At 44.7% G+C, this 1,102,242-nt stretch overlaps 14 protein-coding genes and 6 long non-coding RNA genes across 67 annotated transcripts; 9 read left to right on the plus strand and 11 right to left on the minus strand.

The window, feature by feature from the left end:
- Positions 1-691: 691 nt before the first annotated feature.
- On the plus strand, positions 692-14,307 carry ADCY3 (adenylate cyclase 3). Its single transcript, XM_052809166.1, has 20 exons — positions 692-2,056; positions 6,152-6,301; positions 8,234-8,364; positions 8,703-8,814; positions 9,215-9,342; positions 9,589-9,747; positions 9,831-9,993; positions 10,065-10,223; positions 10,361-10,503; positions 10,591-10,752; positions 10,844-10,931; positions 11,037-11,153; positions 11,412-11,671; positions 11,761-11,842; positions 12,269-12,427; positions 12,711-12,857; positions 12,988-13,101; positions 13,173-13,299; positions 13,529-13,653; positions 13,978-14,307. Exons 1-20 carry the CDS (start codon positions 1,382-1,384, stop codon positions 14,158-14,160), a joined length of 3,384 nt encoding a protein of 1,127 aa, XP_052665126.1. The 5' UTR covers positions 692-1,381; the 3' UTR covers positions 14,161-14,307.
- Positions 14,308-15,472: 1,165 nt separating this feature from the next.
- On the minus strand, positions 15,473-21,655 carry CENPO (centromere protein O). 2 transcript variants are annotated; one of them, XM_052809167.1, is made up of 7 exons: positions 21,561-21,655; positions 20,964-21,210; positions 20,301-20,467; positions 19,812-19,923; positions 18,727-18,986; positions 18,080-18,251; positions 15,473-16,443 (listed from the first exon to the last, which is right to left on the minus strand). In XM_052809167.1, exons 2-7 carry the CDS (start codon positions 20,992-20,994, stop codon positions 16,319-16,321), a joined length of 867 nt encoding a protein of 288 aa, XP_052665127.1. In that variant the 5' UTR covers positions 20,995-21,210; positions 21,561-21,655; the 3' UTR covers positions 15,473-16,318. The 2 variants fall into 2 exon arrangements, with proteins under 2 accessions (XP_052665127.1, XP_052665128.1); XM_052809168.1 differs by having other exon boundaries at positions 21,483-21,564.
- PTRHD1 (peptidyl-tRNA hydrolase domain containing 1) lies at positions 21,624-24,960 on the plus strand. Of its 4 annotated transcripts, none has more exons than XR_008238438.1 (3): positions 21,624-21,881; positions 22,399-22,684; positions 23,727-24,960. XR_008238438.1 is itself a non-coding variant. In XM_052809169.1 (2 exons), the coding sequence occupies exons 1-2, from the start codon at positions 21,669-21,671 to the stop codon at positions 22,567-22,569; spliced, it is 384 nt and encodes a 127-aa protein (XP_052665129.1). In that variant the 5' UTR covers positions 21,624-21,668; the 3' UTR covers positions 22,570-22,771. The 4 variants fall into 4 exon arrangements, 1 of the variants encoding a protein (XP_052665129.1); XR_008238439.1 differs by lacking the exon at positions 23,727-24,960 and adding an exon at positions 22,873-23,017; XM_052809169.1 differs by lacking the exon at positions 23,727-24,960 and having other exon boundaries at positions 22,399-22,771.
- A 69-nt stretch (positions 24,961-25,029) lies between these two features.
- NCOA1 (nuclear receptor coactivator 1) lies at positions 25,030-210,006 on the minus strand. Of its 5 annotated transcripts, none has more exons than XM_052809165.1 (23): positions 209,555-210,006; positions 156,127-156,295; positions 88,712-88,818; positions 84,594-84,760; positions 62,159-62,253; positions 57,286-57,463; positions 55,338-55,517; positions 54,010-54,105; positions 53,009-53,149; positions 52,000-52,147; positions 49,964-51,308; positions 44,597-44,780; positions 41,494-41,679; positions 39,037-39,163; positions 34,468-34,636; positions 31,178-31,492; positions 30,912-31,013; positions 29,419-29,818; positions 28,406-28,580; positions 27,554-27,737; positions 26,567-26,656; positions 25,532-25,588; positions 25,094-25,438 (listed from the first exon to the last, which is right to left on the minus strand). In XM_052809165.1, exons 3-22 carry the CDS (start codon positions 88,795-88,797, stop codon positions 25,544-25,546), a joined length of 4,413 nt encoding a protein of 1,470 aa, XP_052665125.1. In that variant the 5' UTR covers positions 88,798-88,818; positions 156,127-156,295; positions 209,555-210,006; the 3' UTR covers positions 25,094-25,438; positions 25,532-25,543. The 5 variants fall into 5 exon arrangements, with proteins under 5 accessions (XP_052665123.1, XP_052665121.1, XP_052665122.1 ...); XM_052809164.1 differs by having other exon boundaries at positions 25,094-25,441; XM_052809163.1 differs by lacking the exon at positions 25,532-25,588 and having other exon boundaries at positions 25,030-25,438.
- A 5,112-nt stretch (positions 210,007-215,118) lies between these two features.
- On the plus strand, positions 215,119-221,814 carry LOC128152155 (uncharacterized). Its single transcript, XR_008238546.1, has 3 exons — positions 215,119-215,280; positions 216,862-216,901; positions 220,489-221,814. It is a non-coding gene; the product is annotated as an uncharacterized LOC128152155 (long non-coding RNA).
- A 21,868-nt stretch (positions 221,815-243,682) lies between these two features.
- On the minus strand, positions 243,683-246,496 carry LOC128152237 (uncharacterized). Its single transcript, XR_008238562.1, has 3 exons — positions 246,328-246,496; positions 245,279-245,390; positions 243,683-244,711 (listed from the first exon to the last, which is right to left on the minus strand). It is a non-coding gene; the product is annotated as an uncharacterized LOC128152237 (long non-coding RNA).
- Positions 246,497-253,712: 7,216 nt separating this feature from the next.
- On the minus strand, positions 253,713-254,525 carry LOC128151991 (uncharacterized). Its single transcript, XR_008238510.1, has 2 exons — positions 254,361-254,525; positions 253,713-253,941 (listed from the first exon to the last, which is right to left on the minus strand). It is a non-coding gene; the product is annotated as an uncharacterized LOC128151991 (long non-coding RNA).
- A 3,519-nt stretch (positions 254,526-258,044) lies between these two features.
- On the plus strand, positions 258,045-273,711 carry ZNF395 (zinc finger protein 395). The gene is given in 11 exon segments (XM_052809739.1): positions 258,045-258,222; positions 262,875-263,133; positions 265,142-265,371; positions 265,755-265,867; positions 266,597-266,703; positions 266,705-266,833; positions 266,956-267,056; positions 268,136-268,403; positions 269,307-269,399; positions 269,619-269,722; positions 269,923-273,711. Coding segments are annotated over 10 exon segments (1,506 nt in total). The 5' UTR covers positions 258,045-258,222; positions 262,875-262,884; the 3' UTR covers positions 270,035-273,711.
- Positions 273,712-276,076: 2,365 nt separating this feature from the next.
- PNOC (prepronociceptin) lies at positions 276,077-285,244 on the minus strand. Of its 4 annotated transcripts, none has more exons than XM_052810340.1 (4): positions 281,551-281,643; positions 281,289-281,425; positions 277,292-277,721; positions 276,077-276,326 (listed from the first exon to the last, which is right to left on the minus strand). In XM_052810340.1, the coding sequence occupies exons 2-4, from the start codon at positions 281,406-281,408 to the stop codon at positions 276,277-276,279; spliced, it is 600 nt and encodes a 199-aa protein (XP_052666300.1). In that variant the 5' UTR covers positions 281,409-281,425; positions 281,551-281,643; the 3' UTR covers positions 276,077-276,276. The 4 variants fall into 4 exon arrangements, with proteins under 4 accessions (XP_052666300.1, XP_052666301.1, XP_052666303.1 ...); XM_052810341.1 differs by lacking the exon at positions 281,551-281,643 and adding an exon at positions 285,141-285,244 and having other exon boundaries at positions 276,078-276,326; XM_052810343.1 differs by having other exon boundaries at positions 276,234-276,326; positions 277,221-277,721.
- Positions 285,245-295,327: 10,083 nt separating this feature from the next.
- On the plus strand, positions 295,328-305,092 carry LOC128151725 (serine/threonine-protein kinase PDIK1L-like). The gene is made up of 4 exons (XM_052809367.1): positions 295,328-296,317; positions 297,385-297,601; positions 299,601-299,853; positions 302,749-305,092. The coding sequence occupies exons 1-3, from the start codon at positions 295,772-295,774 to the stop codon at positions 299,834-299,836; spliced, it is 999 nt and encodes a 332-aa protein (XP_052665327.1). The 5' UTR covers positions 295,328-295,771; the 3' UTR covers positions 299,837-299,853; positions 302,749-305,092.
- A 1,742-nt stretch (positions 305,093-306,834) lies between these two features.
- On the plus strand, positions 306,835-312,011 carry LOC128151726 (uncharacterized). Of its 2 annotated transcripts, XR_008238456.1 has the most exons (5): positions 306,835-306,990; positions 307,315-307,410; positions 309,128-309,274; positions 310,696-310,813; positions 311,899-312,007. It is a non-coding gene; the product is annotated as an uncharacterized LOC128151726 (long non-coding RNA). The 2 variants fall into 2 exon arrangements; XR_008238457.1 differs by lacking the exon at positions 310,696-310,813 and having other exon boundaries at positions 311,899-312,011.
- Positions 312,012-314,226: 2,215 nt separating this feature from the next.
- ELP3 (elongator acetyltransferase complex subunit 3) lies at positions 314,227-405,885 on the minus strand. Its single transcript, XM_052809366.1, has 15 exons — positions 405,778-405,885; positions 404,186-404,285; positions 403,159-403,297; positions 400,081-400,151; positions 397,638-397,701; positions 395,689-395,757; positions 393,658-393,812; positions 372,837-372,998; positions 369,399-369,525; positions 353,187-353,380; positions 347,646-347,736; positions 344,153-344,218; positions 338,740-338,967; positions 336,143-336,224; positions 314,227-316,333 (listed from the first exon to the last, which is right to left on the minus strand). Exons 1-15 carry the CDS (start codon positions 405,794-405,796, stop codon positions 316,257-316,259), a joined length of 1,644 nt encoding a protein of 547 aa, XP_052665326.1. The 5' UTR covers positions 405,797-405,885; the 3' UTR covers positions 314,227-316,256.
- A 3,636-nt stretch (positions 405,886-409,521) lies between these two features.
- FBXO16 (F-box protein 16) lies at positions 409,522-451,023 on the minus strand. The gene is given in 9 exon segments (XM_052809625.1): positions 409,522-411,981; positions 414,205-414,430; positions 418,902-419,097; positions 425,328-425,533; positions 426,437-426,601; positions 427,936-428,142; positions 436,333-436,368; positions 442,566-442,708; positions 450,940-451,023. Coding segments are annotated over 8 exon segments (1,200 nt in total). The 5' UTR covers positions 442,662-442,708; positions 450,940-451,023; the 3' UTR covers positions 409,522-411,913.
- Positions 451,024-451,220: 197 nt separating this feature from the next.
- Positions 451,221-516,690, plus strand: FZD3 (frizzled class receptor 3). The gene is made up of 7 exons (XM_052809624.1): positions 451,221-451,322; positions 456,412-456,932; positions 481,912-482,108; positions 483,682-484,699; positions 508,876-509,024; positions 510,941-511,174; positions 511,868-516,690. Exons 2-7 carry the CDS (start codon positions 456,744-456,746, stop codon positions 512,079-512,081), a joined length of 2,001 nt encoding a protein of 666 aa, XP_052665584.1. The 5' UTR covers positions 451,221-451,322; positions 456,412-456,743; the 3' UTR covers positions 512,082-516,690.
- A 1,428-nt stretch (positions 516,691-518,118) lies between these two features.
- LOC128151876 (uncharacterized) lies at positions 518,119-523,516 on the minus strand. The gene is made up of 4 exons (XR_008238485.1): positions 523,358-523,516; positions 519,822-519,900; positions 518,760-518,938; positions 518,119-518,217 (listed from the first exon to the last, which is right to left on the minus strand). It is a non-coding gene; the product is annotated as an uncharacterized LOC128151876 (long non-coding RNA).
- Positions 523,517-525,446: 1,930 nt separating this feature from the next.
- EXTL3 (exostosin like glycosyltransferase 3) lies at positions 525,447-685,520 on the plus strand. Of its 17 annotated transcripts, none has more exons than XM_052809913.1 (8): positions 525,447-525,515; positions 573,157-573,231; positions 621,812-621,906; positions 647,328-649,952; positions 674,556-674,683; positions 678,170-678,314; positions 679,321-679,449; positions 681,387-685,520. In XM_052809913.1, exons 4-8 carry the CDS (start codon positions 647,805-647,807, stop codon positions 681,594-681,596), a joined length of 2,760 nt encoding a protein of 919 aa, XP_052665873.1. In that variant the 5' UTR covers positions 525,447-525,515; positions 573,157-573,231; positions 621,812-621,906; positions 647,328-647,804; the 3' UTR covers positions 681,597-685,520. The 17 variants fall into 17 exon arrangements, 14 of the variants coding, with proteins under 14 accessions (XP_052665873.1, XP_052665870.1, XP_052665868.1 ...); XR_008238512.1 differs by lacking the exons at positions 525,447-525,515; positions 621,812-621,906 and adding an exon at positions 549,716-550,048 and having other exon boundaries at positions 681,387-683,536; positions 683,819-685,520; XM_052809908.1 differs by lacking the exons at positions 525,447-525,515; positions 621,812-621,906 and adding exons at positions 549,716-550,048; positions 553,652-553,748.
- Positions 685,521-694,637: 9,117 nt separating this feature from the next.
- On the minus strand, positions 694,638-765,748 carry INTS9 (integrator complex subunit 9). Of its 3 annotated transcripts, none has more exons than XM_052809921.1 (17): positions 765,679-765,748; positions 761,371-761,498; positions 756,549-756,609; positions 753,995-754,057; positions 750,448-750,587; positions 748,721-748,807; positions 744,098-744,218; positions 741,921-742,055; positions 736,858-736,969; positions 730,859-731,039; positions 728,341-728,401; positions 719,116-719,287; positions 713,670-713,794; positions 711,990-712,157; positions 699,358-699,456; positions 696,865-697,002; positions 694,638-695,912 (listed from the first exon to the last, which is right to left on the minus strand). In XM_052809921.1, the coding sequence occupies exons 1-17, from the start codon at positions 765,685-765,687 to the stop codon at positions 695,736-695,738; spliced, it is 1,977 nt and encodes a 658-aa protein (XP_052665881.1). In that variant the 5' UTR covers positions 765,688-765,748; the 3' UTR covers positions 694,638-695,735. The 3 variants fall into 3 exon arrangements, with proteins under 3 accessions (XP_052665881.1, XP_052665882.1, XP_052665883.1); XM_052809922.1 differs by lacking the exon at positions 765,679-765,748 and adding an exon at positions 765,197-765,350; XM_052809923.1 differs by lacking the exon at positions 765,679-765,748 and adding an exon at positions 756,798-756,907 and having other exon boundaries at positions 761,371-761,456.
- Positions 765,749-766,189: 441 nt separating this feature from the next.
- On the plus strand, positions 766,190-892,339 carry HMBOX1 (homeobox containing 1). 13 transcript variants are annotated; one of them, XM_052809298.1, is made up of 12 exons: positions 766,190-766,351; positions 814,375-814,458; positions 826,992-827,471; positions 829,439-829,524; positions 839,034-839,144; positions 846,285-846,438; positions 867,595-867,677; positions 869,907-870,002; positions 871,693-871,787; positions 871,996-872,127; positions 872,788-872,868; positions 875,288-875,381. In XM_052809298.1, exons 2-11 carry the CDS (start codon positions 814,436-814,438, stop codon positions 872,830-872,832), a joined length of 1,305 nt encoding a protein of 434 aa, XP_052665258.1. In that variant the 5' UTR covers positions 766,190-766,351; positions 814,375-814,435; the 3' UTR covers positions 872,833-872,868; positions 875,288-875,381. The 13 variants fall into 13 exon arrangements, with proteins under 13 accessions (XP_052665258.1, XP_052665248.1, XP_052665252.1 ...); XM_052809288.1 differs by lacking the exon at positions 872,788-872,868 and having other exon boundaries at positions 875,288-892,339; XM_052809292.1 differs by lacking the exon at positions 872,788-872,868 and having other exon boundaries at positions 871,996-872,097; positions 875,288-892,339.
- An 8,084-nt stretch (positions 892,340-900,423) lies between these two features.
- KIF13B (kinesin family member 13B) lies at positions 900,424-1,025,609 on the minus strand. Of its 5 annotated transcripts, none has more exons than XM_052809271.1 (41): positions 1,025,461-1,025,609; positions 1,014,551-1,014,644; positions 973,977-973,989; positions 972,106-972,166; positions 970,293-970,385; positions 969,459-969,639; positions 968,967-969,054; positions 967,470-967,604; positions 965,319-965,431; positions 964,767-964,878; positions 959,836-960,048; positions 956,789-956,899; positions 953,773-953,907; positions 951,632-951,762; positions 950,466-950,552; positions 949,278-949,468; positions 948,231-948,441; positions 946,932-947,094; positions 945,748-945,894; positions 945,095-945,244; positions 944,281-944,409; positions 942,522-942,692; positions 941,393-941,550; positions 940,002-940,134; positions 938,794-938,940; positions 936,231-936,260; positions 934,244-934,343; positions 933,781-933,907; positions 932,151-932,206; positions 930,712-930,836; positions 929,420-929,596; positions 927,741-927,833; positions 926,659-926,811; positions 925,579-925,656; positions 924,872-924,925; positions 923,884-923,904; positions 916,706-916,823; positions 915,602-915,735; positions 906,367-906,429; positions 903,790-904,813; positions 900,424-901,133 (listed from the first exon to the last, which is right to left on the minus strand). In XM_052809271.1, exons 1-41 carry the CDS (start codon positions 1,025,513-1,025,515, stop codon positions 900,841-900,843), a joined length of 5,868 nt encoding a protein of 1,955 aa, XP_052665231.1. In that variant the 5' UTR covers positions 1,025,516-1,025,609; the 3' UTR covers positions 900,424-900,840. The 5 variants fall into 5 exon arrangements, with proteins under 5 accessions (XP_052665231.1, XP_052665230.1, XP_052665233.1 ...); XM_052809270.1 differs by having other exon boundaries at positions 973,977-973,992; XM_052809273.1 differs by lacking the exon at positions 923,884-923,904.
- A 25,126-nt stretch (positions 1,025,610-1,050,735) lies between these two features.
- LOC128152215 (uncharacterized) lies at positions 1,050,736-1,053,791 on the minus strand. 2 transcript variants are annotated; one of them, XR_008238557.1, is made up of 2 exons: positions 1,053,628-1,053,791; positions 1,050,736-1,051,255 (listed from the first exon to the last, which is right to left on the minus strand). It is a non-coding gene; the product is annotated as an uncharacterized LOC128152215 (long non-coding RNA). The 2 variants fall into 2 exon arrangements; XR_008238556.1 differs by lacking the exon at positions 1,053,628-1,053,791 and adding an exon at positions 1,052,940-1,053,515.
- Between the last annotated feature and the right edge of the window lie 48,451 nt (positions 1,053,792-1,102,242).

The raw sequence follows: 1,102,242 nt of genomic DNA on the forward strand, positions 1-1,102,242 counted from the left end.
TGAAATGCAGCCGGTTTTCCAGATCCAGGGGTGCAGGTGGCGGCTGAAACACGGGGAAGAGGAGGGGGAACTTTTTTTAGAGGTTTCAGTGGGGTCTGGGTCAGGTTGGGGGGTGATTTGGGCAGCCTAGATGAAGGGGGACGTGCAGTGGGGACGCATCGGGTTTCTCTGCTCCCCTCTGGGGCTGTGGGAAGGTGGCTGCGACCCCAGAGAGGGCTGTGGGGCGAGCGGAGCCGGGCAAAGCACAGGCTGGCGGGTTATATGGGTGCATATATACTGGCCCCCTGCTCATCCCCTGGGGTTGGGGTCCCCAGCGAGGCTGTAGGTTCAAGATACGTGGGGTGCAGCCCCGGGGGGCTGCGGGGTCTGTGAGCTGCCGGGGGCGGGGGGGATAGGACGAGGAGGATGGACTGGGGAGCAGAAAAACAGCACTGGGGCCGAGGGAGGACCACGAGTGGAAGCAAACCCACCCGGGAACCTTACCGCTGGCCCTCGTTCCCCATCGTCCCCATCAGCAGCAGGGCCGTCCCGCAGCCGGCACCGAGAGGGTTACGGAAGGCGGAGACGCACCGGGACGCACCGGTACCGGCACAACCGGCGGTGGGTGCCCGCCCCCGGCCCCGGGGAAGCCCTGCCCGTTCCCCCTTCATCACTGCCCCCCTCCCCGCCATCCCTTACCCCGAGCCGCTACCATGCGGCCGGACCCGCCGCCGCCTCCGCCGCCTCCTCGCCCCCGGCCCCGCGGAGACGGAGGGGGCGGCGGGGCAGGGCGGCCCCGGGCGTAGGGAGCGGGGGCGGCGGGGGCCGCCGGAGGACGCTGGCGGAGAACGGGCGAAGCGAAGAGCATCGCTCCCGGCAGCGGCCGGGGGGGCCGCACCTGCGGTAGCCGGTGGGTTTCGGAGAGAATCCCACCCCCCCCCCACCACCCCGGCCCTTTTCCATCCATCCCGGTGGAACGAAGCATCTCTCGGCCAGGGGCAAAGACGAGAGGAGCGGAGGGGATCGCCCCCCAAAACCGGCTGCCCTCGAAGGAGGAGCAGGGAGGCATCGCGACATCTTTCCACTCCGCGTCGCTTCGGTTGCAACCTGGCAGTGCGCAAGGGCTGGGGAGAGAGCTTGGCAGGGAGCTGGGGAGGCTGGCTCGCTCCGCTCTCGGCCTCCCCACGCCACGCCGGCGGTTATTTATAATTATCCCCCTTTCCCTCCTCCGGCCGCTCCTCGGCACGTAGCGGGATTCGGGGTTACGGCCGCAGGAGAAGGGGAAAGGCCTCGCGGCTCGGCGGCCGGCGAGACGGGGATGCTGCGGGCGATGCCCCGGTGAGCATCGGGGCGCGGGGGACCGCGGCGATTCTGCGGGGCCGGAGCAGGGGAAGGTGCCGCGATGCCCAGGAACAGGGCTTTTTCCGAGCCGGAGTGCTCGGCCGAGTACTCCGCCGACTACTCGGTGAGCCTGCCGTCGGACCCCGAGCACGGCGTGGGTCGGACCCACGAGGTGACGGTGCGCAGCTCGGGACCCTGCCTCTGCCTACCCCGCTTCATGCGCCTCACCTTCGCTCCCGAGTCCCTGGAGAACCTCTACCAGACCTATTTTCGCCGCCAACGCCACGAGACCCTCCTGGTGCTGGTGGTCTTCGCCGCCCTCTTCGACTGCTACGTCCTCGTCATGTGCGCCGTGGTCTACGCCGCCGACAAGCTGGCCCCGGCGCTGGCGGCGGCGGCCGGACTGGTCGCCCACGTGCTGCTCTTCGTCCTCTGCAAGTACAGGCTGCTCCCCGAGCGGGTGGCCCGCAGGTTCCTGCCCTACGTCCTCTGGGTCCTCATCTTGGCCCAGATCTTCTGCTACCTGGGTCTCAACTTCGCCCGCTCACCCGAGGCCAGCGACACGGTGGGCTGGCAGGCGTTCTTCGTCTTCTCCTTCTTCATCACGCTGCCGTTGCGCTTGGCGCCCATCGTGCTCATCACCGCCGTCTCCTGTGGCATTCACACGCTGGTGCTCGGTGTCACCGTCGCCCAGCAGCGGCAGGACGCCCTGGACGAGAGCGCGCTGCTGCGACAGGTACGGGGCCGGTGGGGTGGACGTGGAATCCCCCGGGGTGGTGGGGGGGTGACGGGCAACTCGTCCCCATTTGGCGTTTCCGTGAGTTACCGTGGGGTCCATCCCCACCCCTATACCCTGACCCTAAAGCCGGGTTTGATCCGGACCCTGTGAGCCGATCATCGTGTTTTCTGGGAGCAGGGGGCTCCCCAAAACATATCTGGGGATCAGCCCGCATGGGGAGTGGGGTGCTGGCGTGTACAGGAACACCCGCCCGTGCTGGGACACGTGGCCACAGACCACGCAAGCACGGATCCGTCCCCAGGAGCCACCCGGGGTGCATGGATGCGTGGGCTGTGTTTGGGCTGCTGGGGAAACTGAGGCATGGTGAACTGCGGGCTTTCCTGTCCACCCTGCCTGGTGGCCTTGCTTGTGCTGATTTCCCTTTGAATTGCAAAAATGGCTAAGAATGGCCAAAAATGGCTATTTTTAGCAGAAACGTGGCAGGAGCCCAGCTTCCAGGCTCGCAAACAGCTACCGGAGCTTTCCCAGGAGGACGGAGCCAGGCGGCTGCTTGGCCCCAGCTTGGTCCCTGGGTGATGCCCATCACCCAGCCCGGCGCCTGGGGCAGAGCCTGGGGATGCTTTGGGGTGATTTTCTGCCGCAGCAAAGCTGGAGAAACAGCATCCCCGAGCCCAAACGTGGCCCTAAGGTCGGGCCACCCATTCACGCATGCAGCAAAGGAGAGGACATGGGGGTCGGTCAGGGGGAGACTGGTCCCTGGCCCATCAGGTTCTCAGTATTTCCTGGGAAATGCCTGCCCGGAGCAGCTAGAGACTGTTTTTATTCCCTAAATCAGTGGGTTTCACAGCTTGGCTGAGTCCCTCTCCTCCCACCGATGTCCCCACCGGCTGGCCATGCACCCATCGATCTGGGGAGTCTTTCCATGGCTGGGGTTGGGGGAAAAAAAAAGAGCCGGAGCTGAAAACTTGTGTGCTGGTGGCTGCTGACGGCAGCAGGGAAAATCCCACTGGAAGCATCCGCTTATGCCCCATAATGGTGTGGGCTCCGTGGGAGGATGCTACGGGAATTTGGGATGCTCTGGGTCAGGCCCCGGGAGACCTCCAGTGGCTCCCAGCCTAAATAGGAAGAGAGAGGGGAGTTATTTATTTGCTTTTTGGGAGTGCTGAGCCCATGATCACACTGGGAATTTGGAAAATGGAGCCTGTTCTCCAAAAACCCCAAAGATACTGATTTTTCCTTGCCCCGGGGAGTATGGTTTGGGGCTGACCCCCTGGCATGGGGTATTTCCTGGCATCACACAGGATTTTGCAAAGAAAAGCACTTTTTGGGCATGCTTTCTGGAGCATGCCGGGCTGGGTGCTGGGGTGGCAGCATGGATTCCCTCCCAGCGATGCCCGGCTGGAGGCACCATGCCGGCGGGAGAAATCCCAGTGCAGCAGCGGCTTTCCCAGGTTTTACTCCCTATTTGGGATGCAAACACTGCACGTGGCTGATCTGAAGCCAAGAAAACCTGTCGCTGCCACCAGCCCCGGGATGCGGGAGGCAAGGGGGCACGCGGGCATCCCCCCCGGCCGGCAGCAGGCATGCGCCACCGCGTTAATCATTGCCGTGGCATGGAGAGTCCGGAGCCGGTAAAACCTTGGCAACGCGGCATGCCTCTGCCTGCTGCAAAAGGAGGAACATTATGTCCAGAAATAAACATCATATGCTTTATTATTATAGCCGGTGGTGCGGCTCCCGGAGGGCATTGCTATTAATAGGATGAACCAGAGGATGTCGCTTGAGCGGGGCCGGCGCAGCCCGGGAGGGGTTCACGAGAGATGCTGGCAGCTTCTGCCCCGCTGCCGGCCGTCGAGGAGGAGCCCGAAGGCTGGATGGTGGCAGGGGGTCGGGATTCGGCGGCGTTTGGGACCGTATCTGCCGCGGTTGCGTGCAAACTAGCTGCGAAGCATCCTTGGACTCGGTCAATGACCCAGTCCTGGTTCAGATGGCCCCGGTGCATCCCACCGTGACCTTTCCTGCAGGATACGGATGGGAAAGGAGGGATAAGGCTCGGTCCACCAGCCACGCGTGCTCCTGCATGTGTCTTGCTCTCACTGCCCCCAAATTACTGAGTGCAAATAACCGGTGACGGTGCCGGGAGCAGGGTCTCCTCTGTGTCGGGGCTTTCTCTGCGGTGTTTGGGGTGCCGGGAGGTGTTTTGCAACTCCAGGCATGTGGGCATGTGCTGCAAAAGGTTGCTGGGGCTGAGCATCCATTGCATGGCTGCAGGATGCAGCTAGAAGATGCTCGGCACGGGATGCGGCTGTGCCATGCGATGCTGGGCGAGCGGGTCCCCGGGTTTTCCAGTGGCCCCGGTGTACAGAGCCGTGCGGAGCTGTGCCGAGCTGCCCCATGCCCATCCAGCCCCAGTAGAGTGGCCTGTTGTCATGACAACCCGAGAGGTTGGTTAAAAATAGCAAGTGGCTGCTTGTTTTGGGGGTTTCTTCTCCGTGCCCACCTCCAGACGGCTCCTCGCTCGCCGTCTGCTGTGCCGTGGGTGCAGGGGCTTCCCGGGGATCCCCAGCTGCGGCAGTGGGGCTGGGGCAGGATCCGGCCCTGAGGCACCAGCTGGGTATCCCATGTACTCTCCCCTGCTCCTCATGCTTTTTCTTCCCCCCCCAAAAAAAGTTTCCTTGCTGCAAATCATTTTATCAGCCCCAGCAGGGTGCCTCACCAGCACCCAAACCCCCGGTGCCAGGGCCCTGTATTCATTGCTGCACATGGCCTGTCTCATCCGTGCCTCAGTTTCCCCCTGCGTGGAGAGGGTTGGCAGCTCCTCCCTATCTCCATGTGATGAGACCGGGCTGCCTGGGGCTGGATGCTGTCAGGGAGTAAAACCTCCAAGGACAGGGACACTCAGGGACCGGCGTCACATTCGTGCTTTCCTCCGACCGAGCTGGGCTATGGGATATGGGAACCAGGGAGGGAACAAGGTCGGTACCGGGGAGTTGGGCATCAGGAGAAGGATGCTGAGCACGGCAGCACATCCCTGATGGAGACGAGCCCAAGGATGGCTCTGTGCTCTTCCTACTGCCTCCTCCACTCCGGCTGTGACACAGCCCGTGGCCTGCGGCGTGGGAGGACATCTCCATGTCCCTATCACCCCTTCAGCATAGCTGGAGCCTGTTATCACATCCTCCCTGTTGCTCTTCCCCTTTCTAGTCTAAACAAACCGAATTCTTTCAACTTTCCCTCATCAGTCATATTTTCCACGAAGGGATCTTTGCTCCCATCTGCAAACCTGCTCCGTCCCCTCTCGGGCTGCAGGAATGGGGACCAGCCTGTGCGATCGGATGGGTCCAGCCTGTGGGGACAAGATCCAGCCCAGAGAATGGGGTCCAGCCCATGGAACTGGGCTCTAGCCTGTGGGATGGGACAGGTCCAGCGAGCCTCTGTGCTATGCTGTCTTGAAACCTCAAAGAAAACAGGGTGGGTTGTCACAGCCAGCAACACCCAGGAGCACCCATCTCCAGTGCTGCAGGCTCACATCTGTATTTTTGGCTGTTGAGAAGGATGTAGAGGGGCAGGAGCATGAGTAAATACATGATTTTAGGGTTTGGCCACGTTTTTATTAACTTTTTCTGCACAAAAAGGGGTGCAATTCCCGTGGCGGTGGGTTGGGGGGCAGATGGCATGTGAGCCACCGAGAGCCATTCGCCTTCAGCAGCACTGTCCCCCGGGGCTGCACCCGACTTGCTGCCTTTTTCCAAAACATCTCTGCAAGTTTTAATGAAGTGGCGTCAGCCCACAGGGACCACGAGGTCTCCTGGGATGCTCAGGGCATGATCCCTGGCCAGACCCCTCCTGCAGAGCCACCATGACGGTCCCCCGTAAGTCCCCCCAGCAGTTAACGGTGGCCGTGGCTTGGTAATTTAACCCCAGGGCGTATTTTATGTCCTCCTCCAGCATTTGAATACTTTTTTCCACTCTCACCGATCGGGCTCTGCTGCACAAACAGGGACTTGCGGTGACACCGATGCCATCCCCGGGGCGCGCGCGGGCTTCCCCACGTCTCTGCTCACCCCCATCTCCTTTTCTCCGTCCCCAAAGATCCTGTCCAACGTTGCCATCTACCTTTGCGCCATCACGGTGGGCACCATGTCCTACTACATGGCTGACCGCAAGCACCGCAAAGCCTTCCTCGAAGCGCGCCAGTCCCTCGAGGTCAAGCTCAACCTGGAGGAGCAGAGCCAGCAGCAGGTAGGAGCCACGGCTTGGGGCCCGGCAAGAGGAGCGTTCGGAGGGGAACGGGCATCGTGGTGCCAGCCGGCTGTTTGAAAGCCCTGTTGTCTCCAGCCCTCTGTCCGGTGATGAGCTGGGCTAATTTTAGCACCTTATCTGGGGCCTCTCTCCCCATCTCCCATCTCTTATCTGGTTGAGCCGCTGCCAGCAATTTGCTCCCAATGGCAACAAAAGACACGTGGCGGGGCCGGGCCAGCGCCACCGCGTCCTCTTTGCTGCAAAACCTGGGTGGATGCTCTGATGTCTAATAAGGGGTTAGGTCCAGGGAGGGGTTTGGGTGATGGGGGCAAATCCTGAGGCTGGGGGATGCTCTGAGCGAGAGCGCCTTCGAGGCCCCAGCTCGTGGGTTCGGAGGGGTATAGGAAGGGACATGGGGATTATTATCACATGAGCTCTGTTTCCTTAGGGAATTGAGCTAAAAACAGCCTGCGAACTTGCAGGAAAGGCTGCTAGCATGAGGCTGAGCAGCTCGGGGCAGGGGGGCTGCGGGGCAGGGAGCGATGCTGGCAGGCAGATCCATCCCTCCTCCCTCCAGGCTGTCAGTGGTGGCTGAACCGTCAGCCCTGCGGGCAGAGTTAAGGTTAACGGGAGTCAAGAGGGGCCGGGGAGCTCCCACACGCCTCCCCACCAGCAGCTCCCGGGGACAGGGACAGGGACACGGTGCCGTTCCTCCAGCAACGGTCCCACTGCGGCTGCGCACAGAATTCCCCCCGTCCTGGGGGAAAACCTGCTTCATTAACCGAGTTACTTACACTTAGTGCAAATCCCCACGTGCATCCAGGCAGATCTATCCCTTCTCCAGCTGCAGGGCCAGCGGGGACAGCAACGGGTATGATGTCCCCAAGCAGGCTTGATCCTCCTGGTGGACCTCGGTTGAGTCCTACACATGGATGTGAGATACCCATCATGCTTTTAAATTGATAAATCCTCCCTGGCGTAATTAACCCAGGTCCCTACACCCAGCCCCAACCCACCCCCAGGGCAGGACACCCTGGGGCAGCTTGCAGGGACCTTGGGGGACATCAGTGTAGACCCCAAGGTTCCTCCCAGCACCGTGTCCCAGGTTTATTTGGGGTGATAAAAGCTTGGCCAACCCAAAGCATTTTAATTCTCAAGCTCCCAGCAAGGGGCTGGGCTCTGTATCGCACCGGGAGAAGGGATCTGGGGTGCACAGGCAGATTTTGCAGCTCATCAGCTGGTGCCCAAATAAGTGTGTGGGACCATCCCTCCTTCCCATGGCTCCAGGGACAGGGAGGCTGGTGGCTGCAGTGCCCCAAAACTGCCACCCTCCCATGCTCCCCTGGCTGGGATTTATTCCCACTTGCAAAAATCTCGAGGAGAACTTGTAAAATAGGGAGGAAAATGGCAAAAGCAGTGGTTGGCATCCCCGGCAGAGCATTGCTAAGGGGGACCTGCCACCCATGGGTGCATGCCCTCTACCCGTGGGTGCGGGTCTGAAGCTGGGGTGATGGCTCCCAGCTCCCTGGGGTGCCCTGGGACACCCCACACCGAGTTTATTCTCCCTGCCTGGAGGAAAAGCTCCTGTGGCTTGATCCACCCGCTCCTTCCCCACGTGTGCCTGAGAGTTGGGCTAAAGACCTGGCTGGGCCCTGGGATCCTTCGGGAACGGCCAGCTCCACCAGCGAAGGGCCCAGGAGCTTGGAAATGTCACTTTGCTGCTCTCTGTCCCCATGGAGAGGGGAGCGCTCGGACCATAGTGCATGCACCATGCATTTAGACTGTGCAATTGCATCGGGTATTTGCACCAGGCATTTAGACTGTGAATTTAGACTGTGCATTTTCACCGTGCATTTGCACTGTGCATTGCTGAGCTTGGCACGGGCCTGGCTTCGCGTGGTGGCAAACTCCCTTCCCTGCCCTGTCCCCCAGGAGCGGCTGATGCTCTCCATCCTGCCCAAGCACGTGGCCGATGAGATGCTGAAGGACATGAAGAAGGACCCGAGCCAGAAGGAGATGCAGCAGTTCAACACCATGTACATGTACCGCCACGAGAACGTCAGGTAGGACCGTCCCTTCGCTGTGCGACCCCGTGTCATCCTTGTGGGAAAAAAAACCCAAACCTCTTTTTTTTGGCAAAAATATGGATTTTTGCAGTCTGGCTAGAAAAGAGGGGAGAGATCGGGGTGGTTTGCAGCTCAAACGAAGGGTGACAGGGGATGCCACCGACCAGCCCATAGCTTGGGAGCCCCTTTTTGCAGAGCATCATTTTCAGCCGCGTCCCAAAATAGCCTTTGCTCTGGCGCAGATGCCCTGGCAAAAAAGGAGAGTGGGGAAGGGGGGGGGGGGTCCGGGCAGGGGGAAACACCGGGGCTGAGCCCCTCACCGTTGCTCCCCGCAGCATCCTCTTCGCAGACATCGTGGGCTTCACCCAGCTCTCCTCGTCCTGCAGCGCCCAGGAGCTGGTGAAGCTCCTCAACGAGCTCTTTGCCCGTTTCGACAAGCTGGCAGCCGTAAGTGCCCCCCTAACCCTGCCTGGCATGTAATGAGCGGGCCAGGTCTCAGCCACCACCCTGCCCCGGCTCCAGCCGAAAGCTGCATCCCAGAATGGGGATGAGGAGGTTAAAATATTATTGCTCCGGGATGTGGGAGACGCCCTGCCCTGCGTTGCAAAAATAGAGCTGGGAAGGGCCCCCCCCCCCCCCCCAACACCAGCCAGGCTGCAGCCAGGCTCCCGGCCGAGCCCTCGGGGGAGGCAGGGTGGGAATGGAAAATCCGATTATTTGTGTCCCTGCTGGGCGCGGGAGACCTCTGTGTGGGTCAAGGTCAGCCTGGGAGAGGGACGGAAGGAGCTGGGTGTGGGGGGGTCCCAGCTGATGGGTGGGGGGCTGATACCGTGCCCCCCATCCCCAGAAATACCACCAGCTGCGCATCAAGATCCTGGGCGACTGCTATTACTGCATCTGCGGGCTGCCCGAGTACCGGGAGGACCACGCCGTCTGCTCCATCATGATGGGGCTGGCCATGGTGGAGGCCATTTCGTAAGGGCTTTCTCCTGGGGGAGGGGGGGTATTCACCCCCAGGGAGGGGTGCCAGGGTGGGCAGGGGGTCCTGGTGGGCTGAGGTGCAGCCTGGGGGCTTCGGGGGGTCCAACCTCTGCAAAATGAGTTAAAATATGGAGGGGTGATAATTAATGATGGGGGGTCGGGATGGGAATGGGCGGTGGGGTGGAGTGGGGATGGATTGGGAGGGGGTCACCCCTATATCACCCCCATCTTTCCCCCCAGCTATGTGCGGGAGAAGACCAAGACGGCGGTGGACATGCGGGTGGGGGTGCACAGCGGGACGGTGCTGGGGGGCGTGCTGGGCCAGAAGCGCTGGCAGTACGACGTGTGGTCCACCGACGTCACCGTGGCCAACAAGATGGAGGCGGGCGGCATCCCCGGGTGAGCATCTCCAGGGGGGAACTGGGGGGACGGGGACGGAGTGCCCTGCACCCAAGGGTGACACCAGTGCCCGGTGCTGGCAGGCGGGTGCACATCTCGCAGAGCACCATGGATTGCCTGAAGGGTGAGTTCGAGGTGGAGCCGGGTGAAGGTGGCTCACGCTGCGAGTACCTGAAGGAGAAAGGCATCATCACCTACCTCGTCGTGGTCCCCAAGCAGCCTCTGCGCAACGGCATCAACGGGGTGGTGAGTGGCGGCGCCGGGGTTGGGGGGGGGACACACACACCCCACCGCGACCCACCACCTTCACCTTGCAGAAGCTGTCGCTGACTTCATCCCACGGTGGCTCCCCGCCGTTGGTCAACACCAAAGAGCGCAACGGCAGCCTCAGCCTGGCCTGTGCCAGCCCCGAGGAGCCTGAGGAGCCCGACGCCAGGGTGAGGGGCACCCTGGAGAGCGGGGAGGAGGATGGAGAGGTACAGTCTATGCAAAGCATCCCCCTTCCAGCAGCTCGCCTGCATTGGGGGGGGGCTGCTGATAGCCACACGGGGGTGGTTGAACATCCCACCGATGCTGGCGTGGTCTTGCTGATGCCTCGGCTGTGCCGGTGCAGGCGGTGAACCCCTCCTTCCCCAACCCTCGGCGGCGGCTGCGGCTGCGGGACCTGGCCGAGCGGGTGATCGACGCCTCGCAGAACGAGCAGGAGCTCAACAAGCTGCTCAACGAAGCCTTGCTGGAGCGCGAGTCCATCCAGGCGTGAGTCACCCCGGCCGGCAGCGTGTCCCGGCACAGCTCGGCAGGTCTCCGGTGCCGCTGGGTGCTAATGGGCGGTGTTGCCAGCAGGCTGAAGGGGAAGAGCACCTTCCGGCTCTCCATGCGCTTCATTGACCCCGAAATGGAGACGCGCTACTCGGTGGAGAAGGAGAAGCAGAGCGGGGCCGCCTTCAGCTGCTCCTGCGTTGTCCTCTTCTTCACCGCCTTGGTGGAGGTCTTCATTGACCCCTGGTAAGGCAGGGGGGTGGTGGGGAAGGGTGGCCTCAAGCCACGCTCGGCCCCGCCGGGCTTCAAACCCATTCCCTCTCGGCCTTTTTGGCAGGTTGGTGGCCAACTACGTGACTTTCGTGGTGGGGGAAATCCTGCTGCTCATCCTCACCCTCTGCTCATTGGCTGCCATCTTCCCCCGGGTGAGACGGGATGGGCTCGCCACTCACTCGTAGTGATGGGACACCATGATGTCCCATCACCGTGTCCTGCCTGGGCGAACCCCCCCCACTTTCCTCTCCCCATAGGTCTTCCCCAAAAAGCTCGTGGCCTTCTCCACCTGGATCGACAGGACCCGCTGGGCACGCAACACCTGGGCCATGGCCGCCATCATCATTGTAACCGTGGCCGACATCGTGGACATGGTGAGCTACTGGCCCGGTTGCCAGCAGGGCTGAGCCTGCTCCAGCCTCCAGCCAAGCAGCCCATAATTGTGCACGGCCCTGCGTATGGCCGATCGTTAAAGCAATTAGCAGGGCTGCACTGTGTGTGGGGGGAAATTTAGGTCGGGTTTCCTCCTCCTGCTCTGCAAAGCACCCTGTCCCTTTGGGTGGCCATCCAGCCCATGGAGAGGTGCACCCTGTCCCCGTGTCCCCCTCCTCACCCTGCCCTCGTGCCCCCAGCTCAGCTGCCGGCAGGACCACGGTGGGACGGGCAACGGGACAATGGGGCCACCGCGGCCGGGTGGCTGCGGGGAGCAGCCCAAGTACTACAGCTACATCGCCTTGCTGGCCTTGGTGGCCACCATCATGCTGGTGCAGGTCAGCCACATGGTCAAGCTGACCCTCATGGTGCTGATCACCGGGGCCACCGGCGCTGTCAACATCTACGCCTGGGAGCACATCTTCGACCAGTACGACCGCCGCCGTGGCCAGCAAAGCATGTAAGGGGTGATGGGGGGGGGTGTGGGCACAGGTTGAGGAGCACGGCCATGCCCACCACCCACCCATGCCTTGCCACCTCTGCTGGCAGGTCCTCGCTGGTCCCCTCCAAGTACTCCATGACGGCGATGATCTTCGTTGTGATGCTCAGCTTCTACTACTTCTCTCGCCACGTGAGTGACTCGCTCCCCTCCCCTCTGCGTCTTCACCCTTAGTGCCTGCCCTTATTTCTTGCAAGCTCCAAGGCAGCAGGATTTGTCCCCAGCTGTGAACAGCATCTCTGGTTCTTCTCCAAGGAAGCCCACCCAAGGGCTCTCCAGGACCACATCAGTGCAGAGAACACCTTCATCTCGCCCCTATGGTTAGGGGTGGGCAGCAACATGGTGGCCCTAAGACCCACACTTATCCCGCAAGGGTCCCATTTGTACCTTGGAGCAGGTCTCATGTCCCCAGTTAGGGCTTCACCTTGTCCCAGAACCTTCTTCCAGGCTATCCCCCAGCCCGGACCAGTGCCACAGTGGCCGGGATGCTCCCAGCGTTGGAGGGGAACCCATTGGTAGTTGGGAACTGGGGGTGCAGCCGTATCCCTCCACCCACAGGTGGAGAAGCTGGCCAGGACCCTCTTCCTCTGGAAGATCGATGTCCATGACCAGAAGGAGCGGGTCTATGAGATGCGGCGCTGGAATGAGGCCCTCGTCACCAACATGCTGCCTGAGCACGTTGCCCGGCACTTCCTGGGCTCCAAGAAGCGGGACGAGGTGAGGGGCACCCAGGAGGGGGTATTTGCCCCCATTTTGAAGGCAGGGGGGTTGGGGGGGGGGCATGCTCCAGATCCAGAGGCTTTTCCATAGGCTCTGGAGCATCTTTGGTTGGATGAAGATGATGTCTTGGCCATGCAAGGTGAGGTTGCAGAGCACCCTCATTTTTTTCACATGTGCTAAGGGAAGGTGGCTTCACGGGAGGGTTTGGGTTTGCTGGAGGTGCTGGTGTCACGCGTGGGCATGTCCCCGGCTCACGGCCACCGTCCCATCCCATCCCCAGGAGCTGTACAGCCAGTCCTACGATGAGATCGGTGTCATGTTTGCCTCCCTCCCCAACTTTGCCGACTTCTACACGGAGGAGAGCATCAATAACGGGGGCATTGAGTGCCTGCGGTTCCTCAATGAGATCATCTCTGACTTCGACGCGGTGAGTCAGGATGGAGCCGGCCATGGGGATGGTGCGGCGCTTGGCCAGCCCTTCCCTTCCTGCCCCATCTGGGGGCAGAAGGACCTGCCATGGCCCCAGGGTGCCTGAGGGTCTTGTCTCCATGGCTCAGCTCCTGGACGAACCCCAATTCCGGTGCATCACCAAAATCAAAACCATCGGCAGTACCTACATGGCCGCTTCTGGAGTGACCCCCGATGCCAACGCCAATGGCTACAGCGCCAAGGTGAGGGGTCACCGTGGTGGGGGGGACAGCGGGCGAGGGGTGGGCAGGCCTGACCCGCGCTGCCCTTGCAGAAGGAGACCCTCTCGGATAAGGAGCGCTGGCAGCACTTGGCCGACCTGGCCGACTTTGCCTTAGCCATGAAGGTGACGCTGATGAACATCAACTACCAGTCCTTCAACAACTTCATGCTCCGCATAGGCAAGTCCGGGAGCGTGGGGCAAGTTCTGCCTCGGCGTCCCCTGTCCCTCCTTCCCCACCAGCGGTGGGACACTGGGCAGCAGCTGTAGTTCAGCAGCTGAAGGCAGCAGGGCTGGTGGGGGACCTCATTGCCCCAAACCCGTCCTGTGGGACAGACTCTCCTGCAGACCAGGATGCCCTGTCCGTGTCACCAGGCGCGGAGGTGACGCCTGCTCCCTGTCTTGCACAGGCATGAACAAGGGGGCCGTGCTGGCGGGCGTCATCGGCGCCCGCAAACCGCACTACGACATCTGGGGCAACACGGTGAACGTGGCCAGCAGGATGGAGTCCACCGGCGTGATGGGGAACATACAGGTACAGCGACGAAGGGGCTACAAATCGGCAACCCACGGTGGGGCTGCAGCCTTCAAAACACCCCAGGCTTTGGGTGGGAGGGGGGAAAGTGCTGGCAGGAGCACACGGGAGGGTGGGGGCTGGCTGAGGGGCTCCTACGAGCTGGGAATGGGGTAAGGTGATGCTCAAAGAAGGGCACCCCAAGACAACGGGGTGGGAGCCAGGCTGGTGGGTAGACCTGTTGTCCGAGTGGCACGTGGGGGGTCCCTGCTCCCCACGTCACGTGTCAGGCAAGGACCCCCCCGCCCCCCCCCAGCCTCCCACTGTGTCCACTTGTCTCCACAGGTGGTGGAGGAGACCCACCTCATCCTGAAGGAGTACGGCTTCCGCTTCGTGCGCCGGGGAGCCATCTACGTCAAGGGCAAAGGGGAGCTGCTCACCTTCTTCCTCAAGGGCCGGGAGAAGCAGGGCTCCTTCGTCAACGGCTCCTCCGTCACCCTGCCCCATCAGGTGGTGGACAGCTCGTGAGGGTCCGGCGCCCGCCCGCCACCACAGCCACCGCCTCCCGGCGCTGAGCAGGGCGGCTCCGGGGTGGGGGATCCATCCCACCGCGGTCCGGATCCGAAACCAAACTCGAGAAACCAACCCCTTCGCACGACCCTTTCCGAGCCCCATCGCGCCTGCGGCAGAGCAGGAGGGAGACGCGGGGCTGCCCCGGCAGGCTCCTCCGGCCGTTCACGCTCGCGCGCAAGCGCACGCAAAGCTCGCAGCCCCCGGCGGGCACGGGGCCGGGGACACGCGCTGCCTTTTCCCGGGCGTCCCGGGCTTCACCGGGCAAGCGGCCGCACCATCAGCCGCGCCGGGCGCGCAGCGTGACGTTAGAAGTAGCATCGCGGGCCCCGGCCGCCGCGCGCTTGGCACGAGGAGATCCAAACTCAGGGCCGGATGGGAAGACATCACGTCTCTCCTGCGTGCCGGGAGCGGTAGTTACAAACCGGGAGCATCCGGGGTTTGCTGTTAGTTCGTACCAAGTTCATCCTCGTCACAAACCACCGTAGTTAGGAGATCGGGGAGACGGAGAGCGCAGTGCCGCCTTTGACTCGGGGAAGAAGAAAAAGGAACCAATATTGTGTATTTCAGATATATAAATATATATAAGAGTACAGATTGACATTAGTATTTTTAACTGTGGCCCGTTCCCTCCCCGCGGCGGGGCTCGCGCTCGCCCAGACGCTGCAGTCGGCTGCTGTCACTTTGCTGTCGCTCGATGGAAGAGAGGAGCGGGGACTGGCCGAGGAGGGGACTGGTGTGTTAAACCCGATGCTGCCAGGGCCGGGGGGAGAAGGCAGGCACCCGCAGAGTGTAATTACGCCGCTAGTTTCTTGAATAGAAGCAGTTGAATTTCAAAGCCCGATTCTGCGCCTGCTTTGTTCTGGGGGTTGTGGATACCTCAAGAAGGGTTTGACCACCCTTACGAGGGGATGTCGGTTTTGGAGGGATCGTCAAAGGGGAGGCTGGTGCCAGGGCTGAGCACCTCCTGTCCGTCGGTGGCATTCGTGCCTCTCCCTCGTTGGGGCTGTCGGCTCTTCTAAAGCAGCTCGAGCTGCAAGGGGTCAGCCTTGTGAGCCTTCCTCTGTGAGAAGCGCTGAATATTAGGGGCAGGAATCGCTACCTGGAGCTACGACACTCGAAAGCTGGAGGTCACATTTAAACAAGTTGTCCAGTTCAATCTGGACAAGGAGCTCTCATTATCACAGAAAAAATAAAAAAAAATATAAAGTGCTTTCCCTGGGCCTTATCACACATAGGACTGGCATAAAAATGAGATAGGAGAAAATACTGTCATTTAAACCACGTGTTACACAGCTAAAATCAACAGAAGATTTTTTAAACACCACAATTTCAGTAACACAGAACTTTTATTAAGAAGTTTAAAAAATATTGTGACAAAACAGTTTTTTTAAGGATCTCTTCGAGACTTGAAGCATAACAACAGGACAGAACACCAGCAAAGCTGCCCCATGCCTGAAGGGAAGGAAATAGCATGTGTAAAGCTACTGCTGGTGTGAAATTTTCTGGAAAGTTCAGTGTTTGTGCTTTGTGGGGGGGGTTAAAGCAGCCCACATGAGGGCATGGGCTGCTGCTGGCAATAACTGAACGTCACCTCTGTCCCTCAACCCCTTCCAGCTTCTAATATAAAGTCCTTTCCTGGCTGTAGTAAGCAGGCTACAGATTATTCTGCTTGTTCCCATCTTTTTGAGGTGCACTGGGTAAGTGCATGGTGCTGATGCATAGGGCATCACCCCCAAAGCACCAAGACCCTGAAGTTTTAACATAGTTTCTGATTCCAACTGCAAGACGTTTCCTGCAACTGTGAAGTTCTGCGTCACCAACCGCAGAAATCAGCACTCGAACAAGCAAGAAGCACAGCGCTAAGGAAAGATGACCTGCAACAAGAGGCACTCAAAGCAAGCAAGAAGCACAGTGCTAAGGAAAGATTACCTGCAACAACAGGCACCCAAAGCCTCAAGAAAATATGACTCTCAAGATTCAAACTGGGCCCATAGCTCCTCGGGGGGTTCCCAGCAGCAGTGCTGCAGTCGATGGAAAACACACGCATTTCGAGATCGCTCCCCACAGGCAGGGGAGCTTGGGAAGGTGCTTTACTGAGGAGAGCCAGGGTGGCTTACGGTGCTCCATCCACACCTTCTTCAGCGTTGCCGAAGGAGTGGAAGGCTTTGTGCAGGGCCACGCGGCTAAACAGGTCCGAGTGAGCTGCTGCCATCTCTGCTAGAGATGCAGGTGCGTCCGCTGGCAAACAGAAGCAGACAGATTAGTGGGGAAAGGAAAACTATATTGCCAGCATAAAACTATTTGCTTCTCATTCTTCCCTTGTCCCTATGGAGTCTTTCACTCTCCCTCGCCACACAGTTTTTCTTCTCATAACCCTTCTCTCTCCTTCCTAACCCTTCACGTCCTGCAGCTCCCCCATGGGATTTGATGGCTACAGAAAGTGCAAGTGCCTTAAGAAACACCCACTGGTGACGGGTAAGGACAGTAACGTGGGAGCCTCAGCCACCCAGTTGCTCTCTTAGCTCAAAAGACACAGAAATTTGTGAGCCAGGGCAGAACTTCACCTATAAGGGGATGGCTACTGCCAGGAAAGGAGAGGGGGAACTGTTGATACAGTACACGACGCCTCCTCCAGCCTAACTGCAAGCCAAGGAGCTCACGGAAACAGGCATGAGACTCCGACTGATGGCAGAGAGAAGAGATTATTAGTTCCAGCTGCTCTGTTCAGAGCTCCATCTAGCTGCACGTTGGTCCACACACTCTGCAGCCCAGCCAGCCAGCCGTGAGCAGGACACAGTGCAGCTGGAAACACGGGGAGACAAACGGGCAAATGATTCCTCGGCCCAGTTTGGCATTTGTAGTAACCAGTTAGAAAATAGCGCAGATCCAGGATTAAGCCGTGCCACGGTGTTAGGGTCGCAAAAGTCACTCAGCGTTGCGGTCAGTCTTTGCCGTACCAGGAGGAGGTAGTGTTACTGATACAGAGGAGGGGGAGCAGGTGGTGTTGGGGAAAGATTTTTCAGGCAGAGATCTTTTTTAGGAGTATTTCACAGTATCCCTGACCCTTTCTAAGGGGTCATAAACCTCCCTCCTGCCTCTCTTCTCTCTGCCATTGCACTGCAGTATGTGCCAGCACACCTAATAGTGCAGCAGGGGCAGTTAGGGCCTGGCTGCCCAACACGAGACATCCCAACACCAGGCCTCAATTAACCATTTATCTGACTACATTGAGAGAGAGAAATTCCTAATGCTAAAAAGATCCTGTCTTATTTGCTTACAAGTAACTCCCAACCTACAGAAAGGTCACAGAGCTGGGTGCCAGGTTTTCAAGGATTGAAAACGAGTCCAAGGCTATAAGTCGACTGGAACAAACTATCACTGCAACTGAGACTGGCGGCTTCCAAGTTTCTGGCTGCGCTTGCTTGCCAGGCTCTCCCACATGCACAGAGTGCACTAGCACAGGCTGGCCTCTATCTGGGAGACTTGTGAAAACAGCATCCTGATCCTGCTGGGACCACACCGGAGTCTGCACTCTGAGCAACTGCAAACTGGGAATGAGCAGCCTGTCCAACTGAAGTGATCCAAGCTTGCACTTTCCTTCCTCAGCCCCATTGTATTTCCCTCCCTCCAGCCATCCCATCTTGCCAGTATTGCAAGAGATCGGTGCTCTTGTGCTAGGGATGAGTTACAACTGTCTCAAGACTCAGCACCGATGGCACACAACCCCTTCTATAATCTTTTATCCCTCAGAAATATGGCAGCCTGCTCCCTTTTGTCTCCAAACTCAACTAGAAAGAAATCCTATCCATCTGCAGAACCACAGTATGGTCTGCCTACCCCACACCCCCAAACAGACCCCACACCATCCACTTACATGTGCAGGAAACGTTGACCTCAGTGGGGAGGCTGCAACAGAGATCTCCATAAAGCAGCCTCACATTGAATGGAAAGGTCTTGCTTTTACTTGACACCTTGTAATTAAAGACCAGCAAGTTACACAAGGAGTTCCTCTGCAAGGTTCCTTCTATCTGGTCTGAAAAGTGCTCCTGGAGGGACAAAGACAACTTCTGAAACATGAAGCTAGGAAGGCAGTCCATCAGCACAGGGCTGGGAGCTTGCCAAGTGCAGTGCCCCCACCCTCATACCAGCCTGGCATGCCCATACGTCAAGCAAAAACCCTTGTGTGGGAAAGACTTAGATAAATCAGCGCTCATGCATGCCCTTAAGCCACGTCCTCCAGCGGCTCTTTACAAGATGACAGCTATTTCAGCTTAGGGACCTCTGGAGTTCGGCAGTAAATTTTAAATGAGCCACCAGACAACATCCAAGTACTGACAATCGACAGAATAGGCAACTGAGTTTATAGTCACACGATAATTTGTGAAGTTCTGAAAAACCAGAGCCGTGAGTGCCCCACGTAAAGAAAACTGCCAAATTCCCCCCAGCACTTCAGAGGCTCATAACACTAGGTACATCAAAGGGAAAAGGACGGGTGAACAGCATTGCTGCGGCCACTGGTACCTGTAACTGGTCTGCTTGGTACTTCCTCCCAGCATAAGCGTTGAGGTGGTCAGACAGGACAGACAAGAAGCGCCCGATGTCCGTCTGCAAGTACTTCTTGGCTATCTGCTCCAGGGGGATGAAGGTGGGGACAGAGTGCTGGTGAATCTGCACTTCTGGCTTGACGAGAAGGTGCAGGTAGTAAGAATCCAAGTAGGTGCTCTCGTAAGCCGTGCTGATGCAGAAACACACTCCCTGCTTGGTCCGCTTCCCACTGATCCCTTGGGTCCGGAGAGAGAGGGTTTACTCAGCACTACTCTAACTCACCACCGCAAGGCAGCTTTGCTGGGGCAACCCAGACTGCAAGAGGGGCTGCGTCCTCTTACTAGGCTAGCTCAGGGAGCTGCCTCAGAGGATTAAAGACTTGCAACAGTTTAGGGACATAAAACACAGCAACTTTTTAATAAGGGACCTCTAGGGAATTCAAGCAGCTTAACGGTAGCTTCAATTCCCAATAACTGAGTTATGCTGCCAATTTCTAACGCAGTCCTGGCTCCAACGTGACAGGGAGAACAGGGTGCCCTGGGTGGAGGAAGGCAGCGCTTCACTGCGCCAAGGAGAGCGGCAGGAGTGCTCACAGAGGCAGGGGCTCAGCCCCTTTGCATCAAGCAGGGCTCATGTCCTCGCGCTGCCCAGACCACAGAGCAAAGGTGACTCTCGTTGGAAACCAAAATTTTTTTAAAAAGCTCAGGAGCAGATGAAAAGAGGGTGCTGACCTCACAAGCTTGCTTGGAAGACCCAGACCACTGGATATTTAACTGCCTAATTCCCAAAGATTTTATTTGTACATTTTCCAGAATCCAGACCTTAGTTTAAATGATACTGTTCAGCAAATAATAGTTCCTGGAACATCCCAGAGGCCTCCTGTGAAAGGCACGGAATTACAAGGTTACGGCTCTTCCAGCATTTTCAGACTCTAATGGCTTCAAGCACAACTGCAGCAAAGTTAACAGGGAAGTTACACTTCACATCAGGCTCATTTTCCAAAATTTAGCACCCCAGAAATGCAGCTGTTGGCAGAACACATGCAAATCTCGAGACATTACCTGTGAGGTAAGAGACCTGCAGCATGGCCTTAATATTTTTTATCTTCCACTCTAAAACAGCCCGAGCACTGGACTTTGCTGGATCCGACATAACTCTTTTTTCCTTAAGTCGCTACAAAAGCCAGAAGAGAAGAGAGGTCAAAAATCATTGACACAAATGTGTCACCTGCAGGGAACACAGTCAGGATACAGAGAAATAATAACCGCGCTCTGAGAAAAGCAAGATGGCATTTCTAGCAGAAGGGGGCGGGGGGGGGAAATCAAGAAAAGAGTTCAGAAATGGCTACACAACCTCCAAGCAAGTAGACCCAGCAGTTCTGACTACACAGTACTGAAAACAGGGGACCCCAGGACTGTATGTCACTTAAAAAGGGAAAATAAAAACCCAATAGTTGACTCTATATGAATAACACCAGTAAATCCACCCTCTGAAAGCGGGAGCACGCCAGAGCCCTCTGTAGATCTCTGCAGCAAGCCCTTTCTCACCACCTTTTTCTGCAGGCGCACTTTAGCCCGCAGCTTATCCCTCTGGAGTCTCAGCTCCCGCACTCTCGCTTTCAGCCTGGCCCGCTTCTCTTCTTCCTGCTTCATCTTCTCTTGCTTCACAGCTACCTCATGAGCCTGTGCCTCCAGCCTTTCCAGGTGAGCAAACACCCCTGCGAGGAAAAGCACGACACACTCAAAAATCCAGGCTGTGATTATTAGTGGTCTGCACTGCAGTACACAAAACAAAGTAGGTCCAGTGCAGCTACATAAAGAAACCACTTACAATAGCTTTTCAAAGGGACAGAGGACAGGCAAACATCTGGCAAAGAGGCTTTTGGCCATTTTAAACAGCAAGGCTGAGTGCTAGCAGACCCTAAACACTGGGGTACCCTGTACCAGCTAGCTAAGCTCCTGGAAAGCAGAGCAAGCTAGCAGATGCACCAGTCCCCATCCCAAGAGATCTGCGACTCCCAGTTTTACTTCTAACCTGGCACACAGAGCAGTGAAGTGACCTCTCTGAAGCCCCCATGCCCTCCACTGCCGGAGAGTGACTCAAGACCTGACTCAGCAAGCCAGGGGGTCACTTCTGGCCCCAAACATTTTCGGGTTCACTCCTGCAGGAGCACACGCTTTGCACTTGGCTGTCCCGCACCCCAGACAGCTCACCGTCTGCTGAATTCCTTTTCCCTTCCTCCATCTTTCCTCGCTGCTCTCCGGCGAGCAAGAAGGCAGATGTCAGCCCTCCCTGGCCAGGCTCCGTCCCTTGGGAAGCGGCGACGTGGGAGCAGCCAGAGCTCTCCCTCAGGGGACCTTCCTCTTCCTCCTGCTGCTGCAACGGGACTCTGAGAAGCGCCGAGGGCAGGCCTAGCACCCGGGCCGACCCTCAGGCAGGCACAATCCCAGGGGCCGACGGCTGAAAAGACACGTTATCACCAGAAAACACACGTTATCACCCAACATTTTCTATCAGCCACCGTTTCACACCAGCCCCACAAGGAAAAACCCCCTCGGGAGTGCAGGAAGGGACAGCATTCACCGGCCTCCGACAGCAGGACGAGCCCGGGGAGCCGCCACAGCCCCGGGGACGGGGACCTGGGCTCTCCACACACAAGGAGGGGGTGAGGTGGGACGGGGAGGGAGACCCTCCCGCCCCCGGCCCGGTTCCCCACCGTCTCCCGCACTCACCACAGCACCCGGCGCTCAAACCGCCCGCCTACCCCCGCCGCCAGAACGACACCGCCTCCCCCGACGCCATTTCTTAACCTTTTGCCGTACAACAAAATGGCGGCGGCGCTGCCTTTTCCGGCTCCCGGCACACCCCGCGCGCGCGGCCGCCCCTCCCAGTAGGCTGTGCGGCCGCCGTACGGCAACATGGCGGCGCCCGGACCGGCAGCGGCGGCGGCGCTGGTACAGTACGTGGTGCTGCGGGGGGACCTGGGCCGCCCGCCGCGGTCGTGGCCGTTGGGCGCGGTAGTGGCTCAGGGATGCCACGCCGCCCTGGCAGCCGCGCATGCGCACCGCCAGCACCCCGACACCCGCGCCTACCTGGAGTTGGGCGGCGCCATGCGCACCGTCGTGCTGGAGGTGCGCGGGGCACGACGGGAGCCGCGGGGCACGCCGGGAGCGCCGCGCTGGGGAAGGGGGTGGCCGCCATTTTGAGGCGGGTCCGGCAGAGCCCTGAGGGGGCGGTGGGGGGGGGGGGGGGGGGTGTTCATGGCGGGGATCGGTGCAGCCGCTGTGTGGATGTGGGCTTGGGCAGAGCTGTTTGCCTTAGGACGCTGAGCCAGGCAAGCTGTCCGGGGAAAAAAAAAAAAAAAAAACAACCCGCATTTTTGACGGTTTACAACCTGTGTTGGCTCACAAGCCCCAGCTGCCCCACCCCAGTGCTTGCAGAGGCTGGCGGTGGAACCCGGGGCCTGCAAGAACAAAATGCCTTTTGGGTAAGATACAAAGTACGGGGATTGCCCATCCTCATACCTGTGTGGAGGCAGGTGGCTGCCTCCCCGTCCTGGCCACTGCCCTCGGCGTGAGCTACCTTGCTTGGCCTGTTCCCCGCCGCTCTCGCACCCCAGCCCTCACAGCGGACGTTGTCTCTCCCCAGGCTCCGGATGAAGCCGCCCTGACGGCGCTGGCAGAGATCCTGAAGCAGCACGGCATCGACCACGAAGTGTGGACCGAGCAGCCCGAGAACGTGGCCACGTGCCTGGCGCTCAGGCCCTACCCAAAGGACCAAGTGCACCAGCACCTGAAGAAATTTAAATTGCTGAAGTGAGCAGGAACGGGCACGGGCAGCTCTCCTCCTGAGGCAGAGCCGAGCTCACCCCCGGACAGGCGCCGGGAGGAAAGCTGCTGTGTCTCGGGAGCGCTGTGCTAATGCTCAGCAGCAGGTAGTCTTCTCCTCGCGTGGTGATAGCAGTTACACAGTGTGAAACGGTTCTTTGGTGGGGAGGATTAAATGTTATTCTGTGCAGAAATGTGACTGTGTTGTATTAACCTGCTGTCTACAGGCAGCGGGCTTGCAGGCCGTCCCCCTGCCAGCACAGGCAAACTTGAAAATGTCTCTCCTGCTTTTTAGGGGCGAGTTTTCCCTTGGGCGGCCCTTTGAGCTTCCCCGTCCGTCTGTCCGTCCATCCCGACGGCTGCTTTCCCCATGCCCGAGCTCCACAAGCAGGGCCTGGCTGTAGGCACAGCCGTCCGGCGGCTCTGGTCCTCCCCGTGGATTTGGCGCTGGTTCCGCTGCTGGTGCGGCCGTGCTCCCGGCGTCTCTCCCACCTCCACCCCTCGCTCCGTGGCTGCGGAGCCATGCCAGATCGCTTTTTCCTCCCGCACCAGCGAGGCCGGTTTGTCCATGATTTTATTTGCACTGAACCGTGCGATGAAACCCTGCCGGGAGCCACGCAGACAGCAGACGGCAGCATTGGCCGTCGAGCCGGGACTCGCTGCAGACCTCCTCCTGCTGCGTTCGGCCTCGTTTACAGTAAAAATATTTGAAATGAGCTACTTAGTTTAAAAAAAAAAAAAGTGCGTTGTCAGCTAGAAGTGCATGTGCCCCACCTCTCCCCGTCCTGGTCGTGCTGTTAATGCCACTGTCACCCCCTGCCCCCTCCCAGGCCCCGCAGTTTCCCCTTTTCCAGAGCTGAAAGTGAGCACAGAGCAGCTCTTCGTGGCCTTGAATTCAGGGCTCGAGGCAGGAGCCGTGCGCCGTTTCTCTCGCTGTTGGCTGCCGAAGCCAACCCAAGCGGTGTTTCCACGTTGGTGTTAGGCACGTCGGCAAGCCCCTGCGCTGGCAGCCCCCCGCCGAACACCCCGCCGCGGTGCTGGGGAGCATTTGCCCGCAAAACCGAGCGCCAAAACCCCGGTGCCGTGCTCCAGCGGTGAATTCGGTGACTAATAACCGTGCACACACACTCTTATATATTTTCTCCGTAGCACTTTCAGATTTAAGATGCTGGTTTTTGCCACCAAACCCCACAGACCGGCTAATTTCCAGCTCTCCCCAGCGTGATGAACCGTGGTGAAAGAGGGGTTCCCGGTGCGAGGACCCCGTCTGCCCACACCTCCTGCCCCGGCAAACGGCCCCGGCACCGCTCCGGCATCCCCGTCGGCACAGAAACAACGAAACGTTAGCTGGCAACTCCGGTTCTTTTTTTGTTTGTTTGTTTGGGTTTTTTTTTTTTTGTCATCTTTAACTCTTGCAAATGTCAATCAACAAAGCTACACATTTTTCCACACACCAGCGCAATTTTTAGAGGGAAAAAAAAAAATCCCCCGTAGCCGCCCTCCCCCCATAAAAGTCAGCAGTGAATATTAAAAGCGACCCCCAACTAAAAGAGAAGAAAACAAATTTATACAGAGCTCAGAGCTATTTACAGTGACAGGCTTGAGGGGAAAAAAAATAAGCTATCTCCCAACAGAGAATTCAATTATTATTATTATTATTTTATTATTATTATTTTAAATAGTTTAAGCTACCTCAGCTGTTAAACACAATCAAAGCAGAAAGAACCGACTGCTTAATTTTATTTAATATTTAATCAGAAAATTTTATCTACAATAATTGACAGACCCCTCCCCCCATCCTTCCCCCTAAAAATTATTGCCGTTTTTTCCCCAAACTGTTCTTTTTTTGTCTTTTTTTGTCTTTTTTTTTTTTCTCCTCCTGTTGTAATATACACATTGTAGCCCCCCTCCCCGTTTCGCCTGGAGGCCTGAAACCAGCATAAAACATGGAAAAAATGGTGGGTCAAAATACTCTGTTTTGTTTTTTTTTTTTTTTTTCTTTAAAACCGACAAACTCACGATTGCTAGAAAAAGCTGATTGTACGCACAAGCGGGCTGGGGCGGAGGGGAGAGAAGGGGTTTTGTTTAAGCGTGAATAAAAAACCGGCTTTTCCCGCAGAAGTCCAGCGCCGATCCCCTTCCGTGCCCCGCGCCGAGACGTGATCAGTGACAGATCCAGCTGAAACTGAGATTGCTCTTCCTCCTCCTCCTCCTGCCGCCGCCGCAGTCCTCCAGCTGCCTTCTCCCCCTCCCCGCCTCCCCGAGAAACCTTCCTCCAGATTAAGAAGCCAGCAAAATGATTACAAAAATAAGAATCATCTGTAATTTTGGCTCGAGAAACCGACTGTCCCGCCTCGTCGCTTCGCCGACATCCAATGCTTTTTAAAAAAAAAAAAAAAAAAAGGAAAAGAAAAAAGGAAAAAAAAAAGGGGGGGGGGAAGTAAAGGGGGGGAAAGAGGGGAAAAAAAGTGGAACAAAAAGGGGAAAAAAGGGGGGGGGCAGGGAAAAAAAAAAGGGGGGAAACCCCCCCCCCCCCCCCCCCAATAAAACAAAAACCCCCCTTTTTGCTCCAAACACTACGAGCTGAAGAATGGCTGCGGGTTGAGATATCAAAAATCTCAGAAAAATATATAATATATATATTTATATATCTCTGTACGTCTTCTTATTTAAATTTCACATTCCTCGAAAAGCGATTATTCAGTCAGTAGCTGCTGAAGAAGGCTCTTCTGCTGGCCCGGCGGCGGCGGTGGCCCGGCGGCGTTTTTCGGGGTGCCCAAGGGAGCCGGCGGGTTGAGGTAGGGATCTCCTACCAAATTCACTGTACACTGTACGTCGGCAAAGACCTGAACCTGTTGTACCTGCTGGGACACAAAAGAGAAGAGGGGATTTAGCGGGGCCGGGGCAGGGGCCGGCGGCGGCGGATCTGGGTACTACGTGAAGTGGAAACTCACTAGAGACTTCCTCTAGTCTGGAGCCACCCCAGAGAAGAACTCTTCTGTCTTCTTGTCCTATAAAAAGAAAACCGCTGCAACTCATTCGGCTCTGCGAGGTTCATAACGTTGCTCATCCAAAAAAAAAAGGAATAAAAAAAAAAAAAAAAAGGATTTTTTGGGGGAAAAAAAACCAAAAAGAAGCCCAGCCTGGCATCCCCTGGGTGAAGAGGAGCCGGCGGCGTGGTGGCCGTGCCGGTGCTTGTGGGGTGGTGAGCGAGGTCCAGCGCGGCTGTTTGATCAAAATTAAGAGCTTTGGTGTGTCTCGGCGGCGCTGCCGGCGCGTCCCTACGGGCTCTGCGAAACCAAGGCTGCGCTACGGGGAAGGGGGAGGCGACGCCGTGACGCCGGCGGGTGTTGGATGAGACGGGGATGAACCGGATCATCCCCGGGAGCCGGAGGCATCGGTGCCGGCGGGCGGCTGGGCACGCTTTGGTGGTGCTCGGTGCTGCTCAGAGGGACAGGCAGCGTCCGGCAGCGCTGCCCGCAGGGACGGACGCCGCCCCCGCAGCCTCCCCCATCCAAATTTCCTCGCTCCGCCGCACTTTAACGTGGCGGCCTGGCTGCGCCGTGGCGGCACAGGGGCCGTCGGCCGCTCCGGTGACGGCCGAGCCTAGGAAAGAAACCCTCCCTGCTCGCTGTCAGCCCGGAGCCGGGGCGAGGGGTGTTTAGCACCAGCGCTCGTCTATTTTTCCAGCTCAGCTGCGGCGTCACCGCTCTTCCACGCCAGCAAGGAGGCCGAAAACGCTCACGGCAGCAGCGTGAGCTTTGATGCAAAGAGGGTTTGTGAGCGGTGCCGGCGTCCCCGAGGGCTGGCCGTCCCCCAGCGCTGGCGGGACCGCGGTGTGCTTCAACCCAACCCGGCCAACCGGGGCCGGCCCCGGTGGAAAGCGAGCGTGCCGAGCCGGTACGGCCGGGGACGTTCAGCCTTTATGGGGGGGGAACCCGTGAAACTCCTCGGGGTACCTGAGATGTGCTTAGCAGTTTCTTACTGACCTGCGCCCCATCTGCTTCTGTTTTCAAAAGGTCAGTGGAGGAAAGCTGGTTGCAGTAAAGGCCCGCGGGTCTCAGCGCTGGGTCATTTACCTGTCAAAAGCAAGATCCAGGCTCAGCTGGGGCTCCTGCATGCCAGAGGGGCACTTGCCACCCTCTCGAGCTGAGTTTTGGGGGCATTTGGGGAGGGGGTGCTCATGGATGGGGCAGTGGCGGGGGACTGTGCTGTCAGCATCCTCCCTGCACCGTGAGCTGCAGGGTTTTGGGGCGTCGGTGGGGGAATCCCAGTGGGCAGCTGGGACCTGTTTCACCTTTCTCCCCACCTCCTGCACCTCTGCTTGGGGCTGCTGCCGGCTCCGGGGGCATCTCATCCCCAGGGAGCATGAAATGGCACCCAACTGCTCGGCGAGATGGGAAAAAGCCACCGGCTCAGCCGGCGCACCGCGGCCAGCTCACGGGAGGGACCAGCCTCCTTCCTCGCCGAGCCCCGCATCTTCTCCCTGGGGAGGCTGCAAGCCCCAGCCCACAACGTCCCACGCAAAACCAACGAGCCAGGAGCTTAACAGCGCTAAGACAAACCCCAGCAGCTAAAAATGTTGGAGGCATCTCAGTCTGGCCCAGGGAGGATCTCACCAAAGGGCTGGGACTGTGGAAAGGTCCCGTATCCAACCGTTCCCATTCCCCGTTCCCCATCCCCAGTTTTCACAGCTTCCTGGGGATACACGGCTACAAACGGACCCGCCACCAGCCCACCACGAAGGCTGCAGGTGCTGGAGATGCTTGGCACGTCCCTGCACCCCCCAAGGACACACGGGACGCCCCAGGACGCCGGTGGCCTTGGGCTCCGGCACAGCGGCAATGCCAGCGGAGGCAGCCAGACCTTTGCCGCTTCCCCCTTTGGACACCGGTACCCCCAAGGCCAGAGAAACGAACGCTGAACCCCTGGGAGGTGGCTGACCATCCCGGGAGCGGGGACGGCACGGCACTGACCTGCTCTGAGCACATGGAGTTCATCCCGGGCATCTGCAGCGAGTTCATCTGCATTTGTCCGGCCATGGGGTTCATGTTCTGGACGTTGGTGTTTCCTCCCGCCATGGAGACGGTGATGCTCATGTTGTTGTACATGCCCTGCTGAGCAGGCGCCGGCTGGCTCTGCCCCGCTTGGCTGAATACGCTGAGAGAGAGAAAAAAGCATTACCGGGGTGTACGTGGTGGCGGGAGGCACCTCGAGGTGGGTCCTGAGCCCCCGGGGTGGCCCAAGCCGCGCGGCAGCCAGCCCACTTCTCGGTGAATGCCGAGACCGCCCGGCAGGTGAGCTTTTTGGGTTTTTTTTCTCCATTTCTGGAGATCTGAAGCTCAAATCTGACTCATGCAAAAAAGGCAACAAGTCTGGTGAATACTCTTCCCATTTGCTTCCCTACATCAGAGCTGCACACATCTTAAGAGAGTCATGCAATGACTTGGGACTGCTCGTCTTGACTCAATTTATTGTCATGTTTCCTAAGGCCACTTTCACGAGACATAAATAAGCCACTTGTTTAATTAAAAGCCAAAGACCTGCTTCACGTCTTACTCAACGCATGTGCTCATTCACTTAAATGCTGTGGGCTTCTGGCCGCCCCTGAGCTGAGGTGAAGATGAGGACACGGGTTGATGGTGACTTCTGGAGGACATCATGGTAGGAGAACACAGCCTAAGCTCAGCACGTGTCCTCAGCCAGGCGTCACCTACGGGCACTGCCAGCCCTGCCAAGACCCTACCAGGGGACCGTCACTTTGGTGTCACCTTCTCTGTGTGTATGTGTCACCCGTGTGCTCCAGCTTATGCCCACCATGATCTTACTTGCTATTCCCCATGGCTCCTTGCTGCCAAGTCTTCATGTCAGGCGACTGGTAGCCCGGTGTCGGCGGAGCCGGCTGCAGCATGGGGCTTTGCGAAGGCGGGAGCTGGGGTGACATCAAGGGGCTGCTGGGGCTGAGCGACGGAGCAAAGGCGGGTTCGCTTTGCTGACCCATGCCTGGGGAAGGACAGACAGCGTCAGTGGTGCCGAGATCCCCGCCAGCAGCCCCAATTCCCTCCTTCTCCTTTGCAACTGCTGGCATTGAACCAGAACTATCATCCTTGACTTTTGGTCTCAGGGTCTCTGGTTTTCATTTCGAGCAGCTGTATCGCTCAAATGCAAATATTTCAGGGATGAAGGAGCAGGGAACCCCCCTCTCAAGTGGTTTCCATCAGCAGGTTTTCCTCTTTAGCATCACACCTGGCTGGAAAATAGCCAGGGTAATGATGAGACGATGCCAAAGCAGGTTCCTGCGGGACTATGGCAGCCACAGAGCAGTTTACTCATCAGTAGTCCACCTTGCTGAGACCCTGCATTGATGCTTGAACGTGAAGACCTTCAAGATGGTGCCCATCTGTGCAAAACTGCACCGGCTCATCCATCTCATAGGAGCTTGGTGCCCACACAAAAGAGGCGTAAGCTGCCCGCAGCTCATTTCAGCCATCTCAGCAAGGCTTTGGCTTTTGCTGGAGCATATATATTTAAGGAAGCACAATTTAGAGGACTGCCTTGCAGTTTGATTTTCAAGGAAAGAGTTAAGGAAATTCTTTTCAGGGAAAGAGTTAAAATTGCCCCAACGATAGCTTTTTTTTTTTCTGAGATTCAACCAGAAAAGGTCCCTTGGGAGGAGGAGACCAGGGACCTGACCAGGTTGGGTGAGATGGCCAGGGCTGAAGCCCAGGGCGACGGGCGAGCAGGGCTGGGCTGCAGCACCCTTGGGGGTCTCCGGTCTGCCCTCCGCCTCTCCCTCCCCACCGCTGGACGGCTTTCCAATGCAACCAACTGCTCGACGTACCTGATCCCGAATACTGAAAGATGTTCTGCTGCATCTGCGGGGTCATCCCGGCGCCGAACTGCCCTCCGACGCCGCCCATCATCCCCCTGTTCACCATGCTGCTGCGGTTAGCCAGCGCGGCCTCGGGGTTGGATGCCAACGGCGAGAAGGGGCTGGTGGAGGTGGGAGGGTTTCCCGGGGTCGTACCGTAGTTTGGGGGGTAAGGGAACTGCTGGGGGGGTGCTTGGGGCAAGCGAGCGGCTCCAATCTGTACCGGGAGCCCGGCGGAGGGAGGGAGGTTGTTTCCGAAGCTTTGCTGTCTCATCAGGATGGCTCGCTGCTGCATGAGCTGCCGCTGCCGGTGCTGTTGGCTGTAGAGCTCGCGCTGGCGCTGGGCCAGCATCTGGGCGTTGAGGGGAGGCTGCGGGGAAGGAGGGGGATGCCCTAATTGTCACCGTTACCCTCCGGTTCTGGCAAACAGCTCAGAGCCCCCCCCTGCTGCAAGAGCCACGGGTGGTCCCCTTCCCCAGCTTGGGGTGCCCATCCTTGGTTTGCAAGGAAAGCTGGAAAAACCCCCAAATGCTGTAAATTGGCCCATTTGTGCCGCTGCAGGGCAGAGCAGGTTGGAGATACTAAAGATCAGCCTCTGCGTGTGCCGAATGGCAAAGCTCCAGGAGCCAGAGCATCCCCCAAGCCAGGAAAACAGGCTCTCGGTCACCTGCCTGCCACCAACCACCCCTCTCCTCTGCGGGACCCACTTCTTGTGGCCTCACCAGGATGTCCCCACGTGCCAGAGCCCGGGATCCCTGACTTCGACTCTTTTGGTTGTGAGATGTTAAAAAAAAAATCCCCATCCCCCGAGCTTTTCCATCACCATGGGCTTGTTCCCCATATGGCCGAGCCAGATGTGTTGGAATTAATCAGCTTAAAAAGCCTGACAAAGCCATCAGCGGTTGAAATTGGAGCTACAATGGGAACCGTTCGGTCCCCCTCCCTATCAGTAATGATCCCCATAGCACACTAGGGATGTCACACTGCTTCATGTAAAGGCAAAGGCTTCTCCGAGAAGTAGAATAAAGTCACCAGAACTCATCTACACTTTCCAACTTCTCCTCGTACCCAGCAGATGTTTTATCCACTTTATTAGAAGCCAAACAAGAACTTTAGGGCCTGGGGATTTGCAGGATCATTAAGAAGATTCACTAGAGATTCTGGTATTTAAAGGATGGCATCTATTTCCTAAAGATCCTTCTCAATTAAATGTGTTAGCACATCTTTCTCTAAGCAATAACAAAGTATTTATACCTTAAGCAGGTGGAGGAGCTGGAATAAGGGTGAAGCAAAAAAAAACCCGACCCACAGCAGCTCATCTTGCAGCCACCTCTCTGCACGCGGGAGAATTTTTCTCTCCCGTTATAATGACTGAGGAGTGAGCCAGGCTGTGCTAACAGGGAGGGCACGGGGATTAACCCTCAATTTTTCCCAGCTGGAGGACCGTACCGCATCCCCCTTACCTGCGGCGTGATCTGCTGCTGCATCCCCGCCCGCATGTTGATGCCCACCGGGGAATTGGCTGCAAACTGGTTGAGGATCGCCTGCCGGTTTTGATGGATCAGCTGGAGGGGAGAAAAAAAAAGCCAGGGAGACCTTCAAAACTCCGATGTAGGAGCTTCCCACCCGTCCGATCCCTTCCGACCGGGATACGTGGGGCTGCAGGCAGGACCGAGGGTCCCTCCGTCCCCCTGCCCGCGGCCCTGGGATGCGGAGGGGGAAGAATTACCTGCTGCTGCCCCTGCAGCCGCTGCTGCAGCTGAAGTCGCAGCTGGTTGGGGGCCGTCGGGGGTCTGTTGAGCGTCTGCCGGGGTTGCATGGCCATGTTGGTGGGGAAGGCGCCGCGGGGCGGCGGAACCTGCACCGGCATGGGTCCGAAGGACGGCTTCTGCCTGACCATGCCGGGGAAGGCGCCGGGGAGGTTGGTGGTGGGAGAGGCGGAGGAGTAAGGCTGGGGGTACATGCCGGGTTTCTGCTCCATCATGAGCGGTGGGGTGGCTTGTTGGGGCTGGAACCGCTCCGTCAGGGCTTCCAGCCCGCCGCCCTGGCGAAGGCAAAGGGGGAGGAAAATATCACTTTGGAGCCCCACCGGCACCCGACCTCTCCCAGGAGAGCTCAGAGGGGATGGAGGACGTGCCTGGCGCAGGGCAGCTCGCTCGTAAGGATGCTGCTGCCCGTAACCCTCATCTCCTGGGTCACGCTCCAGCCCGCGCGAGTGGAAGTGCAGCGTTGAGGAGGGCATTCAACGCCTGCTCCCCAGGGCTTAGCAAACCTTAGAGGGATGGAAATTACTTCTTTCGGCTCGTCTCGGGGCAAAGACCGAGGCCAGGCTTTTTAGAAGGGCTCTGGGCTCATCTCCGCAGGCTGGTGGGGGGAAGCGGCGGTGGGTAGCGGGAGGTGATGCTGCCTTCCTCTGCCTCCCTCTGCCTTTCTCCTCAGGGTCTGCTAGCACTAAGCTGCTCTTCTGGGCTCCAGACAGCAGCACGCCTGGTTGGACAGACCCTAAGGCTTGGAGGATTGACCTGAACGTGGGAAATAGTTTGTGCTCTCTCTCCTTTCCTATTTTTATGCAGCCTCAGAGGCTCGGCTGGAGGAAGAGGGTATGATGTTTCGGGTCCCCATCTGCCCCAAGAGCACCTCGGACACAGGCCATGGCCAAGGGTGGGAGCCACGGACCCCCGGGACTGGGAGAGCTCACAGGGAAGCATGGCTATACTTCCGCGCTTCTCACCGACACCCCACGCTAGGAACGCACGGGAGATGGGACCTTTTGGTCTATAGTATAGCCATTCCTGTACAAATGAGCCATATTACAGCCAGGGGATGATTTCCACACCAGCAAATCATGGTAAGATATTCTGTGCTGCTCTAGCTTGGCTCAGGCAGAGAAATCTGGTGTTTGAGCTATGAACCCACAGAGAAGTAACACCTCGGAGCCAGAATCCTTAATCCGAGTCCCACGGATTAAGAGAAAGCTGCATTAAGAGAAACCGGACACACAACCCCCCCCCAAATCCCACTGCCTTTGGGATTTGGTTAGATGGTGCCCATCAAAGGACTGAGGCTTGAAGGCAGGGATGAGGATCTGGGAATGGTGGTGGGGAAAAATATATTGCTTAGGATCAATTAAGATGGTGGTGGGGAAAATTGCTTAAGATAAATTAGGATGGAGTTTATATGGTTCAAGGACTGGATACCAGGACATAAACCAGCAGCCAGCAATGGCCAGAAACCACGGACCTGCTGAAATGAGGCTCTTTTACTCTTCTCTCCCCAAACTACCCAGTTTCCAGCTGCCTCCTGATTAAACTGGGTGCAGGTATCTCCAGCACTCCATCCCACCGTGTCTGTGGTAGCACAGAGAAGATGGTGGGTTTGGTGAAGTCAGGGGATGCAAACCCCTACCTGCCAAGAACACATCCTGGAGGGGAACTAGCAACATGTTTTCTTCCCAAAGATGCCTTTATGCTGACGCATTGTTTCTCTAAAGATGTATTTCAAGCAAATATTTCATGGAACTATTCAAAATATTTCTGAGGTTCAGTCGAAGCCATGGAAAAAGCCCAAGATTCCCATTAACGAAATGATCCCTGGATGGGAGCAAAGCTGGGTCAGGGTCCAAACATGAGACAATCCCCCTGAGCCAGGTGCTCCTTGGCAGGGGAAGTGCTGGATTGGCATGGGGATGCTTGGCAGCACCGGGTGCCATCCGAGGGCATCTCAATCCAGCGGTCTGATGCTGCTGGAGCCTGTCTGGTCCAGGAAAGGGTTGCTGGGGAGCTGTGCCAGCTGAGTCTGCAAAACCCTTGTGAAAACACTGAGCTGTTGCAGCTGTATCTTTGGCAAGAGCATCTCTGATCCTTTGTACCAGAGAGGCTGAACTCCCTACCACTAACTTGCAAAAAAACCAGGCAGGTGGTGATTTTGGAGGCATAGCCTTGCAAAAAGGGACGTGGCAAATACCTGATTCAGGCATCAATTCACTGACAGGTCCCCCAGATTGCTGATGAAAAGATAAACCCTCCCAGTAGTGCAATGCAAGGCATCCCGGTGGGGCTGCAGAAGGAGATGTGCCGCCTCTGGGCTTAAATCACACAGGATCAGGCCCAAAGCAGCCAGAGGGATTTGCTCTGAGAATCTTCTTTCTTAGGACATCGCGTTTATTAACAGGCTTTCGATTCTGTTCCTTGTTTTGGAAAAAGCATGTATGTGAGTGCTATGGGGCACGGAAAAAGAAACCACTCAAAGACAAATCCCAAGCGATCCATCTCATTTTCCACATCCCTTGCTAGCTGCCCTCCAGCCAGCTTTCTTCCCCTGCCATGCCCTGTTATTTATGAAACCTTGGACCCTTCAGAGGCATCTGCCCCCATGGATATCTGCAAAGAGGGAGTCTCCACCGGAGCTCAGCTGCAGCAACCAGGGCCCCAGCGCTATCCGAGTAAGACAGCACCACTAAAAGCAAACCTCTCTTTTTTTTTCCCTGCAGTTCAACCCGAGACAGAAGGGCAGCTGCACTGTAAGCCAATCTTGATAGTAAGGGCTGCACGGTTTCATACCAGCAAGGCCATTAGATATATTATTAGGCAGCACAACCCAGGCTCAGGAATCCCAGGCTGTGGGATTCCAGCTGGAAGGCTCCTCCGTGCCCTAATCCCCCTGGTAAGGTGGGGAAGCGGGACAGCCTGCCAGCTCTCCCCGTTACATGAGCTGCCCAGGGCCGAAACCGCTCGGCCGCCTCTTTGCCAGGCTGCCGGTTCTCATGGGGCACTGTGTTTGAAAAGCGGAGAAGCGAGATATTGTATTTCACGGGGCTGTTTTCCAGCCTTTTTGGCGGGGGGAGAGAACAGCATGGTGTTAAGTATCGTGTCTGAATCTGATGCGCTCGTGTGTTCCCACTCACATCTGGCCTCCCGTTACCACCAGATGTTGGAAATCCTCCTCCACGCTCACGTCAAGCCTCAGCATCTGGCCCTATATTTGACCTCCAGTAAGTCCCATGAGTGGTTCTCTCTTTACCTGGACAAGTTTGTCGATCCCAAGAGCTCGATCCAACTCGGCCAGCTCCGTCTCGTCTTTGCCGCTGAGGAAGGAGACGAGCTGCTCGAGCAGGGCTTTCTCATCGTTCCGACCCTCCGGTGTGGTGGGAGGACACAGGAGCTCGTCCAGCTGCGAGGTGATGCACTGGCTGCAGAGAGAAGAAGTCAAGAGGAGGCACGATAAGGTTTATGGAACAGGGAGGAGGCTGAGCTGGGAGATGCTCGAACGACGCAGCCCCTGCAACCGTGGGGACTCGCTCCCCCCCTGCTGCATCACGCAAACCCCACGGGATGCAGCCTCGTCCCGTGGCTCCCACAGCGGCTGAGCCCGCTCAAGCTCGAGCCCCATGACGAAACCTGCTCGTAAGGATGAACCTCTCCAGGAAACAAAGCCTGAACAGTGTTTTGGTGAGGTTTGGGAAGAAAACTTGGGTGCTTTTGCAGGCTTTGCTCCCGCAGGCGTTTTGGGCAGGACAGCGGGATGCAGAGCAAAACTTCTGCCGGCACGAAAGCGGGGAGGCTTGGATGGAGCTGGAGCAGCTGGAAGCAAAGCAGCTGAAGGCAAAGGGGAACCTTTGAGCCGCAAAAATAAGATTTCTGCAAAGCTCACTCAATATTCTTTGGGAATAAGATTAATATGTAATGAGAGACATTCCAATGACGTGACTAATTGGAGTCAATCGGATTTGCTGGGTCTGACACGATGAAGAGAGCCGTGGCACATCACGCTTGCAGAGAGGCACAAAGGCGAGGGTTCGAACATGCCAGCAGTTCCCAAGCAGCAGACATGTTTATCCTTTTAGCTCCAGATGAGGACCAGATGTACAGTAAGGAACTGAAGCCAATCTGACCGAGACCGCTGCAGCCAACACACGCAGCCTAATCCAGGGAAAAGAAATACTCGGCGTTGGGATTTCTTAAATTGCAGAGTGGGAGCAGAGAGGGAAGCAGGGAGACAGAGGTGAAAAGCAGGGCTAGTTTCACTCCATAGCCAAGGTCCCTGCTACTTGCTGCTTTTATCAAATCCAGTTTTTCAGTGCCAAGGCCAAAGGACAAAGTTTGCTGCACAGACATTGTTCTTGCAGAGGAAAGGGAGGACAGGCTTCTTCTCCACATTAACAGGCAGCTAGAAGAGAAATTTGGGTTGGCACTGTCTCTTCAACCCATGCCGGACCTCTGCATGGATGGCAAAAGTTGGTCTATAAAGAGATCGTGGGGACAACACAAACTTTCTGTAGTAAAGAAACCTCCAGCTGTGCAGCCCAATCCAGCTTGCAGAGCCTTCCCCACGCCTCCTCTCCTCCAGCACCATGCCATGGTGGGGTTCAGGTGAGTCTCCAGGCAGGTGACGGGGGGCAGAGAAGATCCTGGACCCCGTGCATCATGTCCCTAGTCATACTGGTTTTGTGTTGCAAAGTTTTTCTATCCACCACAACCCTTCAAGCTTTTTTTAAGGCGAAAACTCTGATTCTGCATACGGTAAGGAGGAGAAATTTAGCTACTTGCAGAGATAGTGTCAAATGCTGCTTGAGGTCCCATAAAACATCTCCCTGGCATGGCCTTCAAGCACTGCTCTGAAAGGCTGCAGGTCTCCAGCCCTGCACAGATGTCCTAGAAACCTCAGGCATCTCAGATGGCACTGGGTGCCAGTGCTGAGGCAACTGAATCAGGCCCCGGGTGGCATGTTTGACCTTGGGGGATTAGAGGAACGCATGGGAGAACAGCCACCTGGACTTGCTTCGAGGAGCCTTGGACCTGGCCCAAGGTGTCCCTCTTCTGCAGAAGACACGAGCTCTTATGCTTGGGACACAAGAGAGGGGATGTTGTAGTCGTCCCACTTTGTCAAGAGGCAAAGGCAGGGGAGGATTTGGGGAATGGGAGAATTTAAAAAGGAAGCTCGTCTTCCTCAGGACACATGGTGCTGGGAGATCTGGGCACCACTAGCTCCCTAAACAAGGTCAGGACCTCAGCCCACCTCCAGCTAACGTGAACCTCCCAGCTGGGAAACCTTTACAACTCCCAAAACAAAAGCTCTGCTGGTTTGATCTTAGCTAAAAATATATTTCTCGGTCCTGTATATCTGCAGTCCAAAGGCTCTGTCTCCTTGCTCCGACTGCGGTCTCTGTCGGGGGGACAGGCAGCTGCTGGGACCGTGGGCATCTCCCAGGACGAGCGTGTCCTCCCCAGCTGGAGCGCATCTGCAGGTCTTGAGGACCAAAGTCCAGAGGCTTTTCCCCAGCAGAATCTCTTTCTCTCAGCTGCAGTGGAAGCAGGGTTTTGTAGTTGGATCACCATGCCACTAGATGGAAGTGTTTAGACCCCACCAAGATGCTGCCAAGGCAGGTCTCACCCATGATGCTCCCATCAGACCTACGGTTACTGAAGATACGAGAGGGATCTGAGCTGGGAACTAGCTTCTTCCAGTGTTGCCTCTGCTCACCACCTCTGGCAGGAGCCACCCGTGCCCAGAGACCCTAATTCAGGAGGAACAGAGGCTCACCAGGACAAGCAGCTCTCTACCTCTCCTCTTGCTGTCATCTCGTGGCCCCCGTCCCTGTGTTGGCTCGACCAGTTGCTCCCAACACATCTCCACCGCGTGGGGAGCCCGACCTTGCTGCAGGGACCTGACAGCGCCATGGGAAGTCCCATCACACAGCATGGTTTTTCTTGCTTTCTCCCCGCTCAATGCCGAGAAAATCAAACACTACCTTGTAAAACCCTGACCAGGCTGCAATTTTCAAGTGTGGTTGAAACCATCACTCTCCAAAGGCCGGGACTGTGTGAGATTTGTTACCTCCACCAGGCTGTCAGATTTGTTATCTCACCAGGCTTCGGGCAGATGCCGCCGCTCCACCGGTCCGACCTTGTCTCCTGGCACAGGGCTCTGCCCTGAAAACCACCCAAGGTGTTTTTCCCACCCAAGGACTCACAGGATGTTGCTGCCAAACGCTTCCCTCCTTGATACCTGCACAGGTCCCAAGCCCTCCACGCCGATCTCGGTCCTCACTCGATAATCCTGCTGCAAAGGGTGAGCCAGAAGAAAATCCCACTCCCTTCCTCCCAGCTGCGCTGGTTGGGGAGACAAAGATGTCTACAGCCAGCCAGACTGACTCAGTGCTTGAAGCACAAGGCTGCTGAGTAAGGTAAGGTCATTTTTACCCCATAAGCAGCATTTTAAGGAACATTCATAGCTTAAAACCCAGACTGATTTTTCTAGCAGCTCTGCCCTTTGCCAGGTATGCCCTACCGATCTTATCCCAACAAGATAATGACGCCGGCAAGGCTTAAAAAGAAAGCTACTTCCTTGCAGCAAGGGCTCGGGCTGATGTAAATGCTCAGTTAAATGGGGATTTGTTTTATCTCCCAGCTCTTTCAAGCAACAAGAGGTTAAGTCTTTCCAGCAGAAGTCCAAGATCCAGTTGCAGCAGTGGAGACCACTCAGGGAACTCTCTTCGTGGGCTGAGCAAAGAGCTTTTAGAAATTAATCCAAATTTAGCCCCAAGAAAAGGATGTTTGGCAACTGTCTTGCTCAAATACAACTCTTACATGTGTCTTCTTCATGACTGGAAAAAAAAGATTGTGCTCATCTGCTAAAGGCTTTAATTAATAGAGGAAATTCTGCCTCTCCGCAAAGCAGGGCTGGGCTTTGGCAAGAGGATCCAAGCAGAGCTCACCAGTGCTGGCTCTTAAACCAGGTACCTGAAGCCATCACCGGGCCAGGGGGAGGATTCACCTCCCATCGCATCAAATCCATCTCCATGAGCACTGCTGCCAGCGCGGCTGCCTCAGTGAGCACTCTGGGGTGCCCCTTGCCCGGCAGGGCATCCACCGCCGAGCTCCATCAGCAGGGTCACCGCCCTTCTGACCTCCCGTCCCAAAATATCTGACCTATGGTCTCCTCCAACCCGTTTATAGCCAAGGACTGAGGTTGTACTTTGGGCAGGTGATGACTCCTTGGGCATGGACCCAAAAAAGGTGGTTAGAGGACCGGAGGGGGTTATTTGACCTTGAATTAGAGCTGTGATAATTTTAGCTGAAGCCAAGCACATGGGGACTGCAAAAAGCTGCAGTCACGTGAAAACACAAAACTGTCCCATGGTTCTCCGGATCCCACCATTGCTCCCAGCGAGAAGGGATGCTGGAGAACACCAACCCAAATATTCCACTGGCAAGGGACAGTGGGGACTTGCAGCATCCTTGACTCTGCCATGGATATACAGGATTATTCAGGTCTAGACACACCCTGGATGTCTCCCCCCAAGCCATTTTCCTTGTCTACTCACACGCTTGTCCCTAGAGAGATAACGGATCTCATCTCTCACATTGTAGCACCCTACACAACCCAGGTCCCAGTGCTTTTATGGTATCAGCAGCAACCACCACTGCCGTACGGCGATGGGCAGTCATGCTCATCCCAGCCAGCACTTGCCGGGTTTCCAGGCAGGCAGCAAAACAAGGCCACGTCTCTTTGACCCAGGCAGCTATTGCCAGGATAGCCCAATGTTCTCCTGGGAGAGGTCAGGAAGCCGCCAGCCCCACAGTTACTTACTCTTCAGGTTTATTCAGCGTGCCTCGATTCATGGCTGCCATGCTGTTATCCGTCCAGGGGATCTGCTCCCCCATTCCCGGCTGTCCAAACTGGTGATCTGGCACCCCCATCTCCAGCTCAGGCATTCCTGGGGGGGAAAGCAAGATGGGGGGAGGAAAAGTTAGTGTGTGGGCAGGATTTGGGTGCTGCTGGGGAGACTGGGCAAGCTCAGAGCAATGGGAAGCCAACTGTGTCCTAAACCATCCCTAAAATGGATGCCAAGATTCACCAGTTAGGGCTCTTTTCAACCCAAAGTTACAGATATCGGGTGTGGTTTCCTAACTATTAATTATAAGCATGAGCTTCTGGGTGAAAATCTATGCAGATGCAGATATATATGACCCTGCGTACCCAGTATGTGCAAATGTTTTTAAAATGTTGCCCTTTTCAGAACATTTCTAGCAAGATTTTCAAAATTTAGTGAAGTTAAAGGGTTTCTTCTTGAAGGCAAATTGTTACCACTGAAGATTTTAGCTTAAAAAGTAGCCCACACCCATTAGCATCTTCTGCCTCTCTTCTGGAGAAAAGTTAATTTGCACAGGGAAAGGAGCCAACGCAATTAAATTAAGTTGTAACAGAACCTGGAGCCCAAGCCCAGGACAGAGAGATTTATGAGGCTGGAGACTTTACGTCATCCCATTTGAAATAGGAATTGGGATTGAAGATCAAACGGCATCTCAGCTGAACCAGCCTGTGGAGATCCAGGGAGATGGAAACTGGAGGGGCAAGCGCATTCTGGCTGGGGTGGGATCTCCGCCACATCGGGATGTGCTATCGGTGGCTTCCCCTATGCCAAAACCCCCGAGTTTCTAAGAGAAGTGCCGATGAAGGCAGTTGCTAAAGATGAAAATCTCTCTTCTTTTAACCAAGCTCAGCTGTGCTGATTCTTATCCCAATAAAATACATTATTTCCTTGAAAATGTCTGTGGTTACCCAGTGCCCCGTGTCTTCGCTGTTGTCACAAGGAGCCACCAGCTTCATGTGCCACCCAGACTGTGGTGTTTGTTTCAAAAAAGAGAAAATAAGAGCCCTAAGAGGAGGGAAGGGAAGGAGGTCCAGCTCACGGACGCTTAGCATCCCAGCACACACACCAGCACGGCGGCTCCAGCCGAGCACTCCTCTATTTCTTGAAATTTCTTAAAAAACAGCCTTAAGGTTGCTTGGCAACAGGTAGATCCCGATGGTGCCAGCAGCAGCTCCAGCCAGGCCGGGGAGGCTCGTGGCACAGTCATGGTGCAGCCCATGCCCAATCCTTCCTCGACTCACCCAAAAATGGTTCCCAGGCTCATTGATGCTGAAGATTGTGGATTTTCCCAAGCAGAGCATCATTTACCGGGGTGTGGGTGACCCTCCTCGAGGCAGCCAGACCTGGCCGTGGCTTAACGGGTATCGGGGCAGGATGTAAAATAATATTATATAGCTGCAACTCCTACAATGACATAATGTGCAGGGCTGATTTCTGCCTCCCCTCCTGGAGGTGACTCAGAGGAGGATGAAAGCTCTTGTGTGATGCTCTCCTTCTCAAGACAAGCTGCCCAAACCAAGAGCTTCACAGGATTCAGAGGGACCGGTTCTGTGCAGGGCTATCCAGAGCTGTAATAAGCACCAGTCACTCGCATCCTGCATCCGTGGGCTGGTGGGAGTCCCACCCTATAAGTGGGGCCAGAGCTGTGCTCCGAGGCAAACGGTGTGCGGGATGTAGGGCTGATGCTCTCCTGGAGCCTGGCCACCATCAGAGAGGGGACAGCGGATGAATCCGGCATGATCTTCTAGTCCCACGCTATCATCGTGAGAAGATGAGATCTGGGTTATTTGCTTTCTGCACCTGCAGGCAAGATGTTGTACAGCCCCAGTGCACAGTGGTAAGCAAGGTTCCTCTTCCAGACCATGTTTAGCATTGCTTGATGCATCGAGGGAAGCATCAAGGGAAGCAGAGGAAGGCGGAGAAGAAGCATCCACAACCCAGGCTGGAGCCCAGGCTGCCAAAATGGCTCATGGCAAGGTCTGCAGTGTTTTGCCATTGGTGATTTCAGCACGGTGAGATGAGACTGTTGCTTCTGCAACTCTTCTCCTGACACACCAGCTGTGCTCCAGGTCTCGTGAAAATTAAACCTCGACCAGAGCCAGGGGAGCCTGAGGTGCTGTCACCGCTCGGGCGAGGGGATGCAGCCTCCTCTGACTGCCTCCCTGGGAGCTGGGATGGACAGAAAGGTCCTTCTTTTGTCTGAAACTATACCGATGCAAAAAGAGAGAAAAGAATAAGCACAGCTTGGAAGCTCGCTGCTTGTGAGAAGCTGGTGGTGAACAGCGATGCTCGAGCTCCACCCTGCAATGCCTTTTCTCCCATGGGACTCCCTGGAAAGCCTTAGCATGACCTGGAGAAGGTGGAGAGGAGCGGATACCTGTGGCTGTACATACCTGTGTCGGGTGGGAAGGGGTTTGGTGCGGTCACCGTGCCCCTGCCCTGCTGGGATGGCCCGCGGGTGTGCGGGCTGCTGCCGTTGCTCGCAGGACAAGGAACCGGCCTCAGCTGCGCTGGCTCCAGGGGGTCGCAGAACTCAAACGGGGTCCGACCAGCCTGCACGCCCTGCCCGCTGTTCATTGCTAGAGATTCGTTAAATTATTAAAAAAAAAAAAAAAAAAAAAAGCACAAGTCAGATCTATTCCCAAGGCTTGTTGCAAGATCACCGGCACTCGGCAGATTCCTTGCCCTGCCAGGAAGGGAGCCGGCATCGGTAAGTTTGGAAGGTGAGAAGGGGGTCGTGGTGGGATGTCACCTTGCTTAAAGCTGAAAGCTCAGTCCCATGTGTGGCTTGGTCACCCACAGCGACCCTGGGGGAGCCCCCCTGGGTGACAACGGCCCCTGGGCAGCACCACAGCATTGTACTGTGCTGTGTGAAGGTTAAGGGGATCCGGGAGACAGGCTGGCACCCAAAACCCAGTAACTGGAGCTTAAAATAATCAGCTGGGCATAAAAACTAAAAATAATCAACTGGATGTAAGAAAGGCAGGGGGGATGGGGGTTGCATCCATCTAACATACATAGACAGGGTTTGAACACTGCTAAAAGGAGGGTATCAGGACCACAGTCAATTCCAGAAGCTGAAGTGCAGCTCTCTCGCTTGATGTAGCCACGTCAGCCAGGCTCTGCTCCCTCCGGGGATGACCCTGGCACAGGAGCCGTGCCTCCCTTACGCCTGGCAGCTAGAGGGAAGCCTCAGCAGCGATGCTCCCTGTGCTGCCTTCCTGCCTGTGCAGCTCTCATCTATCACCTGCTGGCTTTAAATCAATTAAAACGATGTCGTTAAGCCTCACATTATTCTGATTTTTATTTAGATAGGGTTTTTGCAAGTTCAGCTGCAGTTTGCCATCAGGGAGCACGTCTTAAATACTCATGTTGAACTTGCAAGCCGGTGGCCACCAGCCACGGCAACCCCTCTCCCAGCCAGGAGCATCTCCAAATCCTCGGGGACCGGCTTAGGGGTGCACTGCTGCCGCCCCACACAAGTTAAAACCCAACGGCAGCGCCTTCAGCGAGGCTCGTGGTGGATCTCCTCGGCGGTAACTGCTATTTTAGACGCTGTAACCCAGGAGGGCAGCAGCTGGCATTTCAAGCACTCGCACTGCAGCCCCTGCCGTAAACGTGCTCAGCCTCCTCCTCGCTCTTAACTTGGATGCAGGATTCCCTTTCCTCCAAAGGCAATAATCCCTGCTCTTAATTATGTCAGAGCATTACAAGTGTCCCTGCTGCCGAAGGTACCAACTGTCTCAGCCCTGGGGACAAGAGGGTCCTTGGCAAGGAACTATTAGGCTTGAGCAATAAGCCTAATGATGAATTCAGCTCGGAGGTGATGGGCGAATCGGTCCACGCCTACAGCTATGGGGCGGACAGCTTCTTTTCACCAGACATTTCCCCGATGGAGGGAAGGCACAGCACGGCTCCCCGATGCCTCTGGGCTCAATGCAGCCATCACTCATCACCCTTCCCACATCCATCTCTTACGCCCTGCCCTGTACATCTTCTTTTAGCCGATACTCCAATTTATGAGACCCCAAACTCTTCCCCTATGATTTACTGCAGGAAGGGAGATGTTTCAGCCCATAGCACTTTGCTCCAGAGCCTGCTTGCAGCTCGCAGAGGGTTTTTTGTGGGGGTTAGAGACCTGCAAGCCATTGCTTGGCAGTGTGATGCTGCGCCGCCCTCGGGGGGTCCCCCCTGAGAGCCCACTGCAAACCCAGCCTCCCAGGTGAGCTTCACCCCACTTCACAGCACCATTTTGGCCATGCTTACACCACCGTGTTGCTTTTCCTTCTGCTACGATGCTCCTACCCTTTTAAAGGCTCCACTTCTGCAACCCGAGTCCTCCGAAAATATCCCAGCCCTGCCTGCCAGAGCCGCCTCGCAGGCTTCTTGCTGGGCTGGGACCCAAAACCTCCTCATCTGCATTTGCTGAATAAGTAACAGGAGGATTATCCCTCCCCGGGTAGGACGTGGACCAGCAGCTAACTGGTTTATACTGGGCCCTGTATTGCTGCTCGCTCTTCCTTCCCTCTGCTCTAGAAGCTGCACTTCAGCATTCAAGACTCAGCGTGATTTGCAGCGGCAGTGATACGGGGGATGCAACTGATAATTATATCCATGAAAAGTCAAGCACAGGACAGGAAAAGCACCACAGGGCTGGGACCGGCTCTGGCATACTGCCCCAGGGACGACGTAGTACCAAAGGGGACAGGCGAGCATCCCTCGCGCCGTGGGTCTTGGGGCTGGCACGGGGACATCCATCATGGCAAGTGCGTGATGTGGGCTCTGACCAAGCATGCTGTGATGGCAGGAACCACTGGGTGCAGTTATTTGGGCAAGTTTCTGCTGCAATTGGTAAAAGCTTGCTTTCCCTGTGGCGGATGCGGGTGGTTAGCTGGGAATAGCTGTGTCTCTGTTACCGCCCAGCCTGGGGAAGCCCATCCCGAGGAGCCCCAGCTTGAGCCTCCAGCCATGAGGTCCATGTATGCTTTTGCTACGTTAACATGTATTCTGAATTTATTATTTGCCTGCAGGCTCCTTCAGGAGAGAAATCTTAATTTTTTCTTTGGTAAAACTGCTCACTTTGGAAAAAAATCAGGTCTTTTTTTTTGTTGTTGTTGCCTAAAAAAGAGGTCCTGATGCTGCACCCAAGTCTATTAAGTCTCAAATCCCTGTCTGGAAGCAACAGTGCTGCTTTGAAACCTCAAACACCTCTGGGTGAGCCTGCCTGCTCCCTTGTGACCAAGCACGCATCTTGGGGGGACTGTATCCTGTCCTCTTACTCCCATCACGGCTGTTTGCAGGGGGACCACAGGGCTCGCTGCCACCAGCCTTGCACCAGCCTGCAAAGCCTAGGTCCCCCAGAGCATCACCGCGGCCAGATCCAGGATGGTGGTACCCCAGCAGAGCCGGTGATGGAGAAGAGTCTCCCCTCCCACTGCCCAGCAAGGACCCAATTTGGGGGGCGAGCGCTGGCATTTCCCGGGGGTGGACACGTACGGTTGAGTCCCGTGGGGGCTCTGGCAGCGGTGCTGGGCTGCAGGGGGGCTGCCAGCATCTCCGGTTTGACGGCGACGCTGGTCACGCCGCTCTCGCTTCTCTCTGGTCCGCACAAGCCGGGCAGCTGAGCCGCCTTCTCCAGCGAGGGCAGGAGCTGGTCCAGCTGCTCCAGTTCAGCAGCAAACTAAGGAAGGAAAAAAAAACCCCACAGGTGGGTGATTCAGCCCAAACACAGCATCAGCGAGACCAAGCGCTGTTTTCACATGTACGTAGCCCCCCAACGCTGCTCTCGCCAACCCTTCACTTGCCGAAACACCGAGCATCTCACATGGATAGAGAACCAGCCCTGCATCCTCTGCCCGGCTAGATGCAGACCCTGGGAGGACAAGGACTGTCCCCCACCGCACATGGGTCCCCACCCCGGAGCCCGGTCCTCGGCAGCAGCTTTGAGATGCTCACATGGTGCAATTAGCATAATTATTAACGGTATATATAACCTCCAGCTGTTTTAAAATGGGACATAATTTGCTTTATTAATATACACATGCTTACACTGAAATGATAATAATAAAAAAATGGTCTTTTCTAAGAAACAGAAGTGACTTTTTGGAACAAGTGCCCAAAGCTGACGCCGGCCTCGGGCATATAATTACCCTCAATGGGGTAGTAAAATGTCATTCAGCTTTTCCAGCCTTCATCATGGCTAAGAGCGGAAGAGTAGATGTTTAGCCCGGGGACTCAAATAAATGGGAAAGTTACTGGGAAAGGGATTTGCACCAGTGGCTGTAATAGCAGCGCTGTAAAGCAGCAGGTTGGGATTAAAGGGGCTGAGATAAATGAGCTTTGGCTAAAAAGAAAAATATCTCAAGGGAAGCTAAATGCTTTAAAATCTAAGGACACATACCACTTCCAGAAGAGCCCCCCCCCAGCGTTAGTGAAAGCCTGGCCATTAACACGGGGTAATTAATAGATAACTTGATAGCGCTATGGAAAATCTTTATATTTGATAGAGGGAACGATGCTCCAGTCTGGAGAAGATGGAGAAATCTGGGAGGAACTGGTACCCTGGCTTTGACGAGAGGCTCTGCCATCAGCTGAGACGTGAGGCTGCAGCCGACAGCCCCTGCCCGGGATAAATAGCCGGGAGGCTGCTTGCTTGGGCATCCCTGGGATGCCTCTGCACTTCCCCGGCTGACGGTGCAGCGTTAAAGACCTCTCACCAAGGTGACAGCTTTGTCCCTTGCCAGAAGAAATCGCGGGAAGTTTCTCTCTAAATCCTAGCTGGAAAGATTTCATATCTCAGCTAAAATCCTCCAAACCGGTGGCAATCCCAATCGCCACTGCAGCTGCTTCCAGTTTCACCTCCACAATGCACAGGTCGGCGCATCGCGAGGACAAAGCCCGGGGCGGCTGTGGGAAGCTCAACCTTGGGATGGACCCTCCAACAATGGTGGCTCCATTGAAACCACAAGCCCAGACCCCGCTCACGCTCCCTGCCATGGCACAGATTTCCTTCTTGACCTTCACCACTCTTTTTTCCCCTTTCCTACAGTCTCATGGTAGCACCTGGGTAGATGAATTGGTATTTTTAATATACATGACAGGTCACGTGCTTTTTTTCCTCTACAGCGGCATTTTGTGAATTACATGGTATTTAGACAACGCTGATGATGAAAAGTGCTCCGCGAGCAGCAGGCATCAATATTACAATTTATAACAGACTAACCAGTCTTTTTCTTTTCCCCCATATCCCTTCCATCAAATCCTAACCCCAGAGCCCTGAGAAGCAGAATATCCTCCTAAACCCAGGCTCACAGAGAGAATTAAATGCAGCAAATTCAAGTCCTGCAGCAGAAGTTTGCATGTCTCAACTCTTCCAAAAAATGTAATTTCTCAACCAAGCAGAATTTCTTTAAAGCTCAGGTTTGCAAAAGGAAGAGAACTGAGGCGAATGGGAGACATCCATGATACGGCAGAAATACATCTTCTCAACTTCATCTCCTCCTGCAGGGAGGTCATTTTGGAGGCAGAAGGAGAAGAAGGGCACAGAGGGAGCTGTGTGCACCCAAACCAGACATTAAGCGGAGATAAAACGGGAGCAGTGAAGTTCTTGCTTTGCTCGTTGGGTTTGTGAAGAGGTTGGAGGACAAAGAGGTGGGAATGAAGGACACGTGGTGGGAGCAGGGTGCTTATCAGTTGTTTTCTGGAGCACCCAAACTTGCACCTGGAATCTGTGCCCACTTTAATGGGTATTTTATTTCTCCTCCACGTCTAGAAAATGAACGGTAATGGAGGGCTGGACCAGCTCAGGCCATCCAGTCTTGCTCGGAGAAGGCTCAGATCTCCACAACCTATTTCTGTCCCCAAATGGGTGAGAAAACCCACGGCGCGAGGGATGGAGGCTCAGGGTGGCTGAATATTTCTGAACAGCTTCTTCTTCCCCAAACCTCCAGCTCCTGGCAGAAACAAGGTTCCAAAATCAGAGCCAACCAAAAGGCAAACCAAGGGACAGCGCCTCATCTCTGCCCTTCATCGCTCGCCCAGCTGGCTCATAGGATGCCCTACGCGTGAAATCAGCCTGGCGAAGACAGAGATGCTTCCAGGTGGTACCCACTCAGCCAACCTTCATCCCTGGCTAGACCTTCCCATGAAGCGGAGGCACTTCTCCCAAGCCACTTGGGCAATGAAATTCTTGCACCAATTAAATAATCCCACGATTTTATTGCAAACTTCAGATCATCTGAATTTTCTGTGGAGCCCTGGTTCCTGGAGGCAGCTATTTCCATAAGGATCTCTGGCTCTCTGTCATCACTCCTCTTTTTTTCTTCTTTTCGAGAAGGATTCTACCCTGCTTGCAAAAACAAGCTGAAATGTAGATTCAGAAACCAAAAAAGCAAACGAAAAAGAAGGTAAAACTTTATTTTTCATGGAATCACAGAATGGTTTGGGTTGGAAGGGACCTTCAAAGACCATCCAGTCCAACCCCCTGCTGTGGGCAGGGACACCTTCCAGTAGATCAGGTTGCTCAAAGCCCCATCCAACCTGAGCTTGAATGCTTTCAATGATGGGTCATCCATGACTTCTCTTTGGACTCCACGTCCATGTGTGTGGACGGTGGAGGGAGCTGAGCGCTCCCACGTGCAGGCAGCGCTGCCTCCTCCCCAGCATCCTGCTCAAGGGCAGATAGAAGACAATCTGAAGAAAAGTTTCCTCTTCACCTAGTTGAAGTCCAGCTCATACCTTGAAGCACAACGATGAAGAGCCCTTCCAAAACCTTGCTTATTATTTTCCTTCCATTTTTCTTTAACTCTTCTAATTCCTATTAGCTCTTTCCCAAGCCCTACCCAAATATTTTTTGTTCTCACCCCACAAACAGGTGGCTCTGAGCAAACCCAGAGCGTTTCTTTAGGATAAATCTGGAAAGCAACTAATTCCTTCAAGGCTGAAGGTGAGCTGCAGAGCCTGCCCCACAATTAATGTTGTTCCTAAGTGACATTTTGATTCTTAAAATAAACACACAAGAAAACAAAAATCTAGCAAGTGCTAGATTTTATTTGAAATGGCAGCTCCCTCTCCCCACACCACACCAAAGCAGCCTGTAACAGAAAACACGTGGAAATGAAACTCTGTCCTTAGCTGCGGAGCAGTGAAGCGTTGTTCACTCCTCAGAAAATGCATTTTAAGACTCCGCAAACCCGCTCCAGCCTCTTTTATTAACTCTTTGGAAGCACTCAGTATGGTCCAACATATAATCCTCACGCTCTCCAGCTGCCTGGGGAGGGATACTTGGAACTGAAAAGCCACGAAGGAGCCTAAAAAATGCTCGGCTGCTTCCAACAGTGCAGGAGAGGGGCTTATAAACACATCCAGGCTTGAGTCATCCAAGCTCTGAGTGCCTGTTTGCAAGCAGAGCACAATTAGCTAGCATAGCCTCGTTTAATTAATAGGGCTTTCTGCCCTCTCCAAAGGATGGAGTACCTGGAACCATCACGGATGATCAGCAAAGTGCCTGCCTGCACCCCCAGCCGGCGAGTGAATCCTGCACATGGATGTCTGGGAGACCAGGCAAGCAAAGCTCTTCCCGTGCCCCAGCATTTTGCCTAATTTTGGCTACAACCATGCTCCCCGACACGCTCCCAGCTTCGTGAAAGCAGATGGGGGCAGCTCCGTATGAGAGCCCGTGCATCTCCGGGCAGGAGGCTGTGCCTTCTGCAGGAGCACCGCGGTGGGGACCCAGCTCACTGGTGGGTACCAGGTTCACTGCCCACCTGAAAGCTCCCATGCGCCTCCCAAAATAAGCGCGTCTTGCCTTGGGTCTCCCTCATCCAGAGGCACGTTAATCTAGATGACGGATCTCAAATGGGAGATGATGGGGGAGGACGTACCATCCAGCAAGCAGACGACACCAGGAAAGTACGTTATAGAAAGAGATAAGGAGTTTGATTCCCACTCGCCTATAGGATAACCGACCGCGACTCCCAAGCCAACTGAGCCCTTAACCTTTTTAAGAGACTTATTGTGCATTTGTCATTCGAGGCTCTCCAAGCGCTCTGTTATTCATCCCATATCTCCAAACGCCGGCAGCCTTATTTGCCGCAGTCAGTAAGCAGGCGATCAGCCCTCCTCTTCATGTCAGCCGCTCTCTTCTCTTTGCTTAAAAAGGATTAAGCAGCCTTATCCATGTTACCATCTCCCCTGGCTTTCAAAAATAAGAAATCTCTTCTATTCATAGCTGCATGTAATGAATATTTATACACCCAAATCTCTATTGCAGAGATCTGTCACTGGATTATTCAATTTAATAATACTTTTAGGATAACTAAAAGGCCCGTATAATTGCTAATCTCAGCCAACAAGAGGGCAAGGGATTGAAAATTCCCTGGGACACAAACCCTGAATGTGCCCAAAGATGCAGAATTAAGAACCTTTTTGCATGACAACACGCACGTGGTCTCCTCACTCAAGCCCACTACCTGCAGTGATGTGCCAGGTTTCTTTCTGATTTTTATACACCTCAGTAAAGTTTCTCCCTTCCCCCCACCGCCTTGAAGATCTGAGCTGCCAAAACGTGAAGCATCTGGACAAAAGGGGATAGCACTGCTGCTGGAGAAGGTGGCACCAGTGCTGGAGCAGGTGGCACCAGTATTGGAGCAGGTGGCATCAGCGCTGGAGAGGGTGGCACCAGCACTGGAGAGGGTGGCACCAGCGCAGAAGGCTGTGGCAGCCACAGGACATCCCCCCCCCACTTCTCCCAGCCCCACCGCCTTGCTGCAGAGAGAGCACGCCAGCAGGTTTGGGGGAAACTGCCCCCAAAACACGACTTGTCAAGAGCATCCCACCAGCACGGATGCAGATGGGTCAACTCACCTGGCCCTGCGTCTCCAGCTTGACCTCCTCCGTGGCAGGAGGTTTGGCGAGCGGCACCGGTGCCGTGTTACAGGGCTCCATCTGCTCTGTCTTCTCCACCTTCACCTTCACATCATCCAGGGTCAGCGCTGGGGCTGCAGCAAGCTCCTTCTCATCCTTGTCCAGCAGATAGCGCAGGAGCTGGTGATCCTTGACGTCTTTTTTCTTCAGCGCATCCGGCTCCAGTTTGATGTCCGGGGTGCCCGGCAGCTGGCTCTGAGCCGTGGGGGTGGTGGTGGGGTTTGGGGTGTTCTCCTTCTTCTCGTGCTCCATGGCCAGGGTGGTAATATCGGAAGGGCTGCCCTCCTGAAGGAGTCTATGCAAAATTTTGTGCCGCTCGGTCAGTGAGCTATGGGAGGAAGGGCAGGTGCTGCTGGGAGGGTTGCTGGAGGCCAAGGTGCCGGCAGTGCCCGCGCAGGCTAACGAATCTTTGCAGCTTGTGTCCGCATCGGCGTGTCGAAGCTGCTGCTCCGCCGTGGTGGCCAGGAGCTGGACCAGCTTATGGCTGGTGGCTTGGGAGCACTTGCTGTCCCCCTCCGAAAGCCTGTCACCGGCGTGCAGCATGCCTGAGTCCAGCGGTTTGCCATCCCCCGAACCGCCGTCCGACTGGATCATCTCGCTCAGGATGGAGGCGATCTCTTTGCTGTCCTTCGACTCCGCTTTCATGGGTTGCATGGCGAGGCGGCCGGGCGAGCTCTGGGAGCTGAGCTGTCTCAGCACAGGGGGTGGCGTGGAGTAGCCCACTGGCGTGCTGGGACCTTCGGTCAGCCCCTGCATAGAGTTTATGGGGGCACTGGGAAAGGGTCTGGTGCCACCGGTGCCACAGCTGCCCCCACTGCCGCTGTTGGCCATGCCCACGGGGGAGTGCATGGTGGGCATGGTGGGTGAGAAGGGATTGCTGGGCACTCTGGGTCTGGGCACCAACCCTGGGCTGACCCGATGCCTCGGGGACATGAACTGCGGTGGGGTAATCCCTGGACTATTCATGGGGGAGCTATTGAGGTTCAAAGTGTGGTTACTGTTCTGGGGACCGGCTTGTCCCTGGCTTAAGGCAACGTTGGCTCCTATCTGGTTCCCAGGTGAACATCCAAAGCTGGTTTGGCTGGTGCTGGAGTTGCTGTTATGGAGGCCGGCGCCTGGCTGCTGGTTCACGTTGGTGGCCAACATGCTGCCGTTGGAGGGAGGGATGGAGGGCGGCAGGGCCATGCCTTGCCCCGGGGAGATGCTGGGGTTCAGCGAGGGACTGACCCGGGGAAGGGACATTGCAGAGTTAGTGTTCTCCTGCGGTGAGAGCATGCCGTGATCCCTGCGGGAGACGAAAAGGAGAGGAAAAGTCACAAGAGGCTTTGCCCAGACCTTTAGTGTCGCTCAGGCAGCTCCTGCCCCCCGTCCATGCTGCAGAGCTCTGAAGCCTGGAGAGCAGCAGCTCGCAAGCTCTGGGGGTCCCAGCCTTCCCATCTCCACCAGTGCTTCTGGATCCACTTCAGTCACACGGATGGAGTGCAGCAGCTTTAGCATCTCACCAGAAACGTGACTGCTCGGGATCATGGCTGCTCACCAGCTAAACCCCGAAGGCATCACCTTCTCTGGATCTTCTGTTCCCACATGGCTGGAGGACAACCATGCTCCAACAGCATTCCCCTCTGCCCCAGCCCCCTCGCGTTTCCCCAGCACGACTCAGCTTCAGAGCCTCACATCTCCCTGTCCTGCCAGTCTGTCAGAGCCTCTCCCTCCCCAAATATTTTAAGTTCTCCAGGGCAAGGCAGAAATGTGAAGCACGTCTATAAACCTCCAACTGAACTCCTGGGGCCACCTCTTTGCAAAACAAGAATAATCAAGAGCAACAGAGCTGCCAGATTCCCCACGAGGATCACATCTCCAAACCAGCACTGCAGACCACCAGTGGATACTCTTTCCACTGTAGGGAAGACACTTTAATTCCTGAATCGCCCACCCAGGTGCTGGCACAGCTCGGTAGCGGCGGGGTGGGGACGTACCTGTCGATGACGTGGATGCCCATGATGAAGGGCTGCATCTCTGGGCTGGAGGGGTAGCAGAGCTTGCACTTGGTGTGGGCACTAAGCACCGTCCCGTCGCTCAGGGTGAATCGGTACGAGGGGCTGAAGGCCGTGCCGCGTGTCATCACTGAAGGAGACAACCAGGAACACATCAACCCCCTTAGAAACTCAAGCCAGAACCTGCAACACCCTACAAGCACCAGGAGGAGGAGGGAGGGAGCACAGGAGAGGAAGAATCTGCCTGGGACAACCACCTTCCCAGCAAACAAAACCACACACTGCATGTTGGCTAACCCCGTAGACCCAGAAAATAAGAGGAGTACGAATAACCATGGTGGCACAGAAATCCTCCCAGCTGCTTCTCCAGCTCCAAAGCCGTGTCCTGCAGTGGGTAAATCTAAATCTAAGCACTGTTCTTGAGTGCTCAGAGCTTCTGAAGGTGCAATCACTCAATCACCAGCATACAACATACAAGCTGATGAAGCCCAGCCAGGCTGGGAAGGTGCAGCAGGATGCTGTTGCTGCAACCCTGGCAGAGTTACAGCTCTCTGGAGGCTCAGCGACCTCCTGCTCCCACGTCTAGCTTTCCCGTCCCTGTTGTGAGCATCCTTGCCAACACAGCAAAGATGCTCACAAAAGAGCCAACAGAACAAAGATGCTCACAAAAGAGCTCCTGTTTCTTCTGCTTAGACACTGGGGATGGCGTTTGTGGATGGCACAGGAAAAAAAATTTAAAATAATCATTTTTAGCTACTATTTGTCTCAATTCTGTATTTCCTGAAAGGTGAGAGGGAACCTCCCGGCTGGAGGAGCTCCTTCAGCGTTACTCAGCCCTTTCCCCTCTCTTTTTGTCACTTTGTGATTATTATTGCAGCATTTATTTTTCCAGACAGCATTTATCCAGCAAAGAGGACCATGCCCCGGCTTCTCCCTGTAGCTCCCGCTGCTTGGCAGGAGAGCATGCCAGCGAGGAAGAGGAGCCCGTTACCTTCTTGAAAGAGCTGTTTGGCGTAAGATGGCTCTCTGCCCTGCGGCTGGAAGAAAGCGTAGATGCATTTCCGCACTAAATCCTCCCAGCCTGTCCTGCCGGCGGCTCTCAGGGAACTGGTATCAATGGAGATGATTTTACCTGGGCAGAGAGAGAGAAGCCACCTTACTCAAGCAGAGCATGAGAAGTCCCTCAGCACAAATAGGTCCATAAATGTGGAAAATGAAGCCATGTCCTGTTTGCGTCAGACAGCAGCGGCAGGAGCATGCAAGGAGGTCCTCCAGAAGGAGGTGGAGGTTCGAGGAGTTTGCTCTGGAGCACGCACCAACCTCTACGCACACTTTGGCCAGCCGAAGTGGATGTGAAACCCAACAAGAAGCACCTTCGTGCGAAGGGACCCTTGCCACTCCAAGGCTGGGGTCCCCAGATTCACACCCTCATCCAGGTGGACACCCTACCAGCCACCTTGCCCACAACAGGAGGTCCTCCAAGCAGGACCTGCTGCCTGCTTTCTCCCTCGACATGAAACACCAGGCAGCTTTGCCAGCTGTTTTACAGCCATGGCGGGGAGCAGCGAGCAGAGAAAATGTTCATTAAGTATTTTCAGGCTGCAGGGAAGTCCAGGGTAATGATTACCAGAAAGAAGGTCATCAGAATGGCTAGAAAGTAATATTTGGCCAAGGGCAAACCTGAGTCTGAAAGGTGATGACTGTATCATCCCCATCAATCAGAAACCTCAACAGCCCCCAAAATCCAACGGAGCAGAGAGGGGCTGCGTGCAGGGTGCAAGTCTGGTGTATTGGATCAGTTGAGGTGTAAACTCAGTTGAGGTGCCTCCAGTTGAGGTGTCAACCACAACAGTCCTAGCAGGCAGCGCTGCCATTTGAAAAGGACTGGACCATGCTCATGCTATGGGGTCCTGCACTGCATTGCTGGCCTCTGAGCCCCAGGGACAACAATTCCTCCAGAGCCAGGACTCCCTGGCATCACTGGGACGTTACCTGTGGTGTCTTGCTTGGTCACGAAGGATTCAGAAGGGGTGACGGCTGCCGGTCGAGGTAATCGTCTCGCGATGCATATCAGACATGACTGGAAATCTGCCAAAGCGGGAGAAGGAGAAGGGACCGAGAACATGAAAATCAGATGTTACAACCACCACTTGCAATCGAAAATTTTAATTAAAATACCACTGCTGAGCTTGATTGCCACGTCCTGCCCTGGAAGTGTTTACCCCGAGCAATCCTCCGGCCTTTCAAAGCAAATAGGCTCTGTCTAAACTCTATAAAATTTGCTGGAAAAGAGGTTTCCAGTGCTTGGAGAAATTAATTGTAAAGGCTTCGCGGATCTGGCAGTATCGTACAATAAAAGTCAGCACTAAAAGCCAGCAACTGTCGGCTTCAGGCAAAGTATTTGGTCATAAAATACCATAATTTATTCCTTCCAGTCATGATCTCCTGTGTAAACCGCAATGGATTAATCCAGCTAATGCGCTGGAAAATAATAGCTGGGACACTGAAAGGAGAGTTAGGGCACTTGCAGGAAAGCAACGACTCCCATGGCGCCGGGGAAACCCCGCCCGTCCCAAATCCTTGGGCAGAGATCTGCCTGCAGGCAGCCAATTCAGCCCAAAAATGTGTGGGCGGCACCGTGGTCTGGCAGTGGTGAAGGCACAAGGTGGGGTGTCCAGCACCCACGTCACTCCCTGAGAAGGTGCTGCAGCCAACGGGCTTTGGTGGGTAATGAAATACTGCTCCTTCCTTAAGGAATACCGACTGTAAGCAGTCCTGGAGGCAGCTCGGAGGGCCAGGGAAGATGGAATGGCTGGAGGGCATCAGCTCGGAGGGGAAGGGGAGAGTGAGAAGCCACAGCGAACTTCAGGCATCTCCCCTGGGTTCTCCCCCATGCCGGGCCAGGAATAACCAGCCCCCCCAGGCAGCCCTGCAGCGTGGGGGCTGGTCATCCTCCTGCCTGCACCACCATTACCACCCCGGTCCTCCTCCTTCCTGCACTGCCATCCCTACCCTGCTCCTCCTCCTGCCTGCCCTGGTCCCTGCCTTGGTCCTCCTCCTGCCTGCACTGCTGTCCCTACCCTGGTCCTCCTGCCCGCACTGCCGTTACCACCCCAGTCCTCTTCCTGCCTGCACTGACATTCCCATCCTGCTCCTCCTCCTGCCTGCCCTGCCATCCCCATCCCGGTCCTCCTCCTGCCTGCACTGCAATTCCCATCCTGTTCCTCCTCCTCCTGCCTGCACTGCCATCCCCACCCCGCTCCTCCTCCTGCCTGCCCTGCCCGAACGCAGGGTCGGAAGCAGAAGATGCTCTCCCCTACCTTCTCCTTCCTCCTTGAAGGACTTGGGCTGGGAGACGGTGAAGCACTGCATCACCTCGTAGCGCTGACGAGCCTCCTGGTTCTCCGTGCCCGGCTCGTCAGGCGGCCGGATCAACATCCTGCAGCTGAAGGTATGGCTGTTGCGCCTGGTCGCTTCTTGAGGCCAAGGAACTCCATTTACTGGGGGATGGAGAACGCAGGAGAAGAGGAGTTGTTAGGAGCTGCGCCGTGCCCACATCCCCCCCCCGACTTCCCGAGAACCCCTTGGATAAGGGGACAGAAGGAAAAGTGCCGGCATGGGGGAAGAAAGCAGCCTGCTGCTCAGCTCAGGGGCGAGCTGCGAGCAGAGCTGGGGGCAGAGCCCTCCCTGCCAGCCCTCGGGGCTCCTTCAGACCTCCTAAAGACCCCGTGCCCAGACCGACGCTCCCAGCCGGGCCCTGAGAGCACCTACAACTCCAAATGAGATCAGCATGTCATCGTGCTGACATTTATGGATTGTTCCCTACATTGCTGGTAGGTGCTATCATCTCCATCTTATGGGCAGGGAAACTGAGGCACGGTGTCTCTCAGTCACTTCCAGAGCTTGGGAGGGCTCCTGCCTCTTGCTGTTGTACTTGAAATCCCCTCGAAGCAATGCTCACAGGACTCTTCCAGCAAGTCCAGCTGAGCATCTCCATAGAAATGAATTTTTTCTTTTCTTCCTCCTCATTTCTGGGCTAAGTCAGCAGCGAGATCTTCCGGTACCACAGCAGTGAAAACCTTCCTCTTTGTTTTTTTTTCTATAACCTGGCTTTTCCCAAAAACCTCTGGGTACCAGCTGGCTGATTTTGCTAGCCCTCTACAACATCTCCGTGGATATCCGTATTCAACCCAAATGATTTTGCCACCAGCAGATTTTGAAGCTTTCATGCAACCCGATGTACAGGAAGAGCTGAGGGGCTTGTAACATCCAAGGAAAGGCAAAATGCCCAGCCTTAAACTGGGTAACCACAGGGAAAAGACGATGCCTGAACCTCTGTGGGCTCAAACTGATGAGTGCCCATAGATTTAGATGGTTTAAGACATCACTGTATTTACCCAGAAGGAAGACAAGTGTGAATTTAAAAAAAAAACCCTATTTTTAAGTCAAGCTACTTGAAAAGGTGCATCTTCCTTTTGCGTTTCTTCAAAGGTGTGAGTGGATGAGGAATCAGTGATGTCTCACCCACGTTAGCCACCCAGAGGATGCTCACCTCCAGTCAACAAATAAAACCTTCTGCTTTGGTTGCTTCCAACACCCTGCAAGTGCCTTCACCACGTGATGCTTCCTCCCATCCTCACAACTGTTCATTTTCCCAGTGTGGGGGCCCATCGCGAGCTCACCACTTGCACCATGACCTCCTGTCACACCCAAGATGCAGCATATCCCTATGCTAGGTACCTGGCAAAATACTGATGGGCTCTGAAACCAGCTGGGGACAATCCTCCCTCCAGCTGGGAGGACATCCTAAATGAACTGGGATAAGCCAACAGACTCAGTCTCCCAAATCAACACCTTGAAATCCTCCTCCTCATTTCCCTAAAGCTCCTACATGTGCCCCTCACTTTGGTGAGATGAGTTGGTTCTTCCCACCCATGAGCCAAAGTCGAAGGCAAAAGTTTTCTTAGTAAAGAAAGACAAAGGGAAGATGACTTGAATATTGTCATCCGCCAGCTGTTTATTCAAAAATCTAATATTGATATCTCACTGGTAGGATGTATTTCACTAGGCAAAGGTTTATGGATTATTACCTGTCTTGGGTATATCTCTGAATTTCACAGTACACAATATAAAAAATAATAATATATATAAATAATATATATAAAAATATATATACAAGGGCCAGCTTCACTGAAGACACAACAGCATTTTCGACAGCACTCTCCGAGCACCAGCTGATAAAAACCCCCACCTCAAGGGTTTTCTTACCTAGAGACTTTGGCAACAAGTTCTTGACAAACTCGGCGTGATCTCCCACGTGCAGGATGCTGTAGACACTGGTGTTCATGAGCTCCTCCTGGTTATAACCCAGGTAGCTGGTCACGTTCTCAGAGACGAAGACGATCCTCCCTTCGCGGTTCACAACGAAGAAGAAGCCATCCAACGCCTGTAAGGGGAGTAAACCTGGGCAGCGTGTGGGCAATGGGTCCTGGAGCAGGTCAAGATGCTCCATGACCATGGGCAACCTTCCTCTGCCTCTTGCACCTCAGTTTCATCCCCACTCTATATTATAGTAGTGATCAAATAACTGCATTTTCTTAAACACATAGAATAGCAGAATGGTTTGGGTTGGAAGGCACCTTTAAAGGTTATCTAGTCCAACCCCCTGCCATGGGCAGGGACATATTCCACTAGATCAGGTTGCCCCGTCCAACCTGACCATGAATGGTTCCAGGGATGGGGCATCGACCACCTCTCTGGGCAACCTGGGCTAGTGTCTCACCACCCTCAGCGTAAAACATGTCTTCCTTATATGTAGTCTGAATCTCCCGTCTTTTAGTTTAAAACCATTACCTCTTGTCCTATCACTACATACCCTTGTAAAAAGTCTGTCCCCATCTTTCCTATAAGCCCCCTTTAGGTACTGGCAGGCTGCTGTAAGGTCTCCCTGGAGCCTTCTCTTCTCCAGGCTGAACAACCCCAACTCTCTCAGCCTGTCCTCATAGCAGAGGTGTTCCAGCCCTTGGATCACCTGTGTCCCTCCTCTGGACCCGCTCCAACAGGTCCATGTCTGTCCTGTGCTGAGGACCCCAGCGCTGGACGCAGGACTCCAGGTGGGGTCTCACCCGATCGGAGCAGAGGGGCAGAATCCCCTCCCTCGACCTGCTGGCCATGCTGCTTGGGATGCAGCCCAGGACACGGTTGGCTTTCTGGGCTGCCAGCGCACATTGCTGGGTCACATCCAGCTTTTCACCCACCAGTCCCCCCAAGTCCTTCTCTGCAGGGCTGCTCTTGATCCCTTCAGCCTCCAGCCCGTGTTGATAGCGGGGGTTGCCCTGACCCACGTGCAGGACCTTGCACTTGGCCTTGTTGAACCTCAGGAGGTTCACACAGACCCACGTCTTGAGCTTGTCCAGGTCCCTCTGGATGGCATCCCATCCCTCAGGTGTGTCAACCACCCCACTCAGCTTGGTGTCATCTGCAAATTTGCTGAGGGGGCACTCGATCCCACTGTCTACATCATTGATGAAGATATTAAACAGTACTGGTGCCAGTACAGACCCCTGAGGGACACCACTCGTTACTGATCTCCATCCGGCATTTGAGCCGTTGACCACTGCTCTCTGGATGCGACCACTCAGCCAATTCCTTATCCACCGAACAGTCCATACATCAAATCCCTATCTCTGGTCTGCAACCTCCTCTGCTAAGGACTTCCCTGCCACTAAGGATGGTGCCAGTGGAGGAGGAACAGTCCTCTTCCAAGGGCCAGAGCTGAAGTCAGAAAGGTTCTAATTTGGCAATCCGCTGAAATTAAGCATATGCCCAATTTGTTTAATTACAGCCCAAGAATGACAGAGCCTTTGCATCATGCAGAATAACAGGTTTTTTCATGCATTTAGGATGCAAGTGGCAAATTCAGCACTGCAATCAAATGGAGGAGGACAAGTGTGACCCAGACCCAATCATACAACATGGGGAGATCTGCTTATTTTAACAAGGACACCATCAAGGTTTTTAATTCACTGCCATGGTACCGGGGACGTAATGCTTTCTGGTGCTACAAAATAAGCTCAGAGCTGCAGAGCCCAGTGCTTGTGTGAGAAGCCCTTGAGAAGGCTGATGGCTGATTTACACTCTTCCAAACATGCATCACCTAAAATGTTTCATCCAGGCAGGATTTGGTTTTCCTGGAGTCTAATTCCTACTTATCCTGCTCATCAAGAGCAAGGTCCGGTGGACTGTGATCCTGCAACTAGATCAGGCCATATCTTGGAGTGGGAGGTGGTGCAGGGACAGGAGAAACTTCTGATGCCCGAAAATTGGTACCCGCAGCATCGCCCTCTCCTCCCCATCCTCCCACTTGCCCATGCCAGCGGAAGGTTCCTCTGATGGAGAGCGTCCAGGCTTTATTTAATGCAGTTTCTAAAAATCAGGTTTTGCTGTAAAGCAACATTAAGTGCAAGAAACAGGAAGCATTTAAAAAAGGAAAAAAAAAGAAGAAAGAAATCTTTTGTCAAAATGGTTCTGGCAGATCGGCTGCAATTTTCCTTATTCCCAGCTGTTGCCAAGACAACCAGCCTTTGCACTTCGGGCGCCCAAAAAAAAAGACCCAGGCTGGATGGTAAACCCCACCTGGACCCTTCTCTCCAGGTGATGCTGGTTTTGGGGGGCCAGGGGAGCAGGGAAGGGGCAGGGGAGCTCTGAGGTGGCAGTCAGTGGGGACCCAGCTTGCACACCTCCCCTGTAGCCCCCATTCCTCCAGCAGCAACAGTGGGCATTTATCCATGGTTTAAATATTAAATTACCTTATCAGCACAATTGCTTATGGAAGTCAAGCCCAAACAACAGGTCAAGAGGCAGAAAACCTTCCTAAAAATGAACGAGATGCTTTTTAATAGCCCTTTTTATCTCTGGCTTTCTGGGTTTGTAAACCCCGCCTGTGCACAGGACACGCAGAAGAAGCTGGAAGTCATTTGTGGAATGTTTTCAGGCATGGGAGGCTGTGGATTGCTTGGGGACCAGCGAAACCACTAATTGCTTCTTGGGGTCAATCTGCATGGAAAATAAACTAAGGGTGGTAAGGGCTTGGCATCCTCAAAGTGCAGCCACGGATGCCCTGTAGCATGGGCATGGGTCGGGGTCAGCCTCTCAAGTGTGTGGGCTTCACATGCCGCTGCAGGAGGAGGACAATTAGGAAATTATTTCCTAGCCTGTATAGATAATAACCATAATCTAAACATGGATTTTAAATCAAATAATACAGGGTAGGCTGTTTACAAAGCAGCATCGACTGAGCAGTAATGCACCTCTGAGTTCCTTCCCGCAGAAAGGATGCATCAATACCTGACCCAAGCACGGAGGATAATTTTTAGTCATAAGCTAGCTGATTTAATTAATTTCTTTTTCTTTATGATGACTTCAGATTTTCCAGGGCCATTTCTATTACTGATGTGCTGCCATCCCTGCTTTGCCCTGAGGCATTCTGCTCCCCATCACCCAAGGTGCTGGATACCTCCGGGGCTCCTGGCCACAGTGAGCCACATATTCCCATGTGTGGACACGGAAACGAGGGGATCGACCCCTGCTGAACGATGTTCTGGTGAGCCAGCTGGACCCACGCTCATCATTTAAGTGATGTAAAGGCAAGTGCCCAAGACCACACTGCGAAATATGTGGATTTACTGCGGATATACGGACGCTGCTCTCTCTCACCGTTTTGTTAGCTCTGCCACTGCTCTCGTAGGATGCCTTCTCCCAATATAAGCCAAATAGTTGGGTTTTGTTGAGTATCTGCTTCTTCTCCTGCATCACTTTGTATTCTCATGCTTGTTTCTAGCACCCAATGCACCCCTCAAAACCCACATGCCTTTCCCAGCCTAATTTCTAAGCCCCTTCTGCATTTTTGCAGGTCTGTTAGGCCGAGCACCTCTGTAGCCAAGCTGCTAACTCCCCATTAACTCCATCCATGTGCTTCCAGCACCCATTTTGCATCCTTTCTGCAAGTCAGACCGTTCCTTTGACGCCAACCCCCTTCCCATCCCTTTTGCATTAACTGCTCCATCTGCAGAGTCACCTCTTGCAGAGTTTTACTAATTTTGACACCTTCACTCCAGGGCTCAGGGGAGACCAGTGTGGTACGAGGAGGGATTAAACAGGTCCTGAAAAGCACGCATCACAGTGCAGGAGAGCTCCCCACAGCCTCCGAGCATCTTTTGGAGATGCAAAAGAGGCAAAAAATGGGATGGGGAGGGAGTCTCGCTCACCTGGAATCCTGAAACGCAGGCTGGCTTTCTGTCTCAAAAACGATGCCACATTTCACCTCCCAGCTACTGGGCTCCCACCAGATACCACAGAGTAATTCGTCGGACTGTGTCGTGTCAGCAATTATGCTCTTATAGTTAATTAAATGAATCAGATGACGATATTGCTTCCTTTTCGTCTTTGAATGTGTAATTTTATCAGGCAGTTTCAATGCAAGAAGGCGGCTGTGGGATAGTGCTGGCCATCCCCACGGAGGAACTCCCCCTGCCCAACCCCAACCACTCTCTGTGAAATCACCAGCTGAACGATTTAGGATTTGAAGTTTATCTCTGGGGCCTGTGATATAATATAATAACCCTCATATAATAACCTTCTCCATACAAGATGGTCCCGTCAGGTCCAACTCTGACCTTCCTCCTGAGATATGACTATTTCTGATTTATTGATATCAACCAAAATGCGGCGCACCCTCCTCATCCTCCCTATTTTCCAAAGGACAGAAGGATTCAAATCTGTTGAAAACCATCCATCCACATTACTTAACTCACCTCCAAATGAGGCCAGGGGCTCAGTTTAATACACACTTAGAAGCAATTCAATATTTTAATGCTGATATTAAGAAGCTATCCAGAATAGCTTCGACTTAACCAAGTCCAAGCTCCACCATGCTTGGTTAAGACTCACTTTCCAAACCGTTTGCTGAAGCGAAGGACCAAAATCAGTTTACCTGCAACTTAGGCCAGGGACATGGCTAGGCTTAGAGCATTCCAACTACGTCTCCGTTGCCTTCCTCCTCTGTATTTCACTTTCTTGATGCACTGCTTTGCTTTGGGCAGTAGCAGGAGCCTGGCAGCATCAGCAACATTTTAGCACCTACCTCCAGAAGAAGAGGTCCCAGAGATTCCTTCTCAATCACTCCTTGGCTGCTGGACGAGATGTCAGACTTCTGGACTTCATCATCAGCCGCTTTCTCTGTAGCAAAGGAAAAGGGACGTTTTAGCCAAGAAAACCCATCATTTTACTACTGAATTATTACCAATAATAAACTAAATATTGACCACTTGTCATACAGGCAATGCAGAATGTGCACCAAAAGACTCCAGCATTTTCATTTCATCCCTCAGTCCCATGAAGATATGATGTCATTTCTAATTATTTATTAATTTTTTATAAAATAAAAGCACTAATTAGATCGCAGTCTACTGCTAGCAGGAAGGAAAAAAACCATCTTAAAGCAAAAGCCTGCAGAAAGAGGCATCCAAGATCAACATTTTGAAAAGGAAATGGTATATCCAGTTTAGCGCAAGCTACACTATTTCATCTGGAACTTTTCGGACAACGCTTTAAGAAATAACTGCCGGGAGGAATTCATGGAGAATGGGCTGTGCCAGAGGAAACCTGCTGGAGAAGAAAAAGCAGCTTGAACCACTGATGTGCAGGGAGCATCCCAGATGCCGGCCAGCCAGGAGCCAGCAGGGCCAGGGACAGGAGGAGAGCACCCGACGTGGAGCAGGTGATGCTGCTGGAGAAGCCCAGTCCCAGCCCTTCCAGAAACTCTCACGCTGTATTGCTGAATAATCCCTCCGGGAAAAAAACGACCCAAAAAACCCGGAGAGAAGGCCCTGTTATTTGTCTCGCACTCCCCCGAAAGGTGCTAGCCACGTCGCACAGCTACTCTGAGGAATTCAGGATAAATCCAGCAGCGAAAGGCGGGGTGGCAAGTGGGATGTGATAAAGCCAGCGCTCACAGGCAAGTGAGCCACGATGCCGCTGGCTTTTCAGGGCTGTCTTGTTTTGCTCCTCCATATCCATGACTGTTTTCCACTGGAAAAGCTAGGAGAGTCCCTTGGCCTCTCCGGCTGTGATCTGGGAAGGATGGGGAGAGCAGCAGCCCTGTCTCCACAGGACGCAGTTGAGAATAAACCCTGATCGCTGGGAGTGACTCGGGAGGCTGGCAGTGCAAGCCCCAGCTAGGCACCTCTGGGGCTACTGATGTATTTCCAAAGAGGAGATTAATTACTGTTTGATCACATGGGTTGGGTGGACTAAGAGCAGAAAGAGGCAAGTGGGAGCTAAACCTTGATGGAGAGGATACCTGCTTCATTGATCAGGCATCACTCAGCAAGGGAAAAGCAGGGATGTCTCAGATTGCAGGTGCTTTTTGCTTCAGCTATGTTTTGCTCTGAAATGTGAAAACGCAAGCTCCTGGGGACAGCTGGAGGGGCCGGGTGTTACCCACTGCATGTCAGTGCCCGTTGGCACTAGCAAAGGAAATTATCAGCCGTGCAGGATGTGAAACAGCGTAGGAGTCCTGAAGCATCCTCAGTCCAGGCTCACATGGACGGCTTCGATGCAGGTTTTGATTAAAAATGAAAAACACTCTGTGTGGCTAGCCGAAAAATGACTTGAAACTTGGTCCTCTATTAATGTTACACCATTTACAAGGTTTTCCCAGGTACCAGAACCACAAATTCAGCCTAGTAGCTGAAAATTAAGCCGTGTTTTTTCTGTATAACTGCTAATTGTTAGTATAAAGAAAGATGCTAGGGCCGGGATGCAGCCGGTGATTCGTGGACAACGGGCACAGTCCAGAGGGATGCAGCCCCATCCTCGCAGGCTGGGCTTCCTCGCATGGCAGGAGTAACATCCCGGGGTTTGCCAGGAAACCAAAGGGATGCTCAGAAAAATCCCGAGGACCAAACACGTGTGAGGTGCTGGGAGCTGGAGGAAGAAAATTACCCGAACTGGTTTTAAGAGGTACGGCAGCAAGTTGTGAACTTTATTGCACAGCAGGACAAGGGAAAATGCTCCTCAACCCACAGTGCCTTGTGTAGGACCTGGAAACCCTCATGTGCATCAATAAATACATGTTTATCAATCAAATGTATACGTGTATCAGCACACCAGGCTGATGAAAGAGCTCTGCCCAGCTTATGTCAGTCCGCTCCCAGAGGGCAAGAGATGTTTTCTCGGGATAAATATCCGTTAAGCACAGCGGTATGCATGCTGAAAGTGCAAGCCAAGAGGTTTCTAGGACTGCTGGAGGTTTACTGCTCATCTCTCTTGACACTGGTCTTCGTTTCTGATCATCCCAGCACCAAGGAGCCAGTCCTCCGACTTGTCTGTAAGCAAAAGCTAAGTTGCATTTGCTGTTTTGCAGCACATCGGATGGAAGGTTTATTACTCAGCATCAAATCACGTTTACAAAATGTACAGATGTGTCACTTGAAACTCTTCATCCCTGTGTCCTCCCAGGACTTTATCTGTCTTAAGCTTACTTTGGGTGTTTCTCGTTCCTGACTTTGTCCTTCATCACTTGCATCGCCGCAACGAGCGAGCCTGGAAGAGCACTTGCTCAACACTTGCTCTTGCAGAGGTGGTCGCCAGCTTCCCCCACCAATTTATCGGGTAATCTCTGCCTCTGCTTTCCCTCTCACCCAGTGGCTCTTTTCTCTATAGAAAATAAATCAACTGAAAAAGGTCACGTCTTCATCTCTGCTGGCACAGCCCCGAAAACAACAGGCAACGTGCCCCCTGTTTCGAGCACACATGCACAGGTTTCGGATGCCCAAGCAACGGTCTGACTTCAACCCTAAAATACCTGACCCCTGCGTCCTGCTACGGACCCCCTTGGGCAGCTCATCTCAATCCCACAGGCCTCAGTTTCCCCTGTTTCAAGCAGAAACTGGAGTTCATTCCACCTGAACCGCCTCCAAGCAGCGATGCCTGCCTCCCCCCCAGCACCACTGCATGGCTAAATCGTGAAGGAGCAGAACCGTCCCAAGGAAGACACCCAAATCCCTTCCAGGGATGGAAGACCTTCCCATGCACCCAAACCCGCAGGAGCTGGCAGGTACCACAGCATGAGAAATGGGGGTTTTTTCCTACGCTTAATAAATTGATGCACTTAGAGGCAATGCACTGGCTTTCAGCTCTAATCCTTTAATTGGGCTGCGGGATCCTCCTCCTGCTTTAGTGAAATAGTTTCATCTGCCAGCTCTGAGCCCGTTATTCAGGAGGATTAGCTGGCAGAACGATGCGCTGTCGCTGTCTCCCTTGTGCACGAGTCCTTCTTCTTCCCACCTTTGCAGCACTGGATCTGGGAGCAGATGGATCCCTTGCTCACCTTCTCCGGGGTGGCACATCCCAGCGATGCAAAACTCCTTCAAAGCATCAGCGCATCCCGGCTAAGTACTTCAGTTAATGTGCTTAAATGCAGCTCTTTAGCTTTTCCATCCCGAGCGTGCGAGGAATACATTACAAGCAAACTGCTGGTTTGCACCTTAACCCATTAATTTCAATTTTCTTTTTTTCCAGCATTAATTGCAGTGGTGGCTCTGCTATGCTGGCGACAGGCTGATGCTCTCGGGGAGCATCGGTCACGGGCCAAGCATTCCCTGCGCTTGACACAGCCAAACACAGAGCAGATTCCCGGTTCCCCAAGCTCATAATCTCATTATAAAGCCGGACAGATTCACGTGTAAATAAACCAACGGGAGCAACATGAGCCCTGGCGCTGCTGCTGTTTGAAGCTGTTGGGATCCAGCTGTGGGGGCTTTGGCAGCCTTGGGCATCATAAATCCCCACGGCACAATAAAAGCCCGGCATGCTGACGGCCCCGATTGGAACCTAATTGCTGCAAACGTGATTAAAGCAGGGTTTTTTTCTTGCAGCAGAGACAGGAGCTATTTTAAATGCATTCCTCAAATTACGCCCCAATTTTCTGACAACCAGGGAGATGTCTGGGTGCCTCTGGAGTCTATAGGAGCCGTAGGGTCCTTGGCACTCCAAAAATATTAGGTCAGTGGACTTGAACTGTGAGGTAAATGTGTTATAAACAGGTCACCCAACACCATCGATACTGCAGCGGGACAGGACGCGATGCCCACTGAGATGCCTGGGAACACCGCGGTCACTTTGAAAACAATCTCGTCCCGTGCCAACCCCGTGCAGCCAAGCTTGGCACGGAGAGAAGTGACATTTCCAGCTCAGCCCCGCTATTTCGCAGCCACACGAGCCTCCTGGCTGGAAGCCGCTGATTCTTTACAGGACTAGAAGAAGGGATGGGGAAGGCACAAGGCTGGTGAGGGATGGAGGACACTGCTAAAGCACACTGGGACTGGAAGAGGAATGATACACTCGGGTGCCCTGATGCTGGAAGCGATGGCCAGCAGCACAAGGCAATGGGAACAGATTTTGCATCACCGAGAGCTGCTCTTCCCGTCCCCCAGCCCGATGGTACCCAGCCGTGTCCGGGGCTGCCAGCCAGGCTGCTCTCGGCGTGCAGCTCCTCCCGGGCTCAGCACGGTGGAAGGAAGGCACGGAGCAATGCTGGGGGGGGAAAAAGGGTGGGAGGTGAGCAGAGTAAAAAGCTATGCCCCTGGCAAGGCGAGGGCTGACGGCGGGGTGGCAAGCTGCTGAAACGGTGGGGTGCAGCCCAGGCTGGGGGGACGTCGGCAAGTCGAGGTGTGCGCATGGAGAGCCCACCGATTCGGAGTGTTTTCCCCCCGATTTTAGAAGACATCAACGTAAAAAGTTCCTTTTTTTGGTTAATAAAAGCCCAAAGCCAAGAGCACACACGGGAAAGGCAAACGGCTCATCTGGGGTGTTATTTCTGCTCCCCCAAAAGACAGTGCAGTATGTACCCCCCTTAAAAACTGGCTCAGACACTCTGTCTCTAAACCACATCGCATGGAGCAAAGCTGAAGGATGTGACTTTGGCAAGTGGGTGCCACCCACAGAGCTGTAGGGTACTGATGCTTTCCCCTTTCTTTGTTTTCCCTCTTTGCATTATTATTTTTTATTTCCCCAACCTCCCTAGTTTGCCTTAGCTGCCTCCATCCCTTTGGCAGGTCTTCTGCTCTTTCTCTACCACCATTTTTGGTGGCATGGGGCACAGCAAAATCATCCCCAGGATGCTGCACTCGCCTCTCTCTGCTTCCAGACCTCTGTACCCAAAACCCTGTACCCACAGAAAATCAGGCATCCAAGGTAGGGAGAAAATCAGGTACTCAAGGCAGGGAAAATACAAGGGTTGGAGAGGAGCTGTGACCTCCTCCAGCAGCCACAGCTGAAGACCTTCCCTGGAGCAATGCTGAGGCTGTGTAGGGTAAGAGCCATAGCCACACAATGGGAAAAGTCCCCCCAAAGGCCTTAACTTACCGCTTTTTACCCCACACATGACAAAGCCCCATGGCCAGGAGAGCACCTGCACTCCAAGGGGCCGGAGAAGTGAGGATGTGCCACCAGAGTGATGGCAGGACCATAGGGAAGGAGGGTCGGTGGCTTAGGGGACACCTCCCAGAGCCACTCCAAGGGATAAGGTGGGAGGGGAAGGAAAATGGGTGTCAAGGGGCTGGACGTGGAGAGGAAAAGATGTCCAGCATTGATGTCCATCTGCAGTGTCTTGGGAAATTATCTCCGGCCCCACAGGCTCCATCACATGGAGCTCCATCCATAGCATCCAGGGCAAGCACTCCTGTCTCTCCATCCCTTAAATCTGCACTTATAAATTAAAATAATACAAGCTGTCTGATTCTGCTCATCATTTAAAATTTTGCAGCTGAAATGCTTTTTTTTCCCCCAGAAAGGGGAAATGAATATCTGAAAAACAATATGTTGCACGTGGGTCTTCTAAATCAGGACATAAAGAATTCAAACCAGGATTTTGCTGAGAAACGTCATGAACACAGAAAATTAGAACAATTGTTTCCACTTGCCCAGCACAAAACTTTGTAATATATTGCATTTTGCCTTGACTTGCAAGAAGCTCACTGCTGCTGTCCAAGGAAGCCCCAGTGGAGAGGCCCCCAAAGTTGCGGACATAATGGCCAGGACCCAAACGCTGCCCCACACCCTCCAAGGGCTCTTTTTCAACATGAAATTTCTATAGGCAACATTCGTTTTTCATTTCTTATGATAGAAGCCCAAAAAGTCTTTGGGTTTGACTTTTCTATTAAAAATTCAACAGCTCAAAGGCAAAAAGCCCAACTAAGGAGGACTTGCAGCCTTTCTCAGAGCGTGTTGGGTACCCCAGTGGGCACCAAGGATGACAGAGCAGGGCAAGATGGAGAAGCTGATGAGATGCCTAGCAAACACGATGGAGCACCAGGCACGATGACTCCCCATCCCTCTCCCATACGGCACAGCTGCACAGCCTCCCCAAGGGCCGTGCCGGCTGAACCCCCCAGATCTCAGCCAGGATCTGCTCTATCTGCTTTTTAAAAGATGAGCGAGGCAAAAAAATCCACATCTGTAATTTCCCAAATGAGGAGCTTTGATTTTTAGTTAATTAAAATCAGATGGAACAGACTCGGTGCACCCACGGATCAAGAGCGTGACAGAAAGCTGTGCCATTAATTAGTGCCTGCTACAAGGTTCATCAGTCCAGTAAACCCAACAGAAAAAAAACCTGCAATAAAAATAAACTCCTTGGCAGAAGGTGTGCACCAAGTACATCTTGCAGTGGGGCACAAAAAAATTGGTTTAAAAAAGCCGCAAGAGGAGAAAAAGACAACAATATCGATACAGGAAAGCAGCAGGTAAGGGGATCTAGACCATAGAAATGGGAACACTTTTGTGTTTTTAAACAGTACTCAAGGAGGAAGGCGTGTCTAGGGCTATCTGTCAGGTTAGGGACATGTTGGGGGAAAGCCTCCAAGCATCACCGGCTGCTGCTAGTGGTAGTGGCCCGGCCATCCAGGGAGACCCGAGGTCCTGAGCTCACCTCTGGCCTCCTCTCGAGTCCCAGCAAGCCCGAGCGCTCTCCTCTTCATCCCTAGGGATCAACAGGTAGAGGAAGATCCAACCTCAACTGGGGGATGAAGCCAATTTCCAAGGAAGACCATCCTACGTAGCCTACAGGGCACGTGCTTGGACCACAGCAACGATGGCTTCTTTGGAGGTACTTTAAACCAAAATTCAAGCTGTGGAAGCTGAGATTTGCCCAACGCCCCCCTGTTCAACGTCAGCATATTCACGCGGAGGCAGATGCAGAGAACCCAGCCCAGAGTCCTCCCTTCTTCACTTCCACAAATACCAGATTCCTCTAAAACACTGTATGGAAATCAGCAGCTCTTAGGTTGTATAACTTTTTATTCTAGTAGGAGGAAGGAAATTATCTGATCTATGAATTTAAAAAACTGTGGAAAAATACAATCTGTGAGATTCAGAGCTTGAAAATACCAGTGCAAGAAATAGAAGAGCAGATCTTAGCTTTCAGAAATCAGCACGGCTCCTTCAGAGCCCTGCGCTCGCCTGCTTTATATCACCTATCGCGATGGTCTATCGGTGACAGGACCCAGGGTGCTCCCCAACCACGTGCCATAACACCAGGCAGGAGTTCCAGGACACCGGGGTAAGATCTATCTCTCAGAGCATAGGATGGAGATGTTTCCACCCAAGCTACTGGTCTCATGCTCCCTTTACGGCCAAAGTAGAGAAAAAGGCATTTTTAGAGGAGATTCGCCTGATCCATTTTACATTCTTATTCTAAGATAGAGTCTCATTTTTGTTTTTTCGGGGGGTGTTGTTATCCCCTAGGCCCTCCTCCACAACCAGCAGTCAAACAGCTTTTGCTCTCTCTCTTTTTCTTTCTTTTCCAGTGAGAGCTGAACTCCTGACTCCATCACCAAACTCCAGCGTTGGCCCTAAAAGAAATAACCCATGCACCTCCAGAGCTGACAACACAGCGCTCGCTTCAGCCCCAGGTATTTCTGTGCCGTCCCAGAGAACGTCCTCACCAACACAGCCCCAAAGGGGTTCTTCAGACACATCGTGAACCCTTATTCCTTCATCAACGTACATGCAAAGGCACATGTCAGGAGGATACATCTCATCAGGCACACAGCCAAGGGAGGAAACTAAGTCCTTGGGGTGTATAAAATGGGCTGAAGAGCCCACGTGGATGGTGAGGACTGAGGACTAAAGCTGCTGGCCACTCCAGTTGCACCAGTAGAGCCAACAGTGGAGACGGATGGGTGGAGGGCAGGACAGTGGGACATCCTGCCGCTCTCCCATGTCTCACCTGAGCTTCTTGCTTCATGGCCTGGCTGGAAAAGCAGTCAAAAAAAAGCAGTCATGCGTTGCTGCTGTACTGGGAACGATGACAGCTCCATCTAATGCTCTCACAGCTATTTGCCACGCTGCCTTCAGCCCAAGAGCCTGTCCTTACCACGGTGGCACTGGGAAGACTCACTAAAGCCCACGGGCTAGTCCCAGCAGTTAAGCACCTCTCCAACCCCTACATAAAACATCAAATCCTAAAAGGACTAAACCACGCAGACTTATTCATCCACCAGCATAGATTTGCAGGTGGGACACTGCATTTATACTGAGGTTAGTGATTTCAAGGTAGCTTTTAAACTGTATGAGCAAAAGACACAACAGGCCGGTGTCAGTATTAACGCAGCAGCTTGACTTATCCTTCCACTTGCCCAAAACCCCCTTCAACAGTGATATTTCAAAACCAGGACACCATTCCATGGTGCTTCAGTGCAATTTGCCAATTTGATGGCAGTTCCCATCAGCAGGAGGACTACAGCCACCTCCACCATGTCTACAACCAGCCCCGGGAAACGGACACTCCTGGTGGGCAACAACCCAACTCCGTACCAGGTCTTTAGACTGGTGATCCCAAGCTTAAGCAACATTAACCTTCCACGTGGCTATGGGCTGCTCCCCAGTTTTGGCTGCTCCTCCAAGTGGTATTTCCCCTCTTTTCCCACATAGAGGATAAGGATTTTGACGAAAGGAATTTTGTTGTGTTTTTTTTAAACTTTTTTCTTATTTTTTAAACACTTATCTACCAGCAACAGACACAACCAAATTCCTCAGGACTATACAATGCAAATAAATCAACAGTCTTGTTTTAACCCATTTGACCCTTACTATAAATTGCAAAGAACATATTCCAACATTGCCCTCGTCCTAACCAACTGCTACACACTCACCTGCGACATCCTTCCAAATGAGGACCTCGGGGAGGATGGACAAGACATCTGCTTCCCTTTAACGAGCCTAAGATACATCTCCCTATTAACACTCCCATTTTCCAGCTGAAGAAACCCAATGCATAACCACACACACTTCTGCAGCTCTTGGTGGAGTGTTTTAAGAAGTTCATTGACATCTTTTGAGCTGAGATGCTGTTACATGCCGCATGAATGCTCACAACCCAAAAGCCACCAGGGTTAGCTTCAACCGATGCTGCTTTCACACACCACGGTGGTTCACCAACTGGTGGTTCTCTCTTGAAGGACTCCAGATGGACCTCCAAGAGCACATTTGTCCATGCCCCAAAGCAAACGGCATCACGCAGCATCAGTGTACGATGGCACCAGGAGTACAGCTTAAGATCCAAGATACCGGTCCCTGCTCCGACCAGCAAACATCACTTTCTTTGGCAAAGCTTATATGGAAAACTCTATTTTTCTGCTTCTAATAAAATCCTTGTGTAATGGCGAAGAGTGCAGAGCAAAGCACGCTGCCACTAAGACAGAAGGAAAAGGGTATTTCTTTCTGTCTTCACACCTTTTAGAGTTAAACATTAATGGTGTCGAGATGTCTTAAGTAAAAAAGGCTGGTTGTCTGAACAATGTCAGGAAAAATTATACGGTGCTGAGTGAATGCAAAATTAATGAGCACTGAATGCTGACAGGAGAGAACAGGCATAAGGAGCTGAGACTTTTTTATAGTCAACGCTGAGATCAAGCAGCTAGAACATCTCCATCTTGCTGGGTGAAGGAATAAAGGCAGAAAAAAACTTTTATCTCAAATCTGAAGAATTTAATTCATTCAAAAACTGTGTCAACTCTGCATGGCCAAATCTACAGCGATGAGAAAGGGCTACATATATCTCCCCCGCACAACTTTAATTCAGCCCTGGCATAGCCTTCATTCTTCTCCTGCAGGCATAAAATACATTGCAACACCATTTTAACGATCCGACTTAATTAATTTTGCAAAGAATTAGACTATTTTTTCTCAAGATGTAGCATCTTGAAGCCCTGGTACGCTGCATGCTAAAGTCCATGAGAAGTTACTATTAAAAATTCACTCGTGTCAACCGTTAAACCAGCTTTATGCTCAAGTTGCACAGGCACGTCAAATATGTGAACTGCACCGGCAAGGAGACGCCTGCCAAAGCGTGCAGACAATGCAAAGCTCGAGCGCGGCGAGGGGGGAGCTGACGCTTCCCATGCACAGAGCAGCACTCCCCCTCCAGCCCCGCTCCTCCAAACCCGACTTTCTCGCGCCTCCCATCTGTCTCTCCTCGGCTGCAAAGGGAGAGCTGTCAATCTGCAGCTATGGAGGGGATCGACTTGCTTTTTCTGCTACGCCAAAGGGATCTGTCGGAGGTAAAGGCAGACTTCGTGGTGCAGTGCAAATGAACCGAGGGGTGGCTGTAACACATGCATGTGAGTGTGGTCGGTAGGTGCAAGTGCAGCTCCGGGCCATGAAATGCCCCTGGGAGGACAGGGATGGGCAGGGGCAAGCCATGTGGTATCGGAAGCTACCTAGAGAAGATGGAGCTGTGTGGTATGGGAAGCTACCCAGAGAAGATGGAGCCACTTGGTATGGGAAGCCACCCAGAGAACACGGAGCCACATGATATGTATGGGAAGCCACCAGAGAAGATGGAGCCTCCTGGTATGGGAATCCACCGGAGAAGACGGATCAAGCCACGCAGGTGAAGACTGCCTTCTTGCTGATCTGCACAGAGCCTGCTCAGGAGGACCTCACCTCCAAAATGAACTTTAACTCTTCCAGTGCAACTGTTACATGCAGAACAGTGGGTGCAGTGCCAGATGCTGCATGTTCAGCGTGGGTGCATGAAGGTACAACTCTCGGGTGCTCCCTGTCCCAAAGCAGGCGACTGCCTGGGAGAGTAAGGAACAAAGCTGAATATCCATCCTTTGTTTCCCCCGGGAAATACCACAGAGACTCATGCTCTGGGGTTCTGCACCTAGGGCCAAGGTGCAGCTACCTGCAACTACTTTTTTAAGGACTGTATTCATTATTTCAAAAATTTGAGATGGTCCAAACTATTCCCTGCTCCCATAAGAAACCGTCCATGCATGTAATTCACTGTCTCAGCACAGCAGCTCCACCAAACCCAGGGCAAACATCAGCCTGGGGAACCTGATCCACCGCTCCAGCGTTCATCAACCCCGCTCATCGTAATATGGACTTAATGATTTAAAGGGTAGTTAGCTGAGAGTGGTGGCTTAATTAATTAATGAAAACCTGTCTTGGAAGGCAGACTTCCTAAATAGCAAGGGCAGAAGGAACGGTGAGGTATATCATTTAAAACCATCCAAATGGTGTTATTGGCTCTTTACCCAAGGCACTGGTGAGGCTTTAAGTGCCACCAAACACCCCATGGTGAAATCGTGGGGCTCAGGGCAAGCAGAAGCAGCCAGATGAAGAGCTCAGCAGCTGGGCACCGGGGAATAACATGGCCCCAGAAGGAGTGAGACTGCTCCTGCACCTCTCACGCTCGTGTCCCAGCAAGTTTGTTTGCTTTGCCCAACCATACCGCTCAGCATAATAAAAGCTATTATCTCCTTGTACAAATCTCCCTTTATTTCCTCTGCTCACAGGAGCGTTAGGAGGATTAAGGTCTATAAAAGTTGGCTCAGGGGAAAATCTGAAGTGAAAATGGAAGGACTTGTGCAGCTGGCTCCAAGTTTGGAGTTTTTTTCCCCGTAAGAAAGACATTTATTGTGTTACTTCTTGCTTTTTAGGCACGACAATGCTTGCACTGCCAGGTGCTCTGATGGCTCAATAATCAAGATGGGCACTTGCAGAGATGTGCTGGGGTGAGCTTCTCTCTGAACACCCTCTCTTGCACAGGACACTTGATGACCAGCTCAGATGAGATGACTCCATCGTGGCTGCTAGAAGAGAGGTGGGACAGATCCCCGTTGTCCTGCTCCTGTACCCAAAGGGATGCCAGCTCACAGGATGGATGAACCTCTTTCTGATCATCAACCAAACAAACCAGGGTGCAGAGCAGAGGGAGGACAAACTCAGAGGAGGCAAAACCCTGCTGGGGTACCATCCCATCTTTAAGAAGAATCTTAAAATAGGTTTTGTCCATCTCTACAAAGGGTAAGGAGGGCCAGGAAAAGGGCTTTAAAGAAAGGGGATTTCTTTCCTCCTCCTTTCCTGCCTTTCCTGAGACTGAAGCAAGCAGGGAAAAAAAAAAAAGAGGAAAAAAAAAAGCTAATCCAGCACAGCAGAAGGCAAGAGGAGGAGTGATTTCTACAGGTGGTTTATTACTCTCCGCATGATCCACACGCCTGTTACATCCTATCAGATCCTCTTCTTACAGCGAGGTGCTAAAGGATTTATTAGTTCTTGACAGTGTGAGATGTTTAAAAGCTTGAGGATGTAATAACCAAATGTTCATTTGTTAAAATAAAGGCACTGTTTGGAGAGGTCTGTGCAATTCTTAGCAGCCTCCCCTTCCCCTTGGTCTATATTTAAGCTGCCAGCTAGATTAAAACTGTCGAAGCAGGGATGAGAATTTTATTGACATGCTTTGTAGGTGGTAGGGTTCCATAAAATAAACATATACAGAGGATGCTCCCTGGTGTTGCTGCACAGGCAGAGATTTTTATAGTACTGACCTGGGGGAGTTTGTATCTGAAATCAATCCCTGATATAAAACAGATTCCAGAGGATACGGAGAGACAGACTTCACAAATGTCTGCGGAGAGCGTGGGCAGGGATGCAATCCGTTTAACATTTCACGTTGAAACCAAACTGCGGAGAAGGGGAGGGCGTGAAATTCCCCGAACCCGCTCCAACAAACTCTTCACCCCTCGTGCGCGAGGTGCAATTAATTACTCTGATAACGGGGAGGTTTTAAGCCCGGGCAGGGCGCAGGATGGAATGTGGGGCAGGGGACACATGTGGATGCTCAGGAAGCAAAGCGAGGACTCTTGCCCCAGCTTTGCACTGGCAGAATTCGCTGCTGCAGATGGGGACCCAGCTCTCGAGGCGTTTTTCAAAATCAAAATATTCAGATTTATAGAGATGAAGGCCAGAGAGATGACTAGATTGGCCAGTCTGACCTCTTGAATATCACAGAGCCATCAAAGTTCACCCACTTCCACCACCACAATCCCTGAACTTCTGTTTGGCCAAAACCTGACACAACCCACCACTTCCCTTGGCAGCTGGTTCCCAAAGCAATCACCCTCCCAGTTGTAACTCTGGGCCTGAGTCCTAATTTGTTTTTGTCTGGCTTCAGCTTTGAGTCATTCTCTGTTATGCTGGATCTAAAAACCGCTTTAGTAGCCAGCATTTTCCGTTCTTGTTAGCGTTTATAGTGTCATCACCATGTCCCCACTCCTTTTTTTTGTTTCCCCCTGGATACATTCAACAGAGCTCTTCAACCTTCCAAGCTGCAAGACATTTTCTCCAGCCCCTGGCTCATTTCCATGGCTCTCCTCTCTGCCTTCTCTGGATTTTGCAATCTCTTTCCAGCATGGATACCATGCCTGAGCTCCAGTTTTGTCCCACCAACTCCATGCACATGTAACATTACCCAAGAGAAGGCTACCTTGCTTTTCATCACATCCCAAGTTCACATTAACTGCCTTCACTTCCAGGATCTCCAAATCTTCTTGAAAAGCACCATTTCCCAGGATACCATCCATCCAGCACTTCTGTATGCCCATCCAGTATTGGTCCAGCAATGATTTTATATGTCCTTTCACATCCTTGAAGACATTCAATAGCACTGAGATCTAGCAGAGACTCCCAAGAAGCTCCATAAAACTCAATTTTAAGAAGAAAGGTGTTTTGTCAGGATGAGGAGAGGTCACCAGTGGTGTTCCTCTGGCACTCGAGGTAAGGCAGTCACGCAGGGAGAAAATACACACCAACTCGAGGGTGGGTTAACCCATTCACATGAAAGAGGACCAAATGGTAGAAAAACTACCCAATTACTCTGCTAAACTGTGCTACTTTCTCCCACTTTCTACTACTTGAAGATCACGCGCTCATCAACCAAGAACATCAGCTTTGGCTAAAAGTTGGGGATGGCTTAATGGAGGTGACAAGAGGAGACAACAACCATTACCTCCAGCATATCAGGGATGGTACCAGCAACAACCTAACGCTACTGATTAAGATCTGGTAAGAAAAACCATGACAGTCTAGGCCAATTCACTCAAGAAAAATGAAGTTCAGTTGGAAGAAGTGCAGAAAAGAGCTGTTGGGTTGATTAAAGGAAAAGCATAACTATCTGACACCAAGATCCTAGGAGAGCTTGGTTTGTTGGACGAGTCAAGCAAAGGTAGAGAATAAGAGCAACAACTTCATACCACCTTTAGGGAAGGGCGGTAATTGCCAAACAGAAGGAAGAATAAACCAAATTAAAGGGCAATGCTGGCACAGAAATGATCCGAAACTCATTTCCACCGAAAATGAGCAAGTGGTTTCATCCTCTTCAGGATCTCAAAAGGATTCTTGGAAGGATGAAGTTAAACAGTTAAAAGGACTGTATCTGTTTGTACTCTGTTTACCTTGGATCAGCCTCACACTTGAGGGCTTTCAGTGGGCACCTACTGAAGCCAAGGAGGAATTCCCCCTCCCCACTGATGTTTAATCTGGCCTCCAGGGTTTGGTTGTTTTTCTTTCTCTGTAGCACTCTAACTTATGGTGAAAAATTGGCCGCCGAGACAAGATGAAAGCGGTGTGCACCCCTCCCTCTAGTAGCACGAGCAGCTCGATCAGGGTTAATCCAACCACCAGATTCGGAATGAAGAAAGACCTTTCCTCCCCAGCACCTGCAAACAGCCAACGACAGCGTCACTGGCTGAGAAGGTCCTTCCTGACCTCAGGGACGAAGGTGGAGGAACCCAGAGTCTGCAAAACACCGCTCTAAGGCAAAAGCAAAGTTCCCCTTTCCTGACCTCCCTTGAAGCAAACAAAATCAGGATAACTCCAATAAAGTCAATGCATTTAAAGAGGAGACTACAGCACCAGGCTGACAGTTGTAGCCTGAAGAGATTCCAATCTAATTTTAGATTTGACACAAACCTTAATGTGGTTTTAATTAATTAATTAAAAAATCCTTTAATTAATGTAAACCCCTTAAAGCGGTTTTCATTTACTCCATTTCCGGGAGACATTTCCACTTACATTGCTCCTCAGATGCCATTCTTCTGCTTGCTTTTGTTCTTCAGTCAAACCTCAAATGTTAGACCTAAACTTCTGTTTATAATATGTCACTGGGCTTGAAAGCTGGGATGCTTTGAGCTCAGGCTATTTCTTGAGCCTTCACTTTAATGATTTTTCAAGTAATGGGGTTTCCATCTCTTCTCTGACTATGCAAAAACTTGTTCTTCCATTGCATGGAAGTCTCCTCTTTTGGGTCCACTGAAGGACCTCCGTGTTGACTCAGCACATAAAAGCTACCAAAAATTACACTTGAATTCTCTGAATCTAATAGTTCAAGTTTATCTCCATTTCTGCAAGCAAGGCATAAAGGCAGCAGTGATGGGGTCCTGTCACCCTGCCCTCCTGGCAGCAACACCCACCTTGGGCAGCTCTCCAGGCCACCAAGGAAGGAGCTCAGATGTGATGTGGGAATGCGCAGGACATCCCCGGGGTCCGGAGTCCCTGGGACCTCTCTCCCCCTTGGCTCTCCTGATGGCAACCTGTACTTGGTAGAGTGGCCACTGGCTCCTGTCTTCAACCTGCTCCATCTGCATGGCCAGCAGCCTGGGCACCACATCTAGGTGACCACCACATACTGCGTCCAGTCTGGGGACCCCCGTGTAAGACAAACTGGAGTGAGTTCAGTGGAGGCCACCAAGATGGTCAGGGCTGGAGCACTGGTCCTGAGACCAGAGGCCAAGGGAAGGGGGTTGCTCAGCCTGGAGAAGAGATGGCTTTGGGGCACCTGACAGCAGCCTGCCCATGCCTACAAGAAGTTATGGAGGTGATGGAGCCAGGTTCTTCACAGCGATGCATGGTGAGAAGATGAGAAGCAATAGATGCAAGTGAAGCAAGAGATGTTCAGGTGGGACAGGAGGAAAATCTTGTTCACTACGAGGCCAGCCAAGTGCTGGAGCAGGTTGCCTAGAGCACTTGTGCTTCTCCATCCTTGGGGGCTTCCAAAGCCCAACTAGGTAAGGCCCTCAGCAACCTGGGCTGGTCCCAGAGCTGACCCTGCTTTGAGCCCATTTGTCAAACACCACCACTATCAGAAATGGAAATAAGCTTTAGGGAAATGGGATGGTTCCAGCAGGAGAGAGAGATTGCCAGCACCCAGGTAAAATGTTAGACTTCTCCAAGAGGATACTGGATTACAATATGGGGAGAGGGAAGAGCTGAAATGAAAAAGTATTCAAAAATATAAAATGCAAGAAATAATGCAAGCATAAACAAGGCAAAGCATGTTATGCAGAAGGTACTTTCCCTTGGTGGCATGGAGGCAGCAGCTCCAAGGACCTGAGAAGTTTAATCGGAAACTGGAAATAACTGCCTGTGATTCAATGCATGGCAAGAAAGACGCCTTCAAACTGGAGCTGGTGAAAGAAGGATATGCAGACAATTTAGGAGGATCCTAAACAGAAAAAAAAATAATGCCTAAAGACTCTAACTACACTATCCTGGCAAAACAAAGCCAAGCGAGGGAGAAGATCCCAAAGGCTCCATCCACTCCTGCACTGGAGATGTCCAGCTCCTCTGCAGACTCAGTAACATGGACTTGGGCTAGATATTTCCTCAAAGCTAATGGAAGTCCATGTACAGCTCCGTCCCCAGGGCCTGTGGACACAAAACCCTGTGGACTGAGGGTAACGTGGGAGCCTGGACCTGGGCAGAAGAAACCAGCTGACAGCCTTTAATTGCTCTGCACTGGGTTCCTCTGCTTTGGGGTAAAGCTCGCCAAGGGGCCTTGGCTCTGTGACTTGCTTCCACACATTGCACGCAATTACTCGCCTTGTGGTTTTATGGGAGTAATTTTATGATCTTTAATAGCGCACCACATCACTCGGCTGCTGGGACAAGAAGGGGCTCAGCGCCCGAGGACAAGGTCTCCTTCTGTCCTCTTCCCAAAACCTCACGCCGCCGTTGCAGGCTGTGGGAGAAGCCTCTTCCCAGGCCACCACTTCACCATTTTCTGACCACCGCTAAATACAAAGCCAAGGCTTTTTTGTTCTCTCTTTAGAGCTCACCACGTGTTGGCATTCCCAAACCCAAGAAGAAACTCAGCATTCGTTTTGAAGAGGCTTCCATATATCCCACTGAGGATCCAGGACCTCTCTGCACTAGAAGCCATACATGTATATCACAAAATAAATCCAGGGCCAAATCTAAGCATATGACAAGACAGCAGGGAAACTTAATTAAAGGAAAGCCACTGACAGCCCACTGATCGTATGCAACAGAGCAGCCAAAATCAATAATTATTTCATATACTTCACTTAATTAACCTACTGTATTTACCCAGAAGGAAAATTACTTCCCCAAGTAGGTTCACTTCCAAATGGGGGGTGGTCTTAAATTAAGGGTCCTCTTCTTTTTGGGTTGATGTGCCCTAGTGACAAAGGAGCACAAACTTGCCTGAAGGAGCCCATCTTACTATGGCCACACTTCAGGAAAAAAACAAATAAAAAGATGTCAGGAGGACACAACTGCTCCATGGTTTTGTGGGACCCAAAAGAGGACACCTCCATGCAGTAGAAGAACAAGTTGTGGAATGTTTGTGTAATCTGAGAAGAGACAGAAATGCTCTTATCCCTAAAACCTCTGAAAATTACTGAAGTAAAGGCTCAAGAAATAGCCTTCTCCCCCTCCCTGCCCAAAGTAACTCAATTTAAAAATTGAGGGTCATCTTTGCAGGTTAACACAGTAACGTTCAGGAAAGAAAGCTAATTCTTCTCCTAGTGCCCTTTTAAAACATCCCCAAATCGGGTCACTATGCTGTAGCATTATTACAGAATAAAACTGCATTAATAAAGATCTGATGGTTTTTTTTCCTTATACAACTATAAGAATAAATTCAGCAGCTCCACTACCAAAAAGCCAGGCTTCACTGGGGCTGAAGGTGTCATACATGGGATCATATGACCCTCCATTGCCATAAGAAGCGTTGCATTGCAAAGGCAAGCAATGACTCGGGGTCCTTCATGAGACAAGCTAAGTTGTACAAATCCAAGCAAACACAGAATAAATCCTTTGTTTTGGCAACTACAGAATAAATCTGCTGGGCTTTTGGACCTTGCGGGACCAGAAACTCATGAGCATCACCCCACGCGTCCTGGCGGGGCCGGGAGCCGTGCCGTGGCTGCTCCTGGACCAGGTAGCTGCCGGCTCTGCACACCGACTCCCACAGAAGCCGAACATACGGCAGCACAGCGGGAGTGACCGTCAGCGAGCAGTGATGAGCAAACGCAGGAAGGACAGGGGGAAGGAGGTCCCTTGGACGCCAGCAGCGGTAGAGTCGCTTGCGATGCCTTAGGAGGTGTTTCAAGGGCACTCCTCTGCGGCTGTTTGAGTTTGTAGGCAGTGTAATGAAAAGCTCAATACTATTTGATTTATTCTATTAAGGTGCTGCATTTATACTCCTGCTCTGGAAGGAAATTAAAGCAGCCTATCAATGGAGAGGGCTTTTAGGAAAAGACTTGGTGGCTTCATCTTAAAAAGGACACTGCCAAGGTTGGGAGCTCTACAAGCGAGATGAGATGACCCCTCCGCCAGCTCCCATCTCCATCAGATCTCTGCACGCTGCTCATCACCCATTCCATCAACCAAAGGTTATCACCCTCCCAAAACTGGGGCGTTTAATTAAAAACATCATCCGGGGGAAAAAAGGAAATACCTTTCTGGAGCCTGTCCGCCACTGCAGAGCCTGGCATCGCAGGGCCGTGGATGCCGAGGCTCTGCCTCTCCTTGGGCAGGGGTGACCCTAACCTCCATGGGGTACGCATCAAGTATTACATCATTTTACATAAAAGAAACAAAACAAGTGGTGGTCCACACATCAGTGCAGCTTTTCCAATATCTCTGCTCATTTTTGTACTCCTGTATGACCAAGATGCCTTATTTTTACATTTGCAGCCACACACCGGCTGCCTTCCCGGCGGCAACCAAGCCTCCTCCCCATCCTGCAGTCTCCTGACTCCATCACAGCTCCACCATGCTGCCCTGATGGCTTCTTCTAACAGCCTTTACACCACCTCTGCTAACCCTACAAGCCAAAGAGCGATGCATGTTGAGCAGCGAAGCTGTCCAGCTTGCCTCCATCCATCAGGTTTTGACTGCAGCAGCACTGCTCTGAATTAAAACAACCTTGGGCGAGCTCACCTCCACATGATGGATGGACATCAGCTCCGTCTCACAGCACGGCTCTGCAGCAGAGGACCTACCCCAGGAGAGGACCTCAGGCATCCACGTGCTGGGCCTGACGCCAGGCTGAAGGCAAAGGGGAGGGAGGTCCGCACGGATGGACCGCTGCCCCGTGGAGCCCAGGCAGGATGCTCAGAGAGATCTTCTCCTTGCTGACCTCCACACCGCCCAGGAGACATCGGTGGCCTTTTCTCCTCCTTCCCCAGCAAGCGACCATGCGCAGGCACGATTCAGGGCTCCAACACTCAAACCACCCGACTTGAAAAAATCGAAAAAACTTTTGCGGGACGGACAAAGGCTGAAAAATTAACTGTCTGGCCTCTTCCTCCGCTGCGTTTATTGCTGTCTTGGCAGATGAATTTCAGGTTGCTGCCACAGCCGCAAACCGCTTGTTCTGCCAACTGTACATTACTAACATTGGAAGGTGTCCAGACCTAGGAATCTTTTCTAAAAGCATTTGCTTCATACTTTAAATAGCAGCCCAGCAGGCAGGGGGATGGGAGGGAGGGCTCAGCCCCTGCGTGCGATCCATCTGCAAGCTTCTGCCGGCTCCTCCACCCCTTTGCGGGTTAAAACCGAGGACGACCCGCGGCGGAGGTGCAGGGGAGGGAGAGAGCTGGTGGGATGCAACCTCTAAACCCTCCAGGCTTGGCAGCGGGAAGGATGCCCCCCTCCCCGGGATGTCCCCACTCCCCCGGCGCTGCCACCTGCCCCTTCCCAAGCTCCCCAGCTCCACGCCTGGCACATTATTAATTAAATTAATAGCAGGACGTTGACTGTTTTTTCATTGAAATCTGCTCTGTTATGAGGTTTAGCATCATTTTCCCTGGTGCTTATGGGTTTTGCTTATTATTGGGCTGAACAGCATCATTTTCTGGGATTTAAATGATTCTGTGATTTGTTGCGATGTCCTGAGCCTGCTGTAACACACCACTGCGAAGTCCAAACTCCCCAGCTCCTCTCTGTTACATGAAATCACGTCTCCAGGTGGGTTTTCTAATGGAGCACTAGAAGGGGCACAGCCACGCACTGCAGGATATGTTGCCGTTCACAATACTTTAGCAACAAAACCACATCCTCGGTAGTTAGCAAATATTAATCAGCTTTATGGCTGAGAAACAGAGAGGAGGAGGATGAAGGACATGGGCAGGGAAACACAACATCTAACACTCGATATAACTATAAGGACAGAAAATTATCTCTGGCCACAAATACTCCGACTTTTTGCCGTATTTTTCCTACCTCCTCATGTGAAATGCTCTTGCAGTAAACAAGAACAAATACAGGTGAAGTTTCTTTTCTTCAGTAATTTGGCGCTGCACTAGATAAGCCGGCAATACAGAGCAAAGCTCAAGGCATAATATTTTTAAGCAGTGCTTGTCCCAGTTAATGTTCAGCCCTGCTGTGCAATGTCAAGAAAACTAATGAACAGCAAAGTGGCAGCGAGCAGGAACCTGGGCGTACTCACTCGCTACCAAACTCCTTTCAGAGCCCAGGCACAACGTGAATGAAATCTAAAAGCAGCTGTCCTGGTTCATCGGGAAGCCCGGGCAGCCCGGGCAACGTGAGCCGAATGCTTTGCCACTGTGCTTGCCCCAAAATTCAGTGCCTAAAATAATAGTGAGCTGGGATGACCTACAGCAATGCCTGGCTTGTGATAGGACAAGGGGTAATGGTTTTAAACTACAAGAGTGTTGATTCAGACTAGATATAAGGAAGAAATTGTTTACAATGAGGCTGGTGAGACATTGGCACATGTTGCCCAGAGGGGTGGTCGATGCCCCATCCCTGGAAACATTAAGGTCAGGCTGGATGGGGCTCTGAGCAACCTGATCTAGTTGAATATATCCCTGCTCATTGCAAAGGCTTGGACTAGAACACCTTGAAAGGTCCCTTCTAACCCAAACCATTCTATGGGGTGCCTGTACATGCATACCCACAACCCAGCCACTGGGTTTGGGAAAAATTTAACATCTGTTATCGGAACACGGCTCCTCTCGGAGCATGCGACGGGAGCTTTGGCAAAGGCAACGCTTGACGGATGATGTGCTCTCAGCACTAATGCTGAGCAGGATTCACCTTGTGCACGAAGGACAAAGTGTTCACACGAAGGACAAATATTTACACAAAGGACAAAGTATTTGAGCTCATGAGATGGGCAGCCCTTAGCAGGCATGATGCAGAGCAAGCTGGAGCCCACCTGCAGCAGCTCCAGGAGGGATGCTGAGGTTGCAAGGACCTGAACAAGTCCCACTCCCTCCTTAATATACCTCACCCCTTCACCTGCGCATCGCTTGAGCCCTGTGGACTTCCACATTTCAGTCTATGAGTTGATACTCTGGGTGAATTTTAACCTTTATATATATGGCTTCTCAAGCATCTCTTCTCTGTTCACCGGTTACGGCACCGTATTCACTGGCGGGAGGTGGATTAATGCCCCCTCTAATCTGTTCAGTTGGCAGGAGAACAGATCTGACAAGGGTACATGGTTCTTCACCAACTCTTGCACAGCGTGTGGCAGAGCCATCTCTCCTTCACTCTTACCCAGCCATAAAATGGGGTTTCTGCACACAGTTAATAGCAGTATTGCTGATAAGCTCTTAACAGGCCTAATCCTGAAAGCTTAACAAACACTTCTGATTATTTTAATCTAAGGATTAATTTCAGGATGAATCATAAACACAGAGTAAAGTGCCACCTTGCACCAGAAACAAAGGTGGCATCTCTGACAAGCCAAGCAACAGAGGTGAAGCATACCCTTTCATATTACTGCTTCCATAAAAGCACAAGGAAAACTATTGCAAATGGAATGATTATGTCATGATTTTTCTTGAATTAAGTCATGATTATTTGCTGCGATTTAGAGTCTGAAGGGTTCCAGGAGAATGCTTTTACACCGAAGGTTTCCAACAAGCCAAGGCAGGAGGCTGCCGCCTTACCTTGCTCCAACCTCTTCATCTGCTGGATCTGATCAACCGTCTTTTTTAGGATCTTGCATTTGTCGGGTTTGACACTCAGAGTGTCGATGTCCCCGATGTTTGCAGACAGCAGCTCCGCTAGCTCCTCTAAATATTTATTCTCCTGTTCCCGTCGCCGCTTTTCATTGCTGTTAAAGAAGGGAAAAAAATTAAAAGTCACGTTAATGACTTTTTCCCACTGCTCAGTCTAGTCACACCTGGGCACTGGACAAGAACCCAAAAATACAAGTATTCACTGGAGTGATGACCACGCTATAATCCAAATATCTCCAAAATACTGGGGAGTTCATCCAGGCCTTTGTCTATTTTTATGCATATAATCAAAATTTATGCCAAGGAAGATACACAGGGCTAGCCAGACACCCCCAACAAAAACAGACCTCTAACATTCAGGACTCTCTCTTCCTCTCAAAAATAGTTAGAAATTAGTTATATAAAAAATAATAAAAAATAGTTATATACAGCCTCTTATTTGTTTACAGCCACTATTCCAGTTGCCACCAAGTTTAATCCTAAATTCATACATAAAAGCTAACAACACCCACCAGAGTTCAGCAAAGTGAAAATTGGAATCAAGAGTGACATGAGAAAATTGAAAAATATTCATGAGATCAACCTTTTTGTCCCAGCGAAAGCAGCTTTTCTTTTAGTTCACGGGCACTGCAGAAGCCCAACGCTCTCCCATCAACTACTTGTAAATTCTGGGAATTGAGAATATATTATATACCTGGTATGACATGGCCATCATTGAAGCCACCCTGGACACTGTAACATATTCCTTTACCAAAGATGTTATAAGCATCAAACCCACCAAAACGAACTGTGCATATGGGAGAGACGCACAGAGACACACTTTCCCTAAATACCTTCCTCTACATCAACCACAGGATGAAATGAGGACACCTCAAAATGCCTAACAGCGCTACACCGCTTGTGATGCCTTTTATCAGGTTGGTTTTCGATAAGCCACCTAATTTTTTGTTGCAACCTTCACGGGACGCCCAGCACTCTATTTAAGAAGTACTGCCTAAAAATCCCTAACAATTACTAGACACCAAGAAGCTGCTGAGACGGCTGTGGGCACGGTGAGATGTTCCTGGCCTCAAAGAGGCCCCACCGCTCATGGAGGGGCTCAGAAAACACTGGTTACAAAAGCTGAATCTGTAAGTCTGGCTCAGTAGTAGATTTGTGTCCCACCGCAGATGCCGTTGTGTTTTTCTATGTGGTGATACAAGCTCTGCTAACAGCTGAAGACTTCAAGAAGAGGTTTGGTTTATTATATCTGCTGAGAGTGCAAGCCAACCTGAGCATGAATATACCTTGATAACTCTGCAGAGACCCTTTAGAAACCGTATCTGTCCAAAAGGGGATGAGACACCACCAGCTCTCCCCTCTAAGGAGCTCCTCACGTAGGCTGCACAGATGTTTCTTTATTTTTTCCCAATTCCACTTTATTAGCTCAATATCCAGGTCTGACAGGTAGGGGTTGTCTCTTGGGCATTTTACTGCTGCTTAAACTTGCTCTCACATGAAAATATCTGACCACCGCAGGGAAGAGACTCCATGTTGAACCTCCCCTTGCCTTCCAAGTTCACTCTCCATTACCTCGCTTCTCCTCCTGCCCGTGTCTCTCCAGATGCCGTGACTGCCCAGAGGAGCGCCAGGAATGACTCGCCCTCCTTTAATTCAGCAGACCAGCAGAATAAAAAAAGAAAGGAAAAAAATAAAGGCAAGGCCAGCTGCAGGTGTGGAAAACACAAGCTGTGTTTCTGCCTGGGCCACCAGTCCCGTGAAGTCCATGAGCGAGACCTTCCATGGCAGGCACATGGTGCGACCTGGAAACTCCTCTGCAATGGGTCTGGGTGGGCGCAAGACCCCTCGCTTCCCTGGCAGGCAGCTGCCAACTGGTACTAAGGGTTGCAGGCAGCAAAAACAGCTTCACAGAGGTAGGTTGGATGTCCACCTGCTGCAGAAGTTCTGGATCCAGCCATGGACCTCAGCCTCTTTTTGCACAGGTATCGGTGACACCAGTGCCAACGTGGTCCCTGGCAGTGGGCAGGCAAATGCTTCGCGAAGGAGCTGAGCGAGTATTTTAGTTAAGGTCAAATTAATTCCTAGCTCTTCCTGCGAACCAAAAAGCAATAGCAGAGGGGAGAGAAAAAAAAATTCCTCTGTTGTGGGTGAGCTCATTTCATGAAAACCCTTAATGTCGCTGTTGCTGTGGCAACTTTCAAATTGTAGGAGGGAGAATTGGCCAATTTTCCTTACATAAAAGCATCATGAGAATATTACAGCAGTGGGTTGTTCTTTATGACTCTCAAGTATCATCAAAAGCAATAGTTAAACCTTCCAGGTTTTAACAAAAGAGTTTTGAAGTTCACTCTGCTCTGGAGTACGTTACGGAGGACTCTGGCCAGCCTGGGGAGGAGGATGAGGTCCCTCCCCGCTGTGGCTGTGAGTCAGGAGATGGTCTGAAAGAAGGAAGACGCAGCACTGGTGAGGGCTTCTCTTCTGGATTCTGCTTCAGGTCCAGTGTTTGGGGATGGATGGCCAACCCAATGACAAGTGTTTGAGTCAACCATTCTAAAAATGCCTGTAGGTGCTTTGTGGATGTGAAAATTCATGCTTGGACAAGGAAGGAGAATCCTTCATCCAGAAGTTTCTGCTTCTCTATGATCAGTTCGTTCCTCGTCCTACATATTTTGAAAGACCGCTGGTGGCAGCAGCAGAAGGCTTTCATAAGTGCTGAGGGGTTAGGAAACAAATCACAAAAGATTTGCTTTCCAAAGGCAGACCAGATGAAGCAAAGCCAGGTGTGTGCTCATTCATCTGGAGAGCAGTTCCTCCAAGAAGAGGTGTCCAAGCCCACCTTGCTACCTATGGCTCTGTCATGGGGACTCAAGAACCAACAGCTTCACCCCACACTCACCTCCAGGGTGAGGACTGGCTCTGAGACCAGCCTGGAGACAGCAGCAGGGCTGCAGAGCTCTGACTCAGGTGACTCAACCAGAAAGGGGAAATATTTCACATGATTGGTAGGAGTAAGACAGCTATAAGTGCTATCAAAATGTCTTCTGCAATTTAATGGCACAGCTAAGTCATGAACCACAGAGCCTTTGTAAGAAGGTGCGTGAACTCTACAGAACAGAGATGTGGCAACCAAAACTGCAATAAACAGAAATCCTCAAACAACTACTTAATGTCTCTCTACTGGAACACCATAGCCTTTACATTTATTGTCTAGAATATCAGGTATGAGCTGCAAGTGATAGAAAATACACCTGGGCTTTGTTCAGTGCATCAATATTCTGTGACAACGACCAAAACAGCATCCCAGGCAGCAGAGACACGGAGTCAGCAGCAGCACTGTACGTTCATCCTTACTAACAGACTACATCGCCATGGAAAAAGACGCACAGGATTCACAGGGAGCCTGGAAAAGCCTGTGGAAGGAGATCACAACTGCCTCTATCCAGGACTTCTTAGCCTAAATCAGGTGGCAAGGTAACTGGGATGGGAAACCTCGGTCATAAGCAAAAGGTGCCTTTCTGCAGTGAGCTGAGCTTTAAAGCAGCCTGCATCAGCACACAGAAATGAAAATATTTCAGACAGAAGTATCTTCTGTTTCGTAATTGATTCATGGAGCAAGAGGGTCTCCATCGGAGTTTCTGAATATTACAAAAACATGGATTTCTTGGGAATCTGGCATGAAGAGGCAGAAGGCTTAGGATGATCTGCAGACCTCGCAGAAGAATCTGCCCCAAATTTACCCTGAGAAAGCTTTCCTGGTGCTCTGAGTGCTCTCGATTTATAAAATCAATACATTAACTTTGATAACGAGCCTCTAATCATCATTTGCCACCTAACAACAAGCATAGCAGATGGGGAGCTGCATTTCCATCATGCTCCATCTTCCACCGCAGCCACCGCTAAAAGCAAAGCGAAGTTCTGGTGGGAAGTGTGAACGTTTCCGAGTGGCTGAAACCTGGCTCCATCTGCTCGAGCAGACGGGACGGAGCGACGCAGCGGGAATGACAAAGTAGCCGCGGCAGGGGACGGATTGGGAGCAGTGCACGTACCTCTGGGCTGTATCGCAGGGTGAGCCTTTCCTCTTCCGAGAGTCGGGGTTGGCAGGGTCCGTTGAGCTGTCCCCAAGGCCACTCATGTTGGTTGACCTACTTTGCACCTGGAACCGAAGAGAGACAGGGTAAGGACAAGCTTTTTGCAGCTGCAGGTGGAGCGGTTCCTCAGCAGCAGAGCCAGAAAACATGGACCAAGTGACCTCTGAAGAGGTAACTAACCCAACGCAAATCCTTCTTACTGAATCAATGCCTTGTTTGTGAAGAAAACAGTGCGAAGGGAAGACAACACAACACGCGATCACGTTATCCTCCTTTTGGTGTCCCCTGGTCGCCATTTGGCCAAGTGAGCCCTCACCACCAGCACCATCATCCTTACATCACAGACTAAGCTCTTCCCTGTATCCCCACAGATTTTAGCTTCCTGGCCTTACAGCATTTTAACAACTATCTAAACACAGCCTGTTTTAATGCTTTGTTTATGGGTGTTTGATTGCTTTTGTTTTGTTTCCTTCTCCTGCAAGCCTTCTCCTTCAGCCCATCTTCGACTTCTCTGCCATCTCCCCCGGGTTCCTCTGACTCAGGGCTGGCAGAGGACACTCCACCCCTCGCATTGTGTCTGCACTCCTGCTCCCCCACCACCTCCTTTCCCCTCAGCACATGGCCTGGGCTTTAATTAGAGCTGCAAACTGACTCATCTCTTAACGGGATGCGACACCCTCCCACGAACCCCTTCCCTACCTCCCGCTGAGGCTACCTCCCACACATGGTCCTCCCAGCCCCAACCTTCTGGCAGAGAGCTTCCCATCATGGCCAGACTCAACACTGGGCACCTCCTGGGTTCCAGCTCTCTCCAACACATAGACATTTCACCCTTATTTTTAGGGTGTAATTTCAACAGATGTTGGGTGAACTAGTCCATGCTATGGCAAATGAGAGATCTGAGTAACCGAAGAAGGTCCAGAAGTCATGAGGATTGTAACATTGCAATATCCCACATGCTAATTGTCCTTAACTATAAATTGTATTTTTATATTTAACTGAATAAAATACCATGTAAGCCCAGTAAGGGCAAGAAAGCCAATTAAGGCTTCTTTCTGGACACTTCACCTTGAAGGGTGTTAAAGGGTTTGGCCAAAGACTGTGACACTCTCTGACCTGAGAACTCAGCCAGTTCCCTCCAACTGCCTAAAGGGGACTAAACACATCTATAGGACAGGGTCAAAACCTCATACAACATGTTAAATCAAGGGACAGAGCTTCTCTAGAAAAGAAATCAGCTATGCACATTGCTTCCCTTGCTTTGCTAAGCCATTCAGTGATTTTTCCAGTAACCACAATAATTCCATACTGGATATTTATTTATTTTAGAAGTGTTTATCATTGTGAGAAGATACAATCCCTGAGAAAAAAAATAACGGTACCCTGGACAAGAAGTTAGTAGTTTAGAGAGTAAAAGGACTAAGTTCTTAAACTTACTTCCCTTCATTTCTTCCATTACTTTCTGAAAGCTGGAATTTTAACGAGCATTACACTGCTGACAGATTGTGATAAAACGAACCGTAGAAGGCACATCCACAGTTCCCACAGCCCAGATTCCTGCCATGTTTTATTCAGCCTGCCTGCAAGCATGATGGGATGCCTTCGGTGGTCCAGCACCTCCCACCCGCTGCCCAGCCCGACGCAAGGCAGCCACTCATCAAAAACCATCAGTGCTTGTTCATCTTGTGCTCAGACAGGTGATAATTAAAGTCCCACCAGCTTTTGAAAGTCCTCTAAGTCCCAACCACATCTGCAGACCAGCTCCTCCTAACCTCAGAGCAGTGCAGAGGGATGGACACAGCTGTGAGAATCTCCTCCGCTCCCTGGTTACTTGAAGACCCCAGTGTTTGTATTAAAACCCAGAAAGCCAACCGTGCCCTGGGCTGCATCCCAAGCAGCGTGGCCAGCAGGTCGAGGGAGGGGATTCTGCCCCTCTGCTCCCATCGGGTGAGACCCCACCTGGAGTCCTGCGTCCAGCGCTGGGGTCCTCAGCACAGGACAGACATGGACCTGTTGGAGCGGGTCCAGAGGAGGGACACGAAAATGATCCGAGGGCTGGAACACCTCTGCTGTGAGGACAGGCTGAGAGAGTTGGGGTTGTTCAGCCTGGAGAAGAGAAGGCTCCGGGGAGACCTTACAGCAGCCTGCCAGTACCTAAAGGGGGCTTACAGGAAAGATGGAGAGGGACTTTTTACAAGAGTATGTAGTGATAGGACAAGGGGTGAGGGCTTTAGACTGAAAGAGGGTAGATTTAGGTTAATGTAAGGAAGAAGTTCTTCATTATGAAGGTGGTAAGATGCCGGCCCAGGTTGCCCAGAGAGGTGGTCGATGCCCCATCCCTGGAACCATTCAAGGTCAGGTTGGACGGGGCTCTGAGCAACCTGAGCAGGGGGGTAGGACTAGATGACCTTTAAAGGTCCCTTCCAACCAAAACCATTCTATGATTCTGTGATTCTATGAAAACCAGCGTTACCAGCTTCGTTATCTCCTACGACTGAGGTGTCCAGGGGGTCGTTACACATTTTCGCTCATCACCGCCCCAGTGACCCACCTCTACGTTTGGCGCTGAAAACCTCTACTCTAAAATAAGTGAAATATCTGCACTTAACACAGTGCTACAGGGAAAGAGCCCAACTTTCGGCAGCACACAGGCATTTCTGCTAATGCTTGCGTCAGCGGTGCTAAGGTGAACGCGGTTCCTGAAATCATTTTAGCAATATTAGCACAGGTGATCGATGCTGCAGGCACGAGAGCTTGTCCACCGAAATCAGAAACCCTGAGCACATGCCAGCAAGCTATCCATGACCAGGGATCCGAGTTCATCCCCAGTATCTCTGGCATGTTTGCAAGAAGGAACGATGCCAAAGCAAATATAAGGAAGGGGAAAAAAACAAACTCTTGGAAAATTTAGAGATTGGAAAACTAAAAATGCTGCATCATCTGCTCTGGGTGAGAAGGGCTCACTGAGGTTTCAGACAAGCTTCCTGGGGTTTAAACCTTCTTCTTAAAGGTTTAACTTGCTCTTACCAAAACATTAAGTCTCCACAAGTGGTGTTGCTCTTAAGGTCCTGATCTTTCCTCTTGGCAACTGAATTAGAAGAAAAAAATGAGCAGGGATATGGCAGGTAAAGTCAACCATCCCACCAGGATGCTCCACTGCAGGACCGCAGCTTGGCAAGAGTGAACATATGCCCTAGAGAGGTGAACTAAGGACAACATTGCAGCCTTAGCTGAAATCCTTGGCTTGAGTTAAGCCCTTGATGTAATACACTCAATGTTTCTTTTTATTGTAAAAGTAGTTTATTTTGCGGCAAAACTTGCCAGGGCTGACAAGCCAAAAAATGTCATTTGGTCTAAAAATAACAGGGATGACTCGGTTCGAAAGCCCTGTTGGGTCAGGGCAAGACCAGGAGTTGATGTCCCCCACGGAGGGCAGGGCTTGGGCTGCTGGTGAAAGGCAGCCCTGCCTGTCGCTGCCCGTGCTTGAGGCCATTTCACCGGAAATCTGATTTCTAAACACTGGCTTCTTGTAAAAACGTTAATATTCTGCTGGCTTAGGAAAGCAAACAGAGGCAGACGAAGGACAGTGGGATGGTAATCATAGAATCATAGAATCGTTTAGGTTGGAAAAGACCTTTAAGATCATTAAGTCCAAACGTTAACCTAGCACTGCCAAGTCCACCACTAAACCATGTCCCTAAGCACCACGTCTACACGTCTTTTAAATACCCCCAGGGATGGTGACTCCACCACTTCCCTGGGCAGCCTGTTCCAGTGCTTGACAACACTTTCCGTGAAGAAGTTTTTCCTAATATCCAATCTAAACCTCCCCTGGCACAACTTGAGGCCATTTCCTCTTGTCCTATCGCTTGTTACTTGGGAAAAAGAGACTGACCCCCACCTGGCTACAACCTCCTTTTAGGTAGTTGTAGAGAGCGATAAGGTCTCCCCTCAGCCTCCTTTTCTCCAGACTGAACAACCCCAGTTCCCTCAGCCGCTCCTCACAGGACTTGTTCTCTAGACCCTTCACCAGCTTTGTTGTTCTTCATTGGACACGCTCCAGCACCTCAACGTCTTTCCTGTAGTGAGGGGCCCAAAACTGAACACAGTATTTGAGGTGCGGCCTCACCAGTGCTGAGCACAGGGGGACGATCCCTTCCCTGGTCCTGCTGGCCACACTATTTCTGATACAAGCCAGGTTGCCGTTGGCCTTCTTGGCCACCTGGGCATACTGCTGGCTCATATTCAGCCGGCTGTCAACCAGCACCCCCAGGTCCTTTTCTGCCAGAGAGCTTTCCAGCCACTCTTCCCCAAGCCTGTAGCGTTGCGTGGGGTTGTTGGGACCCAAGTGCAGGACCTGGTACTCAGCCTTGTTGAACCTCATAGAACTGGCCTCGGCCCATCAATCCAGCCTGTCCAGATCCCTCTGTAGAGACTTCCCACCCTCAAGCAGATCAACACTCCTGCCCAACTTGGTGTCATCTGCAAACTTACTGAGGGTGCACTCGATCCCCTCGTCCAGATCGTTGATAAAGATATTAAACAGAACTGGCGCCAATACTGAGCCCTGGGGAACACCACTTGTGACCGGCCGCCAACTGGAGTTAACTCCATTCATCACAACTCTGGGCCTGGCCATCCAGCCAGGTTTTTTTAAAGAAAACCAGCTAATTAGTTCAGCTGAGGGGGAGAAGCAGTTTCCAGGCTTAATAGACAGGCTCTCTCATGCAGACCTCTGCTAAACTGATTGCTCCTCTGCTGTCACAAGCCACCAAAAAAATATATTAAGGCATAGTATAAAATGCTGCTGGTGTCCCTGCTGGTGCTGTTCACTCACCGGGGCTCCTTGGGAGACATTTGACCATGGCAGGAGCAAGACCTAAGCGTTGCATCAACGCAAAGAGCATTGGCCTCTTGCCTTCCTCCAGATGCACATGGATGAAGTCTTGTCCCAAAGATGCCCTGAACCCCCTGCTCTGAAGAAACTCCATGTCATGGTGAAAACCCAAATGGTAGAGTGGGTTTTTTTCAACAACTATGGATATTATCATCGCAACCAGCAGCTTCATGCTTGGTCTGGCATGCAGCTGGTGCACAAGTCCCTGGTCCTGCAGCAGCGGTGTTGATGAGCAAAGCTGCGACGTGCACTATGTTTAGCAGCAAAGCAAGCACTTGCAATACAGATTGCTGCTCCCCAGCTCCAGCTAAACCAGGGCTGAACTCAAGCCACCAGAAAGGCCAAAGGTTTGGCGCTTCTTAAAGGTGATCCTCCATAATGACGTTGTTGTCGCTCCCCTAGTTCTTAGTCCACAGATCTGGATACAGCAGTAGTCCCTGGCCCCTCCTGTTACCAGCACACCAGTACACCACTGCATCTGCTCACCAGAGACTAATTAGTCTCAAAGAGACTAATCAGAAGAACAAAAAAAAAAGAGAGGGGGAATGGATAAGAAGCACAAGAGCTGAAGTGACCTGTCCATGGCCAGGCAGATGAAACTACCTCTGATTTCCAACCCTATAGTCTCTCCTCTTCCATCGGTCCTGCAACATGCCATAGTGGAGCATCTACCTGAAGAGGATGCTGCTTTTTGGGAAGCTAACGAGTATCCTAGCAGAGACCAGAGCCTTGACATGGAGGCTGAAGCACCAGCCAACATTAATACTCCAACACAACCTTAGGGCTCGTGACACAAATGAAATTTCCACGTTAACAAAAAATAACAAAAAAGAAAAAGGATGTGAATTATTGAGGCTTAATGCTTCTGCTCTTCTAACAATGCCAATGGATTTCCAATAGCTTCCCAAAGATGGTCATTGCTACCTCTAGCAGACACAAATAGCCCAAGTGATTTGAACTGACAGCGTGGAAGATGGAGCTGGCCACTGAATACTTAATTCTAACAGAACTGCCTATTTCTAAAATGTATTTCCCACATTTTGGATTAATTTGACCCCCCAAAACACTTACAAAATAACATTAACATCTACCAGAGAGAACCACAACTAGTCGGCTGTTTATAAGAAAATGACAATGTTGGAAAAGTCCCTCATATTACAGCTATTTATCATCAAAATATAACCCATCTGTGCTAATGCAGCCTCAATTAGAGATAATTAAGAGCATACTTGGAGTGTCGCAAGGACATGTCTATATTGTCCCCCTCACAAGTTCATCATCAGCTGCTCCTCTCATTGCCGGGGTTAGAACAAACCTTAATTTTTACTTTTTTTAAAATTTCTGCAGATTAAAAAAGAAATGCTGAGGCTGTGATGTGGATAGAGAAGAGGCAACGGGTGAGAAAGAGTGAGTCACTTGCTAACCTACTGCATGTGGTGTTAGTTTTGGGGTGTGTTTTTTTAAAAAGAACTTCTTTTTCTGACCTCATCCCCAACAAAAAAAGGAGAGAGATGTAAAGTCCTGATTAAACATTGGGGTTTTAGTGGCTGAAGTTGTCAAAAACAAATGTCACATCTGTTATGTGCAACACTCCTTGGGAAGGGGAAAATCCCTGTATCCATATGCCATCGCTCCAGCCTGGAAAGACATCTGCCTTCCAACTAAATCCTCTTTTCTTGGTATCTTACCCCAATTTCCCTGCTTTGTTTCCTCCTGCTTCCTACCTAGCCTGCGAGCCCTCTGTCGCCTTCTGCCAGAGCCTTGTGGAGATGCTGCCAGATGGACCCTCTGGCTCTGGGACATCCAACCCAACACACATCGCACAGCCTGGGAAGCATGGACAACTGGGTTTCTCTTGGTTCCCATCACTTGTCCTGGCCTGAACATCCCCTCTCGACATCAAGCAACGCTTCCGTCGTTACAGTAATAACGATGATGCCTGAGTCAAGGCTGGATGGGACATGCTCAAGGTCACCAGGAGGCCTTACAGCAACCCTATGTTGAGCCCATGTGTCCACGGTCATTAGGGCCGTGAGAGGAGGGAGCTGACGAATAAAGATTTACTTTCACTGGCCTTGGGGGGAAAACTAGAGGTGAAGGCAGTGGGGAGATCCACCCTGCCTGATCTCACATTGCCTCTTTAAGCAGAGCCTGTGGTGTCGGGAGGACGATAAATTCAGGGAGAAACCAGCACGATCCAATGTCCCCGTGTCCATCCAGCCTAGAGGGCCGGTGTTTGCTTTCCTTCCTAGGAGATAAGCGCGACGTGCAGAAATCTTAATTATCGCCGGCTCTGCAGAGGCAGCAGGCTAATAAAAGCTGTCAGCTTGGGGACGCGGTGGAGCGAAAGCCTGCTGTCTCAATTCCTTACATCTGCACCCACCTGCCGGTCCTGAGGGGCAGGGGACAGGGAGGACACGTGAGATGCCTACACCCTTCAGGAGAGGCTTTCCACTGCCACCGGCTTGGAGGAGAAAGGACCACGGCAGGTCGGGTGGCCCCGGGCAGATCATTTCTATACCCCCACTCCCACTGTGCCACAAGGGAGATAAGTTTAAACATCGCTGATGCAATGCGGGTTAAAAGCCACCGATCAAAAGCTCGACTGATCTGCAAGATATTAACGTTATGAAAGATTTAACATTTTGACAGCTAAAAATGTTTCTGAAGATGAATTTCACTTCTCTGCCTCATTATTACCATCCCTCGGGGGGCTGCGGCAGGGGGATGGGGGCTCATCCCAGGTTGCAGAGGGAAGCAGAGACACAAACCAAGGTCTTGCAGGTCCAGACCCTCCCATGGCAGGGACAGCGGCTGCAGCCCAGGGAGCATGGCCACCGGCGCTCCCGGCAAGGGGGACGCGCACAGCATCTGAATTTTAAGGATGTGATGCAGGGAACAAGAAGTCAGAGTTTAATTTAATTTCTTCCAAGCTGTTTCCTGGGTCAGACTCCATCAACACAACAAAGTTTTTTCTTTTTTACACAAGGATGGAAAACTCCTGACTATCGAACAAGCAGCTCCCCAAATGCTGGGAAACCCCGGGAATTAATTGACAATATTTACAAGCCACTCTGAATCCTCTTGCAAAGGGCACCCTGGAAGTGCAAAGCCCCGGCACGCAGCAAGCGCCCCAGCCATGCGTCACCCAACAGCGGTCCACGACCTGGCACCAAACCTCCCAGGAGCTCTTTGCTCTTCAGGACCAAATGAGGAGATGGGGGCAGAGCTGAAGGTCTCTTCCCACCTTGTAGACCCCAGTGGGTTTGCTCCCTGCCCCTAACAGAGACACCCAACGCATTCCAGTGGAAGACCGAACTCCTGGCAGCAAACCCATCCTGCCTTCACCACTGCAGAAGGTTTTGCAGAAGATAAGGTAGGAAATGCCAACAGGCTGGTGTGCCCATGGGGAATAAGAGCGGCACTGGGCTTCACAACCACCCACGGTGGCCACGGTGGACCAGCCAGCACCAAGAATCAAGTCCTTCACCCACAGGTCCTACAAACCTGTGTCCTCTGCAGAGCAGCCATGGAAGCAGTGAACCTCATACTAACAGGGTAGAGAGACAGGACATTAATCCCACCTTCCAGGGCCCTATTTTTCTTGTAATTTTAATTCTGAGTGCTAGAAACTTCTCCATACTGCACAATGGAAAAGACGAGCTTTGCTCTCCAAATCCAGGCTTCTCCATCACCTTCTGCCCACAAGAAATCATTTGTTTTGGAAACGTAACACGGGCTGTACAACCCGTAAAATCGAACCTATTTGGCCAAAGGGAATTTTGTATACGGTAACAAAAATACACACATCCAAGTGAATTCCTTAAGGATGAAAGCACGGGCCAGCCGCACACCAGCTCTGAAAGTGCTTGCTCTCCACATGATCCCTAGAAAGCACAAAAAGAAGGGAAAGAGGTATATAAATCAATGTCCTGTGGACTGAGTATCATCCTCAGAGAGGCGACAGTCCAAAGAGAAGGTGTGAATTTTAATACACCCATCAACTCTATCGTATTTGCAACTCACAAACCCATAGCAGTCATTCTCCTTTAGCCTGGGGATAATTCCAGCAGCCAATTTGTTTTACAAATGAATGGGAAAATATGGGAAAGGGCTTTGCCTTAGCACAATGAAAATGAATAATCCAGCTGTGGGAAATCAATATTTGATGCCTAAGGAGAACTCTGAAAATCCACCACGCCACTCTGTTGTTTTCCCAAGCTCTCTTTAAAACTCACCTCAGCTAAAATACAATGGACAGGAGATAACTGATGTGCTGCTTATTACACTAATTGCAATCATCTCCTTGTTACCTGGTGCTCACCCACATCTGTTTGTCGTCGCCATCTGTTGTCTGTCTTAATTAGATCGCGCACTTGGAGGGGCAGGGACTGTGATTTTCTAACCCCCCGACATCCCACTTCTGTCTGAGCATCTCCATGCTACCACTGTGAATCCCCTCACATGGCCAAGTACAGGGATGACAGCTAGAAAATAGGAAGCCAAAAAAAATCCCACCCCCAAAATAAAGCAAATAAGCTTGGTAAGAAGCACGCTGCACCATGGAGGGTTTTAAGGAGTAAACGATCACCCACAGCCTCTGCTACCTGTCCTAACTTTCTACGATTCACCTTCCGAGCTCTGGGGCTGTTTGGACAAACGACTGGGCACCAAACCAAACTAAATCCTATCATAGGGGAAAGACAAAAACATGGAAACCAAACTTTTCCTTCTACTCCAGTACAAAAAATATAGGAAAACTAAAAAGGATGACTTGCCTCGTGCCACTGTCCTTGATGCTGCTGCCACCATCGTGAAGGGAATGGAGCCCACCAGCTCCAACAAAGCCTTCAGAAGGTGCCATCTTGCACCTCACCTCTCCACATTAATTTCTGGAGCACTGAAATGCTGCTGATTAATTATTAGCAACTTTGAGCATCAGCTCAAGATCTTCCTGCTAAAACACACTGTCCTATAGGCTTTTCTAAGCCTTCCCCAGAGGGTGGCCACTCAGAAGATAATTCCTTACTCAAGAGATCAGAAGTGGCCATAGGTACCCATAATGACACTGAAGCACCTAACTTTAAAAAAAAACAAAAACAAAAAAACAACAGAAACGAGCACAAGTGCCTCACCAGAAGCTGCCATCTGAAATGACAGCATGAAGAAAGTTTTCTAACAGCCATCGAAATTTCAGTACTATCAAGTTTCTGCTCACATCGCTTGCTCTGAACAGCACTGCTGGTGAAACTCATCTGTGCATTGCTTTGGTACTTCTTCATCCCCTTCTCCTGAGGTTGTTCCTGCCTGAGCCGTGGCTGCATTCCCCACCAGCTGGTAAGAGCTGGGGTAGGACCGTGCTGCTGCCATGGGACTATCCATGTCCCCAGGCAGGACACCTTTGGTGTGACTACCCAGTGTCCTCGCTATTTGGAATCAGCTCCATCTTCAAGTGCTCAGGATTGGGAAACCCTGAGGCTCACCACAGTCCCAGGGCTCAGCAGACTGAGCTACGAGCAAGCAGGGGATGAAATTTTGCTACTGAGGTTCCTCTTGATGAGGAGCTCCTTTCCAAGGCTGAGGTCAATACAGGTGCCCACCTACTCTCAGCCATGGCTTTTTCCCCTCTCCATTTTGACCCTCTTCCCAAGATTCTAGACAAAACCAAGCCTGAATTCATTTCAGCAGCACAACAAGGCAATGAAAGACATTTAAGAGACAGATGCACTGGTGCTAGATAAGATGGGAACCCACCAAATATTTTCAATTTGTATGGGTCATAACTCCGCATCAGCTGAGTTACCCCACCACCACCACCTGCCACGCCCATGGGAAAAGTCCATTTAAAAGGACGACAATGCATCATTTTCCCTTGAAAATTACTCCGATCAGGTATTTTAAGCCCATGTAAAGATCTCAGAGTATTAAAACAGCTTTGTTTTTTATCCTCATTAAAAGCCCAATAGAAATTCAAATTTCTTCTTACACCAGCTGTTTTCCCAAAGCACGCCAACTGCCTTATTACAGGGCTGCTCACAAATGTCAGCACGTACTCCGCAAGCATTTGCATCCATATATTTCTGCATATCCAAAAACAAGAAGAAAGGCATTCAACCACGGGAGCCGTCCACGGGAGGGGAAAACCAAACCAACATGGGTTGAACAAGAACCATCAGCCAGGTGATGGGCTGGTTGCAGTGGTCTCTACAGTGGTGGACGCAGTAAGGTTTAAGCCTCTCTTTAAGATCTGGGCTTAAGCGCCACTCTGCTTGGATTTCTTTCACTATTCTGCATTTCGGGACTGACAGCCCCACCAGATCCCCAAGGCTGCATCATGCATGGTTAATATTTTTGGAGGCAGCAAGACTGGTAGCAAGGCGAGATAAATGAATGTACAGCATCGGAGAGAAACAGCAGCGATGCAAGAAACCTGCTGAAAAGGCGAGTCAAGGTTCGGTGTGTATAATTTTAATAATAAATAGCAATTTTTCTCATTGTCCACCTCCTTTTAGGGCCACCAAGTACACTACCACCAGTGAGAGGGAGGGAAATTTAGCTGGTGGATGGTAAAAATGGCAATGCTTTGCTTAAAAATACATGGGAGCAAGGGCTCGTGGTGGGCTCCCACACGAGGGTCAACCATTGCATGCTACAACAGTTCTGTCCCATCTCTGGGAAAGGATGCTCTTCTCTACATTGCCAGCAGGAACCTTGCTCTTTCAATGCAAAAAGATATATTTATTATTTTTTTGCAATTGCTTTGCACAAATAATGGGAATATGTTGCAAACACAAACTGAGGTGAACCCAGAAATGGATACGCAATTTAGTTGCCATCCTTGAGCAGTCTTCCTCGCGGAGCCGCTCGTGTCTCAATGCCAGCAAGCATCACTTGGCAATGTTTACAACAGAGATAAGATACAAAACAGAACTGCAAGAAGCATAACCTTTTCTCCCAGTAACTGATAGGAAAAGTGGGTTAATTTATACAGCTTCTGAAAGGGAAAAATAAGGCTAATTCCCTCGCAGTCACAGAACATTACACACTTAGTTTCATATTACGCTTGTGAATTACATGTTGCAATTACACAATTTTCTCTATGGGGAGAAGAAAGTATTTGGCAGAATGTACAAATACATCAGGTTCTCATGTAGCACAAATTAAGCTGCAGCACAAGCACGTGTGGCTTCATAAAAATCACCGTAACTCACAAGCAGCAAAGGCACCAGCGCATCCTACATCGGACCACGGCACAGGAACCCCACCAGCTGAGACGGCACTTGGCCACCGGCAAGCCCACCGCTTTCCCCGGCAAAGCCACCCCCAACACCTTCGACCAGAAGGCAGGGAGCAGGATGGAGTGGGGAAAAAGCCCTTTTCAGAGTGGCGTCAGGGTCCATACTCCGTGTGAGCCTGCTGTAACCACGTTGTGTTTGGTTATGGACCTGCTGTAAGGGGGATGCTGGGCTACAGATCCCTTCTGGCCAAAATCTGGAGGATTTATCTATATATACACACACAACCCTAATTTTGCTATTACATGTTTCTGTACTTGCATAATATCTTGGATACCTCAAATGCATGGATTAAAGGACAAACCCGGAGCGCTGGCCTGTAGCTGCAGAGCAAATACTCCAGCAGCCCAGCAAGAGCCACTGTAATGCCAGTGATGGACGTACAGCAACCCCATCTTCCAGAAGTGCATCCAAACCACATGTTTCGAGGAAGGTACAGTGTGAAATGGCAACCCTGACAGCTCCCAAACAGCCACACAACTCCACATCTTTTGAGCACAAAGCATATTTAATTATCATTTACACTGCAGTTAGGCAAACTAAAATTCCTCCTTAAAATCCAGCAATTTATGCCCACCATGCCTTTGTTTTGGGTCAACTTCAGTCATAAGCTCAGCAAAAACCACTGATGTTTCCTGACAGTGGAGGAATCCCGGTGGGGGGAAGCTTTTGGATTAAGCCGTACCCTTCATGTCTGAGTGAGGAGCTTGAGTTCTGGTGGATCAGACAGAAAGGAAGACACCATACACTGACTCGATATAAAATACATCCGCTGACAAGACCAAAAATGCCAAGAAGCTGAATTGGAGGGAGGGCTGAGACCTCAGATCTAATGACTAACCTTCTAACCATGCTTTGAGGGTATCTAAAAGAGGGCTATTATATCAGCAGAAGTTCTGGCCAGTTTTAATTCTTCCCCTTTTTCTTTTGCTCTTTCTTGCTTTATTTTGTTTATTCACATCTGTCCTGCTTTTAGTCAAACACTTTGGACTACTTCTGCTTTCTCCTGCATGGTCCCACCACCAGCAATATCTGCAGGTGCTTCTGGCACTAGCCAACAAAAGTCACTGCAAGCAACAGGACAGATTGCCCTCTGCTTCTCCCACCATGGCCTGAGACCTCTGGTTTCCATTGTCCACCTCTGGTCTGCTTCTCCTAAGCCCTCTGTAGGACTTCTGATGCTCACATTGCTGTGTAGGTTTATTTTATTCCCTTGCGCTCTCCAGCTTCAATTCATCTGTGAGAGGAAAGCCAAAATGCTGAGGATCACAAATGGGAGCTGTGAAAATGTGAAAAGACTTAAGTGGGCGGAAAAGAAGAGATGACAGAAGAAACCCTCAATAACAGTCTTCACTGGGAAAGAAAAAGGCAAGGCAGCAAGGTCAAATGAGCCAGAGCAAGACATAATCCTGAGAAGAGCTGACATCCATTCATCTTAGTGGGATGTGAATTTGTCATACAATCATAGAAAGGTTTGGGTTGGAAGGGACCTCTGAAGATCATCTAGTCCAATCCCCCCGCCATGGGCAGGGACATCTTCACCTAGACCAGGTTGCTCAAGGCCCCATCTAACCTGGCCTTGAACGCTTCCAGGGATGGGGCATCACCATTTTCCACCAACAGCACATCTCAGAGGAGAATGATGGTCTGGTGAAGCTCTCACTGCTGTCACCTCCACACGGCCCTACTGAGCTCAACAGCCGTGGGCTCTTGCTAGGGTGAAGAAGAGCCAAATCAAGACATCTAATGTCAAGAATATGAGTCACACTGAGAAGCAGCAGAAACCTTCCTGAAGAGGAGTTGCAACACCCTCTCCAACTGGACAAGCCTCCTGAAGACAGTCTATTGTCTTCTGGTGCAGTCTACTGTCATCTCACTCAGCAACAAGGTCAAACCACAGAGGCAGGTCCAACGTGAGGCTGAAAAAGCCCAGGAGACCCTTCAGATTTGTGCGGGGGTATACTAACACCTTGGGCTGCAGGAACCCCAACATCTCTGAGCTCTCATGAAGAGCAAGAGTCAGACAAAAGCCTTTCTGGCATTGTCTCCAAAATGACATTTTATCTACTGGAGAGAATTTTTCACTTCCCAAAACAAAGCACTGCATTATAGAGCTCGTTTGAAAAGATTGACATGGTTTCCCTGTGAATAAATTAATCAATTTTATTAGACTTGATGCTAAATTCCTGACTGACGGCGCCACTTCTGAAGATGCAAGCTGCCGGCTGGCTGCCATGGAAGAAGTCTGGAAGGTGACAGCTCAAAGAGCTAACCAAGATTCAATAAGCACACCAAAAATAAAAATATAAAAGAGTGTATTTTTTAACCCCTTGATCACTCTCTCATTATAAAATTCTAGTTAGATTGCCTAACTATCTGAGGATTAACAGATGAGGCAGGGTTATCATCCTGGTTTGGATATCATCATAGTTTAACCACCATGGTAAAGTGTTGGCCATCACCAGGATTTTGTTAAAGGATGAAAAAATGCACATCTTTTTCTAACCATAGAATTAAAAATAAATAAATAAAAAGCCTGATTGCTTAAGACAAAGCTTTAGAAAATCTTAAGGTAAAATGTCTACACTGGACGGCGCCTTGCATGCCTCAATTGGGACTTACAGTAACCGTGTGCTTCCCGAAAGTCCTTACCTACTACCCACATTTGAGGTGTAACCCAAAGGGTTCTGGGCTCAATCCTCCACCCCAAACCCACCTTTCGATACCCTTCTGTTACCACACAGACACCCAGGAACACAACGGAGAGGACCAAAGAGGGTGTGGTGATGCACAACCCCCTGGACTGGGTGTAGACCAGGGACAGAGGTGTCAACCAGAGCTCCCTGTACCCTCCAACCCAGAGGATCTCTTTGGAGCACTGGGAGTGGGACTTCACTCCCACTGGGATGCCACAAGGGGACTGGTTTAACTTTACTTCCCTTCTCCAGTTATGGACTGAGCAAAACTTGGTGGTGAATCACACTCAGGTTAATTTTTTGGACCAATATCTAGATCTGGCGTTGGGTAAGGGCAGTCATTTACATTTGCCAGAGACACACACCACCACGCAAAGCGTTTGGGTGAGCCCGGGAGGCTCTGATGGGACTCCTTCCCAACGCTTCCATCCTGCAGCAACCATTAACCCCTGACAGCACGATGAGCAGGAGCCCAGGCACGGCAGTCACCACCGAACATGCCACCATTTACTCCCTTCACCGACAATCGGCAGGGATGATGGTGACCCCATCCGCACATCCATGTTTTTCCCCATGGAGACCACTCCATGATGCAATTACTGCAGAATTTAAAGATATTTACTGCAGCCTGCTAGCATTTTGGTAGCCAATAGAGCAGATTTCCTTCCACCGCATGCTCTTTGCTCCCCAACAGTACAACAACAGCAATACAACCCGCCACCGCGCTAGAGGGTAGATGTCAGCCCAGAGAGACAACAAGCAGGCGTGGAGGAAGCGTGCAGACCCAGGGCTGCGACCGCTGCCAGCAAAAGTCCCCCATGGGGGACAGTCACAACTGCCACCTCCCGAGCAGCTGCGGGAAGCCCACGCACCACAAGAAGCCCATGCATGCTCTTGGAAAAACCCAAAGCAAGATGCATTGCACCAAGGGTTAGGGCAGCCAGGCAGCAGCTCTGCCTCTTCCAGCCTGATCTCCAGCTGGGTCGTGGGACCCCTGCTTCGTAGCAAAAAGCCTGTTGAGATGCTGCACAGGGCTGCAGTCCGCTGTTTTGCAGGGGCAATTACTGCATTACACTCGGGGACCCCAGCCATTGTAGCGATAGGACAAGGAGTAATGGTTTTAAACTAAAAAAGGGTAGATACAGATTAGATATAAGGAAGAAATTGTTTTACGCTGAGGGTGGTGAAACACTGGCACAGGTCGCCCAGAGAGGTGGTCGATGCCCCATCCCTGGAACCATTCAGGGTCAGGTTGGACGGGGCTCTGAGCAACCTGATCTGGTTGAAGATGTCCCTGCTCATGGCAGGGGGTTGGACTAGATGACCTTGAAAGGTCCCTTCCCACCCAAACCATTCTGTGACTCTATGATTCTATGATTCATTAGGTGGATCTGATTATTTCCCCATATTATTAGGTATGCATGGCACTCCATGGATTTTACTTCCAAATTCCTCAGCAGCTCCAAGTGACCATGAAGGCACTTCCACACGCTGCAACCTGGAAACCCAAACAATGCTGTTTCTCTTATTAAAAACAGTTCCCTAATTTTACAGCCCCACCCCACCCCCCCTGCAGCATGAGACGCTGCATGAGCACACCGTCGGTGCAAAACATCCATCCCCACGGTGCTTCAGTGACCGCTGTGCTGCCTACGAGCCCAGAGCTTGGGTTTTCAACCCAGCTCCAGGACACAACCCGAATCTTCTCCGACCAGCATCTTCCAGTTATTTAAACAAGTTACTAATTGCTGTTCTGAAAGGCATTTTTTGCCCAGTGCATTTCAAGGACTTGAGAAAACTCAAACCTCTATTTTGCTATTTCAGAGGGTCCTACCAATGCTCACACGAATGGGGATGTGGTGCCACAGGCAGAAGGTTCTGCTCACCGGGACATTAGGACTGACCATTAATTTACGCCCGACCAAAGCAAACAATCCATCAAAGCCAGTGAGTGCTTCACCTTCACAATTAATGTCCTACCTTCACGTAACCAACCGTATCAGCAAGACGAGCTAAGTGCTGTGCTGCAGCTTTTTAAATGGAGAAGGAAAGCCATTAGTAAGATAGAATGAAAAAACCCCACTGAATTTGGTTTCTTTTCTGCTGAAAGTAAATCTTTTGAAAGGCCGTATAGGGAGTTATTAAAAAAATAAAACCACACAGAAAGAAAAATACAGCTTAAAAAATAAAGCATTAACAGCCTCTTCCAAATGAAGCCAAACCCTTATGAAACCCACTGAAGATCTACGCAGAGAAACTCCTTGATAATGGGATTACTGGTGTTAAAGAAACATCCTCAAGCTGCCACCAGCTCCGTCCTTATCCCCTACCCAAGTTTACGTGATGCACGACAGAAGCGGCATGTCTGCCTTTCATCTGTGCAGATTTTAGAGCTACACAAGACCGTTTGTGACCGGACGATCTCAACCAGCTTCTGAATCACAGCTGGTGCCTGAGCCAGGGCAGAGACCACCTTCTCACCTGCTTGTAGAAGGTAGGATGGGGTCACCGTGTTTCTCCTCACAAGGATGAAGGAAAGCCTCCAGCCTCTAGAGCATATCCCACAGGATTTTGCTGCCAAAGGGGGTGAAGACTGATGCCACCTGCTGATGACCTTACTCTACAGAAACGTGGCTGCATCCTTGATGTTTCCTGAGTGCCTGCAGTGGGGTGGGGTTTTCAAAACATACAGAAAATAAGCAATGTATCATGCCAAATCTCGCTCTCAAGCAGATGATAACTGAGATACAAAGAGAGCAGTCCCAGCACGAGCTCTTCTTCCACCAGCCAGAGAAGGTTTGCAGAGCATCACCGAGGACCTCCTAAATCACTCAGCAGCACAGGCAGGAGGTAGCTGATGGTGCTCTCAGGATATCTGCTAAGCCTTTCCCTATTTATTAACTTAATTAGGGATCAGACAGCTATTGAAATTTGTGTACAATACAAGATTTGGAAGAGATGTAACCATCGCTGAGAACAAAAATGGATTATGAAGCATCCCAGGGAGTTGAAAAATACAGGCAAGAAACAAAATGAAACTCAGTCAAGCACAACTTTAATCAATAGCCACAGGGGGAAATAACCTCAGCTACGGGGAGAAGTGGCTCCTACTGCCATTTACTGGGTTGGGGTGGTGTTATGTTATTTTTTTTTTAAATATTTAACAGTAGTCAGATGATACAGAGCAAGATATTGGATGGGAACTTAGGCAAAATGCATCAGTGACATAGCAGAGCTCATGGATATTTGGACACAGTCAGCAGAGCATGGAGAATGAAGGGTTCGGGGTTTTAGACGGCGTTGGTAGCTATCTATGCATAATTAGCTAAGCAAACAGAGGATTATGCACAGCTGAGATCACCTTCTCGGCAGACAGATAGCCACAATTGGTCCTAAAAGAGCAGCATGAATGACAAAGGGATTAAAGGGATTTATAAGAAAAAGATTAAAACAACAAGGTGGGTGTAGTTTGACCAAACCCCAGTGAAAAGGAGAAGCTGCTTGAACTCAACAGGTCTGGATTGCATATGACATCCCGCTGTCTGTGCGGTCCCTATGTGATCCGTACAGTGGATGCAAAGGGGGGGATTTTCAAACCGAGATGACCTCGGTTGAGGAGTCTTGACTTGGAAGAGCAAGATCATCAAGGAGCTTCCCAAGAAGGATGGCAGGAGAGGTACAGGAATTATTTAGACTAATTAGAGCAGGATCCCACTTTGGGAAGAGGAACGAAGTAGGTAGCAAAAGGTTTATTTTTACTTTCATGAGTGCGACTGCAGAGTAGTTTGCTTCAGAAATCAGCCCCTTCACCACCATTGGCAATGCCTGCTAGTGTTACAGCAGAAGCTCCAAAACACCTCCGCAACGTCCTGACCTGCACCCCCCTGCCGCATCCCAGCTGGGGGGCAGAACCAGCCCCCCAGCCGCCGCCTCCTCCTCCACCGGCATCACACCGCGGGTTACCGCAGCTGACACTGAATCCGAAGAACTACGGTTTCATTACCTTCAAACTCGAGCTGCGTTTACCTCCTGCCGCTCTGGAGCAAGGGGAGCCGGGAGCTGCCGCTGATGCCCAAGCAAGGCTCTGAAGAGCAGCCGCTTGCTCCTGCTTATTACAAATACTCGGGCATCCAGGAGCAGAGGGACTACAAAAAAAAAGGTGTTTTCTAGAAAGCAATGGAAAAGCAACAAATGACAGGTAATACTTTAGGAGATGGGTTGGTTTCCGTAATATTTATTTGCGTTATAGTAATATCTAGAGGTCCTGAGCAAGACTAGGGACCCGTTACACGAGGGTCTACAGGTAGGATGCAGCGGCCGCTGCCTGCAAGCGCTTCCAAAGGAAAACACATCATATGGCAAAAGCGCCCCGGGGCTGTGAGATGGTAAGACTGAGGCCATACAGCAAGCCAGGACCTGCCTCTGAGACACCAACCAATATTCAAGTCAGGCTCAGAAATTAAATGCTGCGGTCTAAACCTGAGCAAGATAGACCAGGACTTTTGCATCCTTGTGGGTACCACCTTGCTGGGCTGCCAGCCTGTGGTGGCACCATCCTCCGGCTGGTGGCAGAGGCTTACCTGGCTCTTTAGAGTCCTCCTTGAGATTTTTTCTTCTCTGCCTCCGAGTTGCAGAGGTCACAGCTATCCCAACACACGACGATGATGTGCCAAGGCAAAGCAGGAGGACAAGGCATGAGGGGCACGAGCAGAATGAGGAGGGGTGAAATGCAAGGTTGGAGAGACCCCTCTTAGAGAGGAATTGGGCAAACTGCAGGGAATGCCACTTCAAAAATACACATCATTTTTTTTTTCCCATCTTCAGTTATCTTCGTTTGTGTGGGGCTTAGATTTCAAGACACCTCCCTCTCTTCTCAGCTGATATTTTAGACTAACCATATGGAGGAAAAGGGAAAAAAAAAAAAAACCCCACCCAGCAACAGTAGCGCGCAATGGAGGCGAAGTTGTAGCTTGTTGCATCATTATTAATCCCTTATTACCATCACTCACAGCTGCAGCAGACGCCTCCAAAACACAAGAATCCCTGCCCTGAGGTATTTACAGAGCCACTTAGATGTGATATAATTAAGAGGTAAATAAGGCAGTAGGGAATGTAGTGGAGGGGAAGGAGGGGGAAGGAGGACACAATTAACTTCAGCTGCTTTGCAGAGGTTACCCCCATTTTACATTACAGTGTGCTGTGCTCACAAACTGTTGGGCTTTTTGGGGGGGGGGAAGCCATCTGGCGTTTTAACCACCAAACCCCGCTGGCACCAGTCTTCATCATCCACTGCTTTCTTATTTAACACTGCTGCCGAGCAGGATGGCACCTTGACTCTTCCAGCACTGCCCAAACACCCCGCAGACACCCCCTTTCTCTCGAGTTTCCAGCCTCCGTCCCCTCCATCGCAGTCAGCATCCCTCTTCTCCCGCCTAACTGCTCCACGGAAGATTTAACAGGGCAGCGGGCAGACAGCATGGCTCAGAACGGCTCGAAGAGCAGCAAAGCAGCACCCCTACACCCTACGCCTGCTTGATGTCCCTTGTCCTCCTTGGACATCCTTTCTGCCCATGTTCTGAAGTCATGATGTGACTTCAGATACCCTCCCTGTTTGCACATCACCCTCCAGGACCACAGCTTTTGCCAATGCAGCGCCAGGTTGTACTTTTAAATGATACATTCCAGGTCTTAAAAAGAAAATGAGTAATACAGGGGGAGGAAACCCGACCACAAATCCTATTGCCCCTCAGGAAACGTTCCACCAACACCAGCCCCTACAAAACTCAGCCCGCGGGGAACTGCTTCAGGAGCTGCCTGAGCAGACGGACAGGCACTTGCTTTGCAATGACGTGGGCAAAAGTGGATTCATTGGAGGATGACAGCCACGGGTGGAGAAGCTACGGGTGGAAAATGCTACTGGAAATCACACTGTGCAAGGACAAAAATCTACCAGTCATGAGCGCTGCTGCTACATCCACTCATCACTTTGGGCTGTGTGATGGCAGGAGATGTGGCTGACCTGCAGCAAACTGGTGCCCAGGTGCCCTTCCCAGTCCTCTGGGACCTCTGACCACAGACCCAAGCACGTGAACAGCAGATAATATCCCATAGCAGATAATTCCTTTTAATTTCAGACATGCGCACACACACCACGTCCCTCCTGTTTGTGTGCAAATCCTAGACAGGTCTGGAAAGCAGCATGGATAAAATCGGCACGGGGCGGGATCCTAAAAGCCGCTGACAGCTACCTGCGTAACTTGGGAGCCTCAGGCAAGGCACGTCATAAGAAGACACGGCACATCGCGCTGATCATGTTTGAAAAGAGGAAATTCTCGATGCAGATACAGCCCTGCTCCAGTCCGGAGCTGGATCTCACCCTGGCTGGAAACCACCGCAAGGAGAAACAGGAGCTGAGGATGAACGTGGTGAGCTCTCCCACCCGCCCTTCCACGTATCCTGGTGTCATCAAGCCTTTTCTAAGAAGACAAACTTTTTAAGCCTACCCTGGATACCTGATCCTTGTCTGGCAAAAAGCCTGGAGCAGAGCAGGTTCCTCCATGAAGACGGGAGGAGGACGGAAGCAGTCAGAGCCCTGCAAAGCGAAGGGCCATCGTGGGACCTCGCAGGGAGCCCAGCCCCATCTCACTCGGCAGAGACCTCGGCTGCAGCCAAGACTAACCCAGCACAGCGTCACACACCCCACTTCCAGCCATCGGATCCGGGAGATAACGCCGTATCCCACACCTTGCATCACAAATATTTTACTTTCATGGTTGAAGCTACCCACTTGATTAAAAGCAGTCTTGATAATTAAGGTTTCCAACCAATTGCTTCCTCTGCAGCCCTGCTGGCTACAGAGATCTTCATTTTCTGGGAACAGAAAGAGGGAGAAATGGGGTTGGGGCTTCCTGGTGCCTTGAGGAGTTGAATCGGTCTGTGCAAGGAGATGGGGGGGGAAATTCAATGCCACTCACTAACTAAGGCCCAGGGTGATGGAACAGTGCTTTGGGGAGGGGCTGAGCCTTGTACACAGCCAGGGATCATTGCAAGGAGCAGCTCTGTTGGAAATGACATTTTTTTTAAACTTCTGTAGCTGCACTCGTAGTACCACAGTAGCATTAAAAGAGGTGGTAACTATTAGCACGCTTAAAAAAATTCTAAGTTTGCCATGTTCAGCATCATAACCAACATTTCCATGACAAGTCAGGCTAAAACATGTTCAAAACAACCGTTAGCAAAAGCAAGGTACACAAGGACATTTCAGCATCACATTCCCCCGAGTCTGATGTCAGAGATACAAACCTGCTAGGAAACATAAAAAAGGAGCAAAAATAATTGCACCACTTCATGCCCTTTGAACAACCTTTGGATCCTGATGGCTTTTGCCAGGAAGAATAATGAAAGTCAAACTAATTAAGCAATGAACATGCCTACAGTACAAAGTGTGAAAATTTTAAAAGTCTGGCAAGTTGTTAGGAAGTGCTCAGCTCCTGGCCCCGCTTTCCTGCTGTCGTTCTGGGAGCAGCCATGATGCAAAAGCTAAGTTTTGGGTTTTTTCTTCATTTCAAGCATTAACTCAGAGATCCAAAATGGCATATGGTGGAAACGGTTGATTTTGAAAACATTTCTGATCCTGCAAACAGGCATCTACCGGCTTGTAATGTAATTAATTCAATGCTGCTTGTCACAGCGACCTGAACAGCCCCAGGAAGATGTCCCATGACAACCAGCAGACCCCAAGCCCATGGCATGGACACCCTACACATGCTGGGACCTACCAGAGAGTTGGCTCCGTGGTTTTGGTTCCTGACCTTCACTGCAAAAAAGCTGCCCAGCTGGAGCTTTGCCCAGCTGCAGGAAGGGGTTTTGTCCTCCACCACCTATTTTCTCTGCTGATCGAAGTATCTAAAGTGACCCACAATGTCTCACCACCACGAGCAAGCACAGAAAACCTGGAGCACCGGGAACCGGCACACGTGGATGCCCTGTACTTCTGTTGGGAGCGATGGGCTGATGGTGCTGGAGCAACATCGCTATTGCTGGTGTGGTTGGCAACATCATGGCAAGCCCAAGCCACAGTGGATGCTCCACCTCAGCTGGTATCAATGCAGATCCTGCATCCTCTTGGCCACCAAGCAAAGCACGTGTCGATGAACCAAACCATTTGCCTGCTTCACCCACCCAAGTCCAGGGTGACCTCTCCAAATATCAGAGCTGATCTGGTTTTGTCCACTCAAAAGGGACAAAACAACAGTTTCCTTCCTTTGGGTTTCCAGACGGGACCAACGACAACAGCAAAGAGAGTCAAGTCCCTCCATCTCGTCCCAGAGCTGGGTAAGGACCAGGGAACTAAAAATTGCGGAGAACCATGAATATTCAGACTAATCTGACTGGGAGAATGGGGATGGTGGGTGCAGAAGCACTAGAAGGAAGAAACAGCAGAAGGGGAGCTAAAAAATGGCAGATGTTGATGGTAGCCAGGTTAACAGGTCCTCAAGATCTCAGCACACATCTACCTGCAGCGTGTCAGGAGAGCCAGGTCAGGAGACAAAAAAGAGTAGGTAAATCCTGCGATGGGACAGGGTGGACGGACTGACTGCTGTCAGCTCCTCCAAGGCATGAAGAGGCACATGCAAACCCTCAGAAGAAGCCAGGAGGTGAGAGAAGCACACAAGCTGGCATCTCCATCCCACCTCCAGGAATCCTGCGCTGACCCCCTGGGCACGAGCAGCTTGTGTCCAACACGTCTTGGTCCCACGACTGTGTGGATATGACAACGTGAGTATGGATCTGTGAAATCCATTTTGGATCAGATTTATTTCAAACCAAAATCACCTTCCCCTGTTTTAAGGTCTTGCACGGAGACTTGCTTCATCACTGATGCAATGTTGAAGCATTATTTCCCACAACATGCTGTTAACTGAGATTTCACCCTGGTCACCACCATCATCAACACGTACATAAAACTGCTAGAGGATAGGTACGAGGAGCCCAGCAGAGAATACAAAAAAGCAAATATCACAGAGAAACAACGAACTCATGACAGATGTGAGTCTGAGATTTCAGGTCCCAGCTCTTCTCAATCCTCTTGGCAAATCATCATCTCCCTGTACCGTCTTTAGAATCAATTTGCCCCTCTACGAGACACACAATACTTTCTGCTACTCTGCCTTACCAGTCTGGATCCTAAGTTTTTAACGGAAAGAGGTTCTTTTAGTGCCACGGTGCCCCTTTTTGATGGAAGACCTACATCAATAACACAAAATATTTTAAAAGGGTGAACAAAAGAGCTCTGAAAGCGCAGATGGAGATGTAAGACTCAAGAGCAGCATCACAATACCCAATGCTTGGACCTTATTCTTGTGCTATTTAGTGATGCACTGATGTCATCAGCAACAAAAGAAAAAACAACTGGGAAAAAAAAAAAAGATAGATCCAGGTTTGGCAATGGGAATTTGCTCGTGCCACTCAAGAGAGGTGTAGCAGTGCCTTCGGCTATAATTTACTTCAAGGTTTTAAAGGTTTACATAAATCCTAAACAATCTTCTCCATCACTCCAGCCTGTTACAGTGATGTACATCAAAACCAAGGCACTGTCGATGTCAGATTTACGGTGGAAAGCCCTACAACACCTTCCCCCACGCAGCGGGCTCGAGGCGATGACTGTATTTTTATTCACTCTGCGTAATCCAGCTACTCTGGGGCAGCGGGTGCTGCTGCCACGCAGGCAGGGACGGTCCTGGACCCAAGGAGTGAGTTAAGGGCAGGAGAAATTCAAGCATCAAACCTCGTGCGAGAGCTCACTGACACAGCAACTCTACGCGAACTTCAAAGGGGAAGAGCTCCTTCAAATTGTGTAACGCTTTGCTAAAGGGAACCCACATACATGTGAAATCATTAACTTCATCTGCTGCTTTTACTTCTTCCATCAATGATTAACGAACATTAAGCAATCAGCATTTTTTTCTTTTAACGAGGAACGCTTTTCTTTTTAAAAAAAGAAACTAATGTCCTTACTTCTGCAAGTCGCTGTGAGGATGCATGCTAGCTCTACCCAGCTTAAACATTTACACATTGATTTTCAAGGTCACCGTTGAAATACGTCATTTTCTACTTAGCACATTCTGCTACAAGCGCACGGCTGTATTCAACGCTGGAAATGCTGCGCGCAAGGGTGCAGCACCGAAAACAGCCTCAGCAAAGTTCAATCCATAAAAGAAATCCGAAGTAAAATGCCCGAGGGAAGGCGGCCTCAGAAAATGCAAATATCATTCATTAGCCGGACGCTGGCTTTTCTTTGCGCTGTTGTATAAATGCTGAATAAAAGTGACAGCAAAGGTTTCCCCCCCCTCCCATCCCACGCAGCTCGCAGCAGGGGAGCGCGGGGAGCCTGGCCGTGCGAACACCCCACCGCTCGCTCCCAAACCCGCCGCCAAACCACCACCAACCCCAGGGGTACCTTAGGAGGAAGAAGCCATCGTCCCTTACCTGAGAGCTTCCCAGCTCCGCCGCTCTGAGCGCCGGCTGCGCAGCCCCCCGATGACGAACATGCTGCCGTGAAGCTCGCCGGCTCCCGCTCGCTCCCGCGCGCTCCCGCCATGTGCTCCCCGGGGGTTGGCGAGCCCTTCAGCGCCCGCCGGCACACGGTGCCTCTGCCATCGCAGGCGAAAGGACTCGCCGCCAGCTTCTCCCACTCGATTCCCGCACCGGCTGGCTGATAATGAAACCCAACGCACGCTGCCGGCGCCGAGCGAGCGCTGCCGATGCCACCTGCCAGGCGGCTCCGACGGCACGGGAGCGAGCGAGAGCAGCAATGCTTGCAGCTTGCTGTGATTGGAAACAGGAGTGGTCCCGTCCTAGGGACTCTCGTATTAAAAAAAAAAAGGATAATAAACCTCTTGAAATCAAAAGCAAGTTTGCTTTTTTTCTTTTTAAATTCAGACACAACGCAGGTTTTTAATCCCTGAGTCCTTATAACGCACCATGCTAGCTGAATGTACCACAAATGTTATTAAACTTCGCCTTATAGCCCTCTTCTATATCATAGAAAAATTACCATTTCACAGAAGAAGAAACTAAGGTGCAAGAAAAATTCCTTTACTTGAATTGTATCAGCACCTCCCACATCCCAGCCCGGTGACCGAGCCTGTGGCTGCTCCATCAAAAAGAGGCATTTTTGCACTTAAAAGCAGCAGCTTTTTTATTCTCCAGCTTGGGAAAAGGGCTCCTCTCAATGTCAGCCTGGACTTACATCCAGGTGACTGTAGGATAAAAGCAGGATCAGGCTGCACATCGTTCTGGCAGTGATCAGGACCCCCCCACTGGTCTTTTCCCCAGCAGTGATGTGCACCACAGACAGTATTTTCTGCTAGAATTTTGGATGAGCCTGGCTCATGTATGGAGCTGGGGGGAAACAAAAAAAAAACACAATTCAGGAGAAAAAAAACAAAACACAAACTATTGTCACCTTTCTGCTTTCCACCAAAGGGACCTGTGTCCAGGGGGGGCTTGGTCCCAACCACCCCCAACAAGCAGGAACATGGGGACTCGCTGTATCTTCATATTGAGTCACATCACAGGCACCATCAAGGTCTGGATGTTGGGGTTTTTTGAATAGCATAAACAAAAGTAAACAGGAACCTTAAGATGTTTGGGCTGTAAAATGGCTCTTTTGATCCAGATCCAAATATTTTCGGTTTTGCCATCAGTGTGGCACCTGAACGTCTGATTTCGGGGACCCTGAGGAAGGTCCCTGCTCCGCTGCCCTGCTTAAAGGAACATCAGTTCTCAAATTCTTTTCATCAAAACCATTTCCACCATGGGATTTGCACAGCACAGCTATAGACATCAAAGAACAGGAGGAGAAAGCACTCAAAAAGTCACAGAGGGAGGAAACTTCAACAAGAAACCTGAAATAAAGTGTGTTGATAGGATGAAGAGATACAGAAATGATGCTCAGGAAGAAATCAGCAAAGGACAAAATGCTTGGAGTCACTGCAGCTGTGTTATATCAAGGAATAAAAAAGCCTGAATACTTTAAAAAAATAAAAGAAATTTTTTTTAAAAAGAGGAAAAAGGGTAGAAAAAAAGAGCTGGAGGAAGACATGGAAGGAAGTCCTGGAGAACTAAAAGCCTATACAGATACATTTGCAGAATAACTTAATTAAAGAACAATGTCCAGGTAGCGTTTTCCCTGCTCATTGAAGGGGGACCAAGATGACCTTTAAAGATCCCTTCCAACCCAAACCATTCTATGATTGTATGATTTTTTTTGTCCAGGGAGGATGCTGTTACTTGCACGGTAGAGCCTGCAGGACCACAAATGTGGAATGGCCAAGCAGAGAATATGACAAAATGCAGGAAAGAATGTCAGGCAATGTGCAGCAGTAACACTGAGGTGTATAAAAAAAAAAAAAATTTAAAAAAATCAGGTACTACAGCCACAAACAACAGTATAATAAATACAGTCTTGATCATCGACTGCAGAGACCTTATGTGGTCCAGCTGTACCGAGATGGCACAAGGGTAAAGAAGGAAAAGGGTTGTGAGCTGTAATTAGAGTGTAATTCTACCAAAAACCCAGCACCCAAATGAAGACCCTATTTCATCTACAACCATGGAGAAAATTAGGCTAAAGACTAAACCCCATCCCCTGCTCAAAACCCAAGTTTCTGACTGCCGTATTTCAAGTAACAGCATTTTTTGGAGGGGATCCTTTCAGCCTTTCTGCCTTTTGCAGTCTTGGAGGAATTGGGAAGTGCATAATATAAATTAAAAATAAAATAATTGAGAAATATGGGAAATTTCAAGAGTTTACCAACAAATTCCACCCCTTCAGCTGTTCAATTTTTAACGATTTCAGCAGCAAAAAATTACCCTTGCTGGAATGGCCCGGCTCCAGGAATGAATTTGATTCCAGCTGTTGTGTTAAATGAATGATTAATAGATGTCTTTGTCCTGGCTGCATCTGCCTTTCACAAGAACATCGACGTTAACCTGGGCATAACACCCCAATTCTGCCTTTGGTGTATTTTTCACTCCACCTCTTCACCTTCAAGGAGATAAGGAAGAGTCAGATGGGCAGAAGCTAATGCAATGTCACCATAAAAAGGGAAATAAACTCGGTAAAACCCAGCTCTCCCAATGCAGAGTTAAATAAGACAAAGAATTTGGAATACAAAGAATTTGCAGAAGCTACAGAGCTCCTGCAAGGAGCCCAAGTTTCATTTTCTTGCCCATTCTCCTGGGCACAGTGATTAATTATGAAGGCTGCAGAAAACAAGCGAGCGGAGGGGAGCCGATTCCCTGCCGGCAGCACCGAGCCCCAGCCTCGCGCGCTGCTCATCCATCACCCGAACCGCTGGCAAACCTCAGCCGAGGGCAACGTCCGCTGCCCACAGCCCAAACCGCACATCCCCAGCTACAGCCTGCTGGCAAGCTGGGAACTCTGTCCGACCTTCAGCCATTCCCACCGAAAAGAACCACCAACTACAGGTTAATCTACTTCAGTATCTTTTTTTTGTCCGAGGTATTCGCCAATTAAACACCAGAAGCTGAGAACGTTTCTAGATAAAGTAAAATAGAATAAACTAGAATAAAATAAAATAAAATACCCTGTGGCAATTCAATCATACCACCAGGTCACACCGTGAGCATCTCACTCTCAACTCCGCATTGATGTGCTTATACAAATACTGGTTCTTTTTAAGTTTTCTCCTGAATCAAGCATAGGGTTTTGAGCTAAAAGGCTCCAAATGGTTCATGTAGGGCAAATTCAGCCCAGAGTAAGTTTTAACGTCAGTGATCCTTCTTCCCCAGATCTTCTACCCTCTAAACCTTTTGGCATCACTGCCACTCCATCACAAGGCCCCACGCCGCGACAGGTTATTAAATCTCCAGCTCAAGTACCAAGGTTTTCAGAAAAGGAATTTAAAAAAGAAGTTAAAGCTGTTTATCTGTGAAATAATCCTACACGGCAGTTAGCTAGGGCATTCTGAGCTGAGATTTTGCTTTCTTTTATGTTTACTTTTATGTTTGCCTTTGAGAGAAGAGGTGTTGGGTGCAGCTCCAAACAAATCAGAGCTCTTGGCTTCCCATCTTAGGTCAACAGCAACGGCACCCAGGGTATCTTCCAAAAGCTCCTCCAAAATTGAAGTTTAAACCAATGGTTGGCTACAAGAACCCAATGAAGAACCACAGACCATGAAGGGATGGGACATGGCGGTCTGGCTGCTCAGCGTTTCCAGACGTCACGACAGATCGGAGGTTTAATGATAACAGGCAAGACAGAGAAGTTGTGGATGTCCCATCACTGGAAGTGTTCAAGGTCAGGCTGGATGGGGCTTTGAGCAACCTGATCTATTGGAAGATGTCCCTGCGTATTGTAGGGGTGTTGGACTAGATGATCTTCAAAGGTCCCTTCCAACCCAAACCGTCCTGTGATTACATGATTTTAGAGTCCTTTCAAAAGACCTCGAGCCTGATCTCATGCAGCTGTGGGCAACAGCTGCAACAGATTTATAAAACACCAACTAATCTGAATTTACTCCCAGTGTTCAAAGTTTCCTGATCTAAATGAGTCCAAAGAGGTGGAGAAGCAGTATGCAGGAATTCAGAGTAAGAGGATCCCTAGCACAATACCAGAAGTGCCCATTTGTAACGTAGGTAAAATGAGCTCTTGACATTGACCTTTAAAAGCCAGCATCTCGATGGATGTCATTCCAGGTTAGGGAGGGAAAATGAGGTTTAGTTTATCCGAGACACAACTGCCTCGCAGTGAGCAGGTGACACTCCAGAAGGAGAACTTCAGGGATGAAAATTATTTTCATGATACATGAAGGAAAAGAAAATGTTCTTGAGATTTTACAACTGCTCGAATAAACTCCCAGCTTCACCTACGTCCCATGAGAACCCTCTAGCAGCCTTCTTGGAAAAGCTTGCAAAAGCATCTATTGACAGAGCAAGCTGATGTAGCAACAAGAGCAGATCAGATGAGACCACCAGATACCTCCACTACTCTGTGCCTTGTACTTTACATACAAAACCCACAAACCACCTTACACTGACCAGCTACAGTGATCTTACTGCATCGATACCGATCATCTACTAATTATTTATAGAGACAAACATTCCATCATGAGATTTATCTTGATGCTCCGACAGCCAAAAACTCTTCCAGGAACCTGCAGCTTCTCCCAAAGGAGGAATGTGCTCCTTTACGCCAACAGCAGCACCTCTTTGGCCCACCTGCACGTGCCCATGGGCCACTGCTGGAGCTGAGCAGAATAAATACAACACGAACACAGGAGGCTCAGCACTTCGCTGAAGTGATTAAATCCACAAGATCGTGTTAGCATCCTTTGACAGCCAAGCTCCAGAGAGGTTTCCTACCCTCTCCAGGTAGCAAACAGCAGACGAAGAGCATCCGAGGTAAATGTCTGAATGGGAAAGCAAGAACAAAATAGCTTTGTTTCGTTAAAAAAGCAACAAAACCAAGCAGCACGTTCAAGCTTCCGTGTTTGCCGAAGCCAGCAAATTCAGTACCTTCCAGCCCAGCTTCTTGCACCACTGAAAAAAAGGTATAAGAAACTGGAAAAGTCGCTAGGTTATGATTTCTGCATCTAGAAAATTAAGTTCATTGTAAATGTCTAGTTTAAGCAACTGTCAGCACTTAATGTTTCTATTTACTCCAGTCCAAAAGAGCAAACTTTAAACAAAAAAGTGAACTTCATTAAGCATGTCACATTCTTTTGGGCATGCCAGCTACAGTGGTGAGCAAGATGCTCTTCCCAGCCTCCATGCTACAAGCTCCAACACACCAATGTGGTGTTTAAAAGCCCGAAGTCCCTCCCAGCCCAAAGGCTGGATTTACTGAGGAAGAAATTGGTGACAAAACACAACTCAGCCCAACTTTTCTCATCTCAGAGATGCTTCAAGGTTGCTCAGTCCCTGCTCTGCATCAGCGGCTCCAAGGCTTACGGAGGTGTCTACGCACACGTGTGGCTGTTGCAAATTCACGGCAGCTGAAGCTTTGACAACGGAACACATCTAAACCATGGCACAAGGAGGACATGGACCTGTCGGAGCAGGTCCAGAGGAGGCCATGGAAATGGCCAGACAGCTGGAACACCTCTCCTATGAGGAAAGGCTGAGAGAATTGGGGTTGTTCAGCCTGGAGAAGAGAAGGCTCCGGGGAGACCTTATTGTGGCCTTTCAGTACTTAAAGGGGGCTTAGAAGAAAGATGGGGACAGACTTTTTAGCAGGGCCTGTAGTGACAAGACAAGGGGCAACGGTTTTAAATGGAAAGAGGGTAAGGTTGGATTGGACATAAGGAAGATATTTTTTACGATGAGGGTGGTGAGACACTGGAGCAGGTTGCCCAGAGAAGCTGTGGATGCCCTACACATCACTGGATGTGTTCAAGGTCAGGTTGGATGGGGCTTTGAGCAACCCGATCTAGTTGAAGATGTCCCTGCCCATGGCAGGGGGGTTGGAAATAGATGATCTTTAAAGATCCCTTCCAACCCAAACCATGCTGTGGTTCTATGATCTCCCCATTTTTGGTGGGGTGGCCACACTGACAACTGCCACCCCAGATGCTCCCACACCACTACCTCTGTCACCATCACAACTGGGAGCAAAAAGGTGACAACCGCCCCTATGAGGTACAGCAAAACCTACACCTTGTCCTTCTTCACCCGACTGCCATCCTGGTGACCAGCATGAACTGCTCGGGGAAGATGCAAGAGCACACAAAGGCATGGCCAAACCTTGGGCGTTGGGGGGGGGTTGGGGTGGGGTGGGCAAGTTGCAGAATACACAGTTCAGGACAGCTGTGGGGTTCATCATCAGTTCTCCACGTAGCAACCCCAAACTTCTGAGCCTTCTCCTGAGAAGTAGGTGGACGATATATCCTCACCCATGTATGTGTACCGAGTAGTGGTAATCCAACGTTACAGGACACTGCCAACAAATAAACTTGAAATCAAAGTTATTACGTAACAAGCAGGAGCTTATTTTCGGTACCAGCTGGGTCAGCAAAGGAATCACTCATTTCTGAATGTTAAGCGTGATTACCAGTGCTAAAATCACCATTTTCCTTCTACCCACCCAAAATTTGCAGCTACAAACTCCTCTGTGTACGTCCACCCCGAGGCTTTAAGGTCCTGCTCTGGAGTGATAAATAAAAAATCAATAGCCAACACTTGGAGACGCCAGGCAGCTGGTTTTGTAACGCAGCTTCTGCACACTAAGGGATACTCTGAAACGAAGCCTTATTCTCCTCCAGGTTTCAGGCTGGGCTTCAGCCAGGACGTCCAAGAGTAAGAGTTTGCATTTCTCTCTCACGAACCATCTCCAAGTCAGGTGTGGACACATCTGACCACCGTTGCCTCTCTTCCACCATGTACTGCAGGACAACCATACACACATTGCATATATACCTACAAGCTGCAAGACCTTCTTGGCTAGAAAACACATTTAATGATGCAAAACCTCCATGAGCTCTGGGTAAGGGAAGGGTGAATTTTGCTATTGAAATTGAAACTCAGCCTAGAATTGCTAAGCGACAAAAACAAAAGATGTTCTTCCCAATGGATGGCGTGTGTTATAAACTCTGCAGCGGTGCAAGCTTGATATTCAGCAGTAAGAAGTGCAAACTTAGGGAAAAAAAAAATGCAGAGCAGGCTTCTACCCCCCTAAATCCCTAAAATGCATGTGCCAAAGGGGTTAAGTACACAGTAGACCGCGTGAATTTGGAGCAGCAAGCAAGGAATCCAAGCACAAAGCCAAAATTATATAAATCAGGGTTCGACTGCAAAACCACAGCTGTCATAAAACTTCCTCCTCTTATTTTGCTAAAGTGGGGGTTAGTCCACTGGGAAGATGGTACAGGGAAAGATGTTTAGAACAACACCTGCACAGACTGACAAGACCCTGATGCTTCGATGAACTTGGTCTCTATGAAGAATTGCTTGACGCATGCCACAGAGGACAGAGGTGGGCACTCAGATAGGAATGGGGACACCTTTTTATCTCTTCTTCCTGAAAATATATGGAGATATTTACTGGGTCAGTAGCAAGACTTGCTACGTAATGCATATATGCATTTTTATATATATTTATATATCCAAAATTATTATTTTATATTTCTATAGGTATCAATGACAATTCCCTGCCTTGATGAGGATATATAATCAGGGTAGGAGACACAGTAAGAACACAGCTCCCATTGTTTGTCCCCAAACCCAAATGCCTGGCATCCCACCCAGAGCCAGGCAGAACTTGGAGCATCCTTATCCCCCCAGGGATCCACATCCGCACCGAGCTGGCTCCCCTTCTGTGTAACCGGGCAGGCTGCAGAGCATGGGGATTTTGGTAGCAGCCGTGGTCTTGATGCTGCGGGGGTATTCCAGAAGGTCTCCGTCCCTTCCACCACAGCGGGTGGAGGCTGCACATGAAGCAGAGATGTCCCCAAATGGCCCGTGTGTGGCCCATCTTCAGGAAAAGGCATGAGCTGCCTGCTTAACTCAGGGCTGCCTCGGAAGCGGATGCGGTATGTAGGTAACTGCGCCTTAGGACATACCCCCAAAGGGAAGGAGCCTATTAAGAAACCAGACGATTAACCTGTAGCCCAGTATGAGCAGAGACCACCCCTGAGGGGTACACTGGTGTACTAATGGCATCAGCACCGAGGTTGGTGGTCCTGCTGTCTGATCCCTTCTGAATCGATAAACCACTTCTTCAACCTTTGCTCTTCTAATGCCAGAAGGACGCTGTTCTTTTGTACTTTCGGGGTACTTTCCAGCCCCAAAATGCTTCACAAACACCACAGTTGGGAGTGAAGTGCTACAAGCAGACCCTCCCCTTGGCAGGGGAAGGATCCATACCTCCTCACTCCTCTTACTGTAGTTTTAATGCCTCGTAAGAGGTTCCACAACAGGAATAATTATAAACCGGTTATGAAAATAGCTGACCTCCCATGGAGCAGAGAGGTCCTAAGGGTTCAATTACATGACAAGAGAAAACAATCAAGAGACACCCTGGGTTCAGCCTTGCTTTTAAAAATGTCTTGCCTTTGTTATTCTTACCTAATTGTAATGGCTTAGGTAACCAACCTTAATTGCGAGCCAGCTGCGTCTGCGGTGCACACAGCGACCCTGGTACCTGCAGTGCCCGTCAACAAAATCGGGTCTGCTGAGCTGGGATCGTCCAGAGCATCCTACCTATTCCCAAATGGGAATGAACATCAAAAAGGCTCGTTATGTTTTTTAATTAAATCTCTGATGTTGATGACGTTGTTCTAATGCAATGCCACTTTCTTCTTGTTCAACAGAATTTGTACCAGGAAAACTTGGGGAAAAGGTGCATTTGGGGTTGGTTAAGGCTCAGCACCAGGAATCACCAACCATGGGTTATCAGGGATGGGCTTCCCATGTGGTCACCTCCAATCCTCCTCCCTCTCAAGCCTGAAAAGCAGGAGAAATGCTTCTCCAATGAACCACAGAGGGGAAAGAAAGTAACTTATTTATGCTGATCTTATTCTCCAGATCACACAATCATAGAATAGAACAGTTTGGGTTGGAGGGGACCTTAAAGATCATCTAGGTGCCTCCAGAACCACAAAGGCACATGAAAATTAGTATCACAACAGAAATAATCCCAGTCTGACCAATAACATGCTCAGAAACCCACTGCACATACAGTGTCTTCAACAGGGGGATACAGGACAGATCCCAGTTGGTCGCCACCAAGGAACACGGTGGTCTCGGTTCCCACTGCACAACTCATAGATAGTCCTGGAGTCAAGCACCGAGCAGAAAGTTCTCCTCCAGCAGTGCAACCTGGAGAGAGCACCCTTCTCCGAAGGTGCAGGGCAATCAGGGCCAGCCTACACCCATCCATCACCGTAAGGATGCGAAGAACCCGGCCTGGTCTATTATGAATTATTTTAAAAGGAAGATATGTGCACCTATCATCATCTCTGCACTGCCATCAGCAGCAGTTAGAGCAAAATTATATACTACTAGCAAAGCAATTTGGTAAAATAGCTGCATTACAGAAGAGCGTACCCTGAGATTGCTGAAGGCGGCACGTGCAAAAAGGGACAAAACTCGCAGGAAATTCTGAAATCCTTAACCCTTAGGGATCCCAATCTCATTATGTTCTAAAGATTCAAATGCACACAAGTTTAATCTTTTCATCTGTGCACAAAAAAAAACCCAAAAACCCTGACCATTTTCTGCACCGCTCTGAGGGTTGAGTCTCCATCAGGCAAAGCACAAAACGAGGGCAGACAAAAAAAAGCAGCAGGGACAAGCGGCTCTCACTGAAAGATGGACACAGCAGGAATCGGGAACCTCTTCTTTTTTACAGAAATCCTGCTGCTCAGCAAAGCCTTTGCTCTGAAAGAGGCTCCCACTGACTTCCAAACCGCAGCGGGATCTTGAGCCTCTGCCCTCTCGGAGGCAGGATCCGGATGGTGTGACAGGGGGTTGCTCAGGAGATGGGGCACTGGAATGACCTCCTAACACCCAGCACCAAAACAGCTCACTGCTGCCCTATTTATAATAACTGTTTCCAAGCAAACGAAAAAAAAATTAATTCTCAAATTGCTATGGTTTAAAAAGCTGCACATTAAGTGGGAAAACTACAGACTGCCTCCTCTTCCTGACATGCAGCAGTGAGAAGATGAAAGACCACTTGTTCCCTACAAGTAGCTGCTATCTGTGGTCCAGCAGCTACCTCTTTATGCCCAGGAGATGTTTTCGGTTCAGTATAATCCCCCAGAATCAACCTCTGCTTGGTTTTGTCACAGAGCCTTCCCAATGAAGTCAGCGATGAAGCCTCTTGGACCAGAAAAGCTAGCATCTTCATCCTTCCTCTTCAGAGCATCAATGCGTGCCTCTGCCACCAGAGATTAGGAGAAAGCCTTTCCCAGGGCAGGATAAGCTGTAGCTGCCCACTCCAGGGAATTTTTTTGCATCTTCTTTAAGCCGTCGCCATCAGAGAGGGGATATCAGATCAGCGAGACCTCTGCTCCAAATCCACTCAAGCTGTGTATTACAACAGGACCCAGAGGACCTGAGAGCGGAGCGTTATTATGATTGGCACTGCACAAATACACAGAATTAGATTGTCCCTGCCCCAGATGTCAAACCCGGAATAGAATAGACTAAGTGAAAGGAAAAAAAAATGACCATCTCCATTTTATAAGGAGGGCCTCCAGCCAGAAATTTCAGTGTCTTGCCAAAAACCCTAAGGAGGACTGAGACATGCCAGCCCAAACCTTACAGGAAAGCTGATCTCCGCAAGCAAGCTCTTTGGTTCTCCCTCGCCCACTTCACACTGGGTCTATGAACCCTTCTGGTGACCAGGCAGCTGAGAAGATGAAAGCCGCACACTCCTCTTGCCTGCTTACCATTTAGTTTTCATCTAAGCAGCTACGGCAACCTCCAGACTCAGACCAGGCAGCGTTTCAGCAGCACCTCCGCATCCTAAGGGTGGTGAGATGCTGGAGCAGGTTGCCCAGAGAAGTTGTGGATGCCCCATCACTGGAACTGTTCAAGATCAGGTTGGACCAAGCTTTGAGCAACCTGACCTAGTGGAAGATGTCCCTACCCAAGGCAGGGGGGTGGGACTAGATGATCTTCAAAGGTCCCTCTCAACCCAAACTATTCTGTGATTGTATGATCATGTTGATAAACCAAAATTGAAAAGTTAAAGCCCAATCCACAAAGACAACTATGATTTTACAGCTCACGCCATCGCTAAGAAGTAGGACATCTTGCTCATGCTGGAGAATAGCATAGCGCAGACCCTGCTCCCCAGAAGAAGACAGGCCAGCTCTTGTTTTTTGGCCCTGCCCTGGGTTCCCCACGTCACCGAGCGTGCAGCAAGTCTCGGTCTCAGGAAATGCGTGGGTGTAAACAGGTCACCAGTTCACAGACTACAAAACATGGCACTTCCCAGCTGATGTAACACAAAATAAAGGCAGGTGATGTGACCACATACGACTTCTGGGGAAACCACAGATCGTTCCAGACAGGGGACTCACCAAAAAAAGCCTGCGAGCACGTGGGAAGAAATGAGCATCTCTTCTGAATGAAAGAAAGCAAGAGAGAAAGGCAGCACACTAGTGAGAGTGGTACCCCTGGCGCTCAGGGCAAGGCAAGGAGTCTGGCATCACAGACACCATGGCTCAGCATCCCCAGGAAAAGTCCTGGGGAATTTAGGGAGAAAAAGCATCTTTTGTTCACAAAACTGCATGATTATACTGATTTTGGTACAGACAGATTAAACCCAAGGTAGAGAGGAGATGATGCTTTAACAGCTGCTGAAGCAGAGGGATGATAATCCCCAAGGAAGAGTTATCTCCCCCCTCTTCTTGCACATCAGTCCTGCCAGAACCGGGTGCTCGTGCCCTTCGCTCGCCCCACGCTACCCACAAACATGGGGAATCACGTTCAAACCACACATGTTGGAACAATACAACTGCGTGAGAGGCAGGAGAAAACCTTTGCCCTGAAATCTCCCACAGCATGCAACACCACAAAAGCCTTTCTGGTCATGATGGAGAGAAGCCCTTGGAAAAGCACCTCTCGGAGGGGTCCATGCAATGCTCTGGGCATTAAACTTAATCTCTCTTAAACTCTCCAGAATTTGATATTCCCTCTGCTTAACCGCATTCACTTGCAGAGCAGGTCCTGCAACATTTTCCCCAGGTTGAGCAAGACTGCTCACGGGCCAAGTCTGCTGGCAAAGCATCGGCATGTTGAACGAGGTGTGCAGGCAAGGTGGTCCCCGTGGCCAGCACGTGCGGCTGCAACACGTCCCCTGCTCCAGGGAGTCTCCAGAGCTTGGAGAAGAAAGGTTCAGGCTGTGTTTTCAGACCTACGTAGGAAAGGACTGGCTATCGGGATGGCTACATAGAAGCAGAGCTGTTCTCAGCCCCACAACCTTGACAGCATTCCTCAGCCAACATGCGCTTCCCAGATCATAAAGAACTCTCCCTAGAAATGCCCTTTGTAATCACACAGTCAAAACAATCATGAATTGAAAGTTACTTTCCCGAAACTGGGTTTCCTGTTGCAGAGGAGATTGTTACAATAGCAGTATCTGCAAGAGCAAAAATAAAGGTACACTCGGTGTCACGCAAGGCTCAGATTCCTCAGCAAAGATTGGGAGCGAGTAACCTCAAGTGAAAACTGCTTCGGGTGATGAGGACAAGGAAGATGTACTTACTGCAGTGACAAAGGACTGTGCCTTTCATTGGGTTCTTTTGTTCACCTGAAGGACCAAATGCCACCCCAAAATGCTACTGCAAAGTACGTGGAAATGCAGAGTGATGCAGCTGGCAGCTTTGAGATCCCCGGTCCCATCTGATGGGCCAAACCTGGAGCTAAAGAGCACATGGGACAAAGTTATCAATGGCTAAGTATCTCCTGAGAACCCCCGTCTTCCAGCACCACAGGCACAGAGCAAACCTACATCTACTTTATCCCAATGACTTGGAAGAAAAGCAAACCCTCCTGCTTCAAGGATGTATCAGCTACTAATTACTAGGGATTACAAAGATATTTTCTCGGAGAGAAGCTATTCCATCATCTCCACTGCTGTTTTCTCGCAGGTTCCTGGCAGCGCTGGACGGTGCTGGACATGGATGAACTCTGGCTCCCCGCTGACCGCTGCCATCTGCGTGCTCCCCCCAGTTGCACACCCGACCTCCTTCCTCAGTGTAGTTATACCAGCTACAAACAAACTGCATTTAGCACATCTTCAGAAACTTCATTAACCTGACAGGAGCGGGAATGCAGCGTGACCAACCCCATGAAGCAAACCGAAACCATTTTCTAACAAGTGCTCTAATGTTAAAGTCCAAAAATATCATGTTTCTCGGGAGGCTCTGAAACTCAAACCAAAAGTGAGCTGGGAAGCAAAGCCATGCTCAAATTCAAAAGTATTTTTAAGACCTTTTCTATTTCAAAGTGCTTACTGTCCTATAAAAAAAAAGGATGAAGTCTTTTTCCAAAATATTTTTAATGGCTCCTGAGGAGTCACTGTACTATAAAACTTTACATCTTAACCAAATGTTTTGAATGTATATGAATTTCTATGGCACTCACAAACTGCATAGCTTTGGCCTCCAGATGAACACAATTCCTCCCATGCCCAGGACAGTGAGAAATCCTACCAAAGGAACTAGATTAAGCTCCTCACTGCTTAAAATTAGCTCAACTAGGGTTTGTTTCCAGCCACATCATAGTACTTTATAAATATATATGTACACTTGTATTACAAGTTAGTAAGATTGGGGTTGTTTTTAGCTGAAGCTGGATCCTGCAAATAGGTCTATGTTGACAGATTTTGGCACTCACATACTGCCCCGATAAAGTTTCCAGCACAGACTAATTTTTAAGGAAGCAAGTGAAGACTTGGGGGACTCCAAGATTCATTCATGAGCTGGCATGAGATATATTTTAATTTAATATCCGGAAAAGCAGGTATTCTGTCTGACTGCCAACCCAGCACCCCTCCATCCTGCTTCCTGCAACAAGAGAAGCAGCTTCCGATTTTCATTACAGATTCAAGCCCATACCTATAAAAATTAATATCAAAAGTGATCATAGATGTTAAAAGGCTCCTCTCAGCGTGGCTGAACCAGCCCAGGCTGCGATCAAGATGCAACCCACGCCAGCAGAAGAGTTATTTTTCTGCAAACGCTGCCACTCCCTGAAAAAGATTTACAAACCCGGGAGACGATTTCCCCCCTGTGTCATTATTTCAACACTGCGGCTTGTGCCAGCATGGTGCTGGTGAAGAGACGTCATTTCTTTCCCCATATTTCGAGGAAATAAAGAGAAAGCTTCGGGGTACAGAGCAGGCCCATGAGCTAAGTTCCCCGACGCCAGTATATTGCCCCGGCAAGGTGCATCAGCCACCAGAAGTCACCGGTGAGCCGAAGTGTCCTCATCCATGTGCACATCGCTGCTGGGAGGCTTGCAGAGCTGGATGATGACATCGTGTTGACATGTCATGATGTCACCACGCACCTCAGCCGTGTCCTGGGAGCAGGCAGGAGGCATGTGAGGCTGCTCAGGCTCAGCAGCGCAGCGGCCACCAAGGTGCATCTCCAGCATCACCCTCCTGCAGCTCTTGGTGGGCAAGCCAACAGCAGGGCATGGCCACGCAAGCAGCCGGAGCAAAAGTTGGGTTGCTTTTCTCATTCACAGAAAGAAGGAAAAATAAATAAGTGTTTTACCACGACCTTGTATTTGGCAAACAGCACACAGACCTGTAGTCACTGGCCAGCACTACGCACCGCAGCTGATACTGCATGTGTCCATGCATGGAAAATAGTTACAAGCAAAACCCACTACTTCAAACAAACTATTTTTTCCCAAACAGCACCCCTTTAAGAAAAAAACCAACTCAATTCCCATCTAATTCTTCAAATCTTCTCAATATTCCCCAAGGACCATATTAGAGCTGTGCAAGGAGTGCTGGGGCAGGAGGCAAGGGGAGACCTTCCCATTTCAACTCCTTCCCTTCCCGACTTCCTTCCCAGCACAGGGATGAAGCACTAGACACAGCAGCAAGCTCTGCATGGCAAAAAGCGCGCTCTCCAAATTTTGGGCTGTAAGATCACCGTATAGCATGTGCAGTGCCTTTTTAGCATGCAGTTAGCAAGCAGTTAAATTTGTCTGTCAGGTGTCAGGATTTCGGGGGATGATAAAGCTCCCCTGGACCGTGCTTACCGAAGGCATAGGGATTCACAAGCTGGATGGATGAGCAGGGCAGAGCGGAGGCACAGCGAAACCCACAGCTGGTTATCGACGGATACTATCTTACTGCAATACTAAGAGGAAGAGACTGAGCTGAGAGAGGAAGGAAGACTTAAAAGCTAATGAATAATACCAAGAAATGGAGGTTTTACTGTCTCGACCCTTGACTTTTTGCCCTGTAATTAGGAGAATTATGCCATTATTTAGATGTGTCTTCTGCTCCAGCAGAAATCTGCCAGCAAAACTTTTTCTGGGATTTCCGTGGACTCCTTCTGTAGGTCTGTCTGTAACCAATTTTGTTGCATCAGATGCCCCAGCAAACCCCAGGGCTATGGACAGCCTGAGCAGGAGTTAGATCTGAGTTTACAGAGATTAAATTCGATCTCAGGGTCTCAACTCCGGGAGCAAGAGAACTGCACATGCAGCATCAAAAGCTGGTAAAGGGGTAACCCAAAATCACAGTGACTACAGCAAAATTGTCATCCAGCCTCTGCAATCAACGCTTTATGGAAAAAAGTGTCTTAGACCCTGCTTCTACCTCATTTTTTTGCAAAGCACTTTCAAAGAAATACTTCAGTTGAGAAGCAAAGTAATTTTTTTTTTGTCTGCAAGAAAAGTCATTCAGACCAAGAACCGAAGCTTCCTCCTTCCTTACCCGTGCACCTTTATGACAGCCTAGATATAAATTAGATGGATGAGAAAGGTGGATAAGCTGGTTTCCATACTTGGTAATCAAAGTGCAATTACACCAGGAGTAGAAATTTGGCATCCAAATTTCTTTTTCCAAAAAAAAGAGAAATCAGAGTCAGTCACTTACATTGTAACTCCACTACGAAGACTATCTAGCATTTGAAAGGTAACCAACCGTGCTTATCAGACAGTCTACTCACAGTTTCTGTTTGCAACCTACTGAGCACATCATATATCCCCTGCAGGAGAGGTTCAGCAGGCGTAGGGCTGCAGCGAGGTGGCAACCACCAGAAGAACCAAGCACTCCAGCTGGGGCTCACCTTCACTCAGTTGAGGCATCTCCACAGCAGCTCCTCAGCCCAGGTTCCCTGTACCAACCCTGGAGAGGAACAAGCCCCTCTGGGGAACGGCTTTCAGGTGTCCACTTGCTTGTATAGGTGGACATCTGAAACAGGCCACTGCTCTTGCAACCTTAAACCATCCACCTCTCCCCACCACCACCACCAGGCATCATGACCCCTAGCCCAACTGTAGATACGCACCTCCAGTGACATGATTCCCATCTTCCTGATTAATGCCCAGTTGGAAAGACAGTATATTCTGAATATTTTACTGCTGGATATTTCACACGGCTGCTAAGATGTGGACTCCTAACCTTACAGAACATATGGTATGACTCTGCTCCAAGCAGGCTCCCACAGGCAGACTCCTGAGCCCATGCCAGGTCCCAAAAAGAACAGCTGGTGCAGAGCCTCGCGTAGGGTCAGGATCTCTATTTGATGCATAAGGGTGCACAGGAGGGAGAGGCGGTGAAAAGAGAGGTCGCACTTGATTCAGAGGGGACACGTGGGCGAGGGAGGGAGAGAAGCTTAATTCTTCAGGAATGGCATTCGTTACCCGGGAATTAAACATGCAGCAATGCTCCTAAGAAGGAAGGTACAAGTTCAAGCAAACGTACCTGTGTACATTTATATCCTTTACTTATGTAAGAGTCTTTAAGCTTATACGCAAATTTTGTGGCGTTTGGATATTTTCTGAATAACCACCGTAGCTTTGGAGTTGTTATGCCTGAGCAAGCTGAGCCTCAGCCACGAGTCTGCCACTGAAAAACACACAGGAGCCTGTTCTTGGTTAGTGAATCTGTCATGACCGTGACCACAGAAGTGAGACTTTCCCTGTGCAGCACATCCTGCCACGATTTTAAAGAAGATACTGCTAAATAATTATGAAAACACCGTTTTGCAGTTGTAGTGCACTGACCAGCACGGCAGCCCAGGACAGTGCAGCTACTGGCATCACCAGCTCTCTGCCCATCAGGCTTCCCCCTGGGGTGGGACGTTTGACTGACAGGTTTCCAGCGCTGCTGATGTGCTGACACGGGCCACTTTTGGACCCTAAAAATGTAATATACGGGTAACATCAGCTCAGGAAGATCCAAGGGTTGGCGTTGGCCAAGCTGTAAGCCCTGTGGCTAACCCCAGGCCAGTTGCCTTTCTTGCTGCTGTTGTAGGAGGACATTGTAGGAGGCATTTCTCTCCACCTAGGAACACAGGGGGATGGAGGAAACTAATACAAAACACCCTACAGCTCATTTATTTCTGCAGCAATTAATCCAGGGACAGCACAAACTAACGTCGGCCAACTCTTAGCAGAGGTTCAATTTTATCTCCACCATCTCCAAGGCAAGGAATGCCCTCTAAGGTCATCACAACCTGAAGGAAGAGAAGGTGGGGAGCGTCTGTGTGACAGCAAAGTTTCTCCCATTTGCAATGCTGAATTTTCTCCAGCACAAGGAATTGGTCAGAAATGCACTTGATAAGCAAAAAAAACCCCAACAGCAAAATGTAAACTCAGCTTTCTGGAAACTTTCAAGCAAGCAAGAGTGCGTTGGTGCCACATGAGTAGAGGACACCTGCACGAGCACGGGACTTCACCGGACTCACCGGGACCGTGCAGGTGAGAAGATGAAGGGGTTGCAGGACTTGTTGCATGTCGGTTGGGTGCTCCAGACCCCCGTTATGCTGCTGGTGAACCTTTCAACTGCTGAAAGGCCCTTCCCCTAGTGCCACTGAGCCTCCTAAAAATAGTCTGGAGAACTTGCAGAACCCCGACCAAACATAACCCATTGCATCACTTGGATATATGGATTCCTTAAGCAACCCTCTTCTGTAATCAAGACCCCATCACGACCATGCGGGTCCGTTGCAGGCAAGCCTTGCCCGCATTGACATGCGCAGCAGAAAGTCCACCCCACTACAGGGCTATTTTCAGCAGCGCTCAGTAATTGTTAAATTGCTACTTACTTTGTGCCAAAAAACCTCGGCACCCGGCAGCTGGCTTTAGCCAATGTTTGATTAAATGCAGTTATGTGTCCTTACATAATAACTTCAGGACTGCTCCACTGGCAAGGCGTATAATCAATTACATCGCTGTTCAGTACATCCTGAAATATTAGAAGCTCATGTCCTAATTAAATAGTTTCTTCAGGCAAAAACGAAAATTACAGTGGATAATTATGTAACAAATTAAACATTTTTACACTGTAATCAATATCCCTAAATGCTAGGTAACTAGTGATGCTGTGGCACGATAGAGTAAACGCCTAATACATGACCACCCATTGGAGCTAAGGTTTTACAATTAATAGCGAAGTTAATTTTTCATAAGAGGTTCAAAACCACACCAGGCAACGAACCTGGGAAGGTGGCACTTTCCTTCCTTAATGTAATTTAACTTGCAAAGAACATCCCTCTGAGTAGCTTTTGATTGCTCCAGCTACGTTTAGTTTGGGAATTGCAGAGATCTCCTTAGGCTGAGTGTTAGTGGGGGGACCTCACATCCCAAACACTTTATTAACTCATTGTTATATACAATTTTTATCTCTTTGTCTCTCTCTATATATAAATTATATAAAAATTATATATATACATAGATATATAAAAATTGTGTATAACTCATTGTTACATACAATTATAAAGTGTTATATACAATATATATACAATGTGTGCACAGATGGGCCCCATAAACATACACCTCCTACTTAAAAATAAAAAAAAAAAAAGAGGGCAAAAAAGTAATCCAGGCCTTGAGGTCAGCCCAGTGGCAATTCAGCTGGCCACCCCTCTCATTTTGGGGCAGAAATACCAGAAAGAGCATTGCTGGGTGCCCAGCTGAGCCTTTTTATAGAGAGGATGGAGACAGCCATGAGCCGCTTCACAGTAGGGTTCCCACCCCCATCCATCCACATTTACAAGTCTCTACTTTTGGTGTACCCTACACACACCATTTTTTCACCTGTCCTCTTTTCCCCTCCAATCCCCTCAATTTTTTTTTTTTTGACCCATTTCTTTCACCTGCTTTCTCAAGTTAGAACTTACATTTCAATGCATTTCCTTTATTTTACTTCCAGTTTTACTTTTTTCTCCCTCCCTATTTTTCATCTTTTCCACTATAGTTTCCATTACCTTTTTAAAGCCTTCTGACATAGAGCTATTTTATTTTTGGGAGCGCAGAGGAGGTCTCACTTAACTTGACCCAGGTTCACTGAACATCCTCTGCATGGAGGGGCTGTTGCCAGTTTGGGGGGTTGTGGCGAGATGATCATTGTAGGTCCCTTCCAACTGAAAATATTCTATTCTATTCTAACCAGAAGTGCTTTATTTCTGGGGTCTGCTTAGGATTTGGGGGAATAAAGCGAAAAAATGGGTGTTTTTTCTAAAAGATGGTGGGTTTGATTTCCATTCTCACGTGTTTGTTGCTTTTAAAGATACGAATAATTTACAATGACTCTGGCTATATTCCTCTCTGCGAATGTAATATGCTGGAGTTTTGAATAGAGCACATTAGGTTCATTTAGGCTTAATATTAATGTTTGACCACAGAACAGTGGTCCCTCCTTTGGAAGGACCATGGTCTTGCCTGCTGTTGACCAACCATACACTTGGAGTTGGCCAACGGAAACATCTGGCACATCCAAAGGATGTGAATTCAACACACGGTGTTGGCGTGAAGGGCAAAAACCATGGCCTAGGCAGGCCAATGCCACCTTCTGGTTCTGAGTTTGGTGACAAATTTTTACATCCCACTAGGTACTTCTTGGGTTTATTATTATTGGGTTTTATTATTATTTAACAATATACATTCCTCCACTCTTCCAAACCAGTTGTTTGCAGCAGAAGGCCAGTACAGGGGAGTCTGATGGTGGGAGGAGGCTGACGCTGCAAACTTAAAATTTGCCTTATAAATTGTCATGTACATCTACTTTTTTTTTTTTTTTTTTTTAAAGACACCAGTGGATTTTAGCACCTAACCTGACACCACGACATAAGTCTTCTTTTTTGAAGCATACCTAAGATCTGAGATTCAGAGCTCACACACGAACATAGATGGATGGATGAAGATGGAAGAAAGCTGATGCTAAATTCCAGTATGTTCCTATGCCGTTTGTCTGGGAGAAATACAGCGGTAGAGACTACAGCTGATTTTAACTTACCTCGGTCTTGTCCCTATTAGTAACTGTTACTTCCGAGCTTTGGTAAGCATCTAAGCACATCTAAGAGGAACCAGAAAGGCATTCCTACCTCAGAGATACCAGGGGTCCTGCTACATAATAAATTAAAAATTATAGAAATAAAAGATAATTATTAACTTTCATGGTGATTTACCTTAGTATCTGTCAAAACACTTTAAATACATTTTAAACATTTGTCTTACACAGAAATTAAACCCCTCACTGATTCATCGTTAGCCAGTTCTCAGAGGGGCTTGAGGTTTCAAACAATAAACAGTCTTTTTCTAAAATTCTGGTTTTTCTCTAAATACAGACTTTGCAAGGTTCCCATGCTTATCTGTTCGGGGTTTGGTTTGTGGGTTTTTTTAATTATATATCATATATTAAAATCCCAACAATGCAAGTCAGGTTTTGTTTCTTTTTCCAAAGCCAGCCTATCTGAAGCAATAGCCTTAACTATTTATTGAGATCACCCGATAAAGTCCACCATCCACACAACAATTTTTACATTAACCACCAACAGATACATAAATTTAGATTAATTTAGATAAATTAGCAGCATAGCAAAAATTAAAACTATTGATATCGGCTAAGGAGGAACACGCGACACCAAACTTATTTGGAGGAAAGCATGCACAAGTCTGTGCAAAAATGTAGTTATTAGATAACGTTCTATTCCTCAATCATAGCTGAAGAGCTGTACAAACCCCTCATCTCCTTCCTCCTCTCCTTAATCCAAGTGTGTTGTCAACACGGCTAAAGCAAAAGAAATCTGCAAAGCGTAATTACACCTTGGGACCGCTAACATGACATTCTCTAATAAGTACTCCCCTGAGCATCTGCTGATCTAATAACTGGCACTAGAAAACACGGCGTGCTTATCTGCACGGCCATTAACTCATTGACTCAGCACAGCGGCAGGGAGAGGGAAAGGAAAAGTGCGGTGAGCAAAGGAGAAAGTCGATCAGACTTTTGGGGTATCTGTCACTGGGTAATGGTCTCTCAGCTATGTTCATCGTTTAGATGCTGGCAGATGAGTGGTAAAGCATTTAAAATCTGTAGTGGAGCAGATCAGAGTGCCTGTCATTGTAAGGTGTCCTGTAAAAAGGAGAAAAAAATGAAGGAAAAGGAAAGAAAAAAGGGGAAAAAAAGGAAAAAAGGCGGGGGGGGGGGGCAAAAAACAGGGGGAAAGGGAAAAAGGAGGAGGAAAAAGGGGGGAAGGGGGGGAAAGAAAAAAGAAGAAAAAAGGGAAAGTAAGGCAAAAAAAGGAAAAAGGGGAAAAAAAAAGAAATAAGGGTGGAAAAGGAGGGGGGGGGGAATCCCTACCTGATGGGAATTTCAGGAATGCCATTTTGCCATCGCTCACTCAAAATGACGTTTTCATTTAATCTGATGGTGGAAAACACTCTCTAACCCAACGGGCTGGGTAAGTTTTACAATACAAAGCCTCCTTTGGTCTTGCCCATCTATTTAAGGCAGAGACGGAGCTACAGTTTAGGATTATGATAATTTTTAATTCCCATTCTCTGGATTTCATCTTGGCACTGGGATTATACTACTGAATACTGTTTTAAGAACTCTCCATCATGACTTGGACACCGTGCTTAAGCACTCAGCTGCAGCTCTCTTGGACACTATGAGGAGGAGGAGGAGATCTTCCTGACGGGGCCAGGTCTGGACCCACGCAGAGACTCACTCTTGCTGGAGCATCGCTGAACGTGTTGTGTTCCTCACGGAGCAGAGCCTCATCCAACACGCACAGGCAGAAGGCACCACTCCCATGAATTAAACCAACCCAACGCCTTTAATGTCTGAATAATTAGCTAGTGGGTGTTAAGGCTAAAAGGCTGCCTTAATTGAGTTGAAGAGGGATGGGCTAAATCCTGAAGGAATTTCAGATTTGGCAGAGAGCAAAGCCTTACGAAATCCCAGGACAAGTTCACCATTCCTCAAAGCACAGCAAAGCTTAGATGTTGTAGAAGTACCTCGCCGCCTTCAAAACACAAATAGGAAGACTGCCCGTGCTACCTCTTAAAAAAGCACACCCAGTAAAATGATTAGAGTAAAAATAGCGTGCTCTGACACAACAAAAATACATCTGATTTCTCGCCACCTTCTTGTGCCAAAACAGGACAAGATTTTGCCCAGAGTGCATTTCACTAAAGCTCCGCATGCCGAGTGCCTACTCTGCTGCACGCCAGGAAGAAGACAGCTCGAAGACAACGGCCAGAGGAGAGCTGCACACACCCCATTTAAAATTCGCACTATAAAATAAACTGTACTTTATAGAAGCAGCTATTTAAAAAAATCTTTTTTGCCTCAGGCCTTGGAATATGCAAAAAATTCCCCTTCCATGTTGTCTAACTTCTTGCTGCAAAGAAAAATTAGACAACATCCCACCCCAGCTGCATCTCCAGCCCATCCCAGCTGCATCTCCAGCCCATCCCAGCTGCATGCCCCCCAGCCCAGCTGCATCCCCACCAGGTCCCTCTGCCTCTGGTGAGTGGTGGGAGGAGGTGACAACCACCATCAGGTGCAGCCATCAAAATCCAACACAGCAGTTTCCAGAGTTAAATGTCAAAGCCCCAACTGAAGCCCATGGGAGTTTCACAAGCTGCTTCTCCCAGCACTGACGCTCAGCTCTTTTGGAAATCCGCGCATGTCTTCCATGGAGGAAAACTTGCTCCTACTCAGCCACAGTAACTGATAAAAAGTCCATCTGATAAGGAGAGGTCACTCATTCAGAAAAAAAGCCCAAAGAGCATTTGTTAATGGAAATTGCCATAGATCACTGGATGGAAACAAAGTTGGGTTCAATTGACTATGGCAGTTTCCCTCTATTGCCATAAACCAAACTCTTCAGGACATTGCCAGGTTCCTTCTATACTCCAACAGACCACAGTTCTTCCCACGAAGTTCAGCAGCACTTTGGCAATAGAAAAAATAAAGCAGAACTGCACCCATTTTCTGTGCCAAATGCTCCTGCTCAGCAGGTAGGGAAAGATACAGTGAATTTAGTGAAGTTAATCTCTGAACACCAAAAATCCCCTGGCATTCCCCTGGCCATGGGAAATACACTGGATCACATTTTAAGCGACAAAAAAGACTCAGCATCACAGGTATGCCGGCCGTACGTCTGATGTTGCAAGGAGAGAAATCACCTGTGCTAGGCAAGAGCAGTAAGAGGATTTCACACGAGTTTTCATGGGAGTACCGCAGGCAAGAGATTTACCATTTGGTTTGGTTTTATCATTTCATTTTAATAAAGCAAGCTTGGTTTCTTTCTAAATTGAATACATACACTCTCCCAGTCCCAAAATCATGGTTTGTGAGGGGCTGAGTACAGGAATCTTGTTTAGCCCAACTTCAACATCTGCTTGGCTGCTCCCTTACGGCAGAGACCCAGGAAACCCACCCCCAAAGTGGGGCTTGCTGCAGAACCAGAGCAAAATAACACAAAACCCGGCACATTTCAAACTAACCGATTTTGAAGCCTGTTTTTGGAAGGCTGGGAAAGCAGCTGGCTTTCCTGGGAGGCTGCTCCAGGTTTGCAGCAGCCGGGTTGGGGGTTTTAATGATGGGCATTTGCCTGACAAGGACAAAGTACTTTTGTTTCAAGGGTTCATTCTGCTGCTTTGCAGAGCATAACCCTCTTAAGCAGATATCATGGAGTAATGCTTAAACAAAGAGAATCAACCAAGTCACTAACCTGCTAAATTCACCTTCTCATCTCCCTGGATGTAGCTCCAAAAATGAGTTTATTGCCACACTTTGAATCTTCATAGACTTGGTGACCATATCTAAGTATTTTAGGAGCATTCAACTTCACAGCACATCTATCTAGTAGATATTACTTTCAGAAAGAGTACCGAAAAATAGTTTTAAAAAGAGACTAGCTTGCCAACAGCTGCCAAGAAATACAGGGAAGAACCCGAATGATACTTTCCTAATCAACAACCTGCATTTTAAAAGCAGAATATAGTCTTCAGGTTAATGGCAGATAACACGGCAATCCTCAACTCATGCCTTTCCTTCTCCAACAGTAAAAGAGAACAAAGCAAATAAGAAATTAGTGCAGACTGGTGGGTTTTTTTGGTGTAAGGGGCTTTATTTCTTCCCCAGAAATTCCCTGAGCAGAGAAAACGACTCCTCCTTCCCAAGCTGTTCAATACAGAAATCTCAAACTCGAGAGTGCTGGTGACACCTCTCTGAACATAAATCTTCCTAACAACCCAACCTTTGCAGATTCCAGAAGGGAACTGGAAGATAAATCCTTCTTCTGAGAAACCTGGAGGTTGCTCTGCCTGTGCCGGGGCTGCAGGGAGGACTCAGCTTCCCAGAACCTGGAATAGGTGCTAAAACACAACCTCAAAGGGCACATCTCATAATAAGTTGATGGGGCTGTTTTAAAGCACTCTGCAGACTGGAAAAAGACCATGATAGCATGAAACTCCAAGCAAACTGTCTTCTGGCTCATGCCCATTCACCACAAAACAAGAGGACAACTTAAAATTGGGGTGGAGAGACGAGAGAGGGGATATGGGAGAGGAAATAAAAGTTGATCATGGTGGAAAGTGCCCTATCTCACATACAAACACATTGGCCTGGGAGAGTATGAATTAAGCAGAAATCCCATACTCCGATTCAAATAAATCTCTGCAATTCCAATAGAATATGGACTTTCAGAGCAGAAAACACAGGAAGAAAATTTAGGCTCCTTGCCCAAGATCAAGTATTGTCAGTGGTAAAGCAAATTTCTGGCCTTGCGTTACTGCAATCTAATCTCTAGATAACATCTGACTCCCCATATGATAGCACATAGCAATATCCTGCTTTTAAATGCCGGTCTGCTAGGAACAGGAATAGCCAACATACTCTCAAGCACCATATAAACACTCAAAGAATGAAAATGAATCACAGCAGGAAGGAAAAACTTATCAGTTTAATATAGTATTAATTACTGTTTCTTGTGACCAAGAAGGAACTTCAGCAAGAAGCAGAACTGCTCTCGTTTGGCAGGAACGCCACAGAAGCTGCATCAGAAATTGCCCTGGGGAGGAGCAGGCTGGGGTTACATGCCCAATTGAGTAATTTCCAAGTACCACCTGCATCTCCTGAGCCCAAGACACAAAGACACTCAGCTTCCCAACCTCCAAAGGGCTGCACAGGAAACTATTAATGCTTTGTACCTTCAGAAACAAATTAAAAGCATCCTTACTTAGTCATCCATATGAGAAGCCAAGACTCTAGCCTCAATTATACCATTAGAATCATAGAATGGTTTCGGTTGGAAGGGACCTTAAAGGTCATCTAGTCCAACACCCTGCCATGAGCAGGGACATCTTCAACCAGACCAGGTTGCTCAGAGCCCCGTCCAACCTGACCTTGAATGGTTCCAGGGATGGGGCAGCGACCACCTCTCTGGGCAACCTGGGCCAGTGTCTCACCACCCTCAGCATAAATATTTCTTCCTTATACCTAGTCTGAATCTCCCGTCTTTTAGCTTAAAACCATTACCCCTTGTCCTGTTGCTACAGGCCCTGCTAAAAAGTCTGTCCCCATCTTTCCTATAAGCCCCCTTTAAGTACTGGAAGGCTGCTATAAGGTCTGCCTGGAGCCTTCTCTTCTCCAGGCTGAACAACCCCAACTCTCTCAGCCTGTCCTCATAAGAGAGGTGCTCCAGCCCTCGGATGATTTTTGTGGCCCTAAAACATGGCTCCTTCTACCCCCACAAGGAGGAAAGTCTTTACCACCATTTGCAACGTGCTTTGGAGCTCCATGCTGATGTGCAAGCTCAAGGCATGAACATCTCAGGTTATTAATCCACTGTTTATATTAAGACCTACCACTATGGACACTATTTTACTACTCTACACAGAAACACATGTACACAGAGCAAATATTACATCAGCAAGTGCAAAACGTGCAAGGATGGACTCCTCCTTCCGCCAGGCTCCCCAGTGCCATCATTCCAGTGGCACCTGCCGGAGGTTACTTGGGGTAAATGCACGGTGCACTCACCAAGTTTTACTTCAGTTTTGTGCAGCATAACTTGCGAAGCTGATGAGACGGAATCCCAAAGATGGAAACCAACAGCCTCGCATAACTTGTTAATAAAGACACTTCCTCAGATATAAGCTTTGTAAAAACAAAACAACAACAACAACAACAAAGAGATTGCTCAGTGTAACATTTGCTTTAATTTTCAAGCTTTTTGAGTCACTGAACTTCCAAGCATGGCTAAGGGAAATGTGTTTTATAAGGTTATACGAAGAGATGCCATTCCTATCCCGGCACTGCTGGGAGATGCTGGGTGCGGAGCACTCCTGGTACCCGGCAGGATGCTCTGCTGGTCCAGGCTGCCCAGGCTAACATTGCCATTTGCTTCATATGGAAGTGCTACACCCCAACTGTGCTTACCGTAGAGCAGACAGGCTTGGAAGGGACACTGTCCATTTGAAATCTAACTAAAAACCTGAACTCTAAGTAGCTTCGGTGATAGAGGCAAACAGCCCCCCTACCTCATGACCAGGTTTTTCCAAATACTATTCTCTTCATGCAAATGCAGAAATGGCTCACATTTTCTTAACTGTTTATCCCCTTCTTGATTCATCCAGTGCACCGCATTTCCATCCGGATAGATTTGCCAAGCAACGCATTTGAGGAACATAAGGATTTTATAGGTCTTTGGGGTTTTGTTTGTTTTCTTACAGACCTGGCCCTAGAGTCAGCTCCAAACCCTGACCCAAAACTTGGTATGCATCTAAACACCACTTTCTGTTTTTGAAGGAAAAGCTTACACCATTTTGCAGCTGCATCCCACACCCTGGGGAAGGAAAGCAGCACAGCAAGGGTGCTGGGGCAGCCTTTAGCAATACATTTATCCGACACACAATTTCTCTCTTTTTTTTTTGCTTTACCGCAGCAAAACTGATCTGCTTCTCCGTTATATAATTTCTACTTACGTTCTCCTTTAGGCTTTCTCCTTGAAGCAGGCTGCAGAGAGCTCAGGAGCAGGAGCTCTGCAACAAAGGCATCTGCCATAGGAAGCTTGCAAAAGTTCAGGAGCACCCGCTGGGAAATACTCCCCCAAAATATACTAATTTGCAGAGAAAAAAAAGATAGGGCTTCATTTCATACCACCTTTCCTCCGCATCACCTCCAGGTTACATGGAAACACCATGAGCCGTTTTGTTTCACGTGCATGCGAATGACTGTGATAAAAACGCTGCAGGCTGAAGTGCAGACAGTCCCCGCTGCTAAGCTAAAGCTAAAGCTAAGCTTAGCTAAAGCTAAACCAACAGCGTTTTGCACCGGCTTTACCCGGTGCCAGGCAGCAGGCCCGGACCCGCATCCTGTGCGAGCACAAGTGCTACAGGCACGGACGCAACCTGCCTCCCCAGCTGCTAATCCTTAGGTTTGCAAAAAACCAATAAGCTTTAATAAAACAAACAGCAGAATAAGAGGTAAGGCATTAAAAAAAAAAAAAAGAAGATGGAGATATTTGTAATTAAGTCCTAAGAATGAAGAAATGGGATGGGGCAGCACCACAAACCATACCCTTGCTTCAAGGAACTGCAAGAAAATTATGCACTGGTTGCATCTCCTGCCCTAAATACAGTGGGTATGTTAAAAAAAAAAATCAATGGTGATCAAGTATATTTAAATGGGGAAAAAGGGCAAGCTCATACCATAGAAATGGGTGTAAATGTGCCTCCATGAAGGAAAAATGAACGTTTCTTGTAAAGAGCTGGAGCACGAGCGCATGTAGGCAAATGCACGGAGGAAAGGGGAAAACCAAGAGGGGGTCAGGGGAGTCCAGCTCCCTTGTGGAGGGAATGTGAGGCTAAACTAATTAAAATGCACAGCCCTTGGAGAGTTTCTGGAGGAAAAGTACTGCAGAAATAAGTCCAAACTGATGCTATTAAATCACAGATATTAATAGCGGAGGAGATCCACAAGTATCTGGTCTGTTAAAATGGAGGGCAAGAGATGCTCAAGCCATTTCACGAAGCATTGCAGAGAAGCAACCACATTAAAATCCTTTACCAATGCTACTCAGCACTCCTTAAAACTGTTTCTACAATACAAAAATAGGCAAGTGCCTGCGAAAATACAGCAAAATGGCTGGGCTGCTCCACATAACATTTACAAAAAGTAGGACATCCTTTGAAAGATGCAGGATCCCACTGAGGTGACAAAGGGCTGCAAGCTATAAGTAACCCAGTGTCACTTTTGTTGAATTCTCCCCCCAAATTCTTCACTGCAAAAATGCTCCAGAGAGATAACTTCTTGCTTTGTCCGATGAATCAGGTATCATCACTAATGAATTCAACAGTTCCCAGAAGTGCAAGAAATGCCAGCAGAAGACCCAATCTTTTAAAGAAAACATCAGCTAGGAAATAAAGTGGAGGGGGGGAACCTACCTGGCTATAAATCCCTGGAATTTGGTAGAAGATAAAGTACCTTCCAGCACAAACTGGAAAAACTGAAGGCTAGTTTACGTAACAAAACTTGTGCACATAACAAACACATCCTCCGTGCAACTGTAAAGACAGCATTGCAAAAACATTTCTGCAGCAACATGCTGAAGCTGCCAGCAACATTTTGTTTGAAAAGGGAAGATGAAACTCAATGTAAAAAAAAACCCAAGCACATAGCTGGTATTTATTAAACCATTAAGAAAGAGGAAAAAAATTGCCAGTTCACAATGATGTGTAAATGTGCATGGGGCTAAATTTCAGGACCACTAAACAGATGTGTGTGCAATTCCTGCAGCTGCACAAACAATACAGGCAAATAAGATGGCTCCAGCACTTCAGTGTGAAGTTCACACTGGTGCAAGGATACAGCTTATTTTATACCCATACCATCACACTATAAGTAACAGTTTTCTTTTCCCCTCCATAATTAAAGCCTGTGAAAACAAAGCGATGAAAAGACTCAGCTGCGGCACAACACTTGCTAGCTGCTGCAGCACAGGGGAGGCTGGGGCTGGAGATGCTGCCTTTAGAAGATGGCAGCTATATGACACCTGGGTAATCACACCTGAATCACATTAATTGTATTAATATTAAAAATGTTTGGCCTTGAGGGCTCTTTTCATAAGAAATAGAGGCTATTCCTCCCTTTGCTCTAGAGGATGGTGTTGAAGGCACCAGGGAAGGACATGACAGCTGTCCCAGCAAAGGGCAATGCCATCCTGGGCAGTCAAGCTGGAAGGTGACACTCATCCTCCAACAGAGAGTGCAGCAATACAGGCATGCACCTGCAAAAAGAACTCTTATGGGCATCTAATGTGTTTTATGAAGTCACGTACTTATTACGAACAGGAGGAGGGAAATACCGAACTATTTTTGAGAAACACTGCACCACCAAAACCAAATATCAAAGAGCAAACCAATAATTTAATTGACAAGTCTCACTCCTCTTATCCTTGTGTCAAGGCAATCAGCCCTTTCTTTCACTAAACTACTCTTAGAAACAACAAAGAATGAGGCTGTTATGTATACTTTTAATTTTTATTCTCCTCTTTAAAACCACAGCTTCCAAATGAGAACGTGTCAAGGCTGGACACCTCACCACACTCGAAAAGAAAGTTCACTGCAACCACCTGCAACACTGATGAGCAAGACAAACGGCTTTCACCAGGTCTCCTGTCGAGGAGGATGCCATTCTTACACAGTAGAGCAGACATTTAGTTAGCTGTCATGAAATATTTATTAATCTGCTGATGAGTTAATTAAAAATTTTAATAAGATTTCAGTACTTACTGAAATTATTTACCCCGTGTACAGTCACGGTGTTGACAATAGATGGGTAAGTGGTATACCGAGTGATTTTATTTTTTTAATGACTTATCTACTTGTCTGCAAATGCTCTAATCATTGTTAACAGCTGTAAAATTTATCCGTCCTTCATATTTGACATGCAAAATAGTTGCTAGATTGCTTCTACCCTGTCATTCATCCATTATTACTCCATCATTTTCAAAGACCGCTGCAGCATCCCAAACCCAGACCTAGTGTACAGTAGATGACTGATGGAATACTTCGCTATCAACACTCACATTAATAACGGCAGGGTGGAAAAGGTCTAGAGTTTAACTGCAGACCCTCTCAGGAAACAACAAGCAAACAACATCTAATTGTAATGAAGTATTTTCATCTGCTGGAGAAATAAGGATGTGATAGGATTACCATTGTGTTGTGCAGCAATGACATTCTTCATGGTATATTCATAAATAATATGCTTACACAAAGTGGAAAAGCTTCCTCCTCATTTTTACATCAGTGAGGAGACTGCTGTGCAGCTGTATTTTCCATCTAAAGATAGATGGAGTCCAGAGAAATACAGTGTAAAGGGAGCTCATTTGTGACATTATACTATTATATTTAAGAAAAAACCGCTGCAGCTGTATCTGTATATCATCACTCTGACATGTGCTTGGGTCTCTAATTACTTACTTTCATGAATTAAAGACATGGGAGAGAGGGATTAAAGATGAGACTGCAGAATGTGAGCAGACAACAAATGTAAGAAATTTGGAGGAGTCTCCCATTCAAGCGAGATGAGAGTCAGCAACATTCGGCAGCTTCGCCTCCCTCTCTTCTGCGGGGATCAAAGCAGGGAGAAATATTAATCCTCTGAAGTTACAAAGACGTATGAAAACCCTAACGAGCATTTTACACTGCAGATGCGCAAGCAGAGCTTCACTCGGTGCCGTGCAAGGCAGAAGCTGCGACACAACCAACTTCAAATGTCCTCAAATTTCTAAATAGCTTAAAATTGGCTGCCAGTGAGAAACACGCAGTATAGACGTATGCTCACTTACAGTGCAGTAAAGAGGAGGGGATTTCTACTAGAAATGAAAGTCATTAAACTCAACTGCTGATCACTTACATGACCACTAGTAATATCTTGCCCTGCTCCCTAAGGGGCTTCTCCATGCCTTGACAATAGTCATTCATGGGTCTGGACTGTATTTCCCACAAATTTTAGCAAATTCCTATTTTTGTTGTCCATCAATTGCCAAGAGTTGCATGTCTGCTTTACAAACACCATGTATTTAAATGCTAAATATTTTGTAGAATTGCAGGAAAATTGAGGTTGAGCCTTCGGATGTCTCTGGTCCAACCTGCTCTGGGATCTGTCCTCCTGGTAAAGAAGTTTTTCTGTCAGTAACACCACCAGGTTTTAATGTTTGTCAAGATCTGGGATGACCTTTCCTTGCACAAGAAGATCCATTTCCTTTGTTGTTCTTTCATTTGTGTAATTTGGGGGTTTGAATTGCCCATTCAGATTTTTACTGCGTTTCTTTAGGAATGTTTGTTGAAGTTTTTTTCATTAAACCTTCTACTTCAAGTATGCAGTTTCACTTACTTTCCATCTCTGGACTATTTACTATTATGGTTGCCATAAATTTAAGGTTGCTTAAATCAGAATTTTATTCCCATATCTTAATAAAAGATTTTTCCTTCATTTGCTACACATTCAGAGATACATGGAAACTGCTCAGCTGTATAAATCCAATGCTAGAAGACATACCATCCATCTGATATTCCGTTACTTTGTTATTAAAATTTGCTAATTAGTTTGCCTTTCCCTCTTCACACTTGGGCTTAAGACAGTAGAGAATTTCCCTACAGATAAAATCGGTCCCTCCTTAACAACCCATTCACGCTTCTAAAAGGAATATTTCTCCCAGGTGACATTTTGATATGAACTGTAACAAGCAACGGGGCAATTTTCCTTTGATTTTGAATTTCATTTTAACTTCACGAAATATATTTTAATATACATTCCGCAGTTCATCTGTAGCTGGGATTCGTGACAGCTCCATTAAACAAATGTATGCCTTTCATTGTATAAAGAAACTCCAGGACAGGAAGGTAGAGGAAGCAGAGATGGGGAGGGAAAGCATGTTAAAGGTAAGGCTTTATTAACCTCACGAGGCTTCTCCGAAATCTGCAAGGGGAGTCTAAGATCTTTACGAAAATAAAAGAAACTATAGAAACTACACTAAGGCACATGGAAAATAAGGAGGTGATTGGTGACAGCCAACATGCTTTCACTAAGGGCAAATTGTGCCTGTCAAATTTGGCAGCCTTCTACAATGGGGTTACAGCGTTGGTGGATAAGGGAAGAGCAATGGATGTCATCTACCTGGACTTGTGCAAAGCATTTGACACTGTCCCACACGACATCCTTGTCTCTAAATTGGAGAGACATGGATGTGATGGATGGGTAAGGAATTGGCTGGATGGTCGCACTCAAAGAGTTGCAGTCAATGGCTCGATGTCCGAGCGGCGAGCAGTGACGAGTGGCGTTCCTCAGGGGTCAACGTTATTGGGAACAGCGCTGTTCAACATCTTTGTCAGTGACACGGACAGTGGGATTGAGTGCACCCTCTGCAGTTGACACACTGGAGGGAAGGGATGCCATCCAGATGCCATCCTTGATGGTTTGAGATGCGCACCTCTGCTAACCTCGTGGAGTTCAACAAGGCCAAGTACAAGGCTGTCCTGGTTTCGGCTGGGACAGAGTTAATTTTCTTCCTAGTAGCTGGTACAGTGTGTTTTGGATTTAGTGTGAGCATAATGTTGATAACACACTGATGTTTCAGTTGTTGCTCAGTAGCTCTTATCCTAAGTTAAGGATTTTTCAGTTTCCCATGCTCTGCCAGGAAGCAGGTGTACAAGAAGCTGGGAGGATGCATGGCCAGGACAGCTGACCCGAACTAGCCAAAGGGATATTCCATACCATAGGATGCCATGCTCAGTATACAAACTGATGGGAGTTGGCCAGGAGGGGTGGATTGCTGCTCGGGCATCAGTCAGCGGGTGGTAAGCAATTGCATTGTGCATCACTTGTCTTTTCTCGGGTCTAATTTCTCTCTTTTTGTTATATTCCTTTTCATTACAATTATTGTTACTATTGGCATTATTATACTTTAGTTTAGTTATTAAATTGTTCTTATCTCAACCCATGAGTTTTACTTTTTTTCCCCGATTCTCCTCCCCATCCCACCGGGGAGGAGTGAGGAAGTGGCTGTGTGGTGCTTAGGTGCTGGCTGGGGTTAAACCACAACAAAGGTCCTGCAGATGGGTCGTGGCAATTGCAAGCACAACTACAGGCTGGGTGATGACTGGATTGAGTGCAGCCCTGAGGAGAAGGACTTGAGGGTATTAGTGGATGAAAAACTGAATACAACCTGGCAACGTGTACTCGCAGCCCAGAAAGCCAATTGTATCCTGGGCTGCATCAAAAGAAGCAGGACCAGCAGGTCGAGGGAGGGGATTCTGCCCCTCTGCTCCGCTCTCGTGAGACCCCACCTGGAGTCCTGTGTCCAGCTCTGGGGTCCCCAACATGAGAAGGACATGGACCTGTTGGAGCAGGTCCAGAGGAGGGCCACTAAGATGATCAGAGGGCTGGAGCACCTCTGCTATGAGGACAGGCTGAGAGAGTTGGGGTTGTTCAGCCTGGAGAAGAGAAGGCTCTGGGGAGACATTACAGCAGCCTGCCAGTACCTAAAGGGGGCTTATAGGAAAGCCAGAAAGGGACTTTTTACAAGGGCATGTAGTGATAGGACAAGGGGTAATGGCTTTAATCTGAAAGAGGGTAGATTTAGATTAGATGTAAGGAAGAAGCTCTTCACTGTGAGGGTGGTGAGGCACTGGAACAGGTTGCCCAGAGAAGTTGTGGATGCCCCATCCCTGGAAGTGTCCAAGGCCAGGTTGGATGGGGCTTTGAGCAACCTGGTCTAGTGGAAGGTGTCCCTGCCCATGGCAGGGGGGTTGGAACTAGATGATCTTTAAGGTCCCTTCCAACCCAAACCATCCTATGATTCTATGAAAAAAGCATCTATGAGGAGTTTGCTATATATTCCTGTGTATTTTTGCCATATTTTCCTACCACTTCATCCTCTTTGCAACAGCTAGTGCTCTCCTAATCACTAACTCACAACTCCAAAAGGTAAGTAAATTCAAGGAGAGCAAGTGTTGTAAATATATGGGGGGGGGGGGGAACCCCAGATTTTATGCAAAAACATCACTTACCTTTCCACTTTAGAGGCAAGAGCTCGCTGTGTATTAGCTACCCTAATGTCAGAGGCCCAGGCAGAACCTTTCTGCAGCCTCTCCTACTCCAGCAGGGCATCGGACCATGCAGACAATTTCTCTGCAGATGTTGAATTTCACCTGGTGTTGTTAATTCTTACCAGCGATGTACTGTGAAGTTTTAAGCATCATTTGAGGTGCTTTGAGATGCTGGCACGTCAGGGAAGATGAGGACAGGATGCCACAGAGGAATGCTGATCAAGGATAAGCAAAATTAAGATCTGCATTCCAAATAATCAGGATTTCACGGGTGTTGCACTCCTAAAACTTGCTTGTAATGAAAATTATTTACCAGTATTTCTGGTTCTTGGAAAGTACTGTTGTAGATGACGCCACTGTCTCCAGCTCACAAGACTGACTCAATAGTAAATTATCATTTAAACCAGCATTCGGGCAAAACTGCCAGGAAATACTTTTATATTTTGGTCCTTCCTGATGGCAGCAGGGATGTGCGTGTGTGTTTTAACGCGTGTACCTTCATCTTCAAACCACAGGAACTAAGTATTGATAGTTTTCTTTCTGAGAAGCAAACAGAGCCACATACTTAGCAAAACCTCCCCGGCGCCAGTGAAAGGTATTCACCAACAACTCAGCACGGAAGTAAAAAAAAAAACAGAAAAATTCTTCTCACTTTTTGTCAGCCAAGCAGTAGCTTTGGGGTTTTGTGTTTATCTCTTGAAAGTTTACCAGAAACAGATCTTACCACTCTCCTGAGTTATTGACAAGTGGTTACACTACTCCCATCAGCTCTAAAAAATGTTTTTCAGCGATAACTGGAAGGTAAAAAAAGAATTCTCTAGCTAAAAGCACAAATAGTCCTTACTAAGGGTTTAACCCATCTAAAATTTTTCTCTTTCAAAGACAAGATCAAAAGTAGGAAAACAAACAAAAAGGCAGTTCTAAAGAGGTTTATTTGTTATTTTTAGAAGATAAAAGGACCTCCTTTTCAGATAACGTGCTGTGCCATGCCTTCCCCAGAAGCTGCTGTGAAGAGCAGGTCTGCCCAAGGCGACGAGGGGAAACGATGACCGTGAGCATCCAGGAGCAGAACCTGTCTCTTGCAGGGTTGAACTCACTCACCGCCCCCAGCTCTAGTCCCAGCTGGCTTCACGACATCTAAGAGGCTTCAGACAGAAGATAAAACCTTGTGGCAGGAGGAAGAAACCCCTCCAGAATGGATAGCTATCACCCCACGAACACAGCCAGGGTGGCAATGCCCGTGAGGATGTGTCACTGCCCAGCGAGACAAATGCTCACCCACGCTTTTATTACTTTATGATAATTTTTTCCTTAAATGCTTCTACACTGACTAAACAGAACTGTGCTTCGTGCAAAGGGCTCAATGTCCAAACAGAGATCAGTCACAAGTGGTGTCCCTCAGGGGTCCATATCGGGACTGGTACTGCACAATATCTTCATCAGTGACCTAAATGGTGGGAATGAGTGCACTCTCAGCAAGTTTGCAGATGACACCAAGCTGAGTGGTGCAGTTGATTCACTAGAAGGAAGAGATGCCATCCAGAAGGACCCTGATGAGCTCAAGAAGTGGCCACACGTGAACCTCATGAAGTTCAACGAGGCCAAGTGCAAGGTCCTGCACCTGGGTCAGGGCAATCCCCACTATCAATATAGATGGGGGATGGATGACGAGCAGCCCTGCGGAGGACTCGGGGATACTGGTGGATGAAAAATTGGACATGACCTGGCAATGTGCACTTCCAGGCCTGAAAGCCAACTGTACCCTGGGCTGCAACAAAAGCAGTGTGGTCAGCATGTCGAGGGAGGGGATTCTGCCCCTCTACTCCACTCTCATGAGACCCCCCCCCCCACCTCCGCCAAGTACTGTGTCCAGCTCTGGGGTCCTCAGCACAAGAAAGACATGGACCTGTTGGAGCAGGTCCAGAGGAGGGACACAAAAATGATCAGAGGGCTGGAACAACTCTCTTGTGAAGAAAGGTTGAAAGAGTTGGGGTTGTTCTGCCTGGAGAAGTGAAGGCTCCGGGGATACCTTATTGCAGCCTTTCAATACTTAAAGGGGACTTATAAGACAGAGAGAGAGAGACTTTACCAGGGACTGTAGGGACAGGACAAGGGGCAATGGTTTGAAACGGAAAGAGGGTAGGTTTAGATTCGACATAACAAAGAAATTTTTTACCATGAGAGTGGTGAGACACTGGAGCAGGTTGCCCAGAGAAGTTGTGGATGCCCTACACATCACTGGATGTGTTCAAGGTCAGGTTGGATGGGGCTTTGAGCAACCTGGTCTAGTGGAAGATGTCCTTGTCCATGGCAGGGGGGTTGGACTAGATGATCTTAAGGTCCCTTTCAACCCAAACCATTCTTTGACTCTATGACTCTAATCCTGCCAGCCTCTGGATCATCTTCTATGAACAAAAAAAAGGCAGAATTTCTCATACTTCCCTGGCTTATGGAGTCAGTGAGCACAGCCATGTCTTGCAGGGAGAATGAGCAATCGCTGGTGTCTCACCTCCAGAGAGCTGACAGCCAACGGGAAGCCCGACACTGAAGAGGTGCCCTTGAGAAGGTCAGAGCAGTAGCTAACGCAAACTGACAAAGAGGTACCAAAATAGCAAAAACAATGGAAGAAAGTAAATAGGCACCGATTTATAACCTTATATCCACAGGAAGGGCTTGTACAGCAAATACTACATTAGGGAAAGAACACCAAATCATTAAGTCCCAAAAACTGACGGACTCACTTGAGTGTGGTTTTCAATTAAACGATACATCATCTTTGTGGCCCAGGAAGCAGAAATTCCTCGAGGGCAGCGAAGAACCCAGCAGACTAAAAAGCCATTAACATATCCAGCATCATTTACTGTCCTGTTGGATGCTGATTACAATCCTGCTCAGCCAAGACACAAACACGTTTCCACCTCGTCTCCTCAGCACAGCAAGAGCTACCTACATGGTGGGGCTGGAGACAACGATGAATTGGGCTTCCGTAGTTCAATGCAACCACAGATGTGGAGGAAAGGGTTACAACCTGCATTAATGCTGTACGCTAAAGGTGATGATAAACTGATCACTGCAGAAGTGGCTGCGGCAGATTAAGATGTTCCCATTCCTGGGTTGTCTGTGAAGAGGATCCCACGCTCACAGCCAAAAAGTTCACATGAGCATTTCTCACTTGCTTCAGCACAAGAAGCTTGGGTTGAAGAGCCGCTAGAGAGGGCTCAGCCCACCCTGGAGGACTTGGCAGCACTGCAAATGAGGAGTGCTCACAAGAACTGTGCTGTTGGACGAACTCATGGAAGCCACCAGCTTTGCCATGTAGGTAGTGACCAATGGTGGAGGGACAATGTCATCTCAGATCTTGGCAGGGTTTCTGCAGCTGGTGTCTGGTCATGGTCAAAGAATTAGGCTGGATTTGCATAGAAATGTGAAAGCCTAAGAAAAAGGTGCATTTGCTTAAAATTTCCAGGAGTAGTAAGGCAAACGGATGAAGTGGTTTGTTCCAAAAGATACGCAAAACTGCAACTTGGATATTAAATCAAAGTAGTCAAAATAGATCTAATCAAAGCTCCTGGGCAAGCAACACTTAATGGGAGATGACCAAATCCTTACTTAGACATTTTAATTTTTTGAAGGAGGTAAGCACCAAAAGTTCTACTTAATGGAAGAGCTGTGTGTCTCAAATACTTTCTGTATAAACAAAGCACCCAATCTGACTGTCCAACTATAGGATTTATGTGTGAAAACAACATCATCTAATGGTATTTTTAGAAAAAAGGAACAGAAAGAATCATCAGATGTGAAACTACAACCAGCTCCCTTACAGAAACAGTTCTTAATTTCGCACAGAAGAGCTAAAGTCCCTAGCAGACATCTGAAATCCCATCAACTGTTTCTTCTCAATATATGCTTGAAACTTTTGTCTTTAGCATCGTGCAGGTGCGTCTAACATATAAACATCTAACAGAAAGAGGTATTTCAACATTATCCAAACAAGGACTGCGGCAGAATCAAATGACCAAATGAAAACAAAGTGGGGAGACTCAGTTAAGACTCAAACACCTTCAACAGGGTGAATGCTTTTAACAAACTTTTTTGCTAGTGACAGCTGGCTAGAACATCTTCAAGACAAATATGAAAAGAAACATGTTGGGGGCCTCCACATGCTCATTCTAACTTTTCTTCTAAAAAACAAAAAAACCCAACAAAAAACCGCAAACCCTAAAAAACCAAGACAACTCAACACTTCAGCATTTGTATTTGGCAACCTAAAGAGAGAAACACATCTCCTGTTATTATAGCTGCAGGCTGGCCAGCAGAAGTACAAGAAGCCCGACTTGAAGATGCAGTATTGCTGGTGGGTGTCCTCTGCAAAGTGGCAGAAGCTTCAGACCTCTCCCTGCACGTGGTCCATAGCAGTTGTCCTGTCCGTTCTCTACCAGGCAACCTAGAGAGCCTTTTCCAGTGGGCATGGCGGGGGTTCCTGGTTTGTTTGTGCTCTTTGCTTTTTAAAAGCAAGGCTTCAGGGGTGCCCCAGTGGCTTTAATTCATATGTGGCGAGACAAGTCTGGATTTCTTCTTCCTAAGCCCCCAAAAGTGCTGTGTGCATCTTTGTCTTGATCAGCAGGACTCCATTTCAAACACATGGCTGAAACAACATCCCTCTCTAAAACTAACAAAAGAGGTAGAAGAACAGATGATTTAGAAGTACGGTGACTGCCAAGCCTGTCATCTGTGTCCTTCCTACCCCGCCAGCAGCCCCCGGGAAAAGGGAACGGCAAGGCAGAGGTTATGACTTCAAGGAAACGCACCTACGGTAAATACCTCTCACGAGATACCATTTATAAAGTGTTGCAACACTTGAAAACACTGTTAACAGCAGGAAATCTATTTAAAATGGAAGGAATATGATCATTAAGGAATAAAGAGGGAGTTTCAGCTCAGCAAAGACCTAGGGCTAGGGTGGGGGAGGGAGCGTCTCAGAGATTGCATTTACATTTTTTTATCTCAAAGCCCCATTGCAGTATAAAGGGGATGGGAACTCAATCACAGCAACCGGATTTCAGGCCAAGCCAAAAAGTCCATTTGCTAAAGGAAAGAATGAAATTTAATAAGACAGGTGGGAAGAAAAAAAAAAAAAAAAAAAAAAGGAAAGGCTGGGAGATGCCAGGTGGGATGAAGGTAGGGCTCCCCCCAGCTTCCCCCACACAACTGCAGGGGTTAGTCCATCAGTCCCCCAAATTAGGGGAAATCCAGAGCAGCAGAGGAGGCACCTCACACTTAAAATTAGTCTAGAACTCACTCTTCCTCCCCGCAACGATATCCAATTTCATAGTTAAGAATTTAACCCTTTTCTTGCCTGGGCTGTATCGGTCAAGCTGCCTGATGTTAAGAGATGTCTCAGGTAAAGCCTGGCCACTGCTGGGTGTGTGATTTGTACTGATTGCCTGGGGGTGGGGGGTGGGGGGGGGGGGGGGGCGGCGCAAAGAAGAAAATAAAGAATAAAAGCTGCGTACAGCCCAGCCTGCAGCACACTCCAGCCCAAGACCCTCGGTCTGCAAGCTCCCAGCCTGGGCAGGTATTAATCGGCGCCTGGAAAGCAGGAGGTCAGCAGCAGGGAGAACCCACCACCACCCCGCGAGGTCACCTCTTCAAAAGCTGAATCTGGTCAGATACTGGGGAGAAAAATAAAGACATCAAGAGTCACAGGAGCTAAGATTTTTTGTTTGTGTGCGATACAGTTTACACATTTCCAATGAAAAAGTAGCTGTTATGTCCAGTAGGAAAGGTGATCTTTTTGCAGTGAAAAATCCTGAATTCAACTGTGCCTTTATCGGGCAAAGCGCAGTTTAATAATCAACTCCAAGCAGCGCTTCCATCACTGGACTGGGGCTCTGCTGGTTTCTTACCACTCACGGGCAGCCTCCCAGCTCCTCTCTGCCTGGGCGACTCCAAGCTAACAGTCAGGACAGCACACAGCGATACAGAAGTGATATTATTTTCAAATTTTACAACCATGCCTAATTACTGCCATCGTTTGTGCTAGAAACGGAAAACAGCAAAGCAGAGAGCAAAGAGCCTTGCCCAAAAATGCAGGGCAAACACTGGACAGCCAGACAGATTAGGGCAAGGGGGGGATGGTTCCCCAGCTACCACCACCCATCCTGGGCGCCCGATTATCCACCCTCCGGCCACCAAACCTATCAGGGGAGGACATCTAGAACAGGGGCACCGACATCTCCAAGCTACCACAGTCCCTGCTGCAGCGATCATTCCACCACAGTTTAAGGAAGCAGCCAACTCAAGGACAGAAACTAAGTGGCCAAAGCAGCCTACGGAGGACATACACCACCAGTATCTTACTGGGACCAGTATTTACACTGCACTGAAGAGGAGCATAGGAGCAAGCCATGCTCAGTCCAGAAGGAAATATGCCATTTTCCGTTGCACTCCAGCCAAAACCAGCTCCGACGCAAAAGTTTCTTGCAACACCAGCTATCTCAGACAGGGAATTGTGATTCAAGCAGTATAACATACAGCTGCTTTTGTCTGATGAAATATGTTATTTTTTGCCTTACGGCATGTTAGCTAGAAGCTGGTTTTCCAGGGGAATTAGCAGGGGTACAGGTCCTCCCCTCTCTTGCGTACTCATGGTCCACAGCAGTAAACACTCCCAGTCTTGATGGAGAGAGGCTGCAAATCCCACAGCCATACAGTAGCTGCAGCCAACACATCATCCAACTTGGTTTACCATTTTATTCATTTCTAAATATATTCTACTGTTTTTCCGAGTTACCACTCCATTACAACGATTTTGCTTTAAGATATTGCCGGCTGTGGGCAAACCACAGAAGTGTTCAAGTTGTTACATGCATCATCTAGTAAGAGCTACAAGGATGCTGAGTACACGCTTCTTGCTCTGGAAGTTGTAGTAGCCCTTGCCATAAAACATTCTGATTTCCCAAGTTTGTGACTTTTAGAATTCTCCAGTTACGGACTCAATTCACCTGATCAACACCACAAGCCAGCCTACAGCATAACACTGACTTACCAAAACCACATATTATTCTTTAGCACAAATCCTTTGCATACCATTCTGCCACCGCAGCAATTAGCTATTCAATTTTGCAAAACATATTGAGAAAGCACAGTTGATTCACGCAATAATTTCATCTTCATGAGCTTTTAAAACAACTCTTGTAGCTATGAATGCAATGCAGACTGACTGAACATCTCGTGTACAGAAAACAACCCAAAGGATGCCAAGGACAGAGAAAAACAGTGACTTTTGCTTTCAGCAGTCTCAGTAATTAATTCCGCATGAAGAGGTGCTCCAGCAAAAACCACCTCCATGACAAGTTTAAACATTTTCCGCCAGAGGAAAGAAGAAACAGAGACCTGCAACCTTACCTCTATCTTCCCGAGGTGAAAGATGGTTCATGGGAAAAACTGGACTCTTCAGTTAATTAAACAGCAAAACGGCAGAATCCTAGAGCCTCAGCAAACGCAGGCATCGACCTTCCATGGGCAGTCTTCACATGAACTCTTCTGATAGGGGACCAGCATCAATTACTGAGTCCTGTAGAGGAAAAGACAGTTTGTTTGCATTACCTTTCATTTATCTTTCTGAATTATTATTCACATGATGCAATTTTCAGTGTTTTAAGTAGGAAAACAGCAAAGTTGAGGTCAACTATTAACTCACAGCAATATCATTAATAGCTTGCTGAACACCTCAATACTATCAATTGCAAGGTATCTTTTTTATTTCATTGGAAAAGAACTCATCAGGGTTCCTCAACCTTTAAGCTACTTGGGGAAATAAAGTAAATGAAAGCTTAATACTCCAACCAGTAAGTTGGTTTTTTTTTTTCAATTCTCCCCTCCCTCTTTGCCAATGCCACTCCTAAGAAATAAAGATTACCCTCCAGAAAAACACAGCACAGATCTAGTAGCAAATCTGCCATAGCAAGACAGCATCTACGCAATATGGGAGATAAAAACTAGCACCAGAATATTACAGTTGGTGTTTACAGCCGACAGGCTGCAGACCACCACCGAACTTATAAAACCCAAAGATAATGATATCCTTCCTTGCCTCACAAAGGCACAGATAGTAAATTGCTGTTGTTACTAAGCATTAAGCTAGAACCAGAACAAGGGGATTTCTCCAGTTCCTCCTCTTCTGCAGACTTTCTGTATCACCAGGTAAGCCAGGTAGTCTCTGAACCTGAGATGAGCATAATTATTTCTCTCCCAAAGCATGTATGCCACAAAAAGATACTAAGACTGCAGTATGTCTATTTTCTTCAGCCAGCCCCTCTCCTGTAAGTCACATCAGTCTGAACCTTGTTCCTCTCGAGCCAAATGCTAGTATGTCAACTAATTTGTGGCTTGCAAAGACTTTGCTTGGTTGAAAAATTTAAGTTCATAAAATTGGGCTCTTCATATTGTGATGCACTGCCTGAATTCTAATGAAAAAGTAAATAATTAAAAAAAAACAAAACAAAACAAAAAACCAACCATGGAAACCACTGATATGAGCTTCATAACCTTTCTTCCAAGCCACTCCACACATTGCAGTTTCTATAGCCACGCTTGCTACCCATCCCATCGAATGCTTCAAGACAGAAGTCCCAATAATTGCTTTTGAACTTTTACTTGTAGTAGCTGTAGGATACAATTCATCTTAATCAACCTTAGACACCTATGAGCTGGTTGGAAACTGGAGCTGGTAATTCCAGGGTCCCTCTGCAGTCAATAAACGGGTCCACGAATCTTCCCTTGGAGCTGCTGGATGGAGATGTCTGCAGGTCCTCAGCAGCCCAACCAGCCCCAAAGGCTGGCTGCTGCTTCAGCAGATCACGTTTGGTCCCCAAGAACCACCAGGTTAGGAGTCCACATTAAATTACTTCCAGGATGCGTCCGTTTTCTTTCTTTCTCTCTCTCTCGCAGGGTTACGAGGATTATTGGGTTAAATTTATACCTCTAAATCCAAACATCTAAAATTACATGAGGGGAGTACCATCATTAGTTCAAAACCTGCTTGTCCCCATTGCCACTCTTGTTATTAGAAAAGAAATTACTTAGATGGACACGGTCATTAGAATACCATCTTAATAATGCACCTGTCATTAGCAACACAAGACTCTTGTAAGTCACTCATTGCAATTTATTCATGAAAAATCAAACATGCAAAAGGAGGGAGGAAAACTCAGATGGCAGCATTGTCTCCAAGGCACTGGCAGAGAACAACTCTGGAAGCTTACGGATCCGCATCTGAACAGAGAAGTATGACTAGAGCACATCCTGATGGCAGACAGCATCCATTTTTATACACACATGCACATAAATGAACACAAAAGATGCACAAACTGCTGTATCACCCAGGCTTCCAGTCTGAAAGTTGCATTTTACCAGTAGGAGACAATCTTTGAATTTCTAAACAACATATACGTCCCAGCTGCTTTCACTACCCCTACAATAAATGAACAAAATGATGCTAAGGAAGCAATGTTAAAAACAGAAAAACATAAATAATAATGGAAACTTTAAGAATATGTTTCCAGATTCCCAGGGTGAAGTGTGTGTCTGGGGGGGATTAAGCTCCCAAGACTAAAAAGGGAAGATGTTCCTGTTCTAAAAAATAAAATAACTCTTCTCAACTTGGCTCTCATGAAAAGGAAAGCAACAATCAGAATAAAATATATATATATAACAAAGAGAAGAAAAACTAAACTGTTGGCATATTAGAATACAGCAGAAATGTAGTGATATGAAACAGTAAGAGAAGCAAAATGCAATGACAAGAACCACAATACTCACAGGTTTGAGTGTATTGGGTTATAAAAATTACCTAGGAACAGCACATTCCAGCAATGGCCAAGGACCGTTACTGCACAGAAAGAGAGCAACCACCAGCAATATTATAGGAACAGCAGAAGAATGCAACAAATATTTCTGTTCATTAATTAAGAAAGAAACCAGATGGTATAGTCATGCCACAGGAAACATTTTCTATTCCAAACAGCAATGCAGGCAGATGTGAAACAACAGCTAACAGAGCTGGTCGTTTTTAAGTCAGGAGATCTTCGACTGCATCTCAGGGGCTTTAAAAGAGCCAGACAAGAAAAACTCTGGACCTTTTATCGTAGCTTCCTGCAAGTGTTAACTTGGGAGGTTTGAGAGCGTTGGAGGACATACTGTTGTGTCAGTATTTTAAATGCGTGAGCAGGATGACCAGGCTAATAACAAGCTATCAGCCCAGCTTACATCCCAGGAAGAAAAGGAAAACGCTGGTATAAAATCTAATTAGGAGTTATGGGAAGTAAATAACCAATATCTACCGACACATAGGTCTTAAATCAACTGTATGCATTTTTATTAAGACTGCAAGATTGGCTGCAAACTGTAACAGCTCTGATGCAACAGACTTAAGAGTTCGGTGTATCTGTAAAGTCTGACTTCTCAAGTAACTGGAATTACATTACATAACATGGAATATATTAAACGATTAATAATTGGTCAAGCGACAAGTCATAAAATATAACTAGATCATCATTAATCACGTGCTCACACTGAAATACCAGAAGGAGCAGTTCTTGTGCCCTACTTTACTCATCCTCCTGCAAGCCAAGAGCAAAAGCCACTGCATCTCAGACTCACACCAACTCTAAAAGCTGCAGATAGCAAAGGACACGAGATCTGGATCCTTTACCAACATAACAACAAGCAAAGACCTTGCACATCTTTATCACCAAACACAAACTTGGAGCAGAGACCCTTCCCCATCCAGATGGGACATAACAGAGCAGGGACACACCAGCAGCCTATGAAGGCAGCAGCACCTTGCTTAGTGTAAGAACAAAGGGGCAAGAAATGAAAGTAGCAGGTGGCAAGTCCAAAACCAAACAAGAGACAGCAGTTTCTTCACCCACGACCCAGCTAAGCGGTTTAGCTCCTTGCCGCAGGATGTTGTGCATGCTAAACGTCTGCGCAAGCTCAAGGAAAGACTGGCTGTGTCACACAGCAGACACCCATGATGGTTACTAATAAGATGGACATCATCTCTGGCTGGGAAAGTCCTGGAGAAGTTGAAAGATCAGAGGCTGGAGAGTTGGGCAAGTATCGTACAGGGTCTGCCCAGTTCTCACATCCTTCTGGAGGCTCCGCTTTTAGAAACAGGGTAGAGATCCATCAATGCTATTCTTATATTCTCACCTTAGAGTATAGGAAACTGTACTTTGGAAACGATCTCAGTGATGGTGGACCACCAACCCCACATGGCTCCCCAGCGCAGCTTCTTTTGGCAACAGCAGTGCATTGGCTGCGTGCATGAAAAACTCCTGAACGTGGGAGCTCAACCCACTACTTCAAATACAACTGAACTCGGGGAGGTCCTACAGCCTCTCGTGCAGGTGACCATATCAGATACTATTAACAACCTCTCCTTTTCCAGAGATGGTGAAACCATGGCTTTTGAACCACAAACAGTCTACAGGCAGCCCCAGAGTCACTCCCAGACTGCAGCGCAGTTGCAGAAGAAGTAGTGGGGTGATGCTGTCCCAGGGTCATCTGTCGTGGTTTAAGCCCAGCCAGCAACTAAGCACCACGCAGCCGCTCACTCACTCCCCCCACCCACTGGGATGGGGGAGAGAATCAGGGGGAAAAAAAGTAAAACTTATGGGTTGAGATAAAGACAGTTGAATACGACAAAAAGGAATAAAATAATAATAACAATAAAAATGAAATAATAATAAAAAAATAATTAGAATATACAAAACAAGTGATGCACAATGCAATTGCTCACCACTCGCCCATCGATGCCCAGTTAGTTCCTGAGCCGCAATCTGCCCCCCAGGCCAACTCCCCCCAGTTTATATACTGGGCATAATGTCACATGGTATGGAATACCCCTTTGGCCAGTTTGGGTCAGCTGTCCTGACTGTGTCCCCTCCCAACTCCTTGTGCCCCTCCAGCCTTCTTGCTGGCTGGGCACAAGAAGCTGAAAAATCCTTGACTTGGTATAAACACTACTTAGCAACAACTGAAGACATCAGTGTGTTATCAACATTCTTCTCATGCTAAATGCAAAACATGGCACTATACCAGCTACTAGAAAGAAAATTAACTCTACCCCAGCTGAAACCAGGACATCATTGAACAATCTGAGCCCACATCAGCAGAAGAAAGCAAGTTTGAGAGGCAGACAGAAACACGCGCCTCATTTAGTGAGCACCGAAGATCTTCCAGACATAATTCCCTGGCAGAACCGCTCCATCCCCTCAAGATCTCCTATGTCCCACACATTTTCTCATCCTCAACCATATCAAGATTTTGCTAAGCTTTCCCAGGTCATTACTACGCAACCTATCTGCAGCCCACTACCTGTCCATAAATCACAGTAAGAAGCTAAAGGAGCTGGATGGATCTTGGCTTTTCTTTCCAAAACATAATACCTTGAGGCAATAATAAGAGACACTTTACAAGTGCTATTATGCACAAGCTTTCAGTTTAAGATATAAAGAGATCTGGAGGACAGATAAAACTGTCCATAGATTATATACATCGACAACCCAGGATATTTTTCCCTTTCATCAGAAAGCCACCTAATTAGTAGGAATATGCACTCGGAAATCTCCAACATTAAAAACCCCAAGCCCTTTCAATAAAGCTTGCACTGACTGGTGACCTTTGCTCTTTTGTTGTCTTACCAAATCCCGTATTCAGCATTTCTTGCTCAAACTATTGACAACTTTCACTGAATGGTTTGAAGTGATTTGCTTTAGGTGTATCCATGTTTCTCCCTCCAACAAAGCATCAAAGTTGGGTTGTTTCCTGCAACCCAACAAAGCACAAAGAATATCCCATACAAGTCGATGGGTTGGACCCTGGTTTTAAACAGTTGAAGCTGAGGGCAAGAAGTGGGTTATCCACGATCTTGTTAAGCTTATCCTCTGAAGCTGCTTTGACCAAGGTTCAGACCAGATGACCTCCTGATACCCCTTCCACCTAAACTATCCTGCATTAACTATAGCAGATTTAGCGTATCAAAAGTTCTCCTTATCCCATGAAAACGTATTCAAACACACACAGGAGAGCCTGGTGTGTTGCTGAACCCATCAGCTTTTCCATCCTTATGTCTGCTTTGAAATTCTACTAATCGATTGAAAAATTAGTGGAGAGTGTAAGGAAGCTACAATGGTGTTTAGGCTCAAGGTCAACTGCTAATACATTTTTTGAGTAAAATATATCTGCTAAACCATTTCAGACATTCCAGTGACCAGAAGAAACAACTTCCTGTCATCCTTCATCTGAGCTAGATCCCACCCAAAACCTTTCATCTTTAGCTTTCTACAGCATTTTCCAGTCCCCCAAAGTCATGTGCTTTCTACTGCATCTTCAGCCACAGACCTACAGGGCATAAATGCTTTGCAAGTAAGTTCTCACACAGCCCATGATGGACCAAGCCGCCACAGCACCTTTGAAGCGGTCATCATTTAGCATGTGAAACATGCATCTTTCAATACCTCCCTTGTTATATTTTACTGAAGGCTCTAAATATTTTATCAGTGACTGTTTAATATTAAAATGCATAAACAAGGATCAGTGGAGGCAGGATCAGAAACAGCATTGCTCTCTTCACTCAGTAAGTAGGCTCCAAACCTACAACATGAAGACAAACATGGGTTTGTCCAACTTTGTCCCACGCTGTGACCGTAGGATCCTCTCCCGTCTGTCGGCTGCAACAGTTTGTTCCATTTAGCCTAGGTAATCAAAGCTAATAAATTATACCCAACTATGAAAAGCAAGTGGAAAGGAGTTAGGAGGGATTTAATGTTCATTGTATGTTGACAAAATCCATAATTTATTTACCTGTTTTTCATTGCCGTGCTATATATAAAAAGGGCACACTACAAAGCAGTAACAAAAAAGAACAGCTTTGTTACAGGAGGTTGCAGGGAGCCTCCCACAAGGACCTTCCTTCTCTGCCTGCTTTCAAGTAACGTGCAGCACCAAATTTTTTTTGCAACTCCTCCAAACTCCAAGGTTGTTGGGCCAGTGTAAATGCTGCATTTTTAAAAGGTGTATTTAATCTCCCTGGAGTAAGGACATTCAGGCAACAGTTTCAAGGCAATGCTTATTCTCACTACGCTTTCCCCTCGTGAAGTACCTTTCCAGGTTCCCTTTAAATTTCATTTTGCTTAAGAACTTATACACATTTTTGGGCATCTGGAAAGCCTGTTTTTCTCCTTATCTACTTTTTCATGTACTACTGCTTGATTTATAACCAATACCAAATAAGCGTTGCAGGAAACACAGAGAGAAAAGCCGTTTTGCAAGAGGGCTAAATCTGTTTGCCAGTTAACTGTTGCAAATTAAAAGGTCAGAAAAACAATCACTGTATTTGGAAAGAATAATTTTATACAACTAAGACCTCAACGAAAAAAAAAAATATTAACTTTGTTCCAGTAAAGTGAGTTGTCTTATCTACCCATGAGGAAGTTTAATAAACAGCTTTCTGTACTTCTAAGGGTTTGAACACGTGCCAGGTTTTGCAGTGATCTCACTCATCCTAGATGAAACTGCTGGGCTTTAACTGAAAAGCAAGTGTAAAATATGTTTTAAAAAACATCTGAAGGAGAAATTGATTGGGTTTGTTTATTTAGCCAATCAATAACAACGGACAACACTAACACTAAAGTCACATCTGCAGATTGCTCCTACTGTTACAGATCAAGACCAGTGAATTAACCTGCCGGTTCCCAAAGCCCAAGGTGCTCACGTAAGACAGGAGAGGCACATCACAGAGCCCAAGTTAGGAACCCTGCCAGACTTCTGCTAACTCGAGCCTAGGGCAGCTCCACATGGAAGCACCCAGGCTTATTCGTTGAGGATCCCAGCCAGCACTGCTGGAGCCATCCAGGGAGAGGAGAGAGGCAGAAGTAACTCCAAGGTTGGGGCAAAGCAGCAGTAACTCCATTTTATGGACCACTGTGCAACTCTTGCGGTCTTGACAGACTGTCTGGCAGTCACCCTTGGGGGTATTTGAAGGACTGAAGAGGCCAGGCTGAGTTTCACTGCCACATAATTTGGGTTTTGACCCACTGAGAGACAAGCAAGGAGGACAAACCGAGATGGAGGGTTGTTGAGTCTCTAAACCCCAACTATCTCCAGGTGGCACCCAGGAAGAGAAGAGCTCAACAGAAAGGAAAAGCTGTATTCATGTATGCAACACCAAGTATAAAAGAACTTCTTTCAGCATGTCCTTGCAACAATCTCAAATGCCCATGAATGCTCAACCTGCCACATTGAGGTCTCACCATCATTGGCTTTTCTTGATTCACCTGCCTCATTGCAACACAAAGCTCAAAGTTCCCAATTTTTAGATTTATGCAAATTGCTGTAATTTTGAACCAGCTCAAGATTTCACAAGTGCTGTGAGGCCGTAATAGCATTTTGCTGGCAGAAGTCCCCAGCTGGACCACTTCGGGAGCTTCAGGCAGTAGAAATCACACAAGTCAAAATCTCTCCCTTGCCATGACTTGACCATCAACTCTGGGGAACGCTGAACCTGCTGCAGGATCCTGCAAAGAGAATAAAACTGAAAGCTCTTTAGCAGATGGCACTTTCCAAGGGTGCTTCAGCCATCCCTGCCACAGTATACACGAGCAGGACTCCTGTTTTGCATCCTGAAAGCAGAAGTGTCCTTTAAGGGGAGAAAAGAAAATCCCCAAACCAAAACCCAACGCGTTTTGCTATCCACACACAACCCAGTACCCCGGGTGCCCATTACTATATTTTGCCAAATTAATCCATAGCTTGCTCCTAGCCAAAGGAATCATTAGATTTATGTCCAAAAACTCTCAAGTCATTAAAGGGCTTAACTGCATGCTTTATATTAGTTTTTAATAAATTCCTGATATAGATTAGATCCAACTTTTTTCCTCCCTCACCGGCTGAACCGGTGATAGACTCTATGAACACCTTAATTTCTGGAATGGCATCCACATTCTCAGAATATTCAGTTTCCCTCATTAGGGCAAATCTGGTTTCAAGCCAAACGACATATAAATAATTATTTACACAGCTCAGTATTCCTGCGGTGCTCAGGTTCCTTTTCTTCCAAAAGCTATCTTAAAAATGTCTACCGTCGTTTGCAAAATATTTTGTCAGACTGATGCCAAAGGGTGATAACTGCTTTCTTGCTTGATGTCAGCTCCTTGGAAAGGCTGAAATTGTATGATGCTTCTAAAGGACTATACGTAAAGTTATCTCTGAGTAATCTAAGAGAGATATCTCGTACAGAAGAGAGTAACTGGTTTGAAGAGCTGTGCAAATGCTACTTCCTCAGGCTGGAAAGAAGATGCATCTTTGAAAGTGGAATTTAAGCTGCCACAGGTTCCCTGTTACAACAAAAGCAGCTCCTACCACACTTTTAAAATAAATCCCTAATCTGAGATCTCCTGCAAAGCACAATCTTGATCTTAGGAATGTGAGACTGACTTTTAATTCTTTCCTACCTTTTTTTCTCTCTACTCAAAGACAATGACGATGATTAAACAACGACAAATGGGTTTGTATGGGTACCATCATGAAACAGGCTACTGTCCAAGTAAACCTTAAGCGATACACAAAAATGCTGTTATACCAAGTGATGCACAGACTGTGATGGCCTCAAACCTTCACGATCACTTGAACAGCTGTGCACTGGATTACAAGTACATGGTACAGTACTTTAAACTGTTTACTTTCTTACTATCCATCATTTAAACGTGCTTAACAACAAGCACCAGCAGCCTGGGACAGATGTTCTTGCCTTTTTTTCTTCCACTACAAAATGTAATTTAAAAAAACTAATGGAGAAGGATATCATAAATAAAATATATAAAGGATATTGTATATAAGACTACAGAGTTCAAAAATCTTCATTAATATATTAACACAGAGAAGGTGTAGTAGAGTCCAACAGTGACAACTTTGCTATTAATTAGTATGTCTGGACTTCTAGCTCTTAATTACCCTTGTCTTACATTTTTAACTCTAAAGATGCTTTATTGTCCTGGCATCAAAACAATAACGGGGGGAGGCGTTAGACATTGTGAAATTCTAATTCTCTTTATTTCAATTAATTTGGAATTTCAATTACATTTATACCTCAAATATTTCTTTACAAGGGCCTGGGTCATGCTGAGTCAAGCTTGGGAGTAAGCATAAGCTGAAGATGCAAAGCACTCTGCAGCATCACGGGTACACATCTCTAATAAAAATGTCACTGTCCTCAGCCCTGTGATTTCAGATCTGTACCTCATCACCTTTATTGAATTCAAACTGTGGCAGAGCTCATTATATCCAGAAGCAATTTAGAAGTTTCTGAGAAGCTGACTCAATAGGTTTCTTTAAAAAGTAAAGCCAACAAAATAATTTTAGAATGTTCTCTGATGCTTCTTGAGTGTCATGGCTTAATGATTAAATATATTGGGACAATGAAGGGGAAAGAAGAAATGAAGACAACTTTCTGAAACAACTGCCACTTCAAGATTTGAAAACTGCTCTTCTCTCGCTGCCCCCAGAACTCACATCATTATCTTTGAGTTTTTTATACAATGCAGATAGCTCAGATAAACAGACTGGATATGAACACAGAAGTACTGTGTTTACTATAATCCCTGGCTGACAATTAAATAACACAAAGCATATTAATACTAAGAAAACCATTACACTGGAGTTATAACTCCATATATTATGGAATAGCATAAATCCATATATGGATAATATAAGAATATGTAGCTATAGCTACAGAAAGAAAATTCAGTAGTAAAAAGGTAATTTTGAGGACTAATGAGTGGAAAAAAATGTAAAGCGAAACCTTCATCACTGCTATGTTCCTGCACACTAAAATACAATGCTGTTGAAACAGTTTAAAGGCATGTTTATCTTTTTTAATTATTTCAGTACAGTACTCGAAAAAAATACTGAGACTCTATCAAAAAACAAATTGCTTAAAGTAGTAACAACATTTCTAGAAGGTTTCATCAAAGTCAGGATCAAGGACAGGAAATGGCTTATGCTGCTTCTTGCACTGCGAGAGAGGGGAAAGGTGGGTGTAGGGGGAAGGAAATTCCACATACAAGAGCATCCAACACGCAAGCTGCCACTGCAGCTGGCAAAGCACAGGTACCACCATGGATGAGGACCATTAAAGGCAGCTTGGAAGATATAGCCAAAGCTTTTAAGATTATATGCTTATCAGCCTGAATGCCTAACCAGTGCTTTAGAAGTAAAGGATTACTGGGAGTAGAGGGCCTGTGTTTATACAGAAAAGCCGTAGTGAACTTAAAAGCTTTACAGCTTCCTTCTCATGTATTTATGATTTCTTATTAAAAAAAATCCAAGATGCCGTAAGTTTATCTGTATGTATAATTTCAGCTATTTGAATGCTTTGTCTGAATTGATTCCCAATGGAAATTGAAAATTCCCTCCCCCTGCTTTCATGTACTATTTCAGCTTAAACATTTCACCAACAACACTGCAGAAGGTGAGCAAGGGGATGCGGAGAGCGGACATCTCACCCCTGCCACTCCTGCAAACAACCGCGATGGCCATGCGTGCAGTACAGGACCGAGACGGCACGGGCAACCGCTTTACCTTCTCAGCTACTAGCACACCCTGCCAGACCAGATTCAATAATCACAATTTCGCACATAAAGCCTATTCTGTGGTATAAACTGGACTTGACTGGGCACTGGGTGAAAGAGCAGCTCCAGAGCAGTGAAGGGGGGACTGCATTAAGGGAAACAAAGACAACTCAAACAGAAAAGTCAAGGGTTAACCACCGCTTTTCCCTTTCTCCACTGCAGCCTCAAATAGCTCATGAAATCTCTTACCACCCAGCTACGCTCCTCTAAGCCTGTTTTCCAGTAATTTTAGAGAAAAGGGATTCCAGCTGCAAATGCAGACTAGCAAAGTGTCAGTGCTAATATATGTCCTCCCGCTCCTCTGCTCTTGCATCCATCATGTCCTACCATCGGTCCAGAGCCACCCTGAAAATACAGCATCACGCTTGTTTTCTGTGTGGTCTGTCATCAAAAGGGGGCACAGGCAGGGAAGAAAAAAGACTTTTCAGAAGCAGATGACTATAGCCGTGCAAGTTGAATGTAACATTATAAAAGCGGGGGCGCGGGGAACTGTTTATAAACGGCTTGAAGTCAATCCATAGAGAAGTATTTTCTGCAAAACGTGTCTCTTGCAGAGCTTCAGATCCTGTGGGCAAACCAACCCCTTAACGTTCAAGTTTCTCCCATCCATCAATCCAGAGACCAAGCTCCCTGCTGCTCTGATCCTTCCAGGGAAACCAGCTCCAACAACAGAGGATTTGGCTGAGAATTTCCACCTGTGGCTAGTGGCAATGGGAACAAGCCATTTTCTGTGAAGCTCCTCAAACCAGTCCCAAACCACTGCCTTTCCTTTTCAGAATTCAAAGCAGATGGTAAACAAATCAAAGGACAGTTATCTAAACAGTTGCTGAGATTTAACATCTCTCTTCATTATCCAGCTGAAATATATTGTTTTCACATTCATACTCCCAACTCCGATCTGTTTATTGGTCTGCAACAGTGGGGAATTTCCTCCTCCTTTTCCAATAGCAACTTGGTAACCACAGTGCATTTGGCATTTTCTTAGACAATATTCCTTTGAAGCATTAACCGAAAGGGGCTGGAAATGAGAAACAGCTACACTGGAGGTGGTACAAAGATGCACTCCACAGTAGAAACTTCAGCAAAGATCAAATCTCCTGAAATAACTCATCGGTGTCTCCATTTGAGGGGAGAATTTGATATACCCTTTTCTGACAAACAAGCTAGCAGCAAAGCGAAGGATTCAGAAGTGTCACCTCCAATATCTGTTCTAAACCTGTACAACACGCAGCCTCCAAATCGCTTTGATCTACCAAAGAACAGCACGCTTTGCGGGTAAAGCCATCTTAAAGAAACCAGGGGCTGTAGACACTTCAGATGGGCATGTACAACGTGCCCAAAACACAAGTACAGCGAGGCGGAGCTCTCTGCATCCCAGATGGATGCTCCTCTGCCCCGTCCCATTGCACAGGATCCTCCTGGAAGATGCCATAGCTGCACCGCAGGACCACCAAGCCTTAGCTGCCGGGACATTTTTAATTGCAGACCCACGTCCCAAAGCACAGGGTATCACCATAGGGAGAACCAAGGCATATTTGGGCAGAATAGACCAGGGTGGAGAAGCAGCACCCTGAGGTCTCCAGTAGGCCACAGGTCCTGAACTTGGCACAGTAATTTCTCCATCAAGCCCAGAAATTCTGATCTTCTCCAATTATACCTGCAAGGAGCAGGGAGTTGGACTCAATGATCCTTATGGGTCCCTTCAAACTTGAGATATTCTATGATTCTAGAAAGAGAGCTATAGGAAAACATGGATCTCAACTAAAGCATCCATTTTACTTAATCCCCAGCTTGCTCCAGCGGTGTTTATATTCTAACACAAGAGCACTCCAGCTGCAATTTGCTGTATAGAAACACGACCAGAAGGGAGAGAACATTGCAAATCCAGCAAAAAACCACCCACCCCTCCATTATATGTATTAACCAAAACGATCTCCTAACCCATTAGCATGACATCTCAATTTCAACGCCATCCTGAGCTATACAAGGGGGTTTGCTGACCATGCGTTCCCCTTCCCGTCACGTGTGTGGCGCTGGAAGGAAACGCACCCTTGTCCTCGCCCGAGCAACAAGGTGGTTATCACTAATTGCAGCAGCAAAACAACTCAATGAGATGGCAAACGCATGCATAAAACAGAAGGGAGAAGGAAAATTTGGAAACCTGGGCAAGCTTTCTCCCGCTCTGGTTTCCGCAGGTGTAAAATGGGAATTACTGATGCAAACACCTTTTGTTAAGTGCTATGGGATTTGCTTACTACACCTTGTAAAGCATCAATGTCTCCTGCACAGGCGACTTTGAAAAACTGCCATAGATCTGGAAAAGGAAATTACATGAATCCAAACAGATGGTTAATCAAAAGGTTAGCTTCTGGTTCTGCAGCCAGAGGAAATAGGTTTTTCTTTAGCAAAAATAAATCATATAAACAATATAAACACCAGTGGCTTAAGTCAAAATAATAGTTTAGGTCAATCTGGACTTAACACCTGCAGCAACATACTACTAATCTCAGCATTTCTGACTTTCAGCAGTTGAGCCTTAAAATCATTTAAGTCATTATAGGTCTTCCAGGGTCTTCCGTTGCTTCTGCAGCCACCTCCCAGGGCGACGCAGGCAAGTGGCTCAGCAGCGCGGGCTTCTGGTCACATTCCCAAAATGCAAACAGGTACAAAGAACGGCATCTGTGTTTCATTTCGGTGGCAAGATTTTCATTTATCAGCCGCCAAAATTGCTGGACTATCACATAACCCCAACTGTGGGCTGGAGGAGCGTTTTGGAGTTTTTCTTCTTAGTGGTTTTTTTCCCAAACACACAAAATTGGAAGGGACAGCACCAAAGTTTTAGAATCATAGAATGGTTTGGGTGGGAAGGGACCTTTCAAGGTCATCTAGTCCAAGCCCCTGCCATGGGCAGGGACATCTTCAACCAGATCAGGTTGCTCGGAGCCTCCAAGTCAACCACGTGCCAGCAGAGCGTTGTTAAGCACTGGACTGCAGCAAGAGATAGTGTTAAAATAAGCTCTTTGGAGATGAGCCTTATATATAAAATTTCCATGGTTACCTCCATGCAAGTTACCATGGATTAGACGGGACTAAGTACTTATTTTTCCAAAGCCATTTATAAGCATTTAAGAGATTTTTTCCATTCTTGCCTCAAAGTATTTCATACCATTAGCCACTGTTTTTCTGATCATATACATTATGTATTAAGCCTTAACCAAAACTTAATTTTATACTTTTACAGTTTACAGGAACTGCATTAGAGATAGGTATGATAAGAAGATATATGTTTGTATAAAATGTCAAGCTAATCTTGACAGCTAGCAAAGTCCTAGTGCGAATTAAAGGCTAAAAGAAAGTATTTTATCATTCTACCAGATGAAACAGCTGTTGGATCAGATTTTTCCAGATGTTAGAAGTCAGGGGCCATACTTGCATCGATAACCATGACTAACACCTACACAACTGTGTTTAAACAATTACATTAATGATTCTTGTCGTGACTGAAGGAGCTCAAGCTAAAGTGGTGACGTTTTCAGTCCAAGAATTAAATCTGTAAGATTATCCAAAACTAGAGCTTTTTCTGCTCAGCATCACTTATGGAAAAACTGTTATCTGGAAAGAATTTATTTATTTGTATTTTTAATGAAATGTTCGAGGCTGTAGAAGACCAATTCTGGGAGGCCACCTACAACAACCAATGCGCAGCAAGTCTAGGAGCTGTAGATCTACGTCAACATCATACTCTACACCCAGCTCAGTCACCTGGCTGGTTGAGCGGCAAACGCACAACCAACCTACCCCAGCATTTTCTTCAACTGAAAATTACAAGAAATAGACTTTTATAAGCATCCTTGAGATTTATTTTAAATGCTATACCAAAAAAGATAAATACTATCTCACACGGGATGCCAACACATGACAGAAGATCCCAGCTGGAAAGCCAACTGGTCCATCACAAGGAGACACTCAGTTCAGCAAAATGGGTCCTGTCTTTCATGACCTGCACTGCCCGAATATGACAAAATGACAACCAGATTTACACAACGGATTTTATTTCCGTCCAACAGCCAGCCTTGCTTTGCATCACTCACCCAGAAGAGCCAAATCCTAACAGGCTCTGTTCTAGCACCCCTCAAATACCCACATCTTGTCCTGTCTTTCTTGGGCATTAAAATAATCCCCACAAACGTTAAGGCAGAGCAGACAAATAATTCATTTAAAAGGTCTCGGTCCCATCCGACTGGGACTATGGGTGTGTTATAATGCAATTAAGATACAGAAAATGAGTTACACACCCCTGTTATTTGCAGTCCTACTTATCTTCCTCAAACTGCCAGAGGCATCCTAATCCCCAGTTTCAAGAGAATCATTTCTTAAAAATTAAAGGAAAGCAATTTTCAAAGCCATCCCACCTGGCAGAAGCTTGGATGCCGGGTGCGCCGGCAGCGTGGGTTTGGCTCACTGGACTAATGCTGCCTCAAACGCAGGTCAAAGCCAGGCTGCCCCTTGCCTCCTGCAACAAAAATATGACGAGCTCCTGTTTCATATTTGATTTCCATCGCCTTCATGTGGCACCATAAGAAGCGCACGGCGCAGAGGCAGCCAGATGTGCCCCACAGCTGTCGTTGAGGAGCGATATCCAAACCCTGGGGGGAGATACTGTTGGGAACGCGTGACTTTCTGCTGGATCAGCCAGTCCATTCATCCCCATCCTCCCTTCGGACCTGCTATTTTAGCTCTGCCATCACCGGGCACATCGCCAAGAAACAGTAAAGACGATTTAATTTCTGGAGGAGCGGTAGGAAAATTGCAAATCTGGGATATTACAATAAAGACATCATCTTCTTTGTGACTTGCACCACAGAATCCACAGATATGATATGAAGATACCTGTCACTAAACGGTTTCTTTTCACAGTGTTATGACTCGCTCAAGCAAAACTTCAACAGATTGCCAGAACCTGATAGTTGGAGGTTTCAACCACGGAACCATTCCCTTAAGTTAAAAGAGCTTTCCATGAAGTTTTACAAACAAAATGTCCTTCTTTTAACTTGGATAGTGTAAAATGTAATTTCTCTACCTCAGTACACTTTGAGAAGGAGATACAGATAAATAAGTATTTTTAAAAATCACCTACTGAACAGTAGTATAAGCAGACTAAAGGGAACTATTTTACTCCCAAAGAAAAGACATTGCAAAGCAATAATGTATGTAAAATACGTTTCAAAAAGGAAATTTTTTTTTCAGATCAATCTTAAACAAGTGTGATCAAAACCATACAGGAATCTAAAAATATCTGCCCAGTGAAAACACTAAACAGAGAAGCAGCCCTCGTTTATTTGTTAAGGGATTTATTCCCCCTTTTTTCCTTTAGAGGTTCCCAAGTGCTGCTTAGGGTGGGTCAGGTAGCAGGACACAAACCACCAAGAAGATCCAGACCATTCACACCTCAAGGTGCAGGATGAGTGTCCTCGCACTATCTCCGGGTGGGTTTTTGTTTGGCTTCTCAAAGCCAGGCTCAGTATTATCAATGGGTAAAACAATCCAAATATTATCCATGCAAATCTACACCTGCACGGGGACATCGTGTTTTAAAAGAAATGGCTTTAAAGCATGTTAATAGTTGCTGAAATTCTTCATCTCGGGAGCAGCCCATCTACAAACATTTCGTGTTTTCAATCACGTTAGAGCAAATTAACTCCCCTGTGTTTGAAGTCTGAAGTGAACTCGCTCCATGGTAATTACCTCCTGTTCTTGTACAAGTAGCTGCTTGTGCCAGCCCAGCTCACTCTTGCTTCAAGAGGCGATGCTCCAAAGCACCGCCGTAGTGCCGCGGCTGTTTACATTTCTGAAGACAAGCCTAAAGAACTCTTTTTCCTCCCCTGCTTTAGAAAACTCACTCCAGAAGAGCTTGTTTAGCAAAGACCGTGGAAGCTTTTGCAAAAAACAAGAGAAACTTTGACAAACACCATTTTAAAACTGCTTCCTAGAGCAAGCTGTATAAAATTATCTTGGATACGTGCTTTTCCCACTCGGTTAAGCCAGGCTGAAAGGGAGAATTCCCCGGTGATTCAGCACATCGTTTGAAAACGTGATGCTTTTATTAAGCCCAAAGAAAGTGAGGCCTCTCAAGGAGGCACTTGATTTCCAAGCACCTGGAGACACTCAGCGCTTTGCCAGGCACTCGGGGTGGGTCCATGCACAACATCCACACGGAGAGCAAAGCTTTGCTGATGAAGGTACGAGCCCACAGGTAGCAGCATAATATTGACAGTACCTCCAGGGAAAGGATTTACTGGCATAATTTGGTCCTCCTAGAAGGGTTCAGCACAGTGTCAGAAAGTTAGTCCAGGCTTCAGACATATAAAAAGATGCAAGGCACTGGAAAAAATGCATTGCATGTTGCTCCCTTTCCATCCCTCAGTTATCTACCTCTCTCCCCCCAATACACACCCTCATCTCCTGAAATTTTCACTAGGTCTACCTGCTAAAAATTCACACTCCCTTAAACATAAAACACCCAGTCCCAGAGGCCACCACCTCTCTGTGTCAGGTGGTTTTATATTTTAGGGTGCTCTTCTCACTTTGCAACATAACCAACATCACCGTGTGGCTCAGCAGCAGCAGCTAGCCTTTCTGCTCCCTTCATCTCTCACCAGAAGATCCCTAAGTGCTTCGAAATTAGTCCAAAAGTCCTCCACAAACTTGAAGCTCTTGCCATCTAGAAGAGACCCTCATGGTCCTAATTCAGGTCTTGCTCTCCAAGCACTCATCAATCCCCTCTCAAGTTTTATTTCACAGACTTTAAGGATGCGCAATATAAAGGGTAAAAACGTGGAGAACAAAACCAGAGATCAGAGACTGCCCCTGGCAGACAGAAATTAAACTTAATATGCCTTGAGAATGCTCTCATATAAATAAGTATTTTGAAGCTGATCAAGTGTTAGTAAGCATTAATATGCTTATAAATATCTGCTCGCAGGAAGAAAAAAAAAGATCAGCTAGGAGGATTTGGCTATATACAAAATGTACTCATTTCCTCAAATGAACAAATTAAAGGAAAATATTTTTATTTGTTTCCATGTAGGAATGTGATCTTCAAGTTGATTGTGCCATCTCTGGAAAGCTATCCAAGTGGGCAGGCAAAACTGGGGAAGTAAGCAAAATTCATCTCAGAGAAACCCCGTAATAACGAACCAGACGCATTTTCTCCTCTAAGAGTGGGGCTATGTGGAGATCATTAATAAGAATCCAAATTAAAAAGCAACTAGAGGGTAGGCCAGGCAAACTACATCAAAATCCAGAAGCTAAGTTCAGTCAAATAAATACTATTTACTAAAAATGAGGATTGAGATCCTGTCCATCTGGCAAATGTCTGAGACATCCTCTTAAAGCTCTCTTGGCTCTGCAAGAGCAGGACATTATCCTCTAAGGAAAAGAGATGGGAAACAGCTCACAAAAGTCCTCCATGCAGATTTTAGTCCCTATGGATGTGATTTGAGAAGCAGTAGTTTCTTCTCTTCATTCCCAGCATAGGGAATAACAGATTGGGAGATAATGCTATCTTTTCCAGTTTGCCAAATAAGAAGGCTAAACATCTTTTAACATTTAAAAATCATTGTCTGGCTTCACCTTTATGGGCCTGGGATTTAGAAAGGATACACACAAATTTCATTCCCCAGAAAACATGCAACCGTATCAGGCAAACTGCAGTAAGGGACATAGGGGATAAGGAACGTACATAGGGGATAAGGGACATACGACTTCATCGTTAGACAAAACCTGCAGATGGTGGACCCGGTACAAATGCCTGTAACGTGTTAACTCTTCTGGCAGAAGTGACTGTGGCCAAGAACTTTAGTCAACTGATGAAATAAAGAACATTTGCCCCAGGCTCAAATGGACATTTCATTAATTATGTGAGAGTTAAGCTAAGATTAAGCAAAGATAGAGACCTCTCTTATGAGAGCATAGGTCAAGAACCAAGAATTTGTTTAATTTCACGGGTAACAAAAGACATCAATAAGAAAAAGTGTCTAACAAATGCGCTCTTAAACACAGGCCTGAGATTTTTAACACTATTCTTTGTGTATAGACTTTATCCACTGAAGCAACCCCATTAATGCTTCCCAGTTCATGAACCTTCTCCATGTGGGGAAAAAGACTCAATTGGGGTAATAACATTTACAGTTTACTGGAAAGTGCTGGCCCCCACCAGAGTAAAGTATGTTTTCAGCAGTATTTAGGAATTCTGCAGGCAGGGTGGGATGAAGAGTTAATTTTGGGTAAAAGACCTGACCACTTTGTTGGACCAGCAGATCTGAAGCTGAGCCAGCAGAGATGTTTCTGCGTCACCACTAAGGAGTGGGGTACGCGTGGGACCATCTACCACCTGTCCAAGATAATGCGGCGATGACCATCTCAACCTCGCCTTGCTTGACAGGCAAAGAACCTACCCAAGATGAAAGTTGTGCCTCACCACGCTCTTTGTAATGATAGGACAAGGAGTAACGGTTTTAAACTGAAAGATGGGAGATTCAGACTAGATACAAGGAAGACATTTTTTACGCTGAGGGTGGTGAGACACTGGCCCAGGTTGCCCAGAGAGGTGGTCGATGCCCCATCCCTGGAAACATTCAAGGTCAGGCTGGACAGGGCTCTGAGCAACCTGATCTGGTTGAAGATGTCCCTGCTCATGGCAGGGGGTTGGACTGGATGACCTTGAAAGGTCCCTTCCAATCCAAACCATTCTGTGGTTCTATGATTCTGTGATTCTTAGTTCCTCTTGGCATGCTGCGTTCTCCTTAGCTGTGGGGTGCTCAGGATTCAGACGATTGCAGCAAATTAACTTCCCATTTAATATGCAGTTTTCAGTGACCATTCATTGAGCTTCTTGCCCTTAATCATTTTGCTTAATTCATCTATAAACGTTGGCTCTTCTCTATGCTAAATGCAAGGCCACAGGGCTCTGAGCAAGCTTCAGGCCAAGACCTCTACAGCCCTGGTTAGCTCACAGCCCAGGCAAAAAACACCAGGAGATGACTTCCAAGCACAAGAAGTGCTGCTGGAGGCTGTTGCTCTGCTCAAGACACATTTTTCCCCAAAAGGTGCTACTATTCCACAAAGCTACTGAAACACACATCTCCCTCCCCATCCACATAAAGCATTATGGGTGCATCATCTTAACACTGTGCAAGAGATGATGCAAAACATGCTAAAAACTTAGAATTTATATATTAATAATATATAAATATATAAATTATATAAAAATATACCAAAAATATATTAATAATGTTCTTTCAAGGGGATTTTGCTGACCTCTGAGCTATTCTCACATCATATTTCCAGCTGCAGGATGGCCACACAGGTAAATGGAAGACTAAACGTCATGATCTTGCAAACAGCGGCCCCCAGCTTTCTAATCTTAAACCTTCCTGTAACACAAACAGCCTGTGAGACCATCTCAGCTGACCCCTAAAAACAGTTATTCCAAGCTGTTTGCAAAATGTTATTTTTCCAGGCAAGAGCATGCAATTTTTTTTTTTCTCTGTCCAAACAAGGTATGAATCCCTATCATTTTAGGTTCTGAGCACAAGAAACAGTTTATGAATCTTCTGAACATAAAAAAAAGGGCTGTAATGGAGGAGCTCAGTCTGAACCTGACCCCTCCCTACTTGGCAAGTGCTTCCATTTCAATTATCTGTCCCTAAACAGATCCATCTAAGAGCTGGGGAACAGCTCCATCCAAGGGCTGGGGAAGGGGGGAAGAAGAATTGGATGCAAATGCATAGATTACTATATGGAAATGACATTTTTCAAAAATATTATGTTTCTAATAGTTCTGGCATGAAGCAAGGAATTACATCATTTATCAGAACCTGGGAATTCTGCACTCCTGAATGCCTGGGACCTCCAGTCCTAACAGGTCCTCTCCCTAAAAATCCACAGCAGATGCTGAAAATTATCTGGCCCTTCATGATTTCTTAATGAAAGTGCCTTCTCCTCCTTTGAAGAAGTGGGTAAAGAAAATCCAACAAAGCTTCCTTGTTACCATTTCTTGGAAGGAAAGGGCCCAGAGCCTATTCAGTCTCTCTTCTTGCTCCTCCTCCAAATAGAACAGCAAGCCCCGTACCTTGAGCAAGCACCCGTTTCCATGACAAGCTTGGCACTCGTGTTGGAGTCTTTAAAAGTCAGAAGGACGAGAAGCCAAGCAGCACGCCGCTCCGAAGGCTAGCCGAGCTAGAACCAATTCTCTAGGACAAATACGCTATGTAAACACTAATAACATAATCTACTTAAAAGCACTATTACCGATGATACAGAACCACCGTGAATTTTCTAACACAAAGATAAATGCTAGCACAAATATTTGTTTAGCGCTAAACAGTAAGACCTGAGCAGAAGCGATCCTGGCCCAGAGCAGCTCCCCATGAACTGGAGCTGCCCGAGCACTGCAATTGCTCCACCAGGGCTTTAAACCCGCTGCAAAGAGAGGGTTTTTTTAATTTTATAAAGCAGTATTAATATTTTATGATTGCATTCTTCTACATTCCAAACATATAAATAACTCCAGATTGCTGAATGCTTCAACCGCCAAGAATACACTCTTTACCCTTTTCTGACTTTTTGTGTTGGAAGGGGAAAAAAAAAAGTATACTAAGTATAATGAAAATGCAACCTGACGTCATTAGTAATTCTAGGCTTGTTCAAAGACTTTATATCTCTAAAAGAATATGAAATCAACCTAGCAGGTTTGTTTAACAGGGACATGTAGTAATGCAGATATAATGCAACTGTAAAAACTGAAAAGACAAGACAACAGGCTATGCAGCAGGAAGACTGTACAAAGATCATGCACCAATTTCTCCTTCGATTTCATTCTGTGTAAATGTATTCTATGGTCAACTACTTACAGTCAAACAAGAGAAGCACTTTGAGGTTGCTGTTGCAAATTACAGCACGGGAGAAACCGGGCTCGCAGCTACCAGAAGCCTTCGTGCTGAGATCCCTGCTATCACAACCAGCAAGGGAGTTCAGGGGTGAAGTCAGAAACGATACGATTCCCAGCTATGAGAATACGCCCTGAAGTTTTCCACGCACATCCTAAATTTTTGAGGTCATCCTTTCCTCAGGACTTCCTCCAATCATTCTTATATATATATTAAATTCCCCAACATCAAACACTCAAACAATTACGTTTTTAGATGGGAAAAGAGAAACAACCCAGAAGTCTCATCTCAACCTCAACTCAGTATTTCCATCCTTCCCCCTTAAAAAACTTAAACCCCTGCAACTACTTGCTTAAAAATATCAGCAACAAACACATTTAACTTAAAATGAAGAAAATGCACACAAAAAAAAGTCCCGTAATTCCAAGGGCTAACAAACCCAGGTCTGCTCTCCCAATCGCACTGTTTCATTTGCTGCTTATAGTTTCTATTTTTGCAGGATGGCACCTTCACATTTATAGCCAGCCATCAAATATTTTGTCCCCGATGCATCACACACCATTAGCCCATCACAGCCCCATCCCTGCTGCTGCTTGTCTTATGCCATTGAAAACTCAACAAGTCCTTTTACACGCAGCTGAGGTTCTACCTCAAAATTACACATCAGGGAGATACTCCCAGACCTGGGACACTGCTAAGGTCCAAGATACTGACCTTGCCTCAAAGAAGTGGAGGGTTAAGGCTAAGGTTAAGACCGTATGGACCAGCCCCACTGCTGGTGCCACACACTGCAGGAGAGCCTCTTGGATGGTGGACCACAACACGTACTGGTCCTTCCAAAAAACAAGCCATTGAACAAAGAAAAGAAAAATGGAAGCCACAGCAAAGTAATTTCACAAAATAAAAGGACATAACTACTAAGGCTATTCAAGAACAAAAATGCTATGCCCATCTACTTCTCATATACCATGTTATTATTACAGCTAAAGCATGCAAATGAAAAAATCTCGGTCCAATTTAACTACAGCAGAAGCTACACTTGCCAGTTTATCAGCATACGGAAAAGGAATGACACTAGGAGGAGGAAAAAGCTTGTACAACGGCAGACCAGTTCTACAGAGCAATATTGTGTGTTTTTCTAATACATAATAGATCAAACAGCTTAATAAAAAATAAGCTCATTTCTGACGGAACAAATATTCAAGGGCATGAAATACTGTTCTAAATTATTTCACTTATAGAGGAGAAGAAAAAAAAATCTTGGCTGAGCAAGCCACATGCAAAATTGAAGTGCTGTTACAACAGCTGTGGGGCTTCGATGCAAACCACGCCAGCAGAAGGCTATCGCAACTATAAAGCCACACAACCTCTCTTGTTCTTCCCATTTAAGCTACACTTTCATATTGTACATCACAACACCACGATATCCTGTAGCCCAAATACATCTGCAGCTCCCATCATGCCAGCACACTTCCCCCCCGCCCTTGTCTGATTGATGGGAACCACTTCGGTCAAGAGATAATTTCTTGCTGTTCATTGTATATGTAGTAACAGATCCTTTCCTCTCCATGTCAGGAGCATTTTATGTGGTTAATACCGATGAACATTCATGGTGCCAAGTCCTCAGTGCAACAATAGGAAAAAAGATCCCCAAGTTTCCTTGAGAAAAATCCTTAAGAATGTTTTTCCAGTATATAAAGAAAAAGAAATTTAATATGCAACCTTATGTTCAAAATTACTTACGTCGAATCTACTCAGCTTGCAAGTCACTTTTATTTTTTCTTAACTGCCTGCCTTGTAAAGTCACCTGGGAGCTAAATGTCAATATAACTTGTGCTCTGGAACAAAGCCTCTGCAATTAGAATATTTCATTACAGTACCAAGTATATTAAACACACTTATGCCGTATTCTTTTTTGTTGTTTTACTTACTTTAACCAGCAATTTTGTTTCTTCTTACAGAATGCCAGTAAGGTTTGTGTTACTAGTAAATAAAATATTTAAAATCATGTTCCCCTAAAAAGAGATCTCATGCGTTAACGTAAAACAGAAGTGAGCTTATTACTTACACGCCCCTTAAAAGAACAAGGACTGCAGTAGGGTACAGGACATCACAATATGTATTTCTATCTTGAAAATCACTGAACAAATCCACTTAAAAAATACCAAGCGTAGCCCCAAGGCCATGAGGAGAAGAAAGTGGTTTAGCAGGTAAAACGAGACAGCCCATGTTTTGAGAACCCAGCTGAACACATGACGGTGGCTCTCGCACAGAAATACCGCACAGCAAGGACTGTATCTGGTCAGTAAGTGCTTTTTAGCTCGCTATCATCCAGCAAAACAAACTGGCTCTTTCTTCAAAATGCCAGGACCTCCAGCAATTACCCTCCGACATCCTAATTGGCTCAGCAACTGGAGATTTTAATTTCTGAAGCCTCGTCTCTGCAGTTAGCCTTGATTTAATTTCCCATAATCTTCAGCAATAAATTACTTTTACCCAGGCTTTGCCTCTATGAGATTACTCATACAGAGGTAAAACACGAGGAACAGTTGAAAAATAACTTATGGGAAAGTTAGCAGTCATATTTGAAAGGTTGTCATTTACAACAAATTATGGTGGGGGGAAAAAAGAAAACAAAAAAACCACACCAACCCTCGCACTATGAGTCAGAAGATAAAGGTAAAAACCTACCACGAGGTCTGGAGTCAATATTAGCAAAATGAGAGTTTTCTAGTAGTCCCTTTTCCTGTACAATTTGCTCACTAACTGCCGCACATTATTAGTCTCTATAAGGATACGCCGTAAAGTTTTCAGTGTTTTACAGTTTCTCTGGTTCTCATTTGGGGTTTCAAAAAATAAAGCATAAAAAACAAAATTGAGAAAGCAAACTCTTAAAATCAAATACTGTGGCAAAATGCAAACGGGCACACTGCAATGTCAAAAAAAACCCTTGAAGACTTTGGCATTAGCTTTTCTGAAAGCCAAAAAGACCATTAAAACCGTATTTATTTGGAAATGAAGCCCTTGCTCCAACACGAACCACGCTCCGGCAAAATGCTCCATGTTTTGTACATCGAGACAAACCCAGCACGCAGATAACCATCCTGATTAATAAAGCAAAAGCCCTTTACCCCAGATTTAGCAAGCCTAATAGGTTAAAGTACATGTCACACCCTTTCTCTACACCCACTACATAACTCTCGGCTTTGTTATGTAGACAAGCAGGCAACCAGCTTAGTAAGCATCTTAGTGTATTTACAAAAGGCCTCTACATTAGCACTCAGATATTATGTAAACTTAGCCTTTGCAAGAGAGAGATCCATTGCAGAACAGAGAAAAACAGACATTTCCCAAAGGGATCACTATTTTGAAACAATACTTTAAAGGCTCTACCACATGCTGCTGACCCATACAGACAATTAAAAACACAAGCTCACCAAACAATTAAGGGTTTGTCATTGGCATGAAGAAAAGTGGAATAAATTCTAAAAGTAAATGTCAGCTTCGTAGGGGCATATATGGTGATTTGGAGAGGATAGATGTGCGCAGCTCCAACGTTTCCAGCACCATCTATTTTTGGTATAAGCTGGTAGAGAAATAAGGCTAAAGGAATAAAGGAACGAGTGTGCTCAAAAGCAGAAGAGTTCACGGTGACATTAAGGTTCCTTGCAGCATCTCCAGCACAAGCCAGCCCTCTCCCACCACCCCCAAAATCCCTGGGCATGCCAGACTCCGCGTCTCCTAGTCTCCAGCAGAAGGAAACAAAGGGGCTGAAATGAGGCAGACAGCGAGGGAGGCCAGGCACGCAGCTAGCCAAAAAGAAAGTGTGCCTCTTCCCATCTTTACCTCAACCCTCTTCATTTCCTTCATTCATGGGATAAGCCTGTAAATTCTCAGGGCAAGAAGCACATACCTGTAAAGCACTGATTTTGGGTGGTTATACCCAATATCGTGCTCTTCCTAATGGATTCCCAGCCCGGTCCAGACGAGGAATGGAAAACGAAGACAGCCCCAGAGAGCCGTGGCAAGACCATACGCTTCTTAAACTAGGTCATTTATATTTTTTTTTAAACAAGGTGTGGAACGTAGCACCATCCCTACGGCAGGCGATGCTGAGGCTCCATGTGCCTGCAGAAGCATTCCTCCCTCCTCATGCTCCTCTGGGTTATAATTACTGGCAAGAACCACAAACACACACTCAACCTTCCTCCTCTGCTGGGTTCAGGCGACCAGGCTACAAACTGATTTACAAGGCTGGTATCCCTCAAGACAGCTCCAGAAGACAGTGTCACAGGCATTTCTAATTGATTCCTGCTTTGGAGCGGAGCAGCCAGACCCCTATGAATAGAAGCTGCAAAAGCCCAGGAAATAGTCTTTTTCCCCATTTTAAAGAAGGGGATTTTCTGGCTCCATTATTTTCATCATTCTGACTCAACCCAGGCATTTGCGTGCGTGCGTAGACATCAGACGGAGATGGAGCAGCTATTAACAGAGAGTCAGTCTCCTGGAAATGACAAAAGGTTCATTTCTACTCATCAAGGGGTCTTGTAAAACGCCAGTCAGCACTCAGGCTCATCCCTCAAGCACAACAGCAGGTTTTGCAGAGTAAAATTTTCAGGAGCTCAGAAAACCACGGCTGTTCAAGCCCCACGCAAATGCCAACTCCCTAGCAACACAAGCTTCCTATTCTGGAACAAAAGCTCTTCAAGAAAGAAAAAGCTCATCCTCCAACGAGGTCAGAGAAAGCTTGACATCACAGAAAGATGCCACAACTCAAGCTACAGGAATGTGCCGAAGCAGTGTCAAAAAGATGTACAGAAAAGCTTGTTTTCTTTTGAACTGGCACAGCGCAAGGCGGGGAGCTGGGTGGAAGCAGCAGCATCCCCAGGGGTGCAGCTCTGCTGCATCCATGCTCAGGCACTACACAACATCAAATGGTACCTGCTCTTTCAGTACCCATCCCCAGCCCAACGACCAGCGCTCAGCGTAATCCTGAACATTTTAAACACAAAGTGGGATCTGTCCTGTAAACCAAGCAAGATCATAGAAGTGGTGGAGCAAAAATTCTGCAACATTTAGAGAAAGAGAAGAAATGTCGGATGCTGAGCAGTTACTCATCATAGATCACCGGAGACAGACATTTATCTTTTTTTTTTTTTTTCTTCCCCTTTTTTATCCTCACCCTTGCGCTGGAACAGCATTATTTTACTCCCCACACAGCACTTGCGGTTCGCGTTAATCTGGGGGCTGAGAGCTAGGGCACTGGTATTTCTTGACACTGGTTACACGACCTTTGCCGCCGCACTGCTTCGCCTCCTTTCTACACGCTCCTGGGTTCAGCCTCATTTAAAGTCTTTTATTGTCAAGGGAGGTTTTGTGGCAACTTTCTTCTGGTTACAACTTCACATTTCAGGCTCTTAAAACATCTCTCTTCTTAATTCCTCCTTTTGTAGTGAGTGCTGCACTGGTAATGGTTTCCCCACTCGCTGCTTATTATCAGTCATCCAGATCCCTCAGAAAAGGGCTTTTTTTAAACCAGTGGAGCATATCACACCAATGTAAGAACGACTTAGGTTACAATCTGAAGCCTTCTGAAGATTAAAGCCAATTATTTCTAGACTTTTACTCTGGTTTTCTTACTTTCTCACAGAGGTTAAACAAGTTTGTTAAGGTTATGTGACCTTCTGCAAACCTATCCTGCCTCTTTTTAACTTTTTTCCCCCTTGTTCCAAGTGTTCATTTTTGTGGAAAAATGGCATAAGAATGGTACTTATTTCACAAAATTATCTCGCTACCTATTCACAGGGTACCTTTCTGTTGGAATATTAATTCCTTGTATGCAGTATTCTTATTCAAACTTACTTTCTTTTATTTTGAAAGGGACCGGCAACAGCTTGGGATTAACCCTCCTTTTCTTCCACTATACCAGAAGTAGTGCTGTATTAGGAGTTTTCATTATTTTATTAGCAACAAGCACGGCATTAAAAAAAAACTTTGGCAGCCTTTAGATAGCTGTGGGGGTGCACAGACAAGATTGTTATGGAACTTTTTAAGCAAAAAAAAAATGTCCAAGTAGCAGCCCTGAATACTGCACTCTATGCACAGAGCTGTATCTGAAGCAGGTGTTTGGGATTTGAGTAGGAAAGCTTGAAAATTTAACTGCTTTTGTAAAACCGCTCTGTAATCTCAATAGTGAGGTGCTCCTTTCACTGAAGCATCAAATATTTGCATGTTTAGTGCCCAGCACCGCACAGGACAACCAAGACAAGTCCAGGATCAGCTCTGGTATCTACTGATGTGAGCAGCCTTCATGCTCCTTGGGACTTGCAAGACGGTTGGGCTACACAACCCCCAGGTTGCTGGTCAAATCAGCAAAGCACCACACAGCTGTTTCACTTTCTGGAGATTTTTCCTAATCTAGAATCCTTCAGGTCTGAACATGAGCAGCAGACGGTTTTTAGCCTTTAGCTGGAAGCCAGATCGGTTTTTAGGGAGTGCTGAATCAGTCGAAGGAAATGTTACAGAGAGATTTCAATGAAGTAGTAATTAAAAGAATTCATAACATCTGAATTTATTCCCCTTACCAGCTTCAAAATCTTGGCTGGCTGCTAATTTTTCAGTGCATCTCATCTCTATTCTGCAAGCAAGAAGGCAACTGAGCCGCCTTTTGTCTGGTCAGCACAAACAAGCTGAAAAGATCTGGGTTACGCAGAGGGCTGGAGCTGCAGTAGATCAGACACATTGCAGGAAGTTGACTGTGCAGAATTAAATCCCAGTTTCCTCTTTGGGACGTATATATTGGCTGGAGATAAAATGGTTTTATTTTTTTGCAGCAAAAAAGAAGGGGTATTTTGCATGCTTCGAGTTGGAGGTGTTACACCAGCTGACAAAAGGGATCAGCAGGACTTTTCATCATGGTTGGTCAGTTATGGACACTAAAGCAGAAGCTTTTTTGAGCTATTGCTTTGATTTGGCATTTCCCCTTCCTCACAGCTTCTTTTTTTTATAGACTCTTTATACAGCAGAAAAATATAATTCACAGGAAGCAGATGCAAGAGGGGAAATTTCTATGAATTCATCTTGCACACCCCAAGAGCAGGATGGTCCTGTAGTCTATCCTTAAGTACTTTGCTGAATGAGGCAACAAAGCCCCAGTCACCATACTAGCGAAATCACCTGTTTGGAAACATTTACTTTATATACTGTAAATTTAAAATTAAAGATTTTTGAAGGCTACTGCATGCAAGCTGATTTGTTTTCTTCCAGATCCACAAAATCTTGCAGACAAATGGTCAAAACTGTCCAAAATTATTTTTAAATTCCTTACTACCCATAATCTGATAATTGCTTTTAACCTTCTTAGTTTTCCCTGTCCTGTTTTCTCACTGCATTAGTTTCTTTACAGTTCACACCTTCTATGGTTTAATGTCAGGCTTACTGTTTTAAAAACAGTACTTGAGACAACAGGATTTCTTTGGCTTTAGAGCCCAAGTTTTGACAAATGCATTTCTTAAGTTCCTTTGCACGGAAAATTCATGGCACCTCCTACCAAAACAACCAGGTCCAACCCTAAGATTCAATACAACCTGGAAAACTCTTGTGGCCTCATCTCCTGTTTTAGAAGTGGAAATCTCAAATTTCCAAAACGCACAGGCTAAGGGACAGGCTGTCTGTCCTCAAAGTGAATCTTATCCTCACCATGAAGGGTCTTCATCATCCTCAGTTTTTAAATAATCCGCTCTCCAAATAGAAATAAGATCTTCCACAGTGTCTAATAACTTCAGCTCCCTTCCTGATCTGTGAGCATTTCCCTGCACCTTTTATTTATTAAGTCTCTTCTACCTCTTCCAGCATTCCCCAATGAGCTACAAGTTTCCTCCATGCACATCCCCACCTGGAGTAGTTCCTCGGGATACACCCTCCATCAGTACAAACTGTCATAGCTTCACTAAATCCATTGGATAAATTTATGCCATCTGAGATCATCTCCTCTACTCCTACGTCTGCATAGCTCAAGTCTCATTTCTTTACTATGCTGATGCTCTCCTTCCCCATGAAGCTTGACCACTACGGTCCTTTTCATCCATCCTGATCCACCTCTTCACAGGTGATTTGCATTGTCTGCTCCACTTTGTAATTTACTACTTATGCACATTAGCTCTTACGGATTTGACAATTATGAAATACCTTCTGCGGCACTGGTCACAATGAAATACCTTATGCTGAAAAAATACTCCTGGCTATAATACCTTGTTAACTAAATCAAAAAAGATGCCATCAGTAGCAAGGGTATGTTTGGACTCCGAGCTGTTCTCATACACAGTGTAGCTCCCTTCGTATAAATCGTTTGGTTTCCAGTGTCTTTACACTTTTTTACACCGATTAAAAAATAAATAAATCAAAATAAATCCCATTCACTGCTGGCATCACATCTGCCTTCCCTTTTTGCGATCTCCATTCTAGAGCTTTTCTAAATAAATAGTTTTATAGGCTTATTATAGTTACAATGGTCCAAATCATCTTATTATGCAACCTGTTGAGACAACATTTTGAAAGCATGACAACTGGAAGCGGCGATGATGTATTAATTACTACAGCGTGAATAAGTAGTTTCATCCTTCTGATGTCCAAGGATGGGACTTTACATAACTTTTAAAGGGAACAGGAAGATTTGCATCCTTAGACTGCTCTTCAAGAGGCTTCTCCTGAAGTTCTCAAGTCTTGGCGCCTACTCTGCAGAATTCCACCAACAACTTACTACAATCTCCCAGGCAATTTATGATTCTGGCAAGACTTAGTGCAATCTATCACTCGGGTGACAGACAGAACATAAACTGTATCCTGGCTGACATCACTGCTGTAGTCTCTAGTGAAGTCAGAAGAAACTATTACAAAACGAAAAACAATGCTGTCAGAAGTGCATGCTTTCTACCACTCCTAGCTTTCCATATTTCTTCCTCAACACAGGTTGCTTTGTTTAAAACCGACCTGCTTTATCCAAGAGGACTTTTACCATCACTATTAACTGAAACACTCAAATAAAAGGCTAAATAAAATAGCACAAAACAAGACTGAAAGCAGGAAAAGGGCGGTTGTCAGAATTCTCAAAGCAGCTGCTGTGCTGAAACTACATAAAATTTAAGTATATTTTTAATAACTAGTAAGACCTTCAAAAAAATTAAGTATATGAACAAGGGTTGAAGCTACTAGAAAATGAGCAAATTATTTGATGATACCAAGATAAAGACAAACTGGAGAGCACTACAAATTGGTAAGGGCATTGTAAAATATGTTCTGACCCTTCTATAATGAAGTAAGGCTTTTACTTGGATCTAATTCACTATAACTTGCTACATATCAATTTAGTCTTGTTACATAGTCCTAACAAAACCTTACAGAAAGGTAATTAAAACAGGTGGACTCTTCACATTCCCTGCTTCTATAAGCAAGGCTACAGCAGTCTGCAGAAGAAACATATCCAACCCCCAAGGGAAACATGCTTGCTAAAATATTCAAAAAATGGAGAAAGCCTTGGGTAAATGTCATTTATACATCAACATCAGAGATAGGTTATCAGAAATTCCAGCCTTCGCTGGAGGATAATGCTTCCTACCCACAGAGAAGTCTCAATGAGGCTCGTCATTAACTACAGACACATCCAAACTATCACACAAGTGAGGAGGCTCTTCCCACCAACACACCAACAACGAGGACGACTGGCTTATCGGGTGAATCATCAAGGTCACAGACATCCTCCCATGTTCTCATTCCTCAAACAAACCAAAATGGAAGATAAATATTTGCATATAGCTGCTAAATCCAAAGACTCAATGCCCATTATGAAACATGAGTACGTAGTAGCTCATTACCACTGGTGAGAATCACCATTTTTCCAATAAAACAGTGGTTTGCTCAGGGATTAAAATTTCCGGAGGTAAAAATGTGCAAAGTTGTCAGCTGCTACAGCACATCATGTCAGTCCCTTCTCCCCGTTCCAGCACTGGAGAAGACTTGCATGACAGCAGGCTACATGAAGATTGACACTTTTACCTCCCACCAATGACTGCAGCAGCCTAGAAACTTTTCCCAAGTACCCTGCTATTCTGACAGACATTTGTATTATTACCATATTCTTTCTAAACTGAGCAATTAATGCAACGCTGACTTGGCAACTCAATCAAACACAAAAGAAACCTGTCCTATTTAGCTGCCTAACACATCCAAGCACAGGCAAAATTTGCACCATTCTACCAAAGCCTCCCTTCCCACCAGAAAAGGAACAAGACGACATTTTCTACAAAAATGAAATAACTTAATTAGCGTGCATAAGTACTTACATCTATCCTTCAGCCTCCTGCCTTCCATTCCAGCCTGCCCTCAACTTCCTTCTCTTCTTCTTCTCTAATACCTTTATCCAGTTTTCCTCCTCCCTCTTTTCTTTCATTGTCCCTCATTTCCACTCCACAAAGAGAAAGGTTCAAAATATCAAAGCAGCACCCTCTCCTCCATAGACATTGCTCCTTCTATTCCTATAATGGCTTTTATAGTTTTTCTTCTTGCTCACTCATTGTTTCTGCAACCAAGATTGTAAGGTGCTCCCTTCAGCAGGGGCTTTTAAAGGCGAGATGCTTTGTTGAAACATTGCCTGCCCAGGGGCACGTAAAAAGAACTCTGAGTGCCCACCACACACACACAAAAAAAAGGTTTATAATTTTTTTTAACATTAATAATACCAAAAGAATGCAACCAAAATCATGGAATAAATGAGGACCAACATTAAAATATTTGTGTACTTGTTTACTTCTCTTGCTAATGGTCCTAATTACAGAGGCTACTGTGGTTTAGTAATTCAACTCTCAGGGTACAAAAATTATTTCTGAAAATTCAGTAATGCCTATGAAACTTTATTTAGAAAAAGAATAGGCTTAGATCAAAAGAAACATACCCAACCGCATCCATGCCCAAGAAAGTAGACCACAGCAAAGGCAACCCATGAGGACATACAGAATTTCTTCACCGTGATGCTACACGTTGAAAAGTTGAAAGAGCAGAGCAAAGATCCTCAAATAGCATGTCAAACTGGAGAGAATATGCTGCAAATAGTATTAGCCACCAAGGCTATTCATTTAACAGGTTTCTGCTGCAGCTGAGGTGCGCCAAGGAGCTTAGTAAAGCATTCAGAGGCCTGCTGGATCACATTACAGACAGCACTTTCATACTTACGTGCAATAAAGATTGAGTTTAACCTAAATATACATCCACTTAAAGTGACAGCTATCCTTTTAAAAGTAAAAATACTTCTGCACTTTTCTAAAAGTTTTCTTAAACGGTTTAACCTTGCTTGCAAAAGTTTCCAAGCAGTCTGGTATCGGTACATCGTGCTCCTGGGCTGAAGATTTGCTCAAGAGCAAATCTCGCTACACGTCTGCAGGGAACTGGAACACCAAGCCTGTAGATGTACTGCAATGGTGTTTTTATCTAAATCAGTTTAAATAAATAGAATTTGCATCAGGTGGGAGACAGGGTATAGATAACAAGCATTCCTGACACACCAGTTGCAAAACCTGCATGCTGTGGTTTGAGACTTGTTCACTTCTACAGTTCAAGGCGCCTGAATTCTGGTCTCCTCTACAGCCACAAAATCACCTAACATCTTTTGCTATGATTTTTTACAGCAAGATGGCCTATGACAAGGGCAACAGCTCTTGCTAGCATGACTAACAAATTTATTTATGTTGAACATACTGGTTTTCAGCCAACATTTTAACAAACTTAAACTTCCGAAGTGGCTTAAACTAAGAGAACACCTCTGGAGCTGTGATGAAGGTACAGAAAAAAAAGCAGTGGCAGGAAAAGAACCTCGATCAGTTGTAATTTACCCCCAAAATCTGCTCAGGTGATCCTTTGATACCATTTTTCATTTCAGCCCTATATTATATCTAGCATGTGAAAAAATACAGGGTCTGGAGCATCCTCTGCTCTTGCTATACCAGAGCAACCAAAAGCATCACGGATTCGGAGACTTCTGCAGAAAATCCTAAAAAAGATTAATAATCATACAAGCAAAGAAAGTCAAAAGGAAAAATAAAAATTAACAGAAAGCAGGGAAGGAGAAAAGCAAGCTAAAACTTACAATACTGTGAATGACCACGGTTAGTCCAGAGTCACATGGGACACCTCTCGCAGGAATGAGCACCACTAACTGCCTAGACCTGCCCAGCAGTGACCGAGATGTAAAGCGCGTTTACATGACCAACACAGGAGCTCTGCTACAGGTATAACCCTTTTAGCCCAACATCCAGAACTCACAAGCTGGCGAGTGGACACTGACACTGAAGATTACCATAGCTTTTCCCCAGCTTTAAGTGAACAGGGTCATCACAAACGTAAGAGACATCATTATCTTGCACGAAAGCAGTTCCCACTTGCTTTTTCCTTGCCGGCACAAGCCAAAGCCTTCTCCTGACAAGGGCTTCTCTCCAACGATGCATACAATGCTTGTCCTTAAAGTAATTACACAGGCTATGAGCTATTCACCATGTCAACAACAATTTCTCTCCTACGGACCGAAACGGCTTAGAAAAACATGCCGCTGAAGTCTGCTTCCCTGCTGAAGAGCATCTCTTCACCTGAGCACACGAGAACAGGAACAAACAATGGCTACTCTCCTGAGGCAGGGGATGGATGCAGAACATGAAGCCACTCTGTCCAGCTCCAGCTAGTAAACACTACACAACAGCACCATTTGGGAAGAAGGATAGTAAGCACGTTATAAGCATCATTCAGTTTTCCACAGCTATGGCAAGGCTATTGCTGCAAGCTTTTCAAAATTATTTCAGTTTTACTGGTTTCTGGAAATAACTGGTTAAGCTACCAAGGCTCTTGCAACTCCCAGCTCCTCACAAATTCATGTTATGAGCTGTGGTTTCCTGTTTGTTATGTTTTCCAGTATACTTAAGACATTGACTTGAAATAAGTTACTTTGCCCCTGCCCCCTCCCTGGTTGAGATTAAACTCTGTAAACATCTGTTTGAGGTAACAAGTTTGTCTTGCTTTCAGAAGAAGAAAATTGCCTAAATTCAGGGTCTTTATCGCATCCCCTTGTAAATATATACCTCCTATACTATTTTTTTTTAATAAACCACTCCTGAATGAACATTTAAGTGTTCAAAAATAAGCTGAGAGAAAGCTTGAAATTCATTTTAATTACGCTTTGATAAAAGAGTCAGCCCATTTCTTCATGCACTGAAAAGCAGTCATTTAGACTGTCATCTTAGCAAGTGAATTAATTTTCTTAAAAGCAAGTGAGAAAACGAGAATGATTTAAGTTAACACCGAGCACCTAGTAAATGCTTGCAGCGTTTACCCAGGTTATGCATTATACCACCCTTCCTTTAGGGAAAAAGGTCAATCGCGTAAGTAAAAGCAAAATACTGTTGAGTCAGGACACCTGCAAGCCAGCCCCAGTTCTGAAACCAGGCAGCTGCAAGTCCTTGGCCATGCTGCTGAAAGCTTGTGACTCCGTTTAGTCATCTGCAAAATGAAATGTTCGGTGACACTGCAAGAGCACGTCTGCGCACGCGTGTGAAGCGCGATCTTCGGAACAAAGAGGCTGTATAGATACCGCAGCTCAGCCTGGGGTGTTTAACAAAGTCGGGCCAGGTATTGTACGTGGCTTATAGCAGTAAAAGGGTATTCCTGCAAGCAGAGTTTACTTTATTCAGGGTGGAGGATGTGTCAGTGTAAACCATACTAACACACAGAATGCTTTACCAAGAATAGGATACAGCTAAAGCAGCAAAGGTATGCACGTGGCCTCTGAATAAATGACTTTGTGCTCCTTTTGGAAAGATTACCAAAAAAAAAAAAACCCAAACCAAAAAACCCCAACACCCAGCACAGGCAAATTCTCTCTGCTGAGCTGCTCTTTATCGGATAGCGATGTTCTGCTGCACTACAACGCACATTGCATCTAATTACCCTAATAGAGTCACAGTAGGGATGTGCTAACTATATTGTCTCCAGTAGGTCACCAGCAGGAGCTCTCTCTCCCTCTGCCACACCAAATCTCTCCCGAAGCCACGGAGCAGCATGCTCTGACTAGCTGGCCAAGGAGCATCCCGAGCAAGCCAGAGGAAGAAGCCACTGTCGGTCAAGTTGGGGTAGTAACAAGGAAAACAGCCTTTCAACCTAGCAGGCAGAAAATCACTTGCTGGGTGCTGCCGAGCTCAGTTGAGATGTCATCTGTGATCCTCGGATGATGAGATAAGCTGTCTGACATAAAATGGAAGCAAGGGAGCTGGAAGGAACCTCTCCTTTGTGTAGTAAACCCTGTAGCGTGATCCCCTTTCCTCTGACAAAGCCAGTGTGCAAGGTGCTTTATTCTCCTGGGACTGCACGTGCATTTGGCAGATTGATAAATCTGTTCTACTTCCATTTAAGATTCCAGTGCATTAGTATTATTTTTTAACATATCTGCTTCTAGAGCCCCATTATACATAAATTTACAAAACCTTTATGAAGAAAGGGTGTGAAAAGTTGTATTTTGGAAAAACCTTTAGGTTTTCTGCCCTTTTTTCCAGCAAATCATCCTTTACCTTCTCATTCTCTAGTGAAGTCTGGAGAACACAGACTTTAGCCAACTGTAAACAAAAAGTATTCTACGTAACTACACGCAAAATTTTATACTTTCAGATGATGTTGGTAATTAATTTCTCTCTAAAAGTTACCATACGCGTCAGCCACCCCAGCCTCCTGTTGACAGATGAGGCATAGTAGAAGTCATGCCTCTGCAGTAGCTTATTAGAAGGCAAACTCTCGCAGGCTGATACATGTGGTGCCTTTAGAAACCCCAGGTGTAAAACACGCCAACTGCACAGAGCACACCACGGGGCCTCATGGCTCAGCCCCACCACCTGAGTTTCCAGTTGTGAAAGTGCATTGTATCCATAATCCTACCTAATGCACATTTTGGCTTCAGTGAATCTCACCAATAAGGTTTTTTTTCTGTTGATAAGGTTATCACAGCTATAGGGTTTTGTCTTTGAAATGTCCTTGAAATACAAGCAGTGAGAAGTTAATATTAACAAAATTAGTAAAAGATATTCTCCTGGAAACACACGAACCAGGTCACAGGGAAAGAGACAGAAACTCAAAGTAACTCAGGCCATCTGAAAACGCAATCTATAATATAAAGTTATAAAAAAATTGTTTCACGCTTCCCAAGAAATACACTTCTGTTCATTTTTTGATATTTTACTACTCCAATTTTTAAAGCAGGTTCTTCATCATTTCACAAGGAAGTTGCAAGCAGTAGTGTTGCCAGGTTGTACCAAAGAAAGGGCTTCTAAGAGACTTTCTCCCAAACATCAAGTTAAATGAGAAAAAAGAAACCTCATTTCTTACAGAAACCTGTACGTTAGACACAACAACAGCTGAAATTTTTATTTCAGAAACGCCTGAAAATTCAAGTTATGGTTTTAGCATCAAAATGGAAACAGGTAGAAGCCAGCACTGGCATCTTTTTTTAATTCCACTGGGAAGCTTTTCTATTACTCTGTGCTTTCAGACTGCGTGCAATTCACCATTTTGCTTGAAGCAAATAGGCAGTGCGAGGCAAGGCATGAAATGCTGAAGAGCTCCGTGCCAGAAATGGCCAGCTCGGCTCACCAGCATGACTCATCACCCAGCGGCAGGACCCAGCTCTCTCCAGCCCTGTGCTGGGAGTTCAAAGCAATTCCCCCCCACACCATAAAACATCAGGGTCGTTTTCTCAGCAGAATATCAAATACAAGAAAATCAATTATTGACATCATTCTTTTAGTTGCAATTTGCAAAAAACTAAATATTCACTGTATTTACACAGCACATGCATATCCACTATACTGGAGCAGAAATGTCATTTAAACCATTCCAAGCAGAAATTACAGTCAATTCCAGAGATCCTGATAGGGTATAATACCCTAAACAAATGTTGCCAAAACATAAAAAAACAGATGGATACCACGTGCATCTGTTGGAAGCAAAATACAACCTTACCCAGGATAAAAATCTTCATAAACAATAAAATAAAACCCTGCATATTTTTAGCTTGACTAAGAGGATTACACAAGGGGTTTATGAAGACATTTACACCAGTATTGACAAACTATACAGTAGCAATATACCCACTTGTGTAACTGCAATACGTATAGCAGCCATTCCTTTGGGAATTGCTTTCAAATACCAAGAGAAAAATGATGCTTCACTCATGACACAGGACTTACCTGGCAGGAGGGAAAAGGTGCCATAGCAGCGTTATGACAGCACGATCACATCCAGCAATGCTCACTTCCTCAATGCCACAGTCCCAAGGACAGTACTTAGAGTAAGTCCCAAAGATAAAGGGGACTATTAAGGTCTAGTGCCACAACTATTGCATTATAAAGCCTTGGGGTGGGGCTTCACTTACTAACTTACACATTAAGATTCTGTTATACAATTAAAGCAAGAAACAAACAAAAAAAACCCCACCATGCTACAAATCTGACACTTGGGTCTCACTGTACCCTAGTATCAGCATCGTCACCATTAGTGACCTGAAGACAAAATGCAGTTGCAAGTTACACGAAGACATAGGTTATAAAGCCCAATGAGAAACAATATTCTATAAATTTCACATATTTAAAAACAAGTTTGCAGTTTGAAGCAAGACAGAGCAATACAACACCGCCTTGTTCCCTCGACTCCAGCTACAGCTTGCAACCTGGGACAGTTACATCAGCCATAATCAATATTTCTAAGTCATAAAGAGTCTGCCACAAGTAAGGTGGAACTGTTAACTACTATCCCACGCACGAATTCATCAGTCCACACTCCTTGAAAAACTGCTCAGCTGATCAACTTTACTCAAGCTGCATTCCAGGAAAACTTCATCTCCACCCTGCCTATCAAAGTGCACCCAGCAGCCTCCTCTCTCAGTACGCTTGTTGATAAAGTGATATTTAAATGCAAACCCAGATTTGTAAAAGATGCTAATTCCTGGCAGCATCTTAATGGCTTCATTAGAAACTAGAACTCTCCATCAACGCCAGAGATCATGCCAGTATGTCAAGGAAAAAAAACACTGGTTTCTTTTATTAGAAAAGGTATCTCTTCTTTAGGTATTGCCACAGCAATAAAAGTAGAGAGCACAACTCAAGGATTACAGTATTTCTTTTTTCACAGTATCATTATTAAATATACACACCTCAATAAGCAGCAGAGATTTTTCAATATAGAAGTATCCATTTTCTGAGGGAAGCATTACAAAAAAGCAAGGACATTTTGCTACTCTCTCATGACTCACTCCACAGGTTTAACTTTGGATTAAAAGGTCCAGTACCTGTGCTGACTAGAAAGGATCATTTTGTGGTTAGAACTTGGGGTTACACATCAGAAAAATCCCAGATCTGTTTTCAGCTCTGCCATAAACATCCACTAAGGTCTTGAGCGAGTCCGGTTAAGCCAAATCAGAAAAAAACACTCTTCCTTGAGAATCTTAGAGTAATTCCGTGATAAAAGTGAACTGTACTACTTACATCATGGAAATACATCATAATTACTCCCAAACAAACTAATGTATGAAATAGTGTTCGCTTGTGTAGGCGCCCTGACTTTTCTCAATTTTTAGGGAACAATCAATCATATTTACATAGGTGAAGTATTTCCATTCTAACACCTTCTCATCACTCTTCTGTAATTCAGCTTTTTCAGAAAAATATTTTCAGATTTGATGGCTGAAACTTCTGCCTCTGAAGTTGGTTTGGACTTTTTTCCTTTTTGGTTGAAGGAGTGTTCTGGGGGAAAAAAAAAAAACCACCTAACAGCCCCGGAGAGCCTGTCAAGCTAACAACCAAAAAATGTCTACAGTCGAATTTCGGGAGTTGGCCTTCAACTCCGGGGGCCTTTAATCTATCGAACAGAAACAGTAGTACTTTCATATCTCACGAGAAATACTAAAGATAAATTCAAATTAATTTAGTGATTGTGAAGCTCAACTACCATAGCTGCAAGGACTATAGAAAAAACAATGGAGCAATTCACAGAATTTCAAATTCAGCGCAACAACTCGAGTATCAGACTGTACAATGAATGATGACGGTAGGAAAAAACAACCAAGCCACTGACCAATGCTCAAGCAAAATCCATCCTTCGCTCTAAGGTAAGTGTCCTGATGCAACAAAAACAGTATATAATTGTGCAACAGTATTTACAGGCATCAAAGCAGCACCAGAGTAGAGCAAAAAATTCTGGCTCTTCTGCAACAAAAAGGTAGTAATATTATTTAGGCAACAGTTTTTGTGTACATTCTTAAATATTTAGACCTCTATGCCATGAACATAAATTACTCATCTGGGACAGGCTGCAAATGAATGCTGTTTAATAGATATCACCAGCTTCAATAAATTATGCTTACATGAAAAATAGTTAATAATGCTCAAGTTGGCTATTAAATACTTCCCACTACTTATGCAGCACATATTAAAGAAGTGGCTAGGTAGTGACTGAACAAATTCCCATTAAAACACAAATACAAATGCCATATTTTACAATTATGTGGATACAGTAACAGCTATATTTGCCCAGCTCATGGTTGACTTCACTAAGGGTCTGTTGTGGAACACAGACAGCTCACGCAAAGCAATTTTCATAACAGAAGTCTAAATATTGAAATATTATTTCCTCAAAACTTTTGGTAAACTGTTGTAGCTGCATAAGACCCATAGTCCAAAATTTATTCATGTTAACAATAAAGTGAAGCTAGAACTGAAAAAGAAGAGAGCGTAAAAAATATTCTATGTTTGATTAAACAGGAGGGTTTTCAGCCATTTTTCCTAATTTTTTTTTACTGTAAATATACACTAAATTGTTACTCAAATTTTTATCTCAACACTTCATGCCTATGAAAACTGCTGATATACTTTTAGTCTGAAAATCCTTAATCACAAGCATGCCAGCAATAAACAGACTACAGTCCATCTATGTTCTTACATGACGTAAGTCTGCCTCTACTTGCAACAAGGATTATTTGAATTTAAAGGCAGTTGAAGACAGAACTTAAACACAGCTTGGGTGTATCAACCCAACAGGAATCAAGGTCAGCAAAATGCAGACCACGTATGTTATTAAATATTATGCTTACATGACTAAAAAGAGTGTACTAAATATCATGTTACACGACATTTCAGAAGTAAAACATGAAATGACAAATATACTTGAATCATGGCAGTCCCTCCCTGAGTAGCTTATTTGTTTGTTTAGTTTCAGGCACAATGGGAGCTTGGGCTAATTCAGGTTGCCTGTTACTACCTCATTATAAATACTAATTACTGCTATTACTTACTAAACGTTTATTTGGGTTAACCTATAATGCAAGCCAAGATGCCTTTTCAAGTCTATCTCAGAAGCCCAGCAGGAGCAGAAGCGTGGAGACAGTACTTTTTATAGACTTTCTTCTCCTCTCTAACAAGCACTAGATTTTTAGGGAGAATTCCAGTCCTTCAGTACACCAAAAATCCTTCAGAAGGATGTATTTGTTGTGAGAGGTAATTCACCCAAAGCTTCACCCACAGCAGCATGAGGATAACTCTTAGGAACTGCAGGTAGGGCAAAGCCTCTTGGGGAGTGGAGAAGGGGGAGGCAAGTTCAACTCTTCTCCCTTTAAAAAGTGAGGACTTTTGTTTAAATTACCTTAGTAATGTTTGCAGTTATGTTGAAAGTGCTTTGCAATCAGCTAATTAATTCCTGACACAGGGAGGTGACATACTTGTTAATTTTTGATAGGAGTAAAATCGAGAAGGAGGACAAGCAAATTACTTAAGCCAAAAAAATCAGGTTTCAAGTCATCTCAAACCAATGAAACATAAAATGTTCTTTAGCAAGCAGCAGCATATCCTCAGTCTGAAGACAAGCAATCACCAGTTCATTCAGACCCTTCTATACTGACTCAGATAACATTTTGATAATTCTTTTATCATTTCATAGCATAAATGACTGAAATAGGTACTAAAAATGAGGCCCGAGAGCTCTACCCACCAGTGAGCAAAAAAAAAAAAAAAAGACCTGACAAAACCCAGATAAATTATTCTATAGACAGCAATATCTAGTGATTTCAATCCAACTAGCTTCTGTGTTTCCAAGTCCCGTGTTTCTTTAGCAAACCTGTGCTTCAGCATCAGCCAGCCACGCCTCCGAGTACATGCATACTAATTTTCTCCCACATGAGAATTCTCATAGGTCATTTCAGAGAAAAAAGATAAGGACTTTTATTTCTTTTTTTAATGAGGATGAGGTTCAAAATGGCCAGGTACACAAAACCTGTGATGTATTCAAGAAGCTTACAGAGATAAGACTATTCATAACATTTTCAGGGACCTTGAACTGAGTTACGTGGTAGCCTTACACAGCAAAGTAGGAAATGAGCCTAGAATAAACAAACAAAGCTTGGTTCCAATACTCAAGGAAAAAAAAAAAAAATCTCTGGAAACACAACCGACTGCAAAAGAGAAAGACCATCTTCAATTTTGCCAACCTACTGTGAACAGGGGGATGGAAAGAGCTCAAGGCTCAGACAAGGAGTCTTGACAATATAAATTTACAGCCACTGATGCCTGACCTTTCTATGCAAGTGATCTAATCCCCTTGCAAAGCATCGCAGTGTCTTCCCCCAGGTGCAATACTGTTTTATTCCATCTCTACCACATGTTGCTCTCAAGACCCCATTATAAGAATTTCAAGAACCAGGTGAATGCAACTGCTGGATTAGGAGAGGAACCTCTGCCACCACCTGAAGAAAAATTCAAATCCTTTGAATACCTTTGAGTTGGAGTCAAAATGATCGATACTTCCACTCTAGCCTGCCAGTGAATGACCATCCTGCCACAGGTGGATCAATCTACAAGGACCCTGTTAGCATTTTTGTAAAGACCATCTCCTTTTCACTGCTCAACAGGAAATAAGCAGCTCCCCTTCTGCTCTCCATCTTTGTATTCTCTACCATGACCCTTCCTCACTTGTACTCTTTTATTATCTTCTACTGATGGAGAAACAGAACAGCCTTTCAGAAATCTCCAGCACTTGGAAGACATAACTTCCACTCATCACAACAGAGAACACTTAATCCTACAGTCTGTTCACATGTTTGAAGTTCCAGATAGCCCTTTTTCACTGCTAGGAACACAAGGCCTACATTCCTTGTGCAGAAACCTTTGTGGACATTGAGAAATGCCTTATATCTACTTAAGTCGTCCTGTGAAGGTGGAAACTACTTGCTGATTAAATCCAGTTTGCAGCATATCACAATTTCCTAAATTATTTCACCAGCAAGGGCTGATGAGAACAATAGCTCTGCACTGAGCCACATGCATCATTCTGTGGGTTAGGAGAGAACTCATTTGGTGCTCTAAATCTCATTATAACTTGCTGATCGGGATGTAAAATATGCACTTATCTCTGAACTGAAGGCTTTTAAACAGCTTGAAACAAACTCAGCTCTTCTGTCTTCAAGTAGCAGTTGTTTCTTATTCCTCGCACTTCAGGAGGCCTATCTGAAGAACTCTCTTAGTAAACAAATTAAAATTATATTGCTATACTGGATTTAGACAATTTCAACCAAAATCTAAACGCTGTAGACCAACTGTTCAAAGAGTAAATGCAGATACAAGGGTCAAATACCAGATCTCCAAATCTCCCCATGGCAAGCTGGACAAGCCTGTGCCCATCTGTGAAATGGGAATACTTTCCTACTCCCCAGAGATGGTGCTTACACTTATAAAAAGTCCCCAGTAGTCTCTGGACAGTGAGGGGCTTTGTTTCAACAAGCAGGAGTTCTCAAAGGTGCATAAATTTGCAGCAAGACGTGACTCCGGAGGCAGAGGGAGTGGTGCAATAGCCCTGACAGCGCTACGCTGCCAAAGACCCAACTGCAGCAACCTCCAGCAGATTTAGTATCAAAAGTTTCCCCCGTCAGCAGACTAATGGGCAGCACAGAGGGAGGAAACATTTCCAGGCTAGTATTCTTTGGGGGTTTTGTTGCTTTTTTTAAATTTTTAATGGCTGTTCTGTGTATTTTCCCCTCGCACTCTAAACCTCTGCCATGGAACTTAAATCTTGTTTAACTGGATTCATTTAAACTGTTTTTACAAACCCCGAAGAGTTTATTTCCAGCTTGCTAGTTGCACGCAAAATGTATGAATTACCGAATGTAGGTATTTTCCAGCATCCAGGAGGAAACCCGAGAGTAAAAGCATGCTTCTTGTTTTTAAAATACCTCCTTAAAAAACCTTTAGAAGTTATTTAATACTGTTTTCAAGAAGTCCGCGGTATCTCTGTAATCATACATTCTGTGGCAAGAGTAGGAATTCAGGAATCCAGCTCTCCCTGCACGTAGCACCATGCACGCACACCTATAAGCAAGTCAACAACCACAGTGACAAGCAGGGCTGTTCTAAGTTTGGGAACTAACGCTGCAGTTTTTTTGGAGACCATCAGCAGCGTGTTTCTGCTGTTTTAGCGACGTACGCACACGCTCGGCCTCCCAAACCAGATTCTCCCTTTCTGCTCTTCTACTGGATGACATTTCTCCCCGGCAGGACTTGGTCATCAACCTTTCTGCACCCTGAAATGAAAACCCCGGTGCTGTCCCCACCCCACCTAAAAAGCACACCACATTCTCCACAAACCAGGACATAAAAACAATGTTTATTCTCTTTCTGCACCCCCCAGCCCTGCTGACCTGGCCCGACCAACCTATGACACTGCACCACCTCCCTAACACCGAATGCCAAACCTTTGCTCCCCACCTTCCACGTTCACCTCAGCTTCCCAAAGCAGGACTCCCCGCACATCCTCATCCACCATCTCCATCCTCTCTCCTCTATGACCTCAATCAGAAGTGCAAGCACACCTGCAAACCCTACTTTTATGGCTCTTTGCAGGTGCTGACAACTCCTGAGTGCCACCACAAGGACCCACCTACACCAAGGGTCCCGCAATAGCTTGCTCACATTCAGCATTGGGAATTACTGCCTTTGCGTCGCAAAATACCCCGTTTTGAAGCAGTCTGCATACCACGAGTGTATGCATGCCACAGTTCAGGAACCTCTGCTCTAAAGAACGAAAGCCATCAGATGCCTGTCATCAGAGCTACTTGTCAATGACGCAGAGGCTGCTGGAGCCAAGCCTCTTGAGGTTTGCTGGCAAATTCAAGGAAAGTTGCACCCAATTTAATAAATCCACATACACAACCAGAGCGGTTGAGTGCACCAGGTACTTGAGAATAACCTGTCAAGTGCCTTTTACTTTTCACTAACACCCTACTACTTAGGCAAATTATCCAATTGCTGTGATTCTGCTTCATTCACCTGAAAAAATGAGTGCAAAAAAGGGAATAATATTTCTTTGTCTTGCAGGGGCATTACAAAAAGTAGCCAATACATGTGCGATGCTCCATTCATATCAAAAATGAATGTCATAAAGCAGCTTATCATCTAAAAACATTAGAAGAAAATTAAGTAGGTTGCAAAATCAAGCACTAAAAATTATAGAGTAACAGATTTATGATCATCTGTGCAACCTTAATCCGTTCCACTTTGTTAGTCCAACGCATACAGTGAGTAAGTCAGAGAATCTATGGAAAAATATCATGTGGCTACAAAATTGTAATTACAGTTGCATCTGTTTTTCCTAACTTTTGAATGTTCAGCTTTACAAACAAAATAGCTTTCTGACTTAATGGAACTTCCCAGGTTTTGGTTCTAGTCTGCAATATCAAATTGTACTTTTTTTTGATATGCTGTATTGAAACATATTTCATCCACAACAGTATCAGAAAACTACATTAAATTATCACATGATGTGACATGGAAACAGATTTAACTAATAGAATTTAGGTAGTTTATTTTTCCATTTTCACTGTATTTAAAAAATAAACTAGATTAAAGTATATTTACCAGATAGTTATTTTCCATACAGCGAGCTTTGTATATACAATATTGTTTCCATTTCCAACAACAACAAAAGCGTAAAATCAGGCCAAATGCTATTTTCAATGGCATTTTTAAATTCATTAAAGCTTTTTTTCATTTATTTTGGGCCTTCAAAGGGATTATCACCACTGCATCTTCAAACACACAGAACTTCATGCCAACTCTGTCAAGTCTGGGTAAACTGTTTTAAAGGTTAAGGACACAACAATTAATCTAGCTGTCAAAGGTGCTGGGATCCCACAACTTCCACTATGCCTTCAGTGAATATTCCACACTGAAGGTAATCTGATTACACTAAAATATAAACCTGGGAATGACATTTCAGACACCCAGGGAAAACTCGCATAGAAGTTTTTTCACAAAGAACACTTAAAAACGACCTCTATAGAAAAATATTTGCTGGGACAATAGGATACAGCTGAAAGAGTATGAAGAAAGCCTGCAAACAGTATAAATACAAAGCATATTCTAAAACGCTGGATTTTCATAACCATAATTTAAAAGAAAGCAAGAGTTACGTGCTGCCAAAGGCAGAGCTGGTTTCAGTCCTTATTCCTACCCTGTGAGTCAGAGAGGCCTGAATAACATGGTGTTTTACCTGATCCTTCACCCGCAGCTCTCACTTATTCCATAAGCCAACATTCTTAAAATGACATTTGGAGACACGAACAGAGGTATTTTACACATCAGTTCCATTCCAAGAAATTGTAACTACTCATACAATAGCAAATTAGGCTTCACACTAATTACATTTCAATACACATAGGGGCTTTGTGCTCAACTTTACAGTAAGTTGAGATATAAGCACATTGTAAACGCTCAAGTTTCACATCCTCAACAACACTGTGCATGCAGCATTTCATTATTAAATTTGAACTTAGAGGTCATATAAGAATGCAGCATGATCTGTTGGGTTCTGCTATAAAAGTTTCCAGAGTGTCCAGTTATCATTCCTTCAATCCTACAGCAGCATCTTCCATCACTAAAAAATACTATTCTGGTATTCACCTTTCAGCTGAGCGCCATTTGCAACTGGAGCATGGAAGAAAGTCTGGTGAACTCATCCTGCCAAGCTTCCCTGTTAAAACTCTGCTTGGAAATCTCTGCTCATAAAAAAGAAACAGGTAGCATAACTGCCAGCTGTTCACGGAATTAGTGGGAAGACCCAGAACTCATCTTGTCAGCAATCACATTTAAGAAATGCATGAAAGACAAAGGGATCAAGCTTACACACCCAGTCTACAACAGGTTTAACTCTAGCTAGTTGTTTATTTTCACGCACAATTTTTCCAGTATGATTTAAAATAACTGGTCACAAGCATGTGTCTAAATCCTTTTCAGGTTAGTCAGACTTTTGTTAAAAAAAAAAAAAAAAAAAAAAACTTCAAAGACAGAGCCTGACTAGCACTTCCACTAAAAAGTTTTTCTCTCAAATTATTCAAGATCTCTGAAGTACATTGATAAAACTGGATGCAAAGTCTCAGATTAAGACCAAAACACAGGCTCTGGGGGAGAGAAGAAGAGAGGGAGGATAGGTATTAAGTATGATATTCACAAGAAGTAAGAAGAAAGAGAAGTTAAGCAGTCCAAGCTGCAAGATTTCTTGTACAATTTACACATGAATCTGATTTAATGGTGTGAAAAGTTCAGGGCTTTTCTCTCCTATTTCTTCAATCCGGAAGTTATACAATGTTAACAGAAAAAGAAAAATAAGAGAGAAAAATATTTTTAGTTTTCATTGTTAAACTCTCAGTGCAGTTTTACTGAAAGATTATACTACCTACTTTTTTTTTATTATTATTGAAACAGCAAATACTATTCTGAAACCTTCTGGACAGGAGATCACCACACTGGGGGCTGGAATCTCTCTCCCCTCCCAAGGCCCTTATTTCCAAAGACAGCATATGCTGCATACAAGGGAAAACACTAACATTGGGTGAATAACTTTATCAACACCTAATCATTTTGATATGTGTGCTACATAGAATAATAATAATAATATCATTTGATAATATCATTTGATCCCAGGGTAGTGTTGTGTTCTAAACTTATCCCTCCACTCACAATTCAGGATCTGAATTCCACATATGTGGGAAAGCTACTCATTTGTTTGGGTTTTAAACAGTTCCTCATTCATAATTTCATCATAGAAATAGAAGAATCAAGCCTACTTCTTGCCTTGTCTGGCATATTGCCTTATTTTTGAAATCTTCACACTCTGAAAATCCAAAAAAATGAGACCCTTGAGATTTCAGATGTCACATTAAAAAAAAAAGGGGGGGGGGAATTAAGCCAAAGAACACTGTTTTGAGCTTGTTTTGCAGCATATTCCATGACAGATAATTAAAAATAAACACAAAATAAACATAAATAGCTCAAAACAGACACTTTAATGATTTGTGTTCCAAAATAGCTAGTTGCAGGATCAGCCTTTACTGGGACATTTCTGACGCTTGTTTAAAACAGGACCTAACAGTTAAGGATCTTTCCCCTCTGCAGAAAAACTCAAACACATCTAAGAGCCCCTCCACTGATCAGCTTTAAGCAGCTGACAATTTGTGGATCCTTAGAGCAAAATATGGATACTGTAGAGTTCATTAACCAAGGCAAGCCAGCAAACTGTTGACTTATATATTCACTGCACTGTTTTCCTTTCCTAGATCACCTTCCTGTAACTCACCAACTTACATAGGCTTCACTAAATCAAGGCAAATCTCTGAATGGACACACACTGGTTGAAACACGACTGCCAGGATAGCTTGCCTCAGCTTACAGAACATAATAAACCAGTAAGTGGGTTTAAACAGATTTAAGAACATCTATGCGCAGGTTTATCTAAGTTGGTTAACAAATCTACCTAGTTTAGGCCACGCAACCTTGTCCCTCAGACCCGAGCACTTGGGTGGGGATTCTCACTGCAAGGTCTGTGCACAAAATCCCATCCTCGCTTTTTCCCCACTCACCCAAGGACATCTAAGGGAAATATCCCACTGCTCCTTGTGCCGAGACCCATTGGAGTTGCTTCCCAGTCAATTGGGTCAACTGCACGAGAACCTACCTATCTTTTCAGGGGAAACAGTAGGAACAGTATTGCAGGATTATCAGCGCAGAAGCTATTTAGCCTGCGTTTTCCCTGCAGAGCGTACTGGCGCTAGCCCAAAGCCAAGCAAAGCCTAGTTTCTAACCTACATTCCCAGCCAGGTAAATTAGTTCAGGCTTAAAGAACCTCCAAACCAGTTCAGCAGTTTTTTTTTTCCTTTGTAAATGACAGGAGCCCAGGTAAAACGCATGGTGCTGACACATCCTTTATACCTAGACCAGGCCTCCAAGTGCTCTAGAATTTGTCCCACAGCAAAGCCACAGCATTTCAAATGGTCAGCTTTAAATGGAGATGCTGCCGTAGTGGTAAAAACCTGTTCTGCATCGCCCTGACTCACATGTGCAAGGCTAGGTATGCAAAGAGTTGAAGCTGTTTACAAGCAAGCCATAATTTTTAATATTGCTGCTACAGGCAAACATCCTATTCCAGATCCTGCTGCGCCAGGGGAAGAGGTTAAAGCTCCTGACTGTTCTCAGACCGATGAGCAGAGCTACTCCTGTGAATCCTCCCTCGCCTGCCACGGCTCTGAAGGGCTGGATCAGCCCCGGCAGCGGGGAGGCAGGCAGGCAGGCAGGCAGAGGGCTCAGCCCGGCATCGGCAGCACAACAGCAGGCAGTAACCCCCCAAAAGACCATGAAGCGCTGGTTCGCTTCAATGTTATTAAAAAAAAAAAAAAAAACAACCCCAAAACTCCATATTTAGGCTGCTAATATGTTGTGACTACCAACTTTCCTGCTGCCCACCACCACCCAGCTGCTTCCCTGTCACAACTCCGCTCCTCTACCTCTTTATGTTTAGGATGGAAGTTTTTGGAAGCAGAGTCCACTTTCACTCCATTTTTGCATCACTCCTACCCCACTGCAAACCTGGTCTGCGCCTGGGGTTCCTGGATACTGCAGCAATACAAATAACATAGAACCGCCAATAAAAATTGCTTGTTTGTATCTGCCAGCAATTAAAGCTCAGAGGTAGAAGCGGTGGCCACACGCTATGGGGTATTACACACCGCGTTGGCCTTTCAGGAATACCTGGTTAAAATATTTACCTGTTAGTCCAAGCCCTTCCTGCTTAAAATCCTGTCTTTAAAGGCAGAATCTAACTTTAAAAACAATTGGGTTTTATTCCTCCTCTTTGATCAAAGAGATAAGAACCACGCTTCAAAGAAACACAGTCAACCAAGCAAAACAAGAATAACTCGACATATAAATAGTTTCCTTATACAAAATATACTGTTTTTCAACTGGCAAACTATTTATGCAGGAGACAGGATATTTTTAGTAGCAGCACTCACACCTTCATTTCTGACAATCCCTGCAAAGTCTCATGCAAATTACCCCCCTCAGATTAGCAAGCAACAAGGTGCTGATCTCCAGCAGATCTGTTCCTTGAAAATATGCTTATATAATTAAGTAAGCCTAATAATCCTAAAGGCTTCCAATATTTGTTAACAGCCCACCCAACAACCATGCCAGGAGACCCAAGACAAGTCAACAGAGGGCACGTGTTCCCAAATGCAGACTTTTACAACGTGAGAATGACAGTGATATTGCTCCAATAAATCTACAGTGGAAGTGTATGACTAATTGTATGAATTAGTCATGCAGTTGTGAGCATGTGTCGTAGCATTATCAGAGGGCACGGCTCGGGGAAAACACGCATGCTAAAAATCAAAGTCGGCCCGTAGTGAATAAGAAGGCCTGCCTTCTGAAGAGCCAAAACCCCCCGCTCGCCTCTCAGGAAGCCTATTTGTTTTGGAAGCAAGGATTTGTGCTGCCATATTGTTTGGCAACACGTTTCAAACAACAGATACCCATCTTGAGCAAATAAGTTGAGATTTAACATTTCAGCATGCCCATCGGCTTTGAGCCAGGTGCAGTATTGCCAAAGTTACTACTGTTTATTATCTACCATCAAGAGCTGTTTGTCCCCTTAAGTGGCAACTTGAACTTTAATCATTTTCACAAAACAGCTCTGCAAAGCTGTGGATACTACACGCCTCACCAAGCTTCTCTGCAAATTTGTGGCTTTGCATCCATCTTTTCCTGGTTTACAACATTTTCTCTCCCCACTCCTCTGCAAGAGGCCTAGGTATACAGCTACAGATGCACCACATACTATGTATACCTCCATATGTAACATGTATTTTTTACTTTCTCTAGTATAAGCAAGCTGATGGCTGCAGCATAAAGAGTTCAGAACACATACACATTTGCTGAAATATTCTGCAAGCAGAAGATCACAACCTCTAAACCGCAACGGGACAGCACGTTTCCAGGAAAGTAAATGAAGCATCTTTTTTGTTCATATAAATTTACCATCTTGCTACTAGAACTCACCAGGTACATTACTCTTTACATATATATATACACACACACACATATGCAAAGTTTACACACACATATATATGTATATCCTGCTAGCCCACGCAAACCCAGGTTTTTTGGGTTTGGGTTTTTTTTCGGTCTAAACCAACACCACGAAGAATACAAGCCATGAGACAGGGTGAAGAACATACAAGCACCACCCACACAAGTCCAATTTCCAGTTTTAATATACTTTGCTGTGTCACTCTTTTTTGGCTATGCCGTACTTGGGTAGTGAAAATTTGATATCTCCTGTACGCTGATTAAGCTTCCAGTGGAAGCAAGCAGCAGCCCTGGACGGTACTCCACACCTTTCCACCTTTGCAAACGCACCCTTTCAGGTGAAAAAAAAAAAAAAAAAAAAAATAATCGGGAGATCGTCACCCAAGGCGCACGACCCAGTTCTCAGCCACTGAAAGGTCAAAACGCACCTAGGAAACTGGAGGACTTGAGCGTGTCTAGCAACCTACATCGGAAGGAAACAGCCTTTCCGCAACAGATTTTTCTACCGCTAAATGTCATATTCCAGCGGCTAAAGCCCCCCCGCTGCACAAACCGGGGCTACCGCTTGCATACGCACCGCCAGGTATTTGGGATTATTCGCAATCTGCTGCTGGTCCATGTCTCCGAGAGAGAAATGAAGCAAATTTAGGGCAAGCACTCTGCTAGGAGCGAGGAGGCAGACGCCAGCTTCGCCACCAGCCTCCTGCAGAGCCCCCCCAAAGCCGGCAGCCCAGGCACCCCCTCTGAGGAGCCTGCTTCCCCACACAACCCACCTGACAACCCACCCCTTCCCCGCTCTGGTGACCCCAAAACCCCCCAAAACCCAGCCGGTACCTGACGGCCACCTCCGGTTCTCCCTGACCGACCGCCTCAGCGCTGAACTTAACTCGCCTCCGCTGACACCCAGAACCGCCCCGCCGGGGTTGGGGGGTGGTTTTGGGGGACACAGACAGACACAGACACACAATGTCACAGGCAGACAAAGAGCTGTCACCTAAAACGCCACCAAAAGGAGCGTCCTCCTTGGCCGGGGGAGTGGGGGGGGAGGGTGTCCGCGGGCCCCCGCAGGCCCGTCTGCCTCCCCTCAGCCATCTTCCAGCCGGGAAGGGGCTGGGGTGGGGGTGAGGAGGAAAACTGCTTTTTCACTTTTTTAATCAACTTTAAATTAATAATAATAAAGGGAGGGAGGGAGGGGGAATACTGAGGAAAGGGAGGGCTGGGATTGAACCGCCCGAGGCAGGACGGGTTCCGCCGCGCAGGGTCCCCCCCCGGGGCGGCTCTCCTCAGCCCCCCGCGGGGGAAGGAGGGCGGGAGAGAGGCGGGAGGGCGGGAGAGAGGCGGGCGGGCGGGCGGGGAGGCCGCGGCGCCCCTCCGCGCTCCGCCCGCCGCCATAGCAGCCCGGGGCGGGCAGGCAGGCAGGGAGGGAGGGAGGGAAGGAAAGGGGGGGGGGGGGGGGCCGGTCCGGTCCGGTCCGTCCCCCGTCGTCGTCGTCCCCCCCCTGCCGTGACAGCTGCACCTCCCCGCAGACCGGGGGACTGCGGCGGGGGCCGGCGTGCCGGCCCCGCCAGACACACCCCCGCCCTGCGCGGCGGGGCAGCCCCGGCCTGCCTGCCTGCCTCCCCCCGTCCCCACACCGCGCCTGCCTGCCCGCCCGCCTGCCCTCCTTCCCTCCCTCCCTCCCGCCCCGCCGCCAGCTGCGGCGCGGCCGGGCGCCACTCACCTGCCGCCGCTGCCTGGGTGACAGCCGCCTCCCCCCGCCGGGGCTGAGGCCGCGGAGCTTCCACGGGCAAACGCGACAGCGACTCCCCCGGCCAGGCGGCGGGGGCGGCCCCGGGGGGGGGGGGGGGTAGTGGTGGTGGTGGTGGTGGTGGGGTGTCGGTGTGCTGCCGGCTCGCAGCAGCCCCCGCCGCGATCGCGGTGACCGGAGCGGTGGGTGGCGGTGGTGGCGGCGGCGGCGGGCGCTGCTGGGGGCCCCGGTTCCCGCTACGGGGCTCCCGGGCACCCGGGGCCCCTTGCCTGGGCGGCGCGGCGCGGCTGCGGGGCTCCGGCTTCGCTCGCCGCTCTCCCTCCCGGCGGGACGGGGCGGAGCTGGGTACAGAGAACGAGGGGGGCGGTGTCGGAGGAGGCCGCCGCGGCCCGGCCCGCATCCCTCCTCCTCCTCCTCCTCCTCCTCCTCCTCCTCCAGTCAGTCGCTGCTGGCCGCCATCTTCCTTCTCCCCCCGCGGCCCGAGCCGGGCGGAGGCGTTGGGGAAGCCGCGGTCCCTCCGCCGCCACCCCGCGCCGGGAAGGGGGCAGGGGGAGGCGGGCGCCATCTTGTTGGCACAGCGGGTGCCCGGGGGGGGCCTGTCCGTCGGCGGCCGGGCCGGGGCGGGGAGGGGACGGAACGACCCTGCCTCGCCGACCCGGCACCCCCCCCCCTCTGCTACCGGCATCACCCATGTCCCCACAGCGGCCTCAGCCTCGGGTCTGCCCTCCTCACCCCTCGCCCAGGCTGAGGCACGGCTGCCCCGCCAACCTCAAACCCGGGCCCCGGCTCCACCAGCCTGACCCGTCCCTCAGGGTGAAGAGGCCTTCGCCGGACTCGGGGGGGGGGGGGGGGGGGGGGGTTCTCCTCATCCCTCTCACCCACCAGGAGCTGCTGTCACCGAGCTGAGGCGTTCTGTGCTAGAAGTTAACCTGTCGGGTTTTGTTTCCCGGTCGCCTTCCCCAACGAGGCTTCGAGGAAGATTTAAAAGGCCTGCATGGTGCGTTAGCGTTGGTCTCCATCTGGGCATCACAAGGGCCGAGGCGTGCCTCGGATCAGCCGGGAACACCGGGATGAAGTTCAGTTAGCAGTATGGGGTGATAGATGGTCCCACGCAGACCTCGACCCACTGTTTGGTCTCCTCGCTGCCATTTTCAGCTATTGCCACGCAAAGCTGCCGCACACGGAACAGTCACCATTGCTCTGTCAACTATTTTATCACATTCTGGCTGTATCTGGTTACATTATTCATCCTCTCTGTGGAACTGCGAAATCCCCAAACACCTCATGTGTCATGAGGCAAAACAACTCCGTGGGTTGCATAGTTAAAATAAACCAGAGCTTCAGGTGGCTCGTTTTCCTCCATGGGGGCTCTTTATTCCTCAGGGGCTGGAGAGTGCCTGTGTTACAACAAAACAAATTGGCCTTAAAAGGCCCAGTCAAACACACAACATCGCAAATCCGCCCGGTGTGGTCACCCACATCGTTATCTGATCGGGATTTTTGCCTTCCACAGAAACCTGTGCCTTTCTTGGGGTCTACACAGTTATCTCTGAGGTTCCCTGCTTCCTAGAAAAAGCCCCTGCGAGCTGTATTTCCTAACTGCCTCCTTATCTCTGGAGCACCTGGGAACGGGATGGGCAGGATGAGCCTGAGTTAACCCTTCGGCAGGTAAAGGGCCAGGGGATATGGATCGCAGGCTTATTAGTTGTTTTCTGTCATTTGGGGACCAATAAGACACTTCCTGGGCTATTTTATATTCATCCCAACCTGCTTAACTGTAGGTGCATTTGTATAAAAAACACTCTATGTTTTGTCAATCTTCAAGTAGACAAATAGTTGGCGAACTTTTTTTTAGAAGAATTTCAGGCCTGTGCATGTGAATGAAAGCATCAAAATGACCAGGGAAGCTGTGGAGAAACAAGAGAGAGGAGAGCAGTGACCTGAGATCGGGCACCCACCACAAATCCTCTGCTGCAAAACTCACAGTGTCCACGAGGTAACGAAGGAATGCTTCTGATTCTCCTTTAATTGCATTCTTGGTAGGGGCTGAGGCAACATTAACAGCCGCTGCATGCTGCTGCATGACCCTTCATTGCAACACATCTAGGTGGAAGTGCTAATAGATTCCTTCTGGTCCTGTTCACTTCATGACAGCAGCTAGGGAAGGAAGCTGTGTAAAATTCCCCGAGTCTTCCTGAGCTGCCAGCTCTCCACTGCCTCTGCAGGCTATGCCCACTTTGGTTTTATTCAGGCAGAAAATGCTCAGCCTTCACGACTAATACAGAGCTTGATGTTAGAGTATTTCCCCTCCATGAATTCCTCACGAGTAAGTAATATATTAGCTAATCTCAGGCAGTAGGGACATTGTAATTTTTCAGTGATATTAGCACTGAGAAGTATAAAACCATTTTTATTACTTTAATCTGCAAGTTAATTTTTAAATGGAATGCAGGTATAAACAATGCCATTTTTAAGTACATTACAGAGCTGTCAGGCTTTGACAATTTAAATGAATGAGACTTCAAAATGTATTATGGAGAAGATTAAATATCTCATTGAAATACACATGAAATAAAAATGAAATCCATCAGCAAAATGAAATTATTTCAAAACTTCCTAGAATTAAATCCAAAACAAAGGCCTCTCCCACCAGGTAAATGATACTTTAAAGTGAGGCTTTATCTGAGAGCAGCTTTAATTTCCAACTGACTTCAAATGACAAATAATTTACTCTTGTTAGATCTTTCTAGCCTGAGCACTTTGTAAAACAAGATGATTTGATTATCTTCATTTTACATGTACAAAGCAGTGTTTAAGAGGTTTAAGTGGGGGTCAAGCAACAAGTGAGAGATGGAATCACCAACCAAAACAGCGTCAAGGTCTCCTGGTTGTCCTGTTTCCTGCCGCAAGCCCTCTGTGTGACGCTGTCTTCTGTAGCCCATTTTTTCTGTACAACTTACTTGGGCTAAAGGCCATTTTCAGGCTTTATTTCAGTTTATGAAGCAGCCTGTTTTAAGAGTTTCTTATAAGCCACAAGTAGCCACAGTACAGTCGTTAATCTAAGAAGGCAAAATTAAAAGTATGGAGTTCTTTAAAGCTTCTTGGCAAAACTCAGCATTGTAATTAGTAATAAATAATTTCTTTGATGATAGTATTGCTCCACTTAGTACGCATGTGGTTCTTTAGAGCTCCACCTAACTTCTGAATATGGGCTTGACTCTGTTTCCTGCTGAGCCCTTGAGGAGTGCTGAGCTCCTCCATTACTAGTGACTTACTTATCCCCTAAAAATGTCATAGAAATGTTAAGATTGGTCTAAACGGGGGTTGAATAGGAATGCCGGGTGTGGGAGCACCGGGAGGAACTAATGGCAGGAGAAGGGTACGAGAATGTCGTTTGATGATGGCATGCGGACTAGCAGGTCACCAGCATTGCAGCATGCGTCTACCTGCATGGACCCTGTCTACCTGTGGGCAGCCCGAGGACTCAGAGGAGGAAGGTGTCTCCAGAGGGTGAAGCATCGCTATCAGCTCCTACGACTGCTAAAAGCTATGTATTGGGTCTGCATGGCAAGGTTTTGGTAGCAGGGGGGGCTACAGGGATGGCTTCTGTGAGAAGATGCCAGAAGCTTCCCCCGTGTCTGACAGAGCCAATGCCAGCCGGCTCCAAGACGGACCCACCGCTGGCCAAGGGTGAGCCCGTCAGTGACAGTGGTAGCACCTCTGGGATAACAGATTTAAGAAGGAAAAAAAAAGTTGCTGTCACACAGAAACTGCAGCCAGAAAGAGAGGAGTGAGAACACGTGAGAGAAACAGCCCTGCAGACCCCCAGGTCAGTGCAGAAGGAGGGGAGGAGATGCTCCAGGCGCCGGAGCAGAGATTCCCCTGCAGCCCATGGGGAAGACCACGGTGAGGCAGGCTGTCCCCCTGCAGCCATGGAGGTCCACGGTGGAGCAGATCTCCACCTGCAGCCCGGGGAGGACCCCACGCCGGAGCAGGGGGATGCCCGAAGGAGGCTGTGACCCCGTGGGAAGCCCGCGCTGGAGCAGGCTCCTGGCAGAATCTGTGGACCCGTGCAGAGAGGAGCCCGCGCTGGAGCAGGTTTTCTGGCAGGACTTGTGACCCCACGGGGGACCCACGCTGGAGCAGTCTGTGCCTGAAGGACTGCAGCCCACGGAAGGGACCCACGCTGGAGCAGTTCGTGAAGAACTGCAGCCTGTGGGAAGGACTCACATTGGAGAAGTTCGTGGAGAACTATCTCCGGTGGGAGGGACCCCACACCGGAGCAGGGGACGAGTGAGGAGTTCTCACCCTGAGGAGGAAGGAGCAGCAGAGACAATGTGTGATGAACTGACCGCAACCCCCATTCCCCATCCCCCTGTGCCGCTGAGGGGGAGGAGGTGGAGAAAATCAGGAGTGGAGTTGTGCCCAGGAGAAGGGAGGGGTGGGGAGAAGGTGTTTTAAGATTTGGGTTTGTTTCTTATTATCCTGCTCTGATTTGATTGGTAATAAATTAATTTTTCCCCAAGTCAAGTCTGTTTTGCCCACGATGGTAACTAGTGAGTGATCTCTCCTGTCCTTATCTCGACCCACAAGCCTTTCGTTCTATTTTTTCTCCCCTGTCCAGCTGAGGAGGGGAGTGATAGTGCGGCTTTGGTGGGCACCTGGTGTCCAGCCAGGGTCAACCCACGACAAGCCAGCACGTGGAAGAATTGTGACCTGAGGACGAACATCCTTTGTCCTCCAGCTGATCCTGAGATGAGACAGAGCAATGGACACAAGCACTTCGGCACCTGAAGGTACTACCTGGACACTACGTGGTGCTTCGGAGCATGCATGAGAATATGATTTTTTAAATTTTTTTCCCACCTCCTCAGGTCTCAGGTGCAGGTGGGCTACATTGTCACTGCAGCGTTGTGCCATCATTTCCTGTGTGACAGTCTTTTTGCTAGTGTTCAAGACCACCAAAAGATACAAAGGTTTGGGTTTTTACACAGCAGAGGGTGCATTTCACTAAAAAAAAAAGCTCCGAGCCAAGAGCAGGACGCTTTTAACACACTGATTTAACACCTTTTCCGAACCCCTTACTTTTACAACTTTGCAAACACGCTTTAGCCGAAATTAATACACAACCCCGTTAAGGTTAACGAGTTGTTTCGCATTCAGACACCCACTTAGCCCATGCCGGTTCTTGCAAGCACCTTGGCCTAGCTGCAGTCTGCAGGGCTCAGATGAGAGCGGTGGCACTCCTGGGAGGAAATCCTTCCCCAGGATGGTTGTTGGAGCCAGCGCTTGCTCCCAGCACCACTCGGGGAAGCCTTAATGAAAAGCAGCTCATCAGCAGTTACGTAACCTAATGATAATCCGGCTCAGGCCGGGCAATACTTAAAGCCACAGCGTCTCTCTGCCGTGACCTATTTTATGCTCGATGCAAGGGCAAAAGTATGTGGTTTGTAACTTTGCTGGGTCTTTTACGGCGGAGTTATTGCCTGTCAGTAGAAAAGCCTCCTGTGCACGTTTCTTCTGCTTTCCCGGCTGCAAAGCAACCGCTTCGGATTTGTCACTGGCTTTTTGCGGTATCGGCTCCAAGCACAGGCACAACAGAGAACAAATTGTAAACAATTAAAAGGAAAACAGTTAATGTCCTGCAGGAAACGCGGCATACTTTAATTTCAGCTTCACAAGTTGCAGAGGGTCCAGGGGTATGTTGCAAACACTTCTAATGCCATGTTCAACCACACAGAAAGCTTTTGTGCTTTTATTAGATCTCTGAGAACAACAATGTATGCTTCCACGTTCCAGGGTCATATTTACATTTGACTTAAGAAATTCATTAAGATGGCACTGGCATAACTCAAACTTGTACGACTGACCAGCCCCCTGTAATAATTTTTTTACCTCTCAGTTTGCAGAAGTATCAACAAGAGATTAAACACAGAGATGTTGATTCAGATCTCAGCATTTAATCTGACCACAGATGGTGTCAAAAGAGGGACAGCCATACAAAATAGCAACAGATTTTTTTCCTAAACAATCGCTTTTTTGTTTAATAAAGATAGAGGACAAGTGGCCAAATTTAAAATACAGAGGAAATCTCAGTTTCCTACAGTTCCTCTCCTAGAGAGCTTTGAAGCATTATTAATGGGCTGATTTCTGTAAATGATTAATAATGTGTTTATATTTATGTACTTAACTAAAGTTATTAGTGTTACTATTAATAATTCCTATCTTTCATAGGATAAATACTCCATTCCTTATAATGCTGGACAAGTTAATGACACAGCTGGTTGCAAATAGGAGGTTGTAGTGTTATGCGAACTAAGAAATACTGCCTGTTACACGTAGGTTTACTCATTTTGGACGACACTTATGTTTACACAGAACCCTGTTGTTTTCAAGTCGGTGATATCAAAGCTTTGTACTTACTGCCACAAAGAATACAAGGCTTTGCAAAAATATACTACCACGCATGGTACTTAGTGCTGATGGATTGCTAGAGCAGACCATGTGGATCTGCTGATCTCTTATGGGTTGAAAAAGTTGCTCAAGCTAATTCAGAGCATTTTTTAAAAGCTGATTTTTAATGCCCAACATTAGACAGCTTAAGGTCAGAAATTAAATTACTTTTTAAAAGATTTACAAAACTTCATGTTGGTAGAAATATTTCAAGACATTTGAAAGGAATAATAATAATAATAATTTTTAAAATTGTGGTGATTGTGTTTGTTGGCTTTTGAAACGCCTTCCTGTGGAGCCTGCAACCAAAACACTGCTGCATTGTACTAGCATTTAAGAAACAGAAAGTGGACCTAAATGTAGATTATTAAAATAGCGTGGCTGATTATAAAGTCTAAAGGGAAATCATGTCACCTCATTTCCGTATCTCATCTGAGCAAAAGGCTAAATAAAAGGGGATAGGGAAATAACACTTTTTCGGTTTTAGTCATCTCAAGTATTACTAATCACAGAAGTAAAATATATTTTTAAATGCATTTAAATATGCCTCAGAGCCTTTTAAAGTGGACTCATCAGATGCAAAGGAGTTGGTTCTAGATGATTAAGGGTTAAGGGGTAAGGGTTGAACAGCTCCTGTCAGCCAGGTGAAGGTACCAAGCCCTTGCACAGGTCAGCTGTGCTGGGTCAGATCACCTCAGTATCAGTGCCTGTGTTTGCGATTCAACCCTGCTTGTAATGTGCTTGGCTAATTGGATAATACTGAATATAGAAGAAAAGAGTATTTTCTCATTCTTTCCTGATGGTATTTTTTTGTTGTTGGCTTTTAGGTGGCCTGCATAAAAAAGAATTGATTGTTTCAGTCTGTTGGTAAGTGGAATGATAACTCCCATCAGAGTTCGTGTAACTTGTCCTTTTTTGGCAATCACACCAGAGAGACCAAGTGCTGAACAGGGAATAAAGCAGAGCTATTCTCTAACCCTGTAGAGATGATCCCACTGAGAACCCCCTCTATTTACTCATCTGCACTTAAAGACTGTCAGTTTTATTCGGATATCTACTCAGTCTGTGAAATACTTTTCCTTAACCTACTTTTAATGCCTTTGAAGTATCATCTGCTTCACTAGTTTGAAGAGCACTAAAGCCCTCATGCAGCCAATAGGCACTTAAGTGCTTACGTTTAAACCCACGAGTAGCTCCGTGAGGCACACAAGACCTGCCACCGTTAGACAGACCTGTCAGTCCGTCTACTTCACTCCGTTGTTTCTAACGGCACGCAACACCAGATTCCTGCTCCTGCGCCTCGCCTCCATCTCCCCCCACTCAATGCGTTAGGAAGAGGGAAGAGGGCTGATGCTACCACAGCAACTTCCCCGCTAACTGGGGATCTTGAATCCTCGTGGGTACCACCACCAGTTCTCCCACCACCACGGCAATCACCAGGTTTCTGTTGCGTCTGTCCCTGTCGATAGAGGTTTAACACAAAATCTTTCCCGTTGCCTAACCGTTAGGAGGGGTACTGCACCTTGAAGCACGAGGTGGAAGAAAAAACATTTTTTCCAAATAACTTTGTTGGCCTTCTCTATGAGGGTCCTGGGTATCTTATTAACCTCAAAAATGCCTCAGCCTGCCTGGGGTCTGCTAAGCTCCTGGCCTCCATGAAATCCTCTGCAGTTAATTAGGTCCTTAGCTGTACCAGAGACCCCTGCAGAGGCAGATACGTTAACCTGGATAACAGATGCACTAGAAGTGATTAGAAATGCAGGAGAAAACAGGGGAAGCAGTCAAGGAGAGAAAAAAGAGGTAAAGGTGGTGCTTCAGGAGTACAAAATGCAGGATAAATGGGAAGCAGTGTTTGTAGTTAAAGGGGATGAGCTCTTTGTCATTTCAGATCAACAAAGTACAAAGGGAGGATGGGTACCCTTGTCACAACCTGAAATTCATAGATCATGAACAAAATGTTCTCCATTTTGTCCTCCACAGGTAGCGCAGAAGAAGAACGAAGAGCCATTCAATATTAAATGTTGGCTTTCTCTACTTTAGTTGTTTTTCTTTCACCATTTGTGTATAGTTAATAACTGTTTGGTCAGCTGCTATAGCTGAAGTCAGAAGCGAGAAAGGAACTGGAGCAGAGCAAGGGCAGGGAAAATTTGAAAGCAATTCCAACATCAAACATGGGCAACTGTTTCTGTTGGTGAAGGTGCCTCCTCCTACTGGTAATTCTAACCCCTTCCACTGCTTTGAAGGTGACAAAGTTCTTGCAATGGATATCTAACATTGTTAACACTTCAGGGTGCTGCAGTTTCTGAGTTTCTGGAAGGTACCATGTGAGGGTTAAAAATGGTAATAAGGTAACTTGGAGAGGTTATCCTTATTCCAACTGGTTGAAATATTAGTGTAAATGAGAGGAATTATATTGGAGCTTGGACATCTAAGTGACCTGAGATATGTGAATGGAGAATACCACAACCAAAGGTTAAACTGAATGTAATATCCCAGAATACAGTGGTAACTGAAACCAGGAATGAGGCATGTTTAGATCATGGCTTTCTCCTTTTGAAATCAGGGATCCTTCCTGAGAAAAAGAAACCCGGAGGTTTAGCAATACAAGACTTCCCCTCAGTGGCAACAAGGCAGCAGGGTGCCCTGCTGTTGGATCACAAAAAATATTTAGATTTTTTTTGATGGCAAAGTCCAGAAAAAATGTGGCCCCTAAGTAAAGGAAATTTACAGCATGAACTCACAATTGGTTTGGGTGTAATGGTATACAACGTTGTGAGAGGCCTAAGTGATACTGTTTTATGAGCTGAAAGTTTTTAACTCCTTCAGTATAGAAACTCAAACCAAGAACTGCCTAAATTAGGAGGTACCAAACATCATGTTCAGTGACAGCAAATGTCAAATTTAGGAATCAAATGAAAATATAATGACGTCATATTGGGATCATAAAATATGGACCAAAAGCAAAAGAAATTTGTATTTTTTTTACAATAAAAAGGATTAAAACTGGAGAATATTTTTAGCATTACTACAGCTTGTTCCTAAATGCAACTGTTTGCTGTTGAGACTACTGATAGCTCAGGAGGATCTCTCAGCAATGGCCTCTTACCACAAAAATACCTATCACCATAAACATATATTATGTAAAAACTGATGTCCAGGTTGATTTAAGTTCCAATCCCGGAAATGAAATGGGACCACATTATTAAGGGATGTGAGCTAAGGTATTACGCATACAAAAAAAAAATGACTGCCAGAAAATGTATGTCTGGGCAAACTGCACTCACATTACCCCAAATGATTTATCAGTCACTATGGCTGGTCAATATTAAAGCTCAATAGTTTGGGAACGGTGTAGTGACAGATTTAGAAATACACTGTGAAAATGGAATTAAATAGGTCCTACTAAATACGGTCTGAAAGATCTTGTGCTCCTGCTGAGGGAATAACTACTTGTGTGTGGCACCAACTAGTAGTTAATGATTCTCAGATACGTGACACAGGAGATGAGAGCTCTGTTTATGTTGTTTCTCTGTATCCCCTTTGGTGGGGGTCACATCAAATAGCTGACACACACCCCCCGCAGTGAAATGTGTGTGTAATGTCTCTAATGCAGATAAAGAGGTAAAACGCATGCAGCATTCACCCTCTGGTACAGCCAAGACCATCTAGTATGGGATCCCTCGAGTAAACTTACTACTGAGTTGCAACAAATAAATAGAGTGAGGAGCTAAAGCACTAGCAAACTAACAGTCAGCAAGAAATCTTTCTATGAAGTTAGTTTAAGAGTTGGCCACCCAAAGCCATAGCTGCACTGCAGTTAGCTTAGCATCCTGTAATTGTCCTAGCTCGGCCTAAATGTCAGCTTTTGTTCTCGTCTCGTAACGAAATAGCATCGGTTTGCCCTCGCGCACTATTTAATATTGTTAGGGGGATCATGCTCATTGCTGTGGGCAGCTCTGAATCCCCTCCAGTCCAGCAATACCCCATTTGAGACACGCAGCTGTGAATTTCCACAAAGATGCTATATATGATTCCTCTACGTACTATCTTTTGTGTAACCGAAGAATTTGCTTGCTTGTTTTCTACCAAATTGCTTACTGAGCAGAGCTCTTCACAGAGCTGTCTACAATGATGTGCTTGTCCTTTTCCTCAAAGATGTAGCTGAAGAGTAGTTTTTCTCCCAGTGCATATTCCATTGCAGTTCTCGCCAACGTTACCTGCCACCATGTTGTGGCTGATTTGATCTGCATCGATTCCTTTGAAAAACACCTGTGTTTTCTCTAGACACTGCTGAACCGAGCCTCACCTGCAAATCCTATCTTTACTGCACCTCTCCCAATCAGGCTTTTAATAAATGCATTAAAATCTAGACACTGCAGAATCCTCAGTAGCAGTAATGTTAGCCTTGTAGTCAAGATGAAAAACAAACATTTATTTCTACTTTTTGTTTCTAGTCTCCTAACAGCTTTTTAATGCAGGACTCCAGCTCCCTGACTTCGGGAGAGCCAGCACTGTGCTGCCATGCAAGCGTGCAGGTGAGTTGTTGGGAGACCAAGAAAAAGGGAAAGACAAGGAAACATCAGTTCAGAAAGAGGAAAGAAGAGACCTTAGTGGTGCAGAAAGAAACCACGCCATGTCCATATTGAAGGGGAATGACTGCAACAGAGAGGAAGACAGAGAAATAAAGTCAGATTGGAAGAACCCTGGGAATAAGGAGAAGAAGTAGTAGGGAGAGGAGAAACTGGAGATCATGTCTTCATTTAAAAGCAGAAACTCTGCGTGATCTGGGGTAGTTGCGTATGCCGGGATCCATCCCGTCTCATTTTAGCACTCACTGCAGCACCCAGGCTTCCTAAGCAAGTTGCCCCATCCACCTTCAACGCCCAGAGCCCCTGGGCAAGCTGCCCCCTTGGGATCCATCTTGGCTCTTCCCTGTGCAGCCAGGTCTCTAATTTCCACCCCAGGTGTCTTAACACCAGCGGACACAAATCCCTGCCTCGATTCCTCTAAGCCGCACACCTCAGTCTGCAAAATGGTGGCAACGGAATTTCTCTTCCATAGGGGTGTTGTTGTAAGGATGGATTCGGAAATGATTGGGAGGCATTTGGGCACTCTGTCGGTAGAGACACGAAGGAGGACAGAGGCAAAAGAGAGTGGAGAAAAGAAATAGTGAGAAACAGGAAGAATTCATGGTCAGTAGGAGAAGAACTGCATCTCATGGAGAGCATTTTAAAGAAGCAGAGGGATGAAACCCAGTCTGAAGAAAACACATTAAATGAGGAAAATTGCAACAACAAAAAAGTGGAGAATAGGAAGAGAAAAAGAAGGAAAGCCCACAGGGACCATAAAGCAATTCTTTATTTTTATGGAGACTTTCCACTTCTTTATTCAATTTTTTGAATGCAAGTTTTATTAGTGGTTTTGGCTCTGCCCTTGCAAACAAATCAGGCAGCACTACCAACAGCAGACTGGGAGGAGGTGAGATGCTCTTGGAAGTTGCACATCATCTTCTTTCTCCTCCTGAAAAGCTGGCTGGGTTAACCCCACTGTTGGGAAGATCTGCCAAGAGGCCATGGATGCTGGTATTATAGTTGTTGATTGGCTTCTTAGAAAGCATAACCTTACTCTGTATAGGCCATTTTTGCAGGGTCTACCTTGCTGAAAAGACAGAGAAACTACTGTAGGCAAAGGCTGATGCACTTCCATTACTGATATGACACCTCCTCATGGGAAAGTGCACGTTGATGTTACGTTGGCTACAAAGTAAAAATTAATTACGGTTGGACTCGATGATCTTAAAGCCCTTTTCCAACCTAAATGATTCTATAAATAGACTACAAAATAACATATAAAATACAGATTATAAAACCAGCACCATACAGTTGGAAATATCCATATATCGAATGTTTCTTTGCCCCAAAGTTTTGTGCAACTGTTGAAAACATCTTGATAAACACGGTTTGGGGTAATTGGGGAAATTCTGGTGCTAGAGAGTTATGCCAGAGGATATTACCTAAACTAAGACTACAGGGCTTGGGTCTTCAGGATTTTGCCATACCCATTTACACATGCGTTTATGCTGGGAGGGAGGGGAAGAGGTTCGTCATGCTTCGCTCAGCAAAGGAAGGCAGAGATTGTCCTGGGAGGGCCCTCATGGTATTTTCTTGCTGTGAAGGGCTGAGGAATATGCTTGCAGAAGCCAGGCAGGTTTTGCATTGGAAGGACAGAGCTGGGGATGGGGATGGTGGACATGGCTACGCTGCAGACATGACTTGAAAGTCTGAGAAAGTCGCTGAACTTGCCTGTGCCTGTCTCCTCACTGATAGAACTGAGAATAACAATACTTAGTGAAGTAGCAGATTACAAGGTTTAATTTGTATTTGCATAGTGTTTTAAGATCCTGGCATCAAAATGTTGCTCCTTAGCTCAGGGGAGAAACTTTTCTCTGTGTCAGGATTTCTCCCCAGCACGTCTCAGGTTCTTTTTTGTTGGTTTCTTGGTTTTTTTAACTCTACCTCCCTGTTCCCTTAGAGGTTTGATTTCTCATCTTTGTACTTGATCTTCTACATCAGAGAACTACTGCTGCTACAGCCATGCAGCGCTGTCTTTGCCCATGCAGATGACAAATTAATCTAACATTTCACGTCGGAGAAATACTTATTATTTCTTCCACCCCTTTTGTTCTCATAGTCACAGCGCTTCTCGAATTGTGCGGCTGGCATCCCCGGGGAAGCTCTGCTTTCTTCCCAGAGAGACCACAGCAAGTCCAAGGACAGTGAAAAATGGAATATTATTTTCTTGCTGGCTTAGTGATTTTCATTTAGGATTCAGCAAATGCAGAGCCATCTGCTATGTATGAAATATCCAATAATAGTTCTCCAGTTGCTGAATTCTGAGTGGAAACAAGCCAGCAAGGGAGGCTGAGAGCCTGGCTTGCCTTGAACCTCCTCTGCAAGCGTGCACAGGCAAACTGCACCAATGTCTTTGCCACCTGATCGTAGCGGTATTTCCAAAAATACAGGTAACTTGAAGACAGAACTGGAGGTCAGAGGAAGAGGACATTCAATTCTCCCTCTCTTGGTGATCCTATGTATTGCTTTTCTTTGTTTAACGGGTGTACGGCGACATGGTCCCTTACAAAACCTAAAATAAGTGTTCTATTGTGGAAGGTCTGATTCTCTCCCTCCAAAGCCAGTAGGACCTTCATCAAACATAAAATCACTGGGAACAGGTTCAGGAGCTAAAATATTATCCCTAAGATCCAAGTCAATGGATGATAAGTGAAAAGAGATATAGAAATCTTGGCGGCAAGGCGGCTTAGTGTATAAAAACTACTTTCAGCTTTTCATGCCCAAATCCGCTTTGTTTCCCTGCAGACACACGGCACTTCGGGAGCTCCTTCCAACACACAGCTCTTTGCTTTCTGCTTCTTTCACTGAGCTTTCCTGCTTTTGCTGAAATTCCTTAATCTTCCCTCCTTTCCTGAAGTTAATACTGTGTTATCTGCCAAAGTAGCTAATAGTACTGACTTAAGTCATTGGTTTTAGAGCTGTTGGGCTGCAAGATTAAATGGGCATGATTCAAAGTTTTGCCAAAGCCACTGTTTTGGACCATCAGCACTGCTGGGCAGACCTTACCTGGACTGAGGACTTTAGCATTAGCACAGCCACTCTGATATAGTTAAATTGATGCAAACCTCATATTAATATAGAACTGGTGTAAATCGTGGCTTGCAAAGAGTATAGTTTGTGAATACTTGACCTGCTAAAGGCTAGAGGCTGAATTACAAGAAGCAAGGACTCAGCTTAGACAAATTCATGCCTAGGAGATCATAGATCCATAGAACATGGAACAGCCCAGGCTGGAAGGGACCTGGAAAGATCATCTGGCCCAGGGAAAGGAAGCCTAGATGGGATTATCTAGCACCCTGTCCAGTCAAGTCTTGAAAACCTGCAGCGATGGGGACTCCACCACATCCCTGGGGAGGTTGTTCCTGTGATTAGTTGTGCTCACTGTAAAACAGGTCTTTCTTTCCTACTTTTATTTTTCTTACTTTTCTTACTTTTTCTTGGCAGCTGTAATGACAAATGCAATTCTTTAGGTGCAAAACGAAGCTCTAGTTTCTGCAGCTCCATGGGGAGAGCTGGATTTTGCAGCAGATATAGTTTGCCCACGCAACCGTGAATTTCACTGATTTCTGTAGATGAAAGAGCGGCTGTAATAAATCATAGGTGCAAGCCGAGAAGGAGGAGGACCCCAGCCCAGCGTGGAGATGGTGTTGGGTGCTGTGCCGCGGGCAGGGCCACTGCCGGCAGCCTCTGGGATGCTCCTGGGGCTGCACCTGGCAGAGGGGAGCAGCGACCTGCAGGCACCACCTGGGAAAGGATAACCCTTTATTTCATAGCCAGCCTCATCAGAATTAACATGAGCAGGAGGGGCAAAACGCAGCCATTTCCATCTGGTCCTCTCTGCAGGACTGATGTACAGGGGAGGTGATGTTCTGCAGGTAAGGTGATGCTCTGCAGAGAAGGCAAAGCAGGAAAAATCTTCCTGGATTACCCATAAATGTATATACATTTTTGTAAAAACCACAGGAAGTCGATCCGGTAGCGAGTGAGCAGACATGCATTCGCACACCCTCTCCGGCAGCAGCCCTGCTGCGAGAGGAGGGATGCTGAGAAGGAGAGAGGGCATGCAGCGACCCGCGGGGAGGTGGAGGAGGAGGAGTCCCCCGAGGAAGCACCCTGCCTGCACCCCATGGCATGCCACGTCCCCTGGAAAGGCAAACTGGGGCTTTGCCTTAGTGGAGAAAAACCTGGTGCAAAGCTCAAAAGTAGAGATGCTGGGCTAATATAAAAGGCGACTGTGTACTGATGTGATTTCTGCTAATAGTTCAGCCCACATCAGTAAAATCTCCAAGAGTTTGTAGTTCACAAGTCTCTCCTTCATCCTCACAGGTCAAACAGCTTGATGCTTCACTAAGACAAGCAGCACGGGCATCTCCAAGCCAGACTCCTTTGGGTTTTGCAGCTCTGACAAGGCATTTGCCCTTGGGAGAGCTACAAGGTTCAGGTTGCCTCTGCCAGGGAATGGGCAACGCTACCTCCCAAACCAGGCATCACGACCCCCAACAGGACTTCTCCACTGCTACTGGAGGGTGTTATCTCTTTAGATGGTGTAAAAATAGGGTGGGAGGTTGGAGGGTGACAGCCAGGAGCCAAGGCAGGAGCGCCAACCTTGTGCCGGCCCTTTTCTCATCATCTAATCATAGAATCATTGACTCACAGAACGGTTTGGGTGGGAAGGGACCTTAAAGGTCATCTAGTCTAACCCCCTGCCATAAGCAGGGACATCTTCAACCAGATCAGGTTGCTCAGAGCCCCGTCCAACCTGACCTTGAATGGTTCCAGGGATGGGGCAGCGACCACCTCTCTGGGCAACCTGGGCCAGTGTCTCACCACCCTCAGCGAAAACAGTTTCATCCTTGTATCTAGTCTGAATCTCCCCTCTTTTAGTTTAAAACCGTTACCCCTTGTCTTATTGCTACAGGCCCTGCTAAAAAAAAATCTGTATATCATGGTTAAAAAATGTATATCATGGTTCAAAGGAGGCTGGCAGAGTCAGCGTAACTGTATGAGTTGCCCCCAGCTCTCAGACTGCCCCTTGGAGCCCTAGGGAGGAGAAAGCAAACTGAGAAATGCCCTAATTTATATTAGGCTCATGGATTAACAGAATGTAAGATAACGGTGCAATCCGCTTGCACCATCCTCCAGTAACCAGCGTCACCATGTTTGCAGATAATGGGGCTGTTTCATTAGTAGCTAATGCCTGGGCCAGAAAACCCATCTATTTAAAATCATTAGTGGAATGGAAAAGGAACATCCTGCGGATTAGAAACAGTTTATACAAGCCCTGATTTTAGATTTTCCCTTTGGATGGAGTAGTTTTTCTTTTAGCCGCCTTAGATACCATCGTGCTGGGTATAATAATGAGATAAGCAGACTCAGACGCTGTTAAACAACAGATGAAAGATGCAGCCATCGTCATCACTGAAGACGTCAGGCATGTGGTATTCCGAGTTATGTGACCTATGGGAGAATGACAAGAAAATCCTGAAATTTTATTCTAAAAAGGAAATCGTATGGCTATGAATGAATCTTTGTGCCGCTAACAAACCCCATTGCCAGAGCTTGGCTGGTATTTTAGGGGAAGCTAGTACATTGAGGGCAATAAAAATCATGCTCATTTTTATGTTTATGCAATTAAAAATACAAATGTGTGAGGGAAAACACTTTATCCCAAGAAAATTCCCTATCGCAGAGACTTGCTGGAGCACCTGCTTTATAGAGGGGCGTGAAAAACAAGGCACCAGTGAACTCAGGAAGGCTGATGTAGATGGAACTGTGCCAGTAGATGAGTTTTCTTACTTTGGGGGATAATATTGTGGCTCTTGCTGTTAAAATCCCATCAATCCACTGCTGCCCAGCAAAGGTCGGTGCTGGGATGCCTGTGCGGGGAGCAGCAGTGGTGGCAGCTCTGCAGTGCAGCCGGGCGGTTTGGAGCTTGGGGCCAAATACCTTCCCATGTGAACCAGACCCGAGACAAGGAAAGCCACCCAGGAGCTCAGGGGAACACCCAGAGCCCACCGAATTTCTGCCATGCCCACGACACTGCTCGGGACAGCCTGTACATGCTGGGAACCCCTATTTTGGAGTTTCAAAGACATTGGTTTCATGGACCATACACCATTTTCCTGACTCCTGCACGGCCACCCACCTCCCCTCCATTTGCACCAGGTGCCAAATCACCTCCGGCATGTTTTGCACCTTGTTGCAACGGGTGATGGCACAGGGGAAATCAAATCTACCGCACTCCCACAGGTCACGTCCGTGCAGTGCTTTTTGCTCCTGGCTCCAGCGTTTCCTACTCCCCAGACCCCTCTGAAGGACTGGGACCAGTTCACAGGAGATGCTGGACTGGGCTCCTTGGGAGCATATGGCTGGTGGGTGCATGGGACCCCCATTTTCCACTGAAATTGGTGCAAGTTTGGCTCGTAGCATGAAGCAGGAGTTCAGATTTCCTCAATTCATCTCCTGGCTCTTCATCATGGCTGTCACCGAGCCCTGGGAGCAGCAGTGAAGCTTTCCTGGGCAAATTGGCAGATGAGGGAAACCGGTGCGAATCCCTGAAGATCCCCAATTTCCTCAGCCTGCGGATCTGACCGAGGCTTCGCTCTCACCACCTTGTGTTGAAAGGGGGATAATTTTATTTACCTTCCTCCAAAGGATGTGGCAAGGGCGAGTGGTTTTGAATCTTGCTTTGGAGAGCAAATTGGGAAGTGTCACTATCTATGACTTCCCCCAAAATACAGCCCCTTCTAAGAGTAAATTTAAAAGGAGAATTAAATGTGAAAAGGCACCACTCCCACTATTAATTTCTTCGCTGCACTGTTCCCCTTCTTCTTTTATTCTGCCTCATTTTCAGTCCCTTGCCAACAGCTCCTTGGCAGCTCTCATAAAAGCAATTATCATCTTTACTAAAGTTTTTGCAGGTTTTTTTTTTTTTTCTTCATTCTGGAACTGAATATTCTCCGTAATGTCATTCTGTCAGTCCCAAACTTCGCCGGCTGCATCGCGCCTCCTGCTCCGGCTTTTCTGCCACGTGCCCTCCCTTGGCATTTCTGGGGTTGCTCAAGGAGCTTTTCTCTTTTGCTAGAGAAGATGCTCAACCCCACGCAGCGCCGAGATGCTTTTGATTGACCAGGACTTGGAAGCAATCCAAGGCATCACTCTGAGCGAAATTAAAAATACCACCTTGTCCACGGGTCTGGAGAAATTCATGGGCTTGAAGGGCAGGCGCTGCACCTCCAGGAGATGCTTTCAATGACCTCTAATTTTATTTTGGCCAAGGTTGTACCTGAGGAAGAGACAGGGAGCCCTGCTCTTTAGAGAAGCCGTCCTGATAAATGATCCAGATCAGACTTGCAGATCTGAATTTCTCCAGTTGGGGAAGTTCAGAATCGGAGCCAAATCGGCAATTTTGATCTAAATCCTCTCTTTTTGCTTTAATTACATTTCCTGTTGGCTTCTTCTCTCATTCTAGACAGTGCGCAGGGTGACTCTGGGATAAGCAGACTATTACGGAGCTCTGATTTCCTTGGCCTGAAGGATGCTATTTTTCAGCTCATCTCGTTAAATAGCTGCTGTTCAGGGGCTGGGAAAGGCTGAACTTACCCCACAGCAGGACTGCTGCCCTGGATGTCTAACCAGCACCCATCAGGAGCACCTGCCCAGATGTTGACATCTCCACTATCTCCTGAGCAGATGAAATAAAGGGGAGAGATTCAGCTCCAGGGTCTAAACTATGTTTGCAGCCAAGCAAGTCAACCTGTGCTTCGTCTACCATCAGCCAAGAGCTGACCAGTGGTGCCTGCGATGTCCCATCCAGCAATACTCATCCAGATGCTGTTTTGTCTGCTACTCATCTCCCATCCCACTTGAACACATTCAACTCTACCCTTTAGTGTCTTTGTGCTATAACATCGTGTGTTCAAGGGTCCCAACAGGCGTCATGGGCCACAAAAATGGTCAGAGGGCTGGAGCACCTCTGCTATGAGGAAAGGCTGAGAGAGTTGGGGTTGTTCAGCCTGGAGAAGGCTCCGGGGAGACCTTATTGCAGCCTTCCAGTACTTAAAGGGGGCTTAGAAGAAAGATGGGGACAGACTTTTTAGTAGGGCCCGTAGCGATAGGACAAGGGGTAATGGTTTTGAGCTAAAAGACAGGAGATTCAGACTAGATATAAGGAAGAAATTGTTTACGCTGAGGGTGGTGAAACACTGGCCCAGGTTGCCCAGAGAGGTGGTTGCTGCCTCATCCCTGGAACCATTCAAGGTCAGGTTGGACGGGGCTCTGAGCAACCTGATCTGGTTGAAGATGTCCCTGCTCATGGCAGGGGGGGGTTGGACTAGATGACCTTTAAGGTCCCTTCCCACCCAAACCATTCTGTGAGTTGATGATTCTAAGCGCAGTGGATGCTCTCAGAGATGCTGCTTCTCCTCCTGCCCCCTCTGCTCACTCCCCAGCATTTCACCCCCAGAAGCCACCGCAGAAAATGAGGAACTTTCCCCAACGTATGACTTTTGGAAGCCACGCTTGATTTGAATATTGGTGGGTAACGGGCATCTGCCAGTGGTAATCCTGGATTCTCCCACTTTGCCCCAAAAATCTTGCATTAAGGACTGGGGATACAACACCTCTTTGTGGCCCCGCTGCTAAGCCAAAAATCCCCTCCCCGTTCTTATTTTTTGGTTGCAAAAAGGCCTGAAATAGGGATGTAACAGTGAAATGGTGAAAATCTTTGGGCCTCCAATGTTCTCCAGAAGGCTTTGGAGATGGGATAGGATCCCGGGCATCAGCGCAGGCGGTGGGGGACAGATGTTCCTAATTGAGCCGTACGTGCCTCATCCCTCTCCGAAATCATCTTGTTGCGGCGGTAGCTCTGCTTCCCTCATTCCCCTCCTGTGAGCTGGGATCAGACTGAGCGAAGCAGAGCTCGCGTGCAATATCAACGGGCAAGTGCAGTTGTTACGACCCGCTGTTACACTCGATTTTCTTTTGTAGAGAAAGATTCCCTTCATCCTGCCGGCTGGCCGATGGCTGGTTATACTATACATCACTGCATATTTTCCACTTGAGATCAATACTGCGGTCCCCGGTCGCTTTGAAGAGCACTGCCGGCATCCTGCGGACCCCGGGTGCTTCACCAGGCATCGCTTGGGGAATAACACAAAGTAATTTTGCTTCCTCAGCCCCATCGCCGTACCCCCCTTGCTGTCGTTTCTTCTTCTCCATCCCATCATCTTCAGGCAGAGCTCTGCCAACACTTTATTTTATTATATTCAATCATGTGAAAACGCTCTTGGCAAAAAACCCGACTGCTCTGAACTTATTTGTTGTATTTTTTTTTTCTTTTTGTTTTAACAATTCTGCATTGTTTCGGGCTATTGCACTCGCTAGGAGGCTCAAGTTTCATGCATTCATTCGCTCTTCTCTTGTCAAATCTGCCTTTGGAGCTGTTGTTTGGCTCCTGTATGCACCCTCTTCTGTCTCCAACCATTCTTTTTCACTTTAAGTCCTTTTTCTGCCAGCTCCAACTCGGTTTAACCATGCTGTGTATTCAATTTCTGCACTTAGGGATCCAAAAAAAAGAGAAAAATACCCAAATATGCCACTTAATGCCACCATATTAATTTTGTGATGGCTCTGAAACACTAAACTAACCTTGAGGAGATGCCGTTGCAGCTGACTTTGCATATATTGCTATGAGACCATTAGTCGTAAACTTATACAACCGCTGTGAAAACCAGATACAGTAGTTGAGCTCAGTTCTGCTCTTGGAGAAGGTTCCCCCAAGTAAGAGGTGATTTATGTTGGTGGAAACGAGAGGAAAGTTGGGATCTTTTGCCCTTTGATGAATTCCACGTGCTACCATCTTGCTGCCCAAAGAATCGCTTCACATCCTCATTCCAATAAACGTATTAAATGATCGCAACGTTTTTACGTTCTTGGCTGAAGGCTGGGGACTAATCACATTTTCTCTAAACCCTTCAAGATGACAGATCTGGAGGAGCTGCTTCAAATCGAGGTTGAATCTAAGCCATTGTAAACTAAGGCTTTAGCCTGGGGCTTCTGGGACCAGCTGATGACCCCCAAAACCAGAGGACAGTTTCTCTTACCAGTAGGGATGTGGCTGGTGGGTTTTGCACTGATTCCCCATACGCAGCAAGACCAAGCATGAAACACGTTGGAGATTTCTCTGTCCTGGTTCAGTCAATTCTGCCACCAAGTGATGTGCAATCCCACTGTCTGCTTTTCACAGCCAGAAAAGTCCTCGTATAAAACCATCGGGCTGTTGCACAGCATCTTTAATACTTGGCCTTTTTCAAGGGCTTTTGTAAAATTATTTGTTACTTTTGCGGCAGTCTGTCCTTCCACTTGCGATGAGCATTTGGTGCCCTCTTCTCATGTTGCATAGTGGGCTCAATGGCTCAACGCAACACCTGGTCTTACCTTGGAAAAATGCCCCTCTGCCCATTTGTGCCTGAAATTTGGGATTGGTGGAGTCAATGGATACTGGATCCCCTTTGCTTCAAGAGGTATCTGGGATGGATGCAGCAGAGGGAAGAGAAATGGGAGGTTGTAGGTGCCACATCTGGAAGGGGGAGATGCAGATGATGGCTCTGGAGGTGAAACACCTGCAGTTGGACCTCCATGGTGCAACCACGTCCTCCAAGAACCTGGTTTTGAAATGCTTTGGCTCCGCAGCACCGATGTCCGCCTGTGCTTCTGCACTGAGCACTGCTGATATATCTTCACAGGCACCCCCAAGTCCCATGGGTGGGGGACAGTGAACCCCCTTTCTGCGAGCCCCTTGCAACCCCAGGAGCTGGTTAAACGTGCGTGGGAGGTACGGTGCAACACATGGAGCTCACCAACGAGCTGCGGCCGCATTTGGATCCTCGGGGTAATGATTTCCAGCTGGTCTCCCACTCCTAGCCTGGATGCTGTTCCTCAGCTCGTCTCGCCTTTGGCTGGCTGCCTTCCTCCTTTCGTCCTCGCTGGAAGAAAGCAAGGCTTCTGCCTTCTCTAGGAAGTTGCAGAGTGCTACAAAATCCTGGGATTTGTGGAAAGGTGTGAAAGTGCAGACCTCGACGGGATGCCCAGTGTCACAGTCAGCACCAGCACCCTGGCACGGGGAGGTCCAGGATGGGCCTCCAGGAACAGGGAGTCTCCTCCAGACGGTGACTGCGGTGACTTATCGAAGCCAGAGGAGATGATGGGGAAGTTGGTGAGATGAATCACCAACGCCACTGGCTTCATCACCTCAGCTGGAGATCAGCTGTTGCCTAAATGCCCCCCAAATACACCTCAAGTGGTAACAGCTACAGTAGTGAGCTTCAGCCTCCTGGAGAAAGCTTTAGTGTGCTCACCAAAATAAATGAAGCACCAACATCAGCAGGTTTAGGTCAAACTTCTAAATATCCTGGGCCAAAGCTCAGAAATGTCATGATGACATGGAGCCCAAAGAGGAAGACGGTGGAGGAGAGGCGGATGTGCTCCTGGCAGCTGCTGAAGTGATGGTGTACATCAGTTGACCGCTGATGTCTTCATGCCCTGCTCCTTTTCCGTGGTCTGATCTTGGTGGAAGTCACTCGGCCATGCACGGGTGGAGACCTGCATTGAGCTCACAGTGTCCTAACATGTCTCCTTGTGGTGACGTCGGATGTTGAGTAAGTCTGGAGCGAACCTTGGATAAAGCCAGTGGACTTCCCTGGCATCACCGCTTACCTGCTCCCAGCCCTGATGGCCATTTAGCACCGTCCTCCGGATCCTCGGTGGGAAGGCGGTAGCTCATGGCTGGCCGTGAGGGGGTAAAGCAAGTGGACAGGCTGGGCGGTGAGCGGGGTACCTGCCCTCCAGCAAGGAGCGGCAGAAACTCACCTGGGCCGTTCGGATGTTCGGACACTTTAAGTGTAGTTTATACAAATGTAAATTATTCTCTAATTTAATTCATTGTATTTTGGTGCCCAGCTTGGTGGGGACCTCAAAGTCGGAAAGGAACAGGCCATGGTACGAGTGTTTCCAGTTTGGGTATGCAAAAGCAGAAGAACCCAAACCCACCACCTCCTTCTGAGTTTGCAACGTGACAGGGAGGGTTGGTATCGGCTCGTGCCGAACCACAACAAAGAAAGGAACTTTAAACTTATAGTTATAGTTATAGTGATCCATATGTACCAGGACTCTATGTATGTGTGTGCATACATGCATGTGTGTGTAAAGAAAAAGGAAACGTGTAGAATAAGAAAAAATAAGTCCCTACATATATATACTGTACTATGTACTGTACACTGTATATAGTATATATACAGTGTGTATCTTTATACTCTATCTATATGATAGTATGTATAGATAGTATATATAGAGTACAGCATATACAGTATGTATAGGTACTATATATTATGTACTATATATACTATATATGCTATACTATATGTGTGTACATATAGTGTATATATAGTGTGCATATATACACACACATATAATATACATACTATATACAATATATATAGTATATACACTACATAGAGTATAGATAGTATATAGAGTATACTGTACTATATATAGCACACACAGTATTATGTACTGTGCAGTATATATAGTATGCTATAGTATATACTGTTCTATATATAATACAGTATATATGTATCTACATATTTATTATTACATATATTATATGTACATTATATTATTATATAGTATATGATTATGTACATTGTATTATTTTATAAATATGTAGCCAGAAACACATTCAGAAATGTCCAAAGAAAAGCCGTAAACCCCCAAGTATCCTTGGCAATACGTGGGATTTACTGAAATGGGAGAGCCCGTCTCGGCAGGGCAAGGAGCGAGGAAGGGGAATGTTTCACCCACGGTTCCCCCATCCCGCGCTGCCGTGCCGAACGGTGACCAGCACCAGAGAGGCTCAGAGCGGCGACGTGCTGAGAAAGTTGGGTTTCCTCCAGCAAATCCCTCCAGGTTGGTTGGAAGCGCTCCCGTGCTCCAAGCTGAGCCTGCACTTAAGTGCGAGGGCTCGGGGATCCCAAGCCGGGCTGCTCCGCTGCCTCAGGCGCTTCGTGCCCCGGTGAAGATATCAAGAGCACTTGTCCTATGATCAAAACACTTCTAAAAGGTGGTTTTTTCCCCCCCTGCTTATTTCAAAAATTATAAATTAGAGTTTTCTCTGCTTGTCCTGGTGGGCCAGGGCTGTGCCAACCTATACATCAACCGGGAGAGAAAGGTGGGGAATGATTTTTATTCCTTCGGCTTTTAGGTGGGTTTTGCTCTGGATGTTGTTCCTAGGAGGGAAACACGGGTGCCGCAGAGAGCAGCCGCCCATGCCAGGGCAACGCCGAGAGCCCGAGCGAGCCAGAAAGCTTCTGGGATCCCTTGGAGATGGGAAACTGGGGGGAAATCAGCAGGGAAAGGGTGCTGTGGTGTCACCCTGGCTGAGCCCGGCAGCTGCCTGCATCAAAACCCATCCCAACAGCGCTGGCTCGCTTGCAAGAAACCCTTAAACTTCACCAGACTCCTTTCAGGCAGCATAATTAGGCATAAAAATGGTATAAACTCAACTTTGCACGTGGCATTGCCTTCCCAAGCTGTGCCAGCGCGCCAAAACCTCCGCTCGCCGGCTCCTCCAAATGCAATTCCCAAGGGGATGGTTTTGGCTGCAGATGCCCATTGCTTGGTCAAGCTGCTTTTAAAATACACAAAAGCCTGAAGGTGTCACAGGAAAATAGAAAGGAGGAGACGAAGGCACGCCACGGAGCTGCGTTTCTCAGCCTTCTGGAAAATTTTAAAAGTCATTAAATTTTGAAGCAAAAACGTCAGAATGGCAGAGCAGCTCCAGCCGGCTTAAAATAGGGCGACAAATGACTGCTGGAGACAGAGGGCTTAATTACAAGAGGCAACGGGCCAGGATCGTCAAATGTCACCATTGCTCCCGCTTTGGGAAGACATCAGCTTGGGTTCAGCTTGCCAAAATTTCAGCAGCCACCGTTTCGGCCCGGCCCCTGGGTGCTCGGCATCCCGGTGCACCCGGGATGCGAAACCAGTGGCGAGACTCCTGCCCACCTCTGGTTTCTCCTCCAAACTGGAGCGTCCTCAAAGATGCTCCTGGCAGGGTATTTGTAGCCCAAGGAAACCTCGTGGCTGGGTGATGGGGATTTTGGAGGATGCTTTAGTGCGCAATGAGGCTGCAGGACCCCTGGGAGGTGCACAGTGAATTTTGCGTCGGAAAAGTGGCAAAATTTGGCCCAAAGGAGCCCGTTCTGCACCCGAGACACTTGCAAAGGGACCGCCAGCTCAGAGCCGGTGCCAGCCGCTGGGTCACCCCCTCCATCCCGTTTTCTTTCCTAGCAGAGCCCAGGGCTGACCGGCACGGGGACCGGTCCCCACCAAAGTCCCAAGCCCGCTTCTCATCCCGTGAGCCACATCCTAACCGACCTGGCACCATCCCCGGGACCCCGGGAGGCGCAAAGCCCCCAGGAAAGGAGCAGGGAGAGGCAATGCCCTGGCTTCCTGCAGCTTGGCTTTCTTAAGTGCAATATTTTGGTGTGGATTTTTGTATCTTTGAAGTAGTTCATTTAATTGCTTTCTTGATTGCTTAAGGTAATTGAATAGCACTTGGGCAGGTGGAGGGGCTGGAGAATAAGCTGGGTTGTGCTCATACCCCCAGCAACCGCTCAGCATGCTCCTTGAGAAGCAGATACCAGCTTTACGTTTAATTCACCGTAAGACCTGGGAAGCTCCTGGGATGCTTTACAGAGCTGCCCCGAGAAAGGCCAGCTCCTGCCTGGCTCCTCGGCTTCCTCCCTGCTGCCCCCATCCCTCTCATCTGCACCTAAATTGCTTGGGTAGGAATTAAAATTCAAATTTAAACTGATTTAATCAAAAGGCGACGTGTCTGCCTTTATTTATACACACATCTGTCTCCCACTTACATGGCTTCAGCTGATGGAGAATCAATTCATGCTGTCGGAGGAGGCAAATCTCCAGCCACCACGGTGCAAATCATCTAAAAACCTGACGATGTTCACACCGGAGCATCCTCCTCTTGCAGCCAAGCCCAGGGCTTATTACTCTTGACCTGGTGGAAACGAGCCCTTAATTTGCACAGGACCTTTCTTTCTCCAGTGAGGGTGCAGCTGGACCCTTTGGGAGTAGGAATGCCTCTTTTTTAATGATGATATGGGTTATTTCAATATTTGTACAGAAAAAAAAATTGTTTTTTGGTCTCTAGATGCTCCAGAGCATGGATCCGTCCTCCAAAGTAGGAGCTCAGAGCCTGCAGCCTGGTTGGGGCAAAGCTCCGAGGGATTACAGCTGCTCCCCAAATCCTACCAGGTCCCAGCACATTTATAGCATGGAAATAATGAGGGAAAAATGCTCTGAATTTTTACTGTCAAAAAAGCCATTTTCTACCACTCTCTGTTTCATCAAGACCTTTTTCCAAAGAATTTTGGCAGCGAGTTGAGTTCACCAACAAGGGAATATTCCATCTAGCATTTTGCTGAAAAATACAGATTTGATGGATCTTCACCATCTTTCAGCAGCACTGGGAGGGAAAAATGCATCTGATCTCCTGGGTCGTGCTGCCCTCTGCAGAAAATCCGGATGGATGCCGCGATGCCTTTCCGGATGAGCTCGCAATATGCCAAATATTCCGGCGATGATGTGTTGGGCTCAGAGCGGCGTCAAACTGCTTGGGTGTGATCCCTGCTTCCCGGGACATGTGGCAGGGCTGGGATGCTGCGATCCCACATCTCCACAGCCAGAAAGGCTTTTTTCCCCCCAAAATGTGCCTCTCCCTCGGCTGGGGCAAGGCAGTTAGTGTTCTTTTGGTTATGATCAGCTTTTGGACCTGTTTTGCATGACCTTGCCCTTTGGGTTGCCAACCCCATTTGGGTTGTGTGCACGTCAGCTTGCAGATGTTGACTGGGAGGGGGGAGTATTATTATTTAATTGTGTATTATTAGTTGTTATTATTAGTTATTATTATTTATTTATTGTTTTGTTATTTTATTATTGTTGTTGTTATTATTATTATTTATTTATTTCAGTTTACAGCAATGCACACATCCATCCGTTGGCAGCTGGAGAAGATGATCATTGTAGGTCACTTCCAACTGAAATATTCCCTTCCCTTCCCTCTTTCCTTCCCTCTTTCCTTCTCTTTCCTTTTTCCTTCTTTTTCCTTCTTCCTCTTTTTCCTTCAGAAACAGAGGGGGATCCAGGAAGGAAGGCGATCTAGGATGGAGGAGGATCCAGGACAGAGGGGCCATCAAGGATGGAGGAGGAGGATCCAGGAGAGATGGAGATCCTGGACAGATGTGAATCCAGGACAGACAGGGATCAAGGGTGGATGAGGTTCCAGAACAGACAGGGATCTAGAATGGATGGGGGTCCAGGATGGATAGGGATCCCAGACAGACAGGGATCCAGAATGGAGGGCGATCGAGGGTGGAGGAGGATCCAGGACAGATGGGGATCCAGCACATCCAAAGATCAGAGATGGATGGGGATCCAGGATGGGGGATGATCCAGAGTGGCCGGGATCAGGGTGGAGGGGATGGCCAGCGCAGGGGACAGAGGAGCTGGACAAGGGGTGGGTGCCTGGGGACAGCTTGGGGCAAGCGGGGGGGGGCTGGTCCTGGGGGGCTCTTCTCAGTGGCAGGACTGTGCTCCCCAAAGGGGTCTCAGGGGCGCTGGGTCTGGGGGTGCAGGACTCTTCATGGGGTGCAGGTCTCTGAGGTGCTGGCTCTGGGGGTGCGGGACCCCTCCGGGGGCTATGGGTTTCAGGGGTGCTGGGTCTGGGGGTGTAAGACCCCTCCTGGGAGTGCAGGACTCCTCTGGGGGCTGTGGGTTTCAGAGGTGCTGGGTCTGGGGGGTGCAGGACCCCCACTTGGGGTACCAGGACCCCTCCTGGGGTGCCGGTCTCTGAGGTGCCAGGTCTGGGGGGTGTAAGACCCTTCCTGGGGGTCTGGGACCCCTCCTGGGGTGCAGGTCTCTGAGCTGCTGGCTCTGGGGGTGCAGGACCCCTCTTGAGGGACCAGGACTCCCCCCGGGGGTGCAATTTTCAGGGGTGCTGGGGGGGTAGAGGACCCCTCCTGGGTGTGCCCATCTCAGGGGTGCTGAGCCTGGGGATGCAGAACCCCTCTTGGGGTACCAGGAGCCCTCCCGGGGTGCAGGTTTCCCCCGACATGCCCACGGAAAAACGCTCGGTCGGGCCAGGGTGCCGACGGGCGTCCCGCGGGAGCAGGAAGCCGGGGGTGCGGCGGGTGCCACCCAGCCACCGCTCCCGTCCAAAGTTGAGCGGCGAGAAAAGCCGGCTGCGTCCAGCCCGGGGGGTCCGGCACCGCCGTGGGGTGAGTGGCTTCCTTAGGGGTGGGAACCGGGGGGGTTCCTGGGTCTTGGGGTGCCCCCAGCCCCGTCTCCACCCCGGGTTGGGGTGCCAAGCAAGGTGGGGTGTGGGCAGGAACCTCGAGCTGAGGACGATCTCGCTCATCTCGGGGCACGGCTGGGGAAACTGAGGCAGGGTGGGCCGGCGCGGGATGCAGCAGGTTGGAGGGATCGGCGGTGCGGGATGTCACCGGTGCCCGGAGCCGGCGTGTGCCCCAGGGCTGGCAGATTGGCTAGAGGAAGATGGCTGGAGCATCCATTAGGAATAAATCCCTAATTAATTTTGTTCTAGAAGCAAAACCACTGCCAGGCTAGAGCCTGTCTTCACGCCCAACCGGGGGGGTCCGGACCATGGAGCTGCCGGAGTGTGGGGTCCCTGAACCCCAGCATGGCTCCGGGGGCCGGGCTGCCGTGCCGGGAAGACTGAGTCACAGCCGGCAGAGCGGGCTCAGCCTGTTTGGCATTTCGGTTTGCCAGGCTCTCGTCTCCGACTCCGAGCTTGCCAGTTCACCCTAAAGTTGTAGGCAAGGGGGGCTTGGGTGGAAGAAGGAGCCGGGGTTTTTTGGGGGGAGGCTGGCAATGTGTTTTCTCAAGGGAGGTGGTCTCCCCGTACTCGGTGTGGGTTCGGGGGCACCCAGGTGGGGATGCAGCGGGGATGCCCGGTGCAGCAGCATCACCCCCCCATGCCCCAGCCGGTTTTGCCACCCACCGCCCCACGCCGCAAAGGTGAGAGCGGCCACCGCTCCAAGAAGCCGGGGTGGGCATGGGGGGCACGACTGCCCAGACCCCGCCGGCAAGCGGGGCCGTGAGTGCCAGCACCGTGCACTTGTTCGAGACACGGAGCTTCCCTGCACCCGCAATCACCCCGAAATCCTCTACCCCCTGGGAAGGGAGAACAGGGTGGGATGATGCTGGGCATCCCGGTGGGATGAAGGGATGGGGAAGGATCCTGGGAAAAATTGCTCCTGATATTAAATGGAGAATGGGAACCCCCCTCCAGCACCCCCTAACCTGCCCAGTGCACCCCGTTATTACTCCAATCCCCCTCCGCCAGCCTGACCCGGGGCTCGTCTCTCCCCCAGCTCTGCTTCCCCGCCGGGGGCTCGATGGCTCCGGCGCTGGCAGAGGGCTCGGTGGCCCTGGCTACCACGGTGGCCTGGGGCTTGGCCACCACCGGCCTCTCGCTGCTGCTCCTGCTCCTCCTCTGCTCCTTCTTCCACAGGTACGTTTGCTTGGGGGGGGGCAAAAAAGGGGGGATCTGCCTTTTTCCTGAGGGTTTGCCATGGATATCGTGGGCTCCGGGGAAATGCCATGGGTGGGGAGGGGGGGTCACTGTCCGTGCCGGCGCGGGATGGGGAGCGGGGAGCTCCGTGCCGGAGGATGCTCTGGGTGGAAGCAACCTGCGCGGGGTCAAGTGGAGAGGGGACGAACGCTGGGGCAGGGGACGTGGGGGGGCCACGTCGCCTCTGAGCCCACCCTGACCCGAGCATCCCTGGGGATGGGACGCGGCTCCGCTGACCTCTCCCTTCTTCTTTTGCAGGGCAAACTGGCAGTTTTCCACCCAGAAAATGAAAGAAAACCCTGGGCTCGTCCGAGGGGTGAGTCCCCCGGGGTCCCCACCGCCTCCTCGGGTGGTCATTAATGGTTGCTCGTCCCAGCTGGAGGGCGAGGTGGTGGGATGGGGGCTGAGGGGACTGTGGCCTGGCCCCCCACATCCCCTGGCCCCCCACATCCCCTGGCCCCCCACGTCCCGTGTGCTGTGACAGCCCTCCAGCGTCAGCCCGGGGAACATCGCTCTCCTCGCCCCAAATTCACCCCAAATGCCTCAGTCGGCCCCAAAAAAGGACCAAGGCCAGGGCGGGGGGGGGAATTGGGATGGGGACAGGGGGACGGCGGGTGGCCCTGGCCATGGTGTGACCCCATGGGTGCCCAACCCTGGGGTGTGCAGGGGTTGAGCAGAGGGGACGTGCCCCCCCCCCCCAACCTGGAGCTATGGGTCCAGTTGGGGCCAGTGGGGGCCAGTTGGAACTGGTTGGTGCTGGTTGGTGCCAGCAGAGGGCAGCCGCCCCCCCCCCCGTGTTCCCACACTGACCCCCACTCCCCCCAAATCCTGGGTCCCCCTGAGCCCCCCCTGACACCCCTACTGCTGGCACAAGGGCTGGGGGGTGCACGAGTGCTGGGGGGGGCTGCATGAGTGCTGGGGGTGGGGAACAAGTGCCAGGAGGGGGCACAAGTGCTGGGGGGGGATGCACAAATGCTGGGGGGGTGGGTGTGCGTAAGTGCTTGGGGAATATACAAGTGCCAGAAGAGGTTGCAAAAGTGCTGGGGGGGATGCAAAAATGCTGGGGGGGGGGAGATGCACAAGTCCCAGGAGGTGTGCACAAGAGTCAGGCAGAATGCACAAGTGCCTGGGGGGGGGGTGCAGAAGCACTGGGGGGGGTGCACAGTTGCTGGGAAGGATGCACGAGCGCCTGGCAGGGGATGCATGAGTGCCGGGGGGTTAACACGAGTGTGTCCCCACTTATTTCCACCGCAGGTGAAGCTGGCGAGACTGGGCTCCAGCGAGGGGGGAGCAGCGCTGCTGGGAGGTAGGTTGGCCACGGGACGGTGGCTCTGTCCCTCTGCCACCTCCGTCCCCGCTGCTGCGGGTGCTCCCAGGACCCTCGCACGCTCAAGGACGCGGGTGCTGGGTGCCACGTGCCCTCCCCGGCTCCCGCTGCAGCTGTGGGGTACGGCGGGATGGGGGGACCCCCTGTCTACGCCGGGATGCTGGCCGTGGCCCAGGGAAAGGGCCACGCCGGTGGAACGGAGCCGGGTGCCGCCGTCCGAAGGTCCCTGGCGCTCAGCCTCGCTCCGCTGACCCGACCCGGTTAATGATTTGCCCGGCCCTTGAACTTGGAGGAGCTCAGGGGTTCGGTGAGAATTTGAGCCAGCCCTTGGCCAGACGTGTGGGGTTGCACCCCTGGACACCCCCCCCCCCCCACCGGCTGGGGTCACGGTAGCTAAAATGGGGGAAATTAGTGAAGTTAGCAGCAAGCAGCTACTTTCAGGTCCCTGGCACGGAGAAGAGGCTGAGGATGCCCCACGGCCACGGTGAAGGGGCTCGCAGGAAGCCGCACCGGCTGGTAGCTGAGTTCAAAAGCAGCTCCTAAAATTCCCAGTTACAGCAAAATATCCCAGTAAAACCTGCCACGAGTCCCAGTTCCTCCAGCAGGAGCGTGTCAGCTGTTTTAAAAAACCCCTTGACCTGCTCTGCACCGGCAGAAAGGGAATTGCCTGGGGAAAGCTTTAAAAAAGATGTTTTAATGTTCTAAACCTTCCCGCTGGATTAAGCATTCAGGCCATTTGCTTTTCCATGTAGCCAGAAACAAGTTTCTCTTCCCACTTACGCCAGTAACGCTTTATTTAGCATCACTGGATAATGAAGATGATTAAACCCCATGTATTAATTTCCCCTTTTCGCCACGCCGTGGCTGAGCTTCGAGATGCTCAAGCAAAATTCCTGCTCCTCCTTGCACTGCAATGGGAAGCTCCTGAGTATTTTATGGGGTGGCCGCACCAGCCTGGCCCCCCGTACCCCATTCCTGAGGCTGCGTTTCCCCACCTCGGCGAGGCACCCCTCGCCCTCTCCTGCTTTATTGCAGCAAGACGGGGAAGGGACACCCCCAAGATGAAGCCTCGGCCCTTTGGGGTGCAGCAGGCGGGATGCTGGGGTGCACCACGGTGCTTTTGCTCAGGGGGTCACACTGGGGGCTCACATTGGGGTGCTCACGTTGGGGTGCTCAGGTTGGGATGTCCGCTTTGGGATGCTCATGCTGGGGTGCTCATGTTGAGGTGCTCACGTTGGGGTGCTCATGTTTGGATACTCAAATTGGGGTGCTCATGCTTCAGTGCTCACATTGCGGGGCTCATGCTGGGGGGGCTCATGCTGGGGGGGCTCATGCTGGGGTGCTCACACTGGGGATGCTCACATTGGAATTCTTGTGCTGGGGTGCTCACATTGGGGAGGCTTATGTTGGGGTGCTCATGCTGGGGGGCTCACACTGGGGGTGCTCACATTGGGATGCTCATGCTGGGATGCTAACAGAGTGCTTATGTTGGGGTGCCCACATTGGGGGTGCTCACATTGAGGGGGGGGCTCATGTTGGGGTGCTCAAACTGGGGGGTTCGTGGGCCAGGGGCTGCTTTCTGCCAGGCCAGAGTTGCAGGGTGGTGAGGAGGCTGCGCTGGCCCCGAGGGGCTCCAGCCTGGATCCCACCCTGCAACCTCCCGCACCAGCCAGCACCTTCACCTCTGTGCTGCATGCACGCACTCCGCACTGCAGCTGGGGGGGGACACGTCCAAAATTGATCCTGCACCCCAAATCCCATGGGACCACCCTATCCTTGCATATTTAAAGCAGGAGGAAAAAAACCCGGTTACGCAGCTTTTACAGATTCTCCTTCGCCTCTGGAGCGAACAAACCGGCTGGGCGTCCTGCTCTGCCAGCTCCCCTGTGTTGACAGATCCTGCACGCAGAGCAGAGCCTCCTTCTTAAATAAATATTTGACCGAAGGCATGAGCCTCCGCACGGGAAGGCGGACGGCAGGTCCCGACGCCGCACTGGCCCCGCAGGGGAGAGCACAGCCCTCCGCCAGCAACCCGGGGATCCTCACCCTGTTTTTTCTTTGCTTTTTATTATCTTTCTTGTGAAAAGTGGAGAGCGGGGACAGAAGTGGGAGTGGGACCCATTTAATCCCATTTACTCGGTGCTACTTTACCCTTGCATTAGCCGGGAATGCTCCTCGCAATGTGATGGTGTTGGGAGGTACCCTCTCCGGCTCAGCATCCCTTCTTCTCCCTCCCTGCAGGCACCCCCTCTCCCGGTGAGCCCCGGCAGCAGGCGGACGGCCCCACGGTGCTGGGGGACCCGGATAACCGCACAGCGGGGGACCCCAAGCTGCACGTACCAGGCTGGACGCCCCATTCCCACGCACTTTCCAGACCAGCCCCGAGGAACCCTGAGTTTCTGCGGCACCGGCAGCTGCCGGTTGTGCCCGGGGATGCCGGCACACCGGTGGCGGACCCTGTGTCGGATGCCGAGGGACCCATCTACGAAAGCATCCGGTACAAATCTGGGACGCTGAAAAAGCCTTGGGATACCGGCAGCGTCCCGGGGGATTCCTCATCCCTGCCCACCGGGGACAAGCTGAGCATCCCGGTGCAGGAGGTCATCACCCAGGAGGCACCGGGCAGCGAGGGGAACCCCGGTCCCGTGTATGCCCAAGTGTGCAAGCCGCCCCGGGCACCGCAGCCCAGGCAGCCCACTAGCCCCCCCGAACCCCAAGAAGAAACACCTCCATCGCTGCCAGAAAAGCGTTTCGATGTGGCATAGGATGCCCCGGAGATGTTTTGGAGCTGCCTCAAGCCCAGCCAGTTCGTGCAAGTTCGACGGAGGGTTTTCCCGGCTGCAGGCAGGAGCGCGGGCAGGCACGGGCAGCGGCCGTGGAGAGCTGCCTGCTCCCTTCCCAGCTCTGAAATTAAGTGTAGGTGGCACACGTTATCCTCCGGCATCCAGCATGGGGGTCCCTGAGTGTCCCTCTGGGACACCCTCATTGCTGGGGGGCCCATGGGGAGCAGGCGGTGGGGTGACCCCCCACGTGGGGTTGGCCGAGGAAAAACCGCAGAAGAAAAATGCGTGATTACTTTTTGAAGAAGCACCAAAAAAAATCCAAAAATGACTTCCACGCATCATCCAGCCCGGATCCCCTGGGAAAAATCACCTGTAGCATGGTCTTGCTTCCTGGGAGCGAGAGTTTAAGGATTGGGAGCTGTGTAAATAGTCCTTAATTGCTATTTTAATCATTTTTAATGGGCGTGCTGCACCCTGCTTCATCCCTGGCGTGGTTTGGATGGGTTCTGCTGGGGGCACAAGCATCCCATGGCTGGGGCTCGGGCAGGGGTGGGGACAGCAGCCACGTTTTGCTGGATCCTAGGTGTGGGCTGGCCTGATAGAGCGGTGGGACGCAGCTTATCTGCTCCCCAAAAGGCTGGCAGGGCCCGGGGGGAGGCCTGGAGGGCAGCGTATAATGGGAGCAGCGGTTACGTGGGGTGGCTGAGATAACGCTGTTGTGCCTGCTCCCGGGATGTCCCTGTACCTCTGCTACGGCTGCCACCACCCACCAGCCCCAGGCGGCTCCGCGGGGACCGGCATGGCCCCATCTTCCCCTCTTCCCCCCTTTCCATCACCTCTCCTTTGCCATTTGATGGTGGCCACCAGCAGATCCTCATCCCAAAGCGGGCATTGCCGAGGAGACCCGTCGTCCCTGTCCCACCACCAAAGCAGGAGGGTCTGGCTGCTCCCAGCTCTCCATCCCAGCAGTCGTCCATCCTTTCCTCCCTCCTTCTCTCATCATATAAACCTCCAACGCAGCCTGGGCTACAACCCCAAGCGCTCCTCCTTCTCCCCTTTTTGCTCAAGAGCTCTGCATCCCGGCAAAACACCGAGCCGTGTCCCACCGGGACGTGGCATCGTCCCCCCAGACCTGCCTTGCCGGGCTTTGCTTCTCCCCTCCCGCATCAGCCCCCACCGACACCGATGCTGGTGGCTGACGTGCCGTGGGCCACAGCGGAGAAGCCAGGGAGGAGACTTTGCTGCTACGTGGTGGCTTTACTGGGGCTGAGTCAGAGAGAATTAAAAAAAAAAAAAGGGATTTCACTTTAAAGGGAAAAAAACACCAAAAAAAAAAAATAGCCTGCGATGTTATTCCTGGCTCAGGAGCTGGGGACATTTCTATTTTCACTTGTTGCTAGTTGGAAGTGTGCTGCTGCAAGCGGCAGGGTGAGTCATCTCGGCACAGCCCCGGCACGCCAGGTCCGGCACGGCTGTGCCGGCACGGCCGCGTTTGGTGAGGCGAGGTTTGGGTGGCTCGGAGCCATGGGCAGTTAGAGGTTTCTGCTCGCCTGGGTCTCGCCCGTGCCCCACAGACCCACCACCCCCTTGTAAGCACCGGCTGTCGTTGATGGAAGGAGGTGCTGCCACTCGGGGGCTACAGATAACTGACCCCCCGGCGTGGTGGGGGCTGGCGGGGTCTATATGCACTCACCTGCCTTCCTATACACTCACCCACCTTCCCATACACTCACCTACCATCCTATATGCCCACCTGCCCTCCTACACAGTCATCTGCCTTCCTATATGCCCAATCACCTTCCTATATATTCACCTGCCTTCCTATATGTTCACCTGCCTTCCATAGGTGCTGTTGGTAGCATCCCACCCGAGCCGGAGCGGCATCTCCGCAGGCAAGCGGCAGGGCAGGTGTGCGGCCGGGTACCACTCCACACCATCTGCGACCCTATATAGAAACATTAAAAATTGAGATTAAAAGAAAAAATAGTGTCTTCCCCAGCAGGTTTCTCTTCTTACGGCTTTGCTGTCACCTGCAGCACCCACCCCGCTCCTCCACCGTGGGGACGAAGGTCCTGACCTGCATCCCGGTGCTGCCAGCAAGGAGAAAGGTGACAGTTTGCTCGCCCATATTGCTTGAAATGCCCCTAAAGGAGACGAGGTCTGGTGCTGCTGGTGGAAATCCATGGGAAACACCATTTCAATAAGCAGCAAAAAACCCAATGCGGGGCCAAGGGGATGCGTAAAGGCCCCTGGCTGCTGCCACAGCGTTGGGTCAGGTCTGACCCCAAACCCCTCACACCTGCGTCGCTGCAAGCGATTTTAGCGGCATAAGGGAAAACACTAAATTTTTAGGAGGATGACGTGTGAAGATTTGAAAAGACTGAAGATTTTCTTGGTTTGAGCCTGGTTTGCCCCGGCTATCTCAGAAGGAGTGTGTTGGCATGCTCCCTGTCCCTTAATAAATATTAACTCATCGGTTGATTTATGACATCTTTGTGGGTGTTGTAAAAATAAGGGAGTGGGGTTAGAGCATTTGCAAGCTCACCCATCAATTGGAAGGGTAAATCTTTATGAAAGGGGATTCCTTTCATCCAGTTCTGCCACAATTATTTGGGTTTAGATTTAATATATCTAAAAGAGGCATCTTTGCTTCTCTGGACATTGTTGGAGTTGTCACTGAAGCCCCAGAGAAGAGGGTGGTGATGTTCCTGGTCTGTAGTTGAATGGGGATGGGAAATAACTCAGGACCTTCCTTCTCCACTGGAAAAGGAGAAGGCCAACCTTCTCTCCTCGGCCAACCAAAGCATCTTTCATAAAAAAAAGGGTAAAACATTAATTAAGTGAAAAACAAGCAGAAAGAGATCAAACCAACCAACTCCTACCTCCTTTCCTATCACCTTTCTGTCTCCCAAAATTCCCAGACTGGGGTGAAGTTGCCTCCCAGTCCACCTTCAGAGGCTGGAGCACGTTGACGTGTGCTGCAAGATGGGTACAAGAGGATGGAGGTCGGAGAAGGTGGTGAGATGCTGCAGGGGGCTGGTGACCCACTGGCCCACCGTTAATTATTAATTATCTATTTTGAATGAAGCAGAGTGAAAGAAGGAGGGTTGGCTGGGTGAGAAGCTCGGGACTGCGGGGAAGGGCAGGTTGAGATCAACACCGGCAGGCCCAAGAAGAAATGTCTGTGATCCTAAAAACCCTCTCAGGGAGCGGCACCGAGATCTCATCTGCTGTCAGCAAGCCCCAGGAGAGGACAAATCCTGCCCGTGCCATGTGCGTCCAGCCAGACAGCTCCAACCCCTCTCCCCCAGCTCAGATGGAAGATCTCCGTAGGGTGCTCCCAGCCCTGGGACCTTTTGGAAGGGAGGAGATCCAGCACAGGACAAGCCTTTGCTGACATCCCCCATGAAGGGTCTTGAAGCCTTCAGCAACCTGCAGGTCGGTAACTTTGCGAGCCAGAAGTAACGTCTTTGTATTTAAGAACCCTTGGTGGACTTCTCTTCCATCTCCCTGTCCCGTGAGTTTCTGGAGCCACGCGAACCTTTAGCACCCGGAGCATCCCGCAGCAAGGAGTCTCGCAGCTCCGCAGGGGACTGAGATGAAAGGCTCCTCTTGGTTTTGAAGTTGCTACAAACCAGTTTCACTTATTATCCCTTCCAGTAAAGGAAAATTTACTGTCTCCAAGCCACTCACCAGCTTATAGAGCTCTGTCACACTCCTCCTGGGCCTCCTTCCTCCTCACCAGTGACAGTCTGTGCGGATCTCTGTTCCCCCTCGTACCGGAGCTGACACAGCTTTTTCTTGCAGAGGAGCTCCTCCACAACTCTGATTGTCTTCATCACATTCTCCAAACAAGACAGTCTTCCCCAAAACTGCCCGCTGAGATGCAGCGGAGAAGCTCCAGCTTGCACCCAGTGGTCTGACCCATGGTGAAGAGCCAGGCTCCTCAGCGTGAGTGCCCTGGCTTTTTTCCTAGGAGCTCCGTATCTCACCGGCTTGGATCCACTCAGCCTCCAAAATAAACCAAGCTCAGATGCAAGACAGAGCCCGTGCCCGGTGCACTTGACTGAGTACTCTGTATAGACCTGGAGATTGCTGAAACCATGTGGACTGCAAGGCAAGAGCAGCGCTGGGAGTGAAAGCAAAGAGTTAAAAATGAGCAAGCCAAAGGAAAGGGGAAAGAAAAAAAAAAAAAGGCAAGCAGGCCAGAGTTTAAAAAAAAAAGTAGAAGGTGGCAAAGAGCAGAAAAGGAAACCTCGAGAGCGTCTCTTCCCCTCTTGGCTTCTCCTCACTCAGATGGAGAAGAGAAGGGGAGGCTGGAGCCCGCAGGTCTGCTCCGGCAGCCGGGCTTGTCTCCCGGAGAAGTCCCTGCCACTCCAGCACCAAGCGAACCTCTTCCCTGGCGGGAGCAGGAGAGGGGCTGTGAGCTCTTTAATGCACCCGCCTCTTTCCTAAACACCCTTAAGAGGCATATGCACCGCAAAAAAGCTGGTTTATTGCTGGGTTTCAACATTTCCACGAAAGCCAGGAGCTGCAGAGAACGGCTAGAAGCACCGTTTTCTCCAGCAAAACACGGCTGGGGCGTTTACGCCGCCTGGCAGCCCACGATTTGGAAATGTGGGGTTCGGGACGAGCTCTTTAATGCAAGAGCGGGCTCCTCTTCCCCGTGGGCGTCCCAGCAGCCGCTGGAGCGGCAGCCGGGATCCAAGTGGCTTTGCTCCCTTCCTTCCCCCTTCCCGGCTCCACCGGCAGCTTGTTGAGACGAGCGGCGCTGGCTGCTGAGCGCTTGGCAGGGATGGAGCGGGGAGCCTTGCCCAGGTTTGGCTGGGCGAGTTCCCCGAGTCGCGCAAGGCAGATTTGGGATAAAATACACTAAAGAGGTTGTCCGCTTGTAATTTGGGGAACAAGGAGGTGCCGCGGCGGTGCAGGCACACCGACACAGGGTGCGGGCACTGCCGATAAGGGGTGCCTGCGGGATGAAGGATAACCAGGCACAGTCCCATTATCACATCAGAAAATAATTACATGGTTACAGAAAACTGGAAGGAAAGAGAAGGGGGAGCCCAGGGGTCCCTGGATGATTTTAAGGTGATTGCTCCCCAAATGAGCTTTTGCCGACGGGGCTCAGTCGGTGACCTGCAAGAGAAGAGCCCCCTTGCCAGAGCAGGTGCTGGCTTTGGAGGTTTTGCTTTTACATGGCCCATCTGGTGTCCATCGAACACTGTTTTTTTCAGACCATCAGGGAGCACTCGCATCACATTTCCAAACATTTTCCTACTTGCATTAGAAAAAGCAATTTTTTAACATGCGAGTGGGGTGTCTCCATGGGCCTTATTCACATGGTGCCCGAAAAAAGCACCCTGACATTGATTTTTCAGCTAACGGTGACGCACCACACGCAAAAAAAAATAATTTCCCCCCTTTTTTTTTTCTCCCCTAAGAGCTTGTTGCATCAAGTAGGGGCTGAGGGCCAACAGCTGGAAGCAAGAGAGAGGCAGTGGAGGCAATCGGGAGATTTGCAACCTGGCCAACGTCTCTGCAAACCTCTGCCAGCGCCCGCCTATCCTCCTTCCACGGCCCCCTCCAAAAAGCAGGGAGAGAGGAGGAGCAGGCCCGGGGCGCTGGCGGCGATGTTCGGAGCCCACCACGAGCACGGACTTCATTACCAATGTTTACATCGTTCTTTCCTGTTTCCTTTTTTGTATTACAATTGGAAATCCCGAGCGCGGCCAGGCTGCTGTTGAACGTTCCTCGCAGCCGTGCCGCGAAGCGTGAACAGCTGGGGAGCCCTTTATTGCACTATATATGGACAAGGAGCCGAACTCCCTTTTAAATTTTGAAACACCCCCCCCCAAAAAAGCATACGCTTTCTTTTTAAAACATGCTGACTCCTTGCATTTTATTTCGAGATACCTCCGCTGAAAAGCACGCCCTACAAACAAAAAGCAGAAGTGCAGCACAGAGCAAGCATCCAGGGCACCGGGTTCTGCCTTCTGCATGAAATGTTGCAGGCTGTTTTGTTTATAATGTGGAAAAGAGCCCGGAGGGCATTTGGATGGAAGCAAAATTGCAAACGGCTGAATTGCATAACCAGGAATCACAGCCGCGTATCACCATCTCCCTTGCAACTTAGAAACGGCACAGCGGCGGCCGAGAGCTGCAGGACGTGCGTAGGATCAGAGTTTCCTCCGTGGATGCTGACGTGACGAATGCCACCGCCTCCACGGAGCTTCCCTGGGTCCCCCTGCTCGTGCAAGACGCTGCGAATAACCGCGTCGCAGAAAGCTTTCCCGACGTCACGATTCGCTTCGCCGTACGCGGCTTTGCGGATAATCTTTTCAAGCACCTCCCAATGTCCTGCTCAGCGTCCAGTACGCTTCCGCATGGGAGAACTGGTAAAATTGCATTAAAAGGGCGTTAGGATCAGACCACCAGCTTTCGTGTCAGTGGCTGGAACAGGCACGTTGCAATAACCGGCTCACTGAAAAAAATAAAAGAAAAAAAGGTGGGATTATTTCACTTAACAACAACAAGCACATAAATTATTCTTCACGGATACCTACTTCGCTTCTGCCCAGACCAGCCCCTGACCACGCAACATTTACGGCGGCGGCTCTGGATCAGGCGAGGGTTCGTAGCTGCTCGTAAATCTGGGAGCTTTTCCCCCTCCAGCTTGTTGAGAGCATAATCTGCTCCCAACCAGAGGCTGCGCAGAGGCACACGCTCCAGCCCACGGACCTCCTGCCCACCACAACGTGCAAGAACTTCATCTCCTCCCAACAACCCAGTTCAAGCTTTTCCTTGGAAGAAATTACGCTCTGCAAAACAGAGATGAGCAAGGCAGGTGCCCTGAATCCCGGCAGTTGGCTGCTTGCGGGAGACAACGCTCGGCCACGGCTCCCTCTCACAGTTCTCGGCTCGCCAGAAATCGCTGGGGGGAGATGAACCGTTTTGCGCGGGCCCGCCACGAAAGCCCTCCTACCCTGCGAGAAGTGGTTTTGCAAGCCTTGCTTCAAGAAGGTAATTAATCGCTCGCAGCGTGTGAAGTAAGCAAAAAGTCCCGTTGAGACGTGATTAACTTCAAATCGATGGAATCGCTCACACTGTTAGCACAGTCCTCGGCACAATTTTGCCGTGGGTCAAGTTGCACGCCTCCAAATAATTCCCAGGCGTGGGTGAGGAGTTAGCACGGGCTGTGGATGATTTCCAGGAGGCAGCTGGGATAAAGCGACTCTTCTCCTGGGTCTAAGAGAGTTCAGTAGTGGGGATGCGACCAGATTTTGTCAGTGGTCCTCAAGGCCTTACTGTTGTTGAATTCCCTAATATCGTTGTTGCCATTGAGGTCAAAATCGGAAAAAAGAAGCGAAACTCTCCCAAATCCAGTTGGCTTTTGTTAAGGCCAGGATTTGGGGCAAATATTCTCTGCATGTGCAGTGATACAGCAGGCATTCAGGCACTGCACAAGAACGAGGTGTTGAAGGCAATCATTTTAGATGGTGTAGCCTCCATTGTAGATGGACACCATGTCCCCTAGAAGAGGCTCCTCACTTCTGGTGGCCACCCTAACAGTGCTGACAAGCTCTGAGGTCCTGCGGGATGAAACACCCCACAAACGGGGGGAGAAGTCCGATTTCCCAACCAGATGGCCTGGACAAGATGCGACTTCAATGAGTGCCTGCACCTTGAGTCTGGGAGGGCTTTTAGCTCTTCTTCTGCCGGTCTCAGCTGTCGACGCTCGATTTGGGAAGGAGGGCGATGAGCAATGATGGGTCGGTTGACTTGCATAAGTCAGCACAACTGCAGCTGTCAGGAGGACAACTTCTGTGTCTCAGGAAACCCAAAGGGCAGCATGCAAACTCACAGAGGATGCTTTTCGTACTTTTCTTCAAATGCAAAAATTTACTCAGTTTTCTCCTCCCCTCCCCACACTTCCTCAAATGTCTTGATCCCATGAGCTGAGGATGTTAACAGCATCACATTCAAATGACTGCAAGAATTAGCAACTTTGAGACTGGGATTTTCCCAATCTGGAGTTGCTCAGATCACAGTACGTGTCAGTCCATTGTAACAGCAATGACATGCAGGAAAACCTAGTAAAAAACTTCCAGTTTATTTGGTTAATTTGGTGTTGGTAGCTTGGCCCTGATTTCTCTCTTAGCAAAACAAAATGAATGGTATTAATAGATTCAAAATGTCAGTTAAGCGGTTTATCCTGAGTTTGTGTATTCAGAAATGAATAATCTCTCGAGGTCGAGGGACAGAGGCCAAAGCGAAACGCCGGGCAAAGCAGTGGGTGGGTAAAACCAAGCCAAACTTATTCAACTGCTCAGCGTTGTTGGACTCAAACTAACATTTAATATTAATTGAAATTAAACGTGTGAGTAATGGTCATCCTGTGGACATGGTTTTTTTATGTATGGCGCTTTTTTTTTCCATTGTGTGCCCCCCACCGTTTTAAAATGTTGCACAATTAATTAAAAAATTGGGTGTGTTGCTCACATTGCATACATAGCAATATTTGGAACACTGCAAAGAGAAAGAGAAAAAAAAAAAAACACACCAGAAATAAGCATATCTTAGTTCTACTTACATAAACCAGGCTAAACCATCATTAAATATTTTTAATTGGGATTTTTCACTTATGCATTCATGGAGATTTGCCAATATTCCCGGTCAAATTCTGAGAGGGTAAGGTTTCGTGGGATAGGAAAGGAAACCTCTGTTGTAGATAACTGGTTTAAAAATTTTGAGAAACCAAAGGTAGGCATAAACAGTTTCATGTCCATTCCCCAAGGCAAGAGGATAACAGATGGAATCCCTCACGGATCTGGACCGGGTGATTTGTTGTTCAACACGTCATTACAAAATCTAACCAGGGAGTGAGTAGTGAGGTGACAACGTTTACAGGCCTGAAACCAGGGAAAGATCTCACAGCACGATGCGATGAGGAGATACAATGGCAGATGTGATTTAACGTCAGTAAGAAACACATCTTGGAAAAATTATGCTAATCATACGTATACAGTCGCAGGCTCTAAATCAGCTATTACCTCTCAGGAATAAAGAAATTGGGGGGTGATTATTGATAGTTGTCTGAGAAGATCAGCTTAACGCTCAGCAATAGCCAAATCAAATGTTGGCAGCTGTTAGAAAAGAAATAGAAACCAAACTAGTAAACATCATTATGCTGGTGTATAAAATACCACATTTTGATGACTGATGCCGAGCCGGCCAACCCATCTCTGAAAGCATATGTAAAACTACTAAAGTTACAGAGAAGGGTTATCGTAGTTAATCAGAGGGAGAAGCCAGCTTCTGCGTAAGGGAAGACCAAAAGTCTGCAAAGGACGTGACTGGTGGGGCAGGCAGGGAGAAGAACGTGATAGAGCTCCTGAGTCACGAATACTGCAGGGACGACAAAGGAGTAATTAGGCAGTAAACACCTAAGACAAAAGCTGGAGACACCAAAGAAATTCCCAGGCAAACAAAAGCAAGGAAGTTTTTCACGTAACACATCGGCCCCTGGTGAAGCTGTGGGGGGCAGGATGTGGTGGAGACCAAGCGAATTAAAAGGGTTCAAAAAGGGACTAAAGAAATTAATGGATTAGAGGTGCATTAGTGCTATTAAACGTGATGGGCGGATGCTCTCCAGATTAAAAGTGGACTATTAACCACAGAAAAGCTTTCTACCCTACATGAAACGATCTCTGTGCAAGATTTCAAAGGCCACTCCCGCGACACACACGCTCATGCTCATCATTGGTGCTACTGCGCTTGCTCACAATCTTAGCAGAGAAGCCACAGGGTGTCAACTCCAAATCCAGCCACGGACCTTCTCGTTTGGGGGTCAGGTACACCGACGCGTCGATGACCTTACGCACCAGTATTGATCACGTTACGTTTTATTGGTATACGAAGGAATTAGCTGCCCAGGACAGGTAAAGTATCTGAGATATTTAACCAGTGGATCGCGCACACACACTGCTTTCACTGTATTATTGAACACTATGTAATACTACACCTATAATAAGTCTCTAAATCTGGACTACATACAGGCACCACTAGTACTTATTCTCCTCAGATTTAGCCCGTTTAGCTTACTTCCAGCTAGGATTTAATCTGACATCAATTCCCAACTCTGAGAATAAAAGTAGAGTTAGCGCAACGAGATTCAGTAAAGCTGGGAAGGAGAGAGGTCAAAGAACGTCCTAAGGCAAGTTTCCCATGGTCTCGGAAGAATTTTGCAAGATTTAGGATAGACAGTTGATTGGTGCAATTATTTATTCACTCTTGCACACTTATGGCATTTTTTTAATGGGCTGTGAACGGTTTTTTGAAACACAGGGCTGAAGAAATGTCTCTGGAAGCAGGAAGCGTCCGTGCCCGATGCTGTGGCCATACTGTGCACCTGGGGCTGGGTATCCAGCCCAGACAGGACAGGGCTTACTTGCAATGCAACCCGGCGCCTGTCGCTCGCTACCTCTTCGCTTCTTGCGCTGAAAACAACAAAGTGAAAACACAGGATCATTTCCCCTGAACTTTAACCGAACTTTTCCCCTTCTTTTAATAAAATAAAACCAACTATGGTCCCCACACGCCAACCTGAGGTTGAGCCACCACCTTTATTCCCCCGTTTGCCGGGCCTGTCCCCCTCTGAGCAGCAACCCACGCCTGTTCGTGGAGGCAGACCTCCCCCCCCCCATCCGGCGGAGAAGGGAAGGCGGGAGAGGGCCACGCCGGGCCCTCACGCCTCCTCAGCGACGCCGGTCCAAGCGGTGTCCCCCACGGGAGACCCTCCCCCGGCACAGAGGCTGGGCTGGCGCCCGGCGCTCGACCAGGCCCAAGCGGGGCCTGCCGCCACACACGCCGCCCCCCCCACCGCGTCCCGCTCCCACAGCTGAGGCGTTGGCCTGACTGACCGCGGAGGGAGGGAGGGAAGGAGGGTCGCCGGCGCCGAGCCACAACCCCCACCGGCTGCCGGGAAGGGGGCCAGCCCCTGGCACGGCACGACACCCCCCCACACACACACGGGGGGGGGCCGGGGGAAGGCAGGAGGCCCTGCCCGCCCCGCCGCAGCCGCTCCAAGCTGGCGCCGCGCTCGGCCGCAGCGCCGCTAAGGGCTCCGGGGAGGGGGGAGGAAGGCGGGGCCTCCCCGAAACGCCGTCGCTATTGGCAGCCGAGCGGCGCCACCGCCCGTCATTGGTCCCTTCCAGGCTCGCCTGCCGCCCGCCGATTGGCGGCGCTCCTTCGGCGGACCACACCCACCCCCCCCCACCCCCGCCCTCCCTTCCTCTACCGCCTTCTCCCGGCTCGCGGACGAACGTGCCGGGCGGGCTGTTCCCTTGGCCGGGGGGCGCGCGCGGCCGCCACGTGGGGAACTGCACGTAGTCAGGGCGGGAGGGGGGGGCGGGGAGGGCACGCGCCGTTCCCGCCAGCGCCGGGGCGGGGGGGGGGGGGGGGGGACAGAGGGACGCGTCAGGGACGTCAGTCGGCGGGAGGGGGAGAGGGAGAGGGAGGGGCGGCCATAACGGGGGGGGGACAGTCGTGAGGGGCGGCCATGAGGGGAGATCATGAGGGGAGATGAGGGGTGGCCGTGGGATGTGAGGGGCAGCAGCCATGAGGAGAGATGAGGGGTGGCCATGGGATGTGAGGGGCGGCCATGAGGGGAGATCATGAGAAGAGATGAGGGGTGGCCGTGGGACGTGAGGGGCGGCCATGAGGGGAGATCATGAGGGGAGATGAGGGGTGGCCGTGGGACGTGAGGGGCGGCAGCCGCAAGAGGAGATGAGGGGTGGCCATGGGATGTGGACGTCGGCAGCCATGAGGGGAGATGAGGGGCAGCCATGAGGGGAGATCATGAGAGGAGATGAGGGGTGGTCGTGGGACGTGAGGGGCGGCCATGAGGGGAGATCATGAGGGGAGATGAGGGGTGGCCGTGGGACGTGAGGGGCGGCAGCCGCAAGAGGAGATGAGGGGTGGCCATGGGATGTGGACGTCGGCAGCCATGAGGGGAGATGAGGGGCAGCCATGAGGGGAGATCATGAGAGGAGATGAGGGGTGGTCGTGGGATGTGAGGGGTGGCTGTGGGATGTGAGGGGCAGCAGCCATGAGGAGAGATGAGGGGTAGCCGTGGGATGTGAGGGGCGGCCATGAGGGGAGATCATGAGGGGAGATGAGGGGTAGCTGTGGGATGTGAGGGGCAGCAGCCATGAGGGGAGATGAGGGGCGGCCATGGGATGTGAGGGGCGGCCATGAGGGGAGATCATGAGAAGAGATGAGGGGTGGCCGTGGGATGTGAGGAGCAGCAGCCATGAGGAGAGATGAGGGGTGGCTGTGAGGGGTGGCCATGGGGTGTAAGGGGCTGCTGTGGGGGGAGATGAGGGGTGAGGACCGGCAGCCATGTAGTGTGAGGGGCCACCCTGGGGGGAGATGGAGGGTGGCTGTGAAGGGTGGCCATGGGGACATGAGGGGCAGCCATGCTGAGAGATGAATGGTGGCCATGAGGGGTGAGGCGCGATGGCCATGGGGTCTAAGGGGCCACCTTGTGGAAGATGAGGGGCAGCCATGAGGGGTGTATGTGGGTTGTGAAGGTTGGCTGTGGGGAGTTGAGGAGCAGCCATGGCTGCTTGTGAGGCCAGGGGAAGGTGACTGGCATCACCTTCCTCTGAGGAACAGGGCTGAGGTGCCCCTGACACCACCCACCAGATCCTTCCCCCAGAGCAGCTGGTGCCTGCTGGCCATGGGGGTCCTGCCCATCACCAGCCCCACTCCTCTCCCCCAGCTGCCCCAGGGCCGAGCATCGCCGGGCCGACTGGCTGCCCAGGAACCTCTGCCAACGCTGGGGTGTGCGGTGCCCTCCTGGCCCCCCGGCTGCTTTGCAATGCCTCCCCTCGTGCGTTGCAGCAGCACGTCTCTGCAGAGCAAGCTGCCTCCTAACGTGCGTGAGATCAGCAGGCAAGGGATTTCGTAGGCACCTGCCCTCATCTGCGTATGTAATAACTCACTTTTCATTTTAACAGATATTGAGGTGACTTAGAAATACAAGTTTGAGGAGCTTGGGAGGAAATTTAGGAGCATTGCTGGAAGTAGAAGATTTTGGCTCCTCTTTGGGTGCTTTGGAGAAGGTACCTTATTTTTACTGGACAAAAAAATACATATATGTGTTGTTGAGAAATACTAGAGTCCTCATACAGGCAAGGCAGGTTTCATTTTTTATATGACGAGTGGATGATATCCCCTCTCTGTCCCAACAATTTACCTTGGACAATCGTTGTAAAATCCCAGCTGCGTTGTGTATATTAGTTGGTGGTAAAAATACACTTTTTTTTAAGCTGGCAATAGGCCCAGCATTTGTCTCCCCTAGCTGACACACATTAAAACAAATCACCTTGCCTGTATGGAGGTTTTAAAGGTGATTGCCCAGTACAGCGTGTGGTATTTCAGGGGGTCCCCGAGTAAAGCCCAAAGGCGTTGTGTTGGCTGCTGCGTTTGTACATCAGCTTTGCCAGAACACACGATAAAGGGCCAAGCAGCCAAAGTGGGAATTTTTGTCATCGGGAACCCAGAAGCCGAGGCTTTGAGGGGGGGAAATTCAGTGCCTGAAACCAAAATAAACCCCAAAAGGAGCATCGCTGGCATTGATTTAATTCTGCCTTATTGCTAAACAGACTCGGTGAGACTCAGCAGAAGAAAAACCTTTGAGGTTTGTGTACGGTTGTGCCGGAGAGCTGCGAGTCGGGGTCATCGTCACGTCCCCTCGAAACGAAGAGCAATTAGCGGTAGGGCCCGTTAAATGCAAACCGAGAGGCTCCGGGAGGGGAGAAGGCCAGCGGGGTGATGGGGAGCCCCGTCCCTCGGGCAGGAGGGTGTGGGGAGAGCCCCGGCCCTGCGGAGGCTAAAAGCCCCGATGGACAAAACTTAAAAAAATATATATGAAAGAAAAGGGCCTTTCAGGCCAGTACAGCTTAGTAAGCAACGAGAAATGGCAGGAGCGCTGCCAGCCGCTCCGCCCGGCCCCGGCGCTTGGGTAAACAGCGGAACCCCGGGGGGCTGCGGGGAGCCCGGGGCTTTTCTCCCCCTGCCCCTGCCCGCCGGGAGCCGGCCCGCTTGGAGGGAAGAGCCGGGAGGGAGACGGAGGGATGCGCCCACCCTCCTGCCTGCCTGCCTGCCTGCCTTCCCCCCGCGGTGGGCGGGCGAGCGGGCAGGCAGAGCCGGCATCCCCCGGGCCGGGCCGGGGCGGCGCGGCGGAACGCGGCGGGAGCGGCGGGGCCGGGCGGCGGGGGCGTGCATTTAAAGGGAGCCGCGGAGCCAATGCGCAGGAAGGGGCCGAGCATGTGGGGAGGTTGTTTACACCAGCCCGGCCCCGGGAGCTTTAACCCGGCCGGCGGCGAGGCGAGGCGCGGAGCGGGGCTCCCCGGACGCTGTGAGTAGCGGGGTGGCGGTGCCGGGCATCCCCCGCCCGACCTGCCTGCCTGCCTGCCTTCCTCCCCTCCCTTCCTCCTCCCCGCCCGGCATCGCTGGGAAAAAAAAAAGGGGGGGGGGGAAACCCTAATAACAACAACAATAAATAAATAAATAAATAAAAAAGCCGCGCGCGGGAGCGGTGGTTCCCGCCCGGCCGGGCCGCGCCTCCCCCGGCCCCGGCTCCTCCCCGCCCCGCCCGGCGGGGCTCCAGCCCGGGTCCGCCGCGTACGTGAGCCGGCCGCGGCGGGGACGGGGATTTCAAAACAAGCTGCGGCGGGGGAGGAGGGCGGGGGAAGGCGGGAGCCGCGCCGGAGGTAAGCGCCGGGCCCGCTCCCTCGCCGTGCGACCACCCCCCCCTCCTCCCTCTCCGGGGGGGGGGGGGCAGCCGGCTTGCCCCCCACCTCGCCCCCCTCCCCCCCGGGTCTCTGCCGTCCCCCGGTGCGCGCACCCCCTCCCCCGAGTCCTGCCCGCTGCACGCTCCCCCCGGGGCCTGCCCGGTGTCTGTGCCCCCCCCTCCCGGGGCATGCACAGCCCCCCCCGGGTGCATGCCCCCTGCCCGGTGCACGGTCGTGTCCCCCCCCCCCTCCCGCGCCCCCGGTGCGTGCCACGCCCCCGCCCCTGCCCGGTGCATGCACCCCCCCGTTGCAAGTCTCCCCCCCCCCTCCTTCCCCTGCACGTCCCGCCCAACCGGGGGCCTGTGCCCGGTGCATGCCCCCCCCCCGCCTCCCGCCCAGTGCATGCCCCGCCCCCCGGCTTGCCCGGTGCAATATGTGTGTCTGTGTCCCCCGTCCCCGTGCGTGTCCCCCCCCGCCCCGCCGCAGCCCGCCCCGCGTACACGTGCCCTGCCCGGTGCCGCCCTCCGCGGCAGGCCCGGGCACACGCCTCCTCCTCCCCTGCCTCCGGCCCTGCCATCTTCCCCACGTGCCCTGCCTGCCCGCACGGCCGCGGGCCCTGCACACGCATGCACGTACACATGCACACAGGCGTGTAAATGCACACATGCGTGCCACGCGTGCCCTTGTCTCCTGCTGCACGCTCGTCCCAGTGCCCGCACGGTGGCTTCAAGTCACGCTCTGCCGGCCCTGCTCCCAGAAAGCAGCAAACTCCCGCCTTTTCCTTCCTGGCTGCCCTCGCCGCCGGGGCTGCCGGCAGGCACCGGCCCGCTGATGCCTGGGGAAGTCTCTCTGCCTGCGCTGGCATTCCTGCCTGCATCAGAAGATGCGTTTGTAGGCAGGCTGGTGTCCTCTGAAGGCATTTTCCTCCAGAATCGCCCTGCAGCGGCGAACGCTGGCGTGGGTGAGAGTTGGGGAGCCCTTCCCGGCACTGCCAGTGGGAATACGGTGTAGCCCCGCGGTGACACGTCCGCGGGCGTAACCCAAGCCATGAGCACTGAGGCGGAATTAGGAGGAAAGTCTTTGGGAAAGCGCCTGTTTTGTAGTATTGTCTGTGAGGGTTAGGTCGCAGGTGGGTTTGGCTCCTTCCCGGGGTCAGTAGATCCTTGTTGCTCCTATTTTTTTTTTTTTTTAATAAAGGCCCAAACTTTGCAAACCGCTCCGTGCGGATATCTTGTTTCCTGGTCACGTGTGCCGACAGGCGCGGGGCCGGAGTACGGTTTGTAAAGGACTTCAGGATGTTTTGGGATGAGAAGGGGCTTTTTGGAAACTGCGGGCTGGGAGACAAGACAAAAACCTAGGGTTTATTATCACTTATTGCAGCATTTAGGGTCTCTTATAGGGTGGACTTTGCGATCCAGGTTGCTGATCTGTGGCTTGGTGGTCTGTGGCAGGAGTTAGGCTAGATTTAAAGGAACCTATCAGCATTTTTTCCTAAAAAAATGGGGAAAAGCAGGGTGTGCTGTAATTGCACATTCTCTGGGGAGGGGATTTGCGCCGGTGGTCCTGGTTTGCGCAGCACTGTGGGCGCAGGAGCTGCCTTTCTCCCGGCAAACCCCAGACAAACAGCAGTTGGTTGAATGCCGGAGCACCCTCTCTGCTTTGCCACGGCCCCCCAACCTTCCCCGCTTGCTAAATGAAGCATTCCTTGTTTGCTAAATGAGGCGCCTGCTTTCCCAAAACATCCACCCGGGCTTTGCTCTGCCGGCAGCAGCGGCAATGCCGGTAGGCATAAGGGCTGACGTTTTTCCCCGGCGAGAGCTGGAAAAACGCCGTCCAAAATACACGCCCGGCATTGAAGCAAGAAATAATTTGGGATCTGTGCGGCTCTGACCCCTGCGGCGCGTGATTGCTAACAGCTGGGAGGGCTTGCAGCGGCAGCGTGGCCTCCCGGCTCCGCCTGCGCCGCTGACGCCCTCCCAGCTCTCGCTCCTCTTCTTGCTTTGTGTTTTGGGGCACGGGGCGGGGGGAGGAATTTTAGGCGTTGGTGTGTCACCCTCGGCTATGGGCTGAGCGCCGAAATGGGATCCGGCATTCAGAGGTCTGCTGGAAGCAGATGTGGCTCTGAAAACTGGCTCTTGGGAGGGTTTTCCTTTCCCCTGGTTGCAGTCGCGCCTCTCTCCTCCTTCCCGCTCCCGCCTCGGACCGGAGGGGGAAGGAAAGGGAAGGTGAAATGAAACCCCGAAGGAAATGAGAAGCAGCCTCCCACCTTTGGCGCTCCCCTCCCCGTACCTGGCTGTCGGCCAAGCGGTGCCTTGAAACCGGCATGCACCGACCGTCGGGGAGGCGGCAGAGATATGGCGCCGTGTTCTACACGGTGGCAGCGCTGACGTTGCCACATCGATTCCCTGAGCCCTGGGAGGGGCAGTTCCCAAATCCCTGTGCCCGGGATATCCGAGAGCAAGGTTTTAAGGTGATGCAGGAGGAAATGTGGTCTGGTGGTTAACTCCTGCGGTGAGGCGGAGGGGCTTTGCCGCAGCTTCACTCTGGGATTTGAGGCAAACTGCAGTGTCGTCCCCCCCCAGCCCTTTCGGTCTCCTTTTGGATGAGAAAGTCCCATATGGGTATACGGGAGATTTGGGAGCAGAGCTGCTTGGCCAGGTCACTTGTGTTCATCAGAAAATACGTTGCACCGTGGAAAAAAGACATTATCAGGCGGAGTGGGCTCCAGAGCATCCCTCAGTGATGCCCATACATTGCAAAGTCTGGCGTGTTCCTTGGGTAGGGCGAGATGAGAGGGAAGCCGGGGGAGCGGCTCTGCTCAGCCAGTGCTGCGGCCTCTTTGATCGGGCTCCAGAGGGAAGGCGATGACGGTGGTGAAGTCCCCGTGCGCTGCGGGACGGGCAGCCCCGACGCGAGGTGCTCTCCCCAGCATGCCTGTATCTGTTTTGCACTCTATCCCTCTTCCTGTTCTATTCTTTATGGCTCCTAAGTAGCTGTTAATTTTCTACTCGGGGGCGGCAGGATTTCGGAGGAGGACAAAGCCAGCTGAGTGCATACGGTTATTCATAAAACCGCTTGTAAATCTTGGGCGTCCTTTGAAGCAGGAGGTGGTTTGGAGTAACCCTTCCTGGGACAGTCAGAGGTTGAGAGCAGCAGCAAGCTCCCTTCCCTTCCTTGGGAAACTTTTCTCATCCGAGATAGCATGCAAGACAGCACTGCGTGAATCAGATGTCAAAAAAAATATATTTGATCTGCCGTTAAAATGCCGCCGCTTCGTGACGGGGAACTGAGCATCCCTTGAAGCAACCCTGCGCGAGGAGGGGAGGGTCTGGGCGCAAGCACCTGGAGGCTCAGGGTTAATCCTCCCTCCTGCACAAGCAGCAGCTCCTTGGACTTGGACTCTCCATGAGCCAGGTTACGCTCTAACCCAGACACCCGATGAACACTCATAGCCCTTGGCCGGCCGGGGTGACACTCTCTGACAAACCCAAGCAGGGTGACAGAGGTGATGGGTTTGTTGTGGTATAAAAGCATGCGGCTTTTATGGTGCACCCCAAGATGCAGGACCGCCCCAAGCCTCTTGTCTCCTCTCCCTCCTCCTGAACCCCAGGCACCGTCACCCTTCGGCCTTGCCACAGTGTGCATCCTTGCTTCTTGTGCTCTTTGGAGAGGGTGTTGCAGCAGAGATGTTGGGAGGAGGACAGGACAGAGCAGGACAGCGTGTGCTGCTAGAACCGTCGGATTTATTGGGGCTGGATGCATCACCTGTCCCCATGCCTGGGTGTCCCTTGCTTTTAAGGAAACCTGTAAACTCTTTTTTTTCTTTTAAAACAGCAGTAAAATCTACAAACCCAAAGAAATAAGTCAGGCAAGCCGCTCTCTGGATAGGCTTGCTAGCAGAGCTACACCAACACGAGGAAAACCTATGTCAGAGGAAAGGGGAGCTATTTGGGGGGCAAAAATAGGTTAAAGATAGTGACAGAGAAACAGTTTAGGATAAAAATGCTCCAAATTCTTCCTTTCCTAGCAAAGCAGGGCAGGAGGATGCTCCCGTTTCATTGCCAGACTGACCCTTGGAGGACTGGGCATGAGCTGCAAGCTTGGAGAAACCTCTCCCAAAAGCATGAGAGCTCCTGCGAAGGGGAGCATCAGGGTGCTGGCTGAGAAGGGGTGCTGGCTTTCACTGCCAGAGAGCTTTCCTCCCCTGCCGGGGCGTGGGCAGGGGAGTTGCAGGACTGTGCTGGGCACAGGCCCAAGTCTAGAGGTCAAGGTTCAAGAGCACCGACGGCGGGTTTCAGCGTGACGGGCAGGAATAGCCGTGGTGGCCTCGGGAGCGTGTGCCAGCAGCAGCTTGAGAGAGGGACATGGGGTTTCCTTTGGGCTGGCTCATCCCTTTTTTTTTTTTTTTTTCCAGAGGGGTTTAGAAATGACTGTAAAGACAAGAGCTGCAGCATGGGGGGAGCTCAGGCACACCACTGTCCCACATCCCTAAGGGGTCTCAGTGCCTGGGGATGCTGGAGCAGCGGAGAGCTGCTTTCTTGGCTCCCAGGGTGGCGGTGGGGGGGAAGACACTGGTTGAACGTCATGGTCCTGCACCAGAGGTAACATCCCCATGTCTTTCTCTTCCGCAGTGTGTCCGAGATGGCGAGCGTGCTGTCCAGGCGTCTGGGGAAGCGCTCCCTGCTAGGCACCCGCGTCTCTGCCCCCAGCGCCTTGGCTGACGGGGTGCTGGTGGCCACCCAGGTCCCCAGCTTGCAGACCGACCTTGGCCAGGCATCTGCCCACACAGTGCCACGAGAGGACGGATCCTGTGCACCGTCGGCAGAGGAGAGCAGCCAAGCACCCAGGTTCCCCAGCCCCGGCCGCCGGCAGCTTTGTGCCGGGCAGCAAGTAAGTAAGGAGGCTCTTGGTGTCCTTGGCTGCGCTCTGGTGGGTAGTTCCGGTGGGGAATAAAACTCCTGGGCCTCTACTAATGTAAGGTGCAGTGGGGATCTGTAATTACGAAGAGCCGTTAATGGGTGTTGGCATTAGTGCACTTGGCCCTGGCCATGCCTGGTGGATTTGGATCATACCGGCTCAGGCGGAGATCGGTCTCCTCCAGGAGATGTCTCCAGTCCTAGCCAAAAGTGGGTCTCCAGAGAAGACAGTAAGAAGATCTGACGTGTCCCTCCAGAGTTCTCCAACTGTCTGAGGCTGAGGGAGATGGTTCCTATATATTTAGTGACTCCCGGTGGACTTCTCTTCCATGAACTTGTCCTATCTCCCCATAACCCACATTTACATCTGAAGGGGAGTGGCAGGGAACCCCCCCAGCTTAGCCACGATGGTGATGAGCCTCATGGCTCAGTCCTTGGAGCTCAGCTTGCAGTAGCCTTTTGCTGCAGGGTTGAGGGTCGATGGTGTGGACGTATGTGGTGAAGAAGCTCTTAGGGAAGAGTGAGGTGCGATGGCTCATCCGGAAAGGACATCTAGTCCTGCTGGACCCCTCCGTTTCTTGTGCCCTGGGCTTGCGATGCTTAGGAGGGCCTTGCCTTGGCCAGGATGCTGCCTGGGGCAGGGAGCAGCACTCATTCTCCATCCCACCGGCATGGTTCCTATTAAGGCCAGGCCAAACGGCACTGTCCAAGGAGAGCTGTGACCTGCTGATGTAGAGCCCGTTTCTCGGCTGCTACCTGCAGAACTGTAAAACCTTTTCTGGGCAGAGCTTGTGAAATGGAGTGTAAATAAGGCCCCTGTTTGGTTTTCTGGCTCCTTCTGCCCCATGTTTATTAACCACAGGACAGCGAGAGTTATTTTCTTCTACATGCTCCACTGCAGAGGATTTTGCTCCCTTGCTTTGCTGCTGGGAACAGCATAAAAATAGTGATGGGGTGCCTTCACCTCCCAGTGACAGCCGGTGGCTGTGCAAAGCCGAAGGAGATGTTGGCTACTGATGCTGTGTGCAGTCTAGAGGGGCAACGGCCCATGTGGTTCACAGAGAAGCCTTGCCCCTTGTTTTCAGAAAGCAAGATCAGGGTCTTCTCTGTCCTGATCCTTGCACTGATCCCCTTACCCCTGGTCCTGCTGTGGGTGGCTTTTTCCGCTCTGGTGTTTTCTGCCGGAGGTCCTACCTGAGACAGTCTTGCAGGCTCCTCCCCGGTCTGCTTATGGGTGCACGTGTCCATCCCGTATCGGCTTCTTGGTATGACACCCGTGGCGCTTCCATAAAGAGATGTTCCTGTTCCTATAAATAGCCAGAGACACATGTAGCATCTTTTGACACAGATACATTTCCATTAACAGAAATAGGCTCACGGGTGGTAGTGGTGGAAAACTGCCCATCAGAAGGAGTCTGGGACTCTGTGAAGGAGGAGGTGAGGTTTGCACATCTCCTTCCTCTGCCCGAAGGAGCTGGGACTGGAGGAGCCAAGGTGTGAATTCAGGATTACTTCACCCAGGAAACCTCTGTTCCCCTGCCCCCCTCCGGCTTTTAATCCTTTTATCTATGTACTTTGCCAGGGTGTGTAATAATTGTGGGAGTCTTTGCAGCAGGGTGGCATGAGAACAAAGCCAAAGCAGATAAATATACTGGAGAAAAAGTCCACCCAAAGTCACGACACTCAGAGGTGACTGATACCGGCTCAGGAAATCCCTCAACTTGGGATTGCTGTAGTCAGGGAGCTTGTGCCTGGGAATAGCACATCTCTTGGTGGTGGGGTTGGGATGAACCCTGGCCACCCCTTCAGTTTGCTGTGACAGCAGTCTGAAGTCCAAGCCCTGGCTCTGGCTTGTCCTAAAGCCCTCTGTGGCCCCCTCTGCTATGGGAGGAGGAGGTGGGGGGGATCCTGCGGTGGGACATTCCTCAGGAGCAGTGGGGTGGCGGGTGGCACCAACAAACCACCCCTCGTGCCGTTTTCAGGTCCTCGTCACCTACAACGGGCAGGAGTGTGCCGGTCTCGTGGAGCAGCACAACCCACTGAGCGACAAGGTGAAGGTGCTGCTGCCGGAGCAGGGCTTGCAGGCGTGCTGGAGGGTACAGGACGTGCGGCCGGCTCCGCTCCAGCCCCCCACCCTGCCCGCAGCCGGCGGTCCCAGCCCTGCTGAGGCGCTGCAGAGATCCGTATCCAGTAATATTGATGTACCCAAGAGGTTCGTGCCTTTGGCTGGTAGTATCTCACTCAGGTGGGAGAGGGGCACTTGGTGGCTATGGCAGCGGTCGCGCTTTGGTTTTACACCAACAGAGAGAGTGGTGATGCTGAGGATGTATCCGCCTTCCCAGTGCGGGGTTATCCAGAGGATGGTTAAATTGGGATTAAGGAGATTTTTAATTTTTTTGCCCACAAATGGGGAGAAAACATCCTTCCCAGTGACTTAAAAATGACTCAAAGTCTATGGAGGGAGGTGTTGGGGCTGAACCTGTGCTGCTGCTGCAGGTTTGCAGGTTGTACTGCCCTTTGCGTGCTCAGGTCACACCCAGGCTGTTTCTCTGCTTTTTCCTCCACACATTTCACATCTCTCCCCTCATGGTGCAGGAAAGCTGACGCGGCTGTGGAGATGGACGAGATGGTGGCAGCCATGGTGCTGACGAGCCTCTCCTGCAGCCCCGTGGTACAGAGCCCTCCCGCCGGCGAGAGTGGCATCCCCCGTGAGTGTGCATTTAAAAATATATATATATAAAAGAAAAAACATCTGAAACACAAGGAGACGTGGAGAAATGTGCTGCGACCTTTGGCTCGCAGTGCTGGGGCTCTTGCTGGCTGCATTCGTTCCTTATGCCCGGTGCTAAATAGCTGCCGGCACAGGACCGCACTGGACCGGAGGTGGCCAGGGAGTCGCACCGGGGTCATGGTGGAGCCCACGGGTGCCAGCACCGGTTGGGGCTGAGCAAGCTGGGATGCCCCTGGCAGCGCAGTGAGGGTAACCCTGCTCTCCGCAGCCGTCCCGGGGGGCCGGGGAGCCCCGCACAGGAGTCCCGGGCCGGGGAGCACCACCCGGTCGCTCCTTTTTTTAGAGGCGGTTTCATTCCTGAGGAGTCAAATGCAGCCAGAGCGATAAAAATAGCCGCCCGGAGCCGTGGGAAATGTGCGTGCCCCGGTGCTGGCTGCTCGCCGTGTGCCGGCTGTGCCTGTGAGCCTGCGGGATTGCACTGGTGCCAGGGAAGATAGGGAGGGAAAAAAGGGATAAACGACCAATAACTGGGATCTGGTGCTGAGAAAAGGTGCAAAGGCTTCACCTTACCAAATTTTTAAAAAAATTAAATAAATAGAGGCAAACTGTTGTTGCGGGTTATCCAACCTCAGGGCTGGTCTCTGCCCTGGCGGGGGGGTTGGTTGGCCCCGAGCTGATGGTGGCAGCATGTGTCCCCTCCCTGCAGCCTCACGGGCAGCGTGCGATCCCTGGAAGGAGAGCGGCGACGTCTCGGACAGCGGAAGCAGCACCACCAGCGGGCACTGGAGCGGCGGCAGCGACATCTCCACCCCTCGCCTCCCCACCCCCCGCCGGCAGCCCCAAGTACTCCAGCGAGGCCCTGAGCTCCCCCCAGGCGGATGATGGCTTCGAGACCGACTCCGACCCCTTTCTCCTTGATGAACCCGCTCCACGCAAAAGAAAGGTACTGCTGCTGTGGGGGTTGGGGTGGGTCCTAGCACCGGCAGGGTGGCTTGAGCTGAGCGGCGTCCCGTGGAGGGGACACTGCCACCGGTCACAGGGTGACATGAGCCATCTCTCTGCCAGAACTCGGTGAAGGTGATGTACAAGTGCCTGTGGCCGAGCTGCGGCAAGGTCCTGCGCTCCATCGTCGGCATCAAGCGACACGTCAAGACCCAGCACCTCGGGTAAGGCAAAGGTTTCACCTCCTTGATCCCTGCCCAGCCACCGAAGCCGCGCGCCCTGCCGCTGTGTAATTTGTAATTCCTGCAGCGAGTATCCCCAGTATGAGAGATACTGGCCTCTGTGCACTGAGCTTGGCAGTTCTCAGCCAAGCAGTCCATGTCACCGAAGCCACTGTTGTATGTGTCCCCACCTTCAGGGAGCCCAGGGCTTTCCGGGAGGCACGGGAACCCCATTTGGCCTTCAGGATTGCCTAGCCTGGGTGTGCGTTTTGCACCGGGGGAGTTCAGGTTACACACGAGCCGTGGGCTCCCAGACAGAGGCAGAAAAGGACCAGCCCAGCTGGGTTTCGCAAGGGCTGGCAACCTGAAAGCCATGCCTGCCGCTGCGGCGGCTGGCTCCAGCTTGGCCGTCGGGGCTGGCACAGGCACTCACACGCCAGCCCAGCGGTGACTGCCCCTTTGGCAGTTTGCTTTGTACTGATCTCCTGCAAATTCCCCCCAAAATACAAAGCGGTGAGGGTGTAGCTTTGCTGTGCTCTCCTCCTGTGGCCCCATTGCACTCCTTGCCCCGTCAGTTTTCTCATGCTTTTGTCCACGTTTTCTGGTATGTATTTTTCTCCTCCTCCCTTGCAAACATGATTGCTCCAGGAAAGGCGAGGACAGAAGGACCGCGATGCAGTGGGCAGTGCTGGACTGCCATCCAGTGCTGGATAAATGCACTGGGAAAACAATAAAAAAGACTTCAGGGGCTGTTTCCTGCTGGGTGAACAGCAGGGCTTCGTCCGCAGCTGTGCTAAATGAACTGGATCAGAAATGAGCAGGGATTTTCAGTGGCGCCCAGTCAATGCGCCAGCATTTTTAAAGGCCTTGGAAGAGGTATTGATCTTCCTTGGAAGCCCGAAGTGCTGCTGCAGAGGCAGTGGCTGTTGCCGATCGCAGCTGACATGATGCTTTGGAGCCGGGGAGTGGAGCTGCTCTGCCTGGGAGGGTGAGATCGCTCTCCCCCAGGGAAGTCGGGGGCTGCTCACCTTGATGGAAACAGGGCCGCCTTTTCACCGCTGTCTCCTTTTCCTCCCTGGCAGGGACAGCGCAGACTCCGACCAGCGGAAGCGAGAGGAGGATTTCTACTACACCGAAGTGCAGGTGAAGGAAGAGCCGGCGCCAGAGGCGGCCGCCGCCGCCAGCCCCACGTCCGCGTCCGCCCCCATCATCATCCACCAGCAAGCCCTGGCAAAGCCGGAGGCGCTGCTGGTGGAGCAGCCGGTGCTGGAGCCCGCCCTGGCCAGCGGCGCCCTGAGCCAGTCTGCCCCCAGCTCCTTCTGGCACATCCAGGCTGATCATGCCTACCAGGTGAGCTGGTGGCATCTCCCAGGGATGGGTCACCTCCCGAAATCTTGCCGAAGGGCAGGTCGTGATCTGGTTTGCTCCGCAAGTCTCCACTGCGGCAGGGATGTTTCGTTGCCACCCCCTGCAGCACGGAGAGGCTTTGGTGCCGGTGTAGCACCATCCGCTGCCTGGCTGCCCTTCAGCCCTTGAGCAACCAGCTTCGCTAACACCTGGTTAAGGGGCTCGTGTGCTTCTGCCGTGGCCGTTCCCGGGCTGGGGGGGAGCTGCCACCCCCTGCTCCCCTACAATTACCCCATGGTGGTATGCAACACACCCTTCTGCCGGCAGATAACATGGGGCTGGAATGCAGCCGCGCCGGATCCTGCACGTCTCCACTGCAGGGCTCGCAGGGGCACCGGCTTTTGAGATGCAGGAAACCTGGGGACCCGGAACAGTGGGCCCGTGGGCACCCTGGGCCAGTGGCCCTTGTCCCAGGGGTTGCTCGAGAGCCAAGCGCTGTTCTGGAGCTGCAAGCTAGTGCAGGGACCAGGGTATATAGATCCATAAGCTGCATGTATATCCATTCCCATCCCAGGGAACGGGTGCAACATCATCTAAAAGCAGAAAGCCTGTGTAAGGGGGTGCAAAAGTATATACATATAGACCAGGATGGTGCAGGTGGGTTTGGTATTGCAACCAAAAGCAGTTGCAGGAGCGAAGAAGCTGCTGTGCCCCGGTGAAGGGTGACACAGCACGTGTGCCGTGCCCTCTGTTAGCAGGATCCAGCGCTGGAGGAGAGGTTGCACGGGGGTTTCCATCCCGCCCCCAGCGCTCCCAGTTTGTGCATGCTCCAGGCTGGGAGGTAAATGCCTGTGGAGTGAATGGGGGGGCCCCGGGGCTAATGCTGACCCCTCTTTTCCCCCACAGGCGTTGCCCTCCATCCAAATTCCAGTGTCCCCCCACATCTTCACCAGCATCAGCTGGGCCACTGCCACCTCGACTCTCCCGTCCCTGTCACCGGTGAGTCCTGCACGTGTATCCCCTTCATCCTTTTGGGGTGCAGGGTTGGGCTGGGAGCTAAAGGGACCTCGTCTCTGCTTTCTTGCTCCCCACTTTAAACATCTGGATTTGTGGGCTGGGGGCACCCGTGTCTCCCACTGCCCCGCCGCAGTGCCCAGGGGCTGCACGGGAGGGGGACCGCGTCGTCCTGCCTGCCTTTTGACACCCGTTTCCCCGCAGGTGCGGAGCCGGTCGCTCAGTTTCAGCGAACCCCAGCCACCGACGCCGATGCTCAAGTCCCACCTGATCGTCGCCTCACCGCCCAGGGTGTCCATCGGCACCAGGTGAGGGTCCTGCTGGCCGGAGGGGAGCAGAGGTGGAGCCTGTCAGCGAAAGGGGTGCCCTCCTGCATCTCCGCTGAGATGCAGCGGAATGATGCCCGGCCGTGGTTACGGAGCCTTACCCTTATATTTGTGACCGAAGTTCTGCAACAAGTGGATAAATGTTCATTTGGTTTTTTTTTTTCCTCTTCCCCCTTTTGCAGAAAAGTCCGCGGTGAAGCCAAAAAGTGCCGTAAGGTGTACGGCATCGAGCACCGGGACCAGTGGTGCACGGCCTGCCGGTGGAAAAAAGCCTGCCAGCGCTTCCTGGACTGAGCGCAGCACCGCGGTGCCGCATCCCTCCCCTGCTCCTGCCCGGGGAGCACCGGAGTCCCTCACTGCTGCAACCAGGGACCTTGGAGGTACCTCCTGTGACCCCGGAAGACACCTCCAGAGCTGCGTGTAAATTCCTCCTTCTGTATATTGTACATCTGCTGGGTTTGCTCTTTTTTAAAAAAAAACTTTTTCCAACTTTTTTTTTTTTAAACCTGAAGTATATCTCCCTTTGTACAGTAAAAGCTGGGGCTGCGAGGGAAGGAAGCTGGTTCCTTGGGGTTCGGGGGAGATTGTAGGCAATCTGGGGACCAAAGAGCTTCCTGCATTTCCCAGATGAGCCCTAAAATCTCCTGAACCGTCGCAGCGTGGCTGGGGTGAGGCATTGAGGCAGCTTCCTGTGTCCTTTGACTACCTAGAAAGTGCAAATCCCTTGTATCCCTTAAGGGAGGGGGTCGGTAACAATTATAGCTTTAAAAAAGAAAATGCTGTTGGGTTGCTGCAAGCAAGGCAGGAGCGGTTCTCGGGGCAGGAGTCGGAGGTTTCTCTCCCCACATGGATGTGGTCTTTGCTCGTGTTGCATCACACTGGTAGCTCGAGCCTGCGCGTGCCTCTGGTCGGTTCCAGCGTGTCGTTTTTGGAGGCATTTGAGGGGTAAAAAACACCCAAAACATTTTAATCAGGAAAGCTATGAGAATTTTTAAGGCAAAACCTTATGTTCCTTCTCATTTTAGGCTTTGTAAGTCTGCTTAGCTCTGTGAAAAATCTATGTTGTGGCCCTCACTGTGTCTTTCAAAACTAGGCAGAGCAATTTTATTTTTTTCAGTTAATGATTCCACCAATAAAGGCAGCTGGGAGGACTGGGAAGGGTTTCCCTTAGCATCACCGTATGGCCCCAATTCAGCAAAACGCTTCAATATTTCCTTCTGAATCCCATCGAACGTCGTGGGAGTTTTCTGACTTCCATCCTTTAAAATATGTATTTACCCAACCCAAATTGCTGCTGGCTTCCTGTCACTGTCACTGCTGTGACCACTTGCACCGCTGGCGAGGCGTTGCACTTGGTGTCGGGCCAGGATGCATGCGGCCAGGGAGCAGGATCGCCCCGTCGGCTTTCTCCCCTCACCGGGGCAGGCAACCATTTGGATTTGTATTATTTTTTTTGCTGCGTTTTTGATAATCATAGGCCGTAACCCGCAGCTGTCGAGCCAAGAGCAATCCCTGCACACAGCTTGAGCCTGGGGTGTTTTTAAGGACCCCGCGCCGAGACTCAGCTTCCCTTATAAAAGCGAATCGTGCGGGTGGGAGAGTCCGATACTGCTCCCGGATCGCCCCGTTGCTGAAGGGATCGGGTGGGCAGGCGAAGCGGGTTGAGATACATATATATGTATTACTGGTGCTTGTCGACGTGTTTGGGTATTTCTTTTGTTGTTGTTTGTTTGTAATTTTGTACATATAAACAGTATATTGTCCCGCAACCTGATCTTCTCTCCGGTATCCAACTGGCGGATGCAATATTTGGCCGCTGGAAGGCAGGAGCAAAACTCCTCGGGCAGGGTGCGACCCCACGGGGTTACATCCCCAGGTGGGTCTGGGCAGGTCCGGCTCAAGTCCCAGGGAAGAGAAGAGGTTCTGTTCCTTGAGAGCTGCTCGCTCAGGTTCCCATCCCTGCTGGAGCGTGGTATTAGGAGCAAAATGTCAGGAAAAGCCTTTTCCTTTCCCGCCGGCACCGGGGACTCTTTGCGGGTTCCCAGCTTGAGCGTTTTATTGCAAAAAGGACTTTCCAAAGCGCATTGCCAGTTGGTGCTCTGCATCCACAGCCCTGGTAACAATTAATTGCATGGTGGGGTTGTTGCACTACTCAAAAATAGGTGTTTGGGTTTTTTTTTTTAATAAAAAAAGGCCCCCATGCCTTTGCTGCTGTCTGACCCCCAGCGTTTGAACAGCCAAGCCGGTGTTCTCTGTCCTGCGTTGCCTCGTGGAGCTCAGCCTGTTTATCCTTTTGGGGAAGGGCCCTGCAATGCCGGGATGCGGGCCGGTTTTCGGTTATGCCGGTGGCTCTCTGGAAGCGAGCCAGTGGTTTGGGAAGTCCCACGCAGCACCTCGCTGCATTTTCATTTTTCAAATATTTTTTTAAAAATGGGGCTCGAAGCAGTGCCCAGAGCAAAGAAGGAAAAAAAAATATGAAAAAGGGTGAATTTGTGCTTTCCTCAGACCTTGTGCCTTTGCCCCCACGACTCAGAGAGACCCAGGCAGGACCAGAGATTTTACTTCTTGCTTTTTATGCCCTTTCTGCCCCAAAAGGCGTCGGGCAGAACCGGATCCGCACCGGCACTGGTCGGACACAGCTCGGCTCCCACGGCTCCCAGCTCAATCACTCAGGAAATGTCAAACCAAGCCATCCGGGGTCGGCATCGGGGCAGCACCATATAAAACATATAAAAAGGAAGAAAAAGGTGTCAATGGCTTTGAACAAGCAGGCGTGCGTGGCGTGCAGCATCCTCGGGTGAGACAGGGCGGGGGGGCTGGCAGGACCCCCCCCCAGCAAATCTGGGGGACGCAGCCCCCCCCCTGCTGCCCCTCGGCCCCGGCCCTTGCAGTGCCTCCTCCTCCCGCAGCGCATAGCACTTACTGCCCGGCAGCCGGCAGGGATTCTCTCGCGCAGGAATATTTTTATATCAGTGTTGGTTTATTTGGGGGGTGGGAGGTGCATAAGGCTTTTTTTTCCGAGGGCTTTTGTGGTACGGACTTAACCGGACAAAATTGTCCTTGTGCTCATGGCTCTTTTCTGTTGGGTTTTTTTTTTTTATTATTTTTAATGGAGAAACTGGTGCAGGGTGGGTTGGTTTTTTTTGTTTGAGTTTTTTTTGTTGTTGTTTTCCTTCTGGTTTGGGAGTATTTTGGAATTTTTACACTTTAAAACAGAAAAACCTTCTTGTATTTTTGCAGAAATGACAGCAGGCTTCCACCGTGTCTATCGGGTTGGTTGGCATTGGATATATAACTTTGGTTTTGTAGTCCTTTCCCTATTATTTCCCTTTCCTATTATTTTTTAACTTGCTTCCAGCCACCTCCCGTCCCTTGGACTTTTTCCTCCCGACACTTGAGTCTCACTGGTCTCAAGAAAACTCCTCTTCGGCCCCAACCGCGGGTAACCCCGACCTGTAAATCCAGCTTGGAGAGTTTTCCCTCATCCATCTGGCTGTCTCCCGGAGCGTGTATATGTATGTATATAGGAACCTCTTAATTGGGCACTAATTAATTGGAGGCTGCTCCCCCCTCTCTCCAGCCGGGACACTCTGCCCACCCCGCTGCTGGTGGGGACCCCAAAAGGCGAAGCGAGTCGGTTTAGCGCAGGGTGACCCCACGCTGTCACTCGATGCCCCGTTGCCGTCATTCCTGGAGGTGTCATGGTGGGGGGGGGACGTGGGGAGCGGGGAAGGGGTTGGGGATGCTTGTCACCACGGCCGTGCCCCCGTGGGGCCACCGGCTGCCCGGCTGAGCGGGGACGATGCCGTATCAAGTGAATTTTCTGTCTTGTTGGAGCTTTTCTCAGCTGTCTTCCAAGTATTATTTTTATTGTTAAAAAAAAAAAAAAAAGTTAAAAATGTGAAATGTAATTTTTACAGCAGCAATATGAAATATATTTTATAAGAAATAAAAAGAAAAGTTGCCTGGTAGCTTGCTGGCTCTGCCTTGTCCTTGTAGCCCGTGTCTCAGGGCTGCCTCCCTGTCCCCCAGGGACCCCCGCGGGACCCCGTCTCCCCCGGGACGGAGGTGGGGGCATCGACCCCGAGATGGTTCCCCCCCCCCAGCAGTTTTGGGAGCCCCTTGGCACAACCATTTCTGGCACCACTAGATAGCAGTGTCTGCCCGGCGCTGGGAGCCGCGACGGCAGTGCCGCTCGCTCTGTCAGCAGCTAGTGCTGCTCATCCTTTTTTTTTTTTTTTTTTTGGTTGGGATTTTTACCCCCCACCCCAGATCCATCATTTTTTTAACCTGGAAGCTGCAGGGAGGGGTTAATACATGCTAAAGCCGGCAGGTTTTTAATCGATGTGCTTCGGTGGGAGACTCTAAGGTCTCGTGACCCGGAGCCCTCTCTTGCCGCAAGTCAAATGTCGAGCTGAGAAGTTGCCCTTTGATGCAAAAAACCTGCATGATTTTATACATTTTTTTGTTTTAATGCATGTTGAGGTGAAAGAGGAACTGGAAAAGGAAAAAAACGGGAGAGGAGAGGGGAAAGGGATGGAGGGCAGAGGGGGCCAAACAGGGACACAGCGGGGAAAGGAGAGCGGGGAGGAAGAAACCACACTATTAAAAATTGTATCCTGGGAACACCAAATTGGTGAGATTCCTACCATTTTTGAGGGGTTATGGCTGGCCCCGTACCTGAGCCCGACCCGTCCCACACAGGAGCTCGGGGACCTCAGGTCCCAATGCGCCGTGGGCAAAGCAAACTCTCCTGCTGGCCAAAGTCTTCCCCCAATTAATTTCTTTAATTGCCAACCGCTGGCCAAAAAAGGCAGCAGAAGTCACCACTCTGCCTGCAGCTGGTTCGTCAGCCGGAGCCCGTTGTTAACCTAGTTTGCAAACTGGGACCCAACTGGGGACACTGGGGCCAGCCCGCGGGATGACCACCGAGCATCCCTACCCCTTGGCCGCCGGCACCGTTTCTATGGCAACGCTAAAAATAGTGCCCTGGCGCTTGGGCGGCGATGCCGGTCCTCTCCCCAAATCCGGGGGGGCTCCTAAGAGGGGTGAACCCCCAAATTTCCAGCTGGGCTGGGGCGTCCTCTGGGGATGCTGGGGGGGCTGCGGGTGCAGGCACCTTCGTTATCCCTACGGAAAAGGGGTGCGATGGAGCCGGGGAGAAATTCCCCTTCTTACTTAAATCTCCTTTTTTTCCCCCCAAATAACCCCCCCCCCCCCCCCCCCCGATCCATCCCATTTTTGGCTGCAGGGCATGTGAGCAACAGCACCCCCCCCCCAGCTCTGCAACGGCCCACGTGAGGGGGGATTTCTACAACCTAAAAAGCCCCCACTCTGGAAATAATGTAAATTTACAAAAATCTCCCTTTTCCCCCCCCTAAAACCCTTTCCCAGCTGAGCAGGGCGATTCGGTTCCCCCCATGGTGGGGGGGGCAGCAGGGACCTGCTCTGCAAGCGTTGACCCAAGTGACGGTCGCCAGTCGCAATAGTATCGTAGAAACAGTAAACTAATTTATTAATCCTTTTGCTATGTACAAGTTTAATGGAGAAATCTTTGTATGAAACAATTAAAAAGAACAAGATCTTGGAATTTTTTTTTTCTTTTTTTTTTCCATAGGGGTTATTATATTATAATTTTTTTATTTTTTTTTTTTTACAAACAGTGAAGGGCAGCGCTGCAGGGAGCGAAGTCGCTCCCGGGATATGCTTTTTGGGTAGCAAATTAGGCAGGAGAATCAACCGGCTCCGATTATCCTCCTGGGAGCGACACGGAAAAAACCGCATCCCGGCGCGGGGACTGGGACACGATGCATGCCGGCGGGGCAAGGGGACGGACGGGGACGCAACGAAAACACGTGCGCGTGGTTTGTATTGCTGAGCAAAGAAGTCAACCCCGGAGGCTTTACAAAACTTTGAGGAAAACACTTAAAAAAGAAAAAAAATCAAAAAAGGGAAAAAAAATTTCAAAAAATTAAACATTTCCAGGTGGTTTCTGGGTGCTGGGGTGGGAGCTGGCCACCGTGGCGGCCATCGGGGTCGGGCAGGCGGGGACGGAGCCACGGTGGGACGTGACCCCTCAGCATCCCCCATCCGAAAAATTAGAAATAAATCCTGTGGGAAGGCGAAAGCCACGGCCGGGGGATGCCGAGCGCTGCCGGGGAAGGCACTGGGAATGTGGGGTGGGGGCTGATTTTCCGCCGGATCCAAGGTGGCTTGTTCCCAGTGGCCGACCCACCAAAAAAAAAAAACAAACCAACCCAACTCCAAAAATCCAAATTTTTTTTTTTTTTTGCAAAAATGCCTTTTTTTCCTTGTTTTGTTTAAATTTCTCCCCGCTCCCCTGCGGTCCTCTCCTCCCCCTCCCTCCCCGCAGCATCTCGCTCCCGTCGCCGGTGGAGGCCGAAATTCGTCGGGTCCTGGTTTAAATCTGGCTTAGTGAGTGAAGAGCAAAGTGATTTCTGAACGCGTGCGAGTCTGAAGCGCTTTGGGGTCCGTCAGAGAGAGGATGGAGGCTGCTGGGGTGGACAGGAGCAGGGTTAATTTTGCCTGTGCCTGGCGGAAGGTGCTGGGATGCGGTGCCGGAACGCTATAAAAAAATAAAAATAAAAAAAATAGAGAAAAGAAAGGAAAAAAAAAAAGAAGAAAAAAAAAAAGAAGAGAAGAAAAAAAAGGAGAAAAAAAGGAGAAAAAAAAAAAGCAGCTGAGCCGAGAGCGGAGGGAGCGGGGGGGCTCTCTCCCAGGGGCTGCAGGACTGGGGGTGCATCCCCTAATTTAGGGAGATGCCACCTGGGGGAAAAAAAAGGAAAAAGAACCAAAAAAAAGGGGAAAAAATTTTAAAATTCTCCCAAATTGTAAATTTGGGTTGGGAAGGGGGGTGGGGATGGGTGGTCTCAGCAGCTGCAGGGTCGAGGGACTGGGGGCTCTGAGCATCCCGGCAGTGGCGGTGGGGGGGGACGACAAGCGGGTCCCCGGGGAGCGGCAGCGTGGGGTTAACCCGCTGCTCAATTTGGCAATGTGAAGCTGGAGTGTTCTGGGAGGAATTACTTAATTTCTAAAAGGAAAAGCTTCCACTTTATTGTAATTTTTAAATTTTTGTTTCAGATTTTAAGATTTATTTTAATTTTTCAATTTTTAAAATGGTTTTATTTTTAGATTTTCTACTTTTTAAATTCTTTTTTTTCCTGCTTTTTGGGGGGAGCTGAACCATCCTTCAGACCTCTTTGGAGCCGAGGACAAAAGCCTTTTGCCCATCCTCCCTGGCGGGGCGGGGGGAGGCTGACAGCAAAGGGCCTTTCCCCGAGCACCCTCCGGATGCCGAGACGCCGACGAGCCGCCCTCAGCATCCCTCCCCGGTCTCCAATTCGACCTTTTCAAGCCATTTCCAAATTTTTTTTTTTTTTTTGGCCCCTTTTTTTTAATTTGCACCTATGGACATGTGGTGTAGAGGGGTAGAGGGTTGACTTTTTTGGCCATGGCGGACCTAGCCGGGCGGCGCGGGTCTCCGTTAGATCTCGTTGTGCTCGCTGATGCCGCCGGCAATGTCGTACTCACTGGAGCGGGGCGACATGCCCAGGTACTGCTTCAGGAACTCGCTAAACCTCTTCTGGTTGTTCCACTTCCTCGCCGACTTGCGGACCCCGATGAAGCCCCCGTATCGCTTCTGCACCCCCCTGGCCGTCGGCGCCGGCCACGAGCCGCGCGTCCCTCGCGGGAAACCGCCGAGTCGTCGGGAAATGTCCTCGGGTGGCTGCGGGAAGGCATCCGGCGCCGGTTCGACGCCTTCGTCTTCGGCTTCCCGGTGCCGCAGCAGCTCGCTTACCTGCAGCGGGCTCACCGGCACCGCCGGCGCCGCCGCGCCGTGCCAGGGATCGCCGGCGTCCTGGAGGTCACGGGGCCGCGGGGCAGCTCGGCCGGCGGCGGCGGCGCACAGCTCCCAGGTGGCCCGCGGCACGGCTTCGCCTTCGCACTCCAGGATGCAGACCTGCGCGGGAGACATGGGGATGGGCGTCAGGTGGGATTTGGTCCTCCGGGGACTGCGGGACACCGGGCAGTGCCGGGTGGTGTACCCCAAATGCCAGGCAGTCCGGCATCGCCCCACGTCCAGCCATGCGTGTTGGAAGACACTCACGGAAAGGTGCCGGCAGCTCATCAGCCCTTGCCTGGCCTCATTTGGTGAGGTGTCCCCTCCCAAAACCCGTCCCTGGGCAACCAGAGGTGGTGGTGGAGATGCTGGGGAGCCATGGCGTCTGCTCAGCATCCCTCTCCCGACCCTCCCTAGACAGGTTCTGCTTCGCGCTGGACATGCTCCACGTTTCCCCGTTGACGTCCATGCTCCCAGCCCACCACCCCATGCTCCGCGCTGCTGGGTCCTTCAGCTGGGCGTGAGCCCAAAAAATCATTGAGTCACGGGATGGCGGAGGTGGGAAGGGACCTCTGGCATGTGGCCATGGCATGTCCTGGTGCCTGGGGTTGCTCCTCCCCAGGGGCAGGACTTTGCTCTTTGCCTTGTTGAACTTCGTGACGTTCCTACCAGCCCATTTCTCCAGCCTGGCGAGGTTCCTCTGGATGGCAGCACGACCCTGCGGTCTACCATCCACGTCTCCCAACTCTGCATCATCTACTAATTGCTGAGGGTGCGTCTGCCACATCATCCTGGTCATTAATGAAGATATCAAGGTCCTCCGGGTTTCAGTCCACTTCACTGCCCATTTATCCACCCTGTGCTTCAGCAGCTTGTCTACGAGGATGTCATGGGAGACAACGTCAAAGTCTGATGAAAGTCAAGACGAGCTGGTTGTCTCACTGCAGGAAGCGATCAGGCTGGTCAAGCACGATTTCCCCTTCATAAATCCATGCTGGCTGCTCCCGATGACCTTCTTGTCCTTCACATGTTTGGAAATGCTTTGTAGGATGACGTGCTCCACCACCTCCCCAAGGACTGAGGTGAAGCTGACCAGCCCGTAGCTTCCCACATCCTCCTTCATGCTTTCCTCGAAGACAAGTATGACCTCTGTTCCTCCCAGCCCCCAGGAACCCACCCCACTTGTCATGTCCCTTCAAAGGCCACCAAGAGCAGCCTCATCAAGAGGTGCCATCAGGCTTCCTCAGCACCCATGGGTGCATCCCACCACGTTTGCGTCTCGTCCCTTTCCAAGAGGCCTCGTCCACCAAGGCAGGACACAGACCCAGCACCGCTGTGGGGTGAGAGCCCCAAGTGGGCTGGTGCCACCGAAACCGGCACCCAGGGGAAACCATCCAGGAGGATATTGTAGAAGAACCAAACTAAATAAATGCCCAAAGAAACCAGGGCTGGAGAGCCCAGAAGGGAAGGGTTGTCTTCCCTCACCTTGGAGTGTCTCCATCCCAGCATTATCTTCATGGTGGGCTCTTTGAAATACTTAACACCAACTGGGGGAGCCCATGTTGAAGCACATTGGCGTGTCTCATTGCCACAGGCTGTCTGCAAGACCAAAACCCTTGCAAAGACCTTCTTCGCCACGGGTTCATTAACTTCGCCGGGTGAGAGGTGCTGCAAGTCCCAACGTGGTGTCTCGGGGCTGCAGCTCAAGCACGTGGCTCTGCAGCAGCTGGCTCTTTCCATCCCCGAGGGCAGCCAGGCTCTTCAGACAAAAAGACAAAAGAAAAATAGTTGTCCCAAAGTGAGGTGGTGATGAGGGTCTTGTATGCCGGGACACCTACGAGGGTCCTTGCAGAGACACCGGGGGTATCCTCTGCCGAGCCAAGATCCTGTCCCGGGATCTCCGAGGCTTTGGCAGGGTGTACGGCTGATGGACAGTGTCCTGGCAGTGCCCTGCGTTGGAGATGAACGGTGGCGGATCACATGCAGGTAACAGCTCTGATGAGCACCAGCTAATAAGCTTCAAGAGGAATTACCCCAGGCGTCAGGCTGAAGACCATCAGTGGTCCTATCACTCATCCACAAAACAGTGCCATGAACATCCCAGGGTCCTTGGCCATCGTGCTGTGGTCTTAATTCACATGGAAATGGCTTCTGCTCGCAGTGTTTTGGGAGTTCTCAGCAAACACCAGCCAATGCTCCTCCACGTCCAGTGCCGAAATTACCTGGGGAGGCTTCTTCCTATCGTTGGTTGGCATTAACGGTGCCGCTGTGAGTTTGCACCATCCCTAGATGACTCTGGGGACCAGGATGTAGGTGATTCATCCACATCTTGAAGACCAGCTCCATCAGCTGGTCCCTGTCCTGCCCTGGCAGCTGCGATGCTGGTGCAGGCATGCCTGTAACTTCAGGGGGATCTCCTATTTCTACCTCTGAAGGATGGATCGGCCACGTCGCTGATGGGACTTCCTTGGCCGTTGCTTTGGAAATGGTGGAGGGTTGTATCAAATCCCACCACGATGCTTCTTCCAGCTGAAACTGAGTCTTGAAAGACCCCGGGTTCCTCTGCTCCTGGTTCAAACCACTCTTGCTTTGAGATACAGCCTTGCACGGGACCCATGAGCCACCAACCATCCCATCTCCTCTCCGTCTTGCTGGCCGGGGAAGACAGAGCAAAACGCAGCTCCAGAAGCAGGACCAGGCAGGAATGGGAGGGCCCTGCAGAGACGCTGTTGCCTTCAGACTGCAAAACAACATTTTGGGGCAAAACCAGGGCGATCGCACCCCAAAACCTGGTGGCAGCGACGTGCGATTGCAGAAGGCTTTGCCAGCAAGGGGTTGGCACTGGGGTGGCTCCAGCATCTCCAAGAGCCCAGGAAGTCTCTGGTCCCCCCTGGTTTTGGGGGGATATTTCCCAGCCCTGGGGGCTTCTCAAGCTGCTGGCTCCTTTTGGGTGGACACCTCAACCTGCCGGGATTTATCATCGCTAATAAATAGGCGAGCAGGTGCAGGGGGAGGTGATGGATAATGCTCCGGGGGCAGAGGGTGAACGGGAGGGAAAGAAATGCTGCCGGCCAGGATTAGGGGCTGGAAAAAGCCCAAAAGTCCATTTAATGGCTCTTCCCATCTAGTGTTGGAGGCAAATCAAGAGGGAAGAGGGGCTGTGGGGTGCCCCGATCCCCTGAAACTCCACGGCTCAGTGGCCATCTGCAAAGCTGGTCCCATCCTGATGGGGCTCAGAGGGGGATTTTGGTGGCTCCTTGGAGGATGGGGTGGGGGCCCGGGGGGTTCCGGGTTTGGCGTAGGTGGGGAGAGCGATGCCGCAAGCCATGGGAGCAGGAAAGCTGGGGATGCTCGGGGTCTTGGCACCCTCCTTGGGCCATCACAGCCTTGTCCCCATCACTCCCAGCAGCTGATTTGGGGTCTGCATCCTCCCTGAGGACCACCTCGTTCGATGGTGTCCCTGGGGGGTGCCCAAGGAGGAGGGACAGTGACGGCAAGTGACATCTTCCCCGTGAGGCTCCATGCCGACCGGCAGCCAAAGCCCCCCCGACCCCAAATCCCAACCCTGGTGCAGGGAGGAGGGTGCCCACCCAGTATGGGGGATGCAGCTGGCGCAGCACCCATGGATGCTACCCCCATGGGTGCTGCCCGTGGCGGGGGACAATCCGGCATGCAGAAGGGACTTACGAGGACGTCAAAACTGTCCCGGTAGAGGTGGCGGTCGCAGCGCAGGCAGTCCCCCCGGCAGTCGCCCCGTGCCCGGGCAAAGAGGCAGAGCAGCAGCAGGTCCCAGAGCACAGCCCTCATGGCGGCACCGGCAGCAGCTACGGCGCAGGAGAGAGAAAACCCGTCAAGCCGGGATGGCACCGGCACTGCCGAGCCCTGCACCTGCACCGAAATGTGCCCGTTCTCAGCCCGTCCTCCCTCCCGCCCCCTGCCCCAGACACACGTGTTCCCAGTCTCCCTGCCAAAATTATCCTTTAGGAAAAGGAGCGCGGCTGCCTCCTCATGTCCAAAACAGATCCGGTGTGTCCCGGCTTAATTTTTTCCCGGCTATCTCATGGCACAAGTCCCAGCCGGGGCTTATTTTAGCAGGTGGACGTGGCGGGGCAGCACGTCCCCGGCTGTCCCCTGAGCAGGACGCTCCTTATCCGAGTATCACCGGAGCCGGGTGAGGATGTCCCGCTCCGGTTTCCCCTCCTGGCTGTTTTTGGGGTGCTGCCAATCCTGTCCCTATCTTGGGAGGGTTCAGCCATTGCTGCTGGCAGGGATTGCCGGAATCTGAGCCTGCCTGGCATGGAGCCGCAAAGCCAATTCCCAAAGAACCCGCTGTGTCCCATCTGGCTTTGCTGACATCGGTGGCGGGTGGCGATTAAGTGACAAGACCAAGGCCGTGCGCTTCCCTCCCAATTCCTGGCGATTTGTCACGATGCAACCCCATGGCCATCTGCAAACAGGAGGGTTGGTCCTCCCGATTCCCCCCCCACACCCTCATCCCACCAGGAAAAGGGATCTGACACTCCTGTGGTCCTTGGGAGTGGGTCCTGGTGCTGCATGGGGTCAGGTTTATAAACTGGCGAGGGGATGAGATGGAGGTGATGGAGAGGAGCAAGACAGGGACGTGGCAGTTGGTGCTACCCTTGGTAGCATCCAGAAACCCCCGTACTGGGATGCTCGGGGGCGAGGAAGACCGCGGTGACGGTGGCTCTGCAACCCGCGTGTTGCTCCAGCAGCATTTCAGGCCGCTTTGGGGGGGGGTTGAGCACCTGGGCAGGGTGTCCCCATTTATTTCCTACCCCACCAAGGTGGAGGGACACCCCCACTCCTTGCAACGGAGGCAGAGCATCCGCAGGGGTCCCCGACCGGCATCACGGTCACCTTTCGTCCCTGCCAGCCGGGTGGTGACACAGAGCCCCGCGGCTCCCAGTTGTCATTTGCTGGAGGGTACGAGGGGAAGCTGATAAGGAGCAGGAATTAAGGCTTAATCTTCGTGGAGGCTTCATTAAAACAGGCTGGCGGTGTGAGTCAGAGGCTTGGCAGAAAGCTCCTGGGAGAGGGCAAACACCCCCGAAAAATCGCTCAGCCCCAAAACAGGGTTCAGCGGAGCCGGGAAAGGGGCTGCAACCCACCCCCCAGCCCTGTCCCCACGTCCCCAAGAGACATCAAGTCCAATGTCCTGGGAAAAGCAGGTCACATCTGGCTGCGGAGGAGGCTCCGAGATTACGGCTCGGCTTTTCTTCCCAGTTAATTGAAAGATGCTATCGGGCAGGCGGGATGCGGTACCCTGCCAGCATCACCGGCCGGGGCAGGGGTGGGAAAGAGGGAAACAACCCCCCGCTTTGTGCATCAGTGCCCCCCCCCCAGTTAAATCAGCCCATTAAAAGGGAAGGACCCAGTGCGGTGGATTTTTTTCTTGCTTCTGCCCTTGGGTGTTTAGGGCGAGGGCAGGTGGCAGGGCTGTGGGGTGGTGATGGCACGAAGCCCCTTTCTGAGTCTTGCAGCCACAGACCCATGAGAAAAAGCGGGATGCCTTTTTCCCATTTTGTCCCCCTTTTCACCATTTTTTTCCCATTTTTTCCATTTTTCAACATTTTCCCCCCTTTTTTCCCTATTTTTCCTGGTTTTTTGTATTTTTCCCCATTTTTTCCTCTGGGAAAACTGAACCTAGGCCCTATTTCCCAAGGGATGCACCAGCCGGTCCCGCTGCCCTCGTGTCTGGGGATGCCATCAACCCCAGCAAAGGATGTGACAGCCCCGGCATCATACCACAGCCACTCCCGCGGCTCCTCAGACACGGAGGCTGCTCCTGGGCACGAACCTTCCTCTTCCTCCCAAAAAACTAACCCTGTCCATCCCGGGGTGGGGGGGTGTGTGTCAGGATACGGCCACTCCATCCCGTCAAACAGCTTTGGGACCCCCCCCTGCGGCTACGGGATGCCCCAAGGCTGCATCCTCTGGAGTTTTCAATTCAGTTGAATTACCTTCATTAATATTTGGGGGGAAAAAAAGAGGTTTTTCTAGAAATCCAGCCTGCGGTTCAGATAACGGCGGGGTCTGGTTATCCATCAGCACAAGCGGCTTTTATTTATTGCTCCGGGTGGGATGATGTGGGAGATGCAGTCATATAAAAGGGCTGATTCGGGGGGCAGCGGGAAGGACGTGGGACGTGAATAACGCGAGGAGAAGAGGTGGAAGGGGAAGCAGGTGCTTGCCGAGATGGGTTTTATTCGCTTGATTTGATGCGATTTGGGTTGGGAGCTCACGGGCAGCGCTGGGGAGATGCTCCCTGCCTCTCCCCAGGGATGCTCCATCCCCTCTTCCCATGGGAGATGCTAAAAGGGATTATCCCAGCAGCAGGATCGCCGCTGTCCTTCCCCAAACACCTTCACAAGGGTTTAAACGCAGCGATGCTCTCGCTTTCCCGGCTCAGGATTAGTCCCGCCACGTGAGGAGCACATTCAGGAGCTCCTCGCTTCCCACGCCCGGAGCAAAACTAACCTCAATTCATTTTTTTCCCTAATTCCCCCACTGCCCAAAGCCAAGGCCTGATCCAGAGGGCAAGAGGGATGCGACCGGGCAGGATCCGGCTCCGCTGGGAGCCAGCATGGAAGCAGTCGAAGCTTTTTCCAGTCAAAAAAGCGCAATATTGTCCAACAGTGTCCCCCACTGGCACCGGCTAAAACACTTCCCAGGCTCCCCCAAACCCTGGCAATGCCGCACGGCTTTGTGCCGGCAGTTTTGGGGGGATTTTAGGGAGAATCGGAGGGATTTGGGGGGGGGGGTTGGCTACAGATGCCCGGCGCTCATCAGAAAAATAAGCGTTTCCTTTTGTCGATCCCCTTCAATCAGGTAATTGGCCATAATTGGCCAAAATTAGACGCCGCGGCGCAACTATAAACACAGATGTAGGCTCGAGAGACTGAGAAAGGCTGTTTAGAGGTAAAAAATCTCGGGAAGAACATTTCTCCCTGTGTTTCCATGTCTCAGCCATTCATTCCTGCTTTTGGGGGGAGACTAAAAAAAAAAAATAAAAGCAACAATCCCCCCCCATTTTCCTCTTTTTTTGTGCTTTTGGGGAGGGAAAAAGGGATTGCTCGCAAGCCGGGCATCTCCCGCAGCATCCCGCGGCAACCCTAGTGAAGTCCTGGCTAGAAGAAAAAGGGGCAGAAATACTGAATGGGGAAAGTCGCGGTGCGGTAGCTCCCAAAAAAATCCCCTAAAAAAATCCTACCCATCCCGGAGGAACCCACCATCACCCTGTGGGCTTCCCCCTGGCCTCGGGCAGGCGGCCCGTGCCGACTCTTGTTGCATCCCTCCGGCTCCACTCCGATTGATTTTTGGGGCTGGCTGGTGAAGCCGAAACTTTTCCTCTCTTGGGATAGAGGGGATGGATTTCTCCCTCCGGGAAGATATTTCATTTAACCCTTAGCAGGGAGGGGAATACGTATTTGTGAATCGAAGCCGGACGGACCATCCTCGGACTCAAAAAAAACCCCAACCAAGCCCCCCTAGGATGGAAAATTAAAGCGGATTTCCTACCTGCGGGTGTGCTGTCGGCTGCCGGCTCCTCTGATCTGTGACTCCTCCGGCGCCTGTGCCACGGTGGTATATATAGACGGTGTACACACGCGTCCCCACACCTCCCTCCCCGAACACGTGCGTCGCTGAGCCCACCCCCGGGGGCTGCCGGTGGAGGGATGCGCCAGCCGGCAGCTGGGGACCAGGGATGTGCATCCTTCCCCCCCCCGCCTCCTCCTGCATCCCTCATCCTTTCCTCCTCCCCAAATCTGGGGGGCAGCCCCGAAAGAGGTGAGGGATGCCGGCCTCGTGGTTATCCAAAGGTGCGGTGTCTCCCAGCATCCCGGGGATGGTGGGGTTGGGATGGAGGTGTGGGGGGGTCAAGCCATTCCTCAGTGGCCCCAATGTCCCCTGCTCCAGACCTGGGGGGGTTACAAGGACCCGAAGGCAGCAGCAGCAGGGTGAGCCCCGAAATCACCCCCGCACCCCCCAGGGCAGCCCCCAGCCCTTCTCAGGGGGCTCTTTTCCCCCTCTCAGAGCCCGGAATGAGGCGAAGCGGGGGGGTCCCCAACCCCCGTTACCAACCCGTTCCGGCACGGCTGCGGCAATACCGCGCGGCTACCGAGCGCGTCGTGCATCGATGGCAAGCGTGCGGGTGGGAATAATTGATTTTGGGCTCAGCGGATGATGGAGGGGGGGAGCAGAAAATTCCAACTTTACATTTCACGGCTGATGGAAACGCCCGGCGAGCCAGACGCAGCCGCGTGCCGGCGCCTCGCGAAGCGGAGAGCCGGATTTGGCCACTCCGGCATCGGGGATAGATGCTGCCTTTGGTTTGGAAAGGCCAAATTTGTCTCGACCTTCAATGGTTTCTCCTGCAAACTAGCATCACCCTATTTTTTTCTCCATTTAGGTGACCTGCAGCGGTAATGTTCATCCCCGCCGGCACCGGCGTGGAGCCAGGACCCCCCCAGGCATCTCTCCCTGCCCCACCTCAGCAATTAAATAATAAAATCTGCTGCGGCGCTGCGATCCTATCTTGGTAATTTCTTGTAACGACTCCCTGGGAAGGGCTGGAGATGGGAGCGAAACGCCTTTTGATTCAGCTACGGCTATTAAATAGTTGCATTTAATGCCCCCGGGTGAGACCTCGGATGTGCCGGTGCTTGGGCAGGCATGAAAAAAAATCTAAAAATTGATGAAAATGTCAAAAAAGCGGTGAAATGGCATCATAGGAGCGGTTGGAGGGGACATGCCCAGTGCTGGGGGCAAGACATGAGCCTGGATTTTGGGTGTTTTAGGGGAAAATAGGGCTGGTGAGCAATGCTGTGCACAGGCAGCCTGGGGCGAAGCGGTTCCCCATCACACTCCCGGGCGAGTGCTGGGTTAGGGATGCTGATTTTTTTTTTTATATATATATATTTTATATTTATTTTGATTTTTTTTAATATATATATTTTCTGCTTCAGTCTTTCCTTAACCACTTGTTTTTTCATTAAGGACATATTCCCTGGCTCTTATGCAAAGCCGAGCAGCAGCCGAGCCGGAGTGAGAAGGCTTTGTGCTTCTTTTGTCTTCTCCTGGGGTAATTTCAGAGGCTCTCGGGGCTGCCATAACCTCTGCAGCCTCCCAAAATATTCATTTCTTGGCGTTTATTGAAGCGCCGTAGCCTTTTCTCCCCTAACCTGGCCAAAGGGGATTGCCTCCACGGCCCCTTGTTTGAGCTGGTGATGATGATGCTGTTGAGCTGGCAGGAGCAGGAGGCAGCAAGTGACATCGGGGTGACGTCATTTACATTCTTGCTAATTAACAGAGGGGTGGGGGGGATGATTGACAGCCGAAGTGCCCAAAGCCAGCATGCTAGGCAGGAGAAATACCCATTTTTGTAGCGTTTCCAGGTTTTTCCAGGTCCGTGTGGGTACCAGCAGCTAAACTCCCATCGGCAGTACTGGGGAGGGAACAGGTTCGGGATCAGGGGATGATTCACCCCTTGTAAAATTAGGATACAAAATACAGACGCGTATTTTTTTATCAGGTTTTTGGCCATTTCTGTTTCAAAGTTGGGTCTGACCGAGCGCTCTCCTCTGCGGTTCGGGGGGTGGAAGAGCATCCCCGGTGAGGCGGAGCAGGAGGATTCGAAGTGACAGGCAATTAGCAGCGAAAAGCAACGATCCTTTTCAGAAAGAGGACATAAAGCAGATGGGATCTGGCGCAAGGGAAACATGGAGAGGATTCAAAAGCTGCCTGGAGGACACATGAGCTGGAAAACTCGGGAGCTGGGAAGTTGTGTTGTTCCCCTGGTCTCGTAAATCCCTTAAATGTCGCAGCCGGAGGGGCTGAGGACATACCCAAGCCTGCATGATGCCTCCCATCTTCACTTTTGGATGCTGCCTGATTATTTTCCTAATTAACTCTGGGCATTTATAGGGCAGCAGTCCCCTCCATCAAGAAAAACATCCCCCTGAGCATCACCTCCTCTCCCGGCCCTGGCTCGGGTACCACCACCCAGGCGGTGATTTTTCCAGGAGCTTTTCAAGAATCAGGTGCTCGATGCCAGGGCTGCATCCTGCTCACAGGCAGCCTTGGTGAGATGCTTTAATAAGATGAAGCAGCAGTTTAAGGGGCTTCGTCGCCCCCAATTTGGGGTTGATAAATGCCAACGGTGGGGTACAGACCGATGCTGCTGATTTACTCCCATCAGCAATGATGGGGGGCTTTGAGCTCTGCCCTGGCGGGGTGAGGATGAGCGTGATGAAGGCTCAAGCCATTTCTGTGCCCCTACAAGCAGCTCGGGGCCGGGCAGGGGAGCGGGGCCAGTATCCTACATCTCCTCACCGAGCTGGGGCTTGCACGGCCACCGAACACCGCAGGGCAACAGGCCAGGACTTGCCAGGCACAACGGGAACCCGTTTTCATCCTTCACTGTCGATAAACCTTAACCGAGGCGCCTGGCTCCAGGCCACACGTGGGGACCGCTGGCAGCCCTGCCGAGGATGCCGAGGGTTGCCCGGAGACCTGCTTGCACCGAGCAGGAGGCAGATGCTCTGAGCAGGGGTGCGGGCAGGCAGCGAACCCCAAATTTAAAGGCAGGGGGGGTGGAAAAGCAGCTCTTTGCCAAACCATGGGGACCAGGAGAGTGGGGGGTACCCTCCGGCTCCATCAGCGTCGAGGCGATGGGTGCTGTGCGTAATATTGCAACTGAGCTGGAGCTGATTCAATTCACCGGGTGGGAAAATAAACCGCTTTTCACTCAGGTTAGTTTTCTACCACTTTAGCGAGTTGGATGAGCTCGGGAAGGGGTCTGATGGGCAGCAGGAGGACGTGATGGAGCAGAAAGCATCCCCCCATGCAGTTGCAGCTCTTCATGGGCAAAGCAGCACGTAATCCTCTGCCTGGTCTTTACCGTAACGTGGGCAATAATGGCTTCATGCTGGGTCTCCAGCAGGTCCTGGCTGAAATGAGTCTGAGGCCAAGAATAGACAAGTTGAAGGGCTTGGGAGAAATGTTAAGAAAAAAAACATGAAAGGGAGGGGAGAGCAATCCCTTCCTGCACTTTGCATCAAGCAGGAAAGAAGGAAAGATGATATTCCTACAAGGGAAGAGGGACTAGAGCAATTCAGCTTGAGGCAACGTCTGAGAAGATCATAATTTCTTCTTGGCACCCTTCATCCCTGCTGCCGGTAGGGGCCAATTTGGACATGGAAAATCCATTTTGCGTCGGGAAAAGGAGATTTTACCCCCAAGGCTCAAGGGACATGGCTGCTCCTCTCTGCACAACCTCAAAGTTTTCATCCTTGGAGATGCTGGAAGCACGCCTGGCCAGGCGCTGACCTGCTTTGAGGTTGGCCCTGCTGTGAGCAGGGTTGGGACCAGAGCCCTCCAGAGGTGCCATCCCAACTTCATGGGACTTTCTGATCCAAGGGGGATGAAAAGTAGCAGGGGACATAAAACGGGCCAGGAGGACTTTTATTAAACATAATAAGGGCGGGGGTATTTCACCCCCCTACCTGGAGTGACCCCAAGAATCACAGGACGTGACCTTCTCCATCTCCATCTCCATCTCCATCTCCATCTCCATCTCCATCTCCGTCTCCATCTCCATCTCCATCCCTGAGTCAGTCCTGGTGGGGATGGGGTGGCTCTCGGAGAGCAGCAGGAGCTAGGGAGTATCTCTGGCCCACAGCAAGGTGATGGAGAGCATGCACCCCGGTGGTTTTTTAATTGATTTGTGGGACCAAACTGCCCTGACCAGATCAGAAACACTCCACCGGCACCGGCTTTGCTTGCAGACGGACTTGGAGCCTCCACCTTTCCTCCGGTGTTGGCTTTGGGGGTCCTGTCACATCAGCCCTCTACAAAGAACAAAGAGGGGTGATGCCTTTTCTTCAAACATCTCCAGATTTGCCATTCAAGATGATTTTTGCCCCAAAAGCTCTTTGTGCCAGCATCGCAGACCATCCTCCGGGCTATCCCATGCTGGGACACACCATCCCCAAACGTCCCCATGGCTCTGCCCTCCTCAGCTCTGTTCTCCCATGGGACACACGGATGTTAGCTGCCACCACCATCACCACGTACCCACCTTGGCGTGAACCCACGAAACAGAGCACAGCCGGACAACAGTCTGCTGTCTTCTCCAAGCAGAACCATGAACAGGTTCCTCAAGAAATAAAACTGACGGGAGATATTGCCTGCAACACGAGCTCTGCCGCTCAAAACTCAGCCTCAGCGAGCGGTGGGGGCTCAATGGGGCCCCGCCAAGTATTTGTGTCATCTTGTTAGAAATTGCAGTTTTATTGAAAGCCCGATTGCTCTCATTTAGCTGTCGCTCAAACCATTCAGCAGCCGCTTATTAGCGCTGGAGCAGGGAGCAATAAGACTTTGCTGAAGATCACCCATCCTTTCGCAAATTACCTCTTACTGATGAATTAAAGCCGTCGAGACGATGGTGCCTGAAAGCCAGGAGGATATCTGAAGTTCAGAAGAAGTGCCTGAAGCCATTACCCCTCTCTATTCATCACCTGTGGAGCCACATCTGGAGCGTTGCATGGGATGCTTGGCTCCGAGGAGCAATGCAGGGACCGGGAGGCCACGGGGATGGTCAGAGGCTGGAGGATGGGGTGTTGGAAGAGCTGTTAAAAAAGGCTGCGGAGCAGTTTTTTGTTCAAATGGAAGGGGAAAATGGTAGATCAGACCCCAAATATGCTCCAACATATGGTGTATCATCCCTTGTACGTCCCCTCCACACCACACGTGAATGGAGATGAGCTTGATCCTGGTGTGGGAAAATCACCTTATTAGCACCATAGGCTTATTTTTGGGGGGAAAAGCTCTTGACTTTAGGCAAATCCCAAAAAACACTTCAGGGCAGAGAAAGAGCTTCACAGGGGAAAGATTTAAACCCGTGGCACAGGAAGCGTGGGCATGTGTACCATACATTAACCATACACTAACCATACACATGTATGTGGGTTCAGGGTTTCAAACAACACCGTGGGACCAGCTGAAAAATTGCCGGCCGAGGCTCTCTGCCCCCCAAAGCATCCGGGAGTGACAATGCCTTTAGCCTCGGTTGTTATATTTATGTTCAACCCCTAGGGCCAGCACTTGAAAGATGGGAAGGATGATGTTCAAACCATCTACTCACTTCTTGCTTTGGGCCCACGGCACCCCCTGTCTCCTCCTTCCCGCGAAAAAAAAATCTTCCCCGGGGAAAAAAATCTGCTCGGCTCAGCCCCGTCTGATGGATGGCGGCGGGACCGGCTGGCGAGAAACCAGATTGAAACCGGTGACTCATTTCCCACCGGCGGCTATTTCAGGGGAGAGAAGCGGCTGTCCCCCCCCGCTCAACATCCATCAGGTGGTCGGAAAGTCCCCGCAGCCACCTCTGATACCCACCGTGCTGCCGAGGGGCGGACAAATGAGTTTTCACCCTAATTGGATCTTTTTCTCTCTTTTTTTGCATCCCCACCCCGTGCCATCCTCTGCTGGATGCGGGATGAGGATGCAGCTTCGTTCCCGCCGGTACCCGGACACCTTGTGTCCCCCCCCGGCTGTTGATGGGTGACATTTGGCTGCGATGGAGCAGCTTTCCCCGGGAGGGGAGATAATTAGCAATCAGTTTCCCTAGGAGATTGCCATCGCTTATAGACACCGCGATGTCTATAGGTGCTGAGGTGGAGCCGATACCACCCCAGAAATACCAGCCAGCACATATGCCTGGGCGGGGGGGGGTTGGGGCAGGATTTGGGTTTCGAGGTGCCGATGATCCCAGCCAAGAGCGGAGGATGGCTCTGAGCCCAAAGCACCAGCACGCATCCATCCTTGCGCAGCCCCAAACTCTTGTGCTGCCTCCGGCTGGGCTCGAGCCGGGGAAAAAGAGCATGAAGTTTAATGAAACAGGTTCAGCAATCAATAAAAAAAAATAACTATAAGGGATTTCTTTGCTCAGCAGCAACTAAATCTCTCCTCCTGCCCAGCCGACCTGCCTCACACCCTCCGCTTGTCCCATCGTTCCCAGTGCAGGTCCCAGCATCCTCCCAGCAAGGAGCCTGGGCTGGTACCCGCTAAACCAAGATGCACCAAAAAATAACCCCCAAACCCCAGCATTTAGTGCTTTGTGAAAGAAAAACTGCTACATCACTGTCGTCTTTAGCACATAAAACCTCTGAGTCACCGGAGGAATGTGCAGTGCTTTTTAATAGAGTCCAAACTGTCCCAGCGGGCCCGATGTTTAACATTCAGGGCTTTGATTTATTTTATCTTTATTTATTTAGATTGCTCCATTAAAATATTCCCCCCCAACACCCCAACATGTGGGACGATGCATTTGCAGGAGCGAAGGGGAGCCGGTGCTGGATGCCGTGCAGCTGAGGAAGGACAGATGGGCTGCACCACCGATCCTCTTGATGCTTAATTATTTTTTTAACCCAAATGTAAAAGTAATGATTCTCCCTGATAGCAGGAGTGGGTTTATGGGTGATGCTGGGTGAGGGGTGGGAAGGATGAGGTGTTCCCCTCACAAGGGATGGGGAAAGAGGCAGCTTGGGGTGGCTGTGCTAGAGGTCTAGGAAAGCCTGCCCAGGCAGAAAAGTTAAAAAGAAAATTACTTTTTTCCAGGATAAAATACAGAAATACAGCGAGCAGATGGGTGGCCGGAATGGGAGAAGAGGAGGGATGAGCCGTGGGCTCCTTGCTGTGGGACATCATGGCAGTCGAAGGATGCTGCCATGATAATAAGAGAATAAAAATCCAGCAGAGGCAACTAAAATCCTCCCCACCAGCCGGACATGGCTGGGAAGGCGATGGGGTGGTACCCAACATCCCACCGCGCTCATCCTCCCTGTAGCATCTCTATTTGGAACCAGGATTTGGGGCTGATGTGCCCCCGGGGGGTGATATCGCATCCCTGGGTCTGGGCTCCCTGTTTTTAAGATGGAAGGAAATATTTCAGACCGATGCTGTGGTTTTATTTCAGATCAGGCATGCGGGCTGTTATTAAAACCAATATTAAGGGGGTGTGATGGCCACACAGAGGTCAGCTGCGGGGGAAACCTCCCCAGCCTTGCTGATTAATGCCGGGAGACCGGGATGCTCCGGTACTCGGGGCTGACACCCAGCTACAACCCCCGGGTCCCCATCGGTGTCCCCCGGGATGATGTGTGGGACCACTGCGGGTTTTTATTGGGTTGCAATCCCTAATGCAAGTGCAACCAGGGTGGATGTTCAAAGTGTTTTCTCACTGGATGACCACAACAGCCCTTATTACTGGGATGGAGATGGTCCCAGCTGCCTCTTGCTGGTCCTTCTTCCCAGCCCCATCAGTGTTAAGGGCTTATTTAGGACACACATATTTTGAGCAGCTCAACTGCACGCCCATCTCGTAAAATTGTATTTTAGTTTGGAAATGCGGCCAGGCGGAGTTAAACAGGAGTGGAAACAAAATGTGGGATGGTCTGAAATCCCCCCTACTGAGAAATTTGCCTGCCCCAGCCACGCAACCAAATCCAGTCGATCTGTATAAATTAAAATATCAGCAAATGGCTCCATTTTCTGGCAAAACTGGAACATTAAAAACTGTTGTTTTATTAACTTCTGCAGGTGCGGTGGGGAAATCCCCATGCCCCGTCTCGCCCGTGGACACCTGGTTTTCTCTCCCAGCCGCAACACGGAGAGAAATAAGAAACCAGCTCGAAAAGGGTCATTTCCACTGCCTGAAAATGCTGCAAATGAAGAGAGATGAGCTGGAAATCAGCCTGCCCGTGGTGAAATCCCATCCTCCTCCTCCTCGGCACGGTCCGAACCCCGACCTGGGGCTGAGAGCAAGGGGGTGACCCCCCCCCCAGTTTGGGGTGAACCCCCAACTGATGCTCTGGGATTGGGGTGCATCCTTCTGCCGCTCTTTTCGAGGCGTTTGATGCCACCGTGTCTTGGGGGGGGGTTCTGCATCAGCACCCTGATATGGGGGGGGGTGAAGCGAGACCTGGGTGGGCTGGGTACCCTCTGGGTGTCTGCCAAAAGTTTCCAAAAATTTGTATTTAATTTTTTTTCACCATTAGAGATAGGAGGCGAAGGCAGGGAAGCGGCCTCGCCTCGCTAACCACCGCCGGGACAAGGGGACGGACGGACGGACGGACGGGGAGGACGCAGCCTTTGCCGTCGCGCCCTGCGCCGGCCCGCACACGCCGCGTTTCGCGGAGGTTTGTCCTTAGCGGGCACCTGTCGTCCGCCGCAGAGGCTTCTGGGATTTGTAGTTCCGCCGCTCCGCCACCACCACGCAAGCGCAGAACCTTCCCCGCCCGCCCTGCTTGAGCCGGGGAAGGAGAAGCGTTCGCTGATTGGTCCGGCCGCGGCCTCACTCCCCCTCCCTCCCCACCTTCCCTGACTTGCGATTGGTTCGGCCGCGCTTCCTTCCTTCTGGTTGGCCGGCAGCCGCTAGTAGGCGGGGCCGCGCCGCTGTGGCGGGAATTGCGGCGGCGGCGGTAGTGGGGCTGGGCGCGAGCGAGCGGGCGGCGGCGGTGAGGAGAAGCGGGGGGGGAATGGCTGGGGAAGGGGCTGAGGCGAGTGGAAGCGGGAATGAGCCGGGCCTGAGGGGCTGGAAGGGAAGAGGACAGGGGTCCTGAGGTGGGGCAAGGGGTCTTAGGCCAGGTGCTGGGAAGAGGTGGGCCTGAGGGGGTGGAGGAGGTGAGGCAGGGGCCTGAGGTGAGGCAGGGGCCTGAGGTAGCCCGGGACCTGAGGTAGCCAAGGGGTCTTAGCTGAGATGCTGGGAAGAGGTGGGCCTGAGGGGCTGGCGGAGGTGGGGGAAGGGGCTGGGGGGGAGTGGGGAAGGGGCTGAGGTGAGATGGGGAAGGTGCTGGGGAGAGGGTGTGGCTATGCCATGGGGCGGGAGGGGGTTTGGGGGGAGGTCGGGGTTTGGACTGTGGTGGGGGCTGCTTTGGAGAGGAGTGGGGGGCTGAGGGCTGGAGAGTGGGGAATGGGGTGGGAGGGCTGGGTGAAAAGATGAAGGATTTGGGAAAGGAGCACGGCTGGAGGATGGAGCTGGAGGAGGGAGGGGGATTGAGAAGGAAGCCAGGGTGGGCTGGGAAGAGGGGGGTTAGGCTGGGAGAGCTGGACAGGGGGTTTGGGAAGGGAGGAGAATTTGGGGGGAAGTAGGGGCTCTGAAGGCAGAAGCAGGTGGGGTAGGGGGGAGGTTTGAAGAGGGAAGGGTGAAGGGGATTGGGAAAGGAACATGGGGGGCATGAGAGCAGAGAATGATTAATGTGTTATTAGGGAGCAAAACTTGGGATGTTGCTGAAGAGCTCTGGTGCAGGGAGAAGTGAAATGAGTGGCTGAAAAGGAAGCAGGGTTATCGGGGGATAGGGCTGTGGAGGGGGAATTGAATGAAGGACCACAAGAATTGCAGCGGGAACCCGTACTAGACAATGAAGTGAAGGACGACCTGGGGTGGGGGGCCTGGGAGCGGGACAGGGATCTGGAGGTGGAGGGGAAGTGCGGTGTAAGGCTCGTGAAGGGGTTGGAAGAGGGTGAGCTGGAGAAAGGGGGTGAGTTTCAGGATGTGGACTGGTAGAAAATTGGTAGTGGAAGGGCAGGGAAGTGATGTAACCATTGACAGATAAGTAAATTTATGAGGGGGGAAAGTGAAGGTGAAAGATTTAGCGCCAAACTGGCACTTCTGGCTGACTTAATTTCTTTAAAAGTCAATTCTGGTAAAAGTAAGTTCAGCTGTTACCCAGGAGGTCTTGCCTTCCCTCTCCTGCCCTGCTTAGGAAACGTGTCTACATAGTTCTTTTCCTTTCTCACTAAACTTTGTCTGCTGTGGACAAATCAATGTCACTTCCCAGGTGGTTGCATCCCACTGTGCAGTCAGGATTGTACTTGATAATGTCTCAAAGTTACCATGGATATAGGCTTTCTCTTAAAACCCCGTTTTAGCTGTCAGTCCTCGTGCAGCTGCATCATATACTGATGCATATACCACTAAAATTTATGCCAGGTGGAAGTATTTGCTGTTGATTGTTGGTAAGCTGCTTTGTTTGGGAGAGTTTTAAGCTTTTTATCCCCTTCTCTTCCAGGGTTTTACTGGAGGTGACGACCGGTTGTCATGAGTTCAAATATTTTCCTCTGATTTGCTGTTCACTGGGCCGAAGCGAGGGATGGCTACGGAAGCCAAGTACAGCATCGTTCGAGAAGTGGGCCGAGGGAGCTATGGGGTGGTTTATGAGGCCATCGTTAATCAAACTAGAAGCAAAGTAGCTGTAAAAAGGATGCATTGTAATGTGCCTGAAAACGTAGAACTGGCTCTGCAAGAGTTCTGGGCCCTGCAGAGCATCCAGAGGCAACATGAAAATGTGATCCAGTTGGAGGAGTGTATCCTGCAGAATGGCCAAGTCTTTCAGCCAATTAGTCATCGTTACAGGAAATCAGACAGCCATTTGTTGCTAATTGAAACCTGCCTGAAAGGGCGGAGGTGCATGGATCCCAAATCGGCCTGCTTTCTGTGGTTTGTGATGGAGTTTTGTGACGGTGGCAACATGAACGAATACCTGCTGTCTCGCAGCCCAGATGCTCAGCTCAACAACAGCTTCATGCGGCAGCTCAGCAGCGCCGTGGCTTTCCTGCACAGAAACCAGATAGTGCATAGAGACCTGAAATCCGATAATATTTTGATTTCTCATAGACGTGGAAGTCCGGTAGTAAAGGTAAGGGAATAAAACTTTGCTGTAACAAGTATGTGATCTGCATGCTTACGCATCATGTGCTTTGGAATGGGCTTTTGGTATGTCTTGTGATACTTGTAATAAGCATACTCAGAACATCTGATATCAGTTGTGGGCTTTTTTTTTTTTTTTTAGGAGTTTTGGAAGGAAGTAGAGGTCACGATGGTATATTTCTATAATGTCCTTTATCCACTGCTTATCCGGTTGAGTTCAGGGCTGTCTGGCTTCTGTACACTAGATAATCAGAGAGATCACGATCAGTCAAAGATGAAGCAATATCTTATGTGCCCTTAAACTTTTAAGAACACACTGCCCTGTTACAACAGCTAGCGTGTCCAATATTGCTGCCTCAAGCACATATTGGTGTTCAGGGGAGGTGGGGAATGTCTTCGTGCTTCATGTTGATGCCCTGATTGAGGTAAAGACTGGCTAGCTGCCTTTCTCGTAGCACCAGACTGAAAGTCTATACAGCTGCTTTTCAGAGAGCTGGAAAAGCTGGGAGCCAGCTCGCTCCTGAACTTTCAATCCCGAGAGTTCCTGTAGTTAGACATAAAATAAGGGGTCAGTGCATTCAGATAATTCATGACTTGATCATTCGGATCAATAATGGTATTTGTACTTCGACCTGTAGAGCTGTCAAGGGATACTTAAATCAATGTCATCTTAATAGCTACGGATAATAATGGTAATGCAAGAGATTCAGTGCGCTCACCGTGGAACAGTAAGAGCCACTTCTACCATTGATGTTGTTCAAGGTATGTTTATGCCCAATTAGATGTAATCAGAGTGAGCTTCACAGAAAGATAACGCTCGGATACCCGTTTCGCCTGTCTTAGGAAGGGGAGCAAAAAACAGGAAAGGAGTTGGGGAACGGACAACGAACAGGAAATAATCAGCTCTTTGTTTCACGGGGGTTGCCACCCGACAAGTGTCAGTGCCATGCTGCGGTGGATTTCAGGGTGGAATTCACTGAGCCGCAGTTTGTAAACATGTTTGTAAACTTGGTGTTTGTGAATAAGTTATTTTGCTTTTCTTCTTATGCATTGCAGGTAGCAGATTTTGGCCTCAGCAAGGTGTGTCAAGGGAAAGGGAATGTGAACCAGCATCGCTTCTCCTCTGCTTGTGGGTCAAATTTCTACATGGCTCCAGAAGTATGGGAAGGTCACTACACGGCAAAGGCTGACATATTTGCCCTTGGGATTATTTTCTGGGCTATGGTTGAGAGGATCACCTTCCGAGATGGGGATACGGAGAAGGAATTGCTTGGTGAGCATCAGATCAGTGCTGTCCTGTTGTCAGTGGATGTTCTGGATCTGTAGGGATTCTCTGAGAGGTGTTCTCCCAGGCATAGTTACAAATGCTGTGGCATGTATGCTTTGGATGTGGCTTTTTCCAGGGATTTGCAAGCACCTTGCAGCCCAAAGAAACCCAAAGTTGGGGTTTTGGGGGGGGTTGGATTTTGCTAAGAGAACTGCAAAGAAATCTCTTTTTCTTCAGCGTGCATTGCTCCTAATTTGGTTGCTTCTCATGCAGGGTTTCCAAGTCTTGAAGATGTATCACTAAGGCAGAGGGAATGCTTTTTATATTTACAAATCATTATTTTATTTGGAAGATCATTCCTTCTGCCAGATTTTTCAAAAAGACTCTGGGGGGTTTAAAGGTTAAGGGAAAGATCACTTCTGGCTTCTCTGCTGTCAGGCCTTCCTTGCCCTAAGGAACGCTCTTCAAAAATGGATTTGGCCCTTATTGTCACTAAAGAATTGTAAGAGAAAAAAACCCTCGTAGCTGTTGGTGAGGCATCTGTCTTACAGCTATGCTCTTGATAGAGGATTTAGTATCTGTCTACTTCCACTTGCTCAGAAATGCTTTTAATGCTCTTAAAAACCAAAACCTTTCTGGAATTGGGCTTATGGGTTTGCTTGTATCCTTGACTTGGCATAACCAAGGGATGGGATCACTCGGAGTGCTGAAAGGGTGTTCCAAGGAGCCAAATAATAAACTGGGAAAGGATGTTTAGATACGCTTCACTGCCATCTGGCTGGGTTTCCTCACAGTTTAGAGATGCAAGATCTTTCAGGGATGACTCCTGATGGCCTGCTCTCCCTCTCTCTCCCCCGCCTCCTCCTTCCTCCAAATCCCCCACATATATGCACGCTTGAAATACTTTGTACTAAAAGATTTCAGAAAAGTATATTGCAGTGGAAAATCCATCTCAAGAGGAGAGAATGCCAGTCATTCACATTAGCATAATAATTGAAGACATCTACCCAGGCTCTGAGATCATAGTATACCTGTCTGTTTTTCTTTTAAATGTTTAAATTCTTAAAAGGAATTTCTACAGAGGAACTTTGAGAAGCTATTGTGCTACCCCTTTAATTATTTTTTTTTATCTTCCAAGTAGGCTCAGTTCTAATTCTGTTATTTATTTCTTTTTAAAATGCCAAACATTGATAAATGTTTTAGTTCCTGCCTACAGAAACAAGCAAATGGCTGCAGCTGAGACCAAAGCATGAACAGATTTCATTAAAATAGCTACCCGCCAACTTGAGATAAGGAGTTTGCAAGGCCAACCTTTTCTACACACAGACAGGTCACTGCCTTTGAAACATTTATTCTTTGCTTGGTGCAGGGGCAGAACAGCTTGAGTGAGCAAAGCTGGGTTTACTGTCTGTTTTGGAAGCCAGTTAATCATTTTCAACAAGCGGTGAAATTATTTAGATTACCAGGAGCAAATTTACATTCCCCTTCCTTAATCTTGCTGAGGAGAAGTTGGCTAAGGGTAAATGGCATATGCTGTCATTTTAATTGAAAATTGTTTGACTAACTGAGCAAATAAGTTTTGTGTTTAACTCTTTCAAGTCACTGCAGCCAGGCAGTCTCCCTCCCTCTTCCGGAGCTTCCGAGTCTGCTAGGAGGGTGAAACAGAGTAAAGTGGGGGAAGTTCATTTCAGTGGCCCATTTTGTCTGCAGATGGTCCATATAACTGCTTGACAAGCACGCCATGCTTAAACTTGCTCCCTCTGTTCCATGCATGGTTAAGGGCACAGCCTTGTGCAACACCTTCATTACTATTTGAAAGTAAAAGCCTCTTCTGATAACAGCCTTTCCCAATATTTGACTTGGCGGTTGCCTCTTAATAACTGATCTTTCCAGTAATCTTTCAGATGTTTTGTTTTCCAGATTGTCTGTCTGTACTGCACATGACAGCATTTTGTGTAGGCTTTCTTCTACCTGTATAACCCAACTCCTCCTAATCTGTGTTCAGGAACTTACATCTGCCAAGGCAAGGAGCTTATTCCCCTTGGAGAAGCGTTGCTGGAGAATCCCAACATGAAACTACAAATTCCCCTGAAGAACAAGAAGTCCATGCCGGATGATCTCTGCAAGCTCCTGCACGATATGCTGGCTTTTAACCCAAAGGAAAGATTGGATGCCTTCCAACTAGAAGTCCGAATCAGGCAAATCTCCTACGGCAAAAAGCGTCAACGCTCTGTCTCATAGAGATGAAGGACGTTCAGGTTAGTGTCTCTGCCAGGCTGCTCCCTATTTAGTCTGAGCTTACAGGGGATTTTCTGTTATTGACCTCCAGGCCAAAGCCCTCTAAGTCAAGTGTGACCTGTAGCAGTTCTGAAAATTCAGCATAGAAAGATGCAGTCAAACGAGAAGAAGAAAAGGCTTTGATAAACATTTGCGAAAAGGAATTTGGCTGAAGTAGGTCTAACAAAGAAACTTTTGCCTCCTTAATGGTGTTTGTTCAGGGAATTGGTTGTGCTGTCTGTATTTGGGCCAGCCTGTCCTTTACCCTAAACCTTATCTATTTCCACAAATGAGGGCAGATTTCGGCCATCACTCCAGCATTTACCTGTGCTTTTTTGTTGCTTTTACAATATATTTGCTAACTAAGTAAAAGCTGAAGCGGGCAAAGTTACTGTATATTTGTAGGTGTGCATCTTAAATATGGTATTCAGGTATGATTAGTACCTGTCAGATTAAAGACAGATTTATTTTATTTTTTTAATTAAAGCACTCTTAATGCTCAGAGCGTATCAGAGCTGGGTGCATCAGATGATAGAGGAGCTTCCTGTCCTGAACTGTTCAATGTGTAAAGGCCTTGAAGAATGTCTTGGAAAAGGCTGGACTGGAAGTCAGGTGGTCTTGCCAAGTCCTGCAGCAAGACTGTTGTTTTTATGTGCCCACTTTGGAAAAAAAATTTCATCCTAATCCTTGTGAGTTCTCGATGGCCTCTTTAGTATCTGCTTTGATGGAAGTTTGAATGTCCAACATAAAGTTCAGGATGGTCTGTCAGATTCCGTGTCTTTCAGTAGAGCAATGAAAATACAGAAGGGAGTTTCCAGGATTTTCAAGTCCTGTCTCCTGCTGTCATGGGCTTCATATCCTAGAATTTAGTTGATAAATGCATCATAGAAATAAAGGGGTTTGTGTCTGATACTGTCACTGGGACTGAGCATCTGACTGTCCTTATAGCTAAGGACATTGTCCTTTGCAACACAAATGCATTTCTGATCAGTTTAAATACCCTTGATCTTGTGACAGACTCGTCCTTTAGCTTAAAATGTTCTCCTTCCTGGGTGTTTGCCCATTCCGAACTGTTTTATAGAGAACAATTGTAACCTTAGCAGCATTTCTTCCTCTCTGAGGTTGGTTGGTTCCATCAAGGTTGGGTCCTCCATCTCCTCCATATAGAAATAATTTCTACGCTTACCCTAGATGAGTCTCTTCAGGTCCTTGTAAAGCACTAGCGTTTACTATCTAGTCTGGAAATACTCCTCCTGATGTATTCCAGGATCACATCTCCCTCCTTTCATACCTGTATCAGTTAATCCTCTCATAATTACTTCCTATCCTAAAGCCTTTTTTGACTTGAGTTGCTTCAAATCAATAACATTCTGGGTTAGAGCAGTTACTTTTGTTCACAGATGCATGACCTTATGTTTTCTATTACAGAGTTTCAACCCCTGTCAGTTAGAAGAGACGGTGAATGACCCTGAATATTTTCTCATCCTTTTTTATAACCGTAATACCTCCAGCTTTGTGTCATCGGCACGCTTCTAATTGTGCCAAGGCTGTTAGTGAAAACATTAATTAAACAAGTCTATTGCCAATGCCAATCTTGATAAAACTCTACTCTAGCATCTTCATTTCCAAATTATCTGATTCAGTTTTCCCTTGGGACAGGTTAACTGCCTTACATCTTCCTTTTTACTAATCCCATTCTTCTCCTGTGTATCTAATACTTTCTTATCTGGTACTACATCAAATGCTTTACTGAAATCTTAGCGGACAAGACCAACGCTTCTTTTTATCTAGAAAAATCAGTTTTATTGGTGAAAACTACTCGATTATTCTGGTAGGATCTGCAGTTCTGGGGACTCCCACCTGATACAGGAGGCCTGGCATACTCTAATAGCAACAGTACCACTAGTTGGCAGGCCAGCCCTGAAGTGGTTAGCCTGCTAGAGAGGAATTTGCAAGGATAAAGAGAAAAAAAGGCTCCAGCAGCACAGTGTCAGGCTTACTACTGTTGACTTTCCTTTTTCATTATGAAACCATAATGGTAAATAGGTTTGCAGACTAGGTTCAGAAGAAAAATGCCAGCACAGCCAGGACATATCCCTGAAAACGCCTGTCTGTCTTGATCTTCTTCATTTATTTTATTTCCCTGTTCAGTAGGAAGCTAGCTGAATACCTACTATACTTGCTTTTGGCATGTAATCGGAGTTGATGCAGCAATGACTTGAGGCACAGCGCTCCACGCCACGAGGCGCTCGTCTCACGCTGTTGAAAATGCTGTCAGCTGCTGTGTTAGTGTGGACTGAAATGAAAACCAGCTCGCCTTTCTAAAATGGGGTTCTCTTAAACACAAATTCATGGATGCTTCAGTCCAGAAAACAGACAGATTTCATATCCTTTCCTATATGCTTTCCTAATCTAAAATCAGGAGTAGCACAGAAGCTGAAAAGGGTTTCTCGCAATGCTAAATCTAGGCACTTCAGAAGAAATTCCCCAATAGCAACTTTGAATCAAACACGAGATACTTTTTTTTCCATAATGCTTTGTTATCATAGGGCAATGAACTCGACAGTGTAGGGCAGCCAAACACTACATCTCCTCAGAACAGCATGAAAAGCATCTGAATGAGTGTTCTTTCATTAATTTAAAGATAAGGATATGGATATAACTTGTGATTCAGGAAGTCCTTAAGTTAAACATTGTTCAGAACTGGGATTTTTGCTGAGGAAAGCCTGCTTGTGTATGTGCCCTGTGCTCTTCTCGAAGCATATGTATGCTATTGATGTCCCCAAGGCAGAACAGTAGGCCAGGGGACCTTTGGTATGGCCCAGTGCTTTCACCAAAAAGTCTTATTTTGCAACTTCGGTGCCTTTCTTTTGCAGGTATCGTGTCCCGATGTGATCTTGAGGCCTTGGAGATGGCGAACAACTCTGCCTGCCTTTGGAATGAGTGCATGGATCAGAAGACCATTGCCGGCTTCCCGTTTTCCTGAACGGTTATATTTAAATGGACAGTAACTTTATTTATTTGTACAGTAATTTTAAGAGAAGATCTACAAAAAACTTATTTTTATGTAAACCTTTGGTGGTTTTATATTTGCGGTTTTATGCAACGAGTAGCGTAGGTGAAAACTTGGCTGAGGTGACCTTGACTGCCTGGCCATACTGGGCACAGTTGTAGAGGAGTTTCTGAACTCGCTCTTTTTAAAGCAACCCTTGTGCATCCTTTTGTTGCCGTCCTGTGACTGCCTTTTCGAAGGACGGCAAAGAAACATGCAGAAACCGTCTGGAGACGGGCTTCTCTGCCCCATTGCGTGTTGACTGCCTTTCCAGCCCTGGCTTCTCACTGATAATGCCATGTCGCTTGTCCTTGGCACAGAAGTTGTCGTTAGGAGGCTTAATTGGAGTTTTTTTTGTGTAATTCTTCACTCCGTGCTGCTTGGCCACGTAACTGAGTGATGTCTGCTGAATGAGCTGGCAAAGTGTTCAGTGTCTATTCTGAAAAGTTTGAGCAGAAACAAAAATGTATTTTCTTCACAGTAGCTTTTGAATATTCTTGCTTAGATTAACTAAAATGCTTTCTTAAAATAAATACAAAGAATGTTAAAGATGCCAACTCTTGATTAGAACGTATGCGTCACTAACACTTAAAGTAGTTTAAGGAATCATGCTTCCTGCTGTGTTAGCTGCTTGTGCCAGCTGTTCTTACAAGGGAAATGAAAAGGACTGAACTGGAATCTTGGCAGGTAAATGGGGAGTCTAATTTGCACCCTGTTTGAAAAATATTTTAATGTATCTGTAAACTACTGCTGATCTTTGCTTTTCTTAAGGAGCTGGGAGCTCCTGGCAAAGGTTCCTCCTATGCTCTTCTGTTGTGCAGAGGTGAAATAGTGTCCTTCAGGGACAGCTTTCTTTTGTAGGAAAGGAATAAACTGCCAAAAGAAAGATAACATGCTGAGCCCCTCTGCGTCACCTATACCACACAGAGGACAGAAATACATATATTTCTGTTAGATTATATATTTCTTCCCCCTGTCCTACTCTACTGAGATTGTGGCTGCAATATAGAAGATTCTGTATTATAAGCAGTGTGTCATAAGCTAAATTCATGGAGAGGATCTTTCTTCCTGCCATGACTTTATCCAGAGGCTCCACTGGCCTTCCATGGGGAAGCGTAAGATTTTTCTCACCTGCTCCTCCAGGCTGTAAAATATGTTTGTCCTGCACAAACAAGCGTTGACGGACCTCTGTCCCCATAACAGATAACAAATAGACTACCCAATAGGGGTGGCTGCTGAAAAGAGCTGTTGTGGGAACATTTAAAAAATAAGTTAATTCCAATCGTTAAATTAAACTTGACTTTTGAATTTAGAGAATCCCTAGTCACATGCTGCTGATGCGTATGAAGTGTGTGCAGCAATGATAGACACGGTTGCTTTGAAGCTCATTCAGCTCTTGACACCTCTGTGCAGACAGATGTTATGGTGAAAATGGGGGTCTGGATCTGTTGTTATTAAGAGCCACAGTCACCCTGTTCTGGAGAGCACTTCTGTCTTCTGGTAGGAGACGGGTCTGTCTTTGATCACAGCTCTATACCTGCAGTACAGCCCGGTCTTACCTAATTCTAGTTGTTGCCTTGATTTCTAACTCGCCCTGTTCTGGGGAATCGTAACTTAGGACTGTACGCTGGGTTTTCCTTTCCGCAGCTTTTGGTTACAAGTACTCTTCTGCTTTGCAGAGCTGCTATTCTGAAGTAAGGTTTCTTCAGCCTTCTCTTCCTAACCCTGTAGTCACTGCTGCTCTATTGTCTGCTCTCTGCCACCTCTCCTCAGAGCATGCTGGCGGTCATCTAGGGCTGTTTTGAGTTGAGACCAGTCCATTTTTCTGGGATACAGATAGGTTTGCACACCCTCGCAACACGTGAGAAAATTGCAGGGCACAAGAATGGCTGGTTTACTCATTTTCTTCCTTGTTTTGCCATGCTAGGCGAGTATCCTCACAGCTGCTAGATATTTTTAGCTAGTCTGTACGTATGCTTTAATCACTTGAAACTCTGTACTTTATAAATTAATAAAATGCTGTGGTTTTTTACTAATGCATTATAAAGTGTGGTAATACTGAGCATCTCTTTAGAATCACATGTGACACTTTTTTTTTTTAAGGTACCACAAGTTAGTAAGTCTAATACCTAGTGAATTGGTAAATGAACATATGCAATGACAGCCTCTAATTTAAGTGACTACTTCTTAGGGAAGGGGGTGGGGGGGGGGGGAAGAATCCTGGAGCTGCTGCGTGTAGCTCTCTGAAAACAAGCTCGATATTAAAAAGTGATCTAAAGGGTAAATGTAATGTCTGTAGCCAGGAAAGGAACAGAATAAAATGGAAAATGAATGAATCTGTGGTATTCTCCTGTTTCAAAAGCTGTATGCAGCTCATTAATAATAATGTAGCTGAGTGGAGAAAAAGAAAAATACAGAGAAGTTTGTCAAAGACCTACAATTTGGGAATGGGGGATGGGAAGTTTGTTAAACTATGTATGTTACGGAGAAAATGAACTCCTCTTTATTGAATGGATGCTCCCACCTTGTGCTATGAGAACTAAGGGGGTGCCCAGGGGATGCACAGGTTTCATGCAGCATGTAGCCGAATTGCTAAACTCGCCGGTGATAGCAGAAGTGTCAGAGGGCTTAAATCACACTGATTTGTGGAAGATATATCTACAAGCGGTTACTGAACAGTGGTTTCGAGCAACCTTTGGTTCAGGGAGTTCCTAAACTGTTGTTGAGCTGCTCTCTCTGTCGTGCCTTGTTTGTAGACAGTTTTTCTTCCAGCTCCTGGGGGAGATGGCGATGCTGCTGTCCTCCTTTCTTACCGTAAAGCGCTGAACCCAAAATATTGCTGTCCATCACTCCTGTTGTGGTGAGGTAGCTGAGTCTTGGTGAAAACCGCTGCTCTGGCAACTGGAGGAAGGTATTTGCCAGCGATAGCTGCTTATGTGACTTCACGTTTTAGGAAGAGAATGGTGCTGTCGAGTGCGTCACGGGGCGACAGGGCTGCAAGCGGGTGCCTTGGCTCAGCGCCCGGCTCGCCGGGCTTTGACACTTGATTTTTCCCTAGGTCAGAGCATAGGCAGTGATGACTAAGGATGTACCACTCCTTTTTTTTAATCTACAGTCATAATCCCTCTTGAAGAAAAGAGAAAAGAACAGAGAGGAATGTGGATCTGTGATTCAGCTTTGTATTTCAAGTGAAGAGATAGTGAAGGTGAAGCTTTGTTCTGCTTTGGTGGGGAAAAATGTGTAACTTAAGTTCTCCATTTTTATTCTCTCCCCTGCAATAAGCCTCATGTGCATTGGAGCAGTTTGTTAGAACAGCCTCTCTAAATGCTGGAGCTGTCCATCGAGGCAGGCAGTTAAATTGATTGCTTTGGATTACGGATGCTTCAGACTAGTTAATTCTTTGCAATGGGACAAATAACATCACTCACAGAGATGCAAGATAGCTAGAGGCTGAATTGATCCAGGGGAGAATTAAATACTTGCTACTCTCCCCACTCAGGATCAAGTCAGTCAATACTATTCTATTTTTCTCTAAAATTAAGCATTGCCTCCAAATCATTCATTAGCAGAATCCTCCATTAATCATAAATCCCAGCACATCTCACCAGACAGCAGAAGCAGAAGGTCTTTTTTTCTATGTCTGTTAAATACATCATCATAGCTGGTAGTCTTACAGCTGCTGGGAAGCATTTTTTGGAACTAAATAAATTCACAGGTCTGTTAATCACAAAGACTAATGAAGGCGCTGTGGACGCCTGTCACTGAGCAGTTATCTGCAGGCAACCAACATGCAGCTGGGGTGGCTGGAGGTGTAGATCACTCCAAGGGGGGACACAGGAGCTGGTTGGATTAAGTGTCTCATCTCTGCAGGGGCTCAGGAGGAGATAAGGAAAGCAGATTTGCCGACCTGTTCTCGAGGCTTGGGAAGGAGGAGGGACCGGAGGTGCGGCGGCCAGCTTCAGCGAAAGCTACAGGCCGTGGCGTCGGTGATCCCGGGTCATCAGCTAGAAACGTTCCCTTTGCGAAGGGTTCAGAGGAAGAATGTGATTTCTTCACGGCTGGAGAGGTAAGAACCAAGTTATTGACTTGTGTAGGTGCAGAAGTAAACTGGCGTCACTCGTGGACTGACTGAATCTAGAGAAATTTTTTTGCAAAATAAAGAAAATGGGGAAACCTGCAGCTTAATCCATCAGAGATGGATACAGACTATTTCCTAATTAAAACCTTCAGCACTGGAGCGCTCAGTTCACATTCCTTGTTCCTCTCTCATCCTAAACTTTGAACGTGTTGCTCCTTTGTTCCATTAAATAGCTGCTCCCTCCCCCATCAAAGGAGGCTGGTTCTGCAGCGCATAAACCACTAACGCTGGATTTGCATTCTGTTTGCAAAGCATGATCCAGGTACTCTGGCGGGCGAAATGTAAAGACACCTATGTGCCATGGCTGACGTTGCGCAGGAACATCATAGAGAGAGAGGATTTGAAAAGGTAATGAGCTCGCGCGGTTCGATCTGTCAGTCCCCGTTGTTCTTTTAAGATTCTTCGTATGCTCTTAATTGATTTTGCTGAGGCTTTTTGAAGTTGGAAGCAGTGGATTGCTCCCTTTTAAACTTAGCTTTCCTTTATTGTCAAAGAGCTGCAGATCAGAGAATTTAGATTAAATTGTTTTTAAATGGAAACAATGTACAGTCTACTGGTATTATTCACACCTTGCAGCGCTCCTGCTCGGCACAGCCTTGTGCTTGCTCCCTATCCGAAGGGCTGTTTGCAGAATAGCCTGGAGCGCGAAGCAGCTGGGTTTCCCAGGAAGACGGGCAAGAGGGAAGGTGGAAGCCTTCTACGTACATCCTGCTACGTGCTGATGTACACACAGGGGTGTAAAACCCAAAAGCTATCAACATGTGCCTTCTTGCAGCTTCCCCAGCAACTTTGAGGTTTAAGTTTTTGAGAAAGTGGCTTTGTGGATGTCTTGCAAACTGTGCTGAGCTGTGATGTGGGTCCCAGCCCCAGAGCAAATGACATGGACACCCACATGCCCTGTGCCAGGATCAAGACCCTGGTTTCATTGCTCTGCTACCTCTGTCTCCCCTAAAACTTTCTGGGAGAGTTGGCTCCCAAGCAAAATAAAGGCATCAAGGTTTACTTAAAGAAACTATACTAACGGGAAATAAATTTCTAGAACTGCCCTGATACACACAATGATGCAGGAGTTTGAAATCCCAGTGGCGGAGGAGAGGGAAGGGTCTCCTAAGGATGCTCCTACATGAGGATGTGTCCCAGGAGCGGCGTACTGAGCTTGTGTTTCACCACTGGCTTCCTGGGAAGGGAGCAGAAAGGGCTGCACAATGGATTGAGTCCTTCCCGGGATGAAAATATGTGTAGGGAAAGCTTATATGGTGTATATTAAGGCTTGGACCTAGATCTAGCAGCCAAGAACCATCAGTGGGTACTTATGATGCTGGTAGACATAGCCAGAACAAAGCTTTTATTTAATTTTCATCGTGGTATCAGCTGGATTTGGACAAAAACTAGATCTGTACAGATTCTGGGAGGAAGCATCAATGAAAACAGGCATCTACAAAGGAATTTGTACACATTGACTTCAAAGTTTTATTTTTTGTTTTACCCTTTTCCCTTAAACCAGCACCAGCTTCTGCTGAAGACATGTGCTGAATGAATTTAGCTGTCAGTTTGTGACTGAGGAGTCTCAGCCTTTTGCTTACAGGAAAGATTGATGCTAAAACCACTACATTTGGCTTTTTCCCACAATTGTAAACAAACTGAAAGCGGGAAGAAAAAAATATAAAGCCAAGTGTGTTGCTGCAAGAGTTTAAAACCACCAAAGTGCAGGGGCTGGTGGCCTTTGGCAGGGGACTTTGGGCATGAAATCCCGCAGACCCATCCGCACCCCTGCGCCAGCTGGCTGAGATGGGGAAGGGACAAAAGGGGATGCCAAATCGATGCCAAACCACTTCTTTCCCATTTGGAAAAGGACTTGAGATGAGCTCAAAGATTTTGTGCTACTGTTTACCCAAGGTCTGAGCGGTGCTGTTTTACCTCAACTTTGTTTTTCCAAACCTCCAACTCCTTATTCTTATTAAACAAGGCTGATGAGCACAGCCGGATTGTGACTGCTGTATTTTTTAAAATCGGGCTCCTTTCTGGCTCCTGCTTCTCTTGATTTAATTTTCTCCTTTTCTTACAGATTCGCCACAGATTCCCTGAGCCCCTGGCGTGACTGCTTATTGCACTGAAGGCAGGAGGCAGCCCCTGCTGCTGCCTCACGAAGGATGTGAGCAAAGAAGAAAAACAAAATCCAAGGGGGCAGAAGGGGATCGATCCTTGAGAGCAGGTCAGATCCCTGCCACCCTGTGCTGCTGGTAATACCCAGCCTCACTGGAGAGGCTGCCCAGTGCCGTTAGGTATTTCTGGGTTATGTGCTTTTTTTTTTTTTTTTTCTTTCCTCTATTTCTCTTTGGTTTTTTCCCCAGTTCACTTTTTTTTTTTGGTAATGAATAGAGCTGCTGGGGTCTCGGGAAGCAACAGAGCTAACCGTGGCTTAGAGTTTGCAGCCGGACGCAGGATGTGCCGAACAGGATCTGTAAACAGATACTCTTTTATTTTCCCCAAACTGAGCAGCATCTGTTCTGCTAAATTCACTCCTTTCAAATGTAGAAGGGCCTATTGGATGTAAAAATTGCCCTTAACATTAATAACAGCAGAGCAGCTGAGCCACTCATACCCTGCTTTACAACGTTTATCTCAGTGTTGGTGTCCTCTTGTTTTATGGCTCAGCTCCTGTAATGGTGATGTTTCACCTTGGCCATCTTAGGCTTGAACACCTCAAGTTTTTGAGGTATCTCCCAGCTGCTCTTAAATTTCCAGCTCCCTGCTGCTGTTAGGCTGCGGTCAGACATCCTTCTCCTGGAGCCAGCTCTCCTACCTGTCCAGAGTCATTCAGCGCCACGCTCTGCCAAAAGCCACTGGCACATCAGATTCTGTGGCTCCCAGCAACAGGGTTTTTTTTTTTTTTGTGCCTCAAGAGGTTGTTGAATCACTGTGTTCACCTAGTTCATCTTGCCTGATCTGGGTTGCGCATTCACTCGCGTAGTAGCTTCAAGGGGCAGGAACCGCTTCTGCCTGCAAAGCTACAGGCAGCGAGGACAGATGTTGTACCAGGATGACCAACAGGCAGCTGCGGTCAGCAAAGCAACCAGCTGGAGGTATCCATGGGTGCATTTTTATTGGGGATACGGGACGGGGTTGTGCAGGTGCTGTGGCAGATCTGGGTTTGTTTCAGGTTTTTTTGCTGCAGGGCTATCAGGTCCTCCAAGTGTAGGCTGAGCACTGAAGCGGAGAGGAGAGAGGGGCCCAGAGTTGCCTAAAAAACATAGGCATAGAATCGGTTAGGTTGGAAAAGACCTTTAAAATCGAGTCCAACCGTTAACCTAGCACTGCCAAGTCCACCACTAAACCATGTCCCTAAGCACCACGTCTACACGTCTTTTAAATACCCCCAGGGATGGTGACTCCACCACTTCCCTGGGCAGCCTGTTCCAGTGCTTGACAACCCTTTCCGTGACAAAGTTTTTCCTAATGTCTAATCTAAACCTCCCCTGGTGCAACTTGAGGCTGTTTCCCCATGTCCCTACCTGTCTCCATGCCCCTAATTTAGAGATGATTGCTTTGCAGCTGGGGCAAAAGCTGGGGGCAACAGCATGCCTTGGCAGTGGGCTCAGGGTACTCTTTACCTGGGCTTTGCTTTCTTCACAGGTGGAGCCTGTGCTGGGTGGACCCACCTGGATGCCTGCATGACCCAGGGCAGCAGCTTTGATCCCTCCTGCAGCTACCAACCACTGGTCTGATGCTGCACTCCACCAGAAAGCAGGAGGTAACAGCTCCCCAGGGTCCAAGCAGCAGCAGATTGAGGCAGTCCCACATCCTCAGCAGGGTTCTTCTCCCAGCAGCTCTCCTGGGCAAAGATGGGCTTCTTCCCCTGGCCGTGGGGAAGCAAAAACCTGCTCTGCAGCCCTTGAGCTTACAGCGAGAGAGGTGCGCCTAGCAGGCACTTTACTAATTGCTCCAGCACTACTAAGGCAGGGGCAGAAGATAATTTTAAAGCAATCAGGAAAAGGCATATAAATAGAAGCGAGAGAAATATTGAAGCTGGCAGAGCTTCTTTTCATGTCAGAAAGCACAACAGCAATGAAATCATGGTGTGAGCCCTGGTGCTCCTGCCCTGAGCAGGTTCTTACTCCTCCAGCTGCACCTGAGCTCCCCAGCACCTGGTACCCATGTGCCACATCTTGGCCATGTCCCATTGCAGGCAGGCAGAGAGCTTTAGCCTCCCAAAAAGTTAGAGCAGGAAAAATGCAACAGGCTAAAATTAATGCAGAAATGAGCACGACTCACCTTTTTCCTCTCCTTTTATCTTCTCCTTCTTCAAAGTATTTTAAGCTGGTCACCACTGTTTGCCCATGAAAGGAGAAAGCAGCTTCCATTAATGACTTGCGTTCTTCACGCCTGCTTGCTTATTGACCCTTGCTGGTGCTCTCTTGCTTCAAAGCATCGGCCTCAAAACCCGTTTGCCTGACTGAGGCTGCGATGGGTTACTGAGTGGGGAGGACGCAGCACGAGCAGCTGCTCCGCAGCAGTGGCCTGAATCCTCCCTTGGCACCATTTCAACCTGGAGCAAAGAAATTTGGGGCTTTTTCCCAGCCCCAGGTTTCATTTCCACAGGTGTGGGATCAGCCACAGCCCTTGGTCTGTCGGGGTTTTACAGGAAAATTGTGTTTTCTTGACTTTGTTCGTGACCTGAATGGTTGCATAAGCCCTTGTCTGCTTAATCGACCTCATTCCCATCATGAAGGGAGAGGAAGGAGCTGCAGCTTGTCAATACAAATCACCTTGGTGTGGGGTGGTTTTTTTTTTGTTGTTGTTGTTATTGGTTTGGTTTTTTTGTTGTTTTCCATCCAGGAGGCTTCAATCCACTCTTCTACTGAGTCCCATGTAAAAGATGCCAGGCTTGACCACTGAAAGCAACACTGTCTGCATTTAGCCGACCTCAAACTGGAGGACGAGTCATGGCTGCACAAGACAGACACATTTCATGGGCTGCAGCGAAGCGCAACTGCTCCCGGATTTCAAAGCTGCTCTCCCTTTCGCAATTAATTACACGACAGCTCTGTAAGAATGATGTACCTGTACTCAAATGGATGCTGTTTTCATGGAGGAAAAAACTCCAAACCCTAACATAATAACCCAAACAGTCAGAGTATTGCAAAAAAACAGGTCACAGCCAACTGGAAAAGTTCTTGGCATGGCTGAGTGGCTACCAGGACCCTGCGAATGAGCAGCCTGGCCAGGAAAAGGCCAATACACCTGACCCAAACTAAATTGTAGCTGACAATTTCTCTTCTAGTAAAGTTTTTGGTGCGCAGAAACGCTTCCTCCTCCCTGCACACCCAGGGCAAGGCCCTCTGCTCAACTTCAGCCAGAATTGTGAAATTCTAAGTAAGAGTGAGTGTGTGTGTGTGTGTGTGTGTAAAAACCACAGGAAAAAAGGCCAACTATATGTTTGATTTATTTCCTGGCAAGGATTGCAGAAGAGGTCAGCCAAGAAGACTGATGGCACCAGGACAGCACTTCGCCTAAATGTGAGTCATTCATTGCAGGCTGGCATTAATGACACCAAGCGCAGGCACCGGCCTGGCAAAGAACACGACCATGTCCGTCATGTACAATCCTCTTCGCAAAGAGCTGCTGTCTGTACATCTGCGCTGTCACAGCTACATCACAGGCAGGAAACTTGCTGTGTGTCTCTAGCCACATCAGGACCCTCTGGGTGCCCCAATTTGTTATTTGGATACCTGGTCTCCCCCTATTAATGAAGTCTAGCTCAAGAGGTGGCCACAAAGCTTCAAGCATCACCAGGGGAGGATCTGCACAGCCCCTTTTCTCCCAGTAAGGTCTCATGTTTCCTTTGTGCCTCCCCCTTTTTTGCAGCTAAAGATGTCTGAAATCCTACCACACTTTGTGGCTTTGTTACTGTTCGTGCCCGGTGTACTTCAAACACAAGACAGCCTGAAACCTTTTAGAATCGCTTTCGAGGGAAGCGTGGTTTTGCTCTTCCCTCCTGGCAGCCACGGCCCAGGCACCAGAGTGCACCACAGGAAACGTTCTTGACTGAATTTACATCCAGGCAACCGCAGACCCCACGAGCCGCACTAAAACCCATGGAAAATTCACACACACACCTGCTAACACATCCCTTCCCCAGCTCTCCGTTGGCGACTGACACGTACCACTGTATTTTAAACTCGGGCAAACGCACAGAGGGTGAGAAGCCGCAGCTCAGGCTGCCACCCCGGGGCCTTTCCTCAAACCATCCCATCTCCTGGGCCATCCCAGGCTGCCCAGCGAGGCTTGTGCGGTGGCAGGGGACCCGGCTGCAGAGCCACGGCCTGAGACCCTCTGACCCCCTCCCACACCCCAGCGGTGCGCAGAGCGGCAGCAGACAGGACACAAGCCAGGAACATGTGGTGGAGGAACTCCCTGTCCCCGGGTAGAAGCAATGGCTCGGAGAGAAGTACAAACCAGCTATTCATTTGGCTGCGTTTATATCAAACAGACAAATCAATACATCACACTTCAAAACAAACCCGAGCCTGTGCAGACAAGCCTCGAGAGTTTCGCAGAAGCTGAGCCAGTGCAGCATGAAATCACCCCACAAAGAACACACAAATGGGAAGTGAAAAATAAGACACACCCCCTCCCCCCCCAAATTGCTTTATTTCTTGATAAAGCTGCTAGTAAACTCAAAATGCATTGGCCTTAAAAAAACCCCAAACTTATCTGGTATTTCCTAGATTTGCCGGAGGGCCACGCTTTCAGACGCACAGACGCAGCAAGCTTTTCTGGCCAGTACCTGAAAAAAACTGGGCTGTCAGAGCTGAAAGCGTCAGAGTGATTCATAATTATGTCAGTGGTACCAGTACAACACATTTTGCAGAAAATTTTAAGGGTTCTGCACAGAAATTGCATCCCCTCTCAATGCATCTCTTTCCATCTCCTCTGCTTTTACAGTGTCAGAAGCTTAACATGCCCCATTTACCAGTGTCTTGGAGGATGAAAAAAAAAACAAAACCAACCATTCAACAAATCAAGAAGCAAGAGCCTCCGTCTCCCTTCTTTAAATCAAACCCTCCGTACAGGGCAGGAGCCTCAAATACCCTCAGGGTTTAGGTACCAACAAGCTGGGCTGTGGTTTTCACTCCCCACCCCTTAAAACACAGGACACCAGCATTTACCTTCAATAATAAAAACTTTATTGCCAGGTGTTTCAGTTCTCTCCAGCAAGGACGCACTTTTTCAGCGCTGCCTTTGCCGCTCATGCGTCAGCAGACGTCAGCGCGGTTCTGGCCCCTGACCCCACGAGTCGCCGTCGGGGAGCAGCAATAGATCACGGTGGCAGAATTGCATTTACTGCGCGGCGCGGCACCGCCGCCGCGAGAGCTTTCCTCCCGGAGCTGCTCCTCCTCAGAGTTAATCACGTGTGTCCGAACACTCGTTATTGGCGAAGTTTCCAGAAGGCTCCTGACAGAGTCATTTATTAAAGTAACACCCAAAATGTCAACTACAAAACATCTCTACAAGCCGCTACTCTGGATTTCAACCCTATTTTTGATTGACATACTGTGAAAAAGCAGCAGAGGAGGTCAGAGCTCCGGCCGCTCCCTTCTGATTTTGTTAAGTCAAGCGGGCAGCACCAGGCACGCTGCTTCTGAAAACCCTGAATTGCTGACTTCAAAGGACACCCACCTGCCCTGCGTGTCCTGGGCTGTCCCCACCCCACCAAAGGGCTGGGGAGAGGTGAGGAAGGTGCTGAGCTCTTCACTCAGGGTCACAACTCGCTCTCACATCCCATCTTACTCCACTTACAAAAAGAAGCTTTAATTCTATCATTCCTGATAGAAATCCCAATGCCCAGAAAAGGCAACCATCGCACCCATCTCCAAGGAGGACCAGGAGGAGGATCTGAGGAGCTACAGGGCAGTCAGCCTCACCTCCGTGCTGGGAGAGGTAGGGACCAAACGCTCCCCAAATCTCTTTCCTGCCATGGGATGGAGAGTGGAAGAGAGAGCTGGGAACAGGAGGGATCCCCCATGGGCACATCGTGTCTGGGCAACCCGACTGCCTGCTGTGATGAGATGACGGCAGTGCGGATAAGGGAGGGATGTGGACGTTGTACACCGTGACCTTGCCAAGGCCGCTGACAGTGCTGTCACACGGCATCCTCATGCCCAAATCAATGGGTTATGGGCTGGGAAAGCGGCAGATCTAGTGCTGGAAATACAGACCAACCAGCTGGAGCAGAGACCAGGAGGATGGTTACGGCACTGGAGTATGCAATATGCGAGGAGGAGCTTGGAGACCAGAAGCAGACTCTTCCCAGAGGTGCACAGCAACAGGCCAGGAGGCAACAGGCACAAGTTGAAACACTGTGAACTCCAATCAGATGTTGGGAAAAACTTTTGCAACATATGGGCGATCAAATATTGGAACAGGGACCTATACACTGTGGACTCTCCACCTGCATCCACTGAATATCTCCATCCTTGGAGATATTCAAGCATCGCCACCCTGATCTAACTGGACCCGCTTTGAGTGGGGTTGGACTAGAGACCTCAGAGGTCCCTTCTAACCTCAGTTACTCCATGGCTGTGTGTCCCTGCAGGGATTCAGTTTAAGTTTTAATCTCAATTCCTACCGCTAGCAAGGTAATGGCTTCCAATCCTCATGGTCTCCTACTGTAAAAGGATCAAACGGCATCGCTTGGGACGGACAGAAAGCAGCCAAGCCCAGCATAAATAAATACACACAGAGAAAGAATTCATTCATGTTGCAGAATAACACACACAATTTAAATGCTGAAACATTAAAAGCCCGCTGACAGCATCATAGAAATAATAGATGTTTTTCCCACTAGGCTGTTCAATAGGGTCCCCAAATTCAGAGCTTTCAGTTCACCTACGCTTCAGTCCTCTATTGCAATGCATCAGAGCCCATCCCGGAGACGCGGCGGGCTTACGCAGGTAACGAGACACGAGAATCGTCCCCGACCTCTCCTGGGCCAACAGGCAGGTCTCAGAACTGCTCTCCTCAGAGGAGGTGCCCTATTTGCTGCCGTGGGTTCTGGCATAAGAAAGTCCTTCGCGGTTGGCAGGCTTTGGTTTTTAGCTTACGTCTGTCATCCTGAGCTTTCTTTCCAGGATGAGTCTTGTCCCCCCTCCTCTCCTCTCAGCAGCTGGTTGGGGTGAGGACCTCCTGGGGCATCAGTCCAGCTTTTTCACCATGTAAGGCCCTTCTAGCTCGTAGCCGATCTTCCTGTAGTAGTTCCTTGTGCCAACACCTGTGAGAAGAACAATAAAAAGGTTTAATTCAGTGTGATGACAAATGAGCTGGAGAAGCCATGGCCAGGCAGGAAAGTCATTTCCATGGAGGGACGGTGCCGAAAGGAGCTTGGCCTCTCCGAACAGTTGGTGCTGGGCCTCCCCGGCTGCCGTGCTGGAGCGGGGATGTTGCATCTGGACTGATTACGGTGTTTTTAAGGGGGGAAGCGCAGGAACATAGCTGTTCTATCTGCCCTGAATCATGCAGCCCATCCTTTGTCCTGAGAAAGGCTGCGAGGGAGAGAGGAATCAACACGGGAACAATGGTTAAACGTGAGTTGAGTTCAGAGTACCCCAGGTATAACAAAACCCAAAAGACAGGCTCTTGAGAGGAGGCGGCCCAGCTGCAGGCATCATTACCAGGAACTGAAGGGCTCTAAAACCAGACAAACTCTGTCCAATTGTTCCTAGAAACGAGCTCAGCTCCACTTCAGATAAGACAAGTGGGCTCCGCAGCCGCAATCCAATTTCCTCATTGAAAAGGACGGCTCCGAACGCCTCGGTTCTCGAACAGCCTCTCCCCTCTCCTTCCTCTCTTAATGAGACCCCGCAGCATCCCTGCCCAGGGTGAGCCCAGCCCCACCGACCCAGGCTGCCTGACCAAGGCTGCCTTTCGCTCAGCATCCTGCGGCAGGACAAGTCCAGCACAGCAGCCTTCCCCCTCACCTTATCTAATTACTCACAGATGCAGACATTAGTCATCAGGGGAGGGAGGAGGAATTCAGCATCACAGCAGCATTGTCGGCGCAGCTGGTGGGTAGGGACAGAAGGACAGATAGGACACGGCTCTCCATCAAGAAAAGCAGCCCCTCTTTCCTCTAATCTCATCCCTCCAGCCAGTTCCTGGAAACTGCAGCGCTTGCAAATGGCTCTCCAGGAATCGGCTGCATCTCCTATGCAGGGAGTGACCCGGTGCAGCTGGTAACCCCTTCCTGCCCACACATCGCTGCGGCGATTTTACCCATCGCTGCTTTGACAGATTCGTTTAAAATAGCAGTAATTTATGTCCTGAATGCACATTACAACAGTGACCAAACGGCTTAAGCACCCCAGCTCCAGACAAACCCCCAGCCAACATCCTACAGAACCATTATATTAATTTGAGGTACAGAAAAGACACCTGAAACGCAAACCAGAGATGTCCCCCTGCTCCTCATTCCAGCTGAAGCTGGGAAGAGCTTGAAAAACCACAAAGAACCCCAAACTGGGCAACACCTGAGCAAATTTACTTCCAAGCAGCAGCAAAGCAGCAGAGCACCATCCTCAATTAAAATCATCCTGAAGGGACCCAAATTCACTCAGCTTCAGTGTGAACCTGAAGCCAAGGAAAATACCAAGTCCACTGCACACACGTCCACTCCCCTCTTCCTGATCTCTGCCCGGGAGTGCCATGATGTCCGACCTGGAGTAAACCATCACCTTTGTCATTATCTTGCCTAAAAAACATCCTCTGGGTTCATTAGCAGAGATGCTGGGATATGACACACAGATTGGGGCAGTAAAACAGCAGAGCCACCTCACCTGTGGCCCAGAACAACTTGGTTAAAAGGATTGGCGAAATCTAAAGCTGAAGAACAACCCTCTTGAAGCTAAAGGATAACTGAGGAATTCAGCTGATGGTATTAAAACCATCTTGATCAGAGTTATTTAACAATTCCCCCTTTTTTTTTTCTAAAGCCCTTGGGAAATGCGTGGATTTTAAAGGTGGCAGTTTAGGTTGCATCAGAGCATCGTGTGCTGCCTCCATTAATCTCAGAGCTATTAAGTGGCACTAGTTAAGCACCAACTCTTCCTCGTTTGAGGGCAATGGGTTCAAGCCATTAACAAGAATGATGATGCAGTTGGCCAGCCCTGTGCCCCAGGGGTCCCACGCTGTGCCGCTTTGTGAAGCATCTCCGTCGTCATCTCAGCCCTGCTCGTAGCAGCTACTTCTTGCACAAAATTACTGTCCTTCAACAGGAAAGTCTTCCATGAAGAGGAGGCAGAAGGCTCAAGCTGAGGGCTGCAGGTTGAAGATACAGCGTGGTTTCCCTGCTGCCCAGATCCAATTTGGGATGTCTCGCTAGCTCCAGCACTGCAGAAATGTTTTCAAGGCAAGAGGCTTTTGAGGGGAAAAGCTCTCACCGAGGCATCCCAAGAAGCAGCCATTGGGTTTGTGTCCGGACGGGTGAAAGCCAAGTGTCCAGAATTACATCCCCTGGAGCATCAGCCTGTAACATCGTGTTGCAGCGCAGCGGGACGGTGGCAGGCTGCCCAGGCACAGGGGCAATCCCTACATCTGGAAGCAGGGGGAAAGCAGGCAGGCATGGAGGTACAAGCCAACGGGACAAGGACTTCTTGCAATCTCATCTGGTGTAGCAGGAGTGGATCAGTAGATGGAAGCACTTGGTGCTCAAGCCCACACCTCTACGCTATATGTGACTGTGGGGGGTGACTTCAGACTAGATTTTTGGTACCCTGGACTACATGTCCCCACCACACACTTGGTTCGAAGTCGGCCAAAAAGCCATTCTTTCAGACCCCTCTGCCCGCTTCAGAGGGTGGACTGCGTTTGACCTGCATCTGGAGCAACGCTTGTGGTTTAAATTCCTCTGAAATGAACTGTGCTGAAATGCATAAAAACCTCCCTGCGAGCCAAACTAGTGCACAAGTGAGGATGAGGATGGGATTCACTTCAGCTGCTCTGAACCCAAAGGCTAACAAACCCAGTCTACAATATTCATTAGGATGCCATTAATATGAAGGTATCTCCTTGTAGTCAAAGTATATCAGGGAAATCACAACCAGCACAGAGGTCGGGTGTTTTGAGATCAGCATGGCACATGGAAGAGAAACAGGGTGTTGAAACATGGAATTAAAAGCAGACTGACAGCCAGAAACCATCCACAGCCTTTCTCATCCATGAGAGAAGTACAACACCATAGGCACTGTTAAATGGAATAAAAGATCTGTGGGACACTAACAACTGCCTGTAAGTCATGCAGAAGGAATCCATCTTCACAGACCTCTCCATTGTGAAATTATCACAACTTTGTATGAATGCAAAGTCCAAAAACCCAGAGTTGCAGGATTATGCTGCTGGCTTCTATTCGCAAGGAGAGTATCAACACGCAGTCCTAAGAAAATCAGAGCTACAGCTGTTAAAACAACGTGCCATTTCGTCTGCTCACAAGTCATTCTAGGGGTAAGTGCTGGAGAAGCAACTTGTAATGCCCACCATACATTCGATACTTGTCCATCAAGCATAGCTGAAAGGAAGGTCTCGATGGCACAAGTTCTCTTCCCAAATCTTTGCTGCTCTAATTTACACCAAACATACCACAGAGCTGGTGGGACATGTTCAGGCAGCAATCTTCCCACTGCTCCAAGTCACACCCGTGCTTTCCAGTGAAAAGAAACATCATCCAAGAAATATCACGAAAGAAATATCATGCAGGAGTGGAATAGTAAGGCCAAAAGCTGGCCCAAGAAGCTTTTTGTCTTTCCAAGCCAGAATTGGCTGCATTCCTCATTCTGGGTCTTTAAAGCAGGGTTTTAAATTTTAAATATTCCCTATCAAACTGTGCAGGAGAGCTTAGGTTGAACTCAGCAGAGCAGATTTCAACCAACCCCTTCCAGATTCACCACCAGTGATTTGGTTGAAGGGCAGAGGCTCTGATCACGCCTGCCTGGACGGAAACCCATGGCCAGGGGCCAGCTGAGGCTTTTTGGAAGCGTCCCTCACTGCAATCTTCAAATGACACATCCTCTGGCAATGGCTGCTGGTTCATTTAATCGCCTTTTGTCCTCTTTTGGAAGCATCTGAATAGTGGTGAAGCCTACTGATAAAACCCCAAACCTGGCTTTTCACTGTAACATTTAAACCTCAAAATTAGTTAAATATATTAAAAAAGTCTGCCTGTAGCAGGGGACAGAGAAAAGTGACCACAGCATCAGGGTTAAACATTCTTCTGGCCCAGAAGGACGAGCAGTCGGCATGGGACTGCTACCCAGAGGACAGCAGAAGTCAGATTTCATTGCCCATGTGCAGCAACCCCTGCCTGTGACCTTTTCTGTGCAGAGCCCATAAATACACCCTTCTGACTCAGCCCTGAAATATTGCAATGCAGCATCCGAGGCTGAGTATCCTCAAAGATTCCTTCACCACGGCTCACTAGTCACAGAACTAAGTGAAAATGAGATTGTTTTCAGGATCATTAAAGAGCTACTAATAGTTCATAAAATTTCCATAGCAGAGACTTACCAAGGCACACGAGAGACTTATCTCTACACAGGCCTCCACATCTTTTGGCAACGACTAAAATCTTTTCTGAAGATGCACAGCCAAGGCATATCATGTCTCGCAGCTTCTTTCCCCCTCAAAATACTTCTTAGAAGCAGTTAGCAGGGCCCTGCGTGCAAGGCAGTGCACCTGATTTAGCTGAACTTTCCGAGTTGTCTCAATCCATTAATGCGCCAGCTGCAATTCTGGTGATAGCGAAGCCTCTTCCAGGTTTTTCTGGGGAGTAACTACCTGGCTCGCCACTTTGCCTGAAGAATGGAGAGCCCCAGGGTCACTGCGTGGACACCCGCATCGCCTGTAGGATCTCTGTCCTTCAAGGGTGCTGAGAAAAGGATTCATGGTTAGTCCAGGCAACGGGCCAGGAAAGGGCGATGCTACGTCCACCAAAGTGCTATGGATTTCACCCAGAATGAGCAGTGAGTCTCAAGCCAGCCGCAGGGATTTGGGATGGCCACGACTGCTTCTCTTGGTATCAGAAAGGACATTCCCCCCATGACTGCCAGTGCTGCTGCTGGCACAGCGATGCTCTACAAGGGGAACGCTCTGCCACGGTTGGAATATAATTTCTGTGGTTTTGAAATGGGACAGAGAAGGAAGCAATAAACACTTCTGCAGTCACCTACAGTACTTCCATGGACATCGGTAAAACACAGCGATGGCACAGAGCTGGGCAGGAGGCTTGGAAGCCACTGCTGCTGCCACGGGGCAGACCATAAACATCTGCATTTTCAACACAGCTAGAAAAGTGAAGAAAGAAAACAAGAGATCTAAGAGAATCTCCTCGGCCTCCAAGCGTGTCTCCCATGATCAGACCAAGGCTGCCAAAGCACAGGAGGATTCAAAGGCTGTCATTCAGAGATCACATAGCTCACAGTTTAGAGACTCTCAAGACTCGGGGTCGGGTCTGACATCAGTGATGAGCGAGCAAACACAACCCTCTTTTTACCACGGGTCTTGGTGGAGACTCAGGCTACTAAAAAAGCAGTTTTAAGTTTTCCTTTATACTCCTTGCTTTGATCTCCACCAAGTCCAGGAAGACACTTTGCTAGCTGTCAAACAATTCCTTGTTTGTGAAATCCACTGCTATCCAAAACCTAGACTCCGCGCAGGACTTCAAAGCAAAGTCGACACTTACTGGCACTTGGCAGCCACTCAGGCAAGTGTCCAGAACTTGTTTCGGAGCCAGCCCTTGCTCTTCAAGTTGGCAGGACCTGTTTATATGAGGAAGGACCAAAACTAGGGTTTCAAGTCCATAAGAGCAAAAGGAAAATAAGATGAGAGAACGTTTTCTTGCCTATTGTGTACTGGAAGCTGACCAAAAAACCCCACACCACGTTTCTGAACTGATGCACGAGTTAAGAATGCACAGCAGATCCATCCACGACCTGATGAGTTTGCTTTGGCATTTATACTTTTCACAATACTGGATTTTATCTTCAGGGAAAACACGAGGCTGTTTCATGTGAATCACTACCAACCAACCGCAGAGAACGGTAACAATGGGGAAAAGGCAAAGGATTTGAGATAACCAAAATGCCTTATCAGCACTGAGGAAACAGGAAAAAACCAACATTCTTAACACTGCTGAGAAAACCTGGGCACGTCAGAGCAAACAGAAAAAAGTTATTAATTTAAGAAACCAAGGAACAATCCCTACATCTACCCCTGCAGCAAAGATTTTTTTTTTTTTTTTTTTAAGATTAGATAATTGGCAACTCATCTCCTGAAAGTTCCTAAAGATACCAGGAGATAAAAATCCTCTGAAAATTAGAAGTAGGGGCTTTTGGAAATGTTACCCAGTATCTTTCAAGTACAATGCTCTCAATTTTCAAATTCACATAGAGAGAAAACACAGACATGTTCACTTTTCTTTTAAAACAACAGATTCTGTTGAGAATTACTGAGAACTACTAGAACTCTGGCAGTCATCAGAAAACATAATCCAGGCAATGTGAATGGAAAATAGGAATATGATTTTTTTTTTTTAAAGATAAGTGAAAATATTTTTATATCAATTAATCTGCTTTAAAAATGGAACACTGGAAACTGTCTGATTTTTTATTTTCACCCATAAGCACACAGAAGCACCAAGGTCTGAAGCATTCTCCCCCCAGAGCGACTCTCCCCATGTGTTTCAACAGTCTCCGGAGGGACTAAATCCAGGGATGGGAGAGTTCAGTATTTCATGACCTCCTCTTGCTGCAGCAACCACAAAGAGCTAATTAGTGTCGCAGTTGAGTTGTGATTTAGACATATCTTTATGTACTTACATGATTGTTAATATCACTGCGTGTGAAGCATTTCATAATCCTTTCTCTAGTAAGGGCTAAATGATTAGTGGAATCAAACCCACTAACAGCAACTGTGCCTAAGCTGTATTTAGTCTGTGTGTTGCTGTTTGTTGGACCTGGAAGAGAAATCCTCTGTTTTTTTCCATTAAATGCAAGTTGTGCTTTCTTCCTGCCCAGATTGCTTCCCAGAGATTTTAAATTACTATTTTCACAACACCTCTGTCTAGCAGGGAGGTACTGTCATCGCCATGTCCCAGAAGAGCCAAGATCCCAGGCAGCTGGGTAATTTCTCTGAAATCACAACACAAGACTGTGATTTAAAAAAAAAAAAAAAAAAAAAAAAAGAGTTTTGCAGCCTGGGTCTCCCTTCGTCAGCTCAACAACTCACTTCACTACTGCAGAACACTGATGGCCTTTCAGATTTGAGATTGGATTATTTTTTAAGTCATGACCCACAAGCAGAAAGCCCTGAATATCCCTAGCATGCCCTCCCAGCCTCCCACACAAATCCAATCCCTGCTCCATTTAAATCCACTCTGGATTTGATGCAAACGCAAAGAGATATGGTCCTTTTCTGATAGAGCTGATCCTTCCTCCAACTTGTGGTCAGCTCTTGGGCTTGATAAATAAAAATGAAGGAAGAAACCACAGTACGTAAATAGCACAGGAGACCTTTACTCTCCCCTTTGCAACTTACTCATTATACAGTACAGATGTAATTTAATTTAACTCAGTTTAAATCTAGAATGCCTTGGCATGATTTAGGACCTGGCCAATTTGAAAAACTCTTTTTTCCTCTTTTGCAGCTCCCACATGAAGGGCAGCATCCCCTCATTTACCTTCAGTCCTTTCAAACGGAGATCTCTAATCTAGCAAACCAGGTCCCCATACGCACGCCCAGTTCTGCCTGTCCTCCCACTGTCCCCAGCTGCGTGCCCGAGTGCTTTGCAGAATACAGACACAGCAGCCCTGCTCTGGAAAAGTATTTTGGATGTAAGGATTATAGTACCTTGATCGAATAATTTAGTGAACTGCTTATGAAGTTTTATTGAAACAAAGCAGATGTGCCACATTTCCTCCTATCCTGTCCCACTGCAGAATTTGTGTTGGTGAAGGTGCAGAGCTAACAAGGAAAACCAGAGCAAAAGCTTTATCATATTAACAAATGGATCACTCGGGGATTTTCTGATTTGTTCTTAAGGCCAAATCTCAAACCCAAGACTATAACCAATAACCTTTTTTTTTTTTTTAATGAAAACAATGAAATGAATGGTAGAATTAAATAATTGATTTTACAGCATTCAACTTTTGGGGTGCTTCTTAGCATACAGGAGATGCCCTGGCTAGAACTGATTTTTAAACGGCAAGTCTGCAAGTAAGACCCATCCTAGAGCTTCCAGATGGTGAGATTACATCTCATTGATCTCTTTATTATAAAGGCAATATTTCATTAATGACTACACAGGCCTGCCCAAACCCAGCTGCACTGAAAACATCCACTGTCTGGAGAGAAAAGCCACCACGCCAACACTGCCTTTAACTGCGATAGATGAAGCCAGAGATGACAGATCTTCTGACTCTAAACCAAGCAAAATTAAATATTTAAGAGCTAATACCGTAACCTCTCTTACATTTTAAAGTGCTGCCACCAGGCATCAAGAGAGACAGGGACAGTGAAATGTGTCTGCTACTCAACGCGAAATTTGTTGACTTAAATGTTTGTGAGATTTTACATCTACAGGCTATGTAATGTCTTGAGGCTTCTTCCAGGGATGGCTGCTGAAATATCCAACCCAGCTGGTAAGGTATTACTGAGAGATTGGGGATTTAGGATGACTCACCAAGCATGTGAGGCATTCACAATCGATTTTCCTTCCTATAAGCTATGAGATTTTAAACACCAATGAAGAAACACTCAGCAATCTTGAGAGTGAGCCTACCATTCATTAAATCAGCAGTGTCCCCATGCACCTACTTCATTAGAGAATCACAGAATGGTTTGGGTTGGAAGGGACCTTTCAAGGTCATCCAGTCCAACCCCCTGCCATGAGCAGGGACATCTTCAACTAGATCAGGTTGCTGAGAGCCCCGTCCAACCTGACCTTGAATGGTTCCAGGGATGGGGCAGCGACCACCTCTCTGGGCAACCTGGGCCAGTGTCTCACCACCCTCAGTGTAAAAACACAGCACATGGCTTCGGGAATTTGCTTCAGTACCTGTCCAGTGCAGGAAGGTAGGGATCAGAAACCAGCCTTTTCTTCTGAACTTCCCCTCTTACTCATCAGAACAAGAATAAGATCATTAGTGTTATAAATGAGGTCTCTCTACTAAAGAACAACTGAAAAAGTTCCTGTAGATCTACAGTTTAATAGTGCAGATTGCTACATCAGATGTTAATGACTTCTGGTGAGTAAAAGGGTGAGAAAAGAGCAGAAAGACCCCAAATGCTGAGCAGGAATCCCTGTGATGTGTTCCTGTAAGCAACAGGCACACTCAGCAGTTCAGGTGGCTCCACCTGAAGGTTATTACCATATGTATTTTTGATAAAAAGCATGAAAACACTCAAAAAAAATAGTATTAGTGATTAAAAAGAAGTGAGAATGACCAGGCAGGGAAAAATCCTTTGCGATCTCTTCTCGTTTTCGCATGTGTTTGCTTTATTGTCCCTCTTGGAAAGTGCTGACAGTTCATGTGTTCGTCTAGACCCAACAGCAGCGCAAGCAGAGAGGGTCAGTCAACCATCAATTACGTTTGCATCTCTGCAGTGCAAGGAGGCCCTGAAAAGGCTCGGGAGTGGCAAGTAACGAATTAATACAGTTAATAGAAGTTAATACTAGCTAGCCTCTCACCTACAAGTTTTGCAGACAACGCCCCTTACCTGCTCTGCAGAAATACTGTTCAGCTTAGTTCTGAACAAAGCACACCGAGATGGGTGGTTAATGAGGACTGTGCACGCTACGGGCGATTTTTCTCCAGCTCTTCCCCAGCTACTCAACTTCTCTGACGATCCGGCTAATGAAGCAGGCTGGCGATGCTTGACATCACCTGATCCTCCACGCCTACCATTCAGAAATCCATCCTGCCTTCCCATCGCCACCTTCAGCCTCAGCGCACTCAGGCGTGAAACATCCCTGGCCTGTGTCCATGTTAATTTTCTACTTGACAGAACACAAATAGAAGCTTGGTCTGGGGGAAAACTGATCATCTTGCCGCATAGTAATTAGCTTATAGCAGGGAACGGCAGTGGTGCCAGACCTCCACACCGCCGTGATAAGGCTGCTACGTCACCGGGATGGAGCGAGGCTACAGCGAAATCTCGCTGCAGGGAGACATTAAACTACTGCTTCAGAAGATGAGGCGTGCTGGTGCGGATTTGGCTGCAGTTCCAGACACCTCTCCAGTCTCGGGAGTAAACCACCAATGAGGCTCATTTAAAGGCGACTGGAGATGGCACAGGCACAGGTGACAAAATGCCTGCACTTTAAAGGAGAAAGGAAAGGGTGCTTATTAATGGACCTCGGTGCATTCGGTTTGAACAGGGCAAGCACCTGTGATAGGGGAATTCAATCTCATCCCCCACCTCCCCAAACAAGCATCTTCTGTACAGAGATAAGGAGACAATCCTGTTGGTACAAGCCAAGCTAGTCTGCTTTTCTAATGCCAGCATAAACAGATAACGCTGACAGACGTCACAGCAGATACTGCAGACGAAAAAGCTCTTCCGTGCAAGAGCACTGTATTTATAGAGCTAGCTTTTAGTGTTTGAAAAAGTAATTTGCAGTCTTACAGCACATAAATATTTGGTCTGTGCATTCCTGGTCCTTGCCCTTGGAGTAGCCAGCAGCCTCACCTACAGCATCTCAGCTTTCAGATTCACTACACCAAGGAGGCAGCTCACCTGCTGCAACCAGTGTGCTCGTCAAGGACAATCAGTAAGATGCCAGCCTGTTACGGACAACATGGCAGTATAACAGTGCTATCCCTCTCCTTTTGGCAGCTGATTTAGGCTAGGTAGACAGGGATAGAGACAGCTACTCAATAGCTGGATACCTTCAATTCCTCTGCTGTGAATAAAGGGAATACTCAGTGGTAGCCTCATCTTAACTTCATACAAGAAACTCAGGTTATGGAGGTAAAATAAATAAGCCATGTACTGTCAGCGTTAAATGCCACTGGTACTGAAACCACCAACCTCTGCTGTGTCCATAGAAAGTGAAGTTGGAGGCAGCTACTTGTGCTCTACACATGCCAGCGGTGTAAAGTTTAGAAGAAAGTGGCTTTCACACACCAAAGATGTGTGAAGGGCACACAGAGGCAGTGGTGGACAGTACAACTGGAGTTTGGAGATGGTAACAAGGGAAATCCACATATAAAGCCCACAGCTATCCCTGAGACAGGAGGAGACATATCCTTTTTAAAAAAAACAAACCAACAAGAACAGCAATGTTACACGCAGAGTCAAAGCAAGACATTTTGGTGCCAGGACAGGATGTCAGTTTGGCACAACCCCAACGCTTCTCACAATGAGGAGCAGGAGATTAGGGACTTGGCGAGGAGCTAGCAAAGCATAACAGCCCAGAGCATACTCGGAGCCAGGAGGAGCGCAGCGTAAAGCCAGGCTGCCCAGGAGCAGGCAAGCTCTGACACATAGATGTCTCGCACTCGGTGAGTGCCAAGCTGTGTGTCGGCTTGGGCTGGTCAGAGCGGCCCAGCTATCGGCCAGTTGTGCTCCGAGTCTTCAAGGTAGAGGCACGAAGGCCACGAAGCCCAGCCAGGAACGACAGCAGCAGTTGAGTAGATCACTTTGCGGGCTCAGCTCTGGGCTGTGATGTTTTCTCCCTCCCTGGATGAGCACCCAGGCTTTGGCCGGTGGTGCTGAGCCCTTCCAGGGGCAGTCAGTCCTCATGAGCGACCTTGAACGTGTGTGCGCGGCTCTTGCTCTGTGCTGCTATGTTCACTCATTCGCACCCTTCTGTCTCTGTAGACCTGCTGATTACAGCCTCTCTCCAGATTTCCTAGATTGCTACAACAGATGACGCATACATTAGAAAAACAGAAATATTTGGGATGGGAACACTCCCCAAACTGCACCTGCATACACATTATTTAAGTTCACAAAAATTATTTTAAAAGGAGGTAGGGAAGCACTTCTGCCACATGTTTTTCAGTATCATGTGTAACTATGACACTTTAAAAGAAAAAGGTATCAGTCTTGTAATTTTATTGGTCAGGTGCTTCAAGTAATTGTGAAGCACTGACTCGAATCTCTCTGGTCATTGCCACTGCCAAAAGTAACCACCAAAATCAGAGGATGACATCAGAACAATTAAGTTGCTGCTTAGAGGAAACACAAAGGACCCAGAATGAATCAATTTGTTTAAGCACACTCAGTCAGGGGCTTTATGCTTCTGTCATTTAGGAGGAGGAGGACCCAGGACTTCTAATATTTCAGCATTTGTTGTATGGTACATGTCATATACTCATCACTGGTGCTGTTTTAAAGAAACGGTTTGAGGTACTTGCTGCAGGATTAGGGTCAGAAGGGGTTAATTATGGGATGTCAAGCAGCAAAGTCAAAACAGTGGCAATAGGAACCCTCAAGGAGACAATAGGAAAGGTTTTAACAGAGGACCATCCTCTATCCACCTTCACCTAGACTGAACAATTACTCCTCCCAAGCTCAAGGTACAATGGTGAGGCAGTGCAACTGACCCCAAAAAGCTCAGGGAAAGGGATGGGGAGAGGAGTTTATCAGTTGTTGCAGGCAGACAGACTGGCAAGGCAGAAAAATCCCTCGAGGGCTATCAAATACAAAAGCACCCTCTCTGACTCTAGAAGTCCTTGGGCAACAAACGGCTGGAGGCTGAGAAGATATTTTCATGCTTCCTTAATATTTACTCCCTTCCCCAGACACCCAGCATCAGCAGCATCAAAAATGACACATTGATACGACCCGCCGCAGCCTACTCATATGTTTTTCGGGCAGAGGCAGAGTCTGAGGCAAATACGCTGCAAGTTGGACTAAGAGACAACAGGCACGAGGGCTGCATCGTACTTGCGGCGTGGGATGAGGGTGCGTTTGTCCTAAATCATCCTCTGGATGCTGTGCAGTTTCTGACAAAAAAACCCCTCTATTGCTTGAGTCACTGCATGCAACTGCTCGCCACTGACTCCCAAAGGGGAGCCTGGCAAGTGTTGATACCTACGGACCGCAAAACAGGAGATACAGCCTCAGAATAAAGCTAAGAAAAATCCCATCCCAAACAGAAACAGATACAGGTCAGTAGAATGAGCGGTCAAAGAGAAGTGGAAGGGAAAGCTTCGTTGCAGATTAGAGTAGCATCATCCTACCAAAAGGACAGAAAACCTTGAATACAGAATTCAAGCAACGGCTATTGCCAAAAGGGAAGAAGTGATTATAAATTCAGCAAGCTTATAAGTCCATCCACTAGCCTCAAACACCAAGGTTTCTTACATTTTCAGTGCCTAAGGACTTGTGGACATCAGAGGAGTAACATGTTTAAAATTGTTTCAGTGTAATTTAGGTTTGGGGGGTGCTTTTTTTAAAGGGAAAAAAGATGCAAATTCGAAGTAGGTATAACTAAAAGCAAAAAACAACAAACCAAACCACCACCAACAAAACCGCGCCACAAAACCAACAAAAGGCAAAGAAAACACACATGCAATCACATGCAATTACTAATGCTGGAAAATGGAAAAACAGACATTTCAGATCAGACCTCCCCAGAGCTCTGAATAATGGAGTGATGCCTCCAGGGTCTACCATTCAGCTACCCAAGCCTGCATACTAATATACCACTCACATCAGAAGAGTAGAAAGGCACCACTCATGCAGAAAATTACCTTAAATGAGCAACGACTTCATGATAAACAAGCCACTCGCTTTTTTACTTTGCTCTTTGATTTAGGTGGTGGGGGGCACCTCCTCCCTACTGCTGAGGGGCAGACAGCACACTTCTGGCTCTGCACAGAAACCTTGCAAGCAGGCCACAAAAACACCTTGTTCTCGTGAATATTTAATTCTTGTCGGTTTAGTCAAACATCCAGATATGAGATTGCATCTTTGGGGGAAGGTTGTACCTTGCAATCTTAGCATCCAGGGTCCAAAGCATCCAGGATCACTAGCATCCAAGCTTTAAATAGAGCAGAGAACCCGCACAGTGGCAATACCAGAGGTATAACTACAGCGTCACGCACAACATGAAACCAAAGTATCTATGGCCGATATCATTTCCCATCCCATCGGTACCCTAATTTCCCCATGTGCTGCCAGAATCCAAAATGCCCTTCCTAACCTGGCTTGCAAATGCTCATCTTCCCTTACAAATGCACTGCTAGTGCATTTGCCGTTGACTCCACAGTCGATTAAATGCAGTTCTCCCACCGGTCCTCTTCAAATGAAGTGATATTTAACTAGACACACCACGAGGCAGCTGCTGTACAGCCTAGCTTGCTTTGTGCATCATTCCCTGGTTCATTGCCTGTTATGACTCCTGGGTGCCTGATGCAGGGGACCTCGGATTTTCCTTTGTTTGAAAGTAACCTTGCATGGTTTTAGGTACTGTCGTTATAAGCAACGGCAATCCTGTTAAATCCTGCCGCATCTTTTTTCCTTTTCCGTCCGTAAACTGAACACCCCTAAGAGCTAAAAGACTTATGATGAGAAGACAGGTTCAGCTGAACCTATTTACTCCAAGAACAGCCAGAAGAACAAAATGCTTTGGGAAGAGTCTGCTGGGAAACTCTGAATTTTTATTTTTTTTTTCCTCAGGAGTGCAAACTAATGTGCTCTGAAGAAGTGCAGGAACTGATGGCATTCATTTGTGCAGTCTTGGTTTGATTGTGCTTTTAAAGGAAAATCTGCTCACTGTCTCATGAATACCTCCGCTCATGACGCAGGGAGAGGTCCTCACCCTGCTCTGGGTAGGGCAATCGCAGCTGATGAGGTGCAGAATGCTGCCCAGATTGCAGGGTGAGACTGGTAAACCAGGGAGGAGCGCTAGTCTTTCTATAACAGCCGTTAGAGACGAACAAAGCACACTGGAGATAAACCTGCCTTAAGCCAGAAGTAATTCTCGGCTAAAGCAGCAGTTAAAAAGCTAAAGCAGCAGTTAAAAAGCTGGACTGCAAGCGTGCGTCCAATTTGGGTTATAAACACAACAAAGACGAAACCCACAACTCAAGGAACTCTACACTCACAGCTTTGACTAAGAACAAGCTTTAAGCCCTTAACCCCTGGTGCAGCCTTGAAAAGGAGGATTACCACTTGCAGGCAGTTTAAGAACAGTGCCAGTCAGAGAGGAAGATTCCCATGAAAGAAAACGATATTTATTTTTAAATCCCTGAAAACTGCTATTGCTCACAGTTCTGATTCAATGCTATTTATACTGCTGTGTATTACAAGTCACTAGGATGGAAATCACCTTCATTTCATCATTAATCTGATCTCTAAATACTTCCTACCCAATCTAATTTCAGAATTTGTGGGGTTTTTAGTTGTTTGGGTTTTATAAACAGGGATAGTTTGGGCTGAGATTGGGAAAAGGGTTGTTGAGGAAGGAAGAAGCACAAAGGAGGTCTCCCCACACATTCAACTCCTGCTCACTTCATTTTGTGTAGGGTTTGTTTTACCAGTTCTTCCTCTGCCCACTCTAAGGAAAGCTCCTGCAGATGGAGACCACACAAAAGCCTTAAAGCAAGACAGGTTCCCACTTTCCAAAACATGCTCAGCTGGGACAGATGCAAGACAGGTGGAAGTCTCTGGTCTGTATTATGCAGAAGTCAGGCCACATTATAAATCTTTGTTTGTACGATACATTACGGTGTATATATAAAAAAAGCTTCCTACCAGAACACCCTTGCAGAATGCTGGCTTTTCCAGTGTCCTTGCTTAAGGACAGCAACATTCCTGTTCACGCCTGCACCGAAATCCCAGTTAATACAGTATCAAGCCTGTTTTCAAAGCTGTTACATTATTAAACCTTCAAAATTGAAGTTCATTAAGAACTAGAGGATTGTACACAGTAGCTATTCCACAGCACCAATCCCCTAGTACGGGTTTATCCTTGGCTTCTTCCAAATCCCCCTAATTAATTTTTTTTCAAAGGCCATCAATCTGAAGCAGACAAACATCAGAGAGTCAATTCATTAACATTCCCATATTTCCACTTATCTTGGGCCACTTCTTCTCTTATTAATAGCTAGTAAGATTGGCATTTCTAAAAATAACCAACCAGCACTGGAAGCAGAACTCCAGGGAGCCCTCCCAAACCCCATCAATCCTCCCAGCAATACTTCAGAGTCTCGTCCTAAGGTCTCCTGAGTACACCCTGGCAGTTGGCAATCTCCGAGGCAGCCCATGAATCAACATCCAATATGAACTATGAGACGCTGATTACTCAAGTAATTTATTACTTCTAGGGTGACCAAAAGGCTGTTTACACGAGGAAATTAGGATACTTTAGAGTACCATCAACTGTGCCCTGAAACTCTACCTCTGATTTATATGCCAGCTCAGTTTCTCTCGCCTTAAATGTTCTTCATCACAGGTGAATTTAACGCTGGTATGATGCATCGGATTTACTTTTAGAAAGTTCTGAACCTCCGTTTTCTCCCTAACTGCAAAAGGCAAAGGCAAGTGTAACACAGTTTCCTTAAACACATGAGACAGTGTGCTCAGGCAGCACCAACAGACTGGGAGATGAGTCACCGACTATAATGAACAATTTTATCTCTCGTGGAGACTACAGGAAACAGGTGGTATTAGTTTAATTTCCATTCACAGCCTTGCGACTGTGGATTCCTGGCTGCAGCAGTATGCTTAGGAGAAAGATGTTGGGATCAGTCACCCCAATCTGATTATTATGGTCTTACTGATCTTAATCAGGAGGCAATCATGAATTACTCACTTGTTTCCCATTTACATGTTTGTATCAAATGATTTTACAGTACTGCCTGATAGAGAATATAAAAATGCGAACACTTCACACTGAAATATGCCACTGACTCACTGCTGAGGGGGAAGGAGTTTTAGCCCTCCTCGAAGCAAGAAACGAGCAAGTACAAGACAACGCCGGACCTAACGAAGGGGACATCTGCATTTGCAGGCAAGTGAAATAATGTTTAATTAAGAGTATTGACTAGGTTATACGTGGGAAGGAAGCAAGCAGAGGCAGAGGGGAAAAGATTATACCTGAAGTCCTCCAGGGAGTCTGGACAAAAGGAAAATTGGCTCTGGCAGCTAACATGCTCTGCCATGGAAGAAAGAGGTTTCTAATGAGAAAGGCTCTAATGGGCACAGCCTGAGATGTCAGGAAATGTTGAATACTACCTTGATCAGGATGGGCAGCAAATCAGCTGGACAGGAGAGAGGCGTTTCTAACGTAACCTCACTAAAAGCAGATTAGTCATATGGTGGTTTTCTTCTTTCTTTCCTGTTTTTCATAACCTCTTGTAACCGTATTGCCTGTTTTGGATGTCGTACATACATACTTTCATCTGAATTTACCTTAATCTGGCTTGAGTTAAATGCATTTCCAAGGCAACTTCAAGCCATGCTTCAATCAGCCAGAGACTCCTGGACCCCTCCAGAATTATCTAGCTCCCCAAATTCATTCCCTAAAGGGTCAGAGGGCCCCCAGCCAGCTGCATGAGCTAGGGATGGGTGTCTGGCCTCACATCTGGAGAGACAGGAATATCTTCAGTGATCAATAGTGCAAAGCAAGGTGCTGGCATGCAGCAAGATACCAGGGGGACACCCAGTCGCTTGGGGTCCCTAGGAAATGGGCTGTCCTAAAACAATCAGTACGAGATGCCCCTACTCAAAGCCAGGGTAGGGAACAGTCACAGATGATCACAGAATCATTGAATGGTTTGGGTTGGAAAAGACTTTTCAGGATCATCTAGTCCAACCCCCCTGCCACAATGGCTGCTGCTAATTTCTAACCAGAGCTGAACTTGAACTGATCTTAGAGATGAGCCCTAACCTTTAGCCAATAATGAAAACCCTTCCTGCTGTCTTATCTTAAAAATACATGTATTTCTTTTTGAAGAAATCAAAGAGAGAGCTTGCTACTTAGACATAACTTTCCTAAAACTTGTTACGAGTACAGAAATTCAACCGTCCACTCTGTTACTTTGCCAGCAGGAGCCCTGAGAAGCTTTCAGCCTCAATGGACTAGCACTGCCCCACGCAGTTCTCCGGCAGAGTGCATGCATCGGCATGGACCAGGGACCCTTCCCTGAAGATGCAGTTTGCATGTTCTGGCACTATTTAGTTGACTAGTACTGATGTAGCCCTTAAGTGCAAGACTGGAAAATACTGTTGAACAAAAGGACACTGTTAAGCAAAACACTGCAACAAAGCATTCACAAAACCACGCAGTACTAATGAGAGAGAGTCCTGTGAGAGACATCTTCAAAGCAGATCTCCCTTACATGCTTTGCTCTAGACAGTAGTCAAAATTTTGCAGTATGTTGGAGATGTAACCTTGCAATAGGTTCCCAGATTAAAAATCTGTTTTGAAACCAAAATTAGCAAAACCAAGTTCATCCTCCAATGGAGAAAGACTTCTAGCTGCATTTTTATTTCAGATAAAACATACAGAGGAACTGAAATTCAAGTGGTAACATCTCCAAGGAAACAGCTGGAAAACTTGCGGTCTTTGCAGATGCTGTAGTATTCTTTATTCAAAGATAAACTGTACTATATTGTACTTTGCACTCCAGGGGAAAAAAAATTAAAAGCACAGACAAGGTCTTAGTAGGATGCCACAAACTGTGCATGCAGCAAAACAAGACTTCTTGCACTGGATCTCGATGCAAAGAATATATTCTTTACATCAGTTTGCTAAAATACAGCTAAAATTAGTAACATGAATGCTTTCACAAATCATTTTTTAGTAATTGCTGTACGTTTTCTGTTCTCGTCAAAAGAAGTGTTCTTTAGCACAGAGGAATCACGACTTCCTCTCTCCAGGCATCCCAAGCCAAGACACTACTAGCAAAACTGAAAGAAACCATTTTCACTTTCGCCTCCCTTCTTTACTGAGGAGCGATGTGGTATGGACGTTTCTTTGCCGTACAAAATTCCCAGTCCACACTGACACCCACGCAGCAGCAACAGGGAAACAGGACTGGCGTATGTCTTAAGCAAACAAGAAATAGGGAATCCAGAGAATATAGAATTATCTTCAAGCATCTGGCTACTGCCCGCATGCTCTTCTCACTCACACTCTGGCCCTTGTCACAAGTACTTGTTGAGACAGCCCACTTCGGCTTTTCAACATCCAGGGACGTTACACAGCTGGAAACACACAGAGAAACTCTTTACTTTAGCACTCAGCAGCTTGGATCAAAGTTGTGGATTTCTGCTTTTCGGGGTTTTTTTGGTGGGGCAGCAGATGATGATTTTTTTTTTTTTTTTTTAAAAGGTCTGTATTACAGCTATTCTGTTTAAGTCCCCCAGCACACATTAATCTCATGCCAACAGGAGTTTCTCTTCCCATGCAATTCGCCAGCTTCCCCAGTTACATAACCTATATGACTATAAAAGGCTTTCTATAGCTACCATAACTGCTAATGTAAGATAAATTAAGACACAGAGGTAGTCCCGACCTCGACTTCACACACACGCAATGAACTGACGCCACTCTTCTTAGTCACAATGCCTTGAAAATGAAATAGGAGAAAGGGCTGCAGCTCTTTCTTATATAGCTCCCTTCTTCATGATAATACTTAATGTATCCTAAAAGCACATCTGTCCACCCTAATGACAGTACTTGCAGAAAGACTCTAAAATGGAGGCTGGCAATTTTCTATCCTCGTAAGCTCTGGAAAGCAGCCTTCGACAATAACCACCTGCGACGGGGCCAAATCAGCGAGGTCGCAAATAGCAGTGTTTGAAGGAGGAAGACACCCATGGTCACACAGTCTGTCTCCTTCGGCGCTAGGAGAAGGGTGGTTCCCCGCAGCGCGTCCTCTGGTATGCTGCTTACAATAATAGTATTGTCTGGACAAAGCTACGATGGAATTTGACTCCATTATGAAGAAGCAGCTGCTGATGCTCATTTTCTACCTAATACAAGGAAAGTTCAAAGCAGTGGCATTGGCTGCAGTGGGTTTGTTTTCAGATTAAGATACATACACACACCAAAAAAAGGATAAAGCAAAGGTACCTGAAATTACAGCAATTTTCCATGACCCATGCTCCTCCTTGGCTATTCTTTCTGCCTCCTCCATTAGTAACATACCAAATCCCTATAATGGGAGAAATAATAGGAAGAAGAGATAAGTTCTGTAAACATAGAAAACATAAGCAAGGTCAGAATATAAGCATTAGTACAGTTCCAAAAGACTCATGTTTTTGGCACAGGAATGATCCTGTGATCACAACTATTGCTGAATATTGCAGGAGAGGGCTTGAGAAGAGGTGTACCAACACTAAGCTTTAGAGTGGAGCTTTCTCAGGGATTTTTTTCTGATCATGAAATTATTCATAGACAGTTCTAGTGTCTGACTGCTTCTTAGTGGCAGAAACAGAATGAAGTTAAATCCACTGGTGGTAAATCAGCTTCGTAGGCATTCCATAATTCCTGCCGCTGAACAAGTCTATCCTGCTGAGATAACCAATCCTAAATAACAATCACCCACCTTAACGGCTACCTTACTAGACCTGGGTTTGTGTTAGTGAATTAAACAAAGCCAGAGCACAAATGCCAGATGCAGTTGCCTACGCTGTCAAATTGCGGAAGGATCCCAGTGCCATTCTGACTGGGGACATCAGCTGAAACAGATGTGGCCAGACACTACAGACCCAGAGACAAGCCCTGCTGCTGTTCACTTTTCTGATGTACATGTTGCCTTAGCGCCTTGTAATCTTTATTTCCACAACCCCTCCAGGAGTCAGGAGCTGTTGCCGTGCTCATTTCAGGATGAAGAATTGAGGCACGCAGCAACCACGGGGCTTGTCAGGGCTACCCACAAAGGCTCCATCAAACCGCTGCGTGACCCTTGCAGACCTAGGCTAGGCTCAAGCTCTGTACTGCTCTCCTAGGCTCAGCTCATGACACAGGAGACGTCAAATCAAAAAGAATTGCAGAAGAACGTGTTAATATTCTGGACCAGATCCATGCCTCTATTTACGTTTGGAAATCTTGCACAGCAGGAACGCTACTGGAATCACAATAATGCTTCAAAATAAGCAAATAGCCTTTCTACTCTAACAACTTCGTTGTCCTATATATCTGGGTATAATTGATTGGATTAATTCACTCCTAACATTAGGATGCAGGAATTATACTCAGCTCTTTGTTCATCTGTTTTCCTGACAAGATGTACCAAATGGGGATGTGGCGACACTGAAGCACATGTGATTTAATTCTAAAAAACATTTAACTTACAGGCATTTTTAAATAACACACAGAAATCTTCATTCTAAAACGTCCTTCTAATCAGAAATTGCCCCTGCAACTGTGAAGAACACTTTCTGATTAACCTTTTGAACACTGACTATTCCAAATGAACATGAGTGCATCATATGCCATGAAATTTCCATTTGCAGCCTATTTTAATGTTTGTAGTTGGCTACTTCCAATTGATTTTTCTCTCTCTCTTTTTTAAAAATATTTTTTCAAACACTTAGGATGACCATTTTTTCTTCCTAAATTTTTAAGTGTTAACTATTTTATAGTGGAAATATCCACTCCCCCTGCCAGCCACTGCCTTATGGTCACACATCATCAGCATCTAGCAAAACTGCATCTTAATGCATATACTCAGGGAAAGATTAATAAATACAAGGAAGTTAATTTAAAACATCAGCCTTGAGCACTTCTGGCAAAGAGCACAAACTGATTGCTTTTTTAAAAGCTCAGTCCAAAGGTTCAAAACCTACCAGAGCAAAATTTAATTCACATTTTTGCTCACTGCAAGCCACAGCATGTTACATGCAGCAGAAGGATAATGTGCCATTTTCATATGAGTCACTGCAAGGAATTAGAAACACGGCTTTCCACTCCCTTCTTCACATGCTTTAAGATATATATGAAATGGTCTCACAAGTGTGTCTGAAGCAAAAAACTGTCTGACCCAACTAAGAGAGTTTACTCGGGAGTCTCACCAAATCACTTAAACTGATAAACATCTCGGAACCAAAGTTGGATTTCTTCTGTTTTGGTAGGAAGAATGCATTCAATAAATGTTCCTTTGAAAGAAAACTGGGTAGTACCAAATAAAATCTCACCTTCCCACATGTATTTCAGATTTCAGAAGTGAAATTAGTCTATTGAACAAGATCAATTTTAGAAGGAAATAAAAAGACACAATGGATGTACCCCCTTTGTTTTGTTTTTACTCAGTTTGCAGTCAAGTCTGATGTACCACACAGGATATCAAAGGAAAGATATTCAGAACCAAAGGTGCTTAGTACTCCAAAGTCAAATTAGCACCAGCATACGTGAGCTCGTATTGTATGGGCATGAAGCAACACTGATAGCATTCAGCCATGCTTTTTTTTTTTTTTTTTTTTTTTTAAATCTCAGAGCAGTCGTAATTGTCTAAACATGATCACACTAACAAAAACTCAGAAGCAGCATGATTTCAGCAGGTGAAATGCAAGAAGAGGCTCAAATTCAATTCTGTTTCTATTGCAGCGGATTGTAATTGAAAGCAAGTGAATGAATCTCAGATATTAAAAAAAATTCTTCTCCAGTTGTGTTGGGGAGAGGGGTGCAAGAAAGAGGCACAGATGAAAAATATATATGGCTTGGAGTACCTGGTGCTGAAATTTTGAAGGATCCCGACTGCTCACGGGGACAACGCTCCCATACACGTGCAATTCCCGGACAATGGAAACACCTCCTTTCAGCTCAGGTCTGAACGACTCTTCTGAACACTTCCGCAGTCGTAGGAGGCCAACAAGAATATCCTGCTCTGGATCTTCATAGGACAGGAAGGTCTCCCAGCCACCATTAGCCACATAATCTCTTCTAACTAATTCAATCTAGTCAGAGTACAAATACAGAGAGGAAAAGAGAAAAGGACAACTTCTTTAAAAATATTTAAGCAACATGTTGAACAGACCAAAACCAATTTCATGGATCCATAAACTATTACGATTCAGAGGAAGCATGCAGTGCTTTCTTAAAGGCCAATTTAATTCTAGATGGATTTTAGCAGTACTGAATAAGAACTGCTGTTACTGCAGTCATATTAGAGATAAAACATGGGACTACTTTAACAGAAATGTATTTGCCAATGGGACAGAACTAGTGTTCTATCCCTATTTGCAAGCTTTCAAGAAGGGCTGGTAACCCACATCGTTTCCTGTCTGTAAGTCAGAAACCTAAAACCTGTATTTCTTGAGTTACTCAAGTTTAGTAATCACTGCAAAATCAATGGGGGCAGCAACTCTTGCCTCTAACCAAGGGACTTTCTCTAATTGAAATTCAGGTCCAGTTACAAACTTGCTAATGTAGAATGAGTAGTTTTGCATCTGCCTTCACTAAACCTGTGTTTAGGTCCATGTGTCTACTGCTTTGCAGAAGAAATGGCTTGAGATGTCTACAGAACACGAGTCTTCTAAGCAGCAGTCAACTACTTTACCAATTAGTTCCTTCCAGCACCGCACAGGATCTACCTACATGAGCAAACTGTGTAGTGCAACAGGAGTGGGTCTGAAAGAGTTGGTGTTGAGTGAGTATTGCATTACATGTGCTTTACAGAATCAGCAGGAAGTGTTTTCTTACTCATTCAGATAGTACTGAAAACACCAAAACCATCCAGACAAGTACCCTGAGAACTGACCAGTGACAACATATCACTTGCCCTCAAATCCAATTTTTGATAGCAATCTAGACAAAGGCAGCTCTGAAGATCACAAATGGAAGGGAAAAGTGAAGTGAGAGTAGGCTGCTCTGGAGAATACAATAAAGACCATGCCTGCGTAGAAGAAATTACTTCTGCAGAGCACCAAAAAGCTATAAAGAGTAACTGGTGGATAGGAGAGTAGAGAGAAGAAAAAACTGCTTTTTCAGAGAGTCCTGACCTACCACCATCAAGGAGTAGCCCCAGGGCCCAGGATGAGACCCCCTTACAGCAGCATGAGACCTGATCAAATATCACATAACGGTAGCTGTGTTTATAGGCAGCAGAGTTACCACTGAGTTAATTTGATGTAACCTGTAGCCGGTGATGATAATGTCACATCTCTGGTGACATAGGGAGTCACTCTATTTGCATTTTGAATTGATATGAAATAGCTGCCCATCCTTGCTGTAGGGACTCCCTTGCCCACCTGTGACAACCAGCTGCTAAGCAGACCAAAATTATTTCCCAAATTGCCTGGCTCAACAGAGGAGTGGCAGGAATAGTTTGCGATATTGAGAGCCTGGTGACAACACGGGATATGTTGGGGGGGTTTCAGTACAGACTAGTCCTGGTTCTCTTCCAAAGAACTAGGCACCCATTAGCAGCTGGCACGCACTAGGTGCACTCCTGGAAGGCACTTTCTAAATTAAATCTGAACAGAATCTGGTTTCTGTGCTTCCTAATGCTTTCAAAGTGGGGAACAATCAGAGGATTTGCTTCAAAAGCACCCCCCTGATCTGAACGAAAACTGTCACACAGGTACACCTGCCATCATTTTGACACCCTCCTTTCACTTTAGGACTTCAAACATGAATGGCAAGTGTCAGTGGATGCCCTGTGCACCAGCACTGCACTGGCGTTTCTAACATTTACATCCCGACAGTACAGTATAGGACTGATCCTTATGTATACCTTGCCATGCTCTCCCCAGTACTACTATAAAGACTAAAGCAAAAGACCTCAGTGTTTTTTCTGCAAATCCTCTAATACCCAGAAATCCATGAATTAAAGATTTGTTTACAGAAAGCCATAAGGGATTCTGTCGCCTGCCTGCCTTACTCCGTGATGAAGTCTGGGTGAACACAGCTCACAATTAAATCCCTTACTGACTACAGAAGCAAGGCTCATTTCAACACTGACATACAGCTCACGGGGTAAGCGCCCAAGCAGATGTCTGCCGATGTGCCAAGTTCTCCAAGAGCACAACTCCACTCCAGCTTGTGTGTCAGGCTGACACACACTGATCCAGATCTACCACTAGGTACACAACGCCCCTAGTAAAATGGAAATGCACAGGAAAATAGAAGAGCATGAGTTTTTTAAAATACCCAGATTTTGCAGTTAGCTTCATATGTGGAAAAGCAGTTAGGTTGAAGCTTACTGCTAATGTTTAAAAAAAAAAAAAGCAGAAAATATTATTAAACACTGCTATACTAAGAATTCAAAATGGCAAGATTGGAGAACTCCTGGTTTCTCCTGAAGACAAAACAAGTAGAAAACATGGCTCCATCGCCTGTCCTCTAGCAGGGACTAGATGCCGTGTTATGCCCACATTGAGTCCAAAAGCCACTTACAGACAGAGATGAATCAAGACTACAGGAACCTTCACCAGGAGGCTTTATATTGTGTGCATTTTTATAGCATCATAAGCACATATCAGGTAAGCTGATCTGCTCAGAAAAGTCCCTACTGATCTGAGTTTTTTGTTCTCCCCACTTCCCTGGGCACAGAGGGCCCTGGGATACGTAAATCCCTTCAAAGGGTTTTCAGGGACTCACGAGACGTACAAAGCCTTTTCCTTCTGGGATACTGGTATAAACGTGGCAAAAGCCATCCTGAATCACCTCCCAGTCGGTTGGTACATAGCTATGTACAGCAGCATGCTGCAGTCCCCAGTATCAGTCCCTTGTCCGTAAACCATCCCGTGCACTGGGTAAGAATAACCCTCATCAGGGTGGATCACCATTTCAGGACGCAATCCTAGTAAATGTCCAGCACAGTCTGTTTTAAACTTCCTTCGACAAACAAAGGGAAAACCCAATTGCAGATTACACACTTAAGCTAGAACAGCTACTCCCAGCTTAAAAATCTGCCTTATTCCTATTAGGGCTCTATATCAAGATCATTATCTTGATGCAACCCTCCCCGCTTCGCAGGAACAACAGCAGCTTCTACATCTTGCACTTTCTGCTTTAACACTAATGTAGGTTCATAACCTGAACAGAGCACTTATTGCCCCTTGCCTTTCAAAAACTGTCCATCCAACATCTCTTTACAGCAACAATTCACTAGAGCATTTTTAAGGCTATTACGTAGCACTATGCAGCCTTAACCATTCTGAGAGCAAGCAAATAACCTTCTGCTGTTATGGAGAAACGCCACTAACTGAAAAGGCAGCTTAGAGACAGCTCTGTAAATAACCAGCTACAGGCAAGTAATCTACTTCAAATTGATTTAAAAAAAACCCAAAACTTTTAAAAGCAGACACACTATTGCCATTATAAAAATACATACAGCCTACTGATCCTTAACAGAAACAAGCTGCATAAAGTATAACTAATTATAGCAAGTGATTAATTTGTTTTAGATCTGACACGATAGACTCTCTTATCAAGAGGATGCATTGTTTACTTATGAAGCTAAAAAAACCATCATACCTTGTCATTAGTCTAAAGCACATGAAAAATTATACCATCTTCAGAACATTCCTCTTGCTTGCTGTCATGATAAATTTTACTACGACTACATAATGACATCCTCCTGCCACTCAGACAGATGAGTTTAACAAAGGGAATTTTCAACAGAACGTTGCTTTGAAAACCCTGTGATAAGCTATTTGCTAACTACTCAAGAAATTTACAATTTAAATTAGATTAGCACTGCTGACAACAGACATCTTTGGAAAATATTTCGTGAGATGACCGCAGATTAGATAACAGGAGCAGAGCACAAAGGCTGCACAGCCTATGTACAAACGAGTCTGTACAGCCTCAATTCTTGCAGAAATCTGGTAAGAACAAGGTAATTTATTTGGGGTCGTTACACATTTATACACATTATATCCAGTCATACTGGATTTCTGTTATGCAACATGGGAAGTATTGCACTCCATCTGAATTCACATAATGGCAGGAGAAAAAACAGAATATGGCTCCTAGTAATCTCTGATTTGCAAAAGCGAGAACATCTTTCAGATGCTAAATTCAGAGAATATTCACTCTACTTAACTTCTGACACCAAACTCGGAGCATCTCTGAAGCCTAAATAATCAGTGGAGCTTCCAAAGCACAAGACCTCTGTCAGGAATCTCTCTATGTGCTGACACATAGAAAGCCCAATCCCAGGTTTAGTGGCTCACTTTTAGGAAGTGGGTACGTGCCCATTGCACAGAAGAGAAGAGAGGTATCCAAGTGTCATTCTGATTCAGCTTTCTACCTGGGGGTGGCAGTATCTTCTGCCTGGCACAAAGAATTCCTGTTTGAAAGTAAAGGCAATATATGATGGACAAACTCCAGAATCATTTCAGTCCCTCCTTAATGTCAGCAAAGGAACAGGAAGGGAATACTTCCAGGGTATGATTTATTAGTCACAGCAGACATGTATAATAAGATGGATCAGACCCTGTGTGATCTTAGAAAGCTCATCTCCTTGGGTGCCATGGACCTCCTGACCACTTTCTGGAAGGATTGACCCCTCCTTGTGACTACAGTGAACTGGAGAATTAGTTTCCTAAATTGGATGCTTGAAGTTCGGCAGTGAACATTTTCCTTTCTATAAAATAAGCATAGCAATCTTTTTGTGGACTATTTTAGGAAGGAAAAACACAACATATGTGTCATATGCTAAATGGATCTACTGATATATAGATACACACATACATGTGCAGAAGTCTATTTATACATATACTGTTTGCCTATATAAACATGTACATTCACAAAAAAAGGCTGTAAACTCATCTTGCTAAACATTCATTCCTGTTCAGCACGCACACATGGTGTTATTGGTATTTTCTAAATCCAAATTTGTAATGAGGAGGGAGAAAAGGGAAGGCAGTTATTTTGTTATAGCAGTGCAAATACCAAAATAACTGCTCACTGTAGTCAGTTTATTGAACATGGTGGTCCATAAATTTCAACATGTGACTGTGCTCAAACAGAAGACATCCAAAGCTGCTGTGAAAATAAATGGAAAATCGGATCCAGCTACAAAGGCAAACTGCAGGATTGGACGTGCTACAAATGGGTCCCAACGCCTCCACACAAAACACATGTAACAAATTGTGTCTGAAACAAGCTCCTAGAAAAAAAGACAAATCTCACCTGATATGGTCTCACTTTATGGTGAATTTCTTGAATTCCAACCTCTCTTGTCCTTACATCACGACACTATAAAGAAAGGGAGGAAAAAAAAAATTACATGGGAGAAAAACATTAAGCTCTGAAACATACAGATTTCCAGCCACCTGTTGGGTTCAAAACTAAACTGAAATTGCATGAAGTTGCACGGGCGAATTTCAAATGGGTAGACTTCAAAACAAAAATGCTCACCGATCCATCCTTAACACACTTCAGAAAGAGGTCTTAGTGCTAAATGGAAAGACATGCTGACAAAAATCAATTCACTAAGCAACCATTATGGTTCATAAGGAAACGTACCCTTTGATTCACAAACAGTAGGGTCTGGAGGCAAAGTCAACATACATAAAAAAATAACAGAGGGGAAAAAAAAAAGACTTCAGCATAATCCATTTTCACCCTGCATTGGGAAGGTTTAACATTGGCAAAATCTACGCCAAAGCACCAGAGTCCTTAAGTAGCCAGTTTTTGAATCTCAGCAACTTTTTCCTTGCTTTTAAATGAGAACTGTTGCAGAAGCCCTATCCAAATATCAGAAAGTAAAGCTAACACTGATCTGGCATCCACAGAGCATCACTGAGGCTTGGGACCAATGGTGGAGAAAAAGACAGCCAAAAGAAATCTTCCCTCCCTTAGAAGTCAGACAGAGGAGGAGATGAGGCTCCAAGCTCAGTGCTTGAGACATCGGTTATAGCTTACATAAACTTTTGTGCTTCTCAGCAAAGCCAATGAAAGTTGAGTAATTTGGTACCCATTCACATAAGCAAACAGTTGTGATAGTATAAGCACTCCTACTGTGGGAGACTGTATGCATTCACGTCTTAGTGGGTTTATTGGAAAGTCCAATATTAAGCTTAACCCAACATTTGTCAGCAAAGTGCAGCCATAAGAGTTTTACCCAACGCAGCTGAGTTGCAAATGCTCGTTTCATTCCACTAGCACTGCTGTACTTGGAGGGAAGGTAGATAACCTCCACCAACAGGCTAAAATTGCTCTAACAGCAACAACACCTACCTGCCCCCATGTATTTCCAAAAGCCAGACTTTTAGACATGTGCAAAAATCCAATTCACACAAACTCCAGAGTACCCAGAACAAGCACAGCTCTATCTCATGCCCTGTCCTTCTCTGAATGCTTTTAAATTCCATTATCTATATAAAGCAACAATCTCCCAAATAGCAGAAAAAAGCAGGGGTTTGTGGTTTGTTTGTTTGGGTTTGTTTGGTTTTGTTTGGTTTTTTGTTTGGTTTTTTTTGTTTTGTTTTTTTTGTTTGTTTGGTTTTTTTTTTTTTTTTTTTTTTTTTTTTAGAGTAGGCTATGGTAAAACCAGGATTCACTGTCGTACCAGGATTCTAGAGTAGACAAACTCTTCTCTGCTTTACAATCTCCTAGCTACACAAACAGCACAGAAAAAGGCAGAGAAATATCCACTCTTCATTAAGAACCCCAGAACTGAGGAAGGACAATGTATTCTGGGATGCTGCTTTAAAATTCTGTCCCAACTGCGTATCTCTACTTGCACTCAGTGGCTGGCAATCATGAAGGCCAGCATCTGGTCCCTCCAACAAGGCCCCTCAAGAATAATTTCTTTCCAACAACCACAGACACAAATTGCAGTGTTGGCCTGACTGATCCCCATCCCTCAAACACACTCCTCACCAAGCCATTCCCCAAAGATGGATGCCAGAACTGCCAGAGCTGGTTGATCCTTACTATCGAGCCTGCAAATAGATAAGATTCCTACAAGTCCCTTCCTTGCCTTGGCCTTTTACTCTCCTTTTCCAAGCTAAGAGACAAGAGGACAAAGCATATTTATAGTTTTCTCCTATGACACAAGAAAACACACAACAGTACCTTACATCTCAAGCTATATTGCAGCAAACTGTTTGGTTCCTCATTCCACCAGCTGCAGTGTTTCTGCCTCACTAAATTAAAATCTATAATCATCTGCACAGCAGAGATATTTGCAGATTTGGTTCTTCTAAAAGCAATGAGTGCCAGCTTGACAAGCCCTTTAATGGTTCAGCTCAGCCCCGACAGCCATGGATCAGCTATCCCTGCTTCTCCAGCTGGTCTTGATCAGGTTCAGATCAAATGATGTAGTTTTAGTATCAAATCCAGGGAAGAGTTCACTAGTAGCCCTAAAGAGCTCAACTGAAAAGGCTTAGCAGCACCACAGGGGTTGTCTACCCTGCCTGGTTTTGAAGTGAAAAGTCAGCAGGAGAGATGGAAGATTCTGTGGCTGGCAAAGCTGTCTGCCAAATCCTGGCTTGCTACTGGAGAGAGACTGGGAGGAATGATTTAAGGAGAAACTCCAGGGCATCAGCTTAGGAGACATTAAGTGGTATGGAAAGCCCAGCTAGAAGGAAGACAGTCTGGAGTTTCTTTTCTGATCTTTTGCACTGCAGCTGCAAGATCCAAGTGAGATGGCAAAGGCAGTAAGGAGTTAGATGTAGCCTAGAGAACTATCCATGTTAAATACCAAAAATATAGGTCAGCAGCATGAGTTGATGTGGGACTACAGGCAGCAGCCAAAGACTTTACTATTGCTGGATACAGTAATTCCTTAAAACCTCTTTAAGAAAAGGTGAGCTAGAAAAATGGAATGCTAAATCACAATACAGATGCATGGAACAGTTGTGGTATCTGTTCCTGCCTAAACACCAGGACACCAAAGCAATTAAAGCCCTTTGGAATAGTCTCAAGGAGCATGGGGTTTGTGTGATGTTTTGTTTAGGAAGTCGGACAGCCCAAGAAAGGAAGAACTTGGGCATAACTCTGCTGGAGGCTCTGCAAACTGTGTCTCAGTGGGAGGTTTAAACAGTGAGCGGTGTCAGAGCAGACCACGAGGGACACCGTGAATGCCGACTGCTCCAGCGACCTTCCGAGAAAAATTAAGACTGGGTATACGTACCCCCTTCTGACTTCAAATACAAACGCAATTCCTCCCTCCCCCTCCTTCTCTCCACCCCCGCTCATATTTTTATTTGACCTTAGAAATATCAAGAATATCAAGTCTCATTTGTTTGTGCTGAAATCTCTCTTGCAAGATTTCTCTGGCCTCAGACTAAGAGCTTTTCTTCCAATTGTTCAGTCAAGTAAGTGCATGCGTGGGAAAAAGAAAGGAAGGAGAATTTCTAATAGCATAAATTAAAAAGAAACCTTCCTGCCTTCTCTCTGATTTAAGGGTTTCATTCTGCTAAAAAATGGAATATCACAAACTAGCTACCTTTGGGAACAGCATGAAAGTGCTAAAATCAACCAAACAAAAACAGCTTTTCAGAAGAATCATCAAGGTGCTTTTTAGTCATTAACATTTTTTTGAAAGACTTTTGCAGATTTAGTTCAGCAGTAAACCTGGCTCCTGTCGTGTCTTCTAGTCATTACTTTCCTCTCTGCTACTTTGTGTAAAGTCATCAAGCAGCTCTCCCTCCATACCAACTGACAAATATTTTACCTGTGTCCCAAGATCTTTCATCCTGGCCAAGGCAAGCTCTCTCAGGTTCCCGTGTTCCACTCCAGAGCTGACTAGTGGCATTGGGATATCTCTGCATATAAGAGGAAAACCAAAAACCTCAAACAACTGCATTAGCAGACAATACACCATAAAGCACCATTACGGTCATCTAAGCCAAGACCCCAAATAGCAGACCACAACTTATCTGAATTACCTTTGTTTCAAGTCTTTGGTTGAACAAGAAATAACACAACTAAAAGCAGGAGAAAAATGAAGGGAAAAAAGCTACAGATTTTATTTTAGTAAAAAGACTGAAGACAAAAGTAGGCTTTTACAATCCTAAGAAATAGGTTATAATTTTGCTCTCAGTTCTTCACTTGGAAGTCTAGAAAAAAAAGGATCATCCAGCCGAGCCCGTGCCTTGCCTAGGACTCCAGGTCAGATGTTCTTCATGGTTATCTGTTGCTGGAGAAAAGCAATTGGGAACCAGATCGTGTCTTTCTGCAGTCTCCAAGTTGAATGCCCGTCAGGGAAAATGGATCAAAATTACAACATTTTTATATTGGGATGCTAGCTGCTTAAAAGTGAAAAAGTTCTGTTTAGCAAATGATTTGCAGCGAAGGCCAGCCAGAAAGTCTAGGGTCTTCCTGTGGGAATGTAAATCATGAGTCTGCAAATGGCAGAACTCCTTCCTTCAGTTCTCCAAGGAACATATTACAATGAAATTTGAAAGCAAGACCAGGTTTGGCCTCTCCGCTGCCTTCCAGGGCAGTTTGTCCCACTAGAGATTACGAAAGCAGGATACCATCCCTTAGGGAAAGGAGGATTTACGCACCCAGATCAAGCTGAAAAAAACCCATGCGGATTATTGGCACATCCCACTCCATGCTCACCTTCTATCTAATGCTGTACTATAGGTGATCTCAGATGCTTCCCCCTCCCCCTGCTCAAACACCACCCTGGCACCTCTGATAATACACCACCCAAGTGCACTACCGTGTAATCCAAATCCCCTCAGATCTTCTACAGGGAAATAAGGACTATACGAGTATGAAAGATACTCAGTAAATTGTACAGCAGGTTGGTCTCAAAACAGGGCTCAAACATTCCTTGGTGAGTATTCCTCCTTTTCCTTTATCTGTGCAAGCATTCAAGAGAGTAAAGAACAGAATATCACAAAAAAACATACAGAGAATAGGATGGTTCAGGGAATTGGTAATGTAATTAGCTTAATCCATGTTGGTTCAGTAGTGATTGAAAGTCATCACCATCTAGCAGCTGTCTGATGACCTCTGTAAAATGTATTAATTGATCTATTCAGTTCCTTGAGGACTTGCATTCGCACCATGGCCCCCATTAACAATTACTATTTTTGGCAGTAGCTGTATAAAAGATAAAGGTCTTCAGCGGTCCTAAAGACCTGATCCTCGTGCTGCTTCAGCCTTGTAGAAGTCTGAGACACTGGCAAGGGGGGCTAGAAAAAGGAGTTTTCCTTTACTGTTAGGAATGAAAACAAGGGCTTCAGAACTCCAGGATTCTCCTCCCATTTCAGCATCGCACTCCAATTTTGGTACGACTTTCTCCAGCATAATGGAGGCCCTGCGTTTTACTTTCCTCCCCTGTTTTCCCTGCTCTTTTTTCTATGAAGCCAAAGGGTCTATGAAAAATTCCTCACCTCTTACACTTGCATGCCAAAAAGTTAGGCAAAAATACAATTAGCCAACCAATTCATTTATTCAGTGGATTTCTTTGAGCAAATAAGACACAGCAGAGCCAACACAACACACTTTAAAGAGCCTCAATTAGAGGAAATAAGCACTTCACATTGTGACTGAAGGACACACTAGAGGAGAACGGCATTTTCATCAGGGTATGGTAGATCTACAGCGATAATCCAACTAAACGTCTTTCTTCTAATTATGGAACAACTCCAAGAAGTCAGGCTGTATGTATTTTCCCTACAGGGACGTAGATATAACATCCTGACACATTCCAGTACCAGGTCTTTAGCTAAATCCAGAGTCAGCTGTGAAACAGTAAACTAAGTCCTGCAAATAAAAGGTAGATTACAACATACAGTAACTTGAGCCTCTCTCATCTGCCTACCAGGGAGAAACCTAAATTAAAATATGAATGTGAAAAATAAGCTTTTCAAGAAAGAGAAAGCGAGAAATAGGTTTTCCATTCCCACTTCAGATTACAGCAGGGTATTTAAATAAGTACCCTGTGTGCATCATGAGTGTATGCACTAACTGCCTATTTTGAATAGCCACAAGACAGCATTGCACCAGTGGTTTTAGGACTTGTTAAAACGCTAAACAAATTCAGGGATACAGGGGATTAAATCCTGACCTTATTAAAGTTAATAAGCAATTTGCCAGAAGCTTCGACAAGGCCTATTTAATCTTCTATTTTTCAGTCATTCTGTGTTACTTAGGACACTTGTGAAGCAGTTGATTGAAGCACACAGTGAAAGTCTAAAGACCTTGAGTCTGCTCTCAGCTCTGACTTACTACATGATCTCGGTTGAGTAAGGTATTTTATTTCTTCATACCTACATCTCCCCATCAGTACAGTGAAAATAACATTCATATGAAACACTGAGAAACACAAAAGAAAAAGTCTCAAGGTGTGTGGCACTACTTCTGTCATTTCATACCTTCTCACACAGCAATGCACTTCAGTGACAATGAGGTTCACAAGCATTCAGGATAAATACAATATTAAGCATCTCTGACAGTTACAAAACACCCTGGAAAATATAGTCTCCTCCAACCAGCCATTAGCAACAGCATCTCTTTTTTTTTTTTTTTTTTTTTTTTTAAATATTTAACCTGGTTTCCTGAAGCAGAAAGAGTTCTACAGTGTTTTGTCAGTGACACCTCTCCCATGCTCACCCAACTCATTAAACTGATTATTTTGAGCACGTGATGGACTACAACAACATTGAGTCCCTTATGTTTCCTCAAAACCTGGTACTAGGGAACAGAGATCCCAAACCGTGGTCCTAATAAGGAAGGGCATAGAGAGCTGTCTTTTTCTGGTGGTGTTTGCTGGAAAACCTGAATGCACATACCCAACAGCCAGTCAGTATGCAGAGAGTTTGGGACAAGTTGCCGTCTGGGGCACAAGCTGAATCTAAAAGGACTGTGGAAATAGAGCCTGAAATGCAAGATGTGAAGGATGGAGGACTCATGGCAGCAGGGAGATGGAAAGGGCCGGGGGCAGCAATGGAGAAAGGGAAAAAAGTTGCTTGTCCTCAGTGAAGCAGTGTTGGGAACAGGCCACGAATGTTTTAGGAAATCTGGCTTTGTTCATTATTCTGTTACAGAGTCACACAATGGCCCTGAAAGCAATTTAGATCAAAGTAATAGCTTTTGGACTTTGCACTGGAGGTGTAAAAATCTGTAATCGCCACAAACAAGTTTCAGATAACATGAGCCAGTCAGTAAGAAAACAGCTATTCCACTGGAACATAATAACTGACAACTGGATGACAGCTGGATGGAGGCTGCTGCTGTTGACAGAAGAAATCAGTCAAGCTCAGGCAAATCAGCAAACCAAGCAAAGACTTTTCCAGGCCTGTGTTCCTTAGAAGACCTGCTAGGCTGCAAACTCATGCTGTCCTCTAAGAATAAACCTGTTTGTTTTAGATACGATGCTACGGTGATAACATCATGAACAAATGGGCCATTGTGTCTGTAGTGGAATTGATGAAGAAGGAAATGTGCAGGGAGAAAAGGTAGGAGTTTTGCCTTTAATAATGTTCCTACACGTGATGTGAAAAGCCTGGGGCATTACCAAGGAGATATTTCCTGTAAGCCATGTTTTGCTTTCTTCATCAGTATCACATCCTTCTGAGTGTTCAGCTACAGCCACCAGTTTCTCACAGTAACAAAGACCTGAAGAAAGGATCTCCTGGTCACTGAAACTGTGTCTCAATTACTACAGACTGCTGTATCACAATCACATTCATAAGCCTAATCAAGCTTCACCATATCCATATTTAGCTTCTCCTCCCCTTTGGTAACTTTGGAAAGCTACTCCAGAATCTCAGTCCTGACCAAAAATTCCCAGCTTCCTGCCTTGTTCTCTGCAAAGCTACTTCTTATTTTGTCCTCCACCCAAATCAATGTTCCTATTTATTAAAAGGCTATTTTCCTTCTCTCATAGATTTACAGAGGTCATTTATGTCCACAACTATCCTTCAAACAAAAGACTGATGCTCCTCTGCACATATTTCCACAGTTCATTTTCCTGAAGATGAGGATTATTCCAGACAAGGTCTTACCAAAGCCTTGTCTGGCTGCTGGATTAATACTTTCATCTCTAAAAAGAGTTATACTGAAAAAAATGCTTTTCACAGCTGCAGTCACCAGTGGCTTATTGTTATTACAGACCAAGACATTAAGAACTTCACCTCCTCTGCTATTTTCACATGGTGATCTCATGGTTTGTGGCAAAACCCCCTCCGAGTTTGACCTCAAACTTCCCTGAACTGCATCCCATCCCATCTCTGTCACTCTAGCTTCACCACCACCAGATCCTGCTTGTGCATCCTCTCTCTTTCAATGACGCTTCCCAGACCTGCAAGGTTTCCTCAGCATCCTATTATTTTTGTGTCGCTGTAAATAAATACAAATTTGAGCAAGATTAGTTTGTAAATGGATGTTTGAGAAACTCCACTGATAACCCTGAGTCCACACTTCCTTTGTCAAAGCTACCCAGCGTTTCTTGCCTTCAGCCACTTTCTTCTCTACCATGTTTCCCTGCTTATCCCCACTCCGTCACATTTCTGATAGGGCACAAAATCAAATGCCTCAGAGAAGTCCAGGCAGGTAAGGTCTAATGCACAAGGCTTTCTCATTCGGCGTGCTCTTGGAGAACTAGGCATTGGCACTGTTTCCAGCTCATGTAGCTGGAAGCCAACTGAGTATTGTCTGCACATGCAAAAACAGGCAAGTGTGCTATAAGCCTCCCTTCCTATTATCAGACAGATTTAGAAGAAAAATAATCCAGGGAAGACTCCACGCTGAAAATACAGCACTAAATGGAAGTATTATCTATTGTCCTGGGAGGTGAGTGCTGGAAATAATGGTATTACCATAGTATGTGTATGAAAACCCTGCAACACCCACAGGGAAAGAAAGGAAGTCTATAGCCAAAAAAAAATAACACACCTCACAGCTCCCGCAATAGATATAGGAAACTTCACCCACAGCCAAGAGGCAATTATCCATCAATATCATTAAAGTACCGTGTGCCGCATCCTATGCTCTTGTCTGACTGGCAGCGACAGTGGGGCCTCCAGAAATCTTGAGGTTTCTGGGTGCATTATAGAGGCAGTTCAATTTAAATAGCTTCTCACTCTACTTGGCCTTTCCCATTCTGAATAGATAGGAAGCAGTTTTAAAAATCTTTAGTACATTAATGATTAAGGCTGAAAAATAATAAAAGCCTGAGTCAGATCTTGCTGTAATTAAAGTAAGAATCCCTCCAAGTGCAATAAATCAATATACAAGGCCCACCACAGAAAATTACCTCTGAACACGGTACACACGTGTCCATGGTGGGACGAGGGCCAGGATTCTGGCCACCAGATCCACAAGAGTGCTGGGGGGGTAGCTCTTGTATCTTCCAGTCTTCCAGAGCTCATACAGACCAGTGCCACGGATCACTAGTGTTGGATACAGCTTCATGCCGTCTGGGCGAAAAGCAGGATTCTCAAAAAACTCCTGCAAAAGTGGAACAAAAAAATGCAAGTCAAGGCAAAACAAACTACATTTCCTGGGGCTTCAGAGCCCCAACAAAACTAATTTCAAGACAGTTTTTGTAAAAGACAATTGTAAGTATGTTTTAAGAATTACTGGCTTACATTGAGTTGCCAGTATTTTCTGGTTTATGACATTTTTTGAAATAAAGAGTATGTTCTAGATTTAAAGAGAAGGCCACTAAAGAAAAAAAAATCCACATGACAATGCTGTGAGTCAAATCTGTACATTGCTTCTACCTTTCAGCATGAATTCAACAGATATTGCACCATTTATTGTAACAGACTCTGCTCAGAATTAGAATAATAGAAGTGAGTGTACTTATCTTCAATCTCAGCAGACCACATTTAGGGATTAATCAATGTGTCTGGGACACATCATTTGAATAGCAATGAAGAAAAACAGATTTATTCTACAATGATGTTCTGAACAATCCTGGAGAATGGGAGGGTAAACTCTATCTCCTGCTAACTCCTATGACTAAATCCCAGCACAGAACTGCAAATTGAACAGCACTAGCTCGCACAACACAACAATCACATTGTTTTTTTGCAGATTGAATTTCAGTAATGACAATTAAAATAAAATCACTTACAAAAAAATCAAAAACCACGCAAGGCACCCTGAACCAAGCAACCATTAAACTGACTTAAGCAATGACATGGCCCTCATTGTAACAGCATCTACAGGCCAGATCTAATACTGGATCGGACTGTTGCACACTTGAAGTCCACCGCTTGATCCCTCTCCAGCATAGTATTCTCATAGTAATAAAAAAAAAAAACATACAAGTTCGTTAAGCTGAGTTAATGGCAGGCTACCATGGTCCCACCAGTTGCCACGCTAGCTTTGGTACTCACCAGCACTTTGCTGAAGTGCTTCAACACATTCATGCGGCCCAGACCCACTCAGACATTTTGCTGTTTCCTACCACTGCTGTGTGTTAAACCAACTCCTGGAGTGCTCCAGCAAGGCCTGGCGTTGGAATAAAGTCCCACTAGCAGCCTGCTGGGAGCAGGACCTCCCCACCTGGGCAGATCTATGGCTCTGTTGGCTCACTGTGCTTCACAAAACCATACTTCAACACAATAAAAAGCAGCAAATGGATTGCTGCTAGCTTAAGCACACCAAAATGGATCTGCACAGACTCGAACGCATGCTAGATCCAGCACAAGGACGGGAAGAGGCGAGCAAGGTCAGAGAAACGGCAGGACCACGTCAACCCAGACCGTTTCTGGCAGACTCCCTGCCTAAGCCTGCGGCCGGCTCCAGCAGCCTCTGCCCTGCACGCCCGCACTTCTGTGCCACCCTACCTGCTGTGCAGCTACAGAGAAAAACAGACCAGAGAGCTAATCCAGCTGAAAAAAGAAACCAGTCAAAAAATATCTTTTCCAGGCAGACCAGCCTCTTAAGCCATTTATACACATCCTCCCAGAGAGACAGGGATAACTGAGTCAGTTTAAGAGACAAAACAAGGTCTGGACCATGGATAAAGTCATAGAATCACAGAATAGTTTGGGTGGGAAGGGACCTTTCAAGGTCATCCAGTCCAACCCCCTGCCATGGGCAGGGACATCTTCAACTAGACCAGGTTGCTCAGAGCCCCGTCCAACCTGGCCTTAATGTTTCCAGGGATGGGGCATCGACCACCTCTCTGGGTGACCTGGGCCAGTGTTTAACCACCCTCAGTGTAAAAACTTTCTTCCTTATATCTAGTCTGAATCTGCCCTCTTTTAGCTTAAAACCATTACCCCTTGTCTTATCGCTACAGGCCCTGCTAAAAAGTCTGTCCCCATCTTTCTTATAAGCCCCCTTTAGGTACTGGAAGACCGCTATAAGGTCTCCCCAGAGCCTTCTCTTCTCCAGGCTGAACAACCACAAGTCCACACTGCTGCTGCAAAATTAACTGTCAAATCCTGCATTCATGGTCTGATGAAGCTTCAGCCATCACCATCCCAGCAGCACTGCTGGCTTAAGGAGCAGTAAGTCCCAGATGGCCCCATAAAGAAAAAAAAAACAACACAAGGAGGAGGTACTGGTTTTAAATTTTGCAGGGCTGTTTTAACTCAGATCAACTGACGGACTTGGGTTACCTGCAGCTTCGCAAAATGGTTGCGCCAAAAGCTGCTGCTGCTGCCGAGAGAACCCCATCCAGGCACAGCCTTGTGCTCACCTCGTTACAGAATTGCTAAACAAATTGGTTCATGCAGAAAGTGAGACCCACATTCCCCACCCTCAGCCTCCTGGAGGGATAACTAACTTATTTCTCCTCAAACTGTATCCAAGACACAAGACCAACCACCCCAGACACGTAACACATCTTGTATCCCATTAAGCTGCGCTATCAGTAAAGTAAATGGTTTACAAGGAAGTTGGCCAAAGGCAGATAAAGACAGTTGACTCTGAACCCCAGTGTCAAGGTGCTCACTCTGGAGCCTGTGTAGGTATAAGGTTGGTCTCCTCCTTTCCTCAGATCTGTTTATGCACTCCATAAACTCTCCTGTTCATCGCGAATCTCCCATCGCCACCATGAGATGAAAAAACATACTTATCTTGGCAGCTCCATGAAATAATAAATCATCACCATCACCTCTGAGGATAGGACATAAATGACGTATTCAGAGACACCCTGGGCTGGTTTCTGCTGCAGCTCCACAGGCAGCAGATGTGATGGCTCCCTGCCCTGCCCACGCTGCCAGCCACGTCGTCCTGTTCCTAACCTTGTGCCAGCTCCGATTCCTGATGGACCCTTGACCAGGATGACTCATGTCACTGATGCAGGAAAACTCAACATGCGTTTTGGGGAGAGTGCTTTTCTTCTTTCAGCGTTGGGCTGGGTTACGGAGCGGTCTATTGAGCACCACTGATGAATCCTAGAATATCTCAAGTTGGAAGGGACCCATAAGGATCACTGAGTCCAACTCCCAGTAAGGAAGTAAGGTCAGAAACAGGATCTGCCCCCATGTGACAGCAGGGGACCATTATGTCTGCTTAATGCATCTCTTGGAAGCCTGTGTCCTCCCCTCTGCCCTGAGGGTTCAGTTTGACTTTGCAGGTCAATACTGTCGTTGGCGGCTGTCAGAGAAGGCAGATATGCTTTGCTCTTGGCTGACCACTCTTACCACATCTCCAGTGCTGGCCCTAGGGTGCATCTGATGCTCAAGATGTAAAGAGGGGGGAAAAAGAGAAAAAAGATAAATCACTGGACTAATTTTGAAACCAGCCAGCTGAAGCAGGCATGTTACCCAAGGTCATATAGCATATGAGGTAGCGTAAGGTCAGAAAAAGAATTCAGAATCCTGTTGTCCTGGAACAACCCAAAACTTCCATCTTTTCTGGGTGGTTAGAGGTGCTCTAATGTAAAACAAAGCAACTGTGAAAGAAGGAATAAGAAAATCGTGTAAGAGATGATTGTTCTGACAAGAGAAGCTCTATGGCCAAGCGGCACTGAAGAAGAGAAAGACATTAAGGTGAGAAAGCAATGATGCTTCCCCAATGAGATATAGGAAGGTAAATAAACCACTCCAGCAAGGAAAAAAGGCTTCCAGTAAGGTTATGTATTAATATTCGCAACGATACTGAACCAAATGCAAAAGCATGTATGATTCACCAGGCAGAATATTTTAAACATTTACTGATTTACATTGCAGATTAAAGGCAAAGACACCAACACAGCACTAAGGTTAAAGCCATCCAGCAGTCAAAGGCAAGGTCAGAAGTTAAGGCTTCTAATCACATCGTCAATTTTGCCACTTCATACATACAGCATATTAAGCTAGCTGATAATGCTACTTCATATTTCAGTAATGCTGCCATTAAAAATGCAACAGATTTTCATATTTATTTCTTAAACTATTTCTCAAAATATCCCTCAAGTTTAATTATTTCAAAAGTAATTAATTTCAAACAATACAACAAAGCAGTGTCTCCTTTTTTTCCTGAACCTCTTTTTCCAGTAGTAAACTTTAAATAGTTTCTGTAAATCCCAATATTTAAAGGCTTAACCTTTTCCCATTTACAAACAGTTTTGATTAAGTCTCTCACGAAACAAAGGAACTATAAAATGCCAACACATGCCAAGCTTTAGTAAGAATTGTAGCCTTTTCTTTTTTTAATTAGACCCCTTAAAAGGTGTCTTCAACTGATAAAAATGTTCAGAATAGTTTACTGCCAAAAAAATTCAATCCCTAAAACAACATTTGTTCCAGAGACCACCATCCCTAGCATCACTGGAGTCAACAGGAGGCTTTCCATCAGCTCTAGCAAGCACTCAATCAGAGCTTAAATCCACGTCTGCTAATGCACTGTGAAGTTAGAGGTTAAAGGTGAGCCAGAGAGAAAGGATCCTTACGTACTTCCAGTCTTTTTGAACCACTTGAGGATGCAACGTAGTGCTCTCGCATGCATGAATATTCTACATGGAAGCACGTACAACTTCAAAGCTACTAAACCAATTTTCTTTGAACTTCAAGTTTTCTCCCTCCTAGCTAAAGACTGTAAGCCAGCTAGCATTTAACACGTCTTGTATCATAAAGATGAATGCTAGAGTAAAATTTTAAAGTTGTGCATGTAGATGATGGACATGACGTGAGAGATTATCATAGTGGTTTAATTGTAATAAAAAAAGGTCAATTCAGATCAGCTGAAACTTAAGTGATCTGGAGGTTCATAAACATGGACCTTTTCATAGCCTAAAATAACGTTTCTCATAACTTTGCCCAATTTATGTGGTATTAGAAAAAAGTTGAGTACTTTCTCACAGCAACTACTATAACAAGTAACCAGAGAATCATGGAATTCACAATTTTTTTTTGCTTCACCTGAGCTCCATTAAACATACTTTACTTGTAGGAACAGCTGCTCTGTGAATTACAAACAATGAATCTTAATAAGATCCCATCAACACACATTCAGTCTACAAGGTTATACAAGTTAGCTGCTAACATGTTTTATGAGAACAGTAATTGATTTTACTAGCATATGCCTTTGTTGTAGAAGTTCCCTGTTATTAAAGCTAATGGCATCTATAGGATCCATTCATCCACCACCTCATAAACTCACTGCCACTATGAATAATCAGGGTCCAATGGGTGTAAAATTAGTCATTTAGATGCCAAGAAGCCACTGATTTTTCCATCAAGGCAGACGTATCAAAGTGCATGACGGAATACTTTTGTCCAACTCCCACCAATAGCTTTGAGACTTAAAAATTGCATGACATTGTAATTACCATCCAAGAAAACAGACATTAGTTGAAAACCAAAAGTCAACATAACACTATGTGAACCAAAAAAAGATCAGAATATAAGAAGAGATTGAATCAGGACATGAAGTCCTGAACTCAAGCATTTCACTTTCCTGCATGTTTGCAATAACCTTTAACAGAAAACCTTTTAGTCACCCATGTATCTGTTCAGAGTTGCAACAGGAAGGTCAAATGATTTGGGATCATAATGAGACCACACAGCGGTTTGCTCCCATTCTCAAGTTTGGTAATAGCACAACTCAGCCAATATTAAAAGATTATGCCTTACAGTTTTAATCTGATTTTACTGACCACTTTAAGTACAGAACAAATTAGAAATGTGTTTTGAAGATGCTGAAAAGCTGCAGTTCTCCAAAAAGAGAAAAATATTATTTTATGGGATTCCACTTCATCTTTTTACAGACCAAAGACTCAGTTGCCATCTTTAATCTTTCTGCTCTCAGTACGTTCCACCCTTCTAGGAGATAGCAGTTATAGGATAAGCACAGCAATTTTTTAAAGCAATTTACTAAAATGTCAGGATTTGTTAAAAATAAAGGCCACCAAAATCTATTTTTTAATGACTGTCCACTAGCAATCAGGTGCCACTCAACCTGATTCTTGAACTCGTTCCTTTACTGTAGTCCCTGCATGATACAGATGATTAAATTCATGTCCGACTACATTAAGATGAACATTATCTTAACTCTCCATATTACAGCATTCCTTATCTCCATCAGCTGTATTATTTATAACTATGAATACTGGTAGCACTTGAAAGCTACCACGTTGAATGACACTTCCAACTCTACAGGGAATGAACAATCACTTAGTAGTTTAATTATATGCATTAATAGAAGCTTGTGGCTCAAAAATGCAGCTCCGTTTTAACTCTAAATTTGCATTTTCCCCTCTTTCTTGTAAATGCTAGTCTAATTAAAATGTAATGATAGTATCTGCATTCACTGATACCGACAACGGCCTACTGACCGAGAAGTACGGACTAAATTCTGCCTTTTTACTTGCCTTTTGGAGCAGCCTGGGAACACACACATCGTCAAGCACCAGTTGTCACCTGGGAAGGAGGGAAATGCGGTGCCAACAGCAAGCTGAGAAATGGTCATTTTAAAGTCACTTAACGTCAATATCTTTCAATTAAGTGACCTTAGACTTCCTATTAAGTTACCAGAACATAGTAAGATACTACCTGTTAGCTGCTCTGAACACCATCCGTTTGCAGACTCTGACTTGTGATAAATGAGAAGGTTTTAGATCCAGCTCACCACGCAGTGGGATAATGATGAAAAAGAATCGTATTTACCATGATGCATATTATAAGTGCACATATGTTACACACTGCGTGCAAAATCAGCAGAGCACACGTGAACACGAACACAACACAGAACATACAGTGATGATAAGGCAGATCAGCTCTCTACAAAAGGGAAGCAAACTCTCTAGCATTTCACCTGCGGCAAGCTGGAGCTTGTTCTGCTAACTGCGTGCACACCCACTCTTCAAGGTATCTTTACCTGACACTTATTTTAAATACGTAGAATTAAAATACAATTGAAACATTTTTCTAGTATAACCTGGGGAATTCCCAAAGTTGCCTTGGGTTTATATAAAGATGGTATGTTGATATTACTTCTGCCAAATATACCACTATTTCAGAGGTCCATCGGGTGTTACGTATCCTCAAAGAGCAACGCTTTCTGTCCATTCAAATGTTCTTTGAAGGAGCAACTTGACAGCGCAATCAGTAAATCCTGTTGCTGAATCACTGACGTCCGAGGCAAACACAGTACAACATGGCAACGTTTTTAATTAGGCTCTTCTGAAATGCATATGTTACTTTATATATGGTGTCGTGAATCTCTATAAAATTGATTCAAAGGTGAATGAAAGGCAGAAATAAGTCGAGTCACTTCTGCACTCACGACAAAATCTCCTATAGATGTGACCATGGGGCAAAACATTTCTAAAGCAGATGACCCAAATTTCCAGCTCTCCTGAGAGCACCTGTAAAGCATTCTGCAATCCCGGGAGGAAAGACCATTTTCCAGTTAATTGTTATAATTTTCCTGACTATTGACAGCTATGTAATAAAATCTTCTCCGTTCCTGACACATTCAAGCTGTCATATTTCACCACGTAAATACGATTATGGAAACTACTAAGCCAAGAAAACAGTGACATAAAACCCAATGTTTCTGCCATGAGAGGGTCAGTTCTGTGATGGTGACCAGCATCTATTTTTAGCACATCCGCCTGCAAATCTCTTCAACACTAGTATATATTAGTGTGCAGAAAAACAGCACATCAGAGACTGTAGCACGGTAATGCATGGTAGGTGAAAAAGAAAAGTTTGTTTCTTGTTAATTTTGCATATTCATTTTGCTAGTCTTCAAATTCCTGAAGGAAGACACTTAAAATACTAGAGAATTTTATCAGCAGCACATCGCTGCAGACCTTGATATGTCTTACTGAACTATTACAATAGTGCAAATTAACAAAAAAAGTATGGTTTTGGTTGCTACTTAACAGACTAATCTATACGCTTATTTTAGGATGTTCTATAATGCCTCATATGTAGACTTTGAATGTCAAGTAAGAAAAGTGGATTTGCCTGCTAACGTCCAGAGTGAACAGTGTAAAGGACCTTGTAACTCACCCTCCAAGATGCAGGAAGCCTTTACACCTCCTCCCTTCCCCAACAGCCTCAAAAACCCCAAATCCACAGGCCAAAGGGAACTTTTCCAAAAGCGTCTAACAAGTGAATTCTCATGATCTCCAGCTTCAGTAAGGAAACATTAAACCCATCACATTGAACCCAGAAACAAACTGCTCTTGAGCTGCAAAGCAACCGTTACCGTAGAGACAAACTAACCAACAGGAGCATTTAGTCCACAGACGTGAAGCTGTCTTCAGCAAGTTATTTACCAAGACTATGCACCTCAGTGTCATAAATACCCTAATTCTCTACGTGGTATAGGAAACTGCTGCTGCCAGACAAGGAGGGAACATGCCTGCCTCCCATCCCATCCCTCCCACGGTCTCTTTTTACCCCTGGACTGTCAGGATCTACAGGTTGCCTTCTAACACTCTGTTGGATAGTTGCTCCCTCCAAGTTTGCACAGAACTTACCGCAAGGAGATCGTAGACTGCAACAGTCCCTGGCCCTGCTATAATACAACTCAATAATAAGAAGAGACATTTCACATTTGGGAGAGGCCTTGGGCATCAGCAGCATGACCTTGGAGCGTGGTTTTGACTCCTGAACACAGTATCTATCTGAACACCAAGACAAATCTCTCCAGATTGTGCTCACTGCACCGAGCAGTCCCATCTGCTTAGTCTTGCAGGTGCTCCAAGTGAGTCTCCATTTATTACGCAGTTTTGGAAGAACCCATGAGAATACCTCAATCAATTTGCTGTGAAGTTTCACCTTCACTTTTACCAAGCACAGAACTCTGGTCTTTATGTTTCTGGAAGGGTCAGCTTTCCCCTAGGGCTAAGTACAGGAAATACAGCATTTTTCATTGTCTTAAGTACACAATTTTTGCAACACAAATCCCTGTAAAGCATGTCTTCTGCCCTAAAAAACATTGTGATCAGCAACTCCATAATGTTTTTGATAATCTAATCCTCCTTCATCAGACCTCTCCTTTCCATAAGGAGCATCAATACAACCATGTGCTCTCTCCCACCCCACTCAGCCCTGCAAAAGCTTCTCTCATTTATGTTCACAGTAAAACCATTATGCTTTTCCAGTATGCTTTTTTTATTGAAAAAAACCCAAACCCCCAAAACAACCCCCGCCCAAACCACACAAAACCAACAACTAAGTCCTCAAAAACTTAATTTGGACATCATGGTTTATCCACCCTGATGACAAGCATTCAGTTGCTGATGATGATTTGTGCTAAAATACATATTTTACTGAATGATGCTCTCTTTGCCTAAATGCCTGGCAAATTTTAACTCTCTGTCCAGGACACATCCCTTTATTCCTGTGCTCCTTTCCATTTGCCTGTATGTTCCCAGCCATATGCTCATTATTGACTTCAGCAGCAAGGGGCCTTAGTGAAAGAGCCCCAGAAAACAACTTTTGAATGCTGGCATGAAAAACCACCACTTGAATAGACAGAGTGGCTGTATGAGCCTATGCAACGCACAGTTGTTAAGCACAGAAATGATCTTTTAGTTCGGGTAGAAAAAGGGTCTCAACTGTACCTTTATATTTAGCAGAGGCTTTTTCTGAATGGGAGGCTATTTTAAAGGTAGTGATTGTTATTATCGTAACTTTTATCGCTGGCATGCTGGAGGAAAACGTGTGTGCAGACAAAATACTAATTCAGAAAGACAAAGGAAGCAATCCAAGTTCCATAATAAATGCAGTTTTTCCACACAGCCTTGCAATTTATCATGTCCATACTAATGGTATAGCAGTACGTACTGTTCCTAGGCAGTACAATGCAATGTAGCAAAGATCACGCTGCTAGTGAAACCGCCATCCTTTGCATTTTCTGGTTTAAATTGCGTCACCCTATCCACATTATGCATGCATCCCCAAATGATGCAGAAGATAAGGGACCAGTTTTACCTGTACTATTCAATTGATTCAGCTATTCTGCTCCTGCACAGTGGCACACCGAGGGCTGTAGCTTTAACTTCTACTTTTTTCCTACGTCACACATACCCAGAGAGAAGTCCGACCCGCTTTATAGGAAACGTACCCAGAGCTGCAGCAAACACACCCAGCGAGCCAGTAAAATGTATTTCCACACAGACACTGGAGGGGGAGAGAGAAGCTTTGCGCACACAATTCAACCATCTGCAGAAGTGGGTACACACTGGGGCTTTATGTAGATATTTTATCCACAGAAATATGCGCGCAATTATCTGTGAAAATAGTTTCTAAAAATAGCCTGTTCCTTACTACCATGATTCTCATTAACATAAAAATTACCACAGCGTTGGCCATAGTTCATGAAATTATAATTGTTTCCGAAGTGAAGAGCTTTTTAGCTCCAACAGTTACTAAGACTCCAAGAGAAGCTCTAGTAACTGAAGGACCGATCATTAAATACTGCCTAATCTGTTTCAGCAAGTGTGCCCATGAAAAGAAAAAAAAAAAGACAAATTTTCAGAGGTAATGCTGGCTACCTGCCAATAATAGTGTTTCAATTAGATGTTTGGTAGGAATTGAAAGGAAAATAATTTACCCCACTAAACATTTCAGAGCTATATTTAAAAACACAGGTAATTGTCCTCCCAAAAGAATAATAAAAAAAAAGAATAAAAAAATCAATGTAGATCAGCAATTTAACTGTCTTTTATTACAGTTATTAAAAGCTCCTGATAGAGGTGCAATATATTTCATTACGAACTTCACCTCCTTAATAAAAATGAGAGCCCTCAGGAAAACTATCTCCTTATTTACAGCTAAAAATGATACAATAGCATTTAAAGTTTTACAATAACATCAAATACATTGCAAAGAGAAAGGACACTTGTATAACCCGCTACATTACTTGACCATTATTTTTCTCTCCTGTGTTCAACACACCCAAGAAGGCTGTAGCCCTCTGCATAACTTACACTTGGATCACAGATGCATCAGGCATTTCACTAAAATTAGTCTATTTCTGGGAAATGCTTATTTTGCAATTCCTTCAGAAAAAAACCCAGCCTGACACGACTGTAAGAAAAGGAATTTTCACCAGACTAAAATCATTCAATGATTGCATTTTATTTAAAGAACGCAAGATTGGCTCTGCTGAATTGAACCAAAAATCTCTTCAGTCTGATACTTGTCTCCTGTAATGACCAGTAAATGGCCCTGCCTATGCTTTTACCCTCATCATTGCATTAATACGAGACTTTAGATGGACAGAGTGAAGCCACAGGACCTCCTCATGGATCTCCTCAAGGAAAAAGAGCTTCTCAGCAACTGCAGGCCTATCTGATGTTTCTGGGCAGCATCCACCAACTCCCACATGCCTTCAGAGCTGGAGGGTTCTGCCAGCAACTTGCTATGACACTTCCCCTGACACTTCCCACACTTGAAATTTCTAATCTTCTGGCTCTCCTGCCTGTTTCCTTTCCTTTTTTTCTGCTCCCCAGATTTATTTCATCTATGAGGTGTCTTCAAAGTTGTTTGAGATGGGCTTACAGCCATCCCTCCCAGAGGACCAAGAAGAACAGCAACAGTAAATCATGCTTAGGCAAAGACCATAAAAATAAAATAAAGGCAAACATAGCAATATCATCTCCATTAATGAATATGTTACTAGCTTAATAGTATTTATTCTAGAGTAGATAAAGTTTGTTGATTATACTATTGCCACTCAGTGGCTCTGCAGAAACAGAATGAGGAATTAGTAACAGCATCCTGGGAATTCTTTAGCCTCCTAAAGTTTTTGCTTAAATCCCAAGTTCTGCTTGGTAGCCCTGTTGGCAAGTGTGATTCATGAATCCTCCCAACCATTTACCCCTAGAGTCACCTCATCTCTCTCGTGCTACAACAGCAAAGCTGAGTGTTTATCGCATTCCACAGAATGAGGTGTCTGCTCTGGTAACAATTCCATTATTCCCGCTGAGTCCTTGATTTATTCTAGCTATTATTCTAATTATTTTCTCCGACCACCTGCTACGTGAGGCACTGTGAATCAGTCTTATCTGTTATGCTTGCATTTGCCAACGAGAAGTAGCAGTGTGTATGTGTGCGTGTGTGTACATATAAACTACCTGACACTACTGGCACAACCACATGGGTGGTGGGAGGAAGCAGAGCATACTCCCTCCCTGCAGCGTTTTCCCATATGTGGAATGGGGCGGAAAGACCTGAAGTAGAAAGGAAATCCTCTGAGGCTATAAAAAGAATCAATAATAAGAGAAGAAAAGAGGCATGATGGGGGAAGGAGTGAAGCAGCACAACATAACTGGGACACAGGACTCGTACATCCACTCTGTTTAAAAAAAGTAACTGTAATAATCTTCATGATGAAGGCAGGCAAAAAGCCAGTCACCTGCCACTTACTGTAAAAAAGAATATATACATGTAACAAAAGATCTAACATACTCAATCCTATCAGTAAATTAAAGATTTGCATACTTATTAATAAACTCCCCAGGAAAACAGTTGCTATACACACACAGACAACTTTGAAAACCCAGATATGGTTGCAAAAGAGTAACTGATGGGCATCCTAGCTGCTGGACAGAAGAAGCAGGAAACACTTCCAAATCAATAGGTCATAAGGGACAGAAGCAATGTTACTCTTGAAACCATAATTACCTGTTCAATTTGAAGAAGCACCCAGTATTTTTAGTACGCAGTCAGCACAATCAGCAAGTTATTACCTTCCCAGGAGAAGCCCCTGTATTTAATATATCAACTGGTAATGAAGGCAAGGTGCTTAGACCTCCTTCTAAAGTCAACTCAGCTCCTTTTTGTCCTGCCTTTCCCTGGTCTGAAAAGCACATGGCTAGAAAGGAGGTTAGTATCACAACAAATCAAGTTGTTTTTTTCCAAACTTATCTAGAACTACCATAAAATAAAAAAATCTATAAGGATCCTTGATAAGCCGCAGGTATCTGTCCCCAAAAGTCATAGGTATCTTCTAAGAAGATTATACATTTTAGGAGAATACTGCATAAAAGAGCACTACTGCTGCTCATGAACAGCTTAGTACTGTTGCAAGAACACAACAGATGCTCTCCACTTGGTTCCCCTCTTCACTCTCACATCATTTTTTGTCGTAGAAGTGTCTAAATATTTACCAGCATGGACTAACATTTATACAGCACAACATAGAAATTAGTTGTTTTAATAACTCAAAACCATGATATAAAGTGTTAAGGTAGGAAATAGAGAATGTACGATCTAGCTGAATCCCTGAAAAAGAAGGAATTACTGTCTGCTGAATACTTCTGTTATGTTCAGTAGTGCAAGGCTCTGGGGAAGGGGTGGGGGAAAGATGGTTGTTTTTACCCTCTATTCTCTCCTATTTAAGACAAAGGATCTTTTAAAAATAAATTATAAAGCATTTAAGATAGTATGAGAAAGGCAGAGGAGAAGGGAAAAGGAAGAGGATAGTGGTCTCTTGTTTACCATTCCATCTTGAAACATGTCACAGTGATCCACAACCTCTCCACTCTCATTCCCTGCAGCTCCATTTTCTGAAACGCACAGCGATCACTTAGCTGGGCATCAACTCTGCAGCTGCCTCTTTCACACAGGTCTTTTTTTGTGTGCTGTCTGGTCTCAGATCGTGGTGGGGACCCTATGCACCTAACACAGGCATTTTTGATTCCTTCTTCTCTCCTTTCCTATGCTTTCTTCTCTTTAAAACAAGACACATATAATTCTTCTCCATGTTGATGTGATCTATCACCTCTTCCCCACCAGCCTGCCTCCCCAACTCCCATTTTTCTTCCTCACTCTGCAGCATTCACATTGCTTCTTGAGGGCTTCATCCTCCACACTGATTACTCATCCTCCAACTCCTCATCAGTATGTTCACTGGCATCAAATCTTAATTTGATCTGTGAGTCCTGCTTTAAATTTCTGAACTCATTAACAGGGCTGTCACTTGAGTTGGTCTTCACCCCATCAAGCTCTCTGTATTCTTGAATTCCCCTTCTTAGCCTATCATCTGGTTTTCTTATTCCCCTGGTAAGCATTTCTCTTTCCTGGCCCTCCAACCAGCCTTTTTGCCAATTCCAGCCCTTCAGCAAAAAAAAAAAATCTGACCTTATCTTAACCCTTCCTTTTCTAAATTGAAAAATTTCTTAATTCTCTTTGGACCTCATTAACATCTGCTCTCACTTTTCCCATTCTTCCCCATCACAACACACAAATTCCTTCCTGCCATGTCCCAAGGCTGGCCCACCATCAACATTGGTTTTCCCAGCTCCTAAAGCCAAGAGACTTCTCTAGCAGAAATAGTCTAAACCAGTTGACCTTCTCTGCTCTGTTTTCTCCTTCTCTTGCTTTTCTATCCTCAACTATTTCCCCAGCTTTCTTTTAGTCCCCCCTTTCACAATTCCAGCCTTTTCACATTGTTGTCTCCTCTTTCTGAAAACTTTGCCTTCTGCCTCTTCTATTTCTGCACAAATTGTCATAAATAAATTGACAAAATACAGCACGGCACAACCCTTACCCTGACAAGCAAGGGAGCCTGCTGACCTGCAGAAACTGCAGGCAGTTCAGCGTCACTTGAAGTTATACCTTTTAAAGTGAGTCCCCAAATCTCCTGCAATGAAACAGGAGCAACTCCAGATCCGACAGTGGAAAAGCCTTAGCCATTTATCATGAATAAGCAGCAAAGAGCATAATCACTAAATACTTTCTATAGAAGCTCGTAATTCTGCATTAAATAATTCCTCCCTCTTCAGTTTTACATCTTGCAAATACCTTAGATTACTGTCTCCTTTTTGCTGAGTCTTACCCAAGGTTAGCTCTTTAAATCTTTTTGTCAGTATCGCTACTCTTCCACCACAAATTCTCTCCAGCCTAATAGTACTTCACTAATGACAGGCCCGTAGAGAACGCAGAACTACAGCTGTGACTTCATGAGATACTGAGTAAGGGACTCGGGTTCTGCTGTACCCTGCATCACAACTAATTCTATGAAAACACAGCTAACATGATGTCCACCCTCCACCTCCTTCAGCATTATAAGAAAACAATCCAGGAGCAACAGTGTCTGGGGCAGGAATTTTGAGTTAACTTTCAGCTCTCTCACTGACTTCACCTCCAGTTTTGTGCACATTTTGTGCACAGACTTTTCCCCAGTCTCTCACTTTGTCACATGAACATAGTATTTGCTGTGTACCATGACATTATGTTTATGAAGAGTTCAAGGAATTCTGCACAAAACCCCTTAGAAAACGTACCTATCGCAGGTTTCGGAATTTCCTTCATGTACTGTACAACTGCATTTTCAATTGGTTCTTTCTAGACGTGCCTGTTTACAGCAGAGCAAGATAAACCTTTGCTTTCTGCCTGGACTTCTAATCAATATATTCCATTGCATTAATAGCTTTTTAGTGCCAGAAAGCACCTAGTCTGACCTTGCACAAAAATATACCTGGGACTCCTGTGTCATAACTGCAATTTCTGCACTATTTTAAAAAGATGACCAATTTTGACTTAAAAAGAAAAAAATGTAATAATGAAAAAAAAAAATCTACCATGCTACCAGGTAATGTGGTTAATTCCCTACACTGTTTACCATTTGCTCTTTATTCCTCACTTCCATTTCTGTAGAAATAATTTTATATTTTCTTCCACATCATTGATAAAGATACTGAATAGCACTGAGCCAAGAACAGAGATGCTATATAATACACCTATACACTCTACTTTGCAATTAATTACCTTTGAGATAGTATGCTTTTAACTTTGAATCATGTACTATTCTAAATCCACGGAAAGAAAACCACCTTGGAAAAAAGTAAGAGCCCTAGTTAATATTGGAAGAGCTATATTCCACAGAGACCCGAGTGACTCAGTCTTTCATGAGGCAAGGATATAATTTTCTGGATGAAGTAGTTCAACAAATCTTTCTCACCCTCCACCTTCAAAAATGAATTTTAAATTATTTGTCCTTAAGAAACAATTCTGGCCTGGATTGTAACTAATAGCTGAGCTAAGAAAGAGAAGCAGCATGAGATGAAAAAGCTGGAACACCCTAGAAACTCACAGTTATTTTAAGGCATACTCACAACAAACTGGTCCATGTCCCTTTCAAGCCCCATGTTTGGTAGATCAGGCATCATGTGCGCCACTACTTTAAACCCGGCATCCTTGGCTAAGTGAAAAGACTCGCACACAGCCTTCACAGTGTGACCTCTGGGAAGAGAGGAAAGAGATTCAGGATCATACAGAAAAAGACATATTTTGATACATTTAATTGACATTCTCTAGGAAGCAAGAAGGGTTGAGTTTGGAACATGACTGCTAATAAAGCACAGTTTATACTAGGGGCTAAAAGTAATGCAGTTTGCCACTTCTATAGCAGGTGAACCCCACCAAGGCTACGGCTATTCAAATCACAGCTTGAGAAACTTTGGAAAGCTGCTGAAATTCGATTTGTAAAGCAATGACACAAGTTGATGCCACAGCACAAGCTAGGACACGCTGCACTGAAGACTCTCTATAATCAGAAAAAAGCATAACCAGAAACAAAAGCAACAGAAGAGCAAAAGGAGAAGGATGGGGGCTAAGTAAAACCAGCTAGCTAGAAAATCATTCTGCAACACGCTTGCCAAACTCTCAAGTACTCCGTTTAGAGAAACATAAACTCTTCTCAACTTCCGAGAGGTGCCAAACCTCCAAAACATAGGCTGGATTAGGACTCTAGAAGGATTTCATGTTCTTCTCCACTGACATCAAACCAAACTAACTCAGGCTTGCTCTGCAGGAGCTCGGGGAGAGTGGGAGCCCAAACGATGGCAGGAACAAAGATTGAATCTCAGTAACTCATTAGCCTCAAGCAAACTCCACTCTCCTCCCACCTCCACGGCTCAGGAGCCACCTTCTGCCTCCACAACAGCAATCACTCACTACAACCAGCTACGAGGAGGTGCCCATCACATCTGAGCAGTCTTCCCACAAAGTCCTTGCTTTTGCTCTTCCCCAGCTGGGAGGGCTCTTCCACTACTAGCTGACATTTCTGGACATTTCTTTCCTTCAGCATCTGCCACCTTCTTCCCTCTCCAATCCCTGTTTTCTTCCCGTCACACTTTCATACCAGTTCACCCCATCTTCTGGAATTCCTTGCCAAGAGATTAGCTCAGCAGTGACTCTTCTTCTCCTCCATAGTCCTTTGGGTGAAAAATTAACACCATTGGGCATGCCTTCTGCCAAAACCTCATGTTATAACCAAACCAAAGAGCTATTTCCCTTGGTTTAAGGACCTCTTCCTTCCTCCCTACTGGAAGATTCTGCCTCCGTTAAATCCCTACACGTAGTTTTATGACTCTAGTTTTATTTATGATTTTTTTTCAGAAGTATTACGGTGTTTTTCTGAGATTGTTCAAGGACAGCATTACTCAAGACCTTGAGTAGCCTGAGGGGAGTAAATGGAGACTTGCTTCATAAATAAAAATTATTTTCTTATTAGAAGTGGAATTTGATCTGCATCAATAACTTGATTATTTGATGCCTAGATCTGTTCTTGAATATTTTTCTGCCTCACAGCCACCAAAAGCACTCAAAAACCTCACTAATGACTTATGGAACATAATAGAAAGTAATTTCCAAACAGTTAGCCTAATTGGTTGTAATCTGACATTTTGCTACAAGCAAAATATTAAAAGTTTAAAGCCAAAACACATCCCCCACAAAATAGAAGAACAGAAGCAAAATGAGGTCATTTCAAAAGAAAGAGAAACTTGAATCACCCTTCTCTAAAAGTATATTCCAATTCATTGTTCTAAAAAGTTGGAGGCAGATATCTGAGTGAACAGCCTGCATTTTCCCTGCTCTGAGACAGCCTGCAGCAAAGCCTTTTAGGAATTCTGCAAGCAGCTTTGAAAAGTGCCTTTAAAAATATAATTCTACACAGGATTACTTCTGAGTGAAATCAAGTCAGTAACATACTACTTCATTCTTCTTCTGATTCATCAGCAGGAAAGCAAGGGTTCATTAGCAAACGTACAAGCCAAAAGTGATGTACAGCTTTGAACAATTTATGGTACCAGCTCTGATGTGACAGACAAAACTGGAGGAAAACTGAAGATGACTGAAGTGATAGCTAAGTGAGGTTTTAAAGTTCCACCTCAGGATAGGACACCTTTAAAAGATTTGAGGTGAAAAAAAGGTTTTAAAAGCGGAAGAGAAATCAATTGTTGAATTTACAATCTGTGTCAGAATTAACTGTAAATGAATACATCTAGCCTAAGAGCGAGATCTAGCTACATTCCTTAGTATGGATCTTTTCATTTGGAAAGCTCTGACATCTAGAGGAGGAAAGTACCACCAATAAATATTAGCTCTTAACTCTTGGACTACTTAATAACTGGCTTTTCCTGTCTACTGAGACCTGGAGCCTGACCATTTCATAGCAGTGACATCCTGCACCATGCACCAGCAATACTATAGCTAAACCCACAGGGGGAAACTCATTTTGGATTCTTTCTTTAAGTCTCTAAAAGAAAATGTCCAACATTTTCAGTTTTGCACTACTGCCTTTAAGGTAGGTATTAACGAAAATGTGCTTTTATTGAACCATAATCTCTCTGTCATTACCTATGATTATGGTTATTAAACATCTTTGGTAGGTGACTGGAATATGCAATGAGAATGAAAGCAAGTTGAATGAGTGTCAGAAGTGAAAAAACAAGAGAAAAATCACTTCTTTCAAAATCTCAACAGAATTATCAGACTTACAATAAAAAAAAAAAAGATTGGCTTACTTGCCTGTAAGAGTTGGGATGAATGATATATTGCACACTCTCCTACGTAGGACAACTGTTCTTTTGGCCACAGGTCCAAGATGACAAGGAATAAGTCACAGGCCTCTTGCAAATATATTTTGCAATCCCTAGAGATACTGTATGCCTAGGATGACTGTGGTTAATCTATCAACGGGTGTTGTTTCTGACTATGTCTCACCCTCTGTACTTGCCAGTGTCATCTCTCCTCTCCAATACTCAGCAGAAAAAGATATCTGGGGTAGAGAACATGCTGTTTGCTGGTAAAGTACCTCCAATAGATTATACTGCACTGTATCTACTCAAGGCTATAGATTATGAATTACGTAGGATAAAAACTATGAGCTCTCCCTGGGCACAAGTTCCACTTCACAAAACTGCATTTATTTATAAAGCAATAAAAAAAAAAATAATTAAAAAAAAAAAGAAGTGTACGATACAGGAATAGAATATGAGTTTAAAATAAAACACCACAAATAACTCCATCTTCTCAAGCCATGGTCTACACAATATCACAAAAAAAAAAAAATCCATGAAAGCACTGCAGTTTATTAGTTGTTCTTAACAGATGTACGGCCACACAAGCACGGAAATGAGCTAAATGTTTCAATGTTCAATGTTAAATGGGTGTTCAAGCAAACAGGTCAAGACACACTACTCAAGAGTATTCCAGAAAGCATACAGTGAGCAGCCACGCTCAGCTTCGCACTGAAGCTTTCTTCTCACCTGTTGGTGTCCCTGGCCACATCCTCGTACACGCTCTGCACTCCGATCTCCAGCCTCGTACAGCCGTAGGATAACATGTCGCTTAAATGCCGCTTCAGGCAGTAATCTGGTCTGGTCTCTATTGTTATCCCAACGCATTTCGTCAGGCTTCGTTCTGAATACCTGCAAAAAAACCATCCCCTATTAAAATTGTGAAGGTGTCACAGGGTAACATCAGAAGAGTTTCCAACACCTTCCAGGTGAGAGTTTCTGTGTCCCTACCAGAATCAAAATCCAGGTTAAAACCCTCAAATATCCCAGCAGCCAGGGTGCCCTCAACCTTATGGCAATGCACAGATGAAACAATACACAAATATGCACGCTAATAAAAGTCTGGGGTTTGCTTTGTATGAAAAAGAACTGGGCTGTGGCAGCCTTGCAGGGCTTTTTTAAACAGTACTTGTTAGGAAGACGCTCCCAGACCAGACTAAGCCTTCAGTACTCATTGTCTGGAAGCAAAGCCTGGGCAAAAGGGACAGTCAGAGTAGGCAATGAGAATCGTGTTTAGTTTGGGGGACAAACCAAAGGCGGTCTGAGCACTTGCTCCCATTCAGACACTGATGATAATACAGGACCTCACGTCAGGGAAAGTTTGGTACAGTCAGTATATTTTCATTTGCTTCCCACAGTGTGCAGATAAATTGCAGGGATTGCAACAAGATCCAGCTGCGTTCTCACAAGAAAACATACAAGACTGTCCATGAAAAATTCCACAAATCACTTCCCTTTGTGGGCAAGCAGCATGCTCACAACTTCATTGAAGTCTAATGCTGAATTGAAATTCATTGTTACCCTTTTCCCCCCTCCTCTCCCATTTATCAGTGCATGTCTAACAAAGGCTAATTATTCCAGCTAGTAGAAAAATCCACTACTGATGACAAATGGTAAGTTACTGACCTACGAGAGAGTAAAACAAAAGAAAAAAGGAATCCAAAGCAGCCTTGAACCAAAGTTCACAAAAGGAAACCATCAATCAACATAATCTCCAACACTACCAGCAAGGATAATATTCCTTTCCATAAAGGAATCACTTCACTTGACCGTCTTTCCTGCAGAATATGGTGGTTGTATAACAGAGGACTGCAGCACAAGAGAAAAGATTTACAGCACGAGGAAGGAAACTTCTTTTGAAACCATTTGAAACTGCAGAGAGAATCTGGATAATTCCCAAACCAGGGTGTGGGCAGGATTAACAGCCACTGTTTGAGAGGAATATCGGCCTCTTTAATGGTCCCAAATGATGAAGGTCTCAGTATTAATATTAAATGTTGCTGAAAAGAGGACACCTTGAGTAAGAGAAAGATGTTATGCTGATACCTGAAAGAATACTGCACACCAAAATCACAAGGATGACTAACTTCAGCTATTTATTAGGTGTTCTATAAAGATTCATCATCCGATTTCTAGCTCTGGATAGCTGGAAACTTCTGAATCAAAGTAGAACTCCAGAGCCTGCCTCAGAGCATAATGGAGGTCCAGTTTGACCAAAAACCACACACATACTCACATCCCCCAGCCCCCCCCCCCCCAAAAACCCACCAAGAAACCCCAAGCGGGCTCAGACTCACAAGCAAAAATATTAACTCCCTTCAAACTGTTAAAGCCTAAGATACATAAGGACCAAGATATTTGGGGGATAGACTGCAATGGCTGTCAAAATAAGCATCTTACAACCCCCCCCCAACAAAACCCATGTAAAACATTTCAGAGTTTGCGGCTCACTAATCTGACAGACTAACAGAACAATTGTTTGTCACATCAGGGAAAACATTGTGAACGTGTGATTCATTAACATCAGACTGAAAAACACTCACTTTTGAAGATGTGATTTGCAAGAATTAAAGAGAAATTTTAGCTAAGGGGGCGGGGGGGGAGATGTCACCAAATAATTCACCCGTCATGCCACAAGGTACATGCTCATATTCAACACCTGCAATCAGGCTAGAAATACTGAGGGGAGACAAAAATAACTGTATCCCCACCCCCCAAGCAAATTTATGGCCAAGATATAAAATGCTGAGTGTAATGAACACCAATAGACCCTAAACTATAAGGTCTGCTAAGGGCACCTACAGGATTTCAGTATGGTGTAATGGCTAGTAAAATTGTCTTGCCCAACTCTACGCTGAAAAGAGAAGTGTGTCTTAATGATAACCAGAAAAGCAAAACAAAGATGAACCCAAAACAGATAAAGTAACAAAGATGGCATTTCCAAGGAAAGTCACAAACCTCATCAAATCACCATCTTCTGTAAGAAACAGATATTTTCAATCCGAGCCACAAGTCCTCCAGCTCTCCCCAGCAGTCCCAAAGACTTGTGGTGAGCAAACAGAGCGTAGTCTCATACTCTACTTTCTCAACGTAAAATAAAAGCTTGAATCAAGTGGTGCATATTTAATAAAGACTAGAGATTCCTTTCAACTAATTGGAAAAGAGAAAGAAGTGTGTGATAGTCAACCTTCCATGGAAGACGATTCTGGCAACACATCTCCCATCAGTTCCTGAATAAAGAAAGAGAAATTTGACTATTCTTCTGTTTTTTCTCAACTTTCGAACTTTAAACACCATTTGGATATTTAACATTTTTCCTATTTGCAAAATGAGCAAGTTTATCTCATTTGAAACCTAATACTAAATCTAAGGACAGGCACAAATTGTAAGATTACAAGTTAATAAGCCAAACACAGAGTATCAGAAGCGGACATGAATTAAAAGCCTTACTAGATCTAAATAAGCTGTCATTTTATGGAAGGAGTTATCAAAAAGTACCATAAAAGCTGTACCAATTATTATTATGCAGCACAAAGCTGCATAATAAAACTAAGTTAAAAATCTATTAAAAAAAAAAATAAATCTGTCAGTGTTTAACATTTAGTTTCAACATTTTCCTATGCATGTCCAGCACCTCCTTTGCTGACCGAGTCAATGGTGAGCTGTAAGAGAGAGCTTGGACACCTGAAAAGGGCAGGAAATACTACATAAAAGGTCATCTCCTAAACACTGGATTTGCATCAAGACAGACACTGATTTTTTTTTTTTTTTTAATCAAATTGGTAAGATATCTTATTTTAAAGCACAGTCAGGATCTGAGACAGATATTTACCAGCCAGCAGAAAAAAAGACAAACTGATGTATGCTGAAGAATAACACTTTTTTAAGTGGAGAAAGCTCTTGGATTTTTTTTTTTTTTTTAATTTTTAAAGAAGTAACATCTTTGAAATCTGATCCCAATTTGCAGATCAAGTCACAGATTTTTTTTTTATTACCATTATTAATCAGTGACTTATGTAACAACGTATAATAGATCGTCTATTTCAAGACTGACTTTGCTTCTCCTACATCTACTTTCAGTACCCAGGTTTCATCATAACTGCCCACTGGAAACATGGTTTCCCACATTTCTAGCAGGTTGGGTAGGCACATTTTTGCCCTTGCAAATCCGTGCTGAATCCCTCTGGCCACCTTCCCGACCATGGAAGCAGCTTCCACAAAGACATGCTCCACAATGTTCTCAGGGACCAAGGCGAAGCTTATCAGCCTGTAGTTCTCCTTCTCACCCTCTTGAAGACAGACATGACATTTCCAGTCACTTAGGACCTCTCGGTTGTCACAACCTTTTTAATGTGAGATGGAGCTGCCTCTCCCATCCTCTTCCACAGAGACTTGCATGCCTCCAATTTGCCAGTGGTGCCCAATGCAATCCTCTGCCATGGGCACTACCTCTCACTCCAAATCACCACCTACCAATAACAGATCTTGCAGATAAAGACCAAGGCAAAGAAACACTGCAAACCTCAGTCTTCTCCTGTGTCCTTCCATCACAGAGTTGCCTGCCTCATCCAGCAGCAGACTGTTTTCTTTTGTTTTCATTTGCTGACAATGTACCTATGGAAGTCCTTCTTGTTGCTCCGTAATCCCTTGGAGTTTCAGCTCCAGCTGAACTTTCCTAACGTGCCCTCTGCCCGCCTGTATCCCTCCTGGGTATCCCATACCTCTTTTCACCTTCTGCACACAGTCCTTTTTTCATGTTTAAGCTCCATCAGGACTTCCCCAATAAACAGTTAAGCAAAGCTGGTGACCTGTCGTGCCTGCTTGGTTTCCTGCACATCAGCATGCACTGTCTTTGCAATTTGAAGAGGTTGTCCTGGAAGATCAGCTAAGCTCACCTGGGCTTATTCACCCTTCAGAGCATTCTCCCATGGGATCCTGCTTTTTGGTTCCCTGGAAAGGTTTGAGTCTGTTATCCTGAATTCTGACGTCTTGATTCTGCTACTCACATCCCTTGGGATCTTAAGCTCTAACATCTCAGAGTCACTGCAGCCAAGACCACATCCCTCCCTCAACCAGCTCTTTGCTAGTAGCAGATCCAGGAAAGCACCTCTCCCAGGCACTGGATGAGCCACCTATTTCAAAATATCATCACAAGGTACTCCAGAAATCTCCAATTAGTTGTGTTCCACCATGTTGCCCTTCTAGCAGGTATCAGGGTGTCAGACTAGATTCAAGGAGTTTTGTATATTATTCATTAAGTGCATATATTCTAATGCTTACATCATTTTCATACCTTTTCTTAGCACTATCTCCAGTTTTAAGCATTTCTCTCGTTGCCTTTGATACCAAAAACAGCCACAGAACTTTGCAGACACACCAGTACTATATCGAGATGGAATATGATTTGCCTATTCCTGTCCAATTTTCCACTATTTATACAGTCAAGGGTAATTTGGCTGCTGAATCATACAGAAAGCTCACGATAATGCGACTTCACTCCTAAATATTTTCTAGATATTTCGCTGCTTCTCAGAATAGAATCCTGCACCATTCCTAGAAAAACAGCTTTACATTTTCCCATAATAAAGTACACAGCTTGCTCGTATACAGCTTACTATGGAATACAGATTTATCCCTTATTTGCCCATCTCCAATATTGATAGCTCCTGCCAACCCTCAGAAATTACTATTTTAACGTAAGTATTAAACAGAAGGCCCAGAGGCAAAAACAACAGAATCCTATTAGAAACCATTCAGGTCAATGACAATAATTTTCTGCTATGCCTGTTTTGAAAACCTATGTAATGGGTAACATGTTGTTCTAGTCTCTTTTTTAATGTCAAAATACCTCACTGTACCAAGTCAATTCTCTTGCAGAAGTTTATGCATATTACACTTCATTTCTCAAAAAAAACCCTGTAAGCTCACTAACAGGATACAGTGACTTATCATGATAATGGACATGATGGATTTGCCTTCACTCAATCTTTAAAAACAACAGACATCTAGCCACATATCCTACAGGAATGGCATGCTAGCCAAGGCAGATGAAGAGGGAACAGTCTGTATCCAACAAGGCAGACAGCCTGAAAAGCAGGTATCTAGAGCTCTGAGAGAGTGGCTTCAGGATACTCAGACACAAGAGGTTAAGACGACCTTGATGATGACCAAGACAAGCAAAACTATTACTAACTGAAGACTAAGAAAAGCAAAACAGAGAAAACCCTGAGAAATTAGATGAACCCAGGTTGGAAACTCCACCCATGATGGTCTTGTATACACAAGTTTACCCGATTTCCAGGTTCATTCTGGCGTTAATATTTATGATGTGCAGTTCTTCTGGAACCTGAAAGTGGAGACGGATTTTATTTTCTCAAGCAGCAACAAACATCTTACAGTATTTCTCCTCCTTCCCTGGAACAGTCTTATTTGTTATTTGTAATACAGCAGTCCTGAGGAACCCCACATAATCAAAAGAATAATCAGAAATCAAGACAAGTGTATAGCACAATATGACAGCGGGGCAATTTTAATAATGGACTGACCGCAGAGGTGAATTACGCAAATAGAATAGATGTTAAGCCATACAAATGAAGTAAATGAGATACAGAGAAACATTAAGATTTCCACAGACATAGCTATTGTAAGGGCAGTTCTTTTCAGCATGATTACAGAACTGTCTGAAATAGGAAGAAGTAAAGGAGAGATTATTAATATTAATCATTGGAGAATATTTGACTGAATTTTCAGAGAAAGCTGGTACATTAAGCAGACCTTCAAATCAGAATCTGCCTCTTAAATAAGCTCATTTTTTTAAGATAAAAAAAGGCACCTACCTCTCCACCAGACACAGCAGTTTGACATAAAGTCTCAAATCCTTTCGCACTTAGAGAAAAAACAGACAGCACAGTTCTGGCATAAAACAACTAATTTAATAAAGCCTCTACTCGCTCTCGATTAAACTTTGGTCTACAGACAAAGTCTCGTCAACTAAGAGACCTGAACATCAAAGACTCAATTATTTACAATCCATACTACAGCAGCTTCCAGACTCCATGGTTGGGATCAGAGTGGCAGGATGCCAGACGACACAGAAAGACTTGCCTCATCCCAGCAAGCTCAGTAAAGATAAACTATAAGAATAAAGCAGGTGAGTTCACACAGTGCATATACAGCACATTAATCAAATGCCTTTAAACCATCTGTTTTACATGTTTCAGAGTAGGAGAGTACATAAAGAGGAGGTAAACCGAGAGGCAAAAGAGAAGAAAAAGGCACAAGCAGCCGCAGAAGCTCAAAGGCAGCATCAAAGAGAACCAATCACCAAGAGCAAGAAGTGTTTAGGTGTACCTGTCTATATGGAAAGAAAGGAAGGGTCTAGAACAACTCATCCAACCCAACAGTCCCCAAAACATTGCCTGCAGGACATTCCAACATTACTTCAAAAGCCAAAGAAAACCTTCTTAAAAGGTGAAGATGGAATAAATTATGAAGATGCTCACATTACTTGATCACCATTATTGCTAATGGATTATCCCACAGCAGCAATTTCCACAAAATGGGGTGGTCCGTACTTAGACGCATCGCAATGAGTGGTAACAGCTTAGTTGGCTAAGGGAAGGCACTGCTGCTCATCTACCCTTAGCCTATCCCCAAGAATAAAAACCACAAAACCCCCCCGAAAACTTGCAAACCTGCCTTAGAAGAGGTGCTTAGAGTCTTTCAGAAAGAGGCAAGTATTGGAGCCCTGGGTGGGAAAATCAAGAATTTTAATCAGCGACCAACGGAGCCCTCAGCAGAAGGTTCCTGGCCTTACCTTTGTGAACGACAAAGATTGTGAACATCTAGCATCTCAAACAAGTCTAATATCCTGGAAAAAAACCCAACTACAAGAGTGTAACACAATTAGAGGTTTTCAAGACAGACAATGATGTCTATACACGTGGAATTAAGACAAAGTGACACCATTGGTTTCTGCAGAGGAAATGGCCAATATAATACACAAGTATCTTATTTACCACATCCTCACCTACTACTTAAGTGACCTCCTTTTTCTTGATCTCTAATAGCTCTGCTTTATCACAATGCCAATCTCTGAAACAGAGATAGCAATAGTTAGTTCAGTACCTACAATTTCCTGCTAGTAAACAGAACAGGTGGCATCTTACTCATCCAACATGTTTCAAAAGTTGCATGTTTGATGACTGCCCAGAGCAGGTACTTCTGAAAGCTCAAATACCAGTTATTTGGCTTTATACTGCTCCCTTTTTATTACAACCTTTCAGTGTTTTCTTTATCACCACTACCAGGAATACAACAGACTGCTTTGGTTTCTTAGCAGCATCAGTTTCCCAAGGTTCAGCTTTCAAATACTGAAAAACTTACAGTTACTTAAAATACAGTCATTTTTTGACTAAAATATAATTTTCCAATTTTGATAAAGTAACAGTATTTATACCTGCTAAAAGGTAAATGAGAACAAATCCTTTTTTTTTTTTTTCATGAAACGCCATTAACACGTAAGTCATACATAATTACGCTCCCTCCTGCTGTGTCACTTGGTGTTAGAAATCCAGGGTAGGATCTGTATTCAAAATCGTATCCATTCTGAAGCAAAAAAACCCTAACACGTACCAGTCTTCTGTCCTTAATTTGTTTACCAAGTTGTAACCACAATGAATGGATCTGACATCTGAAAATACTCCGAAGAAAAAGCACAGCACGAGCAGAAGCAGCACAGTTATGTTAACACACTTCAGGCCTAATCAAAGTAGGGCTATTTGCATGGACTAATTAAACGCCTGGCTGTAACAACAAGGAGGTAATGATGTTGGCTATAGAGGGAAGGGGGTGGGAAGGTTGTTTGGTTTATTTTTATATCATTCACAGCTTTCATAGAGCAACGTCACGGAGAGGAGCTCTGGGCAAGGAGGCTGTAGCTTTGCTGGAGGGACCCTGCCGTTCATGACAGCCAGGACGGAGCCGTGCACAAGAGTTGCTCTGCTCTTACCATGCTAGGCTAATAAATGCACAATTATTTCAAAAGCCATAATCACTGCCTGTTCTCAGGGGACATCTGAGCAGGGCCTGAAAAGCTTGTCTTAGCTCAGGAGGCAAAAGAAGGACATCGAACAGAAAACCCTGACAGGACCTTCTAACACTGCAAGCTTATTTTCTAAGCTCCCATCCATCAAGTTCAAGGCAAGAGCAATACAGATAATGGTTTTTTTCAGCAACAAATTATTAGCAAGCTGTAACTGAAAACACCAGGATGAATAAGCATATGCTAGAGTGAAATATTTCAAACAAGAAAAACACATATGTATGGCTCTAACAGGAGCCGAGTTGTAACCTCTTTTTTACCTACCTCTGTCAAAACCAAAGGTTGAGGGGGGTAAAAGCTAAAACAAGGCTAATATAGGCAAGAGAGTGCTTATCTCCTCCTCCCTTATCTTAGCTCTTGGCCTCTCTCAAACCCGTCCCAGTGAGCACAGCCAAATTACACTCTTGGAGAGCAAAGTCTTCACGTTTCTCCCAGAACAGAAGCATCAACACGAGCTACCAGCTTCCTTGCAGCGAGGCTTAGGGAGACCCGAGTCTCTGAACTGCCTTCAGATGGCAGCTGGAGTGCCAGTAACAAGCTGACCTGGTCTGGAGGTGGAACAAGGAACCTGCAAGCTCCAGGAATACACAAACATTATCTTGGGTAAGTCCAAAGGTCTGTTTAGCCCAATATCCCATCCACCCATGGCTGTTGCAGATGCTTAGACTAGATAGAACAGTAGCAGCAGGGCAAGCTGCAGTGGTATTTTCCTTGAATACTCTCACAGTTGCCAATTATTTCCTCTTCATGGATTCCCTGAGTCAGAGGTGATGTCTTCAGTAGTAGTAGGTGTCTTGAGGACTTAGCAGCTCTCACTGAGTATTTTTCCTATGAAGGTGTTTGGTCACCCCTCAGTCTACGTATGTACCACACAAAGAAGTACCTCCTTTGTATTTAATTCCTATTTCATCTGATAGCCCTAGTTCTTGCGGCGTAGGAGATAATCATCGTTTATCCTTTTTTTGTCTTCTCCATGCCACTCAGGATTTCATAGATCTCTATTATATCACACTCAGATATTTTTTCCACAGTATCATTTCCCTTCTCCCCTCCCTTATTTTTAAAAAGAACTGAACATGGGCTCAAGCTGTGAAGGCACTGCTGAATTACACAGCAGAATAACAGTATTTCCCAGTTTGGTCTCTATTCCCTTCATTATAATTCCTCACACTGAGTCGGTCTTTTAACTAATATCAAGCATCAAGCCTGTGTTTCTCACAGTTATCAACTTTAAAATCTTGTTCCTGAGTGGCATTAGCCAACTCAAAAAATCATTGTTCTGTAGTAAAATAAGGAAAAAATAGTTCTTATGCACATCGATCTATATCTACACTAATTTTTACCTGCCCCTTCACCACCAACCCAGCATGGTCAAGACCACCTATTCCAGCACAGACTCCTCTGGGACACCACTAATGACTTTCCTCTGTTGTGTAAATTGATCATTTAGTCTCCTAATATCTTTCAACTATTTATGCATGCAAAGCCTTCACTCTTATTCCCACAATCTTTAAAGAGGTTTTGGTGAAGGACCTAATTTTTGGAAATCCAGGTAGAGTTACACATTTGTCGAATGCTTCAAAGAAAACTACAACCTAGACGCTTCACTGAAACATTAGCCCATTTCAAGTAGCCAGAGGAAAGGAGTTCCCCTGTCGTAAGATGAAAACGTGTACTATGGAAACAAGAACCTCTCTATATTCATTCTACACAGAAGGAGGTGGTTTCAAACTGTTATCCTAATAAAGACAATTGGGGTCCAACACTTCAGCAAAACACAACTTTTCCCCAGGATGTCTGAAAGAAGAAAATACATAAAGTGCTTGTAAAATGTCCATTTCCTAAGCTCATACCCAATCTATTAGACGAGGAGGGTACACACTTTCCTTCACCACGAGCCAGACACTTTAAATTTCAGACTAACGTATGAATGCCAGTAAAAAACCAAACTATCCATCTTCTACGTGGAAGACACAGCTAGTCCAACACACCATGCTGATCATTCCAGCTTGGGTTTTCAGCAGCCGAGACAAGCAAATCAATGAGCCACACATGGATGAAACGATACATTGGTTGCCTATGCATTCAACCAGTTCTAAAACTCCTGTCCTTGCTTCCAGGATGTTGTACAGACTTTTTATCTCCTTTAATTACCACTGATAGTATTTGAAAATGACAACCAAAGAAAAGAAGCCATGAACATCATCCTGAAAGACTTGATAAAACTGCAAAAAGGAAGAAGTGGTTCAGATGACCAGAAGCTTGAAGGCACCATGAAGCTCTGGGCTTGCTACAAAAGAGGGTAAGATTTCCTGTGCCAAACAGCAGCTCCTCTTCTACTTAAGAAAAGAAAATAGTTTACAAATAATTACATGGCCTCCCAGGCTACCAAAACCACAGAGGTCACTTCTGAAGTGGGAAAAAGGCCCATGCATGAAGGTTATCAACCCCAAACAGTATTATTTTCAAAACCATTTGTCAGTCTATGGTGCAGGAGAAAAGCTTGGGAAAAAATATGCTCACCACAATGACAGAAAATTGGATACACTTTAAGCCATGAAGTTTTAGAAAGAATCAAATGCATTTCTCAGTAACAACTTGGGAATTTCTGTCCAGTAATCAGGATAAACACTAAATACAGAGTCCTACTCTTTGCTTTAAGCATCAGTTCTGGGTAGCACGGTGGCCTTAACCCAGTATTTCAATATAAATGGTATTTCAAGGGGAGAAAAGCAGAAGGCTGTAGGCTGCGTTTGGTTAGTATTTCATTTTGGTCAATTTTGCCTTTCTGGTATCTTTTTACCAAGCAATATAAAATTTAAAAAGAAGTAGCTCTTAGTCCCATCTCAGCCATCCCTTATGTGGATTCCAGTACAATTTTATTTGACCTTTAATTAAATTCCACCTCTACCAAGCAATCGATATCAGCTATTCCCACAGGACAGGTTTTACTCTACAGCCCTTTCTCTTTTTATCGAAGTGTACAGAAGCAGATAACACATCCCATGAACAACAAACCATGTCACCACAGTGACACCAAAGTGCAAGCAGCTCGTCAGCCTGCTACATACACTGAACCAAAGACAGTTACAAAACTTGCAGGAGGAGATGCCCAAGATTTGTCCTTGATTTCTCACATCTTTGCTGTGCAATTTAGTTCAGGGAAACTTGAAAGAACAACAATTTAAATGCCTGTTGCCAAATCAATATGATCAACGATTAGGTCATAATTATATAGACAGTTTACCACGGAATAGTCAATATGTAGTTATAGATGCAGGCTAAAAAGGGATTTGGGGGAAAAAAAAATCCTTACATCTAAAGCTATGAAAGAAATGACACAACAGCCTCTTTTATTAAATCTAAACTGAAGTTCAAGGTTTTCTTGCTACAGTTGATGAGACAGACTGCACTAGGTGAGACTTTACATGTATTAAAAAAATCTAGTTCCAATTTCAGTTCTGATATTGACTCACTGTAGCCTAGGGAAAGTTGCATATTCTTAGTAACAACCACTTCCTAGCTGTTATTGAGGAAAATAACCACTTCTGCCGCTGCAGTACTGCATATAGTTCCAACGACTCAATGCCCTAAAAGCTATTGTTGCATAAAGACAGTGTCCAGTAAAGTCCTTGCTTTGTAGTTTCTGCATCTACCTAAACAGAATTCATCTCGCCCCCATCTGACACACCGATATAAAAATTTAGCTTGAGGAAGGAAAAACAGCTTAATTGCTGCTTTGAGGAAACAAAGAAATTGTATCAATAAAATTATAAACAGAGCTAATAAAAAGCAGTCATCAGCCAAAACTGCCAGTGAAAAGCTATGGTTTAGCTCATCTTGTTCTTTTGCCAAAGCAGCTCTCTCACCTATAAAGCTGCAATATCATCTCTCTCAAAGAAAGTGCTACAAAAACACACGCACTTGTTTTCTCTGTGCTTGTAAAACCACATGTTACGGAAGAGGCTTGCTGCAGTAGACTACAAGAACTGCTGGTGCCATTCCCCAGCTCCATTTGCCGTCCATTGTAGCTCCAACTAAGGTGCCAACAGCTACTCAACTTTTAATGGTGATTGAGCTCATTGCTTTGGAAAAGTATTTCAGCTTTTAGCTGCTACAGTAGCTTAAAGCTGCATACTCCCTAGGCACGGACATCCCTCGCAACTCCAGTGCAGATATGTTGGTCCCAAGGAGCAAGTTCCTGCTAAGGAGTGAAGTCAAACATTTCCTATTACGGCTACAACCCCCTGCGAATGGCACAACCTGGCCTACGACAAGACAAATACACCAGAGAGGAGACAGAAAAAGAATATGACCGAAGAAGAGTGACCACTTGGGTCTTCCTAGAGGTGGGGAAAAGCAGAGACCTGGAAAGGAGAATGGGACCAAGAACCAATGCTGGAAGAAATAGGACTATCTTGCAAAAAGCTACGCCACATCAAAAACCGGCATGAGCTCAAGGAGTCAGAAGTCAGAGATGAAGAAGGAAACACCTCCTGCCCAAGCCTGCAATGGAGACAAGACTCTTGGTGCGAGATCCAGCTCATGGACGCAAACACCTACATTGAGCTGGGGTTCTCGTCTCCCGTGCCCCGTCAACAGAGCCCAGAGAGTGATGCAGACCCATGGGTGCCTGCTTCAGCATGAGCTGGATCCCTCTCTGGGCTCTGCTGATGACATCTCCACTGGCTATAAGGCACTCAGTTCACATGGAAACAGCTGAACTGAGATGTCTCAACCCATAAGCTGAACCCGCATCTCACCTCAGAGCTGTTACAGGTGAATCTTATTTATATCAAAGGAACAAAGGCCCTTCCCACTAATTTTAGAATTTTTAGAGTAGTGTACAATCTATCTTTGGAGGCGAACCAGGCAAAGGTCTTGCAGAAAGAGGAAAAAAAGTAGGTAATCATATAATCCAAAGCCCAGACAGAGGGTGACCACATTAAGGCAGCACAAACACCCCCAGCTCTGCCAGTTCAAAGCTTCTGAGTACTTGACTTCGCAAACTGATGGGCCACGAGGAGGCACAGAGTCCCAGAGCGCATTAGCTGCAACACATTGCAGAAAGACGTATTTCAAAAGCAAACAGCCTCTGCTCTGCTTAGAACAGCGTTCGCAAAACAGTCACAGGAAAACCACTTTTTGACATCCTTCCATAAAAGTATGAAAATTAAACCTGCTTTTTTATTTTTGCATGCCTACTGCACCCACCATGTTAGTAGAAAATGACTTTTCTTTCAAATCAATTTAGCGCTGTTGAAAGGCAGTAGATCTCAGTTTACAATATCAATGAGGCAAGCACAGCACAGCCAAGGGAACTATAAGCTGCATCTCACTATTTTACCAGCCCATTTTAATTTGGGCTGGAAAGCAATCTCTGCTGAAAGAAGGAAAAAAGATGGTGCAGGTCCCACGTTAGCTCTCCAGGGCATGGGAGTATCAGTCTAAGATCGCTTGCATCCTTACGGAGCTCAAAGCAATCGCTAATGCTTGATCTTCTGCCCACTTGGAAAGTCAGAATACAACAGCAACTAAGGCTATGCTTCTGTAATACACAGGATGGTGTAATACTTTCCGTGCCAGGGAGGAAATTAACCCAGAAAGCTTACTTAGTACATGCCACACCATTTCTTCATGACATTACCTTTGGATCATCAGCACAGTTTGATCTAGAACCATATAATAACCAGGCCAGTTCATATTCATACAGGTGACCAAGCCATGAATAAAATTCCATCTCCAGTTACCAATCCCAGCTGACCACTCAGATCCCATCCTAGCATTAACATTTTAGTGCAGGTCACCGGAGAACTTGTTATGCTTGCCAAATTACACACGCACAGCAGTGAAGCAGCAAAAATGAGGAAAGTATTCCCTTTGGCAGGTGTTCAGCAGTAATTTGCTGAAAATGTACAAAAAAGGCACTGAAATTCATTATTTAGCTTTGACAATGTCATGACCGCTAGGGCCATCATCCTTTCCACCAGTGTAGGATAAAATACAGATCAATAGCATTTACAAATATTGCTAAATTCGGTGTAGCTCAAATTTCTGTTATGAATAAACACCACCACCTCGTACACATTTGACAAAGATGTGTTTGGTTCCAGCATCCACCTTAGAAAACCTGAAGTCACATAATATCATACGTGCTGTTGCACATGCACAGAAATACGTGGGTATGGCTTCCCCGTATCTACCTTCCCCAGTCATCTACATTCAGTCACAAACCTGAATATTTTACATGCAGGAGAAAATGCTGCGGAAATACTGAACAGGACAGATAACTGGATAGGCAATCGCTTTCCGTAGCTGCAGGATGAAAAAAGATGAAAAGCTACCCATAACAAGATTAGGATCTGATGAAATGACTTTCACTTCTACATCTTCCAAATAACACATACTTCAGCAGCTAAAAGTTGGGTCTTGCAGTAGAAAATAAGCAATGCAAAAGTAACAGGATGCCAACAAAGGCCAACCAGCTTCGGGGTAAATTTCCTCAAATTCTGCAAGCTGGAAAGATGTTCTCCATACTGAAGGCATTTAGGAGTAAACACTCAGCAACAAACAGCTTTTAATGGCAAACATGGCTTTTGCACCATGGAAGAGTCACATCCAAAGCTGGAAACAAAGAAAATCTGCCTGCTTCTCCAGAAGGTTAGGAACTAGTCTCCAAATCTCTGGGAACAAAAGGAAATTTAGGTAGAATCTCTGTTGTAAATGATCTGGCACTAAAACAATAGCCAGTTATCTCCTGCTGGGCACCGAAAAAAATCACTGCCTAGTCAGATGTCCTGAGGGATTTGACAGACAAGCTCTGATGGATACTGCCACAGCAATTTGCAGTGTTGCTGCCTCCTGCTATTCACTTCCTTCTCTGCCAGAAGCTGCTGCCTGCACCGGCAGGGATGCAGAACCGTGTAAGTACCCACACACCTCCGCTGCCCAAATTACTGCTAGAATAGGAGCTTAAGCCAGCAATTACAGCAGTTTGAGCTGGAGCTGCTAGAGCTTCAAGAGCCTACCTGTCACAGTACCTACTCATTACAGCAAGTCAAGAGGTGAGATCTGACTCTCAAATTCTGGCAATTTGTAGCTGGGCAATTTAACAGGCTGGGCTCCCCACAGCCAAAGAAGTAGCATATCTTCTTAAATCACTATCCGTTCTAGATTACATTAATTTGCCACAGGATGAACTCTGGCAGCTGAAGGGTGGACAACTATGTTCAGCTGCCTGTTTTGGAAGTGGTAACCTCAAGCAGAGGGTCAAGGTAGATAAAAGGAGAACAGTAACCTCTTAAATTGCCCCAGCATGAATCACTGGAGCTAGTGAGTCAAAGCCCTCGGTTATTGTTGCTAGAGTCACAATTAGTACTCAGAAAGCACAATTAAGATACATTAGTGTTAACAAGCAACCATATGTCAGTTGAGCCATCTGAACTGTAGAGCATCTTCTTTGCCTATACTAACTGCAAGGTAAAGCATGTTTTCTTAAACCTCTTTCCCTGAGATTCACAGTACACTAGAATTTCTCACAAGCAGGGCCAGTGAAACACATACAAAAGCCAGCTGCGACAGCACAGGCATAAGATGCCTACTTGTCACCCCGTGTAACTTCATTGCAGGTCTGTGCCCTAGAAGTCAAGCAACCAGGCTAAATCTTGATAAAAGTACAGCACCGGCAGCAGCAAGACTAGACCTACCTGCAGAAATCTAGATCTTCTAACAAAACTCCTAAAGTCTTATTTGGGAAATTTAAAACAGACTTCAACTTTGAAAATACAGTGTGACCTTTTGAATGGAGGTTTATTCCTCACTATTGAAAAGCAAAATTGGGAGTTGCTTAGTTGTCAACCTTCACAATCACTGTACTTCTTGTGGAGAAACTGCAGCTCCTATTAGAAGAACTACTGATACATGAGACCTAATGTATTTAAGAAAAGAATATAACAACCCTTCTAGAAAACACATCATCTGATAACCACATAAACCCCATTTTTCATGGCTTGCTCTGGCCTGGCATGTTCAAGAAGAGTGATTTCCAGCTGGGTTTTAAAAGGCATCAGGAGCTCCACATATCAAACCAACTGCTCCTGAAACTGCCAGTGCTTGGGGTTTTTTTTTCTTCCTCAGATGGGTTAAGAGGTCTTAAACTGGACACACAATAATCCAGCCCTAAGCAGTTGTTATTTAAAACCCATGTTTAGAGCGAAGGCTCTAAAGTAGCTGGATCTATCTGCTTACCACTTGCCAAAAGATCAGTAAGGCTTTTGGGATACCTAAAGGAAATTTCCTCGTGCATAATGAAAACATTTGTGGCAGCGGGAAGCATTGCTGCCTGCTCACCAGCTCAGCGGAAGACACAGCTAATGGTGGAAACACAAAAGCACACTTGGCAAAAGCAATTGATGACAAGCCTAAGAAAAAGGCAGTCTCACGGTGTTGTCTTGGTATTAGGAGCTGCAATTTCTCCACGAGGAATCAAACGCAGCCAACAATACTCACTTCTGCAAGTTCTGGGCTTCAGCGCATGATGCAAGTGGAAAGTGAGTCTTTTAAGAGACTACTGACTGATGAGTGGATGTAAAGGCAAACTAGTCTTGGATAATGGACCTATTATGGAAATAGTTATTATGTCTGCTGTACACCTGAATACTGTCACATTAATATCAGGTACACAAAATACTCGAATAGCAGAACATGAGGTTCCAGCAATTTTATCCCCTTCTTACTTCGCCATTAACAATGTGATTTATGACCAGATTGAACACCAGACAACACATGATACTGTTAAAATAAAAAATTAAAAATAATTTCTGTGCATTTTTAAATACACTAAGAGAAGCCAGGCTCGATGCTGCCATCCAAGGAGCTGCACAAGCACGTAGCCTAAGGGGACCAACCTTTCTGACACCTGCCTTTCCCAACACAGGCAAATTCTCCTTTGGCCTCTTTCACTAATTAAAAGTCAGATCCTGGCTCAGAGAAGAGGTGCTCAGCCCTTGGAGTTAAGTGGTGAGTCATGGTGGCAGTTAAATATGCCCAGCACCTCTAATGACTCACAGGTCAGGTGAGAGGAGCAAAATGATGGGGAGCAGCAATTCTCATTTGCATGTGTATTTTACACCTTCTTGGTTCATTGTCCTTAGGAAAAGAGCAAAAGCAGCCACAATCAACACTTCAGCTTGATGGGAACAACTCCCAGAGAAAGATGTATTTCTCTAGTGTACAAAATGAAAAAATCTGTCTTATAGTGATTTTTTAGCAGTAATTACAAATCTCCTCCTAAAGAAGGGAAGCTTATCACCAAGTCCACAACCTTGCTTGATAGGCATCCAGAACTGCACTGAAATCTCCTACGTGGTGTTCTCAGCAGATAAAAATTAAAACTTCTCAGTCGTGTTGCACGCTCTCTACAAAACAAAGATCCCCTCCGGCTCTGCTATTCTTTACTCATTCCTTGGCCAACTTATTTCTCAAGCATACCAAAGCACCTCAAGCAAAGACTTCTGTCTGAATAGTCTAAAAAGTGTTTACTACCTCAATAGGGAGGTGCTACAGAAATATTAAACACCAGCAACACTTTCTCAGGGAAGTAATTTCCTTCCTCCACTCACAACAGAGTTGCTATGAAAGCCTAGCAGTTTCTCTGTTTATCTTTTTTAAAAACCACACTTTTGGTTGGTGAGTTCATGTATGTAAATACAGTCACTTCTACATTTGTGTCCTGTTCATGTATTCATAAAAACCAAAATCTTAACTCACTTTAGGTCCACTCACACAAAAAGGATCTCCTACCACTATATAAATAGAGGTATAAAGGGAGTTCTTCACACCCGAGTCAGCTGCCCAGTTAACCTGGACACAATTTAAGGCAGTAACCTATATTAGACGCTCTGAGCCATCCTGTGAAGATCCTGCTCTCTCCACTGACTATAAAGCCACAGTTTCAGACTTACGTATTTGGCAGCAGCTGGCTAGAGCAGTGCCCCACTTCCCCGAGACAGATCATTCCCAGTCCCACATCATTTCTCTCATACAGGCACTGCGGGGTTTGCAGCTCTGTGATTTACCACGAGGCTGGATTTACCCTAAGACTCTGTATCTGCAAGAAAGCCAGCAGCCAACTCAGAATATCAGCTGGAGTCCAAGGGCCAACACAGTTTGAGGACTAATTTCTTTAGTCAGACTTGCAGTGCTGGTTCCTGGTGAGGAACAGTATATACTCCCACGGCAGGCTACGGTCATACTGTACTGGTTGAAACTGGACAGAATCACATCCTTTTTATCAGATTAACTGGGACCAGAAGCTGCAGTGGGCTGATGAAGACAAAGTATTATAGGAAGAAAATTAAAAATTATGTCAAGAGGAGGATGCCAGATTGATGAGCCCTTCAGTGCTGCACAATTCAGACCATATAGGTCAGCATATCACTGTCACTGGAAAGACAGCATTGCTCACAGAAGCAGAGCTTAAGTTTAGGACAAAGTAAAGAAATGACTGGACAAAAGGGGAAAAAACCGCGTTCACTGTTAGGTGAACTGTAGCCTACACAGATAGATACTCCACTGGCTTAATCAAAGGTCATGCTCAGAAGGACTTTTAAAAAAGTATCCTGGCTGAAGGTCTTTTTTCCCATTAGGGGAGAAAAATTGCAAGGCTACCATAATCCCATTCAAAGTAAGGGGTGAGAGACACCAGATCCCAGTTTACTGCTGAATGCAGTGCCCACAATATAAAACAAGTAAAATACTGTCAGTATTCCCCATGTAGCAGGGCCTCTGTTGATGGAAGTAGTGAGGGAGAAGGGCTGAATCCCCACGTACAAAGAGAAATAAATTCAACCTTGAATGTTTACTTCAAGTGTCATTGACCATCTCAAAACAGTACTGCGGTGACACAGTACAACAGCTAAATGCAAGAAGCACAAAAAATAAAAGGTCTGATTCATCTTGAACCCAATTTTCTTGCCTCTAGAATATTTAGGAAGTGCAACTTGAATAACTCCCACATACCTTCATTTACTAAGCCTTTAACATGAATTTTACGTTAAAAATATAAACCTTTATTTATCTGCTGGAAAAAACCACACGTTGTTAGTGCAGGTTTTCTCACATTGCTCAATCAGCGTGCTTGCAAGGCAGTACACTGACTTCAGAGTCACTTGGTTTTTGCATGCACTTAAAATTACTTGGTCACACAGTCTGTCATAAATAGTTTCCTCAATAATCTGCAGAGCAAAGGACAGGATACTCAAAAAACAATTTTAGGTCCAATAAAATTAGCTAGACACCTGCAGCAGAAAAAAATATAGAATAACCACCCAACGTATGTATAAGGACAGCACTAATTTGAATAGACAACCTGCAAACACCACCCTTCTTCCATAATGAGCTGTGTCCTTCAGTGCTCACAACCAGGGCACTAGAGCAAAAGAAAAGCAATTCTTTTCCCAACTTGTTCATTATTTTACCTTGATAAAATCCAATTGGAAAGAGCAGCATAGCACTTTTTGTCTGGTCTTTGAATGCCAAGGAAAAAAAACCCAAGGAAAACCAGCAGAAGTGTTTGCTGCCCTCAAGAGGAAAACCAATGAAATTACACCTTTGTAACACGAAGGTAGACATAAAACTAGGCAAAGACTAGTAGTCCTACTCAGTTTTAAAACCGCTTTCTTTAGTAGATGATAATGGTATCAAGGAAAATCCACTGCACTGAACGACGACAAGGTAGCAAACTAAAACTGTCAGTAGGGATGCTCACCTAGTTTTAACAGCTCCAAAACGTCAAATCTCTCATTTTTCTTCTCAGTTTTATACTGCAAAATGCACTGAAAAGTTATGTATTTAATGACCCAAAGCACACATAAATAAATCAGCCTCTGATTTTCCATTCGTCAACTGTAAAATGAGAAGAGCATCTCCCTGTCACACCAAAATACTGCAAGGGTAACTGCGTTTGAGATTGCAAGGGGCTCGGAGCTCCTGAGCACTGACGCTCTTGGGGGTGAGTCATCCCTTACGGGAGCTGACGTCTGGCCTCCCTCCAAGGCAGGATCAGTTCCCCTTCCCAGCTAAAGGAAATAAATCCCATGGCAATGTGATTCATCACAACTCCAAATCAAGGTGATGAGGCATAAAAGGTAGAAGTCCAGATGGAATGCCAAGAAATTAGAAGCTTAGCATTTCCTACATGAGAAAACAGATAAACCGCAGCCCTATCTTCTGCTGATGCTATGCAGTACACAGAGCAATGCTGCAAGTTGAGCTATAAATATTCTGTGCCTAAATACATATCTGGATAAACACTGTCTTTCAAAAAAACCTTTTGTCTTCCGTATTGTTTCTTACAACAGTTAAAGAACACTTTTAAACAATTACATTAAGGAAAACCAAGATGCTTACTTGACAGCCTCTGCTACATTATTGGAAGTGTGACCTGACAAGGCATCGTGAAGGTTTCTGATGAAGTAATCTCTGTAGTCTTCAGGCAGGGCCATAAATGTTCCACCCATCACAATAAACTCTACTTTATCCACGCTGTGGCCCAACTGCTTCAGCTGTAAAATTAAAAGTACCAGAAAAAAGTTACCAATCAGGGACTAAATCTAAAAGACTTCTCTGAAAACCCTGACATTCTTACACTGCATTTCCTTCTTTAGTTGTCATATCTTTTATGAATGACAAACCATTAATACTTTTGTACAGATTTCTTACAACTCCCACCAAAAAACCTCAAAAGTTAATTTTTCTACTGCAAGAACACAACACAGATATTGAGCCCAGCACATAGGTTTTCTTGACAAAGCAGAATTATTTGAGCCTAGCACCTTGCTGATGGAGTTACACTGGGTCCAGTTTGAAGCCAGCTTAGATATGGCCTGTAGGAAAAGCTTCCTTGCATCTGCTTCAGTCCATGGAGAACTAACTTTCCTTACAAACTTGCGGGAGAAAAGGACTACAATGAATCCATGGAGAATTTTCCAATGGATTTGGAGATAAACAGGAAACCAGTCAAAGCAGAACAGGATTGAGAAACTCTTCAAATCTTCTAACTCTCCAGGCAAGACCCCAAAAAAATCATTTTGGTAGGAATGCCACTATTTGAGTACTACATTCTCCATGTAAGTAATTATCAAGAACTAGCAACTGTCACAGAAGTCCAGTACAATTTTGTTGTAATAGGATCTCCTATTAGTAATCAGGTATTGTTCAGAACAGATAAGATCTTACACAAGGTTCAAAACTTGTCATTTATCTAATAGAAATGACAGTTACAGAATTAAAAGGTCTATAAATAATATTTCCATGGGGATCAAGTCAGGCTAAGGTAGAATTACAGAATCATGAAAAAGTTGAGGTTGGAAGGGACCTCTGGAGACCACCTAGTCCAATCTCTCCTCTCAAAGCAGCATCAGCTACAGCAGTTTGTTCAGTGCTGTGTCCAAACAGGCTTTGAGTGTCTCAAAGCGTGGAGACTGCACAACCTCTCTGGGCAACCTGGTCCGGTGCTGGGTCACCCTCAGTTAAAAACTGTTTCCTGATGTTCAAACGGAATTTCTCATGTTTCAATTTGCTCCCATTGCATCATGTCCTGTTCTGTCACTGGGCACCACTGAGAAGAGCCTGGCTCTGTCTTCTTTACAGCCTACCACCACGTATTACACACATTGGTAAGATTCCCCCAAGCCTTCTCTTCCCCAGCTTAAACAGTCTTGGCGCTCTCAGCATCTTTTCAGATGCTCCAGTCCCTTCAACATCTCAGTGGCCTTGTGCTAGACTTGCTCCAGTATGTTCATGTCTGTCTGCTTCTAGGGAGCCCAGAACTGGACGCAGCTCTCCAGGTGGAGCCTCAGCAGTGCTGAGGCGAGAGGAAGGATCTCCTCCCTTGATGTGTTGGCAACACTCCTCCTAATGCAGCCCAGGAGGCTGCTGGTCTTTGCGTCAAGGGCACAATGCTGCTCATGGTCAACTTGGTGTCCACCAAGTAGCCCCAGGTCCTTTTCTGTCAAGCTGCTTTCCAGCTGGCTGGCCCCCAGCACGTACTGGTGCCTGGGGTTGTTCCTTCCCAGAGGCAAGACTTGGCATTTCCCTCTGTTGAACTTCAAGAGGTTCCTGCCAGCCCATTTCTCCAGCCTGTCCAGGTGTCTCTGAATGGCAGCACAATCCTCTGGTCTATCATCCACTCCTCCCAATTCTGCTTCATCTACAAACTTGCTGACAGTGTGCTGTCCCAACACGCGTGCCATTAACACAGAGGTTAAACACTATTGGCCCCAATATTGACAGCTGGGTTTTATCATTAGAGACTGGCCTCCAGCTGGACTTAGTACTGCTGATCACAACCCTTTCAGCCCACCAGTTCAGGCAATTAAAAGCATTCTCATTATTTTCATCACAACCACAATGCATCCCCCTTGCACTGTAAAAATTTACCTGTTCCACTCTGTGTCTTGTCTGGAGATAGGGGTCGTATCTAGCCCGAATGGCCCTCATGGACGTTGGCTAAAAAACACAAGGATGCTGATTTTGTAAACTTTTTTTTTTTTTTAAAGAACACAGTGAAAAAAGAACAAAAGACAACTTTTAGCATTGAAACAGATGCTGAAGTTTTCAGATCCTAATTGACCCTAAAGCCTTCAAACTCACAACCAAAGAGTCCATCCAACTGTAAATATGAATTTGGCTCCTTAAATTTTTTTAAATTGTAACAAAACACATTTTCCTCCTGAAACGGTAACATGACATAAAAAGAATGACACAATTTTTCAAATTTTTAGTGCATTACAACAGGATAGATAAAGAATCTCTGTAGTGAGTCGCAAAAAATATTGCAAAAATCACAAATTGTTTTTCAAAATACCACTTTTTCTGTCCCATTCATTTTAGTTTCTCTTCACTTGCCCAAGTTATCCAAGCAGTGTCCTCCAGAGTTCAGTCTAAACTTCAGATATTCTTTATAAGCTAAACATATTCTTTCAACTGAAATCCCTAATAACTTTTTATATTAGTAGCTGATGTAAGCCTATTAATAATACTCTAAGATAAGGTTTTCAAGTATCTTGTGTATCCTGGATTCGTTTGGTATTTCACATCTGTTGTATTAAAAGCTCTAAAGGATGAGGACTCTTTTAATCATGCACAACTCCCACATGCTGTTAGTACTAAACAAATGAATACAACATATCCAAACCAACACAAATTATAAAGCGGTAACATATACACAGGATTTTCCTACCTTGCACTAACAGGACAAGTTTCAGGTCACTGAGAAGTAGATAACAACAGAAAAACTACATACTAAAAGGATGCTGCATCACTGTTTATCAAATTAATCCAGTTTGTATTTTACCTCATTTTGCTACTTTACAGCTGTACCATAGTTATGAGTTGTTTTGTTAAAATCAGTCACAATAATTTAGTCACGATGAGATCTTCTGCTGTTAAACTTTCTCCAGACAACAGGACAGCACTACTTTGGAAATACATACATTTAGTGAGATATCACTGCAGATACAGAGACATAAAAGGGCATGAATGTAATTTCAGAAGCATGGACAACTAAATAATGGGCTTTTTTCCAGAGCTTGACCTTTGCTGATGCGCTGGGTCCTGTAGGTTGGACAGGACTGAAAGCAGGTCCAGTTAGGACAGAATGCTCAGGGCTGTGTCCAGTCACTGACTATCAAAACCTCTCTAGATCCCTACTCAAGTGTTTGACGACTGTCACGTTAAAACATTCTTTTCTTATATTAAGGCACAATTTTCTGCATTCTAACTCATGTTTGTTGCCTCACATCTTTCCACTGGTCACCTCTTAGGAGGAGTCTGGCTCTGCCTTCTCTGTACCCTTCCCTTAAAACCATATTAAGCCATGAGTAAAACTGTATGTTTCTGCAGGACTGTTTAGTTAGGAAAATTGATGCAGATTGATAACTGCTGTAGGAATCACAGCTAGCATTCATTTCAACAAACTGCATGCAGCGGTGTCCCACGGGACATGTCACCTTCAGCTGCTCTTACTCACTCATCGCTTTCCACAGCTGGAAATTCAGATTAACAGCTGTTCCCACACCAGCAAGTCATGGGGTACAGCCACAATGCTGCACTTGCCCTGCTCAGAATCACAGGCTGCTCACTCCTGCTCTACAGCTTATTGCATGTATAACAGTACAAACAGCAGCAAGGTGAGGAGAAAAACAACTGCTACAGTAATTGAGAAGAATTTCCAGTCCTATAGCTGAGCTGCTTTAGATCTCGAAGTTTATAAAGTCTTCTTTTGTTTTGTATTCTTGCAACATGAGCAAATTTGTAGAAATAGAGAGCAGCTTAACCCAAGTTTATAGAGAGTGTAGGCAATGCATTATGGCAGACTAAAGTAATACCTCATATCCAGTGTAAGACTGTGTTGAATATTCAAAATCAGAATCGGGTCCACCTGGGCAGTACCTGCAAATATAAAAAGACAGAAAACAGGCATCAAACTCATATAATTGCAACAACTTAATCTGTCTGAGGTATGGGTACACAAGCGGGTGCAGGCTGAGCAGACGCTGCTCTAACTACCCCACCTCTCATCAGAAATGCAGGGGAACGCAAATTCAAGACAGCCTGACCACAGCAACACGCCAACTGCTCTCCTGGCATCTGGGAGCTCTCATATAGGCAAAAAAACCCCAAAATCCACAAAAGGAAGGCCTTATTAGCTCAAGCACTACGGTACCTTAATGTTGCAATACAGCTTCCAGACTAAAGCTGGCTCATTACTGGTCAGCTGAGAGTACGGGGTAAATGAATGAATTCCAGTGTTTCTGCTTCACCCGATGTAAATATAGGTACAGACCCAAGCACACATGCTGAAGACAGCAGTTCTGTGATATCCAGTAACACTGAGAGGAAGCGAGCCTATGTATGTTTACAAACGCTAAGTATACAGTGCAAAAGAGTTGTTTCATTTAATTTTAATGAGAATGGGATGTCAAAAGAACAGTTCAGACCTGTCAATTGACTACAGCCACGTAAAACGACTTGGTAAGACCTACTAGAAGCAAAATGTACTGTGAACATAATTCTGGAACACGGCATTATTTTAGGGAGCTGCCATACAGTTTTGGAGTAATAGTTACACACAGATTATTAGATATTAAAAAGTAATTTTACAATCATAAACAATTTAACTATTTTCCACCATTCCATCAAGAACATCATCTCATTTGATCTAACATATGATTTTTGTTTGGCACAGCAAGACATAAAAGAGAGATACCATCCTGTTACACAATCTACATTTCTTTCCCAGAAATTTATAGAACTTAAATATGTTGATGGTGAGAAAGCTCATTTACATTTGTTTTCTGAACTCAGGAATGTGCTATTTAATGAATACAGCATTCTAAGACTACTTCAAAAGAATACAGTCCATTTACTCTGCATAACTGTATGGCAGTTTGGTATTAAATTACAGTTTCTGCATCTAGAGGCTTGTTTGAAACTCTTATTCTGTGACACAGCAAGACAGACTTGCGGCTCTCACAGCGTGACTGCTAGCCAGGAGAGGAATGGTACACAGCAGATAGTAATTAAAAGGAATATAAATTTATTCTGAAGGGTCCTTAGCTTTTTTTTTTTTTTTTTGAGAGCTGTGGTATTAAAGACCAATCTATAGCCATTCTGTGCTCAAATATGACCTGAGACGGGAGGGTTGACAACCCCTTCTACTTTAGCTGCAGGTGCTGAGCACCTCCAAAAGAAAAGGTAATAGAGCAGTCAGCGTATTGTTACTTATGATGCAGATCTCAAATGCACAGACACCAAGATAATGCCGTCTCTATCAAATCAGACACATTTGGTTCACAGTATAATTGATTAGTTTCCTCACTGCCTGCCCTGCAAACTCAACCCAAGTCATCTGTCACCATTATAAAATTAATTACCAAATTACCATGGCCAAATTAATTTGCTGGCAAAAGTTATGCAATCCAATTGAAGACATTTCATATACGTAATTACCTGGAACATCTCAAACAGAATAGCTGCTCATGCGAAAACAAGAACGGAGCCAGCTCACTCTGTTAGGCAGCTGGTAGTGAAACACACCAATGTTTCAGGAGTGACAAGGTGGGAAAGAGAAGCAATGGTTTGAAAGAGATGAACTGACATTGTTTGAAAAAAACCAACTGACAAGATTTCAGGTGCACAGACTCTGAAGTCAAGCAGAGGTAACATATTTCAAGGTAAACCCAGCTTGGGTTTCTCAACTCAAATAAAACTCAGAAACTATTCCCTTAACACCACAAGCTCTTGGCAGCTGGAGGCCTTCCCTTCCATCTGTGCTCTCATTTCATTCCAGAGCCAGGCAGAACCAGACTGTCACACCAAGCAAGTTTTTGCAGACAACACCTGCACCTCCTCAGGTGGGTCTCAGTTCAGCAGTTTTCAAACTTTTCAGATTGAGCCCCATTTCTTTTCTGTAATAGTCTTCTCCAATCTGCTTACATACCCAGTCATATGCACAAAACACCTGCGCACCCTAACACAGTCATACAACTTACATTTGATCATTAATATATTCTCCCAGTTACTATATTCACGAAACTGTACATCTACTAAGGTAAGCAGGGTTTGGCCCATGAAAGAAAAAGGTTTCTTCCTTGAAGTAAGACTGAAAACAAGTAGACTCTTTAGCGTAATGTGCAGGTATCAGCAATCGGCAACTTTACACTTGTGCAGAAAGGAAGCCTGTCCCCAGTACAATGCTACTGCAGTACTAGATTTATACAGAAATACTGGAAAACAGTCCTCTTAGGTCATCTAAGCTGTCATACTTACACACATATGTTGCCTGTGAAGTTAATGTGTGGACACCTGTGTGGTTTACACATCACAGCCACGACAGCAATCTGTAAGAAGCAGAGTTACAGAGGAGAGAAATTATAGTAATTGCTTCTGAAGTTACTAAAATAAAGTGCATCTTGGAAGGCTATGTATACAAGCACATGTATTGGGTCTGCATGGCAAGGTTTTGGTAGCGGGGCGGGGGGGGGGGGCTACAGGGGTGGATTCTGTGAGAAGATGCCAGAAGCTTCCCCCATGTCCGACAGAGCCAATGCCAGCTGGCTCCAAGACAGACCCGCTGCTGGACAAGGCCGAGCCCATCAGTGACAGTGGTAGCACCTCTGGGAGAACAGATCTAAGAAGGGAAAAAAAAAGTTGCTGTGGAACAGAAACTGCAGCCAGAGAGAGAGGAGTGAGAACATGTAAGAGAAACAGCCCTGCAGACCCCCAGGTCAGTGCAGAAGGAGGGGAGGAGATGCTCCAGGCGCCGGAGCACAGATTCCCCTGCAGCCTGCAGGGAAGACCACGGTGAGGCAGGCTGTCCCCCGGCAGTCCAGGGAGGTCCACAGGGGAGCAGATCTCCACCTGCAGCCCGGGGAGGACCCCACGCCGGAGCAGGGGGATGCCCGAAGGAGGCTGTGACCCCGTGGGAAGCCCGTGCTGGAGCAGGTTTGCTGGCAGGACTTGTGACCCCACAAGGGACCCACACTGGAGCAGTCTGTGCCTGAAGGACTGCAGCCCATGGAAGGGACCCACGCTGGAGCAGTTCGAGAAGAACTGCAGCCTGTGGGAAGGACTCACATTGGAGAAGTTCGTGGAGAACTGTCTCTGGTGGGAGGGACCCCACACCGGAGCAGGGGACGAGTGAGGAGTTCTCACCCTGAGGGGGAAGGAGAGGCAGAGACAACGTGTGATGAACTGACTGCAACCCCCATTCCCCGTCCGCCTGTGCTGCCGGGGTGCAGGAGGTAGAGAATTTACGAGTGAAGCTGTGCCCGGGCAGAAGGGAGGCGTGGGGTGAAGGTGTTTTAAGATTTGGTTTTGTTTCTCATTACCCTGCTCTGGTCGATTGGTAATAAATGAAGTTAATTTTCCCCAAGTAGAGCCTATTTTGCCCGTGATGGTAATTAGTGAGTGATCTCTCCCTGTCCTTATCTTGAGCCATGAGCCTTTCCCTATATTTTCTCTCCCCTGACCAGCTGAGGAGGGGAGTATTAGAGCAGCTTTGGTGGGCACCTGGCATCCAGCCAGGGTCAACCCATCACAGCACACCTGCAAGCGACTATTTAAAGATGTTTTCTGCTTAGTCTGCCACCTAGAATATCTGTGTGTTAACCCCTTGTCGGGGTTTTAACCCTGGCCAGCAACTAAACACCACGCAGCCGCTCACTCACTCCCCCCCACCCAGTGGGATGGGGGAGAAAATCGGGAAAAGCAGCAAAACCCGTGGGTTGAGATAAGAACGGTTTAATAGAACCGAAGAAACTAATAATGATAATGATAACACTAATAAAATGACAACAGCAATAATGAAAGGATTGGAATGTACAAATGACGCACAGTGCAATTGCTCACCACCCGCCGACCAACACCCAGCCAGTCCCCCCGAGCGGCAATATCCCTGCCCCCACTTCCCCGTTCCTATACTAGATGGGACGTCCCATGGTATGGAATACACCGTTGGCCAGTTTGGGTCAGCTGCCCTGGCTGTGTCCTGTGCCAACTTCTTGTGCCCCTCCAGCTTTCTCGCTGGCTGGGCATGAGAAGCTGAAAAATCCTTGACATTAGTCTAAACATTACTGAGCAACAACTGAAAACATCAGTGTTATCAACATTCTTCGCATACTGAACTCAAAACATAGCACAGTACCAGCTACTAGGAAGACGGTTAACTCTATCCCAGCTGAAACCAGGACACCCCTGAAGGAGATAACGAATATATCAAGAAATAGGAATCCTATTATTTAATATTTTCACAATTCAGAAAAAAATGGCAGTCTACTATAAAGAACCAGGTGTCCTATACCAAATCTGATTAACCACCCTGCCAAAAAGATGCACACTGACATTCAGGTATTCACTAGGACCATCTAATATGTATCTAAAACAGCGCAAGGGTGAGAGTGTGCCACCAAGCATACCAAACACCACCTGGAAGATGAAAATGGGGAGAGACGAAGAGAAACAAAAAGATGTAAACCAAAGAAAATAAACATAGCTTCCCGCCTCCACCTGAGCCAAGCCTTTTTCCCCTGGCTGATCTCACAAGCGCTTTTCATACACTAAATGCAAGCATAACATAAGACACCATCTTCTTTTGTAAAAGGGACCAGAGGGAAGAAGAGGCAGACACATCAAGATTTTCTAGCGTCCACTAATTTGGGGCACCCAACTCAGAATACCTAATTTCCAGTTTTTCCGATATCCTGGCTGGAGTAAGAGTTTAATGAAATATTCTATAGCCAGAAAGAAGAAATTAAAGAAATTAAGTGGGGGGTTTTGGGGGTGGGGGTTTTGGGGGGGTTTTGTTTGGGTTTTTTTGGGTGCGCTTTTTTTTTTTTTAAGTTATAAAAATTGAACACTTCCTGGATTTTGGTTTCTGGGTTTTTTTGTTTGATTGGGGTTTTTTAACTTGACTTTAGGCATGCTATACATACAGTAGGGAAGCTTAAAAACACACAGCTGAATGTTAGTTGTACCTCTATTCCTGCTTTCAGCCTGAACCACCTTTCAAAGAAACAAGTTGAATACTAACATTTTACCTTTGTTCACTGAGAGGGCCTGCAGATTAAGCTGCACTGTTTCTACAGCAACTAAAAAACAAGACATGCTGCTCTGAAACAAAATCTCCACACCTCCTCTTTCTCTTCTCCCAAATGTTTTGAAAGCAATCACCCTGTGGGCACAACATCACAGAAAAGGCAACCTGGAAGCTGGCAATGCAGCCAGTGCATCTATATTAAAGCTTGTGGACATTCAATACCCTGGCCTTTGAAAACAATTAAATACAATTTATTGGTGACAGCAGGGGAGGATGGTGGTGGATGGAAAAAATATGATGTACGTGCTTACCCCGCTAGCAGTCCTTATAGGCTTGGCCTTCAGCTTTGGTACCAGCACCTTGCGGTACTGCGGTGGAACAGCTGCGATGATGTCAACCAAACGTGGCTGCGCTGAAAGCCCATACTTTGCCGATGTCTTGGTTTTCAGCCTGAAAGCAGAAATACCTCAAATTAACAACTCCATTCTGACTCACATATCCATATTCCACAGCAGTGCTATTGTATTACTGTTCAGTTACATGGAGATCTAGGTAGGTTGTCCCCAGCTGCCTTTCCAGGTAACTTATTTAAACTTGCAACAGCTGCACTGTGTACTAAGATACTGAAAATACACTCCAAATAATGCTGATATGCAACAACTGCCAACGTTCTCAGTTTCTGCGTTTTCCTTCTAAATATGGTTTTATCAAAACATTGTGAAAGCTGCCAACAGACCCTGGCTTACCTGTTTTCAGTAATTTAATTCTTTTTATGTCTTCCATGTGATTAACCCCTACACATGCAGACTCTAGCTAGTTCATTTCTAAGACATTCATGTCAGTTATTTCCAGTATCAGCAAAAAGTTTGCAATTATATCATGTAAATGAAATGGCAACAGTGGGACAAACTCAGATATTATTATTCCACATATGTAAAGAAGGAAGAACTTTCTGTAAACAACAACTTCATTTGTAACACATTGCTAAGAAAATCCGATTTACCTTTATCCCTATATTAATCTCTCCTTTCCCTGATGGAACTGACTTTGGGACTACTGAAGGATGAACACAGGTGTAAACACAAAAAGGCAATGACAAGTTTCTTAGAGTTTTTCATCAATACAGCCCATTTTGTACTTTGAGCATTGCCAATGAAGTAGTGAATCACCACAGAATTTACAGATCTTGGTGTCTTTATTATCAGATAACGGAAAGAGAAATGACAGTAGCCTGTGAAAATATAACATTTTAAAATAAAGCCTGAACATAATAAGACTGTACAGGACACATTCATCACTGGTGGACCAGCTCTTCAGCATCATCCCAGAGCCACTTACTTGTTCAGATTCACATCTTTTCCCTGCTCATGAGCCTCAATTAATTGCTTTATGATGTCAGCTATCGTCATCATCATCAGCTCCGCATGGCTGAGATCTCCTGAAATGAGAACAAAACAACAAACCACGTGTATAGACAGTGCTTTCTAACTGCTTGTGACAATCTGCTCTATAGTTCGTTTTTAGTTTTTCCTACAGTTGCTGCCTACAGAGGGAATTCTGCCGCTGCGTTATCACTCTAGACTTGCAGCATTCCCTGACAAAATGACAGTCACAGCCTTGCATTGCTGGTTTTCTCCTACTTCTAGGACAAACTCTGCCTTACATCAAGGAAATCTGTGCAACAGATAGAAATAAAAAGTCATTGGAAGTTAAAGACGATTAGTAGAATAGTCTGACACTACTGGTACACATGGCAAGGAACAGAACAGGTTCATGAGAAGGACAATGGGGCAAGCTGAACAAAGAGGCCAGCTCTGTGAACTCCTCTCCATCACAGAGAGGGTACACTGCATTGGGCAGTGCTATCAGTGCCTTAAAGCTTCCCACCTGCACCTCATACACCCACCCCATGCTGAACAAGGGTCCACACTGCATAGACTGTATACATTGCTTACATTTCTTCTATACCAGCTTTGGGAGAAGAGGGGCATTGCTATTAAGAGAGATCCATCCACGCTTCCTAACAACAATGTGCATTTATTTCACCTTGTGCAGCGCTGTCTACACCAACAAGTGTTGGGACAGCAAAATACACACACCAAACTTATCAGAAAACCCACCAGCAGGGACATAGCTGGGTGCACAACCACTCCAACAAGCTTTTCTTCATGCCAGCTGTGCTGAAATCTGGTAGCATTTACACCCACCTGGGAGAAGCACAGCAGCAGTGCTCCCATCTGGTATCTCTCAGCAGGTAGTTTTGTGGCACAGAGCACGCCACTGCTAGCCCCGTACTGCCCTGCACCATCTTTGCTGCCCCATATCCTTCCCCTAGTTTTTTTCTGCTCTGCCATAAAGGGAAAAAAACCCACCAACACGCAGATTTCCCGACCCCAGCACCCCATTCTGCATCTGACAGTCAGGGCACCGGTTAGGAGCAAGGCAAACTCCTGAGCACCCACATGGGTGCAAAGGCTTCTGCCTCCCAGTGACAGCGCCCAATTCAACGCTGGGAAAAGAAAACGGGTGGCTCACAGAGGGGTGCCAAGTCCCTCCAAACCTCAAGCAAGGTCTGGGCTGGCCCTTCACCCGCCTCCAAAGGAACACGGAGGGGGCAGAGCAAGGTCTTGTCTCGTTTTCCCACTCCACACACACACAGAGGGTTAGGGGAGGTGGTAAAGCCCCGCCACCCCACAGCTCCCACCCCCACAGGGCCGGGGGAAGCATGAGGAGGAGCCCTGCCCCACAGCCCCCCCGCCATACCCAAACACACGGTCAAGCGTTGCCCCTCAGCCCCCCCTTACACACACACACAAGGCCGGGAAAGGCAGCAAAACCCTGTCCCACCACCCTCAGCTCCTGGGAGAAGGGCAGGGGCCACCCTGCCGCCAGATCCAGGCCCCTACGATCCCCCCCCCCCCCCCCAGTACCTTTCCTCTTCTGCTTCATGCTGGCGGCTCCCCCTCAGCCGCTCGGTGCCGTAAAGCGACACCGCCCCCCTCACCGTCGTAAAAACGCCGCACCTCCACCCGCGCTGCCGGAAAGCGGCAGGAGGACGGCGGGTGTTTGGGGGGGGGGGGGAGTGGCGGTGTCACTGTACGGCGCATGCGCAGCACCGCTGGGGAGGCGGGGCGGTGCCTCCGGCGGCCGCCAGGGGGCGCCGTGAGGAGACAACCGCGGGGCGGGCGGGCGCGCGCGGCGCTCCTTCAGCGCTAGGTGGTAGCAAAGCGTCGGCGTGAGGAGAGGAAAAAAACCTGGATTTTCCTGATAAAACGCTAAAAAGTCCTTCCCCGAGAGGGGCTCGGAGGCCTGCGGGCTCCCGGGGAGCACAAAGGAGGGGAGCTGGGGGGGGGTGAGGGGTTTCCTGTGGGGAGAGGCTGAGGGGTTCCCTGTGGGGAGAGGCTGAGGGAAGGGGCTCGTTTGGCTGGGAATGGACCTGGACGGGAGGTAAGGGGCGTTAAGTTTTGAGGAGAGAGGTTCAAATTGGGCGTGAGGAGAAATTTCCTCATCGCCAGGCCGGCCAAGTGTGGAGTGGGTTGCCCACAGCGGTTGCGTCATCTTCGTTAGAGGATTTGAAGAGCCAACTGGATGAAGCCCTGAGCAACCTGGGCTGATCCCAGAGCTGACCCTGCTTGGAGCAGGAGGTTGGACCAGAGACATGTTGAGGTCCCTTCCAGCCCTAATTCTCCTGTGGTCCTATGAAAGGAGCTCCAGATCCTTCCATGAATCTCCAGTGACTTCTAGAGCCCACATGAGAGTCAACATCTACCACTTCTCCAGGCAGGGAGTTCCACGGCTGAATTACATCTGGCGTGGGGAACTATCTGCTTTTGTTTCTCTGTTGCTGTTGGCAGAGCCTCGCTGGTGCCGCCAGCTCCCGACTCTCCTTGCTGGTGGCATCCTGGTCAACCAGTAGATGCTGGTGGATCTCTCTGAGTAACATGAACCTAGCAGTGAGCAGAGGGGAGAGACTGCCTGGACGAGAAAACAGGACTGTGGAGGAGGAAAGAACAGGCAGAAAGGAAAAACGGACCACCAGAAAGAGAAAAAAAACCACCACCAAATGACAGGAAAAAATGAAGAGAGATGCTGGCAACTGCTGAGTGACCCAGTTTTATGATTTACCCCCCTGGAGTTCTGCGTTCAGCTCTGGGGCCTCCAACATAAGAAGGACATGGACCTGTTGGAGCGGGTCCAGAGGAGGGACACAAAAATAATCCAAGGGCTGAAGCACCTCTGCTATGAGGACAGGCTGAGAGAGTTGGGGTTGTTCAGCCTGGAGAAGAGAAGGCTCTGGGGAGACATTACAGCAGCCTGCCAGTACCTAAAGGGGGCCTACAGGAAAGCCAGAGAGGGAACTTCTACAGGGGCATGTAGTGATAGGACAAGGGGTAATGGCTTTAAACTGGAAGAGGGTAGATTTAGATCAGATGTAAGGAAGAAGCTCTTCACTGTGAGGGTGGTGAGGCACTGGAACAGGTTGCCCAGAGAGGCTGTGGATGCCCCATCCCTGGAAGTGTCCAAGGCCAGGTTGGATGGGGCTTTGAGCAACGTGGTCTAGTGGAAGGTATCCCTGCCCGTGGCAGGGGGGTTGGAACTAGATGATCTTTAAGGTCCCCTCCAGCCCAAACCATTCTGTGATTCTATGATTTATGGGCTGGTAAAAACCTTTTTTTGAAAACCTTCTGACTGGCGGCTGACCCGAAGATTTTTGGCATCACGCTTACGACCGGTGTGGGCCTTGGGACTGAAGGGTCAGCAGGGTTTGCAGGGAGGGAAGAGGGCATGTGGAAGGAGCCGCAGGCCGGCTGTTCCCGCTCTGCGGGTTGGTTTATAAAGCAACCGGAGCCTGCACTGGTGCCTGAGGTCAGCACACGCAGCCTGGCTGGCACCTTCTATGAGGGTGTATGTGTGTGTGCACGTGTTGTGAGACCATCCTGCCTTCCCCACCTTGCTGGGTGGGTTTGGCAGCATCCTGCCTATACAAAGCAAGATCCCAGGATGGAACAGGTTGAAAACATGGTTTAGACCATCTGCTCCCGTCGCTACCTCTCTCCTGCCTTCAGGGCTTTTTGGAGAGCTGAATTCAGCTTCCTTCCTAGAGGATGTGCTGGGAGTGCCCTGCAATGTCTGGACCTGTCCCTACCTGTGATTTTACCTCCCCAGGGGTCTCCCAAGCATCCTGTGCCAACCAGCAATTTGTCCATGGTTCGGAGAGTGGTTGTGCTCAGGATATAGGCTGCACAAACAGTTAAAAAGCATCTACCCAGACATGCATCTTCTGCCATCACCTTTCTCAAACCTATTGCAGCAGCTGCTGTGCAGCAAGGGACATTTCAGATGCGGCCACGCAGTCAAGGGTTGTCCGTGTGTCTCGCCATGCCCTGCTTTGGGCTGCCTGGGGTACGAAAGCAATCCCTTCCCCTGAATTATTTGGTGGCGCACATACTACACAGCGTCCATCTGGAGGATGTCGTCGTTGTTGGGAATGGCACAGAGCACAGGACAGGTAGGATGCCCGTGCGAGACGCCTGATAAGGCGATCAGTCTAAGAGCATGCCAGCAGGGAGAAGGCGGCTGATTTCAAACTGATTCCCATACCCCCCTCCCTCCCCTTAATCCACACCCCCTTAAACACAACCCTACACACCATGTCACTGCCTCCTCATCCCCTTAGCCTTTCGTTATGTGAGCCGAGCTGTGCTTTCCATTTGTTATCAGCTTCATCCACCTATCGCAGCAACTTTTTATCTTACATTTAGCTACTATCATTAGCTGCTTTCCCTTTGCCGCAAGGTCTCCACGCTCTTTGGTAACCGTCCTTTAACCTATTATAACCCCGATGCCGCTGCTGAGACTTCGCTCTCTGAATGGTCGCTCTTCCCTGACAACAGCTCACGTTCGCTCGTCTTCCATCTTGCCACACAAGTTGGACGTTTCCAACAATCCTCAGTTTTAATCCAACCGTGCTCCCACCTGCAACTCCCCATCAACTTCAGTTACACACACTCCTTTTCCCAAGTTTCTGTTTCTGTAGCTCAGAAGAGCAATAATTAGGATAACTTCATTTTGGCTACAAAGCCAAACTACAGTACCAACCTCTGCCATTGCTCCCGGCAAGGAACACCAGGTAAATGCAGGTGGAGTTTTGGGCAGAAACGGATGGTAAAGCTTAGGTAAGAGGGCGGCTGGCATGTTTGGGTTTGTTCCCCACATCTGAGCAGGGCTGTAGCCTAGGGCTCACATTCTGATCTTGCTTGTACTGGTGGAATTCAGATGCAGCAATGCTGATTCATTGGCCTCTGGGGTTTAAAAGGTACTTTCAGTTCTTTAATCAAAGGCTGTGGCTAATGAGAGTTGTGCAGGATCTGGAAATGCCAAGCAGTGCAGGGAAATGCACATCTACAAGGAAGGGTGAAGGCATAACAACCTTCCTCTGTACTTGTTTAGCAATTTCTTATCAGCGTATCTGGAAGCGCACTATAAAGGTGGGTAAATAACCATCTGCCTCTGCAGATCAGCAGCCCGGGGCGCAGACGGTGATACGGCTTGCCTGAGGCCAGCCAGCAGCTCAGTGGCAGAGGCAGGTGATGGAGAGTCTGTGTGTCTGTATCTTTTGTTTCCTTTTCAGATTCTGACCCATTTCACGACCTCAGGAATGATTGTAAAGTATGTTGTAAGTACACATATTTTTATTCTAATAACATAATTGGTAGGAGTTACATCAAGGCGTTACGTAGGTCTGCTGTTACTTCAAAGATAGACTACTTGGCTTGGTATGTTCCTGGACATTACTGTTAGTTATTTTACAGCATCATAAATACAAAAACTTTATAAATCAGAGAAGGCCTAAGCCTTAAAATGTATAGTGAGTACTTAAGATGCATGATCTGGTGCAGTGAAGGCACAACGTCTGCAGTAATGCCCAAGCACTCAGCTCCAAGACCAGTCAGACCCTGGGAACTTTATGTTTCCGACGAGTATGCTCATTGGTGAGATAAGAAAAACCATTGCTGCAGGGTTCCATCATTTCCTTGCATAGCCATTTGCTGTTTGTAACACGGACCTAGCGCTGAACTGCTGCCACGAGAAGCTACAGGCTGCCTAACGGAGACAAAAAAAAAGCTGGAACAACAGTTTGGACTTAAGAAGCCAAGGCAACACCCATGAAGCAATCAGTTTAACTTGATTTCCTAGGGGAAAAGGCTTGTGAGGAGAGATTTGCAATACCAGGGAATGATGCTGATGAATGTTTTGGATGTGATTTACCCCACCTGACGTTAAATGCTCAAAAGTTAGCTTTCTTAATCAAAATTAGTTAGTCTGGTCTCTTGCATAATCAACAGATCCTAAGATATATGAGCTAATTGCCATCTGCAAGTTCCTATTTCAGCTGATCGCTTGAGAGGTGACTAGCTTAGACTTAACTAGCTCTTAGACCGTCTTGTTGGTTGAGAAGAACTCCCCCTGCCAAGCATCCAGGGCAGCTAGAAAAGATGAAGGAACAACATCTGGGAGAGGGAGATGCACTGAGTTACCTAATTGATTTGGAGCTGTAATTCACATGGCACTCGACCAAGTACCCCAATGGGCTGAGTCTCCTGCTGGATGCTCTCCCTTCAGGTAAGATCCATGGTACGTCGTGCCCGGTGCCTGGTCTTGACAATGGTCAATGTCTTTCATGCCAAAAAATTTGAAACCCTCAAGTGACACAGTGCAGAATAATCTGCTCACAGAGCAGAAGTCTTCTTCTAATCCCTGTCAATCAGTAGTTGGCATTTTCTCTGAAACATGATTTGTAGTCTATAGATGTTGAGAATTCATGGGCATGCTGTGGCTCTTCCTAAACTGTGGAAAGGTTCAGTTTTATCCCAGCTCTCTCAGTCTGGGTTATGGTAAGGCAACTAGTTACAGTTGCTGTGCATTCAGTCCCCTTATCCTTAAAAACTGCTATTCATTACGTTTACTGGATATTTCCTTAATTGTGGAAAAGACAAATAAAAGCACATGATTTACATTCTCTTAAGTAAGTAGACTAGTGCCAGCTTTCCACACAGAGCCATGTGCAATGCTGCAATCCAGAGTGTGGGATTTGATTTCCTTCTCATTAACATGATGGAAGAGATCAAGTTGGCTTGTTTAACATGAGATTCTGTCTTCAATACAGTTCTAACTAGGTTTTTCTTCAAATGTTTTCTCTGAGCCTTCCTTCTCCCATATATTAAAGGCTTTTCCCTTGAACGCTGTGGTGCTTTCTTCACAGTCTAGCTGATTTGGCAGGGGCTGTAGGTTACAGCTGAGGGATCACATTAACATTGGTGGTAAACCACTCTGTAGCGAGGGTACAGTTTCCATCACTCAGGCTGGTAGTCCCCACTTTCCTTCCACAATCCTCTCAGTGCCCACAGAGACAGACAACTTCTCTAATTCACTGGCAAAGCATCACAGAGCAGCAGTGTCCACATGGGATATGCCCCAAGATGTCCAAGTGACACACAGGCAAGCTCACATGAGGTCCAGCAGCTCTAGCAAGGATCTGCACAAGTGTCTCCATGGTCAAAAGCCTAGGTAAACTCTGCAGAGATGACATACCCAAAAGAAAAAGAGAATATAGCAGCAGCAACAGGAAACAAGGCTGAGAAGCACAACAGGAAAACAGACTTAGACTGTACTCCAGTTTGGAAACAGGAGATCCCACTTGGAGATCCCAAAGGCAGGCAGGAGTCATTGCACCAAGTACGGTACTTCCAAAAAAAGTATAAAGCCATTGCTCCAACACCTTGCTGTCTAAACTGGCTGCAAGACAGTTAAGTTTTCTTTTGGCCAGCCTAAGTGAGAATAGATGCAGGACCTCCATGGCCCTTTCTTTGCATTGTGTAGTGAGGTCAGTGAAGAAAGTCTTTTCTAGCAACAGTTGAAAAAAACTAAGTTGGGTCCTTATGGAGGACTCAAAAGCAGCTGTTCTTCGAGCATAGCCTGTGACTCAGGTAACATTGCCGGTGTTTCCCCAATGCCAGGCAGATGAGCTTCTGTTCTGCTGGGATGAAAGATACTTTGAATTCTCCCTTACTCTGTGTCAGATCCTTGGTTGGATGGAGGAATGTGCCAGGGCTGAGCCTCAAAAAGCGGAGACGCTAGATGAAAGAGAAATAATGTAAGAATCAGACAGATTAATTTAGTCAGAAAACTCAGATTCTAAACATATTTAGGTACTCAGCCAATCCTTGGCATTTTGGTGGCATTTAATACCTCAAATACCTTCACAAATCTGGATTGAATGGAAAGACGGTTTCCCTTCATCCTCTCATTATAGAGGAAATAATCATCAATCAAAACATCTTTACTTTTCCTGCACACCTTTCTGACAATCTGCAAACATACCCTGGTAAATCCCAGCTGGAGCACTATCTAAAGTTGGTAAATGTACCTTGGGAAAAGCCTGGCAGAGATCACAAAGGTCCAGGAGAGGTCACTGTAGGGATTAAGACAGGATTTGTCTCTCTCTGATACAAAAAAATACATAGTTTTGCCTTGCAAATTGCCCCTAATCCAAATGCAATCCCTGAGGGATAATTTAGCTTGATAGTTTTTATACTACAGCAGTGGTGTTTGTCGGTAGCTTGCTTCCCCACTCCCCCTAGCACTTCCCTCATGCGCAGTTTTAAAATTTCTTATCGTGTAGAAGACAGTGACTGCAGCAGAGCTCAGACAGGACGCTGCATGTCCCTGCATGCGCCTTTATCTTCCACCCAGATGGACTCATTAATAATCACTGGGTGGGCAGTTCCCTGCAGGAGCTCCCCTTACTCCATCCCCCACATTCTCTTTGGCGACACTAAACGGCACCTCAACAGCGGTTGAAGATTGGTTCACAGAAGTTAAAAGACTGAAACGCCTTCTTCCCATTCCCAGCGCCTCCCGGGTGGCAGCAGTCGGAGCTGAGTGCCACATTCCTGGGAGGCCACAACACTGCAGCCAGACCCGCGGAATTCCCTTGATTGACTGGAACAACCAATAACGCAGCCAAGGCGTACGACCTTCCTAAGGCTCTGTCCAGGCAATGTGACTTCAGGATGAGGGCCCTATTTTATAGAAACTGTGTGTTGCTTTAGAAGGATGAGGGACTGTAACCCTCTAGCCTGATCTTCATGCTTTCCTCTCTTGGCTTTTATGACCAGGATGCATTTATGTACTGTTTCCTACATGAAGTAGTTTTCACGTGTTTTCCTTGGGCCTCATCATACTCATTCCAGTGCTTTCCCCTATGTATCATCCTTTGTGTTTAGATCCTTTCTTTCATCTCCCACAGGAGTTGCGATCGCTCATTTGCACTGTGGGTCCTCCTCGTGGGGGTTAGCCTATGGACCTGCTAAAACCGCTAGATGCTAGGGAGATCCAAAGGGATGTTGGAGGTCTCCATGTGCTCCATTATCTCCCTTTCTAGATCGGATCATCAGTAATTACTGGATAGTCACTGCCCTGTAGGAGCTCCCCTCACTCTACCCTTGTGATCTCTTTGAAAATCCTAACAGTATCACATCAGAAGCCTCTTCTCCTTTGTTCACTCCAGGTTCTTTATCCACTACCCTTCTTGCACTATAAAAAATCATCAGGGGTCACAGGTTGCAATCCTTACATTGACAACCCACTAACTAATAGGACTGTCACCAAAATCTGCACAAATGATGTGTGCTTCTGAAAGATACCAGAAGACTTTCCCAGGAGGTTGCAGGCACTGAGGACCTTCAGGAGATCCTGGGTGTATCAAGAGGTGAGGTCACCCTGAATAGCTGCCCAAGTCAACCCTAGACTGAAATGGCATAAAATTGTTTTTGATGGTGTCAGTCTGCCTCCTTATTTTTGGAAGGTATTCACAGATCAGCTGCTTTCTCAGCTGTTGTCTCCCTGGAGTTGATTGCTTTGTCCTGTAATTTGCTGAATGCTCTGATTCCACCCCAACCATACCTGCTCCTCCTGGCATCTATCCAGGACCTGGCAGAGTCCGTGGACTTTGGACTGAGCCCACTGTCACTTCTGATCTAAGATCTCTTGCTCAGCCATTGAGTATTAGTGAGTAAAACCCACGTGAAGCCCATGCCAGTCTTCAATACCGAGATGACAGTCGTGACAGACAGGTGGATCTAGCAAGTGCTAGATGTGACGTCTTTGGCCATATGTTTTCTTTTGATGCAGCAAATCACTGTCATCTGGATTCCCACCTTCCCTTCCACAATGACTGCCTTCTCCTTCGCCTACAGAAATATACTGCCAGCACCGTCTCCTTCCCTCTGTGCACTAAATTTGGATATTGGCAATCTCTACAATAGCCGCCACGTGGGACGTGGCAGCATACTCACATGGAGACCTGGTGTTTGTCCTTGTGAAGTCTTTCTTTCCTCTTTCACGTGGCTTTGGCACTGGAGCTCGAACAGGTGCTGGTCGTATCCCAGCGTTCCACTGGGAGCTCTGGGCCAGGGCTTTTGCCGCTGCTTTGGGAGGCAGGTTCCCGGTTGACTGGTGAGTGGCCCAGCTGGGACGAACTGGTGGTTTTGGAACAGACTCAAGATCTGCAGAAAGTGATAGCTAGGAAGAGAAGGCAGAAAGTATCACATCATCCCAACAGCTTCAGAGGGACCAAAAACATTGGAGTCCATTGAGAACTTTTATAAATTCTATACATTCTATATACATTCTAAGTACATTCTAGAAATTATATTCCTAAATTATATCCCTAAATTATATTCCTAAATGATGCAAACATAATCTGCATTATTTTCATTGAGCTGTGCTCTGGTATGAGTTTACCTTAAGGACAAAAGGACCCAATTAGAAATTGATGCTAGTAAAGGCAAACGCACATTAATTGATTCTCCACATCAATTCATATGTTAATGCACAAATTCTCCCCCGTGCATATGGCTGTGACTGATCCCAGTCTTGCTTGCTGTTTGAAGTCTTGCAGTGTAAAGGATGAAGTTTATTTTAGCATACTGTTCAATGAGCATTTTACTAAACAGTATCAAAATTAAGCAAAAAAACCCCAACTTAGCAACACAGTGATTGTTTATTCCTTGAGAAGGATCCCAAATATTCAAAAAGCACAGGTTCTGCAGACAAACAGCTTTGGCTTTTTTTAACTGATACAAATTATTTGGTAAGAATAGTGAACAAACATTAACAAACCCAAACATTTACATAGGAACTCATTAAAAAGCAATATGGTTAGATAGTCTTTTGTGAAACTAGTGTCCATAGTAAAATGGTTGTGCAGAAAAGTCAATGCTGTTCTGTAATTCCTGCCCGCTTGTTTCTCCCTTCCATTATTTGAATTGGCAGCAATGGCAGATATATGGTGCTTCGTGACTAATTGTCTAGTTATAAATAAGCAATTCGGCAACTGCTGAATATCAACCTAAAGAAAGGCCAGTGATTATACAACTGCCGAAAGTGGTCCAGGATCTTAGCAGTACTTGATGTGTGACAGAGATGGTGTGATAAAAGCAGCTGCAGTTTCTCTGTCCTAGGGAGAAAAGCCCGATATCACAGAAGCAGTAGTAGCTGCAGCACAGATCTGACTATTACTTGCTTTTCAGCTCCTGTGTTGGTGGTGGTTCAGTTTTAGAGCTCAAAGGGACAGATAGGCAGAGACTATTAGAGCCAGGCTATGCCTTTAAAATTAGAGTGACATATATAAGCTGAGTTTGAATATGCAAACATTATACTGAGTTATTTTCACTTTCAGGAGTGGTCCCATGAAGCTCAACAGGATTTCTTGTATGAATAAATAAAATTCAAAATAAGGTTTGCAGAATATAGGTGGTATAAATATACACTGGACGGGACCGTGTCTCAGTGCTAAGAGCCCTGGATCTTCATGTGGGCTATACCCACCCAGTACCTAAACGCAATCCATACTTAAAACATCAATTCCCTGTCAATATGTCATAGGAAAATTTATTCCTGACTTCATATGCTGCAATCTTATTACCTTAGGATATAGGCAGTGAGGCAAGAATGACTGATGCTGTCAAGAAGATGTTATTTAGTAAGTACTAAAAATAAGCCAGTAATTCAAGAACAGCTGTGAGGGTGGAGCAGTCTCTCGAACAGAAACAAGCAGACAGCCTGAAAGGCAAAACCAGCCCCTAATTGCTGACATTGCAGTCATTTGCAAAGCTGTCAAAAGCATCAATCAAATTTTACCTTCCTAATAAAGTGTCTGGGAATTTTGACATTTGGGCATGAGGCTGCCTATTCTGCTGAGATGCTGCAGAAAACTCCTCACTGGAAGCCCTCAAGGACTCATGTAAAGGACACTGATGTGGCAGCAGGGATGCTGCGAAGGGACCTGGAGGGCCAGAGCTCAGAAATCACAGCAGGGCAGCGCAGCTCCATGTCAGAGTGAACAGGAGGGATGATAAAGTGCCCCAAAACGGAGATCTGGTTTCCATGCCCAGCCCGGTAAAAGCTTGGACAAGTCACCGAACTCGTTGCATTCTTCAATTTTCTTTATATAAATACAGGGACAGTAGCTGCTGAAGGCAATGTGAGCATCAAGGTGGGATAGACAAGCCATAAAGCCTTGAGCCAGCAAAGTGCTTAAAGAGCTGGTTAACACTGGAACTAAACATATTCTTAGAGTAAAGCATTTCCCTGGATAAAGATTGAGACCATGTTCCCTTCCCGCTGTAGAGACATGGGGGTTGCATGCACATTCATAAGAAAGAATGTGGCCCTTCATTCAGAGACCTAATTAACTTAATTTATTGTAATTTACTATTTATTGTAATTTAGCTAATTTACTTTAAATTAAGTGTGAGCCTGGTCACATTCTATGCTACTGTTTCCATGATTACTAATAAATCCCAAAACCTCACAGGTTTACTAGGAGGAGAACTGATTCACCACATGCAAATGTGGAGCCAGTGGATGTAATTCCAGGACTCAGGTCATCACCTTAATTATCTGTTTCTTCTATTTTGGTGTGCTGTTGTTCAGCCTCCTGAGCTTGGAGCTCCATATAATAGCCTTTTTCACGTCTTCATTGTTGGCTGTAATATACTTTATTCTCGCCTACTTTCTGCACATTGATCTATTTAAGAGCTTCATTTTAATTTGACTTGATGTTTGCTTGCTTGGGGCACTTATTCTTTCATAATAGTCTATTCTTCTTCTAAGGATTTACCAAAAGATTTGAGCATTAAGCCTCTTTATTTGGACTTGATTAAATGAGTCTTTTCACAGGTCTTCATTTCAACAAGGTTTCCCAATGCTACCTTAATAATAAATGGAAATTAATTTTGGATTATTCCTAGCGAGTTATGTATATATTCTTTTTCTGTGCATCGGCCTACCATAACCTAACCTTTATTGTCATGTAGTTTTGTCATCATTAATGGCCAGCGTAACAGCAGGCTAATGCATCAGAGAATAAGAAACACAGCTCCTCTACTGAGATTTGGACGACTCTAAACTCAAGAGAAATGGAAGCCTGTTTTCAATGTGAAGGTCTAAGAAAGAGTGACACGGCAGCACAGGCTACCCCAGATTTTTGACACAAATAGAAGCCAGTGCTAGCAAGATTGCATAGGACAAAGGCATGGAGCTCTGCTCTGGGCTGGTGTCACCAAGGTGTAACCCCATGGCTTTGAGGACACTTACCCCTGGGTTAGGCTGTCCTAACTGCCTAGGAGGGACCAAGGGAGGATGGTGGACCTGTCAGGCCTTGGCAGCAGGCAGCAGTGGCTTTAAGACTCTTCCCAGGGCTTTTTGTGGTGTGAGAATTCAGTACCCACTAACTCTGCGTGCTCCCTCAGACATCTGTCTGCGAGCGTTTTGTGTCAGCTAAATGCTTTCTGGTGACTATTTGCTACAGGAATAATAATAATGTCCCTTTTAAACTGTGAGCAACTAACAGAAGGTGACACACGTACACGCTGTACTGCTGCAATTTGAAGGAAAAACTCTCGCTGATGTTGTGCAGGAGGGTTTGGACTTCACGGTGGGAGTCAGACTAGGTGCTTGTGCCTTCCTGACTGGAGGTTGCAGGTTAAGTAACTTCAAAGAACACGTAACTTTCCTAAAATCTGGGGAAAGAAAATCAAATTCCCCTCTTTTTACCCTGAACTAAGATTCTTTCACTGCTGGACTGACAATAAAACAGCTTTAAATTTGAAACGGGAAGCGGTGGTGGAATGGAACTGTGTAAAGGCGCCCTGATCTAAGGGCTACGGAGGAAGCCATTGGAGAATGGAAATTGTAAGACACAGGCTGAATAACTTTAATTATATTTTCCGTTCTTTAACAGTGACTGAATCTATTTCCTTGCGAACAGGCTGTATTTGGGTCAGGAGAATGCCTCCCAATCTCAGGAGACAATGCCTCTCTTTTATGTAAACCTTCTTTAGCTCAACTCACATGCGTTCCCTGGCTTTCATCGCTTAGGAAACACGCTTCCAGGTCCGCAAAACCCCCCCGATACGCTTGTGAGCACGTCCTTCTTCTGGCAGTTATTTGTTGCCATATCTACAAAAGCTTCGACTCACGATGCTTTCTGGAAGCCTGACTTCCCTAGACTCCTTTCATGTGAGGATGCCCTATTTTACCAGAGATGAGCACAATGAATCCTCAGTATTAAGACCTTGGGGCTGCTTGCTCAGGCTCAGCGCAACGAACAGAGAATAAACTAACATCAAACTGCAGCGATCAAAAGTCGCGAGCACAGAAATGAAGCTTTGGGAAGAGCTGCAAGGGTCGTAAGAGAATCGATCCAGTGCTTTGTAAAGCATGGAAACAGACTGTCGGGATCCTGTGCAGTAAGCAACGTGAGGGAGGAGCAGATAACAAGGTCACTGTCTACACACAGACAATTGCCGTCCTTTTCCCACCGAAGGCAGATGGACTATGTCTAGGCTGCGGTGAGAGATTGCCCCCGGAGCAGCCAGACGTGGGGTGCTTTGTGTCCTCCTCCTGCCCACGGATCTCCCTGGGGGATAGGCAGCAAACGTGCCTGGCAGCCTATTTCTTGTAGCAGGAGCAAAGCTTCACACTTAACAAAGTTAAGTAAAAGCTCTGCGCTAAAATGTTCCTGGGTGTACCTGCCGCTGGGCCCCAGTTGATATAATTACAAGCCGGTGATACTTGCCAGTGATTTTGCCTTTGGGAGCTTATTAGATCCATGACCCGCTCTCTTTTTTTTCTCAGCTGCCTGCCGGCTAAGGTCCGGGGTCTCCCCTCCTCCTTTCTTTCTCCTGCAGAGTAGAACAGAACGGTATTAACAAGTGCTATGGAGTTGGTTCCCTGGGGTTGAGAAAAAGAAAATCCCTTATGATATTGCCACCCGAAAAGACATGGTTTAAGATAATGCATTTTATCTTGCACCTGGGGCAGACCGAGAGCGCACAATCAGATATCGTGGCTCAGAGGAGGGTGGTAACTTGCTATTTTTTAAGTTATGATAACTTTATAGCACTCGAACGCATGCCCTTAGCTCAAGACTTACTGATTTAAGCTAAATCCACATAACATGTTACATCAGCTTAGGGGAATTCACAGACAGGCAAGTTTAGCTACAGCAGTTTGAGAGTTTTTAGTGAAGTCCATGTAACTTGTAACATAAATAAGGCTAGAGGACTGCCCCTCTGACAAGTTAGTTATTCATTGGTTTTATAGCCAAATAATTCTTCTTGTATATGCATATGTATACAAATTTATAAATTTATATGCAGCTATTATTAAAGTCAATACAATTAACTGGCAGAACAGGAATATTCCAGACTGTGAAAATTAAGTGAAGTACACTGGAATATGGCCAGTTGTCACATTTTTCCAGTATGGGGAGTAAAATCCATACTACGAGGAAGTTTCTTCAGAACTCGGGCAGGTTCTTAAATGCATTTGCTCTGAAGGTGTTCATTCCCCTTCCACATTCAAATTCTGCAATACAGAATTAGTGAATTTAAAGCAGCAACTATGCATGCCCTCTGAGGGCGTCTCGCAGCTCCATCAGCAGTGTCTCTGGGCTCCTAGAAGGCATGCTAAAAAGCACAGTATGAATACAAAATCATGAATATAAAGGAAGGAAACAGACTCTAAAAGCAACATTTATCCTATAAAGAAACAGAGCCACACCACATCACACACGCATCCTCAAAAGCAGCCAACACCAGCACGTATCTGGTATTCGCTTGTCCCAGACCAGCTGCAGATCAAGAACCATAAAGACAAATCAGACATTATTTCATATAGCAAATTGAGGAGAACTGCCGTCAGTTTATAAACACTTCACTAACAGTCAAGTGAGAAAATTCAATCCAAAATATTATTATTATTATGGGGAATGAACTGGTCACCTTGGTGGACTTGGCAGTGTTAGGTTAACAGTTGGACTCAATCATTTTAAAGGTCTTTTCCAACCTAAATGATTCTATGATTCTCTGATCTTTAAATAGAATACAGACCTGGCCTTGTGGTCCTAAATTAAGATATTAACCTCTACTGCTGTATTCTAGTGTCCATGCTCATGGTGTCAGAGCATCCCCCTGCAGCAGGTTACCACCATGGTCTCACTTCAAGGTCAGGAAAATGTAAGCAGTGAGGATGAGTTTCTCAAGGCTGCAAAGGAACAGGGCATCAGAGCCGAGATGAGGACAGCAGGTCTCTCACTCTCCGTGCTGAACTCGGCGTTTCTCACCCCGCTTTCCTCCCTTAAGGAACGTTTTTCATTCCCACAAACCTAACAGGCGGAGAGTACTGGGCTGGCTATTCAGAAACATGAAAAGCAAGAGACGAGCGTTAGGATTCGGCAGGACAGCGAAACACCATGCCCTTCTCACGCAAGCAAGCCCCTTTTTGTCAGAAACTGGGCCCAGGCTGCTGACAGAACAATTACTGAAAGTAATTATTTTCTCGTTGGGTAAACACTCCAGTACAATATGCAACTGTTTGTAGAGCCGGCCTATGTCCATAAATTATCTAACTGAATTAGTCTGGCTTCCAGAAGCCTGAGCTGGTTGGGGCGGGGGGAAAGGAGCTTGCATTTTGGCTGAGCTGTTGTCATGAGAAGTAGCAGGGCTCTTTCTTGAGGCACAAGGACACAATCTTGGCGGGGGTCCAGCGCTAGGCTAGAATCGGAATTCATTATTCATGATAAAGTGGGAGGCAAATCTTTTGATTTATTGGCAACAAGCAGCACAAACACCAGATGCCTTCCAGCAGAACTGTACATGCATGGACTGAAAGGAACGCCCCTCCTGGTCCTTTTTAGGCAGATCAGAGTCCCAGAGAAAATTTGCTAACTTGTTCCACACTTTAGATAAAAACCTTTCACTTCACCTTTGCAATATTGCTTTGTGCCCAAAGAGACAAATCCATCCTTGCTGGTCTCTGTTTTGTTTGTATATACACAAAAAGCTACCTGGACAATTCAGGCAGAAAACAAACCAGACCTACCAGAAATCATCCTTATGATAAATTGCACACATACAAGCAGCAACACCGAAAGTCACAGCTATAATTCTACCGAGAGATTTTGGTAACCCCTTCCAGGCAATTTGTAATTCAACCCCTGTCGGTATCTCTTCTCTATCGCCTCACCACTCCCTCGACTATGCATCTGATCATTGCTATTCTTAATTTCACTGCTCAGTGACTATGAAGCTTTTCCCACACTCTTCCATCTAAACCAAATAATCTCCCAGTGAACAAATTCAGGGATCTCTGTCCCATCTCCTTCATGCTGCAGTGATGTTTATCACTGAGGCTCTTGGGTGCCATTTAGTTTTTATAGTACAAGCTCATGCCTTTCTGAGCAAGCAGCAAAAAAATCCTTCAGTAGAAAACCCAGTCAAGTCTCAATTATCATCCAGATTGCAAATTAACACCATTCTGCCATTCTGGGGGGCACGACCCAGCTGTGGCGCAGTGTTATGGTTCTTCTCCCCATTGACACGAAGCACCAGCACTGTCCAGGCAAAACCCTCGCCCAATTGCTCTATAGAAATCTGTTTGTTTTTCAAAGGTAAATACCCAGTTACAGTCTTATAGCCCGAAGTGTATGTTTTGTGTTACCTCTTTTAGGACTCCCTTCGTCTCTGCCCCCCTGCATAACTGAGAAGTGACTGTAGCTTGTTATGCTGCCCATGTTTCACTTTTTTTGGCCATGCAAGGATAAGTTCTCTGCTAGGAATTCACAGCAGTGTAGTTTTGATACTGCTGTGCAAGGGAGCATGTAGCTAATGACTCCTCTCAAAAGGCCAACAAAGAAACAGATGACAACTCTGCCATTTAAATGGCAATATTTCAGCTGCAGTGTGGAGACGCTGTTACGATGAACAGGAGAGTTCTTACCTCTCTTTGAACCAGAAAGCAAGTGTAGAGTGAGGTCCAGCTCAGAGGAGATGTTAGCCAGGTCCAAGAGCTAGGAAAATCTTTTTTTTTTGTTGTTACCTCTTAAATTCTGCAAAATTTAACCCGACATTAGGCAGATTAACTTCGATTCAAAGAAGTAGCCCGTGACTAGTCTCACACATTGCTTTGATGATGGCGTCAGGTATTCCTTTGATGTAATCTTGTTTATTCACAAAGAATTTTCTACAAGTCCGGTTTTCCTCAGCACAGCAGAACTCAAATGGAAGGAACGGTTTGTTGGCTCACAGCTTTCCACTCAACCTGCTGGCCTACAAGTGCTCTCTCTGGTCCTTCTCTCTCAGCCATCACTTTGGCTTTCTGCTGCTTTCCTGCAAGTTCTGCTGCATCTTTTTGCACACACTCACGACCTCAAGAAAATACTCGTTCCTCTCTATATGCATTCAGACTGCAGCAAACCCCATTTCCTCTCCCAGACTACCTTTGCGAAACCCTGTATTTTGGGAAATCACTCCTATTGTTTTAGGAATCTCATTTTACATAGGTTTCATTGCTTCTGACATTCATTTTACATGAAGAGTGGTTGTTACGCCCTTGAGCTCCAAGAATTCATCTAATCTGAAGAATAACTATACCTAACACAGCCTGGGGGGTCAGCGATTTTTATCTTGGTTCTCTGTTCTACTTTACAACCCTTTACACTGGTCAGGCAGGGTCTGCCTGAGCCTGTAGCCTGCACCGAGGTAGATCATCTTGCATAGCATTCATATGAGACTCCTAACTCAACCGACTAGACGCTGGCAGTTGGCTGCCCTTCCTCAGCCATCCAAAAAAATGCTTGGCATCGCAGCGGGGCACTCTGACCGCTCTGACAACCTACGCCTGCCCAACCCACCCATCAGCTGCCGTTGCCACCTCCGCCAAAAGCCGGCACTTGAGGAACCCTCGAGCGCGAAAGGGGGTCTCTCACCGCTCCCGCTGCCGACACGGAGCCCGGCAAAGCGCTGAAGACCCGATCCCTACAGGCAGCTGCCTAGAAGCAAAGGATGGAGGACGCAATAGAGAGCCTTAGCGGGAGGACTTCTGGGACGGGGCTGCAGAGGGGACGCTGTCGGCAACGTGTCCGCAGAAAAGAAGCGCCAGAATACCATTATGTGAGTGGGAAGCTGGGTCAGCACCTGAAACGGCACACCTGCGTTGCTGAATAATCATTACAGATGAGACTACACACTAGCAATTACTTTCAGCTTAAGTGATATTAAAGGGAGATCCTTGATAAACAAGTGAATCTCATAGAATTCATTTCTCTCCTTGCAATAATCCTCTATAATTACGCATAAGTGCCAGATTTGCTAGAACATTCGGCATTAAAATATTCTCCATTGCACAAATGGATACAGACTCAAATCTCACTTAGGAGAGGAAAACAGTCAGTGTGCTTATTGTATCATTAGTGACTCAGAATCATTTGCATCTGGTTGTCAGTTGCATCTACAGCTCATTGCTGGAACAAGCGACTTTTAAACTCTTCAAACAAGGCTTGTCCCACTTTTGACACTGGGTCACGGCCGGCACAAGGGAAACCTAAACCTTGCAGAAACCTTTGGGAGCCACTACATAGAAACATTTAGCACAGCTGAAAAATAATATCAGGACATCCATTTGCAACAAGAGGCATTCTGTCAAAATACTCAGTTAAAAGCCTCAAAGAACTCTACCCGAAATGGTGCTAGAGTTTGGAAACATACCACAGAAAGAGGGTGAGGTGGAAACTGGAAAGCTCTTTGAAGTAGTGCAGTATCCTAGGACTAGGGGACGCGGATTAAAAAATGATTCATAAAAGGCTTTTGCTCAGACACTGGGAACTTTGTGGAACACCCCGGAGGAGTGGTGGGTCCACATTGAGAAAGAGCCTACATGAGTGCACAACTGCTTAGCCAAATAATCACTGGGCTGGGGTAATTCATGGGTTGATTGTTCCTGTGCACAGGGCTAATCTCAGCTCTATCAGTTATTTACTTAAAGTACAATCTGGATACTTTCATCGTGGCTCTATTGGTTCCCAAGGGGGTTTTTTTGGCACAGTGAAGAGGAATCTCCTCCTCTCTGCACATTCAGTTGGGTGAGAGGCTGTGCAGTCCTTTTCACAGGGACTTGCACAGGGACTAGGCAACGGTCAAGCTAATCCATTACCTGTTCACCAGGCTCAGATTAATGACAGTATTACCAGTTTCACAAGTTACTGCACATCAGCTGAATTAAGGTATCTGCTGTGAGCCCGTGAAAAATGAGAGCTGGTATTAACAGAGACTTAAACGAGAAATGGGCCAACACTGCACACAGGTGACTACCGCAGCTTCCTTGCTATTGTTCCTGCTGATGCTTGTTAATGCACAGAAATTTGACCACAGATCTAAGATCCTGAAAATATCTGATGCCAGATGTGTCAAAGGAAAACATGGGGCAGTCCTAACACAAGTCGATGGGCAAAACTATACTTCAGGGTGGAAATGCCTTTCTTTTGCCAGTTGCTGACCAGGTAATCCTGAGAGCCCAAGAACTGATGGATCTAGGCAGTCTATCCCAGGCAGCGTAGCTACAAATACCATTTATTACTTAAATGTTCCACAGCATATACATACTCTTACACCTGCACCCCTATCCAATCATCTAAATATCTTTTCAGCCAGAAGATCCTTGAAGTGACGGAATTATATTTCATTGCAATTAATTCATTCTTCCACTTCTGTGCAAAAAACACAGATTCCTCTCAACCTTGCAGCTTTATTTAAAAACTCTTGAACAAACTCTTGTCCTGATTCTTCCCATTACAGCTGTGTAACATCCCCAGGAGTTACAGCCTATTTTATAGGCAGCCACTAACAAGCTGTGCCCATGCTCTGCACTGAAATGACACAAAGCAGTGCAGCTGCAACTACAACTGGACCAAGATCAATCCAAGAAAAGCCAAAAGAGCAGCAAAGTGGGTTTGCAACCAGGTTGCTGAACTATAAGGCTTCCAGGCAGCTTGGAGCACAGGCAGAGTGAGCTCGCAAAGGACACAGAAATACCCTATGCAACAGAAAAAGCAAAAGAGAAGAGATCAAGCTCTTACGCCTGCCTAGCCTGCTCGATGGGATCGTAGTTGTCGAGGTAGTTGAATCGGATGGTATCTGTAGGATGCCTGTCTGATGAACGCCACGGTGGGAGCTCTTTTTTCTCCTTGCTTGTCCTCCTTCCTGGCACGGAAGGTTTTGCCTCTGGGGTGTTGCTTCTTACCGGTTGCACATCAATAACTACAAACTCATCTTTTGAAGGAGTCTAATAAGAGAGATTAAAAGAAGAAAATAAATTTTAGCCTATAATGAAAATGAGATTTATTTTGCTTAACTTTAGACATCTGAGAATTGGGTATTAACTCAAAATTAGTCTCTCCAGGCTCCATTATGGGCAGTGGACAGAAATAGGCACCCTGACAGTGCATGTCATCACCCATGTCCCAGAATCTGTATTAAGATGAGCTGAGCTGCTTTTGAGATGCGTTGGTTTCTCTCTATTGACTACAGAGAGAGTCTACAGGGGAGTTCAGTTAAAATTAGAGGGCTGAGTTTTGAATTCAGGGCAGAAGAAACCCACCCTCACAGCCCCACAAACCAGGCATGGCATCAGTGAATCTCAGGAGAAAGCAATGGCTACTGAGTAATGCTCCACCTCCCCAAAATGGCCCTGCCACCTTTGAAGAAGAGACAAAGAGACAACACCAGGGACTATAACAGGCAGAATGGGTGCTTTTTTCCTTTCCACCAGGTAAACTGACTCTGAAGTGTCAGCAGGGGTGATGCTGGGTACCCCACGTCTGCTTATCAGATTGAGGCAAGCTATCATATGCTCTATAAACTAGGGAAAAAGAGAGGGGAACAGCCTTGACCGCTGGAGAGGGAAATTTAGAGGATTACTCCAGAACAGCCTGAAAGGATAGCAGGATGAGACCTTGGTGATTGCTTCTCCTAACCGGTGAGATTTTCACTTCCCCCCTACCAGGGGTGGATGATGGGAAAGTAGAGCGCATGGCAACACATGAGTTTAGATTCTAATTTAAAATGATATATCTTCCATTTTACTAGTGGGAGATTACAGAAGGATAAAGAGGCAAAGGGCTTAGGAACCCAACCAGCCCAGTTTTCCCACTGGCCCCAAACATCTCTAGAGGTGGTAGGTATGTACCTTTGGTCTCGTGACATGCAGCTCTTTCACCATCTCAATGTAATGTTTCTTCCAGATTCCTTGCTCAAAGGGTGTTGGAGAGAAGTTGATGTACCAGCCAAAACGTAGGCATTTCAGCATCCAGAGCTGATCCAGTTCAGACAGGTACTTCCAGTACCAGCTCACCTACGAATGCCCAGTTAATTGAAAACCTCGGGGTTTCAAGCATCCAAGATTGCAGCTAGAGACTTCTGTGCTGTGGATGTAATTCCCCTGTGTTTTTAAACTAGTACAATTCTTCAGCACTGTTTATGCTCCATTTAAACCTTTCATTAAACCATTTAAACCATTCAAGGTCTTCATGACACGCTCAGTGCCTAAGTGTTAGCTGAGCTCCAGCACAGCGTGAAATACTCCAAAAATCACAGGCCATGAGGAAAGATCTCAGCTTGTTTTGAGCAACTTCCTGCACTTCTACTCAATAAGGATAGAGTAGTTGGAATAAACCCTTTGTTTCCACTGAGAAAACAGCATCAATAGACTCCCCAAGACTGATAGACCCGTTCTGAACATTTTCTTCCTACTGATATTCTGCTGTTATACTCCATCACACAGTCACCTTGCATGCAATGCTTCTTCCAGCTTAAAGACAAACATCATCTCTTGGCACTGCCATGCTTATAATAGCAGCTGTCCAATGATGACACAGGTAGCACTGTAAAGACCTTTTTTTTGAAGTAAGTAATTTCCTAACCTGTCTTCTCCCTGCCTGTGGATTAATAGTGTGAGCTGCATCCACATAAAACATGAAATACTGGAGAAAGATACTACAGCAAGCTTTAAACAAGCTGAGATTTTGATATATTTGTAGTATTATATGGTGTACTATGTTAGTGCGGTAATAATGTCACCAATACCTGAACTTATTCATTCAGAACTACTTTGGGCATCACCTCACAGCACTTTATCTCATGCAAACATATTTTTGGAGTCTTAGCCACTGTGCTCAAAAGCACATCTGTAACTTCTCTGCTTCTCCACCTCCAACACTCTACCCTCAAGCATTTTAAAAGATCTGTTTTTCTTAAAGCATCGTGTGCAGCTCTTTGCAAGTAGCACAAAAGCCAATACTTCTCAAAGCAATTAATGATTCTGCACACAGTGCAAGGTACTTTAAAAGAACATGACTTTCAGAAAGTACCAGGCCTCCTTCTTGGGAAGAATCAGTCTTGTAAAAAGTGCCACATTTTAAATGCCTTAGAGCTCAGCATCTAAAATTACTCTTCACTTTTGTAAATCTTGGCCAATCTGGCTTAATTTAGGATCTGTGGAAGTGTTGCATTTGGTCTCATACAAGCGTCACTAAGCATTTGGCACCAAGCTGCCAAGTCAGAAGACATCCTTGCATTATGAAGAACAGCACTGGTACGTCTTTGCTGAAAACTAGTGCTGTTTCCTTTTTTTTAACTAGCTTGACCTGATTTTCTGAACCTTAGGTACATGTTGGTTGGCTTTTTTACCTGTGCACATCGACAGAGGCTCCGTGGGTCCAGGAAGGAAAAGATGTATAAAGACAGGACTCTGGGAAGCCTTGTGGTAAAATCTAGAGCCTCGGTGGGGACTCGATCCTGTAGCTGCTTGGCACAGAATTTTTGCTGTGACGGGGAGCAGCGTTCCAACAGGTCCACCAGGATCCTCCGCCTCTGACCATCTGTCCACTTGTCAAACTGAAAAAAGGAGTTTCAGGTTCTGAGAAACCGGAGATTCAGCTTCCTAAAATAAAGCGCACATTTAAGGCAAGGGAAAGTGCATAAGCAGCAGCTTCTGGTGACTCATTCAAGAGCAAAGCACGTAGGAACTGGGAACAAATGGAGAGGCTACATGAAAAGAAACTCTGAAGCCACGTAACATGTGATTTATAATCCTCAAAGGATCCAGGATGGCCTAGTCCAGGACACACTCATGCTCACAGGACTCTTTGCTCCTGGGACCGGCTCTGAGACTTGGCTTCGCTCATGGAAAGGAGGAGACTCAGATCTGTGTTTACAGGATCAGGTCCCAAATTGCAATGAGTTCACTGCTGATTCCTCATCTATCCTGACACTTCTATGGTCCCCACTACCGCAATATTCGATATTATATATCGAATATACTACCGCCTCACAATTTGTAAAGTATTTATTCCCACAATCCCACTGCATACGAGAGAAATCCCCACTACAGAGAAGTGGAGCAAAGAGAAACTAAATCAGCTGCCCATGTCTCGCAAGGAAAATCTGCGGCACAGATGAGGCGGCACGGTAACGAAGATTTTTTGCAGCATTTCTATGCTTATGACAGGTATCTAAAGAGGAGGATTGAAACAGTTGTGGGAAGAAACGAGCACTTAGGTAACCACACAAGCATTTATCGCTTTGCTATGATGGCAACAACAACGCTGCGTTGAGCGGAGTGGGGCAGAGCTGTGTAAACAGGGTGGGAGCAACGGTGGCGGTGGCTGGTGGTTAACTGGTGTTGATAGCAGAGGATGGAAAGGGCCCCGTCAGCAGGAATCTCCTGGGAGGAGACTGACCTCATCACCACAATCTGTGCAATCTGTCTCAAAACCTGCAAGAGCAGTCCTGGCTGCGAGGGTAGCGCAGAGTGCCAGGAGGGAGGAAATGTCGGAGGACCCGGCATGGTTAAAGATGGCTTTCTGGAGGCGAAATACGGATTTCGGTAAAGTCCCGCTTCGTCCTGCTTCCTAGCACAGCACGAGCAGCCTCGACCCAAACTCACCTTCTTTTCAAAGGGAAAACTGAACTGTTTGGGGAATTCCCCTGTTTGGGGAATGTTGCTTTTCCCTGTTTGTTTCTTTCTCACGCATCGGCCATCCCCAAAACACGCACTCGGCTTTCACAGGATTGTTTCCTGAAGCCAGCTTTCCACAGCTGACAACTTGCTCTCCACAGGTCAAATCACAGCACATTCATTTTTGCATTTAACCTCAGGGCATTAGAAGTTCTTACTTAAATGTGACCTCCAAAAATTAAAAATAATATGAAAAAACACACGTTTCTTTCATTACTTTTTTTATTTATTGTGGGTAAATGGCTTAATGTCCAATGTCCCTTCCTTTCCCTTTCACAACAAAACAGACTAGAAACTCAGATTTTTTTTATTCTCTGCTTCCCCTGCCCCAAAATCTATGGTCAAGTGGAGAACTGGCAGAATAACAGTTTAAAATATACTGTGCAGATGAAAGGTAATTGAGAAGTAATTTCTTTCCAGATCATTTGAAAGAACTCTTTGTTTCTTTCTTTATTTTTACTTTGATGTATTTAATTCCAGTACCGGAGAATAAACTCTAAGAAATAAATAGCTCTTCTCCTTCTTGCAAACACCTCTGCAAGACCTTCAAGAGGGTCAGCATGAAGAAAGGGTGGAACTGGCATCCCTGAGATCCCGGAGAGATGAAAAGCCAAATAGAAAAAAGCTCTCAAATGTCCATGCCTTTTCAGACACAAACAGCGAATTAAGGAATACACCCTTTTCCTCCCATCCCTGTTTTGCATATAACTTTCACCTCTAATGATGTTTAGCAGAGTACTAAGGAAAAACTGAAGCAGGACCTTTGGATTTAGGACTTGGAAACATGTTCCCCGAGAATAAAACCAGACAAAGGTGTACCAGAGGGCAACAGAGGAGGTTCTGCCTGTGCCCTTCTCACCCTCAGCTTGATATAAAAGGCTTTCTCTGTCACATGGGGAAGGGGAAAGCTTCTGCTGCACACACTCCCCATTCATGATCACAGCTACATCCTCTTCTCATTAAAACAAGCCGCAATCACCAATTTGCAAAGATAAATTTCTCCCATATAAGTTCCAGAGACAAGGGAGTATCCAGCTTACTCTCTTCCACACCAAGAGATTAAGTGAACTAATCAAAGCAAATCTAGCTTCTCTTTAGAAGGCAGAATATTTGCTCCTGTTTAACTCTTCCCATTCCGCCATGGGTTTTGCAATAAAGCAATTCCTTCCAGCATCCTCAGCCCGTGCTTACACTGCAAGGGAAACTCCATTTAAATCAGCGCCACACAGTCAGGAGCATGGGAACACACAGCTTCTTCTCCACTGCATTCAGCAGCAGCCAAGTAGTTAAGTAGGCATAATTTGTCTCTTTTCCAGTATTAACAAGCATGTCCCCATCCTACATTTGGCTGCCTTTCTCCACAGTTCCTCCCCTTGCATCTGATTACAGCAACCCAACCAGTTGGACCAGATTCCCCTTTTCAAGGTGCTGCACCTTCTCTAGCCGCAGCTAGGAACACTTTTTCCCTTTTCTGTGCCTTTCCCCGAGCCCTGGCAAACAATGTCTCCCCAGGGACTGTATGACATAAGGCTACACTGGCAATGCAGAGTTTTTGCTTCTGCGATCAGTTTACAATTAATCCATGAGTGCACACACACAAATAACACAGCCTGACACTAAGGGGAGAGCCCAGGACCTCAGCGCCAAAGTACAGAGGCTCTGCCGCTTAACCTAAAGAGGCCCCTCTCTGCTGTAAGAGACAGGTTGTTTTACTGACTTGAACTAGCCACTGAAATGGGACATAATCCTCATCTCCAGCCCAGCGTATCGACGTGAGTTCACAGGGTTACAATCACACGCAGGCATCCCTGTGCTCTGCAAACATAGGACACAATTCGCTAGTCAACGAGGCTCTTCTGCAGAATGGCTTGCAAGTAGATGGAGACGATTCACCGAGGGAGAAGCAATTTTCCCCTCCCTCCCCAGCCATCTTCTCCCAGTCCTGATAAAGGGATTTGTTGGAGACCTGGGATCTGGGTGAGAAGAGAAGGGATGAAGCAGACAGGTACCTGATATCCATGATACACTAATCTACCCAACCAAACCCTAAACATCCCTGCCACCAAGCAGCTCTGTGTCAGCAATCAGCAACTCGCCCCTAAGATCTGTTCGGTTTTGCTTTCACTACCGTAGTTAAACAACTAAACCTGAAATTTTGCACGAGGAGACTCCTGGGAAGACAGCTGAGGAAGGCAAGCTGGCAGCCTGGTGACAAGAAGCACCCCTGAGCAGGAGCCACAGCTCCTGCACCTTGGCACCGAGCATGGGTCAGCTTCTGGGTAAAGAGGTGTCTAGAGGTGGGGGTCTGCAGTGACTAGGTGTCCTGGTTTCGGCAGGGATAGAGTTAATTTTCTTTCTAGTAGCTGGTATAGTGTTATGTTTTGGATTCAGTATGAGAATAATGTTGATAACACACTGATGTTTTCAGTTGTTGCTAAGTAGTGTTTAGACTAAGTCAAGGATTTTTCAGCTTCTCATGCCCAGCCAGCAAGAAGGCTGGAGGGGCACAAGGAGTTGGGAGGGGACACAGCCAGGGCAGCTGACCCAAAGTGGCCAAAGGGGTATTCCATACCGTGTGATGTCATGCCCAGTATATAAACTGGGGGGAGTTGGCCTGGGGTGGCATGGATCACTGCTCAAGAACTAACTGGGCATCATCGGTCAGCGACTGGTGAGCCATTGCTTTGTGCATCACTTGTTTTGTATATTCCAACTCTTTTATTATTATTTTCATTTTTTTATTGTTATTATTATCATTATTATTTTCTTCCTTTCTGACCTGTTAAACTGTTTTTATCTCAACCCATGAGTTTTACTTTTTTTCTTTCCCAATTCTCTCCCCCATCCCACTGGATGGGGGGAAGTGAGTGAGCAGCTGTGTGGTGCTTAGTTGCTGGCTGGGCTTAAACCAGGACACCAGGGATGGGGTTCAGCTGCCCAAACACCATCGCCCTGCGTTGAGGGGTATCCTGCAAAGCCTAGAGGTGCCACTCCAAAGGTGACAGTTCTCTGCAAGTCCTGCATCATATCTGCCGTGGTATCTGCGTACGTCCACAGTATCATACTCTCACCCTTCAAAACAAGGTGGCTGGATCCAAACCGTGTATTTGGCACGGTTCCTGGTTCAGGCTAATGTCCAAATTGTGTCTGAACAATGTCTAGAAGAGTGCTAGCAACCCAGGCCAAAATCGTGCCAGGGAGCGTGCTAACAATTTCATAGTGTGGATGAGCAAGTTCCAGTACCTGGGAACACTCAGATCTGCTGTATAAATTATTAGCACAAGATGTCACCCACAGGGTGAGCTGAATCACTGTCTGGGCTTCCCTGACATGTCTCCATCTCATTTGGCTGTAACGGAAGCTGAGACACTCAGATCACCTGGAGACACTGACACTTAGGTGTCTTAATCTACAAGTTCAACCCCAGCTTCATTGTCAACTTATTAACCTGGGTGTCAGCATGAGAGCACTGAGCATTAAGGTAGAGCAAAATGCTTTTATGTTTTTTAAATTAATGGGAGGAATTTTTGGCTTGCAGAACACAGCAGAAAAGGAGGCTGAGAGGCAGAACGTCAAGGCATCTGCCCTGGGTGCAATACAGAATAAAAGCAACTAGAATAAAAAAGAAAAATTAAGAGAGAGATGTTAACCCTTTCACAGTTTAACCATCAGAAGGGTTTCAACTGAAAGACAGCAGCACAATTTCTCTTTTATACGTATCTCGATAATATTTGGGTAAAGGAGTTGGTGTAAAGAAATTCAATGCAAATGCCTCCAGCAGGATCACAGCCTGCAAATACTCAGGTATGGCAACAGCCATGTAAGACATGCAGTCTGCTGCCACTACACACCACCACTGCTTCCACTCTGTGCAGCAATAATACTTTGTGGAACTGAGCACAATCTGAGACAGCCAAAAAATTGTAGAGGGTCCCATCGTGCATCTTGCATGCTGCGCTTTGGGCCTGCCCAGCAGCGCAGAAAACAGAGAAATAAAATCCTTTTGGGTCAGCTAGCTCATTGCTTCTCAACCTGTGTTTTATGGACTACAACAGCCTGGGAGACATCAACGATGTTCTGTGGCACAGCTGGAAAAAAAATAACTAAACAAAAATGCACATACATAGTCCCTGAATGCATGCAAATAAAATCAGGAAGCGTAAAATAAACAATGAGCGTCCAAAGTTTAATCTAATCTTTATTTGGCTGTAAAGGAAAACCACTGCGGCAATGCCACACAAGGCAACCTGTTCTGCTTTCCCAGAAGGCCGGCTGGTCCTTCAGCGTAAAAAGGTTGAGAAACACTGAGCTAGTTCATCTCCTGCCGCAAGGCAGGATCCACTCTACCTAAACCATTCCTGACAAGTGTTGGTCTAACCTGTTCTCAAAAAACTCCAGCATTGGAGATTCCACCACTAACCTCTAGGCAAGCTATTCCGGCAGTGAATTATCTGTAGCATTGGATTTTGCTGGTGTCTGAATTGCGACTCCATCATTGCAATTCAAGCCCATGATTTGTCGTCCTATCTAATGTGAACGCAGAGATCAGATCATTCCCTTCCTCTTTTTGGACATCTTTTGTGTGTCACTGGAAAGATATTATTAGGTCTTTTCTCCATCTTCCCTACAGTAAAGGGATTGTTTTCCTATTTTCTGGACCTGAGACTGTTTTCACATATGACTTGTTCTCAGAAGTATGTCCTATTGATCCTCTGCTTTCTCAAAATGCAGGGACCAGCGCTGGGGATGGCTCTGCCTTTCAGACAGCCGTTTGGGATATTTCCCTTTACTACAATTATAAGACACTGTCATCTTATATTCAGTTTGTGATCCACCATAATTCCCAGCTATTTTTATGCAGAATGGCTGCATACTTGGCTTTTCTCAGATCTGCAGTTTTTGTAAATGTCATTCCTACATGCAGCACTTTTTACTCGTCCTCATCAAACTGCAGATCATTTCATTCTGATTTCTAATCTCCAAAGTTCATTAAAACCCTTCAAGCCTGGTGTCACCTGCAGATGAGTACGTACTTTCCATTCTATCACCCAGATACTACTGAAAATACTTAACAGTTCTGGACTTAGGACAGACTTCAGCCTTCCAGTTTCATAATAAAGCATTTCCAACTACACTGAATATGGGTTCCCAGCCATACAAACCCACCCTTCAGCAGTTTCATCTGGTCTGTACTTACTGAGAGGGCTTTGAGAAGGTCATGTGAATCAATGTAAAAACTCCTGCCCAGAGCACTGTGATTTCTTGACACTGTTTCTCTCAAACTCAGAGTGCTCTAGGCTTTGCATACCAGATATTATAATGCCACAGGCTTTGAAGGGAGTTAAGAGCAGCTTTTGTGCTTTCTGCACCCATTTCATTGGTATGATGAATGACAGAAGTGCAAGGAGAATTAGCTCTGAAGGAGCATGATGAGAGCTACTGATCTAGTGTCATATGAAGGGTCAGAAATTTAACCTTTCAGAAGATGATTCAGCACTCTTATGTGTGTTTGCAGGAAGGTTGTTTCCAGATTTTGGCTCTTTCAGTGGGGGTTCTAATGAAAACATTTTTGCCCTTTTGCCGGTATATCCCATGGGCATTTTAAAACATCCAACAATTTTCAAGAGACAGGTTTTAGGTCTGTCAGTTACTGACTATCATGCTAAAAGGTGTTTTTTGAACAATAATAATTCAACTATTTTGTTTTCTTGGTGTCCATGAAATTCTTTATTATCAAAATGCATGCATGTCAACAAGTTATGGAAAGCATATTTCTTATAAAGATGAATAATCCTTATCAGCTTAAAATCAAAATACTTGTCTGTAAAGACCAGTTCATATGCAAAAAAATTTCCACGAGTGACCCATTAGGTATAAAGAATAAGTGTCAAATAAAGTTACTGTGCAAATACTCTTTATCAGAGTGCTGACAAGGAGCATCATTTCTGTATTTCTGTTTAGCTTGTGTATCATATGTGACCATATAACTGGTTCTTTGGTTCCATTTATAAAGATGTGCACAAGGATCAACCATACAGTTACTACTGAGCCACATTAATACATTCAGCTGAATTCACTCATTTATTGCAACGAAGTCCCTGAGTCTGTATTCCTGCTTGCATAGGAGACTGAGCAGATTACGGCCGCTTTCCCAGAATGGCCTTTAAATAGATTTTGCCGTATAAAAGAGAAAGCACAATGCGATATTTAAGGGGTGAGCTTAGGACTAGGGCAAATCTTGTGCCATTGCATGCTCTGCCATCAGCTTCCTGGGTAGGTCAATTAGAGTTGTATTCCTTTCAAGCAGCCAGCTATGTCTCCCTTCATAGGCTATGGAAAGAAACAGACATCTCTAGAGGGCTGATCTTTCATCCTACATTAAGTGAGATGAATTATCCTCTGGAAGTACCACTTTCTCTCTGTTGACTCTACAAGGAGCCTGTGATGACCAGACCAGCCAGGCCTAAATATTATGTTTCAGACATACACACCCAGCCAGAGAAACCCCATCCCGAATGCCTAACTTGCGGTCATTTGTGGTTGGGGCAGACAAATTCTATCTCATATCTTTCTGTGCCTCATTTTCTCATCTGCAAAACAGGGTGACAGCACTTTCCTCTCTCATGTTGGAGCTGTGAAGATAATGACAGTAAGAAATTGTGAGGTGCTCAGTGATTACAGTATTAGGAGCCACATGTGTGCACTTGGTAGATAACATGTCATTTATTACAGGTTTCAAAGACCTGCTAGCAGGCAATGGTAATACCTAAACATCCAGTATCTTCTTTGAAGTCTTGACAGACTTTTCCCAGGGTTTCTTATCCCATTTCAGATCATTCTGATGATGGAATATGATTTCCCAAGTTCAGAGCTTACAGAATGTGGGCACTGAGGGAATTTACACCTTTACCTTCCTCATAAGTAGAGCAGTTACAGCTCACTTTCACATCAGGAAAATGAATCCCTTTTTCAAAATAGGATAGTTTTTACATTCCCATTATAGTAATCTCTTGATCAGTTCAGAAATCTAGCTGTATTTGAATATATATTTAAAGAGAAAAGTTTACCCATTTTCCAAGTAGGGCTCTTCTTTCTTCGAATACCTATAAAACAAACACACACAAATAAAACTGAATATTTAAAGGGGATTCCATATGTCCTAAGAAAAATATAGCTTGAAATACAATCTACAAAATATAAACAGAATCACTGAATGGAAGAGTTTGGAAGAAACCTGTGGAGATCTTTTAGCCCAAACTCCCTGCTAGGGTCAACTAAAGCAGGTTGCTCAGGGCCGTGTCCAGATGGGTTTTGAATATCTTCTTGGATGGAGACTCCACAACCTCTGTGGCAACTTGTTACAGTGTGTGACCACCCTCCCAGTAAGAACATTTTTTCTAATGTTTAAATGGAATTTCCTGTATTTCAATTTGTGGCTATTGCCTTGCCTTTTCACTGGATGCCACCAAGAAGAGTGTGGCCCTGTCTTCTTTACCCCCTCCCACCAGATATCTATACACATTGATAATGTCCTCCATGAGCCTCTCTTCTCTAGGCTGAACAACCTCAGATCTCTCAACCCTTCCCTATACATCAGATTCCCCAATTCCTTAATAATTTTCGCAGCCCTATGCTGGCTTTGTTCCAGTAAGTCCATGTCTTTCTTGTACTGGGGAGCCCAGAAACAGACACAGCATTCCAGATCTGTCCTCACCAGTGCTGAGTAGAGGGGAAGGATCACCTCCCTTGACCTGCCACCTACACTCTTCCTAATGTACCCCAGGATGATGGTGGCCACCTTTGCTGGCTCATGGTCAACTTGGTATACACCAGGACCCCCAGGTCATTCTTTCCCAAGCTGCTTTCCAGACTGTCAGTCCATTTCTCCAGCCTGTCAAGGTCCCTCTTAATCACTGGAACAACCTGCTCAGGGACACTGTAGGGTCCCCATCGCTGGAGGTTTTCAAGACGCAATTGGACAGGAGGCTAGATAATCTCATCTAGCCTCCCTTTCCCACGAAAGCCTGGACCAGATGATCTTTTCAGATCCCTTCCAACCTGGGCTGTTCTATGATTCTATGATTTATGAGAGCACAAACACCTGGGCTATCAACTACTCCTCCCAATTCTGTATCGTCTACAAACTTGCTGAGGGTGCACTCTGCCCCATCATCCAAGTTGTTAATGAAGATTTAAAATGATCCTAGGCCCAGTGTCGACCCCTGGCGTACTCCACTAGTGACTGGCCTCCAGCTAACTTCATGCTGCTGATCACAATCCTTTGAGGCCAGTAAATCAGTCAGTTTTCAATCCACCTCACTCTCCATTTGTACTTCCTCAGCTTGTCTATGAGGATGTTATGGTAGAGAGTATTGAAAGCCTTACTAAAGTCTGAAAATCAATCAGTTTTCCTGGACCTCTCTTCTCTCCAGGACAACATCCCATGTGATTCTTCCACATAGATCCCTGAAGAGGTCAAAGTCTGCTCTCCTGAAGTCCAGGGTTGTGATCCTGCTATTTGTCTTGCTCTTTCCTCTCAGTATCCTGAACTCCATCATCTCCCGTTCACTGCTGCCAGCATTGCCCCTGACCTTCACATCCCCAACCAGTCCTTCCCTCTTTGTAAGTATGAGGTCCAGCAGAGCATCTTCCCTTGTTGGTTCTTTGATGACCTGTGTCAGGACGTTATATCATCAATGCACTCCTGAAACCGCCTGGATTGCATGTTGCCTTGCTGTGTTGCCTTTCCAGCAGATATTGGGGTGGTTAAAGTTCCCCGTGAGGACCAAGGCATGTGAACATGAGGCTTCTTTCAGTTGTCTGAGGAAGGCCTCATCTGCTTCTTCCTGATCTTCTTCAACTCTACAGGCTGGTTCCTGTGGAAGGTTCCTTTCACTGAATAAGACTCCCTAAAGTTCAAGGGCTATGTGTGCACAACTTTGACAGCTCTGCAGACTTGCTGCAATGTGCTGCCTCTCATCTCCAGCTCCCTTCTTTGTAGCTGCTGCACACACGATGTGCCAACATAGGACTCTGCTCTCTTGGGCATACAGTGATGTGTGGTGCGTCACGTGCTTTGGTGAGACCAGAAGCTGGGCTTCCCACCTCTTTATTTTAGAAATTTCAGTTCGCCTGAGTTGGAGACATTGAGTGCCTGAAATCTCCTAGAATGGATACTGGATACAACATTGGTAGCTATCACACAGCGCTGGTGATAGCTTCAATCTTAACGCAGCCAGACCATTAGGAGTAAGATAGTAAGACCAGTCTTCGTTCCCTGGCCACTTTACAGTGACAACTAATCATAGAATGGTTTGGGTTGGAAGGGACCTTAAAGATCATCTAGTTCCAAGCCCCCTGCCACGGGCAGGGACACCTTCCACTAGACCAGGTTGCTCAAAGCACCATCCAACCTGACCTTGGACACTTCCAGGGATGGGGCATCCACAGCTTCTCTGGGCAACCTGTTCCAGTGCCTCACCACCCTCACAGTGAAGAGCTTCTTCCTTACATCTGATCTAAATCTACCCTCTTTCAGATTAAAGCCATTACCCCTTGTCCTGTCACTACATGCCCTTGTAGAAAGTCCCTCTCTGGCTTTCCTGTAGGCCCCCTTTAGGTACTGGAAGGCCACTATAAGGTCTGCCTGGAGCCTTCTCCGGGCTGAACAACACCAACTCTTTCAGCGTGTCTTCATAGGATAGGTGCTCCAGCCCTCTAATCATCTTTGTGGCCCTCTGGACTCACAGGTCCACGTCCTAACAAGAACGATGATCGGTATCAAAATACAGCAGAGGATTTATGATGTCCACCTTTATCCATAGGGAGCTAGACCTGAAAGCACTAGCGTGTAGCTTCCCACTACCACAAAAATGCCTTCTGTACTCAGGATTGTGACCTGGGAAGTCAGGAAATGCTGTAGATGATTATTCCAGAAGACAGATCAAAGAAGAAAAAGCCCAGCTTACAACTGCACATAAAACCAGCTATTAACCACAACTAGGAAAACATACTTGATCATTATAAACTCCAAACATGTTACTGCTATGACAGTCTGCAAAGGTTCCTGCAGAGAACGACATTATCAGTGCTGATGTCTGGTACAGCAGTTGACAGCATTAGCTCTGTCTCTCTCAGCAGGAGTGTCTCTTGTGAGGGGTGAAAAATGACATTTCTTTTATTTGTATGTTAACAGTTATTATTTGCTTTATTTGCATGTGGGACACTTGGCAAAGTAAGAAAAAAAACCCTAACAAGCTGAACTTGGAAAAGGATTTGCCACAAGCAAGTGATGAATAGTCAAAGATCTAAGTTTGGGGTTGGATAATTCAAATGAAGCAGGGAGCTATTTATATAACTGAAAGCAATGTTAATGGTCTTTGATCAAAGAAAGACACGTACTTGCTTTCAGCAATCTTGGAGATACATCTGAGCCAACTCTGACACAGAGTTCTGCCTACTCCAGGCACTTGGAAGCATTAATTAGCAACAGAATGGCCCAAAATAGGTGTAATCATCCACTGCCTTAATCAAGCCCATGTTTACTGTCCTCTCCTCCAAGGCCTTGGAGTTATACCTATAGTGTGCCTAAGCTGGCTGGCTTTGGACACAGCCTGAGGCCGAGGTTGCTCCTGAGATCTGCCATCTCACATCCATGTCTTCAGGTGGTTTTAAATAAGCTGAAGTTCAAGGCTGTTTGGCAAATCCCTCCACACTTTGCTGCAAATGCCACTGGGGACTCTTCTACCCAACACCTGAATTACTGCCCAGCAGAAGGCAAATCATCTCCCAACTTCCAGCCCCTCCTTAAAGGCAGCACAGCCCTGTACTCAGCAGGACTGATGCTGAAGTCTGTCCAGTTTTGCTGCGGGTGAGCAGGCTACCCCGTCTCCTACCCTTACTTCATCCCTAACTGTAGCACAACCTTGGCATATCTAAGACTCCACCTCTGGTTTTCTGACCATGAATGCTGCATAATTTGAGGTTTCCTAATTCTGGCTTCTTGACTTTGGTCTGTCCCTGATGGTCATCCTGGCTTTAAAACAACCATGACTGCTCATGTCCCAGTAGTAACACCCTGGATAGTCTTTTCTGTTCTAACAGCTGTTGTAAAGGCAGAAAACCATAGATGGAGGCAGCAGGACTCAGGATCTACAACAGGCAGGAGAGAGCTGGGTCCTACCAACAATGCAGACATCTGTACTCCTGAGCATGTTTGAAAATCCAGGGAAATCTACAGGAACTACTAATGGAGTACCCCCAGGATTACCCAAAATTAGACAGGTAGCGAATTTATGTTACTAACTGTTCTTGGGACTGCTCCTAACAAAGGTTTAGTTGGAGTTTAAATGCTTCTGCCTTGGATCAGCTCTGAATTCCCACCACCCCTGCCCCTCATTGCCTACTCTACTAACAAGTACATTTCTTATGCATCTGTTCTCCTTACGTTTTCACCTTCTCACTGTTTTTCACATACCTTCTATCTATAAATTCTTTTCTCTCTTCATGCTTTCTCTTAACTCAAGAGTGCAGAAATGAGCAGAGATATGATTGTATGAAAATGGCACCTTGTCACTGACTAGCTCCCTATATATATCAATTGGACTATCTCCTGATTTCAGCTGCCAGCAATATTTTTGTTGCAACTATTTTTTTTTTCTGCTAACACTGCAGAGCAGTATAGTGATATACGAAAAGGAGTTTCAGGCAGGTCAATGCTTTAAAACCTGGATCAGAAACAAGCAAACACTTTTTATCATGAATTTCATCACTGAGCACAGGTCTGGGAGCTTATGGTATGTTCTTTCCTACCTGGAACATCATTAAGCGTTGGAGTACACAAAAATCCAATATGAGCTACTAAAAGTTTTGCTGCAGCCCAATGCAACATGAGACTGCCTAAGGAGCAAAGGAGTAAGAAGGTGGGAAAGGGTGGTTTTACCCACATACTTATTTCTAATTAGATCATACTTTATTGCACAGTGATGTGCATCTGTAAAAATATGTTTTAAAGGGTGTAGGAAACAGACATTAAAATGATTCAAAGGCTGGAGAATATGCCAGATTGAAAGGACTTCAAAGAGCTCAATCTGTTTAGTTTATCAAAAAAAGTTCAAGTGTTGGCTTGAAGCAGGGTAAAAGTCCTTCCACAAGGAAAAAGTACTGGTTACAGAAGAGTTTAATAAGCTAGTAGGGGAAGATTTAAATGATGGAAGCTAATGCTAGAGGTATTCAGACAGGAGACAAGGTTTCATCTTTTCATGGTATAGGGGATTAATCATGTGAAAAATTATTAGGGAAGTGATGAAATTCTCATTTCATAAGGAATGAAGGTCCTTAACTCCAAAGGAAGTCTGGATATCTTCGTGGAAGATGTATTTTAGCCAAATTCTAGTTAGTGAGCTCAAGACTGGGAGAACTGTGTGAAACAAAAGGGCTCAAGAAATCCAGGAAGCCAGACTACATGATGTAATGGGCCTCTCTGGATTAAATTCTATGAATCATCAACAGAAATTTAAACTGAATTCTGAGGGAGGAATAAGCTTCTGGTGATACACGAGCCAAAAAACCTCAGTTATGTTAGCAGTTCCCAGATATAGTATACAGAGTGGGAGGTTAGGAAATGCATCTCGTTATTTATAAATTGAGTGCATCATTTCAGTTTCCAAAATACCAAGCTAGGCTCATCACTGCCAGGCTTCGCAGAGGAGCAAGAGCATGGGTACTAAGGTCTCTCCTACGAGCTGAGGTGGAGCACTCCGGCCACTCAGAAACTTACGCTGACACTCAGTTTGCTCTGGGGTTAACTGAAGTCTTCTGGTGCAGAAAAAGAATGATTTGGTAACTTTCACTAAAAAATGAATACACATTTTTTGTTTAAAAACAACCGATTTGGCAAAATAACAGTACTTGAACTAAACACTTGCATGCTTTAAACATTAGAACTTTCCATTTTTACCTAACAATTTATATATATATGTATACATAATAAAGACTGTATGTGTGTTTGATATATGCATACTTCTAATAGCAAACACAATTTTTAAGTTTTTATTCCATTACTCATGACCTACACAGGCAAAAACATAAGTTAAATTTTTCTAGGACTTGAGAATTTGTGAAGTGAACCTGAGAATTTGTCTTGGGATTTGAGAATATTCAAAACTGACTGGACAAGATCCTGAGCAAATGCTCCAGCTGACTTTGCCTTCAGAGTTTGGAGTAGATGATCTCCGTAAGTCCCTTCCAATCTCAACAATTCTGTGATTCTATGAATTTCACCCATTTGCATGGAACTTGCCTTGTCATTCATGAGCTGATGGTTCAGTGGAGTCCATGTGCTCATCTTGGTCTGTAGCTTGGGGCCATCCATGTTTCTAGGAGGTGCAAATGCCATAGATACAGGAGATGGTGGGTCCTCTGACGTCTCGTCAGCACCACTGGCTAGAACAATTGAACAGAACAAAGACCAACATTATCTCTGTGCTACTCCCTTACAGTATGTTAGTGAAAAGCAAATAATTTTAAGAAGGAATCCAACAATTTCATAGCATAGCAATGATACAAGTAAAATTATTTGGAAATCAGTTAGGGTAAGGCCTTTTATTTTACGTAACCACAGTAGCCATGGCAGTAAAGGCCAGATTTCCTGCCACTAACATCATATAAATAATTAATAGTTAAGCAGTTCTTCCCCATCACAAATGTTATTGAATATGCCTTTGATTTTTGCTGCATGAATGATCACAAGAGGATATATGCAGCAAGCTAGAAAATACACAAAATTTCTCTTTCCAGTTGTTGGCACTGACAGTTGAAGATAACTTGTGCATCTACTTAAGTGACCCTAGCTAGGTTTTTACTGATTTTGGTGGGCATAGAATCATACAATCGTTTAGGTTGGAAAAGACCTTTAAGATCATCAAGTCCAAACGTTAACCTAGCACTGCCAAGTCCACCACTAAACCATGTCCCTAAGCACCACGTCTACACGTCCTTTAAATACAGGGATGGTGACTCCACCACTTCCCTGGGCAGCCTGTTCCAATGCTTGACAACACTTTCCGTGAAGGAATTTTTCCTAGTATCCAATCTAAACCTCCCCTGGCACAACTTGAGGCTGTTTCTTCTCGTCCTATCGCTTGTTACTTGGGAGAAGAGACCAGCCCCCACCTCACCACAACCTCCTTTCAGGTAGTTGTAGTTGTAGAGAGTGATAAGGTCTCCCCTCAGCCTCCTTTTCTCTAGGTTAACAACCCCAGATCCCTCAGCCGCTGCTCCTAAGACTTGTTCTCTAGACCCTTCACCAGCTTCGTTGTTCATCGTTGGACACACTCCAGCACCTCAACGTCTTTCTTGTAGTGAGGGGCCCAAAACTGAACACAGTATTCGAGGTGCGGCCTCACCAGTGCTGAGCACAGGGGGACGATCCCTTCCCTGGTCCTGCTGGCCACACTATTTCTGATACAAGCCAGGTTGCCGTTGGCCTTCTTGGCCACCTGGGCATACTGCTGGCTCATATTCAGCCGGCTGTCAACCAGCACCCCCAGGTCCTTTTCTGCCAGAGAGCTTTCCAGCCACTCTTCCCCAAGCCTGTAGCGTTGCGTGGGGTTGTTGGGACCCAAGTGCAGGACCTGGTACTCAGCCTTGTTGAACCTCATAGAACTGGCCTTGGCCCATCAATCCAGCCTGTCCAGATCCCTCTGTAGAGACTTCCCACCCTCAAGCAGATCAACACTCCTGCCCAACTTGGTGTCATCTGCAAACTTACTGAAGATGCACTCGATCCCCTCGTCCAGATCATTGATAAAGATATTAAACAGAACTGGCGCCAATACTGAGCCCTGGGGAACACCACTTGTGACCAGCCGCCAACTGGAGTTAACTCCATTCACCACAGCTCTTGGCCATCCAGCCAGTTTTTTATCCAGCGAAGAGTACACCCGTCCAAGCCATGAGCAGCCAGTTTCTCCAGAATGCTGTGGGAAACAGTGTCAAAGGCTTTACTAAGGTCTAGGTAGACGACATCCACAGCCTTTCCCTCATCCACTAAGCGGGTCACCTTGTCATAGAAGGAGATCAGGTTAGTCAAGCAGGACCTGCCTTTCATAAACCCATGCTGACTGGGCCTGATCACCTGGTTGTCCTGTACGTGCCGTGTGATGGTCCTCAAGAGAATCTGCTCCATAACCTTCCCTGACACCGAGGTCAGACTGACAGGCCTGTAGTTCCCCAGGTCTTCCTTCCGTCCCTTCTTGTAGATGGGCGTCACATTTGCTAAAGTCCAGTCAACTGGGACCTCCCCAGTTAGCCAGGACTGCTGATAAATGATTGAAAGTGGTTTGGTGAGCACTTCCACCAGCTCCCTCAGTACCCTTGGGTGGATCCCATCCGGCCCCAAAGACATGTGTGTGTCTAAGTGGTGTAGCAGGTCGCTAACCATTTCCCCTTGGATTACGGGGGCTTCATTCTGCTCCCTGTTCCTGCCTTCCAGCTCAGGGGGCTGGGTACCCCGAGAATGACTGGTCTTACTATTAAAGACTGGGGAAAAGAAGGCATTAAGTACCTCAGCCTTTTCCTCATCCTTTGCCACTATGCTTCCCCCCGTATCCAATAAAGGATAGAGAGTCTCCTTAGCCCTCCTTTTGTTGCTAATGTATTTATAGAAACATTTTTTATTGTCTTGTATGGCAGTAGCCAGATTAAGTTCTAGCTGGGCTTTGGCCCTTGTAATTTTCTCCCTGTATAACCTCACGACATCCTCCTAGTCCTCCTGAGTTGCTTTCCCCTTCTTCCAAAGGTCATAAACTCTCCTTTTTTTCCTAATAACGCCAAGTCTCAAAGGGCCAATTTGTTTCTGTAACACTTAACTGAAAGAATGAAATCCAGAATGGTTCAGAATTGACTGAAATCTCTTAGGGTCCTGTGTTCAGGCAGATTGGTTTTGACAGTTTGGACTGACTGTGCTGCTCTTTTAAACAAAAATTTCTACATGAAGTAAATCAGACATTTACAAAATTTTCCCTTCCCTTTTGTGACACCAAGTAACTGAACTTTGTTCAGACAAAGTAATTTCTTCATAAATTCTTGCCCAAACATAGGAAAAGCTTTTTTCCTTCATCTTCTGTCCTGCAGCTGGATTCAGCAGGATAATGTCATTGCTCACCTCAGGCATCCAATTTCCAGACTGGAGGCTTAAGCTGCAGCAGCCTGAAAACCAAGTAATTTCTTTACCACATTAAAAAATATCTCAGTTCCCTGCATACAGTTATTAGGCAATTTTTCTGTAAACACTTCAGATCGCTTTAAAGCTTCACAGTGGCAAGGTGAATAATAGGACTTCTGGAACAAAAGAAAAGGCAAATCCACTAAGTAACTCCAATATTGTGTTGCCAGCCTACCCCGAACCCAAGCGCCTCAAAACCCACCCAGCAAAAGGACCTTTCCAGCTAATAGAGGTCTGAGGCTCACAAGACACATCTTCATGAAAGCCCAGTCCCCCATTCCTCACCCAGACAAAATTCTTGTCTATACCAATGGAATATTAATCTTCAAAACTCACTGCAGGATCTGTCTGGGCACATCACCTTTTTGGTTAGTTTTTCCTCCCTTTCTTTCCTAAATTATTATGGAATCAAAGAAATATAAAGAAAAAAAAAGAAAAATCTGTTACATCTTTCTCTCTGCATCTGGTGATGTAATATGGTCCGTGGTTAGGAAATAAGTTCATTAAAAGAGTCTGAGTTCTTTCTCTTTCATTTTTTTTTTTTTGTTAGAGATCCTTAAATAACTTATTGTCTGCACACTGCAATTTTAACTTCCCACAGAGAAGCCACTGAAAGCTAAAAGACTTACTTACTAAGGTTTCAAAGCCTCATATTCTGTAGTTGGCCAATGTTAGAGGCTTCTTGTGCAACTGAGTAGGTGCATTTGGGATATGCATTACGATGGGATCGCTTACTGGCTTGTTTTTGTTTTGGTTTGGTTTTCTGCAAGGCCCCTGCCCTTTTCAATGCACAGAAATACAACATTACAAGCTAGAGAAACAGCTCCATTGCCAAAAAAACAGGTTCAGGCAACCATGTCCTGTTTTTCAGGGACAACCTTCTACATTAGTCACAAAAACATCAGTTGTCACTGCAGCACACTCCCAACCCTGGATTCATGTTCCAGTTTCCCTACACAGACATGCTTTCTTGGTGCTGGAGCAGCTGCATTCACAAAGCGCCTCTGTGAACTGGCGCGTTAGCAGCTTGCAGCCCAAAGAGACAGTCTTGCCTCTGGACTCTTGTACGCCCTCTGTGCCAAAAATGTGGCTCAGAACACACCTGGCAGAAGTCATGTTCCCAGCTGCACACGCCATAAAATGGCCTGAATTGCACTTCATGTTTGAGCACAATGTGTAAACGGGGCTGCAAAGGCAGGTACGTTCAGGCAAACAGGTGAGCACAGCCAAACATTTTAACTTTGTAGATGATGTGCCAGCTTGCCATCCCTCCCTCGCTACCCCTTTGCTAGCACAGTCACACAACCACCGTCTGCTCTGCTCCTTATTGCCCCAGCTACACTCAGAATAGTGATGAGGGGAGGGAGGTGACCCCAAGTCCAACCTCAGCGGCCTGTGTTTACAGGGTGAATTCTTTGGTGAAGTCAGGACTGTGCAGTGTCACTTTAGAGCACGTGTTTCACTGGGGTTCCTCAAAGGCAAGCTGTACATGCTGGGACTCAGTGCGCTTACTTATTAGGTGGCCTTGAACTTCATGGGATGCATCAGAGGAGCCAGCAGTGTTAGAAAATCTAGAAGCACCTTACCTGTAACACGCAGCTAGCCTAAAAATTGGACTGCAAGTTCTTTATAGGCCTTCTAAGAAGAGACTTGGTTTACCAACTACAATTTAGCTACCTGTTCCCCAAAGCAAAACCTGGGCTTCTTGTCTTCACCTTGAACTCCCTATTCCTGGCAGGATTAACAGCTAATCTGGCTTCTTCAAGAGCCTAGAGTAACTCTGATCAGAGTTAATCTATGACATGATACTGAGGTGGCTGCAGGAGCTTGCTCAGGATGCATTAAAAAGCAGCTGGTGTACTGTGCAGACCAGCGATTGTCAAGCTGTTTAGCCAGGGCCCTGCTTTTCTTCTGCAATAGTCGTTATCTTTGGACTGGCTGCCCAAAATAACATTCCAGAGATTGCTCCAGCTTGTTCTTCACATATCCTGGGATGAAATTCATCAGGCTTAGCTGATCTGAAAACATTCAACCAGCAAGAGATGGGAGATGAGGTTAACAAGAAATTAAGCTTTAAATATATATAAGGAAAATGTTGGTCTACTACCCAAAGAGGAAAAGCTATTGATACATGATGCTAAAAAAATTATCTATTATCCTTGTTCTAGGAAAAATAAAAAAGCAATGTAGGAGCAGGTGGCAGGCATAGTAAATACCAGTGCAAAAGAGATTTGGGGGAAAGACCAAGTTTTGTGAGTACATACAGTGTTTTCAAGCTGGTTGTGTTTGATTAACTTCACACCAAGTTGGTCAGAGATCTCCAGGTGTTTCAAAGCAGTTACCTTACACAGTTTGCAGAAAGCAGGTGAGCCTGGCAGAGTGCAAATGTTAAAAAGCTGCCTGGGTTACTACAGCCAGAGAGTACCTAGGAATGGTTCACAGTTCAAATGAAAGGATATACTGAGCGGGGATCCAAGAGATTTGTGCTTTTTGAGATACATGAAGAAGACACACATTAATTTCACAGGGCAGAAAAGACAAATGGTGTTGTCTAACAGTGAGACAATTTTAAGACTGATCGAAATCCTACTGAAGCTCATGGAAATACTTTCACTGATTTCAGTACAAGTTGGGTCAAGCCCTTGGTTTAAAACAATGTGATTGCATTTAAGAAAGATTAACAATACATAATGATCATATCATATTAACTAAGGGCATTGGAATAATTTCTTTTAGCTGGGTTAATCTCTGCTTAACCCTCTGGAATGGCATTCCAGAGGTTTGTGCAAACCATACTCAAAACAAGTCCTTCAGAAGCAGACCCACTTTATTAATGTTTTTGACCACATCTCTGTAGCAGTAAGCCTTTGTGGTTCAACAGAACCTGGTGCACTCAGAGGTTTAAGGATGCATTTTGCAGAGAAAGAGCCTAATCACATTAATCCATGTGATGACAATGGCACAGTCGAGGAGTTCAGTTGTGAATAAACAGAATTTAACTGAATCAATCTCAAGCTCAGACAGGAAAGTAATTTTTATAGTAAATTATTATATTGACAATAAACAGTGCGATGATTGATGCTATGGAAGAAATGCTTTAAACAGTAGGAAGAGAAAAACAATCTAGAATGTAGGCCAAACTATAAGGCATTCAAAATAGAAAAAATCAAGAGGATAGCTCTGGGTGGAAAAGATAATGTGAAAGAGATCCTCCTATGTAGGGGGACACCTAGAAAGATGGCAAGAGGAGAAGGGCAGGAGGCTAAGTGCACATTTGCAATGATTTACAACAGCGAGGCCAATACTGCACTCCTCCTTTCCCTCTAGCTAGCCCTTAACCCACAAGCTGCAAAGCACTGATATCATCCAGCGTTCCACATTTGTCACCTGCACTTTGCATAGTGACGCCCTGTCCTCAGTTAACATGTCCACTCTGACTGCATGATATCGCCAGTGCTCCCCACTACCACATCAGTCTTCTCACAGTTGTCCCCAGTCCCATGGAAGACTCTGTGACCCTGACACAGATGTTTTCCCAGCTGGCTTCGAGGATCTCTGTGGTACCAATGCTGCAGCATCAATACACCCCAGAGCATGGCATCGCCACGGTACTGATAAACCCAAACACCTGCAGCACCCCGTGCCACTGATATTTCTGCCTCTCCCCAGCACTGTCACCTCTGAGCACCCTGCACTGCACGAGACCAACACCCTTACCCCTGCCAGGGTGTGCTAGAAATATCCCGGTCCACAAGAACGCAAGGTTTGAGTACCCCTATGACCCACCTTACCTGAGGCAGTGAATAACTAACTCAGTGTTCCACACAGGCTCCATGATGCCCACCAAGGCATCGGTACCTCCACATACCATCCCAGAGGTGATACTCTCCACTGACCTGCAGACCTCAGATCCCTTGTGCTCCTCCATACCATTGCCCTCTATCAATGCCCTTGCTATGCTGCTTTAACTTCCATACCCATTCTCTTCATAACCATGGCTCAAAGCTGCGTCAGGTGAGGTTCCGACTAGATATTAAGAAGCATTTCTTTACCAAAAGGGTGGTCAAACACTGGAACAGGCTTCCTAGAGAGGTGATCGATGACCCATGCCTGTCAGTGTTTAAGAGGCATTTGGATAATGCCCTTAATAACATGCTTTAACTTTTGGTCAGCTCAGAAGTGGTCAGGCAGTTGGACTAGATGATTGTTCTAGGTCCCTTCCAGCTGGAACTACCCTACACTATCCTATCCTAACCCTTTTATCCCACAGCGTTACTCAGCTCCAAAGGACTGGTACTCTATATGGTCTCCAATAAGCCCAGTAATCTCCCCTCCCTGATCGTGTCAATACCTGACTGCTCTCCTCTGTGTCCTTGCTACAGATGTTCTCCAGGATCTGCTCCGAGACCAAAAGCGCTGACTCCCACTCCTGCTCCACATCAGTCTCCTTGTGTCCTGCAGGGCCAACGTCCTCCCAGAAGCTGTCACAGCACTGCATAGTCCCAATGACATTACACCCAGAGGAACTATCAGTATTGATCCCTAACACCTTTTCTCCCCTAAATAAGACAACAGCAGGGTCCCTTTTATCCCTAGAGAATAAAGCATTTCCCTTTCTACCTCAAGCCTCACTGGATTTATATTCTGTTATGCAGTTGGATGATCCATGATGTTCTTACCTCAAAGTCCACCAGAACTTCCCTAGTCCTGCAGCACGTAGAGTTACACTGCCCAGCGTCCCCATGTCCTGTGATACCCCGATAGCTTTCCCCACCCCACTTTAAAAGGCGGTCGCAAACCCCAGCTGCTCAGTACTTGTGTCCGTAGATACCAGTGGTTTTTCTACCCATTTGCCAAGTTCGTACTCTTTGCGTGATGCCTTTATGCCCTGTCCCTTTGAGCATTAATATTTCTAAGTACCCCTTCCACTCACACGCTGAAATCTCTCCCGGGACCCAAAGGCAGCAGCAATCCCCTCGGGCCCCATGCCTGACAGTGCTGGCAGACCCCAGGCCCTTTGAGCCTCAGTGTCCCCCCACTGTAGCATTTATACCTACATCGGAGGCGCATCGGAGACCCCCTTCCCTCACAGCATGGGCCGTGCTGGGGTCTGCCATCTTCCCGCCCGACTCCCTCCCTGCCTCCTATCGCATCTCTTATCCCCTCCGCGTACCCCGTGGAGTTCGTACTCCCTTCTCTTTCCACCGTCCCACCGTGTCCCGCTGCGTTTGTCACCCCCTCCCCATGCCACACCGCCTTTGTCCCCCCCCCCCCCAAATGTCCCATCCACGGCGTCTAGTCCCCTCGTGCCCCGCTGCAGCCGCACCCCCCCGGCTACCCCACGCTCTCCCACAGTGATCCGCTCACCCCGTGTCCCCTCAGACCTCGGTCACCCCCCCAACCTCGGGACCCCCGCGGCCCCCCAGCACCGGGCCGGGCCGCCCCTCACCTGCCTCCTCCCCGCCCGCGGGCGGCGCGGCCTACTCCTCCCTCAAGGCCGCTTCACGTCGCTATGGCAACCGCTGCCCGCCCCCCCCCGCGGAAGGCCGCCAGCCAATCAGCTCCTACCAGCAGGGTTGGGGAGGGTGGGGGGCCGGGAAGGCAAAAGGGCCGGAGGTTCCGATCTACCTAGCAACCTGTTCTGATTGGCTCGCTCGCTTCGGGAAGGAGAGGGGCGGGGCGCGGCAGGGCGTGACGGCGCCAGGGGGCGGGGCGGAGGCGCGGGGCGGGGCGGGCGCTGCGGCGGGGTCGGGCGCGAGGAGGCGCGGCCGCTGCCTCCGCCGCCACCTGAGGGGAAGAAGCGGGGCCGCGGCGGCGGGACCCCGCGCTGAGGTAACGGCGGTGGACCGGGGACCTGGGCGCCGGGCGGCGCGGAGCGGGGCGGGATGTGAAGATGGGCAGGGGGTTTCCCTCAGGGATGTGGGTTTTTTCCCTCCCCCCCCTCCGCAGCGGCCGCCTTGCTCGCCGGGGGCAGAGACACCCGCTCCCGGAGACGGCGCTGGGGGGGGCGGCCATGAAGCGTCCTCTGGGCGGGGGAGTGAGCGGAGCGGAGGGTTAAGTCCCCCGCTGCGATGCAGCGGGCGACCGAAGGACGGGGGATGCTCGTCCTGTCCTCCGCTGAACGACATGGAGGTGCTGGATCCACCCCCTCTCCCTCAGCAGCGCCTCGGGGCCGGGAGATGCTGGTCCCGTGCATTCCCGCTCCCCCTGTCCCTACCGGTGCGCTGGGGAGCCAGCAGAAGGGGATGCTCGTCCCGTGCGTTTCCCCTCCCTTTCCATTAGGGACCCAAGGGGAGGGGATGCGAATCCCAGGTACTCTCCCCGCTTCCCCTCACAGTGCGCTGGGGACCCGGGGGAGAGGGACGCACCCTCCCCCCGGTTCTCCTTGCTGTGTGTGGATCCCGAAGGGAAGGGGACGCGCTGCCCTTCTTTCCCCCAGCAGTGCACCGGGGACCCGAGGAGAAGGGGATGCCGTTCCCGCCTCCACACACACACGCACCTTTTCTTCTGCAGTGCACTGGGGACCCAGGAGGTTGCTAGTGCCACGCTTCCCTCCTTTCATGTTGCAGTGCGGTAGCAGTGACCCAGGAGGAAAGGGATGCGAGTCCCATGCACACCTCCCTCCCCCTTTTCCCTTTGCAGTGCAGGAGGGACCCAGGGGGATGCTAGCTCTATCCACACGCTCTCCTTTTCCTTTTGCAATGCAGTGGGAACCCAGAGGGAAGGGGTGCTAGTCTTATGTACATATATATCCTTCCTTGTCCTTTGCAACGCAGCAGGAATCCAAGAGGATGCTAGTCCCATGTGTGCACTTGTTCCTTTTGCCTATAAAACACAGTGAGGATTCAAGGGGAAAGGGGATGCTAGTTCAGTCTGCACCCTACCTCCTCTTCCAACCTCAGGGATGATGGCTAGCTCCCCCTCCAGTTCCTTTAGCTTGCCATGCAATATGAACTCAAATGGAGAGAGATGCTAGTCCTGTCCCTCCACATACATGGAGAATCTCACCAGAAAGGGTTTCTGCCTTTCTGTCCTCCCTGTGGGGAGTGGAGCAGGGACTGTCATGGTGTCACTGTGCGGAGGGAGAGGGGAAGAGGAGATACTGTGCATTTCTTCATTCTGCCTTGAAGTACAGTGAGGAGGAGCATGGAACAGTGGGAGTGTGTAGCATGTGCCTTCTTTCCTCCATGGTCTCCTAACTGAAATAGAGGATTTGGAGGTTTATGGTGTGGTTCTCCCTTAATACGTAACAGAAGTGAAACAGGGGAGTACAGCAGTGGAGTTTCTTTCCCACTGACTAATTAAAATGGAGTTGAGAGAATAATGTATTCTCCTTTTGTGCCTTCATGTGGGTGGGAATGGGTTGGGGAAAAGCTGCCAGTGCTTGTATGCAATGAGTGAGTTCCTTTCCCTTCTCCATGATCAGAATTGGGCGGGGAATGACTAAGGTGACATTCTCCTCTTGTCTTCTCACTTGTACAGGAGGAGTCTAGTTTGTCGTTTTATCACCCCATTTCTCTGGGACAGGTAACTGTGAATTAATCCACCTACATACTTTCTTTCTAAAGTTTTATGACTTTTTTTCTCATTGCTCCCTTAGTAACTTTGAAATTTATTCGAAAAAAAATATTCGCTTCTGGGATTCAACCCTTTAATTTCATGATTTTCACTCTTTATAATAGTCGTCTATGCATGTCTTAATTTATCCTTTACAGCAGGAATTGGATGGGCTTCGTATGATTATAAATAATTAATACATAAATCTGTAACCACACTAACAAACTAGCTGTTTCCTACTCCTTTTGCCTGCAGGTTTTTTTGCAGTGCCTTGGGGTAGATGGGTAGGTATCCCCTCCTCCTCTTTTATCCCCAGTGTCATCGAAAGTGTTTTGTTTTGTTTTTATATACATATAAAAATAACCACAAAATTTCATATGTAGAGGCTTAACAAAGTGTATACGGAACTGGATCTGTGGTAAGAAACTATCTTGACACTAAAGATTGCTTATTACAGCATTCATCTGTCTACACCAATTAATAGGTCATCTATATACTCGTTTGCAAAACTTTCATCTCCTTTCGCAATGATATGGTTGTCTTTTTTTCTTAATTTCACCTAGATTTTTTTTTTTTTTTCCCTGTGAAAGGGCAGTGCATGACTAGGCTATATAATTTGGCGTTCTTTTCTGGCTCTAGTAAATATAATCTTCATTTCCTTTATGATACTATATTGTAATAAGATCTTGAGCATAAAATGGAAAATTCCTGAAAGAACATGATGAATTTTTTTCTGCTTTTTGCACAATTAAAACTTTTCGTGGCTTATTGAGTCCAGGTTTTTGCATGTTTTTTTCAGTTTGAGGTTGTGGGGAAGTCAGAGGATGGGTGGATTTGTTTGGAGTCTCTGCTTTGAATGTCATTAATATGATGATTTGTGTGAAGTGTTCTTGGAGTTTTTCCCAAGATTCTAGATCCTGACCTGGGTTTGTCCAATGTTTGTGCTTCCAGCTTTAACACAATACCTGGTGTGAGTACAGTTCATCTTATGTTGCTTCTGAACCTCTCTTATGAAGCGTTATCTACCGATCACTGCTGGAATGGCACTTGAATTACAGGGAGCATGCTAAAAAGTCAATTCCTAATCCACACTACAAGTTGCCTTTACTGAAGTTGTTAAATAAAGTCTTTTGGAGTTGGTGGCCAAAGTGTTTGGGAAGAAGAAAAAAATTGCTTGAAGCCAGTGTTTTGGAGATGACAACGAACTGAAAAGGCTTCTTTTCCTGAGTTTGGGAAAATATTAGTAAAATGTCAAAATCAAAAGGCCAGATTCAAAGGGGATTAGGCACCTTGTACAAAACTAAGTAGGAATTGATTTTCGTCTCTCTATAACTTGTAATTTCCTTGTAATGCTGGCCTGGAAGATGGGATAGTGCAGGTCTTTGGTTTGGGGTTTTTTTTGAAAGAGGCACCAAATTCTTGAAAAATAAATCTAGAAATGGCATCTGTAGATCAGAAGGACATAACTTTTCAAGGCCATATGAACTTGAAGTTGGACTAAATCAGGTGTGGTTAGATGTAGCATGTCTTTAAATATTGTGGCTAATTTTGATCTTTTCAATTCAGTGTGTTGACTGCTCTTCACAGCAACACTTGCTTGCTTCAGAATATAAGCAAGACACTGTGATTTGAGCTGTGTCGGCTGGTTCTACCACCTAACTTAAGGTGTAGATAGTTCTCTTTTCTGCATTTTTTTTTGGCCATGTTTTGTTTTTCCTAGGTTTGGAACAGTTTTACTATTTATATTCTTTATGTACTTCAGTGCTGCTTCAAACATAGATTCCCCGTCAATAGCTGTGAGAGAGTAAGCAGCCTGTGAAAGCAAGTTGTCAATGAACTCAAATTAACATGGTTATGTTTAGCATCTTGGTCTTTTTCCTATTTGCATGTTTGTTTTTACCAGCCTGTCTCGAACAGCTACAGCCAAAAACATTGCCTCACATGCTCTTAAAGAGAAGCACAGAATTGTTTAGCTTGGAAGGAACCTCTCAAGATTATCTAGTCCAACCCGCAAAGTATATGAGGGTTTAAAGAGGTCTATGCTATTTAATTTTTCTGACCATAAGATGGGCCTATGTAAACAAAAGCGTGCATACATAACTTTTTTGATCAACTGATAGCAGCAGAAGTCTGGTAATTAACCCTTTTGTATCTCTTACTACGTTTGCATTAGGGAGAAAGGAAAAACTTTCTTCCTCTCTGAGGTGTAGAATTTATTTCTCTTCCTCAGTATTGAAGGAAGAACATTACTCTCTCAAGATTGGAAGTCTGTTCAAATTTGTGATTGCCTACTCTTGGGAATATTGATGGAGTACTTGGGGTCTTCTGGTTCAAACAAAATTTCTAAATTTCTGTTACCTTTTTTAACATTTTTTTTTTTAAGCAGTTGGTTAGAGACTGAATTTTGCAAATTTCATTGCTGTAAGACAAAATTGTTTTAAGAAAAGAGCCTCTTTGTACTCTTAAGACTGTCAACTTTTTCCATGCTTTAGCCTCCAATTTCAGAGTTTGTTTCAACAGTCAATGAGCACAATATGCTGAGTCCCTGTTCTGCTTGTTCCACTCCAGCCCCTTAGTGCTGAGAAAATGCAGATCCACCCCTGGGGAATGATTGCTGTTTAAATTGGCTCTATAGGTAGAGTGGAACTGGCAGAGCAACCATATGTAGCTACCTTTGCAATTTCCGTCTTCAAGAGTGTGTGCAGAAAGGGGTGGTCAAAGAATGCTGTCTTCTGGCTTATCCTTAGCTGTTATGATGGTTTCTACAGAGGCAGATATGAGATACGTGTGCAAGTAAAATGGGTTAGAGACAACAAAAAAGCTGTTTACAACTAGACTAAAATTACATATTTGAACACAGGTAGCCAAACCATGACTGTAGCTTGTTGGGCAAAACAGTAGTCTTCAGTCCTGCAAGTTGGGACTTGTGTATTGGTGGTGGTGACTGTTTTGTTTTTGTTTTATAATTATTCAGCAGAAGTTACGAGGCCATGCAACTAAAGAGATGCTATCGATGGGAATGTACCAGTGGAGATGCTGAGTCATAAATAGCTTGGTTTCAGCATGGTCAACAATTGTAATGCTCACATGGTTAAATTTGAAGTGTGGGGTTTTCTAAAAATATTTCCTTCATAGTAAATACATTCCCCATTTTCACTATCCTTTTCGGGTAAAGTTTTACAGCATACCAACTTTTTTTCCATCAGATATAGTCTGAAACCAGGATTAAAACTTGTCAGGGGACCCTCTAGTCTTGCACATGAGAACTTGAAGCAATTTGTCTGCCAGGCTATTTAGAGCTAAAATATTTTCGTCAGTTACAAGGCGTTTTACTGTATTCTGTTTGTTGTTGTTTTTATTCTAGGTTACCTAAGAAAAGAAGAACATAACTCGACTGCTATTCTGTCACGATGGGGTCAATTGTGTGGGAATGTGGTTAAATAATTTAAAACTTTAACCTAATACATGCTATATAATACTGAGAAAAGAAAAGGCAAGATTTCTCACACGTCTGTCTCAAATACATCATCTTCTGGACTGAGCTAAGAATGTTGCATACAAAGAGTATTCCAGTTGTGAAGAACCTTAAACACGGACTGAAAATATTGCTGTTGAAGTGAAACCTGAGGGTACATGAGGAGTTGAAAGAGCTTTCTGACTGGGCTCAATAGCTGGCCCCATTCCCAGTGTGAAAGGATGGCTGTTAGCTGGATGTTCTGTTACCTTTGGCTTTTGGATGTTTTGGTGGGGCACACAAGAGGGCACAGTTTATTTTCTTGTGAGCCCATCATCTTGCGGATGTGCCAGGATCTGCCTTACAATACCACCTTTATGCCTAATCTTCTGAATCATTATGACCAGCAAACAGCAGCATTAGCAATGGAGGTAAGACTATTTTTTTCAGCAATATATATGGTTTTGGCCTTTAGTTGACAAATAATCGGTAACAAAATCCAGGAAGACATTTATATTAGAAATAAAAAATGAAAAAATCCAGATTGCTAATAACTTAAATATAAAAGACAAATACCATGTGCATAAGATGTATTGTAATATATACTAAAATATTCTATGACTACAAAATTTGCCTAATTTAGTATAACCGAGTGTGAAATACTCTGGATGTGTTTGTATGTTACTCTGTTACTTTAAATATTTAGACAGATCAAGAATGCATATTTTGAATGGTCTGTCACTTAACTAAATGCCAGAAAAATAGCATACTGAACAATGAATAGAAGATTTTCAGTTCTGAAGACTACATTCTTTGGTAGCTTTGTAATATTTGGACTTTTCTTACTCACCTAAAATTTAGTGTGAAGAAAATGAGAATAATAAGACATACAATGAAAATAATGGAAATTGCTCATTTATTAGTACTGCTTTTCTCAGCTGCAAGAAAGGCTGTTGTCCTGCACAATTTAGTTAACCTGTTTCAGTTCCATATCCTGGCAGACAAGCTTTTAGACTTGCACTTTCTTTGTTATAATGGTACCTTATTACTGTTGCCATTATTCCCCAAAACCTTCTTTGGACTTACACGTAATCATTTTCTCCTTTTTAAAAAACCGACACATTGCCACTGATACTTGTCTAACCTTTCTTTGGAGAACTTTCTCGATGGGGCTTCAACCACATGCTTACTCTCTTTTTATCTGTAGTCTAGTTTATACAAGACTTTTTAAGTTCACTTCAGTCTGTTCTCTATCCTGCCACCCTGCCTAAGGAGTTTCCTTACTTGGTATTCTGTGATATGACTAAAATTGATGGAAATTCAGAATATTAGGCAAGTCTAGCTGTCAGCCTATTCAAATTTTCATGAGAGATTTGTGCAGATTAGGTTTATTTGTATTTTTGAAGTGCTTGGGAATCCTTGCTGGTAGATCTGTGTTGCTGTACACCGAGAACAGAAAGAGTAATCATATGTTTTTATCTTTGAATGCTTTTCCTGACAATATAAAAACTTAATTGTTCTTGTTAAATAATATAAAGCCAAGCCTTTATATAGTCTTTCTATGGAAGAGTTGTGAACCAGACTTGACAGGCTTTTTACTGTAAGAAGAAAATAGAGACTCCTACCCTTAAATTTGCTTTGTTTGAAAGAACTACGGACTTGCATTTCAAGGGCTCATTTGGATGTGGCCAGGGATTTCAATTATACTAAATACATAGCAACAGGAATGAATTCTATTTTAGAATTGGTTCTGGTAAGTTCTGAGGACCTTTGATGATCTAACTGTAAGGAGGAAAAATGAAGCCAATGCAAGTGAGCAAGTTTAATAGGATAACAGTGTGAACAACTAGGTGTGTACAAACTGTTTATTTCATCTTTGAAAGGTGGAAGTTAGGATATTAATGGAATTGTTGAAACCAACTGGATTGAAGACTTCTGGGACTTGGCTTGTGGAGGTGTGGAGATAGTGGGCTTTGTTTTTGCTGGGTGGTTGGAGAAGCAGATTGTCAGTGGAAGGCTTTGGGGATCTGTGCAGTTCTGTATTTTCTTAAATGACCTAGAAGAGAACACTAGCAGTAAGATGAGAAAGCCTATTGATACTGTTGTGAGTAACTTAGTTAGGGTCAAATCAGAATAAGAATTGTAAAGATTGAGATTATGTAAATTGAGATTATTGTAAATTGAGACTATGTTTGAGATACATTGAGCCATAAAATTGTTGAGGACATTCAAAGTGATAAATATGTATGTGTTGGGGGGAATAATATTCTTCACATCAGTGGTGGTGGTCAGCTTATTTCATTGCATTTACGATGGTTTGCTCTATTGAAATATGAGTTGAAAGCTTACTGAGCAGTAAGAAAGCCAAAAGGCAAATCAGATGTGGAATAATTAGGAAAGGAATGAAGACCAGACATTGCAGTGGTGTTATATAATCCTGTGGCTCACAAATAGCTGGAGTGTTGTGTGAATTTCTGAGCTATCTCAAAAAATGTGTGTTTGAACTGAAAGAGGTCCAGAGAACAGGAAGAATGACCACAGGCTTATGGAACATATCCCATAGGAGGAGTGTTAGACTATGGCAGGGTCCTTTAGCCTACTTTTAAAATAGGAAAAAAACCCCGAACCCAACAACAACAACTACCATCATAATTGGCATGCAAAGGTTTATAGGGATTGACTGTACACTGTCTCTTCCAGTGCAGGAACTAGGCTTCATCAAATCAAGATGGTAGACTTGCTAGAAGCCAAGTCAGAACAAAGAGGAAGAGGTGGTTCTTCAAATAGCTGGCAGTAGAGCTGTGAAACGCATAGACAGTATTGTGGATGCAAAAAGTTTGAGGAGGCTGGACCATAGCTTGGAACATAATGCTGCCAATGGCCAATGAGGGTGACTAGGTAGAAAAAAACCACCTCAGGCTCTTCCCCTTGGCAGAAATTGTCACAGGCTGGGAGAGCATTTAGGGAACGTAAGAAATGTCTGGCTCATGGTCCATCTTGCCAAGCGTTCCATATCTGCTAATGGCAAGAGGAGGTACTGTTTAGGGAAGGGATGCAAACCTCTTGTCTGTGGGCTGCTTCTCTGGTGCTTCCCCAGTATCCACAGTCCCTGAGTTATGGATGTTAGAGGGTACTTCCCTGCCTGTTCCCTTTAGTATCATTTAATGCAACTATTTTCAATGAATTTCTCTAAATTATTTTATGAATATAATACTGTCAACCAGTTCACTAGCCACCATGTGAAGAAGTACTTATTCTCTAACCTGTTTCAAACCAGTTTCCTGCCAGTTTCATTTAATAACCTTTTGTTCCAGTATCATGCAATATTGTGCTGCAGTTAAACTCTCTGTTACACTTGTGATTTTGGAAACCTCGGTTTTATCCCCCAGGCTTTTCCTCTCCAAATTGAAGTGTTCCAGCTGTTTGGGCTTTCTTCTTGCAATTCAGCTGGTTCATTCCTGTAATAATTTTAGTTAACTTTCTCTGTCCCTTTTTCTACCCTTGTCCTCGCTGAGGTGTGGAGATGAGAATGGCACAGTAGGGATTTATTTATAAATAAAATCACACTTTTTGCTGCTAATAGCTTCCTAGTAATGACCAACATTATGTTAATTTCTCTGGCTTTTGTTGCATATTAAACCAATGATTTCAGAGAACTGTCAAAAATATAACTTTCACTAACAGTCTGTTTATGTCCACTGTTGGAAGCAGAGCAGTAATTATATGGACCTTCAGTCTGAGTCAGAGTAACTGTTGTAATTGTTCTTATCTTTGTAAAGTAGCTTTCTGCTACAGAGATAGAAACAGTTGAGAAGCGAATGTTACTTCTCTGCACTCTGTGGTATAAAGCTCAACTTAATAGCATAAATTAGCTTGCATGAAACACTGTGTTGCTGCAATTCATGTACTAGCTCAATGCCAAAGCCATTCTTAAACTTAGCATGGGTGCATTGGTGTTGTGGGTGTATGTATAGTACTCCCTTCTGCCAATATAATTAGCACATAGGCCAGTGGTTTCAGTCAGGGAGTGAACTATGGGCTGCTTTGGAATGCTTCATGAAAAATGGTGAAGGCCGTGCAAGGAAACAAGGCTATTATCAAGCTTAAAATCACTATGCAGTGGCCTGCGCCTCCATGGCAGTTTTTTAGGGGTTTGAACAGGAAAAAAAGAATGAAAAGGCACACGTTTTCCTAAGTATATTTCCACTCCTTGTATTAGTCTAGATTGCCCCTTAAATCTGTACTTAGCAAGAAGGAAGTTTTTGTTATTTGGCTTTTTAGAGATTATTTAATGTTGCAGTCAAATGGATGGAGCACTCAAATCTTGAACTGAATGGAGTCTATTAAAACTTGCATTGTGACATTTTCTGGTAAATATCTCTCATCTCCAAGCCCTCCCAAATAGCTGCGAGCATAAAATAATATAGCAGCAGAATCAGTCCGATTCATCTTGTGTATGGGGGGGGAAAAACCTTGTAATTCTCACAGTTTTTCAGTACCACTTTTTCCACAACAGTTCCTAATAAAACCCATAAGAAAAATTCAGCTTGCTTGTACTGATAGAGTACAATACAAGAAAGAGTGAAGGAACTGTTGAACTTCAACTTCATTGAAGGAACTGTTTAAAAACTTACTTATTGTTAATTCCTGAAAACTCAAAAAATCAGTAAGTTGCCCTTTTGAGACTTTATGCTACTATGATTCCTTCATAATTATAATAAAGGCTAATAAGTCACGTCATCAGTGTCATCTTGTTATGTTGCAGCAATATTGGTATTAACCATCTTGATTAAACAAAGAAAAATAGACTATGACATCAGGAGTCCCTCTTAGTATATATTGGTCCATACTGTAACTGGTTCCTATGCTTTTCTTTACTCCTAGGAAAGATAATGCCTTAAGCTTTCTTCTGTGCTACATCAGCAAGGCCTGCTTTAATCCGGGAAGATTGAAGGGAGGGCTTTCTGCGTTCAAGGGCCTGGAGTGTTATTTTACCCCCAAGTATCTCTAAAGGGGCTTACTCCTTTTGGTAGAGGACAAAACACCAGTTGTGGCTAGTCCAACCTCTGCTAACACCCGCTTGGCTATAGCGGAGGCTAAAATGAGAGTCATTTTACATCTGCTTCTTTATAAAAGGAGTAATGCTGGTTAATACGGACTAGCACACTAGTCACGGTAGAGTATGGAGATAGGAGATGCTAGGTGTAAAGGGCATGTATTTTGGGGAGCCTGGGGGCAGGCTGAGCTGTCCGGGCGGGCGCGGAGCTGGGAGCTGTCCTGCCCTCCAGTACTGCACAGTGGCTGCCGCTGTGCACAGCGGGGGCCTCACGATGCCTGACTCTCCGGGGTCATTCCTTTTATGTGCTCCGTGCTGTCGTGTAGAACGTATTGCAAGGTATCTTGAAAATTTTCTATAATCTGCTAACAGGTTGTTTTATTGCAATAACCATTTAGCATAGTCTCTCTCAGCTGTGCTGTTAAAACTTCCCTCTAAATATGTTCGTGATGACAGTGTGACATTGAGATGATGTTGCACTGTGCTGCTGCCACAGTTCTGCTGTGTTACATAGACCGTGTGCTGAATGAGGCAGTGACAATCGAGAAGTTAAATTACCCCTATCCCCCTGAGGGATCTGACCTTGTTTACCCATCTCTTGGATTATTATTGCTACCATATGAAGAATTATCTTCTGTCCCTTTTCCACTTAATATTCCTTTGGCCTTGAAGGATTTGCTTATGCGTAAGACTAGCAAGCAGTGGTTTTTATCTGCCTTAATGCAATTTTTGTAGACAAATATGTTTATCAGAGAACATGTGACTTGGTAGCCTGTTGGAGCCTGGGAGCATGCTATTAAAGCTTTTTGTCACTGATGAAGAGAGGTGGTTTAATATGATGATTGCCAGTCTTTTTGCAGTTAAATGTACCGCCAGCACTTCCTTCTTCTTACCCTGGTTTTTATGGAACCTCACAAATGATGCTAGGCATCAAAGAGGCTTTAAAGGACAGGAACCAGACATAGTTGAGGGCTAAATGGGTCCCTCTGGGTGAACACAGAAGCATTGTCTTTTGGGATTATACTGGTAGTCAAATGCTCCAGAAATTAGATGATACAGTCACCATATGGGCAGACAAGATAACGTGCTATTCCTTTGCACTCTCTCACAACTTCCATTCCCATTTTGCATATCAAAAAAGAGCAGCAGTAGGGACTTATGAATGCACCATAGCTAGGTTGGCTAGTGTGTAGATGGGAGATGCAAAGGGGGAAATAGAGAAATCATGTTATCCTGCAGTTGATTTGGTTTTTTGCCATGTGAGGGAGGTAGCTGGAAGGGGAGAGGAGTAATGTTGACTCATATGCTCCTACTCCATCAGCGTGGCAGGGTTCACCAGCTGGGAATCATTGGATTAATATAAATAAACTATCCAGTCATGGAGTTTTGAATATTTAGAAGCAGAGCTAGTGAATAGTTAATGGACTTTGTCACAGAATATGCAACTACAGATGTGAAGACACCTGATTTTTCATACTCTTTTTCAAATCTAGTGGTTTCTTGCTTGTACTGATTCTTGCAGAGGGTAATGCCATTGACCTGCTGCAGAGCAGAGTGCGTGCTGCAAGATTTGCACACCCTTGCTAACTGTATTTCTGTGCATATAGCACAGTTTCTTTTTTGTGGCAATATTTTTTTTCTCCTCCCCGCAGTGATCTTTGGAGTCTTAGTTAATTTTTTTGTCTTTTTTAAGTGGAAAAGAACTGGAATATGCTTAAAAATGGCCTCAGCAGAAGACAGCCTGGTCTTAGCATCTGGGATAAGAGTTAGGCATTTTTCCAGTATAGGTAGGTCAAGTGTTTAGTGGTGTTTCTCAAACAGCTTTTCTATCAGGTGTATATTACTACTGATTTCAGATAATTGGAGTTTGGACTCAGCATGGAATATTGTCTCTCAGTTCTTGATTTGCATAACGGCCAGGGACAAGTGTGCAAAATTCACTGATCTTGGTTTATGTAATTATGATTCCTACCCTCCTTGGAGCTGGGAGGTAGTGCTGCCCCATTCCTCCTCCTATTTCTGAGTGATTTTTTTGGATACGAGTGGGAAGCATCTTTCTTTCTTTCACGCTCATCAGCAAGGATGGGGAGAATGTAGGGTGGAAAATACTTAACTTCTTCCCCTCTTAATTTGATATTTATTCCTTTCCGCCCCCCATCTTCTTTTGCCTTGCCGTGCACTATATCCTCCTAAACCTCAGCACTTTTCCTTGGCTTTCTGTATTCTTCAGTTCTGCGTCCAAAACTCATAGAAGAATATAAAGCTAATGGAAAAGTAGGTTTTAATCAGCTGGTGTTTTGTAAGCACGCTAATCTTAGATACTAATTTGCAGTAAGGATTAATTTTCTCTTTAGTGTGTAAGATTATGATGCCTACTGAACAATGGAACTGTACATGATCATAAGAATGCAAGCTGTGCACCAGCTGATTAAAGCCTACTCTTTCATTAACTTTGTATTCTCTTATTCCAACTCTGACTTTTTACCTTAGAAATAGTCATGTAAAGATATAGATTGGTTTATTGTGAAACCAGAATGTCTCAAAGCTAGAATTGCAAAGATGATTCTGTAGACTAGAGGCAAAGCAAAGGAGTGCCTGATAATGCACTGCTTAGAAGTTCTTGCTTTAGGAATACCTGAGGCTTGTCTGTTTGAAACACATTAGCTTGTGGTTTCAGTCTTGACCTGTAAAGGGCATGAGTGTTGTGCAAAAGTGGTAGAAATCCTGAGTGGGTAAGGACAATTTGAGAAGAACTAGAACTGTTACATCCCCAAAGAGATCCATAAAAAAGTTAGTATGATCTGACAATTTTGTAAAATGAGGCTTCTGAGGAAGCTGTTTCTTGAACATAGCCTTAGATGGTGTCATATTAGGACCATCAATTCAATCCTTTTCACATTAAGGTCCAGTGAACTTCAAGATAATCTGAATGAATATTAAATATTCAATGGATACTGAAGCATTTAGACCCTTCGGACAGGAAGAACAGCCACGTGAGATAATCGTTTGCATTCAGATAAAGCATAGAGCTATGCGTGTGTACCTGCTTTGAAGTTGGTAGAGGCTTAAATAAGGAAGAAAGGGAAAGAGCCTTGTCTTTGGCTAGAAATCTTTTGAAGCAGTTAACCCAAAGAGAATAATGTCCAGGAATAGAGGCACAAAAGATGGACTTTTTGGCTGCATTGCCTGCAGCTTTTTGTGTTTGGGAAAGCATTGCAATTCTGACAATCAGACTGTCAGATACAGACTTGCTGGGGAAGGTATTTGTCAATGTGGAGGTACCCACATCCACAGCAGCAAACCGAATGATTTGTGGACCTAGATAATACCCGAGCATGTGGTCCATGTTAGGACAACAATCAAAGGGAATATGAACTATAACTAGCATTTTAAGGTGGAATGGATGCTTGCTTAATGTGAGCAATTACGATGGTGAGTCTCCAACTTTTTCCTCCAGGGGCCGTATCATTTCACTTCAAGAAACCAGATAAAGGTATTATAGTGCTATGCTGTACAGAGCACCATGAAAGAACAGAGTACTAAAGAGATGCTTCTTTCTAAAAGGAATACAAAGAACACAAGGGTTAAAACTTCTCCATGTAGATAATTAGTGCTCAAATAGTAAAGCTAGATAGCAGGTGTTAGAAACCCTTACTTTCTTTTGCCTGGTGTTCTCCAGAGAATAATTTCAGAAATACTGTTTTCTAGTCTTCTATGTTTGTTAATGAGAACAAGATGCCATATGAATATTTTCGAAATGCAGACTAGTAGTGAGAGAGAAAATGAAGAGAATAGAGTTTGGGGTTTTTTTGTTAAATCAATAAACTACTGCTTGCACATTGAAGATGAACTCTGTCACCATGTTCATATTTTCTTGAATAAAAGATTAATTCTGAATGATGATTCAACTGGAAATATGGAAAGGAAGTTTAGCCTTAATAGTTTAGTGCAAGCATATGAAAAAAACATTAGTTTTATGTAATGATTCAGTTTAAAGTGAATGATCTACATCTTAATCAACATCTATTCACAGTGGGCTTGTTTTCAGGGTCATGAAGGCAGATGGCTCTGCATTGTGGCTAATTCGGTAGCATCTGGTGGAGGCTTAAAGAGGAATTATTAGGAAAGGTGGAACACACATGAATATATTTTGAATAGTTAAGTGACAATGTACTTTATAGTCAGTTTTAGCTTTATATCTGCAAGTGTAAACTCAGAAGCAAAGGAATGTTGTGTGGGAGCATTAAGGGAATATTCGTCTTACTATTTACCATTCCTCTTACCTACCACAAGTGTACAGACATTCATTCCTATCTTTGTATGCTTTTTCTTTTCCTTAATCAAAATCAGCCAGCTGATTCTTTTAGATACAGCTATTGTGGGACAAAAAACATGTTTATATCATATATTCTATGCTGTAGTAGTACAGGTTAGTAGTTGTTACAGTGACTAGACTTAGCCTTATATCTAGTAGTATGTGTAACTTGGATGATATAGTTCTGCTACATTAGTACTGAAATAGCTACCTTGTATTCTGGACGTACATACATTAGATTCTGTCCCTCGTAAGGCAGAGATCTAGCGTGTCTGCTATAGAATCAAGTCAACACTTCTGTTTAGTCCAAGTTACTAGCACTACCTCTCTCTTCCCCCCTTACGCTCTTCTGATACAAAGTTTATTTAGATATCTCAGTTATAACTTGTGAGCTGACATAATAGGTTGGAAGCTCTTCAGTTTTCTGTCCTTTAGAGTTGCCATTCTTTCCAAACGTGTTTTTTTGTGTAGAAAGTTGTCAGTGATGTAAATAGTGGTGGACTACTTAAAAGTTGTGTGGCTTCACTAGGGTGTACTTTTTATTTTGCTGGTCACTTGGAAGTGGTGTTTTCCTTGCTTTCTCTAGTGTGTGATGATGGTTCCAATTATAGGATAGTTGGATTCAAAAAGAAAGCCACAACAGACTGACAAGAGGAGAATAAGTATGAAGTAACAACTTAGGCATCAAGGAGCAGTTGTCATAAATTTTACCATTTTTCTTGTTGGTATGGCTGCAGTTTTCTTCTTGTGGTGATTTTAGAGAAAGTTAGGATGGCTTTTGTGGATATGAATCATTTTTGTATCAATGGGATGTTCCTGTTTGGCTGTGAAGTTATTGCGTTCTGTGGTATGGAAGAATAGTTCATCAAAGCGTGTTTTTAACGTTCAAAGGACCAATCTTCTTAAATTCACATGTGCCTCATTTGTGCATTGCTGCCTTACTCCCCATTTTGTATCTTGGTCATTAAGAGATGCAAATGCAGCAGGGTTTTGTGACTTTCTGGAGGAAACCGAGCCGGTGTTTGTCCTACATATAACACCAAACTGGTATGGAAGGTAAGTAGCCTGTGGGCTGCAAAATATGCCTAATTGTTGAGGAACCCAGTGCTCTTGAACTGATTTCATTATTCAGTCTTGCAACACTTTGGACCTGCAAAACAATAACATTTTTATAAAATACACTTTTAAAGACTATATTTGGTGTGAGAGACAGGCTAGTAGAATTGAAACTGGGGAGGAGATGGATAAATGTAAGAACCTAAGAAAAGCGACACGAAGTCAGACCGGAGGTCTGTTTAGCCTGGTACTTTGTCACCTGATGGTGGCCCACCGTGGGTGCTGTGTGGAGCAGATAAGAACAGGTCAGGTATGTAACATACATCTACCCAGGCTGTTCTTCCATGTTCAGCAATTTGTGGCTTGGAAATGATGTCTTGTGTTAGTAACCGTTGATGTATTTTTCTACAAATTTATCAGTTTTGTTCCTGAACTCATATGTTCTTTTAGCATCCACACAAATCAGTGGCAAATAGTTATGTAAGTTAAAGGTGTAGTGTGAAGAATTTGCTGTCTTTGGGGTTTTTTCCCCTCTTTAAATGAACCACCTGCTGTTTTGATGTTCATTACTTTTTGTGCTGAAGATGCAGTGAACAATTGGACCATATTTTTTCTTTATGTATCATTTGTGATTTTATAGAGCTGTTTCATGCCTCATCCTCCTGCTGTCTCTTTTACAAGGTACAAGAATAAAAGTATGCTGTATTTATATTTTTATGTAGTGTATGAATGCGATACCATGTTAATATACTGTATGTAAATCTGCGCTGTCAGATTGCTTTTGCAGTAACAATAACGACTAGACTACTTTCCATATTCTGCAGAACTGTTAGTGTAAACTGGCTCTGCATGTTTGAAGCCATCACTCAATAGCAATCTTCCTGAAGCTGTGTTGTTTCCAGTTATCTGTGAGGCATTCAGAAAACATCTTCAGAGCCCATCAAAGTCAAGGGGAGTATTTAGCATCTTTTCAGGAGAACATTAAATACTCGTGTTGGAGTTGATAATTGGATCTGCCCAGTTTCTTTGTGGTCTCATATAAGTTAATTTGATGCAATTTTGTGGACTTAAAACCAGCATGAAGTTGGATACTCGGTCCTTAAAGTTTTATTTTAATTTTTTTCATTTGTAAGACTTTTTTTTTCACTGTAGGTTCTAGCATTGCGTTTTTAATGGCACCTTCCCCATTTTGTTTCCCATTTTGTGAATTTGGCCATGATACTCCCTCCTCCTCCCTGCTCCTGTCCCGCAGAGTTAGTTCCTATGGTTACCCGCTCTTTGTGGGGTGACAAAGGTTGGCATCTTGATTCTCCCGAGCCAAATTCTGCCCTTTGACTCTCTCCCCTTTTCACACCCCTTGCTAAGCTTGGCCTCTTGCTCTGCTCGGAGGCTTGTCAGCGAGGGGGTTCCCATGGAAACGAGGAAGGAAATTTGAAAAGAGAAGAGGAGAGAACAGAAGCACAAAGGGCTGGTTAATTTGAATTTGAACAAGGAAGGAAGGCTCCTTGTAGTTCATCTTTGTGTGTTGTAGAAACCTGAAATTTATCTTTTAAAAGTTGCTTTCAATTTGTAAACTTGTTTATATTCCCTGTTTCTTGATTTATAGAACAAAAGTTGTCATGCTTGTGGCACTGAGCGAGAAGAAACATCTTTCTTTGTAAATTCAGTGAGAGAATTCTGGTCAGCCATTCACTTAGCTTTTTCCCCCCTCACAAGTCCAAAAGCATCATTTTTGGTTTTAATATTTTTCTCTGAAAACTTACATATATTACATTTTTTCCCTTCATAATGATTCAATCATACTGTCAATTATCTAACATCTGTGCATCCTTTTTTGTGGAGGAGTAGATGAATACATGCCATTCAGAATCAGCAGACCCATTAGTTGAATCCCTGCTCATGAGTATTCCTTCTGGTTTCTTACTGTACATTTTTAGCATTGTGGTCTGATCTGGGCAGGTGCAATATGGAAATATAACTGCAGAGAAGAATGTGGTAACAAAGCTTGACCTTGGATTTCAGTTTTTATGCTTACTGTCAATAATAAAGAAAAAAATCAAGAAAACAAAAATGTGTGTCACATGATAGTAAGTGGCTTTTGGGACATTTTATCTGCTTATTTTACAAATGTGTTAATTATTTAAAGTTTGATTTAAATTTGTTAAAGAATGGTGAAGTTAGTTTGTCTTCAGATTTTGCTCTGTAGCTTTTTGAATGACAAATAGTCTGTCTAGTTCTTATAGAAAAATAGTCTTTACCTCATGTGGAAGAAATACCTTTTAAATAGTCTGATTTGAAAATTTGTCTTCCAGTGGCACTTTTACAAAGTCTTGTGGCTAAAATACTGCAAAATCTCAGACCCTGGAGAGTACACAAACATTTTCCTTAGTCTTACTTTGCAACTAAATTATTCCTGTTATTCAGAATAACCTTAATTAAGTGGCATCACAAAAAGGCGACATAATTCTTCAGATCCATCAGTTACTTTTTTCTGACACAATGGGAGGCAGTTGCTTTTGTCTGGAAATAGTAAGCTTCCAGGCTTTTAAAATTTAGGCTTCGGTTCCCCTCCCACTTTGTACTAGTTGCGATTAGTAGCCAGGGTCATGGAGGGGACTCAAGAAAGGGGCGTTGAATTGAAGCCAGGACTGTAAAAGATCTGCGGCTTACGTTTCTCCTACAGTGGTAGCCGATTCCTCTGACATAACCTGTTGTACCCATCAGAGAGGAGCCAGTGTGATGGGTTAAAGGACGCTTTTTGATCTCTGGGTGTTAGTCCTCATCTGTGAGGTGGGAGGCAGTGGGAGCCAAGTATTAGTGAAATTGGCAAAGAGCTATTGAGCAGAACTCATCATGAAACACTAACAAATGCACATACGTACACTCCTATCCACTATCCTGTCCCCATCCTGCTGCTTTTGAGGTTTAAGAGACAAAGGGAGCTGGAAAGCCAGCTCGGCTGTATGAACTTCCTATGGTTCTTCAGAGCAGAAACGCCCTCTGAGTGGTCTTCTGTGGTCTGCCAGATGAGCCCTGCTGTGGCTAACCAAATGGGGCTTATCACAGCAGGCTTCTAGCTCTTTTTGCCTTCCCTACCTTATAGCCCCACACCTGGTCTTTGCTCAATTGCATTTTCTATCCTTTTAGACACAGATATATATAAAAGGGATTTTGCAGCGTTGGGCAATTATTCAAAGAGGCAATCAATGGGAAAACACACTTACCCCCTCTTGTCTCTTGTACCACCTTTGAATGCTTGTATCTCCAAGCAATTCAATGCAGTCTTTCCTATTTATTTGACCTGCTCCTTTATAGTTTGATCCCACTGATTCCATTCTGTGTCGACTCCCCCATTGCAAACACCCCTGCAGTGTATTCCATGCAGAACGTGACACACAGAGTACATTTACAGTGCTTGTGAGTGTCACTTACTACTTGAGATACATTTTGAAGAGGTACTTCTTCCACACCACCCATAGATATTTGCTTCTCTTTATTCTTTTTAACTGGAAAAGAATTTGGGTCTATCATCCTGTGTAGGGGCCTCACAGAGTAGTTGCATAATCTTTTTGTCTTCCCTTGTTTCCTTCCATCTGTGTCCCCTCTCTCCTCCCACTCTCTTGTTAATCCTGTTATTGTGTTAGGTCTTGTCCTACTTGTCTAGAGTGTTTCAAAGACGTGCAGGATACACTGTGGGAGCAATTTTTCCCAAAACTATGTTAGTGATACAGAAGAGAGCTAGGCACAAACTTCTGTCCTCAACAGGGAGAAACTTCTGGACCTTTGAGGGCAAAATATTATTTAACCTATTTTGAGAGAAGTAAGCACACTTTTAGGGTGCCACAGAAACAAATAAGCGGAGGCACTGTGGGAATTCCTGTCAAATATTTATCTGGTAAATTATTAACTGTAGGGAAGAAAAATCAACTCTGGGAGCTTGGTTTTATTCTTAGTTTGATACTTTTGGTGAGGCTTTCAGAATCGGTCATTCAGATGCTTGTGAGGTGGGTAACAGCTTTCTGTCCAGTGGAGGAGTGGTGTACAACTGCAATTATTTTTAATTCTTTTCCCCTATCCTCCCCTGTAGAGTTCATCTGTGACCTCATTAACTGGGCACTAAATGGAAGGGATAGTATCCCCTGATGAATCTTAAATTTTAATTTACAGCTGCTGTGTTTGGACATGTTTTTTAAAAATGGTTAATGGTTTTAAAACAGTTAAAAATTGAAGTCACCAACTCATTATCTTAAAGCTTCTATTTTGAGCAGAAATGAATTTTCATTTAATATGTTGGAGTAAGTTGAGATTTTCTCAGTCTTAACTTTCCTGTTCTGTATTACTGTCTGATGCAGTAGAGGCACCTGTTTAGTGACCCTCTTGTAATTCTGTAATTGGGTAAAAGAAATGTATTTTGGGATGGACAATCTCTTAAAAGTTAAAAGAGCCATCCCAATAAATGTAGTTGGCATTTGTTCAGAACGGAAAGACTCACTGTAGAATTATAAGAATGAAAGAAAAACCTCTTTCCAAAGACTGAAAATTTCCCCCAAAGCTGCCTCATTTTCCCATTGTTTGTGTCCAGCTGTACGTGCTGTACAGATAGCACATGGGAAGAATTTCATGCATAATACCAAAATATAGAAAGTTAATCCCAAGAATCAACTAGCCGGGTCACCTTTTATTTTTGTAATGGCTTTATTGTACTTGCTTGCAGTAACAGCAACAGTACAGGGTGATTCTGCATGGAGCCCCTGGTAATGCTGAGACTCAAACTTCCAGGTAAATACACAAGTTTTCCTGAATAAAATCTGGCTTATATAATCATCTGCCCACATCTACCCAATTAATGCATGTGAAGAGTACTAAGTACTGTGGCTTTACTTTTCTTGTGTTAGAATTGGCTAAAATAATTGCAAAACCAGATATAATCCCCTGAGAACCCTTACAATCAAAATAGTCTGAAAACTGTAATTGTTATACGAGAGAGAAGAGAAATGGTAACAGCTGTAGTAGAGTAACTGTAAAATGAAGTGGAAGGTGCTGTTGAATTGAGATTTGGAGGTGGTGCAGCTTGCTTTGGATTGGATCCTACTCTGTTAAATTCATATAGGGGACAGCAGGACTGCAGAGTTTGTAGAGTGTAGACCACACATCCAGGAAAACCATCCCACATTATTTATGCATGTGAAACAATCTGCTAATTTTTAGAATTAACTATATATTAACTATAAAAGACAGCTTAGTATACTAGACTGATAGTGTAGCCTTCCTGGAAATTAAGCGTGAGGGAAAGAAAATAAATAGTTGTTAAGCCAGTAGACAATATATTTTAAATGTTGCCATGAAATATCCTTAATTTTGAGGCCCAAAGATGCAAATCTGCTCTTCTATCCAACTGTTGACACGTGTGTGTATGTCTGTGTGTGTATGTAGTTTTGCTGGTATGTAGGTATAACAGATGGTTTGTAATGTTAGATTAAGACACAGCTGTTAGGATATTAGCATTCATTTTATAGATAGGTTTTGTTTGCTATTCAGAATAATTTTTATAGCATTAATCCAACAGATTATGTTCTTTCTTCGATTTGCATCATATTATTTATGTACATAGTTTTATTGGATCAGTGTCATGCTCTGCTTCTTTCCAAGCCATAGATACCAAAAAACCTAATTTTTCCATTGTTAGATATGCATTATTGTATTACCTGAGTATTCCTTTTGATTTTCAGTTTGGACAATAAATATTGGGCAGAAAAAAGAAAAGTTTCAATATGTAGCCAAACACATTTGTAAAATCATTTGGCACAACTGTGTTTGGGTTTTTATATAATAGTAAATTACAAAGCAACAGTCTTGGTGGATATTGCAAGATCATTCTCTGAAGTATCTAGGTGAGATTCATTATGGGCTTTCACAGGAGCAAAATTAAGTCATTGAACTTATGCCCAAGGAGATGTTGATCCTAATGTAGCCAGGTAAGACGTGACAGTTTTTGAATGGTAATTTGTTCTTTGAGAACACTGTCTGATGTTCATAGCTCAAGCAGTAAGTTTATTTATTACGACAACTGAATCTGCCATTGTACTCTCATATATGAAACCAGGTGTTTTGGCTAGTAAGACAATTGTGTGAGAGAATTTTGACAGCAGACTGGCTGCTAAGGCAGTAGCAAATAGAGCTTCCTGATTCATTTAGTGTGTTTTTTCTCTTGCAGCCTTCTGTCTGCAAAAGGTTATGCTCCTGGGCTTTAACAGCATCAACGCCTGTTCTCTGCCGTAGCAAGAAGTCTTTTGTCTTCCATGTTGTGGAACTAATGCTATAAAACTCAAGGGTTTACCTTAAACATATCCTTGTAATGTTTTCTGGGTCTGGCTGGGTCCAGGGCAGTTGAACTCTATTTTAGATGGTTATGAACACACCAGATGTCCTGAGCAGCACAGCTTAGGGTTCAATGTTACCTAGCTGTAAGGTCAGCCTAGCTGTGCCCCATTCTTCATCCCCCAGTAACATGTCCCTTTTGCACATATTGCACTGGCACCCAAACCTATGTAAGGTTGTTAAGGAGCTAAACCAGTAAAAAACTAAGCTTAGAAAAAAGTGAATTGATCAACTTAGGTGTATTGTACAGGAAAGATATTTAGATGGTAACACTTCAAGGTGTCAGCATTCAGGACCTTATCCCAGCTTTTTACACTACTAATGCTCCAAATACAGCATGTGTGGCTTTGAGGTTAGTTTCATGGACGGTTTAAATCAATCTTAAACCCAAGTCAGTGCGAAGGAGGCTGGTGGCAGGGGAGAAGGCAGGGGTCAATAAACTTACACGAAACTGCACCCTGAAGTGCATTAGATGACAACTGTAATTTGTCCTCATTTCACAGCCATATAGGAGGAGGATGATGACAACTGTACAGTTCACATTCACTTTTAAGGGAGGCAGCATACTGTAGATTCCCTTGGTTAGTCTGTCAAGAAGCACTTTGGCTTGAATGTCAGAATTCAGAAAACAGAAGCCTTCTTCCACCCTCATCCCGGTGGAAAACATGGAGCTTCATGTAGTCTGCATTGGTGTGCAGTATTAAGCTCTCTTAGATACTCTGCTATTTCAGCTGTGTAAAAAACCACAGTTAGTGAAGTCACACATGAAATAGTAGAAGTCATCAAGCCTTTGAGAAATAAGGAAATTCTCTTTAATAGGATTATTCAGTGTTGCTTTCATTGTATTTTAGAAATCCAACTTGTCTGATTTTATTCTGCAGGATATTAATGTTGTTTATTATGCGGCAGATACTGTCATTCTGTATGCTGATGGCAGTAAAAATGGAAAGGTAAAGAGAATCTAATTGGTGATTTTGGATCTTGGCTATGTCCTTATTTGTATTTTCCCTCATGTTTCCGATTTTTAGAAATTCCCTCTTTATGAACTCTGAAGAACTTGATCTGGCTACCGACTCCATTTTGTGCTCTCAAGTTAGTGTCAAGTCTTCTAACAAATCTTCATACCAAATGCTTTTCCTCCTTCACTCAGCAAGATAAATTTTTAAGCACCATGCCAACAGTGAATTGTTTATACTCTTCACTCCTGTTACCCTTCAAGGAGACAGACCTCCCTTGAATTGGCAGAAATAGTCCATGAGTCCCTGACATGCAGATCAGTCGGCGGTGGCAGAGTTGAGGGCAAGAAAAGTTTGTTATCCCTAACACTCCACCTTTCGTAATGGGTATCTTTCTCCTTCCCACAGTGACAACAGCACTGGAGCATTTTTTCGGCAGGCATCAGAGCAGTGATCCCACTCAGTTTGTACTTGGAAGGTTGTCTTTGCAACCACAGGAGATAGAAATGTGTCATTTAAATGAAAAATATTATTTTATCAAGAGTTACAGCTCCTGCCCAATAGTCTCTTGCTTGTCCAGGCAAGTGTGCTTTATAGAGTCTTAACTTAATAGTATCTAAAATATGGTCCAGAGGACTATATATTTATTTCTTGGTGATACTTTGGAATTCTCCCAAGCCCATCGCAGCAGGCATGTAGAGAGGAAGAAGGAAGTCTAAGCAGTCTCAGCTGTCTTACAAAAACTAACGCTTCTTGCAAATGGAAATTGTTACCAGGACCACCCATCTGCATTCATCGGTTCTTAAAACCTAAAGACCACATTTAGGAAAAGTGCAAATTGACAGATGGATGCCATCTTTTTAGTGTCTTCCAAAGGAAATTCAGAATTCAAAATGAAGCAGGAGACCTCTTTAAAGAACAAGAGCAGATGGCTTTGCTTTTTAGTCATATAGACAGAGATTAATGTCATTTGCTGTCTTTTAACTACTTTCATCTTTATCCTACTTTTTTTCTGTCTTTGAGAAACTGACCTCAGCTGTCTGTTTACAGACCAGAAAGCTGAGGATGGGTTGCATGATTGCTGCCCTTTCACCAGTAAGGCAGGTAAAATAATTGGTCTTAGGTTTTAAAGTGAATAACAAGGTGATTGTCTGGTTCAACCTATATAGCATGAGAAACCTATAGCATGAGAAAAATATCATTTAAAACCATACTAATTACCTGACATTTTTATTGTTGGAATGACTTAATAGCTATTTAAATGCAGACATATATTTTTACTAATGAGGTAAAACATTCTGAAATGTTTTACTTCCCAGTCCCTAAAGTAGTACAGTGTCATTCTAATCCTTATTTTAACCACAGTTTTCCAGCTAACATCAAATTATGAGACATGGGATATTGGAAGGCAGTGGGCTATGTGGTTCATAAGGGTTCATACAGATAATGTGATAATAGCTTTTTTCCATGCTAAAGAGGAAAGCTTAACAGGTGGCCAGAATTGTGACCCCATTTGGCTTTTCATACATGTATCACTGTGCAAAGCTAAAAAAAATTACCAAAAAAAAGTATACCTAAGTTTCTCCAGACAAGGAAGTTAATGGTGAGGTAAGCTTTGAATGAACTTTATCTAAGTATTGTACACTAAGTTTGTCTTGGCACTGTGCATTAAAAGCAGGCGTTGGCAAATTAGCCTATTGCCTTTTGAAAACAGAACAAAGTGTCTGTGCAATAAAGCTGCACTTCTATAGTCACATTAAGTTGAGCAAGTGTGGATTGATTCCAAAAGAAATGGACTTACACACCTGACCATGTATTTCTGGCCCTTTCTGCAACCATTACTTATGTGGCACTATCTAGGTCAGGCCAAACTGAGTGGAACAAAAGTAGCTTTCTGTTAGGTCTGGCTATGGTTTTTTGAAGAAGTTAGTGCCCCGGATCACCGCTCTTTGCAAATCACCAGCTTTGCTGTGCCTATGTGAGCACTCTCTAATCTTCTTTAGGAAACACCAGTTAGGTTAAGGCAGGACTCTCAATTACAGCCCCATTTGAAGTTAGCATCAGCAGTTTAAGTACTACAGCAGTTGTTCAGCTCAGGATACTAACTTACAAGAAATATTTTCAGGTTAAGTTTGTGTATCAGCATGGCTGTGGGCTGTAGGCTCCAGCAAACCTAGCAGGATTCGGAGGAGCGTGCAGGTCAGAGCCATTGGAGAACAAATTTCCACTGTCTCAAGAAAACCAGTTCTGCTTATAACAGTCTCTAGAGAGCATTCACACGAACTGTCAGAGCTGTGAGAGCAGTTCAATCAGAGAAGACCTGTGGTTATCAGAAGCAGGAGGCAGTAACATGTTCAGTCTAACTAGCAGTTGTCTGAAGAGCTAAATCTAGCTGCAGCTTCTGCCATTCTCCTCGGGAGGTAGCCTGGAAAGCATTTTCGTCCATGCACTTTGAGATACAATTCAAGGGTTTTTCCTAATGAATAGCAAGCTAAATTCAAACATAGGGCAACACAGGACAGAAAGAGCAGATCATATGGCTGGCCTGAGACAGGAGACGCCCTGAGGCAGTTGCTTCTACCAGAGAATTGCAACAGTAATTGATAGTCATAGCATCACTCTTTTCCCATGAGCCTGAGGGAAGAAAACTTCCCTCCTTCCATCTATGAGTTTATGACAATGCTTCCTGTTTAGTTTTCTGTTAAAAGAAAGGAATATATAAACAAATAGAATAGTGAAAGATCACCAAAATAATTTCATTTAAATCTTGCAATAATGTCAGTTCCCAAATAACAGCCAGCTAAATGACTACCGCTGTGTAAAATAAAAGGTAGAATTTAGTTTATTATCTCTCAGTAATATGAGAAGTCTGAAACTGCAATGCAGTTCCACGGTGTATTTATAGTTAGAGTTATTGCTCTTGCTTTGTAACCAGAAGTGAGAATTTGTTTAAAAGAACTATTTGGGAGGAAAAATCTACACATATCATTCCAGCTCTCCTTTGTCTTTCATCCCCTCCTGAAAAAAAAAATGAAAGAAAACCAAAGGCAAGCAGGAAATTTCTGCTCTCTGTTAGAGCATGGCCATTAAAATATTTTCAGCAGGTAGGAATTGTATGGAAGGAAGGGGCTGGGGCCACACTGCTGGGAATTGGGAAATTTCTTAAAGCAACTTTGCTACCAGCAAAGAAAATTCTGGGGAAGAGGGAAAGAAGAGATGGGTAAGGTTGTACTGCAAGTTGGACTGCTCTGAGGAAAGCAGTGATACATGATTGTGGCATGTTATTGGGTACACAACACCTGCATGGCAAAGCAAAGGAGGGATGAGAGTGTTCTGACTCAGCCTGAAAAAAGTTGAGTTCATAATGCTGCTGTTATCACTGGGTTTGAAGGAATTTGCATGGTCATAAAGATTGTTCTCAGAGGTAGAAAGACCAGTGGGTGTACAACTGTAGATATATTATACAGTTACATGATCTGGCATATTTTAAATACTTAAGTACCTTGAGGAGCAAAGAAGTGTTTCTCTCTTCTTAAACATTTATCTCTTCCCTTTCTTGGATTTCCCAGGGCTTGGCCTGAATTATTGAAATCAGTTTGGCTATCACGTCTTCTCTTGTCCTTGTCCTCTTCCTTTTTCCTCTGTATATTGAGTTGTTCAACAGGCATTCTTCAAAAGCATGTCCCATTTAAACAGAGCGCCTTTTGTTAGGCACAAGTGGAGTACGGCTAAATGTCGTAACTTGCACTGTGTCCTTGGACAAGAGCATTAAAAAAAGTCTTTTAATCTCCCTGGCTTTATTTTTAATAGTGAACAACATAACCAGTAGGTGGAAGTGACTTTTCATCTTAGGAGCCGCAACGGGGTAAGATAATTTTAGAGATAGGGTACTTACAGACTGAGCTGCTTACAGGCATGAAAGCTGCTGTTACTGGTTGAAAGCAAGTAAGTCTCTTTTTCTGCATTACGAGGAGTGGTTGTAGGGTTTTTTCTTCTTCTGTTGTCTAGCTTAGCATCTTCATTATTTTAAAATAAACTGATTTGATATAATTCATAAGAGAGTTTTTTGTCTGCCTGCAGTTACTATTTTGAGAGACAGAATGGTGTGAGAGAGGCCTGGAGTTGCTGAGAAACAGAACAGCCAGCACTAGGGGAACAGTCCTATTAAATTACCCCTGGTTTAAGTGTATTTCTTGAGTGTTGTTGGGTTTGAGTATATCTGTACTGTGTTTTGAGGAGTATGCCCAGGCCATGCTCAAAACCAGACTTGTTTTCTGCAGCTCTAAAGAACCCTAAGCACAGCTAACATGCCCTCTGGGCGACCTTGTCAGGGAAGATTCAGTTACACTAGTGTTTCTTCAGATGTTTCAGCATCTTCAACCCAGCCTCCAGCTGCCATGCCAGAAGGGAGTGGGTCTCTGCAGAGACCCTGCGTCATATCTGTCAGGCCCAAGAGAGGGCAGATCTTGTGCCTGATCATCCAGGCCCATGTGGATGTCTTGGAGAATAAATGGCATCTTAGATAGCAGGAGAAGCCGGTGTTTAGGCAGCTGTCTCGCATCCTGCGTGTTTGAGCTCCCTGTAACTTAGCCCTCGGGCTGCTGAAGGGGACAGCCAGGGAATGCGCTGCTCTTACTGAGAGTGCTCTTTCAAACCGTGGAGCCATTGCCAAAGAGCACCATCTGCATCCCCATTTTTGGACATTTCCTGTCTCAGTTCCAATATTCCCTCAGACACCATTGCCCAGTGTCGTTGGGAGTTGGCTGAAAGCCATTACAACAGCCACCTGTCCATAGCAGCATCAACAGGACACAAGGAAATACTGGTACCTTTCTCTTCCCTTGAACTTGCTTTACTACTTTTCCTTTGCTTTGCAATAGCCATGATCTGGAGCTCTGTTTGCACAGTTTTCTTATGTGCACACCTTGAGATAGTCTGGGATCTTCCCAAATGGTACAGCTTTCTGCAAATCACCCAAAACCAAACAGATCTTTTAGTGAAGGTGAAGTAGCAGGAAAAGAGAAATTTCTGAAACATCTTTTCATAATGGAAGGTGTATCAGAGGAGAGTAGTAGAGCATTTGTCAGGAGAACTTGAAATTTGGGTATGGGTACATGCAAAACTGCAGTGGCAGGAGGCAAGAGTTTGCGGGGGGCAGGCATTAAGTCAGTAGCTCTTTTTCATAAAGATATAACTTCATTTTCTTATTTTCAAGGTTCTTTGAAAAGAAAGTAAGTTAAACACTTTCCAAAATAAAACTGGAGTTTTCATTTTATTTTCCCTTTCTATCAAATAAAGGAAGACTATTATCTTAAGCTTTTCCAGTCATGTCAGGTGTCATAACTACCTAGAATCAATTTCTTGGATCCTTGTTGTCAAACAATAGCTTTAAATGTATAATAAGCAATAAGTATTTAAAAATAAAAACATATGTGCATCTGCAGTAAATGTCTAGCCAAATAGAAAGTGTTCCTTGAGTAACAATGAGCTTGTAAATGTAAATACTTTCCAACTGTTGCTTCCTTTTTCCTTGTCAATAGCTCTGAAGGCTTATACTGCTCTTCATACAAGCTGTTGCCACATTGCATGGCTCTGTTTTTATGTGACAACATTTTCAAAAATGCATAGCACTGAAGAGAATTTAATCAGCTTGGTAGATAATAATTATGCTTTAAAAAAAAATCAGTAAAATCACAGCGTGGTTGTGTCTTGTATTCCAAAAATTAACCTTTTGCAGAGCAAAGGAGGCATATAGAAAGAGTTGGAAGACTAAGGAGGCGATAAGGAAGAACTGAAATGTGAAACTTTTCCTCATAATTTCTGGTAATTGTCATTTATATTGCCACAGAAGATGACCTATTTTTTGTTGTTGGGTCTGTTCTGTTCTGTAGTTCGGAAAAAGAAAACATTGAATTGGTTTAAAATACTTCTCAGGAAATTGCTCTTTGAAAGTGTAATCTTTCTACAGCCTAGTCTTCAGCTTCAGTTATAATAAGATTTAGGTTTTATAGAGAGAGAGCGAGCAGGTTCATTTGTGCTTCTGCTATTGCACCACAAATTCTGAAGATAAGAATTCTTGCTGTATAATCCTGCTAGGCTGCGGAGAAGAGGAAACTCTGGTATCAAGATAATGGACTTTTTATAAAAATCTGTCTAGAACAGAGTTCATGTTAGCATTACCATTGATCAAGCAACTGTCACCTTTTCCCTTCAAGCTATGATTTGAAATATAAGTCAAGGAAAAGAAGTGGCTTACTAAAATGTCACTGCTGTTTCTCCAGTCTGGAGGTAGCAGAGTAACTCAGCATTCATACGCTGTTTTGTTTTATTCTAGAGTTGTAACTCCTAATGTATTTCAATATTGTGTAGTTCCACTCTTAAGAGAATATAATTGATCTTATATTAATATCCAAAGATATGGTGAGGCTTGGTATAGTGGTAGTTGCCACACAAACTCAGAATAAGATATTGACTCCTGGAGAGTTTTAAAGACAAGCCAAAACAAGCGAGAGGAAAATGAACCCAGGCTGGATAGTAAGAAGATAACATGGATTATCAATGTGCACCAGTTTTTATTAAGACATAAATCCCTGTCCTACTTTTTTCCTTCTTTTTCATCTTCAGAAATACTTAAGAAGAGCTGTATATTGGCTAGTCGTGATAGATTTTCTCTTGGAGCTTCCAAGGAGTGTTGCTATCATCATTAATTAAACCTGTTAGAAAGCAACACAGTAGCACAAGACACCAGTTATTTTTTCTGACTAATTTTTTCTGGCTTTGATTTCACAGTGGTTTCTGATAGTTAGTCAATAAATGACATACATACTTAATGTGACATCACTGTGATTACAGCCCTGTTCTGGAAGCTAGAAAGTTCTATGTCTGTATGAGAATTTATATAACAGTGATAGCATGCACACTGGGACTGTTTTCTGTCTACAGATATACTCTGATGATAGAACTGAGATTTTAACAGATGGGTTCTCTTCAGTTCACAAGGTACTGTGGGAAGAATGTGATGGAAAATGTCCTGTGTTTGCATTTTGTATAAAGATATGAAGAACACTGCCTCGCTGCAGAAATTCAAGAAATAGAGATATTCTTTAGAATTATTATGTCATGATCTGAAAATAATATTTGAAAGATCACAGTATGCTATATTTCTATACTGTCAAGGAATCTTGCATTATCTAACATTCTTCAGACTGTAACCTCATCAACCAGATGCAAGTTTTTCATATTATCCTACTAAATAAGCAGGTAGCAATTAATGATGTGTCTGTCAGTTACACAAGCACTAAAAGGAATCAAGTTTATGTGACTGTTATTGGAGAGTGTGAAGCTAAGCCTGAATCCTCAGAGGTGTTTAGCTGTCTTAATTCCCATTGATTTTAATGCAAATTAAGTACATAAATGTCCCTTGTGAATCTTTGTCATTGTCCCCAGGCTTCTTGATTGCCTGTCTTCCTAAAATACGTACGTGCTGTGTTATGATGATCTCTTCTTCCAACAGACAAAGTTCAGAAAAAGAAGGTCATGGTTATGGTTGTGAAAGCCCTAACACCTCATGAGACAAATTACAGCTTCATGCTGAAATGTTTTACAAAACTGCTGTTTGTAGCTATTGAATTCTCCTTTTTCTTTTCTAGCCGTTTCATCCAATGGTGAATTTGGAATGCTCCAGAGATTTTCGACCATTTCTGTGTGCCCTCTATGCTCCTGTGTGCATGGAGTATGGCCGTGTTACTCTCCCTTGTCGCAGACTCTGTCAAAGAGCATACAGTGAGTGCTCCAAACTCATGGAGATGTTTGGGGTCTCTTGGCCTGAGGATATGGAGTGCACCAGGTGAGCAAATATGTTTTTTTCGGAATCCCAGGATAAAATTTTAGTATGATCTAGGATGTTTTATGATCTGAAATAGACATTTTAAACGTGTTCCATTACAAGTGTCCTTATTTTCCCTTTCATTTGTGTAACAGCCTGTTTCCTGGAGTGGAAATTGAGTTCATATTTCTATCAGATAAGTTGAAAATTTCTGTGGGCAATTACTGTAAACTGCACATGCATATTCTCAAATGAATGAATATACCCATCTATTTTTCTTCTTCTTTGTCATTTATGCTGACCTGGTTTTGTCTGCTATACCGAAGTTTAATAGGTGATACTGCTATAAATTTCTCTGAGGGTTAGGCAAAATTACATACGCTAGAGATTAATAGTCTCTTTTTCTGAAGGGGGAGCTGGCTGGTTTTGATGAGTGTATAAATCTCAAGGCTCTGTTTTCAGAGCATCTACCCCTTGTTGAGCTTGTGTGCAAACAGATGTTTTCAGCTTTACATTATACAAATAACTTTATGGCAAAGTACTTGATTATGTTCCAATCTATTTGAAACAGGATATACATGAAAATGAAAACAGTATCTTTATGCTTTATTTTTTTTATAAGTGACTCCAACAGCTACTAAAATACGGGAGCAGAAACAAGAAGAAATAGTCTCTTACAGTTGGATTGGAGAGAATGAAAAACAATTAAAACTTCTTTTAGCAAAAGAATAAGTCAGAGGATGCTTCTAGGTCCTGATAATCTGGATCAAAGATGGCTCTAACTCCATACTCCGAACAGATGCCTGGACCCTTTAGGTCCTCCCATCTCCTCAGTAAGGCCCAGGTAGTGAAATTTCAAAACCAGAGCTAAAACTACTGAAACTTTGCTTGTGCTGTGTTAGTGCCATTGTGCCAGAACATGAACTGTGGCAGAGGAACAGGCATACTTAGCTTACGCTGCGCTTGTTGAGGCAATAACATCTAGCAGAGGGAAGAACTGGACAGCTATGCGTGGAATCCCTCCAGTCTTTCCTTCAAAACTTCAGACTGCACCTCCAGCGGTCTTTAGCCTCCAGTCAGAGCTTTACTTAATTACAAAAATATCTTCATCATAATTTCAATTTATTAATGCTAGTAGCAGTGCTAGGTTGGATTTTTGGTCTGACTAGCTCACTGTCCCGCCTGATAGCAGCTAGTACAGTTGCTTAGGAAAAGGTTTTAAAATGTTCTATAAAATCATTTTTCCTTGGGCACGTAGTCTCAGTTTTTACAGTGAGCCTAAATTTATAGACTTCCTGAGATGGATTTTGTATCCTCACCTTTATGCTTAAAGCCCCAATGGGCCCCTTGTCCATTTATTTCTCTGTTTTATTTGTAAACCTCTTTTATAGTTTCAGCATCTACTGAATTCTGGGACAATGAGTTCTAGAGTCTGTTTATACATAGCACAGTATTTCATGGATTATCCATTATTTGGATTGTCTTTGTTTTTTGCTCCAGTTACTGTGTCTAAAGTCAGACATATAAATAAGGTTACTAGTCTTTGCAAATTATGTGTATATTTCTTGTAAATAATTCTTTTCTTACTTTTTAGATTCCCAGATTGCGATGAGCCATATCCTCGTCTTGTTGACCTCAATTTAGCTGGGGAGCCCACAGAAGAGGTCCCAATGGCAGTACAGAGGGATTATGGTTTTTGGTGTCCTCGGGAGTTGAAAATTGACCCTGACCTGGGTTACTCTTTCCTGAGGGTACGGGACTGTTCCCCTCCTTGCCCAAATATGTACTTTCGGCGTGAAGAGCTCTCCTTTGCTCGCTACTTCATCGGAGTGATCTCCATCGTCTGCCTTTCTGCTACCTTGTTTACTTTTTTAACTTTTCTGATCGATGTCACAAGATTTCGCTATCCAGAAAGACCGATAATATTTTATGCTGTCTGTTACATGATGGTGTCATTAATTTTCTTCATTGGCTTTCTGCTTGAAGACCGAGTAGCGTGTAACGCATCTAGCCCTGCCCAGTACAAGGCTTCCACAGTGACGCAGGGCTCTCACAACAAAGCTTGCACCATGCTTTTCATGGTGCTCTATTTCTTTACCATGGCTGGCAGTGTTTGGTGGGTCATTCTTACCATCACGTGGTTCTTGGCAGCTGTCCCAAAATGGGGCAGTGAAGCAATCGAGAAGAAAGCATTGCTCTTCCATGCCAGTGCCTGGGGCATTCCAGGAACTCTAACCATCATCCTCTTAGCAATGAATAAAATTGAAGGTGACAATATTAGCGGCGTATGTTTTGTTGGCCTCTATGATGTGGATGCATTAAGATACTTTGTACTTGCACCTCTCTGCCTGTATGTTGTTGTTGGAGTTTCTCTTCTGCTAGCTGGCATTATCTCTCTCAATCGGGTTCGCATTGAAATCCCATTAGAAAAAGAGAACCAGGACAAACTGGTGAAGTTCATGATCCGGATTGGCGTGTTCAGTGTTCTGTACCTCGTGCCACTGTTGGTTGTAATTGGCTGCTATTTCTATGAGCAGGCTTATCGAGGTGTGTGGGAGACGACGTGGATTCAAGAACGCTGCAGAGAATATCACATCCCGTGTCCCTATCAGGTGAGGAAACCAATATGACATACTCAGGAGTGCAGAAAATGGGTAATGAGGGGATATGTTAAGACTTACTTGTCATCCCTAACTGAAAGTGCTGCTCTTCCTACAAGGGAAGGTTCTTGCCATACTCAAATTATTTGGATAATGCATTAGGCCTTCTGGAAGACTAGGTATTATTGGACAATTGGAGGCTTGCATCAGCTGCTTGGTGTTTTGTGGAGTTTCTGAGCTTTATGGGACCTCTACAGGATATAAAGGTGCTATTTTAAATGGACTTCAAGAACAGGACTTAATGAGTTTATTTTTGATCATTAGAGATGTGTTAGAAGTTTTGCTCTGAAGGAATTTTGGCATTTAAACTGAGTTGTCATCAGCCTGATTACTGCTTTTTCTAGTTTTTGTTGTTCATCTGTAACAGTTTTGTTGCTTTGATTAGCCTAGAGGTTTTATGCTCATTTTAGAGCAGTCTCTGCATGTGTCAGAAATGTCTATACAAAATCTTACTTGAAGTGTCTTCTGAAGAAAACCAGAGCTTACAGCTCATCAGTTTTGTTTTTTCTGAGAAAATGACACTTACCTGCTCAATTTGTTTAATTGAGTTATCACAGGAACAGAAGCCTCTAAGAGCACTAGATATCAAACTGTCCACTGTTTACTTCAGTATTATGCTGGTGCAGTTGCAAAGAATGTATTGTAAATATTAATTACTTGAAGCCTACTTCCCTTTTTGAGCCAAAGTGGCAAACTGGTTTTGGAATGTTATTGTATAGATATTTTCTGCAGTTTATTTGAAAGCAACTTTATTTCGAGAAGGTTGTACAGCAAGCATCTATTGTATAGCTGCACACACAGGGGTATAAAAAAAAGTTAGTATTTTGGCTCTTAAGCAGTTAAAACACCAGCTGCATGATCAAAGCTCACATTTTAATGCAATAAAATATCACTTAAAGGTTTGGCTTAGTCTATATAGCTTGATAGTAATCCTTTTATTACCTTTTAACCCTTTTTATTGTTTTCTCTGTTAGATTTTATTAGGGTGTGACTCTTCCCTCCCATCCAATGTGTGAGCATTTTTATGGCAGGAAATATCTGTCAGTGGGTGTGTTCAGTTTCATTTGCTTGATTGAGTCTTCATTGCTGCAGGTTTTAATATGTTAGACTGACTGATGCTTAAAAAGAGGGACATGCAGTTTTCTCTCAGTTAATTTCAAATACCCACCATATGCCAATCTAAAATTTGTATAAGAATCTGTAAAAGTAAAAGGATATTGCTATCTCAGAATGTTGAACAGAATCTATTTTAAAGCTTGAAACTTCAGATGTCTAAGGGCTAAAATTCTGGCTAGTGGAATAACAAAAACATGTAGTAAAATGCTACTCAAATCTCTAGAAAACCGTTAACATAATGGCTCAGCGGGAGTCAAAAGAACAATAATGGTTTCATTCACATCAAATTGGGTTGAAGGACCCGTAGACCCTAGGGAGTATTAGAAGGATTTTTCTTCTAACCCATCCAATTTTTTTTCTTAAACTAAACATGCTTCCCTAATTAAACTATCCAGACTTACAATTGAAACAGATTTCCAAAGCTGTGGGGAAAAATAATTTTATCCTCAGATCATGCTTGTAAAATATATTATTAAATTAGGGGAAAATTTAAAGCTTTGTGGAGAGTATCACTCACTTGCAAAATAAGACCATATTTTTTCAAAGCCTTGATGTTATTTAACCTAACTTCAAATATTTGAATATCAGTTTCTGAGATTAGACTACTCTAAATTGAGAGCTGTAGCTGATTCTACAGTGGACATAGGTTTTATGTGCAAACCTTACATGGGGTTGTGGTAGTTGGAATTTGCTGCTTGCATAGGCACACTGAGCAAATCTGAGGTTAAAAATTCATTAGTCCGTTCAACCGTTACATCATCTTTGCCATCAGAGGATGATGCCACAGTAACTCATTCTGGAAAATTGCTAATGGGGGAGTTCGAGTATGCAGCTGCACCAGGCATGCCTCCCTCCTGTGTGACTGCTTCATGCAGGAGATACTGCGGGGTTAATAATTTGCTGCAGATTCTCCTGGCTGCTGCTAAACCGAAGAGAGCCTCCACAGCTGGTGTTCAAATGAAAAATAGACATCATGTTTCTTTGACTACCTAAAGGGCTAAATAGTCCCAAAATGGAGGAAGCAACAAGATACCTTTATGCTTCAATCTTGATTTCTGGCTACCTGGATGTTTCCTGGGTTGACCTGGCTACGTATTTTATTTGTCAGATCTGGGAGGCATCTGTTGCTTTCCTTGTGAAATAAAAACTTTTTTGCCACAAAGACAGGAAATCAATATCCCAGTATTCCCTCTCTTTGAGGAGTAAGTGCAGGGCAAAAAGGAGCTCCTGTTACCTTACCTTGCCCTCAGTGTCCTCGGCGCTCCATGTTTCTGGGAGAGACTAGGAAGGAGGGGAAGGGTTTGTAAAAGGTGGCAGCAGCTCTCTCCCCATGAGCACATCCTGGTCCTCAGTTTTCTGTAGCATCGTGGGCTGCTGCTGTTCAGGCAGTAGCTTTAATCTGTTGCCTGGGCAGCAACAGCAGGTAAAACAGGCAGCAGTCGCCCCTCTCGTACCATGGCTGTGAGGGCTCAGATGACCTCTGAGATGAGCTGTCAAAAATTGAGTGGAGTAAATATTGTTTCCTTGAGTCTCCTTTAGTAAGGAAAAAACAACTACTACATTGAGAAGTGAGGTTTATTTACAGTATATACAATGTATCTAATATGATTAAGAAATTTAATTGCATTTTCCACACTGTACGGGAAAGACATTGTTTTTGTGGATGTCACCTTAGGCAACTCAGGGAGCTGTGTTTTGTATCAACCTGGACAAATCTCGTAACTTAGTTAAAACCACCAAGGTTGCTATATTAAAGCATCCTTCTTTCAATATGAATAATGGCAAATTGCACAGGCAAGTGCTCCAGCCACACTGCCCAAGTCAAGGCAAAGGCAGGGACTGGGAGAATGAAGAACTGCCCACCGTAGGAGAAGATCAGGTCCGAGACCGTCTAAGGAACCTGAAGGTGCACAAGGCCATGGGACTCGATGAGATGCATCTGTGGGTCCTGAGGGAACTGGCAGATGAAGTGGCTAAGCCACTATCCATCATATTTGAGAAGTTGTGGTAGTCTGGGGAAGTTCCTACTCACTGGAAAAGGGGAAACATAACCGCCATTTTTAAAAAGGGGAAAAAAGGAAGACCCGGGGAACTACAGGCCAGTCAGTCTCACTTGTGTGCTCAGCAAGATCATGGAGTGGATCCTCCTGGAAACTATGCTAAGGCACAAGGAAAATGAGGTGATTGGTGACAGCCAACATGGCTTCACTAAGGGCAAATCGTGCCTGAAAAATTTGGTGGCCTTCTACAGTGGGGTTACGGCATTGGATAAGGGAAGAGCAACTGATTTCATCTACCTGGACTTGTGCAAAGCATTTGACGCTGTCCTGCATGACATCCTTGTCTCTCAATTGGAGAGACATGGATTTGATGGATGGACAAGGAATTGACTGGATGGTTGCACTCAAAAGACTTGCAGTCAATGGCTCGATGTCCGAGTGGAGAGCAGTGACGAGTGGCGTTCCTCAGGGGTCGTTGGTACTGGGACTGCCGCTGTTCAACATCTTTGTTGGCGACATGGACAGTGGGATTGAGCGCACCCTCAGCAAGTTTGCTGACGACACCAAGCTGTGTGGTGCGGTCGACGCACTGGAGGGAAGGGACGCCATCCAGAGGGACCCTGACAGGCTTGAGAGGTGGGCCTGTGTGAACCTCATGGAGTTCAACAAAGCCAAGTGCAAGGTCCTGCACGTGGGTTGGAGCAATCCCAAGCACAAATACAGGCTGGGGGATGAGTGGATTGAGAGCAGCCCTGCGGAGAAGGATTTGGGGCTATTAGTGGATGAAAAACTGAATACGACCTGGCAATGTGTGCTTGCAGCCAAGAAAGCCAACTGTATCCCGGGCTGCATTAAAAGAAGCAGGACCAGCAGGTCGAGGGAGGGGATTCTGCCCCTCTGCTCCGATCGGTGAGACCCCACCTGGAGTATTGTGTCTATCTCTGGGGTCCCCAGCATAAGAAGAACATGGACCTGTTGAAGCGGGTCCAGAGGAGGGCCACTAAGATGATCAGAGGGCTGGAGCACCTCTGCTCTGAGGACAGGCTGAGAGAGTTGGGGTTGTTCAGCCTGGAGAAGAGAAGGCTCCAGGCAGACCTTCTAGCAGCCTGCCAGTACCTAAAGGGGGCCTACAGGAAAGCCAGAGAGGGACTTTCTACAAGGGCATGTAGTGACAGGACAAGGGGTAATGGCTTTAATCTGAAAGAGGGTAGATTTAGATCAGATGTAAAGAAGAAGCTCTTCACTGTGAGGGTGGTGAGGCACTGGAACAGGTTGCCCAGAGAAGTTGTGGATGCCCCATCCCTGGAAGTGTTCAAGGCCAGGTTGGATAGATGGGGCTTTGAGCAACCTGGTCTAGTAGAAGGTGTCCCTGCCCATGGCAGGGGCTTGGAACTAGATGATCTTTAAGGTCCCTTCCAACCCAAACCATTCTATGATTCTTGACTAAGGTGTTACCACAAATAATTATTTTTATTGTTTCTGATGCTAGGACTATTTGCAGTAATTGCCTGATGTAATTAATCTTTCCAGTCAGTATTACTTCTCTGTGAAATATTTGCTCACAGTGGCCTAAAAATTTCTTAACTCATCCACCTCCATTTTCACCAAAGTGGGGACATTTCTCTTTTCCTGGAGTGGGGAACAGTGCCTTTGTAATCTGCTTTCAGAACAGTAATATTCAAATAAGGAACTGAATTTTATGTTGGTATCCCACTTTTCACTCATTGCCTTAAAAAATGAATTTGTGCTTGGCCTCAAAAAATGGATTAATGTTTTTGTGCAAGAGTTCATGCAGTGGAAAATGAAATTAATTTTCTCTAGCTATAGAACCTGGTACCTTCATCGTAGATGTAGCATTTTAACTGGGCTGTGTGCATTACATGTTTTTCAGGTCAGACTTTTATCTCTACATATGTAATCTCTTTTTATGAGAGTATAGCATAATTTTACATCAAGGTAAAATGCAGAAATGAAGGGAAAAAAGCAGGGAAGTGTGACACGATCCAATCATAAAAGAATCATATCTAGTCATCTCTTTTGCTACGGTTGAAAATACATGCTTTGCTGCTCCTCCTTCTGCTTCTGTTTGTAACAGTGGTGGTTCTACCAATACCATATCGTCGTTCAGAGGGCAGAGCCTTGGAACAGAGAGTTGGATATTTGTAACCTTGGGCTCAAGGAGGGACACTTGGGGAAATAAGATGCTGCATGCTCCTGTTGCTGTTTAGTGTGGCTATCATCATCATCATCTCTCTAATAATTTTACCATTCTTAACAAGTTCTTGGTACTGGCTTGGCTTTTTAGCCAGCAGTCCTGACCCAATGGTTAGCTTTCAAAGTTTGTCTCTTTCCTCTCTTACTTTGCAATTTCCACCTTGTATGTTGACGGAGCATGTCATGCTATGGGAACTAATTCAGATGAAGTAGTGGAGTGGGATAAAATTTTGGCCAGTCGCTTTACAGAAGCACAGAATCGCTCAGGTTGAAGGGACCTCTGGAAATCACCTAGTCCAACCCCCAGCTCAAGCAGGGTCAGCCCAGGACTGTGTCCAGTCAGGTTTTGAATTCCTGTTGCCATAAAAGCTGTAAGTTCCTTTCTATCAGATATCTAACCTCAGATATATCTGATGTAAGGTAAAAAGTAGGGTAAAAGGGGAGAAAAAAAGTGTGAAGTGCATTTAGCTGCTGTTACATATTCTTGTCCTCTGTGCACCACGGTGTTTTGTTCTTTACAAGGACAGTGTCAGAGTTTTGTTCCTCTTGGAAATTACAAAGGCAATCAAACTGGGACACAGTGACCTGCCCCAGTCTCTGAAAATATGTCTCAACACTGGGATGAATTTGTCTACAAAGTTAAATAGATACTGAGCAAAGTCTGTCTCCAAAGCTGGTTGTAATGTACATTTCTCTTATGAAAAGTAGGAGTCCAAATGGTCAATACAGCTTTTCTAGCCCAGAGAAAAGGAAAGGGCTGCATTCAAGCTGGAAACATTCAAAGGTGGAAGAAGGTGGTAATTGTCATCTTCCCAAGATAAGGAAATGTGTCTGTTTTATTGGAATGGCAGAGTATGGTCTTAAAAGCTTTAATCTCTTTTCTTAGTCCCATAATTGAACTGTGTAAGATAGTTTAAGCCTGGAAAGGTTTATTGGGCTGAACCACAAAATCAGATTTCCTGCAAAGTAAAGGAGGTCCCGAGTTAAATTTCTCTCAAGATTTAAGATTTCTCTTAAATCTAAACATAAATAGATTCTCCACAGTTTTCATGAATGCTTCAGGGCCAGGCTAGGCACTGTGCTGATGGAAGAGACATCTAACTTAGATATTAAAGAGTAAAAAAAGAAAAATACACTATTTCAAAGACATTTTCTACCCTAGTGGGAGTCCTTGAGAAATGAAACTAAACAGTATGAATTATCTTTGCTTGTGATCTGATATTCATAATTTTCTTACTCTTGTGGCTTTACTGGATTAAAAGACCTTAGTGCTAACTTGCTAAGAGTGAAGGTGGTGCTCCCCACTTATCTTTTTGGTATTATTTAGAGGAATGGAAGCAGATGTGGATAGCACATTTGATTCACTGTTGATGGGGAATACCTGATAGCAGGGTGAGTTTAGAACAAATTGCAAACTCTGATTTTGTATTGGAAACTCTTACAGTTTTTCATTAGGAACTCGGGTTTGTGCTGGATGCTGAATATCCATCTAGTCTTGCTCAGTCATTGTTGTAATGTACTCCAGGTAGATTCTAGATTCCTAAGCCCAGAACCAGAAGTGAAAATAGCTATGAGTACATTTAGACATGGAAGGCATTGAAATATATAGATCCAGCTATGGAGTCTGTTTACAACCAACTTAACCAATGTATGGCACTGTGTCTGTGCAGTGTCGTCTTCACTATATCATCTATTTTTTTTAGCTTTGGGCTTGACCTCATATAAACCAGTGGAATTTCAGAGATAAAATAATGGACATATATTAGAATGACAACAATGTGAAAATCAAGAACAGCTACTGAGAGCAGCGTTCATTTATCTAATTTCAGATGTCTTCATCTGAGGCAGCCTCCTTTTCTAGCTGAAGCAGAGAAATGGGCATTTTTTTAATGATTCATTGGACATTCAGATGAATTGTACCCAGACTTAATTTATTAGCTGTTTGAAGAGGTCACATTTGCTCTTATTGGATATTTTTATGTTAGGATTTTTGCCTCAAAATTCTGGGGAATTTTTTGGGGGGAAGGGGTAGGAGAGGTTGGGGGTTGGTTTGCAATCTGTCCCCTTCAAAAATCAGAATATGCTTCAACATCTTTTGAACACACTTTCTAGATCCTGTCCAGTCTTGGCTTGAATAGCAGTCATTCCAGAAAGATAACTTGGTAACACATTTTTTGCTCATTTTTGAAGAAAGGACATAAATTAGCACCTAAGACAGCAGTACCTGGAAGGACATAGGCTTGCATTTGGGAATCCCATGGAGAGATAATTTTGCTTTGCTAAGCATCATATAAACATCCTTCAACTGCTAATGGAGAAGACTTTTTCTGCAAGAACAATGAGCACAACACAACTATTTTTGCAAATACAATTTTAACCAGCTGAGTTCTTGAAGCAGTTACTATGCTTATCTCTTTAAATCTTTTCTATTTTCCTTCTGATCTTCACTTTAAAAAATGAAAACTGCCTTGGTATTTTTAAGGACTTAATTATTAAGAGCAATGCTGTAATATAATACCAAATATCCTTTCTATCAGCAACAAAAATAGACAGTCAATCCAGCCAATTTTTTTTCCTCTCTGCTCTACCTTCTTCAAGACGAGGCCCCAGTCTTGCTGTGTAATAATGTCAAATGGGTTTTACTGAAGACGGGAGTTCTCACCCACTCACTTCTGTTCGGTGCTGGTGTTGGATAGAGAAGAGAGGATTAACTGTGGTTGCCTAAGATACCAAAAGTGTAAATGGAAAGAATGTTTTGTTAATAGTACCTCTTGTCTGTCAATGGCAGTTCTAAGTATCTAGTACAGGCACAAAGGAAAACAAAGTACAAGCTTGCTAATATATTTCTGTTAATAATGAAAATATACTGTATTACAGATTATTTTAAAGCATTATTTGACAACTAACATTGGAGAAATGGATTTTAATATTAGGATTAATCTCTGTCACCTGCTGATAATTTTGGCTCAAGAATTTGTCAGTTTTCTTGTTTCCCATTTTCACAAATGTACTTTTTGATCTAATCACAGTTAATTTTTTTTTTTCCTGTAAATTCTCAAGATCATTTTAGATGTCTCAAAATTAACAGTGTTGCGATAAAAAGCTGTTCATTTCAGACTGGTTTGGATCACTAACAACTATAAATTGCTTTGTTTGTTTTGCATCCTTTTTAAAGGTTGCCCACGTAACAGGGGTAGGGGTAACATTTTCAAGTATGTTTCATTCCCACTTGGCATGGCTTTGTCCTTCCTTTACTTTTTGCCTGGTGCCCTGAACAAACACTGCAGGAATGTTACTGAAAGCAGAGACTACGCGTAGCCGTCTTGCAGAACCGTTTCAACACAGGGAAGCTTTCTTATGAACAGGTGCCAACTGAAAAGCGACTATGGTGGTAAAGTAATGGTAGGCTGAGAGCCAAGAATATGGGAGTGTTTAGTCATCTGCTCTGCTGTTACTTCACTTTGCTGAATATTATGTCTCCTAGTGCCTACTTTTAAATAAAATGGGGCAGAAGCAAAAGAGACACTGAGACGAGCTGTTGTAAGTTCCAGCTCAGGCTTTGCAGCTACGTCTCTTTATTTCTCCCCCATCCCCCCAAAAAGAGAAGAAAAACAAAGAAAAAAGCCTAACTTTATGAATTGTATTTGTATTCAGTTTTTATAGTGCCCCCCCCAAATTCTTAATAGACATTTGAATTTACTGTAGAGATTTTAAATTTTGTGATGGCAAAGTTGACTCACATGCACTTAAGAAATTCTCTTGTAGCAGACTGTCTTTTCCCATGCCTGCATTATGGGTGAAGTGTAGCCCTTGTTGACACAGGCTTTATTTTCATGCACAAGTGCTTTAGAACAATTGCATACGCAGACCAAAGAGAAGAAAAGATGAGGCTTACAAACATCTTGCTGAAAACAGTGGCAAGAAGTAATTGTTGAGATGTAGACTCTGCGTTTTTGGGGTGCTGATTAAGTTGCGGTGGAGTTTCCCCATTTTTATTGGCTGCAATATATGGCATTTTCCAGGTTTTGCCATTTTCTCCACTAATCAGGGGTGTTGCCACTATCTTTTTAAATACAAAATGTCTCAGCTGTTTCACCATCTGTGTTACAGTGGGTCTTCAGAAACATGCGGGGGAGTGCACTAAGCTGGATACAGAAAAGAGGCTTTGTTAAGAAATGTCTTAGCACCGTTTGTGTGTGGCAGGCATAAAGAGAATACATTTAGAGATGTCTATAAATCTAGATTTCTCCTCCCCCCTCTTCTTCATTAGTTATTGTTTAGAATTCCTCTTAGGAGAGGTAATGGATTTGCTTAAATCTGCCCTAAGGAATTGCTTCTTGTTGAATGTAATTATTCTGTCCTAAAAAAAAAAAAAAGAGGGGATGAGATAAAAAACATATTTTCCATATTGCTGTTTACTCAGAAGAGACTGAGCAAATCTGAGTTATGAGTTAGGCTTCTTTCAAAAACAAAAGTAGTATCAGCTCTGAACAACAACATTAACCATAGTATTACACTGTTTCCTGGCAGTGATTCAGTTAATTTCTCCTGTTTTAGATGCCTAGGAAAAAGAATATATTCAATGAAAAGAATATACTCAAGTAATTTCTCAGGATTCTCCTTTTCAGCATTAGTAATATCAGTCTTGTCTCCTCCTTGCACATCCAGGGCTTTGATAAATCCTACATAGGATGTATTCTCTTATTGTACCTTGGCATGTATGCAATTTCCAGTCAATTAACATATTGAGTGAAAGCAATCATTTCATTCACATGACTCATTTCTGGCTGTTTTTTTAATTGGATTGACTGAGCTAGAGACAAAGGGAAATGCTGATTTCTCAACCATTATCTTCAGACAGGTTGATTTGTACTTGTACCCAAGTATGACTCCTCAAGGTCATCTTTTTCTTTTTTTTTTTTTTTCCCTTTCTTTTTATTCAGTATTTTTCTGAGGGTGACTTGCCAAAGGAGGTCAGATCTTGCTGGTTTTGAGTTCTCAGTTTCATTCATTTCTCTTTTTAATAAGCATGCTTTATATCTAGAACAGCCTTTAATTCTGATTATTAAGGAAGCTCTCTTTTTCCACTGACTCTTTTAATTGCTATTAAAATGGCAACAAAAACTAAGTTAAAAGGTCTGATTTCTCTGGTTTTGAAGCACCGGTCACTCTTAACTGTCAGAATTGAATGTTGCAGTACATGTGTTAGGAAATCAGTCACCTAAAAAAACATTTAACTTTTCATTTTAATAAATTAAAAGAAATTGGTTATAATTTGCGTTTGAAAATTCTGAATAGCAATGCATTCATTAATGATTGTGACTCTTTCACTGGGTTTCAGAGTTGCTTTGAGATGTTGGACAGTCATGTCAAAATAGCTGTAGACTGCCTTGCAAAGAGAAAATCTTTAATGGGGTGTTAACTGTAGATCTCTGCCAAAATCTCAGTGAATGCTGAACCTTGATGTTTGTAAGTCCGAATATTCTGCATCCGAGTGAACTTCAGTAAGATGGCTTTTGTTGTGCTCTCTGTAGCGTTCCTTGACTAGTGAATGACTTGTCCCGTCAGCATGCACAGAAACACAAGGTCCAGTAAATTTTGGAGATACTGCACTTCTGTGCATTTATTCCTAGTGGTTCCAGACTATCATTATTATTTCCAACAAATTTTTAAAACTTCAGTCCTGAAAGGTCATTGGTCTCAGGACTAAGCAGCTCTGACAGTTATACTGCTGATAATAGCTTTTCTTCTGAAGGCTTCGACTTTTCAGGGAATTGTGATTGCAGTCACCATATCTGTAATGTCACTGGGCATAACATGAGCAGCCAACTCCCACTGTGAGTGTTTTGAGAGGTTTGCTTAGTGGTGTAACATAAAGCAGTTCAGAATACAGTCTGTAAATACACAAATATAGAAAGATGTTTACTCTCTCTGTTAAAACAATGTGTTTCTAGACCTGAAATCAGTATTATTAAGTAAAGACTACACTCAAAAATAATAGGTCTATTCTAATGATGGAATATAATGAGATATATGAACTAAGTTCACCTATAAGACTGGTCCCGATCTCTCAGACATGTTCTGTATGTGCCTTGATCTTGGTAAGCATCCACTTAGCTTAGACATGGCTTGGCTATATAGCACGAAAATGTAACAAATACTTGCACGTTTCAAGTTTGATTTTTCTTTTACATTATTTGTATGGACAAACAGTGCTCCCCAGTGTCATCCTTCTATTAGTTCTTTTTTATTAACAGAGAATTATTCCATTTCCTAGAAATGTAAATGCAGACAAAGAGTACGGTGTCTCTTCCCAACATGTATGAAGGTTTGCTTTCCACATGATCTAAGCCCACTCAAGAATCAGGTGCAGCTTCAAAATTCAACTGAGGAACATAAAAATACTTTTTTTGTTTTTATAAATAAGAATCTTTTCATATGAAAAATAGTATATTTGAGTTATCTAAAGAGCCGGGCTACTCACATGTTTTCCATTAACAGATTATATTCTTAGTAATACAGATATTTTTTTCCTTGTGTTTTGCTCATTTATTTTTTCTTTTTAATAGAGTTTCTGAAGTCATTATATGTAATGTTTAATGCTGAATTATGTTAAAATATCTATTATGCTCAAAAAAACTAAGACCAGTGCCTATTTCTCATTTTCACCATGAAAGAGTCAAAAGTATGAACACAAAACTGATAAGCAGTATCATAAGCTGATGAGCTGTGTTGTCTTCCAGGATGTAGAACACTCACAGATCAGGGTTATAATGCTTTGACCAGACTATGTTACTCCTTGTGTTTGAAGTTTGGGACTTGTCTTTCTAAAAATGCGTCATTGTATAGGTTTAAGAGCTGAACTTTAATATATGGAAATACTTTAATCTCTAGTCCCGAAGCAGTTCTTTCAGAGAGAACTAAGAGGAGTTTTAAGTAGAAATAGGGCATTAATAACTCTTGTTATTATATTCGAGTATATTATACTCTTGTGTTTATTTGAGAATAGCTGAGGGTAGAAGAGACCTGTGGAGATTGTCTAGTCAAGCCCCTGCTCAAAGTGGGGTCCCCTAGAGCAGATGGCTCATAGCTGTGTCCAGCCGAATTTTTAATATCTCCATGGACAGAGACTCCACAACTTCTCTTGGCAACCTGTTCCACTGTTCAATCACCCTTACAGTATTACGGTATTCAGTATTACATTCTAAAATTTTCTCAATTGATGTAGTAATGCTGACACCAAATTATTTTTCAAAGATTCAGTTGAACTGAGTTTTTAAGATCAAATGATGTAAATGGTCATTAATATTATTCCATTCACACTATAACTTGAAAAAGAAGGCCTTTAGACTAATGTACATAGTATTTCTGTCTGTGGAGAGTAAGAAATATTTTATAAATACCATGTTTGCTAAAATAGCTGTTTGTTTCTTCTCCCCCAGCTTCCATACTTGTGCTTTAAGCTATGATTTGGCTATTATTTGCATATTTACAAAATTACACTAATCTGTTTCGTATGACTTAATCTCCAGCCATTTCACAGTGTGGTAATTACTCATTCTGAACCATTTTTAGAACAAATATAATCTTATGTGCAACTGGTTTTTTTCTGCATGGCATTATGTGACTGACTGCATTGTGTTGGATCAAAAAAGACTGCAAGAGGAAAACAAAAATAAATGAAGAGTATTGAAAGGGTGCCAGGAATAAGGTTCTGTTAGAGCTTGTCTTTGGAGGAGGAGTGTACATAGCCTTGCCAAAGAAGAGTAAGACAGGACATAGTTGCAGTTTTAGAAATCCTTAAAGGACATTAAAAAAGAGCTGTTAAAGTCAAATGGCAGTCCTGGCAGAATGATTACATGGCCATGAATAAACTTGAGTTGGAAATAAGAGAATTACATGATGAACTGAGGAGGGGAGCTCATGATTTCAGGGTAAAGCTGGATAACTGAATAGGCTTGTGTGCCATTGCTGGCTGGAGCAGTGGAAGACTTGACTTGACCAAGGATGTTTCTTTTGTTCTGTGTTCTTAATGCCAGTGTCTTCATTCAAGTAGTGGGAGTTTATTAATGGCGATATATTCCAAGCTTGGGTCGTAGGAAGCTTGCTAAATTTTGTCTTGTATGAATTGAATAAATTCAAGAAAGAGTATCTACTGCCAAAATAGATATTAAGGCTGCAAAGATTTTAGTCCAAATTAATTTTTAGCAGCAGGGTTGACAGAAATAAGATTTTCTGAAACATTAGGGGTTTTTTTTCCTGTCTTACTGTTTGATTGCCAATGAAGTGCTAATACCTGGAAAAAAAAAAAGCTATTTTTTCTGAATGGCAACAGGGAGCTTCCAACTTCTCTGGCCATGGGACAAATCTGCCAAATGCAACCCACTGCAGCAACCCCTCAGTGTCCCTAATTTAACAGATTTGCCAGTAATTCAGGTAGGCATCTCTTTAATCTTGTCTTAATCTCTGTGAAAGATAGGTGTATCAAGCAGTGTGTTGTGCGTGCCAGTAAAGAAGCAATTGCTGATAAAACTTGGTTTCAGCTGTTAAGTTTATTGACCCATTTTAGCCCGTGCCAACTGCAATCCCTGTTTGCACAAAGGCAGAATACTACGGTAAGGCTATCTGGTTCCACAACGAGGGTAGGGACAACTGCATGACTTTTTTTTTGTAAGCATTGGGATTTAAGTGAGAGAAATTGTAGTAAATCGGGTTTGTTTCATCTTCTGTGTTAGACACCTTTGGGTGAGTCATGCTTTGACTTGAAGTGATACTTTGTCATTTTAATCCGTGTGTTATTCACAGGTCTGTAAGGGAAAAAAGAGTTTATGGGTTCTCAGACCTGTTATGTTGAACAGCTACAGCTCATCCAAAAGCGGGTATTTGGGAGAGGGGCTGAAATTGTCCAAAGTGAGGAATATGTTCAAGTGTTGTGACGTGAATCTTTTATTCCAGTGACAAGAGGAAAGATAAGCTGTGCTGGGGAAAACAACTTTGTGGCAGGTGGGGATTTGTTTGCTTTTTCCTCTCTGCAGAGGACACCCCACTTCAGCTTGTACGTGTCCGCAGGAAAAGGAAAGAGAAGTCAAAGTCTCTCATGGGTAGTACGCTCAAGTAGACTTGCTTTTCCCATGCTTAATGCCCAGCATTAGTGCTAAGAGACTCGTGATGCCAGTTCCACATAATGGTAAAACAGAAGGCAGGTGCTTGGGCAATCTCTCTAATTACAAACGATGGCTAGCACTTAAAAAATTAGTAGCTGTGGTTGAATGCTGTCTTCTGTTTCAAGATAAAGCCGCAAACTATGAGACATCCTGATAGCTTCACTGAGATTCGGCTTTCCCTTGATAAACAGGGTGTTCTCCCAGAAGCAGTCTCCTGAAGCTGCAGAATCAACCTGCCCGAAGATTGTTGCGAGATACCAGTAAGATGATCACTGAAGCTGTAGCTTTCTGCATTCTTGTCCCATGAATGGCAGAGCAGTTAGCATCAAACTTCTTGATGATTGCTGGTTACTGACACTGTGACTAACTGCAGGGCCTGAAGGGCAAAAGTGTTGGAGGCGAGTTATTAGATGCTAGTCATGAGTCAGGACCTTTTTAGTTGTCCTCTGGGATCCCTTTTCAAGAAGGAGATAGATGAGGAAAACCTTGCAGCATTACCTTGTGAGAGGCCGCTCTCTGCTGTGTTATTCTTTATTCAAGCTATTTTTCCAGCAGATGATTAGACTCCAGTGTGTTCCCCTGGCACAACGCAGACAACGGATGACTTCTGGTGAAAACCAGTGCAGTCCTTCCATGAACTGAATTATTTCTTTCCCATATATTTCTCTCCCATAACCTGCCGGAGAAACTCAAGAGAAATTATTCTAAAATATAATTCATTACATTTTAAATGTTCTGTAGAGACAGTTTTCATAAGGATGTATTTTTTAGGTGCTTATGCAGATTAAATTCTTGAAAAAAATGTATTGCGGATGAGTTCGGCATGGTGACATGGATTTGCAGTGCCTGGGCTAATACTTAACTTCTGTGGTGAATAAGTTTCCTCCAGAATAGCCTGTATCCCATTAAGATGGTAATTTTATAAGCTTTTATTACAGTGTCTTATTTATTTATTTTTAGCTTGGGTTAGGTTTTGAAGCTATCTGTTACTGGCCCAAGTCTTCCATAGGCTGATCACTTTGCTTTAATTTTCACTCTGGGTATATAGCAACTCAGGAGTTATTAAGTAAGTCTGGAGAATAGTTAGTAATGCTTTTTCATAATTGTTCTAACAATTTAATTGTTTTAATGTGAGCCAATGGGCAAAGTTAATGTATGGCGCTTTCATGCTCCTGCGGCTGAGGAGAGTGCAACTGAGAGCAAGAAACAATGAGCATCCGTGTTCTCACGTGATAGTGCAGAGCTGCGCCTTCAGAAATCCCGGAGTCTGAATGATCGTATTTATTCTTCTTGGAATAGTCTGGATATCTCGTGAGCCATGTGGCTTTTGGTATTTAGAGCCAGAGAAGTTTCCTTTTGTTTCTTTTGGATGCAGGGAAGTCTCCTGATCCTGTTGACACTGTTTCACACAGACAAGCTGTTCTGAAGCTCCCGAAGTATGTATTGGCTTTGTCATTAGCTCTTAAATGAGGGCTAAATCAGGTTAGCCGTTACCTTTTTTTCAGGTGTTTTTAGTTTCTCAATTCTTCAGCTTGTGCAGCCTAGTAGCCAGACTAGTGGCACGGATTTGCTTGTTGGATAACAGTAAAACAAGCAAGTTGCAAGATTTTAATAACTTGAAAAAAGTATTTTATTTTACAGTGACAAATGCCACAACATTTTACTGGGAAACGAGCAGTGTGAGTATAATATTCTAAGTCTCAAAGCAATGACAGTGATGGAATTGGTTATGAAAATGAGACTGTTGGATCAGATTCCCTTTGGTCTTTCCCCCACTTCTCCCATTTTCAACAAAAGGTTGGGTTAATTTGAATTTCATTGCTTTTTATCCTTAGGGAAATATCAAATGATCAGCGTTGTTGTGGAACTGTGCCCCAAAGGAAGGGGACAGGTGTTGTGTTTGTGCTTTCACTTCACATAGGCAGCAAGCTCATTAATTTGCGATTTTAGTGGGAAGAGGCCACTGGTCTCTGTCACTAAAAAGCAATCGTGATTGATCATTCAGGGGCAGAAGGGGAAAATATTCAGAAATTAGTTATATAAGCATCTTAAATTAACAGTGTGCCTACAAAGAAGCATTGTTTTTCCCCGGAGGAATGCTGAAATTGATGGTTTTAACCTCCTTTCTGAACACCTGCCACTGTGTGTTTCAGTAGGGAAACAATGCATTCAAACTAATGTCTTTTTGTATTCACTGAGGAAAGTATATTTCTGTTTGATGATCTGCACCAACCCAGCTGCTACGCCAACCCAGCAGATAGGAGAAAAAAAACGGGTTACAGAAATCTTGCTATCGCATATGCAATCTTTGTATCTGACAGAACTTGTTTGTTGGTCTTCATTAGGTGAAACATCGGTGCCCGTGCTGCTTGTGAGACGTGTCTGAACAGAATAGAGCAGAGTGTAGAGTGCACAACCCAAACCCCTGCGTCTACATCTCATTGCCTATTTTTTCTTGTTAGCTGAATGCCGCTGAAGGCCTAGAGCTGCACAGCAAGACAAATTCAGTTCAGGGACTTAGATCTGTGCAATCTAGCATTCACACGGGTGTCTGCATGAAGCCTGTCAAGGCTTTCCAGTCACATCTTCATATGTGGCTGCCTTTGCAGCAGGTCCAACTCAATGTGCAAGGAACAGGCTGTCACTCAAGAATGATGCTAACTGATGTGTGCCGGCTTTGCTAAATTCCCAAGTTCTCATGTTGCTAGAGTGCACAAGCCCCTCTTGCATCTCCAGGAAAGCGATCGGGTATGAAGGAAAATGGAGAATCACCACCAGTGTTACCTTTCCTCTAGGAGAGGTTTTCATCTTGAAGGACATCACCACTGGCTGCCTTCTGGTCTCCGTTTCCTTGACACTGTCTGCCCTCATGGAAAGGCAGCTCCTGATGTTCAAAGCAGACCAGCATGCTTTTAAGACAGGCTTTTATCTAGAAAGAAAGGTATTATCACAGTTTTTTGAGGCCCAGAGGAGATCTGCAGCGTCTCTAGATTTGAGTCAGTGGCTTGCCAATATACAAGAGGTATTTTGAAAGCCTTTGATACATGATGATGAGGGGAGCACTGAGGTTAACAGATGTAAAGAAGGGTCTGGCAATGGTGCCAAGTGGGAAACAGAAGAAATGACTGAATTAAATTACTTAGTAGATGTTCACAGTTATTGTTTCAGCTGATAATGTGAGTGTGGCAGGCCTAAACTGTAGTAGTAGTTCTAAGAGGGTTTATTCCTCATTGGCTGCATCTGCAGTGGAACTCAATCTCTAATATTAAAGGGGTTGCTTTTCTAATGGGATTCATGCTTCTCCATCTGTGCTGAAAAAGTAATAGTATTTGAGAGCTGTTATTTTATAGCTGAAACACTGTTCGCCCTGTACTTTTAGATGCACATTGGGACTTTTTATTAGCATTTCACAACTTGGATTACTTGCAGAACAAAACTGAAAGTTGAAGTGAATGCTCATACAGAACTAATTTCAAGAGAAATTGCTGTAATGTATAATCCGCGGTTAACACTGAAGTCCTAAAATAGACAACTAAGGTGAGCTGGATGGTGCTGCAGTTGTAGAAGGTATTTTGTGATCAAGTACCCCTTTAGACCCCCACTTTGAAAGCTGAATATCTAAAACTCCTTCAGTGTTTAAACCACTGGGGGAGGGCATGAGGATGTCCCACGTCTGTACAGGAGGGGTAGAGGGATGTTGCATGTTACTATATGAAAATTATTGCAGTACATCAATAACATGTTGTAACCCAAAACTGTAACAAAGACCACCTTCACGTACCTTGCTAAAATACTCTTAAGTCTTTAACTGTAGCTTCAGAAGCTACATACCATGCGCTTATCAAAGCTCAAACAATACTAGGCTGTATTTCTAAGGCTCTTTTTTTCTTGTGCCACTAAGAGTGTGCTTTTTATGATATTTATCAGTCTATCTCCCAAGTAAATTACAACATAATAACTATTAGCAGTGCTTTGCTTGCATTGTAATTCTGTAAAAGAAGAGGAAATTCTGCATAGAGAGTTCACATTAGTGATATTTACTCCTTGTTCTTACAGTATTTGTTATGTGTAGCTGTATGGAGCGCAGCATAAGTCAGCAGCTGTGAAGGATTTTGTAGAAAAATAAGAGGTGAAAATACATTTTAAATTCTTAGTAACTGCATTTTAGTTTCTTTTCCTCCTTTCAGTTATGTCAATAGTTTAGCTTTCAGGGATGTTTCTTAAATAAACTTTGATATTTGTAGTAAACAGTAACAGTGGTGTAAGTTCACCCAGTTTGTTGTTGTTCTCATAAAAGAACTGCCACATTTTTATTCCAAACTTCTTACTCTAGAGAGATTTTCTCCAAGAATACAACTGTGAAAGAAAAACTTGTCTTCGTGTTCTTGCCATCTATCGATTTCCAAATTGTATATTCCATCACACTTTGATTTTAGTACTTTTAAAATTGCAACCGTTTTTCACTCAAAGTTGAAATATTTCTGTTAGAAAGAACAATAAATACATACTATTTCTTTAGGTGTTTCCCAATATCCTCATTTTTAAAGAAGTATATAGACCCAATTAATGCTTAAAGAAGTTTGCATTTGTTTAAGCTCAAACATATTTGCTTATATTCTGAATTTTTAAAAACAAAGATGGAAAGTGCATCAGGTGACCTTATTACATAAGCATGGATGGCGTCAGAGACTTGAGTGTTTCATTTGTCGGTTAATCAGTCTGCCCGTTTTTCTTCATTTCTGTTATACCCCAAATTTGGGTGACTTCTTTCTTGTCTCAAATTTGCAAAAGGCTGTCTGCACAGAATCAGACAGAGCTGAGCTAATGGGCTGGAGAAGAGGAGAAAATTATAATCTCTACAGACATGGGAGGATGGTCTTCCACAGCATCTAGGACCACATTATATATTCCCTGCATCATCATCTCTCTCCAAGAATATAAATAGAAACTGGGAATCTTGTCCAGTTTTCACTGTCGTCTTCAAAGGTGGTTGCACACGTAGATGTCTCATGGTTTTAAAGAAGTCTGGAATTTAGTGAAGCGTTGTCTCCTCTTTTAGTCGTTCAATTGAGACAAGTTGTAAAAATGAAGAAGCTGATTATTTTAGAAGTGTGGACAGGGTTACAGCAGCAGTTTTTTGTCTAAATACTCCCCCAGGAAATTATTGAGGTTTCATGTGTTGGAGTTGGATACTTCTGGAAGAGTTTGGGTCCTGCACAATGAATTTGTTGAGAACAGGAAGAGCAAGTGATTTTGTGGTGCTGGAATTGCTGCTATTGTTGCTTCAGCTGATCCATATTTGCCTCAGTAGTCCTAGTTACATGGATTTTCTTAGCAAGAGGCATAAATAGTAATAGGCAAGCTGAGCTTTCAAAGCTGAGGATATATAAAAAATGGTTTTAAAATAGCAGAAGTGCTACTGAAACAGTTTCAACATTATACTCACTGCCAGTGGGGATTTACTATAAATAAGGACCCTTATTTCTAGAACTATCAATGCTGTGGTTGTGCAGCAAAGCAGATCACATTAGCAGATGCTTTTGGAAAATGTTTCACATTTGAGTAAAGTGGTGTGTGAAGTTTGGATATTCCAGGTCAAATTATAATTTCATGTATTATGAATATATCTAACCACGTTAAAGTCTGCAATACTTTGTTGTTTAAGTTGTACGTTTTATTCTTCCCAAATAGCCAGGCAGTATAGCAAAAGTGAAAATCTCCTGGATTTAAGTTTTGAGGGTGAACAGGAGTGAGCTTTTCCATAGTTTTACTGCTTTTTAAAACTGTGCAACCTGTTCTCTGTCCTAATGAAAGAAAATGGCAGCGTTTGGGGCTTGGAGTTACATGAGTGCCATGCTTCTGGGAAATGGGCTTGGAGGCTTTGGGTTTAAACACCTGGTATTTTCAGTTTTATAAGCCTGAAATAGTAATTTAAGTTTCATTTTTCCTGTGTTAATTATTATAAGTGTCTCATAATCTGCAGATATATGTTGTTTAAAACAGGTGCAGTCACTTTAGTGTTAATGATCAGTGAGTCTAATATGTTACTACTTGAATTGCTTGCTTTGCGCAAAGAGGCTTATTTTCAAGAAATGTATGTAATGATGTTTAATAACTTGCTTTGCCAAAGAGTAGGATGTTCTTCCTTTCACCTGAAAGTACTTATTGTATATATTTATTTTAATTTTTGCTTGGAATTATTTATAGCACCCAGCATGAATATATTGAGCCAGAAGTTTTGCTATCAAGTGATTTACTGTAATATCTTCATGGAAGTAATATAATTTACTTAGTGCAATAGGGATTTGTAATATATTCAGTATGGGCAACAGTACACATCACAGCACCTGATTTCTGTTGGCTTGAGCATAAAACAGTATGACTCAGTCAATAAAATAAAGATGTCCTCTAGTACGGTGAGCAACTGAGAGCTGTAGCACTAGAACTGTTGTTTTATTCTTAATGCAAGAATCAAAATTAAATTCCCTTCAGGCTGGTAGTTATGCCAGGGGAGACATGGCCCAGCAGACAAGCATTATATGTAAATATAAAAATTTACCTGAATATTACCTTCATTAAGAAACGATGAATTTCACCATTTATTCCACTTAATGCCACATTTGCACATTATGAAATGAGATAATAAGGTTAATTTTTGAGAGCTTAATTTTGTTGGGTACTTTTTTATTGGGTAATTGTTAATTTTTTTTTTTTTCTTGAGTGGAATCTTACAGGTTGACTACAAAACCACCTGGAAAGCCTTCAGACTCATTTTCCATGGTTAAATGGTTGCAAGCATAGGAAGGTCCATAGTGTTGTCAAAGACCTTTCAGCATCAGTGTTTTTCCTGGAGCAGAGATTGATGGAAAGCATACTAAGCAGTGCTGAGGAAAGAACTGACATGGGGAGAGCCTTGATCCCACTTCATACGAAGATGAACTCTAGCAGACATCTTATAATAATGCTTGTTATGTTTCTACGTTTAATTGAAAGATGGGCATGTAGCTACCAAAGACCAATATTGATGTCCTGAATTCTTGTCATGTTCTAGCCTGCCACAGTTGCACTGTGTGATTTTGGGCAAGACACTTAAATTCTCATTTTCCAGCTACAATGGTGATATTATTAAAAAATGTGTAATAATACAAAGTATTAAAACCATGATTGCTGTATTTTCACTGGTCTATATAGAAGCTTTGCTGCCCCTCAGCATTATGTGGTTGGAGAATCATGGGGCATGAGCCTACTTCTGGCAAATCATCTTGACACAGTGACTACATTGAATTTGGATTTTCAGTTTGGGAATAAAAATGGTTCTTGATGTTGTTTTAGGAGATCGCATATGTGTTTCTACATTAATATAGGCTCATAGGGTCAGAGGGAAGCTCTGACTGTCACTGTCAACATCTTTTGTAGACTGGTAACACTAAACCTTAAAAGATGCCCGTCCCCACAATTCTTGTTTGACAGCTATTCCAAAAATCTTGCTCCTGTAAGGATGGCAACTCTTCATGGCTGATGCAGCCATATTTCCTTCCTATTGCTTATCTTAAATACTCCTAGGTGGTTTTTTTTCCCATGTTTCAGTGTTTAAATATTTCATGTTACATAACAATTATTTTTTTTCACACCTTTGAGTCTTTATAGGCCAGACAAGCTTCTTGCAAGATAGGCTGGCTGTTCCCTGTCATCCTACTAGCTCTTCTCTATACCCCTCTGCTTTCCAGGAAGATGAATTCAAACTGAATGCCCAGAACTGTACAAAGTATTTCAGTCTCACTCTTACCTTACAGAGCAACGTTCCCCTGGCTTGAAACAGCTTGTTTGATATTTTCTTCTGTTTTAAACAGGCTGGTAGATATCCAGATCATTTTCTTAAGTCTAATGGTTTTTTATCAGCTGTGTTGCCATCAGTCCCAAAGCTGTTCCTGCAGGTACTCCTTTGGTGGAAAGAGACCTAATTTCGTGAGCATCTCCCCATGATTAAACAGCCCCAAACCTTCCTGCCATACTGATCCTTGAGCCATCTGTGGATCTTTGTTATCCTATTATGTGCCTACTTTATTTCTGTTGGGATCAGCAGAATTTAACGGAAGGTCATTTGAATTTCCACTTGTTTAAACATCTTTCCCAGCCTTAGCATTACACATCCTAAAGCCATTCTAGTGAGAACCTCATACTGTCAATGTGTCACGATATGAGACAATCACTGACGTCTTCCCCTCACCTGTCAAGTTCCTTTTCTGCCTCTACGTCCGCTGCTTTGAACTGTGCTCCTCTTGGGCAGAAGATCCTTCTGCTCTGGGTCTGCTCTGGTTGAAGGCCTGTCAGTCCTTACCAAGGAGTCCCCAGCTACAGGATCTCCTTCACTCCCTTCTGGTCCACCTTCTGCTTGTGTCATCATGTCTGCCGTCCTTTCACGTCATCTGCTTATCAGTCTCATTCTCTCTTGGTCCCTGCCTGGCTTCATTTTCTTTCTCTGCTTACAGGACTACCTGTTCTTCTCCTTTATTGTGCCATCTCTGTTCATAGTCCTCATCCCCTGTTATAATAAAAATTTTCAAGGTGTTTTGCAGACCCATTCCTTCAGACTCAGCCTTGCAGTGGTCAGTTTTATTGTCTTCCCTGGTTGTTGACTGTGTTGAGTCTTTTGACTGATCCCTCATTTAGGTTTTCTGACCAGCTCTCCCTCAGCTGTGATGAAAAGCAGGGAACCTCTTCCTATACCCCAAGTCGTTTAATGGCCAGTGGATGTTTGAGATCTAGTGTACCTTCCATGGTCACAGTGTAAGTGATAGTGTTACACAAATGCTTACAGAGAACTGAATTACACCAGAATAAGTTAGTTCCTTTCCTTTACAGCCTTCATGTAAGAAGATGGTGGTATCTTTCAGGCTTGCACTTGAAGTTCTCTGTCCTTGAAGATTCTGTTTTTGAGCTGGGTTATCGATTCAAGAGAGTGCCTGGATGCCTCTTTGTTTCAAAACTACCTTACAGACCTTCCTGGAAATAATATCTTTGTATCTTCTCTGCATCTTTTCCAAACAAACCCTTTGTATACCAAAATGTTTGCAAAAACAGACCTCGTGAGCTTTTTCAAGTTGAGTTGATGGCCCTGAAGAAATGGGGAGAGGTAGGGGTTTTGCCAGGTTGGTAAGAATCAGGCAGTCATACCTTGCAATGCCTCGAATTCCTGTGGGAGGGAGACTATGGGTATAACCCTCCACTGAAGGCAAAGGAATAAAGGATCAGCGTTGAACATCCCATGAAGCATTTCATTGGGATTTTTTCCAACAGCAAATGTAGCACCTGGTTTTATATACATTAATTCCATCAAAGAAACGAGTCTTTATAATCTGTAGACTAGAAAATACTTTACAGTTATTCAGGGCACAGACAAAAGACAAGAAATAGAAATAAAGGCCAAGACCTCACAGCAGTTGAATCTTTTGTTTTACTCAACAGTGGGCTGTACAACACACTCGGTCATGCTCCCTAGAGCCACGAAACAAAGGAACCCTGTTGATGTTTACTTTGGCTCAAAGCAGAGACAGTTATTTTAAATGAGTTAATAAATGGAGTAGTGAACTATGATGGGTTGTATAATCTTCTCTTGTCTTTTTTTTCTCTCTAGGTCACTCAGATGAGTCGTCCAGATTTGATTCTCTTTCTCATGAAATATCTCATGGCTTTGGTCGTTGGGATACCCTCTGTCTTCTGGGTTGGAAGCAAAAAGACCTGTTTTGAGTGGGCTAGCTTCTTCCACGGACGCAGGAAAAAAGAGTGCGTATTGATATCTAATAGATAAACTGGTTGAGTACTGGCAAATAATCTCCTCTTCCCTTGTAGTCCTGGAAGAGTGTTTTGGTTAGTTTTTCGTAGAGGCAAAGACAGGAATAGATAGGGGCAGTTTTCTTAGAAATCTCTCACTATCCAAAATGGAGCAAGGAAGAACAAGACAAGCAGCAGCTCAACACCCCCCCCCCCCCCCCGAAGAATTGTTGCTTATTTTTCCATAATTATTCTTTGGTCCCAGAATCATATCTACATTGCTCCATTTGTTTTCAAAATACTTTTTAACAAGAATTAGATTTCAGTTGAATACTACAGCTTCTCTGCCATTTACCGAGAGGTGGAGTTGGAAGTTTTTATTTATAAATGTGCTTATCTAGTCAACTGAATCAGACCTTTAAATTGAAATTAAATGTCAGTTCTTTTCACCATGATTGCAGTTAAAAGCAATTGTCTCTGCTTTTAATCTTCCCTTACGCATTAGTGCCAAAGCACAGGTTGACAAAATGACAATAAGAATGTTGTATAGCTTCTGTAAGGTCGAAATTAATTTAGGCTAAGGTATGGCATAAATTTAGAGACAATCTATATGATTTTGTAATAGCTATGAATAGCTATTTTCATAATCGTAAATACTGTCTTTTAAGCAGACATTTCAAAACAGATCGACATCTGCAGCAAGCCTTTAAGTGACTACTCCATGACGTTGACTTGTCCATCCTTAGCAGAACTGGCCTTCTGCTGAGGTTAAAGTAAAATTACCTTCTCTAAAGTTGGAGTAAATTTTTCTTTGTTCAAAAGATAACCTACTAAGATATGCATGGGGTTAACAACAACGTAATATGATTTTAATACAGGTACATAGATTTAGATAGGATTTACATAGAGGTGACGTACTGGTTTGGTGGGTAGAGGACAGGGATAGAGTTAATGAAGGCAGAGGAAGCTGTTTTACAGGACCGGCTATCTCCAGGAGAGCTGGGTGGCTCCTGGAAGTGCCATCCTCTCTCCTGGTGCAGCCAGGCAGCAGAGGAGCTCCCATGCACAGCAGCGTCTGGCTGGAGCCAGATTCCTTTGCCAGCCCCATTCGTTGAGCAGTAAGAGGCAGAGCCGATACAAACCTCCCTCCTTAGGTAGCCTGCGATCCTCCGTGAGCAAGAAAATTACGAGGAGGAGCTGGCCAGGCAGAGGAAACAGAACATGAAAGAATAATATAGAGAATGGGAGGAGAGGAAAAGGCCTCCCCACAAAAAAAAAGATTAAAACAAAAAAAAGGGTACGTAGAGGATGTGATAGCACCTCCTTTCATCACGCTATGGTAGAGCGGCCAAGTGTGTGCCCCTCTGCCAGCCCTTCCCAGCAAGGGATTTCAGCAAACAGAGAAGCTGTGAGACTGTAACCACTGATCTAAGGGCTACAGACCAGTTGCTTATGCATTATTGTGTATGTTGTATTTCCTCTGGTGTTCTCCTCCTGCTGCCACTTTTAATCCAGATTTTAAATGCTCAGTTGAGTGAGGAAGCGCCTTCCCGTGTTCCCCGAGAGGCAGTTCCTTGGGTAATCCGAGCTTGCTGAGTCGCAGCGCTATCCCAAGGATTTCTCCTGCAACGATATTCACAAACTAAGGCCATAAGCAAATACACTGCAATTATTCCACATGTCTAGGCTAGAGGATCAGATACAGGAAGTGGGAAGGATTCAAGAATATGAACTTTGCTAAAATATCCAAATGTAGGGGTGCTTCAAAATTTGGCAAATAGGGACGTTATAATGTAAATAGATGGTCTTATTTGCCAAGCTGTAATATATGTCTGTTCTGTTTGTAAAATAGTTACGGTGCGGTTACTGCAATCGCTTTTATATTGCAGTCATTAATGTTAACTGTTCAAATTGCATGTCTGGTTCAGAGTTGTAAATGAGAGTCGTCAAGTGCTGCAAGAGCCAGACTTTGCTCAGTCTCTTCTGAGAGATCCCAATACTCCCATCATCCGAAAGTCAAGAGGCACTTCGACCCAGGGCACCTCGACTCACGCCTCCTCTACCCAGCTGGCAATGATGGACGACCAAAGGAGCAAGGCAGGCAGCGTCCACAGCAAAGTGAGCAGCTACCATGGCAGCCTGCACCGATCGCGTGACGGCCGGTATGTTTCTTCTCTTCAAAATCTTGTGGAAAATTGGACAAGCCTCTGCTAGCCGGACGTTTGGCCATCATGTTGCTAAAACTAGAAGTTCTGCTAATATTTACTTGCTCTGATTGCATCTCTTCTCCCTGTTAGTGTCTGGACTGGAAAGAGAAAAAAATACCCTGGTATTTTCAGAGTCTACACTAGTCTTCATGAATTACACGGCGTGAATGTGTTCGGTGCTGGTTTTCCTGCAAAGGCAGTGTGATCTGTGTTACATCATCTCAGTGCATGGGAAAACAGATCTGATCTAAAGTCAGCTCAGTATTTTTATGGCTGGTTTTGTCTGTGTGTAAATTGATTTTGTTTCTGTAAATAGTCCTAGCCCTGCTGAAGTAAACAGTAATAAAAGTTACCCACTCTAACTTGAGGTGTAGTTAAGGTTTATAACATAATTTATTGTCAAGTATTTTACTCACCTAATTATCAATACTATACATAGCGCTGTAGTAAGAACCAAGCTGCATAAGGAGTTGAAACAATTTGCCTGGGGCTGTATAAGCTGAATGACTGAGCTAAACAGAGAACGACTTTTTTCACAAAAGCAGAGGGTTTGTGTGCATGCGTGTGCACATGCACCGAGAATTATTTACATTCTTTCATGACTGGCGGTAACAATAGTAATAATTGTCCTCTATTTTTATAAATTAGGTACACTCCCTGCAGCTACAGAGGCGTAGAAGAAAGACTACCTCACGGCAGCATGTCACGACTGACTGATCATTCCAGGCACAGCAGTTCTCATCGGCTTAATGAACAGTCACGTCACAGCAGCATCAGGGATCTCAGCGGCAACCCAATGACACACATCACGCACGGGACCAGCATGAACCGCGTTATCGAAGAGGATGGCACCAGCGCTTGAGCCGCTTTTGTTGGAAAGGAGTAGCTGATGTGGTTGCACGGCTCGCGGTCCCTTCCTCAGTGATGTGATAATGCTCAGTATTATCATGCCTCTCATCGGGTGCTGATTTTGTGCATCAGGAAGCCAAGACTGGCTTCTTCGTGTTGAAGCCAGCGTTCTTGTACTTGCGTCAGAGCTAGTGTTCAGCAATCTTGAATTATTGAGTAAAAAGCTGGTTGCCTCATTTGACCCTATCTGTAGGTAATTATTTATTCGATAACTGTTACTCATCAGACACCATTGCTGAATTTCTTATTCTTTGTTGAAAAAAATCTCCCCCTCCCTCCGATGGCTCTGCATGTCGGTAGGTGTTACCCTCGAAACTCACTGGCAGGGTCACGCTGAGATTTTTTCTTGTAAGGCATAAGGGAACTCTTGAACATTGAAGGAATTCCTCTGTGCACCTCTCTGATTAGATAACAAACTGATACAGGTTTTCATCAAACGCAGGGGGAGGGGACACATATTAAATGCTGTATAAAGGACATCTGTGCGAGTCGGCAGGCGTTTTTAATGATTACACTGGAAATGCAACACAGGAATGAGCGTTTTGGAGAAGGAGAGGAAACTCCGCTGATGATCACCAGCTCTTACCAGAGCTGTTCAGGCTCAGTTGTTGGGATGGGGTGGGAGGGTGGGGGGAAGAGAGAGGCAGGGAAGAGTGATTTTTTTATAACTTGTATTGTCCTTGCTTTTTTACAAAAGACTATTTAAATTTTCTACTTGTTTACAATTTATGTAGGAAGAGATCAATTTTAAAACCAGTTATCTAGATAATATTCAGCCACTTATTTTTTAGATTAATGTACAAAAGCTGAGATTGCCTGTTCCTGATCTATTTAAAAAATAATAATAGAAAAGCTGAATTTGTTGCCCAAACTGGAATGTACAGCCTTTTCCGTACAAACAGAAGAAAGCCTGTTTACAAACCCCATAGCCTGGGCGAGGAAGGCTGAGGCCAAAACGGACAGGAGGAGTTTAATCAGGGATAGCCCACCTTCCTTGCGATATCATGGCTGGGTTTTGGGAGGATTCTCTTTGTGCTGAGCGAGCGGGGAGCAAGAATTTAGAAATGGGTGGGAGAAATCGAGGCAGGAGCTGCCCCGCAGGTGGGAAAAGGGCGGGATGCAGCAGCCAGAAACCTGCTGCATGGCTGTCTTGAGGAGGAGGAGACAGGTATCCACCGTAAATCGTTGGCTCCTTCCCAACCGGGGAGCTTGCATTACTGGTCAACCTCTACTGTAGGTTATTTTCTTTTCATTCCCTGCTACAGATTCGCGGTAGAGGATTCTCAGTTTGGGCTTTTTTGTGTGTAAATAGTCTGTTGGGGTACAGCAAGTCTTCGCTGACACTGCAGGCAAAAGTCGAGGCATGTCTTGGATGGTGCAGTAGATCTTCGGAAGCATCTACTGTAAGATTTGTTCAGCATGAGGAAACACTGATTGCATTTAAACCTACCTCAGTAATTACTACAGATCATTGCTGGGAAATGAATACTTATTTTTTCATTGTCCTTACATAATTCCCTTTTTGACCTGTTCGAGGCATGTTGAAAAGCCTTTGTACATGCTTAGATGGCACAACCTCAAGGGCAGGAATAGGGCAACAACCCGTGGTGCGTACTTCAGAGGCTTTCGCGAACAGCAGAAACAGAGCTGCGCTACAATTATTCAATTTAATTGTAGCTGATGACACAACAGCAAAGCACGTAACCGTGCGCTCTTTGAAATCAAAGGTTGCCCTGGGAGTCACCATGTCTTAGAAATATATTTACTGTAAATTGTCTTTCTTGCTTCCACCAGGCTTTTGCTCCAAAGGAGAAGCACAAACCAAACCCAACGTGGAATAACAAAGCTTAGCAACAATGCCGCGCTCTCTTTATTGTGAATCCAGGGAGGGAGGTTGCTGCACCGGCCACCCCGGGGCAGAGCAGACTCTCTGCTTTGCCCGTTTGCTCAGCAAACAGCCCCGGGGGACGTCTGCAGGGATAACTGTCCAGATACGCTAGATCACCTCTTTCAAAGCAGATGGGCATGAAGAGTCCTTTGAGTGACTTAAACTGGCAAAACGACAATTCCCTGTAAGCCACAAAGGTGGAACCTTTTTTTATTTTCAGATTCAGCTTCTACTAAATAACTTGCTGCTTCAAAGGGATGACAGTTTGGGGAATCTGGATCTGCAGAAGGAGCCAGGTAGCTGAGTTTTCCTAAACACTGTAGCTGAACTAAATAAGCTCAAGTGTTTATGTTGATCTTCTTGGCTCAATTTCCAGTATTTTTTTTTTTTTTTTAAATTGTAGCAATGCTTTGACTTGTTTAGAGTCAGGGAGGGGAATGATGATGGAGGTTTAAAACACATCCTGCTTGAAATTTTATTAGTTGTTGAGGTTTAGTCCCTGTGTTGTTCCGAGATGGGAACATCTAAGCTGCTCCTTGCTCACGTGTCCTGTATGCGAGGGACAGACTCCTGTCACCCCAGAGAGGTGATTAAAATGTAAAACTTGAGTTCTGGCTGGGTTTTTTGCCCTCCCTACCCCTGTAATCCCAAACCCTCCCTTTTATCTTCAACACCTGAATTAGCATGCCACGCTCTTATTTCTGCAAAGCATTCCTTCCCGGGATTTCAAAGCCCTTTACCAATGGCTGTTTCAGGTTTCACGTGTAAGATTATTGCCCCAGCCCTGGTGCAGTTCCCCGTCCGGGGCACTCGCAGGGCTTCAGCTCCCAGAGCATCGTGCCTGGGGGCCCTGAAATGTGTCTGAGGTTGAATGCAGCCCAGCCGCCGTCTCTGGCAGGGGTACCTAGGCGTGTTTTTGGGGTGATTTCCTATCTGGCACCCCCTGCTAACTGGTGAGAGCTCCAGCCCAGGCGCCTGGTTTCTGGGACTGGTGCTAATCTTTAAGTTCCCACAGAGCTTAAACCCCTGCCCAGGACAGCAGTTCTGCGGTTGCTTCGGGCTTGTGCTGATCTAACGTGCCCGTAGCTGAACACGCGTTCCTCGGGATTTAACAGCAGCACTTTGTCCCTTTCCAGCAGATGCATGCCGCTAAAAGCTTAACCCTCTCTCCTTTGAAGCAGGCAGAGAAGTTGTACATAGCCCAGTTTCTCCAGCTCGTCCCAACGGCAGGTTAACGTATCTCCATCCTACGCATATGGTGACTGAAGCCCCGAAATACTGCTTTGCAAGATCGCAATATCAAAGCTTCCTATAAAATCCACAGCTTCTTATTCCCATTATTCCCGGGGACCTGAATCTCCCGTTTTATCCCATTGTGAACACATCCCCCCCTTGGCAGGGAGCAATGTGGCACAGCGTGCTTTGCTCCGAGACCTTCGCTGCCCCGTCCAGGCAAAGCAGGAGGTGGCTGGGGGCCGGCGAGCGCTCGGCTGCAGCTGGTGAACGCAGACGTCGGCCCGATTGCCACTGACAATAGATTACCCCCAGTTGGTGATCTTCCTTCTTTCTTAATCCCTTCGTTGCTCTCGTCATTCATTGAAATATCGCGAATGAGAGATGCGAGCGTGTTGCATGGAAAAGGCTGTCTCGGGACCACGCGCCGCTGCCCTCCCGTTGCATCGGTAGCGCTCGTCTTTTTAAAGCGTAAAAAATCCAACAGCAGGAAAAAGCCACAGTTAATTGTAAATTTATTTGTCCGCTCTCAAGTGCTCTCCCTTTTCTTAGTGCTTAGACCTAAACTTTGCTACAACTTTGCTGTAGATAGAAGCTGTACCCGGGGTCGGTGGTGAGCTCGGGGCTGCACTGGGTGGCTCCGGCTGAAATCCAGCCGCAGCCAAATCCAACGCTGCTGCCAAGTTGTTCCAGCAAGGAGGGGAGGGAAAACCCCTCGGGAAGGGCCTGGGGAGACCACAGGAAGAGCCGTGCGAGTTGGGGTCAGCCCTTAGAGCGATGCCCACCCTTCCAGGGGAGCCGACCCCGCAGCCCAGCTCTGGGGGGGGCTGAGGACCCCCCAAAAAGACAGTGGCAGGGAGCGAGCAGCCCCAGCTGTGCTGTGAAACCGGGGTGCAGAGCGGAGCAGCCCCTGCACGGGAGACATCCCCAGGTTCATCTTGAACAGCAGAATGTCGAATTGAATGTGAAATTTCACTCCTATCGCAATGTACTTAGTTTATAACCGGATCAGGATTTATTTTCACCCGAGGCGGGATGTTTTACATGGTTTTTGCCTGTCGCGAACGGCCGTCGGGTCCGTGCGCTGGGGAACTGGGTGCATGTAACGGCGCTGCCACCTCTTCCAGCGCTTTCCCTTGACGCGCTCGTGTTGGTATTGTAATTTCATCCATTTCTGAATGAGAGAGGAAGAAGCTTTCGTGTTCGTGAGACCTGTACGTAGAGGGTGCACGTGGCTTTAGCATGGGGTAGTACCTGACCGTAGCTGACTTGACTTGCACTCAGCTCTTGGTAGACTTGTTTACAGTAGTCCAGTGTCAGTTTTGTAATGTTTAATTTTTAGCACTTTAACTGTGAGTGTACAAACTGATTATATTGTAGTAGGTGTACATTTTCATTTTAGACATTTAAAAGTTTTTAATAAAACAATGGAAAAATCGCAGTCTCTTTGTCAACAAACTTTCACGCCCCCTCCGATGTGCGTAGCTACACTCCCCCCTTTAAAAACCCAGTTCAGAGGCAGCTCAGATTTAAATATTAAGGTTTACTCTGCCTAGCGGCACTCTGAATTTGAAGAAAGACTTTCTAGACTTAATCTTTCCCTAACAGCGGTACTCCTGGACGCCAGGCACCCTTCCAGCAAGAACAAAGCTCTCCGCAGACTTCGGGCTCTGGTTTGTCCCACCCTTTTATGAGCAACAGACCGCTCAAACCACCGGCATTTCGCGAGCAAAGAGATGAGCGAGCTAACGAATGGCGGCCGGGTTTGGGAGCAGCAATACTAGGGCTGTTTGGGGGTTTGTGCTGGGTTTTTTTATTGCCGAATCAAACCAGAGAACAGGATGACTTATTTTTTTTTTAAGTAGCTGTCTGGCATTTGGGCGGATATGTGGTTATTTCAGTTTGGGAAGCCGTATGCTCCGAGTCTCGCATGGCTGGTGATAAAATAACTAGTTTTAATAATCACAGATGGTGCTGTTTTAGCACACGGTGCTGTTTTGGGTCTCGTTAAGATACATAAGTCAGTTCAGGGATGAAACTTTAGGAGCTGCTGGTTAAGACACCGGTCCTGCGGGGCCACGTGGAGATGTGAAATCAGCCCTTGTGTGCATGCAGCCCTGCACAGCATCCTCGGCAGAGCGGCTCTGTCCCGAAACATCAGCCTCCCGGGGGATGCTGCAACTGCAGCTCCCGAAGAGCCCCTCGGAGCGGTGGCAGCCGGCTACGGAAAACTCCTTCCAGGGAAGAAAAACCAAGGTAGGGCTGTGGCTACCGCACGCTGGGGACTCACAGAGCTGGTTGGGGATGCTCAAAAGGCAGCTGCCCGCCCTGCCGTAAGGACCTGCACCGCGGCAGGGAGGGCAGAAGGGACAATATCCCTTTGCCTCCGTCTTCCCTGAGTTTAAACTGTCGCTGTTCTGGTTTGTGAGCGTGCCGGCTCCGAAGTGAGCAGCTGAAGAAATGATCCACCTCGGTCTGCCGGGGCAGCCGGGGGGATTTCTCGCTACAGCTAAAACCATCAGGGATGGGGAATTGGAGCTCACGTGATTTCTCTCTCTGCTTTTGCGCTGCATTAGCAGGTCCCAAAGGGGTTAATGTAGGGGACGAGGGGTTGGGGTGGAGATCAGAGTCATCTGGAGCGGGCTTAGCCCTCGGGATGCGTGGAAGCAAAGTTTAAAGGTGGTTTTAATGACCTGCAGGCGAGGACAACCACGAGCATGAAATTAGAAAGAGCAGCTGGGAGAGGGGACAGGCCAGAGCTGGAGGCAGAGGCAGCCCAGACCCCCGTTCTGCCCTGGGCTGAGATTAAGGGCAGCGAATTTTAGTCGCTGTCGTGTTCCTGATGCGCCTTAACACCCTGTTTGCTGGTTTGGGTCCAGCTTTGCCCCTCAGCCCTGCCGACTCGTGCCCCTCCTTGCGATTTCTTCATCAGTTTGAAGGCAGAAGAGCATCTGGCCATGCACAAAGCCTAAAGAAATTAAAATTTCCAAGAAATCCTCGATAACAAAAGACTGAAATGAAATGGGTGGAAATAGAAGGATCTTTCAAAAAAAGTAATTTTCTTTAGGCGTTATCGCCAGCTCAGTACAGCTCCCGCGCAGCAGGACAAAACCGCCGACCCTTTAGCGTGACCGTGTGCTGGGATCCACGTTTCAAACGTGCTTCGCTACCGGTCTGACTGGTTTTTATGATAATACTTGCAGTGCGTTTGATTGATATTCAGTCTCCGGTTTCGGTGCCTGCGCGCGTTCACCGCCTGTTCCCAGCACCCACATCCCGCTCCCGTGGTCCCACCGGCATCTCCTGCTCCTCCTCTATCCCACGGGGACATCTCCGAGGGCTTCAGCTCAGCATGGGGAAAAGCCACTTTCTCCTCGCCCATCTCTTTGCTTTTGAGTTTTATTAAATCCCACCTGACATCAGGACCCTTTGCTTCACGCCCCTGTTTATCCCATCGCCTCCGCAACTCCCCCTGCAGCGCTTTGATGCATTTTGAAGCGACTTACTTACCTCTGCATCGCGGCTGGCTTGAAAAAGTTTCCTGGGTGGTCGGAATGTCTCCTGAGGGATGAGGGGGCTGCTCCATGGGTTCTCCGCAAGTTGGAGGTATCACGACACCTGAAATGGTGGGAAAGCTGAGGAAGGACGGATCTGCAGTGCCAAATCACTGCCAGCCTCATCCCAAGCTGCTGTGATGTAACATTTATAACATTTTAATACAATTTATAACAATGATAACATTTATAATATTTTAATATAATATGTAAATATAAAAATACTAAAAATATATTTCAAAACATATAAAACGTAATAAATATGAGCGAAAAATGATCACATCACACAGACCTATATGCCAATATATCCATATATCCAACATATACAATAATCACACAGAGACCAAAGCCAGCACCCAGCAGGGACTCACATCCTTGCAGCTAAGCCACTGCATCTGCCTCGTGCAAGGCACAGAGGTTACGTTTGGGTGCTTTAATTCTTCATTTCCACGTTTGTCCCTGATTTTTTATTTTTTAGGGTTTGGGGTTTGGTCACTATATTGTCCTTTGGGGGTTATGTTCGTTTAATCAGAAAAATGATAATGGTTTCACCCTCCTCAGCTGCCAGCTCCCAAAGCAAGGGCTACAGGCACAGGTGAGAAGAGCAGCTGATGTGGGTTTTTTTATTTCACATCGATCTGCACAAGCAACATGAGGAAGAGGAAGGTGCGGGTCTCCTGTCCCGTGCCTGTCAGTCTCCTTGTGGCTTTGCGGCCCTGCCAGAAACAAGGGGATTCAGATACATTTTTGGGTCTCAGAGCTTTAGATACGGACTTTATTTCTTACTGTTTTGCCTTGGGATCTACAAAACAACCTTTGTTTTCTTTCTTTTAAATCTGTCTTGTTTGGCGTAGACGTATCCTCCGCCGCTTCTTGTGCTTGTTGGCCCAGCGCTGGCGCGGAGGGTTCCTGCCTTTAGGAGAATGTGCTGAAAAAATCCCCTAAGGCCCTGAATTGCAACATAATCCAGCTACAAATCCCACCTGGAATCTGTCAGCAGCGACGAGCCCCGACATACCTCCGCCGAGCTCCCGCGACGCCTTCAAAGCCCTCTGATCTCCTCCGTGGAAACGCTGCCGTCAGATAAGGCTCAGCCCCTGCCAAAAGACACGAAACATCTGCTTGGCTGCAGAAAGTGGGGTTAGACAAAAGTTAACCTTGCTCCTAATTTTTAACTTTTTGGGGGGAACTGGCTCTCCTTGTGCTGATTCTCCCTTGCATGGGGGGGTTTGGGGCTTTCACGGCAGTCCCCGAACCCTGAGGACGAGGTGCTGCCAAGCCCTTGGGGACGGTGGCTTGGATGTACGGAGGGAGCGGGGCCAGCCATGTGCCAGCTCATGGAAGAGCAATAAAATGTGGGATTAACCAAGTATTTGGACCCCATCAAAACCAAGAAGCCATCTTTATATTTCAAATCTTTTTTTCCACTTGAAAAGTTTCTCCCTAAATGCAGTTTTGAAGCACCTGGTTGCCTAGAAAAGCTCCTGGAGCTCCCTTGGGGGACCCGAACTTGGCGGCAGCCCCACAAAATGTGAGCCCCCAGCGCTGCTTGGGCACGGCTCAGCAGGTGAAGGGTTAACGCTGGTCTTTGGGGGCCTTTAACTGTAAGCAAAATCCCTGAATCCTGCCAAATCTCGTTAGTCCACGAGCAGGGTGAAGAGCAACAACGCTAATTGGAGTGACAGCTTCGTCACGGCAGCCATCGGAGCTGCGATAAATTAGCAGCGGCGCAATAAGGAGGTGCTGAGCTTTCCTGCCGTTAACAGGTGCTGGGTCACCCCCAGCCCCCCCCAAAACCCCGACCCCCCCCCCCGTCACTTGGTGTGAGTGACCTCTCGGCCTGTCCCTGGGTGCATTTCTCCCTCCAGCTGCCGGGAAGGGATTTTGATCCGTCTGGGAACTGTAGCAGCAACCTGTGTCCCCAGGGCCGTGATGGGGTACGGGGCCCCCCATCCCGCACCCCGGCATCTTGGGGGGACACTCAGCAGGGATGGGAGGTGCTGCAGACTGTGTGATTAGGGGCATTGAGATAAATCGGGGGAGAAAACACGGAGCTGCCCCCGCCCCAGACCCTCTGGGGCTTTGCGTTAATCAAATTAGTTGGATCAGGGATGGTACGGGAGCAGGCAAAGAGCTGCACCATCCTGCAAGCTCGTGTGCCCGATACTGGGGCTGAGGCTGGGCTCGACCTGGCTCCCGGCATCCGGTGAGCCCCTGTCCCCATCTTCCCACTGTAAGCAGAGCTCGTTGTAAAATATTTGTCGTTCCCCCCCCTCCCCCCATGTCCTGTTTCCTCAAGCACAAACCATCCTTAAAAGCCTTTCCTCCCTCCTGGGACAGTGGGAAAATGGAAGCCTCGTAAAAGAGCTCTTGGAGCAACCTTGGGATACTCGCAGGTATGGAGGGAACCTCACGGGGATGGAGGGATGCTCCTGGGGAGGAACGGATGCTCGTGGGATGGAAGGATGCTCCCAGGGAGGGAGAGATGGATGCTCATGAGGAGGGATGCTTGTGGGAAGAAATTGATGCTTGTGGGGATGGAGGTTGGCTCACAAGGAGGGAGGGATGCTCGTGGGGAAGGAGGGATGCTCCTGGGGGTGGCTGCTCATGGCAAGGAGAGTGGGACCTTGAGACAGCTTGAGATCTTGCCTGCTTGGAGTGAAGACAACGAGCCCGGACTCGCAAAGCTGTTGAGGGGTGTAAACAGCTTTGTAGGACCAAACTGGGCAGGTTTCGGGAGGATGTTATGGGAGAAGCCGTGATGTTACTCCTGTGCAAGGTCCTGAGCACCGGCGATGTCCCACACCATCCCTCGGTTGCCTGTTGCTCGGAGTGGTTTGGCAGGACCCACCGTGGCCTTTCCACCCAAAGCCCAGGGCAGAACCCCCTTCTTTGCCCTGGAAAAGGAAAAACCCCAGGGAAATGCGAGGTCTGCTCCCGGCGAGGCTGAGCACTGGGCCGAGCAGTGTCCGGCCCGGCTTCTCCACTGGGTGTGGGGAGCCCACAGGGAAACCCTTGGGATCAGGAGGGCTGCAAGGAATCATTCCCCAAAAAACCAGCATCCCCAGAGGCCAGCTGGGATTTTTGATGCAATAGTGCCACCCTGTGCGCCGTGCGAGTCCCGGGCTGCGGTGACAAGCTGTAACGGTGGCCCAAGTGGCCTTGGCTGGGACACAGATGGGTGACAGGCAGGATGGGGTCCCCACCACCACAGCGGAGTGGTGGCACTGGGGATCAAAACACCCGGGAGTGGGAGACACGGCCACGGGCACGGCAGCAGCGGGGAAGGGGTGACGGCTGTGTCCCCACGGGAATCACTCCATCCTGTTGCATTTGGGATCCTGCAGATGCCAAAAATGTCTGTGGTTTGTAGGGACACCACAAAAGCCAGAGAAACATGAAATATGCAGAAATCACATCAAACTCGGTGGTTTCTCAAGTTGCAAAAGGGAGTTTCATGCTGTTTTATGCTCTTTATCTTTGCTGGTGGCCTGTGCTGGTGAGCAGCTCCTGGACCACGCAGTCACCTTCTCTGCTCCGTGTCCTGCCCTGGAGGGAGATGGCAGGGGGAACACGGGAATATCCCATCTCTGACCCTGCGAGGGGAGTCCCGTGTCCCCGGCCCTTCCCTGAGCCCCGGGAAGGGCCAGCATCACCAGGGAGAAACCTCAGGGATGTTTGGAATAATTTGCGTGGCCTATGGGAGGGTTGGGGAGGAAGCAATTATTTTCTGCATGTATAGAGGGATGCTTAAGGCGGCGGCAACGCATCCTGAAATCCCCCTGCCAGACGAGCTACAGCCGCGAGGATGGATGAGTGACGGGAGTCTCTGCAACACCCCAGGGAACCCAGACACCCCGACGGGTGTCTCCCCGACAGCCCAGGCACCTGAGGGTGCCTCCCAGTGCAGCTCAGCTCGTGTGAGATGAGCACCCAGGAAGAGGGAGCGGAGCGATGTCCCTGGTTTCAGCTCCCCAAAATTTCTTGCCGCAGGGGATTTCCCACATATCCCAGAAACTGTTTCAGGGCATCAAACAGGGACGAGAAGCTTTCGGGACAGGACCCCTCTTCCCCTGAGCATTTTTAGGGTCAGGCTTTGCTATTTCAGTAACCCCCAAGCGTGCACACACCCAAGGGCACATGTGCAAATACATGAGCATAGCCACACACCCTGTATGGTCCAATCAAAGCTGTTGGGAGGGCACCCCCCATCCTATAGGGTCCATATGGGATCACCATGCCCCTAAGGCTGGTGGAGGGATTTGTTGGACATATGGCTGGAAGGAACGAGATGCCCCCCCCGCCCTGGGCTGTGCAAATAAGCAGAGAGCAGCGTTTGCATGCTGCCGAATTAATGGGGGGGAGACGGTTTTGCAACTGATCGCTGGCATGACGCACGCCCCCAGCGAGGTTTAGGATGCAGCCACCTCCCTCCGCTCGGATCAGAAGGGCTAATCCTCTGGGAATAATAGACGTAAGCCTCTTAGCTGGCCATGCTGTCAATGCCTGTTGCTGATGAGCTGATTAAAATCAAATGGAAAAGATTAAACTCACCCCCTCCAGGTACCCCAGGAGCCACCCCTGCAGCAGGCAATGGAGAAGAGATGCTCCTTGGTGGGCTCGGTGGCTTCGCTCTGCCCTGTCCGTCTGTCCATCGTGGGTCTGCCCAGACCGGGGTGCTCCATAGCCAGGAGGGACGTTTCAAGCCTTCGTAATCTCCACAAATCCCCTCCCTGTGCTGCACCGGGAGGTCCCAGCAGCAACTGGCCCCTTTGAAGATGCTGGATTATCCGTGTCCAAGCCGCCACCTAGAGATGGAGGATACGGTGCCAGAAAAATCAGGTACAGGCAAAATTTCGCAAAAGGGACCCCCCTGCCCCAGTCCTTGGTCAGCCCCAGGGAACATCCCCAATGTTTTATTTTATTTAAGCAGTTCTGTGAAACAGCCATCATCGCTCCAGACACGAGACTTGGCAAACACACCATGCCCAGCAGAAAAACATGGGATTCCCTTGGATTGAGAAATTTCTGCAGCCCCCCGCCCAGAATTTGGCCAAGTGCTGCTTGGGAAGAGGACCCCACTCTCCCCAGAGTCACATGCCTGCTCCTGGGAAGCAACAGGAGTGTGTGGAAAGACCTTAGGCGAACAGAGACGACGGGATGGGGAATTTGGTTAAAAAAAGGCTTTTTGAGTCAGAGCAAGTTACTGGTGGGATTTGCAATGTCATTTCACATCTGCAGCAGCCACAGGGTGGCATCGGAAAGCCTGGTCCTACCTGCGAGGCTGCCCATGGTCACTCAGCGGCTCTTGCCCTGGTAAAGAAGAGAGACAAAGCTGGAGCTCAAGCTGCACACACATCTGCTTGCTTGTGCCTCTGGTTTTCCACCGATTCCTTCAGTAAATCTCCTCTGTTGTCACTGGTGGCTCTTTTCCAGGTCTTGTCCATGACCTGCAGTTGCTTCTGCTGTCAGAAGAAAACAGGTATTATATTAGTGGAGCCCACTGCAAGTTGGAAATGTGGAACAAAGCATGTGGGGTCTCCTGTTGACCTCCTTTCAGAGCGGTATTTGGGATTTAGCCCCATTTTTGGGGCGATCCCACCCTGGCTGGGTGCAGAGTGCCACTCTGCTGCAGTCATCGCTCCTGTGGGATCCCTTTTCTTCAGGGTTTTACTCAATTATTGGTTGGCCTTTAAGTAGTATCCCACCGCTGGGCTCAGCAGAGCAAACAAAGCTCCTCCAAGCAGTGACCCAGAGAGGTGACATCTACTGCAAGCCACAAAGTCTCGTTAATATTTAGTCAATCCTTCTCCAGAGCTGCATTAATTACCCACCTGAGCTGCATTAATTACCTGTCCCAGCAGCCCAGGCAGAGAGGAGATGCCTGCAGGGAAAAGCAGGGCAGAAAGAGTCGGGGCTGCGACTGGGGCTCCGACCGGGGCTCCGACCCAGAGACCCCAGATCCCTCCTGGCCCCACATCCCTCCTGCAACACCCGTGGAGTGTATATAGTGTAGCTAACTATACATTTCTATAGCTGTATGTTATTCCATATGCGTGTCCAATACATAAGCTCTTGCAACAAGGGGAATATTCTGAATTTCACACCTCCAGCCACGAGCCGCACCCCAAAAGCTGATGTACCCCAACATCTGCCCCTTCCTCTCCAAACTGGTGCGTCCCATGTCACTTATTTTCTCAGAGGTGTTTTAAGGCACCATTTTGGGGTGCTTTTGGGATGCCGCCTGGGAGCGGGCAGAGATTTGGGGTGCTGTATGGGAGCGGGCAGAGATTTGGGGTGCTGCATTGGCATGGCAGGGAGTAGCAGCAGTTTCGTGCGAGCCCCCTGCTGCTCCCTGGCCCCCCGCTTTTGTTTGCCCATGAGAAGCCCCCCCTAAATTCCTCGCAGGGGGGGTCAGAGCCCATCACGGGTGTGGTTCAGATAGGTTAATGTACATGGATACATATATATATATATGCCCTTACCACCCCCCCAGGTCCCAGGGACCCCCCCTGTCCCTTCCCACCCGAGGGGACCCCCACGGAGGACCTGCCACCAGAGGGCACCGCGCCCCCATTTTTGGGTCCCGCTTCCCACAATGCAGCGAGCCGGGCCGAGCCGGGCCGGGGGCTCCGCGCCGCTCCGCACGCCGGGCTGCGGCCGCAGGGCGAGCGCGGAGCACGGCGGAGCACCGCGCAGCCCCCGCCGACAGGTAAGCGCTGCCCCCCCCGGCCCTCAGGGCGAGCTCGGCTACTTTGGGGCGTTTATTTGATATTTTATTTCATTTTATTTTAAATTTTCTATTTTTTCTAATTATTTTAATTTTATTTATTTTAATTTTTTATTTATTTTATTTTTTTATTTATTTTAATTTTTAATTTTATTTTATTTTCTAATCCCTCCCCCTGGCACTGGAGGGGTGCCCGGGCTCTGCCGGGGAGCAGCACCATCCCCTCCTGGGATGGGTCCCGGCTAGAGGGGACCCATCACCCACCCACCACCCCCCTTCCCCTCCCCATCCCGGGCTGAGGGTGTCCCCGGGGTGGGGGATTTTCGGTGCTTGCAGGGAGGCAGCATCGGCTCTGGGGTGAGCCCTTGCTGGGCTGGCAGCTGCCTTCTTGGGGGGGGGGGAATTGGGTTTTCACCCAGACCCCCAAAGTTACGGGAAACTTGTGTCTGTGACTCTGGGGTGGCACTGGCTCGTCTCCGGCTCCTCTGGGATGGTGCAATATAAATTAGGCTTAATGTGAAAGCAGCTGTTTAAATAGCAGGCAAGGGTTCCTCTGCCCCTGGTGAAAGTTGCTTTTGAGTTTGGCGATTTGGGCCATGGGGGGATGCGAGGAAAATTGGCTGCTTTGAAAGGGCTTTTGAGCCGCAAGGAGAAATCCCAGCCGGGAGGGAGAGAGGAGGTGAGTGGCCCCCAAAAGTGGAGGAATGGCTTTGGCTTCCCCTTAGGGATCTTAGGAGCCCCGGCATGCCCACCGCTGCTGGTTTAGTGGTACCTCTCCATCATTTGGCTATGGCTGCGTTAACTCCTCGTCCCAGGATGTAAACCAGGAGAGCGTGGGGAGAGCAGAAGGGCTTGGATGAGTCGGGATGCCTCGGTTTCGCTTCCTTGTACGGTTCCCCCTTCGTGTGATGGATTTGGAGGTGCTCGGGACACACCAGCTCCCTCGAATTGTGTTTTGGGTTGGTGGGTTGGTTAAAACCCTCAGTTTTGCACAAAAGCCCCCAGCCACAGCAGCATTAAAGAAATTTTTCTGTGCCAGGGAGGGAAGGTGGACACAGGCTAAAGCAAATAAACTTGTATTTCATCACACTGGGGTTGGGTTTCTTTGTTTTCCACTCTGCTCTGGGCAGTCTGGGCTCCCTACGGCCGCAAATGTTTCCATGTCCAACCTCTACCTTCAAACGCGTCTCAGTGGCCGAGCAAAAAAACTTCTGCTCCTTTCTGCAAACCTCGCTCCCTACGGAGGCTGCTCTGTCCTCTGCCTCCCACGTGCTCTTCCTTTGGGTGTTTTTCCTCTCGGTTGCTGCGCGGAGGGGTTTTGTGGGGTTTCTCCAGCCCCATCCCCACGAAGCAGCTCGGGACCAGGCTGAGAGATGCTGCAGACGTGGAAAGTGTGAGCACGGCTGACCTGACAGCGGCTGTGCGTCAGTCGGGGCTGTGCGCTCTGCCGAGGGATGCGTGCCGGCTTCGTGGCTCGTGCTGCTCAGCTCAGGAGGTAAAGGATGCTGTAAATGAGGGAAGCCAGTGTTATTTTTGTCCCTGGAAGGGGTGTTAAAAAAACCCCAAAAGTGCTGAGATTATTGCTCAGCCTGTCCCCACGGCTGCAGACTTGGCCAGGTCTGGGAGCTGGAGCCCAGATGCAGACCAGCGAGCGCAGGAATGAGCATCTCCAGCGCAGGAGCCGAGGGGTGAGGGGGGCTTCAGGGCTGGAGGTGCCGGTACATATCATTTATATGGGGCTGTAAATGTTCCCAGTTGCCTGTGCGGAAACCTCGAGCAAGGGCTTTCTCCTTGCTGGAAGAGCCTGCGCGGTCCCAGCGACGCAGGATGGGCGCTGTGTATGTGCGGGAGCGGCAGGGTCGAGGCGCAGATGTGCGAGGGGATGCGGTCCCGTGCCATCCGGGAGGATGGCAAAGACCAGGGATGCTGGGGGAAGCGGGGTATTAGTGGGGGAAAAAAAAAAAAAAGATCAAAATTAAATTATGTGTTGTGCCCTGATGTGCTGTTCCAAAATAAATAAGGGGGGATGTGAGCCCGCTGACCCTGTAGCAATGGGCTGGGGGGAGCCTGTGGCTTCTTTGCTGCAATGATGCCAGCACAGAATCTACAGCTGAGACTTAAAATCAATGTAATTCGTTAAATGTATTGTGTCATCTTATAAGAAAGCAGATGAAATGTAGGTGCCAACATCTAAAGTGCACGCAAAATGCTGTTACATCGGGAGAGAGGGAAGATTTTTACACTGTGCAGGTTCCCATCCATTAGTCACAATATTTCTAGCACGCAGAAGGTTGTTTTTTTTTTTTTACCATGTGCGCACTCACATTTCCGTATAAATGAATGCATAGGAAGCAAAATTGGAGGTGACACGAGGGAATGGAGAAACCCAGGTGGGGTTTTCCCCAGCAGGACCCTTTGTTCTCTGAGTGGGACCTCCGGCTTCAGTCCTGATTTCCCAGCATTTGTGGCTGGTGTAGGTGATGCTTTCTTTTCTCCGATACGTTTTTGACTTCTTTATACCAGTCTTCATGCTTTGTGGGGAGGGAGGATGGAAATGTAATCATCCCTGTTGAAAAGTTTGACATTTCGTAGCAGATAAAGCCAAATGTAGACAGTTGCTTTGATTTGGCTTCTTTTTGCTGAGTGTAAAGGGAGACAGGAGGGGATTTAGGCTGGAGGTGGAGAAAGAAGGTGGCACATACGCCCCTTGTGTCACAGTGACATCCAGCTCTGGGTTTTTTTAGCAGAAATACAGCTCTGGAAACAGGCTCTCTCCAACTTTACTCCTGCCCAGAAACTTGAATCAGTTGTATCCAGCAAAAATATGAAGGCGAGGGAACCTCTGCTCCCATGTCACCAACATCGATTTTTGTGGCAGCTGTGATTTGATTACTGAGGATCCCAAAAAGGATTTTGTAGTTGTTGGGTGAGTTGGAATTGAAGGTTCACGGTTGCTTCTTTCATCTCTTCTACTTGTCTGGTCTCCCTTGGGAAGGAGAGAAGGGTTTCCAGTCCCGTGTCAGCATTTGTCGTTTTATCTATAGTTGTTCTCTGATGAGTCCTAGGAGCAGCTGGCTGGAAATGATCAAATAGAAGGTTTTATGATGTGTGTTACCTCGTAGCAGGACCAGGACAGGGTCCTCGTGGCCTTTTGGATGGGAGAGGAGAGGTGGGCACTGGTGGCTGTCGCATGCGGTGGACACAGCTGCTGACTGCTCCCACCCAGGGATGGCTCTTTCTGGATGTGCCATTTCTTTGATTTCTTTCCCAAACATCCACTGGCTTTTCCCAGAGAGGAGGTACTGGGATGTCCAGTTATGACTGGTGCAGAAGGAGATGGTGGCATCATGCCCGGCTGCTCTCTGGGCTGTGTGCCACCTCCCTGCCCTTTTTGTATTCCCTTGGAAAAACTAGAGGGTTTGCCATGGAACGTGGCCTGGAGATGCTTTTTCCTCCAAAATGGGTCTGAACTTGTCCAGTTCTGTTGCAAAATCTTCAGCTGCTTGCCTGGGCCATTCTTTAAAAATAAAGGCACTTAAAAAACTGCTTCCCCTCCCCTCCAAAATAGTGTTGGTATCTGGACTCTGGCAGGGTTGTGTTCCTGATGGTTAGGGGATGGCTCTCTTCTTACTAGTTAATAAGGCAATGTTTATAATAGGAAATGAATAGGAAATGCTTAAATTAATTAATTAAATTAACAGGAAATGCTAAGGACTGTTTGCCTTTCCCTGGGGCTGCCAAGGGGTGATCTCTGCGCGAGCCCTGGCTGGAGGTCGGAGCCGTCGGAGCCTGCGGCAGCCCAGACGTGGGAGCAGAGGGACTCACTGGGGAGCTGGGAGCCCCGATTTGGGCATGCCGGTTTCACACGGGGATCGTTTGCTCGCCAGCCAAATGGCTGGCGTGGCGAGGTGCGCATCCAGCTCTCGGCGGGAGCTGGCAGCAAAGCGATGCTTGCTTTCGGTCTGATCTGGCTGGGAGGTGGAAGCGTGTCCTGATGCCAAATGCGGAGAAACTCCTTATTTCTGCAAATACTGCAGAAGGAAGAATCGCTTCCAGTGATGTAAAGGGACCAAAAGGAGGCAAAAGGGGTGCTGAAAAGGCACGAGATGGGTGCAGGTTGTTCAGGCCCCCCATCAACCCTGACCCACCTCCAGTGCGGCTTTAGGAACAAACTGACCCACCCTCAGAGTGTGCTACAGATAGCGTTGGGCTTGTCCTCCTGCCTCTTGGTGGGAATTCCTTCAGTGAGGCTCGCCTGGATCAACTTCAAACCATCTGCCAGCCCCGACCCCGGTAAAGTGGCTGCAGACAGCAAAGAAACCACCTGGGAACTGCTTTGCTTCTTGGACTGGCTTTGCTAGCTTGAAACCAAATCTGTCCCCATGAGCTGGGGCAGGGGAGGTCACGCACTGGGTTGCAGGGCAGACATAAACACTGTTATTTAGCAACATGTGAGGATGAAGTAATGAAATAATAAGAAAGCTATTAAAAAGCATCCTAAAGCAAAGGCAGCAGGCACTAAATGCTGCTGCGCCTTTGCAGTGCTCTCAACCTGGCTGTGTGCTACAGTTTGCTTAAGCTCCTTGCAGGGATCGTGTTTTGCTACAGTCGCATCAAACCTTTTGAAGGTGCTGTATAAAAAGGGTAAAAAAAAGATGTTCCTGGATGCCTTGAGTGCTGCTGGCCTCATGCTCTGCTGTTCTCTCCTGGACTTTCACTAAGTCCTGGCTCTGGCATTGGTTTGCAAATCTGAGTGCGTGACTTCGTGGCACACAAACACCGTTCCCCAAGCCTGGGCATTTGCTAGAGAATTACTAATGCTGGTAAAAGGGTGAGGAAATGTCACAGAATCATAGAATCGTTTAGGTTGGAAAAGACCTTTAAGATCATCAAGTCCAGACGTTAACCTAGCACTGCCAAGTCCACCACTAAACCATGTCCCTGAGTGCCACGTCTACGTCTTTTAAATACCTCCAGGGATGGTGACTCCACCACTTCCCTGGGCAGCCTGTTCCAGTGCTTGACAACCTTTTCAGTGAAGAAATTTTTCCTAATATCCAATCTAAACCTCCCCTGCCGCAACTTGCGGCCGTTTCCTTTTGTCCTTTTTGTCCTTTTGTTATTTGGGAGAAGAGACCGACCCCCATTTGGCTACTACCTCCTTTCAGGTAGTTGTAGAGAGCGATAAGGTCTCCCCTCAGCCTCCTTTTCTCCAGGCTAAACCACCCCAGTTCCCTCAGCCGCTCCTCATAAGGCTTGTACTTTAGACCCTTCACCAGCTTCGTGTCAATACGTTTGTATTTGAAAAGCGGCTCTGGGGAGGAATCCCGTGGGGACACATGTGCCGGCCTTAATCAGAGGATTTGGCCATGTATGTCAGCGATGGGATCGGGGCCAATACTTTGCATTTCCATCACTTTCAGCATACTTTCTTTTACTTGGCTGGCATTGTAGAGATTTCTTATAGCTAAAAATGAGAAAACTCTGGGAAAAAAAAAAAGCCCAAGCAATTTTTTCTCCCCCAACTTTCATTTCACAGTTCACCTTTCTTTCTGGCTGTAATTTCTGCTGGGGCTTCTGGCTTCCTAGAGAAAGGGTAAAAAAAAAAGAAAAAAAAGCAAGCAGGCATTTAATAATAGATCAAAAATGAGATTAAGCATTAAGTCAGCCCTCCCCTACATTCTCCCTTCCCAAAAAGCAACCAAAGAAATTGCAAATCGCCTTGAAAAAGAGGAGTGAAAACAGTGAAGATCAAACCTGATGTTAAGTATAGATGAGGTGTTTATATTTTATTTAATGACTGTATACAGCTACCCTCCTAGAAAAGCCGCCCTACCCTGAATTTCTCTATGTGATTAATAAAACAGTAGAGATGAACTGGAACGGGGAAAATTCAGCAAGTATCGAGCTCTGAAGGTGAATGCAACGGGCATCATTGGCAGGCGCGGGCAGAGTTTGCTGCTTGGTACACCTGAAGGTCTGTGCACACCCAGTGATGTCAGTGGCGGCTGTAGTTGGAGGTAGCTCCCAAAAACCAGGAGGCATAACAAGATGCTGTTTGTTGTGCATCCCCGATGACTCTTTGAATCAATTTTGACCATGTTTGGTAGAGCGGTGGGGTCTCAGAGGGAAGGGAACCCAATGGCCTTTGTGCAAGATGCACAGGCGCTGGCAGAAATGCCGCGATGGAGGGAAGAGGTGAGCTTATGCGTTATTACTCACCGGCCAAGCTGCGCCGGGAAGAGCCTTTTGGCATGCCTCAGCCTGGGAGAGCGTTCAGTCAAGGCTTGCGCTTGATGAGACACGACTTCCCTGGAAAGGAGGCCTAGCCCTGGCACCGGGTGTTGAGGCCGTCAACCCCAGGCCTGTTCTTGTTTGCTGTAAATCTTCTGGCTCCTTCGGGTCTTGGTTTTGGTGGGGCTGTTGCTGCAAGCCAGGTGGGAGGGCGGGAGTTGGGACTTGGCATGGCCTCGACTGCCTCACCAGCCTGTGGAGATGCTCTCCTCCTGGCTCATCCCAAAGGTCTCCACAGCTAGCGTGGACATTGTGTATGTCAGTTGCGTGGGCTCAAGCAAGCCAGGTTGGGACGATGTGCAAGGGGGGAAGCTCTTGCTCTTGCACAGTGTCTCCACCGGAGGAAGGACAGCAGAGGAGAGAACCTTTAGTCTGACCCTCACTGTGGTCCTGTTTGCACCCTCGATGAATAAAATATCAAGAGGGACACGAGGCATAGCCAGTCCTCTCCAGTATTTTCCTTGCTCAGCATGAGATAACTCAACCTGGGTCATGCCACGGGGATGAAGACCCCCACATGCAACTGCAGGTTTTTTTTCTTGCTAAATTGCCCACTTTCAAGTGGAGAAAGTGTCACAGCCCCTCTCACTCTGTGACCACAGCAGGGAGGAGGCTGAGGAGCTATATCCATCGCAGCTGTCGGTGGTGAAGGCATGGCAGGAAGAGAATGTGAGCAGCAATCCTGTGCGTGGGTCTGGCATGTGGGGCTGTGAACATTCTCCAAGGGCTGCCAGAGCACGAGACGAGGCAAAAACTGCCCGCCTGCTGGAAAGTCCCTCTTCCACGTGTGATTAGCATCCACTAAGGTGTTAATTTATCTTCTTCGTCACCTCCTTGGTCTCCTGTGTACTTTTAGAGTTGGAGGAGAATCTGTTGCATTACCTGCTGGGCTGCTGCTCTTCTTGTTTATTCCCCAAAAGGAAGAAAATTAGACATGCCAGAGCTTAAACTTAAAAAAAAAAAAAAAAAAAAAAAATCCAGACTTTGGAAACAACCACTTGGAGGTAGAATGAGCCTCAACAAGAAAATGTTTGTCTTCCACCTTTTTCTGAGGCTGGCTGGGAGTAAAGAGCAGGGAGAAGAGGGGGCAAGGTTTACTTTCTGTTCATTTCAAATATATTCCAAAAGCGAAGCAGTTGGGATTTCTTTTTTTTTAAGTTGCTTTGCCAAGTTTGGGTGGAGAAAACCAGCTGAAAACCTTGCCTTGGTGGATGTGGGATGGAGGCAGGAATCCATTTATTTTGTTTACCTATTTTTACCAGTGAGGCCCTGAGGCAAAACAGCAAAGCCGTGGCCACATTGCCTGCTGCATGCAGGCAAGAAGAGCACTCTCCCCGCCAGATCCTTTTTCCCTGGCACCAACAAGATCAGCACCAAAGATACGTGATTGAGTCAGCAGTGCAGATGCCATCAAATGTCTGCTTTATTCTCGTGTATGAATCAGAGCAGAGAAGTGTCAGGGCCTCATATCCTGCATCTCCTGATAAGAGTGCAGTTACCTCGGAGGAAACAAAACACGGTGAAATCCCATTATCCCGCCTGTTGCGAGCACCTATAACTCACTGGCACCGGCGGTGCTTATTTTATTGCAACTCTTGCAATAGCACGTGTAGATTAATTTTTTTTTTTTTTTTAAATCCTACATCCTGGAGCCAAAAGATGGGGGTTTATTTTATAGTTGCAGAAAAAGTGATCCAGCATGTCTATATGTACATATACATATAGATTAATATATAAATACGACTGTTTCTGGAGCACAAGCCATTTGTGTTAACCCCTGTTAGACCAGTAAGAGCAGCGTGTGCCACTAGTCTGGGTACTGGTTGCTTCCTCTACAGGCTTTTCCAATGTATCATATTCTTGGGGAGGAAGGGGGGATTAGCTTCATTTGACTTTCCAACCATGTGTTTACCTCCAAAATCAGCTTAATTTCCAGGCTTAAAATTCTTCCCTTTCAGTTTGCTGTGAAAATTATATGCAGAAGTGAAACCCTTTACCCCCAGAAGTTTTCTGCTTCTCCCTTGCAAGACTTTTCCATCCCCAGCTACTGGTTTTGAAGGCACAGACCACAGCCAGCTCAGTGACAGCGTTTCCTTCTATTGTTCGATGGGGGCAGCTTCTGGCTCCCTCCCCAAGAGTTACGCGCGGCCGATGGCTTTTGCATCAGCTGCTGCCTTTCTCCTGATCCCAGGGGACCATCTGTGTCCTGTTCCTTCTGCAGTCCCGCTTCTGGACCTGGTCTGGGAGGCCTCAGTGGGAGGGAAGGAGACTTGCAATGGTGGGGTTTATATCCCCTAAAACCAGATACAACAGTGAAATTTTGCAAAGATCTGGCTGTATTGTCCCCAAGGGACAGTGTGGAGTTGTTTAAAAGACAGTTATGCCACTGTGGTAGTGGTGGAGGCAGAGAAGGACAATTTTCACCCAGATTCCTCTTTTGAGGCGCTTGTTTGTTCCTTGGGGTTTTTCTGCACCAGAGACTACAGAAGTTGAGGGGATAAAAAACATTTCTGTGGTTCCCCATCTGTAGATTTGAGGGAAAACTAGTTCAAATCCACCACCCTAAGCTACATAATAAATCTTGCTGCAGAAATATGGAGCCTAGACATTAATAATTAGGAGCTTGCACAATAAAGTGCTGGAATATTTCACGCATGACACAACATCTTTCGATACAGCTGATGCTGTGCAGAGATCTGTGTGAAAGTTCTGTGCAGCCAAGTTGGAGAAGTTTTTGCTCCTATTTGTGCTTTTTGAAGGAGAAGAAAATAGGGAGGAAAATCAGGTTGCATCCCAAAAGTGTTTACTAAGGCTCAAGTGTGGGGGTTTTAAGGTGCCCCCCTATTATAAAGTGCTTCTATGTGCTGTAAGAAAACGATGTAAATGAATAGTGATCCTTTCCCTGCTTCCCACGTCTTCAAATCACTCCTATTCAGCCAAGCTGTCTCCTATCAAACTTCTAACACAATAAAGAAAATTCTTCTCGACTGTGACCGAACATGAGAAATGTTAGTCCCCAGGGGTCCGTGTCCCTGAGGTTTGAGGGTGGGGTGATAAGATCTTTGGGCCATGAGATGACAAATGTAACTTCACAGTTGCTGGTTCATGCTCCAGCAAAGGTGTGTTTTGGGTGTAGGTATTTCCCAGCAACAAAGCTGTGATCTTACCAGCTCTTCCATGAATATTCTTCACCTTTTTTTTGATGCAGTTAAAAGTAATTGCAGGGCTGGTGGTATTTTGAACAACCATATCCACCTAGGAGAATATGACCTTGGATTTATTCAATCAAATAATATCAAGATTAAGAGTGAAAATAGCTGAACTTGTCAGTCACAAGGAATTGTGTTGTAGCCTGGCTCAAATCCATCACCTGAAATCAGGAGACTCTGGCAGGGTATTCTTCATTCATCAGCAAGAGGCATCACAGTGAGATCATTTAACTGTGATTCATCAATTTACCAGGCTACTCAATTAAGTGGGGGCTGCAGAGGGGATGAAGGGAATGATTCTGCCTGTTGTAATGAATCTTTGGCCACCTGAGGACTTTTTTTCTTGTTGCTCTGTTGTGTTTCATGTTGCCTTGAAGGCCCATCAGGAGGAGAGCCTGGACGGGCGATGCACTGCCGTTAGTGGCCCTGGTTTTTCATGTCGTATCTGCATGCTTTGTGCATGGGAAGACTTGCACCATGCATTGAGCCATGCCAATTGTGGGAGAGGAAGGTAGGGACGCTGTCTGGTAGCTTTTTACAAGCAACCATCGCATGCACAAATACAAGTTCTCACCCTGTGACTGTTAATGAGGAATACATAACATTAATTATAATTTTTGAGTGCAAAGTAGGTTGTTACCTGAGTATAGGCTGTGTTTGCTGTTGAATTTATGTAAATCTCAAATCCTTGCATCTTGGCATGAGCTTGAAGTAGGAATGCTGGTTTCTGTGCTCTGTCCAGGTCAACCTTGTGACTATGAAAACTGCACGGCAATCTCATGACTGCAGGGCTTCCTGCATCTTGATGCCAAAGCAAGCCTTCAAGTGGTACATCTCTCATCACTTTTCTAAGCCTTCTTAAAAGGAAAACATAATCACAGTGGTGGTGAAAAGAGAGGGCTTACACAGTTAAAGGGATTAATGAGTTAGAGCTTTTCCTCTACATGGTTTGTGACTGACCTGAGCCTAACTTAACCATAGTTTGAAGAGATCCTGGAGAACCTTGGGTGGACATCTGCAAAAAAATGACTTAAGTAAAACCATGCAACCTGGAGTAAGGGGATAGGCTTTTTCAGGTCCATCTCAGCTCTGTTCTTCCCGTGTTTCTGTGGTCCGAACCCAGACTCATTGGTGAAGCAGTTTGGGAGCTTCGTGCAACCTCTGATTCTGCTGAGTTGTCCTGTCTGGCATCAGCTGCCCTGAGACCTTGACAGTGTCATTCTAGTGCTGGCTGATGCAGCCCTTAGTCTTGAAGAAAAAAGCTGGGCTAGAGGTTTCTTTCTGAATGTGGTGTTTTAAACATTTGCCTATTCCTGAGTACATCCAAATACTGATTTTTCTGGGTGGCTACACCTAAATCTTTAGGTTGCTTCACTGTTGATAGCTCACTGCTTGGGATCTCTGCTTGGATCCATGATGAGGCTCCCTTGTTTTGCCCTTACCATCAACATCCGTGTTGCTTTCTTACAAAATGAGACTCAGTCTCATCCAGGTTTCTTATCACACTATATGTATGTATGTTTGCGCCACCCCAATAACTTCTGAACCTGTCAGCCTGTTTCAGTCAAGCCTGACAAAGAGATACAGGTCTGCAAGGGTAATTAAGGTTGCATAAGTTCATGAAAAACAGGCAGTCAGGCAGGAGGGATAGCCCAGGTACTTACTGAGCCTCAGGGAGAGGTGCAGCTCCAGCTTGTGTGAGTGGATACTAGACAGTCCCCATGAGGGAGAGATCTTCCAGCTGTTTCAGTGATGAGATCCATCAACTGGAGCCAGAGTGTGGCCCCTTTGTTGCCCTGGTAGACCCCAGGCCCATGGATGGCAGTTTCTATTTGCAGTAAAATGTCTTCTCAGTTTAAATGCGGTGGTGGTTTGGGCAAAGCTGGCCCTAGTAGAAAATGGCTGGTGCCGGGGAAACCTTCAGCTCAGGGGGAGGTATAGCTGCTTGCCTGCTTTCTGTAGAAATACAGCAGAAGACTTCAGCAGGCCCAAGGACTCCAGATCATGAATGTTTTCTCCTAGCTGGGTTTCTCACAAGTCCTATTGTTTTCTTTCAACAAAAGCAAGAGAAAAGGAGAATTCATTTGATTTTGATAGTAAAATACCTCCAAGGAGATGAAGCAAAAGGAACTGTTAGCAAGAGGAACAGATAGAGATTAAAAACACATTCTTTCTCTTGCCGTGCCTTGCACACACACACACATTGTACATATATGTAGCGAGACCCTTTCTCGTTGTGTAAAATGGGAAAACTAAATTGAAAAGGAGACAATACAAATCAGGATGAGAGGGAAAAAAAAGAGGATGAGTCAGCTCCACTCCTGCCTATCTGAACCAAGGGGAAGCCTGCCTGGCACTCATGACAGACTTTTTTCAAAAAAGATAATGCATCAGATTGATGACAGCCTGTAAGATATACTGCAAGTGGTATGAAAATTGCTGGTAGGTACTTGAATGTCACTGACTGCACAGAATGAATTGTAGGTTGAGTCGCAACAATTTCCCTAAAGCTGTGTATATTAACATACAAATACCAAGGAAGTCCAATCTTTGAATTTTTATCTGCTTCAGCTTGAGAGTCAAATAGGCGCATTACAGAAGTGTCATCCATTTGAGTCAATTGTCGCTGCTGCATTTGTGGAAAGGATGCATCTGGGTTTATTGGTAACGTTATTGAGGTGCTTAGAAACACAAGTGTGTTGGGTTTATTCTCCCCTTAGTGACTTATTCTTGTTTCTGGCATTTTGTTAAAATATTTTTTCAGTTCTAGTCTCCTCTGGAGATCTTTGCTGAATGCAGCATTAGTAATGGAGATGCTCTGTACATCCGTATCATCTTTCCTCCAAGAATTTGTTATAAACCTGAATTTGTTTCATAGCCTTCTTGTAAATGTTAAGGTAATTTTATTTTCTGGAGGAAAAACTGAGATGGAGAAGAGAATCTAGGAATTGTGATTTACTGACCTTCTAGTGAGGAGGCTTACCTGCTTTGTTTTTTTTCTTGGTTAAACCACATCAGCTGAAATGCAAGTTAGTGGCTAAAACTGCCTGTTGATCCCCATCGTACCATCACTTCACCCATTTTACTTCCTCTGCTGCTCTGCTGATCCCTGCCTGTGCAGAGAAGATACAAAATCAGTCTTACACCCACTTGAGAAGTAACTTTATATGTAAGGTTTCAGGTTTGGGGGCAAATATTTTAGGTTGTAGATGTCTCCTGCTGTCAAAGAAACACAAGGGAAATTCTGGCTAATGAAGGGGCTATGTGACTGCCAGCCCTGAATTTCTGCCTTGTGCTCAGCTGGTTTTAAAAATTGCTTTTTAGGAGCTGTGGCCAACAACTTTACCATTTTGCCTTTGTTCCCATCTTTATAAACAGTTCCTGCACCTACGGAGGTGGTTGTGAGGATTAGTCACTGGTTTAAAGCTCTTTGAAGATGGCAAGTGGTGTATAACAGCTCAATGTTTATTAATGGCATGGCTTAATATGATGAGAATTTTTTACAGCTGAGTTTAGATACGCCAGGACGGAGCCTCAGCAAGTTGAAATAGGCATTGCTTCATTGATCTCATCCCAGCTGCACCAGCTGATGACACTTGATTATCTGGCCCATCATACCTGATCTGTGGGCTGCAGTAGGGAGCCCTCCCTCTCGTTACTCCTCTAGCAAGTTCTCCTTCCACTGGCCTCGTGCCACAGCATACGCCAAGTTTAGATCTGGTTCTGTGTTTTTGGCTTAGTTCCTTCTAAATGTTTTCAATTTTGTTAGCTTTAACTGATCCCAGTGGCATCTTTTTATGATGCACTTTATTCAGCTTCTTCTACTGCTTCAAGCGCAATAACAGTCCTAAAGTTCAACCTATTTTTTAATTACAAAAAAAAAAAATGGCAAAGGGTAGTATTGTTCTGTCACTGGTGGGAGAAAGGGAGGATTTTTCTTAATCTTTAAATTTGATTGAATTTAAAACTCGACATACATAGTGATTTTAGTGGAACATTGTTGTAATTGGAAGGGCAAATTATTGTTTGTTCTTGCTCTCTTGGGAGCCAGTAGTAGTATTGATTAAACACAAGTATTGCCATCTGTTGGATGATCTCAAAGAACTTCAGGACTGGTGAATGAAGAAGACTTGGAGAATGTCATTAGTTCCTCTACTGATAAGGAAGCTGAAGCAACTTTCTAAGGCTCAGATTGAGGTAACGATTCCTGGGACAACAATTCCTGATCCATATGCATTGCACTAGATCAAATCCCTCCCCACACCAACTGGAGTGATTGCCATGTTATTCTCCGGTTTGCCCCTCTCACTGACCTCTGCTTTTCTGCACTTGCACCATAAAAAGCTTCATTGCCTGGTTCTGTAGCTGATGACATTTCAAACTGATGTGGTGGTGTCAGCCTGTGTGTTTCTGCAGAGTTTGTGCGTGTAGGCATGAATTTATAGGGAGGGAGACAAGGGATGGGAGGAGGACAGTGTGTGTGCTTGGGGTTGTGTGAGTGCACGGTCCCCTCTTCCGATAGTACCAAGCAGCTTGCACCCATCTCTGCTGAGAACCACAGTCTTCCTGACTTGGTTGTTGTCAAAGTCAGTCTGCTGTTACGGAGATCTATGAGTAATAACCAAATTAAAGAAGCCAGCGTTTGCATACCCGTCACCCATCACAGAATGCATCAGTTCACATTTAGGAAAAAACAGAATAGAAATCACTTTCTTTGGCAGACTTAGTTTTTGATTAGCTCATTGAGCTGTCTTGCTCTGCAATCTTGCCATCACGAGTGCCAACATAGACACTGCAAATGCAACTGCCCATCGAAGTGCACAGGACTGCAATGAGTGCAGCCTTCATCAGCTCAATCTGCCCCAAAACTACAGCCGTGAATATACTTTCACAACCATTTTAGGCAGGACTACAATTAGCAGAAGCAGTCTTGCTCCCCCCTTCCCACCGTTGCTCGCTGATGTTGCTCTTCCTTCATCCTGCTGACAAAAGGCTTTGCTAACAACACAGGCATGGCTGCATGGGCAACTGAACTGCAGAAGTGATCTGGGTTAAAAGAAAATGTTTAATGAAGTAGTTTTTGCCACACTCATCTTTCTTGAGCATCAGCTCTTCCTTTGCATGAGAATAGAAATTAATTTTGTTTCAAGTTCTGAAAACCTGAAGACATGCTGAATAGATAGAAATTGGTTCTATTTATAGGCTGCAGAATTCCTTTGTACAATAAAACAGTTTGTTTTAATTTAAACTATGTATTCAGCACATTTAGCTTAATTTTATTTAACTACAAGTTTTACATGCCATTTTCCTGCATTCTAATTGTTTTTTAAATTTGTGACATAAATCCTAAGTACAATTAAAAAGTCAGACTAGTAATTAAGAAACTTTGTTTACCATTTTGAACATAAAATGTGTTGACTTGCATAGCTTATTAATTTTTACAAATGCCCAACTGTAAAAACAGGACAGCTTTCCAGTTTAGCCAAAGGCCCGATTTACAGAGAAAGATGCCTTTGTTGTTCTCCACCAGCAAAAGTCAGCCTTTTGTTAAAAAAAAAAAAAAGACACTAAATGTAAAGCAAGACAGTTTACATCAATCAGAATTGAAGTATTTTGCTCTCTGTTTTGCATCAATAAGTCGTGTAGTCACAGAAGAAAAGGTAGGATGGTTGAAAAAGGATTGGCAGGCAAGTTAGCAATAGTGTTCCTCAAGGACTGGTCTCAAGACCAGTGTTAATCAATGTATTGACTAATGATGTAGCAGAAATTAGTGGGATTTGGAGATGTCATCAAAAGAGGAAAAATAGGACATCCCATCAGAAGAATGAATTACTTTAGGACTATTTGTCTGTAAGCAAATGGAAGCTCTTGTAATGCAAGCGCTGGTAGAAAGCTGGGTTTCCTATATTGGAATTGGAATGTATTAATCAATCATAGGATAATTCTGATGTCCCAATGACAAAGATACGTACTGGGATCACATTTGTCAACCAAGTTATTTCCACTAGCGACAAGGAAATGTGAATGCCACTGCAACAGGTTTTAGTGAGGCATTGTTTAAAATGCACTATGCGTTCCTTGTCTATGTAGGGGAAAGATTGATTTCAACTGTAAAAGGTGCAGGGGAGGGTGTCTGCTAGAAATGATCTGGAGAACAGAGAAGCTGGTTCACAAAACGATTAAAGGAGCCTGGACGGTAAGCCAGTGACAAAAAAAGGCAGAGAAAAATTATATTCCTTTTCTATAAATACACTGGCATAAATACCAGAGAGGGAGAAGAGTTATTTAAGTTAAATGACAATTCTGGCACAAGAACAAATGGCTCTGAATAAGTTTAGGCTGGAAATGAGCAGAATGGCTTCAAACCAAGGGAGGTTCTTGAATAGCCTTCTAATGGGAATTGTGTAACAGGGGCTAAAAACCTGATTACTGTGAAGATGGAGCCTGATAAATGTATTAATGGGATTATGCAATGTGGTTGACTTCAGTATTAAGGGATCAGACTCAGGATTTCCGGTCCTGTGCTTTTGCAAATACACTTAAGAATCCTGCAGGTATGAGAAAAAACATAGGTGGTTTTCATTTTAAGAAATGTTTTCATGATTCAGCTTGGAGTTCGTTCCTCTGTTTCTAATGCACTAATAACTGAATTGAGTGAACTGCGGAAAGAAGGAAGTATCCTTTCTGCACTGGGAAAAAGCAGCAGCTGGCAACCGTTTCCCTATTTTAGTGGCTGATTTTGGCAGCAAGCCTGTACTGCTTGGATATGTTGTTGTTTTTTTTTAATTTAAATCATTTTGGTACATTATAGTAAAGTTAGGCCTTGACATAGACTGTGCTCAAAATGATCACAATTATTTATTATTATTTAATTTTGTAATGATGGATTTAAAAAACCTGCAGCACTTAATGCATGCTAGGGTTTATTATTGATCTCACCGTTCTCTTTATCGATCCCCATTTTCCCCCTTTACTAATAGTCCCCAGTTTTCTTGTCGCTTTGCTAAAATCCCAATAAATAAGACTGAGTGCCTTTTTGTCAAAAGAAACTGGTTATTTTATCTAAGATGGGTGCCAAGCTATTTTAGCACAATGTAACTGTGATCTCACGGTGCACTTCACACTCTGTATTTCCATGCCTTTTATGTTTTGATTCAGACTCTGTTCTCAAGTCTTGTCTGCAGTTGATAGCTGTGGCTTCCCCGAGCACTGCCATCTCCAGCCCTCCTTCCTTAAGCAGAGATATTCTGCGTAGAGGTCTCGGCCATTTGGGAGAGCTGCAGGTTGAGGTAGGGTGGTATTGGTGGGATGCCGTGTGGTTACATGAGGACATCAGACACGCACACCAGCACTTTCAAACACAGGCTGTGGGACGAGGAGGTTCATTCCAGGACTTCTAAGCTTCTATTAGGAAGATTCCTGAATTTGAGTTGAGGGATTGTGTAGACCTGTTAGAAGTCCTTGCTAGCAGACTTGACCTTTCGGCAGCCTGGAACAGAGCACACTGAGCAGTGCAGTTGACTTTCCCCTGGCTGGAGAAGTTGCAGGCAGGCTTTCTCATAGCCCAGCCTGCCTTCGCCCCTGTGTTCTACGCTCTGTGTGTTACTCAATGGAAAGATGGCATCTGTATTCAGTCTGGGGGCTTGGCCGTGGCTATCTCCAATCTCCAGCATGTTCCCATTGCTTCCCTATGTGTGCTTCTTATTTGCCTCCTCTATTCAGGATGCAAATGGCAGATGGTTTTTCTTCTTTGGTTTCAAGACCTTCTCATTGGAGCCTTTCAGCCATTCAGCCCTTCAGCTTCACAAATTAGTTCCCTTAATTACCTCAACATTTCTTTTTGAAATTGAAAACCTTGCAGACCTGCTTTTATTTTGCTTAAACTGAACCATTTTGTGGAAAATAGGCTCGAATTGAGTGATCACAAGCAGCTTTTATTACAACATCCTCACTATTTGCTGAAAGTCTACAGCAGAATCACCTCTCGTTTGCTCAGTGCCTATTTTGTAAAGAAGTCGGTCGGCTATTACATCCCAGACATACAGGGCCCTGCTGTTAGTATTTGTTCTTTGTTCTATTCTGGAATTTAAGACTCCCTTATCAGCCAATTCCTAGGAGTATTTCTTTCTCTCTCTTGTCATTTTTAAAAGCTCTCTGCACACATCCAAATCCAACGGTGGGGTCTCCAGCGGACCTCTAACACAATCCCAGCAGACAGCCTTTTACAGTCTTTTCCCAAAGTGACTTTAATCCAGAATGATCGTTTTATGCATGCTATCACTTTGGATTTCTAGCAAACACAGATGATTCACTCAGTTCACAGAAAGAACCATGGAGCAGTGTCCCAAAAGGTTATTTAAATAGAGTTTTGGAAGTGGATTTGGGGTTACTGTGGGTAGTGTGCATGCTCAGGTCTGACTTTGGTTTGGGACTTTGAGGGTGGTTTTTTTTTTCTTAACTGCCTGTGTACGTGTTTAGCAGCCTTCTTTACTATATGATGACTATAATTTCTAACAGGTTGTTTTTCTGACAGTCATGTAGGAAGCATTATCCCCAGTTTACAGTGTGGTAACTGAACCCGGCAACAAATGAAACAGCTGGCTTAAGCACATTGGTCTCTGTGAGCGGAGTCTGCGTTCCCTGAGTCTTCTGTCTTTTTGAGCACTCCCGGCAATCTGGCAGGTTGTCAAGGCCCCTCAAATTGCGTTGACTCAAGGGTGAGCTGAAGTGCTGGAAACTCGCAGCCTCGAGTCTGGTAGCCTGGTGCAACAAAGCACACGCTTAAAATGATGCTTTTGTACTTTACTGAACTGCTTGTTTTGCAGTGACTTTAAGTTTAGACAGTGCTGAATGCTTAATTAGAAAAAGTGCTTTTGGTAGACAAGAGTGTAATGCCCAAGCTATGCTGCAGTTATAATATATAGGTGTTTTGGGATTATGTTATATACAAATGAAACGATTGTTTCTTTTTAACTCCTGTTTAAATATAGTTCAAATTATGGAATTTCATGGAACAGAATAAGCTGTTGCTTGCCAGCTTTTTTCATACCAGTGGTTACCAGATGCTTCTGTATTTATAACCTCGCCATCTGTTCCAGGGTGGAGTTTGGGGGTAGTCTAGGTATTTGGATGTGTCTTCTTTCTTGGGTATCTCTGGAAAACCTCAAAGCATCTGCTTTGAGATGAAGGGGATGCATGGTTAGTTGTAATATTCAAGGAATTCAAGGGAATTTTGCAGAAATGCAACTGATTCCTTAGTGTAGCAGGTCTTGAAAGGGGAAGGAGTCTTAAGCAAAGAGGCAGCGCTGGTATTTTGTGCCATTACTCAGTCATCACCAAGATCCACTTGGAGTTTTGCTTGGCTGTCACCAGGCTGGGTTGCTGCTTCCTGCTTTGGATCGCGTCTTTCTTAATAGTCACTGAAATTTCCAGGAGTATTGCAATATGGAAGTCTCTTAATGGGAGGTTTTTTATTATTTCTGTAGATACATTTTATATAGAAATGTTTAAGATAATTTTTTTGATGCTGGGTGACTCATCTTTTTTTTTTTTTTTTTTTAGAATGATAGAGCTAAGTCTAGCTAAAAAGAGAAGCAAAAATAGCACGTACAGACACATTCACTCTCTCTATTGTACATCCTGCAAGGGCCCAGGTGAGGATGGGAGAGCAAAGACACTCTGTAGGATTAAGAAAGTAGCTCTGTTGGTTATGTAGCTCCTTTGCCAGGAAGCCACTCATGTAGTGGCTTGTGTGCAACATCTCTCTGTTCTTGGGGTACCACCATCGTGAAGGCTGCTGGTGGTAACAGCTTGCTGTTAATGTACCTGGTTAGGCTTGATATACACACACAAAATGACTCTGCATGACTCAAAGCGTTTAATTTTTTAGGTAACTATAAAAATGCAAAGGAAGTGAGGGCTAGATTCACAGAATTGCTGTAGAAATGCCGTGAGCTTTTATAGACACAAAGGGAAGAAAACCCGCTCTACCTTCACCCGCTCACACTGTGTCTAGCTCCACCAAAGCCTGGAGTGACTTGTCATACTGAAATTGGTTTGCTGGTAGTTTTGGGGATGGGGAAACCCACATTCTGGTCAACAAACTACTTGTGAAAAATATTCACCCAGTGCTAGTAACAGCCTTCAGTTGCTAATGATCTGGGAGATATTGGGGGAGGAGGGAAAGCTAAATGTCTCTCTACCCATCCTTCGAGCCATCTGGTCTCTCACGGTTTATTTGTAACCACTGTCCTAATCTCTCTTAACTTATTTCTTTGTTGCTGAACTATGAAAATTACCCTTTTAGGCATTGTGGTTCTTGTGAAGAAAATAACATAGTGTGGTTACGTATGGTTTTATAAACAAAGCAGAATACAGTCATTTAATTAATTTATCTAGAATGCTTATTCTTAATCAAATGTCTGGCAGTGCAACTCAACATACTCCAAGTGTGATCCATAATATTCCACCTTAAACAAAACCTTCCACCCCGTTTCTTGCCTCATGATTTTTCTTTCAAATAGCTAGGTAAAATAAGAAACACTAACTGTTCCTCCATTAACAAGGGAACTGGCATTTTTTTCCTCACCCCATTTTACTACCAAGCACTGTCCTCCAGCATCCCAGCATCTTGCCAAAAGCTTTCACTGCTTTTATAAACTTCCTTTCTCCTGCCGTCAGGATCTGGTTCCCCTGTGCAGGATGCTGACAGTTCATTGTATTTGCTCTTTGGATCCCAGCTGGGGCTGCACTGGGTCCAAATCAGGATCAGCATTTGGGAGGGAAAAGTCTGTATGTCGGTGTGTCCGTTTTTAGGCTAACTTTTCCATTCCCAACATAGATACTGCCACTGAGTGTTTAACTTCGCGCTCTAGCCCTTGCTATGCTTTATGGCCAGCAGTAGGGTGTATTGTTACAATACTTCTTGTGCCCATGGGGTCTTCAAAGTGCTTTATTTAAACGTATCGAGATGCCTTCACCTACCACTGAAACGCAGCTACTTATGCTGCAAAGCCTGGCAGCTGCTCTAACAGCAGGAGCAGGACCAGGCCACTGCTTTTATGACATAAAGTAAGGAGAAAAAAAAAATCCATATCCATTTAAAACTGCAGGGAGAATGTAAATTGTCAGAATGTAATTACCTAAACTGGAATTTGGCCAGCATTCCAGATTAACATTTCCTCTTGTGAAGCATGCCATGGGATACCTGATGGCCGAAAGCAGTCAGAGTCTCAGCAGGATTAAAAATTGAGCTTTCCTGTGTAGTCGTTCCATAGTAGCTGAGAGATGTATATTATCTATTTAGCACCTACAGCACCCTGGGGCTAAAAAGTGACTGAATCCTATGAAATCTGATAGCAGTGTCTGAGGTTAGGATTGTGGTCTAAAAACATTCCATGAAACTTGTAAAATCCGCAGATGGTCCAGCCTTGGTACTGTCTCCTGTGGAAGGGAGGAGAAAGAGGTTAAAAAAGATTTACCAAAAGGACTGCAGCAGAGAAAACATGAAAGTTCAGGGTCCTCCCCTTAGATTGTTGTTCCCTTGAGGAGTGATGGATGTTTTTCTGAGGTTTATTTCAGGCCATGGAAGCGTGCCATGGAAACGTGCATTAGCTGGCTCTGAAACTCCTTCATACCTGCTTGAAATGACTCGATGTAATTTATAGCAGATTGGAGACACCAGTATGTTGGATGCGAGAAATGGATGCTTACGAGTTAAGTGGGATGAGGAAGAGGGAATTTGGTGTGGGTTAGGAAAAGAGGTAAAGTGGGGACCATTTCAAGTAGAGAAAACGAGGACACAAAGGTGTGATGGCATTCACTGTGTTCAGTTGCAGCTGCCAACTGTAGAGTTACTTAAAAGGTAATATAAAGGAGGTTCCAAGCATGAAATCATACATAGGTGTCAAATAAGTTGTTCTGTGAGCAGTGGGATTCATGAAGCCAGTTTTTCTTAGATTTTGTCTTTTCCTTATAGCCTCTGACTGCCACCATTTCTTCTGTCTCCTAGGGTGTGTGCCAATCACAGGCCCTCACCCCATTTCCCTTTCTCACCACCCCCAAACCTCCCTCCTTCTTGTCCTTACTGTAAATCCCCAGATCCCTCCTTATTGCTACTTCCCTGGCAGCCCCCGGCACCCCCTGAATCTCAAACCTCCCATCACTGTTGAGGCTGCTTGTTGGAAATACACCACTTGGATATCTGGCTGGGAGCCACACACAAGCTGGCTGCTTGGTTGGTGAGCAGGTCAAACAGAAGGGACAAGATCTGAAATGCAACTGCATTTCGGGTGTCTTTGCATTGCACCTGCGTGCTTTCATATAGCAGGATCTAGTATTTTTAGACCTCTGCCCCTCTGTCAGATTCAACTAAAAGTCACCAAGGACTTTCGAAGTCTTTAACAACAGGACTGGCACTGTGCAGTCAGTCAATGCTCTGCATTAAGGCTTGTTCCTTTGGGAAACCAGGCTGAGAAGCTGGTAGGAGTATAAGGCTTCTCCTTGCTAGGAAAGGAGTCAGGCAACTTTCTGTGCAATGTATTTTCTTGTTTAAACTATTGATCATCATACGTTATAGGCTCCGCCCACCAGGATCCACTTCTGGCGTGAAAATTTTACGTGTGTTCTTGGATACTCTGTAAGAGAAAACAGAAGCCCAGATAGCAGAAAGGGTGGACAATGAGGATATTTGAACATGGTAATTGTTCTGTTGGGATATTGCAGTTGAGCAGTGCATTTTTGGCTTGGTGGAAACTGAAAACTCCTCTTTAATACTGATCTCCTATTACATTAGAATAAGAAGGGTAAGTACACAGAGAAGGGGATTAAATCTGAAGATATCTTCGTCAATATAATGTGTAATAGCCTTGATAGCGCATTGTGAAATAAAGACTTGCCAGACTGGCTGCTGATCCTGAAAGCTTGTTTTCTTTTGGGATTTGGGAGAATTGTTCTCGAGTTGTGTCCTGACGTGCACATTCTCCATTTGTGTTTCTTCCTCAGCAAGATCCTGAAGGGAATTTATTGTCTCCCCGTTTTCTCATGCAGAGCTCCAGGTAGAGCAGGGTGGAACAGCGAAACCTCAAGCTGTGGCGGAGTGGGAACAGATGTGTGTGCTAGGAGAACATGGGTGTGTTCAATAATTTGGACGTTAATTTTGTCTTTATACTGTGCAATGTAATCATAGTCTAACTTTTCCTGAAAAATACAAAGTATTGTTTCTTGGAGCTTTTGAACCTGCAGTACCTATTCCTGCCCTTCAGTATAGCACATTCCCTGCTTGTGAGATTGGATTTTGTATTGTTTATCAAAGGGTAGTCCCTGTGCCCCCTGCCTTAACTGCTGCTATTTTTTCATCTCAGTAAAAAAGTTAGTTTCTCCTTGCATTCTTTACACATGTGTAAATGACTGTTAAAAAGTGCAGAGTGGTGGAAAAGTGGTTTCTCGCAGTTTTGAAGTGCTCATGTTTTATTAAAGCTGAGATTCCTGGAGCTTTGTGGCCACACACAACAGTTGCCACCTTCTCCACTCCTACAGAGATGAAACCCCATTTCTTCCTGTGAAAATTCTCTAATCCCCCCAAAGTTGTCAGTTTCTGTGCTCTGGGGTGAGATTTGATTCCTGTAGATATGAATGCCTTTCATGGGGCCCCTGAAACACAAAATTACAGTTAAAGTGCATAAAGCAAGGAAGCAGAGTACTGAATCTGTTTGATTTGGCTTTGTTGTGAGAAGATGCTGGCACCATCACTCGCCTTTTTTTTTTTTTCCCCTTTATTTCCCCATTGCTTTTTTTTTTTTTCCCTTTCGCTTCAATCACCATCTGTTGCATGGTATGTTCAGTACTCGTCGCCCTAAATTTTACATAGCTGGTGTGACTTAACAACATTTACCCACTAATGCCATTTAACACCACGCTAGTATTTAAAAGTACTTTGTCCAGAATGAGTGATAATTTGTGCTGTTAATGCAAACCCACCAAGTTGCATCTTGATGTAATTTTGTAACAAATTCCAATCCGTAGTGGTATTTCAGTACCTGTAAGCAGGCTCTGCAGTCAGTGTCTTTATGTCTTTAGATCAGCCTCCCACAATACAGTTGTTTTCATAATCCCTTTTGCCAGCGAGTCACCTGGACGCCTGGGTGGGGGATCAGTGGCAACCTTGCAGTCACCTTGGCGGTTTGACCCACAGGGCTGAGGCATGACTGAGCTCTGTGGGTGCACCCCCAGCCTCGCAGGGGTACTGGGGGACAGCTGAGGAAGGACAGGGCTGCTGGGACGCGGCAGCCCGTACGAGGCAGCGTCGGGCACTGAGAGGACGGCGGCTCCTCAGTGAGGAGGGGAGAGAGGGGTGCCGGAGCACGTGCCTGCCTTTAGGCGGGAAAAGCCCCTCCGCGCAATGCGCATGCGCAGCGGCAGGTGGGCGGGCTCCCGGGAGGGGGGAGAGCAGCTGCTCCGCCTCCTCCACCATTTAAAGGGACAGAGCTCGCCGTCCATTTGCCGCCTTACTTCCTCCTCAGAACCGGGAGAGGGCGGGTGGTAACTGTGCGAGCCCGTGCCGGTTTGGGTCTTTTCTCTCCGCGCTGGAGACGGAGCAGAGCTGGGGAGCTTCGGCTACTCTCGGCAGGTTCCGGAGCCAAGAGTCTCCGCCTCCGCGTTTCTTGTTCCCCGCCCCTTCAGCCCTTCGGCTATCTCCGCCGCCAGTTCGGCTATCTCCGCCCACCCTTCGGATAAGGCCGTTAAGTTCCGCCACCACTTCGGCAACTTCCGCCGGCTCGGTCGGAAATGGCCGAAGACGTGAGAGATCCAGCGGTTTAGGGGAGAAGACCGGCCGGCTTCTCGGAACAAACCAACTGTGTCCGGACCGGGGGGGGGGGGGGAGCAGGGGAGGACGGACGGAGGGGGGAAGACAAGGCAGCGGCTATGGCTCCCCCCCCAGCCACTCGCAGAGGGCGGCGCAGCGGGCGCCGGGACCGCGGCTCCGCCAGGAGGGTGAAGTGAGGGCGCCAAGAGGTAGGGCGGACCGTACCACGGACTCGGGTGGGGGTGTGGGGGGCAAGAGCGACTCGCGGCGGTAGCACACCCCCCTACCACCACCCCCGGGCGAGCCCGTGGGGCCGGGTGAGTGGCGGGAGTGGTTCAGTCCGGAGCAAGACCCCTGAGGCGGCGGCGGGCCCGGCTGGGGCGTCCCTGAGGGACAGTCCGGGGGGGGGGTAAGGTCCCTCAGGGCTGGGGACACCGTGGGGGGGGGGGTGTGCCCGTCAGGGCTGGGGACACCGCGAGCGGGGACCCTCACAGGGCGAGGGACATTGGGGGGGGTCTCACAGGGTGAGGGACGCTGCGGGGGGGGTCCCTACAAGGCTGGGGTCCCTCATGGCGGGAGGGTTGCGACGGCACCTGGCGCCCAGGCGCTGCTGACAGGCTCCAGCCTTCCCGCCTGCCCCCTGCCCTCCCTCCCGCCTCTTTCAACTAACTCTGTGAGGGGCCGGGGCGCAGGCGGCCCCCAGACCCCCTCGTCCCGTCTCCCCTGGCTGCCTGCGACATCTCCTGGGCTTGGGGGGGGGGACGTCGCGTCCCCCATGGCCGGTGCGGTCCCGTTCCTCCCACTCTGAGGAAGGTTTCGGCGTGGGGGCTTGAGGCCTAGCACCCGGTCCGGCTTCGACGGTCACCGAAAACGCTGACCCCAACGCGCTTGTTGCCGTCTCGCAGGGTTGTCCCGTATCTTGGAAACTTGACAAAGCCCTCGCGTTCGCCGCTGCCTGTGGCAGCGAGTTCCACCGGATCGGTGCCTGCTCCCTGTTGCTCTTGCTGGGGTTTTGCCTTGCGAGGTGGTGAGGACAGAAACGACAAGGCTGTTGTCTCTGGGCTTCTCAGCGTTTCTGGTATGCTCGTATTGCGCTCCTGTGAATTGTTTGCTGAAGTTGAGGTTCATGTTATTTTTCTTTTTTTTTCCCAGCTGTTTTCCCCACATGAGGTCTCTTCTTGTTCAAAACCATAGGGGTCTTTCCTCAATCAAAAATTTTACCAGTGTGAGGTTAATACGTTGCTGCTGGCTGCTTAACACCCCATTATGCTGGTCCAAAACCAAACAATGTGGAGCCTGGAGGAGTTGGAAATGGTTAAAATGGTATTAAGGATTCACAAAGGTGCTGAGAAGCATTCTAGGTACACCTTTCTGTTGCTGTGTGTGTTAAAATTCAACCATTGAGAGTCTCATTGACTAGTTTCTGATCTCTTGTTGCTTTTGTGTGTGCCTGATAAATTGTGTGTGTTGATATCCTGATATGATAGCTTGGCTTTAAAATGTCTGGGTTTCTGTGCTGTGAGTCTAACATCTGTATGAAGAAGACTAAAGAACTTTGTTTCTTGAAATGAGTGTCATGTGCAGGTGATTATCTTACAGATATTTCTGTTTTCATGGAGAAATCTATTATATTTAAGATAGTAAGGTTCTTGGAACACGGGGTGTGTTTTGTACGTTGTCGGGTTTTATCAAGTAATGAGTAATCTTAAGCTAGTTTCTATGCAGAAGTAGCATCAGAAATGAACCACAGTCTGATTATGTGCTGATGGGGAGAGAGAAGTGTTCTCCCCCTGAGGAATCCCTTAACTTCATGTACCATCGGAGAGTCCAGTTGTTACAAGCAGCTTTATCTGTGTTCACTCACGGCTTTGGGATGCCTCTTCTTTTCAGTTTTTCATTCCAGAAACGGGAGTTTGCATCGGTTCAGCTCAGTGTTAAGAGATTCAGGAGCTGGGGTAGTTGACTGTCTTTATTTGAGCATGGTACAGCCAAATTCTTCTGGCAGCTCAGCTGTGATACAGACAGTTCTTGAACTTCTTGCTGTCTTGTTGCAGAAGGGAAGTCCAAAATAGTTTTCTGAAATTCTCTAATTTTTCAAGTGGAGACTGTTAGCTCTCATGTTTGTTTGCATGTGAGGATGGATTTTGGCAGTTGTCAAGTCAGAGCAGAAGCAGCGAATACACAAACCAAGAAAAACATGATTGTTGAATTGCCTTCACTTAGACTGTTTCTCAATGATACATAGCAAAATCAGAGGGCTGTTTCTGTGCTGTTAAGATGGGGAGAGGAAGATCATCATCATCATCTCTTGAATATTTGTAGCGTGGATCTCTGGGACTATTCAGCCAAGGAGTTGAATGTTGTTGATGCATTCCTAGGGCTTGCTTGCATATGTGGAGCCAGAGCCCATCTTGAGTCTTCTTTCCATGACTGTTATGTCTTGAAATGCTGTGATACCATCATCTTAATTTTTAGAGTTTGTCTCTCTCCTTCTGGCTGTGTGTATTTGTTCTTGTTTCCTTTCCGTCTCTGCTACCTGATTTTTCTCCTTGCTGTTTGACTCCTATCACCTCTCCCAGTTACCTTGCCTGTTTTCCCAGGGCATTCCTCCCCCTGCCCACAAGAATGATTTCACTGGGGTGGGAAATGCCGCTAACCACGTACGCTAGTTGTTTGAAGCCAAGATCACAGCAGTCAAAAGTGACTTGCTTGGTTCCTAGTCCAGAGGCAATTTTTCTGCTTTGGAAACCCCACAAAAATACAGAACTGGAAGGGACCTCCTGATCATTGGATCCCATCTCCTCATCAGCAGATAGGTCTTCGCAGTGCTTGCTGTCTCGCTTCTCTACCTGTGATCTGTGCTAAACACCTCTTTTTGGGCAGGAACAGACTGTGACCATTTTGAAGCAGTTCCTAACTCTGGGGTTTTAACCCAGGGTGGGATTTTTGCTGTTACTGTAACGAACGAATCCTAACCCAGACTGGAATTCCTATGTTTTAACAACCCAGCAGGCAAAATAAGTGGGGATTTCACTTGCCTTTTTACAAGGAAGCAAACAATACTTGTAAGCATATTTAGATATGCACCATTTTGGTACAGATAACTGTATCTCTGCTAGTATGTGACTAGGCAGTAGGGGAAGCATTCACATGGGATTTGAGGGACACAGCTGGGACTTCCAGTTGTCTTGTGTAACCTGTGCTGACACAGGCAGTGCTTGCTGGGCTAAAGCGAGCATGAGTATGCTTGCAGCTCTGTGGTTGCAATTTAGACATATCCTCAAAAGTAGAGAGCCTGTAGTTTTCTTCTTGGAGAATACTTGAAAGTACTGTTTACTGGGGTTTGTCGTGGTTGAGTTTGGCTCCTGCAGCTTAGATGGCTGTTTGTCAGATGCAAATGATGTTGGTGGATGTTCCCCAAGAAGAGGTGCAAAGCCAATCTGAGGTTTTGGGGTTTGTTAGGAAGGATAAAGACAGAAGCATGTACAGCTTCATGGTTTACAGCTCATCAATCCCTGGATTGCCTGGGTGTAGGAAGCCTTGAGCGCTAGCCGACCAGGTAAATTGATGTTATTACGTAGCAGTTGCAGGGCCAGTTTTGAAGTGCAAATTGAAATCCCATTTTTGCGAAATCATTGCTATTAGTTAATTGATGTTTGTTACCAGCAAGAGCAGTTTAGAAGACTGACTAATCTATCACAAATGTATTTGAAAGGACATTTTGTAGCTTCTGCCTTGACATGCTGTATATTCCCTACAAGATTATTGCAATTTTAAAGCAAGTTCCAGTATATTTATTTTTTTTAATTTAGCATTTGCTGAGGAGGTTTACAATATCCAGTCTTTCATATAAGAAGTGTGGAGGTGTGCTGTGCTCCCTCTGCTGGCATCTGCCCCTGCTGACTCGTGGTGAGTGGACATCAGTTTCTCAGGGCTATGTTGACATAACCAACACCACTACAAAGTGACCTGATAAAATCATTGATAAAATCAAGTGAAATACAGAAAATTGAGACTCATAAATCCAGCAAATTAATCTTTTATGTTTGGCGGGGGAGAGGGAATCCTAAAACTTCAAACCAACAGATAATCTGTGGTCACAAATGGATGTAAAGGTTTTGGGTTTTTTTAAGGTGCGTGTTTTAATGAGTCTCAGAGTTTCTGCCCTTACAGTCAGTTTCTTAAAAGGTTGGGATCTCATTGCCTGGAGTTGGGGGTGTGTGTTTTCTCTGCCTGTCCCCTGCCCTCCCTCTTGCCCATGAATTAAGAAAGTGTGCATTAAGAAAGTGTGTCACATTTCTAATGCAAATGTCTGCCTGAGAGTAGTATCAGAACATGGGATTAACCCACAAATGTAAGAAACCCTCTCAAGTTTCTTCTAATACAAAATGCTAATAACATTTCCCACTGCGCAAGTAACATTTCTATTTCCTTTTTAATGTACAGTTTCCAGCTGGTTAGCCTTTTATCTGTCTTGTTTCATAAAATGCTTTCATTTATGATCCAAAATACTTGCAGGTGTCTTCTTATCTGACTTTCTTCTTAGGGATAGTGGTAGTACAGGTAGCCTGAGGTTTGTTTCCAATCCTGTTGTGTTTTGGTACAAGTGTTGCTGTGCTGAAGTGTATATTCTGACATCTAACTCTGTAGGATGAGCTTTCTTACTGTTTTGTGCTAGCCCTTCCGTGTGACATGAAAGGGTTGTGGAGCTATGTAGTCATCTCAAATCTATGCCAATATATTGGTCATCTATGAATTCATTTGGAAGTGAATTATATTTATTTGAAAGCCAAAATGCCATGGAGCAGAAAATAAATTGTTCTCTGCATGTGTTGTCTTCCTTAAAGAACACTTCTCGACAGGTTGAGTACTTTCTAACTCCAGTCAAATAGATAATGAATTAAAGTTTGGCAACTTAATTTGGAAGTTGGGTCCTCTGCTTGTATAAAGGCAGTACAATTAAAACCATCAACACGTCTCAATTTTAAATGTGAAGGTAAGCTTTTCTTTTCCCCATCCCTTACATACTCCACCTTCTGAGTCGAGATTTGCATGTGATGGAATTAAGCACGTCACTGAATGTGGGAAAGATTTCTTTATCTTTTCCTCCCTTGATTAAATGCCTCCGCATCATATGTAATGCAGGGGTGCATCAGGATGAAATTTGTACACGTCTTTTAGTGTTTCTATTATGGGCATGAGGAAGTAATTATACTGCAGGTCTGCTCTGTGTAGGCACTTAGTGGGAAGTGATGTGTTCTGGACTGTGTTGGTGTTGAGTGGAGTATATGCTGTGGAGTACTGCTGACATGCAGATGACGCCTGGAAAAGGTTGGCATGAAAGTGTTGGAGCTTGTGACAAGAAATGCTGCCAAACAAGTGGGGAGCCTCGGAGTTGAGAGCAGAGCCTAAATATATAGAGCAATGGTGTGAGCCTCTTTCTAAGGGGTCTATAAAGTCTAAGCAAAGCAGTCCTGAATTCGCTATTGGGAGGCCTTTGTGTCTGCAGGGAAACTTGTACGGGTCTGCAAATAAAATAGGCCGGAAACCTTTGATATAAGTGGAGTAGTAACATCAAAGCTGTGATGTGTAACCAGCAGGCGGGCAGCAGACAGGACAGTATGATCCTGTCTTCCTCATTTAGAGGTAATTCGCTGGCCAGAGATAACATGCAGTACAGGAGCCCATTGACTCCCAGAAATGCATTGTACATCTAATAATACGTGTCAGTGAATAGGTTAACATCATTGTGAGATCTATTAATAAAGATAGCAGTCCCATAGCAAATGGGAAGAAAAAACCCCAACCCATGCCTTGTTTAGGTAAGATATTTCTTTCCTTAGGCATCTCTCCTGGGAAGACCTTGGTACTTGTAAATGAATCTGCCGCCTACCTTGTGTACCTTCATTTTAATGTGGGGATTGAGGAGGAGCCAGCTATCGGAAAACCAGCCAGAGATGGATGCGTTGGAAAGTTGCCACTAATTACTGTGGCGTCTGACAATTAGCTGTTGTTAAGCCTTTCCTTGCAAGTTCTCAACCATGCATCGGGAAACAAAAACAAGGACCTGGAGAAAGGCAAGAGCTGTCCTTCTAATGATCCTGTAAAAAACGTTCTGGGCGGTTGTTATTTTGTTGATCTTGCTAAAAGCAGAACATGGAGTTGATTCTGATGTGGTTCCTTTCTAGTGGAGCAGGCAGGATTTGATGGACCCAGAAGCTCTTTGGTTATTTGCTGTTGGGCTCTGTCGTAGTCTGCAAACTTCTTATGCCTCTTACCTATAAAACAGCTTTGAGGCTACCTTTCTTCACGGGAAAGCTGTAAATTAGTAACATCTACAAAGTGTTATTGTTGATGTTAATCTTAGAATTCTTAACAAAAACTAAGATTTAATGAAAGTAATAATAAAAAGATTCAAAGAAATCTTGTAGTTAGTTTCTCACATTTGTCTCCAGGGTCTTCTGACTTTGTTTTTACTTTGTGGCAGTGATGAATAGCACCAAGCCTTTTGCAAGTGTCTCAAGGGTGTAGTTAGTTAGGAGTAACGATTGAGCTGGAGCTGGTAGGTATCTCAAGGCTTTTGTACAGAAGCTAATTCTCCCCCCTCCCCTCAGGAATCAGACCTGCTCTTTCTCTGAAAATGACTTTTACACTGCTGGGACAATAAGGACTTTGATTAGAAAGGCCAACAACACGGTTATTTCTTCCTTGTCAAAGGAGATGTCGGGGAAGAAGAGGTTTTTGCATCAGTTGAATGTCTATCTTACTAAGCTTGCATTTCAGATGATGTTTCTTGGGCAGCAAGGCCCAGAGCATCTTCCGGAGTAGTTTATACAAGTATGACCCAGGCTTTGCACTGACTTGTGTCTCTGTATAATTCCATTGACTTGGAAGGAGTGACACGTAATCTCTAGACAGATCTTGAGTCTGTTTTAATATGCATTTCTGATCTATAATACATGCGCAGACAGGGCAATCCTTTTGGTTACCACTGAAAGCAGCTATATCTGGGACAAAGTGGCAGCTGTTTGACAAATGTGATAGAGTAGGTATTATAAAAAGAACCAAAGTGAATTTCCTCTTCTTAAAACTGGTTAAAGCAAAAGCAGTATTGTGAATGTTTCTTGTGAGCTTAATGCTGCTGCTTTGCAGGGTTGTCTTGCTTGGACGCTTTGCTGTCCCTGTACCTATTCTTAGTGTGTTTACCAAAAGCTGTTGTGTGCATATTGAGGGAGCGCTGTGTTAACTCCTACTGTATACGGAACATTTGTATGTTTATGTGGAGCCTTTGGGGGAGGGAGGGATTATGCTCGAGCTCTTCTGTCACCTTCTCCTGCTTCCGTGCTTTATAAATCTTTAGGAAATGGAGGTTAACGTTTCCATAGTATCTGAGCGTATTGCAGTGCTTCTGTGAAGTACTGCCCAGTACTTGTTGACACTGACCTTTGAATTCGGGACTCATGACATGGTTGAACTGATTTCATAGCTTGCTGCTGGAAGGGATGGCCTTGGTTCCTTTCCCTCTCTCAGCTCTGCAGTCCTTGTCATTTATATGATGCCTCAGTGAAATGATTCAGGCTGATAATCCAACAGCAAACTGCTTGTGTTTTTTTGGGGGGGAGGTGAGGGGTTGGTTCCCTTAGTAGTAGGATTTGGGGGGGAGGTTGCTAGGTGCCCCTTCTCCCCTTTTCTTACTGTTAGTTTACTGTCTTAATGATCCTGCGTTAGGATATTCCTGTCTTGATTCCAACCTGGCTCTCCCAAGACATGAGGTGTGAGCATTGGCAGTGCCCAAGGAGGAGACCCACTCACTTGTCAGGGGGCAGGGAGTATCTCTGTATTTTGATATTTTTACCCAGCTCTGGTACTCTGAATTTTGCTGCCCCAAGGCTATGGGGGATAGATGCCCAGTAGGAGCCTGCCTGTTTCTGTTGCTGAAAAGGCAAAGCAAGAGGCAGAGCAGCGAGAAGCTAGGCTTGCTGCTTGTTTGCTGCTGGAGGGGATGGTAGGAATAGGCACCTGCTACTTAAGGAGGGCAATGCCTGTATGTGCTTGGCCGCTTCCCCTGGCAGCAACAGGAGTGGCTGAGCATTGCAAGGCTTGGGCAGATGTAGAAGAGGTAGTGGGACAGTGACAGAGCTGCTATGCTGTGTCAGAAGTCTGCTCCTGTGCCCTTTTATCTTTATTGCAAATCTAGAGTCTGCTCAGGACCAACGAGGGTAATTTAATGAAGCAGGGGGACTTGTTATAAATGAATGCGCTGAATGGACAAGAATAGTTCGCTGTTGTGTATGACTATGAAGGTCACTAGAATAGGATGCTCATTTTTCAGTTTCTGCATGCTGCTGGGTGAAACCGAGGTTTGTGCTGACACATGCAGTTCCTGTTAATGGGGACTGGAGTTGCACTGAAAGAAGAAAATGCCTTGTTTTGAAGGCTACTTGGTAGCAAGACAACTGGAAAGACATGTGGTATTGGTACAAATCTTTTCAGACTTTGGTGCTTCTTTTTATTGCCTGACTTCTTATTCTGAGGCCTTCTTACTATGACTTCTGCTCTTCTGTTATGAGAAGTTAAATTAATAATCTCCCTTATTTCCCATACATGGGAAGGAATGTCTTCATTCTGGCCCAAGTTTAACTGCAGATGAGATCTGTTTTGGGAACTGCGTTATGCAAAAGCAGAGGGAGAGGAAGAGGAAACAAACAGTTGTGTAGCCTACTCACTTTGAAATGCAGTTTTAATGGTTCCCTGGTATTCATGTAATTAACTGGCTATGCGATCCTTGGGATTATTACTCTTTCCAAGTAATAACTAGACCAGTAAAGATATCTCGTTAAATTGAAAAAAAGAATTGGCATATGTTGTTTTCAGTATTGCATTTTAGTAATTGTTTGCAATGACCTTTTGGAATCTCAGAGAGAAAATTTATTTGCTTGACTTTCTCCCAGATCAGCTCCTGGCTATCTCGATATAGAGCAGAATTGAGTTGTTTTGGTTTTTTTTAATTACATTCTGACAGCAAAGCCTATTCTTCTGTGTGTGTTATAGTTCTGGCTTTTTTAAAGGTTAAGCTGTCTTTAACAGGACTTCCACAGATGTACTTTTGAAACTTTGGGGAATTTTGTTGTTTTTTGGGTTGTTTTGTTTGGGGTTTTTTTTTTTAGCCAGAATTGCTTGTCCTTGGTGTTATTTCAAAACAATGCTTTATTTATTTATTAATCTAAGGAGAAAATTCTCACTGTGTTTTTAAATGTCTAGAGGCGTGATGATGAAAAGGCGGTGGTTTGTTGTTGGATTTTGTTTGGGGTTTTGGTTTGGGTTTTTTGGTTTGGGTTTTTTTTTTTTTTTTTAGCTTAAGAGGTTGTAATGTGATTAGGTCATAGAACCTTTCAGGTTTAAAAAAAAATCCATTTTTTTTTTTTTTAGCTTAAGAGGTTGTAATGTGATTAGGTCATAGAACCTTTCAGGTTTAAAAAAAAATCCTTTTTTTTTTTTAATAAAGTTTTAGCAAAAGTCTTGTGAAATCTCGTTCTTTGATGTCACTAGATTGTGGTCACAGCCCACTGTGGGTTTGGTATGTAGGAAAATGTCAAACATTTGAGAGGACCTCACTCCAGACTGTGTGTCTGTCTGAAACCTCTTCTTGGGGATGAGACCAATGGTTCCTCCTTTTACCATTTTGAAATGTCTCTTCTGGCATTCCTCCTCTTTCCTTTCTAAAATCTGCCAACTCTTGAGATAGAAGGGTCTGAAAAACAGATTGTGTGAAATCTCTCAGATCAACTCAGCGTTTAAGTATGAGTTTTCACGAGAGCCCACTGCACTGTGTGTTTTCCGAAGCTGTACTTGGAGAGGCTGTGAGAGCCTGGTCCTTCAAATACACCAAAGAAAGCTCTGTGAAACAAGGGTCAAAGAGCAGGTGCTGCAAAATTAGGTTTCAGCCAAGTTTTGAGAAACAAAATTGCACCGACAGAGATCTGCATCTCTCAAGGGAAGATAAGTCTCCAAAATGAGTGTCCAAGCTGGAACAAGAAAATAGACACTGAAAGTATCTCCAGTAGTTCAGTTTGCAGCTGGTCCTTCCCTGCCTCTCAGTCTGGTCCATTAAGGCACCATGGCATCTAGAAGGACTGAAATGCTGGAGTTATTTGCATAGATGACAGAAGTGAGTGGAATAATCAAATGGGACCCAACCACATGTCTCCTTAGATCCACGTTGAACTGGAGCTGGGTAGGCTCCAGCATGTGTGATTTCAGCCCCCTAATCAGTCTGGTTTTTGCACATCATAACTTGAAAAAGTGGGCTTTTCATCCTTGAATCTGAATAGACAAACCTGAGGGGCACTCTGTATTTCCTGCTAAATTCCAGATAAGATCTACTGTTTGAACTTGCAAAGCAGTTTAGGTGTGTGCTTCCCTGCTTGCAGGGCTCCTGCAAAAATTTGATCCACTCCTTCATTTCACTGAGTCTGTTGGGAGTGAATGGTGTTCCTCAAGCTGTGAACACAAGAATGGTTTAGCTTTAAAAAAAAAAAAAAAATTAAAAATATCCCCTGCAAACAGATGATGTAATGCCCAAGCTCCATGTTTAAACAGTGGCTAATTTGCCAGGGGATAAACCAGAGTTAAATCTGTCAGGCTTTCTAATTCCCAAATTCAGCAGAGCTTTGTTCTTTGTGTTTTCAAATGCAGGATATGAATGTGTGTCCAGGGCTGCTGGTGTGATTTCCTTCAGCTTCTGTAGCTAAAGAGTTTGTCCAGGGGCAAGAGAAAATGTTGCTATAAACCTTTTGTTGCTATAACCCTTGATAGGTATCTTTTTGTTTTTAAGTTTTACTCTGCGACTGAATTAAAAACAAAACCATCCCTTCGGTGAACTGCTGCACTGCAAAACAGGGTTTCTTCTGAATTTGGATCTTGTGTCTTTGCATGCACCTTCCTTTCGCCAGGCAAAATTAGCTTCCTGCAAGGTCCCAGGGACACTGCTGGGTGGGAGGCTCCACGCTTTGCAGCTGGTTTGGGCTGCAGGTGGACTGTTTACTTGGTGTTTGGAGTCTCCTAGACAGTTACGTACAAAACAAGGAACACTTAGTTTTCATGCATGTAGCTTTTTTTTTTTTTTTTTTAATGAGCGGCTTTCTCTGCTGGTGGCAGCTCTGACCCGATAATGCTTCATATCTGCTGACAGGAGGGGACTTAGCTGTGGTCGGTTGTGTAAGAGGGAGGTTTGTATCAACACTTTTTTTTTTTTTTTTATTTCCCCCCAGGATTGTCTGTTCAGTGGGATTTTTCACTGACATATTCCTTTAATCTTCAATTTTGGCACCATTTCCCAGGGCTCGTGTAAGCAAAGAATTTTGCCAACTAGCAGGATGAACCAGCATGTGCAACACGGTTGGAGAGATCCAGAAGCTTTAGTATCTGCCTGTGATGATGGAAGAGGGGAGAAGATGCTATCATGAGAGACTGAAGTGGCAGTTAAAGGAATGGTTTCTATCTTCTCTACCTTTTTATATTGAAAAGCAAAAAATGTCAGTTTTCTAACTTGGAGCAGCTTCGTATTAAAAGTTGACACAGTCTTGGGTAAACCTATTTCTTTGCATTGTCATTAACTAACTTGGCATGCTGGGTGGTTTCAGCAGTTTTTCTTTAAACAGTGCTGGCAGAAAACTGAGAGCAAGTAGCGCTGACGCCGCGCTTGGTCTGGAGATGTTGCTCTGGAAAACAGTCACTTTGGGAGAGATCGCATCTGTGAGGAGACGTTGCTGACTCACAGCATCGATATCTGCTGGGATGTGCTTGTTTTAAACAACTGGATTTCAGAAGCTTATAAAACTTGCAGAAGGGGGTGGGAAGCTGAGAGACTGTCCTGCAATTGATGGTTTCTTGTTTTTTCCATGGTTTCTGTTGAAAACTAAGAGTAGTGGGCTGGTTGCAACTTATGGTGGAGTTGTGCTTAATCTGTTCTGTTTATTATTATTTTATTCCTCACACTCCACTTGCTCACTTGACTTCCTCCTCTTTGGCCTTGTTTTCACATAAATCCTTTTTGTCAGAATTTCCTTGTTCTCTGCCAGCTGTGAAGATACCAGAAAACATTAACTGCTCTTAAGAACTGCTCAGAGGTGCATGGTTTTGCGATGGAGACTGGATTTAGGTGGAGCTTCTTGTATGGGCTGAACTGCCCTATAGCTAGCAGTGATGGTAACTGCGGACTCGTGCAGACAACGGGCCTTTTGTTTGATTGCCTTAGCAACCCTGCCTCTCTGAAAGATGAGATGTTCTCACTCGCACGTACTGTTGTTCGCAGGAAGGCTCGTTGTTTCTCATGAAGCAGGCCTGGTTTGGAGGACTGATCTCAGGAGACAGTGGTCCTCCTATTCCCTCAACCCCTTTTTTTGACAACAGGAGGTCTCCAGCCAAAAGAAGTCTGTGGTTATCTAGTGTTTGTCCCCCAAATCCCAAGCAGCGTGTCCTGCTGTGTCTCATCCTTTGCTATATCTGCTCCTGGGGGCACAATGATCTGAATTTAAATAAATTGTAGTCCTTGCTAAATATCTGTCAAATATTGACTTAGTCTGTAGCGTGAGCTGACTAAGCTGAAATTAATGGTGTAATTCTAGCTTGTTTGGCACGTGTGTATAGGCAGTTTCATTGCAGATGGTAGAGGAAATTAAGATCTTACCTTGACTCCATCTCAAGGGAAGGAAAGAGAAGCCTCGGGCTTATAATGGCAGTAAGAAAAGACTTGGCGGAGACGTTGGGGGGAGTGTTTGTAAAGATGTTATTTGAGGGTGATAAAAACTCTTCCTAATGAGTGAGGTCATAAGACAAAATTGAGGAGTTGTTGTTAATTGTGTGCTATTGCAGATGTCTTGAAATGATCTCCTGCGTTCTGGTCCATTGCCATACCCCTGGGATAATTTTTCTTAATCTGTTGAAAATGAGATCCAAAAAAATGAGACAATCTGGCTGGCTGAGGTTTCGGCATAGATCAGCAGACACGGTGCTGGCATCTGCTGGCTTCATGTGTTCTGTGGATGCTTTACCCTCTGTGGAGATGGGTATCTAGAAAGAGACCGTGGCATCTCCTTTCCTTGCGTTGAGGAGATATGGACAACTCCATGTGTTTTTGAGATACTACTGCAAAATGACAAAGCACTGATGCCTCCAAGCAAAGAAATGGAGATGCAAAGAGGTGTCTGAAGTCACACGAGTCATCCGAATGAACTGATGGCAAAACTGGAGCTAAAACATGCAACTTCCCTTGTGTTTCAGAGTTACTGTGCAGCCTGTCCTTTGAACTCCTGGGAAGCTTGTGGGTTTTTGAGGTTATCTTTGAGAGGTTTGTTGCTGGCATGAGTGAATTGTGAGATTCAAAACAATAAAGGTGCAGCTTCAGGACCAGTCCTGCTTGAGTGACTGCAGGGATCTCTCTGCTGGTACTGTGAATCTGGTGGAAGCTTATGTAAATGGTGAGCTCATGAGTTGTTTTTTTTTTTTTTTTAAGACACCTTTTTTTCTCTTGACGCTCCCCCAGCTTTTTGCTGCAGTTTTGATGCAGGCAGTAAGATCTCCATTGTAGCTTTCAGCTTCGTGGGCGCTTTATGCCTGCAACTGATCAGTTCCTAGCTGATCTTCAGTAGCCTGGAGAGCAAATGTAATGCGGCAAATTCATTATATGCTAAAATATTTATCGTATTACTGTAAAGGTCATTGACGGCAGTGGAGGCTCAGTATGATACGGTCCTGAATCTTTCCAAAGATGGTATCTGTCACCACTCTCTTCTGAGAGCAGTATCTCTTGAAGTACCTGGAATAACTAACCCTTGGCACATGCTTCTTGAGGTATGTGCTTGGATCTTCCATAGAATTGTAGAATCACAGAATTGCTTAGGTTGGAAAAGACCTTTGAGATCATCAGGTCCAACTGTTAACCTAGCACTGCCAAGTCCACCACTAAACCATGTCCCTGAGCACCACATCTACACATCTTTTAAATGCCCCCAGGGATGGTGACTCCACCGCTTCCCTGGGCAGCCTGTTCCAGTGCTTGAACAACCTTTTCGGTGAAGAAATTTTTCCTAATATCCAATCTAAACCTCCCCTGCCGCAACTTGAGGCCATTTCCTCTTGTCCTATCACTCATTACTTGGGAGAAGAGACAACCCCCACCTTGCTACATCCTCCTTTCAGGTAGTTGTAGGGAGCGATAAGGTGTCCCCTCAGCCTCCTTTTCTCCAGACTGAACACTCCCAGTTCCCTCAGCCACTCCTAATAAGACTTGTGCTCTAGATCCTTCACCGGCTTAGTTGTCCTTCTTTGGACACTCTCCAGCACCTCAATGTCTTTCTTGTATTGAGGGGTCCAAAACTGAATACAGTACTCAAGGTGCGGCCTCACCAGTGCAGGGGGATGATCCCTTCCCTGGTCCTGCTGGCCGCATGATTTCTGATACAAACCAGGATGTTGTTGGCCTTCCTGGCCACCTGGGCACACTGCTGGCTCATATTCAGCTGGCTGTTGACCAAATAAATAGCTGTTATACTGCATCTGAAAGTTAACAGCTGTATTTAATTTTGCTGTGTGTACTCTCACAGGCAGGCATGAAGGGTAGAGTGGGAAAGGAGTCTTAATTTAACCTTGTACTTTTTTGCTTGATTTAAGTAATTTGCAGAGTTGTATAAAAATCTCCATGATCTTATTTCTGTTAAGATTATAGTAATCTAGAATTGTTATTAATGCTGAAGGGCATTTTTGCTCCTACATGTGTAGGAATGAATTACTTGTTGCGTAACATGATTTGGAAAGATAGCAAAGAAAAGGCTTTTCAGCAATGAGGTGGGCTGTGATTTGCCTTTCCTTGAACCACAATATGAAGTATCATTTGGCAAATGGATTCAGGACTGCAAGGAACCTCTCAAACCATTTTCACAGGTGCATGAGTGGTGGTGCGTGACTGTTCCCTGTTGGAGGGCCCTGAATGGTGTAGGATATATGACTGACCTATTTGCTGGTAGTTTTAGCATCTGGCTGGGATTAGTTGTTCAGCCAACTGATACCCAATTCCTTCTTATAATGCTATGTCTTTAAGCAACAGTTAGATGATTGGATGCTGAGGAGCATTTTGGAGTCCAGCCTTGCAAATACAGCTTGTTAATTGAAGCTACGCTCGCTGTCAAGGCTGCCTTTTTAAGTTCTGCTGTCTGTCCTCCTAATGATATTCCAGTCTCTCTGGCTTCTCATTGACTGCAGATGAAGAGCTGACTGCAGTCTGCCTCTGATCCTCACTTTGTTAGACGGGGACTGTGGTTCGTCTGCCAAGCAGTGGCTGCTGGCACGCACATTTGTCACCTGTAGCCACTCCTCTTGCTGTGACGGGCTCTTTCCTCATCTCACCGAGAGTTTTGCTAATTGGAAGTGAGCATTGAAGGGGACGCGTTTATTGTTCGGTGTCACAAGTAAGCTCTTTGCCTGAGTGTGCGTTTCAGGCAGCTGCATGAGGTTCAACAGCTTTGTCTGTCATGATCAGACAGATCTCTAGATAATCTAGCAAATCTCTTGATTATGAGGGTGGAAAATAATATGCTTTGATTTACAGATGTTGCTGCACAAAAAGTGCCTCTGTGAATTCTCTGAATGGCAGTATCTGGGTGTGTTCGGCATCCTCAATTTCTGAGTACATCCATTTTCTGAATATATCCTGAACTTCTGCATACTTTTCTGGACAGAGTATGCACTTGCTTGCACATACAACATGGACAGCTGTTTTACAGACAAGCAGATTATTAATAATTTTTCAGCAGCATTTTAAGCCAAGTTAAGGGATTCATTGGGTTAGGAGTCCTTGAAGTTTACAGTAAAAAAGACAAGGGATGATAGAGGCTGTTGCCCTATGTCTGATTTTATAGGCAGGGTTGAAAAAGGGAAGGGGAGGAAGCATATTTTGAATTAAATCCTCTAAACACCTTTTCCTTCTCTCCCTTAGGAAGTTGTGGACAAACTTGAAACCTTTTTCCAGGGTGTGTACCTCTATGAGCAGTGGAAGGGGGAAAGAGCTGCAGCAGGTACATGTATCTCACATCTGCAGCTCGTGGTGGCTGTTTTGGTGAGGGTGCACCAGCAGCCAGGAGCATTGCAGGTATTTGTGAAGGGTGTTGAAGTATTTTCTCCTTTTGGGCACATACGCTCTCTTGGTTATAAAATGACTGACAGATATGCAGAAGATTAGGACATATTTTCACAACCCCTTGAAGTTGTGGTAAGCTGGAAAAAAGAGGTCCTGTGGTCTCTCTCTCCTGGCTGTGTGGTAGACCAGTTTGGGAAGTGATCGGATTGAATCTAAGCTTTCTTCTTGTTTGCGAGGTTAGTTGTAACCTCAGTCTGCTGGGCAGCCGCACTGTGCTTTTGCTGGGACAAGGAAGAAGAGAGATGATGGGAGGGTAGAAATACTCTGGGTTTGGTTTGAAGAACTAATGAATTTGTGTTAGCTTCTCTGCTAGTTAAGGTGAGGGCAGCATTCAAGTGGAAGACATTTAGGTTGGGACTCTTGTGTACTGATATAGTTGTCTACAAAGTTGTTTCTTTTTTCGTTTTCTGAGGTCTGCTTTATAGTCGGCAGAGAAAAAGAACCATTTCTGTAGCACAGTTCATCTTGTCCAAAGTAGACATCTTGAACCAATCAAGTTTTATGTGCCCCAGAAGTGCCTGCTTCTTTTGCTAGCTGTGGAGAGAGCCAGACCAGCTAGTTTAGGCGTAATGGTAATTGGTTGTGGCCAACTGTGACACCTTATTGAATGAGAAGTGGCTTATGCAAGGCCAAACCTTGGGTGCTGGGTAGTTTTGGAGACTGTACAAGCTCCTCATAGTTGCAACTTCCTCCTTCTCGGAAGCAGGAAGAGCCGATGTGGTTGCTGGATCTGATTATACCACGTGGTAGCGGGTTTGAGGTTTGAAGCATGTTTCTGGCCATTTTAGTGAGAGTCATTGTGTGATGGTTCAAATATCAATAAAGAAAGTTGAAGGGCTTTGTTTCACTCTCCTGACCCTGGAAAGATTGGCCAGTTTGTCAGCTGTGATCCAACCACAAAGCAAAGGTCCAGCTAGGTGGGGTGATATCCTGGTAGCAAGCTTGAAGCAGGACTTAACTGCATTCACAAAGGGAGGAACGAGATAGCATAAAGGGTCTTTTCCCAGTGATTTTTGTATCTCTGGTCAGATGTGCATTGGTGGAGGAAATCACACTGAAAACGACCACAGAGCTTTTTGTTTTAACTCTCTTAACTTGAGCCTAGATCATACAAAGCAAGCCCTCTGAGCCCATGAAGGGGGTTTTGTGGAGGAATAAAGCTTATTGTCAGCTGCGGTGTTCAGACCCTTGGGAAATTGTGACTATTGTCTGGGCTATTATTGCTTAATAAAAGCTTTGCATTTCCTCATTCAGTGTCTTGAAAATCTGGTTCTGTGCTTTTAAAAATAACTCAGCATGAGCCACAATTGGGAGCATTCACAGAGGAAATTCTTCAGCCGTTTAAAACAAAGTGAAGGGAGGGAAAAAATTATTCTTAAAGTGCTTTTACTTGTCCGTGAAGAGTGTGTCCGAGCTGCCGTGCTTCTGCTATCTGGAGGAAGCACAGTGGGGTGAGAGCCCGGTTCTGTTCCTGCTGAAGGTTTGTTTGCCTGCAACCTTCAAGGATTCTGGGCCCAGCACTATCCTAGCTGGAGAACCTGGGCTGGTACTGGGACAGACACGCTGAATGTATCCTCTTGGGATGGAGGCGATGATCCTCTTGTGGATGAATATCTCTGGGCAGGTGGGTATGGATTAGCATTCACTGATGGGGTTGATGTGTTTTGTGCTTGATGCAAAAGGGAGGAAAGTGTTTGCCTTTCTGTTTGTAAGGGAGGCCGCTCCAGAAAGAGTAACTTTAGGGAAACTGAAACTCGGTCATGCACTGAAGGATGTGCAGTATTTAGGGCACCTGCTACTGCAGGCTCAGCGCTGGATTTGGGGTGCTGCCTCAGTGCAGAAACTGCTGCAGGCTATGACAGGGGTCACTGGGGGGAGGAGGGGGAATGGAGCCAGCACTTGAAATGGAGCCAGCACATATCACAGCTAGCTAGCCTCACTGCTGTTGGGGTGCTGGGCAGGGGAGTTTTGGGTTTTTTTGAACCAGCCAGCGCTGGGGTGGGGAAGGGGGGTAGAGGGGGGGTTGCTATGGGCTCTGCAGCGTGCATCAGCCCTGAAGTTGGCTTATCTGTAGTTTTTGTTTGTCCCGACTTCTGCTGTGAGGTCGTAGCCCTGCACAGAAGTCCCTGAACTATTTTGCAAATGCAGTTTTGGAGGCTTCTTTCTTTCTGTATGTGTGTTCTTGGGTTTATTTTCCTTCTGGTGTGGAAATAATTATATTGCTTGTTTCTTATGTTCTGGCTTTGACTATGAGGAGGAATGTATTCAGGTTTTTTTGTGTTGTGGTGTGTTGTGTTTTTTTTCCTTCTACAGCAAGCAGTGCAGTTTCTGCTGTTAAAATATTCTGGACAGCAGTTGCTGCCCACGTACAGCACAGAAATCTGTGTTTAGTGGTTGCAAGGCATGCTTGCTCTGGGTGTGCCTTCTTGTTTTGTTCAGTGCAAATGTCTACGTATATGATTGGCCATAATTTATCATTGCCATTAAGCTAGGGAGATATCATTTATATTAGTAATTTGTGCTTTGTGCAGGCCAGAATTATATACACTGACTCTTGATTTTGAAGTAAGTTTTCTCTCGGAGCTGCGTGTTTCTTGCAGGATAGAGGCCACAGCACAAGGAGGGAGCAGCCTGGGATGACGCTGGGCTACAGCAATGCTGTGGAAGACCCTTGGTAGGGAAGAGGCTGATGGCTGAGCCGTCAGCTCAGTTTTACCACTGAGATAAGAAATGAATTTAGGCAGAATATGCCTCTTCCGTGCCTCAATTTCTCCACTGGAAAATGAATACAGCATGACTTGCCCTTTTACTGCATTGGACAGCTTGCAGACTCTTCAAACTCTGTGTAATGAAGTTGGAAAACAGACAAATATGAACATTGGAGAACCACCTTATCTGCAAGGTGTGGTGAGACCCTAGCGCGAGAGAGTGGTGAAAAGCCTAGTGTTGGTGTGTTTCCAAGCAAGCGCTGAGATGCCTTAGACATGGCATGCTGCGAAGTTCAGCGTTAGTTGGACCTTTTGCCTACAGGCAGCAGAGAGCAGTTTCTTTTCCTTCAGAAGAAGAATAGAAAGGATTTGTGAGTGTGTGTGCGTGTTCATTAGGAGCAAGCAGGAGCTATGCTTCCTTTTACTGTCTTCTGTGGTATCTGTGATATGCACAGGCGTGTGCAATGCAAGATAATGGGGACAAGACACAGCCCTGCAGTAGCTAAATCCTGTCACACCTTTGTGTGGATTGGTATTACTTGAAATTTTCTAGGTCATGTGCACCATTAAAATGATTTCCATGCCTTAGTTTGGAGAATCTGCTGTGCCTATTTTCGTTTATATCCATGTGACTGATCCAGGGCCATATGTTAAGAATATAGCTGCTTTCTCTTTTTTTTTTTCTTTCTTTTTTCTTTTTAACCATTGGTGTCTAAGTATATCTAATAAAAATGCAGACTGGAGCTCTTTAATGAGGCGATAAGTCATTCCTGCCTCTCTTCTTTTTAAGACAAAACCACCTCACACACTAGCTTCTTTTTGTACGGACTTCTGCTTTGCATTTCTACACATTCATCATAGCGTGAAGCCTCTCACAAAAGGCAGTAAGAAAAGACTGCTGAACAGACCATTTTGGCGTGCATAAACCTGAACTCTTGCAAAAGGAAAACCCTGAGCTTTAGCAGGGGAAGCCACAGGCTGTGTGTGAGTGCGTGTGATGGTAGTGTTTTGGGGAAAAATAAAACATAAAAAAATACAGTGCTGAGTAAGTTTAGCATGGTCTTGAATTGTACAGCTACAGCTAAGAACAGGAGCCATTAGGAAGCAGTTTGCAAGGGGAAATATTTCCAGTTTTGTTCCTTCCCTTTGCAAAGTTGCAAAATTCAAGTGATTGTTGGAAGTTTCTGCCACCCAAAGGAAAATTTCTTTATATTGCTGGCACCTAACTTCTTGGTTAAGCCAGTGGTCGAGGTTGTGTGCAGCAGTGTGTGAGTGGTGGCTGGGGGGTGTGCGGCATGGCTGGACGCTGATGTACAGATACGCCGTGTCAGATTTTGAACCTTCAGTTCTGGGAGGAAATAACTTTGCTACAGGAACAGCTCTGGTTTGCAAGCACACTGCTGCACACGCTGCTGCAGCAAATGTACCGTGGTTGTGGTTTGACAGCTGAAGTCAGAATACGACTGCTAAATCAGATTACGCTTGCACATGGTAGCTGGGTGTGAAATCCCGGGTGGCTGAGTGGCACCGTCACCGACACACCGCTGTGCGGTTGCACAACATGTTTTCTGAAGCGGCAGAGTCATCTCCCTGAGTTGCCATGCCTGAACGCTCGTTTGCGTCCCAGCGCGGCTGCTCGCCGCTTTTGCCAGGACATCTGTTTGTGGGCTTGTACTGTGAACTGCATTGCTGAAATGTCCGAATTGGGGAAAGGAAAAGATGCGCTTGTTTTGGAAGGGCTTCTTCCTCTTTTCACCGCTCACAGGTTGATCCTGTGTGTGGTCGGTGTGGTGACAAGCTCCAAGTTGGGGCCCCAGTCTCCTTTTGCTAGAGAAGACCCACCATGTGGCTATGCACCAAGACTTGCTTCACCAGGCTTGCAGAGGAAGAGAAGGAGGAGAAGGGAACCTTAGCAATTCCAAGTTGTGATCCAAGGATTGAAAGCCAGGGTTTTGGTGTATAAAACAATAGATCTGTGAGTAATTGATCAACCATGAAGTATGTCAGAACAGCTGAAAAAGAAGTCGATGAGTTCTCTGAAATGCCGGCCCATGTGAAAAGTTTCTGAGAGAAGGTAGTCAGGGTTGTCTTTTTTAATTTAATGACCTCTTTCGATGGGCAGTCAAACCCTACTAATCAGATTTAGCAAGGCCTTGCATAATAAGAGGTGCTTTATTTACTGGCTGCATATTCACTCATAGACATTGAGGCACAATGATAAATTATTTAATTATAGATGTCCAAAGAAGTGAGCCAGGCGCCTGCTGGGCTGCGTTGTCTCTCTGGCTTCCCAGCTTTACATGTTCTCTCGCTGGCTAATTCACAAAATCCAGCCATTTGCAGAAGTGGTCTCTCGGTTATTAATGTTAATTAGCGAGGTTCTGTTCTATGAATATTCCTGTAGTATGCACTTTCAAAACATACAAAGTGCTAAGCTCTTCACCCGTGTAACGAGCATGTATATAGCTATATTGTTAATTAGCTGGATCCCTCTGAGGACATGTGCCCCTCTTGGGAATGGTAGTTTTGGTGTTTAGCTGCTTGTGGTAGTTAGAGCAAGTCCCCTCCGAGACTCACTTGCAAACTTGTGCCACAGTCAGGTTGTCAGATTTTTGGCCTTTGTTTTAATCATTAGTTTCTCCTCTGTGCATTCTACTTACTAAACAGTGCAGTTTCTAGTATTAAGTTATTTTGAGATTTGCCATTAGTACCTTGTTTTAATCAGTGCCGACAAAGCATCTGACTTGATATATGTTCCAGGTAGGGGTCAGGATTTAAGTGTTCCTCAAAAAAGCTTTTATGCTGCAAGAATGGTTCTCCTTGTGCTGACAGCAGTTTTATATCTCTGCCTCCTAATAACCATCCTGTGATAACACCTTCTTTGTCCGACTTAACTCTACTCCAAGGAGGAGTTTCCCTCTGAAAATGTGGAAGTGCTGTTTGTTCTGCCAAGTCCAACTGGAGCTTTATTATTGCTGTGTTTTAATATCCTTGCTGCTGGGATGTTCCTGTTGTGGGTGAAACATCTCTGAGAGATATCCTCTCGCTGTAGCTTGGTAGAAAAATGTTCCCCTCCTTGTTTTAACACCAAGGGCAATAGAATGATAGAAGATGGTACTCTTTTGCTGTATGGGTAAATAATATGACTGTAAATGAGAACCAAGTTATACTTTAATTTTTATATACGTTCAGGATGAAAAAGCAATGTGAGATCAGCAGGTCTTTCCAGAAGAGGAGGGTCGTTCTCAAATGTGTATACTTTGTCCCTAGTTTTATGTTTTCAGTATCATCCAGAAAACTCTTAGTTTTGCCGTTTGATTATAATTTGCATTTAGATTGGCTGCCTGAAGGGGAGCCGCTTGCAAGGGGAGATGGGGCTATATGGCTCGAGTCTCTTGCAGATCTGGCTGAAAGTAATGGCATTTACATAAAAACCATTAGCTCTGTTATTGATAAACATGAAAGGCATCCATTTCATTTAATTTTCTGATGAGGAGTCTTTAATATAAGCATACAATAGCACTGCAGTAGTAACATTCCTGCCTCCCATCCCTCCTTACTGACCTTGTTGTTCTAAGGGCAAGTTTTGATTGGGATTTTGTTGGTAGGGAGATATGGAGTTATTTCTATTCCAATTTACTGAAGTAGCCAGTTGTCTTGCTACATCGTAGGGAATTATTTAATGCTCATCTTAAGAGGTGTCTCTAGTAATTGAACGGGGATTTAATGTCTCCCTGAAGCATAATTGGTCTGTGTGTGATGTATACCAACATGTATGTTTAGCAATGGATTTTTCTTTTGTCCGCATCCCACCACAATTCTATGGGTAATCTTTTGCTTAATCAAAATGGGTTTAAGCAGAAGTTCAGTGGTTCCTTATTAAGGGGATAAAGGGTGTTGAAACAACAAATCTATTAAAGGAACATCTCTGGTGCATGCTAGATCACACCCCATCTAACCCTTCAGGACTGTGTCTTGATAAAGTAGTTTTTGTGGCCAGTGAGGAAAAACCTGTTTCCCTGTGTAATGTTCTTGACCACAGGTGTAATGGTGCATTGGTGATCAGCATGTGTCACTATCTCTGTAGTTAACTGGTTTTGTGTAGCTATTGCTCCTACTCTCTTATATAAATATCTTGCTTTACTCTTGGGTTGGATCAGGTCTGTCCTTCTTGAGAACGTCCAGAGACAGCTGGTGCCATAGTTGTTTTCAAACATCACAGCATTTGCTTGAGAGACCATGCTGTGAGCTTTGCAAACTCTTCCAGTTCTTGACCTCAGTATTGGGGATGTGTGTGGCTGTGTCTTGTTTTTGCATTGCTTAGCTGGCCTACTTCTTGACTTTTTTTTTTTTAAATTGTTTAAATTTTTTTTTTTCTCACTTTGTGTATGTTTACAATTTTTTCCCTCTCTAACAGGCTCCAGACAGATGAGTAGAGAGTTGGGTACAGGAGAGAGACAGATTCCAGTTTTCCAGTTGATCACCTTGTACAGTAAGTACCTTAATATTTCAAGAATAAGATTTTCAGTAGTGCCTAACACTGGCTTAATATTGACTTCACTGGGGAGCAGCGTTAAGTCTGCATGCTTGGACAATGTTGTCCTAGAAATACAAGCTTCCTTGGCGTAACTTGTGTTTTGGGAGAAGTGTGCTCCAGCTCCTTTTATCTGAAGTGGTAAATTTTATTCGTATCCCACTTCCAGGAGTGTGCACATTTCAGCAGAGCGGAGAACTGATGCAGTTATGTCTTGTACCTGCTCAAGGCTGTAGGAAATCAACACTAAAGGTGTTGCCACATAATTTAGCAATGTGTCATGTGCAGCTTCTTGTGCTGCACAGCAGAGGAGACTCTAGGGTCAGGAGAGCAAAGGTTCACCTCCTTTATTCCAGCCTTGTTGGAGGTGTTGAACTCAGCGAGGAGGGTGGATGAGGGACCTGCCACGGCACATTTAGGGGTTACTCATAAAGGCATGCTGTGAAATCAGGCAAATGAGGCTTGGCTTGACTTGTGGGCTGGAAAGGGTAAGAAAAGAACTGGAAAGTGTCGCCTAGTTCATGGTAAGGACGGCAGTTTTTTTCTGAAAGTAGAGGAGAAAATCGTTATTTCATGGGGAATTTTTACACATTAAAATATCTTGCATGCATGCTAATGGGCTGTAATAGCGAGCCCGTGCTTTATGAGGTGTCTACAAATATTTTTAAACTTGCTACTGTGAGGGACTTGCTAGTAAGTACTGGTTAATTGGAACATCTTGGCCCATCTGGTGCAGTGGCATAGCCAGACTGAAATAGTTAACTGCCCTACTGTAGGTGTCTGCAAGCCAGGAAACACTCTACTTCTGGGTGTAAAATGCAGGTGCAGACACAGCAGGTGAGTGTGGGAACTGCATGGACTGACTGAGACCACTGCACAATTAAGTTTATTGTAACAGTCTGTGCTAGTTTTGGCTGGGATAGAGTTAATTTTCTTTGTAGTAGCTAGTATGGGGCTATGTTTTGGATTTGTGCTGAAAACAGTGTTGATAATGCCGGGATGTTTTTGTTACTGCTGAGCAGTGCTTACACAGAGCCAAGGGCTTTTCTGCTTCTCACCCCACCCCACCAGCGAGAAGGCTGGGGTTGCACAAGAAGTTGAGAGGGGACACAGCCGGGACAGCTGACCCCAGCTGACCCAAGGGATATTCCAGACCATATGATGTCATGCTCAGCATATAAAGCTGGGGAAAGAAGGAAGGGGGGGACATCTGGAGTGATGGCATTTTTCTTCGCAAGTAACCATTACATGTGATGGAGCCCTGCTTTCCTGGAGATGGCTGAACACCTGCCTGCTGATGCGAAGTGGTGGATTAATTCCTTGTTTTGCTTTGCTTGCACACATGGCTTTTGCTTTACCTGTTAAACTGTCTTTATCTCAAACTATGAGTTTTCTCGCTTTTGCACTTCCAGTTCTCCTCCCCGTCCTGCCATGGGAGCGGCTGTGTGGTGCTTAGTTGCCAGCTGGAGTTAAATCATGACACCAGTATAGCATGGCATGCAGGATGTCCTTGGTTCAGATGTTCTATTCCTACCTACTACAGCATTGATTTAGCTTGTTATACTTCTGGATTCAGAGCAGTCTTTTTACCCTACTTTTGTTATGTGCCAAACACAGTGGGGACTCTCTTCTCAGCTGGTACTGACTGGTTTGACTACTGTAACAAACGCGATGGTGAATAATAAAACTGGAAGTAGCAGAGAGGTCATGTGAAGAACAAATAATGCTGTTATTGACCAACGGTGCCATCGTGCCATGGTCTTAATCGACAGATCTAATCCCAATATGTGTTTAGAGTCAGATCTGCTGACTTCAGTAGCTAAAATAAGTCAATACCATTGAGTTCTCTTTCTCCTTGCATATCTTAAGTAGAACATAGTAAGTTGCAGCCTGACAGCTGTGCAATCCGCTGAAGGCCACAGGGCTGCATAGGCTTCCCCAAGGGCATAATTTGGCCTGCAGAACATTTATTATGGCTGGTGTCGTGTGTAGCAGGCTCAGTATTGACCTTCAGAAGCTGTTATGCATTTGTGGACCTGACGGCTGGACGAATGAATAGAGGAGACAAGGATTTCAGGTTTGGAGTCCTTTTGTAGGGCAGAAGACTGTGATTAAAGCAAGAAGACTGCGTGTATGAGTTTAGGTCAGTAGGAGATAGCTGAGTGAAGGGCTGTTCTTGGCAGAGAGCTGGAACAGAAGAGATGCTAGAAACACAGTCTGTTTATGATTGCCATGGAACAGAATGGGAAAATAACCTGTTTCAAGGGAGTCCTTAACAAGTCATTCTTATGCAAGACTGTTTCGGTGGCACTAAATATCTAAATAACTGGGCTGTGCCTGGAATATAAAAATATTTTCAGGAGACTCATCTTCAAGCATCACCTGAGACTTCCTGGCTTGATGGCAAAGCTAAGTATTGTGGGAGGTTTTATTGCGGGTCCCTTCCTATGAGGATGTGGCATCATCTGTATGAATGTGAGCGTAGGTCTGATGCTTCCTGTGCAGGCACCGGGCTTAGCTGTGTACATGCTTGTGTGGTCTTGGCTCACAACTGCAATTAAGAAGGCTAAGCGAGAGCAGTAACTTCGGTATCGCAAGGAGGATTTGTGCTGCCTGTACCTCCTGCCTACAGTCCTCCTGAGGCGTGCTGGGCAGTGAGGGACATGAATTCCTGCTTCTTACTGCTGTTCTTCTCAGAAGCTGCTATAGATTCTTGCCTGCTTCATTAAAAACTCAGAACATGGCAAACAAACACTTGAGCTGTGGGAGGCCAGAGGTCTGTCCTGTCTTCAGCAGTGGACGGTAGAAATGGCCTTCATCTAGCATCAATTTATTTAGCTCTTATTTGAACCCACATGTGCTTTTGGTCTCTGTCCCACACATTTCAAAGTTTAACTATAACTTTGTGTGATGAACCACCTCCTTCTGGTAACTGAACCTGCTGCCAACAAGTTTACTGTAATAAGCTCCTGTTTAGGGAATTGTTGTTGGCGTGTTTGCCAGTTCCATGCTGGCTTGGGTTCTGTAGATCCCTACCATGTCCCCTGTCAGAGGTCTCTTTTCCAGACTAAAATGTCCTAATTAATTCGACTGTCCTTACAGAAGGTGCTCCATGTCTTTGACCATCTTCACTACTCTTCTGTCCTCTTTTGTATTGATGGTAACTTTTGGTCATGGTTCACGTCTGGTTTTTTTCCTCCTCTCGAATGTTCTTACAGTCCTACTTATTAGAAGCTTGAAGGAACCATTAGGTTTCTGAGGGCCTGTCCTTTTGCTTCAGTTCTCTGTATTTATAAGCCTGGTAAAGAAACTAGGAATTTTGTATGCCCCACATAATAATAAGCCATAGACTTATTTTTTTTCTAAAAAGTTTATGTGTCTAATCTAAAGACTCTATCAGAAAAGCTATGAATAAACCTGATGCATTCCAGTGCACTGAGTCACTAGAACAATATAGTATTTACCAAGGAGCCCTGGCAGACATTGTGTGGCTTTGTGCTAAAGCTGTCAACCAGGATATGAGATGTATCTTTGTATCCTGCAGCAATTTTGTGAAACTAAATGGCTGCTGGTGTGTACTGCATCTTCTAAATGGGGACAAGGAACACTCTGGATGTTAAACCTTCTCCCTCTCTCCGTTGGTTAAGAGGGGAAATTATATCAAAAGAGAGAATTAGTCTTATTTAGATAAATATAAATCAGTGTCATCAAACAGGTACTGGTTCTGCAAGGGAAAGGCATGCCCCTCCATCCCCTGTGCTTTGCTTAAGTGGTATTTTATTAATGCTGTGGCTTCCAAAAAGTAGAACGGGAATACGTGATTAAAATCTTAACATCCAGGGTTGTAGTCACAGGTCTGCAGTGATGGTCTGCAGACTGACATGCCTGGGGCTGTGACATATCTGTGGTTTTGTTTATCTGCCCTGACACATATCCATGGCTTTTGTGCTGCCCTAAGGTGAATCACCCCTCCCACAAGGGTGGTTAAAGTTCTGCCCTGTGGGCAGCCTGGGAAACCTGGGTCTCAATTCAGCTAAGGAACAGTTAGGTGTTTTCCTCAGCACTGAGTCAGAGCTCCATGGATCATCCAGAGCAGTTTTTCCCTGTGTTGAGGCTTGTCTTCTGAGTCCTGCGGTATCCTCCCCCATGCGTCCCAGCTTCGTGGCTATCCTTGTGCCTGGGCTTTTTTTCCTCCTTCCTCTCTGCCACCTTCCCCAGTGCTTCCTTCCTGCTTTTAAAATCAAAGAACCCACACGGTGATTCGGGCCTGTCTGTGCTTCGCTGGTGGCTTTTGTTCTGTTCAAAGAAGCCAAAGGACCTGGGTTCTGTCTGCCTCAGCCAACCCCTTGTTTCAAGGGGCCCGTGTTGATCACCATTAGGGTATGGTGACCATTTCTGCCATACCAGTACCATGCCAAAAGCCCTGCAATGCTTCTGTACCAGTCTGTGGTATCACAGTACTGTAAATTAGACCTACAGGTGTGTGCAGATGAAGTCCTCATAGCAGTTTTCCTGAAGCAGCAGGTATTTCTGCTGTGTCCAGGAAAGTATGTCAACAAATGTACGATCATTTCATTGCAAAGAGTTGTGCAGACACTGGTAGTAAAACACCAGCTCCCTAAAGCCTCACCTGGCCTGCCAAGATGTGCCACCCTGGGCACACTGAGCTGCTTCACACAGCCATACAGTCCTGAATCCAAGCTGCGGAGTCCTCCCTGTACAGGGGACACATATGGCACAAGGAGGAGGAGAGAGGGAGAAAAATACATGCAGAAACCATAGGTTGATCTGGGGTCTATCACTACCCAGGGTGTTGTAGCCCCTGCTTGTCAAAGTGAAGGACTGTTGGCAGGAGGCTTTTTCATTCTTTCCGTGCCTTCTTCATATATATATATATTTATGGTTCTTTCTCATTCTTCTTTTTACATGTGCTTAGGCGAAGTTGCATGCAGCTAGCTTGCCAGCCCACAGACAGCCTACTGTAACAATTTCAGAGGTAGTTTAGTAAGATAGTAAATTGAGAGTAATTTTTAATCTGGTTGGGATAAGAACAGCCAAATTGCTGTTTTTCTTGTTGCTTTCAGTGTTATTTTTGGCTGGGCAGTCCTTAGAGGGTGTAAATGTGCCAGACATCGATCCCTCTGAAAGAGGGATCACCTCTTCCTGGACAGTACTGGAACACTGCATCTATTTTATTTTTTTTAGTACATTGACTGAATAATATAGCCAGTGTAGAAAGGGCTTGTAAAATGGTGAGTTATGTGTTGGACTTTTGATCTGCCCAGGAAAATCTGTCGTGATGGAGAGACTCCGTGTAGGGGAAACCTCATGTGTTAGCTTGGAGCAAGGGAGGGTTTGGAGACCTTGCTGGGATCCCTGCTGTGATCCAGCAATGCTAGGGAAGTGGTATGCTATAAATGGGGAGCTCCAAGACGCCAACGAGCGCCATCACCCAGGGGACTTTTTAATTTAATATAGCCATTGAAATTGAGACTTGAGGCTGCGTGGGACAATGCTGTAATGGTAGAGCTGTAACAGGCTGCCTTTGTGGCAGAATTACAAAGCCGGCAGTATGTGCTGAAGTGCTCCTGCTTGCTAAGCCTGAATATCAGTTCGGGTTCTGTTCTCTTCCCTTTCCCTCCAGGAACTGGTTCATATTTAGGTAGAATAAGTCACTGTTTGTGTGTTTATTTCTTTTCTGCTTACAGTTCTTCTTGAATCACGTGGTGGGTTAGAGGAAGAGAGCTCAAGTGAGGCTAAAACCATCAGGTTGCATGCAGGATCCTCCACAATGTGTTAATGCAGGTCTACAACTCTCCATCTCACTTATTCTCTTGGTGTTGCTATTTTTTTAAATAACAAACCTCAGCTATCCCCTGTTGGACTGTGGCTCTAGCTCCCCTGCTGCTCTTCTCCAGGCTGTTTCTTGGGTTCACTCCTGAACTGCTCCTGGGAGGGTATCTAAGCAGATTCCCTAGCTATATTTTTTATGCTGTCTCTGCTACAGGGACAAGGGTCTAGACCGATTTCTTTCTGCTCCTCTGTCTTGTGCCCCCATCCAAAAAGGAGGGGGGAGAATCTGACCATTCCTGTTCAGAAATATCATGTAAGACTTCCTTTTGAAGTAGGGATAAACACTTACTGACACTTTCGAAGCAGCAGAGATAAATAGGCAGAGAGTTACTGAACTTGTAGCTGCAATTTTTATGTTGAGGTAGAGGATCATCAAGCTTTTCATGTGTGTGCTGTGAGGGACCATTTTCTGCCAGTCTTTTCTTCATACTTATCCACAAGCATGGTTTGTGGGGACCTGTCACTGAACATGTGCTCTCTGCTCTAGATATCACAGTGGCTGATGAGAAGCCATGTACCCTAGAGGCCAGGTGGCCTGCTGGGGCAGTTTCCTACAGCTATTTACAGAATGGGGTGGAAATAGAGCTGGATTATGCCAGCCTGGAGCACTGTGGGATGACATGGGATCTTCTCTGCAAGACAAAGAATACCTTGGCTCTAACCTCTGTCCTGGCCAGGTAAGTAAGTCCGAATTCAAATTACATCCATATTTGCCAAAAGGACGTTGCATGTGGATGATAGATCAGCTTGGAAGCTGGATGGGGGCCCAGGAGTTGAGCCTGCAATGGATACCTCCTTGTAGTCAGACAAGCCTCATTGAATCTGGCCTGATGGTTCCTTTGCTCTCCTCTGCTCTGGTTTCTTCCACTGAGCACCCCAGGTACTGTAGCAGTGATGTGCGATGGTTCAGGAGGCGCTTCCGCTCCTGAGGAGCGTGTCTGTGCCAGCCAGGGGTATGAGGGCTCCGTGTCGCGGGAAACGTCAGCTTCTGGATAATTGTAAAGCAGAGGCCTTGACCATTTGTGCTCGTTAAAAGATTTTGTTGTAAGAATGGGGTCAGTAACCCTGGGGACTGGCCAGGTATCGGTTTGATTTAAGAACTTCTGGCTTCCCTCGATTTCTTGTGAGTGAAGTATCATTCATTTATCCAAAAAGCAGGTACTGAGTAATTTCAGTATATATGAACTTTGGCACCTAGGAAGGGAATGGTGTGGGAGACAAGAATACTCCAAGGTACAAAGCCTGAGAACAAATGAAAACTTGCTTGTGATATGAAAATGTCGCAGTAGTGATTTACTATAATAAAGCTATTTCAAAGTGGTTAAAAAAGTGTTAAAGGGACTCTCCAGGAGGTTTGCATGACTGGGAAATAGGGAACAATGTTTGCCAGTAGCACTAATTTGCTTCTGTGAGTAAAATCTATAGGCGGCTGAACATAAATACTTTCTACATAGCCTCAGACTTGATAAAAGATTGACTAGTGAAATTTCAGTTTGGATAAAAGTGCATTAGCTCACATTGTCAGATGAAGTTTTTTCTACACCAAAGGTTCACGTGGTAGTTTGGAGAGAGGCCCCTGGGAACAATTGTGGGAAGCACAAGTGAAATCCTCCTTGCTTTTGTGTGAGGAAGTTTCCAGTGCAACTTGATCACAGAAGGCCCTGATATGAAAAGGATTTACTTTGTGGAAATGTTCTATCATCACTCAGCAGGATAATTGACTTCTGATTAGGAAGAAAATATAGCTGAATGTTCGTGTTTGAGGTTATAAAGTCCTCTTCAAAAGGCAGAGCTCTTACTTAAACAGTGACTGCTCTGGCAAGAACAGGATGCTTGTGACTCCATTATGCCGGTATTGATGTAACAGCTGTTGTTTAAACAACTTGTTTCTCCCTCCTTCACACTCCTTCCTCCTCCTGTTGCAAATCAAAGGAAGAGTGGGAATCAATGTTGTTATTTTTCAAAAAATAATAACAAGGTTATTAACTTTTCCACTTCTGGAAATGTTTTTGTTATGTGCTTCCTGTACTCAGTGGGTCTCAGACCTGCTGTTCTCTGGGTGTTTAGCTGGAGATGCTGGTGCCTGGGGGATACTTATTTCTTGCAGACCTTTCTTCTGTTACCACCTCCAAAGTGACCTATGAGCTAAAAGCAAGCCAGGATTTGTACCTCCTGCAGGCAGCAGAAAGGCTAATGTGGAAGTCATGGGCATCTCACTGTGAAAAAGATGCTTAAAATTTTAGAAGAGGAGATCTTGGTCCAGAGTGGTGAGCAAGGGGTGCAGCTTACCTTGCCAGGAAGACTCCTGGGCAGAACAGGTTTCCCTTCTGCCTCTATGAGCAGGCTTTAGCCTGGACCTGTGTTAGACAACACTGCAGAAAAACTTATCCGGAGACTTGAATCTCTGTTAGTAATCTATGAAGAGTCAGATTATTGTTTTGCATATTAGTATTTACACTGTTGAAAAGAGAGTGGGAAGATTTTGAAAGCTGGTGCTAAGTTGGTCTGGATCTGGAACGACTTCAGAGGCATTTCACAGTGCCTCAATCCTCTGTACAAGAGTCTGGTGGCAGCTGCTGCTCTGGACAGTATAGATCTTATGGGTTATATTGCAGGTCTTATAAAGCAGTTCCTATGAAAGCACTTTCAGAAGAGAGATTTAAGTTGGGAGTGGTGGAAGGTGAATGTATTGCTGCACTGAAACTGCCCTTAAGGAAAGGAGGATGCACTTCTTCCCTTTCCCCTCCCGCCTTCTATGTGGGGCTGCCTGGATCCTCTGCTTCATCCTGCTGATCCAGCTGCTGCCTTTCCCTGTGGACAGATTTTGTGTCCTTTTAATTCTGTCTAGAGTGCTCACCGTGAGGCATCACAGAGCTGATGCCTTTGAGGAGGAAAGCAAGCCTTCATTAGGTCTCTAGGGAGCTAATTTATACTGATACTCTTGCATTCACTAGTAATGTGTGTTTGTTTCTATGTGCTTTTGCCTCTGAGATCTTATTGTAAGAGTGAAATGAAGTTTCAGTTTGCTGCTGTCTGCAGGACTGTAATTGTACAGGTCATAGTTCCAGATCCTTAGCAGGAAGGGCGGGAGAATTGACAAAATATTTGGCTGAAGTTGGATGTTTTAGCCTTCTGGTCAGAGTTGGGTTTTGTTTTCTCTCAGCAACTTGTGGATTCTTTCAACCTTTAACCTTTAGACTAAAGCATGTTTCAATAATTATTATTAGTTTATTTTATCAGTGATACTAGCAGAAGATTAGAAGGTATGTGGGAAGAGTGATCTCATCCTTGCCAGCCCTGATAGGAGATACCACTGGTGTATTACTGTCTGATGTTGGATTTTATTTCAATACAGTAAAAAAAAATCTTAAAGTAAAATGTATGTTATAGCTATGCTTTTTTCAAGCCATGATTAGAAAGAAAAAAAAAAATTGGGACAGAAATTGGCTACTTGCTATTGAACATTGAGCTTTCCCTAATAGCCAAAATTGAAAGTTTTTTATGTCTGCCTTGAACACAGTTCACTCTCTCCAGAAACTTCTTAAAATGGAGCGCAGCCTGAATGGGAAAGCTTTTAAAAAGTCTGTTGGAAATCCCAAATCATCAGGGATTAGATAGCAATATCAACAGGAGAAAACAGTTGTCTTCTGCCCACACAGCCTGGAGATTGTTTTCAGAGAGGTTCTCCCTTTTCTGGAGAAGGTGGAAATGCAGAGCAACTTAGAAGTGAGTTGTGAAACCTGGTGCCATTGCTGGGTCTCCTAACGGTTTTTCTTGCTCAAATGAAGGTCCTGAGTTTTTTTTCCCTTCTTTTCATTTTATTCAAAGTGTTCCCATTAGATTGTGTGTGTGAAAGGGTACTGGATACTGTCTGAGGTAGATAATAAGGGAGTAAGCCAAGAGCAGCATAATTTATAACATGTGAAGTGATTCTCTTCAGAGCATTAATGAGTGGTGACCCAAGCACAGGTAAATTGTCTGTAGGTTTTTTCCTCTTTCCTCCTAAACCTATGATCATTTCCCTCCCTGGGCAACCTGTCCTTCACCACCGTTAGCTTTGTCTCAGTTTTTGTCTACATTCAAAAGTTGAACCACTTTATCCTCAATTGATGTGTGCTCCTGTAGGGTGGAGAGCGCTGCGGTGATATAAAAGCATTTATAATAGAATGGCTCATTCTTGCGTTGGGAGAGGAATAATGGGTGTGAGATACAGCTTTATAGTTATGAAGCTATCTAAATTTAGAGTGTGGTTGTGCATCGTAGCTGAACTAATATAATGTCAAGCTGGTGCTGCAAGGAAAGGTTTTGCTCCCAGCGTTGTGCTCCCACTGATCTTCTTGTGCTGACACGTATCTGATTCCTTCCTTCTCAGTACAGATAGTTTCCTTCCAGCTTAAGTCCCTGAATCAGCTCACTGTAGATCCAGGCTTGGAAGCTGGGGAAGAGATCTCTCTTTTCAACAGCAACAGGCCATTACATCAGCTGAGCGACAGTGCGGAACCACGTCCTAAGTGAAGTCTCTTGTGCCAGTAGCGCATGTCAGTATTTGAAAGGTATTTGCAGTTGTTCTGCTTTCTCCCCTGTGATAAGTGATGTGTGGGACAACCATTGTAAAAGCAGTGCTTTCATATTACTTTGTTATCTTGAGTTAAGTTACTTCTCCTGGAAATAGCTGCATTTGTTTACAGCCACCAAAATAAGTGCAGAGAATTATGGGCAGATCATTTATATGGCATATGCTCTGTGATGTTCTGTGTGTTATGACCAACTTGAAAAAGTAATTAAAAAAATAAGTTTTGCTGTTTCTTGCTGGATGTTGTTGGATACTTAATGGAGCTTGTTGGCAGAAAAGTGCTCCCTCCCCAGGGATCTTTCCAGAGTCATTAGACTCAGTGAAGGATGATCTGCAAGAGCGTGCCACATAAGAAACTACTGCTTCTCTGAAGTGTAGAACATTTGCTGGACACGGGAGCTCAAAAGGGGCCTTGTCCTCAAAAGGCATACCTGAGCAGCTGCAGGGTGATAACAGGGGCGTGCTTGGGATGCTGAAGGGCAGCAGGAGGGTTACTATCTCTCTCTATAAATATGTAATACAGATGATACCATACAGGGAAAAAAAAAATAATCCTTTAACTTAAAGGGCAGTGTCGATCCCCCGACGGAAAATGATATTATAACGCCACAAATAAGCAGCAACTGAGAGTTAGAAGAAGGCTTTTAGTCATGAGATATGTAGCTTTAAAACAGTAGTTTGGGTGGAAAAAAGGGGACTGAGTTCAACAGCCAGTTGGCTCTTTCGAAAATGTTTTGATGCTTTTCAGAGAGGTCTTTGAGTTGGTGACTGCAGCAGGCTGTACTTGATGTAGGAGGTCCTGAGCTGTCCCATGCTTGTTTATACTCACTATGAAGGTTCAAGGCTACTGAGTAATGCTTGCTTTGTGTGCTAGGTGTGTGTGCGCATGGTGTTTCCCTCCCTTGAGGGCAGGAGCAGGTGAGCACAGGCAGGGGGTTGGTGATGTGTAGAAAGTCATGATGGCAGCCTGCAAGGTGGCCTCTGCAAAATGTTTCACCTGCAGAGGGATGTGGGGCGAAGATTTGCTGCTCTCTTGCTCGGTTGGGGCTTTCTTCTGAAAAGCATGTACTTTCAAGAAGGATTTTAATGCAATATCCAGTTGTTAATGTGATAGTACTTTTAATGCTGTATTTTGAGGGAGAAGCCTTTGCTGAACGTAACCTTGGGCAAAGTTTGGAAGAAACAAACAAACAAACAAAGTGAAATGGGAAGCGATAAAGAGTTGGCAGTCATACAGCTATGGATTTGTGTGGGAAGGCCAAAAATGTCCTCTGTCTTTTATTGTAAAGAATGAAATAACAAGGCCTGGCCCCTGCCCCTTGCCTACACAGGCAGAAGCGTACCCCCTCCTAGCTCCAGTCCTCCTCCAGCCTTGAGTGCTGAGCCTCAAACCTTACCTTGAAGTTTAGAAGAGGAGGGCTGCTCAGATGGCAAAGCGCCCCGTGCGTTGACGCGTTGGTGTATGGCTGTGAATTCGGGGCCTCTCTGTTCTCCTGCAAGCTTTCCGCCTCTGCCATGCCTGCGGGCAGAGCTGCCCCAGGCCTCAGTGGTCCCAGGCTTCCCATCCTTTCCGTGTGCTGGGTACAGGCATCAGGTCATCCGTTGTGCCACCTCTCAGCTGGTACCGGTTAGCTGCTGCTGCACGGTGCGGATGTGCACCGCGTTGGAGGGCACTGCTCTGTGCCGTGTCCTCAAAGGGCAGTGGAAGTCCAAAACCTGTCTAAAAACTGCAAATGTTTGTTGGAAGGACCCCAGAATGGCAGCCAGGAAAGGTCAGTGCAGCTGTCTTGCATTGCGGTGTGTGTTAAAACACAGCAACATTTCTCATCTGGAATTGTCTTGATTCAGAGATGTCATCAAGGTGAAGTGTACTGCAAATACATATATTTCTGCAGGAATTGCTCTGAATGCAATGGACACTTTTAATAATGTTTCAGTATCTACCTCACTGTGTGCAATCTTAATTTAACTAGAAGCCAAGGGCATAGATGAAATGTCGAGCCAAAAAACTTTGAGTCTGTCTATCACTAAAAACTAATGCATGCAGTTGAGGTGCATTATTTTAACCCCTGTATTACCACCATCCTGAGTGAGCAGGTTGGAGAAGAAGCTCTGAGCTGGATGGCAAGAGAAGCGGGTGCCCGCATGGGAAGAGCCCAGACTGGATCTGGCATGTGGGGCTGGGTGGAGCAAGCAGTTGGGGTTCCCTGTGGGTCCTGCCTCTCTGCAAAGGGTCGGAGAGGGGGTAACTAAATGCAGCAGCAAACATCTGCTGGCTCTACCCCAAATGTTTCTGATGTCTCCTGGCTGTGCCAGATTGCAACAGCACATGTAATACTGGAGTTGCACAACCAACTACCTGCTTCCCTGGCTGTGTTTCAGGTTTTCCTGGGTCCTTGGAACTGCCTCTGCCTTGGATTATCACAGAGAAGATGGTGGCCACCTGTGCGAGGCAGTGACACAGCTGACTTACCAGTGCTGGCCCCAGTATGCTGCGGCATACAGCAGCCTGGTTTTGCAAGCAATACGTTGCAGCTTCTATGGGAAGTTGCTGTGACCATGCAAGCTCCCAAGAAAGCCAGTTGAAGCACTGCATTAGTCTAGGGAAAGCTTTCCATCTTCTGTGTTTGGTCTGAACACTGCTTGCAGCCCCGGACAGTCTCCTGACTTGCTGCGCACAGTGGCCAGATGGTGGTGAAACCTGTGCTGTGCCCTGTGGGGCATGGTGTTACACTATAAATGTAAATGGAATATAAATTATATATATAAAAAAACATAGTTACACTATGTTTCCATAACTAGTGTCTGCCATTGCATATCTGAGTTCTCCAGAAGGAACACTGTCCGACAGCATTTCTGGTGGATGGCAATATCTGAATAAGATGACCACGCTGCAAGGTGGGTTTTTAAGCCAGGCGGGCTGGCCCAGATGGCCAGTGAAGTGGGGTCAGAGAGCTGGAGGTGTGATGGACAATTTGAAAATGTCTTCATCTCCACTGTTGTAGGAAAACAAAACCTGAATGACATTGAACTTGAGTAAAATAGAGTCTAGAGCATGAGACTAGATGATTTGAATGGCAGCTTGTATCGCCAAACTCTTACTTCCTTGATAGTTCCTTTAGGTTGAAGAATGCTTTTAACTCGATGCACTCACTGCATACGAAACCAGTGGACTTGCAATTGCTGCTGAACTGGTGTGTCCAAGGGATCTGCAACAGACTCTGCTGCACATAGTCATCTGTTTTGCTGTCACAAGTGAGGAACCTGTGTTTGTCCAGCTCCAGGGCAGTGGATGTCACTCAACACCTGATTGATGGGGGAAGAGACAACAGTCTTCATCTCTGCAGGGAACCTCCTTCTGTGTTCAGCAGCGTAAGGCAGAAGGGATCTTTGTGAAGTATGTGTTAGACAAGAAATTAGAATGGAAACAAGGTTTTAAACTACATATTTTTACACTATTATGTTCCTATCCAAGCTTCTCCTAGGCTATACATATGTTGGGGTGAGATTTTTTGAAAACTAGAGGATTTTATGCCTTTTAGTGTCTTAAGTCTTTGAATGTGCTCCACTTATTCTTAGGTTTCCTTTCCAACTGCATCATTAAATGTATTTCCAACTGAAATATATACTTAATCAGCTGCCTCAAGGGTTTGGTTTTTTTTTTAACGGGGAAGAACTCAAAATATCCTTATTTTCATGGTAAGATCACAAGCATTGGCCACCACTGTGTATTTTGGCTTTTTAGTTCACATGTATGTTTATGCATATTCTTCCTGTCCTTGCAGATGTTCTCAGCTACTCTTTGTAGATCCAACAAACTGACCCTTCTCCTCTTAAATACAAAAATTTCCATGTCAATTTAGCAAATAATTGACTGGTTTTCTTTTGAGGATAAGCTCTTTTTTACAGAAGACAGCGGTACTACTGCCCTGCCAGTGTAGGTGTCTCAAATACTTCATGACTCTTCTGCTTTTTTTGGTAAATATTTCACTGTTCCTTTTTATCTCCACTGGTTCTCCCTGCTTTAACTCAGTAAATTGGATTAAATTTACACTAATACTATTTTATTTTATCACATTGGAGAGTGGTGTATGTATTTCAGTATATGGAATAGAAAGCTTATTTGGAACAGTAACAGTAGCTGTTGATGGCTAGGCATAAAGCTACTTTGAAATACTTATGTGTGCTGATATAATGTCTAATTAGAGGGAAGATGGATGAAACCTGATTGTTACTGGATTCGCAGGCGCTTGCCTTGGGCTCAATGGCGAGGAACTCAGCCAAAGCTGAGGACTCAAGTCCCTAACTGGAGCATTGTGTGGGGGAGACGCTAGAAGTGTTTCTCCTCTTCTGCCAGGAGAGAGCTGGTGTTATGGCAGGCAGATTTCTGGAGGTAACGAGGACATGCTCTTCCCTACCTGCAGTGGGGCTCTTGAACTGGCAGTGTGTGGTCTGAATGTAGGTAAGTGGCCCAAGAGCCCGGGACATTTCCTTGGACAGTGGCTTTACAAAGGTGGGTGTCTATAAAGTGGTGTTGGGAAGCAGCAGTCCTGCAGGGAACAGCTCTCAAATGGGGGAGACATTTCACAGCGTGAAGCCCAGTCAGTATGGAAAGGCTGCAGCACCTTTGAAGAGGAAAACCAAAGGAAGAGCAGTTGCATTGGTTTTTACAACTCATAAAGGGGTGGTATTTCTTTAAAGCATGTTTGTAGTGCTCATTCTTGCCTCTGACCTGCATGGCCAGAGCTGACTTGCCTTTTCTGCAGAGTCAAGATTTCTGTTGGGGCAGAAGTCAGAGGGAAATACGAGGTATCAGCTCTATCCTGGCTGCACGCTGGGGAAGGCTGCTGGACTGGAAAGGTTGATTTGCGTTTTTAGTGGTGTATATATCTATGGGGCACTTCCTAAGGAGAAAGAGTAGATACCTTATGTTAAAAGTGCCCGAGATATTCATTCCCCTCTCTGCAAAATAAGGATAAATACTTCTTGATCTGCCAAAAGGGGCTGTGTGGGTTTAATTAACGTTTGCAAAGTGCTTGTGGATAGCATCTTTCATCTGAGGATCTAAAGGCAAAATATATTCTAGGCATTCTCGCTCAGCTTTGCAATTATTCCTCCAGCTGTCGTGAGCTGTGCCAACAAAAACTACTCTCCTGTCATCAAGGGATTGTTGATGCCTTGTGACTTGTTTTGATTTTGATACTCTCTTCCCCCCACTCCTTCTCCCCACACACTTGCTACGCAAAATATAGCACGCTCTCCAAATCTGGGGGAGAGAATAAAACCTATTCTTTTCTATCACAAACTATTTGTGTCTCATGTTATGTTCTCTTTTGCCCCCCTTTTTTGGTCTATGCCCTTTGCAGGGGTGATGGCGTTTTTTGGGGTTTGTTTTTTTGTTTGTTTGTTTTTTTTTAAATTTTAATTAAATCCCAGTCACTCCAGAGAGGCATGCTGGCCCGTGCACTGTTGTTTTTTATTTTAAGGTGGATGTGAAATACTAGATGAATTCCTCCATTCCCTGGACTCAGGTTTCCCTGAGTTCATACTGGCAGCATTTCAAGCCTAATAATTTTTAGATTAAATAGTTATGGGTTCAACGCAGATTGAGGTACAGCCTTTGTACAAGACCATATGCGTATCTATGTGAAAAGGGAAGAATGCCTCCGGTTTCCAAATGCATTTGCTGTCATTGATACTTGCTGTGGGACTGGGTCCTTGCACTCTGTGTCATGCTGTCTTCATCCATCCCAACATGTCCTTGCAGCATCATCACATAGTTGGTGCTTGACAGCAGTGGTTGCCCACTGCAGATTTGGGTGGGTTTGTAGGTGGGCTGAGCACAGACTGCCTACAAAGGAAGTATAGACATGGGAAAACAGGTTTTGGGAAAACTGGGTACCCCAGAGCACCCCCGTAAGTCTTATCTCTTAGGTAACTGTGGCTATTACTGTTATTCTTGTGAGGATTCATTAATCTTGACTTAAAAAGCATGAGATTTAAATTTTTTTTTTAACTTGAAGAAAGTGCAAAATATCATTTGAAGTCTTGGAACGTTTAAGCTCATAATTATCTGTGGGAATGAAGGCTACAAAGAAATTACTTCAAGAGTAGCTATGTATGGCTGCTTTCATCAACCTGTGTGTTAAAGCTAGATCTGTTTGCTTCAGCACTTAAACCCTTGCTCCTGTTTGCCCTTCAGATGAAGTAATGCTGTGGGAGAACGAGCAGGAGTCTGTCCCACCGCATGCATCTCTATTGGAAAGTAAGCTGGTTCTTTGTGACAAGTTCTTTTATTATTAGCAAGGGTTTAACAGCCAGAAAAATAAAATGTAGCGCGCTAACTTGTTTTCACCTCTTTAAATTCCAAGTCTTACATCGCAGAGTACACAGCAAGATGTGGTTATTCTCTGCCTCATGCTTCTGGCTTGAGGGATTTGATGCTCTGAATTGGAATGAATATCCCTGGTTCCCACTAAGGGTGGAGGGAGTTGTGTGACTTCATGAAGATTTGTGTCCATGTTTGTCAGTGTGAACTTCATTATGGGAGTAGAGATGTCTGACTCCCGCATAAAATGTAGCAAGTTTCTTCTCCCCAGAAGAGAATTCTGAATTCTGCCAAGTGTGTCGTTGATGGTTTTCAAAATAATAAATCTTAGCACGGTGCATGCACTTCACTCCTTACTGGAGTCTGTGATGTTTGTTGGGTGAGGACAGCAGTAGCTGAGATGCAATCCGCCACTGCCTCCCTGTGCTTTGGTGCCATAAGAGGGCATGGAAAAATCTTTGAGTGAATGATGACTTAACCAACAAGTTTGATTAAAACAAGAGATGAGCTCACCTGAGCATCCTAGTAATCATTTGCTTTTTTTATGCAACTGCTGAGACTTGAGCTTATGGCAGCACGTTTCCTGCTGCCCCTGGGATGTGTGTCCTTTGTGCAAGAGGTGTACCAAGAGGGGTATTCCCAGTGCTGGACTCAGCCAGGGGAGGCTTTCTAGTTACCTTTTTTGCTAAAGAGCTCTTGATGTTTTCTTGAGAAATGTCAGGAAATGTTGCCTGGTATTTGGAAATAGTTTTGCTTTGCTGTCTGTTTTGGAAGGGTTGTTTTTTCCCTCTTCCTAACCTCCTTTCCCATCTGATGACTGTGTGCCCTGTTTGTGGCAATGCACATGTCTCTTGTGGCAACTTGGTTGTTCACGACCAGCAACCCTGGGTGGGAGAATAAAGGGTGAGTGACTTTGAGGAGAGACTCGGAAGAGGAAATGAAGCCAAATACAAAAACTGCATGGGCAAAGTTTGTTTCTGTAACCCTGAGCTCTGATTACGTGCAGTTCTGCGGCATAACAATCTTCACAGCCATGGACAAATTGAGTGAGATGAGCAACCAGGGAGGCTGTCAAGCCGTACCCCTGGACCAGGAACCAAACTGCTTCTCCACCGTGCATCATCTTGTGGTTTTATTGCTAAAAAATGGGGCTCCTACTCCTGCTCTTAGGGGACTTTTTGATGTTCCAGTAGAGCTTCATCATCTGAAGAAAGCTCAAAATTACAGCTCTGAAATTGTAATTCTGTCATTTCAAGCACAGCCTTGTGTATCATTGCCAGATAATTCCTCTCTCTTCAAATACGGGGAGCCATCATCATGTGTTCTCTCAGCTGCTTTTTAGCTACTCTTAGCTCTGGGGCTCTTTGGTTCCTGGAGCAGAAGAGATCAACAAGCAAGTTTGTCATGATTTGTTTCCTTACATATGCCTTAATTACAGCACTTGAGAGGAGGGATTTTTCCCATCTCTCTATCTTGTTTAGTTCTCATTGTAGGCCTTTCCTTTTGGGCTGGATTTAATTGGCGAGCTGTGTCTCAGGTACTTCAGCTGGTATTTAGTCATCCCTCACTTTAAAAGTTGGGCGGAAATCCATTCCTCCTGTTAGACCTCTCTGCTGTCTGCCTGCCCCAGTGGCCTTTTTCCTTTTCCTAGCAGACTTGTGTTTCTGAAGCTGGGTGAGTTATTCCTGTGGGCCCTGCCCCCCCCCCCCCCCCCCCCAGTGTTGTGTTTTCCCTAAACTGGTATGATTGATTCAATTCATACCCTCTAAGCAGTCTCTTTCACTTAACAGAGTTGACGCAATAAAATGAACTTGGAAAACAAATTTGTTATTCCTTAATATTTTCAAACTCCCTAGTCTCCCATGTTTATTCTTTTTTTAACAGAAACCTCCTATTGAGCTCTTCTGTAAGAGCTTTGTATCTTGACTTTTCTCTTAACGGCTGTCTTCTGGGCTACAGCACTCAACGCACAAGTATAATAGCCTTAAGCATCATATAATGCTTTCCATTCCCAGGTTCTCTAAGCCCTAGACAGCTATACGTTCACAGCTCTGTGGAAATATAGCCATCTGGGAGGTGGAAAGATGATTATTGACTAGAAGAGCAACATCACACTTCAGTCTGGGAGCAGAAAGTTGGACTGAGACTGCCGTGGGGTGTTCGGAAGAATTGCTGGGAGGTTCATGGCTCATCTGCATATGGATATTCAGGTGAACTAATCTGAATTCAGCTTCTCAGGTTCAATTGTTTGAAGTTTACGAAATTTAGTTCTTACTCAGAATGAAATTTGCCTGAAGGTTTGTCTTAATTTACTTCCAGACTCAAAATTAAGCTAATTTGAAAGAAGGTCAATTCTGCAAATAGAGGTTTTGTATGGTTGAACTAATTGGCTTGGATTAATACCCTTTTAGTTAAAATAGAGTAATTTTAACTGAGTGGCCCTGTAGTGAAGACAGATCTGGGTTAGGACCCAGGAATTCTTGCCATTGTCAAAGGGTTTTGACTTGCTTTTATTTGTGCACCGTTTCGGTGCCTTTGATGTGGGCATGCTGCCTGGGCACCGGGTGTTTTGTATTGCTTACCATGTGTTCCTGTGTGTTGAGCTTTCCCTGTGCACAGCAAATCCACCACATCATCACATGAGGTCTGCTTTTCTATGCAATAAAATGCCTTGAGTCTAGCAGAGCAGTATTCATTTGAAATTTATTTTAAAGCAAGTAATGTTTTTTTTCCAAAGCAGGAAAGCAATAAATAAGAAAAGCTTCCTTGATACTTTTAGGAAATGTCAATTTCTGTTTATACTTTTTCTGAAATCTACAATGAAAACAATAATGTTTCTGTGAAATGTAAAGGTTTTAAAGGTGCTCCAGAAATGAAAAATGGTCTAAAATGAAAGCTTGGGCAGCTCATGGATCTGTTTTCCCATGGAAAATGCTTTTCCCTTGTGGACATAGTAAAGGCTGAATAACCTTGCATAGAACTTGATTCTCAGATTTCAGGGCAAGTCTGCTTTAAACCTCTTGAATCTACACACATAAGTCATCCTCCCTGGCAAATGCTCTGGTGCTGGTTTTCCTTGTAAAATCAATAAACGGACATAAAGAAGAAAAACAAGCGTTAAGATCTTTGAGTGAAGAGAGGAGATGGTGCTTTTGCAGGTACTTGGAAGAAACAAAATTTAAGCCATTTTCCTCATTCAAGCTGCTGTTCTTTTTGTACATATTGACTTTTAAAATCTTGTTCATTCTCCAGTTCCTGCTAGGAGGGAAACACTTGCACTCATCTGAACTCTAGCAGATGGCTGTTAGGTAAGTGTGTGAGCAGGACAGAGGGACCTATAATTTTTCAAGCACCACCGATTAAATAAAATTTCTCTCTATAAAAGCACCTATACATACTCTTAACGTTAGACTTTGTATATTTTTATCTCCAGTAGTCATCCTTTCTACCTGAATTATGTTACTGCATTTTAATTGTAACAAGATAGCTAGTTTCATTGTGATACTGTTTCATAAGCTGGGATCTTATGTGCCTATAATTTGTATGGACAGCTCTGACTGGCATCAGGAATTATTGTCTCAGCATTGATTTCAGCCTGTGACTAAATACATGAAGCTTGTATCAGTTGCATGGCTGTTGTATGCAGCTATATATTGTCACTGACACTGTGATAATGCTCCTCTGTCATGAGGATTAAAAATATACTGCTCCCTCCCCAAATTAATGAAATAATTATTTAATTATTAGATAAAGGATAAATGGGCTTAGTAGATGGGGTTTAATTAGCCTGATAATTTAGTTTGATGTTAACCTGCTTTTTAAATTTAAAATGTTTATATTCTTTCAGTTCATTTTGTTTAGTTAATACAGTAAATACAACTGGAAACTTTCGTGTACCGGTTCCCTTTTTGCCAGGAACAGACATAAAGCGAGAGCCACCCCAGCCTGTGTCCAAGTGAGCTTTCTGAGCCTCCGGAGGAAGCACCTCTCTCTCCGAGTGCCAGTCAGTCTGTGCAACCCAGACTGCAGGAGCTGCAGAAACACGTTCTTCCCTACTCTCAACTCGTGCTCATCTGTAAGCACTTAAAAATATATACAATGATTTGATCTCCTGGATCTGCTGTTTTTCAGTGCTTACAAAGTCTGCTCCGGGGCAGGACAGCATGGTGTTGGCAGGACTTCCTGAAGGGCGTTATCCCTTCTGCATAGGTGGCTGCAGGGAGACCCAGTGCTGCACCATGAATGTTTTGAAAGGTGAAGGCTGAGAACGGTGGATAAGAGGATGGACAGTGTGCTGGTTCCTAGTGCTTCTTCAGTGTTATGTGTTGGCTTCAGAGTGGTTTGGGGAAGAAGAGAAGCATTAGCTTCATTTATTTTATTTTATTTTTTTCTTTAAGCCGGGAATTTATTTGGCCCTACAGGTCAAGGGTTTTCCCCAGCCAAGAAGATAGGAATTATTGCCTAGAAGCTGGAAGCTTTCGGGACCAAGAGCACTTGTTCCATTGGAGCTGAGGTGTATTGTGGTGATGGTGGAATATGCAGCGTAGAGAAGCCTTGAAGTGTCCCCAGAACTGCTCAAAGAAAGAGATTTCCTCAAGTCTTTTATTGTATAAAGAGCATTTTAGTCATCGATGGTGGCCTATTGGCAGGGACCTTTGCAGTGAACGCTCTTTGTTCCCTTCATGATAGGATCAGAGCATGCAGGTTGCTGTGTGGCAGGCAGTAAGTGCAGTCCTATCTAATCCCGTAGAGAGCAGTTGCTGCCCGCGAGAGAGGATGTGGAGCAACTTCATATTCTCTCTTATGGGGAGTTCATGTATTCCTATTCAGTCTTAAGTGAGCAGATGCTCAAAATGCTAATGTGTATTTGGCAGACTTACCCCCATGGAAGTATTTATCTGTATGTTGTCTCCTCCACATCCATCCCCAAGCACTTCCCCTGAGTCTGTCAGGGTGCAGCTCTGGGGACTGGGAGGTCACTGGTTAGGACTGTCGGTCAGGCTGTGGCATTCCTGGCCTGTTCCCTGGCCTCAGCCCACCTGGCACAGCGTGGAGGTGATCAGGCTGTTTAAACTTCCAGCCTCCAAATTGGGACAGCTTGGTCCCAGCTCCCTTTGGGAACAGTCCCCAGCCTGTGCCATTTCCTGACCCTTACCTGGGGACTGTTTGGGTCCACTCTGGCATGGTTTAACTTGCTACTGTAGGCACAGCCTCTGGGTTTAGTCCTTGTCCCTGTCATTTAACCACTTGTTTTTTCTTCTGTCATCTCTCTGTGTAGGAACCAAGCCCTTCCAGGTGAGGGACTCTCTTCCAGGATGGTGCGTGGGGACCATGTTCTTGGGGCCATCTCTGTCCATGTTGCAGTAGTGCACAATAGTATCGCCATTAAACTTGCTGGTAGTAATTGGTCTTCCGTGGCAGGATTGTCCCTGCTCTAGTTTCTCTTGTCTGACTCTACTATAAAAGTGTTGCTTTGTCCTTCTCTGTTACGAAGTTGTTCTGTAGTCCTGTTTGCAGCCTTAAAACTCTATTTTTGTGGTGTTATTGCCTCTCACAACATGTGATCTTTCTTTGATTAGTCTTTAACGTCAAATATTTGCATCATCATGCCAAACTCCCTTCTCTGCCAATGTGTCCCATCCTTAATCTGGAGAAAAGGAGGCTGAGGGGACACCTTATCGCTCTCTACAGCTACCTGAAAGGGGGTTGTAGTGAGGTGGGGGCTGGTCTCTTCTGTCAGGTGGCTGGAGATAGGACGAGAGGAAATGGCCTCAAGTTGCGGCAAGGGAGGTTTAGGTGGGATATTAGGAAAAATTTCTTTACTGAGAGGGTTGTCAGTCATTGGAACAGGCTGCCTGGGGAAGTGGTTGAGTCACCATCCCTGGAGGTGTTCAAAAAGCACGTAGACAAGGCACTTCAGAACATGGTTTAGTGGGCATGGTTGATGGTTGGGCTTGATGATCTTGAAGGTCTTTTCCAACCTAAATGATTCTATGATTCTCTGATAATGTGAAATGAAAACATGGGAAATCCAAACTGTTTCACCAGCAAGTTTTAACTACGAGTTCTGGTCATGAGGTGGCCATAGCCCAGGGCTGGGTGTGCAGTTCAGGGTGGCTGGAGAAGCAGTGCAGATAGAAACCCGTGGTCTGCACCATTCAAGGGACTGGGCTCCCTCAGCACAGTTGCTGGGACAGTGCTAAATTCCGCACCAAAAGAGAAAGGCAGGGGGGCTGTATATTTCTCAAATTGTATGTATATGTTTTTAATCCCTTAAATAATTTAAAAAACAAAATCCCACATGGTCTTAAGGTTTTGGAGGAGAGAGAACAAGGCTGCCTTCTTTTGGTGAGCAAAGAAGTTAAAAAGCAATAGGTTGCCTTAGACGATACCTTACTAACTATATTTCTTCATAGCATAGCTAGAACTTCAGACTTTACAAAAACTGTTTTGTTTGGTTTGGTGGTTTGTGTTGTTTTTTGTGGGTTTTTTTTGGTTTGTTTTTTTTTTTTTAGGAGAAATCCAAGACGAGTACTGAAACCTGTTTGGTATTCATGTTTGAGGCATGTCAAACATCTTGTGTTAGCAGAACCAGACACAGATGAGGCTAATACATCAAAACTTAGTAAAAGTAAATATTTTATTCCTGTTTGCTGTTACTATGAAATTCCTATTTCAGTCTGGATATTCAGTTTCCTTTTCTGAACAAAAGTTTTACCTCCTTATGAATCCAGATCCATAAGACATGCTGTGCTTTCAACCTTCATATGCACCTTTCTTGGATGGGATTTCTCAGTTAAAAGATACAGGACTCTCTGGACTGATGCAGTGAAAGCAAGTCACTTTGTTTTTGTTCTCTTTAGTGCTTCTTCACAGTTTCTGCAGTCTGGAAGTGCCTCCTTCTAGAAGCTAAATAAAATCAAAAGGAGATCTGAGACTTTTCAGTCTTGTGGTTCTTTGCAAGAGCTGGGTGCTTATCAGAGATATGCACAGTGGAAAGGATGTCTCAGATAGTAAAGTTGAAGCCACCAGCTTTTATCTGTGTGGCCAGTGTGTGTTAATTGCTTGAGGTATTGCAAATTCCAAAGTTGTTAAGTTAAATTACCAGGAAATTACCATTATTTAGGTCAGCTAAATGTCTTTGAGTTGCCTTTTGTGTATGTCTGTTTCTTGTTATACCCATACTTCAGAAAAAATTATGGCTGAAGGAGCAAGCTGCTGTATATGTGATGTGGGCAGCACTTCTGTACACCCGTACCCTTTGGAGTTGATGTATAAATGTGTGTGGGAAGGGGACTGTTTTGAATAGCTATGCATGGGGTGAAGTACCTGTGTATAATTTTCAGTGAGTGTTATGTACAGATGTTCAGCCTTTTCTGTATAGTTGACCCTGTTGATCATCTGTGGAGACATTAAGATTTATAGCAGAAGTGGTTGCTTGGAAGTCAACAAAGCATGAGGGTTAAACTTACTCATTGGGAATCAAAGTTTCTTTGTGTGGCTGAAATCTGGATCTGGGTTTGTTGTCCCCAGTTTGAGCAAAGGTGAAGTTTGTGTTTGAGTCTACACTGGTCCAGTTCCTGCCAAACTTAACATGATTGCCTCTGCCGAAATGCCTCCGTCATGTAAAGTTTCCCAGGTTATGTTTCCGTTCAATGCAAGGGAAATTCTGCAGACACTTTGGAAAAGTCTGCGTTGTATAAAGCGCATGGTGCAAAATTAAAGAAGACAGAGCTGCTTGTGTTGTATGAAATGGAGGCATTTTAATTGAAGACAGTGATGCTTTGCGTTAATGGCATGCAGCTGCTTGTCATTGCGCATCTTCATGGCACATTGAAGCAGTTAGATGCCAAACATCATAAAAGTCTCAGGTCTTCAAGAGATTGGGGGGAATGGAGGCTCTGTCAACTCTTGAATGTTTATTCAGATGTGCAGTGTCTGTAGTGCTTTTGTTCCTTAAGGATGGCTCTGCCCTTGGTTCTGGGATGAATGAGAACAGCTCACTGGGGGACAGGATTTAGAAGAATCCAGGACTGAGCAACTGACTGAAGCTCTCGGGGCTCCAGTTGTGCCTCTCTGGCTCAGAGTGATCCTCACGAGCCACCTAGGCTGTGTCTCGCTGCTGGTCTGAATGGCAGAACTGCCGAGGAATGGGCTGCTGTGCATGAAGCCTGAACAAATGGTTCATTTGCATGGTTAGTTCATATGTTTGCAAAGACTGTTTCATGCTATAAAGCACTAAGCTTCATTTCTGATGAGCAGGTGTTTGGCAAGTAAAGAGACATCACACCATCAGCTGGGATAGAGGAGGAATCTTGCTACCAGAGTGTTGATTCAGAAGTTGTGGCTGGTGTTCAGGAAACTTTTATTTCAAGAGTTTTCTGAAGTTCCTTCCTTGCAAATGAAGCAAGAGAACCCTGCTGGGCTCCCACTCTTGTGCTTATAAATGGTGCTGGGCAGCAGGATCTATTTCTAGGAAGTCCTAGGAAGAGGTTGGTGATACGGTTAGCTGGGCAAGTCTGAGAAGGGGTCGAGTCCTGGGTCCTCTCAGCTTTGTGTGTCACTGCTGCCCTGCCAATTAATCTGTGTCTCCTTGGCTCTTCATTATTATGGAGTTATCACTTAGCCTTTTGCTCTTTGCCAAGTCTACTTTAGTACTGAGCTTCTGCACGTGACTCAAAATAAAGCCACAGGTGAAAATTTGATTCAAAATAAAGCCGTAACTTCAGACCTCACAAGGTGCCGTGAAGGGGATGTCAGGCTTTGAGTGATTTAGGTTCATCCTAGTACCCTGCTTGTATACAGTGTGCTTCTGCATTGTCAAATGCATGGGCTTAGGCTCTTTTGCTCTCACTCAACAGCTCTGCTATTTACCTCGACTTTATTCTGCCTCCATGTATGTATCGCTTGAGTGATGGCTCTGGCTCGAGGAGCAGCAGGTTGCCTGGTCTGCTGCCGATGGGGCTGTAGGTCTGTGTAATGCCACTTGCGGCGCGGGCTGTTTCTCTTTAGCATTCCCATGTACTTGCGTGTGGGTATTTGTTTGGATTGGCGAGCGTGAATGATCATTTTTGAAACACTCCTGCGGATTTGAAAGCTTTCATCCTGAAAAAATGAAGTCTGTCTGCCCTTTCATCCTGGAAAGATTACAGAAGGGTTTTAATGTTTGGGAGATGTTGGACAAAAGATGCTGTTGGAAGGCAAAGGTGCAAAGTGGGATTTCCTAAATGCAGCCTTGCTCTGACTCTGCCTTTGCAGAATGCAGTGGCAAAAATACCGCTGCTTTTTTTTTTTTTTTTTTTTTTTGTGAAAGCTGGAGCTGCCTTGGAAGGTCCCACCCTGCTATATTCTTTATAGTGTGTCTTCCAGAGATATTTTTGAAGCTATAGGAGCTGTGTAGAGCAGCAGCCCAGGAGATGGGGTTGTCGGCTGTTTGTGCAGCCCTTTTGTAGGGATAAGTAGGTCAGTGTTACCAAGTGGTACTCGTGACACTTCGCCCTGAAAGCAAAGCATAGCTGTTGGTCTGTTTTCTGGCCACTTGCTTCATTCAGTGTTACGTGTTTCGCTTTCAAACTGGCACATGATGATTTAAATCTGTGCAAAGCATTGCTGTGACACTGCCTTTCTTCCAAGGGTCTGAGCCGCGAATCCTGTAATACAAAAGTGCCTATTAACTAATTGGATCGCTGTGCTGCTGGTGGGTATGGATATACAAAAAAGAGATGGGAGAAGATTGCTTTTCTGGTGTCGAAGCTACTCTGAGGAGTTAATAGTCTCAACAGTTCACAGTCAATGTGGTGCAAGAGTTTTGAACTGAAAGGTATGCCATTAATTCATTTTGACCCTCTTTTTGAGGACCTCAGAGCGTTTTACAAAGAACCACCCCTGCTCTGCCCCCTGCCAAGGAAAACTGGCAGAAGGTCCCGGGTGCTAGAATACATTCAGTTCCAAACAAACCTTGAACTTCAGAGCTACATGAGTGAAGTGTCAGAAATAAGCACCCTTTTCCTCCTTCCTTTTATTCTTTTATTGTGTTTAACTTGTGGGGTCCTGTCCCGCCCCCCTTCCCCTCCACCCCCCCCTTTTTTTTTTTTTTTTTAAAAAGCTTGAAGTTTGGGTCTGATTAAAGTCGAGGGGCCAGGAGGGCTCCACTAAGAGTTCTCGCATGTTCCTGGCATGTCTCGCTCCCACGCTCACATTTTATTTCGGAAACAGAGCTATGAAATAATTTAAGCCAGACCAGCAAAAGGTGCTTAATTTTTCCTGTCTCTCAGGATCATCTTTTGAGACTATCAAGATATACGTCCTCGAATAAGTTTCCTGCTAATGTGGGACTATGGGCATGGCTCAGTGTGGGTGTGCCCTTTCATACCTATAAAAGTGGGATGGTTGGAGGGCGCAGATCGATCAATTTTGTGTACTTAAATCTTTTGGCCTTTTTACAAACAAATTTGTAAGACGCTTTACATCCTGCTGAACAGGAAGTTGCTCTTGGTTATATTTGTTGTCTCTGTTGCTATTTGTAACCCATGAGATCCCTTGTGAATTAGTGAGGAATGCTGTGAGCGAGGGAACCGGAGCAGATGAAGTGAATTCCCCAAGGTTGTGCGGAAGGTCTGAGACACAGCTGGGAATAAAACCCCAGTCACCCGACACCCTGTCCCTTGCTTTAACTACTGTACAAGAATTTCCTCCTACTGTGCCTCTAATAGAAACTGCAGGGCCAAATTAAGTGGGCAGATTGTAATCACTGCTGCTGAGCTATCCCAGCTGTAGAATTACTGCAGCACTCTGCTCTTTGCTACTAATTTGGAAAGTTTGCTGCCTCTTCCCCTCCAGTGCTCCACCTTGCCACATTCCAGACTCCATGTTGTAGGAAAAGAGCTTGAATGACCATAAAGAGCCCAGATGTTGTGTCCGGGGGCAGGAAGCGCAAGTCAGCTACCCCTGATTTGTGAAGCTAAAAATAGTGAGATCGTTAATATGGATCTCTCCCTTCAGCTCGCTGGGCAGACTGGCCTCTCCAGATGCATCTTCGTTGTAGGAGGCATACAGCACAGGGTGCAGGCAGGCAGCTTGTTAGATTAATTTCTCAACAGTTTGATTTACTCTTTTATTTGCATTACAGGAGTGCCTGCAGGCCTGAGTGGAGCTTAGACCCCTGTTAAGACATCAGCTAGGCATGATATGAGTGCATTGCAAGAGACTATCTGAGCCTAAAGATGTTCTAGATGAATTTAAGAGTAAGCAAGTGATAGGAAGGAAACAGAAGGCTGCAGCGATGTGACATAGACCAGCGATAAACCCATTGTGAGTTGTTTTATTATCTCTTACCAGCACAATTAGTGTCCTCTGCTCATCCTCAGCCAAGTCACCGCTGTCACATGCTTGCCTCGCTGGGAGCACTGTGGAGCAGCCGGTGCTTGGCGGGCAGGCAGGAGAGCCAGGCATCGCTCCCTTCCTAAACCAGCACAGGAGCGTGGTCTGTCAAGAGCGGTTGCTTGGGTAGAGTCTGTCTGGATGGCGAATGCACTGGATAGTCTTTCAAAGTCTGAGTCCCCTTTTCAGTGATTTCATGTTAGGGGTAGCGAGTGGGAGAGCACATGTGGGCATTTGGGGGACTGGAGAGTGTCTGGATGGTGTTGTCTAGCGTTACGGGTGGGGTAGAGAGGATAAGGAACACCATGATCAAAGTAGCTTTTGTTCCCTGCAGCATAGATTATAGTAATGTTGCTATGGCCACAAATCTCCCTCAAATTGCTGCAGCCAATTCATGAATTTCCTTTTTTATTACATGGTAACATTGAAAATTGGCTAGGCTGCCAGAAACCTCTCCCAAGGAAATCTCTGCCGCTGGAGACGTCAAGAGCTTCAGCAGAGGTTGGAATACAGGTAGTAAGTATTGCTGTACTAGGGGGATGCTGTAAAGAGAATCTCTTGTTGCTGTAATTTTGGGATGCTTTTGAGGCTGAAGTAATTAAATTAATCCTAAATATCTAGCTGCTCACTTCTATCCCATGACTCCCTATTAATTAGTTACTTCTGTCTCCAGGGCAATTGGAGTATCAGGATACCTGAGTCGTAGGCAGTCTAGTTTTGTAAGCTTTATCCTGCTCTGTTCTGCTCCCTGCGGTGCTTTGTCCAGGAAGCCGTGTGGTCGGGTGACTTTCATCGTCCCCTGCACAGCAGTGGGGTTCCCGAAGCTGGGCTGTGAGATCCCTGGCAATGCCTCCTGCTGCCACAGCGCATGAGAAGCTTTTATTTTTTTCCTTCTGTTTGTAGCTTTGCTTGCTCACAAAGGAGCGTGTACTGTACGGCGTGTCTTAGGCAGCCCAGCCAAGCAAGCATCCCTTCAGCAGCCTTCGGCTCTTTGAGCCCCAAGCACCGGGGGGTGAGGGACTTTTGTTTGTTTTTCTTTCTGTTTTCAGTCGAGTTCTACATTTTGCCTGAAATTACTCAGCCAGCAGAACTCTTGTCTTTGTGGGCAGAGAGGAAGGGAGCGGAGCGAAAGTTGGTTTTGGCTGCAGCACGGCTTTCTCGCCCCATGGCAGGTTTTGAGATGCCAACGCTTTGTCCTGGCAGCTCCCATGTGAATTGGTCTTGTGGGTGTTCTGTCAGGGCTTTGGGAACAGGGCTGTAAACAAGACTCCTAAACGCCACTCATTTCTCCATCACTGACTGCCTTCTGTGGCCCTGGGCAAATTATTTAGCTCTTCCTTGCCTTAATTTGCCTAATTATTGCCTTCCGCTGTTTCACATTTCTGGTAATTGGTGCTGCTGGTTGTACATTGAGGCAATGACAAGGAAGCTCTCAGCTTGTAGAGGGGACAGTTTCAGCGTGGTTCCCTGTTAATCTGTAGCCAAATAAACAGCAAAACTCCTGTTTGCTACGTTTAATACGGCAACTTGGAGGTGACGACTCAGTTTATAACACAAGGCTTAGCTGTCAGTGTGGGGTTGCTTGCCCATTCCAGCATGGATGCTAACAGGTGGTACTGGTGTGACCTTGTTGTCTTGAAATCCAGCTATATGTTATTTTGATCGATTTGTTAATTCGGTGCTCATTGAAGCATATCCTTGGTACTTGTCCTCTTCGGAATCTGTAGGTAGATTTTGCTATGGTTTGAAGTGACAGAGCGAAAGCTTTAGTGCATAAAACAACTTTGTTCATGAGCTTAGACTAGAAATCTTTTGTGCGTCTACAGTGCGTATTTGAGGAACTATGAGATTTACGGTTATTAGAAGCGATTGAGCCTTTCTACCTGGGAGGAGAAATGGTTGTGCTCTCCAAGTGTCTGGGTTAAGCACAACTAGTGTTTTGCATCTTATATGGCCGTTGGCTTGTTCTTCTTGGGCTGCCTCGTTTTTGTGGGTATTGTGGGTCTCTTTTGTGTAGTGCCTTGAGTTTGCATGCACACATCAAAGGCTCGGCATCGGTGCCAGCATCAGGAATAGCGAGCTTTCAGCACAGCGGTTGGGTTCAGCTGCCAGGTGGTATATGGGACATCTGGGGTGAGATGAGCCTGCGAGGCATCCCATTCGGTGCTGGGGGTGCAAGGGATGTGGGTGGAGAGTTGGGGCAGCAAGGATGAGCATTTTGGGGTGGCTCTACATAAAGATGTAGAGGAAGAAATCCTAGTGTATCTACTGGAACCTCCTGGAGCACTTCTCCAATGGGAGGGAGAGGACCAAAGCTGGAGGAACTGGATGAGAAATGGAGTAAGGATTGTGGTGGACCTGGAAGCAAAGGAGGGAAGTGTCCCCGGGTGAGGTATGGTGGGCAATGAGTCAGGTTCAGGTTGTAAGCAGAGGCTGTGTGCTCTGATGTCATTCCTTTTTTTTTTTTTTTTTTCTGGTTGTTTTTACTTCCTTCTCATGCCATTTGCACTAACAGTACTGACGCTTTTAGTTAATTTCTAAGAAAAGAAAAACCAACAAAACAAACAACTGTTTCTGTAGCTTCAAAAGCAGGAAATCCTCATTAGCTGTGGTGCGGCCTTATCAGCCCATTCTCATGCTGGCAGTCTGAGCTTTGCCACCCTGAAGTCCCTTCCCATGGCATAGCAGGCTTGGACCAGGCTGTTGTGGCTCCTGTGAGCTGCATGTCTGGCTAGAAAAATCAAGGCTGTGCTGAATGGACAGACTTGGACCATGCCGGCACCCACTGGCCTGGTCAGTGCGATGGTCTTTTGTCCCACATCCATGGTGAGTTCTCATGTTCACCCCACAAAGCATTAATGTCCTTGTAACTGATTTGACGGAGAAATTTATGTCATAAATAACCTCTTTCCCCACCACTTAGTGTCCTAAATGTTAGTGTAACTTTTTTTTTCCTCCAGAACATTGATTTGAAGTGTCACAAATGTGTGTTAAGTGGGGATCCTTCATAGCCTCTTTGGCTACCTTCTGCAGAGGGCACAGCATGGAGCAAACAGCACACGTAGTTTCGGGTATTTCCCACAAGAGACACGGATCTGTTCCTCTAGTACAGATGATTTCTCTATCATGCAACTGAATGCAGAAGGAATGAGCAGCTTTTCCCCCAGGACTTGCTGCTTACTCCCTTCCTCATTTGCTGCAAGACCACCTTACTACCCTTCTGCCTCCAAATCATCTGCAGCAGGGCTTGGTTTGGCTCAGTATCTCTTATATAAAAAGTTTCCAGCGCTATTCCTTCTGCATGCTATCAAAATATAGATAATAAATACCATGAATCTGCCTTTTGTGTGTGCATGGAGGCAGAGCAGGGCTGGGGGGTGGTTTTTTGAGGAAGGATGGTGTAGAAATCTTTCCCAGTTTGTTCGTGTAATCGGTGTTTAGCATTCTTCTTATGTACTTCAGCCCGATCACCTTTAACTCGATTGTTCTGAGATTACTTATCTGAAAGAGACGGAGGTTCATTATGTTAATTGGCTCTGAAATTACTGCATTAAACATCTGTAATTGGTATTATTATTCTGGTCTTGCTGTGTCCTAGGGTTTTCAGCGAGCAGAAATTAATATGGAAACCTGTGCTTTCTGTTGTGGTTGCTGGCGGAGCCTCACATGAGGTTGGTGTTTAAAGAGCCTGTTCAATGCTTCTTTTAGCAAAGAGTAGGTTTGGTGACATGGAGGGGGGTAAGATCCTTGTTTGAAGATGTCCGTGTTTAATCCCAGCTCCAGGGAGAGCTCCCTGCTCTGACTGAGGTAGGGCTTCTCCAGCAGGACTGCTCTGGCTTACATCCCAAAGTGCTTTTTGGAGAACGGAAAGCACCGCTTACCCCCTGTTGTACTGAACTAGGGCAGGAGTGGCCTGAATGCAGTGCAGGGAGGGAAGCAGCCACAGGGGTCTGCTGCAAAGCTCGTGGCCATTGAGGGGTTTCTGATTGCCCACTTGGGTTAATGGCCCTGGGATTAATATCACACATTTCATCTGCTTGAAAGCAGCTTTTAAAATCATTTTAGAATAAGAACTGTGAATACAGGGAAGATAAGGCCACTTGGAAGATGCACCGTGGATGTGGGGTTGGAAAATGAATTTTAGGAGGGAACAAGTATGGAATAAGCTGGTGTTTCCATTCCTGACTGCACTGCCTAAAATTGTTTGGAGAAGGGATAACTTCTGCTGGCATGGTGTGTCTTGCTCTTGTTGACAGCACAATTTCTACCAGGTTATGAGATCCTCTTACAGTCAAAGCTATTCTGTTCCCTCCCACCTCTCCAGTTTGGCCAAAACGGTTTTCTCCTTCATCAGGCAGAGTGAAAGCTTTCTTAACGATTACTAACAGCATCGTGAACCTGGATGAGCTGTGGCATAACTTGATCCTCTCTAAACGGCAAAGCACAGGCAACATTTCAGTAATCTGCTGTAACAGGATCTCTGTGCCCAGCAGAAACCGTAATGTAGATTGGAACTTGGTGTTGGCAGGAGGACGTTGAAAAGAAGGGAGGACTGTTGGATGATGGGTGAGGAAAGTAAGAGGGTTGGGGTAGGAGCCAGAAATTGGAGTAAGGACAGCATTAACAGGTAGGAGATGAGTTGCATGGGAAATGAGGAGAGGTGTTTGAGTAAAGGGGAGGAAATGAGGATCTGCTTTCAGTTCCTCCCAGGCATTTCTTTCGAAGCACACGTATTTGTTTCCACTCCGTTCCCTGGTGATCCCTAGGGAACTTGCTCTGGCAAAGGGCTGGAGGGTGACATGCTGAGGAGTGCTGGGCTGCTGTTGAGTTCGATGGATGGGCATGGCTTCTTGCCCAGGAGTCAGGCAAGATACTCAGGAGATGTTTGGGAGAGGTGTGTGGTCACCCTGCCTGGGCCAGAGTAAGACCAAACCTTGGGCTGTATGTAGGGCATGAGAGTTGTTCCCTCCACGCATCCTATCTACCATAGTAATGATTTCACTCCTTGAAGCCTGATTTATTTGAAGAGTTAGTACACAGCAGGATGTTCAGAGCTTCATTCGAAAGAAAAGACCTGTACTACCTGGTTGGTCCAAATGTCTGTTTAGAGCAGTGTCCTGTGTGGGCATAGTAGTAAATGCTTAGGGAAGGGTGGAAGAGCAGGCTTTTATAGTGATTCCCCTCCTATTCCCTCCTACCCTGTAGCAGCCAGGGACCTCCAGAGCTGGAAATTGCCAAGTGACCTGCTCTTTTCATCCCTGTGGTCCTGTAGATAAACTGCTCTTACGTTTGTCCTTACCAAATTATAAATATATGCAGTCTCTGCAACACCCGGAAGATGCAAATAAAGCCAGGTGCTGATTGCACATCTACCTTCATGTGCTAGCAGAAGCACAACTTCAAGGATCCTGACTTCATCTCCTCTATCTTTTTCTGTTCTCTGCTTTTGCAAGTATTAGTTTGCTTGGCAAAAATGCACATCTCTGCATCGCCTCTCCATCACCAGAACAAGAGATGAGCTGGGCTACCGTCTGCATTAGATGTTGCTGTTGCAGATTAAAAGCTAAATTCAAGTTTTAGAGGTTGCTTCTTGTTAAGGTGCTGTGAGTTGGAAAGAGTATTAGACCCATGTTGTAGCTATATGTGACACTTAAAAAAAACCAAACCCAAATATAAACATCGGTTTGCAGAAGGAAAGCTACTTAGAGGCAGTGGATAAGCACACTGTGGGCAAGGGAATCCTTTTCCCACTCCAGCTGCTTGTGTGGATGCCTGGAGCTTTGTAAAGAAATTTTCCACAGTCTGATGCACATATTGTAGAATTAAGGACAAACTTTGCTACCACGTTTTGAAACTATTTCCTTATTATTTGAATCTTTGATCAAAAAATCTCAAGGCTTTTTTCACCATGTCTCTGTGAGTCCTCTCTAAGCAACAAAAGACACTGACAGCCTTTCCATGGAGTCAAATTTTCTGAAGTTTTGCCTGTTTTTTAATTAAAAAAAAAAAAGTATTCTTTAGGTTGACATTGGAATGATACAACTTCCATCTGGGAACTATTTTAGTTTTAATTTGAAAAAACAGACTGTAAAACACACTCATAAAAACAGTTTGTCCCTTCCAATGTACTAGAAAATGATTCTCATCAGCCTCTTAAGGCACTCTACTTTCATGTATTTAAGCTCCATGACATGTTCAGAGAGATAGTTAACTGTGGTTTGTAATACAGGGTCATACATAAATTTCCAGTATGGATCATTTGGGGAAGATTAATATGGAGAATGTGATAGTAAAGAATTTGAAGTCCTTTCAGGTTTTGCAGCACTTGCTATGCACAAGTAGCTTCCTGACAGTAAAGTTGCTGTCTGGTTTTGCTTGAAAATGAGATGTACTCAAAGGATCCACTGATAACTTTCGAATTCAGTCATGCCTGTACATGTGCATGCATTCTCCTACCTTGCTGTGGAAGGGTAGTTGACACGTATTGGGTGTTGGCTGTGGGCTAACAGTGCTTCAACCTGATCATCTGTCTACTCCTGCCACTTTGTTGTCATCTCAGTGGGACTTGCAAGGTTTGACAGCAGGGTGCACCGGGAGTTCACCCACTCGGCAGTAGCATGGCACTACTCAAATGTGTGATCACTTTTCTGCAGACTTCTGGAAACCAGCTTTTGCTCCCTGATTTTGGCTTTTTAGTGTACATTGTGTCTCCAGCTCTGCTCAGGGCAGTTGAGTTTGTGGTACAGGGGCAGGAGTAAGGTACTGCTTAACAGCTTAAGAATTTACCAGCTGATACTGTCAATTTTCCATAGGGCGACACTGATTTCCCAGGCTTTGATTTGATGCTCTTATTCATGAGCCTGACAGAGCCTGTGCGTCTCCCTCACCCCCAGGGAGGTCCCTTGATTAAGTCATTCGTGCTTCATGGGACCTCATGGGGAGCCCATGCTGCCAAAAGTAATGAGCTGAAAAGACTGTCAGTGTCAGATTATATCAGCATCCTGCAAAGATCTCGTTCACTTCTGATTCCTCGTTATTCTTGGTGGGCTTGGTTACGATGCCATCTGATTTTTGTGATATGGAATTTTTTGCAGCTTGGATATGGAGAAGCAGAGTTGGGCAAGGGATCGTGCAAAGCAGCAAGGTGCGTGGCAGTGTTTGACCTGCAAGGGTTGTAACTGCCCACCTTCTCCTTCATCCCAAGCAGTACTTGCTTCAGGGATTGTTGGAGACTTAAAAAAACCCAAACCACCACCAAATTGCTCTTGAGTAACGTGAAATCCTGATTATGGAAATGTTAATTGTGTATCGTAACATACATTCATCTTCTGCCTGCTTAGAAATCCTGCTGGTGACCTGTGCATGAACGGAAGGACATTTAAAGAGAATTTTGCTTAAAATGTGCTCGTTAGGATGCGTATGCAGAACTGATACCTTCACAGCTAAAATCGATGTTTTTGTTTGCGAAGCAGCGTTGGTGAGCGAGTAACTTTTACAGACAAATAAGTGTTGGTGTTTTACGAAAGGAGCATGCAGCCTAAATTGGATAATGCAGCAAAACAAAGTGGCGGAGAAGGGTGGGTAAAGAGCCCTGAGAGGGGATTGATGCAGGTTTTTATCCGGGAGAGCTGAATGGTGGCATTCCTAAGCTTCTCTCTGCTAGCATTTCCCTGTAACTGAACTTGTAAAAATACTTGGAGTACATGTAACTTAAGGTGTGATTATTGTATTTTGAACAGAGTTAAGTTACACTGATAGAGGGGTTGTGCTTTTATTATGCCTTATTTTGCTACAAGTGATGTTTGAAGGGAGGTGAGGACTCCTGGCTTGCAGCCCCCACACGTGTTGCTGATCCAGGTGAGTGGCTGAGAGAGAGGAGGGATTTCTGAGCAAGGGCCTGGCAAAGGTGTCCTGAACTGCCCTTGGGAGGAATGTATCTGCTTCTCTCTCTGTCTTCCTCCCACTTTAGAGATTCTAGAGACACCAGCTAGCTAACTCGGGCACCTGATGTTTGGTGGTCTAAAAACCTTATGTAGAGTTCAACCAGATTTTCACTTTTCAGTGCAGCTGAGGATGATGCTAACACCTGTTATTAAAAGTTTGCCAGACTTTCTGTGTTTGAAAACCCTATTTTTGGTTGCTGGTATTTTGTCAAACTTTATTTCAGCTAGAACTTTCCAGCTAATTGTCTGCTGGGAGATGTGCTTTCTGGGAAGACTGTAATGAAAACAGTTCAGCTGTTTTGGAGAATGAGACAGAAAATATGCACTTTCTTACAGTTAAAAGAATAAAAATAAAAGCACAGTGACCATTCCCCTTTAAAGTTCCTGTGCCCCCCGCACTTGGAAGCAATGATTTGATGTTTGGCAGATGTCACTTTTGTAGTTCCTGTAAAAATCCACCAAAGTTGAGCCAATTTAGAAATGTGCGGGGGAACGGGGCAGGGCACTGGAGGAGGAGGGAGAAAAGCTGTGTTGCTTAATTGTCACAGAATACCGCCCTCAAGTTGGATCCTCTCCTTGCTGTTGTCACAGAGTATGTGATTTTGGGGGAGCTGCTGGAAACGATCTCTTCAGAAATACTGTTTTCAGAGCAGTGTATGTTTCTGGAGACCCTAGATCTAGTTTTGCTGGCTTAGCAGGATTCAGTGGGACCTGTCCTCTGTGTGTTTGGCTGTATATGAAAATACATATCCATATATAGCTGTATGTTGGTGAAGATGGTAAAATATATCTCCATATAGATATAGCGAGGTCTGAGGCATCCCCACATTAGCAGAAGCCATTGGTCCTAGTCCCTCCCTGCTTCTGAGCCTATTGTCCTTAGGGAAGGACAATCTTAATGTCTTCAGAGCTTGATTCTGGGCCAGACTTGCATTGAAACTGCTTCAGAAGATTTTTGGAAGAGGTATAAGAAAACACAGTTGTACAACTCTCATTTGTGTAAGAAACTAGGCTGGAAGGGGGCTAAGGGCAGTGTTTCACACCCTCAGGTATTGGGCAGAGCATCAGTGAGATGCAGAGCGTGGGACATAGATGCTCCGGTACCCACCTCTAGCCTGGTGGCAGTCAGTGCCTGTGGGAAGCAGACAGGCAAATCGCTGTGACCCTGTGGAAATGGAGGCCCAGTGGAGCAGAAAACTCCCTAAGGGACGTTTTGGATCAGGCTTTACGAGTTACATTGATACATCATGCCGCCTTCTTCAAAATAGCCTGCAGTTTTGACGAAAAGGGACCTGAAGCCCTGCAGCTGCTCTGTTCTCCTGCAGCTTGGGCTGGTGTATTGGCCTCTAGGTTTGGAGCATCATGGAAGGCCGTGAGTGTAATGACCCTTCTTTTTTTGTTTTTTTTTTTGGGGGGGGGGGGGGAGGGGTGGGGTTGGTAGAAGTGGTTGTGACCAAATGAAATAAGGTAAGACACTACAGAGTGTTTTGTGCCTGTCTTCCTCGTAAAGGAAAGCTTTAATCACAGGATGGCCGAGATGAACAGGCATCTTATCTCTGCTCAATTTGCCCAGGAATTAGTAAGTGCATGAGATATTCTTCTGTAACAGAACAAACCAGCAAACAACCTACTTGACTTAAAGATGGAGCCTATGTCAAAATGCAACACTCGGGGTAGGTAGAATCAAAGTTGCCCTAAGAGCCTCTGGACTTTAATGACCTTCTAATAAAGCTTTTGCACATGTTAAAATTACAGAACCAAGCATCATTGCTGGTAGCGCCAAGCATCATTCCTGTGGTGACAAAGGCCTGCAGGAGTACCAGATGGTGGGAGAAAAGTGTGAGAGTCGTTGAAGGATGTATTTGTCTTAACTCCTGGGAAAATACTTAGATTTGCCAGTTTTTCAAGTTATTTTGGTCTGATAGATAGTAGATAAGCCGACTTATTTTCTAAGGATGACTTCTCCTTAATCAATTTTCTCTTGTCCATGGTGAAAAGAAATTGAATGTAATAGCTTGTGCTTGTAGTTAGGAGTGGGTTCTCTGTGAGCTCGTGGTAAAACACTGCTCTGAACAAATTCAGTTTTGTGTGACTAGAGTCAAAGCTGTCATGAAGATACTGTAAGCCCATGTCTCTGCTCTTTTTTTCATCAGTGTAGGAAATAAAAGTCATGTAAAGGCTGTGATAAAGCTGTAGCACTGTAAATGTGATCATGGGAGTTCTTAGGAATAGCAGCATCCTTGCTGTTCTTGTGATTTTCATCAAGTACAGAGTTGTTGCTGATAAAATCTGTGGACTTCACAAAACTGATGGAGTAATAAATCGTTACGAGAATATGATAAATGACTTGGAGTAATCCAGATGACTTGTAGACTGCAGTCCCGCAAATCATATGTGAAATGACCCACGACGACGAAGTTGCATACGGGGAAGGAAGCAGTGTGGGCCATGCCTGAGGAAGAGGGCTCTGCCCTGGAGAAACAGTCACTGTGGAAAGGTACTGTGGTTGTACTAAGCAGCCAAGTCTACTTGAATTCCCAGAGCGGTAGTGCAGTAAAAAGTGTTTAATGCCATCTATGGACATGTGAACTGGGAAATAGAAACAAAGGATGTTTTTACTTCCAAAAACTGCATTTATGAAAATACTGGTGGAATAACTTATTTAGCTCTGATATCTGTATTTTTAAATAGACATGGGAAAAGCTAGAGAACATGCAGAAGGAGCAGCAGGGCAGTATTTGGAGCAGGGAGAAAATATCTAGACTTGAACTTTTTAAATTTCCCACTGTGTTTGTTGGGTCAAGAGAGAGACCGAAACACGACTCCCTTTTGTGGGGAGAGGGTGCTGGATACTGCCGAGTCTGTTGGAGAGGACTGTGAGAAGTCCCAGCTGTTTGGAAGGCAATGTTAGAAGGTAGACGTGGGTGCGACTAATTGTTGAAGCAACTTACCAGGAAGGGATGGATTCACTACCTCTTTGGATCGAGCTTGGATGCATCTTTGGAAGTTGTACTGTAACTAAAAGCAGGTAACTAGGTTTACTGGGAGACATATAACCAGTACTTTTGCTTTACATATGGGAATGCTGAGATACAGAGAGGGTGAGGCTCTTGTGCTTGTGCAGAAAGTCCATGGCATGGTCACAAACTAAGCTATGGTACGTATCAGTCCAGTGTCTGTCAGCAAATTGAGACCATGTCAGGAGGTGGTTTCTGAACACCTCATGCCAGCAGAGTTTTGTGCAGTGACACCATTTTGGTGGCGTTGAGCGAAGGGAGTTTCCATTCTTTCTTGAAGGCAAAATCCCATAGCATCATTTTTTCTGTGAAAGCAAAATGCCATTGTGAAGCAGAGGGTGGTCTTGCACAGTAAAATGCTGCAAGTTCTTGTGTGGACTGCTTCCTTTTGAATGAATTTCAGCAGTGGACTGGAAGCTTAGGACAATTTTCTGAAAGGGAGTCATTGCTATTTCTGTGTGCTTTATCTGCCTGTGGAAGAGGGAAGGACTTTGCTGAAACAGATTCTAATGTGCCTCTTGTTCTTCTTTGAAGCAGCTCATTTGCCACTGCTAAGCATCCCTCTGCTTGCATGCTAAATCTTTGTGCCACCCAACTGGTTTAATGTGAAAAGGATTTGTAATATTCCTGACAGTGGGCTATGACTTCAGGTAAAGAGGACAAGCCAGCCACAGAGGACCTTAATTTGAAGGTCCAGTGTCTATCCCTGAATGTCTTAGGCCTGAGAAGCATGTGCAAAGTGGCTCCTTTATGAAAGCTTTTTCTGAGTTAGCTAAGGAAAAAATCCTTCTTTTCTGTTTTTCTAAACCACCCCCCCCCCCCCCCCCCCCAGGTCCTAATACTGTCTTGTCTTATTATTCCTTGTTGATAAATGGTAGGAGTAACAGTGCCATAGTAAATGTCCCGTTTTCCTTATCCAACCTCATTTTTGCATTGAACATCCTTGTGCATTCCTCTTTTTCTTATGCCAAACCCCTCCCTTTCCGTGCAAAGCCCTCTGTGTGTATCATCATATCAGCTTGATTGGCAGACTTGAGCTTGCTGAGGGAATTCAGGGATTTTTTAAAGGAGATCCTTGTCCGCTTGGGATTTAGATAGTCACTTGGTCATCTAAAGGTGCATGGTCAAGAGTTGTGTCTCCTGCAAGAGGACATGAAAGGGAAATTGTGGCTTCTGGAGTAGGTGGCTGGGGACACACAGACCTTTCAGTTGAGCATCTCCAGCATGAGGTACACCCTGCATTGCGCGTTGGCAAGCTCCTAGTCAGCTGTAAGGTAAACTTTTAGCTTAAATCCCTTTCCCTTCCAGCGAGTCAGCAGGCAGGCAGTAGCTTTTAGGGCATCTCTAACCTATTTGACTTTGGACTGCGAGTCTGAACCCAGACTGGCATAGTCTTTGAAGGTAAAGGGTAAGGAGAAGGCAGCAGAAACTAATCCTTTGCTAGCAGGCTTGGACTTGACTCGGGGAGGGCGGGAATAATTTCCCAGTTTGTTTCTGGGAAATCAATTGGTTTTGTTCACGTTTGCAGAAGAAACTAACAGTTTATCCCAATTCTTCATAAGCCTTTTAAAATTCGTTTCTTGCAGTGGGATCATAAAATCTTTGACTTTCTCTCTGCTCTGCACCAACAGGTTTTAATTTCACTGTTCGTATGATTTTGTTTGCTAAAGTAGAAGCTAGATAGGGGCGCTCTGGGGTTTTCTTCTGTGCTTTTTTCCCCCCATAGACCCCTCCTGCCTTATCCCACTGCAGTCTGCACTGTAACTCTGGTGTAACAACAGACACCCCAAACAGTCCTTCATTTCTAGCTCTGTTTTACATGTTCTTTTCCAGAGTATTAATCTGCTGGGTAGCCTCTGTGCTCAAACGAGGCATAAACAATTCAGACAGCAAATGCTATAGAGTAAGTGCAGTTAATGGACCCAGATGGTTATGTTGCCAGTTTTATGTGACATGTTGCCTGCATTAGCCTGGGAAACTTTCTGCTCTTAAATATCAAAGAGCTCTATTTAACGTTTTGCATTGTCCAAACTTCTGCTGGACTTTGGCATCTCCTTAATGGCACTCAGTGCTGCAGGTATGTGGCTGCCAGAAGTGCCTTCTGCCTGACCTTGCATAATGTTTCCATCCCAACCGTGATCAGCTCAGCAGCTTTGGTGGAGAGACCCTTGGAGAGATGCCAGCACGTGTGCGCACAGCGGACCAGATTGCAGCCTCCCGTGCCTTTGCCATGGATGGATGGCCCACTGGAGCTGCAGATCTGAGCTCACGTTGCGCCATGTCTTGATCGTGCTCAGATTGGGTTAGAGCATTGCGTGCCGGGAATGATTTCCACAGGCATATTTCTGTATTAGGTTGCAGTGTTTGTCTACCTTAGTGCAGGAGAATAACCTTAAATAACCATACTGAAAACAAATTTTAGATACGCAATAGCATGCCTGATAATGTGAAAAATAATGATGGTACTGGCAGATGAGGGAAATAAAAAACCCAGCCTGGATGAGAGCCTTGAAAGAAGAGAAAAATAGGGAAGCAAGTGGACATAATTGTCAGGAAAGGGTGAGATGAAAACAAATTGTGATGTTTTTGTGACCGAGGGGTAAAGGAAAAAGCTTTTCAGTGGACACTGCAAGGATGAGCAAAAGAAAATGGACAAATTTATCTGGATAGTGAAGAGAGAAGGTCAGAAAAGAAAACCGAGATAGTTAAATATCCCAGGATGCCATTTAGCACTGTGTGTTTCACTCTTGGCCTTCCCCGGCCCCCATTAATGTGGATTGCTCCAGGCCACCTGGGGCTGCAAATTCTCCATCCCTCTTTCCTGCTGGGGAGAAGGAGAGCTCGTCTGTGTACATATCCGAGATGCTGTTTTTAATTTCCAGGAGGATGTAGATCTTACTTGTTTATGTTGGAGCAGCGAGCTGGAAAGGCCAGGAGGAGACCATGTGTTTAAGAGCAGGGCTGGACTCCTCCGGGAGTAGAGGATTCTTCCTGGGCATCTCTCCATAGCTGCTCTCTGCAGCAGTCATGCACCACTCTGGCTTGAGCCCGTATTCTTGCTGCCTTCCTCCAGCCCTGCATCCCAGAGATGCAAGGCACTGACCCTGCCTGTTGTACACGGTACAGTATTAACATTTCTGTTATCATTATCGCACCGATCTTTGCTGAGATATAAGGACAGGTTTAATCCCTACTTTATGTATTCCAGCAGTCCCCATGCTGGTCTTCTCCTGTCTCCAGCATTTGGTGGTGATCTCGATGACTTAGTGTGATTGCTTAGGGCAAAGCTTCCTTTTTACTTTTCAAAGTGATTCTTACATGCACACAGGCTTGTTGAGGCTCTCTGCAGCAGACATCTGTCACTTGCTTTTGTCCTATGGACAGTAGCGGTGAGGCACGCAGTTAAAGGTTGATGGTGGGGTGAGCGGCAGATGCCGCTAAATGTCGTCTCTGCAGCGTGTGCACCATTCTGCTCTGTCTGTGCCAAATGCAGCCCCGTTTGCTTAGCAGAATAACTGAGGATGAAAAGACAGGAGTGACATGAAAAAATGTAATTTACATGTTCTTTAAAAAAGTCAGCAACAACAAAATTCTGTTTCAAAGGATGGAGGGGTCCTTATCCGCTAAATACATCATGCCACACAGATTTCTGTGATCTCAAGAGACCTTTGGGAGCTCCAGCTCACCAAATGGTAACACATCAAAGAGGTGTCCATGGGGCTTGGAGTACAAACATGTAATATGCAGATGGCATAGGGAGTTCACAAGGCTCTGTGTTCATGCCCAGGGAACAGATACTCCCTTGCTGAGAGACCATCTGACAGCCTCCTCCTTTTACATGACTCTCTGCATCAAAGGTGACCTCAAAAACTTTTTTCGAATACATTAAAAAAAAGCTCCCAAACTTAAAAATCTCGAAGTCCAGCTACAAGAGCTATCCCTCTGCTTAAAAAAAAAAAAAAAAAAAAAAAAATCATACTTTGCAAAGTAAGTTTTGCTCGTCTTCACAGACTCTTAAGGCATGGTTGTCCGGCACAGAGGTGTCTTTAGCTCTTGCTCTGGCAAAGGTGGAGCTCTCCTAGCACAGTGTCCACATGGGCCGAGGGGGACATGGAGGGACCCACAGCAAGTGGGCAGTTGAGAATGACCCATTCTCCAATACTTACCATGTAGCATCATCTGTCATCTGATAAACTAGAGGGAAGGGATGCTGTCCAGAGGGACCTTGATAGGCTTGAGGAGTGGGCCTATGTGAACCTCCTGAGGTTCAAACAAGACCAAGTGCAAGGTCCTGCACGTGGGTCGGGGCAACCCCCAGTATCAACACAGGCTGGGGGATGAGTGGATCGAGAGCAGCCCTGAGGAGAAGGACTTGGGGGGACTGGTGGATGAAAAGATGGACGTGACCCGGCAATGTGCGCTCGCAGCCCAGAAAGCCAGCCGTCTCCTGGGCTGCATCCCAAGCAGCGTAGCCAGCAGGTCGAGGGAGGGGATTCTGCCCCTCTGCTCCCATCGGGTGAGACCCCACCTGGAGTCCTGCGTCCAGCTCTGGGGTCCTCAGCACAGGACAGACATGGACCTGTTGGAGCGGGTCCAGAGGAGGTCACAGAAATGATCAGAGGGCTGGAGCACCTCTGCTATGAGGACAGGCTGAGAGAGTTGGGGTTGTTCAGCCTGGAGAAGAGAAGGCTCCGGGGAGACCTTATTGCAGCCTTTCAAAATATAAAGAGGGCTTGTAAGAAAGAGAAGGACTTTTTAACAAGGCCTGTAGTGATAGGACCAAGGGGCAATGGTTTTAAACTGAAAATGGGTAGGTTTAGATTGGACATAAGACATTTTTTTTACAATGAGGGTGGTGAGGCACTGGAACAGGTTGCCCAGAGAAGCTGTGGATGTGCCATCCCTGGAAGTGTTCAAAATCAGGTTGGACAAAGTTTTGAGCAGCCTGATCTAGTGAAGGATGGTCCTGCTCATGGCAGGGTGGTTGAACTAGATAATCTTCAAAGGTCCCTTCCAACCCAAACCATTCGATGATTCTATCATCTCAGCTGAGGTTAGGATCATGGTGTTTGGTGGTTTTATCCCTGAGGTGACAGCGGCAGAGTTACTGAGGCTGTTGGTGCAGGAATAACTTGGGGTTGTTAATGCTGTTCTAAGGCTTCTGTTTCTGCAGGTAGAACAAATTATCTTTAGAGCATCGGTTCCTGCAGGAAACCTCACCTTTGTAGTAGAGGCACTTTTGAGGCACCAGATAACGCTGCCTTACGCCTTGGGTGATGTAGGTTGGGCTCTTGCTGCTACTCGGTGGTCTAACTGAGATCTACAGGCAGCAAGGCTGTGTCTGCCCCAAGCACGGAGTGACCCGGGTTCAGCTGGGTTTTACCTCCGTGCTGAATCAGGCTCCACGATTTAGATGAAAACATGGCCCTGCATGCCCTTCCAGCTGAGGTTTGTCAGCCTTGGGAGCCCCCCCCGGCTGCAAGCACCCCAAGGGGAGAGGTAACGTGGTCCACGTCTTTCATGGCTTGCTGGTGTGTGGGTAGCACTTAAGGACCTTGGGAGAGCTCAGCACCCTGTGGAGCGATGGGGAAGCAGGACTTGAGTTGAGTCATATGATTAGTCTGGTGCCCAAAGTAACGTACTGCTTTGACCAAGAATGCCCCAGTTCGTTCTGCTCTCCCACAAAGTAACGTCCCCCTCCCTTTTTCCAGGTTAGTTCTGATAGTTGGATCTGGAAGCGAGTCCTCTGCTGGGCAAGCAGCCAGCAGACATCTCAGCAGTGGATGTTGTCTACCCTCCAGCCCCATGGTGTTCGGGGCAGCTGGATGAAGACCTGCATCTCTTACCAGCTTGGTCTAGTGGGGAGAAGTGGTTGGGGTGGTCTCTGAGTGCAAGTTCAAGGCACTGCTGATGCAGATTAAATCGCTTTTTGATCGTCTGTAGAGGAGAGTCCAGCAGAACGCTGGGGTGGTGTTTGGACAGAAAGTAGATGCCTGCTGTCTTGGGGATCTTCAAAACTTTTCTCCTTTTGCCAGCGCTGTTTGATGCTTTCCTGGGTTGGGTCTGCGCCAGCCACGTTGTGCTCCAGTCCTCTGCTTATCCCCTTCAGGGACTGGCACAACAGGGAAGCGTCATTACCTGCCTTTGATTGATGGGGCAGCACTGGGCATGGTGAAATAAATACCCCAGGGATATCTGGTGTCTCCTCTCCATCTCCTGGGACCAGGTCTGGAGGAGGCAAGCACCCCAGCCTGCTTCTGCTGGGTCCCGTGTGTGTGGCAGCAGCAACTCGGTGAGCTGCATTTCAATCACAGCACACGTTACAGAGGAGCTAATTTTTGTGCGTAGGGATGAGGCTTGTTTAGAAGCAAATTAGCGCAAGGTCTCCTTCAATGCCTAATTACAGTGTGTGCTGTCCATCCAGATCCCATCCCATGGAGAGCCCATTGCACGGTACCATGCTTGATTTTAGCCCAAGGGACATGAAGCAGCATGTTGCCTGCCATGTCGCAGCAGATGTGTGCCAGAGCGCTGCTGGCTCCCACTGATGGCGGGGAGAGTCACGATGCATGTATGTGTATGTGCATGTGTTTTGGCAGAGCTGCAAAAATCAGCATTTACCACGTATTACAGAGCCACCTCCCATTCTGTCAAGCAAGAATAACATCAGAGAAAGTGCATGTCCCTGTGAGGGAACAATTTGGTAGCAATCAGCAGTTGTTGACTCTTGAACAGCTTCTGCTGGTCCAGCCAGTTCTTTAAAGGCTGGGGTTTTTTGGCCTTTTTTTTTTTTTTTTTTTTTTTTAAATGGTAGCTTGCTAAGGGCCAGATATTGTTGTGACAGTACCTCTAAAATCCTTAAGCTGCTTGAATCACTCCAAGGAGCCAAGCAATAAAAGAGCTAGAATAAAATGTATCCCACAATGTCCTTCACTTTTGCTGACAGCTGCAGTTTAAATTACTGGTGCAACCTTTTAGCATAGCTTGCTTGTAAAAACTAATAAAAAATAAAATTAAGTCATAACAGCTACTTGCCACTGCTTCTCTGATGGGGAGTAGGGAGAAACTGCCTTTCTTTTCGGGTGAGCCTGTGCTAATGTACTATTATTGCTGTTAATATTGTATTCTGATCACTGTCATTAATATATGCTGTAATTTTTACATTATATAAGTTACACAGTGTTTATTAGAGAAGGGGCTTTGCTTTTATCGTAAAGTAGCATTTAACCCATGAGCACCCTAATGTTTTTCAGAGCTTACATTAGAATTACGCTTCTAAAAAAAACCCTAAGCTCTTGGGAGAGTGGTTCATTTGGCTAATGTGAATTTGGGCATCGCATTTCCAGGTGCTCTGATTCCTTGGGTCCTTTGCCCCAGGTGTTCAGAGTTTCAGGGACCCAGAATGATTTGTGACTTCGAAAAAAATAATTTAACCAATGTGGATTTTTATTTTGTAAACTGTACGCATTCAAAGCTTGTGATAAAACATTTCCAGATCTCAAAGAGCCAGCGAGGGTTGCGTACAGATGCTGGGTTTGCGTAGTGTGGGTGAGTGTTGAAGCGTGCATTTTGCAGGGCATGTTGAAATGAAATCCTCAGCTGTGGCTGTTGAGTAACATCTTCACTCGTCATTTCTAGAGAGCTCTGGAAAGAGTTTTGCAGTCCAGGGAAGAGCGAGGGCCAGAGGGGTCATGGCAGTTAGTTCCTATTTCTGCAAACATCTTGGAGCCTTGTGCAGATGGAAACGTGCCACGTCCTGCAGCCTGCCAAGAGAGAGAAGAGCTATGTTCATGATGCGTTTTACTTCTTCGTAGCCCAGAGATGTAGGCACTTGGGAAGCGTTTTGCTAGCCAAAGTGAAAAGGATGGAGGCAGCCTTTATAAGCAGCTGCCAGTCTCATCACCAGAGCCCAGCACCAGCCCCCAAGGATCAGCACCAGCCCCCTGCCAGGAGTGGTGGTGGAGCTGGGACTGTGTGAAAGGCTGCGAGTATGGAACGCATTAGTAAGAGTAGGGGTGGGAGGAGGGACGCTTGGGACACTCCGCTTGTACTGGCCGCCAAAACTGTGACTGTCCGAAAGGCTGTGTAGGAGGGTGAAGGCAGGATGTGGACGGCCCTGATGTGCAGTGCTTTTTGTTCTGAAACAAAAGCAAATGCCACCTACAGCAAAGGCATCACCCACTGATTTATAGTGCTGAAGCCTTGGACTTTGGTTAGCAAAAGGTATTTTATTTTGTTTCCGTTTTCTATGTGTTTAGCTGCTGAGATCAGACAGCTGTTCACAGCAGAAGTGTGTCTGAGGGAGGATTTGAGCTAGGGAAAAAGCTGGATGAAAAATCATTGTGAGTTATTGGGTTTGAGGCTGAAACTGGTGGGTGGAGCTCATGGTATGTCATGCAACAGGTCAGACTGGATGGCTTGCAGACTGGATGGCTTTGACCTTGGTGCTTATGGAATCTGGCTTTTTGTTTGTTGTTGTTTTTTGGTTTTTTTGTGGGAAATGCTCAAGTGCATGTGACTTGAGAGCTATCAGTTGCCAGGTGTTGCAGTGGAAATGATTTCTGTGAAGGGAGCAGAGAACATCTGCAAGCTGGCTTTTAGCTGATGGAGCACAGAGCTGGTGACCCACATCTCATCCCATTTAGCTGCAAAGGATTTGAAATATCACTTCTCCAGGTCGTCTCGTTTAGAGAGAGGTGTCAGCAACAATGTTTGTAAAGTGTGCTGATCATTTACCCCTTCAGTTCTGCTGCTGTAGGTTGTACTGGCTCTTACGAAGCAAAGTATCCTTATCTCTGCCTTCAGGTAGTGGGCCAGGGTTTGGTGGAGTGAAGGTAACTCAGCAAGTCAGTGGCAGGGCTGACAACCAAGAGCATATCTCACATCCTTCTTCTGGACCTGGCTGTCCCTGTAAGTGTGCATACTGCCCTTATAAGTCAAAGTATCAAATTCAGGTACGGGAGGCTCGGAGTTCATTTTCCTGATGTTCATGCAATGGAAGGTGCTCAGGCCAGGAGTCCAGGTCATCAGAACTTTGCTTGGGGAATTTTGGCCGGTTTGCTTTTTGTTACGGATGCCCTGCACTCCCTTTGTGAGTCTCTGCTGTGCTGAGGAATATGCAGGAGCTGAGGATGTGCATCATTGCTCTAGGCATCGTAGCACCCAAGGAGGTGTCCTTTGCCTTGGGCCTAATCCTGTGACTATCTCCTCAGCAGCTGTCCTCCAGCCTCCAATACTCTCCAGCAGCCCAGATTGTCAAGCCCATGGGAGCTTTCAGGCTTACGACCGACTATGTCATGAATCTCTCATCTGTTTGGAGATGGTCTGGAAGCAGTGTTCTTAGCCAGTGTGCTAATAGGCAACCTCTCTTGCACAGTGCCTCTAGGCGATGGCTAATATGTTTCTTAAGTATATGTGGTTTTGTTTGCGTTTTTATATTAAACAGGAGAAGAACCCTTGAGATCAATGCTGGGAGAAAGAAGAAAGGTAGTGAAGGAGTCGATGTGTGATGCGGGACAGGTCTGAGCCAAGGTGCAGAAGGTAAAGCACAAACGAGCACTGCAGTGTTAGTCTGCTCCATGCCTGGCATTAGATTGCTCTTCCCTTGCTGTATTTTAACACAGCCTACCAAAACATCTCTGCACTCTTAGCAACACTCTTTCTTCTCCCCATAGTCAAGTTAAAGTAACGGTGAAATGGGCAAAGCTTGTAAAGTTGGGCAGCACCAGTACCAGTGTCACCCATGGAGTCTTAATCAAGCCTCTTACATATTTTTTTGGCCATCTACTTCTATTTAATCATCTATTATTTGCTGAAAGTTTTAGCCAAATTCAGTTGGCAGAGCCGCAGGCAAAGAAGTGGCATTTCACAATATTCTCTTTTCAGCAGTTTAAATTGTGATTTTAGAAGCAGTGTTGAATGTCACTAATGGTCTGAGCTCGCCGGCTCAGTGTCTGGATGCCTCGGGAGCCAAATCCCTGCACACAGCTCAGTTGGGGGAGTTGGGCTCTGAAACTGTGTGCGTGATCTGAAAATTTTTCTTCTTTAGCATGGTTCATGGGGCAGATTCTTGTCCTAAAACACTTTGTAACCAAGGTAGGTTCACTGTGTAAGGATTAGCCCATGGGTGCTGATGCGCAGCTATTGCGGCGGTGTGTGGCTGACTGGGAACCGTAGGCAATCTCATTGCAGAGGCTAGAGATTGTTGCCAGCAGCACATTCCTCATTCTCCAGTTTTCCTCTCACTCCTGTAATGAAGCCAGAGGATGAGATTTTGTGCCCTTTGCTCCTTCAGGCAAACTCCTGAGTATTGTCAAAACTGCTGATGGATTTGGGCTTGAGCAAAGGTGTCAAGTGCGAAGCAAAGTGGCTGGAGCATGGAGTTGCTTCTGCCTTTGCCAGGGAGCAGTGTTTTCTGGCAGAGACGCAAGGGCACCAAGAGGCAGTTGCATCCTATGCAAAGCTACTCTGGCAGCCTGAGTTTTTGAGTAGAGGTAGCACATGGGTTGTTACTGGGAGCCACCACAGTTATTCAAGTTGGGATTTGGCTGCCAGATCTAACTCCTGCTCTTAGGAAAACTTGGATGAAATGTAATGGCCCGTGATACAGCAAGAAGCAGGCTAGGTGCTCTCAGGGTTCCTTTTGGCCTTGAACTCTACTAATCTGTGAAAAAAATCACAGCTGCATCTCTAATGACACATGACCAATTCAAGCCCCTGTTTTGACTTGCTGTCAGAAGATTTCTCCTGGAGCGCTGTGTCCTCGTGTGTCATGTTTGGAGCATCTGCTCCGTATATAGTTGGGTTGAACCGTTTCCAGCAGACTTAGCAACTGTGATGGTGATTTCCTCCAGGAAATCCAACCATGCAGGCTAGTGTTTAGCTTATGGGTTTGTGGTAATCAAGCCATAATGGCACTCTTCTAAGTTGCCGGGTTTTTGGTTTTTTTTAACCTGTTAGCTGTCTCCCCACCCCCAACGACATATCTGTACATCTAGGGGGGGGTTTTCTGCCTTGTTCAAGTGAAAGAGTAAATCCTTTTTGATTTATTCCAGAGCAGCCTTCAAGCTCAGCTCCTGTGAGAGCCTGCTGACTTTGAGTTCAAAAGATCTCATGTCTTTGAGGCCAGGCTGTGGTCTTCCATCTTGCCTCAAAGTTAAACTGAAAGAGAAAATTCTTTTTTTTTTTTTTTTTCTTAAAAAGAGAAAGAGAGAAAATAATCATGCTGTGTAAGGGAATCGGTCTTACCTGCAGCAGAAGAGAATGCCAACGTGCAGAATTTCAGGTTAAAATCTGGTTGTTTAGCAAAGGCTTTATTTTCAAGCACCTAGCATGTTGTTTAGTAAGTGTTCTGTAGAGATAAATATTTCCTTTTAAAGTAGTGCTGTTGGCTGGCTGGGATCCAGCCTGTGATCCTACATTAAAGCATTTTTTGGTGTTTAAACCGCTACATTACCATGGTGGCTAGAAATGGTAGTTCTGATCCCTGATTTCCTGCAGATCTGCAGATAACAAGGTCTGGCTCAGGCCAAGTTTTACATGTGCTAGCTAACTTCTGAGTTCAGTCCTTATGTCTGTGCTGAATTTCACCGCGGGCAGGAGTGTTGGTCACTGGCATAGTTGCCTTGTTGCCTAGTTGATGTTTCCAGGAATGAATGCTAAAAGATAGGCCAAGGACACCACACTTCAACACTTAGGCTTAACATCTGCATCAGTCTCTGCATTTTGTTTTCCTTGCTGCCCGACTCGAGGTGTTTGGAGGTGGAAGCGAAGCTGCTCGAATGTGGGCTCTAGCACACGCGCCAAATAAGAAAGGCTTGCCCTAAATGTGGATTTGTAATGCTTAACTTCTAACGTCATTCTGTGGAGCAATATTAAATGTGTCCAACAGTTGTTGTGCATATCAAATGACTGTCTTGACATACCAGAGGGGTTGGGTGTGGTTGATACCTTAAAATGCCTGTTATGCTGGACACTATAGTGATGAGTATGAAGTATTAAGGGCTATACCAAAAATGAGCTGTGAACCTTGAGAGGAGGTGGAGACAGGTAACTGGCACATATATATATATGTATGTGTATGTATTTATATGCATGTATAGAGCAAAATAAGTATGTAAGAGCTATTATATGCTAGCTTTCTTCCATAGGTCCCTGCTTAGTCCAAATTTATGCAGTTGTTGCTACAGCTGTGTATTTGGAAGGGCAGAGGTAATAGATGGAAGACCTTTAATATGCAGGGACCCTCCTTTAAACAACAGCTCTTCTGAGCAAGGTGACCTTGGCTCTGCTTCTAACTTGGGAAACCAGCAATGCAGTGGAAAGGAGATGCTGATCAGTGCAGTGAAGGCTCGGTCAGATGCCAGCAGGAGATAAAACACAGGTTGGGTTGGTGGAGTTTTAACTACAAGTGAGGTTGTCAGGCTTGCCATGTAAAACTGTGGGTGCTCTCCCAAACTTGTATGTATTGAATATATACCTGGGAGGTGTGTGTCTGTTTTCTTTAAAAAGCTCCAATGTTGGTACGGCATACTGGGGAGAAAAACAGCTTTCTTACCTGCCTCCAAGCAACACAATGATTTGTTGGCAGCGTAAGTGACAGCTCAGCTAGCCCTTACAGGCATGGTGAAAGTCTCATGTGATGTTTTGCAAGCCACTCTCATCAAACTCTTCATTTTCAGAAACCCTTTCTTTCAAAGTTTTACTGTCCCGGGAATGTGTGCATGAGAACACCTTGGTGTTTATACCCCCCTTTTGGAAAAAACACATCTAGAAAGCCAGCTGAAACTGCAGTCATTTTCTGACATGTCTGTGTACAGTAAATCCACGCAGCTCAGGTTATGATACAGGGACAGGTAATAGACTGACTCTTCTTTTGTTCTGTTCACCACTTCTGCTCTTTCTTCAGCAGAGAAAAACCGCATATCGACCTTCTCCCACAAACCTGTGTTCTGAGCCAGCAATAAAGTAGGAAAATGTTTTTTCCCAAATCTAATTTGAAACATGATGACTGGACCATTCTTAAACAGCTTCCAACTTAACAATAAAGAAACTTCATAGAGTGCTTGGCAGGAGCCTCTGTACATAATTTAGATCATAATCAGATGCATTAACACATTTTATATGGATCTCATGGGGGCCAAGAAGACGAGGTGTGCTGGGTAATTTCTTTCCAGATTTCTTTACCTGATTGTTTATTACTCTTGGGGACTTCATTTGTGGTCCAAATGTCACCAGCAGAATCCTGCTGCTTCATGTGTCTGCATTTAGAGTAGCTAGTAGCAAGGCTTCAAATAACCTAATTGGCGTGTTATCATCAGTCTTTCCATCTGTGTGTGTCAAAGGGAGGGTGGAGAGTATGTGGGGAGGGAGAGAGGCAAGAGGAACAAAAGCAAGGACCCAATTCTGCAAATCACTGAGCTTCCCCTGTGCCTGCAGCTCAGTGGGAGGGAAGGTGCTGAGAGTTCTCGACGAGTAGCATGTTTCCCGCTGAGTACAATCATGAGCTCTGCTTCTAGAGAACTGCACGGGGGAAGCACTCCCTCCCCACCTTTTCATTTTAGCTGTTAAACATAAGTAGCTCTAATTTTATAAAGCTTCTGAAAGCTTTTCAGCACTGTGTGCAAAGAAACTATCATATATCATCCCCATTGCTTCATTGTTTTGTCGTGAATCCACCCATGCCAAAAGCATCCTTGTTGTGAAATCTCTCCTTTGACAGAAAATTCTGTTGCTGCTTTGATAAATGATGTTTTGGATTTCTTTCTGCTCTGCTGGTTTGTATTATCCCCTCAAAAAGTGGGAAGTGAAGTTCTCTGTCACTTCACTGTCTCCTTTATACATGCTGAAGTAATAACCCTTGCCATGTGTTTCATGGGTATTTATTTATTTTTAAATGCTGTGAACCAGTGTAACATCAGGATTCCCAATCCTTCCCCAGCTGTGGGCTGTTGAGGCCAAGCTCTGCTCCAAGATGCACAGCTCAGGGTTGGGAGCCTGGTTGCCAAGGCACAAGGGGATGCTCCTGGGTGCTGGGACTCGCTAGCCCAGGGTGTAACCCACCCAACGGTGGCCTCGGCTGGCTACCACCGACCACATGATCCCCAGCCATGGACCAGAAGTCGGCAGAACCAGGAGCTGAACCCGCAAGGCAGGTCGGATGTGGCCGCTGTGTTCAGGAAGGTGAGAAAGTTTAAGAGCATGAAAGTGGCTGGATTACACCAGCTCGACTCAGGGCCAGAGAACAGGCGGGTGTACTGGCGCAGCCTCGGAGCCAGGGCAGCCCATACCAAAACCACAGAGCCCTTCTTTCCCCTTTTTCCAGTGATAATGATACTGAAAACCACTCCTGGCTGGAAAGCCACAGTGTTTTACTGGCACGCAGCAAAGGAGTGCTGTGGCATGGTACTCTGGGTGCTGTGCACAACCTACAGGCAAACTGTGCCAACTAAAACCCTTGTGGCCAAACCAGGTTTGAGTGCAGAAAGATCCTTTGGAGGACAGAGCAGAAGCACTGATTTCTGTTTGCCTCTTTCTTTTTATTTTTTTCCTTAGTAATTGTTTATCAACATTTTCCCAGGCAATGATGAAACTCAGCATCCCAGAGTAGCTGAGATTTGTAAAGTGACTTTTACAATGGAACATAATGATGATGAAGAAATGAGTATCCTTAAAAATCAGAGGTGATTGGGTTGCTGACTTTCCATTTCAGGTACTAAGCGAGTCCCTGTGTTTCATCCCTGTAACACCAGCATGTTGTGCTGTTGAAATGTTGACAGGGAGAAAGGAGAGGGTGAAAAGCTGAGTCACCCAGTGCTTCTCCCACAAACACCTGCCTTTCCATGGATTTTCCAGCGAAGTACTGAGGAACAGCATTACTTGCAGGATATCCTGCTCGAGGGTATAAAAGTTACGGTAGTTGAGCTCTTCTGAACAGACCCTTTCCCCTCCATCTCCTGCTTATTTTGAATCATGAGAGCATCAGAGCAGGCTGATACAGGTTTCAGAGGGTTTGTGCAAGCAGGGCAGGCAGGCGTATACAAGAGAGAGAAAATATCCCCAGTCCCTTTGCTATTTATAGCCAGTTCACAAGCAGTTTCCTTGCTTCCAGTGCCCAAATTACCAGCTGTGACTGATGTATTCTCCTTTGGTCAGCAGCATGTACAGCGACCAACTTGTCTTGACAAGCTTGGGGGGTTATCGGTTCAGCTGAGGAAGTTAACGCAGTGGCACGCTGAGCAGCACTGCTCTGCTCGCTCTGTGGTTTGGCTGGGGCACAGACACGCTTGCTTGGTTGGGCTGTGGAAGGAGGTCTGAGCTTGCCGGGGTGGTGAAGGAAAAGGAGTGTTTTGTTTCCTATTTGCTTAACATCTGCTTGGTCTGGACTTCAGAATTATTGATGTTCAACCTGTCTTTGTACCAAAACACTGCGACTGTTCGAACAATTGCTCAGCTGAAACTATTGGATTACCTCTCGCTAAAGCATTATTTGATTTGGCTTTCTGTTTTGTCAAGCCTCTGAAGATAGTAGCTTGCTTTAGCCTTTCATCTTGAGATAGCATGAAAGAAGCTGCCATCCAGAGGGGATGCACTGCTGCCTTCTGTGAGTCAGAAGCACCATGGCTTATCTGTGTGGCATAGGACCCATACAGCCTTCACCTGCCTTCTCCTTTATATCCTGCACATGTTGCTTAGCTGGGTAAGAATTTTGTTTGCTGAAGACCTGCCAGGTGCTGACCTGTTCCTGCTAGATCACAGCTGCTATTTTCTCTTGGTACATAATTTGGGTAGCATGTTATGGCTCAGGCCTTGCATCTGAAAAAAAAAGATGGTGAAACTCTTCCAGTGATCTTGTCCATGTGGCTATATGCTGAAATGCAAGGGGGAAAAGTGTTGCTTTTCTGCTGCATGGTTCACTTGTGTGGCCTGGCAGGCCCTTCTCATGTATGGGGAGAAGAGCAGAACTGCTGCTGAGTGGGGGAACTGAGAAATTTAGGTTCTCTTTTGCCTAATTTCAGGTGAATATACTCTGCTATTTGGGGGACGCTGTTTAAGCATCACAAGGAAGGGCACAGACATAAATAAGGCAGAATGGGAAAGGTAAAGTAAACTCTTCTGATGGTTGGAAATGGGAAGAAAGTGCTTTTTTTTTTTCTTTTCTTTTTTTTTTCCTGTATTAGGCAGTAGGAAGCTGACAGTTGTGTATGTGTGTGGTTGCCCTCCACTGGTTGATACTAGAATGACCTCCCTATATCAGAGACTGGTTTTGGCCAAGATCAGTGAGTTTCTTCAGATTGACTTTGAAGAGAATCAGGAGCGTTTTAGATGCAGGGATGGGTTGTTGAGAACTGGTCAGTGCGGCTGCTCGCTCTTCATCTGCAAAGCCACCCTGGGCAAGAGGCAACTTCTGAGCTGGTGAAGCAGGAGGAGTCATCCAGTGCCAAGGGATGCACAAAAGCAGACTCCGTCACTAAACATGGCCAAGTTTTGCAGAGGGGTGCCGGTGCTTGCATCAGTGTAGTCAGAGCTTGGAGAGGCTGCAAAATACATGTTGCTGCAAGACGTGGCTCTGAGAAATCTGTCATAAAGGCCTGGTGACCCCACGGGGCACGTCGTACATCAAAACAGGCAGCATACCTCTTGCTTCCTGGTCTGTTCAGCGGAGTAGGCTTGAGTTATGCATCAGGCTGAGAATTATGTGACAGTCTTAGTTACCAAATTGTTTGCTGACCTTCAGTTTTATGAAAATAATCTAAAAGTGAGTTTATCAGCACTTAAATGGCTCTTACAGTGAAGAAGCAGAGGCTTAGAGGATTTAAGGGAACTGCTTCCAGCACTTGTGATTTCCACTTGGTTCTGTTATACCGTGTCCTTGAAGGTTGCTGACATTGACTAAGTCAGGTAATCCTGGTCAGCAAAAACAGTGACTTGTGGTTTTAGGTTGTTTTTTTTTTTTTTTTCCTTCTGGATCAGGACCAGCAAACTCAGGAAGATAGCTGTGTGCCTTACAAGACCATATTAAGGGTGAAAACTTTGCTCTGCACTTGAAACCACTACAAAGTGTGTATACTAGGAACTATAGATTTTTGTCGTCTGTGGATTTTGGCAAGACAGCTGTTAGAGCAAGCTGAAAGGAAAATGAACCTGAGAGGAGCTTTTGACTTTGGTGGAACTCAGTAGGTACACTTTCTAGTAACAACACAACACATTTCTAAAAAAAAAATCCCAAACCTGGTGACACCTAGAATTCAAAGGCAGCATCTAATCCATTCTTTTTTCCTCCCGCTAAAGCAGCCAGATGGGATCCAGTCTGGGATGTGCATGCCTTGTGTATTTCTCTGCATGTTGGATACATGAAAGGATTTGGGGAAATGATTATGCAGTGGTTGAGCAGAAGGATAGGAGCAGAGGAATCCTTAAAAGGATGTCTCTTAAAATGTCTTTTAATGTCAGCCCAACCCATTTAATCTCACAGTGTTGCTCTCATGAATGTTTTATCACCTCCTACAGGTATTAAGTCTTATGACACCACTGAAGCACCTCGAATTTTAAAGTGGAAGTGGTATATGTGTCTTAATTGAACAGATGTATTCCTCTGTCAAGATGTAAACTTTAGAGAGAAGGAAGCACAGTGTGCTGGGAGACCTCCCCCTGTCGCCAGGTCATCTGTTCAATGAAGAGCTTACAAAGAGTTATTTTTGTTATACATTACAGCTTTATCTAGTTCACGTATCTCTAGGAGAGACTTCCACCTTCTCTTTGGCATTTCTTTGAATCATAGAACTAATCAGGTTGGAAAGGACCTCTGAAGGTCTCTAATCCAACGTCCTGCTTGGAGTAAAGCTAACCACAAAGGTAGATGAGGTTGCTCAAGGCTTTGTCCAGTTAAGGCTTGACCATCGCTGGGGTGTAGAGTCTACCACCTCTCTGGGTTCCTGTTCCAGTCATTTCTTTTCCCTCTGTATATGCAGTCATAGGAGACTACATCAAAAGCCTTGCTGATGTCAAGGTAGTCAACGTCAACTGCTGTACACTCATCTACCAAGCCAGTCACTTGGTTACAGAAGACAATCAGATCAGTGAGCTACAATTTGCCCATGGTACTTCTGTGCTGTTGTTCCCAAGCACCTTCTTGCCATCCATGGCCATGGGAATGGCTTCCAGGATGATTTGCTCCATCTGTCCCTGCCCACAGACTTCTGCCAGCAGCAAGGTGCCATGCAGGCAGCTGGGCAGGGTAAGTGCAGCCTTTCCAGTTGCATTGCTGTCCTCTTTATGCCTAGCTCTGAGATACGAATACTCTCAAGAGTGAGTTTGTGTTGTCAAAGTTAATGCTTGGAAACTTAGATAACCTTGGCTTCGTCTTGACTTGGCTGCTCTCAGGCTTTCATTGCCTTAGCTAATAAAGCCTTTACAATTGCTTAGAGACACTTAAAGTTGTTAGTGTTTAAATAAAAGGATTAATTTCAGGCATCCTGCTGCTAAACTTGTATGTTTGAATTTTGAAAAAGTGCGTTTTCTCTGTGAGGTGCAAACAGGCTCTGAAAACCAGTTAACTTTTATCAGCTAAATGGACTGTAACTCCTTGTGAGGAGCCACTGAACTCTTTGGCATCGATTTACACTTGCCAGGCAATGGAAACAATTACGTTGCCTCCATGAAGAATAAATAGAGAGGGGTCTTATGGCATGAATATAGGAAGGTGCATCAGGAACGCCTGCACTTTAAACCTACTACTGCTGTTGATTTTACTGATGATTGAGTCGGTATTGTAACATTTCTGTGCCTTGGTTTCCCTGCCTATAAATTACTTATGTCTTCCTTTTGGTTTATTGGGGACTGCTTGGCTATCATGTATAAAATGCTGTCAAGGTAGGGTGCCAAGTGAATACAAACTATTTTATTTTTAGTGCCTTTTGAAATCTTGGACTTTTTGTTCTCCCTTTTATCTGTCTCTTTCTTTTTAATCACAAAAAATGGAAATAAACTCAATCACAGCTGTTGCTGGAGAAGAATCATTAGGCCCATCCAGCTGGCTCTCTTGGGGCCAGCATGGGATTGTTCCCTATGCTGCATTTCAAAAGTATTTTATCTCCTTTAGTCTTGTGTGTGTGCGGAGTGATGAGCGTCTTTCACTTCTGTCAGCTCTCTTCATTGATCCAAATGGAAAGGACTATTTTTAGGTGGCTGTAAGTAAACGGACATCAGGCACCACAGAAAGGGAACTGGGTTATTTTTGGAAACCCATCAGCAGCCTTTCTGGCAGGTCCTGCTGCAAGTTTTGTCTTCGGTTGGGCTGACTCAGGTTGTGGTATCAGTTCCCAAGGTTGTGAACCTGGTTTCTTGGGTGTGATTTGCAGTCCAAATCGGGAATTAGCAGCTGCTGGAGATTGTCTTGATGGCATCGGTTTATGGGAGTTAATTCCCCCTAAACCAGCCTGGCTTGGAGGGATGCAGGGTGATGATTGAGCTGGACATTTTGGGGCAGAAGATGAGGTCAGCATAGGGGCAACAGGTGAAATCCACCTCGAGTGGACACATGCCTGTGGAGATGGCCTCGCAGTTTGAGCCCTGGACAAATGTGCAGAAGACTTGTTATCTGTTAGTGGCAGGTTTTGGTGTGCTCTTGGGCAATTCACTTGCGTTTATTATGCTTCAGTGAATTGCAGAAGGATGACGTTTTCTTGGTTTTGCTTAGTCTTTTTCATAAGCATTTTGGGACAGCTTCGATCTCTCGCTGAATTTGCCTGCGGAGCTTGCCTGTGCTGCATGGAGCCATTAGGCACTCCAGGTACTCGGCTTTGAATGTGTGAGTTGGTGTCCGTGGGGGCAGTGACTAAACCTATGCCATTGCTGGTTGGAGAGCTTGAAAAGCCCAAGCAGAAAACGCTGTGTATGTGATTTAGTTGCACATTATCTTCTCTCTCTCAGCAAAGACCCAAGTCTAATTTCAAAGGTCAGAACATGCTCTCACCTGGGTGTTCCAGGCCTTTTATAGAGCAGTGGAAGGCCATTACCTAAAATTAGCTTGCTGCTTGGGGAAAGCTGATATTAGCTCCGTATTAGGACTCTTTCCAAAGCTCTTGATGATCATTTAGTTGATGGGCTCCTGTTGAGGCTTGTGGGTACAACGTGGAAAATGGAAGACAAATAGCACCTGATACTGCTTCCTGACTAAGAAGAAAAATTGGGTGGGCTTTTTGGCACAACCCCTCCTCTTCTAGGGTGGTTTCTGCTGGTGTGTTTTTTGTTTTGCTTTGTTTTTTGTTTTTAAGGATCTCTAGTGAAGCTTTCCTAGGCCTGCCAGTGGACTGTCTTTACAATTGGACTCATTTTTGTTTTCTTCAAACTTCCTGATGATCCAGACATGCTGGGGAGCACTGGGAAGAGGAACACTTGATTCTGAAGCAGGCTTAAATTGTAAAGCACAGTCAGATCTGCTAAGCAACAGCATTGACACGTTTAAATAAATCTGCTGTTGAGTAATATAGAGTGACATATTGAGAGCAATTAAAAAAAAAAAAGAAACTCAGCACAAATTTGGGAAATGACTGAACGGAAACAGAACATAGATGTTACAGAGGACATTGGATAAAAGAGAGGGAGGGCTGCTCCACCGTAGGGCTGTACCAGAGAACCAGGATGTCCATCAGGAAGGATGAGACAATAGCAGAAGTGCAAATTTATGCTGAAATTGTCTCTTGGCGGTAGGATCCTTGTATTTCTACTTCTCTGCCAACACTGATGGTTGCAAAGACTGAAAAAATTAATGCTGTCTAGTTCTGTGAGGAGCACGTGGTGGGACATCAGGGAGCTTAGAGAAGGTAAGGTGGCAGCTTTTGTTCTGGTGGCTTTCTTACTGTTGTTCCTCTGGGTCCGTAGTGAGTTGGGTGAGAGTCCTGTTGTACCCATCACTGTAGAGGTGCTTAACACTGTAGAAGAGGGCACAGACTGAATTAGGAGGGTTTGTATTTGAAGCTGGTGAAAGCAAATCACTTGCGGAGCTCAGCTGTGGAACTCGCTGCTGCAAGAAGCTATGAAACCAAATGCTTGATGTGGTTTTCCTTTTCTTTTTTTTTCTTCTTTTTTCTTTTTTAGCAGTTCAGACTTTGTACAGATGAGAATGTACATGATTGATTGCTTCAAAAAAGTATTTTGGTGGACAGCTTCTGTTCTTAAAGGGCTCATGCAACTCCTATTTGCTAGTGGTTAGGGGAAAATTGTTCCGAATAAGCTGTTCTGTGTCTATGATTTATGAGTATTTTGCACCAAAGCAGCTGGAAATGAGCACTCAGGAATGAGGGATTGAAGTGGATGGATCATTGGTTTGATCTAATATAGCCATCCTCGTGGTTTTTTATTATTTTTATTGGATTCTATACAGTGGTCAAATTGAGTTGTGAATTTTGTGGCTATCTTAATGACTTGGTTCCAAGCCAATGCGTTCATGTCTGTCTGCATGGCACGTTTGCAGTGGAGTTGGTGGCTGTGTCGCTGAGCCCTTCAAAGCGTGTGTTCACCGGCAGCTTTCCCAGGCTCTGGGAACGACTCCCCTTTTCTTGGCTGGGCATCAGGTGTTTACTCTGGACATGAGCAGCTTTTGTCCAGTGGATGGCAATAGTTAACTCACGCGCTAGCCAACCTATTATGCTGTTAAGCATAAAAGGGAGATAGCTGTGCTGTCCCTTGCAATATTTTTGTGCGATCTAAGCCATTTATGGCTCAAGCCACTGACATGAGAGTGAAGGAGATGGCACAGCATGAGAGATGCTAGGCCTTACTCTTCTGTCCACAATAACTGATGCAAATGGCCACAAAAGACATTTGTGGCTCCCTTGTCCATTAGGACCTCTTGGCATCTATTCTGCAAATGGTCCCTGAACTTGGTGTGAGTTGGAAATAGTCTGATCTTTGGGATGATGGCTGGGAGACAGCAGCTTGTGTTGGAAGCGATTGCTTTATCCACATGAGTGTTGTGCTGGCAGTGTGTCCTACTGCCCGTTTCTGAGTTGCTCCAAGGACATTTGGCCCTACTTACCCAGCAAAAATAGCTGTCGTGTGTTGGGGATTTCTGCCTGGAGTATTTTTAAGGCTGGTATGTCCTTGCCAAACTAGCCTCAGCCTTCCCAAATGTACCTCCTTTTCTAACATTTGGATTCTCTTCACCTTCTGTTGTGAACTGGCAGGTGGGACTGCGCATGGTGAGGATTACTTGGGCAATCTCCAAAGTCCAGAGCATATCCGCAATATCTGTGGCACACAGTTTCTCTGGGAACTTTTCCTGTGGGCCATTAAAGCACGTTAGCGATGTTAACTGTTTGAAGCCCTGTCAGCTATGAATAAGATCCGACCTGCACATCCTGCTGCCAGTCCAGGGAAGCTGTTAAGCCATCAACTTTGTAAAACCTTGGCTGGTTTAAGCTGCTCAGTGCTAGCACCAGTCTCACCACTCATTGCAGTGGATGAATAGCTAAAGCATTTAGACATTATATGATTACATCAGACAGATTGTCTCAAAGCCACAAGGTATTTAGCTGGCTTGCGTGTTCAATACCAGTTAATAAGGACTTCTTTAAAAAGACACTATTGCTTAGCATTAGACGCTCTTTAATGTTGTCAGAGTGTTCTAATAAAATGGGACTTTGGCATCTGGTCTTATCTGTTAGTCTTCCAATAACAGTTGAACCCATCAGCTGTTTTCACTCAAATTAGAGGGATAGAGCTCACCAAAGCATTGACTCCCTATAAGTGTCTTGAAAATAGGAAACCAAGGCTCTTTATGGGGTACTGGAGAACCCCATAGAAGATTGAAGGCATCAAACAGTAAGAATTCAGGCCTCATTTGTGCTGGTGTTCCCAGAAGTACTTGTTGGGGCTACATTGAAACAACAATTATATTTTTTTCTAAGTACAGTGCTGAGCATTGCAGGGGCCGTTACAAGTGCCTGACTAAACTAATAATCATTCCAGCTCTTTCTCTAGCTAGCTAACAGGACACCATTAGGTTTGGGAGAGCAGTTGGGAAGTGCCTTTGGACCAGGCTGTATGCTTGACAGGTTTTTGGTTTCAAGGACAGAGGATTTAAAAAAACAAAAACAAACAAAAAAAAGCCCCACAACTCACACAAGGAGTCATGCTTTGGTGCCTTGGCCTGGAAGGCAGCGTCGAAGCTAAAAGATCTATTAGTGGGTTTCAATTTACTCAGGCTGAATCCTTCCCTGAGGATTGCTCATGTTCTGTGGAATTACAGGGTTTGGCGTGATAATGTTTTTCTCCTTTATTTCTCCCTTTTGCACTTTCTTGGTGCGAGCAGGCAAAGCAGCAGCAAAGCTCTCGGAGAGGCTGGAGAGGTGTGAGAGCGCTCAAGGGCTTGTGTGGGAGTGCGGCTCTGTTAGACCAGGAGATGTGCAGGCACGGAGATCAGCGATGCTCGCAGGCTTTGGAAATAATAAATGTCAATAGAGGAAACCTGTGCTGGGTGTCTGCCCTCAAACCGCTGGTCATTACCTGACTTGCTGCGAAGGAGGAGGATGGAGGTGGGTCACAAGGAAGCATGAAAAAGGACATGGATGAGCTAAACTGATGGGCTGACAGTGCTCATCTGTGGAAGGTGCAGAAGACACAGTGAGGCAGTGGGGTTGTGGGAGAGGCAGGACAGGAGACACCCAAATGGGGTAAAGTAGGATTCTGGCAGCGGAGGAAGGGTGGTGAGAGAGGGGCAAAGAAAATGATCTCGGCAGCTGCATTTTGTGTGGCTACTCCTGTATCCTGCAGCTGTTCATTAGAAATTCTGTTTATGCCACAGGGAGTTTTGGAGTCTCTGAAGCTGACACAGTTTTAATAGACAAAGACATTTTGAGTGCAGCACATCTGCTCCAGGATGCTAAGGAACAGGCTCCATGTGGCAGTGCCATTGGTTGAAGCATTTCATTGTGCTTTTTTTATTTTAAGACCTCTTCTCTTTTATCCTAAAAAGTAATTTTTGAGGTCAAAAGAAGTGCTGTGTTTGCTCCTTAAGTTTGCAGTCCTTAAACAGTCCTGCCGTACTCTTCCTAATATCCCTGACTTCACAGCCCTGAGAGTTGGCAGAATCACCTTTTACTTTGAAGGATCCTAAAGCATTTCATAAAAGCGGCCATCGCGGAGGTGTGAAGCAGCGGTTTGGTAAGGAATACACTGCGTAACACATGAGAGTGCAAAAAAATGTCAGTGTGAGTATGGGATCCCACTTGTGCTTCCCGGAGTATGGCGGGTTGCTGCTGCCTCCTGAGCCCCAGGTATGAGCTGGGAACTGGAAGAGTCCAAATAAAATTAAATAACACGTAAATTATGTATATGACAAGAATTTCGTAAAACTAGGGAGTTTTGCTATTAACAGTTTTGGTGGGGTTTTCTCCTGTTAAGTTTCAGATACTAAGAAGTGCTAAAAGGGAGCCAGTTGGTTTGGGCTGCATCTCATCCGAGCTGCAGCAGTGAAGCTGTGTGGGAGGGAGCAGCCCCACTGGGACCCTCAGCGCAGGCACAAGCTTGGGGCTGGAGGGATGCTGCTCCAGAGCAGAGGTCTCCTTTGGTTGCCTGATGGCTAATATAATGCTGCATTATTAAAAATTTGGTGAGTGGGTATATTTAATTGATCAATTTCTTTCTAGGCAGACTCAATCTAACCCTTAGCTTAACTTTTATAACCTGTGGCTTTCCAAAACCCATCTAATCTTGCTCAGTGATTGAATCTACCTTGTGCAGGTGAAAAGTTAATTCCTTCCTTCACCTCCAGCTTTGGCCAAGTTCCTTTGATCCCTGTTTCCCTCACCTCTCTCTTAGACCTTCATTAAACAGAACAGTGTAGCTTTGCCCTTCCTAACTGGTCTGTTATTACTACATCTGTCCCCCAGTGTTTTCTGCATGGTTTTCTACCTACCCGTTATGATAGGAGCAGTCTCTCTGCTGGACACACATGCTGAGTGGAGTTTGCTGTCTCCCATCCTGCCTCTTCCAGGGACTGGGTGTTGTTAGTCGTCTCCAGCCACGCAGCTTGAAACTAGGTTTGTCGTTTATGTTTCTTTATGATATCTTGCAAGCAAAGCACTGGGCATCAGTGACAAAACAGCACACAGCATGTGTCAAATTATCCAGCATTTCAAATCCAAGCAGCAACTTTGCTTTGTAGAAATTTAATTATCATGCATTCTGCTAGTGCTTATCTTCTATCATACACTCTTCTGCTGGTTAATAACTTCGTTAAGCACACCCACAAGCTTCAGGCACCGTGTTTCATTCTCTCTGTGTATTTCGAAGTGCTGTATTTGGCTGCTTCCACATCTGCACATCCTAACTTGTATAGTGCAGGTGTCCTGCACGGATGCATTAGCTGGACTGCAAACATCTGGTTTGTTAGGCCAGCTTAAGTCACCTGGTCAGGTTCCTCTTTGCTTTGCATGACTACAGTAATTAGCTTTTATTTCTTTATTTCAGCTGTCATAACATTGCTTTAGCTGGCAGAGATCTTACCTGAAAGGTCTGTACCAGTGGTGCCTCTTGGTTTCAGGTGGGGGTGTTATCTGGCACAGTGCTGATGCCAGCAGCATTTTTACAGCAAGGATGCTACATGCTGTATCGATCTCTGCCAGCATGTGGGTACCTTGCACAAGAGGGTGATCTGTAGATACACTTCATTGTGCTCTCTGCGTGTTTTAAGGATAGGCTATGCTCTGAGAAGCTCACAGGTTAAACAGGTGGGGAGAAGAACGGCCAGGCATGCATGTTCACCGTGACTCAGTTCACCACTAAGGTGGGCCTTTAGAAAAAGCTTGCTAAGGCACAGTGCTGGGTTGATGAGTGAAAGATGCTCCTGGGGGGTCCAAAAAAGAAACAGGAGGAAAACACTGTGTGATACAATCCAGAAGGACCAGTAAAGCTGGGGGCATTTGTGTGGTGGGGGAGGACAATCATCAACTTTTCTCAGAAGGCTAGAAAAAGGGCAGAATATCCTTAGATTTATTTTTTTCCCCATGGCTGACCTTAAGCTTAACCATCCTTCTGCACTAAGACAGGGTGAGAACAGCCTGCTCTCCAGCCCATCCTGGTCTGGGCTTGATTTTTGTTGGAGGTGTAATTTCTCCAGAAGCAGTTATTATGATTCAGTCTCTCTGTGCAGAGTGAGTTTCCACTCTTGTATGTGGCCAGATCTACATAAGCATATGCATTCCAAAGCCTACCCATGCACAAGTGCTACCAGCCACTGGTATAACAACAGTGGTAGTGGGGCTAGGATGCTGTTACAGTTAAAGAGGGACAGCTTTTACACAAGCCCAGCAGAGGTGGTGGCATGATGGGATGTGGCATGGTGACATCTTTCTCCTAAAACTTACGCAGATGGTGAAGATGCATATTAGTTAAGCCACTGGGTTCCTGCTGTGTTGCATGCCTCTGAGTGCAGCAGAAAGGCATTTAATGTTCCTCACTTAATTGGAACTGTGTGACTCAGGTGTCTGGTAATGAGAGAGGGGTTTTTACCCATAGGACCCCATTTGAAGCTAGTCCAAATTAATAGCGTCCTGGCAATAGTTATGTTTGTGTATCTGAATTTTTAGCTTGCTTTGTAATGAACTGTGTTGGATAAGAATCCACCTGCTATATAAATACGGGTGATTATGGCATGTCAGGTAATTTAGTTACTTGGCATGATCGATCAGGCTGTCTGAAACAGAGCGGCCTCCACTTACATGGTGATGAAGCGTTCTCCAAAAAGTGCAGAAGGCCGCCAGCTTGCTAATGAGACTGCGTGCGGCTGCCCGCCCCGCACATCAAAGGCTTTTCTGAGAGGAGGGGAAAAGCTGGTGTTAGATGCACAGCAGCACAGATACAAATGGGAAGACAGGGAGCGGGTGAAAGAGCTATTACAGGAAGGGCCGGTACATTTGGAGTTGGTTAGCCTGGTTAATTTGGCCGTGTAGCACTGACGAATTTAATGTCACTGCACTTTGCGGGGATGTAGCAGCTGGGGTTCCCTGGTTTCTGTAGGCTTTCCGTGGATGTAAACTTCCCGGCATGCCTGGGTTGCAAGGACTTACTGCTGACCTGCCCCCTTGCCTGGTGAAGTCCACGAGAAGCCACCTGTATGATTTCATGCTTGTTAGAGGCCCCTCGATGGAGATGCTCCGTCTCCAGAACTGGCTTATTCGCTGCGTGCAGGAAATGGGCACGCTTTCCAGAAAACCCACAGAGACAGGTTATTTTCCATAGTGACCCACCCTGCTAAGTGAGATGCTGTTAAAAGTTGTGTGCGTTTCTGTGCTGTTCGGGTAATATTTCCTTTTTCTTATAACATATCCAGGACAAAGAAAATTTTAAATTTGTGCTTAGTTATGACCTGAAGCACCTATCAGAGAGCAGGAGCCTGAATTCTGCCACGTGGTCATTTGCTGCTGAGGAAGTGGTGATGATGGTGTTTTAGGGAGGTGAGAGAGGTTTGTATTTTTGCCTTGGGGAAAATAATGTGCCTGAGCTATCTAGGGCTCAAAACCAGAAAGAATACCAAGGACTTGAGCTGTTTCACAAAGTCAGCATTTGGAAAGCCAGCCCTCTCCTCCGTCTGGAGTTGACCTTTTTGTGCTTCTCTCGTATGACGCAAAGCACCTGGCTCTTGACTGTGGTTTTACCTCAGACAGTTCTTGTTCATTAATTGCTTCAAGGTAAAAGCAAAAAGAGCTTTCTCCTCCTCCCACACCTAATTTATCCCTTTTAGCAGTGAACAAAAGATCAGCCATGCACCTACTCCTCCAGTAGCTTGTGCCACTGCACATGATGGGGCAAAGTACCTGCTTCCTTGGCTTGCTTCCCGCGTCCCAAAAAATCTTCAGTACTCTGTAAATGGGAATGTGGTGAGCAGTACAACATCAGCCGCTGTGTGGTTGTACAGATTTACTGGCTTTCTTGTAAAGCTCTGCCCTGCGGTCCCTTGCTCTGAGATTTGGAGGGGGTGAACTTTTTGCACCCAGGGTGCTCTGCCATTCAGTACTGCAGAACATGAAAGGATTTGCTCATAAGCTGGATATTTCTTTGTGCGGAAAAGTGCTTGTGTGCAGCCTGGAAGAATAAATAAAACAATATGGCTGGTTTATTACCAGAAAACAACACTAAATAATAAATTTAAGAACTAAAAGCTCTATATGTAAAGTATATTTTGCAGTGCATTATGCAAAAAGCAAGAAGGCACCAGAGAAGGAAACTGCTGGAAAAAGGTAGGCTGGGAAGACGGATGATCTTGTGGACAGGACAATTAGATGTGGAGTGAGTCCCAAGCTGGTGCAGCTTCTAGGGTGACCTTGGGCAAGTTGTTTCTCCATATCTCCATTACCTGCTCTCTGAAAACTGGATGCGGTTTTACTGTCTCAAGGATTTCATCAGAATAACTGAATGTTCATGAACCACTTGGTTAACCTCAGCTGAGCAGCATGACAGACCTTCAGTGGCTGCCTTTTGCAGAGGGCAAGGCAGGCAGATACCTAGAAGCACTTGGGGGCGAGATTTCTGTAACTTCTGCTTGCCACAATACTGAGCATGTCCTGGAGCATGCTCTTGTCCCTGTGCCCCAGATGGGGAACAAAAAGGTATAAGCCACACTGTCAGTTCTTCACTTCTCTGCCTTGAAGGAGCTGTAAAGAGGGAGAATGAGGCATGGAGGTTGCGTGATTTCCCCTGGGTGCTGGAGAGAGGCAGTGTTAGAGGGGAGGCAGACCCAGGACATCTTGACTCCAGGTTTCTGCTTACATTTCTGAATTATTGCCACCCGAGAGCTCAGACACAGAATCATACAATCATTTAGGTTGGAAGGGACCTCTGGAGGTCTCTGAACTTGGGCACTGTCCAGCTGAGTCTTGAATATCTTTTGGCCTCCTATCACAAGGGCCAACTTTGGCTAAGCAGGTAGTGGCCAGAGCTGCAGTTTGATGGCACTCCCCACCTCCATGTGCTTTTTCATTCTGCCAGTGTGGGAGCCCTGGAAGGTCTGGTTGCTGCCATCGCAGATGGGTTTGGTGTTGCAGGTAGTCAGCAGGAGGAACCCCCACTCCCAACCCTTCCAGTCGTCTCCTTCCTGCTCCCAGCCCAGATGTCCAGTGCACTTCTCCCAGTTCTCCCTCCCTTCTTTTCCTTTTCCTTTTTGTGATGATGAGGCAACTCAACTTTCATCCTTGGGGGAGCAGCACTCCATTTTACCTCCACACCTGGGATGGTTAGCTCTACAATCTCTTCTGGGTATTGATTTCCCTGTTTACCTGTCATAAGCTCTCAAAAGCACCAGCAGAAGTACAAACAGATGTGCATCTTGGGGTCTTGCCTGTTGGGTTTATCAGCTGATGATGTTTCTTCTGGGTTTTCTTGCCATGAAACTTCAGAAGGGTGGGTTGCTTCTGAGAAAGGTCTGATCCTGAACTTCCCTGCTGGGGCTCTGCAACCAACAGCAGAGTTCATCCTTCTGGCAGCTGCAGCAGACTTAGCTATCTATTTCATGCCCAGAGAGCCTGCAGGTCCTGGCACTGAGCATCTCCAGGGCGGGAGCATGGGTTGAGGGCTGGTGCCCTGGGGTGTTGCATGCTGGAGTGCCCTTGATGAGAGATGTGGTTGCAGGAGTGAGCGCCCTTCGCCCCCAAGAACATGGGGTGGAAAGCAACTCTCAAAGGATTTGTCCTCAAGTGCTACTTCTAAACCACCCCAAATACTTCTCTGCTCCCTCTCTGCTCTCACAGTTAAGGTTGGTAGAGGGTCTGCAGAGGAAAAAAAGTCAGAAAAGCTCTTGTAAAGGTCCTGCATTTTCTGTTTGGTTGCATTTCTTCTCCCTAGCTCTATTCCCCATCCAGATGAGCTGTTGGGGCAATTCGGACATGCACTGGGTCTTTTCCTTCTCTCTCCGCCCCCCGAGGATTTCTGACTTGCAGGATATGCATTTGGGAACACTGTGAGATGAAATGATGCTGTACCAGGAGCACTGGTCCTATGCTGTCAGGGCAGGAGGATGCCTGGCTGGAGAGAAGGTAGCAAGCACGGTGCAAAGCTCGTGTCCATATTGTTTGCAACCTGTTTCCAACAGAGCACACAAGCAGCACAGGGAAAGAGTAGAAGAACAGGGCGAACGTACATGATACTTCCCCTAATATGAGTCAGCCACTGCCTTCTTCAGTATGTGTGGTTTTCTGACTTTGCTGGAGCGAGCACATGAAGGAGCTTTCTTGGAGTGTTTCTCCAGGACTGCTTTACCTGACGCATGCCCAGCTGCACATGGGGAGCATGGCTGGAAGCAGGTTTGACTTTGCATGGAGCTGCAAATGTGGTGAATGTTCCTTGGTTGAGATAGAAGCTTCCTAAAGCCAGGGATGCAGTTTATGCCCTGAATTTAGATTACAAGACCTTTACCGGTTGTGCGTGTAGCAGCATTGATCTTAGCCTAGGAGAATTTCTCTGTACCTGTGAGCTCTCAAGATGGTACAAATCCCTCGTGATGATCCCTGAGGCTGTAGCATGTGAAGCATTTCAGAGTGAATTTTCCATCTGCTCTCAAACGTACCTTAAAGCACACACCTAATAGATTTATTCTCCTTGTTCAACTGCTGCTGTTCCCAAAGTGATCGGAGATTTGGGGTGTAATCCTTTCCTTTGAGTGCATTAGGAAGTAGAAAGTTATCATTGCTGAAGGGCTGTTTTGTGTTCGTTTCTTTTCCGTTTCACCAGAAACCCTGTTCTAAAGGGAGGGAATGTGCTGTATTTTCTTTGTTTAGCAGAATTTTCTGCTTCTCCTTTTAAAAAAAAGTGTTGTGGGTTTTTTTTTTTTTTTATCTTTGATTTCATTTTTAGTGCTAGTGAAAAAGAGACTTGGCAATAGAAACTGTCTATTCAAGACTGGACAGATAAAGCACAGGAGCCACTAACACGCACTCCCTGACATCCTTTGCCATTCATCGGGACGGAACCAGTGTGACAGAGGTGGGTACGGCGCTTTGTTCTCCACAGAGAGGGCCAGCACAGCAGAAAGTTTGTGGAGGGAACATAGAAGTGATAACGCTGCAGACCCCTCAATTGATGAGGAAAGAGTGTAAGGACAAGTATGGGGGCATACAGGCAGTTTGGGAGCTGTAATTTAGTGGATGCAGGATCCCTGTGGATTTTCCTCCTAGAAAGTTCAGTGCAGTCTGTGTTACCATATTGTGCCTAATGATTATTTATTGCTGTGCTAAGCTCTGGAGGACCGTAAGTTTAAAATTTCCGGGCTCTGTTCACAAATATGCTGAGAAAGGAACAATATTTCCCTAATTTTATAGGGGAGATGGACAAAAGGAAGTGTAAGCAGCGAGGAATAGGTGTGCTCAGGTGTTTGCAAAAGGACCTTGGTGACTGAACATTTGCGGAGTAATGACTGCATGAGCATCCACAGATCAGACCAGCCTGGCTCTTTCTACTAGAAATGCAAAATGAGGGAGAACCTCAGGTATTCCCATAACTTCACTGGCATGGGGAGTGCCTACTGTGGAGTCGAGGAAAGCTGGGAACACAGCCTGAGATTTGAACCAAGATGTGACAACGTGCTCAAACAGCAGTTTAGTCTCGCAGCCCTGTGCTGTGGGAGAAGGAACTGCAGCATGCAAACCTGTCATGCTGGAGAAGTCGGTCGGATTGGCATTTGGGAAGAGGCTCTGGTAATTAGTGAGCTTCTGATTTCCTGAGAGCTCTTCCTGCCTCTTTTTGTGTGTGTGTGTGTGTGTGTGTGTGTAATTAGGTCTATCAGGCAGCAACATTGTGTTATAATGTCAACAGGAGTTTCTCAGTGTGGGGCTCGATCAGTTTAAAGAACTTAATAGTAATAGGGAGCGAGAGGAATGAGTTGGCTGGAGAGCGCAGCAACTAACCTGTTTCTCCTACTCCCAAACTTCTTTTTGGGAGCTATGGAAATCAGCAGCCTTTTCCCCCAGGGCTGCTTATTGCTCTTAAATACAACACTGAAGTCTTTCTTGGTAAAACCACAGATTGGGTTTTTACTTTGCTTTTTGGTTTGGTTTTTTTTTTTTTTTGAAGTCCTAATAACAATGTGTTACAACCTCAGACTCTATCGAGTTGATGAGGAATAAAGTCTTAGTAATGAAGAAGAGTCTGAGAGTGTGGCTAAAGTGCTTGCTTTATCGCAAGCACATATTTCATACTGACAGTCAATACTTTTAACTGATCCCAAGCCACGTGTGTTGCATTTTAAATCCCTCCACAGCCTGCTCTGGTCTTTCCCGTGTGGTCTTTTCCAAACTAGCAGCAGAGTCAGTTTATCAGCTTCAGGTTTCTGAGCGTATGGATTTTTCTAATTCACAGCCCTGTTCCCTGAACCCACAGTTCCCTGTTTTTAAGTCAGGAGGATAAAGTTTATTCTGTGTCAACTGTGTGGAAGGACCAGAGGAGCCCCTGGAAGGATTAGGTGGCAGAACAGCTGCAGAGGATCATGTGTGGGGCAATGGATTTAGCTTTTCAAGGACCCCAGTTGCCATTTTAGGGAGTCCAGTTTGCCATTTCATTACTGTTTAGGGCTCATAAATGGGTAAAGCAACTACAAAGGAACAAGATTCAGATGCAGTTTCAGCTGATAAGTTTTGGGACTGCCTTTACTGCCTGTGGGGCTGCAGTTTTCTTTGGCCAGTCTGAAGCAACATGTCCATGTGCTTCCTCATTCTTTCTCGGCCACATTTATGATCCCTTGTTTCTGTGTTGTCTCAACACCTTGAAGGGTTTGACCACACTTACCCCATGGCATCCCCAAACAAAAAAACCAGCAGAGCTTGTTTTCCCATGTGTGCCTTGAAGTTAAGCTGGTTTTTAGATTCGCTGGTGTTCAAGTGAGCGTGTGCTTTGGCTTTTCCCTCGGGAAAAGGATTAATAAGGCAGCTCTCATCTCCTGGCCAGCTGTTTGCAGAAAACTAGTAGCAATTCTAAGATTTTTGCAGTCCCTATGAGACCAGGTTCAAACAGCAGGGACTGACTGACCGGTGCATGCACATGGACAGTGACAGCAGGAGCTTTATTTCTTGGGGAGACCTTAAAAAAGGAGGAAAACCAGTTGAAAAATAGACTTTGAAAGCTTTTTTATTACTATTTTTGCCTTCAGTTGCCTGGTTTCTACACTGGTGCATGTTAAAACACTTCTGTGTGTAGCAGTAGTCCCAGAGGCACGATACAAGTGTGCTGCTATTGCCAGGGCTCCCTGTGCCTGACTGACAGTGCCGTGCAGAAGCACTGGGGATTTACATTCATCACCAGGCTCTCTCCCAGCCCAGGCAAATGCAAGTTGGTGTACAGAGAATAGTAGTAAAATGTCCTGCCAGCAGAGCTGAAGCCTCCCCCATCTGCCCGCAGCGACTGTACTGCCAAGATCCAAGAAAGCTGATTTAGTCTTTTGCTGACTTTTTAGCCCTTTTATCCTCCCGGCTTTCTGAGATTTACACCAGTGCTGTTTGCCAGACAACGTTATGAATTTAAAATCTGCCTTAATTTTAAGTGTCCATACTCCTGTGCAACTCAGTTGCAGGTCAGGCTGGGGGGAATTCCCATTTAATTGTGGGGCATTAAGCTACCGACAACAAATGGCCTTGTAACGAAATAGGCCTAGGAATTGTCCTTTATCACTCTGCTTGTTTCCCCTTTCATTATGATTTTTCCTGGTTAAAATCAAATCTTCTGTTTATTTTTTTTCTGACACGCGCTTGTGTGCTACACTGAAAAGTATTCCTGACTTCGCTGTGCTCCTTTAAGGTGAATTTCTGTTTTGCTTTGGCCCATTTCCAGGTCTCTGTTTCGGCTGAGATTTGCTTCCTCACCTTCTTTCTGCTAATTCTTGATGAGTAGATGAGAGGAGTATTAAATAGATTTAGTGAAAAATGACCGTCACCAGTGTAGATGACTTTCCTCTAATTAAAAATTGAAGCAGAAATGAATAAGCTTCTCTTGAGGCTGTGCAAGAGTTGACGCTAAGCGCAGCACTATATTCATCAGTGATGTGGGAAGTCCAGTATATGAAAGAATATCCCAGAAACTGAGGTACCTCACTGGTTGCTAATAGAAGGGAAGGGAGAGTTTCTAGTGGTAGTATATTCATGTGGCCTAGATTTAAATCTGTTGGCATAGACCAAAGACTCAGAGCTGAATTTGCTGTGTCCTTGATTTTTATGCCCATGCTAGGTAGGCATTCAGTGCCATATCAGAGTTCTCCAAGCAAAAAGGCTTATCTAAGCAAGCTGATGCCGTTTCGGTGGTGTGGGACCCAACGGATCCTAATTTCGGCATCTTTGCTTTGATGTACAGTGTGGACTTTTCCAGTTTTGACCAGAAATTCTCTCTCATATGCCAGCCAGTGGAGGTAATCAGAGTCAACAGGAGTATGTTCCCTTTAAACTTTCTCTTGTAGTGAATCAAAATTTTCCAGCAGGAAATGAAAGCAGAACACTTCGTCTAAAAATTCCTCATCAGCTCTAGTCACTAGACCAGAACAATAGTGATTACACTCAGTTATGCAGTACAAATTCACAACACGCCAGTAAAAGGTGGGTAGAGAGAGCGGGTGTACATTAATATCTCCGTTTTGTACATGAGGAGACAGGGGCTTGCAGATGTTAAGCAGCTTCTGCAAAGTTACACAGCAAGACGGTGGCAGAGGCAGAAATAGGAAACCAGATCCAAGGGCTGTGATTTTTCTGGTCTGGCCGCTGAAGCATGCAACCCTAATGAGAAGCAGAGTGGCCGGAGAAAGCCATGTGTCCGCATCTAATGAATCCCATCACTTTCTCAGCTTTACTGGTATTAACCCCGGAGGTGTTAAGACATGTACGAAGGTTGCTCTTTTGCAGAGAGGACGGTTGCTTTTAAAAACTAGCAATGTCTTAGGTCACTAAGGGGTCGTTTTGTTTGCATTGTCTGAATATATGATTGTTCTCTTGTAGGAATGGCAGAGCATCAGCTGTGCAGCAGGGATGAGAAAGACTGACATTTGTACGAGTCTCTCCTGGCTCCTTCTCCACAATGGATGGTGCCTCTACATATTCATTGGATGGTAATGCAGGATGTCGAGAGCAGCGGTAGAGTTTGGCTTGATCCCACTGTGTTTTTCTTCTGCCGGTTGAGACTTTGAATCACCATGACAACGCTGTGACACTTCCAGCAAAGGTTGCCTGCAGACCAAGGGTGGGCTGGGGGTGGGTGAGAAGGTCAATGATTGAGTCTAACGGGATCAAAAGTTGCGCCTGCAGCAAAACGACTGTAGAAAAGCCGTCAGCACGACAAGAAGATGAAATTCCCCTTCTATTGGCTTCTCGTTAAGCAGGCACAATAACATTTTTTTTCGAGAGACTCGCGATAAAAACTCTTTTGGTTATGGCTACTGATCCAACGTGATTGGGCGCGCAGCAACTTTTGAACTCATGACTGGATATACGATGTTGCGGAATGGGGGAGTGGGGAACGGAGGCCAGCCGTGGGTGTTGAGATGGTCCAGTCGGATCCGGCTCACCTGGCTTAGTTTCACCCTCTTCATTATCCTCGTCTTCTTTCCCCTCATTGCCCACTACTACCTAACCACCATCGATGATGCGGATGATGCTGGCAAGCGCATCTTTGGCCCTCGGACTGGCAATGAGCTGTGCGAGGTAAAGCATGTGCAAGACCTGTGCCGCATCCGCGAGTCAGTCAGCGAGGAGCTGCTCCAGCTGGAGGCCAAGCGGCAGGAGCTCAACAGTGAGATCGCCAAGCTCAACTTGAAGATTGAGGCCTGCAAAAAGAGCATTGAAAATGCCAAGCAGGACCTGCTGCAGTTGAAGAATGTCATCAGCCAGACCGAGCATTCCTACAAAGAGCTGATGGCTCAGAACCAGCCCAAGCTCTCCTTGCCCATCCGGCTGCTGCCAGACAAAGACGATGCAACCTTCCCCCTGCCAAAATCCAACCGGAACTGCAGGCTACACAACTGCTTTGACTACTCACGCTGCCCATTGACATCTGGCTTTCCAGTCTATGTCTACAACAGTGATGATTACCCTTTTGGTAGTTCCTTAGACCCTTTAATTAAACAAGCCTTTGAGGCGACTGTCAGAACTAATGTTTATGTTACTGAAAATGCAAATATTGCTTGTGTATATATAATTTTAGTGGGGGAAATGCAAGAGCCCGTAATGCCAAAACCTACTGAACTAGAGCAACAGTTGCACTCTTTGCCATATTGGAGGACTGATGGACATAACCATCTCATCATCAATTTATCAAGGAAATCGGAAACTCAGAACTTCATTTACAACATCAGCACAGGGCGCGCCATGATTGCCCAGTCCACCTTTTATGATGTGCAGTATCGACCGGGGTTTGATATTGTGGTATCGCCTCTGGTCCACGCTATGTCGGAACCCAATTTCCTAGAAATCCCGCCCCAGGTGCCAGTCAAGCGTAAATATCTGTTTAGTTTCCAGGGGGAGAAGATCGAGTCTCTCAGATCTAGCTTGCAAGAGGTTCGCTCTTTTGAAGAGGAAATAGAAGGCAATGCCCCAGCTGACTATGACGATCGGATCATTACCACCTTGAAGGCTGTTCAGGACAGCAAGTTGGACTTTGTTTTGGTGGAGTTCACATGTAAGAACCAGCCTAAGGCGAGTCTGCCCACTGAGTGGGCTCTGTGTGGAGAAAGGGATGACAGACTAGAGCTACTGAAGCTATCTACTTTTGCACTGATAATCACCCCAGGGGACACCCATTTAGTGATCTCCGCTGGGTGTGCCATGAGACTGTTTGAGGCTCTGGAAGTTGGAGCCATCCCAGTGGTTCTCGGAGAGCAAGTTCAGCTACCCTATAATGATGTGATCCGGTGGAACGAGGCAGCCTTAATTATACCAAAGCCACGTATCACAGAAGTGCACTTTCTTCTGAGAAGCATTTCTGACAACGATCTCCTTGCCATGAGGAGGCAGGGCCGCTTCTTGTGGGAGACCTACTTCTCCACCTCTGACAACGTGTTCAGCACAGTCTTAGCTATCATAAGGACTCGAATCCAAATCCCAGCTGCTCCTATCCGAGAAGAAACCGCTGTGGAGATTCCCCACCGGTCTGGCAAAGCTGCTGGTACAGACCCCAATATGGCAGACAACGGTGATCTGGACTTGGGGCCTGTGGAAACGGAACCACCCTATGCATCTCCCAAATATCTCCGCAATTTTACCCTCACTGCAATGGACATCTACAGAAATTGGAATTCTGCTCCGGGGCCTTTCCACCTCTTCCCCTACACTCCCTTTGACCCTGTTTTACCATCAGAAGCAAAATTTTTGGGGTCTGGGACTGGATTTCGACCAATTGGTGGAGGAGCAGGTGGTTCTGGGAAGGAGTTCCAAGCTGCTTTGGGTGGCAACGTCCCCCGGGAGCAGTTCACAGTAGTGATGTTGACTTACGAGCGGGAGGAAGTGTTGATGAACTCCCTGGAAAGGCTCAATGGTCTCCCATACTTAAATAAAGTTGTGGTAGTGTGGAACTCTCCCAAGCTTCCCTCTGAGGATCTCTTGTGGCCAGACATTGGCGTCCCAATCATGGTAAGAAAGTTGTAGCTACTATGGTCTTGCTTCCTGGTGGGGTTTGTACATTGAAGTTGGCTGTAGCTCTTCTGTAGTATGTCAGCTTGGCTTAAGTCATCTAGGACAGCATTCATCTCAAGTGGTTGTAGATGTCTGTACCTGATCTGGACACTTTATCCACAGAGAAAACCGGGGAGATTACAGGTATGACTCATCTGACCCATTTTAAGTGTTTCCATGAGAATGCCATGGCTCCTGCTCTAGAGATGCCTGTTTCTCTCCATCGGCTTTGAAGGGAAGCCGATGTTCAGAGGTGGATGGCTGTGCTCTGTGGATGTGTGAATTTAGGTGAGATAAATTGCTGTTGTGAGAGAATTTGTCTGGTGGCCTTCGGGTTGTGAAGTACAGAAGCTGTTACGTAGGAGAGCCCAAATTGTAAAAATACGGGATCTTTAGAGGTGCCAGGTGTTTAGCACTCGTGAAACTGTCATTGCTTGTATGGAGCCTAGTATGAATCTCAGGGCTTAAAGCCAGAGATTCTTGCTTATCAAAAATCTTTGTTTAGGCTCTGTAAGTGTCACACTGTGAAGACGGTTGGCACTTCATAAATACCTAAGTAGTGACTGTTTCTGCACTTTACCAGATAAATCTTTAATAAAAACAAAAGAGGGACCCACTGAAGCTGTGCAAAGTCATTTATCACTTTATATTACAAGGGATGGCAGAGAAGGAAATATAAGCCAAGGCCAACATGACCATAGGAGCTTCCATGCTCCAAAGGTTGTAACTGAGTTTTACTTAGGTTTAGGTTGATTATTTTTTTTTTTCCCAGCCAAACTGAAGAAGCGACACCTTCAAAGACCAACATTCATTTTCATGCCCAGCTACTCACTTGCATATTGGCAGTGTTGCTTGTGAGGAGTTAATTCTCCCTATATTATTACTTAGGTATGTATGTATTTATTTTAGGACTTCTCTGTCGTCCTGGTATAACTTTCTGCACCAGCCATTGTTAACAATTGATATTAAATATAAATCTCTATGTGCTCTCATAAAGAAAGCATGGGCATAGAGACACTAACAAGAAGCAACACTGTGTTGTCTGAATCCGGTTGTGTTTAGAGGACAAATGGAAGGATAATGCCTTACAAATTAGGGAAGGGAAAAATAAAAGAGGGTGATGGTACTTAAGTACGCAAACTGCGTGTGGTTTATGTGACAGGACGCTACTAAGCTTAATAGCAATGTGAGCTTTATGCTTCATGCAAAGAGATTCATTGATTTAATATTTCGTTTTATTATTATTGTGATGAATAAATCCTTCTGCTCACATTTAAAAACCCTTATGGTCCAGGGACAATGAGGAGAGAAAATTGCTTGGATAATTGCAAAATAATCTTTCACATTAGTCCTGTTGAATGCCTGAATTCTGCAAAATCTTCGCATTGTGTCCGCTGAAAAACTGTGTACTCCTTCAGAACTGAAGAGTGGGGATTGTTCTCCTTGGAGTTGCTAATGGGTGTTATTTGTGAAAGAAAAATAGGTTTCTGTTGGTGGAAGTTAATGGCTTTTTTTACTCTGCTCTCATCTGCACATCTATTGTGTTGGAGGCCCACTGGCTTTTTTGGGGGACTTTGACACACGTGAGTTGCTGTGTGTCGCCTTTGAGCCATGCGCTGGGGTTTGTGTGCTGTGGGGGATGTTTGGTACCGCTTGGTTCAAGAGGAGGAAATTGTCTTGTGTCTGCTTTGGGATGTTGGGTGGTAACACTGTGTTCATGGCCAAGTGCCAGGGAATGGCTGGAGCACCATGAGCTTCTGCTGGCATCCTTTCTGAAGGAGCATGTTGGTCTGATAACAGGTATGCTTTCTTGCTGTTTTTCTAAATCCCATTTTTTTAAAAGAGCCCAAGTCTCTTGGGATCAATCATAGGAGGCTTAACCCATTGCAGCTTCCCTGCACTATCCCACTGAAGTGCTTGTTGGTAAGTCCACATCCAGACTGGGTCTTTAAATCACGTTGGGAGTCTGTAGTATTCGTCTATATGAATGGTTTAATATGGTAATGATACAAAAATTTACCTGGGCTTCATCAAACAGTGACAGATCCTAAGATCTGCTGTGGAGAGGGGCTACAAGAACTTGGGGAGTAGAGGTGAGGCTCCGTTTGAGCCTCGGTGGCTGAGACGTGGGATGTGCTAGCCAGGGTAGCCAGATGTGCAAGCAGGTGGGTACGTGGGGTTGGTAAGAAACACAAGCCCTTATGACTGCTGATGTCAAAAGAAACTGCAGAGCTGTGAATTTTATTTCTTTATGGGGAAAAAAGTGTCTTTTGATGGGGAATATCCAATTCTCTCAGATCTCGAAGCAGTGCTGTATCTCTATGTAATAAATATGTTCCAGTAACTTTAGGGTGCAAGGAATTGCCCTGTGTTCAAGTCCCAAAGCACAGAGCTATGCAGAGGTAAGTCGAGGGAAAGAGAAGTGGACGGGCACAGATTTGGGTGCCCCTCCTTGCAATTGAAGTGGGTCCAGGCACCATCATACTGTGAGGAGTAGTGCAATAGCAGCACATGTGCGTCAGCGTGATCCATGATCAAAGCACCCGAAGCCAGAAGGTTATCGAGGTAAATCGCAGCCTCATGAGGCAAAGCAACGTGTATAGCATGTCCTGGGCTGAAAGAACCCTTGGAAGCGTAATGTAGTCCCAAGTCCCACCAGCAGCACCTTGGTGGGACTTCAGGCTACACTTCAGCTGTGCGGCTTTATGCTAGCCGAATACCCAAAGGAGAATTGGGATTCCTCCTTTAGCCTTACTGCATGGGCTGACCTTAGTTCATTAATAAGTTCCTTGAAACTTCGTTTGCAAACTGTGCTGCTTGGTTGTGATTTGGTCTTCTAAAGCAGGTTATGTGGTTTCTTTTCCCTGGTGGGCTGGGAGTTAATCAAGACCAAAGCTTAAAGCCGCGTTAGATCTTTGAATCTTTCATGGATCATGAGATAAACAGGGCTATAGAATATGTTTGATTTTTTAGAAACTTTTACTTAGATATAGATTTCTTGTGATGGCATAATTTACTAAAAAAAATCAGTAAGATTCCTTAGCTGCACAGGAGTCTCTGATAAAATATTCTGGCCCTGTACTGAGCTTGAAGTGACTAGGTGCAAATATAATTTAACGTAAAGTTGTGTGTGTAGTCATTCAAGGCTGCCCCTGCAACAGATGTAGGTAGATTACCCTTTAATTTAAAGTGCCTTTGTGCTGGAGTTGAGCTGTAAAAATTGTTCCCATCTCACGTTAAATAGAATCGCAGCAAAAAACAAAGGTTGTGAGAAGTCTTGTTTGTGCAAGCTTACAAACACTTGCTTTCTGCAAGTGTTTGTATCTCTAGCACTGCATTAGGAGAACTTCCTCAGACAGAAGAACCTGGAGAGCATGACTCTACCAGCACCAACAGTGACATTGCAACTACTGCTTAACTTCTGAGCACCTCCCTGCAGGATTTACCCAGCATTGATGCATCATTCAGGATACGTACTTCAAGATGTCTGCAGCATCTGCCAAAGTCGCAATATACTCAAGGAATTAAAAGCTGCCCAGACTACTGATCCCTGCAGGCAGTTTTGCTCCGCTCCGTTGCAGCGAAGGTGAGAGCCCTCCTGTACATGGCATTGCTGCAGTTGCTGAAGTCCCCAGCATGGTGCTGCTCGCAGCTCACCAGTGAGTGCTGCTGCTATTTTCATGCTTACGGGGAAGAAAAGGGGAAAGGAATTTGGATTAAATCCTGCTCTGAACAGGTAGAAGGACTGCACTAGGGTTTGAGTGAGGTGGCGATACTTGGCTGTTGCTCCTGCACTGGCCCTGCACGCACATTAATCTTGGAAAGATTTCCACCGGTGGAATAAAGGAGGAGTCATTAAGGAGAAGATCTGGCTCAGTCTTGGGATAGAGACTTCCAGCTTCCCCTTTCAGTATCTCTGCACTTAGGATTTCTAAATTGCATACAGGCGATGACAGGAGAAACCTCACTCTTTGCTTTGCAATTCCTTGACAGCATTTTCATCCACATGAATAAAAGTGAAGGGAAACAAATGAAACAAAACACTCAGGCAACTACACATCCAGCCCACGCAAATGGTAATAAGATGTACCCAAGAAGATTCAGATCCTGCTGCGCTTTGCGGTGTGCTCGGCACCGATGCGCTGCTGCTTTCTGGTTGCTATAGGGCACTTGCTTGCAATTCCTTGGCAAACTTGCAGCATAGATGCAAGTCCAGATGCTTAATAAACACAATACGTGATTTTCGCAGCTCTTCAAATCCTCCGGAGCTGATTCACTGTCCATCTTCCATGCAGCTCTGAGCAGGATGTGGATTGGGGCAGGGGGACAGGATTCATTTTCCCTGTTTCTGCTCTGGTTTTAATCCTACAAACCTAAAAGAATGAGTTGAGCTTGAACAGCCAGAGTTACCTGAAGAGAGTTTGTTTTAATATATTTAATATGTATTTCAGAAGGTTGGCAGGGCTGTGTATGCCCTTGATTCAGTGGGGAAAGCACAAAGCCCTGAGCAGCAAGGTGATTAAGCTCTGGAGCAACTTGCACTCAAAACAGCCGCAGATCCTCTAATGCAGCAATTAAATTATCCATTTTCCTTTCAGAAACTTCCTTAAAGCCTCCCAGGAGTTGCAGTCCAAGCCAGGAAAGCAAACGGTGCACTCACCAGCCTCCTCTTACCTCCTCTACTACCCATGTTTCTCAGCCTGTGGGTCATGCCCTGGAGATGGGACGAGACTGGGAGAGGGAGGACTGAGCTCAGGACAACCCTGAATTTGGTTATAATCTTGAGCAAAAATAATTCTCAGCCCTTTGTAGGCACCCTCTGTCATCCAACTCCAGCATCTTCAGGTTGGTCTTTCTCTTAAACTGGATAAAGACGCATTTTTAACAGGGTTTGTGGTTTGTATTTTTTTTTCCCCATCCTTAGTAGAGTAAGGAGAGAGCATCTAATTTTAAGTAAATGTTTTGCCAGCCGGAGAGGAGCCACTGCTTTGAATCTGTGTTGCCAGCACAGCGGTGTCTGCTTGCCAAAGGCTGCAGAGGTCCAAGCGACATGAAAAAAAGGTTTGTGGAAGACAGACAGCTTAGCAGGGACAAATGGTTCATCTGTTTACAGGGGCATTTGAACCTTGAACAGTGATTTCCAAGCAACATGGCCTTTATTTCTTTTTATTTTTTCCTGTCCTGAGCCCTTCGCACGCAGCTCAGGGTGGCTGCTGACATTACTGATCTCAAATCCATCGCTTCGGATGCGTGGGCTGAGGGATGGCACCAACTGAATGATGGTGCACCATCTGAGCCTGCCAGGCTGGGTACATTGGAGGCAAAGGAAGAGTGAGATTTATCCTTGTTAGTTGATAATGGAGATTTTGTACTGACCAGAGGTCAGGGTTTATTGCTGGGGTGGGTGGGTTGGATCAGGACTATCTAGTTGTGTCGTGGCTTCACTTTGTTTTGAGCCAGTGTAACATGTCTCCCACTTTCCAAGTAATTACTGGATTTTGGTTGGGTTATTTTGGAAGCCCAAGGGCTTTGCATGGGCTGCCGGTGTCATGCGTGGAGCGTTGCCTGTGAACCCAGCTGCGCTGCAAAAGGGCTTCCCACATTTGGGGTTAAATCTTCTTCAGCCCCAAACAATATTTTCACAACCTGCGCTCATGTTCTAAGAAATTACAGCCTGAACTTCCAACTCATCTTTCTTTTCTGCATGCGTGCGTGTCCTTTGGTGACAGAGCCATGGCTGGAAAAGCCCTCCAGCAGTTTGCTTTCTCCTTTTCCTCCGGGTTAGGTGGTGTGTGCTTGTAGGCATTTCTGAGCAATTTAGCTGGGTTCACTGCCAATGCCAGCTCCTGTGGCGTTCGGCAGTGACTAATCCTTTCCTTCAGCTTTGTTACAGAATAAGTAGCTGGCTTTGATCTCTGCAGCCAGTTCCAGTGGCGTAACGTCCTTTTCTGCTGGCTTGGTGGCCGGCTGAGAAGGCTCATTCAATTTAGCTGCTTGTTTAAAAAGGAATAATCTTTGGAGAATGTCTAATCCGGAAGCATTGCCGCATCTGCAGACCTGTTTGGCTGGCCGTGGTGTCCCTTGAAATGCCACCTGTTAATCAGGAGCAGACTGGGTGGAAATGCCGTCATGACTTTCCCTTCTGTTTGGGCAGCGTCTGTGTAACTGTACTGTGCTGAGCTCGCTGCTGAAGGACGGATGCCTTAGGTTTGCATGTCCTTTCTAGCAGAAATACTTGAAGGTGCTTTGGTATCTCTTATTTCAAGGAGCACAATGGGGTCCCTTGGTGATTCTTCTGGCTAGGAAGAGGAGGAACAGAACCTGGTCAGACTAACATCAGTGTGTAGCGTGCCATGGCGGCAGCATGAACTTCTCTGCTTGTCCTTCAACATCATGTTTGGTTTTCTGATAAGAGCAGAGCCAACCTTGCAAACTAACAGCTCGCACAGTCACCAGTAACTCAAGCTAAACTGGAGTGGTGTGCGTGATCCAGGCTGAGGTCCTCACGGGGACCATGAGTTAAATGAGAATTAAAAGTCTCTGTGCTGATCATACCACCATTTCAATAGATCCTTTTCCTTCCTGGGAGCTCTGTATAAATACCAGCTCAGGTCCTAACTCAACCAGGTACTTAAGCACGTACCTAACCCTTCCTTGGTGACGTGACTTCTGCTTTTCTGGACCAACTTATCTGCTGAAGCTCCTCGGTGAGTCAGAGCTTTACACTGGGCCCTGACAGGTTTTCCCTACCTTACACTAGCTCACAACTCTTGCGTACAAGATCAGGAGGAACCCAACTTAACTTTCGGGTCCTGGTTTGCATATGGGAGTGGGGAGCTACAGGTATGCTTTCAGAAGGAACAATTTAGGCTATGCTTTCTGTGACAAAGGAAATCAGCTGAGAAAATCACCTTGTTTCTTAGCACTAAGTCACTTTACACAAGAGATTGCACCATCCATGGGTTAAATGGGCCCTATCCAGTGCACCAGCTTTACCAGCAGTGTATCTATCACGAGTTAAATTTCTCCATGAGAACATTATAAGGCAGGGCGATGTTGCACGAAAATGTCTGTGTGCTGCTGTCGGGTACGTAGCACCACCTGCTGCCTGCAGAGCACGGTGCTGCTGGAGAGGCAGATTAGTTCTCAAATCCCTGCGAGTTTTGCTGTCTTAATATGTATTTTTACCGTTGTATAGCAGAAGAGGAAGAAGCAAATTTGCTGCTTAGTTTACCTGTGATGCTAAAATCCAGATGCTTGTCACTGCAGGGCCTAAGCAAAGATGCAGTGATGCGTGAATGTATGCTGATAATGTAACAAGCGGTGCCGACTTCTTAGGGATTTGCAGTCTGAATATTAACTCAAACACCCTTGCAGTACTCCACTGCTATTGCCTAAAACCAGCGCTTAATTCTCTTGCATGCCATATGCTGGCTTGTAATAGCTTTTCCATAGACAAAATGTTACCATAGCCTCAGCTCTCTGAATTCCCTTGGCTTAGGATGCAGCTAATGGGGTCGGTGACCAGAAGGAAGGCATACTTCGGGGCACTGGAAAGGAAACACAAGGGAGGGGAGCATCCTTGCACACTACTGTGTACATAATCGGATGGTTTTTCTTGCACTTGAAAGCTGGAAGATGTCACGGGGGCCAATCCCCCCGTGTTGAAGCCTTTAACCATCAACACAAAAGCTGTCTGTGCATCTTTAAAACGCTCCCCACTCTGGAACAGAGTCTGTCACAACAGCTAGGGGACAAAAGTGGCATGACAGGACTTGGCACTGGAGTCAGTGCAGCAGCAAAATACCACATTGTTTTTCCAGGGCTGGATTCCTGCTACTTTTAGGGTTTGCATGGTGGCCTGCATATGCCTGTTTAAATAACAACAGAATATTTAATGTCCCCAAATTTATTCCATACAGTGGAACAGGCATGGGGGGGGTCACTGAGCATTTGGATGCACTTTGTTTATTTTTTTCCTTCTGTTTTCACCTTCTTTTCATTCTCTGTGGCTTTGCTATTGCAGCTCGCTCTTAGTTCATATGGCACCATGTGTTGACATCCACTCACTGCAAGCTACACCCTTCTTCTAGTAAAGTCCCAGACCCTGGGTGTCTGTGTTTCTTTTCCCATGCTTTTAACTGTCTTGGTGGAGCGGGTTTGCTGTGCAGAATCATTTGATTGTGCATTCTGTACAGACTGCCTTATTTGTGAAGTGAAGACAGCCTTGTTTCCCAGAGCAGCTATAACTTGATGCTGTACCACAAGAAATGGATGGGTCCCCAGGCACAGGAGAGGAGGAGTGAGCTGTAGTGACCAAGGTCATGAATTTGGCTTTGGTTTGTCGGTATTAAATAGATGGGACAAAACAAAATCTGTGTTGTTAAAGTTTGCTGGAACAGGAGGGACCTCGCAGGGCATTGGGACATCAAGGAGGCAACTGAGGGACATGAGAAGGTTATAAAGAGGAAGGTAGCTCTTGCATACAAGGTTAGAGAAAGAGATGAGGAGCAAGAGAGAGGTTTTAATCATTGCTTGTTCTTACGTGTCTGGTGTAGCTCGCAGGTGCCTCCCCAAGCTCTGTGGGATCAATCAGCAAAGATACTGCAGCTCTCAAATAGAAGATGGTGACTTATTCCCAAGTTTACTGGTGGGCTGGTGATGGTGTAGCACAGCAGCCACAGTATTACTCACCTCCTGGACAGTCTCTTACCCCTTTTCCCCACGGTACCTGCCTGTATCTGATGAGGAAGCAGATGCTGCTCTCCCTTATCTAACTGATGGATGCTTTTTCTTCAGTTTTCTTGAAATCAAACTTTGCGGTTAGCGATAAAGCATGACGGATCTCCCTGCCGTGCCGTGCATATGGAGCACTCCCCTGTCCAAAAAGCAGAGCCTGGCTCTTTCCTGTGCTTCTGGAGGAGGAAGTTCATCTCGTGGAAAGGCGATCGATAAGCAGAAGGGTGGTGGAGTAGCTGGATTCAGAACCAAGGGCTGCAGGTTTTTTTCCCATTGTCCTGACTGCTGGATCCGTGGAGTCGATACTGTTTAACTACAAGTACCCAGAAAGGATGGAGCTTTTTTTTTTCCTGATGACAGTGAGGGGATGCCATTTTAGAGAGCATAAGAAAACCAAGGGAAAAAGTAGTAGTTTTAAGTCACTTCCATTTGTTTAAAGTCTTCAGTTAATTAATGAAAATCTATGTTAGCCCTGCGAGGAAAGGTGAGGAATATTTCCCTTCTCCCGAAACTGGCAAAAAGACCATAAGCAAGGAGCTGAGGACATCTTGCTAATAAGCTAGAGGGAGACTGAGGCACAGAGAATAGAAAGCCATGCGTGGTCACTAAAGCATGTACTTGTACATCTCCTTATAAGGTGATAGAAATGCTGTTTTCACCTATTTCCAGATTTACTAGCAGCAGAAAGATGGGAAGTCTGGTGAAGCTGTTCTTAGGCTTCCCAGATAACATTTTCAGATCAAAATAGTTAAGCAAAGTCTACAGGTTTCTGAATGCTTATCTGAATTGAACTCTGAGATTTTTTGAGGTTTGTGTAGGGAAGGGAAATGGGTTTTGTTCTTGACATTGAACATTTAAAGCATTTTGGGCAGGGAGGTTCAGTTTCCAACTTCAATGTGGAAGGGCTAATCGTCGCTTTGATCTCCTGAGCTGTCCAGAGCCCCGGCTGGTGGAAGCCTGCCTTATCTCTATAGTAAGGGACAGCCCCATCTTTTACTGTGAAAGAAGAGAGCTAAGAGGGAACAAGAAAAGCACTTTTCTGAGGAATATAATTCTTTGTAGTAAGGCTCATTTTCCTCTTCCTCTGAATGCAAGTGACAGCAAATTGGTTTCAAAACACTGGTGGTAATTAGGTTGATTTTATCAGAAATTTATAAAGGGAATTGTTTTTAATTATGCCTCATTTATGTGAACTCTGTGATTCCTAACACATGCTGGTCCTTAATTCCCAATCCATACTGTGGGTTGTGGGAGGTGGTTACGGTAGTCTGTATTCATCCCAACCATGTGTTTGGCAGTAATGTATTAACTACCTCTTAAGGGAAACATTTATTCCCCCTTGACTTTGTTTAACTTTTTAATTTATTAGCAGGAGAAGTTTAAATAGATCACTAAGTAGTAAAAGTCTTGGGGGAGGCCAAGATTTGAAGACCATGACATTGCCCAACACAAAGCCCGTGGCTTGGAGAGTGTGGGGATGGTCTTCCTCTTGCTGCTGCCTTCTGCTTCTCTGGATGGAAGACAGGGGGCTGGTGTGAGACATGGACCAGGTGAAGTAGGATCCAGCAATTGAAGCCTATGAGCAAAGGGAAGATCCTCAGAAACCCACCTGGGGCTTGTATGCTGGTTTCTCATCAACTGGCTCTGTCATGTCGAGTGAGAAAGTATTTATTGCTTGCTGAGGTGAGATTGCATGTTCGGTGAAAATGCCTTTCCTCTTTATTTGACCACATTCAGGCTAATATCCTGACCCTATTCTCTGATATTTGAGCTGTTGGAAATTGCTTTTCTTGATGAGCTGTACTCATGGAACAAGCAGAACAACGAGAGATAAAATGCTGATCAGGGAATCGTGGTATGGGTTTGCTAGTTCTTTTCTTCTAATGTTACATAAAAGAGCTCTCATCTCTAGATAATGGATTTGAGGACAGATGTGCTGGCAGAAAGCTGTCTTCATTTCATCCAGACCCATCAGAACTTTCCCAGTGAGATCTCAGCCTTCTCATCTGGCTGAGAGGTCCCTGGAAGACTTCCAGTCTGGAATAAACCTGGAAGTCAAAAGTGGGTTTGAATGCCCGAGTGCTCTTTATGGTTGCTGCTCCCAGCCATGTAAGCATTAATAAATCCTCTGTCCTCTTCCCATCAAAAAATAACCTACCTGCAAACTTGATGCCGTCTTGGCTCTGCTTATATACCAAGTTTATATACCAGCTTTTTTAGTAGCTGCTCAGTAAATTAATAGTCTGACCCCAATTCCTTCCTCTGTTAGTTGAGATGTAAAGTTCATTTGGATGCCTTCAGCCCCCAGATATGAATGCCAGTGCTAAAGCTCTTATAGGATAGGACACAGCAGCTTTTAAATGCTGAACAACATCACTCAGCATCGTTAGATATAATGTATTCCAAACAGTGAGATGTACCAATTTTAACAAATTTAAAAATAATCACACCTGCTCTGCCAGGCGTTTTCTTTTTCTGCGGTAGTGGAAATCCTGTTTGACAGATACCGAGTAGAAAGAGAAGGAACCTGCTGAAGAAGTAATTGTACAACAATACTGAGGATTTGCACTGACGAAAGTCTCTGTTAATTAAAGCAGCCGGGCTATCAGCCAAAGAGCAAAGTGTGGAAGGATAAGCTCTGCCTCACTTGGTGAACAGAAAGATATTTCCAGTAATCCCCTGGGACTGCATCCCTTGGGTTTCCAGCACTTTCTTCTTCCACTGGAGATGCTCTGACTCTCTGTTGTGCATTTCTGTATCTCTAAGATGGATGTTGCTGTGTTTCCTTCCCATTGATGCTGATGACCTGGTATTGCATGGCAGCTGATGGCTTGGCAAGAAGAGGATGCCTCAAGGGTGCTCCTAAACCGCCTTGCTGACTTTTGCATGCTCTCTATCTTGCAGATGAGATGTGACAGCCCTTCTCAGATCCATCCCTGAGCTCTCAGTCCATTTGCTGCCAGACTTCTCAGCATGGACCAGGGGACTAGCAACGTGTCTTTTCCAATGAAATTAGAAGTGCATGACTTTGCTAGTGGAGTCTTAAGAGTGAAGGGCTGAGAGAGATCAGGGCTTCAATACTTCAGAAGTTTATGGGTTTTGCTTGGTTTTTTAAATAAGGTCAGGGAGTTGCAGTTTGTGCGTCTTAGGCTCTCGTATGGCTCTTCCGAGGAGGACAATGTACTGAGATTTTATCTGGCCTGACACGTCTCCTGACACATCTGTGATGAGCACTCCACCTACATGGCACAGCTGGGAAAGTGAGGCAGGGACAATGAATATTTTTGCCAAAATAAGGTCAGGCTTTCCCAGTCGGTTCCTGTGTGAGCTGGTTGGGTTTTTGATCTTCATCTGTACAGGCTGTATTACACAGCATTTCTGTGGTTAGTTCAAGTACAGGAACAGGATAGTCCTGGCCGTGGGCTCTTTCCTGGCCTGTTTTCACTCTGCTGCTCTGAATTTCACAAGCTGCTCCGAAAACAAATTAGCCCAAGCAGCGTGCAGCAGTCCTGGCTGCGGGTATCACTCCAACCTTCTGCAGCTCTGCCCTGCGTGGTGCAGTGCCAGGTTCCTTATGATACCCAAAACAGATCCAGGAGATGAAAGCTAGTTCAGAGCAGTGATCACTCTAGCCTGATGTGCTCCTCAGGCTCTGCCTGCCTCCAGGGATGGGCCAGGATGCTGCAAGGATCTGCTGGCAGAACCAAACTCCTGCTGAATTTCAGGAGTCAAAGTTGCCTTAAATCTGGAGCAGAAAGGTGGCATCTGTTTGTAGGCTTACTGGCAGTAAGCACATCTATTCCTGAGCTGTTGGTATTTACCAGTCTAGCTTTGGAAAGTTTTTGCTACCCATAAGCAGTTTGAATCCCCCATCCCTGAGCTCCAGGCACTAATACTCCACCTTGTGAAAAGAGTTAATAGATGCTGCCTGCCCTCTTTCTGTCTCTTTGCGTGTTCTCTTTTTCAACAGTGAGGGCTGGTTAGAAATGGCATCTCTGTGTTTTACCTAATATTAGCAAAATTACTTTAGTGCAGAAAATGCAAGGCAGGTGTCCCCATTTCATCAGCTCTCGGCTCTCCCCGAGCACACTGCTGGATCTTGTACGGGGAGAGCTCAGGCGCCCGGGCTTGATGGAGACATGGAGCCAAAGAAGGGATGCTGTAGAGACGGGGAGGTCATAGTGGGAAAAAGCTTCCCCTGGGATTGAATTTTATAGTGCAAACAAATTTTATCAGGGATGGACATGGGGAGGCTGACATAGGGCTGCTATTTTTTTTCCTGTATTAAGTGATATAGAGCTGTGCTTCTCCAGCCCCAAGCTCCTGGGTCTCAGCCTTATGCATCCAGCACTGTTGATGCTGCACTATCAGGCCTTGGGTAACATTTGCCGGGTTTTGTGACTTAGAACCTGAAAGGGCAATATTCCTATTGTATAGGACTGACCTTTGAAAATCCTCTAACAGTTTATTTCCATCCAAAGATCTTTGAGTTATTAGCAAACATTTGTCAAACGAACAGCTGCCCTGTGAGATTAGGAAAGGATAGATGGCACCAGTTAAAATGCAGCTGCATCGGCTTGGAGCATGCTGGTAGTTTCATCAGTGCATTATATCATTACCCCGAGCTTTAGAAGAGCAGGCTGTTTTATCCAACAACCTTTTTGCTATTAAAATTACCACTATAGCAGCCAAGGGGTATTTAGAGAGGAAGAAGAGGCACCGAGGATGAAGTCAGAGTTGAGAGACTGTTAGAAGCAAGAGCTTGAAGATGGAAAGGGTAAAATGAAGGCTGAGAAAACAGAGGGTTTTTCTGAGAATGTATTTTGTTGTTAGGATGAGTGTTTCCGTGCTGTCACTAGAGAAGTCTCGGTGGCAGGATCATTACCCTTCTTGCAGAAAGCTGGATGTGACATCCCACGTGGCCTCTTGCAAAGGGTCTCTGGAGGAGCCGTGGACAGCAGGACAAGAGCAAAACCTTGCAGCAGAATCAGCATCTGGTAAGGGCCAGACTGCAGGCCAGTTCAACACCACCACTTTTAAATTGCAGCAGAAACCCTGCAGACAGGATGTTTCTAGTTTATTTGCGTTACTTTGTCTTACAGAAGTCAAATAGTTGTGTACGTAAGCCCCGGCTTGCATTGAATCCGTGTGTGCTCTTGCGACAGACTCTTCTGCAATCCGTTGTCTCCCCAGCATGTTTCAGCTCTGAGCGCTGGGACCGCTTCTAGGCTGGGCAGCATAAATTTCATCTGAATTTTCAGGCCTTGAATACTAAGACAGGATTTGCCAGGTTGAAAGCAGGTTTGCAGTATTTTTCTAGCTGCAGCTTGAAAAAGCATCAATAAAGAACCACCGATTCATTCACCTGTCAGAACATCACACCTTTGGATGTTGCCAATTTCATTCCAAAATAAAACCCCACCAAACCCAAAATTGGGGTTATCAGCATGAGATCTTCCCTTCTCAAATGGCTTTCTCTGGTTTCACAGCAAACAGCAACTTGTAAATCTGGCTTGTGATCCCAGATGTGCTAATGGAAGTTAGGTCGTGAGCTTTTCTGTCCCCTTGCTCTCAGCAGTTTTCCCCCTGTGAGCTTCCATGTAAAACGCAGAGCGGAGTTTCAGAAAGTTGAGAAAGGAGTGAGATGAAGCAACGGGAGACGAGGTATTTGAAAGCCTCAACTGCAAGTGACAGCATGTTATCCCAGGGATGTTCTTTGGAGCCAAATAATTACAAATAATTGTAAAATAAATCTAATCAGACAACCAACTCAACGTGCATCTTTAATTGCACAGTCACTAACAGCAGCAGAGAGGGAATAAAAATAAGTGAGTATCTAGATCCCTTCAATGCTAAAATAAGCATTCTTCTCCTTTAGTTTCTCTAGAAAGATGCAACAGCTGCACCCGTATGAAAATGAATAAATAATCAGTTTTATTTGTATCGCAGGCTGTTTTCTCATCTCGGAGACGAGCAACCCACTGATAGCAGTTGAGTAGTTTAAAGAAAGACCAAGTGTTTGCACATATTACGTGCATGGACACAGCATCAGCTTAAAAAACCTATTTCCACTAGTATCTTCCTGTGTGGTTTTGTTCTCAGTGGGGGATAATTTATGCTTGGTTTTATGTTGCATTATTTAATTACGCGTATTTTAAAAATGCATCTGTTTTGCCAATTTATATGCGGTATACGCTGCCTTTGGGTAGCTTTTTAGCTAAATACCCTTCCAGTGAAACTCTTTTCATACCTCTGGAGATAAGTCTTAAAATAGTCTAGAAATCCTTTCCATTCAAATTTTGAGAATTCCTTAAGTTGGAGGTAGCAAAGCACAGAAGTCTGGAGGTTCAGGGCATGAAGGAGGGGGCTGTAACTGTTTCAAGGTGAAGAGGAAGTGCTGGGGAAGGAGCAGCAGAATAATTAATATATGAGAAAGGGGATAATGGTAACTTTCAAATCTATTCTTACAAGCAAAGATTAAAGGGAAAACAAGAATGTGAAGAATTGCCAGGGGAAGCCACTGTAAAAACCAGGGACTTATCTTCAGGGAGTTGACGACTGAAGAAACATACTGCCAAGAGTGTTTCTGAAGAGCTGCTTTTGGGTGGACGTTCAAATAAATTACTGATATTTTTGGTGCAAGTGCCATCAAACCAAGCAAGAGAGCAGCTTCCACAGAATACATACGGGGTAGGTGAGAACTGATGTGGAAGAGGTCTGGGAACGAGCACCGGTGGCAAAGTGCTGTCTCCTTTCTCCTGCCCCCTTTCCCCCTTGCCTGGCCACAGCAGACGCTGGTGTGGCACCATCCGGAGCCAAGCGCTGTGTGGCCTGGGCTTCATCCAGACTAGCTGGAGCAGAGCAGGGAGCCAGCCGGGGACGGCAAGGCTGTTTCGTGGGGAGAAACCAGTCACAAGAGGAGCGCATCCTCTTACGGCTGCACCTCTCATGCAGGTGGATCTGAGCAGCCTGGATCTCTCTCCAGGATGGCTTTGGCCAGGGTAATGGGGCTTGTTTAGGGCATCTGTGCCCATTTATCAGTATCTTCTGGATTTGAGTGTTCACCCTAGGATAATGGCAGAAGATTGTTGTCTTAACAAACACCTTAAAAAGCTGCTTTCTGCATCTGTGATTTTGCCTTTGCATCCCAAGTTTTTTAAACATGAATTATCATAAACACTCACAATCAAAAGAACATCCATTTCTTTAGAAAATGCCGATCTGCTAAGATCTGCCAGTGCTGGTGATGTTTCTGGAAGGAGCTTTAAGACCATGTTTACGCGTGTGTCAAAGTGCAGGGCTGCAATTTCCCCTGGATTTGCAGCTCATCAGGAACTGTCAGAAACACCCTGTAGTCCCATGTTGTGCTGGACTCATTTCTTCAAGTTTTTGAGTCCGGGCTGGGAATGAGATTGTGATTGCAGGGAGGAAAGGTATCATCCCGGGGGCTTGGTAATGGTGGAAAGGCCATGCTAGCATCCTATCTTCTGCCTGCTGCCTACCCACAGAGCCCCGGCAGCCTGGCTGTGTGCCGGGAGGAGAATCGTGCTGTATCGAGTGAGACAGGGTATTTTATTTCTCATGAAGTGAAGAATTGCCGGCTGAGCTCAGCGCTTGGATCTGTGCTTTTCAGTGTGTGGTTTTGGCTTTGGAAAGCAGGATGCTGGCCAGTAGGAATTGGATAAATTTCTGTCCTCTGCAAACGGGGAGGGGTTTCTCATGGTGGGAGTTGAGATTGGCAGGAGGAAACAGTTCTGTGTGGGCAGGGCAGGACCCCAGGGCTGCCCAGTTTGATGCTGCACTTTCAGGAGGCAATTGATAGTTTTCAATAAGCACTGCCGTAGTTGTCCTTGGTAAGGGCAGTTAAATAGAATTGAGGTCTGGGCTGAGAGCCACGGTGATCTTGCCAGCTTTTGTGGAGTGTCTTTGCTTGCCCAGGAGCAGGTACTGATAAAACGCTGAGAAAATTGAGGGAAAAAAGACTGCAGTCTTGGTCAGACCCATGTGATTCACACGAACATCATCTAACTGGGAATGGGTAGAGGGCTGGAGAGATTTTTGGTGGCATCTGTAGCGATGGCAACAGCTTCTTTGGCTTCTCCTTGGCAGCTGCCTTGGCAGAAAGCTTGGCTTCTCATCGTGCAGCCGACGTGCACATATGGTGCCTGCCTTGGGACCAGCCTATTCCCTCTTTTCAGCTCCCTGACATGTTAAATGGGGGAAAGATAACACAGAGCACGAGAGAAATCAGGATCAAAGTCATCTTTAAGAGAGTGAACCTCAGGTGCGTAGTTTCCGTATGGAGCCTCTCCTGATGCCAAAATCCCTGCCATAGCTGGGATGTTTACACTGTGCTGTATCCCCATCTGACATCCCAAACTTGTTGCTTGATTTCCAGCTGGTCAGTGCAAACCCATTCTGACAGTTGCACTCCCCCAAAAATACACAGCTTCAAGGATGCTGCTGTTTTGTGGGACCAGGCAGACTTGTCATCTTCCTCGTCTGCATCTCTGGTTGGATTTGCAGAGAAGCAAGTGCCAGTCTGATCTAACACCTCGGTTGCAAAGGGAGCAGGGAATGGAGTCAGCTGTGGTAAAAAAAGATGTGATTTATCCTGCTTATGCATAATGTGAATCTGCACACACATAACTCCTTCTAAGGAGTCTTGTAAATATTCTTAGCACTTGTATGCTCATGCATAGAGGGAAGGGACCCTGGTGTATCTGGTAGTCTGCGGGTCTTAAGGGTTGATCTGGGCAACTTTCTTAATCGGAGGATGTCTGAATTTGTCCAGACTAGCAGTTGAAAATAAATGCCTGATTACAGAATAGTTTCAGGGATACTTGGTACCTGCTCATTGTTCCCCTCTGCTGGAGTTTGCTAACTCCCAAAGTCTGCTAACAGAGCCCTCCCTAACCTCTATTAAGCCTAGTTCGGCTGATTTTTAATTGCTTTCCTTTCCTCATTAGCAGCTGCATGTGTTGTGAGCCTGCAGGCGCATGGGAGAGCTGGAGAAGTCTTCACTTCCCATGTGCTTTCTGCAGAAAGAAAAAGCCATCATCAAGGTGGACAGGAAGCAGCCTGAAACAAGGATGTGGGGATATGGGTGGGATGAAGTTCATTAGCTCCCAAATGTGCAAATCTCACCTTCCTTGATGGGTGGGGATGACGGTGACACACCAAGTGGTCAGACTGGTAACCCATGATTTGGGAGATGCGTTACCGCTTTTCTTCATGGACGGGATCTGAACTCCTACCTGCTTCTCCTTGCAGAGTAGAACAGCAGGGTCCTCGTTGGGAGCTTTGCCCCAGATGAGGTTCCGGACAGATCCCACCCGTGAGGTCAGTACTGTCCCCATCAGGCTAAGCTGAGTTTTGCAGAGAGCTTTGCTCTGGTTCAGCGGATCAGTCCTTGGGACAGCAGCAAGCGAAAGGACACAACCCCAGAGCCTCTGGCTAGAGTGCTCCCCTGCAAAGCAGGAGACTTGCTTCACTGAATCTTATTAATAAAATGTTCAGAGTTGGTGCCAAGAAAAGGGATTGGCAGTGTTGTAAATCTGCATCCTCCTTGGAGGACTGCGCTGGCAGGAGCTCTCGGCTTTTAACTTCGAAGTGTAGATCGAGGTCAACTCTTCAGGCAGAAGAGGCAGATGCATTTGGCTCCCACGTCTTCAGTGCCGTAATTCTTAGCTGCACGGTGAAAGGGAGTTCGTGGTGTCCTCATCCCCACACTGCCTATGGTACTGTTTTTCCCTAGCCCATTTGGGTTGAATTGGCACGTATTTGGAAATGACAGAAGCGGATCCTTTTCCCAAGAGCTTGTTCTTTGTCTCACCAAATTATCCAGCCCTCCTAATGGCATCCTTCTGGCTTTTTCCTCATAAAGACCTGACGTGAGCAATGAGATTCCTGGTTTCTTGCAGAGTTTGCTCTTTGCCCAGAAATCAATCCAGCTCACTAAGTTGACCTGTCAAAACTTCTCCAAGGGCATAGGCATTCTTCATGTTTTCACAGTCAAATTATGTGACACTTAATTTAAAGCTTAAGCATAAAGCCTCACTAGCAAGGAGATTGCTGGAAGATACTGATTTTACTGCCTTTTTGTATTTATGTATAAAAATGTACTATGAAGTATTGGTTAGGGACATTATTGCTGGGCAGTCTTTGGGTTTATGCTCTGTTTTAGTTCTTGCTAACGTTTTTAAGATGCGTTTGGCCAACGCGGCTATGAACAACACTAGGAGCAAATGCGCTTGCATAGAGTTGTGGGGGTTTTTTGCTCCTTGAGTCAAAAAAACCCCCATGTTGTGGAACTGAATCACCTTGAATTGCTGAAAGGAGCAGAAACTTCTAATGTGGCGTGGCGGGTGCTTGGAGGCATTTTAGGTCTTGCAGTTTGTCTCAAAAGTTTGCAAACTGTTTAGGAGGTTGATGATTTTGAGCTGGGGGCCATTTAGCTGACAGCAAAGTGTTTTAAAAAAAAATATTCCCAAGGAAAAGCCCAAAATAAGACAACCAGAAGTACATGGTCTGGGATTGTTTTGAGTCTGGAGGTGGTGGAGTTTGCGTGCAGGTGCTACCACTGATGCTCTGCTCAGTGTTTGGAGGTTCAACATTTGCTGTAAGGGAAGGTGGCTTTTTTGTAAATGCATTTGTCTCTGTCTTGTAGCTCGCTGGCTGATTTCATGTCCTCCTCGCTATTTTAGTCTCCTTGGGTAAGGGTAACTGCTGACTCTATTTTGCCGGAGTGCAGCATTTCAGCTTTGCTGAGGGAACATATTTTGTTGCATTTTGACAGAGCTCTTGGCTCGAGACTGTTGAGAAACAAGATTGTGGCAAAATTAGTCATTAAAATGATGGAAGGGCAGGAGAAGCAGGCCTGGGTGAGAGATTTGAGACCTCATTCTCATTGAAAAAGAACTGAGAGAGGGTTTGGTTGTGGCACCTGGGTACTTTTATGGGGTGGAAGAAGCCCACTGAGGAGCAGCAGCTGGGAGCCAAAGGCAGATAATTCACAACAAGGAGCAAGTTGTTAACATTTGAGAGTGAACATCTCTGAGGAAGGATGGATTCCCTCACTGCTGATGTCTTCAAATAGAGACAGGGTGCCTTTCTGGCGGAGATGCTTCTGCCGGCCACACCTCAGGTCTGAGACGAGGTCCCTGTGACCTGGATCATGCAGAAGGTTAATGTAGATGACTTGAAAGTCCCTTTTGGCTTAACTTACTGCCGTCAACCCCACTAGCGGTCTGCTGTTGGTTCTCCAGAAAGCATTACAGTTCAACCAGTGCCATGAAGTTTGCTCTCGTGGCTTTGTAGTTTTGTCCAAGTTGTCAGTTCACAGCTGCTTTATGGTGCCATGTGATGAGAGTTTTCCAGAGGAAGGGTGGCTGCATCAAGTCCCCTGGTCCACTGTGTAAGGAGGTCACACAAGATAATCAAGTGACCTCCTGTGGCCTGTAAATCCCTGAATTTGGCAACATAAAGTGCCTCTTGTCTGTACATCATATGCAGTCACCATACCATCTGTTGGCTTTCTCCACACCGTCCCACACGTGGTGGAGGGAGATTAATTTGTTATTGCTGGAAGAGTGGAAGAGTGCTTTGAGATACCTGTGGCCGAGGACGTGGTGGAATAAGGTGTCAATCAGCTGTATTTTAAGTGTGTGATGAAGTCATGAAAAATTGTTAAATCTCATTTAATGCCATGTGAGGGAGAGGATTAGACTTTTTTTATACTTTGCTGTTATAGTAATGCTTCTGTTTTCAGCTGGCCTAATAAGCTTCTGAGTATGCTTGTGCCCATAATGTCCATTTCACGCCTGAGAAATCTGGTGTTTTTAGAGGCCCATTGAAATGTAAAAACTTTAGAAGAGAGAGAAATGTTTCAAGTTCCTGAATCAAATACTCTTCCCATTCCCTCTAACCTGTTTTTACCAGATTAGTTGCTTGTATTAAAGTGGAAAAGTTTCCCAAAAATTCACTTTTATCTTTCTCAAGAGTTACATTTTTCTGTCTGATAACGTGATGCCCTTGTTTCTGCAGCGCGGGATGCAGTGTATGTGGTCAAGATCAAAACCTGGTCTTGTCTGGGGAGGCACCACGCTTGAACCATCTCAGGGGGACAGAGAGATGGGAGGAAGGTTCCCATCGTTTCCATCTCGGATCGCTGCCTGCAGGTCCCCACGCACTTCCTTGATGTAGTTGCCCAGGGGAAAGTGCAGGGATTTACAAAAGCCACTGAATAGTTGTCTGATGACAATTAGCTGCATCCTAAAAGTGCTGTAGATCGGGATAGTTTCTTTGAAAACAAGGCATCAAAGGCAATAGCTTTAAGTTGCTTCTAACTTTTGCTGGAATTAATGTGATGAATTGTATGTGCTTATCAAGGCTTGGAGGCATCCGGCTCCTTTGTAGCATCCTTCTCTTTAGGGAAGAGTTGAATGCCGGTGCACTGATGTCTCTATCCTTTGGGGTCCCCAATTTCAGACGTTTGAGTTAGGATCCGCTTCACTTTCTCAATTGACAGCAGTTGCATCATGTTATTGTTCAGCAAGTTACAGGAAAACAAGAGAATCAATAAATTTGCTGGGTTTTTCCTTGGGATATATTGATTTACAGGCTACTTAAATGCTCCCAGATGAAAGGCAGGAGTACACCTATTTTCGGTGAAATGCAAAAGCTGAACGCTGACACTTCCAGACCTGCAAAGCTTCAGACTTGATGGAGTAACTGGAAACATGCCCGTTGCAGAACTTGTGCCGAGTTTTGCTTCCTGTCCAGATGTTTACAACGCAAGAACATGGACCTGACTCCAAAGCTCAGGTGAACAACAGCCCCGACTTTGTTGGGTCATTGGACCTCTGAGCTAAACATCACATCTTTACCTCTCCCTCAATTTTGAATAGCAGCCAAAGCTCAGGTCTGGCCCTGGATTCTCTTTCGTCTTTTGCACAGTCCCCTTGGAAATGAGTCGACACAAAAAAAGTACAGTTGCGCGGGGGCTCGCTCTGGCAGCAGCTTTAGAAGTGGCTTGACGACAAAATGCAGGATAGTGCTATGGGAAAACCCCCGCGCTGCCATTTTCAGCTTTGGGGAGCAAAAATGAGTTGATGTTCGTAGATGCGGTACCCGAATCTTTCCTGAGAAGCTGAGATGACCCATGGTGAGTAGGAGTCTGATAAATTCAAAGTGGTACCCACTTCCCAGCACATCAGTGAGGCAGAGAGGGGTTTCTGCTGCTGCTCTTTTGTCCTTTATCCATCCATACATCTTCAACTAGCAAGGCAGGACCTTGCCTGGAAAGCATATCAATTTACTATGGACTCAATCCAGTGTCCACTAATCCTAATGAGTAGGACACCCAAAGACTTCAATGAGATCAGGCTTTCTGAGGAAATACCGTCGTAACAGCAGAGACACAGCGTGGTACCTGCTCTTTAGCAGAAGGCTAAATTATGTATCGGGGCTGGTTTTAGTAAGTTTGCAAACTTCCTAGAAGGTGGGATCTGCAACGGGAGGTAAAATTTGGTGGTCACAGCACTTCATCAGGAGAAAGGTGCTGCTTTCAGAAACCCATCTTATATTGTTGTTGAGCTGGAGAGAGTGATGACCAGTTCACAACTGGTCCAGACTGGAATTTACTGGAGGGGCCCTTGCCTGTGTCAGAAACCATGAAAGCTACTCTCGGGTGGTTTTTGCAAATGCTGCTGATCCTGAAGTCTTCATGAAGCAGCTGAGAGCTGGTGTGCAGGGTGGGTTGCCCATGTGCTGACTGGGAAAGGAGCTGGCCAGGTGTGGGAGGCAGAAAATTTCCTAAGGCATTTAACCCCTCACACGATAAAATCAGATCCTGTAAATGCAACGATGCACTGGGTGATTAATTAGAAAAGGTTTGGAATTTGGGGCTTATGGCTTTTAATTAAGAAGGTGAAATGCCTCTGTCCCACTGGACGCATTCAGCAGCTCCCACCGAGGTCTGCTTTGCTGCCCCGTGCGATGTTCTTGGTTTTGTTGTCGTATTGGTTTGCCAAAATGCTGTTCCAGTCTAAAAAGCAACTCTGAGCGGGGCCCAGCTGCCCCATCTCGAGCTGCAGCCCCTGTTTCTGAGCCAGCAGACCTGGTCCTCCTGGTGCAGCTGCAAGAGCACTTGGGTTTGCTAAAACCATTTACAGATAAGAGCCTTGGCGATGTAGGAGAAATTTTAAATTCTCCTTGTTGACAATTTGGGGACCACTCTTGGCTCCTCTCCTTTCCTCGTTGATGCATCCAGAGGATGCCCACAGCCTGTTGGGTTTGGTGATGCTTCTGTGGAGGTGGTTTTCTCAAAGCCTGTGCTGGCCTCCTTGTGTCCAGGTCTTCCTTGGCCTCCTGGGTCAGTGCCTTAGGGCTGTACCGTTCCAAACCTCCTGGTTTTTTGATTCCTGTCTTACCAGCTGCCTCCCCTGAATCAGTGTGTGGAGTTGCCTCCTCTCCCGCTTCCCTCCTCATCGCCCATTCCCACTGTGATTCCTGCAACTGCTCTTTTCCAGCAGTTCCCAGATAGAGAAGCTATCCCTGGGAGCATCTGCTGGCTCACGCTAATGCTGAAAGTAAATACAAACACCGTGCTGATTTTTGTCATGCTTTTCCACCTTGGGAGGGAGAGGGGGAAGAAATTCCTGTGCCAGCATTGTCTGTCTCTGCTTTTGCCTTCTCCTATGGCTACTAATTGCATCGCAGCCCTCCTGGGGTGGGAGTGCTGCAGGCTCGGCTCTGGCCCTGCTCCACCATGGCTTAGAGCTGCATAATTTGTTCACCTCCCTGCAATAAATTGTTCATGCTTTTGATAGATCTTCAGTGAAATATTTTAATGCGTTCTTGTCAAATGTTCCTTCCCCCCACCCCCAGCAGCTATTGACAGATGAAAGCACTAACACTGGCTTTACATGGGAATTTAATCGTACCAGCTGTCATGCAGATCCCCAATACAAATATTTTCCACCGTTAATGGTTTCAGTGTGGCCTTTTTTTGTGTGATCAAATGTAATCTTATTTAATGGAGTTTTATTGCTGTGACGCCTTATTCTTTTCACCAGGCTGGACTTTATTTTTAAATCAAAAGAGATTGTTCAGAGGAGAGCCAGAGAAATGACTGGAGGGATTGAATGGGACAGCAAGCCTGGGATGAACTGAGTGACTATATATCAGCCAGGGCAGGCGAAAAGTGTAAGAGCAAGGGAGAGAACGGGTCCAGCGTGGAAGGGGCAGTCAAGAAGAGGGAGAAATTCAGTGCGATTTTACATGTGTGTGGCTGGGGATAAGGGAAATTGCACAGGCCGGGAGGTTGGAAGAGTTTTAAGAGAGGGAGGCATTGCAAATGAGTTGTGTCCAAGGCAGAAATCATGGGTAGTTGCAGAAACAATTCAGTTTAGATCAGCACTGGAGAAATGCTGCTAGGGCCACTTCTTCAGGGGCCATAGAACAGACCAGCCGCGGCTGCCGTGTTTCCCTCTCTTTATTATTGCAGAGCTGCCCTCCTGCGTGTGAGAGGGCAGGTGACCACAAGCACAGCCATTACACCTGGTACCTGGCATCGTGGGTCTTGGGTTTGGCTTCAGCAGTCCTATGAGACGGGCAGGAGGCAGCAGGTAGAAAGGCTGGAAGCTGGAGCTGGTGCCGGACTGAGCAGATGCTTTTTTCTTAGATAGCATTTCCCCATCGCAGGGGCTCTGAAGCAGGGTGAAAATGCTGGAGCACGCAGCTGGAGTGCGCAGCCCCAGCCCCTAAATCTCTTCTCTGGGCACGTACAGCCACTGTAACTATTGTGTGTTCATCTCTTAGGTTGTCCGCACAGAGAAGAACAGCCTGAACAACCGGTTCCTGCCATGGGATGAGATCGAGACGGAGGCCATCCTGTCCATTGATGACGATGCTCACCTTCGCCACGACGAGATCATGTTTGGGTTCCGGTGAGTAGCCTCCACGCACGTAGGTTTAGACCCAAACTGATGTTTTCTGCATCCAGGGTCTGCCCAGGTGTAGCATGGCCTCATGGCTAAAGCTGAGGCCAGAATTAGGGCTAGCACATCCCTTCCTGTGGCTTTCCAACTCAATTTCTTGGAGGGGTAATACGCGGTAATGAACTGTTTAATGAGTGCAGGCAGGTGGGCTGATTTCAGGTTGTCCAGGCAACCCTGATTCTCGCACTTCCTAACCTTGACTCTTCAGCTTTTGTTGTGCTGACAACGTTCCCTTCATGGTTTTGGGAGTGTGTGGCTTCCTAGGGTGGAAGGAAACTGGAAAACAAATCCAAGAGGCTGTTGCACTCTATCCTTCATGTGCTGTTGGCAAGGCCAGGACGTTTGCAGCCGCTGCAGGACATGATGCTCGTGTGCTCGCGGTGGACTGCCATCCTCTTTGCTCCGTGTGACATTGGGATGTGACAGCTATTTTGGTGTTTTTTTCTGCAGAGCATGGAAAAGACAGATGTTACACAGAAAAGGCTGGTGCTGGTTGCTCTCATTCCCACCCCCTTTCTGCTTCAGTATCTATGTTTTCCCTTGACTTTGCCCTGGCAAAAAGTTTCCCAATTATGGGGCCAAGGGAGAAAGCAGTTACGTGGGCTTCTGCCGTGGGAGGATTCTGCAGGCTGCTCCTGCAGCTCGTACAGCGAAACCTCGCCAGCTGCCAAAGAGGTGCCGGGGAGTGAGGATGGCACGAGGAGAGAGCGCTGGCGCTCGTTTGGCTGTGGCTCGTCAGCCCGCCAGCCCAGGAGCGGGGGCTGTGATTGCTAATCCGAGAGCACCCAGCAGCTGGCTGGGGGGCGGGAGACGTGGCCCAGCTCTCCACTCTCACCAAAACGTGTTGGCTCATGTTTGGGAGGAAGATTAAAAGGCACAAAATGCCTGGAAACCCAACAAGCTCTCTCTGAGAGATGACAAATGAGGTGTTAAAGTGATTAAAGCAGGGGAGTAGGCGTCAGGACTCCTGACTTTCCCTTCCATGCCCTGTTTCAGGCTCTTTATCTGAACTTGGCTGTTTTCTCCCCCTCTTTGGTCTCCGTTTTCCTTTGCTCATCCACAGCGCCTGGCTGAGGCTTTACCAGTTAGCCCTGGAGAGCATCAAATGAAAATTATAAGTGCCGCATATTATTCTCACTCATATCCCTGCTTACAAACACCTTGTTCCCGCAAAGTCTGCCTGTGTTAATGCATTCTGCCAGGGAAGAGACAGTGTCTCAGCGATTGAGTGAACCTCTGCCCATAACAACTGTGTTTTGTCGAAACTTTGCTTCAGGCTGTAATTCTTGGGCAAGAGCCTCTTCTTGCTCTGTTTGCTGCTCAGGAGAGGGCTGGAGGCGGGCACCCTGAGCAAACCTTTCTGAGGAGCACACCCAAAACAATTCTCTGGAGAAATCCTTATTTTTCTGGCTGAGCTGGGAAGGAAAAAGTGTCATGTTCATAGGAGAGCGAGGCATGGGAGAAGTGAAAGGGAATGAGTAGTTTCGACTCTGGCTTTTCAAAACAATCACGCTGGATTGACAGAAACCGCAGCAAATAAGTGCTTGCTGGGAGGATAGTGCCAGGGAAGCTGCTGGTGGTGTTAATTACTCAGTTTTCATTACCAGGTTATATCAGAGTTTCATTAATTTGAGTAGAGGATATAACAATAAACACATCTTTGCTCCTGTCTGTGTCAGTAAGTGTAATGAAAGCTTGGGGCTCTCGGAAACTCAGTCTCTTCAGCAGCCTGGCATTGCCCTGCAGCCATTGCTTCTGTAGCTCTTCATGGGAACAGGGGTTGTGGGAGGAACTCACATCCACATGAGGGAAAAAAGCAAAAAGGCTGTTTTCTGCCCTATTTTGTGCCTGTGAAGAAGGGAGAACCCTTCTGTGTCCAACAGGCTGCCGCCTGGGACTTGTTTCTTGTAGTCTGGAGTCGCTTGGACAGGGAGATGGGATCGGATGATCCAAAGGAAGCTGACACCCCTGTCAGTGGAAGCTGGCTGTATTTCCCAGGTTAGGCATTAGGCACTGACTTTGTTCTTAATTAGTCCTGTCAGTATTGCAGCTGTCCTGTGGGAGAGTGAGCTTCAGAGGAGAGCAGAATATTAAGCAAGTCCATGCTTTCACATGCAAACCTCACGATTTAATTCCCTATGGCTCAACTGCGAGCGTGTGTTAGGGCGAAGGATGTGCTTATGGCCCCAGAGGTTTTTCCCATATGGACAGAGCCTGGGAAGCTGCCGGGTGCTGGTTTGGGATGGAAGCTGGCAGTTTGGCACTCCAGATCCTCCATCTGGAGGCACCAGGGTCTTCAGCATCTCAGCAGCTTTCCTAAAGGGAGCTTGATGTTACCTCAACTTTACAGAGGAAGAAACTGAGCTTGTGGGAGATGGAAAGTCCCAGGGATTTGGGGGAAGAGGCCAGGAGATGCTGTGTTGCTCCCAGGCCAAGCCTTGGCTGGTCTGGACTTTCCATAGAAGGGAAATAAGAGAGAAGCAGCGCTGGCGTATGTGTTGTGCAGTGATGCCCCTGCACGGGCTGTGGGAAGCTGGTGGCAAATGGAAGAGTTTCCCATCTCGCTGGTTTTCCCTGTCGCTTTCTCTGCCTTTCCATCCAAGGTCTTATGTTTTCCATTCTCTATGTAATTCAGAAACTAATTTGGGGCCACTGGGCTTTTTTGTTAGTTTTGTTTTAAACCTACAGAACAGCCCTTAGAAGTTAGAAAATCCCAAATTTATGAGGTAGTAGCACTTTCCCTGTGAAAAAGCAACTTGAACATGCCTCTAGGAGAGGACCAAGGTGAGCAGCTCAGCTTTGTGCCAAGCAACGTTGGTCTGTGCTCACAGCCTGTGTTTGGGAGAGCTGACCAAGGTGTGCTTCAGTTCACATCTAACAGCTCTTAACCTTTAACAAGACAAGGTCAACAAATTCTGCCTATCCATTAAAGGCAAGATTTCTGCATTCACCCCTTTCCTGCACTACAATAGGAAAGGAATCGGAGTTATCTCAGGGTGAGACCTTGTTCACGTGTCACTCGGGCAGCTGTGACAGCCAGTCGGTCCCTCCTACTGACAGTGGAGCTTCAGTGCTATGGAGGTGGGTGAGTTTGCACTGCACAGCCTACGTAAAAAGACGTCTCTTGTATGTTGAAATTTTCTTTATTTTTATTTAAAAAAAATTAAATGGACTTTAAAGCAAGGTAATTGGATGCTTAAACTATGTTAATCCTTTTTGCCCAAACTACAATGTATGTTGGCTGTTCTTTGGACGAGCAGTTGCCAAACTTTTTTATGTATAGGCATCTCTTATCACTTGCAGCCCCCCCCTTGGGATCTGGTCTGTTGGCATCGAGGGCATAGTCCTGTGTGTAGTGGTTCTCAGCCAGAGCTGTGCTCATCTCCAGACAGGGTCCCCGGGTTTGTGTCTCACTGAAAGGCTTTGTGTTTGCAGTGTCTGGAGAGAGGCAAGGGACCGCATCGTTGGCTTCCCAGGGCGCTACCACGCGTGGGACATCCCCCATCAGTCCTGGCTCTACAACTCTAACTACTCTTGCGAGCTCTCTATGGTGCTCACTGGTGCTGCCTTCTTCCATAAGGTGAGATTTCGTCACCACAAAGCCCTGAGCTTTCCCTTCCTTCTCAGAGCAACCAGAGTCTGTGTTTGTGGGGTTGGGTTTTGGGGTTTTTTTTTGTTGTTGTGTTTTGTTTTTTTTTTTTTTTTCTAAAAAGAACACATTTTGGAGCTCACCACTCCTTTTCCCTCCCTTTCTCCAAACTGAAACACAGCCAGCAACTGGTCTGTGTCCCAGCAAGCGGTCTCCTCGAGGAGCTGCCTATGTTTGTGCCATGTGAGAAGCACCACGGCACTGAAGCAGGTGGATGGAGAGTAGGGCCGAGCGTGTTTCAGCGATGCTCTCGGTCACGGTGAGGGTGAGGCGGGCCATGGGATTGCCTGCCATGCGTCTTTACTGCAGCATCTTTAACAGACTCAAAAGTGTTGCAATTTGCAGGGAAGTCATGGGTTTCTGCAGCTGCGTGGTGGCACAGGTTGGCTGGTAGGTGTGGGAGGTGGCTGGTTTCTTTATGTTGGAAGGGAGCAGTGCCAAAAGTGGCTCCGTGATGTGTGCCTCTCTGTATGGGAGAGACAACAGTGGGCAAACAGGCCTTGAGGAAAGGGTGGGCTGTTTTCCCAAGGGGACTGTCCTGAGCTGTCATACTGTGGTGGGAAGGTAATCCACCAGCTACTGCTGCCGTGCTGACTCTGCAGCAGCAAAGACAGCAAGATCTGAGGGGGCTGGAACCATTATTTCTCAACTTCTGAAGTTACAGGAGCCTTGGGACTTGGTCAGGGTGGTGGCTGTGGGGTAGATTTGCTGCTACTGTGGCTACAGCAGATCTCCTGGATGCAGGGTTAAATCCATTATGGGGAGCCTCTCCACTGGCGTCCTTGAGCTCTGAGTCAGACACGTCCCAGCGAGTCGTCTTGATACTCACCTGCGGTGCCACGACTGCTCCAGGCCTGGTGCAGATGGCACCAGCGATGGTGGGCACTTGCTGCTTGGGACCACCTTGAGCAACGTTGTGCCTTTTTATCCTTTCCAGTACTACGCCTACCTGTACTCCTATGTGATGCCGCAAGCCATCCGCGACATGGTGGATGAGTACATCAACTGCGAGGACATCGCCATGAACTTCCTGGTCTCTCACCTGACAAGAAAACCTCCCATAAAGGTAAAGTGCCGGGCAGATGCTTGTACTGGTCTTTGTATTTCTGGAGAAACAGTGGTTTGGTTCATGTCTCTGAAAGGCAAGAAGCATGTTAGGAGGCTGCTCTGGGGGAAATCCACTTCCCTTTATCTCAGTGCAGAAGCTGTGCCATGCACTATGTGCTGCCCTTGCCAAAATGTGGCTGCACTGCGTCTCTGAAGTGCTGCGTTGCAAGCGTGACATGCTCAAGGCTGTCAGCGTGGCCTCTGGCCTCGAGGAGATGTAATGTGTGTTCAAAAAGGTGTGAAAACTCACTGTAACCCCTTAGAAGCAGCCAAATCCCTGCCATGGCAAGCGGATGAGTTGGGGTTTGACTTACACTGCAGCTCAGACCGGAGGGTTTCCTGGCTCAGCAAAGGCCCTTCTGAGCCTTCCTTCCCAAAAAGGAAAAATTTCTGTCTTTCCATAACATACAGCACAAGTAGGAATGATTTTCTTGCTGATTTCATGTAGCTTTCCAGAGACATTTAGACTTATCTGCATGCGGAGGGCTGTTGGTCTAAACACTGCAGCCTAGCTGAAATATTCCTGCCCAGTGATAACAAATGTATGTCACAATTTTGAGCATGAATTTTGGATGCAGATCATTCTGCTCTTTATTGCTGCTGGCAAACTGGTCTTTACAGCCCTGCATATGTCTCACTGTCACAGGCCAGCTGCCTTAGAGATAGGTCTTGGCCGTAAATATGACAGGTGGGTTTTTCTGTGTGGTGTTCTTCCCATCTGGAGCTACTATGAAGTGGAGGTTGTAGAGTTTGGTGCAGCTGAGAGGAGAATCAGACCAAAACCAAAGGGTACTGCAATGGGATCTCTGATGTCTGATTCAACATGGACAGGAGGCCCTTTAATCAGTGGGTGGCCCCTCAGCACCTCCTGAAAACAGGAGCCCCCTCCAAAGATTTTCCTCTGGGTGCCTAAAACAAGAGACACCCCAAATTGCTAATTCTTCTGCAGCATCTGTGGCCAGCGGGTCAAGGGAGGGGATTCTGCCCCTCTGCTCCCATCGGGTGAGACCCCACCTGGAGTCCTGCGTCCAGCGCTGGGGTCCTCAGCACAGGACAGACATGGACCTGTCGGAGCGGGTCCAGAGGAGGGACACAAAAATGATCAGAGGGCTGGAATGCCCTCTCCCATGAGGACAGGCTGAGAGAGTTGGGGTTGTTCAGCCTGGAGAAGAGAAGGCTCTGGGGAGACCTTACCGCAGCCTTCCAGTACCTAAAGGGGCTTAGAAGAAAGATGGGGACAGACTTTTTAGCAGGGCCTGTAGCGATAGGACAAGGGGTAATGGTTTTAAACTAAAAGAGGGCAGATTCAGACTAGATATAAGGAAGAAATTGTTTACACTGAGGGTGGTGAGACACTGGCCCAGGTTGCCCAGAGAGGTGGTCGATGCCCCATCCCTGGAAACATTCAAGGTCAGGTTGGACGGGGCTCTGAGCAACCTGATCTGGTTGAAGATGTCCCTGCTTATGGCGGGGGTTTGGACTAGATGACCTTTAAGGGTCCCTTCCAACCCAAACCATTCTGTGATTCGACAATTCTATCTGTAGTCTGTGAAAGGAAAGGAGTTGGTTTCTCAAGGTCTTTTTTTTCCTGAAACAGCTTCTCAAACATAAAACCAGAAAAAAGTAACTAAGCATTAGTAGATGATCATGTCCCCCTTTAAGTCTCTGCTCTGACAGAGCTGGTGTGGACCATGTCCTTCCTTGCCTGGACACCCTCCAAGGGACACGCAGCAGCCAGGGAGAGCACGGCCAAATCTGTGCCCGGTCTGCGGCATGTCACGCAGGACGTCAAGCCAAGTCCCCCCACGCAGTGCCTTGGGCGCAGGCACGGTGTTCCCCCCAGCCAGGGTGTTGCAGGCAACATGCCAGCAACCATCTTTGTCCCTCTCGTTCCAGGTGACCTCCCGCTGGACTTTCCGCTGCCCCGGGTGCCCCCAGGCGCTTTCGCACGATGACTCTCACTTCCACGAGCGACACAAGTGCATCAACTTCTTCGTCAAGGTGTACGGGTACATGCCCCTCCTGTACACCCAGTTCCGCGTGGACTCGGTCCTCTTCAAGACCCGCCTGCCCCACGACAAGACAAAATGCTTCAAGTTCATCTAGAAGCGGGCGGCAGCTGGGCACCCTCGGCTCTCCGAACTTCGGCCGGAGGCGGGTGAGGGCAGAGGGTGGCTTTCTTGATGGGGCTGTGAGTGCAAAACACCTTTTGCTATTGACTCCGGCCTCCCTCCCGCGGAGCAAAAGGGATGTCCTGGATTTGGACGGGCACGTTTCCCCCTCCCTTCCCGCTCTCACCACAGCGACTCGACTGAGCGACAGGGAACAGGATCTCATGGCTTCTGTAAAGACACTGCCTAGGATCGTACACTGAGGAATGGTGTGTTGGCTAGTAGCTCTGCCCCTTTGCTAGCCAAGGGCAGCCATTCATTTTAATTATAATTATTGTTATTTAAAATGAAAGTGTTTTAGATTTGCCGCGTGAGGCTTTTTTTTTTTTCCTTTTCTATTCTTCTTTCCCCCCTACCCACCCTGTTTTCCCCTCTGGACCTGTCTGCCCGCTCGAGGGGGACTGTAGCAAGGCCAGGTTGGAGGTGTTTGACTGCAGAGAGGTTATTCCCAGTACCAAGGCAGCTCCGCTCACCACTGTTGTCCCCATCCTTTCTCCCGTGGGGCAGCCCTTCTCCTCCCCTCCCGCATACCGTGTCCTGGCTCGTCTTGCCCTGTGGCTACTACTGAGGACTTTCAGGTGTCGGCTGGTGACGAGCTCTTTGCTCTGCTCTGCTCTGCTCACCACCCTGAGCCCCCTGCCCTGGGAGAGGGGCGAGCAGGGAAGAGGTTGGCCCCGGAGGGTCTTTCCCCAGCTCCCAGCACTGCACCGGGTCCCGTGTCACAGCCCCGGGGGAGTTTGGTTGCCACGGTCTCGTTCTCAGTGTCCTTTTTCCAGCCCATGCGGCACACCACAGGTGCTGCTAAACCTCTGAAGACAGGGAGCGCGTTTGGGGCTTGGGAGTGATCCATCTGCAGCACAGCAGGGGCTGGCAATGCCCCAGGCTCGTGCGTTCGAGTGGGCTGCCTTGGCCTGCGGTTTTCTACAGCCGCTGCAGCACCAAAGGCAGCTGCGAGAGCCCTGGAGAGCTGCTCCAGCAGCACCCCGAGATCGGCTGCACGAGCCTTTGCTGATAAAATAAACCTCTTCCCCAGAAGCATCCAAGCGTGGACGCAGTCTGCCGAGAGCCAGCTCTTCATGGTGCCTGGTCGCTGCGGGGGGAGCAGGCAGTAGTTCAGCTTTCAGTGCCGGTCTGATGGGAGTCGGGATATCGGGGCCTTCTCTTGAGATCGCTTCGCATTTTTGCAGAGTGGCGGAAGGAGAAGACACTGAACCCTTAATGTGTACGCAGCTAAGCAGAGCCGAAGCAAAGTGCCAGCCCAGCCTGCCTTTGCCGGAGCTGGGGCTGCACTGTGGGCCGGAGTCCCTGCTCTGCCCCGTCCCCCATCCCAGGACAAAACGTGCCCACGTCAGGTTTGCCCATGGGCCTCAGCGTAACTGCCTTAAACCCCCATCCCGTCCACACTCATGCCCTGGCCTCGGGCTGCGTTCGAAGGTTAATCCAGCCAAGACCTTTCCTTCGCGTGAACTGGGAGATGCTGCTGGGATCGCCTTCACGGGGCTGTTTTCGGAGTTGGTGTCTCCCATGAAAGCGAAACGCCATCACGTCCGTGTGATCGCCCGACCTCTGCGCTCAACTCGCTGCTCCGTTCTGCTTCGATCCCAGCCTGTAAGAAGAAGGAAGGACACAGGTTGCCCTCTCTTGTGGGATGTTCTCCCTCAGTGCGTCCCAGATGTTTAAGAGCAGCCTGGAGAAGCTCTTGCTGGGTAGATGGTAATTCACCTCAATGTCCCCGGTTTTCCTGGCCTGACTTCCACTGTGGCAGGTTGCAGCTCAGCCTCCCGGCACCCTGCAGCAGAAGGATGTTACCACCTGGTTGTGTCCCAAAAGAGGAGCGGGGATGGTCCGTCAGCAGCTCCTGGGCTCACTCGTAAGGTCAGCCCTGTCCCCACTCCTCCCCTGCAGCCTGCACCATGTTTTGGGGTGTTACGTGGCCTCTCCAGCCGTGCTTCAGCCAGATTTTCATGTCAGCCCTGTGGGTGGGGGTCACCAACACTTGCTCCTTGGTAAGGGGAAGGGAAGGGGCAGCCCGGCCCCAGCAGAGCTGATGGCTCGTGCCTTCACCAGCACTACAGACCGCACTGAAATACGATCAAGGTGTCTTTTCCTCTCTGTACGTTTTTTTTCCTTTCCACTCTCTTTTTGTTTTAACATCAGGTGCTTGAAACGGAGCACGTGAAGGGTCAGTCTCTTGAGAAATGCGACTGGAGGCTCCTGTGAGGCCCTGAAACACCTGGAAGGATGTTTTCTGCCCCTGCTCGGAGTGGAAATGTGGCATTCTTCAGCAGCTGCACCAGCTTCAGCATCCCTGAGGGGCCTGACACTCCTCTGCTTTAATTCTCCCCTTGTTAATAGGTGGTTCGTTAGCAGCGATGCCGTTGCTCACGTACAGCACAGGTCCCTGGTGTCATCCAAGGGTGGAGGCAGCTCTGCCTTCCCCAGCCCTCTGCCAGCACGGCAGGAGTCAAAGGGGAGTAAGGACGGATGCCGGCAGCTGTGGATTGCACTTTATATAAACAGAGATGCGCTTCTTGGCAACTTGTTTTGAAAAAACCTTAAGGGGAGTTTCATTATTCTGGTGAGAAACGGTAATACAGGGAGCTTGGAAAATGGGGATGTGATGTGAAGTATTTGCGTTGGGGTTTGCGTCGGTGGGGCTTGGGCTTTGCTGTCTCATTGCTTGGCTGCAGTCGGAGCTGGCAGCTGACCCAAGGTTGGGGGTTTCATCCTTTCTGTTGGTGCGTTTCAGTTCAAGACCAGTAGAAATGTAGAGATCAGTGGTGGAAATCCAAATTGTTCTTCTTCCCAGGCTCTTAACGCGCTCAACTCTTGCCTGAAGTGTTGGTTTTTTGGAGGATTGCCGGTGCTTTGGTAGCCAGGGGTCGGGTTTGAAGCGTCATGGTTGTGCGGGGAGAGGCTGCGTGACAGGATCGCTGTGTGGGTTGTGGGATGGTTTCCTCCTTGCTGAGACCCCCGAAGGGGGAGGATTTGGGGTGTGAAGGGGTGAACCTGTGCTGCGAGTCGCTGATGGCAGCTGCTTGGGGGGGACATGCTGGGCAGCAGCAGTGTTGGGAGGGACAGGGTGCCATAAAGAAACAAAAAGACAGTGAGAGCATCACCTTCCCCACCTGCAGGGCTGGTGCTGTCCCTCCCGGTCCTCTGCTGCTGTGGCTCTTTCCGAAATCTTCCCAAATAGCCCCCAAAACCCCTCCGGAGTACAGACCCGTGGTTCACAACCCGACTTTCTGCTCCTGAGACATCCCCGGATCTGAGCTGTCCTTAGGTTTCCCTCCACCATCAGGGAGGAGAGGGGCATTTCTGGAGAGGGGTCCAGCCCGTGCCACCGTCCCCAACATCCTCCCTCGCTACCTGTCGCTCTCCTGTGATTTTCAGGGGGTCCCAGGGTAACTCCAAAGCTCAGGTTAGGTTGTACGATTCGTCCCAGCTCCAGCACAGAGCAGCCTGGGGCGCGTGATCTCCGCCACCCCAGCCTCGAGGAGACGGGAAGGTCTCTCGGTGGTTGCACCTTTCCCAAGGAAAAGGCCTTTTCCCCTTTCCAACATTTCTGCCCGCTTCACCCAGCACCAGGGGTTGCAGGCGGCGGGTGCGGAGCGAGGTCTTTTTCACATTCGCTGTAAATAGCATCGTCTGCGGTGACGTGGACCCCCCCGTACCCCATTCGTGTTGCACAGCCCCTGCCCTCCCCTGCGCCGTGGTTGTGCTAACTGCTCTGTGAGCACCAGGTTTAAAAAAAAAAAAAAAAAAGGCAAAAACCGAGAGAAAAGAAACACTCCTTCAACACGAGCACAATGTTGATTTTTTTTGTAAAAGGATCCAATAAATGGAGAGTTTAACTTGAGAGCGTCTCCGTGCCTGCTTTGCCGGGGGCTGGGACCGGGACAGGGTTTGCAGCAGCAGTGCTGCTCCATGGTGCTGGGGCTCCCCGAAAACAAGCCTCTCCCAGGCTTGCATTTCCCGAGGGAGCAGGGGCAGGTGAGCTGGTCCGGAATAGTGGAAACCCCTCAGGGATGGCAGCGTCTGGTGCAAAACCCCAAGAGAGCCCCCCCAGTCCAGCCCCGGGGGGGTTCAGAGCCCTGCGTAACTTCAGGGGACATCACATCCCAGCCACTACGGTGACAGAGGGCTGCTGGTGGCACTGGGGACATCCAGCCAGGATGGCGGATCCAGGGGAGGCAGAAGCCCTTTGATTTCTGCATCGCTGATTTAAATCACAGCCAACCAAAAAGCACCTTCTCCGGAGCCCCGCTCCGCTTGCAGGATCCGGCCCTGGGGCCTCTGCCCTGCAGTGTGATGCTGAAAGCCACCATGGCGTAAGTTGTCTGGGTATTTCTAGGCAATGAAAATGGCAGCCGAGTCGGCCGTGGGGTTGCAAACCTTCCCATCCCTGCCCTGGGATCCTGGAAGAAGGAAATTTAGGGGCCATTTCCTACGGCGCTCACAGGCATCGCTGGCTTGGGGGATGCTCCCAGTCCCTCTCCTGTGCAGGAGGCTGAGGTGGAAAAAACAACCAGGTGGGTGTGGTTTCTAACCAGATTTCCACCAGCTTCAAACCTACAGGGAGGAGCAGACAGGCGGAACAGAGCTGGCTGTGCCATGGGCTTCCCGCTCCATGCTGGGCTAGAAATCCCGCAGGATTTCCTGGACATTGCTGGATTTCCTCTCTCTCCTTTTCTGCTGCTTTTTTTTGCCTTTCCTCCTGAGCAGCCGGCTTCCTCCACGGACGCTTGTTCACCCCTGTGGCACCTGCCCTTGCTGCTGTTCCCCTGGGAAGTGTGCCCTTTATTTTCCCTACTGCCTTGGAGTAATGGCTCATCCATAACGGGAGTGTTTGTGCTTGGTTTTATTTCCAGGATAGGTTTCAGGGAAATCCCAAATTATTTTGATCCCAGAAGGGAGGAGGTGGGTGGTCTGCCCAGGACCTGCCTCCCACATGCCTGGGGTCTGTCCCCAAAATATTGCTGGAAGGCAGGGGCACTGCTAACAGCGTTAAGGGCACAGAAAACCACACTCAAAGGCACTGACCTGGCTGCAGTGGTGAGACGCTGTTTTTGGGGGGGGGGGTCTGGCTCCTCGATGAGCCCAGCAGCATCTTGGGCACTGGCTCGACCGTAGCAGATTTGCTCGTGAGGCTTTACCAGCCCTTACACAGCAGATAAATATCTCCTGTTAAAGCAAATAATTTTTACAGCTGTAACTAATGTGACCTTGGTGAGATGAGTCACAGCATCATGGTTCCTGTTTGGTTTTCTTTTTTTCCCTATAGGAGGGTTTGTACCTTGGGATGGAGGAACAGGCGCTGGGGAGAGGTGGAGGAAGGGATAAATCCCCCTAATAATTCATTCCCTTCTACCAGAGGGAGGGCAGCGGGGGAAGTGCTTTACACTCCACTCCCCTACGCTAAATTTTTTCCCTTTCAGATGACACATTCCTTGATAAAAAGCAATTATTTCACTGAAATTGATCCCTGTGTTTCTGTTCTGCCCATCAATGCCATAAAAGCAACCAGCTCCTGCAAAAGCCCAGGTAAAGGACCTGCAGTCACCGACGCGGATGCTTGCACCCTCCCATGGCCCTGCCTTACGCCCCGGCCCCACTGAGACAGGCAGGAAGAGGGAAATTACCATTTGGGTCATTTTTTCCCAGCTGGAAATGCAAGAACATACTCCTACAGGGCCAGGCACCAGCAGCATCGCAAAGCCGAGGGTCACGTTAGGTCCGTCGTTCCCAGGTTAATTAGGTGACCGCTTTTTCCACCCATGGGCCAGGGCAGCGAAAGTACCGTGGCATCGCTTTCCTGTTTAAAACAGACAAACAAAAAAGGCTTAAATTCAACAGCATGGTGGGGTGGGGAGCAGGGCTGGCAAGGAAAGGGGAGCGCTGGTGCTGTGGGGGAATTATAAATCCCTACAGCCATATAATTTCTGAGAGTGCATCACTGGGCCAGTGTTAAGCAATGTGCAGGATTTATACCTCTGGCTTGCTCCCTGCGATGGGCCATGAAAGGTTTTAGGAAGAAAAATAGGATTTTACCCCCAGTGTTTTAAGAAGTTATTCTGGAGCTATTAGCAGGCTGAAAAGCAAAGAGCTGCTGCATTTCCATGGGTGCCCAATACCAAGCGAGGGTCACCCACCACCCGCTGTGTTCCCTGGGTCCTGCTTTTAACCCTGGGGCAACGGCACGCAGCTGCAGTGGAAGTACAAAGCTGGAATAGAACAGAACAGAGTAGAATACAGTAAGAATAGAAAAGAAAAGAATAGAATAGAATGGAATAGGAATAGGAATAAGAATAGAATAGAGTAAGAAAAGAAAATAATAGAATGAAGTGGAATGGAATAGAAGAAAAATACAATGGAGGCAGAATGGAATGGAATAGAATAGAACAGAATAGAATAGAACAGAATAGAATATAATAGTAAGAATAGAATAGAATGGAGTAAAAAAAGAATAGAATAGAATGGAATGGAATAGAATAGAAAAGGATAGAACAGAACAGAATGGAGTAAGAAAAGCAAATAATAGAACAGAATAGAACAGAAATAAGAGTAGAATGGAGTAAGAAAAGAAAATAATAATACAACAGAATAGAACAGGAATAAGAATAGAACACAACAGAACACAACAGAACACAACAGAACACAACAGAACACAACAGAACAGGAATAAGAATAGAATGGAGTAAGAAAAGAAAATAATAGAACAGAATCCAACAGAATCCAACAGAATCCAACAGAATCCAACAGAATCCAACAGAATCCAACAGAATCCAACAGAACAGGAATAAGAATAGAATGGAGTAAGAAAAGAAAATAATAGAATGGAATCCAACGGAATCCAACGGAATCCAACGGAATCCAACGGAATCCAACGGAATCCAACGGAATCCAACGGAATCCAACGGAACAGGAATAAGAATAGAATGGAGTAAGAAAAGAAAATAATAGAACAGAATTCAACAGAATAGAACAGAATTCAACAGAACAGGAATAAGAATAGAATGGAGTAAGAAAAGAAAATAATAGAACAGAATTCAACAGAATAGAACAGAATTCAACAGAACAGGAATAAGAATAGAATGGAGTAAGAAAAGAAAATAACAGAACAGAATTCAACAGAATAGAACAGAATTCAACGGAACAGGAATAAGAATAGAATGGAGTAAGAAAAGAAAATAACAGAACGGAACAAAACAGAACGGAACAAAACAGAACGGAACAAAACAGAACGGAACAAAACAGAACGGAACAAAACAGAACGGAACAAAACAGAACGGAACAAAACAGAACGGAACAAAACAGAACGGAACAAAACAGAACGGAACAAAACAGAACGGAACAAAACAGAACGGAACAAAACAGAACGGAACAAAACAGAACGGAACAAAACAGAACGGAACAGAGGAAGAATACAATCAAGGAAGAACAGAACAAAACAGAACGGAACAGAACGGAACAGAACGGAACAAAACAGAACGGAACAGAGGAAGAATACAATCAAGGAAGAACAGAACGGAACAGAACGGAACAGAACGGAACGGAACGGAACAAAACAGAACGGAACAAAACAGAACGGAACAAAACAGAACGGAACAAAACAGAACGGAACAAAACAGAACGGAACAGAGGAAGAACACAATCGAGGAAGAACACAATCGAGGAAGAACAGAACAAAACAGAACAGGAGTAAGAATAGAATGGAATAGGAGTAAGAATAGAATGGAGTAAGAAAAGAAAATAATAGAATCAAATGGGGTGGAATGGAATAGAGTAAAATGGAATGGAATGCAATAGAATAGAATAGAACAGAGGAAGAATGGAATAGAAGAAGAATGGAATAGAATGGAACATTTTCAGTTGGAAGGGACCTACAAGGATCACCTAGGCCAACTGCCTGTCCACTTCACAGCTGACCAAAAGTTGACACGTATTACTATTTAGGGCATTAGTTGCTCTGGTCTTGGCTTAAACCCCCTGGGCGAAGCAGGGTTTTTCCCACGGTGCAACCAAATGGCTGCAAAGAGGTAAAGAAGGAATTGGGAAAGCAAACCAGGCAGTTAGCACCGCTGCAAAGCACCTGCAGCCACCCAGCGAATGCGTGTGCTGGGCCAACGGCAGCACTCTGTAACTTAGAGGCTCAAAATAGTAAATACTAAGAGCAGTCAGAGGGAAATGAGCAGTTATTAGCCAGGCAATTAATAAAAGACCTATGCTGCACTCAGTGTTGTGCCTGCAAGGGAAGGATAATTGTCACTGTTCATTTTAACCCGCTAAGTAATTTAATGTAGTTAAAAAAAAAAAAAAAGAAAACAACCCTCAATCAAGCGTCACTAGTCTTTGTGAATGCCTTCCTGGAGCCCAGCTCTGTCCTGGGGATGCAGTGAGTCCTGGAGCAGCACTGTGGCACAAAACCAACAGGCTTTTTTTTTCCTTTTTCCTTCAAGAGTAAAAAAGAGAGAAGTGAGGTGTGACAGCTCTTCCTACCACCTTGGTTTTAAAGCCTTTCGGATGCTTTCCTTGCAGGCGTTTCTTGGCAGAGGGCCCTGCTTTCTTCGTAGCTGGTTTTTAAGCTCTCACTCTGCACATGTTTTGCTGCCAACATGATAATAACAATAATTAAAAATAAGACAAGTTGTGATGTCTTTGCATATGGTTGGGCTTCTCCATGTAGCACCACGCAGCATGGGGCTGCTTTGCTCCGTCCCTCACCCTTTTTGTTACCGAGTAGCTATTAATATCAAGAAAATAATAATAATGCAAAGTTTTACCAAGAGGGAGGCCAGTGTTTGCACCTTTGGTTATTGCTGCAATAGGACCCAGCTGGTTGTTAGAGGCTTTCTTACCAGGGAGTTCATCGCACTGCATTATGTTCTGCCTCAGGACACTCACTGGCGTACCTTTAATTACCCACGGCAGCCCGGTCTCACCACGCTCAAGATGGAGACATCACCCCTCCGTGTGCTCAGGGGCAAGGAGAGGAATGTGTCCTAGGGACCCTCGGGGACAGCCAGTGATAGAGCCAAGGGAGAGAAAAGATGGAGGAATAATTTAATTTTTTGCTGTAATCGAGGCAAGGAGCGTTTAATTGTTTAACCCTGCCTGTAAAAATGCAGCAAACTGATGCCCTGACTTCTGAAACAGGGGTTTGGGAAGATCGCTGTCTCTTAGGGCTGAATTTTTCTCTCTTGATTTAGGAGCCTGCTATGGTGCAGCCACTTGACTGTGTCGCATCATCTCATGGAAGGGATGCAGGATGCGGCCCCCATGATCCCTGACCCTAATGAAGCCTTGCCCAGGGCGTTATCTGCCAGTGGTTCCTGGCCAGGGCTGCCCTGTGCTCCCAGGCAGCACCCCATGGCTCCTAAGTGTCCTCGTGGGAAAAATACTGTGTCCCCAGGGGCAAGAAGCCCCTGCAGCCCACAGAGCTGCCTCCTCGGAACATAGGTCCCCATGCCATGCCCAGGAGAGCCCGAAGGTCACACGGAGAGACTTGGCTTGTTCCTCGTGGGCCACAAGACTTGGTGAGGGGTCCCCAGAATGACGGGGCCCAGGCAGTGGGTTTCAAGCGGTAGGTCCTAAGTGATGAGTCCGAGACCATTGGTCCCAGGTGATGGGTCCCCAAGAGATGGGGGGGTCCCAGGTGATGGGTCGCACGTGATGGGTAAACGGGGACCTGTTTGATCTGACTTACCTGCCTCTTTGTGAGCCTACCTGGGCCATGACGCGCAGCTGAACGCAAACCCCGCCGCACTCAGCTTCCCCGTTCCTCCCGAAGGCTGAGGTGCTGATGGGGCACAGACCCGACATCTTGCTCTAGGTCCCCTCAGGTCGTCGTGTCCAAGTCCCCAAGGTGGTGACCGCGGTGTGGCTCAGGGCACCCGTCGGGTGGCATGGGGGCCAGCGGATCCCCAGTGACACTGACTGCGCCTGGGCACGGTGGGGGGAATAGCATGAGCCTGGAATTAAATGACTTGGTGCAGTTGTTTTTATTAAGGCTCACATTAATAGAAAGAAAACACATTATACTTCATCCAGGAATATCTGTTCCATAAAAGCCATCCAAGTGCAGAAAGCTGATTTTAACCTTTTCTCTCCATTATTCCCCAGCCCAGTGATGCAGCCCTGTCTGTGCTGGAGGAGCGCACAGGTTGGGAATCACACTGAGAATTAATCACTTGCCAGGGGCCAAGGTGCAGCCCTGCAAAGCAGCTGCTTGAGAAGCAGCCCAGCTGCAAACACCACTATTTGTGTTTAATTAGGGGAGCTGCAGAGAGAGGCCAGTGAAGCGCAGCACGGGATGTGGGACTCCCACGTCACACATGGTCACAGGGACTGGGGATGGCCATGGCACAATGAACATCACATGGTGGCCAAGGGGATTTCTTTTTCCTTTCTGGAAGAAAGAGAATGAAACCAAGTACCTTTGCTCTTTGTCCATTAAAATGTGCATTTCTGGTTAAAATGTATTTGCCATCCATCGTATTCCACCCCCTCTGTTCGCAGCTCTGCTGGGCTGCCATGGTTACCTCTCCAGGACTGACCCAGCCTGAAGAAATGCTATTTCTTTTTCTTTCTCTGTGCAGAATGAACAAGCACTTATTTTTGTTAGTTTAATTAAGATTTTTCATTAAAGAATCCCCCCCGGTATGTTTATTTTTCCAGCAGGCACAATCTTTCCCTTTATAAGAAATGAATCAGTTTTCAGATGCTGGACTGGAGCAGTAATAAGTCCTCCTGCCCAAAACAACAAGAACAAAAATGTAAAAACTTCTAATTTTTTTTTCCCCAGGAGGGTGGGAAAGCCATTAGCTACCCTCAGCATGGCTGTTACTGGTAGGAGTCAGGGCTTTGCACCTCAAATAAGGCTTTTGGTATGACAGCCCAATTGCATCGGTTGCCTTTCAGTAGTGAACCAAGCTAAAAACTAACTGTTGAGCTTGAGTACATTTCTACTCCTCTTAATCAGCACAGCAGCTCACTCCCAGCCCCGAATTACCTTCAAACCACCGTGCTTTTAATACAACTTCCACCGCAGCAGCTTTCAGATGTTAAGTCTCAAGGCAGCCTGCAAAGGAGGATGGTACAATTTCTATTTCATGTAAGAGGAAAGCAAGGCACTGCTCCAGGAACGTGTCCGAAATCATCCATCAGAGGCAGGACTAGATTGCCTCTCCCTGGTTCTGTCAAGTTAGGCAGCACTGAGAGATTTCCATGGGGCACTGAGAGCAGCAGGGTTTATTTGGGCCAATTATACACTAGTCACACCTGTGGAGTAGCTGTTGTGGTTGATACAGGCTGTCTCACTCCTCACATTTAAATATTTCCTTAATACCTTGAGATCGGTAAAGCCTCTCTGTCTAACCTGTCTGTCTGTATAACAAGGCTGTGCTGGATGAGTACATGAGGAGGTTATTCTCCCCTGATGTGCAAGGCTGGTTGGACTGCTTAACTTCAGCAAAGACAGCAAATCTCTCTCGTCTTCTCACCCTCATACACCTGCAGAGTCACAGAGACACAGAGCTCGATTGAATCTTTTACATCAGTGAATCCGCAGCCCTGTTACTGCAGGGCTCCGTGTCATATAACCACACAAATGTCACAGAAACATCCCCGTGTGTCTCAGCGCCCAGCTAGTTCAGCTCTTGGGTTCTGGCTCAAGGGAATCATCCTTACTACAAGGAGCTACAACTTGGCTCTACCCCAGCCGAGGTCTTGACTCTTTGTAGATGGGCTTTAATGCCTCTTGCTCCTTGGGTCCTGGGAACTGAGCTCTCAGAGCCTGTTTACTGCCAGGGAGTCGCAGCTCCACTCATCTGTACCCACGTGGCCTCCAACAGCAGTTTGGTGAGGGGAAAAGTCCCAGGCCAGAGCCCACGCTGACCCAAAAGCTTGGTGGAGCCAAGCTGGGAGGGTCAGCCGTGGTTCAGAAGCACAGCATCACACGGCTGCAATGAGGGGACAGCGGCATGGTTCATAAGCAGCCATAAAGTGCTAATTACTGAATTTTCTTCCCCTTCCCCAAAAGACATCAGGAAAAACAGAGGAATTTCGGGTTTGTGGCGTACCTTCGCTGTGCCGGCAAACTGATTTTTTTCCTTGTTCTTTGCCCCAAAACAAGCTCTTCATGGTGAATTGTTACACCTGCTGATCGCTCCCGCAAGGTCCCCCGTGACTCCTCCATGGCAGCACACTGACTCGGATTTCCTAATAAGCAGTTGCTCAAGCACAGCCTTCGCCAAGCAGAAACTACTGCCTTCGTGGTCTGCCCACCGACACGCCGCTGGACCGCCCGTGCTCAGCCAAGGCGGATGCAACAAGCGCTAACACACAGCCTCGGGTCTGGCTTCTTAAAGCAACAAGTGAAGTCCCTTATAATTATAAATGCAAATGAGTAGATTCACGAAATGAAGGCTCTGGAGCACTGGCACCAAAGCTGCAGCTGGTCTAGGTAACAAGCAGAAAGACGCTCTCGAGGACTCCTATATTACAAGGCCCACTCTTCCCTCTCCCTCTCCCCCTGCCTCCTCAGCTCAGCTGAGTTTATCACATGGCCTCTGCATGTTAAGAATAATCTTTCTGGAGATTTAATTACAAGATGATAAAGAAGCTGAGCTACTGCAAATGTTGTAAACTCTTATGAGCATTAATGCTACTGCAACAAGTTTTTTATCACATTAATGATACTATTTCTCTCACACCCATGACATACACACAAAGCAAAGGCACGGATGCTGGAGTCTGTACGTCCAATTGAACAGAAATCTTTCATGTGTATGAAATGTGATGTGGAAACTGCAATAGCAAATAGTTTTCATTACAGAGCTGTTCTTCCACTGCCTTAATCTCCCCAAATCTATAAACTGAAGGAGTACTTATATTTTACAAATGTGTACATACACACACAGGCGGATGTGGAATAGGCATGCAGATGCTTTTATAAACCACAGAATGTGCTTCCTCCTTTGGCAGTCTTACTATGCTTTTTATTTTTAACACCAAATAAATACAAAACAATCCAATAAAAACCAAACAGCAGTAAATCTGAGAAATTGGTCGCTTTTAAAAGCAATACTACTAACTAAGTTTAGGCCCCAAATATATGGTTTTGGGAGTCAAAAACCTCCCCAGGTCTGCAGTACAGATAGCTTTGTATAAATGACTCAGTACTTCAACCAGGATTTGGGATTGTGGGGGCTGAAAGGACAGGTTTTTGGAAGGTAGAAACAAAAGGCACTTAAATCTAAAAGGTTTTTCATAAGCACTAGGAATTTAACTACTTTATGTACTTTTGAAAGTATCTTCCTGAGATATCTTTTGTGTGTCTCAGTGAAGAGCCTAGAACTAGGTGGACAAATCTGGTCGTAACAGGTGAGGGTGCAAGCATCAATAAACACTTTGCATTGCTAAAGCATACAGCTTTTCCAAAATCCCTCTGCTTTTGCAGGGAATGGCCAGGCTCTTGCCACTTAGAAGCTATTCTACATGTCCAGCATAGCCCACTTTTTCTACTTCTATTTTTGTGAGCTTTGCCTTACCAGCTTTCTCATTCCCCTTCGTGCCAGTGAAATACATGTCTACAAATGTAGATGGAGGACAGACAGGAAATTCGATCTGGTGACCAGGAAGAAGCAGTGGGGAGAAAAATAAATCTCTTAATATCTAAGGCCATTGTTTCAATATTCCTACAGAGTTTTCTCAGGTAAAGGACTGGGGCATACATTGCTGAGAGGGTCACACAGAGAAATGTCTGCATTTCACCCTGACCTTGTAAATATACACTCTACTCATTTACTCTGCAGTTCCTATCTCCTATAAGATTCCAACTCCCAATTTTACAGAACAGGAATCCCCTCCAAAGTATTCCAAAACCAGTTAAAAATAAAATTTTAAAAATAGATAGATATTAAAAATACTTCCTTGCTTCTCCATGAAGGGGAAGGTGGTTTCTGGTCTCTCTGAATCAAGAAGTTCTCTCTCTCTCCCTGAGGTCACCCTCTGGAAAGCTCTTAGCTCTGGTGCTCTGGGGTCTTTCCTTGCAGAGCAGCATGATGTCCATGAGCTAGAATTTCTGCAGGAATTTGAGAACCAGGTCACGCAGTTTCACCCTCAAAGGTTCATCGTTGTCGCAGATGATGTGTGTGGAGTCCTCCTCAATCTGAATGAGGGTTTCTGCCTCCTGGAGGAGTACGATGTGGCCCTTAGCTGTGTCCTCCACCTTCACGTCACTGAAACCATGCTAGATGTAGTGTTGGGGAGGGAATAAGAGAGAGATGTTACTACAACTCAGGAAAACAGGTAGAGATGAAAGATTGGGGCACAGCAGGGAGGAGAGGGGAGAATGGCTACGAAATACAGAGTGCCACTGCAGATATCCTAGATCTCTGGGATTTGCAGAGGAAACACGCATAGGCTAAGCTAAATATGACCCTCATCATACAGATGGATAAACTATAGAACAGGGAAGCTAAAGCCAACATTTTCCACTACATCAGGTCACTGCATGTGCAAAATCTTGAGAGACAAAGAGGACAAAGGGCTCCTTTAACTGCAGAAATGACCATCTGCTGCCATTACTGCCTCAAAGATGATAGCAGAGAGCTACTGAACCCCAGGGCAAACCTCCTCACAGACAATCCTGCCCTTTTTCCTGCTAATTTTCCCCAAGGAGTCATGCAGGCGAGAACAGGGCTCCACAGAGCAGTAACCAACGGCTTGCAAGTTCAGCCACCAAACTCCCTGTCCTGCAGCTCCCCAGAAAGCTTCTCCATCAGTGGAGACATTTCCAGGATCTCTTCTTCACTTGGTCACATCATTTTCACATAACTTGTAGGAACTTATACTTTTGAGACCTCCTCCCCACTGTTTTTATGGGAAATCAGCTGCTGAGTCCAAAAGTTACACGGGGGAAGTTCACCCACCCAGAGTGACCCCAAAAGCTCTGCTTCCACAGGAAGCCAGGAGGACATGACTGGCACGAAGACCCTATATCAGGAATTGCCTCCACAGATAACTATTCCCTCCATACTCAGTGCAGGGACACACATTCCCTGGCGTATTTTGCTAGCTCATTAGCCCCTCTCCATTTCAAGCCACACTAAAATTATTTTCCCTCTCTGCTAACAAAGCAGCACATTTCTGGGATTAGTAAAAATCTGCTTAAGCCTCACTTGCCACCAAAAACTTATTACCTTCTCGAGCGTCTGCACAAACTGGTCCACAGGAATGGAGCCGCTCAGCAATGGCTTCAAAGGTTTACACTCTGGCACGTCGTCACTCACTCGCTTTCTCTTCTTGCTGGCAGGAGGTTGCGGAGGTTTTGGAGGGAGCTAATGGATGAGAAGGTGCACAGTAATGCAGTGAATTACATCAGCTTATTATAATTTAGTTGGAATAACAAGTACATGAGATAGAAAAGGAATACTGATTTTGTTTTCTGCGACTAAAAGGGAACATTGCAGTGCTTAAGAAGAGAGGAGACACCCAGCCTTGGGCTCCACTGCAGCTCTGCACACACAAGCCGCCACCACTTACAGAAATAAATTAGCAGTTTTAGTTCAAATCTCTGTCATCTTAAAATTTCTGTCAAATTCAGTTCTGTTCAAATTTCTGTCATCTTAAAAGGCCTCTCTGACTCAATTCAAGACTGAAGCTTTCTATTTTAGCATTCAAGGTCTCTGCAATATTTTCTAGGAATCAATGCCTTAAAGAAGTCAATGCCTTGAAAATTACACTCTAAAAGATGCAACAGGTTGAAAAACAGGCAAATTCAGAGCAGTAGCTACTCAGGGAATGAGAAAAATGGGTAATCTATTTCTCACTGGCCTCAGAAAAGTGAGTCTTTAGGAAGAACTTGAATACAGACAGGGAGGCGCGAGAGATGCTGCAGTGCCTGAAAAATCACTGGAGTATGATCTATGTATAATTTTGTCCTGCTTCAGAAAGCTTTCTGCCTTAACTCACCCCTGAGACCCTTCTCTGTTAGCAAGGAGGGGGAGGCAGGGTTAGCACGTGCAGCAGTAGCTAACCTGGCACTGTGCGTTGCTGTGCGTGGGGGCAAGGTGTGGGGTTAACTAAGCACTTCTGAAAGACCATTTCATGGAGATGAAAACCAGATTCCTACAAAAAGAACAGTGAGGAAATTATCATGTAAAGTAAGTCTATGTGTCCTGTGCCAAGTTAGTTAGGTCAGGGAAGTGTCAGTGCTGGTCTTTCCCAGTGAACTAGCAACTCAGTTCCTGGGAAAAAGGAGCTGGGGAAAATTTCTCCAAAATTTTGGCAAGACCATTTGCCAGAGATGCGTCTGCACAACACACAGGGAATTTGCCTGAAGCAACCCCAGTGCCTTGTAGCACCCTGTACACTGCAGGTGACAGACTGGGCTCCTCACAGTGTCTTTCCCATCATGTAGCATCATGTCTGAACCTGCTGCTGTGATGTCCCTGTGTGTCTTTCAACAGCCAGGGAAGAGTGTTTTTCATCCTTGGGAGAGAAATGCTGCCTGCTCAAGCTCCAGTTCCACAAGCAGGAATGCACTTGAGTCACTTTACAAAACCCACTATTTTCCCTTTAGTTGGTGGGCCTACGTGCACATACCATGTTATTTGTGCATGAATCACTCACATGGCTCTGTGTTCGTAGACTGAGTTTTTGGCACCTGTCTACACACAGCTTCTGTAACTCCCAGAGGTCCCAGGTTCAGCCAGTACTGACAGATACCGCTGTGCTGGCCTACCTCCATTCATTTATGAGGGCTCTGGCATTTTAAGCCTAGGTCTAAGTTTATTTGGCATCAGATATCAGAGAGGAGAAGAGAGTAAATGAACAACACAAAGGGGAAGGCAGCCTCAGACCAACTGCATTGCAATACTTCAATTTTTTCAGTGTTGCCTAGTGTTTCTACGGAACTGACTTGGAAAAAGTAAGACAGCATGTCTGCTGTGCACTGATATAAATCCTTAACCAATCTTTATGTCCCTGCATTAAAGACATTACCATACTGGGCCCTCTTCCCAAGCGTAGTGGGCCCAGCCCAGCTCTGCAGCCCAGCAGCAGAGGCAGCATCATGCAGAGTGTGGCTTCACTGAGTTCCCTGCACGCTCATGTGTGAAATGAGAAAGGGGACCAGGGCATCCACTGCTGAGCAGGTCCACCAGACATCATCTCTTTCTGCGGAGCACTAATGCCAGGAATTGCAGCGTCAGCCTAAAGGAGGTGGTAGGAAGAGAGTGTACACTCTTACTTTGTACAAGGGCGCACAATCTGCTTCTTGGGGAACGGGGCAACTTAAGGAAAACAGTCCCTTCACATGTCTAATGTTTTAGGTCACCCTCTGACCCTCAGTTCTAAGTCCATGAGAGGCTGACTGATGCTGATCCTGGTGTATGGGTTATAGAAGACAGCAGTATGATTTGTAGCCTCTCCTCGGGAATAATCTCACTTCCCCTTTTATCTTAGCCAGGCACATGGCCAATGAAAAGAGGGTAGAGAGATTTATTTGCATCCCACTCTCTACTCTAAGTGTAATTCCTCAATCACACATACCAGGACAAAGCATCTGACAAGGACTCTGCTCCGGTGAGGAAAGAGTTGTTGGAGGGGTTGCCTCATGAGAACAGCTGGGGTCCCAGATGGCAGGAAACCCAGTGTGAGGATATTTTTCTCCCTTTCCCATTATACTGTACCTGCAGCACATGCTTGTTGTCTTTAGTATGCAACACGGCAGAAACTGTTGCTAAGGAAATACCAGGCTTAATCTCCAAGGGCACAAGCGAATCTGCAAGCTAAAGCAAAAGAAGGATTTCGTTCAGCAAGTGATAATCTCAAAATTTGTATGAATCCAGCTGTGATTTAAATTGGCAGCATGGTATTTTTAAACATGGACTGATGAACTGTAAACATAAACCCACTGATACAATGACAGAGTGCTCCCCTTACCTGCTTAGCCCTCCTTCCAGCTCTTAAAGGTACTGACTTTCACACCGTTATCAAAGCAGTGCGAGGTTTTCAGTGACCAGGGCAAGTCTCACAAAATATAACAATTAAAGAGAAAACCTCGTTTAAAAAGACATCAACTGCTTTAATAATAATTTTGATTAGTAAAACTCATAATGCAGTTCGTCGTTATTTATTATGCTTGTTACGCACATGAACAATGAAAAATCAAAGCCAGTTTCCTTTCAGTTCCTTAGTGCTGCGGCATTCTGTCTGCAGAACAGCTGGAAGAAAATGGTTTGTCCTTAAAAACCCAATGGCTCTGTTGACTGGTTTGAAATTTTTCCTTACAACACTGCACAGAAACCCTTCCACTGCCTTTTATATAATTCTTCTCTGAAAGAAATAAAATTTAGTCTTGGCTCCAACTTTGAATTCAATGGCAACCTCCCAAGATCCTCAGTATTGAGGGTGTTGGCAGTGAATGTGGAGCGGGCAGTACTGCACCTGCTGAAACTTGTGGAAGTTGGCCAGCTGGGAAGCACCTCTTCCAGCCATGTTTCCCAAGGAACGCTGCAGAACACAGTGCTCGCGAACACAGAAAATTATTCCCTTTTTCCCTCCAAGGGAGTCCTAGATGACAATACACTGGGCAGCAGCCGCCCTGGAGTCCTATCCACGAATACAGCCAGGATCTAGTCCTAGATAAACAGGTACCTTCACACCGCATGGGCCATCAGCCCAAGCAGTTTCCAAGTATCACTCCCAGCCAGGTACACTCCTGTTATTCACTGTGGACCTGAAGGCAAGGATGCGTGAAGTGTGCTCTGTGTCTGGGGGGAAACCCTGCAGGTGATTCACAAAACAAAAACAGGTAGGATGGCTCATGCGTTACACCACTGGATGGGAGGACTTTTCAGCTGTGAAGACGTCACACCTAAAGAGACAGAATCTACTTGGCTGTTTTTCCTAACAGTTGAACCATCAACCCACCCAGACCATCAACCCATCTCATGCAGAAAGGGCCTCTGCAAGATGATCTTCACCTGAATTCCATTCCCTTTCACCTTCAAACACATGGCACCTCCAGTTGGAGCCATATATTAAGAAGAGCTTAACCTCCAGGTAAAGGAGTTCTTTTGAAACTTCAGCCATCTACTGTAGCGTTTCCCCAGAGCAGAGCTCTGGAGAAGCAGCTATTATCATTGTCCTGCCAGCAAGGCAACATCAGCTCTCTTTACCTTGCCAGATGCTCCCATGCCTGAAAAGCAGGAAAAAGAAACTAAATGGATTTTAGAAAAGCATGGTATATTCCCATTTTGGAGATAGCGCACCTGAGGCAAAGCAAGATTAAATTCCTTACCAAAGACCATCTAGTGAATTTTCAAGAGGATCCAAACCAGGAGAAGGATGGAGCAGAACAGCTGAACCCTACCGCTTCTCAAGAAATTTCAGGTACCAAAATCGTACTGCCGAGTACCCTGGTCTGCTGTAAATTATGACTACGTACGTGACCACTCTCTTACTACAAAGCTCTAATCCTTATGAATACAGAAGCAACTGAACTCGACTTCAAAAAGCACTCACTACTGGCCTAATCCTTTTGCCATCAAAGCACTGAGAAGGCTTTTCTGTTGGCTTCATTAGCAGCAAAGTTCAGCTACTACTACTAACTTCTGAAAATCTTACATACCACTACTAAAGCTGCAGGAACATTTTGAGAGCACCTCCTTGAAGTAAAACAGTTGCATAGATGATTGTTTGAGAAAAACACAGACATTTTAAGGCTGCATTGAAATCCCCTAAATTTTGCACATATTCTGACTTGGTGAATCTTAGAAATCAAAATTTCATGGAGCAATTCAGATTGCTCTCTCTCTGGAACTCTGTTCAAGATCTTTAAAGCAGGCAATTTGCATACAGCCTTTACAGTTTGTCGTTGAAGGCTAAGAGAATGAAAATATAATGATAATAATTGCTTCAGACTTCCCCTGGGACCTAAAAATAGTAACACTTGCAGCAGTGTGTTAAGTTGCACTTTGCAGTGGTCGAAGGCACTTTCCCTTCCCACCACCTTCCAGAGGAGGATCAATACAAAATGGGCTTTAATGAAGAATACATGGCAAAATGACAAACACCGTAAAGAGAAAGATCCTTAAAAAACAGAGAGCCGCTTAGAATCGAAGTCCTCTTCTGCCATTGAAATACTTTGATATTAACATTTATGCAGGCTTTAACCACATAGTTGGTAAATAGCAACACTTTAATTATTAACCATCAAAAAGACAGTAAGACAGACGTTCATTTTTATTTTCTCTAAGATATTGCTTCATCTCACAGCCCTCTCCATGCTGTGGCTAATCCTTTTATTATAGAAGTTCACTGACCCAAACCAAAAAGGTCATTTAATCACATCCAGTAATTCACCCACCAAGACCAGACAGCACTGCTATACTCCTTTCAACTGACCTGCACACACAAATCACAGAACTCTTCCAAAATGCTGGATTAAAGAAACCATTTTCAGAGAGAGAGCAAATCTTGGCTATACTCCAAGCAATGGCAACTCCACCATTTCCTCTCGCAAGCTGTTCCAAACTTTAATTTTCCTTGCAGCTAGGAAACCGTGTCTTATTTCAAGGTTGAATTTGTCCAACTTTCGGTTTCTGGATCTTGTTATGCCTTTGTCTGTGAGATCGAAAAGCCCCCCACTATGCAAGAATAAATGTGTCTTCCTTCCAGTCATTATCACAAGTCTAATGCCACATGCTGGCATCAAGAAAGTCACAAAAGCAGAGACACACGGCACTGAGAACTAACATCACATTAATCAGTCCCCTGCCTATGGATCAGCGCTTGGATTGCCTTAAGACAAACTTGTGTGTGTACATATGTGTAGTGTGTATTAAATTTTTTTAAATCCCTCCTCTTAAGGAAAGTTTAAAACAGAGATCAACCAAAAACCAAAAGTAATTGACGCTCAGTAGTCTGAAACTGCAAGTGTTGATATGAACCTTGTAATGGCTGACGGAGAGAAGAGTCAGCTTGGAATGTTCTGCTCCCGTGATCAGAGCTGTGCACCTATGTTCTTGCAGAGTAAAGACATTTTTACCGTAAACTGCAGTTGAATCTTTTGCGTAGGACTGCATTGTCCAAAAAAAAAAGAGATCTGACACATACTATGTGAGCCCAAACACCGTTGTTGGCCAAACTATAGTTGTTTATGAAGAAGAACAAAGTACGTGGGTTAGGTTACTCTGAAGTCTCTACTAAGGCCTTCATCGGGGACAACTCTCCCTAGGCTTAAGGTCGCATGCCATCTTCAGTCACCAGCCAAAAATCCTCTTGTTGGCAATAAAGAGCTGAACAATGACTGAGGCTGGGATCTGAAACTCCTACAATAAAAAAAAAAAATTGAGGCTGAATAATCAAGTGAATAAAATCAGGAGAGAACCAGAATTTTCACACATGTAGTCTTGGCCCTATGGAGGATTTTCCCAGGGACAGACATGCACAGACATATACCAGCCAGTATTTTAACATCCAAGTTGCAGCTGTACTGGCAGTGGTGACTACCAGTGATTTCTTCCTAGATTTTTGGGACACCTCTCCAAACTTCTTCCTTTTCCCTCTTCACCTTCAAGTTTTATAAGTGCAATATCTCTTGGCTTACACTAGAGAGGACGTGGGAAGACTGACTCAGCAGGGAGAGGTGAAGTCTGAGTTGAGTGAGGCGAGGTGGATCTTCACCCTCCAGGACTGGAGCAAAGTGGAACAAGCAGGAGCACAGCAAAGCTTATCAGTAATTAAAATCCCCTTAACTTTTCAGATCTGAAATTCACTAATGTGTACACTAGATTATAGCATGTGTATTTAGAAAGGGACACAGCTGGGTTTTTACATCAACATTAAATGTGTATTTTCCAGATTTGCAAATTGTGCATAAATGTATGATCCCTGCATTAGAGGTAGGAGCCAGAGTTGCAACTCTCTATCAAACCAGAGAAATCAAAGACATGAAACAGAGCTGTGAAACCACTGGGCAGGACAGACCCATTACGAACTCAACACATTGCAAGTCCTTAGAACAAAGAAAGAATAAAGTTGTAATATATTCCTTGGGGCAGGGATGAGTTTTGTTCAGTGCTTGTGCAACACCTAGTGCTCAGAAATCCTACTAAGAGGTCCATTACTCATGCTACTACACCACAGTAATAAAATAAATGGAAGGAAAATTAAAAAAAAAAAAAATCATTAAAAGTGGATTACATGCAACTAACACAACAGCTTTCTCTGATAAGACAACTGCTGAGGAAGAGCCACAGTCTGTGCTTCATGAAGCACTAGCAACGTACCACATGGGAAATTACAAACTGTGGATTTCTACAGCAGTCCTGAGGTGGGGAACATGCTGGTTAAAGCAAAAATATTCCCAGACAACTACTGGGCTGTTGCTGCAATTCCTGAAGGGTCAGTCTTGAGCCTACTCCCATCCAATTTTTATTAATGACCTCAGTACAGAACGAAGAGAGTGTTCAGAAGGCCCCACTGAAGTTTGTAGAGGCACCCTTAATAGAAAGAAAGATCAGGCTATCATAGAGGAAGAACTAGATGACCTCAAGAACTGAAGTGAGAAAAACAAGATGAAATTCAATAGCATGAAATGTAAGGCCAGCGACTGGGCTAATGCCGAGAATTTCTGCTGTGAGCTGGCAGCTGCTGGAAATGACAGAGGTGAAGGGTCCAGGTTTATTAGTCCACCCCATGAGAACTGAGAGTCACAAATGTGACACGGCCATGAAAAAGCAAACGCAACTCCAGAAAATATCAGGTAATTCTAGCAGAGATGAGCTATTGCTATTATATTGGGCCCAGCAAGATCTCATCTAAACTACTTGTAAATTGTGGGTAATTTAAGTTCAAGTAAGATATTCTGAAGGGTAGATTAGGGCAGGAGAAGTTCTCTTGTAAGAGGAAACTTAAGTATCTTGGCTTGTTTAGCCTGGCAAAAAGAAAGCTAAAAGGAGAATTTGATTATTCTACATAAAGACCACAGGGCAAATACCAACAAAAGGGAAAATCTATTTATGCTAAAACATGATGTTAAGAATAAGTATGTGCAGACCAGCCATGAATACGCATAAGTTGGAAATTAGGATGTTTCTAGCCATCAGAGACAGTGGGGGTTTGAACAGCATTCTAGTGGGAACAACAGGGGCAAAAGTCTTCATAATTTGAAGCTGGTGCCTTACATTTTTGGAGGCATGTTATAAACACTATTACTAACTGCAGCTGGGTTCTGGCCATGTAACCCATGAGGGCACTTCCATTTCTAGGTGGAAATGATTGTTTACAGCCTTGGAGATTGCCAAGTATGAAAAGATTCTCACCCAGATCCTAGTCCCTAAAAAGGATGCAATTCGTATGTGACAGAAAAATATCCTCTCCCAATTATCAGAGAAGCCCAAAGATTTTAAGATCTGCCTGCTTTCAGAGGGAGTCCACCAGGCCCTAGTGATCACAGTTTCACAGAGGTTTTTATAATAAGTAGCCCTCAGCAAAATCTGAATGGAGAACAACCTGCCTCATTCTCCATCCCTCCACTCACCTTGCTCCTCACACACATCAAATCCAGTTTCTGGATGCAGAAAAGCATCTTCCCCTTGTACCTTTAATAGGAAAAGAGTGCACAAATATTCCACATGCTTAAAAGCTGTGCAATAGCCCTTTCACAAGCAGGGATGACCTGTACAGTCAGTTTTGTAAACAGAAGAAACATGGTCTTCATCCTGTCACTTATATTTGGATGGCAATGTTAGGAAAGGAAGACAATTTACCGCACCTCCTACTTCCCTGCCTCTTCTTATCCCTTCACTATTTAAGTACCAGGAGTTCTGTTGTCAAGTCACTTGAAACCAGACACAGAAAGGCACAAGAGATTATAGTGTGGGCAGAAGTCTCAAACAGATTCAGCCTTGGCTTTACAGCATCTGCTAAATCAGGCAGAGTCTGAGTGCAGGAAGTCTACAAGTATCAGATCCTGCAGAGAAAACAAAAAGATATGTGGTCAAACACATGCACCGAAGGGGAAAGGTCTAAAGATTTAAACAAGCCAGTGGAGTAAGCATTCATGACCAGAAAGCATATTAAACAAGGCACAAGCGTGCTGTAGGCCATTGTGCACTAGAATGGAAGTCGAGGAACCTTTCTAATGAGACTTAAAGGAACAAGGGCATTTCCAACAAAGAAGAAAAAACATCCTAGAACTAAGGGCATCTATATAATCATTAGCGGGTGATCTGAGTCATGTCTTGTTGGGGTTTCAGCCTCAGATTTTACAGAATCCAAGTGTTTTCAATGGGATGATTATGTTGCTAAACTAACCCTAACTTAACAGATCTTTCAGTCTCTGTGGGTCTGCTACAATTATCTCTGGAGCACATCTTAAAGTCTCATTAACTTCAATGGATGAAGAATCATGCCATAAATATCTAAAGTTTTTGACATTATTGCTTGCAAATGCCTACATCTTAGCTTTACTCTTCCATAGAGCCAACATCTAGTGGAGAAATAAAACAAGTTGAAGGGCTAGTCCTGCAGTTTTGAGCAATGGAACAAACCTCTTCTTTTCCACGTACATGTTCCATGTTCAACTAATGGATCAGGGCTCCAGATCAACATGATGGCCCTTGCCCCCAAAGCCTGGAAATCAAAACAGAAAAATATGTCCTGACCAACCAACAGGAACTAATCCTGGGGGGGATTATAAACAGTAGTCTCAGTACAAAAGCTAACCACTGGCTTTTTTGCCAATCCTGTGCCAAAAGACAGTTTTAAGGAGGTATTTGAAAAGTGTAATGAAATAGATTTATGGCTGTTTAATGAAGCTCTTCCCCATTATGCTGCATAGCCTGGGAGCAGGCAGGAAACAGTTGTCTGAGGAACTTACAAGAGGACAATGGAAGCCAGAACCGGCAGAAGCAGAAATCAGCCTCAAACTTGAATGAAAAATGACATGTAGGGGAAGCAAGGACATGAAATATCTTCAGAGTAAAGGCAAGCAGCTTACAGATGCAAAAGATGAGTCATTTGAAAGACATGAAAAGGGCATCAATCAAAATATTCAAAATACAGTAACCGGTTTATGGGTCAGAATGTCAAGTCAGAATGTAATGTTGTTGAAGCTGACTGGGAAAAAGGGAGGTGAGTGCCTGGCCAGAAAAGAGTGTTATCTTACAGCCAGCCATCAAAAAATGAAGGAGAAACAAACCTAGATATTAATGTGGGCAGGCAAAGGCAGGCGGGGAGCAGAAAAGCAGATCCGAGTTTCATCAATCTAAATAGGACAATCTGTGGATGAGACCAACCAGAGAAAAGATACAGGGCGGGGGGGGGGGCGGGGGGAAGCAAAGGAAATTAAGGATAACACATTCAAAGCCCACAAAAGAAGGGAGAAGGGAGGACAATTCTCTGCAGAAGCATGGCAGGTTGAACAGCCAGGAGAGAAGAGACACGGGAGTGAGGTGGGAGACATTTTTAAGAAGAAAAGAACAGCTGATTGCATTGAACACTGATGACGTAAATCAGGAAGACGGCAGACTACAGTGGTTCTGGCTTTGTCTAAAAAAAGGTTGGTAAAAGCTGGGACAAGAGTAGTTTTAGTGGAATGTCAAAAGGTCAAGTCAAACTCAGAAAGGGCCTGTGCTAGAACAAGGGAGGGACTCCAGGCAATTTTGCAGACAGTGGATTCAGTGAGCTTCGAGCTGAAAGGAGAAATGATAGTAGCAGAAGCAAGCAGGCTGGTTATATTTCATTTACTTTATGGTAAATGAGACTACGGCATCTTTATACAAGGGGAATAGTCAGGGGAAAAGGAACAGAGAGGTCAGGAGACTGGATAATGTAGAGTCACCAAAATAAGTTGAGGGTTAGAAGACAGACAGAAATTAAAACTCTCTAGTCCGTGAAACATGGAAGGAAGTTGGAGAGGTAAGATGAAAGCCCTGTTTTGTGTTTCTTTCTCTCAAAAAGGAATTGGCAAGATCCTACCTGGAAAGAGAAGTCAAGACAGGAGAAGGGGAGGGGGGAGTGAAAGCTACATAATTATAATGGGCTGCCAAGTGGCTGTTTTCCTAGTTCTTCTCTGCAGTAGTTCCTTATAATTTCACTTCATGTCAGGCTATGCATTGCCCATTCACACTCTCCTATACTGGCCTGTGTCCTGAAGAACTTGCAAACAGAGTACCTTTAAAACGCAGAGCCCTCACTGAAGTCAGTTTGCTGCTGAAATCAAGTGATCCGCACCATTGTTCAGCTGTAATTAAACTGGAGGCACATTATTTGCTCAAACACTACTGTTTAATTTATCTGTTTGCTCCAGAAGGTGTTTTCCATTTTCCCATCGTTCTCCTGTGAATAGACAATGCCTAACCAATTTCCAGGAAGCAGTCTTTTTTTTTATTATTTTTTAAAGTGAAAGGCAGATGCGGAGAAGAACAAATTAGTTAAAGTGTAAAGGTTTCCACAATACCTCTGAGAGCCATTCCAGCCTGGTGCCTTGGGACTGTTAAAACCTCTCTCTAAACAAAGGCTGCTCTGAGTGTAAATCTCATTAACATACAACAGTCCTGCTTGACCTGACTTTGCTCTTCGGTGAAGTGATTGATATGTAGACAAGCTCCAGCAGCATAAGTAAATTTACATTAGTCTGACAGGCCAGAATCTGAACCACCGAAACAGTTTTGGAAAGGAAATTTCACACTACCATACTGCCAGTCTGTATTGACTGAAACCATGATGAGCCAACTGTTTTGGTTTTCAAAAGCTTTCAGAATCCAGACAGAAGTTTGAGCACATGTCCATTTCTGAGAAAGGGCTGTGGATGTTAGGAGAGGGCCCTGATCAGGACTTCATTGAAGCACACATTCTTTTATGAGACTTTTAGATGTACTTTAGACACAAGTCCTAGACCTGGAGCAGATCTAGCAATTACTTTTTTTTCCAGGGTGGATTTCATCATCCCATTTTTGGCTAACATGGTTTTGACAAATAACAATAGCGAAGTTTGCTAGGAGCTATAAAATACCCTTTCCAACTGCCACTTGACCCTTCACAGAACCCCAGAGCTGGTGGTAGCCCACATGAAACAAATGCCCTTTCCTCGCAGTATAGAAATTCCTATACATTCAGGCACCATTAGAGACTGTTCCTGGATGAAACTACTGAAAAGGGGACATGAAGCAGCAAATACTCCCCACCAGGGAGCCTCATCTATCATATCTGCAATCCTGTCTTGCACAACCCACCCAGCAGAAGGGGAAGTTTCAGCCATTTTTTGCCACCACTGTGTAAACCCTGCCTGAAACCAACAGGCCATCTGCATCAACCTCTCAAAACCAACATCCTAATGACCTCTCTGCACAACAGGACAGACAGACAGGGCTCTTCTCCTGGGAGAGGGAATGAAGCAAGCCATGCAGATGGCACATAAAAATTATTAGGGAAGTAAGGTGCTTATTTAGTGGGTTAGCATCAAAGGACATACAGGCCCCAGAAAAAGACAGTCTTTTTTTCCTCCTTCTCCCATTTATTTGCAAACCAGACAATGATCCTTTGGGATTGAGTGTTGTGACTGCTTACACAGAGTACGAGAGATCACGTTGTTACACTACTCAGCAGTTATCAGCTATGCTGCTCAGCCTCGAAGTCAGACAGGGTAGAAGACAACGTACCATCCCTCCCATGCCTTATCACCACTCTGCAGGTCAAGCTGGAAGCAAAAACGAGCCTCACACCATGATGTGATGAAGACATGTTGAAATAGAGATTGTCCTAGGGAGACAGTCTGTGATCACTACAAAGTTGGTATTGCTATTCCTCTAGCAAGTTCCCTTAAAAAGAATGAGCGAGGTCCTTTTTTGAGGATGATTTGCGTAACTCAGTGCTGGGGAATGGCATCCTATTAACAGCCCTGAATCACAGCCTTGCTCTCAGAGGCAAGCACACAACAACTAATGGGTCTAACTCTCAAAGAACCCCCTGAGGCAAGCAAAGACTACCTCCCTGACGCCAATGGGGAAGGACAACAGTTTTCCTGAAAGTCACAGGGATGATCTGGTCTACCTAACTTCTGTATCCTATTAAAAAGTCTTTTCAGGAGTGTCATTACATACTAAGTAGCTTTTTGCAACAAGTTGGTAAGCGCAGCTTTCAAACCAGGGAGAATACCTGAACATGGAAAATCACATGAGATGTTTCTACTCCCTGAGCACAGATAGCTTTGAAATTAGGACTCCTGTGTGAATACAATTTGATGTTATTTGTTAGAGGAAAAAAAAGGGCCATTTCTGTCAATATTCCTCTCTGTGCAGCTTTCTGCTCGAACACTCCAAGTTAAAGTGAATGCAATAGAAACCAGCTCTCATTTTCCACGTGCTGCTTTGATACCCATTTCCAGGTTGGTAAATACCACAACATTGTCTATAGTGCATCCTCCCTCCAACACCCCAGCAGTTTTGGGAAGTGCTTTTATTCCTATGCACTGGTTTTACCTAGAGGTATAGGAAGAATCCATTCACTTCAGTGACAGACGGCACCTAAAAACCACTGGAGAACTGGGTTTGAGAAATGGAGAGCATTTTCACATTAGTGGCTGCCAATGAGACTGAATCTACGTGGCCTCTTGAGCCTCAAGTATAAGGGATCTTGCTGCCAACAGCCAAGCTAACAAGAGAAACACTGACTTGTTTTCTGATGTGGTCTAGCCCCATGAGCATGGCACTGCCTTCAGACTAATAAGCTCTGCCAGGGAACTCTGCAGTCCTCGGTGTCCTTTCCAATGTGAGCTGCATTTTGTGTTTTAGACTTGTGCTGATCATACAGGGAGACACCAACAGAGCAAGAAGCTGAACCTGCGACTCTTATGGACCAGCCTAGCTTTTAGACAACCCTCCCCCCTTGACAGGAGCTTCAAAATGTATGAGGGTTGGTGAATATTCATCTGTAGCATCCATGCTAATTTGCATTCTGTTTGCAGGAAAAGCTGGTATCCACCCTCTTCACGGGGCTGACACAACGGATAGGCTCACATACAAAGGCTCACTTAGACCCCTGCAGTTTAGAGAAAAACCCAAAGCTTCAGTGGAATCTAAATAATAGGTAAGCCATGTACTGGCTTTCTGCACTCAGAATGTACAATTTGGTTTGGTCATGCTGGTGTGAATGGAAGCCACGTTTTACTAGTCTTAGGTTTAACAGGATCCAATAAATATGCAAATTTCAAAAAAAATTGAATATACATGCCATGATGGAGTTGCATCCAAGTATATTTTCTAATTAAAAAATCCCTCCTTGTCTCTGGCAGTCCTCTAACCAGTGGGCTGGGCAGGCTCCTAACAGAGCTGATCCACAAAGTAGACACATGTGAAATGGTAGGAATGGGTGTTGCAGACTGGCTGAGGGATTTTGTTACATGGGTACCAGTTCTGTACTTCATGTTTGGCTTAAGTAAGGATACTTCCTCCCTCTACACTCTGAGGAAAAGTAGACTCACATATTCAACAGTTTCTAAAGGGCAGTAACGCCTGCTTGTAAAAAGCCACTGTCACCTTTGATCCAAGGACACATTTGTGCTGATTGGATTGTCAAAAAAATATTTTAAGATCATGTCTGTTAGAATATGGGTCACCCTTTGTATTATGGGTACATTTATATTTGATTTATGGGGTTAATAAATTATTAATAGATGTTGCAGACATAAGTAGTCCACATTATAGATGGTTACAAGCAACCCATTAACCTGCTGGAGTTCAGCAGTCTGTAGGAATTAACTATTTATTGAAACTGTTGTAATACAAATGAGCCATTTCACTACTACACCTTTAACAGTGAATACCGCTCCTCAAGGGAAAGTGTATTTCTCACGGCAGGTACAGCTGGAGAACGAGAAAGACAACTCCTGGCTACTAACTCCCAGATTCTTTGGTTCCTTTCCATGGCCCTGGACCACTAATTCAAACTGCAATGCCTCATCTTACTCATATTTAAACTGGAGATGACTGGCTTGCCTCACAGGTGGCTAGCAGAGATTGCTATTTGTTCTGTATTTTGAGATGTGATATATCCTTGCAAAGGACAATTAACCTGAACATATTTTTTGCCTGCCCACAATGTTTTTTTCAATTCCCATTAGTTTACACAGTGAAAATCTCTCTCAGAAATGCTTCTTAGCCCTCCATTTGATAGAAAGTGCTTTACATGATCATAATCAACAGTAAATCACAGCCACAAGATATCTTTAGTCAAAGGGGCTACTGAAGCAGTAGCTTGGATTTGGCTGTATGAGCAAGAAGCCACCATCTTTTACCCCACTTTCGTTACTCACTTCTGGCATGATTTCGATCTTCTCATAGCGCCGCTTGTAGGGAAGAGTCAGCACCTCTGCTCTGCGGTAGGACATTGGCGGAGGCTGGCAGTCTATCATCAGATCTGTGCGATGAGACTGGGTGGGTGGTGGCTGAGTGTACTGCTCCGGGCAAACTACATGGAGAGGCTGGAAAAGAAGAGTGTGGTGACTTATAAAAGTGTTTGGTTGATTCTGCGTGCTGCCCTACAACAGTAATCATTGCCATAAGGAGGTCTGCAGATTGTTGTTAGCAAGCTAATTTATTTGTATGAAAACAACATCCAAAAGATGCAGTCGAGAAGATCCAGTCAGTATTGGAACAAACTGTTCAAGGAGCAGGCAGTCTTTGCTTTGTATACAACAGTGTCCAGAGTAACAAGGCCTAAATCTGTGTCTTTAATCACCACTTCAATATCAGGAGTCATGTTAGCTGCCAAAAGGAGAGAAAAAAGAAGAATATTCAATTGCTTTTTCTTCCAAATCATTCTCATCTAAATTAGAAGCAAATGACAGTAGTGGTGGAGACCATCACAAAATGGCACGGAGTGAGGCAGATGTATCAATATGCAAGGCTGCAAAAACATTACCATGGAGTGAGGCAGATGTATCAGTATGCAAGGCTGCAAAAACATTACCACAATAAGCAACTCTGAGTTTTCATGACCTGTCAGCAATGTATTAACAAAGCATAAACACGCTGGTTGCCCAAAGGATCACTGCAGAATTTAAGGAAGCCAAAGGACAAGACAGTGTTTCTGCAAACTGTTTTGGAAACAGCATTATACTTCAGTAGTAACACGGAAGAAGATGCTTATCCGAAAAACAGGCAGTGGCAATTGCTATCAGTTGTGCGGTGACAAGCCAGGTCACAGAACAATGAGATAAAATGATCCAGACATTGTTAAGAGGTTTGGAAGAATATGTATTTTTGTGTTCAAGTTGAAGACAGAACAAAAGGAAAAGCTCAGCCAGGAAAAAAACTGGGTATTATTTTAATTATGTCATGAGTCAGAAAGCAAATTTCAGTAGAAACTAATTGTATGGACAAGGAGAGGCCACTAAAGCCAAAAAGAGTCAAGGGGGAAAAGCAGAGACTACATGAACACTCTGGCCTTCTTCCTAGACAGAAGTCTGGATTTTGCAAATGGAGTAAGGAAAGCAGTGGATTTGGAAGAAACATGGGAGTGAAACTCCAGAACAGCAGTGCCAGGACCAACGCAAGTATCAGCTCCAGGATACAGAGCAGAGGAGATGGTTAAAGCTGAGGGAGCTGAGGATACTCAGCACTTGGTATCCTTTTCATTAAGACTGTGTTAGACACAGCCAGCTTATTCATACAAACATGAAAAAGAATAAGGAATAAAGTTATTGTGACTATATATACCTAAAAAGGAGGAAAGGAACGTACGCACCATTTGCTCTGCGCTCTAAGCTTTTAGGGATCTTCCAGCCACTCTGTGCAGAGATTGGCAGTCATGCCATATTCATTTTGGAGCAGGATCATAAAGGAGAGCTCAATGCTGTGTGCTCTCTCATGGAAAAAAGAATTTGGGTATTGTCTTGATTTTGCTATTGTTTAATGTAACAGTTGTTCACAATTGACCTATTTATTTCAGGTGTGTGAAGAAAGGTTAGAAAAGGCAACAGAAAATTCATTACCTGGACTTCTTTGAGTAATTTAGACACCTGAATAAAATTCAGTCTTGTGTCAATGGGACAGTAAACACATTTCATTGCCAAAGGTTGATAAGGAGCCAGGGCATCCAGATAAGAGAAATCGGGTTCTGAAAAGAGAAACGTTGAAAACACTGAATGCCTATTAAGAACAAAGATGGCCCAATTCCTCTCTGATTCCACATTCTAGTCTAGACAAGCTGTTGTTCAGCAATGTTAATTCTGTTACAGATTTCTCTTCCCTTCTTCCTTCCCCCACCCGTTATTTTCAGTTAATTTGATGAAAATTATGCCCACAATTAGTCTTATCTTAATCAAGCAACAGAGCAATACTATTTCATTTGAACACATTATTGCATGATTTTTATAACAAATTTAATCAAGACAAAAACATAATCTCTTATTTTTAATCAGATCCTGTAAAAGAGGGCAAGATGTACACATTTTTGGTACCATAAGGTAACCCAAATGTCAGCTTGTTTTCACTATGACAAAAACGCAGCATAAAGATCGTATCTTCATAACGAGTACCAATGTCCACTGCTGCAGACACATTACCTCCCAACTTCTCTTCTTCCTTACAGTATACATATACCTTTTCTTTTTTTAATCTAAATGCCAGGTTTAGACTGGTGGAAAAACAAGGGTCCAAATTTTAATGTAACCCAAGAGGACCGGTAGGGAGCCTCGTGTTGGAGGGACAGGGAATTGGGCTTTTTCCAGTTATGCCAGCAGAGCAGTTCTAGTTCAGGCCAGTATGAACTGAAGGTTGCTTGCGGTAGCGGGTATCCAGAAGGAAAGATGGGCTGTGATAACTTTATCACTTGGTATCTTTATTAGACCTAGCAATTCTCAACTTCCCTTTGTACTCTTATTACTGACTTTTAAAAATCAGATTAGAGGTTTCCCAGGGAAAAATCATGCACTGAATGGGCTTTTACTCACACAGAGACTAATACATCATTGAGAATACTACAGAAAAATACTGGTTTTTTGGTGAATGAAAAACGTAGGTCTCATAGGTGACACAGTGTAGTATACAAGTAGCCACTTGATTCTGGAGGCCACCAACTAATGATGTGGAAAAGCTTATGCCATAACTATCTATCTGGTAATTGTGGGATAGATCACATAAAGGGAATGCTAGGAAAAGAAAAACTGATATTAGTTTGGTAAATACAGAATGAGAAAAAGAGAAGGGGACGCATGAAAGACTTATCTGCTAGACTATTTTGAACCACAGGGCCTCAAGGACAACCTGCAGAGTGAAGTGCAGTTGCGAACGACCAAGCCTTGCTAGAAAACGGTATGAGGTATTTCTCTGGTATCTGCTCAGGCTGTGTAAAAGGATGAATTTAAAGGAAACTTAAATACAGAGACTTCAATCTTGATTTAGACAGCCATCTTCTATGTTCTTACATCAGCCTGAGGAGACCACTGGCTGCATTTCTCAAGTAGACAGCAAGAAAAAATGTCCTTAAAAAGTTTACCACAGGAAGTTCAGCATCCAGCATGGCATCTGACATTCAATATTGGGCCTCATTCTACTGATAAAGACAAGTTAATTGCTAGCCTAAAAATCTGCTGCTGGCTAAGTATCAGTGATCACGATGTGGTTATATTTACCCTGTGAGAACAGAATATAGCATCAGCCAATGATACATATGTTTGGAACTGTCAAAGGGATAATTTTCCCAAGTTTAAAGCAATTGTCAGAATAACTGCATGGGCACATCAAAGTGAGAAATATTAACAAAAAATGATAGTTGTACAAGAACATCTTACTAGATGCCCCAAAAGCCATGAATCTAGAAACATGAAATAAAAATTATACTGGGCAAAAAGCCATGCTAGTTAAAAGCAGATGTGTTAGTGGCAATGAAACAAAGCCTAAAAATATCATGTAAAAAATGGGAGTTAATGGCAGTTAAATTTAATAGCAATGAGTAGAAGTTTAAAAATAAGAATACTGAGAAGGTAGCTAGTTGAAGAATGACCAGTGGTCAATTAGGGTTAATTCAGAAGACATTTTAAAACCCACCGGGGAAAACCAGAAAACTTAAGTCAGGCACAGGTCCTCTGCTAGAGATATACAATGAAATCGCAAATAGTAAGTTTAAAAAGTTATCAGAAGAGAGCTTTTCCATCCCATCTTGTATTGTGGATGACACAGAGATTTGACTGCTTGTATCTGAGAATGCCATGAGGCAGCACCTATTCAGACTAAGTATTTTTGAATAAGTAGGCTCAGAAAATGTACAGACGTGGATTTTTTGATCTAAGAATCCAAAATGGCATCAAGTCTATAGTATCTCTGAAGGAATTCTAACACAGGACTTTGAAGATTTAGAACATGTGAAAAACATAACTTGAGCTAGTCTCACAGTGAACTCATGTGACATACAGGAATAGCTGTTTTGAAACTACCAAAAAACCAGAAGTCACCTGTCTGATGGAAGACAGTGCTTGTCAAGGACACATATTGACTTTTTCTGACAGAATTACAGGTCTTTAGCTTTTCCCCCAAGACATCTGATTTATTACTGTGTGACACTGAGTTATAAAATCTTCCACCGAAGATGCACTAATGTGGCATGCATGAGCTGTTTTTAAGATCTCCTAGGGAGTTAGTTTTTAAAGCATTGCTGTTATCGGAGAGAGAACAAGAAGCTGACTTCTTTCTACCATGTTTTCTTCTAGAATTTTTGTGGCTTAGTGGTGTTCAATATTTTTGATCAATAATCTATTCAACACTGCTTCAGCGGTAACATTTGCAGATGACACAAGCAAGCAGAGCAGCACTACAGCTCACTCACAGCTGGTATCCTGTCTATTGGCTGCAGCTGCTGTTTTAGTCTATATTCTCTTGTAGTTGTTTTTTACATTACAAATTGGAAAGGTGGAGACTACCTAGCTCCTGTGGACTGAACAAGCAGTGTCATCATTAACAATACCGCCTGGCCTGTAGTTTAAAGGTCCTAGTTACTAGAAACTAGGAATCTTTCACAGGAAAAGCTAGAACATCATCCGCTATCACATACTGCTTCAATGGACTAAATTTTTTTTGTAACTACAGGGGATTTTATCTTAAAACAGAACAAGCTAAATAATTAAATAATAAAAATCCTGGGCATCAATGGAGGTGCTTCAGATTTCCACTGGAGTTAAGAACAGAAGAATTTAATCTGCTAGGAATTTCTGTGCACAAAGATGTCTTTGTTCCAGCTGAGACAGTCATAGGGAAGTAGGAACATCCTGCCGAGTAGATACGCTTACAGACAGAGACAGAGTCCAAAAGCCACGTATGGACAAATTCAGGAAACAAACCAACACAAGCACCTGGGACCACTGTGCACTCCAGGGTCATCACAACCAAAGCAGATCTCAACTGGAGTTTCATTTGAAGGATAAACTAGGAATGAATCTCAAAGATCATGACCTAAGGTATCCACAGGCTGTTAGGACTGCCATTCAGATGCCTTAACAACTTGCCAGGGCCAAGTTCTAACAGAAGTCTGCTCTATTTCCTCATTTCACAGAAGGATTACATTTTAATACAGAAAGGTCAATTACCTCTCCCTACAAGAAGGCACAGAATAAGAGTTCTTGCCATTAAAGGCCAGTTTCTGACACCCTCGCTGATGGTGGGTAGCACATTCAGAGCCGTGATTAATGCCATGGATTTCCTAGGGATTTATGAAATACATAACCCAGCAAAGGGTGTACACGCTCTGGTTTTAATTGAAATCCCAACTGGTGTAGAATTCATTATTTCCAAGACAATGCATATCTATATTGCTATTTTACCAATTACTGTAATTGGGGCGTATCTCCTGAAACTACCTCAAAGGTCAGGAATGATGGGTACTGTAACAGCTATGACGTTAGTGCTGTGGTACCACGCACCATTTCCCAGCATAAACACAGTGTAGATTTAAGTGTCTTACCTGCTCAGCAGGAACCCCCTTGTATCTTCCCTCCCCTTGCAGTAGAGCTAATTACACACTTTAAATCTTTCCAAATTGGTTTAACAGTATCAGGATACTGTGACACTTTTTGGTACCAATACTGTGAAAGAGTCAAAGGGACTTGCTCATCACTAGCCTCAAGTCTACAGTAAAAAAACAAAGGAAGGAAATAAACCTTTCCCAATCCTTTTTGCTTTAGGAGGTTATGTGCTTTCCAGCAGTCCTATTCAATAAAAAGAGAAGGAAAATAAGCTTAACAGTGGGACTCCATCATGCCCTTGCTGTGGGAGTAGGTTTGATCAGTTACTCAGTGCTCTCCTCCCCATTTCTAATTACTTTGTCCTAGTCCAAAATCCACACCTTTTTTATCTGGCTAAGTTATAGTGTAACACATCTCCCAGTTATACCAGAGATACATAAAATCAGTAGCAATGGCCTAAAGGATTATTTCCCTTCTCAGATCTGAAGAGTGCCCACTGTAGGGTTCTGTTTGGATGACACGCTGGGTATAAAGAGGAGGCACCTGGACAGAATGTCAGTTTGAGGGAAGGCCTTGAACTATCTGGAAGATATCCCCCTTTGCTAGATTTCACAAAAGCTTCATGTTCTCTCTTAAACACTTTGTTTTGCTGTTAATGATTGGCATAGTCCCAGGATGCAGCTGCCCTGTGGATCTCAGACCATAGCTCATTCCGAGGTGGATAGGGCTCGATTCATTAAATCCATTAAAAGGAGGCTCAGCACTAGAAGCAGACTGGGAGAAGTGGAGGAATTTAAAAGACCTGTTGTGCCCCTAGCAGCCTGAGTCATTGAGAGAGGAAACAGCTCCCCTGGGTATTAGCTAGAGCTGTACCTTCAGCTTCAGGTACAAATGTGTCTGTCAGCCAAAAAGCGTCTGAAAAAAAAAGCTCAGCCAAAAGGCAGCAATGGCATAGATCACTACTGCCAGGTCTGTATGGGGTGCACATTTCTGAAACAGCAGAGATGACAGAAACATCTTTAGAAACAGACTGTCTGGTTACCTGAGGTTTTGATGAAAGGGCAGGAGAAGGGATGAGGAAAGGTTTGTGATTCCAATGGAATATAGAGAAGAAGTGTTTCTCCTTTCTGACCAGCATCAATTAGGTCTTGCCTGCGTTTAACTTGCAGGCAGCTGCTTTTAATCCAAAAATTAATTTCCTGTAGGCATTTTACTGCTGTGCATAACAAAGATTTTGCTTAGAAATGGCAGGAATGGACTGTGCATGGCAAAGGTTGGCTCTGCAGGGCTAAAATGAATTAAATGGCACAGTAATTACATTTGCCCCTACAGTCAATCCTGGGGTCTTAATTTAGATGAGCTCTTACTGAAGTCAGAAACTTCTGCCCCAGACCAAATGAGTAAAGCCCCTAGGATGTGGCCACACTTAACCAGAGCGCACAACCTATTGTTAATTTGATAATGATATCTGCATTTTACTTACCTGTGAATATAACAGTGTTCAAACTAGATTTTCCCCATAACTCCATGAAATGAACCACATCCCCAAATCTAAGAGAGGGATGTCCAGTAAACACAACACATGGCTGCTTGAAGTCATTGCTGAAGTCTCCATGGATGCTGGGATAATGTTTCAATTTGTTTGTCTGAATGAGCTGAAATAAAAACAAAAATCCAGACATTACAAACTTTTCATGCCTCTGTGCTCTGTAGTTCAGTGTGTCTATTTACATGAGATTATAAATATTCTACAGTTCATTTCTAATTCATCACAGAGTCCCTTCCTGCATATCCCCTAGATTTTCCAACGGAGTTAGTCATGACTGTCCTAAATGTTATGAAAAGGAAGTCAGAGTATGGGGCCAGGTGCCTCCAAGTCCTTACTCTCATTTCTTTGGTACCAGCAGTACGGTAACTGAGAGGAAACTGCAAATACTCCCTGCTTAGAGTTTCCTGGAGTGAACAGAGTGCTCAGCTGCCAAATTCAAAATAAGCTACAGTTTCCTATTTGCCGTGTCTACAAAGACCTCTGGGCACTGATGTTTAACCTGGTTTTCTTGCATCACAGTAGTACCAGGTAATTTTGCCTTCAGCAGTATGTTGCTATGAGTTTCATTGGTATAACGGGTTCGCACAAAGTCAAGTCTTCTGAAAAAACATACGAAAGAACAGACTGACTTGCCCTTCCTTAACTATTGCTGAAACTAGTAATAACAATGAACTAAGAGCAATAAGAAGTACTCGTCACTAGAGCTGGCAAACAGAGCGTAACAACTATGCATATGGAACAGATTTCTTTACTAAGATGGGGAATTTTATTTAACAAGACACTTTTTGAAGAAGAATTTTGCTTTATGTCTCCTGCCACTGTTTTCTAATCTGCAAAGCAACGTTCAACTTAAAAAGCAATTTAATAGACTAATCTGCTAAGCATTTTCATGCAATATTTTGCAAGTATTTTCTTGGAAGGTATATGCTTCCACCCCCAGCCTGAATATAACTGTAAATACAGTTTTCTTAAAAAGTATGCAATTTAAGACAATGAAATCACACACTGAACATCTAGGAACATACATGGAAATAAAAGAGTGTGAAAGAGGGGAACAGTACTTCTTTTGTCAGCCAGTTTTTAAAGGAGGTGGGACTGTTCAAAGATCTCTCCATACTTTGCTGTCTCCTGCCAGGCATTGCAAGGTTGCTCAAAATACAGAATTCCCATATGCAAAGTTCAGCAACATGTTTCTGCAGCTGTTGTGCCGTGAAACCCCAGACGATACGACTAATTAGCAAACAGCATGCTCTTCACTACATGTCATAACACGATGTGTGCATGATGCTTTTCTAGCAGAAAGCTCTGCCACTCAGGATGTTCCTCTTCATTGTAACACATTTGATTTTCAAAAGAGGAATCAAGAAAGAACGTCACAATAAGCAACTCTTCTGGTCTCTCAAAGCTGTAATTCATCTTTTCAGATTCTCTTCTATTTGTTACTTTTTACCATGGGAGATCTAACTCAAGGTAGTGTGCCTACATGGAAAGGAACAGAAAGCTGAGAATTCTGATGCTTCTGTAAGCCTCTTAGCAACTTACGCACAACAAAGCACTTCAGAACTTAAGGTTATTACACAATTAGGTTCTTAATTGAATTTAGCATCACTGAACAAAAGTATCGACCCTACTCAACTTCTAGCTGTCACTGCCTAAAGATATGCTTTGGTGCTAGAACAGACAATGTGCAAACTTACCCTCAATACCCTTTCAATAACAGAAAGTTGGCTGCACATAGGTGCCAATATTTATATCTTTCTCCCTTGCTTCCTCAAGTTTGGTCTCCTTCAAGTTCCTAACCACAAATATTTTGTTGCCATTTTGCATTTGACTTCCCACACATCCTGTTTATAACTGCTGTGCAATAGCTAGATGGCTGGAATAGAATGGGATTGGTATCATTCTTTCTGGGGTTTGACCTAAGATGGAAACTGTAGGTGGACACAGCCTGTTATTTCCATGTGGATCCTTGGATCATGGAGGAAGTAGCTAGGGGACTACACTTTCTGCAGCTTACTAGTAATATCAAATTCCTATTCAATCTTCAAGAGGGAAATGTGAAAAAAACATCCAATAATGGCTCTGGCGGTTAATATGCACTGAATCTTGAAAACATTTCTGCAATTAAGACTGGTAAAGATTTCTGATTAACACATCTGGAGTGCAATATTTAGAATCTAAACTTAGCTTCAGTAATAAAAACTGCAGTTTAGCAGACAATGGGCAAAACAAATTTGATCCCATAAAATACTGACATTTAAAAGAATGGCTAGGAAATGGTCCCATGAAGCTTTCCCCCCCCCCTTTTTTTTTTTTGAGGGAAGCCAAAAGCCTCAAAACTGAAGTTGCAAAAGCAGTTTCAATTGGGTAAACAGGAAGAAGGGGACAATTTCTACTTCAAATATTAAATGCGATATGTGACATTCCAGTGCAAAACTTTGTCAGGGACCAGCAGATAGCGAAGTGAAAGACATATCTACAGATAGCATTTATGTAACACACTTCTGAAATCACAAACTGTTCTTCCAGCATCCTGTTTCACAGGTTCCTTAGGATTATATATATTTGTATACAGTAGCATTCAAATCTTTGCTAAGATGTGACAGCAGCACTCTATGTGCAAAAGCATTCTCAACAGCCTATTTCACTGCTATACCTATACAAATGTTCATTGTTGATAAACATAAAACCTGTATTCTCTTCAAAACATTATGGAAGCTTCAAATGCCTTCCTATTACTTTGTAAAGAGACACAGGATCTCTAATCCAGTTTTCAGGACCTTGGGTTTTGTCTGTGTTATTCTTTTTAATTATTTCTTTTTTATTTCCAGCAACAAAACATCTAGCATAACACTGGGGTACACTGCTTCTAACTGAGGTTCTAACTCAGGAGGGAAAAGGGACACATATTGAATCCTCAGCACCATGTCCTGAGGTGCTGTGATTTTTTTTTTTAATCTTCCCATCTTGGAAGATCTTTTCTGATAAGTCTACTGAAGCTCCATACCTTAGCTCACAATCTCCGATTCTCACAGCTGGACATAGGGGTGAAAGGCTACAAAAACAAGTTTAGAGGCATTCTACTCACTCCAGTGATAAAGCAGCTGGTAGATTTTAGTGTCTAGAGCAAAGTCTTTTCTAATTACCCAATCAAAAATATATGGAACTGAACTTGCAAAACAGGTCCAACAAAATTTCACAAATCATTAAGGGGACTAAATTTGTAATGATTTATACAGGTCTTTTATAGATCTACAGATGAGATGGGTTGTATAAGCACAACAGTCATTACTGTGTCATGTTCAGATCTCCAACCTGTACCAAGCCTGGGCCAAAACCAATGCCTGGCATTTAGCCAACCAATATTTTTCAAACAGCACTGGTTTCTGGAAACCAGAAACAATACTCAGAGCATCCTTCTACAGAAACAACCATTATTGACTGAAAGCTTAAGAGAGAGAGGATGGTAAAGTACTGAACTAAGACTGAGGAGAGCTGTGTTTTTTTTAAATCCCAAATGGTTATGCTTCCCTTCAAAGTGGTAGACTTGATTTACAGGGTCAGCAACTGCTGCTATAAACAGGATAAATCTCCAGAGCCTTTGTGTACCCTTTACTGAAGTAAGCCAAAATACACTGCTATTTACTCTGTGTGTGTTTGTGTGTCTGTGTTCTGTACCCAGAATTCTTAACAGATGTGGTTCTTATCAGTGAATGAGTGATACGTTTATTACTTCACCTCCCTCGTCCCCTTTGTAAGACCAACACTAACAGGGGCCTAATTCTATATAATACTATAAGACAAAACATAATACTATACAATCACCTGGTTCCAGGTATTTATTGCTTTGAATGTGTTAGGCAGAAACTGGTATATAGAGGAGGAAATCAAAGACAAAGACGACAAATGCTAGTATTTAAGGGCACAGAATCAATATTACTCCCACCCTGGCTATTTTTTGAGTCAGAAAAAGAGGCTTTTCATAGCCATTTCTCTTAGATGTTGCTAACAGAATCCTTAATAAGAGGACAGTAAATCCAAATTCTTCCTCCACTAGCAAATACTGATCAATATAAATTACCTCTCAAATTTTTCTGTTACAGACATGTAGAGAGGTCTGGATTCACTTATCTTATTCCCTGAAACCATCTATGTAAAGATTGAGCAGAAAGGAAAAGAACTGAAAGCTTCTCATTTTGCCTTGCTAGAACAATTCAGCTATTCATTTATAAAGTCTCTACCTCCACAAAAGGGATGGTGCAGAGTGTGCAATCCATGGTTCCTGTTAAAATGGTCGGGGAGATGGCTAATTCCTCAGCTGTGGTTGTGTTAGGATGGGACATTCCCATGTGCTCAAGTAATTTGGTAAAACACCACAAGTCGGTTCTGGGATACCAGAATAACATTTCTAAACAAAACAAATTACTGATTTATGCTACACAGCATTTCAGCTAGGCATTGTGGAGCTTAAATCTAAGCCTATTTAGACAGTTGATCCTAGAATATAATTGGTACAGTGTCTTGGAAGTGAAAGCCATCACCTCCCTCGGCCAGCCTGCTGTATTCACAGGCATTTAGAAACTCCAGTTTTTAACTCTGCAGAAGCTTCCAATGTTACTTCAGTTTGAGCTCCTTCTCCTCTCTTCCCCATCACAACGACAGCTGGTAAAAAACTGAATTGCCACTTTTGTTTAACCTTAGGGGAGACCCAGCCACAGAGCAACCCATCCCTTCCCTAACTGACCATTTCTCCACTCCAATTCCCCAGTTGTCCTCCTGAGAAATCACTGGCTGGAATGTAGAGCAGTCCGGCTCCAGATCCTAACTCCCTTCAACAGAGTCACAGCAACTCTTACCCCAGCGATCATTTTAAATGCCTTTAAAAAGAAGCTCTTTTAGCTTGTGCACTGCTAAAAGGCTGCAGATGAGACTTCAAAAGCTTGTGCAAGAATCTGGACACTCCATTCATATTAACTTTAGTAGGAATTGATGTCCAAATCCATCCCTACAAACCTGAAGCACTTTAGCCCACATTCCTTGCTCATAACAGAGGGAAAGTATATTCCCTGTTCACTTGGAGTGGATATTAGGAAACAAACTGCCACCCCAGAAAAATTGTACTCAGTGATTGTGAGGGAGGAAATATCATGAACACCTACTACCACATTAAAGCAGAAGTAACAAGGAGGGAGAAGAAGTGTTTTGGGTTCTCTGCAGAGTTGAACAGTGCTTCTGGTTTTATTCGGCACAGCAGAACAAGGAATGAGTTCTAAACAGGTGACATAAATCAAACACATGGAAAATTTCCATGCAAAGAGAATGAAAAAGCTTCAAACAACTTAGTATAGAGAAAAGAGTAAGACAAAATAAAAATAATAATTGTAGAGAAGATGAAGATACTTTTACTTATCCTCTTGTAACAATAATAAAGGGATAGTTAAGTGAAATGGAAAATACACTCATAACTGATTAAAGGAAGTAAATGCTCTTTTATACTAGGCACCAGGCACCACTGAAACTCATTGCTACAAGACACTACATCAACAATTTGGGGGATTTTTTGCCTTGTTTGTTTTTAAATCTTGCTGTTTATACAACTCACAGGAACATCGAATTTCAGGACCAGACAGTATGCTGGGCTCGACTTGTTCCGTAGATAATTAGGAGCTTATTTCCTGGCCTGTCCCTTTCTGATGTATCATGCCAGGCATGTTATTAACGCTTGCTAATAACTAAGAGGCATGTCTGAGTAATTCCCTATTTTCTTCCAACAATTGAGCAGCTAAGCACATCTTTTCATGATGGGCAATTTCCGTACAGGTTACATTGCACAAGCCTACCATTACTTTGAAAAAAATAAGGCAATTCTCCACTAACAACCTATCCAATAGAAATGATCATTCAATGTCTGTTTCTGATGCTCATTAAAAATTCCCTTAAGTGCTAGTAAGCAGAGTTCCTGATTGTGAGGTTGTGGAGTCACAGATTTAGAAAGGGTGTTTACCTAAGACAAAAAGGCTGGCTGCTGACTAAGGCTCTAACTTAGTAACTGGAAGCCTTGAGTTCAAATCCTTGCTCCCTCCTAGACTGATGGTACGGCCATGGACAGGTTATTCAGGCCAGGTCTGCATTAAGACCATTTTGCTTGGTAAAATTACACCAAAGCATCATAGTAGCTAAGCCTACTGTGGATACTCTTTGCATAGGCATAACAGCGTTTCTGCCAGGGAATAAATAATACGTTTGTTAAAGATTGTACTGAAAAGAGTTTATATAGATGTTTCACATTATATGAGTTACATATATAGAGTCAGCTGTAAGATTTTGCCCCCCTTCTGTTTACACTGTTTGTTCCAACTCTGTATTTCATAGATGAAAAAGAAACCCAGCTCCTCTCCCATGCCTTAGAAAAAGTAAGCATTATGATAGCATTAAACCATAACCAGCTGTAGGTACCACTAAAACTGGAATGCAGCCCAAGGCAGTGAGAATTACATGAGCAAAAGGATGACAGTAGCTGTCCCTCACAGGACAGCAATAAGGAATCAAAGGCATGTGCTGAGCACTGGGTACCTGACATGAACATCTTGGTGCTGTGTTGGTGAGCAAGGGTGTCTTACATGTCAGTCATCTATATAAATCTCAATACGCTTTGATTGTTTAAAACCAAACTAAACCAAATAATGCATCTTACAGAACAGAAAGGAGCAATCTGATCAGATATTCTCAAGCGTGTCTAAACTTCAGTGATTTACGACCGTAGGAAAAGCACCAAATGAAATAGCAGCCTCAGCCTTTCTTTACCTGGGTATTACTTTGTCTTGGTTTTGCTATTAAGCCAGGCTTTTGAAAGAGTGTTGCTGTATGCCTAGGGCCGCTGCCTCCCACCATACAAACTGGTTTTGCAAAACAGCCAGTATGTACCAGGAATCAACAACAAAAAGACCCGTTTAGCCCATCACCGGGTGGGGGTAGTGCAGGTTGCTCTGCTTCCCAGTGTCTACTCCACTTTCCAGTGTTTATACAGCAGCTCTAAGTGAGCACCCAAACACACAATCTAAGCTGTGTTAGACAACTTACTATGAAATGTGCAGTACTTACTTCAGATGGCAGCTCAGTCTGAAATGCCTAAAGGCTACAGCCATTTCATAGTTTGGGAGCCACAGGGATGTGCATACAGAGTACACCCTGTCATTTAGCACATTTAAGGCAACCCTTAGGCAAAAATGCAAGAAGCCTAAGAATGGCTTCCTATCAGTGATATCCATGGATCTAGATAAAGCTGTTTGTGCATCTCATGATAAAATGTCCCTAGCTTTGTGGGTCATAACCTCTATGATTTGGCCTTGTCAACCAAAGCCTGTACCTGTAACAAGCACATTACTCCCTCTGTGCAGTGCATTTTGTCACAAGGAAACTGATCTGTTATCTACTGCTGTGAGTTCTTTCCTGGATAATTACCTTGATCTACACATGAAGCACAGAGGAATGTCTAAACAGCTAAACAATAATTTGACAAAATCTCATTATCAACAGGCCTCTGGAGAATATAAAATATCCTAAAAATTAGAGGAGACAGTTATCAGTCTATAAACACAAATACCCATCATATAAAATGGATTAATTAATCCAGTCTTCGACAGCTGCATGTTTGGCTTCTCTTTTTTGGAAGCACTTTCACTTAAACCTGCCAGTTCCAGTGCATATTGTGAACTAAAATTTTGAAGCAATGTCTTTGGTAGAATATAGGCTGTCAATGAAACCAGTGACACAGTGGATCAACAAGGACACCCCAGAAAGCAGAGAGGCATGGGGAATCAGAAAGCATAGCCAGCAGCATGGCTACAGACTTGTACGCAGAGATCAGGCTTTGGAATTGATTTATCGGGGTGAATGAATTTTTTGGTTACAAAACCAGTGGTGAATAGGTGACTTGCCCTGCAGTCTGCATTATTCTTGGTAACAGATTGTACATAATTCACTGTGCATCCTGCCTGAAATGCATTCCAAGCATCTGGAAAGAGCGAGGGCTTCTGGTCAGATCCTACTTCCAAAAATGCCTTTGAAGCACCTACAGATGACATATATGATGGGCAATAGCAATTTCCAGAACAAGTCCCTGGACGAGATATCTCAGAGGGAAAAAAAAAAAAACAACAATGCCTGAAAAAGCTTTTAATCCCTGGACTCTTAAACCTGCAATGGCCACTTTGCACATCTCATCAAACAGTTCTGACCACAGGAACTAAAAGAGTCAGTTTTCTGAGACTGCATGCCCCAAATGGCTCACTGTCTCACAGGAGTAGGATTTAGCCAAAATTATTTCTCAGTCCCATTTCTTCCTTTCCCAGCCTGCCCCTCATTTACTTCAGTGGGAAATCTACCTGTTCCCAGTGGAGAAAGAAAGATTTCCTTTCCTGATATGTGAGATAAATCTGAAGGCATGAGTTATACCACATTTATTTAATGTTTGGCTGGCTAAAACTTCCCCTCAAATTATTTTGTTGCAGGGAATATCCCCTCAACATATGTTGCAGGGAGATTCCCCCCAAAGATAGGAATCTGATTCCTCTTTGCTTCACTAAGATGCTAGCTCAAGTAATTTCATTTAAAATTGCCAGTGACAGCACTCAGTGCTGCAGCTTTAACTTTTTTATATCAAACCTCTCTTTCAAGATACCATTTCTCCTGCAGCAGACAACATGGTGCCTATTTCAGCTAGGGAGGTAGGAGCTGGGATGACTAAGCTGTCTCTGATAACAAGCTCTTAGTTTTACAGACTTTGAAATAAACTGCTTGGACAAAGGGAATATTCGTGGTTGCAGTCTGATAAGAGCAAACATTCAACCATGTGTATGCCAGATAGCCTTCTGCGGGGGAAGAAGTAAAACAGGCGAGCATATGTAAGTTATACGCTGAAATAAACATCATGATAATTTTTGAGTTGAGGGAACACCATCATTCATTCCTCCCCCACACTCCCAAATTAATCACAGAAAGCAAAGGAAAAAAAACCCCCACAAACTTGTATGAATAATGACACAAAACTATTAAAAAGCTGCAGAAGCATTCATCATAAAAACAACAGCCACACAGGACTGTTCCAGAAACCCTCTCACTCTGTGATCTTAGCAAACAGTAAGACCATGGTTTCCTTACCTCAGCATGGGGAAAAGGAGGTTCTGGAAGATATACCTTTGTTTGTTTGTTATGACACAACCTTTAAAAGAAAAGGAAAATCAGCTGGGTCAGAGAGGTGCAGAACATCCTGCAGTTATCTGCTGCCATCTACTGTTAAACTTTTTCTGGAGAAAGCCACTTCCTATCTGTGGCATCAGGTGCAAAATCACCAATTTGTTTTGTTGCCTCCAGCCTTTCTGTTCTGAGGACCAACACCTACAGGACAGGACAACTCAGTCATAGCGAGAGAAGATGCAAGACAGCTGAAAGTAATTTTGTAGACAGTATGTAACAGAACTCCTTTGCTGTTGAAGACAAATTTGTAACTCAACATCCACATCATTTCATAGTCCAGACCTCAGCAGTTTTTGCAAAGCCAAATCACTTGTCAACAGAAAAATTCCACTTGCTTCATCCCATTTCTCAGCAGTGACTTGGTCCTTTTGTTCATTATAATCTAATTCCCCTATGCATTTTATTATTGCAGCTACAATGTCGGTAAACAGCCCCTGACCATAGCATTATGCTCACTGTTACCTGTTGTTTTACATCAATCATTTATTTTTAAAACATAAATATTGAAAGTTGTTGATTAGCTCTAGCCAGACTCCTGATTCATCCTATTACAGGAGTTAAGAAAAGATATTTGTCAGAGGTCTGTGTGATGTTACAATTATCTGTAGTGACACTGTCCTGGTGGCTTTTTCTGGGAAACACTACCCATCTCGTATTTTCTTCACTTTATTAAAAAGCAATAAGCCTGGGTCAAACTAAATTTGATAAAATGTAAGAGATACTTAAGAGCAGGACATTTCTTTCAGCTGACTAAATAGTAGAATAGGAAGGCTGGAATCCCTGAATTTCAACCCCAGTTCTGACCCCAAACCTCTATTTTACAGATGTTCAACCTCTGCCTCCATTTTCACATAAGTGAAACATTCACCTTACACAAAAGTGTTTGGAGATTAGCTAATGTTAGTTTTGACTTTTGAATATAAGCCACTACAGCAAGTAGAACTCAAAAAAATGGTGTCTGAACACTCGGGTGTCTGAATGACCTGGCTAGACACAGCAGACAACAACCCAACTGGCACAAGCAACATCCCTGCTACTTTGACAGTATTATTGTAACAAGAACGAACTATGCAGCTACCACCTCCACTGCTACTGAAATGAAATCACCATGTAAGTACAAACCAAACAATTTTTTGACTATAAACTATGTGAGCCAAAACATCCTGGTGAGTACATTGAAGTTTGGCCAGAACACCTAGGCTTGATTTTCCTACTGTTGTGTAGAGTAACGTGATTAAAATTCACCAGATTTCAATCCTCTTTACAGTTCTCCTAAGGGATCAATTCACATAAGATTTCCAGGACCTCTCTCTTCATTCCTGAACTCCAGACTTAAAAAATCTGGAGCGGAAAAAAGGAAGGAAAAGTTAACTTACTCTATTTAATAATCTAGAGCACGTCTCCATTTGTAAGAATTTAGGAACAGTTACAAGTGTTTGGGTTCTCCTTTGCATGGCTCAGAATCACAGAATGGTTGAGACTGGAAGGGACCTCTTGCGATCATTTAGTCCAAGCCCCTGCTCAAGCATCGTCAGCTAGAGCAGGTCATCCAGGACTGCATCCAGTTGGGTTTTGGTGACTCCATACATAGAGACTCCACAACCTCTCTGCACAACCTGTTCCAGTGTTTGACCACCCTCACAGTAAAAAAGTGTGTTTCTTTTGTTCAGATGGAATTTCATGTGTTTTAATTTGTGCCTCTTGTTCTGTCAGTGGGTCCTACTGAGAAGAGTCTGGCTCCCTCATCCTCACTTCTTCCCATCAGGTATTTCTATAGATTGATAAGATCCCCCTCAAGCCTTCTGTTCTCCAGGCTGAAGAGTCCCAGCTCTCTCAGCCTCTCCTCATCTTTGTGGCCCTGTGCTGGCCTTGCTCCAGTAAGCTCATATCCTTCTTGTACTGGGGAGCCCAGAACCAGACACAGCACTCTCCATGTAGCCTCACCAGTGCGGAGCAGAGAAGGATCTCCTTCCCTGACCTGCTGGCAGTGCTCTGCCTAATGCAGCCCAGGATACTGTTGGCTTTTTTTTTGGCCATGAAAATACATTGCTGGCTCAGCAAAATTAAGCCTGAAAAATCTATTTTGCTTATACAGGGAGACCATCATATAGTTTTGGGGGCACTGGATAAGACGTGCAAACAGGCACAGCTAAAATTCACTCAAGTCAGGTGCATAATTTAATCATCAGTGCAAGTACCAAAAAGCACAGATTGAGTTTGTACGTTATATAGGAAGTGACGCTTCCCTAATTATAGAACATCTACTTACACACGCACGCACACCCTTGTGACTCAAGAAACGTGTTCACAATTCAAATCAAGTATATATTAGAATATGTCAAGCAGAGATAACCTGCATATATCTATTTACCATAGCTGAGTGCGTGAATTGAGGCTTATGAAGCAGCCCTTTAATACCTACCATTCAGCAAAGATCTGGGAGAACTCAAGGGAGCTGTTGGCAACAGGTGAGATGAAATAAAAAGGGACATTGGAGAGTCCGGCAGAGTCAATATACTGATACAGGCACTCCAGCAGATCGTATATTACTCCAGAGGGGTAACAGGGAACCAGCACATTTCCTCCATTCCGGACAGTCATAGCTAAAGGAGCGAGAAAGTAAAAATCAATTAGCAGGGTTCATATTTAAAGTTTTTAATATAATTCCTTTAATCCAAATATTACATAAGGTATAGAAAGAAGCTATTGCATGAATAAGCAGAACACATTATGCATATGAATTGGGAGGAACACTTCTGATCATTAAATACATTTATTTACTGCCTTCTCCAGGCTTAGTGGAACGAACGATTATACTCCATTAGCTGGGGGGGCGTGGGGGGGGGGCACATAACAGACTGAGCACATGCAAAACTCTTGACACGAGAGGGCGGCCTTGCACTGGCACATGAGGATAAATGAGTGACACAAAACACCTTACCATCAAAATAAACCCTGCTCCATCTATTAGCTGTCCACCAGAGGGGAAGGACAACAGTTCACAGGGCTCAGCTGAAAGCACTACACATGGTAAACTGTTCTGTACTCAGTTTTCAGTGCTCTAGATGAAAGGCTGAAGATGTGGTTGTTTCAAACAGCCCTCAAAGTTAGAAGTGTGTGGTGGAGTGTTTCTCCTTTTTAAAAGCTCTAAATATTTCTGTCCTTTCAATATAACAAGAACAATTTAAAATCTCTGTGAATTGTAGACAGCATGGGACTAGAGAAAAATGAGGAAAAGAAAAAAGAAAAATAGGTTTACTCTGTAATTGAGACAGATCTGAGTACAACAGCAAAAGCAAGTACAGAGCATATACTTTGTTCTTTTGGCAGAATGAATTACAAAAATGCTGTACCTTATGGGAAAATGGAAATATTTTGTCCAGCTCACTGAGCAATTGCTGCCTCACTAGGATTTCATCTGTGGTCATGGAGTAAAACCATCTACTGATGTTAATTGCAGTGCAGCAGCAGTAACATTATGCATCAAGGCATTACATAAAAAGCTGTGGAAGAGCCTGAAAACACATATATTATGCCCTGCCATAATCAATTCCTTGACTTCAATTTATTGACAAGCTTTGATAGGGTATGGATTTAGCACATTAAGGGTCTTTTTGCCCCACCTACATGCTCAAGGGAGATTTTTATGGCTGAATATTGAAAGGTTTTATGGAGTCTAGGGAAATGCACAGACTCTGTAGTAGGATTTTTCACATGCATTTGGGTGCTTAACTCCTTTTAGCAGTCAGTGCCTATTACACGCTGCTCTCAACAACAACTGGTGGTCAAAGACACCTTTTGTATCAGAGTTATTAAATGCAGCATAGTGGGTTTATTGCCTAGGTTTTCTCTGGGTCACATACAAACTATACCATCAAAATATTTGTGAATATGAATAGCAATACTTTACATTTTTCTAGAATGTGAGATATTAGAAAACATTCCAGCAATGTGTTATATTATCCCTCTTACATGGGTAAGTCTAAACTATCCCATCTGTAAACAGGATGTGAAGAGAGGAATGAGGAGATTACGAACGATGTTTTCAAAGCCATCTGGGGGCTGAAAGTTAAGCCTCTGGCTCCAGGACCAGAATTTGCCATTGCTTCATTATGCACCCAAAAACTCTGCAAAGAGGAAAGATAAGTACCTATATCCACAGCAGCAAGAATGCTGCATGGGCCAGAGACAGGGAGCATTAGTGATAAGTGGAAAATGCTACGGAAAGGGCTATGTCTGCAGCTCTGTCTCTGCTCTGAACAAAGATACTGGCTGAAACACCAAGGTGTGTGTCTCCATGAAACAGGTTCCTTTTTCTTTCACTCTGGCACCAACTAGCTTCACCTGGTTAAGACGAATGGCTCCCTCCTCCCTCCAAGGAGGCAGGAGGAAGAGCCTTCATCTAAAGATGGGCTGGTTAAAGAATTTGTCCGGGCCATGAAAAATGTGTTTCATTCCTAAGCCTCAGAGTTTGAATTCACAGCTCTCCCTTCCCTGCAGCCATTGGCTTGCTGTGGGAACCTCAAGCCTCTTCTGTTGAAAACAACCAGAAGTTCAAGATTCCTGGGGCCACAGAGAAAATAACAGAGGGTAAGGTCTTGGAGAAGACGCCAACTTGAGTTTCTGTTCCTAGGAAAATCGCAGAGCTGGTTACCAATAATTAATATAAAATCACAATCCAGGGAACGGAGCACTCTTCCAGCCAGCTGCCCTACCCACTAGGCCACCAACCCAGGGCTGCTGGCCCCTTGAATCTCACATTTCTGGCAGCACGGGGATGCACCTTTGTAACTGGCCTGGTGAATACTCCTAGTCACCAGGACAGGAAAGGACAGCAACACGGCTCTCCCACCTCTGACAAAGCTCTGTGTGACAACTTTTCGGTTTAGAATACACTACTCAGTTCCACCGTGCAAGTTTATTTCTAAGTGCTGGGGTCAGCACAGCTGGGCCCTACTTCTTGAGGGTGCTGTTAAGTGGTTCCATAAAGGGATAAGAATTACCTCTGAGCTTCTCCAAAACAGGGATGAAAACCTTTACATGCATATTGCTTCCCATGCAAGCAGCAGGTCCAATCTGGCTCTCTGCGCCACTACGGCAACTTTCTACAGTTGTCAGTAAGAGGACACGTATATTCAAAAGCTGTTTAAAGCCCAATTTATCTCTGTGACTGATGGATGCACTCTCTTGATAAAAGTTGTATAATAATCTTGGCATTTCAAATTTAGTCTCCTTCAGTAGCTCCGTAACAAGTTGTTCAATTTACAACTCACAATGAGATACTTGCTTTTCGAACAGCTGCCACCACAAGGTCAAGTTGGCACCTAAAAAGCAAACTGTGCTCTTTTCTGCTTTATATAAACACATGCACACACACACAGAGGCACGACCGCACACGCACACAAAATATCACAAACTGTCCCTACAGACAGTCTGGCAATTTTGCTGATGATGCCCAAGGCAATGTAAAAATACAATTGCTTTTCTCGAGCTGCAGAGTGCTGGTGCTGCAGTGCTGAGCACAGAAAAAAGGGGTTTGGGCTAAACTGAGAAGAACTTGGAGATGTGACAAAGCATGGTTTCAGTGCTGCACACACTATGCAGAGAGGAAATCATGCATGTGACTTGGTAATAATGGAAATCAGAGTCTACAACTCTACATGCGGGGATGAAAACAGAGATCAAGGTGAAATTTTCACACTTCCATTTCTGTGCTTTGCAACACTTACTCACAAACGTGCCGTTACCTCATGATACACATTTTTGGTAATTTTCCAGTGCCTGCTTTAGAGTTTTTACCTAGTGTATTCTGAGCTTCTTCTGAAGTCCCCTGAACATTTAGGAAATGGGAAAAATATATGAAAACTACTGTGCTCAGATTGCCTACTCTATTGCTTTTCCCAGTAACCAACTGCTTTTTGGACTTCTTTACACATTTGAAAGAAAACTGATCCACTATTTTCTTCTCCTGATGTTGGGGTAGATGTGTAAACACTGCTGGTGTTATGTAAAAGACAGCCCTACCACTACATTATTCATGGCGTTATTTAATTTCTTCAGGTTGCTGTGGTTTTTTGCTAAATACCACTCAAATTCCAGATTCTTACAATGGCATCATTTTAAGCATATATCTTCCTTTGGTCTTTACTAGTTTTCTAATTTCTCTGAGTTTGTCTCATTCAAGATAGAAGCTGGCTTGAAGACCTTCTGCAAAACCCTCAAAATAGTTCAGAATGTTTCTGTAAACCAGAACAACTTGTGCAGGTGAACACCCACCTGTACCTACAGATGTAACACATTTACTTACATGCATTCATCTTTTGGATGTTGCTTTGGCCTAAGCTACATCTCTAAGACTTTGTTTAATTTTTAAAAGCATTTTCATTAACAACAGTCTCACTCTTGTTTATTCAGCATACAGCTGTTGCAGTTCAAGACACGAGTGACCACCAAGGTGCTTGCTAGAGGCAAGCGGGGCAACATGCACCAGTCCTCGGCCTCTCCAGTACAAAGTCTAACATTTCAGCTCAGACTTGCTTCCTTGGTGGCTTAAGGTAAGATGATAGGATGTGACCATGCTACCATCTGTCAGGGGGCAGTAACCCCCATAAAGGTCCAGAAGGGACAGAGAAGAGCAGCACATCTGGATCTAGCACAACAAGGTCACCAAAGCTTATCTGCGACAGCTCATAGGGTAATAAAATTAACAATGCTTAAAAACATTGAAAATACAGACTGTAATACACACACACACATATATAAACACATGCATCACCTAGGAAAGGAAATCACAGGTGTTATGAATTAACACAGCTTCAATGGGAGGTTGAACAAGTTCCTGGAACAGAAATCCACTGAACATTACTAACTACACAAAAGCCATGTCTGATTCAGGAAATTCCTGAAATAAAAATACTTAAAGGCTATGAGATTATAAGGGGAAAGTATTATGTAGTCTTGTCCTGTTCTTCTACTCTGCGCTAGACATCTGCTCATGATTCCTGCTGGAGTCAGGATGCTGGCAGAGAGGATCTTTGGTATAATCCAAGATTACAATTCTTATAAAATGCCAAAACACACTCTATTAATAGGTATTTACACTACAATGAATCATCCTGACCCTGTAACTTGTTTTTTCATATAAACAAAACCCACATAATTTTACCTTGCACCTCCGACAACAGGACCCATGACTCCTGTTTGAACTGAAACTTGTCCTAAACAGGGATATCTGATTTTGATTTAGAGATGCTGGTTGATGGAGAAATCTACCACATCCTTTGTATCATTTGCTTTCCACTACCATGGCAGCCTCATACTGTGACTGTGAGAAAGTACATAGATATTCAGAACCTGTGAATATGCACAAGGATTTTAGAATGGGAAAAAACCCAAAGTATTGTGGTTTTTTATTTCTCCAAGGGTACATTCACATGTAAAAAGTAAGACTAAGAATTGTTTGCACTTCCGTTCTGTTCTCAGCCTTATTCTGCAATCTTGGGTAAGCCACCTAAATACTACAGCTCAAATTTCTCCCAGGTGTGTAACAGGGACCAGAAAACTTGCTTACAGTGAGGATTCCCTGATTTAGACTTCTAATGTCTTTTGATAACCTTTGTAATAATCCTCTTATCACAAGCTTTTTAAGCTTATTTGTAAAAAGTAGTTAGTTTAAAATAAAAGGAAGATCTCTGATAAAAGAACAAGTAATATACAGCAGGACAGACATGAGAAAGTGGTTTGATGACAGAAGGGTGAGAGCACAGAGGAACTGAGGTGGGGGAAGGGGAGAAAAGGAGAGAACAGCACTGGATGTGATATTCCAAACAGACAGGAAAATGCTGCCATTCACACTGATATCACAGCTTTGCAATTATCAGCTTTTCCAGCTGTGAAAGCGTCTGATTAGGTTTTATATTTCTGGGGTCTATAAATATATCTTGATATATTTTTTTAAACAGAGATTGTGCTGCTTTTGATATATTTAAAAATCAGGTGTAAGAAGGGAAGCAGATGTGCTTGTTTTCGAAACTGAAAGTCATAAAAAAGCATGTAAAGATTTTACACTGGCTGATATACAGGAAGGAAATAGTAATATTTCAGCTGGGAACAATATCCAAAACCTAGGCAACACGTAGTCTGTTGGCAGCTAAGCGACATACTTAGCAAACCAAGAGCAGCAGATAATTAAATCTCATTATACCTGTTCCATTCCAAAACATTTTAGGTACAACTTGTGTCTCTCCAAGCACTTACTGTATTAATGACATCAGGAGCACATCGTAAAATCTAAACAGCTAGTTTTATGCCAGAAGCTATAGCTGGACAACTTATTCAATTCCAGGAATCTCAGAATTATTTCCCACCCAAAGCAATGAATAAGATGATAAAATAGGCAAAAGACTTCTTTCAATGACCTACCCAAGTTGCTGCAGAACTCTCCTACCATGCCATCTGGGTTAGCAGTAGGGATTTGTGTAAGACCCGTCAGGATGAGAACATCACTATTTTTAAGAGAAGCCTGGTCCATGGGCTGAAACACAGCACAGTGAAATAAAATGAGTAACATGAGAGTTATAACACAAGGTTTCTCTGCTCTGTACCAAGACGACTGCAATACAAAATAGGTACAGTGACCAAGAAAGAGAACACATGGAACACTTTAAACTTAACATTCCTCCATCTGTGAAAACCCTACTGGAGTTAATAAAAATACATACAACTGTTTACCTGCATACCACAGCCCAAACCAAACAACAGAACTGTAACCGGATCCATCGCAAAGTAGTCTCCATAGACTAATCATTTCATGGCCTCAGGAGCTCAACACTGAAAAGGCAATATTTTGCCGAGGATGTGGCAGTACAGTCAGGAACGGTTTGACACTTGCATTCCTTCTCCCTTCCCTTTGCAAATGAAGGTGTCAGCTTTGATTTCCAGGGCTCACTGTCTACAGGGGGCAGTACCATTTTCCTCAACCATTCAGTGGATTCTCTTTGGAAGAGATGAGATCAGGAAAGGACTTTGGGCTTGAAGCTCTCAATTTTGTGTATGAATCTGAATGCCACACAAGGCTTTCCCTTGACTGTGAAGTCTGCTCTTCTGCCCGCAGTATTACAACCATGACTTTCAAATACTCATTTCAGATTGTTAGCACAGGCCTTTTTAGAAGTCTGGTTTTGTGAAATGGTAAATGGCTACTGCTGGTAGAAAAGAGAAATGGGTTTAGATTCCTTAATATTGATAAATTTTGTTAATTTATCTAAGAAATAATCACTTACGCATATTAATTTTTTAATGTAGCTATAGTATCAGGCCAAACAGACAAGTAGTTCCTTAAAAGTCAGCAGTTGAAAACAGGTGAAAAATCATAGCTTCAACTGCACAAAAAAACCCCATGCAAAAAAGTAGTGCTCCCAATGCAACACCAGAGCTAAAATAAGAGAAAATATGACTTGGCTTACTAGTGTCCCCTAGTGAATCAGATTAGCACTATGCCCTCCTACAATACCTTTCTTTGAAGACTGTGCTAGAGGCTAAGCTATGTCAAAGTGAGATAAATGACTTCACAGGGCTATGACCTCTGATCAGCTGGGTCTACAGTGTATGTTGTACTGACGACCTACAGTCATAGGTACAGTCCTAGATTATGTGGTTGAAGTGCTGAGGGTAGCTATCACAAGCATCTATCCATGCCACGTCTGCTTCCTGGTGGACAGAAGAGTTTATACCTGCACGGTCTATCTTGTGGCTCACAGATGTAGCAGAGGGACTGACGATTAAATGGTCCAAGGAAACAGTGCGGCAACTTGGCGACTGGCAGGCAGTCTAATGTTAGAGCAAACCTTGCTTTTGCGTTGACTGTGCATAAAGGCTGTCACACTTTTTTCACTGAGGTCAATCATTTGACATGTTTTATACCGGCACTTTATTAAAGCAGAATGAAAATGCATACCCACTTCTCTCCATTAGCAAACAGAGTAGATGTCCAGAAATTATACTTAAGTGTGACCTGATACTAAATATATATTCTTGATACTCAAAATTTAGCATAATTCAATCTTGCAAAGGCAAAATCTACTTCTCTCTCTGCAGATGCACTACAGCTATGGTGAAAAGTTAACTTTAAGCCTCGCTCTGGGCTGGGATGCACTTCCCATAGCTACTATTCAAGCAAAGGTGGGCAACTGTAGCCAGCTGCATGGTATTTTATGGTTATTTATTCTTAATAGACCCTCTCTAGTCTCATCAAACAGAAAGACTTCTACCAGAAGAGACTGATGAAGAGATTTCCTCTACTGAACTTAGATGATCACTGTGTAGCTAATTCCCTTGCTCACAGTCCCTCAGTGCCATTCTTAAGTAGTTGAGAAAGACCTTGCTCTGTCAAACATGCAGGGGAATTTCACATCAACTTTGACAGAAGTTTACACTGTGCACTGCCTTGCAGGACCAGACCTGTTACGTGAGATTTATTGCAATCTTTGACTCTACATAGTGTGTCTGTGAAAATGAAATGCCAATAATGCAATAAAAAATAATATTGAATCTGCCTGTGATAATGTACATAATGATTATGCCGTATTAGATACGCATAATTTCAGCTGCTATTGCACTGAGAGGGCTTGCATCGATTTTTGTGGGTTAATGTAAAGAATATGTCTTAAAAGGCTTTTAGTGACATGTCTGAACCTATGCTGTCAACTCCTGTTCTCCACTTCAGTGGCAACAGTGTCAATTCTAGCCTCAGTAGAGGGTGAAGCAAAATTTTCAACAGAAACCATCTGCCAGAAGACAGAAGTAAAGGGAACAATTAATGGTGCCAGACTGAACTCTCAAACAAACTCTTTAAAGCTCTTCAGTTATTTTCAGCAGCTATGAATACAGTCTTGCTGAACCCTTCACTTGCACTTCCTACAGACCCGCTGCGGATTTCACAAGATATTCCTGCTGCTGCATCCAAGATCAACACAACAACCAGCATTCACTGCACCCAGTTTCAGCTAATCTGCACATCCTGGGCCGTGCCTAAGCTAAGCTAACTGCTTCACTTTCTATCTGTTGTTAATAGAGATGGAATTATTACAGATGTACCATAACTCTCTGCTGATTATAGATGTAACCTAGATGTAACTTAAAATTTCAAGAAAACTTTAAGGCGTAATTTATACCAAAGAAGCAATCCTTCCCATGACCGCTAATTCCCACCCGTGCTGCCATCTCCACTATGTCAGCACTTAAATCCCAGTGCTGGCAGAAGGGAGAAGGAGGGAAGGACTGGGTGGGGGCCCAATTTCAGTTAAGCAAGATGAACCTTATCCTGTTTGCACCTTGAGAGAAGGAAATGCTTTCCAGGCTATTACTGTGTATATTAGACAAGATGTAAGAGGAAGAAGCATTCTTCCATTTGTATGCCCAAATAATCTGTGTCTTATCACCCTAAACAAACAAACAAACGGCTGATGAGAGCTTGGTCAACTGATGCCCATTTTTAATAACTACGGAGGGAGTTCCAGAAGACTGCAAAAGCGCTAAGGTTTTACTATAATTCAAAAAGCTCTGGATATGTATTTACATAAAAATATGATGATTAACTGGATATAATTTTTAAAACAAAATGCAGTGACTGGTTATCCATACACTGTTAAAAGATAGGAATTTCATTATGACTGCTTACCATGATTCTATGGAAAAACAGGTCAGACAAACAACTTTTCATCCCTGATGAAAACATGCTGATTTGTTGAACACAATTTTTGACTCTGTGCCACTCAAGATATTGTTATCATTACATAATGTCTGTCAAACATCAAATAGATGAAGAGCTGGTTGGCAGCTCACAAAAACCACTAGTCATTACAGAATCACCAAATTGTAGGAGCTTGTACTGGTGTTCACAGGGATTTAAACTAGAACAAGAACTATCCATTGTCTTCGACAACCACTTGGAAGGAAATATAAGATGATGATGGTATCTGAAATGCAAATGATATCTGGGAACATTTGTGATGTGGTAAATAACAAGGAAAAGGCAAACTGAATGCAATTTCAACTATCTGGTAAGCTATTCCTTCAAACTATGTGTTAGTATAAAATAATGCAAAGTGCAATGGACTGTATGCTAAAAAATGAGGGTCTTGGAGAGCATGTGGGACAAGCAACACTGTCAGCAGAGTGAATAGTCCAGGTTTCATATCTTGTTAGCAAACAGCGTAGGTCCCTAGGGATTCAGGTAGGCTTGCAGTACATTTTCCTGCACTCATTAAAGCTGAAACTGTCCTGTCTAACTGCTACCACTTCTCCTGCAGGTTGCAGTGAGTGCAGATCTGCTGCCCATGGGCTGTACTCTTACCGGCAGTTCATTCACACACCATTCCCTGCCACAGGGAGGTAATTTCCCTAAAAACACAGACTTTACCAGAAGTTTCCAGAGAAATGTTCACCTTTGGAAAATGATGAAGCATGGCCAGTCTAACCTGATAAACTGAATCACTATTTCATGTAAATTAAGAGAAAACACTCTCAGTCACCAAACTACTTCGTATAGTGCAAAGTTTCTCCTCACAGAAATATTCCACTCGTATATTGTCAAATACTGCTGCTGCTCTTTCACTAGAAGGTGACGAAAGAGCACTATGCAGGCCAGTATGAGGCTGATGAGAAAAAGGGATTTAGAGACTCTGATACATTGCATGTAGCTAAGCACAGCCATACTATTAAGGATGGTTTATCTATTGCAGTTGTTCAGCTCCTGAGATCAAGCTTTTAAATGAAGGATGCTCAGAAGCAAAGCTCTTTAGAAGATACTCACCTTGGGGGAAATTACTTACTGATCATGAACCTGACACATTTTCTAAATTATTTTTAAATACCTCCTGCTAATATTGCTTTTAACTATTTTGACAACTTCTGAAGCATACAGTACTGCAAACTTCAAGCCATTCTTCGCACTAAGAATTTATGGATCCAGAGAGAATTAATTTACTGGAAATTACATCTACAGCACTATAAAGACTTTGCCCTTAGCAGAGCAGGGTGGAAAAGTTGGCAGCCAGTTAGCTATCATTTCTCCCAAGGAAGGATGTTTCAGAAGTGATATAGAAGCAGGCTGTGAACTGCCTGTAAAGACTCTTCAGTGAAATATGGATTTTAAAAAAAGTCACTAATGCTCTATTGTTTAACTCTGTCGAAAATTTCCTATTTAAGGTGAAGGAGAATTTCCCAGCTGGTGAGTAAGTTAACATCAAATCAAAGAATTTGATAACAAAGAATTTTAGTTGTCTTTCCCTAGTAACTATTGATACCTGTACACGTATCAGGGTAGTGTGTCTTCTCAACACCTGTTAAGTCTAGACAATTGCTAACAGAGGTACCTTAGTACAGCTTCTATACTACACCTGATCCCAGCTGGAATAAGCCCCTCCCCTTTTTTGGAGCAAAGACACTTCACCCTGTAGAAGACTAACAAAAGTCAGAGGCTGTACCTGAGGGTGTGTTGTAAGTAGAGAAGATCCTGAAACATAGGAAACCTTTTCATAGTGTGACTGGATAATCCAATTGGAACTTCCAAGAGCGTAGCCCGAGCTGAGAGGGGTGACCTGCACAGCACCAAACAGCTCCTGAAACACACAGCAAGAGACATTAATTTGAGTGAGCCCCCGAGAGAAGTCAAACAGGTCATTTTATCATCAGTGATATCAATTTTAAAAGTAGTTCTGCTATTCAAAGCCTTTATGAAGCTAGTTTCCCGAGCTTTATGTCTGCTGTTTTTATTTACCCATGTCTAACAGGACACATATTCTGAGAAAAGCTTTTCCTGAGGTAGGACCTTCATAAAGTCTCTCTTCCATGTGAATTCTATGGCATCTGGCTGAGTTCACACGGAGCCGTAACTCTAAATGGAGGAATCAGCTGGGGTTTTGATCCTCTGCCTGCCTTTGCTGTACTGAAAAAGCTTGTAGGAGCTTTACATCTTTGAAGACTCTATACTCCCTTAGTCAAATTTTATTGGTATTGGCCAGCAGGAGAGAAGGAAGGACAAGTAGTTCCATACTGATATAAAACTCTGTTTGGGTTACACTTTTTGCTGTGGAAAACATAAACTTAACTTCAAACTCACTCACTTTCTAACTTTATTTCTTTTTAAATGCTATCTACTGGTGATTTAGAAACAACACTGTGCAAACCCAATCCAAATTTCAGTTTCAGCTCCAAGCATAAGCAACCTGATGTGGTCTGCTTTCCAGGTGTCATTAGAAAGTGTACTGCTTTATCTGTATACAGTAATGTGTTATACTTGTTTTGAGAAAGGAAAATAAGCCTCCATATATACCTCGCTAATGTGATCTACTTTCTGGTTACTGAATAATGGAACAAGCATCTGATTCATGCAATACTAATGATTTTTCTAGTATGTCAATACATATTTGGATGCCTTGCAAAACAAGGCAGAGCCTCCATCCATCAGAGTGTGTAAACCAAGGCTCTAGATTCTGCTGATATGCAGACATGTAAAATGGACAACAAGCCATTCTTGATGCTGTCACCCAGTTTTGGGTTTACTGGCAAATTAGGGTCCAATTATTTTAAAAGTTAGCTTTGGGAAGAGATAAAATATGTCTCTTTTCCCAGTAACTATAAAAGAACGATTGGCTCAGATGCACAGATCTAAAATTAGGCAAGATACATCCACACCGTGAGGATAGTTGAAAATGAACAGTAACCACCCGTGGATACTGAGGAGTCCAAATGCCTTCAACCCGTCCAGTTGCTAGACAAAGCTCCAGCTGTTACTTATGTCAGCAACCATGTTAGTGGTGGCTCGGGGTCTTTTTTCACCAGCTGTAATGCAGCACCACAAAAACCCAAATCCACCAAATTTAGTACACAGCAGCACTGGTTACTGTTTCAAACTGTCTTACACATAAACGGCAGTCTCCAAACTTCAGTGGCCCATTGCTTAAGAAAAAGGAGCAAATAAAAAGCTTTGAGTACACAACTTACTTTAACCCACGTTTTTATTTCTTACGGCCCTGAGCAACAATAGCAGGTATCATGGCCCACATGCTGCCTACAGGCCATAAGGGAACAGTGTATCTGCAGAATTGTTGGTTCAGTTCATTCTAGCAACTACAATGGATTATAGTCAATGGCTTTATAGACAACAAATGTTAGCTGGGAACCCTGGGAAAGGAGTTTTGGAAGTTCAGGTCGAACCATTAGGTTTTGTTTACAATCCCTAATTTGCAGTATAAAAGAAAGTGGAGGCTAAAGCACTCAGAAGATTCCCAGAAGTGAGATATGGTAACTCAGAAGGGGATGCGGCTTACAGACAGAGAGGATACATTCATTTGGTACATCCTCCCAGCTCTCAGTGGGCCAGCCATCAACTCCAAATTTGAAGGTATGCTGCCTTAAAATTGGCCTCCCCAAGGAAAAGGAGAAACAAATGGATACTCCCTGATTTCACCAAACAAGAACCCTTCCTGAGAGGCAGGCTGAGGGACATTCAATATAATCTTGTCTTGTTTTCCTAGGCTAGGGTAACTAGATCTTACACAGGACCTAGAGGAAAATCAGAAAAGGAAGGGCATTTCCAGAGAAAAGCTGGGAAACAACAAGTTGTTACTGTTGACCTGAGGACAGCTTCACAGGTACTCACAATTTTCTGAGAATACCCGACCAGCTGGATCTTACTGAGTGCAGCGTTCACTTCTGGCATGGTATAGCACTTCCTCCACATAGACACCTCCACCGCGTCCTTCAGAGGGGCAGGCAGCAATCTGCAAAGATCAACGGGATGTGGGCTTTTCAGAACTTCCTGATGGACCGCCAGCTTTTACTCCCATTTATATTCTCCAGATCTTAAATTTTTCTCTTTTTTCTTTTTATTTTAAATATGCCTGGTGCTTCAAAGCGAGGAGCAAGACTTTCTGCCTGTTGAGGAACAGAACCACACTCTCTGTTTTGCCTCACCCCAAAGACTGCTCTCCTTCAGCTCTCTTTGTTGTTGTTCCTATTCAGCCCTTTCATCAAAGAAGTAGCTGCGATGAAGGTGTTATAGCAACTCTTATGTTATTTTCAGCACTGATGAAAGATGCTGGCTGATCTGACATATCAACATGAAATGCACCACTAGAATTGGTAGAGATGACTGGGATCTTGGATCAGTGTCTATTTTGCATATCCTAAGGACTTGAAAACAAAAGCAAGCCACAATCTTGTGATTAAAATACAGGTACCAGACCATGAACAAAGGCTGGCTCTGCTCTCATTTTTGTCACCAGTCTCTTACAAGAGCATGTGCCCCTGCATCTCAGCTTCCTTGCCTTCAACTCAGATACCCCACTTCCCCTTCCGAGTGTACTGGCAAGGATACATCAGCTGACACTGCAGAGCTCTTTGAAATCCCCTACACGGAAGTATTTAAGATGTTTTACACCAAAGTAAAATCCATCCATTCTGCTCTTCGCAGACATTGCAAGTTAGCTGGACAGCGTTGTCAAGGGAAGAAGTGAACTGTAATGTCACAGACTGCAAGAGAGATGGCTAACTTCTGGGAAATAAATCTTCCTTAGCAACATGAACTGAGGCAGGAAGCAGCACAGCTGCCAAATGCGCAAGAAGAATAGGATTTTTTTTGTATATTAAACCAATGCTAAATCAAAGGCTAATTCAAACCAATTTCCAAAGATTTATGGAAATTGGTCAAGTTTCTTTGATCAATTTGTTTAAAGGAATTTAATTTATTGTTATATCTACTAGGTCAGTGAACTCCTCCATAATTTAAGATACTGAAGAAAGGATTAAGGCCAGCTATTGCCAAGACCGCTGTACAGGTCTAGTGTGATAACTGTAATTCCAGCACATGCTGGCTGAAAGCATACTGCGCTTAAGGAAACAAACAAAACGTTCAAGGTCTTTTTTGGGAAGTCATAAGCAACAAAAGGCCAAACAATGTGGATAGTTGTCCACCACTGCACTGAAGCAAAGTGCCTGTAAAAGCCTTTAACCTACCATAAGAAGCATTTAGTGTTAGATGCTTTCAGGAGCTTCTCTTCTGGGAAGAGGAGAATGTATCTCCAGGTAATGGAGAAAAGTGGGGAATTGTCCTTGCTGATTGAAGTAAGTTTCTATTAGCCTTGACTCTGTGGCTACCCTGTAAATATACTCTGATCTCTAACAGAGACCAGTGGCACCAGTCTCCAGTGGTTTCATTCTTTGCTGAGTGGCACACAGAGACAATGAGGACTGCTGGTTCCTCAGATGTGTCCCTGCTGGCATTCAACCTGTCACCCACACTTTTAAAATTTGTACAGAAAGTTACTAGAGGATATTTTAAAGTCCGGAGTGAATCTACTAACATCCTATTACGGATCACCTCATAATAACCAGATGAATGTGGGCAGATGCTGGGAGAGCCAACCTACAGCCACAAACTGAAAAGTATCGCGAAGCAGCATGGTCCAGCGGTTAGTGTACAAATTTATGCTTAAGAAACTCAGAAGCTTGTATTCTTAACTGGACATCTGCACAGAGACAGTCCCTCCTGTTCAATGCAAAGGATATCATTTAATATATGACATAACATGTTCTTGTTTGAAGGAAGAGGAGGATGGCAGTACCAAACTAGATCAGAAGGCTGGCCTCTCTTGTCCACTGCTCTGTCTCAGGAAACAGCCTGTTTCAGACACTTTACAGAAAGATATAAGAAACCATCAAACAGGTAGTTGACAAAGTGTCTTTCATAAGGCAAACTTCCTCTTTAGCCCTCTGAATCCTAATCAGTGTGAAAGATATCCTGGCTGAGCATCTATAGAGCTTCCATGAGACTGCTCATTTAAAATAAAAACCAATGGTAATAAAACTTGCTAAGCAATTAGTTCAGACTGGATCTGATAATGGAAAAACGTAAGCCACTATAATGAACTTATTATATTTTATACAGTATTTGCATTTAAAATGCTTCAATGCTTTATCTAATGAAGATGATAATACTTTGTGTTTTATACTATTTAGAGTAGAACTAGCTGAACTGTAAAGCAGTAACAGTGATTGATCAGCCTGAAAAATTAAAGTTAGACTCAGAAATACTAAGTATTCTGTCTAGCAACAGCCAAGTATTAAAAAAAAAAAAATCACCAGGGATTACATTTTCTTAAATAACAGATGTCAGTCCAACCCTGCATGTGCTATTAGCCAGGTGTTAATGTGTGGATCAGTAGATGTTTGCTCACATGCTATAATAATCAGTTCCACTCACACTTGCATGACACTTGTCACCAGGAATTTCAAACCACTCTGCAAATATTAATTAAGTCCCTGTATACCCTCTATGGTGGATAGGAGCTCCATTTTACAGAAGCATAGGGAGCTGAAGGGGGAAACTCAGAGCACAGGTTGGGCACAGTCCCCCTGTTTCAGCTCATAGACAACACTAGTTCGTACCAGCCTCAAGGCAGAGTTTATGATACATAGACTTACGTTACTAAACAGCTGGAGGGCTACGTCTGGCTATCCCCACTAGCATAGCATTTCTTTGCTCTGCCCCTATCTCATAGTCGGGCAAGGTGTGCATTTTATGAAAGCTGGGGGACCTGCCATCTGATCGAGGTTCCCAACAACATACCACATTGTGGCAGTACTCTGTGCTCTACGGAGGTCCTGTAAGTGGGACAGGACACCGTCAATCCCCAGGCAGTAGGCTCTTCTACCTTCCTTCTACCTCCACTGGTACCCCATTACAACAGCTACTTGACAGTACCAAGGAGGAACTATCAATGTTGTTAGGGTACTTCCCAAGCAATATGAGACAGAAAAATGTATTTTAAATACCACTCCAACAAAAAGACTCCAGCCTTCTATAGCAGTTGAATCAGAACAAAGACTACCTCTCTGTGTTCGCCTCTGGAATAGTCAACAGCACGCAAAGTGCTAGACAGCACTTTTTCTAAAATACGACCACCAGGAAAGTGACGTTAAACGAGCTCCAAGATATATGATCCTCCTTTAAACTACGCATACAAAACACATGCAGTAGTGTGACGAGAATAACGGCTCCAGTCCTCTCTCTTCACATTACTGTGAGCCTTAGGAATGGTTCTGGTCAGGCAAGCAGACTCCAAAATCAAAAAAACTCTATTCTGATCAGAGCATACCCCAACCAGCACAAAATCCTGATCGACTTTATTGTCTTGTTTTACATCTGTGTTTTACTTGCCTTCTTCAGAAGAGTGAGAGTTATAGTGCTGAGACAAGACTGCTCCTAAGCTCAGCAGGGAAGTACAGTATACAGCTAAACGTTTGTTAATTTGGATTTCTAATTTCTTTGCTTTGTGATGTTGGAAAATATCAAGACTACTTTTATAATGTATGAAACAATTCATTTTTAGTAAACTTTTAAATCAAGCCACGTTAAGAATTAGGAGTAGGAAATGGGAGATCAATTAAAAATGCACAAAGCAGCTTTTAAAACAACCTTTCTAATCAACCGGCCCTATCTTTAAAATGTGCTAAAAATGAAACTGTCTCCTCCATAGAACATGTTGTGCACCTAACGTTGTTTTTATTTCCAAGGAAAGCATTATCTGCAGTTAGTAAACTGTATGAATAATTTTTAGATTACATAGGCTTTCAAAATTTTAGATGTAGAAGACCTCAATTTTGAGCACCTTGTTTTTATGTATAGATGGAACAACAGACAAGGAGTTTCCAACTAACCTTTTTTATTCAGATTTCAATTTGCTTCTAAGCTTTGAAAAGCAAAAAAACCCACCTCTACTGTTCAAGTGTAAAAGAGGCTGCAGCCCTGGGAAGAAAGGTAGCACTGCTCTGTGGTTGGCCACCAGTGACCTCCAACAGTTGTGTCTTGACTTCCTTAGCATTTCAGCAAACATGAATGTAAATATCATTTTCAATTAAAATTATTCCAATACAATACAATTGCTATGTAAAACAACTTTTTATGATGTTAATACAAAAATATGCTGGTTTTATCTACCATCATGGAGCTAAACTACGTGAGGGCAGATCAGGGGAGACTTGTGCTACCGAGTCTTCCTCCAAGAACCAAACTTGTGAGGTTGTTTGGAAGACCAACAATGTGCAAACAATTAAAGAAAGAACCAACCCAAGGAGTCATAGCTGTAAACCTCTTAGGCTTTTTTTTCTGCTTAATGATAGTAGCAAATCTCAAATGGTGGCAGCTGACCCATCATTACAGTAAATTCTAAGCTTTGGTTAGTGTTTTAGGACAGTCACCCTTTCCGGGTGGCTTGTTCCTTACCTCTGTACCTCCTTGTTCTTCCACATGGAGGCAGACTGAGCCTTTGGCACACGTTCAATAGAATTCACCAGTTCTTCCATGAGAAGTCTGAAAAGACATCATAACTAAATTGGTGTTGCAGCCTTTCACACAGGAGAGAACTTTGTCCCACATGTTTCCAAAATATCACACAAATTGTAACACTATTAGGAAGTCTGAAAGAGAGCTTCTTCCCGCAGAGGCATCGCAGCAATTACTCCTCACCAATACCGCCCGTTTCCCCACTGAGTACGTCAAGCTCAAGTTAGTCCAATTCTGTCTGCCTGGTTGAGACAGCAGAGGATCTGGCCCACTGGGTTATGGGTTATTTGGAATGTGGCAGGACGAGAGGAACTCCGAAATCTCTCTCCTGCTGCGCAAGATGATTTCTTCATTACTGACTTCTTGTCATATGGAATGAGACAAAATATATGAAGAAAACTCATTAGCTTATGCCTGTTTATCACTTAGAGAAGCCAAGCACATTGTCAGAGTGAAGTCTCCTCACCTACAAATGCACAATACAGCATTTGAGAGAGAAGAATATGTCAGGCATTAAAAATTGGCACTGCAGATTTCACTGCCCAAAACTAAACAACATTTGTAATTGTACGCATGCTTTCCCTTGAAGGTAGGAAGTGACAGATTTAACTGCAGAAGAATGACATCTGGAATTACTTGGGGTGGGGAGAAGCACACCAGTATACTCTCCAACAGGACTATGCTTGTTATCTTCTGCTATGGGCCAGCAATACCCCAGAGGTCTACTACTAGTTCATATTTATACAATTTCTTTCTCTTACAAGGGCCTTCAGTTTCTGTTTGTTTTTACACAAAGGGAGAATTACTCTGGCATGGAAAGTTTGCACAGGACCTTTAATAGACAAAGATTCCTGCCCAAAAGTGCTTACAGAGTAGTTCAGATACCATGGCCTAATCTGGTTTCTAATTATTGAACATGGCAGCTGTTCTGCATAAGAGATGCACCCAGCACAAGTCCAGTTAGACTTCACTGAGGGCCAAACCCACAGCCTTTGGTATTGACCTATCCAATCAACAGACAACGTTGTAAGAAAAGACTGCCAAATTTGATGACCAAGTATTAAGTTTCTGACTGCATTGTCAGGTTTTACATTTTCTACTTCAGTCTCATATTTCTGCTGTTTTTCTTAGGGCTTCTCTTTGGAGTTCAGAGCTTACATATTTCAACTGTCATTTGAGATGAAGCCAGCTTAAATTCCCTTCCACAGCGTGGAGGAAAGTGCGATTATATGAATTTCAAATGCTGAAAAACTACAAGGCAATAATCTTAAAGTCCGTTATTGTTGAAAAGATTGGTGATTCCTCTTTTGTTTAAGGGAAGCAGAGAGGAGCAGGAGAGATCTTTGATTCCTGGTTTTTGGAGGTTTGAAGTTGGCTATATGGTAATTGCTGCTCAAGGTGTCTCAGTCCACTCAAGATCTACTATCCCACATCTACTGCCTGGACTCAACACAAAGCACCTGCTGTAAATGTTGAAGACAGATGGTTCCAGAGGTTGGGAAACATTGAGTTAACACATTTGCAGCACTAAGGACTTGGCTGGTGTTCAGCTACTGCCTAAGAGCCTCTTCGGAACATTAGACACCACTCCTCTACCCATATTGTCCTTTACACCTTTTCCTTAGCATTGATGAAGGAGGAGTAGAGAATATTAAGGGGCTTTTTACCTGCCAATTTGAACAGTGGGCTCAGTGGCATACACTGTTCCAGTGAATCCTGTGTACTCTGTGATATAGGGCAATGCCATCATGCAGTGATAGTTTGAGATCAAGATTACATCTACCGTGGAGAGGTCAAGCAGCTCAGTCTGAAAACAGAGGAAAGAGATAAGCAACATGTAACCCTTTCATGCAGTTTAAGCAATGGCAGAAAACTTGTTCTTTTTTTTTTTTTTTAAACTTTATATTGCAGGAATGTAACTGGTTTATAAAAAAAAAAAGGGGGGGGGGCATGTCTCAGCTGTGGCAAAGATTAATGTTTCCTTTAAATTAACAAGACTTATTTAAAACTCCCCCTAAATTATTCCCTTCTGAAATCTGAAAAGGAAACCATGTCCTGGGTTTGTCTGTCTTTCCTGTAATGAAAAGGCTGCTGTTAAGAGAGGCATGATGATTACACTTTTATCAAAGAACTGATGGGTGCGCTTCCTTAGGGAGGAACACTGTGCAGACACCAAAACTTCTGCAGTAGCGATTTAGCAGGATGTCTCATATTTTTTATGTGGCACATGGTACTGTACCCCAGGAGAGTAAGAGAGATGAATGTAGATTGTATTTATTTATATGCTTAAAATAATTCCCATATTTTCCCAAACTAAATGTTTGGCATCTTTATCATTCACATTGTATAGCAGGAGATTAAGCTCATTCATAGGATACAACAAAACAGACGGTGGGTCCAATTTGTTTTGATGTGACGGTTAAGACAGCAGTTCAGAGAGTGAAAGCAGATTTCACACACTGTTAAAGGAATTTTAATTAGAAATATTTACTGGTAATGCTATAACACAAATGGTGTCAAGTTAGAAATTTACAAGATATATGACCTCTAACTCAGTTATTATAGAGCAGCTAATGGAATTCAACACTCATCAAGCACATATTATCTGCTTACAAGGCTTGGTCCAGCAATTTGAATAAAAAAGGCAAGAAAGTAGGTCACTCGGCTTTTCAGAGGGCTGACACAGTGCTCCGGTGACAAGCTGCTTAACTCATAGCTAAGCGTTCATGGTTTCAATCCATGATCACAGCTCATGTGGGAGGCATGATCTCCAAGCTGAGTACAGTAGGTAAAACACCATCCTCAGATTCATGACAGGGCACCCTTTTATCTTACTAAGCTTGCCAGGCAGAAATACACTCACTAGGCGGTATCAAAGAGTCTGCTGATGCCTGCTCCCACCTACCACACTGGCCCTTCATGGCTCGGTTTTCGGCCCTGTCCAGATCATACAGAATCAAATGGGGAGTCACTGAGCCCTAAGCTGAATCCCAGCCCAGCAAGCCATCAGGAGGACAGACACTACCACTTTCCAAGCTGAAGCATCCCACATCTCAGCATCCTAGAAGCATTTACTAATAGGATGAAAAGGGTATCAAAACCAAAACAAAGTAAAATCTTCCCTGGGACTTGTGGCAATCTCACTAAAAGTGTCTATGAACTGAAGAGGTTTAAAAATGTTTCCTGAATGTGAAGTGAGAGAGACCAGAAGGTTGCCAAGCAAAGAGAGGGCTGCACCCTGCACTCTGACACGGGGAAGTGTACTCTGCTGCTGAGACAGCCTCTTATCACCTTGTGGCTTCTGGATTACATTCAAAACTGGGCTTTCTTTGGCAATGGTGTTCCTGGAAGCAATACTGTGATTCTCAAACTAACTGTTATTGCAGACAAGTTTCTTCAAAAGAGGAAGGAGACAAAGAAGACGACAAAGCCTCTTTCACACAAGCTCCTCCTGTGCTGCCAAACACCAGCAACATTTCTACGCTGCTGATGCATTTGGCTGGCCATGACATCTGAACGATCCTCCAGACAGGGGAGCCTGTGAAGCTAGAGATGCGAGCTGTGTATCACTAGAGAATCTGTTCCTAGCCCTTGCAGAGAAGACTTGGCATCTACTGGGAACTTTGGGAACCAAAGCATTTGAGAGGCCATTTGTAAAGTCCCTACAATGGTGACATGGGCAGCTGGTTGCTGTCTTCTAGTTGTAACATGGATTGCTGGAAAACAGAGTTAGATTCAGTGATGACACTGGTATAATGAAGCTGCAACTCCCCATCAGTCATATTTAGAGCTACACCTGTGGGTATTTTCCAGCCCAACAAAGTAACTAGAAAGCCTAGCTGAAGCACCCTAAACCCCAGCAGATTATCATTCCTGTACATGGCCTCAATTCCAAAGGGAATCCAGAATCTAAACTCCGCCCTTCCCAAGATCTTGGCCATAATGGCACTTTCTAGGCATACAGATGCTTCCTACATCCCTCCCTTCCACAGGACAGTAACCAGAAAGCTCAGAAGAACCCAGAATTACTAGTTTTTGGGGGGCACGGTTTGTGTGACTGGATTATATCCATTCTATTTGGGGAAAACAAGCAATTGCACACAGATCTGTTGACATCACTTGCCAAAACCAGTACCAGAGCTAACAACTTGCTTCAAAGAACCAAGATGACAAGAGTCAGAAGCTGCATGAGGTGAGTTTCATGGAATCAACAGACAGAAACGCTATTGCCCGAACCCCGGCAATGTGACAACAACCTTCCAGGAGTGTTTTGTACTTCCTGTCAACAAGGTCAGGCAGAAAGGAAAAAAAAAAAAAAAAAAAAAAATTGCTGCCCAAAAGCAATCATCTCTGTCTTTGAAAGACAGAAAAAACATCCCAACATGAAATGAAAGAACTGATGTTATCACAGCCCAAACACAGCTGAGGAAAGAGGGTACTATTCCCAAACAATTCCCCACCATTCACCACCACCACTCTGCTCAGCTTTTTACTTCTTCAGCTCTCCTACATACACCATTAATCTGATTGGTCAGGTAAGCCCAGTTAATTCAAACATTTTCAATAGTCTTGCTTTCTTTTTTTTAAACCCAGGTACTCTTGAACAAAACAGCTTGAGAAGCAGGCACTTGCAGTTATGTCAGTGGATATGAAGGTACAGTTCTTCCCTCAAAGAGGCAGTGATGAATAGCTAAGAAGGCAGCAAAACTTTTTAACCTAAATTCGCTGCCGGCAGAACAGCACGTCTGACTGCAGCCCAGCAGAATCAAACAGTGGCTTAATCACACGGTCGGCTCCCCAGGGGAGCTCCACTAGGCAGGTCATGCATCTGTGGTTAGACAAGCAGCTTTCCTTGTCTTCACTCACTGCCCTTATCTAGATCAGCACATGTATCCTGTCATAATCGAGTCCAGCTCAGTCATATTGTCTTTGGAAGGCCCATAAAAAGGGACAGTTAAGTCTTATTATTCTGTGAGATATTGATCTGCTCAAGGAGACCTTCCAGATCTCCCAAAACCACTGTTGAAAAGGGCTGTTTCCATCCTTTTTCCAGTGTCATTGATACTAGAGGCACCTTAACAACACAGAGGTTTTAGTAGTATTATTTCCTGAGTACTAATAAATTACCATGACTCTGATAATAATAATTTAGCAAGTTTCTCCCACATGATTGAATAGAGTCAGATTTTTCAGTAAGGCTTTGAACAAACTTACCTCTGGTAAACAGAACTCAGGCACAGAGTCTACAAACACATGGCCAGAGCATTCCTTTAGTTCCTGTAAGAAAAGCACATCAACAGAGAAAACACAAAAATATAATGCAATGTCACTCTAATGCAGCAGATTTTGCTCTTTCAAAACCTTTTCTTTACCACATATAATTTCCAGCCCATCACTACATTATGTTTATACCCCTTCTAGATACAACTTGCTGTAAGCAGATCTGCTGAAATTGGTTTCATGCGAGATGAGGCTGCTTGGTACTTCAAGGGATCAGATAGATCCTCATTTGGAGGAACAGAGACAGCACTCTGGCAGGTAAGGAAAGAGACCCTGCTAACCGCTGGCTGGTTTTGCTGGGGCCATGAAGGAGGTGCTGTCCTATGAAGCTGCGTTTTCTCTGCTCTTCCAACTGCAGATGTGTTGGCTGGGAAATCTGTAACAATACTAGTTGACTTTGTCTATCAGATTCAAATGTAAAAGTATGAACTGAAAAGTGGGTCATGAAGACCACTCTTCTCGGAACTGCTGCTCTCCTGACCTGGAAGGTGTGCACAGCACCTTTATAGTGCCCTATCTTACAAGTTTGGAATTTACTTTTGGTTCCCAATAACATCAAACCTTTTCTGTCTTATTAGGAACAGAATATGATTTTTAGCCCCTGTCTCAGAGCATTTGATGAAACGTCTTTTGGGGATCTAAGCTCCACGTGGCACTTTTTGTTAGATTTATCTCTACTTGATCTCTAGTCCTCTATTTTCTTCCTCTTTTTTCAAGGCTGACATCAGAAATCTTTGTCACATGAAAAGTCACATTCTTCAGGATTATGTATGGAACAAAAATATCCCCAACTCTAGTCCTAACCCACCTCACAGGCTACCTATCACCCCCTCCGCCTTCTCTCATGGATGATTCTCTTGCTTGTCCAAAAATGAGTGGTCTCAGCCAGCTTCAGACTGACAGAATTAAAGATTGAATCCAATTCTTAATAATTACAGTGCACCTGCCAACTAATAACGAATGAGCAATTACATCTAGTGGCAGAAGTCTCCTAACCTCATCTCAAGGGAGTTCAAAATGATTAAAACTAGATCGCAGCAAATTTCAATGCCTCTCCAGGACTTAAGTTTTATAACTGTCATCCAGAGAGTGCTATAACAGGAATGTCCACCCGACATGATAAAACATCCCCCTTTGACTCCTTCCCTTGCCTTTTTCCAGCATGGGTCAAAGAATTTACCATTCCAAGCAGTTACAATGGTCAAGGTGAAGGTAAGAGATGCTGCCTTTGAATTTTTAACACAATTTCCATTGACGCTGTGTGAGTTTGAAGACTTCTCCTGAGCACACACTGCAGCAGCAGTACCACAGAAATGTAAGTACATTACATATAAAAATATACTGACAGCCTATTGGTTCTTTGGACAGAACAGAGCCCAAAGCTCCGAGACCCAGGCTAGGGTTCAGGAGGAACAAATTCCAGCGAATTCAAACTGGGCAACTCCATTCCTGCCACTGAGCGTCTGTAGCTCTGCAATTGCCAGCTAGCATGTGCTCTGAATAGAGTTGTTACTATTTTACTAACAGAAATGCTGCCTATACAGTTTCTTTTGTCTCCAATGAGAAGAAAAATCAGGTCTTTAATCTGTGATCTTCAGCTCCCTTGCCTGTAAAAATCAGATCAAACCATTTTGTCCACCTCAAAGCCCCCTACAAAAGCAACTATTATTACTGTTTTCCTTTAATGTTCATGTAGTCAGAGAACAGTCTGTTAAAACAGTATTTTCTCTACTGATACCTATCGCTGCACACATTTGAAATTTATCTGCCTATTTTACTAACATCTGACATATTTTTGTGTTCATTGTTCCCCTATGGCAGATCAAGCCGGACGCTGCAGTGCCTAGTTTTGGTTGAAGCCCCAGATAAATTCTGCCTACAAAACTAATGCAATGAAAAGGGGGGGAAAAAAAAAAATTCTGTGTCTCTCATGTAGCTGAGTAAGTCCTGTGTCTTAGAATTAGAAGGCTGGAGATAATATCCTCCCTGCTATGTCCAGCAGCAGAACACATGTTGATTTCAGAGGCCAAAGACATGCTTTTCCTCTGTAAGAGACCTCCCATGGGCAAAGCATTCACTTTCTCATAGTTCTGCTGCCTAAAAAAGGGTATACCAATCTCATTTATAAGCATGCTATGAAGCTTTAGTGTCAGAAAAGTGAGACTGTTGAATGAAAGGCACCCTAAGAAGGCAAAGCACCATTATTTATGGAGCTCCATGAAATAAGAAAATATTCATACTGATGATTTCTGCATTTTAAGATGATTTTTTAAAAAGCTAGGCTACGTCTGAAGACTGAAAGCCTCGGAGTTGCTATTAGCATTTTGTTTCAAAATGTTCTGCTCTACAAGGACATCATGGCTGGTAAGGGTACACATCGAAACTTTTGCCATGGGTCAGCATGGAAATATTGTTCCTGCAGTGCAAGTTCCTAACCTGTCAGGTAGCTTTTTGCATGGCAAGAAAATTCTAACCATCAGTATAGTACCTTGTCCAGAAATGTGCTTCCATCTTTCAAAACCCAACCAGGAAGTTTGGACAGCCTGGGGCTGCAGAAAGAGAGAAAAAAATTATTGCAATATGAATTATATCATTATCAGTCGGTAAGCATAGACTTTCTATTTGCTGTCACACAGGAAGGGAACACCACTTCTGTCTCAGGAAGCTAACAATCTCAATAAACCAGACAGACAGTTTCACTGAAATGACTTTTACAAATCACGATTATGACACTTACAAGTAAAAAGAATAAGAGGACGACACATGCAGGGAGTTTGATTTTAGTCATTTACAGTGAGAACTTCAAAAAGGCTCAGTGCTGCTTACATTGCCCTGTGGTGAAACTGGCTGTATAAAGAGAAGAAGTTAGGGCAGCAACAAACTCTATGCCTGAAACAATAAAAAAGCACTGTAAAACTGCGCTGGGACAGAAGACGACAGACAAATATTCCCATTAGCGATGGCAAGAGAAAGACCGATGCTCTGGACAAAGTCATTTATGGACACAGAGGTTGTGATTTTATATCCACATAAACCACAGTTTCATGCTTAGGTCTCACCCTGAAGACCCACACCAACAGCTGTACAGTGCATTTACCTGTGTTGGAAGGACAAAGGGGCAAGGAGGTTTTGCCGTGAACTGCATGTTTTAAGCTGGCAGGTCTGGTACCACTCAGCAATGGCAAGGCCCCTTTTTTTAATTGTTTAAAATGCTAATAAAGAAGCTTCAAGGTGGACATTGTAATCCTGAGTTTACAGTAGTAATTGCTGCAGCATTTCTTGCTACCGTAACTGAGAGACTTCATATTTCACAGTGACATTTGGTTTTTGTGTGAGCCGACAACTTAGCTCTAAAACCACTGTCTGCCCAGATTCAAGCGTATCTACAGAAATCCAAAAAAGAAAAAGGTGAGGAAACAAGAGGGTTGAACCCGCCTGGAACCAAGACCTGCAACAAGCTCCAATTTGGAGACAGAACTCAAGAACCTGTTTGCAATGAAACCTGTAAGTGTTGTGCACCAAGCTCTACAGACAGGCATGCTGATATGCTATAAGGGCTTTCAAATTTAAGATCGTGAAAATAGGAAGTGATTCAAGGGCTCAGAGGAATGCTGTGTTCAGACTAACATTAATATAAAAGAACAAATCCTAACTGGCACTCCAGAAAGTCACAAGGAAGGAAAAAGGGGAAATCTAAGACTCAAGGAGTGAAGACAGAAGGTAAGAGGTGAGAGCAGAAGGATATGTCATCGAGAAGCTATGCCAGAGAAGTGCAACCCCCTTTTGAGGATAAAGAGTAAGTCTGAAGAAGTCTGATGATAGAAAAGATGAGGTGGCTAAATGTACTCCCCACTGACACATTCGAAAGCACAATTTAAGAGCAGTATTTTGGAGACTGAGGGAGCTGAGCAGAATTGGTGCAGAGAGACTAAAACAGCTATGGAAAAAGCAGGGAAAAAGCAATAACAAACCACTCTGACATACAACTTTGACAGATAAGGGAGGAGAGGAGAGAAACGTTGGTTGGAAGGGACATCTGGAGGTCTATAGTCCAATGACTCAAAGACAGCACTAGATCAGGTCAGCCACAGCTTTGTCCAGCTGTGTCTTGCAACTCCCTGCAGCATGAGATTCTAGAGTTTCTCTGGGGGTGGGTGAAAGCGCTAAGAAAAACTTCATCACTGGGAGACTGATGTCCAGCCTGAGCCTCCCAAGACACAATCTGTGGCCACTAGCCCCTTATACTGCCTGCCACTGCTGAGAAGAGTTTGGCTCGGTTGTCTTTATATCTTCCTTTCAAGCAGATGTAGGTGGCTGTTAGCTCCCCTTCTAGCCTCCTCTCTGCCAGACTGAACAAGCCCAGCTCCCTCAACCTCTCAGTGTAGTCATGGGCTCTGGACCCTAACTGTCTTGGAGCCCCCTGAATACCCTCTCCAGTTTCTTAGCATCCCTCTTCAACTGGGAATCCAAACCTGGATTCATCTGTGGTTTCACCAGCATGAGGCAGAGCAGAATAAACTTTCATTGATATGCTTGCCCTACTCCCTCTAATATAGCCTAGTACGCAGTTTGCTTTATTCATGATGAAAGAGCACTATTGACTTGTACTAAACATGGCATCCACCGAAGAGTATACAGTCTTGTCAAGAGAGGCAAAATTAGCAGAGAGGTCTTGTGTGGGGGTGAAAGTGGAATAAGCAACACAGGACAGAAAGGACTCTTTACCTTGAAGGCAAGAAGTAACACAGCTCCTGCCGACATAGTTTTGACATTGTAATAGAGTGATTGATTAATCCAAAATAGCTAGAACTGTCCCATAAATAATGTGAGCAAGTGTGTCATGGCTAGACAGGAAAGGTTAAGAGCTTCCCACATGTTCATTTTACAGTTTTGCATTTGACTTTGGTACAGGGGAGAAAATTCCAGTTGACAAACCTCCTTTAAAGTACATGAACTGGCATAAAGTGTTTGGCAACTGCAGGTACTTTGCACATGCTCCATGGGCTGGTGAGAACAAGGACTGCCATTTCCAGGACACATTTTCCAGGACATTCCTTGCACATACCTTTTCATGGGCTTTTCTGAAGAGCTAAAAACTCTAAAAAATGTCCAGTCCCTTTAATGACACAAACACTACAGCACTTTCCTCTCTTACAGATTAAAGCACAGGCTCTCAAAGTGTTTGCTCAAGGAGGGTCCCATGCCAGGTACGACACAGGATTTAGCTGCGTAGCAAAGATTCTACCTTTACGCTCCAGAGATAAAAATTAGGGCACCTTTGCAGACCACATACTGAGACTTGCATAACCCAAGTGGTTCATGGATCATACTTTGGGGACCTCTGGTTTAAAGACAGCAAGAAGCACAGCTCCTCTCTGGTTAAGATTTCACATGGGTCCATCTCAGCCTACCTGCAAGAAGCAGCACGTCTGGTTCTGAGAGGACATACAGCTGGTAACAACCTAAGATCTGACAGACCTATGTTCAAATTCTTGCGCTGCTACACGCTTCACGCAAGACCTCAGGCAGTCAGTCCTTCTTGTAGTGTCTTACCTGGAAACTGATGATAATAACATCTCTCTATCACCTGGCCGTGTTATGTTGATAATACACATTTGAATTTCAGAGGTGTTTAGACATCATGGTAATGTAAACCTAATACATAATGGTACAACTATGAATACTATAGAGAGAGAAGGACTTTTTGGTGGCAGCCACATTCCTCCTCAAGTTTCTAACACCTTTCCACCACTCCCTGCAAGACATCTGTTTTGTAGAGTACTGAAGAGATCAATTACTTGCCCAAGTCCATGTGCTTAGGACAATCCTTGCTGTAAGGGGTGTTCAATCACCTTACTGACAAGATTGATTGGATTTAAATCCAACTGTTTGCTCCGATTCCACTGGGCCATCAGGGGTCAAATCTGACATCCTTTCTTATTGAGTTTGAGTCATTTTAGTGCAGACATTCTGGAAGTACTTGGGGAATTCCAGGTTGTGACCTGCAATTTGGCTGTTCATTCCCAGGGCCTGCTATCAGCAGACAAAGCTGGCATATCCCCGGGGAGCGCTGATGCCTGCAGTTCTAAAGAACCTCTTAAGCCTTTGTTCAATCACCTAATTTTGCTACTTGTTTCTCTCTCAATTTCCTTTTTCTTTGGGGGGTAGGAAAAAGCAAATGCAAGGCAATTCTGTCTGAACCTGGATTTCCCAAATTTTCTGGATCCCTTCAAAATCTGCTACTACCCCTAAATGTTGTAGTTAGCAATTGCATTACGGAATAGGACAAAAATTGACTATCACACTGATCTGTCTTAAGGCATCTGTTGCCTACTCTACAGCAGATCTTGAATGCCACGTTCTTGCTGAACAATGCATATATTTGTCTATTCTTTTCCTCTCCAAAAAATTACAAATCACAGGAATTGCTGGACAAACTGCTTTAACCTCACTAGGCCACTTAAGAAACTCCCAGTCATATTCTCCCCCTCTTAATCAAGCCTCCCCTGAACCCAGAACATTCCTCACTTGTTTCCTCATAGATCAAAGTTACTAAATGGCTTTTGTGAAAACTCCTACTGCTTCCCATCACCAAGAGTTACTCATTCCCACCTTTCCAACCCCTCATTTTTCTAATTGATTCCATTTATGCAAGACATAAGTCACACTAACTGAATATCCAAATTCATCTAAAAACCTGGGAAAAAACGACTTCGTAGTCAGGGCGTAGAAGGGGGAGTCTTCATTTCAGAATTCTCTTCTAGACTCTACTTTTGTTTCACTGCTGTTCCATTCCTGCGCCCAGCTGCACTGCCCTTTATTTAATTTTTAAAAGGGAACAATTATGCCATCAAATCAACTAACAAGGACTGTTAAGTGCTATTTTTCTTTACATTAGTCTGTGCTCCGAAGAAAAGCCCAAGAAGATGGTGGTTAAACAGTACTTGCTGGGCTCCACGCACTCCATCTCAGTTACCCATTTATCTCATCTTGCATGAAGAAGCCAGAAAGATGACAGATATGTGACCTCACTTGTGCTGAGCAGTTGCAGCAAGACTTTACTGAAGCTTAGAATAAATCATCTAGAAAAACCAATCAATAAATCCATAAAATGTCTTCCGTCTACTGAGCCAAAGGACGTTATTTTGATAAAGAGAATTTTTAAGTGAACAAAGTCTATTTATGATACCAGATGATGCTGTTCATTTGTACTCATACCCTCCCTCCTTCCAATACACCATTTCACACAGAGCACTCCAACTGCAACCCAAGAAAACACAGACCAAGTGCTTACAGGCTGCAGAACATACCTCTGAACCAGTGGCAATGGGAGGAAATTGAGAGTAGACGTCATATCCAGTCCGCAATCCAACATGATGGTAGTGGATTTGAACTTGAGTACATTGCATGGTAAGGTTGGGTGTCCTGATAAGCAGTACTGAAAGAATACAAGAATGAGTTACTCATGACCTTTACCAACAGACTGAACTCCCCCTTGAAAATTGCCTTTTTTCCCTTATTTTTAAACACATAGTTTCATGCACACCAAAATAAAACCTGATTTCCTATGAATCTGTGTCTCACAGCTGTGTGCGTTCATTGAGATTTCCCCATGTCAGGGTATTAAGGGTTTTCTGATCACATGGGTTGAGAGGATGGCATAGCTCCTCTCTCCGATTTAGGACATGTAGAATCTCTTTTCTAACAACCACCTATTTTTCACAAAAATCCCAGAAAAACGGTTTCTTTAAAACTCAGTCCTACGGGCTGAAATTGGCTAGCAAATTTGTAAATTACTTGGGATGGAAAGGGAGGGAGAGAATCCCTGCAGGAAACACAGGCTTTATTTCCGTAAGAAACCAGCCTAAACAACCAAACAAGGTGCAGCCCACACCTTCTGCGGCTGTTTGGCACAGATCAGCAGAGGAAGCTGTACATGTGCACTTGCAGCAGCTCTGAGGCATGCTCTCACCTGCTTTTTGTCTTGCTAAACGCAAACAGGAAACACGAGGGAATGGACAACCATACCTGAATGGAAGGGTTTGTGTACTGAGAAATCCCAAATGCTTTGCAAGCTTAATGAGCCAGTAAGCAGGTTATGTACAGGGGCACTTCAGCATCATTGAGATGCAGTCACCTCTTGTGTGGAGAGTGGCAAACATTTAACGAGGCACAGGAGCAGCTGAAGCTTTGAATAAGAAGAGAAGTGAATAAAAATGCCAGCTTTAAAATGCGGGATTAGAACCTAAATGTCTGAATAGAGGGCGGCCACCTCTGCATGAGGGTTTCTCTTCTTTGTCGAGGGATTCCATGGTTCTTCAGGGATTGCAAGAATAAGAGATTTTGCATCTTGAATACAAGTTTTTGTATTTCCAAAGCCTGGGCATCTGGCAGGACAGCAATGCTCAGGTGGTCAAACTTTAGCTTTTAAATTCAAGTTTTGGTCAATTAAGATGAAAAATATCAATTGGTTGGCCATGCACCACATTGAAAACAGACTTGGTCATTTATACCTTATGTTTGCTTTCTATACTTCACTCTACTAAGTGGAAAGAAGGTAGATTAATCATTTCACTTTCTACCTCTGCTCACAATATGTTAACACAGGATTGCAACTGTCTGGATTAACAACTCCCAAGGAGACTATTTACATACATTCATCAAAAAACTGTTTTAAATTATATTTAAATATAAAGAAGCTACTAAGCCCCAAATATTAAATTAAAAATATCACACAGACTTTTGTTTTAAATTCACAAAGCCTTAATTACTAAGGAGCAACATTACAATTTGCCTGCTGTTAGCAGTTTTAAAAAAATGTGAAAAGCCAAGCTGCTGAAGTGAGTAAACAAGTAAGGAATTCAGTTGTTTTATTCGCAAATGTAAGACACGCATGTGAAATTAAGTTCTTACCAGACCAGAGCTTTGACAACTGAAATTATAAATCCAAGTAAATAGAAAGAAATGAAGGAAAAAAAAAAAAAATCTAAACTATTTTTGTAGCATTTAAACTATCAGTAATTAAAAAAAGGCAATGAAATATCACCTCTTTTATCAGCAAAACACTTTTTTGCTTTTTTAAAAATCATGAATAGGATCATGACCCTGACATCTACGAGCTAACTGGAAAATCTTCCTTTTTTCTTCTTTAAAAGCATCTAAAATAATCTATATCTGTGGCTGTCACGCTGTGGTAAATGGATTCCTGGGAGTCAATGGACTCTTTCTACCAGATTCAAGTAAAGTGACTGGAAAAAAAAAAAAAAAAAAAAAAAAGCAATTCATATATGCTATACAGCTATTTGCACAGGTGACACTTCTGGGCCTGGACCTCTGTTAGAATTTTAGATTAGGAATCCAAGAATATGAGCGTTTGCACTATATATGTCTCTATACACACTACAAATGTGACCATCTTCACCCAGTTTATACTTGTTACTGTTTAAAACAGATCCAGAGATCCCAGTCACTAATATTCCTCACTGGACTAAAATGCAAGTCTTTTTTTCCTCTAAGATTTGTTTGCTTCCATCTTTATTCCCTTATGGCTAAAGGCTGGTGCAGCTGACGCACTAGGTGCCTCATCACTCAGCTAAAAAACAGTCATGTAACAAAGCCACAAAACAGACAAAAGACATAAATACACCCACCTCAGCTCACAACTTTTTTGGTAGGCTTTGTAAATTGGATGAAAGTTGACAGAGCAGGGCACAAAGAGATCAAGATGAGGGACTAATTCCAGATGCTAAGGCCCTCATAGAGGCAGGTTCTCAGCAGACATCTGGTTCATGCTGAGTGCAAGCCAGCTCAGAGCATCTCTGGTGATCTCATGGATGGCAATGTGACAGAGAAAAGAGATGTCTCACACTAGCAGCTCCAAAACATTCAAAATTTTGCAGGTTAAAACCAGTGCTTTGAATTCCAACTGAAGCCAACAAATACTGCAGTGCATTCTTCCAGTATTAATATCACATGCTAGCTTACAACCTAGGGGGAGATTAGCAACTGGTTTTGCCTGGACCAAAGCACATTTGAATATGCAGGAGCCTGACATTTTCACTGGATTCTGAATCAGGTTTGGAGTCCATCACCTTTACCTTGTTCTTCTAAATTCAACCCAAATACATGAGAAAAGAGGACGAAATAGCATCCAACTCCTTCCCCCCACAACCCTGAGATTCAGACACATGTCCAGACAAATATAAGATGAAGAATCTGGTCTTAGGATCCCCAGTGCCCAAATTTATACACGGGTCTAAAAATGTTACGACACAGATTTGGGACAGTTTGTATTCCTTCCCCCTCACCCCAACCCCTTCCCTCCCTCTACCCCTATGCAAGACTCTAGACATTAAAAGAACTCTGTATTTCCACTATGGTCTTCATTTAAAGATTTCTCAGCTTGCATTTCGCCCCCCTGCATTGTATGAGCCTCTGCAATCACGTCCAGAAGCGCTTAGCTTTGCAGACTTTGTCCCACCGGTAGTATTCACCCACGCACAGAGACTTAATCGCATACGTAAGATTATGCAGGATCAAGCTCATCGGCCACCTGCCTACCGAATTAATTTTACAGACTTACACCACAGATAGTGGTTTACCAGATGCCTCAAAACAAGCCCAGAATCCAAGTTCACTTCTATGAAGCTTCCTCAAGACAAAATGCTCAGTCTCAAAACCCAGACACAATCTTACATTTAACAACGGTGTTAACTTCAGGTTAAACAAATCAAATGTTACACTCGGGTATTTTGAAACCTGCTTTGGTTTTCACCTCCAGACAAAGAATTGCAGCACATTATGTGAAACAGAGAAATTCTTCCCGGAAAATGAAGTAGTGGCTGAATCCCGAGGTCTCTAGGAAACTTAAATAGTTGAAAAGGGAGATGTAGAGAGGAGACCAATAATACGGGTAATGTATTTTCTGGTAAGTTTCCCTTTAGAAGACTGTAATATCAGAACCAAAGTCTATTTTCTATTAAGTTTCCCTTTAGAAGACTGTAATATCAGAACCAAAGTCTATTTTCTATTAAGTTTCCCTTTAGAAAACTGTAATATCAGAACCAAAGTCTCTGTCAGAAGCATAGTGCGCCCCTGACAAAGCTATTTCAGGCTGATTTCCTTATTAGTAATTACCTGTATTAACGCCGTACCGCCGACGGAAAATGACTTTATTATGAACCACGGGGATTTACTAATATTCCTAGAGCAACCCAGGGGCAGCCACACATGCGGTGCGACTCCAGCACTGCTCCACGGCCAGAGTCGTGTTTAAGGGTAGGAAGGCAGAGAAACACCACCTCCTCCTCCTCCCGAATCCCACCCACGTTTCACCCTATCCACAACCCCAAACCCAGCCAGCCCCTGCACAGCCGCCAGTCGTGGCGGGGAGGGGGGGACACGGCAGCAGAAAACCGGAGGAGAGCCGCCCGCCCGGGCCTGTGCCCCTTCCCACACCCCGGCTCCCCTCAGGGCCGCCCCCCCCCCCTCAGTGCCTCAGTTTCCCCTCACACCCGGCGGGGCTGAAGCTGCCACAGCCCAGGGGCGATCCCGGGAGACCCCCCTCACCGCCGGGGGCGGGCTGAAGCCCCCACCTCCCTCCATCTCCACACACTCACCAGCTTCATGCTTCACCCGGCTCTATTTACTGGGACAATCCTGCCCCCACCTTCCTGCCCGGCCCCCGCGCCCCAGGGCATCATGGGACTTGCAGTCCCACCGCCGCCCAGGATGAAGTAATGGCCGAACCCCGCCTCTCCCTCCCGAGGCATGCCGGGAGTTGTAGTCCGGTCCCCGCGCTTCGCACCGCGCTCCGGCGGCGTGGCGTGCCGCCGAGGCATGCTGGGAGTTGTAGTCCCCGCCCGGCGGCTCTCCCCGTCACCCTGGGGAGGGGGGAACTACAAGTCCCAGGGTCTCACAGCTGCAGCAGGTGGGAGCTTGGATGTTGATATCAACATGGCGCTTGTCAGACAGACAAAGACAGTCAGTCTGGTGTGATTGAGCCAAAAAAAAAAAAAAAAAAAAAAGGGGGGAAAAAAAAAAAAAAAAGAAGAGGGAGCGAGCGAGGAGGAGGGAGCGGCAGGAGGAGAGCGAGACGGGGAGGGGGGCCCTTGTCCTCGGGGGGGGCTGGGGAGGGGGGCTCGGCGGCCGAGGGATTTCCTCCCCCCCTATTGTTCTCGTCCCTCTGCGCCCCCGGTAATCTCCCCTCACGCTGGGGCGGGGGCGGGCGGGGGGACCCCCCCCACCTCCTGCCGTTACATGGTGAGGTGGAGACGCCGCCAGCACCCAGAGGTGAGTGTTGCTTGTGGGGAGGAGGGGAAGTGTGGGGCCGGGAGGAGGGGAAGGGGGTGGGTGGGGGGGCTGGGGGGTGGGAGCGAGAACGGCGCTTGTGAGGGGAGGGGGCGGGCGGGTGGGTGGGCTGGAGGGAGGGAAAGGGGGAGCGGGAAGGGGGTCCCCCCCCCTCAGCCGGCACCGCGGCTGCCTGTGGGGGAGTTGAGGCGCGCCGGAGAGCGGGTTTCCTCACAGCGCGGGATGTGCGTGAGGGGGAAAGCCGGGGCTGGGGGGGGGGTGGTCGGGTAGGGGCAGCCCTCTCAGCCCCTTCCTCAGTCCCTTCCTCAGCCCGGGCGGCCGCTCGCCGGCAGAGTTTGAGCCGCGGTTCTGGGTGGCTCCGCGTTATTCTCGGCGCCCCCGGAGCGGAGGAGGAGGAGGAGGAGGAGGAGGAAGGTGTCCCCGGGAGGCTGCTGCGGGGGTCTGCGGGAGGGCAGGGCAGCCTCGGTTTTAAGGAAGAGCCCTCCATCGTTGTTCCTGCCGTTTATTGATTGATTCTTATTTTTTTCCACCCCTCTCCCGGGTGCGTGGGGTGTGTGTAGGGGGGGGGTGTGGGGGGGGACACGGACTCGTGGTGGCGGAGTCCCCTCAGCCTGGGTGGGTGCTTCTTTTTTTGTGGTGGGTGGTGGTTCGGTTTTCTTCGCCGTTGAGTTTGGGGCTGGGTTGATGCGAGCCCCGGCGCGGCTTGTCCCCAGGACACCGGGGAAGGGGCTGAGGGGTCGCCGTGGGTTTGCGGGGGCTGCTTTCTAGGGGAGCCCCTGTGCTTTGTGCCTATGGGGGGGGGTGTGTGTGTGGAGGGGGGAACGGGGGCCACGGGTGCCCCAAACCCCGCTGGCTCCCGGGGCTGGGAGGCTGAGGGAAGAGGAGGGCGAGATCTGTTGCAGCTCCCCGGGCTTTGAGAGGGGGTTTTCGGGGAGGGCAAAGGCGTTGAATCCGAAGGGTGTCTTGTTGCTGGAGAGTTTTAACATGGGAACGGCTGGGGGAGGAGGAGGAGTAGCCGGAGGGAAGTCATTCCCAAAATGTGCGAGGAGAGCTTGGGTGGGGTGTCACAGGCTTGTTTATTTTTGTACTTCTTGGGAAGAGATGGCGGGGGGGGGGGGGGGGGGGAATGCTTTTCTACCCGTGCCTGGGGTCTTTTTTCGGAAGAGCAGTGTGTATGACCCCAGGACCGGTTGGAGTAAGTGGGAGGGAATGCCGCTGAACTGTTTTGCTGTGGTTCGGGGTTAAAACAAAACAAGAGGCGAGTGTTTTTAGGCGCAGAATACACATGCGAGACAGACCGAGCCGAGTTCTTCAACCTCAGTTTTGTCTGATGGTTTTTTTCAGTTCTACGAGTGTCTCTTGGTATGTTTGCAGAGCACTTCTTCGGAAAGCATTTTTTCCTTGGCGATAGGTCTGAAAAAGCCTTGGTCATGTGTGCTGTTTTTCTCAGTCCCTTCGTGTTAGGGACAAAAAATGCTTTTTTTTGGGGGGGGTGGGGAGGGAAGAAGGAAGAGGAAATGAAGATCGTAAGCATGTTTGCTGTTTGTCTGTGGAGTCGGGTGTATCTCAATTTGTTCTCCTCAGGTAACATTGGGAGTACAGATTAAGTGGCTTTTAAGTACAAGATGTACATGAAGAAAAGCTGGAAAGATTTAAACTTTGTAGGGAGGAAAGCGTTAAACTGATAGCCAGGGCACGCGTTTGAGAGCACTGTCGGAGCAGATCTGATAGACACTAGCTACGTGCCCCTGCTTCAAACTAATGGGGATGGAGAAAAAAGAAACTGGTGGGAAAAAACCTACAATTTGCATCAATGATACCATGTAAAATATATCGTATCAGAGAGAGGAATTGTGCTCTGCAGACGATTTGTGGGCTGGCAAAACCCTGAAGTGTGCCTGCTTGTGTCCCGTGATATGACTAGCTCATTTCTGCAGGGCTCATCAGGTACAGACTCTGCTTCCTTCCTGGGATGGTGCAGCTGGCATTTGATTTCCTCCATGGATGGGAGAGGAGGAGTCCTGTGCAGTTTTTTTTCCCCGAGATGATTGCATTTTCTTTGGCCTTGCTGTACCCTGCCTCATTAGTAGGAACTGCATCTATATTTATTTACCATTATACCATGTCCCTTGGGATGTCGGGTGTAGTTTGGAGTAGGTATATATGGATTTATCACTCTTAACATTTTTTTTTTCTCCCATCATGCTAGGACCAAATCCGTCAACAGCAGAGAACAAACTTAATTTATTTCTGTGTTTTGCATCTCCCTTTTTGCCATTTCTCTTCCAAATTGCTAAGAAAACATCTCCGAGACGTGGGTGAGGGAGGGAAGTAGGGGAGAAGTGAGAAAGGGATGGAATATGTTATCTGTGCAGGGATGCATTTGTTATCTGTGTGTTCTGAGAGCACCGGGCTCTGTGAAAGAGCAGGGTTTGATACTGCATCTAAAAACTGGGGTTTGGGAACGCTCTTTTCCCTTATGTGAAGATTCTTCTTCAGCCCCACAACAGCCACAACTTTTTCTATATGGTTGACAGAATTGTCTGACGAGCCTGGGCATGAGACTAGGAACAAGGAACTTGTGTTTTACTCAGCGATGTCTGTTCTTCCTCCTATCGTTCCTTTAGCACCAGTGCAAGCACCAGAACAGGCATCAGCATTTTTACTCCTGTGTCATCCAACTGTTCAGAGCAGGTCTAGACGACATTGTGGTATGCAGACTGCCAGCTGTGTTATAGGAATGCTACCGTGGGTGAAACTGCAGGATTTTTAAAGAGTGGTAAGGAAATCTTGAGGAAAATCCTGTGTGGATGAGGCCTGCTTATCTCTCTAGCTACTTTACTGAGTCGTCTTGAGCAATTCCTTTCGATTTGTTGACCTTTCTAGAAAACGTGCATCTCCTTAGCATTATGATTCTGATAATTCCACAGAATTAGTAACCAGTGTTAGCTGCAGAAAGCTTACTTCTAAGGCAGTTTCTGTGTGGGTCTTAGCGATCTCTTTCAAAAGGATATTAAAAGTTTGTGGCTGTCCAGTGTTTTGAAAATTAAATTATTATGAAGTGTTTACTTTATAGTGATAATCCATAAGTTCATGGAGGTGCTTGGTATGTTTTTTCATTGGTATCTAGAGCTGGGAAAACAGTGGGCTTCTGACATTCACTTTTAAAACTAATTTTATTTTTAATGAAATTAATTTTTAATAAGCATGAATTTCAAGAATTGTTCAATCATTAACTTTTGGGACTGCTCTTTTTTTCTTGTATGTCAGCGGGGCACTCGTGAAATTTGGGTCTTTAGGATATGGTGTTTGCATGGGAAATTGGAAGAATTAGTGAAACTCAAGAAAGGAAGAATACTGTACTGTCCCTTTCATAAAGGGATCTCAGAAGATGTGTGGTTGTATATGTTACCAACTAAACCAATTTGCATGAAATGACAGCACATTTTAATCTAAAGAAAGCAACTTGTGTTTTACAGTGATTTCTGTGCAGAGCTTTTAGGGACACTACAGAATTACACATTACAGTGTTGGGATCCGTGTCAAATGTGTTTTATCTTCTGCAAAGTTTAGGATTTGAAATCAAACACTTGAAGGGATGCTGTCAGCTTAAGAATCCTACTGCAAAAACCCCATGCCTTCATTTCTGCTATGGATAACTTTATGTAGCTTTGACACTTCAAAAGTTACTGAAGTTGATTTCGCTTTATACTGATTTGAATGGAGTGGGCTTTGGATTCCACATACATGTCTTTTGTGGGATTGGGCTTTAATTATACCTATGCTGATAATATTATCTTGGGGGTTATCAGTGAAGTGAGAACAATGTCATGATTATAGTGGGATTTTTAGGACATAATGAGGAGAATTTGAATTTTTGGGGGTCTAAATCATATCCCTAAAGCTGGTTTTATACATAAGATTAGTAATAAACTGTATTTTAGCAATCTAATATTGCTGTATTGACTAAAGCTCCCTTCTGACATGTATAAAATTAGGATGTCTGGGTAGCAAAGTAAACTAAGAGTTCATATTTGAGCACTCAGTCATGCAAGCGGATTGTATGTTAGCTATGAATACAATTTCTAGTGTTAATGCTAAAGATAAGCGTTTTGACAAGTGCTTTTAATTTGGGGAACAATACAAGCAAGAATAACGGCATATGAAAAGAAAGTGTTATTTTTCATTTCGCAGGTGGCAAACCAAGGTGTAGAGGGATTAACTTGCCCAGGTTCCTACATGGAGTCTGCGGTAGAACTAGTAATCAGTCTGTGATCTCAAGGGTTTGTCAGGGCTTTAATCAGAGTTTTTCTTCCTCCCCTCATTAATTAACTAATTTCCACATTTTGAAAATGACATCTAGAGATTATTTTTCTTTCCTCCAGTTTCAAACTTTATAGCCTGAAGTTTTTTCATTTTTAGTCGAGCCTTGAAAACACAAGGTTGGAAAGCTTCGTCTGAACAGCACCTCCCTGACATATGATACTGTCTTGAAACAGCCTCTGACAAGTGAACCCTCTCATTGAAATCATGTGAGGAATTTTATTACTCAACTCTGAAGATCTTCTGGGGGAAAGGAGGTTGCAAACTATTAACTATGTGGTCTTCATTGCAAGTTGGCACATAAAATGTTCTTATGTATTGAGGCAGTCATGTGGTCCACAGCAAGAAGTAGAGAATCAGCTCTGTAGTTGCTGGCCAACTGAAAATTTAATCTTGTAACTGTGAGAAACACATTTATTTTTGTGTTGTGCCTCCTAAAAAGAGGGATATTCGCTTGAAAACTGGTCTTTCTTTAAACATGGTATTGTTTGATTTCCTTCCCCTCTCCCCCCACTTGGCTAGGCACTTACACAGGGTTAGCCTGTGACCGTAAAAGCACGTGGAGAGGCTTTTATGATAGATAACCTTAAAAAGTAAATTGTGTTTGGGATGCTTCTTGTCTTTGCTGTTGCAGTCGGGTTTACCAAAAGCTCGTTGTTCATGCAGGCTTCCTGCATAATACGCTGCTGAGCAAAGTGCTCGTTTCACAGTTATGAAACTGCTGCTATCGCAATTACTGCATCGTAAAGCCTAACCTAATCAGAAGTGATCGATTTATGGCCATAACTTGTGTGGTGTGCTAGTGGAGTACAGCTCTGATGTTTCACGTTTAATTCATTATGACTGAGCCACTGTCCTTCTCCTTTACTATTCTATCGTAAAACAATACTTTGTACCTTGATTTGTGACTCTTTAAGTGCTTTACAGAGGTATCAGTAGTTTACAAATAGAGAAACTGAGGCATAAGGGCCAAGTGACTCACTCAAGGTCACTTAAGCAGCAGTTGAACACGGCTGTCTCTATTCTCCACCTATTGCATTTTTACATCTGTGATATAATAACATATATTAACCATATAAGGAATTTATTGGCTGATCTAATGTGCTTGACAAGAATACCTAAGTCAATGAGATTTTTGTACAGTGATGGGAGGATTTCCCTTGTTCCATTGACTTTTGTGGTTTGACACTTGTCATCCTTATTTATTCAGTTAATCTTGTTGCTTTTAAATCCATTAGATTTCCTCCCCGCCTCCCCCCATCAGGCCAAAAGCACTACGGGGTAAACTTTCTCACAAGACTGTAAGGGATGCTCCTTTTTCTTGCATAGCTTTTCTTTTGCTTCGTTTAATAGAAGTTTTTCAGTGTTGGACTTCAGATCTATCTCAGAAATGGATATGCATTTGTTACTTGTTTTGATTCAGCACTGTGTTAATGTAGACACCAAAAGGTTGAATAATTTCTGTTTTGAAGCGCTTTTTTAAGAATTAAAAAAAAAAACAAACCTGTAACTGGTTATTCTACCCGTCTGTGTGCAGATTTCCCTTTCCCAGTTCTTAATCAAAGCTGCATGCAGAGTCTGAAGTTAAAGACTGCTCTTAAAACTGGTAACTGCTGTAGTGCAGTGCTTCTGACGAAGTGTATTCTGCTTTATCTTCCCTGTGCAGCCAACCAGAAGGTATGGAAAGTCAGTTAACTCTTTCTCCTTCAGAATTCCTCTGTGAATGTTTACTTCCTAATTTCATGTTGGTTTCAGTGCAATTACTGACCTGAAACTTATTACCAAGCATAGCCCTTCATCAGGTTGTATGTATCTATACACCTAAATGACTTCGGTAATATGGCTTGACAAAGACCTAACTTTGGGTGTATGTCCATGGTATGCTGGCAAGTACTGCTTCCAGTCACTATTTGCCCGATGGGTGGAGTGTTTTTTCCAGATGTAGTGAAGAGTTTCTTGTGGCTCAAGGAAACAAATTTTATTACCTGCTTCATGCATGAAGGTGGCATTCTTATGTTCTCCATACATATGTCTATTTAGGCTGTATTAAATGTATGTGAACCCCATTCACTGCTGTGGTGGTAGATGAGGTCTTAACATTGGGCTAAGGAAGTAATTTACAAGCCAGGCGTACAAAATATATTAATTATGTTTGGCTTTACCCCCAGCTGAATCTCACTTGCCCTGAGTTCCTGGCATGGGTTTTTTCCCCACTTTTGAACTTAATATATAAGAAGCCTTATTTTCTTTTCACTTTCTTAAAAAAAAAAAATTATTGAATTTTAAGTTCAGCTGTAAAACAACACCTACTACTGAAACAATACTGTAGGCTACTCTTTCAGTGAGCCTTGTGAACAGCCAGTTTTATTCTTCTGATAAGCCTATGCCCTATCAATTGGGAAGTGCAGCATATAGTCATTTCCTGCATTTTGAACTGCCCGTTTCTTATGAGCTCCAAAGCAAGCACTGAATCTGCTTTTTGTTCTTCCAGTGGTACTGTAATACTAATGGAAGCAGAAAGCATTTAGTTAGTTCATAAAATACAAGTGCTGTTTCTACTTGGATATTTATTCTGACCTTTATTTTGGACAGTTTCTCTGCCATGATCAGATTCTCTGATTACAATGTCAGCTTTCACTAGAAATCTCTTTGTGATTTAACTGGCAGGGTTTTGGAGTTTGAGCAACTGGGTATGCAGCAGCTCTGACATGTAAGTAGTACTCAAATGTTGAAAAGGAAAGTTCTTCCTGGCAATGAGATCGCGCCGTTTCTAGGCTCTGCCATAGGTCTTATTTTATGACCTGGGGCAAACTTCTTGACTTGCCTGTGTTCCAGTGTGTAATATGAAAATAATCCTTTCAAGGCTGTTGAGATGCTTTCATGTTAGTAAAGTGTTTGAAGATTGTTGGCTGGATGGTAGTGCATGCTGCTGCTCACAGTAGTATAAACATGAATGTCATAAATGTATTTACACAGAATAAGAACTAGTTATTTAAGCTAATACTGATTTTTCATGCTGCAGATGGGAGAGGTAAGTGGCTGATCACAGTTTTCTCAACTAAGTTGTATTATTATGCATGATTTCCAGACGTCGTAGTCGGTCATTCTCTGACTGTTTGCATTTCATGGGGGCTCCATCTGTTTGATGGAGCGGTGCTGTTTAGTGATAAGTACAGCAGTCTGAAAAAGAGGGAACTCACTGAACTTGAAACTTATTCCTCCCTCTTTAATTTCCTGGTCCACAGAAGTAGAATGATGTTAACATATTGGAGATTCATAAAATTTAAGACGAGAACAGACAATTAAATTGCCTTCTCTGATATGTTTTATATGCTTTGTATCACAAGCCTTTAAATTTTAATCATTTACTCTGAAACTGAGACCAGTAACTGATGTTTGGCTAAAAACTATTTGAAAGCTTTCCAGCCTTGAGTGTCCATCCCTGGTAATTTCAGACTCATCACTTCTCTTGGTAGTTTGTGCCATCTCACTGTTAAAAGTAAGTGGCTGATTTCTAATTTGAATTTGTCTAAGTTCTGCCACTGGTCCTTGTTACGACTTTTCCTGACAAGATTAGAGCCCTTTAGTATCCAGTACTTTCTTGCCATGGAGGTACTTATACTCTGTAATCAAGTTACTCGATTGATAAGGAAACAGAGTTGAGCTTTTAAGTCTCACTCTGAGGCATTTTCTCCAGCACTCAGATCATCCGGTGATTCTTCATGGTCTCCGTTTATTTTTAACATTGTGGAAACCAAAAATGGTGAAAGGTCCAGCCTGTGTCTGATCCATACTGAATACTGAGGTGAGACGGCCCTTTTTGCTACGCAGCCATTTAAAAGGTTTACAGTAGCTCTTTGCATAGGGAAATCTGTTTGTCAGCCTCGCTACTCGGACACTGAGATTCTTTCTAGTAAAGTCTGCCATTTAGTAATTACAGTCTGCATTTCTTAGATTATAAATTTGCCTTTGTATTCAGATGTGTTTTGCTTTCCTGAGCTGAGTTAAGGTAGGTATTCAGACTTTTTTCTTTTGCTGTCCTTTCCTCAGAATAATGTACTGTTCCTATAGTCCTGGTGTCAGTCACAGATTTTTATCTGCAGTGATAAAAATGTTGAACCGCATCAGACCTTAAATTTAGTGACAAAAAAATTAGCATGATGCAATCCCAGGAAGTAGATTAAGAACTGGCTAACTGACAGATCTCAGAAAGTACCAGTCGATACGGAGCAGCCAATGTGGATTTCCACTAGAACCAAAGTACGCTCAGTGCACATGCTTTCTTCTGTTCAACTACATTTGTAATCTCAAAGAAGAAAGTTAGTCCTTTATCAAGACATTTTCCATTAAAACGTGCTGACTGGTACTACCGATGTCCCTGTTCTCTAATTCTTTACTGGGAATTTTTTTTTTTTTCCCTGTTGGTTTGCCTGGATTGATACCCAGCTGACTGCCTTACAGCTCTCCAGATTTGCTCCATCCCTTTTTTGAGCATTAACATAATATGAACATGCACCTCACCTGGGGTTTTGCCCTCATTTTCTAGAGAGTCCCTCATTAAAAAGGAAAAAAAACCCCACCCTACAAGACTGCAAAAAGCCCTCTTCAGTGCATGTTTTTTAGGCTGATTTAAAATGTTTCCCTGCTATTAGATTTGCTGAAAATCATCTCCTATTGCTGGTGAATTAGAAGGTACTAGATGTGACGAAAGCATGTTGCCCCAGTCTAACAGAAAACTGTTCACAGTAATCTTGGTGGTTCTCCCCTCCACTAGAAAGTTACTGTTTTTTAAATTTTGTTGCTATTTTATTTGGTTTTTATATCTTGAATCTTGCACTTTGGCTAGTAAGAGGAACATCCCAAGACCTTTTGTTCCTGAATGTCTGCAAGTATAAAATCACAATGCTTTTGGGGCAGCTGTGGTGCATCTGCCAGCAGATTGGATGGCATCGTGGAAGTGAAGACCTTTCCAACCTTTACAAGCGGCTGCTTCTGAAGACACTTGTGAATTATCCTTCAGTTCATTTCATGGGCATTATTCTCATAAATATTGGTGTCACTCCTCTGTCACACTCAAGTAAATTCTGTCTTATTCATAGCAATGTGCCTTCTTGCTTTTTGTTAAAAATGCAGCTGCCTTCACTTGCTGGCTGTTCCCTTGAATTTCCCTTTTCCTGTCCCAAGCTGATTTAGCTTTTACTCCCTCCATGTTGCAGCTGTAATCAGCAGCGCACAGGAATGTCTCTTTCTGTAGGAGGGGCAGTATTTCTGCCGTTGCTTTTTAGGGTACTGGATAATACAGGATCTTGAAACCAAACCTCATTTAAATACCACTGTCAGTTAGAAGTGAAGTGTGTTGTCTTTTGGTTTGTTTGTTGTTGGGTTTTTTTTCCACCAAGGTAGGTGTTTGAAAGGACTTGCTCCCTGAGAAAGTCCCTGTTCTGAAACCTGCAAATTCCAGGCAGATAAAATGCAAGGAGGTCAGGCGAGTATCTGAAGTTTGGGATGTCTGCTTCCTTTCTGGCTGTCGAGTGGGAAACCTGCCATAGTGATAGGCTTTGAGTAAAGATTTCGAGGGGGGAAGAAAGGGAGGAGGAATGAGGCACAGGATCTTGGAGGCTGGAAAAGATACTGTAAAAGAAGGTATGCCATTTCTGCTGCTTGCAATCTGAGGTGTGGCACTGTGGAAGTCTAAGGCAAGTAATAGAGACTCAAAAATGTGTGCTGTTTTGTTGGATGTAAATATTTCTTATAAAGCAAACCTCTGAGCTCAGCCAGCGGCTTTCCTGCCTCCTAGCTAAATTGGTATCTGATTTTTCTGTTCCTCTGCTGTCTTCTTGCAGGAGTTGTTTATTGACTGAAATTGTTTCCATATGGCTGCAATGTAGAGCTTGATTACATTAAACGTGGCGCTTTCCTGTGGCATTGCAGTGCTATGGAAAGATCATCCCTCTTTCTCTCCTTCCAACCTCGCCTTCCTCTGTAAAACCTTGGTTTTGGAACATATAACTTGTTTAGCTATTATCTTCCCCCCCTCTGAGGCTTGTAGAATGGGAAAACTGGGGTCCAGTTCTTTTTGGGTCTTTGTATTTGATTGCTTAGGTGGGTTAAGTTTGCGTATAAATTGCTGATACAATACTTAAGATGAAGATTAGAGTGAGCGTTACTGGAGCTGGGGCCCCAATGTGTTAAGCACTGAACAAGTATGCAGTCAAGATATAGTCTCTACTTCCAAAGAGCTTGCTGCCCATCAGGACAGTCCATTTAGGTTGTATTTGTTTACACTGATGATCAATTTAAGTACTGTTCCAAGAAGGTGTTAAAATTCCTGTACTTGGACTCTTCAGGATGCTAAAGGGCCAGATTCACCACTTATCTGGAGCCTAGAAGCTATGTATAATAGCAAATGGATGCATCTGTATCTTTGATAAGAATAAAAGCTGATTGTTGGCTAAGTTAGCTAATAAAACCAGCAGTGAAGCCTCTCCACCCTCTCTTTGCAATTACGCTATCTTTTATTAAATTGAGTTTATAACCTGGATTCAAAATGTTTTTTGTTAAAAATGTTTTCTATTTAAATATGTTAAAATATATAAATACCACCTTCTTAAGCCTAAGCCATCTGATGTAATGCCTACATTTCTTGTAATGTACTTACACAGAACCTAGGCAATGTATTTTTACTGCCAATATCTCAAAAAAAGTCAAACCAGTGAAGTGGTAGTCACTCTTGGCTGAGCACATGGAACCAGAATCTGATGAAGTAGTAAACCAGCTTTTGACAGAAACAGCCTCTTCTGCATGTGCATAGAAAATATTTTCTTCATTTCTGTATGTTCAGATAGTTCAGATCACAGACTATTTAATTCAAAACTGAGAACCATTTGGGAGCTGTAAATGCAGAAATGCTTATTTTCCTGGCCTAACATAAGGTGGAAAAAAAGAACAATGAGGAAGGAGATTCACTAATACCAAAACATTTCAATGGAGGACACAGCAAGGTTCAATTCACTTAATAAAGATAACTCATTTGTTTTCACTAAAGCATTTTAAAATGCAAACCATGTTTCCTTTTATGCGTCCAGCACATATGATGTATTATTCAAGATTAATAAAACTGTAATACATAAAAGCTGGCATTTTAAAATTATTTTATAAACATTCTGGCTAATAACCCAGAGTGGAAACTGAAGCACAAGTACGCTGTTCGGGCCTTTGCCTTGCTAGAGTGTGAAGCTCCCTCCAGTCTTTTTTTAATTCAATGTAAAATGAAAGCTTCAAGGGGACAAATTAAGCTTTCCTAACCACGGGCTATCCAGTGACTTGCTGGGTGGTGTAGGGCACTCTCAGATGTTAAATGTCTATGAGGCAAGTTCAAGCTGAAAGTTATTTAAATATGTCCCTCATAATTTAGAGGTGTTTGACTAGTGAGCTGGCAGGTAAAAGGAAGATGGTGACCATGAAGCTGCCACGGCCATCTCCTCTGCTTGTCCTTTTCCTTGAGGGACTTGCTGGTGCCAGTGCTTGGAGTAAAGGCTGTAGGCACCTTGTTCCACTTGGGCTATTACAAGTCTTAAAATTGTGGTATGATGGAGCAGCCTCCCTTCAGCCCACACCAAGGCACCTCACTTCAACTGGTAAATTTAAAACCTTTCATTCTCCTTTGTGTTTCTACTTTAGATGGCTGGCTCCCTGTCCGGCATGCTGGTTTTTGTTGATCCCTTGATAAATGGCTTATATACATTGTGAGAAGAGAACTTTTCATGAAAGGCTGTGGATCCTACAGCTGTGGTAGGATGGATGCCTACAGGTCCTGATTTATCTTGAAGATCTTTCTACTCCCTATTTTGCAAAATGGTGTGGGAAAGGTAGGCTGGAGAAGCCTTAGTTCTCTTCTGTCCTTCACAAAACGCACTAGCTACATGGGAGCAGAAGCGAGGACTAAAGTGCATTTAGTTTTCAGTGTTGTCATCTTCACAGAAAGGGAGAAGAAAAGATGAATTATGACAGTTGCAGACCTTGTCTGTACTTCTTGCACGTCAGAGCTGCATTCTGCTTCTTATCCAGTGGATGACCGACTAAAACAAAAACAAAACTTCACCTCTTTAAACCTGTGCAAAGCTGCCTTCGAGGAGTTCCTTTACACTAATGAAGTTTAGTTTGCTAGTTACTTTTCAGTGACTTCCAGAACAGTTGAAACAGAGTGAGTTGATGTAGACTCTCTTGTGTATTTTATGTGAGCTCAGATATTTGAATATGGAATAGAAGCAGCACTGCAATTTCTGCAAGAAATGCTGCAATACTGCAAGAAGAAGTATCTACAATTTCCATTAAATTTCAGTGCCTTTAAGGGGTGAGTCCTTAAAACAAGATGTAAATAACGTTAGAGGTAGTGGGAGTGCTCTCTGTTGGCTTTAACAAGAACTGAACTGGAACTATATTGAGGATATTTTCCTTTTTTAATTAACAGGAGATCACTGAGTTCTAGGTCCTCTCATACGTAAGAATAATTAATTCTCCATTGTTTTTGCTTTTGACAGACTTTTACTGTCAACCTTCCAAAGGAGACATTGGCTCTTCCTCCAATTATTTGATGAAACAATTTACTACATGCAGCCTTCCCCCCACCCTTCATGGTGGAAATCTGCTTCTGGTGTCCTCCTGGGTGCTGCTTCCCAACTCTGCTTTATGTTCACTGTCTCTTACAGATAACAACCTGCACAGCGTTGGGATTGAAACGCTTTTATTCTCCTTGCCCACTCTTGAAAAAGTCCACAGCGTTGGCCTTCTAGTGAACAGCATGTGTTGAATGTCCTGTAAATAACTTAATAAAGAGGATAATCCTTCAGTTTTCTTCTAATGAGAATTACTTCTGAGAAAAGACTGCAGGCTCAGGGCCATACTGCCATGCAGTATTATCAGTACATTTCGGCTGTGAATAGGATTCCTTTTTTCTTAAATGTTAAAGGGAGGGGTTATGAATTCAGAGGTATAATTGTGTGGAGACATTACTTGGGCAGACCTCCTAAACTCCTCTGCATTAATTTGGATGTGCTGGGTATGAGCTCTGTGCGCTTACAGCCACTGAAGAGAGTCTTGGACCGTGACTGGTGTTTGCAGAAACCAGAGAAATTGCAAATAATGTGTCTGCTTGCCTGCTGCATTTTGAGTCTCTCTTGCCTGTTTTCCCTGCTTCTGTTGACAGTCTTTCTTTTGTACCTGTTCCTATGCCATTTGCAGTCATAGTTCCCAATTATAAACTTAGCTTAAAACACATTGTAACTAACTTTTCAGCTCTGCCCTTAGTCAGCCACCTAGCAAAAGTGATTTAGCCACGTTCTCTCAGGTTTCTGAAGCTACCGTGCCAAAAAGTATGGGCATCCCTACCTCGCAGTTCTGAGACAGTTTGTCTTCGTAGGAAGACGTGTCTGTAGTCTAGTCGTTACCCCAGCACCAACCTAAATCCAAGTGGATGATCATGTGCCTGCACACTTATTTTTAGAGCAAGTTGCCCAGGAGGATTGCATATGCAGGGAGGTTAGACCTGGCAAGCTTGAGAGGTGCTATCCAACCTCCACAGTTGTATGGTATGTGCAAATGGAGAGATTAAACTAATAGTTTTCATATAGATAGATCCTCGCGCTTTTCATCCTGTCCCTTGTTCTTCCCCTCTCCTTATTTTTTAAAGGTGGACCTTTTAAAGCCTTTTATAATAGTTCTTAAAGACATATTACTCTCACTGGATTTAACACCGTTACTGGCACAAGGGAGGGTTAGAAGCCAGTTATTTAATTGGCGTTTTACATGGTAGACTTTGAAATTGTGAATTCAGTGAGGTTCCTGCTTTGCTGCTCTTTTTCTGTAGATCAGCAGTGGTGCACGCACACACACAGTACTTCTAGAAATAAGGGCGTATGTCCTGAAAGTATTGCTTGAAGCTAGGCTCTGATCTGCAGTAACGGCAGAGCTGTGCTAGTTTGTACCTCTGAATATAGGCAGCTATAAAATAAGGTTTACTTAAGAGTTGCAAAATGCAATATAGAGACTAAGGTCAGTTAAAATCAGGTTTAATACATGAATGGCTGTAGTGGTCAGATCAGAAGTTTGCCTTATCTCTGGCACAAGGCTAGATAACTAGCAGTCATGGATGCTGAGAAAAGTCTATAATAACAGGCCAAACATTTGATACCTCCCCAGCATATACTTGGAAATATCCTTACTGTGTTCTTCAGACATTTGGTGTATCTTTTGTATCCCATCTTTTCCACTTAAAGAGAGGTCTAGGCATGTTAAATCCTTAATGGCCCATTTGTCTAGACAAACTGCCATCCTGAGCTGTGTCCACTGCAGTGTTTTCCACCTGCTTCATGGCACATACCTGGAGGCTAAGTAGCCTTTGTGAAGGGAGGTGGGTTTTTTTAGTTCAGTTCCAAGTGAGCAAATGTCCTTAATTTATAAATTAAGTCACATTCTTTTGGTTGGTTTGTTTGTTTTATGCCTTGGTTTTTTGGCATCCCTGTTCTGTGTGCTGGGTAGTAAACAATTATCCCTCCCCCCCCGAAGTTACCGTCGTCACTGATCTATCGACTGGGCTGCTTGTTTAATAACTCTCTCATTTGGTTCAGATGAAATTGGTTGGGATAACATGGACCTATATGTAACTTCACGCTTGACCTAGCCCAAATAGTTTTGCTGAACGTGATTTGGGGAGTGCTCACGAAGTACTGTGCCAGCAGGACTCTGCAAGTGCTCATTCCTGGCAGGGAGGTGACAGCAGGAGAGGCAGGGCATGCACGGGTTAGCTTTCTACTGACATACCTGCATCCAGAAAAATACATCTGTCTGTGTCCAGAGTAGCATGAACATTGCAGAACGAGGTCAGCGAATGATTTCTCGCCATTTTAGGTCATCTACAAACATCTATAGGACTATCAAGTTACTGTTTAACTCCAGCTCTGTGTACTCTTCATACGTAAGGACTAAGTCTGCTGTCATTTAGAAAATGGAAGTTTTTTTCTGACTTGTCAGTACCTTTTTGTTGTGGTGTGATCGCTATTTGGCTGTCATTTCTCTAACTTGTAAAGCTGTCTCCAGTGTATGCAGTTTTATATCCCATTAGCTCACTCTTTCTCATGCTCATCATATTGCACTGCAATCATCTGTCCTCTTTTCTGCCCCCTAATACTGTTGGATCTCTCTCTTTTAATACTGTGTTTTCTAAAAATCCTCTTCTTGTAAAATGCCACTGTGTGAGTCTATTTTCTTGGCTACAGTGATCTTTGTAAACAGTCTTGAGCAAGGAAATTCTCATTTTTAAATTTTTTTTTCTAGATATGTATTTGATAGCCTCAGGTTTTCGGAGCCTGACTGCTTCCTAGTTTACCTAAAATGTTATTTTTTTTTATAGAATGTGTGTGAACATACTGTTTCAAATGCTGTACAACAGTGCTAATTCTTTAATCGAGGGGGGAAAGGAGCTGGAAACAGCACTGCAAATGAAGTTCCTGTGAGCTGCATCATTGAAAGCTCAAGGGTTAATATTTTTCTCCAGATGTTAATCTGTTTCCTGCTTTTATTTTAATGTATGCATATAAAAAGATTTTGGTTTCTTTGTCCCTTTGCACTTGAACTAGAAACTGTAATCTATTTGTGGTGTGTAGTAGAAAAGTATTTTTTTTTTCATACTTTTGGTTTAACAGTTTCTCTGTAGAGGAAGAAAAAACAGATTGACACATCCTTCCAGTGAAATATAAAATGAGAGGACCGCAATATCTGAACTTAGTGTAGTCTCTGCTAATAGGAACAAAGATGACAAAACAGATTGAATGGTCCCTTATTCCCTCTGTTTTGGAGACAGCAAGGGAAAGCTGTAGGCTGAAGAGAATAATCTGCAAATAAATGGCTGTGAATGACATTTGCATTTCTCCTTGCAAGAAGTTGGAAACAGTTCTAGTAGGAATGGATTGGAAATGGGTTTTCCTAACCTGAAATGAGTAGAATGCTTACATTTCATTGCTGCTGCTGATTTCTATCCAAAGATTTCTGGTTTACAGCTGTTATTAAAAATTTATGGAGCAACTTGAGATCAAAGCAAATATATATTCTCTTTATTATGTAAACTTGGGTTTTATGCAACATAGGCATTGCATCCATACACTTTATGCAGGAATTCTTGTCCTAGCAAAGGCGGACAGCCTTTAGATTGTGCAGTTAGACCTCAGATGCGGAAAAACAGGATTGTATCCCAGTGATTAATGGTGGTCTGATTCTCTGTCTTCTTTCTTATCTCCCAAATAACTTCCTATGAAAGGGAAGATCTTTCCTGAGGTGCTGTACTTACCTGTTTCCTAGTTGAAATCTTCTGTACTGTGCTTCATACTGAGGGTTTTTTCCCACTTTTTTTTTGTGTTCCACATAACCGAGGTTTCCCACTGGTGTGCTGAAGGACTACGTTGGACTACCTTTCACTTCTTAAGGCCTAGACTGAAAACATTTGTATAGATACTTAACCTTATGTGACAGTCAGTCTCACAATTAGGGCTTTAGGCTACAAGCGGTTTCCAGGAAGGGGATGGCCTGCCTTCCGTGTTCTTGGCTGAGAACAAGGCAGCCCTCATTCCAGGTAACAGGCTCCTGATAAATGCCTTATGTTCGTTCATATTTCTTCTCTGAGTATCATCTTGTCCTCTGTTCCCACCTTGCTGCATACGAAAGCAAGTGTCAATATTGGCATCTTTTATCAAATTTTTAGGGTGGTTTTTTAATGTGTCAGCTTTGAGAATCTACACGTTACCTAACAATCTCAAATTTTACCAGGACCTAAGATCTCACTTCTGTGGTGAAAAGCTTGCAGACGTGAACCCTGATGGTTCCAGTTTGAGAACACAACTCAAAACCCAATAATTGCATGGTATCTGAAGGGCTGCAGTTGCTTGTATTCAGGCATCTTTTTGAGATTGATACATGCCAGTTCTTCCTTGCTTTCTATTCCACTTGTGACCTGTCCTGTATCTCCAACTAGTTGGTGGTTTCTGAGCTCTTTACGTGAGCTGTTGGTTTTGCACTTGATGGCATTTGTGTATGCAGTCCTGGGTATAATGTAGCTCTTGGTGCGCTGTTACTTTAAAGCACTGATAAAAAGACTGGTAAAATGGGGGAGGGAGGGACGGCAAAAATCTGAAAAGCTGCTAGATCTTAAAGATTAATCAGCCTGGTTTAAATAGCAAGCAAAGCTACAAGCATTCTTTTCTACACAGCGTGTTTTCTTCCATTCTGCTCTTGCAAAGTTGTTTCTCCAGGGGAAGATTTCAAGCTCCGTAAGACTGTGTTCTTATATTAGTGTCAGGACACAGGCTAAGATTATTTGTGTGAATATGTAGAAACGGTTTCATTACCTGGGGTTACTTTCATGCTTTCTCGCTTGGTGGAATTATGGCCTCATATTGCATGATTGCTTATCTATTACTCTGTTTATACATACCTGTATTTACAAACTTATGCTAGGGAACTCTTGTGTATGAGCTTCCATCCTAAATGAATGGGAAGGCAATGTAAATGATAGGGACGTCCTAGCCTGTGTAGATGATAAAACCAGTCCTATTTATAAATACTATAGAGAATATACAATAGTATTCTCACAAGAGGGGTACAGTCAGACCTAGGGATGCTGTAATTATTTAGTTCGTTTGTGGGGTTTGGTTTGGTGGAGGGTTTTTTGGTTTTTTGCGTTTTTTTATTTTTTTCATTTGAAGAGTATATACCCCCATGTCTGTAAACAGCTTCCTGCACCCTTATAACACACAAAGAATTGTTTCAGTTTTGCTGCAAGGAAAGAAGTGATATGAGCAACCTGAAAGATGGGGGCACTTCTTAAAACAGATCAACCCCTGACACTGACTTTGTTTGTAGACCTGTTTTCTACTGGCATCCACTCATCCTCTCTCCTTTCCTCTCTGCTGGGGGTTTTCACCTCCTCTGCTGTGCTGGTTTGACTGCTTGCATAAGTAGGCTCACAGAAGGGTTGTAAAACTATGATGGGGGCAGGGGGAGCAAGGGAAACGAGTAGAAATGATAATTTGTTCTTTTACATTTTTTCATCTTTTCCAAATTGATTACCAGTTGTGCTTACAAAGCACCATTTACCACACACATCAAAAAACAAGGAGGTCTTGTTTAAATCTGTATCAAACAGCAAGTTCCCATATCAGTGTTAGTGATTTGCTGACTCTTGGTGGTCTATAAGGTATTAGAAGGGGGGACCTGAAATAATTGCAGCAAAATTAAATGTCCTGTACTCTACTTATGGGCATGTTCTCCAGTGCTGTCAGTGGTTGCTGTCATTGTCTGAGAAGTATAAGCTGAAGGAATGCAGGTTTTTTATCAATATTTTAAATTAAGAAAATGTTTTACCAAAAAGGTTAGTGGGTTTATGACTCTACCACTCCCATGTATCTTAGTGTTAGTAGGATACAGGGTGGCCCATGGAGTTGTTTCAAAAAAGTTGGACTTTTTTAAGGTTAAGAAAAGTGATCTTCTTAGCCTTAGGCAAAGTGAAGCAGTTGTGTATAGCATGCAGGTTGCACAGCACATCCTAGGTGGTTAACAGACATCTTTGCATGCCTCCTACTGCATTGGACTATCTGCAAAGTTGATGTGTTTTGCCACCATCTAGGGTTGTAATGAGAATTAATAGTTTTCAGTGTGCTCTGGTGATGGGGAAAAAGAAAAAGATGACTTATAACTGAAAATGTGCATTCATTTGTTGAATGTTTTCATTCATTGAAGATCAGAGTTTTCATTTATGGGGATGCTAGCAGCTCTTTTTATCTCACCCCGTCAAAAGAGAGATACAGGCAAGAGGGCAGGTGTGGATCAAGGGGAGCAGGTAGACATTGATCTGAGCAGATGGAAGGTGGACAGTAATGCAAGTATACTGGGGGGACTGGATGTCGTCCTTCATGGTTGTACCCAGCGGGGCCCAGGATAATAGTGCTCCAGCAGCCTGAAACTGTGGCAAAGTGAAATGGCAGAGGTGAAAAGCAGTGGATGGAGAGGTTGTATGGTGGTTAGGGATTTATTAGGAAGGATTTTGCTCCTGAGAGAGGCTTAACTCCTGATCCATCAAAGAGTGGTTATTCGATCACCTGGCAAGCAAGAGAAAATAAGGAAAAACAAGAAATTGTGTTTTCTAGCACCCACTGTCCTGTTGCTTCCCTAGTCATAATTTTTTGGGGACAGTTTTTTTCTTTCTGCTGAATAGTGGACTCACAGATCCAGGCAGTAAAGGGAAAATAAGAGTGTTGCTCTTATATAAAACATTTTGGAAAGGAAACAGTCTTAAAGGCAACAATAAATGCTCTGGTATAATGCAGACTAAACTATACTTAAAACAAGTCTATATCCATCACTCTGATATACTGAAATCCCAATCTGCTGATTTGATGTCAGGATGATGAATTATGACCCCTTTTTATTATTTATTTTAAGGTTTAGTTGCAGACTTTATAAAAACATAAAGTCAGTCTGGCTCTGGTTGTAAGGTTTATTGAATGGCTGGGAGAAGCTTTTAGATTTGGAGCACAAGTGGTGGTTTGTTCTCATATATTTATATACACACAAATGCATTTGTATGTACATACAATTTATGGGTTTTATGTATGTAATTTACAATGGGTAAAATTACAACCAGGTATAAATCACATTTAGTTACTTGCACGGTAGTTGTTAGAGGTCAATTCATGGGTGTCACCTTGCTGTGCTTAGGAGAGTTCCTACATGTGGAGAGACAAGTTTGAACTGATAGGGAACTAATTTAAGATGAAACGGTGTAGGGCACTCACAGTGACACTCAGGTTGTGCAGATTTATTTAAATTGGTCTGAGGTCTGGTTTAATCCTTCCAATTTGCGTAGACAAGGCCATTGGAGAACATCCCTGAAAATACCATGCATGTGCATGGCTTCGCATAGCAAACACTGTGCTTTGCTGCAGTGTTCCTGGACCACTGCGGTCCTGGTGGTAGCAGTGGGATGGCTTTGTTCAAACCCTATTGACTGCATTGTGTCCCAGCAAACATGGCTCTTGCAACACAATGCTGCATTGTTTACCTATGTAAGATTGTAGGATCTGCTGCTTCTTATTTATTCAGGTACGGGCGGAAAGATTGTACATTACTGGTCCTTTGTTTTAAAATAAAACACTCTGAAACAGCTGTTTGGCCAAACAGCTCAAGTTGTTCATCCATTTTCTGTTTGCCCATGGGGCTGCTGGATAGCTTTGGCAGTCAAGGTGTTCATTGGCTTGTGGTAGTGTTGACAGCTTATCTTGGTGTCTTGAACAGATCTGATATGAACTATCATCAATTGTCTTATTCCTCATTTGGACTAAAACCTTCTCTATTTCTTGACAGTGAGTAAATCTTTCCCTAAGAGTTTTGACATTGCTTTTGCTGCTTCCTAGCATGGGAGTGACCAACTTTGCCTGCTCAAAGCACAGTTTAATAGTTTATAAACAACTTACTACACCTGTTTGACCATTTCGTTTATATCCTGTGTGATACAAAACTGATAGCCCCAGCTCCTTCAAGTTTGCATTTGTAGAAGGTGGAAGAAAAGGTGGTTTGTTTTTAATTTGCATGTTTCTTCCTAAAGGATGGATGCATTTATTTGCTTGAATTTCATATTTTTAACAGTTTTTTGCCTCACTTCTACCATAGAAATGCGATTGACAATCCAATGCTTCCTTCTTTTCCCCATCAAGCCTAGAAAGCTGACCAAAGAAAAGCTTGGGCTTACCCAGTGGTGCAGAATCGTTTCGCTGGATGAGGCAGACAACGTCTTTAAGTCTGGCTTCCCTGTGGAAAGTTAATTGTGGCGGTACCTGTGCCTCTAGGTGTAAAATATTCACAAGCTGAACAGCCAAATCGGTTCAGAGTCTTGAAATCCAGGCGGCACTCCTACCTCCAAGTACAGGCAGGACCTTGTAAGTGGCTGTTGCTCCTGCTCATACAAGTGCAGCAGTGGCAGTGCTTTCTAGCTAGCTTGTCATTGAGGTGTCCACAAAGACTAGCTTTGGCCTCTTAGAAGACGGAAGTTTCTCCAGGGAGCAACTCATAGGATCTGCAATTAGGCTCCTGTTTTGCATTGTCTGTAGAGGACTTCTGTCTCCATTACCTGGAAGAGGACCCTAAGGAAACTGTTCTCTTGACTCTGCTTTTACTGAGCCACCCAGAACAGACACTGTCTAAACCACCCAAATGCCTCTGGTGTTGCCGTTCCCAGAAGGGGATTCTCCCAGAATTTCCTTTGCTACCCTTCCCTTAGCTGCTTAGGGCAGAAATAGGACAGCCTCCCAGGTAGGTAAAAGATCTGTTAGATACATGCCAGAAGTTCTCTTACCTCCAATAAATGCATGACACAGATGCTGTATTAACCTAAGTATGGCTTCAGAGAGTGGTTGTTTATACCAGTGTGTCGATCATCAAAGTTAACACTGCAGCGTGTAGATCAATTTAAATCAAAGTGGTTTAAATAGCAGGCAGGAAACTTTGGTTTGAATAATTGATCTTTAGTTTTGTTTTGCTGCACATGTGTTTCTTGGGTTCTGCTGAGAACATCATAGTTTTCTAGCAGGTGTCAAGAAGTAACCTAAGCAATTACATTACTTCCTATACATTTATTACATGCTGAATTAGGTAATGGTTAATTCTGTGTATTTGCTAGCCGATTCTTATTTACAAATCATGTCAAGCTACATCTGTATGGAAACTGGAATTCAGTTGAAAGTGCAGTTTTACTTGACGGTAAGGTCGTGTTACACATATGTGAAAATACCATTTTTCTTTTAAAATATATTTATTAAATAGAATCACCATAGAATCATAGGATGGTTTGGGTTGGAAGAGACCTTAAAGATCATCTAGTTCCAAGCCCCCTGCCACGGGCAGGGACACCTTCCACTAGACCAGGTTGCTCAAAGCCCCATCCAACCTGACCTTGGACACTTCCCAGGATGGGGCATCCACAACCTCTCTGGGCAACCTGTTCCAGTGCCTCACCACCCTCACAGTGAAGAACCTCTTTCTTACATCTAATCTAAATCTAACCTCTTTCAGTTTAAAACCATTACCCCTCATCCTATCACTAGAGTCCCTGATAAAAGAGTCCCTCTCTGGCTTTCTTGTCGGCCCCCTTTAGGTACTGGCAGGCTGCTGTAAGGTCTGCCTGGAGCCTTCTCTTCTCCAGGCTGAACAACCCCAACTCTCTCAGCCTGTCCTCATAGCAGAGGTGTTCCAGCCCTCTGATCATCTTTGTGTTCCTCCTCTGGACCCGCTCCAACAGGTCCATGTCTGTCCTGTGCTGAGGACCCCAGAGCTGGACGCAGGACTCCAGGTGGGGTCTCACCGGATCGGAGCAGAGGGGCAGAATCCCCTCCCTCGACCTGCTGGCCACGCTGCTTGGGATGCAGCCCAGGAGATGGTTGGCTTTCTGGGCTGCCAGCACACATTGCCAGATCATATTCAGTTTTTCATCCACTGATACCCCCAAGTCCTTCTCCGCAGGGCTGCTCTCAATCCACTCATCTCCCAGCCTGTATTTGTGCTTGGGATTGCTCCAACCCATGTGCAGGACCTTGCACTTGGCTTTGTTGAACTCCATGAGGTTCACACAGGCCCACCTCTCAAGCCTGTCAGGGTCCCTCTGGATGGCGTCCCTTCCCTCCAGTGCGTCGACCGCACCACACAGCTTGGTGTCATCGGCAAACTTGCTGAGGGTGCGCTCAATCCCACTGTCCATGTCACCGACAAAGATGTTGAACAGCGGCAGTCCCAGTACCAACGACCCCTGAGGAACGCCACTCGTCACTGCTCTCCACTCGGACATCGAGCCATTGACCGCAACTCTTTTGAGTGCGACCATCCAGTCAATTCCTTATCCATCCATCAAATCCATGTCTCTCCAATTTAGAGATGAGTATGTTGTGCGGCACAGCATCAGATGCTTTGTACAAGTCCAGGTAGATGACATCCGTTGCTCTTCCCTTATCCACCAACGCTGTAACCCCATCGTAGAAGGCCACCAGAGCTTGTGAACGTGAGGCTGCTCCTGTCTGTCTATAGAGGGCCTCATCCACTCGGTCTTCCTGGTTGGGTGGTGAGTAGCAGACCCCCACTACTATGTCACCTGTGCTGTCCCTCCCTTTAATCCTGACGCATAAGCTCTCCGTCGGCTCCTCATCCATCCCCAGGCAGAGCTCCATGCACCCCAGCCGGTCACTGACATAGAGGACAACACCCCCTCCTCGCCTCCCCTGCCTGTCCTTCTAAAGAGCCCGTGTCCTTCCATTCCAATGCTCCAGTCACAGGAGCCATCCCATATGATACAGTGAGTCTCCTCTGGATAACGTAAATTTCACTTAATTTCTGGCTGCCTTACCCTTCAAAACATAGAGCTGGTAGAGCTCATCAACTTACCTTATTTTTATTCCTCATATAAAAGCGAGAAACTGTTTTTCCTTCTTTCTGAATTCCCAGCTGATTTCTCAACTTTGAAAGCAGTAGTCATTGAACTGAACTAATAAAAAGAAAATGTTTGTTCTTTTGTACTTGCAGACAAGGATACTGCTTGAAAGATGGGTTGGCACTTAATCAGACACTAGTTCCCAGTGCTTACCAAGTGACTTCCACTAGTTCACTGGCTTGATACTCTTTTTCCCTTGGAAAATTTTTGCAAAATACGCATCTTACTCATTCATTTTGCTAATTTAAATTATTTTAAATTGGAAAGTAATTTTAAAGCTTTTATTTTTAATCTGCATGACTCTGCAGTGATGCAGATGCACCTTTGCTTGCGAGTATTGCAGCTGTGTTTGTGAAATCAAGGGCATGTGTAACGGCAGACCCAGCCCTGTCGAATATCCTGTAGCTGAATGCAGGATTGACAGGGCGTGCTACCACCCAGCTCTCTTCTGCTGGCTGGGGATCTCGTGTACATGCAGCCCAGCACCACGGTGTCTGTTTTGCTCTGGGACCTCATTTCTCAAATTTGGGCACTCATTTGTGATCAGCCTTTCAGTGGTACGTGGGCCCAGGGACAAGGAAAGAAGTGATGCTGTCCTGGAGCTGCGGAGGGGAAATGTGCCCTGCTAGAGACTCGTGCCCAGAGTATTGTCCAGTTTTAAGCCTAGTCTAGGGATTTTTCCTTGGGGAGAAAGACCCTATAACTCAGAGTGTGTATTCATGGCCTGCGTGTCTGGACTCAGAAAAGAAGTGACCACAAGTAACATGCTTAAGAGTGAGCTCTTCTTTTAGGATAAGACCTACGTGAAGTCCTTCAGCTGTTTAAATGATAGGATTTGGTTTGGCTTTTTTGTTGTGCCTGCCCCTAAGTTTTTAGGATGAGTGTCTGGAAGATTGTTGGAAAGGAACTGCTTAAATTGCTTCTGTTGAAGGATATACATTCATGGCGGGATGCTCACTGTGTAACAGGGCTCTCTGCCGGCTATTTTGAGCTTGTTTACCTTTTTAGATAATGCTTGCCCTGGCATCATTCGTAGTACTCCTTTAACTTTTAAAGGCTTTAAATGCAAGTTAAACATAGACCTTCTACTTCTACTAAATCCTTCTTTCGAGCTCACATGAGATGTTAAAGATGGCAGCAGCATGTCCTTTTACTGACAAAGCAGTGGGTCTTGAGCGGATGGCAGAGCCGCAGTCTGTAAATGCTAAAATTGGAATTAGTGCATAGAAGAATAAATGGTTTGAACTCCATTGAAGGCAAGACAGGAAAGTCACCCTGCAATCGCTAGAGCAGGAGCTCAGTTTGCAAAATGAACATTCTCAACAGATGCAACTTCTGTGCATTAGTTAAAAATAAACTGTGAGGAGTTAAAAAAAATTTGGGAAACAAATCTGGGCATCAGTTTATGGCAACTCTAGTTTTCTGAGTGTATTGGGGAATGAATTTCTGAGATCTTGAGGCAGGAAATGTCTATATGCAGCCGTAATAGCTTATTTTTCTCTCCTTTCGGGATATTAACTTCTCCTATTCCTTAGGTCTGGACTGTTTGCTCTCCTAAAATGAGCTAAACTCTGTCCACTTGTTAAAAATGAGAAAAATGGTGTTTTGCTACACACAGGGATTTTGAGTAGGGTATGTCTGTTGGTTTGTCCAGCTAGGGTATTTTAGGACTCAGCATAATAATTTAGTATTTGTAAAGCTTGTCTTTTTTTCCAATCTTGGAACAAATAAATGTCTTCAGTATGATCTCAGTTTTGTCATCTAAAAATACTGCCTTTTCTTATTGCATGTTTTATTTTATTTACTAATTAGTGGTAAATGCATAGTTATAAATACATGGATTTAGATAAAACTCTCTTTTGCTAAAATGTCGAGTATTTGGTTTTCATTCCTTCCCTCTTAGTTTGAAGTCAAAAGCATAAAGCTACTTAGGATCAATACCTTCCTGGTTTTCTTAGGAACAGATTCCTTTTTCCTTCACTTTTTTTTTTCCTTTTTTTTCATGTGTGTGTTGGAGATACCATTTAAGCTCTGATCCTGAAAATGCTGAAGTATGCTAGTAATCCTGCTAAATCCACTTTGAATCTCCTGAGTGGAAAAGCTCACACAGCTGGGGCTGTGCGTCCTCTAACCAAGAACTTTTCAGAATGGTAACTTTATATGAGAAATTGTAGCGCTACTTAATCTTTAAAGTACTGTAATACTTTAAACTAAAATGTATTGTAATTGGATCAAAATGACCGTGATACAGTTATTAGCTCTCTGCTGTTGCCTTAAAATGTTTGCATTTAAAAAAAACCTGCTTGGTACTTGAGACAGTCTTGCTTTTGTGTATACCAATAAAAAAGGTAGAAAGCACTCAATGTTTATTCTTCATTTTTGAGAGTTGTAGTTTGTATAAAATGTTGTGCATGCAAAGCATCCTCTAAATTCTTAGTAGCGGATTCCTGTGCTGTCCCAGCATGCTTGATAATTGTTTAAATTTAATTTGTATGATCCTGACATCCTAAGTTTCCTCAGTGGACTCACCCCCTTCCAGTTCCTCCATCATTTCCTTTCCTCAGCGTACCTCAAATTAGAAGATGCAGAAAAGAAGGTAAAACCATGGAGAAGAGTTGGTATTTTGAAGGGTGGTTTACAAAGGGGATTTGGACAGTATCAGAATCACCTGAAAGTTCAGGTGAAGAGTCTGAGGGTTGAGGAAAGTAATAGTTTTTGCAGGAAACACCGAAGCAGGCCAGGGAGGACTGGAAGGAGAATCCAGCTTTCACAAGCACAGAGATTGGTAGGTTCTAGCTAACATTTTTGTCGCCTTTAGAAAAGGCAGTTTTTCTTTAATGAAGGACCGCCTACACTGTGTTAATCCCTGCTTTGGTCCAATGATCAATGCAAGAAAACAGCATGCTGTGAAAATTTACCACTGAGATCAATACCCCCTAGCTACCCAACTGTATTAAAGATAATTGATGGGCTGAGGGGATCTTGTAAACACTTGTTTGTCCCATCAGCATGTTTGCTTATTTGTTGATAGTAAGGACATCTACAGAGCCACTGTCAGCTGTAATATATTTCTGGTTTTACTTGGGATTATTGCAGAATGTGCGTTCGTTTATCTTTTAAACCACTTCAGCATCCCAAATATGATTAGACATCAGTAATGGAAATGTATTAGTTGATAGCGAATTTTATAAATTTTTAAATAAGAACACAAAAGCCTTATTTATGCTGGGTGAATTGAGATTTAGAGAAATATCCAGCTAACTTTGGCCCCTAGATGACATTTTAAGGGATAAATGATCAAGGTTATGCAAATGAGTGAATTGATCAAAACTGGTGATTTAAATCACTTTGATTTACATCAGCAAGAGGGAAGCTTTGATTTAAATCATTGATTTTAATCTTGTTTTGGGATTGTACTTTCATTATTTTCCTAAAGACAGGCTGATTTTCATTGGCTGGTAACTATTTGAAGCATGTTTATTTGCAAACAAGTATAGCTCTTAAGTTAATTTCTTAATTTCTTTCTTTAGGCAGGAGGGAGAATGCTTAACTGGTAGGGTAAATGGGGCAGGAATATGTCCTTAAGCAGGTACATAATTTAACAAATCCTTATTTAAATTCTTTAACATCTACATTTTCTAGAAATGGCAAGTGAGCTCTATATAGATGAGGATTGGAACTGAATGTAAATCTCACCATTTTGAGATTTGTATTTCAATGTAGCTATCTTTAAAAGTCAGCTTTAAAAAAAAAAGTCAAAAACATCTTATAAATGTTTTACATTTTAAAACTGATTCATTAAACAAAGAAAGCATTATCTGCAGTTAATGAAATGAACTGTTTCTGGATATCATGTCCTTCAAGGTTTGAGAGCTGGCAGATCTTATTCTCTTACCTCTTTTATTATTCACAGATTAGAAGAGGAAAACAAGCTTTCCTGCTTCTTTTTTTTGTATTTTTATTTTTAAACTCCTACTTGGTTGTTCAGCTTTTGAATGAACAAGTCATTGATTTTAATTAGATGAATAAACTAAAATGAACAAAGTATTCCTTATACGTGCAAAAGAGGGCAAAAGTGGTTTAGCACTCAAGACACTCCTTCCAGGTGCTTATGCTATACCTTTCACCAGTTCGGGAGTCAGATTTATTTCCCTTCCTTCCTAGCCTCCCCAAAAGACAGTAATAGCTAATGCTGCTAAATATTTTACATGTAATTTTAAATAACATTATAGTAAGTTTATGCTTTGGAATAGTTGGTCAAAATTTTAATAGACCTTTTAAAAAAGTCAGTTAAAAATATAGTTTAAAAATGTCTGGGTTTAATCTTCCCTTATGAAATCCAATATGAGTACAGATAAGTTCCTAACATTTTTGATGGTGAATGCAATCTAGGTTTGGTAATCAAGGTGAAAGAAATGTACTAAGCTAGTTCTCAGCATGGAATACATACTGAATTTTTTTTTTTTCTCTGAAAGACTTTAACAGCAGTTGTGTTTTTTTTTTTAATTATTATTTTTAGCATAGAGTGTGTCTGCCTTGCAGACAAGTTCAAGTGGTTTGGTCACTGTTTAAATTCACAAAGCTAACGAGACAGGCAGGCAGACGCAGTTCTGTTTTCCTGTGATTAAAAACAAAAGTCTTTCACACTTATTTTTTTGTTCCTAGACCACAAGACTTGTTGAAGCCGTAGAGCAGTTATAACGAAGATTGAATAAGAATAGACAAGAAATACTGGTCTGTTTAGGTTTTCTGTTATATTTATTTTATTAAAATTGATGGGGTGATGACAGTTTAGTCTCAACCATAAAGAGCACCTTAAATCCTTTGGTAATTAGCTATTTGCTTATTGCTTTACATTCTCAGGCACTGCTTAAATGTTTTCTGTTAGGAAGAAGGGCAACAGTTTTGGGTGACGCTGATGATATCTTCCCATCTTCTTCAACAATGTCAAACCTGTGATGCTTTTTACAGCATAGTGCTCGCACTCTGCTGAAAACTATGTCTGTATTTGGCTAGAAGCTGCAGCAGGGACTCTCTTTTTCCCAGAAAAAAAATACAACTAATTTTTCAGAACGTACTTTTTTACTTTTGTACCACCTTAAAACAAATGCCTCACCATGTTGATTTAGCAGCACTCTGTTGTTGAATGTCCTATACTGTAAATCAGGGCGAAAAGTGAGGTCCCAACATTTTGTCACTCTCAGTTTCACTTGAATTCTGTATTGTCAGGTCATTCATTTGGTGCCATTTGTGTTCCTTGGTGATGCTATGATAAATAGCTTTACCTTCCGTCATTCAAGTGACTGCTGCTGGAAATGACAAAGCGATACATTTACCAGGTTATTTGAGATGTTAAGCTCTGTTTAATAAGTTCGAAAATACTTTCTTTTTTCTGATGAGGAAAAATAGCCATTATATGAATGCAAAATACTGTTGCTGTTCAGATCTGCAAAACTGGAAGGAGGAAGTAATGGTACATATGACCTTACGATAAACTAGAAATGTCTGTTGTTACATTCTCGGGTGCTTATGTCCCACATCCTAGATTAGATTTTTAATTCTCTGTCTCAAAAACCTTTGCACATATCTGAATATGAAGCAGAAGTTGGAGGCTGATGCAATGTACTGAGCCAGTTTTTGTGTATTGGAACGTCCATTTACAAAAAAACCCCAAGGTGGGACAGAATAGAAATATCAAATGGTAAAGAGAAATTAAGTGGTAACTGCTATTTACCCATACTCATAATACAGGGGGTGGCGGATGTAAAATGAAATGGAAATTATCTACTTCAGGATACATGCCAGCCTTGATAAAATATGAGGATTTCTTGCCCATTGCTGTGAAATGCCTGATTCTTGATACCGTTGTGTATCTGCTCCCTCAAAAATGTGGACCTGGGAGCAGTCGTACAGATTTGCAGTCTTTGATTACTGTTAATCAGTCCACATAGAGGCAGTTCCTGACCAGCTGTAGCACATACTTTCTCTTGCTTAGTCGGACAGGCAAACAAAAATGGGATGGGAATATGGGGCAGGAACAGGACTGGAAACAAGATGTTGTGAAGTTAATGTAGAAGCTGAAAATGTGGCAGTAAAAGGATGGGAAGTTGCGTTCTGAGAGGATTCCTACAGTGGAAGGAAAGGGCAAGGACATTTAAAGTGGAACCTTCAATAACCCACTGACTTGCAAAGAGCTGTTCAAACCCGACATGAAAGTTTCTTGTAAGGAAATAAGGAATACGCTGTTTTCTGACTCTGCTGTGGGGAGTACAAGAAATAGTCGACCTCATTTTCAGTGAAAAGTTGGTATTAGGAAAATAATTTGTGTTGGACTTCTGCAATAGCTCACTTGGGGAGTCTTAATATTCTGGTTGCTCTTCCCCGAGTTGCTGTAGGCTTTTGCTTTTCCTGCCAGTAACTTCATCTTAATGCAGCAACAGTTATCTGTAAAGTCTAAGTGATCCTGCAATAAAAGGGCCTTCTTAATCAAAGATGGTAAAGTCGGAGACAGTCAGTGCTTTCAGTATTGGCATCCTGTTCTGCTAAGGCAATCCCACGTAGGAGGAAGACAGACACAAAAAGTGATTTGGCTGTAATGCAGCAAAACAAATTCTGGCCAAATTGTGGACTTGGAGTTAATGGGTACACAGTGTTACTCTGCAAGTCTCTATAATGCTGACTGGAAATCATGGTGAGTTTTGTAGTCTGTTAACTACTTAAGACTGTTTTGTTATTTCAAGTTTGGCTTCAGCTGGTGAAAAATGGGGCACTTTCATGTCTTATATTTCAAAAATAAAAACATTTTAAGAATATTAAAGGTAAATCTTACTAGATTGCTTTAGAGCGACTGTGAGGCTGTGTGATCTAATCCATTTATATGCATGTGTGTGTCATCCCCCCTTCTCCCCTAGCCAACTGGATGTTGACTTATGGTGTCAGTTTTCTCCTTGTAGATGTAGAGTGAGTCTTTTCTGATGTACCATGTTTTACAGTATATTCACGCGCTCTAGCTTGTGGAACGGCTGTACATAAATTGTGCCCAGGCCATTTAGGAACATAATATCCCTGCAGGGTCAGACTGATGGTCAGACTGGCCCAGTAGCCAGTCTCTGATTACAGTAAAAACACTACTTGCAGAAACTCAGCCTTTATCTTGCAACTGAAGAAGTGGCAGAAACCACGCTCAAGGCTTCAGCTTCTTATATTATGACTGACAAAGTTCAGGCCATCAGGCATTCCTGCTCTGCCCCTGCCCAAATATCTCTCCCTGTTACCAGTTTTCCCCATGAGCCTGCTTGACCTGCTTTCTGCAGCTCGTCTGCTGTGCAGCTTGTCTCAACAAGGCCATTTGCTGGTTCTTGACTGATCAGTCTCAGTCACAGGTAACAGTGGCTCCAAACTCCCTTTTACAGGTTAAGAGAGTTTTTTAGATCAATCCCGTTTGGTTTTTTGCCCATAACTTTTATATTCCCAAGTTTTAGCCATGAGCAGTCTTTTGAAATTAACTGATGTTTGTTATTTACAGCATCAAATATACAAAAAAAAATTTGTTATTAAATCAGGGTTTGGTAAAGTGAAGGGGTTGATTCTGTCTTAAGGGTGCAAGATGTATTTATTCACTTTACTTTTCTCAGCTTTTCTTTTTCTACTTTTCTTCCTATCATTTGACTCCAGGAGCTGGAGCTTAAAGAAGAGCAAGTGCTAACTGTGAATGTGAGGACAGTGGGAGAATGGCTAAGATGTTTTACTTTCTCATTTGGATTCTAAAGAAAGTCCTAAAAAAAGAGACTGTCAAAGTTACCTCACTTCTGTTTTTCAAATCCTTACATGGTTCTGTTAGTGCAAATCCTTGGTGAGTACTGCAGGGAATCAACCAGCACTCTCTAGTCATTAACCCCTTCCAATGATCCAGGTAGTTCACTATATACATCATGCTTCTCTTTATGCTATTGTCTTCATGCTGTTCTCTTACATTACGTGTAGTCCAAGCATCCCAATGCCGGCAAGAGGGGACAAGGTAAAACTATCCTTTTCAGATTCTGGAACAGAGTTGGTGATCTGTGTTTGAAAGGTTTAGCTGTGTAGCTGTGTTGATGGAGTGGAAGGATGATTTCTACTGGAATAGTAATATTGCATAGAGGACAGTGTTGACATGGTGAGGGATTACTTCAGTATACTTGTTCCCCTGTTTCTGTAGGCATAGCAATAAGACCGTCTTTATGTTACTATAAAGAGATGAGGGAGGAAATTATATCACTTTTAAGTAATACAATATTGTAATTTCCTAGAGTGGAGAGGCCCAGGTTTGAGGTTTAGGTAATATTGGGTCATAACTTCTCCCACTCCTTTTGCTTTCTAAGATCCTGAAAGGATTTTGTGAGCTTTCAGAATGAGTGGCCCTACTGCTGTCGTAGCAGGCGCAGTCTGTCATGATACTCACCGAGCACACTGTTGTAGTTTCCCCCCCCCCCCCCCAAAGATTTCGCTTTTAAAATAACTGTTTTAAGATACCTTGCCCATTTGATAACTGGCATCTTCTTATAGGGACATGGTGTCAGATTTTTCTGATACAAAGTGAATCTAGGAAGATCCATCTATTTTGGCTACTAGATGAGAGAGAACTCGTAACCAATGGATGCAGTGAACTTGTACTCACATCCTGAAAAAAATGTTTTGGATACTTGTTTAGAAAGGTGGAAATTGAGGAAGAGATGTAGTTCATGGTCTCCAAATGCCCTCAAAGACTGCTGTCCTCTTTTGTTCTCTAGAGGATCTTGCAGCAGTCTTATTGCTGTAACTTTTGAATGTCTTCCAGGAGTTCTTTAAATTATATGACTAACCTCAGTCATGGGAATTTAGCTGTGTTTTCAATGGTAAGTCATATTTAAATGGGTTAAACTGGCTTAACAAAGAGTACCCTTGTGTGGATGGGGACAGAGATTTATATAACAGGTAAGTGTGCCAATACATTATCAACTGGATGTAAAAAATCATAAAGATCTAAGTAATAAATGAAGTTGAAAGTACCCCTTCATATAAGTCAGTATTTTGGATAATATTCTTACACCTAACTAAAACAAAAAAAATTCATCCTACAGTCTCCTGTGCTTGGCAGCAGAATTGTTAGTCAGCAAGAATGTGCAGAACTTCATGAAAAATTGTTTTTTAGATAATTGCCTGTTGCAGACTGTCTAGAGGAACTCACATTTTATTTTTGGCATATTGCATTAAACAGTAGCTTTTACATTTTAGGACTGATGTGTTGATTTATATATCCTCCAGTCCTCTGGTGGACATCCAATTTCCAAACTTGGATCCTTCTGTTGAGTAACTAGAGTAAAAATTTTCAGCTCTCAGATGGGAAGAGAAACTTTCCAAGATACTGCCTATCCAGCTCAAAGGAAAATGGTAAGATGATGAGTGTGATAGGTCTAAAGTGTGCATAGGAAGGGCTTTATGCTCATTCCCATCTGGATTTTGGTGTATATACCTTTGAATGGGTTGAATATCCCTCTGAGCAACATACATGCACTTAGGGAAGGCCAGGAAACTTATCTACAAGTTCAGAAACAAAATGCAAGTAATGTGTGAACTAAAAAGATTTGTTTTTTCTTTGATTGCCCTTAAAATTGGAAGCTTGTAGCGTGGGCAGTAAGGCTAAATTAAAACAGCAGCTTATTGCTGGTATTGCCAGTTGTTAGTGTCACCGGTACACAGGAGATATTGCACAGATCTTTTTGAATTATAATTGTTAGAATCTTGTTAGCAGTCTGTGTTGCAGCAAGACGTACAGGGAAAGGGCAGTTCCCACCTTTGATAATACAACTGTGCCTCTTGAAGCGTGTTTTGGGAGGATGCTGCTGGCTTGTCTGTGGTACCACAGCAGCTGGCAATAGAGGGGATAGAAGCATGCATCCGCACCACAGAAAGTCTTAGGACTTTTTTTAATTGGCAACCATTGTAACTTTCATTCATATCTGAATTACATATGTGTGTAAAACTGCCAGGGTCTTGGCTTTCTCTCCAACAGCTGCTTCTCTGTTTTTGAGTGTTGGGGCTGAATGGGAAGAGGTTAATGGACTCTGTATCGTTTATTTGGGTTTAAGATAAAGAGTGTGTGTGTGTCTATAAAATATATAGATATAAAAAACCCTCCAGAAGTCTGAATGGCAAATTATAAAGCATCTTCCCTAATCTTTGAAAATACAGGGTGTAGCATGGAGACAGAGTAACAGAAAGACACATCTAGAAATGATGAAAGTCAGGGCTGGAATAATTCTTCACATGGTTTCTGTTCATCGTGTTATCGCTGCACAACAGAGTGGTCTGCAGCTTTGAAGACAAGTCAACCTTGCTCTGAGACAATCTCTTTTGAACCGCTGTTTGAGCTGGTAGGTACCTGACCTATTTGGACAAGAGCAAGTAGATACCTTAAGACTGCTTGACTGCATGAAAGGGTGGAGAGCTCAGCTCAGGAAAACAGCTCCAGGAGAATTCTTGTGCAAAGGGGTTTTAGAGAATAAGCTGCATTGTGGCTAGGAAGCTTTTTGGTTCGGGGGAATTTTGTGGGGTTTTCAGAGCTTTCTGTAGATTGTCTGTCCAGCAGATAATAGAGGTTGAGGAAAAAAGGGTTCGCACGAACACTGGATGTGGCACTGGTTAGTTTTGGGAGCAAGGGGGAAATAGCTCAACAGCACATAGATGTTACAGAACAGCTGAACACTTTGGAAAATGTGAAATGTCTGAACGTGAGGAATAAATGAATGTTTTGCTAGCTATCATTTGGCTACTTTCCTGCTGCTTCCCTTAGCACCAGGCTGGACCCTGTGTTAAAGCTAAGCACAAATATTGTTTGGTCAAAACCAGCTATAGTAGATAATGCATTTTCTGCTTGTTTCTGGAAGTGGAAAAACTCCATGATCAATCAGCTACGAGAATAAATTGATGGCATCTCTGCCCATTTTCAGTACAGATGATTTGTTCTAATTCTTCCCATCCCTTTGCCTTCTCTGTCTCTCACATTTAGAAGGTTTCTTGCAGAAATTGCTTGCATTCAGTTGCTTTATATTTGAAAAAAAGAAAGTTTTCAGAGAAGTTAGCAAGTGAAAATGGAGTATGTAATGGTGGCCATAACTGTAGCCTTTTCTGCCAGTGACAGCTATAATTATATATGGGGCACATACATTCTAGCAGATGCTTCCCATTTAAACCACACTGGTTTCAGCATAGACCAAATTTAGGATCTAAGCATGGTGACCATAGCACTTGCTAAATCTCTGATTGCATCTTCTGCCTTTTACTGGCTTTCTCAAATGCTCAGTAAGACTTTTTTTCCTAGTTGTTCTATGGAACAGCTTTGATTTTTCTCACTTTGTGGTTATTTTAAGCTTCAGAAAACAATAAGAATGTACTTTTCTTCCCCCCCCCCCCCCCCCTTTCCTCTGTGCTTTTATGAAAGCAGAATCTGTGTAGATAAAGCACAGTTGATCTGTTAGGGATTACTGTTTCTCAGTTATTCTTTTGCTCTTGCATATCATGCCTTTATGTAGAAGAATATTTAAAGGTGCCGTGTAGAATAGCGAGATGAAAGATTCTTTGTGCATTGAAGAACGGTGTCACAGGAGTCCACCTGCTCTCCTGTAACTTTTTTTTTTTTTTAAGCTGAAGTTTATTTAAAGTGATTTTTAGTGTTCATAAAAGCTGCTGGGTTTTGACAGCCTGAGAGATTGAAAGGCTGTCCCCACAGGTGGTGGCAGCAGCACTATGGCCTGGTATTCAAGGCACAGGAGTAGGAATCAGAAGATCCACATTCTGTTCTCATCTTTATCACAGGTGACCTTGAGCCAAGTAGCGTGTTGCTGAAGCTCAGTTTTCTGTGGAGAATTTTACCCTGGCTCATGAGGACATTGTAAAGATTTGCTACTCTCTTAAGAAAGAAAAGACAAGGATAAAAACTTCTTGCATCATCAAGCAACAGACCTCATCTCCAGTCTACCAGCAATGAGAATAATTGGTAGTTTTCAGGAGAAGATATTACCAACAGCCCATTGAAAGTCTCAGAATAAGTGGAAATACTTTTGTCTGTGCACAGTTGTCTAAGAGGAGCTAACCAAACCAAAGTGGTTTCGTGCAGGTCCAAAAAGACACTTTCTGTTGGTGCGTCCTACGTGAAATCTTAGTAATTTTTGTGGAGAGTTGAGCTGGATCAATCTAGAGGTCCATTTGATGTAGCACTGTGTGTCAAGTAGTGGTCAGTATTGGACAATTAATGCACCTATCCAGCTTGCAAAGCTATTCCTCTGATTAAGTACAAGAGGAGTTTTCTTTTTGACCCTTTCAGGCTATCAGCTTAATTCCCAGAAGCTTCAGATTTAATTACCCATATCATTACCACAACATGCATAGCTGCAGATTTTATTAATGACCATAAAATTATTGAATCATCTTTAAAATGAATGCAGATTCCCAGTCAGAAGGTCCTTTCACACATCAGCTCTAGTACAAGTCAATCCCACAGGTTTGGTGCAGCACCTCACAGTCCTTTTGTCAAATGCCGAGCCTAGCTCATCCATCTTTCTGCACCAGATTTCCTGCTAATTTACCGGCCACTAGTAATACTTTCTGCAGTTCTGTCACCAGACTCAGGTATTTTTGCCTCTAAAATGATAGCTGAGCAGAAGTTCTACCCTTCTTAGAGCCCATTTTTATGCATTTAGCAGCAGACTGACCTTTACACCTCTCTGTTTCAGACTCGTTCTGCTCACTGCGTTGCTTTTGTTCCTATCCCTAAAATGTTCTTTAATCCATTTCAATTCCTTTTCCCTGCACGATGCTTTATGACTTTGTAAATCAGTCTGAGTGGTACAAAATCAAATGCTTTCCTGAGATCCTGATAACTTATGTCCACTGTTTCACTCTTGTCTAACCTAACGATTTGGTCGTATAATAAAAAGGATTTCAGCAGATTTGTCAGGCATGACCTTCCTTTTATGAATCTGTACTGGATGTCCTCTACTAAATTATGCATTTCCAAATGTTCTGCAATTCTGGCTTTTATCAACACTTCCAATACATTCCCACAGCTGAAGCTGGATTTCCTGTTCTAAGAGAATTCAGCAGAACTCTGTCACAGCCCACCAAAATTCATCAGTTTTTCAGAATTGTCTATCATAAAACTTCTCTGTTTTCTACTTTTTGTCCTCATCTTATTAGATTCTTGACATTGGAATTAGTATTCTGTTTTATGTAGCTCTGAGAGTACTGTGTGTTCAGGAAATAACCGGCTCACTGTTTGCAGTTCAGCAGGTTTGTGTGTCACATGTGGAATGAGTTGCTGAGTCTCAGCCCAGTCGCAGGTGAGAGGATGTAGGCTGGTAGCTCAGAGTCTCAATTTGGTTCCAGGCTTCTTAAATAATTTCATTTGAGACTGGAGGTCAGTTCACCTCTCTGTGCATCTGTTTATTTTTCTGGCCGGCTTCCTAAAGAGTATTTTACATTGCAGGCTTGCTTTGTGCTTTTGTCTGAATATGTATGTGTGAGGGGGGAAGGGAAACTCCAAATCCTTCAAGTGTTCTTGCTTAAAGCCCTTATGCTTATACCTACTTCGAACATATAGCTTGCCACTTGGGCTATGCTTCCAAATATGGATTTCTCTTGGAGGTATGTTCTGACCCACCTACTTTGCACTGCAGATATATTTAGCAAAGTTTTGCTGTAATAGTCCTACAGCGCTGTCCCAAAGCTGTCATCTGCTCTTCTGCCTACCTCCTCCCCAGTTGCCTTCCATGTGTCAAAAACCACCTGCCAGAGTTCTGCATCTGCGGTCAAGGCTTTCTGCCACTGACACGGCTCTTTTCGGTGGTAGGCAGAGCACAGAGGCTAAACAGCCCTGTCTTCCCTGTGTGCTGCTGGCTGGGCAATGCAGCTTGCCTAAACTTGGGTTAATTCCTCTGCCTGCAGCAAAGATCATGAGTCCTGGGAGAAGCCCCCAAAGTTACAAATGAGACCAGCAGAATTGGAGAATTCCATAACCAAAGCCTCAAAGTAGGGGTGATTTGGTTTTTGTTTTTTTTTTTAAGCAAAATGCACAAACGAGTACATACTCCTTGCCCCCAAGCCTAGCTCATACAAGGCAAAGGTACTGCTCAATATGGTTAGGTTGAGAGCAGCACAGGAGGGTCTTAGAGTTGGATTGTGATGTTGGAGCAGACCATCTGGGGATGGGGTATGTCTTAAGACCACAGGGAATGGCTCTTTTTTTGGTCTGGACCCAGCTTGGAGTGAAAGTAGCACTAGAATACTGGTTTGGTATGTGTCTGCCTTGTATCTGCTGTTTATTGCAGGAGGAAATTGCCAAGAGATACTTAAGTTACGACAGAATTGTGGAGACACTGCGTTTAATGGGCTGGCTTTTCTTTGGAAAGCCAGATTCTGCCTCCCTCGACCAATCTTCCTGTTAGATGTCATTCAAGATGGATTCCAAGTGCAAAAAAAAAATTAAATAAAGCAAGCGAACCTGCACCAAGTGAATCATTCCTACTAAATTTAAACCACTTATTATGGGGAGTGGAAAAAAAAAAGAAAAAACTCGGATTACAGGTTTAGCAAGCGTGAGCACATATTTCAGCATGTATTGCTGTATTTGTAATTGCCAAACTACTGATTTCTTGGAACTCTGCTATTAGCATTGTTAAGCAGTGTTCCAGACAGTCACTCCTATAAATCCCTGTTAATATGTTAAGCAGGAGGCGGCCTTTGCAAGAATAATATTTAGCTGGCAAGTGATCTCCATTTGGGGCGTGCTGTCTAGGCTAAAGGGACGGATAGGGGAAGTAACTGTGCTTGCTGTTAGGGTGTCCTGCTTGAGCATCCAGTTGATGTTTGCTTGAATGTTATTGCCACTTCCAATAGGTGCTTAGGAATATTTTATTTATTTATTTAGACAGAAGTATAAGAGAGTGTATGAGGTTTCTGTACAGGGTGTACTTCTAGCAGTAAGGCCTATAGTTTACTGATCTCTTACTCTCCTTCATACACTATTCAGGCAATAAGTAATGACATGAAAAACACCTCAGACAAACAAACAAATACCCTTTTCGTGGACAGATACTGTTCTTTTTCAAGCTTGCTATTCCAAATACTGAAGTGCCTCAAGCCCTGAAATTATGAAAGCACATTGCTATATCCCCCCCCACCCTTTTTTGAATTTATTTTCGTAACACCAGTATAACCAGAACATTTTCATCATTGCCAGTCTGCTGACTGAAGTCATCTCTGTGTCTTCTAAACTAGTCAGTGGGTAGAAACAAGATGGAGTGTCTTGAGAATAAATCTGCCAGAGTACAGCTTTACCTTGGAGAAAAAAGATTGCCCTCTTTCACTTGCATCTGCTGAACCATGTACCTCTGCAGGGGTGAAAGAGCCCCACAGTCTTTCTGGCAAAGCATGTGAAAAAGAAAACTTGGATCAGGCTGTTTGCTTGACATGGATAATACCTTTAGAGGTGGACCTGATGAAAGTCTGGGTCATCAGAGAGGAAGAAGAGGGGAAAGCAGAAAAGGAGGGTAGGTCCACAGATCAGTATTTTAAGCACAACCCGTTGACAAGGGCATGGGGATGGCGAGGGGCAAGGAGACTTGTTTGATCTGCTGCTGCAGTGAGGACACATCTGCCAGACCCCAACCCAGTTCCAGCATCACTGGCGGACGTGCGGATTCTCTGATAACTAATCGTATTCTGAAGTGAACAACAGATGGGAGCCCTGGGTGCCCTATGACTGTCCATCAAACCTACCTTCAGTTGTAAGGCAGAGGGCAGACATCGGTGAGACTGCCATGCTTGTAGTTTCCTTTTATGGCACAATTTTATGCAGACTTGTTTGGGGATGTAAAAGGGTTGCACGCTTATTTTATTACAAGTAGCTGAGAGCTCGCAGAGCTTTTCAGAACACCATTTAATGTTTTGTAAAGTTCTTAAGTTCATTGTTTGTATAGCGTGTTATCAGATTACTGTTTGGGAAAAGGGGGTGATGGTCTTAAATCCAGAACCTATTTTAAGAAAGGTAATGCTTGAATTTTATGCAGTGTATTTGATGTTGCCAAGTGATACCACATTCCTCTTAATACTTTTTTGTGCCATGCAGCAATGCACAAATAAAGGATCGTAAGGCACTACATTCCGTGCTTGTTCTTCGTGCTAGTAACGGCAGATACACTTCTGGTTTCTTTTCTTAGGTCAACAACTGAGCCTACGTTCTTCAGCTCACTTTGTCTGAATATGCACGCATCTTGCATTGGGCATCTTTGTATTCACACAGGATTATGTAGTAGCAGTTTTCTGTGCCTGCTGAGGGTTTGCGGTACCCCTGTCTTGCAATTAATCTCCCTCTGTCAAGAGACCTGATGCCAAGTATGATTTCTGGAATTCTGCTAAAGAAGGTTTGGTGGCATCTACTGAGGTGCATAGGCGTCCCCTGGAGAGTCATAGATGAAGAAGGGTCTCTGCCTGTCTGGTTGGATGAACGCTCTGTTTTCTTGGGGCCGTTGTACGTTTTGCGGTGCCTCCCATTTTCGTGCTCTTGAACTTGCCTCTCACCAGCCATGACCTACGTGGCAACTGAGCATTAGTGTTCGTAGTGGACATTTGTATCCTCTTTGGGACAAAAAAGCTGCAGGTCTGAGTGGAACTGACACCCAAAGAGGAAGGCCTGTCTTTAAAAGACTACGCTTACTTTAAGTCCAACATGTGAACTGCACAGCTGCAAGATCAAAAGCCAAGCCCTGTTTCTAGTAGCCTTGGTTAGTTGTCCTCTAGACATTGGAAAAGCTAGTATGTTTTCTAATCTTTGTATGTCCTGTTACTAGTAGGCTGGGATTAGTTTATCAAAGTTTTATGTACCGGATGGATGTTTTGAAGGCACTGCTGACCATCTCAGACCTGCAGGATGCTGTGCTTCTGCTGCTAGTTTTCCTTCAATTGGGTACCTCTTGCCATGTGTGGTGTGCAGGTCAACTCTGTCAGATTGTTCTCCAACATGAGTGAGCTCCCCACTGATACCTGGAAGCCACGATAGCAATAGTTTCTTTCTTGTTCCTTACACGCACTGTTGGGCATAATGGGCTTGGTCTGCATCCTGTTGCACCCAAATTGCAGTCAAACAGGGTAAGTAATTCCTCTCTGCCAAAACCGATACTTGCTGCTAGCTAGACTAGAGAGATGGCAAACCTGGGGCACTTCAGGAGGTCAAGTTCTTCCACAGCATACTGCACAGTAATTCATTTGAGCAGTTCCAGTTGGTGAGAAATTTAACTGCAGCATTGTTACAGTCATAACTACACAGGTATGGACTGCACGTGAGCCTGCCTGAATAGACTGAGTAAGCAGAGATGCTTACATCTAACAATGTTCTGCAGTGGAGGTATACTCGCAGTATGTACGCATCGTGCTTGGCAATACAGAATCTCATTTCAGTTGGCGTATCCAGTGCTACTGTGTCACTGTACTCCTAGCAGAAAACTGTCAAGGTAATTAGTGTTAATTGGGATCTTTTTTGAATGAGCCTCACATTTATTGTGTGTTTGGCCCAGGCTTAGACTCAAGGACTTGGCAATCTCCCATCTGCAGTTTTGTCCAGATGAACGTATATGCCTTACGGTGTACATATCCACAGAGTTCAAGATATAATCCCTACTGTTGGCATGTAAGTGCTTTAGATCTTCATTCTACTTTAGGGTATGTCTTGCCCATTGTCGCTCTGTAGGAGTTAGCAGGCATTGGACTGCTCCTTCAGCTCTCTGCTCTTGCCTCTTCTGACACGCACTTGCTGATTTTGTGACAGCTTCTGCAATGTTGCAATGCAGCATCAAACGTTTTGAACTGAACCACTCAAATGAGAGTCACCATCTCCTTAAATTCTCTCTCACGTGTGAGTGACCATCTCACTCTTCTTCATCCGTTTCAGTGCTCAAACTGATCTAAGTGGATTAAGATGACCTATTTGATCATTAAAGAAGTATCTTTGTAGCAGCCATTAGCTATCGCTATTAGCCATGAGTTGTGTGCCTTGCTGTCGGTCTTCTGCTGTTGAGATGCACTTGCAATTTTAGCCAGAAAAGCTAATTCAAGTCAGGCCTTTGGTTCCAGGCAAGTTTTTAGATGTGATTGAAGGGGACAACATACTGAAATTCAGGAGGTACAACAGCACAGGTGCTTGGTACATTAAGGCTGGAAGCTCGTTTGTAAGCAATAATGAAAATACAACCCAGGGTTCTCTGCTGAAATGTGTCTGCAGATGTATATTGATGACAGCATTTCATTTTCCAGCTGCTGTTAAGGACAAAGCAATACTAAATTATGCCCTTTTTACTGGGACTGCATTGCCTTTTGTGTATCTCTGGGACTTCTGGAGTAACTCGGGGTCCTTTCCAGTGAAATACAGGTGAACTTTTCTGCCTTTCTGGAAGCCTTGGCTAAGTTTGGGAAACTTCATGATTTTCTGACCTCAGTCTTTCTGTAGAGAGGATCTGTTGCTAGTCTGCTTCAAAATGGAGCCTGGCTTTTGGCTTGCACTCTAGGCAATTCCACTAAACTTGGGTAAGGAGTTTTCTTTTGTGCGGGGTTGGAGAGGGAAAAGGAGAGAGAAACAATTTGACCTGCAATCCTTGGCTAATTGTTCTGTGGAGATCTACTGCAGGGTATGTTGTGGAAACAATGATTTACTTGCTTGCTTTTTTAAGTTACCAGCTGTAGCTTTACTATAAAATTGAGGTGTGTCACTTCTGAAGGGGAAAAGGCTTCTTTCGATGGTTTCCCTTCAGGTAAAGAGTTCTGAGGAAGAAGGGGATCCCATCAAAAATTTTGTGCTGTAAGCTTGGCGGGATGCTACTGTATTCCCTCACCATAATTCCAAAATATGGCTTTCTCCTGGGTTGTACTGTAAAGGGTTTGGTAAACCAACACAGTCACAATAAGACTGAAAACAGCATTGCTTGGAGGTAACTTCTGAGCAGTTTCTTCAAGAATTTTTGTGTTTGTAAAAGGTATGCTCTCTTGCTCCTTTTGATTCACTGGCCCAGGTTGCCCAGAGAAGTGGTGGAGTCTCAAACCTTGGAGATACTCAAAAGCCATCTGGACATGGTCTTGGGCAACTGGCTCTGGGTGGCCCTGCTTGAGCAGGGTCGTGGACAAAAGGACATCCAGAGGACCCTTCCAACCTCAACTGTTCTGTGATTCTGTGATTAGAAGGTCACAACCTGTCCCTTAAGATAAGATCTCTGCCATAGCAATTCATGCCTTGTTACCTTGCAACTGAGCCAACATGCTCCTTGCAAACATCTGTTCAAGGTAACCCAGAAGCTCCAGCAAATGCAATGACTGTGTTGCTTGTTTAGCAACGGTTCTTGATGAGATCTTGTTGCACACCTTCTTGAGGGTCTGCACAAGACCATGCTCAAGGTACAGATCGATGTACTAACTTAAAGTAGTGATATTTAAATAACTTGGAGCCTGGAGACTTAAGTACTCTTCTCTTTGCGTTGTGGTATAATGACTGCACGAAACTGGATGCTGCATGTTGCCAAGCCACAGTGTGTGCTCAGGAGGTGGCAGTTCGTAGAGAAGGTTCTTAACCTTGCTTTCCAGGGCACAAGTGTAACACATCCTCAAGTCATATGGCGGAGCTTTTTTTTTTTCTTTCCCTAATAGGCCTATTTTGGGAAAATGGGCTAGAGAGTCCTAGATTAGCTTTAGTATTTTGGACACTAGTCCTACTTCTGTGCATGCAGCCAGATGAATTTATCTTTAAGTTTTGATACAAACGCCGTACCTGGAGTTTTAAAAGCACTGGGTAAACAACAGCCTTGTCTGAACATCTCCCAAGAATAAAGGACTCCAAGCTGCCAAAGGAAAGCTTAACAGGAGTTACTGTCTGGAATCTGAAGCCAGACACATTCAAAGTAGAAATCAAGTACAAATTTGTAATGGAGAGGGTAATTAACCACTGGAATGAACTAGAATGGATGCATCCTTGGTCTCTTGCTGTTTTTGAGGCAAGATATCTTCTGGACTTAAGTTAAGCCAGGTAGCAGGTTTGTTTTACTTTACGCTGGCCTCAGTGTAGAGAAGGTGAAGTGGGTGAAATATAACAGCCCATGTTTATAGACACATGCACACACATGCACACAGAGTCCAGCCAGAAGACCTGATGATTCCTACAGACCTTAAGCTGTACATTGAGTAAAAGACTTAAATTTTGAAATTTTCTGTGACTTCTAGGAGAGGATTGGTTTTTAATTATGTGTGGGGTGGGGAATCTGCCTTTATTACAAATTCAGCAGTGGTAGAACTTCATTCTCAGGGCTGAATTTCTTCACTATCCAATGCACCAGCTTTATCAGCAAGCTGAAACTTGGTTCTTCTGCATTTCAATAGCTGGTATGGTAATAGTCCTGTTGTAGTAGTGGGGCCTATGTCCTCAGCAGATACCATGTTCAACCACTGATACTATCCTGTGTACTATCCTTAAGCCCCTCTGCTCGTGTTTTAGTTTTGACAAAATGGTGATGTTTCTCTGTCCCAAGGATAAAAGCTTTTAATTTGTTATTTGTAAAGCCCTTTTTAAGAACTTACCAAGGAAGGTATTGGTGAAATACAAAGTAATGGCATTATTTTTCTTACTATGAGACTCACTCAGAAATTAAAAGGGAGAATTTCTTTCTCTTCCAAATAATTGATACCAACCTCATCTTTACCAAGTGACTTCCTCCTTGCTTCTGCAGGCTGTTGTGGATCAGGGTGAACTATACTTCAAAACATTTAATTGCATACAGTGAGAAATGAAGAAAACTGAAGTGGATCCCAAAAATGTATTAAAAATCTGAACTAAAATGAGAATGATTTCATGTCAAGTGAGACAAATGCAGAGTTGATACTCCAGTGCTTCACACTTCCACTTGTCCTTGGCACCGAGAAAATGAGATTTTTAATATCTGAAAAACAGATTGCCATGAAGACTCATCCATTGTAAATTTAAGCTGCCTTTATAGCAACTTAAGCTGGGGACAGGATTGTTCATTACCTCTGATTCTACAACTGTGGCCATGATTTCCATATTAATATTGAAATTTTTTTATTGTCTGTACCAGAAATAGGAAGGGGAGCTGGTAGTGTTTTCCCTATGTTAGCAGATAATTTATTTAATGAATAATGCGAAAAGGGCAAAGGTTTGTGAGTTCTTACTTGCATATCAACTATAGATAGTGGTGACACCTGCCTTTGCTGCTGAGATCAAACCTGGTTTTGTGCTTCGGTTTATGCTAAAAGGAGACTGAGGTAAAAAGGGATATTGATTCATGATTTCAGAATCGTGATTTGTTGGTGACAGAAGTTACGTTGTTTTAGGTTGAATTTTTTTTGTCTAAAATTATAGGCGAGGGGTTGCTTGTTTCCCATCTGATGTGCCCTTAAATTACAAAAACATTTAAGCAACCTTTACATGTGTATGGGGGCAGGGAAGGTATTTCTGTGCCACTGAACTTTAGACCAAAATTGAGTCAAAGACTATTTGTAACCCTTTTCAATAGCAGCCGTTCTGTTCTGGCATCGGACGTAGGAAGCACTAGCTTCCTCTTCTTTCTGTGTAACTGCATTTGCTTTCACAAGTCCAGCTACCAAGGCAGACCTGAGGATTCCCTGACCTGCCTTACCTCTTGGCTCTGTCTGTGACAGTTTGCGATTGCATTCAGACTGTAATACTGCCGCCTCAACCTTTAACATAGCAAAAATGGAGAATTTATCTTATTTTCTCATGAACTCTCTCCTCTTTATTTCTGCCGAAACGCTATCATCCCCTGTCTGCGCTCACAGATCCGGAGTCTCTTAGAAAAGTTCCTTCTTCCTCCTCTGTTCACATCCCAAATTTCATCTAGATCCTAGTGATTCTTCATTTATAACATCTGAGGTCTGTACCATTTTTTTTCTCTTCCATTAGTATCACTAATATCATTGTCCTGCCTTTGTCATCTCACACCTGAGTTACTGCAGCCTTTTCTTTGGCTCTCTGTCTCATCTCCTTGTGTTCCAGTTTTAATACTGCATTTCATGATGATGGAAGGTGATCTTTTCTTTCCTTTGTGGGTTTTGTTCTTTGCTTCTTCCACACTCCTCACCCTGGAAGCAAATCTTTCTCTGAGGAATCCAGTTCTCTATCATTAGCCTCTCTGACCTTCAGAAAGTTTATATATATTTAAGTCTAATTTGTTCCTCTTTGGAAAACAAAACAGCTCTCTCTATTAAACTCAAAATTTGGCAATAAGTCAACAACATGATCTCATATTTTTTGTGACTGCTTCAGGGAATATCTTTTAAATGCAGTTTAAGAGATTTAAGAGAGAAGTGTTTTGGTGTAGAACTATCTTTAAAAGGTTTGGGGTGGCTGACTGCGAGGGACCTGTGTGTTTGTCTTTTCCATCCTTCAGTACTTCGGTGTCACCGGTTTCTTTCCCAGGCCACAGTACATGACCTGTGACAGTCTGCTGGGACCACTCATCTTGTCTGTGACCTTGCTCTTGGCAACCTCCTTTCCTGGAGAGGAAGAAGGCAACTTGAGACCTAGATGTGGGGCAAATGAATTGTTTTGGAAATGGCAGCAGCCAGCTCTCAGCAGCTCCCTTCCCAAAACCACCCAGCGCTTTCCTTTGCCACATCTGGGTGGGAGCAGTCACGTGGGGGCAGGCTTAAAACCCATGGGAAAGTTGGTGGCCAGAAGCTGACTGCTGCTACTTCTGGAAAAGCTCATTCAGGCCAGCCTTTTGCCCTGAGAGTTCCGAAGCTTTTTCACAAAGGAAAAAAAGAAAAAAGCCACATAAACAATGGTATAGTCTGTGTATGCCCAGTGGACTCCGTCTGGAATAGGTGCGGTTCGTCCGCAAAGCCTATAGCAGGTGTGATAGAGGAAGAGTCATGCTGTAGCATCTGGACCACTCTTAACCACTGAGAAGAGCGAAGATGTGTCCATCCACAAGGCTCAGTTGCTAGTATTACAGACATCTCTTTATGGAGCAGAGTAAATCATCCCATGCAAATCCCTGTGCTACTCTACCCACTTGTTTTCTATTCCAGCTTACATACGCCCATAGCCTGAAGTGTAAATATTCTCTCTAGTTCTTTCTGCATCTGCCTGGATATAATAGCCTGCCTTTCTCTTTCCCATTGGTTAATAGTTTGACTTTTGAAGCACTTTCAGTCTATGTTAGTTTGTGGAGAAAGACATCAGCAGTGATAGCTAAAGCAAATTCTATTAGGTCATTCCTTTTCAGAACATAGTACCTTGTCTTCTAAGTTCTTTGCGGATGTTAGCCAAATAATCCTTTTAATAGCTTTTGTGAGTTAAAAGGGTAGGTAACTGTCATAAGGCTAAATGATTGCATAGATTAATTTACTTGTGGCCAAAAGAAATCAATTGTAATTTAAATTTTTGTCGCTGGACTGATTACACTACCAGACATCAGCTTTCTCCTTAGGAATCTACCATGTGCATTTACGTATATGTCTGTGATTATATATGGGTCTGAATTAGTTACAGATTATCCACAGTAATGTGATTGAACATTGCCAGTTTTTAACCTATGGGCGTGCACAAGCTCAGAATACTCAACTGGTTGGCCTTCTTTAGATCTGTAAAGTATCCATTTATAACTTGAGTCGTTATAATTCATAGGCTGTTTGGATGTAAAAGATTATTTACCAGACTTTAAGACTATGGGTCCATTGCAAACCACGTCAAAGCCCCCGCTGAAGGGAAGGGCAAGAAAGAGGGTGAAGCTTTAACAATCCATTTAAAAAATAAAGATTGAAAGATTATATAAGAAAATTCAGTGGTTCCAGGGAGCATTTTTCTTAACCATGGTTATATATAGTGATTGGTATACATTCTACTGCCTTTCAGCAGAGCGATGGATTGGGTGATTGAGAAGGATCCTTAAGGGGCCTGTCCTTGTTTGGTTTTTTGTTTAACGAGAAGTGATTTGGTGCTACTGCCTGCTGAAACTGCCATAAGGTTGCCCTCTGTAAGCTGGTTGTATAATTGTATACCAGATAACAAGAAGTCAGAATGTATTTCCCTTTCACAGAAATCTCTAACGTTTTTGTATATTTTAATTGTGTCTTACAGAATGGTGAATAACACTGAAGACCCTCAAGAGGCTTTATAACGTCCCATCCCCATGTAAAGTATGCTCAGAACTTTTCCAGTAGTGTAAGTACAATCTAAAAAAACCCACAAAAATTAAGAGTTGTTTGGTGGGCTTTTTTTCTGTTAATTTGTCTAAAAATTGCAGAGAAATGGTTACAATGATTATCAGCAGCTGGCCAAATTGGAGAGTTCCACTGGTTTGGTATTTCCTAGACATTTAAACCAGGGAACAGTAGCATTTAATTCCTCCTTTGGTCTGGCTGATATGTTATTTCTACTACTTTTCTGTCACTTGAAGAGAAGGAAAATCATGCAGTTCTTAGAAACTCAGCCTTGATCAGAGAAAAGGTAGTGTTAAAAGAGAGATCTCCATACATCTACTTAATGTACTAGAGGGATACCAGAGCTGTGCAAGAGAGTTTAGCACCACTACAGACTTGGTGAAAGGGGATGAGTACACCATTAATATAGTAGTATATAGCAAAGGCAGAATACCTAGGGCACCTAACCTAAGATTGGAATTGGATGTGTTGGTCTAAGCAACCACTGCTGTATCTTGAATCCCAGTACGAACTGAATTTGTCTGAATCTCATCCTTGAATTTGAGCCTATTAGTTTGTTCTTTTAAATGACTTCTGTCATGAATCTTTGATGTAATTGGTATCCATGCTGTTTGTTCAATAAATAAGCAAATGTATTCAAAGTTTGAAGCTTGTCAGGCTGAAAGGAAAGGCTTGACCTGTACTGTGCTGTCATCCGTATCTCTCCCTGGCCAGTTCTCTATCACTGTTCCCCATACCTCTTTTATAGGCATGACCAAATGCTTGTCCACTGGCAGTCAGACTCTTGAGATACTTTGACCTCTTGACATCTGATTGTACCTTCTGTCAGACTGAGTTGGAAAGAGAAATCCTGTCTGCAGAATAGGTAGCAAGAAACTGGGCTGCTGTGAATGCTGTCAAATTTTCCCAGATGGATTATTTCAAGGATGAAGATTATTCATCTAGCACGTGGACATTCATAGTGCAAGTGGCAGTGCAGTCACAGACTTCTGTAGAGGGAGTCACAGCAAAAAGTAACGACTGCCAGGGATTTCGTTTTGGAAACTGGAGTACCAATGTATTTCAAAAAGACTTCTTGATACAACCATTAATTAGTTATTTTCTATTGCTGGTGGCCTAGTCTTCTATTCAAAACTAGTGGTTTCCTACTTGATTGCCAGTCACCTGAGCCACCTCCTCTTCTTTCTTGTAGCTGAAAATATGTTGGATTTCAGTATTAAAATCACCACTTGAAATTGTAAAGATCTAGTTCACAGCAGGAAAGAAGTCTGGAGGTAAGGCCATGCTGCCCTGTGCATCTTTATTATACTGGTAATTCAGAGTTTGCAGAGTGATCTTAGAGCTCCTCTGTGCTTTGTGTGAGCACAAGGACAGTCTGTCAGCTTTAACTTTGAATCAGACTTTTAACACAAGTTTCCAAACTTTGAATTATATAGTTTTAATTTCCTGTGCTTTAGCTAGATTTCAGTTATGCTCTGCCCCTGTGCAGTTTTAGTTGGATATCATGTTGTTCTGTTGCTTTCTGGAATCGTTGTTGCACATTGATGTGCCTTGTTAATCAGCTGCCACCCTCCATCAGAGAAGTAGCAGCTTTTTCAATTTAGTCCAGTATATGTGCAGTTAATATGGTCATTGAGAAAGCAATATAAGTATAGGTGAATAATTTTTGACTGAGTGAAAGCTGGGGTGGACCTACTTGGAGGGGATTAGAGAGTATTAAATTAGATGAAATGGGCCAAGATGACCCATTCAGGTATAAAGTTTCCAGATTAAACCATAGATATCTTTTAAAAAGGATAGGTGGGCATCGTGGTTTCAGAAGGAGAAAGAAGAAAACAGAGTCTTAAAAAAAAAAAAAGTTTTAAATACTGAATAAGATTAAAATTGAACAGTCTTAAAACTACCATGGTTAGAGAGTAGTTTGGTTACTCCTACCATGGGGCAGCATCCTCTCTCAGCAGAGCAAAGTAGTCAGCTGGCTGCAGTTACCATTTCACCTACCTAATTTTTATCCACAGTTGGATGAGAGTCAGTACTTGAGAGGAATTTGAGGCATGGTGTGAACACAAGACTCTTGATTTTGGTCTCACAAGAATTAGTCATTTATCTGAAACTAAGGCCCTCTGTAGTCAATGCAAGTATATCTCTGTTGGGTTCTCCATAAATATAATGGGAGTAATTACTTGTACTTCACAGGCTCTTGGTGGTATTGATTAATTAATATGTGTTAATAGTGAGATAGGACCATCAGTATTTCTGTTGCATGTTTCAAACTATCTCTCAAAATACGATTTCTGATAGAACTAGACAGTTTCAACATCATCACTTAAAAGTTTACCTGAATTATTAGGCTGGTGCTTCTGAATCTAACTGCCAACAATGACAGAGCTGTCTTGGGAGTGAGTAAAAGCCTGCTGAGCGGAAAGAAAGTAAGTATGAGTAATGCAGATGAAAAAGAACTAGATTGAAGCCTTGTCATCATTTAGGAAAAACAACAGAAAGAAAGGAACAAGTATGTGAATGATAACCAAAGTCAGCACGCATTGAAGAACAGATGGTGAAGTTACAGTGGCTTAGAAAGTCACCACATGGCTGAGCTGTGTTAACTATCCAGCTTCCTTGAAATGTGACACAAAACACGTTAATTAAACCTGGGTGAAAGAGGACTCAGCTAATTTGCTCTTTTTGTCTTCAGTGACAAGGTATCGTGTAAGTAGTTGGTGGCTGAAGGAATGTTCAGTTGGCATTTTAAGCTTCCTTAACTGAAACAATGTCTTGTCTGAGCCCTTAGTTTTACTTTAAGATAAACCAGAGGAGTTAATTCATGATTTCACAGGCAGCTAAGCCACTCTGAAAGGAACCTAAAAGAAATCTTGTTTCATGTGTGCCTCTTATGCCTACTTCTGCTTTTGGCCAAATTGGTTTGTCCCCATCTGTTGAGTTGGTAACAGCAATCATCAGAGCCTTCTCTAACCTAATTCAGCTTGATAACCCAGGCAGAAACTGGCTATGGGTGGGTTGGTTTGTTGATTGATAGATTTTCCTGCTGGGTTAGTGAACTGAACTGGTCTGTGGAGATTTCCACCAAGTCCTGGAGCTATGCAGAAGGGCAGAAGAGCAGGTCGTAGGTCCGTTCACCCTCTCTCATGCACCTGCAACCTCAGGACTTGTATCTGTAGGTGTTCTCCTCCTGCTCCGAGCAGGACACACAAAGATTTGGACTTGCCCTGAGAATATAGACTGGGTCTTCTGTATGTCATGCAAGAGGAAATTTCCCTAGTTCAGGTCTGGGCTACACAAAGAGATGTTTGTTGTTTTAAGAGCATTAATTAGGATGTGTGTTTCTTTTTGAAATGCTTTTAAATAAAATAAAACTCTAATATGGATGTAACTGTGGCCAAAACCCATGTTTTTGCCATTGTGATTTAGGTTCTTCAGGAAGCCACTGTTACCTATTCCTGAGTTGTTCTCCAAGTATAATCTCTGTCTTCACTAAGACTGTGCCAGTAAAACTACACTTGCAAACTGTTTTCTAGCAGAAAAAAATTTGCTTTGTAGTTAAGCACAAAATCAGGGATAGGTAAATTTCAGTTATTTGTTGGGTTTGGATTTTAGTTTTCTGAAGTAAAAAATTTCTCTTTAAGAGAGTGTGTTGATTGTTTCTGCTGGTGATAGGTCCTGAGGGAGAATGAAGGTGCCTGGAATACTTCAGAATGTCTCTTTTTTTTTACGTGTGGAATTGAGGTGGTAGAAATCCTGGTGATGGCATTCCTGGAAGCTTGTCCTACACCTTGTCATATCTGATGCTGTAGACGGACTCTGTAGGATGGCTGTATGTGTGGTGAGAAAACACTCAAAGTTTGGCCAGGTACTTGGTCTGCCTTCTTGCAGAATGCTTGTGTGACTTTGAGCAAGTCATTTTGATTTGTCTGAAGGCTAGCCCGTTTCTGTGAGCTCTTGGTATCAAAAATTAGCATAGTTTTACTTCCCTGCCCCACAGGGATATTCTATAGACAGATGTGTTTCAAGTATTTAGGTACTCCAGCTAGCAGAATTAATAGAGAAGAATTCTGAGATTCTGTCTGGATTTTAATAAAGGATTGGTCAAATTCTGAAGTGAACTGTAAGAGGCAGAAGACAACAGTATACCTATCCTTGTAATCTTGACAGCTGAAAATACGTGACTTGCCAGTCTGGTGTCTAGGTTGGGCCATGTCTCAGTTTTATTGGCACGATGACTCTGTTTATGTGGGTTAAAGACACTTATTTCGGTGTGTTGGTGAGATTTGCTTAGCTGTGTAACAAAAGTGCACAAGTCCTGCCCTGATTCTGTTACAGAGCTTACATATCCAAAGTCTAGTCTTCGGTTCCCAAATCCAAGAGCTCCTCCTTTGCTCTTGGCACGGGTTTGGGCTTTGGGCCCTAGTTCAGCACTCAGCTGCCACTATAGCTTTTTCTCTCTGTTTGTTAGTCCTTCTGACCCCTCCTTCTGCCCTTGAATCCAGCCTCAAAGTTTGAATTCCTGCCTTGTTGCTGTAGAATTGCAACAATAGTAGGAAACCCAGATTTTAGAAGTAGGGAAGGTTAGGGTTAGACAGATAAGGTGTCAGTGTGAATCAGTCTGTGCCTTGAGTAGAATTCAGAAGTATCTGGCTCCCAGCCCTGTGCTTAGTCAGAGGTCAGTCCCTTTGTAAGACTTGGATTATGATAATAATTGGCATTTATATTATATTTTTGCCTTGTAAGATCGATCTCAAGTTCTCTCTCTCTCTTTCCCAAAGAGGTAAAGCGGATACTATAAAGCAGAGTAAGTTACTCACCCAAGTGGAATCAGTGGCAAAACTGCTAGGGTTCACTTGCTGCCAGTGTGTCAGCATCCAGTAAAAAATACTTTATCAGCAGTGAAGAATTTCAAAGACTGAGTGGAAAAACAGCTTATGTAGAAGTAGTGAATCTGGGTTTGGGGCTCTTTAACTAGCTGAGAAACTTGAAGCCTCCTGAAGAAATGATATGTTGATATTCTGCTCTCAGCTTGCCTTCTATAATTTGTGTAGCGGTGAGTATTTGATTACGTTGGATTTATTTTCAGAAGTTTCAGGCTGCTCTTATTAATTGTCACCATTTTGATCGAAAGCGTATGGCAGTGTTCTGCATTCATAAGACAGTGTTTTGCATTCATAAACAGAACTGGTGACGTTTAACCTCGATAGATCAGCTTGTAGTCTGATTTCACTCCTTGCTGCAATGTAAGGCTTTCGTTTCTCTGGGATGAGAGCAGTCATTACAAGCATTACATTTTGTTTGTGAATCAGGATGAATGGGAGTAGAGTCCTCTTTGAAAATCAGAACTAAGAGATGCAACTGCAGGAGATAATTATGCTAACGTATGGATAAGGATGGCTCTGTGTTCGTTGACATGATGAGCACTTAAGGCTTGATTTTTTTTCTCTCTTGAAAACCGGTACAACTCCACTGAAAATACTGGAGTTGCAACTGATGAGCATAAGTGTTGGCTCAGATGAGTCAGATCCTTAATCCTCTGTTACGCCCCAGAATTCATAGCATCAACTACTGTTTTGAAGGCAGCTTTGCTTAATATGGTGGAAAGCTTTGGGCGTTTCTGATATATTTAAATTGGCTGTGAATAAAAGGAGATGCATTTGTTCAGTAAGAACAGAAAAGGCCAAAGCTTGAATTTCAGAAAACTAGATAGTGTTATGCCCTAAACATCCCAATTTTGTTCCAACAGTGCCTTAGAACTGCACTTGATGGGTCACAGTGTTTGCCACTGAACGTGTGTGCATGGTGTGCACTCTTTAGTTTGTGATATATGTCAAACGTTCTGTTTGTGGAACAGCTATAGCTCAAAATGGAAGTCCCTCTCTTGAGCATCTTGTAAGAACCGGCTGCTTCCTTTGGGATGGGTAACGGTGGGTGAGATACAGAAAAGGAAGGAGGAGTGAATGAAACTTAGCTTGGGTCCTTGGATCTCATAAAAATGTATGGAAAGAGAAACAAGCTTGCATAATACAAAGCACGGTTAAAAAATTAACGGACTGAGCAGCTGGAAGTAGAGTTTCTTTGTAGTCACTGGTTCTGATAGAAAGCATCCGGAGCGGTAGTTCATGTGAATTAGGTTGTCAAGCATCAGGCTGGTTGATAAGCAAATTATATTGCCTTTGGAAATAGCAATGCCATCCTTAATACCCATTTTTTCTTGCTGTCTAGACCAGAGACCTCACGTAGAAAGGAAACGTAGCAGCCCGGTCATACCGAACAAGGATCCTTACACTGGTGCATGGTCTGGGGACTGGGCATGCAAAGCCAGCACAGCCGCTCTCTCTGCTGTGTTTTTAATAGCTGGAGGACATCCATCTCCACAGTTGCTCAGATAGGAGTTCTCACTAGTACTATATGCACGTACACACAGGAAAAAACCTGGCAGGCTAAGGAGTTCAAGCTGTGAGAAAGACTGTGATAGTTGAAACACTTGTTTAGTTAACTACTTGTAGAAGGTATTCTTTTTGCTATATACTTTGGGATAACCTACTTCAGCTGAAAAGCCACAACTTTGTGATTTTGCTCTTCCATTTAAAGGAAGACATTCAATGACACCAAGAAAGTGCGTGTTATGTTGCAGTAAATGATGGTGCTATAAAAGATAAGATTACAAATTCTGGAGATACCATTAATGGGACAGTGTAGTGCTGTTAGGGTCCTAACCTGGCCCGGCAGTATATGCCATATGTCAATGAAGGGTAGAAGTTGGCATCTCTCGCTATCCTGTTCGCCACAGTTGATGTGACTTTATCAGAATCATTCTTAAACCAATTACCAGACCTAGGATCCTGTTCTGAACACTTTGGCTCTAGCCCACATCAATATTATGCAGATTTTATCAAATAGAGGTCTTATATCAAAAAGCGCAACTGGTTTTGTAAGTCTTGAGCTTTGCAGAGCTTATTAGATAAAGAAGTGAATTTTAATGGAAATTTGGAGAAGGACCTCTGCAGAAGAGGAGCTTTTCAGTGATGCTAGAGTACTTCCTACTCATGTACAGTGGGTAGAAGAGTGGAAAAAATTATTTCTTGTGATCATTAAAGAGTCCAGAGCCATTTTCTCAAGTGTTAGAGGTGTTAAGGCTGGTTTCTGGCCTTATTCCCAAATGGGTAATTGAATTGCTTTGAACTTCTGCAAGTTCAATTGGACATGGGCTTAGCTCATAGCTGTTTTTATGGGATTATTCTGCTGTGTTCCATCATCTAGAAAGTTAGTGTCAGGTAAATGATTCTTGTATCTGTGTGGGCCTGCGTCATGATAGTAAGTGAGAAAACCTTGCTGTGTTTTCCTTACTTTTCTCTATGAGATGCAGGAAAATAAGGGAAGAGAACACCTCTCTATCAGGAATACCCATGGCCACGTACCCCCACTCAAGATCAGTACTTTCAAAGTGGGGAGGGAGACCCATATCTAAAGGGTGAAATTCAATAAAAAAGAGGCTAAATAAATAAGTCTTGGTGGTATGACAAGGAAAAGCAATGGTATTGAGAGCAGTTATGCCCCTAAACAGCCTTCACTCCAGAAAGTGGTGTTCAGATGAAAAGATGCTGCATCTGGCTGGTTGAGACCTGCTGGGTATTTTATATCTGTCCATTTGGGAGGGAAAATAAGTTCTTTTTTATTTAGCTCCTTATGGTTCTCCCTTCAATCTGATACTCAGGTACCTCAGGTTCCTTTTGGATGAGCCACGAAAGATAAGCATGAAATTTTAATGCTTTATAGATACCAAGAGACAGTACATGGAATCGGTCCATCTCACTTGGGGTGTGACTGCCACCTTAATGTAAGAAATGTAAATATGTTTGATACTTTAAGCTACCTTTTTTTTCTGTCAGGATCTAAATAAACTTGATTCATTTTAAGGGCCAGATTCAGTTGTTTAAAAATTGGTCAATGTTAGTTTTGAGCTTAATTAGTGCTTTGCAGAGGTCTTGCTTTCAGAATTTCAGGGGGAAAAATGCATGGCAATTCTGCCTTGGTTGGCTTTCTTTTTCTGACGTCTCCCCAAGGAAATTTGACAGCCCATTGTAACTGGTGAGAGTTTTGCTAACTGATCAGGAGATAAAGCATGTGATTATAAACTAAGATCTGCTAGTGTTGAGGATATTTTGCTACACTGGCAGCAAAGTTTGCCAAAGTTTTGACTACAACAAAGCAGTTGATCCACAGTCTTTGTTCTCAGGAAAAGTATTTGCTAGCTTTATTTTCTCCTGCACACCCCCAACCATTCAGCTTCCCATATCTTATTTTACTTCTTATTACTTTTGCAGTTGATTGTATTTCACAAGGAAAAAGAGGGGGGAAGCAAATGGAATTATAGCTAGCCAGAGGAGTTCTGGAGGATAAGAGGCTCTTACAGCAATATGGGGGGATGAAGTAGTGGAGAATATCCATTAATTAATGAGGTGAATGAAATTATGATGATTCTAAAATGGCTGATTTACTTAACCACTTTGTAAATTGATCTTTAAACAGGGTAAGTTTATTAAAATATTTTAAAAAGGGAAAATAACTGAAGCCCTGCTAGAATAACAGTTCTAAATAATGTTACTGTAGTTATTCATTAAAAAGCAGTAGATAGTTGGCAATGTTGGAACATGTTCAATAATACCACATTTTGCAATATTTGTTTAGGGTATTTAATGGAAAATTCCCTGTTCTTGCAGTTGTTTTCCATACATAAAACTCACTCAGAAGCATTGTTTCTAGATCTCATGGTTTTGTAGAAAAGCACATGAAAATGTGAATAGGAGTTCAAAATCAAGAAGGCCAATAAAGAAGTATGTCAGATGCAATATATGCTGTGTATGTAAGCAAAAGCAAGGCAGGTTTTAGATCTGTATATGACATTAGTGAGACCAGCAGTGAGATACTGTATCTGATTTTGGTGTTCTTACCTTCTTAAGCATTGAAAAATTATACAGAAGTTGTCTAAAAGGGTTGGAGGGCTAGGAGAATATTTTCGATGGACAGACAGACAGATCATGGATTTTGGTTTTGGGTTGTTTTTTTTTTTTAAATTGCCAACTTTTTTCCAGTGATGGTGTTAAACATAGTATAATGGACTTAATTTGACAGTAGGTTTGCTACTCTTAGATTACTTTCTGCAGCCCACAGATGTAACAGGACTCGGTAGAACACAAGTTGAAGTCATCAAATATCTTATTCTTACGACAGAGGACGGCCTTGTTCAGCAGTCCTTGCATCCCTGTGCGACTGAAATTACTGCATATGCACAGCGGGTCCCTGCTGCATCAAAGTGGGACACATTGGAGGCCAGAGCACTTTCCCACATGGAGCCATGTACGACAGAAGCTTGACCATTTCTTTTGCATCTTGAGAACACTGCAGTTCATTATGTGTAATTCACTAGTAATTCAGCAAAGGATACTTAGGATTCACTAAAGGATTATGTGTAATTCACTAGAGGAGATAATTTGGCCTGAGAACCCAGATCTAGCAGCTCAGCCCTGACATTTTAGAGGAATTAGGAATCACACCCAAATTTTAAAGGAAATCACTGGCCATGGCCACAAACTGCTGCAGGAAATGATAAGTTCTGTGTTGCTTGACATTTTTGAAACCATCTGGAAAGTCATGCTTTTGTCAGATGCGCGTTTTTCAGTTCACGAGGCTAGAAGATCAAAAGTTTTGGGTTTCTAGGTCTGTGACAAATGGGAGATTAAACTAGGTAATCTAAAGTATGTTTTAGTATTAAATGTTGAAGAGTCGGTAAAGTAGGAATTTGAGTAGAGGTAATTCTGGATGGAGGTTCTGGTTCATTAAATTCTCCAACAAAGTACTTGAGCACATGAAACTTGGTGTTGACAGATAAATGATCCAGCAAATGGTGACATTAGAAATACAGGTAAGGAATGCCAAAAATGGGTTTATCTCTAAGGAAAGGCAAGCTGGCATATCTAGTGAAAACCATCTCAAGGCCAGATGTTTAAGAAGCAATTTTCTACTTTAAAACCATGCTATTCGGATCTGACATGGGGGGCTTTCAGGGTGTACAGCAGTTTGTGATGTGAGTCAGTAAGTCAGTGTGACACTTTTCTTTCCACAAAGCTTGGAGAAAAGGACTGAGCAGCCCTGCCTCCCCCAACACAGAGGCCAAACCTAGAACACAATGTCTGTTTCCAAATGCTCCTTGTCAAGCTCTGAATGTCTCAGTCTGAGATGCAACTTCCAAATTTTAGTTGTTACAATTCCAGTCAGTTGCCAGTCTACTGCTGCATTGGCTGCTGTGCCCTCCTTTTAGTAGAATAATCTGGGTGCTTGTCTTCTAAAATTTAAAATGGCTTGTACGTTTTCAGTAATCAATTGTCCAAAGGACAGCACATTCCTGTTGGACTGAAGCACTTATATGGCTGTAGTCAGTCTGTCTTCTCACATAGTCATTTTCTTGGATAGGAGTCATCCCCTTGCATTGTCCTGCTTCCTCCTCCCACCTGCACACTGTTGAAACAATGAAAAGGGCTCAATAGTTGCTTGATGAAGCCAAAGATAAGAGCTACTTCTTATTTCTGTATTTTTCAGGCTGCAAATGCCATTTTTGTGGATTCATGCATCCTGGCTTTGTAGCACCGTGTCTGTACAGCTACACTCTAGCTACAGCTGTACTAAGCAAGCCAGTTCTCTGTGCTGTTCTTCAGCCCCAAGGCCACTTGGCCACATCCATACTACCAGAGGTTCTTAGCCTTGATACTGAGTGGCTGGATCCAGCCAGAGTGTTTGTGGTTTCTGCTCCGTGCAGAATCTTGAAAAAAGCCTGCAGATTGGTCAGGAGTGCGCTGGTTGTGCTGGACCAAAACTGTGCCAAAGGCAGTTACAATGATTTAATAATGCTGCAGATGATGGTGTGTAGATGCCGCGGTGCCTCTTCCTGGGCGCTATTTAGTTTGCTAGTATATATACCCTCTGACTCAAGGACAGACCTGTTCCCGTTGCTTAGTCAGGTCTGTGTTGTGAGATGTTACTCCTCTGAAGAGATTCCCTTGCTGCACCCCCAAAACCTGTGGGCTTGGTTTACTTCACTGTGTTTCATGTATTTGAAAAAAAGACTAAATGCAGCAATTGAAAAAGTTTTGTCACTCTGTGGCTCCTGTTGGGGATTTCTCTGTGCCAATGCAGAAATGGAAATGAGGAGTGATCTTCAAAATTTGTGGAGAGAAGTAGGCAGCCCTGTCTCTGGAAGGTCTAGCATAATTATGACATCCATCATCCCTCTTTTGGTTTTCATAGGGTCCTTGGAACTCTTACTTGACTTTCCTGAGGCTGCTGTTTGCCTGCTCTCACTTGTAGGGATTGTACTTTAGCTCTGTCATGTCTCCTGGAGTCTGAGTGATCTCTTCACCCTGCTCTCATGCAGGAATTGTAATAAACCCTTGACTCATAAGAAGATTCACAAGAAGGATGGAAAATGCCTTGATCTTTTTGCCAAGTTCTGTCTGCCCTCCATCTGCCATCCCTTCTTCTCAAGATCTTGAGTTCTGAAGGAGGTGATCTCGTCATTTGTATGCTATTTGGATCTGTAGTGAGGAGACTTAGGAAGGAAAAGAGATTAAGGGAGCATATTGTGATTTTTCAGTTCCATTTCTGGTCTTTGCAGCAAATACGTGTTCATTGTTCTGGCACCTTGGGAAGTTTAGGACTTGAAAATGCTTTTGATGAGCCACCATGATGATTGAGTTACATGAGAAGCCTGCCTTTGGAGGGGAAAAGGCTGTAGACTTATTTCTTTAAATGAAAGCTCAGTAGTAATTGGATGTGCTGCACTTTCCTTGTTAGGGCAGGCGATCTGTGACAACATTCCAGGTTCAAAAGTTACTAACTTCAGAAATGGGACTTCAGACAAATCAACTTTGGTCCTACAGGCCACTAGAATTTCCGCTAGGTGTGTTTTTATCTTCTTTTTTTCAAGGTAGCAACAAAAAGTTAGGGCAACTCTTTGTATTTAAGATTTGAAAGAGTTGAGATTCATAAATCTCATGTCATAACTGGTTAAAACTTCTCCAGAAAAACTCAACGTCTGGCCTTGACCTAACAGTTTTGGAATCTGGGACTTCTGTCTCATGGATACTTACAATGGGCAAAAATTTGTCTGAAATCAAGTTGCAGCCTTAATTACTGAGCAACCACTGTCTCTCTATAGCAGCGCTTTATCAAAAGCAAAAGGGTACTAACTGCAGGTTTATTATAGAAGGTGTAGGGAATGCTAGTAGAAGAGAGAAGTGCTATTTGACTACTTCAAAGAAAATAAACCTTTTTGCTACATCGTGAGACTAGCATTCGTGGGACGTTGCCTGCTGAGTTTGTTTGGAGGTGGACTGTTGGGCTGTCAGCTCTGTCATGCGTGTGACTTAAAGTTTTGGACCAGAACTGATCTTCACTGCAGGTAAGGTACTTTCCATGTACCACAGAGACCTATTGAACTGAAGTATTTGCTTTTATATTTTACCTTGTTTTTAGTCTGCTGGAAACCATGTCTCACTACACAGACGAACCAAGATTTACCATAGAGCAGATAGACCTGCTTCAGCGCCTGAGACGTACAGGAATGACCAGACATGAAATTCTCCACGCGCTGGAAACCTTGGATCGTCTTGATCAAGAGCATAGTGACAAATTTGGAAGAAGGTCTAGCTACGGAGGTGGTTCCTACAGCAACAGTACCAACAATGTCCCAGCATCTTCCTCTACAGCCACAGCTTCAACACAGACCCAGCATTCTGGGATGTCCCCATCACCAAGCAACAGTTACGACACCTCCCCACAGCCTTGCACTACTAATCAGAATGGGAGGGAGAGTAACGAGAGGTTGTCTGCATTCAACGGGAAGATGTCACCTACCCGCTACCCACTTGCAAACAGCTTGGCTCAAAGGTCGTACAGTTTTGAAGCTTCTGAAGAGGACTTGGACATTGATGACAAAGTGGAGGAACTGATGAGGTTAGTAGAAGTCTTTGTAAAAAGTTTGGAAAGTCAGAGTGAGAAGTCCCTCAGAAGAAATCTGCATGTTGGAGGACTGCTATAGTAGCGATAAGTATTATCAAGAAAGCGGGAACTGCTTTAGACAGCTGATCCCCTGCTAGTTCCCTAATGGTCACTATCTGAGTACCTCTCACCTGCCTCTTAGTCTTGTGTAGTCAACCTCTGGCTGTGTGTGGGTATCCCACAGTCTGTTTTACTGTCGAAATATTTTTTCCCATGCTGTACCAAAACTTGAAATTGATGTTAGTACACTAATTTTCCGCCCTACTCTTACTCAGAAGACTTCTGACTGAGTGTCAATTCACATGGCTCCTCCTCCACTACTTCATACCAGTTGTATTTCCTTCCATATATAGGAGGAGTAGGGAATCTGCTTGGGTAATGCTTTCCACTGGGATCTGCAGAGCATGTATGTTATCTGTTTATAGTTTGTGGCAAGGGCTGACTCTCTAAGATTTGCACAGTGTGCAGATTGGCATAGGAAAACACAAATAAAGAAGAAGCAGAAGTCTTCAGTAAGAGCCAGTTGTGGTGGGTTTTTTTCCAGACTGACCTTCCTTTACTTTTAGCAGCTTCCTTTTCAGCATTATGGCAAAGATGAAAAGAGGGGATTATACCACTGAGGATGAAAGTCAAGAGTCAGTGGGCTTGATAGCAAAAAGAAGTAAGAGGAAACGCCAAACGTCTCAAAACAATGTTGGTCATAATGTTGGAATGTCTTTTTTTTCCCCCAAATTTGCAACATTAATGAAGTACCTATGAGAGAACTAGGGTCCATAAGCTCCAGGATGAAAATATGTTTGCAGTAGTTTGGAGATTTAGGGTAAAGGTGTGGCTTTTGGGGGAGAGGATTAGAGATGAGCAGTAAGAAAAAGTTGATCAACCTCATTTACTGTTGGCTGCAGGATAATGGAGTAATGCAGGAAGGTGGTGAGTATAGCAGTTTGCTGGAGTTCCCATTGCTGAAGTTTAATCGTTCCTTTGAGTTCTGGGTTCCTATGCAATAAGTCTCAGGTAGTGCTTTTAGTGCTTATTTAAACTGAAACTACTTTTTATTTGCAGGCATATGGAAGATGAGTGTTGGGTACAGAAATAAAAATGAACCCACAACATAGCATTTATTTTGCATTTACATTTGCAAGCTTGAATCTGCCTTGAATGCTGCTGGGGCAGGAGGGGAGAAGGGGAAGGGAAATTACCAAATGATAAAGCCTAATAAAGTTGGGTTTTAATTGTCTGCCCTTCTCAGGAAGGGAGGGAAGAAGAGGAGGGAAAAGTATGTGTTTACTGCAGTTGAAATTTGCTGCATATCACAGTCCCTGTGCAACCTCCAAATTATTTTCTTTTTAGCACAGTTTTGGTCCCTTATGAACTATCTTTGCACACCTTGTAAAAATCATACAAAGGCTTTAAATAACTGGCACTTGTTCATTCAGTGCAAGCTGTGGACTAAGGAGGTAGGGGTGGGGGGGATAGAGGTTGCAAAATCTTTTCTTCTTTGGGTCTTTTCCTTGAAAGGTTGGAGGAGGCTTGCATATGTATATTCATTTGTGTAGCTAACCATGCAGACCCTGCTATCCTTTATTTTTTATTTTTGTGCCTCATTTTTATGACTGAGGTTTTTATGCTGGTATGAGAGATTTATTCATCCCTGTGTAATGAAACTTTGTACATTCCATATGGCAGTGCTGCACCTAATATGAATTATATAGGACATGAGTCATCCATTCTCCTGCTAGGGTACTTTGATCAAACGTGACACTTGTTAAAAGAAGTGTCCACCAGTGAGGCACTTTGACTATTTTAATGCCTGCCTTCCCCACTCCTTGTCCCCTAAATAAAGGAAATAAAGCCATTTTGCATCTTCAAAGTGCACTTTGGTCTGTCCGTTTTTTTGTGTGTTCTTTTGTTTTTTGTTTTGATAGGAGGGACAGCAGTGTGATAAAGGAGGAAATCAAAGCCTTCCTAGCCAATCGGAGAATTTCCCAAGCAGTTGTTGCACAGGTAACAGGTAAGAGCTCAGGGAGTCCTTTCTTCATTTTGGGAAACTGTGTCTAACTGCCTATCTGTGCACGGTGCAGATGTTGGAATATTGCTTGGCTTTCTGCATTGCAGTGCAGATCTGTCAGCTTAGTCATGATAATGTATGCCTTTGATTTAAGACCCATTGTCCCGCACATCATGGAACTTCCCCAGTGAATCACTTTTTCTTTTTTTCTTTTTTTGTGGCTTGTGCTAGCAGATTTTATTTTACAGCATTATAATAAGCCCGAAGTTCTTATCTTAAAATGAAAACGGTTTTCCTTAATTCTTAAATTGTTTGTTGAGTGTGGCATAGATGTGTATCTGCATCTCTGTGTACGGAGAGAGAGAGAGATATAATATGTATTTATATTATAAAATGTATGTGAATAGTCAGGAGACACAGCTATAGCTGGTATCACTACATCCAGGAGTCAGATTATGATAGTTTGAAGTTTTTCAATCATTTGCCTTTGAAGCACGATTAATGAAAATCAGATGTGAGGTTGAGGGGATGACCATATTAGCTCAGATTTTACCTAGAAGGAGGAATAGTTCTCTTTTTGCCCTCTGCTCTGTGCCTTGTCTCTTTCACATTCAAGTGACAAGTGAACAGACTGCAGGGATACCACTTCTTCCTTGGGTGTGTTCCAGAGATTTACACAAAAAGTAACAAAGTCTTGCTGCTCCTCCATGGAGTGGGGTGCTATTAGTCCTCCTTTACAGGCTCATGCTGCTTGTCCGGAACAGTGTAGCTAGTAGCATATTTAGAATCATAGAGTCATTTAGGTTGGAAAAGACCTTTATGATCAAGTCCAACCGTTGACCTAGCACTGCGAAGTCCACCACTAAACCATGTCCCTAAGCACCACGTCTACACATTTTTTAAACACCTCCAGGGATGGTGACTCAACCACTTCCCTGGGCAGCCTGTTCCAGTGCTTGACAACCCTTTCTGTGAAGAAATTTTTCCTAATATCCAATCTAAACCTCCCCTGGCACAACTTGGGACCATTTCTTCTCATCCTATCACTTGCTACCTGAGAGAAGAGACTGACCCCCACCTGGCTACAACCTCCTTTCAGGTAGTTGTAGAGAGCGATAAGGTCTCCCCTCAGCCTCCTTTTCTCCAGGCTAAACAACCCCAGTTCCCTCAGCCGCTCCTCATAAGACTTGTGGTCTAGACCCTTCACCAGCTTCGTTTTTCTTCTTTGGACATGCTCCAGCATCCAGATGAAGACTCGATGATAAAATACAGATAGCTCAATCCCATGTTATACCTATAACACTCATTTTTTAACTCAAGCTTGAATATAGGTCTTGAAATAGATCGTTTTTAAGGTTCCTTGATGACTAGGAAAGCCAAACTAGCAGGAGGGAAGTTGTTCTTTTATGATATTTCCAGTATTTGAAATCTCATAAGAACCCATCTGTCTGGGAGATCTGGATTTGCAGACATTCTAGCAGTTGAGGTCGGCAGGCAGAAACGGGTGCTTGAGCCATGGAGCCAGGAATTCCTTCCACGTCTCCACTCCTCTCTGTGATCTTGAGCAAAATTACTTGTCCTTCCCTGGTTTCAATTCCATCTGTAAAATCATGAGATTAACATTTTGTGTAACTCTAAGGAATGTTATTAGCCTTATCAGGTGTTAGCACTAGTACTTAAAAAATTAAATGCTAAGTCTAGTTGCTTAAATTGTACCTGAACTCTGAAGTTTTGGTAGTTAGTGGGTCACTCCACTACTTTTGTGCAGTCCTTGCCTGAATATAGTCCTGGAATAACCCATCTCTGAATTAACCTCTGTGTAGCACCCTTCACATCTACCAGCAAGTCAAACTAGCTTCCCCTTCAATAGAAATAATGCAAAGAGGAAAAAATTGCAGAAAAAGAGTCTTCCCAAAACAAGCCATCATTTCATTTTTGGTCAGTGGTGCTACTGCGTGCAGGGCTGTTGAATCAGAATCACCACACCAAATCTAAGACCGAGTCTGTATCACTAAAAGGAGCTGATCTAATTATAATTAGCTAGGTGTCTCAGTGCATGTCTTGATACCACTGCAGGCAGACTGTAGGAAAGTCAACACCGGTCTCTTCACACCTGATCATTTTGCTCCTTCCATCCTCAACCTACTCGCTTGGATTTCAATTGTTAAAGTCATTAAGTTGGCATTTAGCCTTTGGGAGTTCTCATTGTTTGCCAGGCTGTTCCTCCTGTAAGTAAATGACAACATCCACTTCATAAACGGTTGACTAAGTTTCACACCCATCCCACTCAACCTACCTGCGTAATATGGCAGGGAATCCAGAACATACACAGTGATCAGAGAAAATATTACTAGATACCTCTTTCGAGCCTGTCAGTGGGACAGAACGAAGACTGAACTAATGGCACTGTGTTATTACCTTGTTTTCAAGCCAAAACAATGGGAAACCAGGTAGATCTAAAGGCTAGATGGCTACATTCTTTTGAAGCTCACCCAGTAGTGTTTTCGTGGACCTTTCAAATAAGAAAAGACAGTGATACGTTGCACGTGATGCAGTTTCTCAAGCAGAGATAGCTGTAAGGCTTGTGCTACACTGTGATGCACCAGTCTCTTCCTCCACTACCCTTTGCAGCTGAACTGTGTTATGCTCCATATGCTTGGTGGGAAGGTCTACAGGAGCTGATTCGTTTTAAATATAACCCATAGCCTTGTGTAAGCAGATGCATAGTACTTATGTGCCACTATTAAGTATGTAGTTATGGCTTATCTGAAAGACATAGTAAATCTCAGAGATGTTTGAAGGGACCAGATTAAAGAGTGTGCTCAACACTACCAGGGAAAAACATCAGCTTCCTTTCAAAAGCACGGTATGGTGAAGAGTGACTGAAAATAGCTCGGGACAGAGATCCAGAGCAGAAAGCATGTGTCCTAGGGCTCTCACTTCCAGAGTTGTCTTAGGCCTGATGAGTGCTAGCTGACTTGTGTATTCTTCAGATGTATCCAGCATCCCTTCCCATTCAGCAGTGAACCAGGCTCTCAAGGAAGGCCTGGAAATCACTTTTGGTTCGTTAAAAAAGCAGTTTGTATAGACAGAGGTAATGCTTTGCAGAATGTATGATCCCAAACAGTATCATCTCAGCATTTACAGACTTAGTCTTACTGATAAAGCTGTTCTGTAAATAATTCAGTAAACAAGAGGTAAAATAGATTAATAAAATCCAAAGAGTGTTTAGTAGCAAATGGCATAGAGGAGGATCATAAGAGTGAAATGATACCTTTCCAAAATACTGTTCAGCCTCCAGTGATCCTTGTCTCAGGGTCCTCTTTATTTTTTTGCACATCAGGGTGGCAGCCTATTCTGGCCAATGAAGAGGCTGTGAAAGAGCATGAAACGGGGCAATTCTGCAAGAACAGATCAGCAGCCCACAGAGGCTGGTGTGCTTACAGACTCCATCACCTTTCGTTGTAGTACAAACATAGCAAGCTGTTTCTGGAGGCAGTAGGGCAGATGTTGGGCATATTTGACTTGCCCATCCACTGGCTACCACCCTGCATCAGCTGGGAAGTCATTTGTTTAATACTTGAGATAACTGCAGAATAGCGTGGCCTCAGCTTTTAGGGTTCATCTCTTCTGCCCTGGGACGAGAGGCAAGAAAGAAACAAAAAATTTATGGCTGGCTCTGTCCAGAAGGAGAGTTTTTTGGCTTGCCTACCCATGCTGTCAACTTTCTCCTTTCAATCTCTATTAATTTCTTTACTACTGTAAAAAATTGTGTGTGTGTGTGTATGTAATGGGAGGGGAGGATGGCGTGAAGAGGGGAAAGGAGTAATAGTGCATCTGAACAGTGATATTAGACCTTTAGCTAGGAACCTAAAACTTTGGTTCCTCCTAATTATGGCTGGGTTTGAAGGTGGCCAAGTTGGATATATAAGTGATGGACTTTAGCTAAAACAATGTATTTGCATGTCTTCAAACTGCAGGTCTTGGATTAGTTCATGAGAGAGTATAATGTTTCCTCTGTGCTTATAACCGTATTTGTCCCCATTCTGTATCTTGTTGTGTTCTGTCCTTGATGCACGAACCTCTACGGCAACTTCTGCCCCTTGAAACTTCCATTTTACCTTATTTCGCTAATTCTTCAAGCCACTTAGCATTTAATTAAAAAATGTCTTTCTCCTTTTTCTCAATTCTAATAGTGCAGTGCATTTATAGAACACACATTCCTACATCCGCCACTGTCCTACAAAGCACATGGAGCAGCCTTGTATTTACAGACTCTGCAACAGTAAATGGCTTTTCCTTCTGTTTTTCCTGTGCTGCAGCGCAAGGGGATAGGAAGTGATGGAGAGGGAGGATACATGAGAGAGGAACATGGAGCTGAAGGTTAAAGTCAGCTGTTGCAGTAGAACAATTTTTTAGGCTCTCTTAGTCTTTATAAAATGACTAGAAACTTGAAGTTATTTAGATAATGAATCTGACAGGGAAAATTAAACCTGGAAGACATTCTACAGGGCTGCCGTGTGTACCAAGAGAAGATGGCAGATTGGAAAATAGTAACAGAGTATTAAATGTTGACTTGAAAATAAAGAAATGATTGATAAGAAGCAAAAACCTAGCATAACACTTATTAGTGCTGGTCCTAAATACAGGGGCTGCTTTTTATAGAAACTTTTTTAATAGTGTCTGTAATAAGATAAACAAGAAGCACTTGGGTTGGGCTCTTTATAAATAATCTCCTACTGATAAGAAAAATGACAGTATAAACAGGAGCTAATAATAGTTCCTGCTGAATTTCCTATCTTGTTATTTGAAGCTCCTTTTAACATAGCTGCAGCTTACTCGGGGGTAGGTATTTATCCCTACATGTGGCAGGTGAGAAGCCAAATTTTTATCAACAATAATTTGAAGTCGTGTGCTGCAATTTGCTTTAATTGCCACCAGAATTGTATCTGGGTACCAAGTAAGTTATGGTCAGAAGGCAAAGGCTAAAGAGATAAATGTAAACTTATTAAGAGATGCTGTCTTCTAGCTTCCAAATGTAGATGGAGGGCAGGGGAAATGTTTTCAGAAACTAATGTATTTCTGTTATGTACTACAGTAAAGGAGAGAGGGAGGAGTATACATAGATGAGCTCTTTGCAGCCTGGCTAAATGCTTTGATGGATGATGCCTCTGCGAGGTTTGGAAATAGTACCTTTTCCATTTTTTACAGATAGGGGGTGAAGGAACAAAAAACCCCTTACTTTCCTGAGGTCACAGTGGAAGCAGTCTGTTGCAGAGCAGGAATTTGAATTCAGATTTCTCAATTCTTAGGCTAGTACCATAAAAACCAAACGACCATTAAAAAAAAAAATCGACAACAATAAAATGCAGAGGTAATTTTTTTTTTACATACATAGCATATAGAGCTTTCCAGTGTGCAGTTCTGCTAACCTTCCCAATTACTCTGCTTGTACAGTTGAGCCCTGTCCTACTGTCTCTGTCTTAATTGATAGGAGATCTTCAGGACTTAGCTTTATATTATGCTAAACACACACAGCATCTAGCGCAGTGGAGGGCAGCCTTGAAGCACTGGTGTAACATAAATAAAATCCCTTAAGGTTTGGAACCTACACACAGGGATGCTGAGCAAATGCAAGTACAAACAAAGGGAAACTTAACTAGTTCCATTGTGAAGAGAACTCAGAAAATTACTGAATTACTGATCATCTGAAATGGCAAGAAGTTGGATTTTGAAAGACATTTTCCTTTTTTTAAATTTTTTTATACTCATGACAACACAGGCAAAGATTTGTTTTTCTATGATTTTGATCTTTGCAGGTTTTCTGTAAACAAGCTTTGCTAATCTCCTAAATTGATAGATGTCCTTTGCAAGCATGTTTTATATGAATCTAGGACTTTGCTTACAAACTGAAGAATTAAAACACAGTCACTTTCTTCTCCAAATCTGACGTATTCCAGGTGCTTCTAAAAATCTCTCCTGAAAGAAACATTAAAGAAATGCAAAGTAGAGTCGCTGAACAAATCTGTGAAGGTGAAAACCAGTTACCAGAGACTTGATGAATAGCAGTTTTGAGGGATATGAGCAGATTTGTACTGCAGATACCAGTTGCCTTCTCTTGAAGATGCATTTTGCCGTTTCTTTTATGTATTTGAAAGGGAAACTTTTCCCCCAAATGATTTATGTAGGAGAGAATGGGGCTGGTCAGAAGAGCATGTATGTACTGTCATCTCCATTTTGTTTATAATTAGGAAGTGTAACCTGCTATGGGAAGGAGTGACGTGTGACACAAGAAGTCAACATTTGAATTGCTATAATCCTTTGTGATTACCACTTCTTTCTTCAGTATTTTCTGTGAGAAAAGTAGTTGTGCTCATTACAATGTGTTTGTGTCCCTGCTGATGCTGAACCCAGAGGATGGCAGTCTTCCTTGAGGTCTGTGGTTCAGTTTGAGAGTGAATTTCCTCAAGACAGCTGGATTTTCAGTACTCCAGAGAACTTACTTCATTAATCTGCTTCTGGCAGCAGGATGATTTCTTTTTCCTGCCAGTGCAATTTCCTAAAGTAGCATGATTACAGGCAATGTGACAGGATGGTGCTGGTGGTAGTACTAGTCATTGTCCCTATGTAAAACCCACTTGAGATGCAAGAAACTCTGACATGACAATTTGGGGGTTTGGGTTTTTTTTACTGAAAGGAGTAGAGGATGGGTTTGTAATTAAGACATTGTACTGGGATCTAGGAGATCTTGCATCAGTTCTGCTATGGACTTTGCATGTGACCTTGAATCAGACACGCTGTTGGAATATACAGTTTTGGGGCCTCTAAACCGAGCTGAGGTACAGATGAAAGATATTTTATATCTTAAAAAGTGGTATAGGTATAGGTAGAGGAAACCTTCAAGAAGCTTAGCTGTCATTACAGATCTCTGAAACAAGGAAAGAGAATAATAAAACACAGCAAAGAATGATAGGAAATGGAACTTAAAAGGGTCTTTTAGAGGTCATCCACTACATTCCTATGACCAAAACCTAGATCAGCTGCCTAAGCCATATCTGACGTGTTATCTGGGTTTGCAGCATTGCTATAGAAGTCTGCTAGCCAAAGAGCAAAATGGGCTGTGGGCTTTTTGCTAATGCAAAAAAATGCTATGGACTGCAGTGTCGTTCATGAGATACTGTAGTCAAGTAATAACGTACTGAGAATTTATAGTGCATTTGTTAAATCTGTACATCTCAGTGTCCTTTACAAAGCTCCATTTTGCTGAAGCGACTTATAAACTGTGAGGACTCAAAATGAGTCAAACATGGACATGGCAATACACAGCTTGAATCTTTTGGCTCCCATTCCTTTGCTTTGTTTTGAGCACATTGTCTGAAGTGGCTAACATCTGTACCACTTTATGACAGTATCAGGCAGCCTCTTGAGCAGAATTTGGATTTTCTGCATTTTCCGCTCTACGACTCTTGCTGAAGATACTTAATCTTTATTTATAATTTTTATCTAATAATGCTTTGCATTTTTATCTTACGGTGTTATCCAAACACTCAACAAACACTAATTCACTGCAATAAGTGTAAGTGGACTGTAGTAAACAAGTAAATTAATGGTGCTGTTACCCATTGATTAATAGGAGCCATGCAGCCAAAAGCAGTAAGACACAAACATTTGTGTCCCACAGCACTGTGTTAAAGAAATGGCTTTTATAAATCATAATGGTAGATGAAGAACTGCAAATTTTCAAAACTTGGTCTTTTCACTGGTGATCAAGGCCTCTAGATTGCCTGATTTCAACTAGACTGAAGCCTTGTTTGGGGCCAGAGAGTTTTATCAACTTAGATTGACTTCGTATTAACTTGGATGCTTCCACAGTTACTTCATGTAAACTTGGCAGAATCTAAGATGTGTGTTTGGTTGAATAATTCCACTTCCTTAGTAGTATAAACTCAGTTATATTTCCCAGTGTGGGCCCTGGGGGTAGTCAACTCTTGACTGCCCCAGCTGTTTCTGAACTCTTTCAGTTGTGGAGCAAAGGCAGTCTCTGGGAGCAGGCGTTAAGAAGATCAATAGATGTACAGGAAACAAAACCAAACCAGGGTATGTTGTGTGGGCAAAGCTCTGTTGAATAGCAGTAACCTTCTGTACTTGAAACAAAACACACCTATCCCTTTTCCCCAGGACAATTAAAACTTCATAGGCTTTGGAATTCTCTGTAAGGAGTAACAGTTAAGAGCATAAACCCTGTGATTTTAAAAATCCAGTTGGAGTAAACCCACCTGAATATGATACCTGAGAGTCAAGTCGAATCATTCTAAAGTAACTAGCTTCAGTGTTCAATGAAAAAAAAAAAAAAGCATAGTAAAACCCCTGTATTAGAAGTGGTAAAACTACAGGGAGTTGTTTTTCGTGAGTTAAATACGATTATGAGATCTTATAAAACGTTGATGCATCTCAAGAGGGGAGAGGTAGTTTGGTTTCTGTGTGAAAACCAGCCTTCTACCTGCCTCAGTATTACCACCAAGCAGGTGGTGGCACAGGTGGTGTTCAGCAGTAGATTGTTACTTGGAGCATCTCCTAAAACTTTAGTTCTCAGGAGACTTTAGATGATGTTAACCCTTTCTGATAGCTGAAGAGCCTTGTGGAAAGCACAGGGAGTCCTACCTGAAGTACTGCTTCAGTTACTCAGCAAACTATATATTTTTTTATGTTTTCAAATGAACCTACAGTTCATCTCCTAGTGCACTTTTAAACCTCTTCCTTTATTTGGTTCCTCTCCTAATCACTTCTTTTCCCTTTCTGCATCGATTCTTCATTCAATGTCATGCTTTGGAAATAGCTTTATTAACTTCTAGGGGGTTTTCCCCTTTTACTGTTTTCTTAGAAGTCTTGCTTTAAAAACTCTGGAACTTTTTGTCCCTAATCTTGCCTGGATACCTAGAGCTTGAATCCTGCTTTGCTGACAGACAGCTGCCCTTCCTGTTTTGTTTTCTAGCCGTTGTTATAGCTGCTGATAGTTGGCTTGCTCCATTTCTGGGCTGATTCAATCTATATCATATAAACTGTTTCTTTGTTTATCTCCCTTCTGACTCAAGCATTGAATGATAATGATCTCCTAACTATCATTTCTATATGTATATATAAAAGTGGGTAGGGGACTTGTTCCCATTTCACAGGTGAAGAAATCTAAGAATCGGGGAAGTTGTGGGCAGTTCAAGTCAGTGATAGATTTGGCTTCCCAGTTTGTACCCTCTTGGCTTGTAGGTTGATTATGCTGGTTGCAGGATGTACCTTCAGTAAGGTCAAAATAACAGCAGGGAGAAGTTGAAGCAGTTAGGGACAGGGTGGGGAAACTTGAATTCTCTACTTTTTCTGTGATTGAAACATTGTTGGTTCCTGGGCTTTGTAAGACAACACCTTTTATCAGTATATAAACCACTTCAAAATGTTTTAAAAAGAACAAGTTTTCTCTTCCTCTTTCTGTCTTTTTTTTGTTTTGTTCTGTATTTTTACAGGTATCAGTCAGAGCCGGATCTCCCATTGGCTGTTGCAGCAGGGGTCGGACCTGAGTGAACAAAAGAAAAGGGCATTTTACAGATGGTACCAGCTTGAGAAGACAAATCCTGGTAAACAAATACAGCCTAAACATCTCCTGCTGATTTATTTATGGAAAAGAAGCCTTTTGTCACTGTTTTTTATTATCACTGATCATTCACTTCTTGGTCTGATGTATTGTAGAGGTATTCCCTCTGACCAGTTTACTTTTTAGGAGGGTAGGAACAAATCTGCACTTTGCTTTGCAGCAAATGATCTAGAGCCGACTCCTCCATAGCTGTCTGTCCAGCTCCTCAGTCACGGTTACTTGCCCTGTCCTCTCACTGCTAGCTAACTCTGGGAATCAGAAGCTGTCAGTGAAGTTGTAGTCAGCTAACATGAAATAAATGCTGAGGCTCTTCAGTATGAACAAATAGAAAACATTAATAATGGCTGCATAATATGAAGTTGCAGCAAAACCCACACAGTTCAGCAGAGAGGAACTTTGGGATAACTTCAGAGGGTTTTGGGTTGGATCTCAAGCTCATGGATAGGATGTTGATAGTTGCAGTGATAAGCTGGAGATGTGTCTCTCAAATCCCACCTGCTTCTCCAAATCTCAAAACAGATCTTAAATATAAAAAGAGGAGTAAAGCTTCTCATTATCTTTAACTAACCAGCAATCTTCAAAATCACAGTTGAATTAATTTCCTTGCATTGTTCTTCTCCATAGATTTTGTTTGACCACAGTTATTTTTCCCTTTAGCGGTTTTATTGTAAAGATCAAAATATTTATGTTTAATTTCCTTTAAACAATGGCATGATTCAATTAACTGTGTAACTGTTTTGAAGAATTTAAGATTCAGGCTCTCTTATGTGAACTTGGCTTCAATATCCAGAATTCTATTAAGAAAAATTCCAGTGAAAACAGATCCTCAAAACTTCTGCTCTGTGTGTAAGCCGAAAATCAAGAGGCTCCAGCTGTCAGTTGGCCTGAGAATACTTTAGCTTAAAGTTGGGTGGGTTCAAAGTGACAACCAAGCCTGTCCTTTCTGTTAAGCATCTAGAAAACTGTTTTAAAGAATTAAAGTGCCAAGGGTTGTGAGGTGCTGGCAAGCTGCAGGGATTGCCAAGAAGACTTGATTTTGCAGGGGCTGGAATTGTGATACTAAGGATCAGCAAAGTTACTGGATACAACCGTTCAGCATCAGCTGCTTTGAAAACCTCAAGTTGTACTCTACAAAGTAACTCTCAGCCATTTCCCTTTGATGGAAGGTATTGCCTCCAAAACAGTGGAGAGAACTAGAGGGTTTTTTGAAGGTGTATTTTGGAAAAAAACCCAGAAGTCCTCTCCTAACAATGAAAACTGTTGCAGGGCTCTTTCCTATAGCCTTGCATCTTTTCTTGCCAATATTGTTTGGAGCTGTTTAAGAAATAGTATTCTGTGCTAGTATTCTGTCAAACTTAGCACTGAAGTATCTACTTCTTCCTCTTAACCTTTCTTTCCCCATATCCACAAGCTCACATCTTGTTCGTCCTTTTGCTCCTGAGAAGTGTCTAAGGAAGGAAGACTTGCAACTGTGAAGGTTACGGCTTAAATTGAAATGAACTTATGTTAACCTCTATTTTTCTGATGCACTGTCTTGCTGAGTTCTTGTTCACTTTTCTTTATACACATGGAAAAATTTCTTGAAGAGTGGTTGTTTGAGTTTAACCCTTTTTCAAACAAGATATCTTATACAGTATTTTTAAGAAGTGTAAAAGGCAAGATGGCTTCTCTGCGTATGCCAAGGGACTATTTGGATGCACTTAAGTTCCCTTTAGGACCAAGTAACATTTGGTTTCTTTTTAGAGTCTGAGGTAAAGGGGGGAACCCTCAGTTTTCCCATAGCTGTTGGAAAAGTCTGCTTGAGGAAAATGGTTGTGTTGTTTATTGTAGGATAATCCACTGCTTTGAATTATTGCCATCTACTATATTGCAGGTCAGAGTGGCTAGATAAGAGATAATTAACATGCATATGTGCAAGTGTATACAGTGTATTAAGGGAGTTACCAACCTTCTCCAGAGCATCCTGGATTTAAATTAATGTTCTAAAACCAATTTGGAGCCTAAGTTTTGGATACTACTTACAGTATCCTGTGATTAGTAGACTTGACTGGCTGTTTTGCTGCCTTCTTTAGAGTCAGAAAATGAGGAAATCAGTAGAGCCTCCTGCCATGTTCACAAAGAAGTGATGCTGTCACTGCACTCTCTGTAGAGTGTAAAAGATTGTCCTCCTTTGAAGGAATTTAAGAGATTAAATGACTGGCATGTGGTTTTTCTATTCACTTACTTACTAGAAAGTGACATTTGGCTTTCTCTTTTCATATATCCCATCTTTTCCAATTCCAGCTGCTGGGAATAAAATCTCAATCCTTCTTTGAGTGATAGAGTCAGGTCTCTGCACAGAAGCACCTACGCGTTTGAGTTAACAATGGGCAAAGTGAAGTCTTTGGGAACTCTTAGTTCCCCCATTTCTTTAATTCCTTATTTTGGAAAATTTGATCTTCAGAGTAAGTCCATTTTCTGACTGAATTTGTTTGTGTAGTAATGCAATGAAAACTTTTGCTCAAAACTGAAACAGTTTTGAAGGACTGGGACACCAGATATAATCAATTTATGAACTGTAAAGAAAGAATAGTTGTTCTGTGAGGAAAGGACTGGAGATCACTGAGCAGACCTGTAGTCTTTCCTTGGCTCTGCCAGTTTTTCTGTATGACTCTTAGCAAATTACTTCACCTTTGCACTTCACTTTCCCATCTCCAGGATAAAGATGAGACTGTTTTCCTGTGTATGACTTGCCTGCCTTGCCTGTAAGGTCCTCATAGCAGGGTCTGTCTTTTACTATGCTTATATACTGCACCCAGCCAGGAGTTTCTAATAATATGGGGGACAAAAGATGACTTATAAATACATCAAAAGAGATTTTATTTTTCTTTTTTCAAAGGTATAATGGTGCTATATACCACTTTAAATCATCCACAAGCAGTCCTGCGTCTGCTAACCAAAGAACTTTGTGTTGTGCAGCCTTATGGCAGTTTTGAGATGTTGCTGCTGTTGAGATGTTACTAGGTGGTGTTGCTCCTATACAGAAGAGACTCAGCAATTCCATCATGTTCGTTATTTGCCAGCTTGCTTTGGCCTCTTGAATATGCTGTTCGTTGTTCGCTTGGTTTTGATTGCCTATTTGCATGGGTACTTTCTATATTTCTCCTATCTTTGGTGGCGAGTGTTCAGACAACAGCAGACTGGAACATTGCAAAAGAGACTTAAGTCTCATGGATCAGAAACACCACCACCCCCCCTTTTCCTACTGTATGCAATAATCTTGCTCAAAAATCTCTTGATCAACGTTTTCCTGGTAGGAGTGATGTCGGAATTAATAGCAATGCTGTGAATTCCAGTGTACTAGTGATTGTAAATTTTTCTGGAAACAGCCTCCAATTAGGGTGAAAGGCAGTTTTTTGTTGAAGGGAAGAAGTCAATGCTAAATGCTAGTGTTTGAATGATCTTTAATCCAATTAATAGGGATGCTTTTCATTTAGATTGAGCTTTTTTCAGACAGGCACCACATGTCTTGTGTTTTGTAGGAGACTGAGAGCAATTTGGCAGTAGATAAATAGTATATGTTTCAGAAGCCAGTATATGAGTGCATAGAGTCCTTTAATGTTCTGACTATTTTTTCAGAGCCCATGGGTTTTAAATAAATAAATAAATACTTCTTTTTACATTGGTAGTTGTTAGCCCGATTAGTTTGGCTGGCACTAAGTCTTGGGCAATGTGGAAGGTTTGTTATGGAGTAACTTTAGCATGTCTTTTGCCTCTGTGTACTGCAAACTGAAGCCAGCACCTAGAAATGATGTGTTGAAGTTACAGATGGATACAGACTGCTTCCATTTAGGCTGGATATTAATTTCTGCCAGTCTTCTGTAATAGGAAGGCAGCTGTGGTCACCTTGGAGAAAACCATGTGCTCTTCCTCCTTGAACAAAAGGGAAAAAGAAAGGTAGTTATTATCAAGATATAGCATCTCTTGTGTTATTCCCATAGCAGTTCTTATTTAGCTATAAAAGAAAAGCCTACAAAAAAAAAAAAAAATAGAAATCAGGGGCTGGATATCCCACGAGATTTGCACTGGAAACGTGTTGTTGGTGATTTACTATCTTACAGAGCCGCAGAGAAAATAGTCCCTGCTCTGATCCTTTCTATCCAAGCAATGAGCTCTGTAGGGAACCTTTTGCTGTGCAGGCTGCTGATTCAAATCTAGCCTAGCTCAGTAGTAACTGAAGGGTGTTTATCATGTGATCTCAGGTCAGTCTGGCTAAAAATAAAGTGTGACATCTGTTCTTATCAGTATAATATATGATAGGTACTTGCTGCAAAGGCTTGCTACTAAATGGTTTCATGGAGCTGGGACGTGGCCTGAGGCTTGCTCCAACCATTCTGCGCATCGCCCCTGTATGGCAGGGCCTCTCAGAGACATGTGATGCGGATCAGCAATTGCACGTGATGCTTTTAAGAGCAATGCTCTTTCTTTAGGATAGTGTCTGGGATGTGCTGAGAGAAGGCAGGCCTTTGCTGTGAGGAATTTTGCGTACAGAGAGCGAGCTGCATTCCAGTTGGAGAGCACTGCTCTTTCCTTCTCTCCCCAAGACCCACCTGCAGCATCGCCGAAGTCATACCCACATTTGAGAAAATGCTAGCTTGCACAAAGAAAATTCTATATAGTTGCAAAAGGTACTCGGCACTGGCAGGTAGTGAGAGATGTCATTTTTCATTTTTCTCTGTGAAAGGAGTTCTTCCCAGATGGTTCACCTCTCTACCCCTTATAGAAGTCTTGCTTTTTGATGCATATACTAAGATGAAAATCTCATACTGCATTCGCTCTGCTCATTCTGCTCAAGAGAGGTTTCACTTCTTAAAAGCTCCGGGGTTTGGAAAAAGAACCTGACCTAGTAACTAGGATGTAACTTATTAAGTTGTAAAGAAGTGGAGCTGGGTGGCGAGAATATTGCAGTGAAGCATTGGAATAGCAGAATAAACAGGATCCCCAAGTGCTCACTTAATTGAGGGGGATGAAGAAAAGGTCCATAGTTACCTTATCAAATGTGGCAGCAGTGCGTACGTCCACCACTTCTGATGCTCATAGATCCAAGCGCATTTTGGGCCTCTGTAGGCATTCAGATGCTTCCGTCTTTATGTGTATGCAAAAACAGTGGTGGGTACTTGCTTGTAATTCTCAGCATACTTCTCTCTTATCTGCTGCTGACATTGATGTTATCCCATAGAAAAGAGAAATAGGTGAATTGATCTAGCAGGGCTACTAAAACAAAAAAAGCATCTTATATTCAGTAAGTGAACATATCAGTAGCAGAAGCAAATTTATGCTTTAAATGCAGATTTTTTTTCAACTTTTGTCTGAAAAATCTCTGCATCTCTTACATTGATGTTAGGCATCACTGATATTCCTATACTCTCCCTGTGACATGAAATCCTCAGGCAGGGAAGGTATATTGCTAAGACATTGCAGGGAAAGCTAATTTCTTGTCCCATTTTCCCCTGCCTCTTTTTAAATGATTTTTAATTTTTTTTTATTTTCTGAAGAGTATTTAAAGCCTAGCAACTTGATACTAACCTGGACTCCTAAACTTTGCATGTACTAGAAAGAGTAGATAAGGAACTTGCCTTGAAATGGCCTCCCAATAAATTGTCAATATAGGAAATATTTCATATGTCAATAAAACTTAAGTAATCTGTGTAGGCTCGTTAGCTGGGAATTAGTAAGACTCATCATCCATTGTGCATGCAAGGCAGAGATTGTGGGCTTCACTTCCTATAGACTTCTCCTGGGTAAAATTTTTAAATTATTTTGGGCTCCACTACCTAACACAGATGCAAGCCCCTGGCAGTAAGGAAAATACTTATTGTGCATTTCTGGAAAGGAACACAGCCAAATGCATAAATAGCTAATTTCTTGCTTTTTGACTGTAGGAATTTGTTTATTGGTTAAACTCTAAGTTCCCTTAACCCTTTTACCTTGTTTTAAATAAAACAAGCAGTGTTGTTTCACTAACACAGTATATTTTTATGATTAAATCCTAACTGTTCTGAGCAAGTCTGTGTACCCAGAGGGATTTGCTGTCTCAGCCCTGCTTTTACGTATGCCCAATACTATATTCCTCTTGTGAGCAGAGCTGCCTGCTTCTCTTGGATCTATCCAGGCTGGTTCAGTGCATGAATTCCAGTTGAACTCAGTATGCATATGGGATATAGGTCGTGGTTTATCTTTTGATACAACTGGCTTTTTTTATTTTTTGCACACAAGAACAGCTATTTCTTCCCTCCAGGGGAAGTCACTGAGCAGAAAGCTGTCCTTCAGAACATACCCTGTTTTATGTACTAATGTCCTATACCAGGTTCCCATCCTCACCAAGGGATGTATGAAAGATCAGTCTCCCAGTGTGTCTTGATTTATTAACTGAGAGGCTGTTGTGAAAAGAATCAGGGGTAAGTTTCAAAGGGCCTTTCCTGAAGGCATTTTGCCAAGTCCTGTCTCTTGCTTGATGCTTTCCAGCTCAGGCTTCTTGAAAGGAGAAATATATCCATAGAAGGGGGACAGAAGAGGAAAGGTGTGATGTTAATCTGCATTCAGTGACTTTTTCAGGCAACCTGGCACTCAGGAGCCCGTGTTTGCACAGGTCACAGGGTGTGTTTCTATCGGTGGAGCTACTTTGTGTTTACTCAGCTCTTCAGACACATTGAAATACCTTTGGTATAGATTTACATCTTGCTTCCTGAGACTGCTGTACAATTAAATAGAAACCTGCTATTTCCCATTTTAAGGCAGAAGAGGTAGCAGTGCAACCTAAATAAATCTCAGCTGGGGCATAGCTCACCCTTTCTGTAAGACGTTTTTCCTCTTGATGAAGACAGGACAACTTTTCCTAAGTGGCTGTCAGCTCAGTCATGTCTCCCTTAGATTTCCATGGTCACCTGATACCTCTCTGGCTTGGAGGTTGGGAATGGGAACTCTAGCTGGCTTTGTGTATCTTTAAGGTGTCTTTGTTTGATGATGCTTTACTTTTTTAGTTTGAATGGTTTCATCATCTGTCTTGTCTTTTTTTCATGAGCAGGAGTGTGAAAATGGGCATGATTTTTAATCCACTAGGAAACACAGTATTTATTATTCTTAGGGGCTACGTTAAGCATGAGACCCGCTCCTATCCCAATAGAAGAGCCAGAATGGAGACAGACGCCTCCCCCAGTCACAGCTACCTCTGGGACCTTCAGACTACGGCGAGGCAGTCGGTTCACATGGAGAAAGGAGTGCCTGGCTGTTATGGAAAGGTATGTGACTTTGGGGTTTTGGAGATGGGCATTTTAAAGCTAATACAAGTATCCGTTTTCCTGCTCTGGTGAACACCAGCTTCATTTTTCATGGATGTGCTTTAGCATCATGCAAGTTAATAACAGTGTAATCATTTGATTCTAAACGATAGAGTAGGAGATGCTATTTCACCCCTTCTGTTGTTTAAAAAGTTGTTACACTGCTCTGGACAATATCTCATTTTTTGTAGCCCCTAAGACATCTTGTCTGAGATTATTGGTGTTCAGCTCTTCCTTTGCTTTTGCAGAAAGCTTTCCATGTAGCCTAATCCAGGCTCTGTCTTGGTGGGGGTCTGCACACTCTTTACATTCTACGTTTCTCCTTTCCCAATTTACTGGTTTATTTACTCATTTGTATCATGTTATTTTATAGTTGATACTGGCATTTTGGCAGTGCTATAATTGTTCAGGATGCAGAACTTTACCTAACAAGCAGTAGATTCCTTGTCCAAAAAGGCTCTTACAACCCTTTTACATGAGCTGGGAACAGTACAGAGCAAAGTGGATCTTTCAAATACATATGCAGAGTGGCAGGTGATCATTAGAGCTCCCAGCTCTTCAGTCCTGCAGAGACGAAGCACTCTCTGAGCCTGGTCTCCTGGCTGCCTATGTGCTTTGCCTTTCCCTCTGCTTACAGTAATGTCTCTTTTGTGGATAATACCGTATAACAGAAAAGGGCTAGTGAACTCAAATGTAGTTTAGGGATGAATGCTTATTTCTGTTAAGGGCTAAATGGCTGGGAGGAGTTTTCTTCCCTCTGAGAGCATGAGGAACCTCCTTTCCATGAAAGCACCAGATGACTCTGTGCACACTACACTTCTCTCTGGCTTGCAGCTCCATTGAGTCCTTGGCCAGCAGATTTTTAGGATGTGCTTTTGCCCTTTCTGTAATGCTTCTTTTTCCTCTTGCTTGCACAAGGGTCTTTGGAACTGACTAGGAGCAGGAGAGTGTCTCCTTTTGCCTAAGCTAAGACCAAAATACTGAGCTCCCTCAGGGACCCAAGCTGTTTTACACACAAGATGGACATACTTCCACGTGGCCACAGGCCATCACGGGGTCTTTGCAGGGCTCAGACCAGTAACTAAGTGTTTATTTCCCTATCCTGTCCTGGCACTGCACTGATGTTTTCAGCTTTGGCTGAATGTTTCCCCAAAGGAAATAATGTAAATGTTTGAAATTTGTTCTGCTTTGCAAGACCCAACTAATGCAAAAACCTGAAATATGCTACTACAGGGGACTGGGTTTTTCTAGGGTCCCCCTCTGCACAGGCAGTGCAATGTGCAGTATAGGATCTTTAGCACTTTAAAATGCTTGTATGGCTGTCCTGATTGCAGTGTGTGGAATGACAGAAACGTTACAGCTCTGTGTACCTTCAGGACAGTACCATCTCCTTATTAACCCTCTTGTGTGTGAAATACTTAGTTACTCTGAAGTAGAATTAGAGCTCTTTGGGCATGGGTGTTTTCCTTCTTGGTTTCTGTCTGACCTAAAGTGTGATAACTACTATTATTTGCTGTTTGAATCATGATAGTGCCTTAGACTCCTTTGTGCTAGGTGCTGTGAAAACACAGAGCAGAAAGAGAAAGCTAAGCAAGGAAGCTCTACCCTCTCCTCCTTCAGATCTCTCCTAAAGCCAGTATCTGCTGTGACACTCTCAAGAAGTCAGACAACCTGTAATGGTTTGGTATGTGTCCATTAGAAAGGTGTGAGATTTGGTTCTGTATATGGAAAGAGGCAAGTTGGTGCTGACACTGGAAATCATCCAGTTGTGTATGCAGATACATAATCACTTGATCTAATTTTTCATTACCCTATTTCTTCTTCTTTGTTATTCTTGGTTTTGTTCACTGTGTCTTGTGCTCTGTAAGGTCTTTGCTGCTGGGCTTTTCTTCTTATTCTGCTGTTTAATGGAGACTTCTGCAACATTGCCTTCACGCTGCCTCTAATATTAATTTGCAAAGCCCTTGCTAGGTCACCGCGAGCACTGAATTTCAGAGCCTTGTGTGTGGGTACCGGAAAGCATGGCTGAGGAGTTTTACTTGAGGCAAGAACACAGTTAACTCGAGCCGTAGTAAAAGCTTTGTATGACAGTGAAACTACACCATAAAGCAAGTTGGGAATATGGTTAACTGTTACACTTTAATAGGCCTAGTTGAGCTGTAAGGATGAGTTGTTTTATATGACAAGTTTTGAAAGAGTGGGAGAAAACCACTCTCTTGGGAGCCCTAGGAAGAAGCTAACTAATTTCACTTACAAGTCACTGGAGTCTTCCAGGCTTGTCTGTAATATGACTCATAACAGCAGCCAGGATGAAGGTAACCAGACTCCTGGCTGTCTGGCCCAAACAGATCAGGTTCACTTGATGCCATAGGGTCAGGAATAAGCATTTGGCCCCCTAAAATGGTGTTTGGCATTGCATGTGGTCTGGTGCCATTTATTTGGAATTTGCATTTACGTCTGAAGGATTAAGTTTTGACTGTGAGTGGAGGCATCTTCCTCAGTTTAATGGACTATTTTCCTTAAACACAAGTTTCATTGCATTGCGTTTGTATGTCCTGCAGCATCTTGATGTGCTGTTGGTGCACACAGGGATTTAGGCACCTAGTTTTGAGCTTTGCGTTTGGGAACTTCAGCAAAGTGCTTGTTCATCTAGGCTTCTAGCTATTCAGCAATGAGAAATACGGATCCAGAAGGCAATTCTGTCCCACTAATGCAAGTCACATGAGGGCTATATGCACCTTCCTCTCTGGCTACAAAAGAGGAGCCTTCTGCAGTTAGACCCAACTTTGGTGATTAAGTTAAATGCCTGAAGATAAGAGGGTTGCATCTAGACCTTAATGGAAACTCTTGTGTAGGTAATGCAGAACTACTACTTCCTATAAACTTTTGAAACTTTGCTGCGAAGCTCTATAAACATTTTTTGGGTGAGGATCAAAGTCTTGGGCTGCTCTATCAGTTAATTGTGGTATGTGCTTTTGACTTGGACTCAGTTGGTAAGAAATGCAGTCACTAAAAGTTGATGTGTCAAACCAGCTGAGAGCACTTCAAGGAAAGAATCTGAATTTAATTGCAAAAATTAGAGAGATTTGCTTCTAGCAGCAGGCTTTCCAACTGAAAATGCACAGCACTGGTCAGGATACGGCCCATGAACTGAATGAGAAGGGTGAGGGTTGAAGGGCTAGTTTCTCTTTTTTAAAAGATTTAAATCAACAAAAATTCCAGTGGAATTAATTATTATATTGGTGCCAACCTGATATAATTAAGATTAAAGTTAGGGCCAGCACATATACTTAAATGTCTAATGTACATAAGTGTCTGTATACAGGGTATGTGTATTAAAGAAACTAATTGGTTTATACTGGATTTCCAGAATGCTGCTTGTGGTTTCTGTAATTCAATTCTCCAGTCTTTACTGCTTTTTTGGAAATTCTCCCAGGGTAGTTTATTAGTCGCTAGGCTTAGATTTCGGACAATAGATTCAGGTCTCTTTCTCCCCCTCTCCTTTCTATTTTTTTTAAATATCTCTCCGAATATTTATGCTCTGAAGGTTAAGAGGAGCAATAGTTCCAGAAAGTAAAGTTCTATATTTAACTGCAGACTAGGTGTGGTTCAGACAACTGCAGTGCAAGCTCCCTCTCGCTGCTGTGCTAGTGATATCAACCTTGACCTGTTCTCTTCTTGTGCCTCCTGCTCATGAAATATGCTGAGTTTTGTGTGTGGTGATGTTGTCGTGTGGCTTACCCTCCTTTGGGAACAGAGCTAAGACTACAATAGTCCTTTCTGTGAAAACCTGAGGTTAAACTTGAAAGTCTATTTCTGGTTCAGTTTTGTGTTCTTTTTTGTTACGTCTTGTCCCAAAGATAATTTTTTTTTTTTCTTTCCTCTGCTTTACTACTTCTTTTCAACCCCTCTCATTAGAACTACGAAGTTGAAAATTCCCTTAGGGTTTTCTGTTTTTTAATGAAGCTGTGTTGTCTTGTCTATCTTTTTTTTTTTTTTTTTTTTTTAAGTGATTTGTGCTTCTCCTCTAATCGTATGTTGGAGTTGAGGTTTATCTTCTTTTTCAGGCAAAAAAACATCTAAGATTGGCAGCAGAATCAATGACTGTATACCCGTTTTAAGGCACTTTTGTCAAGTGCTGTTACAGATGGGGGGGTGGGGGAGGGGGGGAGTTGAGTGTTGTTTTTTAAGTATATGTTTTATCTAAAGATTAAATTAAAATAACTGTAAATTCTGCTCTAAACAAAATGAATAATTCATCAGTTGAAAGTATTTCAGTTTGTCTAGGGAGCAGGGACTTTGCTTTCTGGTTGAGGGTTATTTGGTTTGATTTTATGGGCCTGTGTTTTTATTTTAACACTTGTCTGTGCTCATGAAGCATCCTTTTGTAAAGAAGTATTTAGGTTAAATAAGTCTAGATGATATAAATGCCTATTATCCCCATTTCATAGATGGCAAAATGGAGTCAGTGTTTCACTTGGCTTTGTGATCCAAGGCAACTTTATTCATAAGAAAATGGGGTTAGATTTCTCAAGATACTGAGGGTATAGTTTCATGATATAGCTGAGCCCAATTAACAATTTGTCACCATCTCATCGTTAGGTGTTATCCTGTCTCATCACCCTTCTCAATTCCTCCTCCTCAGTTTCCCTGCTCCTGCCATCCTGCATTATACCAGATATGTTTCTTGTCTGATTGAAATATCAGCCAATTCAGCTCGGCTCAGAAAAAATAAATCCTTTTTATTTCCCCCTGCATTTTATTGAATTGGTTCAGCTTGCCGTGCAATGAGGGTGTGCCAGAACTGGCCCAGGGCAAATGACAGGAATGCCCAACTGAGAGCACAGGGAAGGGGAAGTTTAACAAAAAGATAACAAATTTTCCATGGCGTTTTTTTGATCTGCTTGGTTTTGTTCTGATTTTGTTTGGTTTGAGTTGGATGAGTTCCTGGTTTGGTTAAGAGCATGGTCACACTGACCGTTGTGCTGGCATCATGGGAGAGGTGTCCTTTGATTTTTGCCACGGAGAAGCAGTGTATTAACCCTGGCGTCACTGCCAAAGTCTTCGCCTAATTTGACCAGGTTGTATTCTTGTTCCCCCTTTAAAGTGGACCCAAGTTGGCGAGGAAGGTCATCTCCATGCTGAAACCAGTCACTGTTGCATTTCCATCAGCTGCACGCTTATGCTGTAGAAGATTTAGCATCGTCTACCCTCCTGAAAGAAGCACCTTCTGCAGTGGTCCCAGCGAGCCAGTGGCAGGCTGGGCCAGTGCAGCCCTGTGCATGGTTCTGGCCCTGAGCGATATCAGTCCTGACATGCGTTATTAGAAATTCTTCCGATTGTGAAAGCACTATTACTGCAGCTCTCCTGAGCGCTGGGGCTTCCACGGCTTCCCTGGGGAAAATGAGAGCTCTATTAGCTCCTGAAATTCAGTTAGGAAATTTTCTTAGTTAATTTCATCCCATTACTCTTAGTTATGTCTTCTAGCAGAACCTTAATACCGGCCCCATAGGGGATCTAAGTTTCCTGTACAAGGCTTTGGAGGAGATTTAAGTTTTGGATTCATTGCGTTTCTCCCTTTTCAAGCTGACAACAGAGCAGGAAGTAATGTCTTTCGGCCTCTTCCATTAGGCTTGTACATTGTTAGAAACAGAACATCAGTTTCTCATCGCTATAATGATGTCCACCGGTTGGCTCGGGAATGCTGCTCATCTGCCTCGGGTTTGTTTCGCAGCCTGCTGGGAGGTGAGGAGTGCTGAGAGTTATGCTTTGCTGTCCCTATGACCCTCAGATGTCATTGAACCTTTTGGTGACTCACTGTTCTCAACTGTAAAATATCTACTACCTGCTTGGGAGACTGAGCCAAACCAAAGAAAGGATGAGCAAGGTGCTAAAACCCTATAACTCTTGGGTTACCAAGGAAGATTGGTGTTAGGTATTAGGAAAAACTTTCGAACTTTAGGAATGGTTGAGCACTAAGCAAGTTTTCTGCAGAAATTATGGAACATTTCTCAGGAGCAAATTAACTAAAATATGTCAGGATGGTTCTGATATACTTGATCTTAATGCAGAGGGAAACATCAGGTGACTTCTTTACATTATTTTCCATCTCTTTCTATTCTATCATAAGGAGGTTTTTAGCAACTTGCAGTAGGAGGTTCAACTTAATAATATTCAGTCCTCTGAGACATAGGAAGGGAGTGGTTTTTTAGGATCTTTGTTTGCTGTTCATGCTTGTGAAATGCTTTGACATCTGTGAGTGCAGGCACTTTGCAAAGGCATTCAGTAAAGTTCACTTTACAATTTAGACACAGGCAGGATCTTTTTATTGTCTGAAAGTTCAAGTGGTTTGGCTCAGGGTCATTGCTGTATGTCTTCATAAAATGCAAGAGCAGCCATTTTATGCTTGCTACACAGTATCTTTCTTATTTTGCATTAGATCAAACTATGTTCCCTCTTAGACATGCATAATATGCAAGCTTTCTATTCTAATCAGCTGTAAGCAAATCCCAGTTGTTTGGCAGATTGCATGCAGCAAAATACAATGCAAGGATGTCTGTCCAAAGTGCTTGCCAGACTCTGGTCTCCTGAAGGATCCAGCACCTAATGAGTTATTTTTCTTTTCAGGGAGCTTAGGTGCTTTTTGTATCTTTGTGTTCTCTCTCTCTGTATTTTTTTTAAATAATAAAAAGATGATCTGTGAGAGGGGCAACTCCTTGCAGCAGACTAGATAAAATTTTTGTACCTGCCAAGGTCAAAATGACTGAAATCAACATTTGCAAAAGGAGCCTTGTCAGTCTGACCTGCAACAGCACTGTCTGGTGCAATAAACCCACATGTTAGGAATGGGAGTTCTTTTCTAGTCCAGATACTCTCCTGCATTTCTCCAGGACCAGTTGAGATACGTCAGTATTCTATCTCCCTGCTCATGAAGGTGAGAAGCAGGATCTCATCCTGAGTCTTCTCGTAGCATCAAAGCAATTGTCATATATATGGGATTGGAAATCTCTGTAAGTGCCCAGATGCTTTCAGTGAAGATGTAAAAAGGCATGGCTGTTGCTTACTGTGCAGGCTAATATAATTTTTGCTGGTTCCAGTAGCACCAGTGTATGGAAGGATCTGTAGGACCAAGTTTACCTCTTAACCTCTTGTGTGCTTTTAAGAACATCTTCTGGCATCCTCTGTGGTGACCCAACTCACAGACCCCATACTTGGGAGTGTACCCCTGAACAGAATAGAATAGAATCATTAAGTTTGGAAAAGATGTCTAAGACGCACGTGCAACATCCAGCTGCCCTGCTTGCCCATGCAGTGATTTCATGTGACCATCCCCAGCATGTAAAGCTGTGTTGGGGCATTGCATAAGGAGAGCAGGTATAGAGGCAACCTTGATTCAACCTGAGTTCCTACTAGGAAAACATGAGTGTGACATGGCAGGTCTGAAGAGCACCGTGAACTATAGGCTGCTTAATATCTGCCGAGGTCAGCCTCGTTCGCCAGCAGCCATTTTGTCCTTGAGTGCCTTTTCCAGCTCCATCTTTTGTCCCCGGCACAAGGGCTGACTTTGCGATGTGTGCCGGTACCGCACCAACGCTGTGGAGTTCTGGCATGTGACTGAAGCTTCAAGGCTGGGGCAGTAACCCAGGTTGTGATGATGACGATGATGGTCTTCGTTATTCTTTCTACCTATCCTCTCCAGTCTGTGACTAGTTCACACATGGCTAGCAACCATGTGGCTGTGGATGAAAGCTCTTATCTCCTATCCTATTTTTTTTAATCCTGCAATTGCAGCTGTGGGCATTCTTATTATTCATATAAATAATGTAATTCCTTCTAAATCCTGCTAAGGTCTTCAGGGTACTTCGGGAGAACTAATTATACTTAGTTTCATTTTATATGCTAAAATGTGTTTAAAAAGTTGGAGGTCCCTTTTGCCTGACTATCATGAGAAAGAATGAGAAAGAACACTGCGTTTCCTTTCCCGTGATCATTCGTTGTATATACTACTATCAATGTGCTGTTTATTTATCTCATCTCTGAACTAAATAGTCCTTCTCTTATCTCTTCTTAGATGGCAAGTCTTCCCTTGCCTCTAATAACATTCATTGTCACTCTTCTCTGGACCTTTTCTATTTCTACATTCAATTTCTAGTGACCCAGGGTAGGTGAGTAGGGACAGGAGCAGAACTGATTACCATATTTCCGGGGTGAATATTCCAGCTTCTACAGGCAGCTGAATCTGATTCCTGTTGTTCTCTGACCTCCAGCCTAACATCTGGGTTTTGCTGATCACTTTTGTGTATTGATTGAGAGTATGTTTTCTTAGAGTAATCCACAATGATATGTGTGTCTTTTTCCTGAACAGTTACAACTAATTTAGAACCAGTCATGTATGTGAGGAGTTTGAATTTGTTCATTTCTGTGCGCATTACCCTGCTTTTTGCAAAGTTAGCAAATGAAGTTCAATCGTGGGAGTGTTTAGATGTTTTTTTAAATTCACAGCAATTATCTGCTTTATTTGTATCCAGTATAAATAACTCACTTTCCAGAACATTATTTAATGTGACTGTTAAAGCCAGTCATTTTAGGTCACAACTTCTCTGAGCCAAGGGCTTGTATTCTGTTCATACACAGAGCCTAGTGCAGTGGGCTCTCTACAGTCATGTTGGGACCTCTAGATGCTGCTTGCTGTAAGGACAGTGTAGAAGTGTAAGTCTAGTGCTGTGGTTTATCTCTCTGAGCTTTCTTCTATGCCAGCACTAGATTTTCTGTAATCCTTCATGGTATTCTTCTTCCTATGACTCTTCTGTTTAAAGTACCCAGAATCAAATAGTAACAAAAAGCTCATATTAATTAGCTACATCATTACTTTCTTACCTGTTAACATGATTTCATGAGGCAGGGAAAGTCATGACATACTTGTCACAGAAGCTGTGTGAACTGGACCCTGGCACATAACAGTCTAGATTTTGTGTAGCCGTTTTATAATGACTGTCGCTGTGGGCTGTGTGGAACAACATTTCTTCATCATATTACAACCCATGTAAAGGTGATGTGTCTTTGGATGTGCTCTGGTGCAAGGGTATAACAGTTACACTCTGCTGTCTCTATGTCTGTACTGGAGGAGCTTGAGACAATGCTGGGGAGTGTACTCGCTTTTTGTGAGCAGACTCCTGGGAAGTTTAGCAGATAAGGCAGTGGCAAATGGCTCCCTGGGCAATGACAAGCACAAGTGACCATAAAGCTGTGATCATTCCCCATTTGGCTCTTTTTCAGCCTGCTTAAAGTCCTGAGAAAGAACTAGACAGCCCTGACCTGCCAAGAAGGGTCATTCCAGGTCCAAGTTCAGCTAGAAGGGATAGTCATCGCTCACAGTGAGGTTTACCTGACCTGTGTATAATATTATCCATGGAATAAACCCACTTAAGTGAATTAAAAAATTAACTTCTTGATTGATCTGGAAAGCATTTGGAAGGAATTAGTAATCAGGTTGGCACCTTGTCACCTCTCGCTTTGATGCAGCCAGCTGTCAGCATGGAGTATATGTGAGCACCATCCAGCTCAAAGCGCTGTTGGATTTGCCCATTTCTGGTTTCTAGAAGTATGCAAAGTGTTCCTGCTGACTCTCGCTGCAGCTAGTCTCTGAACAGAGTCCAAACCTACCTCAGTGAAAGGAAATTCTCTGCCATCTAGTAACAGATGTGAGGTCTTTATACAAGTAATAAACAGAGTAATTACGAGGAGAAGTGAGGGAGGAAAACTCCTAAGTAAAACTCTTAAGTATGTTGCATCATGTATTTATGGGCTCTTGGTCAGACTGTGGAGCGCTTTAAACAGACTAAAAAGAATGCTTTATCAGAGAACCATATGGGCTTTAACCACAAAAGTCACTACCACATCCTAGATTCTTTTTTATCCTTTTCTTTTTTTTTTTTTGGTAGTCCAGGATAGCACAATTGACCTTTTTTTGTTTGATTTTCCTTTGGAACATGCATAAGTTTTCATTTGTTTTGAATACTGTGCTGTTTGTGAGGAACTCTTTCAACAGAATAGGAGACATGGACCTGTTCCAAAGAGCTTTTTAAAAATGATTTCCTCATAAAGAAAAAAGAATGAGAAAATAGAGCACATAAGTACAAAATGTATAGAAAAAGTCATCTGATTTGTTGCTTATTATGTACATAGGCTGGCGTTCTTTCAATTTCTAAATGCCCCTTGATTTTCTCTTAATCACAGGAGCATTGGACTGGGACTTCCAGTTTCATGTCCAGCTTCTCTTGTTTCAGTCAACCTTTATTATATCCTTTTCAGAAACTGGTTAATTCTCTATCTTAGAAGCAGGTATGGCCAAGGGTACAAAAGCCCGTTGGGAGATGGCTACCCAGCAGGGTCTTATTGTTTCAGCGGTTAGGTATCTAAATTCCTGAGGTCGTTTGTGACCCATCCTTCTTGGATCAATATTATCATTTAACTGAAATAAATCCTTACCTCCATGTCTTGTCTCCAGTGTTGGTCCCCTTCGTGTTGTATCCCCACAACCTCATCTCTGCCTTGAGGTTTGCTCAGGTAAAACACGCTGTATCTCTTCCAAGATAGGCTTTCCATTCCTCTGTCATGCTATGATTGCACTTTGAGATGTTCAGTTTTAAATTCATCTTTTTTGAATGCAGGAGACCAGGACTGTATATAGTCCAGGTGAGGTCTTGTGCAAGTATTTTAATGCTTTTCTTTCTGGGTTGGAAATAGCTGGCATCCTCCGCTATATGAGGCTTTGCCTTTGTGGTGGTTTTGTTGCGTTGTGTCGTTTGGTCATACTGACTTAACAGAAAACAATTTTTCCAGCTGATGATCTTTTTGTTGTTGTTCCCAAAGTGTATGACCTTGCATACTGCACTGTTAAATTTCTTTTTAGTTCTTGCCCTTAGGATTGTCTATTACTTTTTCTGGTACTCCAATTCACTGTATTGACATGGCTTCTGACTTTGTCATCAGCAGATTTCATTACCATGTTCAGACTTTGTGTCAAGATCATTAAGTGTTTTCATTCTTAAGATACTCCAGAGATGATACTTGAGGAATATCACTGATAGCCATCTTGCAAGCAATTATTTTAAATTTTCAGCCCAGTTCTTAGTTACATGTCTCCTTTCTACCCTATCTCATAATTATAGTAATCTTTGTCTTTTCCAAAATTGTGAATAATTTCCCATTTGTAACTGTATCAAATGCTTTACTGAGGTCCAAAAATTATAAGAATAATTTATTTTTCTAGACATAGGACATACAGTCAACAACTCCTCCGTTGCTTTTAGAGCATTGCTACCAGTACTGTTTAAGTCATGCCTCCTAAAGAGACTGTCCCCAGGGAACTTGGCTATTCTGAGCTAGAGCGGCAATGACATTTAAGAGGAAGCACATGGCAAAAAACATGGTTCATGATAGGGAGCACAAATCTAGGAGTAAGGAGCTGTGGATTGATTTCACAGCTCTGCGGCTGGTTTCTTGTGTCCGTATCTTTTAACTTTGCTGTTCTTCTACCTGTAAATTCTTCTAACAATATTAAAGAATAAGATTAAAGAACACAATTTCACAATAGTTTTAAGGGGTTTATGAACTGGTTATAGAAAGTGCACTTGAAATATGAAGCATGATGGGTGTTTCTTAATGAAGTAATACTTTTGAGTCCTTGGAGCTTACTATTGCCAAGGTAACTACTCACAATCCTATAGGCAAAAAAAATTATAAGAAGTTGGATAATAAACTTAGTTATTTCCTTTCCCCATGGATGGTGAACGGTCATTGAATAATCTGTAGCAAATAAATAAAAAGATGTTGCTGCTGCCAGATTTGAGAAGTAGTACTATTCAAGGAGCCACAAAACTACCTCATTGCTTAAAACTTTCCTTAAACCTTCTTCTTTGCTATGATGTCTACAAAGAACCTCATGTACCTGGTCTTGGTACCATAGTAGCTTAACCAAATAGCATGCTGGCCTATGTTAATTCATTATTTCGTGTTCTCTTTTGCTTATATCTATCCAGATGGATATAAGGATTGTATTTAGCTTGCAAGGCAGAGAATAGATTGATATTTAAAAAATAAATACCTTTTTCTGCTTTGTGTCTGTATAGCACTTAATACAATAATAGTTCTGGTCCAGATCTTGGAGGTACTAGGCATTAGGAAAAATATATGTAATGAGCCCAAAATCAGAAGCTTTGATCCTGGATAGGCGCTGAATATCCTGCAAGAATTGGCCTTTTCTTGTCTTTTGAGTCCTATAGGATCCTTTCATTAGTCTAATCAATTTTTATTTTCTGAAAATGCAGCAGCAATGGTGGCTGTCTGTGTGCTTCTAAGCTGGGCTGACTCTGGTCCAATACTGGAAATAGAAAAATAAAAACTTGCAGATCTTTGAGGGGAAATGCTAGTGATTATGTTGGAAGTTGTCAGCTCATACTAAGCTTTATCACAAATCTCATGATTGGTATTTTTCCTCTCCTGGAGGCTTAGGACAAAGTGAGACTTTAGGCTTCATAGCCAGAAGGACTATAAAATTTTGAAAAACATGACCTTATTGAGGCTAAACTAATAACAACTTGAGGGACCTTGCTGCTTACACTTGATATTCTGTACATACATTTTTTGTGATGATCCAGTACTGAACTTCCCATTAAAGCACAATTTTGAGGCAAGGCTAGGCTATTCTTCTAGAAATACCTTACTTTAGATGAGCCAGAAACTGCTTTCTGACTCTGATGAGTTTAATATTTTCTTCAAGAGAGCAGAGAATGATGTTTTGGGTTGAGTAATGTAAAATCCAAGTCATACATTTTGCTATTTATTTGTGTTGCCATGTAAAGCCTTGGAATTCTCTGTCTCTAATAACCACAGTGTTGATTACGGTACATCTCATTGGAAATGTGGGTCACCAAGCAGCAAAACAGCCCTTACAAGTGGGTGGGCTCTTAATGAAGTGCTGGGGCTGATTTCTGCACGGTCTCATCACTTCTTGGAGATGTTTCATCCATGGACTGATACGACCCTGCCTTAGCTTTGCCTACCTTGTGAGAACTAGATAATCAATATATACACAAACACACACACACACACGTATATATGCCTATATATATACACACATATATATAATAATAAATAACTCTTCCCCTGTACAAAGTTAAAAAATGTAGATGAGATGTTTGTTTCACAGTTATCTTCATAAAGGTCTTGTTTATCAATCAGTTAAGTCCAGAGGATTTAATGCGCATAAATATCCCTGTAGTGTGTAGGTCTCAATTTAAATATTGCAAGTAAATAAAGGAGAACGAGAGATACTATTATTCATGTGTAGATGCCTTGTTAGGAAGAGCTTTGAAGGTGCTGTGTGCTCACACCAACTGGTTGTTGAAATATTACAGAACAATTCTCACTTTATCATGTCTTAATGTGTTAGTTACTTGCTGGCTTCAAAAAATTTCCATCTTTTTTTTTTTTTTCCCCCTTTTATTTTGTGAACAACTTAGTTAACTATGTTGGGTTTGGGAGTCCGCGATACCATTAAATTTAAGGGTCATCATAAAATTTTAGCCATTGTCTGCTGTCAGTGTCTTCAAGGTGCCTGAAGCAGGAAGTACCTGTGTGTTTCAAAATGCTAAAAACTCCAAATCTTTCTACTCAGAAGAGAGCTGTTGTGTAATTTCAGAAATACTCTTATCACCAAATCCAATTACAAGGAAGAGTAAATCGCCACCTCCGATGTCTTAACTATTCTTTTTTTAATTGTTAATTATCTCGACAGTAGGGTGCTATAGATTAGGAGGCATATATTATCTTTTGCAAGTATGAGGCTTTCAGAGCTATTATCAATTAATTCTGTTTTTAAACAAATTTTAGGATAATATTAATAGCTTGATAGGATTGTGTTGGTGCTTGAGACCACTGTCAAAATACTGAGAAAATGATTTTTAAAAAATTAGAAACTTCATGATGTTCTAGTAGCTTTTGAAGGTCATACAGTTTTATGCACTCCAGTGCAAGGTATATTTTTGGTGTTTTAATCTACATTGCAGAGTAGGTTCCTGCTAAGAAACATCAGTAAAATGACTGTCTCAGAGTTTAGGTACTGATTTGTAAAACTGGAATAGAGAGTCAGCTCTATTGTACCAGTTTTTTTAATGTGTACCGAAATGACTATGCAATTTACGTACACAAACACATACTGAGGTGCGAAATAATTATGATTTATATATGTCTGGTGCTCTAAGTGATCTAGTCCTATTGAGATCTCTCCTCCAAATTTGTACTGTCCATGAAAAGAAGTACAAGAATGAAACATCTCTTACAGTCAGAGACTTAAAAACTGTTCTCTCCCTGGACAGAGTATGGCAATACCCTGGGGTTGAAAGCTGAAGCTGGGAATGAGATGCAGATTTTTAAAGAATGAGGCTTTTTACAGTTTGGTTCCAAAGCTTATTGAAAGTTATGGTAGATTCTGCATTGGATAAAACACCAAATTTTTATGTTGGGTCTGGATATCTCTGTAGGTCGAACAGAAGATCCGGGCTTAATGCCAGAATTGCTGCGAAACCTCTGGTCAGTGCTGTAGAAGAGGTCAAGCTAGAGTCCTACAGTGGTTTCTTTAGTCCTTTAAATCCATACGCCTATGAAAGCCGTTCGCTAAATGATAGTGCTATAGGGAAAACAGTAGAGAGCTATAGCAGTTGTGTTCATCAGTGGTTTTTCTGGGTTTGGGATTTTTTTTTAAATTTGTCTTTTGCCTGGATGGAAGGTCTAGTTGAGCTGATGCTGCAGGAATGCCTAGATTCAAGTTTATCTGCTTGCATCCAGAGAGCTGCTGTTCTCATCCTTGGCTGATCTCAAGTGCAAAAGTGCCTCACCAGATGTTTCCTGTAGCAACTAAACTGCTGGTTACATTTTGCAGTCCTAGGGAAAAGAAAAGATGGTGTCTTCAGTGTAATTCTCAGCTCCATCAGAGTTTATCTGTGGAAAGGATATCTTTGAGCTTTAATTTTGCTGTCTAAAATAGAAATGACTTTACTATATATTGTGGGGTGAACTGTTTAGTTGACATGCATACTGTTATTATAGAATCTGTAGAAATATCAGTAGATAAAATAGATGGTGTCATCTGTTGACCTCGCTGAAAATGGCATTAGTGATATTCTTCGCCAGAATTTACTGGGAAATAAACTAGTCATTACACTTTCTGATGAGATTACGCTTTGAATGTCACTTCTCTGACAGTCTGTCTCATGCCATGCAGAGATAAGATCTCAGGCACAGATGACAGACTAACTTCAGAAATATTTCCATTGATTTGACAGCCTGAATAATAGTTCTGTTAAAAGCCACAAAGACTGAAACAATGACCTCTTGCTGCTGGGTGATACTATGTTGATAAATACACTAATGAGAGATAAAGTAGGTAACTATATTCGAGTGTTTTATGTAACTTGTCAGTGGAAAGCAGAGGTACAGTTTGGAGGGAAACCAGATAGGGAGCTGAAATTACAGGCAGTCTTATCGAAGACAGAAGAGCAGATTGCGCTCTCGTGTATTTTGAGACACCAGAGGGTTTGGCAGGGAGCTTAGTCCGTGGTAGCAGCAAGATCTTCTGTTCATCAACAAGGGTCAGATGGAAGCTGTGGAAAAATGGGCAGTTCTTTTTTTCCATATGTCCCTGGGCCAGTCGCCGAGCCCATCACTCAGGCTTTGCTTTTAGCATCAGTTGAAGAGGATGTGTGTGAGCTGCCATTGAAGGAACTGGTCCCAGCTGCGTGTTTCAGCCATCTCCTACCCGCCTCCCTTGGCTGCACAACCACTGCTCTTGGCATGTGTGGAAAGCTGGACCAGAGAAGCAGTTGAGCAGAAAACCTTCCCGCAAAAAGGGAATGAAGGAGAGGATAGCACCATTCCTTTCAGTCTGTGCTTAAATTGTGTAAGCTGGACTGCAGCCTGAGTCTCAGGAAAGATGGTCTTCGGTGGAGGAGTTAGAGCCCCAGCAAGAGTGCTGGGATATTTTGCTCCTGGGTGCTTTCCGCATCGATGGGAGCGGGAACCCAGAGACACCAACACAAAGTTAAGCGAGGGAGTGAATTTGCAGCATGCCCACTGTTCTTCAATAAATATCCATCTGCGTATTCTTACCTCCCGTTAATTGCAAGGTAAATTATCCTCCTTTCAGTGAGATTGCCCTGATGTACACATACCTGAATTACCTCACCTTGAGTGTGTGTAATTCTGCTGTAACAGCTGACCTGTAGTGAATTGTTACCCTGAAACACATTTGAGCCTCTCTGCTTTGAATCACTTCCACACTTTGAAGCTTTAACCGTTATGTCATGCTGTAAACTAAGCCTTTCCCCAACCCAGGGTCTTTTGAGCAATTCTGGGGTTTTATCTGTTTGCGTCTGACATGCAGCCCTATGAAAAAGCACCGAACCTGCCTGTCCTTCTGCTGCTCCATAGCTTGGGTCGTTTCAAACACTTCCCTGGCAGCTGCAAAGCTGATACGAAGCAGCAAAACTTCCACTGTGGATTATCAGGAACACTACTGAGGCACTGCTTAATGCATCTGATATCTCAGCCTGGATAACAGAAGCCATACAGCCGAGCAAAAAAAGATTGGCAGCTATTGCAGGAATTCAGATAGGGGCACCTTGGTAAAGAGTGGGGGGAATGCGTTTACTTCCATTACAGAGCCCGGGGCTGAGATGGATTCTCTCTCCGTCATTGTCCTAAGCACATTATCCCTGAAAGAAAGAGGGTTTCTCTGAATCTGCAATTTTTCTAGGCTTCAGTGTTATTGAAATGAAACCGCTTCAAGGATATCTACATTCTTTACCATCATATGGATTCTCATCTCATGTAAATTATTTGGCCACTTTTCATTTTAATCCTCCACTGTCATTTTCTACAAAAGAGATCATTTGGTTTCTTCATTGAAGGTATTCAGCTGACAGCTGCCCTTTGTCTAGAAAGCGGTGTGCCTTTGCAGGATTTACTTGTGCCTGTTCTTTTTCTTTTCTTTTTTTTTTTTTTTTTTCCTTTTAAGTTCATATTGCTTCATATTTTTCATCTGTAGTTTTCAGGAACTTTTCAGATTGTGAACAGGCTGTGGTTTGTAGCTGTGAAGAGAAATTCAGACATCCCACATTCTTTCCCTGGCCCTTAGCAAGGGTATACCTGGCTGATGATAAACAGAACTGGAGGCAGATTAATTAATTTCCTGCTTGCAAGAAGAACTGTAGTAACAAAATTCACAGTGTTTTCACAACTTCTACGTGAGCAAACCAAAACAGTCAATGATGAAGTCTTGAATTTTTTTCCCATGGCTTCCCTGTCTTGCAAACTCAGTTATTCTTGCCTACTTTCTAGAAATGTTGGGAGGCTTTAAATGTTGTGCTTTGTGTCATAGTGTATCACTCACAAGTCCCATTAAGGCCTTGAAATAAGCGATGGGAACAAAATATGATATGTTGCTAGAGAGTATATACTGATAATTTGGAGGCTGAGGATAAAAATCAGCTCTTACGGTTGAGATTGTATGGTTTTGGTTACCTGTAGCTATGAGATCTTTTCCTTTAAGACTGAAAACTTCCAAGTATAATCTCTTCTCTGATAAAACCAGCTTGCATTCTGTCAAAGGTTAAAAGCACAATATGGTGATAGAGAAGAATTATCAGAAGTTGGTGGGAAGATACAGTTTTGGGGAGCATGAGTTGAGGGTTGGGCAAGTTTATAGGCAGTTTGAATGTGTGGGAAAAGGAGGAGGCAGGTCATTAAGGTGGATAAGGAATAAGCCAGCAGGTGGAAGGAGGGGCAGGTTCTAAAATTACTGTGTCAACCACAGAAACGAAGTTTAACTACTCTGGTAGTGCCCTTCCAGCTCCCCTCTGGCACCCGCTTAGCTTTGTGATCTCCATGAAAATGTCTTTCTTGCCAGGAGAGCTGCCTGAAAACTTCTCAGATTTTTGGTGTTTTTTCATAAAACCAGGATGAAAAAGAAATCAGATTTTCAAGTGGGAATCACTTTTCTTGTAGAAACTTTTAGACATTTACATTAAAAGATAATAAATTTGTGTTAGAATTTAAAGAAAATGTTTCAGAATGATAAAAAATAGTTTTGATCCAATCAAATAAAAATGTTTATAGCTTATTCAGTTGTAAAATATGTTAAGAATTACTGTTTCGGCAGCAAGATTTTTCTAAATCACAAAGAAAACTACCTTGTTTGCCGGAAGACAGGTCTCATTCATTGTCCAGTTCTGAAAGTTAGCTCCATCACAGGGAGTTTTCCTGTTATCCCAGAAAATTATAAACTTGAGCCTAGGTTTTGTTATTATTAGAAAATGTGAGCTTTTTTGTTGGAGACAGCAAAAGCGTATGGCGGTCAGTGGCTTGCTAAAGGGATGGTGTTTAGTTACATGCCAAGAGAAGGATCACTAGTGGCTCTCGTGTTGTCTCTTCTTCATTAATCAATGTCTCAGTTTCTTCCATCAACATAAGAATGGAGAGTTCAAGTATACGCTGTTTCTTAATTTTACATCTTTTGTCATTTCTTCCATAAAGTTAGGCGTTGTCTAGCAGTTTTGTGACCACAGATGATCCAGATCCATAACACCACATGATATCAGGGTTTCATCTTCTGGTTTTAGTACACCACCATGCAGATCCATCAGGTTTTCTAGTTTTATGGGGTTTCTTTCATGGTGTTTGTTCTTGACTTTTGACAAGTATCTATAAACAAAATAATGTTCAACAAAGGGAGTCCATAAAATAGCGATTATGGCTCCCAAAATTTGCTGAGTTTATTTTTGTACACATAGTGATGACCTGGATTCCTAATTAGGACTCCAGGTCATACAATATATTCATGTAAATAATAGTACAGCAGTTTTCAGCTGTGATGTCTTGATGTTCCTTTATCTCATGGCACTTAAAAGAGGAAATGGTTCTGGGCAGAGAGTGGGGTGCTCTATTTTGTAGGTGGGAGGGCTGAGACACTGTCATGAGGCAGTTGGACTGGGATCCTGAACTTGTGCTTCCATCACTGTCTACTAGAAAAAGCATTTTCTGGTCTGTTTTGCAAGCTCTCCATGCTCCAAAAAACCTTTGTACGGAACACGACCCCTTTGAACAGAAATTTGCAAGTTAAGATAGGCACAAATATCACTTCAAAGGCTGTAATAATAGAAAGGATGATATATCTGGAAAAGGAAAGAATATACTTTAAAAAATACCACGCCCAGAGACTGGGTGTATTGCTGGGAGGGGGAGGAAAAAAAGAGCAAATCTCTTGCTGATAATTCAGGGAGCGTTCCTGCTGGTGGCAGTGCCAGAGTTGACAGAGCTACATACTCAAAGCTTCCCAGAAAATAAGTGTAACCAGGTGTCCTCCTCTTCAGATCTAATGGCAAAGTCTCAGCTTTTTTTTCAGAGTAGGATCAAGCATAGTGGGAATTGCAGTTATGGTCAGTCTCTTCAGATTTACTTTGTAATAGCAACTCAGAGGTCCAGGGAAGAAGTAGCGGATGTTTATGTATAAACGTGATTGCCTCCAAAGCCCAAATCAGTAGTATAGACGTAGTCTGCCCTTCATTTAGTGAACATGGAGCTATTTCTGTGGTTTCATTTGCTCTCTAAGCTAGCAAATCAAGTGGCAGTACATTAACAGTGCAACTACCTGTGTTAATGTGTGATTTCTCTTAGTCAATGAGTAGCATCTTTGAAATAGGACTCCGTTTGTGGGCATAGCTGCAACTGTAAATAAAACTGTGGACAATGGCGTGAAGAAATAGTACCTAAAATTCAAACTGAATGTTCAAAACTTGTATTTACAGTGAATTGAAATAAACTGGAAGTGAAATAGTGAGATCTACATTAGTATTACTTACTCAAAAGAAGGTTGGACAGAAACAGTTGCTGTATGGAACAGAATCCAGGTTTCCATAGAAAGTAACTGTGCTGGGGCCAATCCACCGAAGGAGAAATATGGCCGTGGAAAATAATAATTGCCTAAATATGCTTAAGTCTCCTACTACCAAGTGATCTACAATTAAAGGAAATATCTTATTTTCAAATACAGAGCAGCTGTCCAACAGCTGAACCTGCTGCTGATCAAAGTTGATCAAAGAATTCTTAGGATTATATATTATGGACAATCTACAGAAAAAAATGTAGTAGTCCCTGCTTATGGCATGCTTATCAGAGTCCACTGAAGTAAACAGGACTTTTTGTTGTTTTTAATGCAAATCTGATAAGCTCTGTAGAATGTAAATCAGTTCATTAAAATTTGTAAAGCACTTAAATGAAATAAAAGAAAGAACAGTTTAACTTTTATAGGATGTTTACTGCATATAAAGTACAATAAAATCACAATTATTCAGAAAAAAGTGCTGTTAAAATATGCTATACTCAATATGTTATTCTGGGGAAGCTTTCAAATCTTTAAATTGTGATTTTTTAAAAAAAAAACCTAGTCTGACTCTAGAAATCTTACTATATTACTGTGTAATTTTGTCTGTACAATCTTCATACCATATCTGTCTAAAGTACACAATATTTGTGTGTGTTTGTGCATAATATATATGTATATAAATATGCGTGTGTGTGTATTAACCCAGGGATCAAAATAAATATTGAGCAGCTCCTTCATTTGTAGGACGCTGCCTAAACTGGGGGTATGTCAGGAAAAAAAAATAGGTAAATGATAATAAAGGCAGAGGCATGGCCTGTGATGTCTTCTGACACGATGCTTCACTTGACGGTCTTAGCCTGATATTCGTATCATTGCCTACTTTGTATCTCCTAGAACAGTATTCCAAATGCTGAGATAATATTCATTTATCTGAGGTATCTGGGAAGTTTTATCCACTCTATGTGGATACGAGTGCATGCTGATACTACCTTATGCATATGGAGGTTTACATAAAATTTACTGTGTCTGTGTTACCTCTGTAAGAGCGATGCAGAGACTACCAGGAGTGATGCATAAACTAGCAGTTGACACCTTTTAGTGAAGCTGCTTTGGAGCCTTCATGCTCTCATTTCTGAAAAAAACTTTTTTTTTTTTTTTTGTCCCCCCTTCCCTTGCAGTTACTTCAATGAGAATCAATATCCAGACGAGGCAAAGAGAGAAGAAATTGCCAACGCCTGTAATGCAGTTATACAAAAGCCAGGTGAGGAGCTGATCATGGTGTCCCTTCCAAAGGCAACTGCAATTAGATTTCAACATCTCCTGCTAAATTCAGTAAATCTCATTTTATGGCTATTACTAACAAATGTAGCGCTCAACTAGTAGTAGATTTCTTCTTGAGCATTCTATAACTTGTGTTGTTCAGAGCTGCCATACTTGGATGAACATGACAGTCAATGCAATTTTCAAACCTAAATGCCGATGCCTGCAACTTAAATTCCCACCATTTGAGATATGAAGTACAAGTTGTGCATTTGAACATTTCATTTATACAGCTTTGTAAATGGCATTGCTAAGAAAATAAACAAGTCTGAAAGGTTTTCATTCTTTATGTTCAGTTATTTCAAAGTACTTATACAAGCACTCAGTAGTGATCTCAGAATTTTATTACACTCTACAAAAGTGGGTTTTACTGGTTCCTTTTTACAGATGGGAACTCTTAGGTTCACAGACTGAGGCTTGCTGGAGATCATACAGCAGGTCCTCAGAGGAGTAAGGAGCATAGCTTTTCTGTTTCTCAGTTTTCCTTACAACTTCTAGACAGGGATCTCATATTAAAATCTGTTTATTAATGGAGGACTTTGCATTTGGGTCAACAAGTTGTATTTTCCCTGCTCCCGGAGAAGTCATACTTGGGAGAAGAGTGTGAATATTCGGTGTAGTAGTAGTGAGCCCGGATTAGTGGACACACCTGCCTTTGCTTAGTTTTGCTAACCAAACATTTACATAGTTTTCAGAACTCATATTTTGGGTATATTTAGATTTTATACAACTAGAATAAAAATGAATGCAAAAGAAAGCTAAGGCATGACTCCTGAACATTGGAACTATCACAGGATAGCACAGAATCATAGAGCAATTTAGGTGGAAGTGACTTCTGGAGATATCTGGTCAAGCAGAACCAGCTTAGATTAGGCTGCTCAGGGCTTTACCTCATTCAGTTTTTAGTATCTCCAAAACTGGAGGTTTTCCCATCTCTGGGTCCCTGTTCCACAATATTGAGCACTCTCATGGAAAAATACTTTTCCTAACGCCTAGTCAAAATTTCCCTTGTCGCAACGTTTATGTGTTGCCTCTTGTCTTTTCGTTGTGGAATCAGAATGATCTGGTGGGTAGAGCACCAAAGAGGTTATGATTTTATTCCTGACTGTGCTGCTGGTTGATTTAGCAACTTTGAACAAACTGCTTAAATGCTGTGTCTCAGGATCGGTAAAATACTGTGAGTAGTACTGATGCAAAGCATTAGGAAACAGCATAGCTATCTATTTCCAGATTTTTCTTTCTTTCACTTGTCTTATCTCTCCTTACTTAAAGTTTGCAGATTGCTGCAATTACATGAATGTTTTGTATGCTGAATAAATAAACTTTGAGAAACAGTCTGAAGGAGGGGAGTCTGATCCCCATGTAACCTGCAGAGGACTGAGAATGCAGCTACATTGAATAGGGTCAGGGCCAGCTGAAGAGGTTTCCATGCTGTCCCTGCAATGCTGAATCCCTCCAGTCTTTCCTCTTTTATACTGGTGATCAGGAGAAGGGATTGTCTCCTGTAGCTGGCTGGTGGTTGTTGGGATTTTATTTGCTGGTTTAAGTGTAAAACTCCAGTGATCCGGTTTCCAATATCCTCCACTTCTCCCAAAAGATCACGAGTGTCCTGGCGCAACGGGGAGGGTGTGATTAGTACCGTGGGAGCACAATAGTGGGTGATGGTGGAGAGGAAGGAAAGCAGATTGGGGGGGGAAACACAGAATTTCTTCATTCATTTTGCTGCTGAAGAAAACACGTCATGGAACTATATCCTTGCGGCACATAGTAAGAGAACTAGCCCAAGGGTATGTGATTTGTGGCAGGGCGGTGAAATGAATTTTAGTTTTTTGAATCTCAGTTTTGTGCTTGAACTAGAAAAGCAGCCCTCTATTCTCCCACAGCTCTGGATTTTGTTGATTGAAGCTGCAAAGAAATTCCTGTATTTCAAATTTTTAAAAAAAGAAGAAAGGCTACTTTGTTTTTTAGAAAGATATTTGGCATTTATTACCATACCATCTGGGCACAGTACTTTGATTCACATAAAATTCACTTTATTCTCAGTTATAATAACTTTTCAGTGCTCTCTGTGTTTCAGGGGTTTATCACATGTGTAAGGGTCTTTTGCCTACCTCTGGAACCCAGTAACAGTGCTGGTTTGTTGTTTTTTTTCTCCCTGTTACTTTCATAGGAAAAAAGTTATCAGATTTGGAGCGAGTTACCTCCCTTAAAGTGTACAATTGGTTTGCCAACAGAAGAAAGGAAATCAAGAGAAGAGCCAATATCGGTAATGTATCAGAGAGCCTGCTTTCAAGGTTTAGTACATACACTTGCTCAGGAGAGGTGGAAATGACGTAAGACTGTATTAATGAAAATACTAGAGGTTCTGACGTTCTTAATAGAAATGTGGAGCAATTTTTAAAATTAGTCTCTTGCTGTTCCAGATTTTTTCTAGAATATAGGTAGGAATTTAATTTATGGAATTCCATCATCAGTGCAGGAAAATGATGCAGTTAAGAAGTTTTACTGGAAGATCAGTTTTAAAAGCCAAAGTGAGAATATTGTTGGTAGAAGGAGAATCATGCTTCCCTATGCTCAGGCTCCTTTGGGTATCCAAAATAAAATCTAAAATAAAACTTTAAAATATCTGCATTGGAAATAAGGGAAATTGAGACGAAGGCTAGTTCACAACCTTAGCATGCTGTTTAAATGAAAGGTGGCTGTTGTGAGGAGCTTTTATCTGGTTGCAAGTTTCCTTATGTCTGTGTTCCACTGAAATGTGCTTGTTCTTTCAGCCAAAACCTGGGGGTGTCTTTCTTATTGCCATCCCTGAGACCCCACAGGGATCTAAGAGTCCAGGCGACTTATTTGACATCTCAGATACAGGCACTAGGACCAAAGGTTCTGCAAGCCAGCTGCTTATTCTGGTTACATCTGTGCTCCTTACTGCTTTCCAAGGGCTTGCACAGTGGCAAGTGGCTGGAATAAAGTAATAATTTTTCTTGATGATCAGGATAAAACAAAAGTAATTTCAGAGTTAGCCCTGCAGGTTCTTCGCGCGAGTTGCCGATCGTAAGGGAATTAGAAGTGACTCTGAACTTGCTAGAAGTAGACCTTCTAATGTGAATAAGCATAAGACATTCTAATGTGAATGAACTAACATTAGTGGCCAGGATTCAACAGACTTCTGCAATGCATGCAAAATTTTTTGCCCTTACTTAGATACTATGCAGAATTACGTTTGCAGTACAGAGACAGAGATCCATACCTGCCTATTACCAGTATTTTTGCAAATGTCAAATGTTACGCCCTTTTGCCATCTGCTTCTTTTTGCCATATTTATGAATAAGAAAATTTCTTTCTACATCATTTAATGTGTTACTGAAATTTAACCTAAAGTTATTTTTCTAAAAATGAAATCTGTCTGTTGAAGGGGTGGGGGGAACAAAGCAAAGTCAGTCCAAGGTGGGTGGAGTTATAGCTGTATCTGTACTGCATGGGGAGGAGGGATGGAAGAAGATTAAAAAGACCAAAGGGAGGTTTAGATGCATGGATCCTACTGGAAGATGAAGATATGTGTGTTTTTAAATCCCTTAAGTGCTTTAAAAAATTTCTCCATCTATTTTCAGACACTCCCCGCCCCCCTCAAGTCCTGCCAGTCCAAACTATGTGGGAAGATCTACAGGGAATGCCTTTGCCACTCCAGTGCATTAGAAATTAAGCTAATTTCTAATAGGACTGGCTGGAAAACAAGGATTCTTACTCGCAAACAAGTCTGTTAGTTGGCAGGGAAGGATTTCAGGCAAACCAGTATCTGTACATGCGCTACCTTCCCAAATACTGGAGAGTGAAGAGGAAGAGGCTAAGAACTAACTCTGTTCTTCCAGTTATTCTAACTTCTTGAAAAAAAAAAAGTAGTTACTTTTAATTACTCTAATGCATCAGATAAATTAGGGATCCATTTGCTTTTTTCGAAGAAGCAGCAATCCTGGAGAGCCATGGAATAGATGTACAGAGTCCGGGAGGTCATTCCAACAGTGACGACGTTGATGGCAATGACTACTCAGAGCAGGTAAGCATGGTGAATGAGCCGCGTGGCCCAAAAAGGGAGAGTTCACGCGACACATGAAGAGGCCCTCTACCTCTCGCAAAACAGATGTCTCTTGTTTTTGTTTTGCTTTTATGTAATTGTAATGGGGAAGGTGGAAGAGCACAGCTCCCCTATTTGAATGTGTTGAGCAACCAGTATTCACCCACATGGATTTATTGTCATACAACAGGACACTTGGCAAGTACGCAATGGGGAGGAGGAGGGAAGATGTTCAGAGGGAGGCAGAGAAGCAGAGAAGGTAGAAGAAGACAGGAGGATCTGCTCCAAACAAGCAAGTTACACCATTCACGCCACACGCAATGTATGAAAAATGTTAGGAGAGTGTTAACTCACCTAGTGCACCATGCATAACTTGCGCTCTCCTTACCCCTGGCACCATTCTAGTTATCCACCCTTCAGAAAGGATGTACAGGTCTTTAACAGCTGCTCCTATATATCAGGCACCAACATGCTTCCCTGCAAAACTAGGCATGTGTGTTCCTCTTGCACCTATTCTTTCTTTCTGCAAGAAATGTCTCCATTATAGCCTGTGCTACAGCTACTGTGAGTTGCTTATCTGGCAGCCAGACAAGTACAGCAGTAAGCCCCTGCCCAGTACACTTTAGAATCCCTTTTGTCAACCTTGCCCAGCAAGATACTGAGCACCCTCCTATGAGGTGCTGAGCTCCCTCTGTTTGTCTGTGGGAGTACCTTTCAGGAGCGTCTCAGGATCCGTCCCTAAGACACTGACAGACAAAGGGTGAAGGGTGGGGGGAAATGATTTGATTAAATAAAGTTTGACGTTTATTTGGCCCCGTACCTGTTCCGTATTGTTCTGCAACAATGTGCCACTATTGGGATTGTTTACATATTATCTGTCTTTTTTTTTTTTTTTTCTTTTTGCATTTTAACTCTTGCCTATTCTCTATTTTTCTTGGTTATTTTTAACCCTTGACAGCAACTTCTTTTTTAAATTCTCTAGCAAAAGAATACCCCTTCCCGCACTCTGAGCCCTCACCTACCCTAAAGTTGGTGACCCTTCCTTCACACACCTTCCTGACAGGTATTGCATCCCCTTCCCAATTTTCCTTCAGGTGTCAGTGTTGGCCAAACCCCCCAGGGCTGTGTGTGCTTGGCACCAGGGGACTTAAACAGTTCACTTGGTTCTGATATGAGCGGCATTCTGTGCTACACCCAACATCTGGGGTGGGCAGATTGCTTTTAATTGACTCGTTTGGGAGAAGTAGGTAGGTCACCCTCTATAAAGGCTGCTGGTGGAGTGTAATAGCAACTGAGTGTCCTGGAATGAGTCCCTAGCATACTTGGCTGTGGCCCAGTACGACAGATATCTGGCAGAGGCATTCCCAGCCGCTCTGCTTCTGATGGGTATTAAGGCCCTTTTTATAGGTCATCACCAGCAGATTTGGTGGAACCAACTTCGCTAGCTCTAGATGATGAGAGGCTGCTCTGTGACTGTTATAAAATATTTTGAAACTGCTGCTGAGCACTGATAATTCCTTGTCTGTCAGATACAGGACCTGAACACTGAGATGAAGTATTATGTAGACTCCCAAACTATGTTTTTCATCTGTGTGTTATCCAAAATACTTTGAAAAGAGAAATAAATTGGTTATTAAAATTTAAAGATCTTTGTTTAGAGTCCTTAAAAATTACATTTCTCAGTAATCTAGCTGGGCTCCTCTGTGAAGTGTGGTTAGGCATTAGCAGCGAAGCTGATTAAATGGCAAGCTCTCCTGATGACCATTTAACATCCCTTAGCTGTTAAAACTATAAATTCTGTTTTCCACAGCAACACTTGAACTCTAGTAAACTTTAAAACACAAAGTTCATCCAAATACTAATGAAGTGCCTAGAACTCCAGAAGTCAGGACTTTGTATTTCTTACAGTGGTAAAGATTACTGAGAGGCCCTTAGAGTGTGCACACATCACAATATTTGGCTGACATTTGTTGTAAAGGAATGCATTCCTTTAAATAACGTCAGGATTTTACCAAATCCTGGCTTTTCTGTCCCCCTCAGCATTTGCCACCTGTCGTGTTAATTTAAAAATGCATAACACATTTTAAATTTTACAAGTTCATCACTTAAAGGCTGTTGGAAGACTGATAAATGTTTATCATTTCCTTTCTGTCAATAATAATAATTTTAAAAAGTTGTGAGATCATGGTGTGGTAACTATTAGTACCCCATTTTAAAGAGGGGAAAACACCATGATTTTGCCTGAAGTTCCAGGAGAATTTATTTGACAGCTGGAATTAGAGTTTGGGTATTGCTGGTTCCCCTTCTTATTATTGAAAACCAGGCCCTCTTTCTGACGTAGACTGAGAAACATGCACAATTCACTACAAAATTCATGCTAGAATTGTCAGACTTTTAGGTCTGCTATTGTATGGCCATTATGCACCTGTAGAAGGAGCCCCCGAAATCATTGCACTGTTTTCTTAACAGTCTAGGAGGTTTTCAGCATCTTTTTCCCTATTACTGGGTGAATTCAATGTCTTCACAGGATACTGGCTCAGACCAAGGGTTAGTCTAGGTATGTATCCTGTTTCTGAGTGAGGTCAGTAGTAGAATTTAAAGAAAAAGTATTTTTAAAGAATATATAGAATGATTTTATTATAGTAGCTTCCAGCTTCTGGATGTCAGTAGTTTTGAGAGGCTTCCTGAGCCAGGCAGTGTATCCACTTTCTGTTTTGATACATTTCTACTAGACTAATTTTCCCTGAAGTTGTCTAACGCTGCCTTTTAAAGCCATTTTAACTTTAATCTGATCTAAAAATCAGTGAATCCTACAACTGAACTGTGATAAGTGAAGCAGTGCTTCCTATTGCTGCTTTGGAATATATTATCATTCCAGTGAGTGCCCTTGCTTACTAGATCACAAGAAACCATGAATAATTGTTCTCTATTTTACTAATTATCTGTAATAAACATTTACCATATCAACCATCAGCCATTTCTTTTTCAAACTGAAGAACCTGAGTCTATTTAGCCTCTCCTCGTAAGGAAGCCACCCCATGCCTCTCTTCCCCTGGGCTACTGTTCTCTCTACTTTTCTAGTTCTATTGTGCCCTCTTTAAATGGGATGATCAGAACTGTATATTCAAAATGTAAACATAGCATGAATTTGTGCAATGCATAATTATTCCTGTCTTAGTTTGGTTTCCTGACATACCTTGTGTATCACTTTTATCTTTATAATTTAATACTTTCTCAGAATATCCCCCCCCTCCAATTTCTCTCTTGAAAATTGGGTACGCCACTCCTTGCCTTGCTTACCTTTGTCTGCACAGTGAGGGAAATCAGTCCTAAATCAATTTTGTAAATTCCTTTCACATTCTACCCTGTAACGAATGTGCAATTCGCTGTCCCTAGTCCATTACTTTACACACTAGTTTTATCTGCTGTTTTTCTACTTATGGAGTAACAGTGCTTCTCTCTTCTCCTTTCCACATGCACAGGATGACAGCACTAGCCATAGTGACCATCAAGACCCCATTTCATTAGCCGTGGAAATGGCAGCGGTAAACCACACCATCTTGGCATTGGCCCGGCAAGGAGCCAACGAGATCAAGACAGAGGCTCTAGACGACGACTGATACAAAGAAAGGGGAGGGTCGAAGCAAGAAGTAACTTAGTTTTAGACGTAGCACCTTAGCAGACTTTCCTCGGTCCTTAATATGTGTTCTTACAGTATAACTTTGCAGTTTCTTGTACGTCAGTTAGCTGTTAGGGTCTTGTTCTGTGAAGATGGCATGGTGCCCTCAGCCTTTGCATATACTCTCTCAGTATTAATTCCCAATAAATAATCAACCAACCAACCAACCTCCCTCTCCCAGCCCCAGTGGCTAGAAAAATCTTGCTGCTCTGTCTTAGCATTCAAAGTGCTTCCAGGTATTTTAGACAGCCCTCAATTACAAGTCTTAGGCTACACTTAAAATCTTGGATACCCTTAGAGATTGTGTTAAAAAAATAGTCTGTACGCTTTTCCTTCTCTGAGACTGAAAGGATGCAAGCTGAGGTAGTGGCACAGGGTCGATGGACACCAGATCGGGAGTATCAACAGAGAGTAAAAAGAACACTAGAAACCCCACTTCAGCATGGGAATAAATGATTTCCAGCTGCAATAAGCCGTGCCTCACTGGTCATACAGTGACTTGATATACTTTTGGGTGCTGTGCTGAGAATGTCCATTGGAAACATTCACATATTTCGGTTGATGTTCACATATTCAACACAGACATCCTCTACTCTCACAAGCTGCGTGGCTTAGTGGATAAGTACTGCCTTCTGCCTCTGGGACCATGATTGAAGCCCAGCCTGGGATCATGAGCTGAATGTCTAATGGACAACAGTCCACTTCTCAAAACCACTATTCATTATTTGGCATGGCTAGCAGTGCCTGCTCAGAAGAGGTCTAGACTCTATTGATCTGTCATTAACAATTTCACCTTTTATTCTCTCGCCTTTTCTGTCCCCACCCTACTCCCCTCTCCACTTTTTGCCACTTTCAAAAGCAATGTTTTCCAGGAAAGTATTAAGGTCATAAAAATGGGTGAGTGGATTTTTACACACCTGTGTAACTAATGCCTATGTCCAGACTAGCCTGAAAGGTTATTGGAGAACTTTTGCATCTGACCTTTGCTAGGTAACCATCATAGCATAAATATTCTCCTAAATACGAACTTTTTTTGTTTGTTTAAAGGCAGGAGGATCTCTTACCTGAGAAATGGGGTGTGAATGTTTTGTGTTCTCTTTACTCTGTCCTTGTTAAGATGTGAGAAAGCTATACTGCTACGAGCAATTTAATTAATAATTGGAAGCCATACTGATAATGGATGTGGTAATATTTGTAAAGCAAACCTACTTTAAGTAGCAGAAACTAATGGAATTGTTTTCCTTGATCATATGTAGCACTTTTGTTACTTTTTTCTTAAAGATATTTATATTTGATAAGTCTTTTTTTTATCATTTGAGAATTCAAAATACCAAACAGCAAACTTGCATTACAGAGTCACCCTGCGATCACCTTGTCATCTAGTATCTAAATGATGAACTGTGTGTGCATCTAAGAAAATTACATCTGCTGGCATTGTGTGGAAATGATCTCCTGGCATCCTGATAAAATGATATGTTGCTGCCGGTAAGAGGAAACGTTTCAATGGAAACAGCATGGGAAGTGTTAGAGACGGGCAGGACTGTGTTACATTAAAAATAAAAATTAAAAACCTATGTAAATTTTTGTATCTAGATATATGAAAATTTGCATAGTGTTTCCTCAACATTCCATTTTTATCTTCCCCGTTTATGTGGGAATAGCTTAAAAAGGGGAAAACAGCTTAGTCTGAAGGATGGGTTTCCGTTTTCTCCCCTCCACTTCTAAAGGTGGAGGGAATGAAGGGAAGTTGCTATTACTTGGCTTGTTCTCATCCCTTCCTCACGCTTAACTATCAGATAGCATTGTGAACTCCTAAAATGTGGCTCCTCGGCAGGTTTTTAGCCAGCCTAAACCCCTTCAAGGCATAGGCTAACTAGATCATCTTTACATCTGTTAATCTTGTGGAAATTGCTTAGGTAAGTGTGGAGGAGATTTTGTGCTTTCAGAGGGCACAGAGTTGGCACCTCTTTGTCTCTGTAACTTTGAAGATATATAGGTAGGGCTTGGCCTCGTCTTTCACTTATGGATTTCATTGGAAAATTTATGTGCTTTCCTTAGATATAGATCACTGAAGCAGAATGAAGCCGTCTTTTTTCTGTTTTATTGCATTTCTTGAGTAGGCAAATTCATAAGTAGCATCAGGGCAGACTCAGGAAAGAAAGGAATTGGATCAGCGACCATTGCACCATTGCAGTTTTTTTTCTTAATGTGTGTATGAATGTTTTGGTACTAAGGAGTGAGAGGACGGGGAGAGCTTTTATTTCTATTTTTGCACAGCAGAATGATCGAGCAAACTATAGCCTTAGTGGAATTTTACCTATTTATTCATTCCACAGTCACACACCAAGCTGACAAGCAACATCCACGATTTATAGTAAGGAGATTTTAATAATCGATGACCTCTTTACGTTGGGCTTGCCACCACCATTTGTTCTGGCTGTTTCATTTTAAAAAGAACAGACTCAAACTGTTGGACAGCTGCAATTTTAAAAGAAATATTGCTTGCTATACCATCTTAAAAAAAAAAAATGTCATTGTTTCAAGCATCGCCTTTTTAAAGCAATAGGGAAGAATAAAAATAGTACTAGAACTTCTATATCCTGATTATAGGTTCATGTGATGCAGGATTAAAGTAACACCACTAAAATTGTATGTCTGTACCATGTAATGTGGAATAATCTGGTCTCAGTTCTGTTTGTCACTGTCAGGTAGCTGCTGGTCTCATCATGCATCAATATCCTATCTGAAGGTTAAACAGTTAAACCCTTGTGAACGACTGGAGATTGGCAGATCCTCCTTGTCTGTAGCTTCCTGGTAAATACCATCTTCTCACCAGAGAAAATAACAAATTACTTAACTGGGGAATCAGACAACTTGGTTTCATGGTGTCAGTTTTTGGGTTGCCCCTGTCTATTTTGGCTTTTCTTTGACCATCCAGAGGTACGAGGAAAGAGTAGGACCAGCTGTTATCGTGATGCTCACGGCAGTCTATTTCGTTTATTCTGAAAGTTCATAATTAACAATTTGCAGTTGGCTGATAATTTTTTGGTTTGACATGAATTAGCTAAAATGGAACAGATGCTGATGTGATGATATCAGGAGAAGCGTACGTGATCCGGAGTAAGTGAAAGAATTGGTGGAGAGTGTGTCCTGGAATTTAGCCTTTGTTCTAGGGTTTTTTCCACAATATGGGAATCTTTTCTGTCTTTCTGTCTCTGGATTTTCTTGAAAATTATGCCTCATTTTTGTAGCATGGCAATTCAGTTGCAATTTGTGGTAGCTAATCTGGAATTACTGCAGTTTGTTCTCATGTGGGTTCCCTTGAAGTGAATCTGGTGGCAGACTAGATCTACCTTTTTGTTCTGTGAATAGAGGAGAAATTATTTAAGATGCTTCTCTTCTGTGATGGGCACAGATTGCTTTTAACTTTGTAGGTTAAGTTCTGGCTGTTATTTTGTCGCTCATAAAGTCCTTATACTTGAGTTGTTGTCTCTTACCGTCTTCTTAAAACAACAGTTTCTACCTCCACTTCTTTTTGGGGTTGTGTCGGGTTTTTTGTTGGTGGTTTGTTTTGGGGTTTGGGTTTTTTTTTAATTTTTTTTTAAGTCCACCACCTTTTTCCTGAAGTATGAGATCCCAGACATTTGCAAAAGCATTTTGAGATGATAAAAATAAGTTGACCTAGACATGAGTAAACACGTTACCCATTGATGCTGTACCATTATAGAGATATCTTCTAAATACTCTATAAACATACTTATTGTTAAAGTGTAATCCCATTAGTCATATGTTGGATGTGAACAAGTTGGTCATGAGTCAGCAGTGCACCCTTGCAGCAATTAAGGAATCTCATTAAAAAGAGCCTTCAGCTCAAGGTTAAGGAAAGTGATTAGTCCCCTCTGTTCATCACTTGTGGGATCACATCTGGAGTACTGTGTGCGGTGTTGGGCAGGAGTGAGTCCATCGTAGCGCTGCTGAGATGAGAGGGTTGAAGCATATGTCATGTGGTGAGAGTTTGTGAGAGCTGGGTTTGTTCAGTTTTCGTTCTTCAGCTATCTTAATGGGTGGGTTTAGAGAAGACGGAGCCAGGCTTTTCTCAGAGGTGCATAGCAGAAAGGTGAGGGGCAGTGGGCTGAAGTTGTATTAAAGAAAATCCCAGATAAATATGAAGAGAAATATTTTCATGCTCAAAGTGGTAGAACAGTGGCCCAGAAGGGCAGTGGAAACCCCATCCTTGGGGGTATTCAAAACTCAACTGGACAAGGTTGGATTAGAGACCTCCAGAAGTCTCTTTTGACCTAAATTATTCTGATTCTGTACAAACCTGCTCAGGTTGAGGTTTTTCCTAGTTCTGATCTATACATGTTGACTTGTTTAAAGAAATTCTCTTAATTTGTTGTTGTGGGTTTTTTTCTGTTTTGCTATTCATAAAAAGTTACCTTTCCTATTCTACTAATAGAGGGGAGCTTTATTTGCAGGGTCTGGCTCGAGGCTCCAATCAAGCCATAAGTAATAAATTTCATTAATTATTTGCTCTGTTTACACAGTTCTTCAGGGATATTTGAATTATTCTGTTTGTTTCATTGCCTAACATCAGACTGGTAAGTTTTCCATGTTTTCGTAACATTTGTGCTGTAGATCAGTTTTTGCCTTTGTTTGTGAGGATTTATCGTTGTCTTGCTGCTGTGAGTGCAGGCGAAAAATTTCACATAGCTGAACATATTAGAGGAAAAATTGTAGTTAGCTTAAACCCACTGGTGACTACTATGATAAGCTAGAAATTTTTGGTTCAGTAAATCATTAATTGGTGTTTATCAGAAGCTGAAAGAGTATGACTGGGAAAGAGTCATATTATACTCACTTGGATCCTCCTTTCCTTAAGTGTTAGCTGTTGGCCACTGCTAGGAAAAAAACCATACTTCACTAGGCAGATTTTAGGTCTGATGTGGATGTTATTTGGAAGAGAAATCGCAATGGTGTTTGCCAATATGGACTGGCTTGGGGTCAGTTAGACTCCCAAGAGTTAATTTCTGCCTTTGAGGTGCATAAGTACATGGAGATGAGTTCATGATTTTGAGTTCCTCTATGTGGTATAAAAATTTTCCTTCACAATAAGATGCTGCTTGCAAAGAAGTAAAATGAAAGCATTGTGCTGGCCTTCCCCCAGGGTAGTTGAGTCACCAAGACGTGGTAGCTGTAGCAGGGTTTCATAAGGAAACAGATTTTATTTTTCCTATAGATAAAATCAGCAAAATTCGTGTAAGAGTTTTCAAAACTCAAAATTGCTGCCCCTAAAGCACTTAATGGAGGATGTTGTTTCCCTGCCTGTAATCTTAACTCAAATGCAAAGCTGGATTCACACCTTTCTCTGCAAATTACTAAGATTCAGTGTGAGATTTTGCCTATAGTACTGAGAGCTGTGGATGTTTAGTAGGAGAAGATTTTTTTTTCCCACTTTATCCCTGGAATTCTGCTCATTTTAGATCATTTTCTTACCAGGAGGTTTATGTTCCTCCTCCACCTCAGCTACGTCATTGTGCAGCTTTCATTCCCCAGCGTTCATCAGCTTCTTTCAAGTTTGTTGGATAATTACCAGCAAATTCTAGGGGTTTTTTGTCAAAATAAACTTTGCTCTTATTTTAGACAAGGCTTCCCACCCAAGTAGCTCTTGCACTCTTTGAAGTTATTTAACTTGGTAATATTATTTTGAGCAAAGTCTTAAGCTTGTAGACAATAATCTTGAGTTTGGTGTAACTTTTATAATTTGGCAGGAATCTTTGTTGGCAGGATTGGTCTTGAAAACTGCGTTATATGTCAGTGACCTAACGTGTTCATTCTTATTAGCCAGCTGAAGATTGTGTGTCTGTGTTAGTAGCAGTAGTCAGGGTTGTATCGTGATCCCAGCTAATTTAATGGAGTTTTGTGGAGTCAGGCGTTTTCACTGTGATTTCTTGGAAGGGAAGGTTGATGGCCTGACCAAAAAGTACCTTGCAGTTCCCAAGAAGAGTTGCAGAGACATTTCAAAATAAAACATTCCCCCTTGGGCTTTTTGCAGCTGGGATACTTACTCAGGATATTGAATCAGTTATTGGCCAGCAGACATTTGGCAAGCTGAAAAGCATAGTCCTAAAACCTTCATTTTAACGACTATTACTGTTGTCTAATTTATAGGGTTTAAACTGTCCAACTAAAGATGTTGCACATTGATGAAGGATGAGGCATTCTAGAGATGGCAGCTATAAATTCGAATTTAAAATACACAAAAATTATTTTTCTCCTTTGTGAGAAATGTGTTTTAACTAGAAAAGTGGACTTGGTCGTTTTGAGGACTGTCAGTAGGATGACAGCATTTTGATGTTGGTTTTTGTCCAACAAATATAAATAAAATCAAATAAATGAAAATAATCTCAGTGGCACCAGTGAAACAGAGATGTGGGGAGAAAAATGCAAACATCTAAAGAGTTGTTCATCGCTAACCTTGGCCTTAGGATTTATCACATAAAAATAGCCTAGAATTGTTCATGCCTGTTTTCACGTAGGCGTCCATTGAACGTAGGCGATGCTGTAGCTAAGACAGTATTGGCACAATTACAATAATCAGCACAAACTACTCTCTGTTTTTCTTAAGGTTTTTCTGTCACACTCTTTGAAAATCCATATCATACTTTAACTTGCTGGAAGAAGTAAACAAATACATTTTGCTCTTTCAAGATACCAAGATATGCTCTGTGATGCCTGCAACATGCTTATCAGTGTAGTATCTAGGCAATAATATTGACAGCTTATGTCGTGGAGATAGAAGAGGATTTGCCGTTTTGGGTGTGGGGGAAAAATTCACAAAATGTATTTTAAATGCCCCTGTTAATCAGGCTGATCAAGAAAACTAACTAATTGGTTTGATTGCTGCAATGTTGTGCTCTTCCCCATTCTTTCCAGTAAGCTTTGGAGTGCTCTGGCCAACAGCTTAAGCGTGAGTGAACTAAAACCATTGAACTAGAGTGAACTGCATAATGGGCCTTTGATGTCTCTGTATGTTCAGTGCATCTCTCACTCAGATGGCTTGGCAGAAGGCGCTCTCTGCCATTTATTCCCTCTCTTCCCTCCGCTGTTAAATGGAAGCGGGTGTATTCTGCTGATCAAAACATCCAGCACACTTCTGCTAAATCCTTTCAAACTGCAGCCAGGGTAATTGGGATGGGTAGGATAAATGCGTAAGAGTATGGCAGTAAAAGTGATGGCAGTTCTTTTGAATGACTGGGTGTCCTCCTGACATGTAATTAGCTGCTTTAGAAAGATGTGGATTGGCATGGTCATAATTAAAAGGATTTCTGTCTTTTCTGTGATTGAAAACAGAAGATCTTCCGCCCCCTAATTCTCTTTAATACCAGTGTTATTAGTGACACTTGGAACACAGCTACTTCGTAAACTTAAATAATGACCTGTTCCTAATGGTAACTTACAACAGCAGGGACTGAAACCGAGGTTAGTTTTCTATGCAAAGCTGCTTCTCTTCCTTTTATGTTCCTCCCCCCACACCACCGCCCCTCCTGGGCACGTATGTATTGCTGCTCAGTGAGTTTCAGAAACAAAACAGGCGTTTAGTTATGTGTGACAGAATTATTGCAGATTACCCAGGGTTGTGGTTTAGGTCTTCTTGATTTGTTTTAGAGTTGTAGTGTTGAGGAAGGTTAGCCCTGGTCCAGGACTCGGCTGAATTACTCTTCCTGTGTTTTCATGCTGCCTGCAGGTAGAAGGTTCCAATTGCACTGTTGTCTTCCGGTTCCTGAAGCAGGGAATGTAACTCGCTCCTCTGTGTCACTCCAAGTTCTCCTTCATAGTGTCTCGGTTTGGAAGCCTTATCAGCAGTTGTTGCCAAGTATATAACCGTATTGTCCTCAAGCTGTCTGCTGTCTCCTGTTGCAGGTAGCATGGTGTAATGATATGAACTGACTCACCTTTTTCTTAAGAAATCTCAAAATAGCCTGCAACTGGATAGTTGGCTGGACAGTATGCTTGCCATTCACGACAGGAGAGGATATATGGCAGTGACCTAAAATAACATCGTAATCTTTCTCTGATATGTTGCTAGATTCTCAAAAAGCGTCTGTCATAGGGTGTGACGTGCCTTTTTATTCTGTGTTTTTGTGAGAAACGTTATCTGTTGACCAGTCTTGAGCACTGAAGAGCCTGTGCTCCATGTTTGCCCGTAAGTTTCTTGACCATATTTTTCCATAGTGCTGTTCTCCTGCAGTAGTTACTTATCAGACAGGTTTCCGGAGTTTTTTGGTATGCAAAGATGCATATAGAGACTCTTAGTCAAATTCAGAAAAATTAGCAGGTTCCTAACTCCAACAGATTTGAAAAAGAAGTTAGGAACTTCCTTAGGCTCTTATTTAAATCCTTCAGTTCCTTTTCAGCTTCTTTGTACTGAAATACTTGTGTAATCTCATCCAATGTCACCGTGGTGCAGAATAGACCTGTGAGTCGTGGGTACTTCAGTTCTTCCAGCGCAGTTACCACTGGTGGTACTACACTCACAGTAGCAATGGTAGCAACCTCCTTTTCTAGGACATATGTTTTTAGACATTAACTTGCTGCTGTCATGGGCCTCAATTCAGCTTCCTATTCTCCTCTCTTTACCCCTTCTCCTTAACTAATTAAAGTCTTCCATGTTATGGCAAGATGGCATATGTAGCTTAAATAACCCACCTCTATAATTAAGAGGTTGACTTTAGCCTTCTGAGATATATTTTACATCATTTGAGATTTAAAAATACATTTTACTTAACAAAGTTTATCTGTCAAATCGCTCAAGGAGGGCAAAGAGATAATGAAAGTAAATTATTAATTAATACTTCTCACCCAATATATTCCATTAAGAATATTAAGCATATATTCCATTCCTCAAAGTATGTTTTACTTTGGATTTTTTTTTTTTTGAAGTCTGCCTGCTGATAAAGTTGCTGCTATCTCTCTTTGACAGGACTGTAGTGACAGTACTGAAAATACCCTTTAGGAGCTAACCAGAGCCAGGAACTCAGAATATCAACTCACTGATCGGTTTTTCCTATACCAGAGTGCAAGCCATTTCATTTATGCATTATGGCAAGTGAGCAGATCTTTTCAAGACCAAAATGACATAGACTCCCTTGACACATTCAAGCTGTTTTTCTGTTCAAAAGGTTTGATATAATTTTGGAGTAGAAAGGAGCATCTCACCTTTCTCCATATTAGATAGAGTGGTCTGAGTTTAGGTGGAGCTACATTGGGTTCAGAATGGCAAAGAAGAAATTTGATGTGTTGCTGGGAAAGACTGGTGTATTGCACAAAATGTGTAACTACTACTTGAGAAGGGTAAACATCTTGGAAGCTTTATTGATGAGATAGTTGAACAGTTTATGAAATGCTCTGAAATCTCCAATGTATGTTTCTTTGTGCCAATGTGTCTTCATGGCACACCATATAGCATTACAAAGTTCATTTAGGAGTTGTTATTGGAATTTGAGGCACGCTTTTGTTCGGTCTGTTGCAGAGGTAGTTGCCTATCAGTTTAGCTAAACATTTACATCTCGGCACACAGCTGCTCATTGGGCAGTAACAGTTTAATTCTGCAACTCCTCCTTCCTCGAGAGCTCTTTTAAGCCACAGTCCTCTTTCTCCAGGTGCTTGGAGAAAATAAATACTACTGAGATGAGGGAATAGATCCTCTCATTTTGCAGAGCTTATCAGAGCTACCCTCAGTTGAGAAGCTGCACCTAGATCTCAACAACACTCACTTACTAATGCTGGGATTTGTAGCAGAGCAAGAATGAAACAGTCCTGAAGTTGCATTGCCAGTAATTCAGTTCAGTGAAGTAGGCTTGAAAATTAGGCATCTGGTTAGGAGTAAAGAGTCAGTGAAGTCTCCACAGACATTAAGAAGGTATTTGCAAATGTGTTGAGAGAAAAAAAGATATTATTCCATTTATGTTTATAAATCCATTGGATACAAATGGTAAAATTTGTAGAGTTATGTGGAAAAGGCAGACACTTTCAATTAGGGGATTTTTTTTTTTTTTTTTTTTTGCATTTGGAAGGGCAGGATGGTTTGTTCATCCCATTGGATGAAGTAGATGGAATAGGGAGTTTGCATCAGGATTGTGGGAGGCCATCTAATATTCAGGGTCTCCTTGAAGGTGATAGACTGGTCCCTTCTGGCCTTAATTGTAAAACTATGATTCCAAAGAGGTAGACTTATCTTTTACTCTTACCGTTATAACCTGTTCATAGTATTTAATAATTTATAGAGATTTGAGTACTAGAGGGGTTCTCTGCAGTAAGAGCTTATTTAAAAAGTATCACTTTCCATCAGAGAACATATTGTGCCTTATGTCTCTAAACCACGTGAAGTTCCAGTTATGTACGATAAATACCTTTTTATACTTTGTACTTCTGCCATAATGGGAATCAAACAAACATAGTTTTGATAACAGGTGGTTTCTGTATGCTGCCGTATTACTTAGATTTGCTCCAGTATCTTACAGATTCAATCTATCTATTCTACTGACACAGCGATGCACACTTCCATACCAGTCAGTGTTGAGCAGCTAAAGTAGCTCTGGAACAGCATTATTTTGTTCAACTGTTATTTTTGATTCTTATTTGAAAATAAACAAACAAACAAAAGCCCTAACCAAAAGCCCAGGTCAGTCTGAATTTCTAATCCTAAATTCTTTGTTGCTATTCATTACATTAGACATTTGGGTACATGAATTCCAGTTGTTAAGGGTACCTTGCATTGATTTTTACCATTACCGAAGAACATTCAACATGAATACAATTTGATCAGTCATGACCATTTCCTCTAGCTGCAGTGCCTCAAGCAACTGTTTTTTACAAATACTTTCATCAATTGCCACAGTGCTTCAAAAAATATCACAGCCAGCAGAAGTCCTCTTGCTAAACTGATGTCTTCTCTTATTTCCTCCACTGAGCCTGTATTTCCTTGAAGGAATTCCAGACAAGTGTTTTGAGCTACACCTCCTCCAACTGCTCTGAGCCATTCACTTTCCTCTGAAGTTGATTCTTGTTGGTACCGAATTTGTCACACATTATTTTCCCAAACGTCAGTTCTTTTCACAGAGGTAATTTATTTTATCTTTCATCCAAGCTCCTTCACACCCTGGTAATCCTATTTTACCTGGTTTACTGGTGGTTTTCTCATACTGAAGTGCTCTGACCTGAACCCATTGTTCTTACGGTCTCTAAATAAGGGATATATATTGTTTCCATCCTAATAAACAGCAATCCAGTGTAATGCTGCAGCTTAGATTCGGTTCAGTCTCATGAAATCTTTCAAGCTTTCTGCTAGCCAAAAGACATTGGGTTTTTCCAGCATGGTTAGTTAGCAGCCCTCCTCCCTTCCCTCATTTCAGTTTTGAGGCTTAGATTAGAAAATCGGGGAAATAGTAACTTTTAAGTATAATCTTTTTTATTACTACTTGGACTGTCTTTTTTTTACTGGGAAGACTGGTACTGGGCTGTGCACTTCAGCAGATACTAAACAATGTTCTAGGAAATTACTTGCAAAAATAAAGGTATATCTTGGATACAGCAGTGCTTCTAAACAGACTAATTTGAGGTTTCTTGCACACAATTATAGTGCTCAGGTTTATCTGTTGAGTTCAGTTCGTTGTGCAGTTTGTTGTTCGCTGCCTCTCCCACTCCTGTTAGGACTCACTTGTTGCTGTCCGTGCCCTTTCTCCCCTTTCGCAGTCTTTGGTGACTTTTGCTGTTTTAATTTTGTTCCTCCCTGCTTTCTCTTGTTTCTCCTTCTTCTCTTTTTCCTGTACAGGCACTTTATTACCCTCACACCTTCAAGCAGCGTATTTATGGTTAGACGTTTTTTAATTCTTTTAATGCTACTTTAGTCCAAGTCAAGACGTGTTCACCTTTCCTTTTGCCTATTAGACAGTGCTGTATCAATTGCTTACTTGAAGTCCAAATATAAATTGTCCACAGTGTAGTATAAATATGAAAAATTCTGTCTACTCTGACCATTTTAAAAAAAGATTAGCTCATAAATTCAGTCAATTTACAGCAGGCTTTTTACTTGCAACCTCCTATGTGAAATAAGGTAGTTCCAAGGTGTTGGACCATGGTTAACAGAGAGGGACAAGGTAGTAGCATTTTTTTCTTTCATTTTATTGCTTGCAACTTAGTGTTGGAAGCTGTCTTAATTGGTGCAGTTGATTTTCTTGGTTAGCGTGCTGTGGCTTTCTTTTTTTAATGTGAGGGTTTGGGACAGGTTGTGTGGATTTGCATAGCTTTACTAAAGGAGGCTGTGTACTGGTTCCCCTTGTCACTTCATTCACCCAGGGTTTGGGATCACTTTTTGCAGCCCAAGTAGCTTTTTATTATTATTTTTAAAGTTATTTTAGATTTGAAGATGATTGGAAAAACTTGAAATTACTTTTCCAAATGAAAAATTATAATGAAAACAGAGTTTGGATTTTGAGCTTCCCATCTTTCAGCATTATCCACTGAATTTTCTCTTTCTCTTTTGGCTCCTGCGTAAATTTAGATGTCATCTTGAGGCTTGTGCTGAACTGAAGCTTGTGACTTGTTTCTAGTTGCTCTGGGGTCAGAGCCCTGTTTGTTCTCTCGAGAGGGACAGATTTTCCATTTCATCACCCGTTGCAATACGAACTCAAAAGCAAAAACCCTTTTGCCTTGCTTTTGGCTCTAGCCGTACTGTTAGTAATGTCTTTCCGCATCTTGTCAACAGCCGACCCTCCTTGATTTGCTGCCAGAGTTGTTCTTGAGGGTTACGGGCAGCACTTCTCACACCAGTGCAAACGCTCGGCGCGCTGCTGCTGGCTTAAACTGGGAGAGCACCGTGTCTCTTTGGAAGTCAGATGTCAGATCCGATATGATAAAGTGATATCATTGTGCCACAGAACCACCGTAAGACAGGCTTTTACCTTAAAGATAATACAGGAATTACAAATTTAAACTAGATTTAGTTGAATAGCAGTTCTATCAAAGGGTGACAAATAAAAGTCAGTTGTGTCCATGGGGAGCACTATTTTCTTGACAAATCGCCTTGGCTGTCTCCCTCTTGGTCTTTATGATCTTCCCAAGGCTGACGAAAGCCTGGGAAGTGTGAAATATGTGCAGTACTTTTTTAATTTTTTTTTTTTTCTTAGTGTCAATTTTAAAAGTGCCTAAGTGAGTAACAGGACTCCAGAGTGAGCTGGAGGAACAGGATTAGACCTCATTTCCCTCTTAAGAAAAGAGCCCTCCCTGCAGTCCCTCCACACGTACGACTCCAGACGAGCGGTGGGAGTCCAGAGCTCTGCAGAATCCGGCTGGAAAGAAATCTCTGCTCCTCCCTCACGCTGCCCCCCTCGGTTTTCAATCTGTTGGTGGGGATCTTCTTAACGAATCTCGTTTCTCCGCCAAACCTTAGGAATCTCCGATTTGGGGTGGACGGTAAAGAGGGGGGAAGCTTGGATAGAATTCAGTAGGAGACTGCCTCTGGGATTCCGGATACAAATAGCTTCGTGCATTAAACGTGCACCTCTGGACAACCATACGTCTGAGACTCTGGATAGAAAAAGCTAATATACATATTTAATCGCCCCTTTTTGGAATCACAGAGGCAGTTTCTTCCTATATTCTTAATTATTTCTAGGCTTATAATAGTGGCACCTGCTAAACATTTTGTCAAAATAATTGTAACTATTGGCAGGTGGTTATAATTTTGTAAACATACATGAGAATTTTATGTGAGTTAAAAAAAAAGATAGATATCGATGCTAGTTTAAAAAATTGTGTTAAAGGAGAATTTCTTCTGACCATAGTAACAGGAAATAACAGAACACTATTAAGATGTATTAGTACCACTTAAGGATTCAGAAAATGAAAGCAATCCATATGTAGATGTTTTATTTTTCATTAGTAACAAAATGTTGTTTTCACTCTGACAACTTCATAACATATGAGTTGGGAAAGCCTAGGAAATTACTATTGGCAAGAAAAGCTATAAGGACATCTCTTCTGCAGAGAACAGAAAATTAGCTTGTAGGATGTTGATGGGTGTTGATATAAGCAATGATCAAATGGGAATCTATTGCTGGGGTACTAATGAAAATAAAGTATTATTTGTGGAGCCTATAATACACACAGACCGTTCAACGTTGTACCGTGGCCCTGCTCTAGAGATGCCTTTTTTAACGGTGATTTTTTTTTTCTAAACCAAGTGATTGTCAATAACAGTGGTTGTAATTGAAAAAAGATTAATGTAGTAGTGAGTGTTGCAAACCTAGAAGTGAAAAGACAGTGGAACAGGATCAGAGGCACAAAAAAATGAAGCAAAACCCCCAAACAAAAACTCTTAGCAAAGCGCCGGGGAGTTGCGTTTTTAAATTCAGAATTTTGTGCGTCTTAATTTTGTTCCACTGCCACGTTGACTTGGGGGCGGGGGGTGTCGTATCAACCTTGCATCTCCGGTAAGGGCAAGCGAGCATGACTGTAGTGGTAGTATTGTGTGCGTTGGATGGCTGGCAGTCGCCTACGGTTACTTCATGTGTCTACCAAATGCATCAATAATATAAGATGAGCTGTGTCCCATCTCTGCTGGTCACCGTAACTCGCCAGCGGGTTCTTGCGTGTCTGTACGTTCCTCTGTCAGCATCTTCCACTCACGTATTTGTTTCTCCCGCCATGTGCCCCGACGAAAATGGCACCTGTGTCTCATCTGCTGTAGGTGTTCTGCCTACCTCAAGAGGTAAACATGGTATCCTAGAGTCGTGTGTTCACAGTCTGTTCTTTTTTACATGAGCACTAGCGCGCGCACACACACACACACACACTGGAATGTATATTCTCCTCCCCCCCCCCCCCCAATAACCTCTTGACCTGATCCTTGCTGTAGCCACCACCAACTCCTCTTGCAAATTGGATGCTGCTTTAAATGTGAAAACAAATGTTCAAGAAGCTATAAAACCTGAATGAAAGCTAAAGCTGAATTTATAAAGCCTTGTTGCATATGAGCCAAAAGTGCAAAAAGCTCTATATAATGAACTAACCTGCCACTCATATAAATATAAATATATATAAATATATTAAAATCAGACTGTTCTACAAAATTGTGTATTTGTATTTTTGTGTACGTACAATTTTCTGCTAAGCAGAAGGAGGATGTAGTATAGGATGATGTGAGAAGAGATTTTGTTTAATCATATTTCTTTGTTACTTATTTTTGTTAACATCCAGATGCCTGTCTTTGTCTTCTGTGTATGACACTGTTCGAAAGGTGCAGTATCTCTCTCCCGCCCGCGTATTAAACCTCTTCCACCATGAAGGAGTCGGGTAATGCTACACATCATCATCAAACCCCGCAAATATGCCTCATTCTGGATCTTAACAAGGGCTGCTTGTTCAGCTTAAAGACTATATATTTCATGTTGGCATTTAATGGGCACGTCGTGTTGTTGCTCCTAATAGTGATGTCAAATATTCATGCGCTGGGCGATTGCTTTTCACGCAGGTGTTCTCCAAGCACGCTCTCTACACCATCCACGGGCTGTAGTATCTTTGCTACTGGTCCTCAGCCTGAAATTTCAGGGCTGGGGGAAAATGAAGTAGGGTAGATTGGGAAGGAGGATGAACAGATCCTTGTGGTCAGAAGTTGCTTATGGAAAAAAAGACGCCAGGGAAGCAGTACTGTATGTCACAGGGGAGTGAATCTCAGGTAACACCACCACAGAGGAAGGTGCCACGGGGAGCTCCTCTTCCCCACAGCTGTCCGCATGCTGCCAACGTGTATTTTTGCTTTCAGGAAGGCAAGTTGGCAAGGAAATGGGTTGTAACTTTCCCTGTGCCACTTCAGACACGTCCTTCCATCCCTTGCAGGAGTTGCACGCGAGTTGTGTGCGTCTCTGTGGCTTTACGACCGTTTGGTCCGTTGCTGTAAGAACGCTTGTAGCAGCCTTGTTAGACGAGGTCCATCTTCGCATGACTTGATGCCCTTGCAGTAAAGATACTGATTTTTAGGAAGAATGTTCTAAAATCTTCTCCAAATCACTGCATTTATCTGCAAGATGCTGATGGGTCTGCTCCATCATTTGCCACAAGGAGAAAAGTAACAGTTTTTCTCCCTTGGTGCACTTGGGAGTCCTTAGTTATGCGTTATAGAGTGGAGAACTATCTATGGAAAGAGGGAGTCAAAGGAGAGCTAGATAAAACGGGATATAGTGGAAAAACTAAAACGCAAAGCTTTGGGCACAAGGTGACAGACGTTCATCTTCCAGTTCCACCACAGACTTGCTGCAGACCCTTGAGGCAAACCGATCCTTTCTGCGTGCTTCAGTGTTCCCATCTCCAAAATGCAGGTGAGAGTTAATATCCGTCGCGTCTTCCTCAGGCAGCAGGTACTGTGGAAGTATGAAGTATCAACTTCTTCCCTTGTGTCCTTTACTCTTTTTCTTTCTTTCTTTCTTTCTTTTTTTTTTAAACTTAATTTCTAACAGTGTTTGAACTGAATTTTGGCCTAGGGAGAGCGATACTGCATCTTTACATGTAGGGCTCATATTTATAACAATGTGTAATGACTGTAGCAAAAGTCCTTGTTTCTATATGTGAATGGACAGAGAAACAAGTGCTCTATTGTATTGATTAAAATAGTTAAAATGAGTCCTGTATCATTGTATCTCCTATTCTGGATTAGTGCCTTTTGGACAGTAGACTGTTCTGTAATTAAAATGTAGTATAACTGCTTTTTTGTACAGTTTTGTTTTAATAAAACTTTTTTTTAATTTGTGTTTATTTTAGTATTGTACCTATTAGAAAATAAAAATGTATAACTCCACAATGATGCATTTCTTCTATAGTCCTTTTTGTGCAAAGCTGTCTGGGTGTGAAAGCCCGAGAGAGGCCTTGGACACAAGTAAGACCTAAAATGGGTCTCGAGAACTTGGTAAATTTAGAAAATATTAACTCCTTTGAGAAAGACTTAAGTCTTTGTGCCTACCCTTTTTTCTAAGGACGGTCTCTGGGAGGGATGAAGGTGGCGGACGCTATGGTGGTACATTAGAAGGGATGGCATCGCGTCCTTGGAGCGTGAGCCGATTCCGGCAGGAGCGGTGGGGACGGGGCCTTTCCCAGCGCAACTGGGGGCACACACGGAGCCCCTTTCCCGAGGAGAGCGGTTCTCATCGCTGCCCTGGGCGGAGGAGGAGGAGGAAGGGTGAAGCCCTCTCCCTGCTTCACAGGCAAAAACCAGGAGTGCAGAAAACCTCAGTTTGGAGATCTTCTAAAAAAGAAAAACACCAGAGGACTGTGCTTTGCAAAAAAACCTGCTTCCAGCCCATTTTGTGCCTTTGTTTTTTTTTCCCCCGGGGGACTAGATGATCAGGGCACATAGTTGGGGGGGGAAAAAAAAAAAAAATTGAGCACAAGTGGGTGTCCAGAGGTGAGCAAAATCCCCCTTAGAAACCTGCCCAGCTTGTGGCAGAGCATCCCCTGCATGGCTCAGACAGAGTCGAGCGCGAAGCCCATGCGCAGGACCCCCCAGCGCTGTACCCACACTCACCTCCAGCCGAAATCCAGCAGCGCTGTTGCCTTCACCACTTGCCTGTTGTGGCCAAAGAGCTTGAAGACAAGCGAGGACAATGAAAGCGGTATTAATTTGAAAGAAAGCAGGGGAAAAAGGTGGGTTTTTTTTCCCCCCTTTATTTTTCTCCTCGTTTTGATCGGTGCCTTTTAAAAACAGCTTTGGCTGAAGAACAGAAAGTGGAGTGTGGTTGCAATGTGGGGAAGGTGTTACAACCACCTTCCGGGAAGAACGAGGTTTGAACAAAGTAACGGCACTTCAAAAGCCTCCTGTGTTTCAGACAAAGATTTTTTTTTTTTTTTCCCAGAAGGTAAAACATTAAAGGGAAGTGGCTTTAAAAAAAAAAAAAAAAAAGGCAGCTGTATTTTTGTGCACTGATTGCAAGACACCACTGATAAAAATATCCTTTGCTAAATGACTTTCAGCAGGGTTTGTGGAATCAACACAGCATTTGTTGCTTTAAAAAAAAACTCAACAAAATAAAACAATCACCCCCAAAAACTCCAAGTCAAACCCTGCCAGTCATTTCCAACATGAAGCCGTATTTTGGTGAAAAATGTAACCAAAGAGAAAAAATAATGTGACCTGGGGAGGGACTTTCAGGGACGCCTTGCTGCCCTGAAACCTTGCTTGGATTTCTCATCACCCCGAGGCCTTTTTGGCTGTCAGGGTTGGCAGTAGCAGGGTTCCCCGCAGCACCGACCTCCCTGCCTGTGCCCATACCTAGAGAATACCTCCCCCCAAACCCACAGCAAGGTAGAAAAGTCCCTGGAAGCCCCCCCGCGCCTGGGGCTCATTGATGTGCAAGGCAGCAGCAGGGAGACGAGGGCAGACGATTTTTTCCGCCGTGCGCTGGCTCAGTTCTGGGATAAAAGATGTAGAGCCGGGCACGGCGCGGCCGCCAAACGCGCGTGGTCGGTTGTTTGGCAGCGCTCGTGCCTTTGAACGAGGCTCGTGCGTATCAAGAGGCTCCATCCAGCCCCCGCGGCAGGTCCCATCGCGTCACCGCGGCCGCTCCTCAGGCACTGGCGGGCGGTTTTAGCGCAAAGGGACAACCTGCAGCGTTGTCCCAAGCGGTTTGACCCACGCTGCAAGCAGCGAGGTGAGCAGGCGGCGGCATGGGGCAGCTTTGCTGAATAACGGGCATTTGCTAGGTGTTCCAAGGGCCTGGGAGGGATGCTGCAACAGGAGGAATTTGTAATTTCTTTTTTTTTTTTTTAGTTTGCTGCTTCACTTCCATTACATTAATTAATTAGAGACATTGATAGTGTGAAAGAGACGCCCGCTTGGCCTCTCAAGACTCTGCCCAGACCCCCATCCGTGGCACAACCCGAAGGCAGACGCCTCCAGCGGTGTCAGAGCAAGGAGGCTGCGGCCGGGGGTCCCCGGCACTGCGGTGGGACAACGCCAGGCAGATAGCCCAGATGGGGACATGTTCGGTTTGGGTTTTGCCTTTTTTTTTTTTTTTTAATATATAAGAGCCAAAGCGTTTACACCCCAGACCTAGGCAATGCAACCGCAGTACTGGGCTTCCCGGCCCGTGTGTCACTGGTCCCTGCAGCAGGTACTGCAGGCAACAGGGCCACGTTTTTAGGCTGTAGGACACAAGTTGCCCCCACCATGAAGGAAATGAATTTGCAGTTTTCATTCCTCTATGCTGCACCTCCCATCAATGGGGCAACACCAGCAACTGCTGGGATCTTGTACTGCTGTGGACAGCGATGCCTCCAGGAAGCACGAGGACATTTCTTCTTTTTCAGACAGTGGTTGGACAACCCCAAGACCATCTCATGGTTCTTAATCTGGACACCTCATCATAAAATAAATGATTTCTTCAGTCTTACCTCTTAGTTCTCGTTGCAAATTCAATAACGAGGACAGACAGCGCTGGCAGCAGCTGCCATCCCTTTCCCCTCGTGGCTGGCCAGTGCAAACCAATGCTGAGCTTGGAGCAGCCCCTCTCCTCATCCATTGCTTGCTGCATCTGTACAATTTTGGGGAAATCAGGTAACACCAGGCTGTAATCACATTAAAGTAAGTGTTCAGCACTAAGTTCAGGCTGATCTGTTTTTCCAAAAGGAGCTATCCCCATCCCAGCTCCCTCCCCACTAACCAGGTTGTGGATTTTTAAGCAGTTTCCCTGCAAAACTTGCCCCATCCCAGCCAGCATCCACCTTCCCTGCCCCCAAAGAACTGGGGCCATTTGCCCAGTTTTGGGGGACTGCAAGCAGTCAGTTTTTACAACCCACAGGGGGAACAGGAGCAGAGGAAAGAAAAAAATCACTGCAGCGATTAAGGGCAGGGCCAGCAGCAACAACCCCTTGTCCTGTCTGAAGCCCACCAGCTGGAGGGCAAGGGGGAGCATGACCAGACCTCCATCTGCTTTTATTTAGCATAATGATAGGGAAAATGAGCATTAATAAAGCTTTCCCCTGGCTCAGCATAGCTCTGTGGACCCACGGTCAGTGACAAGGATTCCCACACCTCAACGGCTGTCACCAAAGGGCTATCTTCCCGAGCATCAAAGAGGAGGGAAGGTGAAGCCGTGGGTTTCCGCTCATTGATGGGAAGGTCCCTAAATTGCAGGCAAGAGGGCAAAAGTCTTGTTTGAAACAGATCTCGGCACCCACGAGTGATGCTCCTCCATCACAGGGGTGCGAATGCATCTAAACATTTTGGTGATGCGATCTGGATTAACAAAGCGCAGACTTACCGGCTCTAAAGAAGATGTTTATTTAGGTACTGCAGGCTGCATTGCATGTATAATACAATATTACAGTAATTTAGTATTGTACAGAAATAATTAAAAACTTTACAGCTCATTACAAAGTGTCTTTGGATTTTAGCTCATTTAAAGTACACCGATCGACACGTAATACCACAGTGTAAATAGCCACTCTTTATATACAGACCCACTACATTTACAGAAATCAACAGAAAGACGTGCTGGAAAAGACACAGCAGATGTTAGCGGTGGTGAAAAAGCAAAACGTACGTCGGCTGCAATGAGCACACTTGGGGCGTGCGGGGAGGAACGGCACTAGAGACAAGGATGTCTGAAGCGAGGCGGGAACACGCTGATTCACACCCTGCCGGTTATTGCTCGGAGCTCGGCTCCTGTATCAGCTTCAAAATCATTTTGGCAGGGGAAAGCGAGGGGGAGAGCAGCTGCCTTCTCCTACCGAACAAAGGCACCGCTCCCGTTGAGCGGGTAAGGCCGGTGAAGGGGAAATGTCTTTAATGCATCTCTCCCGCTCCGCGCCAGGCACTCCTGACTCTGCCTGGGTTTAAGGAGCCCCAACCCACGTCCCCGCTCTCTCCGCTGCGGCATTCGGATGCCAGAGCCAGGACAAGGCTTAGCCAGGCTGCGCCGGGAGGCTCCGCCGCCGGCTGAACCCAGCCTGGCCGGGGACTCACAGCAGACAGCGGCAGCCAAGCGGTTCTTGGGGCTGAAAAATATGATGGTGGTTTAGGAGGAGGGTGGAGAGCGCAGAAACCAAAGCAAAGACGGATAAAGGAGACCTAGGAACAAGACACTTAACTGTGACCCCAACTCAAGAGTATTTTGTAGTGTGACCAGTCTGCACCTTTACTTATCACAGTCTTCCTTTCCTAAAAGCGAAGCAGCCTCGAGGCCGGTATGAAATCCAGCCCCTCGCTGCATTAGTTGCTGACCCAGGGATAAGGCACTGCAAAAACTGAACTTCTTGTGCAAAGAACTGGCAGTACCAGCGTAAGGACAACAAGCATAAACACAGAAAAAAACTCTTCAACAGCTCCGTTATCGTACAAACAGGTCTGTACAACACCCAATCTCGTTTCGTACAGGTTTTCACGACTGGTAGGTAGGGACAAGGCGCGTTTCTTGGTTTGCAGGAGAGCAAAGAGGTTTCGAACATCCCGCCTCGTGGACGGCAGCAGGGAGCTTCCATCTCAACCCCTGACAAAACTCTCTTCTTAAGGACTCGGGCAGTATTACCATGCAGAACTTGTTTCTATTCATTTTCCTCAACTAAACTACATCACTAAACAGCAAAGAGCCAAAGCCCTCGAACCGAAAAGGTATTGTTTTGGACACAGAGATCAAAACACCATGAGAGAGCTGAACGTAACACAGGAAAAAGTCTTAGCTTGGTTTGTGAAAACCCCCAAAAGTCTCTCTGAAAAGCATCCTCTTGGCTGACCTGGAGCAAACGACATCACGCTTCAGAATCCCACACCCTGTGCAGAGGAAGGGACCTGCAGAGCTGCGGACACAGCTTCGGACCCTTACGGTTCCTACCCACCAACACAATTTTCTACACCCAGAATCTGAGACCCATCCACGGTTCAGGGATACAAAACGCAAGCTTGCACCATCGGGCAGACACAGGAGATGAGACACTCGCTACAAATTACAGTTCCTGCATTAAATATTCTTCTTCCCTGTATAAAGTGCATGAAAATCTTGGAAAATATGCATAGCTATTAACACGCCAGCCTCAGTTGCTGGGCGGTTCCAGTTAAGAGCACCTCCTCCTTTATGCCGAGTGTAGAGTTTTTCTAATGTTATCAATAAAAAAAAATATATATCTATATTACCTTCATTATGGTTTTAAACTGTTTTCTGGTTAGTTGGCTTAGCTGGTGCAAAGTAACAGATGGCTTTGAGTAGAGGGATGTGCACTCACTGTGCCAAAATCTTGGAAAATATCTTTAGAAGAAACCTCACGTGCCCAGGAAAACCGAGGTGAGCAGGAGGGAGTTGGAGAAGTCCTCTAAGAACATCCTCACGGCCAAATTTGGGTTGTTTGGCTTTCTGGAGCTTGTGCCACATCGGGGCGATTCGGTTAGGGTGGCTTCATTTTGGAGGCAGGTGTCAGGGTGGAATTTGAGAAGAGGTTTAGTTTCAAAAGTCAAACACGATGGTAAAAACCAAGAGAGCTACGAGTAAAATCCTTCCTCCACCAAAGTCAACAAGGCGCTCTGTTTACAGAGCCACTTCATCATGCTAAACATCCACTGATGTTTGAAAACATACCAGCCATTTTTAAGATGTTTGCTCCCAGGACAAGTTATCCTAGAGGAGGCAGCAAGTATGTTCTATTCAAACCGTGTTTCATACCCCTCTAAATACGCATAGCACGGTTTTGTAACACAACCAAGGGTGGGTAGAAAAGGAAATCCACCCCGTATCAGTTGGTTGTAGCCTCTGACCACGTGCCCCAGATGTGCAAACACTGCAATACGTCCTTCTGCGGTCAGAGCTGTAGTACAAATACGGCCAGAGGAATTTATAGTGGGTAGCATAAATAGTGAACTATTAACCCAACTGCCTTCTGCTTGACCCTTTTACTCCTGCGACCTTGATACCTTTACACTGGTCCCACCGAACTCCAGTCTTCAGAGACAGCGGTGCAAGAAAAGAGGCTTCAAAAGGACGTGGACAGGTTCTTCCCTTCAGATCTCGCCCAAAGGGGCCACCTAGCAAACACCAAGAAGTTTTAAAGATATCCCTAAATGCAATAAATGAAATGCCGAGACTAAAAACCACAACTATTGGTTAGGGGGCTGTTTCACATTAGGTTAACTTTCTGCAGCACATCAGAACAAAGTGCAATTAGAAAAAACGGTAAAGATGGATTTTAGAAAACTTACAAGGCAGTATAAGAGGCATCATCTTAATTAGTGGGTGGTCTTTCATCAGCAAGACTTGTCATACCCCAAAACGAAACATCGTTTTATTGCATGAATCACATCTATAAAAACAGTTACAATTTTAAAAACCAGGATTTTAGCATCCGAATTCTTTGTTACTAAATTTCTCCCACCATCTTGGCTTGAATGGACAGGAGCTTCGTGCAAAGGAAAAGGAGGAAAAACTGTACACTAAAAATATCTTTAAAAGCTGGTCTGTACATTTTATATTAAGATTTCTTTATGAAAATTTAGGAAACACTGAAACTAGTTACACAAAGCTGAAAGGATATACGAATCCCTGGCAGTACTATGCATGCTGCATTGTAACCCATCCCACTTATTTCTGCTACAGATTAGTTTCTATTTTAATTTTATTCCTTCTGCATAAATGATATTAATTACAGTAAATCAGCATAATTATCTCCTTTGCTAAGCATCCCTATCTCCTTTGATGACAATGTATCTTTCCCTTGGACCTCTGAACCAGATGGCTAAGGCACTTAGATACCCACGTGCAGCACGGGCAGCGACTAGATACATATTACAGTTTAATTGTTAATTTAGCATCCTAAATATTCCCCACGTAGATGAAACGTCTATTGCTCAAGCTGTCCAATCCCCCTGTGATGACTAAACAAGATATAAACAGCTCAGAATATAAAAGTCTGTGGCCTTTCTTGATTTGTTAGAAAACGAGTGTGTGTACATTGATATATGCACAGCTATATATACACACACGTACAGTAATATATAATTTGTGCCACAGGCAGTTAAAAACCAGCAAGGGTTACCAAAAATAAAATCACGTTTTATAAAAGCCAGCCCAAACCTCCCACTTTCAAGAGAGAGGTTAGTTTTGGGGACGACTCTTCAGCTCTTCAGCCGGGTTTGCTTTCGCGTGCCGCTGGGACGGTTTAGCTGGCGACGGAGGCACCTCCTCTTTGGATCGACGCTCGGTATGGTGCTAGCAGAGCTCCTCTGTGCAACATCAGGCGGTGGATGATTGTAAAGCGCAAACATTTCATATTTTAAAATAATAAATAAAAATAAATAGACTGGATTAATCCCATTACAAGGATAGCGACCCTCTGCTCTCGTAACAGGTAAAAATCCAAGTGTCTCCAGAGGTTGGGTGGGAACATCAAAGCACTTAAATGCTGATATCTCTGCAAAAATCCTCCTGGCCCACAGGGCAGAACCAACGAGAAGAAGGTCCTGCCACTTTGGGGCAAGTGAGACAGGGGATCCTATCATGGTGAGAGCGCACATTAAATAGATTAGACAGCAAATTCGCTCAACTCCCCTCTTTCCTAGAAAGAAGGGATCAGAAATATTACAGAGCAGGTGATGGGCCTTGTCCCATTCCCAACGAATCAGCTAGAAAGAGTGTGCTGATTTCCACAGAAGGAGAGATGGACAACAGGACAGTAATCAAGACGGGCACTGGTTCCAGGTCACATAACCAGAGAGCTGTTGCTTTTTTAAATAAAGGGGGCTTGGGGGTTCTTCATTTCCAAATAAAGTTTTCCATTCGCTTCTCTGCCTGTCTGGAATTATTATAACCTTGCCCTTTCACCATGTATTATGTGATATGGGCACAGCTCTTATGAAACTAGAACAGAATTGTTATTTTGAGGAGGTTTGGGTTTTTTGGTTTTTTTTTTTTGTTTTTTTTTTTTTTAGAACTGCCAGTCACACCGAGAGAAGCACCGGTGCATGGGTAGTATTTTGTAGCTATTGGAAAGCCACGCCATAATTTGAACAATTTATGTGTCTCTTCCTTCTCTGAAAGGTGGAAGAGAGCAGAGCGTACACCCACCCACCGCCACAAGCTTTCACCGGCTGCCATCAGTCATACCCTGAAGCGTCACAATTTGTAACAGGAAACGAAGGACGTAGATCCAGCACCACGACAAGGCAAAGAATTAACATGTCAATCACCCAAAGCAGAGGAAAAAAAAACCTTCATTAGTGTTTGCCACAAACTAGAAGTTCACGTGGTTGGTTTTAGCTTCCCGAAGCTAGAAGCCCTGCTCCCCTGGCTGCGTTGCACTGTGTTTGCTGCGGTGGGTAGGGCTGTCTCAGTTTGCCCAGGATTTCCTGTTCTCCGCATTTTTCTGGCTCTTCTCCAGTCGCAGTGTCGATCCTCCTTCTGATTTCGCCAGGGCTGTGAGCGAAGCCAGGTTGGAGGCTGAACCGGAGAAGTTGCCACTCTTTCTGTTCTCGGCGGCGGCTCCTCCTTGCAACCTCAATCCGGTGCTCCGCCGCCTTGCTGGTCCCGTGGCCTTTTTAACTCTGCCTGGTTTCACAAGCAATCCGTAGCCTGGGTTGCATCTGAAATACTGCTTCCCTCCAATCGAGCCATCGTTCTTACCTTTGACAAGAAGAGAAAGAAAGATGATAGACAAAATGGCTTTTATTCTGTGCATATGGTGTGCTACTAGGAGGACACCAGAGGAAGAAAGCAAGAAGAAAATGCTGAGAGGGAAAACGACTGTTCCCTATAAATACACTGTGAAGGTAAACACCCAGGAGGAGAGAGTACTATGGGCACTAGAGGACAAAGCTGGTACAAGAGCAAACAAATCTGAAGGTCGATACACTTACTGATATAAAGACAAGTCTTCCAACTACCAGAGAAGTGGGAGTAGCCTTCCCACAGGAGTGAAGATAAAAAGACATCAGCTGGTTTTATAGCTGAACTTGATAAAATTGAAAGATTAGAGGAAGCAGCTGCCTGCGACAGCAGAAGGCTGGACCTGATTCAGGTGGCTCCTAGCTGCGGGCTTGTGCTCCTGTGACACCAGTATAGTTCACTGCCTAACACCAGCAAAGCCACTGCATGGAGACAGTTACTCTGAATGGGACACTCCACCTTATTCTTCCTCCCCGCTTGCTATTCAGGGGAATTCTTTCAGGGGAATTTCACCAAAAGCGTTAAATAATCAGTTCAGCAACAGACGCATTAGCAAACTATCAGGAAGGAAGGAAAAAAGACATTTAAAAAAGCTTTTGGTTTTCCAAGTTGATGAGAGTCTGAAGTTGAGAAGAGTTACTGTTTCCGTGTCATAAAACCTCCACAGAACAGAAAATAATTTCTTTACGCTGATGCTGTTGAGATCTTTCTATTTCTCCCTTTAGATCATTTAAAATTCTCACGATCACTGTTCTGGGTACTGGGTCGGAGACCACTCAGGTCTGTAAAGGGAATGCGAAAAGATACAACAACTCTTTAAATGACATAAGGTCACCCCTTCTGTTCTACGGGTGTTTCCTTCTCTCTACCACCGTTACCGTGTTGAGTTCCATATACCCTCACGTGGCTAAGGACGTGGACTTCTACCCCTGTTTGTAGTGTGACAAAGGTACAAGTTTGTGACCGTATTTCCCAAGTGAAGCTCCAGATGCACTAGAAGCCTGTTATTCTCCAGCAAATCAGGGACTTAATCCTTGTGGAAACAGAAAGGAAAAAAAATATCCAGTAACACTAGCAGTTGAGTCCTCAACAGACCAAAAATCTCATAGCCATTCAACTCTTCCATAGACAGTGAAGCTGATGCTTACCGGCTATGTGCAAACAGCTTAACAGAATTAGCACTGTGGACTCTAGAGTAGCCAGACAGGGAGGGAAGGTGACTTTCCAAAATCAAAATGAATCTGTAAATATATTATTTTAATTTTTTTTAAATAAGTCATGAATTCAGGACTGAGAATCGGCTCTACAACTTTCAAAGGGATTAGAGCTACAGTTTGCTTTCCAGGACTGCAGACTCCAGAGAGTTTTCTGAAACCAGCTGAAAACACACCGTCCAGTTTAGCTTTTATGAGCACACCATGTGCAGGGAAGATAACTGCTCATTTAATGGGAGTTCTGGATCCTTGACACAGTATTTATCTTGGTGAACGGCTCCAATCCCACGGAACTGTGCAGCAGAGACGAGCGTTAGGGCAACTCCCTGGGACATGCTGATTCACCCAACAGAGCCTGCACTGCAAGACTTGGAATGCTACAGCTTGGTTAAAAGGATTTAAATAAGGAGCTTTACGTGCCCTTGGTAAACCAAACCCTCTTACTATCAAAGGCAGTGGTATCTACTGCTTGTCTCTTGAATTTTCCACTAGCACACCCTGTCTTCCCCCAATCCTGCCTACTCTTGGAGAAAATGAGTCCCATGAAAGTGGACGTGAACCTGCAGAGGAAAGGGGTTAAGAAGCCTGGAGCTCCAGCAGAGAACAAATGCCAGCCATCATCTTTCTTTCATCTTGCGCTGAAGTCACTGTTTTCCCCGCATCATGCTACAACGGCACATATGAATGAGCCCTCCCCAGGAACAGCACCCTAGTTTCCAAAAAGCATGTATTAGAGCCTAAGTTCTGGGAAGTCTACAGTTGTACAGGTCAGAGTCAGATAGGAATGACAAATAAGAAGCTGAAATAAACCTTAAATCATCTGTATGTCCTGGTGGTCAATGCATGATTACTTCCTACTGGTTTTCATACATATAGGTATACACACACACACACACACACACACAAATAGTCTTTTGCAATTTTACAGCTTATTTTAAAATAGCTTGCGAGAGACTAGGTAACCTATAAAGAGACTTTGCAACTTATTTAGCCTAAATGTTCCTTCGCTCATTTGAATCTCACAACTCCTGTTGCACTTTGGACACCCTTATCCTCAGAGCAGAAGCCCAGAAGAGAACTCTTTGGACACAAGGCCCATCTCCTGCAACTATACTCTTACCGAGCTGCATTGTAAAAGCAATCCTGATTCCTACCTCCATTGTAAGAAGCCAATGAAATAACTGAAAAGGGACACAATTCAGTCAGAGGTCAGTGAGACCAGGTTTACAAAGGCAGACTGGAAAAAAATTACAGTAGGGAAAGATCTTTTATATTTCCCTTCTCGAAATAACACCCAGTATTGGCTAATGAAACCCCCTTCATCAAAAAGCAGCATTAAAATGAACACCACAAATTCTGACATGCTGTCTGCTTTACACCCGGTCTAGATCATATTTTACCTGAAGGTAAATCCAGTTCAACACCAACCCATGTTCCCTCTTGAAAGTCTGTGGGCCCAATATATCTAACGGTGCCCGTCTTATTTGCACCAACTGTGACATATTCTCCCTCCTTCAGCCACTCAGGAGTTTCATTGGCATCTTCGGAGTCAGAAGTCACCTCCAGTTTTTCTTCTGCCATCTCTGATCCATTATGGTTCTGTCCACGGGCAGTGGATGTGCTCTTTTCTCCTTCTTGCTGCTCTTCTGTGTTTAGTGAACATGTGGGATCTGTCCCCAGCATGCTTGTAAAAGACTTCAGCTCTGATGTCTTGACTTTCTGGATTTTGAAGGGGGAGGCTGCAATGCTAGGCTGGGATGATTGGTCAGGACGAATCTGTGGTTTGGGAAACTCCAGTTCTAAAGCCCCAGAAGCCACTTCTTTTTTCCTAGCTTGTCCTGCTGACTCCATTGATTGTTTGGATAACAACTCCTTCTTTGGAGTGGAGGTAGAAAGAAAGGTTTTCGCATCAGTGGCTACAGAGACATCATTTGCCTGCTCACTTGGAGTCACAGGAGATGTGCAAGATTTTGATTTCAAAGCATCATTTCCATTCACTTCAGTGCTGTCTTTAGGTCTTGCGTGAGCACTTTGAAGGCTAACAGCAGGTAGACTCTCTCTCTTAGTACCGAGACAGCTTTCTGAAGAACTGTCCGAGCGCCCTGGCATGTCAGAAGAAGAGACCTGAGCCACAGCGGGAGCTGGGAAGTCACTCACTGCAGGCATTTGACCTCCTGGTTGAGCCACAGCATCACTTCCCGCTGCAAGGGCTTCAGAGAGGGTGGCTGTCGAGACACTATGAGAAAAGTACCCACTGGAGGCTTCACTCAGAGGACTTGGAGGTCCTTCCTGGGAGTCCTGCGCCTGGGTGTCTCCTGTGGGCTGCTGCAAAGGCACTTTGGGTGTCTTTTCCAGACTCTTGTCTGCCTCGGACGTCTGCACTGCAGTTTCGAATGGCTGTTTCCCTGCTTCCTCTTGGTTAATCTGAAACAGAAGAGGATAGGGACCATGGAGCTCTGTTATCCACAATATCTGGGCTAAAAGGATACACACAAGGCCTCTGGGACGTACTAAGGCCTTCAGCTTATCTAAATCCTTGTGTAGCTGCAATCTCCAAAAGATGCAAGCTGATCCAAAGTCAGCTTTGCAAACCTGGTAGGATTGTCAGCTCATTTCTTCCATTAATAAGAAAAGTGTCAACTAAAAGAAATACGTTCCCCAATATTTACTGAAAAATTATTTATATTACAGGAATGGTCATTTGCTGTTTGAATAGCAGGATTTATATGAAATGTGAAACAGCCATGATCTATAAGTCTCTCACAGTTATTTGGCTTAACTCTCAGGATTGATAAATCATGCCTCTCCAACTAAACTGTCATTTATGTCCCCGTTTCCAAATGCCATTCCCACCTCAATGCCGCCAGCACCACACACTTTCAGAGTATGAAATTAACTGCACCTCATGAGATTAACAGCCCATTTTAGTGATGTATTTCTTGGCTGTAAAGTTTACTAAATCTGATAGATCAATATCTTTTGCCAGCACATGTACTCTAAAAGATTAGGATGTCTCTAAATCTCTTTGGGAGGGAGGGAGGAGGCTGCTAATATGAAGGGGAAAAAAAAAAAGTGGTTGGAGGACGGCAGATTTGTACATATTCTGTCTTAACTCTCAGGTGTACATCTTTGTTTACCGTTCAAAATTTTGTGGTTTATCCCATCTAGTGGTTAAGTGTCCCAAACTACAGGATTTTCACCTTATTCTGAAGTGGCTTTTCCACTGGCAATGTAAGTGGCGTTTGAAGAAAGAGGGATTTGATTGAATTACAGGAATTTCAGAACTAAAGGCTAGCTTGCTATTGCTAAGTGAAATGTAATACAGAAAAGTTTTTTGGAGTATTGCTGTGGATTAAAGACATATTTTTAGCTTTTCTATGGAGAGGATGGTGTACACGTGGACTCTGGAGCTCTGCTCTTGCTTTGGGTTTTCCCTTTTAAGCATTCAGATAACACACATTTTGCTAAGACAATAAAAGCACAGTGGGAGAAAGCTGATTTGCTATTCATAAGACTGAAGTTCTGCTGAACTGTGGGAGATCATAGGGTCTATTTTCTCTCCAGCTTAGCAAGAGCCTTTTTTTCACACCGATACCATGAATTGGCTTGAAATGTAAAATTGAGAATTAAGCTCAACACTCAGAATAACAGACACGTTCTGTTTATAGAAAGCATCAGAGCCTAGCAATTTGCCTTTTAAAGCAGCAAAACAGCTAAATTTTAGCTAGTTAACTGCTAATGCAATCATATGATTGACCAGGCTTTCAAATATAAATGTGTAACTAGCGATATAAGGGGAGATTTTACCAGGACCCAAGAAAACACAGCAACACACACTGCATTTGTTGTCTCACAGTGAAGCAACAGTAGAAGCGCAACAGGTTTTAAGTAGCTAACCCAGCAGTTGCTTTTGCCACCTCTGGTTTCCAGGCATGTGAGTATGAAAATTGTATCATCACATCCTGGGACGTGCTCACCTGTTTTATCTTCGCAGCACTGGCATCAATACTGGCAGACTGAACCATAATTCGTGGGACGGCCTGCAGGAATGAAAAAAAACAGAGCATTGTTCACTTAAAGGATTAAATATTGTCAAACTGGTAAACATTAAAACTTACATTTGAAATTTTGGAATCACAAACAAACCTTTGTCACAAAAAGATGGAGCATTGCTGTTTTATTGCATTGTGATGACATACTCCAAAGGGGTAAAAACCTGAACCGAGGCATCCCCGAATTTTAACACATAAGCAGCTACGTGTGCAGATTCATAGTGTACAAAGTTTTCTTTTATGCAGTCAAAGACAGACCGCTGAGCAACCAGATGACAAAGGGATCTGAGGTCATGCTGGTCTGGCTAGTGAAACCCTCAGCTTCAGTCCATCTCCAAAACTCTTTCTCTATCTCCAGTATCTTAATTCAGTTTAGCTTTTAGCATTGTTCACTTTAACTCAAAAAGGAAGCCAGAAACAAGATCTGTGCATCCTCTTTTCAAAGAGGGCATCGCCACTGCCTGCTAGAGTGAAGACTACACATGCCATTTGCTAATCACAGTATACTGGTCCTGTGCCAGAAGAACCACTTCTGTGTTTCAACAGTATCTTCTTCTCTTTTATCACATGGGGCTTGATATGAAGGTATTGACAATAAATGTCCCTCACTTGCTCCGTATTCAGGTTTTTGTGTTGAAGATTTGAAATAATCACTCTCCTAAGACTATAACAGCAAATTGTGACACTTGACTATAAATCTTAGGCTAAGCTGTCAGCTTGGGCTGTCACGCACTGTTGACACAGGAGGGAAAGGGACCACCAGTTCAATGGAGAACCTTGGGAAAGGGAAGCATGAAGAAAAGGAGAGAGGAGAAAATAGCAGAAACATCTCTCTTCAGCGCCGTTAAATAACATACTGCAAGTGCAGGCTCATACTTTCAGGGAAAGAGCTCTTTAAGGGCAACATATTATACAATTTGGGAGCGGTCTGCTTTTTTTCTTTTTTCTCCAAGGGACTTGAGAACTCCTACTGTAGAAATAAGCAGGCAGTGCTCATCTCCAAGACAGCTATTTCCCGAATTCAACAATCTGTTTAAAGAACTGAAACTTTCCAGCTGAAGAGTAAAGTACTCTTCTCTTGCATCCCTTCTAAGTACAGTAAAGCAGGAATATGACTATCCTGTCCCCAAAAGAAATAAACATGGGAGAAAAGAACAGCTATTATTTATACAGATTGTCACGGACTAAATAAAAACATGGTTGTTCAAGGTAAAAAACAAAAAGACAAAAACCCCAACAGGTTCACAGTGGACCAAAATAATTTTAAGACATTAAACCTTCAGTTCAATAAAAGAAAGCAGGAAAGGAGGGGTTTGCTTGTCATTAAACCTGCTAACGGAAAGTATACCACTGAAGTGGGGTTCAGAGCAAACTGGCTCTATTTCGGGTGCACAAGGTATTAGCATCTTGAGATCCTTACTAGGACATGCACTGGGGCTCCAGGAAGCAGATGGTGACCCAAATCAGAACAAATCAATGAAGCCTAAAAATAAACACATCTTTAGGGCTCATGATCCAGTGGTTTTTCAGACACCTCGTACTCCAGAACTTCAGTTTCCTTTGGAATAAAGTGGCAATGTTTTAAGACAAAAGTATTAACCTGAGAATGACTGTAGTACTGACTTGTGGCCGAGTCCAGACATAGCTTAGAGCAATGAGGTGTGTGAGTACTCTGACTCGTCCTAAGTATTAACTCAGGCATGCAAGGATAACTTGATTGTCCTAGCAGCCAAGTGTTTCACTTTAACAAAGACTAGAGAACAGAGGGATTAACTTTCTTAGGAGAAAACTCTGCAAATTTTAGGTTTAATAGAAGCTTATCACGGTGTTAAAGGGAGCAGAGTATTTGGCAGAACACTTACTCTCTCCTCTTCAACCATCTTTGAACCATGGGTTGGTCCATCTTGGGACTGCAAAGCCAAGCTATTAAATATCACCATTTAAAATAAAAAAAAAAAACCAAAACAAAACAAAAAAAACCCCCTGTAGTTACAAGGCATTAGGGCTAATCCCTAGGCAGACACTTACATAGCACTTTAAACCTTTTGCAGAGATGCAGCTGAACCTCAGTGAGAAGCCAAGGCTCTTGAATTCAAATTATCCTAGTTAAATATCTCCATGCTCCAATGCTAAAAGCACTGCATTTTGGCATCTCAGAAAGGTTGTGCAAAGGAAAGACACTGTCCTTGTTGCTTCCACACTACTTACTGTTTGTGATCTGATATAGGAGGGGAAACAGCCTTTTTCAGCAGACCTGGTATCAGAAGCTAAAGCCAGCGCCAGCCTCTCACACTGGCACCATAATACAATTTGATCTTTTTGCCCCATTTTCTCCCAGTATACATGCTGTCTCTGGGCAGTGCTTTGAGGTCTAGCATTATTATCCAGAGATAAGCACTCAGAACTGGAATAAGAAAAAGTATTTAAAGATATTTCTCAGTTCCTTTGATTTCCTTTTCTCCCTTTAAAACAAATAAACAGAGGAAAATGTTTGTTTCGGTTTTTTATCTCTCAAAAACCTTCAGTCTTACAGCCTGTAAATCCATGAAATCAAAAAATCCAGTTGATATCAAATAGCAAAAGAAAGAGAACCGTTACACTTTAATCATTCCTCATCAAGTTCTCCTCCTGAAAGGATGACAAATCTCAAAACTACAATAACTTTGCCAAGCACTGTTTAGAAAAACATGGAGAAAAAAGCAATTATGAGAAGTGGCACTTGCCCAACTTTGGTGTTGACAAGAAACAGATGGGCAGAAACACCCTCACTGGGGTAGCAAGGGTACTAAAACAAATCTTTGTTATGAAATGTAGTCAAGTTACTTGGGGGGCATACTGAAAACAATGTGTTTGACTATCTGTGAAGACATTTACTGGATGAAAAATATTTCTGAATTGAGAGCCAAATTCTGTTGTTAAATGTTTGTAGATAGCGACTGCTAAACTAGACATATATATTTACCCAATGGCAAAACATGACCCTTTTACAGTGATAATTTTTGGCACAATTTCTTCAACCAAGCTCACAAAATATGGAGTAAGAGAGAACATAAAAGAAATTCACTTTAAAGTGTCTCTGAATCTTTGTAGAACAAAAATTGTCTTTTTCCTGAGAGCTGCTACTCTGTGCAGTGAGTGTATAAGAATTTCTAAGAGTGCGTATTTTCCAGTGAGATGAGAGGTTAGTTTGCACATACTTTGAGGTGACCAAAAGCCATGTAAGTTACTAATGGTTAGCGTAATCTGGAGACCTACCTGGTATGTTGGTGAGCTTGAACAGACAAAGCAAACGTGTATCTCACCCCACTTACAGAGGCACCAAAATGAATCCTAAATGAACTCTTTTTATACCATTTATTACATATATATAATGGCAGTCTCTTCAATGAGCTCAGAAAAACACATTTGGTATTTCTATGTCATTAAACATTTTGTAAAATGCCTCTGACAATGGTGACTGATGACTTCAGTACAAAGCCTTTTGCTTCACGTCACTGGATGAAAATCCTTCAATGTTAACACCCAATAAGCAGAAAGTTCAGTGGCAGTTAAGAGAACAGACTGGGCCAGCGTGTACAAGAATTATCCTCCCAGCTCCACAAATGGTCTAGCCAAGGTTATAGCTGATGCAATCCTAAAAGGGCATTATCAGAAAACTTCCATTGCTCTTGTCTATGCTTTACCATCCACAGATAGGAACGACTGAGCTCAAGGACTGTCACACTGACAGCATTATGCTCACATCACCATTTAAAAGGAGCTATTGGAAACTTCTGCAGCAGGGCATAACAGTTGCTTCATTAAATGTAGATTTAAATCGGTTTTGAGCATGCGGGATAAAATACTTTCACAAGACATACACAGCAATGCAGTAAGAATTCTGAATCCCCTAGTACATAGCCAAAAAGGTTGAATCCATTTTAAAAAGCTCCCCCCCCAACAATATTCCTCTCTGCCCTCAATTTTAAAATCATTTTAAAGTCATTAATCATTCAAATAGAAAATCTCCTGCATTCCAAAAGGAGATCTGAAACCCAGTACAAGTTAGTTTGTTGGTTTTTTTGGTGTTTGTTTGTTTTCTTCTCTAAAGACACTGTGCACTTAACTATTAACCCAAACAAACCCCTCTTATTCCACCTTCCATATGTGGAACATTTCAGCCTATAATAATACTTTTGAATTCCACGTTTCTAATATACTTTATGCAAAATTAACCATATCATTTTCTATGCAGTTAAATTACTTCATTCCTAGGCCTGGGCAGATTAGAAGGGTAATTCATAACCATTTTCAAGTTAGTTCATAAAGAAGTTTCAGTGGTTTGCTCTAAGAACTTAAAAGCCAGTTTTCCATACTCATTCTTATTAAAAACTATTTGTATGAGGATGATAGGGAAAACTGAACTCAGAAAGAAATCAAAACACTAACAACTCAGTCACAAGAAGTAGACACATATGAGCTCAGCTGGCCACAGAGGATCTGTTGAGCTATGCTGATTATAGCATCCAAATGATTCTTTATTTGAAACTCTGAAAAAAGCCTTCAAGATTTTAAAGAAGGTTCTCTGAGGCCACATTATTTACATTTGATTAAGGAATGTCAGTTCTAGCAATTATACTATGCACCATGCACATCCATGAAACTGTTATTTTTTAATGCACTGCCAGAAAAAGGCTTTTGTCTATTTAGATAGCTTTTCATTAACTGCATTTCATTATTTTTTAAGATTAATTACTACTTCTGCATCAGAAGGTGAAAGAGAAAAAACTTAAGAGCTGCCCTTCTCCATGTGTCACATGTCTGCATTTCTATACCACAAAACAAAAATGAATTATATTAGCACATGGAAATTCAAAGAGTTTGGTTGTTTGTTTTTTTTTTTTACGATAGCTGTGACTCAAGATCTCTCATTTAAGCCATGTGCTAACAAAAAGACATCTGAGCACCCAAGAAGGCTCTCAAGTATGAAGGTGACCAAAACCCACTTACCAAATGTACATTGGTCAGAGGAATGTGCTTCTGCCACAGCAATGTCAAAAACCAGAAACTGAAATTTAATATGTACATTTTTAATGTCAGCACCCAATGATGCCCTAAAATGTAATTACACGGGCAGTTCCTGGAGATCAACAGGGTCATAAGGTAAAGAACAGTAATTCTGCTTGGTGCACACTATGAAAGCCTCAGCATGTTAATAAAAAAGACAAGCTTCAAGAGCATGTACGTAATATAATTAAGCACAGATAGATGAAACTCTGATTCTCAATTCACCTGCATATTTTACACAAGTATTTTAAACTTTTCCCCATCAGCAATAAGGTTTGGTAAGGCTTTAAATCTTGCACACTGCAGTACTAAGCTTTTTAAAGAATAGACTAGGAAAATAAAAAGCAATTCCAGCAATCCAAAAGGGTTTAAATTGCTGGCTTTTTTTATTTACAGACTACTGGCAATTAATTTAAAGGCATCAGATAATGGAGAAAATAGGCATTTCTAACTTAAAAGTATATAAACAGCTTCATCAGAAACCAATCTTTTAGGTACATAAACAGCTTCATCGGAAGCCGTTCTGCTAGTTACATAAAGAATCCTATTATGCCAAATTAATTCAATCTAACTAATTAGAGAGCAGGAAGTTCTTTCAATTATTTTATGTGCTGTCTGAGAAACACACTTGAATACGAGAGCAGATTTCATTAATTGCGGTTCATTATTCTCCAGATTAGTTACTAAACTTGCATCAGAAGGTCAAAGACAGCAATTTTGTTAGCTGCCACCACCTTGAGTGGAATGTCTCTGCATTTTTGAAACTCAGGCAACCACTGACTATAAATAAAAATAGCACTGGGAAAGACCATTTTGTTAAGGTAACTTCTGTATGTGCTTGCTTACTTTAAGGTTGATGCCAGCCTAAGCAACAGTGTATGATTGAAATAAAAGGCTGCTAAAAGAAAAAAAAAGGTATTTTCAGAATGAGTGATCAGAACTCCATCTTCTGTTTACTTGCACAGAATCAGAGATTCAGTAACGCATCCACTTGGAGAGCTGCTTGGTCATGATGAACTTAACTTCAGTTATAAACTTGGAAAAAGGTTAAGTACTGCTTCCTTGGAAAGGATGCTCAAAAGCACTAAAATGAACTTAACCATAAGACCCTGCTTATAAGGCGCAACAAAACAAATCTGATGCTTTCTGCAGAGATGTACAGCCATCTAACCCTGATAATTTAACTATAACATATTGGAGATTTAATACAACAGCTGGGTCAGCCATCTAGCTCAAGACGGTTCACCAGCATTTTTCCAGAATGGGTTTTAATGACATTAGATAATTAAGTACTCTCAAATAATGTAACAGATATGCACTGAGAAGGGAGCTTGACAAGAACTTTGGAAATTCTCTTTTGCTGAAGTTGTTCAATGAACCAGGAGAAAGTAATAAACTGATCCACTTAGCTTTTTGGTATTTATGTTCAAAAACCTGTTATTACATATCTGCTCGTTTGCTTTTAGCCAGGAAAGGATGATTTAGATCTTTCCATTTTCTTTGTAAAGCATTCCTTTAGTAATTTCTATTCCTGAACCTAGCTCTCCTAATTGTTTACGGCAACAGAAGTCCAGCAATTCCCAGTTAGGGGTCAGATTCCTTTGGAATTACAGCTGAAAAATCCTTTCGGCTTCACCTCTCCCTCATCCTTTTTGTAGTTTACCACCTACTCTCACCTTGCACATTCATTTATGTCCCTTGCCACTGTGTATCAAAGTTTTATTCTTCCACAGAACTAAGATGTGTTGTTCCGTATTTTCTGAGACTCAGAAATACCGGTTTTTGTGTCCTCTCCATTGCGTAGTTTACTACAGTTATGCAAGAATTACTAAGCTCGCTGTCTCGCTCTGGCAGGTTAGCGATAAGGTGTTAAAGCTGATTGCCAAACACTGACCCCCATAGCAGCCCCATCGTCCACTGAGTACAATAGCCATTCATCACTGCCACCATTTAAATTCTTCTGGCCACATTTGCATCATCAGGCCATTATAAAGAAACAGCAAGAAAGATTACTAGACATAATATTTATGATCTTAAAGCCGGTCTCGCTACAACAGCACATATTTATTTTTTTTGTGCTGCACAGGAGCAGCTGTAGCTAATTCTGTAGCAGTTCCTTCAATTTTTGCTCTCTCTTCTGTGCACTGTGATTGCTAACAGGAGTGAAGAAGCCCTGTTTCCTTACTGATAGAGCTGCAAAGAATATCTATAAACCTCTCAAACCAGTGAGGTGTATTTGTAATACAATTGACTTGTTCTATTACAACACTAAAAGTAGCAAATAATTTCAAGATTTCATTTTATTATACAGATTCAGGGGTCATGGAAAAACTTAGGTTGCTCTCCAATGCAACCAAGCATTAAAACATCACACACTCCTGTTTATACGTTAGCTTTTATTTTTTTAAAACAAAGCAGAAATCGCTTTCCCTCTTATTAAAAATTGTTGTGATCACGATCTGATTACTTGAGTTTTCATAGTAATCCATAATATAAATTAAAATCTCTTAAAAAAAAAGATGTCTTTGTAGTTTAAAAACTGACTTCAAGACAAATAATGCAAGACTGATCTTGAACAGTAGGAAGGAGTGGGAACAGGTGGTTAGACTAGAGGCAGGAAATTAGGCCTTGCTTCTAATCTCGGCTCTCATTGATTCGGTAAGAATTCAAGAAGTTGTGAAAGGCTCTCACTGCAATTGTAAAGAGCGCCTATTTGCATCTTTCGATACCCAAATACATTTAAAGAAATCCACTGTCTCAATTTTAATTCTCTAAATTTCATAGCTAAGTTTATACAATTCCAGTCTCAACACTAAGGCTGTTGTAAGCAAAAGACAACATGAAAATGTAAAGCATTAAATTAGATAATATATGGGAGTAAAGTTTGCTCCTTTTATTACTTTGTAGAGAATAAAACCACAAACTAAAAATATTTTAAATCTGCCTTATTTTTATTTGTGCTATGTCTGTCATAAGTTACTTTTAAAAATATTTAAGTGTTAGTGTATTTGTTTTTACTCTATTTATTTATTTAATATTTCACTGTACTTCTGCAATGACAAAACAACTTCCTGTAGTCCTGGGACATTCTTGTAACAGCAAGTTTAGTTGCAGCAAACAATGGAACAGAATGTCTGGATCCAACCACAAAAAATAGTTGCTTGGGGATTTTAGGGTTTGTTTTGCTTTGTTTTGAGAAAGATATCCTTTAAAACATTTGTCTGCACGTCAAGAGGTGAGGAAAGGCCTAAGTTAACAGGTAATGTGCTTCCAGAACTCCAGGCAAGTGAACAAGGTGATAGCAGAGTTAGCTGGATGGTTAACAAAGCATGGACAGACATAGCATAGACAAAGCATAGATTTCCACAAACTTTCACAAGTGAGATCTGGCTCCAGATTTATCTTCATAACAGTTTGTTAAATCTTCCAGACTCACACTATAGAGGACTATTCCTTTATAAATAAACTACAGCCTCTCAAATAAAGGAGATAATATTATTTATAACGGAATTCTGTATTTCATCTGTTTTCTTTAAAAGACAGTAGCTTTTTCTAGTCTGCTTGACCATGTGTTATCTACTGCACAGAAGCCACATCTGGAGCAGGTGGAGTTTTGCAGCACAGCATCCAAAAAAAAAAAAAAAAAAAATCAAATGCTTCTCTGACATGTGCAATAGACAAGAGAATGAACAAAAGCAACTGTCCAAAGTACATAGCAGAAGAGGGTAAAAGGTGACATGAGCTGGGGCGAGGGGTGGGAGGGAATGGCACATGAAATAACGAATTAAAAATAGAATTACATTTTCCACTTGGCAATACACAAACAACACTAAGTGCACTTCATAAATTTTACTATTGTTGCTGCAAGTGGTATTACCATAAATCATGCTGGTACTGTACTTGGCAATTCTAAAAAGCCAAGTGGGCTGAGTGTATCAATAAGTTTAAACAGCTCCACTATCTCTGGACAGAATGGAGGGGAAATGCATCACAAGACTTTACTATGACTAAAAGCTTGGTTTGCACTGCAACAACTTATAAAATTGCATTTTGCCAGCAAGTCTAACAGCACTCACCAATATTACTGCATAGCCTATTTGATTCAATTTTTTACCTGCTGTACAAGAGGAGAGGTCTGCCTGCCCTTTTTCTCATCTCTAACGGGAAAGAGAGACTTCAGCAGCTTTGGCATCTGAGGCACAAAAGACTTTACAGGATTCAGATAGGAAGCAGCAAGGCTACCAATACCTGTTGGAAAAATTAAAAAATAAGAACAGTTATGCTTTGGGAAAGGAAAAGGAAAAAAACAAAACCAACCCAAAACCCCCTAAACAAATTTATTACAAAATGTTATCATTTTAGTCTAAGATGACATCTTCCAGTGGTCAAAGCATTAGCCAAGGAAAAGCATTGAGTGCTTGTTCTTCCTTTGAAAGGGACATGTGTATTTGGGTAGGTCTTAATCTGTGGCCTCAGTACACAGAAAATTTTTTTCCATCACATGGTGTGAAAAAGCTTGTCATTTGCAACTGGAAACATAAAATGCTTTGTAACTTGCAGAAGCAGAAAAAAAAAAACCAAACTAGAAGCAAAATTGAAAAAGGACGTCCATACAACACACAACTTTAACGACAATTACAAAACTTACTGGAAGCAGAAGATGCGAAGATTCAAGTTAAGAAACAATGTTAGGGGCATTCAACTCTCCTTACTCATACTGCCATTTTTTCTACACTACACCCCCTTGAGAAAACCTAGATAGACATACAAAACATCACTACTACATATCTCTGCGCTCTCAGTTATATACTAGGCACATCAGCTGCAAAATATCCATCCAATTCCAGTGCTCCTTGTTTTCTAAAACATTAGTAGCCTTACTGTCTTTGTTGTTTTACTGAGGTAACAGCATGTTCCAGCTAACTTTTGGCTTTTGAAATTGAACTACTGAGATAAAGAAAACTTTAAACATGTGGCATTTGCCTCTTAGCAGAACTAGTATCAGATTTAAAGAAAAGGCTAGTTAGAGTTGCCTAGAGTCTGAGTAGCTTAGCCACAACTGCTAAATGTTCACAGAGAGGGAACTGCACAGACATTGCTCTGGAGAAGAAATTTCTCTGCATCTCTGAAAGCAGCTCAGCTTTAACTGACATTCAGAAGCTGCAGTAACTTCACTCCATTTTTGGGAAAGTTGTCTTAGCTTTAAGAAAGCCCTTACCTGGATCAGGAGAGTGGTTTTGCTGCCCAGAGCCTGGCAGAGAGGTACGAGATGGACTAATGCCTCTACTGGAATTTGCGGCACCTTGGGATACGTCTTGTTGACTCTCCCATCGGCCCTAGAGAAAAAAAAGTTTTATTTTTCAAAGTTAGCACACCAGCTAAAGTACAGCAATACTTACATACCATGCCAGCCTTCACAGCCCCTTTGCAAAATTCAGAATGCACAGAGCTGAGGAAAAACCTTTCCCCAGAGGCACTTTTAGTTGAAACACCCAGTCCTGCAAAGATAAGCACCCTCAGCATCAAGGCACAGAAAAAGTCTACTTATAAAGCTATAATATTTCACTCAATTATACAGCTGTGTTTTGGAAGTTGAGTACATTACAACCAGGTGAAAATAAAATAGTACTGTCTGCCCCAAATTCCTAAATATGTTGTGTATCTACTCTGGAAGCAGTCATGAGTGAAGTCTGGATGTAGAGTGTCAGAGAGAAGGGGTGAGGACAGACAGAGCTCCGAACAAGGAAAGAAATACGATCTTAGACCTAAAGGCTGGACCTAGGTCTAGGGTGCCTAGGGTCACAGAATGGATGAGCTGATGAGATCAAGAGGAAACAACTGTAGTACTGCAATTTTTCTAACAGCCTGGACAACAAGCTGTGGATACCAGGAGCCAAGAAAAAGATTAAGTAAAGACAGGTTAGAGTTTTGACATGGTTAGTGAAGATGAAACATGATGATTTTCAGATCTGCAAGAGCCTGAGTGTAGATAAGGTAGGAAGAAACAGCAAGCAAGAAGGTGGTAGGCCATCTGCCTTCCCAAGGTCCCAGGATTCTCTGGTTGGATTTTCACATGGATCCCAAGGGAGGTACACACCATTCTGAACGTGGGGTGCCATTTCTCACACTTTTACAAAGGTCCGCTGTGGTGTTGCATCTTTCATCTCAACCTTACAGGTCAGAAACTGGCTCAACGATAAAGTCTCTTGGCTAACAGAGAGAATCTCCAAGCTAGTATTTCACACCAGTGCACAAGTGTCAAGAATCTATGGGGCCAAATCGTTTTTTCCTAACTCTATCATCTTGATATATAAAATTGTTTACCAATTTGTCTGCAATGGTTACACTAAGTGACTGGCCAGAGGGTGTGTCTGCTGAAAGTTTCAGCTGGATACAAGACCGTATATTGCTTCACCAAACTGAGCACCACGTTAGGTGTGCAGAGCTGAGAGGCAGGCACTGAAATCCATGTGGTTGTCCTGCAAACTTCTGATATGGGCACACTTGCAGTGCCTGTCAAAGTGGTTCCTTTGCACTACTAAAGAGTAGACTCCAATAAAGCTATATGGTGCTAATTTACTTAATTTATAGGAGACCTTAAGGCAACTCAATATCCATTTAAGAGTCTATAGGTCAAAAGAATCTGGTCTCAAATGCTACAAGAAGTCTCAATGTGTTGCAGAAAAGTATTGTCCTGTTCAGGTAGCAGAGTGCCCTCAGGACTACAAGCCTGCAAAGTTTCACCTTTCCAGAAACAGAGGTTGCAAAGATGGGATGATGCAGCCAAACCAATACAAACTGAAGTCTGATCTCACTTCTGGTAGAGTTATGCTATGATTGGTACAATACCTGTCACTTGTCTGGATTATATAGTATCTGTACCTGAATCTTGCTTGTTCTCTTAAAAGACATAACAGAAAGAGATGGTATAATGAACATACTAGAAAGGAGTCACAAGGGATGGATAGACCTGCTACATCCCAGACCACAAGTTTCATGTATTTTTCCTGGAGGAAGAGGGGGGAAATGTGCCTTTTCAAGAAGCTTCACACTGTTGGATGCAAGGAAATAATCCGACCTTGAACAGAAAAATGACGGGCAGCTAAACTAATCTTAACTGTAACTTGAAGTCATGAATGTTTCACAAATAATAAATAAGCCAGGATAGGAGGAATAGATTTCTCCAATGGGTTGAAGGTCACACTAAGCAGCCCAGAGCAAAAATCGTTTCTATTTGGATCTATAAGTTAGTCCCACAGAAGCTCTCCTGCTTTGAATAGCAAGTAACTTGCACTTTTGCAGAGCAGCACCCGTCTTCAGACCTCTACTAGCTAACATCCATATTATTAGATGTAGAGACAAGAGGCGCTGTTTCTGTGAAGTAACATTTGGGATACCTAAAGACTAACGGATGTCTGAGTTCACTGGAGGCAGCCATCCTGAATGTCAAAACTGATATAACCCAGGCTGGGACTAGCAGTAACACCAGGGGTTTGTTTAGTCTAGTATTTTTGAGGACTTTGGTGTTTAAGCCCTTCTTGAAAGCTTTCTGCTCTGTCGGCATAGATGATAGAGCTGTTCTACCCAGACCTTAAGCCCCCAACTTAAGCATTATCTTTGACCTGCAACTCATTTATGTCTTACACACATCAAAAAGTCATGCCTATGTCTGGAAAATTCTTTCTACAAGATGCTTCTATGAAACAGTCTTTCTTATTCCACTCCCCAGAAACTCTTATTCAGGGTTTTGCAGTCTTGTGTTTCAACTAGTGCAGGTTTCTTTCTGGTGGCCTTACTGCATGCAGTCTTGTCCCACTTATATCCATTCAAAATACTGCTTCAGAGACTGCTTTCTTATCCTACCATTTTGATCATTTCACACGCTGCACCAGACATTGAAAGCCAGCATGGAAACAGCCAATGACTTCAGAGTATGCTCAAACTGTCTTCCCCTTTGGGATATGAAATGTTTCCTGAAGTCTCCTCCTCTGGCACCCACTGACAGGTTAGTTTGCAGGAGAAGACCCAAAACATGAGAAAAGAGTTCATACTCTATCCAGATAGGGAAAATATCTCAGTGTAATTCAGTATTTTTTGGATGCACCAGCTCGCGGTGCTGAAAGAGTTTTTAAAAAAAACAAAAAAAACCCCCCAAAACCAAAAAAACCCCAACTATTTGGTGGGAAGTTGTCACAAGACTCAAACAATCTTGAAATATTGTTAGGTTTTCTTGCCTTCTGGTCTGATGTGCCATCAGCCTGGCAGATGTTAGCATTAATTAAGAAAAAGAACTATGGAAGAGTGCAAAGCATCTGAAGGCTTCTTTTTTGGAGGACATAACAAAGCTTGATTAGTGTTACTTTTGGATCTTAGGACAATGATCCACTTACTAAAGACAAATGGATAAAAGGTGACATGTCTTAATAATTTTCTATCTATAGGCCAAGCCTAAGTGCTTCTGGAAACCAAAGAGACGTAAGAAACAGAAAGACTATTATGGGAAAGTTTTCTAGCTTACTAGAACACTGACTCAATGCAGGTAAGGAGCATCTGAATCATTTTCTGAATCACGATTTGCTGAGTCAGAACTTCCCTTCATTGACTGTTCCTACAAAAATAATTTCAGGCAAGTATCTTGACTTTCTAAACCTGTTTGGAGAATACTGAAAAAAATTGGAGTAGGTAAGAAACAGAGCAAAACACTTTCAGAATATTTATCTTGCACAGAAAGAATGGCAATGTTCAGTGACTTTTTCCTTAGGAAAACCTTTGTTCTTAGGATCTTTAGGAAATTTTGCTTCAGCCTTGATATTATCGATGACTGCATTTCTATATAATTTTAAATATTTTGCCAGGTTAAATGAAATGAAGGTCCTGAGAACAGAAGTGTGCACTTGAGAAAAGGATTTGTCTGGACATATACTTAGGGCACGTTGGGTTTTTGAAAAATGCTTGCTTTGAAGAGAGCGGAAAGATCATCATTTTAGACTGAAGGACAGATTTGTTAGGGGTAATGTGAGCTTCAACTCTGAGGTGACAGCAAACCATTAAAAAGTAAGTAAATCAGGGCAACAGGTGGAAAAACATTTGCGAAAGAAAATACTGGAGACAACTGAAAGGGTCAACTGTTGTGCGAAGAATCTGCAGAGGCAAAAGGTGGTTCACGAATGATTGATTTTACTAAGCTGGATTGAAAGATAACCCATCTCAATCTCACAAAAAGAAAAAAATATAAGAATTATTAACTATATTAACTTGATGAAGTTCCCAAGTTTCACATATGCATGTTATATAGCACTCTCACATGATTGCTTTGTGCATTCACTACACTTAAAGTCTAAGCAATTGGTATTATTTAAGTGCTGTGAATCTCTATCAAGAAGGGTGGTGAGAGAAAAGAAGGAAGCTTGTAAATCATTTGCCCAGAGGAGCCATCATTTCATGAATATATTTAGTCTCTGCCAAGTGACCAAACAGAGGTCAAGTGACTTAATTTAACAAATCAAAAATAGACACCGGAAGAATGCATGTCCCTTGATGTATTTTGATATGGAGCTGTTTATAAAGTGTTTTATTTCTAGAATACCTTCTCCTTCTTCTCCTCTGCTTTCCCTTCTTTCACACATCCTCCATGAAAAACACCAGGGAATTTATTTCAGGTCAGCACTGACATGCACAAAATCTTTAGAGCAAATATGGGTGATCACTACCTAAGTCATCTGTAGGCTTTACCTGACAACAATTCTTTTCTTGAAGTTGACAGACCATTAAAAAGCTGCCACTGGGTAAGAGAAATGAATAGTTCTTGTGGTTTATTATTTTAGCAGTTCAGAAAAGGCTTAGGAAAAAGTGACCATGTAGCACTTACATATAAGCATTCAGCTGGGACAAAAGGCACTTGTTCTCGTGAACAGCAAGATTATTCAAATTGATCTACACAGTACCAATTTGGTGAAAAAACTCTGGTTCCCAGTAAAACCTGACAAAAAACCTTTCCCTGCAAAAACTTAACAGTGGCACAATCTTGTCTTACTTGGCTTTTGGATACAAGGCTTTTGAGCTACAAACTACTGGACCTTTGGGAAAGGAAGGATGGCTGTCAAAGATAGAATGGCTATTGTGCAAAGTTATTTTAAGAACAACTCATGAAATTTTTAATCAGCATGTGATTATAGTCTGTAGAAGACCAGTAAAACAAGTCAGAGGTGCCTTCCATTCTTTGTGCATCTGATTCATCCAGTTTAACTCAACTGAATTTTTAAACTTCCAACGCAAGCTCCCTGGAACATAAAAAATCCAGCTCCATATCTTACATCACCACTAAGAGACTCTATACTCCTGCATCACCTGGCATGTGCTGATGTGCAAGGTGAAATAAAATTCATCTCATTCTCCTGTAACGGTATCTGTAGTGATAACAGGAGTAAAAATTGGCTTTTTCTCATTTAAGCAAGCAGATGTAACTTAGAGGAGAGACCAAATGCAGTCCTGTTAACCTAATATGAAACATCCATAAGACTGTCTTCTGAAGTAAATTTAGGAGGCATCTCCTTGCCTTCCTAGCCAGCTAGGTAGCTTAATCTTATGAGTTATTATTTAAAAAATCCCAGTGGTTACTTAAATATTTCACATGAATGCATATCTCAGTGTGAGAGTCATCACGCTCTTTGACAGCTCTCTGTGGTGTCAGTACACAGAGATATTCTTTAACATTTTTTCAAAATGTGCGAAACCCACACCTCTGCTCCAGTCCTGGAGGAGGGCTTTTCAAGCTCTTCATGGGGGTGTGACCACCCATCCATGTTTGTAGTAACAAAGATTCAACTATGGCTGCAAGATGAATCCAGGTCCTAATTCAGGAAACTTCTGATCTGCCTGATTTTGTTGCACCACCACCATCTTTACTTCTTATTGTAACCTGTTTAATATTCTTGTTTACAGGGGAATGAGTCCTGGCTATTCATAGTGCTGAAGAATGAAGCAGTGTCCACATTCATAACTTGACCAATATGAATGATGCTTTACATAGAGGAATGAGACTCAAGAGCCCTTTGCACAAAGCTAAAAATCCATGGTAAAGATAGCAGGAATGCAAGGAATAATAATGTTAAAATTAGAGAGAAAAATGAAGTAATAGAATAAAAGTCAAGGAGAGGAATATTCTCAAATGTGTTGAGAGCTTCCACTAATACTGAAGTATGCAGGCTTAACAGATTAGTTCTGCACCCAGTTCAGGATGCCGTTACTGTCCTGTGACTGATGTTTCTTATGATATAATAAACCACTTGTTTGAGATTAGCTTATTATAGTCACTTGTAAACAAAACCAAATTCCTGGTAAAATAACAATTTATGACTGCTGGAGAAGAGTTCTTTTTCACTAAATTTCTCTGCAAGCAACAAAGACTTCTAACTTAGCTGAAACTCCACATATCAAGGTGCTAAGATAGAGAGGACTGATATCACCAGTGTGCTTTATGATGTTTGTGTGCTATAGGAACATTTAAGAATTTGTTTAACATTTCATTGTGATTACAAAAGTTTTGTTCTTCTCCCTATGGAAACTGAACCAGAGATCCATTTGAAACCAGAAATTTCCAACAGGGGCGTTTGCACCCCCCACGTCCTGAGTAACAAGTGCCTTGAAATGAAGCAACGCTGCAAGCAAGAAGGTAAACTACACAATCTCAGCTCCATGTTACAGTAGTACAGTGTGTTTGTCAGCGGCTACATCAACCATGGTAAAGAGCTGCAAAACCCCAAGCAAACCACTACCAATTAACTCTGGTTAACCAAAGCTTGGTACAACTAAGGGGACAAACCATCATTCCTCTGAGAGTTTTAACATGATACTAAGGATAAACATGTTTTCCATTGGCCCAGTATTAATTTAAAATCATTCTTTCATAGAAAATCAAGAGTTGTTAACACTGAACTATCTGAAGCCATAAAGCCTGAGAAAGATCTGGAAGAAACTCTCAACTTTTATCTCATCTCCAGGCTAATGTACATATGACTGGCATATATTTGCTTGCTTTCATGTCTGTTTTTGGGGGGTTTTTTTGTTTTTTTGGTTTTTTTCTCTCTGAGATGGGGCCATTTCTGAAATAACTTCACCCTGTCCAAAGAACTGTGAGAAATGGCATTAAATAGCTATAGCTCTGTAACGAACCATAATATGCACCCAAGAAGGAGAAACTTCTCTCATTTGTACCAGTTTCACACTGCATTAATGACAGGCTTTTCAATGGAAAAACACATTTGCTGTGTACTATGCAAATGAGACACCACCAGCAGCATCTTCAAAGCAGGAAGTAAAAGCGTGTAAGTGAGCAAAATAAACTTTATAGTGAGATAAAATTATTATCCCACTCATTAGGTGGACCTAATGCATTACCTCTGCTGGGACCTTTGGACTCTGAAACATGCAATGAGAGAAATCATTGAGGGGAAGGGAGGAGAAAAACAGAAATCATTAAGAACTCTGGTATTTAATTTTTGCTTTAAAAACCTACAATATTGAAACATCCCACAGTTCTCTCCAAACAGAAGTTGCTATAAGCACTTTATCACCTGCACATATTTTAGCATTCTCTACACGGAACAGATGTAGCAGATTTAGCAACCAATGCTAGAGCACTACATCAAAATTCTATTATTCCGTGCAACTGCATTACGCATTAAAATGCCTTGTCATCACTAGATACTCCCTTTTAAAATGACTACACGCTCACTGGGCAGAATATCTATCAGGAGAAAACCCTTCAGTTTATCTAGGACTTGGAAAATAAGTTTAAATTTAATCTTTCACTTTTAAAATAAATACTTTTGATCTATACTGTTGTTTTTACAGAGTGTAATGGGCTGAATGATCACCCACCACAAGATTAAGGCTGCTGGCTTCCCTCTGAAGGTCAGAGACTCTCTTCATAGGCCTCTATTCTGTCCTAGAGGTGAACTTGACCTTACATATGAACCCAAATTTGTCCCTTACCTAGAAGGTTTGCATCCACCCAGGTGAAAGCTTTGGAAGAGCTCTGAAGCTTGACAATGAGAAAACTTCCCGTGATAAATGCACTCCTGTGTGATGGACAGCTATGTTTAATCTCGTCTACTCAACTCAGGTCTGCCATTGTACATCCCACAGCGGTTGGCAGCAGTGCTGTATGACTGACAAAGGCCTGGGAACTTTCACAGAGAGGTCTAGTGTAGCACATCCAAAGCTAGTTATGTCCTAGGAACAGTCCCAAGGATACAAGGAGCACATAGGTGTGCCCCATCTTTTACAGGTGTTTCCCACTTCTGCTGCTGTGACTGGTATAGTGTAGTCCCTGTAGCTGCCTTTTTTCTACAGAGGATTTCCCAGGAGACCTTCAGATACTTACCCGGTTACTGCTTAGGTTATAAGGGGGTGCTAAATCTTGGCGGCTTCCAGAAAGCTGAAATAGTTAAGACAAGCAGAATTATTTCTTAACAAAAACTTAAACAACTGATAAATATGCCTCTTGACAAACACAAGGAAAGGTGAAAATAAATAGTTTTGCGGTTAAAGCAGAACTGAAATCCAAGAGATGAAAGGTAAAATCCCAATTATTGACCTGGAAAGAGCCAGAACTTGACAAGTTTGATTACCAGCTCTATCAAAGGATTTCTTTCCAAATTTTGGACAACAGAGGTCTCATCTTTCTTATGCACAACACTGTTAAAAAGTTTAAGTTCAGTAAATACTTGTAACTTGCTTTCAAATCTTCTAAAGAAAAAAGAATCTTCAACTTGATAGCTAAATGAAAAAACCTGCAGTGTTCAGAAAAAAAAAATATGCAGAAGTTGTTTTTATGTTGCTTTTTCAAATAGTCTGGATTTATGGGGGTGCTTTCAAGCATTCTAGCCTGTATGATGAAAGCATGGATATGTGCAGATTTTGTCTCCTCTTCACAATTTACATGCTTACAAATAGCACAGACAAACAGAAGGGTCAAACTGAAGGAAATTTATTGCTATGCTCCATGACTCTGGCATCATAGGGATCTGTAACTGAAAGACTGGACTTGCTGCCCTCAATACGCTGCAGATGCCAGCATGGAATACTCACCCGGTTCACGTTGGGAGAGCTCAGGCTCCTGCGGTAGAGTTTTCCTTTTCCCATTAGCTGCTCTTTTACAGCAACTTCCTGCCAATCATAGAGAAGCAAAACAAAGAAAATATACCTGTTTTGCAAGAATCCAAGCTCCAGTCATCCCAGGATAGTTTTGTCTGTACAAGAAAAATGTTTCTGAACAGCCCTATTGCACAGGCTCCTGTCTGTAAAGTCTACTGTAATCTAAAACTTGCACGTAACGTGGCTAGAAGTGTTAAGAGTGGATAAACTTCAACATCTAGTATATTGCTGATTGGCACATGTAGGATTTTACAGCTAGTTCTGATTCTAGGAGATGACTGTTACAGAAGTGAAGACTAAGACTGCCTTTCCTAGCTGAGGTCCTATTTTAATCCTTTAAACTAATTATATATGACAGGGAACTTGCTTTCAATACTTAGACGGCATCACACTTCACCATTAATTTATAGTGGACAGGCACATCCTCTAGCTTGTTTTGCATAACTTTCTTTCGTGCTTGCATAATTTATATCCAGAAGAACAATTTTCAATAAATGTTTCTCTCTCCTGTATTTTTCCTGGTAAACAGATCAAGTTACAGTACTTAAGATTAACCCAATCAATGTCTTATTTATTGACAGAACGGGTTTGGTTACTTCAATGTAGAATATGGGAAAAATGACAAGAATTCTACTAGCAACTTCAGAACCCATTACTAAAGCCCAGGCTTCAGAAAGGAAAAGCTAATGCCACACAACTACTTTTTCTGAACCATAATTAGCATTGCACGGTCTTAAAAACAAACAAAGGATCCCATAACAGTGCATGTAATATAAAGCTCCCAGTCCTGTCCATCCATATTGCAGGTAGTTGAGTGAGAACATCTCTGTAAAGAGAGCTACATTTGCTGCTTTGGATGTTTGCCACACACACACTTTGTAAGGCTGAGGTATGCACTGAAGTGGTGTTTTTGGTTTGTTAGCCATTGTATGCACTTATGAGAACATTTGCATTGCCCTACACTGTTCTCAGTAAGCATATTCTTTGCTGTCTGCTACAGCCTTAAAAACAGACCTGGCGCAGACGATCCAAGGTGAGAATGTTCTCCACAGCCAGCACACTCCGCAAGTACTTCTCAATATAGGCTTCAGAGTCAGCTGAAGCTGCATCTTCAACATTTGCTGCCATTCTCGCTAGTGCCTCCCGCTCTTCAGCTCCTTGAGCATCCTAGGAAGACAAAAAGAAATGACAACCTTTTAAAATAAAATAAACATCTCCCACATCAGTCCTGAAAAAAATGCATTTTTAAAACATGCAGGACAGATTCAACGTTGTTTTCCCTTAAGCTCGGGGCAGATTCAGACGTCTTTTTGGAGATTTCTAAATATAAGCCTCGTTACATTGAAGGAATTTGTGCCATGCCACTGTCCTACCACTGTCACAGACATCTCAAGCTATACGTGGTTATTGTTCTTTTGTTTTTTGTTTTTGAGAGTCTACAGTGAGACACAGACATTGATTAGCAAAAGGGCTGCATTCAGATATTTTGTAATTAATAACACATTCAGGGCATTATCTATCCTGTGAGGAAAACAAAATTTCAAGTGACTTGCAAGGAAAAAATAGAACATTGCTTGAGAAACATTTCAACGCAGAGTGCTAAATACAGCAGAACATAAAAGACAGAATCAGGCAGCAATCAGACTTTTGGCTCTTCATGTGTTAATGTTTTTACAAGTGCTCTGATAGAGCATCTGTTTGGAAGGAAAGGATTATCATCTAACTAGGAACATGCTCAGGAATCAAGAGTTGCATAAAGACATTACTTAAAAAATGCCAAGTTGTTATTTTTTACATATTCTCATGCTCCCTACATTAGGCACTTCACCTACCCATCTTTATTCTCCTTTTTCTCTCTCTTTAAAATGTTTCTTCAAGGACCTGAGCAAATAGATGCTCACTCAACAAAATACGTTGTGACCCTGATAAGATATAGGTTGCTGCTAAGTCACAGCATGTAAAGGAATATGCTTAATCTTTTATAAGAACCATAGTTTATGCTTGCAGGAGCAAGAGCTAACATGCTCAAAATAAGGGAAAAATCAAGAAAGTTAGAGACTCTTAGCCAATTTCAGATACTCCGATTTCTTATTCACCTCTGGAATATTTGAGACTATCTCAAAAGTGACACCACAGCCAGGAATGGAACTTCGGTGAGACATTCTTCGGAGGAAACTCTGTGCAAAACCCTGTGGGGAGGCAAAAAAAAGGAAAATATTTCTTGCTTTAAGGAAAACATGGTTTAACATATTTCAACTGAAGTAAATATAGTTTACAAAGAAAGAAGTCTACGCCCAGGAGACTAGCCAATAAATATGTAAGAGTCAAAGATTTTAACTTGGAGACAAATCATTTGCTTGTCTGTATTTCAGATACAGAGCAAGTATTAACTTCCTTCACTGCAAGGTGACTGCTTAACCAGCACACAAATCATTTGCTAGGTCTAGAAGTAGGGTGGGGTTTTTTTGGTAGAGCCCTAGGTGACTTGTCTTGAATGTTGACAAGTACAGGCATTACATTCTTGACCAAAGAGATCGTTATGAAGAATGATTTAAGGGGGCATGGTCATTGTTTATGCTGACTTGGCGCCTTGCAGGGTTAAGAACTGGACTGTTGAATTAATGCAGAGATGAGTCATTCAAAGATGCTGCTGAGACTAACACCAGGGAAAGGTTATTGACGAGGATTTTTAGAAACCTAGCAAGAAAGCCAAAAATTCTGTGTCGAATAAAAGTAAAAAACATCATTGACTAAATCTGCAGAAAACACAGTTGATGAAGACTTAACACAATTGTAATTATTGGCATGCTCAATTTATCTATAGAATACACTCCTCCATTTTATACAACAAGAAATTCACTGTTCTGTTTCTGAGAAAAAGCTTTTGCCTGATCAAAGCACCAGGAACTGTAGTTCTTCTATTTCCAGCACTAAAAGCAGTTTAGAGTTGCCTACAGGGTTTCTGGGTGTGACCACACCTCTTCTGCTCTTGCTTCAGATTTTAACTACAGTTGTGCAAACAGAATAACAATTCAGGCTTTCTGCTTTGTCATTATCACTGCTAGAGGAAGCTGGATCCTGAGACAATGCTAACAAACTCTTCCTCACCATCTTTCTCAAGAATTAAATATTTTTCAGGACATAATTCTGCAAATAGAATGACAACCTTCTGCTTTCCATTTATCAAACATCCTGCTCTCACCTACACATTATCGTAAAAGCACAAGCCAATTGGAAAACATAAAAGACCAAGAGTGATCAACTTTGACAAATTACACAAGGAGACCTCTGCTTCAACTACCGCTAGTTTATCTCTAAAGATCTGGATGCATAAATAGAAACGGTTAGCAGTAACGTATGAACACACTATAGGAGTAGGGAAACACACAAGTTTCTTCTGATGCACAGTTTTTGCAAAACATGAACTCCAAGCTCATAAGAAGTTAACTCTTTCTACTTTTTCCAGTGATTGGGGATAAAACACTTAGTAGTTAATACAAGTAATACCAAATCTCTTGTACTTAGATGCCATTCAGCCTTTAAAAAAAAGCTGCATTATCGTCCACAATATACAAGATACCATGAAAACTACTTGGCAGCTTGAAGTCTCAATACATGCCATTGATATGGTGCTTCCATTCAGGCAGAGATGAAGGTAGATACAAGAAAATAAGAGTCATAGCAGCAGCACACTGCACAAATCACAGCCTTCCCCTCTTCAAGCAATAATAAACATGGGGCAGAGTGAAAGTGTGGAGGATTATAAAAGGTATACCTGTCTGCCATACACATTAACACAAATGCGCTTGCGTAACACTAATTGCATTTCTGCAGGATGGCTGAGCTGGACAGTGGCTCTCACAATAAGGTAAACTCTTTCATCTGCTGCTGTTCCTTTACTGAGCTGGATACAGTCGTGGACTGTGGAATCCCATGAGGCTTCTGCTTTCACCTGCAAAGGAAAAAAATGTATCCTCTAATAAGCATAATTAGGTGTATAATTAACTGTAATTAATTAAGCATAATTAACAAAAATACATAATACATAAATTTTGAGAGTCAGCTTCTCCATTTCACTCCCTATGAAGAAAAATCCCTGTGCTTTAGAAGAGGCCATTTAAAAATCAAGATCAGTTTGCCAAATGAAGACGTTGGGATTAAAAATGCCAACTTGCTCAAACTCTGGAACATTTCCTCTTGAAAAAAAGATCTTTGAATACTCAGGATCATTGCAAATAAATTATAAAATATGCAGAACTACAGGACCATTTGGCCTAATTTATTAAGAGAAACCAGAGAACAACAGAGATTGCAGTGAAAATCTTCCATCACACCACATAAACTCTCCTGTCTGAGAAATAACTTTGCTGAAATATTTCTAGCAATACAGCAAAAGCTGGAATTTCTCTTCTTGAATGTTAAAATGTAAGTATTACCGAAGACTTAAATGGTTTATCTTCGAGCCATAAGAAAAACAGCCTGGTAGCCATCTTTCCAGGCTTTAAAAACAAAACAGAACAAAAAAACCTACCAAAACCATCAGGAATAAAGCTCCTGTAAAAATACAAAAGGAAATAAGTTTCAGAGCAAGGAGCAAAATTTTAAGTTAAAAAAATAAATCAGAAATTCCAAACCTAATAGCAAAAATTACAAACCAACAATTGTAAAGTTGTAAAACTATGAGCTATGTGGCAAAATGGAGTATAATGAACGTAACAATGCAGAGGTAAATATGTTAATTGTAGCAACCGTTAAGATAGTTTGGTTTTTCAGCTGGGGGCTTTCATACTCTAATTTGCTCAGGGGTTTTCTTAAACATGAACTTAGAACCTCAAGCTTTTGTAATGCTTGGATTTAGATGAAGGAAGATCCTTGAGTTTTATTATTTTTCAAATCGTGGTTATACTCCTAGCAAATATTCCTTGGAAACACAAAGTCAGTCTTATAAGAAACAAGTGTTGTATCCTTTGTATGCCATCTTTGATGCATTATTTTCACATCTGAATATATAAAAAGAACAATTAAAAGAATCCTAAACTAACTATACGGGTCTGCATCTCTGCTTACCTCACTATCATGATGCTTCACAATCTGCAGTTCAAAGAATTCCTCCTCCTCTTCTGCAACAAGAGTAGCATCCCACCCACCTGCTTCTGGGTCATCAAGGTTATCTTGGGAACTGAAGTCATCAGCTAGAAAGAAAAGTGAATGCAGAAGGTGAGGAGATGCAAAGTAATTATCCTTTTTAAAAACATCCAGCAAGTCATGAATTCACATTTTCATCACTAACTCCCCAGCTTGGCTACTTACACTCTACCTACAAAAGAAAAACTCCCTGCATTGTTCCACTTCAAAAAGAATCCCATTTCTATACAGAAAGTGTGCACAAAGATTTGGGTAACACAGACTCAAGCATGCCTTATAAAGTCCTCTATTGTGTGGGAATCTCCCCCGGTTATAAACATCCCCTCCCTGCCCACAGGTGTATTTTCAGCACTACTGCTCAATCATACTAAGTACATTGCTCATTTGGTATTAGTTAGGTAGTGTGGTTTTTTTTTTAAATAAAGATAAGCTGCTGGTTGAACAAGTAAAAATACAGTACGTTCGAATCATGATTAAACAAACCCTTAATCTGGTTTTTGAGAAGAAGCTCAAACTGTTCTGGCTCGAGTCCCTCACCATGAATGAATTATTAACTAGCTCCTCTCTGAAGCCATTTGATATCAGTGCGCTTTTTGAGGTGAACAAACCATAAATTTAAACAGCATTGCAGCAAAGACCTCCTCACAACAGGCAGAATGCCACCTCCCCACTCTCACCTGATGCTTCCAATACAAGTGTTAACCCTCTTTTAAACATCTTAACAAGGATTTGTTCAACTGATTAGGAATTGTTGGCTCCCTGGACTACTTAGGGGTTGCCACTTTCTTGGCTACAATTTCCCATCTTTGGTAGAAGTATCTGACAAATACATTGTTCAAGCTGGATCTTGTATTTGGATGTATTGAAACATACATTGTTTAAAGAAACACTTATGATCACACTCTGTAAAACTAACTTGAGCTTATCATGCCTTTTTTTTTTTGATATGCAGATGTTATTACCAGTGACCTCATATTTTATTCTAAGTAATCAGTAAAGAAATGATAGGATATAGCATCAGTGCTATATCCTTGTGAGACCTCAGAAAGAACATTCCCCACAGTAATTTTTTCTTTACATTGGCTTTGCTGTTCACTCCCTTAGGTGCACTCATTTTACTCTATTTTACTTATTAAATATCTGCAAAATATTTGGATTATTAAAACCTATGGTTCCTTCCATATATAATGCTGTGTATTTTGAAACATTGAAGAGTATGTTTCAGTGAAAAATGTGCACTCTCAAATTAATCTACCTGCCATTCCAGGCCTTTCTTCATTTTATTAGCTTGCTTAAATTCTATAATGTCATTGGTTGTACAAAGTTTGTTTCAAAGTACTGTCATTTTAAGAAACACTTACCATTCAAGTCAAGGAAAATAACAGGAATGTGAGTTTCCATACCAGGCACAGGAGTCCTACAATGTAAGACAGAGACAATAGCGGCATTTAAACTAACGCATATTTACCTAGCACACGTACCTTATGATACAAGCCCACAGTACATTACATTCAGTACAACTGTAATTTTAAGCCAGACCATTGATAACCTTGTAAAACAGCTTTATTTTAATTTACTGTTGCAGATTCTGAGACTCAACTAGATTGGTATTTCTTTTATACCAGCTCTCTTAGAAGTATTATATTCTTCAACCTCTGCTTTTAGAAATGTTTTCTCCCTCTCAAATGCTAATAGCAAAATTAAGTTTATTTACTCTGACACACACATTTATTAAATGCAAACCCCTCTGCATTAGTGATGGAAGTGAAGACAGCAGAGTGAGAATCAGAAAATCCAGTGTCAAAGTTTTTAAACTAACATTGATGCTGCCACACTACGCAGTTATTACTCTTTTCTTACAAAACACATGTGCTTAAGAGTCAAAGCTGCCGTTTAAGGCATCTTTCATATCATGGAAGAAAGGGTAACATAGGTGGTGTTTTATTTGTTTTTAAAATGAAACATTACATGGCCTACCACTTTTAAGCTACACAACATTAATAAGGAACTAAAAAGGTGACAGGAAGCACAAAAGACTTTTAGACTCCTTGTTGCAATCTTAGCTGTAAAAAGGGCTGTAGCCATCCCATGATGAACTTGGACTTGATGAATTTTATGGTGAACAAGAGCAAGCTGGAGTCTTAAGTAATATATGAGGTGCTTGAATCATACTGAACATTTCCTCTGATGTGTTCAAAACAGATTCTTCCTCAAGTAGGTTTCCTGCAGCTCTACTGTTTTCAAACCTAGTCAAACACTTTGATGTGAAAGTTGATGTGTTTCCAACAAGCATTTGCCATTTTTATGTTTCAGAAGTACTAGCTTTAACAAACTTCAGCTTAAAATTCCATGACACTCAATTCCATCAATAAATACTGTTAAAGAAAACTGCTCAGAATAAATATAAAAATACTGCTCAGAAAAAAATTTCAGAAAGTTGAAAGCAACTGAAGACAAGAGGTTTGAAGTGATACCACCTTGCTTCCTTATCTGCAGTTGTTACTCACAGCTGCTACAGTACGGCAATCTCCGTCTAGTGTAGTTTACTATTTTTAATGTTTAGAAAATTACATGGAACGCTTGCTGGCTAAACAGACTTTGCGCTCCAACCAGAAGCGCAACAAAATGCTCCTGTAGATGCAGTTTTATTATGATGGAGCAGCCTTTTAAGTGAATGAACTAGGTAATTAACATATTGGCTAATTTTTTTAAATGGTAAGTGCAGTGGTAATAAATATTGATTCCGTTTTTTCAGAAGGTCATAATTACACTCTGATCAATAATAGTATCGTTTACGAAATAGCATTTCTGGATTTCAGATATACAGCCTTATAAAATAATGTAAGCAAGGGGCCTAATTTTAACAACTTTGCTCATACAGTGTACAGAGGCCAGATTAAGGAAAGCAAAAAAATGGCAACAATCCAAGCCAGGAACAGACCATGCATCATTTTTACATTCGTTCTTGCATATGGCAATGTATGTTCATACCATTCTGCTGGAGCTCCAGGGATCCCACTGCCAGCAGAAGGAACCATTACAGCATTCCTTTCTTCAGTGAGTGTTAGCCTCATCTCTAAAAGCTGTGCCTCCCGATCTGCATCATCTTCTGTTTTATCTGGAGAAGCAGGATGTCAGTCAGGACAACAGAGAGCATTTCTTACTCAGTGCCTTTATCATGTGTTGATGTTCTTATACCATCCGTAATAGAATAAACCCCACTCTGCTCAGAAATTCAGCACACGAAGAAGAAACGCACAGTGTACAAGAACAATGAACAACTTTATATAGGCTTCTCTAACTTTAGTTTCACTGAAAGCAAATTACTGGTGAGTTCAGAGATTCAACTCTCCATCAACTTCTTTTCTAAATTTTACAATATATTAAGATAAAAAGTGTGTGAACATGTCTCTCAACCTATCACTGCTGTTACCTTTAATAGCATTTTGCTTACCAGGCTTCCCAACAAGTTTTTGCAATTGCTGATCAAGATACTCCTGACGCTTTGTTAAGGCACACAGCCATTTCCGACGCAGCCTCTCCAAATCCCTATCCTGTAAAGGGGAAATTAGTCGTGTTAAATATTGACCCAGGAAAGCCAAGGTTTCCTATTTGTGGCTTACACATTTCCTCAACTCTTCTGCTCATCCTGTACCCAAGAAGCAGATAAGAAAGACAGAGTAGACATCCAATGAATCACTTAGCTCTTCTCTTACTTTCTTTTGCATAGGACAACTTAAACAGAAACAAAGAATAGTTGAGGCTGGAAGAGACCTCTGGAGATTGTCTAGTCCAACCCTGCTCTGTGCCTAAAGCAGGGTCAACCACAGCATCTTGCTCAGGCCTATGTCCAGTTGGGATTTCAGTATCTCCAAGGATGGAAACTCCACAACCTCTCCAGGGAGCTGTTCCAGTGTTCGACCAACACCATGGTAAAAAAAAAAAAAAAAAAAAAAAAGTTTCTTTTGTGGAGTGGAGACTCATTGCCTCTTGTCCATTCACTGGATACCACTGAAAAGAGCCTGGCTCTGCCTTCTTTACCCCTTCCCATTCACATACATTGACAAGATCCCATCTGAGCCTTTGCTTCTCCTCGAGGCTAAACAACCCCAGTTCTCTTAGCCTTTCTTCACAGGTCCAAACCCTTAACATTCTACATCTTATCTGAAGTATTTTTGCTTGCCAGCCTGAGGCATCTCTTTCCCTAGCTGTTATTCTGTACTACCCAGCTGAACAAACTTCAGTTTACACATCTTCTTTGTCCCCAAACTAGCCTAGAACTCACTAGCCACTACTTTGTGGCAAAGCTGGAAACCCCAGTCCTTATCCATGACTTACCATTCACACTTGGTGTTTAGCAGCCTCATATTAGGAATCCATCCCTGCCTCACATCATGCCAGTGTCCCTAGTTATGGCATTTGCAACTGAGCCTTTTAAAATATTTTTTCGTAAGTGCTCATGTCCTTCAAAAAAACCACCTCAGTATCCTTAAGAACATTCAATTCATTTGTCTCTGGTGTAGAAATGCTCAGAAATGATGAATGATACTCTACATGCAGCATGTTGGGTGCCACAAAGATGAGCTATCAGCTCTGGGATGCCTTCAGGCAAGCCTCTTTTACGGCACCAGCAGTTCAGATTCATTCCACATCAAACTATAACAAATACTTTGTCAAGAAAAATGGGTAGATGCAAGACTATAAACTACAGTTGTATTACTCACCCGCAGACCCCTACAAGCATGCCGGAATCTGTCAGAGAGCATTAAACCTAAATCTCTGGTTGCTCGCATTATACAAAGTTGAGATCTATAATGACGATGATGTCCTTTTGTTAAAGTTATTCACAAAAAGATGAAAAATATATCACAGATATTGTACCTCATCAGTTCCCCTTTAAGGTTCATGTTACTATGACATTATATACAAAAAAATAGTGTGCTGATTTCAGTAGTTTTATCACTGCTGTCTTAGGGCTCCAGGAACAGAATCCCCATTGCTTGCCCAAGGGTTGATTACTGTGTGGTATATTCCAGCTCTCATACACATAGCACATTCATAACATGAAACAGCATGAAGTATTTTGACTGCATCTTTCAACACTGCCATGCCTATTCTTGTTTTTAATGAGGACAATCAATCTAACCATAGTTTGTCAAGAAGGAAGACTCCTTCCCCCAAAACACCAAAATGAAAAGCAACTGGATCTTGCTTTGGAAATAAACATTAAGGCACCTTGTTCTTTCCCCTTCACCTCTCTAATCCACCATATGGCTTTCCATCACAACAATCTATGCAATTCTGAAGCTTTTAGTCTCTTCAGAAGACAGGCTCTCTGCATATCCAACTGGTACAGCAAAGATAAAATGCTGATCCTCCTCTAAGATGTTTTAATCTGAAAATGTGTGAGTTTGTAAAAAGAGAGAATTTTAAATTTTTACCTGATAACTGTCCATTTCATCCTCTTCTTCCTAGGCCAAAACATGCAAAACCATGACATTAATTTTTTTTTGATAGCAGGAAACACACTGAATGCAAAACGTGTAACTATTTTAAGCAATATTAGCAGTCTTACATAAAAATCTGAGCTTAGCAATGGTATGATCATAGAAATAAAACACATTGACCTCCCAAAGATTTGCTGCTATCAGCTCATCTAAACACAAACTAGAACAATCCAACAATTATAATGGAGAAATTTCACAGAAATACAGCTATTAGAAATCTTCATAACTGGAAGCAAGTGGAATACTTAAATTGCCCTAAGAAAGAAATAGGAGTTATACCAAAACAACTTGAAACATGTTGATCCTAGACTGCAAAGAAAAGTGTGCTGTTTTACCTGTAAGAGTTAAGTATGAATGTAACAGCAAGCACTAAAAAAAAAAAAAAAAAAAAAAAAAAAAGGAAGTCCAGCATAAAGGTTTCGAGGTAAGCTTGCTGTAGCATTTAGAGGAGAAAAATTGTAAATGTCTAAGCCAATTGTTAGGGAGTTAGAATAACTCTGTCTGCCACACCAGGAGTTGCAATGCAGACCTTCGACATTTTGATTTCCATTATTTTCTGATGGGAGACACCACCTTTCATTCTCAACATTCATCACAAGCAGAGCCACTTGCAATGAGCGTAAGCACAACTGCCACTACTGCACAGTGAATGGAAAAGCAATGAGGACTCCAATCCTCACAGAGTTACTACTTACCTATTTAAGTAATAACAAGCCACTGGAGTCTACTTCTGTATCTTAATAACGAAAGCAAAAACTTAGCTAAGCTGAAATTAAAAAGCCATACAGAAGAAGCATTTTCTTAGTGCAAGGTCTTTAGGAAATCTTTCACATTCCAGAGATACTAATTTACTTGAGATAGAGAAATGCTAATAAGGGGACTAAAAATCCAGGTGCTCAAGTTAGAATGCTATTGTAAGCAACAGGACTAATACAACATGGTTTTCAATAGCCCTTTCCCATGTGGGTTATCAGTGTCAGACACAACTCACTAGTCTCTCTCTCAAGCAGAGCTTAAGTCTTTCTTCTTGAAAGAACGTACTATTTTGTTGATTGCCAGCTCTGTCGGATACAGTCGAAACTGGTCCACAGATCAGAAATTCACTGGAGAAGAAAAAGGGTGAGACAGGATGCTCACCTGGGACTTGTCCCCTTATGAAACAGGCTAAAGGGGGCATTTGTGTGTTGCAGGTGTGTCATAGCTTTCAAGTAAAATTCGCAAGAATCAATCATTCTGTCTTAGGAGAGAAGAGTCCCTTAAGAAACTTGCTCCATTCAGGAGTAGGAGAGAAACAACAGTTTACTTGCTGTATAGGACATGGGTATCAGGGACTGCTGTGACGGAAGGGCAGCTAGGAAGCCTGCAGGCAGAGTCACTAGAAGAAGCATAATGGGGAATACAAGCAATAATGTGCCTAGGATGCTGATGAAAAGTGAGATTTCTGCAAAGGTGGAAAAAAATCCCCCTTTTAGTACCCCTGACACATAAGGGGCAAGGGACTGCTAAGGTTAGGAGACAACAAAAAACCCAACTACTTCAGACCTCAAAGGGAAAAACAATACTTATTAAGCAAAAAAGGGGAGCAGACACGAATTGAATCACACTCTGTCAAGAGGGTAAACATTATGGAAAGCTGGGAGATGTCCCAAAAACTACTTGACATTTAGTTGGCCTTGTCTCAAGCAGGGCAGCTAATCAAGCAAGTCTGGAGACTTGCTTGTTCTGTTGCTCCAGATTTTGGCTTGCTAACTCAGAGAAGTGACTAAATTTCAATTTAGCTGTTGGGGGGGAAAAGTCAAACTGCACTAGAAACTGATAGAAATATCTCAGAAAGACAATCCTTAAAAACAGATCGATATACTTGAAGTTCAAGATGAGATGCAGTGCTTCTGAGGTTGTCAAACAGCTGGCTAACATATATTATAGGCCAACAACTGGCTCATATAATTCTAACATTTGTAACTCAACACTATTTGAATCTATGTTCCATTGATTTATTTTAATTATTTAAAATTGCTGCCATATCTAATACTTGAAGTAAAATCTACTGAAAAAAATCCTAATAAATTTTAGCAACTTTGGCATTTTTTCTTTTCTTCTTTGAATGGTGTGTTAAGGCTGTGCTGCTTTTAAGGATAGGAAACCCCCCCCCAAACCCAGAAGAGACATGGAAGGTAGTCTTACAAATATTATTTTTACCACGGAAAATGATTTTTGATTAAGAGGAAGATCTTTCACAACACTTTTTGAAAGACAGAGGTTTTGATTCAAGCTGTCCTGATTAATCCCTAAAACCACCATCAGAGCAATTCTGACAATTCTTCTTGACATTGCTTTATATGTTTAAGAAGTAGGTTCAAAAAAACATTCCCCAAAACCAAACTAAAACTTGAAACAAATGGAGTTGCCGCCAACTGCAACAAACTTAGGACATCACTTTATGCTTTTACATGTCTTGGAAATTGCGATAGCTGACAGGAAATATTCAGACTCTTACCTGATAATTTTCAGGTACTTTTTGTGACTTTACATGTTTTATTTGAACACACCCAATGCCAACAGATAATATTGATTCCTCCATCAGTGGCAAGGTTCCAGATTCCTGTACAGATCTCACTTCAACCTGAATTCGTCGAGATTGCCCCTGCCCAAAAGAACAATTTGAAATGCTTGGGGGGGAAAAAAAAAAAAAGAAAAGGAAAAAGAAAAAAAAAAAAAACTATAAAATGCTGAAAGCTTAATAATAGAGAGACCTCTACTGGCAGTCATTTGCAAGCAACATTATATTTTTATTTTGTGAAGAACAAAGTGGTGAGTACTGCAATCACAATGACCCAGTGTTCAAGAGATACCCCTTCTGTTGCAAGGATTTATGTTTACAGGATTTATGTATTTACAGAAAAAAAAAGTTCAGCATTCAGCAACTCCCCAGTTGACTTTTCAGGAGGGTTTTCAAAACATACACTTATAGGATTTTATTTTTAATACTTCTGAAGGAGGGAAATAGGATCTCTTCCCCACCTACAAAGGAGGAGAGAAAACAGTCTAATTTGCTGAGCTTCCAGAATTTCGGTGAACTTTTCCTGACTCTGGTCTCCTTGACTGAAAATTCTTACCCACTTTTGTTATCAGTGCAGCAAAGTAATTGTTCTTTAGTAAACCTGAAGGGAAAAAAACAACAACAACAAAAAAACCCAAAGGACTTGGGGAATTCAGAGGTACAGCCTGTATCTAACTTTTACTAATTCCTAGTGTTCTCTAGGAAACAGCTTATCACTTAAAAACGTTAACTACTCAGTTAAGCATTAACAATTTAATGCGTGCAGAATTCAAAGAACAAAGGAGTGGTTGGCTGGAAGGATCAAATAAAGGAGAACTCTGGACCTCTTTAAAAAAATAATTAAGTTCAGTCGAGACTGACGTCCTTTCTACCAGGTGCTATCACAGAACAGGGAACAGAACATAGCAAAAAGATTACAGGTAAGCCTTTGATCACCTTTACATCAGAGCTTATGCACACTGGCAGTTTCACAAAACACAGAGGGACTTCACTTTCTTCTACTTTATGTCTGTTTTACACAATATCATATTTTGTGTCTAAGCTTGACAGTTCCTTGGACACCATCCCTTTACCATACAAAATAGAAGCTTTTTAACTTTCCACAGGCTCTTTTCACAGCCAAAATCCTGTACTTGCCACCTTACCTGTCTGAGCTGGAAAATGCCTCCTGTGCACACATCCTTGGCAGGAGTCACCTCAACTGGGCAGTATTCCCCATTCTCATTCAGCTCTAGAATTTGAACCCAGAGTTCTACTTTTCGCGTTACTTCACTCCACCTGCAAAACATGTCAAATACTGTCTCTTTCTTTTTTCCCCCCGCCAAAGAAAAAGAAATAAAAACCCCAAAGCATTAGCTCAGACTGCAGATTGAAGCAGCAAAGGAACACTTCAGTATATACACCATTTGTTAGTATATAGAGTTACTAGTTGTGCAGTGCTTATGAATTTTACTGACAGCTATTTTAGTCAAACATCAAAACCAAGCCTTTTCTTGATTCCAACACAAAAACCAATTCCACTTTATTCTAACATTTAAGCTCTGGTCTCAACTACTGCCACAGAAGCCCAATGTTGTCAGTGCAATCAGATTCACACAGAAGACAGCAAAATGAAATATGACATTGTCTCACAAGCTTTCAAGATTCAGGGCACTTTCCTGAACTTCGTCATACTATTACCTTCTCTCCGATTCTTCCAAGAACTTAAATAAGAAACGGCCACTTTTGTAGTACTTCAAAATTAAAAAGGAAGGAGGTACTTACTACTCAGCTACCAAACGTAGCCCAGTATTTTATAGCATCCTTTTTCCATCTCCTCTTTTGCCATATTTTCGTGACTTTTCTTTTAAACTTCCCTATATCTAGCTTAATACTCAACGTGCTCAACACAAACTTAGGCTGGAAGTAAAAAGAGAAATAACTGCCAATAAATTAAGGTGCAGAGCTGCCTTCTAATTGGAGAGGCAAAACAACTTACATCTAAGAAAATGCTACTACGCTTACTTTGGAGACAACAAATGGCTGCCAGCAAAAAAGCAACCCCCTTCAGTCTGAATTACCATACTGTTGCATATTTACTCCAATTGAAGTAATTAGCAATACAGCTTTTCCAATGGAAGCATTACAGTGATGACATTCCATGGCCAAGAATGAATTGGAGTCAGACCTTGAATAAATATATTAGCGTACAGTGAGAACATCATCTTGCTGTTTCAGACTTGATAGATCTTTCTGGCGCAAGCTAGCATAACAATATAAAGGAAAATAATCAGCTTGCTCTTTTGTAAAACACTACTTATGCACTTGAGCTTGCCTAAACAAAGGACTTCAAAATTTTTCAAGTTTTACCACTTTTAATTTGAAACAGAGATGGGCATTTCTCCTCTTTCACTTTTTTAAAGCCTACTGACACATCACATGGTGTTATATAGTTTCAGAGATAGAGTCTCAAACACTTGTTCAGTTGTCTTCAGTTCAAAATTTCAGGCAGTGATTTTCCAAAATTCTAAACCAAGTATCTATTTTCCATATTTACCTGTCACGAAGGCTGCGTGTTTTGGCTTGAATTATTCCCAAATCCCACAAGGCTGGATTTTTACGGTCACCACTCTGCTTGTGCCCATATACTTCAATTGCCAAAGCACCATCATAAAGATGTTCCATGAAGTCTTCAGAAATATTTACAGAAACTTCCTGTATGTAAGCAACAAGTTGGTTGATTACTGTGAGTACATGATGACTTAGGCTTAGAGATTTACTGTCTTGACTTTCATATAAGCATGTAGTAAAGTCACCATGGTCTCCAAGACACAATATAGAGGAAAGGAAGAACTGTCACCTCAGTTTGTAAAATCAGGAGGCAAGGCAAAGATACATGATTTGCTGAAGATTAAAGTCTATAAAGAGCTGAAAAATGACCGCATGCTGTTCCAAGTCCTGAGCCAATGGTTGAAAAAAAAAAGAAAAAACAATATCATATGTTCTAATGTTCAGAATCAGAAAATCAAAACTCAACAGAAGGTATTATGTCTATTTTACAAATGGTAAAGTTACAATGGTAAGTGGAATAAATTGTTCAGTGTAATGAAAAATGATAGAAAGAACAAGATGAGAACCCTGGTGATTGGCTGGCATTCATCTAAGCTGATTTTAGATATCTCTATTAAAGATGCCTCCACTCAGACAGTTGTTTGAAAGTCAATAGGAAGAAATAGTCTGTTCTAAGATATATGACCTAACTTCAACATCTACATGAGGATAACAGGCATCACATCCCAGGAGTGGGACATTTCTCTCCACTGCATCAGAGCGTAGAGTGATCAGCTCAGATACGGACATCAAATGTACTCAGACGAATATCACTCTTCCATTCACACTCAGCAGCATTTTTACTGTGGGTAAACTCCAACATAAGTCTCTCTGCTGAACAGATTGCTTTCCTTTATTAATCCACTTCTTCACCTTCTGTGATTTTTGTACAAGTGAACAGTGTAGTATAATCAAACTTATATGGACTCTGAAGATGTTTCAAGTTCTTTTAAAAAATGGAATTAGGGTATCAGCCTCACAAAGTACAATAATGAGAGCAAAAAGGCAACTGTTGTGCAAGTGCAGGCCTGCTTTTTCTGCCTCCAGTTTCATTAATAAAATAGAAAAAAATTTACATTGCAGTGATCGAAGACAACCATGCACCGTGGCTCCTTGCTGATGGAAGATACGGAAGGATCCACCTCAGGTGCAACATTAACTGGCTCCAGTTGATCCCAGAATGTATATTTGCAGAACACAAAGTTGGAGAGGTGCTGTGGCAAACCTGTAGCCTGGAGTATTTTAATCTAGAAAAGAGATGAGAAACAAAGGAAAAGCACTTATTCATAGAACTAAAAATATCTCCTGTTAGAACAATGTTGTTCTGTTCCACTGCAAAGGATCCAAAAAAAACCCAAAAAAAACCGGCAGCAAAATAAAGAACTTTACAAAATACGAATTTCTGCATTGATATACATTGGAGACAATATTTTGAGTGCATCAGCTGAATGTCGCCACTAGATGTCACCGGGCACATATTTCTTGGGAGTGAAAGCTAAATGTATTAATTTTACAAACACACCAAAACATTTTCTTCATTTTTAATGGTGAGATGCACAAAAAACATTGTAATTAAAGAGGAATACAATAAAAATCTCATACTTCTACCAAAACTGGCTCCTTTATTCTGCAAAATCCTTAAGATACTAGTTGTCCTTATCCCATGATGCTAGAAACAATACAAAAATAACACCCAAAATACAAAAGTGGCCTGCCCCCTCTTTTTCAAAATCAAGGCCAAATAGAAACAAAATGTTTTGAATAACCTTCTGAACTAAACAAAGCCATCATATTAACCATACTATTTAATAAACTTCTACTCTCGATTTGTCAAATTAAGATCAAATTAGTTAGACTTCTATAGCAAGGCAGCACTCAAGATCCTCTGGAGAATATGCTTCCTGACACAATGCCCCATACTGCTTGCAAGCACATGGAACTCTACGGGACAGGATAAAAAGTGGAAAAGAGTACAACTGCCCTCAAATTGTTCATATCATCCAGAAGCCAGCAAAATTGGGGACCACTCCCTCTAATGCTTTTTGCCTCCCTCTCTTCTTATCTGTAGCTTGGCTTATCTTGCGTTTTACTACAACACAAAACTGCTAGTAAATACTTCCTGCTAACTTTCTTTTTATTATTAACAATAACAATTAACACACCTGTATATATTTCACAAAATATTGAATATTTAAAGAGAAAAATATTGAGCGAGAATGATTCACAAAACAATGGGAGTTTACCAGATTCTGTGACTCTTTTTGAATTAGATATTGTAGCTCCAATCCTAGTGCACAGATCTTCCATGTCTTCCAAGACTACAATAAACTTTCTGGGGTAAGACTGTATGCAGATAAATATAGTTTAATGAGTACCTTGCAGACTTAAAATAAAATCAGGGAGATTGAAAGGAACAAAACCCATCTAATTCTTTTGTGTTATTTCGGCCACTCCAGAAACAAAATATCATGAGAAAAGACCACGCAGCAGCACTTCAGGATAAACGCTGGGCACCAGGACATTACATAAGGCCATAAAACAAATACAGCAAAAGTACTAAACTCTGTACATATGACTGAATGATTAGGTACTGCTAAGTTATTTGCTCTTTTTGGGGGGGGGAATCCTGAAACTTCAATACAGTTTCATATAGTCAATCATTGAGTTTAAAGACAGGACTCTGCCTATATAGCTGCATACTGGAAGCAAACATGGTGCATGAGGTTACAAAGAGACATCTAATGTACAGAGGCCAATGCACGAGGGACTTCTTTAAGACTTGGGATGCAAAGGGAGAAGGTTGCTCTCAGAGGCTGGGATATATCTGGAACTCACCTGGCAGACAAGTTTTCTCTCCTGAGTGTCATTTTCATTTGAACAGTCTGGACTATCCTCGCCTCCAACCAACCTATCATCTATTTCTCCACTCACTCGAACAACTTCAACGTGGAGACGACCTGATACCTGATAAGAAAGGAGTAAGAATTACTTGTGTGCCAGAAAACAGTGACAGGTTCATCCCTTTTCAGGTAACAACAACTACTGCTGTTTCCAGTCTGTAAGCAGACAACATTTTATTCCTTTCTATTGTTTTGCACTGTGCATTTGTTGCGCCAGGCGAAGAATGCTTTGCAGCAAGAATCAAAAAGCCTTTGTTGCAAAACCATAAAGAAATCAGCCACTAGAGTGACTTTGAGAACACCATACTGCAATCTCACTCACCTTCACACCAGTCTCTAGAGAGTCTGCAAAGTGCACATGTGATGCAGAGCACAGAGAATGTTGCCTGGTATGCTCTAGCTTTTGCTTTGAAGTTGTTCTTACAGTATATATTTAAGAGCCTATTCTTGATGGTAGTCAGTGAAAGGCAGTGGAGCTATAGCTCATACTTGTTCTACTAAGTATTTATTTTGGGCTGCTTTGTTCAGAAAGGTGCTCACAAAGCTTTCTCCTTTCACAATCACTACGCTAGAATTCAGAGCTGTCTAAACAACTCTAGTAAGGTTATTATGGGATTTGCATAATTCCAAATTGTTAGCAAAAAGCTTGTGCACATGAAACTGGAAAATATCTACTATATACTGGCAATAAGATCCATGGGCTGTAATTAAACAGTTGAGTAAGGATAGATTATAGAAGAATGACAAACCTCTCCCTTCTGATTGATGATTGGCACAGCATATTGTAGCTTCACATCATAGAAGAGGCACTCAAGAAAAACATTGGCTACTCCGATAAGGCTGTGGTTTTCCTGCTCATCATAGAATGGATCAGCTCGCCTGAAGTAAGCTCTCATCACCTTCAATCAAATTCAGAATAATGTAAGAAAAACAAACTTTTCATGAAACCGTTTTCCAAGTGTTGCGCAACCAGCCTAATGAAAGAAAAATGGACTCAAGCAAGAAGCTAGATTAGATCACAAGAAGAATGGAAGCTTGAATTTTACTTTGGACCAAGCATAAGGTCTGTCCTCAGCAAGTTCTCTTTAATGTTGTCAGATTTGGAGAAGTCAGCCTGAACATCAACTCCTGTTGTGTTTACTTACTGCTTCTTATTTTATGCTCGATTTGGTCACCAAACTATGCATGCAAACAAGCATCAAAGTGACAAGACAAGGGTTAATGAAATGCTGAAGATCCGCTTCAGTACTAGGAGAAGAAAAGGTTCAGGAAAACTTATCTCTTTGCATATCCCCCCCCGCCCCCCCCCCCCGCCCCCAAGATTTTCTCACATCTACTTAAACAAAAAAAATTAACAGGGATGTAATTCTATCAGCACAATACTGGAGTAATGTTTACTTACTGGGTTGTCTTCCTCACAGTCTTTCCACTCCTGGTAAAGATCCCTCATATCTACCAATCGATTCTCCAGCTTTTCCAGTGACCAAATCTGTTTGCCTTTCCCTTTCCTTCTCACCTGAATAGCAGGCTCGCTGAGAATTGCACCTCTCTGTGAAACAATTAAAGAGATATCAATAAGGAATTCGTGTCACAACAATGAAAAAATAGTTTAAAACCAATACAAAACTGAGAACATCTTTGGGAAAAGTCTGGATTTTGTTCTTTTTTTATTCTAGCTTAAGCAACCCAATTCAAGCATGACAGACTCGGAATTCGGCTGTCACAGTATATTTGTGTTCAGTTTAACTGCGAAGCCTAATCACAGCTACAGGCACTAGTTTCTGTGGATTTTCACCTTACATAAACGTCAGAAATAGAAACATTTAAGCATTTCACAAATATCCTCAAATTACAGCAGGCCTGGAGTTCCAGCTAAGGTTACTACTGTCTGCAACTTTCAACTAGTGCAGACACTTAACCCTCTTTACCATCCAGTTTCTAGATGTGCCAGAAGACTGCAAGAAAACCAAGCAGATGAGAAAAAACTTCTAAAGCAATTGATAAAAATTCTAATCTTGGAATAAAATACAGCTACTATACTAATGACGGCCTCAGTATCACCAAAATATTGAGTTGACCTCATGAACAGAAACAATACCAGCTTAGGTAGCCAGCTTGAGACATGAAGTCTGGGTTCAGTTCCCTCCTTCCAAAATTTCTAAGATGCCTGGAACAAATAATTCAAATATTCTCTGCTCCAGTTCCTCCCTGCATAATGTGGATGACAGCATTTTCTCAGCTCACTAGGATGGTGTAAAGCTAAATGTCCACAAGGTGATGATGAATACTTGAAACAGATTTTACCTAACCTGCACAGGTTTTATCACTCTGCAACAGAAGCAAGTGTGAACTTCAACACCAGTGGAAAGGTCTTGTACCAAAACATTTATCAGTAAGCTAGCACATTATAAGATTTTCATGGTAACAACATAAGATAAGGATGTAGCATGCGCTAACAGAGCCATATTTAATGCACATGAATAGACTGGGAAACTATCTAGACCATTAAAGTCAGAATACAACAAATATGAATGCTGAGGGGCAAACTTACCGAACAACAATTTAGTTCCATTAGGGCTACCTTACCTTACTGTTAGCATTAAGGCTTGAAGCTGGGATCTGGAGGGTAACTTTATACTCTGTCCTCTTGTCCAACTCCTCTCCGATAAAATTGGCTTCTCTCACATACAAATTGGCTTTAACAATCTGCTCTCGCAGCTTTCTCAGGCTGTGGGTCAACATCTCTTCTCTAAAAGAAGGGCATTTGGAGGAGGAGACAGAAAAAATCATGGCATTTAAGTACTGAAACTGAGTGCAAAACAAATGATCACTTGACAGGAACGAGTCTTGACATTAAGCTTTTTAACAAAAAAACAGGTCAATTAAATTGTTTTTCTTCTGGAGGAAAAAAAATATTATCTGTACGAATTTAGCAGTATGAACATTAGCATACTGCTGGCTTTGGAGACTTCTCCGTGCATCTGCTGAAAAGTCAGCTCTTGTGTGGCTTATTCCAGAGTTTCCCCACCACACATGTGGATGTTCCATCTTACAGAGAAAGGTTTATTTAGACACCATGACCCACTTGCTCACTGGCCTTCCTGGCAAGCGTGAGAGAGCACCAACTGTGCAGCACAGGAATCTGGTACCACAAAATATTCCAGACACACAGCTAACACCTTGTTCAACTGTCTCAAATATTTTCTATTTCAAAAGTTGCTTCTCTAGACATATAAATTAGATTTGTATTTTCTCATTACAACGTCTTTACCATACTCATTGTTTTAGGGTAAGTTTCATCTTCCTCCTGCAGCTGCTCTTTTTGAAAGTAATCCTGGAAAAGATCATGCAGAGGCTGAAGTAAACAACCTCAGTGCAATTGCCTGAGGCAAAGAGGATGGTGGCCCCTCTGTGGTTATTAAACAGTTTTTGCAATGCTCCGGATCAAAATTCTTTGTATCATCCTCTTACTCCCTTTTCTTTCTGCACTCTTCTGGTTGCCAGGACCTGCCCAGGTCAGACAGATGGATGTGAGTCAAGAGGAAAAACTAACTTCCAGCAGCTGAGTCATGATCCATAGAAGAACAAACTCATATAGGAGTCCCAAAATTTCTTCCACTCACCTCATCTTTAGTCAAATTTGTTGCCAATCAGGATAGAGTTTCTCCTTAACAACAAAGCAGGCACTCACTCTTTCTCATCTTTTCTAGCATTATAGGTCTGATTGTTCTCAGACTAATATTTTCACCACATCCTCCCTACCCCCCCACAGGAGTCCTCTCAGAAATTTGGCAGAGGTGTGCAATGCAATTAAAATCTTGCAAAATTCACTAGCACTGAAGAACTTTAAATGAACACTCCTGATGGTCAGATTTGATTACCCACCTCTCCTCTGCCCACTGCCGTAAGCGCTGCTGAGCGCTGGGAGAATGAAAGGAGAACCTGTCCATGCTGCGGAAATGCTGCTTCTCTGGCGACAATCGCCTTCGTAATTGCTCCAGTTCATGTTCATACATCAGTCTCTGTCGTTCAAGTGCAGATCTCTTCTCCTCTTCATGTTGCTGCTCCAGGCTTTGCAAGATTGACTGCATTGGATCTAAGCACATGTTGAAAAGAAAGAAGCTAGTACTTCTGGGGTTCAAATACCCGGTAACCATAAAATTAAATGGAAACAGTCATGTAATGAATATGGGGCAGAGACAGGGAACTTGGAAATATGAGATCTTTCCCACATTCTGCTACAGATATGCTGTATGACCTTAGGCAAGGCACAAATTACTATGATTTGGTACTTCCCTTCCCCATTCTATATCTGCAGTTATCCATGTTATGGCCTGCAGTAGCCACTGAAATCCATGGTGAGGAACATCCTAGACAGTAAACATAGTTATCATGTAAAAGAAGGAAGAGATTACATTTTTGTTGTAATGCATATTAAAAGAAATGCTGCTTAACTGTGGAGCAAAATAAACATCTACAGAACAGATTGGACAGATGACTTAAGAGAATTGAGAAAAGGGAAAGACCAAGCTGAAAAAAAACTTCCTCCTGTTTCCCAAAATAATGCCATTCTGGGACAGCGACATAAGACCACAAAAACTAAAGAACATGATTTACAGAGACAGAAATGACTACAGTTAATGCCTGAGTGAGACACAACACAAGAAAAATAAACAACAAAGTGAAAACACTTTGATTTGAGGCCGCAGTTCCATCAATTCCAGTTTTGGCTTTTTCCTCAACAAGAACTGCCAAACAAAACAGTCTGCGATGGTTTTTTTCCCCCTCAAGCACAAAAATGGCTATAATGATTCATTCACAAGAAAAATTCTCCAGCAGGAAGTTATAAGGGAAAAAGTCTGTGGTTAAGAGTCCCTGAAGATGTAACCTCATATTCTGTACATATTTCCAATAATTTCTGTCGCTTCTTACCATTACTACCAAGTGCCTTCATAGTGACTTCCATCTGGGCATACTCATAGCTGAAGTTAATCTCACTAGATACTTCACTGGAATTGTCACCATCTATGTCCAGTTGCTCAACACTATTACTGCACTTCATAGAGTTGTCTCGCTCTTCATCCTCATGATCGGCCTTCTTTTTCTTCTTTGGCAAATTCAGCCTTCAAATAAGAGGAAAAATTTTTAAAGAACTATTAATTGCTCAACTCTGAAACACAGGGTTGCTTTCAAAGATTCTTAATTTTAAGTAGATTATCCAAATCAGTAGATTTTTTCCCTTTCAAAATTTGTTGATCTCCTATGAGTGTAGTTTTCCTCAGGGTAGACAGAGGAGTTCAAGGCAAACTAACTAATCTATTCAACACTCTAAGAATAGAGAGTACCTGATATTACTAATTATATAGTTAAGATAACCATGATTTTTTTCAGTTGTACCATATCCAAATAATTTAGAGGCACTAATGAAATTATATCCCACTTTTAATGAAAATTCTTCTTTTAAGCATAAAAGAAAAAAATTCAGTTTTAGATTATCATTTAAATCCACAGATCTTTAAGGTATTTCAGACCAGCCACAGAGGGTTTCAAGAATACAGCAGTTCACAGAAAACTTCTACCACTGATCCTGTCTGATATAAGAAGGTCGTAGGTATGGCTTGAGCTGGAACTCCAGGGAACAGAGAACACAGTGACCTTGTAAGACCCAGATCACTGTATAACATAGGTCAAAAATCTAACACCTTATCTGCAAAATCCAAAAGGCAACCTATCCATGTCAAAGCTTGGGTGTAATATTTTCACCGTGGAAGAGAAAGTACTGAGTATTAATGTGGTACCGAACCACATTACAGTTACCAGCTCAAAAATTAAATCTCTTCAGTGAGATAATAGTACTGATAACTACAGCAAGGTCCTCATCAGCAAGGTTACAGTCCCTTGAAAATACAAGTTAAATCAACCTAGTGCTCTGAAATTAAAATCATGCACAGTTGGTATAACATTTAGCATTCAAGAATATAGTCAGCATTGCCTTTATAATCCCAATGAAAAAGAAACCACCTCCTCCTGCAGCTTGAAGGGTCCACTGACATCTTTCCATATACCTTAAGATAAAACAAAGTTGGCGCAAACTAACAATGTCTTTAATATCTTTTTTACCTGAAGAAGTGGTTGTTTCCCCACAGTATTCTGTCTCCATGATGTAGCTGGATAGGACACACGACCGCAGAACCATTTACGAATGTCCTGTGAAAAGGCAAAAATCTAAAGCAAATGCATCTATATAAGGCTTACATTTTTTCCCCAGTACTACTTTCTTGATTGTAACTAGTTATGGTAGAAGAACAGGTTTATGGATTGCAAACAGGTGAAATATCCCCAGAAACTTCATTGATCTCCCCTCTGCTGTTTCATAAACTCCTCAAACTCAGCTTCTTTTAATTGCTTAAGCTTACGGAGTTCAGGACTTTCGGATAGATTTTATGACAGCTATGTCTGGGGTGCATAATTAGAGCTTAAAAATGAGGGGCCTGAAAAAAACATGCCACGGGAAATAAACACTTTTCACACTACTTTGACAGACAGACACAAAATAGAAACATTTGGATAAGATATCAGAGACCTTTGCTATAGAAATAGCTTAAAGACAATAAACTAATTAGAATAATCAGAAACTACTTTTATTTCAGAGTCAGATTAAGTCTGAAAACAGGATGATAGGATAACTCAAATTTAAAGGGAATCTCAGGATGTCATCCAGTCCAATCTCCTGCTCAAAGCAGGATGAACTTTTGTAGTTTTTTTACCACAGGGTAAATGTGAAATTGTTGAATTTTGTGTATCTAACAATAAATTATTGGAGATGCTGATGATGCATGTCATTTTGTGATCAATTTGAATATACCATCTGCTTTTCAAGTACTGCTACTTAATCAAATAAAGCAACAAATGCTTCAGCAGCTCTTTGCATATCAACAGATTTCCTAGAAAATTAATTCAAATTTTGATAGTTACATCTACACAGCTGCAAATCAGTGAATATCTACTTGCTGAAAGCATATGCAATTTACTCATCCTCTCTTTGAAAACTTAGACTACAAACACTATCACTGAGAGAAATCTCATTAGAACGAAAGATACGAGTTGACAGAGGGGTAGATGACAATTAAAACAAAATGTGAAAGCAGGATACAAGAAATAGAATTTTCTTACTTTAGAACACATAGAAAAGTTTATTTTTTAATTATCTTTTTGCACCACTAATCATAAAATACTAGATAAAACTACAATTATTATACAAATGGAGCTGTAGTTTATTCCTTTACCTAGTATTTTTCTGAGGTGTTAACATAACCTGTCCTTCTGGGGTGATGTCTATAATGCAGTGTTCAGGAAGAATTCCCATTCCACACAGCTGGATATCTTGAGAGTTGTCTGAGCCTATTAACGTGTGATCCTGGGGAAAATTAATTCAGATGTTAGCAATGGATTGCAAAAGTTCACTAGTTCTAACTCATCCATTCTCCTTCTGGATGTATCTTGTCATCTAGTTCCAAAATTTGAAAGCTGTTCAATACTTCCCTTAGAGGGAAAAAGGAGAACGAAACGTTGCAAGCAAATCCTCGCTTTGTCTTACAGTAACAAGTAGGGAGCACTCAGGAAAGTTTACAGGCAACAGTTAAATCCAAAGATGAAGAGGTTTCTATAATTTATATAGAATTTATAATATAAGAGGAATTCAGTGCCTCAGGATGTTGTAGAAGCCAAAAGTATAAAGGAGTTCAAAGAGGAATTAAGACAGGTTCACAGTGGTTAGATCCATGGCTATTACGTAGGTTCCATCTAAATCATCCAACAGTTTAAGGAATTCCTGAAGTACTCAAGGCATGAGGGATTTGGCAGATGAACGATTGCTCCACACATGCCCCAATTCATCAATTTCTTTTTTGTGCATCTCCAGTTTTTGAGGAAGAGATACAATAGTCTAGATAAGTCAGATCAAGTTGTTCTTCAGTACTTTTAAGATCTAGTACATATGTAGCTCAGCATTAAAGAGAATGTGGGCAAGATATTTACTCTAAGAAGCAAGAGTTTAATCTCAGGATTTTAGGCAAAACAGCTGTATGTCATTTTATCAGAATTTCAAAGCACAGGGATTTCTACACCAAAATTCTCAACAAAGAAAACAAATTTGTGTTATTAAAAAAAATAGTAATGAAAGACTGAAACACACAAAACCTACCTCAAGCAAAGGGGTTTTTTCTAGAAAAGGAAAATAGCGCAGTACCACCTGAGACTTTTCTCCTGGTACTGATGGGCCAAGGCTTGTTTTCTGAGCAGGCTTTGGCTTCACTGTACTCCTGTCTTGTTCACAATGAATACGACAGAAGCTGGCCCTGCTTCAACAGCTGTCAGTGTCGAGGCTGATGTAGCAGCTTGAGTCACACCCTGGGCACCTACGTGCAGGGCGTCTGGAAAGGATTCAATCCTTCTCCTGAAACCTGAACTCAGCTCTTTTGTCCTTTTTAATGATTTTTAGCAGGTACAACATTGAAAAAGTTCTTTCCCTTGCTTTCATTGAGATATCACAGAGCAACGATGACTAATACAAAAGAGGATCACGTATTTCCTAAGACTGACTAAACCAAAACCATCTTTCAGCCCAATTGCTAATTTTGTGGCTGTTTTAAGAGTTATTATAGACCACTTCAAAGGGAAGAGAATGATTTAATGTGAAGTTCAAAGTGCCAACGTTCTTACACTGCTAAATTTTTAGAACTTGTACTCTAAAATGTGACTTAAAAATGGTTGTACCTCATTTCTCCTCCTGACTCCAGATCACATCTACAGTTTGTTAAACTAGAATAAACTGCCCAAATGTTTCAGCGCAGAGTCCAAAAGTCATGTCACGTGTTTTATGTTTAACATCAGTAACAGGGACTGCACATCAACACAAGTGCTAAGGCAGAACAGAACTTGATTTTCACTCCTGGCAAGTTGCATGAAGAGGAATAAAAATGCATTTTATAAACTGAAGACAGTAGGCGGAATTTGGACTACACACGTAGAAGCAAGCTGATGACTGATATGCTCAATCTTTATATAAAACAATTTTCCGGTTAAAACCTTGTGAAAGCTGGCATAAAAAAAAAACCAGACCAAAAAAAATCCCAACCAAACCAAAGCCAGGAGGCAGTTTTGCAAAGAGAACACCTCTAAATTTCCTTCAAAAAACCCCCAAAACATTAAATCCCCAAACCTTCCTCAGCTATGAAGAATTACATTCTAAATAAAAAGGTTGTACTCATATTATTTTTAATGAAGCAGCGAATATCAGAGAATGCTTTAGATATGCAGTTTTTATAAAATTCTCTAAGTACACCTCTGCCAATAGCATTAGAGGCCTACTTCTATTTAAAAAAAGAAAAAATTATATATATATATATATCTCAATATTTATTTTTACCTTTAAATAGTACACCAGAAGTTCGTTAAGAGCTGGATCTGCATTCAAATTAACCAGGAAGCACTTATTATCCCCAACTTTTATTCCGGAAGACTGAAGAGATATGCCAAGGCTTTCCAACTGTTTCTGACGCTCCTGCAAGAGGGTAGCCATCAAATTAAGCTGATTGACGTACAGTCCTTCGGAAATGCATTCCTATCTGCCAAAGCCACAAGACAAAATGATGGACTTCTACTTCTGAAAAAGATAACTCTTTCTTCCACAACAGATTAGACACAAAAGCCTTAGTTATATCAAGCTTCGATCAGGATATCTGTAATTTCTCTTGTCCTTCCACCTCTGGTCTCAGAGGGCTACGTGCCGTGGTCTCACAGAGTTGCATCTTCCTAGTGAAAAATGAAAACAGCTGAGAGCAGCACACTGCAGTACTGTAGGAGCTTCTCCATGACCTCACTGGAACAGCAAAATGCTACCACAAAGACATCTCTAGAGCCCTTTATTTTCTCTTTTGAGCTAAAAAGCAACAAGTTAAGTTAAATCCCTGCCAAGTCAAGCTCCATGTCTATCTTTTATTCCAGAGCAATCAAAATGACAAAAAACTGGCAACCTGCTATTTAAGTAATGCAAATAACACTTCCTGCTGAACAAGAATAGTAGCATTTTGGATGGTGTTTTGTTCTTGTCAATAGACTTCATAGAATTCAACAACAAAGGATTACTGTGCAAAAATGTATGTCTTTCAAAGGGAAGTGTTTGGGTGAAGGCTAGAGCAGTGAAAGAGGAACACTAAACATTTCTGACTTAAGAACAGAAAGGGATTCTTCTACCAAAAAAAACCTGAGATAGAAATGTTGAAGATTGTTCCCAGGATCATACAGAAACTGAAATGAGACTCACTATCCACAACAGCAAACAAAATTTTAAGAACGAACGTAGGAGGCCTCTCACAGAATTACTAAGGGGAAGCAGAAACAGGAGACGGTAAAACAAGTAAAAAAATACAAGAGATCTACAGCACTTTCCCTGTGATGTTGAAACTTAAAAAAAAAGAAAAAAAATTAGCAGAGATTATGTAGGAATAATGCTGGAATGTTTATTAAGGTTCTGACCTTTACCTACCAGTTTGCTTTGTATTTAAAAACCTAGTATGTCATACTATTCAGTATAATTCTCTGTTCAGCATTGGAGTTGTACCAGCTGTAACAAAGATTAAAACTGCAAAGAATAGCAAGCACAACTCGCTCTTGATTTTCTCTACCCTGTCTCCCCACACACTTACAAAACCAACATAATGTTCTCGTAAGGAAAAGTTGTGTGTGTTATGAGAGAGAGAGAGAGAGAGAACAAAGAACAGAGGAAAAACTGCAGTGTGATGTCAAAGATCTCTCTTCTGATCATCAGTGCCAGGCTCTGAAGTTCACATAATTCCTTATTATCTACAGTGATAAAGAACGTGTTGCCCAAAGGAAGACTTGGCCCACTGTCTAGATCTCACAGGATTAACTTAAAGAAAATGAGACAGTTTCTGTTAACTTTTGCTCAAGACCTAATGTTAATTAACTTAAACATTCAAAATACATTAAAAATATGTCAAATACTCACTGAAAATGTGAAAAATTGCCTGTTCACATAGTCTTTAAGGCTTTGAACCCTTACTGCTGCTCCATCTCTACAAACTGCCTCTTTGATGGCCCTCATTCTTTATGAGGAATCATCCTTTCCTCAAAGATTTACAATTATCTCTCCATCCTACCCGCCTACCCTGCTACAATTTGACAGACAGATGTTGGTGGAAACTGGCCAAAAATAAAATCACTTGACAAGCCACGATGTAAATGCCTTTAACCTTGGGCCTCCATAAGCCTGCTGAAGACGGCAGCAGGTTCTTTCCACTGGCTTCCAAGCGGTCCTGAAACAGCCTTATACTGCACAAACCCTCCTCTGAAAAAAATAATTTTTTCTACAGTTGCAAGGCTCATGAAACTCCAGCTCTGAAACATCATAACACAGTAAGAATTTAGAGACAAAAAGGAAGGCAGCTAAAAAAAGCAGCTATATGCAAACATCAAGGCAGATTTAGTCTGTAGCGTTGAGCCCGTTACTCCAGGTTTTCAACCTCCTCGCACACTCAGGGTTTCTATGCCTAGAAACTATTGTGTAGGGTGAAAGCAGAAATATTATTATTACTACTACTACTATTATTATTATTATTCACCCTTATACGCAGGCAGGAAAATCCATGGTACGAATCTGCATTGAAAGCCAGTCACAAGCAGCATTTCTGACAATGGATCTTTAAAACTACAGCCAACACAGTCTATTCTGATTGTATCATCTACAAGAGGGCTTTGCACCGGAGGCTCCGTTTTCTCCTTATTTATTACATACTGTTCATCATGTCCTATCTTTCAATAGTCCTCCCCCTCAAAAGCTCCTTACTGCAAATATATACATCAGCAAGCATGTGGTAAGAATTGGAAGTGTCATGCAATAATCGTGGTGACCTGCACAATTTTTCAACGTAACCATCATATTCAATTATGGTCTGAGGCCCTAAACATCAGCATAAGAGGTATTAAAACACACAGGGATCCTGAACAGTTCTATTTTTTAATATTCTGAATGCCCTTTGCCTTGTGTATTGAGGCACTCTGTGCATAACCTTGCATTTAATGCTCTCAATGCTCCATCTTTCATCACAAACAACAATTTTACTGTCTGAAGAATACAAAATCCCTGTAATCCTCTCATCCATGGATTATTATTCTTTTTAAATAACTTCTCCATTTGCATACAGTAACAATTTATTATTGTCACTGGAATAGTGATCTGGGAGGCACTCAGCTATCACAGGAATTAAGTGAAGCTTTTCAAAAGGGCAGTAAGCTTGACCTACTTACCCATAAATGTGGGGAGGAAGAGATTCAGACAATCTCTATGAACTGACAGACAAAGGAAACAAACCTATTTTTCATTTAAAAAAAAGGGGGGGGGGGCAGGGAAGAAAGCAGCAAACCTGTGCTATCTCCTCAGTTTTTCTTAATTTTTCTTCCCAGGTGACAGTCATTTCCTGAATCAACTTTTCTGATTCCTCCAATCGTTCTTTTAATTCTGGTGATTTCATAGCCTGCAGAAATAAAAGCAAAGAAAACAGGAAAGCTTCTTTGTTGTGCTTTGTTTTTTTCACATCACTGTCACACAGGTGAGGAAAAAAGGAAACATAACTTTACTTGTTTTCCAAGGCATACTTACCAGTAAGTAAAGAAGTTTTTAAAATACATATTGCATATAAATGCAGAATCCATCAAAAAGTTAGTTTAATTAGTTTCAAGTACAGATGCTAAAGTGGAGTTTATATACTTCCATGCAAAACAATTACATGATACTGGCAGATTTGCACAAAGATATTCAAACACAAACTAATCTCATTTCTATACCGATACAAGTATCCTAAATGACTCATATCTAAACCAATCTTGTTTCTCAAGATACTGCTGATCTGGTTAGCCACCATTGTCTCAGCTGCCACTTAACATCTCAGTCAAACTGCCATGCCACCAAATCACAAAAATATTTTTATTGTTCATTTTGATATGGCCTGATGGATGTGATTTTTTTCTTTCTATAGCAAATATCGAGGCATCCTAGGTGTTCTGATTATCCACCTCTACATATGCATTTTACAGAGCGGATATCAAAAGAAGCCTTACGATGTGCTTCTGGACACTGGAATTCAATTTGCTTGCTAATCTATCACAGCTCTAATTTTGGTTTGTGAAATAGTCAAAGGCCCATGTTCCATCCAAGGACTAACTTGAGAACAAGAAGATACGCCCACTGCCACTGACCAGACACTCCAAAAACTGAAAGGACATCAACATTTTTATACTACATATATTTACTTCCTCCAGTCTCGGTATTGGCATATTCCTCCTCTACTACCTTTAACAGAGAGCCTATGGACTTCCTTACGTTGTTATTTCAGTACTGCTACCAAGATGAAAATGGTTTTGGCTGGTAGGCATTTATGCAATGCCAATTAAACAATGGAAGCATCATTCTCCATCAGATATTCCCTTACCATAAAACCAAAACTCCTCACAGTAATCCAAATCAGAGTGGACTCCTTAGAGAGCAATTTGTTCAAGGAAAGAAGCAAGTGCCAGGAGTGGAAAATCCTGTTTTAAGACAGGAGTTTCCTCTGCCTCAAGACACAACAGTCTAGAAACTGTCAGCTGATGTGTCCCATGTAGTCTTTTTCTGGTTGAATATCTCAAATACCTAAATACAGGGTAAAAGGGAACATGAATTCCCCCAGGAAGGAAAGCGAAGCCAAGACAATCTCCTGAACAAAGATGTATTATGACTGATAAAACACGATTAGTGCAAAGGCACTGGACACTATGGCACACGACAGGAAGGTGAAGCCCAGTTACTCTCAAGATCTAAGTCTTGTTTGTCCATTTATTTGGACCTGGGCCAAAATTACTCAACATTTTCACATGCTTCAACTGCAAAATGAGCTAGGTAATTCTCCTCACTCCCTACAGTGCTTATACAAACAACAGATATACGGGCCCAGACTCACACCAGACCAGCAGGTGTGCTTCTCTGCTGAAAGCAGTTAGTTTAAATTCCCAGCTTAGGAAGGACAAGCTGTGGTCTTGGCACAGAAAAATTAAACCGTGTGATATTAATTTCAACAAGAAAAGATCAAAATGTGTGGATTAAAAAAGAAAAGGGGAAAAGAGGATAATGCCTAACTCTTCTGGGGGGAAAAAAAAAAGTAAACTGTTAAGTTCTGTTCTGCCTCACCTGTTTAGGAGTGAAAAGGATACTGATATCAAAATGAAAAAAAACCCCAAACTACGACTTAGTAACCTCTATATTTGCAAATGCGCTTTGAAAATGTAACCTGACTGTCATAAGGGGTCAGTGGTTTTGTTCACTTAAAAAGTTATTTATGCACAATTCTGTAAGAACAATTAGATCGGCTACAAATGTAATAAACTGAAAGGAGTACAAGACAATGAATGTAGTTTTTGACCTTTACTGTGTAGCCTCTTAATAGCAAACTACACCATTTTTTCCATGCTCTTTGTCAATGCCACTGAGATGACAACTAGGGTGGGATTTTAATACTTGGGAAAGGAAGTATTAATTACTTCATATTTAGGAAACACTACTTCATTACTTTGGAAAGCTGCCATTATTTTGGCATTAATGCTCACAAATGAAACAAACAGGGAGCACTTGCACCTCTTGGAGTATTGTTAAGTTTGTGGTTGATATTTTAGAGGAATTTTTAGATATTTAACTTGAGATACCTTAAAGAAACTGATATACGTTTATTGGATGCCTAGCATATTAGGCAGCTCAAATGAGAACAGTCCAAAATTCACTAGTCAGTTCTAATATCGCAGCCAGCATTCCCTGCATACCTCATGAGGCAAACAGTGTAATCATAATTTTTCTGAATTGCAAAACAGATGGATTACATGACTATTGCTTTGCCACATTCGAGAACAGAACTCAGAATTATGCTAGTTCTCAGCCTTCATCTAACATTTAGACCATGCTCTTTTTACAATTTCATTGAGGTAGCTATGCAAATATTCATAATATTGTCTAGCACCTGTAAAAGATTCAGCTGAGAACAGTTAAAGCTTGTAAGCAAGCAAGCATTATTTAACTGAATTCACATCTTGCAAGATGTAGCCACACTGAATTCTTAAAATACACGGGCAAAGCTCTACCTATAAATTGCACAATCTTAAGACTCCACCCCTACTCCTGCCTGCATGTCTTCTTGATTTTGATCTGTATCTCGCAATAAAAACAAGATTGCTCAACAGGGTGTTGATACCAGAACCTGGTATCTCATGTTATCACCCGTGCTTCAAGACTCATGTACAGAAAAATGGAAAGAAGTTATGTAAAGGGAGATTTCTCATAGATACCATGTAGTAATACTTTGTGGCGTTCATTTTTGAGAGCCAGATAAGGAATTCCTGACAACAGGGTTTACAGGACTTAGTGGCTAGTCAAGACTAAAATTTGTACCTCTGCTTTTGTGAGCTGTTCTCGCAGCTTCTCCACTTCCTCACGGAGCTCCCGAATAATGCGAGCATTAGGGTCTTCGTTCACCACGGCGTGATTAACGATGTTCTTGGCCCTGTCTGCATACCTCAGTGTTGAAAGGGTCTCATCATAGTTGTCTGCCGCTGGGCTTACTGTTGCTACCATGGCAGTCTTGCTGTTACCACCAAGGCTATCCTGGAAAGTGGTAGAGGTTATAAAATTAAAACAGAAGGCTTCTTTCATTTTACCCAGTCAATGAACTTAGGCAGCAAATAATAACCTAGGGTTGGGAGTAGATGGGGGCAACTGATAACAGAAACATTTTTGTCAGAGCTCCACAGTTTAAAATTAATATTTTAAGCTTTGTAAATCAAGGAAAGTTGTTATTTTCAGTCTTGTTTGGGTTGTTTGGGGTTTTTTTTAAGCACATTTAGGAAATGTCATTCTTGGCTTTCAGAATTAGTTTTAGTTTTAACAGGAATGAAAACAGTCCATTTTTGGGGCTTTATGGTGCCTAGTAAGGACTTCAGAGGTTTACTTTATGTTTTCGGCTTAGGTTTATAAACCAGAAATATAAGCACTTCAGCATTAAACTTCTCAGATACTATTGAAGAAGCTCAGGAAAGACCATGATGAATACAGAATATCTTATTTTAAAGACTGGAAGCAAGATGTCTCAAATAAGTACTTAACTTAAATTACTTAAAGATCTCTTCATAAACAGTATAGTTAACTTTATTCTTATAAACATTTCAGAATGGGGCCCTTCCCTTCCCCCCACTTACACAGCTCACAAATCTAAATCGAGTTATGTAAGACATTACCCTTTCGGAATTTGGTTGACAGAGAAGGGTGTGAAACCACATTCCTGCAAGGCAGTGTATCAGGGGAGTGGAGGAAGGAAGGAAGAAAGCGTTCAATCTTTTTATTGATTGCAAAATTGTGGTTTACAATTTTGGCCAGTCTATAAAATAAAATATTCTGGTTTAAATTTTGCAGCTAATCTTTTTTTTGTTTGGTTGGAGTTTTTTGGTTTTTTACTCAATATCCCTTTCTGAGACGAGCCATGCTATTAACTTCCATCTTCAATAACCCATGAAATCTAGGTCAGGCAGTGCCATTAGAACAATCTGACTACATTAGCTGCTTGTCTAACCATTTCAATTACAAGGCACACACGTAACTTTCCCTAGCAATCATTAAAACACCCCTTTAAGTATTTCCTTAAGACTCTCTTTTTTGCTGCATGATGCCTAAAATAGTTTGACAGCAGTCTGGCTGCTTCAGTGGTCAGACAAGCACTGACCACACAAACTGATGTTGCTTCACTGCTGCACTGGTAGCACTCTGCTGTCTCTGGTCATGCAAAAGGGCTGCTAGCTCTTTGGGTAGAGAATATAATTTCATTTGTATAGTGTTCAGCACAGCGAGGTACACGAGCATTGTTAGCACTTGCAGGTAAGAGTATTTATAGAGAAGTCAATTGAAAAGAACAGCCTTCTGATCGATACCAGCGTGGTTTTTTTCTCATCTGAGGAGCAGCCAATGTTTACTCCAATAAATACATGGCTTGGGAGGATCCACTCTGTAACAGAAAAGTTTTTCCAAAGCATCTACTGAAAACTTTAAAATTAGTAACAAGAGCACATGACTCATTCGATAGGATTTCTGGCTCTACAGAAGCCAGGACTTTCTTCAATCCATCAACGCTTTTCAAAAATTAGGAACGCAACCCCTGTTCTGCATAAAAAGATTAAGTTTATCAGGGAGCTGGCCAGGTACTTCGCTTCCAAATCAAACCTTAACAGTTTGCACTTTGGGAACCTCCTTCACTGCACTAATTAGCTCCAAAATAGGATTAATTCATTATTTGAATTGCAACTCTGCTGTACAGGCAGCTGAGAACGCTGTTACAGTGATACACCGTAATTCACAAAACACCCATTATAAGTTGGGTAAAGTTGCTCTTGTATTGTAGCTATTCAAGCCCAATGCCAGACTGTCCGAAAAAGTTTTATGTATAAAACTGTTGTGCTGATTTCACTGGTTTCTTTAATGTTAAGCAAGAAAGGTAGGCAAATAGTAAGCCAGCCTCTCATTAGGGAAGACAGCATCTGCAAATTACCCTGGAAAGGCTGGGTTTGCATGTGGTAGAGACACACACAGAGTGGAAACAAATAAGTTATTTCTAAGACTAAACTAGCCTGGTCTTCTCTAGCACCAAGATTACTGTGAAAACAACTTAAAATGTAGAGATCAGAAATTGTATTTTTAATAGCAGCCGTCAGTAAAACATGCAGGGCTTCTGATTAAAATGGGAAAACAAGATGTTTGTGCCAGTACAATTTGATAAAACCAAGAAGTTAAAGCACTGACAACCTATTTTGCTTCCTGCACATAACCTGATGCCAGTCTTCAAGCCTCCTCTTGCAATAACATTTTTCACCTGGTACTTTGTCTAAAGATCCTCGGTAAAATTAAACAAAAAGTGTTAGATCTCAATGTCTCCTGAACTCTACTAGTTTCTCAGATTTGTGGAGAGACCCTATATGACACATATTCCTAGTGTTAGAACACATTTACTCCACTTCGGCATCATAATTCAAAGTTGAAAGCTAGAGAGAAAGATAGCCCACCATCTCACGGCTTCTAGAAACAGGCCTCTTTAAGCCAATAAATCCTTCCTTTGATCTTTAATTAAAAAAATGTTTAAATTTTCCCCTTTCAAAATAAAGCTTCTCTTCAATGAGCTTGTTTGTAAAAAATCCAAAAGCCCCAAACCTTTTGTTTGCACTTAATATAGCTGGATGTTAAAGACACAAAGAAGGTTTGCTTGAAAGAAGGCAGAACAAAAGTGCGCTTCTATTTATGAGCTAAAGCAAGTGCTGTGTATGGCCATCGTCATCATAGCTACAATGCATCAGACAGGTGCTAAACAGGAATTTCAGTCTGCTTGCTGGATTTGTTTAGAAATGGAACAGCATAACTAATTCTAACAACAACGCTAGAAATTTGTTAGGAAAGTTTCCACTCTGCTTGCTCAGACTATTACAGCCACATCAGGAACCCAAGCACACATGCCACTGGAGCAAACTGAAGCAAGCTGCATGTTGGTTTTGTTCCCATCTTTAGAGAGCCAAAAAGCACTTGTTTAATTAAAAACTCAGTGTAAATATATAGAGGCAAAAAAATATATTTAAGCACCAAGAAAGTCTTAGGGCAAGGAACACTGTGAAATGAGGATTTATTTTACTGTAGAAAAGCAAAGACACTATTTCTGTTATGCCATTCTGATTTTTATGTAGCCCTCGTGACTGTACTATTTGACGTCCAGTATCTGTGATGTTTACACCGGGGAGAAGAGATAAATCGTTTCACAGTAGTCATGCTAAAAGGTTCATTAAAAGACAGCACTGAGAAAAATGAAGGGTTGTGGTGTCAAGTGGTTACATGAATAGAGATTTTATTTTACTTAAGCATTGAAGTCAACTTTGTTTTCAAATCTCCTTAAGGAAAACATCTTTTTAAATCTCCACACCTCTGTATAACCTGCAAATATCTTTTTCTTTCCATGTGTGCAGTTAAATCATAGGGACGTCAAATTCAAACAACATCTAAAAGCATTGCTAAGAATGGGTGGGGAAGCAAAGCAGAGTATTCAAGACAACAAAATCTAGCCAGAGCACCTACAAAAGTAAGAGGACAAAAAAAGTGCTGGTGGTGTCAAAAATCAGTTTCTTCCCAGATTATACCTTTCTACTAACAAATATCTTAGCTGCTCCTTGATAACAATAAAAGAGAGCACAAGGGAAAAAAAGAAACTTGGTAAGTTAGTATTTCTATGAGACATGGTTATGAAACATCCTGCCAATCAAATGACGAAAAAGAAAAATTTTAACAAAATGACAGGTTACAAAAATGAAAGTGAAGTCTTCGACATCTGACACCTAATTCAATAATCCTTCAAAATCCAACTCAACCAAGACCACTCAAGCTGTACCAGCCAAGATAAGATAAAGACAGACAAGCCACCTTTACCAGCAGGCAAGCTTTTTACAGGTAGAAGTAGCTACATTTGTGTTTGCCACTCATTCAGAAAATGGGAGAAATCCAGATGACAACTATACCTAAAATCAAACTTGCACTCCCAAGATTTTTTGTCATCAGGCTACCATGCTTTATGACCACTGTATCTACGAAGTGGGAAGAACAACAAAAACAAAAGCTTACCTTTTAATTTGACAAACATAAAACTCGTATTTAACAATTTTTTTCATTTAGACCCTACAGATCTTCATCCAAGTGCCATCATGATACACTCTTTTCCCCCCAAAATAATACCAAATAGAGTCCTATACAGTACAGAAAATTATTTAACTGCTCATTTCACATGAATATGATATATAATGACTTCTGACCTGTTCCTCAGAGTGTAAATGGTATAATGCTCTGCAATTATACTCTGCTGACAAAAGTAGACTATATTAACAAATAGACAATTAGGAAAAGGTAATAGTCTTAATCAAAATCTTCACAGCTAACCATACCAGTATGTAAAATTCAGTTGCATGTGGCAATAGGCCAAATTAAATTAGCCCCAAGGTTGTGTGTGAAGCTGTATGTAAAATGACCCATAAAAGATAATGTGCTTTTTTTTATTATTATTATTGTTGTTATTTTTTTTAAAGTTCCTTATTCTTTAGGCCATTACAGGTCAGCAGAAGACAGGGAACATATTTAGTCTGTAGGGGTACTAATGGCTTATATCCAGCTAATTTTCCAAAGACAATTATGGTTAACATCAAAACCAGAAAACGAGACAAAAGAACAGCGCTTTATTTCATTGAATGGGATTCTTCTCCCCTTTTCCTCCGTTTTATTTCTCTTTAAAAAAACAAGATCAGAGTACTTACTTTAAGTAACCAAGTCAGCACAGAATCACGATAAGGAACAAATTTGTTCTTGTTCTTGCCAGCAGCCTGGTCTGCCAGGGCAGAAATAACCAGCCCAAGAGTTGTGAGGGATCTGCACAGAGAACACAAGCAGCCATTAACAAGCATAAATATTCATCAGTCAAATGCATATTTAGACAGTGACTTTCTCTCCAAAAATGAACTCCGAGGAAAAAGTTCCTAGTATGGTTTTGATCACTTTTCTCACAAAAGCTCTACTCCTTGTTTTCAGTATATGTTTTCAGCCTTAATAATCATGTCTTCACAATGCAACTATGTGGTAGTCGCAAAAACAGAAGTACAGAATGAAAAATGCCAATCATTTTAAATAGGCAGGGATCTTATTCAACCACTTAAGAGTACTGTATGTCAGAAAGAGTAGTAGAGGGAAGGGAAGAAGAAAACTGGCTAACAGAGCTTATATTGACTTTATCCTATTTTACAAGTATGCTGTATTTAGCAGTCATGATTGTACTGATGAAAAAAGCAAAAGAAATAATCACAGAGTCTTACTTGTTAATGTTGCTTCCTTCTTTCAGCCTGTCTCCTGCAGCACCCGTCTTAGTTGCCCTTTCACTACCCGCTAAGTCCACCAAACTCAGCTTGCCCACCTTCTCACCTGATGTCTGCAGAAGGAACCAGAGAACAGCTACTGTTAGTTCACTCAAATTAAGTTACATAGTTTGATGTATTTTCTAAGAAGAATCAAGCTTCATTTCTTGGTGTAGAATCTCTGCAGCTGTTCCAACACCTTTGAAAGTCATCGGACTTGAACAGTATCCTGGGTTAACTCACTAGCTGCTGCTTCAGAAACAATAGGAGGATTTGAAGTGAAGTCAGATACACTAATATCTTCAAGACATCTCAGAAATCTCCAGAGGAGAGGGTACACAGGGCACATTAGAAAAATGTTAAACCAAGAAAAATGCAGAGGTAGTAAAGGCCAAGAAGTCAGAAAGACATGGTGTTTACAATCCCAACTTGAAAAGTCTCTTAAAAATCTCAGATTTTACACCAGGTTTCTTCTGTTTTTCAGAGACTAAAAGTGAACATGATAAGAAGCACGTTATAATTTACAAAAATTATTACAGTTGCAAAGTCTCCTATATCCTTAACAGCCTCCTAGAAAGCAATCCAAGCTATGCAAGTATTCAAACCCATAACACAGATTTTGTTACAAATCCTTTTATCTCATTTGACCCAAAATGACATTCTGAAACACTCCATGAATTTCATGTGTTAATTTGAAGTTGAAGAGCTAATTGTCTTTGAGAACAGTTTGCTCACATCATGCTTTTCTGCAGCATCTACAACTTTACCATCTCAGTATCACAGTTGCAAAGTATTACATTCCCCTAAATGAACAGGATAATTAGAATCAATATGCTTTCAAAAATGTTACTCTAAGCCTCTCAAAATATAGTGTGATCATCAGGCCATACTGAAACTTGTCATTTCCAGGACTGAAAGGACCAGCAGATGGGAAAACAGAGAAATCTGTTCCAGAAACTCACATAGTGGTCGCTGGAAGATGCAGAAAAGACAGACAAGCAGAACTACCACCTTGCATCCACAGGCTGACCATGACCCCACAAAAATATGTATGATAAGAATGCAGTACAGCCACAGAAAAAACAGAATGACAAACTATGGCAAATCAAAAAGTTTAGTATAGTATGACTGCTGATTTGAAGTGCAAAGGGAAAAAAAAAAACAAATAGAGAACAAGGAAAATTGTTTGTATAAGAAGATTGGTGGAGATTGAGAAATGAGGAGGAAAAAAATCCAAATGCTTATTATACTTTACATTGTATTCAATGTTTAGGCACATGCATGCCTTAGATTCACTCCGTGGACACTCAAAATTGCTCCAAAGCTTTGAAGACAATGAAGAATTGCCCAAGTACAGAATCTATCAACAAAGTTTAAACAGTTTTGGTATAGATCTATTTCAATTTTACTTTATCACCATTTTCTGTGGGGGATTAAATAATATTAACATAAATGTATTTAACATCCCTCCTCCAAGGAACATTTACGTATAAGGAAAGTTAAAGAAAAATACTTTCACATTTAAATGTCTTTCAGATATTTAATATATATACATAAAAATATTAAAGTCATACAATGCAAAATTTTTGCAATGAGTAAGTGTTTCTCTTTATAAAGTTGATAATTTATACATATTTGCATGAAATAACCCCTTGAAGGAGATTACCAGATGTATACTCAGGTGTTCTTTTATTTTTCATCTACACATTATATCTTTAATTTCTGCTCCAAGTCTGTACTACACATTGTTGCTTAAAAAGAAGTGTTTCTTTAGTTTAGATTCTAGGATTAGGAGATCCTTCCTGCACTCTCCAGTAGGTCTGCTGCAACTTGGGGCCTGCATTTTTGCTTTCCATTTCAAAAAACACATTTCCACTTGCAAACCTATTAAAACTGATTTCCCTACATTGGGGCACAAGTGCATGAGCATTACGAGGACTTAGCCAGACAAAGCCATAGCTAACTTGATCCAGTGCTAGCAGTGCACAAGGGCAGGAGACTGTAGCAAATGACGCAGGTCCAACCAACATTTCTATGAGTCTATGAAATATATTAAAGCAAGAGACACACATCCAAGCTTAACATTTCGACCTTGTAACTTGTTTTACTTACCCCTGATTGCACATCATAGAGTGTGTGGGTGAGGATAATCTTGAAGACTGCATGGGACCGACTGCTCTCCTCATTCATGTTGGTTGCAGCCACTGTTCGAGATTTGTTGCCCTCAGACATCAAGGACTCGATGTCCTAGATACAATTTTCACATCCGTAAGCATATCTGCATTAACATTCTTTTCAATTATCTACTGAAACAATCTCATTCTGGTAAAATACACCAAGTATTTTCCCACTAAGTTTCCTACCATTTATTCATAAAGTGTGAGAAAAAATACTGTGATCTCCCCTTTAACAACTATAAATTACACAATGTTGTGACATGCATATTCATCCATCTCCTCTACCTAGATATTAAATTACCAATAAAAAAATGCACCTGGCTGCACATAGCAATACTCAAAAGCAAAGAAAAAAGTGAGGAAACAGCAATTCATGTTTGAACACTGTAACATTTTAGCCTCAGTTGTCAAACACATGTTCTTGAAATCTGTAATACTGACATAAGGCTCAAAGTTTTATAAAACAGAACTACCCTAAACATGTCATTATATTCCTCCTACATGTAAGAGCTTATAAAGTCCTCTGATATGTTAAGTTTTGATACTTGAGAAATATGCAGCTTGCCTGCTTCAGAGTTTTACAGCAATCCTGTAAAATAGTTAAAACTTTAGTGTCTTGGGCTTAACTTTTATTTAAGCATCTCTAGCTGGATGGTGCTAAAAAAACCAAAAAAACAATCAAACAAAAGACCACCACACACCACTTTGACTCTGTATGCTCTATTACACAAAGCTGCTGGGCAACATGTAAAGGAAAAGCATGCAATGTGTCTTGTCTTAACAGAAACCACCAAAGGGAGGTAGATGAATAGCTGGACAGACTGCAATAGGAAGGACTGCACCATTTTCATGTTTTGCTTAAGATGACAGAATTCCATCCCATATTTACTCATTTCTCCCACAGTACATTGATGCTTCTTAAAAACTAGGGCATTTTGTGAATGCATATATAAACATTTTCTATCTAGCAAGCAAGCTTCATGTAACGTTCTTAAGTATTTGCCTTGTAAACAACCACTAGTTTATAATTCCAGTGTGCCTGTGTGCTACTGGTAAGTGAAATTACTAGGCAGTAGCATGGCAGCCAAAATGTGGTACTGAAAGCCCATCTCTGCTAAATCCTGGTTCTGTAATTAATCATGGAATGCTTTCTCATGGATACAGCATACACTCATCTTAAGTTTGGGAGGAAAGCTGTTTCATTAAATAGTTGAATTACTTCCAGAACTACTCAATAGTACAGGATGAAGATGAGTTTCTGCTCTTAACTCTGTTCTCCCCTCTGATCACAATACAACAATCCTACAGCTCTCTTGCTTTAAAATCCATGTTACTGCCATGGCAATTGGGAGTAGCTTAATAATTTTGATCTGCTTAAGGGACCCTAGTGTTTAGGATGTCAATACAAGCCTTTCATAAAATTGATCCTTACCTTGTAGCTAGCAACAGCTAGTTTGGATAGGCCATCTACGTAAGGACCATAAACACTGTGTTCTCTAACTTTTAATGACTGACGGCTTCTGGTTGGAAAAAAAAAGTTATTTATAAGCACATGACTGACTTATGACAACATTTACAGAAAGTCAGTTTCTGACTGACAGATCTCAAACATGATGGTCTTACAAATAGCATAATAAAGCACAGAACAAGGACTACAATGCAAACAAAAAAGCCTTATGTCTACACATAAAATGTTGACATAGACATTTTTGTCACTTCATAAAAGCTAGCATTAGGGTGAGCTTACTCCAAGCTTTTAGTCTTACTACTTTATTTTGATTTAAAATGAAAGGATACTGAGGTCAGGAAGAAGCGAAAGCCATCCTACACAAATGCCTTAGATGGGATCCATTAAGGCAAACTGGTTATGGAGAGGAAGTGTATGACAAGACATCACAGTGCTGTTGACACACAAATTACTTACCCTTTTGGGTCAAGAAGATCTCTGACTTTCTCATTGTATATCTCCATGTAGGATACTTCCACTTTGAAACACTGCTCTTCATTTTCTTCTTTTTGTGCTCTTTCAAAGAGTCCACTGCAAAGTCTAGGGATTAATCCAGGCTGGTCAGCAGTACCCATCATTGTGTATGATTTTCCAGATCCTGTGTGAGTGAATCTATGATTAGTGTACATGGAACAAAGTTTCTTGCTGTGCGGAACACAGAAAGGAAATAGAGAGAAGAGGTAAAAAAAAAAAAAATTTGCATTTCAGTGAAAGAATTTTGTGCAGTTTTCTACTTTAAAGTCCAAAACACCATTTAGCTAAAGACTATTTAATTAAAAGGAAAAGTAAAACAAGAAATTTAGTTCAAACTGACAGAAGACTTCTTCAGGTAGATAGTCTTACTGCAGATAACAACCCACTAACACCCACATATGTGCCACAATGAGAAAAATCAGTTGCACAAGCATACGCATTTTAGCACATTACATTTAAAATTACGATTAAAGATATTTCTAACTGCAGAGGCAGAAAATATGAGTGATGCACTGAACTCAAGGACGATCATGGTCATTCCAAAGATTATAATCTACAGTGTGAGAAATAAGGGTAGCCAGCAGCAACAGACAAAATCCTATTTCTCATCCTGTTCACCTCATATCTAATGTTACAAAAGAGAAAAACATTTCTTATCTACATTAAAAGGCATTTCTCCTGAAACAATGTCACAACAGCCATGAAAAGACTCTTCAGTCAGAATGTAACACCATTTGCGTCAACAATATTTTTTGCTTACATCCGGAAGGGACTTACCAGTTTGCCCATAGGCAAAGATGCAAGCATTATAGCCTTCAAAGGCATTCTGAAGAATATTCTCTCCAAGGCACTTGAAAACAACATCTTGACCTAAGAAGCAAAACACACAAGCTAACATTGTAACAGAGCAAGAGGTATTTTTTGCTTGATTTGGATTCTTCAATAATTATGTAAAAGCAGTTAGTGTCTTCCTGCTGTTGTTGCCTGAATAGCATCCAGTATTTGCTCCCTCTACAGGAGCAAGACCATCAGCCAGTAGATGTGCTCCAGATTTATACTACTGTAAAAATCAGAAGCTGTGATTATCATGCATATACCTGTATGTGCTTAAAACAACATCCTATCAATGTTAATATTCAGAAGTTTTATCAGCAGAAAATCTACTACCAACTGCAGAATTTAATCCACTGGTGAATGACACCACCTCAAAATATACTCAACCTGTACATTTTAACAACTGACGGTTGATTTTAATCTAGGGCAATGAGTAGAGCACTAGATAATTTTACTGTATATGTGTAAGATATTAAATAATACCATGAGGAGATTTTTGCAGAGAAGGAATCGCAACAACGTGGGAGATATAGCACAAGATATGCATTAGCAAAATATAGGGTATATCACTTATTTTGCAATTGAATTAAATCTGCAGGAACAGCTTTTTGGCTTCTTTTCCAAGCAAAGGAAGAAATGCTTAATATATTTGGGTATTATCTACTTAAACAAAACCTCTATTTTCAGATTTTCTTTTACAAGCAGAGGAACTAAAGTCTGAACAAGACATGGTAGAACTTTACGGACTGAAAAGTCCTCTCAAATATGTTAATGTTCCCAAAAGCTTTCTTTTCTCTCACTGATTGAAGTCCGTATCTTTACATCCAAGTCCACTCAGAATTTTACGCATGCAAAATTCCCCGTCAAAATTACTAATAGCTGTGCCTAGCCAAGGACAGCAGAATGGTTTTGGACCAAACACTTCCAACATATAACAGACCATAATATAAGTGACATAGGGGCCTCCATTAGTTTGAGAAACAAAAAATTTACCTTCCTATGTAATTTGTATGGCTGAAAGTGTCACATTTTTCTCTGTTCCTCACTGAATTACTATTCACTAGTTATTTGTTACAGAAATTAAAATCTAGAAACATATGCATCTTATTTTCCTTGCGTTTTTTTTTTAAATAAATGTAAACAAGCTTAACCGATCCCAATTTTAAAAGATAACAAGTACGAAAGGAATAGATCACAAGAGGGTTAAGTCCAAATATATTTCATGTTTTACCATAACTATTTGCCAAAATGTGTCATAATAATACATAGAAAACTTTAAATTACATACATTACACATTCTCACCAGACCACACGAATTCACATGCCCCTATATTAAAATTAGGCTTTTTTTGATACTCCATTATTAAGGTCTAATATGATGTCCCATCAGCACTGTGAAACATGAAATTACATATAGCAATGTTCCTCAAATCCTGAAAAGAAACAGATCTGATGCTTTTAAAATTATGTACTTGGAACAGTATTTTAAATACAGATGTAAATATGAGTAACCCATTATTGTGATGGATTTCTCTATTTCCTACACTGCAAACAGGTAGCAATGCCTATTGCTATTATCATCTTTAGAGAAGAGAAACAGGAATAATTAAAGATTTTCCTTTTTCTTTTGACAACAAGTAGTCATACAGGGGAAGGCACTTCGTGCCATATGGTCTGTGCTCTGTAGCAAACACTGTATTTTAATTAGATCATTCGCACTTGGAGACAACAAGCACAAAGCTACAGTAAATATTACCTGCATATTTTTCTTTAACAGATTCATCCATAGACCAAAAGCAGTGATCGTAAGCAAACACCTGTAGGAAAATAACCAGGAGAACACCTTATAAAAACTGTTGCCAAATCAAACACGTTATCCAAATTTTGACAGTGCTGTATTATGGTGAGTAACATCACACTCCTCGGGGCCATTCTGAACACAATACACATTCCTACAGAATTACTTCATTTCTATCAGTTTGAAGCCTAAACAAACACCGCCTCTTCCTATATGCAAGCCTGTTCCTTGCTTTTATTTCTTCCTTTCTACTGTGTGAATCCTATTCCATGCTCTCCAAAAGTTCTCCATGTGGCAACCGAATGGATGTCCAGGAGCTCTCCTTATCTTCCTTTAAACCCATCCTTGCAATTAATTTTTCACAAGACTTTCTGTTTTGCAAACTGACAGATGTCCCCTAGCTGCTTCTGCCTACCATCTCCCCATGTCTCTTGTCTGCATAAATTAAAAACGTGCCTTAGGGTAGGAACCTCTTTCCGCACAAGAGGAATATGTATTTATACACTGCTGACAAACAGAAGCAGTCATCACAAAAGTCTAATACTTGTAAAGAACAACATAGAGCAAATGAGTTTTATCACGAGAAGAGTAGCGTTATAATCTTTTTAAATAGAAAAGTTTCAATTTTGTGGTAAATCCATTTCAAAGTTCACAGGCACCTTTCACCATGAAAGCTGACCTCAAACAAGACAGTGCATATTTTGGGACAGACATTTGCAAAAATAACTCCCCTGGGTATGTATTTGCAAGAAGAAAAAAAACAAAATCAGGGTGATGTCTGACCTACATTCACACAGGCAAAATTTACTCTGTAGGATACAGGAAAAGGGAAGAGCAATGTGTTGCTCTTTGGCTGTTTATTTCTCCTCTAAGCTTAACGAAGGCTGCTCTTTCCCCTTTAGATGTTCTGCATTGCTATGTAGCTGACATTTGCATTATTTCAGATCACGTTGGCAGAGCAAGTGCACCATGTCAGCACCCCACACCCACCTTCTGAATCCTCATTCCATTATTTCTGAAAATTTCCTTTTATCTGTTAACACATTTTCATGTTCCATTTTAGTGAAGTAGCAATAAAGCAAATCTTCAAGTATTTAAACTAAAATGAGACAAATTATGCGAGAGTTGAAAGTCCATACTACCAACACATTCAAACTTACTACCTACATTTATGAAAATGCTTAATATAGCAAAGTCCTTGAAATTTAAATAATGTATTTTCAAAAATACATTGCTTTGTTTTTTCCCCCATGCTACATTAATGTCCTAGCATCAAGACATAAAAGTGGTTATTTTACATCCTCTAATTGAGGAAACAACAGCTTGTTTATTTAAAATTAAGGTTTTTGGTTCTTTGAATTTAATATACAATTGAACATATTATAACATCCCATGCCTTCAGAGCATTTAATAAAACATCATTAGCTATATGACCACATCAATAAAGCTGAATACTGATATGCTAGGATAGAGACAGATATCTGCATACCAAATACAGAGTCACGGGATCATAAGCCATAACAACAAAATGAGTTTGCTGTAACACAGATACCAGAAAATGCTTTTAAAAGCCCCCAAATAACAAGTAGTCTCCCATTCAGTCTGTAATGCTGAGTATGTATGTTCTCATTTGTTCCTGTGACTCATTTTTTGGCACAGGCTGTACAGTGCTCTTCTGCAGCAAGGAGATGCTTCGAGTTTCTTACTCAACAGCTGATCAACTACAGAGCTGTTTTTTGAAATGCTTTTAATATTTGGATAACCCAAGACTGAATAAGTGATATAACAATTTTTCACACACTGATTTAACATGCAATAAAACCCTTTACCTTTGGTTGGGTCCTACTGTTGCCCGGAGCATCAGGAGCAGAAGAGATTTGGTATAGGGTTGGGGTACGAAAAAGAAAGACAAAAGAAAAACAAAGGCTGTTAGTTGTAGTGATTTTAGCTTAATTATTCTATCAAATAATACCTCATCATTGGAACACTGTATTTAAAAAGCTTGTTTCTCTCCTCAGATCTCCCCTTGCTTACAGATCCCAAGTAATTTTATACACCAATGCTCATCTCTTTTCAAGAGTAAGATTTGAGGTGCTGCTCTGAATAAGTTGATTTTAAATTCAAAGCCACTGATTTTCCTCATGCAGCCACCATCTCTTCCCCACTCTCTCCCAGTTTTTTTTTCCTCTTGACACCTCTCTCTCTCTCTCGTTTTGTGGGTGTCACTGTCTCTTAAAAACAAAGTACCCAAGCAATGTAAAAATTTCCAAAACCACTTGATCAGCAACTTCAGGAGAGTTATTCATGAAAAAATTTCAGAATTCAACCCTTGGACTTGCCCAACTCAGCTCTCTCATGGTTGCTGGGGCAGCAGAGCAAACATTTGTTTCCCTACAAGAATGAGCAGAGAATAGCAATTCCTTCAATCTGTTATGTGTGTAATCTGAAAGCTTGTTTGGGTTTTTTTGAGTTAGTTTGTTTCTTTTTTTTAAACAACAGGTACAAAATTACTGGAGTGACCTTTAAAATAACAGCACAGCATCAGTCAATGCCCCGACAGCAGGTTATGCAGTCTTCCCACATACAGAAGACTAGAGAAATGCAGCAAACACACAAGAATGAAGAACCGATATTCTCCTTGTCCTGTACCTTCCAAATGAGATTAGGAAGCTCTTGACATCAGTAACAAGTAAAGTCTTGTGACAAGCATCACTGATTTCTTTTGAACAGAGCAGGAGAAAGACACAGGAGCCATACAAGATTACTCTCAGAGTTCTTGCTGCTCATATGGGTTGAGAAGCAAGTTTAAAAATAGTAATTTCTCAGCATTGTCTCTCAAAAATAATTATTTATTAAGCAAGTCCATCATCTCTTTTTACTTAGGCTTGGATGTAATATGCATATCTGTTTGACATAACAGGAACAACGGTGACTTTGGAGTGCAGTCAGCGTGACCTGCTACGCAGGATGATTATTTAAGTCAAGGCTACCCCATGACAGCCATGTCGCAGGGTCATTCCAGTAAGCAGTAACAACATGACCACTTTTCCCCCTGCCATCTGGCTAAGTTTGAATAAAAGCTCTCCCAAGGTCCTTAGCAGCATGCTTGGCGCAGACTCTCAACTGACGCTGTTGCTGCTGGGTGGGTTGTAGATAAGGAGGCTTATTGAGGGAATCTCCTTCACCAGGGCTTTGATCCAGAGACAGGAGACACCAGAGAGCCTGTCTGGATTACTCCAAGAGAGACACAAGAAAATTTTGTTGGCTTTCTGTGCTCTGAAATGCTAGTGGAGCATTTTGCTGGAGGACTTCACTGGAAACTGCTAAGTGGCTTTTAGGGGTGCTCCTGCTTACAAGGCAGGGTTATTCCTATTCCTACAGGAAGATCATTCTTGTAGAACAAAGAGAATAGCAAGCCTGGATTCTGAGTTTGAGTTTAGCACTCAGAGGTAACGCTGCTCTTAACTCAGCAAGCAGTTATGCTCATATGCCCCAGCCCAGTCCCAAGGCAGGATTATATTGCGACAATGCAGTTGATCTTTCCAGCCCTCGATACAGGATGTCTTATTGAGTATTTGGATTAAAGCAGCAATAAGGATATAATCTCAGAAGTACTATCACATATACAATTTTAAGAGGATGGATTATGCTAGGCTATGTAAATCATCAAGCTTAGTTCAGACTAATGATCTTAAATTTTCTAAAGAGCTGCACAAACACACAAACCCATGTCTCGCAGCCTTGCTTAATCCAAACATGAGCAAATGGAAGCCCTATATCTAAGAAACCCAGTGTACAGCATTTAGGATACAGCACAGCTACCTAGAGCTGTAGCTTGTTGTATGTACTTTGGACCAAGAGGAGAATAAATCGAAAAAATGTTTCCCTAAGGAAAGCATTAAGGGTGCATACTGTATTACGCAGCATCGTGCTGTGCACATATGAACCCATTAATACTGCAGCTGCGCGCTGCTATAGCTGGGCCCAGAAACCCATGAAAAGATTTTCAGCCTGATTCAAAATCCCATGGGAAATTAATAAATACAGGGATACAGCACCCACAGCAGCCTACATAGCTACAAGCACACACTGGAAGCGCTGGGTGTTTAGAAGAGGCTCCATGCCCAAGTACGGTGCATTGCTACAGTCCATCTCAGAGGTGATAAAAGCTAAATACTAAGCAACAGCATCACCTATAGAGCAGGTGTATCTTCTACAACAAAACATGGATGACAGCAACGTATGCAAAGAACATTTCCTGTGGTAAAGGCTGGATCCTAATACTGACAACTTGTAATCATAAAGAATTGTACAGAATCACAAGTAGTTCTAAAGCAGAAAAGATCATGTACAGTTGTGTCACCTCCAAACTGCTCACACCGAAACCCATGTCCAAACCTGTGTCTGCAAGGTAGAGAGTGAAGAGGAGCACACAGCGAGATGATCACTGCAGGACTCTTAAAGCACCCATCCAGTGCCTATCCAGCAGTCTCCCCCAAGGATGCTGCCATTTCAGAGGTGCAGGCAGGACTTGCTATTGTTCCTTGGCTGACAGCCAATAATTCACGTCTATCTCAAATGCAGCAGAAACTTCCAGGACAGGAAGGGAAAACTTATCTTTTAGCTACTGAAGGATGTCACTAAGATGTTTTCAGCTACATGTTTTCACTTGAATCCAGACTGACAGGACTTTCTTTCGCCAACTCCCCTCTTTTATCTTTTTTCAACTCCATGTCGAAAAGAAGTAGGGGGAATCTAACGTATCTAGGGTTTCTAAAATTAAAAAAGGAGAAAGAGAATACTCTAAAACAACTGCCTATATTTATTACTATTTTATTTGTTGCACCCAAGTGAATATATATGCTGTTTCAAGAGTGAAGGAAGACATGTATCCCTAAGTAATCGTTTCTTTTTAAGCTAGCTCTTACGCAGTATAAGCTTCTTGACCAAGACACATCTGCTTTCATTTAAAAATGCTAGTGGTTTCACAGATCTTACGCACAATTTAAACACAGGATAAAACCAGAGCAATTCCCAGCTGAAACCATCAGTATATGTCCAACACCACTATTGCTTCTGTTGTTTTTACAAAAAGAATAGAATCTCCAATAATTAAATTATATATTCAAACAGAATAAACTACTCTGTTCAGCCATAGCTCTTAGTGCTATTTTAGTAATATCTGAGATCAGTTTTTATTCTGGCTTTCCAGGTTCAAAAAGAGAGGGAAGTTATAGTGTGACCTTAAGTATATTTGAGGATTTTGCAAATCTTGTGGGGAGAACACCACAGCAAACGAGTAGGGGTGCAACATTACCAGGAAGAGGTGAGGATAGCTCAGACCTTATCTATGCTGTTTGGCAAACCCAACAGTGCAGAGATAGCAGCCAGCTGGCAAATCAGCACATGCTCTAAATCAGTCACAGCACATCCTCCTTCTTGCCTAAATCAGAAATGGGCAGACGGGGCAAATGGGAGGAGAAAGGTGGGAGGCGGCAAGTCAGAAAGCAGGGAAAAGAGATATAGAGGCTGTAGGACATGATTTGACAAGCCAGGCATTTTTTCTTTTTCTGTTGTTTTTTTTTTTTGTGTGTGTTTTGTTTTGTTTTTTAAAAAAAGAACATTTCCTATGCCAGCAGTGACCACAACAACATCCAAACTATAAATTTGGCTGCCTCTCCTCAGTGGCACAAGGCTACGCTGGATTTGGGGAATTGAAACATAACATTTTACCATTTTCAAAAGCTTCTGGAAAAGCAAAATATAGTAAGAATTTGCAGGTTAAAAAAGAAAAGAGGAGAGGGAACAATTACAACAGTAACTAATAATTTGCTAAGTCCCAGCAAATCCCCAGAAATTCTTATTGCTTTCCACTTCCAGTCTTCCATAACCATTGCAAAAACAAGCATATCAGATTCCAATGTAATTAGTGCTATTTTATGCCCTTCAGCAAGAACTGCTCAGCATAAACTCTCAGAAGTAGCTAAAAATGCAACTAGAAAAACATACTGATGGGGAAAAACTACTTGGGGCTTAACAGCAGAAAGGTGTCAGTGTTTCCCAGCGATCACTCTATAAGACTACATCTTCATGCTCCTGGCTGAATTAGTTTGCCTTAAATCAATTTGTATTCACACACATTTTATTAAAAGTAAAGTTGGCATCCTGTGTCACAGTAATTTATACTTCAGATGCAGGAACAACTCCACTTTGTAGCAAGTTTATTCTTTTTAGAGTTTGTATGATATAGACCACACCACTGTGTTTCTGATACTTCTTAAATTGAGTATCAGGTGAACTGTTCATATCCCATGTTCAAAGACCCTGTTGTAACACTCACAACCATGATGTCCCCTTCACACTTCCAAGCAAATCTGGAAGAGAAATGCTATGTCATAACTACACCTTCACTCTCGCTCAGTGCACGTGGGAATAACACAACAGGATAAGCAGCCCCATACCTGACCTTGGTATCAAGTCAAAGGAAAGAAACTGTAACGTTGCACTTAAAGAACAAATGTCCGATGACCTCCAGAGGTCCCTTCCAACCTCAGCCATTCTGTGATTTTATTAATAATTTGTTGCAGATAAAAAGCAGTACAATAACTATGCTGGGTTCTGACACAAATGCACAACTACATCATATTTCAGCTATTCCCTGGAACCAAATAACTAACGCTACACTGGGCAGAATTAGTTGTCCCTACAGATCTTTCTTTCCTTCCTTTCCCTGGTTAACTATGCCCCAAATAGCACCCATATGAAAAACCTTGAACTCTAATGCTCAGTTCCTTTTGTGGCTTCTGTATAGTGTTTTCCCTTGCTCCTTCTCACTCACTCACCTGCTGTGAGCTTCCCCACTCAAACACAGCAGGGTAAGGATGCTTGGGAACACCTCAGACAAATCAAATATCACACTCACAGAACCTTAGCGCAGACCTTTACTAAGCAAATGTAGGCTTTGTTTGAAGAGCAATGGGTTAAAAGGTAACGACTTTCATGGACTGAAGGGTTTTTCAAGAAAACTCATCTTTCAAACAAGACTTTTGAGTTTGACCCCTAGCTATATCTCGGGTGGTAAATACTGGGCACAGATGGAACAGAATACCAAAAGGACCTGTGCATCACTCACGCTGTCTTGGCAGTAGATACCTGCCTGTAACAGAAGGCAGGATTTAACAAACCACTACGTTACAGTCTTTTATTCTGGAATAACGGGACTTACGATTTGCAAGTTTACCTTCCACCATGAAGAAGCAAAGATATCCTCCCTGTACTACAGGAGCTTACCTAGAAGCTGGTAACTGGTGTAGGAATTACTGAAGAGCTCTAGCACCAGCAAGTCTCAGGGCAGACAACGTCAGGCACACCAGATAAGGATGTGGGCACAAAAAAATATCAGGAAGATCTTGCATTTGTTTGAGGTTTGGGAGCCCAGCTATCTTTCTGAAGCAGATCCTTTAATTTGTAGTATTTTTTTTTCCTATATGAATAAAGGATTCAGAATAAGGTTTTTTGAAGAGCCAGCAGTTAGTTAGAAAAGACACTGCAATGTTCAGAGTTTTACTGTTTAAATTTCAGCTGCAGAATTTCCTTCCTTGCATAAAATAAAGCCAGCCAATGGTGAAATAAAATTTAGACAATAAATTTAATTATTTTATTAGCATAGACATAATTGAAAGACAGCAGTATGACAACTGATAAGAAATAGTAGAATTAATTGAGAAGCTGTTTCCTCTCCGCATATCAGACAAATACAACTTGCAACACATTTTGCTGCTGCTAGGTATACAATGAGAGGAAATGTCAACTAAATCAAGTTTGATCACTTCAGGCTTCTTTATCCTATGACCCTCAGAAATTCATTTTCCCAGAACATTTCAGAAGGTAAAAGTGCTTAAGGTTGTTGGTTTTAAGAATTTATAAATATTCTTTCCCCATTTTTACACGTAGACCAAGTGGTATCAAAATGCTGAATCCCACTAGACTCCAATTTCTGGATGACATCCTCCAATTAATACTATTCTTAGAGTCTCAATTTTATCTCCATAGCAATACTGAGCTCTTTGGGTGAAAACCACACTGCCCTATTTGAGCAAAAGATTTTTTGTGAACAGAAACAGTCTCTTAAAAACAAAATCCCCAAATAAGTCAGAAAAAATGTGGAAGAGCATACACAGTTCAAAGCCTAAACTTGTGTAGCTAAAAGGAACAAAAGTAATCACTGTTACTTGGAAAATTCCTTCAGTGCTCCAAGGCATTCCAGGCATAGTTGGCGGTTACTTAGTTTCTACAGACAAAACTAATTTTTGCCAACTCACTCAGGGGGAGGGGGGGAAGCCCCCCAAACCAAGAACTCAGACTGAACAGCAGCTTTGTGGGTTTGGGGTGTTTTCTACTCAGAGCTAAATTTTCTGTATTGTTAGTACAATAATCTGCTTAGTCCTGACCACATTCAAGTGGTGCATGTATCCCATAAAGCTTGTGTTATGACAAGGGGATTACAACTTTATCCTTTTGTTTGTAAACACTTAGATGTTGGGATACTATTGTGCTCTAGAGAATGTTTGGTGAACAGCCAGTACCCAAACTTTCAATTACTATTGTGAATTTCAATATTTTTTAACGGAGTCTGATGTAGCTACCTTTTTATAACCACGGGAGGGAGTAAAATAAGCCCTCTTATGATTTGGCAGCCTATTAACTCCACCAATAGATCTCCAGATGGAAACACGATGGTCCTAGCCCTGGGATTTGGCAGAAAACCTGTTCTGCCTCTGGGACAACTGCACAATTTGCTTTAGTCAAACGTGCTCTCCAGCCAGCCCAGGAGCTGCGGGATGAGCTCCCGAAGAGGCAGATAGAGCAGCATGTGTGCGTCTGTGTATGCGTACAGGTGTACAGAAACACATATGATAATCTCGTTCTAGAGCATCAGCTAATGCAGGCATCTATACACACAGCGTTCTCATCCAGGATAACCCTTAGCTTAAGGCAAGGGGCTAAAAAGCCAAGTCACTGTTATACAGGATTAATCCTACAATGATCTACTGTACACTAAGGAAAGCAAAGGGTTTACACTAAAAGCGAGCATTAAAATGCCTGCACAAGCCATAGGCATATAGGATAAATATAAAGTTAGAGGACTTGAAAAAGAGCCATGTTGCAGGCTACCAAATTATTGGAAAGCATTTTGGAGGAAAATCTCTACACCTGGTAGAATAGCTAGTGGGATAATTGTGTAGAAAAGCCTTCCTGATGTGGACATAATTACATGTTGTGAAGATACTTTCAAGAACAGTATTTTACAGAAGGGGGAAAACAGTCTGTGTTTTCACAAGGCATCTTGTTCTGTGGCACAACAGAGTCTGTACAAACAGTGGTTGTATGAGAATAATCATGCCATTAGAATTACTTCATCATACTTATAGTCAGGGGAAAAAAAAAAACAAAAAAACAAAAAACCAAAAACCAACCCCAAACCCTCAACAATACGACTGTATGAAGAGTAAAACAAGCTCAACAGGTCAGAGTCTGACATCTTACTTGGAATTCTTCAGGATTATCATCAGAGCTACCCTAAATGTCACAGCACCAAATAGCTGATTCTGTGGTTCCCTTCTGCAAAAAAACTCAGAAAACCCTTTTAGCTGTGATATTAGAATCTAATAGTTTTTTTTTTTTCTTCTTACTAAACTACTGCCTGAAAACATACATGTGCAGAACTTTTCACTCAGAAGTGAGGGTTGGTTTTTGGGGGGGATTTGTTTTTAAAAAGCATTTTACTTTCCAATTACATGAGTTTCAGCCTGCCCCCTTCACTCTCCCCAAGCCACAAGGTCCTTATTTCCAAGAGGATCCAAGACTCCCAGTTCAAGGTTTTGTTCACACTGTTAGCCCTAATTCCTGTCAATACACAGAATTAATCTGCAATTAATGCAGAAACTGTGTTATAAAGCCCCAATTTCAGAACAGCTACCATTCTGAATTTTTTTTAGATTTTTTGTGAGCAAGCTGACAATTCATCATGCAACACACAGTGCAACTTGTCTAATGCAAAGGTAAGCTGCAGAGAAAGAACTGCGTTTAGACCTCCTTTAACTCCAGCTTCCTCATCGTAAGATTTTAAAATGCCTATTTTGAAAACATAGGTTTTTCTTACATTTTTTTCTTGGATAGCAGGTGGGATTTGGAAGACTTCAAGACAACAACCATGAATGATGAAATTCTTTATCAGCAACTTTCTTCAACACTTTGAGATTAAATACACCAAGTACATTCACAAAACAATAGGAAAATTATTTCAAACACAAAGAGAATTTTCACTATAAATTTAATACAGATTTTTTTTTTCTTTGTGAGGCCTTTCCAACATCAAATAGCCATGCCCTACTTCTACAGCCTTCTGCCTAGAAAAGTGGCTTTGAATTCTGTGTGTGCATTTATGGCAGAACTACCAGGGCAGAGGACCTGTCTCCTGGGGGAGGGGGGGGGGAACAACAAAAAAAAACTTTCAAACCAACTTTTTCTGTATCTGTTTTCAGTCTAGAGCAATATTTTTGAAAGATTTGTCTCACCCTTCTCACCTCAAAATGATCTCAAGGCTTACTGCAATTCCTTTTGCCAGATGGTTTTTCTTACACACTCAGCAAAAGGGTAAAAGCTGGGAACAAACCAAACCAATGCCAGTACCTCCTCCACCGATAGAAACCGCACCAGACAACCTCCCCAGGCTCCCTCCCTGCTCACTTCCCCTGTGCAGGATTTGAGACCTGTCAACACTCCCTCACTTCAGAAAGAAAAACATGCTGACATCCACAGAAATTTCTACGGGGAGTCTACTGGCAGCTAGAAGTTGAAAATAAAGGTGGGAAAGGGGGGTGGCAGGAGAGAGATGTCCTGTATGAGCACCTAGGAATGAGAAAAAAAATTTTTAATCCATGAAAGGGTATTTTAAGAACTCTTTCAGTTCCACCCAGCCCGGTATTTCCTCCTTTTGTAGATCAGCCAGCTGTATCATCCAATTCATAAACTCATTAGAGGCCCTACCTTAAACCAGTTTGAGTTTGTCTGTCTTCCTTGAAAACACAAATGCATCATCCAGAATAATTTTGGAAGACAGTTGATTTTTTTTCCACAGACTCAGTTGTATTTACACACACGTACCTATACACAAACGTGTGCATCCAATATTCTTTGACAAAAAAAGTATCTACTTCAGCACCTCTCTGCTTCAAACAAGGAAGAGAAAAAGAGAACAGTCCGTGATAAAGAGCAAAAGCCATTTGCAGGAGTATGAAAGGATCTGCAGCCATGGAGGCTCCAAGCCTCCCGCGTAGCCCACAAACTCTTCACCCTCATATTAAGCAGGCAATCACTGCAAGTTACAGAAATTACTGTAAGGACTCTTCAACACATGGAAACAAATGATTCATCGAGAGCATTCAGAAAATTTCGGTAATGTTTTCTATTTCTTTTAAATATGCACTAAGTCCCTCTAAACACAATGTGTAGAAGAGGTGTCTCTCCTATGCTTAAGTGTCTCTGAGCACTTGTTAATTCCCTGTCTGCTCTCCTTCCACTGAATTACTTAGGCCATGAAGAAGATCTACAGTGTAACTCCTGCTACTATACATTTTCTGCTGTAAAGACCCATATACCCAAAGAACTTAAAGTCATTTATCTCATGATTGTCCATGCAATTTATGTTAGATAATCACAAAGACTGCAGCTCAGGAGACACCTTCCAGCTTGGTGGTCTAAATAATAATTCAAACTACCTCCTTCAACTTGTTTTTTGGTTCCACAAATCTGCCTTGTCTTCAAGTGAAGAGTAACATCCTCCTCTCTTTGGAAAGGGTGATGCCTGTTTGAGGAGATGCACAGACTCAGTTCTCTGACTTCTTTAGCAAGTCCACCAGCCACTAAGCAAGTAGGTAATGTTTGAAACAGCTGCAGTTCAAAAGAGAAGATTGATTTCTTTACAAAATGTGGCCACAGCAATCTTAATGGTATGGTTTATATATGTGCAGTGTATTTACAATTGGTAATTTCATTTGGTATAATGTCCAGTTACTTTCTGAATCTCAGCGCAATTTCAGCATCATTGGGTCTTCAGCTGTTGAACATGGCAGTTCTGGGCACATGCACAGTGCAGAACTTTATACCTGAGAGTCATTCTTGGTGCCTCCAGAACCAGGTAGCTAAGTCTATTCACAGCCTGTTTTGGATCCAACTCCAAATTAGGGACTCAAGCAGTGTTTAAAACTACACACACATACACTGGAAACCACAAATGATGTTGATCTAATTGTGTATGGGGAGAAGGGAGAAGATAAGAGCTGTAGGCAAGAAGGGTTGGTCATTAGCATAAGTTATTTGTCTTGCCTCCATGATTCAGTAACTGCCTGAATTTCTTTACTTCAACACATACACGTTTCACGATCACAGTGATAAGCCAGAGATTGTTGCACAATATCTATGTGCTCTCAGCTCAAACCTCCCATCAACGACCAAGGAGCCCGGGAGGTAAAAGAACAGCACAACACATCTGGACCACTCTAGTAAACAAGGAATCTGCGAACCGCAGCTTGTCGAGACACTGGCATCTCAAAAAGAGCACTTCAGAAAAATCTTGACATATATTAGAAGCCTCAAACATTCAGCTATAGTAAAATTAGTGTTTGATATCTCTCAAAAAAGAAAAATCTGTCATACTGCCTTTCACTCTTCCCAAGAGCACAGTCTACATACCTTCCCTCCCCCAACCAACTCTTTCAATACTGTCTATATTCCTCCAACCCATTTTAGCAAACTCAACTGATAACAGGAAGATAAGCAAGCAGGCAGCAATCAATACCCCTGTCACCATCCCTGGAGGTATTTAAAAGACGTGTAGATGTGATGCTCAGGGACATGGTTTAGTGGTGGACTTGGCAGTGCTAGGTTAACGGTTGGACTCAATGATCTTAAAAGTCTTTTCCAACCTAAACGATTCTATGATTCTAATATCCACTTTGATGTTTCCCATACGCTGAATGTCAACAGAAATTTGAAGCATTTTGGCATACGCTGATACATTACTTTTTCTTCACAAAAATTTCAAGCCTTTTTACCCAGCACTCTATGCAAGCTCACTCAAACAGTTCAGCAGCCGCAAGATTACAGCTCTGCCATGAACGATGTTAAGAAGGGATTGCTTTCCTCACCTACCCATATCGCCACTATGGAAAGCCGGAGTTACTTTCTGTTGTCGTTTTTCCAAACTATAAGGAGCTCTCAGGACTGAAATCTTACTACTAGAGTATCTGGCATGAGGAAATAAAGAAAATCTTTGTCCCAAAGAAACTAAGACTAGAAAGAACCATTAAGACAAGCAGCCTAGATCCCTCCATAGCCCTTCTGACTATTGCTTTTCAAGGTAACATTTTTGCACCAAGCTGCTCTTCTGCCTGACCTAGAAAAGAAATCCTTATCCTCAGTGTACCATTCAAATCAGCTGTTCTTTTCCCAGCACGAGGATGGGAAATAAGCTATAACTGACCTGTTTGCTGAGAAGCAAAGGGAAAATACAGCATATTATGAAAATTACAGGCAAGCCTTCACCATGACAGCTCAGCTCCCATATCCCGTATATGCCCTACTAATGGCTCCAGACTGCTGAAAAAATGTTGTAGTGCTCTAGGCAGAATTAAATATTTGCTTAAACCTAGAATTGCATGAAAGCGTATAGATCTGCATCAAGAACTTGTTCTGAAGACAAACAAAAAACCCATCTTTGGAGTGAAAAGGAAAGACAGATCCCAGGCTTGTGGGCACACAGTGCATACAGTAAAGCCAAGGTACAGCTGAATGTACAGCTACAAGGTACAAGGCTGAAGGTGCAGTAGACCTTAGCTACAGGACTAAAACATTGCTTGCATATTCAGCATTACCACTTCTTTCCCTCTGCAAAATATCAATTTATTCAGTATTTAGGGGTAAAAGCCTGACTATTTCTTCCTTAAGTGCTACTGGTGCACTGTAGCATTCCTCTGTGCCCTTAAATTTCCTAAATTCATCTTTTGTCCACATGATGAGGTTACACATCTGCTTTGTCTATTCTTCTCCCTCCCACCTCAGCAAATCACTGTGGTCATTTTTAAGTGTAGGAAATATTTTGTGAACTATTCTTGAGTCAACACACCACATAACTATTTCAAAGCACTGCAGTTCTTTCATGCCCATTGTGTTCTAACTGAAAGCTCTCATTTGGAGAATCAGATAATCCTAAAGTATTTAATTGGGAAGGTCATTTTGAATAAGCTTTTATTCCCTACTGCTTGTTCCAATGATCTTTATTTATTCTTGTGTACAAAAAATTCTTTCATTAAACACTTGTACCAACACCCATCACCTCCAAAAACAAATCTGGCAGTTGCTTAAGGGCTTGTACATTAGTGTTGGTAATTTATTCATGCTGGAAAAAAAAATAAGAATCAGTAACAGGCATTAGCAGATAAGTATGACTAGTGGTACCAACTGCAGAAGCTACAATGTAGATAGTGTGAAAGCATCTGGCCCCAAATTAATTCAGAAGTTAGCTAGCTGGAAAAGGCATTGTAACTGGGGTTGGTAAAGCTATACATAATTTTTGGCTGACAAAACATTCTTCCAGAGACTATGGCCTGCAGCGCTGTAAGAAGCAATCAAGGATTAAGTTATCATTTCACAGCTCTGGCAAGAGAATTCAGATATTTAGCAAGGTGAAACACGCACCATACACCATCGGTTATCCCTTTTATCCAAATAAATTGTGTCAGACTAAATCCCGCCATGTACTTTCCTGCCAACCAATCTCCTGGGCTCTGGACTCTGGCCAACAACTCACTCTTGCCAACTCTCATGTTGTCCCACGGCAGGGCAAAGAAGTGTTTGCAAGGAGGATACAATTCCCACCCTACAGCAGACTGATGGGAGACTGTTCCTAATACTCTTTTTAGGCATCTAAAAAGCAAACACATGAGTCCTTCAATCTATCACCAACTTGTATCACACATATTAAGCAATGCCTGAATAAGGGATGCAGGGCTTTTAGACACACGACTAGAAGTTACACCCTGCAGGTTCTCAGCAGATTTCACTAAGTCTTTCAAAGGGAATTCAGGTAAATCCAGCAGCTCTGGCAGCAAACCTTTCCCCAGCAGCTTTGAAGCACCTACAGGCCAAGGTCAGAGGCACTGCTGAATGCGCAGCAGCTGCCAACCAGATTTCCTCCTTCCTCACTCTTATCACTAATTACTTCTAAGAGCTTCCCACAAGCAACACCATCTATTCGCTTCCTGCACTGCTCTTAAACAGAGCTGTTTATCTCCCCAGCGTGCCTTTTCTTTTGAAATCCCTTTCAACACCTCTCCCTCCAAAAAAAACCAACCAAAAGGCAACCACAAAAGAAGCCTTAAACCCTTTCACAACACTGTTTCTGGAGCAAAAGCTGTTTATGATTGTAGATATTAAAAAAAAGTCCTTTCCATGACATTGTAGGTGTGCTGTGTTACATGCAGTTCAGGCCAATTAAAAATTCATTGTATGTTCAAGTGTCCTGAGCTGCGAGAATGCAACTATCTGGCTATTTAAGCACCTACCCCCTCACTTATACAATACAAAGGACCTCAAAATAGGGAAAATAGCACACAGAACAGGGAATTACAGAGCTGGCTAACAAGAAATACTGCACTAGGGGCTGCGTATGAACGAGTCTATACATAGCCACCATGAATAAATGTATAACTGCAGGACAGATCCTATGTTAGTTGTGAACTCAAAGCTCAGAACCTTTTTCTGGACTAAAGCATCTACGATGTCCATCCTGGATGATGATAACAGTTGTTTAGCTTTTCTGTGAACTTAACCGTAATAAACTGGCTTTTTAGAAAGTCCTAGTGAACAGAGCACTTGATCACCCAGAAACTGAGAACTGTGTGCTGGTTCCCGCTGCCAGGAACGATTAATACAAAATGCATACTCAGGCACTGCAGAAAATATAGAAATAGCTCCATTCTCATCACTGACCATGTGCTATAGCCCTGTAAAATACTAATTTGTTAGAGCCGTGCCAGTGCTCTCGAAGAATTTGCTCTCAGAATACCTTGTGGCCTGGTGGTACAGAGGTAGCTTCCACCTTCATAAAACTTCTAGAGCAAAAGTTTCTGGTAAGTGTCACCAGTCATTTCTGCCATAAAGCATTGTAATTAAAGAGGAACCCCCCTCAATAACCCCGAAAAGCAATCACATGTCCTTGTTGTAGTCTGATGAAATGTCTTACTCATACTTGTAAATTCTTCACCTAAATATGCAACTTTAAAAAAAAAAAATCTGCCATCACTAGAAGACCACAGTTATAAGCAAATGCTGTGCAATTTCTTTATGAAGCAAATGCAGACATAGCCTATGTTCGATGTGGGTTCTGTTACATTTTGGGCACAATACTCCGCAAAAAGTTGAAACTCTGGAAGTGTAAAAACCTAAAACAAGATAAAGAATAGTCAACTCCAACCTAAAATTTGAACTAATGTTTACCTCCTCACACTGTTCTTTTGTTCCACAGTAGCCACCAGCACCAGATACTTGCTAGCAGATGGCAGCTGGTTTCACTTAAACTTCTCTTTTCCTTTTCCAACTATCTATTTGGGAGACAAAGTGTGGTATGTGCCATGTGGAAAAGTGTTTAATATTTTGTGGTTTCAGTGATTATTTCCGTGATAGTATGATAGTTCACATCCACAATTAAGAAGCCATTCATTTTCCTAAAAAAACCCCAAACAACCAAACCAAAACAACAAAAAACCCCACCCCACAACCCCCCCCCCCCATAAAGGTGGTATCAAATAAACTTGTCAGCTCCTGATGCCAAGTTTGCATTGCAAAGAAGCTATTTGAAGTCTGAAAATGTAGGCTACACAGCTAGTTGCTGGTATTCATAAACAGTAATGAGATGTAAGGCTTTCATGTGTACTGAAAGGAACCAAATGATGGTTTCTGCTGAATTCTAACTTTGAACTTCCAGATTGTCTGCTGGTTGTCTCTTCCAACCGAAACATCTTGCTTTTAGATGCAACTTGTTGCCTGCCTGACTGCAATTCATATGGGACAGCATATGCAAAAGCACTTTATATGACACAATCATGATTTAGCACTGTACACAGCAGTGCCCCTACAAACAATAATAAAAGCAGATGTTTCTACATGTATCTCAAGAACACCTTTTAATTATTTTAAACATACACATCACCAAGAAAAGCATTATTTTTGCTAATGCTAAACAAAATTTAGAGGTTAGAAATGTGCTGAACAATACGTGCAGTTAATCCTGAATTACAAAAAGCAGTCATGAATATCTATGTTGAGAAATAGGAAGATATTGGAATTTTAACAGATGAACAGGACTGACTTACTCTCAAACAGTTTGGAGCAACTGCCCTCATAATCACCCATACTTTATTTCTCTAAATCCGAAAGACATCAGACCATTTTGAGAAGATGAAAGCCAAATACTAAATTTTCCATTAGTTTAAGACTATACATCTAATAGTTAACAGACACCACTTCATATGGGATGAAAAAACAAGAATCATTAATCAAATGTACTCTTCTTCTAAAAATGTCACTGCTGGATTCCCTGGTTACTGCATCATCCACTCAAAGTCACAAAGCAGCTTCGCAGTCACACTGAAAAAACCCAACAATTCAACCGGGAACATAACTCAAGATGGAATCTGAAAGTCAGCTGTTCTTCCCATTTGTATCTTTACCATATAAAATGTTTTGTAATAAGAAACAATCAGGTTTTAACCAAAAAGATTACATTCCTTCCTAGTGACGTAGGGGGATGACATTCAAGCTTCAACGCTACATGATGCAAGCAGAGAAACTCAAATGGGCAGCAGCTGGAATTCTTTACAGTTAGACCATGTACATCAGTTAAACTGAACTGTCTTCATTTCCATGTAGACATTTTCCTGACAGTTCAGATGTATCAACTCAGTTGCATGTTACTTCCTTACAAAACAAAAACCCCACACACATACAAGTTGCTTAAGAAAACATTATCTTTAATGTCTAACCTCTATTTTGGTGGGGGTTAGGAGTGGGAACAGGAAGGTGGAAAAAAAACCTTATTGCATGAAAATGTAATAGTAGTCCTGTTAAAAACAAACCACAGTGTATTTGTGGATTAGCTGTTCCAGAGAGCTCACACTTTGCCCACCACTATAAACCATCACATACTCATAAAAGCAATAACTGGGGGGGGGGGGGGGGGAAATCCCAAAACTGATTAGTTTGCAGACAAAGAAGTTTGCTGTACACCACCAGCTAGCATATATTTAAAAAGACAAACTGAAAATATGCAGCACAAGGGAAAAGACAGACATGTAGCTAATATTTCCTAACTGAACAGGGCAGGGGGTGGGGGGGGAGAATCAACAGCCAAAATTATCCCTGAGAGTTACCACATTGTCTATTTCATCTGGAGCACAGGGCTGAGATTAGGGAGACATGTAGACGCCATGGTAAAAATCACTTTAAACAGTCCTGCACATACTTTCCTTTTTCAGATTCCCTACTCTTGCTGGCAATAGTATCACGCAAGCCATGGTGGCAACGGTTGGAGCCATAGTGAGAAAGAAGTAAAGTTATTTAGCTGTTATACCATCTATAAATGCTTTTCAATCTTTTTCCCCCCACTTAATAGAACCGTAACTATTTTCTAAAGGACCTGTGAGCCCTGAAGGAACAAATTTATGTTTACAGACAGTAGACTTTCTTCCTTCTGCAGACCCTTCAGTGACAGTGCATGACACCCATGCCCACCTCCCACAGTCAGTCCTAAAAACGCAGGTTGAAACCAACTCCTTTGGATGTGCTAGGCTATCCTCCTCCTCCTGCCAACAGGAAACAAGAAAGAAAAAGTTGTTAGTTTGCAGGCAGGTTGGGAGATTACCCAGGGTCAGCTGCTCTAGGATGAAGCCTGTGTTGCAAAAGAAACAATTTGTTAACAGTTGATTTTCCCAAAACACAGCCCTGAAAGTGGTGGGTAAAAGAAGTCTCTCTCCCTCAGCATTTTTTTGCAAAGGGAAAAGACCCAGTAGCTTTGATAAAAACCACTTAACACATGTGAAATTAATATCAGACTTTCAGATAAAAGCCTGTGGACATCACAAGAACTAAATATCTAAATATAACAGTTGACAAAATACATAAGAGGAAAGAGAAGCAAAGGGATATTCATATAAAGATCAGATCACATGTTCCAGCTGAGTGAGTTCCTCAAAAATCAGGCTTCAGCATACTGGTTTGTCCTCAGCTACTGCTATGAGTTCTTTCTGAACACAGGCTTTATTTTAACATACAAGCTAATTTATCCAATTTTGGTGTTATTCAACTGGTTATGGTGTTTTGTTTTGGTTTTTGAAGCACCTTTAACTATGAACATCAAATCCTCAGCCATGTAAACATAATTATTTTTCTTCACAGAGAACTAGTCTTATGACAGTTGTGCACTCATTTAGCAAAGCACATATAAGACAATGGCATTCATAAGCAGCTATACCCTAAAAACAGTTATCCATTTCTCTACTGCATTCAGTTTTCTGTAATATTAGATGTACGTTTGCCATACCCAGTAGAATGAGAGGTGATGTATTTCTAGGACCATTGCAGCTGGCCCATTGTATAAAATGAACTTTAGAGATTGGCAAGTTATTTGACAGCATTTAAAAGAGACAAACGCCGAGAAATAATAAGCTCATATGGCTTCCACAACACACATTTGCACCATTCTGCCCATTCTGTCTGCCCCTAAATGTCATGAAACTAAACATATGCAAAAAAAAAAAAAAAATCCTAAAATGAAAGTATTCAGATATATACAGCAGAACGATGACAGCTTTTAGGTAAGCTGATTTTGTACCTTCATCAACTTGACAGTATTCCTTTAATCTCCTTACTGTTCTGCAGCCAGTATAACAAAATAGACAAGATGTCTAATTACCATAATTTGGCCACTCCGGCTTATAAAATCCCTAAGTGCTCATTCATGCAGCTGATTGAATGAGTCTGTGCAAGCATAACCACAAACACAGAAAAGATGCTGGGTATTCAATTTGGTCATTTGATGCTACAAAAACAGGACACAGCGATAAAATTCCTCTCTACAGGTGTTGCAGCAACAGTTATTACCGTGTTAGAATTGTCCATGCTCTTGGAATATGTCATGCATGATTTCATAACTAGCACCCATAAAAATAAATTCATACAGAAATTTAAGACGAAGAAAGGATGTTTAAAGATGGAGCGTCACTGCTAAGTCATCACACCCAATTTCTTTTGCTTAAGTAGCAATCAATACCAGCTTCATACCATGCTTCACTTAACAGCAGCACAAAGTGGAGTTTGCTGTCCTAATATGCAGGATTTGCACTACCGACATGAATTATCGCTGCTAAAACACATACAGAATGAGCAGAGGGTATTTATCCTTGCTGGCAACCTGTGCTGGCTCTAGTTATTGCAGTGTTGGATTGAGGGGGGGGACAGAAATGCACTGCTGCTATTGTGGTGGTTACAGTGACCAGGAAATCAGTCTCCAGCAAATAAAGCACTTTATACATAAAGTGGTACAATTATAAATCAAAGGGGCAGAGGGCGAGCATCTGTACAGTTCTCAACCTCCACCCCCAACGTACAATCCATAAATTAGTGTTTATGCAAGACTGGAGCAGCATGTAGGAATGCAGCTTCACCTTCTTGGCTGATATGACTGTCCAGGCACGTAGTGCCATACGGTTTTGTGTACAACTGTGATACCAAAAGGAGACAGGCTTTTGAAACTCTCGAGTCAGAGCCGGAAAGAATTCAGACGGACACTTGGCTCACACAGATGAGCTGCAAAACACAGATTGTTTGGCTGTATGTTTAAACCAAGTACCTGAAGAGACCCTCCCTTGCTTGTATCTCCCTCCTTACACCTCTACTTTTATCCCTTGAACTTTGATTTTCCCATCAGCAATTTAATGACTGAATGGTCCCAGAGGAAGAGTTGGGTTGTGCAATTCCAAACATGCAAGTTTCCATTTATTGTTCCACAGAATGAGAGGAAAATCTAGCCTCTCCAAGTACAACACAGCGTTTCAAACATTACATTTGCCTTCCAGAGTTGAAAGGGAAAGAAATCTGGTTAAAACATGACTTGCAAAAAGAAAGGAAGAGAAAATATGTTACAGGCATAAAGCTGTATTGTAAGAGATTGCTTGAAAGGCTGCCAATGCTGCAATTCCCCGCAGCTTCTTTGTAAGAAATACACATTATAAACTTGAGGAATAACTAATATGATTTTTTTAGCTGCCATACAGTTTCAACTAGTGTTCTGATACCAAGAGAGAGATTTTAAAACTCTCAAGCTCTTTTTTAAGACTTTCAAAGGTCCTAGCTAGTGCCAAGTCCAATGCTTCTTTCAGAAATGAGGCAATTTGCCTGCCTGAAAAATCACTGAGCAAACCCAATAGAAACTAGCAGCAAAAAATCAGATCTCTTAGTATCCTCCCCAAGCTATTTGCTCTTCTCCAACTGAACGATTTTTTAAGTTCAACTGCTAAATGTATTTTTTCCAATGACTTATGAGTGCTTAAATGAAAGATTCAATACTAAAACCTTCCAAATAACATACAACCCTTCACAGCAAAAGTTCATTAGAAAGAAAACCATGGACAAGTACACATTGAAACATTCCTGTACTTGATGCAAAGAAAACCTTCATTAAAAATAACCCTGCTTAGTTTAACTAATGAGCCTAGAGATCATGTTTATCAATTAGCAATATACAATGAAGCAGGCAGTCTTTCAAGCCCAGTGAGCTTACTCATGCTACGTTCTTAAAACACATCCTATTTAACTATCACAGCATACCAATATGATTTAAAAAAAAATCTAAATTAAAATTTTATAAACCTTAGGTTAGGCAACGTTTGGGTTCATGAGTGCATTTGTAACCTCGTTCAATGGCATTAACTCAGCTACCTGTGCTATCAACAAAATCCACACAGGTGATTGAAAACCAGATTACTTAAACATGAAACTTTTCTTTTTTTCCTTTTAAATAACAGAAAAGCATCAAGAGTCTCTTGAAGCCTCTTGCATTGTTCCCACTGTACAGATATGATAAAGGAGAACAGTAACTTATCCAGGGCTGTATGTGTTGGCAGCAGAGGCAGAGCTCAGAGCCTTCTTTATCCCCCCCCTCCTCACTACGTTTTATTGCCTGTCATGCCAACCTAACGAAGAAGGTTTCACAAGTTATTTTCTCCAGCATCTAAGAGCTTTAGAAAGAAGGCAAGAGGAGGAAGATTGTATTTCTTAAGACCTCATAGCAATGTACTGCCCTGCCTTTTCCCAGATAAAGCCTTCCTTTCAGCCACCAAATTAACTGAGGTTTGTTCACGGAGCTGCTCACGCCAACACAACCAGCTTTTTTATTTGAATATAGATAAACAGAAACTTCACAGAGGTTATCAGACACTGTCAACACAGCCCGTGTAAAACTTGACTTAAACATAATTGTGAACAACTTAAGAGTATACTAAAACTGAAAAAATTCAATGCATCATTAACGTTTTATATCCGTACTACAACGATGCACCATACTTTTAAGTCTTACCATCATGTCCTCTATACATTCAGAGATATTAAAGCTGGAAAGAACTGTTAGACAGTTAACCTGACCTTGTAACACCAGCTACACAATTACACCCATCAACTTGTGTTTGGCCATCATAGCTCCTGAAAAACATTCTTATTCTTGCAAACAAGAGCCCACCAATACCTGTCATAGTGTGCTCCAGTAATTCATAACATTTGCTGTTAAAAATGGTACACATAAATTCCTAACTGGTATTTCTCCAGTTTTAGGCTTTCGTACACTTGGTCTTTGTGATACCCTTCCCTTCCTACAATGCAAGTTTCCAACATGATGACAGCACTTTTTATCATGCACAAAAGTCATGTGGTAGCTCCAGCACATGAAGTACTTCCCGATTTATGATCCTTCACTCTCTAAAGCCTATGGCGTGAAGACCTTTTGAGCAAACAAAGTACTTTCAGTAATGAGACAAACACCAGCTGACAGCATGTTTCTTACCCACAAAATATCACATTTTATACTCAGTCCTATGCTAAGGTGTCTTCCACTTCCAAACCTTGCCATGAGCTCTCCACATCAACAAGCAAATCAAAAGAATTAAGAAACAAAGGATAAGCAGCTAAAGCCATTTTATACTACTGACTTAAAACTATGTGACAAAGACTATCTGTTTTATATCATGGGAAAAAATATTTTACTGAATGATTCCAATAAAATCCTGGAATGAAAAATGCCATAGCAAAGAACAACTATGCAAGGCTACAGCACAGAAAATGGTCTTGCTTTTACAGAATGACAACTGCAAAAGAAACCAAAAAAATGCTCATTTTCAAATACCAAAGGGTAGAAATCAAAATTCTTTCCAGTTTTTTGGGTTTAGCTAAATAGAAAGCATTAGTCTATCAGCATGCATTTCACATTTTTGTCAAGGAAACCGCAACATGAACACTCCACTTAAATAGGGAACCCCAAATGAGAGCAGCAATCATCCTCAGCCAAAATCTCCATGGTATCAAAACAGTCTCGAGTGCCAGCAGATTAGCAGACAATATCAGTAAACAAGTGGGATACGGTAGAATAGAGAATAATTAATCAACATCACTTAGACTGCTAGAAAATACTCTTGTCATTTCAAACAACTCAATTGCCCTCTATTTACCTTTCAGCTTGCAGATTCACAGTTTAAGTGAGCAGTGTCAAACCAGCATCACTTTGTTGCTGACACCATAGTAGTTATCAGCCGTAAATCTTTCACTGCGATAAGCAGTCTTAGATGATCAAAAATAAGATTTCTAGCTGCATCAGATCCTCAACCACTGCTAATTAAAAACCTGATAAAACAGAACAAGCTATTCTGAAGTAGTGATTAATGTGATAAACATATATACATTGTTGGCTCTGTGTGCAAGGCCTACATTTAATTACCAGGAATAAGTAGTTATAGAAACATTAAAAAAATCAACGTAAAAAACAATTCAGCATATCCAACTTTCTAAGAATATGGAAATATTAGCACAGCACAACCCAGAAGGATCATACACACCATCAAACTCCTGGACACAGCATTAGTAGGTAATTCTTAATAAAGACCCTTTTAAAAACAAAGAATTTGAGCCATGGAAAGTGAGTGTTTACAAGAAGAAACCTGCTCTGCCTGGTTCTCGCTGCTGTGGAAGCGAAGTCACTTTGAAGTTCTCCATGGCTGCATTGTTTCAACTGCTAAATGGCAAGATAAACCTTCCAGGGGAGTTAAAATAAAACTCCAAGACTTGCAGCTATTTCATAGCTTCAGGGAGAAATGTTGGCCAGCAGACAAAACTGTCACGTACTCGCTTCTCTCCACTGATTCCATGAAATACTCCAAGTTATTGGTGAAGTAACTCATAGCTGTGGGATACTTCAAAATTACTAAAACATTGATAGCATCTGTGGTCACATAAGGCAGGTACCTCAGGCCAGAGAAACTGTGCCCTCCGAAAAGGGAGATTCGCCCAAGAAGACAGGAGATGCTGTTTTCTGATGCTTCCTAGGAAGTGCTCAAGGTTGGGATTGGCCTTCTGGACCTTAAATAAGTACCCTGCATTCAGCTATTCATGGGTGGAAAAGCACTACTCAGACTCAACACAGGACCAAAAAAAAAGAAGGTGACTTGACTCAGAAGAGCAGGGAAATGCACATTCAGCAGCACAAGTACAGACAGCAGAAGCTTATGCCTGCCACAATTGTAGGATGCACTGTAAAACAGTGGCTGCGGACAGCAGGTGACACCAGAGATTTGGAGGGGTATCGTGTGTGTACGTATGTATACGTACACCCCCTACAGCAACGGTTCTCAGTCAGCATGGGGCGTGCAGCACATCCCAGGAACCACAGGAACAGACAAAACCAAGGTGTCAATAGAATTGCTGTCATGCTGGGTAAGAGAAAGCCTAACAAGGGCATTCTCTCCAATCTTTCCATCCTTCAACAGGCATCCTGCCCAGCATCATTATGAAAAACTTAGGAGACCATTTGCTTTCGTTAAAGTTTGGATGATGTACAAGTCTCCCAAACACAGCCTCACACACGAGCTTGGTGTTACAACTACTCTACAGCATTCAACAACTGACTGTAACCCGTAAAATTAGTCATTCGTCTAACTCGGCTTCCTTTGCAGCAAACTGATCTACCAGAGAAGAACAGTGTTTCAGTGAGAACTGTGCTCCCCAAAATACTTCAAAATTTGTAAATTTGGATGCCCCCTCCCTGAAAGTGTTCAAGGTCAGGTTGGATGGGGCTTTGAGCAACCTGGTCTAGTGGAAGGTGTCCCTGCCCCTGGCAGGGGGGTTGGACTAGATGACCTTTAAGGTCCCTTCCAACCCAAACCATTCTATGATTCTATGATAAATAATTCATTATCAACATCTGCAGCGTACATCATCGTACATACACACCACTGTCTTAAGCCCACCAAAAATAAATTCTGCCAGTATAAAATCAGCAATGCAAAATATAAGCGGTATCAAAAATATTAACACCATCTGATGCCCTATCTGCCAATTCCTACATCTTCGCAAGTCCAAATAACTTGGATTTATGTACAGACCCAATGCAAAGAAATATATATTCCACTCTGATCAAGCCAACAGTTTGCTTTCCCATGTTTGCACATCACGTCACCTGGATGAAAGGGAAAGGAGAAGGCTGGGAAGAGAAAAAGAGGCACCTCCTGAACAAGCCTCTGGATTGCAAGTACAGAAAACACAACGGATTCTTCTTCATCCTTTGCGATGACTACAGGCCCTCTTATCTCTACAGAACACATAGCAACAGATAATTGTCTATTTTGACAAGTTTGCTTTGTGTTTAGAGTGTGTCTCGGTCACCATGCTCTTTCTGGTCAAAGACAACACCATGGCAACAGTACAAGGTCACTCTTAAGTGAGTTTTCAAGGCCATTTTGGGGTCCCTTCCCAATTGCCACTCAAATACCTTAAACATGAGGGTTTGAGACAGGGAGGAAATCTCCCTCTCCCCAAATTCAGATGCACCGTTGGTATGATTTTTTTCTTACAATATTTAGCATTAAGTAATAGACTAGAAAGGAGCCTTATAGGAGAAGCTATAATTTGAATACATTCAGTTGGTTTAGCAATGAAAAGATTCCCTACAAAGCATCAATGGCAAGAGACTCACATAAGAACAGGCTGCAACAACTTGGAATTCAAACAATAAAATAGAGATCTCTGTTTAAGGAAGAACAAAGATCTTACACTGTGCTACTATCATTATTACTTACTTTACATACTGCCTTTGTTACTGTATTCTAACAGAATCTGAATTTTAAAATAGGTTTTAAAAGGTCTTCAAATGGCATTCTTTTAATCACAATTAAAAATCCCTTTAGTAACTGTTTCAGAGCAAGATTCTTCCTCCTTTTTGAGTTCACAGAAATAGATTTTCAAGCCTGAATATAAACTCATTATATTTCATTATAACCCTGTGCAAATGCAGAGATTAAAAACTTGCTCAAAAACTTCAATTATAATCCCAATCATAATAATTTGCATAATAGCAAAGATATTTAAATTATGGCCATTTCATTCATTCTTATAATATTTTATAAACCACTGTATACAGATGGGGACAACAGCAGGAGAAAAACACAATTATGTTGTAATTAGTTTCTATTGGCCTAGACATGCCAGGACAGACCAAGTTGTCAAGTTAGTTTCTTTTATGATAAAAATTAACTTCATTTTTCTGCAAGGATGGATTTCTTCAATACTTTTCCCTAAAGAATCAAGCTCTTCTTAAGCATTAACCCTGACAACAAACAAGGATTAATGACTTTTATGCAACTTGGCAACAGCTTTAAAACTTGTTAGTGCCAATGAAGTCTTCAGAATTGTATCTGCCAAAATTTGCAGCAAGTATAAGGCACAGACATGAACAAAACCCATGAGCTCCTAAATGCTAATCTTCTTTCTACCTAACCTGCAGTGTCTAATTGACTATATTCAAATTATAGCTTCTCCTTTCCAACACTTTTCTATATAGCTTTTTTATACTACAAGATTTTGGAGGTATGGATTTCACTTTGCAAGCATCCATACAATACTCAGCATAAAGATCTAAGCATTTATGTCTCTGGATACCATGAGAGGCAACTGCCATGGGGCAGACTCCCTTTTTTCAGTATGCAGTTAGTCCAGTGAATACCAGTATACATTAGGAAGTGTAAAATCCTGTATAAATCATCTGGGGATTGGTTGTTCATACAAAGGAAGATGTTTCAGTCTGTCATGTGGGGTGATGCATTTGTTACCTATGCAGGATCCAGCTGAGTGACTGCATCACTTAAAAAAACCACTTTACCAACATCTGCCATTGTCAAGGTTCAAGGATTCAAGTAGTAGATACTGTTCAAAATGCAAAGAAAAATGTTAAGCATTTCAACATCCATGGTAACCTGGAATGTATCTGGCAAATTTTGCTAGAGGTTGTAATCACTAATATGCTGAAAATCCTCCCAGAATTACCCCAAAAGTCAGGCAAGATCTTCCCCAAATGACAAATGACTGAAGGAAAGAAAAAAAAAACATTTAAAAATCCTTGATTATTTAGGACAAAGGATCATGGGAATTACCCCAGACACACACTGGCAAGGGCAAAATCATGAGAGAGAACACAGCAGGGCAGTATGGGTTTGCAGATGAGATATGCATATGAAAGGTAAACTTGGATGTCTGTCATTAATGCCCAACCCAGACAGTACCATCAGAGATATCGTCATTACAAATGCAAACATTTCAAGGAAGCTCATGAGCAGAATTCAAGATACCTGTACTAGCCATTTCCCAGCTAGTGATTTTTATTAGAATAGACCACATGCTATTTTCACCGAGTGCTACAGAAGGTGACTTCGGTTTAGCAGTGGGACAGTTAACTGAATTCAAGAATTGATACAGTGAAGAAATAGGAAACTTGATTTTTACCCTCCAGAAATTGAAGGTACGTCCACACTTACTGATGAAAGAGAAAAAACGCAGCTCTAGCTAGTCCCCATATGAAATCTCAACCTCTTCTGAACACGAGGGTTACCTCACATGATATCCAGAATACTCAAGTCTTGCCCAACCTCTATTTAGAAAACAGCAGGTTTCATGCTTCCATGGATCGTTGCCATAGAAGGCACTGGTCACATGATACATTATTAAAACATCAAACGATCATGTCCTACCTCCAATGCTTAGGAAGGCTGAAACCTTTGACATCCTTCAAAGTTTATTTATACAGAAGCCAAAGCAGTCAACAGCTGAAACACAAGAAACACTCAGCACTGAGGCAAAAGCATTCAGCTTGAGTTGGAGTTTCTTTGGGTCCTATTCCAGCATGAGGTATCACTTAAGTTTTTATTTAGAAAAGAATTATTCAAGTTGAACATTCGATAATTGTGATTTTTTTTTTTTTTAAGTTTCGGGATGGATGTTCTGCTAAATATAATTTACCAAAAGGTAAAGACTTGTAACTTGCCAATAACCTCTCACAAATTAAGTTACAATTCATTGCTGATATCACTACTGCCTTGAAAATGAACCTGTCTCTCTTTCAAAGATATTAATTATGGAAACAATTATACAGTGACAGCTAGTATTTCTATTGAGTACTGTCAGCTTAGTTACCACATCTCAGTAAGGCAGGCATTTTCCAAATCCTACCACTCTGAAAAAGGTCCCTCTTCAACAGTATACAAACAACATATGATTTTATTCATGTACAGAGCCACATGACCTACCCTTGGAGATACTAAAAAACCAACTGGACACTGTCGTGGGCAACCAGCTCTAGGAGACCCTGCTTGAGCAGGAGGGTTGGACCAGGTGACCTCCAGAGGTCCCTTCCAGCCTCAACCAGTCTGTGACTCTACACGTACATTACTATGGTTTAGACCGCCATGAGTAAGCCTGCTATCACTACAACCGCAATTCTAAAATATTCTGGGACCCCATTGCCTCTCAAATCTCCAACCTGGAGGCAGACAGTTGACCTCCCTGCTCAGCCAAACAGCCTGTGCAGGGTGTGCAGAATCTCAGCAACGTCCTCTGGAAGGGGGTTGCTGGCGTGACCTTACCTGGGAAAGTATCACTTAAGGAAGCTGAACGGGGACTAGAAGCACAGAGGAGGAAAATAAAGGTATGAAGAAATGTCTGATTACAAAGTATACAATATTCTTAGTTCAAAAGGCTAACATCGTTTCACAAGAAGCTGTACCAGGATACACATCACATGCTATTAGTGAGCTCTATCAGTTTCACCTTGTGTAACCTTCACAAGTAAAACACCTCACTACATAACCACGAGACTGTTTACTGTCACCAGAGATTGGGTCATGGAGGACTACCCTAAACCTACTTCCAAACCTCTGTCAAAGTGCTGCAGTAATTATTCAGCATGCAGAAGCATGCTTACTCTGTATGGCTCGTCCTCCTGTATTACAGTGTGAACCTGTCATGATTCTACTGATCTGGCATAATTCTTGTATTAGGTATGCTGCAAAGGACTTGCCAGTGCTCTTCCTGCAATTTGATTAAACTCTTAGCAGCAGCAAAGAAAGATATTTTAGTGGTGACAGGAAGAGAAAATTACTATATGTGAAAACTTTGCAGAGAGCAGTTGCACAGGCTAGAGTGAAGCAAAGATGTAAGGTTTTAGCATGAAGTTACTGCATAACCTATTTGCTGTTGTGGGCAGTACAGGTACCAAGTAAGATAGCTTGTAGGCAGTAGAGATGCTTGTAAGTCTCAGCTGGTACCTATGTGGTTTCAGCAGATACATAAAGCAACCAGATAATTGCTTCCTCCCATAACCATCCCTATTTCTCTCTTGTCTGCCACAAAGTTTGCATATGCTTTTTTCTTTGTTGTTTTTTTTTTTTTTCTTCACACCTCTGAAGCATTTCTTTTTCTGCTCAGCACATTGTAATTCTCCCTTCCCATGGTACCACGGCTGCAAACTCTGCAAAGTCATTATCTCTAGCTGCATTTTCAGGAAGAAACTAGAACTTTATGGGCTATCAGAGGAAGGCTGGCTGATGACAAATACCAGTCAAAGAGCTCAGAAGAGTCAAAGAGCCTTCAAACCAGGAAAAGACTGGACAGAAGAATAAAACAATTGATTATGTCACTTTTGATCAGAGTTATTCATATTAGGTAACATTTTGGTAAGTAATTACACTTGTTACCAAGTATAAATAAAATTCAGATCATAAACATATGCAAATAATGCTTAAAAAATTTCAGAGAGCTAGAAGTGCTCATCACTGAAGGGCTATTCAGGTAAAAGCTGGGTGGATATCCTGTTTCTTTAATTCATTTATCTGATCAGCACAGTAGAGCTACAACTGCTGAAGAACAGAACAAAATGCTGGCAGAAGTCTACAAACCCTGAGGAAAAAAGAAAGAGAATGGTATTGTGCTTTCCAAAAGGCTAAAAATGAAAGTAAGTAGACTAGCCTAAGAACCTCAGACAATACACATTAAGATGTAGGGTTTCCTTACATCATTACCACAATATACAGGCCCTGAGTTCTGGTCCCACTAAGCGATGTGACCTAATTAATTATATGCCAGCACAGGAAGTTTCCTGCTTAAAAAAAAAAACCCAAACCAAAAAAACAAAAAAAACCAAAACACCACCCCGCAAACACCAAAAAACCCCCCAAGACAACAACAGCAACAAAAAAAGCCAACCAAAACCCACCCTCCTCAAACAATAAAAAAACCACCCTACCCAAACAATAAAACCCTTCTTGCACTAGAGATCAACCCAAAAAAATGGAAAAAATGCTAGATTTATTTTAGAGGCTAGAAATGGAGGAAAAGAATCTGAAGTGACTGTCCTACAATCAGATAAGAAGAGTATGGTAGAGCTGAGGCAAAACCTAAATCCCCTAATGCAGCCACTGCTCTTACCAGAAGTCCATCCTTTCTCTCCCCAGGTATCTTTAAAGTCCAGCCCTCTTTCTTTACACTCATTTAGCAAAAAAATCACTACTTAACCTGATTGCTTCTCTCCTCAAAGGAGCACTATAGGACAACTAGGCTTTGCATTTCTGTAAGATGGTATATGCCTATCAAAGCTGCCATCAACTTTAAAGCACTAATTAAAATGTTGTTATTTTATTTCACGTACTCCCAGAGCACTGAACGCAACACTCATACCACAGCAGTGCACAGGAAGCCAAAGTCTGTATGATCAGACTTTGTCCTGCTCCATACCAAAAGAATGGATAAAGACACAAGTTATTTAAATGTAAATTAGAAACAAGGGAAAATAGTTTGGTACCTCTAAAACTGCAACAACAACAACAACAACAAATTTAGTGTGCCTTTTAGGAGAAGGCCATAAACAGCCATACCTCCATAACTTCTTTCCAGGAAGGACAGACATTCCAACCCAGAGGGTAGGGTGCTGCTCATGCAAGAGCAGCAGATGCTGCATTCCTGAAGACCTAGCTCATGGAAAACAAAAAACAAAAATACCTACAAGAAGTTGATTGTTGATTTCTCCTTATAGGATTAGGAGAAAAACCAGTCCTTTTATCTCTTTCCCATCTACTGAAATTAAAATAGGTAAAGGAATATAAAATCTTGAGGTGCTACAGCAACTGCAATTTTCCATTCTTACTGCAAGAACTTGAAAACAAAAGATACACAGAAACAATCTCCTCTTCATTCAGTAGTATTATTTCTGACTTTACAGAGCGGTAAGATGGTGGCAGAATCAGGCTAACCCCCTTAAATGTAATGGAGCATCAAGTGTAGCAGTGTCATCTTTTGAACTTCTAATTCTAAAATTACCACCACAACAAAAAAAGGACAAGTTACCTCACAATGATGCACACAACTCCAAAAACTTGTTCAAAGTTTCTCAGGACAATGAATGGAAGACGCTAAAAGGTACAAGGTTTCTCCTTTTCTTCACTTTTCATAATAAGCCTATAAATAATTTAGGGAACAAACCCTGGCAGTTTTTATATTGCATTTTCCAAAACCTAAGGAATTCAGAAGACTGTATGTGGTATTATCTACCTATGTAGATGTACTTCACCATAAAAGTACAGGCATTACAATCCCTGATTATATAAGGAGGCATTTAACCACCTTCTCAGGAGAGCATCAAAGCATGTCCTGCCGCAAATACCCCACTCTGAACATTCAGATTAGCTTATTTCAAATTAGCTTGAGGGATACACCTACACAATCTAAAATGACCGCAGCAAAGAGCGTTAGAGTTGTTCAGCACAAAGAAAGTTATTCTGGCTATTACTCATCAATCATGTGGCAAAATGGCAAGAAATAGCTTCTCTTGCATCTTTTTCTGATCACATAATCATATTAATCTGAGATTAAGATTTTGGAGTTTAATCTCAAATATCCTCAAAACAAAATTGGTAGGCATAAAAACAGTTTAAGGAGGTTAAGAAGTTTAACAAACTCATTTTTTATATGTATTTATACATATATACATATATATTTAAGTTCTGTTCTTAAAATTGATACAAACTTACTTGACAGGCATGAAATCTCACTGAAGGTGCTAGGTATTCGCTGACATTCTAAATACCTTCCAATGCTGAGGTTTTAAAAGCTGTTCTGAACTGCATCTATCACCTTCCACAGAATCCAGCAGCTCCAGCCACTGAAATAATCCTTCAGCCTGCAGGAGTATTATTCAACATTATTCTGACCGCTAAATCCATTTTATAGTCTTACCTCATGAAGCATTATTATTTAAGAGTTGAAAATTAAGATGGAATAATTTCACATAAGCGCCCATAGCTGCAACATTTACTCAGAATACTGAAGGCAGATCTTAAGATCAAGCTCGCTCCCCTATCCTTGTTCACTTCTCCCCACAGCTTACGGCCACTAGGTCAGTCCCCTATCTTTCTTGATTTGATTTGTTAACAGGAAATATACTTTAAAGCCTTTAAGCCTTCTGTTAACATATTAGGTCAACACAGGGAACAAATTTCAAACATAAAGCTCAGCTTTCATTACCTACCCAGTGTTTTGTTTGGTTCATGCTGTCAGGATAGCACAGGGTAACTTCTTAGTGTCATTTCCTTATTTTCATACATTCAAACAGTTTTGACTTGATTTCTACCATTTCAAAGAATTACTACAATCAAATCAAATGTTATGCCCTTTTAAATTATATTCATAAGAGATAAACCTACACTGCAGCAAAGTCAAAAAAGCCATTGAGCTAAACTGGAAAACACCGGGTCAAATCCCAACTCCATTGAAACAGAAGTCCAGAAAAAGACTGGCACTGAGCCAAATTCCATAGGACTCTTCTTAAAGCAAATGGATTTGTCTGTTTTAACTTGTGGATTTAACAAGTCAAGAAAACAATTAACACATCACAGTCTCCTTGAAGCTTAAATGGCCTGATATTCTAAGCTTCAGAGTCTAGCTTTGAAAACAAAACTGTTGACAGTTCTCTCAGAATTGCTATAGAGATTTAAATAAAAGCTATATTCCACTCAAATATTTAACACGTTCATTCTCATAGCTTCAATATGCCACAAAAAGGGTTTTTTGTTTTTTTGTTTGTTTGTTTTGTGGTTTGTTTTTTAAAAAAAAAAAAAAGAAAACTCTGGGAACTGGCCCTTACTAATGATTCTGCTTTGCAATGGGAAGGGACTACAAATTACTTCCTATTTGTAGCAGAAGTCCACTCCTTAGATAACTCACAATCAGAAGCCTTTGCCAACTCCAGAGGAGTTTGCATGAAGGACAGGCTGCTTAGTAACTATCACCACCAACCTCCAAACACTGTCTGCAAGCAGGTCAACAATGCCAAGGGTAGTCCAGAACCTGCTGTTAGATTACATAGTCTATTAAAAGTCTTCAATTTAGTGAAGAATTAAGGTTGCAGGTACATTACAAATGTATTGGGGTTTAAGAAGAAAAAGTACCAGAGGTGAGGAATCCACGAAACACAAGTTGACGGTTATACTTCAGATCATGAGACATGTGAACCAAATTAATTCTTCATCTATTATCTCTGCTCTTTCCCTCAAATACAGTAGGTTATTACTGACTTGGTCAGATCAGCAACAAGGCTCAAAAAAGGCTTCTTTCATCTTCAGCTAAGGAATATAAGGTGGCCAAGGATGATTCCTAGTAGTGGCATGGCCACCCAGTTCTGACTTCAAGAGAATATGGCTCATGTTAAAAGTAGTTTTCACTTACAATATAGGCACAGAGTTTATAAATAGCCATAGCAAATTAGAATTATCTATTATGTGAGCCATAAAAAAGGTAGAAGTAAACAGGTGTGACCCAACTGGTGGGAAGGGAATTGCCTATAAAAAAATTCTTAACACAGTCTCACCATTTTATTTTCTTAAGCACTACAAAATAGGATACAGGTCTTTTTTAAGCACATTGACACACACAAGCACAGTTCAAAGTTAATTTTTTTGTCCATGACAAGAATTTGTGGAGCGTTTGTATCTCGCATTTTTACTTTTACTCAAGTCAAAGCATGTGAGTTGTAGCAAATACACTTCCTCAAAAGCACAACTTGAAGTGCAGCAACCCCCTTCTCTCCTGGCAGAAGTCCTACTTCTCAATTTTACACAAGATAAGTATTTACATGGCAAGCATTCACCTCCTTGTGCAATATAATCTGTCACTAGTGCAACCAAAGACTCAGGAGGTGCACAGTAACAGAGCCTTGTGTGCTAGCCCTGCCGTCCTCAAGACATCATCTCCATCCTTTGTCTATCCTGACTCCTCTCTGATTTAAGATCTTTCCAGGACAAACAGATGACCTTCAAACTTTTAAGAAGGCAAATGGTTTCTAGGTACTGCAGCAACTCATCAGAAGTATTTAGACATATAATTTTTATATCAGAAGACATTTTTCAGTAAAACATAGATGACTTGCAGCTGGATGCAGTCTAGCTTTAATGCGCACGTATGGAGTGTGCCCCATAATACGGGTTTAATATGACTTCCTACAAAATAAACTCTGATAACAGACTGAAAAAGCAATGGTTTTACCATAATTTCATTCAACCATTTAAATGACTCTGTCCGTTTTAGGTGAGGCTTATTTCTCCCCCCTCTTCTAACTTATTTAGGCTGTTCAGCAACCTGATCAATAAAAAGCAGCAATACATATTTGAGGAAGCTCATCGGAAACAATAATCATTTTACAGAACAAGCTCATGCTTGAAGTGAGAGTTGTATACAGAGATGCAACAGAGCTGTACAGGCAAAGTCGGCAACACCGGAAAATCTCATAGCGCTGTTTTCGCAAACATGAATTTCCTGTGAGCTTTTTTGTGCCCCAAAAACACCAGTATGGATGTTGAGAGAGGCAGGCTTCCCTTTTTTTCTGGATGTCAGCTATCAGTCTCGGGAATACAAACACACTCTCTCCCTCCCCCCCACAACTTCCTGGAACATTTCTGCATTATGAAACGTTGCATAAATCTGTTCCCTGTAAGACAAAGCTGAACTAACATCTAACCTAGAAATATCATTCTCAGTTAGAGTTTTATAGATCAGTATGAACCCTTACCCGCATAGCAAGCCACTCCCCCTTTGTGTATGAAGGTAACACAGCCAGCTATGCAGTTAGTGTTGTTTCCACACACTCACATCCTAATCTGAATTGTTCCTATCCCAAGCAGTTTAACACAGCAGGAATTAATACAATGCCAGGAAAGATACAGAGCAAAGGCGCATACAATGCAATTAGTTTTCACCCATCTTCAAAGACAATAATATTTCTTCCTTTAAATTGCTCTGTTGTCAAATAGCAACTGTACCACATCATGCAAATGGTCCACCAAGCTCAATATTCAATTTCTGGCTGTATCCAACAGCTGATACTTCTAAGTAAAATGCATGAACAACTGGGGACACATACATAAAACTCTGCCTAACATGAGGCAGCTCTTCAAGCAGTTCCTACCTAACATGAGGCAGGATCCTGGTATCTTCAAAAAAATGTGTGCATTTTTCCATGACTATTTACCAGTAATTGCCTCTCACTGTTTTCTTGGGGCAAGGAGTTCTGCAGATTAATTCCATATATAGCATTGCCTTCATACACTTTCCTCATTTTCTGATTATACACATTCTTTCCTAAGGTAGAACAAGTGAAGTGTGCACCCCTACATGCTTCTGCTATCATATATTATTTTTAAAAGTCAAAGTCCTCCTGGTTACTCCTACCAGTCAGCTTTTCTAGTTCATATTTATACACATATACAAGAACACCTATATAATCACATCAGCATTTCCTCTCTAGGCATCTTGACTGTCTGCATGCTGTTCTGGAAGATACGAGGAGAATTGATTAATTGTGCAAAAACTGTAAGATACTATAACGTAGATAACCAAGATCATGATATTTTCAACTTTTGCTAAACTTTCCTGTAACTGGGATTTTTGCCTACCATTCCACATATGTCACATATTTTAGTGAATTGGACAAGTAATATATATGCTTCTTCACATCACAAAGAGATTACTTATAATTGGTTAATGCAAGTTTTTCACTGGTTAATGTACATTTTCCCCAACCAACATACTCCCTTATTTATAATTTTTGTAGAAGAAATTGATGTATGTGCAAGTTTTACCACCTCATTATTCAGGCATTTCCCATGTAGTCAGCTACACTAAGATTAGCGTTTTCCATTTTTATCAAGAGAGCGCAAGACCTGGAATAGTCCACACAGCAAGAGCTGATAAGTCGTGACTTATTTTCAGCTTTTAGCCAGCTTTAAGGAAAGTTCTTGAGTCATGCTAAAGAGACACACACGCATTGCAGCCAGATGAAAGCCAGTTTCACCTGTGCTCTGTGCAGACCAAATATTGTATAACTGCTAACGCTGTGCCAAGCAGGAGCTTATCCTGCCTCTCAGCATGCTCACTGGTGCTGGCTCCACATCGGGCAACACCGTCACAAGATTTCTGGCTAACCAAGAGCAGGCAGAGGGAGCATGTGTGGGCTTGCACAAACGCCGTATTCTAGTTTTTAGCAACTGAGCAAAGAATAGGTGAAAACAGAATCTGATAAGATTGTATTTAGTTCTAAATACACTTTCTGAGCTTGGCAAAAGCTCTGGGCACTTTACCTATTATTTAACATACTATCTAGGCATTTTGTAAACTTTCATGTTCAAGTAGAATACAAAGCTTGGCTCAATAGATATATTTTAATTCCCAGGACCACAGGAGTAGTGTTTTACAATTAGTAAGCCCTTCCAATCCTCCTTTTTTTTTTTTTTTTTTTTTTTAATTTAGAAGCTGCATGTGTTTGTTACCATTCACCCACTTCACACTTAACCCTTCAAAAAGAGTGAACTAATGCTGCTTAGTCCTTCAGACTTCGAGAATTGTTTTCTGGTACCATTTTTTCAATAGCTAAATCTTTGACAGTATTCTGTCTTGGTCCTAATCTTAATTTCTTCTTCAAAAGGATTAAAAGGTTCTTCAGCTTTATAAGAAGAAAAAAACCCTTCAGTCCAAAGACAAACTATGGAAAGTTTTAACACACTGGGCTGTTTATTTCAACGCAACCGCTGCCTGAAGTCCATCATTCATCTGAAATCAGCAATTTATTACCTATTTACTGCATAAGTAGGATTTTTTTTTTATTGTTCTTTTTCACTAAATTCTGTGAGTATTGGTTTTATTCTCTCAACAATCTTTAAATTCATTATGGAAGAAATTTCTCTTTGGGAGTATTATTATTAGTAGCCACAACAAGGTAAGCATCATTTACCTACAGCTCTGAAAGATGACCCTGTTTTAATTACAAGGAAATTAGTCCAAAATTATTTCTCCCCAACCTTTTTCAGCACTGTCATTTGTCTCAGAAAGAAAATGGGAATTGGAATGGTAGAAGAATCCTATAAAAAGTATTCCTTTACAAGTAAAATGTACTTGGGCTTCATCCAGTTTCTCATCAAAGCAGAAATCATCAAGCTCAGATGTTGCAAGGCTACAAAAATCCCCAAGTCTAAGATAATAGTACGCCCCTCCTCAGTTTCCAGAACTCCTTAGAAAACAATCAAATTGAGTTTAAGTATCACAACTTCATGAGCAAAACCTTGTCTGTGTGGATATACAAAAGTAAACTGGTTTAAATCCAGCAATAGATACCTTAAAAGCAAGCCACTTTTAAAAAATATTTATAGAGATATTCAATTATTGAAATATCTATCGCAAAGCACTAATTATAAAGATATTACAAGAGCTGAAAATGAAAAACCCAGCCTGGTTGAACACACTTGTCAGCTTCAGTTAGCTGCACTCATTCCTCGGAATAGTTTTTACCCTGTGCCAGTCTTTGGAATCCCTGTGTTCTGCAAAACAAGAGGAAAAGCTTCTATAAACCACAAATTGTGACAAAAGGACACAGAAGTCAACATTCCTTTCATTTTTAAGCATATTCTCTTAATAAAAAGGCTCAAAGTTGGTTTGTTGGGCAGATTTAATAAATGCTTTGTTTTACAAATATTATGGCTCATTCATAGGCCTGTGCCAGACTAATACACAACTGATTTCTGAGCTTTTATCAGTTACACATCAATTACAGTTATGTCTGCAGTATATAATAAAAGTCCTTTGTCTGACCTGTCAAAAATAATAATTTTTTAAGCCTTTTTAATAGGTCTTGTTTGGGAAATGTAAAATAACAGCACAAGCAAATTGATAGTAGGGGAAAAAAAAAAGGCTATAAAGGAACCTAGAGTAATTAGAGTCTATTTGGAGCTTTTCCAAAAAAATTAATTCCTATAAATATTCCCATTGTTGCCTAGGACTTATCTATTCACTTCAATCAAAACGAGTTCACACCCTCTTTCAAGCCCTAGCCACCAAGTAATAATGCTATGAGTAATCTTTGCAGCACACAGTAAATCTTGTGTTGATAAAGAAACTTTAGCCTTGACCTTTGCAACAGCGAGAACAGACAACTACATAAGGCAAACAAAAAAGTCGACAAGTCATGCTAATGATACTATTCATTTACAGCAAATCCCTGGAGGTTCACACATCCTTGAGAGGGGCGATTTTGATTTAAAGAGGTTGTTTTGGGAAATTTGTGACAAAACTCAAGGCTCTGTAGCAAATAATTTTTTGAAAGCAACTAAAGAAAAGGTTGACCATTTCCACACAGTATAATTTTCATTTTGATACGAGAAACCACCATTCAACCAAAGCCGCCCCCAATAGCCCAAGGTTAGTAACAAAGCCTACCCAGCCTGGAGGTCATCCGATAGATTTTAAAATTGATCTTTTGTACGCGATCAGATTACTGAAACCTGCACAGCACTATTAAGGATTGCTCAATAAAATAACTGCTGCATTTCTCTGTCTCAGGCAAGGTCATTTCTTGGTTAAGGAATAACTAACGGGAGGATGCTAGATTTTTGAAGTCATATGAAAAGAGACTTCTTTTTTTGAGAGCAAGTGTTTTACACACATTTATTAATCCTCAAGTCTCTACAGAAATGTGTAAATAATATATTCAGTTTGTAGACACAGGAGAAAGTGAGATCAATCAGTTACCACCTGGATTTTCAAAACATTCCTTAATTTTTAATGCAAAATTTGAAACAGCTAGAGAGACTTTTTCTGAAGACCTGAAACTGTTTCAGTGGCAATTATATCAACACAATTTGCTATCTCCAAAAGTCAGGTCCCACAGACCTCAAGTTGGGTATCTGTCAAAATATGAGATACATAAAGAGAGTGGACATTTCTGACTTCTTCTGTACACATTCATTCCCAAGTCCCATGGGAAATCAGGAGAGGTGAGGGTATCACTTAAGAACTCCAAAGCCTGCTTCTCCTCTTTAACTCACAGACAACTGAAAACAGCATGTCAGGTATTTGCCATTTTAACTGATGTGACTGGCAGAGATTTTTTGCAGACGGACAGACACATTACATAGATCTCTGGCCTGCGAAGACCACCTTGGGGAAACAGGACAAATATGCATAACTGTGACACAGGCTAATTCACCCATTAAACTATTTATTTACACCTGCCCATCTCCCAGACTTGGTTTCTACCGAGAGGATGGAAGTGGGAAAACATGCATATTGCCCAAAGTCATCGGTTGTTTTTCCAGATGTCACTCCCTGCCAGACCACGGCTGAGTCATGACAAGTGGGGACGTGACAGCACAGATTTCTGTTTCTAAAATTCTTTTCCCAGTTCCTAAATTGACCCTGGCAGCTCAATGAGAAATGCAGCAAAGCTCTTAAGATTTTCAAACTTATCCTGCTCTGCAAGCATCTAAAGAGTCTATTTACAATATTATTTACTTCTCTTTTCTCTGTTTAATTAAAAGCACTCTAGGTTTGCCAGAATTCCTTCAGCTCACTTTAGACACTAGACAAGTCTGAAATCAAAATGAATGATTTTATAGCACAAGGCAAAGTTGTTGACAGTGGATTTGGAAACAGAAGCAGAACCTGAGCATAAATTAACCCCTGAACTTAGAAGAACCGTAACTAAAACTAAGCTTTTCCTTGAGCTGATATTTCAGATTCTTCTGATGGGGCCACAGAAGCCAAGAAAATTTAGCTGCAGCCTCTCTCAAGGCTATTACATGCTAGATAGGACCCTGTTCCAAATCCTCACTACTCCAACTATGTTTTTGAGATATGTTGTCTCACTGTTTGCAGGCAAACGTTTAGTACAGTTAATGGGCCTCCACTTTTCCCTCTTCTATTAAATCAGCCCATATAAATTTACTGTGCTTCCTGCTTAGATTAGCAATGGGTATTTGTGAAAATGCAAATGAAGTATTCTTTGGCCTGGCACACTGGTTTCTCACAGTAGGCTCACCATCTTGTCTGAGACGTCAACACAATTGCCAACCGATTCCTCCCTTGCCAGGGGGCACGATTTGCATGATGTATTCTCTCATGGCTACAGTATGAATATTTTTTAAACATATATTAGGGAGTATAAACTATGCAGCATTTGATTGGTGGCCACGTTTTAGAGAAACTATGAATAACATTCTTAATACAGCTCTGTCTGACTAGGCTTCTGAGAATCTCAATTTCCTGCTATTTTTAGCAGTTCTAAAGGCTCAAATCAACATAGGTATTTGGCAGCTAAACAATACACATGTTTCTGGAGGAGGCAGATACTGATACAAACAGAAACATCCCACCATACACAGCCTGTTTGATTTTAAGTAACTTATTAAAGCTCCAGTCCCACTGTCTGTAATAAGTCTTTCAGCTGGTGACAATAGAAAGTACATATTGCACCTCATGATCTCTTTGCTTTTCCATTTATTACCACTTGGGTTTGAGAAGTTCAAATTATCAGCGATCAGGTAAAGAATACTGCTACTGACCACTGACATACAGATCAGCTTTACATGAAAAAGCTATGATATGTTGCATTTAAACAAAGCTCTTCTATGTGTTTAACTGAATTTTTCTCATTTTCTAAGACCACTTCCTTTTTTTTTTCCAGAAGACAGATCATGGTTGACTGCAGATGCCCAGTAATGGGTTTAGCTTTTTCCTGCACCCCTGTTATTTTGTTTCGTGCATACATTTTTTCTTTTCCTCCCCTTGCGAACAAGTGATAAATTAAGTAGTCACAACCTTAACCCTATCAATTATTACAGGACTTTTCAGTTTCACAGTAGTTTAACAAATTGATGCCAGTTCCAACACAAATTGGTCCCTACCCTTAGCCACCTTTCCAACTACTTTTGATGCATGTAATGCCCCACTGTCAAGACAATCCTAGAGCTACACCTCTCTAGCATGTTCCCATTCCCCTTCTTACACAATGAATACAAGCCCATTATGAGAAAATAATCGTGAAAATTAATTTCATTCCAAAATGACAAACTGTGCCCCACTCAAATTATTTTGCAGATTTAAATTTCTCCTGTTCCATAATAGCATATGAGAATAAATGAAACAGTTCACAGACCCATTAATTGCTAACACATTGTTTAGAGCAGGAAGCAAATGCAGTAAGCACTAGGTTTTCAATGCATCTTGCCAGCATGGTAAAAGCAGCCTTATTTTATAGATGATGGCAATTACATTGCAAAAAGAATATATATTATTTTTTAAATTGAAAACCCTCTATCAAGGCCTACATTTCCTAGTTGTTAGCCTCATATTTAATTCATGAAACCTGACCTTCCTAATTCAAAAATCTTACCTGGCATCTCCTTTTGAAAGGTTGGTGTTTACAGGATGAAGAATAACCTTGTTTGCATCCACATCCACCACACATTTTGTATGCAGATCAAGCTCTATAAAGAAATGAGAAAGTGTCAAGTGCTGCTCCTAAAGCACTAGGATTATGTACACCATTACTTCCTCCAGACACCAAATTTATTCATGCAGTCTGACAGCCACCCATCAGCTAGAGAATAGAAACAGGACTATTGCCAAATTCCACTTCTAGAGATATTCTGATGGGATGGATCCTGTCCAGCTTTAAAGCATGCACTCTTTTCAAAACAAGAAAGAGCACTTAGGTTTTACTGAAGGACAATCAGCATATACAAGGCAGTATGAAATTTCTTCTGGGGAAAGAACCATTAGGCATGGTACCACTTTGACAGCTCTTCTTATTGCTCTCTCAATGCCTTGCACACTCGGAGGGAAAGCTGCCCCTACCATCTGCAGCACATTTTCCCCGGCCACTGTTGTGATACTGCAGCATGCCATGCCAGCTGTCAGTCCTGGGGCACCTGCTTGAAGAAATTCAAGTCCCATCAAAAATAATTTAGGTGCGAGCGTGTAGAAAAGGGCTTATCCCTCCCCACAGGCCCCCAGTCAGCTGGAAAGCCCTCCTCCAAGTGACGCTAAGCAATGGGATATATACTATGAGTAGTAAGAATATTTGGAATGTATAAGAATTCTCAGCCATAGAGGCGGGGGAAACAAAATAAAAGCTTCAGTTAACACTGACAACCATCCAAGGTATCCACCCAATGACAAATGGAGTTAGATATAAAAAAAAAGCACACAGCCACTTGTAATCAAAGTCACTGCCTACAGACACAGGGGCCTGGACATAAACAAGTCCAGTCCTATGTTCTTACACTCCAATGCTGAACCTGGAAAGTGCACCCAAGTGCCGATACCTATAAACATGATACACTAATCACACTCAGCAGGCACTCTGCAACGCCCTCACATGCTGTGATGACAAGGGTCTATGCTGCGTAACCTCCATACGAGGTTCAACACCTCAGCTGAATCACCAAAATATGCTCCTGTCTAATCGAGTTAATTATAATCCTCATCCTCCTTCATCTCTGCTCTTTCCTTCTTTGTCACCTGCACTTGCTCTTTTACCTTACGGCACCTTATAAACTCAGACTGAAAATCTCTCAGGCAAAGACCGCAGATCTTAATTATTGCACAGCACCTTGCAGACTTCTTGCTACTGTTAAATAGCATAAGAGGAAGTTTCTTTCACTGACATTTTTCGAAAGAAATGTTATAGCCTTTTGCTATTTGAAACAAAGGAAGCCAAAGCTCAAGATTACTGGTTATAGCAGGCAGTCACATGAAACTGAAATCCTTCTGAACAAAACTACTCCTCTGTTATTAAACTGTGCTTTTGTAGAAGGAAGAGACAGACAAGTTTCAGAAGCTAGTGTTTATTTTAATTTCTCTCCACACCCTGAAAGCCAATTTACCTATCATTAATATGCAATACATGCTTGCTTAGATGAAATTATATTCTTCATACATCCCATATCCAACAAGTCACTTTATCTTGGTCTGGCTGGTTAGCGATTAACATTCTGTACTGCAGTGACCTGCTTTCGCTCAACTACTGAAGGAGGTTTTTACATGCTACCTCCCTTATGCAAAGCATAAGGTACATGCACTCTGTATATAAGCAGTATGGTCTCTATCACGTTTTTTAATCCATCTCTTGAGAGAGAATGCTGATGGTAGGTCTTGCATCCATGACTGCCCAGTGAACTCAAGGTCTTGCTAGTATGTATTAAACCTCTCTTTGTGAAATACCTTTAAGAAAGGACACAGACAGGATACAAGAGTTCCTAAAGGTCACATGTCCTCACAGGAAAAGAAGAAAAATTCAAAGCCAATTTGTCACGTACAACACACTTTGTCTGATGATCATCATCACAAAGGTAACGTTAAAATCCCTCACCTAGGCATCCTGCAGACAGCAGACAGCACGGTTTCAGAAGATGTGGCGAGCCAACCTAACGGCTATTGCCAAACAGGGAAGTCTCCGTCCTTCCTTCCAGCTGCCTATGCCTGTTGCTCACCTTCTATCACTAATGTGCTCAGCAGACCCCTCTGTAAGTCACTAAGTCACTTCAATGGCAGAAAACTACCCAACATAAAAAACGGATGTATTCAGACACACAGAAAGTTACATCAGCCCAGTGAAAGGCCTGAAGAGCATCTAAGGCCATGCAAACGAGTGGGTAGACCTGTACGGGTGGGAAGAGAGGAGGCAGAAGAGTGAGACCTTCTCCCAGCAGAGATGAACTGCTACATGAGCTCATGGTGGCCCATGAAATAAACCCCTAAGAAACAGTTATATTCAGCCTCTAAGCTGGGTTAGGTATCCAGACAGCCTTAAGGCTACTTATCCCAGTTATCTTGGCAAAAGACTCACATGGCAGCTCTCCTTTTAGCTGAAGAAATAGTTTAAATTCTGTTTTAATAGCATATCATACACTTCCTACAAATTCTGGCTCCACTACAAAGTATGTTCTTTGACTGATTTCTGATTTCTTTAATGCTTCCAGTAGGTTGAGAGATGAATCTTATATTAGCCACTACTGAAAATCTTATCATCTTAATTTCCACCTCATTAAGTTTTTAATATTACTAAAGCAGGTTAGCCTTATAGACAAATTACCTTCCTGCTTTTTTGGATATGATCACACATTGATTCCACCCTTACTTCTACTAGTTTCAGTGTCTCCTAGGTAAGCAGCGTACTCGCTGACCCTGAACAACAAGCAAAGTTAGGATGCATCAAGATTAAGATGATAAGCACGCACATCCAAAACCACCAATTAGTTCATCTTGTAGTAAGGACTCATCTTTTGAGGCTTGGTATTATTATTTCTTTCAACTATACAGGTTTGGTTTTTTCAGGCAGCACGAAATTTAGGTGAAGTTAAAAGATGACAGAAGCAGGTCAGTGTCAAACTTTGGAGATTTATCACAAATCTTGTAGCTCAACAAGATTTAAAATCTCACCTATTATTATTGCTAACCTGCTTCTACCTTCAGTCATTACCAAGCAAACACAATCAACTACTCATTTGCTTCATCAAATCAAGAAACTAATCAGCTAATTGCTTTTTGAAAAATTAAAACTCAAACTCTCAACATCTCAAGAAACATTTATTGCAGGGAATGAAAGCCTCTTTCATAGTTTCAGAGTAAGAGAGCTGTGACGTCCATAATAAAAGGGTAACACGTATCTTAGTCACTTTTCCACATTTACATTTCATAGCTGTAGAAGTGCTAAGCAAAGCTGGGCTGAGTGCAAGAGTAATTGTTAAGTCACGTGTGTTCAAGATGCTCACAGAGTCTCTCCGATGACTTTATTTTACTTGTGAAACTGGAAGGTGGGGCTTGAAGGAAGCCATTCTCCTTCCCAGTTCCCCTGATTTTTCAGCTCCTCACAAAAGTTTCCTAAGACAATAAAAACTGGGATTCAAGCAATGCAGATCTTAGCTGAAACCACACTCGTGTAAATCCTAAATGACTATGCCCTCGATAAAAGCCTTATGGGTGCTGTAAAAAGAATTCACACCACCCATATGCACTTTGGGCTTTTTCATTAGCCTAAGAAATTCAGTGCATTTCAAACAGGGTGGAAAAGTCAGTGAGCAAGAGAGAGCAGGAAAAGCAAAACCAGGAGCAGCGTATCACCACATGCAATGGTGGGTTCAGCAGGCACTGATATATTCCCAACAACAGGTAGGAGTTTACATTCCCTTTGTACTTGCAGCCACACCTCTGGTAATCATAAACTCAACATAGCAGATTTTCCACAACAGTGTTAGGAAACACTAGCAAAGGTGCAACTTTAAAATGTACTAAACAGGTTTGGGGCAGAGGCAAAGAGTGTATGTAAATCCTGGAGGAAGGGGAGAGAAGTATTTTGGAAAATGTCGGATGTTTTCAACTCTGCGAAACCTCCATCTTTGTCCATGAATCATTTAGGGAACTGTCTTCATAGATTAGCTGCGACTAATGACAACACTGGTTGAATAATGATGTACCCAACTCACTCACTCTACTAGGGTACGGAATCAAACCCAACTGCATCATGTGGAATAATGAAAACATCCAAGCTGCCATGCAGTGATACTGGAGCTTTTTCAGCCACTATCCTAAAAAGTCAGCCCACCTTTAAGGTTACGATATTTCAGAACCAAACCCAAATGATCCTAATAGATAGCTTTTACAGAGCAGTTCAAAATAATCTTAAAATGAAAGATGATACAGTAAATAAGTTTGTCTGTAATTTATTAAACTAGTGGTTGAGACCGTGGCATCATAATGGCTTTTAGTACAACAGCCACGGCAGCTGACAAGTCTGTTACAACTTACTTGACCTTCCATATTTTCTTCTTTATATAGTCTATTTTTTCACATTGTATAAGATGAATTAAGTGAAAGCATTTCCCAATTCATCAAGAGCCTTTATTTCCGTATAAATTTTTCCATCAGATTTCAATTTAAGAAACTAGTTTCTGATGGTTGACAGTTTTTCAGCCCTTTCAAATACCATTTGATCCTAAACCCCACTGAAACAAAGGTGTGAACCTGGTGTTATGACACATGGTGAATAAAATTTGTGACAGACTCCTCCTGGTCCCACTACCAGGTTTAGGGCAGCTGGACCTGCACTGACACCTAAGGACCCCTTGGAGACAGGACATTAGGCTTGATAGTATCACTGGGAACCAGCATGGCTGCTTTTGTAGAGTTTCAGAAAAGCTAACTGAAGTATAAAAAATAAAATGTGAAAGGTTTAAAGTGCATGTACTAAGCTCATAAGCCAAAATTGGCCCCAGATACAAAAGCTCAGAATAATCTCCTATAAAGACTGAGACGATAGAAATTTTGTATTTTAAATTGCCAGTAGATTTTCAAGAGATTAACATTCCCTTGAAGGTTAGAACTGGAATGTTTTGGCCTGAGCCTTCAGGTTGTATTGAATAAGAAATTACAGTTGGTTTCTTGTACCTTTCTTGGTCCGAAAAAGCAAACAGCAATAACACTGATAAATGTTTAAATAGTAACTTAAAAATATTTAAAAGTTTATTTATCACACAAATTAAATGAATGCCAGCTAAAAAACCCCAGAGGCTGTTGGGTGTTTTGGGGTTTTTTGGGGGGGGTTTTTGTTTGTTTGAAAAAGAAATCTGAAAGCAAGTTCAAACACAACAGGTCCTCAAGTTTCCCTGCCAATATTTGTTGCCTTTGAGTGACATTTCTCTCTGCCCTTTGCTATGTAGAAGCCAACACAAATAAAGGAAAAACTGACTATATGAGAGACCGTAAAAATAACTTACATCTAAATGACAATGCTAAGAGCTTAAATGCAAAAAAATAGTTACTGTCATAGCACTTTTAGGGCATTAATTATAAGACATAGTGACTGATACATTCTGGACAAAAATACAGTAATTTGACTTGTCCCTTAAGTCTACCAACATGAAGTCTACACAGGCATCTTTCAAGCTTCTCTGCTATATATATATATATATGAACTGTGCAAATATAATTCATGAAATTTTCAGTTTGCAGCAATTAAAGATCATTAAATATGTATGAGTGCATCTGGAAGAGCACACAATACTATCTAATCTTGATGATGAGGTGTAAGTCGACTCAAACTTGTGAGTACACTGAAAGCAAGCAAACTCTCCTCACATGTTAACACTACATTGCCCAAATGGTAAAAAATTTATTCTATCTTCTGCTGTTTCATTTTCTGCAAGAAAAGAGCTTGCCAAACGGCTTTGGTAAAGGCCCTCTGTGTATCCGGACATTAACCTTACTCACAGTCAGTTCTGCTGCTGCATGCACTGCTTGGCTCACGGAGACTAAGTAAATAAATCAGTCTGGTGACTTTCTGATGCAGCAAAGAGCTCTGAGGAAGTTCAACACACAACTCCGTGCTGCTGCTTTGTTTCAGGCTTCAGAGTTAACAGGAACGAAATGCGATAGTGTTTGCTCTGCCACCAACCACCCAAAAGCCAAGGCAGAACTATTCACAGTGTGTGTATCTGATCTTCTGTTGACTTCAGGAGGAACAAGCAAACGTGAAACCAGAGCAGCAAGGTAATCTCATACTGCACTTTAGGCTAGCTCTAAAGATGTAATTAGCACAAGAATTGCTTGCCTTTGTGGCATGCACATTGGACTGACTGGTAGTCTCGCCAGAGACTTTGGCTGCGGGGAGTAAGCTTGTAACACCTCAGGAGTTCTCAAAATACCATTGCCTCACTGAGGAATGCAAGATGAAACACTAACTCTACATGCTTTATCCATTTGTCACTGTACCTCTAGGTTAGTCCTGCTCATACCACACACACTATTTCATAGGTTATCAACAATCACCAGGAAATATTAAAAACTCTAGGCACTCATGTATGACAGATAATGGTGAAGAAAAGCCTTGTGTTTTGCTTATTGCCATCAGGATACAGCAGGTGCCACTTCATTTACTCTAATACCATAATTAATCTTGTAAGACTGCTTGCACAAACTCCAATTTATAGATAAATTGTTTCTGTTGTAATCTCCAGTGGAAAAACAAAACAAAACAAAACCCCAAACAAAAACACAAGAACAACTCCTGCTTCCTCCCCAAAACATTTCAAGTGACTGGAAATGCAACCTCCTCCAAAGAGTAGGAGGACATAAAATTAGCACCTAACACCGTGGTCAGAAGCTTGCACAGATACAGAAGCAAATTCCTTCTTTACAAGCACTGGAGACAGAATCTTTACCATCAAAGCACAAAAAGATCCCTGTTTGAACACAGAACCTAGTCTGGATGAATACACACATTAACATAATAGATGCCTGTAAATACACATTCAGGTAAATTAGATACTTAAACTGGAAGCTATAGGTTTTACACCACAATCCTACAAACAGTTTAATCCGGCAGCGTTGCCAGCATACAGGCTGTGGTCCCATACTGCTTAACCCTGACCTGGCACACCCACACCACCACTCCCCACCTGAGCTGTGAAATGCCACCACCCACCCTTGTGCCAGCACCGGTACTTCTATTGCTCCTCAATAAATGCATTCAAAGCACTAAACACAATTTTTTGCAGTTAGTTTCCTGCCTTTCTTGTTCAAACAGAAAAGTATTAACCCAAGTGAGATGTAGCAACACAACAGCAGTAGTTTTGACTGGCTTCAGCCATACCCCTGAGCAAAAGTCACATTCTTTTAGTACTGACAAAAGATGTTATATTTTAATTAACACTACACTGAATTGATTCAAAGGCACAGGGAAACACAAGGACTTGAACATACTTATGGGATGCCTGTACACCAGCATCACCTGAAAACAAAATATTCAGTAAGACAAATCTTAATTAAAAAGCCTCCAGCTGTCTTGCTTTGCTTCATGGTATGGCTTGAGCTTTGCACAGCGTTTACCCGAAATATAACGAACATCTGCTAAGTGAATTCAGTGAATTCAAACACTGACAATATTCAAAAAGGAAATCCACTGCAACTCTAAAATACAACAGCAAAAGAACTTACTGATTGTTATCAAAAACCCATCTGAAAAAAGCAGTGCACTAGGAAATACTTTAGTGAATGACAAAACCGAGAAAACAGAAGACTAAGAGTCTTATCTAACAAAACAGTACTGAACTATTTAATTCATAATAGCACGCTAATCGAGACCCCAGTTTGCAAAGTAGAAAGCATGCAAAAAAAGAAGTCACTATTGCTACCTAGCAGAGCCTACAACTTTAGGCTGCAAGTGTGTTGACATAGCAGTTTTACAAAGCATGACTTCCAAACACAGTTTGTAGGATTGAGGTCTAATTTGAAGCAAGATGCAGAAAAGTAACCTAGATGCAAAAAACCCCAAGAAACCCAAGTACAATTACGAATGCTTCCCCTCACTGCTAAAAATTAGTACTATAAACTTAGTTTATAGATTATCACTTCACATGAGAATGAAGCAGGACCCTCAACACTATCACCTTGAAATGTGAGTACTATGAATAACCAACCATTTGACATAGAAATCCCTTCAACATGCACGCAAGGAACCTATTATACTTTTATGAGCTGTATAAATTAGTAATAGTTAAACATACCACTTTTATTAACCTAATAAACCCTCGCCTTAAGAAATTCATAATTCAAACACTAAAGACAACCACCACCACCACAAGTAAACACTGAGAATATTTCAAAGCTTAAATTTCAACAATTGTAACCATCTGACAGGTTTGCAATTTTAAGCCCTTCGGTGCAGAGGGAAGGAAAGAACATTACTCGTGATCCTGAAGAAAACAAATACTTGCTTCAGGTCCAAAGCCCCAGAACTTCATACAAATACTACTTAGAACAAAGTGCATATGGGAGAACTTCCAAGAAAGCCGCCTCTTGCCTCAAAGCCTATTAAAAAAGCAAAGCCACAGAAGTCTTAAAACTGGATGACTCTTCAGAAAATCAGTTACACAAACTCTTAAATTTAACATTAAATAGGTAAGAAGAATACTAGGCTTCACATCACTGTTTGTTTCTATAAATTCTAGGAGCACCAGAAATACTGCACAGAGGTATCAGTTGTTTAGAACTGACCAAAACATCTGGACTGCGACAAATAATCTGCTCAAAAAAAAAAAAAAAAAATCAATTCCAGGGCATTTTGTTTCAGGGAGAAAAAGACATTGATCTTTTAGGCTAGACTTACATGGAATTAGGTATCACTCACTAAATAAGAGGATGCTTTAATAACTGCAAAGCGGTTCTTACAGAGAGGAGGTATGCCCCAATTGCCAAGCTACATGCCAAGAGCATGGGGTTCAGGTCCCTCTTCTCTCTGATGAACAGCAAGGACTGATATCAAATGTCCCTGGCTCTTGGATGAGCCTCCTAACAACCAGGCTACAGTCATCCTCTCTAATCCATAACATTTTTAAGTTTATACAGAAAAAAATAGCTCTGGTAACAAGACACGCTCTCCCATTCTCCCAGATTCATGCAGCTCAGTGTTAGGATATTCTCCAGGAAGGCAGGAGCTTCAAATAGATGTATTGCTCTAAATCTATAATCTGCCATCATTTTTCCCCCTTTACTTCCACCACTTCTTCCCCACATATATTTTCTGCAGAACTCAGTCCCTAGCTGGAAACAGCTTGAAGACCACTACATGTGCACAAACTCAGGGCTGAACATAGGTAGAATATATGCCAGGAGTAAGAGGTGCATTATTCATCCTTGGCGATTCAAAACTTGACTGAATGAGGCCCTGTCCAACCTTATCAAATTTGACCTGCTCTGAGCAGCAAGTTGGACTAGAGACCTTCAGAGGTCCCTTCCAACCTGAATTATTGTATAATCCCGGGGGTAAAGAACACTACACAGTCAGAAGATGTCTGGGTCACAGCCAAGGAAATGACCTATGACAGGAAAGGGACATGAGCAAGAGGAAAGCCTATGTCTATCACTGAAACAAAGCACCACCTTTCAGCTCCTTTCCATCCCAGCTCCCACCAACTCCTCCACACTGTCACTCAATCTCCGCCAAGCAATTCTCCACAAGGATGGGTCCCTCCTCGGTTTTGAGGACTGCTACCTGAAATTTAACAAAATGCAGATTTTGGTCAAAATATCCTCGATTGCCCTAACCCACCAGACTGTAACGACATCAGCTCCGTCTCCTCTGTTTTGGATGTGGGACTCAAGAGCTCTTGTGAACTCAGTTTGACATTCCCCTGCTTTTATTTTAAAAGGTATGGAAATACTCTATTCAATACTTTAACCTTCTTTTTTTCTTATTTATTGAAAGGAATTAAAGAGTTTCAGATCACGTAGAAGATAAAGGGCTTCCCCCCCCCCTTTTTGCTTCAGCTGTTAAACTGACTTCTCTTGATTCCCTTTCCCCAAAAGGAATTATTGGCACACTTCTGTGAGAATGAGGGGAAAAAAAGCCACCCTACACATTTCTTGGATTTTTGCCTTCTTCACCTTCCCATTCCTTGGCTGAAGTTGCCTTTTCATACTTGCTTCCTCATCATCTAGAGCAAGTTTTTCTAATTAAGACAAGTAATAAACATTTAAACAGATGCCCAGACCACAGTCTCATTAACATAACCCTTAGGCAAGTTTCGTTGAGGGGAAGAAAAAAAAAAAAACAAAACACCAACCCAACAACAAAAAAATCTTCTCTTGTCAATTCTCCCTTCCTCTTCCATGTTTTACTGTTTGTTTTTGTTTCTTTTGTCCTTAGAGTGCCTCTGTGATCTGGTGAACTCTGTCCCACTCAATCACCGAGGGGTACGAAGAGGAGTTACAGAGCCGAGGGCTGAATTAGCACAGAAAGAGGGGGATTTTCCCCCAGAAAGCAGGAAGAAGGAAGAGCTCTCCCAACGGGGAACAGGGCACAGCCCGGCTGTAAAGCAGGTGCAAGAGGTGTGGAGAAGGGGAGGCAAAAAAAAAAAAAAAAGAAAGCAGCCATAAACCATAAGCCAGGGCGAGTTTAGGAAAAAGATGTCAGGAGAGGGGAGTGAAGACAGCTGCTTGGCGAGAGCTGCTCGGCTTCGCCCCCAAACCTCCCTGTACCTACACGGGCGCGCACAATAAATAAATATACACATCCACACCCCCCCTACCGACACATACACCTATAAACACGCCCCCGCGCCGGGTCGCACACACCTATACACCCACGGGCAGGCACCCCTGCCCCTACAGACACCTGTGGGGACAGGCACCCCCCGGCCTCCCGCCCCGCTCTGCCCCTCGGGCCCGCTCCCCTCACACACAGCCACACGCCGCAGACACCCGCCCCGGGAGCGCGGGAGGGTCGCTGAGGGAGGAGGCTCTCACCTCGCCGGTTCATGGGGCGGACGCGCACCGCCACCTTGACTTTGGAGTCCCCCATCGCGCCTCTCACGACCTCCCGGCTCCCTCGTCCCTCCTCGGCTTCCGTCTACGGAGGGACAGACACCCGGCGGCGCGGGGAGGAGCGCGGAGCGGAGCGGGGCGGGCGGGCGGGCGGGCGGGGGTGAGACCGGGGGCGGTAAGAGGGAGGCACCGTGCGTGACCAACGTCCGGCCGGACTACAGCTCCCAGCGTGCAGCGCGGCGGCTCGCTGGGAGCGGGGAGGGGCGCGGCGTGGCGCGCTGCAGGCTGGGAGCTGTAGTCCCGCCCGCGGCGCCCGCCTGGAGGGGAAGCGTTGCATGCTGGGATAGGTAGTCCTCTAGGAGAGAGGCGTTTCGTGAGGGGGCGAGCCCCAAATGGCGCTTGCGGCTTGTGTTGTACCACAGGGCGCTGACGGGGGGGGGGGTCTCAGGGTCACGCCAGGTCCTGCCACTCATCTCCTGGGTGAGTGAACCCCGTCGGGCCCTTTTTGGGGGGGAAACGCTGGGATTTTTTGTGCCGAGCGGACGGCAGCATCGCCGGCAAGACCAAAAACCTCACCTCACCTCAAGATTTACTCGGGGAGTAACAAAGCAAGACGGCATTGCTTTGGGGGTCGGTGGGGGTTCCTGTCCGTTGGAAACGACGTCACGCTGAATATCACGAACCGTAACCCAACATAGAGACCGTGGTTTTTAAGACGATGACCGAGTCTGGCTTCACAGAGCGACCTCTGATACTCTGTCAACACACGGTTATTAACGGGCCCGTTGCGATTGGCTTAGCGAAGGCAGCTCACCGAAAGAGCTCAACAGTAATAATCGGAGACGGTTTGAACAATATTACAATTTATCCCCATTAGACAGCTCGACTGCTCAACCGCAGCTACTGATTGCAAAGACCCAGAACGAAACGGTAATGCACAGATGCAAAAAAAAAACCCCAAAAACCTCATTTAAATGGTCATGGTTGAAAACCCTTGCAGCTGCTATTTTAGTTCAAAACAAGGATTCTCTCTGTGTTATTTTGAAAGGCCAGATTTCAGCAAGGACAGGAAAAAACCAAATTCAGAATTGTAATCCTTTGGCCCTTCAACATCGAACGAGGTTCTCTGACAGAAATAAATAAATCACATGTTTCCAAGTGGCTTTGAGATAAGATTTCAGAAGGTAGTGCTTCTTGCCCAGAAGAATTGCACTCAATATCTATCATTTCATGCCTGCCTGACCTGAAGAATATCTTGTCAAGGCAGAGAGAAAATTAAGTTGGCATTTAAGTAACACTGGGATTAATGTCCATGTTCTTAAGAGCATCCCAAGCGAGCATGAGGGTTAAGAAGATGACTTGAAGTTAAAAAAAAAATTAAATAACAGAAGGTCAGACCAAGCAGGGTGGCAAAAGCTTGAAACAAAAATTTAGTTTTTGCCTGTAGCAGCAGAAAGCATCAGCTCCTCGGCATGCTGCGCTCGCGATTCAGCCCTACAGCCCTGTGCTGCGGAAGATTCGTGTTGGGAGAGGGGACGACCCGCTTTCAGCCTGCACAGTTGGTTCTTGCACTTGTGAACTTGAGGATCCAATTACAGGATGAAACCCGGCTTTGAACTTGTGGTATTTTCCAGCTGGGGCCTCAGCAAACCGCACCAACGTTTTCTGAAACTGAGCACTTCTCGATGGAGATAAATATAAGCATGGCTTTACAGCTGGGCACCATGAGCAGCAAGTGTGTGTGGGGGGGGGTTTACATCAGGTTGAGTCACCTGGAATCTAATTTAAATAAATGGGATGAAATGCACCAGATGTGCATACTGCTGGGGATAGCAGGTGTCACCCAAATCCAGTTGTTCCTCCTGTATCTTCTCCTCTGGTGTTAGTTATCATTGTTCTCTCTGTTACATGTAAAATCAAACAGTAAGTCTTTTGGGGAAAGGATTGCATATCACCTTTTTATTTGTTAGAAAGAGGTGCCAGCATGTTTTAAGTGCCATGCACATGGACAATAACAGATGCAAGCATACAATTCTTGCAAGCTTTGCTCCAGTTTTCTACTCGGAATGAAGAATTTATTTTAAAATCTGAAAAATCACCCTTTAGCCTTCCTTCAGTTCTAACTGGCAAAGAGAAACCAGATTTGCACCTGATGGTTTCTACGTTCTGCAAACTTCTTCAAAGATGGAGACATCCTTAGAGCCCAAAGAACCATCCTCAGCTTCCACATTGGGTTTTATAGGGGCTCTGGGAAGGCATGCGGGAGCAATAACTTCTCATGGCTCTCTGAAGTCCTGTCCCTGGACTTTTCCTTTATGCAAGCCCCTGCCTCCTGCAATGAATTACAGTAATGCAACTTATCTTGCACTGGCACAAGCTACCTCAGTGTAATTACCCCATTGTGAATTCCTTGACAAGCCCTTTCCCTGGCTCAGTGTTTCACAATCTGTGGGAAGCATCTCCCTGGAGGGGCACAGCTTGGAGGGAGGATATTGTTTCCATTCACAGCACTGGAACATGCAAATTATGCTGGGAGGAAAGGGGGGGGGGTAGGTGGCAGCTTTCACTTGGGAGGGACAGGCTAGGCAAACAGTTTGTGAAACGCCAACTTAACCCCATCTTGTAGGGAATTGTCTCCAGCTCTTTTCCCCCTTCCTAGTTACTGTAATGAGGGGCTGACTTCCAGGATTAGCTCTGGCTATTTAAATGCTAATTTAATTAACAAAACATCCTGGGGGGGGGGGGGGAGGCATTACTTGTCCCTCCCATTCATTTATCGAGTTTCTGAATGCAACACTATTTTCATCAGATTGAGGAGCCACAGTTATTGCTATACCCACCTGGTCATAGCAGGGATTAAAGCAGCGATGTGCAGGAGAGAAAAACAGGCCCTTCATCTCATTTTTTTATAAGCAACTAAATTTGATTGATTTTGTTTAGAAGTAACCAAGTCAAAACGATTTAATGTGTCCCACATAACTGCGGTGTCTGAGGTGTGCGTAACACCAGGCTGCAATGGAAGAAGTTGGCTTTTGTTTTTATCTAGATGATGGTATGAATGGTTTAGATCTCAGATCATCTAGATAGAATTGTATCTCAGAGCAAGCCAGAAAACATGACAGTCTTTTGGATGTCTCTTCTTCCAAATCATAATAAGCAACAAATCAAGCGTATTTTAAATCCATTTTTTCGTTTGTTAGACTGCGTATCAAAAGAGACGCATCAATTATGAATTTACTGTAGACCTAGTTTCTGCCCATAAATCATTCAGGCATTGGAAAACTAAAACAGAGGATCTTACCAGTGTTTAGTCAGTTGTATGCAAACTCTTAAGTGTCACTGGGGTCCACTTTTGCAAGAAGCTGAGCACCACTGGGATAGTCCCAGTCAGAGACTGGGAGGCATTCAGGGCATCCAGCAGCTCTTCAGTGATCAGGTCCTTGGCACAAAAGTATTTGGCGAAACATTTAAAAAATAAGACCTGTTGCTGTTGTACATTTTTCATAGATTTGTGTTTTGTCCAGTCCCTGGGGTAATGAGTTTTATTCTGGTATGCTAATTTTGTCTTCAGATTTATCTTGCTTTTCAGTCCGGACATACAAATATATAAATGTAGTAGAAATTTATAGGTACTTACAGACAAAAACAGAAGACAAATTTGTTATAAATTTCTTTCAACTATAATCCAGAAAGAAAGCATCCAGGGAAATTGGTATTAAGAACAGGTCGAGAAATCTGGATAAAACAGAAAATCAATTTCTCCAAATCAGTAGTGTCAAAATTCTGCTTGATATCAAAATTTTGTTTGTTTTTTTAAAGGAATTGCTGAAATTTCTCATGTAAAGCTTTGTACAAATGTACAGGTTCAGGACACTCATGTTAATTTTAGCAAGGCACTTTCTGTGCTCTATTATTTTAATAGGAACTTTCTAAAATTGAAGGATTTATTGTTTCCAGGGTCATTAATAACTGTGAATTTTACTGATCCTGGGATGGACTTTTAAAGGTATTTGAGTGTGGCCTCCTGCCCTCACTGTGAACAGTATCACTGGGCAAATAAATGAGCTCTTGAAGTCTTCTCGCAGTACTAGATTATAACAGAGGAAAGCCTGAAACAAACTCTTTGTAGACAGCCCCCACTTTTAAAAAGTTATTCCAAAGTTCAAAGTCCTGGTCATAAATTTCGTGGCATTATAGGACATAATACTCTTTCCTTTATTACCCAGAGGGAATCCCAAATCGATAGCCAGGCTCTGATCTCTCTGTAAACCCCATACGTGCTCTGATTATGGCAGTGCAATTTCTTATAGCTACGCTTCGGCTGGGGTGCTTCTCCCGTACAGTGGGATTTCAATACAAATTCATACCTCTGACAGCAACGCAGGGCCAGGTAATAGTAGCAATTTATGTGCTGGTAGGATGAGGCCCCTGAAGAGAATTTTCTCATCTTGTTGACTAAAAATTTTTATTATTCTTATCAGCTGCTCAGTTTGCTGATACAGCGTGTTTCAAAGCAACTGGTTTTACCAGCCGTTTTGCATTTTATTTGAGCGGTTCTCTCTTCAGATAAAGATTTGACACTGGATTTTGTTTGTTTGAAAATAAAATAGGTTTTCTGTCTCTGGAGAAAATGGAAAATCTCTAGAGAACTTGAAAAATACAAAATTAGCAGGAGAGTATGTTTAGTGGTTGCAGCTTGTAGTCCTAGAAAAGCAAAAAACCCCAACACAATGGCAATCATTGATACTCTGAAGAATGCATATTTAGAGTTGTGTAATGTTTGCAGCATTTATCTCCTAGTATTTCTGAGATACATGATCGGTGAGAGCTGAACTGCCTTGACTTCAAAGGCTGGAATATGTTATAGCTTCATCTGCTGAATTATGTTGTTCTTGCTCCACTTCTGTAGAGGAGATGCCACATTTTTTTTTGCTTTTCTGCCCATCCACACTTTCTCTCTTCTTCACCTTCCCTCTCTCCAGAAGCTGTACAGCTTCAAGGCATGTCCTAGTGGTCCAGACTCCACCAGACACTGGCCGAGCTCCTAATCCAAACCCAGATCTAAATTTTCCAGCTGCACTTACACTAATAATAAAATTTATGTGTTTTGCCTATGTTTAGCAAATAACACCGCAGGCTAAAATGCCAGCTCCAGATACCCCCAGATTTAATGAGTTGGTGATTTGATGTTGAAACCTGGGAAATTGTGATAAATGGGGATGCTGCTGTCACCGCTGGGAGCTGCAGAATTTATTGATTAAATAGGATTTTAACAGCGACCAAATATTCCTTTCTGACTCTATAGACAAGAGTGACACCCGGTGGCTAAGGAGCAAAATAAAATCGGGTCTAATTGTAATGTTCCCCTTTCCTGTCCTTATTTACTCATTTTCTCCTGCTGCTTTTAAAGAAAGCCGTGGGGACAGGGAAGTACTTCTACCGCCTAGCAGCATGAGCACCCATCGCCTGGTGGCACCGATTCCCCTGGACCAGCTCTTTTGGGGTGAAACTGGGAGAGCAAGGGGATACTGGCAACCTTCCCGTGGCTCCTAAAATACTGCAGCCAAGCATGGAGGCACAGATGTGGTCCTGGCACCCTGAATTTGGGCAGAGGATTTCCACTGATCCTGCCGCAACCCTTACGTGGCCCTTCCCAGGGTTTGTCTAGGCTCAGGGCTTGCGCTTATTAGGACATGAGATGGGATTTCTTTTAACCACGTTTCATCTAAAATGGTAACAAACTCATTAGCATGGGTTATCAGGGAGAGGTAAATACTGGGGAGGGGGCTCCTTTTTGCTTTGTCCCTACTGGGTATTGCTTATCATACACTAAAGATTATGTGACAAAAAGAATGGAACAGCATTTTTGACTGCTACTGTGGGTGTAACCCTAATACCTTCAGCTAGGTGATTATTGATGGGTATTATGAATGGTTAACTACCTCACGGAAAGTGTTAAAAAAAAAAAAAGTAGTAATCTTTGGTGAAAAACGTACTTTATTTCAACTTTAATTTGGACTTACTAAAAATTAAAATGGAAATGCCTAGGTAATTACATCACTCACTGAGCTGTGGCTTTAATAAATGTCAAGTGTTGGCAGTGTACTTCTAAAAGCTGGTGTCATGGGCCTCCGCTGGAAACGTGCCCATCAAACAAACCAACCAGTTTGGCTCCTAAATCAAAAGTCCCTGTGGTATTTCTGTGTGGGTGAGTCTTGATATTAGATGTTCCCTAAGGTACCTATCCATACCTCAATGTGTTATATAGAGGGAGCTCAGGCTGAGGTCTGGGTCTAAGCATTTTGGTTCAGCTTACTGGGAAAATGAAGTCCACCTCTGACACTTGGACCTTGCTGCTGACTGCTTCCAGACCGCTGCTTCACTGGTGCTGCTGATACCTGGATTTAGGAGCTCTCTGATGCTGTTTCTAATTGAAAACATGGAGCAGGGGAGGATTGTTGGAGAGACAAGTCAAGGTACTCTGGTCCCTTACTCATGGACGGCTGCAAAACTAAGAAAACACAAAAATATTTTCTCTTAAAATTCGGGAATGTCTCTCCTGAATGAGAATGGGATGGGAAGGAGTATCATTTTTGTGCCAACAAGTTTTTAGAGTTTTCGAAAAGGCAAGGAACCACGTTATTACGAGCGAAGAGCATGAAGGAGAGGTTGTTGCACAGCACAAGGTCATCGCAACCAGGGGAGCGAGGAGCAGTGTGTAGCTGCCAGAAGGACCAAGCCACCTCTTCCACCACCCCTCAGCTCAAAGGCCCTTCTCTTTGCAGAGACATCCCTCTTGCACAGAGTTGCATTGTATAGCATATGGCCTATTGCTTGCCTGGAGGATGTTGCCTCTTAAAAGGCTCTTCCATAGTCAAACAGCTTCGCAGCTACAATGTTGCTCCTAATATTCAGGAAATATTGGATCAAAACATTGCATCTGGAGAAAGTGGCTCCAGAATGAAAGTGTCCCCCAGGTTCTTCTGTGACAGGCTGCCCTGTGGCTTTTTCTTCTTAACCATTCCCTTCTCTGCCTCCATCTCTCTTTTCCCTTCATGAAGTATTCTTACTGGTGAAGATGTAGCAAAACGTGAGTTTTCAGAATCATTATCTCAGAAATACACAGCCCTAAGGTCATGCAGAAATCCCTGCTCAGACTCAATACAGAACCTCAGTTCTCCGAGTTTTTCTGTTTCTTTCTCTCCCTTGTGAAATTCAAATAACGAAAAGCCAAATAAAGGCATCAAAATATAAAGCACCAGGAAGAATCAACCAGTTAACAAGTCCTAAGGCTGATACAGATGTTTCACGATGGATGTGTTTGGGGACTCCCATGGAAATGATGTGCTCAGGGCTTTGCCAGACGCAGCCAGCCTTCACTGCCTCAAATGATTTGAGAGATCTCATGTAACATTAAACATTTCACTGTACGTGCTCCAAGTGCTAAATCACTGCTAGGCTATGGTCAAATAATGAACTGTCAGTGTTAAAAAAATAAGGGAAAGCCCACTTGCTAATCAAGAGGTTAGTGGGATCTTTTCCCACTGCCTGCCACGGGAGCTCCTCTACTTTTAGCTTTGCACATCCCTTTTTCGACTGGTTTTCCGCTGCTCTCCTGTGTGGGAAATGGCTATCCCTCGCTCTTACTCCCCACAAGTCATTTGAGTTCGCCGGTAATGGTGTACACATACCAGAGGGCAGTACTTGGATTGTAATAGACACCTGCAAGTTGAATATTCACACAAATTAGCTTAACAAATTACCCCACACAAGGGGCACACTTTCATTAATTCACAGCAGAACCAGAAATACTGGAGTGGTTCCTTCTAGACTTGCCAGGGCACACCTAGATTTATCCCATATCAGAATTTGCCTTTAATGATATAGCCTAGAGGCAGGAGAGACCACTGAGGTCTCTGACCCTTCTGCTCTACATAAATCATGAATTTGCACACAGATTCTTTCCCTAAATCTTAATTTCTTTCCATAATTAGAGCTCCTGGTGCTTTATCTCCAGTTTGAGTCAGTTTTGGTTTTTTTCTTCCAGTCTTCAGATCATTCTGCCCTCATGATCTAAATTGTATTTTAAATAGATGAGATCATTTACTTCCCACTCCATGCTTTTTTTCTACAGGGATGCTCTGAAACCTGCTGAAGGATTGGATACTTACTGGAAAGCACCTTCCTCACTTATTTCAGCTCCTAAAAATATAGCAGCCAATTGACATTAGTTGTCTACCCTGTGTCTGCAGTTGGGAGAGAGAAGTACCTGAAGGACAATTTTCCTTTCCTAAAATAGGTGTCAAAGATACATGGGATAAATCACCCTTTTGCTGGCGCTAGTCTCTCTCCGGGGGGGGGGGATAGGGAGAGTTGAGCTGCCTAGGGTAGACTTAGAGGACCTAACTTTTCAAACAAGCTGGTGGCCCTTTTCCATTTGTAGGTTGCAAATCTGCAATGTTCTCCCTTGCCATCTTTCCAAGCGTTGCAGAAATCAGCGGAGCTGCTTTTCGCCTACCTCGCCAGCACCGATATGATTAACAAAGAGGTGTGTGGCTCTGGGAACAGGTTGGTCCTGCTTCTCAGAGATGCTTGACGCATTTCCCGGTGTATTTTACAAGAACTGTCAGTACTTGGCACTTCAGAAAGTCATCCTGGCCCTTCTTTTTCATGCACTGATGTTCTCAGGCAGAAGGGGGAGCCCATACGTTATTTTTTGTGTGTAATCATCTCAAAATACTGATACAAAGCCGTCAGATCAGTAGGTTTTTTTGAACGTGAGAGCTTGTGCTTAGTTGATGTTACAGACGCATACAACGAGGGAAGGCAGGCTTGTAGAGCCCAGATTACTGTTATCTATTCCTTTGCAACAATGAGAAATCAAGGAAGAATTGAATGCTGAACAACTTTATCATGTGTCATCACATTAGTTCAAATGCTAGAAAACAGACTTTAATTAAGAACTCGTTAAACAAACAAAAATACAGAGGGAAAACAGACCTTTTAGAAATAGAATAAGTCATAGCCACATGACATTTACTTTTGCTAATTTACTTACATACCCACTGGAAACCAAAGAAGTAATCTCTACTGTACTGCTATGGTTATTTGTATAGAACCAATACATCAAGTGTTTCCTAAGGAGGCATGTGAACGTTAAACAAGCTTTGGGCTTTTGTAGGGTACTTCTATCAGGATGACCAACTAAATAAAGGCACTATGCAGACTTTTTTATCACTGTCCAAACCCCCTTCAAATCCTTTCTCAGTGCAGAAGCTCCCAAGCATGCCACCGTCATGTCCTTCAGTCACAGCTCCTTCTCACCCTATAACCGACATTTTGGTCCATGCACGTGCATCCAGGGAAACCCGTAAGTCCGTTTTAGCTCTGAGGACCTCTTGGATTGCTCTTTGTGATGAGTTTGAAAGCAAATAGGTACTTTTGCCTTGTGGCTTTAACACCATCTGTGCTATCCTTTGGTGGCATTACCCACCTGCTGCCTGCCGTTAATACTTTTGAGAATGACACAAGCAAAGATTTTGGCCCTAAAACTTGTGACCACATGAAGTTACAGTAAAATAAGCTCAGGTTAGATTTAACCCACACCATAGGTACGAGTGGGGTTTTTTTGCACCTGGTTAATTGACGTGTTGGATTTGGTATACACCACGGAGTTTCACCAGCTTAGATTTACTAGTCAGAACTGTGGGTTTACCTGATTCTCCTGGCTATGCAAGCAGAACTGCATAGATGCATAGATGCAGTTACAGCAGTCAAGCAGTCCTTTTGCTCATGTAGCTCCTTGTATTCAAGAAACTGGCTAACGAACACCTAATATGTGTTAAACCAACCTGAACTGGAAGTGCTCACAAAATCTGTTTAGTATTTCTGAATTTCTGTGAGCTCTGAAAGAGATGAACTTCATTACCAGCTTCATCTTGTACAGGCTTTCAGCCTCAGACTGCCCTTGCTAAAGGCAACATCAGGGATCTTTGAAAAGCGATTATGTGGCCCCTGTAAGGAAAGAGCCTGGGTTATTTTTCCTGCCTGATGTCCTCACAAGGACAGAAGGATGGAGCCAACAGACAGTCACCTGGACCATGCCCGTGGGCTGCTCTAACCATGGTGTACGGCTCAGCCCTGGGTTATTGCTCTGCTCCCTTCAACGGACAAGACAAGCAGGAGTTCACAGCAGCATGGATGCAGGCAAAATCCTCAGAGGATCAAGATTCTGCAGGGAAATGTCCAAGCAAGAATCTTGTGTTTTCGAGGGAGAAAATGATGCTGCTGAAATGGGTGATGAGCAAAAATGTTGCCTCTAAAAAAAAATAATTTATAGGTCTGAGGAATTAAATTGGTTTCACAGCTTCCATTTAAATGAAGAAGAGCACGCTGTGCTGCAGAAATGCAACAATGTACCTCTGGAAGGAGTGAAACTCCCAAGAGATATCAATTTTATGTCAGAAATTTGGATCATGATAAGGGTTTTGAGACTGTGGAATTAATATGCATATTTGGAGGGCTAAAGGGAACTCAGGTCATAGTGGGAGCTGGAGGCAGAAATCTGAGCTAAAGGCTTGTAGGAGATCCCTTAGAACTAGAAGGAGTGAGAATTTGAGGAATACAGAATATAATCTGCCCGAGAATACAAATTGAATTCTTATTACGTACGACTTGGATGCGGGGGTATAAATTAACTTTTATTTGAAATGGCAGTGCAAGTTTTGCCAAGAAAAACCTCATCCTGTTGAACAGGGACAGGTTTCAGACTACGTAGTGGAGAAATCCCTCTTAGAGTTGATGTTTCTGCACCTGATGTAAAGATAAACTCAAAAAGCTAAACTGCAAATTGTTTCAGGAAATGGTGTGTCTCTTCAAAGGCTGAAAATCTGTCAGAGTCTGTTGTACTGATAGGGATTATATGCAGAGGAACGGGAATTCAGGGAGATAGAAAGCAAAAAATATAAATAAAAGGCAACCCTACATGTAAGTATAGAAATAGCAAAGGAAAGGTAACATTTTGAAAAGAAAAATGCCACAAATAAAAATTTAGGGTAGAAAACTTTAGTATAGAGGAGCTCCATTGAACAGTGAGACTGTGGTCCTGAAAAGTATGCCGGTTAGTGGTTTGAAGGAAAGGAAAACAAATTTTCCCACAAGAATTAATGTAATAGAGCAATTGAAATGCACAGGGACATTATACTGCAGCTTAAAATCATTCCCATCCAAAACAAAGGCACAAGATGATAGTGTCGGTGTGATACTTAAATAAGATAATATTGAATTACTTAAAATGTTGTACTGCAAACAACTGTATCTTTGTAGGTATTTTAATGCAAACAAATATAATACTAGAAAAAAATTGTATTCACCAAAATAATTTGATGTCAGGAGGGTGAAGGACAGAAAAATAGTCTAATGACAGCAGTTAGCAGAGCAGGGTATCAAATGATTGACAGAGAATCTGGAAATCATTGGGTAGGTAAGTGATGGAGAGTAGGATATTACCGTGCTATTAAAGAGCTTCCTCCTTCTTTCAGGAGAAATGTGAAAAACTGTAGCACAGAAGAAACAGACAAAAGAGGAGAGGTTTATGTTGTAAAGGTAAATATATTTAAGAAATCTGTAGGCTTTTGCTCTTAAGTGGCATAAATTTATTTGCTTATGCTGTTAGAAAATGCCTGCTAGTTCTGGATTAGAAACACAGATGCTGGGGCTTCACATGAACATCATGAAAAAATTTAAAAAGTATACTGTGAGAGGACTGCATGGTTTAAAGCCTTTGAAGCCTTAGAATAATGTATATATGGTGTTAAAATGTAGGTAAAAAGAGCAGTAGCCCATAGAGAAGTTGCTCCTCACTCCAGCGAGGTAGGTACTAGGCAAGGGTAGATCTCTGGATCCCAAGAACGGCTGTCCTGGAGGAGGCTGGAGGTCCATCTAGCCCAGGATCCTGTCTCCAAGCATGGTGGTAAGTGGTGTCTAGGGAAAAGAAGAACAGGGTGTGTGTATATGATCCGCTTCCCGGTCTGGAGATGCAATTTCCATGTACAGAATTCAGGGAGTTGGGAAAGTGAGAGACGCCTTCTACATGGGGGAAAGAAGAGGCAGCTTTTCAGTACTTAGGCAAAACTGGAAAAACCCAGGCTGCAGAAGACTTGGAGGAGCAGACAACATTCATGGCTGAGCACTTTCTTGGACATGGAGACAGTCATGTTTTCAACTGTTCAGGCTGTATTGAAAGTTTTCACCTACCTGTGTCCTAAGAGCACTTGCAACAGGAGGTTACAGCAGCAGAGCTCTATAGGACCAACTCTAGAAAATTCAGATTTGTGTTGGCAAAACTGTAAGCTAGCCCAACGAAGTTTTACAAACTTGTTTTTAAGAGTGACTGTAAGTGATTTAGAAGATTCCCTCTCCAGATATGCTCGTTTATCCGGGTGCTGGTCTGGTGCTGGTGTTGCCAGCAGTACTTCCCAGCCAGGACTCTTCAGCTGGAGCTGCGCTTCCCTATTACATGATGTCTGGGGATGTCCCAGGACCTAATTTCTTGGTTGACCTTGGATTGCACCCTCATGGCATGTGTGTCCCAGAGCTAGTGTGTTGGAGACCAGTTGGGCTTGGGCTACTGCCCCATGGGAGAGTCAAGGAGTGTGGCTGAGGTCCCACGGCGGAGCATCACTGGATGTGGGTGCTGAAGCACCTCGGGCAGCCAGCACTGCCTCTACACCAGCCCCGCTCCTACATTCCGAGTGCTAAGAAGTTGCTAAGCAACCTCAATCCATCTAGCAACCAGCAGCATCACCACCAGGAGGATACCGTGGCGTGGATGCTTGGGTACCATTTTGTCCTGCAGCAGCTACTGCACCTGGAAAGCCCCATCCTTCTCTGCCCCGAGCCAAGAGCAACCCCAGGGCTGTCCACAAATTTGCAGAAACACATGGGCATACAAACAGATAGAAGATGGACAGACCTGGTCTTTATATGAAGCATCTCCGCTTTGGCTCATAGGGGGTCATTTGGGGATGGTGTGGATTTTCATCAGCATGAGCAATATGGGGCATTTGTAGGGCCAGCTCTCTGCTGGCACCCAGGTGTTGCATGATCATAGAATCACAGGATGGTTCAGGTTGGAAGGGACCTTTAAAGATCATCTAGTCCAACGCCTCTGCCATGAGCAGGGACATCTTCAACTAGATTAGGTTGCTCAGAGCCCTGACCAACCTGACCTTGAACGTTTTCGGGGATGGGGCAGCTACCACCTCTCTCGGCAACCCTCTCCAGTGTCTCACCACCCTCATCATAAAAAATTTCTTCCTTATATCTAGTCTGAATCTACCTTCTTTTAGTTTAAAACCATTACCCCTTGTCCTATTGCTACAGGCCCTACTAAAATGTTTGTCTTCATCTTTATTATAAGTCATGTGAAGTGATGGAGAGTACATGGGGCAGGTCAATCAGGGGCAGGGTGTGTGCTGGAGAGGGGAGCACCTTGCTTGGCTCCCCGCGAACCCTCCAGCATGGGCTATTTCACAGGCAGAGAGACCTCAGGAGTGACTTAGCTGAGATGTTAGATATGTCCGTCATACGTCCATTCAGCTTTAGCATCCTAAACATGTGGCTGACCTGGCAACTCTCCGTGGCTGAGACTTGTTTCTCCAAAGAAAGTAAGAAGCTTCACTACAGGGATGCAGTCATGGATATTTATGGCAGCTTTCTTTAAAACTAACAAATTGTTGCAGTGTTTCTCTGTTTTGAAAACGTTTGCTCATTTCTTTCCTTCTGCTGCCTCCTTCCATCCGTGCAGCTTCTCGGTGTTGTTAGAAGTGTATCGCTTTCTGCAAAGGCATGCATGAATATTTAACAAATGGATAGACAGCATGATGGTGAACCATATAGGCATTCTGGTGTGGTTTCCTTTGTGCATTGCTTGCATTGGTCCTTCTTCTCAAGCCTCCTGCCTTCCTTCATGCAGAGTTTCGAGTTGCTCCTTCTTCCCAAAGGCTGCAGGGATTTTCCGAGTCCCACTCTAGGACTGAGCTTGCGGCTGTACAGCACTGAACCCTCCCTCTAGTGGCTGCCGCACTGAAACGTCGAGAGATGCGCTGCATTTCGGCTAATCTCTGCTCAGGAATGGACAGCGGTGCCAAAATTAGATCGTCTGCCAGAGGTCCGTGGTTCCTGCGGGCTGGGAAACCAGACCCGTAGCACACGCTCCACTTGCGCTGTGCCCTGGCTGCGTTTCACGGGGTTCGGCCACATTGATGTGATTCCTGCTGTTCCTTGATTTAGATGGGCTATTTGCAATGCAGGATTTGTCCTCCTGAACTGGCAGAGAGGGGTGTGAATGGGAAGAGCTGCATCAGGTTTCCCATCTGGGACTCGCTGCACGTCTGGTCAAGGGTCCTTTTCCTTCACGTGGGTTTTGTACCGCTAACATTTTGGATTCATCCAGACCAGACCTGCCAGGGTAAAATCTGGCTTTATTTTAAATCTCATTACAGTTCCTCTGTGTTTCATCATCCTGCAGACACACTATTTGCTGCAGCATCACTCCTTGCAGCGGGAGGAATTGCAGTGAAAGCCTCCACGGCTGGTGGGAAGGGAAAAGTGCTGCCATCCAGCACGCAGGACCGCCATCGACATCTCTACTTCTCCATCACCATGGAGCTCAGCCAACATAACTGTATGCACAGCCATTTTTGGGGTTAAACTACCAAATCTTGTACCAACAGTATATAGTAGCGTTTTTCTGGCCAGCTGGGAGATGCTGCATAGAAGTTGGGAAGACAAGGCTAATGCAGGGGTGCAAGATAACATCTCCTGGCTCAGATACAACCAGAACGAGCACAACTGACACTACCTGCTATGAATACATCTGCTGGGGGCTGCTGGTGCCTGAACCGTCCCCCCAAGAGGTGTGTGCGGTATCACTCATCTCAGAGAGTCATAGATCCAGACCCCTCAAAGGAGAAAGGGCTTTGAAAACCCAGGATGACTATTTAAATGTAAACACTGCTAAACCTTCTGTTGATGGTTTTAACAAAACCCATCCAGACCGAATGGAGCAATCAGTCTTGGTATCTATCCACAAAACTGCTCTCCCAACAAGCAGAATATGTGGCCATGCTGATAAGTGCCAAGAATGATTTCTGACTACTGAAAACTTTAGTTGTAGTTGTCTTTTATGATCACGGGACTTCCCTGGATTATTTTGGTTCCAATCTCAGTCTCAGGGCTGTTCCTCTGGCTAATTAAAGGACAACCATTTGTTACTACTGACCAAATTTTTCAGCAGTCATCAAATTATTTTGCATTTCACTCAGCTTGACTATTAAAATAAACTGGACAATTTCCCAGTTATTGCAGATTCTCGGGCACCGGCACAAAGCTGTGCTCACGTGTCTGTTGCTGCAGGGAATGTATAGATTAAAAAAAAAATTGCCTCCCTGTTGTTTCTTATGAGAGATTTCTCTATTTAGCATCAAGAAAAAAATTAGGTTCAAAATGAGCCAAACTTATGTGCTCTGCCTTACACAGAGCAGGTAGGGCAAAGCCCACGTGCCAGTTCCCCTAAAGCTACATCTGTACTAGTTAGTTATTAACCAATAAACTAACCAGTGCCAGGAGGAGGTTATTAAACTCTCTCCCCTCCTAATAGGGTAGCTGCTTCCAAATTGTTTATTTGGAACAGTCCCATGCCCATGCTACCCCTATCCCTGCATGGGGACTGCTTTTTACTAACCATATGAAAAGGAGTTTCTTTTGATTTCCCTTCTGCTGCTGCTTGTGGAGCCTCTATTGCACCTCCCAGCCTTTTCCTGATGTGGTGGTGGCTGGAAACTTAAAAAAGCAAGACAGAGAAGCGGAAATTATCCCTTGAATCCAGGAGCTGAGGCTTGGTGTTACGTGCACCGCATGACCCTGTCCTTGCAGAGCCTCTGGAGATGTCTCTGTTTAAGACTGCAGGAGAATGCCTTGGCCTCTGCACATGGCACAGGATAACAGAGGAATGAGAGCCATGATTTCTTTCTGGCTCTACTAATATTTCCTTATGTGCTGGTGCATGGATGCATATTATATGAGATATACACACACACACACACATATATATATATATATATGATGGTGTACATTATAGCAGGTGTTATAATATCTGCTCCAGGCTGGGGTGAGCTGAGACGCAGGGTGTTTGGGATGTGATACAAAACGTGAATATAAAAAATTCAGATTAACTCTGCAAATCTCTATCTTAACACTGAAATGTGTTAAGAACAGCACATTTGCCACCTTCTCATGCTCACAGAGGAACCCCACTGCCTTCCTTCAGGCTCCCCGTCACCAGGGATGCTGGTACCACCCAACGCTGGCTGCATTGACAGGCAGGTTATTTCCCTACACTGCAGCCAGGTATTTATAGGCAGCAGATCTAGGCAGTAATTAGGCCATAGGATAATTTCAACTTGCACTGGGACCGCTGAGCATTGCTGGAGGGGAGCAGGAGATCCTCGTCCGAAGGGAACCAAACCCCTTTGTAGGTGCATCACTCCTCAGATGGAGCAGAAGACAGCAGTTTGGTGTGTCCGGTGACAGTCCCTACCCACTTGTCCCTCTTGAAGGTCATTGGGGGCATATAACGGGTAGAGAATAGCTCCTTTTATGCCACGTTAGATATTTATAAGGGCTGCTGGTGACTGGGAAGCTGCCCAAGACTTTAATGGTTTAATTGCTGTTTCCTGTATGTTCCCCTCTCTGTTGTTCATCACAGATGACAATTGTGGGCTGGGTCTTCCCAGGAATTTCAGCTCCTCCTGCACTTACTGCTCCTGGATATCTCTGCTGGTCTGGGTATGTCCTTGAAGTCTACCCGCAATTAAGATCATCCATATGGGCCCTATTTCCTAGTGGGAACTCCTACAAGACGATGTTGGTCCCTTCTTTACGCTGAGGCATGACTGAGGGATGGAGCGCAGCTTTGGGCATCTTTGCAATAACCCATAAAACACGCTGTGCACGATGGGGTGAGACTGGGATGGACACGATGCATGACAAAAACCAGGGGAGGACTGGAAAACGAGCCCATTTTGGGTACGCTGGTACTCACTGGCGATGCCACAGAGCTGCATTAGTGTAAAGCAGGGCACAATTAGACCTTTTAAGACTTGCATGTGCTAGCAGATAAATACACCATTTGCTCCACCCTGATATTGATCCTGAAATAAAACCATGCCACCCTCCTCTGCCAGTTCCATTATCTCCAACCCCAAACACCCAGAAATCACAGCCAGAAACCCCCAGATCACAAAATTGGCTTGAAGTTCTTGATCGTATTTTTAGTACTCTTTCTAATGTGCTTTGAATTTGCCTTCTGGTTTTTTAGCTGCTAGAGTAAACTCAGCTCATCCCTCAAACCTTCTGAAAATTGAGGTTTTTAAAAAATCGGTTGCCTCCAGGGCCTGGGGCTTTAAGAAAAACAACATGTATGTATGTATATGTATTCCCACATATATTTTTACCTTCATAAAATGAGATGCATGGTAAAATTACAGGAGCTGGCAACACAACCGCCCTGTCACAAGAATCTCTTTGAAAGGGTGACAAACCACCTATGCCCAATGCACCATGCTTTGTCTGCCTGGGACCGAGATGAGAGGGCAAACGTTGGCTCGGCTAAATCGAGCCCTGTCAGCCCTGATCCTTCATGTCATCCACCGGTGGGTTTCACACGTGCACCCCCTTCCCTTGCCTTGAAACATTTAGATACCTCCCTGAATTCGGACTGGGCTACAGCCAGGGACTGGATGTTTGCTTTAAATCACAGACGTCTTCTCTGCCGTGCTTTAAAAGCTGATCCTGGGCTGAAGTCATGCCCGCATGAGTTTTATCAGTGATAGGGGGGAGAATCTGACAAAAAATATTATAAATCTTTCAGAGCATAAAAAAAAAAAAAGAAGGCCATTTTTCCCATGGGCATTTTAACAAAGCGAGTTGCCCCGGGATTGAGTCGGTGCCCACCACGCGCCCCCGCACACGCCTCTGGTTAATTCATCTCTTGGCACTTTTTCCTCCAAAGCTGCCATCAGCACCGCCGCTCAGTAAATCTGCTGGAAAAAGCTGCTGGGAAAGTGTGCGCGGGCGTTTGTGTGTGCGGGGACGGTGCCGCCTCTGCCGCGGGCACTGCCGACCCTGTGGGGAGATGCTCAACAGGCTGAACTTTGCGGAGAGGTTGCAGCATCAGGACCACCACCGGGTAATCCCAGCCCAGAGACCTGCTCTCCTGCCTGCCGTGGCATCACAGGAAAGCTCTGAACCTTCATATTTAATGCATAAGGAGCACCGGGCTGATCTTTTTATAGGTGATGCTCTCAGGCTTCTCTCTTTTTTGACTGTTGGGTAATAAGGGCTTTGAAATTAGGGGTTGGGTCCCCAGGTTGGTAGGAGAGGTCCTGTAGGGCCAACATTTGGAGCTAGAGCTTTGCTGGTGCCTATTCCTCATCCTGGGGACCAGGGACCCCTGGGGACCCCTGACCCAAGGATGGCTGCTGGTCCGGACTGCACTGCTCAGCCAGGCAGGGAGTGATGATGAAGGGGTGGATTCAAGCTCCTCTTTTAGCAGAGTGCACCTCCAGCTTCCCCTTCCTTGAAACTAAGGAAAATCTTTTTGATTAAACTTTGGTTTTCTACCTTTAGATTTTGTTCTAGAAGAATGGGAGTCCGGAGACCTGGACTGTATACCCCGTTTTACCAGTGGTATGCTGGGTGAGAAGTTTTTCCTCTGTTAAACACACCTGTAATCCTCCTTGTACCTTGCTGGATTTGGCCACCAGCTTGGAGGTCTTGCACCATCTGACTGCAGTGGATTAAAAACAAGGACTGTCCCTTTTTCCTCTCCAGAGACCATATTACCCTTTCTTCTCTGCTGATTTTGGTCTCGCTAATTTTAAAGAGAAATCCCTGAATCAAATACAGCACATCTGGATCAGTGGGTTTTAACCCCCGGCCCACGGATGGCTGCTGGTTTGGATTATACTGCAAACCAGCTCTTGTTATATAGATAATTTCAACACCGTGCAAACGAGGCAGGAAAGAAAGAGAAGCGAATTAAGAGTTAATTTTATGGGCATTTCAGATGTAACCTGTGTTTTCCATTGGCTGCAAGTGATGGCAATGGTACACAAAGAGCCTTTGGGATTTTAATCCTCATTTACATGTTAGCTAGACTCATGGACCAATATAGATTGGAACAAGACCTTTGGATGTCACTTGGTCCAGCCCCAGAAGCCTTGCTGGTCCTTAGCTATTTTTTAAAGTCATCTAGTGTTTTTTTCCAAGAACGGTGGGAAATCCTGGGTTCTAATTCACCCCCTTGTCCCAAGGCAGGATCAAGTATTTTCTTCTGTCATTCCTGACACACATTTTTCTGACCTGGTATTAAAACCTCACGGAAGCAGAGACTCCACCCCAGCTGCAGGCAATCCACCCCCACGCTAAACTAACCTCACGAGACCAAACTCTCCTGGTAGCAGGATAAGAAAAACTCACAGTATCAACAGAATCAAACAACATTTATTTTACTGACTGTATCAGTAACTGAATCCTGGGCTTGTCTGGGCTATTGGGATCGTTAACTCCGTGCTAACGAGGGCAGCGTTAAGAGGATGCTGCACTGGGGAGTGTATACGGAGAGAGGATGGAGAGGTAAATTCAGGTCCCTTGTACCTATAGAGATAATCACTGCTATATGGCCCCTTCCCACTGCCTATCATATCCCATCCCATCACCCCATGTTAAGCAACCCAGGGCATTTGCCTTCTCTCCAGGAAAATCTGACCAGCTAAATTCCTCACTATATAGCAGAACTCCAAGTAGTAGGGAAAAGGAGAAGAAAACGCAATATAATAGGCCACAGTATAGTGCTATCTATAAATATTTTACCAGGAAAGGTATGCAACTGGTATTTTGAACAAATCCCCAGCCACAGTTTTAATAAAGTGCCTTTAGCATGCCACTCTGCCGTGTTTAAATCTAATTCCAGTTGTCAGTCAAATCGCTGTATGTTATTAACCTATGGGCATAATTGCCTATTCCAAATCTGCAGCTCTAAGAGGCTTTATGTATGATTGTAATAAATGAAATAACTTTTATGATTCCAACTCATAGTTGAACACATTGACATTGAAAATTACACATGCATACACATTACTTTTGTCTTTCCCTATATAAGATATTATCTGTGCGACTATCACTGCAGAGGAAGACCCGTGTTAGAAGGGAAATGACTGAGCTTTGCGTTAGCTCATCTTTACAGCTGGTGCCACATGGAAACGCTTCAGCCTATCTTGGTTTAAAATAAGAAGTCTCCATCCAAATAAGCAAATGTTCATAAAATTGCCACTATGTGTATCGGCGATGGAGAAATCCTCATACGGTGCCATGGCCAGAGCGATTTATATCAGATTTAGGCACTGATGGCTGCTGTCTCTCCATTCCCAGCCTCCTCCCTTTCTCCCACCACGTTGTATTCTGTGCCTGTAGGAGGAACTGATGCTGAAGGGATGATTGGCTTGTTGGTTTATTTTTTGTTTGTCACCAGTGGGGCAAGGTGAACATGAAATGCAAAGGGCAAAGGCAGCGTTTTCCAGCCTTTTTGTGCTGCTGAAAACCGCAGCACAAGTGGGAGGGTAGCGAAGCATCACCAACCACCAAAGGATGTAAGTGCTGTCAGCAGCAGGTCCCGAAAACCATCACCGCAGCCTCCTTTGAATGTCACCAGACTTTACAAGAGGTTATGGCCCCACAGCAGTAATTTGTGCCAGTAGCATCTCATCTGCACCCTTGGCAAGTTTGCAGGTGACACCAAGCTGAATGGGGTGGTTGACACACCTGAGGGAAGGGATGCCGTCCAGAGGGACCTGGACAAGGTAGAGACGTGGGTCTGTGTGAACCTCCTGAGGTTCAAACAAGGCCAAGTGCAAGGTCCTGCACGTGGGTTGGGGCAACCCCCGGTATCAACACGGGCTGGGGGCTGAAGGGATCGAGAGCAGCCCTGCAGAGAAGGACCTGGGGGGACTGGTGGGTGAAAAGCTGGATGTGACCCAGCAATGTGCGCTGGCAGCCCAGAAAGCCAACCGTGTCCTGGGCTGCATCCCAAGCAGCGTGGCCAGCAGGTCGAGGGAGGGCATTCTGCCCCTCTGCTCCCATCGGGTGAGACCCCACCTAGAGTCCTGCGTCCAGCTCTGTGGTCCTCAGCACGGGACAGACATGGACCTGTTGGAGCGGGTCCAGAGGAGGGACACAAAGATGATCTGAGGGTTGGAACACCTCTGCTATGAGGACAGGCTGAGAGAGTTGGGGTTGTTCAGCCTGGAGAAGAGAAGGCTCCGGGGAGACCTTACAGCAGCCTGCCAGTACCTAAAGGGGGCTTATAGGAAAGATGGGGACAGACTTTTTAGCAGGGCCTGTAGAGATAGGACAAGGGGTAATGGTTTTAAACTAAAAGAGGGGAGATTCAGACTATCTAGTCTGAAGGAAGAAATTGTTTACACTGAGGGTGGTGAAACACTAGCCCAGGTTGCCCAGAGAGGTGGTAGATTCAAGCTCATGTTGGACGGGGCTCTGAGCAACCTGATCTAGTTGAAGATGTCCCTGCTCATGGCAGGGTGTTGGACTAGATGGACCTTGAAAGGTCCCTTCCAACCCAAACCATTTTGTGATTCTATGATTCTAGGATCTTGGCAGAGCAGGGCCCCTTGGCCTCTATTGCTTGCCCAAACTGTTTTCATATTCGTAGACTGAGGCTGGGGAACATCTCTCTTCATTTCACCCATCTGAAAGGTGTGTGGATAGTCTCCACTGGCTTGCAGGACTGCTTCCTGGGTGGGCAGAGAGGTGGGCATCTCCAGAGGGTGGTTCATCTCGGAGATGAGGGATGGCTGTCTGTCAGCAAAGGACATTCACACAATGTGATTCACAGGCATGAGAGGACCTTTGGGCAGCTGAGATTTAGAGTGAATCCCACCTCTGCAACTCCTCTACCTCCCTAACCTAAAGGCTGCTGAAGAGAGGTTAGGACACTTGGAAAACACTTGCTGAGGATCAGACCCTGCTTAAAATACCACAAGGGATAGGCGGAGTGTCCTCTACTGAGCCTCCAGCCTGTCCCCAGCTCCCCAAATACCCTCAGGAGAAAGACAGCAAGAGGGGGATAAATCCTCTAGCCAGGCTGCTCAGAGCTTGCCTTGGGTATGGGGAGAGGTTGTGCTGCTGGCCACCTCCAGTGACCAACCACTGGGGCATTTTATCCTCTCGCTGTCCCACACTTTGGGTGAAACAGTTCCAAAACAACCTGAGAGACCCAGTTGCAGCCTTCTCACTTGAAAACAGTGTCCTTGTTGCAGGACAGGAAGGGTCTGGGCTCCTGCTAACGTGGCTTTTAGTGCTGGGACAGGTTCACGTCCTAAAATCAGGATGTTTACACTGAATGGTAGGATGGACATTTTATGGACCAGGGTTTCTGGGGCCAGTATAGGTGTGTTTATGTATCACAATGTATGGGTTCACATGAGTGGGTGACACCATTCAAACCCTTCCTGGCATTGGTAGTGATTAAAGAACTGTGATTTCACTGGGTATCACATCACCGCTAAAGCTTTGGATGAGGGTCCGGATAGTTTCTGAATGCTCCGTGCCTCTTGAGCTCCTCTTACCAAACTCTTGCCCTCCAATCCAACTGATCTTGTTGAAGAGGTCAGGATCTGCCTCTCCAACTGCAGCGCAATAGGAGCCGTGGGAATCCCTCTTCTTACGGGACCTCTCACTTCAGAGCAGCCCCATTCCCACTTCGGGACTCAGCCCTGGCTCTCTTTCCTCTATGTGCAGCGTTTTTTCACCCTGAGCCTTGGCTGCAGAGCAAAGCATGCAGAAAGGGCTATAGATACTGGGGTACCACAGTAGCATCACCGCCCCGTAATCGCAGCACGACTTGGGACCGTATGCACGCACAACTGCGCAAGTGTCATGGTAACGGCGTATCCTCCATCCTCACCAGCCGCGTAGCAAATGCTGGACCCGCCTGCCAGCTCTGGGGCAGCAGAAGATGCGAGTGGCCTCTCCTCCCAGTTTCCACGCCGGGCAAAGCTCATCAGCTTTGCTGGTTTGGTTGCTCATCGCCCGCAGGCTTGGAGCAAACCCGGTCACACTGAGCATCTCGGCAGTGCTGATCCATTGGGTCCCCACGGCCTTTAAGCGCAGCTCCTGATTGGAATTAATCTAATTACTTGTCCGATTCTGGCATTTTGGGTGATGGGAAAAATATATTTTGAGGGGCTGCTTTGAGATGTCTTAATCGGAGAAATGGGATGGCCTTGGTTTGTGGGAGCGTCATTAAAGCTCCATCCCTGCTTGTCAGGGCACCGTGTTCGGCTTCCCTATTTGACCCCTTAATTTCCCGCACTGATGTCACCGAAATCCCTGTTTGTGGTCTCACTGGCGGTCTAAATTTAGAGTGTTTGAGATGATTTGTGACTGTTGCTGGGGGAAGGCAGGGAAGGGGGGGGGTCGGGGAATGACATGTGAGCCCTGTGTCACTGAGGCTTGTTTGGGCTTTGAAGACGGTTGCGTGGTGTTCGGAGATGACAGTGCTGTCCAGGAAGAGGGGAGAGGAAAAAAATGTGGGACTCTTGGTCCTTTTTATAGTCTAAGCAATTTAATCGACCTCGTTGCTTTGCCAAGACATTAAGAAAGGATTTTCCCCTCGAATCCTGATTAAATTTCCCTGTAAAATGCCCACTTTGCTGCTGCTAGGAGATATGTTGGTTTGTGGTTCAAAGAGGTACGCGGCGTAAAAATAAACCAAAAAAAGGAGCTGGATGCTGCGGGGATGTGGAAGAAAAGACCTCTCTGCACGGAGACCATCACCCTTCATGGGGCTGGGTGAAGAGCAGGGCTGGATGGGGCTGGGACTCCACCGAGAGCCAGGAAATGAGGGAAATAGAGGAATTTCCCACATCTTCCTTTCCAGCTCCCAGGCAGAGCCAGAGCATCTCGAGTCAAACCAGTGCTGCAGTGGCGAGCGAATCGGTCAGGGGGGGTGGGCGTGGGCAGGGAGAAATAAAAACGGCATAAAATCGCAGATGGAAGGATCTGCGTGCCCCGCTTCTCCGCTCCCTCCATCCCCTTCCTCTCCCCGCATGGTGGGTACCGGAGGGTCCCTCTCCCCAGCCCCACCAGCCCCTTCCAGCGTGCGACCTTGAGGCCAGACGCCTGAAGGTTATTTGGGGGCATCGCCGTGTTAATCAAACATTCGCGCAAGCTGCTTAATTCCTCCCCTATAATCCAACCAGGGATGGAGCCTGGCAGGTTTCTAGCCGTTATGTTTACATCGGACTGCGGGTGGAGGGAGAAGGAGGGGACGGGGGGAAGCTGACGTGCTTGGAATAAAATCGTGCCACCTCCTCCTCCATCCCTCAGCGAAAAAATCAAACGCATCTGTCCACCCCCCTGCACCATTTCCCTACCCAAAGCGTCCACCCAGAAGAGGAGGGGCCGCGCTGCAGCTCATCTCCAGAGGGCAAAGGTCTTTGAGAAACCCCCGGCCTGATTTATTCAGGACATAGCAATATTTCTTGGGATTAATATTAATAAGAGCCTCCTGCCCCCTCCTCTCCATCCTCCTGAGCTGAGCCCGAGGGAGGCAGCCGGGCCCCGGCGGGGTACCAGGCCTCCCGCCTTCGGCTGCGAGGTGATGGCGTCTCTTCATCCCAGCTGTTTTGCAAGCAATAAACGGGTTGTTTATTTATTTGGGGTTATTTAGATCTTGTTTCTCTCTCCCGTACCACAGCTCGTTAATGGAAAAGCCGTTTTGCTAGCTCTCCGGGTGAGGGCCGTGGCACTGCGGAGGGATGCTCGTCGCATAGTGCTGCGGGGCAGGGATCTGCCTGAAGGGATGGAGGCGATCCCGAATAGAAGGCACCCCAAATCTCTTTCCCCCCCCCCCTCCTTTAATTCATTAAACAGGTGCCCTCTGGCAGTTCAGACTCTCCTGGAGATCCAGGATGCGAAGGCGCCCGCCTAGGGTTGAGCAGGTGACCGTGGGCTGCCAAATTGAAAGGTTGAGGTTTTTCTTTTGGGGTGGATTTTAATATTCACCCCCCACCTGGTGCTGAGTGTGGGTCCTTCATGGGGGTGGGGGGGAGGATGTCCTGCCTCCGTAAAGAAACGGGCGAGAAACCTCCGCGAACAAAGGAGAGGATGCGGGAGCCCGCAGCGAAAGAGCTTTATTGGCACGGCACGACCCGACGGGCTCCTTGCGGCATCCGCACCGGCGGGGATGCAAGCCCAGGGAGGGCTGCCCCAAAATACCTGCAGCACCCCGGGGAAGGGGGGGGTGCAAAGAGGCGTCCCAGGGACCCCGAGCTGCTGTCAATGCTCCCGCGGGCACCGTCCCAGCGGCGAGGGTCTGCGTGCAGGGCTGCAAAGAGAGATGGACCCCCCCGCGCCATCATCAAAGGGCCCCCCCCAGCCCGGGGACAGCTCTGCAGCCGCCCCACAGGGTGGGGGGACCATCCCCTCCAGTAAGGCCCTTCTTTGCCCAGTGGAAAGCACCTGCTGGGAACGCTGGGCCGGCCATGGGGATGGAGGGATGCGGGGCAGGTTGGCCTCCAGCTGCAAAAAGAAGGGAAGGGAGGAGAAGGGATGGGAGAAGGGCAGGGAGGTGAAGGGCCCCAGCAGGGAGGTGGGGGGGGGGGGGGTGGCGATGGGTTCCCAGGCACCTCTCTGGCTAAAAAGGTGGAGGAAAAAAAAAAAAAAATTCAGTAAAAATAAAAAGCGTGAAAAAGGAGGGGAAAAATAAAACAGCGGGGTGGTGGCGGAGCAGCCCCCGCGCTGCGTTAGGCCGCGGGGTCGCAGCATCCCTCATCACCCTCCCCTCCCGCCGCCTGGGGCTTCCCGTTTCTTCAATTTTATTTTATTTTCTGAATTATTCAGGTGCTGTTCCCCCCCCCCCCCCCCGCCATCGCTTCCCCCCCTCTGCTCGGCTCCTCGCACACACACGCCTCTCGCCGGGGCTGTGTTAGGGGTATAATGAGGCAGCCGATGGGTAATTGGGATCTTTTGTAGGGAGGATGTATGGCCGGGGCAGCTGCTGGGGGGGGGGGGCAGCTGGGGGGGGGGGGAACGACGACGACAGCATTACCATACAAAGGGAACAAATGACATGTTTATCCCTCCAAGAGATTTACGCCCGGCCTCGCCCTGCAGACACAGCTCTTCCCCCCCCCCCCCCCTTCTTCTCCCCGGCACTTTTGATTTAAATTATAAGGATTAAAGGGGAGGGGGGGGGTGGAGGGGAAAGACACACAAGCAGCCACCGGAAAAAAAAATTAATAATAATAATAATAATAATAAAGCTTTAAAAAAATAAAGAAAAAAAAAGCAGCTTTGCCCCAGCCTCCCCCTCCCCACCGGGGGAGCAGCATGAGCCTCGGTGACCCCAAGACCTGCCCTTGCTTTTAACAGGGGGATCCCCCCCCCCCGGGCTCTGCGGAGAAAAGGAGAGAAAAAAGGCAAAACACAAAGCGGCGGCACCGGGGGGCAGCAGCCGCGGCCCCCCCCGGGGCCCACCCGCGGGTCACCCCCGAGTGACAGCTCCAGATTTCATTCCCAGGGGTATCTATACGCGCAGGGACATTCCCCCCCCCCTCTCCTTTTTCCCCTGGATCCCCCCAAAAAGGTACCGTCCCCCCCCCCACGTCGTGTCGTGTCCCCCCCCCCCCCCACTTTCCGCGCTGCGGATGCCACCTGCGCCGGTGCGCAGCGCTGCCTGCGGCCGGGTTTTTTTTGGGGGGGGGGGGGGGGAGGATGTATGTATGGTTTGGGGTTTTGGGGGGGGGGTTCCGCGGGTGCGGAGAGCCGCGGAGCCGCCTCCGGCCTCGATGCTGGTCAGCCTCGTTCTTGGCATTCACCGCGTGCCTTAATTGTATGGACATTTAAATCAAGGTCCGCTGTGAACACGGAGAGAGGGGCCTTTCCTCGGGAGGGAAAAAAAAAAAAAAAGAGAATAAGAGGGGGAAATTATTAAAAAAAAAAAAAAAGATAGATAATAAGAGGGGGAAGTTATTTAAAAAAAATAAAAATTAAAAAAAAAAAAAAAAAGGGAGGGGGGTTAAGGAGGGGAGGTGGGAGCGGGGGCCGCGCTGCCCACCGCCCCCGCGGAGCCCAGCCTTTTGTTCTCCGCGCTCCGCGGAGGGCTCGGCGCACCCTTCCCGACGGGTGTGTGTGTGTGTGTGGGGAAATAAAATCCAACCTGACCTCCCCCCCCCGGAAAGAAAAAAAAAAAACAAAAAAACCCAAACAACCCTCCCCCAAATGATATAAAAGCAAAGAAATGAAAGGCTGCGGGGGGCTGCCCCGGGCAGGGGCCGGGGCGGCGGTGGGGGGGGGTGCTGGGGGGGGTGCCCCGTTACCTGCCCTCCGTCTCTGCCCGCCGCTGCCCGCTCTCTGCCGCTTTCCCCGAGCCCCGCCGCGTTGCTATAAAGGGGGGGTCTGGAGGAGCGCAATAAAACCTTCCCCCGTTCGCCTGCTGCAGTCAATCCTTTCGCTCAGATCCCAAGTGGTGCAAAAAAAAGAGGAGAGGGGCCCATCTGGCTTCTCATCAGCTTTGTCAAGTCTTGCATACGCTAAAATGCTAATGACCTAGATAGCTCATGCAAAATGCAGCAGAGAGAGAGGGAGAGGGAGAGGGAGGGAGCAGCGAGGGAGGGAGGGAGGGGGAAAGGCAGAGGGAGGGGGAGAACCCGGGAGCATCACCCCCCCCCTCCCCATCGCCCCCCCCCCCCTCCGTCCCAGCCCTTGCTGGCCAATGCACCTTGGTAGGTACGAGCCGGGCTTTGATTTGAAAGGTCACCCGGGTACGGCGGGGGGGGGACACACACACACAGGCAGAGCCCACCCATAAACCGCCCTGGCTTCGTCCCCCCCCCTCCTCCTCCTCCCCGCCCCAACCCTCCGAGGGGGGAAGAAAGGGCGCGGGGGCCCCCATTGCACCCCCCACCCCCTCCCCAGCGGGGTGCTGTCCTGTGTGTGTCCCCCCCCCCCTTCCCGGCCTGACCCCAACCCCCCCGCCCCCCAAAATAAAAGGAGCGAAGGCAATACCCCCTGCGGCACCCCGCGGTGGTCCCTCCGTCCGGCAGCCGGTGCAGCAGCGCGGCCAGGCGCGTAATCCCGCGGAAGATGCTTGGGAAGGGAGGGGGGGGGGGAGAGTGCCCCCCCCCCCCCGCGCTATGCGGAGGAGAGGTGAAAATGCTATCTATCTATCTAAAAAAAAAAAAATTTATATATATAAAAACCAAATATATATAAAACCAAAATATATATAAAAAATAAATATATAAAAAAATAAATATATGTATAAAAATAAATATATATATATAAAATATATATATATATATATATAAAAAAAGCAAAGGGAAAGGGGGGGATGAAGTCGGGCCGGCGGCAGGGAGCGGAGCGGGCGGCTGGAGGGGCGCGGAGGCAGCGCGGAGCGCGGAGCAGCCGGGCGGGCGTTGCGCGGAGAGAGGAGCTGTCAGCGGCGCCTTCTCATTTATCATTAGCCAGCCCTAATCTTGCTCGCTGTCCTCCTTCGGTGATGTTGATCCACTTTCCCTCCCTCCTCCCCCAGCCTCCCCCACCCCCCCCCCCACCCCCTTTCCCCGCACACCCCCTCCCCGTAAAGGATTATTCAGCCAAAAAAAAAAAAAAAAAAAAAAAAAAAAAAATCACAGCTGCTGACTCCGTGCGCCGAAAACAAGGCGGCTGCAGCCCTCGCCCCCAGCCCCTCTCCCGCAGAGATGCTCCGGGTGTTGTCCGCAGAAATGCTGCCTTTTAAAACAAGGAGCGACCCGCGGGGAGAGAGCCTCCAGCCCTGCCCAGCTCCCCCCCGCCGCCCCCCGTCGCCTCCCTCACCCTCCACCCGGTTGAGGGTGGTGGTGGGGGGAAACCCCTGCCCTGCTCCCCCCCCCGCCCACCCCCGGCCTCCCCCAGCCCCGCTGCGGAGAAAGGATGCTGCAGAGCTGGGTGCAGCTTTGCAAGAAAAAAAAAAAAAAAATTAAAAAAAAAATTACCAAAAAAAATTTTAAAAATTAAAAAAAAAAAAAAAAGACCAGTTTTGGATGAGGCTTTGCTTTCTCCCCCGCCCCCCCCCCCCGCTGCTGGTTTCATGGCTACGCTACTGTAATTATGAATTCTTCTTCTTGCGACTTGTGTGTGTGCGTGTGTGCGAGGGGCTGGGGGTGGAAGTGGCTGTGTTTTGCGGCTGACATCACTGCAGTGGCGTGGGGCTGACAGCTCCCAGGGCTGCGTTCGGGCTGCAGTGGCTCCTCAGCTTTTTTTGCAGCCTCTCTGCTGACAATTGTCAGGGAAAGCCAGGGGGTGGGGGGAGAAATTAATAATAATAATAATAATAAATAATAATAATAATTAAAAAAACCCCAACCAACAAACCCACCCAGTCACGCTGCATTCAAGGTGAATTTCAAGGAGAAGAGCGGGCTTTTTGTTTATGGTAAGGTCCTGATGTATACTGGCGATACGAAATGCACGCTGTGGCTATCTGTATATCTATATCCAGGGATATCTTTATATTCCCAGCATCACCGGTCCTTACCGAGCACCCTGTTAGACCCTGTAACCTTGTCAGGGCGCTGCGCAGCGTAACCCAGGCTAAACCCCTGGCCGGAGCAGGCTCTGAAGGCAGGAAATCCTTTATTCCTCGCCGGGTGATTTCGTATCAAGGGCATGTGCCCGCTCCTGGGATCCCTTTGCACGAGCCGCAGCTACCGCGCCGTTGAGATCATTTCAGCTACGTATCGCGCCGCATCGCACGTATATTCCTTCCCATCGCATGAAGACAAATACGTGCTTTCTTTTTTTTTTTTTTTTTCCCCCCCAATCGAGGCCTAGAAGTTGCTGAGGAAAAAACCGCACGGAAGCAGGAGCAGACGGTTCGTACCCCGAGCACAGCCCGTGTGTGTGTGTTCAGAGATGGGCAGAAGCATCCGACTCTGAATAAGCGCAAGAGCCCTGTGCGCATCGGGCCCCCCCTCCCCGACACGCTGGAAATCTTCGTGCCGAGCCGGCTGAGAGCCGCGGCCCTTTCTTCTTGGTACTGTTTAATAGTAGTACCATTTTGTTTCCATTACGTTAATGACATTTCATCTAATGCACTAAATCAGAGGAGTTTTCAAGGAAATACTGGAAATTAGATGTTGAAAATTGTTGGGGAGAGTCACCAGCCCAGGCACAAAAATCTCCCCACCTGCCCTCTATAATGCCATTTCCCCCCCCCCCCAAAAAGATGACGTGATATTATTTGCTTAAAAAAAAAAAAAATCAAACCCTATTTACCCTGAATGAGCAACTTCTCATATACCTCCTTTAAACTGTTTGCAATTCAAATAAGAAATCGTATAGCACAGATTTTAAAGGTCTCGCTGACAGAAGCCAACAGCCAGAGCATCCCTCTGAGACCGCCGCGCTTCAAACCGCAGCTGGAGCCACGGGCCGCACGAGCATCAGCTCCTGCCCGGCAGGCAGCTGCCCGATGGGGACCGCGCCGGCAGCCTGCGCCGGCCCTGGGGTCGCGGCGTCACGTTATTTATCTCCTCCTTGGTCTTCTGCCTCGGAGATTTACAGAGAGCTGAGCTATTTTACTTAAAAATAAATATATGTGTTTCACGAGAGGTAACTTGGTCGGAGGTAAAAAGTTCTAATCTCGGTATCCCCCCATATACTGCTGTGTATATATATTTTTTATAACGTAACAGTGCTTTACCTCCCTGTAACCTCTTCCTTTGGAGGATCCCAAAGCACTTTGGGAATCTGCATGAGCACCGATGCCGAGCGGCAATCTGAAGGAAGTAAATGCAATTCCCCCTTTGCACAAGTGGGGAAACTGAGGATCGGGGGCTTCAGGGACATTTTGCTGCCCATCCTTCGTGGCTTCAAATGGAAGTGAGGTGCCTACAGAACCGAGCCACGGAGATGGAGCCACTGCTGAAAACCGGGGGGGCAGCTGGAGATGCAAACCCAGACCTGAGCTCGCATCGCCCACAGCCCTCAGCGCCGGGCAAAATGTCTGTGCAAAATGGACACGGGGATTTTCAGCCTGAATTTCAGCCCGCTCACACGGGGGCTGGATGCCGCATTATAAACCTGTGCTGGATTAATGCTCAAAGGGATCTTTCAGGGTCTTTTCTAGTTCACTCTCTTGCCCGCTCCCCATCACGTTTACCGGGTGTATGTCAAGCCCACTCCAACCCGCTTGAAAATACATTACGCTGCCTTAAAAACATAAATCCTTGGACTTAACCGATGATCCATTCCCTTCCTCTGCACTATTAGCACATTAAGAAATTAAACGATAAAAGTCCTAAAGATCCGATTGACCAGAATCGCGCCGCTCCATATGGCACGGCATATGTGTGCGGCCCTCCCGCGCGCCCCGTTCGGGATTGCCTGGATGCGCACTCAGGCAGCCTGGGATGGGAAAAGGGTTTCAAGGCAAATTCGGATGGGTTTAGAGTTGTTGTTGTTTTGTTTTGTTTTGTTTTTTTTCCAGGACATTTCACTTCTCTGCTCCACCTCCAGCGCTGGAGGAAAAACTGTAGAGGTGATGTATGCCCCTAAATAAGGATGCAGAGCTTTGCTTTGCTGGAGGAGGTCAGGTGAGGCTATTTAACGCTTTGCAGGACGGCTCCTAAAAGATGATGGGCTTAAGAAAACAACCCCAAACCCCAAAGCTACATCCCCACAATCAGCTTAACAACTGCTGGAGCCGATGGCAGAGTTGACTCTGGGGGAATAGGTCCCTGCGTTTGGGTGCTGAGCACCCGGCCGGGGAGGGGAAAAGTCTCTTTTCTGTCCTACCTGCTCCACCGCAAATCACGTTGTGGCAAACAATAGGCTCTGGGCCTTGCTGGGAGCTTTCCGCGCGTGAGGACGGGTTTCTAAAAGCCTTTATGAGCTTTTTCACCACTTTGGTGAAAGATAAACCTCTTTTTTTTCTCTTTTTTTTTTTTTCTGGGGCTCACCTGAATTTCTAGGTGCTGGGAGGTGTGATGGGGGGAAGATTGCAAAGCCGGAGCCAGCAGCACCTCCCTGGGTTCAGCCCCGTGCCCGGCACCGCAGAGACGGATGGACAGAGCCAGTACCAAAAAACTTTAACTCTAAACACGACCTAAACCAGCTTAGCGGGGATATACACGAAGGAAGGGATTAACCCCCCTCGCCCCCCAACCAGAAGCAACAAATCCCATTAACTCCCCATCCCTGGGAGGGGAAACTCCGCATCCACTGGTCCCTGAAATAGGGACCCGCCGCATTTATTTAGTTAGTTATTTCAAATAAAAATCCCAGCCTGTGGCAACCTCTCCTGCAGAAGCTCTGTACGGAGAATTAACGATGGTTTCTGCAGAAAGCGTCAGCATCGCTATGAACCAGCCTGACCGTGTTCTTCTCGTGCGACGCCTGCGTCGGCTGCTCACCTCCTAAATAGTTAATTCCTGGAGACGGCAAGAAGGTTAAATATGTATCGGGATCAGATGCAGTTACCTATAGCTCCCCTTTCTGCAGGATTTCTCGGGCTACGTAGAGAATTGGGAGTAAAATTCAGCAAGGGGGGATGAAAAATCTCTCTGCCTGAAAAAGCCGGCTTGCTCCCAAGTTGTAATTTAAACCAGGCGAATTACTCACTGAGGTGATAGGTAGGAATCGCACAAAATATAGTGGGGGGAAAAAGAAGCTGTTAGAGACAACAGCAGAAGAAAAACTCTGTTATCTATGGTAACAGTCTGGAGACTGATTTATACAGTGTATAAATAGACCAGGAGAAGCTTTCTCGATGTAGACACTCCGATGGAGAAGTGAGAGTTTATTTTACTCTCCCTTTCAGGTTCAGCTTAATATGACATTTTGCCGTCGAGGTAGCGGCTCCTGCTCCGCAGCGTGCGACATCGCACCGATTTCCATAGGAAACGGGCCCAAACTTTCTCCCTTCGATGCTGTGCTGGGCACAGGCGTGGGATGTGAGCCCGGCGGTCAACCCCTTCCCCATGTAGCCATTTCATCTTAATTAACCCCCCCACCTCCCTCCAGAGCAGCCCTCTCTAAGCCCCCAAATATTATTGCTTTGTTTACTACTGGGTTTTGTGGAGGATGAAAGCTGATGGACTAGATCCCTATTCCAAGTACTTATTCCCTTCCACAGTTTTAAGAATATAATTTAATCTACTGGCTGTAGAGGAAAAAAAACCCCAACAACGACCCCAAATCTCTTGTACTCTGTGATTTATTTCTGAATTTTCCTCGAGGGGGAAAAACCATCTAAAGGTCTCCAAGCCGAGGGTTTAAAATAATGCATCATATTTAAGCAAATTATATCATCGGAGTAAGCACAGAAAAAAAAGGAAAGATGTAGTGCCGGGCTGGAGCCTTGTTAAGCGTTTTGAGTAACATAACACATATTTTAGAGAATAAAACGTGGGGGGTAGGCGTGAGATTTCAGGGCTCGTATCAGATACACTGGGCCGTTCGTATTTGGGAGCCGCAAACCCCATCGCGTCATTTGTCCCCTTCGCATTTTGTGCCTCTGTCATTTTAGGAGTATTTGCAAAGCAGATTAAACCTGAAAACTCGCCTTGCCTCGCTGGAATTTGCTCTTTATTTTCCAAGCTACTCTGCTACAGCAGCAACGGCCTTGAAATCCCGCAGCTTCAGTTTTACGGTGCCGTCTCCCGGTGTATACGTTACCTTGGCTCCTATTGTTCTATAGGTCAGCGTGAGAGCCCTGAATCAGGTAAAAGCACTTTCCTAGTCCCTTTTGTGCCGTATGCCACAATATAAATGTCTGCCTAGTGTGTGTTTCCCATACGCAGATTCAACTGGCATTGAACAGCAGATGGTTCAGGTAGCGGATTTAAAAGCTGTCCTAGCCAGCCCTCAGTCCTGACCTATATTGCAGGATGAATGCCAGGCATACCTTTGCTTTCCCCTATGTCGATCATATATCTTTGGATTTCCCCCCCTCTCCATCAGCTGTCCAAAAAAAAAAAAAAAAAAAAGAAGGGAAAAGAGAAAAAAAAAATAAAGCAATACCTTCATGACTGATATTTACACAAGTAAATATTTTTTATGTATATACAGCCAGTATGAAATGATTTTTAATGAATTATCTGTGAGTGAAAACAGTTCTGTAAATCAGCAGGGCTTCAGGCAATTTTTACCATATGTCAGCTTGCATTTGTATCACAGAATTTGTTTTTGCGAGGACAAAATATCTGCTTTTCTTTCATTGCTTATGTGCTAGAATTAGGATCTACATAACTCAATGCATTTAAACAAGAATATTGTCTGTTTTTATTGGACTATTATTAATGCAAAGGCGAACCTATCCTATACTGCACTGCACACCCAGACAGCAAGGCAGGCAGTAAGAGCTGCACGTTAGCAGGAGAAGCCTGAACGATATTAAAAAATCCCTTTTTTTTTCCCCACAAAGCTTCCTTCAGACCTTTCTCCAGGAGGTTTCTTAGAGTAAACCAGCAACTTGCACAGCGAAAAAACCCATATCTGCAAAATATAAGCTGCGCTCTGCACACATCCCTCCCTTCCCCCTCCGTAAAATAGCATCTGAATTCCTAATGGCAATAAGGATGAATTACTTAACGTATGGAGGGGGTGCTCAGGCTAAAAACACACTCCATAATAACGCTAAGCTTTATTATCACTGTATTTACCCATAGAAGTGTAAAGCTCGTCATGCACAACAGAAGCCGGAGCCCGAAATGAGAAATTGCCACCGTAATACCCTGCAAAACGCAGGTTAAAACTTCTGACTGATCCAGGTTAGGAATAAATTGCTCTCCTAAATTCACATACAAAACCAAGATGAAAAGTAACTGGGGGCAGGGGGGAACACAAAACCAAACCAAAATTGCTACGGAGACCTCTTATTTCTGCTTTATTCCTGAACTCTGGGGATTTTATTCCTGCGCTGGTAACGCCGAGGAAATGTTTCAATTATCTTTTAAAAATATTGCCGCAGTAAAAATCTAAAGCCGGCTTCTCCGTCGTTTAGCCGGGGCTAAATCGGAGGGTGGGGGGACTTCTCCCAGGTTGCACTGATGCTGGGAGGGAGGAGAAGGCCTCTGGTAACAGTGGTCCTCGCTCTGCCGCACCATACCCCGAACAAAGAGAGGTTGCCCCTATTTGTATACGGGTCCTGTATATCGAGCGATTTGCCGCTGACTTCAATGGGAACAGGATGCTTTCCATTTGCCCACGGGAATATTTCTGGCGATGCTGCTGCGAGCAGGGGGAAGGGAGAGAGGTTGAAATTTTTTTTTTTTTTTGGCGAGAGAAGGGTAAAAAAAAAAAATTAAAATAAATGAAAAAAAAAAAATCCCAATTCTTTCTCTTCTGCCCCCGTTTTCATCCCCTCCCCTCTCCCCCTCTCCCCGCGTGGCGAGGATGCAGCCATGAGACAGAAGACGACGATTATATAATGACGTAATGCTTAGATGAAAAATGTCATAACCATTTGTCACCAAATGCCCCGTGCACCGAGATGAAGCAAACAGTATGAGACTGACAGGGCTGATGAAAAACAGCACTTAAGCTAATTTTTTTCTGCTAAACTCTGTTGTGCACTATGCAAATATGATTGGGAAAGTGGGACATTATCAACACTTTAACGCTAGTTAACTTTCGGAGATGATACTCAGAGCAATCAACATAAACTTAGCATACAGTAACTTAAATAACAAAAATGTTTCGCCGCTCGGCGCTGACATTTGGTTCCAGCCAGTGTAACGCCGTGTGATGGATTGTGCCGTGCCTGCGAACAAATTAAAAATACATTGCTTCAGATCACTTGTGGCAGTAGCGAAGAGGAACTGGTTTTAAACCGGAATAACAATAATAGCAATTATATACCAATCTGGCCTGAATCATCTTGCCCTGCTAGCAGTTATTGATTATTAATAGGATAATATTTGCACAAGCCCGCCTTAGACCGTATCCCTCATCCCGCTAGCTCCTGCACCAGCGCACAGAAAGAACCGACCCGCTCCTGACGAATTCACGGTCCAGCAGCGGATGCTTGCCGGCTCTTAAATTTATCAAGTTCCTCAACAGCCTGGTTTTTTTCCCTAAAGGTCCAATTCCTAACACCACGTGATCATGTGAGAATTGCAGCTTTCCTTTCCTTTTTATTTTTCCCCTGGAAAATAAATTTCTCTTTATCCATCAGAGCTGTGCGTTGCAAACCCTAAAGGTCATTCTCTCAAAGAAAGGAAGAATAACCCGCAATTTGTTATTTTTAAAAGCTCATGGCGGTGGGAGAGGTGGCGTATGAAAAGATGAACTGATTTACAGGAGAGGACGGGGCGCACATCTCCCTCATTAGCATTCGCCCCATTCCCCGCAGCAACGGGGAATAATAATAATACCTTAATACCTCCCAGCAGGGCTCAAAGGAGCTGGAAAAATAGGATTTAGGGTGCGAGCTGGGGAGAAAAACCCTACCCACCGCTGCAGCTGAACCCACGGAGAAAAGTTGAAGCTGAATTTTATGTCGCGGTGTTATTGATTGGGATGTTAACAAACCCGGAGCGTGGGGAGCGGAGGGAGGTTGGACGGCAGCCAGCTGCCGCTGCCGGTCCAGGCCTGGAAGGATGCCTGCTCAGATACGGCAAAACCCACTCCCCATCCTAGGTCTTGCCGGGGCTTCTTCAAAAATGTTAATTAAGATTCGCCCACTGAGTAAAGTACAGAGAATTAGCTCTATTTTGCCTATGCAGAATTGAGGTGTGGGGAGGAGAAACACTTCAATGAGGGTGGCAACGGGAGCCCACCGAGAATTGAGACCCATCTTCACGGTCTGAGCCCTCGTCTTTGACTGTGCCTTGTCTGGTCTTCTCCTTAATCAAACCGCTGGCGATCCTATCTAGTTCATTAATGAAATGCAACAATTCATAGCGAATATTATGGGTGGGAGGAACAAATGGCAATTTCCAAATTTCCAAAATTCAGGGGACATGCCAACACGCACAGTCGGTGCAGGGACCAGAGAGATGAGCAGAGCACCAGTCTACCATGGGATGTCTGGCCATGGAAATAATTATGTCCAAGGAAAAGTCTTCCTCCTTGTCTCAAGGGATGGCTGGCTGCAGAGATGCACCAAAGTGCAGGGTTTTTCCCCTTTTTGAGACTACGGAAGGCATTTTATGGGTGAAGAAGCAAGAAGGACCCTACTGGACTGGTGGGTCAGCTCTGAATTTACACCAACCCCATGGAGCATGGGCTAGGCTTGCTGCTAGGCTTGCTGCTGACAGTATCACACCGGAGAGCAGAGAAGTCCTTAGCTAGATCCTTCTGCTTGACTTAATTTATTAAAAAATAATAAAACGTGCTTCAGCTCTTTGATAGAGGGGAAGAACAAGGCTTACACATCACCCAGGTCTCTCTGCCCACGGTGGGGTGGGATTCTCCTCTCCAAACTTCAGCTATTTTGTTGCCCAGTGCCTAGACCTGCTCTGAGGTGCCTCTGAAGCTGGCAGCAATTTGGACACACCAAGGAAAAGCTGAGACTGCATGTGCACCCCATGGTCACAGCTCCCCCACCCCAAAGACATGGCCTTCATGGCCAAGGAAAGAGGCTCCAGCACAGGTTGGTTTATTAGTAAATGCATAGCTAAATTCTACAGTTTATCCCAAAGGGTCTGCACATCTGCTCTGGTACTGGCCGGGGTGAATGAGAGATGGGAAACAGAGTGGTCCAGCTTTTTTGGGTTAGGGATGGGGCATTTTTGGTTCACTAGCTTGTGCTGCCTCAGCAGCTCACCTTGATGTTGCAGCTCCTTACGCTCTGCCTGAAGGGCATCACCAAAGCCATCACCGAAGCCAGGGTCTTGCAACCCCCAAGGTGCCACCAAGGCGAGTTACCAGCTCTTTCCACCATCCCCCATGTCCAGGGTCTCCCTGAACTTCACCCGCTTGCAGCTCCACACCTCCGAAGGGATGTCTGACCCTGGGAAGTAACCGGAGACCACCTCACTATGGCAGAAAGCCGCCTTCTGTAGCCGTGGCTGCTCTGGAGGGGAGCTGAGGTCAGCCAGCACGCTGCTGTTTGATGAGAGAGCTCTCCTCATTCCCATCCAACGCAAAGGCACTTCGCTGAATTTCTGAAGCTGTAACAAGCCCAGTCCTAGTCCCTGGCTGCCTCTCACGGCCATCAGCAAGTCCTGGAGTGAGAGCATAAATGCACTTGTTCTGCCTCCCTGAGTGCAAGGAAACTGCCTCAACAAAGAGCATGAAATATTTCTCGTGGCTTTCTGTAAATGAAGGGATAGAAAGCAGGGCAGATGGCAGCTACTTGAACCACTCCACCCGGCGATTCGTAGCCTACAAGAGCGTTGTGGGACCACTGGGACAAGGCTTTTCTGCTACAGATGAACCCACTTTATCATCTTTGCCCAGATTCCCTTTTCCATTCTTCCAGCTCCTCGTTTCATTATAAATAGTGCCCGGGTCTGTGAAGGGTGAGCAAGAACAGCCCTCCAGGGCCTCTTGCTTTGCTCTCTATTGTACCCCCCAAATCCATGTCCCTCTCTGTGATGGATTTATGTCTTGCCAGCAGCAACGGGATGCAAGGAACCACCACCACTAATCTCAAATATCAGGAGTTGTGTTATTGGGGTTGCCTTGGACCTCATTTTCAATAAGGCAGAGATTTGGGCATGATGGAGCCGTCCTCCACCAAACTGACAACGAGGCCAAGTGCCAGGTCCTGCACTTGGGTCCCAACAACCCCACGCAACGCTACAGGCTTGGGGAAGAGTGGCTGGAAAGCTCTCTGGCAGAAAAGGACCTGGGGGTGCTGGTTAACAGCCGGCTGAATATGAGCCAGCAGTATGCCCAGGTGGCCAAGAAGGCCAACGGCAACCTGGCTTGTATCAGAAACCGTGTGGCCAGCAGGACCAGGGAAATGATTGTCCCCCTGTACTTGGCACTGGTGAGGCCGCACCTCGAATACTGTGTTCAGTTTTGGGCCCCTCACTACAAGAAAGACGTTGAGGTGCTGGAGCGTGTCCAACGAAGAACAACGAAGCTGGTGAAGGGTCTAGAGAACAAGTCTTAGGAGCAGCGGCTGAGGGATCTGGGGTTGTTAACCTAGAGAAAAGGAGGCTGAGGGGAGACCTTATCACTCTCTACAACTACCTGAAAGGAGGTTGTGGTGAGGTGGGGGCTGGTCTCTTCTCCCAAGTAACAAGCGATAGGATGAGAAGAAACAGCCTCAAGTTGTGCCAGGGGAGGTTTAGATTGGATACTAGGAAAAATTTCTTCACTTAAAAGGTTGTCAAGCATTGGAACAGGCTGCCCAGGGAAGTGGTGGAGTCACCATCCCTGGAGGTGTTTAAAAGACGTGTAGATGGGATGCTCAGGGACATGGTTTAGTGGTGGACTTGGCAGTGTTAGGTTAACAGTTGGACTCAATGCTCTTAAATGTCCTTTCCTACATAAACGATTCTATGATTCTAGGATGTCCACCCTGAAGAACCTCTTTTCAAAGTCCCTTTCTGCACTTGAAATGGAGGCCAAGAAAATGTCCCAATTGCCGTCATATCATCTCAAACCACTGCTGTTTTTTTTTTTTCACTTCGAGCGACCAGCATCAGCTCTCGTCCTATGTTTTATACATGGTCAGCAAGAGACAATCTCTTTCATAATAGGGCAGGAGCACATCCAATTAAACTGGCAAACAGTATTACATTTTCCTATTACTTTGCGGAGAATATCCTTTCTGGTAAAAAAAAGCCCAGAGGTTATAGAAATTTTAAGGATTTCTTTTACAAACTCTTACACTGCTGAATCTGTGATCTCAATTTGAATTAGCTGGTACCTGCTGTTTGGGCTGTTTGTTGTTAGATGTCACCAGTGATGGTGATACCAGAAAGGCTGTAACACAATAGACTCAAAAGGATCTGAGGTCAAGGGCAATAAAGTTTAAAATATAATCTCTTCTTGCTTGGAGATATTTTTGCACATATATATCCTGAAAAGAAAACTCAGAAGAGTAATGCTTTCAAATGCAATCCAAAGGAAGTCACAGGGAAAAAGGCAATATATTTTGTAATGAATTCGTTTAAGCAACTCAGGTGATACTGTTGATTTGCTGCTCCCTGGATTGTAATTTATTAGAAATTGCTTCTGATGTTTACAGGATGCATAAAGAGTAGTTCAATGTAAATAAGGTGCTGCTGTTTGTTTAAGTGTCCCTTCTGGTGAATTAAATAACTTTGTGAGAAGACTTCTTGCATATATTTATTCCACTTCCTACTTCAATGTCATCTTGGCTCAGTTAACTGGAGGAGGAAAACCAGATCGCACATGAATATTTTACCATTCTTGACAGACCCGCACTTTGATACGGTTTGGAAAACCCCAAATCGCCCTGTGTGCTCTGCTGCCCTACTCACCCCCTTAACCTTATCACCCCGGGGACCTGGGTGCTGCTTCTTTCTGGGGCGAGATGCCACGGTGTGAAGCAGAAATGGTCCCTCCCCTCCCTCCATCGCTGCATACGCACAAAAGTGCTGAGCCCAGCAGACGAAAAGCTTCTGCTGCCGAACGGGGGGGGACCGTGGCACGTAGCCTCCGCAAGACAAAGCACGTGATATTAGTCAAGAGTCACCTTTTCAGCGGAGTGATTTGCTTCATATGAGGCTTGCTTTCAACGTAGAAATAAATCTGAAAATCTATATACAACCTTCTCCAATTGATCAGACAAATCTTGCATAGCCAAGGCTAATCAGAAGGAGTTGTAATGCACGGATTCCTTAAAGCATCTTAAAATTAATGGCAGGATCTATCCCAGAGCTATAATTTTTTTCAGAGTGCTTAAAGGGGGTTATGCAGACATAATTCATCTAGATCGAACAGTCTAATCTGAGATTTACATGATTGGTAATGCTTACTTCTCCACTAATCAATTCTTGCAGTGCAAGAAGGAGCTCTGAAACACGCAGCCTTGGTGTGAAGTACATTAATTCTAACAGGTTTGTTCCTCCACCGTTTGTTTGTTGAGCGCGTTTTCGCGTTACACCCCTCACAGACAAACGCAACAAAGCGGGTCTGTTTATTTACCCGATTTACAGCCAAACTTTAAATACCAGCCCTTGCTTCTACTATTAACCGTGCCCTCCTTTTAATGTGGAAACACCCTGCAAGCCCCCAGCCAGGTTTTACAGCACGGCGTCCCACTTTTTCTCCCAGCAACGGTGCCAGCTTCCTCGAGCAAGCCCTTGGTCTGGTCTGCTGTATACGGTGATCACCCTCCTCTCGCCACCGAGGCTCAGCACAAGCTGTATATCCCTTACGGTCTCCAAATCACAGATTTTTTGACTCATTTTCCGGTGTCACCGCAGTATTCCAGAAAGCCCTTTACCAAACATGAAATCTCCCCCTCTTCAGGGCAGCAGGTGTTTAACTTTATCCTCACGCTTTATTTGCCCTGAAGGATTTGGGCACGTACGGGAAGCTGAATTTGCTGGGGCTGCTCTCCCATGCTGCAACCACACCGTGCTCACTGCCCAGAGGCAAATCCATGAAGGTATTTATGCCTCCACCATGGATCCTAGCACGTAGGAGCAGAAATATAACGGCATGCCATGTAAGCCTCACTTTGGAGAGGTAGGTGGCACATTTTGTGCTCCTCCATAAGACTAGACTTCGGTGGTCAGCCACATAAACAAGTGAATTTTTCAGCACCTCAGGCTCCTGGTTATGGTGTTACTTGGTGGTGGTGAGTCTCTCAGCACCTCCTGACCTTGAAATGTTTGGGTTTTAAAAAATAAGTATTTGTTCTAGCTGGGCTGTTTTCAGTCAAGGTGGTTTAAAATCCTTCTTCCTAACACCAGATATGGTCAGGAGTATTTACTCCGTATTGGCAGTGTAAAAGGGACTTAAAGGAGGAGTAAGCCACGGCTGAATCCAGTGTGACCACAGCCTTGTTGGGGGGGGTATAGCAGTGCTCACACTGGGTCCGCATGGGGCAGGGAGATGGAAACACCTTTCTTACCCTGAGGCTGGACCATGGTCACTAGCTCATGGGAAACATTCTTTATATTCTGTATTTTAATGAGTACATTCATAGAATCATAGAATCACAGAATGGTTTGGGTTGGAAGGGACCTTAAAGGTCATCCAGTCCAACCCCCCTGCCATAAGCAGGGACATCTTCAACCAGATCAGGTTGCTCAGAGCCCCGTCCAACCTGACCTTGAATGGTTCCAGGGATGGGGCAGCGACCACCTCTCTGGGCAACCTGGGCCAGTGTCTCACCACCCTCATCCTTAAAAAATGTCTTCCTTGTATCTAGTCTGCATCTATTCTCTTTAAGTTTACATTATTACCCCCATCTTTTGCTAATTTTTTTTTTTTTGCCAGTGGCTCCATCTTCTTCCCACTGGCAGAAGTACCACGAGACGCAGGATGTGGCTGTGGGCTCTGTAAGTTTTCTTGCAAGCCTTGCATTTTCCTTTGAAGTCACAGCTTTTTGTCATCCCTTCCTAGGAGCTTTCTTTCTGAGGGTGGTGATGGCAAGGGAGCAGCTGGTCGAAGAGGAGCATCATGTGCAGAGCACTCTGTGACAAGGCAAATGCTCCTTTGCTCCAGGCTTTTGAGTGTGATGCAAGAGAAAAAAAAAAACAAAAAAATTTCCTCCTTGTTAGCAGATGCAGCCAAAGCTGGGTTTGTTCTGATCTGTCCCCATGCAGGTATTACCGAGTTGCTGCTGTGTGGATGTGACAGGGGTGACTTGTCACCGGGGTCCTGCAAGTTCAGGCTTGAGGGTCTGAATGCAAACCGGACTCCCCTACTTGGTGGTCAGAATATTTTTTTCGTTTTAAAGAATGACATAAAATGGTAAAATTCAGACAACAAGCTCAAAGATTTCACCCTACTTATGCAGTTAAAATCTCCTTTGGTATTTCAGCTCCCTGGCTGGGATTTCCATCCCCAGGAGGTGTTTCAGGAGCGGGCCCACGGCATGGATTGCAAGCTGGACCACGAGTGTGCACATCCTCCAAGAGAAGTGTGTCAGGGGAGGCTGTATAACCAAAAGAGAAATTGCAAGGTGGCGATGGGGGAAACACTGAAAATACGCAAAATGGGAAAAGCATTTCTAAACTAGAAGAAAACATAGAGTCATCAAGTTATGGCCTGGCATCTCCTCTTCTGCTGGTCCAGCAGGAATGGCAACGTGGTTGTGCCTGCTCTGCACAGGGGTGGGCACGTTTGGTTGGGGCAATGTGCCAAGTTCTTTGGGTTCGCTTTGGGTTCATGGTGGGTTAAGAGCAGGTGGATGAGGAGCTCCCCCGGCTCCACTGATCCAGGGGAATTCATTATGCCTGGGAAGCTTGATCATGTCAGAGTTTGAAATGATGCTAAAAAGACATCATGGGGTTTCCTGGTGATTGTCTGCCATAGTTCCAGATCAGCTGAATTCAGAGAAGCCCCCTTATAGCTACAAGGCTTTAAGTTCTGCTTCAGGTCATCTGGAAATCAAAATCTGTTCTCTTTCTGCCTCTTCTATCCTCTGTGGCCATATGCCAAGTTTGGCTGTCAGAATTCAATCGCCAGTGCTGCTTCCCGAGGCAGAAGAAACTCTAACTTATTCTTTCTTCTGTATCTAGGCAAAGAGAAGTTTGTGACACGAGCTGAGTTAGAATTAGACTTATTCCTATTTTCATTTTTCTGAACAGAAGCATAATGCTCCTTAGGTTTTGTCTTGCAAAATGCTGGTTCCTTTGGCCCTGATCCATGACCAGAAATCATGCATGGTACCTTATAGCATACCTGGGGGATGTTTGCAATATGTTGTTAACATGAAGTAGTTTGTTCTAGTGCCGGTGCCGGGTGAAAACAAGAGAAGGAACTCTGTCCAACCGAGGAAGGACTCTGCCCATGAACACCATTGTGCTTGTGGAAGAAGGAATGCCAAAGTCAATCATGTGAGCCGTGAAGAAAGAGGAAAGACGGCATTTGCCACTGTTGATGCTAATGAGCTAACACAACCTCATTCACCTGAAATTAGTGCTCTTCTGTGACTTTGTAAATGATTTGTAGTGACACAGAAAGGAAAAGTGGTGCCATCCCAACAGGATGGGGAGATGCATTTGGACCCTGTTGTCTCTCCAGGTCCTCATTTGCTGTGCACAGCACTTCTGCTAATGAAGCCATGTTTAATGGCAAGAGGCATCATCTTTTTGCGGTTCATGCTCATTGGACCGCTTAGATTTGGCTTTTCTGGATTCTCTGGTGGGACAGGAGAGAAGAAAGCAGAAAGGAGATTAGAGAGGGAAGGAGCTCATTAGTGGATGGAGTGCTCCTGCTCTTTCCTTTCTTCTAAACCCTGATGAATGCCACAAATAGGAGAAGAAAATCAGAAATCAGCTCTGGGAGTGCTGTTAATATCTCAGAGTTAGGCTGGGATCCTGCCATCCCGCAGCTGAGCTGTGGCACCACGGAGCACGGACCTGCAAATGAAGACTCCCCTGCTATGTTGTGCTGGTTCGGCTGAGTCGAATGTGTCAGCAGGCAGCACGGAGAGTTTAATATTTATAACATGTTTTGACCAGTAATATATTCAGCTTATTTTTAAGCTGCATGGCTCTGCACGGGGGCGCATCTCATGTCTCTGAGCCCTGGAGGCAGCTGGAAGAGCTTTGCAGCTGATGTCCACACTAGACGGAGAAGGTTTCCAGCTTTGCTTCAGTTTTCCAGCAGCTGGGAGGAGAACGAGGGCTGGGCATGGGATATGGGATGGTTCACGGGGTGAGAGAGGACACGGCATTGAGTTACGGATATGGGATGCCTGGGAATGGCATGGGCTCTGCCAGGGCGGGATCAGCTACAATTGCATCAGGTGTATTTACCTAAGTTTGCTTTGGTTTAGGTTATCTTGAAAAACGCTTTCGCTGTTGCTTTAGGAGGAAATTCTCCTGGCAGCAGTTCTCAACCACAGGTCAGTTTATTTACACAAAGAAGGATTCGGATAATGAGAAAACACCATTGTGAGCCCAAATAAGCATCAAATCAAGATTTAGAGCAGGAAATCATTTTCCAGCAAACAAACTAGTTAAAATTCAGGTTCTAATGAGAGACCAGAAGGAAAATCTATAGCAAGAGGAGACGAAACCTGTCTCGTTTGGATTATGTGATTAGAAGTTTTACTATTTTCAGTATCACTAATCTGAAAAAGTAAGCAATGTCAGCAGAAAATTAGTCAACGTGGGAGGAAAATTTGGTGAGTATTTTGGGTTTTATTTCTGCATTGGAAATCAGTTGTTAGCTGAAAAACACACAGGGAAATTCAAGCAGTTGATGTTTCACTTCTGTTGCACGCAGAGCTGGGAGAAATCAGTGGCTTTTTGGAAGGGAATTTGCGTGGGACATGACAGCAGTTCCTTTCACACAAATCCTAATGTCTCCAAATACAGATTTTTTTTTTTTTAATTGAAATTTTAGGGGCCTGCGAATTATTCATAATTAAGTATGTGAAAGAAAAGTGGCTGGTAATGAGGAGGCTTTACTTCATGTCTCCAAACAAGCTGCACCTAGATGAGATTTGTGCCTACACAGGTCTTTACAAGTGCCCGTGCATTATTTGAAATGTAAATAAAATATCCCCGACTGCTCAGACAGCGAATGGGAGGGTGAGAGCACTCTGTGAAGTGCCCAAATTCGGAGCTAAGCCAGAAGATGTGGGCACAGATCTCCTGGCTTTCTGTCTCATGACTCATCCCCTACAACATGCAGGAAAGGGCAAGAGATTTGGAGGGTGCTTTTCAAATGAGAAGTCACCCCATTTTCCCCTCCATGTAACCTGCAGAGCAGCTGATGTGACTGAGCTGAAACCAGGCCCTTCCAATTTTGGGGAAAGCTGATGCAATGGGAACAGATCTAACCCGAAACGTAGTGATAGGTCAGGATGGGTTTTGAGATCAGAGATCCTGATTCGTATTTATACTTAATTCTTTCCCATCCCAGCAGCAATGTAAAACAGCCTTAAAATGACTGTGCAGTATCAAATACTTCCCTTATTTCCCCAGTGGTGCGGAGGTCTGTAAGGACAAGCCCCGTGAGTGGCTGTGTTGAGCAAGGGCTAAAGAAGAGCCGGGGGATTTAGGCTTTAGCTCGGAAATAGTATTTCAGTGCATCACCCCGAATAAACTGCTGCCGGAGCCGGCAACGGGTCAGCGATTTCCTCTGCGAACCTCAGAAACAGGTGAAACACTGGGCAGGGCTTGGAGCATCATTCAGCCAAACTTTTAAAACAGCAATCCCCGTAATAGGATTAAACGGGGCCAACCAACAGGGGCAAAGGCTTGAAGAGATTACGCGAGGCATGCGAGAGGAAGGATTAGCAGGAGATACAACAAAAAAGGAAGCCAGGAGAGTGCACTTAGGGCGAGCGGTGCCACACGCCACGCACGCTTGGGGTTGACCTCTCCACCTCCACTCCAGGACAGCCTGGACTCACCCTCTCCATCCACAAGAACGGTCCCTGCGCTGCGCCTCGAGATGTCCCATGGGCACTTGGACACCAGCTCATGTCCTACGCTGGTACTGACGTGGTCCAGGGCTCCTGGGGCTGATGGCCGCTGAGAACGTGGACAGCTGTATGCACCGAAAATACATTATTTGAGGCCACTTCTCTTCTCCTTTGCAGTCTGGTAGCCATGGGGTGAGTGTTGTCTCAACTACTCTTAGCTTTCTCATCCCCAAATGCCCTGACAGGTGTGACAGCAAATTCAGGCACCAAAAATAGTCATCTGAGTGTGGTCCCCGATTGATTCTTTTGCTTCCCAAAGAATGAATCTGTTAATCTCTTTGTTTCCCACATGATACTCTTAATAAACTGGGTGGAAAATGTCTTCTTCCCAGCCAACCTCATGAGATAGAGGTATCCATAGTGGAATAATCTCAGACCTGTGAATCTACATTCTCTCATGGTTATGTTTTAGCCACGGACACTGAACTTGAGTAAAAAAATGTGAGTGTGTCCTACCTGCTGCATAGGCTGTGCTTTAATATCATGGTCTTGGTGACCTCACTGATTTAAGCTGGATGAGATCTGAGCTGTTAATAGTCTACACCATCATCCCTCATCAGACTTTTCACCATACAAGCATGAGGCCATGCTATGTAACTTTGGGCAATATCAAATATTGTTTGTTTCCTGTGCAGTATGGAGGTTTGTGCCCTTGGAAATCACACGGCAAGAGTCAATGGCCTCTTTCAAAGTTAAGGACTTTTTGGAGTTTCCTGGCTTTGTAACTTGAAATATAGTTGCCAATAAGCAGAAATCCCACTATTTTTAACTTACAGAACAGCTCAGTTGGCCATCCTTCCCACTAAGTTGGGGACAGTGTGCTCCTCTCCCATGCCTCTGAAGGCCCCTCTCCAGCATCCCCAGGGCTGTCAGGGCAGCCTGACTGCAGCCATCTACACCCAACCTGCACCAGAAGCATCTGATCCTTTCAAAATAATATTTCTCTCTGTTGATCTGAATGCATCCTCTATACATTTGTCCATTTGTCTGGAACCTTACTGGCGACATGACGGTCATGGTAATGGTTACCTCTTGGCACGCAAAAGAGTGAGCAGATACTTTGAAATGTCTTTGTTAATAGCAACAACAGCAATAATACCATGCACCAAAGTACTTTACATTAGCAAATTTTAATGACTGACGAATGAACGCTATGTAGCACTGGGTGTTGGTACTGATCTATATTCACCAAATAGGGATCCTGAGCAGAGACACGTGCATTCGTGTGTGCAAAATACTTCAAAGTGGTGCATGACCCTGCACACAGCAAGGTACTGCTGCTGCCAGCACTGGCTCCTGCTGCTACCACTGATGTTACTGGTGATAACATCAAATAAAAAGTTGTTGCCTTTCACATACACCTCTTCACCTTTCTTTTCCCAGGAGAACGTACGTGGGACACGTTCTTACTGCTGAGAGGTCACAGCACTCCAAAAAATGTTGGATACCATGACCTGCTGTCATTAACAGCTCTGCCTTTTGCTGTTCTGGCAGGTAATTGATAGCTGCTCCAGCACTGGACTGCACATTTGGGGTGTCACTGATAATACAGTGCAAAACATTTTTATTTATCTATTACATCTCTGGGCCTCTGCTTAGTTTGCCCTTAGATGTTTTCCCAATATAGCTGTTTCCAATGGAAAATGAGATGATTACATTTGCAAGGAACCTCAGTGTGGACGCAGATATAATGGCAATTTATATGGAATAGTTCCTCCTTTTTTGTGTGTGCGGTGTGCTGTCAGTCTGAAGCCTGTTTGTAGGACAGAATTGTATCTGTGACAGAAAGCTGCAGTTTTCTGCATACTGTGTGCAGTAAACACAGTGTGTATAGGGACCAAAAGATTATATATTTATTATTGACATGTGCAATTGGGTCTCGGGCCCTTTAGAAATTGGACTTCTACTTCAAACTAGGAGTTCAGGTCTCCACTGGAGAGAAAGATTCACTTCTAGAGGGCAATTTTTCTTACCTGCCACAGGATGGGATGAGCTGACTTCTGCCGTGCCTGTCTTCTTCTGCACAAGAAAGCTTCCTTCCATGGGAGGACCTTTGGCAACTACCAGCTTCTTAGGTCATGAGACATTTTGGTTTAGCCACCTAAAAGAAAACTCAGAACAAGCCCACGAGGCCACTTGGTACTTTGGGGAAACCCTAGAAAAGCCCCGTATTGACCACGGGCTGTAGAGCTGCTATGGGCATGGAGCAAACACCCAGGGCTTCCTGCAGACCACTAGTCAGCCACGCTGCGCTTGAGCCGATGGGCTGAGAGCACGAAGGGAGCTGCTTCTTTAGCTCCTTTTAGTAATTCCATGATCTCTCGTGCACTGAGCGATCCCTGTGTCATCCTCCCAGGCAGCCTGCCCGCAGCAGCAAAGACAGCTTTACGGGTCTGCTGAGGTCATATCTCAATATCCTGAGTAATCTTCATGAGTGACGGAGAAATGCTGTGTGTCTTGGTAAATTTCTGCAAAGGGCAGTTACCATAGTTTAAGATGTACATCCGATTTCGAACCTTGCCTTGCCATGTAAACTGTGAGCAAGACCGAGTCAGCCAAAGTGCTGTCACTAAAATTGCATTTATTATGTATATATGTATAAGGTCAATGACCTGAGGCAAATTTCCATGGAAAATATTTATTTTGGTGAAAATTGATTCTTCAGTGAAGAGACTGGGGAAAACGAGAAAGGGAAACCTCATATGAAAAAACCTCCAAAACCAATCCCTTTTTTGTTTTGTAAAAAAAGCCTTGAATACTGGTTGAAAAAATGGTATAGAATTATGTATGTTTTTGTTTGCTTCCTTTCAAAATGTCTTTGGAAATATGTCTTTGACCATTTCTGACAAGCTCTGAAAATAAACGTAGCCAAACAAAGCTTAAGTCAGTCATCTATAGAGAGATGGGATATGTCAGGATTCCTCCGTCTAGACCCAAATTTTTCATTTTTTCAGCTAATTCCATTCAGATTCCTATGTTGACCCATTAATATAATATGTAAGCTCCAGTCTGCTTCTGAATAGGAGCTGAGTATCACTGCAAGAAGCAACGACTACTCTTCGATAGCAGTCACAACAACTCATATTCCTCCTAACACTTTTTTAACATCTCATGAAAAGTCACTTAAACTGTTTTCTGCCAGCCCACTCCTCCCTCTTGAATCCAGTCAGGAGTCACAAGATGAGGTACCCAAACCTCAGGTAAACACGTAATGATGATGGGTTGTGGGAGGTGAAGATGAAGCAGAGAGTCATACCCACGAGGTGCTCTGCGGAGATGGGTGCTGGATCTGTTGCTCCTCAAAGCCTCAGCTGCTCCATTAAAGGATGTCCTGAAGAAAAGATCTCTACAGCTGAACATTGATATCCTTCCTAAGAATGCATTGAAAAAATGTCAATTTGGGGGAAGGGAAGAGGAAGAGAGCTCCAAGAGGAGAGCACCAGCTTTCGGAAGCTCCTGATCTGCTGACTCCCACTTCTGGATGTCCTGAATCTATCCAATGTTGGAAGCAGAGGACTTCTCCCTTCCCCAGAGGACATCACAGCCATACACTCTATCCTGGCCCTGCTCATGGCAAGGAAAAAAGGTTTTCTGCACGGTGTGGGTCTCCAGCTGCTGGGTTGGGTTGGGGACCACTGTCAGCCTCCACAGCCCATGGCTGCGCTGAGTTTCAGAAGGTGATTTCCCCAAGCGCTTGTCATCTGTGGCTGAATTTTCCTTGCAGACTATTAGTTAGGGAGGGTCTGTAACATTTAAAAAGAGCTTGATGAAGGCTGAAGGGCAGTCATGTTTTACTGACTCTCATTTAAATTTAATTTAAATGTAGTTTAAGCATTACTGCATGGCCCATAAGCAAACAGCTCTGACTGATGGTGCTTCTTGTTTTACCCGAGTCTGAGTTTTAACCAGAGAGGTGGCGAGTGGCCCTGGATGACTGGTGGGGTTGCTGGCTCTGGTGAAGCCTTGCCAGATCGAGAGCCTCCGATTGCTGCTGACATGTGGGTGACTGCACCGAGATGCTTATCGGTTCTGTTAGAGCCGGCTGTAGCATAATCTTCTTGGCAGCTCTGGGCCAGGGACATGAGATGTCATGCAACCCTTCACCACTCAAGGAGCCGCATCTACAAGTTGGCTGAACATAGGTGCAGCTGGCGAGCCCTCATGGTATGCTGCGGGTTGGTTTTGGAGGCAGAGCGATGGAAAACCGCTGAGGACTTGTTTTGATCACTGCTGCTGCCCCTTGTTGGCCTCGCCAAGTTCTGCTTTGCATCCACGAATTCTATCCCATACTCAGAAAGCAAAATGATGTTTTCCGCCATGTCTGTCTTGCTTAAAACCCCAGAGAGGTGCCTCCTCATTCACATCTCAGATGTTATCCTACAGATTTATCAGTGTAGCCACGCAACGTCAGACCTCTTCCACTACTACTGAAGAGGTGCAATGCAGTCGATGTGGCTAGGAACCTCCCCTGAAATCAGAGTTTCATGTACTAATGCTTCATTCCCCCTCCCAAATAATCCTGAGGCACTCCGGACCCACACAATGGTGCAATCTAAGTGGACCGCACAGTGGAAGAGGAGGTGACCTGAATAATGTAGTACAGCTGCTCCACGGCAGAGATGAGCTGCGTCCTGGCTTTTTGGCTACTGCTTTACTAGTAAGTTTGCGCCTAAACCTGGGAGCCCGCTGGCAGAGTTGTGCCATGTCCAAATTATCAGAGTCTCCAAAACGAGGTGGACACATCCCAACTGCCTTTTGGCATTGGCACGTGTCCTGCTGTGCTGAGCAAGCCCATGTTCTGCCACTGTAAAAGCTACCAGAATAGAGGTGGGGTTTGAGTTTTCCGTCTATGCCCTGCAGGTCCCGTTCTTGACTCCACGCACCATCGCCTGCGGCTGGGATTTCTTTCTGTCTTTCCCACTCAAAGATCTCTTCAATGCACTTTTCATGTCACTGCAGCCTCTATGTACAGTTACACTTCAGACACCCCCCCGAATATCAATATAGCAAAAAAGAAGAAAAAAAGAGCTGAGAAGGTATGCATCTCTTAATGACTTTAAAAACCCTTTTAAAGGACTGCAGTTGGATTTTTTTTTTTTTAGTATAGAGCCACTCCTTTGGGACCTACTCTTGGTACAAACTTGTGCTGATACAATCTAACATCTGAAATAAATCTAAAGTTGAGGTAATCCTTTCGAGCTCAATATTATAAAACACTGAGTACCATCCCCACCTGAAACAATTGTGTTTCTTTATTCCACCTCTGGGTGAAATGGAGGATCTTATTGACCTTTTTTATAGGTCTGAACACTATGTTCCATCTTCATGATACCCCTCTTGTGAACCTGGAAGGTGGCTCTGACACTTCACTTTTCTCTCATGAGAAACACAGGCTACAAGATCTTCCTGAACAGCCTCTTCTTATAAATAAATAATTTTTTTCACAAAATTCCCTTGAAACGTGGCAAGTAAAGTACTTTCACCTGTTTATCGAAGTACATATCATATTATCTGTACCAACATTAATGTATAACTTACATATACTAAAAACCTCTCAACATGTATCAAGGGTTTTCTCAGCACCTTCCGTAACAGTCAGATGAGCCCTGGTGCACTTTCAAGTGGAAAGATCTGATCAACCTAAATGTTAATGCTTGTGTTTCTCCACAAAGCCACCCATTTGAGTTCAGTGCCACTTGACTCCGCTCTTTCGTCACCCACAGGCTCACGTGGGTATGGGACCTCCGTCTCCATCGCCTTCTGCCTCGGGCAGTTGCTTACAAATTGGATGTAAAAGACCTGAACGTCACATCCTTGGGGACCAGTGTTCATTTCACAGTTGGGTCTGTCAGAAATATAGTAAATTTAATGGATGTTGGAGCCCAACCGTCATCGCCAGCATGACCCTGGCATGGTTCTGACCTGTGACAAGTAGCGCTGAGCTAAGGGGCTCTGAGCAATCTGGTCTAGCTGAAGATGTCCCTGCTCATGGCAGGGGGTTGGACTAGATGACCTTTAAAGGTCCCATCCAACGCAAACCATTCTGTGATTTGACGATTCTATGAAATAATCCCCAAACTCAGATTAGCGTGGGTTAGAGATTGTTCTTAATAGTTTGTCTGGGTGCAACCACTTTGGTTAGGTCAACAAGGGGGTTTGGCCGTATGGATGTGGCCACACCACCCCAGCCGTGCTGGGGCCAGAGGCCAGACCCTGGCACTGTTTATTTTACCAGGACAAATGCAGCATTAATGTTACCATTACATGTTCTGGCATCCCAGCCTGTTATTAAAGTAGCCATCTTCCAGTGCTATTGTGTGTTTATTTTACCATGGGCTTCAGCTGTATTTTCTAAAGCTGTGCTGTGAGAAAGTTCTAATTGGAATCTTGAAATTCAATTTAGTGGTTGCCTGGTTGTCGGGCAGTTTTTCTGCCCATCGTACGCCGGACGTAATCATATTCCATCAGAGGCAGAATAAGCCAGTATGTCCTGCATTACTAAGTGTAGCACAAGTTTATTGCCTGTTGGGTTTGTTTTTTTTTTTCCATTGCACAGGTACACATTTGGTTCTGTGGCTCTTGTCTGTGGGCCTTGGTGTGTTATGATGGTACATGGCAAAATCAAGAGCAATGGTGAAAATACCAGGATGGAAATGCCAAGCAGTGGTTTAGGTAAGATAAAATAACAGACAACCTCAGCCCTGTGGTTGTCATATTGCTAAAAATATATTCTGCCAAGACTGGGAGAGGGAAAGAGAAGAGTGTTTGAGAGGATGAATAGGAGCTGTTATTAGAAATTAGACTGGAGCAGAAACAAAGCAATTTAGTGTCTGTCCGTGGGGATGATCTTCGCTTTGCCTGTACTCCTGAGATAAGATCACCTCCAGGGGACGTGGCAGCCCTGGTTGAAGGGGGGACACGGTCACCTCCTCTGTCTGTGCTGGCTCATCCATAGCCAGGCTCCCAGCCCAGTCTAGATCAGCTCAGAGCAATGGTGAATATACATCCGTCTACAACCATTTCTGTTGAAATACACATAGAAACCCCAAGCAACCATACAGTGAAGTTATCTGGGCTAAGGCGCATTTTCCAAACCTGCATGGAGAGTTTGATCCACAGGGAAAACCCACATATTTAGGCTGTTCCTGCTTTTATTATGTAGCTTGTGAGTCAAAATAGATAAAGGATTATAGATGAAATAGATGAAGGATTAAAAGGAACAGCCACAGAACCAGACATGTTCAATGCAAATGCCTTTGAGAAAAAGCCATCTAAAATTAAAAAGGAATTCCCAGCTATCCCTATTATGGCTTAAATTTATTAATAACCACTGAAATGACGAAGTGACAACCAACAGCATCATTTAAACAGTGACTATTTGTAAGCTGCTGCTGGGGAGCCCAACCCGGGCTTGGGGTAAGCGCTGATTCAGGTTTTGACAAAGAAATTATTCTTCTGTGGGTGCAAATAACATATTTTCTCTGGTCCCTGATGTCAGCACTGTAACACCACGTGGAGATGCTCCTGGCCGGAAGGCTGCTGTGAAGTTTGTGGAGATGCCCAGATCCCTTGGAGAAACTCAGCTGCGGTCCCCTGGCAGCTGCCTTCTCCTGCCAGCAGTCCTCAGTTGACATTATCTCCTGGCTTCACCTCTGAATGCTTGTCTGTCCTCTTTTGCTCCCCGTTGGAAGTCCTTTCCCTCTGGCAGATTGATGGTGTTATGGGGGGGTGTCCCCAGCGGCCGTGCTGCCATCTGTCCCCCCTCCCACTGGCACGACCCAGAGGCACCACCACTTTGGGATGGGTTTCCTGAGCACCCCCAGGGGTCATGTTTTCCCTCTAATGACTGCTGAGTGGAGCAAACATCTCTCTCGGTGGGATGCAAGCACCTGAAAACCATGCCCAACCACGGGACAGCCAAGCGTCCTGCCTATTTAAGACCCAGCGGACATAGCGAGGCTTCCCCTCTGCTGTAGGGTTTGCTCCAATCTGTTATAAAAATAACTTATTCCAAGATGATCCGGTCCCAGGAGGGAGCAGAAGACCAAATCTCCCGGTTCCTCTTCTGGCTTCATCTTTTATCCATCCCTGTGGCTTTTCTATCCCCTGCCTGCTGCTAATCAGCATTCCTCCCAACGAGCAGCTGCTAATCTGCCGGCAGTAGTTAGTGCGTGCGGAGTGTGGGGAGGTGGTCGGGGTGATGAAGCGACACCCTCCCGGCAGCTCCTACCCGGGCTCCTGCCTCCAGCATCGCCAAAACGCCCCTTTCCCAAGTTCAAAGCTGCCGTGGCAAAAGCAGATTCAACCTGGTGCACCGAGTCTCACCCGTAAAAGAAAAGCTGTGTCATAGCACTTGCATTTTAGGGAGAAAAAAAAAATGTATTTGTATATGTGTATGTGTGTTTGTGTACGCGCGCGCGTGTGTATATATAAATACATATATATATTTTCCCCTCTGAAACAACTCGCTTCCCTTTGGGAATAAAGGGGATCTTTAAAAATGCAAAAATTCCTTCCAGACAGTTTGTCATGTCTTACTAGAAACAGCCGACCCTATTAGCAATTTAAATGATGTCTCCTATTAGCATAATTTTTAATGAAGCAGAGCACGTGTTTCACATTTGTTTCCGATGCGGTGGGGAGGAGGCACTCGGACACTCAATGAACGTAGTAGAAATCGGCTTTGAGAAGATAAGGAGTGATGCCGCAGCCTTTTGACAGTGACTCAAGGCGGTGCCGTGAAATTCAGTGTTGGGGGGGGGGTATGTGTGTGTGTGTGTGTGTTAACGGTCCCCTGCTAAGGCAGTCGATGGTGTCCACGTGGCCATCGTAACGGACCGGCCTATAGACAACACATCCCGCTTCAGTCTGACACCACGTCGGTGCTTATATCAGGATTAACATTACACGCTCTTAACCTGCTCGCATGATTTCTGAGTCCTGGCCAGGACTTTGTTTTCGATAGCTCTCTGCAAGTGGGTTTGCATTACAATAATTTTCCCCAAATTCTATGTATAATTTGGTGGAAAATCTTCACTGACGAAAAAGGCTGTGGGTATAAACCACTACCATGCTTGGTCAGTCTGCCAGATTTTTAGATGCAGGCTAATGTGGGTTTTAGATGTGGGTTGTGTGCGCGTAGTTTTGCTTCTAGAGCAGCTGTTGTGAGTTGTGGGATGTGCATCCTGAAGGTCTGTGAATTATTTCTGCTGGGGCTACCAATGGTGAATAGATGAGCAAAGTCATCTCTGTTGTGTGGCCAGCTTCACCAGTGAAAACACAAAAAGTGTCCACTGGAATAGTTTTAGGATTCAGAAAAGGTTGCAAATGGCCCACTGTTGGATGTGCACAGAGAAACTGTGGTTTTCATTTATATATTTTTTTGTTTTTCTCCCAAAATCTTGGGACTAGCAGGATTTTTCTTCCCTGCTGGCATTCATAAAGTCTTTGGTGGCTTTTAAACATGATCCAGAAGCTTTCTCAGGCTGTTGCCTTACAAGCCAGGCTGTGATTGAAACCCCAAGCTCTCCCTACCCACTTGGGAGTCCAAAAGGGGTTTAAAAACCTAGAATGACTGATGGCAATAAATGCTAAATAAAATCACTTGCCCCCCCAGATCTGTTATTATTATTTCAAATTCTTATTTGCTTTACAGTACCCTCGTGGCAGTGTGCAGGAAGGGAATGCCAATGGGTTTTCAACTCAATCAAACACCAGATAAAGCAGGGCTGGGTTTTTTTTGCTAAAGACTTACATGACTTCTCTAAGGTGAAATAGTAACTGAAATTTGCCCATCTTTTCTCTGGTTTCCCCCCCATTTTCCCCACCTCTCCCTGCCTGCAATACTGATCTGTTGCACTACGCCAGGTCCTCGCGCACGAGCCATTTGCGACGTTAGAAGGGAAATTGTGCGTGGGTGTGAAATCTTGTGTGCACACATGTTCCACATTTTGTTTGCTTAAAAGCCCGTGCAAAGCTTTTTTTTTTTTTTTTTTTTTGTTAATGGGAAAATCCTCCCGGGAACTGAAGTTACACAGGCAATAACACACAACACAAACCAGTAACCGATCCCTTACGGGGAGGACAGAAATGCCCTTGTGCTGGACCACCCTTTGGGAAAGCAGAAGGTCACTTGGACCAACCTTTCCCCTGTGCCAGCCTCCCTGTCTCGTGCGCGAATGGTCTGCCACGATACGGAAACATCCTCATTAGGATAATAGGCAGATTTCCAGGATCCACTTCTGATTCCCTCGTCCTGGAACAGTCCCAAATATCACAGATGTTTTGACGGCTCTCCCAGAGGGAGGCAGCAGCTCGCCCTCCACTTTCGGCACGTTGAGCCGTGGCATGCCGTGAGCAGCGGACTGCTGATGCCCCGTGCCGTGCTGGGGCAGCCACCCGGTGAACCCAACACCTTCACCCCAACAGACCGCGGTCCCAACGTGGGGTAGTGCCCAGCTGGGTTTTTCAAAGCCATGTGGTATCCTGGAGACACAGTCTCCAGCTTGCGCATGCTGCAGTAGCTTCTGGGGAAAAATATGTCTTTTTAGGATATCCTGCAAGCAAGTGCTGCTTCTTGAGAAGGACCTTGCTTTTAAGAAAGATGCAGAGGAGATGAGACGGACAGACACAGGTCGATGCCTCCTTTCCACAGGCCAGGAAATTATGAATAGGAAGCAAAGCGCTGAATTGCATTAGGGACAGTTTGAGCATTAGGGCAGAAAGCAGGGAATAAACCTTCAGCATCAAGGTGGTCTTCAGCATCAGGATGACCTTCCTCAGTCTACCCCAGAGCCGAGCAAATGCAACCCTGATTTCCATGCTGGATGCCATCCTGATGGCTAGAGGATTGAGCAATGAGTCGAGAGAGATGACACCACGTCTTGATTTGTTGGGTAACCTCAGGAAATTTTTCACTTCCACCTTCCCTCCTATCCTCCCACCTGCCTCAGAAGAGGCTGCAAAGCTTACTTCACTCAGGATTGCAAAGTGCTTGGGAAAGTTCAAGTGAAAGACAGCACGGAGCTGTTATTGTTGCTGATGTTTTTTTTTTCTGTGCCAATCAATTAAGGGGGAAAACCTGACAATGAGAAGTTATTCATCATGCTATATAACAGCCTCTTGTAGGATATATCTTCCTTGGGAAGGAAACAAGAGCCGCCTGTTTATGAGAAGACTGGAAATATCACGCAATAAAAGAGAAGTGTCTCTGCACGTTGCTGACCTGGCCCATCTCCTACCTGGTGTCCTCATTTATATCTGCTCGAAGCAATTGCAAAGTGGGTGCAAAGTGCTGTTCTGGCAGGGTAGCATCGCTGGCTGGCGCGGCACTAACGTCAATGCAATGAGTCAGACCCCGAATCAGAAACTGTGGGGCTCATCTGTGCTTGTGAGCAAGATGAGGTGGGCTCTGAAGGACTTTAACTCCCAGCCTGGAAACCTGGGGATGGGGAAAGGGAGAAATGTAGCTTGTGTTGCTGCCGTGATGTGGGACTTGCACAGGTCAAGCCCTTAGCGGCAGGGGCGGAGATATTGTTCATCCGTTTTTTTTTTTCATTCATTGGAAAGAAGTTCAAAAAAATCTGGGGCTGCTCAGCTTTTCTGCACTTCGTTGATGTGTCCTGCTCAACGAGATGCCTGAGGATTTTGTGGCATGGCAACAAATTCAAAGCTCAAGGTACAAGTAACATATAACTGGGACAATAACCATCCTCAGTGCTGCATGTCTCATACCCTTGCTGTGCCTTTATTCAAAGCCCTTCACAAATATTAATCAAATAAAGTGCATTGAAGTACCCTACCTGGTGTATTAAGTTAGGGAGATTAGGGTTGCATCTCTAACGCTGTGTAGAGCGCTCCCAGGCCTCTGCTCTTTGTCCCTACTTGACCATCCATCCCTGGGGCAGTCACTGGAGCGAACCTGCTGGTGTTCCTGGGGAGATATCACACTTGGTCCTCACGTTGTCCTCTCACCTACACGCTGGTGGCTCCTGGACTATGAGCTAGTCCTCCATTTATTGAGTGAGCAAGTGACTCAGAAAGTGCTGTGCGATACATCATGGACACAGACATAAGGACTCATTGCTACCTTAGGGCTAAAATACAGCTCTTTCCTTACCTTCCCCACATAGATTTTTCCTTTGAAAGAAAGCCTATGCTCATTCATGGTGGGGAGGTATCCGTGAACAGCCATGAGATGGGATCCCACACGCTCGTGACGAAGAGTCCCTTCCTTCGATCACCTAACTGAATTCAAGTCTCAGAGAGAAATTTCGTAATTATTCAAGTTAGAGCTTGGCCAGAGCATGGAGTTAATTCTGTTAATCAAAACATGTATGCTGGCACCATAAATGATCACAAATGGTTAACAGCCAAGCTTGATATCTCCTCTGGAGGATGTTGCCATGAGCAGCACAGACCTACCCAGGACCATTCAGGCACAGAAGGGACAAGCCATCTGCAATGTTCGGTGTCAGCCGGAGGCTCAGATCCCAATGTTGTGCAGCCAGGACTTGTGAGACTCTCCGTAGGAGGAACATCCACCCAATAGAGCCCAATGAAAGGTCTGAACTATCTCTTCCTTCTCAGAAGGCCAGATGTCCTGAAAGGATGTGGCTCTGGCCAACACAGGGACCTCCATACGTACCCGCAGAGGCTGCGGCATTTAGAAAGTATATTCTGCCCCAGAGGGATCTTTAAACTGGAAAACATCTTTGATATTCATAATGCTACCTCAGTAATGGTACTGCTTAATGACTCTGCTGGTACAAATAAATAATAGGAATTAGCTAACAATTGACAGTGGGGAAGGATCCTTTCTTCACTGGAGACTGAAACAGTTCCCATTGAAACCAATGCCGCTTGTGTCAAGCCAGGATGTCCCGCAGATCCCAGTAAGCCACTGGGAATGCACGGCGGGGTCAGCAACCTGCTCTGCCAAGAGGCCTGGGGTGATGCGCTCGGAGATGGCGCAGAAGGGGCTGTGGTGGTGGCATTCTCGCTGTCCAACTGTGAGTTTTGGCTCAGGAGCACGACGCTTCAGAAGACCTCGACAGCGGCTGGGGATACACCACACTGCCTGCCCTTCTGCGTCCTTCTCTATCCAGGCCTCTGTTGACTCTCCCACAAGGGGTGGCCCAGAGAAAAGCCCTGACTTCACGCCCACAGAAGCTGGGCTGGTTTATTGTCCCTCTTAGACTATCTCTCTCCCCCCCATCACTTGCGCAGAGCTTTGGGGAGATAAGTGTTTCGAGAGCTGGAGTGAATTTCATTTATTTTATTGTCCTCATTTTATCTGCCGGGTGGAGGTCAAGAGGAAATATTCTATTTTATTTTGGATTTTAATTTAGGAATATCTGAATTATCTTATCTGATTGAAGCTGACCCCTGCAATGCTGCCTGCTAAATATTTCAGAGAAAGGTGCAAGGTGGCTATCAGTAGGTGAAGATGAAATTCCTTGCTTGTCAGTAAAGATTTTGTAAACCTCTTAATCAGAGTTGATATTACAGCTGAACGATTACTTAGGTGGGGGCTGTAACTAGCACTAGCTGTGCAAGAATGTATTTGTCCTACTGTTATGATCCCCTGATTACTCTTCACTTTCTCCTGGTGGTTGCTTGCTCCTGCTGTACTATGCTGTAATCTGGAACACAAACTGATGGCAATTGGCTTTTTAATAACATCAGCACATTGTCCAGCATGACCAAGTGCCAGGACTGATTTGGGCCCCTATCACTTTATTATCATGCAGTCTTCCAGAAAATTAATTGCTATCTCTGTTAGCGATAACCCAGACTCTTAAAGATTAGTATCTTCTCCTGGTTTAAATAGTAAACTTACTGTAAGAGGGGTTGCCTTTTGCTTTTTTTGCTTAAACAAGGTGTCACTTGCACTAAGAAAGATTAGTGTAAACGAGAGTTTAACTTTAGAGGCTGAAACCTGGCTTTTCACATGAGTTTTCCTTCCTTCCTTCCTTCCTTCCTTCCTTCCTTCCTTCCTTCCATCCATCCATCCTGCCTATCTACAAAGACAAGTCTCCCAGTGAAGAGAGGACTCCGGGGAGCAAACAGAAGGGTTCATTCTAACTTCTGCCATTTTTTGGCCAGCACCGATCCTGTGCGGTTTCAGAGGAGCTCCCACCCAGCAGGTAGCTCTTGCATGTAGGTTTTGCAAGGGGCAGTTTGTTAAATGCATATGAAATGCCTTTTCAAATGTGCTACAGAGTAAATGTTTTTTCCTGCTCATTTGTTGCTAGGCTAATGTTGTGAAACAGCAGAATAGGCCATTTGCAATTGTAATGCTGAGCAGTCAAGCACAAGCATGTTAGCATCTAATGCGGGCTGCAGCGGCCGCAGATTGGCAGCTGGCACTTTAGGTATAGCCTTAAAGCTTATTAAATTGATCGGTCTTTGGAGTTTTAAGTCTTTCCTACAGCGTCATATTTATGGGCACTCATGCCTACCAGTTGCTCTGCTGAGATTAATTGGCATGTCTTTGTGGGATCTTAAACTTTGAGCCAAGCCATATGCAATAGTGCCATCTTCACAAAGTCTTCTGAAAGGACCTTTGTAATAAATAAACAAACTAATTTTGTAACAAATTCCTATTGTTGACCTCTCTTGTACAGCCATCAAAAGAGGAAGGGACTGGTTCAGGACATTTCCATTGATTGTGGATCCAGAACTTTAAACCTCCAAGCCAAAGCTTCAAATTCAGAGCCAAGTTGATGGGAATCAAAATTTGCACTCAGAAATTCTAACTGAACAAAATGTGAGAAAAAAGATGGTGACTAAGTAATTTCTTCGCAGATAAGTGCCCACAGCACCAGACTGCCAGAGGAAAAGTGCTGTGCCAATAACCTGTTTTCTGCAAGGCTTTCCTAACTTTAAACAAATCCCGGCTGGAGATCCACCCAAATCTGACAGCTTCATGGGATATGGCGCGTCGGTGTCTCTCCTCGGATGAAGCAGGCGTGCACCAGCTTACAGCCGGCAGTGAGCCTCCATGATGGTGGTGCTCCAGAACACGTATCGTCCCATTTCTTGCCATGAGAGGACCGCAGGTCTTAAAGTTTGACCTACATTTATTTTTCTTGCTGATGCAATGTAATAATGCCCTTAAAAGGACCTCCCTATATTCTCTGGATTTCCAGCCCTTATGTTTTGGGAGCTCGTTAAGCTTTTTAAGAACCACAGTTACATATTGTCTCCTTCCTCAGCAAAGGGAAGCTATTTCTCTTTATTTTTCTTGTTCCACTCTGCTGTGGCCCAGGAAGAGGAAACTCCTTTACAAGGAGTTGCCCTGGCACTGTTGTTTGGAGAAGTGATGGGAGGATTCATCAGCCCCATTCGAAGCTCCTATGCTGTTCATGGAGGGGACAGTGCTTGAATTTATTGTCCTGTGCAAACTGCTTGGCAGGAGCGCTATTTCTCCCCCACAAAGACGGTGGGAGGCACATCGTCTTCCTCTCCGCATAGTTGCTGGCGAAGCCGTGAAATTAATGTGACCATATGGAAGTAGGCTGCAGATCTTGACTGTCTAACACACTCCAGTTTCCAAAATCATGCTCCTGACACGACGCAACCATAGGCTGCTCCAGACCCAAGGCTCGTGGCGAAAAGACAATTTTGTTCCTCTACATCAGCCAAGGTACTTTTAGGTGTGAAAGATAAAGGTCTCTGGCAATTTATAACTGCTAATGTTCTGGCCCTGAAATAATCATGGAAGACATTTTATTTTCTGTTTATTCATCCTGACTCGAAGTGAATCAACTTCTGAGCTCACACCATGTGACGGTGGCAGTGGCGCATGTGTTTTCTGTGCCAGGAGAGAGTATCCAGGCAACTAGACCAGATATCAAAATCTTGTCAGATTTTTCCCACCCTGTATTTTGTCTGTCTTATGGCCCTTATTACCACTGAATTTAGGACCCGTTGATCTCTAATGAATTTAATCTCACAGCTGCCTTTTGCAGACAGAGCAATGCCTCCATTCTGCAGACGGAGATTGGAGACACGGAGAGCCGTGTAGGAAACCTGGCTGAAGTAGGGATTGAAGTGGGATGTCCAAGGTCATTAACCAGTAACAGGGACCTTTGTTTAAAGTTGGGAACAGTTCTGAGTGTGGGGGGTTCAAGCCAAGAAAAGGAAAATTAACAACAAGGTGTTGTCTTACCGGACTGGAGGAGAATTTGGGCTGGAAGGGGCCTTAGGAGGTCTCTGGTCCAACCTCCTCCTCAAAGCAGGGTCAGCCCTGGGTTTAAACCAGGTTGCTCATCCAGTTGGGTCTTGAAAATGTCCCAGGACAGACACTGCACAGCTGCAACCCGCTGTCCGAAGTCTTTCTGCATCCTTCTGCCAAGCACCCGCCCAGTAAGTCCCCAAAGAGGGGACCCGAGAGAGTGGACCAAACTCACTGGATGGAGGCTTCTGCTGAAACCAGTGAGTTCTAGTCCCGGTAACAAAATACGGATCCCTGCATATGAGTTAGAAGTAGGATCTAATCTACCTGATACAGGCACGAAATCTACACCTAAATTTTGCTCCTGTCCTGAAACACACATGTACTTGTTACCTGCTCAAGACAGAGAGGCAGGTACTCTGAAGACCTCCTCAAGAAGATCCTTAGACTGTCCATAGCTTCTCTGCACTTGTCATCCATCCCTGGGCAGGAAAACCAGATCAATTTACCTGTCATTGTAATTCCTCCCCTGTGAGTGAGAAGCAAAAGCCAAATCCTACGGCGTTAAGTTTGTGCTGATCCTTTTCGTTCCTGCTTTTTGTTCAGCACTTCATTGTCAGGAGGAGAAATTGAGGAAGACAGGCATCATTTCTTGTATGACCAAACAGCCAGAATGAAAATGGAATACCTGACTTTTTTTGCCCCTAGTAGTTAGGAAAGTGGCAGTCAGTCATGGCAGAATGGTGGCTGGATACTGAACTAAATTAGGCTTTACATAAGCGTGGAATTTTGAGACCTGAGAATTATTTGTTATGTTGCAGAGATCCATCTCTGGCCCTATTAGGGAAAGAATAAAGTTTCATCTATTTTAAGTTAAAAAAAAAGTGTTGTTGATGACCCAACAATCTCAAAATTATTCCTGGGGCGGGGGGTGGAAATCAGGAAAATCATAGGCATTTTTAATTCCTTGTCATTTTAGTTTAATGTCCTCAGGTTTTATTGCTTTAGCAATTCTTCTTAAATGCACTTATTCCAAAGCCTATGTCCTAATTAAAAGGCACAGTGCCCTGAAATAAGAGATGGCATGCATGAATGTCCTAAATAAAGAAAAATAAATAAATAAAGAGCCTGTTAAAAATTCTACATAATGTCCATGAATGAGGAAGCATCCCCCTCTTCCTTTTTGACCTATGGATATCATTAATATGGACTGTTCCAGCACAATGAACTGGAAAGAATGGTAATATTTTTAATTTCCTCTCTTCAGCAGAAATAGTTGCTTTACCATAGTAATGTCCGCATGGGTAATACACTGACTTCTAGCTGACATGAAATGGGACTTTATCTTGGATTTTGTGGGTATGTCAGAATAGAGTCTGATTACTTCAGGAAACAATATTCATGCTGCAAATTCTAATGAGTCTTCCAGAGACAACTCACGGAGGCTCTTCCCAAGTGACGTGGAGTGAAAAACAGCTCAAAATTCCTGTAGGCTGCTTGCCCACCCTCGGTTATAAAGCCAGGCACTTGGCCAACAAATCCACAGTTGTCCCTATATGGTAGCAAAAAAATGATTTTGCAGTACATTACAGGTGTAATCCAGCTTTCATGAGCTGGACCATGAGCCCAACTTTACCCAGACTTGCTGTTGTTTTTCTCAAGAATAGTTTACAGAGAATCGAAAGTGATACTAATTAGTTAGAAATCAGCTATTAGAACAGCTTTCCTTGACTAGTGATGCTGCAACCGGGCACAAGCGAAAGGTAAGAAGCAGAACGGACTCACAAATTTGCAAGGCAACTCGCTCATTCCCTTAGCGCGGCTCTCAGTCTTTCATTTTCCTGCTTAAAATTATTTTCCTAATAATCTTACCAATGAAACACAAGAATAACAGCTAAATCTATAATCCTTTTTTCTGCCTTCCAAAGAGTTTGCTACTTTGTGGGCTGTGTGGTCCCATCTGATGCTTGCTGTGGTCCCATCTGATGCACATGCTGCTTGTTAAGGGACCGAAAAGAGCTGGTCTAACCCTTATCTCTCCACTTTGTCTTTTCAAAGTAGAGGAGGAAAACAGCTTGGAGTTTAGTTTATATGCAGAAAGTCACACTGTAAGTAACGCTCTGCAATTTTCCAGCCCCTCGTGGACACATTGTGTTTGATCTTTCTTTGTTATATTTTAAAAATATATGAAGATTTATCCAAGGAATTATTTAGGCTGAAAAAAGTCTTTTACTGCCCCACAAGGTTTTAGTGGAAGAGAAAAAAATGAAAGAGTAAGTAAGTGCACTGCTTCCACACAAGCCAGGACAGGGGATTTGTGGCAGGGTCACCAAGGAAGTTGCCCATGCCCACGTCTAAGCTGGACACCACGCTCCTGTGATGCCTCCATGCAAAGGCATGGATGTGCCAAGGACAGCAGCGCATGGGGTGAAACCCAAACCCTCAACCGAAGCCACCCCAAACAGGCAGGATAAATCACAAACATGATCCAGGGCAGGAGTTTGGGCTGACAATTGCTCCGATGTGTCTCGTGTGCTTTCTGCTGCTGCAGGAGTAAAGACAAGCGGAAGGGGAGAAGAAAGCTGGATTTGGGGTTTTTTGATTCCACGGAGAAAATACGATGACAGGACACCAGAAGGGCATGCACTTGTGAAAGGCTGTTCTGGAGCAAATGTAGGTTGCTCCCCAGGAAGAGGACTGGAAGAAATAGGCTTTATTTGGGGGAGGAAGATTTAGGCTAGGTATTAGGAAAGCTGTTCCACTCTAAGAGTGGAAGAAGACCTTTTCCAAGAAGGTCTTGAAAAGAATAACGCATCAGTATGACTGTGACCTCTTCAGCAAGAGCAGTTTTGGCTCAAATGGGGAACTTCGCAATTCTAACACGACTCACGTCATGTTTCATGCAGGTTGTAGCTGTAAGCGATCACTCTCCCATGTTTTTGTGTTGGTGCGTGGCCTGGGGAAGGTCTCTGAGAGACCTCTTTGGGTTGAAGGGATGAGTCAAGCATCTGCCAGGAATGCGCCGAGCCAATTTCTTTCCATGTTGGTGCAAGGGGAGGCTGAGCGCTGGCCAGGAGACCCTCTGGAAGTCCATCCATCCCTCCAGCTCCCAGCCCTTGGAGCAGCACCGAGCATTTCCGAGCTCTCGCCGCCCGACCGAGGCACAAAGCTCAGGAGATCTAACACGAGCACGCAGGAGGGGGCATGCCTGCAAGCATAAATGATCAAAGGGCAGAGCAGGCTGATGCGCATAAAGACGCTGTGATACAGCAGAAGAGATCCCCTCTAGCCCTCGCTGATGCTAATGCATATATTTACCTCCTGATTGACTTCATAATTAATTGACTATGCGGGGTAGATCCTTCCCTCACCTCCCTTGCTCTAAATAGGGCTGCAGAAGCCTGCAGAGTGACATGGGTGTAAAACCAAGCCACGCAAGGGATGAATGAGGCCTTTTGTCCTTATTTTCTCTGAAAGTACATAAAAGCCATAAGGAGCCTGTAAGGATATAAATGAGGGCAAAAAATGTGTTTATTTCAATCCCCAAACTGCAGCAGGAGAAAGTCAGCATATAGAAGGGCTTAGACAGTAGTTAAAAAGAAGAAAGGTTTGTATTTTGGCTCTAAGGTGGATGTATTTAAAAAAAATACGGTAGAAAGGTAGGGGAAATTAATACTTCCATCCCAACCAGAACAAGGAGAAGAAGCATTTGTTATGCAAATCTTTTCATTATTGCAAATCCCGAGTGCTGATAAGAGATAAGCGTTGTTCTAGCTTTATTTCAAGTAGCTCCTGCACAGACGCGGGTACGTGATTATATTGCTGCGAAAGAAAGAAACAAACACACACATTTTCCCTGTACATTTATTTCTGTTACTGGAACATGAATTCTGGAGCCTGCCTGAAAAGGCATTTGGTCCATTGAGGCTTGTTCATTTTACTGCTTTGTTTTCTGCTAAGGTGACATCTGCTCCTGAATGACCTTAGCATCTTTTCTCTCTGCAGCCTGGCCCGGGTGGCCGTTCCTTTTATGCGCATACATTAATGTTCGGGTGAATCGCAGCTTCATGAGGTCTGTTCTTTATCCTTTTCATTTCCACTAATCCCGGAGTCTGCAGGGAACAAAGGGCTGGATCCTCGCGGTGTAAATGGCCAGACCCAACTATAGGGATTTACATCCGCTACGGTGTGACACCGGTTATCTCCAAAACCCATTCCCCGCTTCACCATCTCTACCATCAAATTCCTTGTCCTCGTTGATAATTTATTGCTTTTTTCCCCCCTGCTTTTTGTCTGCTTAGGCGGCAGCTGTAAAATTTGCTTGCAGCAGTGGGCGCACGGAGCAGCGGCAGCTCCCGTCCCGGGTACCCCCAGCCCCGGTTGGACGCGTCCCCGCCGCACGCTGCAGCGTGAGGGAGGTTTTGGTGGGTTGAAGGGCTGATGCCACCTGAATGACATGGGCTGCTGCTTTCCTCCCCATCCCTGTGCCAAGGCGCTCCGTATTTTTGTGGCCCCGGTGCAGGATCTGTCCCTGGCCGCTGCTGCCTTCGGTGGAAATCAATGAGGTTTGCTCAGCCCTGCATTTAGCTGAGACACAGCTATCTGTCTGCCTTGCTATTAAATTACTTTTCCACGTGACAACGGAGCTTCCAAAGTTTGCAGTATAATTTCAGTCTTCATATGCAGCTCTTCGAGCCATTTTTTTCCCCCTCCCATTGTTTTACTGCTCTCTCCCCATTCAGAGGCTTGGTGTTGCAACAGGAATATTACACTTGCCCATCTCCCTTTGTCTGGCACCTTTGTTTTTTGCATCACCACCAAATAAAATCAATTTTATAACTGATTTCTCTGACCTGGCACCAGAATGACATGCCTACAGTTTCTGCTACAAATTCTCCTTGCTGTCTGTAATAAGTTACTTAACCATTCCATTATTTCATGCCGGCTCCCGGTGGGTTTTAGCTGCACAAGATGTCTTTCTGATGAAATTGGCACCAGCTTTTAAAAAATCCAAATCAATTATATCTCCTGGGCCCCGCTCAAGACTTTAAAAGAGGTTAGTTAGGCAGGATCTTCATTTTGCACATCTGGGTGGAAAATGCACAGGCATTTTTTCCCTCTGCCTGCACATACAAATGGCTCACATCATTGTTTCTTCGATAAAATTGTTTATCGTTGGGAGAGTCAGGAGCTCACTCAGGGAGGAAATTTGGCTGATATCTATGGCAAGACTCCAATGGCTTTAATGAATGCAATGTTGATCACTTGAACAACAGGATCAGCAATATGGCATGGATGCGATAGCCCTTTTTTCCAGTCCTGGTTATAAAGTACCAGATAACACTGTTGTGTCAGAGGGCAACTCCCATCAGAGGGGAAGAATTATGATCTGGGTGTTAGATCTGGTTTCTTCTCCCATCTTCTCCCTAGCAAGACTTTGTCCCTGGAGCTGGTCCAGTTCTTTTTCCATTCAAAGTGATATTGAAATCCAATATTACCTATCCTGGCAAGCTTTCTGGTAAGGAAATTAATCCCAATGAACTTTTTAAACACCAGTTTCACTAGATTTCTCAATCTTCTCAACAAAGTCTTACTTGAACTATTTTCTAAATGAATACTGAAATGTTCATTTATGGAAAGGAAAAAAATCGACTCCCTCACTTCTTCGAGGTCATGTCGTTATGCAAAAACCCACATGTGCACAACTTCCCACCTTTTTAAAAAATCAAACCTAAATTTGACTTGTTCTAAGTACCTAATGGGAGCTGCAATTTCTTGCTAATTATATAATTACTCCAGATTGTTATGTAGCACTGGCAATTAAACACTCGAAATACTTTTAGCTTGAAGAAAGTAATTACGTAATTCCAGTGAATCTGTGCAAGCGAAGCTGTATTGGTTGCTGCTCCCTTTCCCCTATGACTTCATGTCCGCAGCCGCTCACACAGAGAAGCAACGGTGAATTCCTGAGCTGCTGCAAATCGGCAGAGCTCGGCCAACCTTGGCACATCACTTTGTAGCACCCGAAGGCCAAGCCGGGTATGATGTAAGGGCTTGACATGAAAAAAAGACCTTATTTATACAGACAGAGTGATACGGATGTGTGTATATATATATATACACACACACACACATATATATATGTATTATATTCTGGGTTTAGAAGCCTTTTTCTTTTTAGAGGGTAGCAGGGCCATGCCCAAGGGAGCATCCCAGCACTGCAGTCCCCCAGGGGACCTCCCTATTACACCATCCAATGTGGTCCCAGTCCTGGGACTTCCCAGTGGATATTTTCATGGGAGGTGTTTGCCCAGACCCAAAAAGGAGCGCATTTCACGGCGTGGCATCTCCCATACAGCTGCAGTGACAGCTCAAGTGTAGCCCGATTGCTATTCACCACCTCCTTCTACGTACCTGGACCAGGGCCCCACAGTTACACACGTCTGCCCAACAGAAAGAAAAATGTCCTTGTCCCCAATATCTCGGTGTAATGTCCCTTGACACCTAATGCTTTTAATTCAGGTGACAGTTCTGTCTCTGAAGTCTCCACAGTCCCTGCTCTCTATGCCAAGACACTCCAAAGATGCACTAGTCTTCAATCCCATACTTTAACTCCTTCCTTCATAATAGCGATGATAATTATAAAGAAGTCTGGAGTGCCTTTTAGGTCTGGTCCCAGAGCAGCAGGGACCAGCGAGCAGTGATGCTGGCCACAACTGTCAAATACTGTGACTTTTCTCTGCATCATTCATGGAGAATGAAGCTGTATGTGTGTAAGTAAAAGCAGTATGAGATTTCAACATTGCATTAACTTCTTGGTTCAGACTTTAAGTAGGTTTTGAAGACAATTATAAAGCTTCTCATAGGGAGAAGGGGAAAGGAAACACAGGGTAAAAATAATAAGAACAAAAATAGTTAAACAACAGGCTGAATTTTTGACAGCCCTCCAGAAAGACTTAATGCCATTCCGTTGAGAAGAAGTCATTGACATCCACTGATTTCAACGAGAAGAACCTCCCTGCTGTATTGTTTATATGGCAACTATTATGATTCAAAGACCAGAATTTTTCATGGATTTTGGTTCTGTCTCTGTTTATGTCCCATGGTCCCAATGAATCTTCCTTCTTGCTTAATTTTAATTTTTTTTCATGGGAATAAGGACTGAGAGTGGAATCCTTGAAACCTCTAATCCTTGGCCCAATCTTGGAAGAAGACAGCATGGACTTGGAGCCTCCCTGAGGCTACTTTGCTGCAGACACTTTGCCAGATCCCATCCTCCCTGTGGCACAATGATGTGAATTTACTGCCTCTCTCCTCTGGGAAGCTAAAACGCAGCCAGCTCCCTTCTGGGCCTGGAGACTAGAGCAGTAGCTGCATCTTTGGGGGGAAAATCTCATCCCACCCTTGAAACCTTCATGTGGTGCTCTCCCATATGCAATGTAGGGACCACAAGAAGGTTTTGAGCAGGTAGCTGGAGATCTTCGTCCCAAACTCATTGCATTGATGGAAATACTTGTCTTGGGTTGGCTCCAGCAGATTTTGGTTAGTCCCTGGCTTATACATATGTGTACATATATATATATATATATGTATATATACACACCACTATATAGTATATATAAATCTCTACACCACTGATCATTTCAGGGCTCTGTCTTGCTGGCCTGATGCAAATAAAACCCTTACCGAGGTAGACATGGCTTTTACTTGCATGAAAACCAACAAGTTTAGCCCTCACTTTGCTAGAAAGCATTTCCATCCAAACCCAGCTAGTGCAAATCGACCTGGAAAAAATACCTCTGTCACTGAGATGATCAGACATGATCTGTTTTGACTTGACAGCAAAAAAAAAAAAATCCAACCTCTTTCATTTTCCTTGCCCCTCCTAAGCTGGGGGCAGTCCTCTGTTTAGTCATTCCTGGGGCTGAAACCAGCATGGAATGCTAAATGGATTAATTAGTACTACATCACTCTAAATTTAGACAGCTTCCGTTCAGAATTAGATTTCTTCAGGTTTATGCCATTACATTTCTTAAATGTACATTCTCAATCACATTAGCAATTATGAATACATTACATTTATTTTCTTTTTGAAATATTTTACTGTTGTACCTTAGGATATAAAATACACACACTGTCCTACCCAGGCAGAAATGTGAGGTCACTACCTCTCATGGTTTTATTGCAAATCTCACGATTTTAAAGATAATCCCAGGACATCCCCCTGGAATGATCAAGTATCTCCTTGTACAAGAAAACCAACTTTCACTTTTGATGCAAGTTTTCATCTCCTGGAGTTGGAGAGATATTCTTGATAAAAATGGAACATCTGCAAAGGTCAGGAGGTGAACAAAAACATTTGCCATTCAAACTAAAACTCTTTTTACCTGAGGTAATCACATAATTCTGGGGACTAATCTCATGACTTCTCATCATTGGAAGTTAATATTGCTGAAAATGATATAAATTGATATAGCAACCAAACAATCAAACAAAGACTCCCAAAAGGAAGGATCCTAGAGCAAGTACATCATCCTAGAAGCAATGTTAGGGCAGTTTCTGTGCCTATGCCGTAAGCTTTGCAGTTCTGGTCTTACACTGGAGAGTTTCTCTCTGCTCTCCATTACATGTGAAGACAACTGTGGACAACAAGAACAGACACGTTCTGTTACATCAAGGTAAAAGGCACATTAGGTCTGCATTGTAAGCTGTTCAAAAGAGTTTGAGAATTTTGTATACAAAATGAACTTTTTTGGAAGTGTTCAGCATATGGGTCCTCATGTGGAATCAGATTTTCAAACCAGGCAGGGGTATATCAAATATGTTATGCACACTTGAACATCCGAACTTGTTGAGCTCTTCTGACAGTTCTGGTCATGGTGATTCTATTGATGTAAATGGGCTATTCTGTAGAAAATCTGGTGATTAAAAGAAATAGTGACAGAAACACATTGAAAATCTGTGAAACTATTGCCGAAAGTGAGGATAGGCAGCAATATATTAAAAATAAAAATAAGAGTATTTCACATTCCCTGGTACTATGAGAAGTGCAAAATGAAACAATAGCTCTTAGCTTGGCACATCGAAAAAGACCAACTGTATAGTGTTTACTTAGAGATGTTGTAGGCGATACGGTGTGCAGCAAATCAGTTTGTGGTGTTATAGGAGTGAGTGAATTCAAAAGCGATTTCAGGCAAAAGGGAACTTGAATATTGCTGGGACCAGTAGCATTAACAACAGTGACAGAAGCACCAGTGAAGAATTTACAAGATTTGCACACATAGTAGGAGAACTAAACCTGATTCAAATAAAATGCCAAGGCAGTTTACTGAGAAGGATATTTCTGCTTTAGAGAGCTCATTTTTACCAGTTTGTAAATTAATAGTGACTGAGAGTCATAAATGCTTCACAACTGGTGACTGCAAAGCTAGAAAATGGAAAGACAACAGCTCAGCAGCCCCTTGAGAGACAGCCAGCACGGCTTCACCAAGGGCTAATCCACTGGCCTTCCATGATGGAGTGACTGCATCGGTGGACGAGGGAAGATCTACGGACGTCACCTACCTGGCCTTCTGTTGAAGCCTTTGATATGGTGCCCCAAAACATTCTCACCCCTCCCTTAGCACTCCCTGTGCCTTCTTGTCCCTGTTAAACGCTGTCCTGGGACAGCCTGGAGGAGCCATCTCTGGGCTGCATCCCAAGCAGCGTGGCCAGCAGGTCGAGGGAGGGGATTCTGCCCCTCTGCTCCGATCGGGTGAGACCCCACCTGGAGGGAGGGCTGGAATCACCCCAGGGTCCCTGATGTCTTGGACATGGAGGGTGGCAGAGTGGCTGGGGGTGGTGTCACTGCCCAGAGAGTTGGCACTACCCGGGAGGGTGTCCTCATGCATGGGGACATCAGTTCCCAGGGAGATGTCAACCCCTGGGGGGATGTCCACATCCATAGGGACTTCGCTGCCCAGGGACATGTCACCACCTTGGGGGGTGCCATCATCCCTGGGGATAGCATTGCCTGGGGGGCTGCCACTGCCCAGGGATGCCCCCGAGGGCTGGGCTGTGCCAGACAGGCTGTCCTGTGTGTACTGCCCCTTGAGGTGGTGGTAACTGGGGAGGGATGGTGGCAGCACTGGGGAGGCTGGGGCCGCTGCTCTTCCCTGATGGTTGTAGGGCAGGAATAGCTGCAGTTGGCCCTGGGGGGCCCATTGGTGTGCCGAGACCAGGGGGATCCCACAGCTCTGGGGTCCCTGGAGGGCAGCGCCTGGCGGAGAAGCAACTCCGTGGCCGATTGCGAAGGTGGCTGACGGAGGCAGGTTGGTGCTCGTCCACTTAAGGCGGAAAGCCTGGGGGTCGAAGCAGCCGCCCCACGGAGACATTTGCAGACCTGTGTGGGTGAGAGGGAGATGTGGTGGGCTGGGGATGGGGGGAGTCTCCTGGGGCGCCCACCGAGCCGGCCCCGAGCACAGACATGCGAGTGGGGAGCTTGCGGCAGGGACGGTCCCAGCGGGGTGAGCTGCTGTGCCAGCGGGATGGGGTTGCCCACCGAGGAGGTGGAACAGGAGAGATGGCCCCAAGATATTGGGAAATTATCTGTAAATTATATTTACTGGGCAGGTGTTGCCCAGGCAACGGCAGGTATGCTCGCTGGGCTTTGCTGAGCCCACATGCCACAACTGCCGGGGGGGACAGGGGTGCTGGGGATGCTGGAGGTGCTGGGGGGGATGGACGAGACAGGGGAGCCATGGGTGCTGGAGGTACTGGGGGGACTGGAGTGCTGAGGTGGCAGGGCAGATGGGGATGCCATACCTGCCAGGGGGGTCTGCAGTGTCACCCCTGCCGGGGGTGTCCAGGGTGCAGGGAAGGGCTGCTGCTGCCGCCCAGGCTGTTGGCAGAGGTTGGTTGATCCTGAAAGAGAGACACGAGCAAACGCCGGTGGTCACATCCCAAGCTGGGGCGGGAGGTCTCCCGAGGGGACTGAGATGGAAGAGGAGGGAGAGGTGCGATGGAGGAAGGGCTGTGAATTTCCCCAACGTGAGTCCCTGAGCTGCCGGGTTCGGGGTCGGGGTCAGGGTCAGTCCTTACCTCTGGCATAGAAGGTTTGGGAGAAGACGAATGGCTGCAGTAGCTGGGGCATTGGGGTGGTCCAGGGGCCACACGGTGAGTGCCACCAGGCTGGCAGTGCCACGGTCAGTCAGTTGTGTTTGATGGATACAGCTCTGGTTCCTTCTGTTTGTGTGTCTCCTAGGAAGGAATGTGGGGGCTCCCAGTGTTCTACCCCACCCCCCACAGCTTTGCCAGCTCTTCATGGGGAGAGAAAGGGTTAACAGAAGAGTTAAGAGTTTACAGTCAATGGCTTAATGTCCAATTGGAAACCAGTAATGAGTGGTGTCCCTCAATACTCCTTAATATCTTCACCAATGACACGGACAGTGGGATTGAGCGCACCCTCAGCAAGTTTGCCGACGACACCAAGCTGTGTGGTGCGGTCGACGCACTGGAGGGAAGGGACGCCATCCAGAGGGACCCTGACAGGCTTGAGAGGTGGGCCTGTGTGAACCTCATGGAGTTCAACAAGGCCAAGTGCAAGGTCCTGCACATGGGTTGGAGCAATCCCAAGCACAGATACAGGCTGGGGGATGAGTGGATTGAGAGCAGCCCTGCGGAGAAGGACTTGGGGGTATCAGTGGATGAAAATCTGAATATGATCTGGCAATGTGCGCTGGCAGCCCAGAAAGCCAACCGTGTCCTGGGCTGCATCCCAAGCAGCGTGGCCAGCAGGTCGAGGGAGGGGATTCTGCCCCTCTGCTCCCATCGGGTGAGACCCCACCTGGAGTCCTGCGTCCAGCGCTGGGGTCCTCAGCACAGGACAGACATGGACCTGTTGGAGCGGGTCCAGAGGAGGGACACAAAGATGATCAGAGGGCTGGAACACCTCTGCTATGAGGACAGGCTGAGAGAGTTGGGGTTGTTCAGCGTGGAGAAGAGAAGGCTCCAGGCAGACCTTACAGCAGCCTGCCAGTACTGTCCTGGTTTCAGCTGGGATAGAGTTAATTTTCTTTCTAGTAGCTGGTACAGTATTATGTTTTGGGTTCAGTATGAGAAGAATGTTGATAACACACTGATGTTTTCAGTTGTTGCTAAGTAGTTTTTAGACTAAATCAATGATTTTTCAGCTTCTCATGCCCAGCCAGCAACAAGGCTGGAGGGGCACAAGGAGTTGGGAGGGGACACAGCCAGGGCACCTGACCCAAACTGGCCAAAGGGGTATTCCATACCATGTGACATCATGCCCAGTATATAAACTGGGGGGAGTTGGCCTGGGGAGGGATCACTGCTCAGGAACTAACTGGGCATCGATCAGCGAGTGGTGAGCAATTGCTTTGTGTATCACTTGTTTTGTATATTCCAATCTTTTTACTATTGTCATTTTATTATTGTTATTATTATCATCATTAGTTTCTTTCTTCCTTTCTGTTCTATTAAACTGTTCTTATTTCAACCCATGAGTTCTACCTTTTTCCTTCCAATTCTCTCCCTCATCCCACTGGGTGGGGGGGAGTGAGTGAGCGGCTGCGTCGTGCTTAGTTGCTGGCTGGGGTTAAACCATAACAAATAGTTAAAGGGAGCTTATAAGAAAGATGGGGACAGACTTTTTAGTAGGGTCTGCCTGTTGTGATAGGACAAGGGGTGATGGTTTTAAACTAAAAGAAGGTGGATTCAGACTAGATATAAGGAAGAATTTTTTTACGCTGAGGGTGGTGAGACACTGGGCCAGGTTGCCCAGAGAGGTGGTTGCTGCCCCATCCCCAAAAACATTCAAGGTCAGGTTGGACGGGGCTCTGAGCAACCTGATCTGGTTGAAGATGTCCCTGCTCATGGCAGGGGGTTGGACAAGATGACCTTGAAAGGTCCCTTCCAACCCAAACCATCCTATGATTCTGTGATTCATATTAAGTATTTCACTTTTATACTCAAAGTCAGTACAAGTTCTAGTGTCTTCTTCAGGCCCTTGGGGTAGAGCTCAAGTGTTGTTTGCCTGGTTTTCTGCTCTCATAGGTAGAATAGAAAAAAATAATCATTAATAACATTGTTTATCTGTAGAGAGGAGACCTACTTATCAGCCTGGGCTCTTTTGGTGCTACACAAAACCAGACCTTGAAGATGGCTTCTGTCTCAACAACATCTCAGCCTAGGGGTGTGTATTTGAGTGCAGATAGTAGATATCTGCCCTCCTCAAAGAAGCTACCTTTGATGGGGGAAGCAATGTACCTGCTGGGCAATCATTGCCTGTTCAAAGCTTTGAGGTCGAACAAAACCAGGTCTTTAGACTAAACACTGTACAAAACATGGACCTGGGGCACTGCAGATGATTTAGGGATGCTCCCGTGAGGCACTTCAGAGATTGGCTGGTGCCACCTGGGACAATATCAACTTCCAAATTTTGCCCAACAACAGGGAGCACCAGCAAAGCTTGGATACTGGGACAGATGCAGAAGCTCTTGCTCAGCTTTATCTCACCTAATGTAAGGCCTTAACAGCGTGCTACGGGTGGGATTATCTCCTCCTATGAGACACTGCAGAAGTAACTTATACCGAACAGCCAGCAATTTAATAATGTTTGTCAATGGGCAGTCAGTGCCAAAAATGAATGTTTCTTTTTGAGTAAATACAATGTCCTTGGACTTCTGTAAAGCATTTAAATTAGCACCATATAACACTACAGTGTCAATGAAATCTTTTAATGGATTCAGTACAGGAAGATCTCACAAAGCAGTCCGCAGAGGAGAATCGCTGTCAAAAGGAGGGACGTTTATGAAAGTTTCACGTAGATCAAAACAAGGTCTGACACCGTTCCACATTTTTATTAGTCACTGAGAAATAAATATAGAAGCACTGCTGATGAGCGACCCAGGTATCCCTT

This window comes from Harpia harpyja, chromosome 15, assembly GCF_026419915.1.
Source record: "Harpia harpyja isolate bHarHar1 chromosome 15, bHarHar1 primary haplotype, whole genome shotgun sequence".
NCBI lineage: Eukaryota > Metazoa > Chordata > Aves > Accipitriformes > Accipitridae > Harpia > Harpia harpyja.

Excerpts from the sequence above, each read along its gene's own strand:
- INTS9 (XM_052809921.1), bottom strand. Across the intron at positions 754,058-756,548 it reads GAAGCACATTTCTGGACAAG|GAACTAAAGGAATGCTCTGG; the intron begins GTACTATACTGA and ends CTTTTCTTACAG. Across the intron at positions 744,219-748,720 it reads AAGAACAAGGAGGTACAGAG|ATTGCTGCCTGCCCCTCTGA; the intron begins GTAAGGAACAAG and ends TGATCTTTGCAG.
- PTRHD1 (XM_052809169.1), top strand. The coding sequence starts at position 21,669 with ATGGCGGCGCCCGGACCGGCAGCGGCGGCGGCGCTGGTACAGTACGTG. Across the intron at positions 21,882-22,398 it reads TGCGCACCGTCGTGCTGGAG|GCTCCGGATGAAGCCGCCCT; the intron begins GTGCGCGGGGCA and ends GTCTCTCCCCAG.
- EXTL3 (XM_052809913.1), top strand. The coding sequence starts at position 647,805 with ATGACTGGATATACGATGTTGCGGAATGGGGGAGTGGGGAACGGAGGC. Across the intron at positions 674,684-678,169 it reads GAGATCATGTTTGGGTTCCG|TGTCTGGAGAGAGGCAAGGG; the intron begins GTGAGTAGCCTC and ends TTGTGTTTGCAG. Across the intron at positions 679,450-681,386 it reads CAAGAAAACCTCCCATAAAG|GTGACCTCCCGCTGGACTTT; the intron begins GTAAAGTGCCGG and ends CTCTCGTTCCAG.
- ELP3 (XM_052809366.1), bottom strand. Across the intron at positions 397,702-400,080 it reads TTCACAGGCAACATATGTGT|GTACTGCCCAGGTGGACCCG; the intron begins GTAAGTATGACA and ends TTATATTTGCAG. Across the intron at positions 372,999-393,657 it reads AATGTAGCAGAGGCTGTCAA|GTATTCAGAACGAAGCCTGA; the intron begins GTAAGCATCTTG and ends GTTTTTTTGCAG.
- NCOA1 (XM_052809161.1), bottom strand. The coding sequence starts at position 88,797 with ATGAGTGGCCTTGGGGACAGCTCAACGGACCCTGCCAACCCCGACTCT. Across the intron at positions 51,309-51,999 it reads GGCATCCACGTCATCGACAG|GGATCACGGCATGCTCTCAC; the intron begins GTACGTCCCCAC and ends CGTCTCCCGCAG. Across the intron at positions 25,442-26,566 it reads CAGAAGCAGATGGGGCGCAG|CAGGTACAACAGGTTCAGGT; the intron begins GTCAGTAAGAAA and ends TTTGTGTCCCAG.
- LOC128151725 (XM_052809367.1), top strand. The coding sequence starts at position 295,772 with ATGGCTACGGAAGCCAAGTACAGCATCGTTCGAGAAGTGGGCCGAGGG. Across the intron at positions 296,318-297,384 it reads GTGGAAGTCCGGTAGTAAAG|GTAGCAGATTTTGGCCTCAG; the intron begins GTAAGGGAATAA and ends TATGCATTGCAG. Across the intron at positions 297,602-299,600 it reads TACGGAGAAGGAATTGCTTG|GAACTTACATCTGCCAAGGC; the intron begins GTGAGCATCAGA and ends ATCTGTGTTCAG.
- PNOC (XM_052810340.1), bottom strand. The coding sequence starts at position 281,408 with ATGAGGGCTGTGCTCTGGGACCTGCTGCTGCTCTGCCTCTTTGCCCGG. Across the intron at positions 277,722-281,288 it reads GGGACAGTTTTGACGTCCTC|GTCTGCATCCTGGAGTGCGA; the intron begins GTAAGTCCCTTC and ends TCTCCCGCGCAG. Across the intron at positions 276,327-277,291 it reads GGGCATGTCGCCCCGCTCCA|CGTTCCGGCACCGCATCCCA; the intron begins GTGAGTACGACA and ends ATTTTTTTATAG.
- KIF13B (XM_052809270.1), bottom strand. The coding sequence starts at position 1,025,515 with ATGGGGGACTCCAAAGTCAAGGTGGCGGTGCGCGTCCGCCCCATGAAC. Across the intron at positions 965,432-967,469 it reads TCTATGATGTGCAATCAGGG|ACATCAGGTGAGAAGGTGGG; the intron begins GTAAGTAAAACA and ends TTCCTTCTGCAG. Across the intron at positions 956,900-959,835 it reads AACAGCTCACAAAAGCAGAG|GCTATGAAATCACCAGAATT; the intron begins GTACAAATTTTA and ends TTATTTCTGCAG.
- HMBOX1 (XM_052809288.1), top strand. The coding sequence starts at position 814,436 with ATGCTCAGAACTTTTCCAGTAGT. Across the intron at positions 827,472-829,438 it reads AAAGTGGAGGAACTGATGAG|GAGGGACAGCAGTGTGATAA; the intron begins GTTAGTAGAAGT and ends TTGTTTTGATAG. Across the intron at positions 839,145-846,284 it reads GCTTGAGAAGACAAATCCTG|GGGCTACGTTAAGCATGAGA; the intron begins GTAAACAAATAC and ends TATTATTCTTAG.
- CENPO (XM_052809167.1), bottom strand. The coding sequence starts at position 20,994 with ATGGAGGAAGGGAAAAGGAATTCAGCAGACG. Across the intron at positions 20,468-20,963 it reads GAAAAGGAATTCAGCAGACG|GGGTGTTTGCTCACCTGGAA; the intron begins GTGAGCTGTCTG and ends TTTTCCTCGCAG. Across the intron at positions 18,987-19,811 it reads GCAGGTCTCTTACCTCACAG|GGATCAGTGGGAAGCGGACC; the intron begins GTAATGTCTCGA and ends TCCGGACCCAAG.
- ADCY3 (XM_052809166.1), top strand. The coding sequence starts at position 1,382 with ATGCCCAGGAACAGGGCTTTTTCCGAGCCGGAGTGCTCGGCCGAGTAC. Across the intron at positions 8,365-8,702 it reads TACCGCCACGAGAACGTCAG|CATCCTCTTCGCAGACATCG; the intron begins GTAGGACCGTCC and ends TGCTCCCCGCAG. Across the intron at positions 11,672-11,760 it reads CGCCGTGGCCAGCAAAGCAT|GTCCTCGCTGGTCCCCTCCA; the intron begins GTAAGGGGTGAT and ends CTCTGCTGGCAG.
- FZD3 (XM_052809624.1), top strand. The coding sequence starts at position 456,744 with ATGGCTGTTAGCTGGATGTTCTGTTACCTTTGGCTTTTGGATGTTTTG. Across the intron at positions 482,109-483,681 it reads GAGGATATGGAGTGCACCAG|ATTCCCAGATTGCGATGAGC; the intron begins GTGAGCAAATAT and ends CTTACTTTTTAG. Across the intron at positions 484,700-508,875 it reads ACATCCCGTGTCCCTATCAG|GTCACTCAGATGAGTCGTCC; the intron begins GTGAGGAAACCA and ends TTTTCTCTCTAG.